At 46.8% G+C, this 1,141,262-nt stretch overlaps 35 protein-coding genes and 7 long non-coding RNA genes across 100 annotated transcripts in view; 17 read left to right on the forward strand and 25 right to left on the reverse strand.

Annotated features, from left to right (window-relative positions):
* The window catches only part of LOC309525631 (uncharacterized protein), a 13,094-nt gene extending 4,695 nt beyond the window's left edge, over positions 1-8,399 (forward strand). For both annotated transcript variants that reach the window (XM_082210999.1, XM_082211000.1), the window contains 4 exons: positions 157-270; positions 3,061-3,180; positions 4,298-4,399; positions 5,829-8,399. In XM_082210999.1, coding sequence (XP_082067125.1) covers positions 157-270; positions 3,061-3,180; positions 4,298-4,399; positions 5,829-8,137 — 2,645 coding nt within the window. In that variant the 3' untranslated portion in view covers positions 8,138-8,399. The remainder of the gene's footprint in view (positions 1-156; positions 271-3,060; positions 3,181-4,297; positions 4,400-5,828) is intronic.
* A 6,340-nt stretch (positions 8,400-14,739) lies between these two features.
* LOC309523437 (uncharacterized protein) lies at positions 14,740-23,593 on the reverse strand. 6 transcript variants are annotated; one of them, XM_082207272.1, is made up of 6 exons: positions 23,391-23,593; positions 20,099-20,262; positions 19,140-19,244; positions 18,020-18,121; positions 17,551-17,652; positions 14,740-16,545 (listed from the first exon to the last, which is right to left on the reverse strand). In XM_082207272.1, the coding sequence occupies exons 2-6, from the start codon at positions 20,109-20,111 to the stop codon at positions 15,164-15,166; spliced, it is 1,704 nt and encodes a 567-aa protein (XP_082063398.1). In that variant the 5' UTR covers positions 20,112-20,262; positions 23,391-23,593; the 3' UTR covers positions 14,740-15,163. The 6 variants fall into 6 exon arrangements, with proteins under 6 accessions (XP_082063398.1, XP_082063400.1, XP_082063399.1 ...); XM_082207274.1 differs by having other exon boundaries at positions 20,099-20,213; positions 23,385-23,593; XM_082207273.1 differs by having other exon boundaries at positions 20,099-20,345; positions 23,385-23,593.
* A 2,769-nt stretch (positions 23,594-26,362) lies between these two features.
* Positions 26,363-89,912, reverse strand: LOC309523200 (complement C4-A-like). The gene is made up of 41 exons (XM_082206978.1): positions 89,764-89,912; positions 84,904-85,090; positions 84,497-84,686; positions 81,916-81,986; positions 80,833-80,921; positions 79,081-79,163; positions 77,528-77,624; positions 76,207-76,312; positions 74,778-74,901; positions 73,611-73,726; positions 70,789-70,959; positions 66,887-67,066; positions 66,222-66,404; positions 65,924-66,073; positions 61,986-62,112; positions 61,172-61,243; positions 59,624-59,824; positions 58,914-59,025; positions 57,445-57,515; positions 55,825-55,964; positions 54,817-55,026; positions 54,171-54,222; positions 52,611-52,700; positions 51,811-52,014; positions 51,182-51,257; positions 49,054-49,210; positions 48,601-48,741; positions 47,950-48,121; positions 47,595-47,806; positions 46,366-46,524; positions 46,077-46,136; positions 45,139-45,232; positions 44,117-44,300; positions 43,530-43,620; positions 41,457-41,531; positions 39,615-39,720; positions 35,586-35,675; positions 33,757-33,849; positions 31,558-31,641; positions 28,946-29,078; positions 26,363-27,120 (listed from the first exon to the last, which is right to left on the reverse strand). Exons 1-41 carry the CDS (start codon positions 89,838-89,840, stop codon positions 26,979-26,981), a joined length of 5,172 nt encoding a protein of 1,723 aa, XP_082063104.1. The 5' UTR covers positions 89,841-89,912; the 3' UTR covers positions 26,363-26,978.
* A 9,588-nt stretch (positions 89,913-99,500) lies between these two features.
* Positions 99,501-137,313, forward strand: PBX2 (PBX homeobox 2). Of its 3 annotated transcripts, none has more exons than XM_082207425.1 (9): positions 99,501-100,023; positions 102,328-102,413; positions 124,312-124,556; positions 126,199-126,389; positions 131,397-131,532; positions 131,798-131,846; positions 132,375-132,463; positions 133,192-133,278; positions 135,787-137,313. In XM_082207425.1, exons 1-9 carry the CDS (start codon positions 99,815-99,817, stop codon positions 135,877-135,879), a joined length of 1,185 nt encoding a protein of 394 aa, XP_082063551.1. In that variant the 5' UTR covers positions 99,501-99,814; the 3' UTR covers positions 135,880-137,313. The 3 variants fall into 3 exon arrangements, with proteins under 3 accessions (XP_082063551.1, XP_082063549.1, XP_082063550.1); XM_082207423.1 differs by having other exon boundaries at positions 99,510-100,023; positions 131,798-131,942; XM_082207424.1 differs by having other exon boundaries at positions 99,512-100,023; positions 102,340-102,413; positions 131,798-131,942.
* A 2,357-nt stretch (positions 137,314-139,670) lies between these two features.
* LOC309523622 lies at positions 139,671-143,351 on the reverse strand. The gene is made up of 2 exons (XR_014215470.1): positions 140,007-143,351; positions 139,671-139,974 (listed from the first exon to the last, which is right to left on the reverse strand). It is a non-coding gene; the product is annotated as an uncharacterized lncRNA (long non-coding RNA).
* A 1,724-nt stretch (positions 143,352-145,075) lies between these two features.
* On the reverse strand, positions 145,076-154,906 carry RNF5 (ring finger protein 5). The gene is made up of 6 exons (XM_082207578.1): positions 154,566-154,906; positions 153,998-154,016; positions 152,343-152,455; positions 151,218-151,272; positions 150,981-151,092; positions 145,076-146,617 (listed from the first exon to the last, which is right to left on the reverse strand). Exons 1-6 carry the CDS (start codon positions 154,706-154,708, stop codon positions 146,529-146,531), a joined length of 531 nt encoding a protein of 176 aa, XP_082063704.1. The 5' UTR covers positions 154,709-154,906; the 3' UTR covers positions 145,076-146,528.
* An 871-nt stretch (positions 154,907-155,777) lies between these two features.
* AGPAT1 (1-acylglycerol-3-phosphate O-acyltransferase 1) lies at positions 155,778-204,084 on the forward strand. 4 transcript variants are annotated; one of them, XM_082207484.1, is made up of 7 exons: positions 155,778-155,880; positions 194,192-194,381; positions 197,201-197,334; positions 199,149-199,324; positions 200,361-200,456; positions 201,956-202,028; positions 202,970-204,083. In XM_082207484.1, the coding sequence occupies exons 2-7, from the start codon at positions 194,197-194,199 to the stop codon at positions 203,110-203,112; spliced, it is 807 nt and encodes a 268-aa protein (XP_082063610.1). In that variant the 5' UTR covers positions 155,778-155,880; positions 194,192-194,196; the 3' UTR covers positions 203,113-204,083. The 4 variants fall into 4 exon arrangements, with proteins under 4 accessions (XP_082063610.1, XP_082063609.1, XP_082063611.1 ...); XM_082207483.1 differs by lacking the exon at positions 155,778-155,880 and adding an exon at positions 161,542-161,893; XM_082207485.1 differs by lacking the exon at positions 155,778-155,880 and adding an exon at positions 162,175-162,192.
* Positions 204,085-206,176: 2,092 nt separating this feature from the next.
* EGFL8 (EGF like domain multiple 8) lies at positions 206,177-228,193 on the reverse strand. Its single transcript, XM_082207452.1, has 10 exons — positions 227,703-228,193; positions 227,272-227,357; positions 225,036-225,173; positions 217,878-217,997; positions 216,268-216,380; positions 215,891-215,986; positions 214,649-214,813; positions 211,450-211,526; positions 209,571-209,712; positions 206,177-208,015 (listed from the first exon to the last, which is right to left on the reverse strand). Exons 1-10 carry the CDS (start codon positions 227,928-227,930, stop codon positions 207,966-207,968), a joined length of 1,215 nt encoding a protein of 404 aa, XP_082063578.1. The 5' UTR covers positions 227,931-228,193; the 3' UTR covers positions 206,177-207,965.
* A 3,159-nt stretch (positions 228,194-231,352) lies between these two features.
* Positions 231,353-248,251, forward strand: GPSM3 (G protein signaling modulator 3). The gene is made up of 5 exons (XM_082207552.1): positions 231,353-231,554; positions 239,521-239,672; positions 240,673-240,826; positions 245,032-245,207; positions 246,572-248,251. Exons 2-5 carry the CDS (start codon positions 239,601-239,603, stop codon positions 246,791-246,793), a joined length of 624 nt encoding a protein of 207 aa, XP_082063678.1. The 5' UTR covers positions 231,353-231,554; positions 239,521-239,600; the 3' UTR covers positions 246,794-248,251.
* A 3,328-nt stretch (positions 248,252-251,579) lies between these two features.
* Positions 251,580-258,381, forward strand: LOC309526978 (vesicle-trafficking protein SEC22b-B-like). Its single transcript, XM_082213399.1, has 5 exons — positions 251,580-251,714; positions 254,343-254,452; positions 255,733-255,893; positions 256,527-256,673; positions 256,973-258,381. The coding sequence occupies exons 1-5, from the start codon at positions 251,640-251,642 to the stop codon at positions 257,128-257,130; spliced, it is 651 nt and encodes a 216-aa protein (XP_082069525.1). The 5' UTR covers positions 251,580-251,639; the 3' UTR covers positions 257,131-258,381.
* A 502-nt stretch (positions 258,382-258,883) lies between these two features.
* NOTCH4 (notch receptor 4) lies at positions 258,884-410,599 on the reverse strand. Of its 11 annotated transcripts, XM_082206994.1 has the most exons (29): positions 377,702-377,952; positions 373,037-373,223; positions 347,014-347,200; positions 299,041-299,116; positions 295,962-296,230; positions 293,974-294,312; positions 293,240-293,292; positions 292,741-292,810; positions 287,717-287,872; positions 286,658-286,843; positions 285,179-285,286; positions 283,488-283,601; positions 282,127-282,328; positions 279,991-280,136; positions 279,702-279,854; positions 277,807-277,955; positions 276,768-276,852; positions 274,083-274,316; positions 272,047-272,159; positions 270,401-270,819; positions 268,539-268,868; positions 267,563-267,726; positions 266,381-266,603; positions 264,653-264,743; positions 263,652-263,781; positions 262,728-262,969; positions 261,769-261,916; positions 260,448-260,545; positions 258,884-260,227 (listed from the first exon to the last, which is right to left on the reverse strand). In XM_082206994.1, the coding sequence occupies exons 3-29, from the start codon at positions 347,111-347,113 to the stop codon at positions 259,859-259,861; spliced, it is 4,767 nt and encodes a 1,588-aa protein (XP_082063120.1). In that variant the 5' UTR covers positions 347,114-347,200; positions 373,037-373,223; positions 377,702-377,952; the 3' UTR covers positions 258,884-259,858. The 11 variants fall into 11 exon arrangements, with proteins under 11 accessions (XP_082063120.1, XP_082063118.1, XP_082063123.1 ...); XM_082206992.1 differs by lacking the exons at positions 373,037-373,223; positions 377,702-377,952 and adding an exon at positions 410,538-410,599; XM_082206997.1 differs by lacking the exons at positions 347,014-347,200; positions 373,037-373,223 and adding an exon at positions 330,502-330,688.
* LOC309523403 (uncharacterized protein) lies at positions 305,907-315,912 on the forward strand. Its single transcript, XM_082207172.1, has 4 exons — positions 305,907-306,041; positions 307,382-308,099; positions 311,329-311,425; positions 312,928-315,912. Exons 2-4 carry the CDS (start codon positions 307,404-307,406, stop codon positions 314,154-314,156), a joined length of 2,022 nt encoding a protein of 673 aa, XP_082063298.1. The 5' UTR covers positions 305,907-306,041; positions 307,382-307,403; the 3' UTR covers positions 314,157-315,912.
* LOC309523411 (uncharacterized protein) lies at positions 339,088-412,072 on the reverse strand. The gene is made up of 2 exons (XM_082207206.1): positions 411,941-412,072; positions 339,088-341,059 (listed from the first exon to the last, which is right to left on the reverse strand). Exon 2 carries the CDS (start codon positions 341,031-341,033, stop codon positions 339,159-339,161), a length of 1,875 nt encoding a protein of 624 aa, XP_082063332.1. The 5' UTR covers positions 341,034-341,059; positions 411,941-412,072; the 3' UTR covers positions 339,088-339,158.
* On the reverse strand, positions 353,127-355,880 carry LOC309526286. Its single transcript, XR_014216703.1, has 2 exons — positions 355,067-355,880; positions 353,127-353,873 (listed from the first exon to the last, which is right to left on the reverse strand). It is a non-coding gene; the product is annotated as an uncharacterized lncRNA (long non-coding RNA).
* Positions 359,738-440,833, reverse strand: LOC309523355 (uncharacterized protein). The gene is made up of 3 exons (XM_082207134.1): positions 440,723-440,833; positions 407,036-407,222; positions 359,738-362,293 (listed from the first exon to the last, which is right to left on the reverse strand). The coding sequence occupies exons 2-3, from the start codon at positions 407,133-407,135 to the stop codon at positions 360,288-360,290; spliced, it is 2,106 nt and encodes a 701-aa protein (XP_082063260.1). The 5' UTR covers positions 407,136-407,222; positions 440,723-440,833; the 3' UTR covers positions 359,738-360,287.
* Positions 431,336-444,500, reverse strand: LOC309527527 (uncharacterized protein; the record flags this gene model as incomplete). The annotated part of the gene is made up of 2 exons (XM_082214353.1): positions 444,240-444,500; positions 431,336-433,263 (listed from the first exon to the last, which is right to left on the reverse strand). Exon 2 carries the CDS (start codon positions 433,235-433,237, stop codon positions 431,336-431,338), a length of 1,902 nt encoding a protein of 633 aa, XP_082070479.1. The 5' UTR covers positions 433,238-433,263; positions 444,240-444,500.
* A 4,158-nt stretch (positions 444,501-448,658) lies between these two features.
* LOC309523466 (uncharacterized protein) lies at positions 448,659-499,408 on the reverse strand. Of its 2 annotated transcripts, XR_014215369.1 has the most exons (4): positions 498,940-499,408; positions 497,250-497,436; positions 486,636-488,801; positions 448,659-450,595 (listed from the first exon to the last, which is right to left on the reverse strand). XR_014215369.1 is itself a non-coding variant. In XM_082207339.1 (3 exons), exons 2-3 carry the CDS (start codon positions 497,347-497,349, stop codon positions 487,300-487,302), a joined length of 1,602 nt encoding a protein of 533 aa, XP_082063465.1. In that variant the 5' UTR covers positions 497,350-497,436; positions 498,940-499,408; the 3' UTR covers positions 486,554-487,299. The 2 variants fall into 2 exon arrangements, 1 of the variants encoding a protein (XP_082063465.1); XM_082207339.1 differs by lacking the exon at positions 448,659-450,595 and having other exon boundaries at positions 486,554-488,801.
* Positions 450,621-455,309, reverse strand: LOC309523560 (uncharacterized protein). Its single transcript, XM_082207470.1, has 2 exons — positions 454,405-455,309; positions 450,621-451,074 (listed from the first exon to the last, which is right to left on the reverse strand). Exons 1-2 carry the CDS (start codon positions 455,289-455,291, stop codon positions 451,011-451,013), a joined length of 951 nt encoding a protein of 316 aa, XP_082063596.1. The 5' UTR covers positions 455,292-455,309; the 3' UTR covers positions 450,621-451,010.
* Positions 481,939-605,492, forward strand: LOC309523625. The gene is made up of 2 exons (XR_014215471.1): positions 481,939-485,156; positions 602,505-605,492. It is a non-coding gene; the product is annotated as an uncharacterized lncRNA (long non-coding RNA).
* Positions 501,473-527,844, forward strand: LOC309523631. Its single transcript, XR_014215473.1, has 2 exons — positions 501,473-502,755; positions 523,973-527,844. It is a non-coding gene; the product is annotated as an uncharacterized lncRNA (long non-coding RNA).
* LOC309523543 (uncharacterized protein) lies at positions 505,280-567,380 on the reverse strand. Its single transcript, XM_082207405.1, has 4 exons — positions 567,300-567,380; positions 563,477-563,520; positions 513,046-513,232; positions 505,280-506,991 (listed from the first exon to the last, which is right to left on the reverse strand). Exons 3-4 carry the CDS (start codon positions 513,143-513,145, stop codon positions 505,343-505,345), a joined length of 1,749 nt encoding a protein of 582 aa, XP_082063531.1. The 5' UTR covers positions 513,146-513,232; positions 563,477-563,520; positions 567,300-567,380; the 3' UTR covers positions 505,280-505,342.
* Positions 523,513-523,821, reverse strand: LOC309526264. The gene is made up of 2 exons (XR_014216697.1): positions 523,622-523,821; positions 523,513-523,584 (listed from the first exon to the last, which is right to left on the reverse strand). It is a non-coding gene; the product is annotated as an uncharacterized lncRNA (long non-coding RNA).
* On the reverse strand, positions 528,213-650,385 carry LOC309527528 (uncharacterized protein; the record flags this gene model as incomplete). The annotated part of the gene is made up of 5 exons (XM_082214354.1): positions 649,729-650,385; positions 595,948-596,780; positions 562,620-562,806; positions 534,968-536,906; positions 528,213-528,270 (listed from the first exon to the last, which is right to left on the reverse strand). The coding sequence occupies exons 3-5, from the start codon at positions 562,717-562,719 to the stop codon at positions 528,213-528,215; spliced, it is 2,097 nt and encodes a 698-aa protein (XP_082070480.1). The 5' UTR covers positions 562,720-562,806; positions 595,948-596,780; positions 649,729-650,385.
* On the reverse strand, positions 533,589-538,350 carry LOC309527529 (uncharacterized protein; the record flags this gene model as incomplete). The annotated part of the gene is made up of 2 exons (XM_082214355.1): positions 533,589-535,134; positions 538,339-538,350. The coding sequence occupies 2 exons, from the start codon at positions 538,348-538,350 to the stop codon at positions 533,752-533,754; spliced, it is 1,395 nt and encodes a 464-aa protein (XP_082070481.1). The 3' UTR covers positions 533,589-533,751.
* On the reverse strand, positions 550,241-559,428 carry LOC309523430 (uncharacterized protein). The gene is made up of 3 exons (XM_082207259.1): positions 559,404-559,428; positions 551,762-554,018; positions 550,241-551,421 (listed from the first exon to the last, which is right to left on the reverse strand). Exon 2 carries the CDS (start codon positions 553,990-553,992, stop codon positions 552,268-552,270), a length of 1,725 nt encoding a protein of 574 aa, XP_082063385.1. The 5' UTR covers positions 553,993-554,018; positions 559,404-559,428; the 3' UTR covers positions 550,241-551,421; positions 551,762-552,267.
* Positions 570,846-586,432, reverse strand: LOC309527530 (uncharacterized protein; the record flags this gene model as incomplete). Its single annotated transcript, XM_082214356.1, has 3 exons — positions 570,846-577,106; positions 580,185-581,023; positions 586,343-586,432. The coding sequence occupies 3 exons, from the start codon at positions 586,430-586,432 to the stop codon at positions 577,043-577,045; spliced, it is 993 nt and encodes a 330-aa protein (XP_082070482.1). The 3' UTR covers positions 570,846-577,042.
* LOC309523532 (uncharacterized protein) lies at positions 598,043-642,233 on the reverse strand. 3 transcript variants are annotated; one of them, XM_082207375.1, is made up of 5 exons: positions 641,841-642,233; positions 639,820-639,970; positions 621,582-634,203; positions 599,205-602,399; positions 598,043-598,943 (listed from the first exon to the last, which is right to left on the reverse strand). In XM_082207375.1, the coding sequence occupies exons 2-3, from the start codon at positions 639,917-639,919 to the stop codon at positions 632,873-632,875; spliced, it is 1,431 nt and encodes a 476-aa protein (XP_082063501.1). In that variant the 5' UTR covers positions 639,920-639,970; positions 641,841-642,233; the 3' UTR covers positions 598,043-598,943; positions 599,205-602,399; positions 621,582-632,872. The 3 variants fall into 3 exon arrangements, with proteins under 3 accessions (XP_082063501.1, XP_082063500.1, XP_082063502.1); XM_082207374.1 differs by having other exon boundaries at positions 639,820-640,006; XM_082207376.1 differs by lacking the exon at positions 639,820-639,970.
* Positions 650,386-665,463: 15,078 nt separating the features above from the next.
* Positions 665,464-689,561, forward strand: CYP21A2 (cytochrome P450 family 21 subfamily A member 2). Its single transcript, XM_082207344.1, has 10 exons — positions 665,464-665,704; positions 670,845-670,934; positions 672,596-672,750; positions 674,558-674,653; positions 677,500-677,601; positions 678,534-678,620; positions 682,414-682,617; positions 685,311-685,480; positions 687,615-687,718; positions 688,806-689,561. The coding sequence occupies exons 1-10, from the start codon at positions 665,479-665,481 to the stop codon at positions 689,069-689,071; spliced, it is 1,500 nt and encodes a 499-aa protein (XP_082063470.1). The 5' UTR covers positions 665,464-665,478; the 3' UTR covers positions 689,072-689,561.
* A 5,305-nt stretch (positions 689,562-694,866) lies between these two features.
* On the reverse strand, positions 694,867-819,586 carry TNXB (tenascin XB). 22 transcript variants are annotated; one of them, XM_082206860.1, is made up of 46 exons: positions 818,904-819,586; positions 778,293-778,743; positions 776,580-777,254; positions 775,553-775,665; positions 774,729-774,882; positions 772,842-773,123; positions 770,170-770,862; positions 767,401-767,733; positions 764,865-765,146; positions 759,935-760,243; positions 759,042-759,344; positions 751,170-751,457; positions 750,582-750,869; positions 749,293-749,577; positions 747,454-747,765; positions 745,696-745,998; positions 743,855-744,166; positions 742,014-742,325; positions 740,452-740,763; positions 738,715-738,999; positions 737,239-737,526; positions 736,104-736,391; positions 735,310-735,597; positions 733,408-733,686; positions 731,349-731,639; positions 729,509-729,826; positions 727,631-727,942; positions 724,899-725,213; positions 723,546-723,848; positions 721,390-721,716; positions 719,436-719,726; positions 716,262-716,546; positions 714,114-714,401; positions 712,789-713,073; positions 708,584-708,895; positions 706,894-707,016; positions 705,930-706,073; positions 704,573-704,692; positions 703,925-704,068; positions 703,199-703,329; positions 701,857-701,989; positions 700,193-700,344; positions 699,768-699,864; positions 698,049-698,210; positions 696,826-696,989; positions 694,867-695,104 (listed from the first exon to the last, which is right to left on the reverse strand). In XM_082206860.1, exons 2-46 carry the CDS (start codon positions 778,732-778,734, stop codon positions 695,006-695,008), a joined length of 12,222 nt encoding a protein of 4,073 aa, XP_082062986.1. In that variant the 5' UTR covers positions 778,735-778,743; positions 818,904-819,586; the 3' UTR covers positions 694,867-695,005. The 22 variants fall into 22 exon arrangements, with proteins under 22 accessions (XP_082062986.1, XP_082062985.1, XP_082062984.1 ...); XM_082206859.1 differs by having other exon boundaries at positions 743,855-744,157; positions 745,696-746,007; XM_082206858.1 differs by having other exon boundaries at positions 742,014-742,316; positions 745,696-746,007; positions 818,904-819,574.
* On the forward strand, positions 762,190-764,861 carry LOC309523628. The gene is made up of 3 exons (XR_014215472.1): positions 762,190-762,663; positions 763,932-764,162; positions 764,704-764,861. It is a non-coding gene; the product is annotated as an uncharacterized lncRNA (long non-coding RNA).
* A 72,079-nt stretch (positions 819,587-891,665) lies between the features above and the next one.
* On the reverse strand, positions 891,666-900,807 carry LOC309523407 (uncharacterized protein). The gene is made up of 4 exons (XM_082207186.1): positions 900,283-900,807; positions 897,742-898,754; positions 897,019-897,127; positions 891,666-895,993 (listed from the first exon to the last, which is right to left on the reverse strand). Exons 2-4 carry the CDS (start codon positions 898,543-898,545, stop codon positions 894,975-894,977), a joined length of 1,932 nt encoding a protein of 643 aa, XP_082063312.1. The 5' UTR covers positions 898,546-898,754; positions 900,283-900,807; the 3' UTR covers positions 891,666-894,974.
* A 55-nt stretch (positions 900,808-900,862) lies between these two features.
* On the forward strand, positions 900,863-908,023 carry LOC309523364 (uncharacterized protein). The gene is made up of 5 exons (XM_082207136.1): positions 900,863-901,016; positions 901,714-902,220; positions 904,024-904,781; positions 905,078-905,201; positions 906,649-908,023. The coding sequence occupies exons 2-5, from the start codon at positions 901,725-901,727 to the stop codon at positions 907,350-907,352; spliced, it is 2,082 nt and encodes a 693-aa protein (XP_082063262.1). The 5' UTR covers positions 900,863-901,016; positions 901,714-901,724; the 3' UTR covers positions 907,353-908,023.
* Positions 908,024-909,179: 1,156 nt separating this feature from the next.
* LOC309526192 (zinc finger protein RFP-like) lies at positions 909,180-922,980 on the reverse strand (the record flags this gene model as incomplete). The annotated part of the gene is made up of 6 exons (XM_082212107.1): positions 909,180-909,324; positions 909,636-909,814; positions 920,263-920,381; positions 921,584-921,606; positions 922,571-922,751; positions 922,889-922,980. The coding sequence occupies 6 exons, from the start codon at positions 922,978-922,980 to the stop codon at positions 909,319-909,321; spliced, it is 600 nt and encodes a 199-aa protein (XP_082068233.1). The 3' UTR covers positions 909,180-909,318.
* Positions 922,981-924,708: 1,728 nt separating this feature from the next.
* Positions 924,709-969,549, reverse strand: LOC309523489 (tripartite motif-containing protein 10-like). 6 transcript variants are annotated; one of them, XM_082207347.1, is made up of 11 exons: positions 969,478-969,549; positions 961,032-961,105; positions 956,986-957,269; positions 955,646-955,863; positions 949,755-950,244; positions 937,470-937,565; positions 936,848-937,078; positions 930,594-930,616; positions 929,911-930,029; positions 928,375-928,407; positions 924,709-926,053 (listed from the first exon to the last, which is right to left on the reverse strand). In XM_082207347.1, exons 5-11 carry the CDS (start codon positions 950,166-950,168, stop codon positions 925,494-925,496), a joined length of 1,476 nt encoding a protein of 491 aa, XP_082063473.1. In that variant the 5' UTR covers positions 950,169-950,244; positions 955,646-955,863; positions 956,986-957,269; positions 961,032-961,105; positions 969,478-969,549; the 3' UTR covers positions 924,709-925,493. The 6 variants fall into 6 exon arrangements, with proteins under 6 accessions (XP_082063473.1, XP_082063471.1, XP_082063474.1 ...); XM_082207345.1 differs by lacking the exon at positions 955,646-955,863; XM_082207348.1 differs by lacking the exons at positions 955,646-955,863; positions 956,986-957,269.
* Positions 969,550-972,452: 2,903 nt separating this feature from the next.
* LOC309523423 (uncharacterized protein) lies at positions 972,453-985,549 on the forward strand. Its single transcript, XM_082207245.1, has 4 exons — positions 972,453-972,594; positions 974,500-975,697; positions 978,567-978,822; positions 981,429-985,549. The coding sequence occupies exons 2-4, from the start codon at positions 974,900-974,902 to the stop codon at positions 982,109-982,111; spliced, it is 1,737 nt and encodes a 578-aa protein (XP_082063371.1). The 5' UTR covers positions 972,453-972,594; positions 974,500-974,899; the 3' UTR covers positions 982,112-985,549.
* Positions 985,550-986,482: 933 nt separating this feature from the next.
* On the reverse strand, positions 986,483-1,007,022 carry LOC309523370 (uncharacterized protein). Of its 5 annotated transcripts, XM_082207149.1 has the most exons (9): positions 1,006,546-1,006,991; positions 1,006,006-1,006,091; positions 1,005,760-1,005,889; positions 1,004,549-1,004,662; positions 1,000,854-1,001,540; positions 997,473-998,084; positions 993,662-993,886; positions 990,768-990,947; positions 986,483-990,058 (listed from the first exon to the last, which is right to left on the reverse strand). In XM_082207149.1, exons 2-9 carry the CDS (start codon positions 1,006,078-1,006,080, stop codon positions 990,045-990,047), a joined length of 2,037 nt encoding a protein of 678 aa, XP_082063275.1. In that variant the 5' UTR covers positions 1,006,081-1,006,091; positions 1,006,546-1,006,991; the 3' UTR covers positions 986,483-990,044. The 5 variants fall into 5 exon arrangements, 4 of the variants coding, with proteins under 4 accessions (XP_082063275.1, XP_082063274.1, XP_082063273.1 ...); XM_082207148.1 differs by having other exon boundaries at positions 986,483-990,947; positions 997,473-998,081; positions 1,006,546-1,007,008; XM_082207147.1 differs by having other exon boundaries at positions 986,483-990,947; positions 1,006,620-1,006,998.
* Positions 1,007,023-1,009,596: 2,574 nt separating this feature from the next.
* LOC309525172 (butyrophilin subfamily 1 member A1-like) lies at positions 1,009,597-1,041,136 on the forward strand. Of its 2 annotated transcripts, none has more exons than XM_082210648.1 (4): positions 1,009,597-1,009,935; positions 1,034,004-1,034,122; positions 1,034,262-1,034,291; positions 1,039,728-1,041,136. In XM_082210648.1, the coding sequence occupies exons 2-4, from the start codon at positions 1,034,107-1,034,109 to the stop codon at positions 1,040,303-1,040,305; spliced, it is 624 nt and encodes a 207-aa protein (XP_082066774.1). In that variant the 5' UTR covers positions 1,009,597-1,009,935; positions 1,034,004-1,034,106; the 3' UTR covers positions 1,040,306-1,041,136. The 2 variants fall into 2 exon arrangements, with proteins under 2 accessions (XP_082066774.1, XP_082066773.1); XM_082210647.1 differs by lacking the exon at positions 1,009,597-1,009,935 and adding an exon at positions 1,032,360-1,033,175.
* On the forward strand, positions 1,017,384-1,083,160 carry LOC309526193 (uncharacterized protein). The gene is made up of 19 exons (XM_082212108.1): positions 1,017,384-1,017,577; positions 1,021,485-1,021,947; positions 1,023,653-1,023,748; positions 1,050,796-1,051,026; positions 1,053,124-1,053,146; positions 1,053,838-1,053,956; positions 1,054,073-1,054,132; positions 1,063,857-1,064,372; positions 1,065,159-1,065,347; positions 1,067,209-1,067,268; positions 1,071,180-1,071,615; positions 1,073,042-1,073,477; positions 1,073,884-1,073,979; positions 1,074,918-1,075,148; positions 1,075,851-1,075,873; positions 1,076,630-1,076,748; positions 1,079,655-1,079,687; positions 1,080,649-1,080,780; positions 1,082,077-1,083,160. Exons 2-19 carry the CDS (start codon positions 1,021,534-1,021,536, stop codon positions 1,082,592-1,082,594), a joined length of 3,732 nt encoding a protein of 1,243 aa, XP_082068234.1. The 5' UTR covers positions 1,017,384-1,017,577; positions 1,021,485-1,021,533; the 3' UTR covers positions 1,082,595-1,083,160.
* On the forward strand, positions 1,045,402-1,048,303 carry LOC309525396. The gene is made up of 3 exons (XR_014216220.1): positions 1,045,402-1,046,122; positions 1,046,477-1,047,515; positions 1,048,209-1,048,303. It is a non-coding gene; the product is annotated as an uncharacterized lncRNA (long non-coding RNA).
* A 717-nt stretch (positions 1,083,161-1,083,877) lies between the features above and the next one.
* Positions 1,083,878-1,093,369, reverse strand: LOC309524839 (uncharacterized protein). Its single transcript, XM_082209951.1, is given in 6 exon segments — positions 1,083,878-1,085,361; positions 1,085,364-1,085,963; positions 1,086,585-1,086,687; positions 1,086,916-1,087,658; positions 1,089,109-1,089,191; positions 1,093,116-1,093,369. Coding segments are annotated over 6 exon segments (1,701 nt in total). The 5' UTR covers positions 1,093,193-1,093,369; the 3' UTR covers positions 1,083,878-1,085,266.
* On the forward strand, positions 1,090,884-1,104,666 carry LOC309524729 (uncharacterized protein). The gene is made up of 6 exons (XM_082209694.1): positions 1,090,884-1,090,997; positions 1,091,323-1,091,404; positions 1,096,363-1,097,467; positions 1,098,713-1,098,854; positions 1,100,538-1,101,710; positions 1,104,355-1,104,666. The coding sequence occupies exons 3-5, from the start codon at positions 1,096,679-1,096,681 to the stop codon at positions 1,101,707-1,101,709; spliced, it is 2,103 nt and encodes a 700-aa protein (XP_082065820.1). The 5' UTR covers positions 1,090,884-1,090,997; positions 1,091,323-1,091,404; positions 1,096,363-1,096,678; the 3' UTR covers position 1,101,710; positions 1,104,355-1,104,666.
* Positions 1,104,667-1,108,671: 4,005 nt separating this feature from the next.
* Positions 1,108,672-1,130,286, forward strand: LOC309524845 (uncharacterized protein). 4 transcript variants are annotated; one of them, XM_082209963.1, is made up of 4 exons: positions 1,108,707-1,108,840; positions 1,114,145-1,114,516; positions 1,126,136-1,126,322; positions 1,128,186-1,130,286. In XM_082209963.1, exons 2-4 carry the CDS (start codon positions 1,114,346-1,114,348, stop codon positions 1,129,523-1,129,525), a joined length of 1,698 nt encoding a protein of 565 aa, XP_082066089.1. In that variant the 5' UTR covers positions 1,108,707-1,108,840; positions 1,114,145-1,114,345; the 3' UTR covers positions 1,129,526-1,130,286. The 4 variants fall into 4 exon arrangements, with proteins under 4 accessions (XP_082066090.1, XP_082066089.1, XP_082066091.1 ...); XM_082209965.1 differs by lacking the exon at positions 1,108,707-1,108,840 and adding an exon at positions 1,124,205-1,124,328 and having other exon boundaries at positions 1,114,498-1,114,516; XM_082209964.1 differs by lacking the exon at positions 1,114,145-1,114,516 and having other exon boundaries at positions 1,108,672-1,108,840.
* Positions 1,130,287-1,141,262: the final 10,976 nt, after the last annotated feature.

The following is a 1,141,262-nucleotide window of genomic DNA, read 5'->3' on the forward strand; positions in this document are numbered from 1 at the left end:
GGAACTGCCAGAAGGCCCTCGGCGTTATAAATGTGCAAAAGCAGAATTCTGGGTATGTGTGTCTCCAAATACCAACAGTCTGAATATGAGCTAACATGGCTATGAACACAAAAAATGTTGCTTCTGACTGTGTCTGCCTCTTTCCTTTCCCCTCAGCCTTTTCTCTTCCTGAACCTGACATGCTCTCTCGACTTGACCCTGGAGAAGACCCCTGGGTTCCGGATCTTTCCGCCAAAAAGGAGAGGGAGATGCCGTTGGACGGTGGAGAGGGTGAGAGAGCTTAAACAAGCTAAGGGAAAAGAAACCATTTGTACTGGAGAGAAACCCCAAAATCGACTCCCTCCACCTTCTCGGCCTCATTCCCTTTTAATATTTCTTTCTCAGAGTTTCCTTTTTTTATAATATTTTTTATTAGTTTTATTAAATATTACAAGGTAAATAGAAAAGGAAAATCAAAACAAAATCCATACATAACAATATAAACACAATCGTCTGCATATTTACCAAATGCAGACTAAAGAAGAAAAAAGACAACAGATAAAGGAAAAGAAAGAGGAAAAAAGAAAGGGGGGAAAACTACTATCCATCAATTATACCAAATACCAAATCCTAATTAAAATATTATAAAAGACTTCCACCACATTCACCACACATCTCTTAATTTCTAGTTCACCTTTACATCTGTTCTTTGTTCACTTCCTTTCCTTAAGTTCTTTCATAGTCCATCAATTCTTTGTATTCTTTATACACAATTTGACACACAGCTGCGAGGCATTTGCGAGCTTTTTTGCGGAGAAGGTCCTGTTGCTCCGCCATGACCTCCCTGCCAATTTGGATACAATAAAGGAACTGGAGGCCCCTCGACTGTCCTCGGGTCCAGTATTGGACCACTTCGACCAGATATCCCCAGCCGATGTGGACAGACTCCTCTGAGCTGGAAAGCCCACCACTTGTCCTCTTGACCCGTGCCCGTCTTGGCTGATTAGAGTGTTTCCAGACGAGGTGCGGGGCCCCCTGGGGGATATCATCAATTTGTCCCTTGGCACTGGGATATTCCCAGGGGAACTGAAGGAGGCAGTGGTGCGCCCGCTCTTAAAGAAAACATCATTAGATCCCTTAGATCTATCCAATTACCGCCCGGTTTCGAATCTCCCGTTCCTGGGTAAGGTGATTGAGAGAGCGGTTGCAGAACAGCTTGGCAGGTTTCTGGATGAAACATCAGCTCTCGATCCATTCCAGTCTGGCTTCCGTGCTGGTCATGGGACCGAGACGGCTCTGGTCGCCCTAACAGATGATCTCCGCAGGCAGCTGGATCGAGGCGGGTCGGGGCTGCTGATTCTTCTAGAGCTGTCAGCAGCCTTCGACATGGTCGATCACGAACTCATGGACCACCGCCTTGCCGACGTGGGGATCCAGGGCACAGTCCTTCAATGGCTGCGCTCATTTCTCTCCGGTCGGGGACAGAGGGTGGCGCTTGGGGGGGAATTGTCATCCCGCCACTCCTTGGTGTGTGGAGTGCCTCAGGGTGCGATTCTCTCCCCGATGCTTTTTAACATCTTTATGCGCCCCCTCGCCCAGCTTGTCCGGAGTTTTGGGCTGGGCTGCCATCAGTATGCCGATGACACCCAACTCTATCTGTTGATGGGTGGCCATCCTGACTCGGCCCCAGACACACTGACCAGATGTCTGGAAGCTGTGGCTGGATGGTTACGTGGGAGCCGGTTGAAGTTAAATCCTTCGAAGACAGAGGTCCTCTGGCTGGGGCAGGACGATATGGGATCGAGGGGGCAACTCCCATCTCTTGCGGTGGTGCAATTAGTGCCAGCATCGTCCGTTAAGAGTTTGGGTGTAATCTTCGATACCTCCCTCTCTATGGAGGCGCAGATTACAGCTATAACAAAGGCGGCATTTTTCCATCTCCGCCAAGCTAAGCAGTTGGCTCCTTACCTCTCTCGCCCTGACCTAGCCACTGTGATCCACGCGACGGTCACCTCCAGACTGGATTATTGTAACTTGCTCTACGTGGGGTTGCCCTAGAGACTGACCCAGAAACTCCAGCGGGTGCAGAACACCGCGGCGAGACTCCTTATGGGGTCTTCGCTGCGAGATCATATTCATCCGGTACTATACCAGCTGCACTGGCTCCCGGTGGAGTACAGGATCAGGTTTAAGGTGCTGGTTTTAACCTTTAAAGCCCTATACGGCCTAGGACCCTCGTACCTATGGGACCGCCTCTCCTGGTATGTCCCACGGTCTGCAAATAAAAACATCCTGAAGATCCCAGGCCACAGAGAGGTTAGGGTGGCCTCAACTAGAGCCAGGGCTTTCTCGGCCGCGGCTCCAATCTGGTGGAACGCTCTGTCACAAGAGACCAGGGCCCTGCGGGACCTGACATCTTTCCGCAGGGCCTGCAAGACAGAGCTGTTCCACCAGGCCTTTGGTCAGGGCGCAGCCTGACCCCCTCCTCTGGCAATCTGCACAGAATTTTGCTTAATGGTTGCCATCAATTTGATTTTAATTAATTTTATAATGAATGTTTTTAGAATGTTGGATTATTTTGATTGTTGTTAGCCGCCCTGAGCCCAGCTTCGGCTGGGGAGGGCGGGGTATAAATAAAAAAATATTATTATTATTATTATTATTATTATTATTATTATTATTATTATATTCTTCACAAGGTTAGTCTAAGCACAACCAAACTTTCGTATTTGAGCCCTGCTTCTGTAAATATTCAGTTAGACAATCCCATTGTCTCTGTACCATAATTTTGGATTTGTGCCTTATTAAGTCCGTCAATTAACTCCAGATACTCACATAGTTTACTTAACCATTCTCTTTTTGTTGGAATAGTATTTCCTTTCCATTAGCTGGCTACCAATATTCTCGCTGCTGTTGATGCGTATAGAAATATGTTAATTTTATCTTTGGGGATATCCTTACCCAAAATTCCTAATAAGCATGCTTCTGCCCTTTTGTTCTATGAAACCTTTATCAATTTTTTAATCTCTTCATGGATCATATCCCAAAAATGTTTAATCTCTGGACATGTCTCTTTTTCAGAGTTTCCTGATGTGATCATAAAGGTGGAACAGGAAGAGGAGCTGTGGCTTCCGGAGAAATCGGAACAAGGAGCGAATCCGCTTAACTCCTCTCTCCAGGAAAGAGAAACGGTATCCTCGGGTGAGGAGCAGCCTTAAACCTGCCTTTATAATTCAGGGGCAGGGAACTTTTCCCACCACCGAGGGCCACATTGCCTCTTTGAGAGCCTTTGAGGGGCCACCTGCCAGCGCTGGGCAGGGACAGAGGAGAAAGTGGGCGGACTAGTGGATGCGACTGTTATCATTGTACAGTAGGCCACGTTCCGGCCACGCAGAAGTGTGTTTGCCTGGCTGGAATGTGTGGGATAACGCTTCTTGTTAGTCTGGACGGAGAGATGTGTGTGGGTAGCTGTGGAGACCCCAGAATATTGTTTGGCTGGAATGTAGCCTAAAACAGAAAGGTAAGAGTCACACCTGTTGCTCCACCCACTTTTGCCTTTGGCCCCGCCCACCAATCTCAGGCCCCACCTTCCCCAAAGGTCACCCCCCAAGCGAAGGTGGCTCTCAGAGAGCCAGTGTGGTGTAGTGGTTAAGAGCGGTGGGCTCGTAATCTGGTGAACCGGGTTCGCTTCCCCGCTCCTCCACATGCAGCTGCTGGGTGACCTTGGGCCAGTCACACTTCTCTGAAGTCTCTCAGCCCCACTCACCTCACAGAGTGTTTGTTGTGGGGGAGGAAGGGAAAGGAGATTGTTAGCCGCTTTGAGACTCCTTCGGGTAGTGAGAAAGCGGGATATCAAATCCAAACTCTTCTTCTCAGGCCCTTGGATGGTTGCCGTGATTCTGTGGTTCTTTGGCTTCCCAATGGTTAATATTTTCACAACGTTGTGTCCCATCTTGAGTGAGGGAAGGGATAATCCAACTCACGAGATGCCCTGGGATTTGTGGGAGAGGTGAAGGGGTCTTCCTGGAAACCCATTGTTGGAGGTCAGGATATCATTCCACACTTAGGACAACTTGCACGGCGTAGCGGCTGTTAAGGGAAATCCTGGTTTAAATCTCACCTCTGCCATCAACTTAGTAGCTGGCCTTTAGGCAAGCCACTTGTATCCCAGCCTCAGTCTTCCCATCTGTTAAATGGGGGCGGGGCTTGTTGGGCTGTTTGTAAAGATTGCAACTAGATGATGCAGGGGGAGTGCTTTGAAAATCGAAAGTCCCGTACTGAAATCAACATACTAACAAGTGTCTTCCCCACCAACCAGGGTTTTCTGCTGTGATAATCAAGAAGGAAGAAGATGACGAGCTTTGGGTGGTGTATCACCAGGGCTCTGAGGAAAACGAAACATCCCCACCTGCCCACTCAGGTGAGAGGTTTATTTAGCTGAGTCTGGATCCCTAAATAAAAGCACTTTTCCAAGATCCTATTAAAATAACTGTCAGAGATACAGGTCAGCAATATCTACTGATATTCTGCTTTTGCAAAATCGAAACCGCATTTGTGCCTTGATTTTCAGCAGCAGCTCTCTCTGCACCCAACATGCAGGGCAAGCTTCGAAGTGGAAGGATAATCTCCAGTGACAGCTGCCTGTAGTGGCTGTTGGAACCAAAGACTACTACAGGCACAGAGAGGCTTCACAATAAGCAGCACGTTAACTGCCCCTCAGATACTCACAAAATTCTACTCTTTTCTCATCATGCTTGCCCCATCCTCAAAGTGAAGGATGATTTACATGATTTACACTTTGCTGTCAGGCACAACTTCTATGTTTGCTGGAAGGGAGTGTATTTGTGTGGAGTTATGCACATGTGTCTCCAAAAAAAGTGTGATCCTCCTCCAGGCTCTGTGGAATAGCTTTCTTGTCGAGATAATGACAAGTGACCACTATCTTCACTTTCTGGAAACAATTGAAGACATTTCTGTTCCAGTGGGTTTTCCCAGTTGAATGTATGGGCCCCTGCCCTGGATGTCCGCTTTGTTTTGGATAAATATATGTTTGTGTATGTGTTGCTTTAAACTTTTAAAAGTTGTTATTATTGTACGTTGCCTTGAGACCCATCTGTGGAAAGGGATAATAAGTCGTACCTTGGATCCCAAACGCCTTGCGATTCAAACTTTTTGGCTCCCGAATGCCGCAAACCCGGAAGTGAGTGTTCTGGTTTGTGAACATTCTTTGGAACCCAAACGTCCAACACGGCTTCCGTGGCTTCTGATTGGCTGCAGGAAGCTTGGAAGCTGCGCCTTGGTTTCCAAACGTTTTGGAAGTCGAACGGACTTCTGGAACAGATTCCATTTGACTTCCAAGGTACCACCGTAGTAGTAGCAGTAGTAGTAGTAGTAGAAATAATAATAATAATAGTAGTAGTCGCAGTAGTGTTGGAAGGGACTTTGAGGATCATCTAGTCCAACCCCTTGCAATGCAGGAATATGCAGCTGCCCTATACAGGAATCAAACCTGCAACCTTGGCGTTATCAGCATCACGCTCTAACCAACTGAGCTATCCAGGCTATAATAAGAATCCAGGGCCCAAGTACATATAGTTGTCTCTAAAAATTTGACAAATGGCTCAGAATGCAGGAATCTTTTGCCCAAGGTGAGACTCGAACTCGTGACCCTGAGATGAAGAGTTTTATGCCCTGCCAACTGAACTATCTTATTTGTTGAGCAAGTAGGCGTTCCACTTGCATGACAACATAAGTAGATTCATACCCATTATTAAGATAACACATTGTACATTTCCCCTTCCCAGTCAAACTTGCTTGTTCACTCGTTTGCTTTCCCTTTATCCCGACAGAAGAGGGCCATGGGAAAAGGTGCACGGAGGAGAAAGAGAACAAATGCTCAGACTGCGGGAAAAGCTTCACGCAGAGGTCTAGCCTCGTGCGACACGAGAAGACGCACACGGGAGAGAAGCCCTACGAATGCGCAGAGTGCGGGAGGAGCTTCAGCCAGAGGTCGATCCTGACCCGGCACGAGAGGACCCACACGGGAGAGAAGCCGTACAAATGCTCAGAGTGCGGGAAGAATTTCCGCCACAAGTCGGCGCTTCTGAGGCACGAGAAGATGGAGGCCGGGGAGAGGCCGTACGAATGTTCTCACTGCGGAAAGGGCTTCATCCAGAGGTCCAACTTCCTCATCCACGAGAGAATCCACACCGGCGAGAAACCATACCTGTGCTCGGACTGCGGGAAAAGCTTCGTCCAAAGGTGGCACCTGCTGGTACACGAGATGACGCATAAGCCCGAGCAGCCCTATCAGTGTACGAAGTGCGGGAAGAGATTCAACCACAGCCTCAACCTCATCGTCCACGAAAGGAGCCACGTGGGGGAGAAAGTGTACCCGTGCCCAGACTGCGAGAAGAGCTTCACGCAGAGGTCGAGCCTCGTACGGCACAAGAAGACCCACACGGGGGAGAAACCGCACCGGTGTGCCGAGTGTGGGAGGAGCTTCAGTCAGAGGTCGATCCTGACCAGGCACGAGAGGACCCACACGGGAGAGAAGCCGTACAAATGCTCCGAGTGCGGGAAGAATTTCCGCCACAAGTCGGCGCTTTTGAGGCACGAGAAGATGGAAGCCGGGGAGAGGCCGTACAAGTGCTCGCACTGCGGAAAGGGCTTCATCCAGAGGTCCAACTTCCTCATCCACGAGAGGACCCACACAGGCGAGAAGCCATACAAATGCACCAAGTGTGGGAGAGGCTTCGTCCAGAGGTCGCACCTTCATGCCCACGAGATAATGCACAAGGAAGAGGAGTCCTTTCAGTGCTCAAAGTGCGGGAAGAAGTTCAACCACAGCTTGAGCCTCGTCATCCACGAAAGAAGCCACACGGGAGAGAAACCGTACCCGTGCTCTGCCTGTGGGAAAAGCTTCGTTGACAAATCGAGCCTGGTCAGACACGAGAGGGCTCATCGAGGAGAGAAGCCATACGCGTGCTCCGACTGCGGGAAAAGGTTCAGCTATAGGTCAGCCCTCCTCAGGCACAAGAAGACCCAAGCGGGAGGGAAGCCATATTGGTTTTCGGCCTGTGGGAAAAGCGTCATCCAGAAATTGAAGCGCCTTGCGCACGAGAGACCTCACAACGGAGAGAGCCTGTACAAGTGTGCTTACTGTGGCCGGGCCTACAACCTGAAGTACAAGCTCCTCATCCACGAGAGAGCCCACACCAGGAAGAAACCTTACCAGTGCTTGGAGTGCGAGAAGAGCTTCGGCCAGAGATCCAACTTCATTGTGCACCAGAGGACCCACACGGGGGAAAAGCCCCACAAGTGCTCCGATTGCGGGAGGTGCTTCAACGACGGGCGCAACCTCGTGAAGCACAAGAAGACCCACACGGGAGAGAAACCTTACCGGTGCCGTGCCTGCGGGAAAAGCTTCACGAACAAGTCGAGCCTCGTCGTGCACGAGAGGACTCACACCGGAGAAAAGCCGTACGGGTGCTCCGGTTGCGGGAAAGGCTTCACCAGCAAATCGAGCCTGGTTAAGCACGAGAGAACTCACACGGGGGAGAAGCCTCACGCTTGCACGGACTGTGGGAAAAGCTTCGTTCAGAGGTCGAACCTCCTCAGGCACGAGAGGATCCACAAAGGTGAGAAAACGAATGCGTCCTCAGACGGCGGGGAAAGTTCCGGCGGTGACTCAGCCCTGACTAGAGACGTAGGGGCCCAGGCGGAAGAGAAACCCTATAAATGTTACGAGTGCGGGAAAAGCTTCCACGAGAGACGGAACCTCGTCGTTCACGAGAGGACGCACACGGGGGAGAGGCCGTATAAGTGCGCTCACTGCGGGAAAACCTTCACCAACAAAACGACTCTCGCCGTCCACAAGAGAACTCACACGGGGGAGAAGCCCTACGGATGCCCCCGCTGCGGGAAAAGCTTCCCTTACAAGTCGAGCCTGATCAAACACGAGAGGACCCACACGGGAGAGAAGCCCTACAAGTGCTCCAGCTGCGGGAAAGGGTTCAACCAGAGCGCCAACTTGCTCGCGCACGAGAGGACCCACACGGGAGAGAAGCCGTTCAAATGCTCGGACTGCGGGAAGAGTTTCGGTGACCGGTCGAATCTGATCAGGCACCAGAAAAGTCACACTGGAGAGCAACTCTAGAAAGACTCGTGCTTTGGTAGGGTAGGAAGAAACCTCACAGCGGATTATTTCCTGCTAGGCGCCATAGGAAACAATGCAGAACATACCACGACAGGCTTTATCTTCCCGTTGGGTCATGTGATAGAGCTTTTTCTGGGCTGTACAATTTTACACTGCTGTGGGGTGTTCACATAGTTGAACGTTCCCTAATTTGGGGGCAGGGGCAGGATCTTCCTGCACATAGAGAATTAGCACATCAATAAAAGGAACTTGGGCATGTTAAGTTTCTATCTACGGGGAATTTTGCATATGGAGGATCAGCACACCCACACCCACACACCAGGCCTCTAGCAGTCCAGTCTAGGGGAAAAAGCACTAATTTCCTGGTGGCTAGTTAGCGCTGAACTTCAGTTCCTCACCCCACAGACCTCATCTTTGAGCTCTGCGTTCTTAATACGTACGTCCCGTTACCTTTCGCTTTTCTCATTTTACTTCATTGCAGTACTGCACTTCAGAACAAAAACTTTTTAACTCTTGCAATGTTCCCACGGGGGAGTTAATTGTAGGGGTAAAAGCGAAAGTTCGCCGAGAACGCTTGGTTTGGCTGGCTACATCAAACAGCATGGGAAACTATTACAACAGTCCATTCTTGCAGATCTGAAATTAGATGTTTTCACAGCAAATCCTGCTCTGATAATGCTATTTTGCAATTGCTGGTTTTTTGCCATCTGGAAGGTGCATGCGCAGTCTGGGTCTGGGTCTCCCGGGCCGGCCAGTGGCACAAAGTCTGTGCCACCAACTGAAAGCAAAGGCGTTGGAAGAGGGAAGCCATTCAAGTCATAACAGGGTTTCATCAAAGAGCCACTTCCAGATTTGGTTGAGGTGGCCAGTTCCCATGGTCAGATCCTGCCTGCAAAGAAGCGATGGACAGTTGTGGTAGTCCCCCAATTAATGCGTCTTTGGTGTGTTGGTGTGGAATCCCACAGATCTGCTCTGGAACAGATCCACTTTAGGAATATTCTCTGCTAAAGTAGATCCACATTGGGGGTGGGGGGGGTTGATGACGTTGGGGCCGAATGAGAATATGCCCTTTCAAATATTTGAGCTTTCTTTTGATGTCCATTGATATAGAACAGAAGCTATTCTGAACACCTGGATTTGAATTCAGTTTAACAGTCAGGGGTGGTGTGTATGCCACAATTCCTGAAAAGTACATAAAAAAAAATGCCATCAGTCTCTAGAAGCATCCAGCTTTCACATTTTGGGTGTTGCTGAGATTTACAGTGGTGCCCCACAAGACGAATGCCTCACAAGACGAAAAACCTGCTAGACGAAAGGGTTTTCCGTTTTTCGATGCGCTTCGCAAGACGAATTTCCCTATGGGCTTGCTTCGCAAGACGAAAACGTCTTGCGACTCTTGCGATTTTTTTTGCTCCCCCCCCTTTTCTAAGCCGCTAAGCCGCTAATAGCCTTTTAGCCGCTAAGCCTTTAATAGCCGCTAAGCCGCTAATAGCGCTAATCCGCTAATAGGGTTGCTTCGCAAGACGAAAAAACCGCTAGACAAAGAGACTCGCGGAACGGATTATTTTCGTCTTGCGAGGCACCACTGTATTTTTTGTTGTTGTTAAGCTGGTATTATTCTCTGCTCTATATTTGATTTGTTTTATTGTAACTGGAAGCTGCCCAGGCAACTATGTTAGTGGGCAGCTTACGAATATTATTGCTCAAATAAACATTTTTTTAAAATAGAACAATAAGTGCAAGTTACTAGTCCTTGTGGCTTTGAACAACTCTTTGGGACGCGCTTGCTGAAATCTTAGAAGCCAGATCTATTTCCCTTGGTTGAGGGCAAGACTGCAGGGTCTCAAAGATCCCTTGACGAGCAAAACAAGGACACAAATTGCAGATTTTTAAAAGGAATTATGCATTTATAAATTGTATAAACGTAGATTTGGAGTGCATCGACAATTATTTTTTATTGCCAAGGTCACCATACAGATAATCCTTTAAACAGTCTTATGCCTAATGACCTCAGGTTGCAATTCTATGCATGCTTACCTGGGAGTAAATCCAATTGAAATCAATGGGACTTCTAGGTAGAAGTATAGGAGTGCATTTTAATTTCGAATCCATGGCCCTCAAGATCCCTTTGGCCTACAGCTAAAATCAATGTTGGAGGTTACACCACCCAAATGGGATTATACTATTTGCCAACAGAAAGCCTTGGCCCAGTATACCTGAAGGAGCGTCTCCACCCCCATCGTTCAGCCCAGACACTGAGGTCCAGTGCCAAGGGCCGTCTGGCGGTTCCCTCACTGCGAGAAGTGAAGGTACAGAGAACCAGGCAGAGGGCCTTCTCGGTAGTGGCACCCACCCTGTGGAACGCCCTCCCACCAGATGTCAAGGAAATAAACAACTATCTGACTTTTAGAAGACATCTGAAGGCAGCCCTGTTTAGGGAAGTTTTTAATGTTTGAAGTTTTATTCTGTTTTTAGTCCTCTGTTGGGTGCCGCCCAGAGTGGCTGGGGAAACCCAGCCAGATGGGCGGGGTATAAATAATAAAATTAGTAGTAGTAGTAGTAGTATTACCCTGCTTATCTAACTGGGTTGCTCCAGCCACTCTGAGTGGCTTCCAACATAATACTAAAACACAGCAAAAAATTTTAATGTATGATGTTTTTAAACTTCCTGATACAGGGCTACCTTCAAAGAGTTGTGTAGTTGTTTATCTGGTCCCAGAACATGGAGTGTTGAGGAGGCGGGGAGAAATACAGTGGTACCTTGGGTTAAGAACTTAATTTGTTCTGGAAGTCCATTCTTAACCTGAAACTGTTCTTGACCCGAGGTACCACTTTAGCTAATGGGACCTCCTGCTGCTGCCGCCGCGCTGCCAGAGCACGATTTCTGTTCTCGTCCTGAAGCAAAGTTCTTAACCCGAGGTACTACTTCTGGGTTAGCGGAGTCTGTAACCTGAAGCGTCTGTAACCTGAAGCCTCTGTAACCCAAGGTACCACTGTAATGGAATAGAACATATCCTCATAAAGGAGAAAATGGCTGTTGACTACAAAAAAAGTATCCCTGTACACTGCAACATTTTGTTGCAGAGCCTGCTTGTCACCTCTTAAGTTAGGTGAAAGTTATCTTGGACATACTTCTACCGCAGACAAGAAACACACAAGCATGCAGTGAGTTGTTTTCTCTGCCATATTTTAGAAAGCTTATTTATTAATTAACTTTATATCCCACCTCTCCTTACAAGGGAGCCCAGCTAATGAACGAGTAATGAAACAATAAAAGCACCTTGCAATACAGTTTGGGAAAAGAAAGATCTTCGCTTTAAATGCTTGTTGAAAGAGGGCTTCAGTAGGTGCTGAAATGAGACATGCCAGTTTAGTATTTAGCCGGGAGGGATTGCAAAGTGGAGGTGCCAGCACACCAAAGACTCAATTCCTCCATTCTGTGGAGCAGACCTACCTGTAAGATGGAATCTGCAAGAGACCCTCACCTGCTGAGCACAGCTGGATATAAAAGCCGGCTGAGAATCTTTCAGGTATCCTGGCACCTTCGACTTAGCAATGTGTCGGCAATATCCTGCCTCACCGAGCAGTCAAGCTGCCTCATTTTGCACCAGCTACATCTTCTGGAGCAACTTCAAGGGCAGCCCCACAAAGAGCACATTGCAGTAATCCAGTCTGCTGGGCTCTCAGCCTCTTCACTCTGGCCCTTTGGGTATCGCTGGACCAGAACCCAGCATCCTGTTTCTAACACGGGTCCAGGCAGATGCCTCTCAAAAGTTAATGAGGAGCACCCAAAGATAACCCTCCCCTCTTTGTTGTTCATTCCCTAGCATCTGCCACCTGTAGGGAGACCACCACTTCACCTGAGCTGCCATAGCGAACTACTTGAACTTGCTTTTCCTCCTCTGCTCCCGTTCCTGTTTCCTTGCGTGCCATGTCTTTCTAGATGGGCGCCTCCACCTCTTAGGGCAGAAAGATTCCATTGGGCGAATTGGCCGCTGCCCAGTCCCTGGAAGGCTGCTCAAACACAACAGAAGACCAAAATAATTATAGAGAGACTATTTGTTTATTAGGATGTCTACTTGCGTCTTGCTACAGATGCATAAATTGCTTCATCGTCACACAAAAGAACTTTCCTCTGCCTCAAGACAGCTTCAAAACGTGGCTTTTATTTTTAAGGCTCCGCAGAGGAATTATCAGCATGCAGGATAAAATAATCGGGGTGCAAGGGGGTGCCGTATCCATGCGAGAAGATATTGCTGAATGGGGGACACACATCATCTTTAAAGAACATGGCTTCCCCTGAAGAATTCTCGTTCACAGAACTATAATTCTCAGCACACTACAGCTCCCAGGATTTTTGTGGCGGGAAGCGGTGTAATTTAAATAACCACTGTGGATGTGACTGCTGTGGGAAGCTGTTCCACACCAGGGTTAAGTGGAGGGTAGACTGGGGTTGCCAGGTAGATCATTGGATAATTTGCGATGCATGTTCAGGAGTCATTGGGGGCCAACGGTTTAAATATGGCAGCAGTGCAGGCCAAAGGCACGTCTAATTCAGAATCCTGTTCTCACAATGACCGCCTAGAGGCCTATGGGACCTCACCCGCTTACCCTCATCGCAAAAAACCCCCAAATCCCTGATGAGCACTAACTCAAAGCTATAAAATTTCAATTGTATACACAGGTTGCTCCAGTGTGTGGCTCATGAGGCGCAGCTGGTAATTAGCTACACCTCCCAAGCCGCCATTTTGTATGTGGCCCTACCCTCTACTTCCATATTTTGTAAAAAAAGGTAAAGGTAAAGGAGCCCTGGACGGTTAGGTCCAGTCAAAGGCGACTATGGGGTTACGGCGCTCATCTCGCTTTCAGGCCGAGGAAGCTGGCGTTTGTCCACAGACAGCTTTTCTGGGTCGTGTGGCCAGCATGACTAAACCGCTACTGGCGCACGGAGGACCGTGACAAGTGCCAGAACGGAAACGCCGTTTACCTTCCTGCCGCGGTGGTACCTATTTATCTACTTGCACTGGTGTGCTTTCGAACTGCTAGGTTGGCAGGAGCGGGGACAGAGCAACGGGAGCTCACCCCGTCGCGGGGATTCAAACCGCCGACCTTCTGCTTGGCAAGCCCAAGAGGCTCAGTGGTTTAGACCACATCGCCACCCGCATCACCCATACAGTGGTGCCTCGCAAGACGAAATTAATTCGTTCCGCAAGTTTTTTCTTCTTGCGAGTTTTTCGTCTTGCGAAGCACGGTTTCCCATAGGAATGCATTGAAAATCAATTAATGCGTTCCTAGGGAAACCGCCTTCAGACCAGGTCCGGGGACAGTCTGTCCCCAGACCTTTTCTGAAGGCTGGCGGGGGAAGAAGGAGTTCCCCGCAGGGCTCTCCAAGCTGCGGATAGCAGCCTGCTGCCCCGCACGAGGGGCGCTCTTTAGCAGAGCGCCCCTCGCGCGGGGCAGACATTCACAGCTTGGGGAGCCCTGAAGGACTTCTCCGCAGGGCTCTGCAAGCTGCGGATAGGCGCAGCAGGCTGCTATCTGCAGCTTGGAGAGCCCTGCAGGGAAGTCCTGCAGGGCTCCCCAAGCTGCAGGTGTCTGCCCCGCGCGAAGGGCGCTCTGTTCTGAATGTTGGCGGTAGGGAGGAAAAACCCTCCTCCCACCGCAAGCCCCGGGAAGGCTGCGCGCCTTCTCCTCCGTTCCCGGACCTCCCACCACAAGCCTTCAGGACAGGTCTGGGAACAGAGGAGAAGGTGCGCTGCGTTTCCCCGCTGTCCCAGGAGATTTCCCTATGGGCTTTCGTCTTGCGAAGCAAGCCCATAGGGAAATTCGTCTTGCGAAGCCTCTAAAAATCGGAAAACCCTTTCGTCTTGCGGGTTTTTCGTTTAGCGAGGCATTCGTCTTGCGGGGTACCACTGTATTTTGCACCTGGATTTAGTTGGCGAGGCTCAAGGTTGAAAGAAAGGCCCCCATCTACATTATAAATTTAAAGCCGTATCGTACCACTTTAAATAGTCACGGCTTCTTCCCTCAAGGAATCCTGGGAACTGTAGAGAGGGATGGACTCTCAGATTTGGGGAACAGGGGTCTCCTAACAATTCTGTGTTTACGTCACAGAGCTGCCATCTTATGAGTTTAACAGTCAAGCCCCCTTTGGAGGGAATTCTGGGAAATGTAGTTTTCTAGGGGAAATGAGGGTCTTAAAACCACAGCACAGTTCTCAGGATGCTCCGAGGGGAAAGTCATGTCTGTTTAAAGTGATACAATACTGCTTTAAATGTATAGTGCAGAAGAGGCCTAATTCGGTTTTGGGCAAGCTAAGAACCCAACTCTGAATACCAAGGTGAGGGGAAATGGGCTGTTTTGTCATTTATATTGAAACTCCACTCCCAACAAACAAATATAAAAGTGGATTATTTAATCCATTACAGTAAATGCCCACTGACTCCTTCCCACAATCCCCAGCGCACAGCCCTCATCTCAGTGCTAATACTATAATGCAAAAAGTATGATTACCCAGTTATTTTTGCATGTACTATTTTCTGTATTTAGGCTTCTGTCTGTTTTTCTTCCCTGCTATAGATAGCCTTTTAGATGGATTTAAAAAAAAAACAAAGCTCATGTAATAATAATAATAATAATAATAATTAGAACCAGCAAGCCTGAAGTCTGCCTATACCTGGTGTTGAGCCCCTCACCCATTTCCCTCCCCCAACACAGACATTTTCCCCACCCTGGAAAAACATGAGGGTCATAACCCATCTGACGTTGGGGTTGAGCATGTTAAGCTCACTGTAATCAGTGAATTTTAATTAGGCCTAATCCTGTGTTGGGCCACAGCCCAGGTGTGAATCCACATCCCAAAGGTTGGGAGAACTGGCTCGCCTACGGTGACCTGAGATCACGACAGAGGCGATCTCACCAAACCAGGGTCACAGCTGCATCGCTACCCATATCAGTCCTAATAGTCTCATTCCAGCGGAGTTTCTTCACAGCTTAGACGACCTGAGCCACGTTCCTGGCCTTCTTTCACTGCTTCTCCTCAGTGTGGGTTCTCTCGTGCTTGTTGAGAATCGTTCTCCGGATGAAGCCTTTCCCGCAGTCCGAGCACTTGAACGGCTTCTCCCCCGTGTGGGTTCTCTCGTGGACGATGAGGCTCGAGCTCTGGTTGAACCCTTTCCCGCAATCCGAGCATTTATAAGGCTTCTCCTCCGTGTGGATCCTCTCGTGCCTGATGAGGCTCGACTTGTCGCTGAAGCTTTTCTCGCAGGCCGTGCAGCTATAGGGCTTCTCTCCCGTGTGGATCCTCTCGTGCTTGATGAGGCTCGACCTGTCACTGAAGCTTTTCCCGCAGTCGGAGCACCGATAGGGCTTCTCTCCCGTGTGCGTCCTCTCGTGATTTGTCAGGTTGGACTTCCGGTTGAAGCTCTTCCCGCAGAAAGAGCAATCGTAGGGCTTCTCGCCCGTGTGAGTCCCCTCGTGCCGTATCAGATGCGAGCGGCTGCTGAAGCTTTTCCCGCAGTCCGAGCATTTGAACGGCTTCACTCCCGTGTGGATTCTCTCGTGTGTGAGAAGGTGCGACCTCCGGACAAAGCTTTTCCCACAAGTGGAGCACTTAAATGGCTTGTCCCCTCTGTGGGCTCTCTCGTGTTTGTTAAGGCTCGATTTGTCGCTGAAAGGTCTCCTGCAGTGGGAACAATTGTATGGTTTTTCTCCGGTGTGGATTCTCCTGTGTATGACGAGGCTCGAGTTCTGATTGAACCCTTTCCCACAGTCTGAACATTTGAACGGTTTCAAGCCGGTGTGTTTCATCTCGTGAATGAGGAGGTTTGATCTCTGAACAAAGCCCTTGTCACACACGGAGCAGCTATACGGCTTTTCGCCCCGGTGGATTCTCTGATGTGCAAGGAGGCTCGCAGTCTGAATAAATCTTTTGTCGCAATCCGGACATTTAAAGAGTTTTTGTTCTCTATGGATCCTCTCATGTCTGACCAAGGTCGAACTCTGGTTGAATCTTTTACCACACTCTAAGCATTTGTAAGGTCTGTGCTCAGTGTGGCTTCTCTCGTGCCTGATAAGGCTGGAGCTCTGATTGAACCGTTTCCCACAGACTGAGCAACTGTAGGGTTTCTCGCCCGTGTGTTTCCGCTTATGCCGAATAAGGCTGGATCCGTCACTGAAGCTGTTCCCGCACTCGGAGCACCGAAATGGCTTTTCTCCCGTGTGGATTCTCTCATGTGTGCGAAGGTTGGATCTTTTCATGAAGCTTTTAGAGCAGCAGGAACACTTGTGTGGTTTCTCTGCGGGGTGTTGGCTCTCGTGTTTGATAAGGCCTTGTTTGTCGCCGAAGCTTCTCCCAAAGCCTGAGTAATATGGCATTTCTCCCATGAATATTCTGTCGCGTCCATCTCCTATGAGAGTAAACAGAGCGCTTTAACGTCTTTCTTTACAAAGTCAAAAAGAACTTGCAGACAGACTTTACAGCAGGACCAAACAAGCCCCACAACACCACTCTCCCAAACACTGCAGACATTTCCGATGCAGAAGGTCTCATGTTCAAGACTGATCACAGAATCATAGAACTGTAGAGTTGCAAGGGACCCCGAGGGTCATCTAGTCCAACCCCCTGCAATGGAGGTATCTCAGCTAAAGCATCCATGGCAGATGGCCCTCCCAACCTATGCTTAAAACCTCCAATGAAGGAGAATACAACACTTCATGAGGGAGTCTGTTCCACCACCGAACAGCTCTTACTGTCAGAATTTTTTTTCTGATGTTTAGTCATAATCTCCTGTCTTGTAACTTGAAGCCATCGGTTCGAATCCTACCCTCCAGAGCAGGAGAAAACAAGCTTGTTCCTTCTTCCACGTGACAGCCCTTGAGATATCTGAAGATGGCTGTTATGGGACCTTCTGCTTGGGAAACATTCTCTGCCACAGTCATGGCACACTTGCTGTCATATTATCCATACCAAGACAGAACCCTCATGTTCAAAAGCAGTATATCTGCAAGTGCACCTCACATATCGGAAACAAATAGCAAGGGGATGCTGGGAGATTTTGGGTCCTGCTTATGAGGGCCACTATCGTGAGGAGAAACTGCATATGCAGTTATGAGGCTAATGAAGGTCCCAATAGCAAGTTACCGTATTTTTCGCTCTATAAGACGCACCAGACCACAAGACGCACCTAGTTTTTGGAGGAGGAAACAAGAAAAAAAATATTCTGAATCTCAGAAGCCAGAACAGCAAGAGGGATCACTGCGCAGTGAAAGCAGCATATTGATGTTCTGGCTTCTGGGATAGCTACGCAGCCTGCATTCGCTCCATAAGACGCACACACATTTCCCCTTACTTTTTAGGAGGGAAAAAGTGAGTCTTATAGAGCAAAAAATACGGTAGTTTGAAGCTCACTCACCTGAGTGGGCCGCCTGGAATGTCACACTGGCCTCCGAAACCGGGCGGCAGGGAACGTACGGCACCTCTTCTTGTTCCAACTTTATTATCACATCCGGAAGCTCTGCTCGGGGAATGAGAAGAGAGGAGGGTGGCTGAGGAGCTGGCTCCTTGACAGGCCGAAGTGGGCACCAACCTGTCCAAATCCCAGAGCTTTCCCCAATAACATAGAGCCAACCCTGATGTGTCACACTGTTGAGTCACTCTTCCTCTAAGATGTTCGCGATGGTATACATGGTTGGCCCCCATTCTACCAATATTTTATCCCGACTGAATGAGATTGTGAACCTGGGTCTTCTAAGTCATCGTCTAACACTACCCATTGCACCACACTGTCTCTCAAAGTTATGAACAGGCAAGAGTTTCCACGTTCTCTTCCTGTCAAAAGCCTAGGTTGATTCCCAAGAGTTTGCCCAGATCTTTCCGCTTACCCGAGCCGTAGTCTGCTGGGATCTCTCTTTCCTCCAAAACAGGCTCTGGGATCCATGGATCTCCCCCATGGACCACTTCAGTTTTAGGAACAGGGAATCCTGCTGAGGGGAAAAAGTGACCAATGTAATTCAGAAGGAACCAGATAACAGGCACTTGTCACATAGGGCTTTGTTTACCAACATTGGGGCCAGGTTTCCTAAAAGATCATCACATCCCTGTTCAAAGTGTTGGTGCTGACCTTTAAAGCACTAAACGGCCTCGGTCCAGTATATCTGAAGGAGCGTCTCCACCCCCATCGTTCAGCCCGGACACTGACGTCCAGTACTGAGGGCCTTCTGGTGGTTCCCTCACTGCGAGAAGCCAAGTTACAGGGAACCAGGCAGAGGGCCTTCTCGGTAGTGGCGCCTTCCCTGTGGAACGCCCTCCCACCAGATGTCAAAGAGAAAAACAACTACCAGACTTTTAGAAGACATCTGAAGGCAGCCCTGTTTAGGGAAGCTTTTAATGTTTGATGTATTACAGTATTTTAGTATTTTTTTGGAAGCCACCCAGAGTGGCTGGGGAAGCCCAGCCAGATGGGCGGGGTATAAATATATAAATAAATTATTATTATTATTATTATTATTATTATTATTAGCCCCAATTGATCACTGAGCTTGGCAGGAGAGGGCCTCCTGTAGATTGTAGTATTATTATTATTATTATTATTATTAGTAGTAGTAGTAGTAGTAATAATAATGGCACATGGAAAGCAATAAACACCTGACACAGCCTTTGATAAAATAATCTGATGTAACATTTATATGCACTTAGCATTAGGACAACCTTCTAAGTGAAGTCCTTGTATTATCCCCATACTGCAGCTGGTGGGGAAGGAAAGTGGAGGCTAAGCACCAAAGCTGCCCAACAAACTCAGGGCTGAGATCAGAGATAACCATTATGGGCATCCTGGCTGGCAGCTCAGCTATTTCATGCCACTAGTTCTCATGAAAGGTGTCAGCCTTTATTTTTTCTATCCACCAGAGTCGGCAGAAAGCGTGGTGTGGGCAACCTGAAACAAAAAATTATCTATGAATACTTATATATGCATTGCACAGTTTAGCTGAACCAATCCACCACCTGAGCGGTCGCCTGGGAAATTCTTAATATCCTCTGATCCCTGGTTATTCGGGAGCCATGGCATCTCATCTTCGTCTTCCAGTTTTATGGTCACGTTAGGAAACTCTAATCAAAGAGAAGAGGAGAAGGGTCTGAGAAGTCTTGAATTAGTGATGTCCAGAACTGTTAAGAATGCGGAATGTAGTTGGTAGATTTTAATAATAATAATAATAATAATAATAATAATGATGATGATGATGATGATGTATTAGGCTGGGGTATTGTTTGTGGGGTTTTTGATGCTATTGATATTCATTTTTTGTAGTTTTGTTCTGTGAACCGCCCTGAGACGTGCGGGTACCAGCTGGTATATACGGTAAGTTCAATAAATAATAATACAGTCGAACATAATCTGTTCTGGAAGATCGTTCAACTTCCGAAACGTTTGACAACTGAGGCGCAATGGATGGTCCACAGAATCCATTGAGAAAATGGAGAAACATGTCTTGGAAGCCATTCGACTTCCAAGACATGTTTGAAAACGGAAGCATTCACTTCCGGGTTTTCAGCGTTCGGGTTCCGAATCGTTCGGCTTTCGAGACGCTTGAAAACCGAAGCTCCACTGTAATAATAAAAATACTTTTCTTATGTTTTCAATTATGTGATTCCCCCCGCCATGTTCCAACCAGTTAAAAAATGAGATCTGCCACTAACAAGGGACATTCATTATTTCAAAATATTTCTAGTAGGGCGGGGGGGGGACGACGACCCCTAATTTCAATAAAATGCCCTTTGTTTTCTGAAATCTGGACTAACCAGTCTTATTCAAAGCACATTTTCATTCACACAAAGGGCAGGGGTAAAATCAGCACTGTAATCTCCAAGCACAAATCTTCCATGAATACTGGAACTGCCAAAGACAGCCCTAGGCTTCTAAGCCTCTCAGACGTCTAACACAAAATTCAGAAAGGAATCCTTACCCAGAGAGGCCATATTCCTGTGATTTTCTTGCAGGACTACCTGGGATAGAATTCATCGGTCTGAGTTCATCAGATCTTCAGCACACTTCCATGAAACACAGCCACATCCTCAAGTCTTCCTTGAAACAAAACAACAGAACCCATCCACTTTTGCTACAGAAGAGCTAAAAATCCACAGAATTTTTATTAACTGCCCTTCACCACAAGGCTCCGGGGCAGGTTACAATGATAATATATACATATATACCTGCGTAAAACAAAAGAAGAGTTACAATCATAAATGTAAAATGTAAAAATGGTTCCAAATATACAAACAATGCCAAGATCTGAAAATAATTCCACATATAAAAATAGTTGCAGTGAAGATGTAAAGGTAAAGGTAAAGGGACCCCTGACCATCAGGTCCAGTCGTGACCGACTCTGGGGTTGCGGCACTCCTCTCGCTCTATAGGCCGAGGGAGCCAGTGTACAGCTTCCGGGTCATGTGGCCAGCATGACTAAGCCACTTCTGACAAACCAGAGCAGCGCACGGAAACGCCGTTTACCTTCCCGCCGGAGTGGTACCTATTTATCTACTTGCACTTTGACGTGCTTTCAAACTGCTAGGTTGGCAGGAGCAGGGACCGAGCAACGGGCGCTCACCCCGTCACGGGGATTTGAACCCCCGACATTCTGATCGGCAGGCCCTAGGCTCTGTGGTTTAACCCACAGGGATAAAAAGCTCTATACTGCATGCAGCCCTCACAACAACGACCCTGTAACATGAATCACTATTATTTCCATTTTACAGATAAGTAACTGAGGATGGCATGGCAAATGGTATCTAATCAGACCCCCGTTTCATCTAGCCCAGGGCTGGGGTCTCTTTCTGGTAGCGGTTTTCCAGGGTCTCAAGCGGAGAATCTTTCCTAGATAGGAAACTGTATTATACAAAGTCGCAACTAGCTTAGTGTTGTTAACACTGACCAACAGAGGCTCTTGCGAGTTTCAGGCAGGGGACATTCTCAGCTTGGTATACCCAGAGCTGCCAGGGTTTGGAATGAGCTGCAGCCCTTCTCTAAATGCCAAGAGGAGGAATGAACCCTGCCTTGCAAACTATCCTTCAAAAGTTACCAGCCTTTGCAGAGCCATTTCAGCAGCTAGCTAGCTCTTCTCCAGTGTACCCTGGAAATTGTAGCCCCAAGGAATTTAGGAGGGAAACCAAGACTGTTTAAAGTGGAATCTCAGCACATTAAATGTGAATGTGACTCAGAGGCCACTCATTGAAATTAATGACCCCGAGTCAGTCACATCTATTAACCTCAATGGGGCTCCTCTGAGCATAATTCTAGAATTGTAGAGTTGAAAGGGAACCAAGGTGTCATAATAACAATAACAATAATAATAATAGTAATAATTTATTTATATCCCACCGTCCCCTGCCGAAGCCGGGCTCCGAGCGCCTGACAACAGTAAAAATAATACACTTTACATAAAATCACAATCAATTAATTTAAATACATTCTAAAATCAATTCATAATCAAATTCATGGCAACCATTGGGCTAGAGGTCTGTGAGGATTGCCAAAGGAGGGGGTCAGGCTGTGCCTTGGCCAAAGACCTGGTGGAACAGCTCTGTCTTGCAGGCCCTGCGGAAAGATGTCAAGTCCCGCAGGGCCCTGGTCTCTTGTGACAGAGCGTTCCACCAGATCGGGGCCACGGCCGAAAAAGCCCTGGCTCAGAGAAGCGGACACGGAGCAATGGATCCAAACTACAAGAAAGAAGATTCCACCTAAACATTAGGAAGAACTTCCTGACAGTAAGAGCTGTTCGACAGTGGAATTTGCTGCCAAGGAGTGTGGTGGAGTCTCCTCTTTTGGAGGTCTTTAAGCAGAGGCTTGACAACCATATGTCAGGAGTGCTCTGATGGTGTTTCCTGCTTGGCAGGGGGTTGGACTCGATGGCCCTTGTGGTCTCTTCCAACTCTATGATTCTATGATTCTATGATTCTATGGTTGAGGCCAGCCTAACCTCCCTGTGGACCAGGATCTCCAAAATGTTTTTATTTGAAGAACGTAACTTCCTGCGTGGGACATACCAGGAGAGGCGGTCCCGTAGGTACGAGGGTCCTAGGCCGTATAGGGCTTTAAAGGTTAAAACCAGCACCTTAAACCTGATCCTGAACTCCACCGGGAGCCAGTGCAGCTGGTACAGCACCGGGTGAATGTGATCCTGCAGCGAGGACCCCATAAGGAGTCTCACCATGGCATTCTGCACCCACTGGAGTTTCTGGGTCAGTCTCAAGGGCAGCCCCACGTAGAGTGATCCAGTCCAAGCCCCTGCAATGAAGGAATACAGTAGGGCTGGCAGTGGCCAGTGTGGTATAATGGTTAGAGCAGGCTTTCCCAAACTTGAGTCCCCAGCTGTTTTTGGACCACAACTCCCATCATCCCTAGCTAGCAGGACCAGTGGTCGGGGATGATGGGAACTGTAATCCCAAAACAGCTGGAGACCCCAGTTTGGGAAACCCTGGGTTAGAGTGTTGGACTATGATCTGCGAGAGCAGGGTTCGAATCCCCGCTCAGCAGCCCTGAAGACGGCCCGTTGGCGTCTCTCCGCCTAACCTCCCTCACAGGGTTGTTGTGAGGCTGGAATGGAGAGGAGGAGAACAATGCACAGCGCTTCTGAGATCCTTGGAAGATAAAAGCGGAATATAAATGTAATAAATAAAGCCCTCAATGATATCCCTGGTTAGGCTTGTGGCAATAGCAACAAAAGTGCTCAGCCAGCACCTATATTAGAGAGACAGAGAGAGAATGGGTGTCTGACTATAGGCCTGAATATATCACTACAAAGGTCAGGCAGGAAAACTACGTGGCTTGCACCAATTGGGGCGAAACAATAGCGGAGAGAGGCTCTTTGCTGGTCGGGAGAGAGCAGAGGTTGCTCTGAACCGATTTAGCAGCTAACTAGATCTTGCAGCTTCTCCGCTTTCCTGCAAGCCCAGCAATTTCCAAGGCGCCTCCCCAATGTCAAAGCCCAGGAAAGTCTGACCCTTTCGGCTGCCCGAGGCCAATGAAACCCCGACAGAGCAAAACACACAAAACGAAAAAAGCCCAGGATCTCAAGCGCGGGTTAGGATCCCCTCTTCACCCAGCGGCACGCGTTGGTTTATTTTTATTTCCAGCGCATACGCCTTATTGCACGACCTTTAAATTTACCTTTCCCACCGCAAACACGGCCGGGCAATGGTCCAGCCTGCACGAAGGGGGCCGCTAATCCGCATTAAGGCTGCAATCCTGCGCACACTTACCTGGGAGCAAACCCCACGGAGCTTGCTCCAGAGTAGACCAGCCTAGTATGGCGCTGCGACTGATCTTCAGCATGCAAAACTGATCGTCAGTGGAAAGGATTCGAATTAAGCCTTTTTTAAAAAAGAAAAAAGAAAAATAAGGGAGTGGGGGGGGGGGGACTTGCATTAAATGCCTCTCGGGCTTCTCCTTGCTGCTTATGCGGGAGGCTTTTCCTTTGTTTTCCGCTTCCCATCATGTGACTCGCTGAAGCCGAGCCCGACGACTGGCAAGTCCAGCCCGACCAATCTGCAGTCTGAGCGCATGGATGGATTGAACTGCTAAAATTGTAGCGTTGGAAAGGGGAACCAGGGTCATCTAGTCCAACCCCCTGCAATGCAGGAATCTTTTGCCCAACGTGGGGCTCAAACCCACAACCCTGGGATTAAGAGTCTTTTGCTCTACTGACAGAGCCAAGGTCACGAAGCAGGATTCCTTTCTGAAGTGAACCCAGGGCCCCACACATCTATTTTGTGGCGCTGAGCCTCTTGGGCTTGCCGATCAGAAGGTCGATGGTTCGAATCCTCTTTACGGTGGTGAGCTCCTGTTGCTCTGTCAGCTCCTGCCAACCTAGCAGTTCGAAAGCACGCAAGTGCAAGTAGATAAATAGGTACCACTGTGGCAGGAAGGTATATGGTGTTTCTGTGTGCTCTGGCTTCTGTCATGGTGTCCCGTTACGCCAGAAGCGGTTTAGTCATGGTGGCCCCAGGACCCAGAAAGCAGTCTGTGGACAAACGCCGGCTCCCTCGGCCTGAAAAGCGAGATGAGTTCTGCACCCCATAGCCGCCTTTGACCGGACTTGACCTTTCAGGAGTCCTATACCTTTACCTATTTTGTTTGTTTCTTTAAGTAGGATTTTTCTATGACATCAAGAGAACTAGAGACTTAGTTGCTATATTTTGAGATGCAACCATAAAATTTAGAGGAAGAACTGCAACCCGTGGCGCTCCAGGTGTTGTTGCGGCACAGATCCCATCACCCCTGGTGTTTGGCCAAGGAGGCTGGGGCTGATGGGAGATGCAGCCGAACATCTGGGTGGCCACACTAGCCCAGAGTACAGTCATACCTCGGGTTACAGACGCTTCAGATTGCATTTTTTCAGGTTATGGATGCGACAAAACCCGGAAGTACCGGAACAGGTTACTTCCGGGTTTCGGCAGTCGCGCATGCGCAGAAGCGCTAAATCGTGCTTTGCGCATGCGCAGAAATGCCGAATTGCAACCCGCGTGTGCACAGACGCACTGCTGCGGGTTGCGAACGTGCATACCGCATGGATCATGTTCACACCCCAAGCGTCCACTGTTGTTGCAATTGGGGGAAGAGGGTAAGGCAAGTAATACGGTTGTTTCCGTTATAAAGCATTGGAAAGTTTCTGAATGCTAAGCGCAGCTACTTTATGAAGTTGTGGGTCCTAGGCACGCTTGCCTGACCCATTGCACACAGCGGAACTGCCTTATGAATCAACATGTATAGGATTGCACAGGACGGTGGGGGATGGATTCTGCACCGAGAGAAGATCCATGGAGAAGTTGCTCTTTCAGGTGGGTTCGGTTGACTTCGACATATCTGAATCCAGCTTCTGTGAGGAGGAAGATACTCTTGGGGCTGCCATACATCCGGAATCTCCCAGACATAGCCGGGACTGGGCCGTCAAAAATGACGTCTGGGCGATTTTCGAAAGTTGCTTAAAATGTCTGGGCGTATGGCAGCCTATATTGGAAGCGTTGATTTTGTGCGTGTGTTAAATTCCTTAAAAATAGCTTAAAAACTGAACAACTTCACCAAAAAAAGTTCAACAACTTTTGTGTCCGGATTTTCACTTTTTGAAATATGGCAACCCTAGATACTGTGGAAGAACTAGTGGGAGAGGGACCTGGCCAATGTGGTGCCCTCCATCCATTGTTGGATGACAGCTCCCATCATCCCTCTAGTCTAGTATGTACTGAGCTGCCAGTCTGTTCCAGGGCAAAGTACAAGGTTTGGGCCCCAGATAGCTTCAGGTCAGGCTACCCTAGACACCCCTTTACTCCTTACACACCCAAGGCTTTCCTTGCAATCCCCCCCAAAAGCCAAGCCCAACCTATGCACAGCTACTCGAGAGTAGGACTTTCAGTGCGGCAGCTTCAGGTTTTGTGGAACAGCATCCCTATTGAGAGATGACAGGCAGAGACACTTTCAAGAAACAACTGATGACATTTCTGTTTCGACAAGATTTTCCAGCTGGTTTTTTTTTTTTTTTTTTTGTAAAACACCCTCTGATCCTCAGATGAAAGATGGTATAGAAATTTAAATACATACATACATACATACATACAGGTCTCCACCTTGGCTTTTTATTTGTATTGCTTTTAAACCCATGTTCAGTATGGTTCATAGCTGTCAACTTTTCCCTTTTCTTGCGAGGAATCCTATTTGGAATAAGGGAATCTCCCTTAAGTTGACAGCTATGGTATGGTTCTTAAACCTAGTATCATAGAGTTGACCCTTGGAGTCCCTCCAGCTCTACAATGCTATGATACTCGTTCCTCTGTCTACCTAATATCTTTGGCTTAGTAGTGAAGCACCTTGAATTGGCATAACCTGTGTGTTTGAACAAACGGGTTGGCCAAAATTAATTGCGTCTATTAACTTAAATGGACCCACTCTAAATACAACTAGCCATGGATAAGGCAAAACATAACCTTGTGTTATCAGTTTCTTATGAGTCTGGGGGTCAGTCTGCGGGAGGAGAGATGGGAGTCCTGCTTCTCCAGCTGGGGCATTTGTATCCTGGGAGGGTGAAACACCCACCTCCTGAAGCTCAGCCTGCCACATGTCATCCTCCCGTTTCCCCTCCTTGTCCACCTCAGCCGGACACTCCATTACGCCTGAGCCTGGCGACCCCTCAAGACTCAAGATGGCAGCAGAAAGAATTAACAGGCAGAGGAAACAAAACCAGGAAGCAATGCTTTCTTTTTAATGAATAAAATTGCCATTTGAACAGTGCAAATACGTTGTAAGGTGCTGCAGGCGAAACCTAAAATAAAAAAGGTTAATGCCGAGAGCTTTTTGGACAGGACTAGGCCGGTACTTCTCATTCGGCCAATGACCACCCCTCGTCTTCATTTGCAGACGGAAGTTGCTGTTTGAACTTGTAAACGTAGCTGATGTTATGCAAAGGGAAACTGTCATTTTAAATTCAGGTGAGAATGCCCGTTTTGTTCAAATATGCTCTGGGCACACATTTTCCTGTTCCTATGGAACAGACACTGATTTTAAAGACACACATTGTAGGCAACTGTCCGTCATTTTGGCCACACATTCCTGTTATTTCTAAGTGGCTCTGTGGGCTCCCTAGAAATTAGCAGCCAGAATCTTGTTAAAAGCATTAAAAAGGCCAGGCACACTCTCAGGCGCAGGGGTCCCCTGTCAGCAGGGTGAGCAAGGCCCCCTTCCAAATGTAGCAGAGCTGATATATCGTACTTGGAAGCGACTCCGCTGCAAAGGCCAGAGTTCTGGTGCATCTAAATGGGGGGGGGGGAGTGCAGGAGACGTGAAGCCCCTTCTGTGGCTTAGACCCGGCAGCCGCTGACAGCAAAGGAAGAGATGAATGACTGGAGCTGGGAGCAGGTGTTGCGGTGCTGTGTGGCTCGGCAGCTCTGGGACTTTGGCAGCTCCTCTATCCAGGAATTCATATCCATCAGGTACTGGGGGCTGCGGAGAAGACGGGTCAGCGTGTAAAAAGCCAGGCATAGTCACCCCCTTCCACAAAAAATGTACACAGGAGAGTTTAATCTGGAGCTGCCTTGGCAAAGATGCGCTCCAAAACAGCTGCATTTACAGAGAAGGAGCGTTTGAGGGAGGGGCAGTAGCTGAGCGGGTGAGCCTCTGCCTTGCATACGGGAAGAAGAGGAGTTTGGATTTGATATCCCGCTTTATCACTACCCTAGGGAGTCTCAAAGCGGCTAACATTTTCCTTTCCCTTCCTCCCCCACAACAAACACTCTGTGAGGTGAGTGGGGCTGAGAGACTCCAGAGAAGTGTGACTGGCCCAAGGCCACCCAGCAGCTGCATGTGGAGGAGCGGGGAAGCAAACCCGGTTCACCAGATTACGAGTCTACCGCTCTTAACCATTACACTACACTGGCTCTCCAGTCCCCAGAATCCTCCAGTCCCCAGAATCCTCCGGGGAGGGCTGGGAGTGCCCCCTGCCTGAAACCATGGAGCTGCTGCCAGTCTGTGTAATAATAATAATAATAATAATAATAATAATAATAATAATAATAATTTATTTACACATCACCCTTCCTGGTTCAGAAAACCGGACTCAGGGCAGCTAACACCAAATTTAAAACACTTAATTGATGCAACAAAAAACAGCATAAAATACAGTATAAAACGTGAATAACAATAAATTCAGAATTCAAAAATCAATTTAGGGGGAAAATCCATCCAATAAACATTGGATGATCACTGAGGCTAGCTGGCTAAATTAGTCCTATTTGGGCCAGCGAGGAGACCAGGGGAGAATTAGCTGTGGGACCCCAGAGCGGATAATCTTCATAAAAAGAGGAGGGGGAGGGAAGGAAGGGGAATAAAAGATCAGGCTAAGTTCAAATTGAAAGCCAGGTGGAATAGCTCTGTCTTACAGGCCCTGCGGAAGGAAGTTCAATCCTGCAGGGCCCTGGTCTCATGGGGCAGAGCATTCCACCAGGTCGGAGCCATCACTGAGAAGGCCCTGGCCCAGGATAATCTGACTTCCTTAGGGCCCGGGACCTCTAAACTATGATTATTCATGGACCTTAAGGTCCTCTGCGGGGCATACCAGGAGAGGCGGTCCTGTAAATACAAGGGCCCAAAGCCACATTGTGTAGACAATACTGAGCTAGATGGGTTCAGCATAAGGCAACTTCCTGAACTGCCTTTGAATTCGGCACTGGCATTGTTATTGTTAAACATTTGCGTCCCACCTCTTTTCTTCTCTGCTTCAGCAAGTGCCTGACCGTTGCCCCAAGGATGGAGAACCTGTGGACCACCAGGTGTTGCTGGACTAAAACTCCCATCATCCCTGACTTGCTGGGGCTGATGGGAACAGCGGTCTAATAACCTCTCGAAGGGCCACAAGTTAGCAGCTGATCTCTAAGCATGAATGGTGTTATGTACTGAGTTGAATAGGATCCAAAAGGCAGCAGTCTGATTGGTCCACAGGAGCCACCCAATCCAGCTCCAGGTAGAAGTGAATCCGCAACCTGATTGGCCTACGGGTGAATCCTGGAGTTAGCCAATCACGTGGGGCCCATTGTGTAAATAATGTATATAAAGCAGACATTCTGGGGGAACTTCCATTCCTCCTCACCACCATGAGCTGAATAAAGAGCATGAAATCCACTCTCGACTCCGAGTATATTTCAACTCCCTTCTCTCAAAAAGCCCTGAAGGCCAGTGAACTCTGTTTCTGGGTACCAGTTCCTACTGGGCCTTCCTCCCGCCCCCCAACCAGCCCACTGCACACCTGATTCCCCTCCCCTCCTCAACCTACCGTCCTTCGGCATCCCGGGTCTCCCCGTCGCGTCCCATCAGCAGATACTCCTGGCCGGTGACCAAGCGAGTCCGACACGCAGCACGGACCACGAAGCGCCTGATCTCGTTCTCAGAGATCCCGACGTCTGCGACTGGAGAGGAAGAGAGAATGGGAGTCAGGGGGTGATGGGGGGGGCAGTGAGAATAATATAAGAGAAAATGAGCTGAACAGGTCAGGTTAGTTTCATTGTGGGATAAAGGCCTCAATAAAGAAGAGTGACTAGTGGGGTGCCACAGGGTTCTATCTTGGGCCCAGTCTTATTCAACATCTTTATCAATGACTTGGATGATGGACTCAAGGGCATCCTGATCAAATTTGCAGATGACACCAAACTGGGTGGGGTGGCTAACACCCCAGAGGACAGGATCACACTTCAAAACGACCTTGACAGATTAGAGAACTGGGCAAAAACAAACAAGATGAATTTTAACAGGGAGAAATGTAAAGTATTGCACTTGGGCAAAAAAAATGAGAGGCACAAATACAAGATGGGTGACACCTGGCTTGAGAGCAGTACACGTGAAAAGGATCTAGGAGTCTTGGTTGACCACAAACTTGACATGAGCCAACAGTGTGACGCGGCAGCTAAAAAAGCCAATGCAATTCTGGGCTGCATCAATAGTATAGCATCTAGATCAAGGGAAGTAATAGTGCCACTGTATTCTGCTCTGGTCAGACCTCACCTGGAGTACTGTGTCCAGTTCTGGGCACCACAATTCAAGAAGGACACTGACAAACTGGAACGTGTCCAGAGGAGAGCAACCAAAATGGTCAAAGGCCTGGAAACGGTGCCTTATGAGGAACGGCTAAGGGAGCTGGGCATGTTTAGCTTGGAGAAGAGGAGGTTAAGGGGTGATATGATAGCCATGTTCAAATATATAAAAGGATGTCATATAGAGGAGGGAGAAAGGTTGTTTTCTGCTGCTCCAGAGAAGCGGACACGGAGCAATGGATCCAAACTACAAGAAAGAAGATTCCACCTAAACATTAGGAAGAACTTCCTGACAGTAAGAGCTGTTCGACAGTGGAATTTGCTGCCAAGGAGTGTGGTGGAGTCTCCTACTTTGGAGGTCTTTAAGCAGAGGCTTGACAACCATATGTCAGGAGTGCTCTGATGGTGTTTCCTGCTTGGCAGGGGGTTGGACTCGATGGCCCTTGTGGTCTCTTCCAACTCTATGATTCTATGATTCTATTCTAAAAACTTACAATTATTTTGTTTCATTTTTAAGATAATCGCCATCCAGTGGCGTAGGAAGGGAGGTGCGGTGGGTGCGGGTCGCCCGGGTGTCATCCCTGAAGGGGTGACAAAATGGCTATGGGCTTTGTGACGTGGCGGCTTGGGGCCACCTGCAGGCTCCACTCTGCACAAAACGGCAGGGAAGCTTTTAATGTTTGATACATTACTGTATTTTAATATTTTGTTGGAAGCCGCCCAGAGTGGCTGGGGAAGCCCAGCCAGATGGGCGGGGTATAAATAAATTATTATTATTATTATTATTATTATTATTATTATTATTATTATTATTATTGTGGTACCTCGGGTTAAGTACTTAATTCGTTCTGGAGGTCCGTTCTTAACCTGAAACTGTTCTTAACCTGAAGCACCACATTAGCTAATGGGTCCTCCTGCTGCCGCCGGAGCATGATTTCTGTTCTCATCCCGAAGCAAAGTTCTTAACCTGAGGTACTATTTCTGGGTTAAAGGAGTCTGTAACCTGAAGTGTATGTAACCTGAAGCGTATGTAACCCGAGGTACCACTGTATTATTGCATCTGTCCGCCGCCTCTCCCTCAGCCACCCTACAGCTGGGGGGTGGGTTGCGGTGGCGAGGCTCGATGCAGTGCACCCCGCCCCAGCTCGCCCCGCCCAATGGGTGGCTTGCCCCGCCCCTGGGGGGAGGGCACATGCGGCGCTCCAGGGGCCTGAGCTACGGCGCTGCATTGGGGGCGGGGACCAGCTACAGGTGGCAGATAACAGGAGCAAAACCTAGCAAACAGGTCTGCAAGCAACTGCCCCTCTAAGAAGGCTTCAGCTGGGCAATTTGGAATGGGCAGCAAGCAGAGGGGTGCTGTGAGAGCCGTGGTCCCAGGCCCAATTTTGCTGTTTGCGCCACCACAGCAGGCTCTTTCATTGGAGCCCGACTCATAGCTGTCAACCTTCCCTTTTTTTGCGGGAAATTCCCGTATTCCAGCGCCGTTTCCTGCTGCTATCCCGGATTGTTAGATATCCCGTAGACTGTCCCCAGGACAGGTGAGGCTGCTGATCCCTTGTTTTCGAGGCTGCTGATCCCTTATTTTAAAATCTGAAAGTTGACAGCTATGGCCTGACTCCTGTTGATGCCCTTCTGCTTCCAACAAGCCATTGAAGTTGGAGATTTTTAGCCCAGCCAGTGTCTGTGTTGGATTTGAAGGCATTTTTATACATGCAATTGCAGTAATGGCTTTTATATGTCAAATTGTTTTAGGTTTTGTTGTTGTTGCTGCTGTCGTCGTCTTTATGGTTGAATCGCTTCGAGGTATTTCCTAGGAAGCGATTCGTAAACTTATCAAAATGAAATAAACATCGCTCACTGTACTGCAAGGGCTCCAGGATGATAACTTCGTAGACGCGGAAGGCGCTTTCTTGGGTCTCGCGCTCCACTCGAACTCGGAACCCTGAAGGTGGGAGAGAAGAAGAAGAAGAGTTTGGATTTGATATCCCGCTTTATCACTACCCGAAGGAGTCTCAAAGCGGCCAACATTCTCCTTTCCCTTCCTCCCCCACAACAAACACTCTGTGAGGTGAGTGGGGCTGAGAGACTTCAGAGAAGTGTGACTGGCCCAAGGTCATCCAGCAGCTGCATGTGGAGGAGTGGAGACGCGAACCCGGTTCCCCAGATTATGAGTCTACCGCTCTTAACCACCACACTGGCTCTTAGAGAAAACAGACAATAGCCAGGAAGGTACATGTCAGCAACCCACAAGACGGGAACTAATTTCAGACCATACACTGCTTGATGAAGAAAACGAGTCTCCAAAACCAACATATAAAAGGAATAAAGAAACAAAAGGCACCTCCAAACATGCAATAATTTGCAGGAGGAATATGGTCACACACCAGAAGTTTAGGTTTATGCAGTTAAAGTGGATTAAAACATTTATTTTCACCCAAGGGCAAGAAATCCCACTAAAAAACAACATTTTGCAGTTTGGTAAATGACAGACAGGGAAAGTATGGGAGATGAATAAATAAATGACGAGAAGATATGTAAATATCCTGCAAGCAACCAGAGATGAATGAAGGATGAATGCTCGTTGTCATTGAACCTCCCCATAAAAATATCAGAATGAATGTTCAAGAAAGACCAGGCTCAGTCTAACTGCTGTGTAAGCGTTGTGCAAGCAAATCAGGGTGATTTCTCAATATGCAGGTTGTCAGGAAGTGCCCACTGACAAAAGGAGACAAAACCCCACAAGCCTCTGGAGGCTGTTAAGTGCACTGGACTAGGAACTTGAACTTTTCCAAGTATTTCCTTGCTGGAAATGTGTGCTATGTATGAAGAAGGGAAAGGGAAAGGAATTTTCAGTGGTGGCCACTCCAATATGGAATGCCATTTCCAAAGAGGTCTGCCTAGTGCCAAAATAACCTCCCTCTGTCCCTGGTTAAGTCATTTTATATTTTCCCATGCATTTTGTGTCAGGCCTTTAAGTTTTTAGCTGTCAACTCATTTGCTTGTTAATGCTGTGCCTTTAGTAGCCATGAACCCGGGTGTTGCTTGGGAAGTCTAAAAAAATCAGTGCAGTTCTGAAACCAGTTTTTAGAATCAGTGCAATTTTGAAATCAGCAGTTTAAAACCACTGCAATTTTTTTAAGGTTCAGTTTGTCTTGTTGATTCAAGAATGTTGCATCCAAGCACAGAAAGAAATCTGCTGCTTGATCTCAAGGACCACCGTGCAAAATTTGGTTACGATACTTTAAGAGATGTACAGATGCACAGCAGACAAACAAAAAACTCTCCAACTTTCATGTTGTTCGCCACCGCCCTGAAATCTCTCAGAGGGCAAATATTTTCAACAAAGACATAAACGTCAGACCTCAGCTGGATCTGCAAGTTGGCTACAGAGCTGCATGTGAACCATGAGCAGAAAAGATGCAAAGTCTGAAATTATGCATCACAGAGGCTTTGAATGTGGCAGCTAGACTGGTAACTTAGAGCGGCCACCAAGACCATATTAACACCGGTCCTGAAAGGCCTACATTGGCTCCCAGCATGTTTCTGAGCACAATTCAAAGTGTTGTGCTGACCTTTAAAGCCCTAAACAGCCTCGGCCCAGTATATCTGAAGGAGCGTTTCCACCCCCATCGTTCAGCCCGGACACTGAGGTCCAGCACTGAGGGCCTTCTGGCGGTTCTTTCACTGCGAGAAGCCAAGTTACAAGGAACCAGGCAGAGGGCCTTCTCGGTAGTGGCACCCGCCTTGTGGAACACCCTCCCACCAGGTGTCAAAGAGAACAACAACTACCAGACTTTTAGAAGACATCTGAAGGCAGCCCTGTTTAGGGAAGCTTTATTGTTTGATGGACTATTGTATATTAATATTCTGTTGTGAGCTGCCCAGAGTGGCTGGGGAGGCCCAGCCAGATGGGCGGGGTATAAATAATAATAATAATAATTATTATTATTATTATTATTATTAGGGGTTAGAGATGGTGAGACATCAGTGGGGCAAGAGCCAAAAGAGCCGGGCTGGAGAGGCTGGAGGATCTCCGATCCCTCCCCTAACTCCTTACCGTAATGCACACGGGGACTATAGCATGCAAACTCCATGCGTGCTTGCTCCGTAATGGCCTCGTCAAGGGTACGCTTCAAACGCGGACAGGCACCTGTGCAAGTGAGAGAGGAGATAAGGTCAGGTTTCCTAGGCGTCAGGGAATGGTTTTGATCTGAAGATGGGAGAATGCAGTCACAGGCAGACCACAGAAGAGGAGGGGGAGTATTCCCCCCCCCCGTGTTTTCAGAAGAGACAGGCAGACACAGACACACACACAGAAGCTGAACAGATTAGGGAGGAGATACCCAGCTACAAGATAATGGCAAGAGATCCAGAAGGGAGGGGGCAGTTGGGAGACACATCAGTTGGGAGTGTGGGGGAACCCCCCTCCCCACGGACTTGGAGGTCCGAACGTATCAGAGAGCAAAGGAGGCAGAGAGGGGGGAGGAACTTCATGTTGGTGCGCTCCTTGCTGCGGGAGTCGAATTCAGAGCAGGCAACTGCCACCCTTGTGGAGAGCTGTGTATTTTGTGACCGCAACATGAAGCTTTAATAAAAGAAGAAGAAGAAGAGTTTGGATTTGATATCCCGCTTTATCACTACCCGAAGGAGTCTCAAAGTGGCTAACATTCTCCTTTTCCCTTCCTCCCCGACAACAAACACTCTGTGAGGTGAGTGGGGCTGAGAGACTTCAGAGAAGTGTGACTGGCCCAAGGTCACCCAGCAGCTGCATGTGGAGGAGCGGAGACGCAAACCTGGTTCCCCAGATTACAAGGCTACCGCTTTTAACCACTGCACCACACTGGCTATAAATCTATCAACTGCTCGTTGATTCTTATCTATGGAGTTACCGAACGGAAGGGAGGACTCTCCAAGCTTGACACTACGTTCCCCTGGCAGGAGGTGGGTGGTGCATTAGTGCAAGGCTGGGTGCTGAGATGCTTCAAGAGAAGTGAGCAGGGAGGTGGAGTTTAGATAGTCCAGGTTTGTAATGGGTGAGGTATAGGGAAAGTGAGCACAAAACGGGGACCAGCATCTTAGTGCAGCTTTCTCCTAACGTATGCATTTTTGCAAAGTAAGTCTCCCTAAAATAATGTGGTGTGTGCGTGTGTTTGTACGTTACTTTCACTAACATTTGTGTTTTTATACAGTCCTGATTCCTGGTATGCTGAAGAAGTTTCCTGAGGATTTCGTGTGTGTGTGTGTGTGTAAAGGTAAAGGGACCCCTGACCATTAGGTTCAGTCGTGACGCACTCTGGGGTTGTGGCGCTCATCTCACTTTACTGGCCGAGGGAGCCGGCGTACAGCTTCCGAGTCATGTGGCCAGCATGACTAAGCCGCTTCTGGCGAACCAGAGTAGCGCATGGAAACGCCATTTACCTTCCCGCCAGAGTGGTACCTATTTATCTACTTGCACTTTGACGTGCTTTCGAACTGCTAGTTTGGCAGGAGCAGGGACCGAGGAACGGGAGCTCACCCCATCGCGGGATTCAAACCGCCGACCTTCTGATCGGCAAGCCCTAGGCTCTGTGGTTTACTCACAAATGTCTGCAGAAATGCAGAGAAGCTGAATTTGAGAGTTGAAAAAGAGAGAAAACCGACACTGGCACCATCTCTCCATCCAACTCCCAGGTCGGTGGGGTTTGAAGCACAGCCTAAGAAGAGGCGTGTGCAGGGTCCCTCAGATCCTGCTGTTGGGATCCAGCAAGCGACAGCCTTATGGTCGCATTGCCTTAGAGAACCTCAACCCACCATCCGGGCGAAACGAAGGAGGTGGTGTGTTTGTTGTGGGAGGGATGCTCCAGATTTCCCATCACCCCCAGCGGAAGGCCGCCCAGGCAACCTCACCTTCGGCGCATTGGCAGACGTCTTCAGAGCACAAGGCGGACACGTACTGAGGCTTGTTTGGGGCGCCATAGAAGATGCTGCAGCGCTGGTCTGAAAGGCGAAAGGAGAACATTTAGAAATTGTGCGTGACATGATCCACATGTGGTGGACGTGTGAAAAGATTAAGATTTTTTTTGGGGGAATATACGATGAATTTAAAAAGATGATGGGGATAACTTTTACGAAAAAAACGGAGGCATTTCTATTAAGTATTTTAGATAAAGAGATCTCAAAAAATCTAAGAGAGGTATTCTTGTATGCAACCACAGCGGCTCGTATACTTGTGGCCAAGGGATGGAAAGATCACGAGGCTCAAAAAATAACAGATTGTCAAATCAAATTACAGGAATTGGTGGAGATGGCTCAGTTGACTAGCAAACTCAGAATAATCTCAAAGCAAAAATTTGCGGGAAAATGGGATGGTTATAGAAGATATGTTCAAAAATACAATAATAGTTTTGACTCCGTGCTAGCATCGAGTGATAAAGGAACTAAAAGGAGGTGGACAACAATTAAGGATTTATTATGTTTTCAGAATGTATTGGAAAATTTATATAGAAAGGTTTATTGTTTTGTGTACATTCGATTGTAAGATAAAATATATGCAAATGGACTTGACAGGAAGTCAAAGTTGAAGAAAAGATTTTGTAAGATAAAAGGGGAAAAAATATTTACTTTCATTATTATCATTTTGTGTGGGGGTGGGGGTGTCTGCACATATGTGTGTTTTTGTATGGAATATTTGGAAGGAAATAAGATGGTAAATAACAAATGACAAACTAAATATTGATGTATGTAATTTTTCTTTCTTAATTATATTTAGTGGTCATATGGCTGTATTGTTTTTTGTACCATAAAATCATTCAATAAAAATTATTTTAAAAAAAGAAATTGTGTGTGAATGTGCATGCATGTGTGTGTATATATTCATGTATATATTCACACCCATGCACCCTGGTACTTCCAGACGGATGCTATTTTCAGGTGCACTCAGCCACATTCTGACAAACTCAGGCCGCTCTATTAAAGCTGATTGGGAGGTCTTGAACAACAAACATTCTTCCCCCAAAAGATCAGGCTTTTCATGTTATGTTTCCACCCCCAGCTGTCTCTTTAGTGCAGAGCCAGGTCATCGAGCCTGGGTGAAATATACTCAGAGTCGAGTGTGGATTTCATGCTCTTCATTCAGCTCATAGTAGTGAGGAATGGAAGTTCCCCCAAAACATCTACTTTATATACATTATTTACGCAATGGGCCCCACGTGATTGGCTAATTCCGCGATTCTCCTGTAGGCCAATCAGGTTGAGGATTCACTTCCACCTGGAACTGGATTGGGTGGCTCCTGTGGACCAATCAGACTGCTGCCTTCTGAATCCTATTGTTCTAGGACCAATCAGACTGCTGCATTCTGAATCCTATTGTTCTAGGACCAATCAGATTGCTGCATTTTGGATACTATTCAACTCAGTACGTAACACTGGGCTTCCACAGCCATCACCTGCCATGAACCACTTTTGGCAGGTCTGGTGGCAACAGCAACAGATATGTCCTAAGCTTAGGATAATATTTTATTCCCTTGTTTGTTATGCTGCTTTAAATATGCACTTTATATTTGACTTGCTTTTGTCTGAAATGCTTAAGGTAATTTGTTTGTTTGTTAACTTTGTTAAATGTGCATTCTGACCTCCTTTGTAATGGTCTTTTTTTCATTCTTTAAGATGGCGTTTGAGTTTCCTGTTAATTACGTTGCATTGAATGTATGTTTTATATTTGACTTTATTCAGTACAGTGGTACCTCGGGTTACATATGCTTCAGGTTAAATACGCTTCAGGTTACAGACTCCGCTAACCCAGAAATAGTACCCTGGGTTGAGAACTTTGCTTCAGGATGAGAACAGAAATCGTGCTCTGGTGGTGCAGCGGCAGCAGGAGGCCCCATTAGCTAAAGTGGTGCTTCAGGTTAAGAACAGTTTCAGGTTAAGAATGGACCTCCGGAACGAATTAAGTACTTAACCCGAGGTACCACTGTAATGTTTCAGTCTGTTTTATTTGATGTTTTAATGTGTTGCAAACCACTTTGAGATTATTTTTTAGAAATATAAAGCGATATAGAAATAACAACAACAACAATTTTGTAATAAGCTCTTGTGAACCTGATCCAGGTTCAAAGTCCTTCCGTTAATTTGCAAGTCCAGAGTATGTCAGGGAACATAAACCATTATATCCCACCCTGATCTCTGTGATTGCCATTGTCATTCCCCAAGTTGGTTAGGTTCATTTGACCACAACAAGAAACCAAGCCTTTAGCATCATCAGCCCAGGATTGCGGAATAAATACTCTGCCAACAGAGATCCAGCAGCTGCCTTCTGTTTCAAGTTTTAAACGCCTGTGGACAAGTCTTCTATTCCACCACCAGACCCATACAGGCAATCAAGAACGCATATTTCCGAAATAGTCAGCTGCTTTCTTATTTTAACTATTTAATGTTTTGTTTTATTTTATGGAGTTATGCACAATTGTTGCAAACTACTCTGATGGGTGGTGGTTTTTTGCGAATACAGTGGTAACTCGGTTTAAGAACTTAATTCATTCCGGAGGTCCGTTCTTAACCTGAAAGTGTTCTTAACCTGAGGTACCACTTTAGCTAATGGGGCCTCCCGCTGCCGCGCGATTTCTGTTCTCATCCTGAAGCAAAGCTCTTAACCTGAGATACTATTTCCGGGTTAGCGGAGTCTGTAACCTGAAGCGTCTGTAACCTGAAGAGTCTGTAACCCGAGGTTCCACTGTAGTGGTATAGAAATATTTTTATAAATAAAAGAAAATACATTTGCTTATCACCAAAACCTCAGCATATTCAACTTTTTTCAGAAAGTGAATGAGGTTATTATTAACAGTTACAGATAGGTAGCCGTGTTGGTCTGCCATAGTCAAAATAAAAAAATTCCTTCCAGTAGCACCTTAAAGACCAACTAAGTTAGTTCTTGGTATGAGCTTTCATGTGCATGCACACTTCTTCGGATACACTGAAACAAGTTGCCAGATCCTTCTATATAGTGAGAAGGTGGGGAGGGGTATTACTCAGAAGGGTGGTGGGAATGGGAGATTGGCAGATAGCTGAGATGAGTCTGTTGACGACTCTTAACGACTGCAATAGGTCTTACAGGAAAAGGCAAGGGGTGAGAAGGTGAAAAATGGCTAAGTCATGTATAATGAGATAAGAATCCAATGTCTTTGTTCAGACCAGGTCTCTCCATGGTTTTAAGTTTGGTAATGAGTTGCAATTCAGCAGCTTCTCTTTCCAGTATATTAGGTTATTATTAATTAATTAATTATTAATTAAATTGTATACCGTCCTATGCCTGCAGATCTCCGGGTGGTTACAACATAAAATCACAAAAACAAAAAATACAAAATAAAACCAAAAAGAACCCAATAATCTCCCCCCCCCCATAGCGCTTTCCTTCCCTATCTTCTCACTGAGTTACCCCACAAGCCTGCACTGGAAATTCTCCCAATGCTCCAAAGCAGATTTAGGGGTTTTGGCAGCACACAAAGGGAGGGGGAAATCTTGTTCCATGAATTCAAAAACTCATTTGACTCCCGCCCAAAGCCAACCTAAGTTAATCCCCTGGGTAGAAAATATCAAACTTCTCCAGAACATTTAATGCATGGAAAACACTCTGGCCTAATTCAGACATAGCACCTCTCTCTCTGTGCCTAGGTTTTAAGCTGCAAGCAACTCCTGTTAAAATTAACCTGGGTAGTTTTGCATGTGGTAATTCAATTACAATCTCAAACGGAGGAGAATGTTGTCATGTCAGGTTACGATTTAATAAGCAAAAATTATCCCTTAATTGCCTGCTACAGCCAGCGAAGGCAACACTCTCCTGCTCCCTAAGGCCGCAGCTACTAAACCTTTGCCCCACCAGAAAGATGCAGCCTGCTTCACCCGCCCCCCCTCAGGCCCTGTGACCTGTCAATCACTTACCTGGTTCATAAAAATCATAGATGGTGGCACTGGCTGGCTGGATTTTCCCCACAGGCACCAGCTGCTTTGCTGTAAATGATACGCATTCGCGTCCGGATGCTGGCACCTATAGATGGGTATATTTAAGAACGTAGGAGAAAGCCCTTGCCTGCGGTATCGATCTAGTGGCCTGTCTTGTCTAGCATTCTATTCTCACAGTGGCCAGCGGGAGCTGAGCACCACTACCACCTCCGAAATAAGTAAACAAAGCAGCTGACCAACTAAAAGGTAAAGGTAAAGGGACCCCTGACCATTAGGTCCAGTCGTGGCCGACTCTGGGGTTGTGGCGCTCATCTCGCTTTATTGGCCGAGGGAGCCGGCCTACGGCTTCCAGGTCATGTGGCCAGCATGACCAAGCCGCTTCTGGCGAAACCAGAATAGTGCATGGAAACGCCGTTTACCTTCCCGCTGGAGCGGTACCTATTTATCTACATGCACTTTTTGCTGTGCTTTCGAACTGCTAGGCTGGCAGGAGCAGGGACTGAGCAACGGGAGCTCACCCCGTCATGGGGATTTGAACCGCCAACCTTCTGATCGGCAAGTCCTAGGCTCTGTGGTTTAATCCACAGTGCCTCCCGCGTCCCTGCTGACCAACTAAACCACAGCAAAAAGTGACTGAAAAAGATCAGAGGCAAAAATCCAACGCAAAGGCCGGAGGGGGAACACAACAACAATGTAAAGGAAACATATGATGCTTCCTTATATCAGATCAGGCCATTGGACAATCTCCCCCAGCTTCCCCCAACCTGGTGCCATCCAAATGGTTTAGATAACTATCAGCCCCGAGGTAGCACAGGGGTCACTGGTACTGGTAATAATAAATAATAATAATAAAATTTTATTTATACCCCGCCCTTCCCGGTTCAGAAAACCGGGCTCAGGGTGGCTAACAACAAATTTAAAACATGTAACTGTGATACAGCAAAAAACAACATAAAATACGGTATAAAAAGTGATAGGGCAGGAGGCAGGGAGGCCGCCAGTAGGTGGCGCCAGAGCCAATGGCAGGCACAGGCAATGCGTTATCTCCTCCTCTCTGCTGAGTTCTATAATGGCAATGCTGAGACCAAGGAAGGAGGAGGCTGACAGCCAGCGCCACCCGCTGGATGGGATGTAAGTAACGTGGCAGGCTGGAGGCAGATCGAGGCTGGCAAGGCCTCCACTGAGCCCAAAACATCAGAAGGGCACAGGTGTGACTGCCAAGTGCCGTCTATGCAAAGTGAAAGCAGTCCTGCAAAGGCAAAAGCCCTGATAAGTAGAGATGTGAGGGACCAAATCCAGGGCCTCCTGCGTATCATTTCAGAGTTGGTTTTGTGCTGTAAGCAGGGAGATGCGAGTTCGAATCCCCGCTCGGCCATTAAGCTCACTGGGCCAGTCACTTCAAAAGGGAGGGGACTCCAGCTGCTTGGCTGGAAGGTGCCCTCGAACTCTTGCTTCTTTGGGTGGAGGATAGAGAGGCAGGTGTCAGAGTGCGTAGAAACTAGCCTAGTGTACAAGGACAGAATTGAACTTTGTTGCTCGGCCCACTTTCACCCCTTGGCCCCGCCCACCTCCGGCATGCGGCCCCCAGAATGTTGCAGAGAAGCAAATGTGGCCCCCGCTCAGATAAAAAAGGTTTTCTGGTTCTGCCATATAGTCCAAAGGGGAGTAAATCAAAAGGCAGGTTGGGTGGGTGCCATCCTGGCCTCTTGCACATTACAATGTGGGAGTGAGTTTATCTGAACTCCTCTGTGAAGCTGCCCTTCCTCCCTGCCCCCCGCTGCCTCCGTTCTTGTGGTGTAATTCTGCACGCATCTCTCTCACCGAGTCAAAGTAGAGCAGCAGCCGCCGTCCTTGGATCTCCCAGTGGCTGATGTATTGATCGGGGAGAGTTCGCAGCTGACAGACCAAGGAATGAAACAAGGAGCTGTTAATGGAGAAATCTGAGGGCTCCCTTGGACAAAAAACAAGGACACCAGCCAGGAATACCAGAGCCAAACAGCAGCCAGTAGGCTTGGTCTTTATTACAGAACTCCCACCTGCCACAAGGTGGAACAAGATGGAAGCCCCAAACAAAAGAGAACCCAAACTTTTATTAGCTGCTAATCCCCATGTTACCCCCCCCCCAAACTACCATACATCACGGTTACATCATGAAAGGGGAGGTCTGGTGGCAGTAATCTGAGCATCCTGGACCCTGCCCCAAGGTTCCCCTTGCCCTCCACCAAACACCCATCAAGTGTAACAAAAGAGACATTTCCCTGTTTCCCAGCCAAGTTAATCACACCCATTTGTCTTCAACTGGGTTTGTTATTTCTGGAATGGCTACCTGTCTGGCACTCAGGTATCAGGAGGCCAGGGATTATCACTCAGGCAGAGGGGTTGCTGAGTAGCTGAGCTCACATGTCTATATTAATTTCCGAAGTTTTCCCAGTGAGCCAGTACATAGATACATTTATCAGTGAATTCTTACATTTGGTATCATGCAGCAAAGGCCCTTTGAATAGATAGGAGGAAACTGTGATGAAGTGTTTTGTGGGGACAAATCACAAAAGTCACAAAAGTGATTCTGCTGGTTTTGGTAGTGGGCTGCATGTGCATGGTATCTGCTGGAGGGGCAACCCCCCCCCCTGCCCCATACATAAATTCTTGCAACAGTGGTGAACCAGCAAGCAGGAGCACCGAGGCCGTAGGGAGAGCTGGGTCTGGTGCAGTGTTCTGTTCTTGCAGCAGCCAACCGGACACCCCTATGGAAACCCCAAAAGGAGGGCCTGAGGACAGAAGCCTCACTGTCTCCCCACCTGCGATCCCCGCCCACTGGAATTGAAGGCTCGTCCAAAAAGGTTCCCTCTCATCCTGTGCTTCTTAGACACAGGTCTGAGCAGCTTCCCTTGTGCTATGCCATTTTCCCCGCAGCAAAACCCACTCTTTAGTGCTGAATTGGAGCAGGCGCCCATGTTTGCTCTGCTTCAGCACTAAAGATCGAGTTTCCCCAGGAGGGAAGGTGGCATGAGGTCTAAGAGGCATAAAATAGTAATAGTAGTAGTAGTAGTAGTAGTAGTAGTAGTAGTAGTAGCAATAATAATAATAATAATAATAATAATAATAATAATAATAATAATAATAATAATAATACTATATTTATACCACACCCATCTGGCTGGGTCCCCCCAGCCACTCTGGGCGGCTTCCAACAGAATATTACAATACAATAATCTATTAAACATTAAAAGCTTCCCTAAACAGGGCTGCCTTCAGATGTCTTCTAAAAGTCTGGTAGTTGTTTTTCTCTTTGATATCTGGTGATGCCTCCAACAGCAGAGAATATGGCCATTGTGGCAATAATAATAATAATAATAATTTTGGAAAACTGTTAAAATGATATACAATGAAATTCAACCAAGGGGATTTGAGGAAGTCACTTAACAATGTTATTAAGATTGGTTTAATTACGGCTAGGATTTATGTTTGTTTGTTTGTGTTAATTTTTTTTGGAAAATTAATTTTAAAAATTGAAATAATAATAATAATAGCCATTGAGGCTACTAAGCAGGATAAGGTTCTCATAGCTGAACGGCATCGCCACAGTCTTTTGTCCTGATGAGGCTCTAGCAGATGAGGCAACTCAGTCAGATGGGCTGGGGATTATTATTATTATTATTATTATTATTATTATTATTATTATTATTACAGCAGACTGACTGGTGGCCCATAATACTAGGCCAGGCCCAGCCGTTTGTTGGAGGGCTGGTGTGCTAATGGACCAGGCTCCAATTGCGCTGAGGCATATCTAAAGGCCCCACGGGGAAGGGAACTCGATGGGGCTTGGTGGGGTCTTGGCAGGCCTGGACCCTGAGCCTTGTCATATGCCAAAATGCCCACACAGCCTCTGCTCACCTCCTCAAGGTAGTTCTCGTCCGGATGGAAGCCGCTTAGCAGGGTGATGTCCACGATAACCATGCCAGAGACATGAGCCCCTGTTTGTCTCCTGTAGGGAGGAAAGAATTGAAAACAGAAAGGTTAGGGAAAGGATATTCTGTTTTTCAGGTAGCGGCAATATTGCGCAATGGTTAGAGTGTTGAGATATAAAGTGTTGGGCTAGCATGCCACTACTGGACCCAGGCAAATACAGTGGTACCTCGGGTTACATACACTTCAGGTTACACACTCCGCTAACCCAGAAATAGTGCTTCAGGTTAATAACTTTGCTTCAGGATAAGAACAGAAATTGGGCTCCGGCAGCGCGGCGGCAGCAGGAGGCCCCATTAGCTAAAGTGGTGCTTCAGGTTAAGAACAGTTTCAGGTTAAGAACGGATCTCCAGAACAAATTAAGTACTTAAACCGAGGTACCGCTGTACTTGCCATCCCCTAAAAGGCAGTGCCCAAAGAGAGGAAGGGAGTTATTTCCTCCTCAAAATGGCCCAGTTCTGGTTAGAACCAGAATATTATGCCCGTTCAAAAAAAGTCCGTTCATCAAACCTTACCAGAAGCAGACATTGTAGGTGACCTCCTTCTGCGCCTGCCCAGGGTCTTTGGCTTCCCTCCTGCGGCGTCGGCGGGCATCAAAGACTTCGATCGGTGACAACGGCTGGTCGGCGGGGTCTGCTTTCGGCTCAGAATCCTCTAGACCATAATCTTCATATTCATAGTAGTAGTCTAATATGTCGGCTGTTGAAAAAGGTCAGGATGGTTAAGAGGAAGGAGCAAATTCCCTACTGGCAACAGTTGTGGCGTGTGAGTTTGAGTTTAGAGGCGAGTTGACATAATAGAAATTTATAAAATTATGCAGTGGCTGAAGAAAGAAAAGTTCCCCCCTCTTTCTCTCATAACACTTGAACTCGTAGAAAAAGAAGAAGAAGAAGAAGAAGAAGAAGAAGAAGAAGAAGAGGAGGAGGAGGAGGAGGAGGAGGAGTTTGGATTTGATATCCCGCTTTATCACTACCCGAAGGAGTCTCAAAGCGGCTAACATTCTCCTTTCCCTTCCTCCTCCAGAGCAAACACTCTGTGAGGTGAGTGGGGCTGAGAGACTTCAAAGAAGTGTGACTGGCCCAAGGTGACCCAGCAGCTGCACGTGGAGGAGCGGGGAATCGAACCCAGTTCACCAGATTACAAGTCCACCACTCTTAACCACTACACCACACTGGCTCACATAGTGATGAATGCTGGAAGATTCATGACAGATGTATATATAAAGCACTTCTCCACCCACTCAAGAAGGCTGTGGATAATTCAACGCCAAAGGCCCAGAGGAAAGAAATTTCTGCCTGGAGCCTAAAGACAAGTAACGAAGGTCCCAGGCGAGCCTCCCTGGGGAGAGCGTCCCCCAACCGAGGAGCCACCACTGATAAGGCCTGCTCTTGCATTGCGGCCCTCCGAACCTCTCGTGGAGCTGGCTCACAGAGAAGGGCCTCAGAGGGCAATAGTGGAGCCCGCGGTGGTTAATGTGGAGAGCGGCGGTCTCCCCGACCGCAGAATTATAGAACTGGAATCTGAAGCCCAGACTTACGTGCACGCTGAAAAGAACCACTCACGTCCACCTGCAGCCCGAGAGTCTGGCACGAAGTATTTTGCACAGCCAAGACGTGGTATTGCTTCAGGACCTGGAAGGGAGCAGAGACAGAAGAGGAGTGCTCCTCCTTGCTCTCAAGCTGTGCACTCGCAGTAGCGACACTGGAGTAAAGGTTTGTTCATAGCCCAGGAATCTAAGGAGGAGGAAGCTGGCAGGCTTCAGGTAGAAAGTGAGGCAGGGTGGGGGGCTGTAGTAGTAGTAGTAATAATAATAATAATAATAATAATAATAATAATAATAATAATAATAATAATTTATTATTTATACCCTGCCTATCTGGTTGGGTTTTCCCAGCCACTCTGGGCAGCTCCCAACAGAATATTAAAAATAGAATAAAACATTAAAAACTTCCCTAAACAGAGCTGCCTTCAGATGTTTTCTGGAAGTCAGATAGTTGTTTATTTCCTTGACATCTGATGGGAGGGTGTTCTACAGGGAGGGTGCCACTACCAAGAAGGCCCTCTGCCTAGTTCCCTGTAACTTGGCTTCTCGCAGGGAGGGAACTGCCAGAAGGCCCTTGGCACTGGACCTCAGTGCCTGAGCTGAACGATGGGGGTGGAGACACTCCTTCAGGTATACTGGACTGAGGCTGTTTAGGGCTTTAAAGGTCAGCAACAACACTTTGAATTGTGCTCGGGAACTTACTGGGGGCCAATGTGGGTCTTTCAGGACCGGTGTTATGTGGTCCCGGCGGCCGCTCCCAGTCACCAATCTAGCTGCTGCATTCTGGATTAGTTGCAGTTTCTAGGTCACCTTCAAAGGTAGCCCCACTTAGAGCACATTGCAGCCCTTCCTGAATATAAAGCTTATACAAATGAGGGAGAAGCAGTTGGTTTTAATTAAAAGCAAAGCAGACAAATGATGAAGCTACTCACGGTTAGAGTCCCTTTCCCCTTCCCTTCCACTTTCAGATGGATGTTACTTCCCATGGAAAACTGAAGGTTGGGGAAAAACGAGGAGGGAAAGTGAACGGCCAGACCAAATAACACTGTAATACCCACACGGCAACAGCAGCCCCAGGACTTGCCTCATGAAGGGGCCTGTGGGACTATGGATTCTGAAGGGATCCCACGATCCACCCCAGGTCAGGCTGATCTGCCCAAATCGAATCAGGCGAGTGTCTGGAATCCTAGTTTGGCAGGAATCCCTACCCCGAACCCTCACCTGAAGTTCTTCCTGGATCGGATCATTCGACCGCCCAAAGGTAAAGGACCTCGGCAAGCTTTTCCCGGGGATTTTGAGGGTCACTTTCAGCTCGTTGTCCTCCTCCTCGAAGGAGCTGATCCAATAGCGGGACAGAGCTTCTAGCGCCACCACTGTGTCCTGAAAGGAGAGAGAAGTTGGGCCAGTTTATGAGAGTTTGAGGGGGGGAAACACAGTCTGCACTGGGCTAGTCCCCGGGAACTTGAGAAATGAGGGCCAGCAGCCACAAAGACAACCCTCCGTGCATTCGTCAAAGCGCCCTTGAAAGCCACCTGAGCTGGTGGCCATCAATAGTCCCTCCGTTTAGTAAGCAGGGACCAATGGTACCAAATAGTATGGTAAACAGCCCTACTAGAAAAATTAACCAATAAACTGAAACTGACATGAGGACAAATAGAAGAAGACGCCTTCACCCCGGTATGGCTCCCCTTTATTACATACACAGCCCAACAAGACAATGACAAAAATCCACCAACAGCATACAAATCAATAGAAGAAGAAGAAGAAGAAGAAGAAGAAGAAGAAGAAGAAGAGTTGTTTGGATTTGATATCCCGCCTTTCACTCCCTTTAAGGAGTCTCAAAGCGGCTAATATTCTCCTTTCCCTTCCTCCCCCACAACAAACACTCTGTGAGGTGAGTGGGGCTGAGAGACTTCAAAGAAGTGTGACTGGCCCAAGGTCACCCAGCAGCTGCATGTGGAGGAGCGGAGACACGAACCCGGTTCCCCAGATTACGAGACTACCGCTCTTAACCACTACACCACGCTGGCTCTCAGTATGGCTACCCTGATCCAAAACACCCACCCACTCCACTCACACATGAAAACAAAAACCACCACAGCCAACCACAAATGAACAACCACACCCTAGGCCAACCCCAACCTCTCTCACCACCAAAGGAGCACAGGTGAACAGCAGAGAACCTGCAGAAGCAACGCTAACACCAAACCCTACATATAGTAAGTAAAATAGAAACATCACCACCCCACCCCACCTATCTTCCCCCCTCTCCACCTCTTTCCCCCTTTTCTTCCTAATGTCTCAACAAATGAAACAGATTTGTAAAAATGTTACATTTGGGGGGGGGGAATAGGAGATAAGAGACATTGCACACACTTTTGTAAATCAAGAAAATCTTTAATTAAAAAAAGTCCCTCCGTTTTGTAAACATGCCCTGCAGGAGACCATACCTGGGTCGATTTGAAGCCTCCCCCATAGTTCCTCTGCTCCGTCAGCCACCGAGCCACCTTGCCTGCTGAGGCAATGTCGTTTTTCTGCAACAGGTAGAGGAGCCCGTATGCGGTGGCCTCCACCGAGATGGCTGAAGCAGGAGGCACCTGGCCAGGTGTCTTCTCATTCTGCAGCCGGTCCTTCTCCACTTCCCAGAACATCATGGTGTTGTCTGGAAGAAGCATGAGAGGTCAGAATGTAGGGGCCATGCAGATGCGATGTATTGGGGAAGGGGACACACACGCGTGGCCAGGATCTCGTGCGTTAGCTCGGAATCTGAAAGGCCAGAGTTTTATTGGGATTGAGGGCGATTACTTTTGTCCTCCGTAGCGAGACTCTTCAGGCGGACGCCGGCACTCGCAATGGCTGACTTGTCGTCGGAAGCGATCGACAGGGCGTAGCTGGTGATGGCGACAGGGTACGGGCCCAGGGACTGATCCTCCAGCTTGCGGGAAAGGAAGGCAGTCGCCTGAGCCAGGCCGTTTCTCTGGAAAAGAAGGAAAAGCAAATATTGATTGATACGTATTTGAGTGTTTGTAGCTTGCAATTTGCCATAAGAACACAGCAAGGTGGGATATGCAACATTACAGTGATGTCAAGGGAGGAGGAAGGGAAGGAGGTGGGGAGCCTTGCTGCCTGGGCAGGAGGAGGCAGGATCAGCCAGGTTTCAGGTGCCATGAGGGATAGAAACTTGATTGTGTGTGTTTTTTTAAATAAAAAAGTTGAAAATGGAGATTCTGGGCCGGCTGGATTTCCATGTCCAGCATATTACCTGGCTCTCCAGTGGTTTCTTAATATAAGAATAAGAATAATAGTCACATAGTTGTTTATCTCTTTGACATCTGATGGGAGGGCATTCCACAGGGTGGGAGCTACCACCGAGAAGGCCCTCTGCCTGGTTCCCTGTAACCTCACTGCACATATTTTCTGCTTGCCCTGCTGCTGCAGCCTTCCCTTGCTTCTTACCAGTCGGCTCAGCTGTTCCTGCTTCGCTCTTTCCTGCTCTGGATCCGACTCCTCCTCTTTGTACACAGCCAAAGCCTCCTGAAGCGCAATGGTGATGTACGCCGTGAGCGAGATGCCTCCATGAAGGCCGCCAACGCCACCCTGGGGAGGAAAGACAAGGGAACGCATGGCTGACGGAGAATCGATTCACCCTTTCCGAGTCACAATAGAAACCAAAACTCAGCCATCCTTTGAAATTTGCACTCACCTGGTTTTTGTGATGCAGTTCTCCAAACAAAGTTTACAATAATAGTGGGCGTAAAAATGTAGATATTGGTGAAATGCATTATATTATGGGGAAAGTGCTTGCGAAAATGTGTACATAAACCAATGTGTTAATTTGGAGAAATTTGCATGAAAACGCCGGTGAGTTTTCATTAGGTTTGATTTTTTAATGGTTGCTCAGGAGCTCACCTGCATCTCCCGATGATAGACAGGATGTGGGTCTTCGAAGGAACCATCCTCTTTTTGCTTATTCAGCAGCCACTGCACCGTCTCACGGATCTTGGCCTCATCCACCTCTTGGTACTCGCGGCTCAGAGCCAAAACCTTTGTCACGAAAGCCGTCAACCTGGAGGGAAGGAGAGTCGGAGGACAGGCGAATAATCAGACACAGGTGTGGAGATTGTGTGTGCATGCACATCTGATTGTGTGTGCATGCGCATCCAGGGCACTTAATGGGAGCTCATATTTAAAAAGGAGGCACTGAACATGGCTGCAGGGACTGCTCAGCTGACTTGGGGTGCCTCCAAGCGGTCAGAATTATGTTGGAGGTTTTCGAGCGCATACCATAAAACTCAGAGGCCACAACAGTCCTTTTGATGCTGCTAGATCAGTCACAAGCAACTAATGCTGTTACGAAAGTCAGGTGCCTGCCGAGCAGTTATAGCTGTCAATTTTTCCCTTTTCTTGCGAGGAATCCTACTCAGAATAAGGGAACTTCCCTTTAAAAAAGGGAAACGTTGACAGCTATGCAAGCGGTGGGAAGAGCCCATGGCATCCCAGGCACACACACAGGGTTTGTGTCCCTTTGGAGAATAGAAGACACGGTGGAGACTGTGGTGCTTTGAGAAATAGGGCTCATTTGCCCATTTACACCTTCAGTCTGCACAGAGGGAGTCCAGATTTTATGGCATGGCCCCAAAAGCATTGCAGGCAACCTTGCCTCTTCTCACCAAGATGGATCTCAGCCCTGCTTCCTCCCAGAAACCCTTGCTTCAAACCTCCTTTTTCCTGTCCCCTCAAACACACACTCCATCACCTTGGTAACAGGGTGCTAAAGGATTCCTCACCTCAAAGGCCCTTCAACACCTTTTTGTAACTGCTCTTCTCCCCACAGGCAGCCAGATTGGTTTGCATAAGCCAGCCCAGGATTTCCCTGAATTCCCTGCCTGGCATAGTTCCGCACTTTCATTCATATCCCAATTAATCAAAATCCTAACGTTAACAATAAATCATATTACCCACATGTATGACAATATGGTTTGTGCCTGCAAGTGCTTGGGGGCTGCCACACCACTTCCTTTCCAGTATACCTGAAGGAGCGCCTCCCCCCGATCGTTCTACCCGGACGCTGAGGTCCAGTGCCAAGGGCCTTCTGCCCTGTGGAACGCCCTCCCATCAGTTGTCAAAGAGATAAACAACTATCTGACTGGGAGCGACCACATAACACCGGTCTTGAAAGACCTACATTGGCTCCCAGTACGTTTCCGAACACAATTCAAAGTGTTGGTGCTGACCTTTAAAGCCCTAAACGGCCTCGGTCCAGTATTCCTGAAGGAGCGTCTCCACCCCTGTCGTTCAGCCCAGACACTGAGGTCCAGCGCCGAGGGCCTTCTGGCAGTTCCCTCATTGCGAGAAGCCAAGTTACAGGGAACCAGGCAGAGGGCCTTCTCGGTAGTGGCACCCTCCCTGTGGAACGCCCTCCCACCAGATGTCAAAGAGAAGAACAACTACCAGACTTTTAGAAGATATCTGAAGGCAGCCCTGTTTAGGGAAGCTTTTAATGTTTAACAGACTATTGTATTTTAATATTTTGTTGGAAGCTGCGCAGAGTGGCTGTGGAAACCCAGCCAGATGGGCGGGGTATAAATATATTACTATTATTACTATTATTACTATTATTACTATTATTACTATTATTATTACTATTATTACTATTATTATTATCATCATCATCATTATTATCATTATCATCATCTGAGCAACAGGGCAGGCCTAATGCAGCAAATCCACTTTTTAAAAAAAGGACTGGACTTTTTTGTGATTTGAAAAGTGACAGGGAAAGGCCTTGAAAATAAAGGGATGAGGGGGTGAATAATGGGAAGACACGTAAAACACCTTGCAAAGCAAGCAGAATGCAGGACAAATGCCCACTGCCATAAACAGACAGAGCCAAGGCCAAATGAAGACCAGATACGGCCTAACCACGCAGTGCAAGGGGATTGGGATAAAGATTGATTCAGCAGGTCTAGTTTGGCACCATCCCAATACTCGCACCCAGAACCTCTCCTCCCGCCTCCTTCGCAGCGCTGAGTCTCACCAGACACTGCTGGGGTGGGTGATCCAAGCTCCGTAGGATCCATCCGACTTCCGGAAAGTGAGGATCCGCTCATAGCCTGCAGTGCAAAAGGCAAACACCCAAAAGACACCTATCATGGCTGCTTTGCTTCCTCTCTGCAAAACGTCCATAAGGATTTCCTCGTTTTAGTTTTATTTTTGGCGGCATAGGGGTAAAGGAAGAAACAGGCCAGGATCCTTCAGGGGCCAAGCGTGAGTGAAGGCAGATCCTTAAAACGAACGAATGGAGTGGGAGATCCTCAGCTGATCCATGCTCTAGGGACGTCTCTCTGAGCTTGAGGCCAAGGCCAAATGGTCCTCCTACTTCCCTGCTCCCACCCCCCAAATTGGCCTGCTCCAATTGGCACATGGAGATAGACTGCAAGGCAGGATGGGGAGGTGGAGTTGTGGCGTCACGGGCACCAGCCAATCAGTGCTGCTGCCTCTTTGGGCTACTGAGCTGTTAGCTAAGAATGAACGTGGCCAGTCTGTTTATATATAATTCTATAGTATGCTTTTCCTGTTGAAAATTGCAGGTGTGTAAATTACCGGGGCATGTGCAGTAATTTGTAAGTTAATACAGTTTTCCCAGCATGCATCATTGCCCATCACCTGAACGGAGGTTTTCCAGTGCTTTTTCCTTGCTCTCTGGTTTCAGGTGCAGCCACTGCTCTGTCTTGTCCAGGTACTGCATGGCATAGATTCCGGGGGCCAGCAGGACCATGGTTTGCTCCCCACATCCCTGGGGAACCCTCAGCAGAGACGAGAGGCCGTCCGGGGTCAGGGAGCTCTGAAGGACGTCAGCAGGCACGGAGCCTGGTGGCCCAAGGCAAAACAATGGTTCAGAACACGGCACGGGCCCGCGAGGGAAAACAACAAAACTATTTCCCATCTTCCCCCTACCACAACCCCGGCCAACTGTTATGCTTTTAAAACAATGTTTGCACAAGGCCCGGGCCGCAGCAACACAGTCCATTTAAAGCACTGTGGCACCACCTTGAACTGTCATGGCTTCCTGCAAAGGATTATGGGAGGTGCAGTTTGCTAAAGGAGACTATTCCCCTCCCAAATTTCCCTGTGAAGATGAATTGATTGTTAAGCCATGCTAGGAATTGTAGCTCTGGGAGGGGAACAGGGGTCTCCCTTAACAAACAGAAAAATAGGTATTATTATTATTATTAGTTTGTTTAAGGTGCTGATAATTCTCTGTTGGAGACCCACAGTGTCCCCTGCTCGCTTGATTCAAACCAGTTTAATCTGCCATGCCAGTGTGCCGCTACAACCTGGAAATCTTTTAACTGCCAGATGGAGAATAAGTGAAACTAAAGGAGGGTTTGGCATCGAGATTCCTGTATCGCAAGGGCTTCCAACTCTACAATTCTATTATTCCCTCTCTGGCTTGTTCCTTGCACCTGTCAAACGGACGCTCATCTTGAAGTCGCTGCCGGGAATGGCGTTGGAGGGAATCTCGCCTGAAATCTCCACCGTTCTGGTGCGCCCATCTGTCTCGAACGGGAGAAAAAAGAAGGGAAAACATTGGTAGCTCCTCACCACTCCAAGCCAACAGCTTCTGCAGCCCTTCCAAATAATTTAGAAATCTGGGATTCACAGCCTCCCCTCTTTGCCAGCGCAGACTACCATGGTCTGTATACTTCCTGGGAACATCAGGCAGCCTCCCCAAAAAGCCTGTTTGAAATTTCCTTAGAGCAGCTAAGTTCCTGTGCATAAAGAATGTGAGAAGAGCTCTGTAGCAGGATCAGGCCATGGGCCCATCATAATGTAGCACCCTGTTCTGACAGTGGCAACCCCAGGTGCATTTTGGGTGGCCCTATAATGGAACAGTGACACTCCTCATGTTCTAGCTCACAAGACGTCTCTGTTGCTCTCTAATCCTTTCCAATGGCCAAGCATTTGGATGATCCTAGATGTAATAAATCATAATAATTTGGGAGATTGCCACTATACACTATACACATAAGCCCTTTGTAGCTTAGGGCCCTTGTATCTACGGGACTGCCTCTCCTGGTATGCCCCGCAGAGGACCTTAAGGTCCATGAATAACTATAGTTTAGAGGGCCCGGGCCCTAAGGAAGTCAGACAATCCTCCACCAGGGCCTTTTCAGTGACAGCTCCGACCTGGTGGACTGCTCTGTCCCATGAGACTAGGGCCCTTCAGGATTTAACCTCCTTCCGTCGGGCCTGTAAGACAGAGCTATTCCACCTGGCCTTAAATTTGAATTCAGCCTGATCTTTTGTTTCCCTTCTCTTCCCTCCCCCTCCCCTTTTTATGAAGATTACCCGCTCTGAGACCCCACAGCTAATTCTCCCCTGGCCTCCTTGCTGGCCCAAGTAGGACCAATTCAGCCAGCTAACCCTGGGGATTATCTCATACTTATTTCCCCTAAATTGATTTTTGAATTTTGAATTTTATTGTTAATCACATTTTTATACTGTGTTTTATGCTGCTTTTATAATTAAGTGTTTAAAATTTGTTGTTAGCCACCCTGAGCCCGGTTTTTGAACCAGTAAGGGCGGGGTATAAATAAAGGTTTATTATTATTATTACTATTATTCTGCGCATGCTACTCTGCAAATAGAGGCAGGCAAGAGTGCAGGCTCCCTGGTCACAAGCTCCCATCTTCCAAACCACAAGTGCAAGAAATATCATCAATACTGGAAGGGACTCTTCAATACTAGCCATGCTGGCGGGGGGGGGGGGGACATATCTGGAGGGTCTCAGGTGCCCCCTCCTTATCTGACTTCTCTTTTGAGGCTGGGGGTTTCTTTTTACTTTCTCCATTTTTTAAAAGGATGCTCACCTGCTATCAACCTATGGGTGACAGGGGGATATAACCCATGTAACGCTTTGCGTGTGGTGTATGTATGCGTGTTCTGTATTTAAACGCCAAGAGTTGTTTCTGCATCACCCACCCTCAGGAACTGGGCTTCAGATCTGTGTTCAAGTCTCCTACCTTTACTATCCAGGGAAACGGAATATTCCTCCACCTGGACGGCACCCTCTTTCTGCAAATGAAGAAGAATTGGAATAACACTAAGAGGACCTGGAATTTAATTTAATTGGAAGTATAATTGCTCATTTTATCTTCAGTTGGACGGAAGAATGAAAGGAGTCTGTGAACTTGCCAAGCAACTGATAAGGTTCATTATTGAGTCATCTGCAATTCGACAGACCACTCCTCTTCCCAGGCTGAGAGGGGAAATGGTGAAAACAGGTTATTCACTGGGACAGAGGGATTTTTGCAGCTGTTGTTAAAGTTGCTAAACAACAGAGAAATGGAGACATTTCTGAAACAACCAGGGGATATCAGCTTCGCCCAAGACATGATGAAAAACAGCAACAGCAGGGGGAAAGAAGGACATAACACCTATGTCCCCACTGTGGAAGGACATGTGGGTCCAGAACTGGCCTCCACAGTCACTTACGGACTCACTGTTAAAACAGTGTTTATGGAAGACAACCTTACTCGGCTACGAGTGATCACCAAAGGAGGAGGAGAAGGAGAAGGAGGAGAAGGAGGAGGAGGAGGAGGAGGAGGAGGAGAGCCCAGAGTGGTCTTGGGAGCGGAAAAACATTCCCTGCGATGAAAGGCCTCTTACCTCGACCCTCAGTTTCTTGGAGACTTTGTCTCCTCCCCCGAAGCCACCAAGGGCAACGACCGTGATGGGGATGTCGGCCGCTCCCATGGGAACCAACACAAAGGGGATGGGGACCGCAGAGTTCCCGGGCACCTCCACCCGCTGCTTCCGTGCTGGTCCTACAGTGGCAGGAGAGCAGAGGCCGTCATGGGGCTCCAGGTATACTAACACCTAGAAAGGGGACAAAAGAAAGAATCAAGAGGCAGAAGAATCCAATCAAGCAGCATTCAACTGAGTTTTTTTTACTCAGGGCTGACCTGCCGAAACTGACATGCCTTGCTTTTCGGTGGGTTTTCTCCAAGTAAAAAATACCGTAATTGAATAGACCGTGGATACACAGGTGGAGTTTATTTTATTTTTTCAAATATAGATTCTGAAAGGTGCGTGTGCACGGCCTGCTTTCCTTTCTGGTAAACAGGTTTCGCAAGGTTTCGGTACTGTTTTGAAAACCTGCAGTGCCTATTTTGGCCACAGGCAACGGTGGAATAACATATATAAATAAAATTAACCACAGCCAATGACAGGTAGTGCCGCCTCCTGATTGGTTGAAAGTAAGAAGGCAGGCAGGTGGGAGCAAGTGGAGGTTGGTGGGGCAGTGATCCTTTTGCCTCAATGCTTAACAGCCATAAGGCTTTCTTATTTGCCCTCTTCAGCTATTTCATTGCAATGCCTGCTCATAAATCTTCTGTGGAACCGGCTCCACTCTTTCTGTTCCTGCCTCATGCTGCTTGCCTTGGCTTTTTGGGGCTGACTGCAGTTCCCAGGGACTCGCATAGGAAGCTGCCAGGTCACCTCAGTGTTGTCTGCACTGTCTGGCATCAGTTTTCCTGGGTTTCCAGAGAGGGTATGGTCACGGTCCCTAGCAGAAGCCCAAGGTAGTGAACCAGGGGCCTTCTGCACCCAAAGCAGGTGACCTGTGCAGGCACAGGATCAGCGGAAGGGAGAGGAGATTGTGGGGGCTTTGCTTACGCTGATGGACTCAGGCTGGTAGTTGTAGAGAACCGGCTGAAGCTCGATCTGTTCAAACTGCTTCACTGAGTAGGGCAGACGGAGAGAGATGTGGAAGTTCTGGAAGACTCTGACCCGAACGGGTTCTGAGACGCAGATGCCTGAGAGAACAAGAACGAATGAGCCCCCAGTGAAGGAGGAGGGAGGGAGAGAAATATGGACAACCGGATAACCAGAGGGAATGACGTTTCCTGGTTGTATTTTTTTTGCAGGAGACACAGGATTAAGAAAAGATCAGAACGGCAACACAGACTTCCAGAACTGAGCTGAAAGCTGCCGTTTTGCTGGCAGGTCCCTGGCACAGATATTATTTTATTATTGTCCTTATTATTAATTGCTTGCACTGGGGCCCTAAGGTGTATATTTTCCGAGCACAATGTCGGTGCTAACCTTTAGAACTCTAAATGGCCTCGGACCAGTATACCTGAAGGAGCGTCTCCACCCCCATCGTTCAGCCCGGACACTGAGGTCCAGCACCGAGGGCCTTTGGGCGGTTTCCTCACTGCAAGAAGTGAGGTTACACAGGGAACCAGGCACAGGGCCTTCTCGGTAGTGGCGCCCGCCCTGTGAAATGCCCTCTCATCAGATGTCAAGGAAATAAACAACTATATGACTTTTAGAAGACATCTGGGGGCAGCCCTGTTTAGGGAAGTTTTTAATGTTTGATGTTTTATCTCTTTTTATTATTATTAAAATTCTGTTGCAAGCTACCCAGAGTGGCTGGGTAAACCCAGCCAGATAGGCAGGGTTTAAATAATAAATCATTTTTATTATTTTTATTTTTATTTAGCTAGGTTCTAAAAATATGCACCTCAAGGTAAAGAGGTGTGCCTTCCACATTCACCAAAAGCTGTATAATGAATGTGCCATGCCTTCTCCTGGATAACTCACTCTAACTACAGAATTCAAGGGCACAACCCCTACTTGCCTACCATTGGTTGCCACCCCGCATGAGTGTGTTCAATTTGTGCCATGTGCGATGCCATGTACACCTGAAAATGCATCTCTGAAGCTTTACTGAGGTGCCTGTCGATCAAGGAGGCGAGACTGGTGAACACACAAACACGGGTCCTTTTTGGTGGTGGCTGCACCGTTGCTGAAGGCAATTTCATTGGATATCCGGCAGGCCCTGAGAATTGTGGCTTTTTAAAAGGCCTTAAAGATTCATTTCTTTGCTGAAGCCTTCAGTTAATTAAAGAGATTTGAGCTGCATGATTACTATTTTGGATCGATTTGGATAGTTTTTCTATATTTTGCTGGCATAATGCTGGCTTTTGGGTGTTTAGTACTGTTTGCAATGCTGTTTTGTTCAGTTATGATTTTTTTAAAAGTCTATTTCACTGCATGCTGATATCAGATTGCGAACTGTTTTGAGAAGATGTGCCATTTGTAGAAAGCAGTAAATAATAATATAGGCTTATGCAGCATGGCAGAATGGGTTGGGTGTTATGATGGGTTTGTGTAGTCAGTTGAATGAAAATGGATGAATTAAACCCCGAAAGGGATAAATGAGTATTTAAGGTACCAGCAGCTAGAGAGTACAGTGTTTTGGTCCTAGAAATACAAAAATGCCCAGCTCACCATTCGTATTAGACATGCTAACAGCCTGGATCTCCCAGGTGGTGATGGAATCAGGAAGAAGCACGTTTGTCCTGTGGGAGACAGAAATGGGGCCTAAATATACTGTGAGAGGCAGGAAGGGACCAACATGGCGGAAGAGCAAGCCAATCACGTGGAGCCCATTGTGCAAATATTGTATTTAAAGCAGACATTCTGGGGGGACTTCCATTCCTCCTCACCACTATGAGCTGAATAAAGAGCATGAAATCCACTCTCGACTCCGAGTATATTTCAAGAACCAAGCCTCAGATGACCAAGCCCAGTCATCTTAGACCTGCCACATCCACACAATGTCTTGAAAGCACCCTTATTCTACTCGTGGAGATTCCTGGGAACTACAGCATGTAAAAGGATGTCAGGAACTGTAGCTCTGCAAAAGAGCTATACAGTGGTGCCCCGCAAGACGAATGCCTCGCAAGACGGAAAACTCGCTAGACGAAAGAGTTTTCCGTTTTGGAGGTGCTTCGCAAAACGAATCTCCTATGGGCTTGCTTCGCAAGACGAAAATGTCTTGCGAGTTCCTGTGGGTTTTTCCCCTCCCACCCCCCTTTTCTAAGCCGCTAAGCCGCTTATCCGCTAAGCCGCTAAAAGCCGCTAATAGCGCTAATCCGCTAATCCGTCAATGGGCTTGCTTCGCAAGACGAAAAAACCGCTAGACGAAGAGAATCACAGAATGGATTCTTTTCGTCTTGCGAGGCACCAATGTAATTTCCCCAAATTCTTTTGGGAATTATAGGGAGAGAGCTACCTAAACTGAATAGTAACTTATTCATGTGTGTGCAACGACAGCGGCAGGAATGTTGCTCGCCCAAAAATGGAAAGAAGCAGAAGTCCCAGCAAAAGAAGAACGGATAGATAAACTAATGGAGTATGCAGAAATGGCGAAACTTACCAGAAGAATAAGAAGTCAACACAACAAACTTTATCAAAGAATGGAAATGGTTCATTGAGTATTTACAAATAAATTGTAAACAGATAAGAACATTGGAGGGATTATTGTAATAACCTGCAGTTTCGTAAGTATATATTTAAAGAAGATGAAGAAATGAACAAATTAAGTTAATTTGGATAGGCAGAAGATATTAAAAATAAATGTAAGGAACTGCAGAAAGAGGAGGAAGTCAAGTTTTGAAATGATAAAATGATTGTAAAATTAGTGAAATGTATAAACCTGAAAAGCATAAATAAAATAATTAAAAAAGGAATTGTAGTTCTGCAAGGACAGCAAGCCAGTCGTTTCGGGGGGCAAGGCATCACGGGGGATGATGCTGCAGCATACATACTATATGCCACAACAGCTACCGTGGGAGTCAGATTTCATTGCTGATCTACTGCAAATCACTCAGAGATCTATCTGCAGATCCCGGTCTTCTGTCTACCTACCTTCCGTTCCCAGGATGCCTTGAGGCCCAGCTCTCTGACCTACTTACGTGAAGGTCCGCTCCACATCGTACGATTTCCAGAGCCAGCTCTCGGGGAAGACGCTCCGCAATTGAATGAACTCCTCATCAAATAAGTCCTCTTCCAGCTCCTGGGTTTGTGCTGCACGGAAAGCGGAGGTTCCATGTTGAGAGCTGGGCTGAGGGATAGAGTTTGCACCCCTTCTCTGCCTTCCCTTCTCCTGAAGAAATCTCACAAGGCAGCAGAGGTTTTGGATCAGAGACTTCCTTCTCCTAGATGGGCTACTTTCTCAGGTGGATGAGCCCCGTCTGCCCCTACGAGAAACTTTGATACAGTGGTACCTCAGGTTAAGAACTTAATTCGTTCTGGAGGTCTGTTCTTAACCTGAAACTGTACTTAACCTGAAGCACCAATTTAGCTAATGGGGCCTCCCGCTGCTGCTGTGCCGCCAGAGCACAATTTCTGTTCTTGTCCTGAAGCAAAGTTCTTAACCCGAGGTACTATTTCTGGGTTAGCAGTCTGTAACCTGAAGCATATGTAACCTGAAGCGTATGTAACCTGAGGTACCACTGTAATATGACACCCTGAGCGAGGCCACAATTTTGCAACCCCCAAGTGGGTCTTCTCAGTTATCAATCTTCTCAATTTTGCACACGCCCCCCGGTTCAGTGCCTTGTGTGGGGGAACTGCCCGTGCCACCCTAAATTTGGCACCACAGGCTCCCAATCTCTCGACTCACTCCGCCCAAGGCTGTGGGATCCCCAGGATTTTCGCCGTAGGCCTGCAGCAACTTTGCAGCAATCCAGGAAGGCTTGGCGACACTGCTGGGAGTCTGGGCCCTGGATCCGCTTGGCACGGTCCTCGCACGTCAGCTTTTGGCGCAGCAACACCATGCCCCCCTGGCAACATCGCCGAAGCTCTGGGGTTTGGTACTTGGAAACTGCAGAGAGGAAAGAAGGAACAAAAAGCAGCTGAATGAGTGGATGGGAAAGGAAAGCCTGGAGGTTGGGGGGCCGGGAGAGAGAGAAACCAAAATAAACGCAGCCACTTGTTCAGACCTCTTTCACATTATTGCAAGGACAGAGGGGTTGTACGTGGGAAGGAAACCGAGGAGGAACTGATCTGTGCGCTCCAAAGCTAAGCATTTAAAGGTAAAGAGACCCCTGACCATTAGGTCCAGTCATGGACAACTCTGGGGTTGCAGCACTCATCTCACTTTATTGGCCAAGGGAGCTGGCGTACAGCTTCCGGGTCATGTGGCCAGCATGACTAAGCCGCTTCTGGCGAACCAGAGCAGTGCACGGAAACACCGTTTACCTTCCCGCTGGAAGGTATCTACTTGCACTTTGATGTGCTTTCGAACTGCTAGGTGGGCAGGAGCAGGGACCGAGCAATGGGAGCTCACCCCGTCGCGGGGATTCGAACCGCCAACCTTCTGATCGGCAAGTCCTAGGCTCTGTGGTTTAACCCACAGTGCCACCATGCTTCATTTTCAAGAGAATGGCATGCAAGTTCTGTTACGTACAGCAGAACTTGACAGGAAGCACAAGCCCTCCAAACCATTTGCCCAGATTACAAGCGCAGAAAACAGTAGAACTAGCTGAAAGGCAACACATGGAGATCTACATCAATGGTTGCAGCGCATCCCTAATTATAATTCTTGCATAATTATGATATTATTGTACAATCTTAGAAGGTTGCATCATCTTGGAAGGGTGTGTGGCTGTGACTGACGGATGTCAGACTGACTGATGGGTGTCAGATCCACCAACGACATCAGCAAGGACTTGCTGGTCTTAACTGTTGTTATAATAATTGTCACTTTAAGAAACTTGTGCTTTCTTTTCCCTCCTCCCTCCCCTTTCTTTTCCCTCGTGTGTCGTGTCTTTTTCGACTGTAAGCTTTTTCGATCTTCACTCCGAGTGCCCCTTTGGCTAAATAAATGGACAATAAATAAACAATAGCAAACACATGATTAAAAAAAAAACCAGGTAGAGGGTTTCAAAGCTGTCGGAGTGTGTACCTCAGTTGACTCTGACTTCAGCGCTGGCAGTGGGGCAGCATCCTATGGCACACCTGAGGGGCGTAGACTGGCATTGGGGCACAGGACTGGCCACACGGGGGACACACAGCTCTGTCTCCAACAGCTTGCCACCATTCTCTGCCCTCCTGCATCTGCCGCCTGAGGCAGCCACTTCATTATGCCTCAAAGTAGAGCCGGCCCTGGAGGCGTCCTCCATTTCCCACCCCCTCAGGGTTATCGCCCCTCTTCCCTTGCGTCACTTACGCTTCTTCTGGAGCTCTTTGTGGAACTCCAGTGAACGCTTCTTCCGGGAAGCATCGGTGCTGCATCCATGTGCTAGAAGAACAGAAAGAATAGGATGCTAATCGGAATTGTAGGTTAGGGCCTAAGGCACGCCCCCTATCTGTGACGGGGGGGGGGGTGGGTTTCCTAGTTGATGTGCATCAGCAGGACTCCCCCTACTGGTGGTTAACCCTTCCCGGACTTTGAGCAGACAGGCTGGAGTTGGATATAGTCAGTTAGGACCAATGCCTAAGCCAATACTGCTCTTCACCTGTAACCAATAAAGTTGTGGCCTTTTTTTAGCCCATTTACCTTAATAATTGTGTCATGTGTCATTATTTCCACTTGGGGGGGGTTGGGAATTCGCCACGCAACCAGGAAGAGCAAAACTTTCATATGGAATGGGGGAAATTTACAATTTTCCTTAAGGACCACTGTAAGCAGCTGAAAACATTAGCAGGACTGCAAAAACACTTGTAATGTAACGAGAACTATGGATACAATGGAGTTATAGAAAACTTGGCTTAACTAAAAAAAGATGCAGTAGAAAAGTTTTAATAAAAAAACCCATGGAGGTGGGAAGTCCAGAGATTGGAGGGAATCTTGTCATTTCGGATGTGTTGTGGTATGAACATAAACTTAAATATGTAAAACCAAATAAACATTATCTAAAAAAGAAAGAACAAGTTGCAATGGTAGAAATGAGATGTTAGTGCGTCAGTCAACAATGCTCCCCGCTCCCCCAAACTCCCTCTCTGACCGCATCCTTGTTTTGTGCTCCTCCTAACAAACTCACCTTTCCGGAGGGGGCTCATCAGCTCACCAGCCCGAATGGAGAGTCCGGCATCCCCAAAAACGCTGAGAGTGTTTTCCCCACTGCCAGCCGTGCAGCCCAGGTCGTAGCTTCCCATGGCCTGGAAGACCTGTTTTCCAGAAAGAAAGAATTACAGAGATGGGTCAGTGCAACAGTGCACATGATCCAAGCGTGCAAGGAATCAGTCCTTCAGTGCAGCGGCAGCACTGACACTGGACAGGTGTGTTTGCTGCCCCGGTCTCCATGACTGCTCAAAACTTTTTTTGTCTAAGCAAGCCTAACCTGGCACTGCACATTTGGTGTGTATTTTAATGTGTGATTGTATTTTATAGTGTGCCTAATTTTATTTTGAAAACTTGTCTCTGACATTCTTTAACGTAACATCCGTTAATACCCTTTAATGTACATTTTGCATTTCACAGGCTTTGGTGAGGTACACTGCTACCTTGGGTTAAGAACTTAATTCGTTCTGGAGGTCCCTTCTTAACCTGAAACTGTTCTTAACCTGAGGTACCACTTTAGCTAATGGGAGCTCCCGCTGCCACCGTGCCGCCACCGCGCAGTTTCTGTTCTCATCCTGAAGCAAAGTTCTTAGCCCGAGGTACTATTTCTGGGTTAGCGGAGTCTGTAACCTGAAGCATCTGTAACCTGGAATGTCTGTAACCTGAGGTACCACTGTATGTAAATATTGATAAATAGATAAGATGACCCTGCTTGGATTACACCACTGGCCACTACAGTCATACCTCGGAAGTCAAACGGAATCTGTTCCGGAAGTCCGTTCGACTTCCAAAACGTTCGGTAAGCAAGGTGCAGCTTTTGATTGGCTGCAGGAAGCTCCTTCAGCCAATCTGAAGCCGCGGAAGCCACGCTGGCTTCTGCAATGTTTGGGAGCCAAAACGTTCGACTCAGAAGGCGTTCTGGATCCAAGACTGTAATCTGTTTTCAACAGTGTCTAACCAGGTGCCTCTGGTTAGACAAGCCCAGAAGCAGGCCAAAAGGAGCAAAGAAGGCACACAGAGAGCTGCCTTCTATCCTGTCAGTCCACTGGGCCCATCTCTCTCAGGAATGTCTCTACACTGAGCCGCAGCAGCTTTCAGGAGCTTCAGACAGGTGTCTCTCCTAGCTTATGGTCACCAGATTTTTTTCAATGAATCCGGGGACATGTTTTTTTGTTTTTGTTTTTTTTTTTTGAAGCTGAGTAGCAACTGGGAGCCAGTAGTGGGGATGGTGAGGCAAAAGACCCTGGGCCCAAGCACACATGCATATTGTACAAAGGTGTGAAGCCCTTCTTTCGCACCCTGTGAAACATAAATGCCCTGAGTTTTTAAAAAACTGGGCAACGGCGTGCCACCTGCCCGTGACTCCTGAGCCTCCCCCAATCTCCTTCCCCCTTTGTTTTGACTGATCAGGGGATGCTTGGGAGTCGCGGGGTTTCCCAGTTTTTAAAAAAACTCTGCGCATTTATGTTTCACAGGGTGTGAAAGAAGGGCTTTGCACCTTGCCTGGCAGAGAAACCGCGCGCCTTGCGCCCCTCCTGGGCAACGGCCGCCTTCCTGCAATTCCCAAGTCTCTCACAATCTGTCAAAACAAAGGGAGAAGGGGGTAGGAGATCTGTACTGCTGGACAGGGACGCGGACTTATAAAAAATATTGGGGGGGCCCGAGAAAGCTCATGAACAATAAATAAGCTCATGAATATGCAAATAAAGTGGCGCCGCCTCCTCGTGAGCGAATAGGGGAGAGCGTGATGCGCCTATTAATCAGCTCCGGAACAGCTGATATGCGGGAAACGTGGGGCTAGCCGGAGAAGAGAGGGCAAGCCCCCTCCGCTCCGGCCCTAAACCGCTGAAACCGCCAGGAGGAAGGAAATTCCCCCCGGCAGTGCCTTGGCAGTGGCGGTGGTGCTGCGAAGCAGCGAGGCAGGAGCCCCCGCCCCCGGGGATTCCCTAATCTCGCGGGGGACGGCCGGGGCTCTCCGACTAGGGCGCGCGGCTGGCTGGCTGGCTGGCGAGGGAGCAGGTGGGGAGGAGGCGGGGGACGGCGGCGGCGCTCTGCTGGAAGGGCGCCCGAGATTATTGGGGGGGCTGAGCCCCCCCCCAAAATTTTTTTGAGGGGGCTCGAGCCCCCTCAGGCCCCATGGAGTCGGCGCCTATGCTGCTGGAGGTCCCCGATTCCTCTTTGGCAGTGGCGGCGGCAGCAGCGAGCAGCTCCTGAAGCCAGCCAGAGCCAACTGCGCTACCAGGCTGGCTCCGGGCTGCTGAGGCTGCCGCTGCCACGTTTCCCGGGGACAGATTTGCAAATCTGGGGACATTCCGGGGACGGAATTTGTCCAGGGACAGATTTGCAAATCCGGGGACTGTCCCCGGAAATCGGGGACATCTGGTAACTCTATCCTACCTGTACCCAGAGATGCCAGGAATCGAACCTGGGACCTTCTACATGCAAAACAGATGCTCTATCGACTGAGCTATGGCTCTTCCGTGTCACAACATGAGGATGGTAGCAGAATTTATCTATGCACAGGCAATCCTCATTTTGCACCGGGGTTATGTTTTGGACCCTCGTCCGGGTTCGGAGCTATGCGCACATGTGTGATTGTGCATCATTTGGACACACCTAAACTGGTCGCTGCCTGAATGTATTTATTTAAAAGGGTTCCTAAAAGGCTTGTTTATTTATTTATCAAAACTGATACAGTGGTACCTTGGGTTAAGTACTTAATTCGTTCCGGAGCTCCATACTTAACCTGAAACTGTTCTTAATCTGAAGCACCACTTCAGTGCCGCTGGAGCACAATTTCTGTTCTCATCCTGAAGCAAAGTTCTTAACCTGAAGCAATATTTCTGGGTTAGCGGAGTCTGTAACCTGAAGCGTATGTAACCCGAGATACTACTGTATAACGGCTTGATTGTAAACCAAACAAACTAACTAAAAACCCCACACATGCAACCATCATCAAAGCAGTTTACAGATCATATCTTTAACTAGCATTTAAAAAACCCCCAATAAAGCAGCATTGTAAAAACTGAGGTGCTACTTAAAACACACACACACACACACACCTGTAAAACAGTGTAATAAAAAGAGCTTGCAAACAGGAATTTGGTCATAAAAGAGACCAAACAGTGTAAGTTAATTAAATCACCTGTTTGGGCTCCACCATGATTGTCATTACTGGGTACATGGACTGACAACATGGAAGCTTGTCTGTCTAAATCAATTTTGACGTGGATGTTAGCTGTAGCTAGGATTGAAATAGCTCAGCAGTGGAAAACCTTGGGAAATCTACATTTGTCTTTGTGGAATAAGGACTTGTTGGCTTTGGCTGTTGCAGAAGAAGTTACGCACAAACTGCTTATTTCCGGGGGTGTGGAGGACCCAGAACATCATCTGCTGAGGTTTTATTTCCTATTCTTCGGACTTCGATGCTAAATATTCACCATCCACGCCAGCTCAGGAAATGCGGACGTTGTGATTTATACTTGTGTATAATACTTTCTTTTCTTTATTTGTTTATTGCTTGTTGGCTTTATCATATGGAACGATGCCATACTCTGCTGCTGCACTTTTGGGTTGTTAGAAATATTAGCAACAGAGGAAGTTTTTTTAAAAAAAATAATGAAAGTGACCAAAAGCAGGGGCCAGGGAGAGCCTAGGCAAAAAGATATGCCTTTGAAAAGGCAACCCCAATGACAGTAACCTGTGGGAAGTTATTCCTGGGGTAGCCAAGGAGCCTAGAAACAAACGGCTGTCTCCAACTAAGTTCTACTCAAGAGTAGACCCTCAAAATTAATGGAGATGGGTTCCACACATCCGTGAATTTCAGTGGACCTCCTCCAAGGATGACTGATTACTGATGACAACTAAAAAAAAAAAAATCACAAGAAAGAGACTGAGGAGAAATGTGTGTGGCTGTACCTTGTCTTGTGTGAGGCGATTCTTCCGGTTGAGGGCATAAACAGCCGAATCGGTGGCAGCCAGGGATACGTAGGCTCTCGCATCGGTGTCTATGGTGAGGGTCAGGAAGTCCTGAGGCTGCAGATCAGTACTTGATGTCCGGAGTACCAGCTGGAGATTGGAAGGGCATAGACATTAGGGGCAGCCATTTTAACGCCCTGCATTTTAACACCCCCAATGCCCTTGTGAACATCCGTCCCGTTCAGGAAAGGTTCCAAGAAGGAGAATTTTCACCCAAAAAAATTTGAGAAGCCCTCACCTTCCCCTCACAGCTGTCAACGACATCCACCCAGATAGAGTTGGCCACGACTTCGTCCCCGAGGCGATAAAAGGCCACAAATCGAAATGTGGGCATCAGGCTGGGGGTGATGGGAATGGAAACGACAGTGTAGGAGCCTCGGGCCACACTGTTGACAGAGACAATGTCCCCCTTGTTCAACACCTGGAGGGAAAGGACCAGTTCAAAGGATAGTGCTTAAGCACGGGAATATGCAGTGGTTTTGAATGTTCATGTTTCATATATGTTGTCTTAGCACTGAGGTGGACCTATAACAGCAGTGAGGCAGCCGCCTTAGCGCTGGTGAGGTGTTTGGGGACAGAGCTGCGACGGCTACACAGTTTCCCCCATGCCCCACAGTCTAGTCTGCTTCCCTCAGGAGGGCACTGCCCTAATTTTAGGCCACGTTGTCTACAAAAGTGTGTTTCTTAGGATAAATCCACACCCAAATGCTTGATGAATTTTCGAGACGGTTTTAAATAGAACCAACGCAAGCCGACATGGGAATGCGGAGAAATGAACTTAAATCTGGAAAAACGAAAAACCAAGAGAAACCAAAAATTGATTCGCCCATCTCTGCCCTTAACCCATCTTTCCTTCATCCTAGGAAGGTTAGGGCCCCTCAGAACACCCCAGGAAGGATTCACCATGTAATAGAATCGGGAGAAGGCAGTCGACCCAACGCTTTTCAACCCTAATATAAGGGTCTCTCCAGGGTTCAAGCCTTGATATTTGGGGCTTTCAATGATCAAGTAGTTTCCTCTCGGGGAGGCCATGCGTTTGGCAGTCAAGGTGACTTCTGCTGGAGACTCTGTTCCGACTCTTAGCTGTGTGGATGACAAAGACACAGAGAAACACAGTCACATATTCGCTTCTCGGACCCCGAAAAGACCACTGGAATGCTCTCTACATGGCCCTACATTTATTTATTTTTTATTTTTTAAAAGTTTTTTTATTGATTTTCATACATTAAACCAAACAAAAAAGACATACATAACACATTCACACTAAAAAGAATACATAAAAAATTAACATAGGACAACAACAGATTAACTACATTAACTACAAAACACATAACACTAACTGACTTCCCTTCGTCTCGGTATCGGAATGTGTTATAAAGTTTTTCTATCTGCAGTTTCTTTTCCTCAGACCATTCTTTGCATCACAAGTGTTATATCACACCTACTGTAATTTTTAGATTTTTTACCTCTGTTTCCATGTATGCCATAAATTTATTCCAATCATTATTAAACTTTGTGTCTTTTTGATTTCTTATTTTCTGTGTCATTTTTGCCAATTCTAAATAATCAAATAGTTTGGATTGCCACTCATTTATAGTTGGGATTTTTAGTACATGGCCCTACATTTAAACACAGTTTGGAAACTTCAACGGGTACAGAAGGCATCTTTTAGAAGGCCAACAGGAGCTAGATTGCTGGACAGCCAATGTAGGGGTTGTTGGACTACAACTCCCATCACCCTTGACCACTGGGCTATGAGAGCTGGGACTGATGGGAGTTGGAGTCCCACGACATCTAGAGTGCACCACGTTGAGTACCTATCATGGGCTTCTGGTTGGGTGCAGAGGAACAGTGGGAGGAACCAGCTGGGGAACCGCCAGGGGAAGAAGGCTCAGAGGTGGCAGGACAATGATGAGTGCTCAGAGAGAGAAGACTGGGAAGAGGAGATTTCACCCCTCCCATATCCAAGAATCTGCTGATGTGCTCAGCTGATTCTCCAGAGAGGAGGGGCGGTTCTCTGCTCTCTACTTATTCCGCTCCAGCCTCACGTCAAAGTGTCAGAGAGAGAGACTGAGTGTTAGAGAGAAATCGTGTGTATAGATAAGGTTGCGGCTAAGAGCAGCTGCAGACACTCAGTGCAGTTCAGCATTTTTCGTTTAGACCTCATTTAGCTCTGTATATAGTTGTGTATTATAGTTGTAGATAGAATAAAGAAGATATTCTACAGAGCTGCTCTCCGAGTCATTTATGCTCTGCTATACTCTGCTGTGCGACGACTGTCTTCTTGTTGGAGTGAATCCGGTGCTCATAACTCTAAGCTGTGAGTCCACAGCACTTTGACCTGTTCCTGTGCAGAAGGTGGTCTCTGGAAGTTCTACCCAGCTCGCCTAGCCCAGTCGGGGCTGAAGTGGATGAGTCCAGTTGGTAGAACTGGCTCAAGGGCGATGCTGACAAACAGGGCTTAGTGAGCTGAGAGAGTTTGTGGCAGAGAGAAGTCAAGAACAAGAGGCAAAAGCTGAAGCAGGTGATAAGGAGGAGGGAGACCAAGAGGTAGAGATGGGTCTGGCAGGTGTCTCCCCTTCCTGCTGCAACAAGCTCCCCTCCTCCCTGGTTTGCCCAGACCAGGAAAGGGCTGAAAAGGGCAGAGGAGAAGTTAGCTTTGTGCAGGTACAGTCTCAGATTGCTTGGGAAAAGCCCTGCAGAGGAGGGGACTTAGACAGCTATGGGGAGGTGGGAACTTTCAGTCTCAGCAACTGAGGGGCCAGACCTAACAGGAATCAGCTGCAGTGCTCATTAGGCCTGACTCTCCGCCAAATCTGCAAAGATCATCTTTGTGCTAATAAGGAGTTAATTCCAGCTTTGAACAGTATGATTTACTGCCGGCTGGCTGTTTGACAGAACCCTTTGGCTATATAGTTGTATGCATATCCGATTTGAAACAGTTGCACTCACTACCTATTCTTGTTTAGAAAAGTCTACCCAGATGCTTAGAAAGCTGAGGTGGTTTTAATCTGTTTTAGTATTTCAACGTTTATATGTGAGGATTTTTCCTGATTTTCCTGTTTTGTCTTTTGTAAATCACCTTGAGTGCTTTTTTTTTAACCCAATCAAATGATGTATTAATTTTATGAAATAAACGAATGAAATAAATGAGTACTTTTGGCTAGCTCAAATGCATCCTTGAACTGTGAATCACCCTGAGACCTTTGGATAAAGGGCAATATACAAGTTTAATAAATAAAATAAACTGTGACAGGACCTCTTGCTTGCCTCTGGCCCCACCCAACACTGTCATGTCACACACACACACACACACAAACCCAGGTGGTTTGTCAAGAGAGAATGCAGCCCTCAGGTACTGAAAAAAGGTATCCTGCCTGTGCCTTAGTGGTGTGGGACACGGTTATTAGGAGACCCACATGTGCCCAGAATGCCTCAAAGCTAAGACTGGCCTTGGAGACTCTGTTGTATGAATTGCCCCTCTGAGAAAAAGATATAGATTTGGCCAGCAACAGGGACAGAGTCTTTTCGGACAGCATCTTTGGAACACCTTGCCCCAAGAATTTCATTTGATCCCACCTTTGGTGGTCTGTCTACTCCTCCTCCTTCAGAGGAAACCCAAGGTTGAAATGAACTTCCTATTGTTTAGGGTTAAGGCTTTCTGGGAAATGATATACAATGAATTGAAAAAGGTATTTAAGTATACCTTCTCTAAGAAACCAGAGGCCTTCCTTTTGGGTATTGTTGGTCAGAGGGTGTTAAAGGATCAAACTTTCTTTATGTATGCAACAACAGCAGCAAGAATACTTATTGCAAAGTACTGGAAGACCCAAGATTTGCCCACCGTGGAAGAATGGCAGACGCAACTGATAGACTATATGGAACTGGCAGAAATGACTGGCAGAATCCGAGACCTGGGAGAAGAGGCAGTGGAAGAGGACTGGAAAAAGTTCAAGGACTATTTACAAAAACATTGTAAATTGTATGAGTGTTAAGAAGGATGCAGGACTGAAAAAAACATGGCACCAGTAATTTAGTTGAAAGAAATATGAGAATATGTGAGACCTGAGAAAAAGATAAATTTTTGGAATAACATTATGTCTAAATTAAGTATTTAAGTATTTGATAAAAATATTTAAAGTCGGAGACATAATATTTGAAAATCACAAAATAGGAGTTGAAACAAGGTGATAAATTGCTGTTTATAAATTTTATAATTGGGAACGCAGGAATGGGAGATGTGAGGAAGTCCAAAAGGTTAAGAAAATATGGTTGTTGGATATTTGATCTTGTTGTATGTTTTCTATTATATGTTACTCTTTTTGCTTTTTTCTGTTTTTCTTTGTTTGTTGCATTTGGGTGATGGTTTTATATGTGTTTGGTGAATTGAATGTTTAAAATCCTTAATAAATATCTTTTTTAAAAAAAGAATTTCATTTGATCCCACCTTTGGTGGTCTGTCTACTCCTCCTCCTTCAGAGGAAACCGAAGGTTGAAATGAACTTCCTATTGTTTAGGGCAGGTCCAGTTTGTAGTTCCACTACCCTCAGAAATTCAAACAGCCCCCTAAGTTGTGGAACTCTCTTTCCGCAGAGCACCTGGCAATTTAGCTGCAAAATTTGCATTGCATGCGGAGGATGAGTCTCTCTCTTTATCTCGGCATTTGATGCCTGAGGTATACACACCCTAGTCACACCACGGACATTTGTTTTGGACTGTTTTTAATGTCACATTTTTAATTGCTGCGACTTGCCCTGCGTGTGAAGGGAGGATATTAATCAATATCCTCAACAACAACAACATACCAGGATAGTGATTGAGGTGGCACCAGCGGGAACGTTGAATCTGTGCGTCACAATTCCACGATCGTTGCTTTCTATTTGGGCATCAGCGGGCGACGAGCCTCCCGCTATCTGGGTTGAGATGTGGACTGGGAGGCGGGGGGCAGGTGCGCCATCTGGGAGTGAAATAGTAGCCTGGAATGAAACAGCAACATAAAAAGTTTATGACGACATCCACACATAGCTGTCAACCGCCCCTTATTTGGTGGGAAAGTCCCTTATCCCAGCGCCGTGTCCCACTGCTGTCCCTTATTGATGTTGTCCCTTAAATTTCCCAGGTTTCAAAGGAAGCAGCTCCTCTCCCTCCCTCCCTGCCAGCCAGGGAGGAGGGAGGCTCCAACTGTGTTGCTTGGCTGCGTTGCTCACCCAATAAGGAGTCTAAGAACGACTGGGGGGTGGAGCTTGTATGCCTTGTACCAATCCTCATAAGGCATCGTTTCCAGGCCTTTGACCATTTTGGTTGCCCTCCTCTGGACATGTTCCAGTTTGTCAGTGTCCTTCTTGAACTGTGGTGCCCAGAACTGGACACAGTACTCCAGGTGAGGTCTGACCAGAGCAGAATACAGTGGCACTATTACTTCCCTTGATCTAGATGCTATACTCCTATTGATGCAGCCCAGAATTGCATTGGCTTTTTTAGCTGCCGCGTCACACTGTTGGCTCATGTCAAGTTTCTGGTCAACCAAGACTCCTAGATCCTTTTCACATGTACTGCTCTCAAGCCAGGTGTCCCCCATCTTGTATTTGTGCCTCTCATTCCCCCCCCCAAGTGCAATACTTTACATTTCTCCCTGTTAAAATTCATCTTGTTTGTTTTTGCCCAGTTCTCTAATCTGTCAAAGTCGTTTTGAAGTGTGATCCTGTCCTCTGGGGTGTTAGCCACCCCTCCCAGTTTGGTGTCATCTGCAAATTTGATCAGGATGCCCTTGAGTCCATCATCCAAGTCGTTGATAAAGATGTTGAAGAAGACCGGGCCCAAGACAGAACCCTGTGGCACCCCACTAGTCACTCTTCTCCAGGATGAAGAGGAACCATTGATGAGCACCCTTTGGGTTCGGTCAGTCAGCCAGTTACAAATCCACTGAGTGGTAGCATAGTCAAGACCGCATTTTACCAGCTTCTTTACAAGAATATCATGGGGCACCTTGTCAAATGCCTTGCTGAAATCAAGGTAGGCTACATCCACTGCGTTCCCTTCATCTACCAGGCTTGTAATTCTGTCAAAAAACGAGATCAGGTTAGTCTGACATGACTTATTTTTCAGAAATCCATGCTGACTTTGGTGATCACAGCATTCCTTTCTAGGTGCTCACAGACTGTTTGCTTAATGATCTGCTCCAGAATCTTCCCTGGTATTGATGGCAGACTGACTGGGCGATAATTATTTGGGTCTTCTCTTTTCCCCTTTTTGAAAATAGGGACAACATTTGCCTTCCTCCAGTCTGCCGGGACTTCGCCTGTTCTCCAGGAATTCTCAAAGATGACTGCCAGTGGTTCTGAGATCACATCTGCCAGTTCTTTTAATACTCTTGGATGCAGTTCATCTGGCCCTGGAGACTTGAATACATCTAAACTAGCCAAGTATTCTTGTACTATCTCCTTAGTTATTCTGGGCTGTGTTTCCTCTGCTGAATCATTTGCTCCAAATTCTTCAGGTCGGGAATTGTTTTCTTTATCGGAGAAGACTGAGGCAAAGTAGGCATTGAGGAGTTCAGCCCTTTCTGTGTCCCCTGTTTGCATTTCACCATCTTCTCCTCTGAGTGACCCCACTGTTTCTTTGTTCTTCCTTTTGCTACGGACATACCCATAAAAAGCCTTTTTTGTTGCTTTTAACCTCTCTAGCAAGCCTGAGTTCATTCTGTGCTTTAGCTTTTCTGACTTTGTGTCTACACGTGCTGGCTATTTGTTTGAATTCCTCTTTGGTGGTTTCCCTCCTTTTCCATTTTTTGTACACATCCTTTTTTAATCTTAACTCAGTTAAAAGTTCTTTAGATAGCCACCCTGGCTTCTTTAAGCACCTTCCATGTTTCCGTCTCATTGGTATTGCCTGAAGTTGTGCTTTTACTATCTCCCTCTTAACAAACTCCCAGCCATCATGAACTCCCTTTCCTTTTAGTATTACTCTCCATGGGATCTCACCCAGCACTTCCCTAAATTTTATGAAGTCGGCTTTCTTAAAGTCAAGAAATTGAGTCCTAGTATGCTTGGCTGCTCCTTTCCGCTGTATAGTAAACTTCAGAAGAGCATGATCACTTGCGCCTAATGATCCTTCCACTTCTACCCCACTAACCAGGTCATCAACATTGGTTAGGACCAGATCTAAAATGGCTGTTCCTCTTGTTGCTTCTCCCACTTTCTGGACAATGAAGTTGTCTGCAAGGCCAGTGAGGAATCTGTTTGACCTTATGCTCTTGGCTGGTTTGACATCCAACAAATATCCGGGTAATTGAAGTCCTATTACAGTGGTACCTCGGGTTACATATGCTTCAGGTTGCAGGCTCCGCTAACCCAAAAATAGTACCTTGGCTTAAGAACTTTGCTTCAGAATGAGGACAGAAATCGTGCTCCGGCGGCGCGGCAGCAGCAGAAGGCCCCATTAGCTAAAGTGTTGCTTCAGGTTAAGAACAGTTTCAGGTTAAGAACGGACCTCCGGAACGAATTAAGTACCCGAGGTTCCACTGTACTAACTTTTATCAGCCTCTTTGGGAGCCCTAAAATGAATAAAATCTTGGAACAAACCAACAAAACGGGAAATACGTAAACAGCAGGAGACGCAATATACACACCAGCACGTCAAAGGGTGCCCCGGGCACAAAATGGTGCTTGGTTTTGGATAGGTCGACCAAATATGGAGATTCTACAAATTTCACTGAGGCCAGCTCTTGCTCCTCCAGCTCACCACCTATGAGAATGAAGGGAAAAGACAGCGAAGAAACGGAAACCATTGTGGCCTTCGCTCTCTGAAGGCCCTTCCAGATCGGTGTTTTATTATGGGTTTATATTCTACCATGTGTTTTTGGCACAGTCATGGTGCAATCATGGCGGACCGATCCTACTTTATTAGTTGTTCTGCGATGCTCCTTATTATTATTATTATTATAGTTGTACCTTGGAAGTCGAACGGAATCCGTTCTGGAAGTCCGTTTGACTTCCAAAACATTTGGAAACCAAAGCGTGGCTTCTGATTGGCTGCAGGAAGTTCCTGCAGCCAACCGGAAGCCACGGAAGCCCCATCGGACATTCAGTTTCCAAAAATAGTTCACAAACTGGAACAGTCACTTCCAGGTTTGCGGCATTCGGAAGCCAAAACATTTGAAACTAAGCTGTTCGAAAACCAAGGTACGACTGTATTATTATTATTATTATTATTATTATTATTATTATTATTATTATTATTATTATCCTGCCTTTTCCCCAGACCAGGACTCCAAATGACTCACGCTAATTGAAACAACACAGCTAAAATATTATTATTATTATTATAAAAAATACAAAATGCTAAGAACATATAGAAGATAATTGCTAAAAAGTAAATAAAATCTAATAGAATTAAAACAATTTTTAAAATAAAAATCTATTAAAATATAGATAACAAAAAACACCACAACACTATTAAAAGACCCTCCCTTGAAAAAAACCAGCCAGTTCCCAAAGGCCTGTTGGGATAAGAAGGTTTTCATCTGCTGGCTGAAGACAGCAAGGAAGGAGCCAGCCTGGCTTCTTTGGGGAGGGAGTTCCAAAGTATGGGAGCAGCCACCACTAAAAAGGCCTTGTCATGCGTCCCCACCAAGGAGGCCTCTGAGGGTGGTGGGACCGAGAGAAGGGCCTCCCCCAAAGATCTCAAAACCCGGGGCACCTTGTATGAGGTGATATGAAACTACAGCTCCCAGTATTATTTGGTGAGGGAAAGCCATGTCTAAAGTGGTTCAGACATGTCCCATTTGCAAACTTACTTGCTTTCTCTATCACAGTGGCTGCGACGTAGAGCGTCGTCCCGGCTAGACTCCTCAGCGGACGTCCCAGTTTCTCAGAGAGGAGGCTGGGTTTTAGGATGAGTGAGCCATGACCATCCATTACCTGAATACGGAGGGAATTAGGTCAGAGGAGATGGTAGCAGAGTGGGATATAAAATTAGTTGTACCGTACTGATATTCAAGCAGGACACATTCAGAGACGTGTGTGGTGTAGCGGTTAGGGTGCTGGCTCAGGACTTGAGAGACCTGGGTTCAAATGCCTGCTCAGACATAAAGTTCAGGGGGCAGTCTTTGGGTCAGTCACCATCGCCCAGCCTCACATACCTCAGACGGTCATTGTGAGAAGAAAGGATGGGGGGAAAGAACCATGCGTGCCACAAATATAAATGATTATATATTTAGATATAAATATAATTTATTACACACACACACACACGTTTTATATATAAAGCAAAACAAACCACAATTCCCCTAGGGCCTAGGGCTTAACATAACAAGAGACTAGAATTTCATAGTTGAGTTTGAATTGAGAAGGGTAGAAGAGACCCTAATTTTGTGGGTCAGATGGAGGGCCTTAAGTCATAAGGGTATTGGAAGAGGCAAACAGTATTATTATTATTATTATTATTATTATTATTATTATTATTATTATTATTATCACCCCACCCATCTAGCTGGGTTTCCCCAGCCACTCTAGACGGCTCCCAACAGAATATTAAAACCACGATAAAACATCGAACATTTAAAACTTCCCTGTACAGGGCTGCCTTCAGATGTCTTCTAAAAGTCAAATAGTTGTTTATTTCCTTGACATCTGATGGGAGGGTGTTCTACAGGGCGGGCGCCACCACCAAAAAGGCCCTCTGCCTGGTTATTACTTTATTTTAGGCCTGCTTTGCTATATTAGAGCAGCGGTGAGGAGTTTGTTTTTTGGCCCACTGGGCCAGATCGTTATCTCATGGCTCCTCATCATCTATTTATTTTCATCTTGCTTTTTTTACCTGATAGAGACCACCTACCTATCAATCACAGGACATCATAATAACGCCAGGTGAATGACAGGTGGGGTGGTCCTGCCCAACTGCCAAAGCTGGCCCTAATAAAGGAAATAGTGTGCTTAAGCATGTGCAGAAAACCTTGTCTCACTACGGAATCCATTCCACACACGCCAACAACGCACAGACATCTGGGAGCAGGGTTAAAAGTCTCCAGGTATCCCACCAGCGCTCCTGAATTTAGGAGCTAAGTGTCAGATGGATCACTAATTACAAGGGGAAACTAGGAGAGCTCAACTCCATAGATAAACTATTATTATTATTATTATTATTATTATTATTATTATTATTATTATCTCTGGAAAGCCAGCAGGGAGGCCTGTGAGCTGATGAAGGGCAGGGACATTTCTTACTGTGACTTGTTGCTCCAGTCCCGGGACATACATTTTGCCCCCGTCTTCATCTGTCACTCCGAAACGCACGTAGGCTGTGGCAGTCACTCCCTTCCCGTAAAAAAATCTGTTGGGAGAAGAAACCGGGGGTAATTCAAAGGCGAGGAGTTGGGGTGAGCAAGCAGGGTACATCTCCCCACTGCCAATGCCTGCATTTAAAAGTCACAATGAACCAGGGCGGACCTAGCTTCTGTCAGGGCTTGCATACGCGTTCCCCTCCTGTGTGGCTAAGAGGCAGAATTGCAAATGTAAGGAGATTCTTCTGGATTTCAACATGTCTCAGATCATGGTTTGAAGGTGGCTTGGTAGAAATTAACTATAGTTAGTGATTTTGTGGTTTTATATTTTGGTTTTATTCTGTGAACCGTCCCCAAGACCTGCAGGTATAGGGCGGAATATAAATTCAATTAACAACAACAACAACAAATTTTATTTATACCCTGCCCTCCCCAGCCAAGACCGGGCTCAGGGCAGCTAACACCAAGTATAAAAACAATTGATTAAAATACAACTTAAAAACAAGATTAAAATGCAACATTAAAATGCAGCCTCATTTCAGTAGAAACTCAAATCAAAAACTTTTTGGGGATGAAAAGGTCAAATCTTCACCAAGGCCAACTATCCAGACTGGTCCTACGTGGGCCAGAAAAAAGCCAGGGACAAATATAGAAATAACCAGTTAGTTTTAACCGTAGTTTGTTGTACTTGACAACACAACAAACTATGGTTAACCAAAGGCAAAACAAAAAAATTCCAGACTCTGCCGTCCACCCAGCCACACTAATGTGGCTACATTTGTTCACATCATGCTAAACAGTTTAAAACTGTTTTACTGTAAAATAGTAAATGGGTCTATAAACCAGAAATGCAAAATTCCTTTGTGCGTATGTGAGTGTGTGTGTAAAGATAGACTGTCTGCCCTCTGGTCAAACAGGGGTCTTGTTTGAGGCCTAAAGCAACAACCACACTACATGTTCTTAAACCATGCTGCTTTTTTGCAATATAATATAGAATATATCGTAGTGTGACCTCTGCTGAACCAAACCAAAGGCCCACTTAGTAGGGCTGTGAACAAACCACATTTGGTTGGGACCTCGATTTGGGGAACATTGAGAAAGGTGTTCCTGGGTTATAAACCTGCCAAATATCAGACAAATTGGTCCAGGGGCTTTTATGCTAGGCACCTTTAAAGTTTATATTTAAAAGGTGAAGGAGTGGCTTATATAATGTTTCAAATCAGTTAATTATATCAGAAACGCCCCAACCCGCAAGAGGAACTTACTTAGCCTGCAGGTCAATACTCAAGTCGGAGTTCTGCTGGGGTGAGGTCAGGATATATTTCCGTTCCGGGACAATCGTCACCTCAAAATGAGGCAGCACTGAGGAGAGAAAGACAGGCTGAAATTCGGCAGACGGTGCACTAATCAGCGTTATTGTGCAAATGGCCTGTGCCATGTAAGATCTTCTGGGAAAGCTCTGGCCTATGGAGCTTTCATCTAATGAAGTTGGGAGCAGGGCCTTGTCTGTGATGGCCCCCCAATTTTATGGAATGGGACTCCCTGCCCAGGTAGGCAGCCTTTGAAAGATGGTTTTTGGGTTGCCTTCTGCTCCACAGAGAGGTTTCATAGCTCGGTCGGTAGAGCATGAGGCTCTTCATCTCGGGGTTGCGGGTTTGAGCTACACGGTGGGTGAAAGATTCCTGCACTGCAGAGGGTTGGACTAGATGACCCTCAGGGTCCCTTCCAACTTTACAACTCTATGATTCTATATGTGCTGGCTGTGGCTGATGGGAGCGGCTCTGCAGAATTTCACATGTGGGTCTCTCCAAGTACAGTGGTACCTCGGGTTAAGTACTTAATTCGTTCTGGAGGTCTGTTCTTAACCTGAAACTGTTCTTAACCTGACGCACCACTTAAGCTAATGGGGCCTCTTGCTGCTGCCGTGCCACCGGAGCACAATTTCTGTTCTCATCCTGAAACAAAGTTCTTAACCTGAAGCACTATTTCTGGGTTAGCGGAGTCTGTAACCTGAAGCGTATGTAACCTGAAGCATATGTAACCCGAGGTACCACTGTACCTACTCAGAGATGCTTGGGACTGATTCTGGAAGCTCCCTAGGCTCCTGTATTGTCTCACTTCCCTTCTTGTGCAGGCGGGTTACATTTTGCAATATTTGGATGCCCTGTGCACAGTGTTGGAGTGAGGCCTTTGCTAGTCTTTGAGATCCTGGTAAGTGCCTAATCTTAGCCCCCTTTATAAAGCTGCATTTTTCCAACTCAGACCATTCCCCTCAGCCCATCAGCAGCACTCAGGTTTCTGTTACTTGAGATATGGCACCAAAACACCTGGCAGCCTAATAATTGGGTGGCGCTGTGGGTTAAACCACAGAGCCTAGGGCTTGCTGATCAGAAGGTTGGCGGTTCGAATCCCCGCGACGGGGTGAGCTCCAGTTGCTCGGTCCCTGCTCCTGCCAACTTAGCAGTTCGAAAGCACGTCAAAGTGCAAGTAGATAAATAGGTACCGCTCCGGCGGGAAGGTAAACGGCGTTTCCGTGCACTGCTCTGGTTCACCAGAAGTGGCTTAGTCATGCTGGCCACAGGACCCGGAAGCTGTACGCCGGCTCCCTCGGCCAATAAAGCGAGATGAGCACAGCAACCCCAGAGTCGGCCACGACTGGACCTAATGGGGTCCCTTTACCTTTTAAGAATGTACCGCTTCCTCACAAAAAGGGAGGGTGGGAGAATCATATTATCAGGTTGTTTCAACAACCGCCCCTGTTGAGCTGCTGCCTGTCACACACAGCTCTCAGAAAGCCCTCTGCCTTAGCAGAACATACCGTATTTTTTCACCTCGAACTCAGTGGTCGTGTTGTAACCCGGAGTGGTGGTGAAGTGGGCCGTGATTCGCCAAATGCCAGGCCTAGGAGGAGGGGAAGGCAGAAAGAACAGGAAGAAAACTCGAGCCAGGTCATAGTAATGCAAAGAACCAGCGAACTAGTTTAGCATATTGAACAGCAGTGTCCCCCCCCCCTTGCAAAAAGCTGAGTGGCAATGTATATCTAGACAGCAATAAATTTGCAAAAGCAGTTTGTAATGCTTCATAGGGGTCTATCACTCAAATGAGAAAAGCAGGGGTTTTTTTGTTTTTGTTTTAAATCCTCCCAGATGAGCACAAGCCCTAAACCAGACCTTTGCACCCTGGCCTAAAAAAACAGTTGCCAACTTGTCTGCCACTCCATGCTCCTGTGCCTTTAAAGGCTAGGTGTCCCAAGTGGCCTGATTCAGCGTGAGGCAGCAAGCAACGTTTGCCTGCCATGAAACGGTTGCATGCAGAAATCCAACAGGTAAAGCTTTCATCACCATTGTTTCCTCATGAAGCCCGGGCTAAAATCCTGCCCAGCACACCGCTGCTAAAGTACAATATTTATTTCTTCTAGAATAAAAAAGGTTACTTCCTTATTTCAAGGTATTCGGCCCTGTGGAACGCCCTCCCACCAGATGTCAAAGAGCACAACAACTCCCAGACTTTTAGAAGACATCTGAAAGCAGCCCTGTTTAGGGAAGCTTTTAATGTTTGATGCTTTACTGTATTTTAATATTTTGTTGGAAGCCGCCCAGAGTGGCTGGGGAAGCACAGCCAGATGGGCGGGGTATAAAGAATAAATTATTATTATAGGTGCTTGGGTCATTAGGAAGAGTTGTTGCTTTGGGGCAATATTTGGCTCCTGGAATCCCAACAGGGCAAGCGTAAGGAGACAAAGTCAACACCTTCACTGCTCACATACCCTCCAACATCGCTCTGATGAAAATAGGGACGTCTCATTCCATAATGATAATTTTACTACTTATATCCCCACACATCTTACTGGGTTGCCCCAGCCACTCTGAGCAGCTTCCAACATATATAAAAACACAATAAAACATTAAACTTTTTTTTTTAACTTCCCTATACAGGATTGCGTTCAGGAGTCAAATAACTCCATACCCTCAACCTTTCTCCAGTGAAAATAGGGACATCCTACCATAGCCTCTAGGGATGCGGGTGGCACTGTGGGTTAAACCACAGAGCCTAGGACTTGCCGATCAGAAGGTCGGCGGTTCAAATCCCCCTGACGGGGTGAGCTCCTGTTGCTCGGTCCCTGCTCCTACCAACCTAGCAGTTCGAAAGCACCTCAAAGTGCAAGTAGATAAATAGGTACCGCTCCGGCGGGAAGGTAAATGGCGTTTCCGTGCACTGCTCTGGTTGGCCAGAAGCGGCTTAGTCATGCTGGCCACATGACCCGGAAGCTGTACGCCGGCTCCCTCGGCCAATAAAGTGAGATGAGCGTCGCAACCCCAGAGTCAGCCACAACTGGACCTAATGGTCAGGGGTCCCTTTACCTTACCATACCCTCTAACACTTTTCTGGCGAAAATAGGGACATCCTAAAGGAAATGTGACATTCCGGGATCAAATCAGAAACCTGGGCAGCTTCTCTAAATCAGGGATGTCCCTGGAAAATAGGGGCACTTTTAGGATCTCCACCTTTGAATTTCTGCCACCTGTCGGATTTGCCTGGACCTGATTGACACACCACTGGTTAAACTTACTCAGAGATATCGGGGATTGACAGGTGATCATTTATCACAAACTGGACCGGCATACGCTCCACTTTCCGGACCTGTATACCTCGCGGGTTCTGATGGAGACAGAGAGACAGGAAGACACCCATGTTTTGACAACAGGTAATCATGGCTATATCTGCAATTTACATATAAAGCAGTTCAGGGGTGCTAACTTGAATACAGTGGTACCTCTGGATGCAAACGGGATCCGTTCCGGAGCCCCGTTGACATCCTGAAGTGAACGCAAGCCGTGTCTGCGCGTGCACGGGTCGCAATTCCCCGCTTCCGCGTGACATCATTTTTAGCGTCTGCGCAAGCGGCGAAACCCGGAAGTAATGTGCTCCGTTACTTCTGGGCCACCACAGAGCGCAACCCGAAAATGCTTAAGCTGAAGCTACTTCAACCCGAGGTATGACTGTAATATATTTGGGGGGGAGCCCCGCCCCAAATAATCAATCACATGATGCTGCACCCACCCACCCTTTGAATGGCAATGCCAATTAACTTGGGACGGCAGGCCCCTCAAATATTTTAGTGGGAGGGGCTGAACTGTATTGGCTTCCCCCAAAGAATTCTGGGAAGTATAGTATGCCATGCTATTTTTCTCAAAAAAGAGGTCCCAGGACACCTCCCTCATCTCTTAGAATGGCAATGGTTCCCACCTGAGAGGGGCTGGAACTGAGTTCCAGCAAATTCCGGCTGCAAAAAAAGCCCTGGTAGTATGTTATGGGTGCCGAGGCCGTCTGTTCCCCTCGCAGCACTACAGTTCCCAGAGTTCCCTGGTAGCAGGGACTGAGATAAATTCGTGGAGGATAATTCATCCTGGCTACTGATCAAGATGGTGATGTTTCGCCTCCACAGTCAAAGGCAGGATACTTCTGAATAACAGGGGCTGGAAGCCACAAGAAGGGACAGTGCTTGTGTTGTACTAATGTCCCACTCGTGAGTTTGCCGCAGGTATCTGGTCTGCTGTTGCGAGAACAGGGTGCCGTGCTATGGATTGTTTGATAAGGAGTGTCAGTTTCGACCTCCCACGCCTTTGCATTTTGGAACAGCACTCTCAGTTACCTGCACAGTGACAACCACGGATTCGGAAGTTGGCCTCAGTTTGTGATCCAGGACAAAAACTCGGAAATTCACTGGAAACAGAAGAACCAAAAATGGAGTATGAGGAAGAAGTAGGCATAATAATAATAATAATACCCAGTGATCTTTTGCTAGAAAAAGAGGTTATGGAACTCATCATGAACGCCTCCCTTATTCTCCTATAATGCCAATGGTGCCCGCCTGAGAGGTGGCGAAATCTGGCTGAAATAAAGCCCTGAAATAAAGCTTTTGTATCCCAGTTACATTGATAACTTAAGCTGCTGCCTTTGCAGAGTATTATGTACTGGCTTCGGCCTTGGCGGTTACTTGGCAGCCACATTCCCTGTGTGTGTGTTTGTGTGTTTGTGTGCAGGTGTGGGACTCCGCAGGGCTTTGCTTACAAAAGCTGAGAAGCAATCGAGCAGGGTTGGGCGTGCAACGCGAGGTGCGGAGCAAACTGGACTTTGCTATTTCACCTTTGGAGCCACGTAAATAGACGTTGCCGTGTACGCAAAAAGAACAATATTGAGTCAGGCAATGGGTTTTGGCAAAGGGTTCTGCGAAATGGGTCTTTGTTCCCCAACCCACGTGCTGCGATAGAAGCAGTTCTCTCACAGTGCCGTTTTGGATAAGGCAATAAGGAATCACAAAACTGTAGAAAGGGGGTGTCTGGTGGGGAGAAGGTGGGGCCTGAAGGCAGCCATAGTTGTGCTGGCTGGGGCTGACCTGGGAGTTCAAAACATCTTGAGGGCACCAGGTTGAGGAAGGCTGCTCCTCCTCTAACTACAGAACAGCAGCATAGGCAGTGGGATCCTCGGATGAGCCCCAAATGTACGCATCACACTTGGCTGCTGTTCCAAGGCTGCACGCCAGGCTATGAATTTAAAAGCAATCTCCCTCAACCATAAGAATCCTGGAACCAGAGCCGTCTTTCCCATAGGGCTTTGGGGTTCGTTGCGCCAGCGCACCGGCTTCTCAGGGGCACGCTAGCAAGTGGAGGAGCTTCGCGGCTTTGCCCCTTTCCCTGCATGCCCCCCAGCTGCGCCACGCCAACTCCCGACGCTGGAGAGCATGTCCACCATCACGTTTTCCTGCTTGATCGCCGCCACCACCGAGGGGATCAGGGCAGTGGAGAAGGCAGAGGACATTTTCCACCACCCCCTCCCTTGTTTTGGAGTTGCCAGGGGGCCACCAGAGAGATCTCTGCCCCATGGCACCGGATAGGCTTAAGACAGCCCTGCCTGGAGCCCATAAGAACCCATAGAGTTCCCAGCACCCTTAGCAAACTACGGTTCCCAGGATTTTTGAGGTGGGTGGGGGACAATGTGTTTTAAATATTTGGTGTATGCAGCCTTGGGCACTCAAAGCACACTCTTAATTGGGCAGCTCAGATGGCTACAGCATGGTGCTGATAACGCCAAGGTTGCAGGTTCGATCTCCATATGGGACAGCTGCATATTCCTGCGTTGCAGGGGGTGGACTGGATGATCCTCGGGGTCCCTTCCAACACTATGATTCTATAGGATATCTATGAGCTTTCCCTCAAAGAATTGTAGACGCTGTTGCCTTGTCCCTCACAGAGTTACAATTCACAGCCACCGGTAACAGACGACAATGCCCAGAATTAACTGAGAGGGAAAAGATGGGCTTTATAGTGGCTAGGGGAACCCAGCCAGATGGGTGGGGTATAAATAATATATTTATTTATTTATTATTATTATAATAATAAAAAACGAAGATCATGGCCACTGGGCCCATCACCTCCTGGCAAATAGAAGGGGAAGAAATGGAGGCACTGAGAGATTTTACTTTCTTGGGCTCCATGATCACTGCAGATGCTGACAGCAGTCATGAAAATAAAAGACGCCTGCTTCTTGGGTGAAAAGCAATGACAAACCTGGACAGCATCTTAAAAAGCAGAGACATCACCTTGCCAACAAAGGTGCGTATAGTTAAAGCTATGGTTTTCCCAGTAGTGATGTATGGAAGTGAAAGCTGGACCATAAAGAAGGCTGATCGCCGAAGAATTGATGCTTTTGAATTATGGTGCTGGAGGAGACTCTTGAGAGTCCCATGGACTGGAAGAAGATCCAACCTCTCCATTCTGAAGGAAATCAGCCCTGAGTGCTCACTGGAAGGACAGATCCTGAAGCTGAGGCTCCAATACTTTGGCCACCTCATGAGAAGACTCCCTGGAAAAGACCCTGATGTTGGGAAAGATGGAGGGCACAAGGAGAAGGGGACGACAGAGGACGAGATGGTTGGACAGTGTTCTCGAAGCTACCAGCATGAGTGTGACCAAACTGTGGGAGGCAGTGGAAGACAGAAGTGCCTGGCGTGCTCTGGTCCATGGGGTCACGAAGAGGCGGACACAACTAAACAACAACAACAACAACTATTATTATTATTATTATTATTATTATTATTATTATTATTATTAATATAGTGTGTGCACAGACTGAGCTTTTCTTTCGGGTGCCTCGTGGGTTTTTTAAGGGTGCATGCCTGGCAAATGGAAAACGTCGGCTGAGCAAGGCCAAAATGCTCAAGGCGTTGGACTCACCCTTTTGCCGAGGGGTGTAGATTGGCTTGTCGGTCTGCAGAAGCAGGTACCCTTTCCGGGCCGTCCACCGCAGGTTGAGGCTTTGAACCCCGTTCGAGGTCGGGAGCTGAGGGCTGCGGGCCACAAGCTGGATGTAGCCTTCCCGCCGAAGGCGAGTCAAGCCACATTGCCTAAAAAGTTCGGGGGTCACCTGAGAAAACGAGAAAGGCGTGAGACAGTGGGGAGAGGCAAAAGGTCTTGCTTGTGCAAAACACTCTGCCTCTTTTTGGCTCTGGCTCCCCCTAGTGTTGGCATCCTTGCCTTCCGCCCAATCAGTTTCAATGGGCTCCAGGTAGCTCTAGGAGTTGCCGGTGTTGACGATTGCTTAGAACCAGGAATTATCTCCCGAGGGCAGCAGCATCTCCTACCTTCAAGGTCACCTTCTGTATATCAGGCCCGACCGTGAAGCGCACTTCGTGGGAACATAGTGTCCTGGTATACTCATTCTGGAAATAAACGGTGCCTGACAGCCCGCCTGGAGGGGCGTCTTCTACCTGAAGGGCGATCGGCACCTCCACCCCCACCGTCACCACGCTGGGCGCTACCATCAGCAACCTGCAAAGTGGGCAGAGATATAGTAACAGAGTTGGCCCCACTATTTCCTTCCTGCAGCCATTCTTCATGCGGCTCTGAAAATGCCAAACACTTTTGCAAGCTGCGACAGGCGAGAAAAGGCTCTGAAGGGAGGGAGGAACAAACCAGACCATATACAGATGCATACTGTTGGCATCTATTATTATTTTTCTTTTTCAATATTATTATTTTTTAAACAAAATATTTAACAGAATTTAACAGCAAAAACCCCTAAGCAGCTTGGCCGCTGTGAGAACAGGATCCTGGACCAGGTGGGTCATTGGCCTGATCTTGCAGATTCTTCATACGCTCATTTATATATTATATGGAATAGACTGTGAATGTGAGGCTATGAATTTGCTGAACCAACTTTTAAAAGGGATACAAGAACGGGGAATGTGAGGAAGTCAGGAAAATATGTGAATTTAAGATATAAAATCAAGAAAGAGGGAATTTTTGTGTTTTGTTCTATATGTGCTTTTTCTTTTTTATTATTAGTTTTTTAATGTATGCATTTTTGTAACTTTGTGATTAATGTTTGTGTTGTTGTATTTTGTAGTATGTATGTGGTGTTTTTATATTTCTTTTGTCTTTGTCTTTGTATTTTTCTTTTTATATTGTGCATTGTTAAAACTTAATAAAAATTTCATTAAAAAAAAAAAGAAGACTGTGAATGTGAATGACAGCCTGGGAAGGCAAACACATGAGTGGCAGAGGGAAGCAAGTTCTATTTGTGGGGGGGGGGGAGAGAGGAAGGAAGGAAGGAAGGAAGGAAGGAAGGAAGGAAGGAAGGAGAAAGGGTATGTATGCTAAGACTGCCATATGTCTTGATTTTCCAGGACATGTCCTGGAATTCGCCTCCGAAAATGGCGTCTTGGATTATTTTTCGGAAATCAGGCAAATGGCCTTGGAAAGCCAGCAACAGGGGTTAAATCGCACCAAAAATGCCTTTTAAAAACTTCAAAACTCAAAATTTATTGTACCTTCAACTTTAAAAAAAAGCTAAAGAACTTTGGTTCCCCTTTTTTTAAAAAACACACCAAAAGGACCTCAACAACTTCGAGCAAAAAAATTACTAAACAACTCTGTCCTGATTTTCACTTTTTGAGATACAACAACCCTAATGTACGCATGTGTGTCTGGGAGGGAGAGATGCGTGTTCTTCCTGTGTGTGTTTATGGAAAGCATAATGCTGGTGGTCAACAAAAGAGGTTTAAAGACTGTCTCAAGGCAAATCTAAAAATGTAGTATAAACACCGAAATCTGGGAAACATTGGCCTGTGAGTGCTCCAACTGGAGAACAGCCTTTACCAAAGGTGTCATGGGCTTTGAAGATGAACTCGGGATGCAAGGGAGAAACGTGCTAAGAGGAAGGCATGCTTGGCAAACCCTCACCATAATCAACTCCCACCCGAAAACCAATGTCCCCACTGTGGAAGGACATGTGGATCCAGAATTGGCCTCCACAGTCACTTACGGACTCATTGTTAAAACTGTGTCCATGGAAGACAATCTTACTTGGCTACAAGTGATTGCCAAAGTAGAAGAAGAAATGTATGTGTGTTTGCGAAAGATAGATACAGATCTCCGTGTCCCTATTTTCCAGGGACAGTCCTGGATTTACAGAAGCTTTCCTGGTTTCTGATTTGACCCTGAAATGTCCCAGTTTTTCTTAGGACATTCCTACTTTCATCAAATAAATGTTGGGAGGGTATGGTCGGACACCGCTATTTTCACTGGAGAAATGTTGGAAGGTATGGAGTTGTGTGACCCACCCACCCCACACCCCCAAGCCAAGGAGATACAACCTTTAGAAGACCTCTGAAGGCAGCCCTGCATAGGGAAGTATTTTAATGCTTAATGTTTGATCGGTGCCCAATATTATCAAATAGGACATCCCTATTTTCATTGGAGAAATGTTAGAGGGTAAGGAGACATAGGAGCCAACTCCACAATAAAATATTTAGGGGGCTGAGTCCCCACAAAGTTAATGGGTATTCCCATTCAAATAGTGTGGGTGCACTGTGTCATGCGATAGATTATGCAGGGTGGGCTTTACCTGGGCCCCCACAATATTTTATTCAAGTTGATACCCCTATATTTAGCTAGAACCTTAAGGGGAGGGACTGCAGCAAAAGTGGTTTTCTTGAGTGGGGAAAGAAAGTAGAGTCGGCCAACTTCGACCGTTGCAGAAGGAGGATTCATGATAGAAGTGGGTAGGAAGTTGGAGTGTATCAGAAGCAGAGTGCTTACTCCCAGGAAATTGAGCATAGGGCTCTGACCTGATTCCCCCCAGTTCTGTTTGTGTCTGAGCTTCTGGCCCAACCCCATTCCTTCCCTGATAAATAATCAAAACACAAGCAACAAAGAAGAAGATTTCAAAGTGGGAACAAATTTCCACTCTTTCGCAATATTGATATTGGCAGCCTTCCACAGAGTGTTGTTTCCTTAACGCCATCTAGATATAACGAGCTGGGGAATTCCCGAGTTGAACAAACTATCACTTTTAAAAGAAAATGCTTCAAATAATAAGTGTGTGTGTGTGTGTGTGTGTGTGTGTGTGTGTGTGTAAGTGTAAACAGCACTCTTTTTTTGCTGGTTCTGCAAAAGAAAAAGAAAAAAGGCACATACCAATCTGCTGATGGCTCTGCACAAACCGATGCTTTATAAACCACAAGAAGTCAGGTTCCCCCTTTTTAACAGGATGTATTGTTCTACAGCAACAGAGCTTATTAATCCACTTTAATGGTGCAGACCTAAGGTTTATGTCCAGTCTGGATAGCTCAGCTGGTTAGTGCGTGGTTCTGATAATGCCAGGCTTGCAGGTTCGATCCCCGTATGGGGATTTTCCTGCATTGCAGGGGGTTGGACTAGATGATCCTCAGGGTAGCCCAAATCTCAGTTGTACAGGTGTATGTATATACAGTGGCACCTCGGGTTAAGTACTTAATTCATTCCGGACGTCTGTTCTTAACCTGTTCTTAACCTTTATGGTGAGAACAGAAATCGGGCTCTGGCGGCGCGGTGGCAGCAGGAGGCCCCATTAGCTAAAGTGGTGCTTCAGGTTAAGAACAGTTTCAGGTTAAGAACAGACCTCCAGAACAAGTTATGTACTTAACCTGAGGTACCACTTTATATTTTTAGGTGCCAGGCAAAAACGTTCCTTTTCAACCAGGCCTTTGGCTGATTAATATTCTACAGCCTTTTAAATGTACAGTGGTACCTCAGGTTAAGTACTTAATTCGTTCCGGAGGTCCGTTCTTAACCTGAAACTGTTCTTAACCTGAAGCACCACTTTAGCTAATGGGGCCTCCTGCTGCCACCGCGCCACCAGAGCACGATTTCTGTTCTTACCCTGAAGCAAAGTTCTTAACCCGAGGTACTATTTCTAGGTTAGCGGAGTCTGTAACCTGAAGCATATGTAACCCGAGGTACCACTGTATCTCAATTTTAACTCATGAGCTATTGCTGCAATCTGCTCCAATTGTATATTTTATCTTTATGAACACTGTTTTTATTGTGTTATGTTACATGAGCTGGTCTTTGACCGTAATAAATTATCTATCTATCTATCTATCTATCTATCTATCTATCTATCTATCATCCTCAGAGTCCCTTCTGACTCTACAATTCTGTGATTCCAAGTGCTACTCAGAGTGCACCCATTACTAAAAGTCACCTTCATGAATTTCGATGTGTTTACTCTGAGTAGCACTAACACTGAATACCACCCTGAACGTCCCAGCATGGGCTTGGATCTTTCCCATAAAATTCTGACACTCTGGAGGCTCCCGAAAGGCATTTAACTAAGCTGTAGCCTTTCCTGCGCTTACTTGAGATAAAATCCCATTGAATTTAGTGGTGCTTCCTTCTGAGTACAATGCCCAAGGCTGCACTCCAGAGCCCCCAGAGTTACATGCTATCATGTGAAATAAATCTAATCACAAAAATTGACAATAACTTATTAATCAAAGTAAGCAATACTTGACAAGTTTGGAGGGGAAACAAATTATTTTTTACATTCGAGAGCAGCCGATGCTTAGATAACACTATTATATGACATTTTCCCCACCTCCCTTGAAGTTCAGCCTATTTTACATAAAACCTTATTTGCCGCATAAAAATTGCATCAAATTATATCATGCATAAAATAGTGCATTAACACAAAACCGAATCCTTCATAATCAATCTATTTTAAAGAAGAAGAGCCAGCTGCTTAATCACTGGCAACGCATGCGAATTAATATTTATTTCCTGAGATTGTAACAACTTGTCTTTCTCCATTGAGGACCAATAACATGCCAATAGCAGCCCAATCGGTTGGGTAAGGGAGCATAGAATTGCACCCTAAGACTGTGACATGGTTAAAATAACAAGCAGACAGCCAAATTACCGAGAGCATGCAGATGCCTTTGAACAGAGCAAGCATTGCCACTTTTCCTGTGCCTTTGACACCTGGGCAACAGGCAAAACTTCAACAGGTAACTGTTTGCGAAGCAAGGATGCAACACACCCACCCCACCCTTCGCCTGTTGAACTTCTGTTTGCCAGGTCGTTCTTAAAGCCCATGCAGAAAAACAGAAGCTATTCTTGAGACAGGAGTCAGAAAGGGGGCTGGGGAATGGCAAACCCACGTCCCTGCCCAACATATTCACCTTGGGGCGCCATGGCTCAGAGTCACCAGAGCTCCGAAGCATGCCAGCCAGAGGGGCACCCTCTTCCCAGATGCCATCTCTGGGCTGTAGCCGTGCAGAGTGGACAGTTCTGCTGCTCTGCCTGAGGCTGCAAGGGGATGTTGCAATTTAGTCTCGAGGCTGGACAGAAGAGGCGGGGTCAGAGGGGGAGTGATGTGCAGCTGCTATGAGCACCATTCATGGCCCAAAGCCCTGCCCTCAAGCGGGTTAAGACAAGGTATTTTGCAAACAAGTCCAGGGAAAAGGAAAACTTAATAGGGACAGATAGGGAGAGCTAGGGATGCAGAGCACAGAAATTCCCTTCGCGTTTTATTGTTTATAATCTTTTTTGTTCAGTTTTACACCACACATATGAATTCAAACACTAGTCATAATCAACATTTAAGCTTTCCTGAATCCTTAGTCTTCCCTCCACCATAGCTGTCAACTTTTTCCTTTTCTTGCGAGGAATCCTATTCGGAATAAAGGAATTTCTCTTAAAAAATGGGACAGCAATGCCCTCCACCCTTCCAAGGTTTCCATCTTCAAACTTTTCCAACTGCATCATATATTTTCTCTATTTTTCTTAAAATAATCCATTTCTACCTCAGTTTTTAGTACATTACAAGTGTTACTCAAATCCTGCCAAAGTTTTTAGTTGTTTACAGTGTTCTCTTAGGTAAATTGTAATTTCCCCCATTCCTTATTCAAGTTTCTCTCTTCCTGGTTTCTGATTTTCCCAGTCATTTTCGCCATTTCAACGCAGTCCATCACGTTAATCAGCCATTGTTCTCTGGTCGGGACTTTATCTTCTTTCCATCTCTGGGCCAGTGGTATCACGCTGCTGTTGTTGCACACATAAATAATCATCTCCGTTCACGTTTTGAGGCAAATCTGCCTCATGGCACTTTCCAAAAAGGTACCACAAACACAGCCATCCTTCGAAATTGGCACCTATCCAAATTTTGCAATGTGGGTCTCCAGGCGAGTAACAGGTATGAAAAAGGCAGATGTCTGAGAATACATAGTCTTGCACAGTGGTTCCCAATTAGGGGTCCATAGAACACACCCAGGGGGTCCGTGGCCCCATCTCTCCCCCCGGGTTGCCATACGTCTGGGAAAACCTAAACATGCCCATTTGAGCGGATTTTTACATTTTAAAAGGAAATGTCTGGGTTGGGGGAGAGGGCAAAAAGCACAGCCGTCTCCGCCATGTCTTCTATTCTCCAAATGGACACAGACCCTGTGTGTATGCCTGGGACCCCATGGGCTCTTTCCACCATTTGGCAGAGAAAGGGGCAGGCCCAATGGCGGAGGAACCCTCTCCGGCACCCAGGGTGGCACAGCCTGCAAAGACTGAGCATGTGCAGCGTCCTGTACAGACTGCGCATGTGCGGCGACCACAGGGGATGCCCCACATGCGCAGTCTGTATGGGCTGCCGCTTGCATGGTGACCATATGGACTGCACACATGTGACAGCCTGTACGGTTGCCGTGCGAGAGGCAGTCCGTACGGATGGCACGCGTACAGGCAGCCATCTTGTCACCCCTCCCAGAGTGGCACCCGGGGCGAACCACCCCCTCCGCCCTCCCTTCCTACGCCACTGGGCAGGCCTCTGACTTCTGTAACAATATCATATAGAAATGCATATTAGGGAAAAGAGAAATCTTAGGAGGAAATTATCCTCAGGGTCCCTTCCAGCTCTATGATTCTATGATTATTATTTCATTTTATAGTAAATTTATGAGTGGGTGGTATGCATTTACGTACCGAGCTAGAAGCTCACCTTTACCAATAATGCACTAATACAGTGGTACCTTGGGTTACATATGCTTCAGGTTACAGACGCTCCAGGTTACAGACTCCGCTAACCCAGAAATAGTACCTCAGGTTAAGAACTTTACTTCAGGATGAGAACAGAAATCGTGCTCCGGCGGCGCAGCAGCAGCAGGAAGCCCCATTAGCCAAAGTGGTGCTTCAGGTTAAGAACAGTTTCAGGTTAAGAACAGACCTCCGGAACGAATTAAGTACTTAACCCGAGGTACCACTGTACAGAGTATCACATTCAAGGTGCAAAATTGTTTTTACAACCCCCTCCCTTGATAAATGCACAGCGAAGGTATAACAACAACAACACAACAATGTGGCTGGTAGCCGTTTTGGCCCATCAAGATTTGGAAAGCCACAGGTTCCTTCTCCCTTCGCTAAGGGTACATAAAACCCTGTTTGCGGGGGGCGGGGTGGAGAGAGAAGTGCTGCTCTGTCCTTGCATTCTCTCAAAAAGCCCACCCCGCAGCCCCGGCTTGCACACTCAAAAACTAGACATTGCCCAGGGGATTTCTGGTTGCTTCTCTTCCTCTTCGCATCCTCCCACTGCTGGGAAACTGGACCCACGTGATTTACGAGAAATCCACTTGCCTGTATAAACAGAAAGTTACTCCTGGTTGGAAAGCAGGGAAAGTTCTGCCCTTGAGAGAGTGAGTGTGTGGGAATGAGGCAGGATTCTGCGGGGCCTTGGCTAAGCCTATTTAAAATAAAGGTTTGTGTGGGGCCAATCATCATAATCAGGTTCATGTCTTTTGGGGGGTTGAGTAGCTAATCAGGTGAGCGGAGAATGAATGAGTCCTTCCCCCTCCCTCCCTCGTTAATTAGTAGCTCATTAAGCGTGCAGTTGGAGATGATATTAATTAGCGCTGATTGGGAGCGAGGAGTGGAACCCCCTAATAAATCCCCCCCTTCCTGACTCCCTCTCCCTCTCCGGTTTTAATTAAGCAAAACAGCCTTGTAATTAGGGGACTAATTAGCGGAAGAAAAATGAGCCAGCATGTCTTAGAATCTGATTGCTGAGCTGTTGAGGTCGTCCCGTCTGTCACTTCGCCCAAGCAACTTCTGGGAAACAGGTACCTGGTGTGTGTTTGTGTGCGTGCGTGTGAGAAAGAGAATAAAGGTGTTTCTGAGCATGTGCAGAAGGCGTTTGCCTCGCTGTTGTGTCAGCCACGCTCCCCAGCCCTGCTAGGAGGCACGGCTTCTAGGAGGCTGTGGGAACTGAGATGAGAGTAGGGTTATACACAACAGAGAAAGACATTGCCTAATAAATACCCAGGCCGTTGGTTCCCCTAACTCAGAAGTGGAGAATCCAGCTTCCATCAGCTGCAGCCAGCATGGCCAGCGGTGAGGGATGATGGGAGTTGTAGTTCAGGAAATGGTCCCCAGATTGGTGGGCGGCTGGGATGGACCAGTCACACCCAATCTCACAATGTAGTCCTTTGGGTGCTACATCCATCTGCACCGTTTAATGCACTATTATACAACGGGGGCGTTCCCCCAAAGAATCCTGGGAACTGTGGTTCTTTATGGGTGCTGTCAGTTGCTAGGAGGCCCCTAGTCACCTCACAGAGCTGCAATTCCCATAGTTCCCAGGAAAGAAGGATTGATGGTAAAAGCACTCTTGGAATTTTAGCTCTGTGAGGGGAATTGGGGCCTCCTAACAGCTCTTAGGGGGACGCGGGTGGCGCTGTGGGCTAAAGCCTCAACGCCTAGGGCTTGCCGATCGAAAGGTCGGCGGTTCGAATCCCCGCGGCGGGGTGCGCTCCCGCTGTTCGGTCCCAGCGCCTGCCCACCTAGCAGTTCGAAAAGCACCCCCGGGTGCAAGTAGATAAATAGGTACTGCTTACCAGCGGGAAGGTAAACGGCGTTCCGTGTGCGGCTCTGGCTCGCCAGAGCAGCGATGTCACGCTGGCCACGTGACCCGGAAGTGTCCCCGGACAGCGCTGGCCCCCGGCCAATAAATGTGAGATGGGCGCACAAACCCCACAGTCTGTCAAGACTGGCCCGTTCGGGCAGGGGTACCTTTACCTTTACCTTTAACAGCTCTTAGCACCTTCGACAAAACTACAGTTCCCAGGATTCTTTGGGGGAAAGCCGCGCCTATTAAGAGGGAATATCGTAGTGCTTTAAAAACATGGTGTGGGTGAGGTTTTAGATTTAGTCTGGGACCCGTATTTTCTGCTCCCAGCTCCTCTTTTTAGATCAGTTAAGACTTATTTGCTTAACGACAGCAGGTTATCGTAACGCAAATATTGCTTGCAGATGGCTAACAGTTAATTTCAGTCAGGGTAACAAAATCAAGCTGAAAGAGAGAAAGAAGGTCAACAGACTTAATCTGGCCCACAATGTTATCGTTCCCTCACCTCAGGGCTCATGACCCAGCAACCTTGCTGAAGCTAAGCAGGTCTGGCTTGGGTCAGCGTTGAGATGGGAGATGGACTGGGAGCCGCTTAGGTGTTGTCTGTCATTCCACAGAAGAACAGTGCCAAAAATCTTGATCGTCATAATACGAACATCAACATGCAATCAAGCCTTCTTTATTGTGGAAAACTCTTCCGGTGGAAATTCTGCAGGGGCCTTCAGTGTTAATTTTTAAACAGTTTGTTGAAAACATTTCTACACTGCCAGGCTGACGCAGAATCTGCCCCCATCTGCCCCACACATTTAAAGCAGTGTCATTTAAACAATAACCAGTATCTTCCCCAGAAAGAATCATGGGAACTGTAGTCAGTTAAGGTTGCTGAGCATTGCTAACAGCAGCCCCGGATTTAAGGGACTGCAGTTGGTTCCCCCACCCACCCACAGGGTGCCGAGCTGAGGCGGTGCAAAAACAAGCTCCATTTGGTAGCACTAAACGTTGGCGAATTCGCACAGAGCGCCATATTGCGAAAGATTACCCAAGTCCACCCCTGCCAAGAGATCCTTATTCTCTTTGCAGAGCTGCAATTCCCAGAGTTGCCAGAGGGATTGCTTGTTAACCATTCTGGGAACTGTGGTTCTGGGCTTCTTGACAGCTTTCAGCACGCTTAACAAACTACATTTCCCCAGAATTCTTTGAGGGAGGCCATGACTGTTTAAAGTGGTATCTGTTAGGTTGTGGGTGAACATATCAGATGACACAGTGATTCTTCAAACAACTCTTGTTTATTCACAGGCCAGAACAGAACTGAAGGGTTCAGCCAGCCTGCTTATATAGAGCTCCACTACAACGCAACTGTAACCCTTTCTGTAACTATCCAATCACTGAACGTCACTTTCAACCCCTTATTTGCATATGTGGACCTGAGTGAAAACTATCTACAGTATCCCCCTGCAGGGCCAGGGTGAGAACTTCAGTACATAACAGTATCTTAGTGCCTTAAATCATAGAGTTGGAAGGGACCCCGAGGGTCTTCTAGTCCACCCCCTGCAGTGCAGGAATCTCAGCGAAAGCATCCATGACCAATGGCCATCCGACCTCTGCTTAAAAACCTCCAAGGAAGGAGAGTGAATGCAGCCAGTGTGGATTAGGTTTTACGTTAAGGTTCCCGTTTCCTGGGGACAGTCCCCGGATTTACAAATCAGCCCCCTGACAAAATCCATCTATTTAGTAGCAAGTTGAAAAGTGTCCCCGGATTCATTGGGGGAAAACCTGGCAACTTTATTTTACGTAGCAGCTGCACCACCACCACATATCCTGCTCTAGGAAGTCCAAACCAGGGGTCCGAAGGCCAAGTCGGATTTTTAGCTGCCCATCGAACCCGTGCTCTAATGTTGCCCAATAAGTGCTTCCTGCGGGAACTGAAACTACTTACGGTCAGTTAACATATTTAGAAACTGCAAGCTTTTCAATTCTGTCACTTCCCTTGCTCTGCACGAAGAACATAAGGAGACCCTGCTGGATCAGGCCAGAGGCCCGACGAGTCCACCACCAGGGCCATCAATGGAGGTGGCATTAGACAACCCCTCTCTGCCATGAATTTTATTCATGGATATTCCCCCAGCGAAAGGCAAAACAAACAGGTCTGGGTGTGTATGTGGGAGAGAGATAGAGAGACATTCCCGAATCAGCATTTCCCACATTTATTTTTGAGTTTTTGTGCATGTAACGCACACAGATATCACTCCACTTTACAGGCCAAAGTGGCAGGGGAGAAGCTTCACCATACGATTATGAAAGATCTGAAGCTCAGAGGTTCAGAGCATGAGCTTTGCATGCAGAAGACCCCGGGTGTTACGTACTGAAGTTCTCACCCTGGGCCAGCAGGGGGATACTGTAGATAGTTCAGGTCCACATATGCAAATAAGGGATTGAAAGTGACGTTCAGTGATTGGATAGTTACAGAAAGTTGTTACAGTTACGTTGTACTGGAGCTCTATATAAGCAGGCTGGCTGAACCCTTCAGTTCAGTTCTGTTCTGGCCTGTGAATAAACAAGAGCTGTTTGAAGAATCGCTGTGTCGTCTGATATGTTCACCCACAACTTAACACCGGGTATCTCCTGGACCTGGAGTCTCCAGGCTGGCGCTGGCCACATGAGGCTAGATGGAGCAATGGACTGGCTCAGGCCATTCAGATAATCTGCTTCTTGAGCATCCATCCTGATTTGTTTGCAGGGCGGTTAGATGACATGACATCAAAGCCCTGCCCTTTCTAGCACATTTCCCCATCACAAAAGTCTGATCCCTTTGGATAGTTCTGTGTGCGCTCTATACCCTCAAACATTTCTCCAATGAAAACAGGGACGTCCTATTGCAGGGGTCAGCAAACTTTTTCAGCAGGGGGCCAGTCCACCGTCCCTCAGACCTTGTGGGGGCCGGACTATATTTTGATATATTTTTTAAAAAAATGAATGAATTCCTATGCCCCACAAATAACCCAAGAAAAGCATTTTAAATGAAAGGACACATTCTACTCATGTAAAAACACGCTGATTCCCGGACTGTCCACCGGTCAGCTTTAGAAGACGATTGGGCCCCCAGGCCTTAGTTTGCCTACCCATGTCCTATTCCATAATAATTTTACTATTTATCCCCCCACCCATCTGACTGGGTTGCCCTAGTCACACTGGGCGGCTTCTATAGAAACATAACAAAACATTAAACACTAAAAAAGAAGTTTCCCTATCCAGGGCTGCCTTCAGATTTCTTCTAAAGAAATCTTATTACTTACCTCCTTGGCTTGGATGTTGGTTAACTCCATACCCTCCAACATTTATCCAGTGAAAATAAGGGCATCCTAAGGAAAAGCAGAACATTCTGGGATCAAATCAGAAACCGAGATAGCTTCTGTAAATCCAGGATTGACCCTGGAATATAGGGACACTTGGGGAGTCTGCCTTAAATGTATAGAGTACACCCAGACCTTTTCCCTTTCACATCTGAACACTGCGTAACATAATGCTCTCCAAAAGCACGAAATGTCTCCTCTCAAATCCTTGCTGCTTGTCTTGGGCACAGTTTGACACCCCCCCCCCCCAATTTCATGCTGCTTTGCCACCAATTTCCCCCTACAGTACAGTGGTACCTCGGGTTAAGTACTTAATTTGTTCCGGAGGGCCGTTCTTAACCTGAAACTGTTCTTTACCTGAAGCACCACTTAAGCTAATGGGGCCTCCTGCTGCCGCTGCGCCGCCGGAGCACAATTTCTGTTCTTATCCTGAAGCAAAGTTCTTAACCTGAAGCACTATTTCTGGGTTAGCGGAGTCTGTAACCTGAAGCGTATGTAACCTGAAGCGTATGTAACCCGAGGTACCACTGTAGTACCGACACTACTGCACAGCTAATCCTATCTGGCCACATGATGACATCACTGACATCAAACGCAGCTAATGCACAGTGAGATCAATGCTTTGTGAGTCACGATACCTTCACTTCGGATGTGTGGATACTTTTGCACCCTCTTGAATGCAGCCCCCAAACAGCTGGGGTGGGTGCTTTTTGCAGGGGGGACAGAAGCGGCAACACACACACACACACACACCCACACACCCACAAATCATCCCCTCCCCATTTTACCTCAGTGTTTTGTGTATTTCAGTCACATCCAAGGACACAGAGTGACCAGGACAGAATGTCATGTGCCCTAAAAAGTGCTGGGATCCTGTCCAGATCCCATGCCAAGAAAAGCGAATGCCTGTAATCTGTATAATTGATGCATCAGTGCAGACTTTTCCTTAGTTTGCATAATTTTATTTGGCTTCCGCTAGCTCCACCTGCTGATTGCTATACATTCGACTGAGCTCTGGCTCCAGAGGGTTAGCAAGGTATATTGGCACCACGTTTTTAAGAAGGAATCATGAGCCCTAGAAACTTGTTCCTTCTTCTTTCATAATGAAAGCCAAGATTTTAAATTTTGTAGCCGATTCCCATTTCTCATGTTAAACTTCAGTAGAAACCTGGGCAGGAGACACTGTGCTCCTACGTACAAGGCTCCTACCTCCATCACAAACTACGTTTCTCCTACACAGAAAGCGTTGTTGGTTACATGGAAAGTGACAGCTGGCCTGGGATGGGATGCGAATCCCTTGTGTTTATTTAGTTGTTTAGAACACATTTACTATATACTGCTCTTTGAGCCAAAGCCTCTCATAAATGCAAAGCCTCTGCAGCACTTAGGCTGGCTGAGAGGTTGTAGCCCAGGGTGGGAGGACAGAGAGCCTGTTTTTTTAGGCCTAGGAAGTAAATAAATAATTTTACCTAAAGGTAAAATTCACATTCGTCGTTCCACCCACATTTGCCTCTGGCCTCACTAAACCCTTAAAATGGTTCTCTATTCCTCTGTTAGAGCGGGTTTTTTGTCCCCACACAACTTGAATGGATATCCATGAGGCAACGCTATAGGGTCAAAGGCCACAAGGATTTTGCCCCCTCAGGCTCATGTACTCAAGTTCACTCAGCACCTATTAGTCTTCTTTACAACTGACGAATACTGCTGAACTTATCTCATTCTCAATACAACACAAACAAGTGAGACCAAGAGAATTACGTCCAAAAGTCTGGGTTGCCTTTAGGGGTGTAGGGGGTCTGCCCCACAGCCCCCCTCGAGGTCAGGGTTGTTTAGCCCATGGCCCATATCTTCCTGCCCAAACATTTTTGGTGGGCCCATAAATTTGTTTTTTTTTTTCCTTTGTAAAAATGGCGGCTCCCATCTTTTGTGTCCCTCCAGGTCCTCCACTGTATATTGTTTTATTTTTATTTTTAATTCCAAATTGTAGAGTTGGAAGGGTTACCCCAGGGTCAAACTAAGCCCTGCAACGGAGGAATCTTTTTGCCCAATGCGGGGCTTGAACCCACAACCCTGAGATGAAGAATCTCCTGCTCTGCGAACACACGCACATTTACAGCGCATGGTTCCCCCCTTCAAAAAAAAAAAATAGAACCCTGGGAATTGTCGTTTGTTAAGAGTGCTGAGAGCTGCAGGGGCTGAACTACAGTTCTCAGGCATCTTGGGGGGGGGGTCATAAATGTGCTTTAAGCATACTGTGCATAAGCATCCCACCCATCCATTCCTTCTTTCTTTCTCTCCAGCTCATAACTCCAAGGCTGCATCAGGTTCGATCCAGCTGCATAGTCCTATAATGTAGAGGATTGGACTAGATGACCCGGAGGACCCCTTCCAACTCTATGATTATACAGTATTCTAATCTTCAGCAGCAGAGGAAGGAAGCCGGCTGGCTTCTTGCGCCTTCTCGCTGCCCCCCTCCAGGTTCTTTTCTTCCAGCGGGCCGGCTGGGGGCAGCAAAGAGACAAGAGAGAGCGCGCTGTTCCATATACAGTAAATGTATTCTATATACACACAGCAGCGCTAGCTTGGAAAAGGAGGGGAGGCGTCAAGAAGAAAGGAGGAGGAGGAGGGAGGAAAGCTCAGAGAAGCTGCTCTCTCCTCCTCCATCTCCTCCTCCTTTTTCCTCCTCTTCCCTCCCTCTTTCCAGCTCCTCCTCCTCCTCCTCCAGCCCTTGTGTGGGACTCCATTTTCCCAGCCCCAAAGTCTCCAAGGGAAGGGGGCTGTGGGAGTGCGCAGCCAAGATGGAATAATAGAGATCTTTAGATCTTGCATATAGCGATCTGTAGATCTGTATAGCTATACAAAACCCAGCCGTGCCTCGACGACGTCGCCCGGGCGCCTCCGGATTTGGACAGCGTTAGGATCGGCGTCTTTGTGTGCGCGCTCGCTCGTGCTCGGCTGGACAGTTTTCGCCTTGGTGGCTTTTTGCGCCCCCGCGGAATGGATGACCAAGGGAGGCTGATCCAAGCTCGGGGGGCCGTGGGGCTCCCGCCGGGCCATCCGGCCGTGCCGGGGGTCCCCAGCATGACCCCCCACTCCCTCCACGAGCCCCCCTCGGATAACGGCGAGCCGCGCAAGCAGGACATCGGCGACATCCTGCAACAGATCATGACCATCACCGACCAAAGCTTGGACGAGGCGCAGGCAAAGTTGGTTACCCTCTTGCCATTCCGGGGCGCACGGGCTGGTGGGGGAGAAGGGGGTGCTGGAAAGTTGCCTGGGAGGGTTTCTCCCTTTGTGTGTGGCGGGGAGTAGTTTGGGATGCCAGCTGTGGGATCGAGACCTGGGGGCCGTGGGGTGGCCCGCGCTTTCCAGCGGAGTTTGGTAGTGCCGGATCTCGGGGGCGCATGTTGTGCGCCTGGGTGGAGACTTGGAAGTTCAAGGCTTCGGGTGGAGGTGCTCCAGTTTTATTGGGGTATTCCCCCAAATCCGGATTTGGGAGTTGGGAAGCTGGATTGGGCAGGAACTGAACGTGGAGGGGGTGTTATTTGGGGGAACTTGATGGGGAAGAAAGAGGAGGTCGTGGGTTAAGAATGGATTCCCTTGTTTGTTGGGGCGAACTTGAGTGGAGCCTCTTCAGAAAGGAGGAGAGCCTGAGGCCTGGAAGTCTGGAGCAAGTTGGCTCTTGTTTTTGTTGGGTGGAGAAGTTGGGAAAGAGAGGTTCGGATTTCAGGGGAGCCAAGCGTGGATTACAGAGAGGGTTGCTGGGGCCTGTTCCATTTGGGACTTGGGCCATTTTAGGGCAACTGAACATACTCTCAGGGGTTTGCAGCTTGTTGTGGGGCGTACATCTGCACAGGATGGTGTTGCTGGTGAACTGGTTTGGGAGAGGTGGTTGGTGTGGAATCCCAGCGTAAGTAACAGGGGGATCTGGAATTTGGATGAAGAGAGAGATTATGGGGACTGCTGCTCACATTATTCCTTCTGCTTAAACCACTAGACCTTGCTTCCCTTCCAGATGTTTTAGTAGCCTGGCTTTTCACTCCCTGCCTGTTCACTTAGGCAAGCCACCAGATTTTCACATTTGGTTCAGGGGTATCCCAAACCCCTGAGGTTGATGTTTTAGAGGGTCTCTGTTGTGTAGTTAAATATATTAACAGTTAAATTTTTGATTATATTTGGTGAGCTGGAGGGAGCAAAGAATTACCTATTTGCAGATAAAACTCTTTGAAGGGTCTTATGCTGAAATTATGACTTTTGTCTAACTTTGAATAATAAGTTTGTGTGGTTGCTGTATTTTTTATTTTTATTTATATAAAAAAAGACTTTATATTGTAGGCCAATCTTTAGATTAGAGGTAATATTATTGGTCAGATGGTTTCTGTTTGACAGAACGATTGCCAGAAGTTTGGTTTCAGATATGAGTTTGTGTGTGGAGTGGTTTGTATCCAAAGGTCTGGACATCCAAATTCCTGGGAGGTTGTTTTTCCCCCCTGCTGGGAATTGGCACCATGTTTGTGAGAGAATGGAAGACCGGTGTGGTTAAGGGTTGTGAAGTGGCTGTTGGGAAGAGAGGTATTTTATACTGAGAAAGTTAAAATCCTCAGGGGTGTCTTTTTATTTCCTATGATCCGTGTAGCTATGTGGATTAAATCCAGTGTGAGGTGAATTGTAGATATCAAGGTCTGCGGAGAGGTTTTCTGTGCTGAATTCTTGGTTTGTGGAAGTTGTAGCATTATAGAGAGAAAAGGGCTCTCAGGACACTGTGTTGGTCTGAACTTGGAAGTTGTGTTTTGAGGGGAGAATCGTGAGTTTGTGTGATGGTCTAAATACTGAGTTCTGTTTGGGGCAGGGGAACAAAATAATTTGAGGATTGTTTCTCTGAATATGTGCTTGTGTGCTTTGATTGTCCGGTATATCCAGGTTTTATTCAATTTCTGAGTTGCAAAACCCAAGTCCAGTGTTTTGTGAACTGAGTTATTGTTTAGAAATGGGGAAAGCCATGTAACCAAAAGAATGTCAAAGGCTGCAATTATATATCAGAAGAAAGTGTTTGAAAATTGTTTTATACTGCATAAAATCGATTTTAAAAGATGAGAGATGGAGGAATCAAAGCAATGCAAAAATGTAATTCCAGTGAAGGGTAAACAGGGATCATTCCTTAAGATTTCCCCCCCTTTTTGTCTACCTACCCTAACTTGACCAAACTTTGCCCATTTTACTGTACCTGAACACCCCTCCACATTCTTAGAAACCATTCAACAACTGAAGGAAATATATATTTTTATTGTTTACGCTGTTCAGGTGCTGGAATTATACTGGGAATTACTGGGGCAGAGAGGGGACTCCATTATATGTGCGAATAAACGAGGATTGATTGATTGATTTGCTAGGCTCAGGCCTGCGAGCTATTGTGGAAGTGGATAGAGGCTTCCTTTCTCTTTATGACAACTCCAAATCCAGTCTTTCCTCCCCTCAAAAACCACCGGCTTTATCTGCTCTCTCTCCCACTGTTTAAACTGCAGGAAACATGCCCTGAATTGTCACCGCATGAAGCCAGCTCTCTTCACCGTCCTCTGCGAAATCAAAGAAAAGACAGGTACTGTATTGTTTGGGCTCCGGGTTTGAGAGGGGCGGCTGTATGCCGTTGTTCAAATACACACACACATATATTTGTCAACCTGTTACCAAAATAACCCCACAACCCACTATATTGTCGAGTGAAGAAAAGGAGGGATTGGAATGGGAATTATGGGGAGTCTGTGGTAGAGAGGAGGAAGGCAGAAGAGCTGGTGTTTTCCCTCCAGAGGTTTTTGCCAGAGGCCTGTCGTCTCCCGCGCCATCTTGACGCGTCTGAAATTTCTTTTTCCGCCTGCCTGGTTTTCTTTGTAGCAACTTTGCCCCACCACCTGCCTCCTCTCTCTGCCTCCACCCGTCCGCTGTTTGACCATGGTGTATTTTTTTGTGCAAGGATGGAAATGTCCCCCTATCTCTCTCTCCCCCCCCTTGCTCACACTGCCTCACTTGTAATGGGGGTCGCTAGTTCATAAAGGGGTCTCTGGTAGCATCAGGATCTTTTGTCCACAGAAATAAATACCACCCACCCCGGTCTCCCCTCCTGTCTTTGAAACTTTCATCCCCGCATTTTCCTCCCATCACTGTTGTGTTCCCCAAAATTCTCCCTTGCTTTGGGATGCTTCCTTGACTGGCTTGCTTCTTAAGTTTTAGGCTTCCCTGTGGGGTGTCCTTTTGCTGGGGGGGTGGGGGGTGGGATATGCAAAGTGCCTTTAAGGCTGTGTTTCTGCATGAGAGAGGCAGGGAAGAGAAACTGGAGTTTCCTGCCAGCTCCTTGGAAGTTGTGCTGTGGCCAGATTAAAAAGTGAAAAGAACCCAGCAGCCCAAGCCTTAAAAGGATTAGTGAAAAGGAGAGCGAGCGAGGGGTTTGTGTGTGTGTGTGTTGGGATTGTCATTAAAGTTCATCCAGTCTTAAGCTGCCGGGATTTGAGCCACATGTATCCGAAGTAATGGCCAGCTGTCTTTAGGGCCTCGTTTGGTCATCTGCACGTTTATTTAAACTGGTTAAATCCCACTCAAGTCAATAGGAGTTCGGAGGCCTCGCTGGGAGTGGGATTGCAGCCAGGAAAGCATTAAGCTGGATTCTGGAAACACTAATCTGTGTTTTAGAGAGTGAGTGTGAATACTTTTTGTTTTGTTTTGCTCAAACGTGAGCCCGGTGGGTTGGAACTCTCAAGCGTATCATGCACTCGGGGAAAAGTTGTGTCACACCGATGGTGCACCTCCCATTTTCGTCCCTTCTGTAAGCAGCTGCTTTAGGGTGGGTTGTTGTGTTTTTTAAAAGGAGGTAAAAGTCATAGATGGGAGAGAGACATGCAGGAAAATATGAACAGCGAACCCCATTTCTTTGCATTTCGGGATCAAAGATAGGTCCGGAGGTTTAAAAAACGATGGGTGAAACCTGTGGGACTGAATGTTTTGGCGTGTGTTAATTAATGCCTTCTTGCTCGGGCCCACTCACCCATGTCATGTGACCCACAGAAGGTCGCCAAGAAAATCAGTTTGAAAAAGTTTCCTGCCTTTGAAGTACTCCCTAGTTTAGGCAAGCAGTCACATCCGAGTCCTGTGCAACTTTGCTCAGACATCATCTCCACAAAATTCAGTGGGGCTTGGGCAGACAATTGGGAGGGAGACCAACTGAGTATATTGGCATTTGATTCTGAATAAATGTGCAGAAGGCTCCGGCTTTTGGTTTGCTTTCTCTGGGCTGCATCTCCCTATTTTCCCTGACCTTGCTCACTGGGGCTGATGGGCGTTGGAGTCCACTTGTATTTGAAATGTCTCAAGTTAGGGGAAGCGCCTTGTGGTTTCCATATGAGATGGATGTTTTGCTTCTGCAACATCACCCAAAGCAGAGATGCTGGTTGGAAGCTTGCAATTTAAAAGGCTGCTTATGAAACATGAGCGCTGCAATCTGTTGTCAGAAGGGAAAAGGCATCGTTTGTGTTTATAAACTGATGTATGGCGCCAAGAAAATGGATAAGGAGAAGTTTATCTTCTCCTGCTCTCCTACTACCAGAGGGTCAATTTCAATTTTCAGTGTTCTTCTGAAGGTGATTGACAGATGATTTGGGGCAGATCCGTACCATACCTTTAAAACATGCCCAACTCACATTCAAAGCACATGACTCTGCCTGCCTCACTGAATCCTGGGAACTGCAACTTCCTCTTCTACACCTCCCAGCACCCTTGACAATACAGTCATACCTCGGGGTACAGACGCTTCAGGTTGCGTTTTTTCGGGTTACGGACCCTCCGAAACCCAGAAGTACCGGAACGGATTACTTCCGGGTTTCGGCGGTTGCACATGCACAGAAGCGCTAAATCGCGGTATGCTCAGAAGCATTGAATCGCAGCCCGCAGGTTGCGAACGCGCCTCCCGCACAGATCACGTTCGCAAGCCGAGCGTCCACTGTACACAGTCCCCAGGATTCTTTGGAGGCAATTTGTGTGCTCTGAATATGTGTCGGGTGTACTTTATAGCGTGGATCTGCCCTCAGGAACAAAGGGGAAGTACAGGGCATGTAGTTAAACTATGGGATTCCCTGCCATAAAATGGTGACAAAGACAGCTTTAAATTAAAAAAAATTGATAAGAACATAAGAGGAGCCAGTGCCGGCACAAATGCATTTTGGCACCTGAGGTGAACCACAAAATGGTGTCCCCTCCCAGCCAGGGAACAAGGGGGCAATAAAGATCCACTTCGGGTGCAAGGGTGGGAGGAGACCAGCAGCGCCTCCTGTTGGCCAGGCGGCCACTGTAGAGGCGGGCATTGGGGGCTGCTTCCCAGGTGTGTGCCGTATCCGTCTCTGCCAGTGCGTCAGTCTCTGTCAGATGCTTCTCTAGGAGGCTGGATCTGCTGTCCTGTCAATCTTGTCGCCTCACCTTGTCTCATAAGTGGGCCAACGCTTAGAGCAGGCACCCCCAACCTGTGCCCTCCAGATGTTTTGGTCTACAACTCCCCTGACCCCTAGCTAACAGGACCAGTGGTCAGGGATGATGGGAATTGTAGTCCAATAACATCTGGAGGGTCGAAGGTTGGGGATGCCTGGGCTAGAGGATGCCCTGTTAGTTTAGCCCAAGGGCCTGTCTGGTCCAGCCTTCTGTTCTCGCAGTGGCCGACCAGATATCGCGATGGGGAGCCCACGAGGAAGGGACCTGAATGCAACAGAACTACTTTCCCCACCTGTGGTTTGCATCAACTGGTATTCAGAGGCAATTGATCCCAAGGAAGATAAATGTATCCATGGTAACAAGAAATAATGGTTATATCCTACCTCCGGTTTTTAGATGCGTTATGCCTCTGAAATACCCGTTGCTGGGAAAATAACCTTAAGATCTATTCCAGAGGGCTTGCTCAAGTGCCTGACAGCTAAGACGATCTGTGTGCTGAGGACATGGAGCAGGGCCTTCTCAGCGATGGCCCCATACTTAAGGAATTCAGTTGCCTGGGAGGACAGTTTGGCTCCTTCCTTTTGGTGGTCCTTGAGAACCTACCTTTTTCTTTGTATCTTTTTGCGGTTGATGCAAACTGGACTGTAGAGATAATGCTCTAAATTTCAGGAAGTATGTTTATTTTTTGCCCCCGATGTGGGTTTCCCATACAAATTTGAATTGGGAAAGTGTTCCTATGAAATTGGGGTAACGTGCACTGAAATTTTTTCAGGATGCGTTGGAAATTATTTTCTGAGAGAACAAATTGAACACGTTTAAAAACTTGGAAGCTGCCAGGTTATATTTATTTGAAGTTTGTGTCCGTTCGTTGTTACTTTAGAAATGGGAAAAATAAAGCACTGCTTGATGGGCTTTTGTTCTACAATATCACGAAATTATAAATAAAGTTTGGTTTTCTATATGTTTTGAAATTATTCTCCTTGGTGGCTTTTGTTATCATGCACAGCTTTGTGAAGAATGTCTTCTTAAAGTGGCTTATAAATCTATTAAACTTTAAATTGGGGTAGGACTTGGATGCTAAAATAGGTGAGCCTTTGGACTGATCCACCAGGGCTCTTTTGATGCTAATTAGGCTGGTTCTGCAGATAATGCTTCATTGAGGAAGCCAAAATTTCCATCTGCATTTAATGGAGGACAGTAGTGAGGTCTACATTGAAAAAGCCTGTTGTGGGTCCTTTTGGGTTAAACAGTTATAAACCAATTTAAGAATCTTCTTCCTACGTAAGGCATCAGGGGCTGTCAAACTTTTTTTGTGGGGCGGCTTGTGGGCACATTTGTATTTTTTGAGCAAGGGCCATGGATGCAACCCCCTCTGATCCCTTTTCTTGCGAACTGGAAAGACAAAAAAAGAGAGGGTGTGAATGCTTTTCCGTGGGAGCTGGTAGAAGTAATCTGAGCCTTGCAAAGCACCTAAAGGCAAAAGAGGAAGTGGGGGAGAGCGTTGCTTTTTCAACTTCCTCCTTTAGCTCTATGTACTTTTCCCAGGAGAAAAGAGGGCAATAGGTGTGCATATACAGGTGCTCAGAAGCTTTGTCAATTCCAGGAGAAGACCTTAAGGGCCCCACATTGGTGTAAATGTTGGGCCACAGAGGCCCTGCGTGCAGACCTGTTAGTGAATTCACGAGACAGGGCCTTTTTTGGTGGTGTCCCCCATGGTGGATTTGATTTAAATCAAATCAATTTAAATCACTAGTCAGTAAGACTTGATTTAAATCATTTTTTTACAGAAAGACTGATTCTTGCTGGTATCATCTTAAATTTACAACCAGAGGAAGGTTTCATTTTTGGAATAATAAATTTTCAGATTAGTTTTTACAGTTTTATAAAAAATTTGGTTATACTATTAGAAATACATAGACAGATAATTATGAAATTATTGTGAGGTTTAATAAGTTAACTGTTTATATTTGGACACCTTTTCTGCTGTACATTATTGGAAGGAGAAAAATAATCAATTCCGTAATAACAATTTAAACAACTTATTTAACTAAAATAGTAACATTATAGCATATGTATCCATGTTTGTTAACTGGTGTGCTTAAACAATTTTAAAAAAAACACACACTGAGTTTTAGCACACATGAAAAACTTAAAACAAATCCTTATTTCCTGATGAATAGCCTTTGGACTATAATGTAACTTAAATAGAAAACTATCTTTAGAAAGATTTTTCCTCCAAAAGCATTTTATTTTAAAAATCCAATTTAAAGGGGGAAAAAAGATTTAAATTTTAAAAATCCATTTTTTTAAAAAAAAATAATCATTGATTTTTACCCACCCTGGTGGCCCCTCATCTATTGGACTCCTTCCCTTGGAGATGACATAGTTTGGCTCTGTCCATATAGTTGAGCCTTGGAGGCATTCCCATTTCAATCTGCCTTTGTTTAGGTAGCTGGGATGGTTTAAACTTGCTTGTGTTATTTGCAAGCTGGCTAGCTGTATGCCGACTCTATATGACGGATGCAAGCAGCCTAGCATTATAATAGGTCCTCTTTTTGTCTTTATGGTGTTCTGCTAACCTTTTGGCTTTTGGAAAAAATCCTTATCTGTACAGTGGTGCCTCGCAAGACGAAATTAATTCGTTCCGCAAGTTTTTTCTTCTTGCGAGTTTTTCGTCTTGCGAAGCACGGTTTCCCATAGGAATGCATTGAAAATCAATTAATGCGTTCCTATGGAAACCGCCTTCAGACCAGGTCCGGGGACACTCTGTCCCCCGACCTCTTCTGAAGGCTGGGGGGGGGGACAAGGGCTTTTCTTCCCACCCCCAGCATTTTAAAAAAACCCGGGACAGCGGAGGACTTCTCCGCTGTCCGGGGCGATCTTAAAATGCTGGCGGGCGGCATTTTAAAATCGCCCGGGACAGCGGAGGACTTCTCCGCTGTCCGGGGCGATGTAAAACCCCCTGGGAAGGCAGGCAGGGGGGACAAAGTCTTTGCCCCCCCTGCCTGCCTTCCAAAGCCGTCTGGGACAGCGGGAAGCGCTTCCCTGCTATCCCGGACTGCTTTTAAAATGCTGGCGGTGGGGAGCAAAGCCTTTCGGCCCCCGCCGGCCTTCCTGGACCTCTTCTGAAGGCCGGAGGGGGGGAAAGGCTTTGCTCCCCACCACCAGCATTTAAAAGAGGTTCCCGGAGATTTCCCTATGGGCTTTCGTCTTGCGAAGCAAGCCCATAGGGAAATTCGTCTTGCGAAGCGCCTCCAAAACAGAAAACCCTTTCGTCTTGCGGGTTTTCCGTCTTGCGAGGCATTCGTCTTGCGGGGTACCGCTGTATGTGGTTTTAAAGGTTAGGTTGGTCATGCTGTCGTGATTGCAAGCTGCTCTGAAAGAAGAAGAAGAAGAAGAAGAAGAAGAGTTTGGATTTGATATCCCGCCTTTCACTCCCCTTCAGGAGTCTCAAAGCGGCTAACATTCTCCTTTCCCTTCCTCCCCCACAACAAACACTCTGTGAGGTGAGTGGGGCTGAGAGACTTCAGAGAAGTGTGACTGGCCCAAGGTCACCCAGCAGCTGCATGTGGAGGAGCGGAGACACGAACCCGGTTTCCCAGATTACGTGACTACCGCTCTTAACCACTACACCACACTGGTCCTGAAAATCAGCAAAAAAATTCCCATATTTTAAAATTTTGAAATTGATTTTCTGCATCCCATCTCAATCTGGGCCATAAGCGTACTTGGGGATCAAGACTGCTCTGGTAGTTGCAGCCGGGTGTGAGGTTTCACCTCTTCCAGCTAGTTGCACCTCTTTCTAGATAGCAAGATAGCATCTAGATAGATGCTGTGATGCATCCGCTGGTAGTTTCTTGGCTTGATTACTGCAATCAGTTGCACGGAGGGCTGGCCTTGCAGACAGTCTGGAAACTGAAGCTGGTCTCGAATGCATTGCATTGGCTGTTGGAATCCTAGAATTATGGGGTGCGAAGGGAGCCCAAGGGAGGAATGTACTATACCAGTTTTGTCAGGGTGATTCGTAGAATTGTAGAGTTGGAAGGGACATCAACGGTCATCTAGTCCAACCCCCTTAAATGCAGGAATAGATGCCCTGGCATATTTGACTGAGCACCTTCTCCCATATGACCCCCCCTCCAAAGAGAGAGATTTAAACCAAATAGAGATGTCCTGTTGAGAATCTCACCAAATCAGGGCTATCCTTCGCCAGGAGCAGTGTTTTCTTGCTAGAATCACAGAATTTGATTCGGAAGGGACCCCAAGGGTCATCTAGTCCAACCCCCCCAGCAATTGAGGAATCCTGCTTAGTGGAATCCTTGCTCCTCATGTGAAACCTCTTGTCTTCATATTTTTTGGGCCTCTTTAGGATGAGATGCCGAGCAAGAGATAGTATTCTTCTTGACTTCGCAAAGTAGGATTAATTACAGGGTCATTTTCTGGTTGTTTTACAACTCGAATGAAGTGGCTTGGTGTTGTTGCGGTTTAAACGTTTTTGCTGCAAGCCATTTAAAGTCTAGAAGTGGCACTGAAATCACGCTAATTGTACAAAGGGTGTGTATGCATGCCAAGTCTTGCCATTTTTTAATTATTCTCCTCTCCCACGGGCTGCCTCGCGCATTTGCACGGGTGTTTTATTTATTTTTTGAACCTTTGCCCTGCCCTACCTGGAACTGTCGGGGAGGCTTAGAGCCGCGCCCCTCCCTGACTGCCAGAGGCAAATCTTCATTCCCTCAAGATCCAGAGCAAGGTATGTTCTCCCTGCTTAAAAAAACAAATCTTCGCAAGAAAGCTTAATTCCATACCAAGAAAAAAGAAAAAAAGGCTGAGTTGATGCAGATGTTCATAATTTGCTCATTTTGCATAATTAATCCTTCTTTGGTTTGGCAAGGAGAAGGGGGAGGTTATGCAATGCACTGGCATTCTTCTGACAATTGCTTGAGAGGCTAATTGGCCACACCTGTCTCTCATCTCTAAAACTTCTGGCTCACATTGCTCATATTATTTAAGGGAACCTTGCAGTTAAGCACTAGCCTGGTTACCGCAGACACGTGCATGGAAGCGAGTGTGTAGACTGGCAGAGGAGAGACGGCACTGTCCATTCTTTTCCTGCTCCCAGCACAGAAACCAGAGTGAGCTGCTAGAGCAGGGGTGAAGATTTTTGGCTCTAGGGACAGCCTGCTTGTCAATCATGTGACATCATAATGACATCACGCCAGGCACTCGTAAACCACAGTGCAAGGGGCGTTGCCAGTCCTGCGCTTGGTAGTGCAGGAAAAAGGCTTGCAAGTCGATGCTGCAAAAAACCTGCAGCTGCTTGCTTTGGCTGTGCGGGCCTGTGCTTAGCAAACAACAGACATGCACAGCCAAACTGAGCAGGATTTACAGTGGTGCCCCGCAAGACGAATGCCTCGCAAGACGAAAAACTCGCTAGACAAAAGGGTTTTTCGGTTTTTGCGTTGCTTCGCTAGACGAATTTCCCCATGGGCTTGCTTCGCAAGACGAAAACGTCTTGCGAGTTTGTTCGCTTTTTTCTTAAAGCCGCTTGAAGATGCGCAGTTGCGACGGACCGTGCTTCGCAAGACGAAAAACATCGCAAGACGAAAAGACTCGCGGAACGAATTAATTTCGTCTTGCGAGGCACCACTGTAATCCCTGCTCGTCAGGGGATTTGGCTGTGAGCGCCTCTTCGCTGCCGGAAACTTGCCTGTGCAACTCAGAATTGGACCTCACCCTCCCACCCAGCAGCTGATGTCATGAGTGATGTCAGCTGATTGACAGGTGGGTAGGGTTGGGGGACGTGGCCTTTGCAGGCCAAAATGGTGGGCCAAAAGCTTCCCACCCCTGTTTCGGAAGAAAAAAGCTCCCACCTGCACAATGAGCATGTAAACACAGCGGGTAAACCCCCTGCAGGTTCTCAGTAGGCTAGTAAACATTTTTATAGGCTAGTAACTTTTAGGGCCTTATGCCCCAGGCTGCTTTATGTGCATCTTCATAACCATGAGGTCCAGAAACTTGCTTTTGCTGGCTGGCTTTTTGAGCGCAGAGTTGTGCAGTCCTGGAAACGGGGGAGAATGTCATTGGGCCTCCCCCTAGCTCTGAGACAAGCCGCAGTCGCAGGCCAGCTTTGGGTGTGGGCAGGCAAGATGAGTGATAGATGTGGTCACAATGAAGAAGAGAGTTCAAGGCAGGCGGAAAGTCAAATTCCAAGGCGGCAGTAAAGGCTTGGGGTGGCCAGAAGCAGATGCCAGAGGGATTTACTGGGCTTGGTTCATCCTGGCTGGCATAGAGAGTCGACAGGCACTATTCAAGCTGGGAAGGTCACCTGAGTCTCTCTTCAGGCCAGGTCTGCATCCACAAAGGACACCCTTTTCCTTAAGGCCTGGTCTCCTAGGGTGCAGGTGGGGCAGGAAAGTAAGGCACTGAAGCCTATCTGTTGGTGGCGTTGGTTTGAGAGCCCCATCTGTATGGCAGCTGCATCTAGCTCCGGGGCAAGCATGTTTTTGCTCCAAACTGGGTGCATCAACACAAGCACTCAGCCCACCAGGGAAGTGTACAGAAGTTTTGTACAGAAGAGCAATAAATATACTAGTTTTGTACAGGAGTGCAGCCTTTCCTTCTGAGTCAGGGGAAACCCATCCCTTCCTCTCCACATCAGAAGCTGGCTGTGTCCTGTTCTGATTGGCTGGCCCCTACGATGTCATATGTTCCCATCAGAATCCGGCTGTGCCCTGTGCTGATTGGCTGGCCCCTATGATGTCACTTCTTCACCTGTCCTGGCCGGTTTTTAAGCTATTTCTAAAAAGCAGGTTGTGATTGTCTCTGTGTAATACGATGTTTATTTTGTCTCATGAACCGCCCTGAGATATTTGGATGAAGGGCGGTATATAAATTTAACAAATAATTATTTCTCATCAAAAAACATTTAAAAGTGATCCCATACTGGGTCACATCAGATGTGGTGAGCCTCTGGGCTCCCATATGTTTTGTTGTTGTTTAGTTGTTTAGTCGTGTCCGACTCTTCGTGACCCCATGGACCAGAGCACGCCAGGCACTCCTGTCTTCCACTGCCTCCCACAGTTTGGTCACACTCATGCTGGTAGCTTCGAGAACACTATCTAATCATTTCGTCCTCTGTCCCCTTCTCCTTGTGCCCTCCATCTTTCCCAACATCAGGGTCTTTTCCAGGGAGTCTTCTCTGCTCATGAGGTGGCCAAAGTATTGGAGCCTCAGCTTCAGGATCTGTCCTTCCAGTGAGCACTCAGGGCTGATTTCCTTAAGAATGGATAGCTTTGATCTTCTTGCAGTCCATGGGACTCTGAAGACTCTCCTCTAGCACCATAATTCAAAAGCATCAATTCTTCGCCGATCAGCCTTCTTTGTGGTCCAGCTCTCACTTCCATACATCACTACTAGGAAAACCATAGATTTAACTATATGGATTTGGCTTTGTACACAAAGGATGCAGAACTGTTTGCTTGGGTGCGGACAAGCCATCTCCTTGCTGCGGCATCCATCCCGCATCTGGGAGATCTGGCAGGCTGATTTGCTGTAACTTCGGGTTGCCATATTTCAAAAAGTGAAAATCCGGACATGGAAGTTTTTCGTTCTGCCCAGACTTGTTGAGCTTTTTCTTGCTAAATCTCAAAACAAAAAATGGAGGTTTTTGAGCTATTTTTAAGGAAATACACTTCTGACATGGGTTGCCACATGTCTGGATTTTCCCAGACATTTCAACAGTTTCCTCCAGCACCATAATTCAAAAGCATTAATTCTTCGGCGATCAGCCTTCTTTATGGTCCAGCTCCCACTTCCATACATTACTACTGGGAAAGCCATAGCTTTAACTATACGGACCTTTGTTGGCAAGGTGGTGTCTCTGCTTTTTAAGATGCTGTCTAGGTTTGCCATCGCCTTTCTCCCAAGAAGCAGGCGTCTTTTAATTTCGTGACTGCTGTGCTGGATGTTTACTGAACTACAACTCCCATTTCCCCTCATCGTTGGCTTTCCTTCTTGCGGCTGATGGGAATTGTAGTTTGGCAACATCAGGATGACCAAAGGCTCCTTACTCCTGATCTACATGAGTGTTGGCGGTACCTTTTTAAAATTTAGGAAAAGCATGTGGTTTGCCCACCTAAAGTTTAGGGTGCGTGGATGGAATAGGGGAATATAAGAAACTGCTTCATTCTGAGTCAGACCATCGACTCCCCCAGGTCAGTGTAGTTTACACTGACTGGCAGCAGCTGTGCAGGATTTTAGGCAGGGGACATTTCCCCCTCGCCTGTTACCTGGAGATGCCAAGGAATTGAACCCGGGCCTTCAGCGCTGGGCGCAGATGCTTCTCCGCTGAGCTGCTGCCCTTCCCCAAAAGACATAAATTAGAAAGAACATAAATTAGCTGCGTTTCCCATGGCTGGAAAGAGCATCTGTTGCTTTCATTGTTAAGGTGGGAGGCAAGGCCTGGCGTCCTCCACAGGAGGCAAAATGTGCCACGGCTCCTTTATTTTTAGAGATCCATATGCTCGCCTGCATCTGGAGGAGCTGCAGTGGTTTTCCTCACAGTGTATACATGGGAATCTGTTGTTTCGTGGTGAACGTTGCTCTCTTGTTGGGGTCCGCGGCGTCTTCGCAGAAGCCGAGCTGGGCCCCTTGATAGTAAAAGAGACTTAAAAACGAGGCTGCCATCTGAATCTCCCATGATGCCATCCCCACCCCAGAGTTAACATTATATTAAAAATGGGAGCTCTTTTTTTAAAAAATGAATAGAGTTTTTATTAGGGTTTATGAAGAAAAATACAAGTACAGTGGTGCCCCGCAAGACGAACGCCTCGCGAGACGAAAAACTCGCAAGACGAAAGGTTTTTTCGTTTTCGAGTTGCTTTGCAAGACGAATTTCCCTATGGGCTTGCTTTGCAAAACGAAGCTTGCCCCGCAAGTTCCGGGGATAGCGGGGAAGCGCAGCGCGCCTTCCCCTCTCTCCCCGGACCCCTTTTGAACCAAGGGGCGGCAACGGGGAGAAGCGATCTTCTCCCCTCCGCCCCTTGCTTCAAAAGAGGGGACAGAGGGGAAGGCACGCGGCGCTTCCCCTCTGTCCCCGGACGGTCTCCATAGGAACACATTGATTGATTTTCAGTGCATTCCTATGGGAAACCGTGCTTCGCAAGACAAAAAACTCGCAAGAAGAAAAAACTTGCGGAACGAATTAATCTCGTCTTGCGAGGCACCACTGTATTATTGTCCTTGGAAGCTTCTCAGGCCCAGCAGTGCAGGCCTCAGGCCTTGTTTTGGCTCAGATAGGATAGGCCAGCTTCCCAAGGGTGAGAGGTGCTCAGAAGTGGCTTTATATATTTATTTGTTTTAGATCAGATGTGGGGAAGCTTCAGCCTTCCAGGTGTTGCTGAACTACAACTCCCACCATCCCTTCTCCTGGACCATGCTTGCTGGGGCTCACGAGAGGTGGAGTTCAGCAATCTCAGGAGAGCCAAAGTTTCCTCACACCTGGTCTGGGCTTATCCTTAGAGTGGAACCTTTTCGGACCTAGAAATCATAGAATCGTAGGGTTGGAAGGGACCCTGGGGGTCATCTAGTCCGATGGAAGAAAATCGTACTGAGCTAACATGTATGTGACGGCTTTCACAGCCCAAAAACGATTTTCGAAACAAGGCAATGTAGCTTAGTTGGTAGAGCACGAGACTCTTATTCCTCCGGGTTGTGGGTTCGAACCCTACGTTAGGCAAGAGATTCCTGCGTGGCAGGGGGTTGGTCTAGATGACCCTTGGCACCCCAGCTCTACAATTCTGTGATTCCAATATATGTATATTTAACCCTGTATTTTTTTTATAAATTTTTTTTATTGGTTTTACAAAGTTTTTTAAGACAAACAAACATATAAAAAGACATACAAACACGTATAGTTTCATAACATTTTTTCCATAAAACTCTTTTCTCAGACTCCCCCATACCTCCCCTTTCTGCATCCCAATGTCCAAAGTTTTTTAGCAACTTCTAAATATTTCTTTCCAACCTCTGTCATCTTAATCTTTTCTTTAATCTAACCTTATATCACTGTAACCCTTTCTCAAAACCTCGACATTCTAACATTCATCAAGTTTATAGTAGTCCTTAAGATAGATTTTGAATGTATATTTAACCCTGTAGACCAGGGAAGAGTGTCTTTCTGAAAGGAGGAATGGGATGGTGGAAGGCAGGATCCACAGACCCCTTTTGTTTTATGGAGGACACTTTTTAAAAATAAAGAACACGGTTCAGTCTTAAATGTGTTCAAGAGCGGTGCTTTGGATCTTGCTGAATTTCGCTTGTTCCCCCTCTTTATCTTTAGCCTGCGAAACCTGGCAGTTGAATTGGTGCCCTTGGCAGCTGCGGTTGTGAAATGGCGCCCTTGAGGAGATCTGGCAGCTGCAAAGGCTGTGCAAGTTGCAATAAAACAAAATAAATGCAAATTGGGCCTGTTTAAATCAACGCACCTCTTTTGATTGAACATAAAACAGGCCCTATAGGCCTAGTAATTGGGAGAGGGTGGTCATGTGTGAATAATTTGGATGTCTGACATAAGAGGCCAGGCAGAAATAGGCAGGGCGGGGATGGGGCAGGACTTAGTGCAGTTTAGCATTTATTTAGTTATTATTCCATTTCTATCCCCCCTTTTCTCCCAAGGAGCTCAATCAAGGTGGTTTCCCCTCTGCCCCACTCCTTTTTTGTCCACACAACAGTCCTGCGAGGGAGGCTAAGCTGTGACAGGTAACTCTTAATCTCAGGGTTGTGGGTTTGAGCCCCACATTGGACAAAAGATTCCCGCCTTGCAGGGAGTGGGACTTAGCTGACCCTTCAAACTCTTATGATTCTGTGAATTTGAAAAGGGGGGAACTGCAGGCAAATGCCGCGGGGGGGGGGGAGAAGCAAAAAGGGTTTTTTTGGTGGGTGGAGGAAGGAGTTGAGAGGGCCACCTGACCTCTGCTTAAAAACCTCCAAGGAAGCAGAATTTATTTATTACAAGGAGACGTTGTGAAGAGGCTGGGCTGGAGCGGCAAAGAGCTTCGGCTAGGGACTTTCTTGATAAAATTTAGTGCTTGGCCATTAACTCCCAGTTCAGATGGGCCTTTGGGGCTACATAAACTGCGGTCTGTGAAGCCAGGAAGGAGCACTGGTGTGGAGAGAGCTCATTCCTCTCTTCCTTCGCACTTGGCACAAAGATCCTGACTTGTTTTTAAGCCGGAGTTCCCTGGTTCAAATGGAGGGGAGCAGTGTTCAGCCCCAATACCCTTCGGCGCCATAAACCATGGTTTGTGAAGCCTCTAACAGTAATCTGAACTGTATAAACAAACCACTGTCAACCCCCAGCCCTCCCTCCACATACAATAAGAGTATCAAAGCAGTTGACATACCGGTAGTTTTGCTGTTCCTGTATTGCAGAGGGTTGGACTAGATGACCCTTGGGATCCCTTCCAACTCCACAATTGTATAATACGTAAATGGTGCTGTGGGTTAAACCACAGAGCCTAGGGCTTGCCGATCAGAAGGTCGGCGGTTTGAATCCCTGCGATGGGGTGAGCTCCCGTTGCTCGGTCCCTGCTCCTGCCAACCTAGCAGTTCGAAAGCACGTCAAAGTGCAAGTAGATAAATAGGTACCACTCCGGCGGGAAGGTAAACGGTGTTTCTGTGCGCTCTTCTGGTTCTCCAGAAGCGGCTCAGTCATGCTGGCCACATGACCCGGAAGCTGTACGCCGGCTCCCTCGGCCAATAAAGCGAGATGATCGCTGCAACCCCAGAGTCAGTCACGACTGGAGCTAATGGTCAGGGGGTCCCTTTACCTTTTGATTCACAGCAGTTTGACTTCACCCTCAGTGGCGCACTCCATTGTATCTCGAGACTGATGGTTGCCAACAAAATTTGCAGGGTCTGGTGAAAGCATTACTGAGATAATCCACGTGAGGCTCTTCAAACCAGCTTTTATGAAAAACCTGAACATGGATTTTATTAAGATACAGGGACCCGAAAATAACAGGCTTTTAGGTAAAACGTGTTGGCCGGAGCTGGTGGGAGTTGTAGTTTGAAGCGCCAGGTTGGGGAGGCCTCTTGCAGAGGTAGATTCACTCTGATAGTTATCGCTCAGCCTCCGCTGGGCGTTCCTGCCACTCCTCAGCTGTTAACACTCAGCCGTAGTTTGGTGTTGAATTACTGCTGGAAGTCCAGCGGTCGTTTGCAGCTACCTCCCCAAGGATGCTTGAAAAACACAGTCTGGGATGGCTCTGGATTTTATCTTCGCAGCCAGAGAGAGGTGGCTATTTATAGAGCATCCTCTTAAAAAGGGAGCAGCAGGGGAAATACCTTTTATTAGGACCAAGTGGAAACATTGCAGAGACCTAAAGTAACATCCCTGCATACATTCTTAACTGGTGTACGGGATTATGGGATAGCTGATCCTCTCTTCACCTTGGGGGACTGTGAACGGGGGATTTTGGTGTTCTAACACCATGCGTTCTAACACCATGCAATGGGTGGAAAGGCAGGGAGCACGCTAGGAGCAAAAGCTGCTGCCTTAGTTCATTGGTGCATCTAGCTCAGGGTTCACACGCTGTGTGCCACGGCCCAGCGGTGGTCCACAAGTTTGATTCAGGAGGTCCACAGTGTGTCTGTGAAGGATGGCGGGCTCTGCTGCTGCTTCATCATTCTTGGAATCCAGAAATCTTCCAGGAAGATGAACAAGATGGCCCGGAAGTGACTAGGGGGAAGTGACCCTGAGATCATCATCTGAGGCCCTCCTTCGTGTGCCGCCTCCTTGAGAGGTCCAGAGGGTGGCAGCACGAGAACAGGGCCTTCTCTGCAGTGGCTCCCTGTCTGTGGAATGCTCTCCCCCTGGAAGTTCACCTGGCACCTTCATTACACACCTTTAGGTGCCACGCAAAAACGTTCTTTTTTAACCAGGCCTTTGATTGATCCTATGCCCTTTTAAAATGTGGCAGTTTTTTTTGTTTTGTTTTTTTTTGAGGGGGGGACTATTGAGTTGTTGTTTTTTATTTTTATTAGGTATTTTGTGGTTTTATATCTTGATTTTATTCTGTGAACCGCCCTGAGACCCCCGGGTACAGGGCAGTATATAAATTCAATAAATAAAAATAATAAATAATAGGGGGAGGAAGCACTTGAGAGAAGTGGAGAAGATCGGAAGCCAAGTTAACGGGAGGCCGGAGATAAAAGTTTGAACCTTAACTCCATTAAAAACCACGCAGCATCTAGCACAGTGCATTACAGCTACTATAACAGTCAGAAAAATCATTTAGTGGTCCTCAGCAATTTCTAAGGGGAAATATTTGGGAACCGCAGGTCTACACTGAATGGCAGTGGTTCTCCAGGGTTGCAGGAAAGGGAGATGCTGGGGATCAAACCTGGGACCAGTGTTAAAAATTAGAAATTAGGCGTGTTTTGTGACGGGTGCGGATCCAGTTGCGACCACGTGGAAATCTCTAGGTGCTGGACTGGTGACTGGGGGAAACAAAATGTCACTTAGAGAAGGATGCGAAATATATTTTTCTTGACGCTTGAATTTGTTTTATTCTGGATTGTTTTGTTTGATGTTTTAATGTGTCATAAACCGCTTTGAGATTTGTTCTTTAAAATATAAAGTGGTATAGAAATGATGATAATAATAGTAATAATAATAGCACCTAGACATTCCATTGCGGCGATTGTAACTTAGGTTTAAGGTGCCATTTGGCGATGAGAGTACAGTGGTACCTTGGGTTAAGTACTTAATTCGTTCTGGAGGTCCGTTCTTAAACTGAAACTGTTCTTAACCTGAAGCACCACTTTAGCAAATGGGGCCTCCTGCTGCCGCCGCACTGCCGGAGCATGATTTCTGTTCTCATCCTCAAGCAAAGTTCTTAACCCAAGATACTATTTCTGGGTTAGTGGAGTCTGTAACCTGAAGCATATGTAACCTGAGGTACCACTGTATCCGAGTTTCTTACACTTCCTAGGATGTTCTGCACACAAGTCAAACGTTCTGCCCTTAAGCTATGCTCCTTCCTGTACCTTCCCCACTTCTCATTGCCCTCTGCTAGTTGTGAGTATTAACTTCTGAAGTGGAGAGCCTTTTTCTGCTTGTGTAGGTTCTCTGCTTGATTTAGTCCCCTGGCTGTCCAGGATCCTAAATTGTGGGACCTAGATGAGTAGAGCAATCTCCCCCCTGCTGCTGGTATTTTGCCTTCAGCTGGTGGAAAGTGACGAGGGGAGGGCAGAGTTAGTGCCCCACTCTCCCTTGGGGCAGTCGTAATCTCCCCCAGGATTAGAATGCCAGAATGGGCCTCAAGAGGCTCATAAATCTTCGCTGCAAAAGGGATGCCTGTTTGTCCTGCGTTGATAACACAGCTGTGATTATAGTGAGGTATAAAAATAGCAGCCGCAATAAACACTCTTAAAATGCACTGGGTGATAGTTTAACATCAGTCAAATTCGGGGCAGATCCATTAAAATCCTTGCACTTAAATAACTCCGTGATGTAGCTGGATAGCCCCCTTACTAACTTTATTTACTTATTTTTGCAAATTCATCCCCGAATATGAGTGGGACTTTGATCCTTGTTCACCTTCCTGCACACTAGCAGAAAAGGATTCGCCCTATAGGACGCACGTTTCCCCTTCCAAAAATGAAGGGGAAATGCGTGTGCGTCCTATGGGGCGAATGCAGGCTTCAGGAGAGCCCCACCGCCAGCCCCACAAGCTCGGGGGACAGCGGGAGGCGCAGCGCGCCTTTCCCGCTGTCCCCCGACTTGGTTAAAAGGCTGGCGGGGGGGGGGGAGAAGCCTGCTCCTCCCTGTCGCCAACCCTGCAAACTCGGGGGACAGCGGGAGAGGCGCAGCGCGCCATCTCGCTGCCTCCCCACCTGGTTTGGAGGCTGGCGGAGGGCTTTCCCCTCCCCCAGCCCCGCAAGCTCCCAGAGCGATGCCAAAGCTGCACACAGCTTCGGCATCGCTCTGGGTCCCGTTCTGGGGGCTGGCGTCGGGGGAAGCTCGGGCTTCCCCTGCCCCAGCCCCGTGCCTGGGGGGAAAAATAATAATCCCCCCCTTTATTTCCCCCCCCAAAAAAATCTAGGTGCGTCCTATAGGGCGAAAAATACGGTATTCCTCCCCGCCCCTTCTCTTCCTCCAGTTTAAATATGTTTTCACTGCCGGAGGAAAAATCTGTAGGGAAACAGTAGCGAATTCACTCCCCTCTGAAATGAACTTTCAAGGAGCAGAATTTGGGTCTTTTATAGTAGCAATTAATACAGGGGTGAACTACTGTTTCAATAAAAGTACCTACCTTATGCCAGGTAAGCCTATTTGTCTGTTTAGCCCAATATTGCCACTTCTTGACTGGCAGTGGCTCTCTGGGATCTGAAGCAAAAGTTTTTCCCCATCACCTCCACCCTGAGCCTTTTAGCCATAGATGCTGGGGTTTGACCTAGGGTGCTTTTGTATGCAAAGCATATTCTCTCTCTCTCTCTCTCCTTATAATGTGCCACACCACCTGAAGGTCTGCTATCATGAGCATACATAGGCAATGCTCTATTGGCAAGAGTTCTAGGCGGTTTGCAACTTGGATCGCTCTTCCCGGTTCTTCTACTGGTTAAACTTATTTTTTGTGTTGCTTCAGAAACCCACCAAACCTCTTCAACCAGAAAAGAGGGTTGGGTGAAAGGCACAGGGGTGTGCACAAATGTCCTGTAAAAACAAGACTTTGGGAGCTTAAACTGAGAGGTGCCGGAAGGATCAACGCTTGTCCTTTTTTTTTTCTCTTCCCGAGTCAAGTGATATTTATCTGTTTTGTTTTGGGAAAATCCTGGACAACTGCGCAGTTTTCAAAATGCTGTTCTCTACATCTTGTCAGGTTAAAGTCGCTGTATTCAGCATAATATGTTGTATAGTTCTTTATAATCTTACTAAAGGTAAAGGGACCCCTGACCATTAGGTCCAGTCGTGAACGACTCTGGGGTTGCGGCGCTCATCTCGCTTTACTGGCCGAGGGAGCCGTCGTACAGCTTCCGGGTCATGTGGCCAGCAGGACTAAGCCACTTCTGGCGAACCAGAGCAGCGCACGGAAATGCCGTGCCTATTTATCTACTTGCACTGTGTGCTTTCCAACTGCTAGGTTGGCAGGAGTAGGGACCGAACAACAGGACCAAACCCCGTTGCGGGGATTTGAACCGCCGACATTCCGATTGGCAAGCCCTAGGCTCTGTGGTTTAACCCACAGCGCCACCCGCATCCCAATAATCCTATTAGAACTGTGTTAAGAACAAAATGAACAAAAAAACCCCATGTACTTGGCAACAGGATTTTCTCCCGTGGGGTGAGTTCAGTTTTCCCTGGCCTTTGCCAGTGCATTTGACAGATGTGCTTTCCAGTGTTTCAAGCAGTGGTGCATTCCCCCCACCTCATGCTTCTATAGGGGCTACCAGAAGGGACGCGGGTGGCACTGTGGGTTAAACCACAGAGCCTAGGACTTGCTGGTCAGAAGGTCAGCGGTTCGAATCCCTGCGACGGGGTTAGCTCCTGTTGCTCGGTCCCTGCTCCTGCCAAGCTAGCAGTTCAAAAGCACACCAGTGCAAGTAGATAAATAGGTACCGCTCCGGCGGGAAGGTAAACGGCCTTTCCGTGCGCTGCTCTGGTTTGCCAGAAACGGCTTAGTCATGCTGGCCACAGGACCCGGAAACTGTACGCCGGCTCCCTCGGTCAATAAAGCGAGATGAGCGCTGTAACCCCAGAGTCGTCCACGACTAGACCTAATGGTCAGGGGTCCCTTTAACTTGACCTTAAGGCTACCAGTGGCTACTATCCATGGTGGCTGACCGTTCTTCCACTGTGCCTATGGCTAGTCGTTTTCGTGAAAGCCCTCCCGATGCCTCGCCCCAATCCTGCCCCATGTTAATATGTAATATGTATGAGGGGGAAGCTTTGCCATATTGGGGTGGGCTGATTGGCCTCGGGCATCAAAATATCTCGAGCCCCACTCCCCATGGGAGAGAACACTTTGCCTCCCAATTTCCTTCTGTCCTTTTTTGTGGCTCACATGGGACTTTGAGGCCTGACCAGATGGAGTGTATTTTTCTCTGGCTCCAAGCCCCTATTTTTCCTCTTGCATTGGAGGGGAGGCTCTGGGGGAGTTGGGGGGTGTGTAAAATAGCAGGTGTGGTTGCTTTCATTGCTTTTCTCACTAAGGTCTGTCTGGTAACTCCACCACAGGGATAGGCAATCTAAGGCCCGGGGGCTGGATGCAGCCCAATCGCCTTCTCAATCCGGCCTGCTGACGGTCCGGGAATCAGCATGTTTTTACATGAGTAGAATGTGTGCATTTATTTAAAATGCATCTCTGGGTTATTTGTGGGGCATAGGAATTCGTTCATTTCCTCCCAAAAAATACAGTCCGGCCCACCACATGATCTGAGGAACAGTGGACTGGCCCACGGCTGAAAAAGGTTGCTGACCCCTGCTCTACCGCCTAATCTCTGCAGTTTGTCAGACACTTTGTCGTGTCCCCCCCCAAAAAAGTGAGTTTACTACGTTATGCCAACTGACTGCTGAAAGCCACATTTGCCATATTTAGGGCCTGCAGCCCCCCAACACCATCCGTTTAAAGCACTGCAATAGATGCCACATTAAACAGTCGTGGCGTCCCTCAAAGAAACCTGGGAACTGTAGTTGGTTACGGGTGCTGAGAGCTAGAATTCCCAGCAGTACTTGGGAAGAGAGATGAGCTGTTAAGCCACTCTGGGAGGGGAATTTACCACTTTAAACAGCCATGGCTTCCTGCAACCCAGAGCCACAATTCCCAGAGTGGTTTAAGGGCTTGTCCCTCTTCCCAGTAACCAACTACAGTTCCCAGCTTTCTTGGGGAGTGTTTAAAGTGGTCTGAGAGTGCTTCAGCTATTCAGTGTGAACGTGGCTGGTCTCTTTAAAAGGACTTGGAGGCTCAGCTATAGGCCTGGAGATCCTGTCTGGCGCTGGGCCATGGATTTCTGCCCAGCAAAGTTCTCTTAAAGGGACAGGAGTAGGCAAGCTGGTTTCTTGCTTCGGATTTTGTTGTTGGCAGCCGTGTTACTCCTTTTTTAAACATTAAACTGTCCCCCTGCTGCTCTGCTGTGTTTTCGGGTCGGCCTGACCTACAGACGGTTTTTGGCCGGTGAAGACACCCGGCTGCTAAATATATGCGAGATCAACAAAGAGTCTTGCGACACCAGGGGCCGCATGCCGGGAAGAGGGCTGTTGCTCCCCTCTTTGCTTATCAAATGATTGATATTTGATCATATCAATGGTCAGGGCGGGGGTGGAACGACTGGCCACCCTCCTTGAATTTTTGTGTGGCTTTGCCTCCCATCGCCAACATTTGTAGGGTCTTTGGGATGGGGAGAGAGCAGGAAACGCTCCGTGGGCTGGACTGAGCTTGCCACCCCTGCCTTAGAGAAACTTAGCAAAACAATTAGGGCCTGAAAGCTCAGTGCCATAATAAACCAAGTCTGGGGTGCCGCCAGAGTCTTGGTTCTTTTTCCTCCGTGGAAAATGCGGATCAGGTGGCAATTCAAAGCCAAAACAGCAGAGCCAGTCTCCAAACGGAGGGGCAGCTTTGACATTGGAGGTGGTGCTGGGGGGGGGAGTTGAGTTAGGGGGCCCTATTTTTTTCCCTTTCTCTCCTTGGGATCCTCAATATGTTGCTTCTTTGGTTCAACCTTGGGCCTCTTTTCTGCTCTTTCTTTCTTCTTTCTTCTCTCTCCGTCCGTCCCCCCCCCATATCTCTGTGTCTGTCTGCCAAAAGTTGCTACCCCTTTTCTGGGCCCGCCGTCGCCGTGGCAACGACCTCGGGGTGACCTAGTCTCCTGCCAAGCGACAAAAGAGGAAGGAGGCACCAGGAGGGGGGAGGGAGGAGGGGAAGCCCACCAAGGAAGGGCAGGAAAGGGGGGGCTGGGAATGCCTGTGTGTGTGAACATGGCCGCCCCACCGTTAACTCCTTCCTTTCCCCTGCCGTCTACCTTTTTAGGACTGAGCATCCGAAGCTCCCAGGAGGAGGAGCCGGTGGACCCCCAGCTGATGCGCTTGGACAATATGCTGCTGGCCGAGGGGGTGGCCGGCCCAGAGAAAGGGGGTGGATCTGCGGCGGCGGCAGCAGCGGCCGCAGCGGCAGGGGGGGTGTCCCCAGATAACTCCATTGAGCACTCCGATTACCGCAACAAGCTCTCCCAGATCCGCCAGATCTACCACTCGGAGCTGGAGAAATACGAGCAGGTAAGGATGGTGGTGGTGCTGGTTATATATGTTGTATTCCTGCCCTGCGTTTCTCCCAAGTTGGGACTCGCGGCGGCTTCCACCATGTCCAAGCACACCCATCATGAAATGCAAAAGCAAGCCAGTTAACAGCACGTAGTTGGAACCACATTGAAACACGTTTGGGGGGCGCCAGTTTAAAATCCAGCTTGTTTGGCGGCCGATTGGCGGCGCATCAGTTTTCAAAGGCCTGTCTGAACAGGAAGTTCTTCGTATACGTAACAAGGAGGGAGACAGACGTTTCTAACCTCTCTTGGGAGCAGTGTTGGAAACTTAGATGTATAAACTAGGTGCCAAACGGCACCTTAAATAATAATTAAATAAAATTTTATTCATACAGTGGTACCTCGCAAGACGAATGCCTCGCAAGACAAAAAACTCGCAAGACGAAAGGGTTTTTGGTTTTTTGAGTTGCTTCGCAAGACGATTTTCCCTATGTGCTTGCTTCGCAAGACGGAAACGTCTTGCAAGTTTGTTTCCTTTTTCTTAACACCGTTAATACAGTTGCAACTTGACTTCGAGGAGCAACTCATAGAACGCGGTGTGGTAGCCTTTTTTGAGGTTTTTAAAGACTGGTGATTTTTGAAGCTTTTCCAAAACTTTCCCGGCACCGTGCTTCGCAAGACGAAAAAAATCGCAAGACGACAAAACTCACGGAACGAATTAATTTCGTCTTGCGAGGCACCACTGTATCCTGCCCTCCCCAGCCGAAGCCAGGCTCAGAGTGGCTAACAACAGTAAAATAATACAGCATTCTAAAATCAATTCATTCTAAAATCAGTTCAAATCAAATTGATGGCAACCATTGGGCTAGAGTTCTATTACCAAATCTAAGTTACGCTCAGCACAATGAAATGTCTATTTGCCAGGAGGTTGAAATGGGTGATCATTGGGGTCCCTTCCAGTTCTGCAATTCTATAAGCTCAACTACATTGCTTGATTGTAGCCTGCTCTTCCAACAATTCACTTGAGCCAGTATGCAAAAGGAGAAACACACACAGTGGAAATGGAAATGGTATTAACTGTGGACTTAAGGCAGAGTTTTTTTAAATGGTAGTTGCCCACCTGGTGCCCAGAAAGCTCCCATGTCATCACAATTGGACCCATGCCGGTAGCTAATTTCCAACACTGCTTGGGAGGGAATTCCATACTATTGAAGCAGCCCAGAATAGGTTTCCGCTCTCGCCACCTCCAAGCATGAGTCCAACGTTGGTGGGATCAAGAGAAGGGGCTCACCCAAGGATCTCATCACCTGGTCAGGGTCATATAGAGAGATATGATCTTTCAGATAGCCTGGGATAAAACCAGATAGGGCTTTCTAGGTCATAACCAGGTAAGGATGTGATTACCATTATTGCTATTATTTATTAAATTTGTATACCACCCTTCATCAGAAGATTACGGGACAGATCACAACGTAAAAAATGCAAAATGAGAACTAAAAATACATAATAAAAAATCTGGGTGGCGCACAGGTCCCCTACATTTGCATTAGGAGTTGGGGGCAGGGATTTTTTTTTGGGGGGGGGTATTAATATTCCTTGGGTTTGTGTATTGGAGCTGCTACTCAGCCTCTTCCCCTTTCTCACCTGCTCCTCGTCAGGCCTGCAACGAGTTTACGACACATGTGATGAACCTCCTTCGGGAGCAGAGCCGCACACGCCCCGTGTCGCCCAAGGAGATAGAGCGCATGGTCAGCATCATCCACCGGAAGTTCAGCTCCATCCAGATGCAGCTGAAGCAAAGCACCTGCGAGGCTGTCATGATCCTGCGATCCCGCTTCCTCGATGCCAGGTGACTACTTCACCTATATCTGAAGTGGTTTTTTGTTTTACCTTACCTTTGGAACGTGGGCGGCGCTGTGGGTTAAGCCACAGAACCGAGGGCCTGCTGATCAGAGGGTTGGCGGTTCGAATCCCCGCAACGGGGTGAGCTCCCGTTGCTCGGTCCCTGCTCCTGCCAAGCTAGCAGTTCGAAAGCACATCAAAGTGCAAGTAGATAAATAGGTACCGCTCCAGCGGGAAGGTAAACGGCGTTTCTGTGCGCTGCTCTGGTTGGCCAGAAGCGGCTTAGTCATGCTGGCCACATGACCCGGAAGCTGTACGCCAGCTCCCTCGGCCAGTAAAGCGAGATGAGCGCCGCAACCCCAGAGTCGGCCACGACTGGACCTAATGGTCAGGGGTCCCTTTACCTTAGCCAGGAAGGCTCCCATAGTGGCTGAAAGGGATGGAGAGGGAAGAGAGAGAGAGGGAGAAAACAACCTCAGGCACAGGGTCTTAAATTCACAAGTTCTCACACTGACCAGCGGAATAGAAGTTCCTGGGAATGGCTGTCCCTAGATGACAGTTGAGGCAAGCTGGTCTCTCACCAGAGACGATGGATTGGCCCCACTTCTTTTCTATTCCCTGCTCTGCAGTGGCTGTTGCTAGGGAGTACAGTGGTTGGCTGGCTCTGTTGGACGTGTCAAAAATTGGTGCTTCCAAGTTCTGTTCCTTCTGCCAGCTTGATGGAGCCAGCCACCTCTGCCTACCAACCAGGCAAAGAAAGCCCACCTCTCTGAGTTTTCTAGGGGAGGCAATTAATAATACAGTCGTACCTTGGATCTCAAATGCCTTGCGAGTCGAACGTTTTGGAACCCGAACATCCAACGCGGCTTCTGAACAGATTCCGTTCGACTTCCAAGGTACAACTGTACATCCTTACACAGTGGTTAATTGATGTCTGTTTTTAACTTATGGGTTTTGTTGTACGGTTTTAAGTTTTTATTGCTATATACATTGCTTTGATAGGTATATTTTTATGGCACAGTGGCATATAATTTTTTTTATATAAATAAACAAACCTTCGCTGCAGGAAAGGCAAGTGGGACGCATTCTGGCTTCATCTAGTGCGCAGCAAAGGGGTTCTGGGTCCCTGTGTTCAGCGCTAGCTAAAGAAACCTCCCTTCCCACTTTGCGTTCTCCCCTGCGGGAAAGAGAGGCGAGGAGTGTGCTGTTGGGTGGTTGGCTGGTCTCTTAGTGCTGATGGGGCACTGTCCCACCAACCTCAGCCTTGATTCCCCCTAGACCAGCATTCAAAACTTGCCAGGTGCATTTTGCACCTGGTTACCAGCCACTTGCGACCAAGTGAAGGTACCTTTGCTCCACGATGGCTTCAGACATCTTCCCCATCTGGAGATGCCTGCCCGGAGATCCTTGGATCTTGATTGTTTTCTCACACTAGCAACACCTCCTGTAGAGTTCTATCCACTGTATTTTATCTGCGCAATCAAGAACGGATTTCAGGAACCAAAAAGTTGTATGGGGAAATACGACTTTGGAGCCACCTTTCCCCAAAAATGGCAACTAGGCATTCTGTTTTGGCGACTGTAACCCTGGTTTAAGGAGCCATTTGGCACCTAGCTTATATAACTGAGGGACGTGGGTGGCGCTGTGGTCTAAACCACTGACCCTAGGGCTTGCCGATCAGAAGGTTGGTGGTTCGAATCCCCCCGACGGGGTGAGCTCCCATTGCTTGGTCCCTGCTCCTGCCAACCTAGCCGTTCGAAAGCACGTCAAAGTGCAAGTAGAGAAATAGGTATCACTCCGAAGGGAAGGTAAACAGCGTTTCTGTGCACTGTTCTGGTTTCGCCAGAAGTGACTTAGTCATGCTGGCTACATGACCCGGAAAAACTATCTGCGGACAAACGTCGGCTCCCTCTGCCAGTAAAGCGAGATGAGTGCTGCAACCCCAGAGTTGTCTGCGACTGGACTTAACTGTCAGGGGTCCTTTACCTTTACCTTTACCTTTACCTTTATATAACTGAGTTTCTAACACTGCCTGCCCTTCTTATGCCATTGCTTCTTTTCAAACTTGGCAGGAAGGACAGAGACAAAACACGAATAAGTTGACTGTGGTGCCCCCTAGAGTTGGTCTCCTTGCCTTCTGCCCTACCACTCCGAATGGGCATAAGCCACTGCTGGTTGTGGGTTGTTGCATCCCGCCAGCACCTAACATCTCGCTTAAGAGAGGCAGGAAGAATGCCAGCTGCAGCTGCTGCCTATATAAGGGGTTCAGAGCTACTTTTGCTTCTCTGCCCTGTGAAAAAGACCAGGAAGGGATTCAGGCCATGCTGGTTAGCAACACTCAGGAGTAGGAAAGAGAGATCAAGGTCTGCTGGCTTGACCCTTGTGGCTGTACAGCTGCCAACCCAGTCCTCGTCCTTCCTTGGAACCGGAGAGAGGAGCAGGGGTCAGCACAAAACTTCCATTCCTTCCACAGCTTCAGAGTTGGGAGGAAGGCTTGCTGTGGCGAGCAGAACTGCTGAAACTTGATTTCGTTAATTTTTTTAAGTTGCACACTGCCTTTCAATAAGTATTTCCAGAGTAGTTCGTGGTGTTTGGTTGTGGGTGTAATAGTTTTTTTCGTTTGTTTTTTAAAGAAGACTCCAAGCGAATGATTTGATACAAGAGAAGGGAGAAAAACAGCAGGATAAAACATTCCACCATGCTGAATTTTTCATTGGGGAAAAATCAATAATATTGTCAGAGGTAGCGTATGCCTCTGAATAGTGGATGCCGGGAATCGCAGGTGGGAAGAGCTCTGCAGCACTCAGTCTAGGCTTCCCCTAGACTTGTGGCTTGACCCAGCAGGGCTTTCCTTTATATTCTTAGAGAGGATTTTACTTTGCACAGAAAAGCCATCGAAAAGCCAGGGGTAGCCAACCTTTTTATACCTACCGCCCACCAATGCATTTTTTTCTTGATGGTAAAATTTCCTTACCGCCCACCAGTGCTGCAGTAACATGTGGCATAGAACCCCTTTCCGCCCACCTGGAATCCTGAAACACCCACTATCTTATTTCCTTCACATCTGGTGGGAGGGCGTTCCACAGGGCAGGTGCCACTACCGAGAAGGCCCTCTGCCTGGTTCCCTGCAACTTGGCTTCTCGCAGTTAGGGAACCACTGATAGGCCCTCGGCGCTGGACCTCAGTGTCCGGGCTGAATGATGGGGGTGGAGACGCTCCTTCAGGTATACAGGATCAAGGCCGTTTAGGGCTTTCAAGGTCAGCATCAACACTTTGAATTGTGCTCGGAAATGTACTGGGAGCCAAAGCAGATCTCTCAGGACCGGTGTTATGTGGTTCCGGCGGCTACTCCCAGTCACCAGTCTAGCTGCTGCATTCTGGATTAATTGCAGTTTCCGGGTCACCTTCAAAGGCAGACCCACGTAGAGCGCATTGCAGTAGTCCACCTGTGGAAATCTAGCATGTTAGGGGAATGAGTTCTAGGGCAGCTGTCCACTCTTCATTAATTAAAATTTTGCATCGGTTATAGTTTAATTCCTCCACCTTTATTAATTATGCAAATTGAGTAAATGTTTGTGTTTGGAATCTTTACCTTTTCTCGGCATAATTCTACATTTGCTGGGAGAGAGGCAACGATCTAGGGACAACACTGAAGACCTGTTCCCCAATCTCTGGCAACCTCAGTGGTTCCCTGTTTCCCCCGCTGGGATTTCAACAGGCATTGCTAACATACTTTTAGGAAAGATGTTATAGCCATAAGGGCTAGATTCCTGTCTCCTTAAAACATAAAATAGAAATATCTGATTCAGAAGAAGCTGAATGGCGCACCAAGGGTGGACAGTGGACTGTTTCAGCACTCCTGCAAAACCTCTGTATACTTGTATCTGGCCTGGTATCTGGCCAAGCCTCCGGCCTGACACACATTGACTTTTGCATGTTAGTTTCCAACAAAAGCAGGCAATAAACAAAACACACAAGGGATGTTCAAATCATGCAATTTGTCAAGTGGCACAGCGCTAGGAGGGATGCCACACATTTTATCAGAGCATATAGCCCAGCCTCTAATTCTCCTCGCATCTCTAACCTTTTGAGGGCCTCTTGCAGATGCCACCTTCTCTGGAGTCTACTACACAATATAGGCCTTCAGGGTGACAGCACCTGGCCTGTGGAATTCCCTCCCATCAAATGTCAGGCAGACACGGTCTCTGTTGCCGTTGTGGCGCCTTCCTCTTCCTACGAGCCTTTTAGAATCATTGAATTTTAGAGTTGGAAGGGACCCCGAGGCCATCTAGTCCAACCCCCTGCAATGCAGGAATCTCAGCTGAAGCATCCATGGCAGATAGCCGTCCAACCTCTGCTTAAAAACCTCCAATAAAGGAGAGTTCACCACCTCTCTTGGGAGTCCGTTCCACTGCCGAACAGCTCTTACCGTCAGAAAGTTTTTCCAGATGTTTAGTTGCAGTCTCCTTCCTTGTAACTTGAAGCCATTGGTTCGAGTCCTACCCTATGGAGAGAAATGTGGGGCCCAGAATTGTTTTCATCGCTTGGCATCCTGAGCTCCTTTTGAAGGAAGGGTGGGGTACAAATTTAATAAATAACAATACAGTGGTACCTCGGGTTACATACGCTTCAGGTTACAGACTCCGCTAACCCAGAAATAGTGCTTCAGGTTAAGAACTTTGCTTCAGGATGAGAACAGAAATCGTGCTCTGGCGGCGTGGCGGCAGCAGGAGGCTCCATTAGCTAAAGTGGTGCTTCAGGTTAAGAACAGTTTCAGGTTAAGTACAGACCTCCGGAACGAGTTAATTACTTAACCCGAGGTACCACTATAGCTCGGTTCCACCACCCCGATACCCGCGGGTATAGGGCGAAATGCAAATTTCATAAAGAACAACAATAATTCTGGATTCCACATACTGCACACCCACCCCACTGCTTACCCTGACTGCCTTTCTTTTCCTCTTCCCAAATTGCTGCCTCTGCCAACCCTGCGCATCCTTTTTTTCGCTCGCAGGCGGAAGCGGCGCAATTTCAGCAAGCAGGCTACGGAGGTGCTCAATGAGTATTTCTACTCTCACCTGAGCAACCCTTACCCCAGCGAAGAGGCCAAAGAGGAGCTTGCCAAGAAGTGTGGAATCACAGTCTCACAGGTACCCGGGTGTGTGTTGGGGGGGGTGCGGTGGGGGGGGGCAGGCCCCAGGCTGTGCTAGAGAGGCCCCTGAGTATGGGACAGGGTTGGCTGGGGAGGGGAGGAAAAGCTCATTGTTTGGCTGACCTGTCAATACATAATCCCCTCCCCTTCCCTCCCCACCCCTCTTTTCCCCCCCTCATTCCCTCCCTGCTTCCCATCCCTTCATGTTTGACCTTCCCTCCCCCCCCCCCGGACTTCCCCCCTCCCTCCCTCCCTCCTTCCAGGTCTCAAACTGGTTCGGGAACAAGCGCATCCGCTATAAGAAGAACATCGGCAAGTTCCAAGAGGAAGCCAATATTTACGCCGTGAAAACGGCTGTCAGCGCCGCACAGAGTGGGGGCGACTCCCCCAACACCCCCTCCTCCGCGGGTAACTCCCCTCCCCCCCGAAAAAAGCTCCGCCACACCCCATGTTGGTGCGGGAGTCCTCCTCGCTGGGGTTGGAGAAACGTGGAACCCTCCCCTCCAACATGCGCTGGAGTTCCCGAAGGAGATCCCTCCAACACCAGCGCCCCCCGCCCCACTCCCCCGTGGTCAGTGCGTGCGCCCCCTCCTGGGCGCAGAGCGGCGAGGTGCCCCCTCACACCCCGCTCCCCCACACGCCCGTGTTTGCGTCCCCCCTGTCGGCCTTGGAGTAGCCGAGGCTTCTTCCTGCAGGCAGGTCGTCTCGGCTTGCTTCTTCAGCTAGTTGCCTTTTGCATTGGTGTTCACCTTTTTCTTTAACTCGAAGCAACCGTGCGTTCCACCCCCAGTCACCCTGTTGCTGTCTTTCGCTCCCGCCCCTTCCTCTGTTTTCTGGCAGGCTCCGGCGGCTCCTTCAACCTCTCCAGCTCTGGGGATATGTTCATGGGCCTTCAGGGTCTGAATGGAGACTCGTATCCCACATCACAGGTCAGTTCCTTTCCCTCCTGGGACGGCTCGGGGCATGCTCTAGTTACCTCCCACGTGGACTGCGGCAATGCGCTCTATGTGGGGCTGCCTTTGGAGGTGACCCGGAAACTACAATTACTCCAGAATGGGGCAGCTAGAGTGGTGACTGGGAGTGGCCGCCGAGACTATATGACACCGGTCCTGAAATACCTACATTGGCTCCCAGCACATTTCCGAGCACAACACAATTCAAAGTGTTGGTGCTGACCTTTAAAGCCCTAAAAGACCTTGGCCCAGTACAGTCATACCTTGGGTTACAGACGCTTCAGGTTGCGTTTTTTGGAGTTGCGGACCGCTGAAACCCGGAAGTGCTAGAACGGGTTACTTCCGGGTCTGCAACCCCCCAAAACACAACACTTTCCAAAATACTTGCAGAAGTCTTATTTTTCTGTAAAAATGAAGAGAAGAAAATTAGAGGAAATTGGCAATTTTAACAAACTTTCCCTGTCCCCTGTAGAAAAAAAGAGAGAGGAAAGATTGACGTAAAATGGAAAATACACTCTACATAGCAAAACAGTGTCGTAAATCAGTTGACAGTTTTGAGTAAACTCCACATTGCTCGATCCTTCTTAATGCCCACTCAAGTCTTCATGAGAAGTTTTCAGCCCAGCATAACTGCTGCTCCTGTCTTATTCTCCCCATCCCTGCTGTCATTCTGCCCTTTTTATGTGTCTTCCCTCAACTACTAGGTGGAATCGATGCGTCACTCTATGGGGCCAGGGGGCTACGGGGACAGTATGGCTGCCACCCAGATGTACAGTCCACGAGAAATGAGGGTGAGTTTGTGCGTCGGGAGACTTGACCCACCTGGTTCTCACTGAAGAGGTAACTTTGATCTGTCTGGGATGTATTGCTTTAGACTGCATGCATGTCAGGGCTCACACTATACAAGACTCCTGCTAGATTAGGACAAAGGTCCACCTAGGCCCCATCTGCACCAAACATTTCATAGAATCATAGAGTTGGAAGAGACCACAAGGGCCATCGAGTCCAACCCCCTGCCAAGCAGGAAACACCATCAGAGCACTCCTGACATATGGTTGTCAAGCCTCTGCTTAAAGAGCTCCAAAGAAGGAGACTCCACCACACTCCTTGGCAGCAAATTCCACTGTCAAACAGCTCTTACTGTCAGGAAGTTCTTCCTAATGTTTAGGTGGAATCTTATTTCTTGTAGTTTGGATCCATTGCTCCGTGTCCGCTTCTCTGGAGCAGCCGAAAACAACCTTTCTCCCTCCTCTATGTGACATCCTTTTATATATTTGAACATGGCTATCATATCACCCCTTAACCTCCTCTTCTCCAGGCTAAACATGCCCAGCTCCCTTAGCCGTTCCTCATAATCACTGTGATGCTACTTTAGGCACTCGTGGTTTTCCTGAAAGAGTTCTGGGAACAGTAGTTTATTAATGGTGCTTAAGAGTTGTAAGGAGACCCCTATTCCTTCTCACTGAGCTATAATTCCCAGAGTGGTCAAGCAATCAGTCCTACTTCACAGAGAAGTTGAAGCTCTGTGAGCTGGAATTACGGTCTACTGGCCCCTCTCAGCACTGTTAAGAAACTACAGTTCCCAATATTCTTTTGAGAGAAAGGCATTGGTTTTGATTTGATTTGATATTTGCATTCTGCTTTTCCAACAACAAGCGCTGAGCTCAAAAGCGGCTCACAGTAATCACAATAGTGCTGAAAAACCCAAACATTGCGATCATTATAATATCCAACACAATGGCATATAAATAAAGTAAACTGCAGTGACAGAGTCAGCAAAACAATTAATACAGTTCAATAAAGCCGTGACTGTTTAAAGTGGTATCATAGGTACTTGAAATGTATGGGCTCTAGTCCAGCTCCTGTTTTCCACAGTGGTCAAGCCACTAGCAGAGCAGGAATGCAATAGCCTGACAGAGGTGGTTCGGTGATACACGGCTTCTGAATGTGGAGATTTCATTTAACCAGTTGTGGTTTCTAGCCGTTCTCTTACGGGTGGAATCCATTTGGTGTCCCAGCACTCACAGAGGTGTGCTTTTGATGGGGAGGAATCTGCTAAGAGAAGAGGAGGGGAAGGCGATTTTGCCAGTTCCTTGTACAGCCCTTCCATCTATTCTGGAAGGCTTCCCGATTCTTTGGGGCTGCAGGGGGATATCTGCAAAAATTCCCTCCCTCTGATTTCCGTAGGCAAAAGCCGTCCGCTTTGCTGCAAGGACACCAATTGGATTCCACCTCGCAAATCCTCCCTCTAATCCCCTTTTAAAACGATCTGAGCTTGATGGCCAGTGCCACAGCTTCCAGGCTGACATTTAATTATGCCTTGCGTATGAAGAAGATTTGGTTTGAGGAGATTCAGGGACTGAAGATATTTTTCCTCTCCTGGACCTCACAAGAACCCAAGTGAGGGTAGAGGATTGTGCCCAGTGTGGTGAACAGCAGCTTGTGGCGGTTGCATATCTGAATGCTCCCACATCAATAAACTACATTCCTGCTAGTAAAACTAAACAAAACCACTATCTTTGGGGACAGCCTAGACTCGAACCACAGCTGTGCATATGCTCAGCGTTAAACATAATTACAGTTCTATGTCAGGAAAGGCTGAATATAAATTGATTCAAATATTTTATTCTGGCCTTGCTAGTGATGGGGGAGGTAAGGTAGTGGGAGCCCTGCCCCAGTCAGTGGCTTCTGAGATTTCAGCAAGCATTCCAGCATCTTTCCCAAGTAGAGTCATGTGACCTAGAAGCCCGTTTAAAGGGAGAAGCCCAAGATGATTGTGGAGCTGAATTATGTGCCCACTTTTACATTCTGGTATGTGCACGTTCCTCAACGGAAAGAAAGAAATACGAGGTTTACTTTCTTACTTGGTGAAGCTTACTAAAATGATTCATCTGAGTCCAAAGTAGTTAAAAGTCCAGGAGAAGCCTTTTATCACGTGATCTGCTGTTTGCAGGGGTTGCTCATTAGATCCAATAAAATAAAGGGAGTCAGCACACATACACACCCACCCACCCCTGAACTCTTTCTTCCTTCTACTGTAGAACTGTTTTTGATAGCAAAATTAGGGATTCTTTGTTGCAGAGAAGAGTTGGGCAGGTTGCTGGCACCTAATGGTCTATAATGGTGCCAAGGGGGCGGACTGGGAACAAGCACTCCCCAGTCTCTGGGAAAGCAGAGCTAGGAGAACTCCCACGGAAAGGAAAAGAGGTTTAGCAGGTTGGAACTTTGCAAGAAACTGCAAATTAAATTGCCTCTATTTTTTTTTTTGTAACAACTGTTTCTCTCCTTTTTTTCACCAGGCCAATGGTGGCTGGCAAGAAGCAGCCACCCCATCCTCTGTGACCTCCCCAACAGAAGGTCCTGGTAGTGTCCACTCTGACACCTCCAACTGATCCTGCTGGGCTGCGCTCCCTCCTCTGTCGTTTTCTTCCTGGCTCCAGTGGGGGGGAGGGAATTAACCCTAGTGCTGAACTAGGCTGGGCAGGGAAAGAACTCGTCTTTTCTCCCACCTGGCAGGAGATCACTGCACCACCCGCAGTGCCGGGGCAGGGGAGGGAAGCAAGTACCGCATCTCTTGGCATTCAAGGTGGCAACACTCCATGGGGACAGTGAATTCAAGATGGCACCCGTTGTGATCCAAGATCCTTCCATGATCCTGAACGGCACCTCTTAATAAGCAAGACGCAACTCTAGAAGCGGTGAAGGGGACCCAAGACGGTGGGAGGCGGGGTGGGGAGCGGGTGGGAGGGGCTATCTCAAGTGGTCCGTCTGCTTGGAGGGGCTAGGCAGATGAGCTAATGTACCTGCAATGCGATATCATAATCTGCTGGCTCGGCCTTGTAGATAAGCACACCTGCCGGAGGGGTGTCGAGATGGCATCCAAACTGCTTATCGTGGGATTGCGATTCAAGATGGCAGCAGCAACGGGTCTCTTGGTAGTAGGATGAGCAGAGACGTTGGCCGAAGAGGGCTTAAGTTGGCATCTCTCCATGATGGGATGATTCCAAGATAGCAAACTGTGGCGTCTTCCTGTCGAGATTTGAACATGGCATGTATATATAAAAGAGAGAAGGGAAATCAGGCATGGATCCTGTCTGGACTCAAGGTGGGCATCTCCTTTGCTGGTGCTCACCAGAGACACCAACATCCTTATGAAATATTTTAGCAGAAAACGAACATACAAGGGCCTCGCTGCAAGATTGTGTGGAGCCACGGCGAAACCCTCACCTGGGCTGTAGAAACCGTTATACCTCTCAGTGAATAGGTTCCCTGGGTATGAAGATCTAAGATGGCTACCATCTGAATCAGAAAGGGGATATAGCCCTGAAGAGAAGTTGTGAGGGGCCCAAGATGTTACAGACCGGTGCCTTTCCATTAGGCCAGAAGTGGGAAACCCTTGACCTTCCAACGGTTGTTGGGCTTCAGCTCTTGGCCATGCTGGGGTTGATGGGAGATGTTGTTCATCAACATCTGGAGAGCCAAAGGTTCCCTGCTAAAGAGACAGAACATACCGTGGTACCTTTTATCAGAAAGACAGTGGGGGCTGGCTTCAAAATGGCGGTTCAAGGTAATAGGGGAGGGGAAGTAGTAATAAGCACAAACTTCCTATTTCCTAGGCAGGACTAGAAGTTGTGGGGGAAGCCATAGGGCTAAGAGAGCCCAGCACACCCCACATTACACATGCTGTATACTGTAGCTTCGTTATGGGTGATGGGGGTCTGCTTTTCTTTCTGTCAAATCTCTTGCTTTCTGATCTGGTTTGGGGGGGTTGCCTCTTCTCTCTCTATTTCAGTTTATCCCATTGTAACCATTTCTTATTGTGTGTACAGTTTCTTGAGTTTTTTTCTCTCTGCCGTTTCTTATATTCTTGATATTTCCCCCCTGTTAAGTTATTTTCCCTTTCTCCACCCCATCACCATCTTAGGGCTTTTCCGCCTGGTCTGACCAAGCACAATCAGATAGGTTTCTAAATGTCACAATCCTCTTGGTGTGATATTTGCGCAGGCCCTAATTTCATTCAAAATGGAGAAAATGACCTTTAAATATATACTTCAAAGGAAGTTTACAGAATGGTGGAGATACAGGTTGGGCATAGCAGTACAGTGGTGCCTCGCAAGACAAAATTAATTCGTTCTGCGAGGTTTTTCGTCTTGTGAATTTTTCGTCTTGCGAAGCACGGTTTCCTGGGTATTAATGGTTTTAAGAAAAAGGAAACAAACTTGCAAGACGTTTTCGTCTTGCGAAGCAAGCCCATAGGGAAATTCGTCTTGCGAAGCAACTCAAAAAACGAAAAACTCTTTCGTCTTGCGAGTTTTTCGTCTTGCGAGGTACCACTGTATCCCTTCCCATTAAATGGATATGCTGTGTATCTGGGACAAACTATAAATTATGTTAAATGCACCATTTCATTTCTTCACTTTTAAAAACAGACATGTGGAGCAGTGACTCCAAAAAATCCCCCGCCACACCCAAAAATGTCTGCTTGCCTTGGAAGGAAAGCTTCCATTAATGAAATTGCTTCAGGGGGCCTTTTTATTGGCAAGAGTCCTGCTTGCAGTTTTTGTTTTTTTAAAAACCCACCAGGTTAATTGATGGGACTTAATGTAATGTATGGTTTAAAATGGGGTTTGAAGCCCCTGTGGTCGGAAAAGTAGGTCCTGATGGATGGGTGTCCTTGAAAGGGAATCTGCCTACCCTCACCCACCAGTCAAAAGAGTGTTGGGGGGGACAGCAGGCTTGGTTGAGCGTATATTCTCTCAATTCACATTTGGTGATGGCCTCATAGAGTGTGGATTGTTCAGATGCCTCAGGAATACTCCCAGAATCCTCTGCAACTGGGTAGAGTCTCTGTGGCAGATCTGCAAGGGATGGAGAAACTGAAGGTGGGAAAACAAGGAAAGTGCTACAGTACCAGCCAGGGAAATTGCATTTTGCCAGGGACAGCGTATTCTGGTTAAATGCTCTGGCAGCGCAGTAGTCTTTCAAAGGAAGGGACAGATACGAGGGGAGGTTTGGGAACAAAATAGGAAATGTCATTTGTTGTGCAACCACCCCCTGCTCCAGAATCCTGATTTGTGCAGAAAAGCTCACTCAATGCTTCCATTTTTCCTTTAGCCCAATGCAAATATGGAGGATTTGAACAAACCAAAAGCATTACTTCAGTATCCCATCTTCATTGATTTCCTTCCCTCCCTTTGCTCCTATGAATTCCAGCCCAAAGGGGTCGCTAGTGATGCTTGGGAAGCTAGTATAGTTTATATTTCAAAGGACTGTTTTATCCAGAATTGAGTAAGGAGTTTCCCCCACTGTGATGGAAAGAAATGGTATGAGTGTGTAAATAGTTTTGCTTGGGAAGCGAATGGCCTGAATGAGAGGCAGAAGCTGAGGAGGGAGACAAGGAAAATCTAGTAAAGCAAATCTAGTAAAAACCACACAGAATGGATCCAAGTGCACGAGAGCAGATAGTGGGTGAGAAATACGAAATAGGAGAGAGCGATATCAAAAGTAGTGAGAGGTGGGAATGAAACACAGTGCGAAAGCAGAAATGGTAGGGAGATAAGCTAAAATCTCCTGGCAAGAGAATATGAACTAAGGAAGACAAATCTGAAGGGCAGGAATATTGAAACTCGAAAGAGTTTGGAACTAATGAAGAGATTGCAGGCTGGAAAGAGGGAAATTAGAAGAGTAGTGGGAAAGGATTATAAAGTAGAAAAGATCCAATAGATTGGGGGGGGGGGGAGAAATCACGCATTCAGCGGCACTTGTTCACAAGAGGAATGTGTACTTGGATCAGAAAATAGGATTTGGACGTGAGAAGATACCAAAATAAGATTCGAAAGACGGAATGTGGATAAAGGCAATCGGATTGCAAAAGATGACGAAGGAATGGTCCAAAGGACGGAGGAAAGGCCTGCTTGTGGAAGTTGCCAAAGCCGAAGGGATTCAGACCCAAGGGTGGACATTGGGTGCGACAGGCGCAAATCCTGATGGCACGAGAGACCCATTAGGAGCAACGGAAATCCACATAAGACTTTTCAAGTTGCTCTCCCCCTTGCTCGCAGGGAGGGCTCCATGCTAGTCAGTCCAATAGCTTTATTACCTCATGGCGCAAGAAACCAATAGAGTCTTGGGACAGAGACCTTTTGAACCTGCTACCTCTGTGTGCCCTGTGGGGGGTTTTGGGGGGGAGAACACAGTGCTGTGAGACACCCCCCAAAAAAAACCTCCCTGCCCCGTTCCCTTTGACTGAGGGTATTGGGGTTCATCACCCTGACTGGCCGTTTTGACATGTTCTGTTTTGGGTTTGTTTTGTTTACTTGCTCTAGACTGCCTTTGCTTTTATTATCATTTTTCTTCTATAAAATTGAAGACAGTTTTTGCCCTGGGATTCATTTGGGTAAAAGGAGGAGGAAATGAGTGGGTAGGAAAGTCTGGTTCACCCCCAAAACACACACACCTGTTTGCTGGGTATCTATAAAGGGGTATTCCTGAAGTCCCTTTCATCTATACAAGCCCAAACCACAGAGACCAAACCACACTTTGCACCATTCAGACCAGTTTGCAGTGTGTGTGGAAAAGCTCAAAATGTCTTGTGGCAGAAGCGCTTATGTGCCAATACATTTTTGTGAACCACTCTTATTTGGGTTTTTTTCCACCATGCCAATGTCCAGTGTGGAAGGGGTTAGAATAGCTTTGTCTGGTGAAAGCCCCTGAACCATATGAGAAACCACACAGCTTGCCACATGAAGCTGCTTACAAAGTTGTTTCGAGCAATTTGCCTAGCGCAACATTTAATCTCTGTTCTGGTCCTTGGTGGCTGACGGCAGCCATTCTGCTTCTTAGGCCGAGGGGTTAGGATTGCCACTTGGCCAATTTCTGACTGATGTACCTGTTCTGTTTCTTACAAAACAAAACAAAACCAGGCCCCGCAGCTTATTCCTTATGGTTTTGATTTTCTCTTTTAAGTGGTAATCCTAAAACAATGGCTGGTTGTCTGCCAACATGAGGAAAGATAAATGAGGTTAGGACACCCATGTTGAAACAGTTCCTGCACACAAATTCCAATTGGGTCTATTTGAATTGACAACATAAGTTACAGCCTTAAGGCCAAACTAGATGTGTAGTTTTTTCCCCTCTCACAGTATTTTCTTTTTCCTTTTAACAATAATAGTGGGGGTGGGCTTAATTATTTCTGTGTGATTGTATGTTTTGTAACTTCTATATTTTACCAGGTGAGGCAAGTGGGGTGAGGGGGTGGTTTAGTATGTGACTGGGAAAATGGTCTGTGTGACTGGGGAAGGATTCACACGACATTCCTCCATTCCAATATGCAGCCTTCTGGGTGTAGTTATACAAAACAAGATGGCAATGGAAGGAGATTTCCAGAACCTGGTTCTCCTGCCGACCCGTCCAGATTAGCTAGAAGCAGTGCTTTTTGTGTGTGACAGTGCTCACCAGTACAGAGCACCGCCATGTCATTTATTTATTTTCGGATGCCCATGGCAGCCATTTTGTTCTGGCACCCTCAGCATTTCTTTTGAGTACTGGCACCTCTTTATTTTTTTAACAACAACTAAAGCAGTGCCAGGAAAGGCCCTGAATGGCACACTTATGAGAATGATAAAATGAGTGAGCCAGATTCCCATTTCTGGTGGTTGTCATTTGGTACCAATGATTGGGGGGCTGGCTCTTCTTCCCCATTTTTAATTTTTTGGTTTGTTTTTTTTTGGTGCGCACCTTAACATCTAACAAACAGGTGCAGAAGTTTGGGAACCACTGCGCTAAATAATACCGCTGACCTGACTAGCTGGTTGTCAGCCCTGCCCAGTTTATACACCATTTAAGACGCAGGTTTTGAGACTCTTTTGGGGCAGGCTTAATATTTCAGGAGGTCCCAACATGATGTACCTATAATGGAAACCACCATTGTGGGAATTTCCACCCCTTGTGAGACTGTTAAAAAGGTGCACCAGTGCTGTTTGTGGAGTGGTTTATATGCCTCTGCGCTTTCTTCACCCTACACTGGAATACGTTGCATGTGCGCACCCAACATGCCCTGCCACAGGAGCAAACAGGAGGCTTTTGCTGTTTGCGTCTCTCTTGCTGGAGGCTACAAGATGCCAGGGTCTAACCTGCCTCCAGCTCTGTCCCATGGCCCTACCACGGTGGTGTTGAAATAAAAAGCCCCTTTGTAAGCCAAGGGAAAACCCCATGACCCACATGGAAGCATAGGTGAGCTGGAGGGGAGAACAAAAGCATTTAAGAGGCACACAGAGGCATGTAAACAGAGAAAGAACGGCAGAAGGGGAGTGAGGAGTCACTAGGACAATGATAAAGATCCAATGGCCCGTGTGATGTTAGGCTGTGACCCCGTCATAGCTGACGGGAGTTTGAAAGGACCAAGATTTTCCAGCCACGCTGGAGGAATGGAGAACCCCAAATTTCAGTTCATTTGGCTGGGGATCCTTCCATTGGTACAGCCATGACTGAGATTTGCCGTTGCGATGATCCCCCACTGCAAATCTGAAGCAAGGCTTTACCAACAGAAGTGTCATGGCTCCCTCCCCAAAGCATTCTGGGAATTGTCACTGGGTAATGTTTCTGAGGATTCTGTTGCAACCCCCAAACTGTGCCCTGACAGAACTGAAGCACCCACACCTTGCCCATGCCCATTAAATGTTTACTCGGGAGCAAGTCTTGCCAAGTTTAATAGGTTATGCTCCCAAGTATGTGCAGAAGGCTAACCTTTGGCTACCTTGATGGCAGTGAAGTTAAATGGAGAGTTAATTAAGATGTCTGGGCAAGAATATACACACAGGATCTTTCAAGGTGCATATTCAAGATTTCTCATGTCTTATCATGCATAAAAGGATAAGTAATGTGGTAAAATCGTGGTTCCATTCCCCCACATTTTTATTTATGCTTTTTGAACACTCGTCTCCCGGGGTGGGCTATTCCTAAGCATCACAGAGTCCGTTATAACACTGAATGTCCCACTCACCTGCATTTTTAACTACCCAAAGATCAAAATGGGCTCTTTTCTGGGCTAAGTAGCCGTCTTAGTAACATTAGACCAAAACTGGCTCCCTGCCCTTTTGGCATGGATGCAATTGTTTAATTTGGGTGGTGTGACTGCCTTTTCCCCAGTGTAGTAATGACAGTGATGCAGAAAGAAAGCATCTGTTGGATTTTTACTGTCACAGAGGTCCCGTCCCCACCCCCAAAGCTGGCTTCCCTGAGGTGGAGTCTTTACGAAGCCTAAGCAAAGGGATCCACAAATACAGAGGGCCTTTGGAGGCTTCAGAGGAAGGATGGATTTCAATTGGGGGGGGGATATACTCTGGAGGTTCCCCCAACACTCTTGTACAGTTTTGCCTAAACAATAAAATATATTTTTTTCCACTGCTGCTTTCCCATTATTTCTACTTTAGAGAACTTAAAGAGTTCCGAGTTAGCAGGCATACTACAGAAAGGGTGTGCCCTCTAGATCTTCAGCTAAAGAATAGGAACTAAAGAGTAAACGCAATATAAACTGGAGGTGTCCCCCATCCCACACAAAGGACGGGGCTGTTGCTATTTAACATGTTCATGGATGATCTGGAGTTAGGAGCGAACAGATGCTTGCATTGCAAGTGGCTGGGCTAGATGACTGTTCTATAGGGCATGGTTGCCATCACTGCAGACAAGACCCGGTTATTCAGGATGGAAATCCGAGCAGATTTGTGAAGCCTTCCAAAAGGATTACCTCAAACTGAGCAAATAAGGAGACTGGATAAGAGGGGCATAAATCTGCATGTTGTGGAGAGAAAGGATCATGTTTTCTTCCTCGTGACGCTAGATCTCAACAAAGCTGAATGTTGGAAGATTCAGGGCAAAGTGCTTCTTCACACTGCGCATAGTTAAAACTATGGAATCCACGCTCAAAAGTCACTAACTCGGGTGGCTTTGAAAGGATTTAGACGAATTTGGGACTGATGAGTCTTATCAGTGGCTGTTCCACCTTCATTGAGCGTGAATTCCATAGCTGGAGCTCATGGGCCTTTGGCATAACGCAGCCCGGATGCTATGTTCTTAACGTAAGCAAGGGCAAACTTTTCAGAAGCTGATGGGATCTGAACTGGCTGTAACCAAACAAGAAAGAGGGCTTGCGTGACAATGGCTTGAAATTATTTTAACAACTCAATGCAGTAGCAGTGGAGGCAGGTGGGAAGACAAATTCCATTGCTAGGGATTGAAAATAAGTTTAGCAGTATCCCGTTTCTGGTGCATTCAAATTTGGAATAGTTTGGGTCTTCCCCTATTAAAAGCAAGAGGTGGGGGGAGAGTTCCACTTTGTTGGATCTCATCTGGGTGGTGGTTTTTAAGCAGGAGAAACCTCTGGGTATAGGGCAGTATATAAATTCAATAATTTAAAAAGCCCAAGATCTACCAACCAGAAGCTGGTGCAAGAGACTTAGAATTCACTTAGGATTAAAGAACAGGGTTACTGAGGACATTCTGAGCTCAAGACTTGGTTTTCAGTACCAAGAACTCAACCAAACTCATAGTCCTGTCACAAAAACATGCACACCAGAGTAGCTTCATTTCAGCAGCTGAAGTTGGGTGGAAATAAGTCATTGCGTTGTTGCTATTGTAAAATAATTGGGGGACAAGAAGCCTTTGCTGATCTAATACGAGACACCCAGATCTGTCCATCCCTGTGTTTTAGCACAGCAGATGGGGAAAGGTAATGAAAACAAGGAACTGGAACATCTCAAAGCCATAAAGCTACAACTCTGGGGCCTTTTCAGGAAAAAAGGAAAACAGGCTTATATAATAATGCAACATGCAGAGGGAGCAAATAGATAGTGCAGTTGGTAGATCATGTGACCCTTAGGGTTGCGGGTTTGAGACCCAAGTTGGGGAAATGATCCTTGCATTGCAGAGAGTTGGACTAGATGACCAACCCAACTCTACAATTCTATTATTAACATTTGTATACCACCTTTGATCCACATGTCTCAGGCCGTTTCACAACATAAAATTACAAGATAAAACACAAAATAAAAATAAGAACATAAACCAACAATCCCCCCCCTCCCAGAACACATTTAAAAGGGCACAGGAGGTCAGTCTGCCAATGGCTGAAGAGGAATGTTTTTGCCTGGTGCCTAAAGATGTATAATGAAGGTGCCACCCCAACCTCCCGGTGGAGAGCATTCCACAAACAAGGTGCCACCGCAGAAAAGGCCTGTTCTTGTGTTGCCATGCTCCAAACATCTCCTGGAGAAGGTACATGAAGAAGAGCCTCAGATGATGATATCAGGGTCCGGGTAGGTTTATATGGAGAGAGGCAGTCCTTGAGGGCTTCCCAGAAACGATCTGGTGGACCACTTTGAGAACAGGATGTTGGATGAAGAGGGCCTTTGGCCTGACGTAGCTGCAGGACTTCTGTTTTCTTACATAAAGCACTCCCCACCACCACATCACACAAGTCAGCGGAATGAGTTGCGCAAATCATCTCTTATCAACCTACCCAACGTCTCTCCACACACACACACCTCTCGCGCCACCAGAAAACGGCAAGGAGACTCCACACTCGCAAGCGGATAGGAATCACAGGTTAATTTAATTACAGAATAGGTTAAATTACATCACATCTTCCCTCTTGTCACCCAAACGGGAAGAAAGGGAAGTGGGTGGGTGAGTCGTCCTCCCCCAGAGATTTCTGGGCAATTAAATACTGTTAGTCCAGCCAAGGCTATCCCCTCCCCCATCCCAACCCAAGCAGTAACAAATCCCGCCAGCGCTGACTGTACCATACGCCCTCAGAAGATTGAGGGGAGGGCACCAGGGGGAAAGAGAGAAATACAGCCAGTTGACTAGTCCGTCACCAGCCTAAAAAATAAAGAGAGTCTGTAAAAGCACATGGCTTCTTACATCTCTGGAAGTCAATTTTTTTAAAGGGTGGGACGGGACATTATTATTATTATATATAAAACTAACCACAAGGAACTTCGTTGCGGCCAGTTAAATTAACACACCTGAGGCCCATTTCCCTCCCAGTGGTTGGCCACAGGAATGCAGGGGGGGGGGAGAGAGAAAAAGAAGCCCAGATGGTTTTTCCTGTGGCTCCTTCTCCATTGCCATAGCCCACCTCCTGCTTTTACCACCCTACTTTTCTTGCCTCTGCTCCCCCTACTGCAACACCTGCTGAGGCAGGTGGGTGTGGTGGGCTTTTTGCCCCTATAAAGAGGGAGACCACAGCTCTCTTCCCCTCCTAAAAAGGCCCTCTTTCCCCACTACGTAGCATTTCATGCCATTGTAAGCTTACAGGTAGGAACAAATCTCGATTTTGTTGTCGTCGTTTGATGCCTAGTTGCCAACTTAAGCCATTAAAAGAGGGTGGTCTGGCTGCAAATATGGGATTTTATCCCACTAATGCTATTGAGTAAGTGATAGCCCCCACCCCAAACCCCTCTGGCCTGTGAGGAGGTAGAATACAGGTGAGCAAAATATCATGGGGGGGGGGGGGAGAGCAGAGGACTGACAGGCCGGATTTGGCTCCCGGACCCCACAGCTCCTGACGGCTACCTTCTTCTACATCTTCTCAATTATTTTTTTTAACACAGCCCACCTGCAATTCAGGCGAACTTTGGAACGCTTCGGTCAAGGGCAATTAAGAGGAAACAATTAAAACACCTTGATAATTACGACTTTCCCTACCTGCCTCCCCAACATACACACAGATACACTTTGAACACAAATATACACCTCTTTTGCATCGTCAGCTCCCCAAGTCACCCTATTATACTTTTAATTCTGCGTAGGGGGATCAAGGAGGGAGGTTGAGGAGGGAGAAACACCAGGCCCCGGATCTGCCACCTTGCCCTCCACCCTGCAGGTCAGCCCCCTCCTGCCTCACCTGGGTGCAGGTAGGAAATGACTCCACCCTCCTCCCCCCAGCTGCCCCTTTCCCTCCCCATAGTTTGAAAGTCCTTCTATCCTGTTCTGATAGGCTTCTTTTTTTTAGTACAGGGCAAGTCCAGCGGAGTCCAGCCGGTCAGACACTAAGCAGCCAAAAGAAAAAGAAGATGGCAATGAAGAGGAAGAGCGAATCCTGCCAGCTGGATGGGCGGGCAGCTTCTGCGTCTAAGCAAAAAAGAGAGACGGAGGAGCTCAAGGTTAGAAGGAGGCACCATATACCATTACAGGTAGATGCAAAAGTCAAGGTAAAGGGACCCCTGACCATTAGGTCCAGTCGTGGCTGACTCTGGGGTTGCGGCGCTCATCTCGCTTTATTGGCCAAGGCCATACAGCTTCCGGGTCGTGTGGCCAGCATGACTAAGCCGCTTCTGGCGAACCAGAGCGGCGCACAGAAACGCCGTTTACCTTCCCACCGGAGCGGTACCTATTTATCTACTTGCACTTTGACATGCTTTCAAACTGCTAGGTTGGCAGGAGCAGGGACCAAGCAACGGGAGCTCACCCCGCCGTGGGGATTCGAACCGCCGACCTGATCGGCAAGTCCTAGGCTCTGTGGTTTAAACCACAGTGCCACCCACATCCCCAAAAGTCAAGGTAGCCGATACCATTTTCGTCAAAATCCATTTCCAGGCAGTAAGTGTAGTGGCAAATTCAAAAGTGCAGGGTCCCTCCATGACAGCCACAGTCATCACACCCCTTCTAATAAGATGATACATTGGGACGTATTTGAAGAATTCAGCTTTCAAATTCCAAAAATGAGGGGCGCTAAAAAGTTGCAACATGACTTGGGAGTTCAAAAGATATTCCGGTTAAATTAATATAATTTCTAATGGATGACTGAATATTGCATTATTTGATAAAAGCTGTTTATTTTAAAGTTATTGTGACTTTTTATATTGGATCAGATTGTTCTTATTAAAGTTTGATGTTTTATTATGTTTTTATACATGTTGGAAGCTGCCAAGAGTGGTTGGGGCAACCCAGCCAGATGGGTGGGGTACATATAAGAAAATTAATTAATCAATTATAATAATTTAGTTTTGCTTGGTAAGCAAAATGTGCATAAGACTGCATAGAAATAATTAAAAATGATTGCCAAGTACTTACAGTAATATATTATTACTATTATTATTATTATTATTATTATCATTATTGCTACTTTTATTCATATTATTTCCCCAACAATTTTTATTGTTTCGCATTTAAATACAAGAACAACATATAACTACTGTAACATGTCTAGTGGTACATTTTTAATGTTTCATATGCAGTGCATAGTACACAAACAATATGTTTATTTATGTATTATCACCTCAAGTATCCTCTCCACAGAGATTATTGTGTTGGGGGTGGAATAGAAGTATCTTCCGTCTCATATATTATTATTATTATTATTATTATTATTATTATTATTATTATTATTATTATTATCCTTGTTTGGCATTACCTGATATTTTCAGAAGTTAAATTTTAAATTATTTGGTTTGCCAAAAGCAACTTATGGGCTTCTTCATCAAACATAGACTTACCAAGCTCAATGTTGTCTGATGACAAAATTAATAGCCAATTTGAATTCTTCATACCCAAAAACAATTTTTTTATGACCAGTCACTGAAGAAATGTGCAAAAATTAAGAATGGTCCCCCAAAATGACACATCCTAATACAATAATCTTATAATTATACAATAATAATACCATATTGGCCCGAATATGTCACGCCGGAATATAAGCTGCACCTTTAAAATTCAAGAAGAAAAAAGAAAAAAGACAATACCCGAATAATAATAATAATAATAATAATAATAATAATAATGATAATTTATTACTTATTACCTCACCCATCTGACTGGATGTCCCCAGCCACTCTGGGTGGCTCCCAACAGAATATTAAAATACAACAGTCTATTAAATATTAAAAGCTTCCCTAAACTGTTTAAGCCGCTCCATTAAAATTCTGCAGGCACTCACACCCATTCTGTTTTACCTTATGTCTGTTCCAGCAGCAATATTGTAAAAGCCAATTTTTGTAAGGTCGCAAATTTAAGTCGCACTCTAAGTCGGAATTTGGAAAAAAAAGTGAGGCTTATATTCAGGCCAATACGGTAATTATGGATGTATCACAATAATCAGAGCAGATCTCCATGTATTGCTAGAGCAACGAAGGCTACAGCCCTCAGGGTTTGCAAAACATCCTGCCTGGAACTATGCAAGCCCCCAACAATCAGCTGATTGTAGAGTGGGTGGGCATGGCTTAGAGCAAACAGCCTTGACGGCCAAACACGGCCTGCAGATCAGAAGTTCCCTACCCTAAGACTGGAGGCAGGAAGAGATGGTAGGAAGCGACCTGATACTGGTTAAGGCTAGACAATCTAGACTAGTACCGTCTGCTCTGACTGGCAGTGCTCCTCCAGGATCTCTGGCAGAGAGAGAGAGAGAGAGAGAGAGAGAGAGAGAGAGAGAGAGAGATCCTTTCCCAGAACATGCCACCAGTAATCCTTTTAACTGGAGATACCAGTATGGGATGGAACCTCGGACCTTGTGAATGCAAGACAAGTGCTCCGACGCCGAGCTAAAATCCCTCTCCAAATACAGAGAAGGAAAGAGATGCTACTACTCAGAAGGAAGCAGCCCTGGAGAGAGAGGAACATGAAAGGGACGCGTAAGAGCCTGACGGTGGAACAACCCCTTCTCTAAGCCAGTAAAGCAGAACAGTAAGGATTTCAAGCACAGGTTAAGACTCAAGCACCTGCTTGTGTAAACGTGACCCAGCGCAGGGCTGCTGCCAAGTTCTATTAGTGGCAGCTTAGCAGGGAGAGACATGGTGCCTTGCCCAGCCGCAAAAAAATGGTGCGCTTGAACTTAGCACAGACACTGCAAATCAGAGTGAGGACGCAGCTTTTACCTGGGTAAAACCCACAAAGGGTAGCGTGGGAAAACACAAGAGATTAATCCCAGGGATGTACAGTGGTACCTCAGGTTAAGTACTTAATTCGTTCTGGAGGTCCGTACTTAACTTGAAACTGTTCTTAACCTGAAGCACCACTTTAGCTAATGGGGCTTCCTGCTGCCGCCGGGCCGCCGGAGCACGATTTCTGTTCTCATCCTGAAGCAAAGTTCTTAACCTGTAGCACTATTTCTGGGTTAGCGGAGTCTGTAACCTGAAGCATATGTAACCTGAATGTAACCTGAAGGGTGTTAGGGAGGGGTAGTACCTCTGGTACCCATCCTGCACTCAGCTCTCTCACCTGCGGCTCCTAAAAGCTGTTGGTGTGCGACAGTGGTCACACCCCAGGAATGGCTTCGACGGGCCAGCTAAACCAGGTGAGGGCAGCTGATGGATTTCAAACCCTCCGTGAGTTAGGGACTTCCCCTTCATGTGAAGACAGGCTCTGGCAAACTCGGTGGATGAGACCAATAGTGGGTCCAACCGTTGAGAAGGCAGTTTCTGCACATGCCATAGAGGGAAGGGAGGGACAAATGAAGCTCACCCACCTGGGAAGGTAGGTGAAGGAAAAGTCTGATGCTAAACCTCTGCTGCCTTGCGGGATAGCTTCAGAAGTAGAAAAGGCTAAGGAGTGTAAACCCTACACAAATCCGGAGCAGAGTCCCTAAGACAGTTGGATGGTGCTTTGCATGCCTCCTTCTGGTAACTGCTGCAGCCAAGCTGGTGTCAAAACCCTTGCTCTGCTTTCCTTTGGACCACATCAGCGAAGATGAGAGGTGGGTCTTGTCCTCTGGGCAGCCCAGGCCTGCGCCTCAGGGAGGTCACTTTGATGCTGCTAATACAGCAGTTTAACTTCACCCCTGGAGGTGTCCTCCATTATCTCTTGAGGCAGACAGACGCCAACAACTACCAACTCATTGCCTGCAGACTGTCTCGCCAGAGTGGTGCATGCTCTGGTTATCTCCCGCTTGGACTACTGCAATGCGCTCTACGTGGGGCTACCTTTGAAGGTGACCCGGAAACTACAACTAATCCAGAATGCAGCAGCTAGACTGGTGACTAGGAGTGGCTGCCAAGACCATATAACACCTACATTGGTTCCCGGTACGTTTCCGGGCACAATTCAAAGTGTTGGTGCTGACCTTCAAAGCCCTAAACGACCTCGGCCCAGTATACCTAAAGGAGCGTCTCCACCCCCATCGTTCTGCCCAGACCCAGAGGTCCAGCGCCGAGAGCCTTCTTGGTAGTGGCACTTGCCCTGTGGAACGCCCTCCCATCAGATGTCAAGGAAATAAACAACTATCTGACTTTTAGAAGACATCTGAAGGCAGCCCTGTTTAGGAAAGTTTTTAATGTTTGATGTTTTATCGTATTTTTAATACTCTGTTAGGAGCCGTCCAGTGGCTGGGGAAACCCAGCCAGATGGGCGGGGTATAAATTAATAATAATAATAATAATAATAATAATAATAATCCAAGAGCTTGGTTGATAGGACGAGTGAGAACGGCTGTGGAATTTGAGTGTGCCCTTATGGGCAGATTTATGCAACAAGCTTAGACCTGTTTTTAAAAATAGTGCATTACCTGCCCTTTCTCCTGGGGTACTGTAGCCAGTGGCAAAAAACCCAAAGGGGAACGCGCCAATGCCAAATGCCATGTGGAAGCCAGTGGCCGCGTCGGGAAAGGCGCCCATGCCCTGTCGGAGGGAGGGGGAGCAGGGGGCAAAAAACAGAAAGGGGGGAAATGTAGGTTAGTAGTCTGCTGCAAACTGCAAAGCAGCCGGGATCAGTCTATAGAGGGCTAGAAGCAAGCGCCACTCACCCCTCGGGACTCCGGCTCTGGGCGCTGCCCTCGTGGCCGAGGGGGGGTCTTCAACCTGTGATAGGAAGGGGGGAATATGCATAAGCAGCACTGGCAGGTAGGCAGACACTCCTCCCGTTCATCAGTATTTCATAGCTGTCAACGCTTCCCCCTTTTTAAGGGAAATTCCCTTATTCCGAATAGGATTCCTCGCAAGAAAAGGGAAAAGTTGACAGCTATGCAGTATTTTCACCATCACCCCCTGTCTTCCCCATAACAGGGCGCAGAAGGAATTTTAAAAACGCATTAGGATAAGGATGTAGTATTTGCAAAACACTGGGGGAGGTGGTGGCTGTGCTTGGAAGATCTGCAGAGGACGGAGCAGGTCTTTGCCTTGAGCCTGCAGTTCAATGCAGCCGAGAGGCAACATGTTTACATTGAAGGAGAGCATCCTCAGCTTTAGCAGCGCTTTGCTGGATGTGGCCAAAGGCCCATCTAGTCATTCATTCTGTTCTCACAGCAGCCAACTGGATGTGCATGGGAAGCAATGGCGCACTCCCTGCTTGCGATTCTCAACAAGTGATTTTCAGAGGCATGACTACTAGCCACTGATAGCCCTCTGCTCCATGAATCTGTCATAGCCCCTTTTAAAGCAATTCAAATTCGTGCCCATCTTGTGGATTCAAATGACAGGAAAGGAGATTCCGACTAAATGTCAGGAAGAACTTTCTGATGGTAAGAAATGTTTGACAGAGGAACAGATGCCCTAGGAAGGTGGTGGAATCTCCTTCCTTAAGCAGAGGCCGGGATGCTTTAGTTGAGTTTGCAGGGAATTGGACTCGATGACCCTACTGGTTCCTTCCAACTCTATGATTCTATTGATCACACATTCCTGGGCTAGGCAGTTGCCCAGAGATACTGGGCTTGGGACCTGGAAAGTTACAAATCTTTCCTTTTATCAGAATAAGAGACTCTTCAGAGCCAGTAAAGGACTCGCGGCCAGAGATATTGCAGAAGAGAGGGAGGGAGACCAACCAGCCTACAGGAAAAGGAAATGACTGAGAAAAGGTGCCACTCTAGCCCAGAACTCCACTATCACTGAGGATTACCAAACTAGCAGGGAGCCTAGCAAAAGGAAATGATTACCTGGGATCCTGCTGGGCGGAGCTTCCACGTCCATAGAGAGGGATGACTTTGTCCCGGCTGATTCCTGCCTTGCACACAGGACACTCCTGGCGCTCTGGCCGAGTTTCTAGCCACTAGGGAGGCGGGGAAAGATGGCAGTGAATGTGGAAGAGTTTCTCCCACCCGTCCTCAAAGATATGCAGATCATATGTAATCAGGGCGGGGAAATCTCAGGCACCCAGGACAGGTGAGCAGGCAGGCAGGCAGGTGGGCACAAATGCAGAACTCTCTACAGGTCACCCCCCTCACCCTGACCCTGCTTCAAACCCAAATGTTATGCCTGGCAGGAATGAGCCCTTGAACTCTGATCATGCCTCTTGCTTGTCTGAATGGAAGAAAGAGAAGGGTACACAACTGAACTGTTGTTGTTTGCATCCATCTGTCTCAAGAGACAATGGAGAGTGCATCTGGGGGTGAAGTCAAACCATTGTGTTAGCAGCACCAAAATGACGTTCCTAGGGCTTAAGTTTGGGCAGTGTGTCTGGAGGTTGACGAGCCCCATCTGCCCCTCACTTCCTCTACAGCCTTTTTGACTGCTGGACCCACCACTGGTCTAATCCGCTGAAGCCTGTCTTCAATGCAGAAGAAGCCCCCAACTCACTGAGAGTTTGAAACCCATCGGCTGCCCTCACCTGCCTGCTGGACAAAGCTATTCCTGGGCTGTGGCTGTCACACACTGACAGCTTCTAGGAACCACAGGTGAGAGCTGAGTGCAGGTAAAATTCACATTTGCGACTCTGCCCACTTTTGCCTCTGGCTTTGCCCAAGGTCTGCTGATCAGATAGCGGCCCATCTTAGCCCAGCCTCCTTTTCTCACAATGGCCAGTGGCTTCAAGCAGGATCTGAGCACAACAGAACTCTGAAGTTATTTTTTACTAATTAAGCACAGGCAGACTTCTTATTGGTGCTGGAAAGGTTCAATTCAAGGACAGCTGCTCCGATAGGAAATATTTAACCAGGTGAGACCAATGGTCCATCTTGATCAGGATTCTGTCTCAACAGAAGTCTGCCAGATTAGAAACAAAAGGAAGGCTCACAAACAAGGTAGAACACAGATAAACCTGCTCTCTTCTCCTGTGGTTTGCCTTCAGCAGTTAAAAAGATATATGGCTTCTGCACATGGAGGTTGCATTTTCCGCGAGCATTCTCAATAGGCACAAATATTATTAAAGCCTCCTATAAAAGCCTGCCTCCCATAAAAACATAAGAAGAGACTTGTTGGATCTGACCAGGCATGGCCAAACTTGGCCCTCCAGATGTTTTTGTGACTACAACTCCCATCATCCCTAGCTAACAGACCCAGTGGTCAGGGATGATGGGAATTGTAGTCCCAAAACATCTGGAGGGCCAAGTTTGGCCATGCCTGGATCTGACCAATGGCCTATCTATTTGAGCATCCTGTTCTCCCAATAGCCTGTGGGGACTCCGCAAACTGGCCCTGTTGCACTCAGGTCTTGCTTGCAAGCTTCCCGTAGGCATCTAGATTGGCCACCTGGCAGGCCGACACCATGGCAGAGAGGCTCACACACCAGGGCAGGTTCCCTCAATGACGTTCTTTGACCCCTTCACCTTTCCTCGCCCTAGAGGTCAGCAGCCGAGGAAAGGGAGACACTCACCTGGTGAAGACACGGCCAGCTAGGGGGAAAAAGAGAAGAAAAAGCAAGTGACCCTTTTAAAACCTGGAATAATAATGCAATTTCAGTGTTTGTTTTTTGAAAAAAAGCAAGAATCGTATGCCTGACTAAGGCCACACAGAGCAAAGCTCTAGGTTCTGAAATTCCCACCCCAGATACCTTCCAAAAGCTAATCCTGCAACTGGCCACACAGGGAGCTTCACAGAGCCTAGTTCTGATCCGCACACCCTAACCCTAACCACATGGGCTCTCCTTCGAGGTTGCCATCCACCCTCTTTGGTTTTTAGACAGTGGGGAAGTGGCAGTCGAAGTCAAGCGAAATCTGGTGCAGCCCCTGCAGCTTTAAGGCCATCCCGACAGGCAAAAATCCAGCAGGTGAAGCTTCTTTCCCAGGCTTCTTTGCAATGGAGCAAACCTTCCGCCTGCCAGACCCAGTAAGAACAAGGGCAGCTCTCCCTGCCAGGCACCTTGTTCTGTGCCCCCCGCCCTTTTAAGGCTGCCCCCCAACTCTTCAGGGCCACGCCCCTTTCTGCTCCCCACTCCTCCTCACCAGTACAGGTGGCCGCAGAGTCCAATGACAGCTTCTCTAGCAGGCTCCAGGCAGATATTGCATTCGAAAGCGCTGCGGTCGCGGTTTGAACCCTCGGCTTCCCCGTCCGGGACCCCCGGACCCATCCCGGCCGCCGCCGCCATCTTCCGCCCTCACTTAAACTGAAGGAGGGGAGCCGGACACGCCCGCTCTTCAGCAATTGGCCCCAGCGCCCGTCTTTCTCGCTTGGCCGATATTTCATTGGAGCCAGAGGCAGTCCGTTGTGGCACCTGGCGAAGATGATTGAGCACGTCCGAGTTAGTCCCGCCTTCACGGCTCTAGGGGGACGCTCGAAACTTTTTTGACTGGCTGCATCGCTCGGGTGTCAAAATGTGAGGTTACGTTATTGGTTAAGGGAGGCCTCATTCTCCCGCCTCCCGCCGTCGAGCAAAATAAGATGTCATGTGACTTTAAAGAGCGAGGTGGGGGTGGGGCGTAGCCTGATTGACTGGAAAGGCAACGTGTCAAGAGCAAGACAGCAAGGATTGGGGGCGGGTGCACGATGGGCACGTCTGGAATGCAGTTGAAAGCACGAAAGGCAAGCACACGCCCTCTATATATTGTGACTGGCCAGAATCCCAGATCGGGGCGGGAACTAATAACGATTGCATTATAGGGTGGCCAATGAACAATCAGAGCTCTTTGGCCAAAGGGCGGAGTCTGCTCTCGTGGTGAGCTGTACCAAGCTTGCTCATTTTTGAGGCGAAGGTTCATGGGAGGTGAAACATCACTTCCTGCCTCTGGCCTTAAGTTTACTGCTTCTTCCTTAGGTCTAGCATGTTGTCATGGCAGCTATCAAGATATGAGGGTGTCTGTAGTCAGTTATTACCTAGATAAGTCAACCACTCCTCAACCAGGTTTAACTGTAGAAAGTGAGGTGTTACCATAGCAACCAGACACCTGCTTGCCAGTGATGCTGTTGGCATGGCAACCTGCTATTCATCAGTGCCACTGTGGTCCATGTTGGTAATTTTACCCGCCCCATTTAAACCACAGTTTTGGTTTTTGGTATCAACCAAACCATTCCAAGGATTCTGTTGTTACCACAATAAGCCGTACACTCATCACAAACTTCCCTTGCTGCTACCACCATGGTCATGACAACACACACTTCCCATTGCCCCAGCAACTGATGTTACCCGTCCAACTCGACAGGCTAAGCCAGAGTCCCCACAAATCTAGCCATCTACAAACGCATACTGTATCTGCACTCAGCCAGAGCTCCTGGGATTAATGCGACAATTTACAGCCACCCTGTGAACAGACTTACTAGGAAGTAAGTTCTGGCTTTGCCGCCAGTCTTAGGATTGGGTTATTAAGACTGAGAATCATCCCTACCTGCACCATGGCAACCCACAGCCATCACAATTGCTGCCAATGTCACAGCAGCCCCAGATGGTAGAGCATGAGACTCTTAATCTCAGGGTCGTGGGAGCAAAGGAAACTCAGTTTACTCTGTTGCTGTTTTTTCTAGGCACATGGGGGTGTCTCTCTCATTCTGGGCAGCAGAAGACAGTGCCTCAGCCTTCCTCAACCTGGTTTTTCCCTGCCAGTTTTGAACTACAACTCCCATCATTCCTGACCATTGACCATGTTGGCTGGAACTGATAGGAATTGTGGTTTAAAATGTCTGAAGGGCACTGTATTGGGAATGCCAACACTCATTTTTAAAGCAGATTGTGGCTTCGATGCAATATATCAGGGTTTGCCAATTTGGTGCCTTCCTGGTGTTGTTGGACTCTAACCCCCATCAGCCTCTGTCAGCATGAACAATAGCCAGGAAAGGTGGGAGCTGGAGTTCAGCAACTTATTGAGAGCACTTGCTATGCAGTTCTACATACTTACCTGGGAGTTCAGCTGGGCTTATTTTGGAATAGACATGTAAAAGATTGCACTGTACGGACTGAAAAGTAATACAGTGGGGCTTTGTTTCCCCTCTTCCACAGTGGCTCCAGCAAATTTTGGGTAGATGCAAGATGTGTGATGTACATCAGAAGTGGTGTACACACCTTACAATTCTGGACATTGAACTAGGCTAGAATGTTAGTTTCTTCCTCCTGTCTATATCGGTGAAACTGAAGGCTGTGATGCTGGCTGGCCTGATGGCCGGGAATGGTTCTGATTTCTTAGGGAACTAAACAATTTGCCATCCAACTTTCGGAAGGGAATGGACAATTGTCAGTTGGGCTAGGAGCTTCACACAGAGGTCTGTTCTGCCTCCAGCATTGGAGGTAGTACACCTTTGAACTGTCAGGAAATCAAGCCTTATCAGAGGAACTGGCCACTCTCCAGGCACCCGGCTTGATCTCCTTGTTGACCTCCCTGTCCGCGTTCCCCGGCAGGATACAGGCTAGGTCACTATCGGCGATCCTCCTCAAGCATGAGAAGAACACACCACTCTTCCCTGCTCCCCCAGGGAGGGGAAAGAGATAGACAGAAATATATTTACATGGCTTTATTTCTGTCTTTGCAGCATTACAGAGAAACGCGTCTGCTCTCATCAGACACCAACAGTAGAGAGAGAAACTCCACCTCCTGTACTTCCTGTACAGCTCAAATTACACTCTGAGCTAACATCCGGTGCTCAGCACAGTGAATAGACTGCCCCTTTGTTCCCACGGTACAGTCCCCAACAATCAAATCCTGTTTAGCTTTCCAGCCAGCTGCAGCTCGTAGTCGCATTGCTCCTTTTCCGTAACATGAACATCAGTTGCTGGGAATCACAGGTGGGGAGGGGGCTGTTGTGTTCATGTCCAACTTTCGGGCTTCCCAGGGGCATATATTTTTGCCACTGCGAGAACAGGATGCTGGACTAGATGGGCCTTTGGTTTGATCCAGAAGGGATCCTATTGTGTTATTATTATCGGGGGAAAGTCCAGTTAAACAGTCCTGAGATGCAGGAAACTCAGGGACAAGGTGACTAAAAGAAGGATGCAGAGAAGGGAATGGAGTGAGATAGAGGAACCTTGAGTAAGGGTAGGCAGCTGTCAGGAAAGTTCAATGCAGGAAGGGAATTGAAGCCAGGAAGTTATCTGAGATAGGACTCTGGAGAAATTTTACAGAGCATGAGATCAGGAAAAAGGAGGCATGCAAGGGACATGACTGAAGGGAGGGTATCATTGTGTCTACAGCAGACACCCCCAGCCTGGGATCCTCCAGAAGCTATTGGACCTCAACTCTCCTCAGCTCCAGCCAACATAGCCAACGGTCAGGGATGGTGGGATTTGTAGACCAAGACATCTGGAGGGTACCAGAGTCTGCACCAGGGATGGGAAATCTGTGTCCCTCCAGGTGTTGCTGAACTACAGCTCCCATAATCCCTGGCTACTAGCCCTGCTGGCTGGGGCTGGTGAGAGTTGAAGCCCAAAAACATCTGGAGAGCCACATGTCCCCCATCCTTGGTCTGTTGAGGGCCAGATTAAACATGGCATGGGAGATCCATAGCTTGAATCTCCTGACTTCACTGGGGAAGGGTTTTTAATTCTTTCCCGTTATTTTGCCCAATCACAATCACCCTCTGAAGCTGACATTTGGCCTTCTTTGGGACAGGTGACTGTGGATAAAAACAGAACAGCTACAAGACTACTGTATATGGAAATGGCGGAAATGACTGGCAGAATCCGAGACCAGGGAGAAGAGTTGGTGGAAGAAGATTGGAGGAAATTTAAAACTTATTTACAGAAACATTGTAAATTTTTTGAATGCTGATGACATTGAAATGAATTGAAGGGGTTCTAGCAACAAGGTAAAATGTAAGATGGGATTGATAATAGATAAACTATGAATTTGCTGAACCAATTTTCAAAAGGGATACAAAAAAGGGAGGCGTGAGGAAGTCAGGAAAATAAGTGAACTAAAGATGAGAAATCAAAAAAAAGAGGGAGTTTTGTTTTCTTTTATTCTACTTTCTACTTCTTTTTTGTGTTTAATGTTTGTACTTTTGTATTTTGTAATTTTGAATTTTTTTCTTTTTCTGAACTTTTCTATTGATAAAACTTAATAAAATATCAATAATAAAAAAACAGAACAGCTACAATATAGATACCTGTCTTTACCCACACCCCAACCTGGGCTAGCAGCAGCTGGGTGGGGGGGGTGAAATTTGGTTGGAAAAACAGCACTAGGGGCAAGGGCCAAGCCCTTATTTTCCAGGCACTAATATCCCCATCCAAATTGTCCCCTCTGAGGCTGGCTGCTTATGCATGTTTTAACGTAAGGTGATCCAATGGTCTCCTGTGTGATGTGTAGTTTCTCCCCCACTCACTCTGAAATTCTGCCAGTCATGGCGTCTTTTACTGCAATGTTGGGCGCTAGAAATATCAAGGGGCCAACAAAGGTCATAAAGCAGGATGTGTGTATGTGTGTGTAGCTGAATTTCACACATTGATTTGAGGGAACCAGCCAACTCCTTGGCTGCATACTTTTTATTGATTGGAATAGATTTTGACATACCTAACACTGCATAGGAACCAGGTTGTAGATGCGACTGCCTGAATCCAGCAATGTTTGCTTGGAAAGTGTGAGTAAATATGAAAGCCTTTCACTATTTGGGGAATGCAAGGCTCCCCACATCTGCAGTAGAGGAAGGGGAAATGGAGACAGAGAAACTGAGGAAGAATATGCCATGATTGCACTTAAAGGTAAAGGTAAAGGTACCCCTGCCCGAACGGGCCAGTCTTGACAGACTCTGGGGTTTGTGCGCCCATCTCACATCTATTGGCCGGGGGCCAGCGCTGTCCGAAGACACTTCCGGGTCACATGGCCAGCGTGACAACGCTGCTCTGGCGAGCCAGAGCCGCACACGGAACGCCGTTTACCTTCCCGCTGGTAAGCGGTACCTATTTATCTACTTGCCCCCGGGGGTGCTTTCGAACTGCTAGGTGGGCAGGCGCTGGGACCGAGCAGCGGGAGCGCACCCCGCCGCGGGGATTCGAACCGCCGACCTTTCGATCGGCAAGCCCTAGGCGCTGAGGCTTTAGCCCACAGCGCCACCCGCGTCCCTCCCATGATTGCACTTACATGGATTTAAATGGATTTAAATAAGGTATTATGATGTGTGTGTTAACATTCAAAAAATCCATCTGGGATTGTTAGCATATAAATGTGAAATGTCAACATTTATCATATGTTGGTCATAAAAATATAGAGTAATTCAGGCTCCAGTTGCAGGCACTTACTTGGGAGTGTGTTTCACGGAACCTTTGAGTAAGCGTGCAATGGAGTTTGCACTGCCAGCCTGTCTGCAGGTGCCACTTGGAGGATTCCCTCTGCAACCTTTCAGTGCACCTTGCATCACAAACCTAAGCACACTTTTGCTAGCGCAGCGTTAGCCAACCCGGTGCCCTCCAAATGTTGTTGGACTGCAACTCCCATCATCTCCAGCCGTTGCTGCTGGGTCCAAGGTAAGCCCAGCTTGGGCTGTATACATTTAAAGCACATTTTCCACCCCACCCCCCAAGAATCCTGGAAATCGTAGTTTGTAAGGGTGCTGGGAATTGCAGTTGTGAGGGGTACACTACAATTCCCAGGATTCTTTAGGAAGCTGGGGACATGCTATAAGAACATAAGAACTCTCCTGGTTCAGGCCAAAGGCCTATTTAGCCCAGCATCCATTTCTCAGTGTGGCCAACCAGAGACCCACAGGAAGCCCACCGGCCAGGTAAGTTTAAATGGAAGATGCATAGGCAGTTCAGAGGGCTCAGGCAGGTGAAGGCTGTACTACAGAGTAAGCCCTGTTGAAGAAAAAGCCTGGGGTTGCTTTTAAGTAAACAATAGGATCACGCTGCTTGGGAGCAATCCTACAAATACAAGGCACATGTACAGGTCTACATTGCTAGTCCACCGCGCCGTGAGGCTTACTCCAGAGAAAACATGCATGGGACCTATGCCCATAAAAGACACTTACCCGAGAGTAAGCCCTAGTGAACTCAAAGGGTTACCTTTTATTTCGCATGGCTTTTTAAAATAAACATAATATTTTATTAAAGCTTTTTCACACTTTTCATGTGACACTAAGGTTGCTTCAATGAGTAAAGATACAGAATCCATACACACACACACACACACACAGAGTGGTACCTTGGGTTACATACGCTTCAGGTTACATACGCTTCAGGTTACAGACTCCGCTAACCCAGAAATAGTGCTTCAGATTAAGAACTTTGCTTCAGGACGAGAACAGAAATCGTGCTCTGGCAGCGCGGCGGCAGCAGGAGGCCCCATTAGCTAAAGTGGTGCTTCAGGTTAAGAACAGTTTCAGGTTAAGTACAGACCTCCGGAATGAATTAAGTACATAAGCTGAGGTACCACTGTACACACACACACACACACACACATATGCGCAGACACACACACACACACACTTATATACATACATATATCTGTTTTTAATTTGTAATTATAGTAACCTTCCCTGGGACCTGCTGTTGGTGAAGGGAGGATTATAAACTTATTTATACGTCATGCATGTTGAAACAAACATGTTCGTTTGTACATCCCCAACCCTACGCACCCCCCACAAAAAGGCATAGGTCCCTGTTAGGCATCACATCCAAAACCGGCTTTCCTCCTTCCGAGTAGTCACGAACCGCTCCGAAAGCTAACGGAGAGGAGACAAACGCTCCCTTATCTCTATTCTTTTTCTCCCCCGAGGAGAAGAAGAGAAAGAACGCTGGCGGGTGGAGGGGGGGGGGCGATGGTTGGCAGGAATGAATGAAGCCAGCGGATGAATGAATGGGAGCCCCGGGTGGGAGGCCGGCGGGAGGAAGAGGAGGGGTGGCGAGCCGCGAGAATGCGCGAGAAGCACCAGCAGCAGAGGAAGCAAGAGAGAGAGACGGGGGGGGGGCGGAGAGCGAGCACAGTGGTCACGGGGTGGGGAGGGGGAGAGGGAGAGAGAGGGGGGGACAAGAGAGGAAGGAGCTGCTGCTATTGGCGGCCGGGGCTGCCCATCAGCTGCCCCCCACTTCCTGCCTTTCTGGCGCCCCCCCCCGCCCCACACTGACTCCAGCCCTGAGGAAGTGGCCCGCGCCGGTAGAGCCACCAGCAGGCAGCCGGGCTCGAGCATCCGATTCCTCCCCCCCACCTTCCTCTTCTTCCAACAAGACCCCCCCACCCCACTTTTCCTCCTTTTTGCAGCGCATCCCTGAAGCAGCAGCAGCTGTAGCTGCAGCAGCTCCATCTCCTCCACCATGGCCGGGCCCTGGGGGCGCGGGGGGTAGCCGGGCAGGGGCCTTCAGGAGCCCCCCCCGCCTCCCTACTCCCCCGCGAAGGGGGAGGCCCCGCGCAGCCAGGTAAGGGGGTGATGGGCAGCTGGGGTGGGGGGGCTGGGGTGCAGCCGCAGAGCGGGGTGGGTGGGTGGGAGAGAGGGAGGGAGGGAGTCGTCCCCCTACAAGCCACCCTGGGAGGGGTGTGTTTTTGGGGTGGGGGTGCGCTATGGGGCTGGGAAAGGGTCCTCCTCTGCGACGCGAGGTATAAATCGCCTTGGGTGTCTTGGTCAGTGGGGCGGGGGCGGGGAGAGAGAGTTTTAAGGGGTTGGGGTGGGAGGGGCCAAGGAAGCTGAATTTGGGGAGGATGTTTCGCAACGGTGGAGGTAAGCTGGGAACTCAGAGGCCTTTTAACCTCGTTAGGGGGGGGATTGTTGTAACCCGCCCTGGGAGCCGCCGGTGATGGGCGAGTAGCAATTGGGGGGGTAATAATGGTAATTGCAAAGTGCCCAGGTTTTTTTTGGGGGGGGGGGGCAATTGAAGGGCTGCTGTGGGGTTATAGGGAGTGCTGGTGGTGGTGAGCAGCTGGGAGGTATGACTTGGGGGGGGCCTGGAAAGTAAGAGCCTGTGTGTGTGTGTGTGTGTGTGTAGGTTTGGGGTTCCTGCAATGGGGTGCCTGCAATGGGGTCTACAATATGGGGGTGGCTTTCTGAGGGAGACTCCTTTTTTTGGGGGGGGGGTATTTTGTGCTGGGGAGGTTTGGGATGGGTACCAGGAGGGCATTTCCAAGGAGTTGTGATTTATTTTTTTGTAGGGGGGAAGTAGAATGAGATGGGGCAGCTGGTTGGGAGAGGGGCAGCGCAGTGGGGACACTTGCCGAGAGGGAACGGGAAGGTATAACTTGATATGTGCCTTGGGAGGAGGGCGAGGGGCCTAGTGGAAGGGTTTCGCGGAATTTGGAAGAGCACATGGCTCTGATACGGCGTGATATGGGGTGCTTCTGGAAGCGGGAGGTGTAATATACTGAATATATAGTCTGGGAAGGGGGCGCGGGAAACGCGATGCGATGCAGGCCAGCTGCTCTCAGCCAGATGCCGTTGGCCTTTTCCTCCCAGCCAGCATGACCAATGGTCAGGGGTGAGGGGTGTGGGAGATTGCAAGGCACCAGGCCAAGGGAACGCTCAAGCAGGGGCAGGGAGGATCCGGTCTTCCAAACATTGCTGGGCCACAGCTCTCCTCAGCCCTGACCATTGGTCATGCTGGCCAGGGCTGCCGGGAGTGGGAGTGTGGCTGCCATCTCCCCACCCCACCCTCTTATAAAAGCTTTTTGTTGAACAGGTTGTGGGTGGAAAGGGCTTGAGGCCAGGCGGAGCTGGGCACGCAGGCTTGCTCTGGGTTCATCTTTATTGGAGAGGAAAAGCCTCATTAGACTGCAGCCACATCGTCCATTTAAACTCCTTCCCCCCACAAAAAAAGAATAATGGGGACAGTAGTTCCATCGGTCGGTGAGGGGTGAATTGCAGTTCCCAGAATTCTTTGGGGCAAGCCATGTTCTTTAAATGCATGGTGTTTATGCAGCCTAATTTTTTTTTGCTTTAGCAGCTTCTGTCTTGTTTTCCCTCCCCTGTTCTGATGATGGTGCCATTCTGAGGATTAAGAGCAGCAGCCTTCAAAAGGTTTTTATCACTGTTCTGATTGGGCCACGGTGACACACGCCTTAGTTACTTCCCGTTTGGATTACAGCAACTTGCTTTATGTAGCGCTGCCTTTGAAAAGTGCTCAGAAAACTCCCAGCTGCCTCAAAAAGCGGCAGCCAGATTGTCGCCCAGGGCTGGTTACATGGAGCAGACGACAACAGCTCCAATAGCTACCACTAATAATAATAATGATAATGATAATAATATTTCCGGGGTCAAAGCAGAGTGCTGGCTATGACCTAGAAAGCCCAGCACCGCTTGGGTCCAAGCTTTTTGAAAGACTGTGTTTCCTCCTATGACTTAGCCCAGGTTCCGACATCTTCGGGGGGTGTCCTTCTCTGGGTCCCACCACCCTCACAGCCCTGCTGAAGGAGAGGGCCTTCTTGGTGGTGTCCCCCAGACTCTGGAACTCCTTTCCTAGAGAAGCCAGACTGGCTCCCTCCTTGTTGGTCTTCCACTGGCAGGTGAAAACCTTATTCCAACAGGCTTTTGGGAACTGACTGATTTTAAGGAAAGGGCTGGTGCCATGCCGCTTTTATTGTAATTATCTCTGTTTTTAGTAGGTCCTTTAAGCTACAGAGAGTTTTAATTCTATTAAAGTTTAATTTGGTTTTTTTAAAATAATTGTCCCTCCCACCTAAAAAAACATTTTTAGCTGTTTTTGTTTTATCTGTAAGCCGCCTTGAGTCCCTGTTGGGTGAAAAGGTAGGGTATAAATAAATATATAATGATGATTGTCAGGGGTTCAGGAGCAGAGACGCAGAGAAGGGAGGAGACAGAGAGCGAGGGGGAGGAATACGAAGGAAGGATGAGTGGGGATGACGACCCGAGATCACCGAGCCTGTCCAGTGAGTCCGAGGATTCCCAGAAGGGAGCGCCAGCGGTCAGAGCAAGGGGGGAAAGTAGGGGGACACCCCAGGAAGAAGGGTCCAGAGAGGGATCAGAGAGCAGCAGTTGGAGATTGGGACCCACGTGCCCAGCCGGGAGCAGCGGGGAGAAAGGGGACCAGACATCGGGTTCCGGAGGCTTTCAGCAGGAGGGAGGGCATGAGTCAGGAGTAGTCACGCCCACCTCGGGGAGCGACGAAACGATCAAGAGGAAGGTAGAGAGTTGGGCGCGCGCGCCAAGTTCAAATGCAGCGGAAGCTGGCGCAGTAAGCAGCCCGGAGAGTGAGCCAGGTCCCAAAGCCTGCCGCAAGGAGGCGGAAGGGTCAGGGGGGTCCGCGTCAGAAGAGAGTAGGAAAGAAGAGACCCCGGGGGGCAGAAGGACCCAGAGACGGAAGGAAAGGCGCAGGAGGTGGAGCAAGGCTAGGGTATTAAGCTGGTGTGCTAGAGGCGGAGACTCAGACGGGTCTTCGCCGGTCTGACATAGAAGACGTAGGGCTGCACATTGCAGTTTGGAAATGGAACCTGTAACCCAATAAAGACTCTTTTAACGTGAACGCTGGCTAACGTGGTCCTATGTGAGCTGGGACTGGGTAGCAGCCCTGACAATGATGATGATAATCTTTATCACATTCCTGTAGCAGCCCAGAGTGAGAGGCCTTTATAAATCCCATTTGAGCCGGTGGTGAAATAGGGGCTGAATTGCCATGGCTGGACTAAGGACTTGAATCCAGAGCTTCCTGGATCTGGGCCTCCCACAAGGAGTATTTGCAAACTGAAAACTGAATTGGTGAGGCCTTCTGGAGTTTCCATGTTTGTAAAAGACCAGGAAGGCTGGGGTCTTGGCAGAGGTATTCCGGAATGAAAGGTCTATGTCCACAACCTTGTGACATCTCCGTTATGGTACTTTCTGCAGATTTCGGGGGGTGCAAGGAAGAGTCCTTGGCTGATCAGTTTAGATTGGCTGCACTGCACAGGTGGGGAAAAAGTGGTCACAGTACTCAGCTGTCTACATACTGCTGTTTTGACTCTTCAGAGTGCTTCTTGTACCAATATTTCTTGCAATAACTCCCGGGGAATTTAGGTGGTGGGACTCAACTTCCACCAACCCCAGCCACTATGGCAAAATGTTAAGGATTTTGGGGTGGGTTCCCGCTAAGTTCTACTTAATGCACATTCGCAGCACAGAATTAAAGCATTTACAATACCACTTTACCCAAAGAATTCTGGGAGATGCAGTTTGTAGAGGGTGCCGAGAATTGTTAGGAGACCCCTGTTCCAGAGCCACGCTTGCCAAAGAGGTTAATAATAATAATATAATTTATTATTTATACCCCGCCCATTTGGCTGGGCTTCCCCAGCTACTCTGGGTGGCTTCCAACAAAATATTAAAATACAGTAATGCATCAAACATTCAAAGCTTCCCTAAAGAGGGCTGCCTTCAGATGTCTTTTAAAAGTCTGGTAGTTGTTGTTCTCTTTGACATCTGGTGGGAGGGTGGGTGCCACCACCGAGAAGGCCCTCTGCCTGGTTCCCTGTAACTTGGCTTCTCGCAGTGAGGGAACTGCCAGAAGGCCCTCTGTGCTGGACCTCAGTGCCCGGGTAGAACGATGGGGGTGGAGACGAGGAAGCTTGGGATACCGTAGCTCTGTGAGGGGAATAGCAGCACGTATCTTGACAGTGCCTGACACCCTTCATTAACTACACTTCCCAGGATTCCCTGGGGGAAGCCGTGACTTCTTAAAGTGGTAGGATACTTCTATGGTCTGCCTGGTGGCAAAGTTTTCAGCAAATGTTTGAACATCTCCGTTGGAAGAGCCGTCCACGAGAATGGGCCCATAACACTGAAGGCTTGATTGTTGACAACCAGAGTATGGTTCATAGAAATGTAGAGTTGAAAGGGTACCCCAAGGGTCATCTAGTCCAACCCCCTGCAGCAATAATAATAATAATAATAATAATAATAATAATAATAATAATATATTTATACCCCGCCCATCTGGCTGGGTTTCCCCAGCCACTCTGGGCGCCTTTCAGCAGAATATTAAATACAATCATCTATTAAACATTAGAAGCTTCCCTAAACAGGGCTGCCTTCAGATGTCGTCTAAAAGTCTGGTAGTTGTTGTTCTCTTTGACATCTGGTGGGAGGGTGTTCCACAGGGCTGGTGCCACTACCAAGAAGGCCCTCTGCCTGGTTCCCTGTAACTTGGCTTCTTGCGGTGAGGGAACCGCCAGAAGGCCCTCGGCGCTGGATCTCAGTGCCCGGGCAGAATAATGGGGGTGGAGACGCTCCTTCAGATATACTGGACCAAGGCCATTTAGGGCTTTAAAGGTCAGCACCAACACTTTAAATTGTGCTCGGAAACGTACTGGGAGCCAGTGTAGGTCTTTCAAGACCAGTGTTATGTGGTCTTGGCAGCCGCTCCCAGTCATCAGTCTGGCTACCGCATTCTGGATTAGTTGTAGTTTCCGGGTCACCTTCAAAGGTAGCCCCACATAGAGCGCATTGCAGTAGTCCAAGCGAGAGATAACTAGAGCATGTAGCACTCTGGCAAGACCGTCTGTGGGCAGGTAGGGTCTCAGCTTGCGTACCAGATGGAGCTGGTAGACAGCTGTCCTGGACACAGAATTGACCTGCGCCTCCATAGACAGGTGTGAGTCCAGAATGGCTCCCAGGCTGCGCACCTGGTCCTTCAGGGGCACAGTTACTCCATTCAGGACCAGGGGGTCCTCCACACCTGCCCGCCTCCTGTCCCCCCAAAACAGTCTTTTTTTTTTTATAGAATTTTTATTGGTTTTACAAAGTTTTTAAATAACAAACAAACACTTAAAAAGACAAACATACACGTATAGTTTCATAACATATTTTCATAAGCCTCTTTTCTTGGACTTCCCCTTCCCCCCCCCTTTCTGCATCCCAATGTCCATAATTTTTAGCAACTCCCAATTGTTACTTCCAACCTCTGTCATCTTGGTCCTCTCTATATTCTAACCTTATATCACTGTATCCCTTTGTCTCTGAAAACCACAACACTTTAACATTCATTAAGTTTATAATAGTCCTTAAGGTAGCTTTTAAATTTTCTCCATTCTTCTTCCACCGTCTCCTTTCGTTGGTCACGGATTCTGTCTGTCATCTCAGCCAATGTCATATAGTCCATCACTTTCGTCTGCCATTCTTCCAGAGTGGGTAGATCTTGTGTCTTCCAATACTTCGCGATGAGTATTCTTGCTGCTGTTGTAGCATACATAAAAAAAGTTCTATCCCCTTTTAACACCAATTGGCCGACAATGCCCAAGAGAAAGGCCTCTGGCTTTTTAGGAAAAGTACATTTAAGTACCTTTTTCATTTCATTATAGATCATTTCCCAGAAAGCCTTAATCTTCGGGCACGTCCACCAGAGGTGATAGAAGGTACCTTCAGTCTCTCTACATTTCCAACATTTATTATCGGGCAAATGATAATTTTTTGCCAGCTTGACTGGAGTCATGTACCACCTGTAGACCATTTTCATAATATTTTCCTTTAAGGCATTACATGCCGTGAATTTAATACCAGTGTTCCATAACCATTCCCAGTCAGCTGACATGATATTGTGCCCAACATCCTGTGCCCACTTGATCATAACCGATTTGACTGTTTCGTCCTGTGTACTCCATTTCAGCAACAAGTTATACATTCTAGATAAAATCTTAGTATTGGGTTCTAATAACTCAGTTTCTAGTTTTGATTTTTCCACCTGGAAACCAATTTTCCTATCCTGTTTAAAAAACTCCATTATTTGACGATATTGAAACCAATTTTGTACTTTATGTTTCAATTTCTCATGGCTTTGTAGTTTAAGCTTATCTCCATCCTGTTCCAAAATTTCCCAATACTTCGGCCATCCGACCTCCATATTGAGTTTCTTCACTGCTTTAGCCTCCACTGGTGACACCCATCTAGGGGTTTTGTTTTCCAACAGATCTTTATATCTTATCCAAACATATAGTGCTTTTCTAACAATATGATTTTTAAAGGCACTATTAACTTTGTCATACCATAGATATGCATGCCAACCAAAAGCATTGTTAAAACCCTCCAGATCCAAAATGTCCGTATTCTCGAGGAGCATCCATTCTTTCAGCCAGCAAAAAGCTGCTGCCTCATAGTACAATTTTAAGTCCGGCAGGGCAAAACCCCCTCTTTCTTTTGCATCTGTCAATATTTTGAATTTAATTCTGGGCTTTTTGCCCTGCCAGACAAATTTCGAAATATCTTTCTGCCACCTCTTGAAACATTCCATCTTGTCGAGAATCTGCAAGGTCTGAAACAAAAATAGCATTCTAGGCAATACATTCATTTTAATCACCGCAATTCGGCCTAACATTGACAATTTCAAATTTGACCATATTTCTAGATCTTTTTTGATTTCTGACCAACATTTTTCATAATTGTCCTTATACAAATTCACATTTTTGGATGTCAAATAAACCCCTAGGTATTTCACCTTCTTAACCACTGTCAGCCCTGTCTCTTCTTGGAATTTCTCCTTTTCCATGTCTGTTAAGTTTTTTCCTAAAACTTTGGTTTTTTGTTTATTCAACTTAAATCCAGCTACCTGGCCAAACTGTTGTATTATTTCTAAAACCCTTTTCGTACTAGTGATTGGCTCTTGTAAAGTCAGTACTAAGTCATCTGCAAACGCTCTTAACTTGTAATGTTTAGCTCCGACCCCCCCCCAAAACAGTCTTGTCTTGTCAGGATTCAACCTCAGGAATCTAATCTAATCTAATCTGCAGGAATCTAATCTAATCTAATCCGCAGGAATCTAATCTTATCAAGATTTTTGACACCATTGTTCTGTGGGATAATTGACCGGGAACCCCTTTGGCCTTGCCTAACGCCATCTCGATGCTGAGCAAACCCAGACGGTGTGGAGATTTCTGGGCGCCAGGTTGGCACGGGGCATCTTCATCGGGCAACCTGATTTTGTGCGCAGCAAAAGATGCATGCCTTTTGCTCCTGCGCTGTGGCACAGATCATGGGCACCTTGCTGGGCATCTTAGTCCTCCGTCACATCAGGCCAACCAAGTGGAGCTCACAGGCCACAGTTTAGAACCCCTGGCCTTAGTCCACGGTTAATACCATTTCCATTTTCACCTTGTGTGTTTCTCTTCTTTGCACACTGGGGGAATTGAATTGTTGTCAGCGCAAGCTACAGCCAAGCAATGTTGTTGAGATCGTAGAATCGAAGGGACCCAAGGGTCATCTAGTCCAACCCCCGGCGTACGGACGTTCTGTCGTGGCAGCCGCATCCCAGGTTTAAGGGGCTGTTTGGCGCCTAGCTTATATATCTGAGTTTCTAACACTGTTCCTGATAGAGGTCTTTGTGCACTGAATGGGAAGTGAGTGTCTTTGTGCAGGGTGGTGGGAAAGGCTTTTTGGGGGTTATAAAGTGTTGGGTCAGGAGAGGAAATGGGGAAGGCCGTAGGCCAGTAGCAGGACATCAGATTTGCATGTAGAAGGTCCCATGTTAAGTCTCCAGGAGAGGACTGTCCCCCAAAGCCCAGAGAGCCAGGGTAGAAAATGCAGAGCTAGATAGGAACAATGGCCTGACTTGCCATAAGGCAAATGGCATCAGCTCCCAAAGTGGAAAGAGAAGCCTTTCAAATTATGGTAAATATTTGGCATCTGTTTGTCTCGGGAGACAGTGGAAGAGTGCGCCTTCGTGGGCGAAGTTGAAACTGCTGGAGAGTTACAGCGCCTGCTGTGGCTGTAGAGACTGATACGGGAGAGACATGTTTTGTTGCAGCCGGGGCAGATGAAGGCACCCGGTTTTGCTGTTACAAATGCACCATGGCATTTCTTCTCTCTGCACTCCTCCCAGGCGTCATTCCTCTGGTCGCTGCTATGGATGCATGGTCTGTCGTCTGCAAGGGATTCCCACATGGCGGGGTTGATGTCGCCAGCCTTTGTGTCACATTTGCAGACATCTTAGTATCGCAGAGTTGGTCCGCCAGTGGACCGGGTGCCTCAAGCCATTTCCCTGCAGAGCGCATCCCTGGGGGATCCTGCCATCTTCCATTCAGTGGACATAGCCAAGACAGGAGTGGAGATTTTGTAGCAGAGTGTCTTTTTCTACTCCTTTGGGACCGGTTGAAGAGAACCAGTGTCCTTTGGCACCTGTCCTTCTGTGCCGCAGTGAAGATAACTTCCTGTTTTACAATATCCAGGCTTCCAGACAAGAAATTTAGGGTAGTTGAGGCGAACATTCCAAAGGGCTCAAATTACATTTTGATTGGCAGATGCCTTTGACGGGATAGCAAGCTTCTGAGTCACACAGAAGCCTTCTTCAGATAAGGGCCAGGAAGCCTGCGGTGGGCATAACTGGAATATTTAACACGCCTTCACAGGGCTAGTCACAGCGCTATCTTGTTTTGCCAAAGGGTTTGGCAATATACTGTACTGTACTGTACTGGCAATATACTGTACTGTAAGGGTGTGTGTAGGTACGTGGGTGGCGCTGTGGGTTAAACCACAGAGCCAGGTCCGAATTCCCGTGACGGGGTGAGCTCCCGTTGCTTGGTCCCAGCACCTGCCAACCTAGCAGTTCGAAAGCACGTCAAAGTGCAAGTAGATAAATAGGTACCACTCCGGCGGGAAGGTAAATGGTGTTTCCGTGCGCTGCTCTGGTTTGCCAGAAGTGGCTAGTCATGCTGGCCACATGACCCGGAAGCTGTACGTCGGCTCCCTCGGCCAATAAAGCGAGATGAGCGCTGCAACCCCAGAGTCGGCCACGACTGGACCTAATGGTCAGGGGTCCCTTTACCTTTTAAGGGTGTGTGTGGAAGATAATTAAAAGTTCAGTTTCCCTATGCGTTAGTTAGCTCTCAAAACTGTTGTCAGGGGCTGTAATGCAGTTAAGATGGCTGAAAGGAGATTGTTCTACTACACACACCCTGACTTTCTTCTTTCAGTAGCTCCTTCTGCTCAAGCAAGCCTTAATTTCTGAGGGTCGTTTTTGCGAGGGAGGAGAGAGAAATAGAGAGCGCCTCTCTCTGTGGCTTCCTTCCAAGCGCTGTTGTCACAGATTGCTCATTTATCCCTTGCTCCTAAGACTGGCCATTGCGGGGTTGAGATGGCATCATCATTCAAGGGACTTGGATGCAAACCCACATCTGTAGTGGTAAGTGCAATAGTGTGCTTTTTTATGAGCTTTTGTTCCAGGATGATTGGCATAGTATGCACACAGGTGTGCTCTTATGGAGGTGGCAGCGAGGAATACTTCGTCCCTAAGATCTGAGCATCCTTTATTCCAGTATTGACTGGCAGGTAGCCCATTTGAACCAGTTGTGGGTGGTGCCTCGCCCCCCCCCCCCGGGAGGCAAAGGGAGACCAAATGACTATAGGACTCAAAAAAAGCTGGCTTCGCCGGGTCAAGTTCATCCATTTTGTTGAATTAATTAAACTAAACAGTTCCAGTTGGATTTTGAATAAATGCAAATAATTGCTGCTGTTTTGAACTTGATGTGTTGTTATCTTCCATAGGGGGCTGTGCAAACTACAATTCTGAATAATGCTTTTTATTAGGGTAGGGGGCACCGGGGGCACGTTTATAGAACCAAGGAGGCGGTGGTTGGAAAAAGTTCAGAAACCACTGATTTAAAATTTGGCTGAGAGCGGAACCTGCCTTTCCCAGGAGGTTAGCTGCACCCTGAGTCTATTTTGGAACTGTCTTCAGCTAGGGACAGTGGTATCAAAATGCTTTATTTATTTTTTCTTTTAAAAAGGGAAAAACATGGTTTGAAGCTCTTGGACCAGATGATCTTTGTGGTCCCTTCAAACTCTACAGTTCTATGATTCTGTGATCCCAGAGATGCTGGAAAGGGTGAATATTTGTTTTATACATTAGCCCCGTGTGTTTTGGCTCAAGTGAGCCTCCTTCAGCCGCTTATATCTTGCCCTGTAAGATCTCTTAAAATTGGATGGTCCTTGAGCAGCTTTCAAAGAAACAAGCGAGATAAGCCCCTGGAGAAAGCTCCCTGCAGCTGAAGTGTGTTGGGTTAATATCATTAATAGCTGATACGTCCTCTGTTGGAGGACCATATATATATTGAAAAGATTTTTGGGAACCGGGAGATGGAATAAAGGCATGCTTCATCCACTCCATGCACCCATAAGTATTCATCCTGCAAAACAAAACAAATATCCCTTTGGACTAGCCTTACGATCCGCTGGGTTCCTGTGCTGGGAGAAGGACAGAGAGCTTCACCCTTTCCCCACCATCTTCCTCCAGCCCACTTCCTTGCCTGCACACAATTCCTTGTTGCCAGACTACAAGGCTGCTTTTCTCCTTTGGCGAGAAGTGGGGGGTGGCTGAGAAGTTTGCCGCCTAAGCAGAACAGGGTTAGGCTTGTACGGAGGCCAATAACGTCTCTGTGGTTTTAATTGTTCTACTTTGACTCGTCCTTTCTTACATTAGAACATGCGACTTAACAACCCCCAGTTTCGCTTAAGATGCCTGTTTGGGCTGCCTATATTAATGCCTACGTTTCAAGCAGGATTGATGGAATGTTCTTACGTTCATTGTCAGCTGGCAATTGATTTTTGCTTTTCTGTTTGCTTAAAATTATTTTCCCTCCCGCTTTTTAAAACTGCAATCGTAAATAAAATCTTGGGGAGTGATTTTCACTTGCTGTGTGAGCCAACACCCATGCATAGCTTTTTTGTAAATATATATTAATTTCATTAAAACTCTTTAGTCCTGCACCTTCCATCAATACCTAGCTGTGGCTGATGGGAGTTGTAGTCCAATACAAGTTGGGGAAGGTTTTCTTAAGGAGAGCTGCTATGATGTGGTTAGAACAGGGATGGGAGCCCTCCCGATGTTGTAAAACCCCAGCTCCCATCAGCCCAAGCCCGTTTGGCCAATGGTCAGGGATGATGGGAGTTGTAGTCTAGCAGCAGACTGTAGGGCCACTCAAGTTCCCCATTCATGGGTTAGGTAGGATGTTGGACCAGGAATGGCTGCAAAGCTTCTTGGCCGACCTATCTCACTACCTGAGCAGCCTCGCAGTGTTGTTGTCAGGATGAAATGGGAAGAGGGAAGAAACTCTGAACTCTTTGGAAGAAAAGTGGAAAATAGAAATTACTCTTTAATAGTGAACGCAGGTGGTCAGATACACATTGTTTTTTTGGGGAGAAGGGTCACATACGAATCAGAGAGCAGTTTTAGTTTCAGTTTCAAGTTTTGTTTATTATTGCATCTAGGGCTGGGGATTTAATTAGATTGCCTTGTTTAATGGTATGCTTGAGCATATGATGGGTTAGGAAGAGCGAGTTTATTTTTATTTTTTGCTTAGTTATGCTATTTTAAAAATGTGTGGTTTTTACTGAATTTTGTTTGAGTTGGTTTTTTATTTATAATTTAAGAGGATGCCCTGTTTAGCTGTCCGTTGCGGTCTATAATGTAGACTTTTTCTGGTTTTTTTCTTGTTGTACTTGAGCGTTGTGATTTAAGGTATGTTGTAAAACGCTTAATGATTTTTGGAAAGTGGTGCTCAGTCTAAAAAAACAAACATTTTTTTTGCCTTGTACTGTGTGGGAAATGGTTTCTTGAGCTTCTTTGTTCTGTGAACTTCTAGTCATATTTTGAATTGTGGTAGGGTGGAAATGTGGATTTCATTGCATGTTTTAAAAAATGTACTGCCCTTTTAAAATGCTCCCCGCTGCAAAAGTATTTTGTAAATAAATGGTTAAGGATGTTTTCACATCTCTAGGCATTTGTGTCTTAAAGTATTATTTGCTCTGCAGTTTTAAGTTATATTGCCGCTGGTCGCTGCGTTTTATTTATTGGTTTAAAGCACTGTCCTGTTATATGAGTGTGGTTTTTTTGTCATAATTATTGTAAGGAAATAAAATGGAAAGCTTGGGTGACGTGCAGTGCCCCTGACAAGCTTATAGTTTCCTGGAGGAAGGCACCACAGCCTGGATCATAGAATTGCAATCATAGAACCATAGAAGGGACCATGGGGTCATCTAGTCCAACCCCCTGTAATGCCGGGATCTTTTTGCTGAGCGTGGGGCTTGAACCCACAACCCTGAGATTAAAATTCTTGTGCTCTATTGAGTTATCCCAGGAGTCCTTCCACTAGGGCAGGCGTAGGCAAACTCGGCCCTCCAGATGTTTTGGGACTACAACTCCCATCATCCCTAGCTAGCTAACAGGACCAGTGGTCAGGGATGGTGGGAATTGTAGTCTCAAAAACATCTGGAGGGCCGAGTTTGCCTACGCCTGCACTAGGGAGTGAGAGAATCCACTGCCATGATTAAATAAAGAAATCTTAAATTATCTCCATTATCTGCTTTTAGGTGGAAGGCAATGACATTCATCTTCAGGCATATGGCTCTTAACTAGGGTCTTGTGGCATGGTTGCCATATATATCAGGGCACTTGTCCTCTTTATGTTATTGCAGGATGAGCACTTTTAGTCATGTGGAAAGAACCCCCTCGGAAAGCAGTGGACTCCCCTTCCTTGGAGATTTTTAAGCGGGGGTTGGATAGCCATCTGTCAGGGATGTTTCAGTTCTGATTCCGGCATTGCAAGCGGCTGAGAAGTCAAATATGTTCTGCAATGTTGCCGATAAACCTCTGGTCGATGGCCTTTGGGGTCCCTTCCAACTTTACAATTCTGTGTTTCTAAGTAACGCTTTTTTAATCTTTCGGGTGTCTTCTAAGTTTTAAGTTTTGTTAGCTGTGAGAATTTTTTGTAGCAAGCGACAAAGAAATACAAGGCTAATGTTTGAATTTAACCCCATGACCTCTTTTGTGTCATCCGGCTTCTGTCTCTGTATTACCGCGTTTGCCTTCCCCGTCTCTTGTTTTCTTCCCACTATCAAGTGTGTGTAGAATCTAGATTGTAATCTCCTCCTGGCAGGGACCTCTCTCTTTCTGGTTTATGTTAATCCTGCAAAGTACAGTGGTACCTCGGGTTAATAACTTAATTTGTTCCGGAGGTCGGTTCTTTTTTTTTTTAATAGCTTTTTTATTCAAAATTAAAACAAAACACATTATCCAGAAACATATCATCCTTATTTCCCCCCATTTTTCTTCCCTCCCCCCACAGAACCCCACCCCCACCCCATGACTTCCCTCAGTTCCAGTCTTTGATTTCCCTAGGAATGCTGTTTTCTGCATGTTACACAGTTGTACAGATCCTCAAACTATTTAGCTGATCATTATCAATAAAAAGTTTGGTTTATTCAAAACCAGCCAAGGAGTCCAGTTTGCTTTGTTGCGTCTTCAAATACTTTGTAAAGGGTTCCCATTCGTCTTTAAAGTCACAGTTATCCTTGTCCTGTGGCTTGTATGTCAGTTTTGCCAGTTCTGCATAGTCCATCAATTTTTCTTGCCATGATTCATCCTGGAGGTCCGTTCTTAACCTGAAACTGTTCTTAACCTGAGGTACCACTTTAGCTAATGGGGCCTCCCGCTGTCACCGCGTGATTTCTGTTCTCATCCTGAAGCAAAGTTCTTAACCCAAGGTACTATTTCTGGGTTAGCGGAGTCTGTAACCTGATGCGCCTGTAACCCGAGGTACCACTGTATCATGTTGTAAGATGGTGCTAAGTAGCATTCTCTGAGGCCACATCCACACCATTTATTTCAAACACTGTGGTCCTACTCAAAACATTCATGGCTTCCCCCCAAAGAATTCTGGGAACTGTAGTTTAAGAATGCAGAGAGTTGTTGGGAGACCTCATTCTCCTCCCAGAGCTATAATCCCCAGAGTTCCCTGGGAAGACTGGTTGTTAAACTACTCTGGGAAGGAAATAGGGGTCTCCTAGCAACCAAAGCTCTCCATATGCTATTGGACTACAGCTCCAATCATCTCTGAGGGCTGCTCAGGCTAGCTGGGGTTGATGGGAGTTGTAGTTCAAGACATTTGGGGAAAACCAAGTTGGGGGAGGCTGATAGGCTCTCTCCGGGAGTGGATCTCCAGGGTCCTGGCAGGTGGTGGGCAAGACCCCTTTCCGCTTCCATGAAAGCCACTTCACTGGAAATTTCCAGGGATTTATTGTGGGGTTTTTGGTGTGCAAAGCTTGCCCACGGGTCATGAGCAGCGTTAGAAACTCAGATAAATAAGCTAGGGGCCAAATGGGTCCTTAAACCAGGGTTACGGTCGCCAAAACAGACGGCTTTTGGGTTCCTGAAATTCATTCTGATTGTGCACTTAAAATATCACGGATAGAACTCTACAGGATGTGGTATTAGTGTGAGAAAACAGTCCCCCAGGCTTGCAGCTGCAGATGGTGGAGATGTCAAGCGTCATCCTGGCTCCCGGACACCTTCACTTGGTCGCAAAATGCACCTGGTAAATTTCAGATGCTGGCCTGAGCCCGCTCCCCATGAAGAAGACCCCCTGTTGCTTCCTGAAAGATCTGACACATTGGCATGTCACTGGGGTGTGTTTGTGTGTGTGTGCAGAAATCCCAGATCTGGAAACTTTTCAGCAGAGAAATCTCCAATTTAGGTCATATTATTATGGCTGCTGCTATTGGCAATTATTTGCCGCTAGCAATGGTTAAGATGACTGTCATTAGCACCCAAAATCCTTTTCAACGCTCTTGGTGCTGGGCACCCCCCTCGCTCACAACCATCCTGGGGGGCAAAGTTATTAAGAGCCTTGGGTGGTTGTTTTTTCCAGTATCACTGAGGCAGGTAGAGCAGAAGGGAGGTGGTTGTTGTTGTTGTTGTTTATTGAATTTATATACAGTGGTACCTCAGGTTAAGTACTTAATTCGTTCCGGAGGTCCATTCTTAACCTGAAACTGTTCTTAACCTGAAGCACCACTTTAGCTAATGGGGCCCCCTGCTGCCGCCGCGCCGCCAGAGCACAATTTCTGGTCTCATCCTGAAGCAAAGTTCTTAACCTGAAGCACTATTTCTGGGTTAGCGGAGTCTGTAACCTGAAGTATATGTAACCTGAAGCGTATGTAACCTGAGGCACCGCTGTACCGCCCTATACCTGGAGCTCTCAGGGCTGCTCTGTTCTTAAAAAGCTGCATTAAATGCCTGAGTTTTGACCAGTTTGTTTCCTGTGGGTTTTTCCCGGCGACCTACCGCCCGGGATATGGTTGCATGAGCGCCAGGATGCTGTGGGTGTCCTTGCGCATTTTTATTTTTGAGCCGGAGGTTTGCAAGGAACGGGATTGGCTCCTTGAGAGGTTTACGTCAGGCCTGCCACCTGAGGTCCCTGTCTGGGGAAAGGGAGTGCGTGCAACATTATTGCGCCCTGCATGTCTGTGCTCTGAGGAATCCTGTGTTTACGTGCATGCGAATCGGAACTGCTCCCTCGATTGCCCCAGCTGGCGAGCACTGGCCTGGCGTTTTTTGGCAAGTCCACAAAGCATGCTTTCACGCTCTCCCCCCCTCCCAGCTCTCCCCTTGTGTAAAATGTGCCAGGGGATCTGGGAGCCAGGAGCACCCAGGGGCAGAGGTTGTTTGTTTGTTTGTTTGTTTGTTTACTCAGCCTTGTAAATCCACCTGTTATTAGAGACTAGGAGCTTGCGTTTCAGTCCTGGCCCCAGTTGCATCCTCATTTGCGGCCTGCATAGAAACTGGCAATGGGATCGTCGAAAACAGTTGCTTTTTTCCTGCATTGCATTGGGTTTGATGAGGATTGCAGGATTGAACCTGGAATGCAGAGCAGGTTCCCTAAGTTTCTTTCATTCAGGTGGCCTCAAGAATTCAGCTTGTGAACTTGCTTGTCATTCGTTTAATTGGGGACTAGTTAGCGTGCTGGAACATTGGGGCACCTGAAACCAGAGCAGTTTAACTAAAGATCTGAATTCTAGAGTGCAGGAGAGTGATCTGTCGAACTTCAAATAACTCAGTAATGAACCTTATCAACTCCTTGGCAAGCTCGCAGATCCATCCAAGGCGGAGAGGTAAAGGGCGAAAACAGGTTATTTAATGGGACGGTGTGATCTATGCAGCTGCTGTTAAAGTTGCAAAACAATGAAGCATGGGGATGGAGCAATGGAGAACCTCCAAAATCACAGTGGAATATTAGTTCTGCCCAAGGCGTGATTGGAAAAGCTAGACATAATATTTTACGAGGACAGAAAGAAACACCATGGATCGAATAATTGCCACACACAGGTAAAGCAAGAATATAGTTTGAATGCTGCACCTGTCGATTTAGAAATCATTTAATGTGTCAATACGAATGGAAGTCGTTCATATTGCAGTTGTTGTGTAAGGGATTGTCATTTTGACTGGAGTGCAATTGAAATTAATATTAGGAATGCAGACATAAAGTAAATCAAATCATCAATTCTAGCACTCAGAAGGCCATCTAAATTATATAATTTGGCATCTGAATGATTGGTACAGTGGTACCTTGGTTCCAGAAGTCTGTTTGACTTCCAAAATGTTCGAAAACAAAGGGGCAGCTTCTGATTTGTACAGGCGCCCTGGAATCAATAGCTGGCACCGGACATTCGGATTCCAAAAAATGTTCAGAAACTGGAACACTTACTTCCGGGTTTTCGGCGTTCGGGAGCCAAAATGTTCGAATACCAAGGCGTTCGAGAATCAAGGTTCCGCTGTATCAGTACAGTGGTACCTCGGGTTACATACGCTTCAGGTTACATACGCGTCAGGTTACATACGCTTCAGGTTACAGACTCTGCTAACCCAGAAATAGTACCTCGGGTTAAGAACTTTGCTTCAGGGTGAGAACAGAAATCGCACAGCGGCAGCGGGAGGCCCCATCAGCTAAAGTGGTGCTTCAGGTTAAGAACAGTTTCAGGTTAAGAACAGACCTCCAGAACGAAATAAGTACTTAACCCGAGGTACCACTGTAATTGTATTATAATTTGGCATTGTTATAATGAGGCTATTATTGGATTATTGTAATTGAAAATGAATATATTTATTTTGCATGCGTTGCTTGGGGGCAGGCTGTTCATGTGTTTGTATGGCAAGCCTCGGATCCAGCTGCTGGGGCTTTTCCACTGTCATCAAAGACCTTGTTAAGCTTGGACACAAGGACGCTGCCTTGTACTCTGCCGAACTAGTTCAGAACTGTCAGTCCTGACTGATAGAGGTTATTCAGGGGTTTCAGACAAAGGTCTCTAAACCTGGGGCTTTGGCACACAAAGTGAATGCTCTCCCACTGAGCTGCAACCTCTCTGTGCCCTTGGGTTTTCTTGTGTTTTTCTTTCTTTCTTCTAAACTTATGTGACTAGGCAGAGTCATATCTGTCAACTTACAAATGTGAAAAGAAGGGACCAGCAGCCTCGAAAATAAGGGATCAGCAGCCAAAATAAGGGATTTTGGCTTAGTTTATACAGAAATCCGGCACTGATGGAGCCATGCTGCTTTGGCTGCCACTGACTGTGTTTTTCAGGGGGTTGGACTAGATGATCCTACGGGTCTACAACTCCCACCAAAGAAGAGTGGCAGACAAAACTGATGAACGACGTCCAGATGGCAAAGCTTACAGGCAGAAATAGAAACCAGGAAGAGGACCTCTTTCATAAAGAATGGGGAAAGTTTATAATTTAGTTGAAAAGCTATCATAAAGAATTACATACATTGGTAGGATTGACAGAAAACTTGTAGTAAAAATTTGAACTATGGATGGACAAATGATTTATAAAAATAGAGTTGTGAAAGGGATGCAGAGGGGGAAATCACTACATTAAGATGCTGCACTGGTTGGAGGGGATGCTAAGCAGCACGTTGTGGGCTGCTGTCGTCCTGGTGCGAGGAGTTCCATCAGCCCTTCCCCGCCCGAGAGAGAGGCAGTTGCGGCACTCCTGAAGCGCCGCTCTTCTGCGTCCCTCCCCATCCCCTCCTCTTCCTCCTCCCTCAGGCTGCCTCTTCAGCCGCCGCCACTGCCGCCGCCTCTGGCTTCCCCTGGTAGCGCGGCGGACGTCTCGCAAGAGAGGGGCTGCCTGCCCGCCCACTACCACCCGTCTCCTCATGACACGCCCCTGAGGGGGAAGAGGGAGAGATGGAGACAGGGCAGCTCGTGTGCGCACGCTCTCTTGCAGCGGAGGACCCCGAGCCGCTGCTTCCCTCCCGAGCATGAAATCTGGGAAATTTGAAGGACATCATCAATAAGGGACAGCTGCGGGACACGGCGCTGGGATAAGGGAGTTTCCTGCCAAATAAGGGACGGTTGACAGCTATGGGCATTGCCTTCCGTTCCCTGACAGACACGTGTTGACAATCTGCTGTAAGGTGGCGAGACCCGCCCTCCCTCCCTTGTGGGCCCTCGAGATGTGCACTTGGTCGGGCACGGAAAGAGGAGACAAAAGTTACGTTGCACAAGCGGGGCTGGCGCAGCGTTTGATGCAACCCGCAATGTCTTAACGGCCAAAGGCTGGGATTCGGGACGTGTCTTCAGCATACGGCAAATGCTGTGCAGTGGGAATGCCAGAAGGCTGCAAATTTAGGGGCTGCCACAGCCTTCTAACAAATCTCCAGATTGGTGAGGTGGGGAAAAGGAAGGGATCTTTCCTTTTGCACGAGAGGAAGTATTTCCACTCGTGTAATGGCTTTCTTGGAGTCGGCCCATTAATGTGTCCTGCGTTCTACTCTTCCCATAAATGATAGAATTATAGAATTTTGACGGTGGAAGGGTCTGCAAGAGTCATTGAGTCCACCTCCTGGAATTCAGGAATCACAGCTAGGGAATCCCTGACTGCCCTTTTTCCGCCTTTCTTACAGACGCCGCCCCTTTTGAATCTCTGCTTATCCGAAAGCTCCTTGAGAAATCTTAGTTTGTTTATCAAGAAGCAGCCCACAAATAAAAAAATAGTGGTCAGATTTGTCTACCTTGGCTCCCCCCCCCAGCTGGGTACCCCCCAGATGTTTTTGAACTACAGCTGGGTTGGCAGAAGATGTGGTTCAAAGCATCCGGAGGTCACCAGGTGTCTAAGGCCGAGACGCACCGTCAACACTGGAGTTAGCTCTTTATTAGAAAAGAGGCAGTCTTCCCAGACTAATGAAGTGTCAGGCCTAATGAGCCCAGCAGCTCATTCTCAGTAGGTCTGGACCCATGAATCAGTTGCTGGGGCTGAAGGTCTCCCCACAGCCGTTTAAAAGTTGCCTCCTCTCCAAGCAATCGGAGACTTTGCCTACATGCAGCCAACCTCTCCTCTGTTCTTTTCATGCCTCTCTTAGTCCTGGGAAACCAGAGGGGAGGAGAGCTTGTCGGGGAGACTCACCTCTGCCTCTTGACCTCCTCTTCTGATTCTGGACTTCTTTCAGCCCCCCCCCCACTATACCCTGTTACGTCCACAGCTTCAGACACCACCACCTCCCAGTCTTCTCCCTCTGACCACTCATCGTTGTCCCACCACCGCTCCCCGGGCTCTGTGCTTTCCCGCCCCTGGTGGTTCCTCAGCTGGTTTCTCCCACCATTCCTCTGCGTCCACCCGGCCCGTGACTTCACGCTGGGGGAAGGCTGCTTTTTGCAATGGTTTGCTCTGATCCCAAGATCTCAGGCCTCTACCCTCTCTGGAGCCCGCAGTGGCAGTTGTGAACGTAACTTAAGTGCAGAAGCTTTGGTCCCCAACTCTCTTCTTTCTTTCTTTCTTTCTTTCTTTCTTTCTTTCTTTCTTTCTTTCTCTCTCTCTCTCTCTCTCTCTCTCTCTCTCTCTCTCTCTCTTTTGCATCTGGCCATAAATCCTGAGCTGGGACTCACAGGGAAAGGCCAGGCCTCTCTCTGCGCTCAGGAATTGGATTGGGCAAGTTTGGTGGAGGAACGAACTGCGCCGCCTTTGTGTGTGTTTCTCTTCCAAACTGCCTCATTAAGAAGAAGAAGAAGAAGAAGAAGAAGAAGAAGAAGAAGAAGAAGAAGAAGATATCCCGCCTTTCACTCCCTTTTAAGGAGTCTCAAAGCGGCTAACATTCTCCTTTCCCTTCCTCCCCCACAACAAACACTCTGTGGGGTGAGTGGGGCTGAGAGACTTCAGAGAAGTGTGACTGGCCCAAGGTCACCCAGCAGCTGCATGTGGAGGAGCGGAGACACGAACCCGGTTTCCCAGATTACGTGACTACCGCTCTTAACCACTACACCACACTGGCTCACAATTAACACGATTAACACTGGCTCACAATTAACACGAAACCTGCCCCGCGGTATCTCATTTCTGGCATGCATCTCTGCCTCTTTACCAACCTTAATCCTTTTTTCTAGTTGCTTTAATAAAATAAATTATAATTACTTCTTTTGTCCTTACACGCTTAGCAATTGCCTATTAAGAGTTCTGCTTTAACACCATATTTCTTCACGTACAGTTTCCCCCTATGCATTCCCATTCTGTATAGAATTTTTGATTAGGGCAGCCCCTGATTGATGCAGTCATTTTTGCCAGCTCCATAATGTTTTGGGCTCCCTCCATTGGAGTTGCAGCCCAAAGTATGTGGAGGGCATCGGGTCAGTGAAGACATCAGGCTGGTGTCTAGGACTGCAGCCTTAAACGTTTCCTTATTCCAGTCCTTTCTTTCCCACTCCACTTCCAGAACTGGATTCTGCCCTTGGTGTGCGAGGAAACAGAATTTTTCCAGTGTGGTGTCCTTTCTAGGCAAGCTTTCAAGGGCCATGTGCAAGTGGCGGGTGTGATGGTCGTGTCCCAGTCGCCCTGGGTCCCAGGCCACCAGCTGTAGTTCTCCTGTGTGGTCTCCACCAGTAACATCTCGAGTTCTTCCCGTTGTGGTCCTGGTAGATGCCTAAGTGAGCATGGCTGCCTTGTTCTCTGCCCTTTGCTTCTCTGGACAATCAGCTCCTGTTTCCATAGTTGTTCTTTGGCGATCACTCGTAGCCGAGTAAGATTGTCTTCCATAAACATGGTTTTAACAATGAGTCTGTAAGTGACTATGGAGGCCAATTCTGGATCCACACATCCTTCCACAGTGGGGACATTGGTTTCCGGGTGGGAGTTGATCATGGTGTGGATTTGCCAAGCGTGCCTTCCACTTAGCACGTTTCTCCCTTGCGTCCTGAATTTGAGTGTCTTCAAAGCCCATGACACCTTTGGTAAAGGCTGTTCTCCAACAGGAGTGCTCGCAGGCCAGTGTTTCCCAGTTGTTGGTATTTATACTACATTTTTTTAGATTTGCCTTGAGAGAGTCTTAAAACCTCTTCTGTTGACCACCAACATTACGCTTTCCATTTTTAAGTTCGGAATAGAGTTCTTGCTTCGGAAGAGGATAACTAGGCATCCGCACAACGTGACCAGTCCAATGAAGAAAGGGAACCCCGGGCAATGCACCCATGGCAGATGGCGATCCAATTTCTGCTTTAAAACCTCCCAATGGAGTCTGTTCCACTGTTGAATTGCTCTTACTTGCAATTACGCCCCCAGTAGTATTGGCACAGAGCTGCACGCTGAAGTTTCACAACTGATTTATCCATGCCGCCTGGCAGTGGTTCACGCTGGAATATGTTGGCCAGAGACAAAAGCATCTGCCCTTTGTTCCACAGAAGATATGTGAGACTGAATCAAAGGCACATGCGTTTACTGCTGTCCCCTAGACATGGGCTCTGTGTGTCTCTGTTGCCATTTTCCAAGAGGGTGTAGGTTAGGTTTGGCCTGACTGAGGTTTGTGCATCCCCACTCTGGTTGTCTCTGTAGGTAAAACATTTTATTCTCTTCTTGTTTCCTTCAGTGGCTCCCCCCCCCCTTTTCGTTGCCCCTTCCTGTCTGCCACACGGTACATCAAAGGTCCTCAGCAGTGACTTCACATCTTTTATATTGTGTGCTTTGTACTTCCAGAGCCAGGGTGGATAAAAATCAAATATTTTTTTAAAAATATTTTTATTAAATTTCCATTTAACAATCTAATCATGTCTCATTAATTAATCCGAATTATGCCAATACATATCATAAAATCCAAATATTTTGCCGAATTTTTTTGATTTTTGTTGGGGGTACCCATGCTTCGAGCTCAGAAGGGTCCAATCCTCTCATATTTCTGCTGCTTTGATGTTCACAAGTCCCATCTTCCAATCTTGTTGTTATCATTTTTCTTCTTAATAACCTCTGAGTTGTTTCCACAAGCGAGTTGAAGCAAACATTATTTTTTTAAAATGATATTTATTGATTTTTTTTTAAAGTTACAAAAGAAAAACAAAGTAGAAAAAGAAAAAAACAAGCCACTTCCAACCATACATATACAAATTCAAAATAAGAGAAAAAGGAAAAAAAAAATACACCACAAACATTTAAAAACATTTAAAAACAAATCCATTATTCTCAACTCCTCAACTATCATTTCGCTCTTTCCTTGACCTCCTCCTCCCCCCCCTTCCTTGTATCCTGGTTGTTAATTGTCACAGCAAATCCTTTCCATATTTCATAATATTCTGTCATTACATTACCTTAAACTATTTTAATCTTATCTTTCTATAAAAAACCTTGAAACTTAAAACTTAAATCTTATTTTTACCAACTTCTCATAACCATAATATTCTTGCATAATTCTTTAAACATTTTTACTAAAGCCAAGTAATTTCATTCCAACATTTTTCTAACATTCATCAATTTTGTAAAACAGTCCTAGTAGTGAAAAAAGGAAATAAAAACAAATCCAATCTTCATCCAGCGTCCCTTCCTCCTGGTCCCGGGTTTTGTCAGTCCTCATTATCCCACCAATCTGGCGCATTAACCTGGTATCCTAATATCCGAGGCCCTTAAGTCTCTTCCACGTCCCTTCCACAGCTCTTCATATTTGTAACTGTATTTTCCCTTGTCTCCTGCTCGTTTCACTCGTGGGAACTCCAGCTTAGCAATATTTTTTACCCTTCTCGACAGATCAGCCCCTTTTCCATAATCGACACTTTTGCATCTGGCCATAAATCCTGAGCTGGGACCCACAGGGAAAGGCCAGGCCTCTCTCTGCGCTCAGGAATTGGATTGGGCAAGTTTGGTGGAGGAACAAACTGCGCCGCCTTTGTGTGTGTTCCTCTTCCAAATTGCCTCATTAACACGATCAGTTAACACCTGCCCTGCGGTATCTCATTTCTGGCATGCATCTCTGCCTCTTTACCAATCTTAATCCTTTAAAAAAGAAAGGGAAAAAAAGGAAAGAAATGTGTTTGGAAAATGGAAGATGCGAAGCCCAGGATCCCAGTTGTTGTTGTTCTTCTTGGGCCACTTGTAGTGGTTAAGAAAGGTAGACTCGTAATCTGGGGAACTGGGTTCGCGTCTCCGCTCCTCCACATGCAGCTGCTGGGTGACCTTGGGCCAGTTACACTTCTTTGAAGTCTCTCAGCCCCACTCACCTCACAGAGTGTTTGTTGTGGGGGAGGAAGGGAAAGGAGAATGTGAGCCGCTTTGAGGCTCCTTCGGGTAGTGATAAAACGAGATACCAAATCCAAATCATCCTCCTCTTCTTCTTCTTCTTCTTCTTCTTTGACCAAAAGGCCGCACAGGGAGAGCTGTGGGCAGGATTCCTGTGTGGCAGGGGGTTGGACTAGATGACCCTTGAAGGTCCCTCCCAAGTCTGTTATTATATGATCTTTGTGCAGGTGGGTTCCATTGAGAACTTTGCAGGACCTTTCTCGTAGGCAGGTGACTAGGTTTATGCTCGCCAAATCTCACTGGCATCTTCATGTTGGTGATGGAAGAGCGGTTTCTGACAAGTTTTCGTTGGCCATTTTTTAAACTGTGCTCCTAATAATAATAATAATAATAATAACAACAACTAATAACAATAATAATAATTTATTTATACCCCACCCATCTGGCTGGGTTTCCCCAGCCACTCTGGGCGGCTCTCAGCAGAATTAAAAGCACAATAAAACACCAGACATTAAAAACTTCCCTAAACAGGCCTGCCTTCAGATGTCTTCTAAACATCAGATAGTTGTTTATTTCCTTGACTTCTGATGGGAGGGTGTTCCAAAGGGCAGGTGCCACTACCAAGAAGGCCCTCTGCCTGGTTCCCTGTAACTTGGCTTCTCGCAGCAAGGGAACCGCCAGAAGGACCTCGGAGTTGGACCTCAGTGTCCGGGCTGAACGATGGGTGTCGTGGCCATCAAAGTCCTGGCAGGGGACGTCAGGACCGGGGGCAAGATGGCGGGGTGGGAGCAGGAACGGGGGTCCAGAAGCCAGGAGTCAGGAGCCAAGAGTCCGGGGGTCAGAGAGCCGGGAGTCAAGAAGCTAAGGGTCCGGGGGTCAGGAAGCAAGGAGTCACGAAGTCAGGGGCCCGAGGATCAAGAAGCAAGGAGTCAAGAAGCCGAGGTTCAAGGATCAGGAAGCAAGAAGCCCAAGGCAGGAAGCGTGTTGCTGTGACAAAGAGCTGAAGGGAAATGCTGACCTTGTATCCCTTCCCAGCTCTTGCCACCAGGTGCTGTGAGTTACCAATCGGCCTCACCTGCGACGCCGCGCTTTGCCTCTTCAGAGCAAACTTAGGAAGGCCCCAGTCCTGCAGAGTCCTATTGGTCACAGAGCCTGGCTCCTGCATGCCCACCTGACAGGTGGAGACACTCCTTCAGGTATACTGGGCGGAGGCCATTTAAAGGCTTTAAAGGTCCGCACTAACACTTTGAAATGTACTGGGAGCCAATGTAGGTCTTTCAAGACTGGTGTTATTAGATCTCGGCCAGTCACCAGTTTGGCTGCCGCATTCTGGATTAGTTGCAGTTTCTAGGTCATCTTCAAAGGTAGCCCCAAGTAGAGCATGTTCTGCTGTTATCTCCAAGCAGGAGATAACCAGAGCAGGCCCCACTCTGGCGAGACAGTCCATGGGGCAGGTAGGGTCTCAGCCTGAGTACCAGATGGAGCTGGTAGACAGCTGCCCTCCCTCTTGCAGCTCTAGGAATCTTTCTTTTCAGGTTTGGCAGATGCTTATCATTGAAGCATTCCTTGTAAGAAGAGCATTGCATCAACTGGCCTTGCTGCTGCAGGTGGTGCTTTAACGCATCCTTTGTTGTTTAGTCGTGTCCGACTCTTCATCACCCCATGGACCAGAGGACGCCAGGCACTCCTGTCTTTCACTGCCTCCCGCAGTTTGGTCAAACTCATGCTGGTAGCTTCGAGAACACTGTCCAACCATGTCGTCCCCTTCTCCTTGTGCCCTCCATCTTTCCCAACATCAGGGTCTTTTCCAGGGAGTCTTCTCTTCTCACGAGGTGGCCAAAGTATTGGAGTCTCAGCTTCAGGATCTGTCTTTCCAGTGAGCACTCAGGGCTGATTTCCTTCAGAATGGAGAGGTTTGATCTTCTTGCAGTCCATGGGACTCTCAAGAGTCTCCTCCAGCACCATAATTCAAAAGCATCAATTCTTCGCCGATCAGCCTTCTTTATGGTCCAGCTCTCACTTTCATACATCACTACTGGGAAACATGGTCTGGTGAAATCCCAGTGTATGCTCTTTAGGAAATGCAATCGCGAATTTCTTTGTGACTAGATGACCCTTGGGGTCCCTTCCAGCTCCTAAAGCATTCATCCTCCTCCTTGTTGTCTTCGGACTCGTCGGAGGATAAAGTTGATGAATGCTCACCATTTTCCCATTCAGAATCAAGTGTGATCTACCCGTTGCTCAGATTGTGAGGTGCTGCAAAAATGTGGGGTTTGTTCTGCAAAACTATTACCAAACTTTGGCCCTGGTTTGGAGCAATTCAGATCATTTTGGGGTTTTGGGTGTTAAATATAAAACCCAGTTTGATGTATCAGTTGCTCAGGGTTGTTGTTGTGGTTTTTTTTGGGGGGAGGGGTGGCGGCTGCAAAGTGCGAAGTTTGCACAGCAAAATGCTACAAAGCCCTGTTTAGGGAAGTTTTTAATGTCTGGTGTTTTATTGTATTTTTAATATTTTGTTGGAAGCCGCCCAGAGTGGCTGGGGAAACCCAGCCAAGTGGGCGGAGTATAAATTAAATATTATTATTATTATTATTATTAATTATATTTCAAATTGTTTGTGAGGCACTAGATCTTCGTTTTAAAAGAGAAATTACAGTGTCCTTAATGCTCATCCTCGCCGCTGCCTTATTTTATTGTTTTTAGCCTTTGGTTAACCAACCACATATTTCCACGTTTCTGCCATAAAGTTCTGTCAAATCTTTCAGCCGCAGCTCTCTGCTGGAAGCTACAGCTTCAAATGCCGCCTCTGGGCTGGAGGGGATAAGTTGGAAATCTCACTATCTCTGGCATGAAGCAGGAATCTGTTTCCTACATTCCATCCCAATGTGTGTATTTCCCCCCCTTCTTATCTCTTCCTCTCCCCATTCCCACTTCGCCTTTGGCATGCCTTGGGCATGCTGGGATCTTGCTGGGGCAAGTTTCCAGCTTGGTTACCCAAGACAAATGACGCTGAACTCTGCGTTCTCTTCCTGGCTTCTCTGATGAAGCCTCTGTTCCTCTCAGGATAATGCCGGGACCTGAGCTTCTGCCAGAAGCGAAGTCTCCAGGCAAAGCCTATTATTTATTATTATTATTATTATTATTGCCTGGTCCTGCCCACCTGGAATCTAAAAGCCAGAGGCTCCTCCTCCTCTTTTTCCTGTTGGTCAGAAATTTCATTCTCTTTGACCAGACCGGATCCCCAGTCCAAGATATACAGGTATTCATTTCCTCACTTGCCTGAGTCGGAGTGGGGAGTTGCAGTTCCTTCCGGTGGGGAAGAGACGTTTTTCTTAAGCCATGTGGTGCCATTCAGGTATGTGAGGATGAACTTAAGCTCCTTGGAGGAAGGGGTAGCTCAGGAAAGGGCCTTTTCAGTACTGGCCCCGACTTGGTGGAACGCTCTGTCACAAGCGACCAGGGCCCTGTGGGACTTGACATCTTTCCGCAGCGCCTGAAAGACAGAGCTGGCCTTTGGTTTGGACTCAGTCTGACCCTTATGTTTCCCTCCCCTTATGGTTTTGATCTATGGGCTACTTTTAAAACGAGGCTGCATTTTAAATGGCATTTTAACCTGTACAGTGGGTAAATCTCGGGTTACATGCGCTTCAGGTTACAAACGCTTCAGGTTACAGACTCCGCTAACCCAGAAATAGTACCTCGGGTTAAGAACCTTTGCTTCAGGATGAGAACAGAAATCGTGCTCCGACAGCGCGGCAGCAGCAGGAGGCCCCATTAGCCAAAGTGGTGCTTCAGGTAAAGAACAGTTTCAGGTTAAGAACGGACCTCCAGAACGAATTACAGTAAGTACTTAACCTGAGGCACCACTGTATTTTAAATTGGTCCCCCCCCCATTATGTTTTTACTGTAATTTTACTGGTGTTAGCCACTTTGAGCCCTGCTCTGGCTGGGGAGGGCGGGGTATAAATAAATATTATTTATTTATTTATTTATTTATTATTATATTTATTAGAACCCGAGACTCTTAATCATGTGTCTGGGCCCCAAAAGATTCCTGCATTGCAGGGGGTTGGACTAGATGACCCTTGGTGGTCCCCTCCAGCTATATGATTGTATGAAATAAAATACTAAAGCTTAACTGTATACCCTGTGCCGTCATTATACTAATCTCAGTGCGTTCGCTTATAGGGTCTTGTGATAGTCTTCTTGTTTAGCCACTTATTTAGGGAAATGTTTGGTTTTGAGGAAACTGACCTAATATGTACGCATTTCGCATGAATCAAATTGTATTATACTCTTTCCCCACCATCACCAATTTGATTTGAAATCTTTTTAGTTGCGTTTGTGTTTAATTATTACTTTGGTTTGGTTTGTGTTTTGAGATCGTTTAGCTCCTTTTGGCTCCCCCCCCCCACACCTCAAATGAATAAGGGAAAAACTGTGGAGGGGCAAGGGGTGCGGTTATTGGTTTGGTTTGTTCTTGTTTTTATTATGCATTTTATGTTTTTATCTTCTGTTTTTATGGTGTGAACCGCCCTGAGATTGACAGATGAAGGGCAGTATGCAAATTTAATAAAAAATAATGCTCATGACAGTATGAAATAGCCTTGAGCTCTTTTTCAACATCATCATCATCATCATTTATTGCTTATACCCCGCTCATGTGGCCGGGTTTCCTCAGCCACTCTGGGTAGTTCTGAATAGAAAATTAAAAGCACAATAAAACGTCAAACATTAAAAACTTCCTGATACAGGGCTGCCTTCAGATGTCTTCTAAAAGTTGTATAGTTGTATATTTCCTTAACATCTGATGGGAGGGCGTTCCACAGGGTGGGCGCCACTACCGAGAAGGCTCTCTGCCTTCAGACATAACTTGAAGAAGGCTTGTTCGTGGAAACAAATTATTAAGCAATGGCAAAGATAGGCTACAACAATTTAAAACCGAAGAAATTGCCCCCTCCTAAACATAGACATCTTCTGTGTTGAAAGCCAGGATTAGCAGTGTGTGTATAACATTCACTGATAGCTGTGTTACCAAGGTGCATCTGGAAGTTGCCAGGTACCCCTCTGTGGGGAGGTGGCCCCACAACTTAGGGGCTGCCACAAAACAGGCCCTCTCCTGGGCCATCCATACCCTCCAAGCCTCTGAGGGTAGTGAAACAACCAAGAGGGTTTGTTTAACATGTAAGCACCTTGAATTGGGCCCGGAAACTGTTAGGATTTTTTATCTCACCAGCTGCTCAGCAAGTAGAACTATGGTTGTTTATATCATGTGAGTGTCTGAGAGCGTGAGACAGGAAGTCTCAGTACTGTTCGGTACTGCGAGAGAAGTTACCGTGTTTTTCGCTCTATAAGACGCACCAGACCATAAGACGCACCTAGTTTTTGGAGGAGGAAAACAAGGAAAAAAAATATTCTGAATCTCAGAAGCCAGAACAGCAAGAGGGATCGCTGCGCAGCGAAAGCAGCAATCCCTCTTGCTGTTCTGGCTTCTGCGACAGCTGTGCAGCCTGCATTCGCTCCATAAGACGCACACACATTCCCCCTTACTTTTTAGGAGGGAAAAAGTGAGTCTTATAGAGCAAAAAATACGGTACTTTCACTTCTGTGTGAGATGTTGTTCTGTACTGCTGCTGAGAGAGAGCAGACATGCTGATGGAGTCTCTTTATATAGACCGTTGAATAAAGTAATTTTAAAGCTATGATTGTCTCTTTCTTCTGCAATGATATGCAAAAAGACGAGTGTGCTCCTCTCAGGAGAGTCACTTATCACCAGTCTCTCTGGACTGAGGAAGATTTACAGCCAGAGGGTGACTACCGGAGAGACGCCATGGTGTCTTGGGAAGGTGGTGGCCTTCCCGGGCGTTTTTCCAACAGAAACAACCAGTGCCACTGTTTTAAAACGGATGTTGTGCGAGATGCAAACGGAACCCCAGCTGGTAATCTGGGCACTGCATTTTGGACCCCTTGGAATTTTGGAGCCGCCTTCAAGGGCAGCCCCATGTAGGGTGCTCCGCAGCAATCTAGTCTGGAAGTTACTGCAGCATGCAGAACAGTGGCCAAGTATCTGTGCCCCCAAGTGGCAAACGCTCAGGAGCTGGGAAAAGGCACGCATGTGGGTTGGTGGAGAGGGATAGGGCACAAACAAAGGAACGCAGGGCATAATTTGGCAGCTTGCCTCCTAGCACGGTTGGGTTGCTGGATTCCTTGATGTGTGGTTGCAAAACTATTGATTTCCTGGGCGGCTGCCCAGCCTGACTGCCTGCCAGCAGCCCTGAAATTTTCCCTCCGTCATACCAGAGAGAACATGGCTTGCTGGCATCAGTGCCCTGCACTGACTCTCTTGTTTTTCAGGGCAGGATGGTTTTGAATGACCAGGCCCTAGTGCAGGGGTCTGCAACCTTTAAGACAAAAAGAGCCACTTGGACCCGTTTCCGAAGAAAAAACAACAACTGGGAGCCGCAAAACCATTGCGACATTTAAAACAAATATATCTCCGGAGCCACGATCTGACAGCGGGCGGGAAGGTGATGTCGGGACGGTGCGTGACTAACGCACGCACCGCCCCCATGCGACGTCACAGCCAGTACAGCGCCCGCCACAGTGAGGAGTGTCAGGGCGCACAATGCGCCTCCTCCCCTCGCTAGTATCCGCCCCGGAGCCGTGGCAAAGGTGTAAAAGAGCCACATGCGGCTCCGGAGCCGCGGGTTGCAGACCCCTGCCCTAGTGTATGTTGCAATAGTGCTGTGGGAAAGTGGAGGGTGTGTGTGTGTGTATTTTAAAGCTTAAAAAAAAAAAGGGTAAAGGACCTCTGACAGTTAAGTCCAGTCGCGGATGACTCTGGTGTTGCAGCGCTCATCTCGCTTTACTGGCCGAGGGAGCCGGTGTACAGCTTCCTGGTCATGTGGCCAGCATGACTAAGCCACTTCTGGCGAACCAGAGCAGTGCACAGAAACACCGTTTACCTTCCTCCCGGAGTGGTACCTATTTATCTACTTGCACTTTGCCGTGCTTTCAAACTGCTAGGTTGGTAGGAGCTGGGACTGAGCAACGGGAGCTCGCCCCGTCGCTGGGATTCGAACCGCTGACCTTCTGATCAGCAAGTCCTAGGCTCAGTGGTTTAGACCACAGCACCACCCGTGTCCCTTTATTTTAAAGCTAGATTGTGCTAAAAATCTTTGGAAAGGATATTATTATTAATTATTAATTATTGAATTTATATACTGCCCTATACCCGGAGGTCTCAGGGCGGTTCACAGAAGAAAATATAAAACCACAAATATATATAATAAAAATAAAAACAACCACTTGTTTGCTGGCTCTCATCCAGTCCTTTACCAAGGCGAGACACTGGTCCAGAATAAATCTGGGACTCAACTACATTAGTCAAAAAACAGCATTTTGAATGTGTTAGAAACATGCAACACCAGATGGCGCCGGAGAGCAAAAAAAAAAATTCTATGCGATTTTCCATAGCGTTTTTTCCCCTGTGTGTGGATCCACTCCTGGTGAAATCTCAGGTGCCACATTGTGTGTGTGTGTGTGTGTGTGTGTGTGTGTGTGTGTGTGTGTGTGTTTGTACTTGCAAGGAACTGCACAAAAACATCCTAGTCCTGCAGTCTTAGGACAGAAGCTTGCAAAATGAACCTGCCACACTTGCTTATCAGAGAAGATCTCTGGGTGTCGACTTTGGGTGGCCTCAAGGCAGACTTTTGATGGTTTGACAGCACAGCAAAAGTCTGCCCATTCAGGAGGGGCTTATAGGTCTTCACTGAGTGGGGAATGGTACCTTCTAGCTGTAGTTCGCTTTGCCATGCACCAAGCTTAAGCAGTGAAGATTCAGAAGGGTATATCGGAGTCATGGTCACACACGAGGCGCTGGGTGTCCCTAGTGCAACACTTCTCTCGGTACAGCTATGAGCTCACTTGAACGTCTTTGGCCAATCCCCGTGTCTCAACCGATGGCTGTGCCAACCCGAGAAGTGAAACAAACACAGTGTTATGAATTATTATGTATGCTGTAGCTTAATTTCATGATTTTGTTATGGATATACATTTTTACAGAAAGTGCTTTTAGGGGGGTTGTGTTTGGCATTTAGAGCTTACAAGAATCCAAAATATCTATTAATGATGATTGTTTTAATCTCTGAGGTTTTTATCCATTTCGGTCTATTGCTATGCTAACTTTTTGACAGTTTTGAATCGTTGTTAATTTTATTTGTCGTGTCTTTTTGAAAGCTTCCTTGAGGGTTTTTTTAAAAAAAACAACAACAAGCGGTGCATAAATATTATGAAAATTTATATGCTGCTCAATTGCCGCCGTCTCTCAGCAGTGTATGATAAGTGTAACAAATATCAGCAGTGTATGATAAGTGTAACAAATACAACAGAGATAAAACAAAACCCAATGAAAAGCAAGCTATAAAATGGAAGAATGGCTTTAAAATGGCTGCTGAAATAGAAGCGGAGTTAACTCTTTCCCTCCCCCCTGCAGGGACAATGGAGATTTCGCTGGGCCAGGGGCTCCTCATTTTGTTCTTGGTGGTGGTCCCGCTTCTCTACGAATGGAGTGCCACCTTCAAGTACTTCTGCAAGATGGCGTTCTACAACAGCTACATCCTCTTCCTGGCAGTCATCGTCATCCCTATTTGCGCAGTCCGTGGGCGCAACGTGGAGAATATGAAGTAAGCACAAGAATTTGTTTGTGTGTATTAGGCTCTTTGGGAGCTATTCACTTACCTCATTCTGCTAGCGCAAGGATTTTCGTTCGTGCAGAGGGACTCCCCCTGTTCCCTTCCACCTTCCCCAAATCTGCTCCAGAGTGTTAGGGGGCCCATGGGGGACGGAGGCTTGGGGAACAATGTTCTTCCATGCCAAAGGAAGTCCCTGTGCTGGCGGGATGTTCACATAGGCAGCGCAATGGTGGGTGCAGCCCTTGTTGTGTTTGGCCAGGGGGGACGACGACTCGTAAATCTTTCGTTGGAAGATTGGGCATGACTCTGCTTGCTGAGAGAGGAGGAAGAGGGGGAAGGAAGTCCAACTCAGAAATGTTAAATTGATTGCAAAGCTAATGAAATGTATAGACTTGAAAAGTATAAATTAAAACTTAAGAAGAAAAGAGTTTTTTTGCATGGGGTTAAGGCAGGCAGATGGGACGCGGGTGGCGCTGTGGGTTAAACCACAGAGCCTAGGACTTGCCGTTCAGAAGGTCGGTGAAAAGTTGGAAGAATTTCTTCCAAATTTATTCTACAAATATCTCAATAATAAAAATTCGTTGATTGACTTCCATCGCTTACACTGCACTTCCTATATACATTTTAATCAACATTGTATCTGTTATTCCGTATTTTCCCCATACAATCTCATACAAATATTCTAATCAATAAGTTTTCTAAATCTTTCATAAATCTATTCTAAACACAACCAATACCTTACATTTAATCTTTGTCTACATAAATAATCATTTAAACGTTTCCATTGTTTCTGGATTATCTATAGATAAAATCAGTTTAATGCGGTTCTGCTCTGCACCCTTCCTTGATAGCTTTTGGCCTCGCTGGAATGTCCCCACAGACTCTGACAATGCCTCTTCTTTCCTTAGATTAAGGATAGAACAGGGTAAACTAGCCTACTGCACAAAGGTAAATTTCGCATTAATTTTATTTGCCAACTTTTGTCTCTGGCCCTGCCCACCGCTGACATTTGGCCTCCTGGAATTTTGCTCTGAATGGAATGCCGGGCTACATGGACCTGTGGCTTGGTTTTAGCTAGCAGTGCGGCTTAAGGACTGAAGGCGAGTCTTAGGGGCAGATTTGGCAGATATCCTAGAATCACGAGTTGGAAGGGACCCAGGGGTGATCTAGCCCACCCCCCTTGAATGCAGGAATTTCAGCCCAAGCATCCATGACAGAGGGCCATCCAACCTCTGCTTAAATACCTCCAAGGAAGCTTCGAGATTTTTAAATATATATATATAAAGCAGTATAAAAATAAAATGAACCACCATCACACCAAAAGAGGTACCTAGACATTCCATTGTGGCCACTGTAACCTGGGTTTAAGGTGCCATTTGATGATTAACATACATATCTGAGACTGCGTAGTAGGGACTACACTTGGACTACTGCAATGCGCTCTACGTGGGGCTACCTTTGAAGGTGACGCGGAAACTACAACTAATCCAGAATGCAGCAGCCAGACTAGTGACTGGGAACGGCCGCCTTGACCATATAACACCGGTCTTGAAAGACCTACATTGGCTCCCAGTACGTTTCCAAGCACAATTCAAAGTGTTGGTGCTGACCTTTAAAGCCCTAAACGGCCTCGGTCCAGTATACCTGAAGGAGCGTCTCCTCCCCCATCGTTCAGCCCGGACACTGAGGTCCAGCACCGAGGGCCTTCTGGCAGTTCCCTCACTGCGAGAAGCCAAGTTACAGCGAACCAGGCAGAGGGCCTTCTCGGTAGTGGCACCTGCCCTGTGGAATGCCCTCCCACCAGATGTCACAGAGAACAACAACTACCAGACTTTTAGAAGACATCTGAAGGCAGCTCTGTTTAGGGAAGCTTTTAATGTTTGATGTATCATAGTATTTTAATATTCTTTTGGAAGCCGCCCAGAGTGGCTGGGGAAATAAATTATTATTATTATTATTATTGGGGATGAGGCGATCTTTTAGGTTAGTGGAATGCCACAGGGAGGCATCTTGGACTTCACCTGAGGCAGCAAAATGTCTTGTGGCAGCTGCTTCTTACATGGTTATATGCAGGCTGGCCTCCTGTGGACTTTACCTTTACTGTATCGGTAGAAAGAGGAGAGCCAACAAAAGCAATAAAAACAACTTCTCGCTGCTTTGGTATTTTGAAAACTGAAAGCTGCATTGAACAACACTGGCCTCTAGAGGGAGCATGAGCACTCCAGACACCTCAGTGCCTCAAAAATTATTTCTGACTGACAGCTTATTATTTTATTTTTATTTGTATTTATTTTGATATTTACACCACCCTTCATTAAAGGATCTCAGGGCAGTTCACAAGATAAAAACACAAATAAATAGCTAAACAACAACAACAAAACGCGCTCCCACAAAGGTATTTAAAAGGTTGCGGCAAATTAATCGGCCAAAAGCCCAGTTGAAGAGGAATGTTTTTGCCTGGCACCTAAAAATATACAGTGGAACCTTGGCTCTCAAATGCCTTGTTTCTCGAACATTTTGGCTCCCGAAACCCAGAAGTATTCCGGTTTTCGAATGTTTGTTGGAAGCCGAACGTCCGATGCTGCTGTCGGCTATTGCTCCACGCCTAGGTTTTTGAACGTTTCAGTAGTCGAACGGACTTCCGGAACAGATTACATTCGAAAACCAAGGCGCCACTGTATAATGAAGCTACTAGGTCAACCTTGCAGAAGGGAAGATGGCAAACTGTTGTCATCATCAGCGACTGCGGTGCAGTGAGGTGCGGGAGTCGCAGGTGAACAAGTTTCTCCTCTTTTCTTTTCCATCTCCAGGATAATCCGGTCCATGATGCTACATGTGAAATACCTGTACGGGATCAAGATTGACGTGCGGGGGACAGAGAACTTCAACATGAAGCAGCCTTATGTGATCGTGTCCAACCATCAGAGCTCGCTTGACTTGCTTGGTACGCCTGGGCAGGGGGGAAGGGGGTCTGGGTAGGGGGCCAGAGTGTGAGTAGAAAACCCCTCGTGGCCTCTTCCGTCAGTCCATTTTACCATACCACCAAATTATTAAGAGTTCCTGCCCACTTTAAAGCAATCTTCATTGGTTTCCAGGGACACAGGTGACGCTGTGGGTTAAACCACAAAACCTAGAACTTGCCGATCAGAAGGTCGGCGGTTCGAGTCCCTGTGACGGGGTGAGCTCCCGTTGCTCGGTCCCTGCTCCTGCCAACCTAGCAGTTCGAAAGCACGTCAAAGTGCAAGTAGATAAATAGGTTCCGCTCCGGTGGGAAGGTAAAGGGCGTTTCCATGGGCTGCTCTGGTTCGCCAGAAGCGGCTTAGTCATGCTGGCCACATGACCCAGAAGCTGTACGCCGGCTCCCTCGTCCAATAAAGCGACATGAGCGCCACAACCCCAGAGTCGGCCACGACTGGACCTAATGGTCAGGGGTCCCTTTACCTTTACCTTACGTTGGTTTCTAAGCAGGTGCAGGGAGACTTTGGACCCCTAGATGTTCAAAGAATTGTAAGGTTGGAAGTGACCAAGAGCTTCACCTAGCCCAGTGCTTTTTTCCTGGGGGGACGCATACCCATGAACATTTTGTGCATCTATGTTTGGCCTCATTGAGGGGCAGTATTTCACTATGAGAAGGAAAATGAGAGTACCCCTAAACATTTTTTTTTTAGGAAAAAAAAGCATTGACCTAGCCCAACCCCCCCTGCAGTGCAGGAATCTTTTGACCAACATGGGGCTCGAACCTGCGACCCTGCAGTTCAAAGTCTCATGCTAAACTACAACAATTCCCATCAGCCCCAGTAAGCGTGGCTTGCAGCCAGGGAACCCAAAGCCTCTGGGGAGCCAAACTTTCCCCACACCTGATTTGCAGAGCTGGGAAGGCATCTTCAAAAGTCTTCTTCTTTGGCGACCACCTATAGCCGAGTAAGATTGTCTGCCATAAACACGGTTTTAACAGTGAGTCCGTAAGTGACTGTGGAGGCCAATTCTGGATCCACACGTCCTTCCACAGTGGGGACATTGGTTTCCAGGCAGTAGTTGATCACGGTGAGGGTTTGCCAAGCATGCCTTCCTCTTAGCATGTTTCTCCCTTTTGTCCTGAGTTCGAGCGTCTTCAAAGCCCATGACACCTTTGGTAAAGGCTGTTCTCCAACTGGAGCACTCACAGGCCAGTGTTTCCCAGATTTTGGTGTTTATACTACATTTTTTAGATTTGCCTTGAGAGAGTCCTTGAACCTTTTTTGTTGACCACCAGCATTACGCTTTCCATTTTTAAGTTCGGAATAGAGGCGTTGCTTTGGAAGACGATTATCAGGCCTGATTATCAAAAGCAATCTATAGTCTGGGATAGCCCAACCCTCCAGATGTGACTGAACCATAACTCCTGTTCCTCTTGGCTGCCTCAAATTTTGGTTGACCTTTTTAGTTGAATTTTGCACAGGAAGTGCAAAAACGTTTTTAAAAATTTGCTTTTACATCCCAGTGGGGAAGCTGTGTCCTGCAGAAGGTTCTGAGGCTCCCAGAAGCCTCCAGGCAGCATGGCCCAGTGGTCAGGGACGATGGGAGTTGTAGTCAATAAGATACAAATTGCCACAGATTCCCCACCTCTGGTTTACTCTGCCTGGGCCTTTGCTGTGCCACCAAGCCATGGCCGCCCCCCGACCGGTGTTCTGGCACATAGTGGGCTGGGCGGCCTTGATCTGTTGCCGTGGCTAACCTTCCCGCTTTCCTCCCTCTCCGCTGCCCCGCCCCGCCCTGCAGGGATGATGGAAGTCTTGCCCGACCGGTGTGTGCCAATCGCCAAGAAGGAGCTGATGTACATGGGCACGGTGGGGCTGGCGTGCTGGCTAGGGGGCATCATCTTCATCAACCGCAAGAAAACCGACGACGCCATTAGCGTCATGGCGGAGACGGCGCAAACCATGCTCTGTGAGGATGTGAGTGTTGCTGGAACGGGAGGCGGGGCTGCCTACATTTTGGGGGATCGTGGGGGATCTGGAGGCACGGGGGGGGATGTAGGAGGAAGGGATTGCAAAGTGGGATTGTGTCTGTGTCGTGGCTGGGTGTACAGGATGCAGCAAGAGAGCTAATATTGATTATTTCCCCCAAAATCCACAAGGGCGTGCGCCTGGGTGCTGGCCTCTTGGACTTCCCCACCTTGCTTAAATGCTAACTTGCTGGTACAGCCCTTTTGGGCAGAGAGTGGGAGAGAGGGAAGTTTGCCATTGTAGCGTTCGGCTCTTAATCACAGTGGTTCCTTGGTTCCTGAACGGCTTAGTTGTTGAACAAATCCGTCCCCGAACGCCCCAAACCTGGAGGTAAGTGTTCCAGTTTGCGAATGTTTTTCAGAAGCCGAATGTCCGCCGCGGCTTCTGCTTGAGTGCAGGAAGCTCCTGCAGCCAATTGGAAGCCGCGCTTTGGTTTTCGAATGGTTTCGGACTCCCGGAACGGATTAAGTTTGGGAACCAAGGTACCACTGTACTGGTAGTGTCTCCTCAGTGGGTGGAACACACCATCTTGGAGTGCACAAGGCGGAGGGAGACGCTTTTGTAGGAAAACAAACCGGCCTCAAGCTCCCTCCACAGAGAAGGGCTTTTTGGATTTGCTCTGCGCCGATTTAGCCGTCTGCTAAATTGACCACGCTGCAGGGCGGAGTGTGTGGATTGCGACATCTATTTGGCCGAACGGGTTGTCCGTTTTTAGAGGCAGTGTAGCTTCAGATACAAGTTTCTGGGACCCAAACGACAGTGGAGGGATGTTCTGCCCATGTGCTTCTGCTGGGGAAACATATCCTGGGCCGGATCCAGGCCGGGCTCTTCTTATGGTGGGCTCTTGTACTGGGTCTCTAGCAGCCACTGGGGAAAGCTTTTTCGGCTTGGGGAATGGAGGGCACAGAAAGGAACCCCTTTAGCTGTATTTGTGCAGCCTGCAGCTACTTATGCTCCTTCCTTTTCTCCTCTGACCCCCCTGCAGGTTCGGGTCTGGGTGTTCCCCGAGGGCACCAGGAACCACAACGGCTCCATGTTGCCCTTCAAGCGGGGTGCCTTCCATTTGGCTGTGCAAGCCCAGGTAGGGGAGTCCTTTCCTCTTTACTTAGCCGTGGGGGCGACTCAAGCTGCAACCCCCTGTGCGGTTTTGGCCTCTGAAATCCGGCGGGGGTGACCTCTGCGCCCAACGCACATAGTGTGTGTCTTGTTCAGGTTGCAGAGCAGCAGGTTAAGAGCCAGGAAGCCACCTCCAAGTCTCTCCTCCGCCACTGACTTGCCAAGCGCGTCTCTGCCACACCCCTTCCTCTCTCTTTTGGACTTGACCTCTCCCAACAGGGATAATTGTACTTCGCAGGGCTGTTTTGTAGTATGGACTTGATATCCCACTTTATCACTACCCGAAGGAGTCTCAAAGCGGCTAACAATCTCCTTTCCCTTCCTCCCCCACAACAAACACTCTGTGAGGTGAGTGGGGCGGAGAGACTTCAGAGAAGTGTGACTGGCCCAAGGTCACCCAGCAGCTGCATGTGGAGGAGCGGAGATGTGAACCCGGTTCACCAGATTACGAGACTACCGCTCTTAACCACTACACCAAAGATTAGCAGGAAGATGTATGCAAAGCATGAACCAGGAGCGCTGCTTTTTATTTTTGTTAAGCCAAAGAAAGGTGTCTTAGAAAGAGTCAGAATATTGGTCTACCTAACTCTGTATTGCCGAAACCAGGATGTCCCAAGCTTGGGTCTCGCAACTGTTTTTGGACTACAGCTCCCATTATCCCTGGCTAGCAAGGCCAGTGGTCAGGGATGATGGGAATTGTAGTCCATAAACTGCGGGAGACCCAAGTTTGGGAAACACTGGGCTAAACGGACTGTCCGTGGGTATCCAGGGTTTCAGAGGCCGAGTCCTTTCATTTTATAGAATTGCAGAGTCCAACCCCCCGCAATGCAGGAATGTCAGCACATGGTTATAAAAGCAGAGGAAACCAGTGCTGCTCTAAAACAAAACCGCTCCAAGTCGAACGGAACAGAGTCGATGCGGGAAAAGAGGTGGTCACCATTCAATGAAGCACCTGAGGTGTCAAAAAGTGCAAAGAGGTGTGTTTTCATAATAAAAAAACTTAGCATTCCTATGGCACTATTCAGAGAATCGGGTGCACTGCCTTTTTCCAGTCCTTGCAAAGGCCTTAATAGGCTAGAGACCATGACAGAAAGAAGGAAGGAGGGAAGAGAGAACTGAAAAAGGAGGGAGGGAGAAAGGAAGGAAGGAAGGAAGGATTTTCTCATAATGCTGGAACCCTTTTCGTGCAGCACACAGCTAAACTCTGGGATTTGTTTCCCAAAAGATCATAGAATCATAGAGTTGGAAGAGACCACAAGGGCCATCGAGTCCAACCCCCTGCCAAGCAGGAAACACCATCAGAGCACTCCTGACATATGGTTGTCAAGCCTCACGACAGCCACCAAATCAAAACAACTTTTAAAAGATGTTTAGACACCTTTTTTTTTTTTTAACAGCCCTCCCTGAAGTGTATTATCTTTTGGTCTTCTTCACGCTGTTCCTCCCTTCCCTGCCCCTTTCCAGGTTCCTATCATCCCAGTTGTGATCTCATCGTATCGGGATTTCTACAGTAAGAAGGAAAGGCGTTTCACCACGGGTGAGTCCAGCCGTCTGGCTCCTTTTCCCTCCCTTTCCCTTCCCTTATCCCCAGGGACGAGGCTGGTTCTGACAAACCTGTGGCCACTCACTGGCTGTTGTGGTAGTGTCTTCTGAAGGTGGGTGATGTAATTTTGGGGGTTAAATGGCTTTGAGTGATTTCAGTGCTGCTTTCAATAGGGCTACATAGCTGGGGGGGGGGGGTTTAAAATAGGTAAAGCAATCATACATTTTTAGTTGTACAGTCATACCTCGGGTTACAGACGCTTCAGGTTCCGTTTTTTCGGGTTACGGACCGCTGAAACCCGGAAGTATTGGAACAGGTTACTTCCGAGTATCAGCAGTCACGCATGCACAGAAGAGCCGAATCGCAACACGCGTGTGCGCAGACGCACTGCTGCGGGTTGCGAACGTGCATCTTGCACGGATCACGTTCACAACCCAAGCATCCACTGTATCTGTTTTAATTTACGTTGTGAGCTGACTTGGGAGGAAAGTGGGAATATGAAATTAGCAGGCAAATAAATGAAAATACAGTGGTGCCTCTAGATGCGAACAGGATCCATTCCAGAGCCCCATTCGCATCTAGAAGCAAACGTAATCCGTGTCTGTGCGTCTACGGGTCACATTTCGGCACTTCTGCGCATGCGTGTGGTATCATTTTGAGCGTCTGCGCATGCGCAAGCGGCGAAACCCAGAAGTAACGTGCTCCATTACTTCCAGGTTGCCGCGGAGCGCAACTTGAACACGCTCATCTCGAAGCACATTCAACCCAAGGAATGACTGTAATTAAATACCCCCTGCCCTGCCTCTTTGCAACGTGCACACTTAACACTTTTCTTTTTCTTTCCTTCTCTCTCCCTTTCTGCCCCCCACCTGGTCCGGCTACATCACCACGGCCCCTTTCTACTGCCTCTGTCTCCTCCTCCTCCTCCGGCGCAGGGCGCTGCACGGTCCAGATCCTGCCTCCCATGCCTACGCGGGAGCTGGTGGCTGAAGACGTGCCGGCACTGACAGATCGCGTGCGCCAGGCCATGCTCATTGCCTTTGAGGGGCTCTCGGTGGAGCTGGGTGCCCCGCAGTGACCCCCTTTTACTACTTCCTCCCTCCCAACATCCGGCCCTAGAGAGAGACAGAGAGAGAAGAGTTTATGGGGTGGGGACTGGGAACAGCTTTGCGCCCACTGGGACGGGGGCTACGGCAGAAGAGGGCGGCGTTAACTCCCCAGCGGCCAAGCCGGGACCAGGAGTGGCAGAAGCGGTGATGGGAGCGGCCCACGCTACAACCAAACTTGGAGATTTGCAAGCTGGGGTGGGCTTTGCCTGGCCACGCCCACAAGGAGCCGCAGGGGCGGAGTTGATCCCAGCCACGCCCGCTTCCACCTTTCGGACCAGAATTCTCCCCTCCCACAACCAGGTAGATGGCGCAGCCCTCTCCCCGCCATGTCTTCTTCCCCTCAACCGTTTCTGTCGATGTGAACTGTTCCGCTTGAGCTTCTCGGACTGGACCACTCCAGCCCCCTGTTCCGGGGGCAGGGAGCATTTTGTGGGCTGACCCACAGGCAACGTATAAACAGAACCACTCCTCGAACCCTGCAGAGGGAAGATTCATCCCGGCGCTCCTCTGGGGGACGAGATGGGCGCAGGGCAGGTTCTGAGTGCGAACACTGCAAAATGTGAAGCCGGGTTGCGAGCTGGTTGCAAACACCCCGCTGGCCTTTCACGAAGGGGTGTGTGTGTGTGTGTGTGTTTGCGTGTGAGATAAGGGAATGGGCACGATTGATCGATCCGCTACATCTTGCCTGCGGTGGGAGCGAGGCGGCGACGAACCACTCCAGAGCTCCCCGAGGAGGGGAGCTGTGCGGACTACGACCCACCCAGGCCTCTGACTGATCAGCAGCTCTAATAAAACGGTGGACAAGACTACCTCCCTCTGTGAAAGGGGCACGGCGAATGGGGGAACTGCGGCGGGGTGGGGTGGGGGGCTGGGGACACAGAAAGAATGTGACTCTGTATTGGCTCTTTTCAGTCACCCAGTGGGTGAACCGAGGGAACGAAAGAGCAGCTTTGCGGGGAGGGGGGGTTGCGGTGTGTCTCACGGGGAGGTGGGGGGGGGCTAAAATAATATGGGCTGACCCTGTGGAACCCAGTTTATGGGACCAGCCCTTGACCCAATTGATGTGGGGCGGAAATTAGGGATGCTACTTTGGGGGGAAGCGAGAGCAGGAACGTGAGAAGACGCCCGTTTCCTGACAGCCTCCCTGGGCCTGTTACTTTTGTGTTGGTTAAAATATTTTAACTGCCCTGCGAAGGGGGAAGCAAGCCTGCCCTTATCCTTATCCCAGCTGCGTCAACGTGGCAGCCTGCTTTCCTGGCTCCAGTTGGAGGCATCGGTTGCTGCAAACTCTCGTTTTTTGGTCTCAGAGATGGTCAGAGGGGAGGTACGTGTGTGTGCTCCCTCTGTGGCAAAATATGGCAGGAAGGCTGAGGTCTTGGGGAAGGGCAACCCGTGTTTGGGTGCGGGGTCACTAGGCCGATTTTTTTTTGGGGGGGAAGGGGTGCACAACAAGGAGGAGGGGGCTAGTGGCATGAGGCTGGTGCCCTTTAGCCACATTGGGCCAAGCAAGAATTAAATTGTGGTGGTGGTAGTTGATGTGGCACCCTTCAGCTATTACTGGACTACAATTCCCATCATCCTTCACCACTGGCCACGCTGGCTGGGGCTGTTGGGAGCTGGGGTACGGCGGCTGCTGGAGGGCACCTCGTTGCCTGGCCTACTCCAAGGCCTCAGGCGGAGGGAAAAGCCTTTCCCGGACCTGTTCTCTCTAGCCCTGGGGCTGATGGGAGTTGTAGTCCATGGGAGGGTGCCATGTTGATGCCCCATAAGGTCTGGGATGGAGGAGAGATGAATTGGGGGCAGTCAGATGCGTGCACTTCCTGTGCACGCTTCCTGGGAGTGGAGTGGATTTCTGTGTGCAGCTATATTTTTTATGAGGGTGGGCCATTAGGATTGGGGAGAGGCTATAATTTTGGGATGAGAGACCCCTCTATTGTGGGGGGCAGGCGTGCTTGGGGAGCTGTTTCAGGGAGTGTGTGCTTGTTCGTGGGGTGGGTGGGATTTTGCCAAATATTCCCTGCTATGGGGGGGAAGAGGGGCTGCTGCCTCTGCTCCTCTCCTGCCTTTGGGGAATTCCCCCCCCTGATATATTTCTGTCCTCTCCCCAGTTGGAGACCCAGTTGCCTATCCCTCCCGCCAGATGCCCTTCCGGGGGGGGGCTGTTGATGTCGGGGGAGCGTCGATGTGGGGAGGGGGCGACGGGTAAAAGGGGCATCACCAAGTCCATATTCCTAAGACCTTCCTGCTTTTAATAAAGACCCTCAAACAAGCCCCCACCATTGCAACGCGTCTCGCTCTGTGTCTCTAGCAGATAAAGGTGTGGGGGTTTTTTTGTGTGATGGTGGGGTCCTGTAACCTTTGCCTTTGGCACCTTTTTGGAGATGCTGGGGTTGGGCTGCAGGCGAAGGCTTTCTGTGCATCTGCTGCAGGCGGTACCAGAATTGCAGCTATTTATGTGCAGATAAACTATGGAAAGAGTTGGGGGGCGGGTTGCCCTCATAGGAGGTAGTGATGGTCACACACTGGGATGGCATTAAAAATGGGATTAGATAGATGCATGGATAATATTATCATTAATATTTATATACAGGGTTTCAATCCTTTATACCTGAAGGAGCGTCTCTACCCCCATCACTCAGCCTGGATACTGAGGTCCAGCTCTGAGGGCCTTTTGGCGGTTCCCTTATTGCGAGAAGTGAGGTTACAGGGAACCAAGCAGAGGGCCTTCTCGGTGGTGGTGCCCACCTGTGGGACCTCTTCTCATATGTCAAGGAGATAAATAACTAAACTTTTAGGGGACATCTGAAGGCAGCCCTTTATTAAATGTCTTTTTGTTGGCAGCTGCCCAGAGTGGCTGGGGCAACTCAGTCAGATGAGCGGCATATAAAAAATAAAACTACTACTATTATTTTATTCCCAAATAAATCCAGCTGCAGCAGTTCATTCCAGTGAACAGTTATTAACTGGATCAGAATCTTACAAGAGATTCTGTGGAATTAAAATGGCATCTTTCTCTAAACAGGACTGCTACAATTCAAGAAGTTAATAAGTGACCTTTTATTTATTTGTTTTTTAATAAAAGGAAATTAACTATGTCAAAAGTGCAGCTTGAACAATATTCTCTTGCCCAGAGAGCTGTCCCTGGGAAACTCGGCGTCAGGTTCCCACGACCCCCAAATTCACTTGGGAAGACAAGCAAACTAATGCCAGAGTACTGGAAGAAGCAAAGATCACCCATGTCGAAGCAATGATTCTTCAACAACAACTTCGTTGGACTGGTCATGATGTTCAGATGCCTGATTGTCATCTTCCAAAGAATGGAAAGCGAAATACCGGTGGACAACAAAAGAGGTTTATAAAGACACTCTCGAGGCAAATCTTTTAAAAATGCAGTATAAGCACTGACAACTGGGAAACACTGGCCTGCGAACAGCCTTTACCAAAGGTGTCATGGACTTTGAAAAAGCACAAACTCAGGACAAAAGGGAGAAACATGCTAAGAGGAAGGCACTTGGCAAACCCTCACCGTGATCAACTCGCATCCGGAAACATATGTCCCCATTGTGGAAGGACGTGTGGGTCCAGAATTGGCCTCCACAGTCACGGACTCACTGTTAAGACCGTGTTCATGGAAGACAATCTTACTCGGCTACGAGTGATCGCCAAAGAAGAAAGAAGATTTTTTAAAAATGATTATGCTTTGCCGTGAAAGATTATGCCATAATAAAGCCATTTTATCTTTCAGATGCTGCAACATGCAATCATAGCTTGCCCTGTTGGATACTGAGCTCAATGGTAGCATTCATAGGTTTAGGGTGAACTTCCAGGCAGAGGAATCAAACGCAGATCTTTCCCTAGTTCCAGAGCTGGAAAACCTGTGGGCTTCCAGATGTTTGATTTCCAGCTGCCACCAATGCCCACCACACCCCCATGGGGGGGGGAGGTAAGGGAAGATGGGAGTTGCGTTGTCCAACAACACTGCTGCCAACTTAGCAGGGACAGCGAGATCTCAAAAGCAAATAAGTGCCTTCCATTGTTCACGTGTGGTTGGAAGAAGTATAGGGTTGCAGAGAATGTGGTACAGGACACGATCATTAGCTTGTTAAGAGTTTGGTGCATTTCAGAAGAAAGGGAGTTCGAGAGGAGTTAAGAGCTCTACCTGTTGAATTCTGGACTGACGGTGGTTGAGAAACCAGCCCAGGATAAACAAGGTGATGGAGAAACTGGAAAATTGGGGTGGAAGGGAGGTAATCCAAGAAACAAAAATGAGTGCTCTTCACCACAGAAAAAATCAGGCAACAAAATCAAGAACACGCCAGGCGGGCCACATTGCTACTTAAAAGTTGGCATGAGTCGGACGCTAACACTTTTAAATTCCATTGACTTCTGTGGGGGCATTAAGCACGTGCTTAAGATTGCTGTCCTTTGCATAGTTGTGAATAATCTACTAGTTGCGGAAGGATTTGCAAATGAGTCAACGCATAGAAATGCATTGTAAATCTCCCATTGAAATCAAAAGTGCTGAATTTTTCCTCTCTCTTTTTTGCATTGGCTGTGAATGCCTCAAGAATTCTGTGTGGCCGTGCTTCGAATTCTTCCAGAAGAATACTGTGCGACTCAGAAGTTTGCTTCCCTTAGTTAATCTGTTAAGAAGCCTAGCCCTTGCTGTGCGTATTTTGCTTTTAAGTAATGAGTGGAGTGTGCCCAAGGAGGAGATGTTAAACTGGAGTTTCCTAGAGCAGTAGCCACCAGCCCAGAGTGGGGAGCAGGAGGTGGTGGTGGGGGGGCTGGTTTCCCATCAATCGAGTCCAGGGCGCAGCCATCACCGGGCAATGTCGTAGCCAAAGCCATTTTTACCATTTTGACAGGCACCTGGGAGCAAGGAACCCAGAAGGAGAAAAAAATGAGGTTTGAAAAGTGCAAGAGACCCCCAACCACCCCCGATACTAGAGGGAAGGCAGTTCGTAGAAATAGTTGGCAGCTATTAAGAGTTTAAATAGTTGGGGAAGGGCATTCTGCATTATCTGCACATAGAAGGTCCCAATATCCATGGCATCTGGGAGGAGATGGGAGAGCTCATTCTGAAACCCGGGAGAGCTGCTGCCATCCAGTGTAAGACCATATTGAGCTAGGTGGATGACTGGTCTGAATTGCTATAAGGCAGCTCCCAATATTACGCTGAGGCGCTTGCACATCTCACCAGCAAGGCAAAATCGATTATCTGCAGGGGTGATGTGGGATGGAGGGGTGAATTGAGCTGTAGCAGCCAAAGTAAAGGTAAAGGTAAAGGGACCCCTGACCATTAGGTCCAGTTGTGGCCAACTCTGGGGTTGTGGCACTCATCTCGCTTTATTGGCTGAGGGAGCCGGCGTACAGCTTCCGGGTCATGTGGCCAGCATGACTAAGACGCTTCTGGTGAACCAGAGCAGCGCACGGAAACACCATTTACCTTCCCACCAGAGCGGTACCTATTTATCTAGCTTCCGGGTCATGTGGCCAGCATGACTAAGCCACTTCTGGCGAACCAGAGCAGCGCACGGAAACGCCATTTACCTTCCCGCCAGAGCGGTACCTATTTATCTACTTTCACTTTGACGTGCTTTTGAACTGCTAGGTTGGCAGGAGCAGGGACCGAGCAACGGGAGCTCACACTGTTGCGGGGATTCGAACTGCCGACCTTCTGATCGGCAAGTCCTAGGCTCTGGTTTAACCCACAGTGCCACCCGCATCCCTTAGCAGCCAAAGTACCTGAAAGCAATGTTTCCTAGCCCAATAAGAAGCAGGGGGATGCATGCAAAAAATCTGGTTTCCTTGCAAAAGGTTCCAGTTCCAGTCCCCAAGGCATCTACAGGTTGGGCTGGGAGAAATACGCTTCTTGAAACTCTGGAGAGTTTCATGCCGCCCTTGGAAAGTTGCTCAGAGGGGAATGCAAAGCGTTCTGCACCCCTGAGCCAGCCTGTTACTGCCTCAGGTCTGGTGGGGGGAGGGCACCTACGGCCCTCCAGACCAGTCCACTTGGCCCTTGGGACTCTCTTAGCCATGCCCTTGCCCCAGGTCGCACCCTCGCCTGCATAAAATAATTTGCCTCCCGTGGATGGCGCCGGCCCATCCATAAGGCAGACTGCAGCAGGTGCCTCAGGCGGCGAAATTCTAGGGGGCGTCTCTGCCACTGCTGGAGAAGTGAGTGGAAGCGGCCGTGGCAGCTTCCGGTGAACTCTCACAAGAACCTGGAAGCCCCAGCTGTGCGACCCCAGCTGTGAGGCTTCAGGGGAGAGGGCAAGGAATGTTGGGTGGTGCAGGGCACACGTGTTAGGTGGCACCTTCCTGTTTCGCTTCAGGTACCGAAACAGGAGGGGCTGCCCTTGGGTCGCGAGGCGTGTTTTTGCCGCTGAGGCTGTCGGGACGGCGTGGCCTTTCTGATACTCACAGTCCCCCAGTTTCTCTTCAAGGAAAAGCAGCTGATCGCTGAGCGACTCCACCTGGTCCAGGTAGAGCAGGCGACTCCAGAGCTCCTTCAGCTGGGCAGGCTCCAGGGAAGGCGGCAAGATGGCGATGGCACGTTCCAGGCGCTGCAGGGGTGGGATGGAGAGAGGAGGGCTGCAGGGCAGTTGTGGCAGGGGCCCACTGGGACTGATAGGGCAGAAGGTGGGGAGCCAGCCAGCAGGTGGCGCCAGAGACAGCCAGCGTGTTGTGGTTTTGCTGTACAAGGCGAAACACTGAGAGCAAGGAGGAGGCGGCAGCTGTCAGGCAGGGCCACTCAATGGACTCTCCAAGCAGCAAAGGTGGGGGTTGACTGATGGCAGACCCAAGTTGGTGGGGCAGCAGCCCATTCCTCGTAACTAATTTGTATTACCTTCATTACATATTTTTAGGCGTCAGGCAAACACTCTCTGTTCTCTTTAACCGGGCTTTTGGCTGCTTAACATTCTAAGTCCCTTTAAATGTGTTTGTGGGAGAGGAGTTTTTTTGGCTTGTTTTTGCTTTTATTAAGAAATTTGTGTATGTTCTCATTTTGTATTTTTCTGTGGTGAACCACCCTGGGGTCTTCAAGGGTGGCATACAAATGTAATTAATAATACTAATGCTGGTGTGCTCTGGTTCATGGGGTCACAAAGAGTCGAACACGACTAAATGACTAAACAACAACAGTGCTAATAATACTGTATTTTAAATTGTTGCAGCCCACCTTGTGACCTTACGGTGAAGGGTGGGGAGATTATTATTATTATTATTATTATTATTATTATTATTATTATACCATCATGGGAGGGAGAGGGAATGCAGGAATGCCCTGTATCATTCGGCTCTCCTCCTCCTCCTCCAAAAAAGCACCTTGGCCGCCCAAGGGTATAAGGTAAAGGGTAAAGGGACCCCTGACCGTTAGGTCCAGTTGTGGCCGACTCTGGGGTTGCAGCGCTCATCTCGCTTTATTGGCCGAGGGAGCCGGCATACAGCTTCCGGGTCCTGTGGCCAGCATGACTAAGCCGCTTCTGGCGAACCAGAGCAGCGCACGGAAAGGCCGTTTACCTTCCCGCCGGAGCAGTACCTATTAATCTACTTGCACTTTGACGTGCTTTTGAACTGCTAGGTTGGCAGGAGCAGGGACCGAGCAACGGGAGCTCACCCCATCGCGGGAATTCGAACCCCCAACCTTCTGATCGGCAAATCCTAGGCTCTGGTTTAACCCACAGCGCCACCCGCGTCCCTCCCCAAGGGTATAGCCAGGACATAACCATTTTCAAGGGCACTCACTATGGATTCTTCATCTGCTAGTTATCCAGAGCTGGCTTTGCCAAATTCTTTATGCCCACACGTGTTGCAAGGGGGGAAAATGGCACGTATCCCCGGCTAAACCCCCGTCTCTGTTTCTCCCTCCGAGAAATGCCGCACTGAAATCTTGTTACTGCTAAGTTCTTTGATTTGCTAATCTTTGGCCTTTAGCTCCCCCCACCTGGGTCTTTAAAAGTTATCAATCTGTCCGCTATCCCCTCATCCATCAACTATCTGAAACAGACCCAGCTGTTGGAAACTGGAGGGCCTCTCCCTCCCTGGCATGGAAGGAGTGTGGTGGCCAAAAACCAGGGAGGGGTGGTCCAATGACCCCTAAAATTGGGGTGAGGAAACTGTTTTTTCTTTCAAAGGCCACTGTCCTTTATGGGTCAGCCGTTGGTTGAAACTCAAAGGGGCCAGAACAGAAACATAATAAAGAGCCCAGCTGGATGAGGCCAATGGCCCATAGAGCCCAATATCCTGTTCTCCCAGTGGCCAGTCAGCCTCCTGGGACAGAGACCTGCAAAGACTCTCACCTCTTCCAGCTGCTCCACTTTGGCTTGAAGCTCCTGGATCTCATTGGGAATCGTCTCCTGAGCCCCTAGAATTTTCACTGGGGGGAAGAGAAGAGGAGGACGAGGGAGAAGAGAGCGTGAGAAGGAGCAGGACTGGAACTACTGGTGTGCGGTGAAGCCCCAGAGAGGGTCCAAAATTGATTTCATTTCTTTTTTGTATTTATCTCCCACCATTTTCTCAAGGTGGAATACAGCGGTACCTCAGGTTAAGTACTTAATTCGTTCTGGAGGTCTGTTCTTAACCTGAAGCACCACCTTAGCTAATGGGGCCTCCTGCTGCTGCCGTGCCGCCGGAGCACGATTTCTGTTCTCATCCTGAAGCAAAGTTCTTAACCCGAGGTACTACTTCTGGGTTAGCGGAGTCTGTAACCTGAAGCGTATGTAACCTGAAGCATATGTAACCTGAGGTACTACTGTACATGGTTTCTCCTCTTCTCCTTTCTTCTCAGAAGTTTTTGTTTTGCCCAATAATGTTGAGCTTTTTTGGCATAATTGCAAAAAAAAAAAAGGTTGATTTTTTTAATAGCTATTTTTCAGGAAAATCGGCCGACTGCAGTATTCCGGGTAATGTCCGGGATATTCCAGACGTATGGCAACCAACTGAGCGGCAGTGACAGTCCCAAGGTCTCCAAGTGATTGGATTCAAACCCTGGTCTCCAAAGTGCAGCACTCTAACCACTATGCCACGCTGGCAGAAGGGCCAAGGAGGGCGAGATCTGAACACAACGAATCAGCATTCTGCTCTTTGGACACTTAATTAGGGGTGTCGACTAATAGGCCTCCTTTTCCGCCTCCTTTTCCACCAGGCACCGCCCTCAAGTGTCCAGACTCCGCCCCTCAGCCAATACTGGTCCTATTCATAATTTAGTCAGGTCCCTTCACTCAGATAAGTCTACTCTGAGTAGGACTAAGTATCGGATACAACCCTAAGCCAATCTGTGTACATATCTGCTGGTTTGGGGTACTTTACAAAGGAACTGAAGACTGCGTTCCGCGACTCTCAGGGCCTACGCACTTTTTGTTTTGTTTCCTTTTTCATGCAAACCAAAGCAGAAAGAGGTTCTTGGAACTGAACTCAGTGGCCAGATTCAAAGCTGCTTTTTACAGGGAAGTTGTGAAATGCACTCAGCAGCGTGGGGTCACAGTCTGAGGCAGCTGCCGCTGTGACCCATGAAGAATAGATCTGTTTGTAAGAAGAAGCCAGGAAGTGGCGCAATTGAAGGTGTCGCGCTCTCCTCCACCTCAGCACCCCAGCAACCAGTAAACGGAAAGGGAGCGAGGGAGAAGATGCCCTACGACCCCCCAAAAATCCTGTTGAGCAGCCCTAATGAACTTATGAAGCTGCCTTGCACTGAATCGGATCATTAGTCCATCCCGGTTCAGTGCTGCCTACACGGACTGGCAGCTTCTCCCCTGGAGTTCAGGCAGGAAATTCTACCAGCTCTCCAGGGAGATGGCAGGGATTGAACCCCAAACCCCCTTTAAAATGGCCTCAAGGCACTGTGGACACAAGTTGAGGGCACGTGGCAGGCACACAAGCACACACTTGCCCTTCAACGCCACCTGTTAACATCAACTGCCGCCTGAAGCAGCCGCCTCACTCTGTCCAATGGTAGAGCCGGCTGCTTCCTTCTATGAGGGGATGAAACAAGGTGCTTGCGTGAGGCAGGAGGAGGTGGCGGTTGTGGGGCACACTGGCCTTCACCCACACCAACACGTTTATACAGTGGAACCTTGGTTCTCAAATGTCTCCGTTGATGAACGTTTCGAAAACCCGGAAGTAAATGCTTCTGTTTTTGAATGCGCCTCGTAAGTTGAACGGCTCCCACTGTGTGTTTTTCAATTTTCTCAATTGAATTTGCAGACAGCCCTTTGCGCCTCAGTTATCGAACGTTTCAGAAGTCTAAGGGTCTTTCGGAACAGATTACGGTCGACAACCAAGGTTCCACTGCATCGCTTTGTTAAAAAGCCGTAGCTTCCTCTCCCAAAGATTTCTGGGAACCAGAGAGCTGTTAAAATCCCCGCTCCCCACGGAGCTACAATTCCCAGTGCTCTCCACCAGCTATAGTTCCCAGAATTCCTTGCAGGGAAGCCATGACGGCAAAAGTGAGATAGGAGTTGCTTTAAGTGGATGGTAAGGATGTGGCCATTGGGACGCGGGTGGCGCTGTGGATTAAACCACTGAGCCTAGGACTTGCGGTTCAAATCCCCTGCTCCTGCCAACCTAGCAGTTCGAAAGCACATCAAAGTGCAAGTAGATAAATAGGTACCGCTCCGGCGGGAAGGTAAACGGTGTTTCCATGCGCTGCTCTGGTTCGCCAGAAGCGGCTTAGTCATGCTGGCCACATGACCCGGAAGCTGTACGCCGGCTCCCTCAGCCAATAAAGCGAGATGAGCGTCGCAACCCCAGAGTCGGTCACGACTGGACCTAATGGTCAGGGGTCCCTTTACCTTTAATGATGTGGCCAGGGACATAAAGCATATGGGGTCCTGCCCCACCAACTTCACTCTTCACTCTGTCCTCTGCCGGCCCCCACCTGCCTGCCTGCCTGCCAGGTCTATCTGGCCCTTGAGAATTTAAGCAGGCCACACCCCCTTTCAACAGACCACACCCCATTCCACAGGCCACGCCCCTCGCCAGCCCAGCTTTGCACCTTCCAGGAGTGTTTTGGCACAGCTGGGACGTGTCCTCAAATTCTGCTGAGGTATCTTGCTTGCCCGGATAAAGGGCAGAGGGGTTTGTGTGTGAGAGAGACACAGCCAGCGTGGCATAGCGGTTAGAGTGTCAGACTAGGACCTGGGAGATCAGAGTTCGAATCCTCACTCAGCCATGATGCTCACTGGTCCAGTCACTGCCCCTCAGCCTGACACACCTCACAGCGTTGTTGTAGGGAGAGAACGAAGCAGGGGAGAGCCACGTACGCCATCTTGAGCTCCTCAGAGATAAAGGTAGGGAAAAGATGCAACACACAAGCAAACCATAAATACAAATAGAAACTGGTTTAGGGTGCATAGGCAAAATTCAGAGCCATTGCTCCGCCCACGTTTGCCCCTGCCGACATGTGGCCTCTGGAATGTTACCCAGAAGGCAATGCGGCCCTCAGCCTGCAAAGCGTCCTCCCTTCCATAGAGCTTCCTCCCAGTCCTTGTGGGGACCCACCTTTGCTGGCGTGCAGAGGGGTGGCCTGGGCAGTGGGCAGCAAGCGGCAGCTCTTGCCATCTAGTTCCAGGGCATAGCCAGGGTGGCACTGGCACTCGTAGCTCCCTGCGGTGTTGAGGCAGCGTTGGTCGCAGAGAGAGACGGGTGCGTGGCACTCGTCCACATCTAAGGAAAGACGGCAGCGGGGTTAGGAGTCTACGTGTCTGACGCATAGCTGTCAACTTACAGATTTGAAAATAAGGGACCAGCAGCCTCTAAAATAAGGGATCAGCAGCCCAAATAAGGGATTTTGCTGTTGTAAAGTTGCATACATTGGTAGGATTGACAGATGCTGTCAATCCGGCATGAGGCGGTTGCAGGGCTGCGGCAGCCGCTGAAGCGCCGCCCTTCTGCGTCCCTCCCCACCCCCTCCTCTTCCTCTTCCTCCTCCCTCAGGCTGCCTCCTCAGCTGCCACCACCGCTGCCGCCTCTGGGCTCGTGGGTGGCGTGGGCGAGAGTCTCTCCCCCTCCCCCCCTCGGGCAGGGAAGGGCTGATGGAACTCCTCGCGCCAGGACAACGGCGCCAGAGCATGCTCTCTCTTGTGGCGGAGGACCCTGAGTCGCTGCTTCCCTCCCGAGCCAGGGGAGCATGAAACCTGGGAAATTTAAGGGGCATCATCAATAAGGCACAGCAGCGGGACACGGCGCTGGGATAAGGGAGTTTCCCGCCAAATAAGGGACGGTTGACAGCTATAGTCTGACGGGAGGGAGAACCCCTGTTGCATCTTCCTCTAGGGACCTTGAATAAATAATCTGCCAACCTGCAGAAATCCCGGAGACCTCAAGTTTCTAGTCCTGGTGAGTAAGACCTTTAAAGCCAAGTATCAAGAAATCTGAACTAGAAGCTGAACCTTAGAGCTGTAGAGTTGGAAGGGACCCATCTAGTCCAGCCCCCTGCAATGCAGGAAATTTACGCCCAGCCGAGTGTGGGACTCGAACCCATCACCCTGAGATTTAAAAGTCTCACGCTCTACCGACTGAGCTATCCCTTAAATGAGCCCTGGTGGTGCCTTCTGTTGCAATAAAGGGCACCAGGGCACCACCCCGGACCTCCCAGCAATTGCCACCTGAGGCGCCTTCCTAATGGTTCAGGCGGAAAAGATGCGATGGTGCCTTTAATGTCAAGCTAGCCGTGACCAACGTCCCCCACCAGCCCCCCAGTGCTAACCCTTGCCTCTTGTCGCTTCCAGCTGCTCTACTCACCGACATGGCAGTAGTGCCCGCCCCAGCCTGGTGGGCACTGGCACTGATTTGGCTTGGCACAGGTGCCTCCGTTCTGACAGGGCTTGTTGCAGATGGCTGGCAGGAGAAAGGAGAGAGCAAGGCTGAAGGAGCCCGGACACTGAGGTCCAGCGTCGAGGGCCTTCTGGCGGTTCCCTCCCTGCGGGAAGTGAGGTTACAGGGAAGCAGGCAGAGGGCCTTCTCGGTGGTGGCACCCGCCCTGTGGAACGCCCTCCCATCAGACGTCAAGGACATAAACAACTATCTTAGGGATGTGCGGATAGCTGAGTGATGTCCGACTCCGATCTCTGTGGCTTCCATCACATTTCTGCGGCACAAACCACAATTCGAGGACTCACCTTCCTCGCACTTGGTGTCTCCCACGTGGCGTTTCTTCCAGCCTTGGCAGCAGACGATGTGGGTCTGCAGAATGTCTTTGCGCACCTGCCGTGTGGCCACGCGATAGGTAGTCCTAGGGAAGAGGGAAAACGCAAGTGTACTTGGCTACTTCTCCTTCTCACCAAACTGGGTAAATGATGATTTCCATTTCTGACACCATACAGTGTTTAAGATGAGACAATGCCAGCATTATCTGAAGCAGGAACCGTAGAGAGACGTCTGACCAGAAAGTCTCTCCTCTTATTAGGGTCTCACAGCGACAGACATGCTACACACAGCAAAGGACCAGAACTGTATAGCTGGTAAGGACCACTGGTGAGGAAAAGAGTTTATTTATATCTCACCTTTTTACGACAGTATACAAAGCAGATAAGCATACAATGCAGCCTAAAAGATCAAAATCTAAGCTGTAGGGTTCGAAGTAGAAGATAGTGTATTTTAAAATGGTATTATATGTAAGGGATAAAATGTGAAATGGTAAAAGTAAGTGTGGTAAAAAAAAAAACGGTTAAAAATTATGATATATGTAAACTGCTAAAGATGAGGTAAAATGAAAATCAGATAGGGGGGACTTGGGGAAGCTCACCTAACAATGTTTAGAAAAAATAAGGATAAGACAAGAATTTGTTTGTATTGTGTGTGTTTTTCTGTTTGTGTTGTTTATTTGTGTTATAAAATGAATAAAAAAATTTTTGGGGAAAAAGATCAAAATCACAGCGGGCATTACAACAGTCACGAGTTCAAATCACTAGCCACTTGCCGTATAAGAAGTCTCCACGTGACTTTTAAGAGCATAAAGCATGACATTTCTTTCTTAAAATAAGCATGATGAAATTACTTTAAAAGGCAACACGGTGACTCATGAAACAGATCTAACAAAGCAGCAGAAAAGGCGTACAATCTAGGGGCAGCCAATGTTTCAGACTACAACTCCCATGAGCCTCAGCCAGCACGACCAAGGATGATGGGAGGTGGAGTCCGAAACATTGTGGGGGGGAGCCATGTTGGCTATCCCTGACGTAATCAATGAATAGAAAATCATGACAACCTGTCCAATGCCTAGGTGGAGTTTTTATCTGGTGTCGAGAGAATGCTAAAGATGACTCCAGGCAGACCTCATCGGGGAGAGCATTCCACAAGCAGGGGGCCACCACAGAAAAGACCCTCTCCCTCAGCAAGTTAAAACAGATAGCAGTTTAAAAAACAACAACAAACCACCAGCAGAAACCATACTCTCCAACATTTGTGGCATCAAAATCGGGACACTCTTTTTTTGGTCCTGAACTCTCGCGCATGTGGGAATACAAGACCGAAAGACACTCTCATGAGACCAAAAAACCGAGCATCTTTCATTCTGGTGCAAATCAGCAAAGCACCAGGCCCAAAAATGGGACATTCCAGGATACAAACAGAAGCCAGGATTGGCTTCTGTGATTCTGGGATGTCCCACTTCAAAACGGGACAGTTGAGAGATATGAAATACACGACCCTAAAAATGCACCGTTCAGTAAAACGTTCTCCCCACCCTCCTCTCCCCTGGTATCTCCATGCAGTGGAGGACTTTGCGTACCTGTAGGTGCTGCAGACTCTGGGTCCAGCGCACAGCGTCAAATACGGCTGGTGCGCAGGCTTGGCGTAGGTCTCGTTGTAGAACAAGGGGATCCTCAACGTGCGCCGTGCGCACACTCGGCTGTGGGTCAGAGAGGGTGCACAACTGAGAGGGTTTGGGGGATTCCTTTCAGCCTCTAGAATATCAGAGCCCTCTGGTGCCTTAAACCACATGGGATTGCTAACACATCGAAAATAAAGGTCTTAGCAAAGTGGTTGAAATATCTGCTTTCCTTGCAGGAGGTTCCAGGTTCAATCCCCTACAGTCCCCGGCCTGAATCAATGGTGTGGCGCTGCCAGTCAGTGTCTACAATACTGAGATAGATGAACTAAGGCCTGACTGCATAATGCGACTTCTGGTTTAAAACCAGGGTGCCGCATGGATTGCTAAATTCTCTGCCCAAACCCATCCATATTCCCCCCAGCCGTTTAATTAAATGGCTACTCATGGGCACCAGTTGGTTAGCACGTGGTCCTGATAATGCAAAGGTTGCAGGATTGATCCTAATAATTATAATTATAATTTTATAATATACCCCATCCATCTGGCTGGGTTTCCCCAGCCACTCTGAGCGGCTCCCAACCGAATATTAAAAGCTCAATGAAACGTCAAACATTAAAAACTTCCCTGAACAGGGCTGCCTTCAGATGTCTTCTAAAAGTCTGGTAATTGTTTTTCTCTTTGACATCTGATGGGAGGGCGTTCCACAGGGTGGGCGCCATTACCGAGAAGGCCCTCTGCCTGGTTCCCTGTAACTTGGCTTCTCACAGGGAACCACCAGAAGGCCCTCGGCACTGGACCTCAGTGTCTGGGCTGAGCGATGGGGGTGGAGATGCTCCTTCAGGTATACTGGTCCGAGGCCATTTAAGGACAGCTGCATTTTTCTGCATTGCAGGGGGTTGGACTAGTTGACCCTCAGGGTCCCTCCCAACTCTATATTTCTATGATTATGTCCAAAAAGGTTCCCCCTAGCCAGCTTTTTGAAAACGTCATTGGGCATGACAATGAGATATTCATTGCTGGATTGTGGAGGGGCGCTTAACTCTTTAAATGCCCACGTACCAGTTTTTCATTCTGAAATTGTGGCCCACCCCCATGTGGCTTCCACTCCCTGCCTCTCTGCCAGCTATATCTGGGAGCTGGGTGAAATTGTGCTTTCTGAAACCCACGGATAAAAAGGGCAGATGATTTGGAGTGGCGAAATGGCAGGTGGGGGAAGGATTAAGGAGCCACTATCTCCCAGTGCTGCTGCTCTGCTAAAAATATCTCCCAGTACCCTTCTACTTTAGAGGGACCGAGTTGAATTGAAAGTTAAATTGATCTCTGTTTGATAGCTGAGCAGAGACAATGTTTTTAAGAGAGTTGCATGTCATCTGGGAAAGATATACATATATTTCTGTCATTCTGTTGTCTCCTCTGGCCAAGCAGGTTGTTAAAACAATACAGGAACCGGCATAAGTTATTTGCCACTTGGAGAAGTAGGATTGCTTTTGGATTCATCCCAATTTTTCATCTTTTTCAAGCTGCCTAGGAGAGTCAGGGGTGGGGACCAGAATCTGTCTCCAGACAAATTGTGTGCATGCGTTTGCTTTGATTGACATAATTTATCCTCTTTGCATAGTTCACAGCTCTTAAAAAAACAATTTGCAGCACATTTTTATTTTATCTTTCCAAGAGGAAAGGGGCAGGGCGAAAGCGATAGTCCCAGGGAAGTCTTTGCTTCTTAATTATTTGCTTTGTTTTAAATAATAATAATAATAATAATTTATTATTTATACCCCGCCCATCTGGCTGGGCCTCCCCAGCCACTCTGGGCGGCTTCCATAAAAACCAAAAATACAATAAAATATCACACGTTAAAAACTTCCCTGAACAGGGCTGCCTTAAGATGTCTCCTGAATGTCAGGTAGTTGTTTATCGCCTTGACATCTGCTGGAAGGGTGTTCCACAGGGCGGGCGCCACTACCGAGAAGGCCCTCTGCCTGGTTCCCTGTAGCTTTGCTTCTCGCAGTGAGGGAACCGCCAGAAGGCCCTCGGCGCTGGACCTCAGCGTCCGGGCAGACTGATGGGGGTGGAGACGCTCCTTCAGGTATACTGGACCGAGGCCGTTTAGGGCTTTAAAGGTCAGCACCAACACTTTGAATTGTGCTCGGAAACGTACTGGGAGCCAATGCAGGTCTTTCAAGACCGGTGTTATATGGTCTCGGCGGCCGCTCCCAGTCACCAGTCTAGCTGCCGCATTCTGGATTAGTTGTAGTTTCCGAGTCACCTTCAAAGGTAGCCCCACGTAGAGTGCATTGCAGTAGTCCAAGCGGGAGATAACCAGAGCATGCACCACTCTGGCGAGACAGTCCGCAGGCAGATAGGGTCTCAGCCTACGTACCAGATGGAGCTGGTAAACAGCTGCCCTGGACACAGATTTGACCTGTGCCTCCATGGACAGCTGTGAGTCCAAAATGACTCCCAGGCTGCGCACCTGGTCCTTCAGGGGCACAGTTACCCCATTCAGGACCAGGGAATCCTCCACACCTGCCCGCCTCCTGTCCCCCAAAAACAGTACTTCTGTCTTGTCAGGATTCAACCTCAATCTGTTAGCCGCCATCCATCCTCCAACCGCCTCCAGACACTCACACAGGACCTTCACCGCCTTCACTGGTTCTGATTTAAAAGAGAGGTAGAGCTGGGTATCATCCGCATACTGATGAACACCCAGCCCAAACCTCCTGATGATCTCTCCCAGCGGCCGCATGTAGATGTTGAAAAGCATGGGGGAGAGGACAGAACCCTGAGGCACCCCACAAGTGAGAGCCCAGGGGTCTGAACACTCATCCCCCACCACCACTTTCTGAACACGGCCTAGGAGGAAGGAGCGGAACCACTGTATAACAGTGCCCCCAGCTCCCAGCCCCCCAAGACGGTCCAGAAGGATGCTATGGTCGATGGTATCGAACGCCGCTGAGAGATCCAGCAGAACTAGGAAACAGCTCTCACCTTTGTCCCTAGCCCGCCGGAGATCATCAACCAGTGCGACCAAGGCAGTTTCAGTCCCATGATGAGGCCTGAATCCCGACTGGAAGGGATCCAAATGGTCCGCTTCTTCCAGGCATGCCTGGAGTTGTTCGGCAACCGCTCGCTCAATCACCTTGCCCAAGAATGGAAGATTTGAGACTGAGATGAGATGTTGTCTTTTGCTGGATTCAGACAAAAGAGCCTTTTGTACAATACAGTTCTGTCTTAGTGCCAAGCTCTGTTGCCCTGTGCCAACGGCTTTCGTCAGACCCGAGATTCTTTGGAAAGCCCAAGACCGAATCAGGACTTTCCGCATGCCAAAGATGAGGACCAGAAAAGCATTTTAAACACTGGGTTGTATTCAACTAAGTCCTGCTCAGAGTAGACCTATTGAAATTAATAAACCTTAGAATCGTGCAATTGTGGAACAGGAAGGGACCCCAAAGAGTCATCTAGCTCAATGCAGGAATCAGAACTGAAGCATTCCTGAGAGATGGCCATCCTGCCTCTGCTTAAAAATCTCCAAGGAAGGAGAGTCAAACACTTTCCAAAGGAGTCCGTTTCACTTGCCTAAAAGCACTCATCCTGCAATAACATAAAGAGGACAAATGCTACCTTGCCTGCTACACAGTGGTACCTCTGGTTACGTACTTAATTCGTTCCGGAGGTCCGTTCTTAACCTGAAACTGTTCTTAACCTGAAGACCACTTTAGTTAATGGGGCCTCCTGCTGCTGCCGTGCCACCGGAGCACGATTTCTGTTCTCATCCTGAAGCAAAGTTCTTAACCCAAGGTGCTATTTCTGGGTTAGCGGAGTCTGTAACCTGAAGCGTATGTAACCTGAAGCATATGTAACCCGAGGTACCACTGTATATATATAAAAACAGCTACCGAACATCCTTTATCAAAGGTGTCATGGGCTTTGAAGACACTCGAACTCAGGACGCAAGGGAGAACCATACTAAGAGGAAGGCACGCTTGGCAAATCCACACCGTTATCAGCTCCCACTCGGAAACCAATGTCCCCACTGTGGAAGGACGTGTGGATCCAGAATTGGCCTCCACAGTCACTTACAGACTCATTGTTAAAACTGACAATCTTACTCAGCTATGAGTGATCACCAAAGGAGAAGAAGAAGAGATTTATTTACTTAATCAGTGGGATCTCCAAGAAAACGTGGCAGTGGATTCTCTCACCCCCTAGCGCAGGCATAGGCAACCTTTGGGCCTCCAGATGTTTGGGACTACAACTCCCATGATCCCTAGCTAACAGGACCAGTGGTCAGGGATGGTGGGAATTGTAGTCTCAAAACACCGGGAGTGCCGAAGGTTGCTTATGCCTGCCCTAGCGGGAGGACTAGGATAACTCAGTCAGTAGAGCATGAGGCCCTTAATCTCAGGGTCATGGGTTCAAGCCTCACGTCAGGCAAAAATATTCCTGCATTGCAGGGGGTTGGACTAGATGACCCCACGGTCCCTTCTGACTCAATTCCATGATTCTGGGACTGTTGTCGAGGGTTCCAGACTGTGATGCCTTGTGGCTATCAGCAGAGCTCAGCGCTATTTGATGTGAAGGAATGTCCTTTTTCTGCTCTTCTGTTTCCTGCCTAGCTGCTTGATCCCAATGTTTCAGGTTCACGAAGAGAAGGAAGTGTGATTGTATGTGTGTTGGGGGCTGCACTCTCATGCACCAATCACCTAGCCTATTATTATTATTATTATTATTAATTGAATTTATATACCGCCCTATACCCAGGGGTCTCAGGGCAGTTCACAGAATAAAATCAAAATATAAAACCACAAAATACATAATCAAAATGAAAACAACAACCCAATCACACACACCCCCAAAATAAAACACATTTTAAAAGGGCATGGGATGTCAATCAAATCAACCAAAAGCCTGGTTAAAAAGGAACATTTTTGCCTGGCACCTAAAGACACCAGGCGAACTTCCCTGGGAAGAGCATTCCACAGATGGGGAGCCACTGCAGAGAAGGCCCTGTTCTTGTGTTGCCACCCTCCAGACCTCTCGAGGAGGAGGCACACGAAGGAGGGCCTCGAAAGATGATCTCTGGCTCTGGGTAGCTTCATATGGAAAGAGGTAGTCCTTGAGGTATTGCAGTCCTGAGCCATTTAAGGCTTTATAGGTCAAAACTAGCCCTTTGAATTGGGTCTGGAAACTACAGTGGTGCCTCGCAAGACGAAATTAATTCATTCTGCGAGTTTTTTCGTCTTGCGAATTTTTCGTCTTGCGAAGCACCACTGTCTTCAAATCACCAAAGTCTTCAAAAACCTCAAAAAAGGCTATGAGTTGCTCCTCGAAGTCAAGTCGCAACTGCACCTCTTCAAGCAATTCACCCTGGGTATTAACGGTTTTAAGAAAAAGGAAACAAACTTGCAAGAGGTTTTCGTTTTTCGTCTTGCGAAGCAAGCCCATAGGGAAATTCGTCTTGCGAAGCAACTCAAAAAACGAAAAACTCTTTCGTTTTGCGAGTTTTTCGTCTTGCGAGGCATTCGTCTTGCGAGGTACCACTGTAATTGGTAGCCAGTGCAGTCGGACCAGGATCAGTGTAATATGCTCAAACCATCTTGCTCTGGTGAGTAAATTGGCTGCTGAATTCTGCTGTGTTCAGCCTGCCTCTGTTCTTCCATTCTTATTTCTTTCACAGTTACTCGTTTCTCTTTATTTAAGGAACTTATATCCAGTTTCCAAGCTATGCGTCAAAGAAACTTACAACAAAGGTAAAGAATATCACATGGAAAATTTGAGACACAAATCAAAGCATCGTGTATGTGTGTGTCACATCAGGACAGCTTTAAACTGCGAAGGTGTCCTGAGCAGAAAACCATTTTCATCTTGATGGCACCTGCCTGATTTCTTGTGGCAAGGAGTTCCACAGATTTGGGCCCACTATGCCCAAAGACTCTGGTTTCTGGTTCATCGGGAGCTTCTCACAGTGTCCCCCCTGATGATCTCAGTGACTGGAATCCTAGAATCGTAGAGTTGGAAGGGAACATGAGGGACATCTAGTTCAACCCCCTCGAATGCAGCAATATTTTGCCCAATGCGGTGCTTGAACCCACGACCCTGAGATTAAGAGAGTCTCATGCTCTACCGACTGAGCTATCCCAGTTTAGCATATACAGGTGTACCTCTGGTTGCGAACGGGATCCGTTCTGGAGGCCCATTCGCAACCTGAAAAGAACGCAACCCGCATCTGTGCGTCTGCGCACACGCGGGTCACGATTCAGCGCTTCTGCGCGTGATGTCATTTTGCACGTCTGCGCATGTGTGAGCGGCGAAACCCAGAAGTAACCCTTTCCAGTACTTCCGGGTCGCCGCGGGACGCAACCTGAAAAAACGTTTCATGAGGCAAACGCAACATGAGGTATGACTGTACAGTGGTACCTCAGGTTACATACGCTTCAGGTTACATACACTTCAGGATACAGACTCTGCTAACCCAGAAATAGTGCTTCAGGCTAAGAACTTTGCTTCAGGATAAGAACAGAAATCGTGCTCCGGCGGCGTGGCGGCAGCTGGAGGCCCCATTAGCTAAAGTGGTGCTTCAGGCTAAGAACAGTTTCAGGTTAAGTACGGACCTCCGGAACAAATTAAGTACTTAACCTGAGGTACCACTGTACTAGGAAAGGTGTCCCTGGGCCAAAAGGTCTTTGTACACTAGGACAAGAACTTTGAATCTTTCTCTATAGAGGAAGAAGAAGAGAAGAAGTGGTGTTTGGATTTGATATCCCGCCTTTCACTCCCCTTCAGGAGTCTCAAAGCGGCTAACATCCTCCTTTCCCTTCCTCCCCCACAACAAACACTCTGTGAGGTGAGTGAGGCTGAGAGACTTCAGAGAAGTGTGACTGGCCCAAGGTCACCCAGCAGCTGCATGTGGAGGAGCGGGGAAGCGAACCCGGTTCCCCAGATTACGAGTCTACCGCTCTTAACCACTACACCACACTGGCTCCCTCCCTAAGGGTGGGAAGCGGTTGCAGAAGTCCGTCCCCCCATCCCCATTCCCACTGCAGCTTTCCAGCCCAGATCCAGGGGGCAGCCTCGCATTCCTTGCCTGCGTCGCCCACCCCACCGCTCTCTCCTTACGTCTCAGGCTTCTTGCTCTGTCCAAGGGCTTCCCTCAGGAGGAAGGCAGCGAGGAGCCCCCCGCAGAGGAAGGCTGTGGCAGCAACACCCTGCCTCCCCATCGCACAGCGGGCAGGGAGCGGGTTCAAATCCCAGGACCTGTGGAAGAGAAGAGAAGGATTTAAGGGAAGGGCTGCGGCTCAGCAACAAAGCAGCACCTTTGCCTGCAGCTTGACACAGAATCGTAGACTTGGAAGGGAACCCGGGGGTCATCCAGTCCAACCCCCTGCAATGTAGCTGTCCCGTACGGGGATTGAACCTGCGACTTTGGCATGATCAGCACCTCGCTCCAACTAACTGAGCCATCAGTCCGGTTGGTTTGCAGGGGAGGCTGGGCAAGGTTAGATCAAAGCAAATGTCCACACTTTCCTTATCACAAAAGCCTGGTCTTTGGGGGGAAGTGGGTTTGTCCTGCAAGAGTTCCCAAACTGGCCTTAATCCTGCATCCTCCATTTGCCAGTAGGTGATGGAATCCCAGCTGAAAATTAGCATCTTTAAAGAGCCCCTTGCCTTGATCCAGCACAGCTCTTCTCGGATTCCTTATATGTGGTAGGGCGAGGGGGAAATGAACGAGAAGGAGCGGTTTTTCCTTACTTTATTATCTGAGGTAATTTTTCTATTATTATTATTATTATACATGTATTCAAAAGTTACAATACAGCTTTGTCCCCTGCCATAATATCACAGAATGATCAATCCCACATCACTGCCATGACGACTCGCCAAATATACTCAATAGGAACCCAGCTTCCAATCTGGTTGGCTAGGCATTTTCAATCACTATATCCCCTCCACAGACGCCTCTGTAACGATGATAATGGCATTAAAATATCCTGTTCTTCTTCAATAAAAGAGAGAAAGGGATGTATTTTTTTTTTTAAAAAAATATCTTTTGGAGATGGAACTTTTGTCACAAAATTTATCTTTTGTGGTAGGGCTTTGTGTGATTGCCAAAGGTGTGCGGTATTACTGTAGTGCAAATTTATACAGAATTTTGTCTTGTCCATTGCAACGAGGCTTCTCCTCTTTTTACTGGCTCCCTTTGGTCCTGTTTCCTTTGCTGAACACCTTAACATGCAGAAATTGCGACGGCTAAAGCTCCCTCTGCCCCACTCATGCCAAGGACAGGCTTTCACCCTATATTTCCACGTTTCGAGCTACTGTTAAAACAGATATATATTAGTTCAATCAATGGAGCATGAGACCCTGAAGCTCAGGGTTGTGGGTTCGAGTTCCACGTCGAGCAAAAGATTCCTGCATTGCACAGGGTTGGGCTAGATGACCCCATGGTCCCTTCTGACGCTACAATCCTATGATTCTATGAACTGGTCTTATATATGATCTTGGCGGCACGAATGGTAACTGCAACTCAATGGAAAACAGTCCCAAATCTTCCCCTGGCTGCTTGGTACCGCTCATTCTGGAATATAGCTATAATGGATAATTCAAGATTCAACAAGGACTGGAACCTCCAGACCATTTTTATACGGTTTGGCATTCTTCTATGACATACGCAGCAGAGGCATCTTTTTCAGTGCAATCATCATCACAAGGCTGGCAAATCTGCCACTATCCTGGGTGATCTGATAACGTTTATAGTCTTTACTTTAGACTTGTTATTTTAACCCCTGTGCAACTGGGTGCATTCTGCATGCCCGTTTTATAGTTCTGCTTTTCATCTTTTAACTTCCGCCAGTCGTCGTAATTCTCTGTTTTCTATACATTATAAAACGATAAAACAAACCTTCAACCCCCTCCGTGCCAAAACAGCAAAGGAGCGAGTATAGCAACGTTCCTCTTTATCAGCCTTTGCTGACCGGACCCGATGACCTCCAGAGGTGCCAGCCAGGGCTGATGGGATATGTAGTCTGAAACACATCTGGGGGTCATCAGGTTGGCAAAGAGGGCCCTGCGCCATCCTCAATATCTGGCGCTGCGGAGAATTCAGCAAACTTTACATGCGGAATCACAGATCTACGGAGTTGGAAGGGACCACCGGGGTGTGTGTGTGCGTGCGGGTGTGTCATCTAGTCCAACCGCTGCAATGCAGGAATATTTCGCCCAACGTGGGACTCGAACCCGCAACCTTCAGTCTCATGCTCTACCAACTAAGCTATCCCACAGGACACACACACTCTCAGCGCGTGCTGCAAAATGTCCCCACCACCAACCTCATAAAATTACCCTTGCACACTACCTGTTCCGTCTCCTCTCAGCCTTGGCGCTTCTCTCTGGCTGCCCAACCTGAGAGCTCCTGCATCCAGCCGTCTGTTCCCAGCTCGGCTGTGGGTGGAAGCAGAGTTTGAAACAGCCAAGTCCCCACCTTTCTTGGACAGCCGCCACGCACCCTTGCAGCAGCAGCCGCAGCAAATCCCCCCTTCCACCCACCTCTGGCCGGTGCCCCCTGGCATTTCGGCCCCTGGCATGAGTCACGCCCTCCCCCCCTCGACCCCAAACCCGCCGACGAGGCGAGTGGCCCAGACAGGGCCTCATTGTCCCCTCCGCCCTCTTGGGATTCCTCACCCCCCACCGAACAAACCAGTTCATTGTCACTCTCAGGGTCCTTTGCGCTGGAATGGGAGAGCATTAATGTGCAGAACCCCCCTCCGCAACCCAGCGCATACACACCACAAGGCCAGGATATCGGGGAGCTCTCTGTGTGTGGAGTTGTGTGCCAGAATTGTCGGGGGCCACTGCTGGCAGGAGGCTGCGGCGAAGTTCGGGAACTTGAGTTCGGGCCACTGTCTGGGCTGCCACAATAGGACAAAGGCAGGAACTGGTTCCAGGCTGTGACGGAAAATGTCGCCCACAGATGTCAGCCTTTAAAACAAACCGGCTGGCTACAGCCACACACATTGTCTCCCGCTGCAACGCCTTCAAGATGAAGGAGCCCGGTGTCTGGGTGGGCCGGGAGGCGAGGAGGCGATAAGGCTTCAGGCAGTGCACCCGCCTCCCGGTTCGAAAGCCTTTTCGTTGGCAGGGGCAAGTCCGCTGCGTGGCTGAACATCTGCACCTTCTCTCCTTCAATGTGACAGGCTGACATTCAAGAGGTGAAGCTGTTGGTCACCAGGGAGAAACAGGGGCAGGGAATATTTCCCCCTGTTGACTGAAATTCAATGGGCAAAGCCTTTCCTATAAGACAGGAAATAATTTCCCGTTAACTTATTCCACCTGACCTTGGATTGGGTTGTGCCAGGCAGAGGCGGATTTAGGGGAGCAGAGACTGAGAGTGCAGAGCCACAGGGGATGCCACAACTGTTATTTAAAGGCAGGGGCACCAAATTTTGGCATTGCACAGGGTGTCACTGAAATTTGAGACCTGAGTCTGCCACTGTGCCAGGTTTTGTTAAGGGAATTGTGGGTGTGTTCGGGTGTGTTCACGTTAAAGCACAGTGAAGTTGCCCCTCTGCCTCCCCCCATGCATTTCACAGCTCTTCCCCCCCCCCAAAAGCTGTTCACATCAGCATGGCTTCATTAGTGTCAGATTCATTTCTATTTGTGTGCACAACTAGGCAGGGGGTCTGGTGCCGCTTCTGGCAAACCAGAGCAGCACACAGAAATGCCGTTTACCTTCCCGCCGGAGCGGTACCTATTTATCTACTTGCACTTGACATGCTTTCGAACTGCTAGGTGGGCAGGAGCTGGGACCGAACAACGGGAGCTCACCCCGTTGCGGGGATTCGAACTGCCGACCTTCCCATCGGCAAGAAGACTAGTCAACTTCATATTGCGACTGGAGCTGGGAACACCCAGAGGTTTTGCTCTCTTTGAGGAACCCTAGAACTAAAGGGGAACCAGCCTCTGGTGGACTGTTAGCCCTGTGAGACCATCCAACGTAAGCTCAGTTGGTGCACATCCACCTTGGTAGCTCAGTTGATAGAGCAGGAGACTCTTAATCTCAGGGTTGTGGGTTTGACCCCCACGCTGGGCAAAAAAAATCCTGTACTGCAGGGGGTTGGACTAGATGACCCACAGGGTCCCTTCCAACTCTACAATTCTATGGTTCTATGTGCAAATAAAACCATGTATCACAAATGCCCCAGTGAGCTTCATTTTTAGAAAATCCAGTCCCAAGGTATTCATGGAGGCTGCTGTGTTCATTGTTATAATTAGGATTATGTTTACATCCCACTTTCTCCTCAAAGTGGTCAGATGCCTTTTACTCTCACAACCACCATGTGAGGCAAGTGTGGTTGAGAGACAGTGACTGGCCCAAGCTCACCCAGCAAGCTTGATGCTTGAACAGGATGGGAAAGATTTCTCACCTGCTCAGAAACTTGGGTGTGTGAACAGTGGCCACGTTCACACGTTATGCTGACACCTAGGCAAGCGTTTGCTGCTCGAAAGAGAGTGCAAATGTTGATTTGTATGGCTCAAATGTCACGTACATAGCGGGGTGAACACCCCGACAGCCATGCTGCAACACATTTCCCTGGTATATATTGAGAGCTTTGAAAATTTAGCGCAGGGTTGTTTTCTAGGGATAAGGTCTGGCTCCTTTTGAACCCTGTACTGGAGTCTTGTCCTTCCTTCCTTCCTTCCTTCCCTCCTTCCTTCCTTCCCTCCTTCCTTCCTTCCTTCCTTCCTTCCTTTCTCTCTCTCTCTCTCCCCCCCCCCGAGGACACAGAAGGGTCCTGGCTAACCCCAACCAGAACAAAATCAGCTTGGCCGCTTTCTGACCTCTGGGATAACCGCCAGAATATTTTGTGTGAAAGCCAGGATTAAACGATGAAGCCCACACAACCACCCTGAAGTGCCAGGCTGTTGAGCTCCAGCCCGGTTTCACACGCAGTGTGAGATTTCTGCAGGGCGCATATGTGCCGCTGGTCCACAGCCATCCTTCCACCCACCTGCTCCTCTCACAAGGTGGCGGAACAACATGGCAGCCCGATGCGACACGGGTGGCAGAAGCTGCCTTATGAGTCAGTCTGTGGGAATCTATGCTGGCTCTGATGCTTGCTTCAAGGCCACTTGGTCCATTGAGCTCAGTATTGCCTGCACTGACTGGCAGCAGCAGCTCTTCAGCAACTTGGGCAGGATCTCTGTCCCAGCCATATGTGGAGATGTCAGGGATTAACCTGGGACTTTCCATGAGAGGGAAGGTGGCGTTCATTTTTCACCTCCCAATGTGCAAAATAAAACAAAGCAAGCTGATGGCACGCCCTCCATCATTTCTCCTATGAAAACAGGGATATTCTATCCAATTACTACTACTACTACTACTACTACTACTACTAGAGACGTGGGTGGCGCTGTGGGTTAAACCACAGAGCCTAGGACTTGCCAATCAGAAAGTCGGCGGTTGGTTCAAATCCCCGTGACGGGGTGATCTCCCGTTGCTCGGTCCCTGCTCCTGCCAACCTAGCAGTTCGAAAGCACGTCAAAGTGCAAGTAGATAAATAGGTACCACTCCGGAGGGAAGGTAAACGACGTTTCCGTGCGCTGCTCTGGCTCGCCAGAAGCGGCTTAGTCATGCTGGCCACATGACCCGCAAGCTGCATGCCGGCTCCCTCGGCCAATAAAGCGAGGTGAGCACCGCAACCCCAGAGTCAGTCACAACTGGACCTAATGGTCAGGGGTCCCTTTAACTTTACCTTATTACTACTACTACTATTACCCTGCCCATCCGACTGGGTTGACGAACCACTCTGGGTAGCTTCCAACATAAATAAAAACATAATAAAACATTAAAAAACTTCCCCATACAGGACTGCCTTCAGGTGTCTTCTAAAGGCTGGCTCAAGGGCTGCATAACTCCATACCCTCCAACATTTCCCCAGATGAAAATAGAGACGTCCTATTTGACAAGATCAAATCAGAAACTGGGACGGCTTCTCTAAATTCGGGACTATCGCTGGAAAACAGAGCATGGTACTGATAATACCGAGGCCGCAGGTTCGATCCCTGTACAGGACAGCTGCATATCTCCATGTTGCAAGTGGGTTGGACTAGATGATCCTCAGGCCCCAACTCTACAATTCAATGTCTCTGGGATTCTGAGACGGAGCATCGCTTTGCAGAGGGACCCTGAGCAAAGAGCTAGGCTCCTGGGCAAAGGGGCTTTCCCAGCAGGTCTTGCTGTCTCTTGAGAAGGAAGCGAAGGCTGATTGAGTAAAGGGCAAGGCCTCTGTGCACCTGCCTCCTTCCTCAGCCGCAAGGAGTGGGTGGGGAGATAAAAGGAAGGGGGTTTGTGGGGAAGGGAGCCGAGGCGAAAGCGAGTGAGCAGCAAATGCATGAGCAGCGGAGGCAGGAAGTAGTGGCTTCCCGTGTAGAAATAGGGGCGTAGCCACAGCTGAGCTGAGCGACAGTCCAGGCGCAAGGAGGAAGGAGAGAAGACTACAGCCAGAACTAAACAACTGGGGCAAAAGCAAGGGGAAAAGGAAGGAAGGAAGGAAGGAAAATGGGGACGTGGAACTGTCAGCAACAGCAGGAATAAATCTGAGGGGGGGACCACACCGACACCTCCCCCCCCAAAAAAAGGTGAGCGCTGCAGAGTACAATTGCCAGCACAAAAACAGCCCTAAAAATTTGCTTCGTAAGTTACAGGTTTCCGGCACGCAAGTCACTTCCGTGCTGGGAAGTGGCATCTCCTGAGAAGAGGACCACAGAGAGGACAGCTGCGCTTGTCTCTGAGGATAGCCAATGTGGAGCCGCCTTCCAGATGTTGCTGCGTTCTCCAACTTCCATCATCCCCAGCCAGCACGGCCGATGAGCAGGGAGGATGTGAGCTGGGTGCCAGCAACATCTGGAGGGCCGACATGTTTGCTGCCCCTTGAGAGATGCTGCTGGTCAGAGGAGATGACGCTTGGCCGGTTGGAGACCTGGCAACGGCCCGTCTCAGCTGAAGGCGGCTTCACCAGGTGTAAATTCCCACATGTGCGTCAGTCTGCTGCAGGTGTGGGTCCGGTTGCGTTTCCGCAGGGCCGCATCTGGCATGGTTTGCACAGATGGGTCTTGTGTGGTTTTGCGTGTTGTTTACACAGCTAGGCAGGGTGGGATAGGAGAACCTGGCTTGGGAATACGGCGCGTGTGGTTTTATGGACTGCTATTTTAATGGGTTTTCACGGATTCTTATCTGCTGCGCAAATAAGGGGCATATAAACCACCTAAATAAATAAGCATAATACCCTCTTGTAGGTCGTGTGTAAACGGTTTCATGCCTTTCGCCATGGGCCAAAACTAAACTTGACCGTGTGACGTTGTTGCCCGTGACCCGGTCCTGATCCGAATCCGGAGGGTAGGACTCGAACCCATGGCTTCAAGTTACGAGGAAGGAGATTCTGACTAAACATCAGGAAAAACTTTCTGACAGCAAGATCTGTTTGACAGTGAACAGGACGCCCCTCAGAAGGTGGTGGACTCTCCTTCTTTGGAGGTTTTAAAGCAGAGGTTAGATGGCCATCTGTCATGGATGTTTTCGCTGAGATTCCTGCACTGCAGGGGGTTGGACTAGATGACCCTCGGGGTCCCTTCCAACTCAACAATTTTATGATTCTATGAATTGGGCCTCCTCCTTACACCTGCTGATTTGCCATGGGAGGAGAAGCCCTGAGGGAAGCCTGGATAGTCTGTTTCACCGGCCTCTGAGGGAACTGTCAAGGGCCTGAAAGAATTGTGGGGCAGCCTCTCTCCTGTACCACCCCTCCCCATCTTCCTTAGGGCTTCTTAAGGACCTGTCTGCCCTGAGGGAAGGCAGAAGCCCTGGCCAGGAGGAGGAATTCATCATAGCGCTAAGCTTGTTCCATCAGTGCAAGCTTGCTAGCTGGAACCATCTACGCTGAGCCAATTTGGGGGGCAGGGGGTGCACAGGGTCAGAGAGGGGGCAAGAAATCCTTGCATTGGCTTCTGCTAATTGAATGCAGCCCTGCACTGAAGTTGCCCTGTGAATGTTCTGCAGCATCTGTTCATTCTAATGTTTGGCTTGGCAGTGCAGTAAATAAAGAAATGCAATCAGCTCCCCCTCTATTGCCTGCCCATTGGACGTTTGTTAAAAAACAACAGCAGCAGCAGCAAGGGGCAAACCACGTCAACGCCAGCTGGGTCTAGTTTGGCCTGCAGGGAGTGTCCTCTCTGGGTAGGAAATGTGTCATGTGTGAGGAAGCCCTTTGGAGAATGAGGATTGGCCATGTTTAGAATTTAGAAATCCTGGCAGCTTGATCTGAATGTCCCCTTGAGGCTGCATAGTATTTCTCCCTCCTTCTCCCAAAGGACCTTCTTGGCGTTGTTGCTAAGGGCCAAACTAACTCTTGAGCACAGACCCTATTTTCCAGGGACGTCCCTGATTTAGAGAAGCTGTCCCAGTTTCTGATTTGATCCTAGAATGTCCCACTTTCCCTTAAAGGGAAAGGTAAAGGGACCCCTGACCTTTAGGTCCAGTCGTGGCCGACTCTGGGGTTGTGGTGCTCATCTCATTTTATTGGCCGAGGGAGCCGGCGTACAGCTTCCGGGTCATGTGGCCAGCATGACTAAGCCGCTTCTGGCAAACCAGAGCAGCGCACGGAAACGCCGTTTACCTTCCCGCCAGAGCAGTACCTATTTATCTACTTGCACTTTGACGTGCTTTTGAACTGCTAGGTTGGCAGAATCAGGGACCGAGCAACAGGAGCTCACCCCATCGTGGGGATTTGAACCACCGACCTTCTGATCGACAAGCCCTAGGCTCAGTGGTTTAACCCACAGCGCCGCCCATGTCCCCACTTTTCCTTAGAACGTCTTTATTTTCATTGGAGAAATGTTGGAGGGTATGGAGTTATCCAAACCCCAAGCCGTCTGAAGGCAATCCTGTATACGGATGTTTTCTTTCAATGTTTAATGTTTTATTATGTTTTTATTTGTGTTGGAAGCCGCCCAGAGTCGCTGGGGCAACCTACTAAGATGTGTGGAGTATTTATAGTAAATGATCATTGTGGAATGGGAGTGCCTATTTTCATCAGAGAAATGTTGGAGGGTATGGGAGCATGTGCCGACAGACTTTTCTCTCTAGCAAGCGCCACTTCTGAAAGAATTTGATGTGCGGACATAGGAACCTCGGAAACTGCCGTATACAGAGTTAGACCTCTTAGGTCCCTCTAGCGTGGTCGTGTTTACACTAGGGAAGGGGAACCTGTGGCCCTCAGGATGTTGTTGGACTGCCACAATCATTTTAGGCTGCGGAAGTGCGCTGCAACATTTTGCTGCAGGCCATAGAAAAGTGCCTTTCATTATACTAAGTCAGATCATTGGCTCATGGAGCTCAGTATACACCGGCTAGCAGCTGGATTTATGGCAGGAGTCTTTTGCGAGTCCTACCTGGGCGTGCCGCGGATTAAACCTGAGGCCTTCTGAATGCAAAGCATGTACCTTTAAAACGGCACAGTTCACACACTGAAGGGAAGTATCAGCAGGTTTGGGGAAAACCCCGAGGTTTGCAGAAAGAAGTGGACCAGATCTTTAGAGGAAAAATTCTAAGGGGAGACCCCCCACCAACAGTCTGGTGATTTAGTGGGCATGCAATGCAGATTAAGGCCACACCTGCGGCTTACCATTAAATCAGTGTTACACCACTTTAAGCAGTCATGGCTTCCCCCAAAGGAGCCTGGGAACTGTAGTTAAAGGTACTGAGAGAGTTGTTGGAACGCCCCCGTTCCCCTCACAGAGCTACAATACTCAGAAATTTTCTGGGAAGAGGGATTGATTGCTAAAGCCCTCTGGGAATTGTAGCTCCGTGAAGGGGAAAATGGTCTCGTAACAAGTTTCTCGGCACTTTTAACAAACTACAATTCCCAGGAATGTTCAAGTGGTGTAAAAGTGGCCTTTGTGTGTGTGTACATGTAGGGGGGATAGGGACAAAAAAACAATGATGGGGGGTGGGTGGGAAGACAGAAGTGAGTACCTTAAGGAGCATCTCAAACCCCAACATTTAGCCTGGACACTGAGGTTCTCCTCCAAGGGCCTTCTGGTGGTTCCCTCACTGCAAGAAGTGAGGTTACACAGGGAACCAGGCAGAGGGCCTTCTCGGTAGTGGCTCCTGCCCTGTGGAACACGCTCCCACCAGATGTCAAGGAAATAAACAACTATCTGACTTTTAGCAGACATCTGAAGGCAACTCTGTATTGGGAAGTTTTTAATGTCCGATGTTTTGGGTGTTTTTATATGTTGTTGGAACTCTGAATATGAGCTCTCCACACTGCAACATTTTGTTGCAGGACCCTATTGTACTTCACACCCCTCAGCCACACACAAACACTTCTTCAGAGAAGCAGATTGCAGGGGTGGGGTGCGGGGAGCAGGTAGGAGTGCCTGAAAGGCACCAACGGGAACGGGAACTTTGCACATTCCCAGAAACCCTCTTTCCTTTACCATTATGCCTTGTGTTTCCATAGCTATGTCCTTGGTATTTTTTAAAAAGGAAACTTTGGGGAGGGTTCGATAAAGAAAACGGTGCTGGTGGCAACTTTCAGACTTGGGTGGAAAGCGGAATTTCTCCGCAGGTGTAGTAACTTGCCATCCCGGGTTTGAAATTCCCCTTTCAAAACGGCTGTGGGGCCCTCTTCTCTTTTTCAGCTGGCCACCTAGGTTAGGGGGCTGAGCCTGTGCGCGATTAGTCCTGTGACACAGACCAAGCTCTGTGACTCAGCCCAGAATTTGGAGAAGAAACTGAAAACAACAACCTTCCCTCCCCGCTGCGGGCCCATGACTTGACATGTTTTGCCTGACCACAGGGAGGGGAGAAGTCTAGTCTGGTATGGGTGGCGGTGGCGACTTATGGGGCAATAGGGAGAGCCAGTGACAGGCAGGACCAGAAACATCTCCTGCTCCTTTGGTCCCTATCCTCGTCCCTGCCAAGTTGTACAAGGAGCATTGAGGCCACAGAGGAGCAGGCAGCTGACAGCCAGGGCCACCCTCTGGTGCCGTAGCAGAATGAGGAGGAAGGGAGGGGTGGCGCCACCTGGCTTTCTCAGCCAAGGCTCCTGTGCCCCTAAGAGCTGCGTGGCAGGAAGAAATTCAAAAGGGGAAGTTTATTCCCGCCCATGCATTTAGCTTCTGCTCGTCATGCAGTTCTTAAAAGGCGCAGGAGCGCAGCAAGGGGGGGTGAGTTGGCAACCCTAAATTGGACTTCATTTTTTCAGCTTTCGGTGCTGATCTTTGTTGTCTTTTCTATTGGATCTTAATCTATCATGCTTTGTTTTGATATTGTGACACGTCACCCCAGTCTCCGTGAGAGGGTGATATTCCTGCAGCTCCAGGGTTTATTGTTCCTTTTGGGCATGAGGCACAGCAGAGACTGTGGTGTCTTCATTATGATATATGGTATTACTGACGCATATAAACAACCTGAGGGATGCGGGTGGTGCTGTGGGTTAAACCACAGAGCCCAGGGCTTGCCGATCAGAAGGTCGGCGGTTTGAATCCCCGCGACGGGGTGAGCTCCTGTTGCTCGGTCCCTGCTCCTGCCGATCTAGCAGTTCGAAAGCACATCAGAGTGCAAGTAGATAAATAGGTACCGCTCCGGCGGGAAGGTAAATGGCCTTTGTCCCCTGCTGATGGCCGATCCAGCTAGCTCTGCCCAGATGGCTTGGCTCATGAGTGTAACTAAATCCTGTCGATTTCCATCTTCGGCAAAGTTTAATCAAGCCTTGATTAATTTTAACTTTTACTACATCATAACAAATTTAGGGGCATCTAGCGCCCCCTCCCGAACTCATAACAATATTTTGCTCTCTTTGATGTTTTGTGAGAGTTTCTTTATTTTGATTGGGCATGCATGGAAGTGATTTAACTGAGGGTTGCCATATTTCAAAAAGTGAAAATCCAGACACAAATGCTTTTTGAGCTTTTAATCTGGCAAAGTTGCTTAGCTTTCTTTTACACATTCTCAAAAAGAAAAGGAAAAAGCGAAATTTTCTGAGCTAAGGAAATTCGCCAAAAGCCAACACTTTTTGAAATAAAATCCAACCTGTGCAGCTGTTGACCTTCACAGCGAACGACCGATATAAGGTGCAGGAGCAGGCAAGGCCACATTTCCCAGGTCAGTTGGCCCCCCTACTTTAATTCTTTTGCAGCCTTTCCCAGAGGAACCTGGTGCGCATGGGACTGATGGCGTGGAACACGATGAGACGGACAGTAAGTGTAGCCAATGGCAGGCCGAGCAAGAAATAGGTGGCACCAACTTACTCTGGTTTCAAAGAATCACGGGATTGCGGAGTTGGGAGAGTCTTGTGCCTGGCCCACTGAGCTATCAGTGTCATCTTGCCAGCTGAGTTCTACAAGGGAAAACACTAAGGAATCTGAGGAGGAGGAAGAGGAATCTGGCAGGCCGAGCCACATCTCAGCCTGGTGGTCAGAAGGCAGGCAGGGGCAGGCTGGGTGAGGGCAAGCTGCCCTTGGTGGGCAGTGCCCTGCTTGCCCTCATGGCCCAGTTTCCGCTGCGACCCTCCCCTTCCTTCTATTGTCTCCCAGCTGTCCAAATTTAGCTTTAAACTCTTCAGATCAAGGAGCTATTGTTTGGGGGGAAAGGGGGGGGGAAGAGAGGGTGTTTTTGCTAACATATAAAAATGTTGTGCACGTTGATGGCCACAGATGATGAATTAACTGGGTTCAGTTAATGCATTCAGTGGCACTCAGCAATGTTTCTGAATACCAGTTGCTGGAAATTAGAATCATAGAATCATAGAATCATAGAGTTGGAAGAGACCACAAGGGCCATCGAGTCCAACCCCCTGCCAAGCAGGAAACACCATCAGAGCACTCCTGACATATGGTTGTCAAGCTTCTGCTTAAAGACCTCCAAAGTAGGAGACTCCACCACACTCCTTGGCAGCAAATTCCACTGTCGAACAGCTCTTACTGTCAGGAAGTTCTTCCTAATGTTTAGGTGGAATCTTCTTTCTTGTAGTTTGGATCCATTGCTCCGTGTCCCCTTCTCTGGAGCAGCAGAAAACAACCTTTCTCCCTCCTCTATGTGACATCCTTTTATATATTTGAACATGGCTATCATATCACCCCTTAACCTCCTCTTCTCCAGGCTAAATTGTGTGGGGGCTCTTGCGCTGGGGTCCTGCTTGGGGGTTCCCCCAAAAGGCCCCCGGTCGGCCACGGTGAGAACAGCATGCTGGACGTGGTGAGCCATTCGCCTGATCCAGCAATGCTTTGTAGAGTTGGAAGGAACCCTGGTCCAGCCCCCTGCAATGTAGAAATATGCCACTATCCCATTCGCAAATTGAACTTGCAATCTTGATATTATCAGGACCATGCTGATACCAACTGAGCTATCTTCTTCATATATATATATATATATATATATATATATATATATATATATATATATATATATATGCTTTCGTAGATTTTCACGGGTACAGGAATGCAGGTTTTGGTGTCTTCGGGTGTCTTCCCGTGTAAGAGTCGGGGTGTCTGTGCGACGTTTCGACGAGGTCTCACTCGTCATCTTCAGGCTGGTGCTTTCGGCTTCTTGTTACTGGAACAGAGCAGAGTCTGGTGTTTGAGTTCCTATAAATACTGTTGAGGGGTGTGGTGTATAGCCTCCAACGTTCTGGGCAGAGAGGAAGTTCCTAGATTAGTGTGCCTTTTCTTCTTTTGTTCCTTAATTACTTGAGGGATATCTTGGGTGATTTCAGAGCCCTCTGTTCCAGTAACAAGAAGCCGAAAGCACCAGCCTGAAGATGACGAGTGAGACCTCGTCGAAACGTCGCACAGACACACCGACTCTTACACGGGAAGACACCCGAAGACACCAAAACCTGCATATATATATATATATATATATATATATATATATGACTGTCTCCAACAATATTTCAAAGCATTTATCATCATATATATTTTTTAAAAAACATACAAAGTTTCTTCTTGACTTCCCACCCTTCCTTTCCTGATGTTTGTTTTTTATTCCTTCTCATGAGCTATTTTGTGGGACGCGGGTGGCGCTGTGGGTTAAACCACAGAGCCTAGGACTTGCCGGTCAGAAGGTCGGCGGTTTGAATCCCCGCGACAGGGTGAGCTCCCGTTGCTCAGTCCCTGCTCCTGCCAACCTAGCAGTTCGAAAGCATGTCAAAGCGCAAGTAGATAAATAGGTACTGTTCCAGTGGGAAGGTAAACGATGTTTCCGTGCGCTGCTCTGGTTCGCCAGAAGCGGCTTAGTCATGCTGGCCACATGACCCGGAAGTTGTACGTCGGCTCCCTCGGCCAATAAAGCGAGATGAACACCGCAACCCCAGAGTCGGTCACGACTGGACCTAATGGTCAGGGGTCCCTTTACCTTTTTATGAGCTATTTTCTTCGGTTCTTATGAATTGACAGGGCTCAGAGACTAGAGATTTAGCTGGAGCATAATATTTTCTTCTCCAAACACCCTACCATTCTTTCGAAAGCAGGAACTGCTACATTCTGGGATGAGACTTTTGGGGGACAAGGAATCCGCTAATCTCCTTTCTTCTCTGTTGCCCAGGACTAGGGGGAAAGCGATTTCTCTGCGTATTTGGCCACAAGAGTCTTTGGCCAGAAGGCAGAGACTAAACCAAAGGAAGGATGGAGGAAATGGATGTGATAGTGGAAGAAGAGATGCGACTGGATGTCAGCGCAACAGCCACAGAGGAACAGGTAAGGGGCTGATGTACCTCTCAGAGGAATAAGGGCCAAGCAGCACCTTTGGCCTACCGGGTGCTGCTGAACTACAGTTCCCACCAGCCAGTGGTACCCCAAGCTTGAACTTAAATGTGAGAACCAGATGGGTCATTGGCCTGATCCAGCCAGCCCCTTCTCGCATTCTTAAACTGCACGTGCGCCACTGAAAATGGCAGCTGCCGATATCGTTCCCTCTAAAAACAAATCTGGGAGGCTGAGTGCCAACAGAATCAAAGGAAAAATGGGACCGCTAGGAAACAAGAGGGCCGTATTAGCATGCTAGGCCGAGCCCCAAGAGGTGTGCAGGAGCACAAATGAAAAGGGGAACTCGCATCCAGTGAGGGCTGGCAGCCGGAGGGTCTGCTGGTTGAGCAAAACAGGATGTCTACATTTTTCAGCCGGAGCACAGTTCCGGCACCTATCAGGTGGGCATCATTGCGGGCCGGCGTTCTCCCTGCCCACTTCGTGCCTTTACGTACTTCTGAGAAGCCCCAAAAGAACATTTCAAGTCAAGAGAAACTGGCCAGTGTGTGCAAATCCACACTTTTTTACAGATCTGTGATTCCACCTAGCTCCTAGCCGTTCCTGTCTATGATTGGTCAAGGCGGCCACACCCATAGCTGTCAACCGTCCCTTATTTGGCGGGAAAGTCCCTTATCCCAGCGCCGTGTCCTGCTGCTGTCCCTTATTGATGATGTCCCTTAAATTTCCCAGGTTTCAAAGGAAGCAGCTCCTCTCCCTCCCTCCCTGCCGGCCAGGGAGGAGGGAGGCTCCAACTGTGTTGCTTGGCTGCGTTGCTCACCCAATAAGGAGTCTAAGAACGACTGGGGGGTGGAGCTTGCATGCCTTGTACCAATTTCAGAGAAATTGTCACTCTAATTTCAGAGAAATTGTTGGAAGGCACTCACTCATTGCACCCCATAACCTTTCTAGGAAGGTTAGAGACTTACTTTCAACCTTGCTTCCTGCTCCACAGCAGATCCAGGCCTCCTCTCAAGACGACCTCAGTCTCCTGCCAAACCCGGGTCCTCTTTTGCGTCCAAAGCAGAGAACACGGCAGACGGATCCCACGCGGCCCTGGAGGTCCCTGCCAGCCACTCCTACGGGGGAGATGGAGAAAGACCAGGCGGGTAAGATGAGAACACCAGCTTGCTATTGCTCGTCAAATCCACACCATGCATGGAAAACACATTCAGATCACAAAGGAACTTTCCCTTTGCGGAGCTACAATCCTTAGTATGCTTGACAGATTACAGCTCCCAGGATTCTTTGGCAGAAGGCATGTGCTTCTGCACATCTATGGTGTGTATGAGACCTCCTTTCCCAAATAAATAAATATTAAATAAATAACTTTTTATTTGTACCCCGCCCTCAGGGCGGCTAACATCATGAAACTAAGACAGTATACAAAGAACATAAGAACAGAAAAAGAGGCAATCAATTAGTTAAAATACATCTTAAAATTAGTTCAGAGCAAATTAAAATCTGGACAGATGGCAGTCCACGGGTAAAATTGAGAGTGGTTAATATTTTCCAGGGCCAACTGTAAAGGACCTGTGAGTGGGCTAGGAGGCCTCTTTACTGCTTGTTCTTATACAGAAAGAAAAGAATCAGACTGAACCCCGACCAAAGTCCTGGCAGAACAGCTCCGTCTTGCAGGCCCTGCGGAAAGATGTCAAATCCCGCAGGGTTAACAACTTTATTTTAGCAGACCAGTTCCTGTGTGTTTAAGTGGGAGATGCCTGCATTACCACAGGGGCTTTAACTTAAAAGTTGCTTTAACTTTTATTTAAAGCACATTAAAAAGGGACGCGGGTGGCGCTGTCGGTTAAACCACAGAGCCTAGGGCTTGCCGATCAGAAGGTTGGCGGTTCGATTCCCCACGACGGGGTGAGCTCCCGTTGCTCAGTCCCTGCTCCTGCCAACCTAGCAGTTCGAAAGCACGTCAAAGTGCAAGTAGATAAACAAGTACCGCTCCGGGGGGAAGGTAAACGACGTTCCCGTGCGCTGCTCTAGTTCGCCAGAAGCGGCTTAGTCATGCTGGCCCCATGACCCGGAAGCTGTACGCCGGCTCCCTCGGCCAGTAAAGCGAGATGAGCACCGCAACCCCAGAGTCGCCCACGACTGGACCTAATGGTCAGGGGTCCCTTTACCTTTAAAGCACATTATTTCTTCTCCCAAAGAATCCTCACACAGTTACAGTTCCTAGCACCCTTAACACATTACAGTTCCTAGGATTCTTTGGGGGAAGTAATGTGGTTTGCGCGTGTTTTAAGTGTACGGTGCATGGAGTTGTGTCACCATAGCACCAATGAGACCCATGTTCACATTCCCAGTCGCCCCCAAAACTCAGCGGGTGACCCTGGGCCAGTCACCATCTCTCATACTGGCCTGCTTTGCAGTGCTGTTGTGCGGATAAAGTGGGGGAGGGAGGAAGAGTGGGGGAGATGCCCTTGTACATGGCCCCAAAACCCTAGGAGGAAAGGATTATAAAACAAAACAAAACAATTTTGGCCTGATCCTGCCCTTAGGCTATTTTTAGTGTCTGTGTATAGCGCAAGATTGAAACCAAATGTTTGACAAAATGAGCTGCATCTATTTTCTGACTTCCTAATTATCGCAAACAAAATCCTGTAAACCTTTTGCTAACCCTTATTGACTCCGTCAAGATTATACTTCCTGTACTTCTCATGAAACCAAAAAAAGAACCCTGCACCAATCATTAAGCTGAAGGGGGCTGGAATTACTTTTTCCATTAGGCTCAACTTTTTCAGAAAGGCTGCAGAAACCCGTCTGCAAAATCTAGCCTTTTTGCATGAACTGCTCATTTCTTTAAGGAAGGTGTTTATTTAGAAATAGGCAAAAAGCTTCTGAACTTCAAAAAGAAAGAAAGAGACGCTATTTGTTCTTGTCCCGGATGCTCCCAGTGTGTAGGTGCTAAAGTACACTGCGCTCGACAGCAGTTTGCAGAAGTTTCTGTTGATTATGAGGAAGTCAGACGCCGGAGACATTTGCTTGGCTCAGGGCTGCTGCAACTCACCTTGAGCAAGCTAAACCTAAGAGCAACCCCTGCAAGTTTTCAGGTTTTGTTTTAATTTGAATGCTTTTGAAAACAACAACAGACAGTATATTCATCCATGTTTTATATCCGTGCTGTTATAAGAAAAAACCTGCTCCTTTTCCCTTATGGCACATTCTGGAGCCCATTCTGGAGTCCTTAAGTGGGTTCCCTTTTGGTCGGAGAAATTAACAGAGGCCAACCAGAGTATATTGAAAAGCAAAGCAGCTAGTAAGCATGATCTTTATTAAACTGCTGCAACAGGGTCCCCACTCACCACAGGCAGGAGGGAGGAGAACCCCGAACAATGGTGTACAAGCCCTTATATAGACTCTTGAAATTGCCCACCCTGTAGCCCAAGACCACCACCCCCTGAAACATCATACGCCCATCACAGGAGGAGGCAGTCTACAGCAGAAATCCTGTCTGCCAGGGTACCTGATAATAGTCACTGACTGCATTACCTGGGCAGTCTGGACATTCTTTTGTGATGGTTAATACTTTAGTTCCTGACTCCAGGTCACAGGCTCACCCTATTCATGCACAAATACGCACTTTAAGACAGGATTTGTAAGCAAAAGACAGTGGGGGGGGGGTTCCCATTTCCTTCCTCCTTGCAGAGAAACATTTGAGGTCAATTTGGGAGAATCAAAATGGCTTCAGGATTGCTCTCCTGTACTATTTCAGACATGTGGGTTATGTATGTATTTGCCTTGTACATTTATGAACATTTAATTTATATTCGAGACCTTAGAATTCTTATAACAGTGCTAATAGGCATTTGGTATATTTGCAGTCGTCTATGCCTTCGGGATTCCCGGGGTCTTGGCCCTCATCCAGGGCCTCTGTGCCTTTGGAGAATTGAAGGCATGGCGGAGACAGTTGTAGCTTTCAGAAATATGGCTTATTCCCATATTTATATCTGAGTTTGGAGGGAGGGAGTTCAGATCTTACAGCATGTTCCTTTCAAGAGGGGTGTCTTTCCCACAGCCCTGGAGTCAAGGGCATCTGCCCAAAATGGATCTCTTGTCTTTGTTCTCCCTTCCTCTTCCCAACACACCTTGTTAAAGACACTCTTTCCTCTCACAACCCTCCAAATCCCCAGTCTCTGTTCACACCTCAGGCTAGCCCAGGAATTCCTCTGCAGCTTGTATTTCTCTCTTCACATCTCAAATAACCAAAATACTACCATTTATTAATTTTGGGGGTTCAACCTCCCCTGCCAAAAGAAAACTTATAACAATATTTATTGGACTAGAATGTTGCAGTCTTCTCCAAAGATTTCCAGGCATATCCTTCCTTTGAAAACCTACATTGGCTCCCAGTACGTTTCCGAGCACAATTCAAAGTGTTGGTGCTGACCTTTAAAGCCCTAAACAGCCATGGCCCAGTATACCCCCAGTATACCCCCATCATTCAGCCCGGACACTGAGGTGCAGCGCCGAGGGCCTTCTGGCAGCTCCTTCACTGCGAGAAGTGAGGTTACAGGGAACCAGGCAAAGGGCCTTCTTGGTGGTGGCACCCACCCTGTGGAACGCTCTCCCACCAGATGACAAGGAAATAAACAACTATCTGACTTTTAGCAGACATCTGAAGGCAGCCCTGATTAGGGAAGTTTTTAATGTATGATATTTTACTGTGCTTTTAATTCTGTTGGAAGCCATTCAAAGTGGCTGGGGAAACCCAGCCAGATGGGCGGGGTATAAATAATAAGTTGTTCTTCTTCTACTTGTTGTTGTTGTTGTTGTTGTTGTTATTAGTAGTAGTAGTAGTAGTATTTGAAGAAGTGATGCAGGGGAACTGAAGGGGTGGTTGCCGAAAGCCCAGCTCCCTAGGATCCTCTTACTCCAAATGGTCCCCTGGTGAGGGAAGCCTTTTGGCTTCCACCAACAGTTTTCCGGGGGGGGGGGGTAGGTACTTTGAAGTCTCAGAGCACAGGCTCATGTGGCACAGACTTGTACATGCTAACTTTGGGTAGGGAGAACCGTTCTGGAGCACAGGTGGGAGACCTCAGATTGTGAGCCCTGGGGCCTCAACACCTGGCCAAACCACCTCTGGAGGGCCACGAAATTCAACTACTGACAATACGCCTGGCGGTTTCAGCAGACCTCAGTATTTCCAAACTTTGGTTGACAGTCATGAGGGCTAGAAACTTCAAACCAGTTAATGTTTTGATTGGGTGACGCTGGAGGACACCCAGGATTCCCTGTTATCCTTCTGCCCTCTGCGTATGGCTGTTCTGCTACACAATCTGTTCTCTTTCCTCTCTTCTCCCAGTCTTCTTCTCTTCGCTGACCTCTCTCCAAGCGGAGGAGTTTTTTGACATGGTGGCCAAAGCCCAGGCCCGGAGGCTTGATGACCAGCGGGCTGATTTTGAGGAGGCTGCGGAAATGTGTGCGGGCAACTCGAGGGTCTCTGAAGAGAAGCTCTATGACACTATCTTGGCTCATCAGGTGAGCGATGAGGTCTCCAGAGAAGGCCTGGGTGGACATTGGTGCTAGCAGATCCTCTTGATGTTGATGATGATGAAAATGTTGATACTTCCCTTCCGTCTGACGTTCCCAGGGTGGTTAACATTACAGTGGTGCCCCGCAAGATGAATGCCTCGCAAGACGAAAAACCCGCTAGACGAAAGGGTTTTCCGTTTTTCAATGCGCTTCGCAAGACGAATTTCCCTATGGGCTTGCTTCGCAAAACGAAAATGTCTTGCAAGTCTTGCAATTTTTTTCGCTCCCCCCCTTTTTCTAAGCCGCTAATAGCCTTTTAGCCGCTAAGCCGCTAAGCCTTTAATAGCCGCTAAACAGCTAAACCGCTAATAGCGCTAATCCGCTAAGCCGCTAATAGGGTTGCTTCGCAAGACAAAAAAACCGCTAGACGAAGAGACTTGCGGAACGGATTATTTTCGTATTGCGAGGCACCACTGTACCTATCCTGAAATCCAACTACAGCGGGATCTGCAACAAAATGTTGCAGCATGGAGTGCTTCTACTCAGGATTGCAACCCCCCCAGCAGTCAGTCAGCCTCTTGTGGCTACTGAGCATGCTCAGTCCTCCTTAAGAATGGCAGCAAATTCTCCTCCAAGCAGACACAGAAGTTTCCCTGCTCGTTTGTAGTCAGGAACCAAGGCCTCAGGCAAATTAATACGACTGGTATTTGTTATAGGGTCACTGGTATTTGTTATAGGGTCGTTGTACGTCTGCCCGCCCGCCCCGCCCCCCAATTCTGACATTTCCTTTGCATTGAAGCGAATGGGATGGAATCACACAATGACAATGTGATTAATTACATTACATTCAGCCACAGCAAGGTAACTGACATAGTTTTTAACAGAAGCTGAACTGCAGCAGCGCTGATTGCAAGAAACAAGGCTTGGAAAGGACCTTGCTAACTTCCTATATCCCTAGTCCTCATGGACTGTTTCCGAGGTTCCCCCAAACATTAGGGTGTTTCCCCCCCAAATACATTCCCCCCTGTTCTTCTGCAAGTCTTGGTGTTTCCTCAAGTTTGCTAATACCTCCCATTTGTGCATGTGGTGCTGTTTTGGCTTTCTAAATTATGGCACTCATACTCTAAACATTGGAAATGCAGGACTTGATGTAGCTGTCTTAGGACAATCCTCATTTCATCCTCACAATAACCTTGTGAGATGGATTAGGCTAGGAGATGGCAGCTGACTCCAACGTCGCTCAGCGAGCTTCATGGCTGAGCGGGGATTTGAACCCTGTTCTCCTAAGTCCTAGTCCAACACTCTAACCATTACGCCATGTTGGCTCTCAGTCGGCTAGCAGAGCTCAGCATCTCCTCTTTTCCTTACAGAGCCAGCGTCTCGAAGACCAGCGCACAGAGCCCCCCATCCCAGTAGGAATTCAGGGCCTACTGGATTTGCTGCTCAAAGCCCAAGGCACCCGGATGGAAGACCAGCGCTCGGCTCTCCCTCCTGGTCTCGGTGGGCCGTCCTTGCTGGGGGCGCACACTTCCTTCCCCATGCAGTGCCTGAGTCCCCCGGCAGACTCCTCCCTCCAACAGATGTGGTTCTAGTGACTTGAGACCCATTGCACCGAAAGACGGAACCCTTGCGAGGCCTAAACTGAGCAAGGCAGCATGGACTGAGAAATTTGAAAAAGTTTCATACTGTGAAGGTATCCTGTGTTGTAGAAAAAGAAAAAAGAGGGTGGGTGCAAAACTGAGGCAGCCTCTCTCCAATGCAGCACCATATTTGATTCCCGGCTAAGCTTTCTGTCCTCAACAAACGTTTCCTTCTAACCCGTCTACGAGCATAATGGCCTGAACTGGTGGCAGAAGCAGTAGTGTGATATGTTTATTGGGAGCCATGGAAAGTCAGTACGTTTCTGAGTCTGCTGGGACACAGCTTGAGGCTCTTAATCTCAGGGTTGTGGGTTCGAGCCCCACATTGGGCAAAAAGTTCCTGCATTGCAGGGGGTTGGACTAGATGATCGTCAGGGTCCCTTCCAAAACTCTATGATTCTGTGGTTCTACCTCTTCCTCAGGTGGGCAGAGAAGAAGAAAAAGAAAGGCCACACTGATAAACAAATAGCAGATGTTAGGTATGTGTGATGCTAGTAATTCCTGCCCCAAAGGCAGGATAACCTGATGTTCTAGATCAGAGATCTATAACTGTCTTTAGGAGGCATTAAGCTGTTAGAACCACCACTTTTTGCTAGATTAATCCACCATCTTGCGCTGTAGCCTCACAGCAATCTTTTATGGTCCTCCTGATGTTGCCAGACTTCGCCCTGGTCAGTGTGGCCAATGATCATTGGAGCTGTAGTCTTTCAACATTTTCCATAGTCCATAGTCTTTCCTGTTCTAAAATTAGGGTCAGAATGTATTGGGGTGTTCGTGTTTGTGTGTGTGTGTGTGTGTGTGTGTGTGCAATTGAAATGTAAATTCAGCTGATTGATGCTTGCTTTGAAAGAGATCGGTTTTACATGCTTCCAATCTTTTATAAAGCAATGGTGTTGGGTACTGTCTTATTTAGCTGCTTCCACGCTGTGTCCCGTAATGCAATCATATGGAAATGTAATTAAAATAGCGGCTCTACAAATGGAGCTGTTTTCCTCCATCCTGCCATCCCTGTCCGCACTACACATTCAGGGTGCAGCTCTTGTGGGCCTATGCAAAGTATCCCAGCAGAGCGGAACCCCCTTTTTGTTCTTACCTGTAAAGGCAAGTGCAAATGCACCAAATATTATCTGTGTGATAGTTACCTGTTTTTTAATTTTTATTTTAAGTAGTAGCAAACCAGGCAGAATCACAACCCAAGAACTCAATTGCAATAGGGTTTTTTGCCCGGCTTATGTATGGCAGCCCACCTGCAAACCCTCGCTGCCCACGTCCGCAGTTGCCAGCTGCTGCGTTGCAAAGCTAAGATAAAACGGCAGCAGTTGGCCGCCCTTGCAAGAAAAGTTTGTCGTTTTTATGCACGGTTGCGCTTTAGTGTGGTCATCATAATAAAACTTCCTTGCGTGTTCTTGAGCTGTTTGTGCGTCAGCATGCACACACAATTTAAAGAGGGGGAAAGAAACGATAGATGCAAAGGGCAGAAGAGAGCAAAGGTGCAAACAGGAAATGCACCTCCTCCATGGGGTGCAAGACTGGGCCATGTGTCTGGAAGTCCTGAGCTGCTCAGACCACAAGACTCCCCTCTTGTCCTCGCTGATGTGGTCCACCGGAAAGCAGAGCAAGGCATTTGGCAGCAGCTGGGCTGCAGGACTTGCCGGAAGGAGGTGTACAAGGCGCCATCCAACTGTCTTAGGGACCCGACTCCGGATTTGTGTCGGGTTACTCCTGAGCCTTTTCTTACGATACGATACAATAATCTTTATTGTCATTGTTCCATACAGAACAACGAAATTGAAAAATCTACACAAGACATTCAAAAACCAACAAGCCTGCTATCCCGGCCTGGTTAACCCCCTAGAAACACTGATTCCCATAATTAAATACAATATACTCCCATAGAGACTCCTTACCCTGCATTTAAAACCAAAATTGCATTTGGATAGAAACTGTTTCTCAGGCGGCTAGTCCTAGTCTTTATAACCCTGTACCTTCTTCCAGAAGGCAGAAGCTGAAAGAGATCATTTCCGGGGTGCACACTATCCTGCACTATCTCTGCAGCTTTCTTATGGCACCTGGAAGCATAGTTTTGATCCAAGGTGGGAAGAGTGCACCCAATTATTCTCTCCGCAGTCTTTACAACCCTGGACAGCATTGTTTTCCCCCTGACCGTGCAGCTCCCAAACTACACACACAGACCATAGGTTAATACACTCTCCACAGTACAATGGTAAAATGCCATCACCAGGTCCTTTGAGAGATTATTTTTCCGGAGGATTCTCAGAAAATATAACCTCTGCTGTGCTCTCTTCATCAGGTCTTTGCTGTTTTCTCCCCAGGTTAGGTCATCTCTCAACTCTATTCCCAGAAATCGAAACACTGAGACCTGTTCCACGCACTTCCCCTCAATAATAAATGGCTGAATATTCAATTTACATTTCCTAAAATCCACAATAATCTCTTTTGTTTTCTTTAAGTTAAGGAGTAAGTTGTTTTTCCTGCACCACTCCCCCGACTGCTCAGCTTCCTTCCTGTAGGCCGCCTCCCCCTCTCCAGCCGTGATTAAACCAACCACCGTTGTATCATCTGTGAACTTAATGATCTTATTACTGGGGTATTTGGGGGCACAGTCAGCTGTATAGATATCCTGCAAGGCAGCGGAGGATCAGCGTTTTCCTTCTCCTAGATGGGCTCCCTTCCCAGGTTGACGAGCCCCATCTGCCTCTCACATCCCTCTTCAGAACACGCAGAGCCCAGCTGTGCAACAGCCCTGTTCTCCCCACCTGTGATTCCCAGCCACTGGCAGCCCAAGGCAAGCTACCGCTGTCTTGTGGCCATTAGCCCCTGAAAAAGACTGTCAGGGGCTTGCAGGTGAAGGTATACTTTGCCCAGGGTCGTAAGCGCATGCACGTTTTTTGCACTGATCATATGATGTCAGCATCCTCATCAAAATGTCAACCTGTACTTTATCCCTTTAACGTTAAGGGCCTATCCACACACCTTCCTGTCCTCTGCTCTTTCTGTACAATTTGTTATAGGAGCAAAACCGTTTTGTTTCCAAACAGTATGGACAGACACATGGCAAAAGCACACTGGAATATTGGCAACTCTGTTCAGATACAGCTGCCATATGACCGGACACAGCCAGGATTCATATGTTGCATTTTCAAAAACCCGGGTTGCTTGAGATTTTGCAAAAGAAGCCCAACAACTTTTCACCCCCCCAAAAAAAAATCTCCCCCCCCCCACCTTTTGTGTCCAGATTTTCACTTTTTGAAATATGGCAACCCTAGTTCCGGAGAGCTTTTTGCTTAACATGTGTGATTGAATAGGGACTTTTTAAAGTTATTAATGCAGAGGTCTTGCCCAAGACCCCTTTATCACAATTTTGGCACGGCCAAATGTCAGCCTTGCGCAAGACCTCTGTCTTAAAAATGTAAAACAAGAACAAAAACGAGGGAGGCAAGGCCCAAAGCACATCAGTCTTGCTCACTCTCCAGAAAGTACAAGCATCCCTCTAGGCCATTGTGGAACATGAAAACTAGGAGCTTGTAATAACTGCAGTTTCACACTTCCTGTCCTTTTTTTTAATGGTGTGCAGGCACAGGGACAGAATTATCTGTGTGCATGGCTGCAAAAGGGCCAAGAAGACAGCACCAAAACAGATAGGTAGCCGTGTTGGTCTGCCATAGTCAAAATAAAAAAATTCCTTCCAGTAGCACCTTAAAGACCAACTAAGTTAGTTCTTGGTATGAGCTTTCGTGTGCATGCACACTTCTTCAGATACACACAAAACATTTCATGCAGGACACCGCACTCCTTGCTACTGGTATGGCCATCTGGCAGAGCTGTAGCTACAGGGGGGGCTAGCTGGGGTTTTTTTTTTTTTGCCCCAGTGGAAGCTCCCAGCCTATGTGTGTGGGTACGCAAATGCACATGGGGGTGTGTGAAATAAAGTCTACTTTAGCCCTAGGCCAGGAAACAATACAGTGTCTGTGAAGAACACATGCTTTCAAAAATGAGTGAGTGGGTGGCCAAGCACCAGTGATGCGCACGGAAAAACTGGATCAGACTGAACCGTTTGTGAGATGTAGCCTATGCCTAAGCCACCTTCAACATCCACGACACAACCTGTGTCAAGGGACACTCCACAGAAGGCAAGAGAAGACAGTGGTGTCAGTCTCTGCAAGCACCAAGAGCTGTCACTCAGGGGTCAGAGCAGGGGTCAGCAAACTTTTTCAGCAGGGGGCCGGCCGGACCACTGTCCCTCAGACCTTGTGGGGGGTCGGACTGTATTTTTTTTTGGGGGGGGATGAATGAATTCCTATGCCCCACAAATAACCCAGAGACACATTTTAAATAAAAGCACACATTCTACTCAGGTAAAAACGCCAGGCAAGCCCTGCAAATAACCCAGAGATGGCCAAAGCAGCTCAGCCCATCAAGCTATACAATACTAATTGCAACCTTTTTTTTTTTTTTTTTTTGCAAAACTCCCACAATAACTAAAATCAACAGGCCCTAAAGAGCCGCTGCTGCTAACGATATTACTAGAAGGGATATTACCTCCAAGGCGAAAGAGAGGAGGAGCCCTTCAGAGGCCGGGCGCGCCTCGCCTGGTGCCAAACTAACTTCTTGGCGGCGTCGCTCCGCCCCGCTCCGCCCGCGATTTGCATCCCTCCCGTCGGCCACGTCAGCCGGGAGTCCGGGTCCTGCTAAAGCCTCCGGAGGGGAGGGGGAGAGGGATACCCCCCTTAAAAAAACACCCCGGGACCCCTCTCTCTCCCCCCCCCCCGCAGCCAGGATGGTCTTGCTTACCATGATTAGCCGGGTCCAAGACGGGCTTCTCCTGGCAGCTTCTATGCAAGAAACGGAGCAGGTAAGAGGAAGGAGGAACCCAGGAGTCCGAGGCTTCCAGGGCATCCCCGCCCCCTCGGCTGCCCCTCTCCAGCTCTAAACCCTAGGAAATCCTTTCCTCTCAAGGGTCACGTTTCAGCTTTCTAGGAACCTTTTCGCTACTTCTTACTTGCACCTGGCTGGTTTTGTTCTACGTGGGAAACTCAATCAGATGGGCTGGGTATAAGTAATATATTATTATTATTATTATTATTATTATTATTATTATTATTGGGGAGTGAACTTTCAAACCCGGTTTCAGAGATGATTTAGATAGGGGTTATGACATTGGCACACGTGGAGTGGGGGTATCAAACAAATAAATTAATAGCACCAAACGTCACAGGGCGTCTGTTTGAAGGCTGCAATCCTGTACACACACCTGCAAGGAAACTCAGTTGAAAAACAATGAGACACCTTTCTGAGTAGAAATAATAATAATAATAATAATAATAATAATAATAATATGTATAGCAGGGGTGGATAAATACCAGTTTGGGGGACCTGATCTGGACTCACTCCTCCTCTTGGTAATTTTTCTGATCCCATGAGTTTTGAAGGCAGTGCAAAATAAATAAATTAATTAAAAAGTAAGATGGCGCCCCGATTTGGAATGCTCAGTGGTGGAGCATCTACTTTGCTTGCAGAAATTCCCAGGTTCAATCCGGACATTTCCAGGTACAGTTCGGGGAGACCTCACTCTGGAACCCCGGAGTGCTGCTTCCGGCCAGTGTTGACAGTACTGAGCTAGGTGGGCCAGTGGTCTGACTTCCTGCGTTACAAATCTACCCTTCCCGCCATTGGAAAAAGGAAGAATAAATCCCTCTCCTGCCTCCCAGTTGATGTGTGGGGCAGATGAGTGTGCCCACTTTTGGCCCCGCCCTCTGCCGGCATGTGGCCCCCAAAGGTTTGGCTGAGGGCGAACGCGGCCCTTGATGCAAAAAGGGCTGCTCCAGCGTATAGGAGACCGCTTCAAGTGTACTTTGTATTGTAAGCTAATTTTGTATTTTCCTGGCACTACACACACTCATATACAGAACCAGCTTTAGGCAGGTGAACCATAACTGCTAAAGAGAGCTTCCTGGCTCAAAGGCAGTTTATCTTTGAATACCAGAACTTGGGAGCAGATCACAAGGGTCCTTCAGAAGCTAACAAAAATGGGCAGCTAACTAGGGACGCGGATGGCGCTGTGGGTTAAACCACAGAGCCTAGGGATTGCTGATCAGAAGGTCGGTGGTTCGAATCCCCACGACGGACTGAGCTCCTGTTGCTTGGCTCCTGCTCCTGCCAACCTAGCAGTTTGAAAGCACGTCAAAGTGCAAGTAGATAAATAGGTACCGCTCCGGCGGGGAGGTAAACAGCGTTTCCGTGCGCCAGAAGCGGCTTAGTCATTCTGGCCACATGACCCAGAAGCTGCCAGCTCCCTCAGCCAATAAAGCGAGATGAGCGCCGCAACTCCAGAGTCGGCCACAACTGGACCTAATGGTCAGGGATCCCTTTACCTTTAACTGGCAAGTGATGAAAACAGGTTGCTGGACTAGATTATCCTGCAAGACTGTTATTCTTTTCACTAAATGGATTTAGGCAATCCAATGTGTGCCCTCAGGCTCCCATCTTTAGTATTCAGGCAATAATGCCAGCCTGCCATGCAAAGCTGTTGTAGGATTAAGTGTGCTGTAACAATCTGCGGGTGGTGCTGTGGGTTAAACCACTGAGGCTAGGACTTGCCGATCAGAAGGTCAGAGGTTTGAATCCCCGTGACGGGGTGAGCTCCTAGCAGTTCGAAAGCATGTCAAAGTGCAAGTAGATAAATAGGTACTGCTCCGGCGGGAAGGTAAATGGCATTTCCGTGCACTGCTCTGGTTCACCAGAAGTGGCTTAGTCATGCTGGCCACATGACCCGGAAGCTGTATGTCAGCTCCCTCGGTCAATAAAATGAGCTGAGTGCCGCAACCCCAGAGTCGGTCACGACTGGACCTAATGGTCAGGGGCCCCTTTACCTTTACCTTTAACAATCCTCTAATGATGCCCGATAATGTAATTGCCTTCCTCTCTTCCTGAGGGAGCCCAGAAGTCTTGGGATCTTAGAGATTCTTCCCACCCCACAACCAGCTGTAACCAGTCCCCTTCCCAGAATTTTGATTTAAGCTCCTCGGCTGGTGCGAGAGATTTTGCCGCCGGAGGTGAATTATTGTTGCGGTGTTATAAGTATAATCATTTGATTTGTTTCCCACCCTTCACCCTAACGCCCCAAGGACACATCACAACAGTTTCAAACGCAACATTAAAAACCGTTTAAAACAAATTGCAGCCGCAGGAACAGGGTGGGTCGTAAAAATATATTTCTTGAGTATCGAAGACCAGGGTAAAAAGAAGATTGCCTGAATCAGGCCAGCGGCCTACCCTGTCTAGCATCCTGTTCACAGTGTTCACAGATGCCTTTTTTCTGGGAAGCTCAACAACAGGACCGTTGGAGAGCGACACCACCAGTCTTCCTACCTGTAGCTCTCAGAAGCTCTCAGAGGAATATCCAGCCCCCGACAGTGGAGGGAAAACATAGTCTCCGATAGCCTTATCCCCTTGGTGTTATTCCCAATTATTTCCTCTGCAGTCGAACCGGAACTTCCAAGAATATCACAGCCAAGCGAAGCAACTTTTCCGGAAGCTCGGGGAGCATTCGCCGAACCGCTGTTCCTTGCAGGCTGGGGCGATGACTTTCCAGTAAGTGTTTCTCAGAAATAAGGAGGGAGCTTGGTATTAAAAGGGCATCTCTTTTGAGAACCTGCGAACTGTTAAAAGATGCTATAACAGCGCTGGGATTGACAGGGCAGTAGGCTGATGGTGTGGGGGGGTCTGTATCCTTCCGGATGTTATTCATAGAAGTATCTTAGAATTAGGGACATGGGTGGCGCTGTGGGTTAAACCACAGAGCCTAGGACTTGCCGATCAGAGGGTCGGTGGTTTGAATCCCCGCGACGAGGTGAGCTCCCGTTGCTCGGTCCCTGCTCCTGCCAACCTAGCAGTTCAAAAGCACGTCAAAAGTGCAAGTAGATAAATAGGTACCACTCCGGCGGGAAGGTAAACGGCGTTTCCATGCGCTGCTCTGGTTCGCCAGAAGCGGCTTAGTCATGCTGGCCACATGACCCGGAAGCTGTACGCTGGTTCCCTTGGCCAATAAAGCGAGATGAGCGCCACAACCCCAGAGTCGGTCACAACTGGACCTAATGGTCAGGGGTCCCTTTATCTTTATATCTTAGAATTATAGAGTTGGAAGGGGATCCTGAGGGTCATCTAGTCCAACCCCTGCAATGCAGGAATCTTTTGCCCAAGGTAGCTCCCATCATCCCTGGCCGTCGGCCATGCTGGCTGGGGCTGATGTCTGCTGGAGTCCAAGAACAGCTTGCGGGTCGCAAGTTTCCCCATCCCTGCTGCGGATGCGTGTTTCTTACTTAGAGTGCTGGGGGCCCTGTGTTCGAATCCTGAGTGTGAAACCTGCCTGAACTGGGGGAAGCTACAATTGAGAGAAGTTGGAGGGCCCCCAATTTAGAGATAGAGCATGTGCTTTGCATGCAGAAGGTCCAGTCCCTTTGCTTGTCTAGATTAAAAAAGCATTCTTGGGCAGCAGGGCTGGAAAATGCCTCTTTCTTCGATGGGGAAGAGCTGCTGCCAATCATATTTCACAACACTGAACTAGATGGACCAATGGTGAGACTCGGTATAAGGCAGCTCCACATGACACCCGGCTGCTGCTTCTAAACCACCTTCACCAAAATAACAACTTGCATGGTCGCCTATGTTCCCAATTGGGAGTCGATGGTTCCTTTATTCATGCAAGCTATCCCAACGTTGTAAATTATTTGCATTATTTTACTAGTGCAGTTGCACTGCTACAAATTCCTAGGGTCTAGAAACTTGCTTGTGAGACTGTTTGTGCTCGCTTGAAGGAGCCGGATCACGATTTCCCTTCCTCCTCACTTCTGTGCCCCCTTCCTTCTCTACAGCTACCTGATCAGCCAGGGCATTTGCTACCTGACGCTGTGCGAAGCCGCTTACTCCAAAAAGCTGGCCTTTGCCTTCCTGGAGGAGCTGCAAGCCGAATTCTGGGAGCTGTATGGGAAGAAGGTGTCCTCCGTGTCACGGCCGTACGCCTTCATCGAGTTTGGTGCGTACTAACTGGGGGAGCGTCCCCAGCCCTGCCCCACCAGCCTCCTAGTCCTCGTTGTCTAAACTGTGTTAGGCAACACAAAACTCTTATCGGCCTTGCAAGCAAAAGACCTTAGGTTCAGTCCTGGTGGCTATTGGATCTGGCGTGTACTTTTATTTATTTGTCTAGAAGAGAAGTGGACCGCCTCCAGGTTTCTTTTTTTGGGTGGGTGGGGGGCGAGAGCTAATTTGACTGCTCTCTTGAGCCAGTTTTTCTGACCCCCTTCAAAACTTGGAATAAAAATAAAAGCAGACCCACATTCACTTTGGGCCACATGTACACACCACAGCAGCATGAAGCAGTGGCCAGAATGCTGGCCTAGGACCTGAGAGAGCAGGGTTCAAATCCCCATTTAGTCATGAAGACCACTGGGTGAGCTTGGACGTGTGTTGTTACACAGATAAAATGGATAGGGGGGGACTGTGGGCACTACCTTGAAGTCCTTAGAGAAAAATCAGGATACCAGTGCAAAAAAAAAACCACTGGGCGAGTGGCCTCAGCCCCCCCGCCCCAAGGTGAGTCCCTGTGGCCTAGTAGTAGTTCATCTCAGATGTTGCCAATCCACGAAACCCTCCTATATATTTTTTTAAGACCTCTATATCCAGAAGCTGAAGAAATCCTACCTGGACACCTGGTCCAAGCGCCACCTGAGCAGCATCAACATGGAGCTACAGGATGTTCAGAAGATTATGGTGACCAACATTGAAGAGGTGCTCCAACGTGGAGAGGCCTTATCAGGTATGGGGAAAGGGGGTTTGGGATCAGTGCTGCGGGAAGATCTGTGTCGACGCAGTGACCTGCGTGTCGTATTGGAAGTCACAGAGCAAAATATCACGTCTGTCTAATTTGGGGGCTGGGGTGGATGCGAGGATATCACATCCCCAGGTTTGGGAGGAAATCCGGGCCTGGACATATTCGCTTACGACCATTTAGCCGCTCCCTGTGGCGAGCGGGAAGAGAAAAAACGGCGAAGGTGGGGTTTTAAAAGGTCCGTTAGCCAGCCCTGTCTTCCTTTTTTTCATCTATTTGCCCTCCAGCTCTGGATTCCAAGGCCAGCAACCTGTCAACTCTCTCCAAGAAATACCGCCATGACGCCAAACTCCTCAACAGCCGTTCCGCCTACGCCAAAGCTGCCGCTACCAGTCTTGTCTTTGTGATACTTATGATCTACATACGCTTCTGGTGGCTGGTGTGACCCTGCGCTGCCTGCCTTCCTTCTGCCCTCCTTCTTTGGTCCTGCCTCATACGGGGTTCTGTGAAAAGAGCGGGGTGTGTTTCTGCTCTGCCCTCCCCCAAGAGGCTGCTGTAGCACCTCTGGGAGAAACGAGAACTTGTGGAACTTGTTACTGTTTTCAAGAATGGCACCGTTTGCCACCCTGCGGCTAAAACCGGAATGACAACCGGGAGAGAGTCGTTCAGCACGGGGACTGTTTGCAATTGCGATGAGTGTGGTTGCTTTTTTTTGCTTTTAATGTGCAAAGAGTTCTGCAGCTTCCTTTGTCTTTTCAATGGACAGGGAGAAGAGAGGGGGCACCTGTTTTGGCAGATCACAAGAACAGCCTACACACAGAGAGAGTCCCATGGCATCTCCAAAACTACCTAGGTGGGGAACTTGTCCCTCTACAGATGTTGACGGGCTCCCATCTGCTTCAGCCACTATGTCCCATTGGTCAGAGATGTTGGGAGTTATAGTTCAGGAACAACTAGGTGGCCACAGGTGTTCCCTTCCTTGCTGTAGAAGCTCTAAATACTACCAAGTTAAATAGGTTAGTGCAGCTGTTGCAGACAGAGAAACCTTGCTTGAAATAAGATGGAGGGTGCTGAGGAATCATTCCAAGTGACGCTGGTGTTTTTTTAGTTAAGATCATGGTGCTTTTTCAATAAATGTTATTTTCCATGAAATTGGGACTTGACAGTGGGTGGGGGAAGGGGAAAAAACTGCTCATAAAAAAAACTCCAAAGCTAGTACATTTATTTTAGCAGTACATTTTCAGATATTCAGGGCTCAGCCTGAGTTCCAGCAAGAGCCAGTCCAGAACCTAATTTTCAATCCAAGGATATGTGACTTGATGACACAAGGGGAGAGTGTCTTTGAGCATGTGCAGAGTGTAGGCAAGGGTTACCTTTTTGTACTGGCCTTTAATGGCAGCTTGCCACGCACGAAATTAGCAGGGGGCCAGTGCTTTGAATGAATCAGTTTGGTTTAGCAAGGCGGACTGAATTCATTCAAAAATCTCTGAACCACGCCCAAAAGTCATTCTAATGATTTCTGGGTGAACTGAATGCGAAATAAGTTTGGGGGTTTTGTTTGTAGAACTTTCAAAGGTTTCTAGCTCATTTTCAGGTTCATTGCCTTACGTATTTTGTTTTGTTTTTATTCTTTAAACTCTTTAGGCTTTTAAGCTTAAAGATCATAATGGCTGGGGAAAATATATCTTAAAAACTGCTTTGTGTGTGGATGTTGATATTTGCTTAGCCTTCCTAAGTATATTTTATACTTCAGCACAGCTGCTTGCAACATTCTGAATGCTGAATGTGTGTGTGTGTGTATTTGCTAAGGATAATTTGGATAAATCTAAACCAAGCATGAACCAAACTAGTTTATATCGCCCAGGTACTAGAAGTAGTTTTCCTTTTTGGACACCCTGAACTAGCTCTTTTAAAGGTAGGTAGCCGTGTTGGTCTGCCATAGTCAAAATAAAAAAATTCCTTCCAGTAGCACCTTAAAGACCAACTAAGTTAGTTCTTGGTATGAGCTTTCGTGTGCATGCACACTTCTTCAGATACCTTCTTCAGATTTCGTGTGCATGCACACTTCTTCAGATACCTTCTTCAGATACCTTCAGATAGGTATCTGAAGAAGTGTGCATGCACACGAAAGCTCATACCAAGAACTAACTTAGTTGGTCTTTAAGGTGCTACTGGAAGGAATTTTTTTATTTTAGCTCTTTTAAAAACGAACTTTTCAAGCACGGCAGCCAATCCTTTCTCCCAGGACGCTGCCAGGAGATTTTTGACTTGCTTCAATTGTTTTTGGGTTGTTAGCCACAATATCTATGCTCAACCTCCACTGCCACAGGAAGCAAACCTCTGAATATCAGTTATTGGGAAATGCGGGTGGGGAGAGTTCTCTTGTGCTCAGTCTTCCTACAGGCATTCGGTTGGTCCTTGTGAAAGCAGGACGCTGGACTAGACGGGCATTTGGACTGATCCGGCAGGCTCCTCTTATGCCCCCTCCCAATTTTTCTAAGGGTTGGGGGACAGAGCTCCTCCCTTCTCCCTGATAAATTTTTGTTTAGGAGCTGGGAGGAGGAGCAGGGAAGATTAGCTGCAAGAGAGCAGATCCCTGGTTCTGATTTCTTAGGAGCCCTTGAGTTTCTAAGCAGGCAGAGCTGAGCTATGCTACGTGGCAGGGATGGTGTGTAATCATTGCAAGGCCTGGTCTTCATAAACCCCCATCTATCTGATTCTGCACCAGTGGAAAAACAAAGCCAACTATGACAGCGTGTATATTGGGGAATTGCAGCTTGGGGAAGTGGGGCGAAAGACCACTCTGACCCCAGTAGCCTGAGATCGTCCACCCTTGTCCAACAGCAAGTTATGATCAAGGGTTTTTCCGTACGCTCCAAGCTGTGTGACATATAATTGCCACGGACCCGTGCAACAACACCTTGCATGACCTCAGATGTGTCCTCAGACAGTTCTCCGGTTTTACACAAGATCCTCCTCGTTCCTCCATGCAGGACGTCTAAATCTGCCCTCGGGCACCGCTCGGCTCTGAATTGCCTCCCTTCGTGATGCGGTCCTGTGACATCATCCCAGCCCCGCATGACCTCATCAGGAAGCGCCACGCCATGGCTCAGTCCTCTGTCGCTGACTCGCAGCTGTGGCCTCTGGCCAACCCAGACCCAGAGGGTGCAGAGTCACTCGTCGGGTGGCCCCACAGCGTTTTCTGATTGGCCAATCGGCAGCGTAGGAGCGGGGAGGTCCTTAAAAGGGCCCTTGGTCTCTAGGACCGGAGTTAGCCGCTGGTTGCCAGGTTGCCACTTTAACCTGCGTGGGCTGCCGGCAGACCGGTGAGGCTGGGGGCGTGGCCTGTGTGGAGAGAGCTGCTGGGAGGGGCGGGGGCAGTCCAAGAGGGCCAGGATGTCGTGGTGGAGGCGTTCAAGGGCCACGTCCTTCGGGAGGCGGCCCACATGGTCCCGGATGCTCTGCTTGGCTCCGTTTTGGAGAAGAAGGCAGGCCACTTTGTAGCTCCCCTCTTGGGCAGCCACAAACAACGGGGTCTGTGCCTGGTGGGAGGGAGCAAAATAGATAAAAGTCGCATCTGTACAAATCTCTTTAAAGCACGCTTATAAAACAGCCACGGCTTCCCTCAAGGAATGCTGGGAAATGCAGTTTGTTAAAGGTGATGAGGCTTGTTAGCAGACCCCACGCAGACCCCTACAGTTTCCCCTCCACCTCTGACATGTCTGTTTTCAGACGGCGTGAGCAGAAAAAGACATTACCTACCCGATTATCCTGGCTGTCCTTATCAGCTCCATTTCTGAGCAGGACAAGGGTGGCACGGACGTTATTGACCGCCGCAGCCCAGTGGAGGGCCGTTTTTCCTGTGGGACAGAGAATACAGGGATTGACTGAATCAAAATCCATGAGGCTCTCTGGGTGAGCTTGGCCAAGTCGCCATCAATCAGCCAAACCAAACCTCCTTGGAGGAGCTCCCTGGTGTAGAGGGTTACATAGGGTTGCCATACATCCAGAATTTCCTGGGCATAGCCAGAACACGGCAGTCGGAAACAGTGCCCAGACGGAAACTGTTGAAATGTCCAGGAAAATCCAGACGTGTGGCAACCCATGTCAGAAGTGTATTTCCTTAAAAATAGCTCAAAAACCTCCATTTTTTGTTTTGAGATTTAGCAAGAAAAAGCTCAACAAGTCTGGGCAGAACGAAAAACTTCCATGTCCGGATTTTCACTTTTTGAAATATGGCAACCCGAAGTTACAGCAAATCAGCCTGCCAGATCTCCCAGATGCGGGATGGATGCCGCAGCAAGGAGATGGCTTGTCCACACCCAAGCAAACAGTTCTGCATCCTTTATGCACAAAGCAAAATCCATATAGTTCAAGCTATGGTTTTCCCAGTAGTGATGTATGGAAGTGAGAGCTGGACCACAAAGAAGGCTGATTGCCGAAGAATGGATGCTTTTGAATTATGGTGCTGGAGGAGACTCTTGAGAGTCCCATGGACTGCAAGAAGATCAAACCTCTCCATTCTGCAGGAAATCAGCCCTGAGTGCTCACTGGAAGGACAGATCCTGAAGCTGAGGCTCCAATACTTTGGCCAGAAGAGAAGACTCCCTGGAAAAGACCCTGATGTTGGGAAAGATGGAGGGCACAAGGAGAAGGGGACGACAGAGGACGAGATGGTTGGACGGTGTTCTCGAAGCTACAAACATGAGTCTGACCAAACTGCGGGAGGTAGTGGAAGACAGGAGTGCCTGGCGTGTTCTGGTCCATGGGGTCACGAAGAGACGGACACGGCTAAATGATTAAACAACAACAACAAAAGCGTATATCTGTTTACCTAGAACTTCCCATTGCACCCGGCTGGTGAAGCCATAGGTGTCAACTGCCCAAAGTCTCTCCACAGACAAGCACAGCATCAATGTGACCTAATTAGCATACATCAAAGCGAGTGAATGCACACACATATATAAGCTCAGTCCTACAACAACTATTAGTTTTGGTGTTATCTTGACTACCAAGATGGCATTTGCAGGCCTCCTGGGACATGCCACTTTGGGTTCAGCACACAGACAAGCAATGCCCTCACCTCTCTTATCCACAGCCCTGATGTCGGCATGATTGGCGACCAGCTCCTCCACCATGTTTTCAACCCCAAGCCGTGTGGCAAGCATGAGAGGGGTGGTGCCGTCGTGCGCTGATGCGTCCAAGTCCGTGTGCCGGTGCCGCAGAAGGATCTGTGGAGAAAATGTTCCCTTTTAAAAAATTTGCTGCTGGGTCACTTCTGCCAGTGGGCCACTGGCCTCATCCAGCAGAGCTCTCCTTATGCTCTTGCCACAGTCACTCCGCTCCAGGGTTTCCCCCAAGCAATCAGAGACTGCGCCTGCATGCATCCAACCTCTCCTCTGCTCTTTTCATGCCTCTCATTGTTGTCTCACCACCACTCACCGGGCTCTCAGCCTTCTTACTTTGGGGGTTCCCCAGCTGGTTCCTCCCACTGTTCCTCTGCGTCCAATGACACCCACCTAGTCTGGCATCCTGTTCTCCCAGTGGCCAACCAGATGCGCCCCCAAGAAGCCCGAGAGAAGGACCCAAGTGCACCCACCTCCCCAATTGCGATTCCCAGCGAGTGCTCTTCAGAGGCATATATTGCCTCTGATAGTGGAGAGAGAAGAAGAGTTTGGATTTGGATTTGATATCCCGCTTTATCACTACCCGAAGGAGTCTCAAAGCGGCTAACAATCTCCTTTCCCTTCCTCCCCCACAACAAACACTCTGTGAGGTAAGTGGGGCTGAGATACTTCAGAGAAGTGTGACTGGCCCAAGGTCACCCAGCAGCTGCATGTGGAGGAGCAGGGAATCGAACCCGGTTCACCAGATTACGAGTCTACTGCTCTTAACCACTGCACCACACTGGGAGAGAACATGGTCATTGTGACCAGTATGATAGCCTTGTCCTCTGTGTTCAAAGAGTCTTGTTTGTATGGAGAAGGCCTTCTGGGAGTGTGATGTCATTTCACCCTTGCACCTCCATTTTATTTTAGTCACCTGGAATACACCCAGCGCATCGGCCGCGATGGCGCTGTGCAAGGGGCTCCGTCCCCACTGGTCGCGGGCGTTGACGTCAGCGCCGGAGGCCAGGAGCCTGCGGGCGGCATCAGCACGGGAGAATCGAGCTGCCAAGTGAAGGGGCGTCTCTCCAGGGCTTCCCTTCTGCCCCTCTGCCCAGGATCCCTCCAGGTCCAATCCAGGAGAATGGGCCAAGGGCATCATGGGGGTCAGGCCACAAACTGGAGGGATAAAAAAAGGGCATTTCGTGAAGGTCAGTCTTGTAACTAGGGATGTCCGTCCGTTTCGGTTTCCCTCTGCCTCTCATTTTCCCAATCTTGAGTTCCGTTCCCCAGATTCCCTCATCAGTTTGTCAGCGTAATTATTTATCTATTTTTGGGTTTATTGGTAAGATTTCTATTTTTAAAAATCTCAATACGATAACGAATCAAGAAGAAGAAAGGAAAGAGAGAGAGAGAAAAGAACGAGAAAAGGAAAAGCAGCATTAGAGAAAAACTAAAAAGGCTTCTGGTTTTCCATCTGCCGGTTACATTAAAAAAAGAAATTATTTAAGACTTTCAGTCCATGTCTTCTCCATTTTCAGTTAAACAATATTTCTTTTAAGTCAATTTTTTTAAAAGGAGAAAAGCCCCCTCATGAAAAATTGTTAGCCTTTTAGTGCAAATTTCTCCCATCATACACATTTATGTGTGCACTTTTGGCAAATATACACGAGTTTGCAAGGCAATCTTTCCTAGTATTATTATTATGTAATTCATTATGATATAATATTATATTTATCTTGCCCTCCCCCCTGGTTCAGACCAGCCCTATGGGCAGTATCTCTCCTTATTACATCCAGTCCAGGGGCAGGACTTCCTGCCTTGTTGACGGCTTCCCTTGAAGGCCTGCTTCCCTCTCTACCTGGCTTTTGAGTCTTGACGGCCTTCGGCTTGGGGTCCTTCTCCTGGCCTGAGGTCGGTGTGCTGAACTGCACCTGCTTCTTTGGCCTAGACTGGCCTCGGTCCGGGATCGAGACGGCATCTGCATCACCCTGTACCAACGAAGAAGAGAAGAAGAAGAGTTTGGATTTGATATCCCGCCTTTCACTCCCCTTCAGGAGTCTCAAAGCGGCTAACATTCTCCTTTCCCTTCCTCCCCCACAACACTCTGTGAGGTGAGTGGGGCTGAGAGACTTCAGAGAAGTGTGACTGGCCCAAGGTCACCCAGCAGCTGCATGTGGAGGAGCAGGGAATCGAACCCGGTTCACCAGATTACGAGTCTACTGCTCTTAACCACTCTGTGAGGTGACTTCAAAGGAGTGTGACTGGCCCAAGGTCACCCAGCAGCTGCATGTGGAGGAGCGGAGACGCGAACCCGGTTCCCCAGATTACGAGTCTACCGCTCTTAACCACTACACCACACTGGCTCTCAGAGGCTATAAAAGAGGCTATAAAAAGTTTGATCTGTCCCTGCTAGTGGAACAGGACCAACAACATGGGCACTGCTGCGACTGTGAATGTCTCCCCTCTGCCACCCTCTGCACCCTGCCTGTCACCCATCCTCCCTGCTTACCTGGCAGTGTGATGTGACCCTTCTCTGTCCCTTCGTGGGGGAAAATAAAGTAAAAGGGGACATATTCATCCCCACCCCTTTCTTTATGGGCCAACTATGGTGCCACACTTGAAGAAGAAGAGTTTGGATTTGATATCCCACTTTATCACTACCCTAAGGAGTCTCAAAGCGGCTAACATTCTCCTTTCCCTTCCTCCCCCACAACAAACACTCTGTGAGGTTCTCTGTAATATATTGATTTATTTTTTAAAGCTATTATGATGACCCTAGCCTTGCCTCTAGGGCTCTGGACATACCCTCTGCCATCCAAATCCTAGCAGCAGCACTGCCTCCCCATCCGGACCAAATACCTCCATATCTGCATAGTTCAGAGGTCCATCGAAGTGGGGGCTGGAGCACATGTCGGGGTCATCTACAAATTCAGCACTCGGCTTCATTGGTCTGCATCGTGGGGAGAGGGGGAAAGAAATGGAGAGGAATAAGGAGAGATCCCAGGCTGCGGCTGCTGTTATGAGTCTGCGGTGTTAATCCCTGGATCCAGCAAGTACTAAAATCAAATGAAGGCTTCTGATTTTTGGAATAGCCTGTCAAGCTCCCAGGTGAGGTGTAAAGAGAACAAAGGAAAGGGGTCTGTGAGAGACGGCAAATGCCCTCCCTCAACTCACAGATAGGGAGAAGGAGAAAAAAGGCAAAAAAGAATTGGAGAGCAGTGATGTGACCTAGAGGTAAAGCAGCAGACTGGAGAGTTAGAGCAATGTTTGAGAACAATATTTGATTTCTGTTTGACTCCACAGCTGTGGCAATGGGAGGAGCAAGACCCTTTCGGGATGTCAATGCAGTGAACCCCTCCATTGCAAGCTCAGGTTTCATATTCAATGGTACCTCGAAAGTCGAACGGAATCCGTTCCGGAAGTCTGTTCGACTTCCAAAATGTTCGGAAACCAAAGCGCAGCTTCCGATCGGCTGCAGGAAGCTCCTGCAGCCAATCAGAAGCTGTGAAGGACGTTTGGGTTCTAAAGAACGTTCACAAACTGGAACACTCACTTCCGGGTTTGCGGCGTTCGGGAGCCAAAACGTTCGACTGCCTCTGGAAACAAACCATCTATCATAAAGACATCACAGTCTCTGCTGTGCCCCATTTTCCAAAAGGAAACACATACCCTGAGGAAGCACCTGGAACCCCTGGAATAATAATAATAATAATTATTATTATTATTATTATTATTATTATTATTATTATTATTTATTATTTATACCCCGCCCATCTGGCTGGGTTTCCCCAGCCACTCTGGGCAGCTTCCAAAAGAATATTAAAATACTATGATACATCAAACATTAAAAGCTTCCCTAAACAGGGCTGCCTTCAGATGTCTTCTAAAAGTCTGGTAGTTGTTGTTCTCTTTGACATCTGGTGGGAGGGCGTTCCACAGGGAGGGCGCCACTACCGAGAAGGCCCTCTGCCTGGTTCCCTGTAACTTGGCTTCTCGCAGTGAGGGAACCGCCAGAAGGCCCTCAGTGCTGGACCTCAGTGTCCGGGTAGTCAGTGACCTTGTGCGCCGCTCACAGATCGGGGGGCATGCGGACGTGTAACACTATTTTGCAGGCAGCATTCAATGTCACATATTGGCAAATTCAGGCGGCGTAATGAGAATCGATTGAGAGGTCTTATGCAACAAGCCCTCTTTCCCCAAAACATTGGCAGACTTTGGGGGTCTCAAATATCAGCAGTGGCCTCCCCACAGCCTCTCACCTTTCATTCTACATCAAGGTTATGGTGCCTCGAGACTCTGCGCCCAGTGTGACAGAAGCAGTTGTGCTTCCTAAATTTGCCTCTGCCCAAAAAGGATAATGCACTGGAAAATGAGGTTTGGGGGGCGGAATGGCTTGTTGCAGCGTCGTCTAATCGCCCCTTGAGCAAATATAATCCTTAAGCAAATCAGGATGCTCTGTTTGTCTTTGCCTTTGGCTCAACTACCTCTCAGCCTCCCTGCTTTCCGCCCAATGGCAACCAGCCGCCACTGAAGCAAATAAGTACCCAAATCATCCTCATTGTTTGGTGCCAAGCCTTTCATACTTACTTGAGCCCAATGGCGTCCTCTCCCACCGGGTCCCGGCGGCACCGTCGCTTCTTGGCCTGGTGTGGAGCAAATCCAGGGGGGAACCAGAGGGAGCCATGTTCGCGCCTCTGGGGCCGGCGGATCCTCCAGACTCCGAGGAAGACGGCCAGCGCTATGACCACAACGGCAGCACCAACACCGTATATGAGAGGCCCCGAGAAATGGGAAACGGAGGCCTGGGGATCTGGTGGTGGGGAGGAGAGAGAATGTGAAACTGGAGCCCCCCTCACCAAATCCCACCTGCGCTACCGATTTATATCAGTTCCATACCAGTTTCCTAAGCACGGCTTCCTTCTAAATAATTATGGGAATTGTGGTTTGGCAAGAATTATCTGGTAAAGATCCATTGGTATTTGACCTGAACGGTGCTGTAAAGAGCAACTGGGGGGGGGGGGAGAAATAGCAGGCCAGAGGTGGGGTTTCCAGCAGAAAATGGCGAGAGGGCCTTGATCTGGAGTGGGAGCACATTCTGAATCAAACTACCCTCTTAGCTAACGTTTTCTGCAAAATAGAACTGGAGTTTTTGTGGCTATCCTTTGGGTAAGGGGCAAGGGGGCCTCTTCCCTCCCCCCTGCTATGCCATAATTTCCAGATTCCCTGCTTGCTTTGCCTTTAAAAAAGAAAAAAGAGTAAAGTCGCATCCACAAAACAGACTTAAAACATTATCACACACTCTAAACGTTAGGAAGAACTTTTTTCCTTTTGGTAATATCTTTATTGAAAGTTCAAAAATACATAAGTATGTGAGATGCAAACAAAAAGAGAAAAATAAAAAGAGAAACTCAATGGGTGACCTGGGATCAGGCGTTGTCCCTCAGCCTGGCCTACCTCACAGGGTTCGTGTGAGGATGAAAACAGGCAGGAGGAGAACCGTGTATCCCATATTGATCTCCATGAAGGAAAAGTATGAAGTGAAACTCCACTCTGTTCTGATCAGACAGGAAGGCTCTCTTTTCCCTTCCAGCCTTTCTCAACCTGTGGGTCCCCAGATGTTGTTGAACTACAACTCCCATCAGCCCTAGCAAGCAAGCCCAGAGCTCAGGGATGATGGGAGTTGTAGTCCAACAACATCTGGGGACCCACAGGTTGAGAACCGCTGCTTGAAACTCTAAGGAATTCGGGCCTAGCGTGTCTGCTACCTACCATTTCCCGCAGACTCGACCCAGGCAGTTACCACTGGGTATGGCACCAGGGACTCGAGGCTTCCTTTGGCTGATAAGGCCGCCAAGAAATTCAGGACACTTTGGGGGGATGTGAAGCACTGCCCTGAGCACTGGCTCCCGTCCACGGCCAAGAAGATGGTAAATCTGCAACAAATGACAAGAAAGCCAAAAATAAATAAATGCAAAGTAAAATAAATACGAAATAGTTGAGCAACCCTTCTTCCCAGGGACCTTGAAACTGCAGCTCTGTGAGGTACACACTTGCATTTCCTCTGCTCTTTCCAGGCACGGCCCACGATTTAAAGCTCTGCGTCCTGTTTTTTGCTATGGGGTTTCCCCCACAAAAAGCTGTGCTTTAGAGCTGAATCAGAACAAACGTCCATCCATAGAAAACTCTAATTGACGATTGCTCCAATTCAGCTTCAAAGAGTGGGTTTTTGTAGGGAAAGCTCAAGGAGGAAAAAACATGCTTAGAAACACAAAGCATTAAAAGGCAGACCTGTGCCTTGAAAGACGGGGAAAATGATAGATAATGAACTGGAAAAAAATATTGAAAACTTTCCCTAAGAAACCAGAAGCTTTTCTTTTAGGTATCATAGGACCAGAGATCCCAAAACTATTTATGTACGCAACCACAGCTGTGCAGATTCTGTTAGCCCAGAAATAGAAAGATGGTAGAACTCCGACCAAAGAAGAGTGGCAGACAAAATTGATGAACTATGCTGAGATGGCAAAAACTTTCTCAATCTTCTTCATTCTGGAGGTCTGTTCTTAACCTGAAACTGTTCTTAACCCGCGGTACTATTTCTGGGTTAGCGGAGTCTGTAACCTAAAGCGTCTGTAACCTGAAGCGTCTGTAACCTGAGGTACCACTGTAATTAGAAATTAGGAAGAAGAGGTCTGGCATGGTGTGGAATGATTGGTGCAGACAGAGAGAAAGGGAGGGTCTCTCTTACCCAACAATCTCCTCCAAAGTCTCAGGTTGAACCTCCGTCCAGTTGCTCCTGCTCCCAAGCAGCTCCTTTCCCGTGTAGGGGTAAATCCTCTCCCTGCCCTGGGAATCTTGCTGAACTTGCAGCGCCGTCCGCACAGTGACCGCCAGAGAATACAGGAAATGGGGAAGGTCCTTGCGGGGAAGCAGGACAGCCAGGCCCAAGGCGGAGTTCCCGAGTGGGTCAGGATGAGACCGACAATCTCCGCCATCCCAGCCACATGAGGCCTCATTGCATCCTCTGTCGCAGTGCCCGTCTGAAGCGTGGTCCCGACAATATTGCTCATAGAAAGGGCTGAGGAGGAAAAGTTCGTCGTGTGAGGAATATCATGGGGAAAGTGGGTGCATAAAACATTTTTTCACCTATACCACTAAACCGTGATTGGGATGGGAAGATCTGCTAGTCCCTCACTTTTCTACATTTTGTAGCCATTTGTGGAATTTTTTAAAAAAACAGAACCTCACGAACGTTCAAAATAGAACCCCCAGGTTCAAGGGCAGTCTACCTCTGAATATCAACTGATGAGGACAAGCAAGAGAAGAACACTTGTCTATTTCAGTTTTTGGCTTGTAAGCTTCTCAGGAAGGAAGCATCTTGGTGGGCACTTTTGTAAACAAACAGTAGGGAAACCAGCTCCGTATTGTCCCTACGTCCGGCTCGTGGGCTTCCCAAGAGGCACCTGGGTCGCCACTGTGATAAACAGGACGCTGGACCAGATGGGCCTTTGGTTTCGTCCAGCCGGGTCCTTCTTAGATTTTTAAGAACAGGCAAGGAAGAGCCTGGCTCTGTTTTGCCAGGAGAGAGAAACTGGCACCCTGCCACCCTCAGATCCGTTTCTATGTGTGCCTTGAGGCACACACGCCACATGCTAAGTGCACAGGGACACAGGAAGCTGCCTTAAACCAAGTCAAACCATAGCGACATCTAGCACAGTACTGTCTACACTGTCAGGGAGTGGCTCTCTACGGTGTCTGCAGCAGCTGGAGATGCTCTCCCTTCCACCGACAGAAGCAGCAATGCTTCTGAAAGCCAAGTTGCTGGAAACCACAGAACCCAGAGAGGTATGAAAGGGGCAGAGGAGAAGTTAAGCTTCGTGCAGGCACAGTCTCAGATTGCTTGGGGGAAACCCTGGAGAGGAGGGCAGCTGTGGTGAGGGAGCGGGGGACCTTCAGTCTCAGCAATTGCTTCATGGGGGCAAGAAGAAGAAGAAGAAGAAGAAGAAGAAGAGGAGGAGTTTGGATTTGATATCCCACTTTATCACTACCCGAAGGAGTCTCAAAGCGGCTAACAATCTCCTTTCCCTTCCTCCCCACAACAAACACTCTGTGAGGTGAGTGGGGCTGAGAGACTTCAGAGAAGTGGGACTAGCCCAAGGTCACCCAGCAGCTGCATGTGGAGGAGCGGGGAAGCGAACCCGGTTCACCAGATTACGAGTCCACCGCTCTTAACCACCACACCACAGTGCCTCACACCTGCTGGAGATGGGTTGCTGTGCTCATTAGGCCTGATACTCCTGTGCAGATCCCATTTTTGCTAATAGAGGGTTAACTTCAACTTGCACAGTGTGATTTACTGTTGGCTCGCTCCTGTCATCTGCCCCCACCCTCATCCCTGCTGAGACTCAGGTGGAAGGCAAATCTGCCAGCCAGGGCCACCCCATGGAACCATTACTAAGTAAGATGCCAGCCTCCACTGGTTTCTCCAGCCTGCAAACAAGTCCATCGGCCCTAAGAGGTTGGCCGCCTCTGTCCTACTCGGCCAATGCTAGACCCTGCTCCCCACCCCACAGACCCCCCCATTTGCCACACCCCTTGGCAGTGACCCACTTGCAAGGCTTCCACGGGGCACAGTCGAATCCGTCATACAGGCAATCCTCGCTATGGCAGCGGCGCTCACAAACCCCGTCCCGGAAAGCCGCCTGGCACAACTCCTGCTTTGGGCAGGACCTCCAAGGATCAAGCACCCCCAGGGAACAGTCACCGCCATCCCAGTTGGTCTCGGGGGAGCTGCAGGCCCGGTCACAGCGCTGGTCTCCTGCCACCAGCCGGCACTCGGAGCTCGTGGTGGCCTTGGTGGTGGGACAGGAACCCGAGGAGCAGGGGGGGAGGTGGCAGTCATGTCCAGAGAACCCTTCCACACACAGGCACCAAAGTCCGGACGGGTGGGCGATGCAAACTCCCCCGTTGTGGCAGTGGAGCGATCCACAAGGAGGGGCTCGCAGCTCACAGGTGGTTCCATCATAACCCTAGATAGTGATGAGTGGGGAAGTAAAAGTCATTAAAAAAAACTTCCACAGTCTACTTTTATTTGAGTCTGGAAACAAGATGGCACATTTAGAATTAATTAGCACTGCCAAGGCTTTTTTTCCAGCTAGAACTCGGTTCCGGCACCTCTCAGAGCAGAGGGCCTTCTCGGTAGTGGCGCCCGTCCTGTGCAACGCCCTCCCATCAGATGTCAAGGAAATAAACAACTATCTGACTTTTAGAAGACATCTGAAGGCAACCCTGTTTAGGAAAGTCTCTAATGACTGATGTTTCAATGTATTTTTAATATTTTGTTGGAAGTATTTTTAATATTTTGTTGGAAGTATTTTTAATATTTTGTTGGAAGTATTTTTAATATTTTGTTGTTGGGTGGCTGGGGAAACCCAATTGCCTTCTCAATCTGGCCCGCGGACGGTTCGGGAATCAGTGTGTTTTTACATGAGTAGAATGTGTCCGTTTATTTAAAATGCATCTCTGGGTTATTTGTGGGGCATGAGAATTCGTTCATCCCCCCCCCCCAAAAAAATTGTCCAGCCCACCACATGGTCTGAGAGACAGTGGACCGACCCACAGCTGAAAAAGGATGCTGACCCCTGGTCAATAGGCGTGTTGGGCATCGGAAAAGGGTAAGTCTAGATTTTTTACATTTTCTTTTTTTGACGGAGTGGGTGGGGAAGGAATGCAGCCTGCATTTTGATAGCAGTGACATAATGGAGACTAGGCATACATGGCAGGTGCCAGTCACACAACAACAACATGCCCTTTTTGGGAAGTGTTCTTGCACTGAACAGATTGCCTGATCGGCCATAAAGGCAGGGTGCTGTGGCTGCAGGGTCCAGCAACAGTTATCAGCTGCGATAACTTGAAACTGTTTTTAGGTTAGAAGCTATGATTTATGTGCATGCTTAAGACCTGGTATAGGAGATGTCAAAAATCTGTTCATTTTGCTTTTCCAAGATTCTCATTTTTCCAAATCTGAAAGCCAGTTCTCCACATTTTTTTAAAATTCTCCTGAAAATTCACCTGCATTTGGACCTGATTTTTTCCTAATTATTATTATTATTTTGTATGCAGTTTTGACTAACGATCACTTTATAGGCGTAAACAGAATTGTATCCCTGCCTCCATCCCTACATGGAGCACACCCTAGAATTTGAACAACCCTCCCCCCCCCCGGACTGGCTGCAAATCCTCAGCCCCATTCATACCTGTGGACAGTGGCAGGTGAATTCAAGAGGGTTACCCGGCACCACGCTGCAGCTTCCCCCATTGAGGCAGGGATTTGACTGACAACTATCAATCAAAGATTCACAAAGAATACCTGTGGACGGGGGTGGAGGGGAAAAAGAATATATATATGTGTGTTTTATTTTGTTATTACTGAAATTTTCCTTCCGTATGTAATCCACCTCAGATCCTTACTCTTCCTTGAGTCGTGGAAAAAACTGAAAACATTTTTTTTAAAATTGCATTTTTGATTTAGCTGATGTTTTTAGAGGGGTGGGTTATAAATGTCTTGTTCTTTATTTATTTGCATTTTCTATTTTACATAAACAAATGAATTAAAAACATAAACTTTGACTTCCCTCCCCCATTGTGGAACTTAATATAATGATTTCCCCCTCTGCATAGCTTTCATAACTCTTAATATAAATCCTTTATCATTCCATAGTTCAAAATTTTACTACAAGTTTTCTGTCAATCCCACCAACGTGTGTAATTGTTTACAGTAGTTTTTCAAGCAAATTATAACTTCCCCCTATTCTTTATTAAAGTCCTCCTCTTCCTGGTTTCTGATTCTTCCTGTAAATTTTGCCATAGTTCAGCAATTTATTTTGTCATTTATTGTTAGCCATGTTGATGCTTCATAGACTCACTGGATTGTAGAGTTAGACACACAACTCCGAGGGTCATCAAGTCCAATCCCGCCCAATGCAGGAATCTCAACATGTGCCCCCCCATCCAATTTGAAACCACACTGGACCCTGCTTAGCTTCTGGGATGTGCTAGCAGTTTCATTGCAGCACCACTAGGAGCAGTCATAAGAGGAGCAATAAAGCTAGAGTAGTTAAATTCCTCATATACAAAGATGAGTATGTTAAATCTGTAATGATACACTGGGCAAGGGATTTGGGGCATAATATCTGTGGGTTAAACCACAGAATCCAGGGCTTGCCAATCAGAAGGTCGGTGGTTCGAATCCCCGCGACAGGGTGAGCTCCCGTTGCTCGGTCCCTGCTCCTGCCAACCGAGCAGTTTGAAAGCACGTCAAAGTGAAAGTAGATAAATAGGTACTGCTCTGGCAGGAAGGTAAACGGCGTTTCCGTGTGCTGCTCTGGTTTCGCCAGAAGCGGCTTAGTCATGCTGGCCACATGACCCGGAAGCTGTATGCGGACAAATGCCAGCTCCCTCGGCCTATAGAGCGAGATGAGCGCGCAACCCCAGAGTTGCCAGCGACTGGACCTAATGGATAGGAGTACCTTTACCTTTAGTTTAAGTTAGCAAAAATGTATAAGACAAGTGCAAATATCTGTTGGAAATGTAACAAAAAAGAAGGCACATTTTACCATATGTGGGGGATGTGTAAGATAATAAAAGCATTCTGGGAAATGATATGTAATGAATTGGAAGAAAAGGTTAAAATAACTTTTATTTTAAAAAAACACCAGAAGCTTTTTTTATTTGGAATTGTAGGTACCGGGATCCCAAAAGAGCAGAAAAGACTTTTCATGTATGCAAGGACAGCCGCACAGATGTTACTAGCCCAGAGATAGAAAGAAGACAAAGTCCCTACCAGAGAGGAATGGCAAACTAAGCTGTTGGATTATGCTGAAATGGCAAAACTGACCAGAAAGCTCAGGAACCAAGAAGACCAAAACTTCAATAAATAATGGGAAACATTTATAATTTACTTGAGATACCTCTGTAAGCAGATGAAAAGCAGGATTGCAATAACACTTGTAATGTAGAAAATATTATGGACAAAATGGAGAGACATAAAATTTGGATGAGGAAATAATATGCAGTTGAAAAGATTTATAATAGGACCCATGGATGGGAAGGTGGGAACTCTAGAGATTCAGAGAAATCTCTAAATATGGATATGTATTTTGTATTGTTATAACTCTACACTTGTAAAATCAAATAAAAATTATTGTTTAAAAAAGTTCCTCACATACAGACATTAAACAGACAAAAGAAAAAATGAACTGGTTAAGCTGCGTTCATAACAGCAAACACTTACCTGTATATCCTGATAGGCACAAACATCGGAAGCCATCTTCATTGGAGTGGCAGCGATGGGCACCAGGCCGGTGGCATGGCTGAGAGAAGCAGGCGTCCACCACCCCCTGGCACCTCTCGCCAACGTACCCGGCTGGGCAGATGCAAGAAAATCCTTTGGCCTGAGCCTGGCAGGTCCCCCCGTGGTAGCAACGGGGGCCAGGAAGGGAACAGGGGTCCAAATCACATTTGGGACCTGTGGGAGATAGAAAAGACAGCATTTCAGGTTGGAGGGCGGCAGATGGAAACCGCCCTCTGATATTTGAATGAAGGGTGGTATATAAATTTAATAAATAAATGCAGCCCGGACACCGAGGTCCTCCTCCGAGGGCCTTCTGCCAGTTCCCTCACTGCAAGAAGCGAGCTTACAGGGAATGAGGCAGAGCGCCTTCTCAGCAGTGGCGCCCACCCTGTGGAACGCCCTCCCATCAGATGTCAAGGAAATAAACAACTATCTGACTTAGAATACATCTGAAGACTTTAGGAAATTTTTTAATGTCTGATGTTTTATTGAAATTTTAATATTTTGTTGGAAGCCTCCCAGAGTGACTGGGGAAACCCAGCCAGATGGGTGGGGTATAAATAATAAAAATTATTATTATTATTATTATTATTATTATTATTATTATTATTATTATTAATTGCACATACATACATACATAAGTATTGGAGCAGCCTGATGCCATGATGCCAAACACTTTAATTCTGAGAACCACAGCCTGTCAGATTTAGCAGAGATGGAGAAATTCTGGTTGTATGCACTGAACACACGGACATCGCAAGGGCTCACCCCAGCATTGCTCTGATTCAGAGAACGAAGCCTCTCTGAGCCTCCTTTCCTCAGAGCTCATCGGAAACAGCACCAGTTTTTATCAGAGCAACTGATGAATGAGGAAGCCTCACTGTTTTCCTGTCAGAATGCAAGGTTTCTGTTTTGTCAGACACTGTAACATCTGCATCTAATGGGTTCCTTGCGATGGGCAATGGAGGCTGCTCTGTTGGGGCAGGTGGGGGCACTGCCCCACCAACCTCACTTCCGCTCTAGAGAGTGGTTCTGAACGTCAGCTTAGTCTCGAGCTTGTCCCTGTAGGACTCAGCAGAGGAGAGGATGGGGACAGAACAGAAATTAGGTAGCTCTGTCTGTCTGTCATTGGCTCCACCTACTGGCTGGGCTCCCTGCGTTCCACCCCACCATATGCACACCTGGGATACTGTCAGTACACCCAGTACTGTCAGCGACTGGGCTCAATAACTGGTTCTGCCCCGACTGGGCTAGGCGACTGGAGCACTTTCAGAGACCTTCCAGTCCTGCAAAGCAGGTCTCAGTGCACTGGACCCACAACTCTGAATTGTGAGCACCAGACTCAGCAGAGTATAAATAACATGGAAGCTAGCTGTGAAGCATAACTTCTTTTATTTCTAATAGCTACTACAAACTAACGAACTACTGGCTTGCATGAGTGTTACATCTCCCACTCAGCCATCTAGTCACTACATACCGTATTTTTCGCTCTATAGGACGCACTTTTCCCCCTCCAAAAATTAAGGGGAAATGTGTGTGCGTCCTATCGAGTGGATGCAGGATCCTTGGCTTCAGTGATAGCAAAGCAAAGCCTCCGAAGCACAGAGGGAGCGCTCCCTCCGCGCTCCGGAGGCTTCGGGTTCCTTTTGTTGAAGCCAGGAGAGCAAGACTCTCCTGGCTTCAGCAGAGAGGGAGAGCTGCGCAGCGCCCCTTCAGCCAAGCGGGAGGAGAAATGGAAGGGGGATAATTTTTTTTCTTGTTCTCCCCCTCTAAAACAAGGTGCGTCCTGTGGTCGGGTGCGTCCTATAGAGCAAAAAATACGGTAGATAAGACTCTCTCCACACACAGAGTCAGGCAGGCAGGCAGGCAGGAGCGGAAGAGTAGAAGAGCAGTTTCTGCCCCCTCCTTTCTCAAAACATCAGATCAGGAGATTTGCGCAATGGGAGGGGGTGAAAATATCAACAAATACTGTGTCCAGCTCTGTGTGCCACAATTTAAGAAGGACCTGGTCAAGCTGGAAGGTGTGCAGAGGAGGGCAACCAAGGTGATCAAGAGTCTGGAAACCAAGCCTGATGAGGAACGGTTGAGGGAATTGGGTATGTTTAGCCTGGGAAAGAGGAGACGGAGAGGAGCTAGGATAGGCACCCTTGCAAAACCTAAAGGGGTGCCATATGAAGCCGCCCAGAGTGGCTGGGGAAACTCAGCCAGATGGACGGGGTAATAATAATAATAATAATAATAATAATAATAATAATAATAATAATGATAAGCAAGATTGATTTCTCCTGCTCCAAAAGGGAAGACCTGAACCAATGGACTGAACTTACAAGGAAGGAAATTCTGACTAGACATCAGGAAGAGCTTTCTGGCAGTAAGAGTTGTTCAACAGTGGGACATTCTCCCTTGGGAGGTGGTGGACTCTCTTTCCTTGGAGGCTTTTAAGCAGAGGCTGGATGGCCCTGTCATGGGTGCTTTAGCTAAGATTCCTGCATTGCAGGCAGTTGGACTAGACGACCTTTGGGGTCCAACTTTACAGATCTATGATTCTCTCAGTCCCAATGGGCACCAGCTTCCACTGATCTTGTGTACTTCTTCTGCCCAAGGTTAAACTCTGCTCCCACTTACCTTTGGTCCCTGGAGGGCACAAGCAGCGGAACCCATCTTGTGTCCTGGTACAGGTTCCCCCATTCAGACACTTCTTCGGTAGGCACTGCAATTGGAAAGATCCCGAGGCAATTCACGACAACTATATTTGAAGCAGGAAAAGTCGCAAAGAACATTTCCTCCCCTCCAGTGTGGTGTAGTGGTTAAGAGCGGTAGACTCGTAATCTGGTGAACTGGGTTTGCTTCCCCGCTCCTCCACATGCAGCTGCTGGGTGACCTTGGGCTAGTCACACTTCTCTGGAGTCTCTCAGCCCCACTTACCTCACAGAGTGTTTGTTGTGGGGGAGGAAGGGAAAGGAGAATGTTAGCCGCTTTGAGACTCCTTAGGGTAGTGATAAAGCGGGATATCAAATCCAAACTCTTCTTCTACCTCCATTTCCACACCACTGCTTATTGAGCACTCACCCCAATTTGTTGAAACAAACTTCACAGGGAAGTTAGACTATCTCAGCTGGTTTTGGAGCATTCGTTCTGATTGGTTTGAAGGGAAGTTAGATGGCGTCATGTCAATCAAATGTTATCAAGCATTTCCCAGTGCATCTTCCCATCACTTACTGCAAACAGTCTGATTTCAGGGTTTGGGTGGGGAAGCAACTTTCCTGCATTTGGGCTGTTTACACGGCTTAGTTTGAAAGCACTTCCCCATCCCCACCAACTGAAGAACATTGGAAACTGTAGTTTACCCCTCACAGAGTTGCAAGCTATAGTTCCTGCAAGAACAGGAGGCTAGACTGTGAAGGGCATCATCTTATGTCCTCAACAGAAGTGATGGGCAAATGCATGGCAGAAGATGGGAAAACACTGGATGGAAGCAAGCTCGTCTAACCTCCCCACAAACAAATCAGAACAAACGCTCAATAAGCAGCTGACATCACTGAGCCTCCCTACAAACTTTGTGGAAGCAGATTGGGATGGATGCTGAATAACCAGGTTGTCTGGAAGCGACCTTTGCTAGCACTCCTGTTGGGGAGTTCTTCAAACCCAGGAGGCAGTTGCTCACCTGACAACCGTGATCTCCAGCTTGATCAGTACAATTGTCGCCATTCCGGCTTGCCCTCTGCTGGCACTGCGAGCCACCCCAGCCTGGGGGGCAGATGCAATAGGGGGCAGATTCCTTTGTTACACACCGGCCTCCGTTTCTGCAGGGATCTGTTGCGGAGGGTGAAGAGAAATAGAGAGGGAGGAGAAAGTAGATGGATTTTCCACTTGATAGCAGGCACTGTTGCCAAGCGCTTTGATGAATTTCAACTTCTCTGGCCACGCGATGCAGTAATTTCTGCTGATATCTGCTGTAGGCCACTTTGACAGATGGCTGGGGCTGCCCACCTCTTAATCACTATGACCCCAGCTGATACCCTCAAAGGCACTCAGTATCAGTGCCAATCAGCTGAGTAGTGCAGACAGTGCGTCTCACTTTGTCCGCTGTTCGACAGTGGAATTTGCTGCCAAGGAGTGTGGTGGAGTCTCCTTCTTTGGAGGTCTTTAAGCAGAGGCTTGACAACCATATGTCAGGAGTGCTCTGATGGTGTTTCCTGCTTGGCAGGGGGTTGGACTCGATGGCCCTTGTGGTCTCTTCCAACTCTATGATTCTATGATTTGCAGGTGTGGTTTCAGACGCTTCAGGTTACAGACACTTCAGGTTACAGACTCCGCTAACCCAGAACTAGTACCTCGGGTTAAGAACTTTACCTCAGGATGAGAACAGAAATCGTGCGGCGGCAGCGGGAGGCACCATTAGCTAAAGTGGTACCTCAGGTTAAGAACAGTTTCAGGTTAAGAACGGACCTTGTAGTGAAGTTATAGCTATTAGAAAAATCATTCCTTGGTCAAGTGAAAAAATGTGGCATTGTGGGTATTTTATCAGCCACAAGGACCCTGGGAAAGGGAGTTGTGTATCTTTAAAACCCCAGACTTTTTGGCTCCTTGCCATGAGAGGTTTATGGGAGGAAAGGAGTCCTTGATTAATGAAAGGATTGACACCTGGGCTGGTGGTGTGAATCTCTTCCTCCTTCCCGGAGGCTGTTTGTTGTCAAATTGCTGAGAATTGGGGATCTGGTTAATTTCCACAGGTGGGAGGAAGATTCTTTGATTAGGGTTCAAACCTAAAACTGACCCAGCTGCAAAAGAGTGAGCTGATCAAATTAAGACTCTTGATTGGCTAAAAAGTACGACGCCAAGTCTGAATTTTGGATAAAAGGATCAAGGGATGTTTTGTGTTTCGCTCTCTGCCATTGCTCTGCAACTTGCAAAGATGCCCGGCTGTAACTTCCATTGTTAGCAGTCGTTTCGTCCTTTTGAAATGGAAATCCTCAAACATCTCCATTACGCAACAGCTTGAAAGGACTATTGACTATTCTAACCATGTTCCTTTGTGAGTATGTAAAGCTAGTGATAATATACAGCGTTGTTATTTTTATGTTTGTGAGACTCATAAGATGTGCCTGTTGATTTTCAACATGTTTTCTGTTATTCTTTTAAAATAAACCTTTTTAGTAGAATCTGTTGGTATTGGTGCCTTTTCCGAGGGAATAGCTAAATCCGAGCCTTCCGCTTAGTTACGCTTTACCGTGTGAATTTCTGTCTGCAAGCCTGTGGATTCAGCTTGTAGAGGGGGGAATTGCCAGGTTAATGGGACATACCCTTCTCCCTGGGTGGTGTCTCTGGGTTCCCCTGACTAAAGGGAGTGGTGGCAGCCCTACCGGTGTGATTTCGGCCTGTGTTTTTGAAAAGTAACTCCCTCGCCAACCTGCTCAAGAAACCTGGTCTAGCCAGAGAGCAAAGTCAGGTGATGGAGGGGTAGTGTGGGCGAGCGGAGCGTTACTACAGACCTCCAGAATGAATTAAGTACTTAACCCGAGGTACCACCGTACTGCTGATGAACCTCTACATACTCACTGGGGGAGCAGAAGTCCAAAGTCTCCTGGCACTTAAGTCCTGTGTAACCTTCAGAGCAAAGGCAGCGGAAAGTCCCAGGGCTGTTAAGGCAGGATCCAGAGTTGAGGCAGGGGCTGGAGGTGCATTCATCCACATCTATTTCGCACGTCGAACCTGGGAGGGGTTGGGAAGGGAGCAGAGAGATGGCGGGAGTCGTGGAGGGCTGGGACAAGGCGAGAGGATGGGCCAGGGTTATGGGGAATCATCTGTAATCATCCCAGCTGGGATTTAGGGTTGAGGGACGTGTTACCTACGTAACCGCTGGGGCAGATGCAGCTGAAGACCCCTTGGTGACTCAGGCACGTGGCCCCCTGGTGACAGGGGCTGGAAGCACAGGCGTCTACCTCCATGCCACAATCCCGTCCTGTCCAGCCTGGGAGGCAGAGACAGCGTGGCCTGCCGGGAGACAGAGAGATGTGTTGTTAAACTTTTCAACCTTTATATAGGGCTTTCTGGCACATCTTCTCCATCAAAACGGCCTCGGCTCAGTATACCTGAAGAAGCGTCTCCACCCTCATTGTTCAGCCAGGACACTGAGGTCCAGCGCCGAGGGCCTTCTGGCGGTTCCCTCACTGTGAGAAATAAGGTTACAGGGAACCAGGCAGAGGGCCTTCTCGGTAGTGGCGCCCGCCCTGTGGAACACCCTCCCTTCAGATGTGAAGGAAATAAACAACTATCTGACTTTTAGAAGACATCTGAAGGCAGCCCTGTTTAGGGAAATTTTTAATGACTGATGTTTCAATGTATTTTTAATATTTTGTTGGAAGCCGCCCAGAGTGGCTGGGGAAACCCAGCCAGATGGGCGGGGTGTAAATAGTAGTAATAATAATAATTAAATAATCACTTTCCTTATCACAAAAAGTCCAGTAGTGGTGGTTGTGAGGTAATGGGTTTGTCGCACAAGAGCTCCAACTGAACTTCATCTGTGCAATCAGAATTTGAAGAAAATAGCAACGGTTGGGAAGAGCTCATGTTGCTAGGGCTCATGGAGGAGCAGCGGGAACTGAAACGGCTCAGGACCACAATACCTCAAGGACTGCCTCTCTCCATACGGACTGACTTGAACCCTGTGACCATCCTCAGAGTCCCTTCTTTGTGTGCCTCCTCCATGAGAGGTCTGGAGGGCGGCAACACGAGAACAGGGCCTTTTCTGCGGTGGCTCCATGCTCATGGAATGCTCTCTCTCCCCCCAGGGAGCTTCTCCCGGTGTCTTCATTATACAGCTTTAGGTGCCAGGTGAAAACATTCCTCTTCAACCAGGCCGTGGGCTGATTGACATTCTATGCCTTTTTAAATGTGTTGTGGGAGGGGGGTTATTGGTTTGCTTTTGTTCTTATTTTTATTCTGTACAGTGGTGCCCCGCAAGACGAATGCCTCGCAAGACGGAAAACCTGCTAGACGAAAGGGTTTTCCGTTTTGGAGGTGCTTCGCAAAACGAATTTCCTATGGGCTTGCTTCGCAAGACGACAATGCCTTGCGAGTTCCTGCGTTTTTTTTCCCCCTTTCCCCACTTTTTTCTAAGCCGCTAAGCCGCTTATCAGCTGATCCGATCAGCAGATAAGCCGCTAAAAGCCGCTAATAGCGCTAATCCGCTAATCCGTCAATGGGCTTGCTTCGCAAGACGAAAAAAACGCTAGACGAAGAGAATCACAGAACGGATTCTTTTCGTCTTGCGAGGCACCACTGTACTTTGTGTTTTCTATACTGTAAATTTATCTTGAGAACTGCCCTGAGATGAAGGGCGGGATACTTATTTAATAAATGATAATAATAAATGGGTGGGGCGGGATGAAGAAGAAAACGAGAGCTTCCCCTGGTCTGGCCTTCCCTAATCTGGTGCCTGTCAGAGGTTTTGGCTTGTGCCGTTCCCATCAGGTCCAGACAGCACAGCCCACGCTGGCTGGAGAATGGGGCGAGAACCACAGGCCGAAATAACTGGGAGAGAAGGTCGGGAGAAGGATACCCTAGCCCACGACAGGTTAATAGAGCACTGAAATTGATTAGGCCAGATCCCAAGCACTTTCTGGTCCAGTCAATTCCATTCCTAAGACAAAATCCTCTCCTGGGGGAGTTCCAGTCCAAAACACTGGGAGGGCACCAAGTTAGGAAAGGATGCCATAGGGCAATACAGAGTCGTGAAATTGAGTGACCCATATCTCAAGTGTAATCAGTTTCAAATCTAAGAGAGAAGATCCCTAAAAGAGAGAAGGCTTGCATGTTTTTGGGTGTGTGCATGTGTGTAGAAATCTGAAATTCATTCTCCTGAGTAGCCCTGTTTCAAAACAAACCCTTGGGAACAGGGCTTAAAACCAGTGCTGAGTTAGCGTAGACAACATCTGGGAATCATGGCTGACATGCACCCTTCCCCCTGCTTCCCCGTCCATACCCAAATTCTGCCCCTTGGCAGCTGCCCCCATTGAGGCACTGCCAGTTCTGGCAGGGGTCGCTGAGCTCTGTGCAGTGGGGTCCCGTGAAGCCCAAAGAGCAAACGCAGGTAAAGGAGCCCGGTGTGTTCAAGCAGGTTCCATGACCGCAGTGGGCAGCGTGGCAGAGGTCTGCATCTCTCTCGCACTGGTGTCCCTCGAAACCTGCAAGAAGGGGGAGCCTCAACACCGTCATTGGCCTCGAGCCACGCGTTCCCTGCTCTCTCTCTCTTACCCACAATTCCACTCTGCCCTCATGTGATGTCATGCAAGTCAGAGGGCTCTGAGGTACAACGCCCCCCCCCAACAAACAGAAGCTTATAGTGTGCTTGCTACAGCTCATGTGACTTCATCGTCGGGCAAATTGGGTCAGCTGCCAGGCCCCAACGGTCTCAGCGGCAGTCAGTGCTAATTTCTGGCTTGAGACCTCAATTAAAAAACGACAACAGAAAAACCAGGTCCAACACTTGGAGCTGCAGTAGGCAACTGGCATACCCCGCAAGTGTCCTGGCCAAACTGGGACATCCCATTTTTTTATTGTGAGAGAACGGTGGCCATTTTGGCGTGATTTCCCCTCGAAGAAAGCACTTTCTTTGGGGTCTTGTTTCCTCCCCACCGCCCTTCGCTCTCTTTCTCTCTCTATTCTCTTTCAATAAGATTTATCATTTTCTAATTTTACAAAATTCACACATTTTTTATTTATCAAAATACAAACTGTCCATTAGACACCAACTGCTCCCCCTTCACTCCATGGTTCGTTTCAGTTTTCCTTTGCTGCTGCATATTCTAATTGTTCTTTATTATTTCTTTTCCATCCCCCCCAGTTTATTTTAAACTGCTAATCCTGCTAACGTTTTGATTTGCTTACAATAATTTTTCGAATTCCTGCATTGCAGAGCGTTGGACTAGATAGCCCTCAGAGTCTCTTCCAACTGTACGATTCTGTGATTCTATGATCCTATGAAATATTCTACATTTTTTTCCATCTTAAGGACTTATTCTTCCTGATTTCATATTCTACCAGTTAAACCCCACCGTTCTCTCTCAATCTGGGCTCATCACACTTCCGTACACTACACCAGATTCCCCTGGGAAAACCCACAGTTTACCCCTAGATTGGAGCAAACAGCAGTCAGATTTCCCACAGATTAATGTTTGCTCTGATCTATTGCTAAAGAGTGGGTTTTCTGGGGGAAAGCGGTGAGGTAAAATCGCTCGGACCCTTATCTAGATCATGGGGCAAGCAGAAAACAGCTCACTTGTATTTTTTAGCCACAGAACAAGTGTGGATGAGCCCCCCCCCCACACACACACAGACAGTTACCTTGGGGGCAGGAGCAATGGAAAATCCCTGCAGAGTTCTGGCACTGGCCCCCATTTTTGCAGGGGGAGCTGGCACAACTGTCCACCTCCATCTTACACCGGGGTCCCTCAAAACCTAATAAGAACAGGGCAAAAGGTCAAAGGTCAGTGCATACCAACCAGAAAAGCAATAACTAGGAAATGCTGTTCCATGTACAAAATGCACTTAAGAATGCTGAGAGAGCATGTGGGAATGTGCATTTTTAAAATACATTCCCTCCACCAATGACAATATTTAAGCTTAAAGATTCAAAGAGTCTAAAGAGTTTAAACACACGCACACATTTAGGAGAATGATCTTGAAGATGAACTAGAATCTGTTCAAAGCTTTACCCACAATTTAATTTAATTAATGTCGAGTTCACATAGCGATTTTGGGAACTCCTTTCAGGCGCAGGTGAGAGATTTTTGAACCAAATACTGTATTTTTCGCCCTATAGGACGCACTTTTTCCCCTCCAAAAATGAAGGGGAAATCTGTGTGCGTCCTATGGGGCGAATACAGGCTTTCGCTGAAGCTTGGAGAGCAAGAGGGGTCTGTGCGCATCGACCCCTCTCACTCTCCAGGCTTCAGGAAGACATCCGCAGCCTAGGCAGCCCTGCGGGAGTTCCCGCAGGGCTGTCTAGGCTGCGGCTAGTAGCCTGCTTCCCGGAGCACCGGGCGCGCTGAAAGCAGAGCTCCCGGCGCTTCGGGAACACACCCGCAGCCTAGGCAGCCCTGCGGGAGGTCCCACAGGGATGTCTTGGCTGCGGATAGCAGCCTGCTGCCCGGTGGGCGGGGCGCGCTGAAGCAGAGCACCCCACGTGCCAGACAGACATCCACAGCGTGGGGAGCCCTGCAGGAGTTCCACGCAGGGCTCCCCAAGCTGCGGATAGCAGCCTGCCACCCGGCGGGTGGGGCGCCCTGAAGCAGAGCGCCCCTTGCGCCGGGCAGACATCGGCCAGCCCCACAAGCTCGGGGGACAGCAGGGAGGCGCAGCGCCGCCATCCCGCTGTTCCTCGACCTGGTATGGTTTCCCCGACCTGCTTTGGGGGGGGGAAATAAAGGAAATTTTCCCACTTTATTTCCCCCCAAAAAAACTAGGTGCGTCCTATGGGACAGAGCGTCCTATGGGACGAAAAATACGGTATGTCATATTAGGGGCATTGCAGCACCGAAATACGTAAAGCAGAAAATAAAGAAATTCACAAACTAATGCAAAAACGTGGAGGCTGAAAGAGAAGAATGAAAAAAGAAGAAATGGAGAGAAACAGAAAGATTGACTCATCCCTAGATGGGGATGAATAGATTACAGTGGTACCTCGGGTTACATACGCTTCAGGTTACATATGCTTCAGGTCACATACGCTTCAGGTTACAGACTCCGCTCACCCAGAAATATTACCTCGGGTTAAGAACTTTACCTCAGGATGGGAACAGAAATCGTGCTCTAGCGGCGCAGCAGCAGCAGGAAGCCCCATTAGCTAAAGTGATGCTTCAGGTTAAGAACAGTTTCAGGTTAAGAACGGACCTCCGGAACGAATTAAGTACTTAACCCGAGGTACCACTATACTAGGAGCAAGCAGTTGAATGGGAAGGAGGAAGAACCAGCCACTTCAGAAATCCCCTCCTGGCTTGAGATCTCTGACTCCTCTTTTTGCGTTCCTCACTTACCAAGAGGACACTGGCAAGCAACTCCATGGCTCTGTTGCAGGCAGGTTCCTCCGTTGAAGCAGCTATCTCGGGAGCATTGTCCCACTTCACACAATGGCCCACTGAAGCCTACATTGGAGAGGAATCAACAGAAGAAAGATATTATTAGGGGTAAGAAGGCAGTGTAGTACACTGGTCAGAGCAGGGGTGGGCAATCTCCAGCCCACATCCAGTCTTGGCTTAGCAAGAGGGTTCAAGTTGGCCCACGAGGTTGTTTTCCTGTAACACCAGCCGGTAGGAAGTAGTAAGGAGTTAAAAAACCCGTTGGCTATGCATGTCTCTTCCCAGTAGGGAAAGTCAAAGCAGGAAGGTTTAAGGCACTTCCTGCACTTGCTAACTGAAGAGTGGGGGCTGGTGGGGCTGTTAAATCCTGCCCAGTTCAGCAAGAATTCATGCAAACCACATCCTGAATCGGGCAGGGGTGTGCATGCTAAAACAAATGTGTTTTGGGGTTTTTTTTACTCCATTTTAGTAGGGGATTCCACACAAACCCCTGCTAAAACCAGGATGGGGAACCAAACCTATTTTAAAAAAAGCAATGCCTTGTAAGGTGCTTTGAAGTCCCAACTATGGGACTTCAAAGCACCTTGCACCTGAGCTCATTGTGACATCAGGTGACTGAGAGGTGGGCAGCATGACCCACCTGCCAGACTTAGCCTGCGAGGCTGATCTGATCAGGACAGTCTGACCTGTGGAGCCCCAAAAGCTAAATTGGCTGGGGATGATGGATGTTGTAGTCCAACAACACCTGAGGACCCAAGGATGAAAAACACTATTTTGGTCAGCGACTCCCTTTATCCTTGACCGTCGGCCATGCTGGTTGGGGATGATGGGAGTTGTAGTCCAGCAACATCTGGAGGCAATATATTGAAGGACACCTGGCTGAAGGAGATGGTGATGATGGATAAAAGAAAGTGCCTAATTAAATTACAGTCATACTCAGGTTGAAGTAGCTTCGGGTTGAGCATTTTCGGGTTGTGCTCTGCGGCGACCCAGAAGTAATGGAACGCGTTACTTCCGGGTTTTGGCACTTGTGCATGCGCAGAAGCGGCGAATCGCAATCCACGCACATGCAGACGCGGGTTGCGTTCACTTCAGGATGCGAACGGGGCTCTGGAACAGATCCTGTTCACATCCAGAGGTACCACTGTACGGAACTTGCTCTCACTGGAGGCAGGGATGGGCGAAACCACAAGAGGGGAGAGGACTCCTGTGCTCAAATCCTGCTTGCTGGTTTCCCACTGGTTCAGCCACTGTGGGAACAGGATGCTGGGCTAGAAGGGTCACAGGCTCTGCTTATGCTCTTACGTGACTGGCCCAAGGGGAAACCCAAAGAAACTGGAGGGCTGAGTTTCAGGATTTGAACCCAGGACTCCCTGACTCGACTCTCGACAGCCCGACTGCTATACCACCTTTTCTCTTCCCAGCCCTGCTCCTTACCCGAGGGGCAGAGGCATTGGAAGCGTCCCAGCAAATCCAGGCAAGAGGCTCCGTTGTGGCAGGGCTGGCTGAGGCACTCGTTGAGGTTCGCTTCACAGCGAGAGCCCGTGTAGCCCTCGGGGCAGCGGCAGGTAAAAGATCCGGGTGTGTTGTGGCAGCTTCCTCCGTGTTCACAGGGCTCTGCACCTGGACAGGCCGAGAGGAACAGACCGTCACAGACTGACTGGATGTAGAGGACGCTGGTGGAAGGCACCAGCCAGCCCTAGGGAAGAAGGCTCAGAGCCAGGGGATTGGTGGTGGGACGACGATGAGTGGTGAGAGGGAGAAGGAGCAGACTGGGAGGAGGAGGTATTTGGAGCAGGAGGGGCAACAGGGTTTAGTGAGCAGGGAGAGGCTGTGGCAGACAGCAGTTCAGACTCCGAGGCTGAAAGGGATGGGGGTGGAGTCAAGAGGCTGAGTGAAGGCCGGTTGTGGAAGAAGATGGGGAATCTCCCTCCTGCTGCAACCAACACCCCTCTTCCTGGTCTCCCAGAACATGCAGAGAAATGAAGAGGGCGGAGCGACAAGAGGCAAGAAGGAGAAACCTTAGGCCAGCCTTTCTCAACCTGTGGGTCCCCAGATGTTGTTGAACTACAACTCCCTTCACCCCTAGCTAGCAAGGCCAGAGCTCAGGGATGATGGGAGTTGTAGTCCAAAAACATCTGGGGACACACAGGTTGAGAACTGCTGCCTTAGGCTGCTAGGGAAGGAGTCTTAGAGAGCGGAGGTTCTCACAACTGTATGTCTCCTTGAGGCAAGACCTCCAGGACAACTACTGAGATCACCAGGCCAGAGCTTGCGGTTGTTTTCTTTGTTTCACTGGCCTCGGGTGATTTATTGTTTCATTGCTGACCTGTGCCTGACTCTGACCCTGACACAGACGCAGGGAAGGGGACGTGGCCATCTGCTCACACAGAGTGCTTCCGGACGGTCCTCTTATTCAGCATTCGTTCCCAATCAGGTTCTACTTCTGATCGTGGGCATATTTTTCTCTACCCCAACCTACGCCACCCACTTTACCCATCAGGCACTCGTTGATGTCTTCGTAGCACGTGGGCCCAGCGTAGCCTGGCTGGCAGGTGCAGACGGCATTGCCGGTCCGGAGGTCAGTGTCACAGAACGCATCGGGGTGGCATGGGTTGCTCAGACAGGCATCATGCAGGTGGCAAAGGAGCCCTGTGGGAGGAGATATAGGCGGTTATCAGAACAGCCCTTGATGGAAGGTGGCACACCCTCAAACTAACACCAGCTCTGCATGCCTCCCTATGGTAACCCCAACCTACAGCATTTCATAGAATCAAAGTGTGGGAAGGGACCTCGAGGGTCCTCTAGTCCTGTTGTTATCATTTTTTTTTTTTTATAATCATATTTATTAAAATTTCCAATAATAACAGAATAGAAAAGATAAAAAAGATAAAGAAGAAAAATAAAAAGAGAGACTAGTTTAGACCCTTCTTTTCATAGCCTTCTTTCTGGGACTTCCTCCTTCCCCTCCCGACTGTATTCCCCTTTCCCTAAGTTGGTTCCACAAGTTCTCATCCCCAAATTTAAACCTAATATATTTTACTCATAAACCAATTTAAATTTACACAATCTTAACATCACTCCTCGCCTTATAATAAAACAAAATTTTCCCCCCAAGATCAGCTCTCATTCCTTCCACGAGTTCCCCCTTTCTAAAAAAAGAAAAAACGAAAACATATAGGATCAAAGTTATAAAAGAATATATAGAAAAGTTCAAAAAAATTGGTTACAAAGCCTTTGGATTCTAGGATTCCCCCTCCCTTCCCCGGTTTTGATTCCCCATGTCCATTTGTCTATATGTTGTCGGCCTGGAGATCTTAAGTCCACGGCCAAATTTTTCTCAGTCCATCTTGCCGGTTTCTTCAGATTTGGTTGTTTTAATAATATTTAACTTCATAAATCCAGTCTAATAGAGGCCTTTAATTTTCCTTAATCTTTTGTTGCTCCTCCCGTTGTTCTTTCCGTGTCGTATTTAGTCATTCACTCTTTTATTTCTTGTTTTCTCAGGTTTCTGTCTTGTTCAGCTGTCAAAACATTCTTGTTTCAAAACTTAGTGTCTCTACAGAGGTTTGTTATTCAGGGACAAAGACTTACGTCCAGTTCCTTTCTTGCTTCAATAGAAGATTCTATTGTATTATGGTCACCTCTGTAGACAAAATAATATTTCAGTTCTGCAGCTTTCCCAGGAGATAAGACCTATGCACATCCCAGAGTAGTTTTCCACATACGACACTTGTAATGTCCCGAAACCCCTCTAGGGGGATTGCAATAACTTTGTATCCTCTAGTCCAAAAGTCAATTTGTTGTTTCTTTTTCCCGACAGTTTATATCCATATTTATATCAAATTGTAACAAAATTAACCAGCAAAAAACTTGTAGCAAAGTCCTCTTTATATTTTCCAGCTTTGACAGCTCCTTTGACAGCTGTCAAATTCTCCATCTCTCTTCGCCAGGTTCTCCGAATCGCCCCGGTTCCCAGGGGGGGGGTTGCCTTTTTCCTCTCACCCTCGACTCTTCTCCTCCAGCACAGTTCTTATAATTCACATCGTGGAGTCAGTAATTTTGTCATCAATAAACTTCTAAATCGATCTTGGTTTCTCAGTCCTTGTTTTAGCATGTTTACAATCAGGGAGGGGACTGACTTCCTTTTTGGATCCCCTCCCGCTCGTGCCAGATCCGGAAATTTTTTTCTTTTTTCCTCCTTTTATACCCAGTTGCCCAATTACTCACGGGTTGTTGTTAATTGTCCGAATTTCCTTTGGAAGAAGCCAGCGCTCTCCGCCGGATGGCATGCGGCTGCGCCCGGCAGGGGAAGCGGAGGACTCAAAGCACCACGCCACTCCCCGGCGCCCGATCCGTAGCCTTTAAAAAGGCTCCTTCACGAGCCGGGAGGGCGATAACGGTGCCAGCCGAGTCACCATGTCCACGGGATCCGTTCCCGTGGTTTTTAAGGGTCCCCGCGTCGCCGGCGCGGTAGGACCCGACCCCTGCCGAGCCGACTCCCTCCGGAGCTCGGAGGGAGTCCGCCATTCGGCGATGGCGCTAACCCGGAAGTCCTAGTCCTGTTGTTGTCATTTAGTCGTCTCCGACTCTTCGTGACCCCCTGGACCAGAGCACGCCAGGCACTCCTGTCTTTCACTGCCTCCCGCAGTTTGGTCAAAGACATGTTCGTAGCTTCGAGAACACTATCCAACCATCTTGTCCTCTGTCGTCCCCTTCTCCTTGTGCCCTCCATCTTTCCCAACATCAGGGGGGTCTTTTCCAGGGAGGCTTCTCTTCTCATGAGGTGGCCAAAGTATTGGAGCCTCAGCTTCAGGATCTGTCCTTCCAGTGAGCACTCAGGGCTGATTTCCTTCAGAATGGAGAGGTTTGATCTTCTTGCAGTCCATGGGACTCTCAAGAGTCTCCTCCAGCACCATAATTCAAAAGCACCAATTCTTCGGCGATCAGCCTTCTTTATGGTCCAGCTCTCACTTCCATACATCACTACTGGGAAAACCATAGCTTTAACTATACGGACCTTTGTCGGCAAGGTGATGTCTCTGCTTTTTAGGATGCTGTCTAGGTTTGTCCTTGCTTTTCTCCCAAGAAGCAGGCGTCTTTTAATTTTGTGACTGCTGTCACCATCTGCAGTGATCATGGAGCCCAAGAAAGTAAAATCTCTCACTGCCTCTAGTCCAACCCCCTGCAAAACAGGAATGTCAGCTAAATGGCTGTCCAGCCTCTGCTTAAAAACCTCCAAGAAAGGGGAGTCCACCCACTTCTGAGGGAGATGGATCCACTGTGGAACAGCTCTTAGCGTCAGAAAGTTCTTCCTGATGTTTAGTCAGAATCTCTTTTCTTGGAGTTGAAGCCTTTGTTTTTATCCTACCCTTTGGAGCAGGAAAAAACAGCTCCATCTTCGATGTGACATATTTGAAGACGGCTATCATATTTCCTCTCAGTCTCCTCTTTCCCAGGCTAAACATACCCAGTTCCCCCATCTGTTCCTCATAAGCCTTGGTTTCCAGGTCATATTGGTTCCCTCTGTCAGTGTTGACAGCACTGTGGTGATTTCACAGAATGTTCATAAACAGTCCGGATTCTGAAAGGGGTGGAGGGAGCTCAAACTGCATACAATAGGTCAGAGTCAATTAAGTCTTACTCAGAGTAGACCCGCTGAACTTAACAGAACTAACTTGCCGTGCACATTTATTTCAGGGGGTCTATTCTGATTAAAGGGACATGGGTGTCGCTGTGGGTTAAACCAGCCTAGGACTTGCCGATCAGAAGGTCAGCAGTTTGAATCCCCGCCACGGGGTGAGCTTCCGTTGCTCAGTCCCTGCTCCTGCCAACCTAGCAGTTCGAAAGCACGTCAAAGTGCAAGTAGATAAATAGGTACCGCTCTGGTGGGAAGGTAAATGGCGTTTCTGTGTGCTGATCTGGTTCGCCAGAAGCAGCTTAGTCATGCTGGCCACATGACCCGAAAACTGTACGCCGGCTCCCTCGGCCAGTAAAGCGAGATGAGTGCCAAAACCCAAAGTCGGGGTTTTACTCTGATTAAAGTTTAATTGAATACCACCCATCAGATAAGGAGCCGGTCATCTGCTTGTCACCTTCCTTCCTATGAAGGTGACAACAAACTATGGTAGGGCTCATAGCTCATAGCTCAGTGGTGCAGCACATGCACAAGACCCCAGGCTCAGTTCTTGCATCGCTAGATAACAGAGCCACCAGTGGTCTGATGCAGTCAGCACACAGCGGCTTCTGTGGATATTTGGGCTGCCCTAGGGTCCTGAAGTTTGCAAACAACATTCTCAACAGCGTCAGCAACAGGATGTTGACAAACAGTGCAACCGCTGTCAGGGAAGTGAGAGGTCAATGTGGCTGGGGAACATCCCTACTTAATGCTAAACCACGTGTGCTTGCTGTTTCTCAGCTCAGAAGGCTCTCGCCAACCCATCACAGGGTGTCTCTGCGGATTCTGGTTCTCAGGCGGCCGTTAGGCAAGTCGCTTTCCTTTGATAGCCAGACAGCTCCTTTTACGCCTAATTCAGGAAGCTGGGAGCTTCCTGGTTTCCTTGTTTACCCATTAAGAGGCTGGCAGGGCAGGATCGGTAGCTTTTTAATGAGATTATGATGCTATCTGTTTTATTTCTGATCCCTTTCCTAACATGGCATTTGCTCCCCCCCCCCTTTTGATGTTGCCGCCAAATCACCAAGACTGTGTGTCCCATGAGCATTCAGCTGCTCCCCTGAGATCTATCCTTGGTCAGTTCAGAACCCATCACACAATACCACTGCTCCCCCCCCCCTTACTTCATAAACAATTATTTCATAAAACTGATACAGTGCAAGAAAGAAAACCCCTCAAAACATTTTACAAAACCGTTTGAGCACTGCGACTTTTCCTCAGGGTGAGGGAAAGGGCCAATCTTTGAACACAGAAGGTTCAATTGCTATTACAGAAGTATCTCGCAAGACGAATGCCTCGCAAGACGAAAAACGCGCAAGACGAAAGAGTTTTCTGTTTTTTGAGTTGTTCCGCAAGACGAATTTCCCTATGGGCTTGCTTCACAAGACGAAACGTCTTGCGAGTTCTTGCAAGTTTGTTTCCTTTTTCTTAAAGCCACTAAGCCGTTAATAGCCGCTAAGCCGTTAAGCCGCTAATAGCCGTGCTTCGCAAGACGAAAAAAACGCAAGACAAAGAGACTCGCGGAACGGATTAATTTCGTCTTGTGAGGCACCACTGTATCTCGGAGTGGGGTGGGGTGGAATGTTCCATTTCTGAAATCTGGAGAGCTACTGCCAGTCAGTGTAGACAGTATGGGGCTAGAAGACTGACTTGGTCTAAGGCAACCTATGGTTGGTTGGTTGGTTTTTAATGTGGGGGGGACCACAGCTTGGGTAGAACATCTGTGTTGCATGCAGACAGTCCCAGGCTCAATTCCCGACATCTCCAGGGAGGGCTGGGACTGTCCCCTGCCTTGAAACCTTGAAAAGCTGCCAAAGATGGCGGTGGGAACATGCTGGTACCTCACCTGTCCAACCCGGCAGGCAGTGGCAAGTATATGATGCCACCCCATCCTGGCAGGTTCCCCCGTTGCGGCACTGATGCCCATAGGCGCCGACTCCATGGGGCTTGAGGGGGCTTGAGCCCCCTCAAAAAAATTTTTGGGGGGGCTCAGCCCCCCCAATAATCTCGGGCGCCCTTGCCGCCGTCCCCCGCCTCCTCCCCACCTGCTCCCTCCCCAGCCAGCCAGCCAGCCGCGCGCCCTAGCTGGAGAGCCCCGGCCGTCCCCCGCGAGAACAGGGGAATCCCCGGGGGCGGGGGCTTCTGCCTCTAGCCCCAGGTTTCCCGCATATCAGCTGTTCCGGAGCTGATTAATAGGCAGCAGCACGCTCTCCCCTATTCGCTCACGAGGGGGCGGCGCCACTTTATTTGCATATTCATGAGCTTATTTGCATATTCATGAGCTTGTTTACATTTCACGAGCTTTCCCGGGCCCCCCCAATATTTTTTATAAGTCCGCGTCCCTGCTGATGCCCAATGCAGTCGTCTGGGTTCACCTCACAGTATTGACCTGTGTAGCCTAGAGGGGGGAGAAAACAAATTCATGGAGGATTCTCTGGGAAGGTGGACAGGCCTTGGTTCTGATGCAACAGGGCCCTCCTCAGGTACTTGTGCGAAAGCAGGCCTACGGCCACCATTTGCTCTTGGCGGCCATCTTAGATGGTAACTACCTGCAGGGCCGCATGAACCATTAAGCAAAATAAGCCAATGCTTAGGGAGTTTTCCATTTAATAATAATAATAATAATAATAACACCTGGGGCGTCCTGCACCCCCTTCTTCTGTCCCTGGGTAGACTTTAAAGCCAATAGTATATATGCTGGTAGTTGCCCAGAGGGCCTGGGGAAACCCAGTCAGATGGGCGGGGTACAAATAATAAATTATTCTTATTGTTGCTTCACACTTCACATTCTGTCTCCCAACATTAGGGGAGAGCGTGAGTAAAAATGAACATATTAGTGAAAACAGCACACACAAAAGACATTACTTTAGGGTAAAACCGCTTGCAGAGTTGAGTGCAATTCACAATAATGAATTTCCACGTGCATTTCTTAAAAAAAAACAACCCTCCGAAATTGCTGCAAAAACATGGAGAATTGAATCAAAGCTTGGACAAATGAGCACTGAAATTTAGAGATCCTTCTACTCCAAATCCAGACAGAATCCACGGATTGGGTTTATCAACCTCGCCTGTTTCTTACCTGGGGGACACAGGCAGCCATGGTATCTTTCATCAACAGGGTGGCAGGTGCTACCGTGGAGGCAGATCTCCGGGGAACAGGGTCCCAGACGGTACTGGCAGAGCGGACCCGTAGAACTGGGTGGGCAAACGCAACGGAACGAGCCAATGTTATTAATACAGCTGCCTCCGTTGAGGCAGGGGTGAGGGTCCCCAAAGCACTCGTTGACGTCGTGCTGGCAAGTGTGCCCTTCGAAGCCTGGCCGGCACTGGCAAACGATGACCGGGTAGGTGATGACGCAAGTCCCGCCGTTGGCGCAGGGATTCGCCGGGCAGAAGTCCATCAGCTGGCAGTTTTTCCCTGGAAGCAAAGCCAAACGCCTAAGCCAATCTTGTTTCCCAGCTTTTTCCTCCCCTCTGGCTCTCACAAGAATGTAAGGTTAAAGGTCAATGCAATTCAGCATCCTGTTTCCGACAGTAGTCGCCCAGATGGCTTTCAAAGGAAACACGGCGTCGGAAGTGCCGCAGCAGAGATCATACTTTCCGCAGCTAAAGGGTTAACTCTGTTCTTTGTTACAGCTAACAGGCTAAGAGCGGGAGGTGAGAAGGAAATGACAACCCCAAACTGCTGCCCCGGGAGGTGTTAGGGTGGAGAAAGTTGGCACGCCCCACCCCCACCTCCAGCCAGTGCCCATGTAGACAGAGGGTGAAGGTGTTGCTTAGCCGCCAGGCAAAGTGGCATGATCTTCCCTGAAGTAAGGTGTGCTTTGATTGGCTGTGTAGTTCTATGGGAGCTTTCCTCTGTATGTTTGGTTGAATGTCTCCCTGTGACGTGCAAGGCCTGAATTAAAGAGAACAAAACCTCTCTGTTCCTTTCTCCTCAGATTATACACTGTTTCTGTTAGGATTTATTTTCTCTGTGGACTCCGTCTGTCTTATTAAGTGACTTTGCTAACTCTCAGAAGCAGGGCAATAGTCCTCCCTGGCCCATGCAGCAACTGGCATTCCATGATAGACTAGCTCTGAATATGGAGTCTCTCTTCATGTTATCATTAACCATGTTATTATGATAGTCCTATGCTACATAATTATGTCCGTCCGTCCTTCCGACATTTTCTTCTGGAGGAAGAGCCACATCTTAATGCTTTGTCTCAGGTTTAATCCTCAGCATCTCCAGGGAGGGCTGGGGAAAATCCCTTTAAACACTGTGACAATATGTTCCCAACACTGAGATATGGCCATCCTTTGAAATTCCTACTTGCCTACATTTTACAAGGCCATTCTCCATCCCAGTAGCATGTACAAGAATGCATATATACTTGGGTCAAAGTCCAAGAATGCATGTACTTAAACATGCATCTATTATTGAAAACAACCTGCGAAAAGGCAGAACCGCCTTGCAAAATTACGTACAGTCAAACCTTGGTTGTCGAATCTGTTCGACAACCAAGGATCAGAGGGCAGTTGGCAAAGTCAGTGGAGGGGAAAAAAAACTTCCTGGAAGCCGTTTGGTTTCCGAAAATCATTTGGAAACCAAGGATCAGAGGGCGGTTGGCAAAGTCAATGGAGGGGGGGGGACTTCCTGGAAGCCGTTTGGTTTCCGAAAATCATTTGAAAACCAGAGCAGTTACTTCCAGGTTTTTGGTGTTCGGGAGCTGAGGTTTGACAGTATTTTGGGGGGAAATTGCATACAAAAATGCGTAAGCTAAGAGAAATTAGCGCTTTTAGGAGGAACTTAAAAAGGAAAAAAAAGAATTGCAAGCTGATGTGGAATTGTGGGTAGCTGAATTTAAGACTGGAGAAATGATAAAATGAGAGAAACCGAAATTGATACATTCACCCTTATAGCGCATCCTTGACTGTGAGTTGCACCAAGCTAAATTCTACTCAAGAGCATTGGGATTAATGGACCTAAGCTAATCGCGTCTGTTGATTACAGTGGGCCTACCCTGAGTTGATTTCCCAAACAGAAGCCACAAGTGTGTGTGTGTGTGTCTTTCTTTGCCATACCTGTCCACCCTGGCAAGCACTGGCATCGATACTCTTTCCCGGAGAGCCAGTGGCACGTCCCCCCATGTTGGCAGGGAGAAGGGAAACAGGGGTCTCCAACCACTCCCTGGCATTCCTCCCCAGTGAAACCCGGAGGGCACAGGCACGTGTAGGCCGGGGCGTTTGGGGGAAGAAGGGCCGTGAGGGAGCAGGTGCCCCTGTTCTGGCAGCGCCCAGGTGTGCAGGGGTCCACAAATTGGCATGTCTCTCCCACGTAGCCGGCGAGGCACCTGGCAAGGCAAGAAGAGGAAGAAGAAAAGTTAGAGAAAGGATAAACTTCCCTAAAGCACCAAAAGCTCTAGTGTAGCCTGAGTCCGAGCTATATAGCTGCCAGACAGTCATTTGTTTTGGGTGCTGAGAGTTGTTAGGAGACCACTATTCCCTTCAATTCCCAGAGGAGATGACCTTTAAACCACTCTGGATAGAAGAAAAATTAGTAAGGAAAGATAATAAGAATATATAGATGACTTGAGAAGACTGTAGAATGCAAAGATTAATGTAAATTGTATAATGTGGAGGAAATCGAGTGGGGGTGGAGGGAAGCGGGAGGAGGGGGAAAAGAATAATATGATGGATTGAGGAAATATATATGTAAAAGTATGGGGGGATGGGGAGGAAATGGTGTTGGCTTTGGTACATTTGTAATGTAATATGTGAAAATCAATCAATCAATCAATAAATAACCAACCAACCACTCTGGGAACTGTAGCTCTGGGAGGAGAAAGCAAATGGAAAACTGCTTGGAGCTGGGTTTTCTAGGCACAGCAAAAGCTGAAGTATAGACAAGCCCTGAGAAGAAATAGGATTTGTTGTTGTTGTTTTAAATATCTAAAGGCCTGTCACAAAGTTTGTGATTTCTCCTGCTCAGGAGGGTAAGACTTGAACCAATGGATTCAAGCTCCAAAAAAGGAGATTCCGACTAAACATCAGGAAGAGCTGGTGGAGAACTGGTGGACTCTGCTTCACTGGAGATTTCAGAGATGAGTTTGGGTGGCCATCTGTCATGGATGCTTCAGTTGAGATCCCTGCGTTGCAGGAAGTTGAACTAGATGACTCTCAGGGTCATAGAATCATAGAATCATAGAATCATAGAGTTGGAAGAGACCACAAGGGCCATCGAGTCCAACCCCCTGCCAAGCAGGAAACACCATCAGAGCACTCCTGACATATGGTTGTCAAGCCTCTGCTTAAAGACCTCCAAAGCAGGAGACTCCACCACACTCCTTGGCAGCAAATTCCACTGTCAAACAGCTCTTACTGTCAGGAAGTTCTTCCTAATGTTTAGGTGGAATCTTCTTTCTTGTAGTTCGGATCCATTGCTCCGAACTATGGAACAGTGGAATTTGCTGCCAAGGAGTGTGGTGGAGTCTCCTACTTTGGAGGTCTTTAAGCAGAGGCTTGACAACCATATGTCAGGAGTGCTCTGATGGTGTTTTCTGCTTGGCAGGGTCCCTTGAAGCTCGACAAATTCCGTGTTTCTATTATTCTCTTAGGGGAAAAGGTGGCCTCTTGATAAAAATCACAGAACTGTAGAGCTGGAAGGGACCACCAGGATCATCGAGTCCAACCCCTGGCGATGCAGGGATATCTTTTCCTAACGTTTTGACATGTTTAACAAACTACAGTTCCCAGCATTCCTTGAGGGAACCCATGACTGCTTTAAATGTATGGTGTTGATGCAGCCACATGCAGTGGTACCTCAGGTTAAGAACTTAATTTGTTCTAGAGAACCGTTCTTAACCTGAAACTGTTCTTAACCTGAGGTACCACTTTAGCTAATGAGGCCTCCCGCTGCCACTGCGCCACCACCACACAATTTCTGTTCTCATCCTGAAGCAAAGTTCTTAACCTGAGGTACTATTTGTGGGTTAGTGGAGTCTGTAAACTGAAGCATATGTAACCTGAAGCATCTGTAACCCGAGGTACCACTGTATTCAAAAAAGGAACCTTGGAGGTCATAATATGCTTAATGTCGGTTCAGGACTTGCTTTCAATATCAGAGCTCAGTCCCTGGCAGAGGGGCAGGAAGGAACATGAAACCTTGAGTGACTCTGAGCCTGTGCAGATTACCTGCTCGGCGCTCACTGGATGACATTGAATCCAATTACTATCTCGGGGTGGGGGACATTGTTGGGGGGTAGCCTCTGTGGTGGGGGCTGAATCCTGGGTCGTTTGCACTAGATGTTGGCGGGGGTGGGGGGGAACTGGATCTGTCCGTTGGGCAGCATCCTTATCTCCCCCACTCCCTATGGGGCAAGTTTGACAGTCGACTGGGCAGGGCAGAACCGGTTCCCTGAGCTCCTGGCAGTGGAGCTGTTGTAAATTGTTAGGAGAGAAAGGGGAAAGTCGGTGCAGTGCAAACGCATTCTCAAAAGTGCCAGATTAGCTCTGCCGGTTTATACTGCGCTGACCTCAGTACGGCCTTGCCCCTCTCCTTCCTGGTAATGGACAGGAACTCCACCACTGGGGAAGCCCGAAAACCAGTGCAGCCCCACCCTCCTGCTGTCCACCTGCCTGTCAATCACCTGATGTCGCAGTGGCATCAAATGAAATCGAACGAAGCCAGGGGTACAGTCCAGGCTTCTGAGCCCAGAATACCTCGTTGGCACCCGCACAGCTCAGAGTTTGGCAGTAAGAGCCAGCTTTCATTTACCCCTCCCTGCCCACTGCAAAATCCAGCCTAAATTTGCATTCAGTGTCTATAAACAGCCCTATGCAAACTCTAGGTGGTGTTTTGGGCTCAGAGTCTTTTGAGTACCTAGCAAAACGCCGCCGGCTGCTTCTCAGCCTAGTCTACATCGCAGGGCTGTCATGATGGCAAAAGGAGGTGGCGTAGGAAATGCTGTGTTACATCACCCTGGGCTAATTAGAGGAAGGGCTGGTGGGAGGGGGATAAAAGAGTAACGAAGGCTGAGTCATCCTTTGCATAGTTCGTTTCTAAGAAAGGGAACACCATCCTACAAAAATGTACTCTCTCCCGGGATAGTTTCAACTCCCAGACACATTATTTATTTCCTTAGTGTGAATCCCAAAAACTTACAGGCAGGAGAAAGTCCCATTGGTGTGACTCAAACAGATGCCTCCATTCTTGCAGGGAACCTGGTTGCAAGACAGACCTGGCCAGGAGAGAAAACAGAACAACGAGATGGTTCAAGTCCATGGGATTAATTCATATAAACAACAGAGTTGTCGTGAATCTGTTTCTGGGCTGTGCCATTTTAGGCTCAGCATGATCAAATACTCTTCCAGAATTTTTAAAATATTCCTGCACTTAGAATACTAGCATGCCAGGGGGGCAGTTTCAAACACAGTCTTTCTCCCTGAGATGCTGGATTTCTACACCCGGGGATTTTTATTTGGTTTTATTGGTATGGAACAACATACAGTTGCCTCTACCTGTAGTTTAAAGCAGTGCAGCCTGGAAACAGGCTAACCCAGGGGTCAGCAAACTTTTTCAGCAGCGGGCCGGTCCACTGTCCCTCAGACCTTGTGGGGGGCCGGACTATATTTTGAAAAAAATAAATAATGAACGAATTCCTATGCCCCACAAATAACCCAGAGATGCATTTTAAATAAAAGCACACATTCTACTCATGTAAAAACACCAGGCAGGCCCCACAAATAACCCAGAGATGCATTTTAAATAAAAGCACACATTCTACTCATGTAAAAACATGCTGATTCCCAGACCGTCTGTGGGCTGGATTTAGAAAGCGATTGGGCTAGATCCGGCCCCTGGGCCTTAGTTTGCCTACCCATGGGATAACCGCTTCTTTTGCTGCTTTGCATGAAAACTCACACAAAGGGAGAGAGCACGGCTGTGGGATAGAGCACATGGATTGAGGGTAGATGGCCCTGGGTTCAGCTGTTAGTATCTCAAAGGATATGAAACAGCAGGAGCTGTCACTGGTTACACACAGTAACCTGATTCACAGCTCCTTTGCCACAATTCCAGTTCTTCAATTCATGCTTTCTACGTCAGGGAGGAAGAACCTGCGGTATTCCAGAGCATGTTGCTGAACTCCAGCTCTCATCAGCCTCAGCCAGCATGGCCAGTGGTCAGAGATGATGGCGAATTGCAGTCCATAATATATCCAAGGGGCTACAAGTCCCCCTCCCAGTTTGCTTTACATATACCTATCCAATGAGCAGTAGTGATGTATGGAAGTGAAAGCTGGACCATAAAGAAGGCTGATCAGCCAAGAATGGATGCTTTTGAATTATGGTGCTGGAGGAGACTCTTGAGAGTCCCATGGACTGCAGGAAGATCAAACCTATCCATTCTGAAGGAAATCAGCCCTGAGTGCTCACTGGAAGTACAGATCCTGAAGCTGAGGCTCCAATACTTTGGCCACCTTATGAGAAGAGAAGACTCCCTGGAAAAGACCCTGATGCTGGGAAAGATGGAGGGCACAAGGAGAAAGGGATGACAGAGGACAAGATGGTTGGACAGTGTTCTCGAAGCTACCAGCATGAGTTTGTCCAAACTGTGGGAGGCAGTGGAAGACAGAAGTGCCTGGCCTGCTCTGGTCCATGGGGTCACGAAGAGTCGGACACAACTAAACGACTAAACAACAACATCCAATGAGCAAACCTAAGTGTGGTTTTGCACATATATGTGTGCAGTGTGTCCACACGTACAAACATGCAAATGGAAAGAGTTATGCATACACAAATAAGCCACACGGTGCTCTGAAGAGCCACATCAACTGCATACAAAAATGTATAAATAAACGGTGCCTCTGGTTGCCAACGTTTCAGCCCTTCTCTGCAGCTGTGCGCCTCTCACGGCAGCTGGATCTGGAGAAATTCAGCAGTTGATAGCATCACTCTCTGTACCAAGACGAACACTGAGCATTGCTGTGGTCGGATCAGATTGCTGGCAAAGGCACAGTTGCATAGATGGGCTGAGAAGTTGGGAACTTTCCCCGGCTGAAATTCAGCGAGGATGAAGGATTGAACCCCTTCCACCTGCCACAGGTTGGCTAACTTAATACTCACCTCGAGCGAGTGGAATCAAGGCCAGCAGCAGCAAGCGATCCATCCTGTTTGAAGACCACCCTACAGACCCCCCCCCCGCAACTTCCCTTCCTATCCGTCCAGAAGTGAGCTCAGAAGGCAGAACCCAGGCGTCTAGGGAAGGGTGTCAAAAAGCGAAGCCAAGATTGCAGGACAGAACCGGATCAAGAGGTGTCCCTTGGGTGCCCCCCACCCACAGAGCCCCCCATATCTGCAGATGGGCTGTACGGCTATGCAATGGATTTCTCCCTGTCACCCCCCACCCCCACCCTGCTTAAAGAACGAGGGACATCCTGCCGTCTCTGTACTCCATTGTCAAAGGTTTCCTGCCCCACACAATGCATGGGAGGAGAAAGGTTTCCTGTTACCCAGGGAACTCTCGTCAACATGCAAACAGGGTGGGGAGAATATGGGGCGGCGGGGGGGGGGGTGAGAGGACAACCCTGGAGGGGGCACTGCACCCAAAAGAACATGGCACTGTCGACTAAGGCATTAGAGGACTTGCTGCGACCGTGTGCTGAGAAGAAAGGGAGGCCAACACGACTGCACCTCACTGCCAGGCAAGAAAACTCTTCCCATCATGGCCAAACGTTGCACAAAAGCTGAAGCAATTTGGTTTTGATGCAAGACAGCCAAGTTCGAATTCCAGCCCTCTAGTGCAGTTGTTGTTGTTTAGTCGTTTAGTCGTGTCCAACTCTTCGTGACCCCATAGACCAGAGCAGGTGGGAGTCCTGTCGTGACAGTCTTCAATAAAGACCAAGCCTACTGGCTGCTGTTTTGCTCTGGTATTCCTGGCTGGTTTTTTTGTCTAAGGGAGCCCTCAGATTTCAGTTCAATGTCCCATCTAGTCCAGCATCCTGTTCAATGGGCAAACAGGTGGCTCTGGAAAACTCTCCAGCAAGACCTAAGCACAAGAGCATTCTCTCTCTCTCCCCCCCCCCCCCCGTGGTCCACAGGATTCAGATGCATCCCTGCCTCCAACAATGGAGGCAGCCATCATGGCTGATAACCATTGATAGCCTTAAGGTAAAGGTAAAGGGACCCCTGACCATTAGGTCCAGGCGTGGCCGACTCTGGGGTTGCGGCGCTCATCTTGCTTTACTGGCTGAGGGACAGCTTCCGGGTCATGTGGCCAGCATGACTAAGCCACTTCTGGCGAACCAGAGCAGCGCACGGAAACGCCATTTACCTTCCTGCCTGAGTGGTACCTATTTATCTACTTGCACTTTGATGTGCTTTCGAACTGCTAGGTTGGCAGGAGCAAGGACCGAGCAATGGGAGATCACCCCGTCGCGGGGATTCGAACCGCCGACTTTCTGATCGGCAAGTCCTAGGCTCTGTGGTTTAACCCACAGCGCCACCCATTTCCCTTTTATTGATACCCTTACTCTTCATGAATTTGCCCAGTCCTCTTTTAAAGACATCCAAGTTCATCACTGCCTCCTGCGGGAGTGAGTTCCACAATTTAACTATGCCCTGCATGAAGAAGTATTTATTTTCTTTTATCTGAGCTTGTGGATAGAAGCTCCAGTCCTTTCTTGGAGACTTTTGCAGGGGAGTCTCCAGCTAAGGGATATCCTGCCATCTCATCTTCAGCTTGGGATGCTGTTGGGTTTCTTCCAGTGCAGCTTAGTCTAAGATAAACGAAAGACTTAGATAAACAGGATGAGCTTCGGAAGAGACCCACTATATCATTGTGATTTGAGGAAAAGCTGGAACTGTTGCAGGGGCAAGACAGATAGCATTGCAGACAAGCACCTTTGTTATTGAACTTCATGAAGCGGTTGAGCAGAGGGATGTATCACAAAGCATCTATTTTTATCCCCCCCCCTTTTTTTGGAACAGTTTTATTCGAGTTCGGGATTTTTACATGCGTTATATTATCTCCTTCCAATTTTTAAATTTCCTGTACAATTTTTTCCTCCCCCCCCCCATATCCATTGGAAGGGTTCAAACAATTGTCCTCAGCCATGCTCATGGGCATAGTGTCTTTAGTTTTCATCAAATGTCATTTGTTCCAGTAGTTTTTATCCACTGAAGGTAGGGGTTCCATCTGTTCTTTATTGTGGTGGACTTGATGTTGTTTCCTGTGACATGACTGCGACAATGTCTGACTGAATAAGTTCAAACAAATAACTATTCCATGCCTCTACTTTCCATTTTTCTAATCTTGAAGTTTCTTTTTTGAATCCTTTTCGTTTGTCGATACTCAATCTCTCATTGTAGCCATACCCTCTAATTTCTTCAAATTTATTCAAATTTAGCTTATTGTTTTTTTCTTCCAATATCATTCTATACGTTGCCCAGTCCCCTTTTGCATCTTTCCTTTTTACAGCCGTGGCTTCTATCGGAGAGGTCCACCAGGGGGCTTTAGGTTCCAACAACATCTTGTATTTCTCCTAGATCTTATAAAGAGATTTCCTGATTATATGTTTTAAAAAGCCCCTGTGCGCCTTTACCTTATTGTAAACAAAATATGCATGCCAGCAGAATCGGTTATCGAAAGCCTCTAGGTCTAGCAAATCTGTATCTTTGAGTATGATCCACTCCCTGATTGCAACTCCAGTCTTAGACTCCAACTCCCATCCACCAGCATGGATGATGGGAGTTGAGGCATTGAGGGGCAGGCAATATCTGGAGGGGCACGGGTTACCTATCTTTGGTCTGAGATATTGAAATACTCTGATGGCCTAGGGCATTGAATTTCAACTGGTCTCAAGTGGGTTACTACAGCAGCAGCAGCAGCGGCGGCGGCACACAAACGGAGTAAGCCCCATTAAACACCAATAAACTTCTGACTAGCCATGTAAACCACTGTACTGTAAGTTAATTGTTCAATGAATTCTTAACTGAGTGCCAGGCTTCGAAATTTCTAAAAATTGCATCCGTTGCTCCACCCACTGGTCACTACTGCCATGTGGCCCTTGGAAAGCTGACCATAAATGAATATGGCCCTCAGGCTGGAAATAGTTATCCATCCTGGAGCGCAATAAGGAGCCAGTCAGTCAAGCAAAATTGCTTTAGCAAAATTGCGGGTTAAGTACTTAATTCGTTCTAGAGGTCCGTTCTTAACCTGAAAGTGTTCTTAACCTGAACATAGGCGCCGACTCCATGGGGCTTGAGGGGGCTTGAGCCCCCTCAAAAAAATTTTTGGGGGGGCTCAGCCCCCCCAATAATCTCGGGCGCCCTTGCCGCCGTCCCCCGCCTCCTCCCCACCTGCTCCCTCCCCAGCCAGCCAGCCAGCCGCGCGCCCTAGCTGGAGAGCCCCGGCCGTCCCCCGCGAGAACAGGGGAATCCCCGGGGGCGGGGGCTTCTGCCTCTAGCCCCAGGTTTCCCGCATATCAGCTGTTCCGGAGCTGATTAATAGGCAGCAGCACGCTCTCCCCTATTCGCTCACGAGGGGGCGGCGCCACTTTATTTGCATATTCATGAGCTTATTTGCATATTCATGAGCTTGTTTACATTTCACGAGCTTTCCCGGGCCCCCCCAATATTTTTTATAAGTCCGCGTCCCTGAACCTGAAGCACCACTTTAGCTAATGGGGCCTCCTGCTGCCGCCGGAGCACAATTTCTGTTCTCATCCTGAAGCAAAGTTCTTAACCCGAGGTACTATTTCTGGATTAGCGGAGTCTGTAACCTGAAGCGTATGTAACCTGAAGTGTCTGTAACCCGAGGTATCATTCCTTCAGAACCCAACTCTCCTCAAATTTTTGCTTCTGAGCCTCCCTAGATATAGCAGGGAGCTGCTGCCTGTACAGTGGTACCTCAGGTTAAGTACTTAATTTGTTCTGGAGGTCTGTTCTTAACCTGAAACTGTTCTTAACCTGAAGCACCACTTTAGCTAATGGGGCCTCCTCCTGCTGCCGCGCCGCCACTGCGCAATTTCTGTTCTCATCCTGAAGCAAAGTTCTTAACCCGAGGTACTATTTTTGGGTTAGCGGAGTCTGTAACCTGAAGCGTATGTAACCTGAAGCGTATGTAACCCGAGGTACCACTGTATATTAATAAGGCTGCAACCTTATACAGTGGTACCTCTGGATGCGAAGGGGATCTGTTCCAGAGCCCCATTCACATCCTGAAGCAAATGCAACCTGTGTCTGCACATGCGCGGGTCACGATTCGCCGCTTCCGCGCATGCGAGTGGTGTCATTTTGAGCGTCTTCACATGCACTGCGGAGCGCAACCCGAAAGCGCTCAACCTGAAGCTACTTCAGCCCGAGGTACCACTGTATACCTTTACTTGAGAGTACGTCCCACTGAATTTAGCTCTGAGCAGCCCTGAACAAGAGTTGCCCTGTACATTATTTATTCTTCTGTTTATTGCTATTATTCCCGTTGTATTTACAGCCGGCATTTCCTCCAAGGGAATCCAGGTAGTTTACATGGCTCTCCCCCCATCTGCCCCGCCCTCCATTTCAATCTCACAACCACCCTGCGAGGTAGGTTGGGCCGAGCAAGGCATTTTCATCTTGCTCCCCCCCCGGGTCCTAGTCCACCACCCCAACACCTCGAAGCAACATCGTCTCCAGGCACTGCGGTCGTCTGCAAGGGATTCCCATTCTCTCCCCAGACAGACAGATGCCCCTAAGAAGGACACCGGTTTCACACAGACAAAACGCAGTGTCTCTGCTGTTGAAGGGCCATCTGTCATGGTTGCTGTAGTTGAGATCCCTTGCATTGCAAGGGGTTGGACTGGATGACCCTTTGGCCCCCTTCCGACGCGACAATTATATGAGTCTTCCCTTCTCTCTCTCTCTCCCCCTCCCTCAAGGGGTTAAGTGCAGCGAGCTTCGCGCGCCTAGAGAGGAGGGAAACCAGAGCCACGTGGCGAGGAAGGGAAGGGAAAGAGTGCGCAAAGAGATAGAAAAGCAGTGAGGTCACTTTCCTGCCCCACCTTCTCCCCTTCCTGGTGCGAAGCTTCCCTTTTGCACCGCCAGCTCTCCCTCCCCCCTTCCCATCATTTCCTTCTGCTGGGGACGGCAGGAGCCCGGAACGGTTTGCAAAGGCAGTGGAAGCAACAGGCGAGTGAATTAATAATAATAATAATAATAATAATAATAATAATAATAATAATAGGAGTCAGGATTCCTGGGAAGGAGAAGAGGGGTGGGAGGTGGGAATCCCAGTCTCCCAGGTGGACGCAGGCAGGCAGGCAGGCAGGAGTACCTAAGATGAAACGTGTTGGCTAACACACACACACACACACACACACACACACGTGTATGCTAACAGCAGCCTCCTTCTGCAGAATGTCTGCAAGCCTGGCGGCAGGAGCAGCTGCTTTGCAATGCAGAAGGTTTCCCCGTTTCAGGCGCGGAGTGAAGGCACAAAGTGCCCCCGCGCCCTCCCAGATCCAGGACACGCTCATAGCCCAGGAATCTGTGATCAGCATCACAGCCAAGCACAGACAAGCCCTTCCAGGAATGAGCAGCACCTGCGGTTGGTGCACTTGCCTTGCACGTAGAAGGCCTCCGTTCAGTCCCCAGCGGCAACTACAGGTTCAGCCTGAAAGCCTGGAGAAGCGCTGCCGGTCAGTGTTTTTGACAGCACTAAGCAGAGATGCCAGAAGGGGGAGAAATGGAGGCAGTGAGAGATTTTACTTTCTTGGGCTCCATGATCACTGCAGATGGTGACAGCAGCCACAAAATTAAAAGACGCCTGCTTCTTGGGAGAAAAGGAATGGCAAACCTAGACAGCATCTTAAAAAGTAGAGACATCACCTTGCCATCAAAGGTCCGTATCGTTAAAGCTGTGGTTTTCCCAGTAGTGATGTATGGAAGTGAGAGCTGGACCATAAAGAAGGCTGATCAGAGTTCAAGGATGTTTTCCAGCCCAGGGGGTGTGAAGCAGGGCAAGTGAGGGATGTGGCCTTCTTGGGAGACACCTGAGGGCCATGTACAGAAATCACATTGCTTCTCTTTTTACTCTTTCCCTCTTTTTCTGCTGTTCCCTGTGTTGAGTTTAAGATTGTAAGCTCCTTGGGGCAGGGACCTCTTGCACTCAGTGAAGTGCCATGCACAGGGACTTTGTCCTGGAAGATTCAATTGCTTTGTATTTTTAAAAACTTTTTTAATTGCTTTGGGATTGTTTTATTTCTTCATTTTAACTATGTGTGGATTTTATAACTTGATTTCATATTTGCAAACCACTTAAAAAGCCTTTTTGCCATACAAATGGATAAATAACATTAATTGCCGAAAGTCAATTTGTCTTCACAATGCGGCCTTAAGTGCACGTCCACATTCCCCAAATTGAGAAGCGACAGGGATGTGGTGCGTTCAAGGGAGATACTTATTTGGTCCAATCTTGCACCACTTTCCTTTTTTCTACTTAAACTCATCAAATTTCCTTTCCTGTCTAGGTGCCACGTGCCAGGAGTCAAAATGGAGGAGCGGGCCTCGCCAGGACCCACGTCGGTAAAGGGCATGCCAGGGAAAGAACTTTGCATTGTCCAAATTGGGACGAGCGCGGAAACGATTCTGCCTCGGGTTAAGCAAGAACCAGAGGATCGGGTGCAGGAGTTCTGGGAAGCCAGGAAGCAGGAATTTCTGAAGACGGCGGCACCGTCCTCGTATCCCGGGTGGGGAGACGCACTATTGCCTCGGCCCCCGACGGAGGAGAGCTCTGCAGGGACGAAGGACTCCTTCGAAGGGGCGTCGGACACTAAGCAGTGGTCCAGAGAAGAGGGTGTGGATCTGGCCCTGCTAGGCCTGAGCGGCAAGGAAGTCCACGAGGCTCATGAAAACGCAGACGCCTCTGTGGGAGTGAAGGAGGAGATCCCGGACGCAGACGCCCTCAACATGGAGATGTGCTGCCAGCGCTTCCGGCATTTCGGTTACCGGGAGGCCGAGGGTCCCCGCAAGGTCTTCTGCCAGCTCTGGGAGCTCTGCCGCCAGTGGCTGAAGCCGGAGAGACACACCAAGGAGCAGATCCTGGAGCTGGTGATCCTGGAGCAGTTCCTGATCATCCTGCCCCTGGAGATGCAGTGCTGGGTGCGAGAGAGGGGCCCGGAGACCGGCAACCAGGCCGTGGCCCTGGCGGAGGATTTCCTGTGGAGGCCGCAAAGGACGGAGCAGAAGGTGAGGGCAGATTGCTTGTAGAGCAGGAAGGGACCCCAGGAGGTCATCCAGCCCAACCCGCTGCTCAATGCGGGGTCAAACGTTTATTTATTGCTTGTATCCCACCTCTTACCCAAGGAGCTCAAGGGACACTGCAGATCTGAATTCGCTACTGAATACACACCAGGGTGGATTTGATTTAAATCAAATCAATTCAAATCACGATTTAAATCATTAGTCAGTAAGGCTTGGTTTAAAATATTTTTTTTTTACAGAAAGACTCATTCTTGCTGGTATAATCTTAATATTTACAACCAATCAGATGAAGGTTTCCTTTTTGGAATAATAAATTTTCAGAGTAGTTTTTACAGTTATATCAAAAATTACTGATTTGGTTATACTATTAAAAATACATAGACCAATAATTATGAGGTTTAATAAATAATAATAATAATAATAATAATAATAATAATAATAATAATAATAATAATTTATACCCCGCCCATCTGGCTGGGCTTCCCCAGCCATTATGGGCGGCCTCCAAAAAAATATTAAAATACTGTGATACATCAAACATTAAAAGATTCCCTAAACAGGGTTGCCTTCAGATGTCTTCTAAAAGTCTGGCAGTTGTTGTTCTCTTTGACATCTGGTGGGAGGGCGTTCCACAGGGCGGACGCCACTACTGAGAAGGCCCTCTGCCTGGTTCCCTGTAACTTCGCTTCTCCCCGTGAGGGAACCGCCAGAAGGCCCTCGGTGTTGGACCTCAGCATCCGGGCAGAATGATGGGGGTGGAGACGCTCCTTCGGATATACTGGACCGAGGCCATTTAGGGCTTTAAAGGTCAGCACCAACACTTTGAATTGTGCTCGGAAATCTACTGGGAGCCAATGAAGGTCTTTCAATACCGGTGTTATATGGTCTCGGCGGCCGCTCCCAGTCACCAGTCTGGCTGCCACGTTCTGGATTAGTTGTAGTTTCCGGGTCACCTTCAAAGGTAGCCCCACGTAGAGCGCATTGCAGTAGTCTAAGTGGGAGATAACCAGAGCATGCACCACTCTGGTGAGGCAGTCTGCAGGCAGATAGGGTCTCAGCCTGCATACCAGATGGAGCTGGTAAACAGCTGCCCTGGACACGAATTTGACCTGTGCCTCCATGGAAGTCCAAAATTACTCCCAGGCTGTGCACCTGGTCCTTCAGGGGCACAGTTACCCCATTTAGGACCAGGGAATCCTCCATACCTGCCCACCTCCTGTCCCCCCAAAACAGTACTTCTGTCTTGTCAAGATTCAATCTCAATCTGTTAGCCACCATCCATCCTCCAACCGCCTGCAGGCACTCACACAGGACCATCACCGCCTTCACTGGTTCTGATTTGAAAGAGAGGTAGAGCTGGGTATCATTCGCATACTGATGAACATCCAGCCCAAACCCCCTGATGATCTCTCCCAGTGGCTGCATGTAGATGTTGAAAACCATGGGGGAGAGGACAGAACCCTGAGGCACCCCACAAGTGAGAGCCCAGGGGTCTGAACACTCATCCCCCACCACCACTTTCTGAACACGGCCCAGGAGGAAGGAGTGGAACCACTGTATGACAGTGCCCCCAGCTCCCAGCCCCTCAAGACGGTCCAGAAGGATGCTATGGTCGATGGTATCGAACGCCGCTGAGAGATCCAGCAGAACTAGGAAACAGCTCTCACCTTTGTCCCTAGCCCGCCGGAGATCATCAGCCAGTGCGACCAAGGCAGTTTCAGTCCCATGATGAGGCCTGAATCCCTACTGGAAGGGATCCAGATGGTCCGCTTCTTCCAGGCGTGCCTGGAGTTGTTCAGCAACCACTCACTCAATCACCTTGCCCAAGAATGGAAGATTTGAGACTGGGCGATAGTTGGCCATCGTGGCCACATCTAAAGATGGTTTTTTAAGAAGCGGTTTAATAACCGCCTCTTTCAGCAGGTCTGGGAAGGCTCCCTCACGAAGGGAAGCATTCACCACCCCACGAAGCCCATCGCCCAGCCCTTCCCGGCTAAGCTTTTATAAGCCAGGATGGGCAAGGATCAAGGAGACAGGTGGTCGGTTTCACTCATCCAAGCAGCCTGTCCATATCCTTGGACGCAACAGATTGGAATTGATCCCACACAATTTGACTAGACTCTCCCGCCCCGGCGCTGCTCCCATGGTGGCGTCTACCTCTTCCCGAATCTGAATGCCAGGTGGTGCATGGCAGGAGCAGGGCCCTCAGGACACAGGGGAGTCCTCCTGGGCAGCACAGCAGTAGCAGTCCTTGTGAGGCCTGTCAGGCCCCGCCCTGAGCCAGGTGGTGAGTAGCAGGAGCAGGGCCTTCAGGCACTCACACAGGGGATCCTCCTGGGCAGCACAGCAGTAGCAGTCCTTGTGAGGCCTAACAGGTCCCGCCCTGGGCCAGGTGGTGAGTGGCAGGAGCAGGGCCCTCAGGCACTCACACAGGGGATCCTCCTGGGCAGCACAGCAGTAGCAGTCCTTGTGAGGCCTGTCAGGCCCCGCCCTGAGCCAGGTGGTGAGTAGCAGGAGCAGGGCCCTCAGGCACTCACACAGGGGATCCTCCTGGGCAGCACAGCAGTAGCAGTCCTTGTGAGGCCTGTCAGGCCCCGCCCTGAGCCAGGTGGTGAGTGGCAGGAGCAGGGCCCTCAGGCACTCACACAGGGGATCCTCCTGGGCAGCACAGCAGTAGCAGTCCTTGTGAGGCCTGTCAGGCCCCGCCCTGACCCAGGTGGTGAGTGGCAGGAGCAGGGCCCTTCTGCTGTACTTTATTGGAAGGTGAAAAATAATAATTTCCTCAATAACAGTTTAGACAATTTATTTAACTAGAACAATAACATAGCATATGTATCCATGTTTGTTAACTGATGTGGTTAAACAATTTTTAAAACAATACTTAGACTGAGTTATGGCACACATAAAAATCTTAAACAAATCCTTATTTCCTGATGAGTAGCCTTTGGACTATAATGTAACTTAAATAGAAAACTATCTTTAGAAAGATTTTTCCTCCGAAAGCGTTTTATTTTAAAAATCCGATTTAAATTTTTAAAAATCCGACTTTAAAAAAATATGATTTAAATAAAAAAAATCTGATTTTTTAATCTTTTTAAAAAATCATTGATTTTTCTCCACCCTGATACACACCAACATACATGTACATATTCCCATGGATTTCCAAACTCATTTAAAATAACATACTGCATATTGTCCTTATTTTTTTCCCCAGACAGTGGAGGATCTGGACAGTTCAGCTGCTGGTTCCCCCAAGTCGGAGCTGGATCCCTCAGACATTGTGAAGATTGAGCTGCCCATGGATGGTGATGGTGAGGAGACCCAAAGTGGGGTTTGGGGGGGAGGTGGGGTACAGGTGAGGACAGAGCCCTTTGACAAAAGATTGAAGCTGCTGGTCAGAGGTAGGGATGCCTCTGAAAATCAGTTGCTGGAAACCACAGGAAGGGACACGGTTTGGATATGTAATTCAAAACCTGTTTGAAGTCCATATCGCGATATCGGTTTCATAATTTTTGACCTTGCAATTTGTCACAAATCATAATGTTTGTGTGTGTTCTGCAAAAATTACAATATGGAAAAAACCATGAAGCCAGCCAACGCTTTTCTCGATTCCTACAGCCCCTGTTATTTAATTTTTTAAAAATTATTTATTTGGTTTTTCAAATTAAATTTTTTACAGAGATGTATATATCAAACATAAATCATAAAAATAAGATTCCAAGAAATCTCCTGGTCATTTCCTCCCGCATCTTTTGTGATGATCCAAATCTTTTACATCTCCATTGTGTCCAGGATTCATCCTTAGACTGCAAGATATATCCCAACCCTACTAATAATTTTAATGGCTTCCAATGGACTTTAAGATTAGTTATAAATTTTCCCCATTCCTTATTAAAATCTTGGTCTTCCTGATTTCTGATTCTTCTGGTCATTTTAGCCATTTCAGCATAATCCATCAACTTCATCTGTCATTCTTCTCTAGTAGGGACTTTATCTTCTTTCCATCTCTGGGCATACATCTGCAGCCTCTGTTAGCTCTGCCGGCTCAGCTCTCCCCCGACTCATGCAGGGGGGCAGCGGATCACAAGAGCAGACGCCAGCAGAAATCACAATGCAGGAAAAACTGTGAAGCCAGCCAGTTGCTCTACTTAGCTCAGTATACAGTGGTACCTCGGGTTAAGTACTTAATTCGTTCCGGAGGTCCGTTCTTAACCTGAAACTGTTCTTAACCTGAAGTACCACTTTAGCTAATGGGGCCTCCTGCTGCTGCCGCACCGCCAGAGCACGATTTCTGTTCTCATCCTGAACCAAGGTTCTTAACTTGAGGTACTATTTCTGGGTTAGCGGAGTCTGTGTCCTGAAGCGTCTGTAACCTGAAGCAATGTAACCTGAGGTACCACTGTATTGCGATGTTTAGCTGCTGATATAGCACATACAGTGGTACCTCGGGTTACATACGCTTCAGGTTACAGACTCTGCTAACTCAGAAATAGTACCTCGGGTTAAGAACTTTGCTTCAGGGTGAGAACAGAAATCGTGCAGCAGCAGTGGGAGGCCCCATTAGTTAAAGTGGTACCTCAGATTAAAAACAGTTTCAGGTTAAGAACGGACCTCCAGAACGAGTTAAATTCTTAACTCAAGATACCACTGTAGTTGAAAAGCAGATAGTGCCCAGCTCTACTTTTGCTCCAATCCTGCTTCCTGGTTTCCCACTGGGTTCTGGTTGGACACTGTGAGAACGAGACCCTAAGCTAGATGGGACATTGGCCTGACCCATCAGGCTCCTCTTAACCCCTTATTTGCGTTATTTCAGGAGTCAGTGACCAGCAGCAATATATCCTTGGGGGAGCAGCCGGCTTGGAGGAGGGGATGTACGGCCACGTGAGAAAGAAGGTGGTCTTGGGCCCCCGTCCGAAGACCCCAAAGGCACCGCCCAAGGAGAAGCCCCACAAGTGCCAGTACTGCGGGAAGATCTCTGACTGCCGCGCCCACCTGATCATCCACGAGCGGACGCACACGGGCGAGAAGCCGCACAAGTGCTCGGCCTGCGGCAAGTGCTTCACGCGGAAGGAGTCCCTCATCATCCACGAGCGCTTCCACACAGGCGAGAAGCCATACAAGTGCTCGGCCTGCGGCAAGACCTTCAGCGACAAGATCGGGCGGCTGATCCACGAGCGGACCCACACGGGCGAGCGGCCCTACAAGTGCCCCGAGTGCGGGAAGAGCTTCGGCACTCGCTGCAACCTCCTGCGCCACCGGAGGGTGCACACAGGGGAGAAGCCATACCGGTGTGCCGAGTGCGGCCAGAGCTTCCGCTACCGGCCGCAGCTGGTGATCCACGAGGGCAGCCACAAGGGGGAGAAGCCCTACAAGTGCCCCGAGTGCGGGGAGAGCTTCAGCCAGACGCGGCACCTGGTCATCCACAAGTGGACCCACACGGGGGAGAGGCCCCACAAGTGCGGTGTCTGCGGCAAGAGCTTCAACCAGAAATCGGACCTGGTCACGCACACCCGGACCCACACGGGCGAGAAGCCGTATGCCTGCTCCGAGTGCGGGAAGAGCTTCATCTCCAGCTGCCAGCTGAGGAAGCACGAGCGGATCCACACGGGCGAGAAGCCCTACCAGTGCGCCGAGTGCGGGAAGCGCTTCACCTACAGCTCGCACCTAACGACGCACAAGCGCACCCACACAGGGGAGAAGCCCTACCAGTGCGCCGACTGCGGCAAGTGCTTCATCTCCAGCTCGCACTTCACCGCCCACAAGCGCACCCACACGGGGGAGAAGCCCTTCCGCTGTGCGCACTGCGGGAACGGCTACATCCAGAGGTCACAGCTGGCCAAGCACGAGAGGTCCCACACGGGCGAGAAGCCCTATGCCTGCTCCGAGTGCGGGCAGAACTTCCGCTGGAGCCAAGGCCTCAAGAAACACATGCGGACGCACACGGGAGAGAAGCCCTACCAGTGCCCCAGGTGCGAGAAAACCTTCTCCAGCTCCTCCAACCTCTCCCGGCACCAGAAGATCCACGCCAGGGAGAAGCCGTAGCGGCAGCTTCGTGTCCGGATCCAGTGGTGGGATCGTGGGTGCGGTCGGGGGCAGGGATACCAAAGAAGGACATCCAAAACGCCCAGGGGTTCAGTCCTAGTGCTATATTCAAAGAAAGGTGCAGACTTCCAGCAAAGCAAGTGAATACAGTGGTACCTCGGGTTACAGACGCTTCAGGTTACAGACTGCGCTAACCCAGAAATAGTACCTCGGGTTAAGAACTTTACCTCAGGATGAGAACAGAAATTGCGTGGCGGCAGCGGGAGGCCCCATTAGCTAAAGTGGTACCTCAAGTTAAGAACATTTTCAGGTTAAGAACGGACCTCCAGAATGAATTAAGTTCTTAACCTGAGGTACCACTGTAAACATTATCTGAGCTCCTTGCTACAACAACTAATTGTGGGGTTATCTTGACTACCAAGATGGCGTCTGCAGGCCTTCCAGAACATGCCGCCTTTGGTTCAGCACACTGACAAGCAGTGCTCTCACCTCTCTGACACCTCACCCTGACAAAGCCTCTGGGGCTGCTGCAGCGAAAACCCGCTTTGAGGGACTTGTTTCTCTTCTCCCTGCCAAAAGGCACACTCTCCTCCAGCTGCCAGCTGCCCGGGAACTGCAAAGGAGGGGCACTCTGGCTCACAGAACCAGCAAGTGGAAGAAGGGCTGCTGGCTGGTTTTTTCTGGTATTGCTTTATGCCAGGTTTGGGGAACTTGTGGCCCTCTGGATGCAAGACTCCAGTTCCCATCATCCCCAGCCGATGCGGGCAATGGCCAGGAATGAAGGGAGCTGTGGTCCAGCAACACCTGGAGAGCTTTGGGTTCTGCCATTCTTGCTTTTGGAAGTAAGCCTAAGTAGACTCTGAATATGCAAGGATGAGGTTTCATGGTTCAAGTGTGTCATGGGCCAGCTTTGAGAATTTGCTTAATTGAAAGAGCCAGAAAACAAGTTCAGACGCAACACTATAGAAGAAGAGGAGTTTGGATTTGATATCCCGCTTTATCACTACCCGAATGAGTCTCAAAGCGGCTAACATTCTCCTTTCCCTTCATCCCCCACAACAAACACTCGGTGAGGTGAGTGGGGCTGAGAGACTTCAGAGAAGTGTGACTGGCCCAAGGTCACTCAGCAGCTGCATGTGGAGGAGCGGGGACGCGAACCCGGTTCCTCAGATTACGAGACTACCGCTCTTAACCACCACACCACACTGGCACTGTAGATTGGAATAAAATTCAGATGGAAAGGGAATTGAAATATTTAGGCTGCCATCCCAGCCCTGCCCACTGAATTCAGTGGGGCTTACTCCCAGGTGTGTTGAGTTAGGATCGCTGCTTCTGCAGGGCTGGTGTCTTAAAAAGGTTGGTGCTGGATTTCAAAAAGTAAACCTTGTTGGCAAGGAACGTGATGGGTTTGTTGGTTTTTAACAGCTCTGATGGATGTACACAACTGCTTTTAGGCACTGGGGAAGAGAGAATATTCTATTCCATTGTATTATAGAGGGATGTTTATCAGTTTGCCATTGGTGCGTAGCTACGTTATGGGCACATTTGTTTCTCGGCCACTGTGATCCACCCAAAGCAGAAGGCAATATGTATAAAGTCACAGCAGTTTAGATTTTAGCAACTATACTGACTGTAGGTATTGTGTTAAAACTAACTCCAGATCCTCATTAAATTCTAGCTGCTGTATCTCATGTGTAGTGGAATGTGCATTGCATTAAAAAATAAATGTCTTGCCCTTCCCCTCCGAGGAGCTCAAGGAGGTCTCCACCATTTCCTGCCCAACCCCAACATCCTGTAACAACCTGGTAAGGTGAATTAATTGAAAGCGTCAGGCCAAAAGCTGTTGTTCCAACAGTGGCCAACTGGTTGCCTCTGGGACGGTTGCGAGCAGGATGGGAACAGCTGACTCCCCACTTATGGCTCCCAGAAACTGGTATTTGGAGGCACTCAAAGGGATTTCTAGCTGAGATTCCGTGGTTCAGTTGTGTAATGGAGCACCACCATGCTCTGTTCTCCTGGGGTGCTATTTGCCAGAATTCTGCATGCCAGATAAGTCTGCTTTTCTCAGACAGAAATCCACCAAAATAAGCAGGTGAAGAGGTAAGGCTATGTAAGGTAAAGGTAAAGGACCCCTGGGCGGTTAAGTCCAGTCAAAGGAGACTATGGGGTTGCAGTGTACACACCACAGAGCCATAGCATACAGAGCATAACACAAAAACACAGGAAGAGCCCAGCTAGATCAGATCAAGGGCCTATCCAGCCCAGCCTCCTGCTTTCACAGAGGCAAACTAGATCCCTGTGGGAAGCTCACATATGCAGAACAACAAACCCCTGTGTTGCAAAACTTAACACTACAACCAATACAAGCAACACGCAGACCAGTATACTAGATAGCACTGTAATTCTTATTGCATTATATGTTGTTGTTGTTGTTGTTTAGTCGTTTAGTCGTGTCCGACTCCTCATGACCCCATGGACCAGAGCACGCCAGGCACTTCTGTCCTCCACTGCCTCCCGCAGTTTGATCAAACTCATGCTAGTAGCTTCAAGAACACCATCCAACCATCTCATTCTCTGTCGTCCCCTTCTCCTTGTGCCCTCCATCTTTCCCAACATCAGGGTCTTTTCCAGGGAGTCTTCTCTTCTCATGAGGTGGCCATAGTATTGGAGCCTCAGCTTCACGATCTGTCCTTCCAGTGAGCACTCAGGGCTGATTTCCTTAAGAATGGAGAGGTTTGATCTTCTTGCAGTCCATGGGACTCTCAAGAGTCTCCTCCAGCACCATAATTCAAAAGCATCAATTCTTCGGCGATCAGCCTTCTTTATGGTCCAGCTCTCACTTCCATACATCACTACTGGGAAAACCATGGCTTTTACTATACGGACCTTTGTTGGCAAGGTGATGTCTCTGCTTTTTAAGATGTTGTCTAGGTTTGCCATCGCCTTTCTCCCAAGGAGCAGGCGTCTTTTAATTTCGTGACTGCTGTCACCATCTGCACTGATCATGGAGCCCAAGAAGGTAAAATCTCTCACTGCCTCCATTTCTTCCCCTTCTATTTGCCAGGAGGTGATGGGCCCAGTGGCCATGATCTTCGTTTTTTTGATGTTGAGCTTCAGACCATATTTTGCGCTCTCCTCTTTCACCCTCATTAAAAGGTTCTTTAATTCCTCTTCACTTTCTGCCATCAAGGTTGTGTCATCTGCATACATGATTTAATAACAAAAACAAAATGTGTGCACTTGTCAATTCTCTAATATATTTGAAATCAATTGAACACACGTCTGTCAATCTTTGAAAGTCCGCAGAAGTATAATAAGTCTATGGTTGAAACAAAGTAATAGATGCTATACTGTGGGCTAAGTGGTAAAACTTTCTTTAGGCGTGCCAAAGTAGTAGGTGAATAACAACGGACAGTGATCCCGGATAATCTGACTGTTTCGCTGGAATCTTCTTCAGCACAACTAGAAAAGAAGTCAAATATGAAACCATGACCTGTGTACATGAATACTATATAAACTTCACACGTTACAATCCATATGCTACAACTACAATAAGAAGAACAAAGGTACATACCCCATAGATTAGAAAATTGCACAAGGAGCAGTGGTCATATGGATATGTAACCACTGGTACCAGTTACATGACACCTGAAGCATAAGTAACCATTCCCAGGTAGTGCTCATTACAGGGAGAATGAATTGCAGTAAGTAAATTTAAAGGTACAAAGGGATATAACAACAATAGAAAAACATCAAATAAAACAATTTAAATCCAGTTCAGAATTGAGTCCTTCAGGGTGAATGGTCTTAAACCTAAAAATGAATTGAGATTCTTTCTGTTGTAGCCATTTTTCATGATCTTGTCTTTTGTTGATGGTTTTCTGATTCACCCACAGTACTGTGAACAATAAATCCCTATCAGAATGATTCTGCAATATAAAATGCTCAACCAGAGGAGCTTCCAAGACAGCATTTCGGATGCGGGAACCATGTTCCCCTATCCTTACTCCAACCGCACGAGTGGTGGAACCAACGTACAAGAAGTTACAGGGACACCGAATTAAGTATACGACATCTTTAGTGGGAAGCTCACAAGCAGGACTTCGGCACAGGATCACTCTCCCGTGGTTCCCAGTAATTCCTGGTTTTCGGAAGCACTGCTGTCTCCCGCAGTGGAGAGGGAACATGGCCATCATGTTTCATAGCCACTTTTGGCCTCCCCGCATTTTTCACTTGCCTTAACTCGGGTGATTAGGCCCCTGGATCATGGCCTCAGTGCAAGAGAAGATCGTCGTCATTATTTTATTTATTACCTGCCTTTTACTAGCAGGTCCCAGAGCGGGTTACAACAATTTGAAATTTGGAGCACATATTGCTGTTGGCATTTGTCTTTCTCAAGAGACAATGGAGTGCGCTTCCGGGGGTAAAGCCAAGGAGTGTGGTGGAGTCTCCTTCTTTGGAGGTCTTTAAGCAGAGGCTTGACAACCATATGTCAGGAGTGCTCTGATGTTGTTTCCTGCTTGGCAGGGGGTTGGACTCGATGGCCCTTGTGGTCTCTTCCAACTCTATGATTCTATGATTCTCAAGTCTAAGCTTCCTTCTGTGAGAGCTCTGTAGCTTCTGTAGCTTCTGTTTCCAGCAATTATTTACTAGGAAAGACTGCAAGGAAGGGGAAAAAGAAAGGTAAAAAACATTCCCCCCACCCTGGACACTGTAGGAGCTGAATGAAAATAGCCCTGTCTGAGTGAATAGCTACTGGAGAGTATAACATGGGGTTTAGCTGTAATGCTCACCTGCCTCTCTAGACTGGTCTTTTCTTGGGGTCGGGGAGCTGGCAAACCCGGAAGTATACTTCTGGGTTTTTGCCTCTCGCGTGTGCACAGAAAAGCTCTAGCGTGCCGCAGAAGCAGTGCCTCTGCTTGCGGACTTTTTGGGTTGCGCACGGACCCCCGGAACAAATTAAGTTCATATCTGGAGGATCCACTATAACTGTAGGTTTAAATTCATGCTTGATGCATCTGACAAAGGACATTTCCAAACAATCTCTGTTTTGGGGTGGGATTCAGTCACACACAGGAAAATTCAGGTTGCATAATTAAAGCTGCATTGGAGTTCTTGCACAACACACTTCCTCAAAAGACTGCAAGGAACAAAACAACCAGGTGGGGGACCCCACCAAACTATATAGTGGAATACGTGAGAATGAATTTTTTGAAAGGGACCTGTGCTTTATTAAAGTTTTATGAACCGACTACCAGCAAAAACCCATTTTGAACAACAACAAAAGTAAATTATGAGCATGTGCTGGTCCCGGGGGGGAAAGGTACTAATACCGTAGCTGAAGTTCAGTCCAGAGTCACTAGCTGGGTAGACGATCACTAGATGAGACGCGAGGTCCGAAACAGGGAGCCAGGCGGGGGAACAGGAACGCTGGTAGGGCAGCAGCAGGAAGCCAGGCGGGGAACAGGAACACTGGTAGGGCAGAAGCAGGGAGCCAGGCGGGGAACAGGAACACTGGTGGGTCAGCAGCGGGCAGCCGGGCGAGGAACAGGCACACCGGGAGTGCAGATCTAGGTCTGGGTAAAAGCAGGTACTCCACAACAACGTTGCTCCCGCAACCTGGGACCGGGCTGCCTGACCTTTATCTTCTTCTAAGGCCGGGGGCGGTCCCGGCCCCCAGGAGCCCCACCTCTCCTGGCCTTAAGGCGAGCACTCCTCCTGGGAGAGACCAGTTCCCTTCGCCTCTCTGCCCTAAGCCTCTGCAGTTCAGGAGAGGCTGAAGGGTTACTGGGCCCCGGGGGAGGCTCACCTGTAGACACTGAGTCCTCCAGTACCTCTGGGGCCAGAATGGTTTCACCTGGTGCCTGCCCCTGAGGATCTGGCACAGGTGCAGGCTCCTCAGCATCTAGGCCTTGCCCCAGTTCAGCCGGCCCTGGAGGCGGGGACTCCTGTGCCGGCTGGGATTCCTCCGGTTCACTCTCAGACTCGGAATCCCAGGCCATCACAGAGCAACTGGTCGAAAGGAACCCAAACCAGCCATGTTCACAAACCGAGGAATTGTAGGTGGGAATGATGCAATGACACAGGAAATCCAAGTAAAGAACTATAGGCCGATTTCGCTGCTAAATAATGATTATAAATAGTTTGTGAGTATATTGGCAAACAGACTGAAAAAAATATTGAATTAAATAATTCAGAAGGACCAAGCAGGTTTTTTACCTGGCAGACAGATGAAAGATAATATAAGGAATCTTGTTAATATAACCGAATATCTGACTGCCAGAAATGAAAAACAGGCGACGTTAATTTTTGTAGATGCAGAAAAGGCCTTTGATAATATATCCTGGGAATTTATGTTAAAGAATTTGGAATTAATGGACACTGGACTATCATTTCTAAAAGGAATAAAAGCAATATACTCTGAATAAAGAGCAAAACTGATAGTAAATGACATAATAACAGAAAATATTGAGATTATGAAAGGTACAAGACAAGGGTGTCCATTATCACCATTGTTATTCATATCGGTACTGGAAGTCTTCCTAAGGACAATAAGGAGAAATGAAAAAATAAAAGGAATTTCAGTAGGTCGAAGGAGTATAAAGTGAAAGCCTTTGCAGATGACTTAGTACTAACAATAGAAGAACCAACAACCAGTGCTAAAGAAGCGCTAGAAGAGACAGAACAATTTGGGCACGTAGCAGGTTTTAAACTGAACAAAAAGAAAACTAAAATGATAGTTAAAAATATGAAACAGGAATTGGCAGAAAGGCTGCAGCAACAGATTGGTATAGAAGCAGTTAAAAAAGTTAACTACTTCGGAATTTGGTTAACGTAAAAAAAAAAAAGAAAGATCTTTTTCAGAACAATTATATACCGGTGTGGAATGGAATTAAAAAAGATCTAGATGTATGGGGAATGATGAAATTATCATTTTGGGGAAGGATTTCAACTATTAAAATGAATGTCCTACCAAAAATGCTATTTTTGTTTCAATCAATTCCAATAATCAAGGGGGCAGCAATTTTTAAAAAGTGGCAAAAAGTAGTTTCAGGATATATCTGGCAGGGGAAGAAACCGAGAATTCAATATAAGTTATTAACAGATGTTAAAGAAAAAGAAGGCTTCGCCCTGCCAGACTTGAAACTGTATTATGAAGCATCTTGCCTCTGTTGGTTAAAGGAATGGATGTTGTTAGAAAATACAGATTTGTTAGATTTGGAAGGTTATGATAATAGATTTGGTTGGCACGCATATATATGGTATAATAAAACAAAAGTCCATAAAGGATTTGGAAACCATACATTCCAAAGATCTCTATTTGAAATATGGGATAGGTATAAAAACCTATAAGAACATAAAACACTGCAGTGGTTATCTCCATTAGAAGCAATGAGTGTGAAAAAGATAAATATGAGTGAGAACTGGGTTACTTATGGAAAATTAATACAAAAAAGAAGGGAGTAAATGCAAAATGAAGCCATATGAAGAAGTTAAAGAATATGTGAATGATTGGCTGCACTACTGCCAAGTCAATTAAATGTTTAAACAGGATTTTAAGGAAAAAGGATTTGATGAAAATAAATCAAAATTTGAAATATCGAGTATTAACTGTAAAATTTTGTCAAAAATGTATAAATTGCTGCTTGAATGGCATTTGAAAGATGAGGAAGTAAAGTCGGTTATGACACATTGGGCCAAAGATTTTGGGTATAACATACAGTTAAAAGATTGGGAAAAACTGTGGAAAGGATTAAAATTTACTGCATGCAATGCCTTAAAAGAAAATGTGATGAAAATGATGCATAGGTGGTATATTACGCCTGTGAAATTAGCTAAAATGTATAAAATTAGTAATAAATGTTGGAAATGTAAAGAAAAAGAAGGAACATTTTATCATATGTGGTGGGAATGTAAAAAAGTGAAAATATTCTGGGAAATGATATATAATGAGATGAAAAAGATGTTGAAATATACATTTTATTAAGAAACTAGAAGCATTTTTACTTGGCATTGTAGGAGATGATATAAACAGAAAGGACTGTAAATTGTTTTTATATGCAATGACGGCATCAAGAATATTATTGGCACAAAAATGGAAGAACTACTGATGAAAGAAGAATGGAGGATTAAATTGATGGACTATGCAGAATTAGATAAACTAACCGGAAGGATTCGAAACCTGCGGGACCAGAGATTCTCAGAAGACTGGAGTAAATTTACGGACTATTTGAAAAGTAATTGTGATGAACAGATCACGCTAGTAGGTTTGCAAGAAGTTTTGTGATTTTTCTGAAATATTGCAAAAAAAGACAATGAGGAGAACTATTAGTTAAGGATAATTAAGGGTAATACAAAATTAAGAAATGCATTATTAGAGATAAAGAACGGAAAATCATCAGAGGCGTAGACGGAAGTCCAAAAATATTGTATAAGATGAGAAGTTTTGTTGTATAAATGTAGGAATTAATATGTTAAAAACTAATATGTGTGTGTGTGTGTGTGTGTGTACACATGGGAAATCCAGATCCCGCTGTCTTTTCTGAGCAATTTGCAGCATTTGCAGTCCAGAATCCAGATTCCAAGATATCCAGATTGAAAGTCTTCAGATACCTCTTGAAAAAGAGAGGATCGCCAAATAGCATGGCCCCCAAGAATGTAAACAAACACTGCCAAATTATTTTTGACACACCCAGAGACTTGACAGTCATCTTCACTTCCCAGGAAATCTGGGAAACCTGAGTGGAAAACTCCATACACTTATATGGTTTGCCCGGGTGTGAATTTGCTAATGAATATTAAGGTGTCCACTCCCTCTGAAGTCTTTTCCAAATTCAATACATCTGTAGTTTTCATTGTGTGTGTGTTTGTTCATGTGTTCTAAGTGTTCCACTTTTAATGAAGCTCTTTCCACATTCAATACATTCAAATGGTTTCTCCCCCATGTGAGTTAGTTGGTGTATTCTAAAGTTTCCACTTCCACTGAAGCTCTTTCCACATTCAATACATTTAAATGGTTTCTCCCCCGTGTGAGTTCGTTGGTGTCTTCTAAGGTTTCCACTTTCACTGAAGTTCTTTCCACATTCAATACAATTAAATGGTTTCTCCCCTGTGTGAGTTTGTTGATGTCTTCTAAGGTCTCCACTTCCACTGAAGCTCTTTCCACATTCAATACATTCAAATGGTTTCTCCCCCGTGTGAGTTCGTTGATGTTTTCTAAGGTCTCCACTTCCACTGAAGCTCTTTCCACATTCAATACATTTAAATGGTTTCTCCCCCGTGTGAGTTCGTTGGTGTATTCTAAGGTGTCCACTTCTACTGAAGCTCTTTCCACATTCAATACATTTAAATGGTTTCTCCCCTGTGTGAGTTCGTTGGTGCATTCTAAGTGTTCCATATAGACTGAAGCACTTTCCACATTCAATACATTTAAATGGTTTCTCCCCTGTGTGAGTTCGTTGGTGTATTCTAAGTGTTCCATTTCGATTGAAGCTCTTTCCACATTCAATACATTCAAATGGTTTCTCCCCTGTGTGAGTTTGTTGGTGTATTCTAAGTTTTCCATTTTGACTGAAGCACTTTCCACATTCAATACATTTAAATGGTTTCTCCCCCGTGTGAGTTCGTTGATGTTGCCTAAGGTTTCCACTATCATTGAAGCTCTTTCCACATTCAATACATACAAATGCTTTCTCCCCTGTGTGAGTTCGTTGATGTCTTCTAAGTTTTCCATTTTGTCTGAAGCACTTTCCACATTCAATACATTTAAATGGTGTCTCCCCCGTGTGAGTTTGTTGATGTTGTCTAAGGTTTCCACTATCATTGAAGCTCTTTCCACACTCAATACATTCAAATGGTTTATCCCCTGTGTGAGTTCGTTGATGTTCCCTAAGGTGTCCATTTTGACTGAAGCTCTTTCCACATTCAATACATTTAAATGGTTTCTCCCCCGTGTGAGTTCCTTCGTGTATTCTAAGGTGTTCACTTCTACTAAAGCTATTTCCACATTCAATACATTCAAATGGTTTATCCCCTGTGTGAGTTCGTTGATGTTTTCTAAGTGTTCCATTGTCCCTGAAGCTCTTTCGATAGTCAGTACATTTAAATGGTTTCTCCCCTGTGTGAATTCGTTGATGTGTCCTCAGTCTTCCACTGTGACTAAAGAACATCCCACATTCCATGCATTTAAACTGTTTCTTTGTTCTTCCCAATGAATTCACAGATGGCTCCATAGAATTCTGGCCATCATCTTCCTCACCTGTTTGGGAGTGGGGGAGGGGGAAGAGAATCCTGTTAAGACTTTCAGGAAAGACAAGAAAGGAACTGAAAACATTTCAATCCCAGTATGCACCTTCTCTTATTTTAACACCATCTCCTTTCTCCACTGTCCTCTCTATGTTCCAAACTTTTAGGAATGCAGGTGAGATAATGGCAAGAAAAACACATGATTCACACTTAATAACTCCATTCACACTTAATAAACTGCATTATTTTATAATCGATGGTGGAATTGGCTTCTTAGACACATCTCTGTATTTCTTTTTCCAGGAAGGAAACGATCACAGGCTCAAGTAGCACTCTCTCCTATGACTAAGAAGTCAAACTTTTTGTTACTATGCCACATGTAACTGTTAAAATATTGCAATATATTAGAACAGGCACCCCCAAACTTGGCCCTCCAGATGTTTTGGGACTACAATTCCCATCATCCCTGACCACTGGTCCTGTTAGCTACGGATGATGGGAGTTGTAGTCCCAAAACCATCTTGAGGGCCAAGTATGGGGATCCCTGTATTAGAATATAAGAAGAGCCTGCTCATTTGGGCAAAGGCCCACGTAGTCCAGCATCCTGTTCTCACAGTTGTCAACTAAATGCCTGCGGGAAACCAGCAAGCAGGATTTGAGTACAAGAGCCCCCTGCCTTCCTCTGCTTTCAGTCTAATCCTCTTTTTCAAGCTATCCAAGTTGTTGGCCATCACTCCTGTAGGATGGAAGTCCATAGAAGTCCACTTAGAGTATTGCTCATATCTTGGGCAATAGAATGAAAGGTGTTTTAGCAGGAAAAATTTATGACAAGCAGGCCTGCTTTCTACCAGGACGTCAGAAGAAGGAATATAATAGATATTATTGAATATTTGGAAGTAAGAAATGAGAAAAAAGCGGTCTTAATGTTTATTGATGCTGAAAAGGCTTTTGATAATGTTTCATGGGCTTTTATGAAAAAGATAAAAGAAAAAATGAATTTTGGGGAAGGGAAGCATTTGGGAGAGGAATTGATGCAATTTATTTTTACCAACAGTCTATGCTGATTGTTAACAAGGTTATAAAAGAAAAGTGTAAAATAACGAAGGGGACAAGACAAGGATATCCCCTATCACCATTATTATTTATTTTGGTATTAGAGGCCCTGGTGAGAGAGAAAAAGTGGAGAAATTAATTACAGGAATAACAGTAGAAAATAAAGCATATAAATTAAAAGCTTCTATAGTTCACCTTGTAATTACAGTAAAGGATCCCATAAATACTCCACCAAAGGTAGTAAAAAAAGATACAGGACTTTGGGCAGGCCGGAGGCTTTAAACTAAACAAGAATAAGACTACGTGTTTTGTAAAAAGCACAATGGAGCAAGGCCAAAGGAATTACAACAGAAAACAGAGTTAGTTATACATAACAAAGTCAAATTCTGAGAGATTTGTTTGACAGCTAAGAATATTAATATTTTTAAAGACAATTACAAGAATGAGTGGAAAGAAATAAAAAGAGCTTTAGAGATATGGGGAAGAATGGATTTATCATTTTGGCGGAAGAATATCAGTAATAAAAATGAATGTATTGCCAAAAATGTTATTTTTATTCCAATCAGTCCCGGCAATAGGCAATGTAGGATGCTTTGAAAAATGGCAAGGAGATATATCTAGGTTTATCTGGAAAGGGAAGAAACCAAGGATAAAAAATAAATTATTAACAGATGTAAGAGAGAGAGGAGGTTTTGCCCTGCTGGATTTGAAACTTTATTATGAAGCATCCTGTATCTGCTAGAACCAGGAATGGATTATACTGGAAAACACAGATACCGTATTTTAGACCTGGAAGGACATGAATTATGGATAGCATGGATATTTATGGTAGGAAAAGACCTAGGTGCATAGAGCTTCTCCGAATCATACAGTAAGAAAATCAATTTTTAGGGTATGGGAGAAGTATAAAAATTTGTTTGAGTAAAAAACACACTGGTGGCTTTCCCCCTTGGAAGCAATATCTCTGAAAAAAATTGAATATGAGAAGTAATTGGCCGACTTATAGAGAACTCTTAACTGAAGTTGAAAACCAACTGAAATAAAAAGATTTTGAAGAGATAAGGGAAGCTGTAACTGACTGGTTACAGTACCATCAACTAAACAATATCTTTAAGATAGACATGAAAAAACTATTAAAAGAATTGTGTCTAGGTGAAAAATTCCAAAAAGGTATAAATGCAATATGTGACCAACAGAAAGCAAAAATTATTATTAATGGAGAGTTTGGGGAAGACATCAACATCTTTAAAGGTACAAGACAAGGATGCCCCCTATCCCCAATGTTATTTACAATAGTATTAGAGGTTCTATTAAAGAAAATAAGGCAGGACAACCAAATAAGAGGAATAGCAGTTGGTGAAAAAAGATACAAGTTAAGAGCCTTCGCAGATGATGTTATGATCACAACAGAAAATCCCCTACGATGTACACCTAGAATATTGGAATGCATAAACGAATTTGGCAGATTAGCAGGATACAAATTAAACTATGGGAAAAGCAAAATACTAGTGAAAAATATGGAAGAAAAAGATAAAGTGAAATTACAATAAATTACAGGATTGGAAATTAAAAAGAAAATAAGGTATCTTGGAATAAATTTAACAACAAACACTATAGACTTAAGTAATGAGAACTATGGGAAAACATGGAATGAAATAAAAAATGACTTGCAAGTATGGGGGAAATTAAATCTTTCCTTACTAGGGAAAATATCGGTAATAAAGATGAACATATTACCAAGGATGATGTTTTTATTTCAAAGTATCTCAATACTAGGAGGAGATAAATGTTTTAATAACTGGAAAAGAGATTTGGCTAAATTCATGTGGTCAGGGAAAAAGCCAAGAATAAAACAAAATGATGATAGATAAGAAGGAGAGAGGATTTGGTCTCCCAGACATGGAGTTATATCATGATGCGGTGGGTCTGACCTGGCTAAAAGAATGGATCAAATTACCGTAAATTTCGCTCCATAACACGCAGATTTTTCCTCCTAGAAAGTAAGGGGAAATGTCTGTGCGTGTTATGGAGCGAATGCCTACAGATGGCGGGGGAATCTGCTGCAGTCGTGAGCAGTCTGTGGCTCGCTTTGAAACAGCAAAGCGGGTGTAAGCGGCTCCTGTCAGCTAGCGGAGCCGGGGAGGAGGGAGAGAAGCAGAGCGGGAGTTGGCTGCTTTAAAACAACCCCTGCTCTCTGTCCCTGCCTGCAGTTTTTTGCTGTCCGATTTTGGATTAGCCACTGTAGGGGCTGTGTGTGTGTGTGTGTGTGTGTGTGTGTGTGCTTGAGCTATCGTTCTCCTCCTCCTGTTTCCCCTTCACTGTTGGGGTCGGAACTTAAGAGGTTAAGTTGTTCCCATGATGCCTCAGCATTCTGGCGTCAGCTTTGGAAGCTGGGAGGAGTTTTCCTCACTGTTCTCTCGGTGTTTGAGAGAGAAAGACGCAGTTTGCCATGGCTGCGAGAAGTCCTGGAGAAATGTCTGAATAAAGAGCTGTAAATGGACATTACCGTGCTCTGTGTGTTTATCTGAAGCTACGTGAAGCTATGTGACAGCTTTTACCGCTGTGAGTCACTCTGCTGAGGCGTGACTGGAAGAAGGAGCATATCGCTCAGAGGAAGTGTGCCGGACCTGCCGGATCTGCCATAAAAAGCTAATTGGGGATCGTAAATCCAATTAGCGGAGTCATGCGTAATCAATCATTCTACAGGTTATGGGTAACCTTAATCACCGATCGTAAAGCTGTCACTGGAGGCTGTCGGGGAGCTTTGAAGTTCTGCGTTCTGAGGCAGTTTGGCTGACGGAAGCAGAGGCCTGTCTTTGAGGCAAGCAAGCAAGCAAGCAAGCTGAAAGACGCTGTGCTGGATGCTACGATGCTGAAGCCAGCTTGGAGTCCTGCCTGAAGTTGTGAGAGGCAGACGATCTCAGCTGGAGGAGCTGGCAGACCGGGAGCTGGAGAGCGGCTGTTTGTTTACGTGAGTACGCTGGGCCCTGGGAGAAGATGGCTGATGGCCAGGAGGTGTTTCAAGCTCCGTTTGAACAGCTTGAAGAGCTCACCGCCCAAGCGTGGAATACCTGGGCAAGAAGGGTGAGAGCGTGGTTTTTAGCCACGGAAGTTTGGGACATTTCCCAGAGAGAACCAGTGGAACTGGTGGACAGAGATGACAGAGATGCAGAGACACTGCAATCTGCTTCTCTGGAGGAGAAGATGCAGAGGGAGAAAGCTGGGAGAGCTGAGATCTGCATGTTGATGGCAGGTGTACATGCAAAGTTGCGGCATCACCTGAAAAGCGTTGAATCTGCGTGTGAGGCCTGGCGAGTGCTGAAATGTCTGTGTGAAGACTCAGCAGGAGGCCAAGGGCAGATGGAAGCTGAAAGCCTAGAGATGGCTGGAGCCCCTGTTCCTGATGATTTAGCCTCAAGGAGTGCTAGTGAGCAAGTCGGGGGGGCGGAGAATTCCAAAGGCAAGTTTGAAAAGTTTTCCACTGTGCATGCTGGAGTGGAGTTCAGAGGGGGCGGATCTGGCAAGGAGTGCTTTTCCGGAAGAAGGAGGGCCAGGCCAGCTGGAAAGAGCCCCGGGCAGTGTTTTTCCACTGGAGTTCGTTGTTGCTACATTTGCAAGTCAGCTGACCACGTGTGTCGAAATTGCCCACACCGGAGCAGAGAGGCAAGGCAGGATGTTGTCAAGGTCAACTCTCATGGGAACCAGTCGGGTTTCCATGGCAACCAGTCTGGGAAAACAACCAGGCGCGGGACTGAGGCTGGTGGACGTGCCAAATGCCAGGAGGAGACGTATCAGATTACTGCTAGTCTGGCATTGTCTGAAGACAGCTGTGGGACAGGCTCAGAGCTTTGTTTTGTGATTGACTCTGCAGCTAATTGCAATTTGATTCCAGAGACCCCTGCTGTCGAGATGTGGAATTGCAAGGCAATTCCTGCCTGGGAAGACTGTACTTTTCGCAAATGGACAGAAAAGAAATGTGACTAATGCTGTAAATGTGTCTTTTTCTATTTTACAGGAGAAGTTGGAGTGCTGTACCGTTCCTGTGAAGAGATCCAAGATTTAGAACCTCAAAGCTAAAGTCTTTAAGCAGAGGCTTGACAACCATATGTCAGGAGTGCTCTGATGGTGTTTCCTGCTTGGCAGGGGGTTGGACTCGATGGCCCTTGTGGTCTATTCCAACTGTATGATTCTATTCTATGATTCTATGAAATTAGGCTAAAGGTGTGTGAAAGAAAGTAATAGAAGTGGAAAGAAATTGCAATTGAGTAGATTGGAAGTCTAACACAAAGGTGGGGTGATGGGTGGTGGATGGTGCTGGGAAAAGGAATTATTTGTGGGATTGAGTGTAAGTATGTTTGAACACTTTTAAGGATTGTATGAAATGTATGTTTGTATGCTTGTACATCTGTAATATATGTGGATTAATGATGACCTATTTTAACAATAATTTTTTTTAAAAAAATAAAATAAAAAAGGTTTTAGTTATGAGACATCACAATTTCAAAAAGAACTCTTAGGAAGTAACATAAAAAAAATCTGTCTAAAATGTATAACTTGCTCCTAGAATGGCATACAAAGGATGAACAGGTCACTTCAAAGAAGAAGTGGGTACCTTTTGCTATATGTGGTGGTTATGTAAAATAACAGTATCATTTTGGGAAATTGTATATAATGAATTGGAAAAAAATGTTTAAAATAAATTTTGTTAAGAAACCAGAAGTTTATTTATTTGGAATTACAGGTACTGAGATCCCAAAAGACCAGGAAAGACTATGTATGCGACAACAGCAAGACTTCCAGAACCGATTAAATTTGAGAACCGAGGTACCACTGTAACTCCTAAGATTTAAAATCCTGGAGGGAGAAAATCTGCCCCCACTACTTTATGAAAGGGATTCAAGAAACAAAGAGCTGCTTTGGAGAAGGCCTCACCCCTTCCTTCTTCCTGTCAGGAATTTCCTTCCATTTGTCTCCTCTCCATCTTTTCCTCTTTCTCCCTCCACCATCCATCTATCCCTCTCCCCATCTCCTCTCCCCTGGAACTCACCAGATTTCTCCAAGGGTACTGGGAGGGAATGCTCAGAGGTTGTGGGGAGGGATGCGGGAGACAGCCTGACCAGGTCAACCGTCCATCTTCCTCCTTCCATCCTGGCCAGGGTTGCAGGTTCAGTCTCAGCTAGGTTTGCAGGTTCAGCTTCGTGAGGAGCGCAGAATCCAGAGCAAGTTGCAGTTTCCTGGGAGGGAGGGAAGAAGAAGCCAAGGGAGTCTGAGAGCCCCTGCAGGGATTCTCCTGCCCAAGACATTCTGCTGCCCCTGGAGAAGCCCCAATTGGGCATCCCCTCCCCAAGAGGCCCCTCCCATTTTCAAACACCTTTGGCAATTCCTTTCAGCTGCCTGTCCCACCTCCCTTCCCAAGGCTGGCATGGTATGACATTTGTGGCCTGAGAGTAGATTCCATGGAACTTAAGAGTTCATTTGCAAAGGACTGCTCTGAATACATGGGTGGCCCTTGCATGGAGAAGAAGGAAGCCCCTTGCTTGCATCAGGACCCCCTGGGAGAGGCGGGGGATCCGCCCACTGCTCCCTCTGCCCTCGCTGCCTCCTCCTCTGTCCTCCTGCCCTGGAAACACCCTTTGCTCTTGTTCCTCAGGGGAGAGAGGCAGGAAGAGCCTTCAAACCCATCCCTTTCCTCCTCTGCAGCCCAGTGAGAGGGGAAGGAGCGGCAGCGCCTGGTTCACTTCATGGTTTACTGGGATGTGAATGAACACGTCCTCTGCCTTCCATGCGGTGGGAGTGGGGGGGTTAAAAGTGGTGAGGAGACCCCCCCCTCCAGTCCTTTTGGGAAACAGGAGTTTTGGTCAGGAGTAAACAACTTAGATGGCAAGTTCACAAGAGAAGCACTTTGGAGCACTGCTTGCTCTTACTATGTGTTTGGACCTAGAGGACAACATACACGTTTACACCACACAATTCCTTAAAGAGGGCATTTCTTTAAATTCTGATGGCAGCCCTGTACAGGGAAGTTTTCGGTGTTTTAAATTTTTTGGTGTTTTTGATTGAAATCGCCCAGTGGCTGAGGCAACACAGTCAGATGGGCAGGGGGCAAGCAATGAATTATTTATTTTTATTTTACTCTTATTCTTATTAGTATTATTCCCTCCTAAGCCCATCCTGTTATGCATGCTGATCAATGACTTTGTCCCAACCCCCCTCCCTTGAACGCAAGAGGGCTTCCTATTTTTATAGCTATTCTTCACATTTCTATACTGCCCTTCCTCCAAAGATCACAGGGCAGCTTACAAGAGAAAAACACAGAGATGCATAACAGAGTAAGAAATAAAAACGACAACCCTCGCCCCCCCCCCCATGCAGGTGTGCAGTCCATAGATTGTTTAATGAGCCAAACCCCTGGGAGAAGAGCAATGCTTTTGCCTGTTGCCTAAAGATAAGGTCCTCCTCCGAGGGGTCTTCTGCTGGGGTATAGATACTAAATTTAAATTACAGTGGTACCTTGGGTTAAGTAATTAATTCGTTCCGGAGGTCCGGTCTTAACCTGAAACTCTTCTTAACCTGCAGCACCACTTTAGCTAATGGGACCACCCGCCACCGCGCTGCTGCTGCGTGATTTCTGTTCTCATCCTGAAGCAAAGTTCTTAACCCAAGGTACTATTTCTGAGTTAGCAGAGTCTGTAACCTGAAGCGTATGTAACCCGAGGTACCACTGTAACACTATTAAGGCGATCCTGGCCAGCAATGCCCACCCCTCTCCCCTCTCCCCCCTCCTTCCCTGCAACTCCCTTTGCACCAGATCCCTGCAGGAGGAAGCTTCTCTCCCCCCGCCTTCAAGGCCCCCTTTAAGGAAACAGCTCCCTTTCCTCCCTTCTCTTCTCCCCGTCCCGGGGCTTCTCATCCTGGACCTCCTCGTAAAGCCCCTTCCCTCCTTCCCCGCCATTGGCTTTGCACTCACCCGAAATCCCGGGCAGCGGGGGCGGGAATGGGAGCCCCGCGTGGGAGGCAGGGAGTGAGGGCGCTTAATTAGGAGGCTTGATTAGGAAGAAGCCCCCTCCTCCGCCTCCGCAGGATGCAGCCCCGCTTCCCGCCTCCTTCCCTCCCACCTTTGCAAGCCCCGATTTTATCTCTGCTGGTGAAGCCGGAACTGGAAGCAACTCAGAGGAGGAAGGAGAAGTTCTCTCCACTTTCAGCCTCTTGTCTGTTATTTGATAATTGGGGGAAGGAAAACCTTGCAGCACCCAACCAATGGGAAGGCGAGGGAGGGAACGTGTGCAGAGAGAATATAAGCTCATGCTTTGCTCCCGCTGGACTGTGCCTGCTTTGGACCCCCGCTTTTGCAAGGCCGTATTGTCCTCAATAGGGACGCCGGTGGCGCTGTGGGTAAATCCTCAGCGCCTAGGGCTTGCCAATCAGAAGGTTGGCAGTTCGAATCCCCGCGAAGGGGTGAGTCCTGTTGCTCTGCCTCTGCTCCCGCCAACCTAGCAGTTCGAAAGCACAAACTGCAAGAAGATAAATAGGTACCTGTTGTAAACAAAATCTGCCCTTATTCCCTTATGGGGGACACAAGAGCCTTTATAGAGTCCTTTGCAGGTTCTCCATCAGTTGGAGAAAATCAAAGAAGCCAACCGGAGAATATTGAGAAGCAAAGCAGCTAGTAAGCCTGATCTTTATTGAACTGTTGCAACAGGCTGCTCCCCTCACACGCAGGAGAAAGGAGGAGGACCCCGAACAAAGGTGTGCCTGCCCTTACATAGACCTTTTAAATTCCCTTCCCTGGAGCTCAAGACCACCCCTTCATACATCATACATACATCACAGAAAAGGCAGTCTACAACAGAAATTTGACTGTTGTTGTTCCCAGGTTATCTGATAATGCCTTATCTGATTGCCTTTCCTGGTAGTCTGGCCATTCCTTTGAGATGGTGATTACCCAATTCCTGAGACAATGGGAAGGTTCCCTCACTCACCCCCTCCCTCCTTTCAGGGAAAACATTTGGTCGGTTTGGGAGTCAAAATGGTTTCAGGGCGGTCTTCCTGTGCTGCTCCAGACATGTGGTCCACGTATCTATGTACGTGCTTGGCTGGTACATTTATGAACATTTATTATATATAAAAGACCTTAATTTTTTTATTTTTTTAAAAATATTTTATTAAGGATTTTCTTGTTTTACAGAAGTGTAGTGCCTCATATATATTTTTTCCCCATGTAACATTTTTACAAATCCGTTTCATTTGTTGAGGCATTAGGGGGAGAAGAAAATAAAAATAAAAAAGGAGAGAAAAAAGAAAGGGGGGTGGAGAGAGGGAAGATGGATAAGGGTGGGATTGGGTGGCGGTGTTTCTATTATGTTTAATGTATGTAGAGTTTGGTGTCAGCGTGCTTTTGTTGTTCACTTGTGTTCCTTTGGTGGTGAGAGAGGTTGGGGTTGGCCTAGGGTGTGATTGTTTGCTTGTGATTGGCGGTGGTGATCTTTGTTTTCGTGTGTGAGTGAGGTGGGTGGGTGTTTTGGATCAGGTTAGCCATATTGATTTGTATGCTGTTGGTGGATTATTGTCATTGTCCTGTTGGGCTGTGTGTGTGATAAAGGGGAGCCATACCGGGGTGAAGGCATCTTCTTCCGTTTGTCCCCGTGTCAGTTTCAGTTTATTAGTTAATTTTTCTAGTAGGGCTGTTTCCCATACTATTTGATACCATTGGTCCATGCTTACTCCTGACAGGTCTCTCCAGTGTCTGGTTATGGTGTTTCTGGCTGCTGAGAGCAGGTGGGTTATGAGTTCTTTGTGGTGTAAATGGGCATTGTTGTCTTGGAAGATGTTTAGTAGGGCCAATTCTGGGGTGGTGTCTATTACTTGCTTAGTTATTTTACAAATTTCTTGTATGGCTGTTGTCCAGAACAGTTGGATTTTGGGACACTCCCACCACATGTGGAAGTATGTGCCTGTGGAGGTGCACCCTCTCCAGCATTTTGGTGAGGTTCCTGGGTGTATTAGCGCTAGTTTCCTTGGTGTTAGGTACCACCTGTAGGTGAGTTTCAGTGTGAGTTCTTTTCTTTTCGTTGATATGGATTTAAAGGGGGGTTTAGACCACATTCTGGTCCATTGAGTGGGGTTTATCTCATAGCCTATGTCATTCTCCCATTGATTTTTGATTGCGTCTAGGGGATTTGCGAGATTTTGGAGTAGTATTTTGTATATTGCGGATACCATCCCTTTACCGTTTCCCTTTGTTGTTAGAAGGAGGTTTTCGAAGGTTGTCAGGGGCCTAGTTGCTGCTGATTTTACTGTTGGGTTGTTTAAGAGGGCATGTAGTTGGTGTTGTGTTAACCAGGGCATTTGGGTGTCTTCTAGTTTGTCTTGTATTTCTTGTGTTGACAAGGGTTTGTCATTTTTATAAAAGTCTATTAGGCGATACAAGCCTTTGGTTCGCCAGGTTTTTATCTTCAGGTTTTGTGCTGCATGGTGGAATAATGGGTGGTATGCCAGGGGGATTAGTGGGGATGGGGTTGGGGATAGTTTGCCTATTTGTGTTTTCCATGCTTTGAGCATGGTCTGTGTGTACCTGTTAAGTGTTGTGGGAATTTTCTTTAGTTTGTTTGGGACGAGTGGGTATGTTGTGGTGCAGGTGTTTTCAATTGTGTCCTTCTCTAGGTGTACCCATTGTTTTGTCTCCTTAATTTTTTTTATTACATAACGCTCCAGCAGGAAGGTAAACAGCCTTTCCGTGCGCTGCTCCGGTTGGCCAAAGCGGCTTAGTCATGCTGGCCACGACCCAAAAACTGTACGCCAGCTCCCTCGGCCAATAAAGTGAGATGAGCACCGCAACTCGAGTCGGCCACGACTTGACCTAATGCTCAGGGGTCCCTTTACCTTTATGCTTGGTAGTAGATATAATAAAATACCTAGAAATGAGACCAGATAAAAAGGCATCAATGATCTTGGTGGATGTGGAGAAAGCATTTGATGTTTCAGGGGCATTCATGCAAAAAACTTTGGAAATGACGAGTTTGGGTGAGAAAATATGTAGTGGCATAAAAGCGATTTATAATTCCCAAAAGGTCAGACTAATTATCAATGGTGAAATATCAGAAGATTTTAATATCTCTAAGGGAACAAGACAGGGCTGCCCTCTTTCTCCTCTCCTCTTTATCACACTTCTGGAAGTATATTTTAAAGCAGTAACAGAAGACCCTAGACTAGAAGGAATTAAAGTTGGACAAAGGGCCTAGAAGGTCAGAGCCTAAGCAGACAATCTAATAATTACAACAGAAAACCCTCTAGAGCAGCAGTTCTCAACCTGTGGGTCCCCAGATGTTGTTGGACTACAACTCCCATCATCCCTGAGCTCTGGCCTTGCTAGTAACATCTGGGGACCCACAGGTTGAAAAAAGCTGCTTTAGAGTAATATTGGAAAAAACAAGGTGAAGAATAAAATACAAAATACAGACTTAAAAGAAAGGGGAGGCTTTTCCCTTAAAGATCTCAAAATTTACTATGAAGCAGCTTGTCTTACTCGGATTCGGGATTGGATTAAATTGGAGAAAGAAGAGGCAATAGAACTGGAAGGACATGACAACAGATTTGGTTGGCATGCATATTTGTGGTATGGGAAAACAAAAGTACACAAAGGACTCCACAATACTATAATAAGTTTTTAATAAAGGTATGGGGAAAATACAAAAATTATTGGAACCCCAAACTCCATGGTGGCTATCACCCATTGAAGCACTATCACTTAAGACGTCAGCAATGAAAGGAATATGGCCAACATACAGAGAATTACTTATAGAACAAGAAGGAAAGTTAAAATTGAAAGACTATGATGAGATAAAGGAATTTTGAGTGATGGTGATGGATATTTGTTGTAAGAAAGAAAACCAATAAAAATTATTATAAAAAAGAAAAGAAAAGAAGAAAGGTGTTTGGACAATTATCATGATTCAAAATTAATAAAGAAAAAACAAAACTGGTAAAAAAATTAGATATACAAGAAAAAGTAAACTTAGAAATAGAAACAGGACTTAAAATTACTAACAGAGCAAAGTATTTAGGTATTTGGATAACCATGAAAAACATTAATTTATAGAAAGACATTTATATTAAGGTATGGAACGATATTAGGAAAGACTAATCTGGAGTAAATTAAAACTCACGTTATGGGGAAAATTTCTACAATCAAGATGGTAGCTTTACCAAAAATGCAGTTCCTTTTTCAATCAATTCTGGTTCTTAATGGCTTAAATTGTTTTAAAGAATGGCACAGGTATTTGGCAAAATACATTTGTCAGGGCAAAAAAACCCGAATTAAATTTAAATTATTAACAGAAACCAAAACAAAGGAGGGTTTGGAATGCCAGATCTTAGGATCTACTACGAAGCTGCCTGCCTGGTCTGGCTCAAGGAATGATCTTGAAGAATACTAAATTATTGGATATTGAGGGCTGGGATAATATGGTGCGGTGGCACAGCTACCTGGGTTATTATAAAACAAAAATCCACAATGGATTTCTAAATCACATTATTAGGAAAGCCTTATATGAAATTTGGGAAAGGAACAAAAAAATATTAGAACCAAAAACCCGATGGTGGTTGTCACCAATGGAGGCAGAGGCAGTAAAAAGAAAAAATATGGCAGTGGTGCCCTCCCTGTGGAATACCTTCCCAAAAGATGTCAACGGAAAAAACAGCCACCAGACTTTAAAAGACATCTGAAGGCTGTCCTGTTTAGGGAAGCTTTTAATATCTGAAGGACTATTGTATTTCAGTATTTTGTTGGAAGCCACCAAGATTGGTGGGGGAAATCCAGCCAGATGGGCGTGGTGCAAATAAAAAATATTATTATTATTATTGCAGTTCTTTCCTGTACATCCAGACACTTGAAAATCATCTTCACTTCCCAGGAAATCTGGGAAAACTCCATACATTTATATGGTTTCCCGCCTGTGTGAATTATCTTATGAATATTAAGGTCTCCACTCCCTCTGAAGCTTTTTCCACGTTTCATAAATCTGGTTTTCCCCATGTGAGTTAGCGGGTGTTTCCTAAGGTTCCATATTGACTTAAGCTTCTCCCTTTCGGAGTTTGCCAGTGTAATGTAAGTTTATCCTCCCAGTTGAAGCTCTTCCCACACTGAATACGTTCCAATGGTTTCTCCCCTGTATGAGTTAGTTGGTGTATTCTAAGTGCTCTACTTTTGCTGAAGCTCCTTCCACATGCCATACATTAAAATGGTTTCTTCCCCATGTGTTAGTTGGTGTCTTGTAAGGTGTCGATATGGACTGAAGCTCTTTCCACATTCAGTACATTTACCGTATTTTTCGCCTTATAGGACGCACCGTCCCATAGGACGCACCTAGTTATTTTGGGGGGAAATAAAGAAAAAAAATTATTCCCCCCCCAGCCGCGGGGGAAGCCCAAGCTTTTAAAAACGCACCTACCATAGTTTTTAGAGGAGAAAAGGATATTTGCCCGAAGCGCAGAGGATATCTGCCCGAAGTTTTTAGAGAAGAAAAGGATATCCACCTGAACAGCAACCTCAGGACAGCAGTAGAGAAAATACAGATAGGGGTCTTGGCGGCGGCTTACCTTCGCACCCCCTCAAGAACCCCCAATTTGTCCTGTGCCACCTAAATGGCTGCCCTGAGCTGATCCCTAAAAACCCCACCCCACTCGCACTCACCCCAAAGCCAAGGCTTTGTATTACCCCTCCCCCCAAAAACCCAATTCAAAACACCCTACATGTAACCCCCCCAAAACCTTGCCTCTGATCTCTCATTTCCCCCCAAACCCCCTTGCCCCCAAAAAGAGGGTTCAGACCCCCCTCCTCATCTGGAGGCAGTACCTTCCTTCCTCCACACCCCCTCTATTTAGATCCCTAAACTTACCTACCTCCCCCCTCCCACCAGAAGATTAAAAAAATGCCCCTTTCCAGGAGGAGGAGGAGCAAGAGGTCTCCCCACCCTGAAAGAGCCCCCTCCCCTAATCAAGCCCCCTCCCGCCCTGTCCTCCCCCCTCCCCCGGGGATTATCTCACCCCTCCTTCGCCTCCTTCCCCGATGCAGCTCTGAGGGGGGGGAGTCTGAGGGAGGGGGGAGGAGGAAAAGGGGGGAAGAAGAGGAAAACGGGGGAGGGAGAAGGGGAGGCAGCACCTGTGGAGGAGGCCGGTCTCCGCGCTGCGCCACAGCAGCAGCAGCAACTGCAGTAGCCGCCTTTCCGCTCGCCTTCCCTCCTCACCTGTCAGCGCCGCCTCCTCCTTCCCGTCCCCTTCTCCGCCCTCCTTCCACTCAGTGCCCCAGTGCTTCGCCCGCCCCTGGTGCCTCAGCCACCTCCTTCTCCCGTCCTCCTTGTGGCAGCGGTGGCGTCTTCCCCTCAGGCAACAACATGGTGGTGGGAAGCAGAGCGGGCGCCTTGCGCTGGGTAGGGGGGGGTTGAACTGTGCTCGCCCGCCCGACCTGTTTCTCCCTCCCTGCCTGCCTGAGCGATAAAAAGGGGCGTGGCATGCAGGCAACTCTCCGCAAGTTGCGGGAGCCCAGCGCCGGGCTCCCGCGCCTTGCGGAGAGCTGCGCGAAGCCTGGAGAGCCAGAGGGGTCGGTGCGCACCGACCCCTCTAGCTCTCCAGGCTTCAGCAAAAGCCTGCATTCGCCCCATAGGACGCACACACATTTCTCCTTCATTTTTGGAGGGGAAAAAGTGCGTCCTATGGGGCAAAAAATGGCTTCTCCCATGTGAGTTCGTTGATGTTTCCTAAGGTGTTCATTTTGACTGAAGCTCTTTCCACATTCAATACATTCAAATGGTTTCTCCCCTGTGTGAGTTCATTGATGGCTTCTAAGTGTTCCATTTTGACTGAAGCACTTTCCACATTAAATCCATTCAAATGATGTCTCCCCTGTGTGAGTTCGTTGGTGTCTTCTAAGTGTTCCATTTTGACTAAAGCACTTTCCACATTCAATACATTTAAGTGGTTTCTCCCCGTGTGAATTTTTTGGTGTTTTCTATGGTGTCCACTTTCACTGAAGCTCTTTCCAGATTCAATACATTTAAATTGTTTCTCCCCTATGTGAGTTCGTTGGTGCATTCTAAGTGTTCCATATAGACTGAAGCTCTTTCCACATTCAATACATTTAAATGATTTCTCCTGAGTGTGAGCTCGTTGGTGCATTCTAAATGTTCTATTTTGACTGAAGCACTTTCCACATTCAGTACATTTAAATGGTTTCTCCCCCGTGTGAGTTTGTTGATGGCTTCTAAGGTGTCCATTTTGACTGAAGCTCTTTCCACATTCAATACATTTAAATGGTTTCTCTCCTGTGTGAGTTCGTTGGTGTATTCTAAGGTGTCCATATTGACTGAAGCTCTTTCCACATTCAATACATTTAAATGGTGTCTCCCCTGTATGAGTTTGTTGGTGTATTCTAAGTGTTCCATTTTGACTGAAGCTCTTTCCACATTCAATACATTCAAATGGTTTCTCCCCCGTGTGAGTTCGTTGGTGTCTTCTAAGGTTTCCACTTTCACTGAAGCTCTTTCCACATTCAATACATTCAAATGGTTTCTCTCCCGTGTGAGTTCGGTGGTGTACTCTAAGGTCTCCACTTTCACTGAAGCTCTTTCCACATTCAGTACATTTAAATGGTTTCTCCCCCGTGTGAGTTAGTTGATGGCTTCTAAGGTGTCCCTTGTGATTGAAGCTCTTTCCACATTCAGTACATTTAAATGGTTTCTCCCCTGTGTGAGTTCGTTGGTGTATTCTTAGTGCTCCATTTTCCCTGAAGCTCTTTCCACATTCAAGACATTTAAATGGTTTCTCCCCCGTATGAGTTTGTTGATGTTTTCTTAGTGCTCCACTTTCACTGAAGCTCTTTCCACATTCAATACATTTAAATGGTTTCTCCCCTGTGTGAGTTCGTTGGTGCATCCTAAGTGTTCCATATCGACTGAAGCACTTTCCACATTCAATACATTTAAAAGGTTTCTCCCCCGTGTGAGTTAGTTGGTGTATTCTAAGTGTTCCATATCGACTGAAGCACTTTCCACATTCAATACATTCAAATGGTTTCTCCCCCGTGTGAGTTCGTTGATGATTTCTAAGGTTTCCAATTACACTGAAGCGCTTTCCACATTCGATACAGTCAAATGGTTTCTCCCCCGTGTGAGTTCGTTGGTGTATTCTAAGGTGTTCACTTCTACTGAAGCTCTTTCCACATTCTATACATTTAAATGGTTTCTCCCCCGTGTGAGTTCGTTGATGTTTTCTTAGTGCTCTACTTTCACTGAAGCTCTTTCCACATTCAATACATTTAAATGGTTTCTCCCCCGTGTGAGTTCGTTGGTGTATTCTAAGCTTTCCATTTCGACTGAAGCACTTTCCACATTCAATACATTCAAATGGTTTATCCACTGTGTTAGTTCTTTGATGTTTCTTTCGATAGTCAGTACATTTAAATGGTTTCTCCTCTATGTGGATTCGTTGATGTGTCCTCAGTCTTCCACTGTGACTAAAGCACATCCCACATTCCAGGCATTTAAACTGTTTCTTTGTTCTTCCCAATGAATTCACAGATGGCTCCATAGAATTCTGGCCATCATCTTCCTCACCTGTTTGAGAGTGGGGGAGGGGGAAGAGAATCCTGTTAAGACTTTCAAGAAAGACAAGAAAGGAACTGAACACATGTCAGTACCAGCATGCACCTTCTCTTATTTTAAAACTGTCTCCTTTCTCCACTGTCCTCTCTATGTTCCAAACTTTTAGGAATGCAGGTGAGATAATGGCAAGAAAAACACATGATCACTCCATTCACACTTAATAAACTGCATTATTTTATAATCTGTGGTGGAATTGGCTTCTTAGACACATCTCTGTATTTCTCTTTGTCCAGGGAGGAAAGGATCACAGGCTCAAGTAGCAGTCTCCCCTATGATTAAGAAGTCAAACTTTCGTGTTACTGTGCCACAAGTAACTGTAAAAATATTGCAATATCTTAGAACAGGCATCCCCAAACTTGGCCCTCCAGATGTTTTGGGACTACAATTCCCATCAGCCCTGACCATTGGTCCTGTTAGCCAGGGATGATGGACGTTGTGGTCCCAAAACATCTGGAGAGCCAAGTTAGGGGGTGCCTGTATCAGAACATAAGAAGAGCCTGCTCGATTGGGCAAAGGACGACCTAGTCCAGCATCCTCTTCTCACAGTGGCCAACTAAATGCCTGTGGGAAATCAGCAAGCAGGATTGGAGTACAAGAGCCCTCTGCCTTCCTGTGCTTTCCAGGAACTAGTATCAAGAAGCATTATTGCCTAGGACCACAAGGGAAGAGCACAGACATCAGTCTAATCCTCTTTTTCAAGCTATCCAAGTGACAGAATCAAGGATTAAAAATAAATTATTAACAGATGTAAGAGAGAGAGGAGGTTTTGCCCTGCCGGGTTTGAAACTTTATTATGAAACATCCTGTATCTACTAGAACTGGGAATGGATTACATTGGAAAACACAGATACTGTATTTTAGATCTGGAAGGACACAAATAATTTATGGTAGGAAAAGGCCAAGGTGCATAGAGCTTTTCAGACTCATATAGTAAGAAAATCAATTTGTAGGGTATGGGAGAAGTATAAAAATTTGCTTGAGTAAAAAACATCCTGGTGGCTTTCCCCCTTGGAAGCAATATCTCTGAAAAAAATTGAATATAAGAAGTAATTGGCCGACTTACAGAGAGGTGTTAACTGAAGTTGAAAACCAACTGGAATTAAAAGATTTTGAAGAGATAAGGGAAGCTGTAACTGACTGGTTACAGTACCATCAACTAAACGATATCTTTAAGATAGACAAATAGAAAGGTTTTAGTTATGAGACATCACAATTTTAAAAAGAACTCTTAGGAAGTAACATAAAAAGATCTCTCTAAAATGTATAACTTGCTCCTAGAACGGTATACAAAGGATGAACAGGTCAAATCAGTTATGACGAAATGGGAAAGGGACTTAGGACATAACATACAAATGGCAGATTGGGAGAGGCTTTGGAAAACAGATCTGAAATTCACAGCTTGTGGTACATTGAAAGAAAACTACATTAAAATGATGTGCTGGTGGTATTTGACTCCTAGTAAGTTATCTAAAACATATAGAGTAAGTTCAAATATCTGCTGGAAATGTAAAGAAGCGGGTACCTTTTGCTATATGTGGTGGCCATGTAAGATAACAGTATCATTTTGGGAAATGGTATATAATGAAAAAGTAGAAACATCACCTTGCCAACGAGCGCAGTGAAAACCAGGAAGAAAAAAAAAAAGGCTGGGGAAGGCACGGGATGAGGGGCAGGAGAGCGGGAGCGGGCTTTTTAGTTCTGCAGCTTGTTTTGAGGCAGGATAGATTTGAGCATTGTCTGGGTCCCAGTGCCCCTACTCCTTTTTTAGGCTCCATTCTATTGCTGCCAGTGGCTGCTTATTACTCAAACTGAACCTGATACCAGTAGCCACGTGTACAAACAACGTAGAAGGCTGCAAGGAGGAGTGCTTTTACACAGCTAATGGCGAATCCCCTGCAATCCAATTCCTGATCACTTGCTCAAATCTATCCTGCCTCAAAACAAGCAATCGAAGGAAAAGGCTGCAAACTGTTAAATGGAAAAAAAACCCCAGGCACAGGGCAAATACCTTGAGTAAAATAGTAAAGGGAGGCAGGTGATTCAAAGCCAGCAGGCACTTTTAAAAGTGGTGCGTAGCCAGCAGAAGGTTCGCCCGCTCCCTAAACGGAGCAATGAGGCTGCAAAGGGACGGCAGGACACAGGAGGGGTTGGATCGGGAAGGATAAAATTTAAGCAACCAGCAGCAAAAAAAAAACCAACCTCGAGCTCTGAGCCACGAGCGCAGTGAAAATCTGGAGGTAAAAAAGGAAGGCTGCTGGAGAATGGAGGGCAGAGGATGAGGGAGAGGGGGAAATTACGCAAATCCGCCGCGTCTCAGCTGATCCGCTGGCTCCTTGAGCCTGCACACTAAAGAAACATACAGCTCCTGTCCCTCTTAGTCTCACTCTGATATACCAGTAGTTTATTAAATAGTTTAGTACAACATTTGATTCAGAATATTTCCCCCCTGTTTTCCTCCTCTGAAAACTAGGTGCGTCTTATGGTCCGGTGCGCCTTATGGCGCAAAAAATACGGTACTATCAGGACCCATGAAAGGGATGGAGCGAAGCCATGTGATTCAGAGAATCTCAGGAATTGATTATATAAATGTATTTGATATAAACTTGCAGTTGTAAAAAGCAATAAAAATATTTCAAAAAAAGGGAAGTCCATAGATTGACTATGCTTCTGTTGATTCATCATTTGCAAACCCAGAAATAGGGGCTCCTGTTTTTGAACTTTTCCTCGGAAACCGAACATGCTCCTGAGCTTCCATTTTTATTGTTGCACAGCAAATTTAATTCCCCCCCATCGTAATTAAGGTTTTTTTTATCCCACTTGTATCCTTGAGCAGCTAATTTAAGTCCCCCCTCCCATTGTAATTAAAGCTTTTTTCATCCCATTTGTTCCCTTGCACAGCTGATTTAAGCCCCCAGCCCATCAATATTAAAGCCATTTCTGGTTGCAGTGTTCTGAGGTGACATTTGGTGCTTTAGTTTTTTCCTATTTTAGGGGTTTTTGTTTGTGTGGCTTTTTCATTTTTGATTGTGGCTTCTTTTTTAATTTTACCGTATTTTTTGCACCATAACACTCACTTTTTTCCTCCTAGAAAGTAAGGGGAAATGTCTGTGCGTGTTAAGGAGCGAATGCCTATGGATGGCGGGGTATCTGCTGCAGTCGTGAGCAGAGGATCCATGGTTCCCCTTCCTTCCCTCCTCCGTGGCTTGCTTTGAAACAGCAAAGCGGGAGAAGAGCCCCTGCAGAGGTGCAAAAACATGCTTACAAAGCATGGATCCACATGGATCCTCAGGATTTTTGCATTGGCCTACCCCAAACTCACCGTCAGATCACATGTCTGTGCCCACAGCATGAACCACAAAAATCAAACATCCATTGTTTTGTTTAGAATATTTTTTTTTCTTGTTTTCCTCCTCTAAAAACTATGTGCGTGTTATGGTCGGGTGCGTGTTATAGAGCGAAAAATACAGTAATTTTTATCATCAACAATACTGTCTTCTTTATTTTATGGTACAGAACATTGATTACTGCTTTCATTTTATGGATCAATGGTCTTGTTAGATAGTAAAATTCATGTTAAATTGCTGTTTTAGGGGTTGTTTTTAAAAGTCTGGAACGGATTACCGTATTTTTCGCCCTATAGGACGCACTTTTTCCCCTCCAAAAATGAAGGGGAAATCTGGGTGCATCCTATGGGGCAAATGCATGCTTTCGCTGAAGCTTGGAGAGCGAGAGGGGTCGGTGCGCACGGACCCCTCTCGCTCTCCAGGCTTCAGGAAGACATCCGCAGCCTAGGCAGCCCTACGGGAGGTCCGCAGGGATGTCAAGTCTGCGGATAGCAGCCTGCCGCCCAGCGCGAGGGACCCCCTAAAGCAGAGCACCCCTCTCACCGGACAGACATCGGCCAGCCCCACAAGCTCGGGGGACAGCAGGGAGGCACAGCGCCGCCATCCCGCTGTTCCTGGACCTGGTTCGGTTTCCCCGACCTGCTTTTGGGGGGGGGAAATAAAGGGGGGGAATTTCCTTTATTTCCCCGCCAAAAAACTAGGTGCGTCCTGTGGGACGGAAAACACGGTACTCCATTTTGCCTTACTTTCTTTTTTTTTTAAAAAAAAATATTTATTGAGATTTTACAAACATTAAAAAGTTTCAAAGTTTAGACTTAACAAATAAGAACAAAGAATAACCTTAAAAAAAGAAAAAAACTACAAAAATACAAAAACAGAACACATGAAAAATACAAAATAGAAAACAGTTAACAAAAAGAAAAAAAGAAAAGAAAAAAAATCAATAATTTCATATCTTATACTTCATTTACTAGCTTCCTGACCTACTCACGCCTCCCTTTTTGTATTCCAGTTCATATATTTAATTCAGCAAATCCTTACCCTCTGTCATTTATCTTTACTCAATATCTTAACCTATTATAACCATATGTTTATAACCATTATCAATCCATATTTACATATTCTTGATAATCTTTTTACCAATACCACTTATTTTCCATCCGACATCATTTTAACGTTCCTTAATTTAACAGTATTTCTGCAAGTAGTCTCTAAATTTATTCCAGTCTTCTTCCACCAACTCTTCTCCCTGGTCACGGATTCTGCCAGTCATTTCTGCCAATTCCATGTAGTCCATCACTTTCATCTGCCATTCTTCCAGTGTGGGTAAATCCTGTGTCTTCCACTACTTTGCAATCAGTATTCTTGCTGCTGTTGTTGCATACATAAAAAGGTTCTATCCTTCTTTGGTACCAATTGGCCGACTATGCCCAGGAGAAAGGCCTCTGGTTTCTTCAGAAAGGTATATTTAAATACCTTTTTCATTTCATTATAGATCATCTCCCAGAAAGCCTTAATCTTTGGGCACGTCCACAAAAGGTGAAAGAATGTACCTTCAGTTTCTTTACATTTCCAGCATTTATTATCGGGCAAGTGATAGATTTTTGCAAGCTTGACTGGTCTTATGTACCACCTGTATATCATTTTCATAATATTCTCTCTTAAGGCATTACATGCCGTAAATTTCATACCTGTGGTCCACAACTGTTCCCAGTCAGCAAACATAATGTTATGTCCAACATCCTGTGCCCATTTAATCATGGCAGATTTAACCGTTTCATCCTGAGTGTTCCATTTTAACAGGAAGTTATACATTCTTGAAAGTATCTTTGTATTGGGATCTAGCAATTCTGTTTCCAACTTTGATTTTTCCACCTGGAAGCCAATTTTTGGGTCCAAATTATATACCTCTCTTATTTGATAATAATGAAGCCAATCTCGCACTCTATCTTTTAATTTCTCAAAACTCTGCAATTTCAATTTATCTCCTTCTTGCTCCAAGATCTCCCAATATTTTGGCCACTTGGCATTTTGCATTACTTTCTATGGGAAAGCATGCCTTGGTTTTGAAACGCTTTGGTTTTGGAAGACTTCCGGAACCTATTATGTTTGAGAACCAAGGTACCACTGTAACTCCTAAGATTTAAAACCCTGGAGGAAGAAAATCTGCCCCCCACTACAGTGGTACCTCAGGTTAAGTACTTAATTCGTTCCGGAGGTCTGTTCTTAACATGATACTGTTCTTAACCTGAAGCACCACTTTAGCTAATGCGGCCTCCTGCTACTACTGCACGTTTTTTGTTCTCATCCTGAAGCAAAGTTCTTAACCAGAGGTACTATTTCTGGGTTAGCGGAGTCTGTAACCTGAAGCGTATGTAACCCGAGGTACCACTGTACTTTATGAAAGGGATTCAAGAAACAAAGAGCTGCTTTGGAGAAGGCCTCACCCCTTCCTTCTTCCTGTCAGGAACTTCCTTCCATTCGTCTCCTCCCCATCTTTTCCTCTTTCTCCCTCCACCATCCATCTATCCCTCTCCCCATCTCCTCTCCCCTGGAACTCACCAGATTTCTCCAAGGGTCCTGGGAGGGAATGCTCAGAGGTTGTGGGGAGAGATGCGGGAGACAGCCTGACCAGGTCACCCGTCCATCTTCCTCCTTCCATCCTGGCCAGGGTTGCAGGTTCAGTCTCAGCTAGGTTTGCAGCTTCAGCTTCCTGAGGAGCGCAGAAGCCAGAGCAAGTTGAGGCTTCCTGGGAGGGAGGGAAGAAGAAGCCAAGGGAGTCTGAGAGCCCCTGCAGGGATTCTCCTGCCCAAGACATTCTGCTGCCCCTGGAGAAGCCCCAACTGGGCACCCCCTTCCCAAGAGCCCCCACCCATTTTCAAACACCTTTGGCAATTCCTTTCACCTGCCTGTCCCACCTCCCTTCCTAAGGCTGGCATGGTATGCACATTTGTGGCCTGAGAGTAGACCCCATAGAACTTAAGAGTTCATCTGCAAAGGACTGCTCTGAATACATGGGTGGCCCTTGCATGGAGAAGAAGGAAGCCCCTTGCTTGCATCTGGACCCCCTGGGAGAGGCGGGGGATCCGCCCACTGCTCCCTCCGCCCTCGCTGCCCCCTCCTCTGCCCTCCTGCCCTGCAAACACCCTTTGCTCCTGTTGCTTCAGGGGAGAGAGGCAGGAAGAGCCTTCAAACCCATCCGTTTCCTCCTCTGCAGCCCAGTGAGAGGGGAAGGAGATGCAGTTCACTTCAGATACACACATTGTTTACTGGGATTGTGAATGAACACGTCCTCTGCCTTCCATGCGGTGGGAGTGGGGGGGGGTTAAAAGTGGTGAGGAGCCCCCCTCCAGTCCTTTTGGGAAACAGGAGCTTTGGTCAGGAGTAAACAACTTAGATGGCAAGTTCACAAGAGAAGCACTTTGGAGCACTGCTTGCTAATACTATGTGTTTGGACCTAGAGGACAACATACACGTTTACGCCACGGGATTCCTTAAAGAGGGCATTTCTTTATATTTGAGGGCCATTTCTACAAAACAGTAGTCTTATGATGGCAGCCCTATATAGGGAAGTTTTCGATGTTTTAAAATTTTTGGTGTTTTTGTTGGAAGCCGCCCAGAGTGGCTGAGGCAACACAGTTTTTATTTATTTATATTATTATTATTATTATTATTATTATTCCCTCCTAAGCGCATCTTGCTATGCATGCTGGTCAGAGACTTTGTCCCAACCCCCCCCTTGACCGCAAGAGGGCTTCCTATTTTTACTGCTGTTCTTTAAATTTCTATACTGCCCTTCCTCCAAAGATCACAGGGCAGCTTCCAATAATAATAATAATAATAATAATAATAATAATAATAATAATTTTTTATACCCCGCCCTCCCCAGCCAAGTCCGGGCTCAGAGCGGCTTACAAGCAATAATAAAAACAAGTTGAATGATTACAACTTAAAAACAAAATTAAAATACAACATTAAAATATTGAAACATTAAAATATTAAAATGTAGCCTCCTCGCAGGAGGAGAAGGAAAGAAAAAAGAGAGGGAGGGAATCAAACTGGCACCAAGCCAAAGGCCAGGCGGAACAACTCTGTCTTACAGGCCCTGCGGAAATATATCAGATCCTGCAGGGCCCTGGTCTCATGAGGCAGAGCGTTCCACCAGGCCGGAGCCAGAGTTGAAAAGACCCTGGCTCTGGTTGAAGCCAATCTAACTTCCTTAGGGCCCGGGACCACTAGGGTGTTGCTATTTATGGACCTTGAGGCTCTCCATGGGGCATACTGGGAGAGGCGGTCCCATAGGTATGAGGGTCCTAGGCCGTGAAGGGCTTTAAAGGTCAAAAGCAGCACCTTAAATCTGACCCTGTACTCCACCGGGAGCCAGTGCAGCTTGAAAAGCACTGGATGAATATGTTCCCATGGCAAGAGACCCCATGAGGAGCCTCGCTGCAGCATTCTGCACCTGCTGGAGTTTCTGGGACAGTTTCAAGGGCAGCCCTGCGTAGAGCGAATTACAGTAGTCAAGCCTGGAGATGACTGTTGCATGGATCACTGTGGCCAGGTCGGGGCGGGAAAGGTAAGGGACCAACTGCTTGATGCGGCGAAGGTGGAAAAATGTCACCTTGGCTGTTGCTGTAATTTGCGCCTCCCTGAAAAGGGAGGCGTCAAGGATTATACCCAAACTCTTAACGGAAGGCAATGGCACTAATTGGGCCCCCACAAGAGAAGGGAGTTGGTCTCTCATCCCCATGCCATCCCGCCCCAGCCATAGGACCTCTGTCTTCAAAGAATTTAGTTTCAATCGGCTCCCACGAAACCATCCAGCTGCCAAGCATCTGGTCAGTGTGTCGGTGTGGCCGAGTCGGTGTGGCCATCCATCAGCAGATAGAGCTGAGTGTCATCAGCATATTGGTGACAGCCCAGCCCAAAGCTCCGGATAATCTGGGCAAGGGGGCGCATAAAGATGTTAAAAAGCATCGGGGAGAGAATTGTGCCCTGTGGCACTCCACACACCAAGGAGTGGTGCGATGACATTTCCCTCCCTAGTGCCACCCTCTGTCCCCGACCAGAGATAAAAGACCACAGCCAGTTACGGGCTATGCCCTGTATCCCCACGTCTGCGAGGCGGTGGTCCAGAAGATCATGATCGACCATGTCAAAGGCAAAGATAATGATCGACCATGACAAATCTAGAAGGATCACCAGTCCTGACCCGCCTCGATCCAGTTGTCTACGGAGATCGTCTGTTAGGGCAACCAGAGCCGTCTCGGTCCCAAAACTAGGACGGCAACTGGACTGAAATGGATCTAAAGCCGATGTTTCCTCCAGAAACCAACCAAGCTGTTCGGCAACCGCTCTCTCAATTACCTTACCGAAGAGAAAAACACAGAGATGCATAGCAGAGTAAGAAATAAAAACAACACCCCCCCCCAACTCAGTTGTGAAGTCCATAGATTGTTTAATAAGCCAAACCCCTGGGAGAAGAGCAAGGCTCTCGCCTGTTGCCTAAAGATAAGGTCCTCCTCCGAGGGGGTCTTCTGCTGGGGTATAGATACTAAATTTAAAGTGGTACCTTGGGTTAAATACTTAATTTGTTCTGGAGGTCCGTTCTTAACGTGAAACTGTTCTTAACCTGAAGCACCACTTTAGCTAATGGGACCACCCGCCACCGCGCTGCTGCTGCATGATTTCTGTTCTCATCCTGAAGCAAAGTTCTTAACCCGAGGTACTATTTCTGAGTTAGCAGAGTCTGTAACCTGAAGCGTATGTAACCCGAGGTAGCACTGTAATACTATTAAGGCGATCCTGGCCAGCAATGCCCACCCCTCTCCCCTCTCCCGCCTCCTTCCTGCAACTCCCTTTGCGCCAGATCCCTGCAGGAGGAAACATCTCTCTCTCTCCCCCCCCTTCAAGGCCCCCTTTAAGGAAACAGCTCCCTTCCCTCCCTTCTCCCCCTCCCCGTCCGGGGGCTTCTCATCCTGGACCCCCTCGCAAAGCCCCTTTCCCTCCTTCCCCGCCCTTTGCTTTGCACTCACCCGAAATCCCGGGCAGCGGGGGCGGGAATGGGAGCCCCGCGTGGGAGGCAGGGAGTGAGGGCGCTTAATTAGGAGGCTTGATTAGGAAGAAGCCCCCTCCTCCGAACAATGCAGCCTCGCTTCCCGCCTCCTCCCCTCCCTCCTTTCCAAGCCCCAATTTATCTCTGCTGGTGAAGCAGGAAGTGGAGGCAACTCTGAGGAGGAAGGAGAAGTTTCTCTCCACGCTCAGCCTCTTGTCTGTTATTTGATAATTGGGGGAAGGAAAACCTTGTAGCACCCAACCAATGGGAAGACGAGAGAGGGAACGTGTGCAGAGGGAATATAAGCTCATTCTTTGCCCCAGCTGGACTGTGCCTGCTTTGGCTCCCAGCTCTTGCAAGAATATATTGTCCTCACTAAGGGCTTGCCGATCAGAAGGTTGGCTGTTCGAATCCCCGCGAAGGGTGAGCTCCTGTTGCTCTGTCTCTGTTCCTGCCAACCTAGCAATTCGAAATCACATCAAACTGCAAGTAGATAAATAGGTACCTGTTGTAAACAAAATCTGCCCTTATTCCCTTATGGGGGACACAAGAGCCCTTATAGAGTCCTTTGCTGGTTCTCCATCAGTGGGAGAAAATAACAGAGGCCAACCAGAGACTATTGAGAAGCAAAGCAGCTAGTAAGCCTGATCTTTATTGAACTGTTGCAACAGGTTGCTCCCCTCACAGTCAGGAGAAAGGAGGAGGACCCCGGACAAAGGTGTGCCTGCCATTATATAGCCCTTTTAAATTCCCTGCCCTGGAGCTCAAGACCACCCCTCCATACATCATATATACATCACAGAAGGGGTGTAACCCAAGACCACCCCCCACCAACATCATACTTACACCACAGAAAAGCTGGTCTACAACAGAACTTTGAATGTTGTTGTTTTTCCTGTCTGCCAGGTTATGTGATAATGCCTTATCTGATTGCCTTTCCTGGTAGTCTGGCCATTCCTTTGAGACGGTGATTACCCAATTCCTGAGACAATGGGAAGGTTCCCTCACCCCTCCCTCCTTGCAGAGAATACATTTCGTCAGTTTGGGAGTCAAAATGGTTTCAGGACGGTCTTCCTGTGCTGCTCCAGAGACATGGTCCACGTATCTATGTACGTGTTTGGTTGGTACAGTTATGAACATCTATTATATATAAAAGGGACACGGGTGGCGCTGTGGGTAAAACCTCAGCGCCTAGGACTTGCCAATCGCATGGTTGGCAGTTCGAATCCCCGCGGCGGGCTGAGCTCCCGTCGTTTGGTCCCAGCTCCTGCCCACCTAGCAATTTGAAAGCACCCTTAAGTACAAGTAGATAAATAGGTACCGCTTTCTAGTGGGAAGGTAAATGGCGTTTCCGTGTGCTGCTCTGGTGCCAGTTCGCCACAGCAGCTTCGTCACGATGGCCACGTGACCCGGAAGTGTCTGCGGACAGCGCTGGCTCCCGGCCTCTAGAGTGAGATGAGCGCACAACCCTAGAGTCTGTCAAGACTGGCCTGTACGGGCAGGGGCACCTTTACCTTTACCTATTATATATAAAAGGCCTTAAATTTTTTTATTACATAACACTCCAGCGGGAAGGTGAACGGTGTTTCCGTGCACTGCTCCAAATCGCCAGATGCGGCTTAGTCATGCTGGCCACATGACCTGGAAACTGTAAGCCGGCTCCCTCGGCCAGTAAAGCGAGATGAGCACCGCAACCCTAGAGTTGTCTGCGACTGGACCTAATGGTCAGGGGTCCCTTTACCTTTATGATTCTTAGTAGATACAATAAAATACCTAGAATGAGACCAGATAAAAAGGCAGCCCTGCTCTTGGTGGATGCGGAGAAAGCATTTGATGTTTCAGGGGCATTCATGCAAAAAACTTTGGAAATGACGAGTTTGGGTGGGAAAATATGTAGTGGCATAAAAGCGATTTATAATTCCCAAAAGGTCAGACTAATTATCAATGGTGAAACATCAGAACCTTTTAACATCTCTAAGGGAACAAGACAGGGTTGCCCTCTTTCTCCTCTCCTCTTTATCACACTTCTGGAAGTATATTTTAAAGCAATAAGAGAAGACCCTAGAATACAAGGAATTAAAGTTGGACAAAGGGCCTATAAGGTCAGAGCCTTCGCAGACAATCTAATAATTCCAACAGAAAACGCTCTAGAGCAGCAGTTCTCAACCTGTGGGTCCCCAGATGTTGTTGGACTACAACTCCCATCATCCCTGAGCTCTGGCCTTGCTAGCTAGGGGTGATGGGAGTTGTAGTTCAGCAACATCTGGGGACCCACAGGTTGAAAAAGGCTGCTCTGGGAAACCCAGGCAGATGGGCGGGGTACAAATAATAAATTATTGTTGTTATTATTACTATTTATTATTATTATTGTTGTTGTTGTTGTTGTTGTAATGTTGGAAAAAACAAGGCCAAGAATAAAATACAAAACTCAGACTTAAAGGGGAGGCTTTTCCCTTCCAGATCTCAAAATTTACTATGAATCAGCTTGTCTTACTCGGATTCAAGATTGGATTAAATTGGAGAAAGAAGAGGCAATAGAACTGGAAGGACATGACAACAGATTTGGTTGGCATGCATATTTGTGGTATGGGAAAACAAAAGTACACAAAGGACTCCACAATACAATAATAAGTTTTTAATAAAGGTATGAGGAAAATACAAAAAATTATTGGAACCCCAAACTCCATGGTGGCTATCACCCATTGAAGCACTATCACTTAACACATCAACAATGGAAGGAATACGGCCAACATACAGAGAATTACTAATAGAACAAGAAGGAAAGTTAAAATTGAAAGACTATGATGAGATATAGGAATATTTAGTGATGGTGATGAATATTTGTTGTAAGAAAGAAAATCAATAAAAATGATTATAATAAAAGGAAAGGAAAGGAAAAAGAAAGGCGTTTGGACAATTATCACGATTCAAAATTAATAAAGAAAAAACAAAACTCCTGGTAAAATAATTAGATATACAAGAAAAAGTAAAGTTAGAAATAGACTTAAAATTACAGAGCAAAGTATTTAGGAATTTGGATAACCATGAAAAACATTAATTTATAGAAAGACAATTATATTAAGGTATGGAGCAAAATTAGGAAAGACTTAGAAATCTGGAGTAAATTAAAACTCACGTTGTGGGGAAGAATTTCTACAATCAAGATGGTAGTTTTACCAAAAATGCAGTTCCTTTTTCAATCAATTCAGGTTCTTAATGGCTTAAAATGTTTTAAGGAATGGCACAGGTATTTGGCGAAATACATTTGGAAGGGCAAAAAACAACAACACAGAATTAAACTATTAACAGTAACCAAAAACAAAGGAGGGTTTGGAATGCCAGATTTTAGGATCTACTATGAAGTTGCCTGCCTGGGGGCCACCAGGTGGCGCGTTGGAAGATGGCTGACAATAACATCTCTCTGACCCATACAAGGTAAATAAGGGGCTGCTATGGGAGGTATGCAGTCTTCCTACCCCCCCAGGAGACGGGGGGCACTGCCTTGCCAGCGGTGTTCACAATGCACCCCCTGATCCGAGAGATGGGGCTGCCGAACACTTGGCACGAGCCCTCGATGAAGTCAGATCTTCCTGACGCCGATTCCAATTAGCGCGTGCTGGTTAGCTTCAGCTCGGAATTATAATTGGAAACATACGATTGGAATGAAGCTGAAGCACATATATCAAGTAATGTTCGAGAGATAAGAGTGCTGATTAATGGATCTCTGTGACCGGGAGTGACAGTTGGATAAGTAAATCTTCTGATGAATCACCACTAGGCGACTGTATGTTTGGAATGAAGGGGGGTGGTGGAGGAAAAAACTTTTTTTTTCTTTGCACGCTGAGATATTAATAACCCTTCACCCCAGATAGAAATAAGATAGTTGCATTTTTATTAATCACAAGCAGGAATTCAATAACTGTGTGGGATGGATTATAACAGGAGAGAGGATTGGTGAACAGTGAGAAAGAGGAAAATTTTAATGACGCAGTTAAAAAATGGCGTCTCGCCAAGACAGGCTTGCCAGAGAAAGAAGGACAGGGGGAGGAGAATCAGGATTATTCGAAAGAGAAGGAATGTTGGAACGCAAACTTGACCTGACAGAGCCTCCTGACTCATTTGATTTATTTGGCAAGCCTGAGAAAAGTAAAGGACAGACCGAAGATTAATTTTTTTATGGAAGCGCTGAACAGAGGCTGTCCCTGAGTGATATGATCTTTGGACAGTACAAAACCCACACAGAGGATGCCTGTTTTCAATCTGCTTGTGAAAATTATCAGAGATCACAAAGAAAGGAATATACGATAACAACAAGAAGAGAAAGAAAGTAATTAAAGGACTATCTGGATTGAACTGGATAGAACTGTGTAATTAAAGCAGTAATAAAAGTGATGTTTGGACTCGTTCAGAGTTTTGGACTCGTGCGGAGCTTGATGTATGGGTACCCCCAACAAAATTTAAAATTTGGCTGTATGATTTGAAACTAATGTGATTTGGATAATGTGATGTCATTGGCCTGTTAATAAAAATTATTTTTTTTTAAAAAAAAAGAGAAGTTGCCTGCCTGGTCTAGCTCAAGGAATGGATGATCTTGAAGAATACTAAATTATTGGATATTGAGGGCTGGGATAATATAGTGGGGTGGCACGGCTACCCGGGTTACAATAAAGCAAAAATCCACAAGGGATTCCTAAATCACATTATTAGGAAAGCCTTATATGAAGTTTGGGAAAGGAACAAAAAAATATTAGAACCAAAAACCCGATGGTGGTTGTCACCAATGGAGGCAGAGGCAGTAAAAAGAAAAAATATGGATTCAAATTGGTTGACGTATAAAGATCTTTTAGAGGAAGTAAATAATAGATTACAAATGAAAAAATAAGGCATACAGAAATAGGCTGGTTTCAATATCATCAATTAAATGCAATTTTTGAGGAAGACATGAATGTAATTGGATTTGATACAAAATTATCTGAAATAGACCAAAAATTGATTATAAATGATGATAAAAATTTATCCAAATGTATAAACTATTATTAAACTGGCACTTAAGAGACAAAGAGTTTAAAGATGTCATGGTCAAATGGGCACAAGATATCGGTCATTCAATTGATTTAGAAAAATGGGAAAACTTATAGAAAAGAAGAAGAGGAGGAGTTTGGATTTGATATCCCGCCTTTCACTCCCCTTCAGTAGTCTCAAAGCGGCTAACAATCTCCTTTCCCTTCCTCCCCCACAACAAACACTCTGTGAGGTGAGTGAGGCTGAGAGACTTCAAAGAAGTGTGACTAGCCCAAGGTCACCCAGCAGCTGCATGTGGAGGAGCGGAGACGCAAACCCGGTTCCCCAGATTACGAGACTACCGCTTTTAACCACTACACTACACCACACCACACCACACCACACCACACCACACCACACCACACCACACCACATAAGATTTACAGCATGTTATACAATAAAATAATTTTTTTTAAAAATGATGTACAGATGGTATCTTAAACCCTCGAAATTGGCTAAAATGTACCAAAACACCAGTGGAAAGTGTTGGAGGTGCAAACTTAAAGAAGAGAATTTCTTCCATATGTGGTGGACGTGCCCTAAAATTAAATAATTTTGAGATACCATTAATGAAGAATTAAATAAAAGGTTAAGACATACTTTTCCCAAAAAACCAGAAATGTTTTTTTGGGCCTATTAACAACAGACATCCCAAAAGAAACCAAAAGAATATTTTTGTATGCAGTAACGGCAGCCAGAATAGTAATGGCTAAAAATTGGAAAAGTAACATAACACCAACGAAAGAAGAGTTCTTAAATTGTCAGGATATCTTGAATTGGCCAGACTTATAGGTTTAATAAGAAGTTATTCTAATGAGAAAATAAGGAGAGAGTGGGAAGTCTTTATAAATTATACGAAGAGAACCGATTTCCAGATTCATACTTGGCTTAGTTTAGAATAAAAATCTCACAGGTAATTAGAATAATTCTCCAAAAAATTAATCATTACAGACAACCAGTGATATGAAGAATAAAGAGCCACATGGAGTTAGTAAGAAGTCATTCCCCCCCTTTCTTCTTCTTTTTTGGTGTTTTTCCCCCGTTCTTTTTCCTTTTTTGGAGAGAATATAGTGTTTTGTATTTTTGATTGCATATTATGTTTAGATCCTTGTAATTTAGTTTTTGCATTTTCTTCTGTTTTCTATTGTTTGTTCATTTTATTCAATGCTTGTTTGTGTGATGTCGAAGTATAAATTAAAAAAGAAAAAAAGAGGGTCATCAAATAGTATGGCCCCTCATTTTAGTTTGAGGACTATCCCTGCCTCTGGGTCTGGTGTCATTTGGATGGACACTGGAATCAGCAAGGGAGACCCACATGACCCGAAGGTGCTGCTATGCAATGCCAGGTCAATGATTCATAAGACCACTGCCATCCATGACTTGATTGTGGATGGAGAACTTGACCTGGCATGTGTAACAGAGACTTGGTGGGATGAAGCAGGTGGACCTGTCCTTGCCACTGCTTGTCCACCAGGTTTCTCTTACGCACAGCAACCCAAGTCATGTGGGCAAGGGGGTGGGTGGTTTGCAGTGATTTGTAGGAAGTCATTAATTTGCACCAGGCGTCCTATTGGGAAGACCCAGTTCTCTGAGCGCATATTCTTGAAGTTGGACAATAGGGGCAGTACAGTATTCCTTTTGGTGTACCGATCTCCCCGCTGCACCAAGGATTCCCTGCCCGAACTGCTTCAGGTTGTGGCAGATGTTCTCCTGGAGACATCTAGTTTGGTTATGCTGGGGGATTTTAACATTCACGCCGACACAACCTTACAAGGGGCTGATTGGGACTTTGTGGAAAGCATGGCCTCCATGGGCTGCCCCTAAATAAGTTTGGCCCAACTCAGTGTCACGGACATGCCTTAGACTTGGTGTTCACCTCTATGGATGTTGGTGATCTGACACTAAGTAAAAGCGAAACTAAAGAAGTGCCATGGTCAGATCACTTCCTGGTGCAACTGGACTTCTCCACAACCCTTCCCCTTTGCAGGAACGTGGGACCGATTTGGATAGTCCCCCAGCCACATAATGGATCCAAATGGTTTCCAGAGAGTGGTAGAGGATGTTTTATCCCATGTTGATGGCCTTTCAGCTGATTCCCTGGTGGCCCGTTGGAATGTGGAGTTAACCAGGGCCATTGACTGACTGGCTCTGAAGAGCCCACTCCGATTGCATGAAGCCCGGACGGCCCCATGGTTTTCCATGGATCTGAGGGCAACGAGACGGCTAGAGCGCCAGTGGCAGAAACCTCATTCTGAATCTGACCGGACACGGGTTAGAGCTCAACGTTGAGCCTACCAAATGGCAATAGCGAAGGTGAAGAAAACTTTCTTCACCCCCTCTACTGCATCTGCAGAAAACAGCAGCAGGGGACTCTTTCAGGTGGTTTGCAATTTAATGGAACCATCTGATCCAATGGGGCTTGGTACGGGCACATGATCTCCTGCAATGATTTTGCCACGTTTTTTGCAAATAAAGTCGCTCAGATTCGGAGAGGTAGACTCCTCCGTGGGAGCAGGGCGGGGGCTGGTGAGTGCTAGAGTTCTGTCTAGTCAAGTTGCGTGGGATCAATTCCAATCTGTTACCTCTGAGGATGTGGACACGGTGTTTGGATGAGTGAAACCAACCACCTGTCTCCTTGATCCTTGCCCATCCTGACTCATAAAATCTAGCCGGGAAGAGCTGGGCGATGGGCTCCGTGGGGTGGTGAATGCTTCTCTCTGTGAGGGAGCCTTCCCAGACACACTGAAAGAGGCAGTTACAGTGGTACCTCTGGTTAAGAACGTAATTCGTTCTGGAGATCTGTTCTTAACGTGAAGCACCACTTTAGCTAATCGGGCCTCCTGCTGCCACTGTATGATTTCTGTTCTCATCCTGAAGCAAAGTTCTTAACCCAAGGTACTATTTCTGAGTTAGCGGAGTCTGTAACTTGAAGCATATGTAACCCGAGGCACCACTGTATTAAAGTGCTTCTTAAAAAAAAAAAATATTTAGACCCAGCCAATACAGCCAACTATCGCCCAGTCTCAAATCTTCCATTCTTTGGCAAAGTGATTGACTGGGTGGTTGCTGAACAACTCCAGGGACACCTGGAAGATGTGGACCATTTGGATCCCTTCCAGTTGGGATTCAGGCCTCATCACGGGACTGAAACTGACCTGGACACGATGATTTCCGGCGGGGCTGGGAGCTGGAGGAACTGTTATACAGTGGTTCCACTCCTTCCTCCTGGGCCGTGTTCAGAAAGTGATGTTGGGGGGATGAGTGTTCAGACCCCTGAGCTCTCACTTGTGGGGTGCCTCAGGGTTCCGTCCTCTCCCCATCCTTTTCAACATCTACATGAAGCCGCGGGGAGAGATCAGGGGGTTTGCGCTGGGTGTTCATCAGTATGCGGATACCCAGCTCTACCTCTCTTTCAAATCAGAACCAGTGAAGATGGTGAAGGTCCTGTGTGAGTTCCTGGAGGTGGTTGGAGGATGGATGGCGGCTAACATCTTAAAGTAGAATCCTGACAAGGCAGATGTCCTATTTTTGTGAGACAGGGGGCAGGCAGGTGTGGAGGACTCCCTGGTCCTGAATGGGGTAACTGTGCCCCTAAAGGACCAGGTGCGCAGACTGGGAGTCATTTGGGACTTGCAGCTGTCAATGGAAGCGCAGGTCAATTCTGTTTACCAGCTCCATCTGGTACGCAAGCTGAGACCCTATCTGTCCACAGACTGTCTTGCCAGAGTAGTGCATGCTCCAGTTATCTTCCGCTTGGACTACTGCAATGCGCTCTACGTGGGGCTACCTTTGAAGGTGATCCGGAAACTGCAATTAATCCAGAATGCGGCAGCTAGACTGGTGACTGGGAGTGGCCGCCGGGACCACATAACACTGGTATTGAAAGACCAACATAGACTCCCATTGCATTTCTGAGCACAAATCAAAGCGTTGGTGCTGACCTTTAAAGCGCTAAACGGCCTCGATCCAGTATACCTGAAGTAGAGTCTCCACCCCCATCATTCTGCCGGGACATGGAGGTCAGCAGCAAGAGCCTTCTGGTGGTTCCCCCACTGTGAGAAGCCAAGTTACAGGGAACCAAGCAGAGGGCCTTCTCAGTAGTGGTGCCCTCCCTGTGGAATACCTTCCCAAAAGATGTCAACAGAAAAAAACAGCCACTAGACTATAAAAGACATCTGAAGGCTGCCCTGTTTAGGGAAGCTTTTAATATCTGGAGGACTATTGTATTTCAATATTTTGTTGGAAGCCACCCAGAGTGGCTGGGGAAATCCAGCCAGATAGGCGTGGTACAAATAAAAAATATTATTATTATTGAAAACACTGCCAATTTTTCATACATTTATATGGTTTCCGACCTGTATGAATTATCTTATGAATATTAAGGCCTCCACTCCCTCTGAAGCTTTTTCCACGTTTCATAAATCTGGCTTTCCCCATGTGAGTTAGCGGGTGTTTTCGAAGGTTCCATATTGACTTAAGCTTCTCCCTTTCGGAGTTTGCCAGTGTAATGTAAGTTTATCCTCCCAGTTGAAGCTCTTCCCACACTGAATACGTTCCAATGGTTTCTCCCCTGTATGAGTTAAATGGTGTATTCTAAGTGCTCTACTTTTGCTGAAGCTCCTTCCACATGACATACATTAAAATGGTTTTTCCCCCGTGTGTTAGCTGGTGTTTTATAAGGTGTCTATATGGACTGAAGCTCTTTCCACATTCAATACATTTAAATGGTTTCTTCCCCCGTGTGAGTTCGTTGGTGTATTCGAAGTGTTCCATTTCGACTGAAGCATTTTCCACATTCAATACATTCAAATGGTTTCTCACCTGTGTGAGTTCGTTGGTGTCTTCTAAGTGTTCCATTTCGACTGAAGCTCTTTCCACATTCCATACATTCAAATGGTTTCTCCCCTGTGTGAGATTGTTGATGCCTTCTAAGATCTCCACTTCCACTGAAACTCTTTCCACATTCAATACATTTAAATGGTTTTTCCCCTGTGTGAGTTTGTTGATGTATTCTAAGGTGTCCACTTCTACTGAATCTCTTTCCACATTCAATACATTTAAATGGTTTTTCCCCTGTATGAGTTCGTTGGTGTATTCTAAGGTGTCCACTAAAACTGAAGCTCTTTCCACATTCAATACATTTAAACGGTTTCTCCCCTGTGTGAGTTCGTTGATGTATTCTAAGGTGTTCACGTTGAATGAAGCACTTTCCACACTCAATACATTCAAATGGTTTCTCCCCTGTGTGAGTTCGTTGGTGTATTCTAAGTGTTCCATTTTGACTGAAGCACTTTCCACATTCAATACATTCAAATGGTTTCTCCCCTGTGTGAGTTCGTTGATGTATTCTAAGGTGTTCATGTTGAATGAAGCTCTTTCCACATTCGATACATTCAAATGGTTTCTCCCCTGTATGAGTTCGTTGGTGTATTCTAAGGTGTCCACTAAAACTGAAGCACTTTCCACATTCAATACATTTAAATGGTTTCTCCCCTGTGTGTGTTCGTTGATGTTTTCTAAGGTCTCCCCTTCCACAGAAGCTCTTTCCACATTCAATACATTTAAATGGTTTCTCCCCCGTGTGTGTTCGTTGATGTTTTCTAAGGTCTTCCCTTCCACTGAAGCTCTTTCCACATTCCATACATTCAAATGGTTTCTCCCCTGTGTGAGTTCGTTGGTGTATTCTAAGAGCTCCACTTCCACTGAAGCTCTTTCCACATTCAATACATTTAAATGGTTTTTCCCCTGTGTGAGTTCGTTGATGTATTTGAAGTGTTCCATATCGACTGAAGCACTTTCCACATTCAATACATTTAAACGGTTTCTCCCCTGTGTGTGTTCGTTGATGTTTTCTAAGGTCTCCCCTTGCACAGAAGCTCTTTCCACATTCAATACATTTAAATGGTTTCTCCCCCGTGTGTGTTCGTTGATGTTTTCTAAGGTCTCCCCTTCCACTGAAGCTCTTTCCACATTCCATACATTCAAATGGTTTCTCCCCTGTGTGAGATTGTTGATGTCTTCTAAGATCTCCACTTCGACTGAAACTCTTTCCACATTCAATACATTCAAATGGTTTCTCCCCCGTGTGAGTTTGTTGATGTCTTTTAAGGTCTCCTCTTTGACTGAAGCTCTTTCCACATTCTATACATTTAAATGGTTTCTCCCCCGTGTGGGTTTGTTGGTGTATTCTAAGTTTCCCACTTTCACTGAAGCTCTTTCCACATTCAATACATTTAAATGGTTTCTCCCCCGTGTGAATTCGTTGGTGTCTTTTAAGGACACCTCTTTCACTGAAGCTCTTTCCACATTCAATACATTTAAATGGTTTCTCCCCCGTGTGAATTCGTTGGTGTATTCTAAAGTGTTCATTTCTACTGAAGCTCTTTCCACATTCAATACATTTAAATGGTTTCTCCCCCGTGTGAGTTCGTTGGTGTATTCTAAAGTGTTCACTTCTACTGAAGCACTTTCCACATTCAATACACTTAAATGGTTTCTCCCCCGTGTGAGTTCGTTGGTGTTTTCTAAGAGTTCCATTTTCCATGAAGCTCTTTTGATAGTCAGTACATTTAAATGGTTTCTCCTCTATGTGAATTCGTTGATGTGTCCTCAGTCTTCCACTGTGACTAAAGCACATCCCACATTCCAGGCATTTAAACTGTTTCTTTGTTCTTCCCAATGAATTCAAAGATGGCTCCATAGAATTCTGGCCATCATCTTCCTCACCTGTTTGGGAGTGAGCAAGAATCCTGTTAAGACTTATTTAATGATCAGAAGATCGTAAATAAGGCTATAGAAACAATTGAAGAATATTTTAAGTGGAATTTAAATGGAGAAACCCCTATAGATACTGTGTGGGATGCAGGAAAGGCAGTTATGAGGGGATTCTTGATTCAGAAAAACAGTCAATTAAGAAAAGAAAAAGAGACAAAGAAAGAAGAGACTTTACTACAGATTATGGAAAATGAAAGAAAATTAACTATTAACCCTAGCGACGAGACCATAAAACAGAATTTAAAAATTTTACAAGCCAAATTCTCCACAATAATAAACCAAGAGATAGAGTGGAAAATTAAATCATTGAACCAAAAGAACTTTGAATCCGCAAATAAGATAGGGAAGTATTTGGCCTGGCAAATAAGAGAAAGGAAGAAACAAAATACGATTAGTAAAATAAGAGAAGGAGAAAGAATTGTGGAAGAACCAAAGGAAATAAAAAGGATATTTCAAAAATTCTACAAGGATTTATATAAAAGAGGAAACGAAACAGAACAAGAAATAGACCAATACTTGCAAAAATACCATCTAAAGCAAATCCCAAAAGAGGAAAAAGAGATATTAGACCAGAAAATCAGTCAAGAAGAGATAAAGAAGGCAATAAAAAAGATGAAAGCGGGGAAAGCGCCGGGGCCGGATGGCCTTTCGGCCAAATATTATAAAACACTAGGTAATCAAATATCCCCAGTGCTAGGCGAGGTGATGAATAACATACTGAGGGAAGGAAAGATTCCAAACACCTGGAAGGAAGCATATATTACATTGACTCCTAAAAAAGATGTAGATAATTTGGAAGTGAAGAATTACAGGCCAATTTCATTATTAAATAATGATTATAAATTATTCGCAGATATAATGGCGGAAAGATTAAAAAAGGTTTTGATTAATAAAATACATAAAGATCAAACAGGCTTCCTTCCAGGGAGACAACTACGGGATAATGTAAGAAATCTGATAGATATTATTGAATATTTGGATATGAAAATAGACAGACAGGCCGCTCTGGTTTTCATAGATGCCGAAAAGGCATTTGACAATATCTCATGGGACTTTCTAAGGAAAAGTCTAGAAATGATGGGAACAGGGGAAAAATTTAGAAGAGGGATAGAAGCAATATATAAGGAGCAGAAAGCAAAATTGGTAATAAATAACACCACTACGGAATATTTGAACATTTATAAAGGAACTAGACAAGGTTGCCCCCTATCCCCTTTATTATTTATAATAGTATTGGAAATACTCAACGAGAGACTGAGGGAGGCAACAGAAGTGAAAGGAATCAAGGTGGGAAAAAGGGAATTTAAAATTAAAGCATTTGCGGACAACATCGTACTGACTCTAGAAGATCCAAAGGAGAGCCTTACAAAAAATAGAGGAATTCGGAGGTGTGGCAGGATTCAAGGTAAATAAGATTAAAACTAAAATGCTGGTTAAAAATTTAAATAAGGAAGAGACGACAGAATTAGAACGAAAGGTGGAAATTATGGCAGTTAAAAAAGTGAAATATCTTGGAGTGTGGATTACGGCCAAAAACTTAAATTTATATAAGGACAACTATGAGGTCACCTGGAGGAATATAAAGAAAGATATGGAAATTTGGGGGAGGATGAAACTTTCCTTTTTGGGGAGGATAGCTGTGGTTAAAATGAACATCTTGCCTAGAATGCTGTTCCTATTTCAAACTATCCCAGTACTTAAAGGTCTAAAACAATGTAAAGAATGGCAGAAAGCCCTGGCGAGATACATCTGGCAGGGAAAAAGACCACGGATAAAAATGAAAATATTGATTGACAAAAAGGAAAGAGGGGGTTTTTCACTCCCAGACCTGAGCATTTACTATGAAGCAGCGTGTCTACTTTGGCTAAAGGACTGGATAAAACTGGAGAACAGAGATTTGTTGGACTTGGAAGGTTTTAACAATTGGTATGGGTGGCATGCATACCTCTGGTATGAGAAGGTGAAGGTCCATAGGGGCTTCTTAAACCATATCTTTAGGGGACCGATATATCAGGTTTGGGAGAGAAATAAAAACCTCCTTGAAAGAAAGACCCCCTGGTGGATCTCACCAATAGAGGTATTAACAATTAAGAAAACTAATATGGAAGGGGAAAATGCCACATACGAAGATTTGGTAAGAAAAACAGAACAAGGGCCCAAACTTAAACCTTATGAAGAGACCAAACATTTATTTACTGGTTGGTTACAATATCATCAGGTGAATGACTTGTTAAAAGAGGATAAGAGGAAAATAGGCTTTGATGACAAAAAATCAAGATTTAACATAGAGATAGTAGAAGGAAAGAACAAAACATTATCCAAAATATATGATATGCTGTTGGAATGGTACACAAAAGATGAGGAGGTGAAAGAAGCAATGATTAAATGGGCAATTGACTTTGGCTATAACATCGATTTTGAAAGGTGGCTGGAATTGTGGAACAGTAATATTAAGTTTACGGCTTGTATGGCATTGAGAGAGAATGTCTGGAAGATGATGTACAGATGGTATCTTACGCCGGTGAAATTGTCCAAAATGTATAGATTAAAGAATAAGACATGCTGGAAATGCGGTGAAGTGGGGGGAGACCTTTACCATATGTGGTGGTTATGCAGTAAGGTGAAGGCCTTTTGGGAATTAATTTATAATGAGCTTAAAAAAATATTAAAATACACCTTTCCCAAGAGACCTGAGGCCTTTCTGTTGGGAATAATGGGCAAAGAAATAAAAAGTGAGGATAAAATAATATTCCTCTACGCCACCACAGCTGCAAGAATTCTGCTAGCACAAAATTGGAAATCGGAAGCTGTACCTAGCATAAATGATTGGCAGATTAAAATGGTAAATTACGCCGAGCTGGATAGACTAACAGGCAGATTACGAGACCAAGATGAACAGAAATTCAAGAAAAATTGGAGTAAATTCTGGAATTATATTGGAACAGATTTATAAGATGATCTGGCGGGGAGAGAAAAACTCTATCAGCGACAATCTTAAGATTAAAAATAAATACGTAACCATGGAATCTATTAGAAACTTACCAAAAGGGTGGAGGGAAGTCAAAGACTCGACAGAGTATAAAACATTTTTTATCTTTATGATTTTGTATGTTCAACTCTTGTTTGCATAGAATGGGAAATGGGAATAATAATTTATGTTAATGTTAATTTGTTTGTTAGGTTAACTTGTTTGTTTATATATTTGTTTGTCCTTTATTAAATATGAATAAAAATTTAATGAAGAAAGAAAAAAAAAGACTTTCAGGAAAGACAAGAAAGGAACTGAACACATGTCAATCCCAGTATGCACCTTCTCTTATTTTAATACTGTCTCTTTTCTCCACTGTCCTCTCTATGTTCCAAACTTTTAGGAATGCAGATGAGATAATGGCAAGAACAACACATGATCACTCCATTCACACTTAATAAACTGCATTATTTTATAATCTATGGTGGAATTGGCGTCTTAGACACATCTCTGCATTTCTCCTTTCCTAGGGAGGAAATGAGCACTGGATCGAGTAGCAATCTCTCCTATGTCTAAGAAGTAAAACTTTAGTGTTACTATGCCACATGTAACTGTAAAATTATTGCACTAGATTAGAACAGGCACCCCCAAACTTTGCTCTCCAGATGTTTTGGGACTACAATTCCCATCATCCCTGACCACTGATCCTGTTAGCTAGGGACGTTGGGAGTTGTAGTCCCAAAACATCTGGAGGGCCAGGTTGGGGGGTGCCTGTATTAGAACATAAGAAGAGCCTGCTCATTTGGGCAAAGGCCCACCTAGTCCACCATCCTGCTCTCACAGTGGCCAGCTAGATGCCTGTGGGAAACCAGCAAGCAGGATTTGAGTACAAGAGCCCTCTGTCTTCCTGTGCTTTCCAGGAACTAGTATTAAGAAGCATTATTGCCTAGGACCACGAGGGCAGAGCACAGACATCAGTCCAATCCTCTTTTTTAAGCTATCCAAGTTGTTGGCCATCACTGTCTCCTGTAGGATGGAAGTCCATAGATTAAAAAAGCAGAAATACAACCAAGAACGCTTTCGGACCACAAATCAATAATTCTTGAACTAAAAGGCGAGAAGAATACTCCATTTAGAGTATTGCTCATATTTTGGGCAGTAGAATGAAAGGTGTTTTAGCAGAAAAAATTCATCACAAGCAGTCCTGCGTTCTACCAGGACATCAGATGAAGGAGAATATAAGGAATATAATTGAATAATTATTGAATATTTGGAACTAAGAAATGAGAAAAAAACGGCCTTAATGTTTATAGATGTGGAAACGGCTTTTGATAATGTTTCATGGGCTTTATGAAAAAGATAAAAGGAAAAAATGAATTGTGGGGAAGCATTTGGGAGAGGAATTGATGCAATTCATTCTGACCAACAGGCCATGCTGATTGTTAATAAGGTTATAACAGAAAAGTGTAAAGTGTAAAAGAGGACAAGAGAAGGATATCTCCTATCACCATTATTATTTATTTTGGTATTAGAGGCCTTGGCGAGAGAGAAAGAGTGGAGAAATTTATTAGAGGTATAACAGTAGGTTATAAAGCATATAAATTAAAAGCTTTTACAGTTGACCTTGTAATTACAGTGAAGGATCCCAGAAATACTCCAGCAAAGGTGTTAGAAAAGATACAGGACTTCGGGCAGGCCGTAGGCTTTAAACTAAACAAGAATAAGATTACCGTATTTGCTCTATAGGACGCACCTTGTTTTAGAGGGGGAGAACAAGAGAAAAAAATTATCCCCCACTCTGCGCAGCGCCCCTTCAGCGAAGCGGCAGGAGAAACGGAGCCCCTTCCATTTCTCCTCCCTCTTAGCTAAAGGGGCGCTGTGCCTTAGCTGAAGGGGCACTTACCCTTCAGCGAAAGGAATCCAAAGCCTCCGGAGCGCAGCAGGATCACCCGCTGGGGTTCCTTTTTGACAGCTAAGAATATTAATATTTTTAAAGACAATTACGAGAATGTGTGGAAAGAAATAAAAAGAGCTTTAGAGATATAGGGAAGAATGAATTTATCATTTTGGGGAAGAATAGCAGTAATAAAAATGAATGTATTGCCAAAAATGTTATTTTTATTCCAATCAGTCCAGGCAATAGGCAACGCAGGATGCTTTGAAAAATGGCAAGAAGATATATCTAGGTTTTTCTGCAAAGGGAAGAAACCAAGGATTAAAAATAAATTATTAACAGATGTAAGAGAGGGAGGAGATTTCGCCCTGCCGGGTTTGAAACTTCATTATGAAGCATCCTGTATCTGCTAGAACCTGGAATGGATTACATTGGAAAACACAGAAACTGTACTTTAGATCTGAAAGTACATGAATTATGGATAGCATGCATATTTATGGTAGGAAAAGGATAAGGTGCATAGAGCTTTTCAGAATCATATAGGAAGAAAATCAATTTTTAGGGTATGGGAGAAGTATAAAAAATTGCTTGAGTAAAAAACACCCTGGTGGCTTTCCCCCTTGGAAGCAATATCTCTGAAAAAAATTGAATATGAGAAGTAATTGGCCAACTTATAGAGAGCTGTTAACTGAAGCTGAAAACCAACTGAAATTAAAAGATTTTGAAGAGATAAGGGAAGCTGTAACTGACTGGTTACAGTACCATCAACTAAACATTATCTTTAAGATAGACAAAAACTGTATGGCCTTTTAGTGTATTTCCTGGAATATTAATGGTTTGAACAGTAAACTGAAAAGGAACAAAGTAGAATGTACCTTGAAAGGAAAATGGGATATAATATGTCTACAAGAGACCCATGTATCTAAAGATCATATTCGGGTACTAAAAAACAAGAACTTGGGTCTGGAGTTTATAGCCGCAGCGGCAGAAAAGAAAAGAGGGGTGGTAATTTATGTAAAACCAGCGTTAAGTCCACAACTAATATTTCAAGATGAGGAAGGTAGAATAGTAGGTGTAGAAATACAAATAAATCAAGAAAAGATAATAGTGGTAGGAGTGTATGCTCCAAATAATAATAAATCCAAATTTTACAGAAAATTGGAAGAGAAGCTTTGGGAATATGAGAATGGAAAGATAATTATGATGGGAGATATGAATGGAGTTATATCTATTGAAATGGATAGAACCGAGGGGGGGGGGAATCAAACTCAGGCAGACTAGCATTATCGCTCTTCCAGTTGACTGCTAATCTTAATTTGTTTGATACCTGGAGATTGAAGCACCCCACTGAAAAGGATATTACCTATTTTTCCGAAAATAAAAAATCGGGAGGGAGAATAGACACAATTTGGGGCTCGAAAAAATTGACATTGAGCTTGGTAAAAGCAAAGATTCTGAATAAATCTCTCTCAGACCATAATCCCGTTACTATACACATAAGATTTAAAAAACATACGAGAGGGAGGTGGAGGATGAATGATGAGGTTTGGAGAGATGAGCAGAAGGTGATTAAAATGAGGGAATTGTTGAAGGAATTTTTCAAAATTAATGAGAGACATGGGACAGACAGGGAAATCATCTGGGATACCAGTAAAGCCTATATGAGAGGAATTGGAATACAACAAATGGCAAGAATAAGGAAGGATAAAGCAAAGGATACTATGGAAATAAATAAACAGATAAGGGAGAAGGAAAAAGAACTGTTGAAAAATCCAAAACAAGAGAGCATAATCCAGAATATTAAAATTTTACAATCCCAATTAAACAATTTAATAAACAAAGAGGTAGAAAATAAGATTAAATGGACAAAACAAAGGTATTTTGAATCGGCAAATAAACCCGGTAAAATGTTGTCCTGGCTAACAAAGGAGAAACAAGTGGATAGGGTTATAAATAAGATTATTGAACAAGGAAAAGAAATTACAGACCTGGACCAAATAAAAATGATGCTTAGGAATTTTTATAAAAAATTATACGAGTTGGAAGACAAAGATGAGAATAAAATTAAAGAGTATGTAAGAGAAAACAAAATCCCTGAAATAGATGGCAAGGAATTAAGTAATTTAAATTCGTGCATAAGCTCAGAAGAAATAAGAGAGGTGATAAGGAAAATGGAAACTGGGAAATCACCAGGCCCAGACGGAATACCAAGTACATATTATAAGAAACTAGAAGATGTAATAATACCTAGACTTAAAAAGATCATGGATGAGATAATGGAAGAAGGGAAAATTCCTGACTCTTGGCGCGAAGTGTGGGTAACCTTATTACCAAAACAAGGAATGGACCCAAATATTATAAAGAACTACAGGCCAATTTCCCTACTGAATATTGATTACAAAATTTTTGCAGGTGTGTTAGCAAATAGATTGAAATAATGTTTGAACAGAGTAATAGGCAGGGACCAGAATGGCTTCTTACCGGGGAGACAGATAAAAAATAATACAAGAATAGTGATTGATCTTCTAGAATATATTGATATGAAACCTAGCAAGAAGGTGGCAATGTTATTGGTAGATGCGGAGAAAGCCTTCGACAGTGTGGCCTGGAATTTTCTGGTCCGCACTGTGGAAAGTTTGAAACTTGGGAACAAAATTTTGAATGGTATTAAAGCGATATATGAAAACTAGAAAGCTAAGTTAATAATTAACTTTCCAAATTGAAAGAGGCACCAGACAAGGATGCCCTCTATCCCCACTTTTGTTTATTATGACGCTGGAAACACTCCTAATAGCGATAAGAAAGGACCCAAAAATCAAGGGGATTAGTCTAGGTAATAGACAATATAAAGTTAAAGCATTTGTGGACGATGTAATGTAAACAGAAAACCCAGAAGAAAGTATACCAGAAGCACTAAAGAAATTGTCTGAATATGGAAGAGTATCAGGCTTTAAGTTAAATAAAGAAAAATCTAAATTATTAACGAAAAATATGGGGGTAAACGAACAGGAAGAATTGGAAAGAGTAACAGGCCTTTAAATTACCACGAAAGTTAAGTATTTAGGGATCTGGATCACAAATTTAAAAATACCAATTTGTACAAGGATAACTATGCGAAGAAGTGGAAGGAAATAAAAGGACATCTAAATAAATGGAATAAATTGAACTTGTCCTTATGGGGAAGGATATCCTTGATAAAAATGTCAATTCTACCAAAAATGCTCTTCCGTTTCCAGACAATCCCAATAATTATCGGTACAAAATGTTTTAAAGGCTGGCAAAGGGATCTTTCTAATTTTATCTGGCAAGGTAAGAAGCCAAGAGTAAGGTTCAAAGTACTGATGGAGCCTAGAGAAAGGGGCGGGTTCGCAGTCCCAAACCTCAAGCTGTATTTTGAGGCTGCATGCATGACATGGCTGAAAGATTGGATGTTACTGACAGATACTGAAATCTTAGACCTGGAGGGCTGGGACAAAGTTTTCGGGTGGCATGGCTACCTGGGTCACGATAAAATAAAAGCACATAGAGGATTCACTAATCATTTGGTGAGAAAGGCCCTATTCGGAGTCTGGGAAAGAAATAAAACAATAGTAACAGCCAAAACTCCCTGGTGGCTATCACCTCTAGAGTCATCAGCCTTGCATAGAAGCAACATGAAAGATAGCTGGCTAACATATAGGGAACTCGTAGAAGAGATAAAAGATTGCCCAACAGTAAAGAAATTTTAAGAATTAAAAGAGAGGGGGTGAATTGGTTAGAATATTTCCAATTAAAAACAATATTTGAGAAGGATAGTAAGCTTAATGGGTTTGATAAAAAAAATATTGGTATGGGAAAAAGAAATTTTATATAATAACCAACAGAATCTCTCAAAAATATATAAACTGTTACAAAATGGGAAAGTAGAAAAGGAGAAAAAAGGAGACGCTATTAAAAAATGGGAACAAGATCAGGGCCACCCAATTGAATATAATGAATGGGGAAGACTATGGACAAAAAATATAAATTTTACAGCATGTTACTTAATAAGAGAGAACTATATGAAAATGTATCACAGGTGGTACCTTGCACCAGAAAGGCTTGCAAAAATGAATAAAACATACAATAATAAGTGCTGGAGATGCAAGATACAAAAAGAAACCTTCTACCATATGTGGTGGACATGCCCCGAAATTGGGAAATTTTGGAGCATGATCCACGAAGAAATAAAGAAAATATTAAGAATATCATATAGTAAAAGGCCAGAGGCATTCCTTTTAGGAATTTTAAATGACAATACCCCAAAAGACAAAACTAATGATTTCTTATTATTTCTTCTTATTATTATTATTTTCTTATTATTATTATACGCAACGTCTGCAGCAAGAATCCTGGTGGCTAAGTACTGGAAAGGGAATCAGTTACCCACTAGGGGAGAGTGGCTATGTAAGCTCTCAGAATACTTAGAATTAGCCAAATTGACAGATATAATAAGACAAAAACCCAAAAGTGAAGTAAAAAAAGAATGGGAGTGCCTAAATGAATACCTCAAAAGTCAAGGTTCAAGGGCAGAAATCTGGCTGAGTCTGGAATAACCTTGTGAAGTGAAAGGATATGAAAGAAGGATTTATATCTAGATGTTAGGATAGAGTGGATAAAGAAAACAGGAAAACAGGAAGACACAATGAGAGATAAAGGAGGTGCTGTGGGATTGGTGGAAGTCAATGTCTTGTTGTTTTAGTGTTTATAATATTAACTTGTAAGAAATTGATTTGTTGTTTTGTTTTGCTTTTTTGTTTTTTTAGTTTTCAAATGTTGATTTCTGTGTGTTGTGTATTTTTAGTTTTGATAGCTTTTGTGTTGTTGTTGTGTGGAAAATACTAATAAAATTCATTTAATTTTTTTAAAAAAAAGATAGACAAAAAGAAAGGTTTTAGTTATGAGACATCACAATTTCAAAAAGAACTCTTAGGAAGTAACATAAAAAATCTGTCTGAAACGTATAACTTGACCCTAGAATGGTATACAAAGGATGAACTGGCCAAATTAGTTATGACGAAATGGGAAAGGGACTTAGGACATTAACTATGCTTCTGTTGATTCATCATTTGCAAACCCAGAAGTAGGTGTTCCTGTTTTTGAACTTTGCCTTGGAAACCGAACATGCTCCTGAGCTGCCATTTTTACTGTTGCGCAGCAAATTTAGGTCCCCTCCATTATAATTAAGGCTTTTTTCATCCCATTTGTTCCCTTGCACAGCTAATTTAAGGTTCCCCCCATGAATATTCAAGCTGTTTCTGGTTGCAGTGTTCTGAGGTGACATTTGGTGCTTTAGTGTTTTACTATTTTTTCCATTTTTGTTTGTGTGGCTTTTTCATTTTTGACTGTGACTTGTTTTTGGTTTTAATTTTAATTTTTATCATCTACAATACTGTCTTATATTATGGTACAAAACATTGATTATTGCTTTCATTTTATGGACCAATGGTCTTGTTAGATAGTAAAATTCATGTTAAATTGCTGTTGTTTTTAAAAGTCTGGAACGGATTAATCCATTTTGCATTACTTTCTATGGGAAAGCGCGCCTTGGTTTTGAAACACTGCCGGAACTGATTATGTTTGATAACCAAGGTACCACTGTAACTCCTGAGATTTAAAATCCTGGAGGAAGAAAATCTGCCCCCACTACTTTATGAAAGGGATTCAAGAAACAAAGAGCTGCTTTGGAGAAGGCCTCACCCCTTCCTTCTTCCTGTCAGGAACTTCCTTCCATTTGTCTCCTCTCCATCTTTTCCACTTTCTCCCTCCACCATCCATCTATCCCTGTCCCCATCTCCTCTCCCCTGGAACTCACCAGATTTCTCCAAGGGTACTGGGAGGAAATGCTCAGAGGTTGTGGGGAGAGATGCGGGAGAGAGCCTGACCAGGTCAACTGTCCATCTTCCTCCTTCCATCCTGGCCAGGGTTGCAGGTTCAGTCTCAGCTAGGTTTGCAGGTTCACCTTCCTGAGGAGCGCGGAATCCAGAGCAAGTTGCAGCTTCCTGGGAGGGAGGGAAGAAGAAGCCAAGGGAGTCTGAGAGCCCCTGCAGGGATTCTCCTGCCCAAGACATTCTGCTGCCCCTGGAGAAGCCCCAATTGGGCACCCCCTTCCCAAGAGCCCCCACCCATTTTCGATCACCTTTGGCAATTCCTTTCATCACCTCCCTTCCTTTTTTATTTATTTTATTTTGTTCATTCAATCAATCTTTATTGGTTTAAAATCAACACACACACACACACAACAAAAGCTTTTAAAAAGGAAAAGAAACAAAACAAAAAAGCACAATACATTTCTTACAAAAAGAAATAGAACCATACATCACGAATGCACAAAATTATTCCAGCCATCTACTTCCGACTTCCTTGATATAGGTTATTTATTTTCTTAATTAGGTAAAGGTACCCCTGACCGTTAGGTCCAGTCACAGATGACTCTGGGGTTGCGGCGCTCATTTCGCTTTACTGGCTGAGGGAGCCGGCATTTATCCGCACTCAGCTTCCGGGTCATGTGGCCAGCATGACTAAGCCACTTCTGGCGAACTAAAACAGCGAATGGAAACGCCGTTTACCTTCCCGCCGGAGCGGTACCTATTTATCTACTTGCACTTTGACATTCTTTCAAACTGCTAGGTTGGCGGACTTCCGGGTTAGCGCCATCGGCGAATGGCAGAGTTCCTCCGATCAGAGGAACGGGCTCTGTGGAAACTGGGTCTTCCCGCCGCGGCGAAGGTGGGGACCCGCTAGAAATCCCAGGTGGAGGAGCCTGGGAATGTGGGGTTTGGCAGAACACCAAGAGCGCCTCCCCTACTCGCAGGGAAACCCCTTTTTGGGGCTCCGGAGCGAAGTGGGGTGAGCAGCGCGGTGCAGCGAACCGACTGCTACTTTCACGGAGGGAAGCCGCATAGCCATCGCCGGAGAGCGCTGACTTTTTCCTGTTGTCATTCGGACTCTAAACAAGTACCCGTGAGTAAAAACGGAAAATTAGATCAAGAAATTCTTGAATTAGGCACTGAAGCGGGAAGGTTTAAACAGGAAGTCCGCCTTCCACTTTTTGTAAATAGACTGAAGCAAAAACCTTACAATCTAAGAGCCTGGAAAAGTTGTTTTAAAGATTGAATTTTCCTGCATCTACAACCAATAAAACCCCCTTGGAAAGCAGGAGAAAAGGGGGGGATTTGACTGTTTAAGCCTGCAGGAGAGAGAGTAAAGGAGTATAAGTTTCCATTGTCTCAAACCTGGGAACGGGGTGTCAGGACAGAAACTGTTGGAGACGTCCATTTATTGAAAGTGGAGCACTTTGGCAGATAGTCAAAAAAAGAGAAACAAATGAACTTCAATGCTGCTTTCTGCATTTTAAAGAAACAAGTATTTGAAAATTGAAAGTATTTTTCTTTTGTTGGATACGTTTTAAAGATGGATACAAATAGAAATTGTGTCCCCTAGAGGGAGCTTGTCAGTTTGTTGCTGCAGTTTACTTGGAGACGTTACAGCTGCGAGATTGAGATCGTGGGACCAGTCGTTTGACCTTGAATAGAAATGTGTTGGAAGTTTTGGTGTCTGCCCTTGACAAGACAAATGCTTTGCTGGAGCATTTGCATGAGAGGATGAATTTGATGAATGAGAAGTTGGACTTGATGACTGCCGTAGCCAGTGAATATGAATTAACAGGAAACAAGGATAAAGAAATTATACAGCGACTAATTCAGGAAACTGGTTTGATTGGGCAAGTGCAAGGGCAGAGGAAGATGGAAGAGGTTGTGATCGCACCCCAAGCAACACAAATGGAGAGATCCAAAGTCCTGCAGGAGCAAAAGTTGTTGCATTGGAAGATTGAACTTGGAGTGTACTTGGAAGTGTTTGGAGTTAAAGAAGCTCTTAATTCTGGTGGGACTATGAAACATGTTGACAATTACTTTTTGGACAATCACTTTTTGGAATACAACGATGATGACAGGGAGTGGGACTGTGGGGAATGGGCTGGCTTGATGAAGGAAAATGGAGATTATTACCGGTTGGAATCCCCCGGAGACCCACTCCCCAAGGAGAAAGGGAAGAAATTAAGAAAGAAACCAACAAAAGACAAGGAAGAGTGCAACTACAAACAAGAACAAGAAAATCTGCAGAAGGGGCATAGAAGAGACTTAAGGGCCTCGGATATAAGAACACCAGATTGATGGACTGGATGGAATGTATAGAAAGGACTGACATAACCCGAAACCAGGAAAAAGGGACGTTGGACAATAACTAGGGAAAAATTTCTTCTTTTTATTTTTGGAATTAGTGTAATATTAATGAAATATCAGGGAAAATGCTGGAAAGGAACTAATTGGCTTTAGTAGAAAGGATTTAAGGAGTTATGTATAAATATGGTTTAAACTTTGAATTTTAAGGTTTTTAAGGTAAGATAAGGTTAAATACATTAAGGTAAATTGAATAACAGAATATGGTAAAAGATGGAAAGGATATGTTGAATTAATTAATAAGATAGATTGTTAAGACAAATTATTTAAATAAAAATTGAGAAATATGGGAAGAATTTGCTGAAACAACGAATTAAGTTAGAATACAAAAAGGGAGGTGTGAGGAGGTCCAAGAAACAAGCAAATGAAAAGATGTAATATGGGATGTGTATTCTTCCTTTTTTAGTTTATTTTTTTAGTTTTTTCTTTTCTTTTTTCTGTTGTACTTTTCTGTTCTTTATTGTATTTATATATTTTTGAAACTTTGAATAAATATCATTTAAACCAAAAAACTGCTAGGTTGGCAATTTTCTTAATTACTTGCCTCTATTTTTCAATAAACTTTATCTTTCTTAAATATTGTCTGAATTCTTTGTACCTTATTCAATTATGAGTTATTTGAAACATTCTAAAGTTTTTATAAGAGGACACTGTTGTTTTAAATATTATCTATAGCTTTCTCATTCCCTTTTAAACTTTTGGGTCGATCGATTTCTTATCTTTTCCGTCATCTATGCTACTTCTATATATTGAAGGATTTTTACTTGCCACTCCTCTTCTGATGGAATTTTATCTCCTTTCTATCCCTTGGCAATCAGCATCCCCACTGCAGTTGCTGCATACAAAAAGACCCCTTCCCAAGAGCCCCCGCCCATTTTCAAACACCTTTGGCAATTTCTTTCACCTGCCTGTCCCACCTCCCTTCCTAAGGCTGGCATGGTATGCACATTAGTGGCCTGAGAGTAGGTCCCATGGAACATAAGTGTTAATCTGCAAAGGACTGCAGTCTGAATACATGAGTGGCCCTTGCATGGAGAAGGAAGCCCCTTGCTTGCATCTGGACCCCCTGGGAGAGGCGGGGGATCCGCCCATTGCTCCCTCTGTCCTCCCTGACTCCTCCTCTGTCGTTCTGCCCTACAAACACCCTTTGCTCTTGTTGCTCAGGGGAGAGAGGCAGGAAGAGCCTTCAAACCCATCCCTTTCCTCCTCTGCTGCAGCGCCTGGTTCACTTCAGATACACACATGGTTTACTAGGATTTTGAATGAACACGTCCTCTGCCTTCCATGCGGTGGGAGTGGGGGGTTAAAAGTGGTGAGGAAACCCCCCCACCCCAGTCCTTTGGTTAGGAGTAAACAACTTAGATGGCAAGTTCACCAGAGAAGCACTTTGGAGCACTGCTTGCTCTTACTATGTGTTTGGACCTAGAGGACAACATACACGTTTACACCACAGGACTCCTTAAAGAGGGCGTTTCTTTAAATTCAAAGGCCATTTCTACAAAACGGAAGTCTTCTGCTGGCAGCCCTATGTAGGAAAGTTTTCGATGTTTTAAATTTTGGGGTGGTTTTGTTGGAAGCCGCCCAGAGTGGCTGAGGCAACACAGTCAGATGGGCAGGGGGCAAGTAATGAATTATTCTTATTCTTATTCTTATTATTATCATTCCCTCCTAAGCCCATCCTGTTATGCATGCTGATCAATGACTTTGTCCCATCCCCCCCCTTGAACGCAAGAGGGCTTCCTATTTTTACAGCTATTCTTCACATTTGTATACTGCCCTTCCTCCAAAGATCACAGGGCAGCTTACAAGAGAAAAACACAGAGATGCATGGCAGAGTAAAAAATAAAAACAACCCCCCCCCCAATTCAGTTGTGAAGTCCATAGATTGTTTAATGAGCCAAACCCCTGGGAGAAGAGCAATGTTATCGCCTGTTGCCTAAAGATAAGGTCCTCCTCCGAGGGGCCTTCTGCTGGGGTATAGATATTAAAATTAAAATTAATACTTTTATTAAGGCGATCCAGGCCAGCAATGCCCACCCCTCTCCCCTTGCCCGCCTCCTTCCCTGCAACTCCCTTTGCACCAGATCCCTGCAGGAGGAAGCTTCTCCCCCCCCCTCCCCTTCAAGGCCCCCTTTAAGAAAACAGCTCCCTTTCCTCCCTCTCCCCGTCCCGGGGCTTCTCATCCTGGACCCCCTCGGAAAGCCCCTTCCCTCCTTCCCCGCCACTGGCTTTGCACTCACCCGAAATCCCGGGCAGCGGGGGCGGGAATGGGAGCCCCCGCGTGGGAGGCAGGGAGTGAGGGCGCTTAATTAGGAGGCTTGATTTGGAAGAAGCCCCCTCCTCAGCCTCCGCAGGATGCAGCCCCGCTTCCCGCCTCCTCCCCTCCCTCCTTCCTTTCCAAGCCCCAATTTTATCTCTGCTGGTGAAGCCGGAAGTGGAGGCAACTCAGAGGAGGAAGGAGACGTTTCTCGCCACGCTCAGCCTCTTGTCTGTTATTTGATAATTGGGGGGAAGGAAAACCTTGCAGCACCCAACCAATGGGGAGAGGAGGGAGGGAACGTGTGCATAGGGAATAAATGCTCATTCTTCACTCCAGCTGGACTGTGCGTTCTTTGGAGCCCCATATTGTCCTCAATTGGAACGCTGGTGGCGCTGTGGGTTAAACCACAGAGCCTAGGGCTTGCCAATCAGAAGGTTGGCTGTTCGAATCCCCGTGAAGGGATGAGTCCCGTTGCTCTGTCTCTGCTCCTGCCAACCTAGTAGTTGGAAACCACATCAAACTGCAAGTAGATAAAGAGGTACCTGTTGTAGACAAAATCTGCCCTTATTCCCTTATGGGGGACACAAGAGCCGTTGTAGAGTCCTTTGCAGGTTTTCCATCAGTTGGAGAAAATAACAAGTAAATGGCGTTTCCGTGCGCTGCTCTTGTTCGCCAGAAGCGACTTAGTCATGCTGGCCACATGACCCGGAAGCTGTACGCAGGCCCCCTCGGCCAATAAAGCGAGATGAGCGCCACAACCACAGAGTCGTCCGCGACTGGACCTAATGGTCAGGGGTCTCTTCACCTTTACCTTACCCAGATAGGAATTGGTAAGTAATTTTAATCTGGGTGGGCATAGCAGACGACACAGAGATTTCTCCCAAGTGGTTCTTTATAGTAAGCTGGAACTGAACTGAACAGCAAAGAGCTCAGCCGGCCCGCTTTTATAGGCAGCCGGCTGTCAACATTGTAACAACAACCACCCAGAGTTTCCTGCCTAAATTAACTGACGTGGACCTGAGTGAAAACTATATACACAATACCTCTGGTGGCCAGGGTGAGAACTTCAATACATAACACTTAGTCCCCACTTTCAGCTCAGCAAAGAAATTTTTATACCGAAATCTCCTGGACAGAAGTCTCCCTGTTTGCATTACAGGGTCTTTTGCAGTGTCCTGTATTCTCTTCAAAGAAACACTCCAGAGACACAGGAACAGTGACAGGCAGCAGCAGCTAGACAGATTAGCTAGGGATTTTGATCCAGAAAAGGAGCAGACGGGGAAAAGTTAAGCAGAACCCCCCCCCCCGTGTCGCCCTTAGGTGTGCTCAGTCTTCACCTGCTTCATGACTCCACCTTGCATGAGAAAGAAGGAAGGAGCTCCAGGAAACAGGAAGTGGTCCTTCAACCAGCTAGGACATCTCACCATCACATACAGATCCAGTCTCCTGCTGGGGAGTCAAGAGTGGCCCTGGGATGGCAGAGAGAGGAGGGGAAGGGCCCACGACAGAAGGAATGGCAGGGCTCCATATGCTCCCTTGGACACCCCCTCCCTTGACACCAAGGGGAGCTCCTCTTCTGGGGCTGAAAGCATTGGCGTGGAGGTTTGGTTTTTGTCAGGATTGCAAGGAAGGGGGGAAAGGAAACGTAAAACACACCCACCCATGGACACACTAAGAACTGAATGAAAACAGGCCTGGCTGAAGGAATAGGTACTGGAGAGCATAATGTGGGGTGTAGCTGTAATGCTCACCTGCCTCCCTGGACTGGTCTTTTCTTGGGGTCAGGGAGCTGAGGTAGTCGATCAACATGAAGTTCCCAGGTTACATTTCCTTCGGGTCAGCTATTCCAGCTCTTGTCTCCTCCCCATTTCTTTCTTTATGGAGGGGCAAAGGCACTTTGTATAGATGTAACTACAACCAATATCTGGTATCTTCTGGGTGCACTTGTTGCAACGTGCAAAGGGTACCAGTGATCAATTAAGAAAGTTCAAGAATTGACAGACGCAGCAATTGGAGAAAAAGAAGGTGAGGTTTATTGCTGAGCAATAATTGACCCAGTTGGAATCCTTTCCAAAAGACTGGGCCCCGAGCTCTTTCGCTCTGGGGTTATATACCTGAGTGAATACATCACAGATCATGACATAATCAGATACATTTGCAGACTACAGCGAAAATTAAGCTAATGCGCGCATCCCAGCCTTGCTCCTGACCGTACAAAGAGTTCTTCTCCCAACTTCTGCTTTTCTCAGTCTGTACGTCTGCTGACCTTTCCCCCAGATTTTATCGGTGCAGAATAGAAACTTAAGGCAAGGAGGAACTCTGACTGCTACTCCCCAACGACCATCTGTTCATTTAAGGACATTTGCGGTTAGCACCTTCCTGTTTCGTGTACAGACTTAGTCTGGACGGGGGGGGGGGGGGAGATGTACCAGCATCTCCTGATTTATCGCTTCCCCTCTCGTAGAGAGCACTGGGACAGAGTTCATCTAAACTTTGCAGATTTAGGCAATTTGCTGTTAAGCTAAGCAGAAGCTTTCATGATTCAAACATGGATTATAAAATCACTGTAAAAATCTCTGGTTATTTGTGAATATATTGATAACTGATTAACTGGATAACTGGTTATATGAAAAGCATACGGGTAAAATTCCTCCAGAACCTGCTTCACACTGAGCTCCCCCCACCCCAGATAGTATAGATTCCTTCAGCATCTTGCCCCACCTCCCAGAAGGCAAGTTTTTCTGGTTAAAGTGTTTGTTTGGGACAGCATTATATTGTATGCAAAGTCACCTTATTTCTCTGAAGGATAGACTCTTTATATCAGCAGTAATAAATATATTAACTGGGTTATGAATAACAGTTTTGATACTGTCAACATGAACTTAGTCTGAGGTTTCAGACATCCCATTTCGTTCAAGAAAGATGCAGAAAATACTTTCCCTTTTTTATTCTGGGCACTTGACTTCTCCCATCCTGCTACCATCAAGGCAAATGTTTGGGGCAGATATCCAGGGCCCCACTCATCAGAAGCAACAGGGGGAGGGGGAGGCCCCACAAACATTTCCCACATTTTGAAGTTAAATGATACAAAGCCCCCTCAAGAATCGACAGAAGCTTTACCAGGGTACCTTTCCTTCTGTTCAGCTATTCAGGCTCCTCATTCCTCCCCATTTCTCTATGGAGGGTCAAAGGCTATGCACTTTGTATAGATGTAACTACAACCCCTTCATGGATCACTGCCTTGCCGTGGCGAAGGGGCTTGAAGAACTCAGAGAAGCTATGAACTATGCCGAGCAGGGCACCCAAGATAGACAGGTCATAGTGGAGACTCCTAGATCCTTTTCACATGTACTGCTCTCAAGCCAGGTGTCACCCATCTTGTATTTGTGCCTCTCATTTTGTTTGCCCAAGTGCAATACTTTACATTTCTCCCTGTTAAAATTCATCTTGTTTGTTTTGGCCCAGTTTTCTAATCTGTCAAGGTCATTTTGAAGGGTGATCCTGTCCTCTGGGGTGTTAGCCACCCCTCCCAGTTTGGTGTCATCTGCAAATTTGATCAGGATGCCCTTGAGTCCATCATCCAAGTCGTTGATAAAGATGTTGAATAAGACCGGGCCCAAGACAGAACCCTGTGGCACCCCACTAGTCACTCTTCTCCAGGATGAAGAGGAACCATTGATGAGCACCCTTTGCGTTCGGTCAGTCAGCCAGTTACAAATCCACTGAGTGGTAGCATAGTCAAGACCGCATCAGAAGCTTTTAATATCTCTAAGGGAACAAGACAGGGCTGCCCTCTTTCTCCTCTCCTCTTTATCAAGCTTCTGGAAGTATATTTGAAAGCAGTACGAGAAGACCTTAGAATAGAAGGAATTAAAGTTGGACAAAGGGCCTATAAGGTCAGAGCCTTTTCAGACAATCTAATATTTACAACAGAAAACCCTCTAGAGCAGTGGTTCTCAACCTGTGGGTCCCCAGATGTTGTTGGACTACAACTCCCATCATCCCTGAGCTCTGGCCTTGCTAGCTAGGGGTGATGGGAGTTGTAGTTCAGCAACACCTGGGGGCCCACAGGTTGAAAAAGGCTGCTCTAGAGCAGTGTTTCCCAACCGGTGTTCCGCGGCACACAAGTGTGCCGTGAGATGTTGCCTGGAGGGAGGCGGGCGAGGGCGTTTGCTTCCCGGAGGACTTGTGGGAAGCCGCCCCTTCCCTGGGCGACGCGCCGCCTCGCGACTCCGGAGTCAGTCCCGAGGGCTCTCGGAGGGACTCGCGAGCGACGGCGCGGCGGCTTCGGGGCGCGCTCAGCCGGGCCGCCGCACGCCCCCGCTGCAGCTGCCCGGCGTGGAGCGCGACGCGGAGCCGGCCGGGCTTGGAGGCGCCCAGGTAGGGCCGAGCCGGGCGGGGGCGGGGAGGTCTCGGTCTGCTGCGGGCGCAGGAGGGCGAGCGGGAGAGGGGGAGCCGTCGGGTCTCCTGGAAGGAAGCGAGGCGGCGGCTGAGGGGGATGCAGCCCCGTCCCCAGCAACAGGCGCTCCTCGAAGTGAGGCCACAAGTCGGGGCTCGGACAGGGCCTGGAAGCAGCGGCTCCGGCTCTTGGGAGCGGAGAAGGGGACTTCGAAAGCGGCCTGGAGGAGAAAAGCCCCAATGCAGCGAGAGCGGGGAGCGTGCTGCCTTGTCCAGGCCTCCTCGCTTTGTGCCGTCCGCTGCCGGGAGCAGGACACGGGGGCTCCTCATTCGCATGCTTTCCCGGGTGATCGGTGAGGGTTAGGGTTAGGGTTAGGGTCCCTCAGTCCCTCGCTTTGCTGCCTCCTCCCCCCCCCACCCCCAAAGCTTGGAGGTTCCCCGGCAAGGGGGAGGGGAAAAAATTGAAAACTTTCACTTTCGTGCGTCCCTCCCGGCGTGATGCTGCGCGCTGACGTCACGGGGCTGTAATGGTGGTGTGCCGCGAGATTTTTTTCATCAAACAAGTGTGCCTTTGCCCAAAAAAGGTTGGGAAGCACTGCTCTAGAGTATCGTAGTAATATTGGAAAAAACAAGGCCAAGAATAAAATACAAAACTCAGACTTAAAAGAAAGGGGAGGCTTTTCCCTTCCAGATCTCAAAATATACTATGAAGCAGCTTGTCTTACTCGGATTCGGGATCGGATTAAATTGGAGAAAGAAGAGGCAATAGAACTGGAAGGACATGACAACAGATTTGGTTGGCATGCATATTTGTGGCATGGTAAAACAAAAGTACACAAAGGACTCGACAATGCTATAATAGGTTTTTAATAAAGGTATGGGGAAAATACAAAGAATTATTGGAATTGTGGTATGGGGGGGAAGTACACAGAGGACTCGACAATAGTATAATAAGTTTTTAATAAAGGTATGGGGAAAATACAAAGAATTATTGGAACCCCAAACTCCATGGTGGCTATCACCCATTGAAGCACTATCACTTAACATGTCAACAATGAAAGGAATACGGCCAGCATACAGAGAATTACTAATAGAACAAGAAGGAAAGTTAAAATTGAAAGACTATGATGAGATATACAGTGGTGCCTCGCAAGACGAAATTAATTCGTTCCGCAATTCTCTTCGTCTTGCGGTTTTTTCGTCTTGCGATGCACGGTTTCCCATAGGAATGCATTGAAAATCAATTAATGCGTTCCTAGGGAAACCACCTTCAGGCCAGGTCCGGGGACAGTCTGTCCCCGGACCTCTTCTGAAGGCTGGGGGGGGGGGGACAAGGGCTTTTCTTCCCACCCCCAGCATTTTAAAAAACCCTGGGACAGCGGAGGACTTCTCCGCTGTCCGGGGCGATCTTAAAATGCTGGCGGGCGGCATTTTAAAATCGCTCCGGACAGCGGAGGACTTCTCCGCTGTCCGGGGCGATTTAAAAGCCCCTGGGAAGGCAGGCAGGGGGGACAAAGACTTTCGCCCCCTGCCCGCCTTCAGAAGGTGTCCCCGCCCCCCCGCCCCACTTCGGAACAGCTTTCCGAAGTGGGGCGGCGGGGCCAGGTGTCCCCGCCCCCCCGCCCCACTTCGGAACAGCTTTCCGAAGTGGGGCGGCGGGGCCAGGTGTCCCCGCCCCCCCTCCCCACTTCGGAACAGCTTTCCGAAGTGGGGCGGCGGGGGCAGGTGTCCCCGCCCCCCCGCCCCACTTCGGAACAGCTTTCCGAAGTGGGGCGGCGGGGGCAGGTGTCCCTGCCCCCCCTCCCCACTTCGGAACAGCTTTCCGAAGTGGGGGGGCGGGGCCAGGTGTCCCCGCCCCCCCTCCACACTTCGGAACAGCTTTCCGAAGTGGGGCGGCGGGGCCAGGTGTCCCCGCCCCCCTCCCCACTTCGGAACAGCTTTCCGAAGTGGGGCGGCGGGGCCAGGTGTCCCCGCCCCCCCGCCCCACTTCGGAACAGCTTTCCGAAGTGGGGCGGCGGGGCCAGGTGTCCCCGTCCCACCTCCCCACTTCGGAACAGCTTTCCGAAGTGGGGCGGCGGGGCCAGGTGTCCCCGCCCCCCTCCCCACTTCGGAACAGGTCCTGGACCTCTTCTGAAGGCTGGCGGGGGCGAAAGTCTTTGCTCCCCCCGCCTGCCTTCAAAAGCTGTCCGGCCCAGGCTTCCCAGACCTTTCCGCCAGCAGCGGCAGCGCTGCCGCTGCTGGCGGAGACTTGCCGGCATGCCCAGGCTTCCCGGACCTTTCCGCCAGCAGCGGCAGCGCTGCCGCTGCTGGCGGACACTTGCCGGCATGCCGAAGCCTGCGCGCAGCGCGCCCAGGCTTCGCGGATCTCTCTGCCAGCAGCGGCAGCGCTGCCACTGCTGGCGGAGACTTGCCGGCATGCCGAAGCCTGCGCGCAGCGCGCCCAGGCTTCGCGGATCTCTCTGCCAGCAGCGGCAGCGCTGCCGCTGCTGGCGGAGACTTGCTGGCATGCCGAAGCCTGTGCGCAGCGCGCCCAGGCTTCGCGGATCTCTCTGCCAGCAGCGGCAGCACTGCCGCTGCTGGCGGAGACTTGCCGGCATGCAGAAGCCTGCGCGCAGCGCGCCCAGGCTTCGCGGATCTCTCCTGCCTTCAAAAGCTGTCCGGGATAGCAGGAAGCGCTTCCCTGCTATCCCGGACTGCTTTTAAAATGCTGGCGCTGGGGAGCAAAGCCTTTTGGCCCCCGCCAGCCTTCCTGGACCTCTTCTGAAGGCCGGAGGGGGGGGGAAAGGCTTTGCTCCCCACCGCTAGCATTTAAAAGAGGTCCCCGGAGATTTCCCTATGGGCTTTCGTCTTGCGAAGCAAGCCCATAGGGAAATTCGTTTTGCGAAGCGCCTCCAAAACGGAAAACCCTTTCGTCTAGCGGGTTTTCCGTCTTGCGAGGCGTTCGTCTTGCGGGGTACCACTGTAGGAAGATTTAGTGATGGTGATGGATATTTGTTGTAAGAAAGAAAATCAATAAAAATTATTATAATAAAAGGAAAGGAAAGGAAAAAGAAGGGCGTTTGGACAATTATCACGATTCAAAATTAATAAAGAAAAAACAAAACTCCTGGTAAAAAAATTAGATATACAAGAAAAAGTAAAGTTAGAAGTAGACTTAAAATTACAGAGCAAAGTATTTAGGAATTTGGATAACCATTAAAAACATTAATTTATAGAAAGACAATTATATTACGGTATGGCACGAAATTAGGAAAGACTTAGAAATCTGGAGTAAATTAAAACTCACGTTGTGGGGATGAATTTCTACAATCAAGATGGTAGTTATACAAAAAATGCAGTTCCTTTTTCAATCAATTCCGGTTCTTAATGGCTTAAATTGTTTTAAAAAATGGCACAGGTATTTGGTGAAATACATTTGGCCAGGCAAAAAAACGAGAATTAAATTTAAACTTTTAACAGAAACCAAAAACAAAGGAGGGTTTGGAATGCCAGATTTTAGGATCTACTATGAAGTTGCCTGGTCTAGCTCAAGGAATGGATGATCTTGAAGAATACTAAATTATTGGATATTGAGGGCTGGGATAATATAGTGGGGTGGCACGGCAAAAATCCACAAGGGTGGATTATTATAACCAAAAACCCTATGGTGGTTGTCACCAATGGAGGCAGTAAAAAAAATATGGATTCAAATTGGTTGACATATAAAGATCTTTTAGAGGAAGTAAATAATAGATTGCAAATGAAAAAAAATATGAAAAAATAAGGCATACAGAAATAGGCTGGTTTCAATACCATCAATTAAATGCAATTTTTGAGGAAGACAAGAATGTAAATGGATTTGATACAAAATTATCTGAAATAGACAAAAAATTGATTATAAATGATGATAAAAATTTATCCAAATGTATAAACTATTATTAAACTGGCACTTAAGAGACAAAGGGTTTAAATATGTCATGGTCAAATGGGCACAAGATATCAGTCATTCAATTGATTTAGAAAACTATGGAAACTTATGGAAAAGAGACATAAGATTTACAGCATGTTATACAATAACATATTTTTTTAAAAAAAATGATGTACAGATGGTATCTTAAACCCTCGAAATTGGATAAAATGTACCAAAACACATGGAAAGTGTTGGAGGTGCAAACTTTAAAGAAGTGAATTTCTTCCATATGTGGTGGACGTGCCCTAAAATTAAATAATTTTGATATACCATTAATGAAGAATTAAATAAAATGTTAAGACATATTTCCCCCAAAAAAACAGAAATGTTTTTTGGGGGCTATTAACAAAAGACATCCCAAAAGAAACCAAAAGAATATTTTTGTATGCAGTAACGGCGGCCAGGATAGTAATGGCTAAAAATTGGAAAAGTAACATAACACCAACAAAAGAAGGAAGAGTTCTTAAATTGTCAGGATATCTTGAATTAGCCAGACTTACAGGTTTAATAAGAAGTTTTTCTAATGAGAAAATAAGGAGAGAGTGGGAAGTCTTTATAAATTATACAAAGAGAACAGATTTCCAGATTCATACTTGGCTTAGTTTAGAATAAAAATCTCACAGGTAATTGGAATAATTCTCCAAAAAAATTAATCGTTACAGTCAACTAGTGATATGAAGAATAAAGAGCCACATGGAGTTAGTTAAAAGTCATTCCCCCCCTTTCTTCTTCTTTTTTGGTGTTTTCCCCCCTGTTCTTTTTCCTTTTTTGGAGAAAATATGTTTTGTATTTTTGATTGCATATTATGTTTAGATCCTTGTAATTTAGTTTTTGCATTTTCTTCTGTTTTCTATTGTTTGTTCGTTTTATTCAATGCTTGTTTGTGTGACGTAGAAGTATAAATTAAAGAAAAAAAGAGGGTCACCAAATAGCATGGCCCCCCATTTTAGTTTGAGAACTATCCCTGCCTCCGGGTCTGGTGTCATTTGGATGGATACTGGAATCAGCAAGGGAGACCCACATGACCCGAAGGTGCTGCTATGCAATGCCAGGTCAATGATTCATAAGACCACTGCCATCCATGACTTGATCGTGGATGGAGAACTTGACCTGGCATGTATAACAGACTTCGTGAGATGAAGGAGATGGACATGTCCTTGCTGCTGCTTGTCCACCAGGTTTCGTGGGATCAATTCCAACTGTTACCTCCGAGAATGTGGACAGGCTGCTTGGATGAGTGAAACCAACCACCTGTCTCCATGATCCTTGCCCATCCTGGCTCATAAAAGCTAGCCGGGAAGGGCTGGGCGATGGGCTCCGTGGGGTGGTGAATGCTTCTCTCTGTGAGGGAGCCTTCCCAGACACAGTGAAAGAGGCAGTTACAGTGGTACCTCTGGTTAAGAACTTAATACGTTCTGGAGGTGTGTTCTTAACGTGAAACTGTTCTTAACCTGAAGCACCACTTTAGCTAATCGAGCCTCCTGCTGCCGCTGTACGATTTCTGTTCTCATCCTGAAGCAAAGTTCTTAACCTGAGGTAACACTCTATGGCAAGGTGATTGATTGATTGATTGATTGATTGATTGATTGGGTGGTTGCTGAAGATGTGGACCATTTGGATCCCTTCCAGTTGGGATTCAGGCCTCATCATGGGACTGAAACTGACCTGGGCACGTCGGTCGATGATCTCCGGCGGGATAGGGACAAAGGTGAGAGCTGTTTCCTAGTTCTGCTGGATCTTTCAGAGGCTTTTGACACCATCAGCCATAACATCCTTCTGGACCCACTAGAGGGGCTGGGAGCTAGAGGCACTGTTATACACTGGGGCGTGTTCAGAAAGTCGTGTTGGGGTTGAGTGTTCAGACCCCTGAGCTCTCACTTGTGGGGTGCCTCAGGGTTCCGTCCTCTCCCCATGCTTTTCAACATCTACATGAAGCCGCTGGGAGAGATCAGGGGGTTTGGGCTGGGTGTTCATCAGTATGCGGATGATACCCAGCTCTACCTCTCTTTCAAATCAGAACCAGTGAAGATGGTGAAGGTCCTGTGTGAGTGTCTGGAGGCGGTTGGAGGATGGATGGCGGCTAACATATTAAAGTTGAATGCTGACAAGGTAGATGTCCTTTTTTGGGAGACAGGAGGCAGGCAGGTGTGGAGGACTCCCTGGTTCTGAATGGGGTAACTGTACCCCTAAAGGACCAGGTGCGCAGCCTGGGAGTCATTTTGGACTTGCAGCTGTCAATGGAAGCGCAGGTCAATTCCGTGTCCAGGGCAGCTGTTTACAAGCTCCATCTGGTACGCAGGCTGAGACCCTATCTGCCCGCAGACTGTCTTGCCAGACTAGTGCATGCACCAGTTATCTCCCACTTGCACTACTGCAATGCATTCTACGTGGGGCTACCTTTGAAGGTAATCTGGAAACAACAATTAATCCAGAATGTGATAGCTAGACTGGTGATGGGGTGCAGCCGCCAAGACCACATTACACTGGTATTGAAAGACCAAGATAGGCTCCCATTGCATTTCTGAGCACAAATCAAAGCGTTGGTGCTGACCTTTAAGGCGCTAAACGGCCTCGATCCAGTATACCTGAAGTAGAGTCTCCACCCCCATCGTTCTGCCTGGACATGGAGGTCCAGCACCAAGAGCCTTCTGGCAGGTCCCTTACTGTGAGAAGCAAAGTTACAGGGAACCAGATAGAGGGCCTTCTCAGTAGTGGTGCCCTCCCTGTGGAATACCTTCCCAAAAGATGTCAACGGAAAAAACAACCACCAGACTTTAAAATACATCTGAAGGCTGCCCTGTTTAGGGAAGCTTTTAATATCTGAAGGACTATTGTATTTCAATATTTTGTTGGAAGCCACCCAGAGTGGCGGGGGAAATCCAGCCAGATGGGCGTGGTACAAATAAGAAAATATTATTATTATTGAAAACCAACACAAATTATCTTCTGTACATCCAGAGACTTGACAATCATCTTACTTCCCAGGAAATCTGGGAAACCTGAGCGGAAAACTCCATACATTTATATGGTTTCCCACCTGTGTGAATTATCTTATGAATATTAAGGTCTCCACTCCCTCTGAAGCTTTTTCCACATTTCATAAATCTGGTTTTTCCCATTTGAGTTAGCAGAAGTTTCCTAAGGTTCCATATTGACTTAAGCTACTCCCCTTTGGGAGTTCGCCAGTGTAATGTAAGTTTATCCTCCCTGTTGAAGCTCGTCCCACATTCAATACTTTCCAATGGTTTCTCCCCCGTATAAGTTAGTTGGTGTATTCTAACACATGTGATAAGGCTACACAGGAAGGTATTGAGTAATAAAAGACTGGGCCATGAATTTATTTCATCAGACAAAGTTAAAAAAAGAGGAGTAGTAATTTATGCAAAGGAGAGCCTATCACCAAAATTTATATTTAAAGATGACCAAGGAGGATTTGTTGCAATTGAAATTCAATCACAAGGAGAGAAATTTTTGATAGTAGGCATCTATGTACCAAACGAGGGGAAATCGGAATTTTTTAAGAAGTTACATGAGACTCTGATGGACCATATGATTTTGATGGGGGACATGGAGTGGTGACTACAAATATGGACAAGGCACAGAGACAGGTAGTTACTAAGGATGGTAGACTACCAAAAACTTGTTTTGACATGACTGACAATATGGATTTAGTTGACATTTGGAGAACGAAGAACTCCTTGGGAAGAGAGGGAACTTTCTTCTCTGAGGCCAAAATGACATGGACAAGAATTGACCAAATTTGGGTAACTAGAGGGCTGGCTCCGAAGACTAGAAAAGTGGAAATCTGCCCTAAAACTTGCTCCGACCACAATGCTGTGAAGATGGAAATGAAACTAACACCAATTGGTTCCTTTAGATGGAGGATGAATGACACTTTGTTTAGGAACGAAGATGTGACTAAGAAGGCCCAAAAAACCTTGAGAGACTACTTTGAGATAAATATGAACACCACTGTTGAAAAAGAGTAATCTGGGACGCAAGTAAAGCAGCTATGAGAGGATTTTTGATACAACAGAATGCAATTAAGAAGAGATCGCAAAATGAAAAAATATATATAAGATTTTGGAGAAAATAAAGGAAGGAGAGAAGAAACTGAGAGTGAAACCAAAGTCACAGGAGATTCTGAAAGAGATAAAGTTATATCAAGTACAATATATGAAAATGATGAACCAGGAAATAGAATGGAAAATTAAACAGATGAGACAAAAGACATTTGAATCGGTAAATAAATGCGGGAAACTGCTGGCTTGGCAAATGAAAAAAAGACAAAAACTCAATACCATTACGAATTTGGAAGTGGAGGGAAATAATATACAGAATCCAGTGGAGATCAGGAAGTGCTTTCAGAGGTACTTTAAACAACTATATACACAGGAGACGCAGAAAGAAATGGACATTGATCGATTTTTGAAAATAAATGGACTACAAAAAAATCTCTCAAGAAAATAAGCTAATGTTGAATTACAAAATAACGGAGCAGGAGGTAGAAGGGGCCATTAAGAACATGCAATTAGGCAAATTTCCAGGGCCGGATGGTTTGACTTCAAGATATTATAGATCCTTTAAAGAATGGTTAGTACAACCTTTAAAGAAAGTTTGCAATGAAATATTGGAAGGGAAAAAGGCACCAGAGTTGTGGAAGGAAACTTATATTACACTTATACCGAAAACAGAGTCTGAGAAGACATAGCTTAAGAACTACCGCCCCATATCTTTGCTCAACGTGGATTATAAAATTTTTGCAGATATCATGGCTAAAAGACTAAAAAAGGTTTTAGTAGAAGAAATACATAAAGATCAAGCAGGCTTTCTCCCGGGCAGGCACTTGTCTAACAATATGAGGAATATAATTAACATTTTAGAAAAATTACAAGTGAATATTAACACCAAAGCAGTTTTGATATTTGTGGACGCGGAGAAAGCCTTTGACAATATTTCCTAGAGTTTTATGAAGAAGAATTTACAGGGGATGGGGGTTGGCCAAGGTTTTGGAAATGGTATAGGTGCAATCTATTCAGAACAAAAGGCTAAATTAATTGTCAACAATGTGGTGACGGAAGAATTTAAGATAGAGAAAGGAACACGACAAGGTTGCCCAATTTTGCCTTTGCTTTTTATATCGGTCCTGGAGGTCCTTTTAAATATGATTAGAAGGGATCCATTGGTTAAAGGTATGCAAGTCGGAGCTAAACAGTACAAATTGAAAGCATTTACCAATGATCTGGTATTGACATTACAGGAGCCAGAATCTAAAGTTCCAAAAGAGTATTGGAACTGATTCAAGAATTTGGTCAGGTAGCAGGATTTAAGTTGAATAAGATGAAAACTAAGGTTTTAGAGAAAAATCTAACAGTGATTGAGAGAGAGAGGTTTCAGAAGGAGACAGGATTAACACTGGTTAAGAAAGTGAAATACCCAGGGGTTAATATGACTGCCAAGAATGTAAATTTATTTAAAGACAATTATGAAAAATGCTGGATGGAAGTGAAAAGGGATTTAGAAATATGATCAAATTTGAAGTTATCATTGCTAGGCCGAATTGCTGTGATAAAAATGAATGTATTGCCAAGGATGCTGTTTTTGTTTCAAACATTGCAAATTGTGGATAAAATGGATTGTTTCAAGAAGTGGCAGAGAGATATTTCTAGATTTGTCTGGCAGGTCAAGAAGCCTCAAATAAAATTTAAGATATTAGCTGATGCTAAAGAAACAGGTGGATTTGGAGTTCCGGGTTAGCGCCATCGGCGAATGGCAGAGTTCCTCCAACCGGAGGAATGGGCTCCGTGGAAACTGGGTCTTCCCACTGCGGCGAAGGTGGGGACCCGCTAGAAACCCCAGGTCGAGAAGCCTGGGGACGTGGGGTTCGGCAGAGCACCAAGAGCGCCTCCCCTACTCGCGAGGAAACCCCCTTTTGGGGCTCCGGAGCGAAGTGGGGTGAGCAGCGCGGTGCAGTGGACCGATTGCTATTTTCACGGACGGAAGCCGCACAGCCATCGCCAGAGAGCGCTGACTTTTTCCTGATGACATTTGGACTCTAAACAAGTACCCATGAGTAAAAACGGAAGATTTGACTAAGGAAAAATCTTTGAATTAGGTAACGAAGCGGGAAGGTCTAAACAGGAAGTCCGCCTTCCGCTTTTTGTAAACAGACTGAAGCAAAGATACAAGCTAAATAGCCTGGAATTTGATCTTAAGATTGAAATTTCCTGCACCCATGACCACCAAAACCCTCTTGACAGCAGGAGGAAAGGGGGGGGGGAGAACTTTGACCGTCTAACCCTGCAGAGAGAGTAAAGGAATATAAATTTCCAACGTCCCAAACCTGGGGACGGGACGTCAGGACAGTAATCTTTGAAGAAAACAGAATATTCTTGGACAGATAGAAATAAAAGAGAAACAAATTAACTTTAATGTTGCTCTCTGCTTTTTTGTATTGTAAGGAAACAAAGTACTAGAAAATTGAAAGTAAATTTTCCTTTGTTGGATACATTTTAAAGATGGACGTTAAATAGAAGCTGTGTCCCCTTGAGGGAGCTTGTCAGTTTTTTTGCTGCAGTCCACAGGGAGACATAACAGCTGTGAGAATCAGCATGGGACCAGATACTTGACCTTGAACAGAAATGAGCAGGGAGGAAATTCCACCTTCTGCCCTTGGCAAAGTGAATGCTTTGCTGCAGCAGCTGCATGAGGATATGAACTTGATGAATGAAAAGCTGGATTTTATGGCTGCTGTAGCCAGAAAGTATGAACTGACAGGAAAAGAAGAGAAAGAAACTTCACTACAACCAATTCAGGAAACTGACTCAAGGCAAGTCCAAGGGCAGTGGAAGATGGAAGAGGTTGCGATTGCACCTCAAAAGTTACAAAGGGAGAGATCTAAAGTCATCGAACTTGAAGAGTGTCTGCAAGTTTTTGGAGTTATGGAAATTCTTAGCTCTAGTGGGACTGTGAAACAAAATGATAAGTATCTCTGGAACAACTATTGCTTGGATTACAAAATCAGCATAGGGGAGTGGGACTGTGGGGAATGGAACAACCTGATGAAAGAAAATGGAGACTACGACTGCATGGAATTCCCCAGAGACCCACTCCCCAAGGAGAAAGGGAAGAAACTACGAAAGAATTCAACAAGGGACAAGGAAGTGTCTTATCATAAACAGGAACAAGAAAGCCAGCAGAGGGGACATGGAAGTGACCTGAGAGCCTCAGACATCAGAACACCGGATTGATGGTTAAGACTTAAAGGGAAGAAAGGTCTGACACAACCCGAAACCAGGAAGAAGGGACGACGGACAAAATCAGAAGAGAACCTCTTTTTATATATCTTTTTATTTCTGTGTAATATTAATGAAATAGCAGATTGTGCTGGAAAGGCACCAATTGGCTTTAGCAGAAAGGCTTGAAGGAGTTAAGTATAAATATGGTTTAAATTCTAAATTTTAAAGTCTATGGTCTTGAAGGTAAGATAAAGTTAAAGACAATAAAGACAGATTGCTAAGATAAATTATTTAAATAAAAATTGAGAAGTATGGGGAGAATTTGCTGAAATAATGAACAAATTAGAATACAAAAAGGGAGGTGTGAGGAGGTCTAAGACACAATCTAATGAGATAATGCAATTTGAATCTATACTTTTTTGTTTTTTTCTTTTTTCTCTTTTTTCTTCTTTTATGTTATTTTGTTGATGTTTTTAATTTTTTGTATTTTTGAAAATTTGAATAAATATTACTTTAAAAAAAAATAATAAAGAGGTGGATTTGCCCTGCCAGACCTTAAGCTTTATTATGAATCAGCTGCTTTTTGCTGGCTGAAAGAATGGCTGCTTCTTGAAAACACTGACATTCTGGACTTAGAAGGTTTTAATAATGTATTTGGGTGGCATGCATATTTGTGGTATGATAAGGTCAAAGCACATAAAGCGTTTAAAAACCATATTGTTAGGAAAGCACTGTTTAATGTCTGGATAAGATATAAGGACTTGCCTGAAAACAAAACTCCAAGGTGGCTGTCACCAATGGAAGCGAAGGCTCAGAAAAAGCTCAATATGGAGGCCAAATGGCCGAAATATTGGGAAATTTTGGAACAAGAGGGAGATAGATTAAAACTGCAGAGTTTTGAAAAACTAAAAAAACAAAGTGCGAGATTGGCTTCATTATTGCCAAATAATGGAGGCTTACAATTTGGACAAGAAAATTAGCTTCCAGGTGGAAAAATCAAAATTGGAAACAGAACTGTTAGATCCCAAATTTAAGAACTTGTCAAGAATGTATAACTTGCTGTTGAAATGGAACACTCAGGATGAAACGGTGAAATCTGCTATGATTAAATGGGCACAAGATACTGGACACAACATTATGATGGCTGACTGGGAACAGTTATGGACCACAGGTATGAAATTTATGGCATGTAATGCCTTAAGAGAGAATTTAATGAAAATGATTTACAGGTGGTACATGACACCAGTTAGGCACGCAAAAATTTATCATTTGCCCGATAATAAATGTTCGAAATGTAAAGAGACTGAAGGTACATTCTTTCACCTTTGGTGGACGTGCCCAAGGATTAAGACTTTCTGGGAGATGATCTATAATGAAATGGAAAAGGTATTTAAATATACCTTCCTGACGAAACCAGAGGCCTTTCTCCTGGGCATGGTCGGCTAATTTGTGCCTAAGAAGGATAGAACTTTCTTTATGTATGCTACAACAGCAGCAAGAATACTTATTGCAAAGTACTGCAAGACACAAGATCTACCCACCCAGGAAGAATGGCAGACAAAGGTGATGGATTACATGGAACTGGCGGAAATGACTGACAGAATCCGAGACCAGGGAGAAGAGTCGGTGGAAGAAGATTGGAAGAAATTTAAAGTTTACTTACAGAAACACTGTAAAATTAAGGAATGTTAGAAGGATGCTGGAATGAAGTTATGTGGTTTTAGCAGAAATGTTATAAAGGACTAAGTAAAAATGGATTGTTAATTGGTGAAAGAAGAGAATGTAAAATTGTTGTTGTTGTTTAGTCGTTTAGTTGTGTCTGACTCTTCGTGACCCCATGGACCAGAGAACGCCAGGCACCTCTGTCCTCCACTGCCTCCTGCAGTTTGGTCAAACTCATGCTGGTAGCCTCGAAAACACTATCCAACCATCTCGTCCTCTGTCGCCCCCTTCTCCTTGTGCCCTCCATCTTTCCCAACATCAGGGTCTTCTCCAGGGAGTCTTCTCTTCTCATGAGGTGGCCAAAGTACTGGAGCCTCAGCTTCACAATCTGTCCTTCCAATGAGCACTCAGGGTTGATTTCCTTCAGTATGGAGAGGTTTGATCTTCTTGCAGTCCATGGGACTCTCAAGAGTCTCCTCCAGCACCATAATTCAAAAGCATCAATTCTTCGGTGATCAGTCTTCTTTATGGTCCAGCTCTCACTTCCATACATCACTACTGGGAAAACCATGGCTTTAACTATACAGACCTTTGTTGGCAAGGTGATGTCTCTACTTCTCAAGATGCTGTCTAGGCCTGTCATTGCCCTTCTCCCAAGAAGCAGGCGTCTTTTAATTTCGTGGCTGCTGTCACCATCTGCAGTGATCATTGAGCCCAAGAAAGTAAAATCTCTCACTGCCTCCTTTTCTTCCCCTTCTATTTGCCAGGTGATGGGACCAGTGGCCATGATCTTCGTTTTTTGATGTTGAGCTTCAGACCATATTTTGCGCTCTCCTCTCTCACCCTCATTAAGAAGTTAATTCCTCCTCACTTTCTGCCATCAAGGTTGTGTCATCTGCATATCTGAGGTTGTTGATATTTCTTCCGGCAATCTTAATTCCGGCTAGGGATTCATCCAGCCCAGCCTTTCGCATGAATTCGGCATATAAGTTAAATAAGCAGGGAGACAAAATACAGCCTTGTCGTACTCCTTTCCCAATTTTGAACCAATCAGTTGTTCCATATCTAGTTCTAACTGTAGCTTCTTGTCCCACATAGAGATTTCTCAGGAGACAGATGAGGTGATCTGGCACTCCCATTCTTTAAGAATTTGCCATAGTTTGCTGTGGTCAACACAGTCAAAGGCTTTTGCATAGTCAATGAAGCAGAAGTAGATGTCTTTCTGGAACTCTCTAGCTTTCTCCATAATCCAGCGCATGTTTGCAATTTGGTCTCTGGTTCCTCTGCCTCTTCTAAATCCAGCTTGCACTTCTGGGAGTTCTCGGTCCACATACTGCTTGAGCCTTCCTTGTAGAATTTTAAGCATAACCTTGCTAGCGTGTGAAATGAGTGCAATTGTGCGGTAGTTGGAGCATTCTTTGGCACTGCCCTTCTTTGGGATTGGGATGTAGACTGATCTTCTCCAATCTTCTGGCCACTGCTGAGTTTTCCAAACTTGCTGGCATATTGAGTGTAGCACCTTAACAGCATCATCTTTTAAAATTTTAAATAGTTCAGCTGGAATACCATCACTTCCACTGGCCTTGTTATTTGCAGTGCTTTCTAAGGCCCATTTGACTTCACTTTCCAGGATGTCTGGCTCAAGGTCAGCAACCACACTCCCTGGGGTGTACGGGACATCCATTTCTTTATGGCATAATTCCTCTGTGTATTCTTGCCACCTCTTCTTGATGTCTTCTGCTTCTGTTAGGTCCTTACCACTTTTGTCCTTTATTATGGGAATCTTTGTACGAAATGTTCCTTTCATATCTCCAATTTTCTTGAACAGATCTCTGGTTCTTCCCATTCTATTGCTTTCCTCTATTTCTTTGCATTGCTCGTTTAAGAAGGTCTTCTTGTCTCTCCTTGCTATTCTTTGGAAATCTGCATTCAATTTCCTGTATCTTTCACCATCTCCCTCGCATTTTGCTTGCCTTCTCTCCCCCGCTATTTGTAAGGCCTCATTGGACAGCCACTTTGCTTTCTTGCATTTCTTTTTCCATTGGGATGGTTTTCGTTGCTGCCTCCTGTATAATGTTATGAGCCTCCATTCATAGTTTTTCAGGCACTCTGTCCACCAAATCTAAATCCTTAAACCTGTTCCTCACTTCCACTGTGTATTCATAAGGGATTTGACTTAGATTGTATCTTACCGGCCCAGTGGTTTTTCCTACTTTCTTCAGTTTAAGCTTGAATTTTGCTATAAGAAGCTGATGATCTGAGCCACAGTCAGCTCCAGGTCTTGTTTTTGCTGACTGTATAGAGCTTCTCCATCTTTGGCTGCAGAGAATATAATCAATCTGATTTCAATGCTGCCCATCTGGTGATGTCCATGTGTAGAGTCGTCTCTTGTGTTTTTGGAAAAGCGTGTTTGTGATGACCAGCTTGTTCTCTTGACAGAACTCTATTAGCCTTTGCCCTGCTTCGTTTTGATCTCCAAGGCCAAACTTGCCAGTTGTTCCTTTTATCTCTTGACTCCCTACTTTAGCATTCCAATCCCCTATGATGAGAAGAACATCCTTCTTTGGTGTCACTTCTATAAGGTGTTGTAAGTCTTCATAGAATTGGTCAATTTCAGTTTCTTCAGCACCAGTAGTTGGTGCATAAACTTGGATTACTGTGATGTTAAAAGGTCTGCCTTGGATTTGTCGAGTTTGGAACTTAACAGGTTAAGTTGTTCCCATGATGCCACAACATTCTGACGTCAGCTTTCGAAGCTGGGAGGAGTTTGGGAGGAGTTTTCAGTTCTCTCTCTGTGCTCTGAGGGGAAAGGAAGCAGCTTTGTCATGGCTGCAAGTAGTCCTGGTTTTTCCGGAGATTTGTTGGAATAAACAACTGTAAATAGACAAACCTGTACTCTGTGTGTTTGTCAAAGGACGTGATAGCTTTTACCCGCTGTGTAACTCTGCTGGGCGTGACTGGACGACGGAGCTAAGTGGCGCAGCTGAGGGAAGCGTGCCGGACGGCAATAAAGAGCTAAAGCTAATTGTGGATCGTAAATCAATTAGCGAGGGTCACGCCAAAAACAATCAATCAATTTCACAGGATTCGTATCAAGATCATTCTATCATTTTTGAGATTGCATCCCAGTACAGCCTTCGCCACTCTTTTGTTGACTATGAGGGCCACTCCATTTCTTTTACGGGTTTCTTGCCCACAGTAGTAGATATGATGGTCATCCGAACTGAATTCACCCATTCCTGTCCATTTTAGTTCACTGATGCCCAGGATGTCAATATTTATTCTTGCCATCTCATTTTTGACCACCTCCAACTTACCCAGGTTCATGGTTCTTACATTCCAGGTTCCTATGCAATATTTTTCTTTACAGCATTGGACTTTCCTTTCGCTTCCAGGCATATCCTGGAAGAATGTAAAATTACAATATATTAAGATAAATTATTAGGATAAAAACAAAGATGGAAAGGATTTGCTGAAATATCTAACTGAACTAGAATACAAAAAAGGGAGGTGTGAGGAGGTCAAGGAAACAAGCAAATGAAAGATAAGTAATGGGAAGGTTTGATTTGTTTTTTAATTGTATTTTTCTGTTTTTTTCTTCTGTTTGTTTTTACTTGTTGTGATGTATTGTCTTGTTTTTTGCTTAATTTGGTGTTTTCTCTTTTTTCCTTTTGTAACCTTTAAAACTTTAATAAATATTTTTTTAAAAATAGTTGGTGTATTCTAACTGCTCTACTGCAGCTGAAGTTGGTGTCTTATAAGGTGTCGATATGGACTGAAGCTTTCCACATTCAGTACATTTAAATGGTTTCTCCTGTGTGAGTTCGTTGGTGTCTTCTAAGTGCTTTGTTTTGACTGAAACACTCTCCACATTCAATACATTTAAATGGTTTATCCCCTGTGTGAGTTCGTTGGTGTCTTCTAAGGTGTCCACTTTCACTGAAGCTCTTTCCACATTCAATACATTTAAATGGTTTCTCCCCCGTGTGAGTTCGTTGATGTCTTTTAAGTTTTCCATTTTGACTGAAGCACTTTCCACATTCAGTACATTCAAATGGTTTATCCCCTGTGTGAGTTCGTTGGTGTCTTCTAAGGTCTCCACTTCCACTGAAGCTCTTTCCACATTCAATACATTTAAATGGTTTCTCCCCAATGTGAGTTCGTTCGTGCATTCTAAGTGTTCCATATCGACTGAAGATCTTTCCACATTCAATACATTTAAATGGTTTCTCCCCTGTGTGAGTTAGTTGGTGTATTCTAAGTGTTCCATTTAGACTGAAGCACTTTCCACATTCAATGCATTTAAATGGTTTCTCCCCCGTGTGAGTTAGTTGGTGTCTTCTAAGTGTTCCACTTTCACTGAAGCTCTTTCCACATTCAATACATTCAAATGGTTTCTCCCCCGTGTGAGTTAGTTGGTGTCTTCTAAGTGTTCCACTTTCACTGAAGCTCTTTCCACATTCAATACATGCAAATGGTTTCTCCCCCGTGTGAGTTTTTTGGTGTTTTCTAAGTGTTCCACTTTCACTGAAGCTCTTTCCACATTCAATACATGCAAATGGTTTCTCCCCTGTGTGAGTTCGTTGGTGTATTCTAAGGTGTTCACTTCTACTGAAGCTCTTTCCACATTCAATACATTGAAATGGTTTCTCTCCTGTGTGAGTTCGTTGGTGTATTCTAAGGTGTCCATATTGACTGAAGCTCTTTCCACATTCAATACATTTAAATGGTTTATCCCCTGTGTGAGTTCGTTGGTGTCTTCTAAGGTGTCCACTTTCACTGAAGCTCTTTCCACATTCAGTACATTTAAATGGTTTCCACCCTGTGTGAGTTCCTTGATGTTTACTAAGAGTTCTATTTTCCCTGAAGGTCTTTCGATAGTCAGTACATCTAAATGGTTTCTCCCCCGTGTGAGTTCGTTGGTGTCTTCTCAGTCTTCCACTGTGACTAAAGCACATACCACACTCCAGGCATTTAAACTTTTTCTTTGTTCTTCCCAATGATTTCACAGATGACTCCATAGAATTCTGGCCATCATCTTCCTCACCTGTTTGGGAGGGGGGGAGAATCCTGTTAAGACTTTCAAGAAAGACAAGAAAGGAACTAAAAAACACGTCAATCCCAATATGCACCATCTCTTATTCTAACAGTCTCCATTCTCCACTGTCCTCTCTTACGTTCCAAACCTCTAGGAATGTAGATGAGATAATGGCAAGAATGAGACATAATCACTCCATTCACTTAATAAAATGCATTTATGTTATAATTTATGGTGGAACTGGCTTCTTAGACACATCTCTGTACAGTGGTACCTCGGGTTAAGTACTTAATTCGTTCTGGAGGTCCGTACTTAACCTGAAACTGTTCTTAAGCTGAAGCAGCATTTTAGCTAATGGGGCCTTCACCGCCGGAGCACGATTTCTGTTCTCATCCTGAAGCAAAGTTCTTAACCTGAAGCACTATTTCTGGGTGAGCAGAGTCTGTAACCTGAAGCATATGTAACCTGAAGCGTATGTAACCCGAGGTACCACAGTATTTCTCTTTTCCAGGGAGGAAATGATCACAGGCTTGAATAGCAGTCTCTCCTATGACTAAGAAGTAAAACTTTTGTGTTACTATGCCACATGTAACTGTAAAAATATTGCAATATATTAGAACAGGCATCCCCAAACTTGGCCCTCCAGATGTTTTGGGACTACAATTCCCATCATCCCTGACCACTGATGCTGTTAGCTAGGGACATTGGGAGTTGTAGTCCCAAAACATCTGGAGGGCCAAGTTTGGGGATGCCTGTATTAGAACATAAGAAGAGCCTGTTCGATTGGGCAAAGGCCCCCCTAGTCCAGCATCCTGTTCTCACAGTGGTCAACTAAATGCCTGCGGGAAACCAGCAAGCAGGATTTGAGTACAAGAGCCCCCTGCCTTCCTGTGCTTTCAGTCTAATCCTCTTTTTCAAGCTATCCAAGTTGTTGGCCATCACTCCTGTAGGATGGAAGTCCATAGAAATCCATTTAGACTATTGCTCATATTTTGGGCAATAGAATAAAAGGTGTTTTAGCAGAAAAAATTCATCACAAGCAGGCCTGCTTTCTACCAGGATGTCGGATGAAGGAGAATAAAAGGAATATAATTGATATTATTGAATATTTGAAAGTAAGAAATGAGAAAAAAGTGGCCTTAATGTTTATAGATGCTGAAAAGGCTTTTGATAATGTTTCATGGGCTTTTATGAAAAATATAAAAGAAAAAATGAATTATGGGGAAGCAATTTATTTTTACCAACAGTCTATGCTGATTGTTAATAAGGTTATAACAGAAAAGTGTAAAATAATGAAGGGGACAAGACAAGGATATCCCCTATCACCATTATTATTTATTTTGGTATTAGAGGCCCTGGTGAGAGAGAAAAAGTGGAGAAATTAATTACAGGAATAACAGTAGAAAATAAAGCATATAAATTAAAAGCTTATACAGTAATTGTAATTATAGTGGATCCCAAAAATACTCCACCGAAGGTGGTAGAAAAGATACAGGACTTCGGGCAGGCCGGAGGCTTTAACTAAACAAGAATAAGACTAAGTTTTTGGTAAAAAACACAATGGAGCAAGATCAAAAGGAATTACAACAAAAAACAGAGTTAGTTATAGTGGTACCTCGCAAGACGAACGCCTCGCAAGACGGAAAACCCGCTAGACGAAAGGTTTTTCCGTTTTGGAGGCGCTTCGCAAAACGAATTTCCCTATGGGCTTCCTTCGCAAGACGAAAGCCCATAGGGAAATCTCCAGGACAGCGGGGAAGTGCAGCGCGTCTTCCCCACCCTCCTCGGACCTCCTCCGAAGGCTGGCGGCGGGCGGAGAGACCTCCTCCCGCCGCCAGCCTTCGTTTCTCCGCTATCCCAGACGGCTTTTGAAGGCAGGCGGGGGGGAGCAAAGACTTTCACCCCCCGCCCGCCTTCAGAAGAGGTCCAGGACCTCTTCTGAAGGCCGGCGGGGGCAAAAGTCTTTGCTCCCCCCTGCCTGCCTTCCCGGGAGAGCGGAGAAACGCAGCCCCTTTCTCCGCTGTCCCGGAGGGCTTTTGAAGGCAGGCGGGGGGAGCATAGACTTTCGCCCCCTGCCCGCCTTCAGAAGAGGTCCAGGACCTCTTCTGAAGGCCGGCGGGGGCAAAAGTCTTTGCTCCCCCCTGCCTGCCTTCCCGGGAGAGCGGAGAAACGCAGCGCCTTTCTCCGCTGTCCCGGAGGGCTTTTGAAGGCAGGCGGGGGAGAGCATAGACTTTCGCCCCCCGTCCACCTTCAGAAGAGGTCCAGGAGCTCTTCTGAAGGCGGGCGGGGGGGCGAAAGTCTTTGCTCCCCCCTCCCTGCCTTCTCGGGAGAGCGGAGAAACGCAGCGTGTTTCTCCGCTATCCCGGAGGGCTTTTGAAGGCAGGCGGGGGGGGAGCATAGACCTTCGCCCCCCGCCCACGTTCAGAAGAGGTCCTGGACCTCTTCTGAAGGCCAGCGGGGGCCAAAAGTCTTTGTCCCCCCTGCCTGCCTTCCCGGGGGCTTTTAAATCGCCCCAGGACAGCGAAGAAGTCCCCCGCTGCCCCGGGGCTTTTTAAAATGCTGGCGGGCGGCAGCGGAGGCTTCGCTCCCGCCCGCCAGCATTTTAAGATCACCCCGGACAGCGGAGAAGTCCCCCGCTGTCCCGGGGCTTTTTAAAATGCTGGCGGGCGACAGCGGAGGCATCGCTCCCGCCCGCCAGCATTTTAAGATCACCCCAGACAGCGGAGAAGTCCCCCGCTGTCCCGGGGCTTTTTAAAATGCTGGCGGGCGACAGCGGAGGCATCGCTCCCGCCCGCCAGCATTTTAAGATTGCCCCGGACAGCGGAGAAATCCCCCGCTGTCCCGGGCCTTTTTAAAATGCTGGCGGGCGACAGCGGAGGCATCGCTCCCGCCCTCCAGCATTTTAAGATCGCCCCGGACAGCGGAGAAGTCCCCCGCTGTCCCGGGGCTTTTTAAAATGCTGGCAGGCGACAGCGGAGGCATCGCTCCCGCCCGCCAGCATTTTAAGATCGCCCCGGACAGCGGAGAAGTCCCCCGCTGTCCCGGGTTTTTTTTTTAAAATGCTGGGGGTGGGAAGAAAAGCCCTTGGTCCTCCCCCAGCCTTCAGAAGAGGTCGGGGGACAGACTGTCCCTGGACCTGGTCTGAAGTCGGTTTCCATAGGAACGCATTAATTGATTTTCAATGCATTCCTATGGGAAACCGTGCTTCGTAAGACGGAAAAATCGCAAGACGACAAAACGTGCGGAACGAATTAATTTCGTCTTGCGAGGCACCACTGTATACATAACAAAGTCAAATACTGAGGTATTTGTTTGACAGCTAAGAATATTAATATTTTTAAAGACAATTACAAGAATGAGTGGAAAGAAATAAAAAGAGCTTTAGAGATATGGGGAAGAATGAATTTATCATTTTGGGGAAGAATATCAGTAATAAAACTGAATGAATTGCCAAAAATGTTATTTTTATTCCAATCAGTCCTGGCAATAGGCAACGCAGGATGCTTTGAAAAATGGCAAGAAGATATATCTAGGTTTATCTGACAAGGGACGAAATCAAGTATAAAAAATAAATTATTAACAGATGTAAGAGAGAGAGGAGGTTTCGCCCTGCCGGATTTGAAACTTGTCAGGGAACTGCCATTGGAGCTAGAGGCGGAGGCAAGGCTCCCAAGCGATGCTGGAGAAGGGCCCAGCAGGGAGAGAGGCAGCTCATCGGCTGGGGAAGGAAATCAGCGTAACACCAGGGATAAAGGGGGGCAGATGGGGGAATCTGCGAGGGGGCTCCAGGACTCCTCGCCGGAGACCAGCGGGGAGAGAACGGGTCCTCTGCTGCCCACACCCACCCTGCGCAGAAGACTTCCGTGCAGGGAGAGTAGGCGGAGACTTGGTGTCAAAGAACTTCTTTGCTGGAAGAGGTTCAAGAAACGCCCACTGGCGGATTCTGCTAGCAACTGAAACAGCCACGAAGTGAAGGGCTGTTCAGACAGAAACGGTTTAACCAGGCAACCTAGACAGGAGTGGCGGCAACTTACGCACGAGCAACCCCTATAACCATTACAAAACTTTATTATGAAGCATCCTATATCTGCTAGAACCGGGAATGGAAAACACAGATACTGTATTTTAGATCTGGAAGAACACAAATAATGGATAGCATGCATATTTATGGTAGGAAAAGGCCAAGGTGTTTAGAGCTTTTAAGAATCATATAGTAAGAAAACCAATTTGTAGGGTATGGGAGAAGTATAAAAATTTGCTTGAGTAAAAAATACCCTGGTGGCTTTCCCCCTTGGAAGTAATATCTCTGGGGAAAAAATGAATATGAGAAGTTATCAGCCGACTTATAGAAAGCTGTTAACTGAAGTTGAAAACCAACTGAAATTAAAAGATTTTGAAGAGATAAGGGAAGCTTTAACTGACTGGTTACAGTACTATCAACTAAACGATATCTTTAAGGTAGACAAAAAGAAAGGTTTTAGTTAAGAGACATCACATTTCAAAAAAAACTCTTAGGAAGTAACATAAAAAGATCTGTCTAAAATGTGTAACTTGCTCCTAGAACGGTATACAAAGGATGAACAGGTCAAATCAGTTATGACTAAATGGGAAAGGGACTTAGGACATAACATACAAATGGCAGATTGGGAGAGGCTTTGGAAAACAGATCTGAAATTCACAGCTTGCTGTACATTGAAAGAAAACTACATGAAAATGATGTACTGGTGGTATTTGACTCCTAGTAAGTTATCTAAAATGTATAGAGAAAGTTCAAATATCTGAGGGAAGTGTAAAGAGGAAGTGGGTACCGTTTGCTATATGTGGTGGTCATGTAAGATAACAGTATCATTTTGGGAAATGGTATATAATGAAAAAGTAGAGACATCACCTTGCCAACAAAGGCCCATACAGTAAAAGCTATGGTTTTCTCAGTAGTGATGTATGGAAGTGAAAGCTGGACCATAAAGAAAGCTGATCGCCGAAGAATTGATGCCTTTAAATTATGGTGCTGGAGGAGACTCTTGAGAGTCCCATGGACTGAAAGAAGATCAAACCTATCCATTCTTAAGGAAATCAGCCCTGAGTGCTCACTGGAAGGACAGATCCTGAAGCTGAGGCTCCAATACTTTGGCCACCTCATGAGAAGAGAAGACTCCCTGGAAAAGACCCTAATGTTGGGAAAGATGGGGGCCCAAGGAGAAGGGGACGACAGAGGACGAGATGGTTGGATAGTGTTCGCGAAACTACCAGCATGAGTTTGACGAAACTGCGGGAGGCAGTGGAAGACAGAAGTGCCTGGCGTGCTCTGGTCCATGGGGTCATGAAAAGTTGGACACGACTAAACGGCTAAACAACAACAACAAATATAATGAATTGGGAAAAAATGTTTAAAATAATGTTTGTTAAGAATGTAGAAGCATATTTATTTGGAATTACAGGTACTGAGATCGCAAAAGACCAGGAAAGACTATGTATGCAACAACAGCTGCACAGATGTTATTATCCCAACGATGGAAAGATGCAATAATCCCAACTAGGGAAGAATGGCAAGCCAAACTGCTGGACTCGGCCGAAATGGCAAAATTAGCCGCGAGACTCGGGAATCAAGAAAACAAGGACTTTAAAAAAGAATGGGGAAATTTTATAATTTACCTATGAGATTACTGCACGCAAATCAAAAAGTTAGCTGGACTTTAGGAATCACTTGTAAATAGGTTTATGGACAATTTAGATAAATGAAAACTGTGGAGAATGTATCTATACAATGGTACCTCGTGTTACGTAACCCTCTGGTATCTTTCCGGGTTTTGTTGCTCGCATGCGTAGAAACACTCTATTGCGCCGCGTGCGTGTACAGAAGCGGTCCTCCGGTTTGCAAAAAACTCGGGATCTGTCTGGGGCTCCTTAACGGATCCCGTCTGCAAACGGAGGTACCACTGTATGTAGTTTTGGAAAAATTAATATAAGGACCCATGAAAGGGATGGAGCGAAGTCATGTGATTCAGAGAATCTCATGAAATGATTAGAAAAATGTCTTTGATATAAACTTGTATTTGTAAAAAACAATAAAAATATTTCAAAAAAAGAGGGATTGACTATGCTTCTGTTGATTCATCATTTGCAAACCCAGAAGTAGGTGTTCCTGTTTTTGAAGTTTGCCTCGGAACTCAAACGTGCTCCTGAGCTTCCATTTTTACTGTTGCGCAGCAAATTTAAGTGCCCCCCATCCGATTTAAGGCTTTTTTTCATTCCGTTTTACCCTTGAGCAGCTAATTTAAGTTGTCTCCATCGTAATCAAGGCCTATTTCATCCCATTTGTTCCCTTGCACAGCTAATTTAAGCTCCTCCGCCCCCATCAATATTCAAGCCATTCCTGGTTGCAGTGTTCTGAGGTGACATTTGCTGCTTTAGTTTTTTCCTATTTTTTGTGTTTTTGTGGCTTTTTCATTTTTGACTGAGGCTTGTTTATTTGTTTTATGATTGATTTACAGATTGACTGTGGAAAGGGATAAAAGCCCCCATTTAATCAATGACTATCATCAGTGCAGGTACAGAAAAAAATAATTTTAATTTTTTCATCTACAATGCTGTCTTATTTATTTTATGGTACAGAACATTGATTATTGCTTTCTTTTTATGGATCAATGGTCTTGTTAGATAGTAAAATTCATGTTACATTGCTGTTTTAGGGGTTGTTTTTAAAAGTCTGGAACGGATTAATGCATTACTTTCTATGGGGAAACATGCCTTGGTTTATGAACGCTTTGGTTTTGGAAGACTTCTGGAACAATTAAGTTTGAGAACCGAGGTACCACTGTAACTCCTAAGATTTAAAATCCTGGAGGAAGAAAATCTGTCCCCACTACTTGATGAAAGGGATTCAAGAAACAAAGAGCTGCTTCGGAGAAGGCCTCACCCCTTCCTTATGGTTCAGGAACTTCCTTCCATTTGTCTCCTCTCCATCTTTTCCTCTTTCTCCCTCCACCATCCATCTATCCCTCTCCCCATCTCCTCTCCCCTGGAACTCACCAGATTTCTCCAAGGGTCCTGGGAGGGAATGCTCAGAGGTTGTGGGGAGGGATGCGGGAGACAGCCTGACCAAGTCAACCGTCCATCTTCCTCCTTCCATCCTGGCCAGGGTTGCAGGTTCAGTCTCAGCTAGGTTTGAAGGTCCAGCTTCCTGAGGAGCGCAGAATCCAGAGCAAGTTGCAGCTTCCTGGGAGGGAAGAAGAAGCCAAGGGAGTCTGAGAGCCCCTGCAGGGATTCTCCTGCCCAAGACATTCTGCTGCCCCTGGAGAAACCCCAACTGGATACCCCCTTCCCAAGATCCTCCACCCATTTTCAAACACCCTTGCAAATTCCTTTCACCTGCCTGTCCCACCTCCCTTCCTAAGGCTGGCATGGTATGCACATTAGTGGCCTGAGAGTAGATCCCTTGGAACTTAAGAGTTAATCTGCAAAGGACTGCTCTGAATACATGGGTGGCCCTTGCATGGAGAAGAAGGAAGCCCCTTGCTTGCATCTGGACCCCCTGGGAGAGGCGGGGGATCCGCCCACTGCTCCCTCCGCCCTCACTGCCCCCTCCTCTGCCCTCCTGCCCTGCAAACACCCTTTGCTCCTGTTGCTTCAGGGGAGAGAGGCAGGAAGAGCCTTCAAACCCATCCGTTTCCTCCTCTGCAGCCCAGTGAGAGGGGAAGGAGCGGCAGCACGTGGTTCGCTTCAGATACACACATGGTTTACTGGGATTGTGAATGAACACGTCCTCTGCCTTCCATGCGGTGGGAGTGGGGGGGGGTTAAAAGTGGTGAGGAGCCCCCCTCCAGTCCTTTTGGGAAACAGGAGCTTTGGTCAGGAGTAAACAACTTAGATGGCAAGTTCACAAGAGAAGCACTTTGGAGCACTGCTTGCTAATACTATGTGTTTGGACCTAGAGGACAACATACACGTTTACGCCACGGGATTCCTTAAAGATGGCATTTCTTTATATTTGAGGGCCATTTCTACAAAACAGTAGTCTTATGATGGCAGCCCTATATAGGGAAGTTTTCGATGTTTTAAAATTTTTGGTGTTTTTGTTGGAAGCCGCCCAGAGTGGCTGAGGCAACACAGTTTTTATTTATTTATATTATTATTATTATTATTATTATTATTATTATTATTCCCTCCTAAGCACATCTTGCTATGCATGCTGGTCAGAGACTTTGTCCCAGCCCCCCCTTGACCGCAAGAGGGCTTCCTATTTTTACTGCTGTTCTTTAAATTTCTATACTGCCCTTCCTCCAAAGATCACAGGGCAGCTTCCAATAATAATAATAATAATAATAATAATAATAATAATAATTTTTTATACCCCGCCCTCCCCAGCCAAGTCCGGGCTCAGAGCGGCTTACAAGCAATAATAAAAACAAGTTGAATGATTACAACTTAAAAACAAAATTAAAATACAACATTAAAATATTGAAACATTAAAATATTAAAATGTAGCCTCCTCGCAGGAGGAGAAGGAAAGAAAAAAGAGAGGGAGGGAATCAAACTGGCACCAAGCCAAAGGCCAGGCGGAACAACTCTGTCTTACAGGCCCTGCGGAAATATATCAGATCCTGCAGGGCCCTGGTCTAATGAGGCAGAGCATTCCACCAGGCCGGAGCCAGAGTTGAAAAGACCCTGGCTCTGGTTGAAGCCAATCTAACTTCCTTAGGGCCCGGGACCACTAGGGTGTTGCTATTTATGGACCTTGAGGCTCTCCATGGGGCATACTGGGAGAGGCGGTCCCATAGGTATGAGGGTCCTAGGCCGTGAAGGGCTTTAAAGGTCAAAAGCAGCACCTTAAATCTGACCCTGTACTCCACCGGGAGCCAGTGCAGCTTGAAAAGCACTGGATGAATATGTTCCCATGGCAAGAGACCCCGTGAGGAGCCTGGCTGCAGCATTCTGCACCTGCTGGAGTTTCTGGGACAGTTTCAAGGGCAGCCCTGCGTAGAGCGAATTACAGTAGTCAAGCCTGGAAATGACTGTCGCATGGATCACTGTGGCCAGGTCGGGGCGGGAAAGGTAAGGGACCAACTGCTTGATGCGGCGAAGGTGGAAAAATGTCACCTTGGCTGTTGCTGTAATTTGCGCCTCCCTGAAAAGGGAGGCGTCAAGGATTATACCCAAACTCTTAACGGAAGGCAATGGCACTAATTGGGCCCCCGCAAGAGAAGGGAGTTGGTCTCTCATCCCCATGCCATCCCGACCCAGCCATAGGACCTCTGTCTTCAAAGAATTTAGTTTCAATCGGCTCCCACGAAACCATCCAGCTGCCAAGCATCTGGTCAGTGTGTTCGGGGCGGAGTTGGTGTGGCCATCCATTAGCAGATAGAGCTGAGTGTCATCAGCATATTGGTGACAGCCCAGCCCAAAGCTCCGGATAATCTGGGCAAGGGGGCGCATAAGGATGTTTAAAAGCATCGGGGAGAGAATTGTGCCCTGTGGCACTCCACACACCAAGGAGTGGTGTGACGACACTTCCCTCCCTAGTGCCACCCTCTGTCCCCGACCAGAGATAAAAGAGCACAGCCAGTTACGGGCTATGCCCTGTATCCCCACGTCTGCGAGGCGGTGGTCCAGAAGATCATGATCGACCATGTCAAAGGCAAAGATAATGATCGACCATTGACAAATGTAGAAGGATCACCAGTCCTGACCCGCCTCGATCCAGTTGTTTACGGAGATCATCTGTTAGGGCAACCAGAGCCGTCTCGGTCCCAAAACCAGGACGGAAACCGGACTGAAATGGATCTAAAGCCGATGTTTCCTCCAGAAACCAACCAAGCTGTTCGGCAACCGCTCTCTCAATTACCTTACCCAAGAGAAAAACACAGAGATGCATAGCAGAGTAAGAAATAAAAACAACACCCCCCAACTCAGTTGTGAAGTCCATAGATTGTTTAATAAGCCAGACCCCTGGGAGAAGAGCAAGGCTTTCGCCTGTTGCCTAAAGATAAGGTCCTCCTCCGAGGGGTCTTCTGCTGGGGTATAGATACTAAATTTAAATTACAGTGGTACCTTGGGTTAAATACTTAATTCGTTCTGGAGGTCCGTTCTTAACGTGAAACTGTTCTTAACCTGAAACACCACTTTAGCTAATGGTGCCTCCTGCTGCTGGAGCACGATTTCTGTTCTCATCCTGAAGCAAAGTTCTTAACCCGAGGTACTATTTCTGAGTTAGCAGAGTCTGTAACCTGAAGCGTATGTAACCCGAAGTAGCACTGTAATACTATTAAGGCGATCCTGGCCAGCAATGCCCACCCCTCTCCCCTCTCCCCCCTCCTTCCCTGCAGCTCCCTTTGTACCAGATCCCTGCAGGAGGAAGCTTCTCCCCCCCTTCCCCTTCAAGGCCCCCTTTTAAGAGAACAGCTCCCTTCCCTCCCTTCTCTTCTCCCCGCCCGGATCTTGTGCAGGGCCGCCTCTCCCCGTCCGGGGGCTTCTCATCCTGGACCCCCTCGCAAAGCCCCTTTCCCTCCTTCCCCGCCCTTTGCTTTGCACTCACCCGAAATCCCAGGCAGCGGGGGCGGGAATGGGAGCCCCCGCGTGGGAGGCAGGGAGTGAGGGCGCTTACTTAGGAGGCTTGATTAGGAAGCAGCCCCTCCTCCGCCTCCGCAGGATGCAGCCCCCCTTCCCGCCTCCTCCCCTCCCTCCTTTGCCAGCTCCAATTTTATCTCTGCTGGTGAAGCCGGAAGTGGAAGCAACTCAGAGGAGGAAGGAGAAGTTTCTCTCCACGCTCAGCCTCTTGTCTGTTATTTGATAATTGGGGGAAGGAAAACCTTGTAGCACCCAACCAATGGGAAGAGGAGGGAGGGAACGTGTGTATAGGGAATATAAGATCATTCTTTGCGCCAGCTGGACTGTGCCTGCTTTGGCTCCCAGCTCCTGCAAGAATACATTGTCCTCACTAAGGGCTTGCCGATCAGAAGGTTGGCTGTTCGAATCCCCGCGAAGGGGTGAGCTCCCATTGCTCTGTCTCTGCTCCTGCCAACCTAGCAGTTCGAAAGCACATCAAACTGCAAGTAGATAAATAGGTACCTGTTGTAAACAAAATCTGCCCTTATTCCCTTATGGGGGTCACAAGAGCCCTTATAGAGTCCTTTGCCGGTTCTCCATCAGTTGGAGAAAATCAAAGAAGCCAACCAGAGAATATTGAGAAGCAAAGCAGCTAGTAAGCCTGATCTTTATTGAACTGTTGCAACAGGTTGCTCCCCTCACAGTCAGGAGAAAGGAGGAGGACCCCGGACAAAGGTGTGCCTGCCATTATATAGAACTTTTAAATTCCCTGCCCTGGAGCTCAAGACCACCCCTCCATACATCATACATACATCACAGAATGAGTGTAACCCAAGACCACCCCCCACCAACATCATACTTACACCACAGAAAAGGTGGTCTACAACAGAACTTTGAACCACGGACCTAGTGGTGGGAGGAAAAAATCCTTAAATAAGAGACACGGGGGAATGATTAATGGACTTCAATGTCTGTACACTAATGCGCAAAGCATGGGAAATAAACAAGATGAGCTTGAGCTCTTGGTACAGCAAGCTAAATATTGACATAATAGGCATCACTGAAACCTGGTGGGATAAGTCCCACGATTGGAATGTAATAATGGGGGGATACAATCTATTTCAGAGAAACAGACCAGACAAGAAAGGAGGAGGAGTGGCGTTATATGTCAGGGATGTGTATACCTGTGAAGAGATCCAAGATTTAGAACCTCAAAGCCAAAGTGAGAGCATTTGGGTCAAAATTAAGGGAGAGAAGAATAACAGAGACCTCATTGTGGGAGTTTACTATAGATCCCCAAGCCAAACGGAGGACATAGATGATGCCTTCCTGGAACAGATGGCCAAGCATGCAAAAGGAAGGGAGATAGTAGTAATGGGGGACTTCAATTACCCGGATATTTGTTGGACGTCAAACTCAGCCAAGAGCATAAGGTCAAACAGATTCCTCACTGGCCTTGCAGACAACTTCATTGTCCAGAAAGTGGGAGAAGCAACAAGAGGAACAGCCATTTTAGATCTGGTCCTAACCAATGTTGATGACCTGGTTAGTGGGGTAGATGTGGAAGGATCATTAGGCGCGAGTGATCATGCTCTTCTGAAGTTTACTATACAGCGGAAAGGAGCAGCCAAGCATACTAGGACTCAATTTCTTGACTTTAAGAAAGCCGACTTCATAAAACTTAGGGAAGTGCTGGGTGAGATCCCATGGACAACAATACTAAAAGGAAAGGGAGTTCATGATGGCTAGGAGTTTGTTAAGAGGGAGATAGTAAAAGCACAACGTCAGGCAATACCAATGAGACGGAAACATGGAAGGTGCCTAAAGAAGCCAGGGTGGCTATCTAAAGAACTTTTAACTGAATTAAGATTAAAAAAGGATGTGTACAAAAAATGGAAAAGGGGGGAAACCACCAAAGAGGAATTCAAACAAATAGCCAGCACGTGTAGACACAAAATCAGAAAAGCTAAAGCACAGAATGAACTCAGGCTTGCTAGAGAGGTTAAAAGCAACAAAAAAGGCTTTTATGGGTATGTTCATAGCAAAAGGAAGAACAAAGAAACAGTGGGGTCACTCAGAGGAGAAGATGGTGAAATGCAAACAGGGCACACAGAAAGGGCTGAACTCCTCAATGCCTTCTTTGCCTCAGTCTTCTCCGATAAAGAAAACAATGCCCGACCTGAAGAATTTGGAGCAAATGATTCAGCAAAGGAAACACAGCCCAGAATAACTAAGGAGATAGTACAAGAATATTTGGCTAGTTTAGATGTATTCAAGTCTCCAGGGCCAGATGAACTGCATCCAAGAGTATTAAAAGAACTGGCAGATGTGATCTCAGAACCACTGGCAGTCATCTTTGAGAATTCCTGGAGAACAGGCGAAGTCCCGGCAGACTGGAGGAGGGCAAATGTTGTCCCTATTTTCAAAAAGGGGAAAAGAGAGGACCCAAATAATTACCGCCCAGTCAGTCTGACATCAATACCAGGGAAGATTCTGGAGCAGATCATTAAGCAAACAGTCTGTGAGCACCTAGAAAGGAATGCTGTGATCACCAATAGTCAGCATGGATTTCTGAAAAATAAGTCATGTCAGACTAACCTGATCTCGTTTTTTGACAGAATTACAAGCCTGGTAGATGAAGGGAACGCAGTGGATGTAGCCTACCTTGATTTCAGCAAGGCATTTGACAAGGTGCCCCATGATATTCTTGTAAAGAAGCTGGTAAAATGCGGTCTTGACTATGCTACCACTCAGTGGATTTGTAACTGGCTGACTGACCGAACCCAAAGGGTGCTCATCAATGGTTCCTCTTCATCCTGGAGAAGAGTGACTAGTGGGGTGCCACAGGGTTCTGTCTTGGGCCCGGTCTTATTCAACATCTTTATCAACGACTTGGATGATGGACTCAAGGGCATCCTGATCAAATTTGCAGATGACACCAAACTGGGAGGGGTGGCTAACACCCCAGAGGACAGGATCACACTTCAAAACGACCTTGACAAATTAGAGAATTGGGCCAAAACAAACAAGATGAATTTTAACAGGGAGAAATGTAAAGTATTGCACTTGGGCAAAAAAAATGAGAGGCACAAATACAAGATGGGGGACACCTGGCTTGAGAGCAGTACATGTGAAAAGGATCTAGGAGTCTTGGTTGACTACAAACTTGGCATGAGCCAACAGTGTGACGCGGCAGCTAAAAAAGCCAATGCAATTCTGGGCTGCATCAATAGGAGTATAGCATCTAGATCACGGGTGTCAAACACAAGGCCCGCGGGCCGAATCCTGCCCGCCAGACCTCGTCATGTGGCCCGCGTAGCCGCCGTTCTCGCTGCTGTTCTCGCCCGTCCAGTGCACCATCGCCTGGTTGTGCGCTGCGTCGCCTTTCAGCACGAAGGAGGTGGTGAGCAGAGAGGCCGCCTCCAGAGGTCCCCCACCGGCGCGACCCTGCAGGCCGCCCGCCTCGTCCCACGGGCTGCCGCGCCTCTCCGGGGGGGGGGGGAGGCTTCGCAAAGCTAAAGAGGAAGCCAGGGCAGCGAGCGCGATCCATCCCGTTCGCTGCCTTGGCTTCCTCTTTAGCCTTGCGCGCCTGGGGGGGGAGGAGGAGGCTTCGCAAGGCTAAAGAGGGAGCCAGGGCAGCGAGCGCGATCCATCCCGTTCGCTGCCTTGGCTTCCTCTTTAGCCTTGCGCGCCTGGGGGGGGGGGAGGAGGAGGCTTCGCAAGGCTAAAGAGGGAGCCAGGGCAGGGAACGCGATCCATCCCGTTCGCTGCTCTAGCTTCCTCTTTAGACTTGCGCGCCTCTCCAGCCGCAAGAGATCTACCAGAGGTAGATCTTAACCCTTGCCTCACCTGGGAGCTTCTCTGGGCAGGAATTCCCTTAGCTTAAGTAGGGTGGGGGAAGTGTGGCAGGTAGGGGGGTACCTGCCTAGACACTGAAGCCACATGTCTCTCAGATGAAAATTGGGAGTGGGCATTGTGTGAAGTGGTCTGATGGTGGGCATTGTGTGAAGTGCTCTGATGGTGTGGGCATTGTGTGAAGTGCTCTGATGGTGTTTCCTACTTGGCAGGGGGTCGGACTCGATGGCCCTTGTGGTCTATTCCAACTCTATGATTCTATGATTCTAAGTGGCTGTGGATCTCCTGCTGCAGAACTGTAGGACTGTATAGAGTTGGGAGGGCCACCCGAGGGTCATCTAGCCCAGCCCCCTCACAATGTAGGAATCACAGCTAAAGAACGCCAGACAGATGGTCCCCCAACCGCTGCTTAAAAGCCTCCAGTGGTGGAGACCCCAAACACCTTCCGAGGTCATAGAATTGCAGGGTTGGAAGGGAACCCCAGGAGTCATCTAGTCCAGCCCCGGTGGACAGCGGGCGCAATCCATCCCGTTGCGCAAGACTAAAGATGCTGCGCAAGGCTAAAGAGGAAGCCAGGGCAGTGAGTGGGATGGATCGCGCTCACTGCCTTGTCTTCTTTAGCCGCGCTGGAGAGGTTTAGCTCCTGGCTGGAGAGGTTGCGCGGCTATGGATCCCGTGCGCTGTCTTGGCTTCTTTGCTCTTTGGGGCTGGTGGGGGAACCCGGGCTTCCCCCGCAGCCCCGAGAAGCTCTGGGAGAAGCAGACAGGCTGCACGCAGCCTGTCCGTTGCTCTTTGGGGCTGGGGGGAGGGATAATATTTTTTTCCTTGATTTTCCCCTGTAAAAACTAGGTGCGTCCTGTGGTCCGGTGCGTCCAATAGAGCGAAAAATACGGTAAAAGCCCATCAACTTCAGGGGTCTCAGCCTGCTCAAATATTTTAGGCCGATACAACCGGCCCTTTGAGGGTGACCAAACTGCTGGTGCGGCCCCCGATGAATTTGAGTTTGACACCCCTGATCTAGATCAAGGGAAGTAATAGTGCCACTGTATTCTGCTCTGGTCAGACCACACCTGGAGTACTGTGTCCAGTTCTGGGCACCACAATTCAAGAAGGACACTGACAAACTGGAACGTGTCCAGAGGAGGGCAACCAAAATGGTCAAAGGCCTGGAAACGATGCCTTATGAGGAACGGCTAAGGGAGCTGGGCATGTTTAGCCTGGAGAAGAGGAGGTTAAGGGGTGATATGATAGCCATGTTCAAATATATAAAAGGATGTCACATAGAGGAGGGAGAAAGGTTGTTTTCTGCTGCTCCAGAGAAGCGGACACAGAGCAATGGATCCAAACTAGAAGAAAGAAGATTCCACCTAAACATTAGGAAGAACTTCCTGACAGTAAGAGCTGTTCGACAGTGGAATTTGCTGCCAAGGAGTGTGGTGGAGTCTCCTACTTTGGAGGTCTTTAAGCAGAGGTTTGACAACCATATGTCAGGAGTGCTCTGATGGTGTTTCCTGCTTGGCAGGGGGTTGGACTCGATGGCCCTTGTGGTCTCTTCCAACTCTATGATTCTATGATTCTATGAATGTTGTTGTTTTTCCTGTCTGCCAGGTTATGTGATAATGCCTTATCTGATTGCCTTTCCTGGTAGTCTGGCCATTCCTTTGAGACAGTGATTACCCAATTCCTGAGACAATGGGAAGGCCCCTCACCCCTCCCTCCTTGCAGAGAATACATTTCGTCAGTTTGGGAGTCAAAATGGTTTCAGGATGGTCTTCCTGTGCTGCTCCAGACACGTGGTCCACGTATCTATGTACGTGTTTGGTTGGTACATTTATGAACATCTATTATATATAAAAGGGACACAGGTGGCGCTGTGGGTAAAACCTCAGCGCCTAGGACTTGCCGATCACATGGTCGGCAGTTCGAATCCCCACGGTGGGCTGAGCTCCCGTCGTTTGGTCCCAGCTCCTGCCCACCTAGCAGTTTGAAAACGCCCTTAAGTACAAGTAGATAAATAGGTACCGCTTTCTAGATAAAAAGGCAGCCCTGCTCTTGGTGGATGCGGAGAAAGCATTTGATGTTTCAGGGGCATTCATGCAAAAAACTTTGGAAATGACGAGTTTGGGTGAGAAAATATGTAGTGGCATAAAAGCGATTTATAATTCCCAAAAGGTCAGACTAATTATCAATGGTGAAATATCAGAAGATTTTAATATCTCTAAGGGAACAAGACAGGGCTGCCCTCTTTCTCCTCTCCTCTTTATCACACTTCTGGAAGTATATTTTAAAGCAATAAGAGAAGACCCTAGAATACAAGGAATTAAAGTTGGACAAAGGGCCTATAAGGTCAGAGCCTTCGCAGACAATCTAATAATTACAACAGAAAACCCTCTACAGCAGCAGTTCTCAACCTGTGGGTCCCCAGATGTTGTTGGACTACAACTCCCATCATCCCTGAGCTCTGGCCTTGCTAGCTAGGGGTGATGGGAGTTGTAGTTCAGCAACATCAGGGGACCCACAGGTTGAAAAAGGCTGCTCTGGGAAACCCAGGCAGATGGGCGGGGTACAAATAATAAATTATTGTTGTTATTTCTTCTTCTTCTTCTTCTTCTTCTTCTTCTTCTTCTTCTTCTTCTTATTATTATTATTATTATTATTATTATTGTAGTAATGTTGGAAAAAACAAGGCCAAGAATAAAATACAAAACTCAGACTTAAAAGAAAGGGGAGGCTTTTCCCTTCCAGATCTCAAAATTCACTATGAAGCAGCTTGTCTTACTCGGATTCGAGATTGGATTAAATTGGAGAAAGAAGAGGCAATAGAAGGACATGACAACAGATTTGGTTGGCATGCATATTTGTGGTATGGGAAAACAAAAGTACACAAAGGACTCCACAATACAATAATAAGTTTTTATTAAAGGTATGAGGAAAATACAAAAAATTATTGGAACCCCAAACTCCATGGTGGCTATCACCCATTGAAGCACTATCACTTAACACATCAACAATGGAAGGAATATGGCCAACATACAGAGAATTACTAAAAGAACAAGAAGGAAAGTTAAAATTGAAAGACTATGATGAGATATAGGAATATTTAGTGATGGTGATGAATATTTGTTGTAAGAAAGAAAATCAATAAAAATGATTATAATAAAAGGAAAGGAAAGGAAAAAGAAAGGCGTTTGGACAATTATCACGATTCAAAATTAATAAAGAAAAAACAAAACTCCTGGTAAAATAATTAGATATACAAGAAAAAGTAAAGTTAGAAATAGACTTAAAATTACAGAGCAAAGTATTTAGGAATTTGGATAGCCATGAAAAACATTAATTTATAGAAAGACAATTATATTAAGGTATGGAGCAAAATTAGGAAAGACTTAGAAATCTGGAGTAAATTAAAACTCACGTTGTGGGGAAGAATTTCTACAATCAAGATGGTAGTTTTACCAAAAATGCAGTTCCTTTTTCAATCAATTCCGGTTCTTAATGGCTTAAATTGTTTTAAGGAATGGCACAGGTATTTGGCGAAATACATTTGGCAGGGCAAAAAAAAAACCAGAATTAAATTTAAACTATTAACAGTAACCAAAAACAAAGGAGGGTTTGGAATGCCAGATTTTAGGATCTACTATGAAGTTGCCTGCCTGGGGGCCACCAGGTGGCGCGTTGGAAGATGGCTGACAATAACATCTCTCTGACCCATACAAGGTAAATAAGGGGCTGCTATGGGAGGTATGCAGTCTTCCTACCCCCCCAGGAGACGGGGGGCACTGCCTTGCCAGCGGTGTTCACAATGCACCCCCTGATCCGAGAGATGGGGCTGCCGAACACTTGGCACGAGCCCTCGGTGAAGTCAGATCTTCCTGACGCCGATTCCAATTAGCGCGTGCTGGTTAGCTTCAGCTCGGAATTATAATTGGAAACATACGATTGGAATGAAGCTGAAGCACATATATCAAGTAATGTTCGAGAGATAAGAGTGCTGATTAATGGATCTCTGTGACCAGGAGTGACAGATGGATAAGTAAATCTTCTGATGAATCACCACTAGGAGACTGTATGTTTGGAATGATGGGGTGTGTGTGGAGGAAAAAACTTTTTTTTCTTTGCACGATGTGATATTAATAACCCTTCACCCCAGATAGAAATAAGATAGTTGCATTTTTATTAATCACAAGCAGGAATTCAAGATCTGTGTGGGATGGATTATAACAGGAGAGAGGATTGGTGAACAGTGAGAAAGAGGAAAATTTTAATGATGAAGTTAAAAAATGGCGTCTCGCCAAGACAGGCTTGCCGGAGAAAGAAGGACAGGGGGAGGAGAATCAGGATTATTCGAAAGAGAAGGAATGTTGGAATGCAAACTTGACCTGACAGAGCCTCCTGACTCATTTGATTTATTTGGCAAGCCTGAGAAAAGTAAAGGACAGACCGAAGATTTTTTTTTTTATGGAAGCGCTGAACAGAGGGTGTCCCTGAGTGATATGATCTTTGGACAGTACAAAACCCACACAAAGGATGCCTGTTTTCAATCTGCTTGTGAAAATTATCAGAGATCACAAAGAAAGGAATATACGATAACAACAAGAAGAGAAAGAAAGTAATTAAAGGACTATCTGGATTGAACTGGATAGAACTGTATAATTAAAGCAGTAATATAAGTGATGTTTGGACTCGTTCAGAGTTTTGGACTCGTGCGGAGCTTGATGTATGGGTACCCCCAACAAAATTTAAAATTTGGCTGTATAATTTGAAACTAATGTGATTTGGATAATGTGATGTGATTGGCCTGTTAATAAAAATTAATTTTTTTTAAAAAAAGAGAAGTTGCCGGCCTGGTCTAGCTCAAGGAATGGATGATCTTGAAGAATACTAAATTATTGGATATTGAGGGCTGGGATAATATAGTGGGGTGGCACGGCTACCCGGGTTACAATAAAGCAAAAATCCACAAGGGATTCCTAAATCACATTATTAGGAAAGCCTTTTATGAAGTTTGGGAAAGGAACAAAAAAATATTAGAACCAAAAACCTGATGGTGGTTGTCACCAATGGAGGCAGAGGCAGTAAAAAGAAAAAATATGGATTCAAATTGGTTGATGTATAAAGATCTTTTAGAGGAAGTAAATAGTAGATTACAAATGAAAAAAATATGAAATAAGACATACAGGAAAGGCTGGTTTCAATACCATCAATTAAATGCAATTTTTGAGGAAGACAAGAATGTAAATGGATTTGATACAAAATTATCCGAAATAGACAAAAAAATGATTATAAATGATGATAAAAATTTATCCAAAATGTATAAACTATTATTAAATTGGCACTTAAGAGACAAAGAGTTTAAAGATGCCATGGTCAAATGGGCACAAGATATCGGTCATTCAATTGATTTAGAAAAATGGGAAAACTTATAGAAAAGAAGAAGAGGAGGAGTTTGGATTTGATATCCCGCCTTTCACTCCCCTTCAGTAGTCTCAAAGCGGCTAACAATCTCCTTTCCCTTCCTCCCCCACAACAAACACTCTGTGAGGTGAGTGAGGCTGAGAGACTTCAAAGAAGTGTGACTAGCCCAAGGTCACCCAGCAGCTGCATGTGGAGGAGCGGAGACGCAAACCCGGTTCCCCAGATTACGAGACTACCGCTTTTAACCACCACACCACACCACACCACACCACACCACATAAGATTTACAGCATGTTATACAATAAAATATTTTTTTAAAAAAATGATGTACAGATGGTATCTTAAACCCTCGAAATTGGCTAAAATGTACCAAAACACCAGTGGAAAGTGTTGGAGGTGCAAACTTAAAGAAGAGAATTTCTTCCATATGTGGTGGACGTGCCCTAAAATTAAATAATTTTGAGATACAATTAATGAAGAATTAAATAAAATGTTAAGACATACTTTTCCCAAAAAACCAGAAATGTTTTTTTGGGCCTATTAACAACAGACATCCCAAAAGAAACCAAAAGAATATTTTTGTATGCAGTAACGGCAGCCAGAATAGTAATGGCTAAAAATTGGAAAAGCAACATAACACCAACGAAAGAAGAAAGAGTTCTTAAATTGTCAGGATATCTTGAATTGGCCAGACTTACAGGTTTAATAAGAAGTTATTCTAATGAGAAAATAAGGAGAGAGTGGAAAGTCTTTATAAATTATACAAAGAGAACCGATTTCCAGATTCATACTTGGCTTAGTTTAGAATAAAAATGTCACAGGTAATTAGAATAATTCTTCAAAAAAGTAATCATTACAGACAACCAGTGATATGAAGAATAAAGAGCCACATGGAGTTAGTTAGAAGTCATTCCCCCCCTTTCTTTTTCTTTTTTGGTGTTTTTCGTTCTTTTTCCTTTTTTGGAGAGAATATAATGTTTTGTATTTTTGTTTGCATATTATGTTTAGATCCTTGTAATTTTGTTTTGGCATTTTCTTCTCTTTTCTATTGTTTGTTCGATTTACTCAATGCTTGTTTGTGTGATGTAGAAGTATAAATTAAAAAAGAAAAAAAGAGGGTCACCAAATAGCATGGCCCCCCATTTTAGTTTGAGGACTATCCCTGCCTCCGGGTCTGGATACTGGAATCAGCAAGGGAGACCCACATGACCCGAAGGTGCTGCTATGGAATGCCAGGTCAATGATTCATAAGACCATTGCCATCCATGACTTGATTGTGGATGGAGAACTTGACCTGGCATGTTTAACAGAGACCTGGTGGGATGAAGCAGGTGGACCTGTCCTTGCCACTGCTTGTCCATCAGGTTTCTCATATGCACAGCAACCCAAGTCATGTGGGCAGGGGAGGGGTGTGATTTGTAGGAAGTCATTAATTTGCACCAGGCGTCCTATTGGGAAGACCCAGTTCTCTGAGTGCATGTTCTTGAAGTTGGACAATAGGGGCAGTACAGGATTCCTTTTGGTGTACCGACCACCCCGCTGCACCAAGGATTCCCTGCCCAAGCTGCTTCAGGTCGTGGCAGATGTTCTCCTGGAGACACCTAATTTGGTTGTCCTGGGGGATTTTAACATTCACGCCGACCCAACCTTACAAGGGGCCGATTGGGACTTTGTGGAAAGCATGGCCTCCATGGGCTGTCCCTAAATAAGTTTGGCCCAACTTATAGTCGCAGAAATGCCTTAGACCTGGTTTTTCTCCTCTAGGGATGTTGGTGATCTGACACTAAGTAAAAGCGAAACTAAATAAGTGCCATGTTCAGATCACTTCCTGATGCAACTGGACTTCTCCACAACCCTTCCCCTCTGCAGGGACGTGGGTTCGATTTGGATGGTCCGCCACTGCCACTTAATGGATCCAAATGGTTTCCAGAGAGTGGCAGGGGATGTTTTATCCCATGTTGATGGCCTTTCAGCTGATTCCTTGGTGGCCTGTTGGAATGTGGAGTTAACCAGGGCTATTGAGTATCTGGCTCCAAAAAGCCCACTCCGATTGCATCGAGACCAGACAGCCCCATGGTTTTCCAAGGATCTGAGGGCAACGAGATGGCTAGAGCGCCAATGGCAGAAACCTCATTCTGAATCTGACCGAACACGGGTTAGAGCTCAACGCTGAGCCTACCAAATGGCGATAGTGAAGGTGAAGAAAACCTTCTTCACCCCCTCTATTGCATCTGCAGAAAACAGCAGCAGGAGACTCTTTCAGGTGATTTGCAATTTAATGGAACCATCTCTCCAATGGCGCTCGGTACAGGCCACATGATCTCCTGCAATGATTTTGCAAAGTTTTTTGCAAAAAAAGTCGCTCAGATTAAGAGAGGTAGACTCCCCCGTGGGAGCAGGGCGGGGGCTGGTGAGTGCTAGAGTCCTGTCTAGTAAAGTTGCGTGGGATCAATTCCAATCTGTTATGTCCGAGGATGTGGACAGGCTGCTTAGATGAGTGAAACCAACCACCTGTCACCTTGATCCTTGCCCATCCTGGCTCATAAAATCTAGCCGGGAAGGGCTGGGCGATGGGCTCCATGGGGTGGTGAATGCTTCTTTCTGTGAGGGAGCCTTCCCAGACACACTGAAAGAGGCAGTTACAGTGGTACCTCAGGTTAAGAACTTAATTCGTTCTGGAGATCTGTTCTTAACGTGAAACTGTTCTTAACCTGAAGCACCACTTTAGCTAATCGGGCCTCCTGCTGCCGCTGTACAATTTCTGTTCTCATCCTGAAGCAAAGTTCTTAACCCAAGGTAATATTTCTGGGTAAGCGAAGTCTGTAACCTGAAGCATATGTAATCCGAGGCACCACTGTATTAAACTGCTTCTTAAAAAAAAAATCTTTAGACCCAGCTAATACAGCCAACTATCGCCCAGTCTCAAATCGTCCATTCTTTGGCAAGGTGCATGAGTGGGTGGTTGTTGAACAACTCCAGGGACGCCTGGAAGATGTGGACCATTTGGATCCCTTCCAGTTGGGATTCAGGCCTCATCATGGGACTGAAACTGACCTGGACACGATAATTTCCGGCGGGCTAGGGACAAAGGTGAGAGCTATTTCCTAGATCAGCTGGATCTTTCAGAGGCTTTTGACACCATTGGCCATAACATCCTTCTGGACCAACTAGAGGGGCTGGGAGCTGGAGGAACTGTTATACACTGGGGCGTGTTCAGAAAGTGGTGTTGGGGAATGAGTGTTCAGACCCCTGAGCTCTCACTTGTGGGGTGCCTCAGGGTTCCGTCCTCTCCCCATGCTTTTCAGATTTCTACATGAAACCGCTGGGAGAGATCAGGGGGTTTGGGCTGGATGTTCATCAGTATGCGGATACCCAGCTCTACTTCTCTTTCAAATCAGAACCAGTGAAGATGATGAAGGTCCTGTGTGAGTGTCTGGAGGTGGTTGGAGGATGGATGTCAGCTAACATATTAAAGTTGAATGCTGACAAGGTAGATGTCCTTTTTTGGGAGACAGGAGGCAGGCAGGTGTGGAGAACTCCCTGGTCCTGAATGGGGTAACTGTGCCCCTAAAGGACCAGGTGCACAGCCTGGCGGTCATTTCGGATTTGCAGCTGTCAATGGAAGCGCAGGTCAATTCTGTGTCCAGGGCAGCTGTTTACCAACTCAATCTGGTACGCAGGCTAAGACCCTATCTGCCCTTAGACTGTATTGCCAGAGTAGTGTATGCTCCAGTTATCTCCTGTTTGGACTACTGCAATGCGCTCTACGTGGGGCTACCTTTGTAAGTGGTCCGGAAACTGCAACTAATCCAGAATGCGGCGGCTAGACTGGTGACAGGAGGAGAGTCTCCACCCCCATCGTTCTGCCTGGACATGGAGGTCCAGTACCAAGAGCCTTCTGGCGGTTGCCTCACTGCGAGAAGTGAAGTTACAGGGAACCATGCAGAAGGCCTTCTCGGTAGTGGTGCCCTCCCTGTGGAATACCCTCCCACCAGATGTCAAAGGAAAAAACAGCCACCAGACTTTAAAAGACATCTGAAGGCTGCCCTGTTTAGGGAAGCTTTTGATATCTGAAGGACTATTGTATTTCAATATTTTGTTGGAAGCCACCAAGAGTGGCTCTGCAGCAGGGAAAAGCCAGCCAGATGGGTGTGGCATAAATTATTATTATTGTTGCTGTTGCTATTATTATTATTGAAAACAAACACTGCCAAATTCTTTTCTGTACATCCAAAGACTTGACAGTAATCTTCACTTCCCAGGAAATCTGGTAAAACCTGAGTGGAAAACTCCATACATTTATATGGTTTCCCGCCTGTGTGAATTTTCTTATGGATAGTAAAGTCTTCACTCCCTCTGAAGCTCTTTTCACGTTCCATAAATCTGGCTTTCCCCATGTGAGTCAGCGGATGTTTCCTAAGGTTCTATACTGACTTAAGCTACTCCCCTTTGGGAGTTCGCCAATGTAATGTAATTTTATCCTTCCTGTTGAAGCTCTTCCCACATTCAATACGATCCAATGGTTTCTCCCCTGTATGAGTTAGTTGGTGTATTCTAAGTGCTCTACTTTTGCTGAAGCTCCTTCCACATGCCGTACATTAAAATGGTTTCTTCCCCATGTGTTAGTTGGTGTCTTATAAGGTGTCGATATGGACTGAAGCTCTTTCCACATTCTTTCCACATTCAGTACATTTAAATGGCTTCTCTGGTGTGAGTTCGTTGATGTTGTCTAAGGTTTCCACTATTATTGAAGCTCCTTCCACATTCAATGCATTTAAATGGTTTCTCCCCCGTGTGAGTTTGTTGGTGTATTCTAAGTGTTCCATTTCGACTGAAGCTCTTTCCACATTCAATACATTTAAATGGCAAAAATTGACCTAGCCACATCCTCTATTACAAAATTGTCTGAACAAGTGGCACAACACTCAGAAGCAATTGGAAACCTCAAAGAAGCAGTTTCTGAGAGTCGGAAATTGGCTGAAGCTGCCAATTTAAAGGCAGACCACGCAAATCAGAAAGTTGAGGAAATAAAAGGGGAGGTAGGGCCACTACATAAACACATCAGTGACCAGCAGGCCTATCTGTCTATGGTGGAACTGAGAAATCGGGAAAATAATTTGAAATTACAATTTATCCCAGAGCTCGAGAAAGAAGATTTGATTGGTTATCTGACAGTGGAGTTCTCTAAGTTCTGGGGTATAAAAGTAGACGAGGAATTTAAAATAACAACTGCTTTTAGACTAGGGAAAGTAACAAGGAAGGACAGACCCAGGGATTGTTTGATCATTTTGAGATCCAAACAGGAGAGAGACAAAATATTGGACCTTCATTTTAAGAAATCACTTGAGATCCAAGACAAAAGAGCGGAAATCTACAAGGATATACCAAAACAACTTTTGGATCTCAGAACTGTGTACACTGATCTAGCAAGATTATTGAGAAGCAACGGGATACCCTACAGGTAGGAGTTCCCTCAAGGGTTATCTTTTAACTATAAAGGAAAGAAGATCAAAATTAAAACAAAAGAGGACAACCAGAAGTTCCTGCAAGACCACGGAGAAGATCTTCAAAAGGGAATAGCAGCTCCTTGACCTTTACCACAGCTTGGAATAGAACCAACATCTACTCCCTCGGGTCCGGAAGAAAAGGAGGACACCCCATAAAGAGTAACAACAGACTGATTCAGGATGTCTCTGCAGCTGTATAGTTGGAACATTAATGGCGCAAATTCCCCGGAGAAAAGGAAAAGGATTTTTCATATCTTGAAAAAAGAACATTTGGATATAATTTGTTTGCAGGAAACACATTTGACGAGACTCCATAGAAAAGTGTTAATTAACAAAAGATTGGACCAAGAATTTATTTCATCAGACAGAGTGAAGAAGAGAGGCGTGGTGATCTATGCAAAGGAGAACCTGTCACCGAATTTTTTGTTTAAAGATGAACATGGACGAATCCTGGCAATTGAAATACAAACTCAAGGAGAAAAAGTCTTGATATTAGGAATTTATGCACCAAATGAGGGGAAATCGGAATTCTACAAGAAGCTGCATGAGATATTGCTGGACTATCTGGACTACTCTAATATTATAATGATGGGAGATATGAAGGGGGTGGTCTCTACCTTTATGGATAAGTCTCAAAACCAAAACTTGACTAAAGACGGCAGACTACCTAAAACTTTTTTTGAACTGACAGACAATATGGATTTGATTGATACTTGGAGGACAAGGAACCCTCTAGGTAAAGAGGGAACTTTCTTCTCTGAGGCCCATCTGTCATGGACAAGAATCGACCAAATCTGGACAACTAGAGGGCTGGCACCTAAGATTACAAGAGTGGAAATCTGCCCAAAGACCTGCTCCGACCATAACGCCCTGAAAATGGAATTGAGATTTACCCCAGCCGGTTCCTTCAGATGGAAAATGAATGACAACCTGCTAAGAGATCAAGAGATCGTAAAGAAGGCCCAAAAAGCTTTAAAGGACTATTTCGAAATTAATTTGAACACCTCAGTGGAAAAGAGAATAATCTGGGACGCAAGTAAAGCTGTAATGAGAGGGTTTCTGATACAACAGAATACGATTAAGAAAAAACTCTGGAATGGAAAAAAGGATAAGATATTGGAGAAGATAAGAGATGGTGAGAAAAAATTGAGACTAAAACCAAAATCAAAAGAGATTTTAAGAGAAATTAAATTCCATCAATCACAATATACGAAATTGATAAATCAAGAAGTGGAATGTAAAGTTAAACAAATGAAACAAAGATCTTTTGAATCAGCGAATAAATGTGGAAAACTGCTAGCATGGCAGTTGAAGAAAAGACAAAAATTGAACTATGTTACCAATCTAGAGGTTGAATGGAAAAATATTCAGAAACCAGGTGAAATTAGAAAGTGTTTCCAGAAATACTTTAAAAAACTATATACGCAAGGGCCCGAGGAAGTGTCTGAGATGGATCAATTTATAAAAGCCAATGGTCTACCAGAACTATCTCAGGAAAAGAGATTAATCCTGAACCACAAAATAACACAACAGGAAATTGAGGATGCCATTCAGAACATGCAGTTGGGCAAATCTCCAGGCCCAGATGGACTTACCTCCAAGTATTATAAGACATTAAAAGACTATCTGATACAACCATTAATGGAGGTTTGTAACCAGATCATGGAAGGAGGGAGAGCACCGGAAACGTGGAAAGAAGCATTCATTACATTGATACCTAAAGTGGAAACTGAAAAGACTCAACTTAAGAACTACCGTCCCATCTCACTCCTAAATGTGGATTACAAAATATTTGCAGACATTTTGGCAAGTAGACTGAAAAAGGTATTGAATGAAGTAATTCACAAGGACCAGGCAGGCTTTCTCCCAGGCAGACACTTGTTTGACAATACTAGGAACATTATTGATATCCTGGAACTTTTGCAAACCAATATTAATACTAAAGCAGTGTTGATTTTTATTGACGCGGAGAAGGCCTTTGACAACATTTCCTGGAAGTTTATGAAGAAAAACTTGGAAGGGATGGGAGTGGGACGGGGGTTTGAAAATGGTCTAGAAGCAATTTATTCAGAACAAAAAGCTAAGTTGATTGTGAACAATGTAGTGACAGATGAGTTCCAAATTGAAAAAGGAACACGGCAAGGGTGCCCTCTCTCCCCCCTATTATTTATTTCAGTCCTGGAGGTGCTTTTGAATATGATTAGGAAGGACCGGCAGGTACAAGGAGTACAGGTCGGAGCGAAACAATATAAACTGAAAGCTTTCGCAGATGATTTGGTGTTAACACTACAGGAGCCAGAATCTAGTACAAAAAGAGTCTTAGAACTGATTCAGGAGTTTGGTCGGGTGGCGGGATTCAAGTTGAATAAACAAAAAACCAAGGTATTGGGGGAAAATTTGACAACTTTAGAAACAGATGGGTTTCAGAGGGAAACAGAGTTAAATGTGGTTAAAAAAGTGAAATACCTGGGGATTAACTTGTCTTCAAAAAATTTGAATCTATTTAAAGATAATTATGAAAAATGTTGGTTAGAAGTTAAAAAAGATTTAGAAATTTGGTCAAAATTGAAACTTTCCTTGTTGGGCCGAATAGCAGCTATAAAAATGAACATTTTGCCAAAGATGTTGTTTTTGTTTCAAACCTTACAGATTGTGGACAGAGTGGAATGTTTTGGAAAGTGGCAGAAGGATATTTCAAAGTTTGTTTGGCAGGGCAAAAAGCCCCGAATAAAGTTTAAAATATTAACTGATGCAAAAGAAAGAGGGGGGTTTGCCCTGCCAGATTTAAGGTTATATTATGAAGCTGCAGCCTTCTGCTGGATGAAAGATTGGTTCTTGCTAAAGAACACTGATGTCCTAGATCTGGAAGGGTTTAATAATTCGTTAGGATGGCATGCGTATTTGTGGTACGACAAGGTAAAAACACATAAAATGTTTAAAAACCATATTGTCAGAAAAGCAATATTTATAGTCTGGACAAAATATAAAGACTTGTTAGAAAGTAAGACCCCGAGGTGGTTATCACCAGTGGAGGCCAAGGCTCGGAAAAACCCCAATATGGAGGCCGGTTGGCCGACATATGGGGAAATAATAGAAAAAAATGGAGACAATTGGAGGTTACAGAGATATGAAAGACTAAAGAATAAGGTGCAAGATTGGTTTCCTTATGCCCAAATTCAGGAGGTGTTTAAGATGGATAAAAAAAACAGGTTTCCAGGTGGAAAAATCGAAACTAGAGACAGAATTGTTAGAACCAAAGACTAAGCTTTTATCGAGAATGTATAACTTGCTGCTTAAATGGAACACTCAGGATGAGACAGTTAAATCAGCCATGATAAAATGGGCTCAAGACATTGGGTACAACATGATGTTTGAAGACTGGGAAAAGTTATGGACCACCGGTATGAAATTTACGGCATGTAATGCCTTAAATTTGGCGGCTAATGGATTGAAGTTGAATCCTGACAAGACAGAAGTACTGTTTTTGGGGGACAGGGGGCGGGCTGGTGTGGAGGACTCCCTGGTCCTGAATGGGGTAACTGTGCCCCTGAAGGACCAGGTGCGTAGCCTGGGAGTCATTTTGGACTCACAGCTGTCCATGGAGGCACAGGTCAATTCTGTATCCAGGGCAGCTGTCTACCAACTCCACCTGGTACGCAGGCTGAGACCCTACCTGCCCGCTGACTGTCTGGCCAGAGTGGTGCATGCTCTAGTTATCTCCCGCTTGGACTACTGCAATGCGCTCTACGTGGGGCTACCTTTGAAGGTGACTCGGAAACTACAACTAATCCAGAATGCGGCAGCTAGACTGGTGACTGGGGGCGGCCGCCGAGACCACATAACACCGGTCTTGAAAGACCTACATTGGCTCCCAGTACGTTTCCGAGCACAATTCAAAGTGTTGGTGTTGACCTTTAAAGCCCTAAACGGCTTCGGCCCAGTATACCTGAAGGAGCGTCTCCACCCCCATCGTTCTGCCCGGACACTGAGGTCCAGCGCCGAGGGCCTTCTGGCGGTTCCCTCATTGCGAGAAGCGAAGCTACAGGGAACCAGGCAGAGGGCCTTTTCGGTGGTGGCGCCCGCCCTGTGGAATGCCCTCCCATCGGATGTCAAGGTGATGGAAAACTACCTGACATTCAGAAAACATCTTAAGGCGGCCCTATTCAGGGAAGCTTTTAATGTATGATATTTTAGTGTTTTTTGGTTTCTGTGGAAGCCGCCCAGAGTGGCTGGGGAAACCCAGCCAGATGGGCGGGGTACAAATAATAAATTATTATTATTATTATTATTGAAAGAAAATATTATGAAAATGATATACAGGTGGTACATGACCCCAGTCAAGCTTGCAAAAATATACCATTTGTCAGATAACAAATGTTGGAAATGTAAGGAGGCTGAAGGGACTTTCTTTCACTTATGGTGGACTTGTCCAAGAGTGAAGGCATTCTGGGAAATGATATATAACGAGTTAAAAAAGGTGTTTAAGTACACCTTCCCTAAGAAACCAGAGGCCTTCCTACTGGGCATTGTCGGCCAGAATGTATTAAAGAAGGACAGAACGTTTTTTATGTATGCAACTACAGCAGCAAGAATTCTTATGGCAAAGTACTGGAAGACACAAGATTTGCCCACACTGGAAGAGTGGCAGACGCAATTGATGGACTATATGGAATTAGCCGAGATGACTGCCAGGATCCGAGATTTGGGAGAAGAAGCAATGGAGGAGGACTGGAAAAAATTTAAGGACTATTTGCAAAAGCTTTATAAATTATATGAATTATAAGAACTCGCACGATTCGGAAAGATTAGCTCCAGTAATGAGAGTGGATGATATATGAAACTAAATAATAATTAATGAAAGGATCAATGTTTAAATGTTTAAAATGATATTATATTTGTGTTGTTTTTTTTAAGTACCGTATTTTTCGCTCTATAACACGCACCTGACCATAACACGCACATCGTTTTTAGAGGAGGAAAACAAGGGAAAAAACATTCTGAATGAAACATTGGATGTATCATTTTTGTGCTTCATGCTGTGGCCACAGACATGTGATCTGATGGTGAATTTGGGCTGACCCAATGCAAAGATCCTGAGGATCCATGTGGATCCATGCTTTGTAACCACGTTTTTGCACCATTGCAGCCCCAGACAACAGTGGGTGCGTGATTTGGGGGGGCAGGCTGTAGCCATGGACATGCTATGTGCTCTGATGGTGAATTTGGGGTGACCCAGTGCAAAAATCCTTAGGATCCATGTGGATCCATGCTTTTTAACCACATTTTAAGTGGGGAGGGAAGGAAAAACACAGAAGGGCTAAGAATGCAGGAGTGGGGTATAACGGGAGGGAGGAAAGGAAGGCAAAAGTTTCCCCCACGCACCCACCCAAGCCAGCCAGCTCTCTCTCTCTCTCTCTCTCTCTCTCTCTCTCTCTCTCCCACCTGCATGTTTTCAGCAGCACTGGAGCACAGAGAGGAAGGAGCGGAGCACAGAGAGGAAGGAGCGACAGTCTGCTTTTCCCCTCTACTTGCCTGGAGGGGAGGGGCTTTCCCTGCTCTTTGTTCCGTTTGAGCAAACACAGTAACGAAACAGAGAGGGTGGGCAGTAAGACCCTGAGGCAGAATGCAGGAAAGCACCCACCTCCTCTTTTCAAGGCTTCCCTTCTCCCTGAAGCGCGGTTTGATTTTTGCCTAATTTTTTGGCTCCAGGGACCACACATTCGCTGCATAACACGCACAGACATTTTCCCTTCCTTTTTAGGAGAAAAAATCTGCGTGTTATAGAGCGAAAAATACGGTAAATTGATAATAAGTAATTTAAACTAAAAAGTAAGCTTTTGGAAAGTATAAAAGAAACGCATGAAACAAGGTTATAATTTGCTGATACTTTTATTGTTAAGAATGCATTTGAAGGGAGATATGGGGAAGTCCGATAGAAAACGGAAATAAGTACTGGAATGACTTTTTTTCTTTTCCTTTTTTGTTTGTTGTTGATGTTTTTCTTCTTTTTTCATAATTGATTGTATATAAAAAAGCAATAAAAATATTTAAAAAAAAATAAGTGTTCCATATCGACTGAAGCTCTTTCCACATTCAATACATTTAAATGGTTTCTCCCCAGTGTGAGTTCATTGGTGTAATCTAAGTGTTCCATTTTGACAGAAGCACTTTCCACATTCAACACATTTAAATGGTTTCTCCCCCATGTGAGTTCCTTTGTGTATTCTAAGGTGTTCACTTCTACTAAAGCTATTTCCACATTCAATACATTTAAATGGTTTCTCCCCCGTGTGAGTTTGTTGATGTTTTCTAAGGTGTACATATTGACTAAAGCGCTTTCCACATTCAATACATTCAAATGGTTTCTCCCCCGTGTGAGTTCGTTGGTGTATTCTAAGTGTTCCATTTTGACTGAAGCTCTTCCCCCTTTCAATACATTTAAATGGTTTCTCCCCTGTGTGAGTTCGTTGGTGTATTCTAAGTGTTCCATTTCGACTGAAGCTCTTTCCACATTCAATACATTCAAATGGTGTCTCCCCGTGTGAGTTTGTTGATGTTGTCTAAGGTTTCCAATATCATTGAAGCTCTTTCCACATTCAATACATTCAAATGGTTTCTCCCCTGTGTGAGTTAGTTGATGTCTTCTAAGTGTTCCATATCGACTGAAGCTCTTTCCACATTCAATACATTTAAATGGTTTCTCCCCCGTGTGAGTTCGTTGGTGCAATCTAAGTGTTCCATTTTGACTGAAGCACTTTCCACATTCAATACATTTAAATGGTTTCTCCCCCGTGTGAGTTCTTTCGTGTATTCTAAGGTGATCACTTCTACTAAAGCTATTTCCACATTCAATACATTTAAATGGTTTCTCCCCCGTGTGAGTTCGTTGATGTTTTCTAAGGTCTCCACTTCCACTGAAGCTCTTTCCACATTCAATACATTCAAATGGTTTCTCCCCCATGTGAGTTCGTTGGTGTCTTCTAAGGTTTCCATATCGACTGAAGCTCTTTCCACATTCAATACATTTAAATGGTTTCTCCCCCGTGTGAGTTCGTTGGTGCAATCTAAGTGTTCCATTTCGACTGAAGCACTTTCCACATTCAATACATTTAAATGGTTTCTCCCCCGTGTGAGTTCCTTCGTGTATTCTAAGGTGTTCACTTCTACTAAAGCTATTTCCACATTCAATACATTTAAATGGTTTCCCCCCCTTGTGAGTTTGTTGATGTCTTCTAAGGTCTCCACTTCCACTGAAGCTCTTTCCACATTCAATACATTCAAATGGTTTCTCCCCCGTGTGAGTTCGTTGATGTTTTCTAAGGTCTCCACTTCCACTGAAGCTCTTTCCACATTCAATACATTCAAATGGTTTCTCCCCTGTGTGAATTCGTTGGTGTATTCTAAGTGTTCCATTTCGACTGAAGCTCTTTCCACATTCAATACATTCAAATGGTTTCTCCCTCGTGTGAGTTCGTTGATGTTTTCTAAGGTCTCCACTTCCACTGAAGCTCTTTCCACATTCAATACATTCAAATGGTTTCTCCCCCGTGTGAGTTCGTTGGTGTATTCTAAGTGTTCCATTTTGACTGAAGCTTTTTCCACATTCAATACATTTAAATGGTTTCTCCCCCGTGTGAGTTCGTTGATGTTGTCTAAGCTTTCCACTATCATTGAAGCTCTTTCCACATTCAATACATTCAAATGGTTTCTCCCCTGTGTGAGTTCGTTGATGTTTTCTAAGTGTTCCATTGTCCCTGAAGCTCTTTCGATAGTCAGTACATTTACATGGTTTCTCCCCTGTGTGAATTCGTTGATGTGTCCTCAGTCTTCCACTGTGACTAAAGAACATCCCACATTCCATGCATTTAAACTGTTTCTTTGTTCTTCCCAATGAATTCACAGATGGCTCCATAGAATTCTGGCCATCGTCTTCCTCACCTGTTTGGGAGTGGGGGAGGGGGAAGAGAATCCTGTTAAGACTTTCAGGAAAGACAAGAAAGGAACTGAACACATTTCAATCCCAGTATGCACCTTCTCTTATTTTAACACTGTCTCATTTCTCCATTGTCCTCTCTATGTTCCAAAGCTTTAGGAATGCAGGTGAGATAATTGCAAGAACAACACATGATCACTCCATTCACACTTAATAAACTGCATTATTTTATAATCGATGGTGGAATTGGCTTCTTAGACACATCTCTGTATTTCTCTTTCTCCAGGGAGGAAATGATCACAGGCTCAAGTAGCACTCTCTCCTATGACTAAGAAGTAAAACTTTTTGTTACTATGCCACATGTAACTGTTAAAATATTGCAATATATTAGAACAGGCACCCCCAAACTTGGTCCTCCAGATGTTTTGGGACTACAATTCCCATCATCCCTGAACACTGGTCCTGTTAGCTACAGATGATGGGAGTTGTAGTCCCAAAAACATCTTGAAGGCCAAGTTTGGGGATCCCTGTATTAGAATATAAGAAGAGCCTGCTCATTTGGGCAAAGGCCCACGTAGCCCAGCATCCTGTTCTCACAGTTGTCAACTAAATGCCTGCGGGAAACCAGCAAGCAGGATTTGAGTACAAGAGCCCCCTGCCTTCCTCTGCTTTCAGTCTAATCCTCTTTTTCAAGCTATCCAAGTTGTTGGCCATCACTCCTGTAGGATGGAAGTCCATAGAAGTCCATTTAGAGTATTGCTCATATCTTGGGCAATAGAATGAAAGGTGTTTTAGCAGAAAAAATTCATGACAAGCAGGCCTGCTTTCTACGAGGACGTCAGATGAAGGAATATAATTGATATTATTGAATATTTGGAAGTAAGAAATGAGAAAAAAGCGGTCTTAATGTTTATTGATGCTGAAAAGGCTTTTGATAATGTTTCATGGGCTTTTATGAAAAAGATAAAAGAAAAAATGAATTTTGGGGAAGCATTTGGGAGAGGAATTGATGCAATTTATTTTTACCAACAGTCTATGCTGATTGTTAATAAGGTTATAAAAGAAAAGTGTAAAATAACGAAGGGGACAAGACAAGGATATCCCCTATCACCATTATTATTTATTTTGGTATTAGAGGCCCTGGTGAGAGAGAAAAAGTGGAGAAATTAATTACAGGAATAACAGTAGAAAATAAAGCATATAAATTAAAAGCTTCTACAGTTCACCTTGTAATTACAGTAAAGAATCCCAAAAATACTCCACCGAATGTGGTAGAAAAGATACGGGACTTCAGGCAGGCCGGAGGCTTTAAAATAAACAAGAATAAGACTACGTTTTTGGTAAAAAGCACAATGGAGCAAGGCCAAAAGGAATTACAACAGAAAACAGAGTTAGTTATACATAACAAAGTCAAATTCTGAGAGATTTGTTTGACAGCTAAGAATATTAATATTTTTAAAGACAATTACAAGAATGAGTGGAAAGAAATAAAAAGAGCTTTAGAGATATGGGGAAGAATGGATTTATCATTTTGGCGAAGAATATCAGTAATAAAAATGAATGTATTGCCAAAAATGTTATTTTTATTCCAATCAGTCCCGGCAATAGGCAACACAGGATGCTTTGAAAAATGGCAAGGAGATATATCTAGGTTTATCTGGAAAGGGAAGAAACCAAGGATAAAAAATAAATTATTAACAGATGTAAGAGAGAGAGGAGGTTTTGCCCTGCTGGATTTGAAACTTTATTAGTAAGCATCCTATATCTGCTAGAACCAGGAATGGATTACATTGGAAAACACAGATACTGTATTTTAGACCTGGAAGGACATGAATTATGGATAGCATGGATATTTACGGTAGGAAAAGGCCTAGATGCATAGAGCTTCTCATAATCATAGAGGAAGATAATCAATTTTTAGGGTATGGGAGAAGTATAAAAATTTGTTTGAGTAAAAAACACACTGGTGGCTTTCCCCCTTGGAAGCAATATCTCTGAAAAAAATTGAATATGAGAAGTAATTGGCCGACTTATAGAGAACTCTTAACTGAAGTTGAAAACCAACTGAAATAAAAAGATTTTGAAGAGATAAGGGAAGCTGTAACTGACTGGTTACAGTACCATCAACTAAACAATATCTTTAAGATAGACATGAAAAAACTATTAAAAGAATTGTGTCTAGGTGAAAAATTCCAAAAAGGTATAAATGCAATATGTGAGCAACAGAAAGCAAAAATTATTATTAATGGAGAGTTTGGAGAAGACATCAACATCTTTAAAGGTACAAGACAAGGATGCCCCCTATCCCCAATTGTGATGGGACAATGAGCTGCTTGTGCGTAAAATCCAAGTCCCTCAGAGTTTGGTCAAACTTGCAAACCTCTGTCTGTAACAGAGCCCCTTAAACATGGCTCCGTCAGTCGCTAGCAGATTCCGACAGTGGCTGCTTTCGGAATCGTTTCCAACATAAAAGCTCCTTAACGGAAACACGTCTTCTGGACTCTCTGCGTGACAGTTTCCGGCGAGGAGTGGGTGTCCCTACAGGAGGTCCTGAAACCTCCCCACTGTTCTCGCTGGAGGTGTCTCTGAGCCATCCCTCCAGCTCCCTTTCTCTCAGCTCACCTCCTCTCCCCCTACTGGTTCCCTCTTCAGCTGCTGAGTCTCTCCCAACCTGTGTGAGCCCTTTCACCTCCCTTCCTTCCGATGGCAGTTCCCTGACACCAATGTTATTTACAATAGTATTAGAGGTTCTATTAAAGAAAATAAGGCAGGACAACCAAATAAGAGGAATAGCAGTTGGTGAAAAAAGATACAAGTTAAGAGCCTTCGCAGATGATGTTATGATCACAACAGAAAATCCCCTACGATGTACACCTAGAATATTGGAATGCATAAACGAATTTGGCAGATTAGCAGGATACAAATTAAACTATGGGAAAAGCAAAATACTAGTGAAAAATATGGAAGAAAAAGATAAAGTGAAATGACAATAAATTACAGGATTGGAAATTAAAAAGAAAATAAGGTATCTTGGAATAAATTTAACAACAAACACTATAGACTTAAGTAATGAGAACTATGGGAAAACATGGAATGAAATAAAAAATGACTTGCAAGTATGGGGGAAATTAAATCTTTCCTTACTAGGGAAAATATCGCTAATAAAGATGAACTTATTACCAAGGATGATGTTTTTATTTCAAAGTATCTCAATACTAGGAGGAGATAAATGTTTTAATAACTGGAAAAGAGATTTGGCTAAATTCGTATGGTCAGGGAAAAAGCCAAGAATAAAACACAAAATAATGATAGATAAGGAGAGAGGAGGATTTGGTCTCCCAGACATGGAGTTATATCATGATGTGGTGGGTCTGACATGGCTAAAAGAATGGATCAAATTAGTTGACTCGGATGTATTGGATTTAGACAGAGTAGAGACGAGATTTGGATGGCATGCCTATCTAATAGATGAAAAAGTCAAAGTACATAAAGGCTTCCTAGGGCATATAGTCAGAAAGTCTACATATAAAATATGGGAGAAATATAAAAGACTCCTAGAACCGAAAACTCCCTGGTGGGCATCGCCAGCAGAAATTGTCGCAGTGAAAAAATTAAATATGAAATAAAATTGGGTTACCTATAAAACTGTATTAAAGGAAGAAGGAGGTATGTAATGAGATTATGGAGGGGAAGAAGGCACTGGAAACGTGGAAAGGAGCTTTCATCACACTTATACCTAAATCTGAAACTGAAAAGACACAACTCAAGAACTACCGTCCCATTTCCCTTTTAAACGTGGATTACAAAATTTTTGCAGACATTTTGGCTAATAGATTAAAACGAGTGTTAAATGGAGTGATTCATAAAGACCAGGCAGGCTTTTTCTCCCAGGTAGACATTTGTCTCACAATACAAGGAACATCATTGACATTTTGGAACTATTGCAAATGAATACTAATACAAAAGCAGTGTTGATTTTTATAGATGCGGAGAAGGCCTTTGATAACATTTCATGGAATTTTATGAAGAAAAATCTTAAAGGGATGGGAGTGGGACGGGGGTTTGAAAATGGTATAGATGCAATTTATTCAGAACAAAAGGCAAAATTGATAGTTAATAATGTGGTGTCAGAAGAGTTTAAAATTGAGAAAGGAACACGACAGGGTTGCCCTATTTCCCCATTGCTATTCATCTCGGTCCTGGAGGTGCTCTTGAACTATGATTAGAGGAGACCGGTTGAATGAAGGAATTCAGGTCGGAGCTAAACAGTACAAACTTAAGGCTTTTGCAGATGACCTTGTTTTGACATTACAGGAGCCAGAATCTAGTACGAAAAAGGTGTTTTCTGGACCGAGGCCGTTTAGGGCTTTAAAGGTCAGCACCAACACTTTGAATTGTGCTCGGAAATGTACTGGCAGCCAATGTAGGTCTTTCAAGACCGGTGTTATATGGTCTCGGTGGCCGCTCCCAGTCACCAGTCTAGCTACCGCGTTCTGGATTAGTTGTAGTTTCCGGGTCACCTTCAAAGGTAGCCCCACGTAGAGCGCATTGCAGTAGTCCAAGCGGGAGATAACCAGAGCATGCCTGAGACAGTCTGCAGGCAGATAAGGTCTCAGCCTACCTACCAGATGGAGCTGGTAAACAGCTGCCCTGGATACAGATTTGGCCTGTGCCTCCATGGACAGCTGTGAGTCCAAAATGACTCCCAGGCTGTGCACCTGGTCCTTCAGGGGCACAGTTACCCCATTTAGGACCAGGGAATCCTCCACACCTGCCCGCCTCCTGTCCCCCCAAAAACAGTACTTCTGTCTTGTCAGGATTCAACCTCAATCTGTTAGCCGCCATCCATCCTCCAACCGCCTCCAGACACTCACACAGGACCTTCACTGCCTTCACTGGTTCTGATTTAAAAGAGAGGTAGAGCTGGGTATCACCCGCATACTGATGAACACCCAGCCCAAACCTCCTGATGATCTCTCCCAGTGGCTGCATGTAAATGTTGAAAAGCATGGGGGAGAGGACAGAACCCTGAGGCACCCCACAAGTGAGAGCCCAGGGGTCTGAACACTCATCCCCCCACCGCCACTTTCTGAACACGGCCCAGGAGGAAGGAGCGGAACCACTGTATGACAGTGCCCCCAGTTCCCAGCCCCTCAAGACGGTCCAGAAAGATGTTATGGTCAATGGTATCAAACGCCGCTGAGAGAGCCAGCAGAACTACGAAACAGCTCTCACTTTTGTCCCTAGCCCGCCGGAGATCATCAACCAGTGCGACAAAGGCAGTTTCAGTCCCATGATGAGGCCTGAATCCCGACTGGAAGGGATCCAAATGGTCCGCTTCTTCCAGGCGTGCCTGGAGTTGTTCAGCAACCACTCGCTCAATCACCTTGCCCAAGAATGGAAGATTTGAGACTGGGCGATAATTGGCCATCGTGGCCGCATCTAAAGATGGTTTTTTAAGAAGCGGTTTAATAACCGCCTCTTTCTGCGGGTCTGGGAAGGCTCCCTTACGGAGGGAAGCATTCACCACCCCACGAAGCCCATCGCTCAGTCCTTCCCGGCTAGCTTTTATAAGCCAGGATTGGCAAGGATCAAGGAGACAGGTGGTTGGTTTCACTCGTCCAAGCAGCCTGTCCACATCCTCAGAGGTAACAGATTGGAATTGATCCCACACAACTTGACTAGACAGGACTCTAGCACTCTCCCACCCTGGCCCTGCTCCCACGGTGGAGTCTACTTCTTCCCGAATCTGAGCGATTTTTTCTGCAAAAAACTTTGCGAAATCATTACAGGAGATCATGTGGCCCGTACTGGGCCCCGATGTCGCAGGTGGTTCCGCTAAATTGTGAACCACCTGAAAAAGTCTCCTGCTGCTGTTTTCTGCAGATGCAATAGAGGCGGCAAAGAAAGTCTTCTTCGCTGTCGCTATCGCCACTTGGTAGGCTCGACGCTGAGCTCTAACCTGTGTCCGGTCAGATTCGGAATGAGTTATCCGCCACCGGTGCTCTAGCCATCTCAATGATTGTTTCATTACCCTCAGATCCGTGGAAAACCACGGGGCTGCCCGGGCTCCATGCAATCGGAGAGGGCGCTTCGGAGCCAAACAGTCAATAGCCCTGGTTAACTCCACATTCCACATTCCAGTATCATTTGGGTAAATGGTATATAATGAATTTTTAAAAAATGTCTAAAATAAAATTTGTTAAGAACCTAGAAGCTTATTTATTTGGAATTACAGGTACTGAGATCCCAAAAGACCAGGAAAGACTATGTATGCGACAACAGCTGCACAGATGTTATTATCCCAACGATGGAAAGGTGCAATAATCCCAACTAGGGAAGATTGGCAAGCCAAACTGCTGGACTCTGCCGAAATGGCAAAATTAGCCGCGAGACTCAGGAATCAAGAAAACAAGGACTTTAAAAAAGATTTGGAAAATTTTTTAATTTACCTATGAGATTATTGTACGCAAATCAAAACGTTAGCTGGACTTTAGGAATCACTTGTAAATAAGTTTATGGGCAATTTAGATAAATGAAAATTGTGGAGAATGTATGTATACAGTGGTGACTCGTGTTACGTAACCCTCTGGAACTTCCATTTTTACTGTTGCGCAGCAAATTTAAGTGCCCCCCACCCTAATTAAGGCTTTTTTTCATTCCATTTTACCCTTGAACAGCTAATTTAAGTCGTTTCCATCGTAATCAAGGTTTTTTTCATCCCATTTGTTCCCTTGCACAGCTAATTTAATCTCCCCCCAATCAACATTAAAGCCATTTCTGGTTGCAGTGTTCTGAGGTGACATTTGCTGCTTTAGTTGTTTCCTATTTTTGGGGTTTTTGTTTTTGTGGCTTTTTCATTTTTGACTGAAGCTTGTTTTTTGTTTTATGATTGATTGATTGATTGATTGATTGACTGTGGAAAGGGATAAAAGCTCCCCATTCAAACAATGACTATCATCAATGCAGGTACGGGGAAAAAATAATTTTAATTTTTATCATCTACAATACTGTCTTATTTATTTTATGGTACAGAACATTGATTATTGCTTTCATTTTATGGATCAATGGTCTTGTTAGATAGTAAAATTCATGTTAAATTGCTGTTTTAGGGGTTGTTTTTAAAAGTCTGGAATGGATTAATCCATTTTGCATTACTTTCTACGGGACAGCACGCCTTGGTTTTGGATCGCTTTGGTTTTGGAAGACTTCTGGAACCGATTAAGTTTGAGACCCGAGGTACCACTGTAACTCCTAAGATTTAAAATCCTGGAGGGAGAAAATCTGCCCCCACTACCTTATGAAAGGGATTCAAGAAACAAAGAGCTGCTTTGGAGAAGGCCTCACACCCCTTCCTTCTTCCAGTCAGGAACTTCCTTCCATTTGTCTCCTCTCCATCTTTTCCTCTTTCTCCCGCCACCTTCCATCTATCCCTCTCCCCATCTCCTCTCCCCTGGAACTCACCAGATTTCTCCAAGGGTACTGGGAGGAAATGCTCAGAGGTTGTGGGGAGAGATGCGGGAGAGAGCCTGACCAGGTCACCCGTCCATCTTCCTCCTTCCATCCTGGCCAGGGTTGCAGGTTCAGTGTCAGCTAGGTTTGCAGGTTCAGCTTCCTGAAGAGCGCAGAAGCCAGAGCAAGTTGCGGCTTCCTGGGAGGGAGGGAAGAAGAAGCCAAGGGAGTCTGAGAGCCCCTGCAGGGATTCTCCTGCTCAAGACATTCTGCTGCCCCTGGAGAAGCCCCAATTGGGCACCCCCTTCCCAAGAGCCCCCACCCATTTTCAAACACCTTTGGCAATTCCTTTCATCACCTCCTTTCCTTTTTTATTTATTTTATTTTGTTTATTCAATCTTTATTGGTTTAAAATCAACACACACACACCAAAAGCTTATAAATAGGAAAAGAAACAAAACAAAAAAGCACAATACATTTCTTACAAAAAGAAATAGAACAATACATCACAAATGCACAAAATTATTCCAGCCATCAACTTCCGACTTCCTTGATATAGGTTATTTATTTTCTTAATTAGGTAAAGGTACCCTTCACCATTAGGTCCAGTCACGCATGATTCTGGGGTTGCAATGCTCATCTCGCTTTACTGGCCGAGGGAGCCGGCGTTTGTCTGCACTAAGCTTCTGGGTCATGTGACCAGCATGACTAAGCCGCTTCTGGCGAACTAGAGCAGCGCACCGAAACGCCATTTACCCTCCTGCCAGAGCGGTACCTCTTTATCTACTTTTGATGTGCTTTCGAACCTCTAGGTTGGAAATTTTCTTAATTACTTGCCTCTATTTTTCAATAAACTTTATCTTTGTTAAATCTTGTCTGAATTCTTTGTACCTTATTCAATTCTGAGAGTTATTCAAAGCATTTTAAAGTTTTTATAAGGGGACACTGTTCTTTTAAATATTGTCTATAGAGCTCACATTCCCTTTTAAACTTTTGGGTCGATCGATTTCTTATCTTTTCCGTCATCTGTGCTACTTCTATATACTGAAGGATTTTTACTTGCCACTCCTCTTCTGATGGAATTTTATCTCCTTTCTATCCCTTGGCAATCACCATCCTCACTGCAGTTGTTGCATACAAAAAGACCCCTTCCCAAGAGCCCCTGCCCATTTTCAGTTACAGATAGGTAGCCGTGTGCCCCTGCCCATTTTCAGTTACAGATAGGTAGCCGTGTTGGTCTGCCATAGTCAAAATAAGAAAATTCCTTCCAGTAGCACCTTAAAGACCAACTAAGTTAGTTCTTGGTATGAGCTTTCGTGTGCATGCACACTTCTTCAGATACACTGAAACAGAAGTTGCCAGATCCTCCTACATAGTGAGAAGGTGGGGAGGGGTATTACTCAAAAGGGTGGTGGGAATGGGAGATTGGCAGATAGCTGAGATGAGCCTGTTGACGACTCTTAATGACTACAATAGGTCTTACAGGAAAAGGCAAGGGGTGGGAAGGTGAAAAATGGCTTAGTCATGTATAATGAGATAAGAATCCAATGTCTTTGTTCAAACCAGGTCTCTCCATGGTTTTAAGTTTGGTAATCCGACATCAAGAATCACAAAACAGAGAAACCAGTAGGAGAACACTTCAATCTCCCAGGACATTCTATACAAGATCTCAAAGTAGCTGTTTTACTACAAAGGAATTTCAGAAATAGACTGGAAAGAGAAGCTGCTGAATTGCAACTCATTACCAAACTTAAAACCATGGAGAGACCTGGTTTGAACAAAGACATTGGATTCTTATCTCATTATACATGACTAAGCCATTTTTCACCTTCTCACCCCTTGCCTTTTCCTGTAAGACCTATTGCAGTCGTTAAGAGTCGTCAACAGGCTCATCTCAGCTATCTGCCAATCTCCCATTCCCACCACCCTTCTGAGTAATACCCCTCCCCACCTTCTCACTATATAGGAGGATCTGGCAACTTCTGTTTCAGTGTATCTGAAGAAGTGTGCATGCACACGAAAGCTCATACCAAGAACTAACTTAGTTGGTCTTTAAGGTGCTACTGGAAGGAATTTTCTTATTTTGCCCATTTTCAAACACCTTTGGCAATTCCTTTCACCTGCCTGTCCCACCTCCCTTCCTAAGGCTGGCACGGTATGCACATTAGTGGCCTGAGAGTATATCCCTTGGAACTTAAGAGTTAATCTGCAAAGGACTGCTCTGAATACATGGGTGGCCCTTGCATGGAGAAGAAGGAAGCCCCTTGTTTGCATCTGGACCCCCTGGGAGAGGCAAGGGATCCGCCCACTGCTCCCTCTGCCCTCGCTGCCCCCTCCTCTGCCCTCCTGCCCTGCAAACACCCTTTGCTCTTGTTGCTCAGGGGAGAGAGGCAGGAAGAGCCTTCAAACCCATCCCTTTCCTCCTCTGCTGCCTTTTCTTGCAGCAGCCCAGTGAGAGGGGGAGGAGCTGCAGTGCCTGGTTCACTTCAGATACACACATGGTTTACTGGGATTGTGAATGAACACGTCCTCTGCCTTCCATGCGGTGGGAGTGGGGGGGGGGTTAAAAGTGGTGAGGAGACCCCCCCCGTCCTTTTGGGAAACAGGAGCTTTGGTCAGGAGTAAACAAGTTAGATGGCAAGTTCACAAGAGAAGCACTTTGGAGCACTGCTTGCTCTTACTATGTGTTTGGACCTAGAGGACAACATACACGTTTACATCACGGGATTCCTTAAAGAGCGCATTTCTTTAAATTCAAAGGCCGTTTCTACAAAATGGTAGTCTTATGATGGCAGCCCTGTACAGGAAAGTTTTTGATGTTTTAATTTTTTTGGTGTTTTTGTTGGAAGCCGCCCAGAGTGGCTGAGGCAACGGAATCAGATGGGCAGGCTGCAAGTAATGAATTATTTATTATTATTATTATCATATTTATTATTAGTATTATCATTCCCTCCTAAGCCCATCCTGTTATGCATGCTGATCAATGACTTTGCCCCATCCCCCCCCCCTTGAACGCAAGAGGGCTTCCTATTTTTACAGCTATTCTTCACATTTCTATACTGCCCTTCCTCCAAAGATCACAGGGCAGCTTACAAGAGAAAAACACAGAGATGCATAGCAGAGTAAAAAATAAAAACAACACCCCCCCCACCCAATTCAGTTGTGAAGTCCATAGATTGTTTAATGAGCCAAACGCCTGGGAGAAGAGCAATGCTTTCGCCTGTTGCCTAAAGATAAGGTCCTCCTCCGTGGGGCCTTCTGCTGGGGTATTGATACTAAATTTAATTAATACTATTAAGGCGGTCCTGGCCAGCAATGCCCACCCCTCTCCCCTTGCCCGCCTCCTTCCTGCAACTCCCTTTGTACTAGATCCCTGCAGGAGGAAGCTTCTCCCCCCCCCCCTTCAAGGCCCCCTTTAAGGAAACAGCTCCCTTTCCTCCCTTCTCCCCCTCCCCGTCCCGGGGCTTCTCATCCTGGACCCCCTCGCAAAGCCCCTTCCCTCCTTCCCCGCCATTGGCTTTGCACTCACCCGAAATCCTGGGAAGCGGGGGCGGGAATGGGAGCCCCCGCGTGGGAGGCAGGGAGTGAGGGCGCTTAATTAGGAGGCTTGATTAGGAAGAAGCCCCTCCTCCGCCTCCGCACAATGCAGCCCCCCTTCCCGCCTCCTCCCCTCCCTCCTTCCTTTGCAAGCCCCAATTTTAACTCTGCTGGTGAAGCCGGAAGTGGAGGCAACTCAGAGGAGGAAGGAGAAGTTTCTCTCCACGCTCAGCCTCTTGTCTGTTATTTGATAATTGGGGGAAGGAAAACCTTGTAGCCCCCAACCAATGGGGAGACGAGGGCGGGAACGTGTGCAGAGGGAATATAAGCTCATTCTTTGCTGGAGTGTGCCTGCTTTGGACCCCCACTTTTGCAAGAACGTATTGTCCTCAATAAGGGACGCGGCTGGAGCTGTGAGTTAAAGCCCAGAGCCTAGGGCTTGCCGATCAGAAGGTTGGCAGTTTGAATCCCCGCGAAGGAGTGAGCTCCCGTTGCTCTGTTTCTTCTCCTGCCATCCTAGCAATTGGAAAGCACAAAGTGCAAGAAGATAAATAGGTACCTGTTGTAAACAAAATCTGCCCTTATGCTTTTAAGGGGGCCACAAGAGCCTTTATAGAGTCCTTTGCCAGTTCTCCATCAGTAGGAGAAAATAACAGAGGCCAACCAGAGACTATTGAGAAGCAAAGCAGCTAGTAAGCCTGATCTTTATTGAAATGTTGCAACAGGTTGCTCCCCTCACATGGAGGAGAACGGAGGAGGACCCAGAACAAAGGTGTGCCTGCCCTTATATAGCCCTTTTAAATTCCCTGCCCTAGAGCTCAAGACCACCCCTCCATACATCATACATACATCACAGAAAAGGCGGTCTACAACAGAAATTTGAATGTTGTTGCTTTTCCTGTGCTGCTCCAGACATGTGGTCCACATATCTATGTATGTGTTTGGTTGGTACATTTATGAACATTTATTATATATATAAGACCTTAATCTTTTTTATTACATACCGCTCCAGCGGGAAGGTAAATGGCGTTTCCGTGCACTGCTCTGGTTTGCCAGAAGCGGCTTAGTCATGCTGGCTCCCTCGGTGTTACGGAAATATCGTCCGACTAAGTCCGCGGGTCCCTGCGGAGGAAAATGAGCTCAGCCGGACGCAGGAGCAAACTACAGAAGATCCAAGTTTATTGCGCAACAGGTTCAAGGCGAGATTGAACCCCGAGAAAGGGGTGACAGGAGTTTTTGAAACTTCCCTCCATGTCCCAGAATACAGTGCAAAATACATCATTATTGCGTCATGAATACATTAGAAATAGGTTGGGTTACACAGGTGACTGAAGTCGGAATAGGTTGGGTTACACAGTCCAAGTATGCAGAGTCAATAGTCCAAGTATGCAAGGTCTAGCACCTGGCGTTGCCCGGAGGAAAGGTTGGGCAAAGCGACTTGGCCGGATTAGGGTCTTCCTGAGTACGTGACTCCTCGCTCAAGGGATTATGGAGGCCGAGGAGGTGTCATGGAGTCCTGAATAAACTGAGTCGATTGGCACCAAAACCAAGGAAATCAGAGCTGTGGTTGAATTAATATGAATTTTAGAAGTTTTAGTCCGTTCTGTTCCAGTCTTATGTCAGTGACTGAAGTCGGAAACGAAATGGATACATTGAAACAGGATTTGACACTTTTATGAGTCCACGAGTTTCGATTCCATTGTTCCCCCAGCAGGGAGCCGCCAGTAGCTTGTCAAGAGGTTAAATGAGGCGTGTAGGGGCTCGCTGAGCTGAATCTGCAGAGCGGATGCATGGTTCTGATTGGCTGGGACGCGGCCATTGAAACGAATGGGAACGCGGTTTCCATTGAAACAAATGGGAGCGCAGTTTGATACGGTCAACCCATGATAGAGATAGAGCGGGAGGGAGGCTTAGGGAAAGATGGTGGGCTTATTTCGCCCATATAGAGAGAGAGGGATAGGCATTTTATTTAAGAGGCCAGGGGTATAGTGTGGTGCTTGTGTAACGGTGTGGGGGCTGAGGGGTCAGGGCAAAGCTGGGCGCCGTTGAGGTCATCGCCTAGGACCCCTTTGGTGGCCGGCGGAGGGATGCGGGAAGGTACCCCCCCTCCGTATCACTCGGCCAGTAAAGTGAGATGAGCACCGCAGCCCCATTGTCATCCTCAACAGGACCTCACGGTCAGGGGTCCCTTTACCTTTACCTATTGTCCTCAATAAACTCTTTATTTGCTTCTCCAGTATTCTACAGATGGTATTTTAAGGAAGGGGATCAAGGGTCTCAGGACCCACGTCTTACAATGTATGAAGTAGCTTACAGCAAAAAAGCCTAATAACTCTTCTGGGTAACTGAATAAATTATTTTAATAAATATTTAAATGGAGAACATATTTTGCCTTCTCATGTTCATGCAAACATGGTTCTACTCCAATCTCACTTAGTATTAAATTGTGGGTGGACATAGCAGACAACACAGAGATTTCTCCAAGTGGTTCTTTATAGTAAGCTGGAACTGAACTGAACAGCAAACAGCTCAGCTGGCCTGCTTTTATAGGCAGCCAGCTGTCAACATTGTAACAACCACCACCCAGGGTTTCCCGCCTAAATTGACTGATATGGACCCGCGTGAAAACTATACACACACAATACCCCTGGTGGCCAGGATGAGAACTTCAATATATAACACTTAGTCCCCCCTTCCACCTCAGCAAAGAATTTTTTATACAAAAATCTCCTGGACAGAAGTCTCCCTGTTTGCATTATAGGGAGGGCTCAGCCTCTGTCTACCTTATTGCACTCTCAATACACACAATGCCTTTTACCATGTCCTGTATTCTCCCCAAAGAAACACTCCAGAGACACAGGAACAGTGACAGGCAGCAGCAGCAGCAGTTTGACAGATTAGCTGGGGATTTTGATCCAGAAACAGAGCAGACGGGGAAAGGCTAAGCAGAATCCCCCCCCCAGGTCACCCTTAGGTGTGCTCAGTCTCCACCTGCTTCATGACTCCACCTTGCATGAGAAAGAAGGATGGAGCTCCAGGAAACAGGAAGTGGTCCTTCAACCAGCCAGGACATCTCACCATCACAGACAGATCCAGTCTCATGCTGGGGAGTCAGGAGTGGCCCTGGGATGGCAGAGAGAGGAGGGGAAGGGGCCAGGGACAGAAGGAATGGCAGGGCTCCAGATGCTCCCTTGAACCCCCCTCCCTTGACACCAAGGGGAGCTCCTCTTCTGGGGCTGAAAGCATTCGCGTGGAGGTTAGTTTTTGTTAGGACTGCAAGGAAGGGGGGGGGAAGGAAACGTAAAACGCACACACCCATGGACACACTAAGAACTGAATGAAAATAGGCCTGGCTGAAGGAATAGCTACTGGAGAGCATAATGTGGGGTGTAGCTGTAATGCTCACCTGCCTCCCTGGACTGGTCTTTTCTTGGGGTCAGGGAGCTGGGGTGGTTGATCAACATGAACTTCCCAGGTTACCTTTCCTTCTGGTCAGCTATTCCAGCTCTTGTCTCCTCCCCATTTCTTTCTTTATGGAGGGGCAAATGCTATGCACTTTGTATAGATGCAACTACAACCCACAACTGGAATCTTCTGGGTGCACTGTGCTCCCCCCCCCCGATAGAATAGATTCCCTCAGCATCTTGCCCCACCTCCCAGAAGGCAAGTTTATCTGGTTAAAGTGTTTGTTTCGGACAGCATTATATGGTATTTCTCTGAAGGATAGACTCTTTATATCAGCAGTAATAAATATATTAACTGGGTTATGAATAGCAGTTTTGATACTGTCAACATGGACTGAGGTTTCAGACATACCCATTTCGTTCAAGAAAAGATGCAGAAAATACTTTTCCTTTTTTATTCTGGGCACTTGACTTCTCCCATCCTGCTACCATCCAGGCAAACGTTTGGGGCAGATATCCAGGGCCCCACTCAGCAGCAGCAACAGGAGGTGGAGGAGGCCCCACAAACATTTTCCACATTTTGAAGTTAAATGATACAAAGCCCCCTCAAGAAGCGACAGAAGATTAACAGGTTACCTTTCCTTCTAGTCAGCTATTCAGGCTCCTCATTCCTCCCCATTTCTTTATGGAGGGTCATAGGCTATGCACTTTGTATAGACGTAACTACAACCAACATCTGGTATCGTCTGGGTGCACCAAGGTGGCCTCCTTCTGCATTGTCAGCAAGTGACAAGTGAGATCTGGATGGAGCCCGGACAGCCCCGTGGTTTTCCATGGATCTGAGGGCAATGAGACGGCTAGAGCACCAGTGGCAGAAACCTCATTCTGAATCTGACCAGACACGGGTTAGAGCTCAACGTTGAGCCTACCAAATGGCGATAGCGAAGGTGAAGAAAACCTTCTTCACCCCCTCTATTGCATCTGCAGAAAACAGCAGCAGGAGACTCTTTCAGGTGGTTAGCAATTTAATGGAACCATCTCTCCAATGGAGTCTGGTAAGGGGCACATGATCTACTGCAATGATTTTGCAAAGTTTTTTTGCAGATAAAGTCACTCAGATTCAGAGAGGTAGACTCCTCCGTGGGAGCAGGGCAGGGGCTGGTGAGTACTAGAGTCCTGTCTAGTAAAGTTGTGTGGGATCAATTCCAATCTGTTACGTCCAAGGATGTGGACAGGCTGCTTGGACGAGTGAAACCAACCACCTGTCTCCTTGATCCTTGCCCATCTTGGCTCATAAAAGCTAGCTGGGAAGGGCTGGGCGATGGGCTCCGTGGGGTGGTGAATGCTTCTCTCTGTGAGGGAGCCTTCCCAGACACACTGAAAGAGGCAGTTACAGTGGTACCTCTGGTTAAGAACTTAATTCGTTCTGGAGGTCTGTTCTTAATGTGAAACTGTTCTTAACCTGAAGCACAACTTTAGCTAATCAGGCATCCTGCTACCGCTGCACGATTTCTGTTCTCATTCTGAAGCAAAGTTCTTAACCCGAGATAATATTTCTGGGTTAGCGGAGTATGTAACCTTAAGCGTATGGCACCGAGGCACCACTGTATTAAACTGCTTCTTAAGAAAATAATAATCTTTAGACCCAGCCAATACGGCCAACTATCGCCCAGTCTCAAATCTTCCATTCTTTGGCAAGGTGATTGAGTGGGTGGTTACTGAACAACTCCAGGGAAGCCTGGAAGATGTGGACCATTTGGATCCCTTCCAGTTGGGATTCAGGCCTCATCATGCGACTGAAACAGACCTGGGCACGCTGGTCAATGATCTCCGCCGGGCTAGGGACAAAGGTGAGAGCTGTTTCCTAGTTCTGCTGGATCTTTCAGAGGCTTTTGACACCATCAGCCATAACATCCTTCTGGACCCACTAGAGGGGCTGGGAGCTAGAGGCACTGTTATACACTGGGGCGTGTTCAGAAAGTCGTGTTGGGGGTTGAGTGTTAAGACCCCTGAGCTCTCACTTGTGGGGTTCCTCAGGGTTCCGTCCTCTCCCCATGCTTTTCAACATCTATATGAAGCCGCTGGGAGAGATCAGGGGGTTTGGGCTGGGTGTTCACCAGTATGCGGATACCCAGCTCAACCTCTCTTTCAAATCAGGACCAGTGAAGATGGTGGAAGTCCCGTGTGAGTGGCTGGAGGCGGTTGGAGGATGGATGGTGGCTAACATATTAAAGTTGAATGCTGACAAGGTAGATGTCCTGTTTTGGGGGGACAGGAGGCAGGCAGGTGTGGAAGACTCCCTGGTCCTGAATGGGGTAACTGTGCCCCTGAAGGACCAGGTGCTCAGACTGGGAGTCATTTTGGACTCATAGCTGTCCATGGAGGCACAGGTCAATTCTGTGTCCAGGGCAGCTGTTTACCAGCTCCATCTGGTAGGCAGGCTGAGACCCTATCTGCCCGCAGACTGTCTTGCCAGAGTAGTGCATGCTCCAGTTATCTCCCGCTTGGACTACTGCAATGTGCTCTACGTGGGGCTACCTTTGAAGGTGATCCAGAAACAACAACTAATCCAGAATGCAGCAGCTAGATTGGTGACGGGAGGAGAGAGCAAAGTTCTCACTGTGAGAAGCAAAGTTACAGGGAACCAGGCAGAGGGCCTTCTCGGTAGTGGTGCTCTCCCTGTGGAATACCTTCCCACCAGATGTCAAAGGAAAAAACAGCCACCAGACTTTAAAAGACATCTGAAGGCTGTCCTGTTTAGGGAAGCTTTTAAAATCTGAAGGACTATTGTATTTCAATATTTTGTTGAAAGCCACCAAGATTGGCGGGGGAAATACAGCCAGATGGATGTGGTACAAATAAAAAATATTATTATTATTGAAATTCTTTTCTGTACATCCAGGGACTTGACAATCATCTTCACTTCCCAGGAAATCTGGGAAACCTGAGTGGAAAACTCCATACATTTAATTGGTTTCCCGCCTGTGTGAATTATCTTATGAATATTAAGGACTCCACTCCCTCTGAAAATTCTTCCACGTTTCATAAATCTAGTTTTCCCTATGTGAGTTAGCGGATGTTTCCTAAGGTTCCATATTGACTTAAGCTTCTCCCCTGTGGGAGTTCGCCAGTGTAATGCAAGTTTATCCTCCCTGTTGAAGCTCTTCCCACATTCAATACGTTCCAATGGTTTCTCCCCTGTATGAGTTAGTTGGTGTATTCTAAGTGCTCTACTTTTGCTGCAGCTCCTTCCACATGCCATACATTAAAATGGTTTCTTCCCCATGTGTTAGTCAGTGTCTTATAAGGTGTCAATATGGACTGAAGCTCTTTCCACATTCTTTCCACATTCAGTACATTTAAATGGCTTCTCCCGTGTGAGTTTGTTGATGTTTCCTAAGGTTTCCATTTTGACTGAAGCTCCTTCCACATTCTATACATTTAAATGGTTTCTCTCCTGTGTGAGTTCGTTGGTGTATTCACAGAGGAGTCCAAGATGGCAACGGAGGTAGCAGCCTAAGTAGAGCCTCCAACTTCAACTAAGTGTTTTTATTAGTTTTAGCCTCTTCACGACCCCAAAACTGCACCTTAAGGACTTTAAAGACTATTGGTTGTCTGGCTTGTCGCCTTGTTTTAATTAGTCTATTCTTTGATTGTTTTATTGTTTTACCGTCGCACTGTTTACTGATACAGCCACACGGATTTACAGCCTTGGAGCTCCCGGACGATGGATTGATTTGAAATACACCCAAAGAAGCAGAGGAAACCGCTGAACTCCATTCAGCCTAACTTCGATAAGTCCAAGAACTCCCCCATGAATACCCTTCCGCCCCAAGTTAAGGCTTAAAGAGGGAAAGGTTGGGAGGCTCCCTGAACCAACAGCCTGGATACCGGTTTTCCAAACTTTACTCTACCTTTATTTCTACAACAAAGTGCCCAATAAGGGAAGCTTTCAACCTAGAGAATGGTGCTCACAAGACAGAGCTATAAAGAGCTGGGAATCCCCCTCACCAAAGCGGCTGAACCCTCTACAAGAGGAAGGCAGGTGAAAATCTCACAATATTTTAAACCGAAAACAGACAAAATAAATAATGCTGACAAACGACACCCCCACGAATGGTCCATAGACCGCACCAGGTACGGGGAGCTTATGGAAACAGACGAAGAAGGGGTGGGAGTCAATCTGGCAACGGAAATAAAACAAGTTGCCATAGAAGATGAAACCTTAGTGAATCAACCAGGGCTGGAGCAGGAACAAGAGTCACAAGAGGAAAACCCAGTAATTAAGACAGATGAGCCCTCCCAAAGACCCAGGCCCGGGGACAAGATGGGGTTTCTCACTGTGACGAATGAGGACCTGGAGGACACAAGAGCCCACTATCTGGACTTGGAATGCCTCCCCTACATACTAACAGGACTATATAATGATCTGTTAAATGAACAGAAGTTGCAGATAGGCAGAGAACTGGGACACATCAAAGACTTCCTCTCAGAATGCTTGGGCCTACTTACCACCCTGACTGAAATAACTAGGAGAATAGACAACTTGCATTCATACAAAGTTCTCTCTAGCACACTAAACAATAACATCAAGGACAATAAAACCCGACATGATGTGGAAAAAAGGAAAACATCTAGGATTAAAGCAAACCAGAAGGGAAATTTAATTGACCCTAAGAAACCCCTCTCAAAGAGGAAGTGTCCCAGGAATAAAGAGAAGAAGCCCAAGAACGTAAAAATGGGAAGGAAGACAAAGCCCCCATCTCGAACAAAGAAAGTGAACTTCACAAGACTAGTTACAGATGGGTAGCCGTGTTGGTCTGCCATAGTCAAAATAAAAAAATTCCTTCCTGTAGCACCTTAAAGACCAACTAAGTAGTTCTTGGTATAAGCTTTCGTGTGCAGGCACACTTCTTCAGATACACTGAAACAGAAGTTGCCAGATCCTTCTATATATTGCACACGAAAGCTTATACCAAGAACTACTTAGTTGGTCTTTAAGGTGCTACAGGAAGGATTTTTTTTATTTTCACAAGACTATTTAAGCTATTAGAGAATTCAAATCCAATGAGCCCAGCTAACCCAGTTCTGCCACCCCTTGATAAAAGCCAAAGCCAAAGCCCAAATAAAAACCTCCATAAGGCTGGGCTATTCAATCCAACAGAGGAACTCCATAAGGCTAGGCTTCATAATTCAACAGAGCAACTAGCGCTCCCGAATGGAACCACGGGAAAATCAAGGGAAAACCCGATCCCTAAGCAAGCAACTATTCCTAAAACAACACACTCTAGCAGAAATCTAATTCTAAATAAACAAAAACTTATCATCCTACCTGTACACATGCACAAAGATCTCCTTTCCCCAGCACAACAGAGAATCTATATTCTCAAGAAAACTGAATTAGCCATTAGAGGGCTCGTCCCAGCAGAAAATATCATTAATGTTAAATTTCTGCCATCAGATAAGGACCTAAACAGAGTTGTGATAACATTCAGAGACTGGCACACAACCAAACTAGTCTCAGACAATAAGGACAAGCTACAAAGGGTTGGATTGCAGGTGACTCGGCTATTCGAAGTATCCGGTACTCCCACCCCTCTCATCGAAACAATCAAGACTGATAAGATAAAAATAAAGCCGACAATGTCTATGATGGACGAGAACTTCAAGATGCTTCAATTAGAGGCAGATAAAGCCTCAAACCAGCTGGCTAAAAGACCTAAAACCCTATCCCCAAATCACGTACCAGACGAAAGCTCCAGCACAGAGAAGGAAAACCGCTTCATAGCAACTATTGAACAAATACATAAAGCTCAGGACGTACTAATTGAAAGACTAGCATCCATAAGGAAATCTATTACCCTCCTAGCCACACCTGTCACCAGGGAATTTAACTATGCAACTTATACCACAAAACCTTTATCCAACAGTGAGTGGATACTAAGGCTATTGCTATCGCCTGAGGAACTGGGACCTACGGAACCACCTATAACAAAGAAAACAATATTCCCCAGTTCTGCTCCCTGTTTTATACAGTCTGTATATGATGCTTGTTTGACAATGTGTGGTGTGTTATGCCTAATAAAGGATTTGAATTGAATTGAATGGTTTCTCCCCCATGTGAGTTTGTTGATGTTTTCTTAGTGATCCACTTTCACTGAAGCTCTGTCCACATTCAATACATTTAAATGGTTTCTCCCCTGTGTGAGTTTGTTGGTGTCTTCTAAGCTGTCCACTTTCACTGACGCTCTTTCCACATTCAATACATTTAAATGATGTCTGCCCTGTGTGAGTTCGTTGGTGTATTCTAAGTGTTCCATTTTCACTGAAGCACTTTCCACATTCAATACATTTAAATGGTTTCTCCCCCGTGTGAGTTTGTTGATGTTTTTTTGTGCTCCACTTTCACTGAAGCTCTTTCCACATTAAATACATTTAAATGGTTTCTCCCCCGTGTGAGTTTGTTGGTGTATTCTAAGTGTTCCATATCGACTGAAGCACTTTCCACATTGAATACATTCAAATGGTTTCTCCCCCGTGTGAGTTTGTTGATGTTGTCTAAGGTTTCCACTATTATTGAAGCTCTTTCCACATTCAATGCATTTAAATGGTTTCTCCCCCGTGTGAGTTTGTTGATGTTTTCTTAGTGCTCCACTTTCACTGAAGCTCTTTCCACATTAAATACATTTAAATGGTTTCTCCCCTGTGTGAGTTCGTTGGTGCATTTTAAGTGTTCCATATCGACTGAAGCACTTTCCACATTGAATACATTCAAATGGTTTCTCCCCCGTGTGAGTTCGTTGATGGCTTCTAAGGTGTCCATTGTGACTGAAGCTCTTTCCACATTCAATACATTTAAATGGTTTCTCCCCCGTGTGAGTTCGTTGGTGTTTTCTTAGTGCTCCACTTTCACTGAAGCTCTTTCCACATTCAATACATTGAAATGGTTTCTCCCCCGTGTGAGTTTGTTGGTGTATTCTAAGGAGTTCACTTCTACTGAAGCTCTTTCCACATTCAATACATTCAATACATTTAAATGGTTTCTCCCCTGTGTGAGTTCGTTGATGGCTTCTAAGGTGTCCATTGTGACTGAAGCTCTTTCCACATTCAATACATTTAAATGGTTTCTCCCCTGTGTGAGTTCGTTGATGGCTTCGAAGGTGTCCATTGTGACTGAAGCTCTTTCCACATTCAATACATTTAAATGGTTTCTCCCCCGTGTGAGTTCGTTGGTGTATTCTAAGGAGTTCACTTCTACTGAAGCTCTTTCCACATTCAATACATTTAAATGGTTTCTCCCCCGTGTGTGTTTGTTGATGTTTTCTTAGTGCTCCACTTTCACTGAAGCTCTTTCCACATTCAATACATTTAAATGGTTTCTCCCCTGTGTGAGTTCGTTGGTGCATTCTAAGTGTTCCATATAGACTGAAGCACTTTCCACATTCAATACATTCAAATGGTTTCTCCCCCGTGTGAGTTCGTTGGTGTCTTCTAAGTGTTCCATTTTGACTGAAGCAGTTTCCACATTCAATACATTTAAATGGTTTCTCCCCCGTGTGAGTTTGTTGATGTTGTCTAAGGTTTCCACTATTATTGAAGCTCTTTCCACATTCAATACATTTAAATGGTTTCTCCCCCATGTGAGTTTGTTGATGTTGTCTAAGGTTTCCAATATTATTGAAGCTCTTTCCACATTCAATACATTTAAATGGTTTCTCCCCCGTGTGAGTTTGTTGATGTTTTCTTAGTGCTCCACTTTCACTGAAGCTCTTTCCACATTCAATACATTTAAATGGTTTCTCCCCCGTGTGAGTTCGTTGATGTTTTCTAAGGTCTCCACTTCCACTGAAGCTCTTTCCACATTCAATACATTTAAATGGTTTCTCCCCTGTGTGAGTTCGTTGGTGCATTCTAAGTGTTCCATATCGACTGAAGCACTTTCCACATTGAATACATTCAAATGGTTTCTCCCCCGTGTGACTTTGTTGATGTTTTCTTAGTGCTCCACTTTCACTGAAGCTCTTTCCACATTCAATACATTTAAATGGTTTCTCCCCCGTGTGAGTTTGTTGATGTTGTCTAAGGTTTCCACTATTATTGAAGCTCTTTCCACATTCAATACATTCAAATGGTTTCTCCCCTGTGTGAATTCGTTGATGTTTTCTAAGGTCTCCACTTCCACTGAAGCTCTTTCCACATTCAATACATTTAAATGGTTTCTCCCCTGTGTGAGTTGGTTGGTGCATTCTAAGTGTTCCATATCGACTGAAGCACTTTCCACATTTAATACATTCAAATGGTTTCTCCCCCGTGTGAGTTTGTTGATGTTGTCTAAGGTTTCCACTATTATTGAAGCTCTTTCCACATTCAATACATTCAAATGGTTTCTCCCCTGTGTGAATTCGTTGATGTTTTCTAAGGTCTCCACTTTCACTGAAGCTCTTTCCACATTCAATACATTTAAATGGTTTCTCCCCCGTGTGAGTTTGTTGATGTTGTCTAAGGTTTCCACTATTATTGAAGCTCTTTCCACATTCAATACATTTAAATGGTTTCTCCCCCGTGTGAGTTCGTTGATGTTTTCTAAGGTCTCCACTTTCACTGAAGCTCTTTCCACATTCAATACATTTAAATGGTTTCTCCCCTGTGTGAGTTCGTTGGTGTATTCTAAGTGTTCCATATCGACTGAAGCACTTTCCACATTGAATACATTCAAATGGTTTCTCCCCCGTGTGAGTTTGTTGATGTTGTCTAAGGTTTCCACTATTATTGAAGCTCTTTCCACATTCAATACATTCAAATGGTTTCTCCCCTGTGTGAATTCGTTGATGTTTTCTAAGGTCTCCACTTCCACTGAAGCTCTTTCCACATTCAATACATTTAAATGGTTTCTCCCCTGTGTGAGTTCGTTGGTGCATTCTAAGTGTTCCATATCGACTGAAGCACTTTCCACATTGAATACATTCAAATGGTTTCTCCCCCGTGTGAGTTTGTTGATGTTGTCTAAGGTTTCCACTATTATTGAAGCTCTTTCCACATTCAATACATTCAAATGGTTTCTCCCCTGTGTGAATTCGTTGATGTTTTCTAAGGTCTCCACTTCCACTGAAGCTCTTTCCACATTCAATACATTTAAATGGTTTCTCCCCTGTGTGAGTTCGTTGGTGCATTCTAAGTGTTCCATATCGACTGAAGCACTTTCCACATTGAATACATTCAAATGGTTTCTCCCCCGTGTGAGTTAGTTGATGTTGTCTAAGGTTTCCACTATTATTGAAGCTCTTTCCACATTCAATACATTTAAATGGTTTCTCCCCCGTGTGAGTTTGTTGATGTTTTCTTAGTGCTCCACTTTCACTGAAGCTCTTTCCACATTCAATACATTTAAATGGTTTCTCCCCCGTGTGAGTTTGTTGATGTTGTCTAAGGTTTCCACTATTATTGAAGCTCTTTCCACATTCAATACATTTAAATGGTTTCTCCCCCGTGTGAGTTCGTTGATGTTTTCTAAGGTCTCCACTTTCACTGAAGCTCTTTCCACATTCAATACATTTAAATGGTTTCTCCCCTGTGTGAGTTCGTTGGTGTATTCTAAGTGTTCCATATCGACTGAAGCACTTTCCACATTGAATACATTCAAATGGTTTCTCCCCCGTGTGAGTTTGTTGATGTTGTCTAAGGTTTCCACTATTATTGAAGCTCTTTCCACATTCAATACATTCAAATGGTTTCTCCCCTGTGTGAATTCGTTGATGTGTCCTCAGTCTTCCACTGTGAATAAACAACATCCCACATTCCATGCATTTAAACTGTTTCTTTGTTCTTCCCAATGAATTCACAGATGGCTCCATAGAATTCTGGCCATCATCTTCCTCACCTGTTTAGGAGGGGGGAGGGGGAAGAGAATCCTGTTAAGACTTACAATAAAGCCAAGAAAGGAACTGAACACATGTCAGTCCCAGTATGCCCCTTCTCTTATTTTAACACTGTCTCCTTTCTCCACTAGCACCTTAAAGACCAACTAAGTTAGTTCTTGGTATGAGCTTTCGTGTGCATGCACACTTCTTCAGATACGATGTGTGCATGCACACGAAAGCTCATACCAAGATACGATTTCGTGTGCATGCACACGAAAGCTCATACCAAGAACTAACTTAGTTGGACTTTAAGGTGCTACTGGAAGGAATTTTTTTTATTTTGACTATGGCAGACCAACACGGCTACCTATCTACTCCTTTCTCCACTGTCCTTTCTTATGTTTCATACTTTAGGAATGCAGGTGAGATAATGTCAAGAAAAACACATGATCACTCCATTCACACTTAATAAGAAGAAGAAGAAGAAGAAGAAGAGTTTGGATTTGATATCCCGCCTTTCACTCCCCTTCAGGAGTCTCAAAGCGGCTAACAATCTCCTTTCCCTTCCTCCCCCACAACAAACACTCTGTGAGGTGAGTGGGGCTGAGAGACTTCAGAGAAGTGTGACTGGCCCAAGGTCACCCAGCAGCTGCTTGTGGAGGAGCGGAGACACGAACCCGGTTCCCCAGATTACGTGACTACCGCTCTTAACCACTACACCACACTGGCTCAATAAGCTGCATTATTTTATAATTTATGGTGGAACTGGCTTCTTAGACACATCTCTGTACAGTGGTACCTCGGGTTAAGTACTTAATTCGTTCCGGAGGTCCGTTCTTAACCTGAAAATGTTTTTAACCTGAAGCAGCACTTTAGCTAATGGGGCCTTCTGCTGCTGCTGCGCCACCAGAGCACTATTTCTGTTCTCATCCTGAAGAAAAGTTCTTAACCTGAAGCACTATTTCTGGGTGAGCAGAGTCTGTAACCTGAAGTGTATGTAACCTGAAGCGTATGTAACCTGAGGTACCACAGTATTTCTCTTTTTCCAGGGAGGAAATGATCACAGGCTCAAATAGCAGTATTTCACCCCTCCCATACCCAAGAATCTCCTGACCATCTCCTGATGGTCTCTGCTGACTCTCCACAGAGAAGAGGAGGCGTGTCCTGCCTATTTACTTATTCTGCCCAGCAACATATCTGTGTGTGTGTGAGAGTCAGTCAGTCAGTGTATCGGAGAGTGTGAGAGTGTTAGAGATCCTAGAGATAAGATTGCTGCTAAGAGCAGCTGCAGACTCTCAGTGTAGCATTGATTTATGCTTAGAATATTCAGCTCTGTATATAGTTTTGTATCATAGTTGTAGTTACAGAATAAAAGGAAGATATTCTACAGAGCTGCTCTCCGAGTGGTTTATACTCTGCAAGACTCTGCAAAACTCTGCTGCGCAATGACTGTATTATTGAGACAGTGAATCCGGTGCTCTCAGCTCTAAGCTGTGAGTCCACAGCACTGTGACCGTTTCCTGTGGAAAGGAGGTCTCTGGCGGTGCTACCCAGCTCGCCTAGCCCAGTCGGGGTTGAGGTGCAAGAGTCCAGTTGGTGCACTGGCTCTAGGGCGATGCTGACATCGGTTATGGGCCCAGTCGTTGTTCCAGTCGTCTGACCTGGCGTTGTTCCAGTCATCCCAAGCGTCCCAGTCGTCCCAGTCGCCAGAGGTTTCTGTTGCCGATTGCCGGACGGTGGAACGGACGCTGCATGCTGGACTGATTTGCGGTGCCCAGAAGCAGAGCTGTTTTGGAGCAGAGTATTCAAGCTGCCGCTGCCGCTGTTGCTGCTGCTTGATTTATGGAGGTATGTTGCTGACTGCCAAAGGAAGAAGATAGCATCCCTGTTTGCCTGTTAATTGCGCTCTGAGTGGGAGAGAGAGTGGCTGAAGGAGTCAAGGCTTTATCTGTGTTGCACGAGGGAAGTGTCTTGCTCTAAGTAATAGCAGACATGGCCTGTGCACATTCTGGCCAGATGGCTCTGTCCTTTCCCCTCCTTACGCCTGAAACTTATGCAATTTGGCAAGTAAAGATGAAAGCGCTTTCACAGAGGGAAAAGCTATTTCACACGATAGAAGATGACCCTCCAGATAAGGATGCAGATAATTGGGCTGAATGGCATGCTGCAGATATGAAAGCCCGAGGGACAATTATTTTGAGTGTTTCAGACCACTTGCTGGTGAACTTAGAGGGTCAAGAGACTGCACAAGCTGTTTGGCATAAGTTGAGAGATATGCATCTGAGGCAGAATGCTGGTTGCAGTGTGATTTTCTTTAAGAAGCTGTGCAGGCTGCAGTTGGAGAAAGGTGGTGATTTGCCTAGCCATCCGTCTCAATTAAAACGTCTCAGACAGGACCTTGTTCAGCGAGACCTGGTTATTTCAGAGGCTGTGTTTGCAATGCTAATGATCAATAGCCTAGATGAGTCTTATGATGGAGTGGCTGCCCAGATTTCTACAATGCCTTCTGACCGGCTAACAGAAGATTATGTGTCTAGCGTGCTTCTGAATGAGTGGGATCGCAGAGAGGCTGTTAAAGAAAGCCGGGAAAACTGTGCTGTTAAAAATATGCTTGAAAATGTGCCTGAATCTTCAGCAGGGGAAAGTGAAAGTGAAACTGCTGCTGTTAAAGCTTTGAAATTGAAGCGGTGCTTTTCATGTGGAGCACAAGGCCATTTGAGTTTCCAGTGCAAGAAGTCTTCAAAGAAGAAGGGAAACTTCAGAGGCAGAGGGGGAGGAGGAAGAAATCCCCAAGCACCTGCTACTTCAAAGGCCTTGATCTCTCGCTGTTCCAGTCAACGTGGGCAGAGTTTCTTCGTGGTCGACTCTGGCTGTTCAAACCACGTGGCCAAAGATAAGAATCTTTGTTCAGCTTGAGAAGCAAGAGAAAGAAATTCATCAAGCAGATGGGACAGTTCTCACGAGTGTGGCTCAGGGAACTGTGTTCTTAAAGAGCCTGAATGCAACTATTAAGAATGTCCTGTATGCGCCTGATATTCAGGACAATTTGTTGAGTGTTTCCCAGCTTGATCGTCAAGGGTTTAAGGTGGTGTTTGCTAAATCTCGCTGTGAAATTCTTAGAGATGGCAAGCTCATTTTGTATGCAAAATGTGTAAATGGATTGTACCAATTGCCTTTTGTTTCAGGTACAGGCACTGCAGAAGCAACTGAGAAAGAGTGTTGCAATTTATCTGTGGATAAGAATGAGAAGTTGCATGACCAATGTATTCATTATTATCACCGTATTTATGCTCATTTGGATTTCCAGGCTGTGGCAAATATGCCTTATATGGTTCAGGGCATGAAGTTGAAAGAATGTCCCTACCACATGAAATGTGTTTCTTGTGCTGAGAGTAAGGCAAGGCAAGCTCCCAAAGGTACAGAGTCTGGGAGAGAGGCCAAGAAACCATATGAAGTCATTCATGCAGACTTAGTGGGGCCTCTAGCGCTCTCTAGAGGCAATTCAAGGTTTTTCATGGTTCTGATAGACTCCTATTCAAAATATGTTTGGATCTATATGCTGCAGAAAAAGTCTGAAGCCTTTACCAAGTTTCGCCAGTTTTGTAAATGGCTCAGAAATGTACATAATGAGAATGTACATTTTCTTTTCACAGACAGGGGTGGAGAGTTTTGTTCAGAAGAGTTTGAGAGTTTTCTTTCTGAACAGGGCATTGAGCATAGGACCGCCACGCCCAGATTACCCTGGCAGAATGGTTTATGTGAGAGAGTGAACCAGACCCTGCAGCAAGGAATCAGAACGCTGTTACATGATTCGGGGCTGCCCAATCCCTATTGGGCTGAAGCTCTTTCATTTTTCTGTCACGTGTATAACAGGAGATACCAGTCTAGTATAAATTGCACCCCATATGAGATGCTTCACGGAAGAAAGCCATGTGTAAAGCATTTTAAAATTTTTGGTTCGGAGGTTTGGGTGCACACCTCGCAAGGTGACAAACTGAGCAAGCGTGGAGAACATGGTGTTTTCCTAGGATATGAGAAAGGGTCTTATCGTGTTCTGATCACAGACACGAAAACTATAAGGCTGACCAGGAGTATTGATGACAATCCACAATGGGACAGAGTTGGCGTTTTTCAGTGCCATCCCATTTGTGATGATGGTGCTAAAGGGGCAAAGAAGGTTAAGAGGGAGGTAAGTGTTGTTGGTGGTGATAAATCATAGAATCATAGAGTTGGAAGAGACCACAAGGGCCATTGAGTCCAACCCCCTGCCAAGCAGGAAACACCATCAGAGCACTCCTGACATATGGTTGTCAAGCCTCTGCTTAAAGACCTCCAAAGAAGGAGACTCCACCACACTCCTTGGCAGCAAATTCCACTGTCGAACAGCTCTTACTGTCAGGAAGTTCTTCCTAATGTTTAGGTGGAATCTTCCTTCTTGTAGTTTGGATCCATTGCTCCGTGTCCGCTTCTCTGGAGCAGCAGAAAACAACCTTTCTCCCTCCTCTATGTGACATCCTTTTATATATTTGAACATGGCTATCATATCACCCCTTAACCTCCTCTTCTCCAGGCTAAACATGCCCAGCTCCCTTAGCCGTTCCTCGTAAGGCATCGTTTCCAGGCCTTTGACCATTTTGGTTGCCCTCCTCTGGACACGTTCCAGTTTGTCAGTGTCCTTCTTGAATTGTGGTGCCCAGAACTGGACACAGTACTCCAGGTGTGGTCTGACCAGAGCAGAATACAGTGGCACTATTACTTCCCTTGATCTAGATGCTATACTCCTATTGATGCAGCCCAGAATTGCATTGGCTTTTTTGGCTGCCGCGTCACACTGTTGGCTCATGTCAAGTTTGTGGTCAACCAAGACTCCTAGATCCTTTTCACATGTACTGCTCTCAAGCCAGGTGTCACCCATCTTGTATTTGTGCCTCTCATTTTTTTTGCCCAAGTGCAATACTTTACATTTCTCCCTGTTAAAATTCATCTTGTTTGTTTTGGCCCAGTTCTCTAATTTGTCAAGGTCGTTTTGAAGTGTGATCCTGTCCTCTGGGGTGTTAGCCACCCCTCCCAGTTTGGTGTCATCTGCAAATTTGATCAGGATGCCCTTGAGTCCATCATCCAAGTCGTTGATAAAGATGTTGAATAAGACCGGGCCCAAGACAGAACCCTGTGGCACCCCACTAGTCACTCTTCTCCAGGATGAAGAGGAACCATTGATGAGCACCCTTTGGGTTCGGTCAGTCAGCCAGTTACAAATCCACTGAGTGGTAGCATAGTCAAGACCGCATTTTACCAGCTTCTTTACAAGAATATCATGGGGCACCTTGTCAAATGCCTTGCTGAAATCAAGGTAGGCTACATCCACTGCGTTCCCTTCATCTACCAGGCTTGTAATTCTGTCAAAAAACGAGATCAGGTTAGTCTGACATGACCTATTTTTCAGAAATCCATGCTGACTATTGGTGATCACAGCATTCCTTTCTAGGTGCTCACAGACTGTTTGCTTAATGATCTGCTCCAGAATCTTCCCTGGTATTGATGTCAGACTAACTGGGCGGTAATTATTTGGGTCCTCTCTTTTCCCCTTTTTGAAAATAGGGACAACATTTGCCCTCCTCCAGTCTCCCGGGACTTCGCCTGTTCTCCAGGAATTCTCAAAGATGACTGCCAGTGGTTTTGAGATCACATCTGCCAGTTCTTTTAATACTCTTGGATGCAGTTCATCTGGCCCTGGAGACTTGAATACATCTAAACTAGCCAAATATTCTTGTACTATCTCCTTAGTTATTCTGGGCTGTGTTTCCTTTGCTGAATCATTTGCTCCAAATTCTTCAGGTCGGGCATTGTTTTCTTTATCGGGGAAGACTGAGGCAAAGAAGGCATTGAGGAGTTCAGCCCTTTCTGTGTCCCCTGTTTGCATTTCACCATCTGTTCCTCTGAGTGACCCCACTGTTTCTTTGTTCTTCCTTTTGCTACGAACATACCCATAAAAGCCTTTTTTGTTGCTTTTAACCTCTCTAGCAAGCCTGAGTTCATTCTGTGCTTTAGCTTTTCTGACTTTGTGTCTACACGTGCTGGCTATTTGTTTGAATTCCTCTTTGGTGGTTTCCCCCCTTTTCCATTTTTTGTACACATCCTTTTTTAATCTTAACTCAGTTAAAAGTTCTTTAGATAGCCACCCTGGCTTCTTTAGGCACCTTCCATGTTTCCGTCTCATTGGTATTGCCTGACATTGTGCTTTTACTATCTCCCTCTTAACAAACTCCCAGCCATCATGAACTCCCTTTCCTTTTAGTATTACTGTCCATGGGATCTCACCCAGCACTTCCCTAAGTTTTATGAAGTTGGCTTTCTTAAAGTCAAGAAATTGAGTCCTAGTATGCTTGGCTGCTCCTTTCCGCTGTATAGTAAACTTCAGAAGAGCATGATCACTCGCGCCTAATGATCCTTCCACTTCTACCCCACTAACCAGGTCATCAACATTGGTTAGGACCAGATCTAAAATGGCTGTTCCTCTTGTTGCTTCTCCCACTTTCTGGACAATGAAGTTGTCTGCAAGGCCAGTGAGGAATCTGTTTGACCTTATGCTCTTGGCTGAGTTTGACGTCCAACAAATATCCGGGTAATTGAAGTCCCCCATTACTACTATCTCCCTTCCTTTTGCATGCTTGGCCATCTGTTCCAGGAAGGCATCATCTATGTCCTCCGTTTGGCTTGGGGATCTATAGTAAACTCCCACAATGAGGTCTCTGTTATTCTTCTCTCCCTTAATTTTGACCCAAATGCTCTCACTTTGGCTTTGAGGATCTAAATCTTGGATCTCTTCACAGGTATACACATCCCTGACATATAACGCCACTCCTCCTCCTTTCTTGTCTGGTCTGTTTCTCTGAAATAGATTGTATCCCCCCATTATTACATTCCAATCGTGGGACTTATCCCACCAGGTTTCAGTGATGCCAATGTAGTTCCAGATGATGGCACAGATTATCAGAGCCCAAAAGCCTCAGGTGAGTCTGACACTGACTCAGACTTAGCAGCTTCATATACTTTAGCTCCCCATTCTCCTAAAGAGGAGGAAGCACCAGAACAAGAGGATCAAAGAGTTCTGCGCAGGTCCGAGAGAACAACCAAGGGTGTACCACCGAAAAGGTTTTCTGAAGAGTTTGCAAAGACTGCGGTCACAAGCAACTCTGGTGGAGTTTTCAAACCTAGCATGAAGTGTGCTGAGAGTAATAGCACAAAACGCTTTATTTATTTCCTTACCTGATATTTGAAGGAAAGCGTGCATTTGAGTTCTGAAAATGGTTTGTTCAAATCTGCCTAATTAGAGATGTCAATTTGTATAGGAGAGGAAGAAATGTGTGTGAAGATTTTTCCAGAAGCTGCTTATTCAAAATGGTATTGTAAAGGTGTTTTATATGGCAGGAAGAGAGATACCTGCAAATATGTTAACCAAGGTTGTAAGCAAAGAACAACTTTTGGAGTGTATGTGTAAATTGCAGTTATGTTAAAGATTCTTGAAATGGTCGGATGAAATGGGGGAGGATGAGGAGATTTCACCCCTCCCATACCCAAGAATCTCCTGACCATCTCCTGATGGTCTCTGCTGACTCTCCACAGAGAAGAGGAGGCGTGTCCTGCCTATTTACTTATTCTGCCCAGCAACATATCTGTGTGTGCGTGAGAGAGAGTCAGTCAGTCAGTGTATCGGAGAGAGTGAGAGTGTTAGAGATCCTAGAGATAAGATTGCTGCTAAGAGCAGCTGCAGACTCTCAGTGTAGCATTGATTTATGCTTAGAATATTCAGCTCTGTATATAGTTTTGTATCATAGTTGTAGTTACAGAATAAAAGGAAGATATTCTACAGAGCTGCTCTCCGAGTGGTTTATACTCTGCAAGACTCTGCAAAACTCTGCTGCGCAACGACTGTATTATTGAGACAGTGAATCCGGTGCTCTCAGCTCTAAGCTGTGAGTCCACAGCACTGTGACCGTTTCCTGTGGAAAGGAGGTCTCTGGCGGTGCTACCCAGCTCGCCTAGCCCAGTCGGGGTTGAGGTGCAAGAGTCCAGTTGGTGCACTGGCTCTAGGGCGATGCTGACAGTTCTTAACCTGAAACTGTTTTTAACCTGAAGCAGCACTTTAGCTAATGGGGCCTTCTGCTGCTGCTGCGCCACCAGAGCACTATTTCTGTTCTCATCCTGAAGAAAAGTTCTGTAACCTGAAGTGTATGTAACCTGAAGCGTATGTAACCTGAGGTACCACAGTATTTCTCTTTTTCCAGGGAGGAAATGATCACAGGCTCAAATAGCAGTCTCTCCTATGACTAAGAAGTCAAACTTTTGTGTTACTTTGCCACATGTAACTGTAAGAATATTGCAATCTTAGAACAGGCATCCCCAAACTTGGTCCTTCAAATGTTTTGGGACTACAAATCCCATCAGCCCTGACCACTGTTCCTATTAGCTAGGGATGATGGACGTTGTAGTCCCAAAACATCTGGAGGGCCAAGTTTGGGGATGCCTGTATCAGAACATAAGAAGAGCTTGCTCGATTGGGCAAAAGCCCACATAGTGCAGTATCCTGTTCTCACAGTGGCCAGATGCCTGTGGGAATCCAGCAAGCAGGATTTGAGTACAAGCGCCCCCTGCCATCCTGTGCTTTCCAGGAACTAGTATCAAGAAGCATTATTGCCTAGGACCGTGAGGGCAGAGCACAGACATCAGTCTAATCCTCTTTTTGAAGCTATCCAAGGGACAAAATCAAGAATTAAAAATAAATTATTAACAGATGTAAGAGAGAGAGGAGGTTTTGCCCTGCCGGGTTTGAAACTTTATTATGAAATATCCTGTATCTGCTAGAACCGGGAATGGATTACATTGGAAAACACAGATACTGTATTTCAGACCTGGAAGGACACGAATAATGGATAGCATGCATATTTATGGTAGGAAAAGGCCAAGGTGCATAGAGCTTTTCAGAATCATATAGTAAGAAAATCAATTTTTAGGGTATGGGAGAAGTATAAAAATTTGCTTGAGTAAAAAACACCCTGGTGGCTTTCTCCCTTGGAAGCAATATCTCTGAAAAAAATTGAATATGAGAAGTAACTGGCAGACTTATACAGAGCTGTTAACTGAAGTTGAAAACCAACTGAAATTAAAAGATTTTGAAGAGATAAGGAAAGCTGTAACTGACTGGTTACAGTACCATCAACTAAATGATATCTTTAAAATAGACAAATAGAAAGGTTTTAGTTATGAGACATCACAATTTCAAAAAGAACTCTTAGGAAGTAACATAAAAAGATCTCTCTAAAATGTATAACTTGCTCCTAGAACGTATACAAAGGATGAACAGGTCAAATCAGATATGACTAAATGGGAAAGGGACTTAGGATATAACATACAAATGGCAGATTGGGAGAGGCTTTGGAAAACAAATCTGAAATTCACAGCTTGCTGTTCATTGAAAGAAAACTACATGAAAATGATGTACTGATGGTATTTGACTCCTAGTAAGTTCAAATATCTAATAATAATAATAATAATTTATTATTTGTACCCCGCCCATCTGGCTGGGTTTCCCCAGCCACTCTGGGCGGCTTCCAACAAAGATGAAAAATACACTAAAATGTCACATATTAAAAACTTCCCTGAACAGGGCTGCCTTCAGATGTCTTCTGAATGTTAGGTAATTGTTTATCGCTTTGACATCTGATGGGAGGGCGTTCCATAGGGCGGGCACCACTACCGAGAAGGCTCTCTGCCTGGTTCCCTGTAACTTGGCCTCTCACAGTGAGGGAACCGCCAGAAGGCCCTCGGAACTGGACCTCAATGTCTGGGCAGAAAGATGGGGGAGGAGGCGCTCCTTCAGATATACTGGACTGAGGCCGTTTAGGGCTTTAAAGGTCAGCACCAACACTTTGAATTGTGCTCGGAAATGTACTGGCAGCCAATGTAGGTCTTTCAAGACCGGTGTTATATGGTCTCGGTGGCCGCTCCCAGTCACCAGTCTAGCTACCGCGTTCTGGATTAGTTGTAGTTTCCGGGTCACCTTCAAAGGTAGCCCCACGTAGAGCGCATTGCAGTAGTCCAAGCGGGAGATAACCAGAGCATGCCTGAGACAGTCTGCAGGCAGATAAGGTCTCAGCCTACCTACCAGATGGAGCTGGTAAACAGCTGCCCTGGATACAGATTTGGCCTGTGCCTCCATGGACAGCTGTGAGTCCAAAATGACTCCCAGGCTGTGCACCTGGTCCTTCAGGGGCACAGTTACCCCATTTAGGACCAGGGAATCCTCCACACCTGCCCGCCTCCTGTCCCCCCAAAAACAGTACTTCTGTCTTGTCAGGATTCAACCTCAATCTGTTAGCCGCCATCCATCCTCCAACCGCCTCCAGACACTCACACAGGACCTTCACTGCCTTCACTGGTTCTGATTTAAAAGAGAGGTAGAGCTGGGTATCACCCGCATACTGATGAACACCCAGCCCAAACCTCCTGATGATCTCTCCCAGTGGCTGCATGTAAATGTTGAAAAGCATGGGGGAGAGGACAGAACCCTGAGGCACCCCACAAGTGAGAGCCCAGGGGTCTGAACACTCATCCCCCCACCGCCACTTTCTGAACACGGCCCAGGAGGAAGGAGCGGAACCACTGTATGACAGTGCCCCCAGTTCCCAGCCCCTCAAGACGGTCCAGAAAGATGTTATGGTCAATGGTATCAAACGCCGCTGAGAGAGCCAGCAGAACTACGAAACAGCTCTCACTTTTGTCCCTAGCCCGCCGGAGATCATCAACCAGTGCGACAAAGGCAGTTTCAGTCCCATGATGAGGCCTGAATCCCGACTGGAAGGGATCCAAATGGTCCGCTTCTTCCAGGCGTGCCTGGAGTTGTTCAGCAACCACTCGCTCAATCACCTTGCCCAAGAATGGAAGATTTGAGACTGGGCGATAATTGGCCATCGTGGCCGCATCTAAAGATGGTTTTTTAAGAAGCGGTTTAATAACCGCCTCTTTCTGCGGGTCTGGGAAGGCTCCCTTACGGAGGGAAGCATTCACCACCCCACGAAGCCCATCGCTCAGTCCTTCCCGGCTAGCTTTTATAAGCCAGGATTGGCAAGGATCAAGGAGACAGGTGGTTGGTTTCACTCGTCCAAGCAGCCTGTCCACATCCTCAGAGGTAACAGATTGGAATTGATCCCACACAACTTGACTAGACAGGACTCTAGCACTCTCCCACCCTGGCCCTGCTCCCACGGTGGAGTCTACTTCTTCCCGAATCTGAGCGATTTTTTCTGCAAAAAACTTTGCGAAATCATTACAGGAGATCATGTGGCCCGTACTGGGCCCCGATGTCGCAGGTGGTTCCGCTAAATTGTGAACCACCTGAAAAAGTCTCCTGCTGCTGTTTTCTGCAGATGCAATAGAGGCGGCAAAGAAAGTCTTCTTCGCTGTCGCTATCGCCACTTGGTAGGCTCGACGCTGAGCTCTAACCTGTGTCCGGTCAGATTCGGAATGAGTTATCCGCCACCGGTGCTCTAGCCATCTCAATGATTGTTTCATTACCCTCAGATCCGTGGAAAACCACGGGGCTGCCCGGGCTCCATGCAATCGGAGAGGGCGCTTCGGAGCCAAACAGTCAATAGCCCTGGTTAACTCCACATTCCACATTCCAGTATCATTTGGGTAAATGGTATATAATGAATTTTTAAAAAATGTCTAAAATAAAATTTGTTAAGAACCTAGAAGCTTATTTATTTGGAATTACAGGTACTGAGATCCCAAAAGACCAGGAAAGACTATGTATGCGACAACAGCTGCACAGATGTTATTATCCCAACGATGGAAAGGTGCAATAATCCCAACTAGGGAAGATTGGCAAGCCAAACTGCTGGACTCTGCCGAAATGGCAAAATTAGCCGCGAGACTCAGGAATCAAGAAAACAAGGACTTTAAAAAAGATTTGGAAAATTTTTTAATTTACCTATGAGATTATTGTACGCAAATCAAAACGTTAGCTGGACTTTAGGAATCACTTGTAAATAAGTTTATGGGCAATTTAGATAAATGAAAATTGTGGAGAATGTATGTATACAGTGGTGACTCGTGTTACGTAACCCTCTGGAACTTCCATTTTTACTGTTGCGCAGCAAATTTAAGTGCCCCCCACCCTAATTAAGGCTTTTTTTCATTCCATTTTACCCTTGAACAGCTAATTTAAGTCGTTTCCATCGTAATCAAGGTTTTTTTCATCCCATTTGTTCCCTTGCACAGCTAATTTAATCTCCCCCCAATCAACATTAAAGCCATTTCTGGTTGCAGTGTTCTGAGGTGACATTTGCTGCTTTAGTTGTTTCCTATTTTGGGGGTTTTTGTTTTTGTGGCTTTTTCATTTTTGACTGAAGTTTGTTTTTTGTTTTATGATTGATTGATTGATTGATTGACTGTGGAAAGGGATAAAAGCTCCCCATTCAAACAATGACTATCATCAATGCAGGTACGGGAAAAAAATAATTTTAATTTTTATCATCTACAATACTGTCTTATTTATTTTATGATACAGAACATTGATTATTGCTTTCATTTTATGGATCAATGGTCTTGTTAGATAGTAAAATTCATGTTAAATTGCTGTTTTAGGGGTTGTTTTTAAAAGTCGGGAATGGATTAATCCATTTTGCATTACTTTCTACGGGACAGCATGCCTTGGTTTTGGATCGCTTTGGTTTTGGAAGACTTCTGGAACCGATTAAGTTTGAGACCCGAGGTACCACTGTAACTCCTAAGATTTAAAATCCTGGAGGGAGAAAATCTGCCCCCACTACTTTATGAAAGGGATTCAAGAAACAAAGAGCTGCTTTGGAGAAGGCCTCACCCCTTCCTTCTTCCTGTCAGGAACTTCCTTCCATTTGTCTCCTCTCCATCTTTTCCTCTTTCTCCCGCCACCTTCCCTCTATCCCTGTCCCCATCTCCTCTCCCCTGGAACTCACCAGATTTCTCCAAGGGTACTGGGAGGAAATGCTCAGAGGTTGTGGGGAGAGATGCGGGAGACAGCCTGACCAGGTCAACCGTCCATCTTCCTCCTTCCATCCTGGCCAGGGTTGCAGGTTCAGTCTCAGCTAGGTTTGCAGGTTCACCTTCCTGAAGAGCGCAGAAGCCAGAGCAAGTTGAGGTTTCCTGGGAGGGAGGGAAGAAGAAGCCAAGGGAGTCTCAGAGCCCCTGCAGGGATTCTCCTGCCCAAGACATTCTGCTGCCCCTGGAGAAGCCCCAACTGGTCACCCCCTTCCCAAGAGCCCCCACCCATTTTCAAACACCCTTGGCAATTCCTTTCATCACCTCCTTTCCTTATTTATTTATTTTATTTTGTTTATTCAATCTTTATTGGTTTAAAATCAACACACACACACACCAAAACCTTATAAATAGGAAAAGAAACAAAACAAAAAAGCACAATACATTTCTTACAAAAAGAAATAGAACAATACATCACAAATGCACAAAATTATTCCAGCCATCAATTTCCGACTTCCTTGATATAGGTTATTTATTTTCTTAATTAGGTAAAGGTACCCTTCACCATTAGGTCCAGTCACGCATGATTCTGGGGTTGCAATGCTCATCTCGCTTTACTGGCCGAGGGAGCCGGCATTTGTCTGCACTAAGCTTCTGGGTCATGTGACCAGCATGACTAAGCCGCTTCTGGCGAACTAGAGCAGCGCACCGAAACGCCATTTACCCTCCTGCCAGAGCGGTAGCTCTTTATCTACTTTTGATGTGCTTTCGAACCTCTAGGTTGGAAATTTTCTTAATTACTTGCCTCTATTTTTCAATAAACTTTATCTTTGTTAAGTCTTGTTTGAATTCTTTGTACCTTATTCAATTCTGAGAGTTATTCAAAGCATTTTAAAGTTTTTATAAGGGGACACTGTTCTTTTAAATATTGTCTATAGAGCTCCCATTCCCTTTTAAACTTATGGGTCGATCGATTTCTTATCTTTTCCGTCATCTGTGCTACTTCTATATACTGAAGGATTTTTACTTGCCACTCCTCTTCTGATGGAATTTTATTTCCTTTCTATCCCTTGGCAATCAGCATCCTCACTGCAGTTGTTGCATACAAAAAGACCCCTTACCAAGAGCCCCTGCCCATTTTCAGTTACAGATAGGTAGCCGTGTTGGTCTGCCATAGTCAAAATAAGAAAATTCGTTCCAGTAGCACCTTAAAGACCAACTAAGTTAGTTCTTGGTATGAGCTTTCGTGTGCATGCACACTTCTTCAGATACACTGAAACAGAAGTTGCCAGATCCTCCTACATAGTGGGCAGATAGCTGAGATGACGACTCTTAACGACTGCAATAGGTCTTACAGGAAAAGGCAAGGGGTGGGAAGGTGAAAAATGGCTTAGTCATGTATAATGAGATAAGAATCCAATGTCTTTGTTCAAACCAGGTCTCTCCATGGTTTTAAGTTTGGTAATCCGACATCAAGAATCACAAAACAGAGAAACCAGTAGGAGAACACTTCAATCTCCCAGGACATTCTATACAAGATCTCAAAGTAGCTGTTTTACTACAAAGGAATTTCAGAAATAGACTGGAAAGAGAAGCTGCTGAATTGCAACTCATTACCAAACTTAAAACCATGGAGAGACCTGGTTTGAACAAAGCCATTGGATTCTTGGATTCGACCTATTGCAGTCGTTAAGAGTCTTCAACAGGCTCATCTCAGCTATCTGCCAATCTCCCATTCCCACCACCCTTCTGAGTAATACCCCTCCCCACCTTCTCACTATATAGGAGGATCTGGCAACTTCTGTTTCAGTGTATCTGAAGAAGTGTGCATGCACACGAAAGCTCATACCAAGAACTAACTTAGTTGGTCTTTAAGGTGCTACTGGAAGGAATTTTCTTATTTTGCCCATTTTCAAACACGTTTGGCAATTCCTTTCACCTGCCTGTCCCACCTCCCTTCCTAAGGCTGGCACGGTATGCACATTAGTGGCCTGAGAGTAGATCCCTTGGAACTTAAGAGTTAATCTGCAAAGGACTGCTCTGAATACATGGGTGGCCCTTGCATGGAGAAGAAGGAAGCCCCTTGCTTGCATCAGGAAACCCTGGGAGAGGCGGGGGATCCGCCCATTGCTCCCTCTGTCCTCCCTGACTCCTCCTCTGTCGTTCTGCCCTACAAACACCCTTTGCTCTTGTTACTCAGGGGAGAGAGGCAGGAAGAGCCTTCAAACCCATCCATTTCCTCCTCTGCTGCCTTTTCTTGCAACAGCCCAGTGAGAGGGGAAGGAGCTGCAGCACGTGGTTCACTTCAGATACACAAATGGTTTACTGGGATTGTGAATGAACACGTCCTCTGCCTTCCATGCGGTGGGAGTGGGGGGGTTAAAAGTGGTGAGGAGACCCCCCCTCCAGTCCTTTTGGGAAACAGGAGCTTTGGTCAGGAGTAAACAATTTAGATGGCAAGTTCACAAGAGAAGCACTTTGGAGCACTGCTTGCTCTTACTATGTGTTTGGACCTAGAGGACAACATACACGTTTACACCACGGGATTCCTTAAAGAGAGCATTTCTTTAAATTCAAAGGCCATTTCTACAAAACGGAAGTATTATGATGGCAGCCCTGTACAGGGATGTTTTCGGTGTTTTAATTTTTTTGGTGTTTTTGATGGAAATCGCCCAGTGGCTGAGGCAATGGAATCAGATGGGCAGGGGGCAAGTAATGAATTATTCTTATTCTTATTAGTATTATTATTCCCTCCTAAGCCCATCCTGTTATGCATGCTGATCAATGACTTTGTCCCATCCCCACCCCCTTGAACGCAAGAGGGCTTCCTATTTTTACAGCTATTCTTCACATTTCTATACTGCCCTTCCTCCAAAGATCACAGGGCAGCTTACAAGAGAAAAACACAGAGATGCATAGCAGAGTAAAAAATAAAAACAACACCCCCCACCCAATTCAGTTGTGAAGTCCATAGATTGTTTAATGAGCCAAACGCCTGGGAGAAGAGCAAGGCTTTCGCCTGTTGCCTAAAGATAAGGTCCTCCTCCGAGGGGTCTTCTGCTGGAGTATAGATATTAAATTTAAATTAATACTATTAAGGCGATCCTGGCCAGCAATGCCCACCCCTCTCCCGCCTCCTTCCCTGCAACTCCCTTTGCACCAGATCCCTGCAGGAGGAAGCTTCTCCCCCCCCCTTCAAGGCCCCCTTTAAGGAAACAGCTCCCTTTCCTCCCTTCTCCCCCTCCCCGTCCCGGGGCTTCTCATCCTGGACCCCCTCGCAAAGCCCCTTCCCTCCTTCCCCGCCATTGGCTTTGCACTCACCCGAAATCCCGGGCAGCGGGGGCGGGAATGGGAGCCCCCGCGTGGGAGGCAGGGAGTGAGGGCGCTTAATTAGGAGGCTTAATTAGGAAGCAGCCCCCTCCTCCGAACAATGCAGCCCCGCTTCCCGCCTCCTCCCCTCCTTCCTTTGCAAGCCCCGATTTTAACTCTGCTGGTGAAGCCGGAAGTGGAGGCAACTCAGAGGAGGAAGGAGAAGTTTCTCTCCACGCTCAGCCTCTTGTCTGTTATTTGATAATTGGGGGAAGGAAAGCCTTGTAGCCCCCAACCAATGGGAAGGCGAGGGAGGGAACGTGTGCATAGGGAATATAAGCTCATTCCTTGCCCCAGCTGGACTGTGCCTGCTTTGGCTCCCAGCTCTTGCAAGAACGTATTGTCCTCAATGAGGGACGCGGGTGGCGCTGTGGGTTAAACCACAGAGCCTAGGGCTTGCCGATCTGGAGGTTGGCAGTTCGAATCCCTGCGAAGGGGTGAGCTCCCGTTGCTCTGTCTCTGATCCTGCCAACCTAGCAATTCGAAAGCACAAACTGCAAGAAGATAAATAGGTACCTGTTGTAAACAAAATCTGCCCTTATGCTTTTAAGGGGGCCACAAGAGCCTTTATAGAGTCCTTTGCCAGTTCTCCATCAGTTGGAGAAAATCAAAGAAGCCAACCGGAGAATATTGAGAAGCAAAGCAGCTAGTAAGACTGATCTTTATTGAACTGTTTCAACAGGGTGCTCCCCTCACACGCAGGAGAAAGGAGGAGGACCCCGAACAAAGGTGTGCCTGCCCTTATACAGATCATTTAAATTTCCTCCCCTGGAGCTCAAGACCACCCCTCCATACATCATACATACATCACAAAAGAGGTGTAACCCAAGACCACCCCCCACAAACATCATACGTACATCACAGAAAAGGCGATCTACAACAGAAATTTGAATGTTGTTGTTTTTCCTGTGTGCCAGGTTATCAGATAATGCCTTATCTGACTGCCTTTCCTGGTAGTCTGGCCATTTTTGAGACGGTGATTACCCAATTTCTGAGAGAACGGGAAGGTTCCTTCACCCCCTCCCTCCTTGCAGGGAAAACATTTGGTCAGTTTGGGAGTCAAAATGGTTTCAGGAAGGTCTTCCTGTGCTGCTCCAGACATCTGGTCCACATATCTATGTACGTGCTTGGTTGGTACATCTAGGAACATTCATTTTATATATATATGAGAGACTTTAAATTTTTTTTAATACTTACTGCTACAGCAGGAAAGTAAACGGCGTTTCCGTGCACTGCTCTGGTTTGCCAGAAGCGGCTTAGTCATGCTGGCCACATGACCTGGAAACTGTACGCTGGCTCCCTCGGCCAGTAAACTGAGATGAGCACCGCAACCCCAGTGTCATCCTCAACAGGACCTCACGGTCAGGGGTCCCTTTACCTTTAGTCCTCAATAAACTCTTTACTGCTTCACCAATTTTGTTCAGATGGTATTTGAAAGAAGGGGATCAAGGGTTTCAGGACCCACTTCTTACAATGTATGAATTAGCTTACAACAAAAAAGCCTAATAACACTTCTGTGTAACTGAATAAATTATTTTAATAAATATTTAAATGGAGAACATATTTTGCCTTCTCATGTTCATGTAAACATGGTTCTATTCCAACCTCACTTAGTATTAAATTGTCGGTGGACATAGCAGACAACACAGAGATTTCTCCAAGTGGTTCTTTATAGTAAGCTGGAACTGAACTGAACAGCAAACAGCTCAGCCGCCCTCCTTTTATAGGCAGCCGGCTGTCAACAACCCAGGGTTTCCCGCCTAAATTGTCTGATGTGGACCTGAGTGAAAACTATACACACAATACCCCTGGTGGCCAGGGTGAGAACTTCAATACATAACACTTAGTCCCCCCTTCCACCTCAGCAAAGAATTTTTTATACAGAAATCTCCTGACAGAAGTCTCCCTGTTTACAGGGAGGGCTCAGCCTCTGTCTACCTTATTGCACACTCATTACACACAATGTGTTTTGCAGCGTCTTGTATTCTCCTCAAAGAAACACTCCAGAGACACAGGAACAGTGACAGGCAGCAGCAGCAGCAGCAGGAGCTAGACAGATTAGCTGGGGATTTTGATCCAGAAAAGGAGCAGAGGGGGAAAGGTTAAGCAGACCCCCCCATGTCCCCCTTAGGTGTGCTCAGTCTTCACCTGCTCCATGACTCCACCTTGCATGAGAAAGAAGGAGCTCCAGGAAACAGGAAGTGGTCCTTCAACCAGCCAGGACATCTCACCATCACATACAGATCCCGTCTCCTGCTGGGGAGTCAAGAGTGGCCCTGGGATGGCAGAGAGAGGAGGTGAAGGGCCCAGCGCCAGAAGGAATAGCAGGGCTCCAGATGCTCCCTTGGACCCCCCCCCCTACCTTGACACCAAGAGGACCCCTTCTTCTGGGGCTGAAAGCATTGGCGTGGAGGTTTGCTTTTTGTCAGGACTGCAAGGAAGGGGGGAAATGAAACGTAAAACACACCCACCCATGGACACACTGGAGACTGAATGAAAATAGGCCTGTCTGAAGGAATAGCTGCTGGAGAGCATAATGTGGGGTTTAGTTGTAATGCTCACCTGCCTCCCTGGACTAGTCTTTTCTTGGGGTCAGGGAGCTGGAGTGGTCAATCTACATGAAGTTCCCAGGTTACCTTTCCTTCTGGTCAGCTATTCCAGCTCTTCTCTCTCTCCCCCCCCCCATTTCTTTCTTTATGGAGGGGCAAAGGCTATGCACTTTGTATAGATGCAACTACAACCCACAACTGGAATCTTCTGGGTGCACTGAGCTCACCCCCCCCCCCCCGATAGAATAGATTCCTTCAGCATCTTGCCCCACCTCCCAGAAACAAGTTTATCTGGTTAAAGTGTTTGTTTGGGACAGCATTATATTGTATGGAATATCACCTTATTTCTCCGAAGGATAGATTCTTTATATCAGAAGTAATAAATATATTAACTGGGTTATGAATAGCAGTTTTGTTACTGTCAACTTCATCTGAGCTTTCAGACATGCCCATTTCAATCAAGAAAGATGCAGAAAATACTCTTCCTTTTTGATTCTGGGCACTTGACTTCTCCCATCCTGCTACCATCAAGGCAAACGTTTGGGGCAGATATCCAGGTTCCCACTCATCAGAAGCAACAGGGGGAGGAGGAGGCCCCACAAACATTTTCCACATTTTGAAGTTAAATGATGCAAAGCCCCCTCAAGAATCGACAGAAGCTTACCAGGGTACCTTTCCTTCTAGTCAGCTATTCAGGCTCCTCATTCCTCCCCATTTCTCTATGGAGGGTCAAAGGCTATGCACTTTGTATAGACGTAACTACAACCAACATCTGGTATCTCCTGGGTGCACTAAGGTGGCCTCCTTCTGCATTGTCAGCAAGTGACAAGTGTCCTGGAACAATCCCCAGTGTCTCTGCAGAAAATGTTACTGATGGGCTTGTAGGGCCAGGGGAGAGAGGCAGTCTGCTAGGTGGATAGGGTTGTGGGATAGAAATGTCAATAACCAAAGACTGAACTGGAATAAATGTGTAACCTGCCTCAAGATTCTTTGTGGTTCTTTTGTGCTTTCACATTAACTAAATCTGCTGCAAAACAACAACAGAAATGGAAGTGAGCTGGAAGAACTTGACGAAAAAATAGATTTTTTAAAAAATAAACAATAGACTGGCAAAAATAAGAGAAAGAATAGAAATACTTAAATGCCCCTATTAATATAAATGAAATAAAAGAAGGAATTGTGACTTCTAAGAATGGTAAAGTCCCTGGTCCAGATGGTATTTCTATAATGAATTACAAAAAATTGGAAGAGACCATATTACCGGTGTTAGAAAAAAATAATGAACAAAATTTTAGAAGGAGGACAAGTGCCAGAATCATGGCAAGAGGCCCTAATTACATTGATACTGAAATATGGATCCAATTTAGAGTAAATTAAAAATTATAGACCAATCTCATTTCTAAATTCAGATTATAAATTATTTGCAAAAAAAATAGTCAATAAATTGAAAAAGATCCTGGCAAGATTAATAAAGAAAGATCAGTCAGGCTTCCTACGCAGAAGACAAATTTACAGCAACGTAAGATTGGTAGCTGCTTGGTCCCAGCGCCTGCCAACCTAGCAGTTCGAAAGCACCCCCGGGTGCAAGTAGATAAATAGGTACCGCTTACCAGCGGGAAGGTAAACGGCGTTCCGTGTGCTGCGCTGGCTCGCCAGATGCAGCTTTGTCACGCTGGCCACGTGACCCGGAAGTGTCTCCGGACAGCGCTGGCCCCCGGCCTCTTGAGTGAGATGGGCGCACAAACCCCAGAGTCTGTCAAGACTGGCCCGCTCGGGCAGGGGTACCTTTACCCTTACCTTTAAGATTGGTAGTAGATACAATGGAATACCTAGAAATGAGACCAGATAAAAAGGCAGCCCTGATCTTGGTGGATGTGGAGAAAGCATTGGATAATGCTTCAGGGGCATTCATGCAAAAAACTTTGGAAATGATGAGTTTGGGTGAGAAAATATGTAGTGGCATAAAAGCGATTTATAATTCCCAAAAGGTCAGACTAATTATCAATGGTGAAATATCAGAAGATTTTAATATCTCAAAGGGAACAAGACAGGGCTGCCCTCTTTCTCCTCTCCTCTTTATCACACTTCTGGAAGTGTATTTGAAAGCAGTAAGAGAAGACCCTAGAATAGAAGGAATTAAAGTTGGACAAAGGGCCTATAAGGTCAGAGGCTTCGCAGACAACCTAATAATTACAACAGAAAACCCTCTACAGCAGCAGTTCTCAACCTGTGGGTCCCCAGATGTTGTTGGACTACAACTCCCATCATCCCTGAGCTCTGGCCTTGCTAGCTAGGGGTGATGGGAGTTGTAGCTCAGCAACATCTGGGGACCCACAGGTTGAAAAAGGCTGCTCTGGGAAACCCAGGCAAACGGGCGGGGTACAAATAATAAATTATTGTTGTTATCATTACTATTTTTTTTAATTATTATTATTATTATTATTATTATTATTATTATTATTATTATTATTATTATTATTGTAGTAATGTTGGAAAAAACAAGGCCAAGAATAAAATACAGAACTCAGACTTAAAAGAAAGGGGAGGCTTTTCCCTTCCAGATCTCAAAATTTACTATGAAGCAGCTTGTCTTACTCGGATTCGAGATTGGATTAAATTGGAGAAAGAAGAGGCAATAGAACTGGAAGGACATGACAACAGATTTGGTTGGCATGCATATTTGTGGTATGGGAAAACAAAAGTACACAAAGGACTCCACAATACAATAATAAGTTTTTAATAAAGGTATGAGGAAAATACAAAAAATTATTGGAACCCCAAACTCCATGGTGGCTATCACCCATTGAAGCACTATCACTTAACACATCAACAATGGAAGGAATACGGCCAACATACAGAGAATTACTAATAGAACAAGAAGGAAAGTTAAAATTGAAAGACTATGATGAGATATAGGAATATTTAGTGATGGTGATGAATATTTGTTGTAAGAAAGAAAATCAATAAAAATGATTATAATAAAAGGAAAGGAAAGGAAAAAGAAAGGCGTTTGGACAATTATCACGATTCAAAATTAATAAAGAAAAAACAAAACTCCTGATAAAATAATTAGATATACAAGAAAAAGTAAAGTTAGAAATAGACTTAAAATTACAGAGCAAAGTATTTAGGAATTTGGATAACCATGAAAAACATTAATTTATAGAAAGACAATTATATTAAGGTATGGAGCAAAATTAGGAAAGACTTAGAAATCTGGAGTAAATTAAAACTCACGTTGTGGGGAAGAATTTCTACAATCAAGATGGTAGTTTTACCAAAAATGCAGTTCCTTTTTCAATCAATTCCGGTTCTTAATGGCTTAAATTGTTTTAAGGAATGGCACAGGTATTTGGCGAAATACATTTGGCAGGGCAAAAAAAAACAAAACACCAGAATTAAATTTAAACTATTAACAGTAACCAAAAACAAAGGAGGGTTTGGAATGCCAGATTTTAGGATCTACTATGAAGTTGCCTGCCTGGGGGCCACCAGGTGGTGCGTTGGAAGATGGCTGACAATAACATCTCTCTGGCCCATACGAGGTAAATAAGGGGCTGCTATGGGAGGTATGCAGTCTTCCTACCCCCCCAGGGGACGGGGGGCACTGCCTTGCCAGCGGTGTTCACAATGCACCCCCTGATCCGAGAGATGGGGCTGCCGAACACTTGGCACGAGCCCTCGGTGAAGTCAGATCTTCCTGGCGCCGATTCCAATTAGCGCGTGCTGGTTAGCTTCAGCTCGGAATTATAATTGGAAACATATGATTGGAATGAAGCTGAAGCACATATATCAAGTAATGTTCAAGAGATAAGAGTGCTGATTAATGGATCTCTGTGACCAGGAGTGACAGATGGATAAGTAAATCTTCTGATGAATCACCACTAGGAGACTGTATGTTTGGAATGAAGGGGGTGTGTGGAGGAAAAAAACTTTTTTTTCTTTGCACGATGTGATATTAATAACCCTTCACCCCAGATAGAAATAAGATAGTTGCATTTTTCTTAATCACAAGCAGGAATTCAAGATCTGTCTGGGATGGATTATAACAGGAGAGAGGATTGGTGAACAGTGAGAAAGAGGAAAATTTTAATGACGCAGTTAAAAAAATGGCGTCTCGCCAAGACAGGCTTGCCGGAGAAAGAAGGACAGGGGGAGGAGAATCAGGATTATTCAAAAGAGAAGGAATGTTGGAACGCAAACTTGACCTGACAGAGCCTCCTGACTCATTTGATTTATTTGGCAAGCCTGAGAAAAGTAAAGGACAGACCGAAGATTAATTTTTTTTTATGGAAGCGCTGAACACAGGGTGTCCCTGAGTGATATGATCTTTGGACAGTACAAAACCCACACAAAGGATGCCAGTTTTCAATCTGCTTGTGAAAATTATCAGAGATCACAAAGAAAGGAATATACGATAACAACAAGAAGAGAAAGAAAGTAATTAAAGGACTATCTGGATTGAACTGGATAGAACTGTCTAATTAAAGCAGTAATATAAGTGATGTTTGGACTCGTTCAGAGTTTTGGACTCGTGCGGAGCTTGATGTATGGGTACCCCCAACAAAATTTAAAAATTGGCTGTATAATTTGAAACTAATGTGATTTGGATAATGTGATGTGATTGGCCTGTTAATAAATTTATTTATTTTTTAAAGAGAAGTTGCCGGCCTGGTCTAGCTCAAGGAATGGATGATCTTGAAGAATACTAAATTACTGGATATTGAGGGCTGGGATAATATAGTGGGGTGGCACGGCTACCCGGGTTACAATAAAGCAAAAATCCACAAGGGATTCCTAAATCACATTATTAGGAAAGCCTTTTATGAAGTTTGGGAAAGGAACAAAAAAATATTAGAACCAAAAACCCGATGGTGGTTGTCACCAATGGAGGCAGAGGCAGTAAAAAGAAAAAATATGGATTCAAATTGGTTGATGTATAAAGATCTTTTAGAGGAAGTAAATAGTAGATTACAAATGAAAAAAATATGAAATAAGACATACAGGAAAAGGCTGGTTTCAATACCATCAATTAAATGCAATTTTTGAGGAAGACAAGAATGTAAATGGATTTGATACAAAATTATCCGAAATAGACAAAAAATGATTATAAATGATGATAAAAATTTATCCAAAATGTATAAACTATTATTAAATTGGCACTTAAGAGACAAAGAGTTTAAAGATGTCATGGTCAAATGGGCACAAGATATCGGTCATTCAATTGATTTAGAAAAATGGGAAAACTCATAGAAAAGAAGAGGAGGAGTTTGGATTTGATATCCCGCCTTTCACTCCCCTTCAGTAGTCTCAAAGCGGCTAACAATCTCCTTTCCCTTCCTCCCCCACAACAAACACTCTGTGAGGTGAGTGGGGATAAGAGACTTCAAATAAGTGTGACTAGCCCAAGGTCACCCAGCAGCTGCATGTGGAGGAGCGGAGACGCGAACCCGGTTCCCCAGATTACGAGACTACCGCTCTTAACCACTACACCACACAAGATTTACAGCATGTTATACAATAAAATAATTTTTTTAAAAAATGATGTACAGATGGTATCTTAAACCCTCGAAATTGGCTAAAATGTACCAAAACACCAGTGGAAAGTGTTGGAGGTGCAAACTTAAAGAAGAGAATTTCTTCCATATGTGATGGACGTGCCCTAAAATTAAATAATTTTGAGATACCATTAATGAATAATTAAATAAAATGTTAAGACATACTTTTCCCAAAAAACCAGAAATGTTTTTTGGGGCCTATTAACAACAGACATCCCAAAAGAAACCAAAAGAATATTTTTGTATGCAGTAACGGCGGCCAGGATAGTAATGGCTAAAAATTGGAAAAGTAACATAACACCAACAAAAGAAGAAAGAGTTCTTAAATTGTCAGGATATCTTGAATTGGCCAGACTTACAGGTTTAATAAGAAGTTATTCTAATGAGAAAATAAGGAGAGAGTGGAGAGTCTTTATAAATTATACGAAGAGAAGCGATTTCCAGATTCATACTTGGCTTAGTTTAGAATAAAAATCTCACAGGTAATTAGAATAATTCTCCAAAAAATTAATCATTACAGACAACCAGTGATATGAAGAATAAAGAGCCACATGGAGTTAGTTAGAAGTCATCCCCCCCTTTCTTTTTCTTTTTTGCTGTTTTTTGTTCTTTTTCCTTTTTTGGAGAGAATATAATGTTTTGTATTTTTGATTGCATATTATGTTTAGATCCTTGTAATTTAGTTTTTGCATTTTCTTCTGTTTTCTATTGTTTGTTCGTTTTATTCAATACTTGTTTGTGTGATGTAGAAGTATAAATTAAAAAAGAAAAAAAGAGGGTCACCAAATAGCATGGCCCCCCATTTTAGTTTGAGGACTATCCCTGCCTCCGGGTCTGGTGTCATTTGGATGGATACTGGAATCAGCAAGGGAGACCCACATGACCCGAAGGTGCTGCTATGGAATGCCAGGTCAATGATTCATAAGACCACTGCCATCCATGACTTGATTGTGGATGGAGAACTTGACCTGGCATGTGTAACAGAGACCTGGTGGGATGAAGCAGGTGGACCTGTCCTTGCCACTGCTTGTCCATCAGGTTTCTCTTACGCACAGCAACCCAAGTCATGTGGGCAGGGGAGGGGTGTGATTTGCAGTGATTTGTAGGAAGTCAGTAATTTACACCAGGCGTCCTATTGGGAAGACCCAGTTCTCTGACTGAATGTTCTTGAAGTTGGACAATAGGGGCAGTACAGGATTCCTTTTGGTGTACCGACCACCCCGCTGCACCAAGCATTCCCTTGCCCAAGCTGCTTCAGGTCGTGGCAGATGTTCTCCTGGAGACACCTAATTTGGTTGTCCTGGGGGATTTTAACATTCACGCTGACACAACCTTACAAGGGGCCGATTGGGACTTTGTGGAAAGCATGGCCTCCATGGGGCTGTCCCTGAATAAGTTTGGCCCAACTTATAGTCGCAGAAATGCCTTAGACCTGGTTTTTCTCCTCTATGGATGTTGGTGATCTGACACTAAGTAAAAGCGGAACTAAATAAGTGCCATGTTCAGATCACTTCTTGGTGCAACTGGACTTCTCCACAACCCTTCCCCTCTGCAGGGAGGTGGGACCGATTTGGATGGTCCGCCACCACGACTTAATGGATCCAAATGGTTTCCAGAGAGTGGCAGGGGATGTTTTATCCCATGTTGATGGCCTTTCAGCTGATTCCTTGGTGGCCTGTTGGAATGTGGAGTTAACCAGGGCTATTGAGTATCTGGCTCCAAAAAGCCCACTCCGATTGCATGGAGACCAGACAGCCCCATGGTTTTCCAAGGATCTGAGGGCAACAAGATGGGTAGAGCGCCAGTGGCAGAAACCTCATTCTGAATCTGACCGGACACGGGTTAGAGCTCAACGTTGAGCCTACCAAATGGCGATACTGAAGGTGAAGAAAACCTTCTTCACCCCCTCTATTGCATCTGCAGAAAACAGCAGCAGGAGGCTCTTTCAGGTGGTTTGCAATTTAATGGAACCATCTCTCCAATGGCACCCGGTACAGGCCACATGATCTCCTGCAATGATTTTGCAAAGTTTTTTGCAAATAAAGTCACTCAGATTAAGAGAGGTAGACTCCCCCGTGGGAGCAGGGCGGGGGCTGGTGAGTGCTAGAGTCCTGTCTAGTAAAGTTGCGTGGGATCTATTCCAATCTGTTATGTCCGAGGATGTGGACAGGCTGCTTAGATGAGTGAAACCAACCACCTGTCTCCTTGATCCTTGCCTATCCTGGCTCATAAAATCTAGCCGGGAAGGGCTGGGCTCCATGGGGTGGTGAATGCTTCTCTCTGTGAGGGAGCCTTCCCAGACACACTGAAAGAGGCAGTTACAGTGGTACCTCTGGTTAAGAACTTAATTTGTTCTGGAGATCTGTTCTTAACGTGAAACTGTTCTTCACCTGAAGCACCACTTTAGCTAATGGGGCCTCCTGCTGCCGCTGTACAATTTCTGTTCTCATCCTGAAGCAAAGTTCTTAACCCAAGGTAATATTTCTGGGTTAGCGAAGTCTGTAACCTGAAGCGTATGTAACCCGAGGCACCACTGTATTAAACTGCTTCTTTAGACCCAGCCAATACAGCCAACTATCGCCCAGTCTCAAATCTTCCATTCTTTGGCAAGGTGAATGAGTGGGTGGTTGTTGAACAACTCCAGGGACGCCTGGAATGTGTGGACCATTTGGATCCATTCCAGTTGGGATTCAGGCCTCATCATGGGACTGAAACTGACCTGGACACGATAATTTCCGGCGGGCTAGGGACAAAGGTGAGAGCTATTTCCTAGATCTGCTGGATCTTTCAGACGCTTTTGACACCATTGGCCATAACATCCTTCTGGACCAACTAGAGGGGCTGGGAGCTGGAGGAACTGTTATACACTGGGGGGTGTTCAGAAAGTGGTGTTGGGGAATGAGTGTTCAGACTCCTGAGCTCTCACTTGTGGGGCGCCTCAGGGTTCCGTCCTCTCCCCATGCTTTTCAGATTTCTACATGAAGCCGCTGGGAGAGATCAGGGGGTTTGGGCTGGATGTTCATCAGTATGCGGATACCCAGCTCTACTTCTCTTTCAAGTCAGAACCAGTGAAGATGATGAAGGTCCTGTGTGAGTGTCTGGAGGTGGTTGGAGGATGGATGGCAGCTAACATATTAAAGTTGAATGCTGACAAGGTACCGTATTTTTTGCCCCGTAAGACGCACCGGCCCATAAGACGCACCTAGTTTTTTGGGGGGGCAAATAAAGGGGAAAAATTTTTATTTCCCCCCCAGGTGCGCTCCGCTAATCCCGAAGCTTGGGGCATGCGGAGCTCAGCACGCCCCAAGCTTCTGGGTGTCAGCAAGCAGTCCGCTAGCCCTGGGAGAGCCGCGGAGCTCTCCCACGGCTAGCGGACCGCTGCGCTAATCCCGAAGCTTGGGGCGTGCGGAGCTCAGCGCGCCCCAAGCTTCTGGGTGCCGGCAAGCAGTCCGCTAGCCTTGGGAGAGCCGCGGAGCTCTCCCACGGCTAGCGGACCGCTGCGCTAATACAGAAGCTTGGGGCGTGCGGAGGTCAGCGCGCCCCAAGCTTCTGGGTGCAGGCAAGCTCTCCGCTAGCCCTGGGAGAGCCGCGGGGCTCTCCCATGGCTAGCGGACCGCTGCGCTAATACAGAAGCTTGGGGCGTGCGGAGGTCAGCGCGCCCCAAGCTTCTGGGTGCAGGCAAGCTCTCCGCTAGTCCTGGGAGAGCTGGGTCGCCCACAGCTAGCGGATAGCTTCCTGAAGCCTGGAGAGCGAGAGGGGTCTGTGCGTACCGACCCCCCTCGCTCTCCAGGCTTCAGCGAAAGCCTGCATTCGCCCCATAAGACACACCCACATTTCCCCTTCATTTTTGGAGGGGAAAAAGTGCGTCTTATAGGGCGAAAAATACGGTAGATGTCCTGTTTTTGGGAGACAGGAGGCAGGCAGGTGTGGAGAACTCCCTGGTCCCGAATGGGGTAACTGTGCCCCTAAAGGACCAGGTGCACAGCCTGGCGGTCATTTTGGATTTGCAGCTGTCAATGGAAGCGCAGGTCAATTCTGTGTCCAGGGCAGCTGTTTACCAGCTCAATCTGGTACGCAGGCTAAGACCCTATCTGCCCTCAGACTGTCTTGCCAGAGTAGTGTATGCTGCAGTTATCTCCTGTTTGGACTACTGCAATGCGCTCTACGTGGGGCTACCTTTGTAAGTGGTCCAGAAACTGCAACTAATCCAGAATGCAGCAGCTAGACTGGTGACGGGGTGCAGCCGCCAAGACCACATAACACTGGTATTGAAAAACCAACATAGGCTCCCATTGCATTTCTGAGCACAAATCAAAGTGTTGGTGCTGACCTTTAAAGCGCTAAACGGCCTCGATCCAGTATACCTGAAGTAGAGTCTCCACCACCATTGTTCTGCCTGGACATGGAGGTCCAGCACCAAGAGCCTTCTGGCGGTTGCCTCACTGCGAGAAGTGAAGTTACAGGGAACCATGAAGAAGGCCTTCTCGGTAGTGGTGCCCTCCCTGTGGAATACCCTCCCACCAGATGTCAAAGGAAAAAACAGCCACCAGACTTTAAAAGACATCTGAAGGCTGCCCTGTTTAGGGAAGCTTTTAATATCTGAAGGACTATTGTATTTCAATATTTTGTTGGACGCCACCAAGAGTGGCTGTGCCGCAGGGGAAATCCAGCCAGATGGGTGTGGCATAAATTATATTATTGTTATTATTGTTGCTGTTGCTATTATTATTGAAAACAAACACTGCCAAATTATTTTCTGTACGTCCAAAGACTTGACAGTAATCTTCACTTCCCAGGAAATCTGGTAAAACCTGAGTGGAAAACTCCATACATTTATATGGTTTCCTGCCTGTGTGAATTTTCTTATGGATAGTAAGGTCTTCACTCCCTCTGAAGCTCTTTCCACGTTTCATAAATCTGGTTTTCCCCATGTGAGTCAGCGGATGTTTCCTCAGGTTCCATATTGACTTAAGCTTCTCCCCTTTGGGAGTTCGCCAATGTAATGCAAGTTTATCCTCCCTGTTGAAGCTCTTTCCACATTCAATACGTTCCAATGGTTTCTTCCCTGTATGAGTTAGTTGGTGCATTCTAAGTGCTCTACTTTTGCTGCATCTCCTTCCACATGCCATACATTAAAATGGTTTCTTCCCCATGTGTTAGTTGGTGTCTTATAAGGTGTCTATATGGATGGAAGCTCTTTCCATATTCAGTACATTTAAATGGTTTCTCCCCCGTGTGAGTTCATTGGTGTAATCTAAGTGTTCCATTTTGACTTAAGCACTTTCCACATTCAATACATTAAAATGGTTTCTCCCCCGTGTGAGTTCGTTGATGTTTTCTAAGGTCTCCACTTCCACTGAAGCTCTTTCCACATTCAATACATTCAAATGGTTTCTCCCCCGTGTGAGTTCGTTGGTGTCTTCTAAGTGTTCCATTTTGACTGAAGCACTTTCCACATTCAATACATTTAAATGGAGCCTCCCCCGTGTGAGTTCGTTGATGTTTTCTAAGGTTTCTACTATCATTGAAGCTTTTCCCACATTCAATACATTCAAATAGTTTCTCCCCCGTGTGAGTTCGTTGGTGTATTCTAAGCTGTTCACTTCTACTAAAGCTTTTTCCACATTCAATACATTTAAATGGTTTCTCCCCCGTGTGAGTTCGTTGGTGTATTCTAAGGTGTCCATTTTGACTGAAGCTCTTTCCACATTCAATACATTTAAATGGTTTCTCCCCTGTGTGAGTTCGTTGGTGCATTCTAAGTGTTCCATATAGACTGAAGCACTTTCCACATTCAATACATTTAAATGGTTTCTCCCCCGTGTGAGTTCGTTGGTGTATTCTAAGGTGTCCACTTCTACTGAAGCTATTTCCACATTCAATACATTTAAATGGTTTCTCCCCTGTGTGAGTTCGTTGGTGCATTCTAAGTGTTCCATTTTGACTGAAGCTCTTTCCACATTCAATACATTCAAATGGTTTCTCCTCCGTGTGAGTTCGTTGATGTCTTCTAAGTTTTCCATTTTGACTGAAGCACTTTCCACATTCAATACATTTAAATGGTTTTCCCCCCGTGTGAGTTTGTTGATGTTGTCTAAGGTTTCCACTATCATTGAAGCTCTTTCCACATTCAATACATACAAATGGTTTCTCCCCTGTGTGAGTTCGTTGATGTCTTCTAAGTTTCCAATTTTGTCTGAAGCACTTTCCACATTCAATACATTTAAATGGTGTCTCCCCCGTGTGAGTTTGTTGATGTTGTCTAAAGTTTCCACTATTATTGAAGCTCTTTCCACATTCAATACATTCAAATGGTTTATCCCCTGTGTGAGTTCGTTGATGTTCCCTAAGGTGTCCATTTTGACTGAAGCTCTTTCCACATTCTATACATTTAAATGGTTTCTCCCCCATGTGAGTTCGTTGGTGTCTTCTAAGGTGTCCATATCGACTGAAGCACTTTCCACATTCAATACATTTAAATGGTTTCTCCCCCGTGTGAGTTCCTTCGTGTATTCTAAGGTGTTCACTTCTACTAAAGCTATTTCCACATTCAATACATTCAAATGGTTTATCCCCTGTGTGAGTTCGTTGATGTTTTCTAAGTGTTCCATTGTCCCTGAAGCTCTTTCGATAGTCAGTACATTTAAATGGTTTCTCCCCTGTGTGAATTCGTTGATGTGTCCTCAGTCTTCCACTGTGACTAAAGAACATCCCACATTCCATGCATTTAAACTGTTTCTTTGTTCTTCCCAATGAATTCACAGATGGCTCCATAGAATTCTGGCCATCATCTTCCTCACCTGTTTGGGAGTGGGGGAGGGGGAAGAGAATCCTGTTAAGACTTTCAGGAATGACAAGAAAGGAACTGAAAACATTTCAATCCCAGTATGCACCTTCTCTTATTTTAACACCGTCTCCTTTCTCCACTGTCCTCTCTATGTTCCAAACTTTTAGGAATGCAGGTGAGATAATGGCAAGAAAAACACATGATTCACACTTAATAACTCCATTCACACTTAATAAACTGCATTATTTTATAATCGATGGTGGAATTGGCTTCTTAGACACATCTCTGTATTTCTCTTTTTCCAGGGAGGAAACGATCACAGGCTCAAGTAGCACTCTCTCCTATGACTAAAAAGTAAAACTTTTTGTTACTATGCCACATGTAACTGTTAAAATATTGCAATATATTAGAACAGGCACCCCCAAACTTGGCCCTCCAGATGTTTTGGGACTACAATTCCCATCATCCCTGACCACTGGTCCTGTTAGCTACGGATGATGGGAGTTGTAGTCCCAAAAACATCTTGAAGGCCAAGTTTGGGGATGCCTGTATTAGAATATAAGAAGAGCCTGCTCATTTGGGCAAAGGCCCACGTAGTTCAGCATCCTGTTCTCACAGTTGTCAACTAAATGCCTGCGGGAAACCAGCAAGCAGGATTTGAGTACAAGAGCCCCCTGCCTTCCTCTGCTTTCAGTCTAATCCTCTTTTTCAAGCTATCCAAGTTGTTGGCCATCACTCCTGTAGGATGGAAGTCCATAGAAGTCCACTTAGAGTATTGCTCATATCTTGGGCAATAGAATGAAAGGTGTTTTAGCAGAAAAAAATTATGACAAGCAGGCCTGCTTTCTACCAGGATGTCAGATGAAGGAATATAATAGATATTATTGAATATTTGGAAGTAAGAAATGAGAAAAAAGCAGTCTTAATGTTTATTGATGCTGAAAAGGCTTTTGATAATGTTTCATGGGCTTTTATGAAAAAGATAAAAGAAAAAATGAATTTTGGGGAAGCATTTGGGAGAGGAATTGATGCAATTTATTTTTACCAACAGTCTATGCTGATTGTTAACAAGGTTATAAAAGAAAAGTGTAAAATAACGAAGGGGACAAGACAAGGATATCCCCTATCACCATTATTATTTATTTTGGTATTAGAGGCCCTGGTGAGAGAGAAAAAGTGGAGAAATTAATTACAGGAATAACAGTAGAAAATAAAGCATATAAATTAAAAGCTTCTATAGTTCACCTTGTAATTACAGTAAAGGATCCCATAAATACTCCACCAAAGGTAGTAAAAAAAGATACAGGACTTCGGGCAGGCCGGAGGCTTTAAACTAAACAAGAATAAGACTACGTGTCAGGGCTGCTACCCAGTCCCAGCTCACATAGGACCACGCTAGCCAGCGTTCACGTTATAAGAGTCTTTATTGGGTTACAGGTTCCATTTCCGAACTGCAATGTGCAGCCCTACGTCTTCTATGTCAGACCGGCGAAGACCCGTCTGAGTCTCCGCCTCTTGCACACCAGCTTAATACCCTAGCCTTGCTCCACCTCCTGCGCCTTTCCTTCCGTCTCTGGGTCCTTCTGCCCCCCGGGGTCTCCTCCTTCCTACTCTCTTCTGACGCTGACCCCCCGGACCCTTCCGCCTCCTTGCGGCGGGCTTTGGGAACTGGCTCACTCTCCGGGCTGCTTACTGCGCCAGCTTCCGCTGCATTTGAACTTGGCGCGCGCGCCCAACTCTCTACCTTCCTCTTGACCGTTTCCTCGCTCCCTGATGTGGGCGTGACTACTCCTGACTCATGCCCTCCCTCCTGCTGAAAGCCTCCGGAACCCGATGCCTGGTCCCCTTTCTCCCCGCTGCTCCCAGCTGGGCACGTTGGTCCTGACTTCCAGCTGCTGCTCTCTGATTCCTCTCTGGCCCCTTCTTCCTGGGGTGTCCCCCTGCTTTCCCCCCTTGCTCTGACCGCTGGCGCTCCCTTCTGGGAATCCTCGGACTCACTGGACAGGCTCGGGGATCTCGGGTCGTCATCCCCACTCATCCTTCCTTCGTATTCCTCCCCCTCGCTCTCTGTTTCCTCCCTTCTCTGCGTCTCTGCTCCTGAACCCCTGACACTACGTTTTTGGTAAAAAGCACAATGGAGCAAGGCCAAAGGAATTACAACAGAAAACAGAGTTAGTTATACATAACAAAGTCAAATTCTGAGAGATTTGTTTGACAGCTAAGAATATTAATATTTTTAAAGACAATTACAAGAATGAGTGGAAAGAAATAAAAAGAGCTTTAGAGATATGGGGAAGAATGGATTTATCATTTTGGGGAAGAATATCAGTAATAAAAATGAATGTACTGCCAAAAATGTTATTTTTATTCCAATCAGTCCCAGCAATAGGCAATGTAGGATGCTTTGAAAAATGGCAAGGAGATATATCTAGGTTTATCTGGAAAGGGAAGAAACCAAGGATAAAAAATAAATTATTAACAGATGTAAGAGAGAGAGGAGGTTTTGCCCTGCTGGATTTGAAACTTTATTATTAAGCATCCTGTATCTGCTAGAACCAGGAATGGATTATACTGGAAAACACAGATACTGTATTTTAGACCTGGAAGGACATGAATTATGGATAGCATGGATATTTATGGTAGGAAAAGACCTAGGTGCATAGAGCTTCTCAGAATCATACAGTAAGAAAATCAATTTTTAGGGTATGGGAGAAGTATAAAAATTTGTTTGAGTAAAAAACACACTGGTGGCTTTCCCCCTTGGAAGCAATATCTCTGAAAAAAATTGAATATGAGAAGTAATTGGCCGACTTATAGAGAACTCTTAACTGAAGTTGAAAACCAACTGAAATAAAAAGATTTTGAAGAGATAAGGGAAGCTGTAACTGACTGGTTACAGTACCATCAACTAAACGATATCTTTAAGATAGACATGAAAAAACTATTAAAAGAATTGTGTCTAGGTGAAAAATTCCAAAAAGGTATAAATGCAATATGTGACCAACAGAAAGCAAAAATTATTATTAATGGAGAGTTTGGGGAAGACATCAACATCTTTAAAGGTACAAGACAAGGATGCCCCCTATCCCCAATGTTATTTACAATAGTATTAGAGGTTCTATTAAAGAAAATAAGGCAGGACAACCAAATAAGAGGAATAGCAGTTGGTGAAAAAGGATACAAGTTAAGAGCCTTTGCAGATGATGTTATGATCACAACAGAAAATCCCCTACGATGTACACCTAGAATATTGGAATGCATAAACGAATTTGGCAGATTAGCAGGATACAAATTAAACTATGGGAAAAGCAAAATACTAGTGAAAAATATGGAAGAAAAAGATAAAGTGAAATTACAAAAAAATTACAGGATTGGAAATTAAAAAGAAAATAAGGTATCTTGGAATAAATTTAACAACAAACACTATAGACTTAAGTAATGAGAACTATGGGAAAACATGGAATGAAATAAAAAATGACTTGCAAGTATGGGGGAAATTAAATCTTTCCTTACTAGGGAAAATATCGGTAATAAAGATGAACATATTACCAAGGATGATGTTTTTATTTCAAAGTATCTCAATACTAGGAGGAGATAAATGTTTTAATAACTGGAAAAGAGATTTGGCTAAATTCGCATGGTCAGGGAAAAAGCCAAGAATAAAACACAAAATAATGATAGATAAGAAGGAGAGAGGAGGATTTGGTCTCCCAGACATGGAGTTATATCATGATGCGGTGGGTCTGACCTGGCTAAAAGAATGGATCAAATTAGATGACTCGGATGTATTGGATTTAGACAGAGTAGAGACAAGATTTGGATGGCATGCCTATCTAATAGATGAAAAAGTCAAAGTACATAAAGGCTTCCTAGGGCATATAGTCAGAAAGTCTATATATAAAATATGGGAGAAATATAAAAGACTCCTAGATCCGAAATCTCCCTGGTGGGCATCGCCAGCAGAAATTGTCGCAGTGAAAAAATTAAATATGAAATAAAATTGGGTTACCTATAAAACTGTATTAAAGGAAGAAAACGGAGAATTGGAATTAAAGGATTATACAGAAATTAAAGCTCATATTAGTGATTGGTTCCAATATATTCAAATTAAGTATAGATTAGCGAAAGACAAAAAGCTAGGATTTGAAAAAGAAATATCAAAATTTGATAAATATTTAATACAAGAAAAATCAAATAATATATCTAAATTGTATAATCTGACCTTAGAGTGGGAAACAAAGGATGAATTGGTTAAAGCATCAATGATTAAATGGGCGCAAGATATTGGGGAAAATATTATGTTTGAACAATGGGGGAAATTGTGGAAAGAAGATATGAAATTCACGATGTGTTATATACTGAAAGAAAATTACCTCAAAGTACAACATAGATGGTATTTAACACCTGAAAGAATAACAAAAACGAATAAAAATTGTAGCGATGTCTGTTGGCGATGCAACACTGGAAAAGGTACTATGATACATATATAGTGGAATTGTTTAAACATCAAACAATTTTGGGAAATAATATATACTGAAATGAAAAAAAAATGTTTAGATATTCATTTAGGAAAACACCAGAAGATTTTCTATTGGGAATAGTACCAGGAAGCCTAAAGGAAGAAGACAAGACCTTATATTTATACGCAACAGTAGCCGCAAGGCTATTGAGTGCGAGAAACTGGAAAAGTGGTATTGTACTGACAAAAATAGAGTGGCTTGCCAAATTATTGGAGTCCTACAATATATCCAAAACAATGGGAGAAATTGGAAGGATCTCAAAAGAGTAGATAGATAGGGACTGGAAGGTGTTTAAAAGATACTTGCAAAACCATATCGAAAAATCAGAACTCCTATTGGAATAAACAAGTTCAGTTTCAAACACTGAAATACTAAATAAGATGGATAACAATGTGTAATAGAAAAAGAAGTTCCTGCGCAATGTTTGCCATCTTGCCAAAGGTTGCAGGCAGCTTTACCTGCAGCACTTGTATGTTGATTGCCCTCTTAGAAGACAAAGTCCAGCAACTGGAGGAACGTGTAGCTACGCTCCAAAGAATTAGAGAGCTGGAGCTCTTCTTGGAAGCAACAGAGAACACCGTCTCCACCAAGGAGGAGACAGGGGACACCCCTGAGAAGGAGGCTAGTTCACCAACACAGGTGCCAGATATATGGAGAAACGTGACTCAAAGAAGTAGGAGGCCCAGGGTTCGCTCTGATTGTTTAGAAATACACAATCGCTTTGAAGTCCTCTCCCCTAGCATGGAAGACGAAGAACAGACTCCATTTGAGGATCTCTCCCTCATTACAGTCGATCAGGTATATGAAGACGAGCAGCAAAGTCAGTACTCAGGGAATGTGCAGGTGACCTTGGAATGGACAGCTCACGGAAGAACCCCGACCAAACCTAAGAGGAGGCGTGTAGTGGTGATAGGGGATTCCCTACTGAGGGGAACAGAAGCAGTGATCTGTGGGCCTGACAAGATGTCTCAGGAGGTGTGCTGTCTCCCCGGGGCCAAGATCCAAGATGTAACTGAACGACTGCAAGAAATCATAAAACCCACTGACAAATACCCATTCCTCTTGGTTCATGTGGGAACCAATGACACTGCAAGCAATAGCCTCCAGAAGATCAAAAGAGACTACAAGGCTCTGGGCAGGAAATTGAAGCAATTAAATGCACAAATTGTCATCTCATCTGTCCTCCCAGTTGAACGACGTGGCCCAGGGAGAGAGGGGAAAATAGTGGAAGTGAACAGCTGGCTTCGCAAATGGTGTAAACAGGAACGGTTTGGATTCTTAGATCACGGACTGCAGTTTCTTGAAGATGGACTTCTGGCAAGCGATGGGCTGCACCTCACAACGGTTGGGAGGAATGTTTTTGCCAAAAATCTCAGAAACCTCATCAGGAGGGCTTTAAACTGACTAATGTGGGGGAGGGAGACAGTGCTCCTGAAGGTGGGAGTCTATCAATTGATGAAGATGATCATCCAAATGTCATAGACCAAATGGAGCAAACAGCACGCAGACCTAGTGGTGGGAGGAAAAAATCCTTAGAGACACGGGGGAATGATTAATGGACTTCAATGTCTGTACACTAATGCGCAAAGCATGGGAAATAAACAAGATGAGCTTGAGCTCTTGGTACAGCAAGCTAAATATTGACATAATAGGCATCACTGAAACCTGGTGGGATAAGTTCCACGATTGGAATGTAATAATGGAGGGATACAATCTATTTCAGAGAAACAGACCAGACAAGAAAGGAGGAGGAGTGGTGTTATATGTCAGGGATGTGTATACCTGTGAAGAGATCCAAGATTTAGAACCTCAAAGCTAAAGTCTTTAAGCAGAGGCTTGACAACCATATGTCAGGAGTGCTCTGATGGTGTTTCCTGCTTGGCAGGGGGTTGGACTCGATGGCCCTTATGGTCTATTCCAACTGTATGATTCTATTCTATGATTCTATGAAATTAGGCTAAAGGTGTGTGAAAGAAAGTAATAGAAGTGGAAAGAAATTGCAATTGAGTAGATTGGAAGTCTAACACAAAGGTGGGGTGAGGGGTGGTGGATGGTGATGGGAAAAGGAATTATTTGTGGGATTGAGTGTAAGTATGTTTGAACACTTTTAAGGATTGTATGAAATGTATGTTTGTATGATTGTATATCTGTAATATATGTGGATTAATGATGACCTATTTTAACAATAATTTTTTAAAAAATAAAATAAAATAAAAAAGGTTTTAGTTATGAGACATCACAATTTCAAAAAGAACTCTTAGGAAGTAACATAAAAAAAAATCTGTCTAAAATGTATAACTTGCTCCTAGAATGGCATACAAAGGATGAACAGGTCACTTCAAAGAAGAAGTGGGTACCTTTTGCTATATGTGGTGGTTATGTAAAATAACAGTATCATTTTGGGAAATGGTATATAATGAATTGGAAAAAAATGTTTAAAATAAATTTTGTTAAGAAACCAGAAGTTTATTTATTTGGAATTACAGGTACTGAGATCCCAAAAGACCAGGAAAGACTATGTATGCGACAACAGCTGCACAGATGTTATTATCTCAAAGATGGGAAGATGCAATAATCCGAACTAGGGAAGAATGGTGAGCTAAACTGCTGGACTCTGCCGAAAAGGCAAAATTAGCCATGAGACTCAGGAATCAAGAAAACAAGGACTTTAAAAAAGAATGGGGAAATTTTATAATTTACCTATGAGATTGCTGCACGCAAATCAAAACGTTAGCTGGACTTTAGGAATCACTTGTAAAAAAGTTTATGGACACTTTAGATAAATGAGAACTGTGGAGAATGTATCTATACAGTGGTACCTCATGTTACGTAACCCTCTGGTATTTTTCCGGGTTTCGCCACTCGCACGCGTAGAAGCACTCTATTGCGCCGTGTGCAGAAGCAATCCTCTGGTTTGCAAAAACCTCGGGATCTGTCATTTAAAATGCTATAAAAACATTATATCAAATGTTTTTGATGTAAACTTGTATTTGTAAAAACCAATAAAAATATTTCAAAAAAAGGGGAAGTCCATAGATTGACTATGCTTCTGTTGATTCATCATTTGCAAACCCAGAAATAGGTGTTCCTGTTTTTGAAGTTTGCCGCGGAAACCGAACGTGCTCCTGAGCTCCATTTTTACTGTTGCGCAGCAAATTTAAGTGCCCCCCATTTCTAATTAAGGCTTTTTTTCATTCCGTTTTAGCCTTGAGCAGCTAATTTAAGTCGTCTCCATCGTAATCAAGGTTTTTTTCATCCCATTCGTTCCCTTGGACAGCTAATTTAAGGCCCCCCAATCAATATTCAAGCTGTTACTGGTTGCAGTGTTCTGAGGTGACATTTGCAGCTTTAGTTTTTTCCTATTTTTTGCATTTTTGTTTTATGATTGATTGATTGACTGTGGAAAGGGATATAAGCTCCCCATTCAAACATTGACTATCATCAATGCAGGTATGAAAAAATAATAATTTTAATTTTTATCATATACAATACTGTCTTAATTATTTTATGGTACAGAACATTGATTATTGCTTTCATTTTACGGATCAATGGTCTTGTTTGATAGTAAAATTCATGTTAAATTGCTGTTTTAGGGGTTGTTTTTAAAAGTTGTTTTTAAAAGTCTGGAATGGATTAATCCATTTTGCATTACTTTCTACGGGACAGCACACCTTTGGTTTTGGAAGACTTCCAGAACCGATTAAATTTGAGAACCGAGGTACCACTGTAACTCCTAAGATTTAAAATCCTGGAGGGAGAAAATCTGCCCCCACTACTTTATGAAAGGGATTCAAGATACAAAGAGCTGCTTTGGAGAAGGCCTCACCCCTTCCTTCTTCCTGTCAGGAACTTCCTTCCATTTGTCTCCTCTCCATCTTTTCCTCTTTCTCCCTCCACCATCCATCTATCCCTCTCCCCATCTCCTCTCCCCTGGAACTCACCAGATTTCTCCAAGGGTCCTGGGAGGGAATGCTCAGAGGTTGTGGGGAGGGATGCGGGAGACAGCCTGACCAGGTCAACCGTCCATCTTCCTCCTTCCATCCTGGCCAGGGTTGCAGGTTCAGTCTCAGCTAGGTTTGCAGGTTCAGCTTCCTGAGGAGTGCAGAATCCAGAGCAAGTTGCAGTTTCCTGGGAGGGAGGGAAGAAGAAGCCAAGGGAGTCTGAGAGCCCCTGCAGGGATTCTCCTGCCCAAGACATTCTGCTGCCCCTGGAGAAGCCCCAATTGGGCATCCCCTCCCCAAGAGCCCCTCCCATTTTCAAACACCTTTGGCAATTCCTTTCAGCTGCCTGTCCCACCTCCCTTCCTAAGGCTGGCATGGTATGCACATTAGTGGCCTGAGAGTAGATCCCATGGAACTTAAGAGTTCATCTGCAAAGGACTGCTCTGAATACATGGGTGGCCCTTGCATGGAGAAGAAGGAAGCCCCTTGCTTGCATCAGGACCCCCTGGGAGAGGCGGGGGATCCGCCAACTGCTCCCTTTGCCCTCTCTGCCTCCTTATTTGCCCTCCTGCCCTGCAAACACCCTTTGCTCTTGTTGCTCAGGGGAGAGAGGCAGGAAGAGCCTTCAAACCCATCCCTTTCCTCCTCTGCTGCCCAGTGAGAGGGGAAGGAGCGGCAGCGCCTGGTTCACTTCATGGTTTACTGGGATGTGAATGAACACGTCCTCTGCCTTCCATGCGGAGGGAGTGGGGGGGGGTTAAAAGTGGTGAGACCCCCCCTCTCCAGTCCTTTTGGGAAACAGGAGTTTTGGTCAGGAGTAAACAACTTAGATGGCAAGTTCACAAGAGAAGCACTTTGGAGCACTGCTTGCTCTTACTATGTGTTTGGACCTAGAGGACAACATACACGTTTACACCACGGGACTCCTTAAAGAGGGCATTTCTTTAAATTCTGATGGCAGCCCTGTACAGGGAAGTTTTCGGTGTTTTAATTTTTTTGGTGTTTTTGATTGAAATCGCCCAGTGGCTGAGGCAACACAGTCAAATGGGCAGGGGGCAAGCAATGAATTATTTATTTTTATTTTACTCTTATTCTTATTAGTATTATTCCCTCCTAAGCCCATCCTGTTATGCATGCTGATCAATGACTTTGTCCCATCCCCCCCCTTGACCGCAAGAGGGCTTCCTATTTTTACAGCTATTCTTCACATTTCTATACTGCCCTTCCTCCAAAGATCACAGGGCAGCTTACAAGAGAAAAACACAGAGATGCATAACAAAGTAAGAAATAAAAACGACAACCCTCCAGCCCCCCCCCATGCAGGTGTGAAGTCCATAGATTGTTTAATGAGCCAAACCCCTGGGAGAAGAGCAATGCTTTTGCCTGTTGCCTAAAGATAAGGTCCTCCTCCGAGGGGTCTTCTGCTGGGGTATAAATATTAAATTTAATTAGTACTATTAAGGCGGTCCTGGCCAGCAATGCCCACCCCTCTCCCCTCTCCTGCCTCCTTCCCTGCAACTCCCTTTCCACCAGATCCCTGCAGGAGGAAGCTTCTCCCCCCCCCCTCCAGGCCCCCTTTAAGAAAAGAGCTCCCTTTCCTCCCTTCTCTCCTCCCCGTCCCGGGGCTTCTCATCCTGGACCCTCTCGCAAAGCCCCTTCCCTCCTTCCCCGCCATTGGCTTTGCACTCACCCGAAATCCTGGGCAGCGGGGGCGGGAATGGGAACCCCTCGTGAGAGGTAGGCAGTGAGAGCGCTTAATTAGGAGGCTTAATTAGGAAGAAGCCCCCTCCTCCGCCTCCGCAGGACGCAGCCCCGCTTCCCGCCTCCTCCATTCCCTCCTTTGCAAACCCCGATTTTATCTCTGCTGGTGAAGCCGGAAGTGGAGGCAACTCAGAGGAGGAAGGAGGTTCTCTCCACGCTCAGCCTCTTGTCTGTTATTTGATAATTGGGGGAAGGAAAACCTTGCAGCACCCAACCAATGGGAAGGCGAGGGAGGGAACGTGTGCATAGAGAATATAAGCTCATGCTTTGCTCCCGCTGGACTGTGCCTGCTTTGGACCCCCACTTTTGCAAGGCCGTATTGTCCTCAATAGGGACGCGGGTGGCGCTGTGGGTAAATCCTCAGCGCCTAGGGCTTGCCAATCAGAAGGTTGGCTGTTCGAATCCCCGAGAAGGGGTGAGTCCTGTTGCTCTGCCTCTGCTCCCGCCAACCTAGCAGTTCGAAAGCACAAACTGCAAGAAGATAAATAGGTACCTGTTGTAAACAAAATCTGCCCTTATTCCCTTATGGGGGACACAAGAGCCTTTATAGAGTCCTTTGCAGGTTCTCCATCAGTTGGAGAAAATCAAAGAAGCCAACCAGAGAATATTGATAAGCAAAGCAGCTAGTAAGCCTGAGCTTTATTGAACTGTTGCAACAGGTTGCTCCCCTCACACGCAGGAGAAAGGAGGAGGACCCCGAACAAAGGTGTGCCTGCCCTTACATAGACCTTTTAAATTCCCTTCCCTGGAGCTCAAGACCACCCCTTCATACATCATACATACATCACAGAAAAGGCAGTCTACAACAGAAGTGTAGTGCCTCATATATATATTTTTCCCCATGTAACATTTTTACAAATCCGTTTCATTTGTTGAGGCATTAGGGGGAGAAGAAAATAAAAATAAAAATAAAAAAGGAGAGAAAAAAGAAAGGGGGGTGGAGAGAGGGAAGATGGATAAGGGTGGGATTGGGTGGCGGTGTTTCTATTATGTTTAATGTATGTAGAGTTTGGTGTCAGCGTGCTTTTGTTGTTCACTTGTGTTCCTTTGGTGGTGAGAGAGGTTGGGGTTGGCCTAGGGTGTGATTGTTTGCTTGTGATTGGCGGTGGTGATCTTTGTTTTCGTGTGTGAGTGAGGTGGGTGGGTGTTTTGGATCAGGTTAGCCATATTGATTTGTATGCTGTTGGTGGATTATTGTCATTGTCCTGTTGGGCTGTGTGTGTGATAAAGGGGAGCCATACCGGGGTGAAGGCATCTTCTTCCGTTTGTCCCCGTGTCAGTTTCAGTTTATTAGTTAATTTTTCTAGTAGGGCTGTTTCCCATACTATTTGATACCATTGGTCCATGCTTACTCCTGACAGGTCTCTCCAGTGTCTGGTTATGGTGTTTCTGGCTGCTGAGAGCAGGTGGGTTATGAGTTCTTTGTGGTGTAAATGGGCATTGTTGTCTTGGAAGATGTTTAGTAGGGCCAATTCTGGGGTGGTGTCTATTACTTGCTTAGTTATTTTACAAATTTCTTGTATGGCTGTTGTCCAGAACAGTTGGATTTTGGGACACTCCCACCACATGTGGAAGTATGTGCCTGTGGAGGTGCACCCTCTCCAGCATTTTGGTGAGGTTCCTGGGTGTATTAGCGCTAGTTTCCTTGGTGTTAGGTACCACCTGTAGGTGAGTTTCAGTGTGAGTTCTTTTCTTTTCGTTGATATGGATTTAAAGGGGGGTTTAGACCACATTCTGGTCCATTGAGTGGGGTTTATCTCATAGCCTATGTCATTCTCCCATTGATTTTTGATTGCGTCTAGGGGATTTGCGAGATTTTGGAGTAGTATTTTGTATATTGCGGATACCATCCCTTTACCGTTTCCCTTTGTTGTTAGAAGGAGGTTTTCGAAGGTTGTCAGGGGCCTAGTTGCTGCTGATTTTACTGTTGGGTTGTTTAAGAGGGCATGTAGTTGGTGTTGTGTTAACCAGGGCATTTGGGTGTCTTCTAGTTTGTCTTGTATTTCTTGTGTTGACAAGGGTTTGTCATTTTTATAAAAGTCTATTAGGCGATACAAGCCTTTGGTTCGCCAGGTTTTTATCTTCAGGTTTTGTGCTGCATGGTGGAATAATGGGTGGTATGCCAGGGGGATTAGTGGGGATGGGGTTGGGGATAGTTTGCCTATTTGTGTTTTCCATGCTTTGAGCATGGTCTGTGTGTACCTGTTAAGTGTTGTGGGAATTTTCTTTAGTTTGTTTGGGAGGAGTGGGTATGTTGTGGTGCAGGTGTTTTCAATTGTGTCCTTCTAGAGGTGTACCCATTGTTTTGTCTCCTTAATTTTTTTTATTACATAACGCTCCAGCAGGAAGGTAAACAGCCTTTCCGTGCGCTGCTCCGGTTGGCCAAAGCGGCTTAGTCATGCTGGCCACGACCCAAAAACTGTACGCCAGCTCCCTCGGCCAATAAAGTGAGATGAGCACCGCAACTCGAGTCGGCCACGACTTGACCTAATGCTCAGGGGTCCCTTTACCTTTATGCTTGGTAGTAGATATAATAAAATACCTAGAAATGAGACCAGATAAAAAGGCATCAATGATCTTGGTGGATGTGGAGAAAGCATTTGATGTTTCAGGGGCATTCATGCAAAAAACTTTGGAAATGACGAGTTTGGGTGAGAAAATATGTAGTGGCATAAAAGCGATTTATAATTCCCAAAAGGTCAGACTAATTATCAATGGTGAAATATCAGAAGATTTTAATATCTCTAAGGGAACAAGACAGGGCTGCCCTCTTTCTCCTCTCCTCTTTATCACACTTCTGGAAGTATATTTTAAAGCAGTAACAGAAGACCCTAGACTAGAAGGAATTAAAGTTGGACAAAGGGCCTAGAAGGTCAGAGCCTAAGCAGACAATCTAATAATTACAACAGAAAACCCTCTAGAGCAGCAGTTCTCAACCTGTGGGTCCCCAGATGTTGTTGGACTACAACTCCCATCATCCCTGAGCTCTGGCCTTGCTAGTAACATCTGGGGACCCACAGGTTGAAAAAAGCTGCTTTAGAGTAATATTGGAAAAAACAAGGTGAAGAATAAAATACAAAATACAGACTTAAAAGAAAGGGGAGGCTTTTCCCTTAAAGATCTCAAAATTTACTATGAAGCAGCTTGTCTTACTCGGATTCGGGATTGGATTAAATTGGAGAAAGAAGAGGCAATAGAACTGGAAGGACATGACAACAGATTTGCTTGGCATGCATATTTGTGGTATGGGAAAACAAAAGTACACAAAGGACTCCACAATACTATAATAAGTTTTTAATAAAGGTATGGGGAAAATACAAAGAATTATTGGAACCCCAAACTCCATGGTGGCTATCACCCATTGAAGCACTATCACTTAAGACGTCAGCAATGAAAGGAATATGGCCAACATACAGAGAATTACTTATAGAACAAGAAGGAAAGTTAAAATTGAAAGACTATGATGAGATAAAGGAATTTTGAGTGATGGTGATGGATATTTGTTGTAAGAAAGAAAACCAATAAAAATTATTATAAAAAAGAAAAGAAAAGAAGAAAGGTGTTTGGACAATTATCATGATTCAAAATTAATAAAGAAAAAACAAAACTGGTAAAAAAAATAGATATACAAGAAAAAGTAAACTTAGAAATAGAAACAGGACTTAAAATTACTAACAGAGCAAAGTATTTAGGTATTTGGATAACCATGAAAAACATTAATTTATAGAAAGACATTTATATTAAGGTATGGAACGATATTAGGAAAGACTAATCTGGAGTAAATTAAAACTCACGTTATGGGGAAAATTTCTACAATCAAGATGGTAGCTTTACCAAAAATGCAGTTCCTTTTTCAATCAATTCTGGTTCTTAATGGCTTAAATTGTTTTAAAGAATGGCACAGGTATTTGGCAAAATACATTTGTCAGGGCAAAAAAACCCGAATTAAATTTAAATTATTAACAGAAACCAAAACAAAGGAGGGTTTGGAATGCCAGATCTTAGGATCTACTACGAAGCTGCCTGCCTGGTCTGGCTCAAGGAATGATCTTGAAGAATACTAAATTATTGGATATTGAGGGCTGGGATAATATGGTGCGGTGGCACAGCTACCTGGGTTATTATAAAACAAAAATCCACAATGGATTTCTAAATCACATTATTAGGAAAGCCTTATATGAAATTTGGGAAAGGAACAAAAAAATATTAGAACCAAAAACCCGATGGTGGTTGTCACCAATGGAGGCAGAGGCAGTAAAAAGAAAAAATATGGCAGTGGTGCCCTCCCTGTGGAATACCTTCCCAAAAGATGTCAACGGAAAAAACAGCAAACAGACTTTAAAAGACATCTGAAGGCTGTCCTGTTTAGGGAAGCTTTTAATATCTGAAGGACTATTGTATTTCAGTATTTTGTTGGAAGCCACCAAGATTGGTGGGGGAAATCCAGCCAGATGGGCGTGGTGCAAATAAAAAATATTATTATTATTATTGCAGTTCTTTCCTGTACATCCAGACACTTGAAAATCATCTTCACTTCCCAGGAAATCTGGGAAAACTCCATACATTTATATGGTTTCCCGCCTGTGTGAATTATCTTATGAATATTAAGGTCTCCACTCCCTCTGAAGCTTTTTCCACGTTTCATAAATCTGGTTTTCCCCATGTGAGTTAGCGGGTGTTTCCTAAGGTTCCATATTGACTTAAGCTTCTCCCTTTCGGAGTTTGCCAGTGTAATGTAAGTTTATCCTCCCAGTTGAAGCTCTTCCCACACTGAATACGTTCCAATGGTTTCTCCCCTGTATGAGTTAGTTGGTGTATTCTAAGTGCTCTACTTTTGCTGAAGCTCCTTCCACATGCCATACATTAAAATGGTTTCTTCCCCATGTGTTAGTTGGTGTCTTGTAAGGTGTCGATATGGACTGAAGCTCTTTCCACATTCAGTACATTTACCGTATTTTTCGCCCTATAGGACGCACCGTCCCATAGGACGCGCCTAGTTTTTTTGGGGGGAAATAAAGAAAAAAAATTATTCCCCCCCCAGCCGCGGGGGAAGCCCAAGCTTTTAAAAACGCACCTACCATAGTTTTTAGAGGAGAAAAGGATATTTGCCCGAAGCGCAGAGGATATCTGCCCGAAGTTTTTAGAGAAGAAAAGGATATCCACCTGAACAGCAACCTCAGGACAGCAGTAGAGAAAATACAGATAGGGGTCTTGGCGGCAGCTTACCGTCGCACCCCCTCAAGAACCCCCAATTTGTCCTGTGCCACCTAAATGGCTGCCCTGAGCTGATCCCTAAAAACCCCACCCCACTCGCACTCACCCCAAAGCCAAGGCTTTGTATTACCCCTCCCCCCAAAAACCCAATTCAAAACACCCTACATGTAACCCCCCCAAAACCTTGCCTCTGATCTCTCATTTCCCCCCAAACCCCCTTGCCCCCAAAAAGAGGGTTCAGACCCCCCTCCTCATCTGGAGGCAGTACCTTCCTTCCTCCACACCCCCTCTATTTAGATCCCTAAACTTACCTACCTCCCCCCTCCCACCAGAAGATTAAAAAAATGCCCCTTTCCAGGAGGAGGAGGAGCAAGAGGTCTCCCCACCCTGAAAGAGCCCCCTCCCCTAATCAAGCCCCCTCCCGCCCTGTCCTCCCCCTCCCCCCGGGGATTATCTCACCCCTCCTTCGCCTCCTTCCCCGATGCAGCTCTGAGGGGGGGGGAGTCTGAGGGAGGGGGAGGAGGAAAAGGGGGGAAGAAGAGGAAAACGGGGGAGGGAGAAGGGGAGGCAGCACCTGTGGAGGAGGCCGGTCTCCGCGCTGCGCCACAGCAGCAGCAGCAACTGCAGTAGCCGCCTTTCCGCTCGCCTTCCCTCCTCACCTGTCAGCGCCGCCTCCTCCTTCCCGTCCCCTTCTCCGCCCTCCTTCCACTCAGTGCCCCAGTGCTTCGCCCGCCCCTGGTGCCTCAGCCACCTCCTTCTCCCGTCCTCCTTGTGGCAGCGGTGGCGTCTTCCCCTCAGGCAACAACATGGTGGTGGGAAGCAGAGCGGGCGCCTTGCGCTGGGTAGGGGTTGAACTGTGCTCGCCCGCCCGACCTGTTTCTCCCTCCCTGCCTGCCTGAGCGATAAAAAGGGGCGTGGCATGCAGGCAACTCTCCGCAAGTTGCGGGAGCCCAGCGCCGGGCTCCCGCGCCTTGCGGAGAGCTGCGCGAAGCCTGGAGAGCCAGAGGGGTCGGTGCGCACCGACCCCTCTAGCTCTCCAGGCTTCAGCAAAAGCCTGCATTCGCCCCATAGGACGCACACACATTTCTCCTTCATTTTTGGAGGGGAAAAAGTGCGTCCTATGGGGCAAAAAATGGCTTCTCCCATGTGAGTTCGTTGATGTTTCCTAAGGTGTTCATTTTGACTGAAGCTCTTTCCACATTCAATACATTTAAGTGGTTTCTCCCCGTGTGAATTTTTTGGTGTTTTCTATGGTGTCCACTTTCACTGAAGCTCTTTCCAGATTCAATACATTGAAATTGTTTCTCCCCCATGTGAGTTCGTTGGTGCATTCTAAGTGTTCCATATAGACTGAAGCTCTTTCCACATTCAATACATTTAAATGATTTCTCCTGAGTGTGAGCTCGTTGGTGCATTCTAAATGTTCTATTTTGACTGAAGCACTTTCCACATTCAGTACATTTAAATGGTTTCTCCCCCGTGTGAGTTTGTTGATGGCTTCTAAGGTGTCCATTTTGACTGAAGCTCTTTCCACATTCAATACATTTAAATGGTTTCTCTCCTGTGTGAGTTCGTTGGTGTATTCTAAGGTGTCCATATTGACTGAAGCTCTTTCCACATTCAATACATTTAAATGGTGTCTCCCCTGTATGAGTTTGTTGGTGTATTCTAAGTGTTCCATTTTGACTGAAGCTCTTTCCACATTCAATACATTCAAATGGTTTCTCCCCCGTGTGAGTTCGTTGGTGTCTTCTAAGGTTTCCACTTTCACTGAAGCTCTTTCCACATTCAATACATTCAAATGGTTTCTCTCCCGTGTGAGTTCGGTGGTGTACTCTAAGGTCTCCACTTTCACTGAAGCTCTTTCCACATTCAGTACATTTAAATGGTTTCTCCCCCGTGTGAGTTAGTTGATGGCTTCTAAGGTGTCCCTTGTGATTGAAGCTCTTTCCACATTCAAGACATTTAAATGGTTTCTCCCCCGTATGAGTTTGTTGATGTTTTCTTAGTGCTCCACTTTCACTGAAGCTCTTTCCACATTCAATACATTTAAATGGTTTCTCCCCTGTGTGAGTTCGTTGGTGCATCCTAAGTGTTCCATATCGACTGAAGCACTTTCCACATTCAATACATTTAAAAGGTTTCTCCCCCGTGTGAGTTAGTTGGTGTATTCTAAGTGTTCCATATCGACTGAAGCACTTTCCACATTCAATACATTCAAATGGTTTCTCCCCCGTGTGAGTTCGTTGATGATTTCTAAGGTTTCCAATTACACTGAAGCGCTTTCCACATTCGATACAGTCAAATGGTTTCTCCCCCGTGTGAGTCCGTTGGTGTATTCTAAGGTGTTCACTTCTACTGAAGCTCTTTCCACATTCTATACATTTAAATGGTTTCTCCCCCGTGTGAGTTCGTTGATGTTTTCTTAGTGCTCTACTTTCACTGAAGCTCTTTCCACATTCAATACATTTAAATGGTTTCTCCCCCGTGTGAGTTCGTTGGTGTATTCTAAGCTTTCCATTTCGACTGAAGCACTTTCCACATTCAATACATTCAAATGGTTTATCCACTGTGTTAGTTCTTTGATGTTTCTTTCGATAGTCAGTACATTTAAATGGTTTCTCCTCTATGTGGATTCGTTGATGTGTCCTCAGTCTTCCACTGTGACTAAAGCACATCCCACATTCCAGGCATTTAAACTGTTTCTTTGTTCTTCCCAATGAATTCACAGATGGCTCCATAGAATTCTGGCCATCATCTTCCTCACCTGTTTGAGAGTGGGGGAGGGGGAAGAGAATCCTGTTAAGACTTTCAAGAAAGACAAGAAAGGAACTGAACACATGTCAGTACCAGCATGCACCTTCTCTTATTTTAAAACTGTCTCCTTTCTCCACTGTCCTCTCTATGTTCCAAACTTTTAGGAATGCAGGTGAGATAATGGCAAGAAAAACACATGATCACTCCATTCACACTTAATAAACTGCATTATTTTATAATCTGTGGTGGAATTGGCTTCTTAGACACATCTCTGTATTTCTCTTTGTCCAGGGAGGAAAGGATCACAGGCTCAAGTAGCAGTCTCCCCTATGATTAAGAAGTCAAACTTTCGTGTTACTGTGCCACAAGTAACTGTAAAAATATTGCAATATCTTAGAACAGGCATCCCCAAACTTGGCCCTCCAGATTCCCATCAGCCCTGACCATTGGTCCTGTTAGCCAGGGATGATGGACGTTGTGGTCCCAAAACATCTGGAGAGCCAAGTTAGGGGGTGCCTGTATCAGAACATAAGAAGAGCCTGCTCGATTGGGCAAAGGACGACCTAGTCCAGCATCCTCTTCTCACAGTGGCCAACTAAATGCCTGTGGGAAATCAGCAAGCAGGATTGGAGTACAAGAGCCCTCTGCCTTCCTGTGCTTTCCAGGAACTAGTATCAAGAAGCATTATTGCCTAGGACCACAAGGGAAGAGCACAGACATCAGTCTAATCCTCTTTTTCAAGCTATCCAAGTGACAGAATCAAGGATTAAAAATAAATTATTAACAGATGTAAGAGAGAGAGGAGGTTTTGCCCTGCCGGGTTTGAAACTTTATTATGAAACATCCTGTATCTACTAGAACTGGGAATGGATTACATTGGAAAACACAGATACTGTATTTTAGATCTGGAAGGACACAAATAATTTATGGTAGGAAAAGGCCAAGGTGCATAGAGCTTTTCAGACTCATATAGTAAGAAAATCAATTTGTAGGGTATGGGAGAAGTATAAAAATTTGCTTGAGTAAAAAACATCCTGGTGGCTTTCCCCCTTGGAAGCAATATCTCTGAAAAAAATTGAATATAAGAAGTAATTGGCCGACTTACAGAGAGGTGTTAACTGAAGTTGAAAACCAACTGGAATTAAAAGATTTTGAAGAGATAAGGGAAGCTGTAACTGACTGGTTACAGTACCATCAACTAAACGATATCTTTAAGATAGACAAATAGAAAGGTTTTAGTTATGAGACATCACAATTTTAAAAAGAACTCTTAGGAAGTAACATAAAAAGATCTCTCTAAAATGTATAACTTGCTCCTAGAACGGTATACAAAGGATGAACAGGTCAAATCAGTTATGACGAAATGGGAAAGGGACTTAGGACATAACATACAAATGGCAGATTGGGAGAGGCTCTGGAAAACAGATCTGAAATTCACAGCTTGTGGTACATTGAAAGAAAACTACATTAAAATGATGTGCTGGTGGTATTTGACTCCTAGTAAGTTATCTAAAACATATAGAGTAAGTTCAAATATCTGCTGGAAATGTAAAGAAGCGGGTACCTTTTGCTATATGTGGTGGCCATGTAAGATAACAGTATCATTTTGGGAAATGGTATATAATGAAAAAGTAGAAACATCACCTTGCCAACGAGCGCAGTGAAAACCAGGAAGGAAAAAAAAAAGGCTGGGGAAGGCACGGGATGAGGGGCAGGAGAGCGGGAGCGGGCTTTTTAGTTCTGCAGCTTGTTTTGAGGCAGGATAGATTTGAGCATTGTCTGGGTCCCAGTGCCCCTACTCCTTTTTTAGGCTCCATTCTATTGCTGCCAGTGGCTGCTTATTACTCAAACTGAACCTGATACCAGTAGCCACGTGTACAAACAACGTAGAAGGCTGCAAGGAGGAGTGCTTTTACACAGCTAATGGCGAATCCCCTGCAATCCAATTCCTGATCACTTGCTCAAATCTATCCTGCCTCAAAACAAGCAATCGAAGGAAAAGGCTGCAAACTGTTAAATGGAAAAAAAAACCCAGGCACAGGGCAAATACCTTGAGTAAAATAGTAAAGGGAGGCAGGTGATTCAAAGCCAGCAGGCACTTTTAAAAGTGGTGCGCAGCCAGCAACAGCTGCAGAAGGTTCTCCCACTCCCTAAACGGAGCAATGAGGCTGCAAAGGGACGGCAGGACACAGGAGGGGTTGGATCGGGAAGGATAAAATTTAAGCAACCAGCAGCAAAAAAAAAACCAACCTCGAGCTCTGAGCCACGAGCGCAGTGAAAATCAGGAGGTAAAAAAGGAAGGCTGCTGGAGAATGGAGGGCAGAGGGGGAAATTACGCAAATCCCCCACGTCTCAGCTGATCCGCTGGCTCCTGGAACCTGCATACTAAACAAACATACAGCTCCTGTCCCTCTTAGTCTCACTCTGATATACCAGTAGTTTATTAAATAGTTTAGTACAACATTTGATTCAGAATATTTCCCCCCTGTTTTCCTCCTCTGAAAACTAGGTGCGTCTTATGGTCCGGTGCGCCTTATGGCGCAAAAAATACGGTACTATCAGGACCCATGAAAGGGATGGAGCGAAGCCATGTGATTCAGAGAATCTCAGGAATTGATTATATAAATGTATTTGATATAAACTTGCAGTTGTAAAAAGCAATAAAAATATTTCAAAAAAAGGGAAGTCCATAGATTGACTATGCTTCTGTTGATTCATCATTTGCAAACCCAGAAATAGGGGCTCCTGTTTTTGAACTTTTCCTCGGAAACCGAACGTGCTCCTGAGCTTCCATTTTTATTGTTGCACAGCAAATTTACTTCCCCCCCATCGTAATTAAGGTTTTTTTTATCCCACTTGTATCCTTGAGCAGCTAATTTAAGTCTCCCCTCCCATTGTAATTCAAGCTTTTTTCATCCCATTTGTTCCCTTGCACAGCTGATTTAAGCCCCCAGCCCATCAATATTAAAGCCATTTCTGGTTGCAGTGTTCTGAGGTGACATTTGGTGCTTTAGTTTTTTCCTATTTTTTGCATTTTTGTTTGTGTGGCTTTTTCATTTTTGATTGTGGCTTCTTTTTTTAATTTTACCGTATTTTTTGCACCATAACACTCAATTTTCCTCCTAGAAAGTAAGTGGAAATGTCTGTGTGTGTTAAGGAGCGAATGCCTACGGATGGCGGGGTATCTGCTGCAGTCGTGAGCAGAGGATCCATGGTTCCCCTTCCTTCCCTCCTCCGTGGCTTGCTTTGAAACAACAAAGCGGGAGAAGAGCCCCTACAGAGGTGCAAAAACATGCTTACAAAGCATGGATCCACATGGATCCTCAGGATTTTTGCATTGAGCTACCCCAAACTCACCGTCAGATCACATGTCTGTGCCCACAGCATGAACCACAAAAATCATACATCCATTGTTTTGTTTAGAATATTTTTTTTTCTTGTTTTCCTCCTCTAAAAACTATGTGCATGTTATGGTCGGGTGCGTGTTATAGAGCGAAAAATACAGTAATTTTTATCATCAACAATACTGTCTTCTTTATTTTACGGTACAGAACATTGATTACTGCTTTCATTTTATGGATCAATGGTCTTGTTAGATAGTAAAATTCATGTTAAATTGCTGTTATAGGGGTTGTTTTTAAAAGTCTGGAACGGATTACCGTATCTTTCGCCCTATAGGACTCACTTTTTCCCCTCCAAAAATGAAGGGGAAATCTGGGTGCATCCTATGGGGCGAATGCATGCTTTCGCTGAAGCTTGGAGAGCGAGAGGGGTCGGTGCGCACCGACCCCTCTCGCTCTCCAGGCTTCAGGAAGACATCCGCAGCCTAGGCAGCCCTGCGGGAGGTCCGCAGGGATGTCAAGTCTGCGGATAGCAGCCTGCTTCCTGGAGCGTCGGGCGCCCTGAAAGCAGAGCGCCCCTCGCGCCGGGCAGACATCCGCAGCATGGGGAGCCCTGCAGGAGTTCCCCGCAGGGCTCCCCACGCTGTGGATAGCAGCCTGCCGCCCAGCACGAGGGGCCCCCTAAAGCAGAGCACCCCTCTCACCGGACAGACATCGGCCAGCCCCACAAGCTCGGGGGACAGCAGGGAGGCACAGCGCCGCCATCCCGCTGTTCCTGGACCTGGTTCGGTTTCCCCGACCTGCTTTTGGGGGGGAAATAAAGGGGAAAAAATTTCCTTTATTTCCCCGCCAAAAAACTAGGTGCGTCCTGTGGGACGGAAAACACGGTACTCCATTTTGCCTTACTTTCTTTTTTTTTAAAAAAAAAAATTTATTGAGATTTTACAAACATTAAAAAGTTTCAAAGTTTAGACTTAACAAATAAGAACAAAGAATAACCTTAAAAAAAGAAAAAAACCTACAAAAATACAAAAACAGAACACATGAAAAATACAAAATAGAAAACAGTTAACAAAAAGAAAAAAAAGAAAAGAAAAAAATCAATAATTTCATATCTTATACTTCATTTACTAGCTTCCTGACCTACTCACGCCTCCCTTTTTGTATTCCAGTTCATATATTTAATTCAGCAAATCCTTACCCTCTGTCATTTATCTTTACTCAATATCTTAACCTATTATAACCATATGTTTATAACCATTATCAATCCATATTTACATATTCTTGATAATCTTTTTACCAATACCACTTATTTTCCATCCGACATCATTTTAACATTCCTTAATTTAACAGTATTTCTGCAAGTAGTCTCTAAATTTCTTCCAGTCTTCTTCCACCAACTCTTCTCCCTGGTCACAGATTCTGCCAGTCATTTCTGCCAATTCCATGTAGTCCATCACTTTCATCTGCCATTCTTCCAGTGTGGGTAAATCCTGTGTCTTCCACTACTTTGCAATCAGTATTCTTGCTGCTGTTGTTGCAAACATAAAAAAGGTTCTATCCTTCTTTGGTACCAATTGGCCGACTATGCCCAGGAGAAAGGCCTCTGGTTTCTTCAGAAAGGTATATTTAAATACCTTTTTCATTTCATTATAGATCATCTCCCAGAAAGCCTTAATCTTTGGGCACGTCCACCAAAGGTGAAAGAATGTACCTTCAGTTTCTTTACATTTCCAGCATTTATTATCGGGCAAGTGATAGATTTTTGCAAGCTTGACTGGTGTTATGTACCACCTGTATATTACTTTCATAATATTCTCTCTTAAGGCATTACATGCCGTAAATTTCATACCTGTGGTCCACAACTGTTCCCAGTCAGCAAACATAATGTTATGTCCAACATCCTGTGCCCATTTAATCATGGCAGATTTAACCGTTTCATCCTGAGTGTTCCATTTTAACAGCAAGTTATACATTCTTAAAAGTATCTTTGTATTGGGATCTAGCAATTCTGTTTCCAACTTTGATTTTTCCACCTGGAAGCCATTTTTTTGGTCCAAATTATATACCTCTCTTATTTGATAATAATGAAGCCAATCTCGCACTCTATCTTTTAATTTCTCAAAACTCTGCAATTTCAATTTATCTCCTTCTTGCTCCAAGATCTCCCAATATTTTGGCCACTTGGCATTTTGCATTACTTTCTATGGGAAAGCATGCCTTGGTTTTGAAACGCTTTGGTTTTGGAAGACTTCCGGAACCTATTATGTTTGAGTACCAAGGTACCACTGTAACTCCTAAGATTTAAAACCCTGGAGGAAGAAAATCCGCCCCCCACTACAGTGGTACCTCAGGTTAAGTACTTAATTCGTTCCGGAGGTCGGTTCTTAACATGAAACTGTTCTTAACCTGAAGCAACACTTTAGCTAATGCGGCCTCCTGCTACTACTGCACGTTTTTTGTTCTCATCCTGAAGCAAAGTTCTTAACCAGAGGTACTATTTCTGGGTTAGCGGAGTCTGTAACCTGAAGCGTATGTAACCCGAGGTACCACTGTACTTTATGAAAGGGATTCAAGAAACAAAGAGCTGCTTTGGAGAAGGCCTCACCCCTTCCTTCTTCCTGTCAGGAACTTCCTTCCATTTGTCTCCTCTCCATCTTTTCCTCTTTCTCCCTCCACCATCCATCTATCCCTGTCCCCATCTCCTCTCCCCTGGAACTCACCAGATTTCTCCAAGGGTCCTGGGAGGGAATGCTCAGAGGTTGTGGGGAGGGATACGGGAGACAGCCGGACCAGGTCAACCGTCCATCTTCCTCCTTCCATCCTGGCCAGGGTTGCAGGTTCAGTCTCAGCTAGGTTTGAAGGTCCAGCTTCCTGAAGAGCGCAGAATCCAGAGCAAGTTGCAGCTTCCTGGGAGGGAGGGAAGAAGAAGCCAAGGGAGTCTGAGAGCCCCTGCAGGGATTCTCCTGCCCAAGACATTCTGCTGCCCCTGGAGAAGCCCCAACTGGGCACCCCTTCTCCAATATCCTCCACCCCTTTTAAAACACCTTTGGCAATTCCTTTCACCTGCCTGTCCCACCTCCCTTCCTAAGGCTGGCATGGTATGCACATTAGTGGCCTGAGAGTAGATCCCATGGAACTTAAGAGTTAATCTGCAAAGGACTGCTCTGAATTCATGGGTGGCCCTTGCATGGAGAAGAAGGAAGCCCCTTGCTTGCATCTGGACCCCCTGGGAGAGGCGGGGGATCCGCCCATTGCTCCCTCTGTCCTCCCTGACTCCTCCTCTGTCGTTCTGCCCTACAAACACCCTTTGCTTTTGTTGCTCAGGGGAGAGAGGCAGGAAGAGCCTTCAAACCCATCCCTTTCCTCCTCTGCTGCCTTTTCTTGCAGCAGCCCAGTGAGAGGGGAAGGAGCTGCAGCGCCTGGTTCACTTCAGATACACACATTGTTTACTAGGATTTTGAATGAACACGTCCTCTGCCTTCCATGCGGTGGGTGTGGGGGGGTTAAAAGTGTTGTGGAGACCCCCCCCTCCAGTCCTTTTGGGAAACAGGAGCTTTGGTCAGGAGTAAACAACTTAGATGGCAAGTTCACAAGAGAAGCACTTTGGAGCACTGCTTGCTAATACTATGTGTTTGGACCTAGAGGACAACATACACGTTTACACCCCCTGGTTCCTTAAAGAGGACACTTCTTTAAATTCAAAGGCCATTTCTACAAAATGGAAGTCTTCTGATGGCAGCCCTATATAGGGAAGTTTTCGATGTTTTAAATTTTTTGGTGTTTTTGTTGGAAGCTGCCCAGAGTGGCTGAGGCAACACAGTTTTTATTTATTTATATTATTATTATTATTCCCTCCTAAGCCCATCCTGCTATGCATGCTGGTCAGAGACTTTGTCCGAATCCTACCCCTTGAACACAAGAGGGCTTCCTATTTTTACTGCTGTTCTTTAAATTTCTATACTGCCCTTCCTCCAAAGATCACAGGGCAGCTTCCAATAATAATAATAATAATAATAATAATAATAATAATAATAATAATAATAGAATCATAGAATCATAGAATCATAGAGTTGGAAGAGACCACAAGGGCCATCGAGTCCAACCCCCTGCCAAGCAGGAAACACCATCAGAGCACTCCTGACATATGGTTGTCAAGCCTCTGCTTAAAGACCTCCAAAGTAGGAGACTCCACCACACTCCTTGGCAGCAAATTCCACTGTCGAACAGCTCTTACTGTCAGGAAGTTCCTCCTAATGTTTAGGTGGAATCTTCTTTCTTGTAGTTTGGATCCATTGCTCCGTGTCCGCTTCTCTGGAGCAGCAGAAAACAACCTTTCTCCCTCCTCTATGTGACATCCTTTTATATATTTGAACATGGCTATCATATCACCCCTTAACCTCCTCTTCTCCAGGCTAAACATGCCCAGCTCCCTTAGCCGTTCCTCATAAGGCATCGTTTCCAGGCCTTTGACCATTTTGGTTGCCCTCCTCTGGACACTTTCCAGTTTGTCAGTGTCCTTCTTGAATTGTGGTGCCCAGAACTGGACACAGTACTCCAGGTGAGGTCTGACCAGAGCAGAATACAGTGGCACTATTACTTCCCTTGATCTAGATGCTATACTCCTATTGATGCAGCCCAGAATTGCATTGGCTTTTTTAGCTGCCGCGTCACACTGTTGGCTCATGTCAAGTTTGTGGTCAACCAAGACTCCTAGATCCTTTTCACATGTACTGCTCTCAAGCCAGGTGTCACCCATCTTGTATTTGTGCCTCTCATTTTTTTTGCCCAAGTGCAATACTTTACATTTCTCCCTGTTAAAATTCATCTTGTTTATTTTTGCCCAGTTCTCTAATCTGTCAAGGTCGTTTTGAAGTGTGATCCTGTCCTCTGGGGTGTTAGCCACCCCTCCCAGTTTGGTGTCATCTGCAAATTTGATCAGGATGCCCTTGAGTCCATCATCCAAGTCGTTGATAAAGATGTTGAATAAGACCGGGCCCAAGACAGAACCCTGTGGCACCCCACTAGTCACTCTTCTCCAGGATGAAGAGGAACCATTGATGAGCACCCTTTGGGTTCGGTCAGTCAGCCAGTTACAAATCCACTGAGTGGTAGCATAGTCAAGACCGCATTTTACCAGCTTCTTTACAAGAATATCATGGGGCACCTTGTCAAATGCCTTGCTGAAATCAAGGTAGGCTACATCCACTGCGTTCCCTTCATCTACCAGGCTTGTAATTCTGTCAAAAAACGAGATCAGGTTAGTCTGACATGACTTATTTTTCAGAAATCCATGCTGACTATTGGTGATCACAGCATTCCTTTCTAGGTGCTCACAGACTGTTTGCTTAATGATCTGCTCCAGAATCTTCCCTGCTATTGATGTCAGACTGACTGGGCGGTAATTATTTGGGTCCTCTCTTTTCCCCTTTTTGAAAATAGGGACAACATTTGCCCTCCTCCAGTCTGCCGGGACTTCGCCTGTTCTCCAGGAATTCTCAAAGATGACTGCCAGTGGTTCTGAGATCACATCTGCCAGTTCTTTTAATACTCTTGGATGCAGTTCATCTGGCCCTGGAGACTTGAATACATCTAAACTAGCCAAATATTCTTGTACTATCTCCTTAGTTATTCTGGGCTGTGTTTCCTTTGCTGAATCATTTGCTCCAAATTCTTCAGGTCGGGCATTGTTTTCTTTATCGGAGAAGACTGAGGCAAAGAAGGCATTGAGGAGTTCAGCCCTTTCTGTGTCCCCTGTTTGCATTTCACCATCTTCTCCTCTGAGTGACCCCACAGTTTCTTTGTTCTTCCTTTTGCTACGAACATACCCATAAAAGCCTTTTTTGTTGCTTTTAACCTCTCTAGCAAGCCTGAGTTCATTCTGTGCTTTAGCTTTTCTGACTTTGTGTCTACATGTGCTGGCTATTTGTTTGAATTCCTCTTTGGTGGTTTCCCCCCTTTTCCATTTTTTGTACACATCCTTTTTTAATCTTAATTCAGTTAAAAGTTCTTTAGATAGCCACCCTGGCTTCTTTAGGCACCTTCCATGTTTCCGTCTCATTGGTATTGCCTGACGTTGTGCTTTTAGTATCTCCCTCTTAACAAACTCCCAGCCATCATGAACTCCCTTTCCTTTTAGTATTGTTGTCCATGGGATCTCACCCAGCACTTCCCTAAGTTTTATGAAGTCGGCTTTCTTAAAGTCAAGAAATTGAGTCCTAGTATGCTTGGCTGCTCCTTTCCGCTGTATAGTAAACTTCAGAAGAGCATGATCACTCGCGCCTAATGATCCTTCCACTTCTACCCCACTAACCAGGTCATCAACATTGGTTAGGACCAGATCTAAAATGGCTGTTCCTCTTGTTGCTTCTCCCACTTTCTGGACAATGAAGTTGTCTGCAAGGCCAGTGAGGAATCTGTTTGACCTTATGCTCTTGGCTGAGTTTGACGTCCAACAAATATCCGGGTAATTGAAGTCCCCCATTACTACTATCTCCCTTCCTTTTGCATGCTTGGCCATCTGTTCCAGGAAGGCATCATCTATGTCCTCCGTTTGGCTTGGGGATCTATAGTAAACTCCCACAATGAGGTCTCTGTTATTCTTCTCTCCCTTAATTTTGACCCAAATGCTCTCACTTTGGCTTTGAGGATCTAAATCTTGGATCTCTTCACAGGTATACACATCCCTGACATATAACGCCACTCCTCCTCCTTTCTTGTCTGATCTGTTTCTCTGAAATAGATTGTATCCCTCCATTATTACATTCCAATCATGGGACTTATCCCACCAGGTTTCAGTGATGCCTATTATGTCATATTTAGTTTGCTGTACCAAGAGCTCAAGCTCATCTTGTTTATTTCCCATGCTTTGCGCATTAGTGTACAGACATTGAAGTCCATTAATCATTCCCCCGTGTCTCTTATTTAAGGATTTTTTCCTCCCACCACTAGGTCCGTGTGCTGTTTTCTCCATTTGGTCTATGACATTTGGATGATCATCTTCATTAATTGATAGGCTCCTACCTTCAGGAGCACTGTCTCCCTCCCCCACATTAGTCAGTTTAAAGCCCTCCTGATGAGGTTTCTGAGATTTTTGGCAAAAACATTTCTCCCAACCGTTGTGAGGTGCAGCCCATCACTTGCCAGAAGTCCATCTTCAAGAAACTGCAGTCCGTGATCTAAGAATCCAAACCGTTCCTGTTTACACCATTTGCGAAGCCAGCTGTTCACTTCCACTATTTTCCCCTCTCTCCCTGGGCCACGTCGTTCAACTGGGAGGACAGATGAGATGACAATTTGTGCATTTAGTTGCTTCAATTTCCTGCCGAGAGCCTCGTAGTCTCTTTTGATCTTCTGGAGGCTATTGCTTGCAGTGTCATTGGTTCCCACATGAACCAAGAGGAAGGGGTATTTGTCAGTGGGTTTTATGATTCCTTGCAGTCGTTCAGTTACATCTTGGATCTTAGCCCCGGGGAGACAGCACACTTCCCGAGACATCTTGTCAGGCCCACAGATCACTGCTTCTGTTCCCCTCAGTAGGGAATCCCCTATCACCACTACACGCCTCCTCTTGGGTTTGGTCGGGGTTCTTCCGTGAGCTGTCCATTCCAAGGTCGCCTGCACATTCCCTGAGGACTGACTTTGCTGCTCGTCTTCATATACCTGATCGACTGTAATGAGGGAGAGATCCTCAAATGGAGTCTGCTCTTCGTCTTCCATGATAGGGGAGAGGACCTCAAAGCGATTGTGTATTTCTAAGCAATCAGAGTGAACCCTGGGCCTCCTACTTCTTTGAGTCACGTTTCTCCATATATCTGGCTCCTGTGTTGGTGAACTAGACTCCTTCTCAGGGGAGTCCCCTGTCTCCTCCTTGGTGGAGACGGTGTGCTCTGTTGCTTCCAAGAAGAGCTCCAGCTCTCTAAGTCTTTGGAGTGTAGCTACACGTTCCTCCAGTTGCTGGACTTTGTCTTTTAAGAGAGCAATCAACATGCAATTGCTGCAGGTAAAGCTGCCTGCAACCTTTGGCAAGATGGCAAACATTGCGCAGGAATCGCAGGCGACTGCAGCTGTTCCCTCCCCTTCCATCTTGAGATCGTGTCGTTGGGGTTGGCTACAGTGGTCCTCCATCATAAAAAGCTTGAAGACAGGACAAATAACTTCCCCCACACAAAAAAACACCTAGATCTCCCCCCACAAACGTTTGAGACTAGCTCCCCTAAATCTAAAAGATGGATCTAACTGCGCGCGCGCTGCCCCCTCTGACCTTTACAGAGGGAAAACAGCTAATCAGCCACAAGGAAACACACACACACAAGAAAACCCTTTTTGCTCCTTCTTCAACTGCTGCCCTGCAAACTCTAATAATAATAATACTTTTTTATACCCCGCCCTCCCCAGCCAAGGCCGGGCTCAGAGCGGCTTACAAGCAATAATAAAAACAAGTTGAATGATTACAACTTAAAAACAAAATTAAAATACAACATTAAAATATTGAAACATTAAAATATTAAAATGTAGCCTCATCGCAGGAGAAGAAGGAAAGAAAAAAGAAAGAGAGGGAGGGAATCAAATTGGCACCAAGCCAAAGGCCAGGCGGAACAACTCTGTCTTACAGGCCCTGCGGAAATATATCAGATCCTGCAGGGCCCTGGTCTCAGGAGACAGAGCGTTCCACCAGGCCGGAGCCAGTGCTGAAAAGACCCTGGCTCTGGTTGAAGCCAATCTAACTTCCTTAGGGCCCGGGACCACTAGGGTGTTGCTATTTATGGACCTTGAGGCTCTCCATGGGGCATACTGGGAGAGGCGGTCCCATAGGTATGAGGGTCCTAGGCCGTGAAGGGCTTTAAAGGTCAAAAGCAGCACCTTAAATCTGACCCTGTACTCCACCGGGAGCCAGTGCAGCTTGAAAAGCACTGGATGAATATGCTCCCATGGCAGAGACCGCATGAGGAGCCTCGCTGCAGCATTCTGCACCCGCTGGAGTTTCTGGGACAGTTTCAAGGGCAGCCCCGCATAGAGCGAATTACAGTAGTCAAGCCTGGAGATGACTGTTACATGGATCACTGTGGCCAGGTCGGGGCGGGAAAGGTAAGGGACCAACTGCTTGATGCAGCGAAGGTGGAAAAATGTCACCTTGGCTGTTGCTGTAACCTGCGCCTCCATGGAAAGGGAGGCGTCAAGGATTACACCCAAACTCTCAACGGAAGGCAATGGCACTAATTGGGCCCCCACCAGAGAAGGGAGTTGGTCCCTCATCCCCATGCCATCCCGACCCAGCCATAGGACCTCTGTCTTCGAAGAATTTAGTTTCAATCGGCTCCCACGAAACCATCCAGCCACAGCTTCCAAGCATCTGGTCAGTGTGTTCGGGGCCGAGTTGGTGTGGCCATCCATCAGCAGATAGAGCTGAGTGTCATCAGCATATTGGTGACAGCCCAGCCCAAAGCTCCGGATAATCTGGGCAAGGGATCGCATAAAGATGTTTAAAAGCATCGGGGAGAGAATTGTGCCCTGTGGCACTCCACACACCAAGGAGTGGTGCGACGACATTTCCCTCCCTAGTGCCACCCTCTGTCCCCGACCAGAGATAAAAGAGTACAGCCAGTTACGGGCTATGCCCTGTATCCCCAAGTCTGCGAGGCGGTGGTCCAGAAGATCATGATCAACCATGTCAAAGGCAAAGATAATGATCGACCATGACAAATCTAGAAGGATGACCAGTCCTGACCCATCTCGATCCAGTTGTCTACGGAGATCATCTGTTAGAGCAACCAGAGCCGTCTCGGTCCCAAAACCAGGATGGAAACCGGACTGAAATGGATCTGAAGCCGATGTTTCCTCCAGAAACCAACCAAGCTGTTCGGCAACAGCTCTCTCAATTACCTTACCGAAGAGAAAAACACAGAGATGCATAGCAGAGTAAGAAATAAAAACAACACCCCCCAACTCAGTTGTGAAGTCCATAGATTGTTTAATAAGCCAAACCCCTGGGAGAAGAGCAAGGCTTTCGCCTGTTGCCTAAAGATAAGGTCCTCCTCCGAGGGGTCTTCTGCTGGGGTATAGATACTAAATTTAAATTACAGTGGTACCTTGGGTTAAATACTTAATTCGTTCTGGAGGTCAGTTCTTAACGTGAAACTGTTCTTAATCTGAAACACCACTTTAGCTAATGGTGCCTCCTGCTGCTGGAGCACGATTTCTGTTCTCATCCTGAAGGAAAGTTCTTAACCCGAGGTACTATTTCTGAGTTAGCAGAGTCTGTAACCTGAAGCGTATGTAACCCGAGGTAGCACTGTAATACTATTAAGGCGATCCTGGCCAGCAATGCCCACCCCTCTCCCCTCTCCTGCCTCCTTCCCTGCAACTCCCTTTCCACCAGATCCCTGCAGGAGGAAGCTTCTCCCCCCTCCCCTTCAAGGCCCCCTTTAAGAAAACAGCTCCCTTCCTTCCCTTCTCCCCCTCCCCGTCCGGGGGCTTCTCATCCTGGACCCCCTCGCAAAGCCCCTTCCCTCCTTCCCCGCCCCTTGCTTTGCACTCACCCGAAATCGCGGGCAGCGGGGGCGGGAATGGGAGCCCCCGCGTGGGAGGCAGGGAGTGAGGGCGCTTAATTAGGAGGCTTGATTAGGAAGCAGCCCCTCCTCCGCCTCCGCAGGATGCAGCCCCCCTTCCCGCCTCCTCCCCTCCCTCCTTTGCCAGCTCCAATTTTATCTCTGCTGGTGAAGCCGGAAGTGGAGGCAACTCTGAGGAGGAAGGAGAAGTTTCTCTCCACGCTCAGCCTCTTGTCTGTTATTTGATAATTGGGGGGAAGGAAAACCTTGTAGCACCCAAGCAATGGGAAGGCGAGGGAGGGAACGTGTGCATAGGGAATAAAAGCTCATTCTTTGCCCCAGCTGGACTGTGCCTGCTTTGGCTCCCAGCTCCTGCAAGAATATATTGTCCTCACTAAGGGCTTGCCGATCAGAAGATTGGCAGTTCGAATCCCCGCGAAGGGGTGAGCTCCCATTGTTCTGTCTCTGCTCCTGCCAACCTAGCAGTTCGAAAGCACATCAAACTGCAAGTAGATAAATAGGTACCTGTTGTAAACAAAATCTGCCCTTATTCCCTTATGGGGGACACAAGAGCCCTTATAGAGTCCTTTGCCGGTTCTCCATCAGTGGGAGAAAATAACAGAGGCCAACCAGAGACTATTGAGAAGCAAAGCAGCTAGTAAGCCTGATCTTTATTGAACTGTTGCAACAGGTTGCTCCCCTCACAGGCAGGAGAAAGGAGGAGGACCCCGGACAAAGGTGTGCCGGCCATTATATAGAACTTTTAAATTCCCTGCCCTGGAGCTCAAGACCACCCCTCCATACATCATACATACATCACAGAAGCGGTTGTAACCCAAGACCACCCCCCACCAACATCATACTTACATCACAGAAAAGGTGGTCTACAACAGAACTTTGAATGTTGTTGTTTTTCCTGTCTGCCAGGTTATGTGATAATGTCTTATCTGATTGCCTTTCCTGGTAGTCTGGCCATTCCTTTGAGACGGTGATTACCCAATTCCTGAGACAATGGGAAGGCCCCTCCCCCCTCCCTCCTTGCACGGAATACATTTCGTCAGTTTGGGAGTCAAAATGGTTTCAGGACGGTCTTCCTGTGCTGCTCCAGAGACGTGCTCCACGTATCTATGTACGTGTTTCATTGGTACATTTATGAACATCTATTATATATAAAAGGGACGCGGGTGGCGCTGTGGGTAAAACCTCAGCGCCTAGGACTTGCCGATCACAGGGTCGGCAGTTCGAATCCCCGCGGCGGGCTGAGCTCCCGTCGTTCGGTCCCAGCTCCTGCCCACCTAGCAGTTTGAAAGCACCCTTAAGTGCAAGTAGATAAATAGGTACCACTTTCTAGTGGGAAGGTAAACGGTGTCCTGTTTGCTGCTCTGGTGCCGGTTCGCCACAGCAGCTTCGTCATGCTGGCCACGTGACCCGGAAGTGTCTGCAGACAGCATAGGCTCCCGGCCTCTAGAGTGAGATGAGCGCACAACCCTAGAGTCTGTCAAGACTGGCCTGTATGGGCAAGGGTACCTTTACCTTTACCTATTATATATAAAAGGCCTTAAATTTTTTTGTTACATAACGCTCCAGCGGGAAGGTGAACGGCGTTTCCGTGCACTGCTCCGGATCGCCAGAAGCGGCTTAGTCATGCTGGCCACATGACCTGGAAGCTGTAAGCCGGCTCCCTCGGCCAGTAAAGTGAGATGAGCACCGCAACCCTAGAGTTGTCCGCGACTGGACCTAATGGTCAGGGGTCCCTTTACCTTTGATTCTTAGTAGATACAATAAAATACCTAGAAATGAGACCAGATAAAAAGGCAGCCCTGCTCTTGGTGGATGCAGAGAAAGCATTTGATGTTTCAGGGGCATTCATGCAAAAAACTTTGGAAATGATGAGTTTGAGTGAGAAAATATGCAGTGGTATAAAAGCGATTTATAATTCCCAAAAGGTCAGACTAATTATAAATGGTGAAATATCAGAAGCTTTTAATATCTCTAAGGGAACAAGACAGGGCTGCCCTCTTTCTCCTCTCCTCTTTATCACACTTCTGGAAGTATATTTTAAAGCAGTAACAGAAGACCCTAGACTAGAAGGAATTAAAGTTGGACAAAGGGCCTATAAGGTCGGAGCCTTTTCAGACAATCTAATAATTACAACAGAAAACCCTCTATAGCAGCAGTTCTCAACCTGTGGGTCCCCAGATGTTGTTGGTCTACAACTCCCATCATCCCTGAGCTCTGGCCTTGCTAGCTAGGGGTGATGGGAGTTGTAGTTCAGCAACATCTGGGGACCCACAGGTTGAAAAAGGCTGCTCTGGGAAACCCAGGCAGATGGGCGGGGTACAAATAATAAATTATTGTTGTTATTATTACTATGATTTATTATTGTTGTTGTTGTTGTTGTTGTTGTAATGTTGGAAAAAACAAGGCCAAGAATAAAATACAAAACTCAGACTTAAAAGAAAGGGGAGGCTTTTCCCTTCCAGATCTCAAAATTTACTATGAAGCAGCTTGTCTTACTCGGATTCGAGATTGGATTAAATTGGAGAAAGAAAAGGCAATAGAACTGGAAGGACATGACAACAGATTTGGTTGGCATGCATATTTGTGGTATGGGAAAACAAAAGTACACAAAGGACTCCACAATACAATAATAAGTTTTTAATAAAGGTATGAGGAAAATACAAAAAATTATTGGAACCCCAAACTCCATGGTGGCTATCACCCATTGAAGCACTATCACTTAACACATCACTAATGGAAGGAATACGGCCAACATACAGAGAATTACTAATAGAACAAGAAGGAAAGTTAAAATTGAAAGACTATGATGAGATATAGGAATATTTAGTGATGGTGATGAATATTTATTGTAAGAAAGAAAATCAATAAAAATGATTATAATAAAAGGAGAGGAAAGGAAAAAGAAAGGCGTTTGGACAATTATCACGATTCAAAATTAATAAAGAAAAAACAAAACTCGTAAAATAATTAGATATACAAGAAAAAGTAAAGTTAGAAATAGACTTAAAATTACAGAGCAAAGTATTTAGCAATTTGGATAACCATGAAAAACATTAATTTATAGAAAGACAATTATATTAAGGTATGGAGCAAAATTAGGAAAGACTTAGAAATCTGGAGTAAATTAAAACTCACGTTGTGGGGAAGAATTTCTACAATCAAGATGGTAGTTTTACCAAAAATGCAGTTCCTTTTTCAATCAATTCAGGTTCTTAATGGCTTAAATTGCTTTAAGGAATGGCACAGGTATTTGGCGAAATACATTTGGAAGGGGGGAAAAAAAACAGAATTAAATTTAAACTATTAACAGTAACTAAAAACAAAGGAGGGTTTGGAATGCCAGATTTTAGGATCTACTATGAAGTTGCCTGCCTGGGGGCCACCAGGTGGCGCGTTGGAAGATGGCCGACAACAACATCTCTCTGGCCCATACAAGGTAAATAAGGGGCTGCTATGGGAGGTATGCAGTCTTCCTACCCCCCCAGGAGACGGGGGGCACTGCCTTGCCAGCGGTGTTCACAATGCACCCCCTGATCCGAGAGATGGGGCTGCCGAACACTTGGCACGAGCCCTCGATGAAGTCAGATCTTCCTGACGCCGATTCCAATTAGCGCGTGCTGGTTAGCTTCAGCTCGGAATTATAATTGGAAACATACGATTGGAATGAAGCTGAAGCACATATATCAAGTAATGTTCGAGAGATAAGAGTGCTGATTAATGGATCTCTGTGACCGGGAGTGACAGATGGATAAGTAAATCTTCTGATGAATCACCACTAGGAGACTGTATGTTTGGAATGAAGGGGGGTGTGTGTGGAGGAAAAAACTTTTTTTTCTTTGCACGATGTGATATTAATAACCCTTCACCCCAGATAGAAATAAGATAGTTGCATTTTTATTAATCACAAGCAGGAATTCAAGAACTGTGTGGGATGGATTATAACAGGAGAGAGGATTGGTGAACAGTGAGAAAGAGGAAAATTTTAATGACGCAGTTAAAAAATGGCGTCTCGCCAAGACAGGCTTGCCGGAGAAAGAAGGACAGGGGGAGGAGAATCAGGATTATTCGAAAGAGAAGGAATGTTGGAACGCAAACTTGACCTGACAGAGCCTCCTGACTCATTTGATTTATTTGGCAAGCCTGAGAAAAGTAAAGGACAGACTGAAGATTAATTTTTTTTATGGAAGCGCTGAACAGAGGCTGTCCCTGAGTGATATGATCTTTGGACAGTACAAAACCCACACAGAGGATGCCTGTTTTCAATCTGCTTGTGAAAATTATCAGAGATCACAAAGAAAGGAATATACGATAACAAGAAGAGAAAGAAAGTAATTAAAGGACTATCTGGATTGAACTGGATAGAACTGTCTAATTAAAGCAGTAATATAAGTGATGTTTGGACTCGTTCAGAGTTTTGGACTTGTGCGGAGCTTGATGTATGGGTACCCCCAACAAAATTTAAAATTTGGCTGTATAATTTGAAACTAATGTGATTTGGATAATGTGATGTGATTGGCCTGTTAATAGAAATTTTTTTTTTTTTTAAAAAAAGAGAAGTTGCCTGCCTGGTCTAGCTCAAGGAATGGATGATCTTGAAGAATACTAAATTATTGGACATTGAGGGCTGGGATAATATAGTGGGGTGGCACGGCTACCCGGGTTACAATAAAGCAAAAATCCACAAGGGATTCCTAAATCACATTATTAGGAAAGCCTTATATGAAGTTTGGGAAAGGAACAAAAAAATATTAGAACCAAAAACCCGATGGTGGTTGTCACCAATGGAGGCAGAGGCAGTAAAAAGAAAAAATATGGATTCAAATTGGTTGATGTATAAAGATCTTTTAGAGGAAGTAAATAGTAGATTACAAATGAAAAAAATATGAAATAAGACATACAGGAAAAGGCTGGTTTCAATACCATCAATTAAATCCAATTTTTGAGGAAGACAAGAATGTAAATGGATTTGATACAAAATTATCCGAAATAGACAAAAAAAATGATTATAAATGATGATAAAAATTTATCAAAAATGTATAAACTATTATTAAATTGGCACTTAAGAGACAAAGAGTTTAAAGATGTCATGGTCAAATGGGCACAAGATATCGGTCATTCAATTGATTTAGAAAAATGGGAAAACTTATAGAAAAGAAGAGGAGGAGTTTGGATTTGATATCCCGCCTTTCACTCCCCTTCAGTAGTCTCAAAGCGGCTAACATTCTCCTTTCCCTTCCTCCCCCACAACAAACACTCTGTGAGGTGAGTGGGGCTGAGAGACTTCAAAGAAGTGTGACTAGCCCAAGGTCACCCAGCAGCTGCATGTGGAGGAGCGGAGACGCAAACCCGGTTCCCCAGATTACGAGACTACCGCTCTTAACCACTACACCGCACCACACCACATAAGATTTACAGCATGTTATACAATAAAATAATTTTTTAAAAAAATGATGTACAGATGGTATCTTAAACCCTCGAAATTGGCTAAAATGTACCAAAACACCAGTGGAAAGTGTTGGAGGTGCAAACTTAAAGAAGAGAATTTCTTCCATATGTGGTGGACGTGCCCTAAAATTAAATAATTTTGAGATACCATTAATGAAGAATTAAATAAAATGTTAAGACATACTATTCCCAAAAAACCAGAAATGTTTTTTTGGGCCTATTAACAACAGACATCCCAAAAGAAACCAAAAGAATATTTTTGTATGCAGTAACGGCAGCCAGAATAGTAATGGCTAAAAATTGGAAAAGTAACATAACACCAACGAAAGAAGAGTTCTTAAATTGTCAGGATATCTTGAATTGGCCAGACTTACAGGTTTAATAAGAAGTTATTCTAATGAGAAAATAAGGAGAGAGTGGAAAGTCTTTATAAATTATATGAAGAGAACCGATTTCCAGATTCATACTTGGCTTAGTTTATAATAAAAATGTCACAGGTAATTAGAATAATTCTTCAAAAAATTAATAATTACAGACAACCAGTGATATGAAAAATAAAGAGCCACATGGAGTTAGTTAGAAGTCATTCCCCCCCCCTTTCTTTTTCTTTTTTGGTGTTTTTCGTTCTTTTTCCTTTTTTGGAGAGAATATAATGTTTTGTATTTTTGATTGCATATTATGTTTAGATCCTTGTAATTTTGTTTTGGCATTTTCTTCTCTTTTCTATTGTTTGTTTGATTTATTCAATGCTTGTTTGTGTGATGTAGAAGTATAAATTAAAAAAGAAAAAAAGAGGGTCACCAAATAGCATGGCCCCCCATTTTAGTTTGAGGACTATCCCTGCCTCCGGGTCTGGTGTCATTTGGATGGATACTGGAATCAGCAAGGGAGACCCACATGACCCGAAGGTGCTGCTATGGAATGCCAGGTCAATGATTCATAAGACCACTGCCATCCATGACTTGATTGTGGATGGAGAACTTGACCTGGCATGTTTAACAGAGACCTGGTGGGATGAAGCAGGTGGACCTGTCCTTGCCACTGCTTGTCCATCAGGTTTCTCATATGCACAGCAACCCAAGTCATGTGGGCAGGGGAGGGGTGTGATTTGCAGTGATTTGTAGGAAGTCATTAATTTGCACCAGGCGTCCTATTGGGAAGACCCAGTTCTCTGAGTGCATGTTCTTGAAGTTGGATAATAGGGGCATTACAGGATTCCTTTTGGTGTACCGACCACCCCGCTGCACCAAGGATTCCCTGCCCATGCTGCTTCAGGTCGTGGCAGATGTTCACCTGGAGACACCTAATTTGGTTGTCCTGGGGGATTTTAACATTCACGCCAACACAACCTTACAAGGGGCCGATTGGGACTTTGTGGAAAGCATGGCCTCCATGGGCTGTCCCTAAATAAGTTTGGCCCAACGTATAGTCGCAGAAATGCCTTAGACCTGGTTTTTCTCCTCTATGGATGTTGGTGATCTGACACTAAGTAAAAGCGAAACTAAATAAGTGCCATGTTCAGATCACTTCCTGGTGCAACTGGACTTCTCCACAACCCTTCCCCTCTGCAGGGAGGTGGGTTCGATTTGGATGGTCCGCCACCGCCACTTAATGGATCCAAATGGTTTCCAGAGAGTGGCAGGGGATGTTTTATCCCATGTTGATGGCCTTTCAGCTGATTCCTTGGTGGCCTGTTGGAATGTGGAGTTAACCAGGGCTATTGAGTATCTGGCTCCAAAAAGCCCACTCCGATTGCATGGAGAGCAGACAGCTCCATGGTTTTCCAAGGATCTGAGGGCAACGAGATGGCTAGAGCGCCAGTGGCAGAAACCTCATTCTGAATCTGACCGGACACGGGTTAGAGCTCAACGTTGAGCCTACCAAATGGCGATAGTGAAGGTGAAGAAAACCTTCTTCACCCCCTCTGTTTTGCATCTGCAGAAAACAGAAGCAGGAGACTCTTTCAGGTGATTTGCAATTTAATGGAACCATCTCTCCAATGGCGCCCGGTTCAGGCCACATGATCTCCTGCAATGATTTTGCAAAGTTTTTTTGCAAATAAAGTCGCTCAGATTAAGAGAGGTAGACTCCCCCGTGGGAGCAGGGCGGGGGCTGGTGAGTGCTAGAGTCCTGTCTAGTAAAGTTGCGTGGGATCAATTCCAATCTGTTATGTCCGAGGATGTGGACAGGCTGCTTAGATGAGTGAAACCAACCACCTGTCACCTTGATCCTTGCCCATCCTGGCTCATAAAATCTAGCAGGGAAGGGCTGGGCGATGGGCTCCATGGGGTGGTGAATGCTTCTCTCTGTGAGGGAGCCTTCCCAGACACACTCAAAGAAGCAGTTACAGTGGTACCTCAGGTTATGAACATAATTCGTTCTGGAGATCTGTTCTTAACGTGAAACTGTTCTTAACCTGAAGCACAACTTTAGCTAATCGGGCATCCTGCTGCCGCTGCACGATTTCTGTTCTCATTCTGAAGCAAAGTTCTTAACCCAAGGTAATATTTCTGGGTTAGCGGAGTATGTAACCTGAAGCGTATGGCACCGAGGCACCACTGTATTAAACTGCTTCTTAAAAAAATAATAATCTTTAGACCCAGCCAATACGGCCAACTATCGCCCAGTCTCAAATATTCCATTCTTTGGCAAGGTGATTGAGTGGGTGGTTACTGAACAACTCCAGGGAAGCCTGGAAGATGTGGACCATTTGGATCCCTTCCAGTTGGGATTCAGGCCTCATCATGCGACTGAAACAGACCTGGGCACGCTGGTCAATGATCTCCGCCGGGCTAGGGACAAAGGTGAGAGCTGTTTCCTAGTTCTGCTGGATCTTTCAGAGGCTTTTGACACCATCAGCCATAACATTCTTCTGGACCCACTAGAGGGGCTGGGAGCTAGAGGCACTGTTATACACTGGGGCGTGTTCAGAAAGTCGTGTTGGGGTTGAGTGTTAAGACCCCTGAGCTCTCACTTGTGGGGTTCCTCAGGGTTCCGTCCTCTCCCCATGCTTTTCAACATCTATATGAAGCCGCTGGGAGAGATCAGGGGGTTTGGGCTGGGTGTTCACCAGTATGCGGATGCCCAGCTCAACCTCTCTTTCAAATCAGGACCAGTGAAGATGGTGGAAGTCCCGTGTGAGTGTCTGGAGACGGTTGGAGGATGGATTGTGGCTAACATATTAAAGGTGAATGCTGACAAGGTAGATGTCCTGTTTTGGGGGGACAGGAGGCAGGCAGGTGTGGAAGACTCCCTGGTCCTGAATGGGGTAAATGTGCCCCTGAAGGACCAGGTGCTCAGACTGGGAGTCATTTTGGACTCATAGCTGTCCATGGAGGCACAGGTCAATTCTGTGTCCAGGGCAGCTGTTTACCAGCTCCATCTGGTAGGCAGGCTGAGACCCTATCTGCCCGCAGACTGTCTTGCCAGAGTAGTGCATGCTCCAGTTATCTCCCGCTTGGACTACTGCAATGTGCTCTACGTGGGGCTACCTTTGAAGGTGATCCAGAAACAACAACTAATCCAGAATGCGGCAGCTAGATTGGTGACGGGAGGAGAGAGCAAAGTTCTCACTGTGAGAAGCAAAGTTACAGGGAACCAGGCAGAGGGCCTTCTCGGTAGTGGTGCTCTCCCTGTGGAATACCTTCCCACCAGATGTCAAAGGAAAAAACAGCCACCAGACTTTAAAAGACATCTGAAGGCTGTCCTGTTTAGGGAAGCTTTTAAAATCTGAAGGACTATTGTATTTCAATATTTTGTTGAAAGCCACCAAGATTGGCGGGGGAAATACAGCCAGATGGATGTGGTAAAAATAAAAAATATTATTATTATTGAAATTCTTTTCTGTACATCCAGGGACTTGACAATCATCTTCACTTCCCAGGAAATCTGGGAAACCTGAGTGGAAAACTCCATACATTTATATGGTTTCCCGCCTGTGTGAATTATCTTATGAATATTAAGGTCTCCACTCCCTCTGAAGCTTCTTCCACGTTCCATAAATCTAGTTTTCCCTATGTGAGTTAGCGGATGTTTCCTAAGGTTCCATATTGACTTAAGCTTCTCCCCTGTGGGAGTTCACCAGTGTAATGCAAGTTTATCCTCCCTGTTGAAGCTCTTCCCACATTCAATACGTTCCAATGGTTTCTCCCCTGTATGAGTTAGTTGGTGTATTCTAAGTGCTCTACTTTTGCTGCAGCTCCTTCCACATGCCATACATTAAAATGGTTTCTTCCCCATGTGTTAGTCGGTGTCTTATAAGGTGTCAATATGGACTGAAGCTCTTTCCACATTCTTTCCACATTCAGTACATTTAAATGGCTTCTCCCGTGTGAGTTCGTTGATGTTTCCTAAGGTGTCCATTTTGACTGAAGCTCCTTCCACATTCTATACATTTAAATGGTTTCTCTCCTGTGTGAGTTCGTTGGTGTATTCACAGAGGAGTCCAAGATGGCAACCGAGATAGCAGCCTAAGTAGAGCCTCCAACTTCAACTAAGTGTTTTTATTAGTTTTAGCCTCTTCAAGACCCCAAAACTGCACCTTAAGGACTTTAAAGACTATTGGTTGTCTGGCTTGTCACCTTGTTTTAATTAGTCTATTCTTTTATTGTTTTATTGTTTTACCGTCGCACTGTTTACTGATACTGCCACACGGATTTACAGCCTTGGAGCTCCCGGACGACGGATTGATTTGAAATACACCCAAAGAAGCAGAGGAAACCGCTGAACTCCATTCAGCCTAACTTCGATAAGTCCAAGAACTCCCCCATGAATACCCTCCCGCCCCAAGTTAAGGCTTAAAGAGGGAAAGGTTGGGAGGCTCCCTGAACCAACAGCCTGGATACCGGTTTTCCAAACTTTACTCTACCTTTATTTCTACAACAAAGTGCCCAATAAGGGAAGCTTTCAACTTAGAGAATGGTGCTCACAAGACAGATCTATAAAGAGCTGGGAATCCCCCTCACCAAATCGGCTGAACCCTCTACAAGAGGAAGGCAGGTGAAAATCTCACAATATTTTAAACCGAAAACAGACAAAATAAATAATGCTGACAAACGACACCCCCACGAATGGTCCATAGACCGCACCAGGTACGGGGAGCTTATGGAAACAGACGAAGAAGGGGTGGGAGTCAATCTGGCAACGGAAATAAAACAAGTTGCCATAGAAGATGAAACCTTAGTGAATCAACCAGGGCTGGAGCAGGAACAAGAGTCACAAGAGGAAAACCCAGTAATTAAGACAGATGAGCCCTCCCAAAGACCCAGGCCCGGGGACAAGATGGGGTTTCTCACTGTGACGAATGAGGACCTGGAGGACACAAGAGCCCACTATCTGGACTTGGAATGCCTCCCCTACATACTAACAGGACTATATAATGATCTGTTAAATGAACAGAAGTTGCAGATAGGCAGAGAACTGGGACACATCAAAGACTTCCTCTCAGAATGCTTGGGCCTACTTACCACCCTGACTGAAATAACTAGGAGAATAGACAACTTGCATTCATACAAAGTTCTCTCTAGCACACTAAACAATAACATCAAGGACAATAAAACCCGACATGATGTGGAAAAAAGGAAAACATCTAGGATTAAAGCAAACCAGAAGGGAAATTTAATTGACCCTAAGAAACCCCTCTTAAAGAGGAAGTGTCCCAGGAATAAAGAGAAGAAGCCCAAGAACGTAAAAATGGGAAGGAAGACAAAGCCCCCATCTCGAACAAAGAAAGTGAACTTCACAAGACTAGTTACAGATGGGTAGCCGTGTTGGTCTGCCATAGTCAAAATAAAAAAATTCCTTCCTGTAGCACCTTAAAGACCAACTAAGTAGTTCTTGGTATAAGCTTTCGTGTGCATGCACACTTCTTCAGATACACTGAAACAGAAGTTGCCAGATCCTTCTATATATTGCACACGAAAGCTTATACCAAGAACTACTTAGTTGGTCTTTAAGGTGCTACAGGAAGGAATTTTTTTTTATTTTCACAAGACTATTTAAGCTATTAGAGAATTCAAATCCAATGAGCCCAGCTAACCCAGTTCTGCCACCCCTTGATAAAAGCCAAAGCCAAAGCCCAAATAAAAACCTCCATAAGGCTGGGCTATTCAATCCAACAGAGGAACTCCATAAGGCTAGGCTTCATAATTCAACAGAGCAACTAGCGCTCCCGAATGGAACCGCGGGAAAATCAAGGGAAAACCCGATCCCTAAGCAAGCATCTATTCCTAAAACAACACACTCTAGCAGAAATCTAATTCTAAATAAACAAAAACTTATCATCCTACCTGTACACATGCACAAAGATCTCCTTTCCCCAGCACAACAGAGAATCTATATTCTCAAGAAAACTGAATTAGCCGTTAGAGGGCTCGTCCCAGCAGAAAACATCATTAATGTTAAATTTCTGCCATCAGATAAGGACCTAAACAGAGTTGTGATAACATTCAGAGACTGGCACACAACCAAACTAGTCTCAGACAATAAGGACAAGCTACAAAGGGTTGGATTGCAGGTGACTCGGCTATTCGAAGTGTCCGGTACTCCCACACCTCTCATCGAAACAATCAAGACTGATAAGATAAAAACAAAGCCGACAATGTCTATGATGGACGAGAACTTCAAGATGCTTCAATTAGAGGCAGATAAAGCCTCGAACCAGCTGGCTAAAAGACCTAAAACCCTATCCCCAAATCATGTACCAGACGAAAGCTCCAGCATAGAGAAGGAAAACCGCTTCATAGCAACTATTGAACAAATACATAAAGCTCAGGACGTACTAATTGAAAGAATAGCATCCATAAGGAAATCTATTACCCTCCTAGCCACACCTGTCACCAGGGAATTTAACTATGCAACTTATACCACAAAACCTTTATCCAACAGTGAATGGATACTAAGGCTATTGCTATCGCCTGAGGAACTGGGACCTACGGAACCACCTATAACAAAGAAAACAATATTCCCCAGTTCTGCTCCCAGTTTTATACAGTCTGTATATGATGCTTGTTTGACAATGTGTGGTGTGTTATGCCTAATAAAGGATTTGAATTGAATTGAATGGTTTCTCCCCCATGTGAGTTTGTTGATGTTTTCTTAGTGATCCACTTTCACTGAAGCTCTGTCCACATTCAATACATTTAAATGGTTTCTCCCCTGTGTGAGTTTGTTGGTGTCTTCTAAGCTGTCCACTTTCACTGAAGCTCTTTCCACATTCAATACATTTAAATGATGTCTGCCCTGTGTGAGTTCGGTGGTGTACTCTAAGGTTTCCACTTTCACAGAAGCTCTTTCCACATTCAATTCATTTAAATTGTTTCTCCCCTGTGTGAGTTCGTTGGTGCATTCCAAGTGTTCCATATAGACTGAAGCACTTTCCACATTCAGTACATTTAAATGGTTTCTCCCCCGTGTGAGTTAGTTGATGGTTTCTAAGGTTTCCATTTCGACTGAAGCTCTTTCCACATTCAATACATTTAAATGGTTTCTCCCTGTGTGACTTTGTTGGTGTAGTCTAAAGTTTCCATATCGACTGAAGCTCTTTCCACATTCAATACATTCAAATGGTTTCTCCCCCATGTGAGTTTGTTGGTGTATTCTAAGTGTTCCATTTTGACTGAAGCTCTTTCCACATTCAATACATTCAAATGGTTTCTGCCCCGTGTGAGTTCGTTGGTGTCTTCTAAGGTCTCCACTTTCACTGAAGCTCTTTCCACATTCAGTACATTTAAATGGTTTCTCCCCCGTGTGAGTTAGTTGATGGCTTCTAAGGTGTCCATTGTGACTGAAGCTCTTTCCACATTCAATACATTTAAATGGTTTCTCCCCCGTGTGAGTTCGTTGGTGTATTCTAAGGTGTTCACTTCTACTGAAGCTCTTTCCACATTCAATACATTTAAATGGTTTCTCCCCCATGTGAGTTAGTTGGTGTATTCTAAGTGTTCCATATCGACTGAAGCACTTTCCACATTGAATACATTCAAATGGTTTCTCCCCTGTGTGAGTTCGTTGGTGCATTCTAAGTGTTCCATATTGACTGAAGCACTTTCCACATTGAATACATTCAAATGGTTTCTCCCCCGTGTGAGTTTGTTGATGTTGTCTAAGGTTTCCACTATTATTGAAGCTCTTTCCACATTCAATACATTTAAATGGTTTCTCCCCCGTGTGAGTTTGTTGATGTTTTCTTAGTGCTCCACTTTCACTGAAGCTCCTTCCACATTCAATACATTTAAATGGTTTCTCCCCTGTGTGAGTTCGTTGGTGCATTTTAAGTGTTCCATATCGACTGAAGCCCTTTCCACATTCAATACATTTAAATGGTTTCTCCTCCGTGTGAGTTAGTTGGTGTATTCTAAGTGTTCCATATCGACTGAAGCACTTTCCACATTGAATACATTCAAATGGTCTCTCCCCCGTGTGAGTTTTTTGGTGTTTTCTAAGGTTTCCACTTTCACTGAAGCTCTTTCCACATTCAATACATTTAAATGGTTTCTCCCCCGTGTGAGTTTGTTGATGTTTTCTTAGTGCTCCACTTTCACTGAAGCTCTTTCCACATTCAATACATTTAAATGGTTTCTCCCCCGTGTGAGTTAGTTGGTGTATTCTAAGTGTTCCATATCGACTGAAGCACTTTCCACATTGAATACATTCAAATGGTCTCTCCCCCGTGTGAGTTTTTTGGTGTTTTCTAAGGTTTCCACTTTCACTGAAGCTCTTTCCACATTCAATACATTTAAATGGTTTCTCCCCCGTGTGAGTTAGTTGATGGCTTCTAAGGTGTCCATTGTGACTGAAGCTCTTTCCACATTCAATACATTTAAATGGTTTCTCCCCTGTGTGAGTTCGTTGGTGTTTTCTTAGTGCTCCACTTTCACTGAAGCTCTTTCCACATTCAATACATTTAAATGGTTTCTCCCCCGTGTGAGTTCGTTGGTGCATTCTAAGGAGTTCACTTCTACTGAAGCTCTTACCACATTCAATACATTTAAATGGTTTCTCCCCCGTGTGAGCTTGTTGATGCTTTCTTAGTGCTCCACTTTCACTGAAGCTCTTTCCACATTCAATACATTTAAATGGTTTCTCCCCTGTGTGAATTCGTTGGTGCATTCTAAGTGTTCCATATCGACTGAAGCACTTTCCACATTCAATACATTTAAATGGTTTCTCCCCCGTGTGAGTTAGTTGGTGTATTCTAAGTGTTCCATATCGACTGAAGCACTTTCCACATTGAATACATTCAAATGGTCTCTCCCCCGTGTGAGTTTTTTGGTGTTTTCTAAGGTTTCCACTTTCACTGAAGCTCTTTCCACATTCAATACATTTAAATGGTTTCTCCCCCGTGTGAGTTAGTTGATGGCTTCTAAGGTGTCCATTGTGACTGAAGCTCTTTCCACATTCAATACATTTAAATGGTTTCTCCCCTGTGTGAGTTCGTTGGTGTTTTCTTAGTGCTCCACTTTCACTGAAGCTCTTTCCACATTCAATACATTTAAATGGTTTCTCCCCCGTGTGAGTTCGTTGGTGCATTCTAAGGAGTTCACTTCTACTGAAGCTCTTACCACATTCAATACATTTAAATGGTTTCTCCCCCGTGTGAGCTTGTTGATGCTTTCTTAGTGCTCCACTTTCACTGAAGCTCTTTCCACATTCAATACATTTAAATGGTTTCTCCCCTGTGTGAGTTCGTTGGTGCATTCTAAGTGTTCCATATCGACTGAAGCACTTTCCACATTCAATACATTTAAATGGTTTCTCCCCCGTGTGAGTTAGTTGGTGTATTCTAAGTGTTCCATATCGACTGAAGCACTTTCCACATTCAATACATTCAAATGGTTTCTCCCCCGTGTGAGTTAGTTGATGGCTTCTAAGGTGTCCATTGTGACTGAAGCTCTTTCCACATTCAATACATTTAAATGGTTTCTCCCCCGTGTGAGTTTGTTGATGTTTTCTTAGTGCTCCACTTTCACTGAAGCTCTTTCCACATTCAATACATTTAAATGGTTTCTCCCCTGTGTGAGTTCGTTGGTGTATTCTAAGTGTTCCATATCGACTGAAGCACTTTCCACATTGAATACATTCAAATGGTTTCTCCCCCGTGTGAGTTTGTTGATGTTGTCTAAGGTTTCCACTATTATTGAAGCTCTTTCCACATTGAATACATTTAAATGGTTTCTCCCCTGTGTGAGTTCGTTGGTGCATTCTAAGTGTTCCATATCGACTGAAGCACTTTCCACATTCAATACATTTAAATGGTTTCTCCCCTGTGTGAGTTCGTTGGTGCATTCTAAGTGTTCCATATCGACTGAAGCACTTTCCACATTCAATACATTCAAATGGTTTCTCCCCCGTGTGAGTTTGTTGATGTTGTCTAAGGTTTCCACTATTATTGAAGCTCTTTCCACATTCAATACATTCAAATGGTTTCTCCCCTATGTGAATTCGTTGATGTGTCCTCAGTCTTCCATTGTGACTAAAGAACATCCCACATTCCATGCATTTAAACTGTTTCTTTGTTCTTCCCAATGAATTCACAGATGGCTCCATAGAATTCTGGCCATCATCTTCCTCACCTGTTTAGGAGGGGGGAGGGGGAAGAGAATCCTGTTAAGACTTACAATAAAGCCAAGAAAGGAACTGAACACATGTCAGTCCCAGTATGCCCCTTCTCTTATTTTAACACTGTCTCCTTTCTCCACTGTCCTTTCTTATGTTCCATACTTTAGGAATGCAGGTGAGATAATGGCAAGAAAAACACATGATCACTCCATTCACACTTAATAAGCTGCATTATTTTATAATTTATGGTGGAACTGGCTTCTTAGACACATCTCTGTACAGTGGTACCTCGGGTTAAGTACTTAATTCGTTCCGTTCTTAACCTGAAACTGTTTTTAACCTGAAGCAGCACTTTAGCTAATGGGGCCTTCTGCTGCTGCTGCGCCACCAGAGCACTATTTCTGTTCTCATCCTGAAGCAAAGTTCTTAACCTGAAGCACTATTTCTGGGTGAGCAGAGTCTGTAACCTGAAGTGTATGTAACCTGAAGCGTATGTAACCTGAGGTACCACAGTATTTCTCTTTTTCCAGGGAGGAAATGATCACAGGCTCAAATAGCAGTCTCTCCTATGACTAAGAAGTCAAACTTTTGTTACATTTAGATATTTATTAAGGTTTTCCATTAAAAAAAACACCAAACATATCCATTTACATATCACATAGTTTGTCTTTTTTTTGACCTCCCACAACTTCTCTAGCAATCATTCGTAGTACAAATCTTATCCTCACATTCCTTTGTTACAATATTTCCATTATGTTTTATATTTCTGATCTTATTTACCTTCTGGTAATATTCCCTATTTTTCACAAAGCTTCTTTAAGACACACTAGCGTTGTACCCTCCTCACATATATTTTTCAAATACTCCGTAAATTTCCCCCAGTCCTCAAAAAATCTATGGTCTTTTTGATATCTAATTTTACCCGTTAATTTGTCCAGTTCTGCATACTCAGTTAGTTTTGACCTCCATTCTTCCAGATTCGGGACCTCTTCCTGTTTCCACCTTTGAGCTAACAATGTCCTTGCTGCGGTGATCGCGTATTGAAACAGTTTGCTGTCTCTCCTACTTATATCCCTTCTTGTTATCCCCAGCAAGAAGGTTTCTGGTTTCCTAGCAAAGCTATATTTTAGCATTTTCTTTGTATATCTTTGTATATCTCAGTTCATTGTATATCAGCTCCCAGAACCCCCTTACTTTTCTACAGTCCCACCACATATGCATAAATGATCCTTCTTTCTCCCTGCATCTCCAACACTTATTACAGGTCTTGTACATTTTTGATAGTTTTACTGGTGTCATATACCACCTGTAAACCATCTTCATTGTATTTTCTTTTAGTGTGACACATGCGGTAAACTTCAAGTTCTCATTCCATATTTTTTGCCAATCATCCAAATCTATGTTGTAACCTAGATCTTTGGCCCACTGAGTCATAACTCCCTTCACCTCCTCACCCATTGTGTGCCATTCCAACAAAATTTTGTACATTTTAGAAATTATTTTACAGTCATTATTCACAATTTCTATTTGAAACTTTGAGTCTTTTTCTTTATACCCTTTTTCTTTCTCATCCTTTTTAAACATTTCATTTATTTGGCGGTAGTGCAACCAGTCATAGACGTAATTTTTTACTTGTTCATATGGTTTTAACCTCCACTTGCCCCCTTCCTTCCCCACCAAATCTGCATAGGTGGCCCAATCACTTCTCATATTAATTTTCTTAACTCCCATGACCTCTAGCGGGGATAACCAATGTGGAACCCCTGGTTCCAATATATTTTTGTCAAACTTTTGTGTTACTTTGCCACATGTAACTTGATGTCTTCTGAATGTCAGGTAATTGTTTATCGCTTTGACATCTGATGGGAGGGCGTTCCATAGGGCGGGCGCCACTACCGAGAAGGCCCTCTGCCTGGTTCCCTGTAACTTGGCCTCTCGCTGTGAGGGAACCACCAGAAGGCCCTCGGAACTGGACCTCAATGTCTGGGCAGAAAGATTGGGGAGGAGGCGCTCCTTCAGATATACTGGACCGAGGCCGTTTAGGGCTTTAAAGGTCAGCACCAACACTTTGAATTGTGCTCGGAAATGTACTGGCAGCCAATGTAGGTCTTTCAAGACCGGTGTTATATGGTCTCGGTGGCCGCTCCCAGTCACCAGTCTAGCTACCGCGTTCTGGATTAGTTGTAGTTTCCGGGTCACCTTCAAAGGTAGCCCCACGTAGAGCGCATTGCAGTAGTCCAAGCGGGAGATAACCAGAGCATGCATGAGACAGTCTGCAGGCAGATAAGGTCTCAGCCTACCTACCAGATGGAGCTGGTAAACAGCTGCCCTGGATACAGATTTGACCTGTGCCTCCATGGACAGCTGTGAGTCCAAAATGACTCCCAGGCTGTGCACCTGGTCCTTCAGGGGCACAGTTACCCCATTTAGGATCAGGGAATCCTCCACACCTGCCCGCCTCCTGTCACCCCAAAACAGTACTTCTGTCTTGTCAGGATTCAACCTCAATCTGTTAGCCGCCATCCATCCTCCAACCGCCTCCAGACACTCACACAGGACCTTCACTGCCTTCACTGGTTCTGATTTAAAAGAGAGGTAGAGCTGGGTATCACCCGCATACTGATGAACACCCAGCCCAAACCTCCTGATGATCTCTCCCAGTGGCTGCATGTAAATGTTGAAAAGCATGGGGGAGAGGACAGAACCCTGAGGCACCCCACAAGTGAGAGCCCAGGGGTCTGAACACTCATCCCCCACCGCCACTTTCTGAACACGGCCCAGGAGGAAGGAGCGGAACCACTGTATGACAGTGCCCCCAGTTCCCAGCCCCTCAAGACGGTCCAGAAAGATGTTATGGTCGATGGTATCAAACGCCGCTGAGAGAGCCAGCAGAACTACGAAACAGCTCTCACTTTTGTCCCTAGCCCGCCGGAGATCATCAACCAGTGCGACCAAGGCAGTTTCAGTCCCATGATGAGGCCTGAATCCCGACTGGAAGGGATCCAAATGGTCCGCTTCTCCCAGGCGTGCCTGGAGTTGTTCAGCAACCACTCGCTCAATCACCTTGCCCAAGAATGGAAGATTTGAGACTGGGCGATAATTGGCCATCGTGGCCGCATCTAAAGATGGTTTTTTAAGAAGCAGTTTAATAACCGCCTCTTTCTGCGGGTCTGGGAAGGCTCCCTTACGGAGGGAAGCATTCACCACCCCACGAAGCCCATCGCTCAGCCCTTCCCGGCTAGCTTTTATAAGCTAGGATTGGCAAGGATCAAGGAGACAGGTGGTTGGTTTCACTCGTCCAAGCAGCCTGTCCACATCCTCAGAGGTAACAGATTGGAATTGATCCCACACAACTTGACTAGACAGGACTCTAGCACTCTCCCACCCTGGCCCTGCTCCCACGGTGGAGTCTACTTCTTCCCGAATCTGAGCGATTTTTTCTGCAAAAAACTTTGCGAAATCATTGCAGGAGATCATGTGGCCCGTACTGGGCCCCGATGTTGCAGGTGGTTCCGCTAAATTGTGAACCACCTGAAAAAGTCTCCTGCTGCTGTTTTCTGCAGATGCAATAGAGGCGGCAAAGAAAGTCTTCTTCGCTGTCGCTATCGCCACTTGGTAGGCTCGACGCTGAGCTCTAACCTGTGTCTGGTTAGATTCGGAATGAGTTATCCGCCACCGGCGCTCTAGCCGTCTCAATGATTGTTTCATTACCCTCAGATCCGTGGAAAACCACGGGGCTGCCCGGGCTCCATGCAATCGGAGAGGGCGCTTCGGAGCCAAACAGTCAATAGCCCTGGTTAACTCCACATTCCACATTCCAGTATCATTTGGGTAAATGGTATATAATGAATTTTTAAAAAATGTTTAAAATAAAAGCTTATTTATTTGGAATTACAGGTACTGAGATCCCAAAAGACCAGGAAAGACTATGTATGCGACAACAGCTGCACAGATGTTATTATCCCAACGATGGAAAGGTGCAATAATCCCAACTAAGGAAGATTGGCAAGCCAAACTGCTGGACTCTGCCGAAATGGCAAAATTAGCCGCGAGACTCAGGAATCAAGAAAACAAGGACTTTAAAAAAGATTTGGAAAATTTTTTAATTTACCTATGAGATTATTGCACGCAAATCAAAACGTTAGCTGGACTTTAGGAATCACTTGTAAATAAGTTTATGGGCAATTTAGATAAATGAAAATTGTGGAGAATGTATGTATACAGTGGTGACTCGTGTTACGTAACCCTCTGGAACTTCCATTTTTACTGTTGCGCAGCAAATTTAAGTGCCCCCCACCCTAATTAAGGCTTTTTTTCATTCCGTTTTACCCTTGAACAGCTAATTTAAGTCGTCTCCATCGTAATCAAGGTTTTTTTCATCCCATTTGTTCCCTTGCACAGCTAATTTAATCTCCCCCCAATCAACATTAAAGCCATTTCTGGTTGCAGTGTTCTGAGGTGACATTTGCTGCTTTAGTTGTTTCCTATTTTGGGGGTTTTTGTTTTTGTGGCTTTTTCATTTTTGACTGAAGCTTGTTTTTTGTTTTATGATTGATTGATTGATTGATTGATTGACTGTGGAAAGGGATAAAAGCTCCCCATTCAAACAATGACTATCATCAATGCAGGTACGAAAAAAAATAATTTTAATTTTTATCATCTACAATACTATCTTATTTATTTTATGGTACAGAACATTGATTATTGCTTTCATTTTATGGATCAATGGTCTTGTTAGATAGTAAAATTCATGTTAAATTGCTGTTTTAGGGGTTGTTTTTAAAAGTCTGGAATGGATTAATCCATTTTGCATTACTTTCTACGGGACAGCACGCCTTGGTTTTGGAACGCTTTGGTTTTGGAAGACTTCTGGAACCGATTAAGTTTGAGACCCGAGGTACCACTGTAACTCCTAAGATTTAAAATCCTGGAGGGAGAAAATCTGCCCCCACTACTTTATGAAAGGGATTCAAGAAACAAAGAGCTGCTTTGGAGAAGGCCTCACCCCTTCCTTCTTCCTGTCAGGAACTTCCTTCCATTTGTCTCCTCTCCATCTTTTCCTCTTTCTCCCGCCACCTTCCATCTATCCCTCTCCCCATCTCCTCTCCCCTGGAACTCACCAGATTTCTCCACGGGTCCTGGGAGGAAATGCTCAGAGGTTGTGGGGAGGGATGCGGGAGAGAGCCTGACCAGGTCACCCGTCCATCTTCCTCCTTCCATCCTGGCCAGGGTTGCAGGTTCAGTGTCAGCTAGGTTTGCAGGTTCAGCTTCCTGAAGAGCGCAGAAGCCAGAGCAAGTTGCGGCTTCCTGGGAGGGAGGGAAGAAGAAGCCAAGGGAGTCTGAGAGCCCCTGCAGGGATTCTCCTGCTCAAGACATTCTGCTGCCCCTGGAGAAGCGCCAATTGGGCACCCCCTTCCCAAGAGCCCCCACCCATTTTCAAACACCTTTGGCAATTCCTTTCATCACCTCCTTTCCTTTTTTATTTATTTTATTTTGTTTATTCAATCTTTATTGGTTTAAAATCAACACACACACACCAAAAGCTTATAAATAGGAAAAGAAACAAAACAAAAAAGCACAATACATTTCTTACAAAAAGAAATAGAACAATACATCACAAATGCACAAAATTATTCCAGCCATCAACTTCCGACTTCCTTGATATAGGTTATTTATTTTCTTAATTAGGTAAAGGTACCCTTGACCATTAGGTCCAGTCACGCATGATTCTGGGGTTGCAATGCTCATCTCGCTTTACTGGCTGAGGGAGCCGGCATTTGTCTGCACTAAGCTTCTGGGTCATGTGACCAGCATGACTAAGCCACTTCTGGCGAACTAGAGCAGCGCACGGAAACGCCATTTACCCTCCTGCCAGAGCGGTACCTCTTTATCTACTTTTGATGTGCTTTCAAACCTCTAGGTTGGCAATTTTCTTAATTACTTGCCTCTATTTTTCAATAAACTTTATCTTTGTTAAATCTTGTCTGAATTCTTTGTACCTTATTCAATTCTGAGAGTTATTCAAAGCATTTTAAAGTTTTTATAAGGGGACACTGTTCTTTTAAATATTGTCTATAGAGCTCCCATTCCCTTTTAAACTTTTGGGTCGATCGATTTCTTATCTTTTCCGTCATCTGTGCTACTTCTATATACTGAAGGATTTTTACTTGCCACTCCTCTTCTGATGGAATTTTATCTCCTTTCTATCCCTTGGCAATCAGCATCCTCACTGCAGTTGTTGCATACAAAAAGACCCCTTCCCAAGAGCCCCTGCCCATTTTCAGTTACAGATAGGTAGCCGTGTTGGTCTACCATAGTCAAAATAAGAAAATTCCTTCCAGTAGCACCTTAAAGACCAACTAAGTTAGTTCTTGGTATGAGCTTTCGTGTGCATGCACACTTCTTCAGATACACTGAAACAGAAGTTGCCAGATCCTCCTATATAGTGAGAAGGTGGGGAGGGGTATTACTCAGAAGGGTGGTGGGAATGGTAAATTGGCAGATAGCTGAGATGAGCCTGTTGACGACTCTTAACGACTGCAATAGGTCTTACAGGAAAAGGCAAGGGGTGAGAAGGTGAAAAATGGCTTAGTCATGTATAATGAGATAAAAATCCAATGTCTTTGCTCAAACCAGGTCTCTCGATGGTTTTAAGTTTGGTAATCCGACATCAAGAATCAAAAAACAGAGAAACCAGTAGGAGAACACTTCAATCTCCCAGGACATTCTATACAAGATCTCAAAGTAGCTGTTTTACTACAAAGGAATTTCAGAAATAGACGGGAAAGAGAAGCTGCTGAATTGCAACTCATTACCAAACTTAAAACCATGGAGAGACCTGGTTTGAACAAAGACATTGGATTCTTATCTCATGTATTGAATGTGGAAACAGCTTCAGTCAAAATGAATACCTTAGAATACATCAACTTGGAACTTAAGAGTTAATCTGCAAAGGACTGCTCTGAATACATGGGTGGTCCTTGCATGGAGAAGAAGGAAGCCCCTTGTTTGCATCTGGACCCCCTGGGAGAGGCAGGGGATCCGTCCACTGCTCCCTCTGCCCTCGCTGCCCCCTCCTCTGCCCTCCTGCCCTGCAAACACCCTTTGCTCTTGTTGCTCAGGGGAAAGAGGCAGGAAGAGCCTTCAAACCCATCCCTTTCCTCCTCTGCAGCCCAGTGAGAGGGGAAGGAGCTGCAGCGCCTGGTTCACTTCAGATACACACATGGTAAACACAGGGATTGTGAATGAACACGTCCTCTGCCTTCCATGCGGTGGGAGTGGGGGGGTTAAAAGTGGTGAGGAGCCCCCCTCCAGTCCTTTTGGGAAACAGGAGCTTTGGTCAGGAGTAAACAAGTTAGATGGCAAGTTCACAAGAGAAGCACTTTGGAGCACTGCTTGCTCTTACTATGTGTTTGGACCTAGAGGACAGCATACACGTTTGCACCACGGGATTCCTTAAAGAGGGCATTTCTTTCTATTTGAAGGCCGTTTCTACAAAACGGTAGTCTTATGATGGCAGCCCTATATAGGGAAGTTTTCGATGTTTTAATTTTTTTGGTGTTTTTGTTGGAAGCCGCCCAGAGTGGCTGAGGCAACGGAATCAGATGGGCAGGCTGCAAGTAATGAATTATTTATTATTATTATCATTATCTTTATTATTATTATTATTATTATTATTATTATTATTATTATTATTATTATCATCATCATTCCCTCCTAAGCCCATCCTGTTATGCATGCTGATCAGAGACTTTGTCCCATCCCCCCCCTTGACCGCAAGAGGGCTTCCTATTTTTACAGCTATTCTTCACATTTCTATACTGCCCTTCCTCCAAAGATCACAGGGCAGCTTACAAGAGAAAAACACAGAGATGCATAACAAAGTAAGAAATAAAAACGTCAACCCTCGCCCCCCCCCCATGCAGGTGTGCAGTCCATAGATTGTTTAATGAGCCAAACCCCTGGGAGAAGAGAAAGGCTTTCGCCTGTTGCCTAAAGATAAGGTCCTCCTCCGAGGGGTCTTCTGCTGGGGTATAAATATTAAATTTTATTAGTACTATTAAGGCGGTCCTGGCCAGCAATGCCCACCCCTCTCCCCTCTCCTGCCTCCTTCCCTGCAACTCCTTTTCCACCAGATCCCTGCAGGAGGAAGCTTCTCCCCTCCAGGCCCCCTTTAAGGAAACAGCTCCCTTTCCTCCCTTCTCTCCTCCCCGTCCCGGGGCTTCTCATCCTGGACCCCCTCGCAAAGCCCCTTCCCTCCTTCCCCGCCACTGGCTTTGCACTCACCCGAAATCCTGGGCAGCGGGGGCGGGAATGGGAGCCCCCGCGTGGGAGGCAGGGAGTGAGGGCGCTTAATTAGGAGGCTTGATTAGGAAGCAGCCCCTCCTCCGCAGGATGCAGCCCCGCTTCCCGCCTCCTCCCCTCCCTCCTTCCTTTGCAAGCCCCAATATTACCTCTGCTGGTGAAGCGGGAAGTGGAGGCAACTCTGAGGAGTAAGGAGAAGTTCTCTCCACGCTCAGCCTCTTGTCTGTTATTTGATAATTGGGGGAAGGAAAACCTTGTAGCCCCCAACCAATGGGGAGACGAGGGAGGGAACGTGTGCATGGGGAATATACCGTAAGCTCATTCTTTGCTGGACTGTGCCTGCTTTGGAGCCCCACTTTTGCAAGAACGTATTGTCCTCAATAAGGGACGCGGCTGGAGCTGTGGGTTAAACCCCAGAGCCTAGGGCTTGCCGATCAGAAGGTTGGCAGTTTGAATCCCGGTGAAGGAGTGAGCTCCCGTTGCTCTGTTTCTCCTCCTGTCATCCTAGCAATTGGAAAGCACAAAGTGCAAGAAGATAAATAGGTACCTGTTGTAAAGAAAATCTGCCCTTATGCTTTTAAGGGGGCCACAAGAGCCTTTATAGAGTCCTTTGCCGGTTCTCCCATCAGTAGGAGAAAATATCAGAGGCCAACAGAGAATATTGAGAAGCAAAGCAGCTAGTAAGCCTGATCTTTATTGAAATGTTGCAACAGGTTGCTCCCCTCACATGGAGGTGTGCCTGCCCTTATATAGCCCTTTTAAATTCCCTGCCCTGGAGCTCAAGACCACCCCTCCATACATCATACATACATCACAGAAAAGGCGGTCTACAACAGAAATTTGAATGTTGTTGCTTTTCCTGTGCCTCTCCAGACATGTGGTCCACATATCTATGTATGTGTTTGGTTGGTACATTTATGAACATTTATTATATATATAAGACCTTAAATTTTTTTTTTTTACATACCGCTCCAGCGGGAAGGTAAATGGCATTTCCGTGCACTGCTCTGGTTTGCCAGAAGCGGCTTAGTCATGCTGGCTCCCTCGGTGTTACGGAAAAATCTGGGTGCGGGGTTACTCTGCCACCCAGCTCGTCGGACTAAGTCCGCGGGTCCCTGCGGAGGAAAATGAGCTCAGCCGGACGCAGGAGCAAACTACAGAAGATCCAAGTTTATTGCGCAACAGGTTCAAGGCGATATTGAACCCCGAGAAAGGGGTGACAGGAGTTTTTGAAACTTCCCTCCATGTCCCAGAATACAGTGCAAAATACATCATTATTGCGTCATGAATACATTAGAAATAGGTTGGGTTACACAGGTGACATCATGAATACATTAGAGAGGGGTTGAGTTACACAGATTAACATATACAGTGGGGGGGGATATGCAGAGTCAGAGATATGTGCAGATAAGCGCTTCCTGACTACCGGTGATGAGAAGACAATAGTCCAAGTATGCAGAGTCAATAGTCCAAGTATGCAAGGTCTAGCACCTGGCGTTGCCCAGAGGAAAGGTTGGGCAAAGCGACTTGGCCGGATTAGGGTCTTCCTGAGTACGTGACTCCTCGCTCAAGGGATTATGGAGGCCGAGGAGGTGTCATGGAGTTCTGAATGAACTGAGTCGATTGGCACCAAAACCAAGGAAATCAGAGCTGTGGTTGAATTAATATGAATTTTAGAAGTTTTAGTCCGTTCTGTTCCAGTCTTATGTCAGTGATTGAAGTCGGAAACGAAATGGATACATTGTAACAGGATTTGACACTTTTATGAGTCCACGAGTTTCGATTCCATTGTTCCCCCAGCAGGGAGCCGCCAGTAGCTTGTCAAGAGGTTAAATGAGGCGTGTAGGGGCTCGCTGAGCTGAATCTGCAGAGCAGATGCATGGTTCTGATTGGCTGGGACACGGCCATTGAAACGAATGGGAACGCGGTTTCTATTGAAACAAATGGGAGCGCAGTTTGATACGGTCAACCCTTGATAGAGATAGAGCGGGAGGGAGGCTTAGGGAAAGATGGTGGGCTTATTTCGCCCGTATAGAGAGGGATAGGCATTTTATTTAAGAGGCCAGGGGTATAGTGTGGTGCTTGTGTAACGGTGTGGGGGCTGAGGGGTCAGGGCAAAGCTGGGCACCGTTGAGGTCATCGCCTCGGACCCCTTTGGTGGCCGGCGGACGGATGCGGGAAGGTACCTCCCCCTCCGTATCACTCGGCCAGTAAAGTGAGATGAGCACCGCAGCCCCATTGTCATCCTCAACAGGACCTCACGGTCAGGGGTCCCTCTACCTTTACCTATTGTCCTCAATAAACTCTTTATTTGCTTCTCCAGTATTCTTCAGATGGTATTTTAAGGAAGGGGATCATGGGTCTCAGGACCCACTTCTTACAATGTATGAAGTAGCTTACAGCAAAAAAGCCTAATAACTCTTCTGGGTAACTGAATAAATTATTTTAATAAATATTTAAATGGAGAACATATTTTGCCTTCTCATGTTCATGCAAACATGGTTCTACTCCAATCTCACTTAGTATTAAATTGTGGGTGGACATAGCAGACGCCACAGAGATTTCTCCAAGTGGTTCTTTATAGTAAGCTGGAACTGAACTGAACAGCAAACAGCTCAGCCGGCCTGCTTTTATAGGCAGCCAGCTGTCAACACTGTAACAACAACCACCCAGGGTTTCCCGCCTAAATTGACTGATATGGACCCGAGTGAAAACTATATACACAATACCCCTGGTGGCCAGGGTGAGAACCTCAATACATAACACTTAGTCCCCACTTCCACTTCAGCAAAGAATTTTTTATACAGAAATCTCCTGGACAGAAGTCTCCCTGTTTGCATTATAGGGAGGGCTCAGCCTCTGTCTACCTTATTGCACTCTCAATACACACAATGTCTTTTGCAGTGTCCTGTATTCTCCTCAAAGAAACACTCCAGAGACACAGGAACAGTGACAGGAAGCAGCAGCAGCAGGACCCAGACAGATCAGCTGGGGATTTTGATCCAGAAAAGGAGCAGAGGGGGAAAGGTTAAGCAGAACCCCCCCCCCCGGGTCACCCTTAGGTGTGCTCAGTCTCCACCTGCTTCATGACTCCACCTTGCATGAGAAAGAAGGATGGAGCTCCAGGAAACAGGAAGTGGTCCTTCAACCAGCCAGGACATCTCACCATCACAGACAGATCCAGTCTCCTCCTATGGAGTAAGGAGTGGCCCAGGGATGGCAGAATGCGGAGGGGAAGGGGCCAGGGACAGAAGGAATGGCAGGGCTCCAGATGCTCCATTGGACCCCCCACCCTTGACACCAAGGGGAGCTCCTCTTCTGGGGCTGAAAGCATTCGCGTGGAGGTTAGTTTTTGTTAGGAGTGCAAGGAAGGGGGGAAAGGAAACGTAAAACACACCCACACACTAAGAACTGAATGAAAACAGGCCTGGCTGAAGGAATAGCTACTGGAGAGCATAATGTGGGGTGTAGATGTAATGCTCACCTGCCTCCCTGGACTGGTCTTTTCTTGGGGTCAGGGAGCTGAGGTGGTCGATCAACATGAAGTTCCCAGGTTACCTTTCCTTCTGGTCAGCTATTCCAGCTCTTGTCTCCTCCCCATTTCTTTCTTTATGGAGGGGCAAAGGCTATGCACTTTGTATAGATGCAACTACAACCCACAACTGGAATCTTCTGGGTGCACTGAGATCCCCCCCCCCATAGAATAGATTCCCTCAGCATCTTGCCCCACCTCCCAGAAGGCAAGATCATCTGGTTAAAGTGTTTGTTTCGGACAACATTATATTGCATTTATCTTTATATCAGCAGTAATAAATATATTAACTGGGTTATGAATAACAGTTTAGATACTCCTTCCTCCTGGGCCGTGTTCAGAAAGTGGTGGTGGGAGATGAGTGTTCAGACCCCTGGGCTCTCACTTGTGTGGTGCCTCAGGGTTCTGTCCTCTCCCCCATGCTTTTTAACATCTACTGTACATGCAGCCGCTGGGAGAGATTATCAGGGGGTTTGGGCTGGGTGTTCATCAGTATGCAGATGATACCCAGCTCTACCTTTCTTTCAAATCAGAACCAGTGAAGGCGGTGACAGTCCTGTGTGAGTGTCTGTTGGCGGTTGGAGGATGGATGGTCGCAAGCAGATTGGGATTGAATCCCGACAAGACAGAAGTACTGTTTCTGGGGGACAGGAGGCGGGCAGGTGTGGGGGAATTCCCTGGTCCTGAATGGGGTAACCGTGCCCCTGAAGGACTAGGTGCGCAGCCTGGGAGTCATTTTGGACTCACAGCTGTCCATGGAGGCACAGGTTAAATCCGTGTCCAGGGCAGCTGTGTACCAGCTCCATTTGGTACGTAGGCTGAGACCCTATCTGCCCGCGGACTGCCTCGCCAGAGTGGTGCATGCTCTGGTTATCTCCCGCTTGGACTACCGCAATGCGCTCTACGTGGGGCTACCTTTGAAGGTGACCCAGAAACTACAACTAATCCAGAATGCAGCAGCCAGACTGGTGACTGGGAACGGCCGCCGAGACCACATAACACCGGTCTTGAAAGACCTACATTGGCTCCCAGTACGCTTCCGAGCACAATTCAAAGTGTTGGTGCTGACCTTTAAAGCCCTAAACGGCCTCGGTCCAGTATACCTGAAGGAGCGTCTCCACCTCCATCGTTCTACCCGGACACTGAGGTCCAGCACTGAGGGCCTTCTGGCGGTTCCCTCACTGCGAGAAGCCAAATTACAGGGAACCAGGTAGAGGGCCTTCTCGGTAGTGGCGCCCTCCCTGTGGAACGCCCTCCCACCAGTTGTCAAAGAGAACAACAACTACCAGAGTTTTAGAAGACATCTGAAGGCAGCCCTGTTGAGGGAAGCTTTTAATGTTTGGTGTATCATAGTATTTTAATATTCTTTTGGAAGCCGCCCAGAGTGGCTGGGGAAACCCAGCCAGATGGGCGGGGTATAAATAATAAATTATTATTATTATTATTACAGTCAACATGAACTTTGTCTGAGGTTTCAGACATACCCATTTTGTTCAAGAAAGATGCAGAAAATACTTTTCCTTTTTTATTCTGGGCACTTGACTTCTCCCATCCTGCTACCATCCAGGCAAACGTTTGGGGCAGATATCCAGGGCCCCACTCAGCAGCAGCAACAGGGGGAGGAGGAGGCCCCACAAACATTTCCCACATTTTGAAGTTAAATGATACAAAGCCCCTTCAAGAATTGACAGAAGCTTACCAGGGTACATTTCCTACTAGTCAGCTCTTCAGGCTCCTCATTCCTCCCCATTTCTTTTTGGAGGGTCAAAGGCTATGCACTTTGTATAGACGTAACTACAACCAACATCTGGTATCTTCTGGGTGTACCAAGGGGGCCTCCTTCTGCATTGTCAGCAAGTGACAAGTGTCCTGGAACAATCCCCAGTGTCTCTACAGAAAATGTTACTGATGGGCTTGTAGGGCCAGGGGACAGAGGCAGTCTGCTAGGTGGATAGGGTTGTGGGATAGAAATGTCAATAACCAAAGACTGAACTGGAATAAATGTGTAACCTGCCTCAAGATTCTTTGTGGTTGACTGCCACAAAAATAAGAGAAAGAATAGAAATACTTAAATTCCCCTATTAATATTAATGAAATAAAAGAAGGAATTGTGACTTCTAAGAATGGTAAAGTCCCTGGTGCGGATGGCATTTCTTTAATGAATTACAAAAAATTGGAAGAGATCATATTACCAATGTTAGAAAAAATAATGAACAAAATTTTAGAAGGAGGACAAGTGCCAGAATAATGACAAGAGGCCCTAATTACATTGATACTGAAATATGGACCCAATTTAGAGTAAATTAAGATTTATAGACCAAGACAAATTTACAGCAACGGAAGATTGGTAGTAGATACAATAGTATACCTAGAAATGAGAGCAGATAAAAAGGCAGCCAAGATCTTGGTGGATGCGGAGAAAGCATTGGATCATGTTTTGGGGGCATTCATGCAAAACACTTTGGAAATGATGAGTTTGGGTGAGAAAATATGTAGTGGTAAAAAGCGATTTATAATTCCCAACAGGTCAGACTAATTATAAATGGTGAAACATCAGAAGCTTTTAATATCTCTAAGGGAACAAGACAGGGCTGCCCTCTTTCTCCTCTCCTCTTTATCACACTTCTGGAAGTGTATTTGAAAGCAATAAGAGAAGACCCTAGAATAGAAGGAATTAAAGTTTGACAAAGGGCCTATAACAGGGGTCTGCAACCTGCGGCTCCGGAGCCGCATGTGGCTCTTTTACACCTTTGCCGCGGCTCCGGGGCGGATACTAGCGAGGGGAGGAGGCGCATTGTGTGCCCCGACACTCCCCACTGTGGCGGGCGCTGTACTGGCTGTGACGTCGCATGGGGGCGGTGCGTGCGTTAGTCACGCACCGTCCCAACGTCACCTTCCCGCCCACTGTCAGATCAGAGGGCAGCGGCGCGCATGCTTTAAATGTCGCAATGGTTTTGCGGCTCTCAGTTGTTGTTTTTCTTCGGAAACGGGTCCTAGTGGCTCTTTTTGTCTTAAAGGTTGCAGACCCCTGGCCTATAAGGTCGGAGCCTTCGCAGACAATCTAATAATTACAACAGAAAACCTTCTAGAGCAGCGGTTCTCAACTTGTGGGTCCCCAGATGTTGTTGGACTACAACTCCCATCATCCCTGAGCTCTGGCCTTGCTAGCTAGGGGTGATGGGAGTTGCAGTTCAGCAACATCTGGGGGCCCACAGGTTGAGAAACTGCTCTAGAAAGTACTATACAGTGGTACCTCGGGTTACATATGCTTCAGGCTACATAAGCTTCAGGTTACAGACAGTGCTAACCCAGAAATAGTACCTTGGGTTAAGAACTTTGTTTCAGGATAAGAATGGAAATCGTGTGGTGGTGGCGTGGCGGCAGCAGGAGGCCCGAATAGCTAAAGTGGTGCTTCAGGTTAAGAATAGTTTCAGGTTAAGAATACACCTCCAGAACAAATTAAGTACGTAACCCGAGGTACCACTGTATTAAGACCTCCCCATGTAAATTAGTGGATATTTCCTAAGGTTCCATATTGACTAAAGCTTCTCCGCTGTGTGAGTTTGCCAATGTAATGTAAGTTTATCCTTCCTGTTGAAGCTTTTCCCACATTCAGTACATTTAAATGGTTTCTCCCCGGTGTGAGTTCGCTGGTGTATTCTAAGGTGTCCACTTTTACTGAAGCTCTTTCCACATTCAATACATTTAAATGGTTTCTCCTCTATGTGAGTTTGTAGATGTCTTCTAAGTATTACATTTTGACTGAAGCTCTTTCCACATTCAATACATTCAAATGGTTTCTCCCCCGTGTGAGTTCGTTGATGTATTCTAAGGTGTCCACTTCTACTGAAACTCTTTCCACATTCAATACATTTAAATGGTTTCTCCCCCGTGTGAGTTCGTTGATGTATTCTAAGGTATTCATTTTGACTGAAGCTGTTTCCACATTCAATACATGCAAATGGTTTCTCCCCCGTGTGAGTTTGTTGGTGTCTTCTAAGTGCTCCACTTTCACTGAAGCACTTTCCACATTCAAAACATTTAAATGGTTTCTCCCCCGTGTGAGTTCGTTGATGTATTCTAAGGTATCTATTTTGACTGAAGCTGTTTCCACATTCAATACATGCAAATGGTTTCTCCCCCGTGTGAGTTCGTTGGTGTACTCTAAGGTGTCCACTTCTACTGAAGCTCTTTCCACATTCAAAACATTTAAATGGTTTCTCCCCCGTGTGAGTTCGTTGGTGTATTCTAAGTGCTCCACTTTGACTGAAGCTATTTCCACATTCAATACATTTAAAAGGTTTCTCCCCCGTGTGAGTTAGTTGATGTCTTCTAAGGTGTTCACTTCTACTGAAGCTCTTTCCACATTCAATACATTTAAATTGTTTCTCCTCTGTGTGAGTTCGTTGATGTCTTCTAAGTGTCCCACTTCTACAGAAGCTCTTTCCACATTCAATACATTTAAATGGTTTCTCCCCCATGTGAGTTCCTTGGTGTATTCTAAGGTCTCCACTCTTACTGAAGCCCTTTCCACATGCAATACATTTAAAAGGTTTCTCTTCTATGTGAGTTTGTACATGTCTTCTAAGTGCTCCACTTTCACTGAAGCCCTTTCCACATTCAATACATTTCAATGGTTTCTCCCCCGTGTGAGTTCGTTGGTGTATTTTAAGTGTTCCATATTGACTGAAGCTCTTTCCACATTCAATACATGCAAATGGTTTCTCCCCCGTGTGAGTTCGTTGGTGTATTATAAGTGTTCCATATCGACTGAAGCACTTTCCACATTCAGTACATTCAAATGGTTTTTCCCCTGTGTGAGTTCGTTGATGTATTCTAAGGTTTCCATTTTGACTGAAGCTGTTTCCACATTCAATACATTTAAATGGTTTCTCCTCTGTGTGAGTTCGTTTGTGCATTCTAAGTGTTCCATATCGACTGAAGCACTTTCCACATTCAGTACATTCAAATGGTTTTTCCCCCGTGTGAGTTCGTTGGTGTGTTCTTAGTGCTCCATTTTTACCGAAGCTCTTTCCACATTCAATACATTCAAATGGTTTCTCCCCTGTGTGAGTTCCTTGATGTTTTCTAAGAGTTCCATTGTCCCTGAAGCTCTTTCGATAGTCAGTACATTTAAATGGTTTCTCCTCTATGTGGATTCGTTGATGTGTCCTCAATCTTCCACTGTGACTAAAGCACATCCCACGTTCCAGGCATTTAAACTGTTTTTTTGTTCTTCCCAATGAATTCACAGATGGCTCCATAGAATTCTGGCCATCATGTTCCTCACCTGTTTGGGAATGGGGAGGAAGGGGAAGAGAATCCTGTTAAGACTTACAAGAAAGGAACTGAACACACGTCAATCGCAATATGCACCTTCTCCTATTTTAACACTGTCTCCTTTCTCCACTGTCCTATCTATGTTCCAAACTTTTAGGAATGCAGATAATGGCAAGAACAACACATGGTCATTCCATTCACACTTAATAAACTGCATTATTTTATAATCTATGGTGGAATTGGCTTCTTAGACACATCTCTGTATTTCTCTTTTTCCAGGGAGGAAATGATCACAGGTTCGAGTAGCAGTCTCTCCTATGACTAAGAAAACTGAAGTGTTACTTTGCCACATGTAACTGTAAAAATATTCCAATATATTAGTATCCCCAAACATCCCCCAGATGTTTTGGGACTACAATTCCCATCATCCCTGACCACTGGTCCTGTTAGCTAGGGATGATGGGAGTTGTAGTCCTTAACATCTGGAGGGCCAAGTTTGGGGGTGCCTGTATTAGAACATAAGAAGAGCTTGCTTGATTGGGAAAAGGCCCACCTAGTCCAGGATCCTGTTCTCACAGTGGCCAGCTAGATGCCTGTGGGAAACCAGCAAGCCGGATTTAAGTACAAGAGCCCTCTGCCTTCCTGTGCTTTCCAGGAACTAGTATTAAGAAGCATAATTGCCTAGGACCACGAGGGCAGAGCAGAGACGTCAGTCTAATCCTCTTTTTTCAAGCTATCCAAATTGTTGGCCATCATTCCTGTAGGATGGAATTCCATAGATTAAAAATGCAGAAATACAACTAAGAACACTTTCGGACCACAAATCAATAATTATTGAACTAAAAGGCGAGAAAAATACTCCATTTAGAGTATTGCTCATATTTTGGGCAATAGAATGAAAGGTGTTTTAGCAGAAAAAATTCAGCACAATCAGGCCTGCTTTCTACCAGGACGTCAGATGAAGGAAAATATTGTTACGATATAGAAGCAATGCAGCTGCGAGATGCTAGCTTGAAAACATCACATGATGTTGGGACTGTCCGTGGGAAACAGAGGGACAGTCAATTCAGTGTGAAGCACCGGAATTAGCTCAGAGTGTAATATGAGCTGTACAGGAAGTACAGGAAGTGTTTGTCATTCGACTGCTGGAGCTTGAAGAGAGCAGTCATGTTTTTTGTAATGCTGCAAAGACAGAAATAAAGGCATGTAAATACGTTTCTGTCTATCTCTTTTCCCTTCTGGGGGGGCAAGAAAGAGGGGGGGTGTTCTTCTTACACTGAGAAGGATCGCCTATCGCGACCTCTGCCTGGATCTCGCTGAGGAATGCAGACAGGGAGGTTAACAGGAGATCAAGCCGGGTGCCTGGAGAGTTGCCAGTTGCTACTCATATAGGCTTGAATCCCGACAAATATAAGGAATATAATTGATATTATTCAATACTTGGAAGTAAAAATTGAGAAAAAAGCGGGCTTAATGTTTATAGATGCTGAAAAGGCTTTTGATAATGTTTCATGGGCTTTTATGAAAAAGATAAAAGGAAAAATGAATTTTGAGGAAGCATTTGGGAGAGGAATTGATGCAATTTATTTCTACCAACAGTCTATGCTGATTGTTAATATGGTGATAACAGAAAAGTGTAAAATAAGGAAGGGGACAAGACAAGGATATCCCCTATCACCATTATTATTTATTTTGGTATTAGAGGCCCTGGTGAGGGAGACAAAGTGGAGAAATTAATTACAGGAATAACAGTAGAAAATAAAGCATATAAATTAAAAGCTTTCACAGTTCACCTTGTAATTACAGTGAAGGATTCCATAAATACTCCACCAAAGGTGGTAGAAAAGATGCAGGACTTCGGGCAGGCCGGGGGCTTTAAACTAAACAAGAATAAGACTCCTCAATGCCTTGTTTGCCTCAGTCTTCTCCGATAAAGAAAACAATGCCCGACCTGAAGAATTTGGAGCAAATGATTCAGCAGAGGAAACACAGCTCAGAATAACTAAGGAGATAGTACAAGAATACTTGGCTAGTTTAGATGTATTCAAGTCTCCAGGGCCAGATGAACTGCATCCAAGAGTATTAAAAGAACTGGCAGATGTGATCTCAGAACCACTGGCAGTCATCTTTGAGAATTCCTGGAGAACAGGCGAAGTCCCGGCAGACTGGAGGAGGGCAAATGTTGTCCCTGTTTTCAAAAAGGGGGAAAGAGAGGACCCAAATAATTACCGCCCAGTCAGTCTGACATCAATAGCAGGGAAGATTCTGGAGCAGATCATTAAGCAAACAGTCTGTGAGCACCTAGAAAGGAATGCTGTGATCACCAATAGTCAGCATGGATTTCTGAAAAATAAGTCATGTCAGACTAACCTGATCTCGTTTTTTGACAGAATTACAAGCCTGGTAGATGAAGGGAACGCAGTGGATGTAGCCTACCTTAATTTCAGCAAGGCATTCAACAAGGTGCCCCATGATATTCTTGTAAAGAAGCTGGTAAAATGCGGTCTTGACTATGCTACCACTCAGTGGATTTGTAACTGGCTGACTGATCGAACCCAAAGGGTGCTCATCAATGGTTCCTCTTCATCCTGGAGAAGAGTGACTAGTGGGGTGCCACAGGGTTCTGTCTTAGACCCGGTCTTATTCAACATCTTTATCAACGACTTGGATGATGGACTCAAGGGCATCCTGATCAAATTTGCAGATGACACCAAACTGGGAGGGGTGGCTAACACCCCAGAGGACAGGATCACACTTCAAAACGACCTTGACAGATTAGAGAACTGGGCCAAAACAAACAAGATGAGCTTTAACAGGGAGAAATGTAAAGTATTGCACTTGGGCAAAAAAATTGAGAGGCACAAATACAAGATGGGTGACACCTGGCTTGAGAGCAGTACATGTGAAAAGGATCTAGGAGTCTTGGTTGACCACAAACTTGACATGAGCCAACAGTGTGACGCGGCAGCTAAAAAAGCCAATGCAATTCTGGGCTGCATCAATAGTATAGCATCTAGATCAAGGGAAGTAATAGTGCCACTGTATTCTGCTCTGGTCAGACCTCACCTGGAGTACTGTGTCCAGTTCTGGGCACCACAGTTCAAGAAGGACACTGACAAACTGGAACGTGTCCAGAGGAGGGCAACCAAAATGGTCAAAGGCCTGGAAACGATGCCTTATGAGGAACGACTAAGGGAGCTGGGCATGTTTAGCCTGGAGAAGAGGAGGTTAAGGGGTGATATGATAGCCATGTTCAAATATATAAAAGGATGTCATATAGAGGAGGGAGAAATGTTGTTTTCTGCTGCTCCAGAGAAGCAGACATGGAGCAATGGATCCAAACTACAAGAAAGAAGATTCCACCTAAACATTAGTGTCCAGATGATAAAAATGGTCAACAGACCCTGGACACCTTTCACCAGAAATTCAATGATTTTCACCCCACAATCAACCTTACAATGAATCAATCTATGCAAGAAATACATTTTTTGGACACTACTATAAAAATACAGGATGGACGCATAGACACCACCTTATACCGTAAACCAACTGACCGACAAACATATCTACATGCCTCTAGCTACCATCCCAAACATACCAAACAGTCCATTGTATATAGCCAGGCACTACGTTACAGCCGCATCTGTTCCAATTCTACAGACAGAGACTCTCACCTAAGAGATCTACAGCAAACCTTTTCAGAACTAAAATACCCAGCAGATGAAGTTAGACAACAGATCAACAGAGCCAGACTGATACCCAGAGAGAACTTGCTGCAAGACAGACCCAAAAAAGAAAATAACAGAACACCACTAGTCATCACATACAGCTCCCAAGTTAAAACAGTTCAACGCATCATCAGAGATCTACAACCTCTCCTGGACAATGACAGTTCTCTTTCTCAAGCTCTGGGAGGAAGACCTTTCATTGCCTACAGACAGCCACCCAATCTTAAACAACTCCTAACCCACAATAATACTACAACCAGACTTAACACGGACACTGGCACCAGAGCCTGCAATAAACCCAGATGCCAACTTTGCTGCCACATACACCCGGACAACACCATTACTGGCCCCAACAACATCACACATACCATCTCGGGACTATTTAATTGCTCATCGTCTAACATTGTGTATGCCATCAAATGCCAACAGTGTCCTTCAGCTCTCTATATTGGACAAACAGGCCAAACCTTACGCCAAAGAATAAACGGACATAAATCTGACATCAAGAATCACAAAACAGAGAAACCAGTAGGAGAACACTTCAATCTCCCAGGACATTCTATACAAGATCTCAAAGTAGCTGTTTTACTACAAAGGAATTTCAGAAATAGACTGGAAAGAGAAGCTGCTGAATTGCAACTCATTACCAAACTTAAAACAATGGAGAGACCTGGTCTGAACAGAGACATTGGATTCTTATCTCATTATACATGACTAAGCCACTTCTCACCTTCTCACCCCTTGCCTTTTCTTGTAAGACCTACTACAGTCGTTAAGAGTCGTCAACAGGCTCATCAGGCTCATCTCAGCTATCTGCCAATCTCCGATTCCCACCACCCTTCTGAGTAATACCCCTCCCCACCTTCTCTATATATAGAAGGATCTGGCAACTTCTGTTTCAGTGTATCTGAAGAAGTGTGCATGCACACGAAAGCTTATACCAAGAACTAACTTAGTTGGTCTTTAAGGTGCTACAGGAAGGAATTTTTTTATTTTGACTATGGCAGACCAACACGGCTACCCATCTGTAACTATAACAAAGTCAAATACTGGGATATCTGTTTGACAGCTAAGAATATTAATATTTTTAAGGACAATTACAAGAATGAGTGGAAAGAAATAAAAAGAGCTTTAGAGATATGGGGAAGAATGAATTTATCATTTTGGGGTGGAATATCAGTAATAAAAATGAATGTATTGCCAAAAATGTTATTTTTATTCTAAGCAGTCCAGGCAATAGGCAACACAGGATGCTTTGAAAAATGGCAAGAAGATATATCTAGGTTTATCAGACAAGGGACGAAACCAAGTATAAAAAAATAAATTATTAACAGATGTAAGAGAGAGAGGAGGTTTCACCCTGCCGGATTTGAAACTTTATTATGAAGCATCCTGTATCTGCTAGAACCGGGAATGGATTACATTAGAAAACACAGATACTGTATTTTAGATCTGGAAGGACACAAATAATGTATAGCATGCATATTTATGGTAGGAAAAGGCCAAGGTGCATAGAGCTTTTCAGAATCATATAGTAAGAAAACCAATATTTAGGGTATGGGAGAAGTATAAAAATTTGCTTCAGTAAAAAACACCCTGGTGGCTTTCCCCCTTGGAAGCAATATCTCTGGAAAAAATTGAATATGAGAAGTAATTGGCCGACTTACAGAGAGGTGTTAACTGCAGTTGAAAACCAACTGAAATTAAACGATTTTGAAGAGATAAGGGAAGCTGTACCTGACTGGTTACAGTACCATCAACTAAACGATATCTTTAAGATAGACAAAAAGAAAGGTTTTAGTTATGAGACATCACAATTTCAAAAAGAACTCTTAGTTCTTGGGAAAGGGACTTAGGACATAACATACAAATGGCAGATTGGGAGAGGCTTTGGAAAACAAATCTGAAATTCACAGCTTGCTGTTCATTGAAAGAAAACTACATGAAAATGATGTACTGGTGGTATTTGACTCCTAGTAAGTTATCTAAAACGTATAGAGTAAGTTCAAATATCTGCTGGAAATGTAAAGAAGCGGGCACCTTTTGCTATATGTGGTGGTCATGTAAGATAACAGTATCATTTTGGGAAATGGTATATAATGAAAAAGTAGAGACATCACTTTGCTAACGAGCGCAGTGAAAACCAGGAAGCAAAAAAAAAAAAAAAAAAAAAAAGGCTGAGGAGGGCACGGGATGAGGGGCAGGGGAGCGGGAGCGGGCTTTTTCCTTCTGCAGCTTGTTTTGAGGCAGGAGAGATTTGAGCATTGTCTGGGTCCCAGTGCCCCTACTCCTTTTTTATGCTCCATTCTATTGCTGCCAGTGGCTGCTTATTACTCAAACTGAACCTGATACCAGTAGCCACGTGTACAAACAAAGTAGAAGGCTGCAAGGAGGAGCGCGTTTACACAGCTAATGGCGAATCCCCTGCAATCCAAGTCCTGATCACTTGCTCAAATCTATCCTGCCTCAAAATAAGCAACGGAACGAAAAGGCTGCAAACTGTTAAATGGGAAAAAAACCCAGGCACAGGGCAAATACCTTAGGTAAAATAGTAAAGGGAGGCAGGTGATTCAAAGCCAGCAGGCACTTTTAAAAGTGGTGCGCAGCCAGCAATAGCTGCAGAAGGTTCGCCCGCTCCCTAAACGGAGCAATGAGGCTGCAGAGGGACGGCAGGACACAGGAGGGGAAGGATCGGGAAGGATAAAATTTAAGCAACCAGCAGCAAAAAAAAACAAAAAAAAAAACAACCTCGAGCTCTGAGCCACCAGCGCAGTGAAAACCAGGAAGTAAAAAAGGAAGGCTGCTGGAGACTGCAGGGCAGAGGATGAGGGAGAAGGGGAAATTACACAAATCCCCCGCGTCTCAGCTGATCCGCTGGCTCCTTGAACCTGCACACTAAACAAACATACAGCTCCTGTCCCTCTTAGTCTGACTCTGATATACCAAAATAATGTATCTGAAGAAGTGTGCATGCACACGAAAGCTCATACCAAGAACTAACTTTGTTGGTCTTTAAGGTGCTACTGGAAGGAATTTTTTTATTTTGACTATGGCAGACCAACACGGCTACCTATCTGTATCTGATATACCAGTAGTTTATTAAATAGTTTAGTACAACATTTGATTCAGAATATTTTCCCCCTGTTTTCCTCCTCTGAAAACTAGGTGCGTCTTATGGTCCGGTGAGCCTTATGGAGCAAAAAATACGGTACTATCAGGACCCATGAAATGGATGGAGCGAAGTCATGTGATTCAGAGAATCTCAGGAATTGATTATATAAATGTATTTGATATAAACTTGCAGTTGTAAAAACCAATAAAAATATTTCAAAAAAAGGGAAGTCCATAGATTGACTATGCTTCTGTTGATTCATCATTTGCAAACCCAGAAATAGGGGCTCCTGTTTTTGAACTTTTCCTCGGAAACCGAAGAGCTTCCATTTTTACTGTTGCACAGCAAATTTAAGTGTCCCCCCCCCATCGTAATTAAGGTTTTTTTCCATCCCACTTGTATCCTTGAGCAGCTATTTTAAGTCCCCCCTCCCATTGTAATTAAAGCTTTTTTCATCCCATTTGTTCCCTTGCACAGCTGATTTAAGCCCCCAGCCCATCAATATAAAAGCCATTTCTGGTTGCAGTGTTCTGAGGTGACATTTGGTGCTTTAGTTTTTTCCTACTTTTTGCATTTTTGTTTGTGTGGCTTTTTCATTTTTGATTGTGGCTTCTTTTTTAATTTTAATTTTTATCATCAACAATACTGTCTTCTTTATTTTATGGTACAGAACATTGATTACTGCTTTCATTTTATGGATCAATGGTCTTGTTAGATAGTAAAATTCATGTTAAATTGCTGTTTTAGGGGTTGTTTTTAAAAGTCTGGAATGGATTACCGTATTTTTCGCCCTATAGGACGCACTTTTCCCCCTCCAAAAATGAAGGGGAAATCTGGGTGTGTCCTATGGGGCGAATGCATGCTTTCGCTGAAGCTTGGAGAGCGAGAGGGGTTGGTGCGCACCGACCCCTCTCGCTCTCCAGGCTTCAGGAAGACATCCGCAGCCTAGGCAGCCCTGAGGGAGGTCCGCATTGATGTCTAGGCTGAGGATAGCAGCCTGCCGCCCAGCGCGAGGGACGCCCTAAGGCAGAGCGCCCCTCGCGCCGAACAGACATTGGCCAGCCCCACAAGCTCGGGGGACAGCAGGGAGGCGCAGCGCCGCCATCCCGCTGTTCCTGGACCTGGTTCGGTTTCCCCGACCTGCTTTGGGGGGGGGGGAATAAAGGGGGGGAAAATTTCCTTTATTTCCCCCCAAAAAAACTAGGTGCGTCCTGTGGGACGAAAAATACGGTAATCCATTTTGCATTACTTTCTATGGGAAAGCACGCCTTGGTTTTGAAACGCTTTGGTTTTGGAAGTCTTCCGGAACCTATTATGTTTGAGAACCAAGGTACCACTGTAACTCCTAAGATTTAAAATCCTGAAGGAAGAAAATCCGCCCCCCACTACAGTGGTACCTCAGGTTAAGTACTTAATTCGTTCCGGAGGTCTGTTCTTAACATGAAACTGTTCTTAACCTGAAGCACCACTTTAGCTAATGCGGCCTCCTGCTACTGCCGCACGTTTTTTGTTCTCATCCTGAAGCAAAGTTCTTAACCAGAGGTACTATTTCTGGGTTAGCGGAGTCTGTAACCTGAAGCGTATGTAACCCGAGGTACCACTGTACTTTATGAAAGGGATTCAAGAAACAAAGAGCTGCTTTGGAGAAGGCCTCACCCCTTCCTTCTTCCTGTCAGGAACTTCCTTCCATTTGTCTCCTCTCCATCTTTTCCTCTTTCTCCCTCCACCATCCATCTGTCCCTGTCCCCATCTCCTCTCCCCTGGAACTCACCAGATTTCTCCAAGGGTCCTGGGAGGGAATGCTCAGAGGTTGTGGGGAGGGATGCGGGAGACAGCCTGACCAGGTCAACCGTCCATTTTCCTCCTTCCATCCTGGCCAGGGTTGCAGGTTCAGTCTCAGCTAGGTTTGCAGGTTCAGCTTCGTGAGGAGCGCAGAATCCAGAGCAAGTTGCAGTTTCCTGGGAGGGAGGGAAGAAGAAGCCAAGGGAGTCTGAGAGCCCCTGCAGGGATTCTCCTGCCCAAGACATTCTGCTGCCCCTGGAGAAGCCCCAATTGGGCACCCCCTTCCCAAGAGCCTCCACCCCTTTTAAAACACCTTTGGCAATTCCTTTCACCTGCCTGTCCCACCTCCCTTCCTAAGGCTGGCACGGTATGCACATTAGTGGCCTGAGAGTAGATCCCTTGGAACTTAAGAGTTAACCTGCAAAGGACTGCTCTGAATACATGGGTGGCCCTTGCATGGAGAAGGAAGCCCCTTGCTTGCATCTGGACCCCCTGGGAGAGGCGGGGGATCCGCCCACTGCTCCCTCTGCCCTCGCTGCCCCCTCCTCTGCCCTCCTGCCCTGCAAACACCCTTTGCTCTTGTTCCTCAGGGGAGAGAGGCAGGAAGAGCCTTCAAACCCATCCCTTTCCTCCTCTGCAGCCCAGTGAGAGGGGAAGGAGCTGCAGTGCCTGGTTCACTTCAGATACACACATGGTTTACTGGGATTGTGAATGAACACGTCCTCTGCCTTCCATGGGGTGGGAGTGGGGTGGCTTAAAAGTGGTGAGGTCAAGCTTGCAAAAATCTATCATTTGCCTGACAATAAATGTTGGAAATGTAAAGAAATTGAAGGAACTTTTTATCACCTTTGGTGGACGTGCCCAAGGATTAAGGCTTTCTGGGAAAAGATCTATAATGAAATTAAAAAGGTACTTAAGTACACGTTTACTAAAAAACCAGAGGCTTTTCTCCTGGGCATGGTCGGCCAATTGGTGTCTAAGAAGGATAGAACATTTTTTATGTATGCTACAACAGCAGCAAGAATACTCATCGCAAAGTACTGGAAGACACAAGATTTACCCACCGTGGAAGAATGGCAGATGAAGGTGATTGACTATATGGGTTTGGCTGAGATGACGAGCAGAATCCGAGACCAGGGAAGGGAAACAGCGGAAGAAGATTGGAGAAAATTTAAGGACTATTTAAAGAAATATAGCAAAATCAATGAGTGTTAAAATGATGTTGGATTAGAAATGAAGTAGTTAATAGCGATAATGGTTAAATTAAGGAGAGTAAGCAATATTGAAAGTAAGTTAAAAAATAAGGGAAGGATTTGCTGAAAATAAATTTGAAATTGGAATACAGAAAGGGGAGGTAAGAGGAAGTCGGGAAAGTAAGCTACAAGAAATTAAGAATTGAACTTATATATGTTTTATGTTTTATTATGTTTTGTGTTGTGTGTTTTTTGTGTGTGTGTGTTTTGTTAAATTTGTTGAAACCTTAATAAAAAATATTTATTTAAAAAAAAAAGTGATGAGGAGACCTCCCCCCTCCAGTCCTTTTGGGAAACAGGAGCTTTGGTCAGGAGTAAACAACTTAGATCAGTGTTTCCCAACCGGTGTTCCGCGGCACACTAGTGTGCCGCCGGACGTCGCCTGGTGTGCCGTGGGAGGGAGGCGGGCGAGGCGGGCTAATCCTCCGACGAGCTCCACCTCCAGACCCATTGCTCAAATCCTTTAACCCAGGAAGGCAGGAGGGCGGGGAGGGGGGGGGAGAAAGAGAAAAAAGAAAGGGTGGAAAAAAAGAAGGGGAAGAGAAAATATTTTTTTTAAAAAAGGAAAGAGAGGGGGAAAAGCGAGGGATGGAGGAAGGGGAAGGGGGAAGAAGATGGGGGGTCTTTGTGTATAAACAGAAGGGGAGGACAATGAAGAGGGGCGGGGCTTGGCAGGCAGCAGATAACTGGGGAGGGGGGCGCGGCTGGCGGTGGCTCAAGGCAGGAAGGGAGGAGCTGCCTTGCGGAGAGTCTTGGGCTGCAGAGATTTCCCGTTCAGGAGCGCGCGAGGCCACGCCGTGGATGGGAATCTCCTCCTCCTCTTCCTCCTCCTCCTCCAGGAGAGAGGGTGGTCCGCCCCACCGAGTCGGGCCTGCTCAAGCGTGGGAGCCTATAGTTAGAGCTCAGCTCCTTTTCTTGCCTTCCCCGCCCCCCCACGGAGCACATTTTCCTCGCCCCCCCAACCCCCACATGTAGAATAGAAGCCCTCCAGCCTCCACGGTGCACAAACTCTCCCCTCTGCAACGAAGCGCTTTGTTGCATATCTTTGGTGAGGTTTTTAGGCAGTCTTGGTGCACCTTAAATAAGCGCTAATTGCGCCTGGACGCAGTATTTACTTCCGAGTAGGCCCCCTTCTCCCCCCCCCCCCGGTAGCACCTGACGTTGCTATTCGTATCATCAGGTTTGTTTGTTGATAATTTAATTGTTTTAAAAGCATCATGCTAAAGAGCTCTCTCCCACCCCCAGACCCTTGGGCAAAACAGAAACACACACATACACAAACACAGAGATTGAGCCCTGCAGGTTTTATGAAATGAATGGATTCTGAATGCCTGTTTCAGTGTCTTGTCCGCCTTAGGCTGCTGGGCCAGACACCTGTTACACGGTGCAGTCCGTAAGCTGTGAGCGCTGCTACCTGCCGCCGAGACCACGTAACGACAGTCTTGAAAGACCTACATTGGCTCCCAGTACCTTTCCGAGCACAATTCAAAGTGTTGGTGCTGACCTTTAAAGCCCTAAGCGGTTTCGGTCCAGTATACCTGAAGTAGCGTCTCCGCCACCATCGTTCAGCCCAGACACTGAGATCCAGTGCCAAGGGCCTTCTGGCAATTCCCTCACTGTGAAAAGTGAGGTTACAGGGAACCAGGCAGAGGGCCTTCTCGGTAGTGGCGCCCGCCCTGTGGAATGCCCTCCCATCAGACATCAAAGAGATAAACCAGTGTTTCCCAACCGGTGTGAGACGTTGCCTGGTGTGCCGTGGGAGGGAGGCGGGCGAGTCGGGCGGCGAGAGGCAGGGCGGCGGCGGCGAGGAGAGGCCGCCCAGCGCGGGGCTCTCGCCGTCTGCCTGCCTGGCTGCCTGCGTGGCGCTGACGTCACGGGGCTGTAACGTGCCCCACATAGGCACACGCGGGGCGGCGAGCGAGCTCCCTCCCACATCCCATCGCCGCTCGCTTCGGCCTACTGGGCTGTCGCAGGCGGAAGGCCTGCGCATGCGCGAGGTTTTCGCGCCTTCGGGATTCCCTTCACGCCTTCCTCCTCCTGGGTCCTTGAGAGCGCAGGAAGCGACAGCGCGAGACCGGCGTTGAGCCTGGTAGGTATTGCGCTTGCCAAGGCAGTCATTTGGGGAAATGAAAACTTGCAAAGCAAGCAACCAGTTCAATCTGAAGTACGTGTATGCTTAATATCCTGTATCTGAAACCTGTTCTGCCCCCTCCCCCACACTTGGTGCCATTTTCATCTACACATGCAGCAGAGTAAGTTGACCCAGAATAGTACCAATTCAGATGGCAGATGGGAGAATGACAGTGCTGAATGCTTTCCCATGTAGAACAGTCCCTGCAAATAAAAACCTAGCATATTTGGAAGAGGGATGCTAGCCTAACCATTACCTTCTATGCTGTTACTATTTTTTTATTTTTTTTTTACATAAGTAAAAAGTGACCTTTCCCCATCTGGCATGGTGGTGTGCCTCGAGATTTTTTTCATGAAACAAGTGTGCCTTTGCCCAAAAAAGGTTGGGAAACACTGACTTAGATGGCAAGTTCACAAGAGAAGCACTTTGGAGCACTGCTTGCTCTTACTATGTGTTTGGACCTAGAGGACAACATACACGTTTACACCACGGGACTCCTTAAAGACAGCATTTCTTTAAATTCAAAGGCCATTTCTACAAAACGGAAGTCTTCTGCTGGCAGCCCTATGTAGGAAAGTTTTCGATGTTTTAAATTTTGGGGTGTTTTTGTTGGAAGCCGCCCAGAGTGGCTGAGGCAACACAGTCAGATGGGCAGGGGGCAAGTAATGAATTATTATTATTATTATTAGTATTATTATTATTCCCTCCTAAGCCCATCCTGTTATGCATGCTGATCAATGACTTTGTCCCATCCCCCCCCTTGAACGCAAGAGGGCTTCCTATTTTTACAGCTATTCTTCACATTTCTATACTGCCCTTCCTCCAAAGATCACAGGGCAGCTTACAAGAGAAAAACACAGAGATGCATGGCAGAGTAAAAAATAAAAACAACCCCCCCCCCATAATTCAGTTGTGAAGTCCATAGATTCTTTAATGAGCCAAACCCCTGGGAGAAGAGCAAGGCTTTCGCCTGTTGCCTAAAGATAAGGTCCTCCTCCGAGGGGCCTTCTGCTGGGGTATAGATATTAAAATTAAAATTAATACTTTTATTAAGGCGATCCAGGCCAGCAATGCCCACCCCTCTCCCCTTGCCCGCCTCCTTCCCTGCAACTCCCTTTGTACCAGATCCATGCAGGAGGAAGCTTCTCTCCCCCCCCCCTTCAAGGCCCCCTTTAAGGAAACAGCTCCCTTCCCTCCCTTCTCTCCTCCCCGTCCCGGGGCTTCTCATCCTGGACCCCCTCGCAAAGCCCCTTCCCTCCTTCCCCGCCACTGGCTTTGCACTCACCCGAAATCCCGGGCAGCGGGGGCGGGAATGGGAGCCCCCGCGTGGGAGGCAGGGAGTGAGGGCGCTTAATTAGGAGGCTTGATTAGGAAGAAGCCCCCTCCTCCGCCTCCGCAAGCCCGGAGATGATCTCTGCTGGTGAAGCCGGAAGTGGAAGCAACTCAGAGGAGTAAGGAGAAGTTCTCTCCACGCTCAGCCTCTTGTTTGTTATTTGATAATTGGGGGAAGGAAAACCTTGCAGCACCCAACCAATGGGAAGGCGAGGGAGGGAACGTGTGCATGGGGAATAAAAGCTCATTCTTCACTCCAGCTGGACTGTGCCTGCTTTGGAGCCCCATATTGTCCTCAATGAGGGACGCTGGTGGCGCTGTGGGTTAAACCACAGAGCCTAGGGCTTGCCGATCTGGAGGTTGGCAGGTCGAATCCCTGCGACGGGGTGAGCTCCCGTTGCTCTGTCTCTGCTCCTGCCAACCTAGCAGTTCGAAAGCACAAATTGCAAGAAGAGAAATAGGTACCTGTTGTAAACAAAATCTGCCCTCATTCCCTTATGGGGGACACAAGAGCCTTTATAGAGTCCTTTGCAGGTTCTCCATCAGTTGGAGAAAGTAACAGAGGCCAACCAGAGAATATTGAGAAGCAAAGCAGCTAGTAAGACTGATCTTTATTGAACTGTTGCAACAGGGTGCTCCCCTCACACGCAGGAGAAAGGAGGACCCCGAACAAAGGTGTGCCTGCCCTTATACAGATCATTTAAATTTCCTCCCCTGGAGCATAAGACCACCCCTCCATACATCATACATACATCACAGAAAAGGCGATCTACAACAGAAATTTGAATGTTGTTGTTTTTCCTGTGTGCCAGGTTATCAGATAATGCCTTATCTGACTGCCTTTCCTGGTAGTCTGGCCATTTTTGAGACGGTGATTACCCAATTTCTGAGAGAACGGGAAGGTTCCTTCACCCCCTCCCTCCTTGCAGGGAAAACATTTGGTCAGTTTGGGAGTCAAAATGGTTTCAGGACGGTCTTCCTGTGCTGCTCCAGACATCTGGTCCACATATCTATGTACGTGCTTGGTTGGTACATCTAGGAACATTCATTTTATATATATATGAGAGACTTTAAATTTTTTTTAATACTTACTGCTACAGCAGGAAAGTAAACGGCGTTTCCGTGCACTGCTCTGGTTTGCCAGAAGCGGCTTAGTCATGCTGGCCACATGACCTGGAAGCTGTACGCTGGCTCCCTCGGCCAGTAAAGTGAGATGAGCGCCGCAACCCCAGTGTCATCCTCAACAGGACCTCACGGTCAGGGGTCCCTTTACCTTTAGTCCTCAATAAACTCTTTACTGCTTCACCAATTTTGTTCAGATGGTATTTGAAAGAAGGGGGTCAAGGGTCTCAGGACCCACTTCTTACAATGTATGAATTAGCTTACAACAAAAAACCCTAATAACACTTCTGTGTAACTGAATAAATTATTTTAATAAATATTTAAATGGAGAACATATTTTGCCTTCTCATGTTCATGTAAACATGGTTCTATTCCAACCTCACTTAGTATTAAATTGTGGGTGGACATAGCAGACAACACAGAGATTTCTCCAAGTGGTTCTTTATAGTAAGCTGGAACTGAACTGAACAGCAAACAGCTCAGCCGCCCTCCTTTTATAGGCAGCCGGCTGTCAACAACATCCCAGGGTTTCCCGCCTAAATTGTCTGATGTGGACCTGAGTGAAAACTATACACACAATACCCCTGGTGGCCAGGGTGAGAACTTCAATACTTAACACTTAGTCCCCCCTTCCACCTCAGCAAAGAATTTTTTATACAGAAATCTCCTGGACAGAAGTCTCCCTGTTTACAGGGAGGGCTCAGCCTCTGTCTACCTTATTGCACACTCATTACACACAATGTGTTTTGCAGCGCCCTGTATTCTCTTCAAAGAAACACTCTAGAGACACAGGAACAGTGACAGGCAGCAGCAGCAGCAGCAGGAGCTAGACAGATTAGCTGGGGATTTTGATCCAGAAAAGGAGCAGACGGGGAAAGGTTAAGCAGACCCCCCCATGTCCCCCTTAGGTGTGCTCAGTCTTCACCTGCTCCATGACTCCACCTTGCATGAGAAAGAAGGAAGGAGCTCCAGGAAACAGAAAGAGGTCCTTCAACCAGCCAGGACATCTCACCATCACATACAGATCCCGTCTCCTGCTGGGGAGTCAAGAGTGGCCCTGGGATGGCAGAGAGAGGAGGGGAAGGGCCCAGCGCCAGAAGGAATAGCAGGGCTCCAGATGCTCCCTTGGACCCCCCCTACCTTGACACCAAGAGGACCCCTTCTTCTGGGGCTGAAAGCATTGGCGTGGAGGTTTGATTTTTGTCAGGACTGCAAGGAAGGGGGGGGAAACACACACACCCATGGACACACTGGAGACTGAATGAAAATAGGCCTGTCTGAAGGAATAGCTGCTGGAGAGCATAATGTGGGGTTTAGCTGTAATGCTCACCTGCCTCCCTGGACTGGTCTTTTCTTGGGGTCAGGGAGCTGGAGTGGTCAATCTACATGAAGTTCCCAGGTTACCTTTCCTTCTGGTCAGCTATTCCAGCTCTTCTCCCCCCCCCCATTTCTTTCTTTATGGAGGGGCAAAGGCTATGCACTTTGTATAGATGCAACTACAACCCACAACTGGAATCTTCTGGGTGCACTGAGCTCACCCCCCCGATAGAATAGATTCCTTCAGCATCTTGCCCCACCTCCCAGAAACAAGTTTATCTGGTTAAAGTGTTTGTTTGGGACAGCATTATATTGTATGGAATATCACCTTATTTCTCCGAAGGATAGATTCTTTATATCAGAAGTAATAAATATATTAACTGGGTTATGAATAGCAGTTTTGTTACTGTCAACATGAACTTCATCTGAGCTTTCAGACATGCCCATTTCGTTCAAGAAATATGCAGAAAATACTCTTCCTTTTTGATTCTGGGCACTTGACTTCTCCCATCCTGCTACCATCCAGGCAAACGTTTGGGGCAGATATCCAGGTTCCCACTCATCAGAAGCAACAGGGGAGGAGGAGGCCCCACAAACATTTTCCACATTTTGAAGTTAAATGATACAAAGCCCCCTCAAGAATCGACAGAAGCTTACCAGGGTACCTTTCCTTCTAGTCAGCTATTCAGGCTCCTCATTCCTCCCCATTTCTCTATGGAGGGTCAAAGGCTATGCACTTTGTATAGACGTAACTACAACCAACATCTGGTATCTTCTGGGTGCACCAAGGTGGCCTCCTTCTGCATTGTCAGCAAGTGACAACTGTCATGGAACAATCCCCAGTGTCTCTGCAGAAAATGTTACTGATGGGCTTGTAGGGCCAGGGGAGAGAGGCAGTCTGCTAGGTGGATAGGGTTGTGGGATAGAAATGTCAATAACCAAAGACTGAACTGGAATAAATTTGTAACCTGCCTCAAGATTCTTTGTGGTTCTTTTGTGCTTTCACATTAACTAAATCTGCTGCAAAACAACAACAGAAATGGAAGTGAGCTGGAAGAACTTGACGAAAAAATAGGATTTTTAAAAAATAAACAATAGACTGGCAAAAATAAGAGAAAGAATAGAAATACTTAAATGCCCCTATTAATATAAATGAAATAAAAGAAGGAATTGTGACTTCTAAGAATGGTAAAGTCCCTGGTCCAGATGGTATTTCTATAATGAATTACAAAAAATTGGAAGAGACCATATTACCAGTGTTAGAAAAAAATAATGAACAAAATTTTAGAAGGAGGACAAGTGCCAGAATCATGGCAAGAGGCCCTAATTACATTGATACTGAAATATGGATCCAATTTAGAGTAAATTAAAAATTATAGACCAATCTCATTTCTAAATTCAGATTATAAATTATTTGCAAAAAAATTAGTCAATAAATTGAAAAAGATCCTGGCAAGATTAATAAAGAAAGATCAGTCAGGCTTCCTACGCAGAGGACAAATTTACAGCAACGTAAGATTCGTAGTAGATACAATAGAATACCTAGAAATGAGACCAGATAAAAAGGCAGCCCTGATCTTGGTGGATGCGGAGAAAGCATTGGATAATGCTTCAGGGGCATTCATGCAAAAAACTTTGGAAATGATGAGTTTGGGTGAGAAAATATGTAGTGGTATAAAAGCAATTTATAATTCCCAAAAGGTCAGACTAATTATAAATGGTGAAACATCAGAAGCTTTTAATATCTCTAAGGTAACAAGACAGGGCTGCCCTCTTTCTCCTCTCCTCTTTATCACACTTCCGGAAGTGTATTTGAAAGCAGTAAGAGAAGACCCTAGAATAGAAGGAATTAAAGTTGGACAAAGGGCCTATAAGGTCAGAGACTTTTCAGACAATCTAATATTTACAACAGAAAACCCTCTAGAGCAGCGGTTCTCAACCTGTGGGTCCCCAGATGTTGTTGGACTACAACTCCCATCATCCCTGAGCTCTGGGAGTTGTAGTTCAGCAACATCTGGGGGCCCACAGGTTGAAAAAGGCTGCTCTGGAGTATTGTAGTAATATTGAAAAAAACAAGGCCAAGAATAAAATACAAAACTCAGACTTAAAAGAAAGGGGAGGCTTTTCCCTTCCAGATCTCAAAATTTACTATGAAGCAGCTTGTCTTACTCGGATTTGGGATTGGATTAAATTGGAGAAAGAAGAGGCAATAGAACTGGAAGGACATGACAGAATATTTGGTTGGCATGCATATTTGTGGTATGGGAAAACAAAAGTACACAAAGGACTCCACAATACTATAATAAGTTTTTAATAAAGGTATGGGGAAAATACAAAGAATTATTGGAACCCCAAACTCCGTGATGGCTATCACCCATTGAAGCACTATCACTTAACATGTCAACAATGAAAGGAATATGGCCAACATACAGAGAATTACTAATAGAACAAGAAGGAAAGTTAAAATTGAAAGACTATGATGAGATATAGGAAGATTTAGTGATGGTGATGGATATTTGTTGTAAGAAAGAAAATCAATAAAAATTATTATAATAAATAGGAAGGAAAGGAAAAAGAAAGGCGTATGGACAATTATCACGATTCAAAATTAATAAAGAAAAAACAAAACTCTGTAAAAAAATAGATATACAAGAAAAAGTAAAGTTAGAAATAGAAACAGGACTTAAAATTACTAACAGAGCAAAGTATTTAGGAATTTGTATAACCATGAAAAACATTCATTTATAGAAAGACATTTATATTAAGGTATGGAACAAAATTAGGAAACACTTAGAAATCTGGAGTATATTAAAACTCACGTGGGTAAAATTTCTACAATCAAGATGGTAGTTTTACCAAAAATGCTGTTCCTTTTTCAATCAATTCTGGTTCTTAATGGCTTAAATTATTTTAAGGAATGGCACAGGTATTTGGCAAAATACATTTGGTAGGGCAAAAAAACCAGAATTAAATTTAAATTATTAACAGAAACCAAAAACAAAGAAGGGTTTGGAATGCCAGATTTTAGGATCTACTACGAAGCTGCCTGCCTGGTCTGGCTTAAGGAATGGATGATATTGAAGAATATTAAATTATTGGATATTGAGCGCTGGGATAATATGGTGGGGTGGCACAGCTACCTGGATTATAAGAAAACAAAAATCCACAATGGATTGCTAAATCACATTATTAGGAAAGCCTTATATGAAGTTTGGGAAAGGAACAAAAAATTATTAGAACCAAAAACCACATGGTGGTTGTCACCAATGGAGGCAGAGGCAGTAAAAAGAAAAAATATGGATTCAAATTGGTTGATGTATAAAGATCTTTTAGAGGAAGTAAATAATAGATTACAAATGAAAAAAATATGAAACAATAAGACATACAGGAATAGGCTGGTTTCAATACCATCAATTAAATGCAATTTTTGAGGAAGACAAGAAAGTAAATGGATTTGATACAAAATTATTTGAAATAGACAAGGAATTGATTATAAATGATGATAAAAATTTATCCAAAATGTATAAACCATTATTAAATTGGCATTTAAGAGACAAAGAGGTTAAAGATGTCATGGTCAAATGGGCACAAAATTTCAGTCATCCAATTGATTTAGAAAAATGGAAAAACTTACGGAAAAGAGACATAAGATTTACAGCATGCTATACAATAAAATATTTTTTTAAAAAAATAATAATGATGTACAGATGGTATCTTAAACCCTTGAAATTGGCTAAAATGTACCAAAACACCAGTGGAAAGTGTTGGAGGTGCAAACTTAAAGAACGGAATTTCTCCCATATGTGGTGGAGGTGCCCTAAAATTAAATAAATTTGGGATACCGTTAATGAAGAATTAAATAAAATGTTACGACATACTTTCCCAAAAAACCAGAAATGTTTTTTTGGGCCTATTAACAACAGACATCCCAAAAGAAAATTTTTGTATGCAGCAATGGACCTGTCCTTGCCACTGCTTGTCCACCAGGTTTCTCTTACGCACAGCAACCCAAGTCATGTGGGCAGGGAGGGGGTGGTGGTTTGCAGTGATTTGTAGGAAGTCATTAATTTGCACCAGGTGTCCTATTGGGAAGACCCAGTTCTCCGAGTGCATATTCTTGAAGTTGAACAATAGGAGCAGTACAGGATTCCTTTGTACCAATCTCCCGCTGCACCAAGGATTCCCTGCCCGAACTGCTTCAGGTTGTGGCAGATGTTCTCCTGGAGACACCTAGTTTGGTTGTCCTGGGGAATTATAACATTCACACCGACACAACCTTACAAGGGGCCGATTGGGACTTTGTGGAAAGCATGGCCTCCATGGGGCTGTCCTGAGTAACTTTGGCCCAACTCATAGCCGCCGACATGACTTAGACCTGGTGTTCACCTGTTGGTGATCTGACACTAAGTAAAAGCGAATCTAAAGAAGTGCCATGGTCAGATCACTTCCTGATGCAACTGGACTTCTCCACAACCCTTCCCCTCTGCAGGGAGGTGGGTTCTATTTGGATGGTCCGCCCCTGCCACTTAATGGATCCAAATTGTTTCCAGAGGGATGTTTTATCCCATGCTGATTTATCCCATGCTGAAGGGGATGTTTTATCCCATGCTGATGGCCTTTCAGCTGATTCCCTAGTGGCCCGTTGGAATGTGGAGTTAACCAGGGCTATTGCCTGTCTGGTTCTGAAGCGCCCTCTCCGACTGCATGGAGCCCGGACAGCCCCGTGGTTTTCCATGGATCTGAGGGCAACGAGACAGCTAGAGCACCAGTGGCAGAAACCTCATTCTGAATCTGACCAGACACGGGTTAGAGCTCAACGTTGAGCCTACCAAATGGCGATAGCGAAGGTGAAGAAAACCTTCTTCACCCCCTCTCTTGCATCTGCAGAAAACAGCAGCAGGAGACTCATTCAGGTGGTTAGCAATTTAATGGAACCATCTCTCCAATGGAGTCCGGTACGGGCCACATGATCTCCTGCAATGATTTTGCAAAGTTTTTTTGCAGATAAAGTCACTCAGATTCAGAGAGGTAGACTCCCCCGTGGGAGCAGGGCGGGGGCTGGTGAGTGCTAGAGTCCTGTCTAGTCAAGTTGTGTGGGATCAATTCCAATCTGTCCAAGGATGTGGACAGGCTGCTTGGACGAGTGAAACCAACCACCTGTCTCCTTGATCCTTGCCCATCTTGGCTCATAAAAGCTAGCTGGGAAGGGCTTGGCGATGGGCTCCGTGGGGTGGTGAATGCTTCTCTCTGTGAGGAAGCCTTCCCAGACACACTGAAAGAGGCAGTTACAGTGGTACCTCTGGTTAAGAACTTAGTTCGTTCTGGAGGTCTGTTCTTAATGTGAAACTGTTCTTAACCTGAAGCACAACTTTAGTTAATCGGGCATCCTGCTGCCGCTGCACGATTTCTGTTCTCATTCTGAAGCAAAGTTCTTAACCCGAGATAATATTTCTGGGTTAGCGGAGTATGTAACCTGAAGCGTATGGCACCGAGGCACCACTGTATTAAACTGCTTCTTAAAAAAATAATAATCTTTAGACCCAGCCAATACGGACAACTATTGCCCAGTCTCAAATCATCCATTCTTTGGCAAGGTGATTGAGTGGGTGGTTACTGAACAACTCCAGGGAAGCCTGGAAGATGTGGACCATTTGGATCCCTTCCAGTTGGGATTCAGGCCTCATCATGCGACTGAAACAGACCTGGGCACGCTGGTCAATGATCTCCGCCGGGCTAGGGACAAAGGTGAGAGCTGTTTCCTAGTTCTGCTGGATCTTTCAGAGGCTTTTGACACCATCAGCCATAACATCCTTCTGGACCCACTAGAGGGGCTGGGAGCTAGATGCATTGTTATACACTGTGGCGTGTTCAGAAAGTCGTGTTGGGGGTTGAGTGTTCAGACCCCTGAGCTCTCACTTGTGGGGTGCCTCAGGGTTCCGTCCTCTCCCCATGCTTTTCAACATCTATATGAAGCCGCTGGGAGAGATCAGGGGGTTTGGGCTGGGTGTTCACCAGTATGCAGATACCCAGCTCAACCTCTCTTTCAAATCAGGACCAGTGAAGATGGTGGAAGTCCCGTGTGAGTGTCTGGAGGCGGTTGGAGGATGGATGGCGGCTAACATATTAAAGTTGAATGCTGACAAGGTAGATGTCCTGTTTTGGGGGGACAGGAGGCAGGCAGGTGTTGAAGACTCCCTGGTCCTGAATGGGGTAACTGTGCCCCTGAAGGACCAGGTGCGCAGACTGGGAGTCATTTTGGACTCATAGCTGTCCATGGAGGCACAGGTCAATTCTGTGTCCAGGGCAGCTGTTTACCAGCTCCATCTGGTAGGCAGGCTGAGACCCTATCTGCCCACAGTCTGTCTTCCCAGAGTAGTGCATGCTCCAGTTATCTCCCGCTTGGACTACTGCAATGTGCTCTACGTGGGGCTACCTTTGAAGGTGATCCAGAAACAACAACTAATCCAGAATGCGGCAGCTAGATTGGTGACGGGAGGAGAGAGCAAAGTTCTCACTGTGAGAAGCAAAGTTACAGGGAACCAGGCAGAGGGCCTTCTCGGTAGTGGTGCCCTCCCTGTGGAATACCTTCCCACCAGATGTCAAAGGAAAAAACAGCCACCAGACTTTAAAAGACATCTGAAGGCTGTCCTGTTTAGGGAAGCTTTTAATATCTGAAGGACTATTGTATTTCAATATTTTGTTGAAAGCCACCAAGATTGGCGGGGGAAATACAGCCAGATGGACGTGGTACAAATAAAAAATATTATTATTATTATTGAAATTCTTTTCTGTACATCCAGGGACTTGACAATCATCTTCACTTCCCAGGAAATCTGGGAAACCTGAGTGGAAAACTCCATACATTTATACCGTTTCCCGCCTGTGTGAATTATCTTATGAATATTAAGGTCTCCACTCCCTCTGAAGCTTCCTCCATGTTTCATAAATCTAGTTTTCCCTATGTGAGTTAGCGGATGTTTCCTAAGGTTCCATATTGACTTAAGGTTCTCCCCTGTGGGAGTTCGCCAGTGTAATGCAAGTTTATCCTCCCTGTTGAAGCTCTTCCCACATTCAATACGTTCCAATGGTTTCTCCCCTGTATGAGTTAGTTGGTGTATTCTAAGTGCTCTACTTTTGCTGCATCTCCTTCCACATGCCATACATTAAAATGGTTTCTTCCCCATGTGTTAGTTGGTGTCTTATAAGGTGTCGATATGGACTGAAGCTCTTTCCACATTCTTTCCACATTCAGTACATTTAAATGGCTTCTCCCGTGTGAGTTCGTTGATGTTTCCTAAGGTGTCCATTTTGACTGAAGCTCCTTCCACATTCTATACATTTAAATGGTTTCTCTCCTGTGTGAGTTCGTTGGTGTATTCACAGAGGAGTCCAAGATGGCAACGGAGGTAGCAGCCTAAGTAGAGCCTCCGACTTCAACTAAGTGTTTTTATTAGTTTTAGCCTCTTCAAGACCCCAAAACTGCACCTTAAGGACTTTAAAGACTATTGGTTGTCTGGCTTGTCGCCTTGTTTTAATTAGTCTATTGTTTTATTGTTTTATTGTTTTACCGTCGCACTGTTTACTGATACTGCCACACGGATTTACAGCCTTGGAGCTCCCGGACGACGGGTTGATTTGAAATATACCCAAAGAAGAAGAGGAAACCGCTGAACTCCATTCAGCCTAACTTCGATAAGTCCAAGAACTCCCCCATGAATACCCTCCCGCCCCAAGTTAAGGCTTAAAGAGGGAAAGGTTGGGAGGCTCCCTGAACCAACAGCCTGGATACCGGTTTTCCAAACTTTACTCTACCTTTATTTCTACAACAAAGTGCCCAATAAGGGAAGCTTTCAACCTAGAGAATGGTGCTCACAAGACAGAACTATAAAGAGCTGGGAATCCCCCTCACCAAAGCGGCTGAACCCTCTACAAGAGGAAGGCAGGTGAAAATCTCACAATATTTTAAACCGAAAACAGACAAAATAAATAATGCTGACAAACGACACCCCCACGAATGGTCCATAGACCGCACCAGGTACGGGGAGCTTATGGAAACAGACGAAGAAGGGGTGGGAGTCAATCTGGCAACGGAAATAAAACAAGTTGCCATAGAAGATGAAACCTTAGTGAATCAACCAGGGCTGGAGCAGGAACAAGAGTCACAAGAGGAAAACCCAGTAATTAAGACAGATGAGCCCTCCCAAAGACCCAGGCCCGGGGACAAGATGGGGTTTCTCACTGTGACGAATGAGGACCTGGAGGACACAAGAGCCCACTATCTGGACTTGGAATGCCTCCCCTACATACTAACAGGACTATATAATGATCTGTTAAATGAACAGAAGTTGCAGATAGGCAGAGAACTGGGACACATCAAAGACTTCCTCTCAGAATGCTTGGGCCTACTTACCACCCTGACTGAAATAACTAGGAGAATAGACAACTTGCATTCATACAAAGTTCTCTCTAGCACACTAAACAATAACATCAAGGACAATAAAACCCGACATGATGTGGAAAAAAGGAAAACATCTAGGATTAAAGCAAACCAGAAGGGAAATTTAATTGACCCTAAGAAACCCCTCTCAAAGAGGAAGTGTCCCAGGAATAAAGAGAAGAAGACCAAGAACGTAAAAATGGGAAGGAAGACAAAGCCCCCATCTCGAACAAAGAAAGTGAACTTCACAAGACTAGTTACAGATGGGTAGCCGTGTTGGTCTGCCATAGTCAAAATAAAAAAAATTCCTTCCTGTAGCACCTTAAAGACCAACTAAGTAGTTATTGGTATAAGCTTTCGTGTGCATGCACACTTCTTCAGATACACTGAAACAGAAGTTGCCAGATCCTTCTATATATTGCACACGAAAGCTTATACCAAGAACTACTTAGTTGGTCTTTAAGGTGCTACAGGAAGGATTTTTTTTATTTTCACAAGACTATTTAAGCTATTAGAGAATTCAAATCCAATGAGCCCAGCTAACCCAGTTCTGCCACCCCTTGATAAAAGCCAAAGCCAAAGCCCAAATAAAAACATCCATAAGGCTGGGCTATTCAATCCAACAGAGGAACTCCATAAGGCTAGGCTTCATAATTCAACAGAGCAACTAGCGCTCCCGAATGGAACCGCGGGAAAATCAAGGGAAAACCCGATCCCTAAGCAAGCAACTATTCCTAAAACAACACACTCTAGCAGAAATCTAATTCTAAATAAACAAAAACTTATCATCCTACCTGTACACATGCACAAAGATCTCCTTTCCCCAGCACAACAGAGAATCTATATTCTCAAGAAAACTGAATTAGCCGTTAGAGGGCTCGTCCCAGCAGAAAACATCATTAATGTTAAATTTCTGCCATCAGATAAGGACCTAAACAGAGTTGTGATAACATTCAGAGACTGGCACACAACCAAACTAGTCTCAGACAATAAGGACAAGCTACAAAGGGTTGGATTGCAGGTGACTCGGCTATTTGAAGTGTCCGGTACTCCCACCCCTCTCATCGAAACAATCAAGACTGATAAGGTAAAAATAAAGCCGACAATGTCTATGATGGACGAGAACTTCAAGATGCTTCAATTAGAGGCAGATAAAGCCTCGAACCAGCTGGCTAAAAGACCTAAAACCCTATCCCCAAATCACGTACCAGACGAAAGCTCCAGCATAGAGAAGGAAAACCGCTTCATAGCAACTATTGAACAAATACATGAAGCTCAGGACGTACTAATTGAAAGACTAGCATCCATAAGGAAATCTATTACCCTCCTAGCTACACCTGTCACCAGGGAATTTAACTATGCAACTTATACCACAAAACCTTTATCCAACAGTGAGTGGATACTAAGGCTATTGCTATCGCCTGAGGAACTGGGACCTACGGAACCACCTATAACAAAGAAAACAATATTCCCCAGTTCTGCTCCCAGTTTTATACAGTCCGTATATGATGCTTGTTTGACAATGTGTGGTGTGTTATGCCTAATAAAGGATTTGAATTGAATTGAATGGTTTCTCCCCCATGAGTTTGTTGATGTTTTCTTAGTGATCCACTTTCACTGAAGCTCTGTCCACATTCAATACATTTAAATGGTTTCTCCCCTGTGTGAGTTCGTTGGTGTCTTCTAAGCTGTCCACTTTCACTGAAGCTCTTTCCACATTCAATACATTTAAATGATGTCTGCCCTGTGTGAGTTCGGTGGTGTACTCTAAGGTCTCCACTTTCACTGAAGCTCTTTCCACATTCAATACATTTAAATGGTTTCGCGCCCGTGTGAGTTAATTGGTGTATTCTAAGTGTTCCATTTTGACTGAAGCTCTTTCCACATTCAATACATTTAAACTGTTTCTCCCCTGTGTGAGTTCGTTGGTGCATTCCAAGTGTTCCATTTCGACTGAAGCACTTTCCACATTCAGTACATTTAAATGGTTTCTCCCCCGTGTGAGTTAGTTGATGGCTTCTAAGTTTTCCATTTCGACTGAAGCTCTTTCCACATTCAATACATTTAAATGGTGTCTCCCCTGTGTGAGTTTGTTGGTGTATTCTAAGTGTTCCATTTCGACTGAAGCTCTTTCCACATTCAATACATTCAAATGGTTTCTGCCCCGTGTGAGTTTGTTGGTGTCTTCTAAGGTCTCCACTTTCCCTGAAGCTCTTTCCACATTCAGTACATTTAAATGGTTTCTCCCCCGTGTGAGTTCGTTGGTGTTTTCTTAGTGCTCCACTTTCACTGAAGCTCTTTCCACATTCAATACATTTAAATGGTTTCTCCCCCGTGTGAGTTTGTTGATGTTTTCTTAGTGCTCCACTTTCACTGAAGCTCTTTCCACATTCAATACATTTAAATGGTTTCTTCCCTGTGTGAGTTCGTTGGTGCATTCTAAGTGTTCCATATCGACTGAAGCACTTTCCACATTCAATATATCTAAATGGTTTCTCCCCTGTGTGAGTTCGTTGGTGTATTCTAAGTGTTCCATATCGACTGAAGCACTTTCCACATTGAATACATTCAAATGGTTTATCCCCCGTGTGAGTTTGTTGATGTCGTCTAAGGTTTCCACTATTATTGAAGCTCTTTCCACATTCAATACATTTAAATGGTTTCTGCCCCGTGTGAGTTCGTTGGTGTCTTCTAAGGTCTCCACTTTCCCTGAAGCTCTTTCCACATTGAATACATTCAAATGGTTTCTCCCCCGTGTGAGTTTGTTGATGTCGTCTTAGGTTTCCACTATTATTGAAGCTCTTTCCACATTCAATACATTTAAATGGTTTCTGCCCCGTGTGAGTTCGTTGGTGTCTTCTAAGGTCTCCACTTTCCCTGAAGCTCTTTCCACATTCAGTACATTTAAATGGTTTTCCCCCCGTGTGAGTTAGTTGATGGCTTCTAAGGTGTCCATTGTGACTGAAGCTCTTTCCACATTCAATACATTTAAATGGTTTCTCCCCCGTGTGAGTTTGTTGATGTTTTCTTAGTGCTCCACTTTCACTGAAGCTCTTTCCACATTCAATACATTTAAATGGTTTCTCCCCTGTGTGAGTTCGTTGGTGCATTCTAAGTGTTCCATATCGACTGAAGCACTTTCCACATTCAATACATTTAAATGGTTTCTCCCCCGTGTGAGTTAGTTGGTGTATTCTAAGTGTTCCATATCGACTGAAGCACTTTCCACATTGAGTACATTCAAATGGTTTCTCCCCCGTGTGAGTTTGTTGATGTTGTCTAAGGTTTCCACTATTATTGAAGCTCTTTCCACATTCAATACATTTAAATGGTTTCTCCCCCGTGTGAGTTAGTTGATGTCTTCTTAGTGCTCCACTTTCACTGAAGCTCTTTCCACATTCAATACATTTAAATGGTTTCTCCCCTGTGTGAGTTCGTTGGTGCTTTCTAAGTGTTCCATATTGACTGAAGCACTTTCCACATTGAATACATTCAAATGGTTTCTCCCCCGTGTGAGTTTGTTGATGTCGTCTAAGGTTTCCACTATTATTGAAGCTCTTTCCACATTCAATACATTTAAATGGTTTCTCCCCCGTGTGAGTTAGTTGATGTCTTCTTAGTGCTCCACTTTCACTGAAGCTCTTTCCACATTCAATACATTTAAATGGTTTCTCCCCCGTGTGAGTTTGTTGATGTCTTCTAAGCTGTCCACTTTCACTGAAGCTCTTTCCACATTGAATACATTCAAATGGTTTCTCCCCCGTGTGAGTTTGTTGATGTCTTCTTAGTGCTCCACTTTCACTGAAGCTCTTTCCACATTCAATACATTTAAATGGTTTCTCCCCCGTGTGAGTTTGTTGATGTCTTCTAAGCTGTCCACTTTCACTGAAGCTCTTTCCACATTCAATACATTTAAATGGTTTCTCCCCTGTGTGAGTTCGTTGGTGCATTCTAAGTGTTCCATATCGACTGAAGCACTTTCCACATTCAATACATTTAAATGGTTTCTCCCCCGTGTGAGTTAATTGGTGTATTCTAAGTGTTCCATATCGACTGAAGCACTTTCCACATTGAGTACATTCAAATGGTTTCTCCCCCGTGTGAGTTTGTTGATGTTGTCTAAGGTTTCCACTATTATTGAAGCTCTTTCCACATTCAATACATTCAAATGGTTTCTCCCCTGTGTGAATTCGTTGATGTGTCCTCAGTCTTCCACTGTGACTAAAGAACATCCCACATTCCATGCATTTAAACTGTTTCTTTGTTCTTCCCAATGAATTCACAGATGGTTCCATAGAATTCTGGCCATCCTCCTCCTCACCTGTTTAGGAGGGGGGTGGGGGAAGAGAATCCTGTTAAGACTTACAATAAAGCCAAGAAAGGAACTGAACACATGTCAGTCCCAGTATGCCCCTTCTCTTATTTTAACACTGTCTCCTTTCTCCACTGTCCTTTCTTATGTTCCATACTTTAGGAATGCATGTGAGATAATGGCAAGAAAAACACATGATCACTCCATTCACACTTAATAAGCTGCAATATTTTATAATTTATGGTGGAACTGGCTTCTTAGACACATCTCTGTACAGTGGTACCTCGGGTTAAGTACTTAATTCGTTCCGGAGGTCCGTTCTTAACCTGAAACTGTTTTTAACCTGAAGCAGCACTTTAGCTAATGGGGCCTCCTGCTGCTGCTGCGCCACCAGAGCACTATTTCTGTTCTCATCCTGAAGCAAAGTTCTTAACCTGAAGCACTATTTCTGGGTGAGCAGAGTCTGTAACCTGAAGTGTATGTAACCTGAAGCGTATGTAACCTGAGGTACCACAGTATTTCTCTTTTTCCAGGGAGGAAATGATCACAGGCTCAAATAGCAGTCTCTCCTATGACTAAGAAGTCAAACTTTTGTGTTACTTTGCCACATGTAACTGTAAGAATATTGCAATCTTAGAACAGGCATCCCCAAACTTGGCCCTCCAGATGTTTTGGGCCTACAAATCCCATCAGCCCTGACCACTGTTCCTATTAGCTAGGGATGATGGACGTTGTAGTCCCAAAACATCTGGAGGGCCAAGTTTGGGGATGCCTGTATCAGAACATAAGAAGAGCCTGCTCGATTGGGCAAAGGACGACCTAGCCCAGCATCCTGCTCTCACAGTGGCCAGATGCCTGTGGGAATCCAGCAAGCAGGATTTGAGTACAAGCACCCTCTGCCTTCCTGTGCTTTCCAGGAACTAGTATCAAGAAGCATTATTGCCTAGGACCACGAGGGCAGAGCACAGACATCAGTCTAATCCTCTTTTTGAAGCTATCCAAGGGACAAAATCAAGAATTAAAAATAAATTATTAACAGATGTAAGAGAGAGAGGAGGTTTTGCCCTGCCGGGTTTGAAACTTTATTATGAAACATCCTGTATCTGCTAGAACCGGGAATGGATTACATTGGAAAACACAGATACTGTATTTCAGATCTGGAAGGACACGAATAATGGATAGCATGCATATTTATGGTAGGAAAAGGCCAAGGTGCATAGAGCTTTTCAGAATCATATAGTAAGAAAATCAATTTTTAGGGTATGGGAGAAGTATAAAAATTTGCTTGAGTAAAAAACACCCTGGTGGCTTTCTCCCTTGGAAGCAATATCTCTGAAAAAAACTGAATATGAGAAGTAATCGGCTGACTTATACAGAGCTGTTAACTGAAGTTGAAAACCAACTGAAATTAAAAGATTTTGAAGAGATAAGGAAAGCTGTAACTGACTGGTTACAGTACCACCAACTAAATGATATCTTAAAGATAGACAAAAAGAAAGGTTTAATTATGAGACATCACAATTTCAAAAAGAACTCTTAGGAAGTAACATAAAGAGATCTCTCTAAAATGTATAACTTGCTCCTAGAACGGTATACAAAGGATGAACAGGTCAAATCAGTTATGACTAAATGGGAAAGGGACTTAGGATATAACATACAAATGGCAGATTGGGAGAGGCTTTGGAAAACAAATCTGAAATTCACAGCTTGCTGTTCATTGAAAGAAAACTACATGAAAATGATGTACTGATGGTATTTGACTCCTAGTAAGTTCAAATATCTAATAATAATAATAATAATAATAATAATAATAATAATGTATTATTTGTACCCCGCCCATCTGGCTGGGTTTCCCCAGCCACTCTGGGTGGCTTCCAACAAAGATGAAAAATACACTAAAATGTCACATATTAAAAACTTCCCTGAACAGGGATGCCTTCAGATGTCTTCTGAATGTCAGGTAGTTGTTTATCGCTTTGACATCTGACGGGAGGGTGTTCCACAGGGCTGGCGCCACTACCGAGAAGGCCCTCTGCCTGGTTCCCTGTAACTTGGCCTCTCGCAGCGAGGGAACCGCTAGAAGGCCCTCAGAGCTGGACCTCAGTGTCCAGGCAGAAAGATGGGGGCGGAGACGCTCCTTCAGATATACTGGACTGAGGCCGTTTAGGGCTTTAAAGGTCAGCACCAACACTTTGAATTGTGCTCAGAAATGTACTGGGAGCCAATGTAGGTCTTTCAAGACCGGTGTTATATGGTCTTGGCGGCCGCTCCCAGTCACCAGTCTAGCTGCCGCATTCTGGATTAGTTGTAGTTTCCGGGTCAACTTCAAAGGTAGCCCCATGTAGAGCGCATTGCAGTAGTCCAAGTGGGAAATAACCAGAGCATGCAGCACTCTGGCGAGGCAGTCTGCAGGCAGATAGGGTCTCAGCCTACGTACCAGATGGAGCTGGTAAACAGCTGCCCTGGATACAGATTTGACCTGTGCCTCCATGGACAGCTGTGAGTCCAAAATGACTCCCAGGCTGTGCACCTGGTCCTTCAGGGGCACAGTTACCCCATTTAGGACCAGGGGATCCTCCACACCTCCTCGCCTCCTGTCCCCCAAAAACAGTACTTCTGTCTTGTCAGGATTCAACCTCGATCTGTTAGCCGCCATCCATCCTCCAACCGCCTCCAGACACTCACACAGGACCTTCACCGCCTTCCCTGGTTCTGATTTAAAAGAGAGGTAGAGCTGGGTATCATCCGCATACTGATGAACACCCAGCCCAAACCTCCTGATAATCTCTCCCAGTGGCTGCATGTAAATGTTGAAAAGCATGGGGGAGAGGACAGAACCCTGAGGCACCCCACAAGTGAGTGCTCAGGGGTCTGAACACTCATCCCCCACCACCACTTTCTGAACATGGCCCAGGAGGAAGGAGCGGAACCACTGTATGACAATGCCCCCAGTTCCCTGCCCCTCAAGACGGTCCAGAAGGATGTTATGGTCGATGGTGTCAAAGGCCGCTGAGAGATCCAGCAGAACTAGGAAACAGCTCTCACTTTTGTCCCTAGCCCGCCGGAGATCATCAACCAGTGCGACCAAGGCAGTTTCAGTCCCATGATGAGGCCTGAATCCCGACTGGAAGGGATCCAAATGGTCCGCTTCTTCCAGGCATGCCTGGAGTTGTTCAGCAACCACTAGCTCAATCACCTTGCCCAAGAATGGAAGATTTGAGACTGGGCGATAATTGGCCATCGTGGCCGCATCTAAAGATGGTTTTTTAAGAAGCGGTTTAATAACCGCCTCTTTCAGCGGGTCTGGGAAGGCTCCCTCACGGAGGGAAGCATTCACCACCCCACAAAGCCCATCGCCCAGTCCTTCCCGGCTAGCTTTTATAAGCCAGGATTGGCAAGGATCCAGGAGACAGGTGGTTGGCTTCACTCGTCCAAGCAGCCTATCCACATCCTCAGAGGTAACAGACTGGAATTGATCCCACACAACTTGACTAGACAGGACTCTAGCACTCTCCCGCCCTGGCCCTGCTCCCACAGTGGAGTCTACTTCTTCCCGAATCTGAGTGATTTTATCTGCAAAAAACTTTGCAAAATCATTGCAGGAGATCATGTGGCCCGTACTGGGCCCCGATGTTGCAGGTGGTTCCGCTAAATTGTGAACCACCTGAAAAAGTCTCCTGCTGCTGTTTTCTGCAGATGCAATAGAGGCGGCGAAGAAAGTCTAAGGATGATTAGAAATGACTCTGTTAACAACTCACCAACTCAAACTATGGATGAAGTGAGGTCCTGTCAAGTCTTGCAAACGAACCAGATAATGCTTGAGATTCACCGATATACTCATAGGTGGATGAACCGCAGACAAATTACCATGTCCTTGTCTCAGCTCCTGAATTACCATTACCGAAATGTAGATCTAGAAAATTTCCACTTCCTGCCTACCTTGAGATACACCATGAGCCTTTAGGTCATCAACCCTCCCATCTCGACTCATGGAGATAAAGGATACCCTATGGTGGTTCCATTCTCTCCGCCCAGTGAGGGTATTTAAGGACAAAAATAGGAGGCAATTGGTCCCTTGCATAGAGTCAAAGCTAATGCGGATAAAGGAAACCAAGCTCAACACTAGAAATACTAATTGCCCGAAGGAAGAAAAGAACTCTCTAAGCCTAGAATTACAAGACCTGAAGAAGAGTATAAAGACTGAGATTTCTACCCAAAATATAAGGACAGTAGAGCCTAGAGCACGATATTTAAAGACGTCCAACAGCTCTTTATTCCATAGAAAGACATCAGTGCAACTCCCTGTTCCCTTTTCAAACGACACCAAATTAGATGAGGAATTTGGCGCCTCCGACATTTCTATGGCAACAACACCAAAGAACTCTATGTTGCTGACAATCTGGAGATATCCAGCACCAACTCTACATCTGGACCTTTGCCTAATGTTCCAAAAACTTATCAGAATGATCAGCCTACTCTACTGTACTCCTGGCGAGACAGGATGGACAGATCTTCCGAATTTGAATCTGGCTCTTTGTTGGCCAGTGATCCACATTTTATAACACATACCTCATTAATACTTCCACAGCCACGGATAGAACCAACAATCCTCCAATTAACCCAGGAGGGAGAGGGGGGTTGACAGTTAATGAAACACCATGGGACTGTCTCCCCCCCCCCCCCCCCGCTTGGGGTGCGGTTGGTTGGGTTTTATCTTCTAGGGATACTTACCCTATCAGACCTCCACCTCTTTCCCATACCATTTTGACCCAGGAGTACTGGCCCAAGGATGACTTGTTATTGAGGGGATGTTACCCATCTATTGGGGAGGCTAGTATGGGATCTGGGATTTCCACAATTGAAGGGCTAGGGAGGAATGGCGGTGGGGCTAGATATCTCTATCGGCGAAGGGTTTCGAGATGCAGTGATCCTCGAACCCCTTCCAATCTACGCCCCATCCCAAGGGATGAGGGTAGGGAGAGCAAGGATTACACACCTCCGTCATTGGTGCTGTGCAATGCCAGGTCCATAGGTAACAAAACCGCCACCATGCGTGACTTTTTTGTCTCGCAGGGGATTGACCTGGCTTGCGTGATGGAGACCTGGGTACGGGAAGGCGAAGTAGTCTCCCTACATGAGATAACACCCCCAGGTTTCTCTGTCCTCCATCAATCGCGGACTGTGGGTCGGGGGGGAAGAGTAGCGTTATTCCGGGAGGATTGCTCTTTCAGAGCTCTGCCATCACCAGCGATCTCCGGCATTGAATGTATTGGTCTCGTGTGGGGCACCAAGGAGAGCTTGGCTGTCTGGTTGGTATACTGACCACCCAGCACACCTGCAGCCACCCTGTCAGATCTGCTGGAGGTGGTGACGAGCTGGGCCTTGGAGTTCCCAAACCTACTGGTTTTGGGAGACTTCAACGTCCATGCCGATGCCGCTCCCTCCTCAAAGGCTCTGGACCTAGTGACTTCCATGGCAACACTAGGGCTCTCCCAGTTTGTTTTGGGCCCCACTCATCAAGCAGGCCACATGCTGGATCTGATCTTTGGGGCTGGCATAGATGTGATCATGCTCCCCGCTGTGGACGTGCCATGGTCTGATCACTACGCTTTGAAAGCCAAGATTGACTTCCAGCTCCTCCCCGGCTCGGGTGGCGAACCTATTTGGGCTCGTCCGCGAAAACTGATGGATCCTGATAGATTCCGACAAGCCTTGCGGAACCCTGCTCCTCCTGGCGACTCATTAGATCAGTGCTTCCCAACCTTTTTTGGGCAAAGGCACACTTGTTTCATGAAAAAAATCTCGAGGCACACCACCATTAGAAAATGTTAAAAAATTTAACTCTGTGCCTATATTGACCATATAAAAAGTACAGTGGTGCCTCGCAAGACGAAATTAATTCGTTCCGCAAGTCTCTTCGTCTTGCGAGTTTTTCGTCTTGCGATGCACGGTTTCCCATAGGAATGCATTGAAAATCAATTAATGCGTTCCTATGGAAACCGCCTTCCCCCGACCTCTTCTGGCGGGCGGCATTTTAAAATCGCCCGGGACAGCGGAGGACTTATCCGCTGTCCGGGGCGATTTAAAAGCCCCTGGGAAGGCAGGCAGGGGGGACAAAGACTTTTGCCCCCCGCCTGCCTTCAGAAGAGGTCCAGGACAGGCTTCGCCGACCTCTCCGCAAGCAGCGGGAGGGCTCCCGCTGCTTGCGGAGAGTTGCCAGCACGCCCAGGCTTCGCGGCCCCGCCGCCCGGCTTCGGGAGGCTTTCCCGCCCCGCCGCCCGGCATCGGGACGATGCCCCGAAGCCGGGCGGCAGGGGGAGGCGTTCCCGCCCCGCATCGGGAAACCGCCTTCAGACCAGGTCCAGGGACAGTCTGTCCCCCGACCTCTTCTGAAGGCTGGGGGGGGAACAAGGGCTTTTCTTCCCACTGCCAGCCTTCAGAAGGCTGTTCTGAAGGCTGGCGGTGGGAAGAAAAGCCCTTCTTCCCACCTCCCGCCCCGCAAGCTCCGGGGACAGGAGGGCTTTGCTGCCGACCGCCAGCATTTTAAAAGCCCCTGCTGTCCCGGGGCGATTTTAAAATGCTGGCGGGCGGGAGCGAAGTCTCCGCTGCCCCGAGGAGATTTTAAAATGCTGGGGGTCGGCAGCGAACGCTTCGCTCCCGCCCGCCAGCATTTTAAGATCACCCGGGAAGGCAGGCGGGGGGAGCAAAGACTTTTGCCCCCGCCTGCCTTCAGAAGAGGTCCAGGACCTCGTTCAGATGCCCGGCGGCGGGGTGCGAGGTTCCCGCCCCACCGCCCAGCATCGGGGCATTGTTCCGATGCCCGGCGGCGGGGTGCGAGGTTCCCGCCCCACCGCCCGGCATCGGGGCATCGTTCCGATGCCCGGCGGCGGGGTGCGAGGTTCCCGCCCCACCGCCCCGCTTCGGAGCATCGCTCCGAAGCGGGGCGGCTGGGGCAGGTGTTCCCGCCCCACTTCGGAGCACCGGGAGAAGCGATCTCCCCGCAGCCCCTTGCTTCAAAAGAGGTCCGGGGGCAGCGGGGAAGAAGCGCTGCGCTTCCCGCTGCCCCCGGACCTCTTTTGAAGCAAGGGGCTGCGGGGAGATCGCTTCTCCCCGCAAACCCTTGCTTCAAAAGAGGTCCGGGGGCAGCGCGAAGCGCTTCCCGCTGTCCCTGGACCTCTTTTGAAGCAAGGGGCAGTGGGGAGAAGCGATCTCGGGCGCCGCGGCGCGCAGGCGCACTGCTCGCTCCTCTTTCCGCGCAGGCGCCTTCTCTCGCTCTTTCGCCTCCTTTTCTTTCTCTCTCGATGGTCCGCCTACAAAGGAGTGAGGGAGGCGCCCGCCATGTTTGGATTTGCATCCAGCAGGAGATGCCGCCGCCCCACCTCTCGCCTCCCTCCCACGGCACACCAGGCAAGGTCTCACGGCACACTAGTGCGCCGCGGAACACCGGTTGGGAAACACTGCATTAGATGACCTTGTTGAGGACTGGAATAACCGGCTCTTGGCAGCCATTGATGAGATCGCGCCTAAGCGCCCTCTGCGACCCCGTCGAAACCGGGCCCCTTAGTTTACTGAGGAGCTCCGGAAAATGAAGCGGGATCTCAGACGGCTAGAGCGAGTATGGCGACGGACTCGTGACGGAGCCTCAAGAACATATTATTATAGGACGCTTATGAAAGCCTATGAGATGGCTATAAAAGCTGCTAAGAAATCTTACTTTGCAGCTTCCATTGCATCCGCTAGCTCTCGCCCGGCACATTTTAAAATAATTAGGTCAATAACGTCCTTAGGAGGACAACCAAATTTAAGCACAAATTCGACCCACAGCTGTGAGGCATTCGCGAGCTTTTTTGTGGAGAAAGTCCTGTTGCTCCGCCGTGACCTCCCTGCCAATTTAGATACAGTGACTGAACTGGAGGCCCCTCGACTGACTTCAGGTCCAGTGTTGGACCATTTCGATCGGATACTACCTACTGATGTGGATAGATTCCTTCAAGTTGGTAGGCCCACCACCTGCCTCCTTGATCCGTGCCCGTCTTGGCTGATTAGGGAGTGTCCAGATGTTGCGCGGACCCCCCTGGTTGAAAATATCAATTTGTCCCTTGACACGGGGACATTCCCAGGGGAACTGAAGGAAGCAGCGGTGTGTCCACTCTTAAAGAAAACTTCATTAGATTCCTTAGACCTATGTAATTACCGCCCAGTTTCAAATCTTCCATACCTGGGTAAGGTAATTGAGAGAGTGGTTGCTGAACAGCTTGGTAGGTTTCTGGAGGAAACATCGGCATTAGATCCATTTCAGTCCGGTTTCCGTCCTGGTTTTGGGACGGAGACGGCTCTGGTTGTCCTAACAGATGATATCCGTAGACAACTGGATCGAGGCAGGTCAGGCAGCTGATCCTTTTAGATTTGTCAGCAGCCTTTGACATGGTCGATCATGATCTTCTGGACCATCGCCTCGCAGACGTGGGGATACAGGGCATGGCCCGTAACTGGTTGTGCTCTTTTATCTCTGGTCGGGGACAGAGGGAGGCAATAGGGAGGGAAATGTCATCGCGCCACTCCGTGGTGTGTGGAGTGCTGCAGGGCGCAATTCTCTCCCCGATGCTTTTTAACATCTTTATGCACCCCCTTGCCCAGATTATCCAGAGCTTTGGGCTGGGCTGTCATCAATATGCTGATGACACTCAGCTCTATCTGCTGATGGATGGCCACACCGACTCGGCCCCGGACACACTGACCAGATGCTTGGAAGCTGTGGCTGGATGGTTTTGTGGGAGCCGATTGAAACTAAATCCTTCGAAGACAGAGGTCCTATGGCTGGGTTGGGATGGCATGGGGATGAGGGACCAACTCCCTTCTCTTGCGGGGGCCCAATAAGTGCCATTGCCTTCCGTTAAGAGTTTGGGTATAATCCTTGACGCCTCCCTTTCCATGGAGGCGCAGGTTACAGCAACAGCCAAGGCGACATTTTTCCACCTTCGCCGCATCAAGCAATTGGTCCCTGACCTTTCCTGCCCCGACCTGGCCACAGTGATCCATGCGACGGTCATCTCCAGGCTTGACTACTGTAATTTGCTCTACGCGGGGCTGCCCTTGAAACTGTCCCAGAAACTCCAGCGGGTACAGAATGCTGCAGCGAGGCTCCTCACGGGGTCTTTGCCATGGGAGCATATTCACCCAGTGCTTTTCAAGCTGCACTGGCTCCCGGTGGAGTACAGGGTCAGATTTAAGGTGCTGCTTTTGACCTTTAAAGCCCTTCACGGCCTAGGACCCTCGTACCTACGGGACCGCCTCTCCTGGTATACCCCACGGAGAGCCTCAAGGTCCATAAATAACAACACCCTAGTGGTCCCAGGCCCTAAGGAAGTTAGATTGGGCCTTTTCAACTCTGGCTCCGGCCTGGTGGAACGCTCTGCCTCATGAGACCTGGGCCCTGCAGGATCTGATTTCTTTCCGCAGGGCCTGTAAGACAGAGTTGTTCCGCCTGGCCTTTGGCTTGGAGACAATTTGATTCCCTCCCTCCCTCTCTTTCTTTTTTCTTTTCCTTCTCCTCCTGCAATGAGGCTACATTTTAATATTTTAATGTTCCATTATTTTAATGTTGTATTTTATTTTTGTTTTTAAGTTGTAATCATTCATCGTTTTTATTATTGCTTGTAAGCCGCTCTGAGCCCGGCCTTGGCTGGGGAGGGCGGGGTATAAATAAAAAATTATTATTATTATTAATTATTATTATTATTATTATTACCACTTGGTAGGCTCGACGTTGAGCTCTAACCTGTGTCCAGTCAGATTCGGAATGAGTTATTCGCCACCAGCGCTCTAGCCGTCTCAATGATTGTTTCATTGCCCTCAGATCCGTGGAAAACCATGGGGCTGCCCGGGCTCCATGCAATCGGAGAGGGCGCTTGGGAGCCAAACAGTCAATAGCCCTGGTTAACTCCACATTCCAGCGAGCCACCAGGGAATTGGCTGAAAGGCCATCAACATGGGATAAAGCAGTGTTTCCCAACCGGTGTTCCGCGGCACACTAGTGTGCCACGAGACGTTGCCTGGTGTGCCGTGGGAGGGAGGCGGGCGGCTGCCTGCGTGGCGCTGACGTCACGGGGCTGTAACGTGCCCCACATAGGCACACGCGGGGCGGCGAGCGAGCTCCCTCCCACATCCCATCGCCGGCTCTGCACCAGGCGGTAGAGCTCGGCGAAGTCGCCGCGCTGGAAGGCCAGCAGCGCGCGCGCCTTGGCCAGGCTCTCGCCCGCCTGTGCCTCCAGGCACGGCGCCTCGGCGTCGGGCGGCAGCGAGCCCAGGAAGCGGCCCAGCTGGCCGGGGTCGCCCGCCTGCAGCAGCGCCTCGCACCCGCACGAGACCTGCTCCGCCGAGAAGCGCGGCGAGCGTGGAGGATCGGGCGCGGCGGAGGCCAGCCCCGCGCTTGGAGAGGACACAGCAGCCGTCGCCAAACCCGATCCTCCTCCTCCTCCTGCTGCTCCGCCGCCGTCCTCTGGCTCTCGGCCGGGAGGAGCCTGCGGCGACGGGGCGGGCGCCGAAGTTGGCAGAAGTTGGCGCGCCTCCTCGGCAGCGCCTTCGTCCTCCTCCTCCTGCCTCTGCTCTCCTCCGGCGGCGGGGGCGCGCCGCCCTCCCCGGCCGGGGGGGGCTCGGCGGGGCCCGCGGGGAAGGAGGCCATGTTTGCGGCGCACGGGATCGCGGCCCCCCTTGCCCGCCTCCGGCCCGCTCCCCTCCCCCTGCGCGGTGCCCTAGCCGTGCGGGTCTCCTCCCCCTGCGCCGCCGTCCCCTTTCCACATCCTAGGAGCCGCGGTCCGCCTACCGCCCCCGGGCCGCGGCGCGGCTCCCAGCCCGGGCTGGCCTCCGCCTCCTGGGACGCGCGCCCACCCCCGCGGCCCCCCAAACTTCGGAGCAACTCTCCAGACGCTTCTCCCCCGCCTCAGTCTCCCTCCTTTCCACTTCTCTTCCCCCCTTCCTTCCCTCTTTCTTTCTCTTTCTCTCCCACCCGCCTTGCCTTCTATTAACTTTCCTTTCCCCTCCCTTCGTCCTTCCTACTTTTACTCCTGGGCTCCTCCCCCCTTTGCGCAGCCACAAATCAATCTCTCTCTCTTTTTTCCCCTCTCTCTCTTCTTTGCTCAGACGCAAAAAAGCGCCGCTTTTTGGAAATCCGGACTGCTGTCCCTGCTGAAACGATACTTTAAAAAAGGAAGAACCCACTGGCTCTTATTTCTGTTTAAAGCAGTAGATCCCGAACTCTTTTGGCCCACTGCCCCCTTGGTTCCACATCCCCCAGTGTCCCCTATTCTTACTCTATAGAAAGCATTACAGGGGTTAACGCGGCTCGCTAAAGAAGATATTAATAGAATTCTGCATTTGGGGGGAGACCCTAACAGTCATCTACCATTACCTTCTATGCTGTTACTATTTTTTTATTTTTTTTTACATAAGTAAAAAGTGACCTTTCCCCATCTGGCATGGTGGTGTGCCTCGAGATTTTTTTCATGAAACAAGTGTGCCTTTGCCCAAAAAAGGTTGGGAAACACTGGGATAAAGCATCCCCTACCACTCTCTGGAAACCATTTGGATCCATTAAGTGGCAGGGGCGGACCATCCGAATTGGTCCCACCTCCCTGCAGGAAATGTAAAGAAGAAGTGGGTACCTTTTGCTATATGTGGTGGTCATGTAAGATAACAGTATCATTTGGGTAAATGGTATATAATGAATTTAAAAAAATGTTTAAAATAAAATTTGTTAAGAACCTAGAAGCTTATTTATTTGGAATTACAGGTACTGAGATCCCAAAAGACCAGGAAAGACTATGTATGCGACAACAGCTGCACAGATGTTATTATCCCAACGATGGAAAGATGCAAAAATCCCAACTAAGGAAGATTGGCAAGCCAAACTGCTGGACTCTGCCGAAATGGCAAAATTAGCCGCGAGACTCAGGAATCAAGAAAACAAGGACTTTAAAAAAGATTTGGGAAATTTTATAATTTACTTATGAGATTATTGCACACAAATCAAAATGTTAGCTGGACTTTAGGAATCACTTGTAAAGAAGTTTATGGACAATTTAGATAAATGAAAACTGTGGAGAATGTATCTATACAGTGGTAACTCGTGTTACGTAACGCTCTGGAACTTTTACGGGTTTCGCCGCTCGCACGCATAGAAGAACTCTATTGCTCCGCGTGCGTGTGCAGAAGCGGTCCTCCAGTTTGCTAAAACCTAGGGATCCGTCTGGAGCTCCGGAACAGATCCTGTTTGCAACCGGAGCCACCACTGTATGTAGTTTTGGAAAAATTAATATAAGGACCCATTAAAGGGATGGAGCGAAGTCATGTGATTCAGAGAATCTCATGAAATGATTATATAAATGTCTTTGATATAAACTTGTATTTGTAAAAACCAATAAAAATATTTAAAAAAAAGGGAAGTCCATAGATTGACTATGCTTCTGTTGATTCATCATTTGCAAACCCAGAAATAGGTGTTCCTGTTTTTGAAGTTTGCCTCGGAAACCAAACATGCTCATGAGCTTCCATTTTTACTGTTGCGCAGCAAATTTAAGTGCCCCCCACAATAATTAATGCTTTTTTTCATTCCGTTTTACCCTTGAGCAGCTAATTTAAGTCGTCTCCATCGTAATCAAGGTTTTTTTCATCCCATTCGTTCCCTTGGACAGCTAATTTAAGGCCCCCCCAATCAATATTCAAGCTGTTTCTGGTTGCAGTGTTCTGAGGTGACATTTGGTGCTTTAGTTTTTTCCTATGTTTTGCGTTTTGCGTTTTTGTTTTTGTGGCTTTTTCATTTTTGACTGAGGCTTAGCTTTTTGTTTTATGATTGATTTATTGATTGACTGACTGTGGAAAGGGATAAAAGCTCCCCATTCAAACAATGACTATCATCAATGTAGGTACGATTTTTTTTTTTTAAATTTTTATCATCTACAATACTGTCTTATTTATTTTATGGTACAGAACATTGATTATTGCTTTCTTTTTATAGATCAATGGTCTTGTTAGATAGTAAAATTCATGTTAAATTGCTGTTTTAGGGGTTGTTTTTAAAAGTCTGGAATGGATTAATCCATTTTGCATTACTTTCTACAGGACAGTACGCCTTGGTTTTGGAACGCTTTGGTTTTGGAAGACTTCTGGAACCGATTAAGTTTGAGACCCGAGGTACCACTGGAACTCCTAAGATTTAAAATCCTGGAGCGAGAAAATCTGCCCCCACTACTTTATGAAAGGGATTCAAGAAACAAAGAGCTGCTTTGGAGAAGGCCTCACACCCATTCCTTCTTCCTGTCAGGAACTTCCTTCCATTTGTCTCCTCTCCATCTTTTCCTCTTTCTCCCTCCGCCATCCATCTATCCCTCTCCCCATCTCCTCTCCCCTGGAACTCACCAGATTTCTCCAAGGGTCCTGGGAGGGAATGCTCAGAGGTTGTGGGGAGGGATGCGGGAGACAGCCTGACCAGGTCAGCCGTCCATCTTCCTCCTTCCATCCTGGCCAGGGTTGCAGGTTCAGTCTCAGCTAGGTTTGCAGGTTCAGCTTCCTGAGGAGCGCAGAATCCAGAGCAAGTTGCAGCTTCCTGGGAGGGAGGGAAGAAGAAGAAGCCAAGGGAGTCTGAGAGCCCCTGCAGGGATTCTCCTGCCCAAGACATTCTGCTGCCCCTGGAGAAGCCCCAATTGGGCACCCCCTTCCCAAGAGCCCCCACCCATTTTCAAACACCTTTGGCAATTCCTTTCATCACCTCCTTTCCTTTTTTATTTTATTTATTCAATCTTTATTGGTTTCAAATCAACACACACACACACACACACCAAAAGAAACAAAACAAAAAAGCACAATACATTTCTTACAAAAAGAAATAGAACAATACGTCACGAATGCACAAAATTATTCCCGCCATCAACTTCTGACTTCCTTGATATAGGTTATTTATTTTCTTAATTAGGTAAAGGTACCCTTGACCAATAGGTCCAGTCACGCATGATTTTGGGGTTGCAATGCTCATCTCGCTTTACTGGCTGAGGGAGCTGGCGTTTGTCCGCACTCAGCTTCCAGGTCATGTGACCAGCATGACTAAGCCACTTCTGGTGAACTAGAGCAGCGCATGGAAACACCGTTTACCTTCCCGCCGGAGCGGTACCTATTTACCTACTTGCACTTTTGACGTGCTTTCGAACTGCTAGGTTGGCAATTTTCTTAATTACTTGCCTCTGTTTTTCAATAAACTTTATCTTTGTTAAATCTTGTCTGAATTCTTTGTACCTTATTCAATTCCGAGTTATTCAAAGCATTTTAAAGTTTTTATAAGGGGACACTGTTCTTTTAAATATTGTCTATAGAGCTCCTATTTCCTTTTAAACTTTTGGGTCGATCGATTTCTTATCTTTTCCGTCATCTGTGCTACTTCTATATATTGAAGGATTTTTACTTGCCACTCCTCTTCTGATGGAATTTTATCTCCTTTCTATCCCTTGGCAATCAGCATTCTCACTGCAGTTGTTGCACACAAAAAGACCCCTTCCCAAGAGCCCCTGCCCATTTTCAAACACCTTTGGCAATTCCTTTCACCTGCCTGTCCCACCTCCTTCCTAAGGCTGGCATGGTATGCACATTAGTGGCCTGAGAGTAGACCCCATAGAACTTAAGAGTTCATCTGCAAAGGACTGCTCTGAATACATGGGTGGCCCTTGCATGGAGAAGAAGGAAGCCCCTTGCTTGCATCTGGACCCCCTGGGAGAGGCGGGGGATCCGCCCATTGCTCCCTCTGTCCTCCCTGACTCCTCCTCTGTCGTTCTGCCCTGCAAACACCCTTTGCTCTTGTTGCTCAGGGGAGAGAGGCAGGAAGAGCCTTCAAACCCATCCCTTTCCTCCTCTGCTGCCCAGTGAGAGGGGAAGGAGCGGCAGCGCCTGGTTCACTTCATGGTTTACTGGGATTGTGAATGAACATGTCCTCTGCCTTCCATGCGGTGGGAGTGGGGTGGGTTAAAAGTGGTGAGGAGCCCCCCCCTCCAGTCCTTTTGGGAAACAGGAGCTTTGTTCAGGAGTAAACAACTTAGATGGCAAGTTCACAAGAGAAGAACTTTGGAGCACTGCTTGCTCTTACTATGTGTTTGAACCTAGAGGACAACATACACGTTTACACCACAGGATTCCTTAAAGAGGGCTTTTTTTAAAATTCAAAGGCCATTTCTACAAAATGGAAGTATTCTGCTGGCAGTCCTGTATAGGAAAGTTTTCAATGCTTTAAATTTTTTGGTGTTTTTGTTGGAAGCCACCCAGAGTGGCTGAGGCAACACAGTCAGATGGGCAGGGGGCAAGTAATGAATTCTTTATTCTTATTCTTATTCTTCCCAACTGTAGCAGGAACCCCCCCCCCCAATCATTCTGCTTGTACAAACTTCATACACACACACACACACACACACACACACACACACTACATACGCCACATTTCTGTTATAAATTCATAGAAAATCAACCATACATCGGATTTGCACTGTTCCATTTTTATTTTACTCCATATGACAAGAACTAACAAAGGGGGGTGACTTAGTCCTGGTCAGCCATAATCCCTCCACCATCTCAGCACATCTGCAGGAGCCCTGCCCAGATGATCCCAGACAGAAGGCAGTCAAGATCACAAAGAACTTGCATATGGGAGTGGATTCAGCATGGACTGAAACAAAGGACAATGATCAGATCTTCCCTCAGGGGGCAGGAAACTGCAAACTCCCCTTTGTCTCCTGGAAGTGACTCATGGGGAGGGGGGAAAGGAGGAACCAGCCAGGTGACAAGATACTCAGGTTACCACCAACTCCTCCCTCAACTCCTCCTTTCTGTAATATATGCATGATGTTTCTGGGGGGTGGGCTTGACCTAGAGGAGGGGAATTTCAAAAGTTTTTATAAGACCTGGAACACTATTTTTCTGGGTCTTTCCTCTCTCCTGCAAGTGAGGGGAACACCCTGATGCATCAGTTCAATAAAGGCCAAGCCTACAGGCTGCTGTTTTGCTCCAAGTTATCCTGGTTGGTGTCTTTGTTTTGTCCAAGGGAGCCCTCGGATTTTTCCGGTAACACTTCTAAGCCCATCCTACTATGCATGCTGGTCAGAGACTCTGTCCCAACCTCCCCCTTGAACACAACAGGGTTTTCCTAGTTCTACTGCTATTCTTTACATTCCTATACTGCCCTTCCTCCAAAGATCACAGGGCAGCTTACAAGAGAAAAACACAGAGATGCATAGCAGAGTAGGAAATAAAAACGACAACCCTCCCCCCCCCATGCAGTTGTGAAGTCCATAGATTGTTTAATGAGCCAAACGCCTGGGAGAAGAGCAAGGCTTTCGCCTGTTGCCTAAAGATAAGGTCCTCCTCCGAGGGGTCTTCTGCTGGAGTATAGATATTAAATTTAAATTAATACTATTAAGGCGATCCTGGCCAGCAATGCCCACCCCTCTCCCCTCTCCTTCCCTGCAACTCCCTTTGTACCAGATCCCTGCAGGAGGAAGCTTCTCCCCCCCCCCCTTCAAGCCCCCTTTAAGAAAACAGCTCCCTTCCCTCCCTTCTCTCCTCCCCGTCCCGGGGCTTCTCATCCTGGACCCCCTCGCAAAGCCCCTTCCCTCCTTCCCCGCCATTGGCTTTGCACTCACCCGAAATCCCAGGCAGCGGGGGCGGGAATGGGAGCCCCCGCGTGGGAGGCAGGGAGTGAGGGCGCTTAATTAGGAGGCTTAATTAGGAAGCAGCCCCTCCTCCGCCTCCGCAGGATGCAGCCCCCCTTCCCGCCTCCTCCCCTCCCTCCTTTGCAAGCCCGGATTTTATCTGTTGGTGAAGCCGGAAGTGGAGGCAACTCGAAGGAAGGAGAAATTTCTCCCCACGTTCAGCCTCATGTCTGTTATTTGATAATTGGGGGAAGGAAAACCTTATAGCACCCAACCAATGGGAAGGCGAGGGAGGGAACGTGTGCATAGGGAAAATAAGTTCGTACATTGCCCCAGCTGAACTGTGGCTGCTTTGGACCCCCGCTTTTGCAAGAACGTATTGTCCTCAATAAGGGACGCAGCTGGAGTTGTGGTTTAAACCCCAGAGCCTAGGGCTTGTCAATCAGAAGGATGGCAGTTTGAATCCCTGCAATGGGGTGAGCTCCCGTTGCTCTGTTTCTGCTCCTGCCAACCTAGCAATTCGAAAGCACAAAGTGCAAGAAGATAAAGAGGTACCTGTTGTAAACAAAATCTGCCCTTATTCCCTTATGGGGGACACAAGAGCCTTTACAGAGCCCTTTGCCGGTTCTCCATCAGTAGGAGAAAATAACAGAGGCCAACCAGAGAATATTGAGAAGCAAAGCAGCTAGTAAGCCTGATCTTTATTGAACTGTTGCAACAGGGTGCTCCCCTCACATGCAGGAGAATGGAGGAGGACCCCGGACAAAGGTGTGCCTGCCATTATATAGCCCTTTTAAATTCCCTGCCTTGATCGTGGATGGAGAACTTGACTTGGCATGTGTAACAGAGACTTGGTAGGATGAAGCAGATGGACCTGTCCTTGCCGCTGCTTGTCCACCAGGTTCTCTTCTCAACCCAGTCATGTGGGCGGGGAGGGGGGGTTGCAGTGATTTTTAGGAAATCATTAATTTCCACCAGGCGTCCTATTGGAAAGACCCAGTTCTCTGAGTGCATGTTCTTGAAATTGGACAATAGGGGCAGTACAGGATTCCTTTTGGTGTACCAACCACCCCGCTGCACCAAGGATTCCCTGCCCAAGCTGCTTCAGGTCGTGGCAGATGTTCTCCTGGAGACACCTAATTTGGTTGTCCTGGGGGATTTTAACATTCACGCCAACACAACCTTACAAGGGGCTGATTGGGACTTTGTGGAAAGCATGGCCTCCATGGGGCTGTCCCTAAATAAGTTTGGCCCAACGTATAGTCGCAGAAATGCCTTAGACCTGGTTTTTCTCCTCTATGGATGTTGGTGATCTGACACTAAGTAAAAGCGAAACTAAAGAAGTACCATGGTCAGATCACTCTCTGGTGCACCTGGACTTCTCCACAACCCTTCCCATCTGCAGGGAGGTGGGACCGATTTGGATGGTCCCCCCCGCCACTTAATGGATCCAAATGGTTTCCAGAGAGTGGTAGGGGATGTTTTATCCCATGTTGATGGCCTTTCAGCTGATTCCCTGGTGCCCGGTTGGAATGTGGAGTTAACCAGGGCTATTGACTGTCTAGGGACGTGGGTGGCACTGTGGGTAAAAGCCTCAGCGCCTAGGGCTTGCCGATCGAAAGGTCGGCAGTTCGAATCCCTGCGGCGGGGTGCGCTCCCGCTGCTCGGTCCCAGCGCCTGCCAACCTAGCAGTTCGAAAGCACCCCCAGGTGCAAGTAGATAAATAGGGACCACTTACTAGCGGGAAGGTAAACAGCGTTCCGTGTGCTGCGCTGGCTCGCCAGATGCAGCTTGTCACGCTGGCCACGTGACCCGGAAGTGTCTTCGGACAGCGCTGGCCCCCGGCCTATAGAGTGAGATGGGCGCACAACCCTAGAGTCTGTCAAGACTGGCCCGTACGAGCAGGGGTACCTTTACCTTATTGACTGTCTAGCTCTGAAGCGCCCTCTCCGATTGCATGGAGCCTGGACAGCCCCATGATTTTCCATGATCTGAGGGCAATGAGATAGCTAGAGCACCAGTGGCAGAAACCTCATTCTGAATCTGACCAGACACGGGTTAGAGCTCAACATCAAGCCTACCAAATGGCGATAGCAAAGGTGAATAAAACCTTCTTCACCCCCTCTCTTGCATCTGCAGAAAACAGCAGCAGGAGACTGTTTCAGGTGGTTTGCAATTTAATACAACCAACTCTCCAATGGGGCCCCGTATGGGCCACATGATCACCTGCAATGATTTTGCAGTTTTTTTGCAGAAAAGTCACTCAGATTCAGAGAGGTAGACTCCCTCGTGGGAGCAGGGCGTGGGCTGGTGAGTGCTGGAGTCCTGTCTAGTCAAGTTGCGTGGGATCAATTCCAATCTGTTATGTCCGAGGATGTGGACAGGCTGCTTGGATGAGTGAAACCAACCACCTGTCTCCTTGATCCTTGCCCATCCTGGCTCATAAAAGCTAGCCAGGAAGGGCTGGGTGATGGGCTCTGTGGGGTGGTGAATGCTTCTCTCTGTGAAGGAGCCTTCCCAGACACACTCAAAGAGGCAGTTACAGTGGTACCTCTGGTTAAGAACTTAATTCGTTCTGGAGGTCTGTTCTTAACGTGAAACTGTTCTTAACCTGAAGCACCACTTTAGCTAATCGAGCCTCCTGCTGCCGCTGTACAATTTCTGTTCTCATCCTGAAGCAAAGTTCTTAACCTGAGGTAACACTCTATGGCAAGGTGATTGATTGATTGATTGATTGGGTGGTTGCTGAAGATGTGGACCATTTGGATCCCTTCCAGTTGGGATTCAGGCCTCTTCATGGGACTGAAACTGACCTGGGCACGTCGGTCAATGATCTCTGGCGGGCTAGGAACAAAGGTGAGAGCTGTTTCATAGTTCTGCTGGATCTTTCAGAGGCATTTGACACCATCAGCCATAACATCCTTCTGGACCGTCTAGAGGGGCTGGGAGCTAGAGGCACTGTTATACAGTGGTTCCGCTCCTTCCTCTTGGGCCGTGTTCAGAAAGTGGTGTTGGGGGATGAGTGGTGTTGGGGGATGAGTGTTCAGATCCCTGAGCTGTCACTTGTGGGGTGCCTCAGGGTTCCGTCCTCTCCCCATGCTTTTCAACATCTACATGAAGCCGCTGGGAGAGATCATCAGGGTGTTTGTGCTGGGTGTTCATCAGTATGTGGATACCCAGCTCTACCTCTCTTTCAAATCAGAACCAGTGAAGATGGTGAAGGTCCTGTGTGAGTTCCTGGAGGTGATTGGATGGATGGCAGCTAACATATTAAAGTTGAATCCCAACAAGGCAGATGTCCTGTTTTGGGGGGACAGGAGGCAGGCAGGTGTGGAGGACTCCCTGGTCCTGAATGGGGTAACTGTACCCCTAAAGGACCAGGTGCGCAGCCTGGGAGTCATTATGGACTTGCAGCTGTCCATGGAGGCACAGGTCAATTCTGTGTCCAGGGCAGCTGTTTACCAGCTCCATCTGGTACGCAGGCTGAGACCCTATCTGCCTGAAGACTGTTTTGCCAGACTAGTGCATGCTGCAGTTATCTCCCACTTGCACTACTGCAATGCATTCTACGTGGGGCTACCTTTGAAGGTAATCCAGAAACAACAACTAATCCAGAATGCGGCAGCTAGACTGGTGACGGGAGGAGAGTCTTCACCCCCATCGTTCTGCCTGGACATGGATGTCCAGTACCAAGAGCCTGCTGGCGGTTCCCTCACTGAGAGAAGTGAACTTACAGGGAACCAGTCAGAAGGCCTTCTCAGAAGTGGTGCCCTCCCTGTGGAATACCTTCCCACCAGATGTCAAAGGAAAAAACAGCCACCAGACTTTAAAAGACATCTGAAGGCTGCCCTGTTTAGGGAAACCTTTAATATCTGAAGGACTATTGTATTTCAATGTTTTGTTGGAAGCCACCCAGAGTGGCTGGGGAAATCCAGCCAGATGGGCGTGGTACAAATAAAAAATATTATTATTATTGAAAACAAACACAAATTATTTTCTGCACATCCAGAGACTTGACAATCATCTTCACTTCCCAGGAAATCTGGGAAACCTGAGCGGAAAACTCCATACATTTATATGGTTTCCCACCTGTGTGAATTATCTTATGAATATTAAGGTTTCCACTCCCTCTGAAGCCTTTTCCACATTTCATAAATCTGGTTTTCCCCATGTGAGTTAGCAGAAGTTTCCTAAGGTTTCATATTGAGTTAAGCTTCTCCCATGTGCGAGTTCGCCAGTGTAATGTAAGTTTATCCTTACAGTTGAAGCTCATCTCACATTCAATACGTTCCAATGGTTTCTCCCCCGTATAAGTTAGTTGGTGTACTCTAAGTGCTCTACTGCAGCTGAAGTTGGTGTCTTATAAGGTGTCGATATGGACTGAAGCTTTCCACATTCTTTCCACATTCAGTACATTTAAATGGTTTATCCTGTGTGAGTTTTTTGGTGTTTTCCAAGTGTTCCGTTTTGACTGAAACACTTTCCACATTCAATACATGCAAATGGTTTCTCCCCCGTGTGAGTTCGTTTGTGTATTCTAAGGTGTCCACTTCTACTGAAGCTCTTTCCACATTCAATACATTTGAATGGTTTCTCCCCCGTGTGAAAACAAAAAAAATTCCTTCCAGTAGCACCTTAAAGACCAACTAAGTTAGTTCTTGGTATGAGCTTTCGTTTGCATGCACACTTCTTCAGATACACTGAAACAGAAGTTGCCAGATCCTTCTATATAGTGAGAAGGTGGGGAGGGGTATTACTCAGAAGGGTGGTGGGAATGGGTGATTGGCAGATGGCTGTGATGAGCCTGTTGACGACTTTTAACGACTGCAATAGGTCTTACAGGAAAGAGTAAGGGGTGAGAAGGTGAAAAATGGCTTTGTCATGTATAATGAGATAAGAATCCAATGTCTTTGTTGAGACCAGGTTTCTCCATGGTTTTAAGTTTGGTAATGAGATGCAATTCAGCAGCTTCTCTTTCCAGTCTATTTCTGAAATTCCTTTGTAGTAAAACAGCTACTTTGAGATCTTGTATAGAATGTCCTGGGAGATTGAAGTGTTCTCCTACTGGTTTCTCTGTCTTGTGATTCTTGATGTCAGATTTATGTCTGTTTATTCTTTGGCGTAAGGTTTGGCCTGTTTGTCCAATATAGAGAGCGGAAGGACACTGCTGGCATTTGATGGCATACACAATGTTAGACGATGAGCAATTAAATAGTCCCGAGATGGTATGTGTGATGTTGTTGGGGCCAGTAATGGTGTTGTCCGGGTGTATGTGGCAGCAAAGTTGGCATCTGGGTTTATTGCAGGCTCTGGTGCCAGTGTCCGTGTTAGGTCTGGTTGTAGTATTATTGTGGGTTAGGAGTTGTTTAAGATTGGGTGGCTGTCTGTAGGCAATGAAAGGTCTTCCTCCCAGAGCTTGAGAAAGAGAACTGTCATTGTCCAGGAGAGGTTGTAGATCTCTGATGATGTGTTGTACTTTTTTTGACTTGGGAGCTGTATGTGATGACTAGAGGTGTTCTGTTATTTTCTTTTTTGGGTCTGTCTTGCAGCAAGTTCTCTCTGGGTATCAGTCTGGCTCTGCTGATCTGTTGTCTAACTTCATCTGCTGGGTATTTTAGTTCTAAAAAGGTTTGCTGTAGATCTCTTAGGTGAGAGTCTCTGTCTGTAGAATTGGAACAGATACGGCTGTAACGTAGTGCCTGGCTATATACAATGGACTGTTTGGTATGTTTGGGATGGTAGCTAGAGGCATGTAGATATGTTTGTCGGTCAGTAGGTTTAGGTGGTGTCTATGTGCCCATCCTGTATTTTTATAGTAGTGTCCAAAAAATGTATTTCTTGCATAGATTGATTCATTGTTAGGTTGATTGTGGGGTGAAAATCATTGAATTTCTGGTGGAAGGTGTCCAGGGTCTGTTGACCATGTGTCCAGATGATAAAAATATCGTCAATGTATCGCAGGTACAAGAGAGTTAGTTGATGTCTTCTAAGGTGTTCACTTCTACAGAAGCTCTTTCCACATTCAATACATTTAAATGGTTTCTCCCCCATGTGAGTTAGTTGGTGTATTCTAAGTGTTCCACTTCCACTGAAGCTCTTTCCACATTCAGTACATTCAAATGGTTTTCCCGTGTGAGTTCCTTGATGTTTTCTAAGAGTTCTATTTTCCCTGAAGGTCTTTCGATAGTCAGTACATCTAAATGGTTGCTCCCCCGTGTGAGTTCGTTGATGTGTCCTCAGTCTTCCACTGTGATAAAAGCACATCCCACATTCCCTGCATTTAAACTGTTTCTTTGTTCTTCCCAATGAATTCACAGATGGCTCCATAGAATTCTGGCCATCATCTTCCTCACCTGTTTGGGAGTGGGGGGGGTGCGGGGAGAATCCTGATAAGACTTTCAGGAAAGACAAGAAAGGAACTAAAAAACACGTCAAAAGGCACCTGAATCGTGGAAAGAAGCATACATTACACTTATACCAAAAACAGAGACTGAGAAGGACCAGATTAAGAACTACCGCCCTGCCCTATATCATTACTTAATGTGGATTACAAAATTTTTGCAGACATTTTGGCAAAAAGATTGAAGAAAGTGTTGGTGGGAGAGATTCACAAGGACCAGGCTGGCTTTCTTCCAGGAAGACATCTGTCAGACAATGTGAGAAATATAATAGATATTATGGAATTGTTAGAAGCCAATATTAATACTAAGGCAGTATTAATATTTGTGGATGCGGAGAAAGCCTTTGACAATATCTCTTGGAGCTTTATGAAAAAGAATCTACAAGGGATGGGGGTAGGCCAAGGCTTTGAGAATGGTATAGGTGCAATTTACTCTGAACAAAAAGCAAAGTTAATTGTAAATAACGTGGTTACTGAAGAATTTCCTATTGAAAAAGGGACACGACAGGGGTGCCCAATATCCCCATTACTTTTTATATCTGTCTTGGAGGTTTTGTTAAATATGATCAGAGGGGTTCAGGTCGGAGCTAAACAATATAAATTGAGGGCTTTTGCAGATGATTTAGTACTAACTTTACAAGAGCCAGACACTAGTACGAAAAGAGTTTTAGAGTTAATTCAAGTATTTGGTGAAGTAGCAGGATTTAAGCTGAATAAGCAAAAAACGAAAGTACTGGAGAAAAATCTAACAGTTGGTGAAAGAGAGAGGTTTCAGAGTGAAACTGGATTAACTGTGGCAAAGAAAGTGAAATACTTGGGGATTAACATGACATCTAAAAATATGAACTTATTCAAAGACAACTATGAGAAATGTTGGACAGAAGTTAAGAAAGATTTAGAAATATGGTCAAATTTGAGACTTTCCTTGTTAGGCCGAATTGCTGTTATTAAGATGAATGTTTTGCCTAGAATGCTGTTTTTGTTTCAAACATTGCAGGTTGTGGACAAAATGGACTGTTTCAAGAAGTGGCAGAAAGATATACAGTGGTGCCTCGCAAGACGAAATAAATTCGTTCCGCAAGTCTCTTCGTCTTGCGAGTTTTTCGTCTTGCGATGCATGGTTTTCCATAGGAATGCATTGAAAATCAATTAATGCGTTCCTATGGAAACCGCCTTCCCCCGACCTCTTCTGGCGGGCGGCATTTTAAAATCGCCCGGGACAGCGGAGGACTTATCCGCTGTCCGGGGCGATTTAAAAGCCCCTGGGAAGGCAGGCAGGGGGGACAAAGACTTTTGCCCCCCGCCTGCCTTCAGAAGAGGTCCAGGACAGGCTTCGCCGACCTCTCCGCAAGCAGCGGGAGGGCTCCCGCTGCTTGCGGAGAGTTGCCAGCACGCCCAGGCTTCGCGGCCCCGCCGCCCGGCTTCGGGAGGCTTTCCCGCCCCGCCGCCCGGCATCGGGACGATGCCCCGAAGCCGGGCGGCAGGGGGAGGCGTTCCCGCCCCACCGCCCGGCATCGGGACGATGCCCCGAAGCCGGGCAGCGGGGGGAGGCGTTCCCGCCCCGCCGCCCGGCATCGGGACGATGCCCCGATGCCAGGCGGGGGGAGGCTTTCCCGCCCCGCTGCCCGGTATCGGGACGATGCCCCGAAGCCGGGCAGCGGGGGGAGGCGTTCCCGCCCCGCCGCCCGACATCGGGACGATGCCCCGAAGCCGGGCGGCGGGGGCTTTTCCGCCCCTAAGCCGGGCGGCGGGGGCTTTTCCGCCCCGAAGCCGGGCGGCGGGGGCTTTTCCGCCCCGAAGCCGGGCGGCGGGGGGGCATCCTTCCAGGCTTCGGAGGAGGTCCGAGGACAGCGGGGAAGACGCGCTGCGCTTCCCCGCTGTCCCGGAGATTTCCCTATGGGCTGTCGTCTTGCGAAGCAAGCCCATAGGGAAATTCGTCTTGCGAAGCGCCTCCAAAACGGAAAACCCTTTCGTCTAGCGGGTTTTCCGTCTTGCGAGGCGTTCGTCTTGCGAGGTACCACTGTATCTAGATTTGTCTGGCAGGGTAAAAAGCCCAGAATAAAATTTAAGATATTAACTGACGCAAAAGAAAGAGGGGGGTTTGCCCTGCCGGACTTAAAATTGTATTATGAATCAGCAGCTTTCTGCTGGCTGAAAGACTGGCTACTTCTTGAGAACACAGACATTTTAGATTTGGAAGTGTTTAATAACAGGTTTGGTTGGCATGCATATATATGGTATGACAAGGTAAAAACTCACAAAGGTTTTAAAAACCATATTGTCAGGAAAGCACTATATAATGTTTGGATTCGTTATAAAGATCTGTTGGAAAATAAAACCCCTAGGTGGCTGTCGCCAATGGAAGCCAAGGAGGTGAAAAAAATTAATATGGAATCTAAATGGCCAAAATATTGGGAAATTTTAGAACAAGATGGTGAAAAAGTGAAATTACAGAGTTATGAGAAATTGAAGTATAAAGTACGAGACTGGGTCCATTATCACCAAATAATGGAGGTGTATAAACAAGACAGGAAAATTGGCTTCCAGGTGGAGAGATCAAAATTAGAAACAGAATTGTTAGAACCCAATACTAAGAATTTGTTAAGAATGTATAACTTGCTGTTGAAGTGGAATACACAAGATAAACAGTTAAATCAGCTATGATTAAGTGGGCACAAGTCATTGGTCATGACAGTTATGGACCACCGGTATAAAGTTTACGGCATGTAATGCCTTAAGAGAGAATATCATGAAAATGATTTATAGGTGGTACATGACCCCAGTCAAGCTTGCAAAAATCTATCATTTGCCCAATAATAAATGCTGGAAATGTAATGAGACTGAAGGTACTTTTTATCACCTTTGGTGGACATGCCCAAGGATTAAGGCCTTCTGGGAAATGATCTATAATGAAATTAAGAAGGTTCTTAAATGTACCGTATTTTTCCCTCTATAACACGCAGATTTTTTCTCCTAAAAAGGAAGGAGAAATGTCTGTGCGTGTTATGGAGCGAATGTGTGGTCCCTGGAGCCAAAAAATCAGACAAAAATCAAATCGCGAATCACGGAGAAGGGAAACCTGAAAAGAGGAAGTGGCTGCTTTCCTGCATTCTGCCTCAGGGTCTTACTGCCCACCCTCCTCTGTTTCGTTGCTGTGTTTGCTCAAACGGAACAAAGAGCAGGGAAAGCCCCTCCCCTCCAGGCAAGCAGAGGGGAAAGCAGAGTCATTCCTTCTAATTCCTCTCTGTGCTCCGGTGCTGCGTCTAGGGACTAGCAGGCAACATGCGGGGGGGGGGGGAGGAGAGAGAGAGAGCTGGCTGGTTTGGGTGCTTGGGTGGGGGGAAACTTTTGCCTTTCTTTTCTCCCTCCCGTTAAATCCCTCTCCTGCATTCTTAGCCAGCTGCTTCCCTGCACACCCCTCTCATGCTCCTTTTCCCTTCTTTGTTTTTCCTTCCCTCCCCACTTAAAATGTGGTTACAAAGCATAGATCCACATGGATCCTCAGGATCTTTGCATTGGATCACCCCAAATTCACCCTCAGATCACATAGCATGTCCATGGCTACAGCCTGCCCGCCAAAAATCACACACCCACTGTTGCCTGGGGCTGCAATGGTGCAAAAACGTGGTTAAAAAGCATGGATCCACATGGATCCTCAGGATCTTTGCATTGGGTCACCCCAAATTCAGCATCAGATCACATGTCTGTGGCCACAGCATGAAGCACAAAAATGATACATCCACTGTTTCATTCAGAATGTTTTTTCCCTTGTTTTCCTCCTCTAAAAATGATGTGCGTGTTATGGTCAGGTGCGTGTTATAGAGCGAAAAATACAGTACCTTTCACAAGAAACCAGAGGCTTTTCTCCTGGGCATGGTCGGTCAATTGGTGTCAAGGAGAGATAGGACGTTTTTTATGTATGCTACTACAGCAGCAAGGGTTCTTTTAGCAAAGTATTGGAAGACACAAGAACTACCCACGCTGGAAGAATGGCAGACGAAGGTGATTGACTACATGGGATTGGCTGAGATGACTGGCAGAATCCACGACCAAGGAAAAGAGACGGTGGAAGAAGATTGGAAGAAATTTAAAATATATCTCAAGAACTGTTATAAAATTAATGAGTGCTAAAATGTCAAGGGTAATGAAAAAAGAGGATTACAGCTGTAAATGATTAGGTAAGAGAGGAGGGGGGAAAAGAAAATGAGTAATTAGTTAAATTAAGCGAGGGGTTACTGAAGAAATTTTAAAACAGGGATGCAGAAAGGGGAGGTACGGGGAAGTCAGTGAAGTAAGATTTATGAAAAAAAAGGTTTTGAAATTATACGTGTTTATATGTTTGTTTGTTTATGTATGGTGTATTGTATTGTGTTTGATTTATGTTGGAAAATTAATAAAAATATTTAAAACAACAACAACACGTCAATCCCAATATGCACCGTCTCTTATTTTAACAGTCTCCATTCTCCACTGTCCTCTCTTACGTTCCAAACTTCTAGGAATGTAGATGAGATAATGGCAAGAATGAGACATGATCACTCCATTCACTTAATAAAATGCATTCATGTTATAATTTATGGTGGACCTGGCTTCTTAGACACATCTCTGTACAGTGGTACCTCGGGTTAAGTACTTAATTCGTTCTGGTGGTCCGTACTTAACCTGAAACTGTTCTTTTTTTTAAATAAATTTTTTATTGGTTTTTCACCTTTTATAAAGACAAGATACACACAAAAAAGACAAAAGACAAAAACATGTATAATTTCAAAAAATCCTACTTTCTTAACCTTGTTCCCTGACTTCCCCCCACCCCCCTTCATGCATCCCAATTCCCAGAATTATGTCAGCAAATTGGTATTTCTCCTCTTAACCATCTTAATATTACCTCTTTTATAATGAAAAATAATTTTTTTCTAAGTTGGACTCAAATTCCCTTCCATCGATTTCCCATTTTGTTTTAAATAAAGGTCATATTATCTGAACCCAAAGGTCTTGAGTGTTTTTTAAAATTCTATTCTTCCCTCCCTCCCATCCCCGGTTTTCGTCCCTTCCCAATACATGTCCAATATAGCAGTTCTCAGCCAGGGTTCCTCACGTCCGAGGCCTTCAAGTCTCTTTCAGTCCCTCTCCGCCGGTCTTGTTGGTACTCCTTTATGTCAGTCGTCAAATCTCGGAAGAGTTCTATCACCATCCAGCCATATTCTCTTTCCACAAGGGCATTTGGAAGCAGTTGCTGGAAAATTTCCACAAGGCCTGCATCTTCAGAGTCAGAGTCAAAGTGGAGGCCCCAATCATATTTCTTTATTTTAAGTTCCTGTATTCTATAAACTCCCGGGGCCTCCTCCTTCGTCTTTTGCATCTTTCGCAGATTTGTAGTAGATGTAATCCAAAAGTCTCCTTGCTTATATTCCACAGGTGCCAGCTCCTGGTTGGTACTTTCCAGCTTTACTTTCTCTTTTTCTTGTTTAGTCTCTTCCACTTCTTTAGATATCATTTCCGATTCAGCTGTGGATTCTTTCTCATTCAGGTCCACAATACATTCAGCAGAGCTGCTTGTTCCAGAAGTCAAGGTCATGAGTTGTTTATTCATAGCAAGACTCTGCTCTTGTAAGATTCCCACCAAATGAAACATTCTTTCAATTTCCACTAGTAACTTTCCATCCACAGCCATTGTAATTTCACAGAGTTCCCCCTAGAGGGAATCTGGTTACTTGGTAATCTTTCTCCAACAATCCTTTAACTTATTGTTGTTACTTTGTTTCCAACGATTTTAGTTCAGTTATACCTCATTTTAGTCCAGAGGGATCTTAAATGACAATTTTTCCGCTCTAAACTGTCCGTTTAACAGCTTTGACAGCTGTCAAACTCCGCACCTCTTCCACAAGCTCAAAGACAGGACGCTCCCGGGCCCGGGAGGGGGGGTTGTTTACAACAAAGAGAAAGCTTCGAAAACTCCACTCTCCAGCTCAAAATTTCTTTTTGCCAAATCTTGGAAGTTAATGTCTTTTTTTTTAACTCACCCCACAAAGGGTAGGCTCTCCAGCTTAGTTCTTATATCGTTGCTTTAGATCATCTGCAAGAGGGGGGGGGTGGGGACTTCCTTTTAGCACACCCCCCGGTCGTCTCAAATTCACGGGATAAAATTCTTAAGGTCCAATTTTGTCTTACTCACGGGTTGTTATTTTTAGTCCGAATTTCAAGGAAGGGAGTCAGCGCTCTCCGGTCATGGCTCGCGGCTTCGCTCAGCTGAGGTAGCGATCGACTCTCAGCGACACGCCACCCTCCGTATCCTCTCCGCAGCCTTTAAAAAGGCTCTTCGTGGATCGGGGGGGCGCTTAAGGCGCCCACCGAGTCTTCAGTCCGCAGGCTTCAGCGCCTGTGGTTTTTAAGGGTCCCCGTGTCGCCGGCGCGGCAAGACCCGTCCTCAGTTGAGCCGATTCCCTCCGCAGCTCGGAGGGAATCCGCCATTTCCCGATCGCGCCAACCCGGAAGTCCCTGAAACTGTTCTTAAACTGAAGCAGCATTTTAGCTAATGGGGCCTTCACCGCCGGAGCACGATTTCTGTTCTCATCCTGAAGCAAAGTTCTTAACCTGAAGCACTATTTCTGGGTGAGCAGAGTCTGTAACCTGAAGCATATGTAACCTGAAGCGTATGTAACCCGAGGTACCACAGTATTTCTCTTTTTCCAGGGAGGAAATGATCACAGCCCCCCCCCCATGCAGTTGTGAAGTCCATAGATTGTTTAATGAGCCAAACGCCTGGGAGAAGAGCAATGCTTTGGCCTGGTGCCTAAAGATAAGGAAGGACACTGAGGTCCTCCTACGAGGTTCTTCTGCCAGTTCTCTCACTGCGAGAAGTGAAGTTTCAGGGCAGGCAGAGGGAGTTCTAGGTAATGGCGCCCTCACTTCCAGCGTCAAAGGGATAAAGAACTACAGAACCTTTAGAAGACATATGGAGGCAGCCTTGTATTGGGAAGTTTTTAACATTTGACATTTTATAGATGTTGTTAGCTGCCCAGAGAGGCTGGTGAAACCTAGCCAGATGGTCGGGATATAAATATCAAAATTATTATTGTTATTATTATTATTATTATAATTGCAAACCTGGCCAGCAATGCCCACTCCTCTCCCCTCTCCTGCCTCCTTCCCTGCAACTCCCTTTGCACCAGATCCCTGCAGGAGGAAGCTTCTCCCCCCCTTCCCCTTCAAGGCCCCCTTTAAGGAAACAGCTCCCTTTCCTCCCTTCTCTTCTCCCCGCCCGGATCTTGTGCAGGGCCACCTCTCCCTGTCCCGGGGCTTCTCATCCTGGACCCCCTCGCAAAGCCCCTTCCCTCCTTCCCCGCCACTGGCTTTGCACTCACCCGAAATCCTGGGCAGCGGGGGCAGGAATGGGAGCCCCCGCGTGGGAGGCAGGGAGTGACGCACTTAATTAGGAGGCTTAATTAGGAAGAAGCCCCCTCCTCCGCCTCTGCACGACGCAGCCCCGCTTCCGGCCTCCTTCCCTCCCTCCTTTGCAAGCCCCGATTTTATCTCTGCTGGTGAAGCCGGAAGTGGAGGCTACTCTGAGGAGGAAGGAGAAGTTTCAGTTAAGTTGTGGGTTGACATAGCAGACGACACAGCGATTTCTCCAAAGCAGCTCTTTATTTTGTAAGCTGGAATAGAACTGACTAACAAACAGCTCAGCCGGCCTGCTTTTATAGGCAGCCGGCTGTCAACATTGTAGCAACAATAACCCAGAGTTTCCCGCCTAAACTAACTGACGTGGACCTGAGTGAAAACTATCTACAGACCTGAGTGAAAACTATCTACAGTATCCCCCTGCTGGCCCAGGGTGAAACTTCACTACATAACACCCCTCCCCACCGAGATAAGGCGTTAGTTACAATCGTAATGGTTTCCTTATATACAGCACTACGCGTAATGGTTCAATTAGGCACAAAAGCATATCGGTTACATTTCCCATACTTAGACCAACAGTGATACATGTCCAACAACATAGTCCTTTAAATAAGTTGGGCGCTTGGAAACTCTGCCAGACCGCCGGGGACTGGTAGCCAAGTCCGGAGGGCCACACAGTTCTTGCTGAGGCTGTGGTGCGACCCTAGGTGGTGTTGAAACCAAATCCCCTGGATCCGCTGCTGTGGGTGGAGCCTCCGCAAGTGGAGTGGTCTGAGTCTGTGATAAGTCTGGCAGACCCTCTGAAGTGGCTTGGTTTGGCTCCATGCTGGCAGTTTGCGAGGGAGGTGTAGGTGGAGCCTCGCCATCTGTAAGTGTCTCTTCTGGAGCCACAGGCACAGTTGGGGGCACCATGGTAGTGTCCAAGTCCCCAACCCTGCGCCTAAGCTGGTCTATGTGCCGGCGCCACAAGCGTCCGTCTTCGAGTGCCACCTGGTACGAGCGAGGTCCAGTGACTCCCACTACTGTGGCTGGCACCCAAGGAATGTCCCCCACATAGTTCCGGGCAAAGACCTGGTTTCCTGGGACAAATGACCGTGGCGTGTTGGCACAGCCTGGGGGTTCAGCCACGGCAAAGTCCGGGTGCAGCCGGTCGAGCGCTGATGTGAGGCAGCGGCCCATAAGCAGTTCAGCAGGACTCCGCCCTGTGGTCGCATGAGGGGTGATGTGTTGCACGAACAAGTATTCAGCGACCCGCTTGTGCCAGTCTCCCCGGTTCAGGCGTGCCAGTGCCTCTTTTGCCGAGCGCACCATTCTCTCTGCTTGTCCGTTGCTGGATGGATGAAAGGGTGCCGTTAGGGCATGGCGGATGCCGAGTCCCCAAAGATACCGGTCAAACGTGCCTGACGTGAACTGTGGTCCGTTGTCGGAGACAAGGACATCAGGACACCCATGCGTTGCAAACAGGCCTCGCAGCACCCAGATGACGGCCTCGGTAGTGGTGGAGGGCATCAGGGCCACCTCCAGCCATTTGGAATAGGCGTCCACCACTACCATAAAGGTCCAGCCGTGAAAGGGGCCAGCCAGATCGATGTTTACCCCCGACCAGGGTGTCTTTGGCATCTCCCAGGTGTGTCCCTTACTTGCCGGTGGTGCAGGCCTCAACTCTTGGCACGCTTGACAGGCGGACACCCAGGCAGTGATGGCATCGTCCATATTAGGCCACCAGACGTAACACCGAGCCAACGCCTTCATTTTGACAATTCCCGGGTGGCCAAGGTGCAGAGCCTCCAGGACGCGCTGACGGAGTCCCTGGGGAATCACGACACGGTCTCCCCACAGCAGACAGCCGCAATGAGCCGAGAGTTCATGTTGTCTGGTTGCAAAGGGCTGGAACTCTGATGCAAAAGGCCCTTGCGGCCACACCCTCCACACCCAGTTGAGCACCCGGCTGATGGTGCAATCTTGGGCAGACGCGGAGGCCACAGTGGCAGCCGATACAGGCGCTGCCGGAAGATCCTCAATCAGGAGGAGCGATGAAGCTGGAGCCGGGTCTTCCACAAATGCTGGAAGAGGGCAACGGCTGAGGGCGTCAGCATGGCCCATTGATTTCCCCGGGCGATGGACGAGCCGGTAGTGGTTGGCAGCCAGGAAAACAGTCCATCGCAGCATGCGTGGTGAGAGGACTGGTGGAGGTGGACGATCACCGGTGAGGAGGCCCAGGAGTGGCTTGTGGTCAGTGATGAGGTCAAAAGTCCTGCCATAGAGGTATTCATGGAACCTCTTCACTCCAGCCACAAGTGCCAGTGCCTCCTAGTCGAGCTGGCTGTAATTCCGTTCCGTCGGAGATAGTGTCCTGGAAAAGTAGGCGAGCGGTGCTTCTCTTCCGTCTGGAAAATGGTGACTAAGGACAGTGCCGATTCCAAAAGGTGAGGCGTCGCAGGCAAGGACCAGCGGCCTGGATTCACTGTACTGTACCAGCACACGGTCCGATGAAAGGAGAGCCTTGACCACGTTGAAGGCCACCATCTCCCGATGACCCCAGGCCCAAGGCGTCTTTGTGCTAAGGAGTCGGTGAGGAGGCTCAGCCACTGTGGCTTTGTGGGGCAGGAACATGTTATAAAAGTTCAGCAGCCCCAGGAACGCCTGCAACTCCGTCTTGTTCTTTGGGATGGGGGCCTGCTGGATAGCGCGGATCTTGGATGTGGTCGGGTGGAGGCCGGAGGTGTCGATAAGATAGCCCAGGAACTCTACCTGTGGAATGGCGATCTGGCACTTCTCCCTCTTTACCTTGAGCCCGGCCTCTTGGAACCTGGTCAGCACGGCACGGAGGCGCTCGAACAGCTGCTGGTGTGAGTCTGCGGACACCAAGATGTCATCAAAATATGGTACCACGCCCGGAAGCCCTTGCAGGAGACGCTCCATAAGGCTTTGGAAGATGCCAGAAGCCACACTCACCCCGAACTGCAACCGGTGGCAACGAAATGCCCCTCGGTGGGTGACGATCGTCTGGGCTTCAGCAGTGGCATCATCGACGGGCAGTTGTTGATAGGCTTGGGCAAGGTCCAGCTTAGCGAAGACCTTACCCTCACCCAGGGAATGCAGCAGGTGTTGGACAACAGGAACCGGATAAGCGTGCTGCTGAAGTGCCTTGTTGATTGTGCACTTGTAGTCAGCGCAGATTCTCACTGACCCGTCTGGCTTGACAGGCGTGACGATGGGGGTTTCCCACTTGGCATGGTCAACCGGCTCCAAAACTCCTTGGGCGATCAGTTTGTCCAGTTGTTCGTCCACCTTAGCCTTGAGAGCAAAGGGAACCCGGCGTGGCTTTACCTTGATGGGGGCGACTTGTGGATCAAGGCTAAAGGAGATGGGCGTACCTGTATATTGCCCCAAGGTGCCATCAAAAACCTCGGCAAAGTCTTTGACCAGACCCTCAGTCTCTGCATTAGAGATGCAGTTGATGCCGGTGACTTCCAGGCCGAGGGCATCAAACCAGTCTAGCCCTAGGAGGCTTGGCTGCTGACCTTCGACCACCACCAACCGGAGCAGGCCCGAAAAATCCTTGAAGGCGATCCAGAACCGGCCAACGCCTACCACAGGAATGTAGTTTCCCTGGTAGTCTCTCAGGTGTACGCGGTGAGAGTCGAGTTGCCTTTTGGACACTCTGGGCACCAGTCTTTTGATGATGCTCCAAGACACGATGGACAGGGCAGACCCGGTGTCGATCTCCATGTCACATGGAGCTCCTTCAATGAGCACCGTGACGTTCAGCTTGCGTTGCGTAGGTGAGTCAGTTTGGCCAATCGTGGTTCCAGACTGGCAGCGGCAGTTGGTGAGAGCGAAACAACTTTCCTTGGCAGACTGGAGTGAAGACTTGGACTTGCGAGTCGGTGAAGGGGGGGTGTCAGACGGAGCTGATCGGCAGACCTTAGCGATGTGGCCCCTTCTGGAACACTTCCTACAGATGGCGTCTCTGAATCGACACTTGGCACGGGAATGGTTGCCTCCGTAGACGGCACATTCTGGTTGGCCCTTGGACTTCTGTTGGAACTTCCTGCGCTCCCGCTTTGTCTGGTGCACATCATCGTCTTCACTGGAGGATGCCTCCTCACTGCTGGCCTCTTCATGATGCACCGGAACTGGCTTCCTATCAAGACACAGGCTGCTGGACTTGCGGATCTCCTGGGCAGAGCGTTCAGCAGCTTCTGAGGCCACAGCCTCCTCAATGGCTTTCTGTAGCATGAGGTCTGGCTTGGCGAGGAGACGCCGTTGCAGGTAGATGTCCCGGACCCCACAGGCGATTCGATCCATCAGGGCATCGTCTAAGTCTCGGAACTCGCAGTGCATTGCAGCCTGTCGCAGGGCGGTGGTGTAGTTGTTGATTGACTCCCCCTCTGCCTGGTTCCGGTGGTAGAACGCATGGCGGGCAGCAATCTTGGATGGCTTTGGTGCATAGTGGTTGCGGAGCTTCTCTTAGATCGTGTCCCATGGTGTTGCCTGGACTGCTTCAGGCGCAACCAATGCTCGGGCCGTCTCAAACACCTCAGGCCCACAGAGGCTGAGGAATAGGCCCCGCTTCCGCTCCTTTGAGACTTCTGTCAGCTCGTTGGCTTGGAGGTAGCAGTCGAACCAAGCGAGGTAGGAGTCCCATGATTCAGAGGCTGGCGCAAACAGCAGTAGAGGCACAAGTGAAGCCATTATTCCGATGCCGGCGTGAAGGGCGATGGATGGAACACAGCAGGGGCGCCGACTTATAAAAAATATTGGGGGGGCCCATACCGGGGTCCTGCCGCTGGTTCGCTCGGGTAGCCGGGAGAACGCAGTTCGAGGTGGCGGTGTTGGGGAGAGACCCTCGCTCAGGGCGCCACGAGACTTGGCGGCCGGCGGACTATCTGGGGGGTTTTGGAGCGTATTTCGGCGGAGCGATTGGGGAGGAGGGGGCTTGTTGCCGGATTCTTCAGCTGGGCCGGAGATCCGCTGCTGGGGGGGTCCCTGGGCCGAGTTGTGAGCCCGGCCTGCTGAAGGGAGATCCAGCCGATTGCGCGACGGGGATGGCCGGGGCTCTCCGGCTAGGGCGCGCGGCTGGCTGGCTGGCTGGCGAGGGAGCAGGTGGGGAGGAGGCGGGGGTCCTCACTCTCTTAGGAAACGCACCCGTGCGCCCGATTGCCACGAAGTTCGAAGGGTGCGTGTGTGGAATTAAAAAGCAAAAACGAGATACGGGCAGGGCAGGCAAAGAGTTTTCCGCAAGAGGATGGAGGGCAGGTTGAAGAGAAAATCACTCAGGATGAGACAGTCAAATCAGCCATGATAAAATGGGCTCAGGATATTGGGTATAACATCATGTTTGAGGACTGGGAAAGGTTATGGACCACCGGAATGAAATTCACGGCATGTAATGCCTTGAAGGAAAATATTATGAAAATGATTTATAGGTGGTACATGACCCCAGTCAAGCTTGCAAAAATATATCACCTGTCTGATAATAAATGTTGGAAATGTAAGGAGGCTGAAGGGACATTCTTTCACCTCCGGTGGACTTGTCCAAAAGTGAAGGCCTTCTGGGAAATGATCTATAATGAGTTAAAAAATGTATTTAAGTATACCTTTCCCAAGAAACCAGAGGCCTTCCTCTTGGGCATTGTTGGCCAGAAAGGGTTAAAGAAGGATAGAACTTTCTTTATGTATGCAACTACAGCAGCAAGAATACTTATCGCAAAATATTGGAAGACACAAGATTTGCCCACACTGGAAGAGTGGCAGACGCAATTGATGGACTACATGGAACTGGCTGAAATGACTGGCAGAATCCGAGATTTGGGAGAAGAAACAACGGAAGAGGACTGGAAAAAAATTAAGGACTATTTACAAAAACAATAGAAGTTGTATGAATGTTAAAAATTTACACGATTCGGAAACTATAGCTTCAGCAATTAGATTTGGGAAACAGGAAATTATATTTTAAGTAAGAAAAGGTCAAAATCTAAGGTAATACTATGTTTAATTTAAGATATAAGTAACTGATGAAAAGTATGTTAAATTTAGAGGTATAGTATTTGAAAAGTACAAAATAAGGTACGAAACAAGGTAATAATTTGCTGATATCTTTATTATAAAGAATGCAGGGTAAGGGAGATGCGAGGAAGTCCAGTTAGTTATATAAAAAATGTGTTGAATGGTTGCTTTTCTTTTCTTCTTTTTCTTCTTTTTCTTTTTCTTGTTCTTTTACTTTTTTCTTCAGTGTATGTTTCTAACTTTGTATTTGAAAACTTAATAAAATATTTATATAAAAAAAAGAGAGAGATAAAATCCTTTCGCTTTTCTGGGGCGCAGGGAAGTCTCAGAGCCGGAGGTTGGGGAAGGGACCCCCTTTGCTCTGCCCTCTTCTCCCGTCTTAGATTCGCATGGGGGTCCCCGCCCGAGCTTGCCACCGGGCCACACAAGGGCCGCGCTCTACGCGGCGCACCTTGCTAGCCGCGCAGCTGTCCTCCGCGGCTGCAGAGCGGCCCTGCGCCGGTGCCCAGCCCCTCTGGGCGCCCGCTGCGCTGCCAATGACAAGTGGGCGACGTCACGGGCGGGGAAGGCGTCGCTTTCTTTCCCAATCCTTCATCCTCCGATTCTTCCAGCCCTTTTTTGGGTTGGAAGCTCGTCTCGTTCGCCCTTCTCCTTTCTTCACCCTGCGCGCAATTTTCCTCCCTCGTCTCCCTCCCCCTCCCTCCCTCCCTCCCTTCCTTCTTGACTGACTGACTGGCTTGGGCTCGGGCTTTGGCTCCGGCTCGGGCAGCCACAGCGTCGGCGGTGTTGGCGATCGGCGGCGCGGGGGGGATGGCCCTCCCGGGGGAGCCGGCGCAGCTCAATGGGGTTGCCAAGGAGACAGGCCGGCCGCCCCCCGCTCGGGCCCCCTCAAGCCCCATGGAGTCGGCGCCTATGGAACACAGTGCTCTAGCCAGAACAGTCAGCTCTGAATTAGTTCTGTCCAGTGATTTCGCTCAGTGATTTCGCTCAGTGATTCAGCTCAGTTCAGAGGCTGGCCGCATCTGGCTGTGCTCTGATGTCCATCGATCCCATCCTCGTCGCCAGAGTTAAATTGTGGGTTGACATAGCAGATGACACAGCGATTTCTCCAAAGCAGCTCTTTATTTTGTAAGCTGAAATAGAACTGACTAGCAAACAGCTCAGCCGGCCTGCTTTTATAGGCAGCCGGCTGTCAACATTGTAGCAACAACAACCCAGAGTTTCCCGCCTAAACTAACTGATGTGGACCTGAGTGAAAACTATCTACAGTATCCCCCTGCTGGCCCAGGGTGAAACTTCACTACATAACCGTTTGTCTCCACGCTCAGCCTCTTGTCTGTTATTTGATAATTGGGGGAAGGAAAACCTTGCAGCACCCAACCAATGGGAAGGCGAGGGAGGGAACGTGTGCAGAGGGAATATAAGCTCATTCTTTGCCCCAGCTGGACTGTGCCTGCTTTGGAGCCCCGCTTTTGCAAGAATGTATTGTCCTCAATAAACTCTTTACTGCTTCACCAATTTTGTTCAGATGATATTTTAAGGAACTGCACTGTAGAGAGATACTTAGGATGGATTGTGTTTTGGCTTGTGTTATTTTGTTTATATTTATTAATTGAATAAAATTTATTTTAAAAAACCTGCAGAGGGGTTTCCCAAAACAAACAAAAAGAACACCACAGCAAAGAAAAAATTAGAACCCTACTTTAAAACATACAAAAGCTAAAATATTAAAACAGATTAAAATTACTTCCACTTCCTAAGTATCTGGTAAAGGTAAAGGGACCCCTGACCATTGTGGCCGACTCTGGGGTTGCGGCGCTTATCTCGCTTTATTTTCCGAGGGAGCTGGCGTACAGCTTCCAGATCATGTGCCCAGCATGACCAAGGCGCTTCTGGTGAACTAGAGCAGCACACGGAAACGCCGTTTACCTTCCCGCTGGAGCAGTACCTATTTATCTACTTGCACTTTGACGTGCTTTTTGGCAAGCCCTAGGCTCTGTGGTTTAACCCACAGCGCCACCCGTGTCCCTGGGTATGCTTGCCTAAACAAGAATGCTTTTAGCAGGTGCTTGAAAAGAGTCTAGCAAAGGCACGTGCTTTATTTCGGGGAGTTCCAAAGTGCAGGTGCTGCCACAGTAAACAATGCAGTGCAGATATTATGTGGAACCTGTAGTAGTGCTTGAAACTACTGAAGGGTAGATTTTATTTATTGTGATTTCACCATGCTCTGTATTATCTGAAAAGGAACATTTATTTAAAAAGCAGGACTGCACAGCAGCAGTCTATTCGCCTGCGAGGCTCATCATGATCAGTGGGACTTATTCCCAAGCCGACGGTGCATAAGATGGACTGCAATCCTATGCACCCCTTGCATCCAACTTGTACCTAAAAATCTGCACAAACCTGCACCAGAGAACTGTAGAGTTGGGAGGTGAGAGCTGTTTCATAGTTCTGCTGGATCTTTTAGAGGCATTTGACACCATCAGCCATAACATCCTTCTGGACCGTCTAGAGGGACTGGGAGCTAGAGGCACTGTTATACGGAAACCCAGCTCCACCTCTCTTTCAAATCAGAACCAGTGAAGATGGTGAAGGTCCTGTGTGAGTGTCTGGAAGCGGTTTGAGGATGGATGGCAGCTAACATATTAAAGTTGAATGCTGACAAGGCAGGTGTCCTGTTTTGAGGGGACAGGAGGCAGGCAAGTGTGGAGGACTCCCTGGTTCTGAATGGGGTAACTGTACCCCTAAAAGACCAGGTGCGCAGCCTGGGAGTCATTTTGGACTTGCAGCTGTCTATGGAAGCGCAGGTCAATTCCGTGTCCAGGACAGCTGTTTACAAGCTCCATCTGGTACGCAGGCTGAGACCCTATCTGCCCGCAGACTGTCTTGCCAGACTAGTGCATGCACCAGTTATCTCCCACTTGCACTACTGCAATGCACTCTACGTGGGGCTACCTTTGAAGGTGATCTGGAAACAACAATTAATCCAGAATGTGGCAGCTAGACTGGTGATGGGGTGCAGCCGCCAAGACCACATTACACTGGTATTGAAAGACCAAGATAGGCTCCCATTGCATTTCTGAGCACAAATCAAAGCATTGGTGCTGACCTTTAAGGCGCTAAACGGCCTCGATCCAGTATACCTGAAGTAGAGTCTCCACCTCCATCGTTCTGCCTGGACATGGAGGTCCAGCACCAAGAGCCTTCTGGCAGGTCCCTCACTGTGAGAAGCAAAGTTACAGGGAACCAGATAGAGGGCCTTCTCAGTAGTGGTGCCCTCCCTGTGGAATAACTTCCCACCATATGTCAAAGGAAAAAACAGCCACCAGACTTTAAAAGACATCTGGTGGGCTGCCCTGTTTAGGGAAGCTTTTAATATCTGAAGGACTATTGTATTTCAATATTTTGTTGGAAGCCACCCAGAGTGGCGGGGGAAATCCAGCCAGATGGGCGTGGTAATAAATATTATTATTATTGAAAACCAACACAATTTTTTTTCTGTACATCCAGAGACTTGACAATAATCTTACTTCCCAGGAAATCTGGGAAACCTGAGCAGAAAACTCCATACATTTATATGGTTTCCCACCTGTGTGAATTATCTTATGAATATTAAGGTCTCCACTCCCTCTGAAGCTTTTTCCACATTTCATAAATCTGGTTTTTCCCATTTGAGTTAGCAGAAGTTTCCTAAGGTTCCATATTGACTTAAGCTACTCCCATTTGGGAGTTCGCCAGTGTAATGTAAGTTTATCCTCCCTGTTGAAGCTCGTCCCACATTCAATACGTTCCAATGGTTTCTCCCCCGTATAAGTTAGTTGGTGTATTCTAACACATGTGATAAGGCTACACAGGAAGGTATTGAGTAATAAAAGACTGGGCCATGAATTTATTTCATCAGACAAAGTTTAAAAAAGAGTAGTAATTTATGCCTATCACCAAAATTTATATTTAAAGATGACCAAGGAAGATTTGTTGCAATTGAAATTCAATCACAAGGAGAGAAATTTTTGATAGTAGGCATCTATGCACCAAACAAGGGGAAATCGGAATTTTTTAAGAAGTTACATGAGACTCTGATGGACCATATGGATTACAATATGATTTTGATGGGGGACATGGAGTGGTGACTACAAATATGGACAAGGCACAGAGACAGGTAGTTACTAAGTATGGTAGACTACCAAAAACTTGTTTTGACATGACTGACAATATGGATTTAGTTGACATTTGGAGAACGAAGAACCCCTTGGGAAGAGAGGGAACTTTCTTCTCTGAGGCCAAAATGACATGGACAAGAATTGACCAAATTTGGGTAACTAGAGGGCTGGCTCCGAAGACTAGAAAAGTGGAAATCTGCCCTAAAACTTGCTCCGACCACAATGCTGTGAAGATGGAAATGAAACTAACACCAATTGGTTCCTTTAGATGGAGGATGAATGACACTTTGTTTAGGAACGAAGATGTGACTAAGAAGGCCCAAAAAACCTTGAGGGACTACTTTGAGATAAATATGAACACCACTGTTGAAAAAGAGTAATCTGGGACGCAAGTAAAGCAGCTATGAGAGGATTTTTGATACAACAGAATGCAATTAAGAAGAGAGCGCAAAATGAAAAATAAAGATAAGATTTTGGAGAAAATAAAGGAAGGAGAGAAGAAACTGAGAGTGAAACCAAAGTCACAGGAGATTCTGAAAGAGATAAAGTTATATCAAGTACAATATATGAAAATGATGAACCAGGAAATAGAATGGAAAATTAAACAGATGAGACAAAAACTCAATACCATTACGAATTTGGAAGTGGAGGGAAATAATATACAGAATCCAGTGGAGATCAGGAAGTGCTTTCAGAGGTACTTTAAACAACTATATACACAGGAGACGCAGAAAGAAATGGACATTGATCGTTTTTTGAAAATAAATGGACTACAAAAAAATCTCTCAAGAAAATAAGCTAATGTTGAATTACAAAATAACAGAGCAGGAGGTAGAAGGGGCCAATCAGAACATGCAATTAGGCAAATCTCCAGGGCCGGATGGTTTGACTTCAAGATATTATAGATCCTTGAAAGAATGGTTAGTACAACCTTTAAAGAAAGTTTGCAATGAAATATTGGAAGGGAAAAAGGCACCAGAGTTGTGGAAGGAAGCTTATATTACACTTATACCGAAAACAGAGTCTGAGAAAGCACAGCTTAAGAACTACCGACCCATATCTTTGCTCAATGTGGATTATAAAATTTTTGCAGATATCATAACTAAAAGACTAAAAAAGGTTTTAGTAGAAGAAATACATAAAGATCAAGCGGGCTTTCTCCCGGGCAGGCACTTGTCTGACAATACAAGGAATATAATTAACATTTTAGAAAAATTACAAGTGAATATTAACACCAAAGCAGTTTTGATATTTGTGGACGCGGAGAAAGCCTTTGACAATATTTCCTGGAGTTTTATGAAGAAGAACTTACAGGGGATGGGGGTTGGCCAAGGTTTTGGAAATGGTATAGGTGCAATCTATTCAGAACAAAAGGCTAAATTAATTGTCAACAATGTGGTGACGGAAGAATTTAAGATAGAGAAAGGAACACGACAAGGTTGGCCAATTTCTCCTTTGCTTTTTATATCGGTCCTGGAGGTCCTTTTAAATATGATTAGAAGGGATCCATTGGTTAGAGGTATACAAGTCGGAGCTAAACAGTACAAATTGAAAGCATTTGCCAATGATCTGGTATTGACATTACAGGAGCCAGAATCTAAAGTTCCAAAAGAGTATTGGAACTGATTCAAGAATTTGGTCAGGTAGCGGGATTTAAGTTGAATAAGATGAAAACAAGATTACCATAATAAAGGACAAAAGTGGTAAGGACCTAACAGAAGCAGAAGACATCAAGAAGAGGTGGCAAGAATACACAGAGGAATTATACCAGAAAGATATGGATGTCTCGTACACCCCAGGTAGTGTGGTTGCTGACCTTGAGCCAGACATCCTGGAAAGTGAAGTCAAATGGGCCTTAGAAAGCACTGCAAATAACAAGGCCAGTGGAAGTGATGGTATTCCAGCTGAACTATTTAAAATTTTAAAAGATGATGCTGTTAAGGTGCTACACTCAATATGCCAGCAAATTTGGAAAACTCAGCAGTGGCCAGAAGATTGGAGAAGATCAGTCTACATCCCAATCCCAAAGAAGGGCACTGACAAAGAATGCTCCAACTACCGCACAATTGCACTCATTTCACACGCTAGCAAGGTTATGCTTAAAATTCTACAAGGAAGGCTCAAGCAGTATGTGGATCGAGAACTCCCAGAAGTGCAAGCTGGATTTAGAAGAGGCAGAGGAACCAGAGACCAAATTGCAAACATGCGCTGGATTATGGAGAAAGCTAGAGAGTTCCAGAAAGACATCTACTTCTGCTTCATTGACTATGCAAAAGCCTTTGACTGTGTCGACCACAGCAAACTATGGCAAATTCTTAAAGAAATGGGAGTGCCTCATCACCTCATCTGTCTCCTGAGAAATCTCTATGTGGGACAAGAAGCTACAGTTAGAACTGGATATGGAACAACTGATTGGTTCAAAATTGGGAAAGGAGTACGACAAGGCTGTATTTTGTCTCCCTGCTTATTTAATTTATATGCAGGATACATCATGCGAAAGGCTGGGCTGGATGAATCCCAAACTGGAATTAAGATTGCCGGAAGAAATATCAACAACCTCAGATATGCAGATGACACAACCTTGATGGCAGAAAGTGAGGAGGAATTAAAGAACCTTTTAATGAGGGTGAAAGAGGAGAGCGCAAAATATGGTCTGAAGCTCAACATCAAAAAAACGAAGATCATGGCCACTGGTCCCATCACCTCCTGGCAAATAGAAGGGGAAGAAATGGAGGCAGTGAGAGATTTTACTTTCTTGGGCTCCATGATCACTGCAGATGGTGACAGCAGCCACGAAATTAAAAGACGCCTGCTTCTTGGGAGAAGGGCAATGACAGGCCTAGACAGCATCTTGAGAAGTAGAGACGTCACCATGCCAACAAAGGTCCGTATAGTTAAAGCCATGGTTTTCCCAGTAGTGATGTATGGAAGTGAGAGCTGGACCATAAAGAAGGCTGATCGCCGAAGAATTGATGCTTTTGAATTATGGTGCTGGAGAAGACTCTTGAGAGTCCCATGGACTGCAAGAAGATCAAACGCATCCATTCTTAAGGAAATCAGCCCTGAGTGCTCACTGGAAGGACAGATCGTGAAGCTGAGGCTCCAGTACTTTGGCCACCTCATGAGAAGAGAAGACTCCCTGGAGAAGACACTGATGCTGGGAAAGATGGGGGGCACAAGGAGAAGGGGGCGACAGAGGACAAGATGGTTGGATAGTGTTTTTGAGGTTACCAGCATGAGTTTGACCAAACTGCGGGAGGTAGTGGAGGACAGAGGTGCCTGGCGTGCTCTGGTCCATGGGGTCACGAAGAGTCGGACACGACTAAACGACTAAACAACAACAAAAGATGAAAACTAAGGTTTTTGAGGTTACCAGCATGAGTTTGACCAAACTGCGGGAGGTAGTGGAGGACAGAGGTGCCTGGCGTGTTCTGGTCCATGGGGTCACGAAGAGTCAGACACGACTAAATGACTAAACAACAACAAGGTTTTAGAGAAAAATCTAACAGTGATTGAGAGAGAGAGGTTTCAGAAAGAGACAGGATTAACACTGGTTAAGAAAGTGAAATACCTAGTGGTTAATACGACTGCCAAGAATAAATAAATAAATAAATAAATAATTAATAATAATAATAATATTTATTTATATCCCGCCCTCCCCATCCGAAGCCGGGCTCAGGGCGGCTAACAACAATCAAATAATCAAACAGTCAAATAATCACACATTCTAAAAATATTTCATTATAAAAATTAATTAAAATCAAATTGATGGCAACCGATTAAGCAAAATTCTGTGCGGGTTGCCAGAGGAGGGAGTCAGGCTGCGCCCTGACCAAAGGCCTGGTGGAACAGCTCTGTCTTGTAAATTTATTTAAAGACAATTATGAAAAATGCTGGATGGAAGTGAAAAATGATTTAGAAATATGATCAAATTTGAAGTTATCATTGCTAGGCCGGATTGCTGTGATAAAAATGAATGTATTGCCAAGGATGCTGTTTTTGTTTCAAACATTGCAAATTGTGGATAAAATGGATTGTTTCAAGAAGTGGCAGAGAGATATTTCTAGATTTGTCTGGCAGGGCAAGAAGCCTCAAATAAAATTTAAGATATTAACTGATGCTAAAGAAACAGGTGGATTTGGACTTCCGGGTTAGCACCATTGGCGAATGGCGGAGTTCCTCCGACCGGAGGAATGGGCTCTGTGGAAACTGGGTCTTCCCACTGCGGCGAAGGTGGGGACCCGCTAGAAACCCCAGGTGGAGAAGCCTGGGGACGTGGGGTTCGGCAGAGCACCAAGAGTGCCTCCCCTACTCGCAAGGAAACCCCCTTTTGGGGCTCCGGAGCGAAGTGGGATGAGCAGTGTGGTGCAGCGGACCGATTGCTATTTTCACGGAGGGAAGCCGCACAGCCATCGCTGGAGAGCGCTGACTTTTTCCTGATGACATTTGGACTCTAAACAAGTACCCATGAGTAAAAACAGAAGATTTGACTAAGGAAAAATCTTTGAATTAGGTAACGAAGCGGGAAGGTCTAAACAGGAAGTCCGCCTTCCGCTTTTTGTAAACAGACTGAAGCAAAGATCGTACAAGCTAAATAGCCTGGAATTTGATCTTAAGATTGAAATTTCCTGCACCCATGACCACCAAAACCCTCTTGACAACAGGAGGAAAGGGGGGGGGGAAAGAACTTTGACCGTCTAACCCTGCAGAAAGAGAGTAAAGGAATATAAATTTCCAACGTCCCAAACCCGGGGATGGGATGTCAGGACAGTAATCTTTGAAGAAAACGGAATATTCTTGGACAGATAGAAATAAAAGAGAAACAAATTAACTTTAATGTTGCTCTCTGCTTTTTTGTATTGTAAGGAAACAAAGTACTAGAAAATTGAAAGTAAATTTTCCTTTGTTGGATACATTTTAAAGATGGGCGTTAAATAGAAACTGTGTCCCCTAGAGGGAGCTTGTCAATTTTTTTGCTGCAGTCCACAGGGAGACATAACAGCTGTGAGAATCAGCGTGGGACCAGATACTTGACCTTGAACAGAAATGAGCAGGGAGGAAATTCCACCTTCTGCCCTTGGCAAAGTGAATGCTTTGCTGCAGCAGCTGCATGAGGATATGAACTTGATGAATGAAAAGCTGGATTTTATGGCTGCTGTAGCCAGAAAGTATGAACTGACAGGAAAAGAAGAGAAAGAAACTTCACTACAACTACAACCAATTCAGGAAACTGACTCAAGGCAAGTCCAAGGGCAGTGGAAGATGGAAGAGGTTGCGATTGCACCTCAAAAGTTACAAAGGGAGAGATCTAAAGTCATCGAACTTGAAGAGTGTCTGCAAGCTTTTGGAGTTATGGAAATTCTTAGCTCTAGTGGGACTGTGAAACAAAATGATAAGTATCTCTGGAACAACTATTGCTTGGATTACAAAATCAGCATAGGGGAGTGGGACTGTGGGGAATGGAACAACTTGATGAAAGAAAATGGAGACTACGACTGCATGGAATTCCCCAGAGACCCACTCCCCAAGGAGAAAGGGAAGAAACTACGAAAGAATTCAACAAGGGACAAGGAAGTGTCTTATCATAAACAGGAACAAGAAAACCAGCAGAGGGGACATGGAAGTGACCTGAGAGCCTCAGACATCAGAACACCGGATTGATGGTTAAGACTTAAAGGGAAGAAGGACTGACACAACCCGAAACCAGGAAGAAGGGACGACGGACAAAATTAGAAGAGAACCTCTTTTTATATATCTTTTTATTTCTGTGTAATATTAATGAAATAGCAGATTGTGCTGGAAAGGAACCAATTGGCTTTAGCAGAAAGGCTTGAAGGAGTTAAGTATAAATATGGTTTAAATTCTAAATTTTGAAGGCTATGGTCTTGAAGGTAAGATAAAGTTAAAGACAACAATGGTAAATTGAGAAAGATTGCTAAGATAAATTATTTAAATAAAAATTGAGAAGTATGGGAAGAATTTGCTGAAATAATGAACAAATTAGAATACAAAAAGGGAGGTGTGAGGAGGTCTAAGACACAAGCTAATGAGATGATGCAATTTGAATCTATACCTTTTTTGTTTTTTTCTGTTTTATCTTTTTTTTTCTTTTGTTATTTTGTTGATGTTTTTGATTTTTTGTATTTTTGAAAATTTGAATAAATATTACTTTTAATAAAATAAAATAAAATAAAGAGGTGGATTTGCCCTGCCAGACCTTAAGCGTTATTATGAATCAGCCGCATTTTGTTGGCTGAGAGAATGGCTGCTTCTTGAAAACACTGACATTCTGGACTTAGAAGGTTTTAATAATGTATTTGGGTGGCATGCATATTTGTGGTATGATAAGGTCAAAGCACATAAAGCGTTTAAAAACCATATTGTTAGGAAAGCACTGTTTAATGTCTGGATAAGATATAAGGACTTGCCTGAAAACAAAACTCCAAGGTGGCTGTCACCAATGGAAGCGAAGGCTCAGAAAAAGCTCAATATGGAGGCCAAATGACCGAAATATTGGGAAATTTTGGAACAAGAGGGAGATAGATTAAAACTGCAGAGTTTTGAAAAACTAAAAAACAAAGTGCGAGATTGGCTTCATTATTACCAAATAATGGAGGCTTACAATTTGGACAAGAAAATTAGCTTCCAGGTGGAAAAATCAAAATTGGAAACAGAACTGTTAGATCCCAAAATTAAGAACTTGTCAAGAATGTATAACTTGCTGTTGAAATGGAACACTCAGGATGAAACGGTGAAATCTGCTATGATTAAATGGGCACAAGATGTTGGACAAAACATTATGATGGCTGACTGGGAACAGTTATGGACCACAGGTATGAAATTTACGGCATGTAATGCCTTAAGAGAGACCTTTGTTGGCAAGGTGATGTCTCTACTTCTCAAGATGCTGTCTAGGCCTGTCATTGCCCTTCTCCCAAGAAGCAGGCGTCTTTTAATTTCGTGGCTGCTGTCACCATCTGCAGTGATCATTGAGCCCAAGAAAGTAAAATCTCTCACTACCTCCATTTCTTCCCCTTCTATTTGCCAGGAGGTGATGGGACCAGTGGCCATGATCTTCGTTTTTTTGATGTTGAGCTTCAGACCATATTTTGTGCTCTCCTCTTTCACCCTCATTAAAAGGTTCTTTAATTCCTCCTCACTTTCTGCCATCAAGGTTGTGTCATCTGCATATCTGAGGTTGTTGATATTACTTCCGGCAATCTTAATTCCGGCTAGAGATTCATCCAGCCCAGCCTTTCGCATGATGAATTCTACATATAAGTTAAATAAGCAAGGAGACAAAATACAGCCTTGTCGTACTCCTTTCCCAATTTTGGACCAATCAGTTGTTCCATATCCAGTTCTAACTGTAGCTTCTTGTCTCACATAGAGATTTCTCAGGAGACAGATGAGGTGATCTGGCACTCCCATTTCTTTAAGAACTTGCCATAGTTTGCCGTGGTCGACACAGTCAAAGGCTTTTGCATAGTCAATGAAGCAGAAGTAGATGTCTTTCTGGAACTCTCTAGCTTTCTCCATAATCCAGTGCATGTTTGCAATTTGGTCTCTGGTTCCTCTGCCTCTTCTAAATCCAGCTTGCACTTCTGGGAGTTCTCGGTCCACACACTGCTTGAGCCTTCCTTGTAGAATTTTAAGCATAACCTTGCTAGCATGTGAAATGAGTGCAATTGTGCGGTAGTTGGAGCATTCTTTGGCACTGCCCTTCTTTGGGATTGGGATGTAGACTGATCTTCTCCAATCTTCTGGCCACTGCTGAGTTTTCCAAACTTGCTGGCATATTGAGTATAGCACCTTAACAGCATCATCTTTTAAAATTTTAAATAGTTCAGCTGGAATACCATCACTTCCACTGGCCTTGTTATTTGCAGTGCTTTCTAAGGCCCATTTGACTTCACTTTCCAGGATGTCTGGCTCAAGGTCAGCAACCACACTACCTGGGCTATACGGGACATCCATTTCTTTCTGGTATAATTCCTCTGTGTATTCTTGCCACCTCTTCTTGATGTCTTCTGCTTCTGTTAGGTCCTTTCCACTTTTGTCCTTTATTATGGAAATGTTTGTACGAAATGTTCCTTTCATATCTCCAATTTTCTTGAACAGATCTCTGGTTCTTCCCATTCTATTGCTTTCCTCTATTTCTTTGCTTTGCTCGTTTAAGAAGGTCTTCTTGTCTCTCCTTGCTATTCTTTGGAAATCTGCATTCAATTTCCTGTATCTTTCACCATCTCCCTCGCATTTTGCTTGCCTTCTCTCCCCCACTATTTGTAAGGCCTCATTGGACAGCCACTTTGGTTTCTTGCATTTCCTTTTCATTGGGATGGTTTTCGTTGCTGCCTCCTGTATAATGTTATGAGCCTCCATTCGCAGTTTTTCAGGCACTCTGTCCACCAGATCTAAATCCTTAAACCTGTTCCTCACTTCTACTATGTATTCATAAGGGATTTGACTTAGATTGTATCTTACCGGACCAGTGGTTTTTCCTACTTTCTTCAGTTTAAGCTTGAATTTTGCTATAAGAAGCTGTTGATCTGAGCCACAGTCAGCTCCAGGTATGTTTTTGCTGACTGTATAGAACTTCTCCATCTTTGGCGGCAGAGAATATAATCAATCTGATTTCGATGCTGCCCATCTGGTGATGTCCATGTGTAGAGTCGTCTCTTGTGTTGTTGGAAAAGCGTGTTTGTGATGACCAGCTTGTTCTCTTGACAGAACTCTATTAGCCTTTGCCCTGCTTCGTTTTGATCTCCAAGGCCAAACTTGCCAGTTGTTCCTTTTATCTCTTGACTCCCTACTTTAGCATTCCAATCCCCTATGATGAGAAGAACATCCTTGGTGTCACTTCTATAAGGTGTTGTAAGTCTTCATAGAATTGGTCAATTTCAGTTTCTTCAGCACCAGTAGTTGGTGCATAAACTTGGATTACTGTTATATTAAAAGGTCTGCCTTGGATTCGTATCGAGATCATTCTATCATTTTTGATACAGTACAGCCTTCACCACTCTTTTGTTGACTATGAGGGCCACTCCATTTCTTTTACGGGTTTCTTGCCCACAGTAGTAGATATGATGGTCATCCGAACTGAATTCACCCATTCCCGTCCATTTTAGTTCACTGATGCCCAGGATGTCAATATTTATTCTTGCCATCTCACTTTTGACCACCTCCAACTTACCCAGATTCATGGTTCTTACATTCCAGGTTCCTATGCAATATTTTTCTTTACAGCATTGGACTTTCCTTTCGCTTCCAGGCATATCCTGGAAGAATGTAAAATTACAGTATATTAAGATAAATTATTAGGATAAAGACAAAGATGGAAAGGATTTGCTGAAATATCTAACTCAACTAGAATACAAAAAAGGGAGGTGTGAGGAGGTCAAGGAAACAAGCAAATGAAAGATAAGTAATGGGAAGGTTTGATTTGTTTTTTTTCTTTTTTCTTTTGTTTGTTTTTTCTTTTTTCTTCTGTTTGTTTTTACTTGTTGTGATGTATTGTCTTGTTTTTTGCTTAATTTGGTGTTTTCTCTTTTTTCCTTTTGTAACCTTTAAAACTTTAATAAATATTATTTTTAAAATAATAGTTGGTGTATTCTAAGTGCTCTACTGCAGCTGAGGTTGGTGTCTTTTAAGGTGTCGATATGGACTGAAGCTTTCCACATTCAGTACATTTAAATGGTTTCTCCTGTGTGAGTTTTTTGGTGTTTTCTAAGTGCTTGATTTTGACTGAAACACTTTCCACATTCAATACATTTAAATGGTTTTTCCCCTGTGTGAGTTCGTTGATGTCTTCTAAGGTATCTATTTTGGCTGAAGCTGTTTCCACATTCAATACATTTAAATGGTTTCTCCCCAATGTGAGTGAGTTGGTGCATTCTAAGTGTTCCATTTTGACTGAAGCTGTTTCCACATTCAATACATTTAAATGGTTTCTCCCCAATGTGAGTGAGTTGGTGCATTCTAAGTGTTCCATTTTGACTGAAGCACTTTCCACATTCAATACATTTAAATGGTTTCTCCCCCGTGTGAGTTTTTTGGTGTTTTCTAAGTGTTCCACTTTCACTGAAGCTCTTTCCACATTCAATACATTTAAATGGTTTCTCCCCTGTGTGAGTTCGTTGGTGTATTCTAAGTGCTTCATATCGACTGAAGATCTTTCCACATTCAATACATTGAAATGGTTTCTCCCCCGTGTGAGTTTTTTGGTGTCTTCTAAGTGCTCCACTTTCACTGAAACTCTTTCCACATTCAATACATTTAAATGGTTTATCCCCTGTGTGAGTTCGTTGGTGTATTCTAAGTGTTCCGTTTAGACTGAAGCACTTTCCACATTCAATACATGCAAATGGTTTCTCCCCCGTGTGAGTTTTTTGGTGTTTTCTAAGTGTTCCACTTTCACTGAAGCTCTTTCCACATTCAATACATGCAAATGGTTTCTCCCCTGTGTGAGTTCGTTGGTGTATTCTAAGTGCTTGGTTTTGACTGAAGCTCTTTCCACATTCAATACATTGAAATGGTTTCTCCCCTGTGTGAGTTTGTTGGTGTCTTCTAAGTGCTCCACTTTTAATGAAGCTCTTTCCACATTCAATACATTCAAATGGTTTCTCCCCCGTGTGAGTTTTTTGGTGTTTTCTAAGGTTTCCACTTTCACTGAAGCTCTTTCCACATTCAATACATTGAAATGGTTTCTCCCCTGTGTGAGTTCGTTGGTGTATTCTAAGTGCTCCGTTTTTACTGAAGCTCTTTCCACATTCAATACATTGAAATGGTTTCTCCCCCGTGTGAGTTCCTTGATGTTTTCTAAGAGTACTATTTTCCCTGAAGGTCTTTCCACATTCAATACATGCAAATGGTTTCTCCCCTGTATGAGTTTGTTGGTGTCTTCTCAGTCTTCCACTGTGACTAAAGCACATCCCACACTCCAGGCATTTAAACTGTTTCTTTGTTCTTCCCAATGATTTCACAGATGACTCCATAGAATTCTGGCCATCATCTTCCTCACCTGTTTGGGAGTGGGGGGGGGGCGGGGAGAATCCTGTTAAGGCTTTCAAGAAAGAAAAGAAAGGAACTAAAAAACACGTCAATCCCAATATGCGCTGTCTCTTATTTTAACAGTCTCCATTCTCCACTGTCCTCTCTTACGTTCCAAACTTCTAGGAATGTAGATGTGATAATGGCAAGAATGAGACATGATCACTCCATTCACTTAATAAAATGCATTTATGTTATAATTTATGGTGGAACTGGCTTCTTAGACACATCTCTGTACAGTGGTACCTCGGGTTAAGTACTTAATTCGTTCTGGAGGTCCGTACTTAACCTGAAACTGTTCTTATGCTGAAGCAGCATTTTAGCTAATGGGGCCTTCACCGCCGGAGCACGATTTCTGTTCTCATCCTGAAGCAAAGTTCTTAACCTGAAGCACTATTTCTGGGTGAGCAGAGTCTGTAACCTGAAGCATATGTAACCTGAAGCGTATGTAACCCGAGGTACCACAGTATTTCTCTTTTTCCAGGGAGGAAATGATCACAGGCTTGAATAGCAGTCTCTCCTATGACTAAGAAGTAAAACTTTTGTGTTACTATGCCACATGTAACTGTAAAAATATTGCAATATATTAGAACAGGCATCCCCAAACTTGGCCCTCCAGATGTTTTGGGACTACAATTCCCATCATCCCTGACCACTGATCCTGTTAGCTAGGGACATTGGGAGTTGTAGTCCCAAAACATCTGGAGGGCCAAGTTTGGGGATGCCTGTATTAGAACATAAGAAGAGCCTGTTCGATTGAGCAAAGGCCCCCCTAGTCCAGCATCCTGTTCTCACAGTGGTCAACTAAATGCCTGCAGTAAACCAGCAAGCAGGATTTGAGTACAAGAGCCCCCTGCCTGCCTGTGCTTTCAGTCTAATCCTCTTTTTCAAGCTATCCAAGTTGTTGGCCATCACTCCTGTAGGATGGAAGTCCATAGAAATCCATTTAGACTATTGCTCATATCTTGGGCAATAGAATAAAAGGTGTTTTAGCAGAAAAAATTCATCACAAGCAGGCCTACTTTCTACCAGGACGTCAGATGAAGGAGAATATAAGGAATATAATTGATATTATTGAATATTTGAAAGTAAGAAATGAGAAAAAGTGGCCTTAATGTTTATAGATGCTGAAAAGGCTTTTGATAATGTTTCATGGGCTTTTATGAAAAATATAAAAGAAAAAATGAATTATGGGGAAGCAATTTATTTTTACCAACAGTCTATGCTGATTGATAATAAGGTTATAACAGAAAAGTGTAAAATAATGAAGGGGACAAGACAAGGATACCCTATCACCATTATTATTTATTTTGGTATTAGAGGCCCTGGCGAGAGAGAAAAAGTGGAGAAATTAATTACAGGAATAACAGTAGAAAATAAAGCATATAAATTAAAAGCTTTTACAGTAATTGTAATTATAGTGGATCCCAAAAATACTCCACCGAAGGTGGTAGAAAAGATACAGGACTTCGGGCAGGCCGGAGGCTTTAAACTAAACAAGAATAAGACTAAGTTTTTGGTAAAAAACACAATGGAGGAAGATCAAAAGGAATTACAACAGAAAACAGAGTTAGTTATACATAACAAAGTCAAATACTGAGGTATTTGTTTGACAGCTAAGAATATTAATATTTTTAAAGACAATTACAAGAATGAGTGGAAAGAAATAAAAAGAGCTTTAGAGATATGGGGAAGAATGAATTTATCATTTTGGGGAAGAATATCAGTAATAAAAATGAATGTATTGCCAAAAATGTTATTTTTATTCCAATCAGTCCTGGCAATAGGCAACGCAGGATGCTTTGAAAAATGGCAAGAAGATATATCTAGGTTTATCTGACAAGGGACGAAATCAAGTATAAAAAATAAATTATTAACAGATGTAAGAGAGAGAGAGGAGGTTTCGCCCTGCCGGATTTGAAACTTGTCAGGGAACTGCCATTGGAGCTAGAGGCGGAGGCAAGGCTCCCAAGCGATGCTGGAGAAGGGCCCAGCAGGGAGAGAGGCAGCTCATCGGCTGGGGAAGGAAATCAGCGTAACACCAGGGATAAAGGGGGGCAGATGGGGGAATCGGCGAGGGGGCTCCAGGACTCCTCGCCAGAGACCAGCGGGGAGAGAACAGGTCCTCCGCTGCCCACACCCACCCTGCGCAGAAGACTTCCGTGCAGGGAGAGTAGGCGGAGACTTGGCGTCAAAGAACTTCTTTGCTGGAAGAGGTTCAAGAAACGCCCATTGACGGATTCTGCTAGCGACTGAAACAGCCACGAAGTGAAGGGCTGTCCAGACAGAAAAGGTTTAACCAGGCAACCTAGCCAGGAGTGGCGGCAACTTACACACGAGCAACCCCTATAACCATTACAAAACTTTATTATGAAGCATCCTGTATCTGCTAGAACCGGGAATGGAAAACACAGATACTGTATTTTAGATCTGGAAGAACACAAATAATGGATAGCATGCATATTTATGGTAGGAAAAGGCCAAGGTGTTTAGAGCTTTTAAGAATCATATAGTAAGAAAACCAATTTGTAGGGTATGGGAGAAGTATAAAAATTTGCTTGAGTAAAAAATACCCTGGTGGCTTTCCCCCTTGGAAGTAATATCTCTGGGGGAAAAATGAATATGAGAAGTTATCAGCCGACTTATAGAAAGCTGTTAACTGAAGTTGAAAACCAACTGAAATTAAAAGATTTTGAAGAGATAAGGGAAGCTTTAACTGACTGGTTACAGTACTATCAACTAAACGATATCTTTAAGGTAGACAAAAAGAAAGGTTTTAGTTAAGAGACATCACATTTCAAAAAAAACTCTTAGGAAGTAACATAAAAAGATCTGTCTAAAATGTGTAACTTGCTCCTAGAACGGTATACAAAGGATGAACAGGTCAAATCAGTTATGACGAAATGGGAAAGGGACTTAGGACATAACATACAAATCGCAGATTGGGAGAGGCTTTGGAAAACAGATCTGAAATTCACAGCTTGCTGTACATTGAAAGAAAACTACATGAAAATGATATACTGGTGGTATTTGACTCCTAGTAAGTTATCTAAAATGTATAGAGAAAGTTCAAATATCTGAGGGAAGTGTAAAGAGGAAGTGGGTACCGTTTGCTATATGTGGTGGTCATGTAAGATAACAGTATCATTTTGGGAAATGGTATATAATGAAAAAGTAGAGACATCACCTTGCCAACAAAGGCCCATACAGTAAAAGCTATGGTTTTCTCAGTAGTGATGTATGGAAGTGAAAGCTGGACCATAAAGAAAGCTGATCACCGAAGAATTGATGCCTTTAGATTATGGTGCTGGAGGAGACTCTTGAGAGTCCCATGGACTGAAAGAAGATCAAACCTATCCATTCTTAAGGAAATCAGCCCTGAGTGCTCACTGGAAGGACAGATCCTGAAGCTGAGGCTCCAATACTTTGGCCACCTCATGAGAAGAGAAGACTCCCTGGAAAAGACCCTAATGTTGGGAAAGATGGGGGCCCAAGGAGAAGGGGACGACAGAGGATGAGATGGTTGGATAGTGTTCGCGAAACTACCAGCATGAGTTTGACGAAACTGCGGGAAGCAGTGGAAGACAGAAGTGCCTGGCGTGCTCTGGTCCATGGGGTCATGAAAAGTTGGACACGACTAAACGGCTAAACAACAACAACAAATATAATGAATTGGGAAAAAATGTTTAAAATAATGTTTGTTAAGAATGTAGAAGCATATTTATTTGGAATTACAGGTACTGAGATCGCAAAAGACCAGGAAAAACTATGTATGCGACAACAGCTGCACAGATGTTATTATCCCAACGATGGAAAGATGCAATAATCCCAACTAGAAGAAGAAGAAGAAGAAGAGTTTGGATTTGATATCCCGCCTTTCACTCCCCTTCAGGAGTCTCAAAGCGGCTAACATTCTCCTTTCCCTTCCTCCCCCACAACAAACACTCTGTGAGGTGAGTGGGGCTGAGAGACTTCACAGAAGTGTGACTGGCCCAAGGTCACCCAGCAGCTGCATGTGGAGGAGCGGAGACTCAAACCCGGTTCCCCAGATTACGAGACTACCGCTCTTAACCACTACACCACACTGGCTCTCAGTGGGGAAGAATGGCAAGCCAAACTGCTGGACTCTGCCGAAATGGCAAAATTAGCCGCGAGACTCGGGAATCAAGAAAACAAGGACTTTAAAAAAGAATGGGGAAATTTTATAATTTACCTATGAGATTACTGCACGCAAATCAAAAAGTTAGCTGGACTTTAAGAATCACTTGTAAATAGGTTTATGGACAATTTAGATAAATGAAAACTGTGGAGAATGTATCTATACACTAGTACATTGTGTTACGTAACCCTCTGGTATTTTTCCAGGTTTTGTTGCTCCCATGCGTAGAAACACTCTATTGCGCCGCGTGCGTGTACAGAAGCGGTCCTCTGGTTTGCAAAAAACTCGGGATCTGTCTGGGGCTCCTTAACGGATCCCGTTTGCAAACGGAGGTACCACTATATGTAGTTTTGGAAAAATTAATATAAGGACCCATGAAAGGGATGGAGCGAAGTCATGTGATTCAGAGAATCTCATGAAATGATTAGAAAAATGTCTTTGATATAAACTTGTATTTGTAAAAAACAATAAAAATATTTCAAAAAAAGAGGGAAGTCCATAGATTGACTATGCTTCTGTTGATTCATCATTTGCAAACCCAGAAGTAGGTGCTCCTGTTTTTGAAGTTTGCCTCGGAAACCGAACGTGCTCCTGAGCTTCCATTTGTACTGATGCACAGTAACTTTAGGTGCCCCCCATCCTATTTAAGGCTTTTTTTCATTCCGTTTTACCCTTGAGCAGCTAATTTAAGTTGTCTCCATCGTAATCAAGGCCATTTGTTCCCTTGCACAGCTAATTTAAGCTCCTCCGCCCCCATCAATATTCAAGCCATTCCTGGCTGCAGTGTTCTGAGGTGACATTTGCTGCTTTAGTTTTTTCCTATTTTTTGTGTTTTTGTGGCTTTTTCATTTTTGACTGAGGCTTGGTTTTGTTTTATGATTGATTTATAGATTGACTGTGGAAAGGCATAAAAGCCCCCCATTTAATCAATGACTATAATCAGTGCAGGTACAAAAAAAATTAATTTTAATTTTTTTCATCTACAATGCCGTCTTATTTATTTTATGGTACAGAACATTGATTATTGCTTTCTTTTTATGGATCAATGGTCTTTTTAGATAGTAAAATTCATGTTACATTGCTGTTTTAGGGGTTGTTTTTAAAAGTCTGGAATGGATTAATGCATTACTTTCTATGGGAAAACATGCCTTGGTTTAGGAACGCTTTGGTTTTGGAAGACTTCTGGAACAATTAAGTTTGAGTCCCAAGGTACCACTGTAACTCCTAAGATTTAAAATCCTGGAGGAAGAAAGTCTGCCCCCACTACTTTATGAAAGGGATTCAAGAAACAAAGAGCTGCTTTGGAGAAGGCCTCACCCCTTCCTTCTTCCTGTCAGGAACGTCCTTCCATTTGTCTCATCTTTTCCTCTTTCTCCCTCCACCATCCATCTATCCCTCTCCCCATCTCCTCTCTCCCCTGGAACTCACCAGATTTCTCCAAGGGTCCTGGGAGGGAATGCTCAGAGGTTGTGGGGAGGGATGCGGGAGACAGCCTGACCAGGTCAACCGTCCATCTTCCTCCTTCCATCCTGGCCAGGGTTGCAGGTTCAGTCTCAGCTAGGTTTGCAGGTTCAGCTTCCTGAGGAGCGCAGAAGCCAGAGCAAGTTGCAGCTTCCTGGGAGGGAGGGAAGAAGAAGCCAAGGGAGTCTGAGAGGCCCTGCCGGGATTCTCCTGCCCAAGACATTCTGCTGCCCCTGGAGAAACCCCAACTGGATACCCCCTTCCCAAGATCCTCCACCCATTTTCAAACACCCTTGCAAATTCCTTTCACCTGCCTGTCCCACCTCCCTTCCTAAGGCTGGCATGGTATGCACATTAGTGGCCTGAGAGTAGATCCCTTGGAACTTAAGAGTTCATCTGCAAAGGACTGCTCTGAATACATGGGTGGCCCTTGCATGGAGAAGAAGGAAGCCCCTTGCTTGCATCTGGACCCCCTCGGAGAGGCGGGGGATCCGCCCACTGCTCCCTCTGCCCTCGCTGCCCCCTCCTCTGCCCTCCTGCCCTGCAAACACCCTTTGCTCTTGTTGCTCAGGGGAGAGAGGTGGCTTGTGGAAGGAGCCTTCAAACCCATCCGTTTCCTCCTCTGCTCCCCCTCCTGTCCTTTTGGGAAACAGGAGCTTTGGTCAGGAGTAAACAACTTAGACGGCAAGTTCACAAGATAAGCACTTTGGAGCACTGCTCCTTAAAGAGCAGATTCCTTAAAGAGGGCATTTCTTGAAAAATCAAAGGCCAAACTGGAAGACCTCCGATGGCAGCCCTGTACAGTCGTATGTCAGGCTACATACGCTTCAGGTTACAGACTCCGCAAACCCAGAAATAGAGCTTCAGGTTAAGAACTTTACTTCAGGATGAGAACAGAAATCATGCTCCAGCGGCGCGGCAGCAGCAGGAGGCCCAGTTAGTTAAAGTGGTGCTTCAGGTTAAGGAGAGTTTCAGGTTAAGTACGGACTAAGTACTTAAGGAATTAAGTACTTAACCTGAGGTACCACTGTACAGGGAAGTTTTTGATGTTTTAATGTTTTTATTTTGTTGGAAGCCGCCCAGAGTGGCTGAGGCAACACAGTCAGATAGACAGGCTGCAAGTAATGAATTAATAATAAAATAATAATAATAATAATAATATTCCATTCTAAGCATGTCCTGCTATACATTGCTGGTCAGAGACTCTGTCTCAACCTCCCCCTTGAACGCAAGAGGGCTTCCTATTTTTACTGCTGTTCTTTACATTTCTATACTGCCCTTCCTCCAAAGATCACAGGGCAGCTTACAAGAGAAAAAACACAGAGATGCGTAGCAGAGTAAGAAATAAAAACGACAACCCTCCCGCCCCCCCCCCATGCAGTTGTGAAGTCCATAGATTGTTTAATGAGCCAAACCCCTGGGAGAAGAGCAATGCTTTGGCCTGGTGCCTAAAGATAAGGAAGGACACTGAGGTCCTCCTACGAGGTTCTTCTGCCAGTTCTCTCACTGCGAGAAGTGAAGTTTCAGGGCAGGCAGAGGGAGTTCTAGGTAATGGCGCCCTCACTTCCAGCGTCAAAGGGATAAAGAACTACAGAACCTTTAGAAGACATATGGAGGCAGCCTTGTATTGGGAAGTTTTTAACATTTGACATTTTATAGATGTTGTTAGCTGCCCAGAGAGGCTGGTGAAACCTAGCCAGATGGTCGGGATATAAATATCAAAATTATTATTGTTATTATTATTATTATTATAATTGCAAACCTGGCCAGCAATGCCCACTCCTCTCCCCTCTCCTGCCTCCTTCCCTGCAACTCCCTTTCCACCAGATCCCTGCAGGAGGAAGCTTCTCCCCCCCTTCCCCTTCAAGGCCCCCTTTAAGGAAACAGCTCCCTTTCCTCCCTTCTCTCCTCCCCGTCCCGGGGCTTCTCATCCTGGACCCCCTCGCAAAGCCCCTTCCCTCCTTCCCCGCCATTGGCTTTGGACTCACCCGAAATCCCGGGCAGCGGGGGCGGGAATGGGAGCCCCTCGTGAGAGGTAGGCAGTGATGGCGCTTAATTAGGAGGCTTGATTAGGAAGCAGCCCCTCCTCCGCCTCCGCAGGATGCAGCCCCCCTTCCCGCCTCCTCCCCTCCCTCCTTCCTTTCCAAGCCCCAATATTATCTCTGCTGGTGAAGCCGGAAGTGGAAGCAACTCAGAGGAAGAAGGAGAAGTTTCTCCCCACGTTCAGCCTCTTGTCTGTTATTTGATAATTGGGGGAAGGAAAACCTTGCAGCACCCAACCAATGGGGAGAGGAGGGAGGGAACGTGTGCATGGGGAATATAAGCTCATTCCTTGCCCCAGCTGGACTGTGCCTGCTTTGGACTCCCGCTTTTGCAAGAACCTATTGTCCTCAATGAACTCTTTACTGCTTCACCAATTTTGTTCAGATGGTATTTTAAGGAACGGCACTGTGGAGAGATACTTAGGATGGATTGTGTTTTGGCTTGTGTTAATTTATTTATATTTCTTGTCAAAGCGATAAACAACTACCTGACATTCAGAAGACATCTGAAGGCAGCCCTGTTCAGGGAAGTTTTTAATATGTGACATTTTAGTGTATTTTTCATCTTTGTTGGAAGCCACCCAGAGTGGCTGGGGGAACCCAGCCAGATGGGCGGGGTACAAATAATAAATTATTATTATTATTATTATTATTATTATTATTATTATTATTATTATTATTTTATTTATTTATTTATTTATTGAATAAAATTTATTTTTAAAAACCTGCAGAGGGGTTTCCCCAAGCAAACAAAAAGAACACCACAGCAGTAAAATCAAGAAAAATTTACAACCCTACTTTAAAACATACAAAAGCTAAAATATTAAAATTACTTCCACTTCCTAACTATCTGGGTAAGGTAAAGGTAAAGGGACCCCTGACCGTTGTGGGCGACTCTGGGGTTGCTGTGCTCATCTCGCTTTATTGGCTGAGGGAGCCGGCGTACAGCTTCCGGGTCATGTGGCCAGCATGACTAAGCCGCTTCTGGCAAACCAGAGCAGCGCACGGAAACGCCATTTACCTTTCCGCCGGAGTGGTACCTATTTATCTACTTGCACTTTGACGTGCTTTTGAACTGCTAGGTTGGACCTCCGGAACGAATTAAGTACTTAACCCGAGGTACCACTGTATCCCCATTGGGATGGTGGCGCTAGGGCTCTGGGACCACCCTCCCCAAAATATTTACTTGCCTTCAATGTATTGTTACCACTGTTATTTTATAGTATAGATCATTTTTAAATTAAGCACTTTCTCTAAAATTAAAACGGCAGAAGTAATCAGTAGCATGGATATCAAAGGAAAGGCAAGAGAATGGTCCCTAATAGATACAAGGGAGACACAGGTACACAAGCACACAGAAGTAAATAACCCAAGAGTGGCTTCATTGAGTTGTTAAGTGTTATGTTGTTAAAGGTACCCCTGCCCGTACGGGCCAGTCTTGCCAGACTCTAGGGTTGTGCGCCCATCTCACTCAAGAGGCCGTGGGCCAGCGCTGTCCGAAGACACTTCCGGGTCACGTGGCCAGCGTGACATCGCTGCTCTGGCGAACCAGAGCCGCACACGGAAACGCCGTTTACCTTCCCGCTGGTAAGCGGTCCCTATTTATCTACTTGCACCCGGGGGTGCTTTCGAACTGCTAGGTTGGCAGGCGCTGGGACCGAACGACGGGAGCGCACCCCGCCGCAGGGATTCGAACCGCCGACCTTTCGATTGGCAAGCCCTAGGCGCTGAGGCTTTTACCCACAGCGCCACCTGCGTCCCCCACAGCGCCACCTGCGTCCCGTTATGTTGTTAAGTGAAGCTAAATCCCCACTGCAGCCTTGACAGAGTAAATGAGGCACATTCATTTTATGTTACACGGATGAGATCATTTTAATGTGGTAATCCCATCCTGAGAATTTCTGCGAAGGTTGGTGAAAAATTTCATTCCCAAAATTACTGCAACATTTTCTTCAGAAGACATTTCCCCTGTATCACTGAAAGTGCACGCAAGCGCATGCGCGCGCACACACACACACACACACATATATATATATATACACACATCCCCACTTTTTTTGCACAATTTGAATTACTTGAAAGCCATTCTGAGAATCTGTATAAATACTTGGTCATTAGAAATAACATAAAACAAATGCCAACACACCATGAAAACTGTGCACAAAAGCATGGTTTTATAAACTTTGTCACCAGCCTTGGGGAGAGGGGTGGGAATGTAGTTTGCTGTGCTTAGCCTTGTAATGGGAGACTGAAAGGGCTTTAATATTTTTTTTTAAGTCTTATGTCTAGGAATATTTTTTTGCAAAAGCAACAGACTGGTTGTCAAAAGTGTGAACTTCGTTAATGGACCCTATTTAAAGGAATTGGTCAGTTAGCCACAGAATTGCTTTTCTTTTCTTCTTCTTTTAATTACACAACTGCTTTGGGGGGTGGAAGTGTGGTCAAGCACACAGCATCCTGGAACTATGAACCAGCCATCACCAGGATCCTTTGAGTGTCTGTCAGCAAAAGCAATAAATGCAATAATATTAGCAAAGCTTTAAAACCCTGTAGGTGAAAAGCAGGTCCGAGAAAATCACAGAGGGTCACTTGTGTAGATCGGCATGAAGCAAGCCATGTGAGCTAAATATTAACTGTGCATATTGCATTGATCAGATGCATCAATCAAAATAAGCTCCCACCCCCTCCTCCCCGCCCCCTTGCAGGAATCAAGATAATTCAAGGTTACGGCTTCTGTTTTTCCCTGGTTCTGCTCTGCTTCGCAGCAATCATGCATATTCAATATTGAGAAGCTTATGGCGCCCCCCGCCACTCCCAAGCGTACCCCAAGCCTCGGGGGAAGGGGGAGAGCTGCGCTCGTCCTCTCCCCTGCCTGCCTCCTCCAGCTCAGTGCGGGCGGCGCAGCAAATGTCACCCCTGTCAGGATGACACCCGGGGCAGGCCGAACCCACCACACTCACCTTGGTATGTCTCTGACCCCTGGATGTGCACTCCATTGTCTCTTGAGACATGTGGATATCAAACAAGGGTAGTTTGTATACACGCTCACACACCCCTCTGTATCCAGGCAAGAAAGAGGCCATATCGGAGTTCAAGGCCAAATCCCAGCCAGGCAAGAGCACTCAAGGAGAGCACAAAGCGTGGCCTGAGGAGAGTTCAGGGGTCCAGATTGAGAGACCTGGAGGGCCACATATGTTTCCCCATCCCTGCTCTACATCACCCAGGATGAATAGCGCCTTTGGGGAGAAGTCCATTTGGCTCCATCTCTCCCAAATCCCTTTTTGTGACTTTGGGCAAGTTGTGTGGCTTGGCCGGGTTACAAAGCCTAACAGTGTAGCAAGATTTCAATATATCCTAGTAGGTGCCCATTCTCTCCTCTCTCTCTCCCCATCCTCCTTTGCCTTCCCATGCCTTTTTTAAAAAATGTGGTATTTGGTACAACTCTGCTTTTCTTTGAAAACAAACCGGGGGGGGGGGGGCATGCCATTTTCCTGGAAATGGTGCGAGACAGGGAGCTGAAAATCAGATGAATTGTACCTCTCAGGTGTAAATATTTATCAATCAATAAATGAGAATAAAACATACTGGGAACACGGAACTTGCACGGATTACGAAATTCTGGACAGTATGGTGGTGGAGTTGACCCTTTCAAGCAAGTCTAGATAGATGGGAATAAAACCCCAGAGATCTGACCTCAGCCTTGCAAATTGTTGAAATATCTGCCCATCACCGTTACCAGCTACTGGGGAGCTCGTGGTGGTGTAGTGGTTAGAGTGGTGTCTCTCAAACTTGGGTCTCTGGCTGTTAAAAGGTAAAGGGACCCCTGACCATTAGGTCCAGTCGTGACCGACTCTGGGGTTGTGGCGCTCATCTCGCTTTATTGGCCGAGGGAGCCGGCGTACAGCTTCCGGGTCATGTGGCCAGCATGACTAAGCCGCTTCTGGCGAACCAGAGCAGCGCACGGAAACGCTGTTTACCTTCCTGCCAGAGCGGTACCTATTTATCTACTTGCACTTTGACAAACCTAGACAGCATCTTAAAAAGTAGAGACATCACCTTGCCAACAAAGGTCCATATAGTAAAAGCTATGGTTTTCTCAGTAGTGATGTATGGAAGTGAAAGCTGGACCATAAAGAAGGCTGATCGCTGAAGAATGGATGCTTTTGAATTATGGTGCTGGAGGAGACTCTTGAGAGTCCCATGGATTGCAAGAAGATCAAACCTCTCCATTCTGAAGGAAATCAGCCCTGAGTGCGCACTGGAAGGACAGATTGTGAAGCTGAGGCTCCAATACTTTGGCCACCTCATGAGCAGAGAAGACTCCCTGGAAAAGACCCTGATGTTGGGAAAGATGGAGGGCACAAGAAGAAGGGGGCGACAGAGGATGAGATGGTTGGACAGTGTTCTCGAAGCTACCAGCATGAGTTTGACCAAACTGCAGGAGGCAGTGGAAGATAGGAGTGCCTGGCGTGCTCTGGTCCATGGGGTAACGAAGAGTTGGACACGACTAAACGACTAAACAACAACAAAGAATTCTGACTTTTCTCATAATGAATTGCTTTCTCAGTGGAAACACTTCTTGCCAGTTATTATGATGGACCACTTTAGTTGCATCTTTCCCCCTCCTTTTGCCACCTCTCAGCTTTGGAGAAGTGAAATGTTATCATTTGTCCACATGGTGGTGCTGTTGACTTTATCGGTCAACACAGAGGCTTTGTAAAGAATTATAGCCTGTCCTTGAAAAGCCTCATGATAAAATAAAATAGAAATGTCTTATGATCTTTGGTTGGTTGCTGATGGTTTGAACTTTGGCCTGAATCTTTCTCTCGTCCTCTCATCCTCTTTTGCTTCTGCGGCCGTGAATATTTCTAGAAAGTTTCACGTATTCCCAACTGTCCCTTTCTTCTTATCTTATTTTAAATGGAATGAATCTGATTTTTTTCAATTTCTGCCTTCTTTGCAGGATCTGTTGGGAAGAGCAGTGTCTTCTGCTCCACAGAATGTCTTTGTAATTGGTATGCTAAAAAGCAGATCACTTAATCATTTTTTTAAAAAAGACATAACTTTTTTAAAAAAGAAAAATGTTGTTCATTTAACCAATGAGTGTGAGATGCAGAAAGACTCTCAACAGCCGTGTGAGGTAGGCTGAGACACGGTGAATTGGCCAACAGCAAACCACGTAATTTCACCACCATTCTCTCCGTGATTCCAGTTCTCCTTTTCCCGCAAGTTTCCTTTTCCTTTGCTGCTCTGATAAGTGTGTTGTGGGTGTCCATGTAACTGTTCCACTTTCCTCTGTCAGGAAAATCCTGTCAGAAACCTGCAGAGCAAATACACACAGGTCCTTTTCCAAATCAAACGGTGAATGCCAGGGCAGCAGAGCTGCGGTGGAGAGACGAGGAATGAGTGAACCTCTTTTTCTTTTTAAACAATGCAAGATGTTTTCTGACAAAGTTTTAATAAAGCGGGTTTGAACATTTGTACACCTTTTCTGTCCTTCCTGGGTGTGTAGGGGGGGTGAGGAGGGTGTAAGAACAGGAGGAGAGCCTTACTGGACCAGCCAAAGTCTGGGGAACCTGAGGGCCACATTGCCTTATAAGCAAACTTTCAAGGGCCATATACCAACAGAGGCAAAAGTGGGAGGAGCAACAGTAGACAAGTTTCTTTGGACAGTAGACAAGTTTCTGAACACACACCTTTCTGACGTCCATCCAAGGGCATTGCCAGAGTTCAAAGTTATAGTCCAGTTGCAACCATTCCTAACAACGTGCGACGATCATCTGGGGCAATCCAGTCAGGTAGGTGGCATATAAATAATAACATTATTATTAATAATAATATGTACACAGTAGGAGTTTTTGCCTGCCACTTTTCCACTCGTTGAAATTCTCTGATATCCCTGGCCCTGCTCAGAGTAGACCTGCTGCAATTAACATGCACAGCCAACAGGCTCATTCATTTCAATGTTTATACTCTGTGAAGAGGTAGCATTGAATAACACATTTTTATTATCTTCCTTCATGGATCACTGCCTTGCCGTGGCGAAGGGGCTTGGATAATTCAGAGAAGCTATGAACTATGCCAAGCAGGGCCACCCAAGATGGACAGGTCATAGTGGAGAGTTTTGACCAAACGTGATCCACCTGGAGCAGGAACCGGCAAGCCACTCCAGTATCCCTGCCAAGAAAACTCCATGGACAAAGACAACAGGCATATAAAAGTTATGACGCTGGAAGATGAGCCCCTCAAGTCGGAAGGCGTCCAACATGCTACTGAGGAAGAGCGGAGGACAAGTATAAGTAGATTCAGAGCTGATGAAGCGGCTGGGCCAAAGCCGAAAGGTCGCTCAGTTGCGGATATGCCTGGAAGCGAAAGGAAAGTCCAATGCTGTAAAGAAAAATATTGCATAGGAACCTGGAATGTAAGAACCATGAACCTGGGTAAGCTGATGTGGTCAAAAATGAGATGGCAATCATAAATATTGAGATCCTGGGCATCAGTGAACTAAAATCGATGGAAATGGGTGAATTCAGTTCAGATGACCATCATATCTACTACTGTGGACAAGAATCCTGGCATAGAAGAAATGGAGTGGCCCTCAAAGTCAACAAGAGAGTGGTGAAAGCTGTACTGGGATGCAATCTCAAAAATGATAGAATGATCTCGATACGAATCCAAGGCAGACCTTTTAACATCACAGGAATCCAGGTTTATGCACCAACTACCGGTGCTGAAGAAACTGAAACTGACCAATCTGACCAACTGTCAAAACTGTCATCTTGAAAGGGTGGTGGCTTTAGGCTTTCTCTGAATGACAGAGAATGTGACAACAAAAGGATGTGATAATGGCTCTTCAAGAGTTGCATAGCCTAAGGCCAATGGAGGCTGAAATGAAGGCTGTCCGGGGGGGGGGCAGTTTGAACTTTTAGACTTATCTTTTATTTCTAAGATGCTGAGCCTGCGCTGGACAGCACCAGATATTGTATGGATACATTTTTGGATGTATCATTTGATGTTTCTGTTTTGTTTTGAAGAGTTCTGCAAGTAAAAGTTTGAAGAAAAAATAAAAAAGAAATTGACCAATTCTATGAAGACTTACAACACCTTCTAGAAATGACACTAAAGAAGGATATTCTTCTCATTATATTGGACTGGAATGCTAAACTAGGGAGTCAAGAGATAAAAGGAACAACTGGCAAGTTTGGCCTTGGAGTTCAAAACGAAGCAGGGCAAAGGCTAATAGAGTTCTGCCAAGAGAACAAGCTGGTCATCACAAACACTCTTTTCCAACAACACAAGAGACGACTCTACACATGGACATCACCAGATGGGCAGTACCAAAATCAGATTGATTATATTCTCTGCAGCCAAAGATGGAGAAGCTCTATACAGTCAGCAAAAACAAGACCTGGAGCTGACTGTGGCTCAGATCATCATCTTCTTATAGCAAAATTCAAGCTTAAACTGAAGAAAGTAGGAAAAACCACTGGGCTGGTAAGATACAATCTAAATCAAATCCCTTATGAATACACAGTGGAAATGAGGAACAGGTTTAAGGATTTAGATTTGATGGACAGAGTGCCTGAAGAACTATGGGTGGAGGCTCGTAACATTATACAGGAGGCAGCAACGAAAACCATCCCAATGGAAAAAGAAATGCAAGAAAGCAAAGTGGCTGTCCAATGAGGCCTTACAAATAGCGGAGGAGAGAAGGCAAGCAAAATGCGAGGAAGATAGTGAAGGATATAGGAAACTGAATACAGATTTCCAAAAAATAGCAAGGAGAGACAAGAAGGCCTGCTTAAATGAGCAATGCAAAGAAATAGAGGAAAACAATAGAATGGGAAAAACTAGAGAGCTGTTCAAGAAAATTGGAGATATGAAAAGAACATTTCGTACAAAGATTACCATAATAAAGGACAAAAGTGGTAAGGACCTAACAGAAGCAGAAGACATCAAGAAGAGGTGGCAAGAATACACAGAGGAATTATACCAGAAAGATATGGATGTCTCGTACACCCCAGGTAGTGGGGTTGCTGACCTTGAGCCAGACATCCTGGAGAGTGAAGTCAAATGGGCCTTAGAAAGCACTGCAAATAACAAGGCCAGTGGAAGTGATGGTATTCCAGCTGAACTGTTTAAAATTTTAAAAGATGATGCTGTTAAGGTGCTACACTCAATATGCCAGCAAGTTTGGAAAACTCAGCAGCGGCCAGAGGATTGGAGAAGATCAGTCTATATCCCAATCTCAAAGAAGGGCAATACCAATTCATCTCGAGAGAGAACGGAGTGTACCTCCAGGGGTGAAGTCAAACCAGTGTGTTATCAGCACCAAAGTGTCCTCCCTGGGGCTCAAGCCTGGGCAGCAGGCATGGAGGTCATGGGCTGCCCAGTTGACAAGACCCATCAGCTGCCCTCACCTGGTTAAGCTGGCCAATCAAAGCCATTTCCCGGAGTGTGGCCACTGTTGCATGCTAACAGCTTCTAGGAGCCACAGGTGAGAGAGCTAAGTGCAGGGTGGGGGTCAAAGGTGGGCAAACTACCCCAGAATGATGTGTCTCCCTTAACACCCCATATGCCCCACAAGTATTTTAACAGATAACAGACGTTTTGAGGTCAGTGTGCCGTCCCCCACTCCCACATTAAGCCCCCACACCAAGCGTCAGGGTGTGAAAAAGCCACACTCCTGCCTGGCATTTTCTATACTTAGAGCCATGAGTCAGAGCGATAAGTGGTGTTTCTGAAGAGATAACCCTCTGTTGCCCTGGCCAAGGGCGATGGCTGGGGGCCCTGGCGAAACTGCCAGGTGCCCAAAATGCCAGAAAGTGTTTGTTTTCTTTGACGAATGGCTGTCTGTGCTGAAGATAACGAATCGCTTCATCGTTTTTATCTGCTTTTTTGTTTGTTTGTTCTGAAGGAGAAATTGTATCATTCATCTGGTCACGATAACTCGAGAACAAATTGGTCAATCTGTACAGTACAAGTTTGGGACCGTACAGCACCGAGGAAGAGCTGATTAGATTGAGCTGATTTGGCGGGAAAGATAAGAAGGGAAGTCCAGGAGAGTGTGGGTAATGGGCAGATCAGCTGGTAAAGCCTGAGACCCTCAATCTCAGGGTTGTCGGTTTGAGCCCCATGTTGGGCAAAGGATTCTTGCATTGCAGGGGGTTGGACTAGATGGTCCTTGTTATGTACTGAAGTTCTCACCCTGGGCCAGCAAGGGAATACTGTAGATAGTTATGCAAATGAAGGGTCGAAAGTGACGTTCAGTGATTGGATAGTTTGTATGCAAATGAAGGATCAAAAGTGACGTTCAGTGATTGGATAGTTTTAGAAAGTTGTTACAGTAACAAGGTACTGGAGCTCTATATAGAATCATAGAATCATAGAATCATAGAGTTGGAAGAGACCACAAGGGCCATCGAGTCCAACCCCCTGCCAAGCAGGAAACACCATCAGAGCACTCCTGACATATGGTTGTCAAGCCTCTGCTTAAAGACCTCCAAAGTAGGAGACTCCACCACACTCCTTGGCAGCAAATTCCACTGTCGAACAGCTCTTACTGTCAGGAAGTTCTTCCTAATGTTTAGGTGGAATCTTCTTTCTTGTAGTTTGGATCCATTGCTCCGTGTCCGCTTCTCTGGAGCAGCAGAAAACAACCTTTCTCCCTCCTCTATGTGACATCCTTTTATATATTTGAACATGGCTACCATATCACCCCTTAACCTCCTCTTCTGCAGGCTAAACATGCCCAGCTCCCTTAGCCGTTCCTCATAAGGCATCGTTTCCAGGCCTTTGACCATTTTGGTTGCCCTCCTCTGGACACGTTCCAGTTTGTCAGTGTCCTTCTTGAATTGTGGTGCCCAGAACTGGACACAGTACTCCAGGTGAGGTCTGACCAGAGCAGAATACAGTGGCATTATTACTTCCCTTGATCTAGATGCTATACTCCTATTGATGCAGCCCAGAATTGCATTGGCTTTTTTAGCTGCCGCGTCACACTGTTGGCTCATGTCAAGTTTGTGGTCAACCAAGACTCCTAGATCCTTTTCACATGTACTGCTCTCAAGCCAGGTGTCACCCATCTTGTATTTGTGCCTCTCATTTTTTTTGCCCAAGTGCAATACTTTACATTTCTCCCTGTTAAAATTCATCTTGTTTGTTTTGGCCCAGTTCTCTAATCTGTCAAGGTCGTTTTGAAGTGTGATCCTGTCCTCTGGGGTGTTAGCCACCCCTCCCAGTTTGGTGTCATCTGCAAATTTGATCAGGATGCCCTTGAGTCCATCATCCAAGTCGTTGATAAAGATGTTGAATAAGACCGGGCCCAAGACAGAACCCTGTGGCACCCCACTAGTCACTCTTCTCCAGGATGAAGAGGAACCATTGATGAGCACCCTTTGGGTTCGGGCAGTCAGCCAGTTACAAATCCACTGAGTGGTAGCATAGTCAAGACCGCATTTTACCAGCTTCTTTACAAGAATATCATGGGGCACCTTGTCAAATGCCTTGCTGAAATCAAGGTAGGCTACATCCACTGCGTTCCCTTCATCTACCAGGCTTGTAATTCTGTCAAAAAACGAGATCAGGTTAGTCTGACATGACTTATTTTTCAGAAATCCATGCTGACTATTGGTGATCACAGCATTCCTTTCTAGGTGCTCACAGACTGTTTGCTTAATGATCTGTTCCAGAATCTTCCCTGGTATTGATGTCAGACTGACTGGGCGGTAATTATTTGGGTCCTCTCTTTTCCCCTTTTTGAAAATAGGGACAACATTTGCCCTCCTCCAGTCTGCCGGGACTTCGCCTGTTCTCCAGGAATTCTCAAAGATGACTGCCAGTGGTTCTGAGATCACATCTGCCAGTTCTTTTAATACTCTTGGATGCAGTTCATCTGGCCCTGGAGACTTGAATACATCTAAACTAGCCAAATATTCTTGCACTATCTCCTTAGTTATTCTGGGCTGTGTTTCCTTTGCTGAATCATTTGCTCCAAATTCTTCAGGTCGGGCATTGTTTTCTTTATCGGAGAAGACTGAGGCAAAGAAGGCATTGAGGAGTTCAGCAGGCAGACTGAGGCCTTCAGTTCAGTTCTGTTCCATCTTACAAATAAAGAGCTGCTTTGAAGAATCGCTGTGTCGTCTGCTATGTTAACCCACAACTTAACACTGGCGACAAAGGTGGGATCGATGGACATCAGAGCACAGCCAGATGCAGCCACCCTCTGAACTGAGCTGAATCACTGAGCTGAATCACTGAGTGAAATCACTGAACAGAACCAATTCAGAGCTGACTGTTCTGGCTAGAGCACTGTGTTCCATCCATCGCCCTTCACGCCGGCATCGGAATCATGGCTTCACTTGTACCTCTACCGCCATTTGCGCCAGCCTCTGAATCATGGGACTCCTACCTTGTTCGGTTCAATTGCTACCTCCAAGCCAACGAGCTGGCGCAAGTATCAAAGAAGCGGAAGCGGGGCCTATTCCTCAGCCTCTGTGGGCCTGAGGTGTTTGAGACGGCCCGAGCATTGGTTGCGCCTGAAGCAGTCCAGGCAACACCGTGGGACACGATCTAAGAGAAGCTCCACAACCACTATGCGCCAAAGCCATCCAAGATTGCTGCCCGCCATGCGTTCTACCACCGGAACCAGGCAGAGGGGGAGTCAATCAACAACTACACCACCGCCCTCCAACAGGCTGCAATGCACTGCGAGTTCCAAGGCTTAGACGATGCCCTGATGGATCAAATCGTCTGTGGGGTCCGGGACAGCCGTCTGCAACGGCGTCTCCTCGCCAGGCCAGACCTCATGCTGCAGAAAGCCATTGAGGAGGCTGTGGCCTCGGAAACTGCTGAACGCTTCGCCCAGGAGATCCGCAAGGCCAGCAGCCCGCCTCTTGCTAGGAAGCTAGTTCCAGTGCATCATGAAGAGGCCAGCAGTGATGAGGCATCCTCCAGTGAAGACGATGACGTGCACCAGACAAAGCGGGAGCGCAGGAAGTTCCAACAGAAGACCAAGGGCCAATCGGAATGTGCCGGCTGCGGAGGCAACCATTCCGGTGCCAAGTGTCGATTCAGAGATGCCATCTGTCGGAAATGTTCCAGAAGGGGCCACATCGCTAAGGTCTGCCGATCGGCTCCATCTGACACCCCCCCTTCACCGACTCGCAAGTCCAAGTCTTCACTCCAGTTTGCCAAATAAAGCTGTTTCGCTCTCACCAACTGCCGCTGCCCGTCTGGAACCACGATTGGCCAAACCGACTCCCCTACGCGACACAAGCTGAATGTCATGGTGCTCATTGAAGGAGCTCCATGTGTCATGGAGATCGACACCGGGTCTGCTCTGTCCATCGTGTCTTGGAGCACCATCAAAAGACTGGTACCCAGAGTGTCCAAAAGGCAACTCAACTCTCACCGCGTACACCTGAGAGACTACCAGGGAAACGACATTCCCGTGGTAGGCGTTGGCCAGTTCCGGATCGCCTTCAAGGATTTTTCGGGCCTGCTCCAACTGGTGATGGTCGAAGGTCAGTGGCCAAGCCTCCTAGGGCTAGACTGGTTTGATGCCCTCAGCCTGGAAGTCACCGGCATCAACTGCATCTCTAACGCAGAGACTGAGGGTCTGGTCAAAGACTTTGCCGAGGTTTTTGACGGCACTTTGGGGCAATATACAGGTATGCCCATCTCCTTTAGCCTTGATCCACAAGTCGCCCCCATCAAGCTAAAGCCCCGCTGGGTTCCCTTTGCTCTCAAGGCTAAGGTGGACGAACAACTGGACAAGCTGATTGCCCAAGGAGTTTTGGAGCCGGTTGACCACGGCAAGTGGGAAACCCCCATTGTCACGCCTTTCAAGCCGAACGGGTCGGTGAGAATCTGCGCTGACTACAAGTGCACGATCAACAAGGCACTTCAGCAGCACACTTACCCGGTTCCTGTTGTTCAACACCTGCTGCATTCCTTGGGTGAGGGTAAGGTCTTTGCTAAGCTGGACCTTGCCCAAGCCTATCAACAACTGCCCGTCAATGATGCCACTGCTGAAGCCCAGACGATCGTCACCCACCGAGGGGCATTCCATTGCCGCCGTTTACAGTTCAGGGTGAGTGTGGCTCCTGGCATCTTCCAAAGCCTTATGGAGTGTCTCCTGCAAGGGCTTCCAGGTGTGGTACCATATTTTGATGACGTTTTGGTGTCCGCAGACTCACACCAGCAGCTGTTCGAGCGCCTCCCGAAACTTTATGGGGGACATCCCTTGGGTGCCAGCCACAGCGCCGTGCTGACCAGGTTCCAGGAGGCCGGGCTCAAGGTAAAGAGGGAGAAGTGCCAGATTGCCGTTCCACAGGTGGAGTTCCTGGGCTATCTTATTGACGCCTCCGGCCTTCACCCGACCACATCCAAGATCTGCGCTATCCAGCAGGCCCCCATCCCAAAGAACAAGACGGAGTTGCAGGCATTCCTGGGACGGCTGAACTTTTATAACATGTTCCTGCCCCACAAAGCCATGGTGGCTGAGCCTCTTCACCAACTCCTCAGCACGAAGACACCTTGGTCCTGTGGTCATCAGGAGACGGCGGCCTTCAACGCTATCTCTGACTGAACGGAATTACAGCCAGCTCGACAAGGAGGCATTGGCACTTGTGGCTGGAGTGAAAAGGTTCCATGAATACCTCTACGGCAGGACTTTCGACCTCATCACTGACCACAAGCTGCTTCTGGGCCTCCTCGCCGGTGATTGACCAACTCCACCGGTACTCTCGCTGTGCATGCTGCAATGGACTGTTTTCCTGGCTGCCTACCACTACCGGCTCATCCATCACCCGGGGAAATCAATGGGCCATGCCGACGCCCTCAGCCGTTGCCCTCTTCCAGCATTTATGGAAGACCCGGCTCCTGCTTCATCGCTCCTCCTGATTGAGGATCTTCTGGCAGTGCCTGTATCGGCTGCCCACTGTGGCCTCCCCATCTGCCCAAGATCGCACCATCAGCCGTGTGCTCAGCTGGGTGTGGAGGGGGTGGCCACAAGGGCCCTTTGCATCGGAGTTCCAGGCCTTCGCAACCAGACAAAACGAACTCTCGGCTCATCGCGGCTGTCTGCTGTGGGGAGACCACGTCATGATTCCCCAAAGACTCCATCAACGCGTCCTGGAGGCTCTGCACGTTGGCCACCCGGGAATCGTCAAAATGAAGGCGTTGGCTTGGTGTTACGTCTGGTGGCCTAACATGGACGATGCCATCACTGCCTGGGTTTCCGCCTGTCAAGCATGTCAAGAATCGAGGCCTGCACCACCGGCAGCGACGGGACACACCTGGGAGACGCCCTGGTCGAGGGTGCACATCGATCTGGCTGGCCCCTTTCACGGCCGGACCTTTATGGTAGTGGTGGACGCCTATTCCAAATGCCTGGAGGTGGCCCTGATGCCCTCCACCACTACCGAGGCCGTCATCCGGGTGCTGCGAGGCCTTTTTGCAACGCATGGGTGTCCTGACGTCCTTGTCTCCAACAACGGTCCGCAGTTCACGTCAGGCACTTTTGAGCAGTACCTTTTGGGACTGGGCATCCGCCATGCCCTAACGACACTATTTCATCCATCCAGCAGTGGGCAAGCGGAGAGAATGGTGCACTTGGCAAAAGAGGCACTGGGGCGCCTGGACCGGAGAGACTGGGACGAGCGGGTCGCCGAATACTTGTTCGTGCAACACATCACCCCTCATGTGGCCACAGGGCGGAGTCCTGACGAACTGCTTACGGGCCGCCGCCTCAGGTCCCCGCTCGGCCGGCTGCACCCGGACTTTGCCATGGCCGAACCCCCAGGCTGTGCCAACGCGCCACGGTCATTTGTTCCAGGAAACCAGGTCTTTGCCCGGAACTTTGTGGGGGACATCCCTTGGGTGCCAGCCACAGTAGTGGGAGTCACTGGACTACACTCGTACCAGGTGGCACTCGAAGACGGACGCTTGTGGCGCCGGCACATAGACCAGCTTAGGCACAGGGTTGGGGACTTGGACACTACTGTGGTGCCCCCAACTGCGCTCATGGCTCCGGAACAGACACTTACAGATGGTGAGGCTCCACCTACACCTCTCTCGCAGACTGCGGGCGTGGAACCAAACCAAGCCACTTCAGAGGGTCTGCCAGACTTCCCACAGACTCAGACCACTGCCATGCCTGACATTCCGCCAACTCCACTCGTGGAGGTTCCACCCACAGCAGCGGATCCAGGGGACTTGGTTTCAACACCACCTATGGTCGCGCTACAGCCTCAGCAAGAATTGGGCAGCCCACCGGACCAGGGTACTGCTCCCCGGCAGTCTGGCAGAGTTTCCAAGTGCCCAACTTATTTAAAGGACTATGTTGTTGGACATTGTCAGGGGTTCAGGAGCAGAGACGCAGAGAAGGGAGGAGACAGAGAGCGAGGGGGAGGAATATGAAGGAAGGATGAGTGGGGATGACGACCCGAGATCACCGAGCCTGTCCAGTGAGTCCGAGGATTCCCAGAAGGGAGCGCCAGCGGTCAGAGCAAGGGGGGAAAGCAGGGGGACACCCCAGGAAGAAGGGTCCAGAGAGGGATCAGAGAGCAGCAGTTGGAGATCGGGACCCACGTGCCCAGCCGGGAGCAGCGGGGAGAAAGGGGACCAGACATCGGGTTCCGGAGGCTTTCAGCAGGAGGGAGGGCATGAGTCAGGAGTAGTCACGCCCACCTCGGGGAGCGACGAAACGATCAAGAGGAAGGTAGAGAGTTGGGCGCGCGCGCCAAGTTCAAATGCAGCGGAAGCTGGCGCAGTAAGCAGCCCGGAGAGTGAGCCAGGTCCCAAAGCCCGCCGCAAGGAGGCGGAAGGGTCAGGGGGGTCCGCGTCAGAAGAGAGTAGGAGAGAAGAGACCACGGGGGGCAGAAGGACCCAGAGACGGAAGGAAAGGCGCAGGAGGTGGAGCAAGGCTAGGGTATTAAGCTGGTGTGCTAGAGGCGGAGACTCAGACGGGTCTTCGCCGGTCTGACATAGAAGACGTGGGGCTGCACATTGCAGTTTGGAAATGGAACCTGTAACCCAATAAAGACTCTTTTAACGTGAACGCTGGCTAACGTGGTCCTATGTGAGCTGGGACTGGGTAGCAGCCCTGACAGTAAGACCCGTCTCTGTATAGCTTCGGACACCTGAAACCTCGCAGCGGAGGCAGAAGCAGCGAGAGGAGGAAATTGGTGTTTGGGAGCAAGCTCACAAAGGTTGGCAGAGATGACGGAAGCAGAAAAAATTTCAGCGCTGCAACAGGCAGTGACCCAATTGAACGCAGAGGTACTGGCATCCAAGAAAAGGGAGCAGGATGCTGTGGCCGCCTACAGAGATCTCCACGCCAGGTTTGAAGCGTTGGTTAAGCAAGGGCAACCGGGACCCAGACCGGAGGGGGTTGGGTTGGCACGGAGAGCAGGAGGGCTTGTGGCTCACTTCGATGGGAATTTGCAACAGTACCCCAATTTTCGAGCAGACGTAATGTGTGCACTGCAACTGCTGGCAAAAGACTTTAGAGATGAGGAAGAGAAAGTGGGGTTTATACTATCCCATTTGCATGGGGATGCTAAAGCGTGGCTGCGCAATTTGTGGAGGGATAAAGATCCAGCGCTTCAGAGTGCAGATGCCTTTATCAAAGCGATGGATGCATGCTTTTTATCTACCATTGACGTGGATCTTGCTCGACGGGAGATACATGGACTGAGACAAGGGAGGGCGAGCGTACGGCAGTATCACGCCCGCTTTTTGCGCTGGTCAGTGCCTTGGAATGGGACCGGGATTCACCTCCAGTCAGAGACCTGTTCTGGGAGGGTCTGAACAGTGCTGTTAAAGACGAAATTGCGAGGGGGGAGAGGCCCCGGAGCACGCAGGAGGTGGTCCAAAGGGCGCTGACTGTGGGGGTGAGGCTGGAAGAACGTCCATGGTGCAGAGACGAAGGACGTGGAGGGCGCGAAGCAGCGAGAAGTTTCTCTTTCGTTCCCAGGGAAGCAGCGCGTGCGCAATCCACACCTCCGCCAGGAGGGGGAGTGGAACCTATGGAGGTGGGAGGCGCCAGGGCTCAGTCAGCTACCAGAGCCCCAGCACCGGGAGCAGTCAAGACTAAGCCTCCTAGAGGGAACCGGAAGTGTTACATCTGCGACAGCCCTCAACACTTGGCGAGAGAGTGTCCCCAGAGGAACTCCAAGCACACTGCAGCCTCCGCAACGGTGATAGCAGCCACGCAGCACAGCGAACCCCAGCAGGGAAACGACGACGTCTGGCTGGAGGCAGAGGCACTGGGGCCCAGCCAGACGAATCAGTGAAGCAGTCCCCAGCGATCTTGCAACCCACAGACCCCCTCCCACCCAAACCAGTAGTGCAGCTCACCGCATCTCTCCAGCTACCCAATGGCATCACTATAGACGTGCCACTTTCTGTGGACTCTGGAAGCAATGCAGACTTTATAGCGCAGGATTTTGTGGAGCAGCACGCTATACAGCTACTGCCTGCCACTCTGCCCCTGCAAGTCGTCACAGTGGATGGCAGAGAGTTGCTGGGGGGGGCAGGTGGTGAAGCAGACGCCGCCAATGGTGATGCGACTTGGTAACCACAGGGAAGTCATCAGTTTTAATGTCACCCGACTGTCGGACACGCCCATTGTGTTGGGCATGAGTTGGCTGGACAGGCACAGTCCGACACTGGCTTGGTACCAGCGACAGCTGATCTTTGGCTCTTCTTATTGTGCCGAGCACTGCATCCTGCCCAGACAGGAGGGAGAGGAGGAGGAATCACAGCTGCAGTTGGGAACGTTGCAAGCAGTCCCCCACAAATACGCAGACTTTCTGGAGGTCTTCTGCGAGAAGGAGGCGGACAAGCTACCCCCTCACAGGCAGTATGACTGCAAGATTGACCTCCTACCAGGGGCGACGCTGCCGAAAGGGAAGCTGTATTCCATGTCTGAGGACGAACTACAGGAACTCAAACAGTTCATAGATCACAATTTGGAGCGCGGTTTCATCCGGGAGTCCAAGGCAGTGGGGGGCAGTCCTGTTTTCTTCGTGAAGAAGAAAGACACGCCCAAAAGACTTGTAGTTGATTTTCGCCTCTTGAACAAGATGACCAAGCCCTCTGATTTCCCCATGCCCAGGATTGACGACCTCCTAGCGACGGTGCACAAGGGACGCGTGTTCACCAAGTTGGACCTGCGAGGGGCGTACAATCTCATCCGCATGAGGGAAGGCGATGAGTGGAAGACAGCCATGTTCACGCCTCTGGGTACCTACGAATACAGAGTGATGCCGTTTGGATTGCAAAACGGTTCTCACTGTTTTCAAGCTTTCATGCATCATGTGTTGGCGGGACTCCTCTACAAGAAGTGCGTCTGCTTCCTGGATGACATCCTGATATTCTCCGAATCGCAGCAAGCACATGACCAAGACGTTCGGGAGGTGCTGAAGAGGCTGCAGCAGCATAGACTGTACGCCAAACTGGAGAAGTGCCAGTTCGACACGACGGAGGTGGATTTCTTGGGCTACAAATTGTCGGACAAGGGGCTAGCCATGGACAGCGCCAAGGTTCGCGCGGTGTTGGATTGGAAGAGCCCGCGCAACCGGAAGGAGGTCCAGCGGTTTGTGGGCTTCGCCAACTTCTATCGCAAGTTTATCAAGGGGTTTGCGATGCAGACGGCGGCCATTACGGACACGCTAAGCTCCAAGAAAAAGAAATTCATCTGGACGGAGCAGGCGGAGCAGTCCTTTCAAGCACTCAAGCGTCTCTTCGCGTCGGAAGAGCAACTGCTGCATATCGACCCCAGCAGACCGATGCGGGTGGAGACAGACGCGTCCGATAGAGCCGTGGGAGCTGTCCTGCTGCAGAGAGACCCGCAAGGGGTCTGGAGGCCGGGAGCGTTCTACTCCAGAAAGCTCAGCAAGTCGGAGCAGAACTACACCATCTGGGACAGGGAGTTGCTGGCCATTCATGCAGCGTTCAAAGCGTGGAGGCATTTCCTGATCGGAGCCAAGCACACAGTGCAAGTCTGCACGGACCACAAGAATCTGGAGCACTGGCGCACGGCGCAGTTCCTGAACCAGAGGCAGATACGTTGGGCAGAGTTCTTTGCTGACTTCGATTTCCGAATAGAGTACGTCCCAGGCGACACCAACATCATGGCGGATGCACTGTCCCGAAAACCGCAATACCTCGAAGAGGCGACGCCAGCGGCAGCCATGCACATCTTCGCGCCAACGGCGTGGGCGTGCGCTTCAGCCACGGTAGACCTGGATGCGGTGCGGCGGGCGTTGCAGGACGACTCATTCGCGCAGGCGAAGATGGCCGAGGTGCACAAGGGCACGGCGAAGAGCGACGAGTTCCAGATACGAGACGGCTTGCTCTTACGTAAAGGGGCCATCTACGTGCCGGGAGACGAACTTCGCGCCAAGGTACTGCAACAGTTGCACGACGCACCCACGGCCGGACACTTTGGCACAGAAAAAACGGTGGAATTAGTCGCAAGGGACTTTTGGTGGCCCAGACTGAGAGGGGAGGTCGCGGACTACGTCGCGAGGTGCGACACCTGCCAGAGGGCCAAGCCGGTGCACAAACCACCGGCGGGACTGCTGGAACCGCTGCAAACGCCGTTTGAACCGTGGGAGAGGGTGGCCCTGGACTTTGTCACGGATCTACCCAGCTCGAGAGGCAAGACAGCTGTACTAGTGGTGGTGGACTTGTTCACCAAGATGGCACATTTCATACCGTGTGCGAAGGTGGCCACGGCGGAACAAACAGCCAAACTGTTCATAGATCACGTGTTCAAAGTGCACTGTCTGCCGCGGTCTATACTGTCCGACCGCGGACGCCAGTTCATCTCGAATTTCTGGCAGAAGCTGATGGGCTTCCTGAACGTCAAGATCAACCTGACATCAGCGAGACACCCGCAGACCAACGGGCAAGCGGAGAGGGTCAATGCCATCATGCAGCAGTACCTGAGATGCTATGCCAATCAACAGCCTGCGACGTGGGTGGATTACCTGCCGCTCGCCGAGTTCGCCTACAACAACACGAAGCACGTGTCCACAGGGGTGACGCCGTTCTTCGCCAACAATGGGAGGAATCCCAGAACCTTCCCGGGACTGGAGAGAGTGGGGGAAGGGGAACCGCAGACGGCGGATGCTTTCGCGTCTGAGTTGCAGGAGGTCCACGATCAACTCCGACGGCAGCTGGAGCTAGCGAAGCACGCATACAAGGTGCAAGCTGACAAGCACAGGCGGGTTGGCGAAGAGATCCGAGTGGGAGACTGGGTCTGGTTGGCAGCCCACGCAGTGCCGACCAGATCGTTAGCCAAGAAGAAGTTGGGGCACAAGCAACTCGGTCCATACCAAGTCGAAGCACAGATCAACCCAGTAGCTTTCCGGCTGGTGCTGCCGGAGGGTTCCAGGATGCATCCGGTGTTCCACAGGTCGGTGCTCACTCCCTACAAGGCACCTCACAGATTCCAGGAACCAGGAACAGCACCGAGTCCGTCTCAGGAGCGGACGGAGGCGGGGAGATTGCCACAGCAGGACCCCATCAACGAAGTCACGGAGATTTTGGACTCCAGATGGGGGGAAGAGGGAGTAGAATACCTCCTAGCCAGAGAGGGCACCCGGGCCAGTGCTAATAGCTGGGTGCCAGACTACGCTTTGGAGGAACCCCTGCTCAAGGACGAGTTTCATGCCCTTTTCCCACACAGACCCATGCCAGCAGGCTTCTTCGACGACTGGTTGTTCACGCCCACACTTTCCTCCAGCACGTTCCATGGATTTGACTCGGACGGGGAGCCCGCACCGGGCACCCATTCCCCAGAGGGGTCACCGGAGGGTTCGGCGTCAGACTCCTCGTATTGGTGGGACGATCGACCAGAGGAGCAGTGGCGCCGGAGGTGGCTGGAGATGCCAGGTCGAGCGACCGACGCAGAGACTGACATGGACGTGTTCGGGGAGGATCTTGGGTTCGAGCACGGCGGCACTGAAATGGAGGCGGAGCAGATCAACGTTGACGAACGCGAGGAGGAAGACTCGGAGGTCTTCAGTTGGCGGCCAGCGACGGGGAGCGAACTGTATCCGGCATTCACTCCCGTGCTGATGGAGCACCCAGCACCCACACCTGAAAGCGGGGAGGGGGGAAGGGGGGGCTTCGAGGGGGGGATGGATGTCAGGGGTTCAGGAGCAGAGACGCAGAGAAGGGAGGAGACAGAGAGCGAGGGGGAGGAATACGAAGGAAGGATGAGTGGGGATGACGACCCGAGATCACCGAGCCTGTCCAGTGAGTCCGAGGATTCCCAGAAGGGAGCGCCAGCGGTCAGAGCAAGGGGGGAAAGCAGGGGGACACCCCAGGAAGAAGGGTCCAGAGAGGGATCAGAGAGCAGCAGTTGGAGATCGGGACCCACGTGCCCAGCCGGGAGCAGCGGGGAGAAAGGGGACCAGACATCGGGTTCCGGAGGCTTTCAGCAGGAGGGAGGGCATGAGTCAGGAGTAGTCACGCCCACCTCGGGGAGCGACGAAACGATCAAGAGGAAGGTAGAGAGTTGGGCGCGCGCGCCAAGTTCAAATGCAGTGGAAGCTGGCGCAGTAAGCAGCCCGGAGAGTGAGCCAGGTCCCAAAGCCCGCCGCAAGGAGGCGGAAGGGTCAGGGGGGTCCGTGTCAGAAGAGAGTAGGAGAGAAGAGACCACGGGGGGCAGAAGGACCCAGAGACGGAAGGAAAGGCGCAGGAGGTGGAGCAAGGCTAGGGTATTAAGCTGGTGTGCTAGAGGTGGAGACTCAGACGGGTCTTCGCCGGTCTGACATAGAAGACGTGGGGCTGCACATTGCAGTTTGGAAATGGAACCTGTAACCCAATAAAGACTCTTTTAACGTGAACGCTGGCTAACGTGGTCCTATGTGAGCTGGGACTGGGTAGCAGCCCTGACAGACATGTATCACTGTTGGTCTAAGTATGTGAAATGTAACTGATATGCTTTTGTGCCTAATTGAACCATTACGTGTAGTGCTGTATATAAGGAAGCCATTACGATTGTAACTAACGCCTTATCTCAGAGGGGAGGGGGTGTTATGTACTGAAGTTCTCACCCTGGGCCAGCAGGGGGATACTGTAGATAGTTATGCAAATGAAGGATCGAAAGTGACGTTCAGTGATTGGATAGTTTTAGAAAGTTGTTACAGGAACAAGGTACTGGAGCTCTATATAAGCAGGCTGACTGAGGCCTTCAGTTCAGTTCTGTTCCATGCTTACAAATAAAGAGCTGGTTTGGAGAAATTGCTGTGTCGTCTGCTATGTCAACCCACAACTTAACAGTCCTCGTGGTCCCTTCTACAATTCTGTGATGGTGCACAATCTGGAGTGGCACTTGTTAGGAGCAAGCATAGGAAGCAGCCTTATATGGAGTCAGACCCTGGGCCCACCTAGTTCACTGACTGGCATCAGCTCTCCAGGATTTCAGACGGGGAGACCAACCCTGCCTGGAGAAAATGGTGATGGTTTCAACCCTGATGGTTGAAAATGAGACCTTCTGCATGCAAAGCGTTAAATTACTCTTGCCACTTTTGTTGTTGTTTAGTCGTTTAGTCATGTCCGACTCTTCGTGACCTCATGGACCAGAGTACACCAGGCACTCCTGTCTTCCACTGCCTCCCGCAGCTTGGTCAAACTCATGATGGTAGCTTCGAGAACACTATCCAACCATCTCGTCCTCTGTCGTCCCCTTCTCCTTGTGCCCTCCATCTTTCCCAACATCAGGGTCTTTTCCAGGGAGTCTTCTCTTCTCATGAGGTGGCCAATACCCCAGCAACCCAATACCCCCCCCCCCAGAAAAAAACACACAACACATTTTAAAAGGGCATAGGATAGAAATTGGATCAACCAAGGGCCTGGTTAAAAAGGAATGTTTTTGCCTGGCGCCTAAAGGTGTATAATGAAGGCGCCAGGTGAACTTCCCTGGGGAGAGCATTCCACAGACGGGGAGCCACTGCAGAGAAGGCCCTGTTCTCGTGCTGCCACCCTCCGGACCTCTCAAGGAGGAGGCACACAAAGGAGGGCCTCAGAAGATGATCTCAGGGTCTGGTGGGTTCATATGGAGAGAGGTGGTCCTTGAGGTACGGCGGTCCTGAGCCGTTTAAGGCTTTATAGGTCAAAACCAGCACTTTGAATTCGGTTTTATTTTGTCAAGCTACAAAATGCTTTTAAACAACCCACAACCAAAAAAAACAACCCCCGTCCCCATTTCTCTTTTGAAAAGCCACAAAAAATATTCCTGCAGGGAAAACACAGTTATGATTCCCTGCGCACAGGACCAAAATTATGTACGTCACAACTCCCACTAAGTTACACAACCGCTCTCCTTGACTGCGTTTTCTCCTTGACCGAAAACGGAGGGAGGATGCTATTTGTGCATCTGGAGACAAACTGTGCCACCCATGGACAGCAGAAGTTTCTCCTTGGTGGGTTTGAAGCCTTTGGGTGGAGAGTGTTGTTCTGGGAGGTGCTTGGCTTTGCTCTCCCTGCCTGCCCCACCTCCAACCATGAATGTTCCTGGCTATATATGCACCAGGATGGGGGCCCCTGAACCCATTTAAAAATGCTAACTGCTGCTCTCCTCGTTCTCCTCCTGTTGGTTCTAGCCCTGCTGACAAGGCGGCATGGGGGGTTCGGCTTTCCGAAGAACTCGGGGAGGCTGCCCGGGCCTCGGGCCTTGCCCTTCGTTGGCAATCTCCTCCACCTGTTCCATCCTGACCTTCCCATCCACTTCCATGACTTGGCTCGGCAATATGGCTCCATCTTCCGCCTTCGCCTTGGCAGCAAAGGTAAATCAGCGCAAAAACTTCATCACTAAGGCATTGGATAACTTAGTCACAATTTTACATTGTCTTGCCATTTTATTGTCTTAGGACTCAGCCACGTTTGTTTGTTCCCTGAGTCTGAGAGGTTTTTTTTTTGTCCCAGGGGAAAAACACCCACCCACCCCGCTGTTTACTACTGAATCAGAAGAAACTTTGGTTGGGCTTTCTGCAAATTGGCTTTTGTTCCGATTCAGTAGTAAACAGTTGGTTTTCTCAGGGAAAGTGGTGAGACAAATGACAAACCTCTCTGCCTATCAATCACAGGACAAAAGGAAGTGTGAATGGTTCTTACTGTAGTTTGGGGTGTTTTTTTTGGTGTGTGTGGGGTATTCTTGTCTGCATTTTCATTTTTAGAAGAGGACTCCCCTCCTTGCTTCTATGGTTGCTAATTCTCTCTCTATAAAATTTACCAGCTAAAAGGTTTATTTGTATACACAAATGAAGATTTTGCGCATAAAAGGGCATTGTTGTTGTTTAGTCATTTAGTCGTGTCCGACTCTTCGTGACCCCATGGACCAGAGCGCGCCAGGCACTTCTGTCGTTGTCTTTGTCCATTGAGTTTTCTTGGCAGGGATACTGGAGTGGCTTGCCGGTTCCTGCTCCAGGTGGATCACGTTTGGTCAAAACTCTCCACTATGACCTGTCCATCTTGGGTGGCCCTGCACGGCATAGCTCATAGCTTCTCTGAGTTATTCAAGCCCCTTCGCCACGGCAAGGCAGTGATCCATGAAGGGGAAAGGACATTACAATTGCTTAAAATAGCAATTTTAAAAATATAAGAGTGTATAATCGTTTGTCTGTTAGTATTTCAGTTATTGCCTTGCTTCTGCGTTTTAACTTTTTAGAATATCACATTTGTTTGCCCACTTTTATGGTTGTCAATTCTCTCTTTATAAAATTTACCGTACTAGGAAAAGTGTTTATTTATATGCACAAATGAAGATCTTGTGCACAAAAGGATATTGCAATGATTCAAAATAGTAATTCTTTTTTTAAAAAAATATGCAATACTTTTTTTGTTAGTATTTGGTTATTTTCTTGCTCCTGCATTTTAACTTTTTAGAAGATCATGTTTCTTTTTCTACTTGTCACTGTTGCCTTTGATTTATTTTTTTAATAGCCAATACATTTATACATGGTCATAAATGACAAAATTACACACAAAGGTTATTACAATAATGCAAAAGTGTTAATTTTTTAAAAAGAAAAAGTAATAGTAATTAGAACATACATCAAAACTTGATTGGCGTTTGTTAAAAATCAGCAGTGAACAGTGGGTTTTCCTGGGAAAAGTGGCAGGACAAAAGGGGAGGGGGAGACACCTCTTAGATGTCTGGAAATCACAGAACGAATGGAAGAACCTTAAGTGTCCTTTAGTGTATCAGGGTCTTTTGAAGTGTATTATTATTATTATTATTTTAAAAAAAAAAACATTATTAAAGTCTTGGCTTTTTCATTCTTATTTTGCATGCCACCTTTTGAATAATACAGAGAAGTGGCATTTCAACTATTAAATTCTACAAAAATGAGGAACTATCCAATGTTTATTATTAATTTCCAAAGCTCTGCTTGAAGTGTGACCAATGTTGCATACCACCCAAAAATGTTTGCATTAGGGTCCTTTTTCTGAACAGAAAAAGCTAATTATTCCTCCCTCATTTCCCTGATATATAGAGACACAGCATGCCCCCATAAGCCAAGTCACACTATTGGTCTCTCTTCCTCAATATTGTCATAATAATAATAATAATAATAATAATAATAATAATAATAATAATAATAATTTGCACTGCCCATCTGTCTGGGTTTCCCCAGCCACTCTGGGTGGCTCCCAACAGAATAATAATACTAATAATAATAATGTGATAAAATATCAAGCATTTCAAACTTCCCTTTAGTTGTTGGCAGTGCCTGTCCCGGGTTTCTGGATAAGGAATCTTCTCAGCTCTGTCTAAAAATGCCAGAGCTTGAACCTGGAATCTTCTGCACACAAAAGAGATACTCTAGATCCCTCCTCTGGTTCACAGCTTCCTAATTACCCTGAACAGTAATTAAATCAACGAAGCTGCTTAGCCTAGAATTGGCTATATACATATCTACAGTAATTATTTAAAATTCAGTGTCACACAAAAAAGTCAAAAAACACATCCTTTTTTTAAAAAAATGTAAAGAAAACTGAACCATCTAAGGGTGTATAATCAATACCCATGTCTGAGATTCCTGGTTCTCCTTTAAGTCACCAGACCACAAAATAACAAAGAGCCTTGTGGCACCATAAAGGACTGATTTATTATAGCATAAACTTTCATGGATGACTGTCTGCTTCGGCTGGTGAATCTGATGACAGACAACTGCATCTTACGAAGTGGGTCTGAGTTAACAAAAGGTTATGGTGTCATGGATGTGTAAAGTCCTTTAATGTGTCGCAAAACCCTCTTCCTTGTTTGTTTTTTTAACCACATGCCCTTCAGAATCCAGCTGCCCCTCTGCCGTTATTTAAGGTGCCTGGGTACGTTTCTCCATTCCATAGCACGGCTGTTGATTCCAGCGATCCCAAATTGCTCCAATAATTCCCTATTTAGATCTCAGCCTTCCCATGTGCTGGCAAATAAAATCACGGCCAGTGTTTAAGCAGGTATAATTCCTGCGCTTGCATGTTTGTTTGGAAATGGGTGCTGTTTTTTAAAAAAACTAAAATAAAATATTAGCCTCATTAGCACAGCTTGAGAGATGCATCTTCTAACTGGCTAAATGATCTTGATGGCAAATTAAGTAATAATTCCTTGTTTTGTTTCGCTTTGAACTTTGGTGGAACTGTCCATTCTGCCTTACCAGTGGCTTCCCGCGGTTTCAGGCGAGGTGGGATCCTTTAATCAGAAGAGAAGGCAGGGATTTGATTTTTGGATCTACCACTTGCCTAGCCTAGTTTTTCAGTGGCTCTGCCGGTTGGGAATGCGGATCAGGCGCTAGATCCGGGACGGGAAAACTGCAGCTCTCCAAACGTTACAGGACTCCCACTCCCATCACCCCCTGTCCATTGGCTGTTCAGGTGGGGACTGATGGGAAATGGAGTCCAACAAGAACCTGTCTGCGCTAGAGAAAGCGGGAGGGGTCTCCCCGGAGTTAAATCTGATGACGCAATAAAAACATAAGGGCATCCTATGCCCTAAACTGGCCAAGGCACCAACATTCATTGGATTCTAGTCGCGGTTAAGTTTTGATCATCATCAGCCCAGTGGAATAGGGAGTCAAGTTTACACAGGAGGGGGGAAAACCAAAACCAGACTTCTGATGGTTACTGAAACAAATCGCTTGGTTTCTTCATATGTAAAGTTTAAAAGTATTACTAAATGATCTGAAATGGAATTAGGAATGATCTAAAATGTCTGGAGTCCCTTTAAAATGTATATAAAAATGGAAATCTCTGATAGAGACTGTATATTGATGTTATGTAGAAAATGGAATTCATGGGACTTAATACAAGATAAGATAAAACATTTGAAAATGCAGCAACCTGAAGCAATTGGATATTATTATTATTATTATTTCATTAAGTTTGTATGCTGCCCTATATCTGCAGGTCTCAGGGCGGTTCACAACGTAAAATCACAATATAAAAACACAAAATACATAATCAAAACAAAAACCAGTATAACCTAGTAATATCCCTCCCTTCCACAACACATTTTAAAAGGGCATCAGATGTCAATCCACATACAGGCTAACAAGCAACATTGACAAAGCAATCAACTGAAGTAACTAGCATAGCACCCCACAAAGGTCCGTATAGTAAAAGCTATGGTTTTCCCAGTAGTGATGTATGGAAGTGAGAGCTGGACCATAAAGAAGGCTGATCGCCAAAGAATGGATGCTTTTGAATTATGGTGCTGGAGGAGACTCTTGAGAGTCCCATGGACTGCAAGCAGATCAAACATATCCTTTCTGAAGGAAATCAGCCCTGAGTGCACACTGGAAGGACAGATAGTGAAGCTGAGGTTCCAATACTTTGGCCACCTCATGAGAAGACTCCCTGGAAAAGACCCTGATGTTGGGAAAGATGGAGGGCACAAGGAGAAGGGGATGACAGAGGATGAGATGGTTGGACAGTGTTCTCGAAGCTACCAGCATGAGTTTGACCAAACTGCGGGAGGCAGTGGAAGACAGGAGTGCCTGGCGTGCTCTGGTCCATGGCGACATGAAGAGCCAGACACAACTAAATGACTAAACAACAACAACAACAACAACAATAATATATTATTTCTATTAAATAGTGGGTGGACATAGCAGACGACACAGAGATTTCTCCAAGTAGTTCTTTAAAAGCAACCTGGAACTGAACTGAACTGAACAGCTCAGCCGGCCTTTTATAGGCAACGGGCTGTCAACATTGTAACAAGAGCAATGACCCAGGGTTTCCCGTCTAAATTAACTGACGTGGACCTGAGTGAAAACAATATACACAATACCCCTGGTGGCCAGGGTGAGAACTTCAATACATAACAATTTCTTTATTGCGTTTATATCCCAGTTGTATTTATATTTCATTTTTTCCATGGAGCTTAATGTGGCATATCTGGCTTTTCCTTTCCTCGTTTGAGCCTCACAACAACCCTGTGAGGCAGTGACTGGCCCAAGGTCACCCAGTGAGCTTCAGGGGCAAGTGGGGTCTTGAAGCCTCGTCTCCCGGGTCCTTGTCTGCAACTGCCACAGAAAGACCAAAGCAGAAACCTTCCCCACACTCCCCTTTTCCCTTCTATGAAGAAACCCTTTCTGGGACCCCACATTTAAATTCTTCCCTGGTCTCCTTGCTGGCCCTAGTAGGACCAACGTGGCCAGTTAGCCCTGGTGATCATTCGATGTCTACTAACTGGGTCCCCCCAAGAAATGACCCCTGAATTTTTGAATTTTATTGATATTGATGCTGCATTTTATGTTGTATTTTATGCTGTTTTTAAGTCACATTTTAATCAATGTTTTATATTTGCTGTTAGCCGCCCTGAGGCCGGTTTTTAAACTGGGAAGGGTGGGGTATAAAATATTTTTTAAAAAAATATATTATTATATAAGCAGCTTTTGAATTTCTTTTTCTTTTTCTTTTTCTTAGACATGGTGGTTCTGAATAGCACAGATCTGATTCGGGAGGCGCTGCTGCGGAAATGGTCTGATTTTGCAGGACGGCCTCACGGATTTGTTGGTAATTGTAACCTGGTTGAATGGGAAGACATACACATAGGCCTTGTTGAAACGTAACAACCAGCCATGACTGCTTAAGCAAACACGGATCAATCCTTGGTTCATTAGCCTAGTTTGCTCACTAATCACAGTCAGAAAAGAACTTAGTCTCCTCGGTTGGAGATAATGAGAAACTACAGTTTATTCAAAATTGCAAGCTTTCAATTCCCTTGTCTTGTATGGATAAGGGCAGAGGGAGAGATTTGGGCTCATGCTTGCAACAGCAAGCCATGGTTTATTGTTACATCTGAACCTGACCATAGAGTCAAGGAAGGCCTGGAGTAGAGGAACACAAAGCCCTCACTTCCTGTTCCCATGTGAAAGCAGAATCGTGACAAACATTGGCAAGGAAATCCCTCTACCGTACCCCCTCATGCACCTTCCTGGAGCCAGTTTTAGGTGCCTAGTAGTGGTGGCAAATCAAAATGGCTGCCTTCACTTGGAAACAGGAAGTGCTAATCAAACTGTGTTTTGACTGGGAAGCTTTGTGTAAACTGTGGGCTTCAGGTTGACCTTAATGGCCTTGTTCTACATAGTGGTTACATTATGTTGATTCTCCCACAATCAAACACTTTTCATAGCAAATACCACTGAGGTAATTTTCTTTCATACCTACCATTGCAGTGACTCCATTTCTGAATATGTGTTCTTCCTTCTCCCTGAATTGTTTTTTCCCAACAGACAGAGCAATTCCTCCCCTTTCTCTGGCACTATTTTGCCACCCTCCTTGTGTATTTTTGCCTAGGTGAATGAAAACATTTTAATATTACAGGTAGTTGTAAAATAGGAAGCTGGGAGAGAGGAGCAGCAGCTCAGGGCCCTGATTCCAAATAGGGGTGAAACAGGATCCACATTCCATTCTGTCTTGTTCTTTGCTGCATGTAGACCTGTTTCCCTTCTGCCGCAGCTTGTCTTCTGCCAAAACCCATGTTATACGTCATGTATGTTAGTTTCTGTTTCTCACTAAGCAGCTGCTTGGAGTCACAGGACTCTTTTTACATTCCAGAGACCTTCCAGTCTCACGGGAAGGGAAACGGGATGTGACGTTAGTGGTTTCCTGTTTCCTTTGTTCCTTTGTTCAGTTGCTCTCTGCTTTCGTAGAGAGAGGATGTATATTTTTTTGCTGTCTGCGTAGTAAGAAATAAAGCATAGCATGTAGCCCAAACCTCTTGTCTCTTCCCTGTGCTGGGAACTCTGCTGAATAGAATGTGCCTTGGAGCCTCATCAAAGGCTTGAGGTCGTTATACGCCGGGAGGCAATTCGAAGGCTCGGCCGAAGGAAGATGAGACTTTATCAGCTTGGCCGAGCGGAGATTCCAACAATATATACAGTTCATCGTTGACGTTACATTGTTCCACCCCAATCATTTCAGTGCACAGGCAATGGAAATCGGGAGGGGAAACAAATAAATTCTGTATCATTTGCAGACTGTAAGCAACAACAGCAATTCCTGGCTTAATTGATTTCCCTTCTGGCAATGGGGCCAATGGACGAATTCCGGCAATTTCTGCTCTGGTTTCCATCGCAATTTGCTGGTGTGTGATTGCATTCCGCCCCCCACCCCCTGGAAACAGCAGCAGCCTGGAAGCATTCCTTCTCTCCCTCCTACTTCTCGCCCTGCAGCAAACCTTGTTTCGTTGGGAGGCAAGGACCTCTCCTTGGGCAACTATACGCCGACCTGGAGACTGCAGAGAAAAATGGCCCACGTAGCTTTCCAGCGCTGCCTGCGAGGAAACATGGAGCAGATTGTCCAGAGCCAGGCTCGTCAGCTCTGCAAGGTGAGATGCTGCAAACACCACCGACTGAGCAGGGTGAGCAGGACTTCCACTCATGCAACAGAACTTCCCTTCACATCCCCTCCCCTTTTTAAAAAACAAAAAAATGTGGAACCTCTAACTTGGGCAATAAAACCCAGAACCATGTCATTCTATTTTATGTCAGGGGTCACATGCCGTTATGTGTTATGCGGGTCACATGCCGTTGGTGGGTGGAGCCAGTGGGAAACATGGGCGGAGCAACAGAGATGGTGGGCTGTGGTGGGCTGCGCTTGAGCCATCCAAAAGTCAGGGGTTTCTGGGTGCACCTTCAGGCAAGCGAAAAGCATCACCACTCTCTAAGGAGGGGGGAGAGTCCTGAGCAGGGGTCAGCAAACTTTTTCAGCAGGGGGCCAGTCCACTGTCCCTCCAACCTTGTGGGGGGACTGGACTATAAGCCACCCCCCCACGACTCTCTCCTCCCTTCTGCACAGCACCGGACGAGCCCTGGTGGCTGTTTACCTGTGTCTTGTGAGGGGCAGGGGCTGGTGGCGGAGGGACGATGAGCGGAGCATGAAAGGGCTCCGGAGAGGGGCTGCTTAAAATGGTGGCGCTGAAGCGCTGCTGCTGCTGGCACCAACAAAACCCAGCCCCCTTCCTCCTCTAGGCAGGGCGGGGAGAAGCCAGGAGGAGGGAGGGAGAAGGTTACTGTCGCGGCAGTCATGTGAGGAAGAAGGAAAGAACGCACGCGCTGGCGATCCATGCGGCGATTCCTGGACTGCCCGTGGACCATAGTTTGCCACCCATGGTCCTGAGGGTCAGATAGCAAAGCTTGGAGGGCCGCATTCAACCTCCAGGCCTGAGATTCCCATCTGTTCTTTTAAGTGAAGTGAGCTATTTTCAGAAGGCTTGAGTTCTGCACCCGGTTTGTACATTTGCATAGTTGAAAACAAGCTTCTCTTTAGTGCCTTCCAATGCTACACTTTTTAAAAAATAGGTTTTTATTCATACATTTCAAATTTATACCTTTCCATTAGTTTTACAATCCGTTTAACATTTCAAAAATTGACTTCCTTCCCCTCTTTCTGCGGTTCCTTAAATTTATTTTTTTAATATCTTCTGCATATCCAAATTCATATAACTTGCTCATTTAATTATCTACTATAAATATATACTCCTATAAAAATGCAGGTTATTGCAATAACCCTGCCAATGTTTTTACCTGTTTACAATTCATCTGTAAATATTCAATAAACCATTTCCATTCTTTTATAAAAAGTTTGTTATCTTGATTTCTCATTCTTCTGGTCAGTTTTACCATTTCTGCATATTCCATTCTTCCTTTGCTGGGACTTCTGCTTGTTTCCATTTTTGGGCAAGTAGCATTCTTGCTGCTGTAGTAGTATACATAAATAAGTTTCTATACAGTTTAGGTAGTTCTGTCCCTATAATTCCCCAGAGAAAAGCTTCTGTTTTTTAAAAAAAATAAAAGTTACTTTGAACATCCTTTTCAATTCATTATATATCATTTCCCAGAGAGCTTTAACCTTACTACAAGACCACCACATATGATAAAAAGAACCTCCTTCCTCTTTACATTTCCAACGCTTGTTTGATTTAGATATATCCATTTTTGCCAGTTTACTTGGTGTTAGATACCAACGATATGTCATTTTTGTATAATTTTCTCATAAACCGTAACATGCTGTAATTTTATATCCAAATTCCACAATCGTTCTCATGCTTCCATGTCTATATGATGACCAATATCTATTGCCCAGATGATGCTACACGTTCTAAGGGAAGCCTTTTCCTCTTCTGGTTTTGTCAGGTTTTCCATGGTTATGGGGGCAAACCTGTGGACTTGGCTCAGGATTTCTCCCTGCAAGCCTGTGGGATCATCTGCAGTGTCTTGTTTGGGCCTTTGGTGAGTAGGAACAGAGAAATTTGTCCACTTCAGTCCCCCTCAGTTTCTCCTTTTCCCATTCTTAAGTTCAGATCTCTGTAAGTGCACATCAGTTTGCAATTTGTCTATCTTAAAATGTCCTCATTTGACCTCAAGAGGTTGGATAAATTCCATGCATCCCTTCTGAGGTCATTATTAGGACTTACAAACTCTGTAAAATATGAATCAATATGTTGTGAGTTGGGAATACTTCCTTTATCTGTAAGAGTATGGCTGAGAACCTTGAAATATTGGATCTTCCTGTGTGATAAGAGCCCTATCTCCTGATTCTCTCCTCTACGACCTCTTGATAGTGTAATTTACAATTTATCATTAATTTGTAGGAGAAAATTGAACTTGATAGGGCTTAATGTAATTGACATTGAAAATTCTGACCCCAAAGATACTTGGGAAATTATCAGGAAGAATCTTACAGAAAAAAGTCTGGAGGTTGCAAAGCACAGCGCTTGCTCTCCTCTGTTTAAATCTCCTTTTGTGTAGAGATTTTCAAAAGGGATACATGACAAATCTGAAGAATCATGAATTGTGCAGGCTGTTTATGTTAGCCAGATTTAATACGTTTCCCTAATTTACCCATTTTTGCAATGCATTTCGCCCTAATATAAAACATTTTTGTCTGTCATTTTCACCGATTCATGTATTTTATGCACATCTTATGCTAGCATGTGCATTCTTGCACATTACTTGCCCCAAGAACTGCAATGCAAAATCCAGAGAAGTCCCCAGGAGAATTCATAAGTATTTTAGTGGGTGATTCCCTAATACACTCACATTCCCTTAATTTCCCCTTAATATACACATACAAATGTAAGAAGAGCCTGGATCAGCCAGTGGCCCATCTAGTCCAGCTATCCTGTTCTCACAGTGTGCTATTTTCACAGATGTACATGGATGGGTGGGGTATAAATAATAAATTGTTGTTGTTGTTTTTGTTGTTGTCATTGCTTTCCCACTAAACTGCATTTTTGTACACCTCATTTATCTGGAGAAACGTGCCACAAAATTTGGCAAGGGCAGCTGAATTTCAGTTCATGTTTAGGGAACAAAGCAAATTAGGTCACTGCAGCAAAACGTGTACAATTCCAAATTTGTCCCAATCCCTATTGCTGAGTCATCAGGTGTACAGTCAAATCTCGGATCCTGAACGCCTCCGTTTTGTAACGTTTTGGATCCTGAACGTCGAAAACTCGGAAGTAAATGCTCTGGTTTTCGAATGCTTTTGGGAAGCCGTGCCTCGGTTGTTGAACTTCTTCCCAGAAGCTGAGCGTTCTTCCAGAACGGATTATGTTCAACAGCTGAGGTTTGACTGTATTGGCAGGAAATACACTGTTGTCATTAGACTCCTCTTCCTGTTAAATCACCTTTTCTCATGGCTATCTGCTCCGACTAGGGATGGAAGGAGTTGTCAGTTCTAGTCCTCTCAATTTCTCACCCCCCCCCAATTTTAAATTTAGTTTTCTACATTTTGCAGCAATTTTCATTTTCTTTTTTCTTTTTTTAAAAACCCCACAAAATTCAGGCAGCATTTTAGTGCAAATGTCACCTTCTTCTTCTTTGGCAATCCCTCGTAGCCGAGTAAGATTGTCTTCCATAAAAACGGTTTTAACAATGTAAGTGACTGTGGAGGCCAATTCTGGACCCACACGTGCTTCCACAGTGGGGACATTGGTTTCCAGGCGGGAGTTGATCACAGTGAGGGTTTGCCAAGCGTGCCTTCCTCTTAGCGCGTTTATCCCTTGCGTCCTGAGTTCGAGTGTCTTCAAAGTCCAGGACACCTTTGGTAAAGGCTGTTCTCCAACTGGAGCGCTCAAAGACCAGTGTTTCCCAGTTGTCAGTGTTTATATTATAAAGGGATCTGAACCACAGAGCCTAGGGCTTGCCAGTCAGAAGGTCGGCGGTTCAAATCCCTGCGACGGGGTGAGTTCCCATTGCTCAGTCCCTGCTCCTGCCAACCAAGCAGTTCGAAAGCACGTCAAAGTGCAGGTAGATAAATAGGTACCACTCTGGCAGGAAGGTAAACAGTGTTCCCAGCGCTGCTCTGGTTCGCCAGAAGCGGCTTAGTCCTGCTGGCCACATGACCCGGAAGCTGTACGCCGGCTCCCTCGGCCAACAAAGCGAGATGAGTGCTGCAACCCCAGAGTCGTCCGTGACTGGACCTAATGGTCAGGAGTCCCTTTACCTTTTATATTACATTTTTTTAGATTTGCCTTTAAACCTATTTATCTTTTCATACACAGTTTTTACTAATGTATGTACACAGTTCTACACAAGCTGTTTTCTCTAATTTGATGCTAGCAACTTTGCACCCCCCCCCCCCATATTTGTATTTCTGCCAATCTTGTGTAGTCGGAGAACAGCCTCACAAGATTCGGGCAGGTGCGTACTTTGAAAGAAGGCTGTGTTTTGGGTCACATATTGTTTCAGAAAGTGTGAGTTTGGTAAATTTGCCAGAAATGAAGAAGAAGAAGAAGAAGAAGAAGAAGAAGAGGAGTTTGGATTTCATATCCCGCTTTATCACTACCCGAAGGAGTCTCAAAGCGGCTAACATCCTTCTTTTCCTTCCTCCCCCACAACAAACACTCTGTGAGGTGAGTGGGGTTGAGAGACTTCAGAGAAGTGTGACTGGCCCAAGGTCACCCAGCAGCTGCATGCGGAGGAGTGGAGATGCGAACCCGGTTCACCAGATTGCAAGACTACCGCTCTTAACCACTACACCACACTGGCTCTCATATGAATCGACTCTCCCAGCACCCCTCCTGCCATTTGTCTTCGTCTCTAGCCTGACTCTTCACTTTCCTCCACTTCAGGACAATTTCACCATTGAGAAACTGCATGACTGCATCTACAAGATAATGGAAAAGTGGGGTGCAATCTCTGTCCAGGTGGTGGATGCCTTGCCCTTCCTCAAGGTACAGGGACAGCAATGAGCTGGCTAACTAGGGGGGAAACACCACCACCACCTAAACTTGCCTTGCTTGGCCAGGGGCAATTTCACTTTCTTAAAGAGCATCTCCACCCCATTGTTCTGCCCAGATACTAAGGTCCAGCTCTGAGGGCCTTCTAGCAGTTCCCTCATTGCAAGAAGTGTGGTTATAGGGAACCAGGCAGAGGGCCTTCTTGATAGTGGTGCCCGCCCTGTGGAACGCTGTTACGTACTGAGTTGAATAGGATTCAGAATGCAGCAGTCTGATTGGTCCTACAACAATAGGGTCCAGAATGCAGCAGTCTGATTGGTCCACAGGAGCCACCCAATCCAGCTTCAGGTGGAAGTGAATCCGCAACCTGATTGGCCTACAGGTGAATCCCAGAATTAGCCAATCACGTGGGGCCTGTTGTGTAAATAATGTATATAAAGCAGACATTCTGGGGGAACTTCCATTCCTCCTCACCACTATGAGCTGAATAAAGAGCATGAAATCCACTCTCAACTCCAAGTATATTTCAAACGCTCTCCCATCAGGTGTCAAGGAAATAGACAACTATCTGACTTTTAGAAGACATCTGAAGGCAGCCCTGTTTAGGGAAGTGTTTGATGTTTTATCGTGTTTTTAATTTTCTGTTGGGAGATGTCCAGAGTGGCTGGGAAAACCAAGCCAGATGGGCGGGGTATAAACAAACATTATTATTATTATTATTATTATTATTATTATTATTATTATTACAAGTTTATTGACTGGTTCTAGTCAAAGAGCTTTGCTGCACAGCTCAAGCAAGCAGGCTGCTTTGGACTTTGCTATGCTGAGATAGCCTGGTTCTCTGCAAAAGTGGGAGAAATAATTGGGTGGGTGTCTGGGTGTTTTGTGCTGAAAATCAGCTACTTTCTGCTTCCCTGACACCCTAGGTCTTCCCCAATGCCAATTTGCGCCACCTGCTCTCCTGCATCAAAAGCCGGGATGCTTTGGTCCAGCACGTGATGAAGAAACACCAGGTGAGGATATGGATGGTGAGGAGGTTGGGATCTTCTTGTGGGGATCTGCAGCAGGAGACCGGGACACTTATTGGCCCTTGATGCAGCAATGTGGAGAAGCAGCACTTCAAGGTACTATGGAAGATGACATCATGCATTTGTTGGGTAGAAATCCAACTGGTACAGTGGTGCTCAAGGAAGGCCTTTAAAAAATAATAATAATTAAAAGATCTTTATTGAAACATATATACATAATAACCAAAATTTCCAATGATCGCCTCACATAAAATATAATATCTACATTACAACAGTTGCATAATTATACACTTAATTATAAAACCCACCACCCACCCCTCCACAGCAATTCGACTTCTGTATATTTCTTTCTACATTTTTTCCCTTGCATTCTATAATAAATTATTTTTGTTGAATTCTGATTTTTCTTTCTTTGTTTTGTTTTTGCTTACATTTTTATCCTAAGCCTATTAACATGTCATTTTTAGAACAATATTTTGACATATAATCTTCGAAATACTTCCACTCCGTTCTTAACTTTTAATTTGATTGATATCTTATAATTGAAGTTAATTTTGCCAATTCTATATACTCACTTAATTTACAAATCCACTCTTCCTTTGTTGGTATGTCCTGAGATTTCCATTTAGTAGCAATCACTACCCTGGCAGCTGTTGTTGCATATAAAAAGATTGGTTTTTTTAATATGTGGTATGTGGCCTACCAACCCTAACAGATAAGCTTCTGGATTTTTTATCAAGGTTTTTTTTTTTTTTAGCATTTTCTTAAGTTCGTCGTGTATTATTCCCCAAAACTTCTTTATTTCTCAAGGAAGGCCTCTTGATCCAGCGGATGCTTCTGCTAATGGAAGGGGAGTGGCAAGTTAGGGGGTTTGTTTTTGCCAGTTTCCCTCTCCCACCTGCAACCCCCCCTGAAAATTAACTCCAGAGAGCCGAGGGACCCTCCAAAACAGGGTGGACAACGGTGCAGAGGACTATTTGTTCATTTATTTGTTTATTACTTTTATATACTACCTTTATCTTCCAAGGAGTTCAAGGTGGGGCACATGGGTCCCCAGTTCCTTCCCACCACCACACTGTGAAGTAGGCTAGGCTAGGACAGTGTTTCCCAACCTTTTTTGGGCAAAGGCACACTTGTTTCATGAAAAAAATCTCGAGGCACACCACCATTAGAAAATGTTTAAAAAATTAACTCTGTGCCTATATTGACTATATATAAAGTAACTCTCTTTAATAGGAATCAATGAAGGCATATTCTACATATGTAGCTGAAATAGTCGAAAAAATTCTGAGTTGTAAGAATGGGCTTGTATCATGCCAGATGGGGAAAGGTCACTTTTTACTTATGTAAAAAAAATAAAAAAAATAGTAACAGCATAGAAGGTAATGGTTAGGCTAGCATCCCTCTTCCAAATATGCTAGGTTTTTATTTGCAGGGACTGTTCTACATGGGAAAGCATTCAGCACTGTCATTCTCCCATCTGCCATCTGAATTGGTACTATTCTGGGTCAACTTACTCTGCTGCATGTGTAGATGAAAATGGCACCAAGTGTGGGGGAGGGGGCAGAACAGGTTTCAGATACAGGATATTAAGCATACACGTACTTCAGATGGAACTGGTTGCTTGCTTTGCAAGTTTTCATTTCCCAAATGACTGCCTTGGCAAGCGCAATACCTACCAGGCTCAACGCCGGTCTCGCGCTGCCGCTTCCCGCGCTCTCAAGGACCCGGGAGGAGGAAGGCGTGAAGGGAATCCCGAAGGCGCGAAAACCTCGCGCATGCGCAGGCCTTCCGCCTGCGACAGCCCAGTAGGCCGGCCGAAGCGAGCGGCGATGGGATGTGGGAGGGAGCTCGCTCGCCGCCCCGCGTGTGCCTATGTGGGGCACGTTACAGCCCCATGACGTCAGTGCCACACAGGCAGCCAGGCAGGCAGACGGCGAGAGCCCCGCGCTGGGCGGCCTCTCCTCGCCGTCGCCGCCCAACTCGCCCGCCTCCCTCCCACGGCACACCAGGCAACGTCTCGCGGAACACTAGTGTGCCGCGGAACACTGGTTGGGAAACACTGGGCTAGGAGATCGAGATAGGCCCAAGGTCACCCAATGAACTTCATGTCTGAGTGGGGAAGGGTGAATTGTCAAGATCCGTCCATTAGTAAAGGACTGGGGGGGGGGAACGGGGACTTGTGGCCTTCCAGAGCTACATTGAATTCCCATCACATCAACTGTTACCTGGCCTCACTGAGACCGATTGGAGTTGCAGTCCAACATTACCTGAAAAGGGCCACAAGTTGTCCATTCCTGTGTCAGTGAATGCCTCTGTTGAATGAGAAGGTTTGAAATTCCTCCAGAATGTTCGTACTGAGGGAAACAAATACAAGTAGGCCATTCCTCAGATGGGGAGCCACCACCGAGAAGGCCCTGTCACATGAACAGACAAAACGGTGGGGCGATTTCAGTGATGGGCTTTTCATGACAGCTGGAGGTGAAGATTAGATTCAGTCAGGGCTCTTAGTGTGATGGCCTGGGATTCGGACTCGGGTGCTGAACCTGAGGAATCCCACCCTGCACAGGATTCCCCACCTCTAGAACCAGCTGAGCCGGGGCTGGGGCTTGAGCCTGAAGGGTCCTCACCTGTGCTGGATCCTCAGGTGCAGGCTCCAGCTGAGTGCTCTGGCTCCTGAGGTGGTGGAGGACCCATTGCCTGCAGGTGCTCCACTCTCAGCCCCGCCAGGGGAAGCTGAGGTTGCCTCTGGGTCCGGTAACCCTCCAGCCTCTCCTGAGCTGCAGAGGCTCAGGGCAGAGAGGCGGAGGGAACTAAGTTCCCGCAGAAGGAGTGCTCGCCTCCAGGCCAGGAGAGGTGAGTCACCTGTGGATCGGGGCTGCCCTTTGCCTCGGGGCAGAGAAAAACCAGCCAGCTCCAGTCCCAAGTTGCGGGAGCAGCATCATTGGTAGCCAGTTCCTGCTTGAACCCTGTCCTGCTTTCCTGCCGGAGCTCCTGGCCTCACCCGACTCCCTGCCCTGCACCCAGCTGCAGCTTTGACGGACTGCCTTCATACTGGACCTTCGACCTCGGACTGGACTCAGACCTCGCCTCACGGATAACCCACGGGACCAACACACTTAGATTCTGTTGTGACGTGGGGTTTGTGATTTCAGCTCTCTTGACATAATATGCTGGAGACAGTTCTCTAGTAACACTTCTTTATTAAGGCAAACAAGACTGGGGCCTGAGGAGGGGAAAGCTACATTTATAGGGACAGGGGACTAGCTAGAAAGGATACATTTTGGAGGGAACAATATCAGGCAATCACAGTCCTGCCTTTTGGAGGGAACCAATAAGACAGAGGATCCAAATACAGCAGCTTAAATGAACCAATAGTAGCTGTAACCCTCTGAAACCAAAAGGCAGTTACTTTACCCTAATGCAAATACAGACAATAATAATACAGATATAAAATCCTTTGACTCAATACACAACAGATTCCCTTGGGGAGGAGTGGGCGGCGTCCTGGTTAAGCAGAAACTGAAGAGGTCATAGCATTGGGGTCTCTCTTGATTTTGGGAGAGCTGAAGAATATTAGAAGAGGCCTGGTGGAACAGGCCAGTGGCCCACCGCGTCCAGCACCCTGTTCTCATGGTGGCCTGAGGAAAACTGGCAAGCAGGACTGAAGCACAAAAACACTTCATGTGGTTCCCAGCAACTGATACTTGGAAGCATTGCTGTCTTGAAGTTCTCCTTGCTTGGGCACTAATCCACTTCTGCTCTCTCTCTCTCTCAGGAGCCCCACAGCACTTCAGAAGGACAGGACATGGTAGACCACATGCTGCAATTCCAGCATGACCATGAGGCTAGTGAGAGCAAGGGGACGGGCCTTGTGCCGGAACACGTCCACATGGCCATTGTTGACATGCTCATCGGAGGTACTGAGACCACAGCAACTTTACTCAACTGGGCTGTGGCCTTTTTGGTGCATCGCCCACAGGTAGGAAGCATTGGGGTGTGTGTCATCCCAAGCTTGGTGGTTCGCTAGGCCACAGTACCTCCCCCCCTCCTTTCTTGGGGGTTTATTTTTTATAATTGTTACGGCTAAAATCTGGGTGCGGGGTTACTCTGCCACCCAGCTCATCGGACTAAGTCCGTGGGTCCCTGCGGAAGAAAATGAGCTCAGCCGGACGCAGGAGCAAACTGCAGAAGATCCAAGTTTATTGCGCAACAGGTTCAAGACGAGATTGAACAGAGAGAAAGGGGTGACATGAACTTTTGAAACTCCCTCCATGTCCCAGAATACAGTGCAAAATACATCCCAGTTACATCATGAATACATTAAGGAGAGGTTGGGTTACACAGATTAACATATGGAGGAGGGAGGGGGGAATATGCAGAGAGCTGGAGATATGCGCAGATAAGCACATCCTGAGAAGACAATGGTCCATGTACGCATAGTCTGTCACCTGGCATTGCCCGGAGGAAAGGTTTGGCAGAGTGATTTTGACAGGATTACTTGAGAGATTATGGAGGACAGGGGAGGGGTGATGGAGTCCTAGAGAAATTGAGCAAATATATTGTAGTGAAGAAGACATGCCCCCCCGTTCCGTATCAATAATTTATTATTATTATTAAATATTTCAACATAACAATTTATCAAAAACATATCAACCTCATCCCCCCCCATAAATTTCCCACCCCTATCCCTGAAAAGAACCCACCCTCCCACCCCCTCCCGGACTTCCCTCAGCTCCTCTCTCTGGTTTTTGATCACATGTTACTCTCTGCATATTCTAAAATTGTAATGATCCTTAATTTATCTGTCTATATGTTACCAATGGGGACGTGGGTGGCGCTGTGGGTTAAACCACAGAGCCTAGGACTTGCCGATCAGAAGGTCGGCAGTTTGAATCCCCGCGATGGGGTGAGTTCCCGTTGCTCGGTCCCTGCTCCTGCCAACCTAGAAGTTCGAAAGCACGTCAAAGTGCAAGTAGATAAATAGGTACCGCTCCGGCAGGAAGGTAAACGCCGTTTCCGTGCGCTGCTCTTGTTCGCCAGAAGCGGCTTAGTCATGCTGGCCACATGACCCGGAAGCTGTACGCCGGCTCCCTTGGCCAATAAAGCGAGATGAGTGCCGCAACCCCAGTGTCGGTCATGACTGGACCTAATGGTCCTTATTATTTTACCAATAATAAATTTGTGTCTGTTTATTCAAAACCTGCCAAGGAGATCACTTCTTTTTGTTGTTTCTTTATGTACAGTGGTGCCTCGCAAGACGAAATTAATTCGTTCCGCAAGTCTCTTCGTCTTGCGGTTTTTTCGTCTTGCGATGCACGGTTTCCCATAGGAATGCATTGAAAATCAATTAATGCGTTCCTAGGGAAACCGCCTTCAGACCTGAAGGCTGGGGGGGGGGACAAGGGCTTTTCTTCCCACCCCCAGCATTTTAAAAAACCCTGGGACAGCGGAGGACTTCTCTGCTGTCCGGGGCGATCTTAAAATGCTGGCGGGCGGCATTTTAAAATCGCTTTCCGAAGTGGGGCGGCTGGGGCAGGTGTCCCCGCCCCCCCTTCGGAACAGCGTTTTAAAATGCTGGGGGTCGGGAGCGAAGCGCTGCCGACCCCCAGCATTTTAAAATCTCCCCGTGTCCCGGGAAGATTTTAAAATGCGGGGGGTCGGGCTGCCAACCCCCAGCATTTTAAGACCTTCCCGGGACACGGGGAGATTTTAAAATGCTGGGGGTCGGCAGCGCTTCGCTCCCGACCCCCAGCATTTTAAAACCTCCCCGGGACACGGGGAGATTTTAAAATGCTGGGGGTCGGCAGCGCTTCGCTCCCGACCCCCAGCATTTTAAAACCTCCCCGGGACAGGGGGAGATTTTAAAATGCTGGGGGTCGGCAGCGCTTCGCTCCCGACCCCCAGCATTTTAAAACCTCCCCGGGACAGAGACTTCTCTGCTGTCCCTTGGAGATTTTAAAATGCTGGGGGTCGGCAGCGAACGCTTCGCTCCCGCCCGCCAGCATTTTAAGATCGCCCGGGGCAGGCGGGGGGGGGGAAGGCAGGCGGGGGGAGCAAAGACTTTTGCCCCCCGCCGGCCTTCAGAAGAGGTCCTCTTCTGAAGGCTGGCTGTGGGCGAAAGTCTTTGCTCCCGACCGCCAGCATTTCCCTATGGGCTTTCGTCTTGCGATGCAAGCCCATAGGGAAATTCGTCTTGCGAAACGCCTCCAAAACAGAAAACCCTTTCGTCTTGCGGGTTTTCCGTCTTGCGAGGCATTCGTCTTGCGGGGTACCACTGTACTTTGTAAAAGGTTCCCATTCTTCTTTAAAATCACAGTCGTCCTTGTCGCGTAATTTATGCGTCAGTTTTGCCAGTTCCACATTGTCCATAAATTTCCCTTGCCACTGCTCTTTTTTCAGGATTTCTTCGTTCTTTCTTGGAGGTTTCTGAGCAGAGGTTGGATGCCCATCTGTCATGGGAGTTAGACTAGATGATGCTTGGGGTCTCTTCCAACTCTACAATGCTGTTATTCAGCCTGTGTTTGTGCAGGGTGGGGTAGGGAGGCTTTCTGTGCCTAAGGGTTGCGTCCTCTCATGTCAGCCTGGGTCTATAGCAAACTACTGTACAGGGATCCTAAATCTGCTGGAATGTTTTCTCCGCACTCCGATTTGTTCTTATCTCTGCCACTCCAGATCCAGGAGCGAATCCACGAAGAGCTCATGGCCGTGGTGGGAACAAGCCGTGACCCCACCTATAGTGACCGGGAGCACCTGCCCTTCTTGAACGCCACCATCTTGGAGACTTTGCGCTTGCGCCCCTCGGCAGTCCTTGCTTTGCCCCACATGACCATCCGGGATACAAGGTACCCACTTTCTGCAAGGCCTATCCTGACATTCTCCATGTGTAGAAGGGAACCACGGGGGCTGTGCTGCTGGACCACCTCCGATAGCCACACGTTGGTGTTGAGACCTGTAGATTCTCATGTGCGAACATTCGCTGGGCTGATAGATATCCATGCCAATGCAGTGGACTTCTGAGCTTGGTGTCAAGAAGGGGTTAACAGCGCAGCTCTTGCTCCCACTTTTATGCTGCTGCTGCTGCTGTTAATTTGATTAGTGAATTGCTTCCTATGAGCATAAGTTGTGGATGTTTAAAAACGTGTTCCCAAGCAGATGTAGATACCTGGAGAACTGAGTTTGAGGTTGGAGATATGGGAAGCCAAATGTTATGGCTTGGTCTCTCCCACAAACGCGAGACAACTCTGGCTGTTAATTATTTCAGATTTGTTGCTAAAACAACAAACTAGGACAGAGCTCCTCTACTCATCGCCCTCCCCAGAGGGTGGAGTTGCCCGGACTGAGCTCCTCCCCCTTCCCCAGCTTCGAAAACCAAGGTGAGGCTTCTGATTGGCTGCAGGACCTTCCTGCACTCAATCGGAAGCCGTGTCAGATGCTCGGCTCCCAAAAAACGTTTGCAAACCGGAACACTCACTTCCAGGTTTGCAGCATTTGGGAGCCGATTTGTTCGGGAGCCAAGCTGTTCAACTACCAAGGCACCACTGTATATATCATATTTTTCGCTCTATAAGACGCACCTAGTTTTTGGAAGAGGAAAACAAGAAAAAAAAAATCTGGATCCCAGAAGCCAGGACAGCCAATGGGATCACTGCACTGCGATCCTGCTGGCTGTCCTGGCTTCTTGCTTAGCCGCACGTAGCCTCTCCTGGGCAAGGGGAGCCTTCATCCCCTACCCGGGAGAAGCTGTGCACGGCTAAGGCTCCCCCAAGAGCCGCGCTCCCTTTAAAGAGTGTGCGGAGTGTGTGTGTGGCTCTTGGGGGCTTTTCCTCGAGGAGGAAAAGCCCCCAAGAGTCGCACACACCCTCCACGCGGCTCTTTAAAGGGAGTGCTGAGCAGAGCCTCCCGCCTGCATTTGCTCCATAAGACGCACACACATTTCCCCTTACTTTTTTGGAGGGGAAAAGTGCGTCTTATAGAGCAAAAAATACAGTACATAAAACACCTGCAGTGCGGCATCAGAGCTCCATCTAATCCGACTTCTTACAACAGCCAAAAGGACACCCTTGAGGAGCTCAGAAGCAAGGTATAAAGGAAAAGATATTTCCCCGCTGTTCCGTAGCAGCAGTAAATTGGATTGGGAAGCATAGGAAACTCATAGATCCCATGCACCCCGACAGGAAATGATGCTTGGTCAGTGCCCCGCGGGATGTTGGGGAGAGCCAGCAGTGTAATTTTCCCATGGCTCCCTTCTCAGGCCTGTTAAGGCCGATGCTTACGAGGCTTTTCCTGTTTCTAGTGAGGCCTTGCTACCATTGACACCAATGCGGGAGGGAGGTTTTGAACCCAGACCTCATGTAAGAGAGAAGAGAAAGGAGAAGTGGGGTGGATTTCAGAGGCTCAGAGGAGTTTGCGCCATGCACTGTACCAGGAATATTGAATTCTTATGGGGGTCACATTCCCGTGTTTGTCAGCACCAGAGGCAAAACGGGGTGAAACTATGAATATATCTTTTTTTACTTATTTGCAGTACTTTCTAAGCATATTGTCGCAGCCCCCTCCATCCTCCATCCTCCATCCTCCATCCTCCATCCTCCATCCTCCATCCTCCATCCTCCACCCTCCATCTAGGGAAGCACGACCAGTGTTTGAGGACATATGCCAGGCATGCAAAAATATCTTTCAGAGCAGGGCAGATGAAAAGTTGAGGTGGGTGGCTGAAAGGGAACTGCAGCCCCAGGAAGACTTCCGGGGACCGGACAAGAGATACATTTGTCCCCCAGGCCTCAGGTTCACCACCCAACCATCCCTGCTCTGTGTGTTCCCCGGCTGTGTGCTCAGGACAGGAGTCTTTGCGTTTGCAATAGTTGCCAAGGCTGTCTCTGAGAAGGTGGTCAGGGCAGAGAGGAGAGGAAGCTGAGACCCTGCTGCCTGTGAGATGGCAGATATTAACTCATTTTTTTGTATTCTCTCCACTCCAAGCTTGTCTGGTTTTTCCATTCCCAAGGGGACAACAGTCATCACTAATCTCTATGGGGCCCATCATGACGAGAGCAAGTGGCACCACCCCCTGGAGTTCAGACCAGGTATTGCACTGTGTGTGTGTGTGTGTGTGTGAGAGAGAGAGAGAGAGAAAGAGAGAGAGAGAGATCTGTGTCACAATGAGAAAGCAAGGGCTCACCTGCACTTTCACCTGACACAAATTTTGATTGAACTACATCGCTAGGAGTGAATATCGGTATAAGGCAGCCTTCTATGTTTCCAATAAATTTAATTAAAGGTAAAGGGACCCCTGACTATTAGGTCCAGTCGTGGCCGACTCTGGGGTTGCCGCACTCATCTCGCTTTAATGGCTGAGGGAGCTGGCGTACAGCTTCCGGGTCATGTGGCCAGCATGACTAAGCCGCTTCTGGCGAACCAGAGCAGCGCTCGGAAATGCTGTTTACCTTTCGGCCGGAGGTATTTATCTACTTGCACTACCTATTTATCTACTTGCACTTTGACGTGCTTTCGAACTGCTAGGTTGGCAGGAGCAGGGAGCTCACCCCGTCACGGGGATTCGAACCGCCGACCTTCTGATCGGCAAGTCCTAGGCTCTGTGGTTTAACCCACAGCACCACCCGCATCCCTTTAATTACCGTATTTTTCGCTCTATAAGACGCACCAGACCAAAAGACGCACCTAGTTTTTGGAGGAGGAAAACAAGAAAAAAAATATTCTGAATCTCAGAAGCCAGAACAGCAAGAGGGATCGCTGCACAGTGAAAGCAGCAATCCCTCTTGCTGTTCTGGCTTCTGGGATAGCTGTGCCGCCTGCATTCGCTCCATAAGATGCACACACATTTCCCCTTACTTTTTAGGAGGGAAAAAGTGAGTCTTATAGAGCAAAAAATACGGTACTTTGGCTTTAAATAGAGATAATTGAAGACAGCATGAACCGGAATGAGTTGAGGGGAATTGAGCATAAATGAATGGGAAACAAATGGTATTTGGGCAGGGTGCAGATCAATGGAAGAAATTATATGGGGTGATCTGTGCGAAAACATGTTGCCTTGACATTTAAATCAGCATGTAAATTCCATGCAAATAGTGCCCTGGGTACCTGTGCCCTGAATCTTTTGCTTCCATGGGTGGGCAATTCTCTTCCTAACAGAAGCTTTCTCTTCTTGCCTAGAGAGGTTCCTGGAGGAGGACCCCTCGGGGGAGGCCCAGAGGCAACTCATTCCATTCGGTTGTGGGGCACGGGTCTGCCTGGGGGAGACTCTGGGGCGCATGGAGGCTTTCCACGTCCTTGCACACACCCTGCGGGATTTCCAGATATTGCCCCCATCGCCTGGACACCTCCCTGACCTCAGGGGGTCCTATCGGTTTATTGTGCATTGCAAGCCCTTCAGGGTGAGGCTGGTTCCCTGGGCAGCGGTGTCTGAACTTGCAAAATGAGGCCTCCGCTGGCAGTTGGGACCACACTCAGTCCCTTCCGACTCTGCAATTCTACGATGCTGTTATCTTGGGACAGTCGCCGACTCTCAGTTGAGTCGTTGTGAGGATAATATGGGGGGGGGGGATGGGAGAATTATTTTATGCCACTTTGAGCTCCTCGGGAGATATACTCTGGCTATTTGTAGATAGATGTAATAAACGTTAATCAATTTAACCTTAGTGTACATTAGACTGGCTTTTTATAAAAGATTTTCTCTTGCTACAAAAGAAATGGCGAAAAATAAATATTTTGTCTTCACAAAGAGTCTTTTTCACAGTTCAGTTACATATAGGGAGAGACACTTGAGTCATGGGCATCTTGCGATTGGGGGAAAAGAGATCGGAGGGAGAGTGTTGTACTTTAGTTCTATTTCATTGTGTTAGTGTAGGGCTTTGTGTCAGCATCACATGATAGATCCTGTGTATCACACAATAAATATTGCTGCAAACATTTCTGAGATCATGGTCTTTCTAACGAGTGGCTTTCTAACGAGGTTCGTTAATTGTCCTACTTTAAATGTTGTGAGGATCCTATGGCCTTTGAAAATGTGTTTTTTGGGGGTGGGGGTTTATTGGGTTGTTCTTTTAATTTTGATTATGTATCTTGTGGCTTTATATTTTGATTTTATTCTGTGAACCGCCCTGAGACCTCTGGGTACAGGGCGGTATATACTGTAAATTCAATATATAATTATAATTATAATCACACGCACGCACGCACGCATGCACACACACACACACACACACACACACACACACACACACACACTATCCTGAACTTTTAGATCACCCAGGTCATTAGGTCTTATGTTTTAAAACAGGGGTGAGGACACATTTAGCCCTCAATATATTGCTTGACCCCAACTCCCAACATCCCTGGTGACGGGGTCATGCTGACTAGGAGCCAGTGAGAGTTGTAGCCCCATGACAACTGGATGGTACCAGGTTGGCAAAAGCCTGGGAGGCCAGGGTTCGAATCCTGACTCAGCCATGAAGCTCACTAGGTGACTCTGGTCCAGTCCACTACCTCTCAGCCTAGCTTACCTCACAGAGTTGTTGCAAGGCTAAAACGGGGAGGTGGCAAACCACCTTGAGCTCCTTGGAGAAAAAGGGTGGAGTGTACCGTATTTTTCGCCCTATAGGACGCACTTTTTCCCCTCCAAAAATGAAGGGGAAATGTGGGTGCGTCTTATCGGGCGAATGCAGGCTTTCACTGAAGCCTGGAGAGCCCCAGCGCCAGCCCCACAAGGTCGGGGGACAGAGGGAGGCGGAACGCCGCCATCCCGCTGTCTCCCGAAGTGGTTTGGAGGCTGATGGCGGGGAGAAGAGCGTTTCTCCCCGCTGCCTGCCCCACAAGCTCCAGGGACAGCAGGGAGACGCAGCTCGTCTCCCCGCTGTCCCCGGACCTGATCTGAAGGCGGGCGGCAAGGAGAAGAGCGCTTCTCCCCGCTGCCTGCCCCACAAGCGCATGGGGGGGGGGGAAATAATTTTTTTTCCTTTATTTCCCCCCCAAAAAACTTTATGCGTCCTATGGGCCGGTGCGTCCTATGGGGCGAAAAATACGGTGAATTAAATAAGTAATGCTTCTCCTTATCATGGCCACTCACTCATTCATACCCACTTTCCTTCCGGCCCATAGAGGAAAGCAAGTAGGCTGTGAGGAAGGTCTGCCCTCTGTCTGCTGCTGCTTGGCTCTGCCCCATCCTCCACTCCCTAAGATTCAAGAGACCCGTAATCAGTTCTCAAAATCAGTTCTCAAAAAGCTGAGCCAAGAACAGCCCCACAGGATCAGGCCAATGGCCTACCTTGCCCATCAACCCAGTGATCAACCAGATGCGTACGGGAAAATCCCCGCAAGCAGAAACTAAGCACAGCAGCCCTACTCTCTTCCCACTTGCGATTCCTTGCAGTTTGTATTCACAGGCATTCACTGAGCCCAAACACCCCTTTCGCGAATAAACCACCAGCAAAAGAAGGACGCGATTCCTTCTCTATCCTTTTTTCCAAAATGTATTTTTTATTTTAAACGTTTTTCTCACAAGGATCTAAAAAATAACATCCCCCCACCAAGCACTTCATATAGAGAAAATTTACCCTGATGCACCCCCCCCCAAGTACCACTGTACATCCTGCCCCTCCCACCCTGTGCAAAGATCCTGCCCCATCTCAGGTCAGCGACAGCTTCTGCCCAGGAACAATGCGCTTGCGCTGCCCTCACAGGGGAGATAAGCAAACCCTGTTCCCCCCAAAGTGCCGAGGACACGTGCTGCGATCCAGGGGCCTTGAGAGAAGCGCCAACTGCATGTGCGATTCTGTTTGCACCGTCTTTTATTCAGGGCTCTCGCTGGAGCCACCCAGGACGGCAGTCGGAAGGTGCTGAGTGCACAAGGTGCGTGCTGGGCTTCTGACACTTGCGGAGAAACGACAGCAAGAAATCAAGATCCTGCCAGGGAGATTGGAAACACCTCGTTTCTTGCCACCCTAGTTCTCTCTCTCTCTCCACCCGCCTTTCATTTTTCCAGGCTTTGGATAAGACTTGAGTCCCCATCTTGGCCCAGTGCTAGAGCATCTGATTGGCATGTAAAAGGACCCAGCCCTCTCCAATGGCCTCTCCCGGAAGAGTTGGGAGAGATCCTGCCTGAAACGCTGCCAGTAGCTTGATGGACCAATGTTCTGGCTCTGTATAAAACAGCTTCCTAGGTTCCTTATAACTAAGATGGGCTCTCTATAGCTTCTGCCTTCTGGTGCAGGAGAGGCTGAGTTGCGATCTGAGGCCAGTGTTCAAATGGCAGGATCCTTTTGTGAAGAAGTCGCCTACCATTTTTAGAAGGCCACAGCGGAGGCACAATTTGGCTAAATGTGTTTATGTGTGTACCTGCATGTGAAATCAGGCAACACGGCTTGCAGATTTCAAACTCCCCTCTACCTTTCCTTATGCAATCAAAGCAACGCTCTAGTTTGCTTAGAACTGTTGCGCTCCTAACTTTTTAAACAAGCACTATTTGCTGTTTCGCTCTTCTCAGCTTCAACGCATTCATTGTTTAAAATAAGAAATCAATTTGAGAACTGTTCTCCATCTGTCACTTCCTTCAGCACCTATCAACATATTTTTTTTCATCCAGGGCCCTCCAGAAGTTTTGTTGGACTACAACTCCCATCATGCTGGCTGGAGCTCATGGGAGTTGGAGTCCGACAACATCTGAAGGGCCGGGGGTCTCCAGCAGCCTTAAGTCAACCCATCAGGTCATTTTTCTGGTGCCATTCCACATCTGGAGTGCTGCTTACATTTTTTCTTAAAACAAATTTTCCCTGTATCCAGAGGAATAAGTTCAAGGAATGCACATGCATACTCCACTTTTGAATGAGACCTGGTAGCATTCAGTGGCACAGAGGAAGAGGCTGGAAGCAGAAATATAGAGCTCTCTCCTACTCTACCAAAAAACCTGTAGCCTGTTTGCCTTCAGGTAAGGCTGTTCCTTTTATTCCGTTTTGTCCAGTTTACACTTCTCATCCATTAGAGGAGGCACGGCCAACTTGGATTGAATCTGGCCCTTAAAGAAATTACATTTCCGCTCCCCACCAATGGCCTGAATACATTTCCCCTCAAGGCGTGGTGGAAACTCCAGTCACAATTTCACTTGTATGGTAAAAGAGCTTCAAGTTGCAAGACACTGAGATATTTCCCACTTCACAGCTGCAGCTCTGTCTCTCTCTCACACAAACAATTTGGTAGGTCAGGCTAAGCCAACAGCTGTGAAGCCCAAGGCGATAACAACACTTATTATTTGTAAAGCGCTCTGCTAGATGACCGCAACACTGGCCTCCTTCTCACTGAGCTTTCAAACCTGTGTCTGGGCTGTACCAATTCAGACAGCAGGTAGGCGTTCCCACGGCAGACCGTTTCAAATTTCTTCCCGCATGTAGAAAACTAACTAAAATCTATCATTTGCCCGATAATAAATGTTGGAAATGCAATGAAACTGAAGGTACATTCTTTCACCTTTGGTGGACATGCCCAAAGATTAAGGCATTCTGGGAGATGATCTATAACGAAATGAAGAAGGTATATAAATATACCTTTCTGAAGAAACCAGAGGCCTTTCTCTTGGGCATGGCTGGCCAATTGGTGCCAAAGAAAGATAGAACTTTCTTTATGTACGCTACAACAGCAGCAAGAATACTCATTGCAAAGTATTGGAAGACACAAGATCTACCTACCAGGGAAGAATGGCAGATGAAGTTGATGGACTACATGGAACTGGCGGAAATGACTGGCAGAATTCGAGACCAGGGAGAAGAGTCGGTGGAAGAAGATTGGAAAAAATTTAAAGTATACTTACAGAAACATTGTAAAATTAATGAGTGTTAGAAGGATGCGGGAATGAAGTTACATGGTTTTAGTAGAACTGCAACAAAGAATTAAGTAAAAGTAGATTGATAATGGGTTAAATTGAAAAAATTCAAGGTTAGACCGTTAAGATAAATTATAGAATAAAAATTGAGAAAGATGGGAAGAATTTGCTGAAATAGTGAATTGAATTAGAATACAAAAAAGGGAGGTGTGAGGAGGTCAGTGAAACAAGCAAAGGAAAGGTAAAGATATGGAATATTGGATGTTTTAGTTTTTTGTTTGTTTTTCTTTTTTGCTGTATTGCTGTATGGCTTTTGTATGTTTTATATGTTTTGTTATTGTTCGTTTTCTTTTTTATTGTTATTTTCTTTTTTCTTCCCCCCCTCTTTTTTCTGTAATTTTTAAACTTTGAATAAATATCATTTAAAAAAAAAGAAAGAAAACTAACATGGCAGGAGCCTTCTCTCTCACATGATAGTTTTCTACTTTCAGGGTTGAGATAGATAGGAGAATTCAGCCATTTGCACCCTCACCTGCAGCCTGAAGTGGTACATTCCGGACCCCAGGTGGAAGTGGGCCAGTCTTTCCTTACAAAGACAGACACTAAAACCACCATTGCTTGCCAGCTTAAATCAATCGTACTGTTATCAATTTGCATCTCTCCCAGTTTTCATCTTGGGGGTCTTTTCAGCCCACATCATTCAACTCTCTTTTCGTTCTGTGATCTCTTAAGCTGCCAGCTCATTCCAGTTCACCTGTTCTTCTCTTTCTGTCTCTTCTTTGCAGCGGCGAGTTGTTTGGGGAGGGGGAACACGAGAGAGGCAAAAGCTTTTGCGTGGATGGGGGGCAGCTGGCTTCAGTTTATAAGATTCCCAGGTGGGGTAAAAGAAATGCCAAAAATAAAAAGTGCTTTTAATGTTAACCTGCTTTCAGCGACTTGTTTACGAGTTTACCTCCTTTCTGAAAAGGATTTGGGGGAGAGGGAGGAGGAGAACTGGGGGGGGAGAGCTGAAGAAGGGGAAGCCTGACTGGAGACAGATCTGTGGGAGCAGGAAGCCAGACAGAGGATAGGGCTAGGGGAGGGGTCAGCAACTACAAGATCGTGGGCCAAAACCCATCCCTTAAGAGGGGAGAAAGGCTTCTGTGGCAACAGTCCATGTTGGGGATTGGGTCGCTGGCCAATCAGCCCTTGTTATCAGTGACTCTCCAGGAAAAATCTACTTGCTGACCAGGCAACAGCTATCCTGCAACATGCTCCAAAACTAAACCATTCCATCCCCTTAACTCTGCCCCTTCCACTATCATGTGCGTCGCATCCCTCTCATCTTGTGGCTGGTCAGCAGGAGAGGGGGGAGGAAACGAATACTACAAGGTGCTTTTGAAAAATTTGTCCATTTCCTTTGTTTTGCTCCTTCCTTTTTCTCAGGGGAATTTGTGGCAGGGTGCGAGGTATCTCCCATTGCAGAGGGGTGGTTGCAGCTGCTGTTTCTCTTTCCTCCTCCTCTGTTCTCCCCGAGTCAGTCCTGCAGCCTCCTTCCCTTTGCTCACACCCGACGCAGAGGCCGGAAGCCGCGGGGTCTCAGTTTCATCTCTGTGAAAGGGATGGAAAACTCGAATCCTTTCCAGTTAAACCAGTTGATGCCCTTGGATGAGACAGAGAGAAAGAAAGAAAAAAAGAAGGTAAGTGACAAGCAAGGAGATGCATAATCTAGGAACAGTATGTTCCCTGATTGGGGACAAGGAGATAAGCAGGGCCTGCTGAATCACCCCAGTGGCCCACCTAGTCCCGCCTCCTGTTCTCACAGTTGCCAACCAGAGGCCTGTGGGAAACCAGCAATCAGGATTCGAACACAAGAGCCCTCTTCTCTCCTGTGGTTTCCAGTGACTGGTACAGTCATACCTCGGGTTAAAGTTCCTTCAGGTTGTGCGTTTTCGGGTTGCGCTCCACAGCAACCCGGAAGTAACGGAATGCGTTACTTCCAGGTTTCGTCACTCACGCATGCGCAGATGCTCAAAATGATGTCACGTGCATGCGCAGAAGTGGCAAATCGGGACCCGTGCATGCACAGACGTGCAGCCGTGGGTTGCGTAAGCTTCAGGATGCAAACGTGGCTCCGGAACAGATCCCGTTCGCATCTAGAGGTACCACTGTATTCAGATGTATTACTGCTTCCAATTGTGGAGGTACAGCATTGCCATCGTGACCAGCAGCCATCGATAGCCCTCTCCTCCACAAATTCCTCTAATCCTCTTTTAAAGCCATCCAAGTTGGCGGCCATCCCTGCCCCCATGGAGAAGCGAGTTCCATAGTTTAATTGTGTGCAGTGTGAAAAAGTGCTGTCTTGGAGAACTGGATCTCCATGGACGTTGGATGGTTCAGACAGGAACAGGAACTGCCAATGTTTGTTTGAGTCCGAAACAGAAATCAAACCAGCTGATACACGACTTGGTATTCGCTGTAATTGTAGCTTTCCAAATGATACCTAATTGATTGCGGGTTTCTCACCCACCTCATTGCTTTGCCCTGAAATAAATGGGGTGGAATAAATAAATAAAAAAATGGAGTGGAAAAGAAGAAGGATAAGGAACTTAACCCAGAAGTAAGGAACTTGTGGCTCTCCTGGCATTGCCAGACTCTCACTCCCATCCCCTCTGACCATTAGTCATGCTAGTTAGGGCTGATGAGGGCTGGAGTCCAGCGATGCCTGGAGGGCCACAGGGTTCTCATCCTTGTTATGTGGATGAAATTAATTATTACAGGGCCAGATCAAAATGATCAGACAACAGCAAAGGTTGCTAGGTTTATTGAGGGTGCAATGAGATTAAGGGCCACTATCTGAACAATAATCTTGGTAATTTGATTGCCCTTTTTACCCATTTTATTTGTATATATTTATGTTGCCATGGCCATTGGCTAATGTGAATAAAGTTTATCTATCTAATTATTACAGGGATGGGGCGCCTGTGACCCCCAGATGATGTTGGACTACAACTTCCATCAGCCCCAGCCAGCATGGCCAATGGCCACCAGTTTTGGGAGTTTTAGTCCAACATCATCTGAAGAATCCCAATCGATGTCCTAGAGGGCTTGTTTGCCACTATTAGAACAAGGATATATGACTACATGGACCATTGTTCTCATCCAGCAAAGTGCTTTTAACTTTCTCATCATATATATTTATGTATTTAAAGGTCCTGGACCTTTGAACATCTGCACAGGGGGTAGAAACTGAACAGGCGAGCAGGTGATGCTCTCCCCATCACGACAATGGGAAAGGGACACCGGCCTGTCACTCATAATTTGCAAGCACTTTGTGTTTGGAAGGTGCAGCTGCCGTTCACTCCCCTCACCCCATTGCAGTACCTGGTGGTCGCGGTTGTTCGCGTAGAGCCCATTGAGGTTGGCGTAGTGGCAGTTGCGGTACCACCATGCGCCGCGGTAAGAGACAGCGCAGGGGATGATGACTCGGTTGGGGTCACGGTCCTTGGTGGAGAAGACACTGCCCGAGTGGTAGGTGAAAGCATCACCTGCGGAAGTGGGAAGAAGAAGAAGAGGAGTTTGGATTTGATATCCCACTTTATCACTACCCTAAGGAGTCTCAAAGCGGCTAACAATCTCCTTTCCCTTCCTCCCCCACAGCAAACACTCTGTGAGGTGAGTGAGGCTGAGAAACTTCAGAAAACTGTGACTAGCCCAAGGTCACCCAGCAGCTGCATGTGGAGGAGCAGGGAATCGAACCCAGTTCACCAGATTACGAGTTCACTGCTCTTAACCACTACACCACACTGGAAAGGAGGAGAGAGGGTTTGAAATGGAGCACAAATCTTCCTCCTTGAGCCTGTGCTCAACCTTGAATCCTTAGATCCCCCTGCTCAAACCTGCCTTGAGGTTCCCCAACTCAAAAGAATAATATAATATGGGTATGTATTGCTATGTATTTGTGGGCGGCAGCTGCAACATCTAAGGAGAGGGAGAAGGCTTGTAAAAACAAAGAAACACCTTTATCTATGCAGGAAGATTCAGGGCAGGCGAAAGAAAGTCCTTCTCTACACAGTGCATAGTTAAACTATGGAACTCATTCCTACATGAGGCAGGGATGGCTACCAAACTAGCTGGCTTTAAAAAGAGGATTATACACATATATGGAAGGAAAGGCTATCGATGACTATTAGCCACCACAGTTAAGTTCTGCTTCCACTGTCAGAGACAGCATGCCTCTGAATAATAGCTTTTGGTTTGGTTTGGTTTGTTTTTAACTTTCTCATGTTCATAGAATCATAAAACAATAGAATTGGAAGGGATCCCATTGGTCATCTAGTCCTACCCCCTGCATTGTAGGAATCTCAGCTAAAGCACCCGTGACCGTCCAACCTCTGCTTAAAAACCTCCAGTGAAGGAGAGTCCACAACCTCCCAAGGGAGTACTATCAGACAGCTCTTACTGTTCTTCTGAGTGAATTTGCCCTGCAGAAATCCTAAGTGCTCCCTCTGAAACCAAACTGCCTTTCAACATCCTCTTCTTGCGAGCTCTCTGATTGGATCCCACCTGACAATGGTGACGGCCTGGAAGCCCCAGCCCCCCCTCACCAGCTGTGCCGCTGTAACTGCCCAGGTGCAGGCGGTAATGATCAGCAGGGGGGTCCACGCGGAAATTCTGGTAGGTTGCATAGACAGACTCGTTCCCAGCCCGCAGATCCACGCGCAGCTCGTAGTCCCCTGATGTCGTCAGCTGGTGCAGAGCATCGTTCCCTGGAGAGCAAGGCAGAGAGCAGGATGAGCCCCATTTCCCTCGCACGCCCTGGTTCCCATCCTCCTGCAACACGGCTGTCACTTTAGGCTGCGTGTTTTGTTTTCTTTGGAGAAGAGGCTTCAGGTGACTTTGCAGAAAAAGAGAGCCAGTGCGATCGGACTGCTGCAAGAGTGGGGGACCTTTTTAGCCTAAGGGCCGCATTTCTTTCCTCTGCAACCTTCCAAGGGCCAGTAGCAAAAGCAGGAGGAAGAACGGATGTAAAGTCTACCTTTGTGCATCAGGCTACTCGCTCTACACAAATTAACGCAACCCTCTCTATCCTGCATCCAGGCAAGCAACAGGTATCATTGGGGCGCTCTATGTGGGGCTACCTTTGAAGGTGACCCAGAAACGACAACTAATCCAGAATGTGGAAGCTAGACTGGTGACTGGGAGCAGCCGGCGAGACCAAAGAACACTGGTCTTGAAAGATCTGCATTGGCTCCCAGTACATTTCTGGGCACAATTCAAAGTGTGGGTGCTGACCTTTAAAGCCGTAAACGGCCTCGGTCCAGTATACCTGAAGGAGTGTCTCCACCCCCATCATTCAGCCCTCTGGTGGTTCCCTCGCTGCGAGAAGTGAAGTTACAGGGAACCAGGCAGAGGGCCTTCTCAGTAGTGGCCCCCGCCCTATGGAACACCCTCACACTAGACGTCAAGGAAATAAACAACTACCTGACTTTTAGAAGACATCTGAAGGCAATCCTGTATAGGGAAATTTTTAATGTTTGAATTTTCTTGTGTTTTTAATATTCTGTTGGGAGCCGCCCAGAGTGGCTGGGGAAACCCAGCCAGATGAGTGGGGTATAAATCATCATCATCATCACCATCAGAATCCAAGTACACATTCCAGCCAGGCAAAGACACCCAAGGAGAGTGTTGAGCAATGCCAGTGAGGTGAGTGGCCTGGGGAGCATCCCAAGAGCCAGGCAAACAGCCCCGGAGGGTCACCTTGGAGCTCCGTCCCTGACATATGGCTTCTGTTTGAGAGGCGTGGTTTTAAATCCCAGCGTGGCTGGGGAAAGCCTTTCTTGTGCCGTGTGCTTTTTTTGCCTCCATTCCCAGTTTGTAAAAGGACAGTGGCAACAAACTGCCTGCAGCATCCTTTTGTGCAGATGGAGGAATTAAAGGGTAGCTAAGCGATGTACTATAGGGACACGGGTGGCGCTGTGGGTTAAACCACTGAGCCTAGGGCTTGCCAATCAGAAGGTCGGCGGTTCAAATCCCGGCGACGGGTGAGCTCCCGTTGCTCGGTCCCTGCTCCTGCCCACCTAGCAGTTCGAAAGCATGTCAAAGTGCAAGTAGATAAATAGGTACCACTCCAGCGGGAAGGTAAACGGCATTTCCGTGCGCTGCTCTGGTTCGCCAGAAGCGGCTTAGTCATGCTGGCCACATGACCCGGAAGCTGTACGCCGGCTCCCTCGGCCAATAAAGCAAGATGAGCGCCGCAACCCCAGAGTTGGCCACGACTGGACCTAATGGTCAGGGGTCCCTTTACCTTTAAGCGATGTACGCACCTAGCCAGAACTCCCGGGTGAGGTTGCCAAAGCCGGTGGCGTATTCCTGCCAGTTGCGCCAGAAATTGGTCTCGCCGTTCATCCGACGTTGGAAGACCTAAAGAGAAGGAAGAAGAGCGAAATGGCACAGTGGAGTGGGTGTGTGAGAGAGAGTTTTGCGCATGCGCGTCCAAATGAATTTCTGGTGTGTTTATGTCTGCTGTGGATAAACAAATAAAATTTGCATCAAGGTGGCCCAATGTCAGCGCCAGCTACAGCTGGATTTATGGATAATGTAAATTAATGCCCTTCAATATGCTTCTGAACAGCACAACTGCATAAATGAAGAAACCCCACGGGTATGGGGTAATCTGTTTTGAGCTGACACCACCTTTGAATGTTTCTGCCCATAATTCCATTCCTCGGCTACCCTCCTTAATACTTACTATCCAGCCTCCTCCGTCAGTCTCCATGTCGCAGTACACCTGCAAGGGGCGGTCCTGGTTGCCCCCAAGATAAATCGTCCTCACTCTCGAGGGTCCTGGCCCATTCTGGCTCTCCTCTGCGCAATCCCGAGGGAAGGGGTATCTCAGGGGTCCTGCCAAGGAAAGAAAAGACGACTCTGCCAATGTCTATCCTATACAGCGGTACCTCGGGTTAAGAACTTAATTTGTTCTGGAGGTTCATTCTTAACCCGAAACTGTTCTTAACCTGAAGCACCACTTTAGCAAATGGGGCGCCCTGCTGCTGCCAAGCCACCGGAGCACGATTTCTGTTCTCATCCTGAAGCAAAGTTCTTAACCCGAGGTACTATTTCTAGGTTAGCGGAGTCTGTAACCTGAAGCGTATGTAACCCGAGGTACCACTGTATACTAATTGCAAGCTCATTCTCTGTTTGCTGATCCTTATGTAGCTATCCATACAGATCGGCTCAGGGGAACCCCAAAGATACAAAACTAAAACTAAAACATGGGGAAATAAGATGCTCCAAACCATCCCAATGAAGACAAGATTGACAGAATGTTGGTTTACTGTTGAAAGGAAAACCTTGGGGCGGGGCATGCTGGAATGGAGTAGCTGGAAGAGAGCATGGCCAGCTGGCTCAAATCCCAAAGAGGAGTATTCCACGCTGCAACATTTTGTCACAGTTCCCACTTCAGTGTAAAGGAAGATAACCTCCATTTTCAGGAGCAGCTGCTGGAGGTGCATATGAGGGAGTGCTTGTCATTCATTATTGTGCCCTGCTTATGAGCTTCCCAAAGGCACCTGCTACCAGACTAATGTTTGGGGCAGTGGCGGGGGGGGGGAGGGGGAGGGAAAGAACTAGATCAGATGAATGACATAATTCAATATTAAGTGAGCCGAATTGTCTCAGAAACAGTGGAGGCTGGTCCATTGGGGAGAATGGGGCACTGCCCCACCAACCTCAGCCAGCCCCCTCCTGCTGTCCTCCTTACTTACAATCATTGCAGAAGGAGGCACTGACCGTCTCAATGTTGCCCTTGTAAAATTCAGCAGGGAGGAGGATGGGGACAAAAGGGGAATGAGCTGGCTCACCCTGTCCTTGGCTCTCTGGCTCCACCTACTGTTGGCCTCCTCTGTCTTCTGCCCTGCCAGTCCCAATGGCTGTAAGTCACCATTGCTCAGAAGGGATTATTCTGAGAAAAACTTCCGGACACCACCGCCACTGGAATATTCAGGTCCCCACCCCTAGTTTCACTGCCTACAAATGGTGCAGAGACTTTTGGGGGGCAATTTTCACTAAGCATTTAAATCTTCCTGTTTCATAGCATAAAGGGGTTGGGCGTGTGGTCCCAAGATGCAGAATCGCGAGAGGGCAGCCTCTTGTTCTAGAAAACAGCAGCAGTTCCCCCCTTCCTCCTTGAGGAGCGTGTTCACACAAACAGAGATGAGTCTGGAGTTAATGACTTGCGAGCCTCATTCTTACATGTGAATGTCATCACTGCAGAATGAAAAACTGGGGGTGGGAGAGGCATGCATAACGCAAATGGGCATCCTCTCTCTGGTGCAGGTTTTGCGAAGCTGTCAAAGCCTCGCATGCCTAAACACAAATGTGTTGACCCTCGGATGCCCCAGGCAGAGAAATTACCGGTGGTGAAGGACGTGGCGGTTGGGGCTGTAGGAGTGCCTCTTCTCAGTGCCTGGACTTGAACCTGGTACCGACCGGAAGGAATCAGGTCTTGGAGTTCATATGAGGTGACAGAAGCATCCACGGTGATCTCCTGTGGAGCAGACAATGAGGGGCAGTGAAAAGCCAAACCAATAACATGCTGTGGAGCTTACATGGTTAACCCCAAAACTCTTTCCCTATAGTGGAGTGCTCCCAGCCCTACTATCAGAAAGGTGAGTCAGTCAATAAGTCTGACACTTCATATATTCTCATGGAGGGATTGTTCAGGGCCTACATATCGGCTTTACATATAGGTAAGGTAAAGGTAAAGGGACCCCTGACCACTAGGTCCAGTCGTGACCGACTCTGGGGTTGCGGCACTCATCTTGCTTTATTGGCCGAGGGAGCCGGCGTACAGCTTCCGGGTCATGTGGCCAGCATGACTAAACCGCTTCTGGCGAACCAGAGCAGCGCATGGAAACGCCGTTTACCTTCCCGCCAGAGTGGTACCTATTTATCTACTTGCACTTTGACGTGCTTTCGAACTGCTAGGTTGGCAGAAGCAGGGACTGAGCAATGGGAGCTCACCCGGTCGCAGGGATTTGAACCGCCGACCTTCTGATCGGCAAGTCCTAGGCTCTGTGGTTTAACCCACAGCGCCACCTGCATCCCAATTACATATTGGTAGAGTTGCCTAAATAAAAAAATGTTTCAGCCAGAACCAAAGATAGTATAGAGAAGACATCTGCCTAATATCAATGGGCAGGGAGTTCCAGAGTATTCACGATACAATTTCTCTCCTGGGGAATCTGATACAAGATCAGTGGTGTTGTTGCCTGCTGCATAAAGGTAAAGGTACCCTTGACCGTTAGGTCCAGTCGCAGACAACTGTGAGATTGCAGCGCTCATCTTGCTCTATAGACTGAGGGAGCTGGCATTTGTCCACAGACAGCTTCCGGGTCATGTGGCCAGCATGACTAAGCCGCTTCTGGCGAACCAGAGCAGTGCACGGAAACGACGTTTACCTTTCTGCCGGAGCGGTACCTATTTATCTACTTGCACTGGTGTGCTTTTGAACTGCTAGGTGGGCAGGAGCTGGGACCGAGCAACGGGAGCTCACCCCGTCGAGGGGATTCGAACCGCCGACCTTCTGATCAGCAAGTCCTAGGCTCTGTGGTTTAGACTGTTTAATCCCAATGGACTCTGCTTTGTAGGTTTCGACTTGAAAACAAACCATGCGCTGTAGTGCCATCCCTGGATATCCTCACTTCTCAGGGAACTGGGGAGTGCATAACCAGGACAATACTAGACAGTTGGGTACCTTTGATTGTCCAGACGGGGTTTCATAGGTTAGCAGATATCCACCAGGAGGGGCACGGGGTGGCAGCCAAGTGAGACGAGCACTGCGGGATGAGATTTCACTAGCCTGCAGATCCCGGGGTCCATCTGCCCCTGGAAAATGGAGAGGAATAAAGGTTTAAGAAAAACCAAAGCAATCAAGTTATCTACCTGGCACAGGGAAGATTCCTGCCCCTCTCAATGCAACATGTACCCTCTCAGCAGCGTAAACCAGAGGGACCCAAGAAGGGAGTGAAGGGATAGCTCAGTTGGCAGAGCACGAGGCTCTTAATCTCAGGGTCATGTGTTTGAGCCCCATGTTGGGTGAAAGATTCCTACCTTGCAGGGGGTTGGACTAGATGACCCTCAAGGTCCCTCCCAACTCTGCAATTCTATGATTCTATGTGAACTTGACTAAGGAGGACAAAATGAGAGCCCTGCAGGATCCAGGCCAAAGGCCCATCTAGCTGTTCTCACAGCTGCCAGCCAGATGCTTATGGGAAGCCTGAAAACAGGACATTCCTCACTTGTGATTTTCAGCCACTATTCTTCAGAGGTGTATACTGCCTCTGACAGGAGAGGTAGGACAGACTTAGGACATGGTTCCCTCCCGAATATATTTCAGGCCCTCCTGTCTCCGTTGGCTGGCTTTCCTGCCCTTTGTGAGTCTCAGAATGTCTCTATCGCTTCCCCGGCCCCATCTGCATACCGGTGGTGAACGTGGCGCTGGCGGGAGAACTGCGGTTCCCTCCTTTCTCCCCATACACGCTGGCCCGATATTCTGTGTCCAGGTGCAGCCCTGACAACTGCAACTCAGCCCGGTTCCCTGGCACTGACTCGGAGGCCCTTGCACCTGGGAGAGAAAGAGAAGAGACGGATTATAAAGAAGGGGCCCTGCTGCAAGTAGAGATGGGTGGATCTGTCAGCTTCGGGTTTCTTCAGTTTGACCTTTTTTGCATTCACAGGTTCAGGCCTCCACGCTGCCACATCACCTGCAATCTTTATTTTTTGAAAGGGTAACATGCTCATGGAAATTCACCAGCATTTTAGTGTGAATTACACACGTCTGTAAGCAATTTTGCTCCTTAATTCTGGGCCACTTTCCACCACTGTCCCCAAGCCACTAGTTTGCGTCTGACTCCATCTGTGGGACTTGGAAGTTCGACTAACAACAACAGTGCAGATTGCAGAAGTCCTACACACCTTTTCCTCTTGTCTTGTGGCCATGTCTACCTTTTGTGGCAACAAGTATAATGCAATGAATTACACTCTCAGTCTCCCCGCTGCCTCCCAAATGGAATAAGGGCCTTGACCACCTGCAAATCACCCCACCCCTGCCCAAATCCCCAACTCTTACCACCGGCAGGTCCATAGGTGACAATGTAGTTGTTCATCTCAGCCACAGCAGGTTGCCACGTAAGCACAGCTGACGAATCGGTGACGTCGATGGCACGCAAGTTGGAAGGACCATCCGGAACTGTGAGGAGGAGAGAAGAGGATGCTGAAGGAGGTACAAGCCCCGGCAGAACTGGTTGAAAGGACCCTAGGAAGAAGGTATGGGAGAGAACCCCTTTCTCCCCCCAGACACACTGCTGTGCCCAGGTCGGATGCGCAAATGGTCCAAATTACAAGGTGGCTTCTTAAAAGTGGATTCCTGGTCTTGGAAGAGACCGGAAGCGGTTGAGAGTTGTTGCTGTTTCTATCATGCAATATTATATTTCAAACGGATCACTAAGTTGTTTATTTTTGTAGTCATGCTTTTCACTATGACTTATTGGCGTTGGATCTGATTGGTTGCCGGGTGTGTGATCTTTGTTGTATATTTTGTCGTTCCTATGGCTCGTGAACTGCCTTGTGTATAGCAATGTGGAAAGGCGGAATACAATTTTAAAATGGAATTGCTGTGATGTGCTCTATGTGAAGCTTCCCTTAAGCTTCTCTGGAGTACAGTCGTACCTTGGAAGTTGAATGGAATCCATTCCGGAAGTCCGTTCAACTTCCAAAACCCCGTCAGATGTTCGGCTTCCAAAAATAGTTCACAAACCGAAACAGTCACTTCTGGGTTTGCGGCGTTCGGGAGCCAAAACGTTCGAGAACTACCGGTAAGCTGTTCGAAAACCAAGGTACGAGTGCACTACAATGTGCTTAATGTGAGGCTTCCCCTGGAAACTGCAGCTGTTGCAGAATGCAGCAGCAAGGCTGCTGACTAGGACATCCCATTGACGCTATAGAACACGTCTGCTGAGGGAGCAGCACTGGCTGCCAATATGCTACGGAGCGCAGTTCAAGGTTTTGCTTTTAGCACCTAAAGCCCTGAATGACTTGGAACCACCTCGCCCCATATATCCCTGTCTGTCAACTGTGTGCCTGTGATGGGCCCTGCTGGGAGGAGCTCCACATGCCCCAGAAGTCTCGAATCAGTTACAAGCTGAAATTAGACAGGCACATAGCATCTTGTCATTCAAGTGACTACTGGAGATGTTTTTGTTTAAGAAGGCTTTCTTAGAAATGTAACCAGGTTTGCTTACGGAATATTATCAAGAAATGGTTTTATCGCTTTTAGGTTGCTTTTAGAGATTGCATCTCTTGCATTTTATCATTTTGTTCTTTGTACGTTGCTTCAACAGTTCCTGGGTGTGAAGTGGCTTATAAATCTGTAAAAGGAGGAAACGAATAAAGTTCTGGGGTGTTGCAGCTTTTCCCCACGGACGTACCTGTGGTGACATAACCCACCAAGGGCTCGCTTTCTTCGAACCCACGAACAGACATCACAGTGACCTCATAGCTGGCCCCAGGGGTCAGGCCCTCAATGGTTGTTCGGAGCTTGGATCCATCCACAGAGATGCTCCTTGGCTCTCCTGCAACAGAATTAGCAGGTCTCAAATCTCTGCAGAACTGCAGGACACCAGGATGTCAAAGGCTTGTCTTAGGAGGCGGCACATTGTTCTTCAACTGGCCAGGACTGCAGTGTCACAGGCTGACTTAAGCTGCTGTCTGGACTCCAAGAGTACGATTGCTGCTAGGGATGCACAGATCTGCCTCTCAGTTTCTGACTTTTCCAAACCTTAATAGTTTAGTCTCCACATGTCAACATAGGTTTGCGGATGATTATTGAGCTCCCCATGAAAATCCATTGGTATTTTAGTAAAGTATATACACATTTTTGTGTGCAATGTGGCCTGAATTGCAACACAATTTCCCCTAATGTAATGCATTTTTGAGGATACCGAAGATATCCGGGAAGCTAGTAATGCCACCCTGTCTAAAGGTAAAGGTAAAAGTAAAGGACCCCTGGATGGTTAAGTCCAGTCAAAGGTGACTATGCAGCGCTCATCTCGCTTTCAGGCTGGGGAAGCCAGCATTTGTTCACAGACAGCTTTCCGGGTCATGTAGCCAGCATAACTAAACAACTTCTGGCGCAACGGGACACTGCGACGGAAACCAGAGCACACGGAAAAGCCTTTACCTTCCTGCCACAGCGGTACCTATTTATCTACTTGCACTGGTGTGCTTTTGAACTGCTGGGTTGGCGGAAGCTGGGACAGAGCGTCGCGGGGATTCAAACCACAAACCTTCCAATCGGCTAGTCCAAGAGGCTCTGTGGTTTAGACCACAGCGCCCCTCGCGTCCCTTTTGCCACCCCATCTACCCCACAGGAGACAGGATACAAGTCCTCACCTCCATCTGAGGGCTGGAAGGAAACTTTATAACCATCAACACGAGATGACGGTGACCTCCAGTTCGCCACCACGGAGGTCTCGCGGATGTCATTGAAGAGCAGGTCCCGGGGGCTATCCAGCTCTGGAAGGGGAAAGAGAAAAGGGAACAGATTGTTTTGTTGCATGCACGAGAGCTCGGAGCTGCATCGTTGGAGCTCCTAATGTCATGTTCTTCCTTTAAAAAAAGTTTGGAGTGGGAGAGAGGAGATGGATTTGGATTTCTGCTGCTGCAGCAGCACCACAGGGGACACAGGGCTGGATCCGCCGCCCCTGCTCTCCCCATGGAGTGGCCCTGAGCCCAATAGCCTGCTTTTTTGGAGAATAAAATTACATAGGGGGTTCCAGTTGCATGACTCCAACATAACGCATCGTTTGGCCCTCGGCATCCAAAACAATACCCACGCTTTGGCACCTGCCTCTTTGTTGCTCGCTCTCCCCCCCCCACTTGAAATCCTCCTCCCTTTCTCCTGGGATTAACTGTGGCCAGTTTGGCTGACCGCAAAGGAAACAGAGAAACGCCAAAGATTAATTCCTTGGGTCTCACAAAGGAAACCACAGCTGGACGCCAGCCGAACCCTGCGAGCTAAGCCAGGGCTGCAGCTGTTGGGGCTGCTTCTCGCTGCCTCCTAAAAGATCAGCTTGGACCCTTCGAGATAACCGCTTCTGCGCCCCCTCCCCCATGGCCCTCTTAGCCTAGGTTAACTCGTACAGTTTGGTGGTTGCAGCTGGCTGTGTTGTGCTCAGGGGTGAAAGTGCGTGTGTGATGGAAATCCTTCCTTTTTTTTAATGCATTATTGAACAAAAGAAGTAAAAATAATTCTATGTTTGCAGAGCAAATGAGGGATACGTAGGTTTTCTAAAACGTCCCTCTCATTTTTGACGCTTCATATGTGGGTAGAAGAATGAGGGCATTTCAGCACTCCAAGAAAATGGGTTAAAATGAAGGGTGGAAGAGGGTTAGCAGTGGTGATGCAAATGTTTCCTTGTAGCCACCATGCTCTACCTCCCCCCCCCCGGTAGCCCCTTGGGACAAATGCTACATCATCATGTAGAGCTGCTAACAGATTATTGAAGGGGGGGCAGTGAATGGTGGCTGCTGGAAACAGCTTGCATTGCCACTTTTACCGGTGCCAACATGTCTCGCTTGCGAAACTGGCAGCAGCAGTGAAGACAGCTTTCTTTCCCTCTCCTAACTTCATGCCAAAAGCTCTCAGCCTTTATCCTTTATTCTCCCACAAAACCAATCTCATAGGCTCTCTGCCTCTTCAGTCTTCCCCATTTCTTCATTCCATTTCTGCCCAGCAACAGCAGGCCTCTTGTGGGTCCAGCAGGACATGGTGTGGGTTTCCCTCCCCCCCCTTAACTGGCCTTCTGCTTTTCTCACATGAGCTGCATCAACAAATCTGTTCAGTAGCTAGAGATTGTTTCTTACAACAAACATTCCATGACATCATGGAATCTCAACCAATAGCTGTGGGGCAAGTCTCACAAGTAAATGGCAGCACAAGTAAATGGCAGATTCGGATTTCCTTCACCCAGCACTTACCCATGCATGCAAGTAAGCGTAATTCAGCCGACAGACTTCAGGAGATTAAGATTTTCCCCTCCTGCTTTTCTGGGCAGCGAGGTAACACGTGTGGCCTTCTTACCTGTCCCACTTGTCGTTGCCACTGTGTTGATGCTGGCAGCTTCTGACCCGTCCTGGATGCCATAGACGGTAAGGCTGTACTCGGTGTTCGGCGAAAGGCCCCGAAACACGACAGAGCGTTCATCCCCAGTCACGTTGATTTTCTTGGTCGGTGTGGGACTCATTTCACTATCCGGAACAGAGATCTTGCGCTGGACCGAAAAGAAATCAAACTCTCCCTCGGGAGCTTCCCATGTGAGCTGCAGCGTAGTGGGTGTCACCTCAGAGACAACCAAGTTTTCAAGGAAGGCCCGTTTGCTGGCCTCTGGGAAAGCTGTGGGATAAAGAATAGAGATGAGTGAACAGGCAACAAAATGACAGATGAATTTCAGATTAAGTATACAGTGGTACCTCGAGTTAAGAACTTAATTCGTTCCGGAGGTCCGTTCTTAACCTGAAACTGTTCTTAACCTGAGATACCACTTTAGCTAATGGGGCCTCCCACTGCTGCCGTGCGATTTCTGTCCTCATTCTGAAGCAAAGTTCTTAACCCGAGGTACTATTTCTGGGTTAGCGAAGTCTGTAACCTGAAGCCTATGTAACCTGAAGCGTCTGTAACCCGAGGTACCACTGTACAGTGATGAACATCACACCCCAAAATCATCATTATCACCATCACCCTAAATTCACAGAATTGAACTGGAGGGGGGTGACTAATCAGAAAAGAGATCTTGGGGTTGTAGTGGGCAGCTTTATGACTATATGATCTCAGGATGTGCCAAGACTGAAAATGGTGAATTCCATGGTGGGGCTTGTTAGGAAGGGGGCCAATTTGGTTGGGAAGATCCCTCACCCTCTTGTGGCCCTTTTCAGACAAGAACCAGAGCTGGATTAACAATTAAGCAAAATAAGAACATGCTTAGGGCATCAAGGGAACGGGGGGCACCACAGTTATTTTCCATTGCTGGATTTTTAACATTAATGGTCACAAAATGTTCATTTTCTGGTGGTTCCCTCACTGCTAGAAGTAAGATTACAGGGAACCAGGCAGAGAGCCTTCTCGGTAGTGACACCTGCCCTGTGGAACGCCCTCCCTTCAGATGTGAAGGAAATAAGCAGCTATCCTATCTTTAAAAGACATCTCAAGGCAGCCCTGTTTAGGGAAGTTTTTAACATTTAATGCTGTATTGTTTTTAACACTCGTTTGAGAGCCGCCCAGAGTGGCAGGGGAAACTCAGCCAGATGGGCGGGGTATAAAAATAAATTATTCTTATTATTCTTATTATTCTTATTATTATTATTCCTCAGCTGAAATATATTAAAAATCCATGCAGAACAACTATGCAGCAAGGCATGCCGGGTGTCTTATCTCTGCTAAGTACAGAAGCAGATGTGTTATGTAAGACTAGTTTTGAGGATCTGATCAAAGACCGCCATGAGAAAAAGTAGGAGAACTTTTTTCAGATATAAAGTGGAAGTATTCAAAAATAAACATCGTTTTCCATCTTACTGTAGGTTTCATTTCATTTCAAAAACGGAAAAAAATATTTTGCGGTTTATTCTCGTTCGTATTTTGAATTAGCTATATATGGGGCCACCAAAATCTTTTAAGTGCTTAGGGCCTCTAAAGGTCTGAATCCGGCCCCCAACTAGAACTCACTGGAACATCCAACGAAGCTGAACGCTGAAATATTAAGGAAAGAAAAGAAAGAAAGCACTTGCTGGAAGCCACGGGAGGGGAGAGACATCTTGTTCTCTGTTTGTGGGCTTCCTACAGGCATGTGGTGGCCACTGTGAGAACAGTGTGCTGGACTATCAGCCTGACAATCAGGATCAGCCTGATAATCTGCGGAGATTCTTATCTTCTTATGTACTCTTCAGAACGCACACTTTTAGCTAGATGTGATAAGGGCAAGGTTCAAATTGCTGGTGCCACGTGTCTAAGTTGTTCCTCGGCCTTGCCTGTGGCTGATCCTCCAGCTGTGCCTCTTACCCCCGGCTCCATCCATCTTCTCTGCAACAGGACCGGCCTTGACAAAGAGACGTCAGCGCCACAAGGCCCTGGCCTCATTTTTCAGACATGCTTGCATGCTGCACACGCCAGCACATTCCCCCTACCCTTTGCGTAAACACCGAACGTAAGTGTCGGCCTCTGTCAGCTCATTAGTAAGTGGCCTGACTTGCGCCATTAATCTCTCCACACATTTCTGCCTTTTGCCTGCGTCCTGCTCCTTTGACGAGCACGGGCTGTTGCTCCGAGCCAGTTCTCGTGTTTTTTTAAGCCAAGGAAACGGAGCTGGATCTATACTCGGATCTCCTCACTCTGCTGACTGAGCACATGTACAGCGAGGCTGGCTGGCTTAGAGGGGCAGGGAGTGGAAGAGGTCCCAGCAGGAAAATCTCTTCCCTCTCTAGGCTTGGAGAATTTTTGGGAAAGGCTAATGAGGCAGTGGTAGAGTAGATGCTTGCATGTAGAACGTGATTATTTGGGGGACAATTGCCTCGCCCCCTTTACGTTCAGGAAAGGCCCTCTAAGAGAACCTGCCGTTTTCAGTTTCACCCAGTTTCTCATTCTTCCAAAGTTCGGTTCTCCACAATTCCATATTGGGTTGAGATTTGTTTTTTTTTTTAAAAATATTCTCCATTATAATCCATGAGCATTTTAGAGTGAATTTATCCTTATAGGTACATTTTTGCATGCAGTTTCACCTAAGATACACATTTTTACAAGGCAATTTCCACTAATACAACACATTTTTTTGCATGTTATTTTAACCAATATGTGCATTTTTTGCATGCTATTTTCACCAATATATGCATTTTGCACTCTATTTTCACCAATATATCAGTTTTTATGCACACTTCACCCTAGTATCTGCATTTTTGAACACACTGCTTGGCTGGAGAAGCTTGGCTGAGGGATGAGACTTGGAGTCCAATGACATCTGGAAAGCCCCAAGTTCGCTATCCCTAGCTTAATGGATCCTCCATGTTCAGAGGCACTATGCCTCTGAATATCAGTCACTGGGGAGAAAGAGCAAGATTGCCTTCACGCCCTGCTTGTGGACATCCCTGGGGCATCTGGTTTGCCACTGTGGGAAACAGGATGGTGCTTTAGTCTTGATCCAACAGAGCACTTCTCATGTCACATGGAGGAGGGAGAAAGGTTGTTTTCTGCTGCTCCAGAGAAGTGGACACGGAGCAATGGATCCAAACTACAAGAAAGAAGATTCCACCTAAACATTAGGAAGAACTTCCTGACAGTAAGAGCTGTTCGACAGTGGAATTTGCTGCCAAGGAATGTGGTGGAGTCTCCTACTTTGGAGGTCTTTAAGCAGAGGCTTGACAACCATATGTCAGGAGTGCTCTGATGGTGTTTCCTGCTTGGCAGGGGGTTGAACTCGATGGCCCTTGTGGTCTATTCCAACTCTATGATTCTATGATTCTATGACTTCTTTTGTTCTAAGAAGAAGTGGTGAAATGGGAAGGACAAAAGAAGAAGAGAGGCTATGGAGTAGAGGGAAAGGATACAAATATGAAAGTGACAGGAAGAAAGACCTATAGGTGGTTTTGGAAAGGAAGATGCAATGACACAGCAGCAATTCAGACCATTGTCATGGACTGGTTGGACCCAAAGAAATAGTGGGAGAAATAGTGGGAGAGGGTTCTTGCGGAACCCTCAAGAAAAGAAAGCTCAGAGTGGTGGTGGGACCCAGGAGTGGTCAGAGGGAGAAAAGGGAGCAGACTGGGAGGAGGAGGAGGTGTCAGAAGCTGAAGAGGCAACAGGACTTAGTGAGCAGGGAGAGCCTGTGCCAGAGAGAAGTCCAGAATCAGAATCAGACCCAGAAGCAGGAGAGCAGGGAGACCAAGAGGCAGAGATGAGTCAGGCTGGGGAAGAATCCAGGGGGTCTTCCCCTCCTGCTGCGGCAAGCTCCCTTCCCCGCTGGTCTCCCAGGACCAGGTGAGACATGAAGCAGGAGGAGCAAAGGCAGACACACCAGTGGAGTCTCAGATTGCTTGGGAAGGATCTGGGCAAGGAGAAGATTTAGGCAGCAGTGGGAAGGCAGGGACCTTCAGACTCTGCAAGTACATCACAGGGGCAAGACCTACTGAAGAAGAATTGAAGAGTACTCATTAGGTACTCCTAAACAGAACCTGTTTCTTTTAATAAGGAGTTCACTTTCTCTGTGTGGTTTATTGCTGGCTCACTTCTAACAACCACGTTACCTGTGACAGCATCTATAGAGATGGGCCCATGCCGTTTCCTGCCAGAGATGCCATAGAGGTTGAACTTGTATCGGTGGGAAGTGGTCAGGTCCTTGATGACGACTGTGCGGGAATCAGCATCAACGGGTACCGCCTGGAGCTTTCCTTCAGTGTCCTTGTACTGGATGAGGAAGGAGTCGAATTTCCCAGCAGAGATGGTCCATGAGAGGCGGACAGTGTCCTGAGTAACCTCGGAAATGGAAAGATCGCCCAGTGTGGGCTGGACCTCTGTTTTCACCATTGGAGCTAGAACAAACAAGAAGAGCAGCAAAAATGAATCTGAATCATCTTGTTCTGTTATGTAAGGCGGGCGCTAGCCCCCAATTTATTTATTTCACAACATTTATGTAATGTTTGATTTGTACCTTGGATCCCAAACTTGGACGTTTTGGCTCTTGAATGCCGCAAACCCGGAAGTGAGTGTTCCGTTTTGCGAACGTTCTTTGGAACCCGGATGTCCAACAGGGCTTCCGTGGCTTCCGATTGGCTGCAGGAGGTTCCTGCAGCCAATCGGAAGCTGTGCTTTGGTTTCCGAACATTTTGGAAGTTGAACGGACTTCCAGAATAGATTCCGTTCGACTTTCAAGGTACGACTGTAATAAAACCACCACTAAGCGGTTTACAAAAAATAAATAAACTAAAACATTAAGATTATCAATCTAAGATAGTTTAAAATGCATTTAAAAGCATTAAAAAGTGAATTCTAATAAACAGTAAGCAAAATGATAAAAACACATGCCAGCATTCCATATGCTGGATAGGTATGCCTAAGCAAAATGTTTACATGTTTCACCCAAGTGCTGAAAAGGGTGCAGTGAAGGTGCCTGCCTGATGTCTAAAGGCAGGAAGTTCCAAAGTTTAGGTTCTGCCAAAGTAAAAATCAATTTATTACAAGTATGGAATAAATATCATGTTCTGCAGCTATGGAGTACGGCAACGGCACAAGTAGATTCAGCCCCAATATAGCCCTGTTTTTCAAACAAGATAGCAGAGTTGGAGTAAAGTATGGGAAATTATAAAAACTGCAGGTAAGATGTGCAATATAAGAACAACTTTGCAGATCTGCTCATCATCCATAACTGGTACAGAGGTGAGAACTGCAGGATACAAGATATACACATCAAGAGACATCTACACTATATTTATATAGCTATACTGTAGATATGCATAGGCACTGGGAATGCAGGAGTGAAAGAGTCTCAAAGGAGGGTAAAATTAAATGAATAAAACCAGGGGGGAAGAAAGAGGGGGTGTTATACCCTCCCCAGGAATTCTGGGTCCCTGACCTGTGACTGCTTCAGTGGAAATGGGTCCAAGACGCTTCCGTCCAGAGATGCCAAATAGGTTGAACTTATATTTACGGGAGGGCAACAAGCCGGAGACTATGACATCGCGGGAGTCTTTGTCCACAGGCAGTGCCTGAGGCTTTCCCTCTGCATCTCGGTACTGAATGATGAAAGAGTCAAAATCCCCGGACTGGACATTCCAAGACAGACGAACAATTGTGCTGGTGATGTCGGAGGCTGAGAGCTCCCCCAGACTTGGCTTCGGAGGGGCTGGCTGTTCTGAAGCGGCTAGGGATAGGAAAGAGAGAGGCAGAAGCTTGAACCGACGGGGCTTTGATAAAAGCCTTTATTTCACCTCCACGTTATCTTTTATCTAAAAAGGAACAGCCATGTTAATCGGCAGTGGCAAAAATTCCTGGCACTCATGCCTGGTCCATTGGGAAAACTCCAGAAGAAACAGTAGCATAAATACATTTCTCAGGTCACAATCCACACCATATATTTAAAATGCATCTAAGGTCTCCCCACACCCACAAAATCCTGGGTTAAATTGTGTCATTAACCAGCAGAACCACTACTCATTTTCCTTTAAAATCAATGCAGGAACATTGCAGAGTTAATTTATACATCAGGCACCAGGGGGAGTAGTGTCCTTGTTGTGCAGAAATGTATATAAGGTAACGGAAGCAGTGATCCTGGGGCTTAGAATACAACAGGTATAGCAGGGCTGCCATATGTCCAGAATTTCTCGGCTAGAGCCTAACTTTTGTGTCTGGATTTTTCACTTCTTGAAATATGGCAACCCTAAGGTATAGCATAAAAGGGACACGGGTGGTGCTGTGGTCTAAACCACAGAGCCTAGGACTTGCTGATCAGAAGGTTGGCAGTTAGAATCCCCACGACGGGGTGAGCTCCCGTTGCTCGGTCCCTGCTCCTGCCAACCTAGCAGTTCGAAAGCACATCAAAGTGCAAGTAGATAAATAGGTACCGCTCTGGTGGGAAGGTAAACAGCATTTCCGTGCGCTGCTCTGGTTCGCCAGAAGCAGCTTAGTCATGCTGGCCACATGACCCGGAAGCTGTACGCCGGCTCCCTCGGCCAGTAAAACGAGGTGAGCGCTGCAACCCCAGAGTCGTTCGCGACTGGACGTAACGGTCAGGAGTCCCTTTACCTCTTCTCTTAAAACCTTGTGCCACAGTCTACCCTTTGTCTAAGCATCCTAACACATAAAAGTAAGGCAGTTCAGTTAGGTCATTAAAAAATAATAATTCCTCCAACATTTTAAAGATAAAAACGACGTATTTGTAAACACATACACACCCGTTCTCATATGAGAATATGAGAAATTGGGGGGGGGAGGGGAAAGGAAAATCAAATATGTCATTTTTATATGTGAAATGTAAGGGGATTTTTTTTTAATATAAAAAATGACTGTTTGGCCGGGAAGTGAGGAGTGGGCAGCTGAATTTCTGGAGGTCAGGAAACAGAGCTGTGGGAATGGCAGAAATAAAAAATTAATATATGGACTGAGAAAGTAACAGCAATGGTATAGGGTTAAATTAAGGGGGTCCTTTTCTGTGAGCGCAGAAAGGCATGATGCCTGCTGGGAAGTGCAAGAGCAGGAGTTAATTTTGTTAGGGTTGACGTCAACTAGCCAAGTGGGTCATGTGGGTAGGTGTTGCTTAGCAACCAAGCACAGTGGCATGATCCTCACTGAGGTAGCGCATGCTCTTACTGCTGTGTATTTCTTAGGGAGTTTTATTCTGTATGTTTGGTTGAATGTCTCTGTGTTGTGCGCAAGGCTAGAACTACGTAAGAAAGGCAAAGCTTTGCTGTTCTTTTTTTATCAAATGGCACACTCTTTTCATTCTTTTTTGTCAGTAAACCGTTATCAAGACTTTTCTCTCTGGGCTCCGACTGCGTTATTTAAGTAACTTTGCCAACAATGCCATAGTAGATGGGTCTACTGTTGTTATGTCTTTCCCAGTGGCAAGCTGAAATCCGAAACAGAAAAGCATCAGCAAAGCCCACATCTCTCAAGACGTGCTACTGGGGAGAGGGGAGAGCGATTTGTGTGCGAGAGAGACCTAGAATGAAAAGAGAAATGAGAGAAATGGTTGCTAGGTGGCCACTGAACCACCAGGGCTGACCTGTGGTGGCCTCTGTAGAGATGGGCCCGAGACGTTTGCGGCCAGAGACGCCGTAGAGGTTGAACCTGTATTTGTGGGAGGGGACCAGATCATGAAGCCGCAGCGAGCGCATGCCACCATCCACGGGCAAAGCGTGGGGATTGCCATCCGCATCCCGGTACTGGATGATAAAAGAGTCGAAATTCCCAGTCTCCACGGTCCAGGAGAGGAGGACTGATTCTGGGGTGATGTCATGGGCTGACAATTCTCCAAACTTCAGCTGAGTGAGGGCCCCAGGCTGGGTGCCTGGAACAGAGACATGAGATAGGAGATGCCAGATTAAAAATATTTTAACAGTGAAGCTGCAGAGAGCAGCTACTGGCAAATTTTGTCATTTAACACAGATATAAAGAACAAAGAAACAGCTGAAAGAAACCGAAAAGAGAGGTTACAGTTATTATATAGCACAGCAGCCTTCAATCTTTTCAGACCTGGGACTCACTTTTAAGACACGCATGCACTTGGGGACCATTTCTTAATATTCTTTTGCTACATGGCGGTAGTGCTGCTATTGCAACTTACTTTGGATTAGGCTTCAGCCTGAAAGTGGCCCTGACCCACCTGTTGAAGGCCAGTGACAAAGTACATCTGTTTGTCAATGTTGTTGTTTTTCAAAAACAAAGCCACACGTTTCAACTGACTTCAGCTTGGTAACATCGTAATGATAATGAAGTCCACCCCAAACATTGCTGCTGACATGGCTCACCTTAGGGTGGACTGTGACCCAGCTGTGAGACCCAAATTGTTACTTTTGCCATTACAAGAGCTGGGGTTTTTTTTAATAAAAAAGAAGGCTATTGAGTGCCTGTGCGTGATTTGGTTGAAACTTTGGAGAAGGCCAGAGGTCTTTAAAGCCCTCTGCAATTCTCCTCGTAATTTGAGCAGTGGCAGTTATTGTTCAAACAAGGAGATATTCCCACATTGGTAGTTGGCCTCCAATACTCACTGCCATGAATTGGGACATACTGGGAAGTGATGGAACAGGCCCAAATATGGTAACACGAACAGGGAAAGCAGTTCAGGGATACGTATTTCTTTACAGAGAAGCGTGACGCCTTGAAGGGTTAACATCCCCTCATGCGCCATCAGGGCCTCTCAGGAGGACAACACTGAGGAGTTGGGTCTTTCTCAGAGTGCCCCTAGGGGCTGAGGCGCTTGACCAAGGAGGGAGGGGAAACAGGAGATTGGGGGATCAAGTTGTGGCCAGTTCCCAAAAGTCAAGCAAGATGGGCAGGAGAAAGGAGCAGCAACGCTTTCTCCTTTCTCCGAGCAATGCTAAGAAACCATGCAGAGCTGGGAAGAGCCTGGAGCCAATCAAGGGCATCTACAGGAATGATTCTAGTGGCAGGAGGGTGGGGAAAGTTAGAAGGGGAGCAGGCTTACTTCTCACACAAAAAATTAGGATTTTGCCTCATGTCTCATGCTTGTAGAATTCTCTCTCTTTAATGAAATGTGGGAATCTGGGGATTATGCTTTATCAGGGTTTAAAAGCACAGTGAGGACCCGAGGTGTCTGCATGTGGGAGATCCTTTGTAGCACAGACTGAGGCCTAATTGCCACTGAAGCCATCATGGACGCTATACAGATGACCAGTGTTTTTTTTTCTGGGGGGATGCCGGGGGATGCATACCCCTGAACATTTTGTGAATCTAAGTTTGGTCTCAATGAGTGGCAGTATTTCAATATGAGTAGGAAAATGAGAGTACCCCTAAACATTTTTTTAAAAGAAAAAAAGCACTGCAGATGACTCTCCATTTACATGAGGGTTACGTTCTGGGGATAGCGCCTAAACCCAAAATTGCATATAGTCAAAGTGCATGGGCAGGTGAGATTGCCAAAGTCTCCCCCCCGACACCTTAATTATTATTATTATTATTATTATTTTGCCAAGCACGTAAAGCTGAATGTGTACAAGTAAAATGTGTGCACATTGCAAGTTACTCAGGCCGTGGGGGCAAGGCAGGGCTCATGCGACTGAAAAGAAATTATCTCCACACCGTAAACCGGCATGTGTCAGGGACAAGGGTTTGGGCCTAGCTGACGTATTAGTTTTCTACATGGAGGAATTGAATCTTGAGGGAGCTTTCCATTGTGCGAGTCTCCCACTCACACACCCCATTGTGAACTCAAGTGGGGGAGCTGGAGTAAAGCCAAGGCCTTTGGTCTAAACGGGCGTTTGTTGCTGTGCCCCCTGAGAGAGCGTGCCTAGCCGGTTCCTGACAGGCTGGTGCTTGGAGTTCACCTCGTGGCAAATGGCACCGACAAGAGCAGGCAGTACAGTGGTGCCCCGCAAGACGAAATTAATTCGTTCCGCAATTTTTGTCGTCTAGCGAATTTTTCGTCTTGCGAAGCACGAAATCCCATAGGAATGCATTGAAAATCAATTAATGCGTTCCTATGGTCAAAAAAAGTCCAAACAAAGCCAAATTTGGTACAACAGTTTATTAACTGCTCTTTAAAGTCACACATACTGTAAAGAGCAGTTCAAAAACTTAAGGGAAAATAAATTAACTTTATAAACAAAACATGTCTTTGTTTTTAGTCAAAGAAAAAAAGTCGCGAGACGTTTTCGTCTTGTGAAGCAAGCCCATAGGGGAAATTCGTCTTGCGAGGCAAATCGCGAACGGAAAAAACTTTCGTCTAGCGAGTTTTTTGTATTGTGAGGCATTCGTCTTGCGGGGCACCACTGTATTTCCTCTTCCCTCTTCACTTTAAACAGCTCTCTGAGTGAACGGGGTCTGAAAAAGAGACTGAGCGAGCGCAGTTAGGACTGCCAGGCTGTGGAGCAAGGAGAACCCAGTTCAGGTCCCTGATCCCTTATCTTTCAGCCTAGCCCACCTTGGAAGGATAAAGCAAGGAAGGAGGAACTGTGCAGACCGTCTAGAGCTGCTTGAAGGAAGGCTGGGATTTAAATACAGTTAATAGTACAGTACAGGGATTTAGCAGGAAAGAACAGTTTGTTGAGCTGAAGTCACAATTCATGTGAGAGGCAGATTTCTTTCTTTTTTGAATTACGTTTCTCATAATGCAGCTGCCGCCATTCCGCTAAGGAAAGAAAGTGTGTGTGTGTGTGGAGAACCATAGTTTCCAAACCAAGGACCCCTGCCTCCCCCCCCAGCGAAGGTGCCATCTGACCTGTGACAGCATCTGTGGAAATGGGACCGAGACGCTTGTGTCCGTAAATGCCATAAAGGTTGAACTTATATCGGTGAGAAGGAGCCAGGTTGGGGACGGTGACGTCACGGGAATCACCGTTTAGGGGCAGCACCTGGGGCTTGCCCTCTCTGTCTTTGTACTGGACAAGGAAAGAGTCGAAGTTGCCCGTAGGGACGCTCCAAGAGAGGCTGACGGAGTTGCTGGTGGTCTTGGACACAGAGAGATCTCCGAGCCTGGGCTGAGTTTCCTCGCTCGGCGCTGGTTCTGGGGCTAGAGGGGGAAAGAAGGGTGTGGAGCAGAAAACGAAGAGGTTCTTGTCACAAGCTGAAAGCCTAAAGTGCTGTTAATTATTTTTTTTTAAAAAAAAAGAATTGTCAAGATAGCTCAACAGGGAGAAACACAATGGAGAATGTTAACCTGCTGGACTGAAATCAGGAGAGGAAGCTGGTGAGTGGAGACGGATTTGAACCATAATTTGGGGGGTGGGTGTAGGGTGATTGGTGCCCCTTTTAATAACTGTGCATTGGGCCAAATATTGTATTTTCCCATGTATAAGACTATATTTCTCCCAATTTTTGCAAGTTTAGAATTGGAGGTCGTGTTATACACGAAAAAATACGGTAATTTTAAAGGTATGCTTGGGTTCCATAGAAACTTATCTTTGGTCTGGGCCCCATCCAGACACCCCTTTTTATTGCACATTTGTGATTTGCTCTCTTGATGTGGATGTGAGCAATCAGAGCTTTCAACACTTCTTGTGCCTGCAAAGGTTTTTGGAGATACCACACTGACTCATTTCTGATCAGTGCATATCCTGCTAAATATCCTAGCTTTTAAATTTTCTGGTTTATTTTTCAAAATCTCCTTGAGAGTTCCAACAATAGAGCATGTCAATGCTCCATCTGCTGCAAAATGCTGCACCTAGAAAGTTGATGGGCAAATAACTTTGGTACTCAAGAGCTTCCACTGGCTGCACATATGCCACCAAGCCAGATTCAATGTTCTTGCATTAATTTACAATTCCCTTAACATCTTTGTTCCAGGAAACCTCAGGGACCACTTAATCCCCTATATTCCTGCCCAATCCCTGAGACCTTTGGGTGAGTTACCGTTAGAGGTCCCCTGCAGCCCGGACGCAAGGCTCATATCCACCGGGAGCTGTGCATTCTGTATTACGGGCTCAAAATCAGTGGAACCCCCTTCCACTTGATGTCAAGCAAGCCCTCTTGAAATTCCAGTGCCTGCTGAAGGTTTTTTTTAATGGACTCTCATTTTGTAGTTTTAACTCATTCTTATTGAGTGCCGAGGGCCTTCTGGGGGTTCCCTCACTGCGAGAAACCAAGTTACAGGGAACCAGGCAGAGGGCCTTCTCGGTAGTGGCACCCGTCCTATGGAACGCCCTCCCACCAGATGTCAAAGAGAAGAACAACTACCAGACTTTTAGAAGACATCTGAAGGCAGCCCTGTTTAGGGAAGCTTTTAATATTTAACAGACCACTGTATTTTAATACTTTGTTGGAAGCCGCCCAGAGTGGCTGGGGAAACCCAGCCAGATGGGTGCGGTTATAAATAGTAAATTATTATTGTTGTTGTTATTATTATTGCACCAAATTTATTGCATAGTTAATTATTATTTAGTGGTATATAAACTGTTTGCATGAATGAATGAATGAATGAATGAATGTGGAAACCCTGGAGACCCTTCTCTGAAGACTGTTGTTTTGAAAACCAAGGTGCCCTTCTGCCCTCTTTGCTCTATTTCAAACCTAGGGAAAAAGTTTCCCTTTCACATTCCTTCCCTGCACCTGTTAAGGATGCAGGAGCTCTGTCATTTAAAACACCAACAACTCATAGAGGGGGAGCCTTTGTGATGCAGTGTCAATGTGGCCAAAGTCAAAGGCATCCAGGGAGCTACGAAGAAGCCTCTGCTGACCTGTGACAGCATCAGTCGAGACAGGCCCAAGGCGCTTAGAGCCAGAGACTCCGAAGATGCTGAATTTGTATCTCTGCGACGGCATGAGGTTGTAGAGGTGGAGGGAGCGCATGGTGCCGTCCACAGGTAACACCTGGAGCTTCCCTGCAGCATCCTTGTACTGGATGAGGAAAGAGTCAAAGCTACCTTCCTGGATGTTCCAGGAGAGGAGAAGAGAGTCTGGGGTGACCTCAGAGACTGTGGCGTCTCCAAGGCTGGGCTGAACTCTTTGGCCTGCGGCTTCTTCGGGCCTCTTCTCCTCCTCACCTGGTGGAGTTGTTTCTGGAGCTATAAGAAGATAGAGGAAGACAGTGGAGGAAGTTGGGATACAGCTTCTAGGAAGGAAAACAACCTTGAGGTCAGGGTGGTTTTTGGGTGGAGGCCTCTACCTTTAGCTCCCTTCATGCTTGAGACACAAAGAGCAGAGAGGAGAAATTTCCACATGCACAATCCATGCAAATCGTGCCTACTGTATGCGCCTGTTTTTATACAAGGTCACCCATGTTTTTTCCTATACGATATCCCACTGGGAGTGACAGAACATCATCAAGTGCCGTTGCTCCCAAGCAGCAATGGACCAATCTATCAATTTCAGCTTCTCATTTTTTCAATCTTCAGTTCAGTTCTCCATGTTTCTGTGTCCCTTCGCTTTTTTAAAAAAAAACTCCTCATGAAAATTCATCAGCATATTAATGCAATTGTCTTCTAAAATGCACATTTTTCTTTTTTTAACTTAAAAAAATCTTTGTCTGTATAGTTATATTATGTTAAAGTGTTTGTCTGAGCTTTAAAAACATAAAAATACACATTTTTCTATGCAATTTCACCTAATCAATGTATTTTTGCAAAGTGTTTCCCCCCTGATATTTGTATTTCCTGTTAACGCACATTTTTATGTCATTTTCACTAATATATGCATTTATAATGCACACTTTATGCGTTTTTGAATGCATTGCTTGGCTGGAGAACTGCTTCGCAAAATTTGGAGAAGTGCCAGTTTCAAAGGATGGCTGCTTTTCTGTTTGCTTCTTGCTTCAGAAGGTGGGAATTGGGTAGGTTCAGATTAAAGTGAGAACTGAACCCAATTTCTTCCCCAGCTCTTGCTTCTAGGGGACTTGCTGCATTGCATCCAAAGAATGTGGCAGCAAGGAGCCTTGTGGGTGGCTTAATTACCCTTTAAAAAGAAATAAATACATTTCAGAGGGACAGAGGCTGCCTCAGAACAAGTACTTTTAAATTTCTGTACTTTTCTGAGACTTTAAAAGATTTTTGCTTTAAAATCCATACAGGAATGGGGTGGGATGGACCCAGTCCTGCTCCCATTCAGAACTGGGCTGGACCAGATTTTAATCCATCTCCAATGAGACTGCTGGCCCTCTTGTGATTAGAATGGTATGGTTATAGCTGTAATGTGCTGCATCTTGTTTGCTTGGGCATGGTATTGATTCAATTGTTTTGTTTTAAATTGTGTTTTTAATTTGTTCATCGCCCACAGAAAGGATGCTGTGGCATGGGACCGTAAATTAGGATTTCATGCCACAGTATACTTTTTGTGGTCAACGAACAAATTAAATACACCATTTAAAACAAAACAATTGAAGCAATGCTAAATCCAAGCAAACAACCACACTCAGTATAGAAACAGTCAGGTCCCAGAAGTTCCAGCAAATAAGGGCACAAATTCAGGCTGAGGGGAAGTTAGTTCCTCAATAGAGAGGGGCTCCCTTTCTGACGTTGCCAATTGCAAAATTTGGATGCATTCAGTAAGCTTCTATATTAAACCACAAGGTCAAGAAACTCTCCCTCTCTCTCTCTCTCTGTGTGTGTGTGTGACACAGATGCTGTGAATCAGAGGACGCTGACTTCTGTGCCCATCCAAAACCACATTATGAAATTTTCATGCATTCTGTGGATCTGAACCCTATCAGGAGAGGGGAATGAGCAGATGATGAGGAAAGAAGGAAAGAAAGACGTGCAGTGATCCGTCCACAGATGGTTTCAGAAACTTAGCAGTTGACCTAGAACCTATTAAAGAGGAAAAGTTGAGTTAAGGAATAGGGAGGGTGAAATCATTAGTACTCCCCAGCACCCCAATTTCTCCAGGAGTTGCCGCTGACCTGCTGTCACAGCATTGGCAGAGTTGGGTCCAAAACGCTGGTTTCCATAGATGCCATAGAGATTGAACCTGTATTTGTGAGAGGGGGCCAGGTTGGAGACAATGACCTCGCGGGAACCCCCTCCTACAGGAAGTGCCTGGGGTCTTCCCTCTGTGTCCTTGTACTGGACAGAGAAAGAATCAAAGCTTCCTTCGGGGACGCTCCATGAGAGACGGGCAGCATTGCTGGTGACCTCCGAGACCGAGAGCTGTCCCAGGCGAGGCTCCACCTTTCCTTCCACCGCTTGCACGTCAGGATCTGTGGCTAGAGTTAAAACGAAGATGGTGAGGGAGAGAATGCTGCTGGGGTATCTTTGCTAGGGATGTTTCTCGCCTTCTACAGGTCTCGCCAGCTTTAGGAAGAGGAGAGGCGGGAAAGCATGCTAGCACAATAGGTAGGGAAATTTGGGAAACTGTGACATGCAGTTGGAAACTTCCCACATCTACATGCAAGCTGCCAGAAATTTCTAGGGCTAGATATGGCGTGTCTGTATGCTGCACAGTGAAGAAGAAGAGTTTGGATTTGATATCCCGCTTTATCACTACCCGAAGGAGTCTCAAAGCGGCTAACATTCTCCTTTCCCTTCCTCCCCCACAACAAACACTCTGTGAGGTGCGTGAGGCTGAGAGACTTCAGAGAAGTGTGACTAGCCCAAGGTCACCCAGCAGATGCATGTGGAGGAGCAGAGACGCGAACCCAGTTCACCAGATTACGAGTCTACCACTCTTAACCACTACACCACACTGGCTCTTGATAGTGATCTATCAAGGCTTCATGCTAGTGTGTTCCTTGCAAAATGAAGTTGTCAAGGCTTGACCAACTGCACCAGAGTGGGGTGAGAGAGGAGCCAGACATCAGAGGGGCAAGCCAGAACTGGTGGTGTCTGGTATCTGTTGGGTTTGGTGGTGCGTAAGGCAGGAGGCCAACAGTAGGTGGAGCCAGAGGCAATGACAAGCAGAGCCAATGAATTCTAGATTTGTTCCGATCCTTCTTCCTGCCCTGTGAGACAAGAGCAATGCAAAAGCTAAGGAGGAGGAGAAAGCTGACAGCTTGTGCCACCGTGTGGGGTGGTTGTAAGAAGGCAGACAGGTGGGGGTAGCTGAGGACAGGCGGAGTCCAGTGGGGCAGTGGCTTGTTTGCCCTATAAGGGGAGGAACGAGCAGGAAAGAAAGAAAGACAGCAGGACAGGCACTGATCCTCCCTGAGGGTTTTAGGGACCTAATAAAACGTAATAATGGGGGAAAATCAGTTAGAGTGTGGAGGTGAAATCATTAGTACACAGCCCCTTCAATTTCTCCCGGAGGTGCTGCTGACCTGTCATCTCAGCAGTGGCCGATATGGGTCCCAAACGCTGGTTTCCAGAGATACCATAGAGATTGAACTTGTATTTGTGAGAGGGGACCAGGTTGGAGACAATGACCTCACGGGAGCCCCCTCCTACAGGAAGCGCCTGTGGCTTTCCCTCTGCGTCTCTGTACTGAACAGAGAAAGAATCAAAGCTTCCTTCAGGGACGCTCCATGAGAGACGGGCAGCGTTGCTGGTGACCTCCGAGACCGAGAGCTGTCCCAATCGGGGTTCCCTTCCGGTAGATTCCTCTGCATCCACCTCGTCTCTCTTTAGCTGTGTTGCTGCGAGAATTAAAACAGAAATGGCAAGTGAGGGACCGATGCTGGGATAACATAGCAGTGGGCATTGGCCTTCAGATATTCTACCAGAGGAAGAGTGTACACTACACATAGATGCAATAAATAAATCAAAATAAACATCCCAAGGACCAGAGACAAATCTGTTATTGTTGGTGTCTCTCAGTTTCCCATTTTCCAAATCCTGGATTCAGTTCTCCAGACTTCTGTGGCAGTTTGCACATTTTAAACACTCATGACAATTCAGCGGTGCTGCTTTGGGAAGTGCAAATGAGGTAGGGTCAAATCTGCATTGCAGGGGTTGGACTAGATGACCCTAGAGGTCCTGTCCGACTCTACAGTTCTATTATTCTCCCCATCCCTAATAAGGACAGCATGGGTTGAACCCAATGTTAGTTCTTCTCAGAGCAGAACTATTTATATTAATGGGCATGAGCAGAGTCATCACCTTGCCAACAAAGGTCCGTATAGTTAAAGCTATGGTTTTCCCAGTAGTGATGTATGGAAGTGAGAGATGGACCATAAAGATGGCTGATTGATGAAGAATTTATGCTTTTGAATTATGGTGCTGGAGGAGACTCTTGAGAGTCCCATGGACTGCAAGAAGATCAATCCTATCTATTCTTAAGGAAATCAGCCCTGAGTGCTCACTGGAAGGACAGATCCTGAAGCTGAGACTCCAATACTTTGGCCACCTCATGAGAAGAGAAGACTCCCTGGAAAAGACCCTGATGCTGGGAGAGATGGAGGCCACAAGGAGAAGGGGACGACTGTGGACGAGATGGTTGGACAGTGTTCTCGAAGCTACCAACATGAGTTTGACCAAACTGCGGGAGGCAGTGGAAGACAGGAGTGCCTGGCGTGCTCTGGTCCATGAGGTCACACGAAGAGTCAGACACGACTAAACGACTAAACAACAATGATAACTAAAGGCTATTAATTTCAGTGGGTCTACTCTTGAGTAGAACGTAGTTGGATACGACCCCACATGTTTCAGTACTCCCTCATTTGAAGGGAACTAAAACTAAGGGATTTACCAAACTGCGGGAGGCAGTGGAGGACAGAAGTGCCTGGCGTGCTCTGGTCCATGGGCTCACGAAGAGTCGGACACGACTAAACGACTAAACAACAACAACAAAACTAAGGGAATTTCTCACTGCTTGGAGAAATGGGGAGTGGGTAACCATGCCTGGCACCTAACGGAGCTGTCCCATTAACACAAGGACTTCCAGCAGGTTCTTCTTCTGCTATGTTCTCACACTGTACCTTCCCAAATCTGCTCTAGAGATTTGGGAGAACGTCCAGAGAGAGAGGGAGGAGGCCCACTGCACAAGGGGAAGTTCTTTGAGCTAATGAAATTACTTCATTGGCTACAACTCAGTATCTATATCTATCTATATTTGGATCTGCCAGCTGAAGATAATACTCTGTTCAATGGATGAAGTAGGTTCTGACCCATATGTTGCTCTTGGGACCAGCTTATTTTGAGGGCCACCTTACCCCATATGTGCCCACTATGTGGAACTGACACTTTTACATTCTGCACTTGTTAGAAATTGATATATTTGTGTGGCAGGACCTGCTTTTTAGGACTCCCTGCCTATTGATTTTTGGTAGGTACTGTTTTTTTTAAAAAATTATTTATACTTTTCAGATATATACATTTCATTGCTTTTACAGTCATTTTGACATTTTAAAACTTGACTTCCTTCCCCCTTTCTGCAGTTCCTTAAATTTATTTTTAATATCTTCTGCATATCCAAATTAAATTAACTTTCTCATTTATTTATCTTCTTAAAAAATATACTCTTATGTAGCTGCAGTTTATAACAGCAATCCTGCTAATTTTTTTTAGCTGTTTACAATTTGTCTGTAAATATTCAATAAATTGCCTCCATTGTCACTGTTTGTGACACCTGCTAAAAATCTTATTGTTTAGGCAGCCTTCCTAGACATGTAAACTATATGATGCACATTTGTTTTGAAAAGTTAATCTATATTTTGATAATTTTATTACGTTTTCCATTTCAGAAGTCTGCTTGTATTGCTACTGATGAATATCTGTCGACATTTTATGTAAACTGTTCAGATGGTTTTTTAAAATAATAATAATAATTAATTATGTAAACTGTTGGGATGTTTTTTTTAAAAATAGTAATAATTAAATAGTATCTGAAATAGTATTTGCTGCTGTTCCTTATACTTCCTTTGTCACCATCTTGCCAGACAGAAGGCCTGATGCAAGGAAAGATGGACTTTCCTGCTGGTTCGTTTTCTGAAAAAGAGATCTGCAACCAAAGCAGTAAGAAAGGGAAAGCGGAGGGAGGAAACAGAGGACTGGAGAAAACAGCTGTCTTGAAATTACAGAGAGAATGGCATCCATTTTTAGATCCTCTGCTGACCTGTGACAACAATGACTGAGATTGGGCCAAAGCGCCTCCGTCCAGACAAGCCAAAGAGGTTGAACTTATATCTGTAGGAAGGCACCAAGTAGTAAATCACAACAGAGTTGGTCTCCTTATCTACAGGCAGTGCCTGTGGTTTATTGTCAGCATCCTTGTACTGGACCAGGAAGGAGTCAAAGATCCCAGAGGGGACATCCCAAGAGAGGCGGACAGAGTCGCTGGTGACGTCAGAAGCAGAGAGCTGCCCAAAGTCAGACCCTGGAGGTGGCGTTCCTCTTTCCCCCCTCTCCGTCACTGGTGTCAACGGAGCTGAAAAAAAAAAAAGAAAGTCAACAGTAGATGTTAGCGGAGCACCCTTTCCGTGATCAACCAACTTCTGGCTGTGAGGTGTGCAAAATTGTACAGTAGATTGCACTTCAGGAACAGGAAAATACTTAGACAGGCATAGTTTTATTGATCCTGGTTGCAGGGTTTTTAAATAACTTGGAATACTATGTGAGGCTCTGGTCACTTAAAAAGAGCATTGTAAAGTGGTGAAAGGTTCAGGAAAGAGCAGCCAAAATGATGACAAGGATGGAGCGAATTCATTTCTTTAAAAAGTATATAACATCCTCATGAAAATTCATCTGCATCTTAGGGCAAAATTCTCTTCATATACACATTTTTGCAAGTGCAATTTCCCCTAGGTAAAGGTAAAGGTACCCCTGCCCGAACGGGCCAGTCTTGACAGACTCTGGGGTTTGTGCGCCCATCTCACATCTATAGGCCGGGGGCCAGCACTGTCCGGAGACACTTCCGGGTCACGTGGCCAGCGTGACAAAGCTGCATCTGGCGAGCCAGCGCAGCACACGGAACGCCGTTTACCTTCCCGCTGGTAAGCGGTACCTATTTATCTACTTGCACCCAGAGGTGCTTTCGAACTGCTAGGTTGGCAGGCGCTGGGACCGAGCAGCGGGAGCGCACCCCGCCACGGGGATTCGAACCGCCGACCACAGTGCAATTATTGTGTGGTATTTTCACCACACAATATGTGAAATTTTATCCACACTTTACTCCAGTATATGCATTCTTGTACACACTGGTTGGGTTTAAAATCCATAGGTAAAGGTAAAGGGACCCCGACCATTAGGTCCAGTCGTGACCAACTCTGGGGTTGCGACGCTCATCTCGCTTTATTGGCCGAGGGAACCGGTGTACAGCTTCCGGGTCATGTGGCCAGCACGACTAAGCCGCTTCTGGCGAACCAGAGCAGCGCACAGAAACGCTGTTTACCTTCCCACCAGAGTGGTACCTATTTATCTACTTGCACTTTTACGTGCTTTCGAACTGCTAGGTTGGCAGGAGCAGGGACCGAGCAACGGGAGCTCACTCCGTCGTGGGGATTTGAACGGCCGACCTTCTGATTGGCAAGTCCTAGGCTCTGTGGTTTAACCCACAGCGCCACCCGCGTCCCTCTTTAAAATCCATAGAAGTGTGAATTATGAAGGTTGGCTATGTTTTGGCTTGCATGTTGTTTTGGGAAGTGTGACTTTGGTAGTTTCACTTCAGAATGCAAACTGAATGGACATTCTCCCTTATCCCATGTCTATCTACTAAAAGAAAATGGAAAACAGTGTAAATCCTCCAGCAGAGGAATGAACAGCCAATTTGCTTTGGTCACATCCACAGCATACATTTAAAGCACTTACTAGACCGCTTTAGCAGTCATGGAGAATCCTGCGGACTGCAGTTTGTTAAGAGTGCTGACCTCGCAGAGCTAGAGTTCCCAGCACCCTTAAACTACAGTTCCCAGGGTGATAGTGCTTGAAGTGTATGCTGTGGATGTGACTTTTCTCTCTAGGACTTGGGCAAGGGCCTTGTGTGTGCACTGCTGACCTGTGGAGGCATCAGTGGATACGGGGCCAAGCCGCTCGCCACCAGAGAGTCCATAAAGGTCAAACCGGTATCGCTGGGAAGGAGACAGGTTAGAGACTGTGACCTCACGGGAACCACCGTCCACAGGCATGGTCTGCAGCTCGTCCTCTCCATCTTCGTACTGAACAAGGAAGGAGTCAAAATTCCCGGTTGGGACACTCCAGGAAAGACGGATTGAATTGCTGTTAGCTTCTGAGACTGAGAGCTGCCCCAAGCTAGGCTCACTCTCTCCATCATCTTCATCTTCTTCTCTCTTCTTGTTGTCTTCCTCGGCTTCAGCTAGAACAAAAAATGGGGAGTGGGAACAGGGGTAAAGGTCCCGCCGTTGTGAGAAAGGAACCACCAGGATCATTTTGCTATCAAGTACAGGGTGGAAAGCACAGACAGACTAACACATCCTGATGGGAGAAAATTCCTGCAAGATAACAGAAAGGCAAATAGGGCAGCGAATGTGCATTTGTGGCAGAGTTCCTTCAACACAGCTGCTCATAACACCGTCCATTATAGGAGGGAGGAAATGGGAAATTAGGGAATAAGAAAAAGGAGAGAACGAGTTTCAGGCTGTGTGCACACTCCAGTTTACTCTGCATCTAGAGCGCTCCTGCTGCTGGTTTGGGTAGAGAGATACACATGAAGTGAGCCTTGATCCATATCTATCCTATATCTTTCCTGTCATTGCTTAGGAAATACAGGTACAGCATTTCCCCCCAAGCCAGCTTTGATCCATACCGAGAAAAAGAACAGCACAGCCTCATTGTAAATCGTTAATTGTGTGCACAACCATAGTCCAATAGTTTGCCTGTATACCCTCCCCCTTCGTATTTTAAAATAAACAATTTTTTGGCAAAACGCCCCACCCCCATAAATCAGAAAGCATTGCCTCCTCACAATGAAAGACTCTTTAAGAGATGTTCATGAAACTTCTGTGGATCAGGAATTGGTTAAGTAAAGGTAAAGGGACCCCTGACCATTAGGTCCAGTCGTGACCAACTCTGGGGTTGCAGCGCTCATCTCACTTTATTGGCTGAGGGAGCTGGCGTTTGTCTGCAGACAGCTTCCGGGTCATGTGGCCAGCATGACTAAGCCGCTTCTGGCGAACCACAGCAGCACATGGAAACACCATTTACCTTCCCGCCAGAGCGGTACCTGTTTATCTACTGGCACTTTGAGGTGCTTTCAAACTGCTAGGTTGGCAGGAGCAGGGACCGAGGAACAGGAGCTCACCCCATCACAGGGATTTGAACCGCCGACCTTCTGATCGGCAAGTCCAAGGCTCTGTGGTTTAACCCACAGCGCCACCCGCGTCTCTAATTGGTTAAGTAGCAGGAAGCATAAGACTAAACGTTCTCCGAATGGAGAAAAGTAGAAAGTGGAGTCCCATGAGGAACAGCATTGAGACCTGTGCTTTTTGACTTGCTTCTAAACAATCAAGAGTTAGGGGTGAGCAAAAGGACCTCTCCAAACTGAATGAACAAGCAGTAAAGTGGCAAGAGCAATTTAACGTAAGTCAGTATAAAGTACTGGATGTCAGGGCAAAAAAATAAATAATAATATTGATTTCACATATACACTCGTGGGAACTGAACTGACATTGACAGGCCAGGAACGAGACCTTGGGGACGTAGTGGATAGCTTGATGAAGATGTTGACCCCATGTGTGGCAGCTGTGGGAAAAAGCAAATTGTAAATGGAAGTGGGATGATGCAGACACAGCTTAGAAGGCGAGAGGATGTCACTGAGAGAATTTGCTTCCTCCTTTCTGCCCCTAAAACAGGAAAAGAGAGAGAAGACTTCTGCTGACCTGTGGTGGCTTCAGAGGAAATAGGGCCCAGGCGCCTGCGGCCAACGACCCCATAGACATTGAACTTGTATCTGTGGGAAGGAACCAGGTTGGGGACAGTGACCTCGCGAGCAACTCCCTCCACGGTCAGCGCCTGGGGTTTGCCCTCTGCATCCTTGTACTGGATCAGGAAGGAGTCGAAGTCCCCAGTGGGGACAGTCCAGGAGAGAAGAGCGGAATTGCTGGTGACCTCTGAGACAGAGAGCTCTTCTAGGCTGGGCTTCGCTGGGCCTTCGCCAGACACTGCAGCTGCTGAGGCCATGAGATTAAAAACAAATAGGAATTAAATCTGTGTTCAGCTAGTACAGTGGTACCTCAGGTTAAGAACTTAATTCTTTCTGGAGGTCAGTTCTTAACCTGAAACTGTTCTTGACCTGAAGCACCACTTTAGCTAATGGGTCCTCCCGCTGCCACCGCGCTGCCACTGCGTGATTTCTCTTTCTCATCCTGAAGTTCTTAACTCGAGGTACTCTTTCTGAGTTAGTGGAGTCTGTAACCTGAAGCGTCTGTAACCTGAAGGGTCTGTAACCTGAGGTACCACTGTATGCGGGGTTCAGAGGCAAATAAATTAGGCTCGAAGCTCAGAGTGCCGAGTTCAAATTCCATCACCACCAGGGATTTTCACAATTGACATGTGAGAAACACAGCTGAGGCTGCATGTCTGAGACAGGGCAGGTGCTATCTAGAGCCTTAAGCTGCCTTAGGAGTCGCTCCCTCCTCTTGAGGAACTTAGCTTCACAAATTCGCCTCCATAGGAAGAAAAACAGTTAACACCCCCTTGTTAACTTCCTGCTCAAAATCTCACACATAGAATGAAACTCCACCCAAACTGCTTCTTCAGGGCCAGCACCAAGAGTCAGGGCAAACTCCGTCGGCTGATACCCCTACCCCCTCCACCAGCAGCACTGGCCTGCTTCGCCACCTCCTTTCCCCAGTGGTGCCAAGCTCATCTAGCTGCAGGTAGGGCAGGATGGCCCAGTAGTAGTGGGGCCAGCCAAAGAAGGGTGAGGTCTGGTTGACCGGACTCACCGGCAGAGGGACCACTGGAATTTTCCCACAATGCAATGATAATGCATTGCAGGCATTGCCTTGAGGGAAATCTAAATGGCAGCGGTGCTGGTGAGTGTAGTTCAACACCAGGTAAAAATACAAATAAAATCAAAGGGCCCCCCTAAGTGACCCAGTTTCTGCTACCTTGGCAGAATCCCCTAGGCTTCCAATATTTACCTCATTATTGCCTGTATTAGCACCAGGCCCAGTAAATGTTCATTTTGAAAAGAGATGATTTAGTCTTTTTTTATATGGATCTGCATATACATTTTTGTCTGAAATATGTGAAATAGCTTAATATAGCCAGACACATGCCGAGGGAGGGACAGACTTGATACTTTCAGTTTCTGTTTCCCATTTCCCCTAATTTTTGGTTTTCCAAACTTCTGCATCAGTTTCTAATGATTTTTTAAAAGTCTGTGTGAGAATTTGCCTGCATTTTATTGTGCCTACTTCCTAATGCACATACAGGTAACACCCAATTTGCACAGCGGTTGCGTTCTAAGTCATTACGCATGATGGCGGTGCATGTAGATGCCCACTCTAGTCCCCTCCCCCCTTTCCTGCCATTTCCAGGCTCTCAGCAATGCACACGTGCATGGTTGCGTGTGTTCTGAATGTGTGCAAAATGGCTGTTGCCGGTCTTAAATTTGTATGAAATTTTGCCTAATATACACATTTTAATGTATATTTCAGCCAACATAACTACATTTTCGTACGTTATTTTCTTGAGCATAGACATTTTTATTCCCACTTCCCCCAAATCTGCACGTTTGTGTGCACATTATTTTGTTCTTTTGGTATCATACACACTGCAACATTTGGAAGAGTGCAGATTTTGAAGATCAGTTGTGTTTCGCTTTGTGTGTCATTTTGGGAAGGGCAAATTAAGTAGCTTTTCATGTGAACGGAACCAAATTTACACCACCACTCCCAATGCCCTATTCATGCCAAAGAGCCATGTGCTGACCTGTGACTGTGTCGGCAGAGACAGGGCCAAGGCGTTTGCGCCCTACAATCCCGTAGAGGTTGAACTTGTATCGCCGGGCAGGAGACAGGCCAGAGATGGTAGTCTCATAGGTGCCACCATCCAAGGGCAGCTGCTGGGGTTTGCCTTCAGCATCCTTGTACTGGACTAAGAAGGAGTCAAATCTCCCGGCTAGAACAGTCCAGGAGAGGCGGGCAGACTCACTGGTGACATCAGAGACAGAGAGTTCTCCTAAGGTTGGTGCAGCCAGCAATTCTGCAACTGGAGTAGAAAACAAGGAAAGAAAGAACAAAAATGAATAATTTGTAAGCACCAACTTGGCTCCTGTGATCAACTTATTTATCATTCAGTAGGTGGTTCTTCAGGCAGTGGCATGTAAGATGGGCAGGAATCAAAAGAATAGAAGAAGATCCCTGCTGGATCCGGCCAGTGGCCCATTCTAGCCCAGAATCCTGTTCCTACAGTGGCCAACCAGATGTCTATGGGAAACAGAAAGCACGAGTGCTCTCACCACCAGCAATTTCCACCCAATGGTATTCAGGGGCATATACTGCCTTCAACAGTGAAGAGAGAACATAGACATCAGGGTTAGTGCATTGTCTAAAACAATACAGTAGTACCTCGGATTACATACACTTCAGGTTACAGACTCCGCTAACCCAGAAATAGTACCTTGGGTTAAGAACTTTGCTTCAGGATGAGAACAGAAACCGCGCTGCGGCGGCACGGCAGCAGCGGGAGACCCCATTAGCTAAAGTGGTGCTTCAGGTTAAGAACAGTTTCGGGTTAAGAACAGACCTCCGGAACGAATTAAATACGTAACTAGAGGTACCACTGTACTGTACAGCGATAGTGCCGATTTAATGTCAATAGTTCCAAAGCATGGGAGCTGCCACACTGAAAGGCTGACTCCCTGCAAATGCAGAATGAACATTATTATTATTTATTAAATTTGTATACCACCCCTCATCTGAAGATCACGACAGAAAAAGTACAAAATGGGAACATAAAATACATAATGAAACAAACCAATAATTTCCCCTCCCACAAACACATTTAAAAAGCCATACAAAATTAATCAGACGAATGCCTTGTTGAAGAGGAACATTTTCACCAGTGGTGCCTCGCAAGACGAAAAGAATTTGTTCCGCGAGTCTTTTCGTCTTGCGATGTTTTTTGTCTTGCGAAGCACAGTCCGTCGCAACTGCGCCTCTTCAAGCGGCTTTTTAAAAAAAGCGCAAGATGTTTTCATCTTGCAAATGAAGCCCATAGGGAAATTCGTCTAGCGAAGCAACGCAAAAACAGAAAACCCTTTCGTCTAGCGAGTTTTTCGTCTTGCGAGGCATTCGTCTTGCGGGGCACCACTGTAGTGCCTAAAGATATGTAATGATGGCGCCAGGGAAGCCTCCCTGGGGAGAGCATTCCACAAACGGGGAGCCTCCAAAATAATAATAATAATAATAATAATAATAATAATAATTATTATTATTATTATTATTATTTATTTATACCCCACCCATCTGGCTGGGTCTCCCCAGCCACCCTGGGCGACTTCTAACAAAGTATTAAAATACAGTGGTCTGTTAAACATTAAAAGCTTTCCTAAACAGGGCTGTTTTCAGATGTCTTCTAAAAGTCTGGTAGTTGTTCTTCTCTTTGACATCTGGTGGGGATGTCAAAGAGAAGAACAACTACCAGTAAGGACCCGTACTCGTGTTGCCACCCTCTGGACTCCTCGTGTAGGAGGCACACAAAGAAGGGATGATGGTCACAGGGTCCAGGTTGGTTTGGACAGTCCCACGTGGGCTCAGCCACTATATTTGCGTGAATTGACACAGAAAATAAATCCTGGGAAAGGGCCCCAGCTCATCAAGTGAAGCTGACCTGTGGTGGCATCTGTGGAGATGGGGCCGTGGCGCTTGCGGCCAGTGAGTCCGTAAAGGTTGAACTTGTATCTGCGGGAAGGAACCAGATTAGGGACGATGGTCTCGCGGAAGGCTCCCTCCACTGGGATTGCCTGAGGTTTGCCCTCAGCGTCCTTGTACTGGATCAGGAAAGAGTCGAAGCTCCCAGTGGGGACAGTCCAGGAGAGACGGATGGAATCGGTGGTGGCATCAGAAGCAGAGAGCTCTCCCAAGCTGGGCTGAGGAGCTGGCGTTGTTGGTAGTACAGCTGAAAAATGGAGAAATAGAGAATGGGCATCTTAAGGGATAGGGGAAACAAGAGGTAAGAGAAGCAGAAGGCTCTCAGGAGCAGGGAGCTCCCCAGGCTGGGAGCAATTGAGGGCTCCTTTGGAGGTGACATTGAGGAAACAGACAGTAGCAGAGAAAATTTTCAACAGTCCTGAGTTGGTTCTCAGGAATAAAGGAATCTGCCTTGTATACTGAGTCAAGTCATAGAGAAAAAATTCATTTGGCCTACCAGGGTGGTTCTCAGGAACATAAGAAGCTACCTTATACTGAGTTGGACCATTGTTCCATCTGGTTCATTAGTATCCAGACTGATTGCTAGCAGTTCTCCAGGGTATCAGGTAAGAAATCTTTCCCAGCCCTACCTAGAGATGTTGGTACTGAATCTGGGACCTTCTGTATGCAGAGCAGCAGCTATGCCCGTAAGCTGTGGCCTCTTGACCATGTGTTATGGCTTGCAGAAGGTATTTAGAACCTCCCCATGCTGACCTGTGACTGTGTCAGTAGAAACTGGACCCAGACGCTTGCGACCAGAGACTCCGTAAAGGTTGAACTTGTATCTTCGGGAAGGCACGAGGCTGGAGACTGTGACCTCGCGGGAACCTCCGTCCACTGGGAGGGCCTGAGGCTTCCCCTCCGCATCCTTGTACTGGACCAGGAAGGAGTCGAAGCTCCCAGTGGGGACAGTCCAGGAGAGACGGACAGAGTCGGTGGTGACGTCCGAGACTGAGAGCTCTCCCAAGCTGGGCTGAGGAGCAGGCGTTGTTGGTAGTGGGGCTGCGAAACAGAGGAGGAAGAGAAGGTAGCTGATACTGAGTCAGTCCATTGGTCCATCTAGTATTGTCTAATCCAGGGTTTCCCAAACTTGGGTCTCCAGCTGTTGTTGGACTACAGCTCCCATCATCCCTATTTTGCAGGACCAGTGGTCAGGGATGATGGGAATTATACTCCAAAAAAGAGCTGGAAACCCTGATCTACAGTGACTTGGTCGCAGCTGCTCTTCCATTGAGCTAGGTTCCTTTCCATACTAGCCATTTCTGAAAGGGGACAACAGTTCTGGAGGCTTTGGGCAAACTAAATCCTAAAATAAATTGAGGTGGGGGCTTGCCAAAATAGGACTTAGCATGTGGCTGCGTTATTAATTCTTTTCAAAATCGTTAAAAGCTTTGCCAACATTTTTAACCCTGTGGTGTATCTTTTTGCCCCATTCTGCTCTGGTTCGCCAGAAGCGGCTTAGTCATGTTGGCCACATGACCCGGAAGCTGTACGCCGGCCAGTAAAGCGAGATGAGTGCCACAACCCCAGAGTCGTCTGCGACTGGACCTAACGGTCAGGGGTCCCTTTACCTTTACTTAGAGTAGACCCATTGATATTAACAGAACAAAGTTAGTTGTGTCCATTAATGCTCCTGGATTTATTCTGAGTAGAAAGTAACTGGATACAACCACATGAAGATATAGAAGCGGTTTGGAAGTTTATCGCATCTGAAAATCCAGTTCCTCGAGCCAAGATGGAAATGTGAGCCTGGAGAGAATGCTGCCACGTTTGTCTAGGACAAATGCCTCCCCAAACCTGGAGACCTCCAGACTGGGGGAGGCTGTCTTAAAGAAGGATGGTTGCTGACCTGTCTCTGCTTCGGTGGAGATGGGGCCCAGACGTTTTCGGCCCAAGACACCATAGAGGTTGATCTGGTATCTGTGGGACGGGGCCAAGTCGTGGAGGTGGAGAGAGCGGAGGCGCCCGTCAACAGGGAGAACCTGGGGTTTGCCCTGAGCGTCTTGGTATTGGATGATGAAAGAGTCAAAGTCCCCAGCCTCCACAGTCCAGGAGACATCAAGGGAATTTGGCATGGCATTACCAGCTGTTAGCTCTCCGAGCTTGAGTGCTGGAGTGGGCTTCACCATCAGTTGATCTGGAACAGAGAGAAGAATAAGGAGTCAATGGCCACCATGAGAGAGAGAGAGAGAGAGAGAGAGAGAGAGAGAGAGAGAGAACGGCTTCTTCCAACTTATCACCTATGCCAGAGGGTGTCGTGTTCTGCCCAGCGCTGGCATCACCACCTGGCATCATTGCCAGGGCCCTTACAGGCTCAGCTGCTGACCGGGCACCCTTAATTTTCACCCCCTTTCCTCCTGGCACTCTCTTTTCCTAAAAAAACCCCATAATTTTTATTGAGTTTTCCAAAATTAAATTTCGCATAAATTACCTAAACTTCCTAACTATCATGTTACTCAAAGTGAGTATCGACCTCCTTCCCTCCTTCTTTCTGACTTCCCCATTTTTTTTGGTCAGATCATTAGCATTTTTATAACCACTTCTTTACTAAATATTATCTTTATCATTCACCCTCTTATATGTAAATTAGCTCCTTAATTTCACATTACATAACATTTCATGTTAAAGCTGCAAACGTTTTCAAATATTTACAATTTTCTTTCAAATAAATTATAAATTTGCTCCAGTCCTTAAGAAACAATTCATCGCGCCGGTTTCTTATCTTTCCCGTTAACTTCGCCAATTCGATATATTCTACCATCTTTATCTGCCAGTCTTCAAGGGAGGGGAGTTCTTGCTGCTTCCATCGTTGGGCCATCAAAATTCTTGCAGCCGTTGTGGCATACATAAGCAAATTTACATCGTTTTTTTGAATTTCTTCATCAATTAACACCAATAAGAAGGCCTCTGGTTTTTTAACCAAAATTATAACCTCCCGGCACTCTCAACACTGCCTGGCAAATGGATCTAGCCACTATTTTAATCTCCCACAATGCCCTCAAGCAAGCATTGCTTTGGGTTTCGTGGAAAACGTCAGTGGTGGCTAAAGCTGCATATTCCTGCATTGCAGGAATAGGCGATCTTCAGTGTCACTTCCAATGGGATGATTCCATGATTCTATATGACAATCGAAAGGAATAATTCGCTCTGACATGGGGGGGAAACGCACTTCTGGGGCACAGTGGCAACTTCGTTTGTATATATATACATGCACCCTCGGTCTGCATTGCAGATGGAGACGCAGTGACGGCCCTGCTCCTGAGACAGAATGGAAATAAATTGCTTCCCCTGTAAAAGAATTATGGTTGCTGTGACCTCAGCTGACCTGTGACCGCACTAGTGGAAATGGGGCCAATCCGCTTGCGACCAGAGATCCCATAGAGATTGAACTTGTATCTACGGTAAGGCAGGAGGCTAGAAATGGTGACCTCGCGAGAACCTCCGTCCACCGGAAGGGCCTGAGGCCTCCCCTCCGCATCCTTGTATTGGACCAGGAAGGAGTCAAAGTTCCCAGTGGGGACTGTCCAGGAGAGGCGGAGAGAATCACTAGAAACATCAACGGCTGTGAGTTCCCCTAGGGTGGGTTGTGGTGGCGGCGTCACTGCCGAGGCTAAAACACAGAGGGAGAGAAAAAGGGGGTAAAGAGTGAAGTACAGTCGGAAACTCTTCTGCTCCTGTAAAAATTAAGTCATGATTAGAAGAATGCAAAATGTCTCCCAGTATGCTCCCCCTAAGCCTTAGGGCCTAAGGCATAGAACAGACTGAAGAGCTGTACCAAAAGGTAAGATGAGATTAATTCGCCCATTGTTTTTCCCAAACAGCAAGGCTAAAAAGCAGGCACTCATAATTAGGGATGCTGGAGAATGCCAACTGGAGCAGAAACAGGTGCAGAAATCACCTGTTTGCAGATTAACTAGTTGCCAGGACCGGATTAATATACTGCAAATGCAAGTGGGCAGTTCTTGACAGCGTATTTCAAAGCTGCAAATAACTATCACCACTGGTGACTGACGCCCAAATAATGCATAAAAGCTATGGCCATGGTGACCTGTATTTGCAATGCGCTCTGTGTGGGGATACCCTGGTGCCTGGTCCAGTGCAAAATGCTGGGGCTACACTGTTGGTGGGGACAGACTGTTGCCATTGCATAAATCTAGTGCTTAAAAGCTTGCATGGGTTGCCCATATGTTAGAGAGCCACGTTCAGGGGTCATGTATTAGTTCACAAGGCCCTTAACAACTTGGGTGCAGGATTGTTGAAGGACCGACTGATCCCTTATATCCCTGTCTGATCACCGAGATCTTTTGGGGAAGGCTGTCGTGGTGATTCCCCAGAGCTCAGGTTCACAGCTTGTAATGACTAGAATCCCCCACATTATGTGGTGTGGGCCCAAGCATGTGAAACTCCGTCTCAAGTGCGATTGGGCACCCTCAATGCTGAACTTCCGCTGCATGACAAAAGCCACATCTGCAATGTGCAATTACAGCTTCCTTATTCCAACTTTGTCTTTTATTTCCCCACTGAAATAAATCATGGGAGCTATATTTTGTTAAGGGAGCCAAGGATTCCTCAGGAGATCTATGCCAAAAACCTCCTGCATGCAAAACACTTGATCTACCATGGAGCTACAGAATTGTGTTGTATAAAAAGCAAGAAAAATGATGGTGGTGGGGTAACTGACACCAATTTTCCTTGCAAGTCCCCTTGCTACCTCAAATCTTCTATATTCTATCTCCCCGCACACTTAAATTGCCATAAATGTAGTGCAAATGGGGCTGGGAAAGGGGTTCACGAGGGAGAGGGAAGAGGAACTTTCACCTCAATGCTAAAATAAATGTAAAAAGTAAGTATCTGCTTGTGGCCAGGCTATCACTCGAGCAGAGAGGTTTTTCTCTCCTCCCACCACCCAAAAAATGCCTGAAAGAGAACAGAATTTCATAGGCTGAGGTGCATCTTCTTCCAATGCTGCAGATGTGCGCTGAGGAAGAAAGGAGAAAAGCCTGTCCGGGGTGGGGGGAGGGGAAAGACAACAGCCCAGTCGGCCAGTTCATCCATTGCTGACCTGTGACAGCCTCCACTGGCAGGGGGCCATAGCGCTTGCCATGGTAAAGTCCATAGAGGTTAAAGGTGTATCTGTGGGAGGGCTCCAGGTTGGGGACAGTGAGGGTGTGGGAAGCCCCATCCACGGGCAGCGCCTGTGGCCTCCCATCTGCATCTTCGTACTCTACTAGAAAGGAGTCAAAATTCCCAGTTGGGACGGTCCAGGAGAGACGGGCCGAGTCACTGGTGATGTCAGAAACGGACAGCTGGTCCAGGCTGAGCTGAACGACGGTGACCTTTTCTGTGGTGGCCTTTGGTGGCGTTCCTACAGCAGCTAAAACAGAGAGAAATTGTAACCCCATAGCGGTGGGACAAGATGTAGGGCAGGGGTGGGGGACTCTGTTACCAGCCTGAGGGATGCATTCCCTTCTGGTTCACCTCTGACAGTCCCCAGGCCAATGGTGGGTGTGGTCAGAGGTAAAAGGAGGTGGAGCCATGAATTTCAATGTTGCCTTTGCAAATTGGTTTCTCCCAATTTCTCCTTTTTCTAGTTTTGGGTTCAGCTTCATGGGCAAAGCCAGGATTTTTGTTGGGGGGTGGCAGGACTTTATTAGGGTGGCAGAACCAATGTGATTGGTCAGTATTTCTATTGTTTTACTTGATCGGTGGGGTGGGGCAGCAGCTGCCCCCTCTGGCTACGCCCATGTTCAGCTTGTTGCATTTCTGCAGCAATTTTAAATTGATTTTGGGGTTTTTTGGGGTTTTTTAAGACTAAGGCACTATGAAAATTCAGCTGCAGATATCTTATACCATGGGAGACTGAGGCCCTTTAAGAGTCATGTTTTACCTGCTAAAAGAAACATGGGATTTCTGGTTTGTTAAAGGAGATGAGAATTGTTAGGAGACTCTTAGCAAACTAGAGTATATGTTGGTCCCAATGCAATCTCAAATTACCTGCAATCCTTTTACCTGGGCCCATTTAAACTTGCCATAAATGGAGAGCAAATGGGCTGAGTCACTGGTGATGTCAAACAGGGCTGTGAAAGTGGTTCGCGACAGAGAGGGAGAAGGAACTTTCAGCTCAATGTTAAGATAGATGTAAAATGTATGTACAGTCATACCTTGGAAGTTGAACAGAATCCGTTCTGGAAGTCAGTTCGACTTCCGAAATGTTTGACTTCCAAAATGCAGCTTCTGATTGGCTGCGGAAAGTTCCTGCAGCCAATCAGAAGCCTCATCAGACGTTCAGCTTCCAAAAGAATGTTCGAAAACCAGAACACTGACTTCCGGTTTTCAATCGTTCGGGAGCTGGAACGTTCGACTTCCAAGGCGTTCGGGAACTGAGGTATAGACTGTATCTGCCTGTGGACTGGGCTATCACTTGAGCAGAAAGGTTTTTCTCTCCTCCCCCCACCCAAGAAAGGCCCTTCAGGTGTAGAGCTCAAAAGGTATGCCTGAAAGAGAACAGAAATTCATAGGCTGGGGTGCATCTTCTTCCGATGTACCCTTAGGAAGAAAGGAGAAAAGCATGTCAGGGGTGGGGGGAGGGGAAAGAACCAGTCGGCCAGTTCATCCGCTGCTGACCTGTGACAGCCTCCACTGGCAGGGGGCCATAGCGCTTGCCATGGTAAAGTCCGTAGAGGTTAAATGTGTATCTGTAGGAGGGCTCCAGGTTGGGGACAGTGAGCGTGCGGGAAGCCCCATCCACGGGCAACGCCTGCGGCCTCCCATCTGCGTCTTCGTATTCCACTAGAAAGGAGTCAAAATTCCCAGTTGGGACGGTCCAGGAGAGACGGGCCGAGTCACTGGTGATGTCAGAAACGGACAGCTGGTCTAGGCTGAGCTGAACGACGGTGACCTTTTCTGTGGTGGCCTTTGGTGGCATTCCTACAGCAGCTAAAACAGAGAGAAAGTGTAACCCTATAGCGGTGGGACAAGATGTAGGGCAGGGGTGGGGGACTCTGTTAACAGCCTGAGGGATGCATTCCCTTCAGGTCAACCTCTGAAAGTCCCCAGGCCAATGGTGGGTGTGGCTAGAGGCAAAAGGGGGTGGAGCAATGGATGTCAATGTTGCCTTTGTAAAGTAGGCTATTTTCTGCATACAGTCAGATATGTCTCTTTATCCCCCCACCCAAGCAAGCAAGAGCAATTTCAGAGTCCAAGGACACATTCCAAGTCAGGCCAAAAGACTTGGCTGCAAAGCAAGGCTTGTGAAGGGTGTGTTCAGTGGATCATTCCAAAGGCCAAACTGAGATGCCTGGAGGGCCGCATATGGCACCCAGACCAAATGAGGTTCCCTAACCCATAGAGAGCTAAACTATATGGGAAAGGGGCATTGCATGCTAGTAGGCATAGACAAAGCAGTCAGCTTTGGTTTGTCACAATCTCTCCATTTTCTAGTTTTGGGTTCACATTCATGCGCATAGCCGGGATGTTTGTTGGGGGGGGGCAAGACTTTTATTAGGGCGGCAGAAGTGATGGTCAATATGTCTATTGTTTTACTTGATCTGGGGGGCAGCTGCCCCCCCCCTTGGCTACGCCTATGTTCAGCTTGTTGCATTTCTGCAGCAGTTTTAAATTGATTTAGGGGTTTTTCAGATTTTTAAAAATAAGAGACTATGAAAATTTAGCTGCAGATAGCTTACACCATGGGAGACAGAGGCCCTTTAAGAGCCATGGCTTCCCTGCTAAAAAAATCCTAGGATTTCTGGTTCGTTAAGGGAGATGAGAGTTGTAAGGAGACCCTTAGCAAACCAGTTACAGATAGGTAGCCGTGTTGGTCTGCCATAGCCAAAATAAAAAAATTCCTTCCAGTAGCACCTTAAAGACCAACTAAGTTAGTTCTTGGTATGAGCTTTCGTGTGCATATGAGCTTGGTATGAGCTTTCGTGTGGTATCTGAAGAAGTGTCCATGCACACGAAAGCTCATACCAAGAACTAACTTAGTTGGTCTTTAAGGTGCTACTGGAAGGAATTTTTTTATTTTGACCTTAGCAAACCAGACTTTGAAACCTAGAAAGTCTCATAGCCATCTCAAATTTTCTACAATCCTTTTACGTAGGCCCCTTCAAACTTGCCATAAGCGGAGGGCAAATGGGCTGAGTCACTGGTGATGTCAAACAGGGCTGTGAAAGTGGTTCGCGACGGAGAGGGAGAAGGAACTTTCAGCTCAATGTTAAGATAAATGTAAAAAGTAAGTATCTGCTTGTGGGCCAGGCTATCACTTGAGCAGAGAGGTTTTTCTCTCCTCCCGCCACCCAAGAAAGGCCCTTCAGGTGTAGAGCTCAAAAGGTATGCCTGAAAGAGAACAGAAATTCATAGGCTGAGGTGCATCTTCTTCCTTTGCTGCAGATGTGCCCTGAGGAAGAAAGGAGAAAAGCCTGTCCGGGGTGGGGGGAGGGGAAAGACCACTGCCCACTGCTGACCTGTGACAGCCTCCACTGGCAGGGGGCCATAGCGCTTCCCGCGGTAAAGTCCGTAGAGGTTAAATGTGTATCTGTAGGAGGGCTCCAGGTTGGGGACAGTGAGCGTGCGGGAAGCCCCATCCACGGGCAACGCCTGCGGCCTCCCATCTGCGTCTTCGTATTCCACTAGAAAGGAGTCAAAATTCCCAGTTGGGACGGTCCAGGAGAGACGGGCCGAGTCACTGGTGATGTCAGAAACGGACAGCTGGTCTAGGCTGAGCTGAACGACGGTGACCTTTTCTGTGGTGGCCTTTGGTGGCATTCCTACAGCAGCTAAAACAGAGAGAAAGTGTAACCCTATAGCGGTGGGACAAGATGTAGGGCAGCGGTGGGGGACTCTGTTAACAGCCTGAGGGATGCATTCCCTTCAGGTCAACCTCTGAAAGTCCCCAGGCCAATGGTGGGTGTGGCTAGAGGCAAAAGGGGGTGGAGCAATGGATGTCAATGTTGCCTTTGTAAAGTAGGCTATTTTCTGCATACAGTCAGATATGTCTCTTTATCCCCCCACCCAAGCAAGCAAGAGCAATTTCAGAGTCCAAGGACACATTCCAAGTCAGGCCAAAAGACTTGGCTGCAAAGCAAGGCTTGTGAAGGGTGTGTTCAGTGGATCATTCCAAAGGCCAAACTGAGATGCCTGGAGGGCCGCATATGGCACCCAGACCAAATGAGGTTCCCTAACCCATAGAGAGCTAAACTATATGGGAAAGGGGCATTGCATGCTAGTAGGCATAGACAAAGCAGTCAGCTTTGGTTTGTCACAATCTCTCCATTTTCTAGTTTTGGGTTCACATTCATGCGCATAGCCGGGATGTTTGTTGGGGGGGGGCAAGACTTTTATTAGGGCGGCAGAAGTGATGGTCAATATGTCTATTGTTTTACTTGATCTGGGGGGCAGCTGCCCCCCCCCTTGGCTACGCCTATGTTCAGCTTGTTGCATTTCTGCAGCAGTTTTAAATTGATTTAGGGGTTTTTCAGATTTTTAAAAATAAGAGACTATGAAAATTTAGCTGCAGATAGCTTACACCATGGGAGACAGAGGCCCTTTAAGAGCCATGGCTTCCCTGCTAAAAAAATCCTAGGATTTCTGGTTCGTTAAGGGAGATGAGAGTTGTAAGGAGACCCTTAGCAAACCAGTTACAGATAGGTAGCCGTGTTGGTCTGCCATAGCCAAAATAAAAAAATTCCTTCCAGTAGCACCTTAAAGACCAACTAAGTTAGTTCTTGGTATGAGCTTTCGTGTGCATATGAGCTTGGTATGAGCTTTCGTGTGGTATCTGAAGAAGTGTCCATGCACACGAAAGCTCATACCAAGAACTAACTTAGTTGGTCTTTAAGGTGCTACTGGAAGGAATTTTTTTATTTTGACCTTAGCAAACCAGACTTTGAAACCTAGAAAGTCTCATAGCCATCTCAAATTTTCTACAATCCTTTTACGTAGGCCCCTTCAAACTTGCCATAAGCGGAGGGCAAATGGGCTGAGTCACTGGTGATGTCAAACAGGGCTGTGAAAGTGGTTCGCGACGGAGAGGGAGAAGGAACTTTCAGCTCAATGTTAAGATAAATGTAAAAAGTAAGTATCTGCTTGTGGGCCAGGCTATCACTTGAGCAGAGAGGTTTTTCTCTCCTCCCGCCACCCAAGAAAGGCCCTTCAGGTGTAGAGCTCAAAAGGTATGCCTGAAAGAGAACAGAAATCCATAGGCTGAGGTGCATCTTCTTCCTTTGCTGCAGATGTGCCCTGAGGAAGAAAGGAGAAAAGCCTGTCCGGGGTGGGGGGAGGGGAAAGACCACTGCCCACTGCTGACCTGTGACAGCCTCCACTGGCAGGGGGCCATAGCGCTTCCCGCGGTAAAGTCCGTAGAGGTTAAATGTGTATCTGTAGGAGGGCTCCAGGTTGGGGACAGTGAGCGTGCGGGAAGCCCCATCCACGGGCAACGCCTGCGGCCTCCCATCTGCGTCTTCGTATTCCACTAGAAAGGAGTCAAAATTCCCAGTTGGGACGGTCCAGGAGAGACGGGCCGAGTCACTGGTGATGTCAGAAACAGACAGCTGGTCTAGGCTGAGCTGAACGACGGTGACCTTTTCTGTGGTGGCCTTTGGTGGCGTTCCTACAGCAGCTAAAACAGAGAGAAAGTGTAACCCCATAGCAGTGGGACGAGACATAGGGCAGGGGTGGGGGACATTTTTACCAGCCTGAGGATGCATTCCCTTCTCGTCTACCTCTGAAAGTCCCCAGGCCAATGGTGGGTGCGGCTAGAGGCAAAAGGGGGTGGAGCAATGGATGTCAATGTTGCCTTTGTAAAGTAGGCTGTTTTCTGCATGCACGTCTCTCTATCACCCAAGCAAGCAAGCAAGCAAGCAAGCGCAGTATCAGAGTCCAAGGACACAATCCAAGTCAGGCCAAAAGACTAAAGCAAGACTTGTGAGGGGTGTGTCCAGCGGATAGTTCCAAGGGGCATATTGGGATGCCTGGAGGGCCGAATATGGCTCCAAGGCCAAATGAGGCTCCCTAACCCATAGAGAGCTAAATTATATGTAAAAGGGGCAATGCATGCTGGTAGGCATGGACAAAGCAGTCATTTCTGGTTCTTCCCAGCTTCTCCTTTTTCTAGTTTCGGGTTTAGCTTATTGCATTTCTGCCACAGTTTCAACTTTATCTTATTTTTTAAAAGAAAATAAGGCACAATGAAAATTCAGCTGCAAATATGTTACACCGCTGGCGACTGAGGCCCAGTGTCAGAGTCATGGCTTCCCTGCTAAAGGAATCCTAGGATTTTTAGTTTGTTAATGGAGTTTAGAGTTGATAGGAGAAGTTTAACAAGCTAGATTTTCCTGGTCCACAGTTCTCCAGCAATGGTGGCCGGGATGAAGAACCCAAAGCCTTCCTGAAGTTGTTGGACTACAATTCCTAACATCCCTGGCCATCAGCCTTGCTGGCTGGGCCTGATGGGACCTGAGGTCCAAAAACATCTGGAGGGTCGTAGGATCTCCCTCATTAGTCAGACAAAATCCCTGATCACCTCCTCCATCTTCCTTTTTTAAACAGAGTGGAGGTGTCCAATATTAAGCCTGGGACCGTTTACATGCAAAGCAACTGATCTACTGTGTAGCTATGGAATTGTGGAGCGACATGGTGCTGTATATTTAAGGAAGCAAGACTATGCAAGTCCCCATGCCACCTCAAATTTTCTATAATCTGTCTCCACAGGCCCATTCAAACCTGCCAGAAATCTAGTGAAAATGGGGCTGCGAGAATGGTTTGCGACGGAAGGGGAGAAGGAACTTTCAGCTCAATGTTAAGATAAATGTAAAAAGTAATTATCTGCCTGTGGGCCAGGCTATCACTTGAGCAGAGAGGTTTTTCTCTCCTCCCTCCACCCAAGAAAGGCCCTTCAGGTGTAGAGCTCAAAAGGTATGCCTGAAAGAGAACAGAAATTCATAGGCTGGGGTGCATCTTCTTCCAATGCTGCAGATGTGCCCTGAGGAAGAAAGGAGAAAAGCCTGTCCGGGGTGGGGGGAGGGGAAAGACCACAGCCCAGTCGGCCAGTTCATCCATTGCTGACCTGTGACAGCCTCCACTGGCAGGGGGCCATAGCGCTTCCCACGGTAAAGTCCGTAGAGGTTAAAGGTGTATCTGTGGGAGGGCTCCAGGTTGGGGACTGTGAGCGTGCGGGAAGCCCCATCCACGGGCAACGCCTGCGGCCTCCTATCTGCGTCTTCGTACTCCACTAGAAAGGAGTCAAAATTCCCAGTTGGGACAGTCCAGGAGAGACGGGCCGAGTCACTGGTGATGTCAGAAACAAACAGCTGGTCTAGGCTGAGCTGAACGACGGTGACCTTTTCTGTGGTGGCCTTTGGTGGCATTCCTACAGCAGCTAAAACAGAGAGAAAGTGTAACCCTATAGCGGTGGGACAAGATGTAGGGCAGCGGTGGGGGACTCTGTTACCAGCCTGAGGGATGAATTCTCTTTTGGTCAACCTTCCTAAGTTCCCAGGCCAATAGTGGGTGTGGCTAGAGGCAAAAGGGGGTGGAGCCATGAATGTCAATGTTGCCTTTGTAAAGTAGGCTATTTTCTGCATACAGTCAGATATGTCTCTCTATCCCCCACCCACCCAAGCAAGCAAGAGCAATATCAGAGTCCAAGGACACATTCTAAGTCAGGCCAAAAGACTTGGGTGCAAAGCTAGGCTTGTGAGGGGTGTGTCCTGAGGGGAGGTTGTGTGTCCAGCGGACAGTTCCAAGGGCCACATTGAGATGCCTGGAGGGCCGCATATGGCTCCCAGACCAAATGAGATTCCCCAACCCTGAGTGAGAACTGAACTACTACTACTATTAAAATTTGTATATTGCACTTCACCCATAGATCTCAGGGTAGTTCACAACATAAAAAATATGTTCCCCTAGCACACACATTTTTGGGTGTATTGCTTGGCTGGAGAACTGCATTGTGAACCCTGGAGAAGTACAAATCTCGAAGAATGGTTGTGTTTGGGTCTGCTTGTTGCTTTGGAGAGTGTGAATTGGGGAGATTTACTGAGAAGTGCAAAATGATTCAATTTGGTCCCCCATCAATTTGGGTGCTTCTCCTCTCCGCTACACTGACTATGTAACTGTATCTTTGAGGGATGTGCTGAAAAGTCCAGATGGATCAACAGCGGTGGGAAAGAGAAGAGTAAAAGACAAATAGGAAAGAGAAGGAACAGATACAATGTCTGGAAGAGGTCCGTGTCAACACAGCTACTGTAAAATCAGGGAGAAAGCAATAGGTTTGACTATTAGGTGGCCACTTCTGACACCGCTGCTGCTTCCTGAGGAAAGAAGGAAATTAATAAGGAGGGTGGGAATTCTGAAACACCTCCAGGCATAGGCGCCGACTCCATGGGGCCTGAGGGGGCCCGAGCCCCCTCAAAAATTAGTTTGGGGGGGCTTCGCCCCCCCAATAATCTCAGGCGCCCCTCCAGCAGAGCGCCATCGCCGCCCCTCCCCCAGCCCAAAATGCACAGGGTCGGGCTGCATGCCTCCTGCCCTCCCTCCCGAGCAAAAGCTCCACCCAATTTCCTTCGGAGCTGATTAATAGGCGCAGCACGCTCTCCCCTATTCGCTCACGAGGAGGCGGCGCCACTTTATTTGCATATTCATGAGCTTATTTATTATTCATGAGCTTTCATTTATTATTCATTATTTATTATTCATGGGCTCCCCCAATATTTTTTATAAGTCGGCGCCCCTGCCTCCAGGCAAGGAGGCACATGAAGAAGGGCCTCAGATGATGGTCACAGGAACCTGGTTGGTTTGGACAGTCCCTGAGAGAACCCCACGTGCGCTCAGCCACTATCTTTGCATGAAATGACACAGAAAATAGATCCTGGGAAAGGGCCCCAGCTCATCAAGTGAAGCTGACCTGTGGTGGCATCTGTGGAGATGGGGCCGTGGCGCTTGCGGCCAGTGAGTCCGTAAAGGTTGAACTTGTATCTGCGGGAAGGAACCAGATTAGGGACGATGGTCTCGCGGAAGGCTCCCTCCACTGGGATTGCCTGAGGTTTGCCCTTGGCATCCTTGTACTGGATCAGGAAAGAGTCAAAGTTCCCTGTGGGGACAGTCCAGGAGAGACGGACGGAATCGCTGGTGGCATCAGAAGCAGAGAGCTCCCCCAGGCTGGGAGGAGTTGGCTGTTCCTGTGATGATGCTGGAGGAACAGAAAGAAGTAGATGCTGCTGAACAAATGTTCTCCTAGGTGGGCAGTTTAGAAGATAAACGAACTGAGGAGGGTGCATATTATAGAAGTTTATAAGAATGTGGAGGAAGTGGTTTGAGAACTTTTTCCTCATTGTCGCAAAGGGATAGTCAAATCTGTCATGCTCTGTATTTTGTATATTTGCATTTTGATGTTTTGAGTGTTTGTTGTAAACTGCTTTTGGCACAGCTCATTGTGGGAAAGCATTATATACTATAAGTAAACTTAAGCAAGCAATCACTAAATCAATCAACCTTGCATTACTCAAACTTCCAGTGTTGTTTTAAGTCACATTTCTCCTGTCAATGTTTCTTCATTCTGACTCCCATGCTGTGGCCACTGGTGCTGTGCAACCTGCCTTCTGTTCCCCTAACTTCCCTGCCCTGACTTCATGAACATCCAGGATTGTGATGAGGGAACTATCAATTCTCCAATGGGGGCTTCGCTCTGATTTCATGTGAATCTAGAATTTTGATGTGGCACTATAAATCCCACAAAGGGAGCTGTGAAATGATAGCCTGGCAACTTTATCTATACAGGAAGATATAATATATGCATTTATATGCAATCTTTAGCATATTCATTTTTGTACACATTACTCACCTGGAGAACTGTATTACAAGATTTAGGAGTAGCACAAATTTCGAAAGACGAACGTGTTTCAGTTTGTGTATTGGTTTGGAAAAAGTGAATAGGTTGGATTTACCAATAAATGCAAAATGTTTCAGTTTTCTCCCCAGTCCCTACTCAGAACATACAAAGATTGCTCCTCTCACCCACTACCACACTGATTGAGTAACTGTATCCTGAGAGGAGTCCCTTGGAACCAAGGACTATGAAATCAATGGGAAAGCAATAAATGTGAGTGTTTGGCAGCCACTTCTGACACCGCTGTTGCCCTCTGAGAAAACAAGAGAACTAAAATACATCCAGCCCAAATGACTCTTGCTGCTGACCTGTGGTGGCATCTGTGGAGATGGGGCCAAGGCGTTTGCGGCCAGTGAGTCCATAAAGGTTGAATTTGTATCTGCGGGAAGGAACCAGATTGGGGATGATGGTCTCACGGAAAGCTCCCTCCACTGGAATCGCCTGAGGTTTGCCTTCGGCGTCCTTGTACTGGATCAGAAAAGAGTCAAAGTTCCCCGTGGGGACAGTCCAGGAGAGACGGACGGAATTGCTGGTGGCATCAGAAGCAGAGAGCTCCCCCAGGCTGGGAGCATTTGAGAGCTCCTTTGGAGGTGATGCTGGGGAACCAGATAGTAGTAGAGAGAGAAATCATTTGATCTACCAGGGTGGTTCTCAGGAACATAAGAAGCTAGCTTATACTGAGTTGGACTATTGGTCCATCTATTTCAGTAGTATCCAGACTGCCTGCTAGCAGCTCTCCAGGGTTTGAGGCAAGAAACCTCTCTCAGCCCTATCTGGAGGTGTTGGAGACTGAATCTGGGACCTTCAGCATACACAGCAGCAGATATACCTCTAAGCTATACCCATGACCATGTATTATGGCTGGCAAAAGGTCTTTAGAACCTCCCCTTGCTGACCTGTGACTGTGTCAGTAGAAACTGGACCCAGACGCTTGCGACCAGAGACTCCGTAAAGGTTAAACTTGTATCTTCGGGAAGGCACAAGGCTGGAGATGGTGACCTCACGGGAACCTCCATCCACTGGGAGGGCCTGAGGCTTCCCCTCCGCATCCTTGTACTGGACCAGGAAGGAGTCGAAGCTCCCAGTGGGGACAGTCCAGGAGAGACGGACAGAGTCGGTGGTGACGTCCAAGACTGAGAGCTCTCCCAAGCTGGGCTGAGGAGCAGGTGTTGTTGGTAGTGGGGCTGCGAAACAGAGGAGGAAGAGATGAGAATGTACATCCTAACGGATAGGGGAAGGAAGAGATGAGACGGAGGCAGAAGGCCCTCCTTATGAGCTCTGCAACAGCTGGCTGACCTAGAGATGGGTGTTTCATCTCCAGGTCATGCATAAACCATGTGACATCTGTCAAATTTAATTAAAAGGCCCTTGGAGAGAAACATAAAAAACAATGATAATAGCTGAAAGAACAACAATTTAAAAAGTTTTAGCTACATTGACTTCCACATCTACCAACCCATGCAAATATCCTCCAAAGCATCCCAAGATCTATAGCTTTCTGGAGATACTGTGATTTCCATTCTAAATATCCCCTGCACCTTCGCAGAACCACCAAACCATGGCTCCTTAGTAGCACTGCAATTTGCATGGCTCATTAGCAGAACGACAGTTCCTGTGTTTCCTTAGTAATGGCTGTGAAATAAGATTGCTGCTCGTTTAATTTTGTCATGGGCAGACATGCACTGTGAAAAAAATCGCAAAATGAATCCACTGCGCTCGTAGCACCACAGAATGAGATGGCGTTCCAAAGTTTCCGGATTCAGATTGTGGCTCCATCATTTTCTGATCTTGCCATCCCAAAAGGAGAAACAGGACGAAACCTCTGCCAGTTAGAAAAGACATATACAGTGGTACCTCAGGTTAAGTACTTAATTCGTTCCGGAGGTCCATTCTTAACCTGAAACTGTTCTTAACCTGAAGCACCACTTTCGCTAATGGAGCCTCCCGCTGTTGCCACGCCACCGGAGCACAATTTCTGTTCTCATCCTGAAGCAAAGTTCTTAACCTGAAGCACTATTTCTGGGTTAGTGGAGTCTGTAACCTGAAGCGCATGTGTCAGAGCTGCCACCCAGTCCCAGCTCACATAGGACCAAGTCCGCCAGCGTTCACTTTATAAGAGTCTTTATTAAGTTACAGGTTTCATTTCCGAACTGCAGCGTGCAGCTCTACACCTTCTGCCCTAGGTCGGCGAAGACCCGTCTGAGTCCCCGCCTCTTGCACACCAGCTTAATACCCTAGCCTTGCTCCACCTCCTTCGCCTCTCCCTACGTCTCTGGGTCCTTCTGCCCCCCTGGGCCTCCTCCCTTCTACTCTCCTCTGACGCTGACCCCCCTGATCCTTCTGCCTCCTTGCGGCGGGCTTTAGGACCTGGCTCACTCTCCGGGCTGCTTACTGCTCCAGCTTCCGCTGCATTTGAACTTGGCGCGCGCGCCCAACTCTCTACTTTCCTCTTAACCGTTGCCTCGCTCTCTGAGGAGGGCGTGACCACCCCTGACTCGTGCCCTCCCTCCTGCTGACAGCCTCCGGAACCCGATGCCTGGCTACCTTCCTCCCTGCTGCTCTCAGTCTTGAGCGTGGGTCCCGACTTCCAGCTGCTGCCGCCCTCAGTTATGAGCGTGGGTCCCGACTTCCAGCTGCTACTCTCTGAATCTCCTCTGTTCCCTTCCTCCTGGGGTGTCCCCCCGGATCCCCCCCTTGCTCTGCTCACTGGGGCTCCCTTTTGGGAGTCCTCTGACTCACTGCTTAGGCTTGGAGATCTCGGGTCGTCATCATCACTCATTTTCCCTTCGGATTCCTCCCCCTCGCTCTCTGCTTCCTCCCTTCTCTGCGTCTCTGCTCCTGAACCCCTGACATCCATCCCCCCCTCGAAGCCCCCCCTTCCCCCCTCCCCGCTTTCAGGTGTGGGTGCTGGGTGCTCCATCATCACGGGAGGGAATGCCGGATACAGTTCGCTCCCCGTGGTTGGCCGCCAACTGAAGACCTCCGAGTCTTCCTCCTCGCGGTCGCCGACGTTGACCTGTTCCGCTTCCATCTCTGTACCGCCGTGCTCGAACCCAAGGTCCTCCCCGAACACGTCCATGTCAGTCTCTGCGTCGGTCGCTCGACCTGGCATCTCCAGCCACTTCCTGCGCCATTGCTCCTCCGGTCGATCGTCCCACCAATACGAGGTGTCTGACGCCGAACCCGCCGGCGATCCTTCTGGGGAACGGGTGCTCAGTGCGGGTTCCCCGTCCGAGTCGAATCCATGGAACGTGCTGGAAGAAAGTGTGGGCGTGAACAGCCAGTCGTCGAAGAAGCTCGCTGGCATGGGTCTGTGTGGGAAAAGGGCATGAAACTCGTCCTTGAGCAGGGGTTCCTCCAAAGCGTAGTCTGGCACCCAGCTATTGGCGCTGGCCCGGGTGCCCTCTCTGGCTAGGAGGTATTCGACTCCCTCTTCCCCCCATCTGGAGTCCAAAATCTCCGTGACCTCGTTGATGGGGTCTTGCTGCGTCACCCCTCGCGTCTCCGTCCGCTCCCGGAACGGACTCGGTGCCGTCCCTGGCTCCTGGAATCTGTGAGGTGCCTTGTAGGGAGTGAGCACCGACCTGTGGAACACCGGATGCATTCTGGAACCCTCCGGCAGCGCCAGTCGGAAGGCTACCGGGTTGATCTGTGCTTCGACTTGGTACGGACCAATTTGCTTGTGCCCCAACTTCTTCTTGGCTAGTGACCTGGTCGGCACTGCGTGGGCTGCCAACCAGACCCAGTCTCCCACTTGGATCTCTTCGCCAACCCGCCTGTGCTTGTCAGCTTGCACCTTGTAGGCGTGCTTAGCTAGCTCCAGCTGCCGTCTGAGTTGATCGTGTACCGCCTGCAACTCTGACGCGAACGCGTCCGCCGTCTGTGGTTCTCCGTCCCCCACTCTCTCCCGTCCCGGGAAGGTTCTGGGATTCCTCCCATTGTTGGCGAAGAACGGCGTCACCCCTGTGGACACGTGCTTCGTGTTGTTGTAAGCGAACTCGGCGAGCGGCAGGTAATCCACCCAGGTCGCAGGTTGTTGATTGGCATAGCATCTCAGGTACTGCTGCATGATGGCATTGACCCTCTCTGCTTGCCCGTTGGTCTGCGGGTGTCTTGCTGATGCCAGATCGACCTTGACATTTAGAAAACTCATCAGCTTCTGCCAGAAATTCGAGACGAACTGGCGCCCGCGGTCGGACAGGATAGACCGCGGCAGACCATGCACTTTGAACACGTGATCTATGAACAGTTTGGCGGTTTGTTCCGCCGTGGCCACCTTCGCACACGGAATGAAATGTGCCATCTTGGTGAACAAGTCCACCACCACTAGTACAGCTGTCTTGCCTCTCGAGCTGGGTAGATCCGTAACAAAGTCCAGGGCCACTCTCTCCCACGGTTCAAACGGCGTTTGCAGCGGTTCCAGCAGTCCCGCCGGTGGTTTGTGCACCGGTTTGGCCCTCTGGCAGGTGTCGCACCTCGCAACGTAGTCCGCGACTTCCCCTCTCAGTCTGGGCCACCAAAAGTCCCTTGCGACTAATTCCACCGTTTTTTCCGTGCCAAAGTGCCCGGCCGTTGGTGCGTCGTGCAGCTGCTGCAGTACCCTGGCGCGAAGTTCGTCTCCCGGCACGTAGATGGCCCCTTTACGTAAGAGCAAGCCGTCTCGTATCTGGAACTCGTCGCCCTTCGCCGTGCCCTTGTGCACCTCTGCCATCTTCGCCTGCGCGAAGGAGTCGTCCTGCAACGCCCGCCGCACCGCATCCAGGTCTACTGTGGCTGAAGCGCACGCCCACGCTGTTGGCGCGAAGATGTGCATGGCTGCCGCTGGCGTCGCCTCTTCGAGGTATTGCGGTTTGCGGGACAGTGCATCCGCCATGACGTTGGTGTCGCCTGGGACGTACTCTATTCGGAAATTGAAGTCAGCAAAGAACTCCGCCCAACGTATCTGCCTCTGGTTCAGGAACTGAGCCGTGCGCCAGTGCTCCAGATTCTTGTGATCCGTGCAGACCTGCACCGTGTGCTTGGCGCCGATCAGGAAGTGCCTCCACGCCTTGAAAGCTGCATGAATGGCCAGCAACTCCCTGTCCCAGATGGTGTAGTTCTGCTCCGACTTGCTGAGCTTTCTGGAGTAGAACGCTCCCGGCCTCCAGACCCCCTGTGGGTCCCTTTGCAGCAGGACAGCTCCCACTGCTCTATCGGACGCGTCTGTCTCTACCCGCATCGGTCTGCTGGGGTCGATATGCAGCAGTTGCTCTTCCGACGCGAAGAGACGCTTGAGTGCCTGAAAGGACTGCTCCGCCTGCTCCGTCCAGATGAATTTCTTTTTCTTGGAGCTTAGCGTGTCCGTAATGGCCGCCGTCTGCATCGCGAACCCCTTGATAAACTTGCGATAGAAGTTGGCGAAGCCGACAAACCGCTGGACCTCCTTCCGGTTGCGCGGGCTCTTCCAATCCAACACCGCACGAACCTTGGCGCTGTCCATGGCTAGCCCCTTGTCCGACAACTTGTAACCCAAGAAATCCACCTCCGTCGTGTCGAACTGGCACTTCTCCAGTTTGGCGTACAGTCTATGCTGCTGCAGCCTCTTCAGCACCTCCCGAACATCTTGGTCATGGGCTTGCTGCGATTCGGAGAATATCAGGATGTCATCCAGAAAGCAGACGCACTTCTTGTAAAGGAGTCCCGCCAACACATGATGCATGAAAGCTTGGAAACAGTGAGAACCGTTTTGCAATCCAAACGGCATCACTCTGTATTCGTAGGTGCCCAGAGGCGTGAACATGGCCGTCTTCCACTCATCGCCCTCCCTCATGCGGATGAGATTGTACGCACCTCGCAGGTCCAACTTGGTGAACACGCGTCCCTTGCGCACCGTCGCTAGTAGGTCGTCAATCCTGGGCATGGGGAAATCAGAAGGCTTGGTCATCTTGTTTAAGAGGCGAAAATCCACCACCAGTCTTTTTTGGGGCGTGTCTTTCTTCTTCACGAAGAAAACAGGACTGCCCCCTACTGCCCTGGACTCCCGGATGAAACCGCGCTGCAAATTGTGATCTATGAACTGTTTGAGTTCCTGTAATTCGTCCTCAGACATGGAATACAGCTTCCCTTTCGGCAGCGTCGCCCCTGGTAGGAGGTCAATCTTGCAGTCATATTGCCTGTGCGGTGGTAGCTTGTCAGCCTCTTTCTCGCAGAAGACCTCCAGAAAGTCTGCGTATTTGTGGGGGACTGCTTGCAACGTTCCCAACTGCAGTTGTGATTCCTCCTCCTCTCCCTCCTGTCTGGGCAGGATGCAGTGTTCTGCGCAATAAGAGGAGCCGAAGATCAGCTGTCTCTGGTACCAAGCCAGTGTCGGACTGTGCCTGTCCAGCCAACTCATGCCCAACACAATGGGCGTGTCCGACAGTTGGGTGACATTAAAACTGATGACTTCCCTGTGGTTGCCAAGGCGCATCACCATCGGTGGCGTTTGCTTCACCACCTGCCCCCCTAGCAACTCTCTGCCATCCACTGTGACGACTTGCAGGGGCAGAGTGGCAGGCAGTAGCTGTATAGCGTGCTGCTCCACAAAATCCTGCGCTATAAAGTCTGCGTTGCTTCCAGAATCCACAGAAAGCGGCACTTCGATAGTGACGCCATCGGGTAGCTGGAGAGATGCTGTGAGCTGCACTACTGGTTTGGGTGGGAGGGGGTCTGCGGGTTGCAAGATCGCTGGGGACTGCTTCACTGATGCGTCTGGCTGGGCCCCAGTGCCTCTGTCTCCAGCCAGACATCGTCGTTTCCCTGCTGTGGTTCTCCTTGCTGCGTTGCTGCAGTCACCATTGCTGAGGCTGCAGTGTGCTTGTGGAGCCTCCGGGGACACTCTTTCGCCAAATGGCCTGGATCCTCGCAGATGTAACACTTCCTGTTCCCTCTAGGAGGCTTCGCTTTCACTGCTGTCGGTGCTTGGGCTCTGGCTGCTGACTGAGCCCTTGCACCTCCAACCTCCATCGGTTCCCCTCCCCCTCCAGGCGGAGGTGTGGATTGCGCACGCGCTGCTTCTCTTGGAACGAAAGAGAAACTTCTCGCTGCTTCGCGCCCTCCACGTCCTTCATCTCTGCACCATGGACGTTCTTCCAGCCTCACCCCCACAGTCAGCGCCCTTTGGACCACCTCCTGCGTGCTTCGGGGCCTCTCCCCCCTTGCAATTTCATCCTTGACCGCAGAGCTTAGACCCTCCCAGAACAGGTCTCTGACAGGGGGCGAATCCCGGTCCCACTCTAAGGCACTGACCAGCGCAAAAAAGCGGGCGTGGTACTGCCGGACGCTTGCCCTCCCTTGTTTTAGTCCATGAATCTCCCGTCGGGCAAGATCCACATCAATAGTAGACAAAAAACACGCATCCATCGCTTTGATAAAGGCATCTGCATTCTGAAGCGCCGGATCTTTATCCCTCCACAAATTGCGTAGCCACGCTTTAGCATCCCCATGCAAATGGGATAGTATGAACCCCACTTTCTCTTCCTCATCTCTAAAGTCTTTTGCCAGCAGTTGCAGTGCGCACATTACGTCTGCTCGAAAATTGGGGTACTGTTGTAAATTCCCATCGAAGTGAGCCACAAGCCCTCCTGCTCTCCGTGCCAACCCAACCCCCTCCGGTCTGGGTCCTGGCTGCCCGTGTTTAACCCATGCTTCAAACCTGGCGTGGAGATCTCTGTAGGCGGCTGCCGCATCCTCCTCCCTCTTCTTGGATGCCAGTACCTCCGCGTTCAATTGGGTAACTGCCTGTTGCAGCGCTGCAACTGTCTCTGCTTCCGTCATCTCTGCTAACCGTCGTGAGCTTGCTCCCAAACACCGATCCCCTCCTCCAGCTGCCTCTCTCTCCGCTGCGAGATATCAGGTGTCCGAAGCTTTTGAGAGACGGGTCTTACTGTCAGAGCTGCCACCCAGTCCCAGCTCACATAGGACCAAGTCCGCCAGCGTTCACTTTATAAGAGTCTTTATTAAGTTACAGGTTTCATTTCCGAACTGCAGCGTGCAGCTCTACACCTTCTGCCCTAGGTCGGCGAAGACCCGTCTGAGTCCCCGCCTCTTGCACACCAGCTTAATACCCTAGCCTTGCTCCACCTCCTTCGCCTCTCCCTACGTCTCTGGGTCCTTCTGCCCCCCTGGGCCTCCTCCCTTCTACTCTCCTCTGACGCTGACCCCCCTGATCCTTCTGCCTCCTTGCGGCGGGCTTTAGGACCTGGCTCACTCTCCGGGCTGCTTACTGCTCCAGCTTCCGCTGCATTTGAACTTGGCGCGCGCGCCCAACTCTCTACTTTCCTCTTAACCGTTGCCTCGCTCTCTGAGGAGGGCGTGACCACCCCTGACTCGTGCCCTCCCTCCTGCTGACAGCCTCCGGAACCCGATGCCTGGCTACCTTCCTCCCTGCTGCTCTCAGTCTTGAGCGTGGGTCCCGACTTCCAGCTGCTGCCGCCCTCAGTTATGAGCGTGGGTCCCGACTTCCAGCTGCTACTCTCTGAATCTCCTCTGTTCCCTTCCTCCTGGGGTGTCCCCCCGGATCCCCCCCTTGCTCTGCTCACTGGGGCTCCCTTTTGGGAGTCCTCTGACTCACTGCTTAGGCTTGGAGATCTCGGGTCGTCATCATCACTCATTTTCCCTTCGGATTCCTCCCCCTCGCTCTCTGCTTCCTCCCTTCTCTGCGTCTCTGCTCCTGAACCCCTGACAGCATGTAACCTGAAGCGTATGTAACCCGAGGTACCACTGTATGTGTACTGAATGCTTGTGCTAACCTGTGGTGGCATCAGCTGAGACAGGTCCAAGACGCTGGGGCCCAGAGATTCCATAGAGGAAGAATCTGTATCTTTGGGAAGGAACCAAATTAGGAACAATGGCCTCGTGGGAATGTTGATCTACGGTCAGGGCTTGGTCATTGCCCTCGGGGTCCTTGTACTGGAGAAAGAAGGAGTCAAAGCTGCCAGTGGGGACACTCCATGTGAGACGGACAGAGTTGCTGGTGGCATCCGAGACTAAGAGGTCACCAAGGACAGGTTCCGGCTCAGGCGGCTCAGGTACAGGCTCTTCGTCCCGTGATGCTGTTATGGGGAAGCAAGACGAAATATAATAAAAGGCAGCAGCAGCCCTCAATAGGCCTAGAGATCCACACATAATGTTTCTACGCCTGCACTCTAATTCCTGCTTTCCTGGTCATGGCGGGAAAAGCAGCTGAATATGTAGGACTGTGCTATAAAATGCACCTTGAATGTCAGCCCTTGTTCCGGGTGTTTATTTTCGTTTCACCTGTTGAAAAGGCCACAGGAGTGCTTATGTGGATAGGTGGCACCCATCCTTTCATATAATCCAAGGTCACTGGTTTTTAAAAGAGCACTTTCAGCACACAAAACTTATGCAGGGCTTCGGAGAAGGTGAAAGCATGTTACAGCACAATCCTAAACGAGTCTTACTCAGAATTCAAGGGGGCTTACACCCAGATAAGTGGGGTAACAGCCACACTTGTCCTCTCATTGTCTAGATGCAAAGACAGATTGAATTCTGTGTACAGTTGCGTCCTGGGTGAAGCAAAAATGAAACACTACGCCCTGGAAAAGGAAATGGGTTAGAGTGGGGGAAAGACGCCACTTCCTGCAAACACAATACTATAGTTCATGGCAGGCCTTCTGCTGACCTGTGGTGACATCTGCCGTGGCTGGGCCGAGACGTTTGCGACCGGAGATGCCGTAGAGATTGAACCTGTATTTGCGGGAAGGAGCCAGGCTAGGGATGGTGACTTCGCGGGAGTCCCCCTCCATGGGCAGCACTTGGGGTCTGCCCTCAGCATCCTTGTACTGGACCAGGAAGGAATCAAATCTCCCAGAGGGGACACTCCAGGAGAGGCGGACAGAACTGCTGGTGATCTCTGAGGCGGAGAGTTCTCCCAGGCCAGGTGGAGCTGTCACTTCTCTCTCTGGCTTCTTTTCTGGGGCTGGGACTTTGCCTAGAGAGCAAAGAAGCAAAGAATTTTATTTTTTTTAAGGGAGTGCTGGGACTGAGCTAAGGATGGATCTGCCAGTGTCGATTTTTCTGACTTTCTCGTTTTTCCAGGTTTTAGTTCAGTTCTCCATATTTCCACATCAACTTGCAAAAATAAACTAAAATCAGCATTTTTGTGCATTTCACTCCTAATATTCACATTGTTGCATGCAATTTTGCACAAGACATACATCGGAGACATTTTGGTAACAATAGACTAACAAGTCTAATAAATTATTATTATTATTATTATTATTATTATTATTATTATTATTATTATTATTATTTTAAAGCAATCTCCTCAAGGTGATTTCCATACAAGAAAATTAAAAAACAGTTAAATACACAAATACAGCAAATAAATTTAAAACAAGACAAAACCCCTAACAGTGGTATAGACCAGGCATGTCCAAAAGCTAGATTGTGGTCTACCAGTAGATCACTGGACGTCTGTGGTAGATCATTGGCTCCCCCCAAAGAAGCTGAACAACTGTGGCTCCCCTAAAAAAAGCTCACCATTTTACCTCCTGCCTGGAAAAAACTCAACAACTTTGACCCGAACCCCAAAAAAGGGGGTAGATCACTGCCAGTTTTTAACTCTGTGAGTATATTGCAGTCTCTTGGGAGTTGGCCACCCCTGGTATAGACTATTTATCCATCTAGGAAAGGCTGTCGGAACAAAGATGTTGTTTAATGTCTTCAGTTGTTTATGGAAAATGTTGATGGGGCACCTGTCATATGCTATTCCACTGAAAAAGGGCAGTTGCACTAGAAGCCCTGCTCCAAGTTACTGAGTGGCTGTTGTTGTGATAAATTGCAAGCAATATCCCCTTGAATCATAGAATCATAGAGTTGGAGGTGACCACTAGGATCACCTAGTCCAACCCCCTGCGATGCAGAAATCTTTTGCCCAACATGGGGCTCAGACCCACGACCCTGAAATTAAGCATCTCGTGCTCTAATGAAGGGGTGACCAACTGAGCTATCCCACAGGGCTAAATCAATGCATTTTATATGTTATTCCCATCTTTCTTCACACTTGGCCTGGTATACAATTCTTTTTGGACACATGATTTGGAGAACTGCGTCACAAAATTCAGAGAAGTGCATATTTTGAAAGATAGTTGTGCTTCAGTTTGTATATATAAGTCAGAATTAGTTGCGTCAAATGTGACGTGAACCATATTTCTCTCTCCTCCCCCCCCCATCCAAAAATAGCTGTGCTATTTTTTATAATGGTTTATACATTATGTATTTGCGGATATTTATTTTGTGTGTTAATAGAAGTGTAGCAAATAAGACCAAAAGGAGGATGAGCAGAGCTATGCTGAAAGATAACCAGCGCAGTAAAGTTTGTCAGGGTGGGACTAGGAAGAACTGGGCCAGAGCTGTAGAGAAACAGTGATTAAAGCAAAATTTTGTGAAGTTTGCAGACTTACTCAAGAAGAAGCAACTCTGGGAAATTGTACACGATAGGAACATTATCTTATCTCCTCAGCAAATTTTCCTTATGCTTGGCAGAAAAATCCAATGATATAAGAAAGCAGAACCTCATACCCCAAACCCCATCCTTTTGTATGAATCAGACCCTCCAAGTGTCCGTATTTTGCAGGGACAGCCCTGGAGCTACAAAAGCTGTCCTGGTTTCTGATTTGATCCCAGAATGTCCCGATTTCCTTTAGGATGTCCCTAATTTCATCAGAATAATGTTGGAGGCTATGGTAGGATGACCCTATTTTCATTGGAAATGTTGGAGGGTATGGAGTTATCTGACCCCGAGCCATCTGAAGGCAGCTCTCCATACAGAAGTTTAATGTTTAATTATGTTTTTATATATGTTAAAAGCTGCCTGGTGTAACTGGGGCAACCCAGTGAGATGGGTGGGGTTTAAATAGTAAAATTGTTGTTATAGAATAGGACATCCCTATTTTCATTGGGAAAATGTTGGAGGGCATGATGAATTTTGTGAGGAGGAAACTGTCTTTAGAGTTTGGATATAGACAGAAAGTTGGAGAGCTGAGTTCAGATGATGACGGTGAAAATTTATTATTTATATGCCGCTCATCTGGCTGGGTTGCCCCAGCCACTTTGGGGTGGCTTCCAACAAATTTAAAATATTAAGCACAGTAAAAAACCAAACATTAAAAACTTCCCTATACAGGGCTGCCTTCAGATGTCTTCTAAAAGTCAGATAGTATTTCCTTGACATCTGACACTCCCAGGGCCACAAATGTTGGATTCAGACCACAGGCCTGACCTGAAAGGGGTTTCTGTTGCCTCAGTGTAATAACTTTGAGTCATAAAAATTCCATTCCTGCCTTTTGGTCAGAGCTTCTTCACAGATACAGCTGTATTCTGCTGCCCACACCCTTGGGCCTAGAAGAGGTACTTTGTCCTCAGCTTACTTTTTCTTTGGCCAAATCATTTTGCCAACTCATCAGCGCCATGTTTACTTGGGAGTAAATCCCATGGAACTCAGTAGGGCTTACTATAGATTAGGCATACATGGGACATGGACAATTTCTCTCTGATTCCTCCTTCCTCCTGGATATTTATTTTTTTTAAAGCAACACCATGATGGGATAGTTTTTAAACCTTTGGGCCTGCTTTCAAGTAAAACATCTCTGGGCTTTTACAAGACATTTCTATCTGGAAAAGGAAACAAAGAAATCTAAATGCAACTAAAGTCTCCCTGTGCATTTCAGGTTCAAAACCAGGACTGACTGGAACGGCACAGTTTGACTTTGTGTTTCTAACACACCTGGCTTCTATCACTGTCCTTTTTGGGGAGGCGTATGATTAACACAGCACCTATTGACTAAAATAAGCTGTTGAGGGAAATGATCCGCCCACCCTGTAAAATTGTGTACTAGTTCTATAAGACTGAGCGGCAACAGAGGCAGCCATTTTGATGGTGGCAGCCATTTTGAATTTCCTGAAATCCAATAAACACTCCAGGGCAGGGAATGAAATGGAAATGAAATGGCATTCTCTCTCTCTCTCTCAATGGTTGGATATTCAAGGAGGAAGTGCTTCCTTCCAAAGGGCAGAGTTAAACAGTGGCATTTGCTACCACAGGGTATAGCAGTGGCCGCCAACCTGGACGGCTTTAAAGAGGGGATTAGACAGATTCATGGAAAACAAAAATATCAGGACCTATTTGTCATATTGGCTACATGCTGTCTCTAAAATCAAAAGTGGCACATCTCTGAATGCATAGGTGCCAACCCCCTGGGGCCCTGGGTGCCTGAGCACCCACAAAATTCCCCATGAATTTGGCTGGGCACCCACAAATTTCAGTGCCAGGGCCACGCATGCTGCATAGCACCCATGGCCTGATCCAGCAGACAGGCTCTTACATTCTTAATCCTGTGCTCAGTACCACATATTGGGTGTCTGTGTTTCTGCAGAATTACGGACCTGGATAAAGTTAGGAAGGCCTGGAAATTACATGAGCATTTCAGAAGCAGCAGAGATTCCAGCAGATTAGGCTGCCTTGAATTAACGTTTGCACGTTTTACAAATCTGAGACAGGGCGGAATTCAGGCTCCGAATATTACTTCTGAAAATTTAGAAATGTTCACGCTTTCTTTTTTTGACTTCCAGCCGTGAAGATCGGTTTATAAAACTGAAGTATGTCAATTACTTTGTAGATAATAATATGCCAATTCAAATGCACTTTTAAAAGAAAGAAAAACAGATGGATCCAACGGTCTGCATAACTGGGAGCGTTGGAATACGTAATTTGTGGGAGAGAGAAATTTCAACGCAACAATTTATAATGTAATCATCATCAATCTGATGCAACAAAATTGGCAGGGCATGGTTATAATTGTTGGAAAATCTGCCTCATTTGTTTCTGCACAGAAATAACATTGCCTCTGGTGGGTATCTGGCTTTGACTTTTCTTTTTTAAAAGGTATATAAGCAAATGGGACCTGCAATGAAATGTGGTGTGGAGTGTCCCGGCATGGATTATTCTGCAAGGGGCATGGTTAGCTGGTCAGCCAGCAAGCCAGCCAGCCAGCCAGCTATCTACTCCCCTTCTGGAATAATCCATTCCCTTCCCTTTCCTACACACTTTTCTATTTAACCCCTGCCCAATAGTCAGCATTCTATGGATTGTATCCAACTAAATTCTACTCAGAGTAGACTCACTGAAATCAATAAACCTAGATTAGTTATGTTTCTTAACTTCAATGGTTCAACTCTGAGTATAATTAGCATTAGCTACAACCAAAACTGTTCTCATTGGGTTGTTTTGGAGTTCCTCCATATGTCTCCCCCCCCAATAACTTTTTGTGGGTTACTTCTGCAAACCTTGCCACGTCCCTCTTTTGCATGGATGGCACTGTTTGGGCTGCAAAAGCAATGACACTCATACCTGAAGGGAAGGTTACTATTTATTTAATTTATAAATTTCAGCCCCTGGTGTTCCCCCTGAAGGAGTCCAGGATAGTGATGGCGACTTATTTTTGCAAGCCAATTTGATTTAGGATTTGCTTGGCCACCCCCCACTCCAAACTCATTTCAACTCTAAAAATCAAGAAGCATGCCAACCAACATTCTGGAGAGAATTCACTCACTTGTAACCATCTCTGTGGAAACAGGGCCATGTCTCTTGCGGCCCACGAGTCCATAAAGACTGAACTTGTACTTCCGGGAAGGCGCTAGGTCATAGATGGTGACCTCCTGGGATCCTCCGTCCAGGGGCAGACTCTTCGGCTTGCCCTCAGCATCTTTATACTGGATCAAAAAGGAGTCAAAGGTCCCCGTGGGGATGTCCCAGGACAGGCGGGCAGAGTTCTCTTTGATGTCCGAGACGGAGAGCTGCCCCAAAGTGGGCTTCTCCAGGGCTGGTGCCGGGGCTGAAAAACGAACAAGAGGAGGAGAGGATGACGGCTGTCGAACACTTAAGAAGGAAAGAAGTAAGCGGATTGGAGAAAATATAATGATCTTAATTCCCAAGTATTTTTATTTAATTTTACCAAGCCTACCCAGAAGAAGTCTATTTTATTTCTGCAGTTTTTAATTCTTGCTGGTTTTAATACTGCTTCGTGATCCGTGTTCTATCTTGCGCAACCAAGTCTAGTGCCACCTAATGACCAAACTGTATAATGACACTATCCATGAGCCCAGCCAAGAGCAACTTAGCTACAATCCAGTTCCTCCTCTGGACTGAAGAAGTTTATTTCACGTTAGGTTTTCAGTTACATTCATTAATTCATTGATTTCCAGATTTCTACACCACTATATTTTCAAAAAACTACCCAAGCGGTGTCTGTAGGAGCCAGTGATGGCTGCCAGCTTGAATGGCTATAAAAGAGGATTAGACAAATTCATGGAGGACAAGGCAATAATAATAATGATAATAATGTATAGCTGTCAACTTTTCTATTTTCTTGCGAGGAGTCCTATTTGGAATAAGGGAATTTCCCTTAAAAAAAGGGAAACGACAGCTATGCAATAATGATAATAATGATAATAATGATAATTATTATTATTTATACGCTGCCCATCTGGCTGGGTTCCCCCAGCCACTCTGGGAAGCTATCAACCTCTATCAACAGCTATTAGCCATGATGGATGTGCTCTGCCTCTCATTGCCTCTGAATGCCAGTTACTGGAAATCGAAGGTAGGCAGAGTGCTGTTGTGCTCATATCTCACTTGCAGGCTTCCCACAGGCATCCGGTTGGCCACTATGAGAAGAGGGTGGATGCTGGACTTGATGGGCCTTTGGTCTGATTCAGCAGGCTCATCTTATGTTCTTCAGTACACAGATATAGAATGTACAACACAGATCATAACACAGCACCGAAGCATTAATAATGAGAACTGAAAACTGTAGAAATAAAACAAATCAAGGCTGCATGGAAACAAACTGAGAAATGTGCTAAGAGGAAGGCATGCTTGGCAAATCCACACTGTGATCAACTCCTGCCCAGACACCTATGTCCCCACTGTGGAAGGACGTGTGGGTCCAGAATTGGCCTCCACAGTCACTTATGGACTCATTGTTAAAACCGTGTTTATGGAAGACAATCTTACTCGGCTACGAGTGATCGCCGCTGGAGAAGAAGAAGAAGAAGAAGAAGAAGAAGAAGAAGAAGAAGAAGAACCATTGAAAGTACATCATGTCCCCCCAAGAAGCCTGGGGAATGTATAAGGCTGTTGGGAATTATAGCTCTGTGAGGGGTATACTATAGTTCCCAGAATACTGGAGGTGTGGAGATGTGCTTTAAAAGTAGGGTGTGTGTGCAGCCTAATTTGGGAAAGAGTTGGAAGGAAAGGGAGATTAACAATATAACACTGAAAGAACACGGGCACGTTGGGGCTTGATTCACTTTGATGGGAAGAGGATTCCAGGAAACTGGTGCCGCAATGCTAAAAGCAGGCGCTCAAGTCACAGCACACCACTGCAAGGGTGTGTGCAGCACCATCCTTCATCACACGCAAGTGATCCCAGGGCAGTTTCCATCATAATAAAAAAATACAAAACCAAAATACAGCATATAAAACGTAACTAATTACTGCAGCAGTATAGAGGCTAATCAACGTGGCAACTCTTGCTAGGAAACCCTCTAGAATGGTTGTGGGGACCGCCTTCCCTTACGCCTTAGGATTCAGTGTTGCCCGACCCCCATCCCACACCCAGCAAGCAGCTCATGATAAATAACCGCCAACATCTCAGAATCCTGCAAGGTGGAAAGAATTTGGTGTTTATCACACCAGAACGGAGAAGCGGGCTGCTGAACCCCAAAATATGTGTCTGGAAGAAATATGGGAGTTAGTGGGTTAGAAAACTTCCTGGTTTGTGTCAGAAATATTATAAGAGGTGTTATGAAGTCGTCTTTGTGCAGGTTCTGAAACAAAGTAAAGGAGGCCTAGAAAAAAGAAAGGTGATCAAATATAGCTGGGTAAATGAGGGTTGTGGCTCGTGCCTAGAGCATCTCTTCTAAATGGAGAAGGTCCTTGGTTCACTCCCTTGCATGGCTGGGATTGCCCACTGAAACCCTGGCGAGCTGTTGCAAGTCAGTGTAGGCAATACTGAACTAGATGGAGCCATGATCTGACTCTGCATATGGCAGCATCCTCAATTCGGGGAGCCCAGAGCGATGTACCTGTGGATGTCTTTGTAGTTAGAGGAGGATTGTAGCTTCCATCAGGTTTCTCCCCACTTAACTCCAGTTCGTACTCCGTTCTGGGGGTCAAACCCATCACGGTGACGCTCCTCTCTGTCCCCGGTACTCTGATTTCCCCTGGTGGGGCACTGGATTTGGGGTCCCTGTACTGAAGGGAAAAGCTGCGGAAGGAACTGGGTGGGGCCGACCAAGTCACACGGAGACTGTCCGGAGAGATGTCCGTCACAGTCAGGTCCCGCAGTGGCACTTCAGGGCTTTTTGTGGTGAATCTAGGGAAAGTTTGGGTCTTGGCAGCTGAAGGAGATCCTGGAGCTGAAGAAAGAGAGATGTTGGGTGAGAAAATTGCAACCTCTTCTCCTCCTCCCTGGCTTTACTCCAACTAGCACACCTCCCCATTCCCTGGGCATGGAATAAGGGGTGAAAGGCATATTGACTACTGTAATGTACTCTATGGCAGTGGGTTGCCCTTGAAGGCTATGTGATGGCTTTAGCTAGTAAAGAATGTGGCAGTCCATATACTTAGGGCATGGGTCACTGATAGCACATCTCAAGACGGCTCCAGGCCCTGTGCTATTTATTTATTTTATTTAACAAAATGTATATACCGCTTTAGGTTTTTTTGTAGGGCTGTGCGTTTTTTGTTTTTTGTTTTTGCAATGAGTGAGCGTATTTACACTAAACTCACCCTCCACTTTCACCCTAGACCTAATTTGCCAAGAAAATTTGAATGAGGATAAATTTTATTAAGAATTACATGCCCAAACATAACTTTGTTTTAATTCTAATCAAGAATGCTGATTTTAGGGGAGAGCAGGGGCCTGTTCAGTGGAGAAGTATGCTAGCCAAACCTGTATCAGAGCTGACCCCGTCAAGAAGAGGGGGTGAGAGAAGGGCTGTATCCCACAAAATCATCCCTTTAGCACAAGGACTTCCATCTGTGCAATGGGACTCCCTGTCCCTCCCCAATGGGGGCAAATGAGGCAAATAAGTCCCGTTACATGGGCAGAAGTCATTGTGGTACTGGATAGAACCCCAATCATTTCCTCTATGGCTTCTTCACCCAATCAGAGAGAGCACCTGCTTGAAAAAGACACACACGCACACCCCACTCAAACATCCCAGTTAATTTCAAGGTGAGCACATAGAGATGCTGAGCAGTGGATGGTGGGTGGGAACAGCAGCTACGTGAACTGTTTTGATAGGTGCGTGGTGGAAGCCAACATTGCTGCAAAAGAAAGTGTGTGATTGAGGGAGAAATCTTTCAGCCACACAGAAGCGACATGAAGGCAACAGCTCGGGACGACTGCTTTGCCTGGAGGAAGAATAAAGCAGTTAAACACAAAGGTATCCAGAGACACTCTTGACCAAGGTCAGCACGCGACTGTAGCTGGGAAAAGGGTGTGCAATGGAAGATAAATAAATAAATTGCGTGACAGAGAAGAAGTAGTGCCAAAACAACATTTCGCAGAAACATAGAGTTCAGTGGAATTTCAAAATTCAAAAGGTGAAAAATTGTGAAGTTTTTTTTTTTTTGGAGGGGTGTCCCCCCCTTTTATTTTAAAGAGAGAACTCTTTGGGTCTTCCTAATAAATGTTCAAGGCATAACCTTAAACTAAATACTTAAAACTAGATACAATAATCTGCCAGTGTGAGGTTGTGTTTAGAGCACTGGTGATCTAGGGCCTGTTGCTATATTTCAGTCTAACCTACCAAGCAGGGTTGTAGAGGATAAAAGGGAAGGTTTGGACAAAGCTGGTGTTTTAGACAGAAAAGCAGAATAAAAATGCAATGAAATACTTAAATCAAATCCTTCTCAGTCACCCTGTTTTCCTCTCCAAACATCATTTTTATTTAGCATCATACTTGACGGGGATCATCATAAACATTTTTATCAAGAAGCCTATAAATACTCCTTTGTTTGCAAGCAAATTCATAGGACAGGGGGTTCCCCTCAAGGCCTTGCTGGACTACAACTTGAATCATCCCGCTGGCCTGTGGCCATGCTGGTTGGGGCTCATGGGAGTTGGAGTCCAACCACAACTGTTTTTTGCTTGTTTGTTTGTTTTGTTTTTGGGTTTAGATCCCCTCCAAAGGCTATCGTAGTTTGGTTCACAGACATTCAGACGATCTTGTGGCAACACAGACAAGGAGCAAATGCAAACACAGTGACTGCAAGAAGCAGTGTGTAGCACAAAAAACAGACTGGACAAAATTCCGGGAGCTGCAAGTGATTGCGTTATTTGGCTTCAGGAAGAAGAAGATAATTAGCTGGTGGACACTGTGACATTGGCGTGAAGAACGATACGAGTGAGGAAGTCAAGAAAGCTGTTGATTAGGAAAAAGAGAAAACAATTAGCAGGAGGCTGTCTGAACGACTTTCTGGAGCAGGGGTGGGGAACCTCAGGCCTGTGAGCGGAATAGGGCCCTCTACCCTCCTCAATCCGGCCCTCAGAACTTTCCCAGGGCCACACTCTCCCCAGGCCACAACCTTTGCCAGTCACGCTCCACCCTCTCTTCAAGTCTTTTCAACTAGCTGGAATGCCTCTTGCTTGTTTGGTCTGAGAATGGAGACATATAAAAAAAAAGGTTCCCCACTCCTGTTCTGGAGAATGCGAAAGCAACACATGTCTGGACGGCACACAGATTCAGTTTGGTGGCAACACGGGCGGGGCATGTGATTGTATGATTACAGGCAAGAAGGAGATAGCGAACCACCCTGGGAGACGGACGTCCTACCCATCCTGGTACCTGTGGCAGTTATAAAGGAGTATGACTTAGAGGAACGTCCTTTCAGCACCCCGTGGATTTCCACATGGTAGGTTGTGCCAGGATCCAATCCGGTGATAACTGCTCTGGAGGAATCTCCAGGCACCACTAGCTCCCCTACTTCTCCAGTCCCCGTATTGCGGTAGAGGATGACCACGTTGTCAGAGACCCCTCTCACGCTGTCCAGAGAAACCTCAATACTGCCCGAGGAGCTGCCTACTACCGCCGGCTTGGGGTGGTCTGAGTGGGAGTAGCTGCCTCTCGCAGTTGGGGATTCTGTTTTCTGAAGCAGATCGTCAGTCTCTCTATCAAGCCGGTCCTTGAAACTCTCTATGACCTCCTCTGGCTTCCGGAGAATTAGATAGATGTATATGTCCCTGGCCACACTCTGTATGGTCCGGTTACCATGGAGAGGGAAGTTTATGGCGCGGAGGTAGCTCTCCAAACGCTCAAGGAGGGTCCCGTTGTACGGGGAGAGCTTGGTCGAGATGTTCTCAGTCATTTTCTTCATGAAAAGCTCCTTAGCTTTGGCAATGTTGGAAGGGCTACGGCCTGGCTGCGGCCTGTTGCCAGGCTGACCGGCTCCAGGCCCAGAGGAGGAAGAGTCAGGCCTTCGGTGGGAAGAAGAGGGGGGTGGTGTGGAGTACTGGCGGACTGGCTGGCTCGGAGCTGGTGCTGGTGGGATCAAAAATTGAGGCAGTTACAGCAAAGGAGGGGATGAAAGTGAGCTGTGGAGATGGGATGCATGGGAAGTGGTAAATCAATTGCAGAGGTAGATCCCCAATTGGTAAGAAAACCCCTGGTTTCCCACCCATCCACCCCTTCTGAAGCAGCCTGCAATGGAGTTGGCACCCCACAGAAGAGACATGCGCGCTGCTGACCCCTTCTTGGGAACCTTCCTTCAAGCTCTCACATCAGCTGCAATAAAAGCGAGGCAGTTAGTTTGAGCTCTCCTCAGAAATCACCCTTGTAGTCCTTTCTGTCTGTTGGATCTCCAGAGACCTGTGAGCTGTCAAGAGAAGGGAAGAACAAGGGGCTGTGGGAGAGAAAGGGATGCCATCTTCTGACCACTGCAGCTGTCGAAAGGAAATAATGAGATGGTAATAATACTTGGATAGAAAAGACGTGGGGAAAAGATTATGGTGAAAGATGAGAGGCACCCAATGTGGGCAGTTTCATATTCATCTTGCAGTTACCCTTCGGCACGCAGTTTCCTACTGGCATGCTGTCTCCAGGACACCCTCCACACCCCGATTCCCCTTAAAGAGTCCACCTTCTCACTGTCATCATTGCTTGCTGTGGCTGTCCTCCTTGCTCACTGTTCTTGCCACCTGCCTGCCTGTGAGGTTGAGACCCAATGAGCAAGCAGGCATTGGCAGCCTTTGCCCCCCAGGGATGGCTGTTGGGACTGGTGCCCTTTGGGTCTAGTGGGGTGGAAGACAGGAAAGCCCAACAGTAGGCGGAGCCATAGCCAATGACAGGCAAGAGCCAGAGCCAATGGAAGGTGGAGCCAACTAGTCTTAGCTTTGCCTCCATCCTCCTTCTTGCTGAGCTGAGTTTTTCAAGGGGCATTGCTGGGCTTAAAGGAGAAGGAAGGTGACAGCCAGGGATTACCTCCTGCACTGGTTTTAAGAAAGAAGGTGGGCAGTTGGGCACTGGCTGAGGGCAGAATGAGTTTGGTGGGGTGGTGTCTCAGTTGCCCTAAGTTGGTGGGGTGGTGCCTCAGTTGTCTTCCACTGCTGAGCCTCCTTTTCACCACCATTGTTGTCTAGGCTGGAGACAGATGGACATGCAGGCCTTGTCCATGTGGTGTTCTCCTCCTACTGCTGCTATCCCACACTTTCTCCCCCCTAAAGTCAGAGATTCCTCATGCTTTGAAAATCCAAATAGGAGAGCTGCATCGATCGCATAGGGAATCTCCAAATTTAGGGAGGAGAAAATGGGGGACAGCAGAAGTTGGAGGAGAACGACGTGGGGGATTCAAAGGAGAGGTTCACAATCCACATTAAGCTAAGGTATGAGCTAGTCCTAGCAAGGAGTTAGGAAGTAACAATGGAGAATCGCTGGGCCAAGGCATACATTTGTTGAGTTTTGTTATGACCATTTCTTCCATTTCACCATGAGGTTTTAGACCTTTATCAAAACTGGGAGAATTGTAGATTTCGAAAGATAGCTGAGTTTCATTTCATGCTCTTATTTCAGAAAGCTGAGAATGTCAGCTTCACATTTTAATGCAAACCTGCCTCCTTTGCTCATCCTGAACCATCCTTCTCCCTTAATCTCTTGCCACGTGGCATAACCTGTGGCCCCATAAGCTCACCTGCTAGCCTCGCATGTGGATTGATTTGCATGTTGGGGAAGCAGATGGCATGGACTATGAAACCCGGTCCTGTTTCTCTATCAGTTTTGTACTACAGGTATCAAGCACTTAGTGGTGGCATCCCATTAGGTTGCAGAACTGAAAACAGGAGTGGGAGTGGGTCAGTCAGTCGGAAGAGCGTTCTGCTTCCCTTTGCTGCGTTCTGGATCACAAACTGTTTCAGGAAGTGTGGATTAGGTAGGTCTGCCTTTCGGTACAAATTAAATCCCTCTCGCATCCCCAGCCGAGACAAGGGGCAACCCCTAGCTCCCAGCCGCCACTCCCGGGGCCCTACCAGTTGTGCTGACGATGATGCTGGTGGCTCGGCTGTTCTCGCCGCTCTGGCGGGCGAACATGGTGATGCGGTATCGGGTGCTGCTCTCCAGCTCGTCCAGGGTGACGCTTTCAGGTGCTGCAGGCAGTTCCACACGCTTCACGGCCTGGGCGGGCCGAGAGGCAACCAGAGGCACGTAGCTCAGGATGTAGCTGTCAGGGCGAGAGGCTGGCGGTTCCCACTCCAAGGTCATGGAGTTTTCTGTCACCTGCGACGACTGCAGGCCACGCGGAGGAGCTACTCCTGGGAGGGGGATGGGGGAGAGATGTACATAGCACACAAGGCACAGAAATGAGACCGGAGGACACTTAGAGGCAGCAGGACCTTGTGCAGAATGAAAGTAGCAGGGAGGGAGCGGAGGCAGAGCACTTTAAAACTGAGGACTAGAGCCTTGATTTGTTGGCACAGGGTGTAACAGGAAGTACAGGTGTTTAGTTCTATTCCAATCTTAAAACTGGACAGCGTAATGCTGGTGGTCAACAGAAGAGGTTTAAAGACGGTCTCAAGGTAAATCTAAAAAGAATGCAGTATAAACACCAACAATTGAGAAACACTGGCCTGTGAGCACTCCAATTGGAGAACAGCCTTTACCAAAGGTGTCGTGGACTTTGAAGATGCTCAGACTCAGGACGAAAGGGGGGAACGTACTAAGAGGAAGACATATTTGGCAAAGCTTCACCGTGATCGACTCCCACCCAGAAACCAATGTCCCCACTGTGGAAGGAAGTGTGGATCCAGAATTGGCCTCCACAGTCACTAACGGTCTCACTGTTAAAACCGTGTTGATGGAAGACAATCTTGCTCGGCTATGAGTGATAGCCAAAGAAGAAGTGCAGTTAAGCATATGATATGCAGGGGAAGGTGGTATTAGGAACATAAGAGAAGCTCTGCAGCTGCATCAGGCCAGGGGCCCATCATGCTCTGGCATCATGTTCTCGTGGTGCCAAAAGGAATCCTGAAAGCAGGACCAGTGCTTCTCTCGACACTGGAGATTTGGAGGCATGTTGGCTGTGACAGTGGAGGCAGGACATAGCCATTGCGGTTAGCACCACAGAGGCCATTTTAGGATAGCGCGACCAGTTTGGCTGCACTGGGCTCCACGCTGCAGGGGGCGCCACAACAATAATGCAGAATGGAGCATGAGAGGCAGCAGGGGCGAATTTGGGCACCACACAGGGTAGCGCTGAAATGCGACAGCCCAAAGTCCGCCACCGGTAGCCACTCAGAGCCTTTACCCTCCATGAATTAGACTGCATTCGCACACCAGTGCATCCTGTTTCCAAACGCTCCACTATCTGCTAATTTCTGCGTTGTATCTTAGCTTTCGCACAATGAAAAGGCCACTTCTGGAAGTGTAGCAGAATGTTGTGGGCAATCTTGGGTGTCCCTGCCTCTCTGCCTATGGATAAAAGGGGAAGAGGGATATACTGTATGCCGCCTGGAGCTCCTTGGAGGAAAGGCGGGTTATAAGGTGGTGCAGTGCATTTGGTCAGGGCCTCTGGCTGTTAACCAGGAGGCTGCTGGTTTGAGCCCACCCTGGGAAGGCTGTGGGCAAAGAGATTCCTGCGTTGCAGGGAGTTGGGCTAGCCGCTAGGTGACCCACAAGATCCCTCCCAACTACAATTCTATGATTCTCGTCATCACTGCCCCACAGAGAGTAATTTAGACTGGAGATAGGCACTCCTAAAGCTTAACTGGGAACAGGCTGCAAGGGCAGAGACGGGCAAAAGAGAGAATAATAATAATAATTTATTTATAACCCACCCATCTGGCTGAGTTTCCCCAGCCACTCTGGGCGGCTCCCAATCGAGTGTTAAAAAGAGAAACACACTGCTCCATGCTACATACGTGTACGCACGGTCTGGGTGACGGGGGGTCCGTAGCGTTGCCCCTTTTCTGCCCGGACAGTGACAGTGTATTCCTCTCCCGGCGTCAGCCCTCTGCGTTCGAAGCCTGTCTCCGTGCCAGACAGACGTACTGATTCACCTGCCTGCTGATCCCGCTGCACGTCAGAGGAGAAAGGCACTGAGTAACTTTTCGGCACCAGAAGGAAACGCCCAAAAATGCACCGCTGGGCAGTGCCCGGTTGTGTTGATACACACATGCAGATTAAAGCTTTCCGAGTCAGCTGCCACCACCACATCTAGTGGTAGCGAATGTCATATTTCAACCACGCACAGTGTGAAGAAGTCCTTTCTGTCGCTCCTGAATCTCTCACAACCTGGGTTCACTGGATGGCGTTCTAGTGTTAAGAGAGACCTCGATACCAGCCCAAGATATTATGCTGCTTGAGACAAAATGGTGCGCCCCAAGCCCACTTACAGAAACCAGCCGGAGGGGCAACTGGATCTTACTTCAGCACGAATCATAGGGCAGCACCCTCCACCACAACTGAGGGCAGCAAGCTAGCTTAGTTGTCACAGTGCGAGCTGCATAGTGCAACCAGCTCTGGCCTCCAACATCTCCTCATCATCTGTCTCATGAAGTGGCTGCCTCAATCTAGCTAATGTTAGGGCCGGCCCTGATATACCTCTATTCCCCCTCCCCCCATACACCATTCACAATTTTTCTAGCCAAATGAAAGAAGCCCCCTGCTCAAAGACCTACCCTTACAATCTACCCCCTTCCCTGCTTTCTGTGGAAGCACATTGTCCCAAAGAGTGGTTGCTTACTGTGGGCTTCACGTGAATTTCATACGCATCCACAGATACTTCCGGGCGGCTCCACTCCAAGTGGAAGGACGTCTCATCTCGATTTTTCACATGGATGCCAATGGATGGAATCTCTATTCAGGTCAAGAGCAAGAGAAGAGTGGGGGGGGGGCAGAAAAGATTTGAAAACCAAATTTATCTCCAGCCTTCTTTTAACACTCACGCTCCCCAGCGTGTCCCCCAAAAGTGTATTGATCTGAACCTCATCAAGATAAAAGCCCTGATGCCTAGGGTGGCTAGAACTTGCATGCCATTTGCATATGCAATTATACAGTATATGTATAGATGCAAATTTAGGGGGAGGGAATAAAAAATGGAAATACAATATATCACACCACAGCAGGAAAGGCTGTGATCAGGTGGCCAGAGTGCCTGACTATGATAATTAAGATGATTTTATTCATGAATTACTTTCCTCTCAAGGTGATTTATGTACATACGATTAAAAAACATTGTTCTAAAAACAAAACAACAAAAACCTCAAGTCAGATTTAAAAACCAATATAAAGTTAATAATAATAATAATAATAATAATAATAATAATAATAATAATAATAATTGCTCGTGCTTCACCCCAATATCCCAGGGCGGGTCACAGCAATTTAAAATGAAACATTAAAAGCAGATTTTTTTGAAAAAATGAATGTAAATGTAATGATTTTTTTTAAAAAAATAATTATTACAAAATTACAGTCACAAAAAATAGTGTGGATGAACACCTAAATGAAATAAAAATGAGCACTAAATCAGAGACCTTTTCATACCGGATGTAAAAGCTTGTTCGGTATGCTGCCTACTCTTGATGAACAAGATAACTATTCTCTTATGAAAAACAAAGGCTTCCTCTCACTTACACGGTTGGCAAGCATCAGGGTTTGACCTGAAGTACCCGAGGAACTTGCAAAATAGCCTGAGGGCAAGAGAAGCAAACTCAACACCCTGAGTCACTGGGCCGCAGCGATTTCGTCTTGAGGTGTTTCCTACCTACCTATAGAACAGTCTTCTCCTGAATAACCATCATGGCAGAGGCACACTCCGTTCTGGCACTCCCCGCGGCCACTGCAGTCCTCCGGACATGCCAGTTGCCCGCAGTCCGGCCCGGTATACCCCTTGTGGCAGGCGCACACAGCTCCTTTCAGGCAGCGGCCTCTCTGGTTGCAGTCGTTGGGGCAGGCCTTGGTTCCACAGGCTGGGCCCGTGAAGCCGGGCTCACAGACGCACCGCCCGTTGTGGCACTCTCCCCGCCGGTTGCAGTTGCTGGGGCAGGCCCGGCTCCCGCAGTCGGGCCCGGAGTAGCCAGGGTCGCACACGCACTGCCCATCCACACATCGGCCACGACCTTGACAGTCCTGCGGGCAGGCCGGGTCAGCACAGGAAGGTCCAGAGTAGCCAGGGAAGCAGGCACAGCGCCCGTCCACACAGCGCCCTTGGTCGTTGCAGTCGTCTGGGCAGGAAGGCGGCTCCTCGCAGCGGGCACCGGAGTAGCCGGGGCGGCACTGGCAGCGCCCGTTTGCGCACTTGCCACGCTGGGGGCCACCACAGCCACCTGGGCAGGTTGGCTCGGCACAGGTGGGGCCACTCCAGCCTGCCTCGCATTCGCACAGGCAGCGGGAGAGGTCGAAGGAACCATGGTTCGAGCACAAGGTGCGAGTGTCCGTCTGGCCTAGGTGAGGGGCGAGAGAAAGTAGGGAAGGGAAGAAGGAGGTCAGGGATTGAAAGCCAGGCCACACCTAACCATCTTGTGGGTTTATTTATTTGCACGTACAGTCATACCTTGGTTCACAAGTGGAATCCGTTCCAGAAGTCTGTTTGACTTCCGTAAATGTTCGAAACCAAGGCATGACTTCCGATTGGCTGCAGAAGCTTTCTGCACTCAATCAGAAGCGACGTAAGCTGCGTCGGACGTTTGGGTTCCAAAGAACGTTTGCAGACCGGAACACTTATTTCCAGGTTTGCAGCATTCGGGAGCCAAAATGTTCGAGTCATAAGGCGTTCGAGAACCAAGGTACGACTGTATTGCCTATATATCATGCCTGTCAGGGCGAGCCATCAGTAAATCACACTGTGCAAGTTGGAGTTAACTCTTTATTAGCAAGAACACGATAGAAACAGGAGGGTCAGTCCTAATGAGCACAGCAGCTCATCTCCAGTAGGCCTTGCCCCTACGAAGCAGTTGCTAAGACTGAAGGTTCCCGCCTCCTCACAGCTGCCCAAGTCCCATCATCTCCAGGGTTTCTCCCCAAGCAATCAGAGACTGCGCTTGTGTGAAGCCAACCTCTCCTCTGCCCTTTTCATGCCTCTTCTGGTTCTGGAAGACCAGAGGGGAGGAGAGCTTGTCACAGCAGGAGTGGGAGACATCTGTGACTCTTTACCAGCCTGACTCGTCTATGCCTCTTGACCTCCCTCCTGCTTCAACTTCTGCCTCTCATTCTGGACATTGCCACAGAGCCTCCCAGCTCACCAAACCCTGCTACATCCTCAGCTTCTGACACTTCTTCCTCCCAGTCTTCTCCCTCTGACCACTCATCAGTGTCCTACCACCACTCCCCAGGCTTTGAGTCTTCTTCCCTTGGAAGAAACTGTAGTGGCATACAGGGTTCTCTCCCACCCGCATTTCATCCCCACAAGAACCCGGTAGGGTAGGTTTCCTTGTGCCCCAGGGGGGTCACTTCGGTGCTCCATACCCTCTCCAAGGCCTTACCTGTACTAGCCTGGGAACTGCTGGTCGCAGGGCAGCAGCCTCCCCCAGCCTGGCAGGTGTCCCGCAGTGACCGCACTTCGTTCTCTAGTGCCTGCAGCCGTCTCAGGAGGTCCTGGGTGTCCTCGGTGCCAGGTGGGCACCCACAGGACTGCTGGGGCAGGTTGATGCGGTGAGTGAAGACCACATGCTCCTGGTCTGGCCCTTCCAGTGTGTGCTCGTACAGGCCTCCTCCCCTGGAGGAGCCAGGAGGGCCCAGCGCCTCTTGGGGTGCAGAGGAGGCTCCCTCATCCTCGGTGCCATCTCCCTTCAGCTTTATTGTGTAGATATGAGAGAAAACGGTAGCGTTGGAGGGGATGACCCGGTGGGGCACATGCGCCTCCCAAGAGGTCCCCAGCCAGAAAAGGAACAGAAGGAAGGGCATGGGTCTTGGTTGTCTCCCCATGCTCTGGACCTGTGAGGGAAATGGCAACAAAAAAAGATGGATGGATGAGGGCCGACAAAATGGACCTGAAGGTGCATTCGGTTGTGTGGAATATTGTATCTGTTTTCCTGATTACGATGGAAGTACTTCTGTCCTATTTTCTAATATTCCTTTCACACTCAGAGAGCTAGCCAGCAATAAATCACAGAGAGTATGTGATGCTAACTCTTTGTTAAGAGAAACAAGGCCTGCTCACGGTTGCCTGGCCTAATGAGCACAGCAATTCTTCTCAGTAGTTTTTGTCCCTATGAGGCAGTTGTGGAGGCTGAAGATCTCCTCCTTCCCACAGTTCCATAAGTCTGTTCCTCCCAGGTCTATACCAAGCAATCTGAGACTATGCCAGCACACCTGTCTCTGCTCCTCCCTCTTCATATCTATTCTGGTCCTGGGAGACCAGGGGGGAGGGGAGCTGGTCACAGCAGGAGGGGGAGACCCCCTGGCTTCTTCACTAGCCTGACTCATCTCTGCCTCTTGGCCTCCCTCCTCTCTTGCTTCTGCCTCTGCTTCCAGACTTCTCTCTGTCACAGACTCTTCCTGCTCACTAAGTCTTGTTGCCCCTTCAGTTTCCAATACCTCCTTCCAGTCTTCTCCCTTTGACGATTCATCATTGTCCCACCGCCACTCCCCAGGCTGGGTTCCCCAGCTGGTTCCTCCCACCATTGCCCTGTGTCCAGCCATTCCGTGACACTCTCCAGGACCTGTCATGTTATGCAACTGTGGCTCTTCAACCAATATGCCAGCATAGAATCACAGAAGGTGACCCGGAAACTACAACTAATCCAGAATGCAGCAGCTAGACTGGTGACTGGGAGTGGCCACCGAGACCATATAACACTGATCCTGAAAGACCTACATTGGCTCCCAGTACGTTTACGGGCACAATTCAAAGTGTTGGTGCTGACCTTTAAAGCCCTAAATGGCCTTGGCCCAATATACCTGAAGGAGCGTCTCCACCCCCATCGTTCAGCCTGGACACTGAGGTCCAGCTCTGAGGGCCTTCTAGCAGTTCCCTCACTGCAAGAAGTGAGGTTACCGGGAAGCAGGCAGAGGGCTTTCTCGGTAGTGGTACCCACCCTGTGGAACCCCCTTCCATCAGATGTCAAGGAAATAAACAACTATCTGACTTTTAGAAGACATCGGAAGGTAACCCTGTATAGGGAAGCTTTTAATATTTGATGTTTTATTGTATTTTTAATATTCTATTGGGAGCCGCCCAGAGGGGTGGGGTATAAATAATAAATTATTATTTTTATTATAAAGAACCGTATGCCCTCCAAAGTCATCCTGTCACTGTCATGGCCACTGGTTTAGAGCTGGTGGGAATTTTAGAACAGCGTACCTTTGTGCAGGACCAAAGGTATTCTCAATCCCTGTTCTGCATGATTTGGACAGTTCTGCATTTAGCTGCATGCAATGGCCACTCCCATGTCTACTCTGGCGAGAGGTGTCTGATAAGGTCAACTGCTCCCTACAAAGGTTGATGCCATAATTTTTTTCTGCCTCTACTGTTTCTGGGAATAGCAGATAGGCAGAGAGCTGTTGGCTCATGTCCATCTTGTGTCTAGTTGGCTATGGCGAGAACAGGATGCTGCAATAGATTTAGGGGTTGCCAACTTTAATAAAATATTTGGGGGCCCAGGTAAGGCCTCCCCCCTCATGGGCACACCCATACCATTTGAATGCCAATGCCCATCAACATTGGGGGCCCCTAATTTTATTGGAGGGCCCAAGGGGACCTCGGCCCCTAGAGGTTGACTCCTATGACTAGATGGGCTGAGAGAGAGTGGCTTGCTTAAGACCACCAGGTCCGTTTATGATTGAGGCGAAATTTGAACCATGGACCTCCTGATTCACTGCTCAACTTCTTGGCTGCCCGCTACACCGCATCAGCTTTCATGTAATAGCCAAGAGGGGGGATGGTGCTTTTGGCCAAAGCTACGTTAGGAAAACATAATTGTCTGTAAATGGGTTACCCATAGTTCAAAATATGTGTTTGTTGAAGGTTCATTCTTTATTGGCTAGTCTTCAGCCAAAGCTCTCAGGGTGGGTTAGGAAGATTAAAAACAAAATTAAATCAGAAAACAGCAGATTTGATAGAAGCTCCAACCTTGAAACATTCAGCATAAAATGTTCCTTGGTAGCCACAGTGTGTGAAAGGGAAATGGGTGCGCAATGAATGACGCAGGACTGCTTAGTAGGGGAAAGGACGGAGCTCAGGGGTATGGCATCCGATCTGCATACAGAAGGTCCCATCTCTAGGCAGGGCTGGGTTTCCGCCTGAAACCCTGGAGACTCACTGCCAGTCAGTGTAGACAATACTGAGCTAGATGGACCAGTGGCTCTGACTCAGTATAAGGCAGTTTCCTGTGTTCCTGTGCCATAACTATCCCTCTCTAAGCACTTATTCAGACTTCCGCTTATCATACTGCTTTCCCCAGGGGGAAACCACTCTTTAGTGCTCCGTCGGAGTAAATGGTGATGCAGGTTTTCTCCCTAGAGGCATTTGCTCCAGTTTAGCACTAAAGAGCAGATTTTCCCTGGGAAGGGAGAAGGAAAAGGGAAAAGCTGCTGGGATCCAAGTCTAGTAAGTGTGAAAACCTCCCATGCTTTCTAAAGGCACAGGACAAGCGGAAGTGAGGACAAGCCCTCAATTTCAATCACAGGGCAGCTACATCCAAGCCAGATTCGAACCCACAGAGCGTTGAATGCACCATGTATTTAAGCTCTCATCCACCTGCTGATTCTTGTAACCTGTCGCTCGCTTTGTGTGCCAATCTGATTTATACATCAAAGCCTTGGGCAGAACTGGAGTTGTGAGTTTGATGAATTTTCATGGATGAATTGCTGGGGAAATGTGAAAAAATGAGGGATTGAGGGAAACGGCATTTGACAGATTTATCCACCCCTAAAAATAAAGGTAAAGGTAAAGGGACCCCAGACCGCAGTCGTGGCCGACTCTGGGGTTGTGGCGCTCATCTTGCTTTATTGGCCGAGAGAGCCGGCGTACAGCTTCCGGGTCATGTGGCCAGCATGACTAAGCCGCTTCTGGCGAACCAGAGCAGCGCACGGAAACGGTGTTTACCTTCCCGCCGGAGCAGTACCTATTTATCTACTTGCATTTTTGATGTGCTTTTGAACTGCTAGGTTGGCAGGAGCAGGGACCAAGCAACGGGAGCTCACCCCGTCATGGGGATTCGAACCGCCAACCTTCTGATCAGCAAGTCCTAGGCTCTGTGGTTTAACCCACAGCGCCACCCGTGTCCCTTACCCCTAAATATAACCCCACTTAATTAAAAGGGGGGAGGATATCCAGAAGACAAAATTAAAGTTCAGTGGTGCCTCGCAAGACGAAAATAATCTGTTCCGCGAGTCTCTTCGTCTAGCGGTTTTTTCGTCTTGCGAAGCAACCCTTAGCGGATTAGCGCTATTAGCAGTTTAGCGGTTTAGCGGCTATTAAAGGCTTAGCGGCTTAGCGGCTAAAAGACTATTAGCGGCTTAGCGGCTTAGAAAAAGGGGGGGAGCGGAAAAAAATCGGAACACTCGCAAGACATTTTCGTCTTGCGAAGCAAGCCCATAGGGAAATTTGTCTTGCGAAGCAGCTCAAAAATGGAAAACCCATTGGTCTAGCGGGTTTTCCGTCTTGCGAGGCATTCGTCTTGCGGGGCACCACTGTTTGTGTTTTTTAAATGGGAAAGTGATTAACCAGGAACAACCAGCCAGGCAACAGAAGCTGTTCCTAGTAAATAAAAACAACTGTGAAGTTCAGGAAAGTTCATGTCTGTCGACACGTGTTAAAACCTCTCTCTCTCTCTCTCACACACACACACACAGAGAGAGAGAGAGGCTGTTCCTTGATGCAACCTCGGTTGGAGAAACCCACCGAAAGGGGTGGTTTTCTCGCCTGCTCCTGCAGCAGCACAACCACTGGATTAAAAAAAACAGCTAGGGAATTGTTAGGCACAATGCGGATATCTCCACTCGCATTGATGTGGACAGCAGGAATGCAAAACAGAGGCATGGCAGGGATCTCATAGCGCTCGCCAGAGCCAGGCAGTTGGGAAGCAGGAACAGCAGTGCACGGCGGGGGGGGGGGCGGAAGGACAAGCCACGGAGTGCTGTGAAATGCAAGCAGAGACGTGGCCAGGAGTCAGATATGGTGGAGGAAGCTGGCAGGGTAGACGGGGAGAAACGGATTAGATAAGAGTGGGCCAGGACAGACAGAGGGAGCTCAATCTTATCCTTAAAGCTTCCTTGTGACAACAGTCTGCAGTACAGCCGTGGATTGACCCGCCTCCAGAGGTTGTGGGATTTCCTTACTTATAGCCGCCTGGGCCTCAAACTCCTGGATCCAACACTGTCAACGGCCTCGGTGGCTAGGACTGCCTATTTCCAGCTATGACTGTCTCACCACCGACGTCCCTTATTGCACAGAAATGAATTGGTCATTGTACTCCAGGTTCTGGGTAGCTACCAAATTGGATTAGTGCAATGCGCTCTATGTGGGTCCAAAATGCAGCAGCCAGATTACTGGGTGGGGCTCCATTTAGAATTTGCTGATTTAATGGTTGACAGTTCCCCCCCCCCCGGGCCAGTTCAAGGTGCTTACATTAATGTTTAAAGCCCTAAATGACTTAGGCCAGGACCTGTGGTCAGGGATGATGGGAACTGTAGTCCCAAAACATCTGGAGGGCCAAGTTTGGGGATGCCTGACTTAGGCCCTCAATTCCTGAAAGCCCACCTTTTCCCCTGCAGACCCTCTCAGGTGTTAATGTTGGCAGAGGAAGTGTCCCTCAAAATCTCAGGGGGTGGCAGCCCAGGAGAGGGACTTCTCTGTGGCAGCCCCTAAGTTCCCTCCCCACAGAAGTGTGTCTGGCATCTTCATTAGCAGCGAACTTGGGTACTATGACGCCCTGTGCAAGGCCAACATTCCCAGCCCTCGTGCTGCCTTCCCAAAAGCAGGTAAGGAAGTGCCCGGCTTTGGGAAAGAGGCACAGGGCTCTGGCAAGTTCCCAGAGTAATCCTACCTCCTTCCCAAAGCTGGGAAAGAGCTAACTAAGCTTTGGGAAGGCGGCAGGAGGACTCTAGGACAGTGTTTCCCAACCTTTTTTGGGCAAAGGCACACTTGTTTCATGAAAAAAATCTCGAGGCACACCACCATGCCAGATGGGGAAAGGTCACTTTTTACTTATGTAAAAAAAAATAAAAAAATAGTAACAGCATAGAAGGTAATGGTTAGGCTAGCATCCCTCTTCCAAATATGCTAGGTTTTTATTTGCAGGGACTGTTCTACATGGGAAAGCATTCAGCACTGTCATTTTCCCATCTGCCATCTGAATTGGTACTATTCTGGGTCAACTTACTCTGCTGCATGTGTAGATGAAAATGGCACCAAGTGTGGGGGAGGGGGCAGAACAGGTTTCAGATATAGGATATTAAGCATACTCGCCGCCACCGCCCGCCTCGCCCGCCTCCCTCCCACGGCACACCAGGCAACGTCTCGCGGCACACTAGTGTGCCGCGGAACACCGGTTGGGAAACACTGCTCTAGGACCTAGTACCATGCTCAGTGCATGGGCACCACTCACATAGCCCTAAATCTGCCCCAGTCTTCATTGCATAGCTTTCAGCATTTTTCATCTATTTAACAAAATGTATAGGATTATATTCAGCAGAAATGCTACTCAGAGTAAACCCATCAAGATTAAAAAACAGGAATTTAGGGCCATTAATTTCAATGTCTCTACTGTGAGTAACAGTTAGTCGAATACAACTCATATAAGCACTTGACTGTAATACAGTGGTACCTCGGGTTACAAACACCTCAGTTTACAAACACTTCTGGTTACAGACTCCGCTAACCCGGAAGTAGTACCTCGGGTTAAGAACTTTACCTCAGGATGACAACAGAAATCGCGTGGCGGCAGCGGGAGGCCCCATTAGCTAAAGTGGTACCTCAGGTTAAGAATGGTTTCAGGTTAAGAACGGATCTCCAGAACGAATTAAGTTCGTAACCAGAGGTACCACTGTAAAGCCTTTTAGTGGCTTACCGGAAAAATATCAATAAAAGTTAAAAACAGGTATGCAAAAAGACTCAAAAGCTAAATAAGATCAACAATAAGCTATAAGAGATTACACGCCTCATTCTGCATGTCTGGATAGGCTTGCCTGAACAGAAATGTTTAACCAGGCACTAAAAAGACTTCAGAAAAGGAACCTGCCTGGTATCAATAAGCAGGGAGCTCCAAAGTGTAGGTGACAGAGCAAAAGATGGATTTCTTACAAGTGTTATGTGACACCACAGACTGAAGTGGTCAAGGGGGTTTATAAGGGGTAAGACCATCTCACAGATAAACTGGTCCCAAGCTATTAAGGAATTTTAATACTAATAGTAACACCTTACACTTGGCCCAGCATCAAATTGGCAGCCAGGGCAGATGTCTAAGCAGAGGTGCTACATGCTGACAGGGTCTCGCTCAGGTCAGCAATCACGCTGCAGCAATCTGCAGTAGCTGCAGCTTCCAGATCGAGCTCAAGGGAAGCCCCACATAGAGTGCAACGCCATAACTCAATCTTGAAGTCACCAAGGGCAATGAAGTCATGCACCTAAGATCTTTCTTAGCCTGACCTTTGACACCTGCGATACCTATTTTTAGGACCCACCTGCTTCCCCCCTCAAAAGTACCCTTTTAACAACCACAAGGCAGAAAACAAAACAAAACAAAACAAAACAAAACAAAACAAAACCAGCAACTGAAGCTTCCTGTCAGGGATGAAGAAAGCTTAACCAATAGAGTTTCTGCCTGCCATGCAGCTGGTCTAGGAAACGGAGGGGGGGAATGGTGGCGAGAGACCCTATCCTGAATTAACCTTACTCTATAATGGGGAATTAACATTTCCCCTCTCCCTTCGGGTCAGCGCACTGCTGGAATCCATGGGAGTTAACAAACATCTGAGCTCCTGCACCAGCTTTATTATTATTCCAGCTGTTGGCCTGAAGTACTGCAATTTTCCAATAAACTTTCCTGGACTTCCCTTCGTTCCCTCCAGGGGCTGCTCCGTTACTTATTGGGAGTAAATAAAACGCCTGTTCTCCTCTCATGCTACAATATGAATAGCCTCTTACAGAAGGACTCAGCAGGAGAGCAGCACCAGGCGCCTCGCCTTCCAAATTTCCCTTCCCTCCATTTGCAAACTCTCTAGAACGCCACCGCCGCCAAATCTGAGAGGATTCGGTAGGCCCGGCCTGCCCCTCTCCCCTCAGCCCCCAGGCCGCCTCGTTGACTGAGAGAGGTTTCAAACGATTGGTATTGATGCTCCTTCCGATAAATCAGACCCACACATTCCCCACCCCGCACATAACCGCCACGTGCTGGGTGGGGGCAGGAGTGTCGGTGCTGATTCATCGGCCCGGTATTTCCCGCCACAAGCCAATTCTGTCGCCTAACCATACGTCCATCCTGAAGGGGGATTAAGTAGGATTCTGAATTGGGACAGAACAGACCTCGATGCCAAGGGACCTCTTTACAGGATACAGTTCCTCAAGTGAGCCGGAGTGGGGTGGGGAAGCACTCTGTGCATGCTCTGAGAAAGGAAGGGGTAGAAACTTCTGTTCGGTGCGCAACCTATCTGCAAATCTGCCTACTTCACACTTTCCAAAAGAACAGGAGCACCAAAGCGAAGGCATCCCTTGAAACTGGCCCTTCTTCCTATTTTGCACCACCGTTCTCTAACCAAGCGATATCCAAAAATGCATTATATTAAAGGAAATTGCTTTGCAAGAGAAAATGTGCGTATGGAACAAAACGAATTTTCACTAAGATTTTAAAAACACACACAAACGGATGTGGAGAACTGAACCAAAAAGACCGGGGAAAATACAAAGCTGAGAGAAACTGAAATTGACAAGTTTCTCCATCCCTAGCAGGGGTGGGACCCTCTTTTATGCTCGTTGACGCCTTTTATTTTTAGTTTGCACCCTGCTTGTCTGATCGCCAGCACTAAGAGCATTTTAATGGTCTTTTGCAGCAGCCTCATAAACGGAAATTTAGGAAGGGAGGTTTTTCTTGGCGTGGAAATCAGGGCTGGGGGCTGGGAGAGTTGTGACCTGCTACATATCTATATGTCATCCTAGCTATTCAAGGCACTGGAGCAGGGTGTGTGTGTGTGTGTGTGTGTGTGTGTGTGTGTAGAGGTCTCATCCCTCCACCAATGCTCCCAAATGGTTGGAAGAAATTCATAACTTCAGAAGAGTTAGAAACCTCTCTTGCTTTAAAATGAAGCAAAACAGCCTCTGTGACGGGAGCTTGGGTGGTCACCATACAAGGTGTAGGGACTCTCAGAGAAACAGCCAGAACATACCTATGGGTAGCTTAGTATGTTCAAAGAGTTTTCACTATGGTTACCAGATTTTTTTCAATGAATCCAGGTTGCTGAGTAGCAACAGGAAGTCAGTAGTAGAGATGGTGAGGCAAAAAACCCTGGGCCCAAGCACACATGCATATTGTATAAAGGTGCAAAGCCCTTCTTTCGCAGCCTGTGAAACATAAATGCGCAGAGTTTTTAAAAAACTGGGCGATGGCTGTCTGCCCGTGGCTCCCGAACCTCCCCTGATCTGTCAAAACAAAGGGGGAAGGGGGCAGGAGATCTGTACCGCCGGATGTCCCCGGTTCCCCTTTGGCAGTGGCAGCGGCAGTCAGCAGCCTGGAGCCAGCCAGAGCCAACTGCGCTACCAGGCTGGCTCCGGGCTGCTGAGGCTGCCGCTGCCACATTTCCCGGGGACAGATTTGCAAATCTGGGGACATTCCGGGGACGGAATTTGTCCAGGGACAGATTTGCAAATCCAGAGACTGTCCCCGGAAACATCTGGTAACCCTAGTTTTAATTACATTGCAGTTACTAGGGATTATGGGTATTTTCTGTCTCCACCGCCAGAGGCACCATATGAATAGGAGTTGTCGGGATCCACAAACGCAGAGATAGTGCTGCTGTGCTCAGGTCTTGCTTGTGAGCTTCCAAAGGCATCTGTGTTGGCCAGTAGGAAGTAGATGAGCCATTTCCCCCACTAAGAAGGGCTCTTGTTATGTCTTTATGGCTACCATCCCATCAGGGTGTTCATAAATTCCTAAGTTATCTGTGCAGGGCGTGTGAAGCAGAGTATTTCTTTTGAGTGTCCAGAATGCTGATCCGTTTCACTGGATGACCCCAGGTTCTGATAATATCGGAGTGGGGTGGAAAGCATTTCCAGAGCCACTTTCATAAAATTTTATAAGCCTCTGGCTTATCTATTTTAAAAAAACAAAACTGGGAGGGGTAGCCTACCAATGAAAAGGCTGGAGTACACACCATCCATTTAAAGCACTTTGAAAATAATTCTGGGAATTGTGGCTATTAAGGGTGCTCTGTGAGGGAAGGGGTGGTCTGGAAGTGGGGTGTGTGCCCAAGGGCCATGTAGAGCAGCCACAAGGGCCACATCCATGGTTCTCCACTACTGATCTACCCCAAAGTTGTCTGTCCTGGCTCACAGCTGCTCTTCAGCTTCTCCCCTGACAACCCTTTATCTCAGTCACTTTCAGTTGAAGATGCCAGGGAATGAACTGGGGGGCTGTCAGGATAATAATAATAATAATAATAATAATAATAATAATAATAATTTATTTATACCCCGCCCATCTGGCTGGGCTTCCCCAGCCACTCTGGGCAGCTTCCAACCAAATATTAAAATACAGTAATATCTCAAACATTAAAAGCTTCCCCAAACAGGGCTGCCTTCAGATGTCTTCTAAAAGTTTGGTAGTTGTTGTTCTCTTTGACATCTGGTGGGAGGGCGTTCCACAGGGAGGGCGCCACTACCGAGAAGGCCCTCTGCCTAGTTCCCTGTAACTTTCAGATATTTCAGAGATGAAGCCAGGCCAAAATGGTTGGAACAACTTTGCTGTGGAAGAGTAGTCTAGAACAGCAGTATGACACTCACTTGCCTCAGTTGGACGCAGCGCCACCTATAATTAGAATAGTGGTATTACAGTTAAGTCTATACCTCACAGGGACCTTCCGCCTGCATGGGAGAGTTGTGAGTGGAGGTGTTGAGGGTTGGCTTGGTCGGGTCCCTTCGGGGACCCAGGGCACCCACTGGCAAGAGTCCCTAGGACCTTCTCCTCTTCCTCACCACTGCAACAGTGTGCCCTCCTGCCTCTCCCTCTGGCCCAGAGGGGATGACCAAGCAAGCGACTACAGTGGTGCATTGAGCGAGGAATCGTCACAGTCTCTTTGCTCAATGGCTGCCTCGCAAATAAGCAGGTGGTGGGAATGATGGCATAGGAGCAGCAACAGTTGGCAACAATGACAGTGGAGGGTGGATCAGGCAGAAAGGACTTCAGGCTCAGTCGCAGGGGGGATGTGACCCCCAGACCTTTCTATGTGGCCCTTGGGAACCTCTCCAGCCACAACCCTCTCTGCCCCTGCTCTGCCCCTTCCTTGGGTGTATATGCCTTGCTGGAACCTGTTGATCTCAGATCATTGACTGAATGGAGGGTGTCTTTTCCTCCCCCAAGAAGAAGAAGAAGAGTTTGGATTTGATATCCCGCCTTTCACTCCCCTTCAGGAGTCTCAAAGCGGCTAACATTCTCCTTTCCCTTCCTCCCCCACAACAAACACTCTGTGAGGTGAGTGAGGCTGAGAAACTTCAGAAAACTGTGACTAGCCCAAGGTCACCCAGCAGCTGCATGTGGAGGAGCAGTGAAGCGAACCTGGTTCCCCAGATTACGAGTCTACCACTCTTAACCACTACACCACACTGGCTCTCCTCTAGCTTTCCAAAAGCTAGAGGAGTTGGGTGACTAGAACTGGGGAGGAGCCCCAGATTTGAATCCTCAGGGGAAAAGCAGGATGAAGGAAAGAAAACATAGGCTTGGTCAGAGAGCTGTGGCCCCTTTGTTAAATGCATGAGGAGGAGAAGGACTTTTCCCCGTTTGAGCTGTGCGGTAGCAGTTGGCTGGATTAGCCACAGGGGGAGACGTCCCTTGACGTTTTAAGTGGTCTGCACACACAATGCGCCGGAATGCAACCTGTCTGCATTCCAAACCACTCTGACCGCACTTAAAAAGCCAGGCATGTCTTCATCCTGAGGGAGCGAGCGTGCAAACCATAAAACTCTGGTTCAAATCTTATCTCCGTCAAGGGCACCCTGTGTGGCCTGAAGGAAACCACAATTATATAGTTCAGTATTTCTGAAGTAAACTGCCAACCGCTCCACACCACACACACACCATCCTCAGATTCTTTCAACTTACCTCATAGAGCATTTGCTCCAAATCCTGGGTTCCTGAGTTACTACAGCATTACAACATGCACATCTGGGGTTGTGAATGGGTGGCGGTGGGGATGAGGCTTCTCCATCCAGAAGGAGCTGAGCCCATGTGGTGGCCATGTGGCGCTGGTCTCTTGGGGAGCGCTTCTGGGTTTAATTAACCTGTTTATTGCCTGTAACCTGCTGCGGCACGCAAACAGAGACCATAACCACAGCCGCTCTGAGACACTAATCCGTGTGGTAATGTTTTGACACCTCCTGCTTTAAAAAGGGGGAGACAAAAAGCCCAGAAGGAGTGTGAGCCCCTTTTAAATGTGTTGGGGAAGGGAGGGCATTACAGTGGGACCTCTGGTTAAGAACTTGATTCGTTCTGGAGGTGCGTTCTTAACCTGAAACTGTTCTTAACCTGAGGTACCACTTTAGCTAATGGGGCCTCCTGCCGCCACCGTGTGATTTCTGTTCTCATCCTGAAGCAAAGTTCTTAACCCAAGGTACTATTTCTGGGTTAGTGGAGTCTGTACCCTGAAGCATCTGTAACCTGAAGCATCTGTAACCTGAGGTACCACTGTATTGGGTTGTCTTTGTTCTTATTTTTATTGTGTGTTTTGTGTTTTTTTTATATTGCAATCTTATGTTGTGAACCGTCTTGAGATCTACAGGTATAGGGCGCTATACAAATTTAACAAATAATGAAATAATGAATAATAATTCCCAACCCGCTTCAGGAAACTGAGCTGTTGCTGTAACGTCGTGCCTATTTATATTATTATTAATTAAATTACTATAGCGCCCTTCATATGAGGATCACAGCACGCTTTGCGATACGAAAACACAAAAGTACATAACATAGTGACGAGCAAAAACAATGGAACTTACGTGTTTTTTTAATCTGAGGGTGCAGCTTTTATCTTAAGAACACCCCAGCTTCCTGTCAGATATAAGGGAAGGGTTGCAGCTCAGCGGTGCTAGAACATCTGCTTTGAAAGCAGAATTATGATGATGATGATGCAGAAGGCCTCAGGTTCAATCTCTGGCATCTTCTCTGACAGCTCAGTTGGTAGCGCATGAGACTCTTAACATCAGGGACATGGATTCGAGTCCTACATTGGGCAAAAGATTACTGCACTGCATGGGGTTGGGCTAGATGGCCCTTGGGGTCCCTTCTAACTCTATAATTCTCTGATTCCAGGTAAGGCTGCTTGAAGCTCTGGAGAGTTGCAGCCAGTCAGTGTTGACAATGCTCTAGGTTCAATATAAGGCAGATTCCTACATTCCTATATTGACTTTTCACAGGTACACCGTATAGCGGTTGGGAGTGACAATACATGCAAAGCACATCCATAAGTTTATGCTGTTTGACAAACCATAAAATAAAGTAAAATGCCATCTGGTGCCTGAAGGCCCCCTTGACCAGCTGTGGCTGTGCATGTTGCTCCAACCTCTGAGTTAGCACCCTGAGAGAGGGCCTCACCTGTGTGCCCCATTTCGGCTGGACGGGATGTGTGGCATCCATTCCTCTGCAGTTCACTATCCTCACCATACACCCCCCAAAACACACACACCCCTGTCTCATATTTGAACAAACAAAACTTGACCTTTGAGCAATAGGGAGAAAATCCCAGGTCCAAATTAAATAACCGCCGTCTTAATCCTCCTATAAGCAGTCCTTTGGCCCGGGAAACAGAGATCTCTTAATGAAAAGAGGACTGTAAACAGCCAACCCTAATGACATCCTTCAGATCAGTGCAAACACAGCTCTGGGTCCGGCCACAGATTCCCCCTCCTCCCTTAATCCCAGCTGAAATTTAGGACCACCCCCCCCCTCCTCCACCTCGCCGCCAAAAAAACTCAGCCTGAGGCCTGAGAACCCCTCTGTCCGTCCAAGAGACGTTAAGTGTCCGTCAGAGGGGCCAGCTTGGCTTCCACATGTTTGCAAACCGGCTCCTATCGTACAGCAAGAACCCAGCTTGATGTAGTACAAAGGGTGCTTTCAAACCATTCCCAGGGAACAGGGGAGACTGGTGCATGAGGTCAAACAGGGTACTGCCCCACCAACCTCGTTCTGCCTCCAGGCAGCCCCCATCTGCCTCCCTGCCTGCCTACAACTAGCCTGGAGGGGGGGGGCAATGATTGTCAGCCTCCTTCCCCCTTAGTCTCAGTGTTGCCCTTGCAGAACTCGAAAGGGAAGACAAAACCAGAATGAGTTGTGGTGCAGTGGTTAGAAGAAGAAGAGTTTGGATTTGATATCCCGCCTTTCACTCCCTTTAAGGAGTCTCAAAGCGGCTAACATTCTCCTTTCCCTTCCTCCCCCACAACCAACACTCTGTGAGGTGAGTGGGGCTGAGAGACTTCACAGAAGTGTGACTGGCCCAAGGTCACCCAGCAGCTGCATGTGGAGGAGCGGAGACGCGAACCCGGTTCCCCAGATTACGAGTCCTCCACTCTTAACCACTACACCACACTGGCTCTCTAACCACACTGGTTAGTGTGTCAGACTACGCCCTGGGAGACCAGGGTTCGAATCCTCACTCAGACACAGGACCTTGGGCCACTCACTGCCTCTCGGCCTAGCCTAGTCCACCAGGTTGTTGTGGGGATTAAATGAGGAAGGGGGGAGCCATGTATGGCCCCTTGAGCTCCTGGGAGGATAAAAGTGGGGTATAAACTCAATAAACTCATACATGCAGACAACTCCCCATTTGCGCGAGGGCTACGTTCCGAGGCACCCCATGTTTAAGCGGAATTGTGTATACAGTCATACCTTGGGTTGTGTTTTTTTGAGTTACAGACACGCTGAAACCCGGAAGTACCAGAACGAGTTACTTCCGGGTTTCGGCGGTTTCGCATGCGCACAAGCGCTAAATCGCACTTTGCGCACGCGCAGACGCACCGAATTGCAACCCGCACGTGCGCAGACGCGACGCTGCGGGTTGCGAACACTCCAGGTTGTGAACGTGCCTCCCGCACAGATCACGTTCGCAACCCGAGCGTCCACTGTATTGGTAACACCATTGAGAAAGCCTGCAAACACCCTCTGAACCTCTGAAAACCCTTTAAAAAAACCAACAGCGTTTACCGGACTCCCTCCAAATTGCCTTGCTCAAACTGCAACTCTCTGCAGACTGCAGTGCAAAGTCTCCTGGCATTGCACATGAAAAAGCCTTGTGGGGTTGTTGTTGTTTTTTTAAATAATTTTTTATTAAATTTTCCTTTTACAAATTCGCCATCCCAAACCATATTCACAAATTTCAACTTTTTGGACTTCCACCAGCTTTTCCACCAATCATCCATATTTTCTATTTTTATGCATTCTCTATATTTATATTGCCATTTAATATTAACCTTTCAATTCTATTTCTTTTTTACAATACATCTTTTACTTTCACAAAGCCTCTTTAAAAGCCTTGTGGGATTGTTAGCTTCTGCTTTGTGCCATTTTCACGTTCTTTTGGGGGCCATATTTGCCCCTCTAAGTGCCACTTACGGATTAATGCACGTAAGTGGAGAGTTGCCTGTCATTGACTCTGCCTGTCATTGGTTCTGGCTGCGCCTATCCCTGTTTCTGGCTCCGCCTCCCTGCCTTGTTCCCTTCCAGACACAGGGGGCATAACAGATCCCAGATAAGAGCAGACAAGATTCTGCAAGACAGCCAGTCCTGGAATTGTTTCCCTTCCCATGCCATGGGCAGCCACAGGGGTGTGTGTGTGTGTGTGTGTGTGTGTGTGTGTGTGTGTGTGTGAGTGTGTGTGTGTGTGATGCAGGGATCCTCTCTCAGTTCAATGAGGCCCAAGCAGACTCAGTGTCCACCACAAACTGCATGAAGCTGCCTTACACTGAACGGTTTTATCTCTCTCAGCATTGTCTGTGCTGATTTGCAGTGGCTTGTGAGCAGGTTGGCCCACGTCACCCCAAAAGCAGAACTGCATCACCAAAGAAATACAGTGGTACCTCGGGGTACAGACGCTTCAGGTTACAGACTCCGCTAGCCCAGAAATAGTACCTCAGGTTAAGAACTTTGCTTCAGGATGAAAACAAAAATCGTGCAGCGGCAGTGGGAGGCCCCATTAGCTAAAGTGGTACTTCAGGTTAAGAACAGTTTCAGGTTAAGAACGGACCTCCGGAATGAATTAAGTTCTCAACCTGGGGTACCACTGTAGTCCCTGCAACTTCTCAGCTCACAAGCAGAGCGGCAAATTTTGACAAGCCATTTGATTTGATACCGATAGCCACATTCCCTTCAAGGAAACTCTTGAGGGCCACATGCTAGGGGTAAGAGGGGGCCTGAAGCAAAAGTGAGCAGAGGAACAAATTCAGATTTTACCTCTGTACAGCTGGGCTAGTTTCTACAGACACACTCTATCCTCCCTCCTGGCAGGGAAGAGGCATTCTCAGAATTCAAGGGCATATTCCAGCCAGGCAAAACACTTTCCAGGAGGGTGTAAGTCATATAATCATAAGAGTTGGACAGGACCACAAGGGTCATCTAGTCCAACCCCTCGCAATGCAGGAATGTTTTGCCCCAAGTAGGGCTTGAACCCACAACTCTGAGATTAAGGGTTAAGGATTGATGTTCTACCAAGTCAGCTATCCCAGGAAGCAAGGCAATCCTCAAAGAACTCTAGCCCAATGGTTGCCCTTAATCTGATTTGAACTGATTTTATAATGAAATGATTTTAGAATGTTGTATCGTTTTACTGCTGTTAGCCGCTCTGAGCCCGGCTTCGGCTGGGGAGGGCAGGATATAAATAAAATTTTATTATTATTATTTATTAACTGAGGGGCATGACCCTGTGGGTAGTTCCAAGGGAGAGGCTTGGAAGGCAGTGTTTGCCCCCTGGGTGTGGGGCTCCTCACCCCTCTGATATACTCCTAAACATGCTCAATGCTCTGAGTGCCATTATGAAGCCAAAACAGCACCATCCAGCACATGTTGGGGAAATCACAAAGACTGTTCCAAAATTATTTCGTTGAAACCCCTACAGTGGCATCTCCCCCCCCCCCCTCAAATAGAGCAGGCCAGTGAGGACTGAGAATGCTCAGTGGGCACAGAATGCTAACTCAATGTTGGTGTGTCAGAAACATAAATAAGGGGAAATGAATGGAGTGTCTGGAAAGCAGACATGGCTGGTTTGATGGCAGGAGTGTCCCCATGCTGCAACGTTTTGTTGCAGAGCCCACCTGTCCGTTCTAGTGATGCTCTGTGAGATCCTGCTGTGTGCAGGGCTTCCTTTGACTGATTCCTTATTTGTTGTTTTGCTTTCCTTTAATCAACCCCCCACAGACCAGCTGCCGGCCCAGGCAGTGGAAAAGCAGCTGGGAAAATGTGAGTCAGCCAGGCCAGCCGCCACCTCTTGCCCTGTCCGACAGGCCCCTTTCACGTGTTTTCCTGGCAGGGGGGGGGCTTGTTGCCAGGAAGAGAGAAGCATGTGTGTACGAGGTCCGGAGCTTTTGTGCGAAGGCGTTGCGGGCGGAGCTATCGGGGTGGGTCCCCATTGCTGAGGCCGCACGAACCTGCTACAGAGACTTTTTCCAGGGTGGTCAAAGGTTCCGAATGCACATATTCTGTTCATTAAAATATCGCGAGCGGTATGAGGAAAGGAGGTGAGAGATAGAGAGAAACTATCCTTCCCCTCTCTTATAAAACCAGGACCCTGGCAGTAGGTCAAGCCAAGTGAAATTAACTAGCACTTTTCCGCGGGACGCATTGCAAAACTCAGGCAAGCTGCTGCCACAAGATGCAGTGAGACAAGCTCACAAGAAGAGCCTGGCTTGCTGGATCAGGCCAGAGGCTGATGGAGTCCAGCACCCTGTTATCACTGTGGCCAACCAAGTGCCTCTTCTGGGAAAGAGCCCACAAGAAGGAAATGAGCACAAGAGCACAGCTCTCCCCCTTTGCGATTCCAAGAAACCAGGAAGCGCCGTTTCTGATCCTGGAGGTAATACACGCAGCCATCCTGATCGGCAGCCCATTGACATGGCCTCAATATCAGCTGTAAAGTTCCTTAAGGCTAGCTAAAGGCTGCCAGCTCACAGAGAGCTTTTTTAAGCATCCACTATCAATATGGCGGGACGCGGGTGGCGCTGTGGGTTAAACCACAGAGCCTAGGACTTGCTGGTCAGAAGGTCGGCGGTTCGAATCCCTGCTACGGGGCGAGCTCCCGTTGCGCGGTCCCTGCTCCTGCCAACCTAGCAGTTCAAAAGCACGTCAAAGTGCAAGTAGATAAATAGGTACCGCTCTGGCGGGAAGGTAAACGGCGTTTCTGTGCGCTGCTCTGGTTCACCAGAAGCGGCTTAGTCATGCTGGCCACATGACCAGGCAATAAAGCGAGATGAGCGCCACAACCCCAGAGTCGGTCATGACTGAACCTAATGGTCAGGGGTCCCTTTACCTTTATCAATATGGCGAATAAGATGCACAACAAACACCAAAATCGCAAACACAAATAAGCAACACCCACCAACACAATGAATTGATGAATTCCACGGTGATCACTCTCTGCTTTTGTAAGACGTTTATGTCACTGCATTTATTTCTGTTCACTTGTTATAATTTGCTTTAGAAACAAATTTCTGTGCGAACATAGCAAGCCTGCCTTAATACTTGCCTTGCATGGTTTTTTTGAGAACATAAGAAGATCACATGAGATCAGACCAATGGCCCAACTGGTCCAGAGTCCTTTTCTCCCAGTGGCCAACTAGATGCCTGTGGCAAACTTGCGAGCAGGATTCAAGCGCAATAACCCTCTCCCCTCCTGCGGTTTCCAGCAGAGTCGGAAGGGACCCTGAGGATCATCTAGTCCAACCCCCTGCAATGCAGGAATCTTAACTGAAGCATCCATGGCAGATGGCCATCCAACCTCTTCTTAAAAACTCCCAAGGAAGGAGAGTCCACTAACTCCCGAGGGAGACCACCTGCCTTGCCCCACCCTCCGGCCCTAGGAGTCCTCATAAGGGAGCTGTTCCTGGAGGAAGAACTGTGAGGGGAGAGACACCATCAGGCAAGGCCTCCTTCCACCTGCCTTGCTCCACCCTCTGCTTCTCAATGTGTATTGTATTGCTTTATGTACTGTGGCTTGCTGTTTCATTGATTATAGTTTAGATATTATTGTAACTGTTGAGTGGATTTCTGTTTAACTTTAAATGTTGATGTTATTATTTTAGACTATTCTAATTGATTGCTGAATGACAAACTGGAACGTGTCCAGAGGAGGGCAACCAAAATGGTCAAAGGCCTGGAAACGATGCCTTACGAGGAACGGCTAAGGGAGCTGGGCATGTTTAGCCTGGAGAAGAGGAGGTTAAGGGGTGATATGATAGCCATGTTCAAATATATAAAAGGATGTCACATAGAGGAGGGAGAAAGGTTGTTTTCTGCTGCTCCGGAGAAGCGGACACGGAGCAATGGATCCAAACTACAAGAAAGAAGATTCCACCTAAACATTAGGAAGAACTTCCTGACAGTAAGAGCTGTTCGACAGTGGAATTTGCTGCCAAGGAGTGTGGTGGAGTCTCCTCCTTTGGAGGTCTTTAAGCAGAGGCTTCACAACCATATGTCAGGAGTGCTCTGATGGTGTTTCCTGCTTGGCAGGGTGTTGGACTCGATGGGCCTTGTGGTCTCTTCCAACTCTATGATTCTATGATTCTATGAATGTTACTTTTTAGATATAGGCGGCCTATTTTAAAGTTATGTTTTGTTATCACGTTTTTGTATTGCATTTGTTATAAAATGTACATTTTTTGTTTCTTCAGCTTGTAAACCGCCTTGAGTATTGTAAGATAGAAAGGTGGTAATCAAATTAAAAATGATGATGATGATGACCGTTCCACTGTCAAACTGCTCTCTTACCATCAAAAAGTTCTTCCTGATGTTTAGCCAGAATCTCCTTTATTGAAACTTGAATCTGTTGGTTCAGGTCCTACCCTCCAGAGCAGGAGAAAACAAGCTTCCTCCACCTTCCACGTGACAGCCTTTGAGATATTCGAAGGTGGCTATCAAATCTCCTCTCAATCTCTTCTTTTCCAGGCTAAACAGACCCAACTCCTTCAACCATTCCTCATCAGGCTTGGTTTCCCTGTCCTAATCATAGAACCATAGACTCATAGACTCGGAAGGGACCCTGAGGGTCACCCAGTCCAACCCCCTGCGATGCAGGAATACGCAGCTGTCCCATATGGGAATCGAACCTGCAACCTTGGCATTATCAGCACCATGCGCTAAGCAACTGAGCTATGTGCCTATCGCATGCATAGCCCAGAAGTGCTCTGTTAATCTTGTGTGGAACGGGGGTGAGAAAGACTTGGGTAAGGACTGGATTTATTTACTTATTTTAGGACGAAGGCAACAACCCCTAGGCTTGAAACCTCCCTTCCTTGTTAAAGAAATATAACTACAGCTGGACAATAAAGGGCCTCACATCGGTGTAATTCTGCAGTGCATTGGGGTACATTACAGCCTGCCTGCTTCAGCAAGTGCTGGATGGGCTCCCAGCCCTGCCTCTATCAGCATCCAGCTCCATCCTCTCTGAGCTGTTTACTGTGTGTGAAATTCTTTTGCGAAAAGACAAGGTCCCTGCCCAAAGCCAGCGCTTTCAGAGGGGAAAGCGTCAAGAACGGAGAAGATCCAGACCCTTTACATGCCATGGGGATGTTGTTATTATTATTGTTGTTGTTAAATCATTTCTCACCCACCCTTCAGCAACAAGTCACAGAGCAGGTTGCAACAATTCGAAATTTAGGATTAACAAGAAATCAAGACAGAGTACAATCACAGGAATAGGGTGGACCTCGAAAACACATATCTCAGGTGTCAAAAGGCCATGGTTAAAGAGGTGCAGTCACTGGCTTTGGGAAAGCTCAGAGACGGGACACCTGAAACTGAGATAAGGCGGGTGAGCTGCACAGCTGGGCTCTCCATTTTACTGCAAATTTCTCTCAATAGACACAGCTTTGCCTAGTATGCAACTTCTCTTTTTGCAAAGCAATTCTCTATTGCATTTCTGTGTGTCATTTTCAACAATACGTGCATTTCGAGGCATGATTTAAGGCACCCAGCACCTGCCGTTTTGAAGACTTTGCTTGCCTTGCAAAATTCAGAGAAGTGGGAATTTCAAAGGGTTGCTGTTTTTCGTTTCTCTTATTGTATCAGAAAGTGCAGAATTGATCTGTTTGCCATTATTGATTCTTGCATCAGATTACATGACCCTCAGAGTGTCTTCCACCTCTACAGTTCTATTATTCTATTACTAATCTCCCCCCATCCATAGTGAGAAAGTCATCACCAGAGTTTAAGATTTGGAGTCTAGGCAGCAAGTCCATTTCAGTACTGGCATATATATATATATATATATATATATATATATATATATATATGCTTTCGTAGATTTTCACGGGTACAGGAATGCAGGTTTTGGTGTCTTCGGGTGTCTTCCCGTGTAAGAGTCGGGGTGTCTGGGCGACGTTTCGACGAGGTCTCACTCGTCATCTTCAGGCTGGTGCTTTCCAGTAACAAGAAGCCGAAAGCACCAGCCTGAAGATGACGAGTGAGACCTCGTCGAAACGTCGCCCAGACACCCCGACTCTTACACGGGAAGACACCCGAAGACACCAAAACCTGCATATATATATATATATATATGACGCAGGTGGCGCTGTGGGTTAAACCACAGAGCCTAGGACTTACCGATCAGAAGATCGCGGTTCGCATCCCTACGACGGGGTGAGCTCCTGTTGCTTGGTCCCTGCTCCTGCCAACCTAGCAGTTCGAAAGCACGTCAAAGTGCAAGTAGATAAATAGGTACCGCTCTGGTGGGAAGGTAAACGGCGTTTCCGTGCACTGCTCTGGTTTACCAGAAGCGGCTTAGTCATGCTGGCCATATGACCCGGAAGCTGTATGCCGGCTCCCTTGGCCAGTAAAGTGAGATGAGCGCCGCAACCCTAGAGTCGGCCACCACTGGACCTAATGGTCAGGGGTCCCTTTACACACACACACACACACACACACACACACACACACACACATCTCCATACCAAGCCTTATTACAAAAGTAATATAAACCTCCTCCCCAGCAGCAGTATTTCAGGATTAAGATTACATTTCTTTAAAATTCAATGCATTCCACGAATAACATTAAGCATCTTCTATGTAACAGAATATGCTAATTTATCCTTTACAGCACTTTCAAACAACAACAAATGACTCCACTAATCAGAGCCACATTTCATTTTCCTTAATCCGTCTAACCCATTGATCCTGTTTTCCCTTAAAAAGACCAAACAATTTTTTAATGTAGTTGGAACCGGTCTAACAAATTCCTGGCTATTTATACTGGCTGAGTTCATTATCATGCCCCCCCCCCCAGGTTAGACAACATCTCCTTGATCTTCCCCCTGCCTGGCATCAAATAAAAACCCGTTTCACTTTCTAGATTCAAACCAACAGAGGCTGCAAGGAATCAGGCGCCAACTTCCAAGGGAGAATTGGGGCGATGTCGCGCATGGGGCATCAGGACATCGGGAAGAGACAAGGAGTGGAGCCGAACACAGTGGCAGAGCAGCTTCAGTAGCCGGCAGTCCCTCCTTAATCAGCCGCTGCCACGGTGGAGGTGGTGGTGTCTTCTTCCCCATTCCTTCTCCTCTGTGGCAGGATGAGGAGGAGCTTGGCTCTGTGCTTGACCTCCTTTGAATATTGCGGGGGCCCAACCCTCTTCCAAAAATTATTGGGGGGCCCAAAAGGGGTTGGCCCCTAAAAGATGGCACCCCTGCAAGGAATAAAGCTGAGGGTTATAGCAATGGTGAACATTGGACATTCAAATTCCAGTTGTACCCTTTGTTGCTGTTGTTGTTTAGTCATATAGTCGTGTCTGACTCTTCGTGACCCCCTAGACCAGAGCACGCCAGGCACTCCTGTCTTCCACTGCCTCCCGCAGTTTGGTCAAACTCATGCTGGTAGCTTCGAGAACACTGCCCAACCATCTTGTCCTCTGGCGTCCCCTTCTCCTTGTGCCCTCCATCTTTCCCAACATCAGGGTCTTTTCCAGGGAGTCTTCTCTTCTCATGAGGTGGCCAAAGTATTGGAGCCTCAGCTTCACGATCTGTCCTTCCAGTGAGCACTCAGGGCTGATTTCCTTAAGAATGGATAGGTTTGATCCTCTTGCAGTCCATGGGACTCTCAAGAGTCTCCTCCAGCACCATAATTCAAAAGCAACAATTCTTCAGCAATCAGCCTTCTTTATGGTCCAGCTCTCACTTCCATACATCACTACTGGGAAAACCATAGCTTTAACTACACGGACCTTTGTTGGCAAGGTGATGTCTCTGCTTTTTAAGATGCTGTCTAGGTTTGTCATTGCTTTCCTCCCAAGAAGCAAGCATCTTTTAATTTCGTGACTCCGTGGACAAAGTTGCACCCTATGCAACACCAAAATTCAGCCCCACAGCCCCCCGCCTTTCGCCTTCCATTGTCTGTCACAGTTTTGGCGCACTGTAGTTGTGCTCACCTAAATCTGCCTCTGGTTGAAGCCAATGCCAGTTCTACTCGTTGCAATTAATGAGTTAAACAGATTAAGCATGAATTAAACAGGCTCACTGCAATTAACGAACCCGTTAGCCATATATCTATTAATTTCAATGGGTCTACTTTGAGAGCAACTAGCAAGGGCCCAACTTCTAGTCTGAGGGATCATCCACACTTCCATTTGCCCCACCGCTCCCCCCCCCCCAGGGAAACTGCAGTTTAGCGCTGAATCAGAATGAACAGCAAATGGATTTTCTGCAAATTGACGTTTGTTTCGATTTAGTGCTAAAAGATGGGTTGCCGGGGGCAGGGGGAGCGGCAGGGCAAAGGCAAACCTGCCTGGACCCATACCTAGAAAGCACAGGACAAGCAGAAAACCACTTGGACCCATGTTTTCTGGGCAAGCAGGAGAAGGCCTGTGTGCCTTTAAATCCAAAGTGTGGATTTCAGTGTGTGGCTTTTCCCAGCATGAAGCTGCAGGCGATGAGGCTTCCCTCTGTTTATGTCACAAGAGCATCGGCAGACCTTATGGAGAAAAGGCGGGTAATAAATTCAATAATTGGTGCTATAGTGGGAGTCTGGATCCCTCCCCGCTATGGGAGCAGTAACTCCATCTTGGTACCGGCCGAACTAATACTCACACACAGACTTACACAACACCCCCCAGATCTCCTGAATCTTCTCTCCTCCCACAACCATCCATCAGTAAAAAGCCCGTTCCAGATCAGATTCACGTCAACAAGACCTGCAAAGAACAAAGGCGAGGGAGCCTCTGCGCTTTAAGAGCCTCATCAACGAGAACATTTCCACATGTGGCCTCTTCCTGCAGGCGATGGGAGAAGCGGTATCTGGCAGACTTCTCTCTGTTTACGTCGCCCTGGACACGCGCCGCTTCCTGGAGGTCAGAGCAGCCTGACAACACAGCCTATTTGCCCGGGGAGGGGGGACTGTCCCTCTCTGAAGGCCTTCCAACAAGGGGCAGCGACCTCTTGGGGGTGCCCAGAGGTGCCTGGCGAGAAAAGGATGCTGGACTCGGATGGGCCTGATCTGGCAGGCTCCTCTGATGTTCAGTGCTGAGGAAAGGGCACTCTGTAGATGCCCAGGGGGACTCTTGACATTAGTTTGCCTCTTGCATGTGTGGTTGTGGCTGAAACCTAGGTCTGAGAAGAACCATGTTTCACCCTCAATCAAAATGAACCCCAAATGCTGAGGGTGAAAGGCCCTCTCCATCTCCTGCTGCTGCCACCTTCCTTCCTTCAAGGCTGATTCTCTCTCTCTCTCTCTCTCTCTCTCTCTCTCTCTCTCTCTGACTGCCAGCTGGGCTCCATGCACAGCAGTCCGTGGAGAGAAAGGCTCTTTCAGGGCCCATTTCCTTGGGAAGTGAAGAGGTCGGAACCGTGCCCTGAACCAAAGGCCGACACACAAGAGCCTTCTGTCCTCTCCTCCTCCAAACAGATACTGTGCTTCTTTCCCTCCTCCCTGGCTCACAGGCAGGACTCCTCCACATGGACCCCGTATGTGTCTCAGGAGGTTCCAGGTACACATGACCCTCAATTTTATTCTTTTTTTTCCTAATCTTAAATTCAGTTCTTCATATTCTACTTCAGCTGCCTTTTTTTTTAAAGTCCTCATAAAAATTCATCAGCAGATCAGTGCCGATTTCCCTTCACATATGCTTCTGTGCAATTTTGCTTACTACACACTTCATTTTCTGCAGAGCCAATTCCCCTACCATAACAGAAATCCGTATGTTATTTTCACAAACATGCATTTTGATGCACACCTAACCCCAGTATATGCATTGGGTTTTTTTAAGGTGCACTTGACTGGACTGCATTGCAAATTTTGGAGCAGTGCAAATTTCGGACAATTGAATACAGTCTTACCTCAGGTTAAGTACTTAATTTGTTCCGGAGGTCTGTTCTTAACCTGAAACTGTTCTTAACCTGAAGCACCACTTTAGCTAATGGGGCCTCCTGCTGCTGCCACGCTGCCGGAGCACGATTTCTGTTCTCATCCTGAAGCAAAGTTCTTAACCCGAGGTATTATTTCTGGGTTAGTGGAGTCTGTAACCTTTAGCGTATGTAACCTGAAGTATATGTAACCCGAGGTACCACTGTACAGGGCTCTTTTGCTACCCCTTCTCCAGGCACTAGCACCCTCTTTTTCTATTTTTAATGTTTTCCGGAATGTTCCAGGTTGTGAACGAAAAGGACAATGTATTTGATTGAAAAACATGACAGTCTAGGCTAGGGGACAGAGGCACCATCTTTTTAAGAGGATTGAGGGGGCCCGTACACAACGCCGCACAATGTCATTACATCTTGCGCACAACACTGTGAGTCATCATGACGTCATGCATGTGACATCATACAATGCCCTGACATCACATGTGCGATGCCGCAAGGAGCCAGGGGGCGGTGCTGATCACCCCCTGAATATTGAGGGGGCTTGACCCCCTCAAAAATACTTGGGGCGGGCCAAAACTGCCCTAGGGAGTTGGCACACCTGCTAGGGGAGGAATCTGAAAGATTTTTCCATCCATGACACTATAAAAACAGGAGGTTTTTTTGCTTTGCAGTTGTAATTTAAATCTAAAACTTATTTTCTCTGTATCCCAAACCTTCTTCAATGTCAGAGGAGGGGTGGAAGGCACCAGGTGGGGAACTCCAAGGGAAGAAGGGTCAGAGCCCAGAGAGTGGTGGTGGGACAACACAGAGTGGTCAGAGGGAGAAGAGGGAGAAGACTGGGAAGAAGAGGGTCAGAAGCTGAAGAGGCAACAGGGTTTAGTGAGCAAGAAGAAGCTATGGCAGAGGGCAATCCAGAATCAAAAGCAGGAGAGGAGGCTGAAGAGCAAGGGAGACCAAGAGGCAGAGATGAGGCAGGCTGCTGAAGAAGCCAGGGGACCTCCCCTCTGGCCTCCCAGAACCAGAAAAGGAATGAAGAGGGAGGAGCAAAGGCACATCTACAGAGCCTCAGATTGCTTGGGAAGGACCTGGGGGGGAGAAGACTAAAGAAACTGTGGGAAGGTGGGAATCTTAGGTTTCTGCAACTGCCTCATTGGGACAAGACCTACTGGGAAGAGTTGCTGCATGCTCTCGGCCAGGCCTCTTGTGCTGTTTGTTCCTTTAAACAGTTAAATTCACTGACCCTGTGTGAGGTATTACTGACTTGCTCCAGGCTCCCGCCCCTGACACTTACAGAGGAATTATCCAATACAATCAAACCTTGGTTCCTAAACGTTTTGGAACGTTTCGGCTCCCAAACGCCGGAAACCCGGAAGTAAGTGTTCCGGTTTTTGAACGTTTTTTGGAAGCCGAACGTCCGACGCAGCTTCCACTTGAGTGCAGGAAGCTCCTGCAGCCAATCGGAAGCTGCGCCTTGGTTGTTGAACATTTCAGAAGCCGAACGGGTTTCTGGAACTGTTATGTACTGAGTTGAATAGGATCCAAAATGCAGCAGTCTGATTGGTCCTAGAACAATAGGATTCAGAATGCAGCAGTCTGATTGGTCCTAGAACAATAGGATTCAGAATGCAGCAGTCTGATTGGTCCACAGGAGCCACCCAATCCAGACAACCGAGGATTCACTGTATTCCTGTTTTATTCTCATAACAGCCCACTCAGTAGTGAGTCTCCAAGAATCGCTCAGTAAAGCTCTCTTTTCCTAGAAGGTACACAGGAAGCTGCCTTATTCCAAGTCAGAACCATGGTTCCATCTCACTTAGTATTGTACACACTGACCGGCAGCAGATCTCCAGGGTTTCAAGCAGGGAGCCTTTCACCACATGTTCCTAGAGATGCTATTGGAGGCGGGCAGAACCTGGGACTTTCTGCATGCAATAGAGATGCTCTAACCATTTTGCTGCGGCCTGCCCTCTCAGCGTAGCGGCAGCCTTTAGCAGGGTAATGTAAGACAGCTGCCGCAGAGGCGACACGTCATTAAAGCCTCCCAGAAGGCACTTAAAGTGATTTTTCAGATCAGCTGTGAAAATGTCCTGAAGCCTCGGTTCAAAGCCGTGGATGCTTCGGGTGGCCTTTCAGTCGCTCCATTCATTTCTTTGTAAAAACAGCAGTACTAAAGGCATGCCGATGCGAGCGGGAAAGAAATCTGGGGATACAATCAACGTACAGAGGAGGGTCAATACTATACCTGACAACTACCTGACATTCAGAAGACATCTGAAGGCAACCCTGCTCAGGGAAGTTTTTAATGTGTGACATTTTATTGTCTTTTTAATCTTTGTTGGAAGCCGCCCAGAGTGGCTGGGGAAACCCAGCCAGATGGGCGGGGTATGTATAAATAAATAAATAAATAAATAAATAAATAAATTATTATTATTATTATTATTATTATTATTATTATTATTATTATTATTATTTAATAGAACAGAACTCTAGCCCAATGGTTGTCATTAATTTGATTTTGAACTGATTTTAAATGAATTGATTTTAGAATATTGTGTTACTTTTATTATTGTTAACCGCTCTGAGCCCAGCTGGGGAGGGTGGGTTATAAATAAAACTTTTCTGATGATGATGCTGATGTTGGGGGCCACCTAGAGTGGCTGGGGAAACCCAGTCAGATGGGCGGGGTATATTATTATTATTATTATTATTATTATTATTATTATTATTATTATTTTCTTAAGAAGTGAACCAGGGTGCACCTTTCCTTTGAAACCGGCTCATCTCCAAATTTTGCAGTGCTGGTCTCCAGCCAAGTAATGAGTAATGTGTACAAAAATGCATGAATACCAAGGTAAGGCACGCGTGAGGATGTGTATATGAGTGAAAACAACATACCAAGATGCATTGCATTTGGTGAAATTAGTTTCTGAAAATGCTATACAGAATTAGGCCAAATTGAAGGGGGGGAGGAGAAAACTGCACTATCATGAAGCCTTTTTAAACTAGCGAATAAATCACAAACTGATGTGGAAATGTGGAGAGATGAACTTAACACTGGAAAAATTAGAAACTGAGACAAACTGAAACTGAGAGACTTCCTGGTCAGTCACTCCCTGGCACTGCCCTTTCCAGCAATCCCATGAAAGTGGGGGCCTAGAAATCATTGCTAAGGGCCACCCCCAGAACCCACTTCCCTTGCTTGCATTTGGAGCTATAGAGTGTAAGAATAAGTGTAAGAATATAGAGAATTGTAGAAAGAGGGCACCTGAGCATGCACAAAAGTCCTTTTCTTCACTACAGAGTGGAAACAATAGGCAGCAAAATGCATGCTGGGACCAAAAGGGAAAAGGCCTTTAGAGGAGAGGGAGCGGTTGTAGGGTGGGCCTGAGTGAAGGAAACGCTTGTGTTTAGAAAAGGAAACAAGAACCACCCATGATCCTTGCCAAATATCCTTTGCGTTGACCCCAAACAACCTATGTCCTGTCTGCTAGCATGTTCTCCTCCATATCAAAAGCAAAGGCTTCTGGACTTCACATAGGAATTTGCAGCCACACGCGCACGCGCACGCGCGCACACACACACACACACACACACACACCTGCTTTAAAACATAAACCCCAAAGTCTCATTGAGCTAAATGAGCCTTAGTTCTGAGCAGACATGCCTAGGATGGAGCTATTTCACGCTCTGCATGTGCTCAGAGGCGCTCTCCTTTGACTTCAGCTGAATGAGGATGGAATTATTCAGCGGGAAAGAAACACACTCTGCACATGCTTATTCACAACCTCCTGGCCCTGAAACGACAATCCAAGAGGATAACGCAAATACCACCGCAACTGCAACTCCCGGCTCCAGTTAAGCTCTGTTTGAACCCTTCTCATCTTAGCTGACTGTGTTGCTTGGAGTTTCCCATTTGGAGATAAACACACCCCTCTTTAATCATGGTACTTCCTCTTGCATATCTTCTATTTATGTTAGAACCTTTCTTGGCAAGGCTTGGCAGCATCTGCATCTCATTCTGCGCAAGGTTATCGGCTACCCATGACAAATCATGCCCCCCTCCCCGGGGCTCCTCTTCCGAGCGCCACCCTAGCTCAGCCTTGCTTTTGCAACGGTCTCTGTTTGCGCCCCAGGCAAGTGGATGGAGACCAGGGGAGGTCTCCTAGTCCATGAGCTGCTGAGCTGCCTCCATGTTCCTCCTCCAAAAATATAGGCACAAGCTGGATCTTTCTCCCAAGACCTTTACACAGCTCAGGGAACAGGGCTGACACCAGACATTTTGGCACCTGGCGCGAACCGCAAAATGGCACACCTCACTTCCCCAGCAGGGAAGAAGGGGTGAGTGAAGATCTACACCAGTAACTAGCGGGGAAGAAAAATCTACCTCAGGATTTGCTGCAGCCTGAGGCAGTCGCCTCACCTTGTCTCATGGGTGGGCCGGCCTGAGTTAGGGAAGTACCTGAGGATGTTGACACCCCTGGCAGTTCCGGAGCTTGCCTCTATTTGAAGTAGTTTGGACTGGGAGGCAGTGTCTGGCCCGGTGAGCTGCGTGGCAGAGCGGGGATTCAAACCCTGGTCTCCTGGTTCATAGTCCAACACTATGTAGTGGTTAAGAGCAGTGGACTCGTAATCTGGTGAACCGGGTTCGCGTCCCCGCTCCTCCACATGCAGCTGCTGGGTGACCTTGGGCTAGTCAGACTTGTCTGAAGTCTCTCAGCCCCACTCACCTCACAGAGTGTTTGTTGTGGGGGAGGAAGGGAAAGGAGATTGTTAGCCGCTTTGAGACTCCTTAAAAAGGTAAAGGGACCCCTGACCATTAGGTCCAGTCGTGACCGACTCTGGGGTTGCGGCGCTTATTTCGCTTTATTGGCTGAGGGAGCCGACGTACAGCTTTCGGGTCATGTGGCCAGCATGACTAAGCTGCTTCTGGGGAACCAGAGCAGCACACGGAAACGCCATTTACCTTCCCGCCAGAGTGGTACCTATTTATCTACTTGCACTTTGACGTGCTTTTGAACTGCTAGGTTGGCAGGAGCAGGGACCGAGCAACGGTAGCTCACTCTGTCTTGGGTATTCGAACTGCCGACCTTCTGATCAGCAAGTCCTAGTCTCTGTGGTTTAACCCACAGCGCCACCCGCATCCCCTTGAGACTCCTTAGGGTAGTGATAAAGCGGGATATCAAATCCAAACTCTTCTTCTTCTTCTCTAGCCACTACACCGCAAGCCACACCCCACTCTAGTCCTGGAATGTGCCCTTGAACTTCTTGCTTGGTTGGAGAGGTGCAATGTGGTTTGTCTGTGTGGAAACCCCTGACCTTTGCACGGATAGGATGTTGTCTTCTGCACAGCAGCAGCATCCGTTGCCCTGCCCACTTCTGAATCTGGCTCCACCCACCCACAGCATGTGCCCACTCCACGCCTGAAGGTTTTTTTGCGATGGGCCAAGGAAGGTTCCCTGCCCTTTGTTTTGCACGGGATCATCGGGTCGGAATGCATCTCTTGGGCTTCTCCTGCAGGTCCTGGGACAACAGGAATCCTGCCTCAAAGAGCTTCGTAATCTTCTTTAAAAAGAAACAAGGAAAGGGCAAAGGAGAAGCCTGTCCCAGCCCTCCCTCCCCACTGATGGCTCACGGCGATGGGAAAGAACCTCATTACTGCAATATCTTGGACACGGCTTAACTGGGAATAAGCATAGTTGAATCCGCTGGAGCTTACTTCTGTGTAAACATTGGGTCCGGGCCCTCACTCTGCCCCAGGGAGCAAGTCCGTCTAAGCCAAGCCAACTTCAATCTCTCCAAACAGCTTTTAAAGCGTGTAAGGATGAGCTCTGCCGGGGCAATGGCCCGTCCAGTCCAGCGTCCTGTTCTCACAGAGGCCACCCAGATCGCTGAATCATAGAATGGCAGAGGTGGAAGGGACCCTGGGGGTCACCTAGTCCAACTCCTTGCAATGCAGGAATCTCAGCTAGAGTTTCTAGGACAGATGGCCTTCCAACCTCTGCTTATAAACTTCCATGGTAGGAGGTCCACCACCTCCCAAGGGAGACCGTTCCGCTGTCTAACAGATGCCTATGGAGAACCTGAGGGCAACTGAACTCTCCTCTCCTGTGGCTTCCAGAAGCTGGTCTTCAGAAGCCTCTGACCATCAGAGCAAAGCCACCCTGGCTGGTAGCCATCAAGAGTCTTCTCCTCTTCCATTATATTCACCCAATTCTCTTTTAGAGCCCTCCACGTTGTAACCTCCTGCAAGGGACAAATATGGAGGGCTGCACAGGTTCCCCCATCACAGGTCCTTATCCTAGTGCCTTTACCTGAACCAGTCAGGCTACACTGAAGATGACGCAACCTTCAAACCCTGGCAGCACAGGAAAGACAAAATCTGAAAAGTATCTTCTGGCGAAGAGTCAAACAGCAACGATCCAGCTAGGATGGAACCACCAGCTTCATTCATTCACCGGCACCGTGATTTGACCATAATGACAGCTTGCCCTTCAACATGATTTAGGAGCAAGTGGAAGGATTCAAACCTAGGATGGAGTCTAAGAGACTAAAGCTGGATGAAATTCTTCCCATTAATGACTCCTGTTAAAGAGTTCCACCCCCGCCCCCTAAAATGCACACTTTATGGACCAGACAATAAACACATCACATATTGTGTGGATCCCAGTAGTGATGTATGGAAGTGAGAGCTGGACCATAAAGAAGGCTGATCACCAAAGAATTGTTGCTTTTGAATTATGGTGCTGGAGGAGACTCTTGAGAGTCCCATGGACTGCAAGAAGATCAAACCGATCCATTCTGAAGGAAATCAGCCCTGAGTGCTCACTAGAAGGACAGATCCTGAAGCTGAGGCTCCAATACTTTGGCCACCTCATGAGAAGAGAAGACTCCCTGGAAAAGACCCTGATGTTGGGAAAGATGGAGGGCACAAGGAGAAGGGGACGACAGAGGACAAGATGGTTGGGCAGTGTTCTCGAAGCTACCAGCATGAGTTTGACCAAACTGCGGGAGGCAGTGGAAGACAGGAGTGCCTGGCGTGCTCTGGTCCATGGGGTCACGAAGAGTCAGACACAACTAAACGGCTAAACAACAACAACATTGTGTGGATCTCACATAAGCAACATGGATTCGGGTGAATCAGTGACACAGTATAAGCAGGGGTGGCAAATCTGTACCGCCGTCCCCCCAAGATGTTGCTGGGACAAAGCCTCCCGCCACCCCTGATCCTTGGTCATGCTGGCTGTTGGTTCTGATGGGAGATGAAGTCCAGCAACATCTGGGGCGGACTCACATCCTTTGCATGCTTCTGAATACCAGTTGCTGGAAACCACAGGAAGGAAGACCAGAGTAACATTGTGTTCATTCCTGCTGTTGGGCATCCCGTAAATATCTGTGAGAACTGCCACTGTGAGAACAGGGGGCTGGACTGAACGTGCTGCTGGCCTGATCCAGCAGAACTATTCTTATGCTCTCATGCACATGAAGGCCTCCAGTGAGTAACAGAATTCCTAACACAATACCCTAAACAGTGTTCCTTCAATTCTAGATTCAGGTAAGTAGCCGTGTTGGTCTGACGCAGTCAAAATAACAACAACAACAACAACAACAACAACAACAACAACAACAACAATACTAATAACAATAATACATTGTCTAGTAGCACCTTGGGACGCGGGTGGCGCTGTGGGTAAAACCTCAGTGCCTAGGACTTGCTGATCGTATGGTTGGCAGTTCGAATCCCCACGGCGGGGTGAGCTCCCGTCTTTCGGTCCCAGCTCCTGCCCACCTAGCAGTTCGAAAGCACCCTTAAGTGCAAGTAGATAAATAGGAACCGCTTTATAGCGGGAAGGTAATCGGCGTTTCTGTGTGCTGCGCTGGTGCTGGCTCGCCAGAGCAGCTTCGTCACACTGGCCACGTGACCTGGAAGTGTCTCCGGACAGCGCTGGCCCCCGGCCTCTTAAGTGAGATGGGCGCACAACCCTAGAGTCGGACACGACTGGCCCGTACGGGCAGTGGTACCTTTACCTTTAGTAGCACCTTACAGATCAACTAAGTTTGTTCTGGTATGAGCTTTTGTGTGCATGCACACTTCTTCAGTGTTCCTTCAAGTACATCTTCACTAAGTTAGAAAATACTGCTTTTCCTTGGAGCCTTTCACAAATTATTTAAAAAGACAACAAAATGAGCTGGACTCCTTGGCAGGTTTTGAATAAACATACACGAATTTATTGAGGGTTAACAGAGTAGACAGATAATATAAGGATGTGTACAATTTTACAATATGCAGAAGTTAATGTAGGTTGAGAAATCAAAGAGAGGAGCTGAGGGAAGTCTTAGGGGGGAGGGTTTGTGGGGGAGGGGGAAAATGGGGGGAATAATTTTGTTATGTTGAAATTGTTAATAAAAATTTAAAAAAGAAAAAACTGCTTTTCTGCAAACAAAACCAGGTTGATGGTAAGAGCTGTTTGACAGTGGAGTGGACTGGACTCTCTTGGAGGTTTTTAAACAGAGGTTGAATGTCAGCGGTTACTTAGCTGTGGTTCCGACAATGTGGCAGGTTGCATTAAATGACCCTTTGGGTTCCTTCAGACTCTACAGTTCTATGATTCTAATGTCTTCTCTTGAGAACCTCTCCTCTCAGATGTTAATTCCCTTTGCCAGTTCTGGGACGTCTGTGTTATCATCTACTGCTGTTGTGACTTTTTGCTATGACAGTTTTACATAGGAACACAGGAGCTGCCTTATGGAGAGTCAGACCTATCTGATCTATCATGAAAGGCCCTGCTGGCCGAAACCCAATTAATAATCTGTCTGTCTGTTCAGAAACGCTGAGTTAGATGGACCACTTGACTTGGTATAAGGCTGCTCCCTAGGTTTCTGTCCTCTGAAGAAGGTTAGGTTGAGCGATTTGCTCAGAGTCATCCAATGAGCATCAAATGCCCCACCCCTTCGTCTCAGTTTCGCCATGGAGACAGAACTAGAATGAGCTGGCTCTGCCTCTCATTGGCTCTGGCGCCACCTGCTGTCGGCCTCCCTGCCTTCCACCCTATCAGTCCCAATTGCTACCAGCCGCCACCACCATGGGGAAATCAGACTGGATCAGACCAAAGATATAACAGCACAGAGGGAAGAAGGGCCCAAGGGCACATGTCCTTCTGCATGTCCCTCCCAGTGGGAAAGGACAGAGGGGAAAGCAGATGGAGCAGAGGATGTCACTCTTTGGCTATATATCAACAACACAAAAGCCAGAGGGTCCCACAAACACAGGCAACACCTCTCCATCCTGTGGGAAAAAATCTGCAGCCAAAATGACAATTTATGTTTACTGTACAGTGGTACCTCAGGTTACATACGCTTCAGGTTACATACACTTCAGGTTACAGACTCCGCTAACCCAGAAATAGTACCTTGGGTTAAGAACTTTGCTTCAGGATGAGAACAGAAATCGTGCTCTGGCGGCGTAGCGGCAGCAGGAGGACCCATTAGCTAAAGTGGTGCTTCAGGTTAAGAACAGTTTCAGGTTAAGAACGGACCTCCGGAACGAATTAAGTACAGTGGTACCTCAGGTTACATACGCTTCAGGTTACAGACTCCGCTAACCCAGAAATATTGCTTCAGGTTAAGAACTTTGTTTCAGGATGAGAACAGAAATTGTGCTCCGGTGGCACGGCAGCAGCAGGAGGCCCCATTAGCTAAAGTGGTGCTTCAGGTTAAGAACAGTTTCAGGTTAAGAATGGACCTCTGGAACGAATTAAGTACTTAACCTGAGGTACCACTGTACTTAACCCGAGGTACCACTGTACAAGTGTATAAAGGAGTTAAGACTCACAGAGAGCTGAATTGCCAGAGAGGATATCTCTTAGGCAAATGATTTTTATCCTTACTATTTCCTCCTTGCCTCTATCGTCCTCTTTTCTCGTTTACCTGCTGATGGAAATCAATGTGTCATTTGCTCTCTCCCAAGAGCAAACACCATCTTAGTACTTTTAGTATGTAGAAAGCAACTTGTAAGTATCACTGCTGGCCTCGTATTCTTCACAGTGCTGAATCCTGGCAAGACTTACATGTGAGTAAACATATTTTCTTGTGTTTACTGCGCAGTCTGTCATCTGATTATTTTTGTAGGAGGGAAAGAGGGTGAATCCCAAACGGTAGGGGCATATTTAAGTATATTTAAGGCTAAGCAGCCTACTTTCAAGTCTGTTTTTATTCCTGTAATATTTTAACTCAGAGCAGCTAAAGCTCTAAACCTCACTCACGTGAGACTGAAGGGATAAATTAAGTTTACTATATCCTCTCCTACTTGCCAAAATCCATCCATTTCCCCCCCTCTCCAGGCAAGCAAGAGGCATGATCGTGAGTCAAGGGCATTTCTTGTCTAAGCAAAAGCACTCAAGGAGAAGAGCAAGTGAAGGCTCTGGCCTGGGAAGAGTCCCAAGGTCTGGACAGAGAATCTTGGAAGGCCATATCCTTCCCCTGGGCCTTGAGGTCCCCTTCTCCTGATGTAGAAGCACATCCAGCACCATCACCTTATCAGAGTGTCCCTGGACTCCTAGGTGGAGTGATGTGAACAAGGCTCTACTGGAAGGCTGCAACAGTATCAAAATGGAGGCATGTGGAACAGTGGAGGATAGTCCATTAAGGCGAAGGGGGCATTGCCCCACCAGCCTCATTCTGCTTTCAATCAGGCCCCACCTGCTTGCCTTCTTTCTTACAACCAGCCTCCCCCTTAGTCTTCCCCAGAGCGGGTGGGGCAACCCATCCAGATGAGAGGGGTATAAATAATAAGATTGTTGTTAGCATTAGTATCAGTGTTGCCCTTGAAGAACTCAGCAGAGAGGAGGAAGGGGGCAAGACTAGCATTGGTTGCCTCTGCTTGCTGTTGGTTCTGGCTCCCTCTACTGCTGAGCTCCCTTCTTTTCACCCTACCAGCCCAAATGGACGCCAACCATTGCAGATGTCAAAGCACAGTAGGAGTTTGCTATACTTAGGGAGCCCATGCTGAAGGCAGGCCAGGCCACTGCCTTGCTGAAGCTAAGGAGGTCTGGTCAGTGCATGGATGGGCTTGAGAACCATGCAAAAGCCCCCTCGGGCAGGCAGGCTAGAGATATAAGGAAATAAATGGAATCAGTAAAGGATCATCCAGTCCTCTTCCAGTTTTCTGGCTAGGACTGCTTCCTGTGTGCATTTCTCAGACTGCATTTCTCCCATGAGCTGGTAGACAGTCCACCACTTGATGGAATTGACTTTAAAGGTAAGGGGACCCCTGACCATTAGGTCCACTGGTGGCTGACTCTGGGGTTGTGGCGCTCATCTCGCTTTATTGGCCGAGGGAGCCGGTGTACAGCTTCCGGGTCATGTGGCCAGCATGACTAAGCAGCTTCTGGCGAACCAGAGCAGCACACAGAAATGCCGTTTACCTTCCCGCCGGAGCGGTCCCTATTTATCTACTTGCACTTTGACGTGCTTTTGAACTGCTGGGTTGGCAGGAGCTGGGACCGAGCAACGGGAGCTCACTCCGTCGTGGGGATTTGAACCGCCAACCTTCTGATCTGCAAGTCCTAGGCTCTGTGATTTAACCCACAGTGCCACCTGCATCCCTGGAATTGACTTTAAAAAAACCCTAAAAAGCCTGCAACCACATCGTTTTGTGCCATAAATCTTGTATCATGTTCTCTGATGAGGCAGATCTGTTTCCAGTCGTCCCAAACAACTGGTTCAAACAACAATAAATAGGTTTTAGACTGAACTTTGGAAAGAATGTCCTGACAATGTAAGTCATTCAACTCTGGAACAGAGATGGACTTGGAAGGAGATAAAGACTCTCCTTCTTTCAGAGAACCTTGGTGGCCAAACTACCAGTAGATTTATTGCATCAGCAGGGGAGTTGGACTAGATGATATTTGGGTGGTATCCAACTGAGTCCTACTCAAAGTAGACCCAATGAAATAATGAATTAGTTATGCCCATTAAAATAAATGAGTCTACTCTGAGTAGGGCTAACATTGGCTACAGACTTATGATTCCATCTAACTAGGCATCATTTAACATCTTCGTCGATATCTTCCTTTCCCTGACATCTTCCTTCTCTTCCTCTCTTAACTTTTATGTCCTCTTAGGTGATTGTATAAATATACCCCCCACTCTCAGTCTATCCAGTTCTGTGCCCCAAACAATAGTTTGCTCTTAGGGACACCAGATGCAAAAGAGGACAGGATTCCTGCATCTTTAATAGTGGCATACCTGCCGAGTTTCCCTCTTAAAGGAGCAGGAGCCCCATCCTCTTTTGAATCTTTTATCTCAGCCTTTATCCTTCACCCACCTTGCTATCTATGCTTCAGTACATCCTGAAGCTGCTGAATTGCAACTCATTACCAAACTTAAAACCATGGAGAGACCTGGTTTGAACAAAGACATTGGATTCTTATCCCATTACACATGACTAAGCCATTTCTCACCTTCTCACCCCTTGCCTTTTCCTGTAAGACCTATTACAGTCGTTAAGAGTCGTCAACAGGCTCATCTCAGCTATCTGCCAATCTCCCATTCCCACCACCCTTCTGAGTAATACCCCTCCCCACCTTCTCACTATATAGAAGGATCTGGCAACTTCTGTTTCAGTGTATCTGAAGAAGTGTGCATGCACACGAAAGCTCATACCAAGAACTAACTTAGTTGGTCTTTAAGGTGCTACTGGAAGGAATTTTTTTATTCAGTACATCCAGTTACCTCTGCCCCTTCTCGTTGCTTTCGCCCTCCTCTTAAATGCCTGCAACACAGGGTCACATTCCATGAGCTGGGTGAGGTGGAGCTTGGACCACAAAGGCCACATTTGTGAGTCTTGAAGAAGAAGAAGAAGAAGAAGAAGAAGAAGAAGAAGAAGAAGAAGAAGAAGAAGAAAAAGAAGAAGAAGAAGAAGAAGAGGAGGAGGAGGAGGAGTTTGGATTTGATATCCCGCTTTTCACTCCCCTTCAGGAGTCTCAAAGCGGCTAACATTCTCCTTTCCCTTCCTCCCCCACAACAAACACTCTGTGAGGTGAGTGGGGCTGAGAGACTTCACAGAGGTGTGCCTGGCCCAAGGCCACCCAGCAGCTGCATGTGGAGGAGCGGAGATGCGAACCCGATTCCCCAGATTAGGAGACTACTGCTCTTAACCACTACACCACACTTAAGGTGCCACAAGACTCTTGGTTGGTTTTGCTGCAACGGACTAAGATGTCTACCTCTCTGGAAAATCACCCTTCCTTGAAACTGATAGGAATGTAGAATAATGGCCTTCTACATTGGTCCATCTAAGCCGCACTGATAGGAAGTAGCTCACCAGGGTTTCAAACAGGGAAACTTTCCTAGACCTGAAGATGGCAGGAGTTGAGCCTGTTTCTTTCTGCATGTTAGGCAGATGCTCTAACCACCGAGCTAAGGTCCTTTCCCCAGAGACTAGGAACACAAGAAGCTGCCTTATGCTGTTGGACCACTGGCCCATCTAACTCAGTATTGTGTACACTGACTGGCAGCAGCTGTCCAGGGTTTCAGAGAGGAGACAGCTCCAATGTCCACAAACACACACACACAAGCATCTGATATCTAGGGCAGACTTCAGCCTTGTCAGAGCTGGCTTCTCTCACTGGTATGAATGGGAGAGAAATCTGATTTACTTCATGTCAAAAGGTAGAGGTACCTAATCCACGCTTTCCAAGACAAAACCCAACCATCCTTCAGAATCCACACTTCTCCGAACTTTGCAGTGCAGTCCTGCCAGCCAATAAATGTGTACAGAAATGCACGTGCTGGGGTAAAGCGTGCATAAAACTACATATAACTGTGAAAATAACGTACCAAAATGAAGAACGTTTGGGGGAAATTGCTTGCATAGACATTCTGCTTTAAAAAGGTGTATCACTGGGAGAAATGCTGCTGAATTTTCCTGAGGACTTGCTATAGAAATATTAATAGCAGCAAACTGAGGTGGAACTATAGAGAACTGAACTTCTAATTGGAAAAAAATACAAAATTACAGAAATTAAATGGACAGATTCACACACACACACACACACACACACACACACACACCCTACTCACTTGAACCCCAAGATTCAGCCTTTGCCCTCCGGGTGCACTCCAGCCAGCACAAGATTGGATTGCAGTGCTTTTGGACTACAACTCCCATCACTGGCTGGGGCTGATGGGAGTTGTAGTCCAAAACATCTAGAGGGCACCAGGTGGGCGAAGGCTGCCCAAGATCTATCCAGAAGAGCCAGGTGCAAAGGACATAGTGTGAAAGAACTGTGTGCCTCTGAGCACATGGTTAACCTGGGAATTAAAGTTCAGTGCCGGAACTGAACTGAGCACACACAAAAGTCCACTTTGGGTTACCATTCTTCTCCATTTCATCACCTCAACAAAGGCAGGAAAATTGGCTTTCTTGTTGCTGCCATTGTTGAACAGCCGGCAGCCAACCCCACTTGCCAATCTACTGCGAAATCCACACAGAGACCTACAGGCTACCTCAGTAGGTTTTGAATTCCACGTGGCTTTCTCTTAGCTGAAAGAGCTGTCCTTTGACAGTTTTCTGAAAATGTTCTCATAAGCCACCTGACAACGCTGGAGGAATTATAGCTTTAGAGATAAGACAGATTCCTGGAAACATTCTCACAAGCTGCCCGGTGACACCAGAGGAATTATAGCTTCATAGATAAGAGGCAACCATTCATTATCCTTTCGTCCCTCTAGAGCATCATTCCGTTCATTCACACTTTGCGATACTTCTTCAATGGCTATGCTCAGCCGATGTACTTTTTATTTTCATCAATGAATTCACATTTTCTTCACAATGCCATCATGACTTTAGTAAGCACAATAGTTTATTATTTAAAAAGCCACCTGTCTGTGCTCTATAGATTGCAACTAGATCCTGAGGGATTGAAACTCGTGCATTAAACTCATCCCTGTGTGCTAACAGCACTGCCTTCTCTTGCCTGCTCTAACACTGCTTCATCTCTCCCTGCCTTCATCCACCCTTAATCTCTCTTCCGTTCCATCCATCCATCCATCCATCTGTCCCTCTTTCTCTCCCATTTCACTCCCATTCATCTGCACCAAATTACTGCTTGGACACTTTTATGTAGGATAGCGAACATCTGTCTATCAAAATCAAACTTTCTTACCTGCTCCCTTCTCTCCCCAGCCTGTCAGTCTCTTGTTACCATGACATGTTCTTAAAAACTCAACTTTCTCATTAGCAAAACAATGCTTTCCTTTATCACTGTAGCTGCTCGGGGATCCTTTCAGGAAAGCCCAAATATTTTTTTCAAAACTCAGATGCTCTGCAGGGCATCTTTAGCACACAACACCACTTCCCCCAGGACTTTCCCTGCTCCAGCTGCCCCACAGGGAATCCCCTCCTTACTTGCAAAAAGTTTGATGCTCGGGCTGCAAAGAGCTCCACTCGTCTGCTGCCTCTCTCTGCTTCACTCCCTCTCTCTGCGCGACTCTTTCTCCTGCCCTGGAGAGAGAGAGAGAGGAGGCGAATGTGTTGGCCTTTGGATTTCCTGGCTCAGTACAGCACTGGGGTGTGAGCATCACTCACACACACACTCACACACAAACACACACACACACATAGACTCATTCACTCCTTTGCTTCTGCTTGGTTTGGAATCGGAGGCAGTCAGACACAAAACGCCATGAGATCATAATGGGAATCTCTGATAACCATCTTGGCACAGAGATTCGGATCACTCCATAGTCCTCCTGTTCCAACACACTTATTCATATCTATGTTAAACTTTCTCTCTCCCGCACACACATCTCTTTTCACTTTGCTGCCCTCTTTCTCTCTGTGTGATATGTGGCCTCCATCCATTGATCCTTTCCCCTGGAACCATCTCTCTCTGTCTGTCTGTTTCTCTCTCTCTCTCTGTCTCTCTCCTTGTTGTGGCTCCACACATCATAAACTAAAAGCTGCTTCACACGCAAGCACTCTCTCCTACAGAGCTGTTGCTTCCACGTAAAAGGAGATCCCCTGTGCAGACTGTCACGCAACTGGCATGGTCTACGAATGTAAGGACCAGGCCAGCGACTCACCTAGTCAGGCAACCTGTTCTCACAGTGGCCAAGCGGATGCTTCGATGGGAAACCCTGCAAGTAGGACTTGTGCTGCTCTTCCCACTTGTGACACCCCCAACAGTGACTGGTATCCAGCAGTGGAGACAGGGCATCGCCATCTTGGCTGCAAGCCATTGATAGTCTTATCCTCTGTGAATTTGTCTAGCACCCACCCACCCACCCCCTTACAGCCTTCTAAAGTTGACTTGGCAGTGAATTCTTGTGGCAGTGAATTCCGCAGATTCACTGCTCCACAAAACACAGCTTCCCATTCCATGTATACACAATTAAACAGATCTTTGTGGTTTCTTCAGCTGAAAAAAGACTCCCAGGTAGTTTTCAGATGGTCATTATTTGGGGTTGGGATTCAGTCACATACTGGCAAATTCAGGTTGCTTAATTATAGTTGATTTGAAGATCTTGCTCAGCAGCCCCGTTGCCCCCAGCAGACTTTTATAATAGGGAAAGTGATGGGGGGGATGAACTAGAAAGTGTGATTTAACACTTGCGTAGTGGGTGGTGGGTTTTTATACTCCTAGCTTTGAAGTACAGTATTAGTATTAGTACATCGGGTGGTGCTGTGGTCTAAACCACAGAGCCTAGGGCCTGCTGATCAGAAGGTCGGCGGTTCGAATCCCCGCAACAGAGTGAGCTCCCATTCCTCAGTCCCAGCTCATGCCAACCTAGCAGTTCGAAAGCACACCAGTGTAAGTAGATAAATAGGTACCGCTCCGGCGGGAAGGTAAACAGTGTTTCCGTGCGCTGCTCTGGTTCGCCAGAAGCGGCTTAGTCATGCTGGCCACATGACCCGGAAGCTGTACGCCGGCTCCCTCGGCCAGTAAAGCGAGATGAGCGCCACAACTCCAGAGTCAGCCACGACTGGACCTAATGGTCAGGGGTCCCTTTAGATTTATTAGTCTCTATGCGATCAAAAATGTGTGCAAGATCCACTTTTAGAAAGAGGCATCATCTGTGTTACGTTGCCAGCATCTATCTGTTCTAGACAACTCCTTCCGACGTAGGTGCTGTGAACCCCAAAGACGTGGAAAATCAATTTTTGTTCGTTCAATCTCCATTTTAAAGTCATTGAAACAACTACATGTAGAGGCTAAAGCACCTTCCCGTTTTTATCATATGTGGTCTTGTAGTAAGGTTAAAGCGTACTGGGAAATGATATATAATGAATTGGAAAAGATATTTAAAAGAAAATAAAGATGTTTAAAAATAAATACATGTTGTAAAAAAGAAGAAGCCAGAAGCTTTCCTTTTGGGAATTCTAGGGACAGAACTACTCAAACTGTATAAAAAATTATTCATGTATGCAACTACAGTGGCGAGAATGTTACTTGCCCCAAAATGGAAAGAAGTCCAAGCGAAAGAAGAATGGATACAAAAACTAAAAAGAAATGGCGGAACTTACCAGAAGAATAAGAAATCAAGATAACAAACTTTTTCTAAAAGAATGGAAATGGTTTATTGCATATCTACAAACAAACTGTAAACAGATAAGAACATTGGCAGGATTATTGTAATAACCTGCAGTTTTATAAGAGTATATATTTAAAGTAGGTGAATAAATGAGCAAATTAAGTTAATCTGGATATGCAGAAAATATTAAAAATAAATTTAAGGAACCGCGGAAAGAGGGGGAAGGAAGACAAGTTTTGAAATGTCAAAATGATTGTCAAATTATTGAAATGTAGAAAACTAAAAATCATAAATAAAGTATATTTTTTAAAACGGTCCCCCATTCAACTACCTCCTTACTTCCAAACAGTCCAGAGGGTGGCACTACCTGTTAGATTCCTCCTCCTTAGGCTCAGTGTTACCCTTGCAGAAGTCATCAGGGAGAAAAATGGGGACAAAACTAGGATCACTTGGCTCTCTGGCGCCCCTTCTGTTGAGCTCCATCCCTTCTGCCCTACCAGTTCTAAGGACCACCAGTCTCCACTGAGAAAGAATAATCCATTCATTAAATTTATGTTCAAAATAATGGAGACAGATTACCATGTTGCTATCACTGATAGATTGGGTCAGTCAGAGTCTAATCCTGGACGTAAGATTTGTGGAGTGGGTCATCTGTGATTATGGGTGCGTCATGGAAGCAGTAATGCTTCTGAATATTAGTTGCTGCAGATGGCAGGAGGAGAGAGTCCTCTTATGCTCAGGTATTGTTTGAGGGTTTTCCAGAGGCACTTGGTTGACTGCTGCGAGAACAGCAGGAGAGTTTTCAACCCGGGGTCATGGGTTCGAGTCCCACGCTGGGCAAAAGATTCCTTCATTCCAGGGGGTTGGAATAGATGACCCTTGGGTCTCTTCCAACTCTACAATCCTATGATTCTGTGATGGGGTGGGCCATTGGTCTGATGCAGCGAGCTCTTCTTATGTTATTAGACAAAGCGCAACAGCCTTCTTCTGCAGCTGAAAAATACTGGGGAGGCTGGGGAACAGAGATAGAGAATTGTTATCATTGGAACATCCTTCACATAGGTCGGCACAAGGCCATGAAACTCAACACTTTCAAAAACATTTCTTGCAAAATTGGCCTTATAAACTTGCCACAGAAATTTTGTTCTCTTGCCTTAACAGATGAAAGATGGGGAAACCCCAAGGCTTGAAGATATACGAAAAATATGTTGTTTGTTGTTGTTTAGTCGTTTAGTTGTGTCCGACTCTTTGTGACCCCGTGGACCAGAGCACACCAGGCACTCCTGTCTTCCACTGCCTCCTGCAGTTTAGTCAAACTCATGTTAGTAGCTTCAAGAACACTGTTCAACCATCTCGTCCTCTGCCGTCCCCTTCTCCTTGTGCCCTCCATCTTTCCCAACATCAGGGTCTTTTCCAGGGAGTCTTCTCTTCTCATGAGGTGGCCAAAGTATTGGAGCCTCAGCTTCAGGATCTGTCCTTCCAGTGAGCACTCAGGGCTGATTTTCTTCAGAATGGAGAGGTTTGATCTTCTTGCAGTCCATGGGACTCTCAAGAGTCTCCTCCAGCACCATAATTCAAAAGCACCAATTCTTCGGAGATCAGCCTTCTTTATGGTCCAGCTCTCACATCCATACATCACTACTGGGAAAACCATAGCTTTAACTATACAGACCTTTGTCAGCAAGGTGATACAAAAATAATAATCTTTTTTTGTGAGGGGATCTAAGTTTTGGGGGTGGGAAAATCCCCCCAAACAGCCCAAGGAGAACTGAGCATGCTCAGTGACCATAGAAGGCTGACTGCCCGTTCAGAATGGGGAAACAAAACACCAGCAGGAAAAGGGGGACTGGAAAGGAGTGGTTGAATGACAGTACCATCCTAACACCATCCTGAGTTCATCGCTACTTAAGCCTGCCAAGTGGGTATAGGATGGCAGCCTGCAAAACAAAACAAAACAAAACAGTAGCATTCTGTACTGCAACAATCTCTTGCAGCTCCCCTCTTTGGTGCAACTCCAGACTGATTATTATTTTTTTATTTTTTTGCAGGTGTATTTTGCAAGATGTCATTGGCATGCTGATGCTACAATAGCATATTGCATTTATGCTGGGCTGGCCACACATCGTTCTGCTTTATCAATTGTTCTACGCTGTTTCTCCTGCATTTAGTGCCAGATTGCCCTCTGGAGGGACACACTTGTCCCATAGCAAAACAGAACCTGGACAAATAACACATTTGTGGTAGGAGAAGTTACATGATTTTGGCAGGGAGTTACAGTATGCACCCACTAGAAATGAAGCAGAAATGTATTCCCTTGAGCTTTCATGAATGCACAATAAAATAATATTATTAGGGCTGCCACATGGCTGGAATTTCCCGGGCAGAGCTGGAATTTGTCCATTGAAAATGGCATCTGGGTGGAATTATCTATAACCCAGGTGTATGGTGATTTTCAAAAAACGAAAAGGTGAAATATTCTCTCTCTATTTTGGAGAGTTTGCATAAAAACAAACAAACAAAAAACAACAACTTTGCCCAAAAAACCTGAACAACTTTTGTGTCCAGATTTTCACTTTTTGAAATATGGTAACCTCATTATTAATATTTATATTTATACCCTGCCTTTTTCTCCTACAGGGACTCAATGCAGCTTATAGATAAAAAGATGAACGGCATAAAAACCCCAGTAATTATAACAGATACATGGATAGATAGAGATATATAGATATAGGAACTGGCTCTGTTGCAGGTTCCACATAATACTTGTTATGTATTTGTAGGAAATCAAATTTTAATGTGGTAGAACCCACCCTTTGAAACTCCCTGCCTATTGACAGCAGGCAGGTGCTTTCTCTGTACTCTTTTCAGCACCTGCTAAGAACGTTTTTTTGTTAGGCAAGCCTATCCAGAAATGTGGGACACAGGTGGCGCTGTGGGTTAAACCACAGAGCCTAGGACTTGCCGATCAGAAGGTCAGTGGTTCGAATCCCTGTGATGGGGTGAGCTCCAGTTGCTCGGTCCCTGCTCCTGCCAACCTAGCAGTTCAAAACCATGTCAAAGTGCAAGTAAATAAATAGGTACTGCTCCAGTGGGAAGGCAAAAGGCGTTTCCGTGCGCTGCTCCGGTTCGCCAGAAGCGGCTTAGTCATGCTGGCCTCATGACCCGGAAGCTGTACGCTGGCTCCCTCGGCCAATAAAGCGAGATGAGCACCGCAACCCCAGAGTCGGCCACAACGGTCAGGGGTCCCTTTAGCTTTACCTTTATCCAGAAATGTAGAATGCTGACATTTTTTAAAATCTGGTGTTTAGCTTACTGATGATTTCGAACTATTTTTCTTTGTGAAAAATAGTTGTTTCTCACCTTTTTTTTTCATGATAACTATATTGTAAACCGCTTGGAGGTTTTATTTCAATCAAGCGGTATATATGTCCTGCAGAATAAATAAATGAGCTCTAGTACACACATGGAGACACAAGACGCAACACAAAGTTTTTGCATCAAGCGAAGGGAAATTCTGCCAAGAAAAAAAATGTGCTTGTTTGGCATTTTTTGCAAGTCATGGGAAGGGGCAGAGTAATGCATTATCTGTTACTGTAAGCAGACAATAATGTCTGTGACATGTGTTTATATTGTTTTCAAGGCCATTTAGAAATTAAAAAAGAAGAATACATTAAGCCCTGGAAAGCTGCAAACAAAATAAAACTGCAAAAACAATTTTGAAAACCGCCAGATATCTGAAAGCATGATGAATAAGCGGCAGAAGGACAATAAGACACGAAAAGCAGTCTGGAAATAAAAGCACAACAACATGTCCTTTTAATTTAAAGCAGGGGTCTGCAACCTGCGGCTCGGGAGCCGCATGTGGCTCTTTTACACCTTTGCCGCGGCTCCGGGGCGGATACTAGCGAGGGGAGGAGGCGCATTGTACGCCCCGACACTCCCCACTGTGGCGGGCGCTGTACTGGCTGTGACGTCGCATGGGGGCGGTGCATGCATTAGTCACGCACTGTCCCGACGTCACCTTCCCGGTTTTGCGGCTCCCAGGTTTTTTTTCTTCGGAAAAAGGGTCCAAGTGGCTCTTTTTGTCTTAAAGGTTGCAGACCCCTGATTTAAAGGTTTGGGTGAATAAAAGATGTAAACCTGGCACTGAAAAAAACTCCCAGTTCAGCTCTTGGAGGAGGTGCTTGATAGCCAGGGCACTATGAATGGGGACTGCAGAGCCAGTGCCTCTTAAGGTACCAAACAAAGCCACAGATAGGGATGGATGGATCTGTCAGTTTCAGGTTCCTCCTTTGGCCAGTCTTAAGTTCAGTTCTCCACACTTCTGCAACACTTTGCAATCACAATTTTTAAAGCCTCATGAAAACTCACCAGCATTTAAGTTTACATGTTTCCACATAGAGCTAGATATAAAGATTGACATTTTCCAACCTTACTATATGCTTGTGAAACATGGACCACTTATAAATGCCACCTCTAACTCCTCAAAAGATTCCATCAACGGTGTCTCCGAAAAATTTTACACATCACTTGGGAAGACAGGTGAACTAATATCAGTATACTGGAAGAAGCAAAGATCACCAGTGTTGAAGCAATGATTCTTCAACATCAACTTCGTTGGACTGGTCATGTTGTGCGGATGCCTGATGATTGTCTTCCAAAGCAACTACTCTATTCCGAACTTAAAAATGGAAAGCTCAATGCTGGTGGTCAACAAAAGAGGTTTAAAGACTGTCTCAAGGCAAATCTAAAAAAATGTAGTATAAACATTGACAGCTGGGAAACACTGGCCTGCGAGCGCTCCAGTTGGAGAACAGCCTTTACCACAGGTGTCATGGGCTTTGAAGACACTCGAACTCAGGACGCAAGGGAGAAATGTGCTAGGAGGAAGGCATGCTTGGCAAATCCACACTGTGATCAACTCCTGCCTGGAAACCAATGTCCCCACTGTGGAAGGATGTGTGGATCCAGAACTGGCCTCCACAGTCACTTACGGACTCACTGTTAAAACCGTGTTTATGAAAGATAATCTTATTCAGCTACGAGTGATCGCCGAAGAAGAAGAGATATAAAGCAGTTTCCCCTAACATTTTGCATGTTGTTTTCATCAACATTTGCATGAGCATGTGATAGCTCAGTTGGTTAGAGCTTGGTGCTGATAACGGCAAGGTTGCAGGTTCGATCACCATATTGGACGGCTGCATATTCCTGCATTGCAGGGGATCAGACTAGATGTTCCTAGAGGTCCCTTCCAACTCTCCAATTCTACAATCCCTCCACACACACACACACACACACACACACACACACACACACACACACTGGTGGACAAACAGCATGGTGAAATTCAGCGAAGTGTGAATTTCAAAGGATGGCTGAGTTTCTCTTCCTGTATTGTCTTCAGAAATTCAGATTGGGTAATTTCACCTTAAAATGCACAGTGAACCAAATTTCCCATCCCATCCCTAACCATAGTTTGTTTGTTTGTTTGTTTGTTTACTTATTGAATCTATATTCCACCATTTCCTCCAGGCTCACCCAACAAGCTTCATGGCCAAGTGGGGATTTGAAGTCTGGTCTCCAGAGGTCCTAATCCAGCACTCTAAACACTGCACCCCCTGGCTCCTGGTGAGTTTGGACACCCTACCTGCCCTCTCTGTGACTCTCTCCACCCCCTCCACCCACCCTTTGCTGCTGGCTTCCTTCCCCACAGACTGCCCCACCCTCCGCCCCCCAACGGTGCTTGTCGTGATCTTTCCTGGAGAAAGAGATGAGGTCACGTATTGGAAAGAGGGAGAGAAAGAGCGAGAATCGTGAGGGGGAAGGCAGGTTTGGACAGCAATAAGAGGAGCGGATGCTGAACAACACGGTGGAGGGAAGCCAAGCTCTTCCAACAACCCCTCTCTTTCCCTCCCAGCTCATTCCATTGCTTATTACGACGAGACCCAATACATTCTTTACAAGACAAGAACAAATTTTCATTGTGGGACCGAGATCAGAGCCAAGGGCTCCTTGAGGAGAAAAGGCTGTGGATGTGTTTCTTGGATACGGATCGGAGCCAGTCAGCTGGATAACGCAGGCTAGAGGCAGGCGATCTGGAAGAGCTTGTCATGCAGAAGATATTTATGGAGGAGAGGGCTGCCGGTGGCCACTTGCCATGAGGTCTATGTCCTATGTTCAGAGGCAGAATTCCCAGCTGGGTACCAGTGGCTAGGGGTCACAAGCAGAGCTGCTAGGCTCAAGCCCTGCTGGTGAGCATCCCAAAGATATCTGGTTGGTCACAGTGAGGACGGGATGCTGCAATGATAACACTTCAAACCGCCATTGCTTCCCCCAAAGGGAAGGGTGCTGAGAGTTGTTAGAAGGCCCCCTTTCCCCCTCATGGAGCTACAGATTTTTCAGAATGGTCCCTCTTCCCAGTGTGCCCTAGAGTGCAGATGTGGCCTATGTGTGTTTGTGGACTTCCTGGGAGGATCTGTGTGGGCCACTGGCTGAAGCAAGATGCTGGACTAGGTTCCTAGACTGGAGGTTACCTTCACAGAAACCCCAAAAGAAAAGGGGAAAGATAGGCCTTCGTTTAAATACAAATACAAAAAGGGACAGCCTTGAAAATAAGGGGGAGGCTGCAAAGAACCACATCCAAAGCAATGTTTGTATACACTTCCAAATTACACACGTCATTTCTATTCAGCAATCAAAGGATCACAGCAATCTTAAGCGTTGCAACCCAATACCATCATTCTGAACCAATTAAAATTATTTGGCTCTTCAGATCAGCCCTCATCATAGTATCACATGATTACATATAACCATTTTTCAGTGTCTGTCTTTATTAAGGCTTTTGATTATTTTTCCTGTTCATTTGAAGTGTCCTCTTTCATCTGTCCAGAAAACAATTCAAGATTAATCACAATTGCCATGCCCAGTTGATTCATGTATACAACGGCCATCATAGATTCTAACAGTTTATTCTTTCCAGGGTTCTGGAACGGACATTCGCTATGTACAGTACCTAAAAGCAGCTGGTTCTGTACTGTAAAAGGCAGGTGCACACCCTTTTAGTTTAGCTAGGCCATAGGCTCAAAAGAAAACAGAATGATCAAAATACAGTTTTATGAAATTTATGTTTTCTCCAACATATACATTGAAAGCAGTGCTACAGTGGTGCCCCGCAAGACGAAATTAATTCGTTCCGCAATTTTTGCCGTCTAGCGAATTTTTCGTCTTGCGAATCACAAAATCCCATAGGAATGCATTGAAAATCAATTAATGCGTTCCTATGGTCAAAAAAAGTCCAAACAAAGCCAAATTTGGTACAACAACAGTTTATTAACTGCTCTTTAAAGTCACACATACTGTAAAGAGCAGTTCAAAAATTGAAGGGAAAATAAATTAACTTTATAAACAAAACATGTCTTTGTTTTTAGACAAAGGAAACAAAGCCGCGAGACGTTTTCGTCTTGCGAAGCAAGCCCATAGGGAAATTCGTCTTGCGAGGCAAATCGAAAACGGAAAAACCTTTCGTCTAGCGAGTTTTTTGTCTTGCGAGGCATTCATCTTGCGAGGTACCACTGTATACCACTTTGAGCAGTAATGGCTTCTGTCGCAAAGGATCCTGGGAACTGCAGTTTCTTATGGGGGCTGGGAGTTCAGGGGACTCCTCCTACTGATGGTCTGAATAGACGTTATGCTCCATATATTCTTTATGCCCATATAGTTTTGAAAGTTTGGAGATTAAAAAAAAAAAAAGCTTCTTAGTAGACCCAAACTGGCTGACAAATTATTTTAAAAGGAACATTTACAGTATCAACAATATGTGATGTGTCCTGGCTGGCTGATAATTAAAGTGTGTATTTCAGGGGGGGGAAGAATTCTTTAATAAGACATGAAGGGGCACATTAGAGACTCACCTAAATTATTAAGGGGCAGAACTTAATTATGAATGGGCAGAACTTAATCCTGGTTTAGCCTCCTAGGCTTGAAGGCTTCCACTCGCCCCTGATGCACGCTGAAGGACAAGCTGTTATTATGGTCAAACCGTGGCGTCGGTGCCGATGAATGAATGAAGCTGATGGTTCCCAGCTGGTTCATTGCTGTCTGACCCTTTGCCAGAAGAGCCTCGTCAGATTTGGTATCTCGTGTGCTGCCAAAGCGTTTGGGATTTGCCTAATCCTTAATACAGCCTGACTGGTCGAGAGAAAGGCTATAGCAGGAGTCAGCAAACTACAGTCCGGCCCACCGGTGGAAAAGTTTCCCGACCCCTGGGCTATAGGATAAGCAGGGCCGGTTCAATACATTTTGCTACCTGAGGCAAAGGGCAAGATGGCACCCTTTTGCCATGGCACATTAAGAAGTCAATTTGATTGGCGGTTGAATCTTACAGCAATACAGGCCTTGAGGGCAGTCCACATAGCACCCCCAGCTCTGTCCTTTCCCTGCACCTCAGTATGTGCCACCTGAGGCAGCTGCCTCACGCTGCCTCATCATAGGGCCGGCCCTGAGGATAAGGCAGTGATGAGGGACATGTGTAGCCCTCCATGCTCGTTCCAACAGGAGGCAGGGATGGCCACTAACTGGGATGGCTTTAAAAGAGGATTGGACAAATTCATGGAGAAGGAGGCGATCCGTGGCTACTAACAAAACATCCAATCGTTCATGATGCGCCGGTGCTGTCCAGTTAGCCTTTAAAAACCATCTAAACCCAGGCTACTCTAAACCCATTCTGGCCATGCCATCTTGTGGCAGTGAGTTCCGTAGATTCAGAAAAGGGCAACCGAAACGACCAAGGGGATGGAACATCTCCCTTAAGGGGGAAGCATACATATTTGTATGCGGCCTTTCCATAGTTCAGACCAAGCTCAAGGCAGCTTACAACATGAAAATATTTGCATAATTATAAAAGTAGTCACAAGCAATGAATAAAACACCACAAGAAGTGCACAACCCAATTGAACAATTTCCACGTAAATTGTAATAGGACAGATAAAAGACAGAACTTTTTCACATGGTCAGTGCTTTTTCTCGGGGGGGGGGATTCATACCCCTAAACATTTTGTGAATCTTTGTACAGGTACTTTGTCCATTTACTGTATTTATTTTCTCCGATTTGAACGATAAAATGGTGATTTTCTTGAGTCAAAATGAGAGTACCCCTAAACATTTTTTTATAAAGGAAAAAAAAGCAATGCACGGGGTGCATCGTTAAACTATGGAACTCGCTCCCCCCAGGAGAAAGGAATGGTCACTAACCTGGAGGGCTTTAAAAGAAGATTGGGCAAATTCATGGAGGAGGATAGGGCTATCGATGGCTACTGGCCATACTGCCAATCCTCTGCCTCCATGGTAACAGGCAGAGAGGCTTCTGAATACAAGTTGTTGTAAAGCAGCGATGTCCAAACAGGTCGATCCCTGAATGATTGCTGTCAATCGCGGGCTCCCTTTTGATTGTTGGCTGTAAAAAGAATTGTCTCCGTCCACCCCCACCCCCACCGTCCTTCTGTCCATGAACTGGGCAGTCGTTTCAGATACTAAGCTTGTCTGTATCGCTTTGTCTGTTCTTTTGCTTTTTATGACTCCCCCCCCTTAAAATAGCTCAACAACTTTCATTTCCCCAACTTTGCCCTTCCCTAAAAAAAGGTCAGCAACTTTGACTCCCTCCCCCTAATGACAATGGGTAGATCACTGCCGGTTGTTTTATACTGGGAGTAGATTGCATTCTCTTGGGAGTTGGACACGGGTGGCACTGTGGTCTAAACCACAGAGCCTAGGACTTGCCGATCAGAAGGTTGGCGGTTCAAATCCCCATGACGGGGTGAGCTCCCGTTCCTCTGTCCCAGCTCCTGCCAACCTAGCAGTTCAAAAGCACGTCAAAGTGCAAGTAGATAAATAGGTACCGCTCCGGTGGGAAGGTAAATGGCGTTTCCATGCGCTGCTCTGGTTCACCAGAAGCGGCCAGTCATGCTGGCCACATGGCCTGGAATCTGTACGCCGGCTCCCTCGGCCAGTAAAGCGAGACGAACGCGCAACCCCAGAGTCATCCACGATGGGACCTAATGGTCAGGGGTCCCTTTACCTTTAAACTGCAGTCTCTTTTTTTTTAAATTTTTTTTAAATTTTATTTATATCCCGCCCTCCCCAGCCGAAGCCGGGCTCAGGGCGGCTAACAACAACAAAACAGTACAAAGGTACAACATAAACAACATTCTAAAATCATTCATTATAAAAATTAATTAATTCAAGCCACTAGCAACCATTGGGCCAGAGCTCTGCGAAGATTGCCGAGGGAGGGAGTCAAGCTGTGCCCTGGCCAAAGGCCTGGTGGAACAGCTCTGTCTTGCAGGCCCTGCGGAAGGATGTCAAGTCCCGCAGGGCCCTGGTCTCTTGTGACAGAGTGTTCCACCAGATCGGAGCCACAGCCGAAAAAGCCCTGGCTCTAGTTGAGGCCAGCCTAACTTCTCTGTGGCCTGGGACCTTCAAGATGTTTTTATTTGAAGACCGTAGGTTTCTCTGTGGGGCATACCAGGAGAGGCGGTCCCGTAGGTACGAGGGTCCTAGGCCATATAGGGCTTTAAAGGTTAAAACCAGCACCTTAAACCTGATCCTGTACTCCACCGGGAGCCAGTGCAGCTGGTATAGCACCGGGTGAATGTGATCTCGCAGCGAAGACCTCGTAAGGAGTCTCGCTGCAGCATTCTGCACCCGCTGGAGTTTCTGGGTCAGTCTCAAGGGCAGCCCCACGTAGAGCGAGTTACAATAATCCAGTCTGGAGGTGACCGTCGCGTGGATCACAGTGGCTAGGTCAGGGCGAGAGAGGTAAGGAGCCAACTGCTTAGCTTGGCGGAGATGGAAAAATGCCGCCTTTGTTATAGCTGCAATCTGCGCCTCCATGGAAAGGGAGGTGTCGAAGATTACACCCAAACTCTTAACGGACGGTGCTGGCACTAATTGCGCCCCCGCAAGAGATGGGAGTTGCCCCCCCAATCCCATATCGCCCCGTCCCAGCCACAGGACCTCTGTCTTCGAAGGATTTAGCTTCAACCGGCTCCCACGTAACCATCCAGCCACAGCTTCCAAACATCTGGTCAGTGTGTCTGGGGCCGAGTCAGGATGGCCATCCATCAACAGATAGAGTTGGGTGTCATCGGCATACTGATGACAACCCAGCCCAAAACTCCGGACAAGCTGGGCGAGGGGGCGCATAAAGATGTTGAAAAGCATCGGGGAGAGTATCGCGCCCTGAGGTACTCCACACACCAAGGAGTGGCGCGATGACAATTCCCCCCCAAGCGCCACCCTCTGTCCCCGACCAGAGAGAAACGAGCGCAGCCATTGAAGGACTGTGCCCTGGATCCCCACGTCGGTAAGGCGGTGGTCCAAAAGTTTGTGATCGACCATGTCGAAAGCTGCTGATAGATCTAAAAGAATCAGCAGCCCCGACCCGCCTCGATCCAGCTGTCTACGAAGGTCATCTGTTAGGGCGACCAGAGCCGTCTCGGTCCCATGACCAGCGCGGAAGCCGGACTGGAATGGATCCAGAGCCAATGTTTCATCCAGAAACCCACCAAGCTGTTCAGCAACCGCTCTCTCAATCACCTTACCCAGGAACGGAAGATTCGAAACCGGGCGGTAATTGGATAGATCTAAAGGATCTAATGATGTTTTCTTTAAGAGCGGGCGCACCACTGCCTCCTTCAGTTCCCCTGGGAATGTCCCCGTGCCAAGGGACAAATTGATGATATTCCCCAGGAGGGCCCGCACCTCGTCTGGACACGCTCTAATCAGCCAAGACGGGCACGGGTCGAGAGGACAAGTGGTGGGCTTTCCAGCTCGGAGGAGTCTGTCCACATCGGCTGGGGATATCCGGTCAAAGTGGTCCAATACTGGACCCGAGGACAGTCGAGGGGCCTCCAGTTCCTTTATTGTATCCAAATTGGCAGGGAGGTCATGGCGGAGCGACAAGACCTTCTCCGCAAAAAAGCTCGCAAATGCCTCACAGCCGTGTGTCAATTTGTTATTTAAATTTGGCTGTCCCTCAAGGGACGTTAAAGACCTGATTATGCTAAATAATTGCGCTGGGCGAGAGCTAGCGGATGCAATGGAGGCCGAGAAGTATGACTTCTTAGCAGCCTTCACCGCCATCTCGTAGGTTTTCATAAAAGCCCTATAAGATGTTCTTGAGGCTCCGTCACGGGCACCCCGCCATACTCGCTCTAGCCGTCTGAGGTCCCGCTTCATTTTCCGAAGCTCCTCGGTAAACCAGGGAGCCCGGTTTCTGCGGGGTCGCAGAGGGCGCTTAGGTGCGATCTCATCGATGGCTGCCTGGAGCTGGGCATTCCAGCCCTCAACAAGCTCAGTCAATGAGTCGCCAGGGGGAGCAAGGTCCCGCAAGGCTTGGCGGAATCTCTCGGGGTCCATCAGCCTCTGCGGGCGAGCCCAAATTGGCTCGCCACCTAAGCAGGGTGGGGGTGGAAAGTCAATCCTGGCTTTCAGAGCGTAGTGATCAGACCATGGCACCTTCGTCGGAGGAGACATGATCACATCTATACCGACGCCAAAGATCAAATCCAGCGTGTGGCCTGCTTGATGTGTGGGGCCCGAAACAAACTGGGAGAGCCCTAGTGTCGCCATGGAAGACACCAGGTCCAGAGCCTGTGAGGAGGGAGTGGCATCGGCATGGATGTTGAAGTCCCCCAATACCAATAGGTTAGGGAACTCCAAGGCCCAGCCGGCCACCGCCTCCAGCAGGCCTGACAGGGTGGCTGCTGGTGCGCTAGGTGGCCGGTACACCAGCCAGACAGCCAAGCTCTCCTCGGAGCCCCACACTAGGCCAACACATTCAATGCCGGGGATCGATGGCGATGGTAGAGCCCTGAAAGGACAATCTTCCCGGATTAATAATGCCACCCCTCCCCCCCGGCCCACAGTCCGCGACTGGTGGAGGACAGAGAAACCCGGGGGCGCCATCTCTCGTAAGGTAACTGTTGCCCCTTCGCGCACCCAGGTCTCCGTCACACAAGCCAGGTCGACCCCCTGCGAGATAAAGAAATCTCGCAGGGTGGCGGTTTTATTGCCTATAGACCTGGCATTGCACAGCACCAGTGACGGAGGTGAGTAATCCTTGCTCACCCTACCCTCGTCCCTCGGGATGGGGCGCAGATTGGAAAGGGTACGAGCGTATCCATATCTCGATCCCCTTCGCCTGTAACATCTGCCCCCACCGCCATACCTCTTGGGAGCTGGACGTGCCTGCTGTAAAGCACAAGAAGAGACAGAGCTCTTGCGCTTGAGTTTTCCACAGGCATCTGTGTGGTCACTTGAGAACAGGCTGCTGGACTAGATGTGCCATTGGCCTGATTCACCAGGCTCTTCTGTTCTTACTGTGCCGTGTGTGTGCATCCTTTTCCCTGTGCTAAATTTCCCTATCTAAATTTTAAGACCCATTGTATAGGCTTTGGAGAGAGGAGGAAGAGCTTATCTACTGTACATCCTCAACACCAGACATCACTTTATAAACTTCTGCAACAGTGTTCCACCCCCTCCCCCGGCCGCCTTCATTTTAAATGTTTTAGGGTCTCATTCTGGGGGAAGTGTTTCAACTCTTTGATCATTTTAATTGCCATTTTCTACACATGCACATCCGTTCCCCCCCCCCATGTGTTCTGATAGTCCCTTGATATTATTAACACACACACACACACACACACAGAGAGAGAGAGAGAGAGAGAGAGAGAGAGAGAGAGAGAGAGAGACCATAATAATGGGACTTAGATGTAGACAGGTTCGTGACAAGAGAGCTATTTCAAACCTTCCTGACTCATAATCAAGGAATGTTCAAAGGGTCTTCCAAGTTATTCCAAGTTAAATTGGGGGAGGGGGAAGCAATGTGATTTTAAGAGTGTTTGATAAGGTTTTCAGACATCCAAATAACTACCATAGAATCAGAGAACCTTGGAGTTGGAAGGGGCCCAAGGATCATTTAATCCAACCTGCTACAATGCAGGAATCTCAACTCGAGCATCCATGACAGATGGCCATCCAGCCTCTGCTTAAAAACATCCAAAGAAGGAGAGTCCACCACCTCTTGTGGGAACCTATTCCACTGTCCAGCAGCTCTTACTGTCAGAATTTTTTTCCAAATGTTTAGTCGGAATCTCCTTTCTTGCAACTTGAAGTGATTGGTTCGAGTCCTACCCTCCGGAGAAGGAGAAAATAAGCATGCTCCCTTCTACATGTGGCAGCCCTTAAGATATATGATGATCTTATCTCCTCTCAGTCTCCTCTTTTCCTGGCTAAACATACCCAACATATTCCAAGTGTGGTCTGGCCAAGGCAGAATAGAGTGGGACTATTACCGTACTTCCCTTCATCTGGACACTATGCTTCTGTTGATGCAGCCTAGAACAGCATAAGCCCTTTTTGCTGCTGCATCACACTGTTGACTCATGTTAAGCATGTTATAGCAATGTCAATCATGCAGTCCAAACACTCGTCCTTCCCTTAATTGTACTTTCAGTCATGCTTAAGAAACACCCATTTAATAGCTCATTCCTGTCACCACTTATGGCCAAATGAGACACAATGTTTGTAAATGTCACCCATGTTACATTTAATAATAATAATAATAATAATAATTTTTTATTTATACCCCACCCTTCCCAGTTTAAAAACCGGGCTCAGGGCGGCTAACAGCAAATATAAAACCTTGATTAAAATGTGACTTAAAAACAGCATAAAATACAACATAAAATGCAACATCAATATCAATAAAATTCTAAAATTCAGGGGTCGTGGGGGGGGAGACTCAGTCAGTAGACATCAAATTATCACCAGGGTTAACTGGCCAAGTTGGTCCTACTAGGGCCAGCAAGGAGACCAGGGAAGAATTAAATGTGGGGTCCCAGAAAGGGTTTCTTCGTAGAAGAGGAAAGGGGAAAAGGGAATAGAGGATCAGGCTAATTCAAACTGAAAGCCAGGCGGAATAGCTGTGTCTTACAGGTCCTGTGGAAGGAGATCAATAGGTATTAGCTATTACATTCATGTCCCAAATTTCATCCAAGGAGCTCAAGAAGTCACACATGGTTTTCCCTGCACCCCTCTCCATGTTATCCTTACGACAACCCTGTGAGATACGTTAGGTTGTGAGACAGTGACTGACCCAATGACACCCAGTGAGCTTCATTGCTGAGTGGGGATTCAAACCCTGGATGCTGAGGTCCTAGTCCAGCACTCTGACCCCTTCCCTCCATCATTTCAGCCCAACCCAGCAGAAAATTTAAGTTACTGAAAGTTGTCCACCACCACCACCACTTTCTGGCTGCTTCCAACAAAACATTAAAACACAAAAAACCTAAAACATTAAAAACCTTGTTGTACCTCAGATGTCTTCTAAAGGGCCAGGTATCTCCTGGTTATTACTATTGTTATTACCATTAATTGATTATGAACCTTCTAAATCACTGTCTAAAGAAAATTCACACAATTCCTAGGTTCCGGTTTGTCACCTTCCATCGGCCAAAAGATGGTTCTTTTGAGCATGTGCTAAGTGCCGCCCCCCCGCCCAACAGAAAATGTCCGTTTGCAAAAGGCAGTAATTTGGTTACATATGCAGTTTGGAAGACAGGACAGAATCACACTCCCGGCATTTTTAACCCACATTCCTACAGGCCAGTCCCGAGCCCTGAGGTTGCCTGGCTGGCCTCCTCGCTCCTGCTCTCTGTGGGGCCAGTGTGTGAGGGGATGAAAAGCCCGAGTGATAGCAGTGAAAAGGGTCTCTCTGTCCCCAGCGGTTTGGAAACCCCATCGCCACAGCCAGTCCTTCCAGGAAGGCCCTTCAAAGAGGAGCGGCGTTTGTTTTGGCCTGCGAAGGGGGTCAACACAGACTTCTGGGGGCCTGCGATCGTCCCAGACAGGGGCCTATAGAGGAACCTGGGAAAGGGAGAGGTAGCATAAGTGGGCCAAAGATAATTATTGGGGTTGGGGGAGCGAAAGAACAAGGAAACAAATTTGAACAAGGAGGCTGAATAAAGTCCTTTGATTCCATATTCCTATTCCCCCCACCTCCCTCCATCGCTTGCCAATTCTCAACCTCCTTTAGGCTGCCTTGTAATAGGTTTGGGTTCAATGCATTAAGACAAGACTTCATACAGTGTTTTTATTAATTAGCAGTTACAACAACGACCCGCTTTCTGCTGGGGCTGCTTCAGCCAACTGCACCACTCTCCGGGAATCATCTCCACAAACTCCCGTTCAAAATGACCTTAACAGGTTGGAGAACTGGAACCAAACTAACAACATGAATTTCAACGGGGACAAATGTAAGGTTCTGCACTTAGGCAGGAAGAACCAGACGGGTCAAATATAAGAAGGGGGGGTGTCACCTCGCTTACTAACAGTGCATGTGAAAAGGATCTAGGGGACTTGGTGGACCACAGGCTGAACACGAGTCAACGGTGTGATGCAGCAGCAAAAAAAACCTAATGCTATTCTAGGCTGCATCAACAGAAGTATAGTGTTCAGATCAAGGGAAGTAATTATCCCACTCTATTCTGCCTTGTTCAGGCCACACCTGGAATACTGTGTCCAATTCTGGGCACCTCAATTTAAGAAGGGTGTTGACAAGCTGGAACGTGTGCAGAGGAGGGCAACCAAGATGGTCAAGGGTCTGGAATCAAAGTCTTACGACTTTGCCTGGAGAAGAGGAGGCTGAGAGGACATATGATAAGCATCTTCAAATATCTCAAGGGCTGTCACATGGAAGATGGAGCAAGCTCGTTTTCTCTGTCTTGGGTTCTGTCTTGGGCCCGGTCTTATTCAACATCTTTATCAACGACTTGGATGATGGACTCAAGGGCATCCTGATCAAATTTGCAGATGACACCAAACTGGGAGGGGTGGCTAACACCCCAGAGGACAGGATCACACTTCAAAACGACCTTGACAGATTAGAGAACTGGGCAAAAATAAACAAGATGAATTTTAACAGGGAGAAATGTAAAGTATTGCACTTGGGCAAAAAAAATGAGAGGCACAAATACAAGATGGGTGACACCTGGCTTGAGAGCAGTACATGTGAAAAGGATCTAGGAGTCTTGGTTGACCACAAACTTGACATGAGCCAACAGTGTGACGCGGCAGCTAAAAAAGCCAATGCAATTCTGGGCTGCATCAATAGGAGTATAGCATCTAGATCAAGGGAAGTAATAGTGCCACTGTATTCTGCTCTGGTCAGACCACACCTGGAGTACTGTGTCCAGTTCTGGGCACCACAATTCAAGAAGGACACTGACAAACTGGAACGTGTCCAGAGGAGGGCAACCAAAATGGTCAAAGGCCTGGAAACGATGCCTTATGAGGAACGGCTAAGGGAGCTGGGCATGTTTAGCCTGGAAAAGAGGAGGTTAAGGGGTGATATGATAGCCATGTTCAAATATATAAAAGGATGTCACATAGAGGAGGGAGAAAGGTTGTTTTCTGCTGCTCCGGAGAAGCGGACACAGAGCAATGGATCCAAACTACAAGAAAGAAGATTCCACCTAAACATTAGGAAGAACTTCCTGACAGTAAGAGCTGTTCGACAGTGGAATTTGCTGCCAAGGAGTGTGGTGGAGTCTCCTACTTTGGAGGTCTTTAAGCAGAGGCTTGACAACCATATGTCAGGAGTGCTCTGATGGTGTTTCCTGCTTGGCAGGGGGTTGGACTCGATGGCCCTTGTGGTCTCTTCCAACTCTATGATTCTATGATTCTATGATTCTATGATTCCTGCTCTGGAGGGTAGGACTCGAAACAATGGCTTCACTTTACAAGAAAGCAGATTCCTAATAAACATCAGGAAGATCTTTCTCATGGTAAGAGCTGTTTGACAGAGGAACAGACTCCCTTGGAAGTTGGTGGACTCTCCTTCCTTGGAGGTTTTTAAATGGCGGCTGGATGGCCATCCGTCATGTTTAGCTCTGATTCCTGCATTGTAGGGAGTTGGACTAGATGACCCTTGGGGTACCTCCCAACTATGACTTTATGATTCTATGAAATGCTTCTTGTAAGGAAACAATTCTCGGTTTCTGTGGTCCCTGCAATCTGCTGCAATGGAACCCAGGAGTTCTGGTGTCCAGTTCCCCATTGCTCCCCTCTAACCCATACAGACCCCGGATGTCCTTCCAGAGAAGCTCGTTGCTGCTATAATGTTTCATTCTCCCCTTCCAAGATCATCCCCACTTCTCTCTCTCTCTCTCTCCCGCTTCCCCTTCTTTGTTTTCATCCTCTCCCTTTCGTCGTGGACGAGGCTCCAGCTGGACCCCAGACAACTGGGCCCGAGTCGCTTTCTGCTGCTCCAGATCCCAGGAATATACAACGGGAGCTGAGCTCATGGATAAAAATACGTCCAGGAGTCTCTGGAGAGGAGAGAGAGCAAGAAAACAAGAGTGTGAGAAAGGGAAAGTTCAAGCTCAGGCTGGGACTCAAAGGAGGGTCAGGGATTAAGAGGGGTAGGAGAAAGGGGTTTTGATCAGATGTGGGGGGTGGTTAGACAACACGGGGGGGGACTGTGCTTAGTTTCCAGGTGCCAGTTTGAGAATATATGGTAGTGGTATCCCTTGTCCCTGGGAACTCTTGTCTACTAACCTCAGGTGTGTGGAGCCTCACTGTTCTACAGGAAAAGCACTTTGAACATGCCCAGAGGCATACTTTTCTCTGCTTTCGCCTCACACATTCACCCCCCCCTTTTATGGATGAAGAATCGTGGCTCAAGCCTTGGACAGCAGATGGAAAACCAGGAGGTGACATTTTCCCCACTGACACCATCCAAAGTGACGCCTTTGGGTTTTCTGTTTGTTCAAGGAACTGTTCCTTAACAGCCAGGGGAGGTTGTTGTGGTTCCAATGTTGTACCGGGAAAACCCGGCTTCAAAACCCTCTCTTCAGCTGAGTACACATGGCCTCCAGCCAAAAAATTATGGGAGCTGCAGTTTACCCTTCACAGAGCTACAATTCCCTGCCCTCTCAACAAACTACAGTTCCCAGGATTCTCTGGGGGGAAGTCGTGGGTTTTAAATAAGCAGTGTGCACATTTGTCACGGAGATCATCAAGTGATATTGGGGGCCGGTCACCATCTCTCAGCCTAACCTACCTCACAGGGCTCCTGTGAGGATGAAATGGTGGAAAAGTGGACTACCAATATAATAAGTAAACCGTTTAAATAGATGGCCGTCCTAACGCCAGCCAGGATGCCAAGAAGCAGAGGACAGCAGACCTGCTCTGTCTATAAAGCAATGACGGAGGACCGTCGTCAGAGCAAGCTACTTCTGCATGTGTGTGGGGGACCCCCGATCGAAATGTCACCAGACAAGGCCTGCACGTTTCCAAGCCCATTTCCATGGCAACCCAAAGGCCACGAGCCAGTGTGGAAGGAAGGCCGTCTTCTGTTTGTCCAGACGGCTGTTGCCGGGTGACCTTTTTCTCCCTCCCTCCCTCTTTCTCTCTCTCTCTCATCGTCAGCTTGTTGGAAGCCCAGGCATGTCCCTGTGGGAGTCTTGTCTTTGGATTCCTTGACCCAGAAAGCAGTGGGGAGGCTCATGTTTTACTGGTTTCGGCCTGGCCCGGGCACGTAATCTGGGGTTTCTCTCTCGCGCGTCCATTCTCTCCCCTTTGAGGGGGGCACCCGCACAGCAAGAGAACGGTGCTGGAGCCAGCCTTCCTGGCTTGTTGTCCTGGGAGCTGTCAAAGGATGAGCCTAACCAGGGGTAGTCAATAATCGGAGGAGCCAGGAACATCATAAACCCATGACTGCAGACCAGGGGAGTCGCCATCCTTGCTCTGGCCTCGTCCCAAGGGACCAGAGGGCGGAGAGGGGGAGATACGTGTGTATCTGCATCCATGCACCGTGAACGGAGAGCCATTCAAATGTGGGAGAGGCTCCCTCTGTAGGTCAGACTTGCAAGCCGACAGCCCAAAGTTGCTCTTTCACAAGCCGAAGTTTTAAGGCAGTGGGTTGCAAAACGTTTTTGTGGCGGTGGTGGTTTTGTAGATTGATTAGTCCCTCTTATATCTCACACACACCCGAGCAAAGAATCATGGGAACTGTAGTTCAGGGTGCTGAGAGCTGTTAGGGAGACACCCCCCCCCACAGAGCTACATTTCCCTTGGTTATTAAAATACTCTGGGAATTGTAGCTCTGTGAGGGGGCGTTGGCAGGGCCTCCTAGCAACTCTCGGTACCCTTGACGAACTACAGTTCCCAGGATTCTTTGGGAGAAGCCATGGTTGTTGAAGTGCTATAATAGTGTTTTAAATGTACTGCATAAGATACCTGACTCCCTGCCATGGGAATGTAGCATTTCTTATACAGGCATATGGGCTTCCTCAGAAGTTTCTCAGGGGGTCCTTTAGGGAGAAGCTTGCTAGGAACATAGGATGCAGCCTTTGACACACACTCAGTGGTGAAGGGGAAAGCTGTCAGCTTCCCCACCCTGTCTGATACGTGGACCTTCTGATATGTGGGACATCTGAAGGCAGCCCTGTTTAGGGAAGTTTACAATATTTAATGCTGTACTGTTTTTAACACTCGATTGGGAGCCGCCCAGAGTGGCTGGAGAAACTCAGCCAGATGGGCGGGGTATAAATAATAATTTATGATTATGATTATGATTATTGTGGCAACAGGGCGACTGTTGGCATTCCTAAATTTACTTTTACAAAGGATTTTTACCCTTTTCTTCAGCCAAAAAAGCTCCCAGAGCAGCTTACACAAGATTGATGTGTTATAGAAGCCATAACGCACAAAGAAAGAGGGGTGAGGAGGGAAGAGGAAACAAGCAAACCAAGGCAAGGATTGCATGGTAATTCCAGGATCAGTTAGAATGGAAATGGATGAGAGAGAGATAAAACCAGCAGCAGCTGATCTCTCAGCAGAGCGGATGGAGTGGCCCTGCTTCTCCCAATTCTCCCTCACTACATCCTAGTGGAACAGCTTCTGCTAGAGGAGCCCAGTGGGCATGGTCTCACAGAAGAGCCAATTTTGCCTTGGAAAAGAAGAAAAAGACAGCAATGCCCTTGAGAATGTGCTAAGTGTTCCCCCTTTGGCAATGAATAATAACCACAGCCCACTTCAAAACTTTCTGGATGATTTGTTTGCATGGTTTTTAATTGCTGCTACTGTTCAGGCTTGGGACGCAGGTGGCGCTGTGGGTAAAAGCCTCAGCACCTAGGGCTTGCCGATCGAAAGGTCGGCGGTTCGAATCCCTGCGGTGGGGTGCGCTCCCGTCGTTCGGTCCCAGCGCCTGCCAACCTAGCAGTTCGAAAGCACCCCCGGGTGCAAGTAGATAAATAGGGACCGCTTACAAGCGGGAAGGTAAACGGCGTTTCCGTGTGCGGCTCTGGTTCGCCAGAGCAGCGATGTCACGCTGGCCACGTGACCCGGAAGTGTCTTCGGACAGCGCTGGCCCCCGGCCTCTTGAGTGAGATGGGCGCACAACCCTAGAGTCTGGCAAGACTGGCCTGTACGGGCAGGGGTACCTTTACCTTTACTGTTCAGGCTTATTCACGATTTAAACTATTTTAGTGTGGGATTCCCTCCCACCCCAGTGTTCATGTGCTTCTTATGTTGTAAGTCACCTTGTAAGTACAAGTTTTCTTCAGAAAGGTGACTAATATGCTTAACCATCTACTTTATTAGGTGCCAGGTGATGACAATTTTATCCTTCGGGCTTTCAGTAGATAATATTTGTTCTTTTATTGCTGCTGATGGTTTTATGGCTGGTCTTATCTTTCTTTCATTGAACTTTCATTTGCTTGCTTAAAAACAAACAAACTTGTTGTCTAGCTCTTACCTGCTTGTTCTTTAACTGTTGTTGGTGCTTTGGAAATTTCTCTGTGTGTTTTTGAAGAAGGCATAGAATACACATAGAGAGAGAGAGAGAGAGAGAGAGAGAGAGAGAGAGAGAGAGAGTCGTACCTCGGAGGGCCAACGGAATCCGTTTTGGAAGTCCATTTGACTTCCGAAATGTTCAGAAACCGAAGTGTGGCTTCTGGTTGGCTGCAGGAATCCCCTGCAGCCAATCGGAAGCCGCAGAAGCCCTGTCGGACGTCCGGCTTCCTAAAGAACATTTGAAAGCTGGAACAATCACTTCCAATTTTCAATCGTTCGGGAGCTGGAACGTTAGACTCCCAAGGCATTTGGGAGCTGAGGTACGACTGTGTGTAAAACGCCTCTCATTCCGCTTTTTTATCAAGAACAGAAGCAAAGTTGCTTCCAACCAGAAAAACGAAACAATAAAAATGCAAAGCAATTCAACAGCACTCAAGCAAAATCCATTTGAACAACTCCAGCAACTAAAACAAATATCCTAGCCAACAGCTTCCAGGAAAATAAAATACAGTTAGCCTGCAATCCTATACAGTGGTACCTCGGGTTAAGTACTTAATTCGTTCCGGAGGTCCGTTCTTAACCTGAAGACCACTTTAGCTAATGGGGCCTCCTGCTGCTGCCTCTCCGCCAGAGCATGATTTCTGTTCTCATCCTGAAGCAAAGTTCTTAACCTGAAGCACTATTTCTGGGTTAGCAGAGTCTGTAACCTGAAGCATATGTAACCTGAGGTACCACTGTACTCACTTACCTGATAGCAAGTTCCACTGAACCCAATGGCTCTTACTGCTGAGTTGTCATATCTGTAAGGGTGCCTTCGGGCAGGCACTATTTTACAGGTCACTGTTTACAGGAGGGCATCCCCCAAATATGGGACGCGGGTGGTGCTGTGGGTAAAACCTCAGTGCCTAGGACTTGCCGATCGTATGGTCGGCGGTTCGAATCCCCGCGGCGGGGTGAGCTCCTGTCTTTCGGTCCCAGCTCCTGCCAACCTAGCAGTTCGAAAGCACTCCTAAGTGCAAGTAGATAAATAGGTACCGCTTTATAGCGGGAAGGTAATCGGCGTTTCTGTGTGCTGCGCTGGTGCTGGCTCGCCAGAGCAGCTTCGTCACACTGGCCACATGACCTGGAAGTGTCTCCGGACAGCGCTGGCCCCCGGCCTCTAGAGTGAGATGGGCGCACAACCCTAGAGTCGGACACGACTGGCCCATACGGGCAGGGGTACCTTTACCTTTTACCTATCCCCCAAATAAGTCAGCACAATCAAAGTGGCTTAAAGGGATCTGTTGCCCTCATTAGGAAAGTAGTGGGAAAATGCACTGAAAAGTGTCGGATAGACAGTCAATTAACAGGGAAACATATGAGCACTTCACAAGCAAATCAGAATGAGCACTGCACCCTCATGCAAATTGGGTAGTTTCCCCTCCAAGCACGAAATGCGTCCCATCTCTCCCCTGACCCTTGGATTGGCTGAACGTTCTAACAGACGCTTGAAGAGTCGGCAGTTCTGGGTTTTCGAGAGAACAAAGTGTTTGGAAACATGGCAGCTGAAAACAATGCAGAACGGGCTCATTGAAAAAACAGCTCGGCCTCCCGTTTGCTAGAAGCCGCCTGCTTTTTTCATCAGGGCTCAAATTGGGGAGAAATCCATGACTTTCATTACTGAAATCGAGGCCACTGTGGAAGAAGCCAGGGTTGAAAACTGTAGAACTGTGCAGCTTGGGGGGAAAACCCAAACACATTAATATGTGTCCTTCTAGTGGCGCAGGAATAAAACCACTAGCGCATTTGCAAAATTAAGCAGGAGCTGGAATAGGTTTCAAATTAGATGGGGGACCACGTGTTGAGATTCCTGCATTGGCGGGGGGGGGGTGGACTAGATGGCACTCAGGGTCCCGTCGAACTCTACAATTCTATGATTTTATGATCCCACATTATTATACCAAAGAAGGATCCTTCTCTTTCTCCTCCAGGCCTGGCTTCATTCCCTTCCACAAGTAATTATACATATTGTTTTCTTTCTTTCTTTTTATTAAAGATTTTCTTGATTTACAAAAGTGTGTGCAATGTCTCTCTCTCTCATATATATATTTCCCCCCATGTAACATTTTTACAAGTCAGTTTCATTTGTTGAGACATTGGGAAGAAAAGGGGGAAAGAGGTGGAGGAGGGGAAAGATGAGTGGGGGTGGGGTCAGGTGGTGATGTTTCTATTTTACTTACTATATGTAGTGTTTGGTGTCAGCGTCGCTTGTGCAGGTTCTCTGCTGTTCACTTGTGTTCCTTTGGTGGTGAGAGAGGTTGGGGTTGGCCTAGGGCATAGCTGTCAACTTTTCCCTTTTCTTGCGAGGAATCCTATTCGGAATAAGGGAATTTCCTTTAAAAAAAGGGAAATGTTGACAGCTATGGCCTAGGGTGTGGATGTTCATTTGTGGTTGGCTGTGGTGGTCTTTGAGTGGGGTGGGTGGGTGTTTTGGATCAGGTTAGCCATATTGATTTGTATGCCATTGGTAGATTTTTGGAAATCATACATACTGATCTCAGGGCACACACAGATAATGTTTGTTTCCTTGGAGGTGTTTTCTGGGATAATTTACACTACGGAAGACCAACATAAAATTGTAGAATCGAAGAGTTGGAAGGGATTCTGAGGATCATCTAGTTCAGCTCCTTGCAATGCCAGGAATCTCAACTGAAACATCCATGGCAGGTGGCCCTGCAACGTCTTCTTAAAAACCTCCTAGGAAGAAGAGTCCTAAGGGAGTCCATTCCACTGTCAAACAGCTCTCACTGTCAGAAAGTTCTTCCTGATGTTTAGTCGGAATCTCCTTTCTTGTAACTTGAATCCATTGATTCAGATCCTTCCCACCAGAGCAGGAGAAAACAAGCATGCTCCTTCTTCCATGTGACAGCCCTTGAGATATTTGAAGGTGGCTATCCTATCTCCCCTTAGTCTCCTCTTTTCCAGGCTAAACATACCCAGCTCCTTCAACCATTCCTCATCAGGCTTGGTTTCCAGACCCTGGGTCATCTTGGCCACCATCCTCTGCACACCCTTCCACAACCAGATCTTCTTCCAGCCCTTGAAACAGCAATGGTGGGGGAGGGGAGGGTATAGTTTAACCACCACACTCACTAAGGCCAAATTATTTTATTGCTGGAACTTACTGGCTTTTCTCTGAAAGGTTTCCCCTGTTTCATTTCCTTTTCTAACATGTCTGATCCCCATACCAAGGAATCCCAAAGATTGACCTCAGCATATGGAAGGGATGGAGTCATGCTTTTGTTTTGTTTTTCTTGAGCTGAGTCTTGAGCTGAGGAATTCAGTCTCACAATAATGTTTGGCCTTTTGCAAACTTCACAAACATTTGGCCACACCCACAGGTTTGCCACCATAAATTGCATGAGGCATGTGAAACTAACCCCACCTCCCAAATGTTGATCTGCATAATTTATTCTGACTGCAACATTTATTGCAGGTATCGCCAAAAAGTAGGAAAAGGGCAGTGATGGAGGAGAGGAATTGATTCTGGAAGGAGGAGAAGGGGTCTGATTTGTAGACTGGAGAGGCTATTTGTGCTTTCTGCTCTGTTCCTGTTTGTGCTGCTCCAGCCTTGCCTACATAGTGCCTGTCTCCTTAAACATACCCATATATCTTGAGATACAGTGGTACCTCGGGTTAAGAACTTAATTCGTTCTGGAGGTCTATTCTTAACCTGAAACTGTTCTTAACCCGAAGCACCACTTTAGCTAATGGGGCCTACTGCTGCCACTGCATGATTTCTGTTCTCATCCGAGGTAATATTTCTGGGTTAGCGGAGTCTGTAACCTGAAGCGTATGTAACCCGAAGTACCACTGTACCAAGATTGGATAGCCAGCCTGCCTTCTATTCTGAAGAGAGGAGAGGCACAGAGGTTTTTTCTGTGTATGATTGCGGCAATGGCTGGTGTGGGTGCCTTTCTGCCCATTGATGGAGGAGACAATGGGTGGGGTGGGGTGGAACCTGCATCATTCTGCAATCCTGTCCCTAGGCATCTGCAGGAAGAAGGCTAATTTCTCTGACCCCGAAACTGAGAATAGTGCCTGTAGATTTCCCCTTTCACGTTTCAGGTTCTACCAAGGTTATACAGTCGCACCTCGGAAGTTGAACGGAATCCATTCCAGAAGTCCGTTCAACTTCCAAAACGTTCGGAAACCAAGGTGCAGCTTCTGATTGTCTGCAGAAAGCTCCTGTAGACAATTGGAAGCCGCAGAAACCATACCAGACGTTCAGGTTCAAAAGAACTTTCACAAACTGGAACACTCACTTCCGGGTTTGCGGCGGAAAACGTCAAAACGTTTGACTCGCAAGGTGTTCGACTTCTGAGGTACGATTGTAAACTAAATTCAATCTTTTTTAAAAAAAAGATACCTGGGAATCTGGGGGTTGCCATTTATCCAGCTGCCCCCCCCAATGAATGCTATCATCATCCAATTTGTGCGATGTCATGCCCCCTGATGACAGCCATTTTGTGACCGGCACCCAAGACTCATCCTCAAAATATGAAATGTGCCCCCTGGCCTGAAACTATCAATCCCTACTTTCCAGCATCTGCCATTTCAAAGGTGGTTTCTGCATTAGAGGGAACTTGCGTGCGCTTCTGAAGTAAATATTTCGAATCTCCTCGGGATCTGAGGTGGGGGCGGCTTTCTGCTGCTGTTAAACTGCTTTGGAACCCACTTGTCTGCAGGAGGTTGCAGTGAGCTGTTCATTCGTTTAAGAGGACATGTGGTCTTGCTATGATCCGTCACCCGGACACCGTCAGGAGTTCCCACTCACCATCCCACTCGCAATCAAACTTTTTTTCTAAACTTCGCTGTTCTGTTTCCCCCCCCCCCTTGAATGCTTTACGTAATAAAAGTTACATAACAAACGTGTAAGGCAATTGCCAACTTAGTTTTGCTTGGTTTCCCCACCGAAATCATCAGACTTAAGAATCAGAGAAACATGGAATTACAGTAGTGCCCCGCAAGACGAATGCCTCACAAGACAAAAAACTCGCTAGACGAAAGGTTTTTTCGTCCGCGATTTGCCTCGCAAGACGAATTCCCCTATGGGCTTGCTTCGCAAGACGAAAGCCCATAGGGAAATCTCCGGGGACCTCTTTTAAATGCTAGCGGTGGGGAGCAAAGCCTTTCCCCCCCCTCCGGCCTTCAGAAGAGGTCCAGGAAGGCTGGCGGGGGCCAAAAGGCTTTGCTCCCCAGCGCCAGCATTTTAAAAGCAGTCCGGGATAGCAGGGAAGCGCTTCCTGCTATCCCGGACGGCTTTTGAAGGCAGGAGAGATCCGCGAAGCCTGGGCGCGCTGCGCGCAGGCTTCGGCATGCCGGCAAGTCTCCGCCAGCAGCGGCAGAGCTGCCGCTGCTGGCAGAGAGATCCGCGAAGCCTGGGCGCAGCGCGCCCAGGCTTCGGCATGCCAGCAAGTCTCCGCCAGCAGCGGCAGCGCTGCCGCTGCTGGCGGAAAGGTCCGGGATGCCTGGGCCGGACAGCTTTTGAAGGCAGGCGGGGGGAGCAAAGACTTTCGCCCCCGCCAGCCTTCAGAAGAGGTCCAGGACCTGTTCCGAAGTGGGGAGGGGGGGCGGGGACACCTGGCCCCGCCGCCCCACTTCGGAAAGCTGTTCCGAAGTGGGGAGGGGGGGCGGGGACACCTGGCCCCGCCGCCCCACTTCGGAAAGCTGTTCCGAAGTGGGGCGGGGGGGCGGGGACACCTGGCCCCGCCGCCCCACTTCGGAAAGCTGTTCCGAAGTGGGGAGGTGGGGCGGGGACACCTGGCCCCGCCGCCCCACTTCGGAAAGCTCTTCCGAAGTGGGGAGGGGGGGCGGGGACACCTGGCCCCGCCACCCCACTTCGGAAAGCTGTTCCGAAGTGGGGAGGTGGGGCGGGGACACCTGGCCCCGCCGCCCCACTTCGGAAAGGTGTTCCGAAGCGGGGAGGTGGGGCGGGGACACCTGGCCCCGCCGCCCCACTTCGGAAAGGTGTTCTGAAGTGGGGAGGAGGGGCGGGGAAACCTGGCCCCGCCGCCCCACTTCGGAAAGCTGTTCCGAAGTGGGGAGGGGGGACGGGGACACCTGGCCCCGCCGCCCCACTTCGGAAAGCTGTTCCGAAGTGGGGCGGGGGGCGGGGACACCTGGCCCCGCCGCCCCACTTCAGAAAGCACTTCAGAAAGCTCTTCTGGGACAGCAGAGAAGTCCTCCGCTGTCCCAGGGTTTTTTAAAATGCTGGGGGTGGGAAGAAAAGCCCTTGTCCCCCCCCCCCAGCCTTCAGAAGAGGTCCGGGGACAGACTGTCCCCGGACCTGGCCTGAAGGTGGTTTCCCTAGGAACGCATTAATTGATTTTCAATGCATTCCTATGGGAAACCGTGCATCGCAAGACGAAAAAACCGCAAGACGAAGAGAATTGCGGAACGAATTAATTTCGTCTTGCGAGGCACCACTGTATAGAGCTGGAAGAGCCCTGAGGGAGGAATACAGTGGTACCTCGGGTTAAGAACTTAATTCGTTCTGGAGGTCTGTTCTTTACCTGAAACTGTTCTTAACCTGAAGCACCACTTTAGCTAATGGGGCAACCCGCTGCTGCTGCTGCGCCGCCGCTGCACGATTTCTGTTCTCATCCTGAAGCAAAGTTCTTAACCCGAGGTACTATTTCTGGGTTAGTGGAGTTTGTAACCTGAAGCGTCTGTAACCTGAAGCGTATGTAATCCGAGGTACCACTGTATCAACTAAAGCACCCAAGACAGATGCAACCTTTGTTTAAAAGCTCCTGAGGCAGGAGAGTTCGCCACCTCCCGAGGGAGCCCTTTTCTTCACGATGTTTAGTTGGAGTCTCCTTCCTTGTAACTTGAAGCCCTTGGTTCAAGTCCTACCCTCCAGAGCAGGAGAAAACAAACTTGCTCCCTCCTCCATGTGGCAGCCCTTAAGATATTTGAAGACAGCTATCCTATCTCCTCTCAGTCTCCTCTTTTCCAGGCTAAACACACTCAGCTCCTTCAAACGCTCCTCATAAGGCTTGGTTCCCAGGCCCTTCCTCATCTTGGTTGCCCTCCTCTGCACACATTTCAGCTTGACAATGCCAAAGTTAGTTCACAACTATGAATTTCAGTGGGTTTGCTTTGAGTATGGCTGATACTGTATGCAAACCACAACATATAATACAGCCATCATATTTAAAATCAAAACAATATATTATTGTCCTCCTTCAGTTCCACACTCAATTAATAATAATAATAATAATAATAATAATAATAATAATAATACCCCGTCCATCTGGCTGGATTTCCCCAGCCACTCTGGGCAGCTTCCAGCACATATATCAAATATATAATAAAACATTTTAAGCGGGTCAGTATTACAAATAATCAAATATATTTATGAATTCTGTATCAACAGGTCATATGAATCATTTATTCTCTCAGAGACGAAAAGACGTTGGATAATTCCAAATTAAACTTTAGCTTCATACAACCCTGTCTTTCCCATTTGCTCTTTTTTCCGGTCTCTCATCTCTTAATTTCACTAATTTCGTAAGTTTTGCCGTTGTACCACACCCTTGCTGAACCATGGGGATTTGAGCAGGCCGCCATTTCACGGTGAGCAACGTTTTGGCTGCTCTTAATACATTTGCCAACTAAAGGGAGACAATTTTGTGGAACTTCATTTCTCAGACATCAATCAATACTTGTCTGGGATTTCATGGTTCTTCGACTTTCAGGAGGATACACTTGTCAACACATAAATTTGCATACTGAATCATACCCATGGCCCATTTCATCCAGTACTGTAGTATAAAAATAGTAAGCCGATAGAGACTGTTGGGTCCGGCTCTACCATTAGGTAGAATCAGGCAGCTTCCTTAGGCAGTGGATGCTGGAGATAAGGCAGGGGATACAATATATTGGGGGATTGAGCTGTATGTGCCACACTAGCCTGCTGATTACATTTGGGGGGGGGGAAGCGTGCGCACGGGGTGCTGTCACATCACCACTGTTGAAATAATGTTCCATTTTTATCCATTTATTCACTACTACCACCCATGCAACCAAGTTTACATAATAAAACACAAACCATAATTCATAATAACAAAAAATAAATGAAAACCAAGAGAAAGCAAATAACATCTGTCAGTCTGGTTTGCTTCTGTATGTGAAAATGAGGTCAGATCCGTGCCTCTGCCCTGCCATATCATCTACCCTAGCAACTGGTCAAGCAAGGGGCATTATCACAATCCAAGGACAGAGTCCAGCCAGGCAAGAGCAGTTAGGAAGGGCACAGAGGGGTGTGGCCTGATAATAAGGGTCGTGGCCTGGGGAGGAGGAGTTTCCTGGGAAGAGATCTGAGAGCCAGAGAGAGAGGCCTGCAGGGCCACATCCAGTCCTTGGACCCAAGGTTCTTCACCACTCCGTCTCATAGAAACGGACTAGGCACGTGGACTCAGCACATGTGGCTGCCCAAGCCCATTAGACAAAGTAGCTGAAGGCCACCCAGGAGACAGAAGCTTCAGCTCTCAGAGTTTCCTGGCCATGGGCTGGTGAACGACTAAGCCTCTTCTGGAAGAGAAGGCTCTCTTGCCACCTCCGCCCTGGGGATCGCTGATGAAAACAACACAGAATTAGATCACAGGGGAAATATCCCTGGCTGGCCAGTGGCAGAAAATTCGCAGCCTGGCAGAGGAAGGTGCTGATGGCAAGGTAAAGAAAGCCCTGCACCCTGCGCATGGAAAGAACAGAACTCAGAGGTTGGCATTCCTCTTTTCCTCACGGGTTGGGAACACCCAGAGCATCTGAAGGGACAAAAGCACAAGCCACGCCACTGATCCGTGAAACCCAGAATTTATGGGGACGGCCATAGTTCAGTGGCCATGGCCTCCAGTTTTGCATGCAAAGGGTCCCAGAGTCAACCCCTTATGCCGACTGATGCCATTGGTCCACCTAGTTCAGTACTGTCCACACTGATGGAGGGCCACTGCCAATCAGTGTGGACAGTACTGAACTAGATGGACCAATGGCATCACTCGGCACAGCAGCCTGCTACCTTCCGTTCAGTCGCAACAGGGAGTATCTTTTGCAAGCTGAAGGTGTGCGTAGCCCACAAAGGAGAATGCCCATTGCTTCTCTGTGTCATACTAGTGTTGTGTATTTTTTTATTTATTACATAAATATACCACCTTTGCCTTCCAAGTGGTACGTGTGGTTCTCCTCCTCCCCAGTTCATCCTCACAACAACTAAGGTAGGATAGGCTAAGAGATTATGACTTGCCCAAAGTCACCTACTGAGCATCATGGCCAAGTGGGGATTCTAACCCTGGTCTTCCAGGTCATAGTCCAACACTCTAAGTATTATAGCACACTGGCTCTCTGCTTAGAGTGTTGGAATAAGACCTGGGAAACCAAGGTTCGAATCCCCACTCAGCCATGAGGCTCACTGAGTGACCTTGGGCCAGTCACTTCCTCTCAGCCCAACTGCCTTTGAAATTTGCACTTCTCTGAATTTTGCAACCCAGTTCTCCAGCCAAGTTATGGGTAGAAAAATGCACATGCTAGAGTTATAAGTTTGCATAAATATGCATGTGTTAGTGAAAATAATGTACCAAAACACATATTTGGGGAAACTGCTTTGCAAAAACATGTGTTATTAGGCAGTGGGAATGCACTAAAATTCTTATTAATTTTCCTGAGGGCATTTTTCCCCTCCCAAAAATATTTGCACGTTGATTTGGAAATGCGGAGGACTGAATTTATGACTGGACAAATGAAAGCACGGGAGAAACAGAAATTGGCAGGTTCACCCATCTCTCTCTACCTATGAAGAACGATGGAAGAAGCTGGGTACGTTTAGCCTTTAGGAGAGACAGTTGGGCAGAGGCATGATAGCGGTCTCCAAATATCTGAAGGAACGTCATGGAGAAGCCCTCTTCTCTGTTGCTCCAGAGGGCAGGGCGAGAACCAACAAGTGGGAGCAGGAGGGAAGTCGATTTCAGCTAAAGCAGGGATCAAGAGAGGACCGAATCCAGGCAACGGGCCAAATCCTTATCTCTACACAGTTCCACAGGCCATGTTTTGCAGGTGAGCAGCTGCGCCCATCTGTCAGTCACCTGGTGCTATATAATAGTATCAGGTGACCTGCTTTAGCCTGGGAGGCAAATCTGAATTCAGCTTCACTCCCCTTGCAGCCGCTCAGAACATACATAAACAGAATGTCCTGTATCTGTCTGTGTTTGTGTGTTTGTGCGTGAAGGGTGTGTTTGCTTGTGAAGTATGTGCTGGCATTCTAGGATGGGGGCATTCTTGGAAAAGTCATCCCTCTACCCCAGAAAGACGAAAGCAGGAAGGCAGTTTCACACACACAAACACACCTCGTTTTTATCCCATCATGAATTTGGACTGAAACTTATTGTGTCTTGAGCCAGCACTACTCCAAAATGCTTCAGGTGTCCTTTCTATGGCGCATTTGCTATTATTTGTGCTCAATATGATATTAGGGCAGTGACACATGATTCCGCTTTCACTGCAAAAGTTTTGGGGCGGACATACTGCTTCGTCTTCAATCAGTGAGTATCCAAAAACTTCCCATGGAAATCCTGCAACTTTTCATAGTGAGGGAACAGTCTTCCTCTGGAGGTTGTGGCCTCTCCTTCCTTTCGAGTTCTTGAGCAGAGATTGGGTGGCCCTTTGTCATGAACGCTTTAGCTGAGATCCCTGCATTGCTGAACTATTTTTAGCACCTGCTTAAACATTCTTATTTAGGCAAGCCTATGCAGACATGAAGAATGTTTGGCACGTAATTTTAATGATCTTTTGAATGTTTTTGCATACCTGTTTTTAACTGTCATTCATATATATAGAGAGAGAGTGAGAGAGAGTAAGTTGCTAAGAGGCTTTATTACAGTCAAGTGGGTATATGGGTTGTATTCAACTAGCTGTTACTCAGAGTAGACCCATTGAAATTAATGGCTCTAAGTTATGTTTATCTATCTTGATGGGTTTACTAGGAGTAGGATTTCCACTGCATACAACCCTATACATTTTGTTAAATAGCCTCGGCTCAGTATACCTGAAGGAGCATCTCCACCCCCATTGTTCAGCCCAGACACTGAGGTCCAGCACCGAGAGCCTTCTGGCAGTTCCCTCCCTGCGAGAAGTGAGGTTACAGGCAACCAGGCAGATGGCCTTCTCGGTGGTGGTGCCCCCCGCCTTGTGGAATGCCCTCCCATCAGATGTCAAGGAAATAAACAACTATTTGACTTTTAGAAGACCCTGAACATCTGAGGGCAGTGGAACTACCAAGAGTGCTTCCTCTGTCAATCTTAACACCTGAGAAGTTGTGCAGAGAAAGAGGTGGTCTTTCAGGTAGAATCATGGGATAAAAAAGGGGTTATATGAATTCTAAAGGGAATTCTGGTGATCTGGCGGCTATATTTTGGACCAACTGAAGTTTCTGAGTCGTCTTCAAGGGCAGCTCCAGGTAGAAGCATGTTGCTTCTAACTTCCAGTCTCGAAGTTATCAGAGCATGGTGTACAGTGGCCAAGTCACTTCTTTCCACAAAGGGCTGTAGGTGGTGAGCATGAGGGAGTTAGGGCAGGACACCCTGTGGCCACCTGAACCTCCAGAGTCTGTGTTAGATCCAGGAGCACCGCTCAAACAAGAGGCCTGTTCCTTCAAGAGGAGGCCTGAGAACTCGAGTCGGGACATAGAACACCTCTGTCTTTTAGGATTCAGCTTCAACACTGACAAGGGAAAGAGGCCAAAAAAAACCCCACCAGTCTATGGGGGGACCCAAAAGTGAGGAGGACAAAACATTCCTGCATAGCAGGGGATTGGACAAGGTGACCGTTTAGTTCTCTTCCAACTCTGCAGTTCTATGAAAACTTGCAGAAATGAAGCATAGCCTGGTAGCTGGTTGTACACACTGTGACAAAGGGTGTGGAGGACTCAGAAGCCATGCATTACAAATTCTCCTTTTTTTAAACACGCACACCCCACCCTCTCAATTTGATTCCCGTTCCATAAAGCCAGGAGTCTTGGCTTCCTCCTTTCTGACACCCGTCCCCGTCCGCCCCGCTACTTCTGCAACTCTGGACGCCTTTGCCATTCCTTTCAAAGCCAAGAGCTTTGCCGGGAAACGAGGACTTTGAGTTTGTTTTGCTGCAAAAGGGAAGGAAAGATGATAGGAAGGAAGGAAAAGCTCCCCCTCCCACCACACCGCTTGCATTTGTTTACCAACCAGCCCGTCGGTTGCCGGGGCAACCAAACATCTGCATCAAGACTCCAGATGCTGCCGTATCCAGATGCCATAGCGATGGGATGAGGCAATGCGCAGAAAGGCTCTGGAAGTTAATGGTGATTTAATGAGCAGCGCATGAAAAGGAAAGGGAGGAGAGGAGAAGGGGGAAGAAGATGAAGGGGAAGCAGAAGCGCTGAACATCCACAGATCATGCCTCCATCACCCTTTCTCACCCAGGTGTCAGTTTTCCCCCTTCCTCCGGGCTCCTTTGGTGTGTGTGACGTTCCCGACATCCATGAGTTTTTCCTCTAGGTTTTAGGACGTAAGCACAAGTGATGCTAACTGAACATCTTGTTACAAAATGCATTATCAATCTCGGCATGTTGTACACTGAAAGAACATTATATCGAAATGATGTACCTGTGGCATTTGACTCCCAGCAAGTTAGCAAAAATGTATGACAAGTACAAATATCTGTTGAAAATGTAAAGAAAAAAAGGCAACTTCTACCGTATGTGGTGGACATGCAAGGTAATACAGTCATACCTCTTGTTATGTTCGGTTCAGGTTACGTCTTTTCAGGTTGCGTCCCGCGGCAACCCGGAAATACCAAAAAGGGTTACTTGCGTTGTGTGCCGGGGGGGGGGGGTTGTGGCCATCACCTACCCCTCCCCTTGAAGGGTATTCCGTTAAAGGAATCCAGAAGTCGTGGTTCCTGTCTGATGCCCTGGTGGTGGCTAGGGCCATGGCTCAACCCCCAGTGACTCTAGGGGAAAGCTTCCAGATGATTTGCATCAACAACACCCCCTACAGGTTGTTAACCCCTGCGTGACTCCCGGCAGAGTGGGCAGGAGTCAAGTATAGTCTGTTCGATCCAATGCCTAAGCCAGGGGTCAGCAAACTTTTTCAGCCGTGGCCCGTCCACTGTCCCTCAGACCTCGGTTCTTCAAAAAGTTCCTAAATCTTTCAGCACCCATCAATGGGCTTGTTGGGGAGGGGGGCAATTAAAATAGCACGAATTCATTGGTGGTGGTAGTGATTGCCAACAACTCAGAGCTATTTATTTTATTTTTCATTCATTTATTTTAATCCATTTGTATCTTCTCTTTTCATCATTCAGTGACAGAGATAAGCCTTCCCTCCCTCTCTGAGGATTTAGATTCAGGGGTGAGCAACATTATTCAGTCCACCGTCCCTCAGACCATGTGGGGGGCCGGACAATATTTTGAAAAAAATAATAATGAACGAATTCCTATGCCCCACAAATAACCCAGATATGCATTTTAAATAAAAGCAGACATTCTACTCATGTAAAAAGACTCTGATTCCTGGACTGTCCACGGGCCGGATTGAGAAGATGATTGGGCCGGATCCGGCCCCAGGGCTTAAGTTTGCCAACCCATGGCCTAAGCCAATACCACTCACATTCTGTAACCAATAAAGTTGTGGCCTTTTTTAGCCCATTAACTTAAATACTTGTGTCCTTGTGTCTTATTTTATCTCCAAGCAGAGATGGGACCTCGACTCACAACTGGCATTCAGAGGCATATAGTGCCTCTGAGATTGGAGGAGCATAGAATTTGTGGTTAATTCCACCATCCACAGAAATGCAGGGAATGGCAGCGTGGAAGAGAGCTTTTTTTCTGCTGTAGCCCCTAAATTGCGAGACTCCCTCCTCACAGAGGTGTGTCTGCTGCCATCATTATTCAGCATGTGTTGTATGCTGGATCCACACCTCTTAACCCCGGCCTTTGACATGTTAAGGAATTTTTGTGGGTCCCACCTCTTCTGTTTTGTTTAACCTAATACCGTGCTGCTGTAAACTGTTTTGACTTTTTAACTCGGTTTTAATTGTATGATTATATTATTGTAACTTGCCCAGGGACCTTCCAGTAAACAGACAAAGTGATTAATTAGAAAGTCACGAAGTAGAGGGCAGGCTTTTGAATTCCCCAGATCTTCCTCAAAACAGTAAGACTAAGAAAGGGGAAGAGGTGGGGGGGGGATAAAGTGAGGAGGCAGAACACAATAGGAAAGCCTTTGTCTGCAGAGGCGGGCAGCGTTAAGGAAAAATGGAACTGCTTTTGATTTTATTTATTTTTACTAGAATCATAGAGTTGGAAGGGACCCAAGGGGCATCTAGTCCAACCCCCTGCAAAGACTCTACGATTCTATTCTATGAATCTTTGAGGTCCACCAATCAGAGCCAGATGCAACATGATGCCACCAGTAGGCTTCTCTGCACTTAGGCTTCACACACAAAAATATTGCATCCTATACAGTGGTACCTCGGGTTAAGAACTTAATTCGTTTTGGAGGTCCGTTCTTAACCTGAAACTGTTCTTAACCTGAAGCACCACTTTAGCTAATGGGGCCTCCTGCTGCTGCCGCACCGCCGGAGCACGATTTCTGTTCTCATCCCGAAGCAAAGTTCTTAACCTGAGGTAATATTTCTAGGTTAGTGGAGTCTGTAACCTGAAGTGTATGTAACCCGAGGTTTGTATTTGTTTTATTTACTAAAGAATTTAAATACTGCTTAACTACAATAACCTCTAGGCTATTTACAAAGATATAATGTAAAAAACTAAATATCAGTTAAAAGTGTATTATGCATGCTGGAATAATAATCATAATATTTAGTGTTGGCTCCGGAGGAAATATAGAAATGAAAAATCCTGGATGCCAAGATCCAAGTTTGGTGCAAGTACTCTTTCATGACAGAACCCCAGCAGAGATTTACCGTATTTTTCACCCTATAGGGCGCACCGGCCCATAGGGCGCACCTAGTTTGGGGGGGGGGATAAAGGAAAAAAAATTATTTCCCCCCCAGGCGCGGGACTGGGGCGGGGGAAGCCCGAGCTTCCCCCGACCCCAGCCCCCAAAACAGGCTGCTATCCGCAACCCTTTGGAGCCCGGCGGGAACTCCCACGGGCTCCCGAGGATTGCGGATAGCTTCCTGAAGCCTGGAGAGCGAGAGGGTTCGGTGCGCACCGACCCCTCTCGCTCTCCAGGCTTCAGCGAAAGCCTGCATTCGCCCCATAGGACGCACACACATTTCCCCTTCATTTTTGGAGGGGGGAAAGTGTGTCCTATAGGGTGAAAAATATGGTAAAAATCACAAAATGTGCTACAAAGTAGAGCATGGAAATATAGGCTGTTAGACCTTTATAATATGACCTTCCAAGTTCCTTTCCAAGTTTCCCTCTTCTACTAGCACAGAAAAAGACCACACATTTGTAGAGTTAATTTTTTTTTACTTACAAACTCTCCAATGGTCAGATTCATGTGCTTTTCCATACATCTGTCAGAAAGGTTGCACAGGCAGTAAAACTTAGTTTGGTTACAAAGTGGTGAAAGTTCCTAAGTTATTGGTATAGGAAAATGGGCGTAGCCGAGGAGGGGCAGGGGGGCAGCTGCCCCCCAAATCAAGTAAATCAATACAGTGGTACCTCGGGTTAAGAATTTAATTCGTTCTGGAGGTGCGTTCTTAACCTGAAACTGTTCTTAACCTGAAGCACCACTTTAGCTGATGGGGCCTCCCACTGCTGCCATGCTGTCGCCTCATGATTTCTGCTCTTATCCTGAAGCAAAGTTATTAATCCGAGGTACTACTTCTAGGTTAGTGGAGTCTGTAACCTGAAGTGTATGTAACCTGAAGTGTCTGCAACCTGAAGCGTCTGTAACCCGAGGTACCACTGTACTTAACTAACTGAGGTTCTGCCCCCCCAAAAAAAAACACCATAAAGCCTGGCTACGCCCATGTATAGGAACTCAAGAGCGGCTTGTGAGAACCATGTGGTTCAAACGTTGAGCTTCCCAGGTAGACTGGAGAACAAAGCCTTGATTACCTTGTTTCTCCCAAGGTGAGGGAAGGTGGAGTTAGCTAAGCCTGGCAGGACAACTTACTCTATGGTATTAACCAATTCATGCATTAATTAAACTTAAGCATGTTGGTTATATGAAGCTGGTTATATCGCATTTACTAGATACCAGAAATTCAGTAAGGAGAGGGCCTGTCTGGCCTGAACAGGAAGGGAGTTCCATAAAATTGGCCCCACAGTATAGTGGTACCTCGGGTTAAGTACTTAATTCATTCCAGAGGTCCGCTCTTAACCTGAAACTGTTCTTAACCTGAAGTTAGCTAATGGGGCCTCCCGCTGCTGCCATGCCACCGCCACCACCGCGCAATTTCTGTTCTCATCCTGAAGCAAAGTTCTTAACCCAAGGTACTATTTCTGGGTTAGCGGAGTCTGTAACCTGAAGCGTATGTAACCTGAAGCGTATGTAACCCGAGGTACCACTGTACTAAATGCACAGCTCCTGGGGGGTACAACCATGCACCCAATTCATTGGGGACCATTGACTTCCCCCTGGGGTGGAGCTCCTTTCAACAATACCCCCCATAAAAAAATGGAGTTGATGGGCATTTCCATTCAAATGGTACACATGCATTGTGTTTTGTGATTATGCAGGGTGGGGCTTACCTGTCTCTCCCCCCCCCCATATTTTATTCAAGTTGGTACCCCTTCCTGAAGACCCCAGTGATCAGGCATGGCTATAAGGGATTCAACAGTCATTTTGCCAAGGCAATATCCCTTAATAAAATGCATCATTTTGTATGTTATTTTCACTGACATATGCATTTTAGGCACACTCTGCCCTTGTATATGCATTTTTGTACATATTAATTCGCTGGAGGGCTGCACTGTAAATTTGGAGAAGTGTACTGTAACTTTAAAAGGATGGTTTTGGTTTGCGTATCACCCCCAAATATGCTGTATTTTTGTTTGAGGGAGGTAATGAATTATACTAGGAAATGATCCCAGATATTCTGTTTCCATTATCATGAACACACACTTAAAAACATGACCATTTGGAGAAACAGTTGTAATGTGTGCCAATCTCATTGCCCTTGTGGAATATCTCAATTGGTAGAGCATGAAATTCTTAATCTCAAGGTTGTGGGTTCAAGCCCCACATTGGCCAAAAAGATTCCTGCATTGCAAGGGGTTGGACTAGATGACCCTCTATAATTAAATAATTCTATGATGCAGGTGTCACTGTGGGTTAAACCACAGAGACTAGGACTTGCTGATCAGAAGGTCGGCGGTTCGAATCCCCGCGACGGGGTGAGCTCCCATTGCTTGGTCCCTGCTCCTGTCAACCTAGCAGTTTGAAAGCATGTCAAAGTGCAAGTAAATAAATAGGTACCGCTCCGGCGGGAAGGTAAACGCCGTTTCCGTGCACTGGTCTGGTTCGTCAGAAGCGACTTAGTCATGCTGGCCACATGACCCGAAAGCTGTATGCCGGCTCCGTGGGCCAATAAAGCGAGATGAGCACCACAACCCCAGAGTCGGGCATGACTGGACCTAATGGTCAGGGGTCCCTTTACCTTTACCTTTATGATCATTTCAGAAAGTGCAAATTAGGCAAGCTCACTTTTAAATGCAAACTGAACCCCCCCCCCTATAATCAGTCCAGCCATTTGTTTTTAGATCCAGAACTGACCTCACAGACTTTCCCCCAGAAATCCACTCCTGGTTTCCCCCCCAAGCTTTCTTTGTTTCAGCAACCTAATTTAGAAAGGGGAAGGGCAATGGAGGCCTTTTCCTTCTTGCTACTGTTAATCTTTTTGTCCTACAAGTACTTCAACTCACCCTGTGCTCTGCCAGCAGATCCCAGATCTGCCTTCTGCCCACTCCTTGTCATCATCAGATCCTAATGGTCTGATGATGGAGTGCAAGAAGCATCATGCGGACAGACTTAATTTGAGCAAACAGCAGTTTGGTGCAAATCAGGTGTCAGGACACACTGTGAGACTGGACTACTGGGATGGAAGAAACAGCAACGGCTGTTCCTCAACTTTTTTTGTATGTTGAAAATATAAACACTTGCACTCGCTCGGATGTGCCTCCAGCACTTAGCTGCGGAACACAACGGTCCCTTGGGAGGCAGAGAGCACAGATGAAGAGAAACATAGTCGTAGAACCATCCCACTTTAAAACAGACGGCTTCCCCCAAAGAATCCTGGGAACTATATAGTCATACCTTGGTTCTTGAATGGAAACTGTTCTGGAAGTCCGTTCGACTTCCAAAAACGTTCAAAAACCAAGGTGCGGCTTATGATGAGAGCCAGTGTGGTGTAGTGGTTGAGAGCAATAGTCTTGTAATCTGGGGAACCGGGTTCTCGTCTCCGCTCCTCCACATGCAGCTGCTGGGTGACCTTGGGCCAGTCACACTTCTCTGAAGTCTCTCAGCCACACTCACCTCACAGAGTTTTTGTTGTGGGGGAGGAAGGGAAAGGAGAATGTTAGCCGCTTTGAGACTCCTTAAGGGGAGTGAAAGGCGGGATATCAAATCCAAACTCTTCTTCTTCTTCTTCCTGCACTACACTGGTACCTCAGGTTAGAACTTAATTCGTTCTGGAGGTCCGTTCTCAACCTGAAACTGTCCTTAACCTGAGGTACCACTTTAGCTAATGGGGCCTCCTGATGCACAATTTCTGTTCTCATCCTGAAGCAAAGTTCTTAACCCGAGGTACTATTTTTGGGTTAGCGGAGTCTGAAACCTGAAGCGTCTGTAACCTGAAGCATCTGTAACCTGAAGTACCACTGTAATTGGAAGTTGCAGAAGCCACATCAGACGTTTGGCTTCCAAAAAACATTCACAAACTGGAACACTCACTTCCGGGTTTGCAGTGTTTGGGAGCCAAAACATTCGGGTCCTAAGGCATTTGAGAACCAAAGTATGACTGTATAGTTCCCAGGATTATTTGGGGGAAGCCATCTGTTTTAAAGTGGGATGGGTTTGTTATGGGTGCTGAGATTTGTTAGGAGACCCACCTATTCCCCCTCACAGGGCTACAATTCTCATTGTTTAACAGTCGGTCCCTATCCCTGGGAACTCTGGGAATTGCAGCATTGTGAGGGGAGCAGGGATCTCCTAACAAATTCTTGGCACACTTAACAAACAACAGGTCCCAGAATTATAAGCCACAACTATTTAAAATGGTATGATACTGCCTTAAATGGATAGTGCATGTGGGACCCAAGTTACACTGTGTCCTAGGTAAAGAGCCTACAGAAATCAATTTGTGTAGCGTTCTGCTGAAATCTCTGCTCCAATTTCCAGCCATGGAAGAAGCTGCTGTTTTTCGGCCTCATTTGCACGGCACTTTCAAATCCCTTTATGATTCCAGTGGGTGCACATTAAGGGTAGGCGAGAAAGCTGCTTGGTTCTGCTCACTTTTGAAAGCGAATCCATCTCATTTCCTATTTCGGAAACAATACGCAAACCAAAACACAGCCATCCCACAAAGATTCAGATTCCTCTGAATTTCACAGCGCAGCTCTCCAGCAATAGGCTTTCCCCAACATGAAGCAACACAGGTTTTCAGCAAAGCCATTAAACAAGCGATTAGCTCCAAATCCTTGTTGTGCAACCCGCAGGGTTGTTCGTGACTGGACTTAACTGTCAGGGGTCCTTTACCTTTTTTTTAAAAAAAAGGAAAAGTAGAACATTCCAGAATCAAATCAGAACCCAAGATGGCTTCTGTAAATCTGGGACTGTCCCTGGAAAATAGGGGCACTTGTAGGGCCTGGGAAGGTGGGCATCAGTGGCGTAGCGTGGGTTGTCAGCACCCGGGGCAAGGCAAGTAATTTGCACCCCCTAACCCATGGATTTGCGCCCCCTAACCCTAACCCCCAGATGTTGCGCCCGGTGCGGCCGGGCCCCCCTGCACCCCCCACGCTACGCCACTGGTGGGCATGGTGGGGGCGGCATGGGACCAAAGTTTATGTGGATCCAAAATGACATAAGAAGAGCCTGATGGACTGGGCAAAGGCCCACCTAGTCCCGCCTCTTGTTCTCACAGTAGCCAACCAGGTGCCTGTGGGAAACCAACAACAAGATCTGAGCGCAAGAGCTCTCTGCCCTCCTGTGGCTTCAGGAATTCAGATGCATTACTGCCTCTGACCATAGAGGCAGAGCGCAGCCATCATCCCTCTCCTCCACGAATTTGTCCAATAATCTTTTAAAGTCATCACTGCCTCCTGTGGGAGTCAATTCCACAGTGTAGCTATGTTTTGTCTAGTCTTTGCTTTCACTTGTCCTGAACTGAGCTTCCTTGGGTGTCCACTACTTCTAGTGTCATGAGAGAGGGAGAACAACTTTTTCCTTCTGCCCCCTTTCTCGGTAAAGGTAAAGGGACCCCTGACCATTAGGTCCAGTTGTGACCGACTCTGGGGTTGCAGCGCTCATCTCGCTTTATTGGCTGAGGGAGCTGGAGTACAGCTTCCAGGTCATGTGGCCAGCATGACTAAGCCACTTCTGGCAAACCAGAGCAGTGCACGGAAACACTGTTTACCTTCCCGCCGGAGCGGTACCTATTTATCTACTTGCACTTTGATGTGCTTTCGAACTGCTAGGTTGGCAGAAGCTGGGACCGAGCAGCAGGAGCTCACTCCATCGCCGGGATTCGAACTGCCGACCTTCTGATCAGCAAGTCCTAGGTTCTGTGGTTTAACCCACAGCGCCACCCGCGTCCCTTTCTCGGTACCATGTCTAATTTTATGAAGCATGGCTTCATGGTTCAGCTTCTTCTCAGCCAGTGTGGTGTAGTGGTTAAGAGCGGTTGTCTCGTAATCTGGTGAACCGGGTTGTTTTATAAAAATGGGGGTAGTCAAGGGTACGCAGTACCGGCACCTTGTTTTGTTTTGTTTTGGTTTTGTTAAGAAGTGTAACACTTACTGTAACAACTTCATGGTGAGTTAAGAGCGGTGGACTCGTAATCTGGTGAACCGGGTTCGCTTCCCCGCTCCTCCACATGCAGCTGCTGGGTGACCTTGGGCCAGTCACACCTCTTTGAATTCTCTCAGCCCCACTCACCTCACAGAGTGTTTGTTGTGGGGAAGGAAGGGAAAGGAGAATGTTAGCTGCTTTGAGACTCCTTCAGGTAGTGATAAAGCGGGATATCAAATCCAAACTCTTCTTCTTCTTCTTCTTCTTCTTCTTCTTCTTCTTCTTCTTCGGTAACCCCTGTGGGACAGCAGCTCTCTCTGAGGACGCATTTCTCCGCACCCCCACCCCTGGATGTCAATGCCTTTCTCTCCCTCTCCATTCCGATCCAGGTGAATCTGGGTCAGGGCTTGTGACTCAGAACAGAGAACAGGGAATGGGAAACAAAAACATTGCAATAAAAACCCGGGCCTCGCCCAGAGTTGCAGTGTGTGGCCGTGAGGGTTGGACGACTCTTTGGCAGAAGGTGCCTACCCCCATGGCAAACTCAAAGAGAGAGGGAGAGGGAGAGAGGGGTGTCTGGGGGATGGAGGGATGAGGCTGAGCATTTCATTTCGGTTTTTTCCATTGTCTTGTCCAGGGTGTTTGTATTTGCGGGGAAAGAAGGATGTCTGGAGGAGGAGGTGAGGAGAAGACGGTGTCATGCGAAAGGTCCCTGGGGGCGAGTTACTCACTCACTGCAGGAAAAGGAGGCAAGGCCAGCACAAGGAGTGTGGGGTGGCAGCACTTTGGGGGAGTCCGGCAGAATGGACGGACTCCCCCACCTTCCTGCCAGCGAGGAAGGCGACTTTTCAGAAGTCAAGAGATCAAAATAAACATCTCAGTTGCCTCGCTGGCTGAAACCGGAGCAAGGAGGCCATGTTCCAGCTGTTCGCCTTGCCAGCGTCAGCTCGCCAGATGCCTCCGGGAAGGAATCTCACAAGTGTGGCACGCAAAGGGGGCCTCTCCTCTCTTTGTTTATTCCCTCAACACATATCAGTTAGGGAGGTATGTTTCCGAGAGGAAAGGTTGTAGGGGGAGAGGCATCAAAGAGAAAGGGGAGAAGAGAGGAGATAGGAAGGTGAGCTGTATTCAAACTTAGTCCTGCTTGCCACAGACGAGTCACGTTTATTCCAACGGGGGTGCTTTAAGTGCGACTGATTTTGGATCCGACCCAGCTTTAAAGCTTTTAGAGCTAGCCATTACTGGCCTTGGAAAATGAGAGAGAGAGATTTATGTGTGTGATGCATTCGGGAGCTAAAAATATATCATGTTAAGTCTGCTTTATGCATAGGTACCCTCCCTCATTACAGCTCACTGGGTCTCAATCAGTAAAAAAAATATGTGTGGATGTAGGAACAGGCAAGGGGAGGAATCCCCTCACAAAGCCAAACTCTCACACACTGCCCTGAGTTTCATCCTGCGCGTGGCTTTTCCTCAGAACTAGTGAGTTGTTTTCCTCTGCACATTTCCTCCCCTCGTGCTTTTATGATATAACAAGCACCGGGGGATCTGCACACTTTGTGGTTTTGGGGTTTTGTTTGAGGACTATGCTGTAGGGAAATGAGTTTTTCTTTTAAAAAATTATTTTGATGCATATTGCTTTCAAAAAACAACTGCCACCTGTACTTCTGGAGACCCCAGAGCTGTATCAGGGCAAAGGCCTATCTACTCTCACAGTGGCCAACCGGGTACATTGAAGCGAAGCCCCCAAGCATTGCACAAAAGCCATAGATTTCTCCTACTCATGTTCCCCGCTGAGTGGACACTCAGAGAGGCACCTTGCCAAAATGGAAGACACGAGAGAGAGATATCAATAGATATCGGGGAAAATATAAAAATCACTGTATGGGGGGGGGACAAATTGGGGAAAGTCCCCCTGAACAGCCCCGTGAGGATGGAGCATGCTCAGTGGCCATGGAATGCTGACTGACTACTGCAGGGAGGGAAGGAAATGGAACACTCTTTGGGAGTGATAATGGAATGGTGTTTTGCGGAGGTGGGCATGGCTGGCTGACAGGAGCACTCCAGGCGGCAATGTTTTGTCACGTTGTTTCCTTCTGAAAGGAAAGGTGTGTCGCTCTCAGCTGCAGAATTTGAGGGATTCCTCTATCTTTGCCAAGGTTTGGGAGGTTGTGTTGTTGTTGTTGTTGTTGTTGTTGTTGTTGTTGTTGTTGTTGTTGTTGTTGCTATTGCAGCTTGTGCAACAGTCAAGTTTTCCTAACACATCATACCCTTCAACACCTTGAAGGCAAAACTTGGGGCACCATCTTCCTGGGCACCATCTTCCCTTTCTTTTCTTGTGAGAGAGCGGTGGCCATTTTGGGAGCTGTGATCTTACACGACTTCACACTGCAACCCCCCCAAAAAAAACCCCACTTTTCCAGGCTTTTTTGAGGGGGCGGGGAATCGCGGCACAAAATCGCATGCCCCAAATGGCTGCCGTTCTCTTGCGAGAAAAAGCAGGGTGTCCCTTTTTCCCCCCAGGGCACTTGTAGGTATAATAATAATAATTTATTATTTATACCCTGCTCATCTAGCTGGGTTTCCCCAGACACTCTGGGTGGCTTCCAACAAAATATTAAAATACTGTAATACATCAAACATTAAAAGCTGCCCTAAACAGGGCTGCCTTCAGATGTCTTCTAAAAGTCTGGTAGTTGTTGTTCTCGTTGACATCTGGTGGGAGGGCATTCCACAGGGCGGGTGCCACTACTGAGAAGGCCCTCTGCCTGGTTCCCTGTAACTTGACTTCTCGCAGTGAGGAAACCACCAGAAGGCCCTCAGTGCTGGACCTCAGTGTCCAGGTAGAATGATGGGTGTGGAGACGCTCCTTGAGGTATACGGGCCGAGGCCACTTAGGGCTTTAAAGGTCAGCACCAACACTTTGAATTGTGCTCAGAAACGTACTGGGAGCCAATGTAGGTCTTTCAAGACCGCTGTTATGTGGTCTCGGCAGCCGCTCCCAAGTAATGACATGTAGGTTATAGAATCAAGGCCAAACAATTTGGGATGCCAGAATTTGGGGGGGGGGGAGCTTGGGGAAGGGATGTAACTCAATGGTAGAGCATTTGTTTTTCATGTAGGAAGTTCCAGGAAACTTCCATCTCCAGCATCTTGGCCTAGAAGAAAGGCCTATGCTTGAAACCCTGTAGAGCTGCTGGCCATACATGCAGACAGCAATGGGCTAAGTGCACCAATTATCTGACCCAATATAAGGCAGCTTCCTATATTCCTCAATCGGGGGAGTCATATTTCAGATGCATCTCAACTCATAAATTGGCTCCCAATGATGTTTTCACAGAGATGGGTCCAGCCACCAGCTACTGGCCAGGCAATTATCAACCAAGTTGGTCCTTGCTGAATCCCTGAGCGCTTCCAGACCTAATTGTTTTGCTATTTGGCAGGGATCAAGCCAGCTGGAGGAAGGGGGTTCCTACGAACAGACTGTGACTTTGCACTGTGAGTATTCTGAACTGTGCGGTGGAGTGCGCAAGGTCCTGTAAACATCAGACTCTTCCAACTTTGACGCTCAGATGAGCACTTCATTCCACTTGTTGTCTGGTGTCGGGGTTTCGCCTTCCCCCCCCCACCTTTTGGGGTGTTGCTGCTACGGAGCACACCAGGCTTCCTCAGTCACGTTGACTCATTGGATTTTGTCCGGAGCAAAAACGTGACCAGTTCCAAACAGAGGAAGCTGCCTTGTCAGGCCATTGGCTCATCTAGCTCCAATTGGCAGCTGCTCTCGGGGTTTCAGACAGGAGTTTCCCCAAGACCCACCTTGGGGGGATGGCCTCTCCTTCCTTGGAGGTTTTCAAGCAGGGGTTGGGTGGCCATCTGTCATGGATGCTTTAGTTGAGATTCCCACATTGCAGGGGGTTGGACTAGATGACCCTCAGGGTCCCTTCAAACTCTTTGATTCTATATGCCCCACCCACCCTATGGAGCTCCTCATAGGTTCATTGCTGGTGAATTAGGGGTGGCTCCAGCCTTGATGCTGCCCATCCACAGCAGCTGGTCAACAGACTCAGCAAGCACACAGTTCACCTGGTATCCTCTTCATTATGTTCCGTATTTTTATTCACATTGCAGTACTTATTTGTGTGTTTGTGTGTGTTGTACATAAATTATACCTATAGATCTGTATGATAGCTCAGTTGGTGGAGCATAAGACTTCATCTCGAGGTCATGGGTTCATATATAAAAACATAATAAAACATTAAATATAAAAAAAGAAACTTCCCCATACAGGGCTGCCTTCAGGTGTCTTCTAAATTTGTATACAGTGGTACCTCGGCTCACATACGCTTCAGGTTACAGACACTTCAGGTTACAGACACCGCTAACCCAGAAATAGTATCTCGGGTTAAGAACTTTGCTTCAGGATGAGAACAGAAATCGTGCTCCGGCGGTGCGTGGCAGCAGCGGGAGGCCCTATTAGCTAAAGTGGTGCTTCAGGTTATGAACAGTTTCAGGTTAAGAATGGACCTCCAGAACAAATTAAGTACTTAACCCGAGGTAGCACTATAGTTACATATCTCCTTGGTTTGGGGGAGGTCACACAACTCCACACCCTCCAACATTTGTCTGAAAAGAGGGCTATCCTAAGGAAAAACGGGACATTTTGGGATCAAATCAGTAATTAGGACTGTCCCTGGAAAATAGGTATAGTTGGAGGGTCTGCCACATTTAGGGCGTGGTCTTGAGGCTCCTTATTCCTGGTCGGCCAGGCCCTCAGCCACCCAAAGTCCTAAGTACGCATCTCTGGCTGGTCCTTTAATGCTCTTCCTTCAGCTTCTGTTTGGGCCCCATCTTCCCCCAGAGGAGATGTTAGCGTTGCCTCCCTGTAGTGGGGGAGAGATGGCCTTGGAAGAACGGGCTGTACCGTCTGAGTCTTTCTACTGTGACTCTCGACAGAGATCATCCGTCAGGCGAGAGAGGCCTGGTGGTGAGAAGGAGTGATGGGGCCTTCGTTGTGAGTCAGTCTTTGGCTCAGTGCCTCGTGCTCATTCCTCCCTTGTTTGTTGTTTCTCTAACAACGCGGACAAATTCCGTGCGCTCAAAAATTGCGTCGCAACAAAAATTAAGGAAGAATTCAAAAGAGGATTCCCGAGTTCTTTGGTAATTGGAAAACGGACAGGGTGGGGCAGGAGATGAGGAACAAGAGCTCACCGGAAAGCAATCTTGATTGGGGGCATGTGTTGCTGTTGCAACCTTTTTATAAAATAAAAAAATGAAAATTAAACTTTTTTTCCTGACAAGGAACTCTTGCCTTCTGCAGATGCAAGCCACAGGCAGAAATTCATCAGGTGTAGTGTTGCCCACCCACCTTGTTCTGATGAAAGCATCCCCTGTTGACTTTCTGCCAACAGAATACATGCAATTGCCCTGCCGCGGGGGCTGGAGCAGCAAGGTTACAGCAGGAACAGCCGGCCCTCTGACCCGAAACGAGATTTATGGTTGCAACACAGCTTTGCGAAAACAAAGCGACACAAACCGTCAGTTAATAAATTTTATTTGCAGATCAGAGAATGTTCTCCAGCCATCCGAGGAATCAGAATTTGGCACAGATGTGCTCCAGTACAGCTGCACCACCAGCAGTGGACCTAATTATCTCTCTATATAAAAGTTGATTGCTAACATCCAGTCCCACGCTCCCGACATTCCGTCACACTTCGGTGTGACCAATAAACAGCACCCAGAATGGGCCTCTGTGCAGATTGCAGCAGGTTTGAGTCTTATTGGCCAGGGGCACCAACATGAGGGGGAACAGTTTCGCCGCTACACCCTAGTGATATCCCTGAATGCACTGAATTATTTTCTACCGTATAAGGACTGCCATTCATTCCTTTGGGGGAAATAGGGTCCCTGTTGTGAGTTGCCCCATGGACCATATAGTAGCTCAAACAGATGGAGAGGGGGGTTCAATTCAGATTGGAAACATAGCATGAGGAGAAAGAAACATAGCATGGAATATTGCGCCAAGACCACAATCCGAATCGGAGGCTCCACAGCTGCATTTGCCCTTAAAAAACCCCCACGGGTGATCTGACAATCACGTCTGAATTGGCTCTTGGTCACCCTAAAGTGTGACGGAATGTTGGGAGACGGAACGGAATGTTAGCAACTAACCCTTGCCTGGAGAGATGATGAGGCCCATTGCCGCCACAGCTGTACCGAAGCATCCCTATGCCAAAGTCTTGGTTCCTTGGATAACAAGAGAACGTCGTCCAATCAATGTATGCTCACGCTGAAAATTTAGCCTATGAAACAGCCCACGGACCTTACTCACACCTGAGTAGCTGGTGACTTGGAAGCCTTTTTTTAAAATTGCCTTTGCTTGTGTGAACATGCCTCATGCTGGCCCATTGGCTTAGGGAGCACCTGGGTGCAGGTTTTAAAACGAAACATCATGGATGAATTTCTGGCCTTGCCGCGCAGTTCATCCCCAGGTCAAGCTGCCCAGGGAGGCTACTAAATCTCCTTCCTGGGGCCCCTGCTGTCAAGGCAAGAGTGAAAAGTCCCTGTCAGCGGGGTGCTTTAGGCACAGAATATCCTGACTCTGAACAGAACCCGTCAATGTCCAGAGAAGCGGACACGGAGCAATGGATCCAAACTACAAGAAAGAAGATTCCACCTAAACATTAGGAAGAACTTCCTGACAGTAAGAGCTGTTTGACAGTGGAATTTGCTGCCAAGGAGTGTGGTGGAGTCTCCTACTTTGGAGGTCTTTAAGCAGAGGCTTGACAACCATATGTCAGGAGTGCTCTGATGGTGTTTCCTGCTTGGCAGGGGGTTGGACTCGATGGCCCTTGTGGTCTCTTCCAACTCTATGATTCTATGATTCTATGATTCTAATACTTCCGCTATTCATGTCAATGCCCTCTTGGAATCGTAGGGTTGTCTTCAGCTAAGTTCTGCTCAGGCGAGATGCGTTGAAGTTAATGAACCTAAGTCGTTTCCACTCACATCAGTGGGTCTGATCTGAGTAGGACTAGCATTAGATAATACACATAAAAGTTGGAGGGGCCTTGAAGGTCATTTGTTTTATTTATTAAGGGCCTATCAGCAGGAGCCCTCGGCAAGAACTTTCCGACAAGAACATATGAAGACCCTGTTGGATCAGACCAAAGGTCCATCTCCTCCAGCATCCTTTTCTCATAGCAGCCAACCAGATGCCCTCCTCAAGTTTCTATCAACTGGTTTTCCAATTATTGCTGCCTCCAACTGAGAAGTCAGTCTAGGGCCTTCAGAGAGCAGGATTCTAGTCCCCACTTAAGCCATGAAGCTCACTGAGAGACCTTGGGCTGGTCACTCACTCTCAGAAGGAGGAGGAGCAGTATGTACATCACTTTGAGCTCTTGGGAGGAAAGGCGGGATATACCGTATTTTTCGCTCTATAAGATGCACCAGACCATAAGATGCACCTAGTTTTTGGAAGAGGAAAAGAAGAAGAAAAATATTCTGAATCCCAGAAGCCAGGACAGCCATGTGCAGCCTCTCCCGGGCAAGGGGAGCCTTCATCCCGCTGCCCAGGAGAGGCTGCACGCGGCTAAGGCTCCCCCAAGAGCTGTGCTCCCTTTAAAGAGCGTGGAGAGTGTGTGTGCGGCTCTTGGGGGCTTTTCCCCAAGGAGGGAGGAGGGCAGCCCTTCTCCCTCCTCAGGGAAAAGCCCTGAAGAGCCACACACACGCTCCATGCGGCTCTTTAAATGCAGCACTGAGCAGAGCACCTTCATTCGCTCCATAAGAGGCACACACATTTCCCCTTACTTTTTAGGAGGGGAAAAGTGCGTCTTATAGAGTGAAAAATATGGTAAATGCAATAAAAATTAATGTGACATATACACATTTATATGTATGCTTTGCCACAGCATGCAGCTTTAAGTGCATTACTCGGCTGGCGAACTGCATTGTGAAATTTTTGCAAGATGGCTGCGTTTTTGCTTCACATACTGTTTCAGAAAGTGTGGATTTGGAAAGTTCAATTTTAAATGCAAACAGAAGCAAATCCCCACCCCTCCTTCTCTGGAGATACCACTGGGGGCTGCTCTCCCATAGTTTCCATTAGAAATTATTCTGAGAATCAGCATTCAGTCCTTGGTAATAAAGAACGAGGGAGAAAAAGAATGCTCTAATGGCTCAGTTGAACACCATCCATGTTTCAAAAGCTCTTCAAGTAACGACTTTCCCATCTTGCGTTGGCCTCTCTATCTTGCGTCCTTTCCCAAATTTCTCTCCAGATTCCTTTAATATCATAACCAGCCAGTGGCTGCTATCCTAAGCACACTTACTAAGGAGTAAGCTTCGTGGAATTCAGTGGGACTTCCTTCGAAGGATTGCGCTGCTCTCCGGTTGCCTCCAGCTGCATCCATTTCCGTTTGCGGAAGGCTCCTCCAACCAGAGGCGGCTTCTGTGGGTGGAATGGGGAAGAAGGGGCTTTGTGCTCGTTCCCTGGGACCACAAATCCACCATCTGCTTCAGGCAATCGGTATAGCCCTTCAGAGCAGTGTAGGTGGTGGTGAGGGAAGCAGCAGCGGAAGTGGAAAATTCAATCCAGGTCTCATCCAAAGGCAAACTCACCTCATTTGCTCATGAACTGAATTGCCGCCAACTTTTGAAAGCCGTGCTTCTCTGAATTGTGCAGTGCAGCTCTCTGGCCAAGCAATGTACGCAAACATGCATGTACAGTGGTACCTCGGGTTAAGAACTTAATTCGTTCTGGAGGTCCATTCTTAACCTGAAACTGTTCTTAACCCGAGGTACCACTTTAGCTAATGGGGCCTCCCGCTGCTGCCGTGCGATTTCTGTTCTCACCCTGAAGCAAAGTTCTTAACCCGAGGTACTATGTCTGGGTTAGTGGAGTCCGTAGCCTGAAGCGTCTGTAACCTGAAGCGTCTGTAACCCGAGGTACCACTGTACGAGCGTGAAGTGTGCAGAAATAGGTACACATGGCTGAGAGCAACGTTAAAGAGCATCCTATATGGGGAAATTGCTTTGCAAAAAATGCATACGTTACGGGGAAAGGGCGTACAAAAAAGTGTAGGGGAAATTCACACCCAAATGCTGATGAATGAGGGAATATTTTTATTTTTAAAAATGCAAACTGATGTGGAAATGTGGCTGACTGAAGACTAAAGAAAATGAGAAATGGGGAGAATCAAGACTCCCATATTCACCCTTCCCTGGTAGTGATGGGGGAGCTGTATGAGGAGGAAACAATTTGCAATTACCACTTCCGATAGGAAAATAAGAAAGGCCCAGTTGGATGAGGCCAAAGGCCCACTTAGTCCAGCATCTTGTTCTCACAGTGGCCAACCAAATGCTTGTGGGGAACCTGAAAGCAGGATCCGAGCATGCGATTCCTCTCCCCTCTTGTGCTTTCCAGCAAATGGCATTCAGAAACACCGCTGCCTCCGACCGTGGAGGCAGAACATCGCCATTATGGCTAGTAACCATTTTGATAGCCCTCTCCTCCATGAAATTGTCCAATCCTCTTTTAAAGCCATCCAAGTTGGTGGCCTCCTGTGGGAGGGAGTTCCACAGTCTAACTCTGCTCTGTGTGAAGAAGGACTGTCCTGAATCTTCCAACATTCAGCTTCTGCATGTCAAAGAGCTTTAGTGTTATTAAGAGAGGAACATAAAATCAAAGAATTGTAGAGGTGGAAGGGACCACGAGGGTCATTTAGACCAACCCCCCGCAATGCAGGAATCTTTTGCCCAACATGGGGCTCGAACCCACAACCCTGAGATTAAGAGTCTCATGCTCTACAGACTGAGCTATCCCAGCTGCCATATCTCTGTCCACTCTCTCCATGACATACTGTATTTTTTGCTCTATAAGACTCACTTTTTCCCTCCTAAAAAGTAAGGGGAAATGTGTGTGCGTCTTATGGAGCGAATGCAGGCTGCGCAGCTATCCCAGAAGCCAGAACAGCAAGAGGGATTGCTGCTTTCACTGCGCAGTGATCCCTCTTGTTGTTCTGGCTTCTGAGATTCAGAATATATTTTTTCTTGTTTTTCTCCTCCAAAAACTAGGTGCGTCTTGTGGTCTGGTGCGTCTTATAGAGCAAAAAATATGGTACATTATTTTATAAACTTCTATCATGTTACTTCTTCCTCACCTTTTCCCGAAACTAAAAGTCCCAAGCAACTTCTAGCTCAATATCCAGGAATCAGCAGGCGAAGCTTTTCACAGCATTGTGACAGACATGGTGTGCGTCTCTAGATGTTGCTAAAGCTAGCGTGACGGATTTGGAGATCTTTTTCCGTTGCGAGAAGGGCAAGGGCAGGGTGTGTGCGTCTGTGTTCCGGAATCTTCTGTTTCGCGGACCTATTGGCAGCTGCAAAGATAGTCTGCACCAGACACTGGAAGCTAAATACGACCCCAGATTGGAGAGAATGTCTGGGGTGAAGTATGGGACATTGCAGAAAGGGAAGCCCTGACATTTATTAGGTAGACTAGGATTATAGAATTTATTGGGTTTACTGAAAATTGGTCCAAGCTTGTTGATTGCTGGAATAGTTCTTATGGTCTGATTCTCAACATGTGGTAAATCTGAGGTGGGGGGGAATTTGGCAGTTCTCGTTATAGGGGATAGGATGCATGCACCCCCCTGCTTCAAATCCATTTTTGTCCTGAGATTCCGGAACTGGGGGAGATTGTGAAGAAAATGATCCAAATTATCTGTTGCTGTTGACAGACCCTTCAAACTAGCATCCCAGAATGGGTTACAATACAGTGGCACCTCAGGTTAAGAACTTAATTCGTCCTGGAGGTCCGTTCTTAACCTGAAACTGTTCTTAACCTGAGGTACCACTTTAGCTAATGGGGCCTCCTGCTGCTGCCACGCCACCGCTGCACAATTTCTGTTCTCATCCTGAAGCAAAGTTCTTAACCTGAGGTACTATTTCTGGGTTAGTGGAGTCTGTAACCTGAAGCGTCTGTAACCCGAGGTACCATTGTATTAAACCGCAATATTAAAAAAAACTGTTTAAAACAACTTACAATCGCAAAAATAAGGTGCATCTCAAAAATATACACCTCAGGTGTCAAAAGCAAAGGTAAAAAGGTGTGTCTTCAGCATCCCCCAGAAGTTGTATAATGAAGGTGCCAGATTCACCTCTGTGGGGAAGGAGTTCCACAACTTAGGGGCTGCCACAGAGAAGGCTGTGTCCAAGGTTGCCACCCCCTGAGTATCTGAGGAAAGAGAAATGTCCCATCTTGGCACCCAAAAGGGTCTGCAGGGAAGGAGCTGGTCTTTCCGCTACGTATGTGTATATGTGTAATTTTAATTCAACTGTATTGGTTCCCCCCCTTTATTTCTTTGTGCTCCCCTCCAACTCTGCAATTCTATGATTCTATGATTGAATTATATGTTGTGCATTAAGTAAGAAGAATTATAATTTAAAGGGGAGGTTCCCCTTTAGATGCAAATGGAACCACATTTCTCCTCCTTTCCCAGGACAATGTCCATCTTCCTTCCTTCACCCCTTCCTTCCTTCACCACTGGTTCCTCCTCACTTCAGCCAACATCCATAAAGTGTTGTTTGCAGGGCACACCCAGGTTTCAGCACTGAAAGATTCCCCAAAGCGTATCTGGGTTGCATGTGAGAACTGTTGACTTGCAAACTGCACACTTCAGGGCAAGCATTAAATCTGCATTTCTTGTAGCATGGCTTGATAACATAAGGAGAAACTTTCAGAATATATATATATTTGGATTGGTTTTTGTTATGTACTGAAGTTCTCACCCTGGGCCAGCAGGGGGATATTGTAGATAGTTTTCACTCAGGTCCACATATGCAAATAATGGATTGAAAGTGACATTCAGTGATTGGATAGTTACAGAAAGTTGTTACAGTTGCGTTGTAGTGGAGCTCTATATAAGCAGGCTGGCTGAACCCTTCAGTTCAGTTCTGTTCTGGCCTGTGAATAAACAAGAGCTGTTTGAAGAATTGCTGTGTCGTCTGATATGTTCACCCACAACCTAACAGTTTTCATAGATGTATAATAAAAGGTTCCAGCATTTGACAGTTATGAACAATGTCATGAATCCTAGTTACATAAGATCCTGTTTAGAAACATGGCTGCCTTTTAATATAATATCTTGACTAAAGCAAAGCAATACTGACATTCCAGGCCTGGAAGGTTTGGTATATTATGCCAACTATATAATAATATTTATTATGAAGTTGGCATAATATGTCTGCTTTTGTCTCTCCCTGGATATGACATTCTTGGCATCTGGCTTTGATGAGCTATGCTCCCTAAATTGGACTTCTTATTGTACAAGTCAGCTTCTGCCCCTTTTCGTGTGTGCTCAGTGCCTTCAAATTGGGCAACTATTTCTTCAGAAGCATCAAAATAACTGCAGTTTGGACTGTTTCAGTCTATCATCTTGATTCAAAATGGCATCCTACGTCATCCAAACACAGTCCAAAACATGAACCTCGCACTTGGGAACTGACACACCCAACGATATCTTCAGAGGCATCCAAATCAATGCACTTTGGAACATTTCGGTCGGCCATCTTGATTCAATAAGGTGTCCGATGGCACTGAAACAGAGATAAAAACTGGGTCCTCCATCTTGGGGACAGTAACATCTAACTGGGCAATCTCAGGAGAAATCAGAACACAAAGAGAACAGATGGATAATCCATTTGGCACAATATATATAGAAGGAAAAGATGGGTTAAATCCCACCTCCAGCATAGCAGTCCCAAGCTGATTGATCTCCCTCATCCTCCCACCTTCCCAGTGGCTTCTATTAACTTTTTTTAAAAAATAAAAAAAAATTTGTAGGACATTTACATCTTGTCTTGTTTCAGCCTCAGAGGCCCTTTGCCCTTTATCAGGGAGATTGATGAAAGCACCCGATAACCCTCAACAAACTTGACTAATGCATCTCTCTTCTTTTTTTCAAGAGCCATCCGAGCTAGTAACGTCACCACATCTTGTCAGAGTTAATTCCACCCGTTAATTACGCATCGCATGAAAAAGAATTTCCTCTTGTCCATCCTAAACAATCTGTTGCCAAAGAATTTTCGCTGGCCGGCGGCACCATGTTCTGGTCTTACTAGAGAAGGAGCGAGTTTTTTTGTTTGTTTGTTTGTTTAAAAAAGCTCTCTCTCTTCACTCTCTCCACACTGTTCCTAATTCAGTAAACATTGTTCATGTTCATTATCTCATTAGTCATCTCTCTCCCCCCCCATACCTCTTTTTTTGCTGAGTTAAAAAAGTTGCAGCTTCCTTGCTCATCCAGAAGATGGTCAGTGTCGGGATAAAGACTGGGGCAGATTTTGCCCCTCGGCAAAATGTGTGGGAGGGCACCCCCAAATGCAGTGGGGCTGGCTTACCAAAATGTGAACGGAGTGAAGTAATAAGGCACAGGACCATCGAGAGGGGAATCGGTCTAAAATTACCTAACTGCACCAATAAAGGTACTCCCATCGCCTCGATCACGTTGCTGTAGCTGCTCCAACGTAATGATATCATTTTGGACCTGGGGAGACCAGAACTGCACAGACTGTTCTCAGCGTGGCCACATGATAGCTTTACGTAACAACAGCCTGATGAGGTCTGCTGTGCGATTTGTTTAAGTCCCTTTCGCTAAGAATTGCCCTATTTCCACAGATCACAGCACGCTGAGCTGAATTTTCCACTGTGACATTCACAGACACACACCCCAAGATTGCAGCCAGTTTGGATTAACACCTGTGAAGTTTTTTACTATTTTTTACGCTTTTGTCCCAACGGGAATCCCTCCTCACTTGTTTACAACTGAACCTCTTCTGCTATTCTGCTGGTAGTTTGTCCAATTTGGAGAGATCTCTGAGGGAGCTTTTCTTCGCAGTCTGCTTTGGGGATTTCAGGATCCTGAATACTTGCTTGCGCGTTGTTCTTAAAATCTGGCTACCTTTTTGCTCAGCCTGGAGTCCAAATAGTTTGTGACCAAGTTAAATAGCACCAGGACCTTTCGAAATCCCAGGCTGATGCTACAATCTACTTCTCCGTATTTAAAGTTTTTAAGGCTAAAAAGCCAATGTGTTGTAGTGGTCAGAGTCTCAGTACCAGCACTGGGTAGATCTGGGTTCAAATACCCACCTGGCTGAGCCAGCCTCTCTCTCAAACTAACCAACCCCACAAGGGTGTGGTGAGGATAAAAAGAAAGTGAGGGAAGAAAACTACATATGCTGCCTTTGGTTGCTTTAGAGAAAGGCAGGATATCAATGTCATTAATAATAACAAAAACAGATGCCTTACTGGAGATCTGTGATCAGAATTCCTGACCTTTACCCCCCCAGAAAGCAGCCACAGGAAATCCAATTTTGACAAAGGCAGTGGGAGAACGGGGAACATAGTTTGTTCAACATAAGGTGTAGCAAGTTACCTTATACTGTGTCTGATCAATGGGCCACCTATGTACTGTCAACACTGACTGACAGCAACAACTTGCCAAGGTTTCAGACAGTGTGTGATTTCAACTTTGCAGTTTCATTTTCTAAAAATGCTAATCACAGCATCTGAGAGCTGGTAATTATCAAGGCTGCAGTCAGCTTTCCCTTCCCCGATTCCCTGAAATCCTTCTTCTCCAGGTGCTGTTTGCATCAGGAATAAATTCCTCATTGCCACCTTTGCACAACGCCATCCTCTGCCTTGCTCTGTATCAGCCTTTTTCAACCTTGGGTCCCTAGATATTGTTGAACTACAACTCCCATCATCCCTAGCTAGCAGGACCAGTGCTCAAGGATTATGGGAGTTTGGAGTCCAACAGCATCTGGAGGGCCACATGTTCCCTGCTCTGAATCTGCCAAGTGGTAGGGCCGGCCCTGTACCCAGCCTAGCTCTGATACTGGAAGCCAGCCAGGCTGGGCAAAACCCTTTAAAGGATCAGAGTGCAGTGAGATGAGATGAGATGAGATGAGATGAGATGAGATGAGGGAGGAGTGACTTCAGTGTTACCCCCCAGCATGCTTTGTGTTTAGTTTAAATGTTAACCCCACTTACTTTTCATAGCCAAACCCAGAGCAGGCACCTGACGTGGACCCCAAAATGGCACTCCCTTCCCCATCAGCAAAAGACGGGGGTCAGTGAAGATCTACAACAGGAACAAGCTGAGAAGAAAGATTGACAACAGAATGTGCTGCCTTGGTGGGCCCTGCTGCCTGAGGATCACCTTGCCTCATGGGTAGGCCGGCCCTAACCAGACCAGTGGCACTTGCTTAGCAAGCACACATGAGCCTTGAGGTTGCTTCAAGAGGGCCTGTTTATTGAACATTCAACCCAATTTGTTTACACAAAGTTTGTGGGTCAGTTAGGTGACGCTGGATCAAGCGAGTGTTATCCTAGACTGTCCAGGGCACTTTATCATCACTTTCCTTATCACAAAAGAGTCTGAATTGGGTTTTGTGGGTTGGGTTGTTCCACAAGAGCGCCAAATCAACTTTAACTGAATGAAACTGAATGTTGGAAGATTCCAGAAAAATAAGAGAAAGTACTTGCTCACACAGCCCAAACTGACAGGAGGCAGTGAAGGCCACCAACTTGGATGGCTTTAAAAGAGGTTAGGACAAATTCAGGGAGAAGTTTGTCAATGGCTACTAACCACAATGGCTATGATCTGCCTGTACAATCAGAGGCAGAGATACTGGAAACTTCAGGAGGCGAGAGGGCTGTTGTGTTCAAATCTTGCTTGCGGGCTTCCCACAGCCATCTTGTTGGCCACCGTGAGATGCTGGACTGATGAGCCACTGGCCTCATCCAGAAGACTCTTCTTACATTCTTAATTGAGCAACTTGGATTTGCTGGCATGTGATCAAATCCCACCTGTAAATCATAGAGTTGTAGAAATGGAAGGGGCCCACAAGAGTCATCTAGTCCAACCCCCCTATAATGTAGGAGTCTTTTCTCCAACGTGGGGCTTAAACCTCTGACCCTCAGATTAATAGTCTCATGCTTTACTGACTGAGCTGTCAGAGATGATAGGCCTCATTTTTCTGTGATCATTTTTTTAAAATAATAAATCTTGGTTTTTGACACCCACAAAGGAAATGATGGTTGTTTTCCTCCTGTGCCCCCAGATGACCCCCCAAAGGACTGCAAGAGGAGTGGGGGCTTGCAAAGACACCCTGTTTTGTGTGTGTGTTCTGGAAAACAATACAAAGGAAGACACAGGTGCGGAGCCATTCAGTCTGATGTGATGAAGCTGAGGTCATTGCAAACTTTGCCCACCCCCCTTTCAGATCCTGGGAGATTTCTACTTCTTCCCCCCCAACTCCCCACTTTATTTACACGCTCCTTTCCAGCACAGAATTCTTTGTTTTCATTTAAAAAGCCATAAATTCAAGAGAGTGCTGACTGGAACGAGGAGGCTGGAGTGCCTGGGTGGAGGACTGACGCCAATCACATCGGGGAATAAACAAGACAAACTCCCACAGTCCTCTTCGCCCTCCCGGCCTCACTCCCGTTTACACTTTGCCCATTCAAAGGATTAATCAATCCACTTAACATCACCTCATGGAGACCAGCTGCATCTTCTAAGCGAACTGGCCTGGACAGGAAGCCTTGTAGGATGTGGAATGAAATTATTTAATGAACTCACTTGCTGTTATTCATCACCAAACAATCCCCTCGCACACACTGCAAAATTCGGAGAACTGTGACTTCCCTTCCCACGTTTCTCTCTAAGAGGAATTCCGGCTTCTTGCTACCCCTCCCCAAATTTACCACTTCCACCTCCTCCCTCAAGTCCTTTCCCCTACATCTAACATAAGTACAGTGGTACCTCTGGTTAAGAACTTAATTCGTTTTGGAGGTCAGTTCTTAACTTGAAACTGTTCTTAACCTGAGGTACCACTTTAGCTAATGGGGCCTCCTGCCGCCTGCTGCAATTTCTGTCCTCATCCTGAAGCAAAGTTCTTAACCCGAGGTACTATTTCTGGTAACCAGGTCTGTAACCTGAAGCATCTGTAACCCGAGGTACCACTGTATCTAATTATCTTTATCCACCAGAGGCAAGCCACGGTCCCTCTTTTGTCTCCATTTTGGCCTTGGGGAGAATGCCTTATTCAAATTTTGTTATTGTGAGTTGTAATCATAGAGCTGGAATTGTAGAGTTGGGAGGGAATTTGCTCAGTGCTGGCTCAGCAATGCAGGATGCAGCTTATTGGTTTTATGTTATATTACAGTGGTGCCTCGCAAGATGAAAAGAATCCGTTCTGTGATTCTCTTCGTCTAGCGGTTTTTTCGTCTTGCGAAGCAAGCCCATTGACAGATTAGCAGATTAGCGCTATTAGCACTATTAGCGCTATTAGCAGCTTTTAGTGGCTGATCGGATCAGCTGATAAGCGGCTCAGTGGCTTAGAAAAAAGGGGGGAAGGAAAAAAACCTGCAGGAACTCGCAAGACATTGTCGTCTTGCGAAGCAAGCCCATAGGAAATTCGTCTAGTGAAGCACCTTCAAAACGGAAAACTCTTTTGTCTAGCGAGTTTTCCGTCTTGCGAGGCATTCGTCTTGCGGGGCACCACTGTATCTACTTCTTGATTTTGTGTTATGTTATCTGCTTCAAATACTTTTACGTACTAATAAAAGCAAGATAGGCACGGTGTTTTCGTGTGTGTGTGACAGTACTCACTGCTACGGAGTACCAACACCTCTTTTTTGCTGCCGATGGCCACCATTTTGTGCTGGCATCCACATCACTTTTGTCCTGGGTAGCTCAGCTGGTCAGAGCATGGTGCTGATAACACCAATGTTGCAGGTTCAAGCCCCATATGGGACAGATGCATATTCCTGCACTGAAAGCGATTGGACTAGATGATCCTCTACAATTCTATGATCAAAATATGAGTACCAATTTTTTGGTATCCCTCTATCTTGGGAGACAATGGAGGAGTTCACCTTTGGGGGTAAAGTCCAACAGTTGTAAGGCTACAATTCCTGCTGCGGCTGTAGAGACCAATACAGGAGAGACATGTTTTGTTGCAGCTGGGGCAGAGGAAGGCCTCTGGTCGTGCTCTGCCATGGCATTTCTTCTCTCTGTGCTCCTCCTGGAGGTCATTTCACTTCTGGTCCCTGCTATGGATACGCAACTTGACTGTCTGTCTACAGGCACTTCAGTTGTCTGTAAGGGATTCCCACATGGCAGGGTTGGCGCTGCCAGCCTTCATGTCACATTTGCAGGCCTCTTTATAATGCAGAGTTGATCTGCCAACTGGCTGGGGGCCTGAAGCCAGCTCTCCTTTAGGATCCTGCCATCTTCCATTCTGTGGACATGGCCAAGCCAGCGTAGATGTCACTGAGACAGGAGTGCGAACATGCTAGGACCAGCACCCAATTTTTTTAAAGAAACCAGAAAAACCAAAAGACGACACTGGCAATATGTATATCGAAAAAATATAAAGTTGACCAAACTATCTCTGAAGTGTCTCTGTCTTGTTTGTGTGTATATAGATGCCCTTCCACAGAGAGGGAACTCTTAAGAGTCTTCTGGCATCTTAAAGTCCCACCTTGGGATTGGTTGGGAGAAAAGCAATGACAAACCTAGACAGCATCTTAAAAAGCAGAGACATCACCTTGCCAACAAAGGTCCGTATAGTTAAAGCTATGGTTTTCCCAGTAGTGATGTACGGAAGTGAGAGCTGGAACATAAAGAAGCTGATCGCCGAAGAATTGATGCTTTTGAATTATGGTGCTGGAGGAGACTCTTGAGAGTCCCATGGACTGCAAGAAGATCAAACCTATCCATTCTTAAGGAAATCAGCCCTGAGCGCTCAGTGGAAGGACAGATCGTGAAGCTGAGGCTCCAATACTTTGGCCACCTCATGAGCAGAGAAGACTCCCTGGAAAAGACCCTGATGTTGGGAAAGACTGAGGGCACAAGGAGAAGGGGACGACAGAGGACGAGATGGGTGAACAGTGTTCTCAAAGCTACCAGCATGAGTTTGATCAAACTGCAGGAGGCAGTGGGAGACAGGAGTGCCTGGCGTGCTCTGGTCCATGGGGTCACGAAGAGTTGGACATGACTAAACGACTGCCGTATTTTTTGCTCTATAAGATTCACTTTTCCCCTCCTAAAAAGTAAAGGGAAATGTGTGTGCGTCTTATGGAGCGAATGCAGGCTGCGCAGCTATCCCAGAAGCCAGAACAGCAAGAGGGATTGCTGCTTTGCTGCTATCACTGCACAGCGATCCCTCTTGCTGTTCTGGCTTCTGAGATTCAGAATATTTTTTTCTTGTTTTCCTCCTCCAAAAACTAGGTGCGTCTTGTGGTCTGGTGCGTCTTATAGAGCAAAAAATATGGTAAACAACAACATTGGGACTGGTAGGTCAGAAGGCAAGGAGACTGACAGTAGGTGTCGCCATAGCCAATGAGAAGCAGAACCAACTAATTCTAGTTTTGTCCCCTTCCTCAGGTATTCCATAAGACTTTAGCCAATCCTCTGCCATTATAGTTTTCCTGCAGTTTTCCTCTCAGTTTCCTCCATCCCTGTTTTGCTCTGACTTCTGCCATTGTTTTAAGCCACCACTATCCCACTCAGTGTCTCTCCCTTCTCACTCCCATGCCTGGCCACTGCTGACTTCATGCAAATCCAGGATTATGATGCAGCACTACAAATCCTCCGGTGCCGGCTACATGGTGAGATTCTTAATTTTTTTAATATCCTTTATAGAGAGAAAAATAATAAAAAGTGCAAGCTAAAGGGGTTGTATTCAATTATGCCCTGCTCAAAAGTAGACTCGTTAAAATGGATGTGCCTAAGTTAGTCATATCTATTAACTTCAGTGGGTCTACTCTGAGTAAGACTAGCATTGGAGACAACATAGCATACCCAGCTCTTTCAACCATTTCTCACAAAACCTGGTTTTGTGATCACCTACTTTTGGACAACCTCCAGTTTCTTCTTTCATACATCTTCAGGCGCATATGCATATTTGCATCTTTGGATGTCATATTTGATGGTGTCCGACTAAATTTTACTCAGCGTAGACCCCTTGAACCTAAAGAGCACAACAAAGTGAGGTCCATTAGCGTCAAATGGGTCTACTCTGGAGTAAACCTTCATTTAACACCAACTGTTGTTTTCACCATCTTCGGTTTCAGGCAGGAGACATTCCTGGTTCTCCCTGGACCTGGGACCGTCTTCAGTTCTTCTCAAATCATTCCTCCAACATCTCCTTAAGAGGGACGGGGGGGGAGTTCTCTCGTTTGTCTGCTTTCTTTGGACAGCATGGTCTTTCTTGCAAAGCATCACTCTAGGAGTCAAGGGGTGAGAGGGAGAGAGGGGGAGAGAGAGAGAGAGAGAGAGCGTCCCCGGAATGCAGCCCTGAGTGCGTCTGTCTCCTTCTCCGGCCATCTCCATCCCCTGTCCGTCCTGGGCCTCACATCTGGATCCCATCGTCTCCTGCACAGCTGCAGAGATTCACGGCCCACATCTGCTTCCAATCCCAACACAGAGCATGACTTCACCCATGGCTGTGCTGGAGGTGGCTCCTCAGGCTTGCTGAGTCACTGCCGACAACCATCCCACCTGAATCCCCGTTGCTGCGCAGCCCTCACACCAAGTGTGTCTAGATGCGGGTTCGAGACTAAGAGGCATCGGGGCCATCTGGGTCCACTCTGCTTCCAACTACCCAGGCTGCAGACACCTGAAGCCCATTTAAAAGCACTTAAAGCAATGCCCCACAGAGAATCCTGGGAACTGCAGTTTGTTAAGGGTGCTGGGAATATCCGGTTTTTTGTTTTTTTTGTTTTTGCAATGTACATAATATCTCTTGTGGTTATTCTGTTTTGTTTTCTATATAAGTACTATTTATTGTTTCTTCTTCTTATCTTACTATGTGCACTTGTTATTTTGTACTTTTTAAAAAAAGGTTCTGGTAATTGTAGCGCTGCAGGGAGTAAACTATAGTTTCCAGGATTTCAAGTCCAGCCAAAGGCGACTATGGGGTTGCAGTGCTCATCTCGCTTTCAGGCTGAGGGAGCCAGTGTTTGTCTGCAGACAGCTTTCTGGGTCATATGGCCAGCATGACTAAACCACTTCTGGCACAACAGAACACTGTCACGGAAACCATAGCGCATGGAAATGCTGTTTACCTTCGTGCTGCAGAACGTTAGCTATTTATCTACTTGCACTGGTGTGCTTTCGAACTGCTGGGTTGGCAGAAGCTGTGGGAACATGTGAGGCAAGTCAGTGCCTTTTTAAACATGTTTAGCTTTTTTGAGAAACCATTTCCTAGCCCGGTTGATTTATTTCTGCCCTCTAGCTAAAAGGATTATCAGAGTCACATATTGCTAACCCATTGCTAAGGCCCACAAAGCCATAAAGTGAACCCTCCTCTAAGAAATGTCCTGTTTCATGGAAGCTGCTCAAAATGGCAAAATTAAAATCATGCTGAAACCTTGCTGTAAGGAGAACAGCCTTCTCTGTGGTGATCTGCCAAAAGACATCGTGGATTCCCTCCCACAGATGGTTAAGGCCCATCTAGACCAAAATCCATACCCTCCAACATTTCTTCAATGAAAATAGGGACGTCCTAAGGAAAAGCGGGACATTCCAGAAACTGGGATGACTTCTATAACTCCAGGACTGTCCCTGGAAAATCCCGTTCACACAGTGATGTCCTGCAAGCAGGACCTGAACTCAACAGCAAGGTTGACTTCTAGGGTGCAGCCAGGGCTGAGGGTGGCCTTTCCTGGACCCAGACCTGGTGTGACTTACACCCACCAGAGGGGTAAAGAAGAACCGGGAGCTTAGGAAGTAGCACAAGAAAAACCCTTGGCTCTTCTGAGCAATCAAGGTGCCCAGGAATTTATAGCAGCCTCGGCCAATCCAGAGGCCTCCAGCTGCCTGCCAGTCAAAGGAACTGAGTCTCAGCCAATCCGAAGTGAAGGTCTTCAGCTGCCTGCTTATCTGAGGAGCTGAGTCTCAGCCAATCCAGAGGCCTGAAAGAGCCTGAACGTTCAAATAAGTTGATGTTCACGTCCAAGTTTCATCCCTTGCCAAGTTCTGAGGTCTGACCACAGATCGCTTCGCCGGCCTTTGCAGTTCTGACGTGCCAAGTCCCTGGTTCTAGACTAGCTTTGCATCTCCTGATGAATATATTTGGTCTGTGCTGATGGTGGCAGCTGCCTCATTTAGTCAGGAACTCTTATTCTTGTAACTTGAAGCCATTGGTTTGAGTCCTACCCTCTAGAGCAGAAGAAAGTAAGCTTGCTCTAACTTCCATGTAACACTTGGGAGACAATGGAGGAGTGCGATTTTGGGAGTGAGGTCAAGCTGTTGGAAGGTTGCAGCACCTGCTGTGGCCGTAGAGACCGATGCAGGAGAGACATGTTTTGTTGCAGCTGGGGCAAGTGAAGGCATCCAGTTGTGCTGCTGCAGATGCACAAGGGTGTTTCTTCTCTCTGCGCTCCTCCCAACAGTCATTCCTCCTCCATTCACTGCTATGGATGCACAACCTGACTGCCTGTCTCCTGGCACTGTGATTGTCTGCAAGGGATTCCTACACAGGAGGGCTGATGTTGCCAGCCTTCATGCTACGGATCATATTTCCTGTCAGTCTCCTCTTTTCCAAGCTAACGTATCCAGCTCCCTCAATCATTCCATGTAAGGTCCCCCCTTCTCTGCACATGTTCCAGCTTGGTGTGTGTTTTTTTATATATATAAAAATGGGGGTAGTCAAGGGTACGCAGTACTGGCACCTTGTTTTGTTTTGGTTTTGTTAAAAAGTGTAACACTTACTGTAACAACTTCATGGTGAGTTAAGAGCAGTGGACTCGTAATCTGGGGAACCGGGTTCACTTCCCCGCTCCTCCACATGCAGCTGCTGGGTGACCTTGGGCCAGTCACACTTCTTTGAAGTCTCTCAGCCCCACTCACCTCACAGAGTGTTTGTTGTGGGGGAGGAAGGGAAAGGAGAATGTTAGCCGCTTTGAGACTCCTTAGGGTAGTGACAAAGCGGGATATCAAATCCAAACTCTTCTTCTATTTTTCTATAGAGAGAAAAGCACTGTCAATATCCTTCTTAAATTGTGGCGCCCAGAACTGGACACAGTATTGTAGGTGTGGTCTGACCAAGGCAGAACAGACTGGGACTATGACTTCCTTTTATCTGGACACTAGACTTCTGTTGATGCAATCTAGAATAGTATTAGCTTTCTTTGCTGCTGCATTGGTGTTATGTACTGAGTTGAATAGGATCCAAAATGCAGCAGTCTGATTGGTCCTAGAACAATAGGATCCAAAATGCAGCAGTCTGACTGGTCCTAGAAGAATGCAGCAGTATGATTGGTCTGCAGGAGCCACCCAATCCAGCTCCAGGTGGAAGTGAATCCGCAACCTGATTGGCCTACAGGAGAATCCTGGAATTAGCCAATCACGTGCAGCCCAATGTGTAAATAATGTATATAAAGCAGATATTTTGGGGAAACTTTCATTCCTCACTACTAGGAGCTGAATAAAGAGCATGAAATCCACACTCAACTCCGAGTATATTTCAATCACACTTTAGAACAGACATTGCCAACATGATGTCCTCTAGATGCTGTGAACTACAGTTTCCTTGGCTGTTTTCCCACGTCAGGAAGGCTGGAGAGTTGGTGAGAGTAGTTAAGAACATAAAAAATCCTCATTGTAGTTCTCACATCCTGTTCTCACATTGGCCAACCAGTTGCCTCTTCTTCAAAGTCCACAAGCAGGTACCCCACCTGCAATTCCCATCTACTGGTATTCAGAGTGAGTGAGAACATAGCCAGCAAGGCAAGTAGCACCTGATGGGCTTAACAAGCCCTATATGTAATATCCCTTGTGTTTCTGTCTTTGTGTCTGCGGGTGTCATTTGGGCAAAACGTCTCACAGCCAAAATCTCAAAGGGCGGAGACGAGATCCCCTTAGCAGACGAATCCAGAACAGCTCTCTGTTTTCCGTAAACAAGCTTGTTATCTCCCTTTCCACATAATTGATGTGGGCTGCGCAAGCTAAAATCTGACACTAATGAATACAAACTGACCTGACTGTTTTTGGAAGGCGTATTGAATTCTGGAACCAAGAAGGCACGCAAACGAAGCTGGAACGAATCGGCGCTTTACTTCTTCAAGGACCTCAAGGGCAGCGAGACTCTTGCATGGGCTGCCCCAGCGTAGTTTTATAGCTCTGAGAGTTTGGGGCTGGAAAAAATAGTGGTGCATAATAATAATAATAATAATAATAATAATAATAATAATAATGTTAAAAGTGGGTTTCTAGTCCATATGAGCAGACCCGTGAAATATCTCCATTCAGAGTGGAGGTCAGTTTTGCCTTATGACTGCAGTTCTGTGCTGAGGGGAAAATGCTTCAAGTGCAGGATTTCTGTCTACACAAATTGGCAAGTTTTCCGGGAACCCTGACCGAAAGGTCTTTCACAGCTCTGATAATGGAGTTTCCCACCCCCCCACCCCCTGGGAGCATGCTGTTGCACTAAAGTCCTTCTTGATGGCTTCCAAGAGAAATCTGTCTAGCCGCTGTAGAAATTAGATATCTAAACCAGATAAGAACAGAAGACTCTCCTATGAGGAAAATTTGCAGCATTCGGGACTTTGGGGCTTAGAGGGAAAAAGCAAGTAAGAAGCAAAAAGGTGTTGTTTAGTCGTTTAGTCGTGTCTGACTCTTCGTGACCCCATGGACCAGAGCACGCCGGGCACTTCTGTCTTCCACTGCCTCCCGCAGTTTGGTCAAACTCATGCTGGTAGCTTCGAGAACACCATCCAACCGTCTCGCCCTCTGTTGTCCCCTTCTCCTTGTGCCCTCCATCTTTCCCAACATCAGGGTCTTTTCCAGGGAGTCTTCTCTTCTCAGGAAGCAAAAAGGTAGAAGTTTATAAATAATAATAATAATACAGTGGTACCTCTGGATGCCAACGGGATCTGTTCCGGAGTCCCATTCGCATCCTGAAGCAAACCCAACCCGCGTCTGCGTGTGTGCAGGTCACAATTCATCACTTCCGCGCATGCGCGTGACGTCATTTTGAGCGTCTGCACATGCGCAAGCGACGAAACCCGGAAGTAACGCATTCCGTTACTTCCGGGTCGCCACGGAGTGCAACCCGAAAATGCTCAACCCGAAGCACATTTAACCCGAGGTATGACTGTATAATAATAATTTATTATTTATACCCCGCCCATCTGGCTGAGTTTCCCCAGCCACTCTTGGCGGCTCCCAATCGAGTGTTAAAAACAATACAGCATTCTGCACGGCATGAAGAAAGTGGATAGAGAAAGATGTTTTTCTCCTTCTCACATAACGCCAGAAGTTGTGGACGTCCGGAGAAGCTGCATGCTGGGAGATTTAGGACAGATCAAAGGAAGTGCTTCTTTACGCAGTGCCTGACTGAACTTGTTCTCATGAGAGGGAGTGATGGTCACCAGACTAGACTGCTTTTTAAAAGGATTAGACAGATTCGTGGAGGAGGGGGCTATCGATGGCTACCAACCGTGATGGCTCTGCGCAGCCTCCACACCAATGCTTCGGAAGTGCAGTTGCTGGAAGCTGCCAGAAAGGGGAGTGATATTGTGCTCAGGTCCGGTTTGCAATCTTCCCATAGGCCTCTGGTTGGCCACAGTGAGAAGAGGATGCTGGGACTAGATAGGCCTTTGGTCTGACCCAGCAAGGCTGTTCTTTGGTCTTTTATGGTGATAATTGTAGTTGAGTGATATATAAATAAATAAAACAAAACTAGGGGGCCATGCTTGCTAACCACGCCTACTTGCCAACACCATTGCCAACCCCGCTTTCCGCACACTTGGCCAAGTCCTGACTGGTCCCCAATCTGTTTACACCTCACCCTGTTAGAATTCCTGCTCAATGATTGCAGTCATAGGATTGCTGTCTTTCACATGACGGTATATGTTTTGACTCCACAGAGTGGGAAGTGGCAGATACGGGATGCTTGTGTTACTGTGTTCCGTGAAGTGGGACTATTGTCCTTTGTCCTTTTTCTTTTTGCTGTCTGAAGCTAGAGAGAGAGGGAGTCATGTTGCAGTGCTCCGTGTGTATTTATATGTAAATAAAGTAGATTAGCCAAAATGCTGAGTTGCTGAGTTCTGTCACGCAAGCTGCGAAGACTCTGCGTATGCCTAAGTGTGCCGATGTCTGTTGGCATCGGTCGCTGTGATGTTCGGGCAGAAAAAAGAGAAGAAGAAGAGTTTATATTTGATGTCCCGCTTTATCACTACCCGAGTCTCAAAGCAGCTAACATTCTCCTTTCCCTTCCTCCCCCACAACAAACATTCTATGAGGTGAGTGAGGCTGAGAGACTTCAGAGAAGTGTGGCTAGCCCAAGGTCACCCAGCAGCTGCGTGTGGAGGAGCGGGGACACGAACCCAGTTCACCAGAGTACAAGTCCCCCGCTCTTAACCACTACACCACACTGGCTTTTGAAAGCTTTTGAAGCTCCCGAACGATCGAGCAGGAGGGAGAGAACATGCCAGTTGGTCTCTACCAGGGTCCTTCTCGAGTGTAGGATGAGCTCCTGACACACACACACCTCTCACAGCTCACCCAAACCTCCCCACCCTCTCCCTCCAGAGTTTGTCCTACAGCCTCCCATCGCAGCTCGCTTCAAGCCTCATCCCCTTTTTGAAGGAAGGGGGAGGCAAATCATTCCCTGAAGGGCCTTTCCCACACCTCCACTGAACCTCACTGTAGTTGCATTTAACAGAGTAGGAAGGCGCTTCAGAGCAAGGTTCACCTATTGGTGGCTGTGCAAACTGCAGCATGACAACAGCCTTACTTTTGTATGCATATAGGAAGGTATTAAACAAATTTCTCCCTCATCCCTACATATAGCCATCAAGAGGGACATTTCCCCCCCATTTTCTTTAGCCTGCTAGGCTGTGCCAGGCCAGTCACAGCTTCAACACACCTGGGATTTCGTCTTCAACTCTGGTCAGGAACTGGCTAAGAATTTCCACCACAGTTACGATTTCATATGAATCAGAGCAGAATCATATCCTTTGAGTGGGTTTCATTCAAGATCGCTACTCATTCAAGTCTGTCACTCACTGTCGGTAAATCAGGCTAAGGAAGCAGCTTCCTGCTGCCATCTTCTGGTCAAGCTCAGTATTGCACCCAGTAAGGACTCTTCACTGAACATATGATCATAATAATAATAAATAATAAATTTTTATTTATACCCCGCCCTTCCTGGTTCAGGAAACCGGGCTCAGGGTGGCTAACAACAAATTTAAAACACTGCTGGATCAGGCAAGGAACTGTCTAAAAGAGAATCCTGTTCTCACAGTGACGAACCAGGTGAACAAAGAAAATCCAACAACTGGCATAATTTATATGTATATATAGTAACATTGATTCTAGTCTTTGGGCAATCAAAATGATGGATATGATGAAGCCGGTAGCCATTGATGGCTTAAGGGAAGCCCTCCGGAGGAGGAGCAAATCTCAGGGAGACTCCCAATCTGTGCTCTGCATGTGTTTTGCGACTGCCAAAGTGTGCAGTTAAGTGTGTAATTCACTTAAATAGGAATTGTGACTTTTGATATTTTTTAAGCTGGTTTCTAAGCCTCATGTGCTCAAAGCACATCAGCAACACTAGTCAAAGTTGTGTAAGTCAGAGCGGGGGGGGGGGCGGATAGTTGTGGGAGGGGGACTGAGAAAGATATCAAATACTTGGCAGAAACCGTGCTTTAAAAAACAAACAAATGTGCGCAGGCCTGCAGAATTTGGAAAAAAATAAAAGGTTGATATGACAACAGCTCAAGTACATGATGCCTCGATTTTTATTTTATTTTCAAAACACACACAAAAAGTATACACAATCCCGGCCTTCAGCCAGGGGTGCTCTCTACGGAGTCCAGCGCTGCGGGAGAATACAAATCTCCCATCTCACCTTGGTGGAAGCAATCTTTCAAGGTCAACTTCTTAGAGCATGGATAGGCAAACTAAGGCCCAGGGGCCGGATCTGGCCCAATCGCCTTCTAAATACAGCCCACAGACGGTCCGGGAATCAGTTTGTTTTTACATGAGTAGAATGTGTCCTTTTATTTAAAATGCATCTCTGGGTTATTTGTGGGGCATAAGATTCGTTCATTCCCCCCCCCTCAAAATATAGTCCGCCCCCCCAAGGTCTGAGGGACAGTGGGCCGGCCCCCTGCTGAAAAAGTTTGCTGACCCCTGTCTTAGAGCAAATCTGCACCATGAGCTTAAAGCACACCCAACACACATTTAAAGCACCTGATGTCCCCCTGCCAAAGAATCTCAAGAACTGTAGTTTGTTAGGGGTCCTGGCAATTGCAGCTCCATGAAGGAGAAACAGCCAACTCAGTCCTCTTGCCTTCTTCACGCTCATTCCAGCTGTGGCCACCCTCTGCCAGCTTGTGAGAAATGAAACCCACCACAAGCACCCTGTGACCATGTGGCATTTTCACCTCTGATGGTGTCTCACTGAGTCCATGGTCCCGAGTATGAGCTGGTCTGCGTGTTTCCCAAGCTAGGCTATTGCACCTCTCCAACAATCCATCGGGATGCCAAGCAGGAAAGTGGACTCAGGTTCTGCCTGCAAAGTCCTCTGTCACAAAGGTCTGTGCAGTAGGGTCAGGGATAGCTCAGTCGTTAGAGCCAGAGACTCTTAATCTCAGGGTCCTGGTTTCGAGACCCACGTTGGGCAAAAGATTCCTGCATTTTCGGGGTTTGGACTAGATGACCCTCGGGGTCCCTTCCAACTCTACAATTCTGAGACACCCAGTGCCTCATCTCAGATAGATCTTTGGAAGCAAAAGCAACTCACGGCTGGAGTGATCTTGCCAACCTGGGAAGACGCAGGCGAATGAAGGTTCTGAAAAGCGAAAAGGGCTCTCTCTGCCACCTCGACTGAGTGTGGCGGCCGTGAATGGGAAACTAAACCTCCCAGGATGCTTTGGGGGGAAGCCACGTGCTTTAAACGTGCACTGAATGTGCCTCAAATGTGCAGAGCAGACCTGCTCTTCAAACCAGGATTTCCACTCGCTTTCCACATGTGTAGCAATGCTTAGGCCATATATCCCTTGTAACAGCAGTAACGTTACAGCGGCAGCATGTGGAAAGTTGAGTGGGCCTCCGCAATGCCACGTGGGAGGTTCCCAAGAACCTCTAACCATTTCGCCTCCCCTCCTTCTCAGGTTTGAGGTACGCACACACAGACACCTCCATGGTTGGCTATTTACTAGTGCAATTTCTGGAATGTTGAGGGCGGTATCAATATAGAGCAGGGGCAGGGAGCTTCATTTAGCTCAAGGGCCACATTGCCTTGTGGGACACCTGCCAGGGGCCAGGGGCGGGTGAGGCCAGAGGTGAAAGTGAGCAGAGCAACTGCTCTGATTCATACAATAGGCTACAGGCAATGGGTCAAGGGACACACCGCAGCGCCCCCTGCAGGCCGCTCCCTGCTGCCAGTGGAAGGGAGGGCAAATTTAGCTCTAAGCACGGCAATGTTCTCAAGGGATGGATTTTGTCCCAAAGGGACAGATGGCAGTCAAATACTTACAAAGGAGGAAGGTGGGGTCAGTTCTACAGTGTGGCCTGAACCACCCCAATCCCCCCTGCGCCCCCAGCCACTGAGAATCAACCTTAACTTTCTCAATCCCATCCTAAGGAAGCCCTGTTGGATCAGAACAAAAGCCCATCAAGCCCGGAAATTTTCTCTGCACTGAAGCCAACCCGTTGCCTCTGGGTGGCCCCCACGGGTGGGATGTGAAGCAAAGGCCACCCCCCCGATGGCTCCTCCCACCCACCAGGAAACCGGTCCTACACTACGCCTGAACCCAGAAGCTTCATAAAGCTATGAAGACTAATTGCCACTAATGGACCTACCCTTTGTGAACTCGTCTGGCCGACGCTTAATAACAAAAATGAGTGCTTTTTGTTTCTTGGTCAGGCAGGGGGAACCACGGGGAACCTTTGGACCCTCTATAAATTGCACCCCGTCTTCCCAGGCCACAACCCTTCTGGCCCTGCCTCTCTCCCCTGCCTAGAGTGTTTTCATGGTCCTCAAACTCTGCTATAATGCCCGTTTCCTCGATGGAGGACACAGAAGGATGGAGCACTTTAGAATGTTCAAAGTGACCTGCATTCTGATAATCCTTACAAACAACCCTCTAAGGTGGGCTGCTGTATTTTAGGGTAGTTTAATCTGGGCTGTGGATTGTTTATGATTCTTTTGCTGCCAGGAAAGAGGTATTCCCGCCCCCCCCCTTCTCCCATCTTTTATTGCTTATTGTTTTAACATATACTGTCTTGTTTGTAAGCCACTCAGAGAATTTGTTGTTGAGTAGCTGCGATTTTATTTTTACTTTAAATACGATTTGTGGGTTAAGCAACACTCTCCTCTCAAAAGATCCGAACCACTTTGCTGCCCATCTTAATCCAGGATTCCACTCCCCAAATAAGAGCACCTAGATCAGCCTTTCCCAATTTAGGGCTCTCCAGCTGTTTTGGACTACAACTCCCATCAGCCCCTGCCAGCATTGGGAGGATGGGAGTTGTCAAAGCAGTTAGATAGCATCAAGCTGCGGAGGACATGGACTGATCTAGCTACTTACCATTAAGCTAACAAACATGGTAGGAATCAAACAATTTTATCCTGTTGCCTTGTGCCAGGCAGATGGTTCGAAGATATACTGCCCCTGCAACTGGAGTTTCTATCTAGCTATTGCATTGCTAAACCGCAGCTAGGGGCACATTTCGCTAAAAGGAGGCCCATTTGTCTTCATGGGGAAGCAGCCTATGACAAGCTTCTTTGCTCCTCTGTTCTGCACTAGCCATCACACCGCTTCTAAAACTAACCGCCGATATAAGCCTGAAATCTCACTTCCATTCCCCCTTACTATCCTATTCTCAGCCTACTTCTATTTTCCAAAAAACCACCAGTACTAATCCTAGACCCTCCTCTATCCTCGCTTCCCGCCTGCATTGCGCAGGCCCTCCCGATTCCAAACACCTTAGGGACTAGCACCCTTTCTACGAGTGCTGAGATGGACCTGTGTGACCAGGAAAGGCTAAATCATAAAGGGACAGGGCAAGAGGCACCAGTCACAGAAGTGATACCCGGCCAGAGAGGTTGCTGGGCCCCTGCTCAGCAGCCTCCCAAGAATTCCCCACACTGTAGCTCTCAGCAGAGTGGATTCTCTGATGTGTGGTAAGGGAAGAGTGAGTGCTGAAGCTCCTCCCACACTCGTTGCAGATGTAAGGGGTGTATATCGAGTGCGTTCTCATGTGTCTCGTGAGCTTTGAGCTGGAAATGAACCTTTTCCCGCACTCAGTGCATCCGTACGGCCTCTCCCCGGTGTGGACTCTCTGGTGCGTGTTCCGGGTCGACAAGTGGCTGAAGCTTTTCCCACAGACGTTGCACAGGTAGGGCTTCTCGCCCGTGTGGATCCTCTGGTGTTTGCTGAGGTTTGAGCTGTAGCTGAAGCTCTTTCCGCACTCGGGGCAGCTGTAGGGCTTCTCGCCTGTGTGGACCCTCAGGTGTTTGGTGAGGTCTGAGTTCTGCTGGAAGCACTTTCCGCAGTCTGGGCAGCCGTAGCCATACGGCATCTCTTCCATGTGGATCCTCTGGTGGGTGACCAGGCCTCGGTGCTGGCTGAAGCAGGCCCCGCACTCGGAGCACACGTAGGGCATCTCACCGGTGTGGGTTCTCTGGTGGATGAGAAGGTTCGAGCGCTGAGCAAAGCACTTCCCGCACTCAGGGCACTGGTGCGGCTTCTCGCCCGAGTGGATTCTCTGATGCTTGAGAAGGTTCGAGCTCTGGCGGAAGCACTTCCCGCACTGGGGGCAAGGGTACGGCTTCTCCCCCGTGTGGATTCTCCGGTGGATGGTGAGGCTGGAGCGCTGAGTGAAGTGCTTCCCGCAATCTGGGCACTGGTGGGGACTCTCTGCTGCGTGGACTCGCTGGTGTTTAATGAGGGCCGGGTTTTGGTGGAAACCTTTCCTGCCCTCAGGACTCTGGAAGTGCCTTTCCCCCGGCCGGGCTCTGCTAGGAGTCTTCAGGCCGTTTTCTGTGCTCCGGTTTCCTCTCCTCTCCACGTAGTCACTGCTGGAGCTACCTTTGTCTAAAAGAAAAGGGGGGTAAGAAGAGACCTCACGTTTCCTAATGGACATGTGTCTCCCAATACGGGGGCAGAGATCCCGAGAAAACTGGATAGTTTGTTTATGTATGCGACAACATCAGCTAGAACTTCATATGCACAGAGGTGGAAAGAGCAAGGATTACCAGCTAAGGAGGAAAGGCTTATGAAACTGATGGGCTATGCTAAAATGGCGAAATTAATTGCCAAACGAAGAGGGCATAATGACGAAGTGTTTAAGGAGGATTGGAGACCACTGGTAGACCACCTATCAAAATATCACTAATATATGAAGTCGTGGTCAGAGTTTGAAATATAAAAGCTTTAACGACAGCAGGGTTTAGATAATAAAAATATCTGTGTTATAAAACAGCTAATAAAAAGGAATAAACAACAACCAGGAAAAGGGGGGGGGAGTAAAGAAGAAACTTTGTATGTTTTTTTAAAAAAATGTATATGATAAATGCTTCGGAATATTGTTTGAGACTTAATAAAAATGATATATACTTGTGTCTCCCAAGATGCTGAAGAGAAAGTAACCCTTTTCACATGAGCCAATGAGTTTTTCAGAAAGCAGAATGAATAGGCCCAGCAATCATGTTCCAACCCCAAATCCCAACTAGACTGCTTTACTATAGTCTAGTTTTCAAAGAAGTAGACCTCTGCCTGAGCTGTATCATTTGGACTGCAAAGGAAGGCTTGTCTCATATACCAGAGATGAGGAACCTATAGCCTTCCAGTTGTTCTATTGCTCCCATAATGCTGACTGTTGACCATGCTTGCTAGGGCTGACGGGAGTTGTAGTTCAGCAATGGGATGGAGCCTTGGCCTTCCTGGGCCCAGCCCAAATCCGCGGCTGTTTCTTGTCAGTCCTTTCATGGAAAGAAAGGGCCTGGGTACGCTCTCAGAGCTACTGCGAACTGCTCACACTCCCAAGACAGAAGTAGGCAGGCCAAGGCCCTAAGAAACACGTAATAAACTCTGATGCCTAGAAGGCAGCAAATCCTTACCCAGTGCTCTGGCTTCCTCTTGCTTCACCTCTCTGCACAGCCGCTTCAGTCCAGGACCCATGGGAGATGGCTTTGCCTCGGGACGATTCACAGCCGGGGCTTCCAGTGCCTGCAACAGTAGTTAATTTAAACGTACGAAACGGGGGAAGAAATTAGTTCGGCTTGCTACTCAATGCAAACCTACATCATCTGCACTTCCTAACTTAATACACAAACCAGAACACAGATATCGTAAGAACATGGTGATTCAAGCCAATGGCCCATTTAGTCCAGCATCCTGTTCCCGCAGGTGCCCATGTGCTAATAATAATAATAATAATAATAATAATAATAATAATAATAATAAATAATAATAATTTTATTTATATCCTGCCCTCCCCAGCCGAAGCCGGGCTCAGAGTGGCTAGCAACAATAAAAGTAACACAGTTTACATAAAATCACAATCAGTTAATTGAAATGCATTCTAAAATCAATTCATTCTAAAATCAATTCAAGAAACATGAAATCCCTGATATTTGCAGATACTCATGTGGCTTTAAATTACATTTGTCCGCATGCAAATAAGTGGTGCAGGTAGGAAACCACACACATATTACGCAAAGCTCGAGGAATTTGGTTTCTGAGAGCCATCTCTGTGCAGCGCTTTTGTAAAATGCTGAGCTCCGAGGCGACCACGGAAGCTCCTGCCGCAAGCTACCTGGAACAAGATTAAGAGAAGTTACCTGTTTTTCCTTCCTCTCGGCCTCTCGCCGCCTCAGCAGGAATGCCTCGGCCAGCGGCACTGCTTGGGCGCAGGTCTCCGGGTCGTGCTCCCTCACCCAGCTCTGGATTTCCTGGGGCAGGAGGGTGAGGAATTGCTCGAGAACCAGGAGGTCCAAGATCTGCTCCTTGGTGTGCTTCTCCGGCTTCAGCCAACTGCGGCACAGCTCACGGAGCTGGCCGCACACCTCCCGGGGACCTTTGGCCTCGTGGTAGCGGAACTGCCGGAAGCGCTGGCGCTGCGTCTCCATGCGGATGGCGTCCACCTTCAAAATGGCCGCCTTGACTTTGCCGTACTCTCCCCGGTCCTGCAGGCTGAGGTTGCTGTAGGCCTCTTTGGCCTCCCGGCTCAGGACCGGTAGCAAGCGGGCCAGCCACTCCCGTCGTGGCAAGTGGCAGGTCCCAGCTAGCCGCTCGAAGGAGGCGAAGAAGGCCTTGTTGTCCCCCCATGGCGCAGCTTCCTCTGTCACTGGCGGGTTGCCCCATCCCAAGTGAGAGGACTGCATGGCTCGGAGGAACTCTTGCCACTGGGCTTCCCAGCATTCAGGCAAACCCTCGTCGGGCTCCTGTTTCACTTGCAGCGGGGCAGCCCAGTCAAGGAACTCTCTGATGGTCCCAACCTGAAGGACACGAGGAGATTTCCCCGCTTTTTCTGCTCCCTCGGCCAGTTTGGGGCCTGCTGGGTCACGTTCCTCCATTTTGACACTGGAAGGCGCTGGGGTGGCCTGGCATCTGCCAGCCGGCGCAGACCCTTTCTTGGTTGCCATTTCCTCTCAGAGAAAAGAGTGGAGCTCTGGACTTGTAGTTCTCCCTGAGAACTTGTTGGAATCTTCCGGATTCCTCTTTGCTGCTCTCACAGCCCTGCCCTGCTCTGCGATTTGGTCAAAAGAAGAGGTCGTTTTCCATAGAAGTGGGGATTTTGTGTTTTTAAACCAGCGGTACGTCACTCAACATACTTATGCAGTGAAGCTTCTCTCTGAGGGGGGGAAAAACAAGCACAGACTGTGAGAAACATAACTTACTACCTATTAATGGCCAAATTCAATTCAATGGGATTTACTCCCTGTAAGCAGGCACACGATTGGAACCTAAACTGATGCTGGCTGTTACTGTTTTACTGCTGGTTTTAACTGTATTTTGTTAATGTTATTTATTTATTTATTCATTCATTCATTCATTTATTACCTGCCCTTTACCCTAAGGTCTTGTGGCAGGTTACGGTATCAAAACACAATATCAGTTTTTAAAACAACAACAACTTAACATCATAAAAATAAATTGTAAATGAAGTTAGCGCTTTGGGGTGATGACAGTTTGGATGCAGGGTTGAAAGAGCGTCTCCACCCCCATCATTCAGCCCTTCTGGCGGTTCCCTCACTGCCAAAAGTGAAGTTACAGGGAACCAGGCAGAGGGCCTTCTCAGTAGTGGTGCCTGCCCTGTGGAACGCCCTCCCACCAGATGTCAAGGAAATAAACAACTATCTGACTTTTAGAAGACATCTGATGGCAGCCCTGTTTAGGGAAGTTTTTAATGACTGATGTTTTAATGTATTTTTAATATTTTGTTGGAAGCCACCCAGAGTGGGAAACCCAGCCAGATGGGCAGGGTATAAATAAATAATAATTATTATTACTATTAGGGGGGAAGCAACAACGAATTGCTGCCATGTAGCAGCAAACACAGGGTCTGTTAATAAATGGCCTGGGTAAATATAGACATTTTTAGCTGGCACCAAAAACCCACAAAGATTTGGCGCTGCTCAAATCTCTGCACTGAGAACGCCATTTCCCGTGTCACCACATATTTAGTTTTAGCATTGGGGGTGGCATCCCCAGCATTTCTTAGCAAGCGGGTAAGTTAGTCAGGGAGAAGGCACTTTTGGGGATGTGTGGCCTGTGGCAACCCCAGATGCCGGTGGACTACAAATCCCATCATTCTTGGCCACTGACCATACTGACAGGCGTCTGAGTCCAACAACAGGCTCACCCTGTCCGATCTGGGTCCCACGCTGCTGCTCCGAGCTTTGCAGGTTAATATGCAAGTGCCTTGGACCTGGGCTTGTGTGCATTGCCCACTTGTCTGATCTGCAGGCTACCAAGGGAGGGGGAAAGCAAACAAGCAACCTATACACACAGAGAGAAAGGGCCCGCTTATTCAGCAGCGCCGGGCCTTGCCCTGCTGCACCCTTTCGGATCCGCAGCAAACCAGCAGGTGATCCGCGCCGATCTCCACGCCGGCTAAGCAGCAGCTCCTGCGGGCTTAATTCCTGCAGGTCAGCGCCGCCATTTAAAGGCAAACGCCTATAGGGAAGGCGATGTGAAGATCTGACAGTTCTGGACTCACTGGTCCCTTTCTTCTCTGGAAATCAGCCCTTTTGCAAACCACTTGCTCCCAGGCTGAACTTGATGGTTGCAAGGAAATAAGATTTCAGATTGCATCCTCCGTCCAAGTCCAGTTTTTTCTGCAGCAAGAAATCCCCCCCCCTTTGTAATTATTTACTCACCTTTCTTCCAAATGCACCGACCTCCCCCAACAATACTACTCCTGGGAAATCCCAAAGCCAATTTTTTTTTCTTTTTCTTTCTCCCCAGGGTAGCTAGAACAGAACAGGAAGGTGCGTCCAGTATTTAAATCCCCCCAAAAAAACTCTCTCCAAGAGTCCTGGGCCTCTCTAGGCAATGGGGGAGTCTCTAGGTTTAACCCTTGGAGCGCCTCGCCCGAGAGACAAGAGACGGAGGAGGAGGAGAAAAGGAAAACTTCTTTTTTTCTAGGTTTGCGGCAAGTAAAACAAAACAACACAACGCAACTTTATCCTTCCTGCACAAAAGCAGGCACTGAAGCTACAATCCCAGGGTTGCAATAATATAATATTATATAATATTAACAATAACAAGAGTATTAACAATAATATACCATTTTTTAAAAAATCAGAACTTTCCAAGGATAAATAAAACAAGTTGAAAAGCATTTGGATTAGGGCATTTGCCGTTTAGTGGCTCCTCGCTTTGTTAGGCGTGGGGTTAAAGTGGTTAAATGGACTGAGCTGAGATTCCTAGAGGGACCCCGGTTTATTTATCAGCGATCCCTTTTCCTGCCGCTGCCTCTCTATGGCTTGATAATAATAATAAATAGTAATAATAAAAAGGAGAAGCAGCCTTTTGCATGGTCTAAACTTGGGTGGATCTGTGGGATCTCCTGCAAGGGAGAAGCTGCAGCAGAGACAGAGGCTGGAAAGAAGTGAGTGGTTGCAGGGGGATGAAAGAAAGGGGAGAGATCAGAGGGGAGGGCAAAGATCTGGCGCTTTGCAGGGAAGAAGGCAGACGTCCCCAAACGTCTGGGTTAGGGGGTGGTGGGGTGGTGGGTGGGTGAAATCTGTGGCCCTTCAGATGTTGGGCTCCCATCAGCCCCCAGTCAGCGCAGGCAACATAGCTAGGGAGGGTGGGGGCTGTAGCGCAACATCTAGAGATCCACAGCTTCCTCCATGCCTGCCCCTAACTTGAAGGTTGTCTGACCAGCTGCCCCCCCCCCGAGGCCTGCCCCTCTGCTTAGCCCCGGGAAGGGCTGTGGCTGGGTGGAAAGGGCATCTGTTTGGCATTCAGAAGGTTATAGGTTCAGTCATCAAGGGCAACTGCAGACTGACCAGTTCACTTCTACATAAAAGGGCGGCTGTTGCATTTAACTCTTATTGCAGAGAATTTAGACCATCAAAACACAGAAAAAATCTTGTGTGTTACGGGGTTTACTTTAGGTTTCCCGTGGTCGTCAAGAGGCTTTAAAGGGAGTCCAAAAACAGTTAAAATATAAAAAAACAACAACTCAGGAGGTTAAAGATTGGGAAAAGGCTTACTTTAGCTTTTAGGGTTTTTTTTCTTTTAAAAAAGAATAAAGCGGTGTATAAATTTTATGAAATGTGTTTCTCATATATTTCCCATAGTTCATTAAATAATGCCAAGACAGCGCACGCTTCCTATTTCTGAGGTGACCCCTTTGCTTGTTGAAGAAAGGGAAGCAATACTGCAGGAGAATGGAAAAATTTCTGGAAGAAACCACATGGTTTGGCGAAGACTTAGTGAGAAACTTGCAAAGAAGAAAATTAACATTACTGCATACAATCTGTACCTAGCTGTCCTCGGGGGTCGCTATGAGGTCTACCAGACCTTGGGAAATTGTACAGAACCTGTTGCTTCTGGCCGGGGAAATCATGAGCATTCATCAGCTTTATCCTCTGATGAGTCCAGAGACCACAATATGGATGGAAGCACTGACGAAAGCGAGGAGGAGGAGGAGGAGTACTTTTTGAGCAACCAAAAAATTGTTGATGAAACTCTGGACAGAAAGAAATTCACAGTCACATTTTCTACAGAGGAATCGGCTGAGATTTCACCAGAAGATTTGACATACAGGAGCAGGAGAGAGAACTCCATTCGAACCTACAATATAGGTATGGACTCACAAGCTAAATATTCATGTGTGGTCTCATTTGGAATTGCCGTGTAAGGTAAGATGTAAGGGAGGTAAGGCCTCTGTGTTAGACCGGGCACAAAAATACAGTGTTACGTCGGGTTACATATGCTTCAGGTTACATACGCTTCAGGTTACAGACTCTGCCAAGCCAGAAATAGTACCTCGAGTTAAGAACTTTGCTTCAGGATGAGAACAGAAATCGTGCTCTGGCGGTGCAGCGGCAGCAGGAGGCCCCATTAGCTAAAGTGGTGCTTCAGGTTAAGAACAGTTTCAGGTTAAGTACGGACCTCCGGAACGAATTAAGTACCGTATTTTTCGCTCTATAAGATGCACCAGACCACAAGACGCACCTAATTTTTGGAGGAGGAAAACAAGAAAAAAAATATTCTGAATCTCAGAAGCCTGAACAGCAAGAGGGATCACTGCTGCACAGTGAAAGCAGCAATCCCTCTTTCTGTTCTGGCTTCTGGGATAGCTGCACAGCCTGCATTCGCTCCATAAGACGCACACACATTTCCCCTTACTTTTTAGGAGGGAAAAAGTGAGTCTTATACAGCAAAAAATATGGTACTTGGCACCCGAGGTACCACTGTATTTGAAAGTGGCAGGAGAATGCTCATTTTGCAAGTCACAGTTCATTGGATGCATTAAAGCAATGCCTCCAGCAGAAGGCCCAGTAGTAATGCAATGTTCTTACAAGGGGTGCTTCAGTGATAAGCATCAACCAAACCTGAAAAGAAAACTCTCTCGAGTTGCAAGATATATATATATATATAAATTTAAATTGTCCAGTAGCACCTTAGAGACCAACTAAGTTTGTTCTGGGTATAAGCTTTTGTGTGGATGCACACTTTTTTGGTATCTGAAGAAGTGTGCATGCACACGAAAACTTATACTCAGAACAAACTTAGTTGGTCTCTAAGGTGCTACTGAACAATTTATTTATTTATATATATATATATATATTGACTGTGTCAGACCAACACAGCTACCTACCTGAATCTGGAGTTGCAAGAGAGAGAGAGCTTTTTTAAAAAGGCAAATGAAAATATGTCAGCAACTGCTCTTTCTCACCAATATCCAGACGACAGTATAACATTTGGTGATCCTGAACCTAGTCATCTGTCTACAAGTAATGTCTTGCAGGTAGCAAAGTGCAAAGCTCTGAAGAGAACTCACCTGCAGGGTTTTTTTGTGGGGGTTTTGCTGTAATACTTTTGCCAAAGTTTTGCTCCAGTTTGGAGTGAATTGGCCGAGGTTGGGTTTTTGGTGACCACCAGGTTTGAGTGTCAATTGCTCCGTTTGTGGGGCCCTGCAAAATGCGGGGGGGGGGAGAGTTGCTGCAAAACGTTTGCCAAAAGTGAATCGGACAACGTTGGATTTGGGAGCATCAAGTACAAACCCCGCTTTGAAGTATCAGTTACTTTGTGGGGAGCTGCAAGATGCAGGGTTTCCACTGCAAAATGACTTTGACACCAGTTTTGAGGGGATCCCAGATTTTGGTGTTTGTAGTTCACACAGCTGAAAAGGCTGACACTTGGAGGGGCTGTGGTATGAATGTTACTGGAGATGTTTTTTACCTGTAACTGTTTTTAGAATGCATCCCTGTGAATGTGCTTGCTGTCCTGGCTCCTTGTAGAGGAAGGGTGGGATATCAGTTCAAATAAAATAAATCAATAATAATTTGGGTTCTTTCAATGACAGTGATGGGCAGTAGATTCAGGACAGGTCAGAAGCAAGGACGACTTCACACACTCCCTTTTTTTTTGCTTGCTTTCAGAACTTGAGAAGAAATTTTCAGAACCAAACAAAATGGAAGAACTGGGCCTAGCAGGCCCTGAGGCCAAAGAGGAATTGGAGGCAGGAGGACAAGATCTTTGTGTTGTTCAGGTTGGGACCGTCCAGGAGCTTCTGACCAGGGCAGCCCCACCACAAATTAAAAAGGAACCAGATGAGGCGCTTCAACAGCACTGGGAGACCCAGTGGCAGGAGTTCCTGAGGAGGATGCAGTCTCCTCAGTCGGGATGGGGGCGGCAAAGCCCACGTCTGCCTCAGCTCTGGTCAAAGGACGATGCTGAGGACTTCCAGGCCTCTGTCAAGGCCATTGTGGATACCATCTGGTGGCCTGCAGGAGAGCACATGGCCCAACCCTTGCCAGGCCTACTCAGAGAGTCCAATGAGGTCGGTCAAAGGCTGGATCCTTCTGTGAAAGTGAAGGAAGAGGTTCCGGATGAGGAAGACACCGCCAGCTTGGAGTTGCGTTGCCGGTGCTTCCGGCAGTTTGGCTACAAGGAGGCTGGGGGGCCCCGAGAGGGCTTGAGCCGACTCCGTGAACTTTGCCACCGGTGGCTGGCACCGGATGCACACACCAAAGAGCAGATTCTGGACCTGGTGATCTTGGAGCAGTTCCTAGCCATCCTGCCTCCGGAAATGCAGAGCTGGGTGAGAGAACGGGGCCCCGAGACCTGCGCCCGAGCGGTGGCTCTGGCAGAGGATTTCTTGCTGAGGCTGTGTGAGGTCAAGGTGCCGGGACGAAAGGTGAGGGTACTCAGTGTGGCTAAATTGCCAGGAGTTCTGTCCCTCCATCGCAATAGCCCCCTTTATATCTTGGTCTTCTAGAGAGGTAAAGCCAGAAAGGAGAGACAGACTGGAGCTGTCCCCAGGTTGTTGGCCTTGGCTGGTAGCCGCACCTTTTCCCCTTCAATTCAAGCTCTGTCATCTCTCCCCTTAAGAAAAAGTGCAAGCAAAATGGAGAGAGGAGCTTGCCCTCAAAGGAAATGGCTCCCTAGGTTTCTGAGTAATGGCATCACAAAACCATTCATTTCTCGTTCCAGGTACAGGGGCCTTTGGACAAGGCGGCTGCTAATTCCCCCAAGGCAGAATGGGATCCGTCGAATGCTGTGGAGTCCAGTGCCATGGAGTCGCCTTTGCCTATGGAGGTCAAGCCGGAGGAGGATGGTGAGGCCAGCTTGCTGGGTAAAGGTTTATTACCGTATTGGCCCGAATGTAAGCCGCACCCGAATATAAGCCGCACCTTTAAAATTCAAGGGGTAAAAAGAAAAAAAGACAATACCCGAATATAAGTCACTCCCTTAAAATTCTGCAGGCACTCACACCTGTTCCGTTTTACCGCATGTCTGTTTCAGCAGCGATATTGTAGAAGCCCATTTTTGTAAGGTTGCGAATTTAAGCCGCAGTTTAACTTTTCACGGTCAGAATTTGGGTGGAGAGGGAAGTGAGGCTTATATTCAGGCCAATACGGTAATTAACATTGTATTTATTTTAAGCATTTGTACCTTGGGATGCACTGGGAATGGTTTCCAGAACAGCTTAAAGATTGTCACTGCCCTCATAGTCTAAAATACATGCTATGTTATGTTTTATTTATATATTTGCAGGAATATTTCTAAACCACCAACCAAAAAAAAATGACTACCACTACGATGATGTGTAATATACATGTTAAAGCATCATAAAATTATAAAACCAGACAATTATTCATATACTGCTTTGCGGGCCAAAGACTCCCGAGTCGTGAACGTTATATTAATACACAAGTAAGATACAATAAAAAAGGGACCATGGTGGCTCTGTGGGTTAAACCACAGAGCCTAGGACTTGCTGATCAGAAGGTTGGTGGTTCAAATCCCCGCGACGGGGTGAGCTCCCGTTGCTTGGTCCCTGCTCCTGCCAACCTAGTAGTTCGAAAGGACGTCAAAGTGCAAGTAGAGAAATAGGTACCGCTCCAGCGGGAAGGTAAACGTGTTTCCGTGCGCTGCTCTGGTTCGCCAGAAGCGGCTTAATCATGCTGGCCACATGACCCGGAAGCTGTACGTCGGCTCCCTCGGCCAGTAAAGCGAGATGAGCGCCACAACCCCAGTCAGCCACGACTGGACCTAATGGTCAGGGGTTCTTTTTAAGATACAGTAAAAGTATAATAAATCAGTCAAAACAGTATAACATAACAAAAATACTTGATACGAAAGGGGAAAGGGGGAGGAGGGGCAGAAGCACAGAGCTAGGTTTTTGTTCTTACAGCTACGTTTCTTATAGCTACCAGGTTGGATAAAAACAGGTCAAGATTCCTAATGGAATGACTGCAGTTAGGTAGCAATTAAGAATGGGAAAACATGGTTTTTCTATTTCCACTGTATTTGTCATATGCGGTGCCCTTTCTGTTCTGCTACAGTTTGCCTGCTGCCAAAAACTACATTATTTGTCTCACTGCCCTCTGTGCTGAAAATAAATATATTACATAAATTAGGTTGCCATTAATGTTATTCCACCCTGTTCATTTCAGTGCAAAGGAAACACAATGCATATGGGCAAAAATACATCACTGATGATTTAGAATCATAGAACTGTAGAGGGTCTCCTGACTTGTCTCCTTAATTCTTTGTTCCAGAAGCTGATGGGCACATTTGGATGGACTTTGGCTTGAAAAGATACAAGAAAGTTGATGGGATGCCATTGACAGGAGCCCAAGGAGGGTTACCCCAGGGTCTGGAGGAGCTAGAAGAGGCACCAGGGAGACAGATGTGCCCCTCAGAACAGCGAAAGGAGACAGAAGGCCGAGCTTCCCAGTATAGCAAAGATTTCAATGTGTGTCCCTCCCAAAAGGGCTTTTTGAAAGTTGTGGGAGAGAAAACAGGCACCAGCAGCAAGAAAAGCTGCCCTCCAAGAGCGGACCTTCCCAAGAAAGCCCAGAAGATGTACGAATGCGCCTATTGTGGCAAAATCTGCAACAACAGCGCTCACCTGGTGATCCACGAGAGAATCCACACGGGCGAGAAGCCGCATAAATGCTCCGAGTGCGGGAAAAGCTTCACCCAGAAAGGAAACCTTACCACACACAAGAGAATCCACATGGGGGAGAAGCCCCACGAGTGCCGGGACTGCGGGAAAAGCTTCAGTCGGAGGCAGCAGCTCGCGAGGCACGAGAGGATCCACTCGGGAGAGAAGCCCTACAGATGCGCCGTCTGCGGGAAAAGCTTCTGCCGGAAGGACTCTCTCATCACCCACAAGGGGACCCATGCGCGGGAGAAGCCCTTCGAGTGCTCTGACTTTGGGGAAGGCTTCCCTTCCAATGCTGGACTTCAAAAAACGTAATATATCCATGCACACCAGGTCATAGACATGTTCATGATGGGGGATTTGACTGTACGGACATCCATGACTGGAGTGACAGGCTGGGACTGGCGTGACACTCTGCCTGGCCTACCTCATAGGGTCGGTGTGAGGCTCAAATGGGCAGTGGTGGAACACTGTGTACTGCCCTAAGCTCCTTAGAGCAACCTCCCCAAACCTGCTGCCCTATGGATATTTTTTGGGACTACAACTCCCCAGGTCAGGAAGGGGGGGTGCTTTAATGAGAGGGGGGAAACCCTGCTAACCCTGCCAAAGACATCCCTGTTCTCACAAGGGCCAAACTTGGGGAAAGCGTTCCTTTTGGGTGGTGGGGGCTGGGAGCCCGCAGGCTCCTGGGTGCAAGAGTGCTGTCTCCCCACTTGTGATTCCCAGTAATTGCGTATACAGCGGCATACTGCCTCCAAAATACTTCAGTTGTTGGTAATAGCCATGAATAGGCCGCTAATGGAATTGCCTAACCTTCTTCTTTAAACAAATTGTTTTTATTATATATTTTTGGGTTACATAAGTACATACATCGCCTCTGAAGAAGAGAAGAAGAAGAGTTTGGATTTGATATCCCGCTTTATCACTACCCGAAGGAGTCTCAAAGCAGCTAACATTCTCCTTTCCCTTACTCCCCCACAACAAACATTGTGAGGTGAATGGGGCTGAGAGAAGTGGGACTGGCCCAAGGTCACCCAGCAGCTGCATGTGGAGGAGCGGGGAAGCGAACCCGGTTCACCAGATTACGAGACTACCACTCTTAACCACTACACCACACTGGCTCTCTGTGTTCAGATCATAAAGTCCTTTCTACACATCAGTTATATTTGATGTGAGACGTTAAACGTTAAAGCCATCCTGGTTGGTGGCCATCGCTGCCTTTTGTGGGATTGGGAATGTGTGTAGCAACTGCCCAGCTGTACAAAGGTAAAATTCACATCTGTTGCTCTGTCCACTTTTTCCTCTAGTCCTGACCAGAACAGAATGCTGCTCTCAGTCAGCAAAGAGTCCCCCATCCCTGCTCCAGGCTCTATTATAATTATTTATTATTATTGTTACTTTTCAGATTTATACATTTCACTGATTTTACAATCATTTTGAAATTTCAAAACTTGACTTCCTTCCCCCACTTTCTGTGGTTCCTTAAATTTATTTTTAATATCTTCTGCATATCCAAATTAACTTCAATTTATTCATCTTCTTTAAATGTATACTCTTATAAAGCTGCAGGTTATTACAATAATCCTGCCAATGTTTTTATTTGTTTTATCTGTAAATATTCAATAAACCATTTCCATTCTTTTGTAAAAAGTTTGTTATCTTGATTTCTTATTCTTCGGGTAAGTTTCACCATTTCAGCATATTCCATAAGTTTTTGTATCCATTCTTCCTCTGCTGGAACTTTCTTCTTCTTTTAATTTTTGGACAAGTAACATTCTTGCCACTGTAGTCACATATATGACAAGTTTTAGGTAGTTCTGTCGCTATAATTCCCAAGAGAAAAGCTTTGGGGGGGGGGTATTTAAAAAACTCTGCTTCGGCTCTTTGTAAACATGTTTTTATGGGAGCTCCCAAAGCGGTCAATATTCACAACCCCACCCACCACCCTGTCCGGGTTGACAGGACTGTGCAGGGAATAAATAAAGACCTAGGTGTTAAAAGTGGGTTGAAAAAGGCTGAGGGGTAGGAAAGAATGTGACGAGGAAAATTTTACTTAGGAACTTTGAGCCTCAGAAATAAAAGGCCTGAGCATGTACAGAGGGCACCTCCCTTTTCAACAAGGAACCTCTATGTTTCATAAGATTACTTTTTTTGGTATTTTATGATTCTTGGTGGCTGGTGATGAATAAATATGTTGGTTATATACTGATATTTCTCGGCTCCAACTCCCAACCAGGCCCGTGAAGCAGATTTGTTTTTCTCAGGAGATCCTAAGGTGGTTTCATTTCTCTGAAGAAAAAAGAAAGGGAAGAGTGTCTGTCCAGAGAAGGAGGCTCCTGAGAACGTGTAGAGATGGGCTCCTGTGTCAGCCTCGAAAAAAGATACCTCCCTCCCTTCATAGTTCAGAGCCACTCGGATCTTCCTGGGCTCCCCACTCAGGGGCAGAAGAGAGTAGTTAGGGGGGTTGCAGGCCCTGTACTCTCCTTCCCATCTCCCCACAGCCCAGATCCCTCCCTCCGGACTTAAGGGAAAGTAGTTCTTCCTCCTCACAGACTTCCTAGCAACCCCCACAGCCCATCCTTCCTCACTTGCCCCAACAACTTCCCAGAAATGTCTGCCTGCTGTGAATCCCTCAAGTCCCATCACAGAAGGACGTTGGCTGAATCTCTCAGGATTGCTGGGCAAGTCTTGCAGTTTGGCTCCATATCTCACACTTTGAAGGTCCTCAGACAAGATGAGAATGGGATGGGCTGTGTCTGGATCCAGAGTGACGTTTGCTGTTGGGGAGAAGATGAGGAAATGAGAGTCAGAATCAGCCGAGAGTCAGAGACAGAGGTCTTGATCCAAGGAAACATCTTTGAGCTCATCCACACTTGTCTTTTGCCCCAAACTTTCTAGGCACAATCCTGCACTTTAAAGCTGTGGATCTAAACACTCATCCACCACCACTTTCCCCAGGAAAACCTGCTGTTTAAGGATGAGTCAGAACAAATGGCGATTTGGGTAGATTGCCATTTGCTCCAATTCAGCAGTGAAAAGTGAGTTTTCTCAGGGAAAGCGCCTAGGCAAAAAGAAAAAGAAAGTGCTCAGACCTATGCCTATAAACATAGCACAAAAGGAAGTCTGGATGAGCCTATTCATGCATTGATGTCAGGATTGGGACACTCCCCTCCTTCTCAAGACGTAATATCTTTGTTCAGTGCTTTGAACCAGGTTTATTTTTTATTCTGCCCCCCCCCCCCGTCAATCCAATCACCCTTCACAAAAAGCAAAACCACCCAGAAAAATGTTGGTGAAGCTTTTTTATATAGTGAAGCGGAGGGGGAATGGATGGGTGCAAGAGAGGAGATTTGCCAGGCGGCTCATACAGAAACACTGAGGAAGAGGTAGTGACAGGGGTGGAATTAAATACAGTTAAGATTTAAAGGTGAATGTTAAATCCACACTTTCCAAAACAAGATGAGAAGCAAAACACACCACTCCTCCAAAATCCACACTTCCCTGCATTTTGCTATGCAGTTCTCTAACGAACGGATGCTTAGGAATATTCATTTATTTTAGGCATGTGGGCTTAAAAGCGAATATGGTGCTGGCTGCCTTTATTTGTCACAACCACCATTTCTTCCTAAAGCCAACTCCGCCATCAGTGCCTTAGACTGACTGTCCATATGGGGCATTATTTGGATAGGGGTAGCTTGACTGAGAAGAGGGCTAGTAAACAGAGCTGTAGGTGCAGTGACTGGTGAGAGATTGCTAAAAGAAACAGAACAAAGAGAGCTTGAATTTTTTGAATTAACACAGGTTGCTTGTTTGGAGGCCTGCTTGCATTTTCATGCTACGCATGTGTTATGTACTGAGTTGAATAGGATCCAAAATGCAGCAGTCTGATTGGTCCTAGAACAATAGGATCCAGAATGCAGCAGTCTGATTGGTCCGCAGGAGCCACCCAATCCAACTCCGGGTGGAAGTGAATCCGCAACCTGATTGGCCTACAGGAGAATCCCAGAATTAGCCAATCACGTGGGGCCCATTGTGTAAATAATGTATATAAAGCAGACATTTCGGGGAAACTTCCATTCCTCGCTACTCTGAGCTGAATAAAGAGCATGAAATCCACACTCGACTCTAAGTATATTTCAGCATGATCTCAGGTGGACGGGCTGCTGCTGAAAGGAAGAGAGGCTGGAGAAGGACGCAAGCAACTGACTCTGTTGGGAGTGAAGTTAACAGCCCTCAGGTCTACATAGCTGCCCTCAGTCTCTGGGACCTCGCAACCAGGAGCTTGTCAACAGGGCTAGCAAACAAGGGCATTTGCGAGGGATTTGGAGGGGGAGGCCCAGAGGTCTGTGTCACAGTTTATGTAGAAGCAAAAGATATGAATGGTGAGGGAGCTGCAAATGCAAAACCTGAGCCATTTTTTGTTTTCCTGCCTTAGCATGTAGGAAGCTACACCTGCAGCAAGGGGAAGTTGTTGATGATGGTGATTAAAATTTCTATATTGCCCTTCATCTGAGGACCACAGGGTGGTTTACAATACAGTCATACCTCAGGTTACAGATGCTTCAGGTTGCGCGTTTTTGGGTTACGGATGCTCCAAAACCTAGAAGTACTGGAATGGGTTACTTCTGGGTTTCGGCACTTGCACATGCACAGACGTGCCAAATCGCAACCTGCGCGTGCGCAGATGTGGCACTGCAGGTTGCGGACACTGCGGGTTGCGAACGTGCCTCCCGCACGGATCACGTTCGCAACCTGCAGTGTCCAAACAAAACTACACAACAAGGTAACAAACAAAAGCAATACCCTGCCCACCGCCCCATAGTTCAAGAGACCGCCAAAGGCCTGGGATAAGAGGAATGTTTTTACCCGGTGTCTAAATATATGTAGGGATGCAGGTGGCGCTGTGGGTTAAACCACAGAGCCTAGGGCTTGCTGATCAGAAGGTCGGCGGTTCGAATCTCCGCAACGGAGTGAGCTCCCGTTGCTCGGTCCCTGCTCCTGCCAACCTAGCAGTTCGAAAGCATGTCAAAGTGCAAGTAGATCATAGAATCATAGAGTTGGAAGAGACCACAAGGGCCATCGAGTCCAACCCCCTGCCAAGCAGGAAACACCATCAGAGCACTCCTGACATATGGTTGTCAAGCCTCTGCTTAAAGACCTCCAAAGTAGGAGACTCCACCACACTCCTTAGCAGCAAATTCCACTGTCAAACAGCTCTTTACTGTCAGGAAGTTCTTCCTAATGTTTAGGTGGAATCTTCTTTCTTGTAGTTTGGGTCCATTGCTCCGTGTCCGCTTCTCTGGAGCAGCAGAAAACAACCTTTCTCCCTCCTCTATGTGACATCCTTTTATATATTTGAACATGGCTATCATATCACCCTTTAACCTCCTCTTCTCCAGGCTAAACATGCCCAGCTCCCTTAGCCGTTCCTCATAAGGCATCGTTTCCAGGCCTTTGACCATTTTAGTTGCCCTCCTCTGGACACGTTCCAGTTTGTCAGTGTCTGTGATGGGATGATGAGCTGCTTGTGCGTAAAATCGTAGTCCCTCAGAGTCTGTGCAAGTTCACTAACCTCTGTCTGTGACAGAGCCCCTCAGACATGGCTGCTCTAGTCACTTGCAGATTCCGACAGTGGTTGCTTTCGGAATCGCTTCCAGCATAAAAGCTCCTTAACGGAAACACGTCTTCTGGACTCGCGGCGTGACAGTTTCCGGCGAGGAGTGGGTCTCCCTATGGGAGGTCCAGAAACCTCCCCACTGTTCTCGCTGGACGTGTCCCTGAGCCCTCCCTCTTGCTCGCTTTCCCTCAGAGATCCACCTCTCCCCCTGCTGGTTCCTGCTTCAGCTGCTGATTCTCTCCCAGCCTCCGTGAGCCCTTCCACCAGAGACCCACCTCTCCCCCTGCTGGTTCCTGCTTCAGCTGCTGAGTCTCTCCCAGCCTCCGTGAGCCCTTCCACCACCTGTTCCTCCGATGGCAGTTCCCTGACATCCACCTCCCCTCCAGGACCCCTTTCACCCCCTCCCGTTCCCTCTCCTCTAGGCGGTGAGGAGGTAAAACCCCGAAAAGAATCCTCTTCATCTTCAGACGTCTCGAACATTTCCCTCCATCGGTCGCCGTTCCGGCTCGCTGAATCCTCCTCCTCCTCGGAATCTGTGAATCCCTCCAACTCCTCTTCCTCATCGGTGGTAGCAAAGTATTCCCTCCGGAACCTCGCTACAGGCTGAGGTTTACGTGGGAACCTCTGATGGAAAGTTTCTATTAAAACCTCGTCATTGACGTCCTCTGCCATGACCCAGGTGTTTTCCGACTCCGGTTCCCCTTCCCACATTACCAAATACTCTACTTGATCTCCCTTCCACCTGGAATCGAGGATCTCCGCCACATGGCTGCTGTGTTCCCTGTCCTCCATTGCTGGTCCCCGAGTAACCCTCCCTTCTCTGTCCCCTTTATACGGTGACAGCAACGACCTGTGGAAAACAGGGTGGGTGCAGCTTCATGTGGTTAGGTAACCGGAGTCTGAAAGCCACTGGGTTGACCTGTTGCGTGACTTCAAATGGGCCCAATCTTTTGGGTCTTAACTTCTTACAACCCCCTTTGAATGGTAACCCTTGGGTTGACAGCCACACCTGGTCCCCCACCCTAATGGTTTCACCTTCCCTTCTGTCTTTGTCTGCCTGCTTCTTATATTCCTCCTTGGCCCTGTCTAAGTTAAGTTGGAGCTGACGATGGATCGCTTCCATTTCTTCCACGAACTGTTCGGCAGCTGGAACGCTCCATCTCTCCCCTTCCCCCCCTGGGAAAGCCCTGGGATGGCACCCGTAATTAGCCAAAAGGGGGCTCATCCCTGTGGACACGTTCTCCGCATTGTTGTAGGCAAATTCCGCCAACGCCAGCTTCTCCACCCAATCATTCTCTCTGTCATTGACATAACACCTCAAATATTGCTGGAGGATGCCATTGGCTCTTTCCGCTTGCCCGTTGGTTTCAGGATGCCGGGCAGTCGAAAAATTGACCTCTACATGCAGCAAGCTCATGAGCTTCCTCCAGAACCTGGAAGTAAATTGTTTCCCTCGGTCTGAAACCACCCTCAAGGGGGCGCCATGCAACCTAAACACATTTTCTACAAACAATTTAGCTGTTTCTTCTGCCGTGACAGCATGTGAGCAGGCTATAAAGTGGGCCATTTTGGTTAACAGGTCTACCACAACCATGATGGCTGTTTTCCCTCTGGCCTTTGGCAGATCAGTCATGAAATCTATTGCTACTGCTTCCCATGGTCTTTCAGGTGTGGGTAGCGGTTCTAATAACCCTGCCGGCGCCCGCCTCACCCCTTTGGCTCGCTGGCATTGGTCACAACCTCTCACATACTCCCGCACATCTTCCCTGACCTTGGGCCACCAAAATTCCCTGGTAACCAGCCACATGGTTTTGTGTTGCCCAAAATGCCCTGCTGTGGGGCTATCGTGCAGCTGCTTGAGTACCTTCCCCCTCAACTCTCCTTCAGGTATATATAACGCTCCCTTGTAATACAACGCCCCGTTTCTCTCCTCAAAACCTCCGGGTTTATCTCCCTCCCTCCTGAGACCCCTGAGTTTGTCCTGGGCGTATTCATCATTCACCGTTCCCTCTACCAGTTCTCTTTGCCCCACCAATGCTGCCCCACACACCCAGCGGTCCTCTGGAATGACATGTCTTTCTTCGGGTGCTCCCTCCCCCTCCAAATATTCAGGTTTGCGTGAGAGAGCGTCCGCCCTAATGTTCTCTGGGCCTGGCACGTAACAAATCTCAAAGTTAAATTTGGAGAACTCCTGAGCCCATCTCAACTGCCGTTGGTTGAGCACTCGTGCCGTTCTCCAATACTCTAGGTTCTTGTGGTCAGTGCACACTTGCACCTTATGTTGTGCGCCAATTAGCAGGTGCCTCCATCTCCGGAAAGCCTCATGAATGGCAAGTAGTTCTCGGTCATACACCGTGTAGTTCCTCTCGGATTTGTTCAGCTTTCGCGAAAAAAAGGCACACGGTCTCCACTCTGACTCCTCCTTTCCTGGCTGCAGAAGAAGCACCGCCCCTATGGCTCTGTCTGATGCGTCTGTTTCGACTCTCATCTTTTTTTGTAAATCCACATGCAGAAGTTGTTCTTCAGAGGCGAAGGCCCTTTTTAGTTCCTCAAATGCTCGCTCCGCCTCCTCAGTCCAAACAATTTTTTTCTTACTGCTGAGACAGTCCGTAATGGGCGCCGTCAGGTGAGCAAAGTTTCGGATGAACTTACGATAAAAGTTCCCAAACCCTAGGAACCTCTGCACATCCTTCTTTGTTTTGGGTGTTTTCCATTCCAGCACTGCCTGGACCTTTACGGGATCCATGGCCAATCCCTTGTCTGACAGGCGGTACCCCAGGAATTCCACCTCCTTGGTATGAAACTGACACTTCTCCAGTTTCACCCACAGCCGGTTGGCTTGCAGCCTGCTCAACACTTCTCTGACGTCTCTCACATGCTGCTCCTCATTCTCAGAATACACCAACACGTCATCTAGGAAGGCCACGCAATTCTTGTAAAGCAAAGACCCCAGTACGTGGTTCATAAACGATTGGAAGCACGCCGAGCCTGCTTGTAGACCGAAGGGCATTACTAAATATTCAAATGCCCCCAAAGGGGTGAACATGGTGGTTTTCCATTCATCCCCTTTCCTTATACGTATCAGGTTGTACGCCCCCCTTAGGTCCAGCTTTGTAAAAATCTTTCCCTTCCGCACCCTGGTCAAAATGTCGTCAATCCTGGGCATAGGGAAGGCCACTGGTTCTGACACTGCGTTTAAAGCCCTGAAGTCACACACAAGTCTCGGCTTGTCCGTGTTTTTTTTATCCACAAAAAACACTGGGCTACCTCCCACCGCTCTTGACTCTCTGATGAAACCTCTCTTCAGGTTCTTGTCAATGAACTCTCTTAGCTCCTGCATCTCTCTGTCTGACATGGCATACAACTTGCCTACAGGGAGCTGTGCCCCAGGGAGTAAATTGATTTGACAATCAAAGGGTCTATGCAGGGGTAGTTGGTCAGCTTCCCTTTCGCTGAACACGTCGCTGAGATCTGCGTATTGTCGTGGTACCTTCACTTTCTCCGTTACTTCCGTCCCTGCTAGGGTAGCTTGGGCTCCTGCTGAACCCTTTCCCTCCTTGCAGTGTTCTAAGCAATGTGCGGAACCAAAGGAAACCACTCTCTGATGCCAGCCCACCAGCGGATCATGTAACGCCAGCCAGCTCATCCCCAAAATGATGGGAGCCCCTCCCAAAGTGGCCACATTAAACGCTATCAGTTCTGTGTGCCTTGCCACCTTCATTATCATTGGGACGGTCTGCAAGCTGACTTCTCCTCCCAACAGCTCCCTGCCATCGACCGTGGTCACCTGCAGGGGGTTGCTTAAAGGGATCGTCTGTATCTGGTGTTCAGCTGCAAACTCTTTGCTCATGAAATTGCAGGAGCTGCCTGAGTCCAACAACGCCTTTATCTTTAGAGGGTATCCGTTTTGCAGCTCTAGTGACACTTCTATCACTAGGGCCGGTTTAGGAGGTTCTGGCGTGGGCACTTTCACTGCTCTTTGGCCTGGCTGCTGTGCCCCGACGGTGGCAGCCAGGCGTTGGCTTTTACTGGCTCTGGTATTTCCTCCATTCCTCCCTCAACAGCTCCCACCATCCCTTGCCATTCCTTCCTCTGGGGGCAGACTCTGGCAAAGTGACCTGGCTGTTGGCAGAGGTAGCATTTCCGGGCGCCTTTTCCCTCCTTCTTTCCCCCCCTCACTGGGCTTTGAAACTGCGCACGCGCGCACTGTTCCGATTTCCATCGGCTCTGCCGGCGGGAAAGTTGGCTCTGGAATGTCTGGAATGCGGAACTCCTTCCAACGTTCCCCCTTCCCTTCCCGCCTCTCCAAGGCTCTCGCCTCCTGGCGCGCTCCTATGGTCAGCGCAGATTTGGTCAGCTGATCCATAGAAACCGCCCTGGGACTCCGGGAAAGTTTGTCTTTCACATCCGAAGCAAGCCCTTCTTCAAATAGCATTTGAATAGGTTCCGCCGATAAATCCCACCCCAATCTGTGAACCAGCATGGTGAACTCAGTCCAGTACTCACGGACAGATCGGCTCCCCTGCTTGCAAGCCATTAGCTGTCTGCGCACCACTCCCTGCTCAATATCGCTGGAAAACATGAGATCCATTGCACGAAAGAACTTCATGGTGTCCTTTAGGACGTCATTATTCGTTGCCATCAGGGGTCTAACCCAGTCCCTCGCCCCCCTTTCAAGATGCCCAATCACGAAAGCCACTCGCGATTCCTCGTCAGGGAATTCATCAAACTGCACATTGAGGGCATATTGCATCTCTGTTCTAAAGGCATGGTAGTCCTTGGGGTCCCCCCCAAACTTCTGCACCAATCCTGGTACCTTTCTGGTGAACTGGGTGGCTTTCCCCTTCTTGTCTGCATCCTGAGCCCTTCTCTCCTCAAGCCTCGCCGTCTGCAGCGCCAGTTGGATTTCCAACGCCCGGTACCTTTCTTCCAAGCTTGGACCAGCTCCAACTCCTGCTTCTCTGGTTCCGGCTGGGTCACTCATGATGCCTTCTCCTGCACAAACAGCTTACAAAGACTGTCGTAATGCTGTGATGGGATGATGAGCTGCTTGTGCGTAAAATCGTAGTCCCTCAGAGTCTGTGCAAGTTCACTAACCTCTGTCTGTGACAGAGCCCCTCAGACATGGCTGCTCTAGTCACTTGCAGATTCCGACAGTGGTTGCTTTCGGAATCGCTTCCAGCATAAAAGCTCCTTAACGGAAACACGTCTTCTGGACTCGCGGCATGACAGTTTCCGGCGAGGAGTGGGTCTCCCTATGGGAGGTCCAGAAACCTCCCCACTGTTCTCGCTGGACGTGTCCCTCCCTCTTGCTCGCTTTCCCTCAGAGATCCACCTCTCCCCCTGCTGGTTCCTGCTTCAGCTGCTGATTCTCTCCCAGCCTCCGTGAGCCCTTCCACCAGAGACCCACCTCTCCCCCTGCTGGTTCCTGCTTCAGCTGCTGAGTCTCTCCCAGCCTCCGTGAGCCCTTCCACCACCTGTTCCTCCGATGGCAGTTCCCTGACAGTGTCCTTCTTGAACTGTGGTGCCCAGAACCGGACACAGTACTCCAGGTGAGGTCTGACCAGAGCAGAATACAGTGGCACTATTACTTCCCTTGATCTAGATGCTATACTCCTATTGATGCAGCCCAGAATTGCATTGGCTTTTTTAGCTGCTGCGTCACACTGTTGGCTCATGTCAAGTTTGTGGTCAACCAAGACTCCTAGATCCTTTTCACATGTACTGCTCTCAAGCCAGGTGTCACCCATCTTGTCTTTGTGCCTCTCATTTTTTTTGCCCAAGTGCAATACTTTACATTTCTCCCTGTTAAAATTCATCTGGTTTGTTTTTGCCCAGTTCTCTGATCTGTCAAGGTCATTTTGAAGTGTGATCCTGTCCTCTGGGGTGTTAGCCACCCCTCCCAGTTTGGTGTCATCTGCAAATTTGATCAGGATGCCCTTGAGTCTATCATCCAAGTCGATAAATAGGTACCGCTCAGATGGGAAGGTAAACGGCATTTCCGTGTGCTGCTCTGGTTTGCCAGAAGCAGCTTAGTCATGCTGGCCACATAACCCAGAAGCTGTACGCCGGCTCCCTTGGCCAATAAAGCGATGAGCGCCGCAATCCCAGAGTCGGACACGACTGGACCTAATGGTCAGGGGTCCCTTTAAAGATATGTAAGGAAGGTGCCAAGCGAGCCTCTCAGGAGAGAGCATGGCTGCCTGGCTAGAGGAGAAGGTGCAACAGCTTTGTCCACCTTTCTTTACAAGAAAGGAGATTCTGACTAAACATCAGGAAGAACTTTCTGAGGGTAAGAGTTGTTTGACAGTGGAAAGGCCTCTCTCGGGATGTGGTAGATTCTCTTTCCTTGGAGGTTTATAAGCCAAGGTTGGATGGCCATCTGCCATGCATGTTTTAGTTGAGCTTCCTACATTGCAGGGGCTTGAACTAGATGACTCTCAGGGTCCCTTCCAACTCTACAATTCTATGATTCCATCCACATTTCAAAGATAATTCTGCTGGTGCTACCTTTTGTGGTGATCACACAGGGTCCCCAGACGTTTGACGGTCTATTGACCCTGTGCTACCACTATGATTGCCTCTTCGCTGCCACCACCCCGTTTCTCTCGGGGACACACAGAGTCCAGACAGTTGTTAACATTAACAAATAATCAAATTTATTTTTAAATGCAGGAACAAGCTTATGGTTTCAGTTTATTTTTCTTGTCAGTTCTTAATCTTAGTTCCTTTGCTGTCCTATACGTTTCTAACGTATCTTAAAAAGCATCTTAAAAAGTAGAGACATCACCTTGCCAACAAAGGTCCATATAGTAAAAGCTATGGTTTTCCCAGTAGTGATGTATGGAAGTGAGAGCTGGACCATAAAGAAGGCTGATCGACGGAGAATTGATGCTTTTGAATTATGGTGCTGGAGGAGACTCTTGAGAGTCCCATGGACTGCAAGAAGATCAAACCTATCCATTCTTAAGGAAATCAGCCCTGAGTGCTCACTGGAAGGACAGATCGTGAAGCTGAGGCTCCAATACTTTGGCCACCTCATGAGAAGAGAAGACTCCCTGGAAAAGACCCTGATGTTGGGAAAGATGGAGGGCACAAGGAGAAGGGGACGACAGAGGACGAGATGGTTGGATAGTGTCTTTGAAGCTACCAGCATGAGTTTGACCAAACTGCGGGAGGCAGTGGAAGACAGGTGTGCCTGGCGTGCTCTGGTCCATGGGGTCACGAAGAGTCGGACACGACTAAACGACTAAACAACAACAAATGTTTCTAACAACTTCAAACTGATTATTCCAACTATCTATCTGACTCCCCCTAACAATTCCTCTCACTCTCTCACAATACAACTCGACCAACCCACAGACTTTTCCGCCCTCTTACTTCACCAACTCCCCAACCTCAACTGATTTGAAACACTCTAACTTTTACTCCTCCCCTTGCATTCTCACTGGCCAATCACATCAATCTCATTTAACCCTTTCCTTATGACCCACCTAAGAGGCAAACACCACACCGCTGTCTGTGGCAAGAACCAATTAGTCAATAAGACTTCATGGTTTCGACTTATACAATGTCCATCATAAAACCCTTGCAGCCATACTTCATTACCTTTGAACTGATCCATGTTAACATCTAGAACGGGATTTACAACACAGTATTCCAAGGCCCTGCTCCTTGGCTCTGGTGGGAGAGCCAGTGGATTCTCAGATGTCTCCATTTTCTCACTGCTGTTTGGAAAAACCAAGGGTAACCCAGTCAAATCCAAAGTACAACAAAATAAAGGAATTGATAGGAGGAAGGAAACTTTAGAAAGCCGAGAGGGAGGGGGAGGCAAGCACAGAGGGATGGAGGCACAGAGGGGAGGAGATTCCTCCTTACGATGGGACTCCAAAACCAGACATCTGAAGGCCAAAACAGCAACCCCAGGTCTCTGAGCCTCTTCACTTACATCTCCTCAAATGTAGAAATAGAATCAATCATGCCAAGAGTTCCTCTGTTGCAACCCCATGCAGGGAGCAATGGAGAAGAAACTGATGGGCATCCCCCAGGACCCCTCACCCACAGAGACTCTGGCATGTCCCCAAAACAGGAGCCCTGTTCTCTCTCCCGCACAATAGCCTTTAGTGAAAGAGGTACAGCAGGTTCTCAGTGCAGGGACAGAGGCAGCAAGGTGTGTCCTGAGAGCAGAGGAAGTGGGGTGGCTACTTCTCTGCCCGCTCTTCAGTCAGAGGCCTTTCCCAATACGCCTGTGATACATGGCAGGTTAGGAGAAGGTGACCTGGTGAGATGGGCAGGCGGTCCAGCCAACTATAAGTCAGCCTTGCCACTGCTGAGGGGCTGTTCAGGAAGACGGGAAACAGCACTTCCTGCCCAAGGACACAGCCATGCCCTGGCTGTCTCTGCCCTCTTCCATTTGGATGCCAAAATCCATCTTTGCCTTGATTATACCTTAGGGATATCCAGTGCTTTTTTCTGGTGGACGCAGGGGGGGCGCATACCAGCCTAAACATTTTTTGAATCTAAGTTTGACCTCATTGAGGGGCAGTATTTCAATGAGTAGGGAAATGAGAGTACCCCTAAACATTTTGTTTAGGAAAAAAAAGCACTGGGTATATCTATTTGTATAGATGTTTGGAACTATCCCAGATTAAATGAATATGATGTACAAGAGACAGAGAAGATTATCCAGCCATGCGAATGGAGGGGGAGGGTGTAGGGAGTGATCTGGCCCCGGTCTTTGCATGGAGAATTGGGGTGCTGCAAGATGAAAAAAGGGGGCCCTACGTTCACCTGTGAAATGCTGCTGGGTGTGGATGCCTACTGTCTCTCCCCCAGGAGCCACTGAAAGGCCAGGTTACATGTACTGGGGTTCTGGACCCTTCCTGGCCTTGTGGAGCAATGCTAATACAAATGAACAGGATCCACTTACCTCTGCAAGATGCCTCTCACATCCTAGAGGAGGGAGAGAGAGAGAAAGGAGGGAATTCACTGCATACCACAGGCTCCAGTATGAAGACTGCTCAGACCCTGGAATGAATGCACTGTTGACACTTAGTCACCCTAGCCCACACCAGGGTCCGGGATAGGGATGGGTGAACCACTCAGTTTTAATTTCTGTCAGTTTCCCTCAGTTCCCCGCATTTCCGTATCAGTTTACTTTTAACAGAGAACTAAAAACAAAACAAAACCCGCAATTGGCATTATGTTTATGTAAAATATGCAGGGATTTATGTTATGCAAAATGAACCATGGAAAGAGAAGGGAAGCTAGCCCTGTTTAGGGAAGATTTTAATGTTTGAACTTTTATTGTGTTTTTAATATCCTGTTGGAAGCCAGAGTGGCTGGGGAAACCCAGCCAGATGGGTGGGGTACAAATGAAATGAAATGAATATTTTAAGGTTATTTAAATAAATATTCTAAAATGTAAAACAGAAAATTTAATTAAAAGTATAAGAAAAAATGAAAAAAATAAATTAGCATTATTACATGAATTTCTCATACATGTTTGTATGCAATTCTACATAACATTCACATCCAATTCTGTGTGCAAAAAACTTAACTTCAGCACACTTTTCATTGTGCAGTTCACACGTAACTAGACCTGCAGGTGAGTCCTTCTAGGGCACTGTCCCAAATAGCCACCCCCAAATTTCAGCCCATTACCCCTTACCATTTCAGAGAAAGTTTGCTATGGCACCGTGGAAGAGAAAGAATTCAACTCACCCACCTGCCACTCAACAGCCCCCAGGCGCCTCCTCAGCTGCGAATTGCTTCATTAAACAACATGTAAGCGGTACCCATACAATTAGCCTAATTTGGACTGGATAATGACTCGCTGGGTGAATCTGCAGAAAACGTCCCAAGAAAAATCCACAGCTATTCATTGCTCTGTTAAGATTTCAGAGTGATTTCCTACCTTAAACTCCCTGGAAGCCTCCTCCAGAGAAATCACCTTGTGGTTTTCATGCTCCCTGGATCTGTCGCACACCACACAGATGGGGGTTTTGTCCTCCTTGCATAAGAGCTTCAGGGGCTCCTGGTGCTTCTCGCAGACCCTCCCCTCCTCCCCTCTTGAAGGCTGAGCTTCTTGGTTATTTCTACAAAGTTAGCCAGTTTCCGATTGGGGGCGAGACTCCTTGGATGAACTGCATTTCTGCACTGAGGGCAGGAAGGCTGGGGGCCCACGACGCCAGAGTACTGGCTTAAGCAGCCTCGGCAGAAATCATGCCCACACGCAGTAGTCACTGGATCCTTGAAGTAATCCAGGCAGATGGGACAAGTGGCTTCAGCACAGAGATCCTGGACAGGACCCCCAGAACCAGCCATGGCTCTGCCTCACAGTGAAGGCACAGCTGACTTTCACTTTCTCAGTTTTCAGCTTCAGGGAGTTTCCCTGCCTGCAAATAACTCAGCATCTCAGAACTGACCCGATTGGCTGTTGCTGTTTATATCCTGGCAGGCCTGCACAGCTGCTTAGCATTGTCTCAAGCAGCCTTGATTGTTTTGCATTGCTTTTAATGCCTGTGTAAAGGACGCGGGTGGCGCTGTGGGTAAAAGCCTCAGCGCCTAGGACTTGCCGATCGAAAGGTCGGCGGTTCAAATCCCCGCGGCGGGGTGCGCTCCCGTTGTTCGGTCCCAGCGCCTGCCAACCTAGCAGTTCGAAAGCACCCCCGGGTGCAAGTAGATAAATAGGTACCGCTTTATAGCGGGAAGGTAAACGGCGTTTCCGTGTGCTGCGCTGGTGCTGGCTCGCCAGAGCAGCGATGTCACGCTGGCCACGTGACCCGGAAGTGTCTCCGGACAGCGCTGGCCCCTGGCCTCTTGAGTGAGATGGGCGCACAACCCCAGAGTCTGTCAAGACTGGCCCGTACGGGCAGGGGTACCTTTACCTTTATTCTTGCAGTGTGCTGCCTTGAGGGGGTGATGTGTAAATCATTTTATGAATGAATATGAGAACGGAAATCATTGACATTGTAGGGGAGGAGCCTCTGCTTCAAGAAAGAAGTGCTTAGTGGTGCCTGCCTTCTTCTCCTGGCATAGACATCTTATGTCCCCTGCTCTGCTCTGGGATCTGATCTGGCTGGGAGCTGGCTTCAGATACCAGGCCCACTGGCAGATTTCCTCTGTGTTACAGAGATACAGTGGTACCTCGGGTTAAGTACTTAATTCATTCTGAAGGTCTGTTCTTAACCTGAAACTGTTCTTAACCTGAAGCACCCCTTTAGCTAATGGGGCCTCCTGCTGCTGCTGCTGCGCCGCCAGAGCATGATTTGTGTTCTCATCGTGAAGTCCCTAACCTGAGGTACTAGTTTTGGGTTAGCGGAGTCTGTAACCTGAAGCGTATGTAACCCGAGGCACCATTGTATCTGCAAACATGACATGAAGGCTGGCAATATTAACCCCTGGAGGGATGCCAGCCGAGTCCCCAGGAGAAGCACGCTCCGGAGAGGCCGCAGGCGCAAAGGAAGAGCGTGAGTGGGATTCACATGTTGCGATTCCTCCCTTCTCCTTTCCTGTATTGGTCTCTACAGCCACAGCAAGCGCTGTAACCTTCTGAGTTTGACTTAAGCCCCAAAGGCTCACTCATCCATTGTCTCCCTAGACAGATGGGTGCCAGCTTTGAATTTATTAAAATAGTGGGTAGAATGGGTTTTTCTTTGTCTTTTTTGACTATGATCCTCAGCCCACATTCACCCAGAGTCAGAGCTCTCAGCAATCATCCCACTCCAACACAAAGTACAAACACTCCCAGGATATATACATATTCCTTTTATTGTGTAATTGTGATGATATCTCTCTGGGAACTCATGCAATCCCAGTTTCAAGACCATTTCTGCCTATAAATGTTTGCAGTGGTCATAACTTCTTCATTTCTTATCAGTCCATGTCCTGTTGCTTCCTTCAGAAATCCCATAAATTTTCATGCCAGAAATGTTCTGTTGTGATTTTCTGTTTGGTCCCCTTTTGTTTCATTATAGCCCAGGAGCGCCCTTCCAAATGGCAATAACAGGGAAACATTCTGGAACTACTGCAGAATAGCTGCAGAATAGATCCTGCCAATTTTGAAAAAAAAATATCATTGGGGGTGCATCCCATAACCAAATTGGGGACCACAGCAAAGTCTCCATGTGCCTTACATAGGGCACACATAGCCAAGTTGCTGGACTACAACTCCCATCATCTCTGACTCCTGACCATGCTGGTAGGGGCTGATGGGAGTTGTAGTCCAACATCATCCAGGACACACCATGTTGGCTACTCCTGATGCAGAGAATCCAATTGTTAATACAAAAGATTAATGAAGCAATCCCAAAAACAATGAGCCAGAGACCTCACAGAATTCAGAGATACTTATGTCTGAGGAAGTGTAGAGGTGGTGAGGATAAAATTTGCAGGGGGGGGGGGAGAAGCGTGCTAAGTTGGTGCTATAGTTGGAAGGAAATGCAAACAATATGTGTGAGGTAACAACTTAAAATGAGCTTTAGTAGCAAAAGTGGGAAGGGACTGTTTTCTAGGAATACGTGTGTATTTTAATAGTTGGTGTAGGCAAGCAATGAAAAGAAGATTAAAGTTGGTGGAGGCTGAATCCTTTTGATGAACAGATTGTTAATTGACACAGTCAAAGTGTTATGGTTTGTTAAGGACTCAGCTGCAGAGGAAATTCTGGGAAAGGGAAGGAAAGAGAAAATCCCAAGTTTTGTTTCTTTTCTTATTTCTGCTGATTGTGACTTCTCTCAAAGGTTCTCTGCAAACAGATCAAAACTGGCAAATGTTTTCATCTCAGTCATTCTGGTGTGGAGAGAAACTCCAACTGGGCCTGAGAGGCCGATTTCGTCTCCTCAGGAGATACTGAGGTGGGCTTCATTTCCCCCCAGATAAAAGAAAGGGAGGAGGGTCTCTCTGGAGAACGAGGTCCCTGAGAATGTGTGGAGTTCGTCTCCTGAGTCAGCATCAGAAAAAGACACACGTCCCACTTCATAGTCCAGTGTCACCCGGATCCTCTTGGGCTCCTCACTCAGGGATAGAGGAGAGGAATCAGGAGAGGTGAAGGCAAAGTACTCACCTCCTGACTTCTTCACAGCCCAGATCCCTCCCTCAGAACCTAAGTCAGTTAAGGAAGCATGCATTACTAAACGTGACCAGAAAGAGGTGAGATTACCCTTTCTCCTCACAGACTTCCTGGCAACCCCCAGAGCCCACCATTCCCCACTTTCCATAGTGACTTCCCAGAAATGTCTGCCTGCTGTGAATCCCTCACATCCCAACACGCAAGGCATGTCACTGAATCTCTCGGGATTGTCAGGCAGGTCTTGCAGTTTGGCTCCATATCTCACACTTTTCCGATCCTCGGACAGGATGAGCCTGGCATGGGCTGTGTCTGGATCCAGAGTGACATTTGCTGTTGGGGAGAAGATGAGGGAAAGAGAAGAGAGACAGAATCAGCCTAGAGTCTGAGACGCACAACCTGATCCAAGAAACACCCAGAAGAACCAGATTTCCTCTCAGATAAATGGGCGTCCTCACATTTCATTCAGGATTGGGACCCTCCCTTCTTTTTGCCAGACTCACCTCAGAATAAATTCCTTCCCAGCAGGTTTTTAAATAATGCTTTTTTGTTCCTTTTTACTCAACATATTTTATTGTGTCCCTCTTGTCAATCCAGTCATGAAGCAAAACAACCCAGAAAATATTCCCTAAGCTCTTCTATGCAGTGAAGGGGAGGAGGAAGGGATGGGGGCAAGAGGAGAAAAATGATTCTCCTTTGAATCACTCATTGTGAATTGCCCATTTGGGGCTTTCAGAGGCTTACATTGAAATCAGAGGGAAAAAATCAATGTAGGCAAGATTTGCATGCCCCAGACTTGCAGAGGTAGTTTCACCATAGTTTCACCACAGAGTAGGAAGTGGGGAGCCCAAGGGGGAAAACATAGACTGTCAGTTTCAGCTCGGACTCAGAGACAGGGACACCGGAAATAGCTGATCCAAAAAATCATAGGCTCGAGAGAGTCTGTGAGAAACGGGAAAGAGAAAAAGAGAAAGTGGGGGTTTTGTTGTTGGAAAAGGAAGGGGCAGAGCTCAGACTTGGCAACAGCAAATTTGGGGAAACACGCCGAGGACTGAGCTCCACAATGCTTTATGTGTTTGAGCAATAAATCTGAGTTAGTTACTACCAGAGTGTCTCGCATCTGTGGGAGAGAACCCCAAGCCATTACAGTTCAGTTATTTGCTCCGAAATTTCAAATATCTTACTGTCCTAGAAATTAATCCTTTCTTTTTGCCTTCTGCTATTTAAATGCAAGAGGTCAAATCATTTCTAATTGTCCATTTTTGTATTCACAAGCCTTTTGCTTGGAATTCTTTTCCAGCCGATAAGCTTGGTGTCCAGCCTAGGGCTGGCGTCTAGCCCAAAATTGTTGTGTTTATTTTTTCACTACTCCAGATTACATTCCTGCTTGAAAAGTTTTTGTATTCTTTACTTCAAAATACTTGTTTTTCAGAGTGAGAAATCCATCTTTTAAAATATATTCTCTTTGAGCTCTCTGTTTCTGCTGCTTAATCCATGACCAGGAGCGCCCCCCCCCGTGTTTTTTTTAATTCCTGGGCAGGGAATTATTTTGAGAAAAACAAGTGGAAGGGGGCAGCTCTCTGTGCACATGCCCTGCTGGTATTAAATCAGCATGATCTGAATCAGCAAATTAGAAGATAGCAACAAATGCAACAGGGAACTCCTACTGGTATGAATGGGAAAGACTGAAGATGCTCTCTTCATAGATAAATTCAGGTACAGTGGTACCTAGGGTTACATACGCTTCAGGTTACATACACTTCAGGTTACAGATTCCGCTAACCCAGGAATAGTACGTCGGGTTAAGAACTTCGCTTCAGGATGAGAACAGAAATTGTGCTCCAGCGGCGCGGCAGCAGTGGGAGGCCCCATTAGCTAAAATGTTAGGCCTTTTCTTTGTTCCTTTATCTTGGAGCATCAGAAATCGCTTCAAAGGGTCAATTAGACAGCAGTAAAATAATATATTTTTGCCATGACAAAAAAAGGTACAGACAGGCTGATGTTCATTGCCTGCTGCCCCCGAATTCTGAGCGAGCCAGCTTTTTATACATTTGCAGAATACAATACCACCTGATTTCTTGTAAGCCGAAAGTTATGGCAACTTCCTATGTCCTTACATGGGCTTGCCCCCCCTTCCTTCCTGCAATGGCCTCACAAGCCTCTGTTTATCTCTTTACAACCTTGCAAAATTAACATTTGAGCCTGTTCCATCAATGCCAGTCTTGTTCTCCCCAGACATTCCAAAGAGAGGCCCATTTTACTGTAACATTTGAGAGAGGAGAAAATGCCTGAAAGAGTTTTTGGGATCATATAGAGAACAATATTCTAATGGTGCTTCAGGTTAAGAACAATTTCAGGTTAAGAACGGACCTCTGGAACAAATTAAGTACTTAACCCGAGGCACCGCTGTATTTGTGTGTGAGGACTACTCATCTAAATAGAATAGAGCAAAAGTGCTAATTAACAGTCAAATCATGCTCAGATGTGGGCAAGACCAAAGGATCCAGCAAAAGCAAAAGGGGAACGAGAAGACTGAGGGGAACAAGAAGTACTCCTCCTTCTTAGAATAACACCAAGGAAAGGACAGACCATTTAATCCCAATGAAATACCAGCTCCCAAGTCATGCTTGAATTTGGTCCATCACAAAAGTTACCTTTCTGAGGATGTCTTCCGAATGACAGAGCATCTGAGGAAGCAAAGAGATATAAAGACTGAGAGCTAGACTTTTATACCTCAAATAATTTTGTGACAACATTTTCACTAAATGACATAATATCAATTGTTTCTTTATTTCAAGTAAAATGTTGATATAGAACCAACAATTACACATAAGAAAACTGTATGAAAAGATTTAAAAAAAAATGTTAAACTGAGAAATGACAGAAACACTGCAATATCAATGTATTAAAAGAATGCAAGGGAGAGCTGTCTATAACCTTAACAGTTGTCCCAGGTAAATGGATGAAAAATCAATCATTGAAGTCAAAATTGTTAACCATAATGACAAATTAAACTTGCAGAGGAAGAATTTGCCTGACCAAACAATTAAAATTCTTTCAGATTCTTAACAAACATTTTGGTAGAAGCAAGAATGGGGCAGAAATTCAATTTATTTTGCATTCACACTTTCTGAAACAATACAGGAACTGAAGCACAGCAATCCTTCAAAACACACACTTATCTCAATTTTGCTATGAAGTTCTCCAACCGACTGATATATTAGGGGAATCTCTGCATAAAGCTGTATATGTTAGTGAGAGTCACCCACAAAATAGAATTCTCCTACTGAAAACTGCTTGAATAATTGTATACATTAGCCAAATAATCTGTTTCTTAGGAGAAATTTGCTGATGAAATACGCTGATGAATTTAGTGAGTATTAAACCACAAATGGGACGCAGGTGGCGCTGTGGTTAAAACCTCAGCGCCTAGGACTTGCCGATCGCATGGTCGGCGGTTCAAATCCCCGCGGCGGGGTGAGCTCCTGTCTTTCGGTTCCAGCTCCTGCCCACCTAGCAGTTCGAAAGCACACTTAAGTGCAAGTAGATAAATAGGTAACGCTTTACAGCGGGAGGGTAAACGACGTTTCCGTGTGCTGCGTTGGTGCTGGCTCGCCAGAGCAGCTTCGTCACGTTGGCCACGTGACCCGGAAGTGTCTCCGGACAGCGCTGGCCCCCGGCCTCTTAAGCGAGATGGGCGCGCAACCCCAGAGTCGGACACGACTGTCCCGTACGGGCAGGGGTACCTTTACCCTTAAACCACCACCAAGAGAGGCTGGTGAATTTTCAAGGAGATTTAAAAAACAAAACACCACAAGAACACTCAGGAGATCATGATGGTTGCAGCGCTAGGTATGTCAGCTGCTGGTGGGAGTCTGAGGAAGAAGAGAGAACTTAGGAGATAATTCCACAGCTGGGAAACAAGCTTGAGCTGGGAGTGGAATAACGGCGTGTTTGTTAAGAGCCATTTTAATGCCCATCAGGATGGGAAACACATGTGGAGTATAAAGAACCAAAATGAAAAGGAGGTTCAGTACAACTGTGAACTGAACACTGGAACAAAAATAAATTCTGACTTTGCTCCTATTGCTGTTTGTGGCAAGAGTAAATAAAATACAGTAAGAGCCTGGCATGTTCAACTTTCGGACTAATATATTGTCCAGTGTAAAATCCTTGCAGCCACTCATTACCTTTGATTTCCTTCACCCCAACATACAGAATGGGATGTTTAATGTGGAAATTTGAGATCCGCCTCTTCAACTTTGATAGGAAATCCATTGGATTCTTAAATGTTTCCCTTAGCTTACACCTGATGGGGAAAAATAAACATTAACCCATTCAATTGCAGAATTTCTGAGTGCAGCAAAAGAAAGCAATTGAGAAGAGGAAAGAGAATGTAGAAAGCCGAGAGGGAGACACAAAGGAATGGAGGCACAGAGGGGAGATGATTCCTCCTTACTAGGGACTCTAGAGGCAGACATCTGAGGGCCAAAGGAGCAGCCCCAGATCTCTGAATCTCCTCAGTTAAATCTACTCAAATGGAGAAATAAAATCAAGTGATACCATCCTGCTCAGAGCTTTTCAATTTTGGCTGCATTACCTACAATGTGGAGGGGAAAAAGATGATTGCTGCTGTTGACAAAAGTGATATCTTTCTTCTATCCTCTTATCATGAACCCGTGTAACACCTTGAGGTTACGTATTGCAACTGAGATATTTTCAGGAACACAACACACACCTCAACTCCTGCTCCCTTGTTGGGACCTTTCACCACATCCTAAGAGCCTGGAGGGGCAGGTTTTATTTCCTGTCCTCCTGGACCTTTCCCAGTTTCACAGAGTGATATTAATGGAGATGAGCAGGATTCACTTACCTCTGCAAGGTGCTTCTCACATCCTAGAAAGGAAAAGAGGGAAAGAAGAATGGGATTCACTGCCTACCACAGGCTGTATAATGAAGACCCATCAGACCCCGGAAGGGATGCCCTCTGGCCCTCTGGGTGAGTCTGCCTAGCAAACTCCAAAGTTTTGGATGGGAATGGATTTATCTAGGGGTCAGCAACCTTTTTCAGCCATGAGCTGGTCCACTGTCCCTCAGACCGTGTGGTGGGCCGGACTATATGGGGGGCGGGTAATGAATGAATTCCTATGACCCACAAATAACCCAGGAGGACTCCCCTGAGTGAGTGCTTGAGGGCCCTGCTCTTGCCACTTACCATCTGGCCTGGGGCGGGGCCTGGGGCCTCATAAGGACTGCGTGCGGCTTGCTGCCTGCTGCCCAGGAGGACTCCCCTGTGTGAGTGCCTGAAGGCCCTGCTCTTGCCACTTACCATCTGGCCTGGGGCGGGGCCTGAAGCCTCATAAGGACTGCCTGCTGCTCGCGGCCTGCTGCCCAGGAGGACTCCCCTGAGTGAGTGCTTGAGGGCCCTGCTCTTGCCACTTACCATCTGGCCTGGGGCGGGGCCTGAAGCCTCACAAGGACTGCTTGGTGCTTGCTGCCTGCTGCCCAGGAGGACTCCCCTGAGTGAGTGCTTGAGGGCCCTGCTCTTGCCACTTACCATCTGGCCTGGGACGGGGCCTGAAGCCTCACAAGGACTGCTTGGTGCTTGCTGCCTGCTGCCCAGGAGGACTCCCCTGAGTGAGTGCCTGAGGGCCCTGCTCCTCCCTGCCACTTACCACCTGGCCCAGGGCGGGGCCTGACAGGCCTCACTAGGACAGTTGTTACTGCCGGAGAGGCACAGAGTGTTTTTAAAATGTTTTTAAGAAAATTTTCTGGATTTTTTGTATGTGGGGGGTGGGGGTGGGATTGATGTTTGGTTGGGCTTGGGGAATTATTTTTTTTATTTTGATGTTTTTGTAATTTTTATATTTTTTGTTTGTATTGTTTTATTGGTTTTGTTTGTTTGTTTAAGGTGTTGTTTTGTTCTTAGGGGGAGGGGTCAGGGCTGCCGGGGAGTGGGCCCCAGCCCACAAAATGGCTGGGGGATGTTCCACAGGGGGGGATGCACTGGGACAACCGATCTCGGTGATCACGGGTAGGAGGAGGAATTACGCTAAGACCAGACCATGTCATTACAGAGGAGGCAGGTTTAGTCGTTGTCTGAGGACTATCCCTGCCTCCGGGTCTGGTCCTGTCCGGACGGATACTAGAATCAGCAAGGGATACCCACATAGCCTGAAGGTGCTGCTGTGCAATGCCAGGTCAATGATTCATAAGACCACTGCCATCCATGACTTGATCATGGATGGAGGATTGGACCTGGCTTGTGTAACAGAGACTTGGTTGGGTGAAGCAGATGGGCCTGTCCTTGCCGCTGCTTGTCCACCAGGTTTCTCTTACGCACAGCAACCCAGGCCTTGTGGGCGGGGAGGGGGTGTTGCAGTGATTTTTAGGAAGTCATTAGTTTGCACCAGGCGTCCTATTGGGAAGACCCAGTTTTCTGAGTGCATGTTCTGGAAGTTGGGCAATAGGGGCAGTACAGGATTCCTTTTGGTGTACCGACCTCCCCGCTGCGCCAAGGATTCCCTGCCCGAGCTGCTTCAGGTCGTGGCGGATGTTCTCCTGGAGACACCTAGCTTGGTCGTCCTAGTGAAGGAGTGAGGACCAGGGGTCCACCTGGGTCCACTTTGGAGAGCCAGGGTGGAGCCATTTTATAAGCTGAAAGCTAAAAAAGACATTTCTCTCTCCCCTGCTTGCCCCTGCTTGCATAAACAATATTTTTGCAACACAGCGAGTTTGCAAGAGGATGCGGTCAGGGGATTTTGGAGCTGTTCTGAGAAACTGTTCGTTTGCCCAGGATGTCTAGCCCACCACAAGGTTCTAAGCCGAGCAACCTGTTAAAACCACAAAAGAGGAGGGGGTCAAGGAGCATTTACTGGAACCAGTAAAAGGGGTCAGAAAGATTTTAAACTCGCAGCGCCACCTAGTGTATAATGCAGTTTGGAACCGAAAGACCAACATCAATTATTTAATTGGTTGAGCTTCAATGAATATGCATAAAGGGGAATGTTTGAGGGCTGGGTCAAGGGTTGAACCATTGTTTTGCCTAAGGGGATAAAAACTGTTTGCCCCTGGTGTTCGGGGGCATTTTCTCTCATTTTGGCAGCTGAATGCACCCCTTTGCTTTGCTTGTCTGACAAATAAACCAAAGTCAATAAAACTTTTGTAATTAAAATATTGCTGCCTGGATTTTTCCATTCTGGTCTGTATTCTGAAGTCTCTAACACTAGGGGATTTTAACATCCATGCCGACACGACCTTACAAGGGGCCGCTCGGGACTTCGTGGAAAGCATGGCCTCCATGGGGCTGTCCCTGAATAAGTCTGGCCCAACCCATAGCCGTGGACATGCCTTGGACCTGGTGTTTACCTCTATGGATGTTGGTGATCTGACACTAAGTAAAAGCGAAACGAAAGAAGTGCCATGGTCAGATCACTTCCTGGTTCAACTGGACTTCTCTGCGACCCATCCCCTCTGCAGGGAGGTGGGACCAATTCGGATGGTCCGCCCCCGCCACTTAATGGATCCAAATGGTTTCCAGAGAGTGGTAGGGGATGCTTTATCCCATGTTGATGGCCTTTCAGCTGATTCCCTGGTGGCCCGCTGGAATGTGGAGTTAACCAGGGCTATTGACTGTTTGGCTCCGAAGCGCCCTCTCCGATTGCATGGAGCCCGGACAGCCCCGTGGTTTTCCATGGATCTGAGGGCAATGAAACAATCGTTGAGACGGCTAGAGCGCCGGTGGCGGATAACTCATTCCGAATCTGACCGGACACAGGTTAGAGCTCAACGTCGAGCCTACCAAGTGGCGATAGCGACGGCGAAGAAGAATTTCTTCACCGCCTCTATTGCATCTGCAGAAAACAGCAGCAGGAGACTTTTTCAGGTGGTTCACAATTTAGCGGAACCACCTGCAACATCGGGACCCAGTACGGGCCACATGTTCTCCTGCAATGATTTTGCAAAGTTTTTTGCAGATAAAATCGCTCAGATTCGGGAAGAAGTAGACTCCACCGTGGGAGCAGGGCCGGGGCGGGAGAGTGCAAGAGTTCTGTCTGGTCAAGTTGAGTGGGATCAATTCCAATCTGTTACCTCCGAGGATGTGGACAGGCTGCTTGGACGAGTGAAACCAACCACCTGTCTCCTGGATCCTTGCCCATCCTGGCTAATAAAAGCAAGCCGGGAAGGGCTGGGCGATGGGCTTCGTGGGGTGGTGAATGCTTCCCTCCGTGAGGGAGCCTTCCCAGACCCGCTGAAAGAGGCGGTTATTAAACCGCTTCTTAAAAAACCATCTTTAGATGCCGCCACGATGGCCAACTATCGCCCAGTCTCAAATCTTCCATTCCTGGGCAAGGTGATTGAGCGAGTGGTTGCCGAACAACTCCAGGCACGCCTGGAAGAAGCGGACCATTTGGATCCCTTCCAGTCGGGATTCAGGCCTCATCATGGGACTGAAACTGCCTTGGTCGCACTGGTTGATGATCTCCGGCGGGCTAGGGACAAAGGTGAGAGCTGTTTCCTAGTTCTGCTGGATCTCTCAGCGGCGTTCGATACCATCGACCATAGCATCCTTCTGGACCGTCTTGAGGGGCTGGGAGCTGGGGGCACTGTTATACAGTGGTTCCGCTCCTTCCTCCTGGGCCGTGTTCAGAAAGTGGTGGTGGGGGATGAGTGTTCAGACCCCTGGGCTCTCACTTGTGGGGTGCCTCAGGGTTCTGTCCTCTCCCCCATGCTTTTCAACATCTACATGCGGCCGCTGGGAGAGATCATCAGGAGGTTTGGGCTGGGTGTTCATCAGTATGCGGATGATACCCAGCTCTACCTCTCTTTTAAATCAGAACCAGTGAAGGCGGTGAAGGTCCTGTGTGAGTGTCTGGAGGCGGTTGGAGGATGGATGGCGGCTAACAGATTGAGGTTGAATCCTGACAAGACAGAAGTACTGTTTTTGGGGACAGGAGGCGGGCAGGTGTGGAGGCTTCCCTGGTCCTGAATGGGGTAACTGTGCCCCTGAAGGACCAGGTGCGCAGCCTGGGAGTCATTTTGGACTCACAGCTGTCCATGGAGGCACAGGTCAAATCTGTGTCCAGGGCAGCTGTTTACCAGCTCCATCTGGTACGTAGGCTGAGACCCTATCTGCCTGCGGACTGTCTCGCCAGAGTGGTGCATGCTCTGGTTATCTCCCGCTTGGACTACTGCAATGCACTCTACGTGGGGCTACCTTTGAAGGTGACTCGGAAACTACAACTAATCCAGAATGCGGCAGCTAGACTGGTGACTGGGAGCGGCCGCCAAGACCATATAACACCGGTCTTGAAAGACCTGCATTGGCTCCCAGTACGTTTCCGAGCACAATTCAAAGTGTTGGTGCTGACCTTTAAAGCCCTAAACGGCCTCGGTCCAGTATACCTGAAGGAGCGTCTCCACCTCCATCATTCTGCCCGGACGCTGAGGTCCCGCGCCGAGGGCCTTCTGGCGGTTCCCTCATTGCGAGAAGCAAAGCTACAGGGAACCAGGCAGAGGGCCTTCTCGGTAGTGGCGCCCGCCCTGTGGAACACCCTTCCAGCAGATGTCAAGGCGATAAACAACTACCTGACATTCAGGAGACATCTTAAGGCAGCCCTGTTCAGGGAAGTTTTTAACGTGTGATATTTTATTGTATTTTTGGTTTTTATGGAAGCCGCTCACAGTGGCTGGGGAGGCCCAGCCAGATGGGCGGGGTATAAATAATAAATTATTATTATTATTATTATTATTATTATTTTAAATAAAAGCACACATTCTACTCATGTAAAAACACGCTGATTCCTGGACTATCTGTGGGCCGGATTGAGAAGGCCATTGGGCCGCATCCGGCCCATGGGCCTTAGGCTGCCTGTGAGCAGAATCAGAACTTACAGGGTTAAACAGTTCTGTGTGACATCTCTGCATTCTGAGGTGTGGTTTTGTTCACATACAGGAATCTTTCTTTGTGTGTGAGTTACTTTCACTTTTAGCTGTTGAGCTGAGGAGATGTCCACTCGATCTCCTGGCTGATTTATGATGTTTTTCTGTGCAATGATTAAAGCCTTCTTGGATTAGCAAGAAGCCTGCGTACAGACTATGATTTATTGCACCCACACAAAGGCACAAACCGCTGCTGCGATACTCTGCTTGGAGCCACGAAGAGATCTTAAGTCTCAGAGGGTCACAGGGAAGTGTGCCAGATGCCATTACATCTTCAGACTGCCTACCCCTGGATTAATCTATCATTTCAATTTCTCTCAGTTTTTATCTTTCTGATCTTAAGTTTAGTTCTCCAGATTAGTTTCTGATTATTGTTTTTTAAAACCTGATGAAAATTCATGGGATCTTCTCTGTTTTTCCAAGGTATCCATAGTATATTGGCCACAGGAGAAATTATGAATAATGGTTCTAACTGAAAGAGTTTCATTTCCAATTTCTGAGATATCCTTAAATTTAACCACGTGAGCTGGGCAGCTTCATACTATTAAGCTAAATTAGGTACTGCCAGTCCTCCTTTCTGCATAGGAGTCCGCACTGGAATAGTATCCACTCTCAGGTGTTTCCTTTGCCAAACAAAATTGCCAAATAAAGTGCTGGTTTTGACCTATAAAGCCTTAAATGGCTCAGGGCCACAATACCTCAAGGACCGTTTCTTTCCATATGAACCCACCCAGACCCTGACATCATCTTCTGAGGCCCTTATTCATGTGTCCCCTCCATGAGAAGTCCAGAGAGTGGCCACATGAGAACAATATTTATATTTTTTTGTGTTTTTATATTTTTATATATTGTAATTTTATCCTGTGAACCACCCTGAGACCTCCAGGTATAGGGAGGAACATAAATTTAATAAATAAACAAATAGTTGTCCAAGCATCTTTTTCCCCCCTCTGGAGCTTTCCCTGCAAAAATCTGCTCTTTAAAGCTGAATCAAAGCAAACGGCAATCCACAGAAGAACTGAAATGCCGTTTGTTGCACTCGGCATTAAAGAGTGAGTTTTTGTGGGGAAGTTCTGTGGGGGGAAGAAAAGAGCACTTTGGCACAGCCTGGAAAGAGCGAGGCAAAAGGTAAGTGTGGTTAAACCCTTAGAGAGGAACTTTGGGCTGTTCCTGCCACAGTCTCACCTGCAGGAGTTCACTCGCTGGCTGCTGACTCTTCTCCACCATCTCCCGGATGCTCCTTTCAAGAGAGGAGAGTTTCTCTGAGAGTCTAGCCAGCTGCTCCTCCCTTCTTCTTGTGATCTCCTTCTCCATCTCTTCTATTTCATTCAGCAGACACTTTTCTTCTTCTTCCAGAAACTGGTGCAGTTGTCTGAACCTCTCCAGTGTATTCTGCCTCTCAGTTTCTGTTAATTTCTGCAAGAACCAGGAAGAAAGAGGAAAAGAGGAAGGCAGTGTTTTGAAACAATTTTATGGTAAATCACTCAGCAATGGGGCTACATCATTGTTAAGTTGTGGGCGAACATATTAGACGACACAGTGATTCTTCAAACAGCTCTTGTTTATTCAGAGGCCAGAACAGAACTGAACTGAAGAGCTTAGTCAGCCTGCTTATATAGAGCTCCAGTACAACGTAACTGTAACAATTTTCTAAAACTATCCAATCACTGAACGTCACTTTCGATCCTTTATTTGCATAACTATCTACAGTATCCCCCTGCTGGCCCAGGGTGAGAACTTCAGTACATAACAATCCTGACTTGGTCCTTCAAATACTTGTCCCCTTTGGAGTAATGGTGACACTTACAAGCAGGTTGTTGCTTTCATTTCCCATGTTTGCTTCGTAAGCCAGAATTTTCTCTCTCTCTTTCCTCAGATGCTCCAGGTGACGACAGATGATTGTCTGAAGAGGAAACAAAATCTAAGATTTGATTAGGGCTGCAGGCCCTAATTAATATTATGCTTACTTCTAGTACCTGGGCCCTACTATTCAATTTTTGCTTAATAATTGCTCCGGGAGTTTCTAGGGTTTTTTGATGTACACTAAAAAAAATCTAAAGCATGAGAACTTCCATTTCTTTATTCTTACTCCAGTTCATCATTATGATTACATTACACAGGAACCCTTTAGCGTAAGTGCAGAAAAACAGTGCTTTTAAAAACAAAAACACATTTTAAAAAGTTGCTTTGTAAGCAGAACAAAGTTTTTGTTCTGTTTTAGATAGCACAGAAATGAGGCCCAATTTCTGATTCTCATGAATGTACAGATTAGCAATTTATTACGTTTGCTTTTGATACGGACTGAGGGGGGGGGTGCCTATTTCCTCCCTTCCCTTTGGCGGTCCGAGGCGATGACCTCAAGGGTACCACCGCACACCCACCCTCGAACCCCCTTCACCGTTGCACAAGCACCACATGTTTCCCAGACCTTTTCCCGAGCGAAATAAGCTCGAGTATATATATATTCCCTATCCTTTCCTATGCCTATCTGCGCTCCATACTTAGAATGAGTAGACCGAGTGTTTCCCTTCTCCGCTTATTCCTATGGCCGCGCTTTGGCCAATCACAGCCATGCATTCGTCCTGCAGGAGCTAGCTCAGGGAGCTCTTGCACGCCTCATTTAACCTCCTGACGAGCTGCTGACGGCCCCCCATGGCGAGAACAATAGAACCGAAACTCCCGACCTCGTAAAACTGTCAAACCCTTGTTACAATGTATCCATTTCTGCAAGAATGGATACATTCTGCTTCCGCTTTTGATCTAGGCTACGGAACGGACTGAAAGTCATCAGAACCTTTCAAAAATTCATATAAAATCAACCGCAGCTCCAATTTTCTTGCTCTTGGTGTCATTCGACTCAGTTTCCCCAGGACTCCATGATGTTGGCCGACTCCATAATCCTCGAGACGGCAAGTCACGTACACAGGAACTCCTTAATCCTGTCAGATCGCTCTGCCCAGCCCGTCCCCCGGGCAATACCAGGTGGCAGACAGTGCATATCAGTAACCCATTGTCTCACCGCCACCGGTACTCATGAAATGTATATTTGTGTATGACCCTCGCTCTGCATATTCCCCCTCCCTTTCCTCAAATGTAAATTAGTCTAACCCCACCTTTTCTCTGACATATTCATGACGTGTGTAATGTATTCATGATGTAACCCATGAAATCCAACCTTCCCATAATGTATTCATGACGTTTCTCGCACTGTGTTATGGGACTTGGTGGGAACTTTTAAAAGTTTATGTCGCCCCATTCTCGGGGTTCAATCTCGTCTTGAACCTGTTGCGCAATAAACTTGGATCTTCGCATTTTGCTCCTGCGTCCGGCTGAGCTTCCTTTTCTTCCGCTAGAATCCACGGACTTGGTCCGATTGGCTGGGTGGCAGGGTAGATACGCACCCAGATTTTCCGTAACAGCTTGGCGCCCAACGTGGGGCTAGCGGTTCTCCCGGGTTGCTGACCGGAGGCCCCGAATTCTTCAGCCGGCTGCGGGCCAATTTGCCCGAGAAGACCCTTTTGGACCTCCGGCCATCTCCCGGGCGGTAATCGGAAGCCCCAGGAGTTCAGCCGGGGAGCAAAAGGGATCCAGCCGGCTCATTCATCGATCCCGGGATCGGATCGACGGGGAAGACGCGTGAGTATAGGAAAATCCAGTGCACTGGTGGGAAGGGGTGGAAGTCTCCTGGCAACTGAATTCTCTGCCCTCCTCTCTATCGTACCTTCTTGCCTTTCTCTTGGTCCAGTCAGTGAGAGAGACCGTGGACCGCTGCTCGACCCAAAGGGGGGTTCTGAGCTCTATCTCTTTATCTAAACCCTCCAGCCAGCCGCACCAATTGGGAGCCCGAAAGGTAAGACGGAGAGACCCGACTTGAAAGATAGCCGACTCTCCGCAAACGGGCATCCCAGTTGAAAGCAAGGGGTTGGAGCTCTCTTTCCGATCTTCCCGAGCGTCCTTTCTAGGGGGCAGGAAGTGGTCTTGCTTTCTATCCCAATCCCAGCCGCACCGGTCGGGCTACAATACCACGTGTACTGTAAGCCCGCTTCCGAAAGCAAGGGGGATTTTCGACCCAAACCTCTGTCCAGGGACCACCCGATCTGGCACCGCACGGTGCGGGCGTTCAGTAGGGCCCCCTTTCCTGAGTTGTGACGATAGGTAGGAGGTTGCCAGGAGGGAATAGCCCATGAGGAATTGGGCGGGATCGGCAGAGTGGAAAAGGGACCCCAGGTGAATGGTTAAGGAAAAAGGAAGTAAGGAATACCGGATAGCTAGAGCTCTTAAAAACCTCCCTAGGAAGTTGCCAAGCGACTAAAGACCTTTCATTTTACTAGTCCTTTGTCGAATAACCCTAGACCCACGAATCCTTATCGACCCCCTCCCCTCTCCTCTTTCCTATCTAGACACGCGTGAAATATACTATGGGTACCCAGGCTTCCAAACACGAGCGGACTCATTCTGGGAGGAAGGCTTCCCGGAAGCCATCCCGTTCCCAGAAGGATCCCGACTCCCCTCTTCAATTTGTCATCGCGTGTTGGAAGTCGATTCCTGGCCACAAATTGTTATCTAAGGAAAAACTAGAGGACCTCTGCTCCGGAACCTGGCCCGCCAGGACTGCCTCCGCCAGACCCGAACTGCGGTGGCCACCGGGGGGTTCGTTTAATGAAGAACGCTTGAACCACCTAAGGAAAGCCCTGATAGAAGAAAAACCCCGCCAGTTAGAATACCTGGCCACCTTTGAGGCCGTAAGGAGAATGCTCCAAGCCCCAAAGGGAACAACATCTTACCAATTGCCTATATTAAATCCCGGGCGACTGCCAATGCCCCCCCCTTACGAAGATGACGATGTACGACAGACCCTGGTCCCCTTTTACTATCAAGGACCACCGCCGCAAGCCCCGACATCCAGCGACAGCGACTCCAGTAGTGGGGAGGAAACGGGGGAGGAGGATGAGGCACAAGACACCGAAAATAGGAGGGTCACACGACTACAAGCAAAAAAGGACAAGGGGGGGGCCAAACAAGTTAAAAATCCCGGACAAGCTAAAACTAAAATCCCCTCCTCTACTCACCACAACACCATTGAGGACTCTACCCAAGTCGGGAATAAACCCGCTCCCACGGAACCTCAAGGCTCCGAAAAAGGGACCCGGGGCCGCGATAAAGAGACCCCGGGGACTTCTGACCAAGTAAGCTCCACCGTGAGTTCTACTGCGGTCCAGATGCCCTTAAGGGCCCTGCCCATTCCTCCTCTCGAACCTGATGGGCCCCCGCGGATGGTTTACACGCATCAACCCTTCTATACCTCAGACCTGGTAACTTGGTCAAACCAGATGCCCTCACTGAGGGATGACCCGGACAAGTGCCACCGCCAGGTCAGCGCAATCTTCTCCACACACAACCCCACCTGGCCCGATGTCCACGTCCTTCTCAATGCCCTCTTCAACGAGGCGGAGAAAGCGGACATTTTAACTAAAGCCGGAGAAGCCATAGAATTACCTGACTACCAAAGGGGACGGCCTCAGGGATTGCAAGCGCTCACAGCACAATGTCTCAGAGTAGAACCAGAATGGGACTATAATACCACTAACGGTATTTGGTGCTTAAACCTATTTAAAAGGGCCATCTTGGACGGTGTAAAGGCCGCCGGACAACGCACCGTTAATTGGACCAAAGTCCAGTCGGTCATGCAGGGACCAAATGAACACCCGTCCGATTATTACACTAGATTGGTCTCTGCCATTAAAACATGGGGAGGAATAGACCCCAACAACCCACAGCATGAAGTCATCATTAAAGGGTTCTTCAAGGATCAGGCTTGCCCAGATATCAGGAAAGCTCTGAATCTCCAAATTGGATACGATGGAAAGAGCGTAAGTGAAATCTTGTCCATCGCAAAATCTGTCTACAACTCTCGGGATGAAAGAAAGAAGAAGGAAACGAAGCCCGAGGTCGAACAAATACTAGCCTTAAGCATGGAAACTGCCTATGGTCCTAATCGAGGCAGGGGATTCCCTCGAGGAAAGGGAATCCGTGGAGGAGGAACCCCAAATCCCTATAGACAATGGGGACCGGGGACTGGAGGATGCTATTACTGCCAGGAAGAGGGACACATAAAGAGATTCTGCCCCTACCTAAATGCGACACTCTACGGGGGACAGGAGCCTAAGCCTTTCCCTGTACGGATCACCCACCCCCCTTTCTCCCCGCAAGCCAACGTAACTCCAGGCTACAGCAACCACAACCCAGCGGCTTATACCCCACCAGCGGTCTCGAACCCGATCCCTCAGTCCCGACCACAACCGGGACCCCGGACCCAAATGCCGGCCACCCAACTGCCAGCCATAGACCAGCCTGCCCACCCTTGGGCGAATGCTACTGCTCCTCCCTTGCACCCTCCAAACCAACCACCTCCCGATGATCAGGACACTTATTGACAATTAGAAGGGGATCCCAGTCAGACCCAAACCATCTGCCCTGTCCTTACATTGTCACCCGAAGACCCGGTCTGTACTATCGAGATAGACGGCCACCCTTACCAATGTCTACTAGACACAGGGGCCACCTATTCCACCCTAACCGACAGTCACCTGGAACCAGGAACAGTAACCAAGAAAGTAATGGGACTGGATGGGATACCCCGCACTTGCCCGCTCTCTCGACCGGCCAAGGTCACCCTCGGACCATTACTAGCGGAACACACTTTCCTCTTAACAAGCAGCCCGGTCAACCTCCTCGGCAGAGACCTCCTCTGCAAACTTAATGCCACCATAAAATGCTCCCCGGATGGCATTTACCTACATATGCCAGGGAACTCCATTCCCATTTTTCAGGGTATCGTTCAGGAATCTAAAGCGGACCGACAGTTTCCCGAACTCCCTTTAGAACTCGAAAACGACTTGCCCACCTCCCTATGGGGGACTGAATCAACCTCAGTAGGACTCTTACTCTCCGCCACTCCGGTCAAGATCACTTACCGAAGCGACCTACCCTTCCCATGCACCAAGCAATACCCTCTGCCCAAAGAAGCCATAGAAGGCCTAACACCCATGATTGAGGACTTCCTCGAAAAGGGGATTCTAGTCCCATGCGCTTCACCCTGTAATACCCCAGTTCTCCCGGTCAAGAAACCCGCTAAGGAGGGGGCACCTATACGGTACCGTTTTGTGCAGGACTTGAGATTAGTGAACCAATTCGTGATCCCCCGACACCCGGTAGTTGGCAACCCGAACTCCCTCCTAAACGCCATTCCAGCAGGGACGACTTGGTACTCCGCTGCGGACCTGTGTTCTGCCTTCTTCAGCATACCCCTAGATCCAGCCAGCCAATTCCTTTTTGCATTTACCTGGGGGCCCAGCCAATTAACGTGGACCAGACTGCCCCAAGGCTATGTAGAGTCACCCGCCATTTTTTCGGCCGTGTTACATCAGGACTTAGAGGACATCCACCTACCGGCCAGTTCCACCCTGCTTCTCTACGTGGACGATATTTTATTATGCTCTACCAGTGAGGAGGCGTGTAAGATAGATACTAAATGCCTCCTATCAGAATTAGCAAAGAAGGGACATAAAGTGTCTCCTAAGAAACTCCAATATTGTAAGCAAGAAGTCAAGTATCTCGGACACATCTTGGGAGTAGGGACCAGAAGTCTAGCCACTGACAGGATTGAGGCAGTCACTAAAATTCCCCTCCCAAGAACAAAGCGACAGCTCCGCGGCTTCCTTGGCATGGCCGGCTTCTGCCGGGCATGGATCGCTGGTTACAGTGAAATAACGAAGCCCTTAACTGCCATGACCCGCCAGGACCACCCAGACACCTTAGTCTGGGAAGATGAAGCTTACAGCTCTTTTGAACGACTAAAACGGGAACTCAGATCTGCTCCTGCCCTAGGATTACCCGACTACCGAATCCCTTTCAACTTGTTCATCCACAAACAAATGGGGGTAGCCTCTGGGGTCCTAACCCAACCATTCCGCGACCAAGAGAGGCCAGTAGCATATTATAGTCTACAACTTGACAATACTGCCAAAGGGGCTATCAGTTGCCTCAGAGCCATTGCTGCCGCCGCTGTCCTCCTCGAGAAAGCCCAAGAGACGGTTCTAGGCCACGAAATCACCCTCCACGTTCCCCATTCAGTCTCAACCCTCCTAACCCTAAAAGGATGTCACCATTTCTCCAACTCCCGCCTCAACCGCTACGAAGCCCTCCTACTAACCCCAACCAATGTCACCATTAAACGTGTCAACTCGCTAAACCCCGCTACCCTACTACCCCTTCCCGATGATGGCACCCCGCATCATGACTGCACCACTATAGTCCGGCAAGCCGAAAAGCCCCGTGAAGACTTAGATCATCTTCCCCTGGAGAACCCGGACCTAATATTATATACCGATGGTAGCTCTAAAGTGATCGACGGGGTCAGGAAGACCGGGTACGCGGTGGTCTCCGACTTCGAAATAATAGAGTCAAATCCAATTAACTCTCAGTACAGTGCCCAAGCCGCCGAGCTAATTGCGCTGCTGCGTGCCTGCGAGATTGGTGAAGGGAAGCGGATAACCATTTATACGGATAGTAAATACTGTTTCGGCTTGGTGCACACAACTGGCCAAATTTGGCTCCAAAGAGGCTTTCTAACCGCTGCTGGGTCTCAAATCTCGCACGCCGCCCTGGTTGAGCGACTTCTCACAGCGATCCACCTACCTGCCGCTATAGCCGTTGTCCACTGCAAGGCCCATACCAAGGGCAGGGACTCAGTTTCTAAAGGAAACAGACGAGCCGACAAAGCCGCACAGATGGCAGCCTTACGCACCCCTAACAACGAATCCGAGTTCCAAGCCCTCCAACTGCCAGCAGACCTAGACCTCACAGAAATTTACAAATCTGCCCCAGGGGATGAGAAGGCTACGTGGGAATCGATAGGTGCCACCGAACAACAGGGTATCTGGGTCCTCCCCGATGGAAGACCCGTCCTTCCAAAGGCCTGGACTCCAAAAGTAGCGAGGTTTCTTCATCAGCGAACACATTGGGGAAAAGGGAGATTAATGGAACATGTAATTAGATCTTGGTACGCACCCGGGATAGCTGCCGCAGCAGCAGCAGCATCAAAGAATTGCATTACCTGCCAGCGCTTCAATCCTAAGCGTCAACCCAGGAGGCCGCCGGGAGCCAGACCATGGACCTTTGTCCCCTTTGAGAACTTACAGCTTGATTTCATTGATCTGCCCCAATGCCAAGGCTTTAAGCATGCTTTGATTATCGTTGACCAATTTTCCTCGTGGGTGGAGGGATTCCCTTGCAGAAAGGCCACCGCATCCGTAGTTGCCAGGGCCCTCCTACAGGACATTATTCCCCGCTATGGCATACCCCGTCGCCTAGACAGCGATAGGGGGACCCACTTTACTGCAGAAGTGGTGCAATTAGTGGCCAAATCACTCCAAATCAAATGGGACCTCCACACCCCATACCACCCACAATCTTCTGGCCAAGTGGAACGTATGAACCAGGAAATAAAGATACAGTTGGGCAAACTTTGCGAGCTCACTGGCCTAAAATGGGTCAATGCACTCCCACTAGTTCTTCATAACATCCGCAGCGCCCCAACCGAACGTTTGAAACTCTCCCCATTCGAACTCTTATTCGGGAGACCTCCTCCCGTCTACAACACTCTATTCCCACTATCGGAACTGGAGCTCGGGGAGGCAGAACTTACTAATTATGTTATTCAGCTCCAGACACAGCTACAGCGTCTCCACCACTACGCGGCCATCGAGGGACAGAATCTTCCCATCGACGTCCACGCTCACTCCTTCCACCCGGGCGACTGGATCCTCGTCAAGGTCTACCAGAAAGAACCACTCCAACCCGCGTGGGAAGGTCCCTACCAAGTACTCTTGACATCGCCAACCGCCGTGAAAGTAGGTGAGAAGAATTCCTGGTTACATCACACTAGGTGCAAGTCCTCACCCCCTCCACAGGAGACGGAAGAAAGCAACGGCGAGGACTTCACCTTTTCGACTCCACCGGCTTTACCGACCTCATATATTGACGACGACGACCAACGGACCGGACCAGCGGATCGGGGCCAAGATCGGGCTCAACAGACCGGACCAGTTGATCGGGGCCAAGGTCGGGCTCAACAGACCGGACCAGCCGATCGGGGCCAAAGTCGGGCTCAACAGACCGGACCAGCCGATCGGGGCCAAAGTCGGGCCCAACAGACCGGACCAGACACCGCGACACCCAACTGGACGTCCGAAATCATCCCAGATACCAACACCATCAAGCTACGTTTCAGACGCGCCGACAACCACGCTTGACAGCTCCATTGACAGCTTGCTTCGTTTGACAGCTCCATTGACAGCTTGCTTCGTTTGACAGCTCAATTGACAGCCTGCTTCGTTTGACAGCTCCATTGACAGCCTGCTTCGTTTGACAGCTCCATTGACACCTTGCTTCGCTTCACAGCTTCGCCTTTGACAGTTCATCTGACAGCTCCGTTCAACAGCGCTATTTGATACCTTCGCTTTACAGCCTCACCCTGTCAGGCGCCTTCGTTCGCTCACGCATCCGAGCCATGCGCCTGGTCACCACCGCCCTTCTCCTCGCCACCTTATCCTGGGTCACGTCTACCTCATCAGACCACTGCACAGGATTACGAACAAACTACCACTTCTTGGACTATCATGAGGTCGAGACGGGAAGGTCTAACCCTGATCGAATGGGGGACTTTGATTTCTGCCTTCCCGAGTCCCGGACCTTGCTGCGCCATTCCCTAGTTCCCCAACTCGCCGAAAACGAATATTGGGAACTTTTCATTCGAAACAAGGATTTACATCGTATCGGCTCTGCGACTCTCACTCTTGACCACTCCTCTTACCGGCTGACCTACAGAAATGGGACTTACCTTCTTTACGAGAACGGGGAGGTCTCGCAAACCCCAAACTGGACCGAAGTCGAGACAGGAGGGGCTACTCACGCTTATACGGAATCAAGCCACCCCTCTGGAAACTTGATTTTCGGCTTCCAGTGCCTCCGCTCCACCCCAGAAACCCGGAAGCCCCAACTCCAAGGACTCTGCCTACGACGGTTCTGCTGCCTATGGGACTTAGGGGTCACTCATGAGTGGAGAGGGGCTGAATATCTCGAAGGGTGGCACCATTCTTTACACCCCTCGCGCTCCCCCTCATGGGACCACGTCGGACCCCTGCGATGCGGCGGTATCGCCAGGGATAGGCGACTACTGAACACCACCGACCCCCTCCATCCGGTTGGCACAGCACCCCGACAATTCGGCACCGACCCGGCACTCCCGGGAGAAGACCTCCTGTCATCCTGGGAGCAAAACTCCTATATTAAGCTTCTCAGCCAGGTGGCGAAGGAGTCACCCTACCCGGACTGCTGGATTTGCGCTCACGCACCCAGCCATCTCCAACAGAGCCTCCCACTGGTCCCTGTACCAGTGACCCTAGAACAGTTCCGTTCCGGAAATGTTACCTCCTGGAACCTGACCGCACTCAACTTAACACATCAATACCTCTACCTCACCGGCCCTACGAAGGGACCCCTTTGCCGCAGCTTCTCAGGGGAAGGAACCTTCATCGGATCCAGTACATGCACCAACACTCTGGAAATCCTACCAACTGGACTGGTCACTGTCTCTAACACAAGGGACTCCCGAACTTTTCCTAATCTTACTGTTGCCTGGGCCACTGCGGTTGGACATCCCTTGGACTGGAAGCCACAACCCGCAGACACCAAGCTACTACAAACCTTTGCTTCAGGCCGAATGGAATCTTACCTCAGCGGCCTATTCTGGGTGTGTGGGCACCGCGCCTATACATGGGTGAGCCCACACATGTCCGGATCCTGCTTCATCGGCTACATCGTTCCCGGAATTAGAATATTACCACACCTACCGCCCGGAAGACAACGGAACAAAAGGGAGCAAAAGGAGCTGTCAGACCTGTCAGACGTTGCTGCAAATGGAGAGACCGTAGGCCGAGCACTCTTCCCCGCCTACGGTGCCGGTTCAAACCACGTGGATATTCTCCGACTCACCGACATCCTCCTTAAGTTCATGCAGGAGGCGACTCAGATCACAGACTCTCTAATGTCGGAACTATCCGAGGTAAGACAATTGAGCCTACAGACGAGGATCGCGACAGACTTCCTCTTGTCCAGTCAAGGAGGTACCTGTGCATTAATAGGCACAGAGTGCTGTACATACGTGACTGACCAGACCTTAAATATAACTGGACATTTAAATAACATTCATGAACTAGCAGGGAAACTCCACGACATCCAGCATGAGGGGCTATCCGACGTAGACTTATGGGGATGGTTGCCCAAGCTGGGATGGCTCAGACAACTATTGAAAGTCGTGTTGTTCATCATTTTAACTGTTTTCCTCTGTGTCTCTATCCTATGTTGTACTATGCATTGCATTACCCCTTGCTGCTCTCTCCTCCGTCATTCTGCTTCTGCTAGCTCCTTTCCTCTTCGAGCCTATTCCCGCTCCCGACATGCTCCCACTTTCCCAGACTATGTACAGATGAGACATTTGGGAGAAGGTGAATATGAGATCACCGAAATTTAGTGCTCAAATGGTGCGGAGAAAGGATTTGCAAGTTCTTACAGAACTTTAATGCAAATCTATCTCCGAATGGGGGACTGATACGGACTGAGGGGGGGGGTGCCTATTTCCTCCCTTCCCTTTGGCGGTCCGAGGCGATGACCTCAAGGGTACCACCGCACACCCACCCTCGAACCCCCTTCACCGTTGCACAAGCACCACATGTTTCCCAGACCTTTTCCCGAGCGAAATAAGCTCGAGTATATATATATTCCCTATCCTTTCCTATGCCTATCTGCGCTCCATACTTAGAATGAGTAGACCGAGTGTTTCCCTTCTCCGCTTATTCCTATGGCCGCGCTTTGGCCAATCACAGCCATGCATTCGTCCTGCAGGAGCTAGCTCAGGGAGCTCTTGCACGCCTCATTTAACCTCCTGACGAGCTGCTGACGGCCCCCCATGGCGAGAACAATAGAACCGAAACTCCCGACCTCGTAAAACTGTCAAACCCTTGTTACAATGTATCCATTTCTGCAAGAATGGATACATTCTGCTTCCGCTTTTGATCTAGGCTACGGAACGGACTGAAAGTCATCAGAACCTTTCAAAAATTCATATAAAATCAACCGCAGCTCCAATTTTCTTGCTCTTGGTGTCATTCGACTCAGTTTCCCCAGGACTCCATGATGTTGGCCGACTCCATAATCCTCGAGACGGCAAGTCACGTACACAGGAACTCCTTAATCCTGTCAGATCGCTCTGCCCAGCCCGTCCCCCGGGCAATACCAGGTGGCAGACAGTGCATATCAGTAACCCATTGTCTCACCGCCACCGGTACTCATGAAATGTATATTTGTGTATGACCCTCGCTCTGCATATTCCCCCTCCCTTTCCTCAAATGTAAATTAGTCTAACCCCACCTTTTCTCTGACATATTCATGACGTGTGTAATGTATTCATGATGTAACCCATGAAATCCAACCTTCCCATAATGTATTCATGACGTTTCTCGCACTGTGTTATGGGACTTGGTGGGAACTTTTAAAAGTTTATGTCGCCCCATTCTCGGGGTTCAATCTCGTCTTGAACCTGTTGCGCAATAAACTTGGATCTTCGCATTTTGCTCCTGCGTCCGGCTGAGCTTCCTTTTCTTCCGCTAGAATCCACGGACTTGGTCCGATTGGCTGGGTGGCAGGGTAGATACGCACCCAGATTTTCCGTAACACTTTACAGCAACATTAAGAGCACATAAGTACTTAATTTGTTCCGGTGCTCTGTTCTTAACCTGAAACTTTTCTTAACCTGAGGTACCACTTTAGCTAATGGGGCCTCCCGCTGCCAGTGCACAATTTCTATTCTCATTCTGAAGCAAAGTTCTTAACCCAAGGTACTATTTCTGGGTTAGCGGAGTCTGTCACCTGAAGCGTATGTAACCTGAAGCGTATGTAACCCAAGGTACCACTGTATATACACTGAAAAAGAGATGAAAGGATTGTGTTGGCAAGTGTCAAAATGACTTCCTACCTTGTATTCCTGGGCAGCCTCTTCTTTGAGAACCACAATGTGCGATTTATGTTCTGGGGATCGCTCACAAAGTAAACACACCAATTCTTCATCTTCTTTGCAGAAGAGGTGAAGTTTTTTCTTGTGTCTCTTACACAGATCCTTTCCCCCTTTATTTGGTGGCAGGAGTTTAATTTTTTCCACGATATTGGCCAGCTGCCAATTGGGGCGGAAACTCCCTCTCTGTATCTGGGCTTTGCAGACGGGACACTCCAAGTCTCCCACCTGCATTGGTTCCCATGTGTCACAGTACTTTGCAATGCAGTCCCGGCAGAAGTTGTGGCCACAGTCCAAGGTCACAGGGTCTGTCAGATACTCCATGCAGATGGGGCATGTGGCTTCTTTTCCGACATCCGTGGATGAGGATGAGGCCATGATAGAGGAAGAGTCTGTGGCTTTGTTGAGATGAGAGGCAGCAGGATGGGAATGAACGTAGGAGGGGAACAAATACCTGTAAGGTAAAAACTATTCAGTATTAATCGTTTCCACATCCTTCCAGTAAAACTAACTCTGCATTTCACTTTCTTATGAAACGTATCATCCATAATTGGTCCTGTTATACAATTTTCAAGGTACATGCAGATAATAGGCACATACTCACCACAAAAAACCAAACCTCCGGCCTTCAAAAAATTAGGAAATATTCCCTGAAAAACTAGTCACTTTACTTGAGTGTATAAAATTTAGACAGTTCACAAAGCAAGAGCAAGTCCATCTTTAGCCTCCAGCTGAACTGTGGGACCCCTCCATATATCTAGCAGAAAGTTCTTGGTAAAATCATTCTTCCACAGCCTGACAAAGCTTTATACTTTCAAATCACTGTATTTGAAAAGGGGTCAGTCTGTGTCAATAAACTCTAACACCAAGGTCTTCACCATTTCAAAAGGATGCTCTGGCAAGCCCCAGAAAAACAATTAGCATGTATTATTCAAATCCCTGAGTGGCAGATTTGTAAAAATGTTGGACAAACATATTATTCTGAGCATGGTCTGATTTACAAGTGCAACCCTTTTCTGTGTCATTTCTACAGGCAAGACCCCGTCCACATCATCCCACACGAAGACAGAGTGCATGCAAAACTGTCCCCATTCTGGGCCCAAAACAGTGTGTGCACGGTCACGTGTCAATTGAACATACGCAAAATGCTTGGTACAGTGGTACCTCGGGTTAAGAACTTAATTTGTTCTGGAGGTCCGTTCTTAACCTGAAACTGTTCTTTTTTTTAAAAAAGATATTTATTAAGATTTTCAAAATATTACAAAATGAAAAAACAAAAAACAAAAATACAAAATAAAAGTAGTTAAAAAAACCTCAATCTTTCCATTACTTATCTTTCATTTGCTTATTTCCCGGACCTCCTCGCGCCTCCCTTTTTTGTATTCCAATTCAGTTTGTTAGTTCAGCAAATCCTTCCCCTCTTTGTTTGTCCTAGTCTTTAATTTTAAAATGTTGTGACATTAAATTTTTACCTGTTAATAATCCATTTTTCATATTCCCTTATAATATTGCAGCTAAAAACCACTTAATTTCTATCCAACATCATTCTAACATTCATTAATTTTGCAATATTTCTGTAAATAGTCTTTAAACTTTTTCCAGTCTTCTTCCACCGACTCTTCTCCCTGATCTCAGATTCAGCCAGTCATTTCCGCCAATTCCATATGGTCCATCACCTTCATCTGCCATTCTTCCAGAGTGGGTAGGTCTTGTGTCTTCCAGTACTTTGCAATAAGTATTCTTGCTGCTGTTGTGGCATACATAAAGAAAGTTCTATCCTTCTTTGGCACCAATTGGCCGACTATGCCCAGGAGAAAGGCCTCTGGTTTCTTCAGGAAGGTATATTTAAATACCTTTTTCCTTTCATTATTGAAATCAAACCTTTATTAGGCATTATGTAAATAGAAACCGTAAGAAGGAAAATAACATGTAAAAGCCTTGAAGTATATATAAAAAGGCAGCAGTTGGCTACAATCATATATATATATATACATATAAAATCAGTGGTTTTCCTTGTTAACCTGCTCCTTGGAGGACTGCAGCCAAAAACTCGGCTACCCCCGCCGTTACCCTTTGGTCAACGTCGGATAGGCAGAATCCCGCACATTCACCTTGCTGGGGTTCCAGACCACCCAAAAGAGGGGACAGCACGCGTTGACGGAGCGTACTGTACAATGGGCAATGAAAGAGAATATGCTCTACAGTGTCCGGGACATTCATAGAGCATCTGCAGAATCTCTTGTTTCTAGGGATGTTTTGATATCTTCCCCAGACAAATGCTGAGGGAAAGATATTCAACCGGGCCAGCATAAAAGCCCTACGTTGGGCTGGGATTATTAATTTAGTGACGTAATTGACTCTGCTATCTAAGATATTTAAATCATAGAATATGGGGGAGCAAATTTTGTTTACAGCTGCCATAATATTTTGTCTCTCCACATCCTTTAGTCTAGCTAGGATATTATGGAAAATGTATTGCTCATTAGAATTATACAGGGGCTCCAGCTCGATGCCTAAAGATTCAATCTTTTTTTTGAGGTACTGATACCATCTTGATTTATAGGAGTCTTTGAGCAGATCAGCGAGCAGGCTTGATGGAGAGCAGCGAAAATGGCAGCGTAACCAGTACTTTATTGAGGTGGACCAGGCCCAGTATTCCATTGTGTGTATGCCTATTTCTGCACACATTGTTTCATATTTGATCGCAGCTGGGAGTCCAAGAATACGTCTAAGAAAGCTGGAGTGAATCTTATTTAAATCACTGTTATATGCTTGAATCCATAGCGGGATTCCATAGAATATCTGGGCTTGCACTTTTGTTTGAAAAATCTGATTGGCCGCAGGAATAAATTGATTACCTTTCTGATAATAAAAACGGGCAACTGCTGATGAGGTGCACTTTGCCTGTTTTATGGCATTTGTGCGATGACTTGCCCACCCTAGATTGCTCTGGAATAAGATTCCCAGATACCTATAGATTTTTACTTGTTGGATTTCTTGCCCTCTTATTTTCCATTTCTCTAGTTTCCAACCATTTGAGAAGACCAAAATTTTTGTCTTCTCGTAATTTATAGAGAGTTTATTACATTCGCAGTAAAGGGTCAGAGAAGATATAAGACGTTTCAGACCCAAGCTCGTTAATGATAGTAGGACTGCATCGTCTGCGTATAATAAGAGAGGAACTGGTTTCTGATTAAGTTTAGGGGCATGTGATTCTATTTTTTGAAGGTGATCTGGCAAGTCTGATAAGAATAAGTTAAATAGAAAGGGGGCAAGAATCCATCCTTGTTTTACCCCTTTCGAGATTGGGATGTCTGATGAAAGATGACCTATGGTGTTAAGTTTGACTTGACAGACATTGGAAGAGTATAGATTTTGTATTAGAATCAATAAGCGCTGATCAATTTTTAGTTCTGCGAGTTTCCTCCACAGCTTTGGGCGGTCAATTGAGTCGAATGCACCACGAAAATCTACAAAAGCAGCATATATCTTAGATTGCCTTTGGGATCTATATTTTTCAACCAAATGCATAAGTATAAGACAGTGGTCTAATGTAGAGCAACCTTTAGAGAAACCTATTTGTTCTTTCCCTGGTAAATTTAAATTTTTCATCCATATAAGGAGTTTAGATAGGAGGTGCTTAGCGTAGATTTTCCCTATCACTGATAGTAAGCTTATCGGTCTGTAATTCTTTGGTTCTTTTGGGTCGCCATTTTTAAAGATTGGGATAATTATTGATCTTAACCATATCTCCGGTATGATCCCATCTTTGTCTATGAGAGTAAACAATTGAGCTAGGGGTTCTGCCCACCAATCTATATAGGTCTTAAATAATTCTATTGGTAGACCGTCTGGCCCAGGCGATTTCCCCGATTTGAAATTTTTAACTATCTCTCTAATTTCCACTTCTTCTACCCTTGGCCACTCCTGGAGTTTATTGATTTTATTTATAGCGGTCTCATTTCCTTTAAGTTCACTGTGTAGATTGTTAAATACAGATGTAAAGTATTGGGACCATTTGGATTCTGCAATTGGTGGTTGGGTTAGTTGATTTTCGGCTTTCAGTCCTCCGTACACTAGGTTCCAGAACGCTTTGTTGTTTTTACTCTGAATTGAGTCAAATAGTTGTAGCCATTTTTGGGTTGCATATTTCTGTTTCTTTTCGGCCAGAATGTAATGATATTTTCTTTTTTCATCAAGATAAGAGGGCTCTAGTTTAATGCGATTATTTTTAAATGTTTGACGCAGTTTTCTTTTTAGCTGGAAACATTCATCGTCAAACCAGGGGCTAGCGCTATGTTTAAGTATCCAACCTTTAAGTGGAGTACTAAGCTCTACAAACATTTGGAAGATTTCATTATAAGTTTTCAGAATATCACTGCAGGGATTAGTGGTCTTTAAATTGGATAATACTTGTTTTCTCAGGTTGGCTGTAAGTTTTTGCCCCACTGCTGCACTCATTTCCTGAGACCTTTCATTATATATCATCTCCCAGAAAGCCTTAATCCTTGGGCACATCCACCAAAGGTGAAAGAATGTACCTTCAGTTTCCTTACATTTACAACATTTATTATTGGGCAAGTGATAGATTTTTGCAAACTTGACTGGTGTCATGTACCACCTGTATATCATTTTCATAATATTCTCTCTTAAAGCATTACATGCCGTAAACTTCATACCTGTGGTCCATAACTGTTCCCAGTCAGCCATCATAATATTATGTCCAACATCTTGTGCCCATTTAATCATAGCAGATTTCACAGTTTCATCCTGAGTATTCCATTTCAACAGCAAGTTATACATCCTTGACAAAATCTTAGTTTTGGGATCTAACAGTTCTGTTTCCAATTTTGATTTTTCCACCTGGAATCCATTTTTTTTGTCCAAATTATATGCCTCCATTATTTGATAATAATGAAGCCAATCTCGCACTTTATTTTTTAATTTTTCGAAACTCTGCAATTTCAATTTGTCTCCCTCTTGTTCCAAAATTTCCCAATATTTCGGCCATTTGGCCTCCATATTGAGCTTTTTCTGAGCCTTCGCTTCCATCGGTGACAGCCACCTTGGGGTTTTATTTTCAAATAAATCCTTATATCTTATCCAAACATTAAACAATGCTTTCCTGACAATATGGTTTTTAAATGCTTTACGTGCTTTGACCTTATCATACCATAAATATGCATGCCATCCGAATACATTATTAAAGCCTTCTAAATCCAAGATGTCTGTGTTTTCAAGAAGCAACCATTTTTTCAACCAGCAAAAAGCTGCTGATTCATAATAAAGTTTAAGGTCTGGCAGGGCAAATCCGCCTCTTTCCTTTGCATCCGTTAATATTTTGAATTTTATTCTAGGCTTCTTGCCCTGCCAGACAAATCTAGAGATGTCTCTCTGCCACTTCTTGAAACAATCCATCTTATCCAAAATTTGCAATGTTTGAAACAAAAATAGCATTCTAGGCAATACATTCCTTTTTATGGCAGCAATACGGCCTAGCAGTGAAAGCTTCAAATTTGACCAAATTTCTAAGTCTTTTTTCACTTCCTCAGTTGTGGGATACACCACTAATGAGTGTTTTTTTCAGAATCGGCAGGATCTCCCCCAACCCCTGGCTTTTAGTAACTGGTTTGATATACAGTGGTACCTCTGGTTACGAACTTAATTCGTTCCGAGGTCTGTTCTTAACCTGAAACTGTTCTTAACCTGAGGTACCACTTTAGCTAATGGGGCCTCCCGCTGCCACTGCTCAATTTCTGTTCTCATCCTGAAGCAAAGTTCTTAACCCGAGGTACTATTTCTGGGTTAGCGGAGTCTGTAACCTGAAGTGTCTGTAACCCGAGGTACCACTGTACCTGTATGATGACTTTCGGTGGTCTTGGTTAAGGGCTATACTATTTCTAAAATCTTTAAAAGTTTTGTTCTGGGTCCCCTCACTTCCTTGCAAGGCGGGGGCGGGAGGGGGAGGACTCTGTTGCAACAGACATCAAATATTTTATTTGCTTTCCTCCACTGGTTCCTCCCTCCACTCATTCTTCTTTGACTGATAATGGGCTTAAGGGATCCTGGGTCCCTTGATGGAGAGATGGGCTGTAAAAGTCAATCCCTAATTTCCATATAACAGTCCCACTTCCTGAAACTCAACTGTAAAACCCAAACGAAAAATCAGTTTGCACACCCTCATTCATCATTTACCTACAAGATCACCTTACCCCATATGTGCCCACTTGACTGCTTTGATTGGAGGAATTGGCACTTTTACTGGTGCCACATAATACCTGCCCTACATCTGTCAGAACTCAATCATTTAGTGTGGTGGCACCAAAACATTGGAACTCCCTTCCTATTGATCAGAGTCTTCTTTTCAGTGCCTTATTTAGACAAGACAACCCAGATGATTAGAAAGTTTCTATGGCTTTTCATTTGTTTTAGTCTAGCCTACTGCAGTTTTAACTTTTTGTATGTTTTAAATTATAGTTTTAATTTTTAAGTGATAATTTAATTGTTTTTATCTTTTTCATAAACTCCTTTGAGGTTCTTCTACAATGAGGCAATATTTTGTTAAATAAATAAAAAATCTGTAGCCAAAGCCATTACAAAGTAAAAAATGATGAAACACGTTGAGCAGTTAAAATAACTATTAAAACAAGGCAGTCTGTCAAATAAAGATGTGCTCCGCTGAAGAATTGAACTTATCATCCCCACAAACCTTCCTCCTTAAAATTGCCAAGGTAAAGCAAAACAGGTCACCTATTCAGGAATGTTTGCCTGCTTCATGTATTCACTACCCAGCAGAAAGAATAATGGAGCTCCACGAAATGTGGAGAGGTCCCTCAGTCATTGAGTGGGACATAATCTCACGTTCATGTGCAGGTTCACTTTCCTGGCGCTGCATCAAGAGTGGCCCAGGAATGGCACCAAGGTGACAGACAAGGACAGAAGCCATTGCAGGGCTCCAAGTCCTCTTTTGGGTGACCAGCCAACACCTCCATTGACACCCATGGGAGCTTGTCTCCCAGAGCTAACAGCATTCCCATAGGTGCTTGACTTTCAGCCAAATGGTGGTGGAAGGCAAGGAAGACGAACAGTTAAAAAGCTCCTCTATGCACATTACTGGGAACGGATTGAAAATAGACCTGCTTGGGCCAAGGGCAGCCTAGAAACATACAGGTGGGTTTGGTTGTCAGATACTCACCCCTAGACTAGCTTCTCTTGTGGACAGGGAGATGGTGTACTTGATCAAGAAGAAGTTCTGGGGTTACCTTTCCTTCTTCTTCCCAGCTGTTCCTGCTCCTGTCTCCTTCCCCTTTCTTTAGGGAGGGGCAAAGGGTGTGCACTTTTTACTGCTGTGACGACAACCAGCAACTGTTCTTTTCTTCTGCTGGGAGATCTCAGCTTCCTTCTCCCCCTCCATCTTCTCTCCTCCTAATAGAACACCCATTTGCTCACCACTTCATCTCACCCCAAACATGAACGGCTCTTTTTCAAAAAGAATAAGAAAAAACAGGCCATTGGCATATATTTATAATTTTATAAAACAAACCATGTCCCCCCCCCCCGAACAGGTCTTTTTATCAGCTATCATAAATGTGGCATTGCTTGGTTAATAAGTGATAGCTTTGAACTTTGTCTGAATGTTCCTCCACACCCATTTTCTTCAGGATGCAGACAAAGAATTCTTTTTTTACTTCCTGTTGTGTATTGAGTCAAAGGATTTTATGTCTGTATTATTATTGTCTGTATTTGCATTAGGGTAAAGTAACTGCCTTTTGATTCCAGAGGGTACAGCTACTATTGGTTCATTTAAGCTGCTGTATTTGGATCCTCTGTCTTATTGGTTTCCTCCAAAAGGCAGGACTGTGATTGCCTGATATTGTTCCCTCCAAAATGTATCCTTTCTAACCAGTTCCCTGTCCCTCTAAATGTAGCTCTCCCCTCCTCAGGTCTCAGTCATGTTTGCTTTAATAAAGAAGGGTTACTAGAGAACTGTCTCCAGCATATTATGTCAAGAGAGCTGAAATCACAAACCCCACGTCACAACAACTGGCGACAAAGATGGGATCCGGAATGCTGAGGAGTGGTTAAACGCAGCCCTGCCTCAGAGTCCGGATTGCAGCTAAGAACAAGACTCACTGGCCAGCTGAGAAGACGACCCTGCCCACAGGACAATGGAGAGTCCAAGGGTATTGGAGCCCTTCCAGCCACACGTGGGAAGACTACGTCGAACGCTTCAAGTTCTTCGCAGTGGCTCAAGGAATCACCAATGCCAGCAAAAGAAGGGCCACATTCCTGAGCTACTGTGGGCCTGAGACCTTCAAGCTGGCCAAGGCATTGCTTGCTCCAGCGAAGCTAAGTGAGACATCTCTCAAAGATATTCTTGCCTGCCTAACAAGCCACTTGGCGCCTACTGAGACCAAGATGGCTCGGCGATGGAGTTTCATAAGAGGCAGCAGCATGCTGGGGAGCCTGTATCTGCATTTCTGGCTGAACTGCGGAAGCTCGCTCAGCACTGCGACTTCCAAGATCTGGAAGAGACTCTCCTGGATTGGTTTATCGGTGGTCTGAGCAGAAAGGAAGCCAGAAGACGCATCGTGGCTAAAGAAGAGGTTACCCTTGCTTCAGCCTTGAAGGAGGCAACCGCCACGGAGAATTATGAAAGAGAGGAGCTTGATGCCAGTCGCAAGGCCCCTAAGCCAGATAGAAGTTGCGCATGCCATGGACGAGCTAGAGGCTACTCCGAGCCCTCTCGCTCTCCAGGCTTGAGGAAGCTGTCCGCAAGCCGTGGGAGAGCTGCGCGACTTCGCGCAGCTCTCCCACGGCTTGCAGGGAGCTGCCTGCTCCCCGAAGCCTGGGGCGTGCTGAGCTCAGTGCCCCACAGGCTTTGGGCTTCACGCAGCTCTCTACAAGCCGTGGGAGAGCTGCGCGAAGTCGCGCGGCTCTCCCACCACTTGGGGAGAGCTGCCTGCACCCAGAAGCCTGGGGTGCGCTGAGCTCAGCGTCCCCCAGCTTCAGGCTTCGCGTGGCTCTCTGCAAGCCATGGGAGAGCTGTGCAAAGTTGCGCAGCTCTCCCATCGCTTGCGGAGACCTGCTTTGGAGGCTGGCAGTGGGGAGAAGCGCACTTCTCCCCATCGCCAGCCCCACAAGCTCGGGTGACAGCGGGGAGGCGGAGCACCGCCATTCCACTATTCCCTGACCTGCTTTGGAGGCTGGAGGTGGGGAGAAGCGCCGCCATCCCGCTGTTCCCCGACCTGGTTTGGGCTTCAGGCAGATATCCGCAAGGTGTGGGAGCCCGGCGAGAAGTTGTGCCGGCTTGTGGAGAGCTGCCTGTTCTGGGGGCTGGGGATGTTCGGGCTCCCCCCCCCCCAGCCCCGCGCCTGGGGGTGAAATAAAGATTTTTTTCTTTATCCCCCCCCTCAAAAAAATACTAGGTGCGTCCTATGAGCCGATGCGCCTTATGGGGCGAAAAATACGGTAGCTAAGCAGCTTCACACTACTTAGCTAAATCAGGTACTGCCAATCCTCTCTTCTGTGTGACAGTTTGCATATTAACATTATCCACCAGCTTTTCAATTCCCTCAAGTCAACCAAGAGAGGAAGAGTAAGAAACAAAACGAAAAAGTTTGGCTTTAATATAGGTAAAAAGGAGTGTGGTGGAGTCTCCTACTTTGGAGGTCTTTAAGCAGAGGCTTGACAACCATATGTCAGGAGTGCTCTGATGGTGTTTCCTGCTTGGCAGGGGGTTGGACTCGATGGCCCTTGTGGTCTCTTCCAACTCTATGATTCTAAGATCAGGATGAAGGAACTAGAGAAAATAGCGGTCAACTGCAAAGGGGATTTGGATATTTAATTTGGCACATCTTACCTGAGAACCTTAATACAACAAATAATTTTGACCGTGGTTTTATTGTATGTCTGTGCCCGGTGATTTTTATGGGGGTTTGTTGTTGCTGTTTTGTTCTCCTTCTGAATGATGCCAAGGCTAAAAATTAGGTAGAATGGGTTTTTCTTTTTCTTTTTCTGCTATGATGCTCTACAGCCTCAGCCCACATTCACCCAGAGTTGGAGCTCTCCGCAGTCATCACACTGCAAAACAGAATGCAAGCACTCCCAGGATTTATACATAATACTTTTATTGTTTTATTTGTGATTATTTCTGCACATGATGCTATCTGGGAAGTCATATGCAATCCCAGTTTCAATACTATTTGTACCCACAAAGGTTTGCAGTCTTCATATTAACTGCTTCGTTTCTGATCAGTCCGTGTCCTGTTACTTTCTGCTGAAATCCTGTAACTTTTCATACCAGAAATGTTCTGCTGTGGGTTTTTCTTTTGGTCCCCTTTTACTCCATTACAGCCCAAACGTGCCCCTCCAAATGGCAATAATGGAGTAGTGCTCAGGAAGTGTTGCAGAACAGCTATGAAAGTATAGCTGCATAGATGGTCCAGCATGAATCCATGACTACTCATGGAGTAATCCATGCACTATTATTGCATCAATGGCATCTTGCAACAGACACCTGCAAAAGCCCTCCAGTCTGAAGGGGTCCCTCAACAGCCTGCCAGGGATGTTTTGGAGCTTTTCTTTAATAGTTTCATAAATTTTTTGGCTTTAATATAGGTAAAAAAAAAGGTAAAGGACCCTGGACGGTTAAGTCCACTCAAAGGCGACTATGGGCTTGTGGCACTCATCTCGCTTTCAGGCTGAGGGAGCCAGTGTTTGTCCACAGACAGCTTTCCAGGTCATGTGGCCAGTATGACTAAACCGCTTCTGGCGCAACATTACACCGTGATGGAAACAAGAGCAAACAAAAATGCTGTTTACCTTCCCACCACAGCAGTACCTTTTTATCTACTTGTACTGGCGTGCTTTTGAAGTCCTGGGATGGCAGGAGCTGGGAGAGAGCAATGGGAGCTTACTCCTTCGCAGGGAAACCCTCGACCTTCCGATCGGCAAGCCCAAGAGGCTCAGTGGTTTAGACCACAGCGCCACCTGTGTCTCTGGATATCATATACCTCCCAAATAACCATGTACTCTGGTGACAGGTAACTGTGTGGGACTCTGTGGAATAGTTCCACAGATGGTCCATGGGACAGGTGTCTGTGTGGGACTGAGTGGGGCAGCCATCATGGAGTTTGCTGATGGTGTGGCAAATCTAGATACTGTGAAGTATCATCATTAGTATTCATTTCATTTCTATTTCACTTTATAATCTTCATATTATATTCTTTCCCAGTTTACCTGTGAAGTTTCAGGGAGTGATATTAATGGAGATGAGCAAGATCCCCTTACCTCTGCAAAGTTCTTCTAATATCCTAGAAGGGAAAAGAGGAAAGTCAGAATGGAATTCACTGCCTACCACAGGCCCTGTAATGCAGACCCATCAGCCCCTGCAATGGATGCCCTCTGGGGTGAATCTGCCTAGCATATGCCAAAGTTCCGGATAGGTATGGAGGCATCTAACAATTCTGGTTTCTCTCCATTATTTTCCAATCTTAAGTTCCGTTCTTTTTAATTTTCAATGTTCTGATGAAAATTCATGAGGTCTCCTCTGTCCTTCCTAGGTATCCCTAGTATCTTGACCAGTGGGGAATTTATGAATAACTCTTCCAACTGAAAGAGTTCCTTTTCCTGAGATATATTTAACAAAGTTAGCCAAGCAGGGTCACACTACTTAGCTAAATCAGGTACTGCCAATCCTCTCTTCTGTGGGACAGTTTGCATATTAACATTATCCACTCTGGGACACTAACTTTGCCAAATAAAATTATCCATACTTTTCAATTCCCTCAAGTCAACCAAGAGAGGAAGAGTAAGAAACAGAACCAAAAACCTTGGCAGTATTGTCATGTTTATTGCACTGATCTTTGCTTCTCATAGAATCATAGAATTGTAGTGTTGGAAGGGATTCCAAGGATCATCTAACCCATATGATTTTAACTTACCTCACCTTTCCATATCAGGTTTCTGATGCAGCCCTTGGCTAGTGATTCCCCCCAACACTGCCATTCCGTGGGGGGGCCAGGGGTGTGGTGGCAATACCCCTGGCACCAGGCAGGGTGGGATCCCTGTGAGGGGGCGCCTGGCTTGCACCCCCTCAAAATCATGTGCCTGGAACATTCTATTCATTATTTTCATTGCCATGATCCTACACTTTGTCGAAGGGAAACTCCCCACCAGAGTAGAAATCATATGTTGAACAGATGGAAAGCTCTTTAATATGAGTAGGCTGAAAGCAAAGAGCAAGGTTACTGTAACTTCCCTTCCTAGAGCTTCAGTATGCTGATGACAACGTAGTGTGTGCACGCTCAGAGGATGACCTCCAAACCATCCTAAATATCTTCAAGCTTACAAAAAGCTTGGCCTATCGCTCAACAAAAACCCAAAGTGCTGCACCAACAAGTACAAAATAACCCCTCTGCAGCACCACAAATCCAACTCAATGGTGTAATGCTGGAAAATGTCAATCACTTCTCCTACCTGGGCAGTTATCTTTCCACAAGAGCCAACATTGATGCCAAAATCCAGCATCGTCAGAGCTCTGCAAGTACAGCTTTCTCCCAACTGAAGTGCAGAGTGTTTGAGGACCGGGACATTCACAGGGAAACCAAAGTGCTTGTTTACAAAGCTATTGTCCTACCAGCCTTACTGTATGCTTGTGAAACATGGATCACTTATAAACGCCATCTCCAGCTCCTTGAAATATTCCATCAATGGTGTCTCCGGGGGGGAAAATTACACATCACTTGGTAAGACAGGCGAATTAATACTAGTGTAATAGAAGAAGCAAAGGTAACCAGATTTGAAGCAATGATTCTTCAACACCAACTTTGTTGGAATGGTCGTGTTCTGCGGATGCCTGATTATCGTCTTCCAAAGCAACTACTCTATTCCGAACTTAAAAATGGAAAGCATAATGCTGGTGGTCAACAAAAGAGGTTTAAAGACTGTTTCAAGGCAAAATTTTAAAAATGTAGTATAAACACTGACAATTGGGAAGCACTTGCCTGTGGGTGTTCGAATTGGAGAACAGCCTTTACCAAAGGTGTCATGGGCTTTGAAGACACTCAAACTTAGGACACAAAGGAGAAAGGTGCTAAGAGGAAGGCACGCTTGGCAAATCCACACAGTGATCAACTCCTGCCTGGAAACCAATGTCCCCACTGTGGAAGGACATGTGGATCCAGAATTGGCCTCTACAGTCTCTTACGAACTGTGTTTATGGAAGACAATCTTACTCAGCTACAAGTGATCGCCAAAAAAGAAGAAGTATATGGTCTCAGAGGCCATTCCCAATAATTGAAATGTTGTGACGTGGGGTTTGTGATTTCAGCTCTCTTGACATAATATGCTGGAGACAGTTCTCTAGTAACACTTCTTTATTAAAGCAACAAGACTGAAGACTGAGGAGGGGAAAGCTACATTTATAGGGACAGGGAACTGGTTAGAAAGGATACATTTTGGAGGGAACAATATCAGGCAATCACAGTCCTGCCTTTTGGAGGAAACCAATGAAACAGAGGATCCAAAAACAGCAGCTTAAATGAACCAATAGTACCTGTACCCTCTTGAACCAAAAGGCAGTTACTTTACCCTAATGCAAATACAGACAATAATAATACAGATATGAAATCCTTTGACTCAATACACAACACCCCTCCCCCCCTAGTGAGCACAGCAGACGTAATCTCTCAGGTACTGTGGGGTCCTACAACTTCTACTTGATATCCTGACAACAGGTGTTGCCGGTTCTGGATTGGGTGTCACCTGTGGTAGAGGGGCTGCTATAGGGTTTTCGTCAGGAACAGACGGAGTCCCAGACATCTCAGGGTCCCCTACCTGTACCTTGTCATCCTGAGGACTAGCAGACCCTGGTTCATTTCTGAAGCCCCTGGTGACTGCACCTCTGAGCCATTTTCACTCTGGTCTTGCAGCTCTGCGTCGTTAGCCAGGGATGAATTATCTGACTCCTCCCTGCTGAGCGCCCGGCGCCTCAGCTGATCTATATGTCTCTTCCAAACTTGCCCATTTTCCAAGGTCACATAATAGGACACAGGTCCACTAGCCCGGGTGACCACACCAGCCACCCACCGCGAACCTCGGGAATAGTTCCTCACCCAGACCAGATCTTCAGGGGCGAGATACCTTGTTGTGTCAGTCTCAGCCTGGGGGGTTGCTCTTGAATTACGGTTTGGCATTTTATCCGGGTGGACATAATCCAGCACCGTTACCAGTCTTCTACCTAAGAGCAGCTCAGCTGGCGACTTGCCCGTCGCAGTACATGGCGTCGCATGCTGCAAAAATAACATTCGCGCGATGCGAGCTGACCAGTTACCCTCCATTAAGCGCGCAATGGATTCTTTGGCTGTTCTTACCATGTGCTCAGCCTGCCCATTGGAGGATGGGTAAAATGGCACGGATGTGACCCCTCTTATGAAGTTATCAGCCAAGAATGCCCTGAATTCTTGGGATACAAAAGCTGCCCCATTATCTGATACAATGGTCTCAGGTAACCCGTGGGTTGCAAAGAGCTGCCTCAACACCTTGATTACGGCAGCTGATGCCATGCTAGGGACCATCGCCACTTCTAACCATCTGGAATATGCATCGACGATAACCAAAAAGACCTTCCCCTGGAATGGCCCAGCAAAATCTAAGTGCAGCCGGCTCCAGGGAGATCTAGACTGCTCCCACCAGTGGACTGGTGCTCTGGCCACTTCTGGCCGCACCTCTTGGCATGCCTTGCATGTTCGTACCCATTGTTCTATGTTCTGGTCCATTCCAGGCCACCACACATCACATCGGGCTAGCGACTTCATCCTGACCATTCCCGGGTGTCCATTGTGAAGCGTCTCAAGAACCCTGTTTCTCAGTGGTGCTGGGATGATCACCCTATCTCCCCACAGGAGACAACCCTTATGCATGGACAACTCGTGCTGCCTTGTCGCATAAGGCCTGAATTTGTCTTCATGCGGACCACCTGGCCACCCCCTCCCCACCCAAGTGAGCACACGGGAGAGAACAGCATCTTTCCTCGTTTTCTCAGCTATATCAGTAGCCGTTACAGGAGCCCCCGGAAGTGTTTCCAGCATCATTATGTGCTCCGCTGGAGCAGGATTCTCATTGCTCCTGCCAGGAAGGGGCAATCGACTCAGCACATCAGCGTGGCACAACCGTTTCCCCGGCACATGGGTCAAGGTGTACTGGAACCCGTTCAGGAATATAGACCAACGCAACATTCTGGGGGAGAGAATTTGTGGCGTTTGTTTGTTCGGGTTGAACAACCCTAACAGTGGTTTGTGGTCCGTTTCAATGGAGAAATGGCGACCGTACACATAATCATGGAACTTTTTGATTCCTGCCACAATTGCAAGCGCCACTTTTTCAATTTGAGCATAGTTGCGCTCCGTGGGCGACAACGTACGGGAATAGAAAGAGATGGGCTTTTCCGACCCATCCGGTTCCCTATGACTCAGCACCGCCCCCAGGCCGTATTGAGAGGCATCACATGCCAGGACCAGCGGCTTTGACTCATCATAATGAGCAAGGATGCTCCTGCTACTCAGCATTCCTCGCAAGGAATCAAAAGCCTTCTGCTGCCCCTGCCCCCATCGCCACACATTCTTTTTCTGCAACAGTCTATGTAATGGTTCAGCTACCGAAGCTTTCTGGGGTAAGAACGAATGATAAAAGTTAATAAGTCCCAGGAATGACTGCAACTCCGTCTTGTTCTGTGGTCGTGGTGCCTCGATGATGGCCTTAATCTTCGCATCTGTGGGGTGGATGCCTGATGCATCAATTTTAAACCCCAAGAAATCCACAGTTGGCACCCCAAAACTGCATTTTTCCTTTTTCAGTTGCAACCCCACCTCCTTGAACTTGAGCAACACTGCACGGACACGCGCAACCAGTTCCTGTGGGTCTTTTCCAGCAATCAAAACGTCATCAAAAAATGGCAAGACCCCCGGCAGACCTCTTAACAGGCGTTCCATGAGCCCTTGAAAAATCCCTTGGGCCACAGAAACTCCAAATTGTAATCTGTTAACTCTGAAAGCCCCTTTATGTGTGACAATAGTCTGTGCTTCCGCTGATTGTGGGGTTACTGGCAGCTGTTGGTAAGCTTGTGCCAGGTCAATTTTGGCGAACACCTTGCCCCCAGCCAGTTTAGCCAACAGATGTGATATGACTGGAATGGGGTATGAGTTTCCCCTGAGTGCCTTATTGATAGTACATTTGTAATCTGCACAGATCCTGACTTCCCCATTTGCTTTAAGGGGCGTGACGATTGGAGTCTCCCACTTAGCAGAGTCCATGGGTGAGAGAACTCCCTGCTTGACCAATTTATCCAGCTCTGCTTCGATCTTGGGTTGCAGTGCAAATGGCACTTGCCTTGGTTTGAGTCGGATTGGGGCCACCCCAGGGTCCAACTCGAAGTCAACTGGGGGCCCTTTATAACAACCCAGTTTTCCATTAAAGAGACCAGCAAATTCTTTGCATAATGCCTCGCTCATCTCAGGGCAGGTTTGGATTGAATTAAGCCCTGATATACTCAGTCCCAGGGCAGGGAACTAGTCAGTGCCCAGGAGACTGGGGCGACTGCCCTTCGCAATCACAAGTTTGAGTACCACCTGTTTGTCCCGGAACTGTACTCTCACGGCACACATTCCCATGACATGGATGCAGCCCACTGAGTATGACTGCAAAGTTGCCGGGAAGGGCTCCAGAGGGGGCAACTTACCCCTGGGGAAGAATGTCCTTGTGGTCTGGTCCGACACGATAGTGAATCCAGATCCGGAGTCCACCTCCATGTCGCACAGCTGACCCTCAATCTTCACCTTGACGTGTGCCTTGCCTTGCGCTGGGAACTGCACGACCCTCCCGTTGATCTCCGTTACGTAGTGGCAGTCCTTTAGAAAATGGGTTGCTGTGGGCGGTCTGCGATGCTCCGGTCTAGGGGCTCCTGTCGCTCCCAACGCCGCCGATCTACAGACCCTGGCGATGTGACCTGTCTTTCCGCACGTCCGGCACATAGCATCCCGGAAACGACAACTCTTCCGCTCATGGTTTCCGCCACAACCTGGGCACCTGCCTCGGTGATCTTTGTGCACTGTGCAGGCCTGACGCACTGACTCGACCCCACGGACTGGGCTCTGGCTCGGAGTAGCCTCTAGCTCGTCCATGGCATGCGCAACTTCTATCTGGCTTAGGGGCTTTGCGACTGGCATCAAGCTCCTCTCTTTCATAATTCTCCGTGGCGGTTGCCTCCTTCAAGGCTGAAGCAAGGGTAACCTCTTCTTTAGCCACGATGCGTGTTCTAGCTTTCTTGCTGCTCAGACCACCGATAAACCGATGCAGGAGAGTCTCTTCCAGATTTTGGAAGTTGCAGTGCTGAGCGAGCTTCCGCAGTTCAGCTAGAAATGCAGATACAGACTCCCCAGCACGCTGCTGCCTCTTATGAAACTCTATCCACCGGGCCATCTTGGTCTCAGTAGGCGCCAAGTGGCTTGTTAGGCAGGCAAGAATATCTTTGAGAGATGTCTCACTTAGCTTCGCTGGAGCAAGCAATGCCTTGGCCAGCTTGAAGGTCTCAGGCCCACAGTAGCTCAGGAATGTGGCCCTTCTTTTGCTGGCATCGGTGATTCCTTGAGCCACTGTGAAGAACTTGAAGCGTTCGACGTAGTCTTCCCACGTGTGGCTGGAAGGGCTCCAATACCCTTGGACTCTCCATTGTCCTGTGGGCAGGGTCGTCTTCTCAGCTGGCCAGTGAGTCTTGTTCTTAGCTGCAATCCGGACTCTGAGGCAGGGCTGCGTTTAACCGCTCCTCAGCATTCCGGATCCCATCCTCGTCGCCAGTTGTTGTGATGTGGGGTTTGTGATTTCAGCTCTCTTGACATAATATGCTGGAGACAGTTCTCTAGTAACACTTCTTTATTAAAGCAAACAAGACTGAAGACTGAGGAGGGGAAAGCTACATTTATAGGGACAGGGAACTGGTTAGAAAGGATACATTTTGGAGGGAACAATATCAGGCAATCACAGTCCTGCCTTTTGGAGGACACCAATAAGACAGAGGATCCAAAAACAGCAGCTTAAATGACTCCTGACCATGCTGGTGGGGGCTGATGGGAGTTGTAGTCCGACATCATCCAGGACACCATATCGGCTACCCCTGATATAGAGAATCCAATTGTTAATACAAAAGATTTATGAAGCAATCCCAAAAACAATTAGTCAAAGGCTTCGCTGAATTCAGAGACACAGCGGTACCTCTGGTTGCGGACATGATCCGTTCTGGGGTGCTGTTCGCACCCCAAAAAATCCACAACCAGAGCAGCAGTTCTATTTTCTAGGAATACGTGTGTATTTTAACAGTTGGTGTAGGTGAACAATGAAATGCGGGTCAAAGTTATTGGAGGCTGAAATTCTGGAAAAGGGAAAGAAAGAGAAAATCCCAGGTTTCGTTCCTTTTCTTATTTCTGCTGATTGTGACTCCTCTCGAAAGGTCTCTGCAAAGAGGTCAAAACTGGCAAATGTTTTCATCTCAGTCATTCTGGTGTGGAGAGAAACTTCAACCGGGCTTGTGAGGCAGATTTAGTCTCCCCAGGAGATGCTGAGGGGGGCTTTTCCCCACAGCCAAATGAAAGGGAGGAGGGTCTCTCCATAGAATGAGTCTTCTGAGAACGTGTAGAGTTCGGTTCCTGAGTAAGCATCAGAGAAAGACAAGCATCCTCCTTCATAGTCCAGAGTCACCCGGATCCTCCTGGGCTTCTCACTCAGGGACAGAGGAGAGTAACGATGGCAGTTAGAGACCTCGTACTCATCCTCCTCCATCCTCACACGCCAGGTCCTTCCCCCACGCCTTACCTTGAAGCAGCCCCTTCTCCACTCACACTTGCTGACGACCATTAAAACCCACCCTTCTGCACTTTCCACTGCGACCTCCCAGAAATGTCTGCCTGCTGTGAATCCCTGATGTCCCAACACACAATGCCAATAGCTGAATCTCTCAGGATTATTGGGCACCAATAGATATTTGTCTCTGTATATGACATCGCTCTGATCCTCATACAGGACGAGCCATTGACGGGCTATGTCTGGATGCAGAGTGACATTTGCTGTTGGGGAGAAGATGAGGAAAAGAGAAGAGAGGCAGAATCAGCCAAGAGGCAGAGACGGACATCCTGATCCAAGAAACACTCAGAATAACCAAATTTCCTCTCTGATAAATGGGGATTCCTCACGTTTCATTCAGGATTGGGATCCTCCCCCCTTTCTGCCAGGCTCACCTCAGAATAAATTCCTTCCCCAGCAGGTTGTATCCCTCCTGTCAATCAAGTCACCCTACAAGAAGCAAAACAGCCCAGAAAATATTCACTCAGCTCTTCTATGCAGTGAAGGGGAGGAGGGATGGATGGGGGCAAGAGGAGAAAAATGGTCCTCCTTTGAATCTCTCCGTGTGAATTGCCCATTTGGGGCTTTCAGAGGCTTACATTGAAATGAGAGAGAAGAAATCAATGTAGGCAACCTAACAAATGTCTTTCCATTGAAAACCTCCAGGATAACCAGAAGGAAACTGCTGCTCCTATTGCTGTTTGTGGGGAAAGTAAATAAAACACCGTAAGAGCCTGGAATGTTCAATTTTCAGACTAATACATTGTCGGGTGTAAAATCCTTGCAGTAATCCGACCTTTGATATCCTTCATCCCAACATACAGAATGGGGTTTTTAATGCAGAATTTTGAGATCCACCTCTTCAACTTTGATAGGAAATCCATTGGATTCTTAAATGTCTCCCTTAGCTGACACCTGATGGGGGAAATAAACATTAACCCATTCAATTGCAGAATTTCTGAGTGCAGCAAAAGAAAGCAATTGAGAGGAGGAAAGCCGAGACACACACACAGAGGAATGGAATCACAGAGGGCAGATGATTCCTCCTTACTAGGGACTCCAGAGCCAGACATCTGAGGGCCAAAGGAGCAGCCCCAGGTCTCTGAATCTCCTCACTTATATGTACTCAAATGGATTAATAAAATCAAGTGATACCATCCTGCTCGGAGCTTTTCAATTTTGGCTGCATTACTTACAAAATGTAAGAAAAATGTGGAGGAGAAAAAGATGATTGCTGCTGTTGACAAAAGTAAAATGTTCCTTCTAGCCTCTTATCATGAACCCAAATGACACCTTGAAGTTACGTATTGCAGCTGGGATATGTTCAGGAACATGACGCACACCTCAGCTCCTGCTCCCTTCTTGGAACCTTTTGCCACATCCTAAGAGCTTGAAGAGTCGGGTTTTATGTCGTCTCCTCCTGGACCTTTTCTAGTGTCACAGAGTGATATTAATGGAGATGAGCAGGATCCACTTACTTCTGCAAGGTTCTTCTCACCTCCTAGAAGGGAAAAGAGGAAAAGAAGAAGGGGATTCACCGCCTACCACAGGCCGTATAATGAAGACCCATCGGACCCTGGAAGGGATGCCCTCTGATCCTCTTGAGTGAGTCTGCCTAGCAGACACCAAAATTTGGATAGGGATGGATGAATCTAACAATTTTAATTTCAGTTTTTATCTTTCTGATCTTGTGCAGTTCTCCAGATTAGTTTCTGGTTATTATTTTTTAAACATGGTGAAAATTCATGTGATCTTCTCCTCTGTTTTCCCAAGGTATCCATAGTACATTGGTCGGAAGAGAATTTATGCATTATCAGAAAGTTTTGCAGTGAAAACCCTGGAATATATATTCCTTTAAGAAAAAGAAAAAAGGTGTGGGTCGGGCAGGACAAGTAGTCACAGAATGGTAACGATTGTGGAAGGTGGGGGGAGTACAGAAAATCAGTGGGGCAGGAATGAAATGCAGTAGCCTGGTGAACAGGGATCATTTCATGCTGCAACATTTTGTTACAGGTGCCCATAATAACTGAAGCCTGTTCAGAAAGCAGATTGTGTGGGGTGGGACATAAACAACTGATTTGCTCAGAAGTAGCTGCTCTTCGTTTCAAAACTTTTAAGAACTGGGGACAGATATACACAGTGTGTAAACTGAACAGTTGTATACAATGTTCGTCCTACTAAGAACATATTAAAATCAATAGGTTCATTAAAATGGGTCTACTCTCCCTATAACTTATTTTCTTATTAAAACATAACCATAGGGGAAAAATAATTTGTTTTTTACATAAAACTAATAAATGACAAAAGAATTAATGGCTAATTGCCTGAGACGGAAAGAGGGCATTAGAGTCCTGTTATGAATAACATAATTTTTAGACAGTACTTTGCAGCAGTCTCCAAGTGCATTATCCAATTGATGGGTTTTCCCACCAATAAGTGTGGGTAGGCAGGAAATAAAGACAGTCTTACTGTCTTAAATTCTAAAAATACTTCCTCCCTTCGTCCTCCAGGCAGGAGATCATAGAATCATAGAGTTAGAAGAGACCACAAGGGCCATCGAGTCCAACCCCCTGCCAAGCAGGAAACACCATCAGAGCACTCCTGACATATGGTTGTCAAACCTCTGCTTAAAGACCTCCAAAGTAGGAGACTCCACCACACTCCTTGGCAGCAAATTCCACTGTCGAACAGCTCTTACTGTCAGGAAGTTCTTCCTAATGTTTAGGTGGAATCTTCTTTCTTGTAGTTTGGATCCATTGCTCCGTGTCCGCTTCTCTGGAGCAGCAGAAAACAACCTTTCTCCCTCCTTTATGTGACATCCTTTTATATATTTGAACATGGCTATCATATCACCCCTTAACCTCCTCTTCCCAATTCTATGCAATTAACCAATGCAGGGTGTTCTCTCACAACCTGTGTTTCCTTGATTGAAAGCATCCCAAACAGCAGATCCTCTGCCCTTATTTGCATTTTATAATCAATAACTAGATTTCTATCCATGACAACAGTGTTTCCAAAGCCTCTGAGCAATGAGGCTTATTTCTTTCAAAGGTGCGCTGCAGTGGACATGCAGAACACGATCTCAAGCGATTTCAGGGTTCCACCATGTCAAAATGAAATAAAGCTATCCTTGTTTTGATTTATTGCACACTTTTCACCTTAAGGTCTCAGGGCAGGTCACAATCTTTTTTTTTAAAAAAAAAAAAAAGAAATGGACAGGGGGAGAATTACAACCACAGGACTGGGGTAGGTTCTAAATATCATTACAGTATCATTATTATTATTCCCTGACTTTTTCCCTGATGAGACTCAAGGTGGCTCATAGATAAAACAGAAACAGCTAAAAACGTATCTGAAGAAGTGTGCATGCACACGAAAGCTCATACCAAGAACTAACTTAGTTGGTCTTCAAGGTGCTACTGGAAGGAATTTTATTTTTTTTTTAGCTAAAAACGTGGGGGGGGGGGACAACCCTAAAAAGCAATTAAACATTGCAAATAATCTGTTAAAACATACAGATAAGTACCATTAAAAACATCACAGCACCAGCCCTTTCCTTAAAAACAGTCAGTTCCCAAAAGCCTGTTGGGACAATAAAGCCCCAACTTTGAAGGGGAACAAGCTCCTTTATATAAATAAATAAGGCTCTGACTATGCACAACAAAGCCTTTGGCCCTTGAGAAATCCACTCACTCGCCCTTTTTTCCTTCGCTTCCCGTCTGAAGGGTTAAAACGAGCGGCGCCCCCTGCGCCTAGACAAACCCGGAAGTGCGAGGTCGGGCGAGTTTCCTCTTCCTGTGCTTTCCTCTTGGCTTGGGTGGGAAGCAGCAGCAGCAGCAGCCTCTCGGGCTGCATCTAAAACTCGGGCGCCTGGGGGGCTGCGGGAGGATCCGGAGTCTGCAGCCGGCGAGAGGTGTGTCGAGATGATCTGCGGGGCGGGGTGGGGGAGGGCGGAAAGAGGGGGGGATGAGCAGGGGTGGAGGGGGAGAGCGAGGGATGGAGGAGACAGGGGGAGGGGGCAAGCATGTAGCCCCCCCCTAAAGAGACAGCTCCCCACCCCCCCAAAAAAACCCTTTCACCCAGATCAGGTGGGGCAGGAGGGGCTCTGTGCTGCTTCTCCACCCAATTCAAGAGCAGAGCCAGGAGGGGATGGATGGGGGGGGGTGTAGTGCAGACTCTGCAAGGACGGGGGGCGGGGGAAACAGAGAGAGAATGACATAATCCTGGGAACAAAGGAAGGGCACCGGCGCTGCCCAATTTTTAAACTGGGTTTTCGCTTGCATTTTCTTTGCCCTCCTCGTCCCTCTTTCCTTTCTTCGCATCGCCTGTCAATTGCATAGAAAGCGTTAGAGATGCCACATAAACAACTACTGTACGAGATTATGTTCAGCGAATGGGGGCTAAGAGCCGTGCAGCTGCAGGCAGGGTTTGTGTGGCTCTAAGAGAGCTGTCCAGCACTCCTGTCAAACCGCTGCAGCCCCCTACCCCAACCCCTGCTTGCATGTATCAAAATATTGAAAGGAGGTTGGGGCCCTCAGCCAGAGAATAAGCAGGAAGATTCACCAACACCTGGCAGCTCTTTGCTAGGTTTTTTTGCAGAAAGTTGGTCTGCAGATCTCGCTCCCTCCCACCTCAGACTTCTGTCTCTCCAATCACACCCCTTGACACTTCCTTCAGTCCCCATATGTTATCCAAGGAGCACAGCTGAGTGGTGGGACATCTGCTCTGCCTCCAGAAGGCCCCAGGTTCAGTCCCTGGGAACTAAGAATATACAAACATAAGGAAGGCTCTGTTGAATCAGGCCAGTAGTGGCCCTTCTAGTCCAGCATCCTAGTCTCACCGTGGCTGGCCTGTGGGGAAACCTGCGAGGAACAGGACATGAACACAGGAGCACCTCCCCACACACCTTCCTGTGGTTTCCAGCAACTCGTATTCAGATGCATTTTTGCCTCTGACTGGAGCAAAACCATCTGGGGGGGGGAGACCCCCGCCTGAAACCCTGGAGACCTGCTTCTGTGTAACGCAACTTCCTGCGTTCCCCCATAATCCAGTGTGTTGGCCCTTGCCCTCCATGCACGCCACCTGCTTCCTGCCACAGTCCTCTTGTGTTCATTCACACAATCTTTGAGCACACCTTTTTCCTGTCGCCTCTCATTCCACTTCTTTGCGGGCGGCCTCTGTGTCTGACTCCCAGCTGTGCAGAAAGTGTGTTTCATGGGATGTGAAGATGAAGATAGTCCCGTACCCCCCTTAGTTAAAAATGTGGAACATTTCTCTGGACTTGGCAGAGCTGGGCGCTGGCAACTGGAATCCTTGGGCGGTTTGCAGGAGCCATGCTGCCTGGTCTAACCCCCCCCCCCCCGGCCGCCGCCTTAAATTTTCCCCCTTGGTGCAATACTCCTGAACTTTGGAGCAAATAACTCTATTGCTGTTGTAGCTGGACTGGCCTTCAGGTCTGTCTCCAATCCCTGATCAAAGTGTTGGGTGCGACTTCTAAACAGCTTAGGACGAGGATTCCTGGAGGATGGGATCCTGCCACCTGCCCATGCCTATTGACTTGAGCCCAAACAGGAGAAGGTTCACTCAGCATCAGAGACGCAGTTGCACAGAACACGGGAACAAGCATCTCTTTCAAATTACAGAGTTACTCAGTTACTCCCTACATAGCGGAATGGCACCATCCGTGAGTCTGCCTCTTATGTTTCTGGCCGAGTCACTGCTCTGGGCTTGCAGTCAGGCCTTCTGTGAGGATTCATACTGGAGAAAGCAGTCTTCCTACAGTAAGAGTAAAGAATCTTTATTCCCCTCCCTCCTGCAGGTGCAAAGCACAAGAAGACATTTCCAGCTCCTGTATCTTGCCCTGAAGGCTCTGCTTGGATTGGGCCATTCGCCTTGCGACCCCAACAGAACAGCATTATCCCCCTGCCAGATGATTTCCCATCTCTGCTGTGGACTTAAGCTTCCATTTGGTGGCTAGTTTTACCAGAATACCTGCTCCGAGGAATTGGGGGTGGGCAGGCAACCCCACCCACCCCCAACTGGAGCCTGCCGACAAGCCCCCTTCTCCCTGCAAGTCTGTCTGCTCCCCTCCTTTACCTCTGCTTTTGCCTTTGGGGAGAGGGAAGAGGGTATCAATTGGGTGGCCAGATTGGGCCCACGGGCCTCGCCTTGCCGACCTCCGACGCGAGACAGGAATTTCCCTTGTGGGTTGACACAATATGGCTACGGGGAGAGGGGAAACGGCTGCCCTCCACCTGCAGTTCCAGGGTGCTCCAGAACCAGGAATGCAGCCAGCGATGAAAATGGAGGCGCAAGACCCATCTGGTCACGAACTAGGGGGAGGGGCAGCTTCCCGCTTCCTTCCGGTTGGCTCCATGCAGGAGTTTTTGGCCGGGGAAGCTCCTCAGCAGGTGAAGCAGGAGCCGGACGAGGGTCTGCAGCAGCACTGGGAGGCCCAGAGGCAGGAGTTCCCCAAGGCAGTGCCCTATCCCCAGCCAGGGTGGCGGAACCCACCACTGCACAAGCCCTTGCAGTGGGACACCAATTCATTCCAGACCTCCTATGAGGCAGCTGCCAACCCGAGCCAGTGGCCCCCCGGAGGGTGGGTAGCCCAGAGCCTGCCGGGCCTCAGCCGGGAAACCCAGCCAGTCTACGGTGGCTCAGGGCACCGAGAGCGAAGGGGCTACGGGAGCGTGAAGGAAGAAACCCCTGGTGATGACACGGTCAGCATGGAGGTACGGCGCCAGCGCTTCCGACGCCATCGCTACCAGGAGGCCGAGGGGCCCCGGGAAGTCTGCCGGCAGCTGCAGGAGCTGTGCCACCAGTGGCTGAGGCCCGAGAGGCACAGCAAGGAGCAGATCCTGGAGGCCGTGGTCGTGGAGCAGTTCCTGACAGTCCTGCCCCAGGAAATCCAGAACTGGGTCCGGGAGCACAGCCCAGAAACCTGCGCCCAAGCAGTCGCCTTGTCAGAAGACTTCCTCATGAGGCAGCGAGAAGCCCAGAGAAAAGAGCAGCAGGTAATTATTTTTTTTAAAAGGTTCTCTAATAAAATGGGGGCGGGGAAAGAAGAGACAGCTTATTTCCCACACCCCATTATGTGAAAACAAAATGCTAGACCAGAAGGAAATCCTGGAGGAATGCACAGACTGTACACTCGTTGAAGATTACATAGGAATAGTGTATGTGCAGTTTCTGTACACTGGTTGTACACTCACTGAACGTAATGTGTGAATAGCCCTAACAGACTGCAAACTTTGTGTGTGTTTGTACGGTTGTGAAATAATGTAAGAAACAGGACCAGCTTTAATGAAAGCATTTAGGAAAACCATTAAGTGTGTGTGTGTATACTGCTGATGACAGCTGAGGAGCCTCCATGCTCGGACGAAGTGTACCTTTGAACTGGGGGGATGGAGAACAGTGGTGGGTTCTTGCATCAGAGGCTTCATCAGAGGTTTCCAAAAGTTTGTTTGCCCCTTTTGGGAACAGGAATCCAAACTAGACGGACCTTTTGTCCAATCCAACAGGGCTGAATGCCTTAGAACAAGAAGAACGTATGTTTAAAGAAGATTGGAAAATGTTTATTGAATATATAGGGAGAAATTGTGTACATTTGAAAACATTGGCAGCATTAAGATAAATTCAACAGTGTAAATAAGTTTTGACGGATGTGATATTGGAATACTGAATGGTTTAGTTCATGTAAAATACGCAGCAATTTACAGTATGCGAAATGAACCATGGAAAGAGAAGAAGGGAAGTCATTGATATTTTAGGTAAAGGTAAAGGGAGCCCTTTGATGATGGGGTGAGCTCCTGTTGCTCGGTCCCTGCTCCTGCCAACCTAGCAGTTTGAAAGCACATCAAAGTGCAAGTAGATAAATAGGTACTGCTCTGGCGGGAAGGAAAACGGCATTTCCGTGCACTGCTCTGGTTCGCCAGAAGCAGCTTAGAATCATAGAATCATAGAATCATAGAGTTGGAAGAGACCACAAGGGCCATCGAGTCCAACCCCCTGCCAAGCAGGAAACACCATCAGAGCACTCCTGACATATGGTTGTCAAGCCTCTGCTTAAAGACCTCCAAAGTAGGAGACTCCACCACACTCCTTGGCAGCAAATTCCACTGTCGAACAGCTCTTACTGTCAGGAAGTTCTTCCTAATGTTTAGGTGGAATCTTCTTTCTTGTAGTTTGGATCCATTGCTCCGTGTCCGCTTCTCTGGAGCAGCAGAAAACAACCTTTCTCCCTCCTCTATGTGACATCCTTTTATATATTTGAACATGGCTATCATATCACCCCTTAACCTCCTCTTCTCCAGGCTAAACATGCCCAGCTCCCTTAGCCGTTCCTCATAAGGCATCGTTTCCAGGCCTTTGACCAGTTTGGTTGCCCTCCTCTGGACACGTTCCAGTTTGTCAGTGTCCTTCTTGAACTGTGGTGCCCAGAACTGGACACAGTACTCCAGGTGAGGTCTGACCAGAGCAGAATACAGTGGCACTATTACTTCCCTTGATCTAGATGCTATACTCCTATTGATGCAGCCCAGAATTGCATTGGCTTTTTTAGCTGCCGCGTCACACTGTTGGCTCATGTCAAGTTTGTGGTCAACCAAGACTCCTAGATCCTTTTCACATGTACTGCTCTCAAGCCAGGTGTCCCCCATCTTGTATTTGTGCCTCTCATTTTTTTTGCCCAAGTGCAATACTTTACATTTCTCCCTGTTAAAATTCATCTTGTTTGTTTTGGCCCAGTTCTCTAATTTGTCAAGGTCGTTTTGAAGTGTGATCCTGTCCTCTGGGGTGTTAGCCACCCGTCCCAGTTTGGTGTCATCTGCAAATTTGATCAGGATGCCCTTGAGTCCATCATCCAAGTCGTTGATAAAGATGTTGAATAAGACCGGGCCCAAGACAGAACCCTGTGGCACCCCACTAGTCACTCTTCTCCAGGATGAAGAGGAACCATTGATGAGCACCCTTTGGGTTCGGTCAGTCAGCCAGTTACAAATCCACTGAGTGGTAGCATAGTCAAGACCACATTTTACCAGCTTCTTTGAAGTGTGATCCTGTTCTCTGGATCATGCAGCTTAGTCATGCTGGGCACATGACCCGGAAGCTGTCTGCGGACAAACGCCGGCTCCCTCGGCCAGTAAAGCGAGATGAGCGCCGCAACCCCAGAGTCGGTCACGACTGGACCTAATGGTCAGGGGTCCGTTTACCTTTACCTTAAAGGATACCTATTTATCTACTTGCACTTTGACATGTTTTCGAACTGCTAGGTTGGCAGGAGCAGTGTAATGGGAGCTCACCCCATTGCAGGGATTCAAACCGCCGACCTTCTGATCGGCAAGTCCTAGGCTCTGTGGTTTAACCCACAGCGCCACCCGTGTCCCATTGATATTTTAAGGTTGTTTAAATGAATATTCTAACATATAAAACAGAAATATTTAATAAAAATTCTATACAGTCGTACCTTGGTTCTCAAACGCCTTGGTACTCGTACGTTTTGGCTCCTGAACACCGCAAACCTGGAAGTAAGTGTTCCGGTTTGCGAACATTTTTTGGAAGCTGAATGTCCAACGTGGCTTCCACTTGATTGCAGGAAGCTCCTGCAGCCAATCAGAAACCGCACCTTGGTTTTCGAACGGTTTCAGGAGTCGTACAGACTCCCGGAACGGATTAAGTTCAAGAACCAAGGTACGACTGTATATATAAAAAAGAAAAACCCATCACTAAAATACAATTTGACATTGGTAGGATTAAAACTATAAACATGTAGGTAATGTTGGCCTGGTCTGGTTTGAATGGAGAGTCGTTTTGCGGCACAGAGTTTCTTCCAAGCAGCATCGCCAGTCCCTCCCTGGCCTGATCTTTCCTCTTTGCTCTTTCCAGGCTCTGTGGACGTTTGATGAGGTGGTGGTGAACACCCCCATGCCGCAGCAATACCCCTCTGTGGCGCAACAGGTACACTACCCCACAGTGGCGCTGCCAATGCAGTACCCTCCCCTGGCCCAGCCGGTGGCGTTTCCTGCCATCGGACCACAGGCTCTGAATCCTGTTGTGCCAGAGAGAGCACCGCCCAATGCCGGGAGAACGCTGATCTGCCGGGAACCTGTGCCTGAGGGAGGCAGGAGTCTCAGGCCGTATGGTAAGGATTCTTTGAGGCAGCTACACCGGAGTTAATTTTGAACACTTTGTGGGAGCCCAGTCTAAGGTGTCTCTGGTCCTTCAAGGTCTATGGCATGAATCAGACCTCTGTCTCTGGAGAAGGGGGGAGTCTACAGATTGTTGGATCTGTTTTGAGCATAAGAAGATCTCTGCTGGATCAAGTCCAGCCTCCTCTTCTCACAGTGGCCAACCAGATGCCTGCAGGAAACCTTCCAGGTGGGACCTGTACACAACAGCACTCTGCTTCCTGGGGTTTCCAGCATTCAGATGCATGCTGCTTCCGATTGTGAGGGCTAGTAGCCTTGCCCTCCTTGATTGGGTATTGTGGCGTTCACACAGGGTCCCCGGACGTTTGACGGTCTATTGATCCCTGTGCCGCCACTGTGCTCGCTTCCCCGCTGTCACCAATCCGTTACTCTCGGGTAAAACACTGAGTCCAGACAGTTGTTAAAATCGAACCAAATAAACAAGTTTATTTTATAAACATTAACAAGTTTATGGTTTCTCAGATAAAATTCCTGTCAGTATCTTAACTTTAGTTTCTTTACTGGCCTATACCTTCCTAATACCATCTGACTCAACTGTTTGACTGACTCCTCTTAACAAATTCTCTCACTCTCTCACATCAGACTAGCCCAACCCACAGACTTATCCTCTCTGTCTCTTCTAACTCCAGACTGTCTTCTCAACCACCCTAACTCGAACTCCAACTCCTCCCCTTGGGTTCCCATTGGTTAGTCATTTTACAATTAGTTAACCCTTTCCTTATGAACCCAGTATGATGTCACACACCTACGAAGGCAAACGCCACATGTATAATCCTCCTTTAAAGACATTTAAGTTGGGGGCCTTCACTGCCTCCTGGAGGACCAAGTTCCCTAGTTCTACTTTGCCCTACATGAAGTACTTGAGTCCCCCAACATTCAGTTTCATTGGATATTCATGATATAAGAGAGGGAGAAAAGCTTTTCTCTTATCAACTTTGTCAGCAAACTTGTGTCCTGTCACCTCTTGTCTTTTCTCTAAACTGAAAGGTCCCAGACGCTGCAAACTTTGGTCATGAGCAGCATAAACCTGGAGCTCCTCTCTCACTTGGCATAACTATACAACTGTCTATATAGGGCATAGGCAACCTTCGGCCTGCCATATGTTTTGGCCTACAACTCCCATGATCCCTAGCTAACAGGACCAGTGGTCAGGGATGATGGGAATTGTAGTCCAAAACATCTGGAGGGTCGAAGGCTGCCTATGCCTGGTCTATATGCTATTTGCTGTAATTCCAATTCAAGCTTTTGAAGCTTGATATGTCTATTTTTTGGACCCACCTTATTTCTTTCAGTTGTTTTAAACTGTTTTGATATTGTGTCTTATTTGCCCTGGGACCTTAGAGCGAAGGGACTAAAACAACAACAGTGATAATACTATGTGGCCTCGAGTTTTGGGGCTGGGAGAGGGGACTGGTGGAATCCTGCTTTTGTGTCAGTTCAGGTGAGCAAAACAAAAATTCCATGTTGCTCAAGTTAACAGCCGGCAGTCAGTATCCAGAGAAGTGTCGCACACTACAAGGGAAAAGGGAACCAAAGGAGGACAGGAGGTGAAGCCAAGAGAAGCAGGCTCTGGCTGAGGAACTCCTCCTGAATTTGCCGTCAAAATCTCTGAATGGATGAGGACCTGGGATACAGAGAGCTTTTATATTGCAGCTCCCAGTTAGAAGGCCAGATTAGGAACCCATCCAGAGATTCCTGCAAAGAAAGGCAGGTATGGTGCTTCTGAGGCCTACACTTCTTTGTCTCAGCTGTTTGGGCCTATTTTGCATTGTTGTTAAGAGAACGGTGCCTTCGTGGGGCGGGGAGCCAGAGGCGTAGTGGCTTAGGTGTTGTACATCTGAAGGAGCGTCTCCACCCTCATTGCTCAGCCTGGACACTGAGGTCCAGCTCCGAGAGCCTTCTGCCGGTTCCCTCACTGCAAGAAGTGAAGCTACACAGGGGTGTCCAAACTTTTGTCAAAGAGGGCCAGATTTGATAAAGTGAATACACGTGAGGGCCAACCAAAGTTGTTGACAAATTGTTGACAGTGGGGGCCAGATTAAACAGGGGCCAGATTAAACTGACCAGTGGGCCAGATTAAGCCCCCAAAGCAGACTTTGGACATGCCTTCTCAGTAGTGACGCCCACCCTGTGGAACTTTTTAATGTTTGATCTTTTATCATGTTTTTAATGTTCTATTATTATTATTATTATTATTATTATTATTATTATTATTATTATTATTATTATTATCATACCGCTTGTTACGTTCGGTTCAGGTTACGTCTTTTCAGTTTGCGTCCCGTGGCGACCTGGAAGTACCGGAAAGGGTTACTTCCGGGTTTCGCCACTCACGCATACTCTCAAAATGACACGACGCGCATGCGCAGATACGGCGAATCGCGACACACGCAGATGCGGGTTGCGTTCTGCTCATGTTGTGAACGGGGCTCCGGAACGGATCCATTTCGCAACTAGAGGTACCACTGTATTATTATTAAACACGTGTCCCAAACAGGGAATCTACTTTATGTTTTTGTGTGTGTCCCAACCTATGCAGGCCCCATTCAAGAATTCCGGAGGCCCCTCACAAACGCAGAGCGCATGCGGAACCGGCGGATGCGGAACCGGAAGCAGCGCCTTGAGACCAGCATGCAGCTGGTGGAGTCGGCTTCGAGGGCCCCTTCCATGCTTTTGGACGCCATGCGTGGCTTGCACCGCCAGGACCTGAAGGCCTTTGACAGGGCCAGGCAAGAGGAGAGGCAGCACAGGAAGCAGGAGAGGCGCCAGGACAGGGCCACGGCCCAACTGATGGTCAACGCTATTGAGCGCTCTCACAACAACCTGGGCGAGTTCCTGGGGAGGCAAACGGCCACCATGGCAGCCATCGCGGCAGTCTTCGCCGGCCAGAGGTCTCCGTCGCAAGGAGCATCCCTTGGCTACAGCTCGTACCAGGGGAACAGTAACCCACCTTGGGGCCCGCCGGAAGCTGGGACCCCTCTACCGCCCGGTCATGTGCCCGGCATGCCTTCAGAGCCCGTGGCAGGCCCAGCCATTCCGTGCCCGGTGCCTCCTCTGGCCACCCCAGGCGGTATTTGCAACCCCATCCCAGAACCCCCTCCTACGGACGGACCACGAGAGGATGCCGTTCCAGACTCACCCATGCCATCCACTTCTGACACCGCGTCGCGTACGCTAGACACGCGGCTGAGCAGAGGGACGAAAAGGAAGATGTGGGAATGACAAGGGGCACCCTTCCCCTCTTGTAGTTTTCATTTGGATTTCGATGGGATTTTCTTAATAGGCAGGGCTGCCAGAACCCTGCTCTTTTCCCATCCACCTCCCACTTACCCTGGTTTTAACAGGACAGCCCGTCTATCTATGCAAAAAAAAAGGAGAAAAAAAAAAGGCAAAAAGCTGCATGGTCAGGTTGCATACTGGTAGCCAGTGAGAGCTGTAGGGTTCAGAGCCTGTGCTGTTCCAAGAGATAAAAGAGGTGAGTTTTGATCCAGGAGACCTGGGTGAGTGGACCAGTGGACCCACTGAGGCAAGTCAAATCTGCCTTTCTGTAAAATGGGAATAACCAGTCTACCTCGCAAAAGTGGTTGCGGAGGGGTGCTTTGCAAATGCAAGAGCCCCATAAACACATGCAGTGTTGACTTGGTTGTACTTAGCAAATCAATCTCTATTGCTTAGAGATTTTTTTAAAATTGTAAGCGGTGGAGAAATTCTATTAAATATTAAAATAATAATTTAAAGGAGGGACAAGGGCAAGAGCTGTTCCAGTGAAGCAGTGTCTTGTGCCAAACCCTTCAAAGTGGCCCAGTCGATACGGCAATTTCTTAACAGCGTTTTATTTATTATATGATATTTATTATAAAATGTTTTTAATACCCCTATGATAGCTGTCCGTAGTGGCTAATCAAGCCACAAAGTTACAACAGTATTTATTATGAAATGATGTACCCATAATTCAAAAAGAGAGTATTTTAAACCAGAAGCCAACAAAAGATTTTAAAAAGAGAGCGGTGCAGCAGAGAAGAACATTGTACAATATCTATTGGGCTTGTCATCGGTGCTATCCCATGAGGAAAGTCAGCATTATACCCATTTTACAGATGGGAAAAACTGAGGCTCAGCATAAGTAGTGAGGTATTTTTTGTTGTTCCAAGCTCTAATACTTTAATTCTCGTGAAAAGCGACACGCTGGGTGGAGCCGCTACACCAGCTTCCCTGCAAGGTGGGTTGTTGCTGCTTACTGGGAGACGGTGGAGAGAAAGAAGGCAAAGAAGTTGATGTGCTGCAAATGTACCAGTGGAGCCCATTGGGTGCTTCTGCTGGTGCTTTTGCACCACATTGACCTCTCCACCTCACTTTTAACTGATCCTCCTGCTTGAGCTGCAGCCATTAGCTCAGGGCTGGGGGAACTTTTGGACCTCCCCCCAGATGTGGCTAGATTAGAGCTCCTCCATTGTCTTCTGAGACGGACGGATGCCAATCAACAACAGCACCCAGGCCAGTTTCCCCTCCTCTTTTTTTGCAATTCTAGATTCAAGCGCAGCTCGGTTTTTCCTAAGCCAGGCTGGCTTCCTCACCGAAATGTACCGAAGATGTCAAAACCAGCCTTTCCTTCACCAGGAGCAGCAACGTCTTTTTTGAGACAATCTGTCTTTTAAGAACCCCGGAGGTTTCCCCCCCTCCCTAAGACTGGCACTCGAGACTTGGCATTTTGGAGCCCTCCTGGACCACGCCGTTCAGTTTTGATGGATTTTTAAAAAATAAGTACTGTTTTTAAATGAACTCTGTTAACCTGTCCAGCTTGCAAAACGTGTATTTATTTGTAAATGTATTCTGAGCTTTTTAAGTGGGAAGGAATAAAGGAATGGTGCGGTGGAGAGTTGGGGCAAGCTTTGAGGGTGGGATCGCCGGGGTTGGGTTTGGCAAAAGATTAAGAGCGGGAGTAGGAAACCCGAAGGCCTCTGGATGTTGCTGGACTCCAGATCCCATCATCTTTGAGCATAGGTTGTGCTGCCTGGGGCTGATGGGAACTGGAGTCCAGCAACACCTGGAGGGCAGTGGGATCCCCATCTCCAAAGCTGTTTTCCATTTACGCTAAAAGCCACAAATCAAAATGCAGAGAGGGGGAAATCAGACAGTGAAAACAGTCCACAGGCATGAGTTCTCTCCATGTCAGAACACCCATGTGCTGGTGGGTGAAAACAAAAATTATACATCAAGTCTGGACCTCCTGACGATGTTGGACTCCAGCTCCCATCATCCCTGAGCAATTGGAACGCTGCCTGGGGCTGATGGGAGTTGGAGTCCAGAAGCACCTGGACTCCAGCCCTGTTACGCATCCTAATGACACTCTCTGTCTACCTTTGAAACTTAGCAGGAGGTAACGCCAAATGAGGTTGGATGAGAGACCAGTTATCAGCCAGATCATTCCCAGCCATGCTGAACCCAGAAGGAGTCTATCATTTGGAGCAGAGGGGTTGCAGCTGGTCTTTGCTCCCCTTAAAGACTTCAAGAGCTGTGCCACTTCAGACTGCTCGTGTAACAATATGCTCCTCCATGCACGCACACGTGCACGCACACACACACACACGTCCCTGCATGTAGAAAAGTAGCTGGTGAGAAGGAAAGGCCTCCAGCCTAAATCCCTGCCCCCCAGTAAAGATGCTAGTTTTTCATGTTTACCATCCTCCTTCAACCTGATGCCCTCCTGATGATGCCCAGATCTCCAGGCTAGGGAAGATTTATTTATAACAATATTTGTATAGTGTAGTTCCGTAAAAAAAAGCCCTACAATAATTATCTTTATGCAATAAACAACCCCCCCCCCAAAAGAAATTTAAAAAGTATTGATTGCCAGCTAACAATTACTGAAAATGTATGGTGGAGATAGAGGAAATTGTGGCCTGAAGTTGCCACGGGCCCAATTCCCACTGATGGGTTGGGGCTGGCTGGGGCTGATGACATCTGGAGAAGGTCCACAGGTTCCCTGATCCTGCTGAAGATGTGTAGCCCAGACACAGGCTTTCCCTCCTCAGCAAGAACCCAGACTTTCCCCTCAAAAAGAGCAGCTGGTGAGGCCCAGCGGGGTAGGCCATGCCTTGTTGTGTGCAAATCTGCCAACTGCTAATGCCCAGAGCATTTTCCATAATCCCCTGCAGTGGTTCCCTGCCAGGCACTCAGGGTCTCCTTAGCTGTCTTCTCAGTTTGGAAGCCAGTTTGAGGACCAGCGTCCTGAGTGGGCAATTTGTTTTGCTCGTTCAGAGCAGGGGTGGGGAATCTTTGGCCCTCTTCCTGTTCCCCGGCTCCAGTTCCCATAAGCCCCAGCCAGCGTGGCCAATGGGCAGAGATCATAGTCCAATAAGGTCTGGAGTACCACAGCTCCCCCACCCCCAATTCAGGAGAAAGCAATTTCCAAAGGGGCTCTGTATCTATATTAGGATTTATCCAAAGCAACAGAGTTACTTCTGGGCTATTTGACTTCTCTCCCCACCCCCCATCCACTCCCCTCTTTGAAAAACAAAAGTGTCATTAACACAGCATTGTCAGCCTCCAAAGATGCCCAGGGTAATTTTAGCAGGCTTTCCAAAAGGGGGTTCTCAGATGAATTCCACCTCCCCTCCACGTCACAAGTTTTGAAACTATTCAATAAAGTTTGTAATTTTTCTGTGTGGTCTTGCTTTATCTTGTTCAGCCCTCTTCTCTCCCCACAAAAAAACCCAAAAAAACCCTTGACGGTGGCACTTTCAAAATAGCATCAATTCAAAACAGAACCTCATCCCCAGGAACTCCCTCACTAGGCAATTACCGTATTTTTCGCCCTATAGGACACACTTTCCCCCCCTCCAAAAATGAAGGGGAAATGTGTGTGCGTCCTATGGGGCGAATGCAGGCTTTCGCTGAAGCCTGGAGAGCGAGAGGGGTCTCATGGCGCTTCAACGCTCTCCAGGCTTCGCACAGCTCTCTGCAAGCCGTGGGAGCCCAGCGCTGCCTGTTCTGGGGGCTGGGAAATCCCACCCCGCCTTTATTTCCCCCCAAAAAAACTAGGTGCGCCCTATGGGCCGGTGCGCCCTGTGGGGCGAAAAATACGGTAATTGGGTCAGAGATGGGAAACCTTTCTCTGGGTGTGAGGGATGCATTCTTCCATGGGTGATCATTTGGGGCATGCAAGTTAATGCTGGGTGCTGCCAGAACCAGAAGGCCAGCCCTTTCTCTGCCAGCCCTTTCTCTCTCTGGCCTTCCCCTGCTCACTCACTCTCTCACACACAAACACATCCCCTTTTCTCATCATGATTGCCTTTCAATGTGAAAAAAGGACCTGCTTAATTTCCGCCTAGGAAATAAAAAAGCAGAAAAAGTGCATTGAAGGGTGTGTGGGTGTGTGAAATCAGGAGTCGTTGAGGACCCCCAGGGATTCCTGCCACCTGCTGTCTAAATCACTCAATCACTCTTCACTCACTGGCTAAAAACACTTGACAGGCGGGAGCATTTTCACAGGAATTGCTTGCAAGGGTACCTGCATATCTGGCTCAAAATAGTACGGCCCATTCTTCCACCTCATCCTCCTCATATTTAAGAAAGGAGAAGTCAAAGACACCGTTCTCAATTTTTATGCATGTTATTCCTTAAAAGTAACGGGGGAAAGGGAAGTAGAAACATTTTTATTATAATTATTATTAAAGCAGAAGTAAAACGGAGTTATGCAAAGAAAAAGAAAATCTGATTATCACATTGTCAAATGAATGCCGCTCCTGTCAGCTTGAAAACACAGGTGAGTGCTGTGGTTAAACACACTTTGAAAACTATGGGCCATACTTCTGAGTAGATGTGTATAGTTAACTTCTATTGAAATCAACGGGGCTGAAGTTATTCATATCTAACTTGAAGTCAAGGTGATCTCGATGGGACTAAAGCGAGACGATGCCTGTATGAACTGGGCCCAGTGTTCCTAGGCTGCACGCCTTATTGCTACATTTTGAAGGTCAGCTGTGTTTTTCAAATGATGAGTTGTTCCGGTACAGTTTTTCCCGTACATGCCAACCCCTTTCCCAATTTTTAAAATAAAATCCTCTTAATGTACTGAGGAATCTTTTTAACCTTGAAAAGTGAAAAGCAGCAGCTTTGTGTATACGATCCAGAGAAGAAGAAAAAAGATTGGTGCATTTAGGTCCCCGCTGGAAACAAAACAGTTTCACACTTGTGCATCAAGGCTGCACGCAACTGCTAGTACCCTCAGTGGTAGAGAGCTTCCTTTGCATGCAGAAGGTCCCAGTTTCACTCCCTGGTATGTCGAAAAGTTAAAAATAATATTAGAATGCAATTTTGAAGAAATCCCCCCCCCCAATTAGAAACATTGGAGAGCTGCAGCCAATCAGAATAGACAATACTGAGCTAACCAGACCAATGACATCACTTGTGCTTTTATATTCTGTTGCAGCGGCGTAGCATGGGTTGTCAGCACCCGGGGCAAGGCAAGTAATTTGCGCCCCCTAACCCAGGGCAAGGCAAGTAATTTGCGCCCCCTAACCCCTAACCTGCCGCCGCTGCCAGCTTCTTCTTGCTGCTGCCTGGTCTGGTCTGGTGTGGTTCTCTCCCGCGCTCAGCGCTGCGCTGGGCGGCCGCTGCACTGTCCCTCCCCCAGATAGTCCCTTGCTCTCTCTCCGCACTGCACGCCTGGCACCCACCCCCTCCACAGTGGGTGGCGACCCAGCGGCTCGGATCGGATTCGCACAGCCAGCACTGCAGTGAGAGAGAGTGAGTGAGCCAGGTAGGGGCAGAGAGCTGCGAGTGCGAGCACGCCCCCCCTGATGTTGCGCCCGGTGTGGCTGCCCGCCCCCGCACCCCCCACGCTACACCACTGTTCTGTTGGAAGCTGCCCAGAGTGGCCAAGGCAACCCAGTCAGATGGGTGGGGTATAAATAATAATAAAAATTACTACTACTACTGTGGCCTGCTTCTGAAATCAAACAAGGAGGGTATTGAGCCCCATGGCTGGTGGTCTGCATGGCTGCCAATTAAATAATGCTCCATTTATAAATTTAAGACAGCACCACACTACTTTATGCAGTCGTGGTTTCCACCCCACAAAGAATACTGGGAACTGTAGTTTCTTAAGGGTGCTGAGAGTTGTTAAGGAGACTCCTCATACAGACACAGTTCCCTGGGAAGAGAGATGAATTGCTATGGAGCAGCTCCCTGAGAATCAAAGAGGTATCTCTCAAGCGGCTTCTAATGCCATGCCTCTCATGATTCTATCCTGCATTTTACCCTTCTATTCTATTACTGTTTTTTAAATGATAAAAAAATGCAGCACTCTGTATGGAAAATTGCCCTACAGTTTAAAATTAAAATTAAGCAACTGGTCACCTCCCTGTGCTGTTTTGAACACCAAAAACTGTCAGATCTGGGCAGGCAGGGTGAAGTCAGTCTTCCAAAACGAAGAGGGCGTCGTTAAAAAGGAATTAATAGCAACAATAATAAAAGAATATACGTAACTCTTTACAGTGCAAAGGCTGGGATCCAGAACTGCAGAACTGTACCAACTGACAATCCTGCTGCATAAAGTCTGTCATCAATTCCAAGTTAATGCAGGATCCAGACCACAGACTCTGAAAAGGCAGCATATTTTGTGGGCCAGCTTAGAAATGCAGGAAGCCACACATTAAGGGTGGCCTCAATGCTAATCTGAGAAGGACCCACTGAAGTCAACAGACATGACTTAGATGAATTAATTTCAGTGGGTCTTCTCTGGGCAGGACTTACCGTAGTTGAATACAGTCCTGACTTATTTATAAACCAGTTCTAAAGCATACACACAGCTAACAATAAAAAACAAAAATCAATAAAATGTTAGCCCCTCATAACTGTCACTGAGTTATATTATTCAGTGTTAGGGTTTTCCCCCCAGTTAAAAATAATAATAATTACACTTTGTCTGCTGCTGCAAAGTATCCTGGGCCCGATACTCACGCCTGCTCATTCACTTTTGAGAGGGTAAATTCACCACAAAGTGATCAATTCTAGTTGGCAATCATTTCTTCTAGAATGTGCCGTGAGGTGGCATCAGAGAATGTCTACTCTGCAGAGAAATTATTGAAAACCAATGGTCCTCCAGCGAGTAGGGATTCTCAGTTCCGGACACATGGGGGAGCACATCCACATAAAAGAAATGTTGACAATTCCACACTCAAAAAGAGAAAAGTCACATGACATATGAGTTTACTGTGAAATGTGACTGTGAGACTGTGACTGCAAAAAAGGAGGGGGAAAAGATGATGTGACAAATCTGTCACAGACTTGGAACAAGACTTTATGACCTTGACTGGCTTCCCATAGTCAGGATGTATATTTTTTGCCCTTAATTAAATCAATGTTCTGCAGCAAAAGTAGCTAAATTCTTTGACCTGGACATGGCATGCAAATGAAAAGTCATTTGCATATTTATATATACATATTTGCCTCTTTTGCATAATTGTTTCTGCTTACACCGTTAGTTTTACAGGACACCGAAACCCTGCCTCCTAACCGCTCGTAACTCTATTCAGTGCTCTAGATTTTCAGATTCAAAAACTCCATCCTTACAGGCTTAAGGGCTAGAAACCTGAAAAGCCCCCGTTTCTCAGGAATGCCAGAACTCGGTGCCCTAGCACCAGCTTGTGTCCTTGTGCAAGTGCAATTGTGAAATGCATATAATCTCAGCCTTAAAAATGTTCACACTTGTGAAATCTAAATCACTGACCTCTCTTGTGGGAACATAATGACGACCTTCCCTAGATCTCAGATCATAACATTAGCGTACTCCTGGGTGACAACATAAAACATGCGCATGAATTAACCCATACAAAATAAAATAAAATAAAAGACAAATGTTAATATTTCAATTAAAGAACCCCACCCTTCCCCGCAATCCGTACATGTTGGCTATGCAAGTGTCTGGTTAACACTGGAGGAGGGAGCCGGGGGGGGGGGGGAGTTAAGAACGCTGCTGTGTCTTCAAGTCTTTCCAAAAGAAATTGTTTGCAAGATGCACTAAACTCCGGGTGTCTCTTTTTGCTGCTGGCAGAACAGTTTACTTGAAGATCCCACCAGTGGACAGATGCAGGCTCTTTCCGCATTCCGACAGTTTCATCATTCAAGGATGAGGCCGGGGGTTGGAAGGATTTTATTTTAAACTATCTGTGGAGAAAACAAAGAAAGAAAGAAAGAAAACAGAACTATGACGGGATAAGAAAGGGCAGGTTATCTTTCCCTGGACTTGTACTATCAAAGAGAGAAGTTTCTTTCAGTGCTGCCTCAATGGGAGTTCTGTGGAACCTGGAAACCTGCAATCTGCTTTTGGACTGTTGATCTACAGAAGGGATAAGAGGAGCCTGTGTCCCCACAGATGCTATTAGAATTCATCTCCCACCAGTGCCAGCTAGAATGTGATAGAGCATCCAAGATCAATCTCCAGCACCTTCAGAGAGGGTTGGCAGATATTCCTGCTTAGAATCAAAGAATCATTTAGCTGGAAGGGATTCCAAGGATCATCTAGCCCAACCCCCTAAAGGATCCTTGATAACATGGCCATCAGAAAGTTCTTCCTAATGTTTAGTCAGAATTTTCTTTCTTGTAATTTTAATCCATTGGTTTAGGTTCCACCAATCTAGAGTAGCAGGGGGAAAAGCTTGCTCTGTCTCCAATGTGACAGCCGATTCATACATCTGAAGATGGCGATCACCTCACCTCTCGGTCTTCTCTTCTTGAGGCCAAACGTACCCCAAATCCCTCCCCAGCCAGCATGCTACAAAACGGTGGACCTACAAACCTCTTTCTCTTTTTTGTAAGCTTAAGGGCTAGAAACTTGACAAGGCCAAATTGCTCAGGAGGCCTTTTCCATACTGACCAGATTCATCCCACTCTGCTGTTAGCTGTTCCAAAGACCCATGGCCACTACTTTCAGAGACGGCTCGAGACTTCAGGGAAACGTTTCCTTCGGATCTGTCTGGCGACACATCGTTGACTTCTAGCTCAAGGCCTCTTTGCTGGGTCTCCTCCTCTGGGTGTTCAGTTGTCATGCTATCGCCTTGCAAAAATAACGACAGTTATTAATATTAGTAGTAACAGTAGCATTCGGCAGAGAAGTCTCGAACAGACCGATCCCCACAGACAAGAGGTACAGTGGTCAGAGTACTGGATGGGTCCCCATTCAGCCACGGAGTTCACTGTGCGACCTTTGGAAAGATACCAACCTATCTTGCAGGGTTGTTGTGAGGAGCAGGGAGGCTGACTAGGGTTGCCTGCACCCCCCTTTCTGCCCAGCCACATTTTTACATGCCAGGTATAGGGCAGGTTGGGTGTCGCTTGGCCAAAGCGGCCTGGTGGGTCAAATGGAAAGTCCTGAGGGCAGGGCTTCTTTTCAGCCGGAACTTGCCCATTCTGAGAGAAGGAGGGCGAGTTATCGGCTTTCCACCCCCCTCCCTCCGAAAAATAGCACTGCCTGTAGGGCCGAATTAAACCCATGGGCTGGAGGTTCCTCTCTCCTGCTGTAATTTTATAGCAGGGGAAGGGGGGACCTCAGGGGTGGGGCCAACTCTGGCCCACTAAACCTCACTATGTGGCCCATGCCACACCCCTCTCTCCAGGCTACACCCCTCACTTGCCTCCCCCCCCCCCGCCCGAGTATTTTTGCCTGGCTGGATTGTATCCCTGAACCCTCCTAATGCCTCTTTGCTTGCCTGAGGGGTGTGCAAAGGTAAAATTGTACTGTGCTAGCCTAATGTACAGAGGAAAAATCTACCGTATTTTTCGCTCTATAACACGCACCAGACCATAACACGCATGTAGTTTTTAGAGGAGGAAAACAAGAAAAAAAATATTCTCAACGAAATAGTGGATATATGATTTTTGTGGTTAATGCTGTGGCCACAGACATGTGATCTGACAGTGAGTTTGGAATAGCCCAATGCAAAAATCCTGAGGATCCATGTGGATCCATGCTTTGTAACCACGGAGGAGGGAAGGAAGGGGAACCATGGATCCTCTGCTCAAGACTGCAGCAGATCCCCCCCGCCACCCATAGGTATTCCCTCCATAACACGCACAGACATTTCCCCTTACTTTCTAGGAGGAAAAAAGTGAGTGTTATGGTGCAAAAAATACGGTACATTTGTTGCTCCACCCACTTTTGCCTCTGGCCTGGCCTACTTTTAGCATGCGGCCCTCAGGAGGCTGCCCAGAAGGGAATGTGGCCCTCAGGATGGATCAGGTGTCCCACCCTTGTTTCATTGGAAGGCAGCTGGGTGCAGCTCTTCCACCTGAGGTATCATGTGAGGGAGCTCTCACTCATGTTAAACCCCAGGCTCCAGTCTAAGGTGACTTTCACACCACACCTGTAAAGCGCCATGAGACCAAGTTAAACCGCCATGGCTTCCCCCAAAGAATTATGCTGAGAGTTGTTAGGAGACACACTCACCCCACCATTCACCCCTCACAGGGCTACAATTCCCAGAGGGATTTAACAATCCATCTCTCTTAGACCACTGTAAGCAGATAAAAACTTTAGCGGGATTCTAACAACACTTGTAATGTAACAAACACTATGGATAATACGGACAGATGCAAAATATAGATTATATACAGTTGAAAATGTTGATTATAGGAACCAGGGAGGGGGGGTGGGAAGTCTTGCGATTCAGATAAATCTCTTTAAACGGATATGTGTTTGGTATTGTTATAACTTTACACTTGTAAAATCAAATAAAAACGTTTTCAAAAAAACCCCCAACAATCCACCTCTCTTCACAGAGAGCCAGTGTGGTGTAGTGGTTAAGAGCGGTGGACTTGTAACCTGGTGAACTGGGTTCGCTTCCCCGCTCCTCCACATGCAGCTGCTGGGTGACCTTGGGCCAGTCACACTTCTCTGAAGTCTCTCAGCCCCACTCACCTCACAGAGTGTTTGTTGTGGGGGAGGAAGGGAAAAGGAGACAGTTAGCCGCTTTGAGACTCCTTCGGGTAGTGATAAAGCGGGATATCAAATCCAAACTCTTCTTCTTCTTCTTCACAGGGAAATCTGGGAACTGTTGAGCCCAGTATCCATAACCAACTACAGCTCCCAGAATTCTCTGAGGGAAGCCATGACTGTTTAAAGTGGTATCATGGCACTTCAAATACAGGGTGTGAATGGGGCCTAAAGTAACAACTACTACTACTATTACTACTGCTACTACTCCTACTACTACTACTTTGCATTTGAAGTGCCGCGATAATAATAATAATAATAATAATAATAATACAGTGGATGCTCGGGTTGCGAACGTGATCCATGCAGGATGCACATTCGCAACCAACAGCATTCACAACCCGCAGCGGCGTGTCTGCGCACGCACGGGTTGCGATTCAGCGCTTCTGCGCATGCGCAAAGCACGATTTAGCGATTCTGCACATGTGCGACCGCCAAAACCCGGAAGTAATCCGTTCCGGTACTTCCAGGTTTTGGCGGGTCTGTAACCCGAAATAAACACAACCTGAAGGATCTGTAACCCAAGGTATGACTTTCTTTCTTTCTTTCTTTCTTTCTTTCTTTCTTTCTTTCTTTCTTTCACTGCCTTTCATCCGTAGATCTCAAGGCAGTTTACAACATAAAATACAATGTAAAAACCCTCACAAAATACATAATAAAAATAAGAACAAAACAAACTAATAATCCCCCCCTAAAACACAATACACTTAGAAGGGTATCAGAAAAGACAGTAGGCAAAGGGAACTAGGCAAATCTGAGGGAGCAGTGAGCAAACCTACACGAGTCGCTGGCTCCTGCCCTGTCGTGAGGGGCAGCGAGGCTCCTCGGAGAGTCCACGCCTTCGCCCTCCCCCTCGGACTGCCCTCGCAATGGCTCCGCTGCCCCTTCGCCTTCGGAGCCACTTCTGTGACTCTGCCTCCCCTCAGAGCGCTGAGGGCCTTGCACCCACGACTCTCCTCGAGGTGCCATGCGGGAGATGGAGTCGGGCGCAGAAACCAAATATTCTAGATGGGAGGAGAAAAAATGAGAGAGCAGTTACATGAGAACAGGAAGGAGTTAGGCTGGTGAAACTTCAATTGTAGCTCAGTTGGAATGAGACCGGAAACAGGGAATGAGGAACCCTCTGGAAGCACAGAGAGAGAGAAGTGTTTGATTTGGGAAAGACAAACTAAAGTACAGTGGTGCCTCGCAAGACGAAAAGAATCCGTTCTGTGATTCTCTTCGTCTAGCGGTTTTTTCGTCTTGCGAAGAAAGCCCATTGACAGATTAGCAGATTAGCGCTATTAGCGGCTTTTAGCGGCTTATCAGCTTATCGGATCAGCTGATAAGCGGCTTAGAGGCTTAGAAAAAGGGGGGAGGGGAAAAAACCTGCAGGAACTTGCAAGACATTTTCGTCTTGTGAAGCAAGCCCATAGGAGATTCGTTTTGCGAAGCACCTCCAAAACGGAAAACTCTTTCGTCTAGCGAGTTTTCCGTCTTGCGAGGCATTCGTCTTGTGGGGCACCACTGTACTTCTTCCACACAGCAGCGCGTAGTTAAATCTCAGTCAGATGGGTGGCACCATCATCATCACCACCGTATTATTATTATTATTATTATTATTATTATTATTATTATTAAACGTATGAATTCGCTCCCACAAGAGGTAGTGATAGCTACCAGCTTTAAAAGAGGACTGGGCAAATTCATGGAGAAGGAGGCTATCAACGGGGACGTTCTATACCCCATGTTGAAGGCAGTTCCTAGGAATCGCTCTCAGGCTTCCCATAAGTATCCGATTCATCACTGTGAGAACAGGGTGATGATGGGCTGCTGGTTTGATCCAGCATTTTTCACTACAGCTGAAACCATGAGGGCTTCTCCTAGACACCAGAAGTTTATAATACACACACACACACACACACACACACACACACACTTAAAGATAGGCTTTACTTAGTTTTTATCAAAGATTTTCTTTTGTCAGTTAATAAATACGTAAATAAATATTGACAATTTCCCTTTTTTACCCAAAAGCTGAGCATAGAATCACAGAACCGTAGAGCTGGAAAGGACCACGAGGGTCACCTAAGTCAGTGTTTCTCAACCTTTTTCTGAACATGGCCCCCCTCTTGTCTTGGTTCCTTCCTGTGGTCCCTTGGGCTCAGCCGGGGGTTGAGGGGCAGCTGCCCCCCCAAAATAAGTAGAAATCAATACATATATGAGATTCTGCCTCCCCCTAAAAAAAATCCTGGCTATGCCCATGGCCCCTCTCCTACTAGTAAAAAGGTAGCTATTTAAATGTTTGTTTGTAAATGGAACATGTTTTATTTGTATATTTTTTTAATTTATACAAAATACAATTACATAAAATGATGGGAACATAATGAAATATTGCTGAAGCAGAAAAAAATATAATCATAGAGCTGGAAGGGACTCCAAGAGTCATCTTTCTAGTGCAACTCCCTGCAATGTAGGAATCTCAGTTAAAGCATCCATGACAGATGGCCATCTGACTTCTGCTTAGAAACTTGCAAGGAGAACCTCCTGAGGGAGATCCATCTTCCACATACTGTAAACATCACTTATTTGACTCCCATTATTTGGCACAGAGGGGAAACTTACAAGAGGCACACAAGGAGTTCTGTATATATGGGGGAATTTTAAAAAAACAAGTGGTCCTAACTGACCTTGTGCAAAAAGCTGTTTTCCTCTGGAGGAACCTTGGCTGTCTAGGTAAAACACTATATCCCCCCCACACACCCTTACCTAGTAGCAAGGCCCTCTAAACGCAGTGCGGCTTTCTTCTGAGTAATAATAATAATAATAATAGTTTATTATTTGTACCCCGCCTATCTGGCTGGGTTTCCCCAGCCACTCTGGGCGGCTTCCATAGAAACCAAAAAACACTAAAATATCATACATTAAAAACTTCCCTGAACAGGGCTGCCTTAAGATGTCTTCTGAATGTCAGGTAGTTGTTTATCGTTTTGACATCTGATGGGAGGGCGTTCCACAGGGCGGGCGCCACTACCGAAAAGGCCCTCTGCCTGGTTCCCTGTAGCTTTGCTTCTCGCAATGAGGGAACCGCCAGAAGGCCCTCGGCGCTGGACCTCAGCATCCGGGCAGAATGATGGGGGTGGAGACGCTCCTTCAGGTATACTGGGCCGAGGCCGTTTAGGGCTTAAAGGTCAACACCAGCACTTTGAATTGTGCTCGGAAACGTACTGGGAGCCAATGTAGGTCTTTCAAGACCGGTGTTATGTGGTCTTGGCGGCCGCCCCCAGTCACCAGTCTAGCTGCCGCATTCTGGATTAGCTGTAGTTTCCGAGTCACCTTCAAAGGTAGCCCCACGTAGAGCGCATTGCAGTAGTCCAAGCGGGAGATAACCAGAGCATGCACCACACACCACACAGACAGTTATTTCCTAGATGCAAGTCAGCAGCATCAGACGATTCCACTTGGCTGGGGTGGATTTCACCCTGCACCTTGCAGAGAAAGGCCGACGCTGCTGACAGGCCCTGCGCCCCTTGGCAACATCCATAGGCCCTGATCCACTAGGCGCTGGATTGCACCCTGAAGCGTCAGGCCCAGGCTGCCACCTCGGATTGCAGAGTCAGGCCCAGGGTGCCACCAGGCCCAGCAGCAGCAGCAACAAGCAGTTCCGGCTCGCCCAGCCCTACCCATTGCCACCCCACTTACCTGACCAGGGGGTTCTGGATCACGGGCTCCACTGGCCAAAACAGGAGCCTCAGCGATTGCCCTCTCCCGCTGGGAAAAAAACCAGGACAACTCCAAGAAAACACACATGGCAAAAAGGAGCACCAGGTCCTGGTGGGCACCCCCTTATCTGCTTGGGATTGGCCAAGTGGATAGCCAGCCAATCAGGATATAATATATATATAGAGAGAGAGAGAAGAGTGGTACCTCGGGTTGAGAACTTAATTCATTCTGGAGGTCTGTGCTTAACCTGAAACTGTTCTGAACCTGAGGTACCACTTTAGCTAATGGGGCCTCCCGCTGCTGCTGTTGCGCCGCCGCATGATTTTTGTTCTCATCCTGAAGCAAAGTTCTTAATCCAAGGTACTATTTCTGGGTTAACGGAGTCTGTAACCCGAAGTGTCTGTAACCTGAAGCGTTTGTAACCTGAAATGTCTGTAACCCGAGTTACCACACACCCCTTCACTTCTCACTTCCCTCTATGGCCCCCTAGCCTCTAGCTGTGTCCTCCCCCCATTTATGCATTTTTCACCTGTGGCCCCCTTGGAACATCCTGGGGGGCCCCAGGGGGGGGGTCATATGGCCTCCGGTTGAGAAACACTGATCTAGTCCCCCCTCCACTTCAATACAGGAACCTTTTGTCCAATGTGGGGCTTGACCCTGAGATCAAGAGTCTCATGCTCTACCACATGAGCTATCAATCCTCTGGTTGACATTATTATTGCCATATAATGTTGCCTGCTGCTATGTTACACATCTGAAGAGGCACACTCCCGAACATTTAAATAAAAGAAGATGAACTAAATTGGCGAGGAGAGAGTACGGAGCCAGGACGGGACTTTGGCCTGATCCAGCAGAGGCCTCTCCTCTTCACGGCACCGGCTTCCGCACCTGGGTGGATCTCCTCCTGGTGCTCGGAGAAGGCCGAGCTGTCGTAGAGGCTCTCCCCGCCATCAAAATACTTGTAGGCGTTGTCCCCCGAGTGGACCCTCTGGTGCTTGGTGAGGTACGGCCTCCATCGGAAGCTCTCGCCGCACTGCAGGCACTTGTAAGGCTTCTCCCCGGTGTGGATGCGCAGGTGCTCAGTGAGGGTGGAGCGGCGGTTGAAGCTGCGCCCGCACTTGGGGCACTCGTAGGGCTTCTCCCCCGTGTGGATGCGCAGGTGGGCGTTGAGGTGGGTGCTCTGGAAGAACCTCTTGCCGCACGCCAGGCATTCGAAGGGCTTCTCCCCCGTGTGCGTCCGGTGGTGCTTCACCAGCTCAAACTTGTACTGGAAGGCCTTGCCGCACTCGTGGCAAACGTGCTTCTTCTCCACCTGAACGATCTTGATCTGGCTGACGTCCGTGACGTCATTCCCTTCCACTTCAGTCTTTATAGGCCTCTTGGGCGGCTGGCCTTCCGTTTCCGAGTTAAGGCCGGCCCCTCCATGCTGTTCTGCCCCCTCCTCAGAGGCAGCATACTGGGGAAAGGCCTCCACATTTGCACTCCCCACGGCGTCATCTTCTGGAGGGCAGAGGAAAAGGCAAGTCAGAGAAATAGAATCCCACGTATATTTCCATATTTTCAAAGTGTTTGCATTGAACTTTAAAGCCTTAAACGGCCTCAGCCCTGTATACTTAAAGGTAAAGGGACCCCTGACCAGTCCAGTCCAGTTGCGGATAACTCTGGGGTTGCGGTGCTCATCTCGCTTTATTGGCCAAGGGAGCTGGCGTACAGCTTCCGGGTCATGTGGCCGGCATGACTAAGCCGCTTCTGGCGAACCAGAGCAGCACACAGAAACACCATTTACCTTCCCACTGGAGCAGTACCTATTTATCTACTTGCACTTTGATGTGCTTTCGAACTGCTAGGTTAGCAGGAGCAGGGACCGAGCAACAGGAGCTCAGCCTGTCACGGGGATTCGAACCGCTGAGTTTCTGATCGGCAAGTCCTAGGCACTGTGGTTTAACCCACAGCGCCACCCGTGTCCCCCCTGTATACTTAAAGGAGCATATTGGTTCACCCCCATCGTTCAGCCTGGACACTGAGGTCCAGCTCCAAGGGTTTTCTGCTGGTTCCATCACTGCGAGAAGTGAGATTACAGGGAACCAGGCAGAGGGCCTTCTCGGTAGTGGCGCCCACCCTATGGAACACCCTCCCATCAGATGTCAAGGAAACAAACAACTCTGACTTTCAGAGGCATCTGTAGGCAGCCCTGTATAGGGAAGTTCTTGATGTTTGATGTTTTATTGTGTTTTTATATTTTGCTGGAAGCTGCCCATTGTGTCTGGGGCAACCCAGGCAGATGGGTGGCATATAAATAAAATAAAATAGTAGTGGTGGAAGTAATTACTACTACTATTACTAGTACTACTACTAATAATAATAATAAAGTCCTGAAAAGACTCTCCCCACCCCCCACATTGTCCTAGGACTAAGCTACATTAGTAAAGAAAAAGCTATTTGAATGTGTTATAAATATGCAACACCAGATATAGTCTTAAAAAGCATAGATGCAGGCAGGTTAGAAGAACCAATTTCTGCAAACCCTACATATTGGTCTACCTAGAGCAGAGGTGGAGAACCTCCAGCTTGCGGGTCATCTTATCGTGTTCTTACGACGTTTGGGATACAAAGTGAATAGCACCCACAACCAGGACATTGGAATGATGCCCTATTCTTATGAACTGATTCACAGAATGTAATCTGTCTGAAAGTCCTTTGGAGAGAAGACGAAGTTTATAAATATTCTAAGCAATAAAAAGTTCAGAGTCTACACCATCTTTCTCTATTGTTCCTTTCTTAACACAGCAGGGTTCAATAATTTGGATGGGCAGCACAATCTCAGTGAATAAACTCATGACCGTTTCTGCTTATTCAAAAGAGAGCTTGAGCCCAAGATGAATCTAATCCAGCACATTTATCAGAACCCATCAATGCATGACATTTGCACAAATGTTTTAATTTGCATACATCAATTCTGCTCAAGAGTGGGCAGGAAGCACGCAGAAATGGTCACTGGGACTGCCTGTTTTTTCAGGAATTACATTCCCGGCTGGAAAGAGTAAACAAAACCAAAACCAAAAAACAACCTTCCAGCATGCTGAACAACAGAGTATTTGACTGCAACTCTTACCTTTGAATTGTACTGCAGGTGCCCTCCCAGCACATGCAAAGTCAGAGGTTTACCTAGGCAAGCACACACACACTCCTTCTTCCAGGAAAGGAAGTATGTATTTCGGGTCAATCCTTTTTCTCATTGCAATTTCAATCAATTAGAAGAATGTATTATCATACTTCCATAGCCGCTTGGTAGCCCATCAGTTACCACCTTCCACTATCGCCTTTCTGCACAAAAAACACACCCTCCTATAATTTTTAAGATCCCAAATTGGCAAATGACACGACACATTGCTGGGCGCACTCTGCTGCAGGCCGTTTAATCGCTCGCACTCACAGAATCGCTGAACCGAAGTGTTAGAAGCGGCCCCAAGGATCATCTAGCCCAGGGGTCAGAAAACTTTTTCAGCAGGGGGCCGGTCCACTGTCCCTCAGACCTTGTGCGGGGGCCGGACTATATTTTTTGGGGGGAAATGAACGGATTCCTATCCCCACAAATAACCCAGAGATATATTTTAAGTAAAAGCACACATTCTACTCATGTGGGATGCGGGTGGCACTGTAGTCTAAACCACAGAGCCTAGGGCTTGCCGATCAGAAGGTCGGCGGTTCGAATCCCTGCAACGGGGTTAGCTCCTGTTGTTCGGTGCCAGCTCCTGCCCACCTAGAAGTTTGAAAGCACGTCAAAGTGCAAGTAGATAAATAGGTACCACTCCAGCGGGAAGGTAAACAGCGTTTCCGTGTGCTGCTCTGGTTCACCAGAAGCGGCTTAGTCATGCTGGCCACATGACCTGGAAGCTGTCTGCGGACAAATGCCGGCTCCCTCGACCTATAGAGCGAGATGAGCGCCACAACCCCAGAGTTGGCCACGACTGGACCTTACGGTCAGGGGTACCTTTGCCTTTACCTTTACCACTCATGTAAAAGCACAATGATTCCTGGGCCGTCCGCAGGCCGGACTGAGAAGGCGATTGAGCCACATCCGGCCCCCGGGCTTTAGTTTGCCTACCCATGATCTAGCCCAAACTCCCTGCAACGTAGGAATCTCAGCTGCAGAATCCGACCCAGCAAAACGAATAAGGGAAACAAATCTGCCACTGTTCTGTCAACGCATGGGGCTAGACAACGCTATAGTCTAATTTGAAATATTTGCGTGACAAAAACAGCGCTCACCCGGGTGGCCTCCCTGCTGCTCCTCCGGGGGCGGGCTCTCAAACATGGCTTCCCCGTCACTCAGGCCTTTGTAGACGGCGGCGCCCACGTGAACCCTCTGGTGCTTGGTGAGGTACGGCCTCCATCGGAAGCTCTCGCCGCACTGCAGGCACTTGTAAGGCTTCTCCCCGGTGTGGATGCGCAGGTGCTCGGTGAGGGTGGAGCGGCGGTTGAAGCTGCGCCCGCACTTGGGGCACTCGTAGGGCTTCTCCCCCGTGTGGATGCGCCGGTGGGCGCTGAGGTGGGAGCTCTGGATAAAGCGCTTGCCGCACGCCAGGCATTCGTAGGGCTTCTCGCCCGTGTGGGTCCTCCAGTGCAGCAGGAACTCAGACTTGCAGTGGAACCACCGGTCGCACTCGGGGCACATCAGCTTCTTGCGCCCCACGTGGAACATGCTGCGCTTCGAACTCGCCGCCCGCAGGTGCCGCGACGGCTCCCGCCACACTGTCCCCGGAGGCATCTCCCACGGCCTCTGCAGCCCGCAGCGGCTCTCCGAGTTCAGGGGGTCGAGCCCCGGAGGAGAGCCCAACAAAGTCCACTGGGGCTCCGCTCGGTCCAAGATTTCTCGTTCGGGAACCTCTTCTTTGATCTCCTGCACGATTACCTCGCTTGCCGGGATGGAGGGAGAATTCAAATAAACGTCGTTGCCTGAGAGGGAGAGAGGAAAGTGGTCTGAAGGGAGAATGCAAGGCTAAGGCTGGAAAAGTGAGTCTCTGTCTGACTGACAGGATCATAGAAGGGACCACAAGAATCATCTCATCCCAGCCACTGCAATGCAGGAATCTTTCGCCCAATGCACGTGAAGGAGCGTCTCTACGCCCATCGTTCTGCCCAGACACTGAGGTCCAGCGCCGAGGGCCTTCTGGCAGTTCCTTCACTGCAGGAAGCCAAGTTACAGGGAACCAGGCAGAGGGCCTTCTCGGTAGTGGCACCTGCCCTGTGGAACGCCCTCCCAGCAGATGTCAAAGAGGAAAACAACTACCAGACTTTTAGAAGACATCTGAAGGCAACTCTGTATTGGGAAGCTTTTAATGTTTAACAGATCACTGTATTTTAATACTTTGTTGGAAGCCGTCCAGGGTGGCTGGGGAGACCCAGCCAGATGGGCGGGGTATAAATAAATTATTATTATTATTATTATTATTATTATTATTATTATTAATGTGGGGCTCGAACCCACAACCCTGAGATTAAGAGTCTCATGCTCTACCAACTGAGCTATCCCTCTCTGGACTTGCCCACTTCCTAACTACCCTCAGTGCTGTGAGCAGTTCTGCTATATTCATTCATCAGACATTTCAAGCACTCCTGATATACAAAGACAGCACGATTACCCACTCTCAAAGGGGTGACCTGTTGCGTCTCTAAATGAGTCCTTTCTCGGCACTTGCTTCCTTTTTAATTGGCCTCTTTAAGCGTGCAACTTGATTTCTCAGCATCAGGGATGAAGAGAGCATTTTGCTGTGCCGGTACAGAGACACAGCACCTTAAAAGGAGGTTGGCTGTTGCATCTCTGAATGAGCAATAATTTCTGGAAGGGTCTCCTAATTAGTGTAAATGGAATTCTTTTGCATATCTACGTTCAGGTTGCACATGGAGAGAGAATATGTGTGAGGGAACATGCTGTCATTCCCAGGACAGAGGAAGGTGTTGTATCTCTGAATGAGTCCTTGCTCTGATGTTTTTTCTTTCAAGCTGTAGAAATACCGCTTTTCAGTTGCCAGAATGAAACGTGCCTCCAGTTGTGTGTGTGTGTGTGTGTAATGTCCCATTGCTAGCAGAAGTCTGAGAAATCCTGCTCTATCCCCTACACCACACTGCCTCTCTATGCATTAATATATGTATGCAAAATTCTAAATCTCAGGCAATGTATAGAACCTACCCTCAGTCCTTCTTAAGGAAACATGAAGGAATTGTGCCTGGCATGCAAATCAGTGCAACTCCACCTCTTCCCGATTTGCATAATCCCCAACTGAGGAGTCTGCTGGGGCAGCTCATGCATTTCAATGGGGTCTGCTTTTCACCTACTGCCCTATTGTCATTTGCATGAAAATTGATGCCAGAACGGCTTTTCCAATTGCATCCATTATAAATCACACTGGTATTCAGAGAGAAGCCTTTTGTATAGTTTCCCCCAAGTTGCTCTGGGCACCCTGAAATAACCATTCTAGGCACGCTTTGGGTGGCATCAACTGGAAGCCTCAGAGGCCCAGTTGTGTTTTTCCACCCCTTTTTGTGAAGGTGGCTCCCCCCCTCCCTTAGGAAACTGTAAGCCTGCTGTTTTGGGGAGTGGGGCCATAAAAAAAACAACAACAACCCAAGGCATTCACATACACTTCTATTCCCCAAACTCCCCAAACCGGCCCAACCATTAGGGAGAATGAGGCAGTCACCCCAGGCAGCTGATTTTGGGTGTCCTGACAAAGTTAATATTGTAAAGCAGAAGAAGGGGCACTTGCGGGGTTTTCTGCTTTAGCTGCCAATATATGGCTTGACCAGCCACACACCTTGTCCAAGGGTAGCTGGGAAGAAAATTGCTATTTTTGCCTCAGGCAGCAAAATGTGTTTGGCTGGCCCTGTCAGGACCCCTTTTTTGAAGGTTGTAACCAACCCCAGGCAGGGACCTGTTTTATCCTCCTACAAGTACTAACTTAGTACTACTACTGCTACTACTGGAGTTAATACTACCAGCATAAAGAGGCCATAACTATACATTTTACACTACTACTGGCAATATATTACTATTATCATTACTAATACTACTAATATTTGTAGTAACAGTGGTTCCAACATAAAGAAAGCAAAACTACTCAAGAGAGGGGCTACATTTTATACTACTATTGTTACTACTGCTAATACACATAGTAGAAGTTCCAGCACAATGAAAGCAGAACTACTCTTTTAGAGTAGGAGCCTACTTTTTATAATACTACTAGTAGTAATAATAATAATAATGCTAAAGTGGAACCTCGGTTTTCGAGCATCTAGGAAGCAGAATGTCTTGGCTTTCGAACACTGAAAACTCGGAAGTAATTGCTTCTGTTTTCAAACATGCCTCAGAAGTCAAACGGCTTCTGAGGCGCATTTCTCCATTTTCTCAATGGATTCTGCAGACCGTCCATTGAGCCTCGGTTGTCAAACATTTCGGAAGTCGAATGGTCTTCCGGAACGGATTACGTTCGAAAACCAAGGTACCACTGTAATATTAGTAGTGGTAGTTCCAGTGGTAGGTGCCTAAATTTTATACTACTGGTAGTAGTAATATACTACTATTGCTACTGCTACTACTCATAGCAGTAGTAGTTCCAGCACAATGAGGGCAGAACTACATGCTCCCACATGCTTCCAACAATCTGTTCCCTCTAGTGTGGGCTTCATCCACTCATGCCCTATCCCTAAACAGTTTCTTTACCTTGACATACTTATTCCCGATATCACTGTCTACCTGAATCCAATACCCCACCATTTTGGTAACAATACCAGGACTGAGACAGGCAGAGAGGCGTTATGCTCCTGGTATTCCATGAAGGAAATACTATTTGTCACCCGCATTGTCATATTTCAGCTGGAAGCACCCAAAGACAAGGCCCTCCTCATGGAAAGGGCACCCATTTGCAATGCCGCTGGTTGCAGTAGTAAAGCCCCAACCCTCTCACCTTGGCAGGAGCCGATGGAGACCTTTTTGTCCTCCGCAGCCTGGGGGTTGGAGATCCATGGCTCTTGCCCTCGTTCCAGCCGGGAGATCAACTCGGGTTTAGGAATTGGAACGGCTCCATCGTCCAAAAGCAAAAAAAGGGGGAGGAGGAAATTAAAAGCTCCCATTAAATGGATGTCAGGTTGCAACCACTAGGAATACTGGCACATTTTGTTTCGTTTGACGAGTTTTGCTCAGTTTTTACTGCAGGAAAACACTAATAAGAACATGACGCAGAAGAGCAAGGCTGGATCAAAGGGTCTCAGCTGGTTGCAATGCCAACTCTGGCTAGCTGTGCCAAGGCACTCTTTTTTACAAACGAACAAACAAAAGTACCTGAATGCCTGATGGAAACGTGGTTTGGTTGCACCAGACTAGCAACAAAAATACTGGGGAGAATCAGAGACTCAGACCCTTCTCTTTAATGTACTAGTTATTTGTTTTTAACTGCATAGAGGAGCATTTAATCAAGGTCAAGTCTCCCCACTCCTCTGGTAGCTGCAGCCTGACACAGGATTACAGACCCAACACATCTGGTGTGTTGCAAGAACTGGAAGCACCTTTCCAAAAGCACGCTTCTTCTGGCATTTATGAAAATTATTTCGAAACATTTGTATTTTGAAAAAGCAAGATTGGAAACCGTAACCAGCACTGCATGGGGAGTTGGGGGGGGGGGGAGAACCTTTCTGATGAACCAGGGCTGTGAGCATTGAAGATTTAGGATTGAATTAGATGTAACCCATGTTCTTGCCAAGGGTGTGACATTGCAAGGTCTCAAGACGGAGGTGTCCTTGACGCAAGCAGAAATAAAGCGGGAACCTTCCATGTGCAAAGTGTATGCTGAGCTAATGGGACACTCGGCTAAGAACAGAGGAGGAGCTCTCTTACACTATGCTGGGGCAATGTAAGATTAGAACATAGCTGTCAACTCTTCCCTTTTCTTACGAGGAATCCTATTCGGAATAAGGGAATTTCCCTTAAAAAAAGGAAAACGCTGACAGCTATGGATTAGAACCAAAATGGGGCTATGAAGAATTAAGAGGGGGGAGGAGTGATTACACACTTGGGAGAAACCCAAGGTCTGCTGAAGTACAATAATAAACTAAGGGAGAAGCCTTCCCCCCAAAAATAGCCCAATAAGGAGCACTTCCTGGTGCAACTGCAGTTCCTTACCCAAGGATGCCACATTCTCATAATTCTCTTGCATAACATCCCAGTAAAGGTCCCTTTGCTCTGCATCCAGGAGAGCCCATTCCTCTTCTGTGAAATACACGGCCACTTCTTCGAAGGAGAATGGTGGTGCCTGTAAGAAACAGAAAATAAAAGGTGTTTTGGATCTTCCTTTTTTATATTTTTAAACTACAAAAGTGCTATTGTGTCCCACCACACACACACACACACCCCAATTCCATTCTCTACCTGTACTGGCTCCGTGGCAACCATCTCTCTTCCCCCAGGAGGAGGAAATGTTCCAAAGACAAACACACACATCATTTTGCCAAAATCTGTTAGGGAGAAAAGGGGGATGTCAGAAGGGGTGGCTTGGCTCCGACAGCCACCCACCAGGGATTCCTTTAGTTGTGATTCATGCCTTGCAGCAGATTGGACCAGAAGACCCTTGCAACGCTATAATCCCCCCCCCCCCCTTTACTACTGCAACCATTTTTTGTTTTAAAAAAGGAACACTAACAGGGTTTTGCTTTCAGCCCCAACCCGCATACGCAGCCCTCTCCAAATATTCTAAACTCAGCATCTTTTACATTTCCTTTCCCCCACCCACCTTATTTCACTGCACCAAACTTATCATTTTCTGAAAGGCCACAAGGGGGAAAGAACCCTTCACATGATTTTAGAAAGGAATCGCGCCCGTGTTTCCCTACATGACAGGCGCGCAAACTTTTCCTCCGGCCGCCTGCTCTTCCCCCCATCCTCCAAATCCGTTTCTCCAGCCTCACATACCCGGGACGGTCGCCTTTTACAGGCTGGCTCTCTCTCCTGCTGCAGACGCATTAAACTAGGCTTGGGGCCAGTACCTGCGGGGCTCCGTCGCCTTTTGCAAGGAGGGGAGAGGAAGGGAAAAGAAAAGGGAGGAACTGCCGCGGGAGAATCCCGCCAGCGCTGCCCGCTCCCCCTTTGCGCAAGCGGCCTCTCCGGAGCGCGCTCCTCCCGGGGACTCGCCCGGCCTCCCTCCGCCTAGGCGGGCTGCAGCCCCGGCGCCCGGGAGCCCCAGCTCTCCATCTCCATAGACACCGCTGACCGGATCTCGCCGCGGCTGCTCCAGGAAGCTCTGCCCACCGCCGCCGATGCGCCCGGCGGATACGGGAAGAGGGAAGAGCGGAGCCTCGGCAAGGCGCCGGAGCAGAGCCGCCTGGCGGTGGGACGCGCGCACGGGAAGGCGCCGGAGAGACCTCGCATCCCACGGCTGCCTGCGCCTGGGAGAGCAAGCGGGAGATCGGCAGAGAAGTGTTGCAGTGCAGGGAGGGTGCCGCTGCTCAGGGTTGCAGCCAGCCATAACCTTTTTTCAAGATACTCCATTGCATACCATTTTCTCCCCAGTTTCCTGTTTCCGCACAATCTGCTTTCTGATAATGCTCCTGATATCATGGGCACCTGCAACAAAATGTTGCAGCGTGGAACGATCCCCGTTCAAAAGGCCACTGCATTTCATTCCCGCCCCACTGGGTTTCTATCCTCCCTCCACAATCTTCACCTTCTGTGACTACTTGTCCTCCCTGCCCCAAACATTTTTTTTTTAAAGCCCCGTGTTTCAATTACTCAGTTTGTGGGGCGCTGCAAAACGCGAGGTTTTCACTGTAAACCTTTGGCACAGATTTGGAGGGACCCCCAAATTTAGTTAACTTTTTGAGCATGCTCCTGTTATGGGTGCCAGCCAGCTATACCCTTTCCCAAGATACCCCAGCCAGCCATACCCTTTTCTCAAGATACTCCATTACACACACCCTCTCCTCAGTTTTCTGTTTCCTGCCCACCGCTACAGCCTATCTGCTTTCTGTTAATGCTCCTGCTATTATGGGCAACTGCAACAAAAGGTTGCAGTGTGAAATGATCCCCATTCACCAGGCCACTGCATTTCATTCCTGCCCCATTGGGCTTCTGTACTCCCCCCACATTCCACAATAGTCACCATTTTGTGACTACTTGCCCTCCCCAACCCACACCTTTTTTAAAAAAAGGAATATATATTGTTACTCGTCAGTTTGTGGGTGATGTAAAACACTGGGTTTTCATTGCAAAGCTAGTCATTGCTGGTTTGAAGTGACCTGGACACTGTTGGATTTTGGGGTGTTAACTACGAACCCCGTGTTTCAATTACTGGGAGTGGCCGCTGAGACTATATACTACTTCTTCTTTGGTGATCACTCGTAGCTGAGTAAGATTGTCTTCCATAAACACAGTTTTAACTATGAGTCCGTAAGTGACTGTGGAGGCCAATTCTGGATCCACACCTCCTTCCACACTGGGAACATTGGTTTCCAGGCGGGAGTTGATCACTGTGTGGATTTGCCAAACATGCCTGCCTCTTAGCACATTTCTTCTTTGCGTCCTGAGTTTGAGTGTCTTCAAAGCCCATGACACCTTTGGTAAAGGCTGTTCTCCAATTGGAGCGCTCATAGGCAAGTGCTTCCCAATTGTCAGTGTTTATACTACATTTTTAAAAATTTGCCTTGAAACAGTCTTTAAACCTCTTTTGTTGACCACCAGCATTATGCTTTCCATTTTAAAGTTTGGAATAGAATAGTTGCTTCGGAAGACGATAATCAGGCATCTGCAGAACATGACCATTCCAACAAAGTTGATGTTGAAGAATCATTGCTTCAACACTGGTTACCTTTGCTTCTTCCATTACACTGTATTAGTTCGCCTGTCTTTCCAAGTGATGTGCAAAAAAATTTCGGAGACACCGTTGATGGAATCTTTCAAGGAGCTGGAGATTGCGTTTATAAGTGATCCATGTTTCACAAGCATACAGCAAGGTTGGTAGGACAATAGCTTTGTAAACAAGCATTTTGGTTTCCCTATGAATTTCCTGGTCCTCAAACACTCTGCACTTCAATCGGGAGAAAGCTGTACTTGCAGAGCTCTGACGATTCTGGATTTTGGCATCAATGTTGACCCTTGTGGAAAGATAACTGCCCAGGTAGGAGAAGTGATTGACATTTTCCAACGTTACACCACTGAGTTGGATTTATGGTGCTGCAGAGGGGTTATTTTGTATGTGTTGGTGCAGCACTTTGGGTTTTTGTTGAGCGATAGGCCAAGCTTTTTGTAAGCTTCTGTGATGATATTTAGGATGGTTTGGAGGTCATCCTCTGAGCATGCACACACTACGTTGTCATCAGCATACTGAAGCTCTAGGACGGAAGTTACAGTAACCTTGCTCTTTGCTTTCAGCCTACTCATATTAAAGAGCTTTCCATCTGTTCAATATATGATTTCTACTCTGGTGGAGAGTTTCCCTTCGACAAAGTGTAGGATCATGGCAATGAAAATAATGAGTAGAATGCGCCAGACACATGATTTTGAGGGGGTGCGAGCCAGGCGCCCCCTTGCAGGGATCCCACCCCGCCTGGTGCCAGGGGTCTTGCCACCACACCCCTGGCCCCCCACGGAATGGCAGTGTTGGTCGGAAGCACTAGCCAAGGGGTGCATCAGAAACCTGATATGGAAAGGTGGGGTAAGTTAAAAGCATCTTGCTTAGATGATCCTTGGAATCCCTTCCAACACTACAATTCTATGATTCTATGAGAAGCAAAGATCAGTGCAATAAGCATGACAAAACTGCCAAGGTTTTTGGTTTTGTTTCTTACTCTTCCTCTCTTGGTTGACTTGAGGGAATTGAAAAGTATGGATAATTTTATTTGGCAAAGTAAGTTTCCCAGAGTGGATAATGTTACTATGCAAACTGTCCCACAGAAGAGAGGATTGGCAGTACCTGATTTAACTAAGTAGCGTGAAGCTGCTTGGCTAACTTTGTTAAATATATCTCAGGAAAGGGAACTCTTTAAGTTGGAAGAGTTATTCATAAATTCCCCACTGGTCAAGATACTAGGGATACCTAGGAAGGACAGAGGAGACCTCATGAATTTTCATCAGAACATTTAAAATTAAAAAGAACAGAACTTAAGATTGGAAAATAATGGAGAGAAACCAGAACTGTTAGATGCATCCATACCTATCCAAAACTTTGGCATATGCTAGGCAGATTCACCCCAGAGGGCATCCATTGCAGGGGCTGATGGGTCTTCATTACAGGGCCTGTGGTAGGCAGTGAATTCCATTCTGAGTTTCCTCTTTTCCCTTCTAGGATGTTAAAAGAACTTTGCAGAGGTAAGGGGATCCTGCTCATCTCCATTAATATCACACCCTGAAACTTCACAGGTAAACGGGGAAAGAATATAATATGAAGATTATAAAGTGGAATAGAAATAAAATGAATACTAATGATGATACTTCACAGTATCTAGATTTGCCACACCATCAGCAAACTCCGTGATGGCTGCCCCACTGAGTCCCACACAGACACCTGTCCCATGGACCATCTGTGGAACTATTCCACAGAGTCCCACAGAGTTATCTGTCACCAGAGTACATGGTTATTTGGGAGGTATATGATATCCAGAGACACAGGTGGCGCTGTGGTCTAAACCACTGAGCCTTTTGGGCTTGCCGATCGGAAGGTCGAGGGTTTCCCTGCGAAGGAGTAAGCTCCCATTGCTCTCTCCCAGCTCCTGCCAACCCAGGACTTCAAAAGCACGCCAGTACAAGAAGATAAAAAGGTACTGCTGTGGTGGGAAGGTAAACAGCATTTTTGTTTGCTCTTGTTTCCATCACGGTGTAATGTTGCGCCAGAAGCGGTTTAGTCATACTGGCCACATGACCTGGAAAGCTGTCTGTGGACAAACACTGGCTCCCTCAGCCTGAAAGCGAGATGAGTGCCACAAGCCCATAGTCGCCTTTGAGTGGACTTAACCGTCCAGGGTCCTTTACCTTTTTTTTTTTTACCTATATTAAAGCCAAAAAAATTATGAAACTATTAAAGAAAAGCTCCAAAACATCCCTGGCAGGCTGTTGAGGGACCCCTTCAGACTGGAGGGCTTTTGCAGGTGTCTGTTGCAAGATGCCATTGATGCAATAATAGTGCATGGATTACTCCATGAGTAGTCATGGATTCATGCTGGACCATCTATGCAGCTATACTTTCATAGCTGTTCTGCAACACTTCCTGAGCACTACTCCATTATTGCCATTTGGAGGGGCACGTTTGGGCTGTAATGGAGTAAAAGGGGACCAAAAGAAAAACCCACAGCAGAACATTTCTGGTATGAAAAGTTACAGGATTTCAGCAGAAAGTAACAGGACACGGACTGATCAGAAATGAAGCAGTTAATATGAAGACTGCAAACCTTTGTGGGTACAAATAGTATTGAAACTGGGATTGCATATGACTTCCCAGATAGCATCATGTGCAGAAATAATCACAAATAAAACAATAAAAGTATTATGTATAAATCCTGGGAGTGCTTGCATTCTGTTTTGCAGTGTAATGATTGTGGAGAACTCCAACTTTGGGTGAATGTGGGCCGAGGCTGTAGAGCATCATAGCAGAAAAAGAAAAAGAAAAACCCATTCTACCCAATTTTTAGCCTTGGCATCATTCAGAAGGAGAACAAAACAGCAACAACAAACCCCCATAAAAATCACCGGGCACAGACATACAATAAAACCACGGTCACTGCTACTAAAATTATTTGTTGTATTAAGGTTCTCAGGTAAGATGTGCCAAATTAAATATCCAAATCCCCTTTGCAGTTGACCGCTATTTTCTCTAGTTCCTTCATCCTGATCTTAGAATCATAGAGTTGGAAGAGACCACAAGGGCCATCGAGTCCAACCCCCTGCCAAGCAGGAAACACCATCAGAGCACTCCTGACATATGGTTGTCAAGCCTCTGCTTAAAGACCTCCAAAGAAGGAGACTTCACCACACTCCTTGGCAGCAAATTCCACTGTCGAACAGCTCTTACTGTCAGGAAGTTCTTCCTAATGTTTAGGTGGAATCTTCTTTCTTGTAGTTTGGATCCATTGCTCCGTGTCCGCTTCTCTGGAGCAGCAGAAAACAACCTTTCTCCCTCCTCTATGTGACATCCTTTTATATATTTGAACATGGCTATCATATCACCCCTTAACCTCCTCTTCTCCAGGCTAAACATGCCCAGCTCCCTTAGCCGTTCCTCATAAGGCATCGTTTCCAGGCCTTTGACCATTTTGGTTGCCCTCCTCTGGACACGTTCCAGTTTGTCAGTGTCCTTCTTGAACTGTGGTGCCCAGAACTGAACACAGTACTCCAGGTGAGGTTTGACCAGAGCAGAATACAGTGGCACTATTACTTCCCTTGATCTAGATGCTATACTCCTATTGATGCAGCCCAGAATTGCATTGGCTTTTTTAGCTGCCGCGTCACACTGTTGGCTCATGTCAAGTTTGTGGTCAACCAAGACTCCTAGATCCCTTTCACATGTACTGCTCTCAAGCCAGGTGTCACCCATCTTGTATTTGTGCCTCTCATTTTTTTTGCCCAAGTGCAATACTTTACATTTCTCCCTGTTAAAATTCATCTTGTTTGTTTTGGCCCAGTTCTCTAATCTGTCAAGGTCGTTTTGAAGTGTGATTCTGTCCTCTGGGGTGTTAGCCACCCCTCCCAGTTTGGTGTCATCTGCAAATTTGATCAGGATGCCCTTGAGTCCATCATCCAAGTCATTGATAAAGATGTTGAATAAGACCGGGCCCAAGACAGAACCCTGTGGCACCCCACTAGTCACTCTTCTCCAAGATGAAGAGGAACCATTGATGAGCACCCTTTGGGTTCGGTCAGTCAGCCAGTTACAAATCCACTGAGTGGTAGCATAGTCAAGACCGCATTTTACCAGCTTCTTTACAAGAATATCATGGGGCACTTTGTCAAATGCCTTGCTGAAATCAAGGTAGGCTACATCCACTGCGTTCCCTTCATCTACCAGGCTTGTAATTCTGTCAAAAAACGAGATCAGGTTAGTCTGACATGACATATTTTTCAGAAATCCATGCTGACTATTGGTGATCACAGCATTCCTTTCTTAGCTGCCAGCTCAGAGAGTGCTACTTTATAAGTAACAAAGTCATCGGTGTGGCTCAGCAGCCATTTCACCCTTTCCACCCTATTCAAATGTGTTCCATTCGTAAACAGGGGCTTTATAAATTGGTCTCTTGGGTCTATATATAACGGGCACTGCAATAAATAATGGCACAGGTCCTTTACGCAGGGTTGTCCACACAGAAAGAGTCTCTCTTCATAATGTACTTTGCTGTACCGTCCATCCAACACCACCGAGGGCATTGATTGGAATCGTAGTTCTGTAAAAGCGATTCTTAGTACGGCAAGTGGGAGCTTTGTCAGGTATCTGGCTCAGGCATGCTCCGTTTTGATAAGTGGGAACTATGGTGAGCTCTTGGTAAAAGCAATCATGGTTAGATCCCTTTCTGCATGGAACCCAAAGAGACAACTCTCTTAACTGCCTCTTATCCACCTTTGTGGTCACCTGAAGATCTTGTAGAAGAAGAGTTTGGATTTGATATCCCGCTTTATCACTACCCGAAGGAGTCTCCAAGCGGCTAACATTCTCCTTTCCCTTCCTCCCCCACAACAAACACTCTGTGAGGTGAGTGGGGCTGAGAGACTTCAGAGAAGTGTGACTAGCTCAAGGTCACCCAGCAGCTGCATGTGGAGGAGCGGAGACGCGAACCCGGTTCACCAGATTACGAGTCTACCGCTCTTAACCACTACACCACACTGGCTCTCTGTAATTGTAATTGATATTGGGACAAGAGGCGATGGATGCCAGCCTTCCAGCATTTGGTCTGTTCCCGTTCTGTGTAAGACATAGTGGGGAATCTCTCCTCCGAAAGAGATTGAAGTCTTTTCACATAATTTAGGCACAGGGAATCAATTCTAGCCTGTATTGTTGTCACGTCAACTTCAGCACAAAGAAGAGCGGCTGGGGTCCCGTTGGGGAGCGAGATCACTTTCCTGAGGAATTTGTTCTGCACTATTTCTAAGGCTTTGTTAGCCTTTAAGTCCATGGCCCATATCGCTATTCCATGGAGCATCTGGGAAACCACTTTGCTAGCAAAGATTTTCAGCACAGGTTCTAGTAACTGGCCACACACCGTAAAATAGAATTCCATTAATGCCCCACAAGCTTTCTGCGCTTTGAGTTTCGTAGCCTCAATGTGCCCCTTCCATGATAGCATCTCAGTGAACTGAACTCCCAGATATCTGAAGGAGCGTGTTTGCTCCAGATTCTGCTGATCCATTTTCCATTTGAATCTGGGACTACGCTTCCCAAAGACCATAATTTTGATCTTGGGATAATTCACGACAAGGTCTTCCCACTTGCAATACATGCTAAACGCTGTAAGCAGATTTTTAAGACCTAATCAGGAGAGTGATAGGAGACCACATCATTGGCATATAGCAGACAATATATTTTCCTTTTGCTAATTGATGGGGCAGGGGATTGCACCAGTGCTAGATGTGGCACCATATCATTTTGTACAAGCTGAAGAGTGTGGGAGCCAATATGCAGCCTTGTTTCACGCCATTCTACCCACTGTTTTAATATATTAAAAGCTGGCATCCATCTTCCTTGGGAGGCAATGGAGGAGTGCGTCTCTGGGTGAGGTCAAGCTTGTGGGAAGATTGCAGTGCCTGCTTTGGCTCTAGAGACTAATGCAGGAGAGACATGTTTTGTGTCAGCTGGGGCAGATTAAGGCGTCTAGTTGTTCTGCTGCAGATGAACCAGGGCATTTCATCTCTCTGTGCTCCTCCTCGCAGTCATTCCTCCTCTGGCCGCTCTGTGAATACATGACCTGTCTGTCTCTAGGCACTGCAATCACCTGCAAGGGATTCCAAAATGCCGGGTTGATGTTGTCAGCCTTCGTGTCATGTTTGCAGACATCTTTGAAACACAGAGTTGGTCTGCCAGTGGTCCTGGTGCCTGAAGTCAGCTCCCCGCCAGATGAGATCCCAGAGCAGAGCAGGGGATTCCTATGTCCAGGCCAGGAAGGGAGAGCGGTCTCTGCTAAGCGCTTCTTTCTTGAAGCAAAGACTGCTCCCTGACAATGACAGTGATTTGCATTCTCTTATTCATTCATAAAAGAATTTACACATCACCCGCAAAGGACAACATGCTACCACAGTATACAGGCATGGAAAGCAATGCAAATCAATTGAGGCTGCTCAAGATACCGCTAAGCTATTTGACTTTTATAAAACATCTGAAGATGGCCATGTTCAGGGGAGTTTTTTATGGTTGATGTTTTGTTGTGCTTTTAATACTTTGTCGGGAGCTGCCTAGAGTGGCTGAGGAAACCCAGTCAGTGAGCGGCATATAAATAATAAAATTATTATTATTATTATTATTATTATTATTATTATTATTATTATTATTATTATTATTGCTAACTTTGTAAAAATAACCAAGAAGTTGAGTCTCCAAGTGGGCAAGGTGATTCCTCTGGAGGAGGCTTCTGGGAAGGGAAGTGCAAGGTAGGAAATCACTCTGGATCTTGACAGAAGATCTGTGGATTCTTCTTGGGAAGTTCTCTACAGATTCACCCATTGAAGTCATTATCTGGTCCAAATTAGGCTAATTGTATGGTTACCGCTTACATGCTTGTTGTTTAATTAAGCAATTAGCAGCTGAGGAGAAGCCTGGGGACTATTGGGTGGTAGGTGGGTAAATTTAATTCTTTCTCTTCCATGGTGCCAAAGAGAACCTTCTCTGAAATGGTAAGGGGTAACAGGCTGGAATTGAGAGATATTGTATGTGTGACTATTTGGCACAATGTCTTAGAAGGACTTATAAGCAGAGCTATATATGTGAACTGCACAATTAAAAGTCTGCTTTTGGTACTTTTTTGCACACAGAATTGGATGACGGTTAAGAAGTTAAAGCCCAAAAACTAGGGATTGGGAGAAATTCTATTGATGCACGTTCACAACCCGCAGCGGCGCTTCTGCGCATGCACTACCCCCCAAACCCAGAAGTAAGCCATTCTGGTACTTCCGGGTTTCGGCGGGTCCATAACCTGAAAAAACGCAACCTGAAGCGTCTGTAACCTGAGTTTAAATTTAAAATACAAATAAGCTATTAATACAAATGAATTAACAAAATTTAAATTATGTTTGCATTACCATGATTAAAATCAAGCATTAGCAGGATCTCAAATTACATAGGAAACACTCTCCAAAATAAAATAAAAAATGTATTCAGTTCCTCTTTGTGATTTCCTTGCAGTCACATCTGTGCCTGTGCAGAGCTTAGGGTTGCTATAGAAAGGACATTTTTTGGTGGGGACTCCACTCCATCTTGCAGGCAAATATACTATAAACACAGCAAAATTATATATTTGTTTTTCTATATTATTATTATTAATTTATATCCCGCCTTTTCCCCTGACTTATGGACAAGAATAAGAACAGCTAAAAACATAGGGTGGGAAGCAATAACGTAAAACAATCTTATTTTCATTGTTTACCAATTAAAACAATTATATTTAAAATCTGTCCTTGATGTGCTATAAAGTGCTGGACTCAAGTCTCTGCACAGCTAGTTTCAAAATGCTTAGATATAAAAATGCAGGTGTATTTTCAGGACAATAAAGAAACTTTAGGATCACTGTTGCCATGGTCAAAATCTTCTATTGAGTCCACACCTCCCTATTTCCAAAGAATCAAGGAATTGTAGTGTTGGAAGGGACCCCAGATGTCATCTAGTCCAACCCCTTGCACTGGAGGAATCACAACCAATGTGCACTTTATAGTTCAATAAGCAAGCTGAATCAGAGCCACCCATTCACATTCGTACTTCTCTGAATTTTCCTAGTGCACTTTCCCAGCCAAGTAATGTGTACAAGAATTCATAAATTCAGAGCAACTTGCCTTCAGGTAATGCATTTTTGTATGTTATTTTCACTAATATCTATGCTTTTATGGACATATAGTTGGGATATAGTTGTGGTTGTATCTAATCTCTTGCTGCTGCCTGGCCATATCACAAAGGGGTGTGTGTGTGTGTGTGTGTGTGTGTGTGTGTGTGTGTGTGTGTGTAAGACTACCCAAAGATAGGAAAGAAGCTTGCAATTTCTCTGGGGAGAAATCTTGATCCAGAACAATATATAGGAGAAAATAGGTTCCATGCCTAGAAAGCATTTCCTCCCGTGCTTTCTAGGCATGGGTCAAAGCAGTTTTTTGTTTGCCCCTCTGTTTTCCATGGAAAAATCCACTGAATTAGGAACAAATGTCAATCCTCAGAAAAACCAATAGATCTTTTCCCCGATTCAGCTGTAAACAGCAAGCAGAGGTGGGTGTGACCCCCAAGTGGGTCCCTGGGGTCAGGTCTGCCCTAAAGTGCTTCCCTGATGGCACTATGGATAGGAGGAGGGGAAGAGTCAGGGGTCCAAAGCAGGAAGTAAAAAAAGAATTCTTTTTCTGCATCCTGAACAAAATGGGTGTGGTGGACCATTCAGACAAAGTTCAAAGCTATCACTTATTAACCAAGCAATGCCACATTTATGACAGCTGATAAAAAGACCTGTTTGGTGGGGGGGGGGCGGGAATGGCTTTGTCTTATACAAATATAAATATATGCCAAAGGCCTGTTTTTTCTTATTCTTTTTGAAAAAGAGCCGTTCATGTTTGGGGTGAGATGAGGTGGTGAGCAAATGGTTGTTCTGTTCTCTCCCAGCAGAAGAAAAGAACAGTTGCTGGTTGTCATTACAGCAGTACAAAGTGCACACCCTTTGCCCCTCCCTAAAGAAAGGGGAAGGAGACAGGAGCAGGAACAGCTGGGAAGAAGAAGGAAAGCGAACCCCAGAACTTCTCCTTGATTGACCACATCATCTCCCTGCCCACAAGATAAACTAGTCTAGGGGTGAGTATCTGACAACCAAACCCCACTGCATGTTCCCAGGCTGCCCTTGGCTAAAGCAGGTCTATTTTCATTCAATTCCCAATGAATACAGAAGAGCCTTCTAACCGTTCCTTGCCTTCCCCTACCTTCAGCTGAAAGTCAAGCACCTATGGGAATGCTGTTAGCTCTGGGAGAGGAGCTCCCTTGGGAGTCAATGGATGTCTTGGCTGGGCACCCAAAGGAGGGGTTGGAGCCCTGCAATGGCTTTTCTCCTTGTCTGTCACCTTGGTGCCATTCCTGGGCCACTCTTGATGCAGCGCCAGGAAAGCGGACCTGCACATGAACGTGAGATTATGTCCCACTCAATGACTGAGGGACCTCTCCATATTTTATGGAGCTCCATTATTCTTTCTGCTGGATAGTGAATACATGAATCAGGCAAACATTTCTGAAAAGGTGACCTGTTTTGCTTTAACTTGGCAATTTTAAGGAGGAAGGTTTGTGGGGATGATAAGTTCAATTCTTCAGTGGAGCACGTTTTCATTTGACAGACTGCCTTGTTTTAATAGTTATTTTAACTGCTCAACGTGTTTCATCATTTTTTATATATTTTACTTTGTAATGGCTTTGGCTACAGATGTTTCATTTATTTAACAAAATACTGCCTGATTGTAGAAGAACCTCAAAGCAGTTTATGAAAAAGATAAAAACAATTAAATTATCCCTTAAAAATTAAAACTATAATTTAAAAACTATAATTCAAAAAGTTAAAACTGCAGTAGGCTAGACTAAAACAAATGAAAAGCCATAGAAACTTTCCAATCATCTGGGTTGTCTTGACTAAATAAGGCACTGAAAAGAAGACTCTGAAGGTGCCTGCTTGGGATCAATAGGAAGGTAGCTCCAAGGTTTTCGTGCCACTACACTACATGATTGAGTTATGACAGATGTAGGGCAGGTATTATGTGGCACTAGTAAAAGTGCCAATTCCTCCAATCGAAGCAGTCAAGTGGGCACATATGGGGTAAGGTGATCTTGTAGGTCAATGATGAATGAATGTGCAAACTGATTTTTCATTTGAGTTTTACAGTTTCAGGCAGTGGGACTGTTATACAAAAATTTGGGGTTGACTTTTAATGCCCAGCTCTCTGTCAAGGGACCCAGAATCCCTTAAGTCCATTATCAGTAAGAGAAGAATGAGTGGAGGGAGGAACCAGTGGAGGAAAGCAAAGAAAATATTTGATGTCTGTTGCAACAGAGTCCTCCCCCTCCCGCCCCCGCCCTGCAAGGCAGTGAGGGGCCCCAAAACAAAACTTTTTAGAAAGTTTAGATTTTAGAAATTGTACAGCCCTTAACCAAGGACCACCGAAAGTCATCATACAGGTACAGCACCAAGCATTTTGTGTGTGTTTGATTGGCGTGTGAACGTGCACACACTGTTTTTGGCCCAGAATGGGGACGGACTTGCATGCACTCTGCCAACATGGGGAGTGACGTGGACGGGGAGTTGCCTGTACAAACAACACAGAAAAGGGTTGCACTTGTAAATCAGACCATGCTCAGAATATTCTTTTTCTCCAGCATGTTTATAAATCTGTCACTCAGAAATCTGAACAATACATGCTAATTGTTTTTCCGGGGCTTGCCAGAGCGTACTTTGGAAATGGTGAATACCTTGGTGTCAGAGTTTATTGACATAGACTGGCCCCTTTTCAAATACAGTGATTTGAAAGTATAAAGGTATTATGTACTGAGTTATGGAAGAATGATTTTACCAAGAAGTTCCTTCTACCTACATGGAGGGGTCCCACAGTTCAGCTGGAGGCTAAAGATGGCGCGATCTGGGAATGGCGGATTCCCTCCGAGCTCCGGAGGGAATCGGCTCAGCAGGGGACGGGTCTTTGCCGTGCCGGCGACACGGGGACCCTTAAAACCGCAGGCGCGGAATGCCTGCGGACTGAAGACTCGGCGGGTGCCTTAAACGCCCCCCCTGATTCGCGAAGAGCCTTTTTAAAGGCTGCGGAGGGGATACGGGGGGTGGCGCGGCACTGAGAGTCCATCGCTACCTCTGCTGAGCGAAGCCGCGAGCCATGACCGGAGAGCGCTGACTTCCTTCCTTGAAATTCGGCTGAAAAAACAACCCGTGAGTAATTTGGACTTGGCTTTTAAGAAATTTATCCACTGAATTTGAGACGATCGGGGGATGTGCTAAAAGGAAGTCCGCACCCCCTACCTTGCAGACGATCTAGAGCAACGAAAAAAGAACTAAGCTGGAGTGCCTACCCTGTAAAGGGTGAGTTTTAAAAAAAGACAGTAACTTCCAAGATTTGGAAATTTTGAGCAGGAGAGAGGAGTGTTGGATGTTTTATGTTCTGTTGTAAACAACCCCCCCTCCCGGGCCCGGGAGCGTCCTGCTTTGGAGCTGGTTTAAGAAGTGCAGAGTTTGACAGCTGTCAAAGCTGTCAAACGGACTGTTAATAGTGGAAAATTGTTACCTAAGTTACCTCTGGATTAAAAAGAGTTACAATTGATCTAAAATTGTTGGAAATAAAGAAACAATAACAAGACAGAGGACTGTTGGGGAAAAGAATACTAAGTAACCAGATTCCCTCTAGAGGGAATTCTGTGGAATTACAATGGCTGTGGATGGAAAAATACTGGGAGAAATCGAAAGGATGTTTTATTTGGTTGGAATCTTACAAGAGCAGACTACGGCTATGAGTGAACAATTGATGACCTTGACTTCTGAAACAAGTAGTCCTGCTGAATGTAAAGAGGACCTCAATGAGAAAGAATCCACAGCTGAACCAGAAATGATAATAAAAGCAGAGGAGAAGACAAAACAAGAAAGAGAAGAAGTGATGTGGGAAAATATTGAGCAGAAGCTGACGCCTGTGGAATACAAACAAGGAGATTATTGGAGTAAATCTACTATAAATCCACGAAAGATGCAGAAGACGAAAGTGGAGGCCCTGGGAGTCTATGAAATTAAGGAATTTAAAATAAAGAAATATAATTGGGGCCTCCACATAGACTCTGACTTTGATTACCTTCAAGATTCATGCCTTGTGGAAACTCTTCAGCAGCTGTTTGCAAATATGGGAAGAGACTTTGGATTGATGGTGAAAGAACTCTTTCGAGATGTGACGACTGGTATAAAGGGTTACCAACAAGACCGGCGGAGAGGGACTGAAAGAGACTGGAGGGCCTCGGACGTGAGGAACCCGGGCTAAGAACTGTTATTTTGGACATGCTTTGGGAAGGGACGCAAACCGGGGATGGGAGGGAGGGAAAAATTAAGTTCTAACAACACTCATGATTATGCGATTTGGTTAAAAAGATTATTATTCAAGACAAAATGGGAAATCGATGGAAGGGAATTGAGGTCCAACTTAGAAAAAATTAATTTTGTTTGCTTTTATAAAAGGACTAATATTAGGACAGGGAAATACCAATTTGCTGACATAAATTTGGAAATGGGAATGCAAGGGAGGGGGTAGGGGGAAGTCAATGACCAGGGTTAGGAAATAATATCTTCGGGAAAGTATATATGTTTGTTGTTGTTTTCTTTTTTTTCTTTGTTTATGTGTTTATTTGTTTTTTGTGTTTTTGTTTTTGTCTATATAAAATGTGAAAACCCAATAAAAATTTTATAAAAAAAAAAATAAAGATGGCCTCACTCTTGCTTTGTGAATTGTCTCAATTTTATACACTCAAATACAAGTTCTAGTTTTTATGGGAGTATTTCCTAATTTTTTGAAGGCCGAAGGATTGGTTTTCTGTGGTGAGTGTGTGCCTACTATGTGTGAGCACCTTAATGTGTGAGGACCTATTATGGAAGATACGTTTCATAAGAAAGTGAAATGCAGAGTTAGTTTTACTGGAAGGGTGTGGAAATGCTCAATACTGAATAGTTTCTACCTTACAGGCATTTCCCTGCCTCTCATCTCAACAAAGCCACAAACTCTTCCTCTATCATGGGCTCATCCTCATCCACGGATATCAGAGAAGAAGCCACATGCCCCATCTGCAAGGAATATTTGACAGACCCTGTGACTGTGGACTGTGGTCACAACTTCTGCCGGGACTGCATTGTAAAGTATTGTGACACATGGGAACCAATGCAGGTGGGGGACTTGGAGTGTCCTGTCTGCAAAGCCCGGATGCAGAGAGGGAGTTTCCGCCCCAATTGGCAGTTGGGAAATATAGTGGAAAAAATAAAAATCACGGCACCAAATAAAGGGGAAAATGATCTGTGTAAGAGACACAAGGAAAAACTCCACTTGTTCTGCAAAGAAGATGAAGAATTGGTGTGTTTCGTTTGTGAGCGATCCCCAGAACATAAATCACACACTGTGGTTCTCAAGGATGAGGTTGCCCAGGAATACAAGGTAGGAAGTCATTTTGACACTTGCTAATGAGGCATCTGATCAAGGCCTGTATTTTAAAATGAGCTTAAAGATTTGCAAATGTTTCATGCCAGGCAGAAAACCAGCTGGCTAAGGACTTTGGCAGATGTTTATCCTCCTGGACAAGCCCCCCCCCCCCCCGATTTATAGCAGGAGCCAAAATTCTCAAAGTTGTAAAAGGGAATTATAGGCTGGGAGCAAAGGTTACACTGACCCTACATATTACAGAATAAAATCAAGCTGCAAAAACACTAATTAAGAGTTAGTAAATAGTAGGCTTTATTGTTTAACAGAAAATAATACCATGTGCCTCCCGTTAGAGACTAGCCACATTTTCCTAAGGTTAAAGGGCAAGAGCTAATGGGAAAAGCAGCTGGCCGGGAAAGGGGGGTGTAAACTGAAGAGTTTTACTTTGCAAAGGCCTTTTCTTCTAAAAAGCTATCTATGTTAATGTATGAGATTTGTTGGCTTAAATGTAATTATGCAAAGGATTTAGAAAGTAAGAAATGTTAGATTCTTATGTTAGATTCTTATTTCATTGATGGTGTGTGAGAATGTGAACCCAAGATCTCTGTTTAAGACAAAATGTAAGACCATGAGCCATCTGTTTTAGCCATCTATTTTGGAATGGAGGGGCAACAAGGGCAAAAGGTGATCTGGTAATTAAGGTGCCTTGTCGAGGCAAATGTAAGATATATGGCTACTTGTCTGCCATTTATGGATAGAAGGAAATATAGCTCTTTGTCTCCCATAAAAGGTAATAGGAAATGGGTGTATCTTTTATGATTGGTTCTAGCAAACAGCCAATAGGAATTTCAACCAGGCTGATTGGACAGAGGCAGCCAAAGGAGGAGCAAGGGGGCTGGGCTGAGGAAATATAAGTGCTGACCATCAGGGCTGGAGTGGGCAGAGCTTTGGTAACCATATACCACTGTGCCTATCATTTATTTGTCTGACAAATAAATTATTATTTTAATTTCTCTATTGCTGCATTGAATATTTCATTCCAGCTAAGCGTTAACCACAAGCAGGGTGCTACACTAACACAACACTTTCATATCTTTCTGTGTGTCTGTGTGCAGAATATGCTGTCAATGTGGCTATGAAGCAAACATAATAAATTGCTAATCTGCACCTTAATGTAATCAAAAATTGGGCCTAGTCTCTGTGCTTTTCAAAAACAAACATTTTGTTCTGCTTCAAAGTCAACTTTTTAAAATGTGATTTTGTTTTTTGAAGCACCATTTTTTCTGCACTTGTGCCAAAGGGTTCCTGTGTAATGTAGTAATAATAATGTTATGTAATAAGAGTAATAGAATGAAAGTTCTCAAGCAACTCTTGAATTTTAAACGTACAGCAAAAAAAAAATCCTAGAAGCTCCCAGAACAATGATCAGGGGGATATTTTTCTGCACTTGTGCCAAAGGGCTCCGGTGTAATGTAGTAGTAGTAATAATAATAATAATCATGCTGGTTAATAGGAGTAATAGAATGAAAGTTCTCAAATGAGCCTTGAATTTTAAACGTACAGCAAAAAACAAACAAACAGAAAAAAACCCTTGAAGCTCTCAGAGCAATAATCAGATAAAAATCTAATAGTAGGGGACCACACAATAAAAATATATGTAGAATACTGAAGGTCCTCACTCCCAGTCCTAATCCAATCTGATATTTGGTTTTCTCTTTAGACACTCATCTGTGATCGCCTGGAGGATTTGAAGAGAGAGAGAGAGAAAATTCTTGCTTATGAAGCAGAAGTAGGAGAAGAAAGCAACAGCCTGCTTGTAAGTGTCACAATTACTACTAAGAGATCCAAGTATACTTGAAGGACCAAGGCTGGATCTATATTGATATGGAAAACACTATAAAAAACACTATTTTACAAATTAGGTCTCAGTGCAATTTCTCATTATGACAGATCACAACTCTATAGGGGCCCCCTGGTGTAACATGTTTGTAATGCATATATAACCTTATTAGTCCAGTGTAGTTGAGTCCCAAGTCATGATGTAGCCCCATTCCTGAGTGATTTACCATAACATTGTTAATGAATGTCTTTCTAAAGACTCTGGCCTCTTCTTTTCCTCCTTCTTCCTGCTTCTTGCAGAAATCAACAGAAACTGAGAGGCAAAAGACCGTGCAGAAGTTCAAACAACTGCACCTGTTTCTGGAAGAACAAGAAAAGCGTCTGCTGAATGAGATAGAAGAGATGGAGAAGGAGATCACAATAAGAAGGGAGGAGCACCTGGCTAGACTCTCAGAGGAACTCTCCTCTCTTGAAAGGAGCATCTGGGAAATGGAGGAGAAGAGTCAGCAGCCAGCGAGTGAACTCCTGCAGGTGAGACTGTGGCAGGAACAGCCCAAAGTTCCTCTCTAATGGTTTAACCACAATTACCTTTTGCTGCACTCTTTCCAGGCACAGGGCAGTGCTTTCCCAGTCCCTACCAAAGCTTTCTTCCCCTCAGGCACATGATTTTGAGGGGGTGCGAGCCAGGCGCCCCCTTGCAGGGATCCCACCCTGCCTGGTGCCAGGGGTCTTGTCACCACACCCCTGGCCCCCTCATGGGATGGCAGTGTTGGGGGGAAGCACTAGCCAAGGGCTGCATCTGTTAAAATCATCTTGGTTAGATTATCCTTGGAATACCTTCCAACAGTACAATTCTATGAAAAGCAAAGATCAGTGCAATAAGAATGACAATACTGCCAAGTTTTTTGGTTTTGTTTCTTACTCTTACTCTCTCAGTTGACTTGAGGGAATTGAAAAGCTGACAGAACAGTATAGATAATTTTATTTGGCAATGTAAGTGTCCCAGAGTTGATAATGTTAATATGCAAACTGTCCCACAGAAGAGAGGATTGGCAGTACCTGATTTAGCTAAGTAGTGTGAAGCTGCTTAGCTAACTTTGTTAAAGTTCAGGATATCTCAGAAAAAGCAACTCTTTCAGTTGGAACAGTTATCCACAAATTCCCCACTGGCCAAGATACTAGGGATACCTAGGAACATTTAAAATAAAAAAGAACTGAACTTAAGTGTCAGGGCTGCCTCAGGTCTCAGCTCACAAAAGACCAACGCCAGGCTCTTCTTATATACAAGGATGTTTATTGCAGTTCATTATCGGTTCCACAACCGGGGCGCGCAGCCCCGCGTCTCTTAGGCTAGACATTTGAAGTCCCCTCTGAATCGGTCCCGCCCCTATACCAGCTTAAGAGGCTTGTGCTAGTCCACCTCTTCCTGTCTTTCCTTTTCCGCAGGGTCTTTCTGCCCCCCTGGGTTCCTTCCCTCCTGCTCTCTCCTGAAGCGGATCCCTCAGATGCCTGTTCCCCCCTCCTTCGTGCTTTGGGGCCAGGCTCCTCCTCCGGGCTCTCTCCATTTCCACGCGCCTCCACATTTGAACTTGGCGCGTGTTCGCTACCCCTGACCTTCCTCTTGACACTTACACTACTCCCTGTACTACTCTCCTCCTCTTCCGGCAGGACGTCCTGCCCTGATCTCCTTCCCCCGTCTCCATCCTGCTCCGCTCCGTGTGTCACACTGGGAACTCCTCTCTCTTCACTTCGTTCCTGCTGGGAAGCCGGTCCCGATCTCCCACTCCTACTCGGGGTTTCCCTGCTGCTTCCCTGCTCCTGGCAGGTTCCCCCTGTGACCCCCCCTTGGCCTGACTAGGGGCGCCCCCTTCTGGGAATCCTCCGATTCACTTGAGAGACTCATGGAAGACCTCAAGTCATTGTCATCCTCTTCCTCACTGTCCTGGGATTCTTCCCCATCGCTCTCCGTCTCCCCCCTCACCTGTGCCTCTGTCTCTGAACCCCTGACATCCATCCCCCCTTGAAGCCCCCCCTTCCCCCCTCCCGCTGCTCGGGCGCAGGTTCCGGTGGCTCCGTCATTGCGGAGGTCGCTGCCGGACACAGGTCGTCGACGTCAATCTCCTCTGCTTCCAGTTCATTGTTTGTGTGCTCGAACCCATGGTCCTCTCCCAACATGTTCACGTCCTCCCCTCCCCCTGTTGCCTGGGTGGGGTCTGCTTGCCAAGGACCCATCCGCCACCTCGTGCGCCAGTCCTCTTCTGGCTGGTCGTCCCACCAGTAAGAAGGGTCGGTGTCCACCCCCAAACACGATCCCCTAGGAGGGCTCGACTCTGGCGTCGTCTCCTCTGTGGAGGAGAACCCTCGGAAGGTGCTGGCGGAAAGTGTGGGCGTAAAAAGCCAATCGTTGAAAAACTGTGCTGGCATGGGCCTGTGTGGGAAAAGGGCATGGAACTCGTCCTTGAGGAGGGGTTCGTCTAAAGCGTAGTCCGGCACCCAACTGTTGGCGCTGGCCGGGGCGCCCTCCCTGGCGAGAAAATATTCTACTCCCTCTTCCCCCCATCTCGAGTCCAGAATCTCTGTGACCTCGTTGATTGGTTCGTCCCTAGGTGACCTCCCCCTCTTGGGCGACTCTCTGCTCAGTTCTGGTGCCGTCCCTGACTCCTGAAATCTGTGTGGGGCCCTGTAAGGGGTGAGCACCGACCTATGAAAGACCGGGTGCATTCTGGAACCTTCGGGGAGGGCCAGTCGAAACGCTACAGGATTGATCCTGGCCTCAACTTGGTACGGCCCTAGTTGCCTGTGTCCTAGCTTCTTTTTAGCCTAACGACTTGGCCGGCATTGCTTGGGCCGCTAACCATACCCAGTCTCCCACCTGGATGTCTTCCCCCTCCCTCCTGTGTTTGTCTGCCTGCACCTTATAGGCCTGTTTGGCTAGCTCCAAATGTCTCCGTAGCTCGTCGTGGACCTCTTGCAATTCTGCTGCGAAATGGTCGGCTTCCTGTGGCGCCCCCTCCCCCGTCGTTACGAGCCCCGGGAAGGTTCTGGGATGCCGTCCATTGTTAGCGAAGAACGACGTCACCCCCGTCGACGCGTGCTTCGTGTTGTTGTAGGCAAACTCAGCCATCGACAGGTAATCCACCCAAGCCGCGGGTCGCTGATTGGCGTAACATCTCAGGTACTGCTGCATGATCGCGTTGACCCTCTCCGCTTGGCCGTTGGTCTGCGGATGTCTCGCCGACGACAGGTTGGTTTTGACGTGCAGAATCCCTAGGAGCTTCTGCCAGAAGCTGGACACAAACTGGCGCCCCCTGTCGGACAGAATGGACCGTGGCAAGCCATGCACCTTGAACACGTGGTCGATGAACAGTTTGGCGGTCTGCTCCGCTGTCGCCACCTTCGCGCAAGGAATGAAATGCGCCATCTTGGTGAACAGGTCTACAACCACAAGCACCGCCGTCTTGCCTCGCGAACTGGGCAGATCAGTGACAAAGTCCAGCGCCACCCTCTCCCACGGTTGCAGTGGCGTCTCCAGCGGTTCCAGCAGTCCCGCTGGCTTCTGGTGCACTGGCTTGGACCTTTGGCATGTGTCACACCTGGCGACATACTCCACGACCTCCCCTCGCATCTGGGGCCACCAAAAGTCTCTGGCCACTAATTCCGTCCTCTTTTCCTTGCCGAAGTGGCCAGCGCTGGGTGCGTCGTGCAACTGCTGCAGAACCTTCGCGCGGAGATCGTCTCCCGGAACGTAGAGAGCACCCTTACGGGTCAGCAGGCCGTCGTGTATCTGGAACTCGTCGTCCTTCGCCGTGCCTCTCCGCACCTCTTCCATTTTGGACTGTGCGAATGGATCCGCCTGCAACGCGCGCCGCACCGCCTCCAGGTCCACGGCAGCTGAAGCGCACGCCCACGCCTGTGGTGCAAAAATGTGCTTGGCTGCCGCCGGTGCCGCTTCCTCGAGATACTGCGGTTTCCTGGAGAGCGCATCTGCTATGACATTGTTGTCGCCTGGGATGTACTCTATCCTGAAATCGAAATCCGCAAAGAACTCCGCCCAGCGTATGTGCCTCTGGCTCTGTAGCTTCGCCGTGCGCCAGTACTCTAGGTTCTTGTGGTCTGTGCAGACCTGCACGGTGTGCTTGGCTCCGATGAGAAAGTGCCTCCATGCCTTGAAAGCTGCGTGGATGGCCAGCAACTCCCTGTCCCAGATGGTGTAGTTCTGTTCCGACTTGCTGAGCTTCCGGGAGTAGAAAGCACAGGGCCTCCAGTACCCCTGCGGGTCTTCCTGCAAGAGGACGGCCCCCACCGCTCTGTCAGATGCGTCAGTTTCCACCCTCATGGGCCTGCCGGGATTCACGTGTAACAGCTGTTCTTCGGACGCAAAGAGACTCTTAAGTCTCCTGAAGGACTGCTCCGCCTGGTCCGTCCAGGTGAACTTCTTCTTCTTGGAGCTGAGAGTGTCCGTGATAGCTGCCGTCTCCCTGGCGAAACCCGATGAACTTGCGGTAAAAGTTGGCGAAACCGACGAACCTCTGAACCTCCTTCCGCGTTCGCGGGCTCTTCCAGTCCAACACCGCGCGGACCTTGGCGCTGTCCATGGCTAGTCCCCTGTCGGACAGCCTATAGCCCAGAAAATCCACCTCCGTCACGTCGAATTGGCACTTCTCCAGTTTGGCGTAGAGCCTGTGCTCCCGTAGCCTCTGCAGGACTTCCTTAACGTCGCTCTCGTGAGCCTCCGGCGATTCCGAGAAGATAAGAATGTCGTCGAGGAAACATACGCACTTCTTGTAGAGGAGTCCCGCTAGCACGTGATGCATAAAAGCTTGGAAAAAGTGGGAGCCATTTTGGAGACCAAACGGCATAACTCTGTATTCGTAGGTGCCCAACGGCGTGAACATGGCCGTCTTCCACTCATCACCCTCTCGCACGCGTATGAGATTGTATGCGCCGCGGAGATCCAACTTGGTGAAGATCCTCCCTTTCCGCACCGTACCGAGCAGGTCGTCAATCTTGGGCATGGGGAAGGCTGCAGGCTTCGTTTTCGAGTTTATGAACCTATAGTCCACGATCAATCTTTTTTGGGGCGTGTCTTTCTTCTTCACGAAAAACACAGGACTGCCCCCTACAGCCTTCGATTCTCGGATGAATCCCCGCTGCAGGTTGTGAGCTATGAACTCCTTGAGCTCCTGCAGCTCGTCCTCGGACATGGAATACAGCTTCGCAGTCGGTAGCGTTGTCCCTGGCACGAGGTCAATTGCGCAGTCGTAGGGCCGGTGGGGTGGCAACTGGTCAGCCTCCTTCTCGCAGAAGACCTCCAAAAACCCCTTGTACTTGAGGGGTACAGCTTGCGCCATGCTGAGTCTCAGCTGCTGCCCTTCCTCTGGGCCCTCCTCCTCTTGACCGGTCTGGATGCAAAGCTGCGCGCAGTAGGACGAGCCGAAGGTGAGCTGCCGCTGGTACCACACCATGGTTGGGCTGTGCCTATCCAGCCAACTCATGCCTAACACTATAGGCGTGTCTGACAGGCGGGTGACGTTGAAACTGATGATTTCTCGGTGATTGCCAATCTGCATCACCATGGGTGGCGTCTGTTGCACCACCTGCCCACCCAGCAACTTCCTGCCATCCACCGTGACGACGTTCAAAGGCAGCGTGGCTGGTAGGAGCTCTATGCGATGCTGCTTGACGAAGTGCACCCCCACGAAGTCTGCGTTGCTCCCACTGTCAATTGTAATGGGGACTTCTAGGGCGCGTCCATTAGGTAGTTGGAGAGTTGCAGTGAGCTGCACCACTGGCTTAGGTGGCAGGGGGTCTGTAGGCTGCAAAAGCGCTGGGGACTGCTTTACTGACTTGCCTGGCTGTGCCCCAGCATTTCTGCTTCCAGCCAGGCAGTGCCGTTTCCCTGAAATTGCTCATCATGTTGTGCTGCTGCAGTTACTGTTGCTAAGGCTGCAGTGTGCTGCCAGAGCCTCTGGGGACACTCTTTGGCCATGTGCGTCCCACTGTCACAGATGTAACACTTCCTGTTCCCTCTAGGAGGCTTTGTTTTGACTGCTCCGGACGCTGGGGCTCCCGCTGCTGACTGAGCCTTTGCACTCCCCAGTTCCATCGGTTCTTCCCCTGCCTGCAGCTGAGGTGAGGGACGCATACGTCCTGGATCTCTGGGAAAGAAAGGAGGCACTCTAGACGGTGCGTGAAGCTGGCTACCCCCCTCATTGCGCCAAGGGCGTTCTTCATGGCGTACTCCAATGGCAAGCGCCCGCTGCACCACGTCTGCCAGGGTTTTAGGTCTGTCCCCCCGTGCCAGCTCGTCTTTCACAGGGCCAGATAGTCCCTCCCAAAACAAGTCTCTGACTGCCAGAGAATCTTTCTCCCATCGCAGCACATTCAGCAAGGCGAAAAAGCGAGCATGGTACTGACGTACTGAAGCCTTGCCTTGCCTTAAACCATGGATCTGCTGGCGTGCCACATCTACATCCACGCTAGACTGAAAGCAAGCGTCCATGCATTTGATAAATTCATCAGAGTTCCTTTGAGCAGGGCAATCCTCGCGCCACAGATTGCGCAGCCAAGCCCTCGCTTCCCCATGCAAGTGGGACACAATGAAACCCACCTTCTCCTCCTCATCTTTAAAGTCATCGCGAAGCAAATGCAACGCATATTCTACGTCTGCTTTAAAACTGGGGTACTGCTTCAGGTTCCCATCGAAGTGGGCAACCAAGTTGCCTCCTCTTCTGCCCAGTGCTACTCCAGCAGCTTTGGACCCAGGGAACCCCACCTGGCATGCATGATCCCACCTGGCTTGCAGATCTTGGCACCGCTTTTCCGCCTCTTCCCCCCTCTTCTGGGAGACCACTACCTCAGTGGAAAGCTGGAAGACTGCATTGCGTAGCTCAGCTATCTGCTGCTCCATACTCATGGCTGCCAAACTTCGTGAGCTTTGCAAAAAAATTTTTTGCGTATCTTGGGGAGGGGACTTACTGTCAGGGCTGCCTCAGGTCTCAGCTCACAAAAGACCAACGCCAGGCTCTTCTTATATACAAGGATGTTTATTGCAGTTCATTATCGGTTCCACAACCGGGGCGCGCAGCCCCGCGTCTCTTAGGCTAGACATTTGAAGTCCCCTCTGAATCGGTCCCGCCCCTATACCAGCTTAAGAGGCTTGTGCTAGTCCACCTCTTCCTGTCTTTCCTTTTCCGCAGGGTCTTTCTGCCCCCCTGGGTTCCTTCCCTCCTGCTCTCTCCTGAAGCGGATCCCTCAGATGCCTGTTCCCCCCTCCTTCGTGCTTTGGGGCCAGGCTCCTCCTCCGGGCTCTCTCCATTTCCGCGCGCCTCCACATTTGAACTTGGCGCGCGTTCGCTACCCCTGACCTTCCTCTTGACACTTACACTACTCCCTGTACTACTCTCCTCCTCTTCTGGCAGGACGTCCTGCCCTGATCTCCTTCCCCCGTCTCCATCCTGCTCCGCTCCGTGTGTCACACTGGGAACTCCTCTCTCTTCACTTCGTTCCTGCTGGGAAGCCGATCCCGATCTCCCACTCCCACTGGGGGTTTCCCTGCTGCTTCCCTGCTCCTGGCAGGTTCCCCCTGTGACCCCCCTTGGCCTGACTAGGGGCGCCCCCTTCTGGGAATCCTCCGATTCACTTGAGAGACTCATGGAAGACCTCAAGTCATTGTCATCCTCTTCCTCACTGTCCTGGGATTCTTCCCCATCGCTCTCCGTCTCCCCCCTCACCTGTGCCTCTGTCTCTGAACCCCTGACATTAAGATTGGAAAATAATGGAGAGAAACCAGAATTGTTAGATGCATCCATACCTATCCAGTGAATTCCATTCTGAGTTTCCTCTTTTCCCTTCTAGGATATTAAAAGAACTTTGCAGAGGTAAGGGGATCTTGTTCATCTCCATTAGTATCACTCCCTGAAACTTCACAGGTAAACCGAGGACCCCTCCTTGAGCTTCTGGCGCCCCACTTCATCCTCCACAGATCAGGGCCAAAGAACTGAAGGAGGGATCAAACAAGATATATTCTAAACCCCAAATTGTGTAGAAAAGTAATTAATTAAGTTTGTTTGTTTTCAAATGTATTCCCAAAGCCAAGCCTGTTGCAAATGTAATTGCTAATTGCCTCTTGGAGATGATATATAAATGGTGCTTTAACACGGGGCCTACTCTGTATTTAAAGTGCCTTTTGGAGGAAAAGTTGCACTTAATTTTGTTTTGCTGGACTTTAGTCTAACAAACTCTGAGGTTTTTTTCTAAAATCAAGCAGTATATATATTTTATGACATAAGCAAGCAACAGTATATATATTTTATGAAGTAAGCAAGCAACAGCATTGGAGGGGCAGGCACAGCCAATCCATATCCCTCCACCAACTAATTTTTTCTAAAACCAAGGCCTAACCGCAACCTTACAAGTTGTGATGGTTTGCTACACAGTAGGCAAAAACCAAATGGCATCAGCCAATCAGCCAAATGCACAAAATTCCTTACCAGATCCCTGCCCCAAAAGCAGATGACACCATGACAGGCATAGCAAGGTCAAACGCAACGAACGCCCCAAAATTAGGGAGGGTGGGCAGGTGATCCGATGTGCACAGCAAAAAGAAAAAGCTTGACGCTGCGCGCAGGGAATCTATTCAACCCAGGCTGTCAATCAAATTTGGCAACATCAAACTCTCCCCAGCAACCCGAGGAGTCCAATCACACTTTGGGCAAACCAAAACAACTTGCCCAGCTACAAGGGGTGTCTGGTTAACCCCACTGCAACCCGTGCTCTCCATGAAGGAGAACACACTCTGCCAGATCTTGAGTTACCAGTTGGGAAATAATCTACAGTGGTACCTTGGTTTACAAACTTAATCCTTTCCGGAAGTCCATTCTTAAACCAAAGTGTTCTTAAACCAAGGTGTGCTTTTCCATAGCAGCGGGGGACTCAATTTACAAATGGAACACACTCAACAGGAACATGTTCTGCTTCCAAGGCAAAGTTTACAAACCAAAACACCTAATTCTGGGTTTGCAGTGTTCTTCATCCAAGTTGTTCATAAACTAAGCTGTTCTTAAACCAAGGTACCACTGTATTAATTTTAGGGGTATTAATTATATTGACATCCCAGGTGAAATTAAGGATACTTTATGGCAGTACTGCGCCTTTTACCACAGATGATTGCCAAACTAATTAGTGTTATTTCCCGTCATGTTTTGTTTTACTTATATAATGTTTGTAATGTTGTTCTTTAAGGGCCTGGATTGGCTTTTGACAAAAATAAAAATATGTTTCTTCTGTATATTCATGAAAGATCTGGCTTAACCTATGAGGACTCGGGCTCAACAGCCGAGGATATCTAAGTTGTCAGCAAGATCCTACCAACCTCAAGACAAAAATACTTTGAGTTTAGAAAGGTATATTCTGGGTGTGTTTTTTTAGCGTGTAGTAAAACCCTTTTAGGGACACGGGTGGCGCTGTGGGTTAAACCACAGAGCCTAGGACTTGCCGATCAGAAGGTCGGCGGTTCGAATCACCGTGACAGGGTGAGCTCCCATTGCCCGGTCCCTGCTCCTGCCAACCTAGCAGTTCGAAAGCATATCAAAGTGCAAGTAGATAAATAGGTACCGCTCCGACGGGAAGGTAAACGGCGTTTCCGTGTGCTGCTCTGGTTCACCAGAAGCGGCTTAGTCATGCTGGCCACATGACCCAGAAGCTGTACGCCGGTTCCCTTGGCCAATAAAGAGTCACACACAGTTACCTCTCACCTCTGGGGCTACAAAAAAGAGAGCAGGAGTTGGGCTGTTTACCATGTTTACCATGTTCCTGAACATATCTCAGCTGCAATACGTAACTTCAAGGTGTCACTGGGGTTCATGATAAGAGGATAGAAGGAACATTTCACTTTTGTCAACAGCAGCAACCATATTTTTTCTCCTCCACATTTTTCTTGCATGTTGTAGGTAATGCAGCCAAAATTGAAAAGCTCTGAGCAGGGTGGTCTCACTTGATTCTACTTCTCCATTTGAGTAGATGTTAAGTGAGGAGACTCAGAGACCTGAGGCTCCTCCTTTGGCTGTTCAGGTATCTGGCTTTGGAGTCCATAGCAAGGAGGAATCTTCTCCCCTCGTTGCCCACCTCTCCTTCTTGGCTTTTTGCAGTTTCCTTCCTCCTTTCAATTCCTTTCTTTTGCTGCACTCAGAAATTCTGGATTTGAATGGGTTAGCCTTTATTTTCCCCATCAGGTATGAGCAAAAGGGGACATCTGAAAATCCACCGACTTTTCCAACAGAATTGAAGAGGAAGATCTCAAAATTTTGGATTGCAAATCCCATTCTATATGTTGAGATGGAGGAAATAAAAGGTAATGAAGAATGGCTGCAAGGATTTTACACTGGACACTATATTAGTCCAAAATATGTTATGAAGTAAAAATTTTGTTGTGGAATTATTTGAGGTTTAAAAGTCTAGCTCTCAAATTTTATATCTCTTTGCTTCCTCAGATGCTCTGTTATTCGGACTGCATCAGAAAGGTAAATTTTGGGTGAAGGATCAAATTCAAGGTGGGGTTGGGGACTGGTATTTCAGTGGGACTCAGTGGTCTGTCCTGTCCTTGATGTTATTCTAAGAGAGGGAAAAGAAGTATTGCCTTTCCTGCTTCCTCTGACATGCACATCTTCATCCACCCTTGTGGATGAGAGGTTCTAGAATCAATCTAGCTTGACATTAGCATGTTGCAAACTGGCATTTACTTTTCTGGATTAAGAAAAAATACATTTTTGTGCTCCTAGAGGGTTAGTGTGTTTGCAGCCTCAGTCTTCTCCTTCCTCTTTTGCTTTTGCTGGATTCTTTGATCTTGTCCAAATTAAACATGATTTGACTGTTAATTGGCACTTTTGTTTCATTCTAATTAGACAAGTGGTCCACATACACACATACAGTGGTACCTTAGTTTAAGAACAGCTTAGTTTATGAACAACTTGGATTACGAATGCTCAAACCAAGAAGTAGGTGTTTTGGTTTGTGAACTTTGCATTGGAAGCAGAACATGGGAAGCAGAACTATGGGAAAACACATCTTGGTTTAAGAACGCTTTGGTTTAAGAACAGACATCCGGAACGGATTAAGTTTGTAAACCAAGGTACCTGTACCATATTTACTCAAATGTAATGCGCACCGTTCTGGTCAAATTACGTCACAAAGATTAGGGTGCGCGTTATATTTGATGGCACATTTACATTTACCCAAAAACACTTTTTTTGGTTTACCTATGAGGAGCAACTTCAGTCTTCTCCATTCACTCAGTAGGTGTTCCCTGTTGCATTTGTCCTCGTCTTCTAATTTGTTGATTTTAATCATGCGGATTATTTACCAACAGTTTATTTGCACACAGAGATGCCGGCTTCTACTTTTCAACTTGGGCCTAATCCTGTGTTCATCAGGGACCCTCAATATCGCCATAGATTCTGGAACTCACTAGGCATGGGTCCATGACAGATTTTTAAATAAACATTTTTTTAAAATTAGTAATTAACAATTTCTTTTCAATTGTTCCACTGCAATACACCATATATAAGCATCAAGAAATGTAAAATAAAAACAACCTATTAACAAACAATGAATTAACAGAGTTCAAATCTTGTTTAGATTACTGTGATTAAAGGCTTTTGTTGGCCGTGGCTGGTTCAGAAAGCTTTGTCAGCTGTGGCAGCATTGGCATGAAGGTTGTGGCTTTGATGGCAATATGGTTCAACAATTATTAGGGTTTGGGGGGGGGATCTCCTTTAAAAAGCTTTGTGGCTAAACTATATTTTGACCGCATTTTTACTATTTTAAATATGGCAACCCTAGCCAGTAGGCTCCCACTACAGCCAACATGTCCTTGATGTACTAAAACTGCCAAGTTCAGTTTCTGCACAGCTTGTTTCAAGATGCCAAAATATAAAAATACAGGTGTGTTTTCAGGACATTAAAGAGCTTTAAGATCACTGCTGCCAAAGTCAAAATCTTATAAATTTTGGTCAAATAGCCTATAGAACAACAAACGTTTGTCTGGTGGTATTGTGGTGATAAGACAACAATGTCAGAGGCTCACAAGGGAAGGAAATCTGTTTTGCGAAGGGCAGGGATCTCCTTAAAAAAACTCAGCAACTTTCTAGGTAAAGGTAAATAAAGGTTGCCTAATTTGATTCCCTCCCCTGATTTCAGTGTAAGACTCAGTCCTGAATGCAATGCAATGAAGCCCCTTTTATCTAAGAGGGACTCTGGTTCCTGGAGTGTTTCTTGGATCAGGATGCCCCTTTCTATCTCTTGGCTGATTCTGCCTCTCTTTTCTTCATTTCTCTCCCAACAACAAATGTCACTCTGTTACTTGACACGTGACTGTTACTTGGCAGTTTTGCTCCATTCCAAATAGACAAGTACAGTGGTACCTCGGGTTTAGTACTTAATTCGTTCTGGACGTCTGTTCTTAACCTGAAACTGTTCTTAACCTGAAGCACCACTTTAGCTAATGGGGCCTCCCGCTGCTGCCGCGCCGCCAGAGCACGATTTCTGTTCTCATCCTGAAGCAAAGTTCTTAACCCGAGGTACCATTTCTGGGTTAGTGGAGTCTGTAACCTGAAGCATATGTAACCTGAAGCATATGTAACCCAAGGTACCACTGTAGTTCGCACACACAAATATCTGAATTAATCTATCAAGAACAACTTCAGTCTTATTGCATTTCCCCCATCTTCTGATTTGCTGGTTCTAATCATAATGGTGATCCATGCGACGGTCACCTCCAGACTTGATTATTGTTAAATAGTGGGTAGACATAGCCGATGACACAGCGATTTCTCCAAAGCAGCTCTTTATTTGTAAGTTGGATCAGAACTGAACAGCAAACAGCTCAGCCGGCCTGCTTTTACAGTGGTACCTCGGGTTACATATGCTTCAGGTTACAGACTCTGCTGACCCAGAAATAGTGCTTCAGGTTAAGAACTTTGCTTCAGGATAAGAACAGAAATTGGGCTCCGGCGGTGCAGTGGCAGCAGGTGGCCCCATTAGCTAAAGTGATGCTTCAGGTTAAGAACAGTTTCAGGTTAAGAACGGACCTCCGGAACGAATTAATTTCTTAACCTGAGGTACCACTGTATAGACAGCCGGCTGTCAACATTGTAGCAACAACAACCCAGGGTTTCCTGCCTAAAGTAACTGACGTGGACCTGAGTGAAAACTATATACACGATATTTCTGGTGGCCAGGGTGAGAACTTCAATACATAACAATTATTGTAACTCACTCTATGTGGGGCTGCCCTTGAGACTGACCCAGAAACTCCAGTGGGTTCAGAATGCCACGGTGAGACTCCTTACGGGGTCCTCGCTACAGGATCACATTCACCAGCTGCTATACCAGCTGCACTGGCTCCTGGTGGAGTACAGGATCAGGTTTAAGGTGCTGGTTTTAACCTTTAAGGCCCTATACTGCCTAGGACCCTCGTACCTACAGGAACGCCTCACCTGGTATGTCCCAAGGAGGACCTTACGATCTTCAAATAAAAACATCTTGGAGATCCTGGGCCTCAGGGAGGTTAGGCTGGCCTCAACCAGAGCCAGGGCTTTTTTGGCCGTGGCCCCGATCTGGTGGAATGCTCTGTCACAAGAGACTAGGGCCCTGAGGGACTTGACATCTTTCCACAGGGCCTGCAAGACAGAGCTGTTCCACCAGGCCTTTGACCAAGGCACAGTCTGACCCCCTCCTTCGGTAATCCACATAGAACTCTAGCCCAATGGTTGCTATTAATTTGATTTTGAATTGATTTTAGAATGAACTGATTTTAGAATGCATTTCAATTAATTGATTGTAATTTTATGTAAACTGTTTTACTTTTATTGTTGTTAGCTGCTCTGAGCCTGGCTTCGGCTGTGGAGGGCAGTATATAAATAAATTTATTATTATTATTATTATTATTATTATTATTATTATTATTATTATTAACAACAACAACAACAACAACCAGCAGGGTATGTGCACACAGAGCTGACTGCTTCCACTTGTTTTCCCAACCCAGATAGTGTGTCAAGAAACACAGACAGGCAACTGTCCATTCTCAGCACACACTTTTTAATGTGGTTTCCATGTGAAGTATTCTGGTTTGGGTCCCAACCAGGGAAGAATGGATAATTAAGATCACGGACTATGCTGAAATGGCAAGACTGAATGGGAGAATCAGAAACCAAGAAGATGAGAAATTCAATAAAGAATGCTGAAAGTTTATAGACTACCGTATCTCAAAGAGCACTGTAAACATTTAAAAACATTGACAGGACTGATATAACATTTGTATGAATTTGATGGTTAAAATGGGATATAAACAAAATTTAGATAAATATAATAAATCAAGAGCAGCATTGAGTGCAGTGGTCTGGAGCTCAGTTATCCCCACATTATTGCATTCTCTTCATATCGGGTGAATCCAAACCTACAGTGGGGAAACACTGAGACTGGATTATACAAATTAATTGGGAATGCAAACTGCTGCAAATACAAAGTGCTTTGTGGATAAGACCTTTGTTCCTACGCAGTGGTGTAGCGTGGGTTGTCAGCACCCGGGGCAAGGCAAGTAATTTGCGCCCCCTAACCCATGGATTTTAGCACTTGAGTGCGAGCGCGCCCCCCAGATGTTGCGCCCGCCCCCTGCACCCCCCACGCTACACCACTGGGGCTGGGGGCGAGCGAAGGAGCCAAGGACCCCCCCAAAGGCTCAGCAGGAATTTATTAAATTTATTATTTGCGGAGCCCCCGTGGGCTGAGGCAGCCGAAGCCTTGGGCGCCTCCCCGCCCCCTCCTCTCCTTGGGCTGTAGGTGGAGCTCCAGATCCGGGCTTGGCGAGCGCCTCTCCTCCTCCCGGCCAGGTCCGGGGGCTTCCAGCCATGCTCCGTCCTCGCCCCCCCCCTGCGGCTGAGACTTGCACTGAGAGCCGGAGCCAGCGGCGCCCCCTTCTGCCGGGAGACCCTCGCCCGCCCACCGGCTTCCTCTCGGAGGGTTTAGGCGCAGCGAGGCCCCTCGGAGCTCTCCTCCCTCCCAGTCGGCAGAAGCAGCTGCCGCCTGTGGCTGGGCCGAGGGGATGTCGGGGTGCGGAGGCTGCCCGTGCCCGGCCAGGCGTCGGTGGCAGCGTCGGCGCTGCTGCAGCGGCTGCTCCTCCTGCAAGCAGTGAGTGGAGCGCAGCCGCAGTGGCGGCGGGGGGGCGCGCGCGCTAGGGGCGCAAGGCTGGCGGTGGTGGCGGGGAGCCTGGCGGAGGAAGGAACTTGTCCCTTCCCTCTGGACTCGCGCCCCCCGCAGATGTTGCGCCCGGTGCGGCCGGCACCCCTGGCACCCCCCACGCTACGCCACTGTTCCTACGCACAAGTGGGGTCCTGCAGCTTCAGAGCAGTTGAAGATTCCAGGCAGGAACAGGCAGCCTGCAGTGTTTTGAGGGTGTTTATGGAGACTGGGGAAAACATATGAAAAAGGACTCTCTAGTTCAAGGACTCTCCATCACACATGGGCAAGGTTTTTAAGGTGCTACTGGAAGGAATTTTTTTATTTTGACTATGGCAGACCAACACGGCTACCTATCTACTACATGGGCAAGGGAAAGTTCTTCTCCTCTTGCCCCACCCATCCCTCCTCTCCTTCACTGGATAGAAGAGCTGAGGGAATATTTTCTGGGTTGTTTTGCTTCTTGGGTGACTGGATTGACAGGAGGGACACAATAAAAGGAGCAAAAATAAATAAAATTTAAAAAGCCACAGGGAAGGTATTTATTCTGAGGTTAGTCTGGGAGAAAGTGGGGAAGGTCCCAATCCTGAATGAAAAGTGAGGAAGCCCCATTTATCTGAGCGGAAATTTGGTTCTTCTTGGTGTTTCTTGGATCAGGATGTCTGTCTCTGCCTCTTGGCTGATTCTGTCTCTCTTCACTTTTCCCATCTTCTCCCCAACAGGAAATGTCACTCTGGATCCAGACACAGCCCACCCGATTCTCAGCCTGTCTGAGGATCGGAAAAGTGTGAGATTGGAAGACAAGCCTCAAGCCCTGCCCAACAACCCTGAGAGGTTCAGTGACCGGCCTTGTGTGTTGGGACGTGAGGGATTCACAGCAGGCAGACATTTCTGGGAAGTCACTGTGGGAAGTGAGCAATATTGGGTTTTGGGGGTCGCCAGAAGGTCTGTGAGGAGAAGGAGCTTAGATTCTATGAGAGGCCACTTAGATCCCTTTCATATCTCATCAGCTTTGAAATTAAAATATGACATAAGCCCTGAGGGAGGGATCTGGGCTGTGGGGAAGTGGGAATGCAAGTACTGGGCCTGCACCTCCCCGGATTACTTTCCTCTGTCCCTGAGTGAGGAGCCCAAAAGGATTCAAGTGTCTCTGGACTATGAAGTGGGCCGTGTGTCTTTTTCTGATGCTGACTCAGGAGTTGAACTCTACACATTCTCAGGAACCTCGTTCTCTGGGGAGACCCTCCTCCCTTACTTTTTTCTGTGGGGATCTGAAACCCACCTTAGGATCTCTAGTTAAGAGCAAAATTGACATCTTTGCAGGTGCCCTGTGAGAGGAGTCATTCCAGTCACACTCGGAGGAAACTACAAAACAAAATCTGGGATTTTCTTTTCCCTTCCCTTTCCCAGAATTTCCTCTGCAGTGGAGTCCTTAAAGATAGGGAAGCACTTTAACCATCCCTATAAACAACCTATTCCTCAAAAGGATTAAACCGCCACCCCCTGCAATCCTGGTTCTGTTGTTCACCTTCCTCTCATGACCAGACCTCAAATGGTTGTTAAAATGCCCACATAATTGCATTAATAGATTACTGGAAAACAATTCCCCCAGCCACCTTTGAAACTAAAGCTCCTAGTCTTGAGAATCTCAGGCAGGAAGGAAATACGAAGACTGTCTGTGAAGCCCCAATTTCCAACCCCTTGCAAATGCAGCCTCCCCATCTCCACATTTCCTCAGAGAGAAATCTCACTGAATTCAGAGATTATGGGAGTTGTAGTCCAGCAACTTGGCTATATCTGCCCTATATAATTCACATGGTGTCATTCTTGTGGCTCCCAACCTAAATGTGGGATACTCCCCCAAAGAGGGTCTTTTCAGTATTACCTGCATCTTATTTACCTGCCCCTGCCCTCGCTTTTAATAATTATGGTTTAATATACTTGAATTCTTGTAACTATTTTGTTTTCTCTATTGTTGATTTTCAGTGTTGTTCATGACCTTATGTTGATTTTTATGTTTTTACATTATTGTGATGTTGGTACAGCTTTTCTGCTGTTGATTTTTAATCAGCTATATTTGAATTTGTGAACAGCCCAGAGTGCATTGTTATATGGGAGGTATATGAAAGCCCCCAAAATGAAATCGTCTAAAAGAAAAGTTCCAAAACCTCCCTAGCAGGTTGTTGAAGGGCCCCTTCAGACTGGAGGGCTTTTGCCAGTGTTTGTTGCAAGATGTCATTGATGCAATAATAGGATTTATTCTGGACCATCTATACAGCTGCTTTAGTAGCTATTCCACTATACTTCCAGAATGTTACCCTATTATTGCCATTTGGAGGGGCACTCTTGGGCTGTAAGGGAATAAAAGGGGACCAAAAGAAAAACCTACAACAGAACATTGTTGTTGTTGTTTAGTCGTTTAGTCGTGTCCGACTCTTCGTGACCCCATGGACCAGAGCACGCCAGGCACTTCTGTCCTCCACTGCCTCCCGCAGTTTGATCAAACTCATGCTAGTAGCTTCAAGAACACCATCCAACCATCTCATTCTCTGTCGTCCCCTTCTCCTTGTGCCCTCCATCTTTCCCAACATCAGGGTCTTTTCCAGGGAGTCCTCTCTTCTCATGAGGTGGCCAAAGTATTGGAGCCTCAGCTTCACGATCTGTCCTTCCAGTGAGCACTCAGGGCTGATTTCCTTCAGAATGGAGAGGTTTGATCTTCTTGCAGTCCATGGGACTCTCAAGAGTCTCCTCCAGCACCATAATTCAAAAGCATCAATTCTTCGGCGATCAGCCTTCTTTATGGTCCAGCTCTCACTTCCATACATCACTACTGGGAAAACCATGGCTTTTACTATACGGACCTTTGTTGGCAAGGTGATGTCTCTGCTTTTTAAGATGTTGTCTAGGTTTGCCATCGCCTTTCTCCCAAGGAGCAGGCGTCTTTTAATTTCGTGACTGCTGTCACCATCTGCACTGATCATGGAGCCCAAGAAAGTAAAATCTCTCACTGCCTCCATTTCTTCCCCATCTATTTGCCAGGAGGTGATGGGCCCAGTGGCCATGATCTTCGTTTTTTTGATGTTGAGCTTCAGACCATATTTTGCGCTCTCCTCTTTCACCCTCATTAAAAGGTTCTTTAATTCCTCTTCACTTTCTGCCATCAAGGTTGTGTCATCTGCATATCTGAGGTTGTTGATATTTCTTCCGGCAATCTTAATTCCGGCTTGGGATTCATCCAGCCCAGCCTTTCGCATGATGAATTCTGCATATAAGTTAAATAAGCAGGGAGACAATATACAGCCTTGCCGTACTCCTTTCCCAATTTGGAACCAATCAGTTGTTCCATATCCAGTTCTAACTGTAGCTTCTTGTCCCACATAGAGATTTCGCAGGAGACAGATGAGGTGATCAGGCACTCCCATTTCTTTAAGAACTTGCCATAGTTTGCTGTGGTCAACACAGTCAAAGGCTTTTGCATAGTCAATGAAGCAGAAGTAGATGTCTTTCTGGAACTCTCTGGCTTTCTCCATAATCCAGCGCATGTTTGCAATTTGGTCTCTGGTTCCTCTGCCTCTTCTAAATCCAGCTTGCACTTCTGGGAGTTCTCGGTCCACATACTGCTTGAGCCTTCCTTGTAGAATTTTAAGCATAACCTTGCTAGCATGTGAAATGAGTGAAATTGTGCGGTAGTTGGAGCATTCTTTGGCACTGCCTTTCTTTGGGATTGGAATGTAGACTGATCTTCTCCAATCCTCTGGCCACTGCTGAGTTTTCCAAACTTGCTGGCATATTGAGTGTAGCACCTTAACAGCATCATCTTTTAAAATTTTAAACAGTTCAGCTGGAATACCATCACTTCCACTGGCCTTGTTATTTGCAGTGCTTTCTAAGGCCCATTTGACTTCACTCTCCAGGATGTCTGGCTCAAGGTCAGCAACCACACTACCTGGGGTGTACGAGACATCCATATCTTTCTGGTATAATTCCTCTGTGTATTCTTGCCACCTCTTCTTGATGTCTTCTGCTTCAGTTAGATCTTTACCACTTTTGTCCTTTATTATGGTAATCTTTGTACGAAATGTTCCTTTCATATTTCCAATTTTCTTGAACAGATCTCTGGTTCTTCCCATTCTGTTGCTTTCCTCTATTTCTTTGCATTGCTCGTTTAAGAAGGCCTTCTTGTCTCTCCTTGCTGTTCTTTGGAAATCTGCATTCAATTTCCTGTATCTTTCACTCTCTCCCTCGCATTTTGCTTGCCTTCTCTCCTCCGCTATTTGTAAGGCCTCGTTGGACAGCCACTTTGCTTTCTTGCATTTCTTTTTCATTGGGATGGTTTTAGTTGCTGCCTCCTGTATAATGTTGCGAGCCTCCATCCATAGTTCTTCAGGCACTCTGTCCAGCAAATCTAAATCCTTAAACCTGTTCCTCACTTCCACTGTGTATCCATAAGGGATTTGGTTTAGATTGTATCTTACCTGTCCAGTGGTTTTTCCTACTTTCTTCAGTTTAAGCTTGAATTTTGCTATAAGGAGCTGATGATCTGAGCCACAGTCAGCTCCAGGTCTTGTTTTTGCTGACTGTATAGAGCTTCTCCATCTTTGGCTGCAGAGAATATAATCAATCTGATTTCGATGTTGCCCATCTGGGGATGTCCATGTGTAGAGTCGTCTCTTGTGTTGTTGGAAAAGCGTGTTTGTGATGACCAGCTTGTTCTCTTGACAGAACTCTATTAGCCTTTGCCCTGCTTCGTTTTGATCTCCAAGGCCAAACTTGCCAGTTGTTCCTTTTATCTCTTGATTCCCTACTTTAGCATTCCAATCCCCTATAATGAGCAGAACATCCTTCTTTGGTGTCACTTCGATAAGGTTTTGTAAGTCTTCATAGAACTGGTCAATTTCAGTTTCTTCAGCACCAGTAGTTGGTGCATAAACTTGGATTACTGTGATGTTAAAAGGTCTGCCTTGGATTCGTATCGAGATCATTCTATCATTTTTGAGACTGCATCCCAGTACAGCTTTCGCCACTCTTTTGTTGACTATGAGGGCCACTCCATTTCTCTTACGGGTTTCTTGCCCACAGTAGTAGATATGGTAGTCATCTGAACTGAATTCGCCCATTCCCGTCCATTTTAGCTCACTGATGCCCAGGATGTCAATATTTATTCTTGCCATCTCATTTTTGACCACATCCAACTTACCCAGGTTCATGGTTCTTACATTCCAGGTTCCTATGCAATATTTTTCTTTACAGCATTGGACTTTCCTTTCGCTTCCATGCATATCCACAACTGAGCGTCCTTTCGGCTTTGGCCCAGCCGCTTCATCAGCTCTGGATCTACTTGTACTTGTCCTCCGCTCTTCCCCAGTAGCATGTTGGACACCTTCCGACCTGAGGGGCTCATCTTCCAGTGTCATAACTTTTATATGCCTGTTGTCTTTGTCCATGGAGTTTTCTTGGCAGGGATACTGGAGTGGCTTGCCGATTCCTACTCCAGGTGGATCACGTTTGGTCAAAACTCTCCACTATGACCTGTTCATCTTGTGTGCCCTGCTCGGCGTAGTTCATAGCTTCCCTGAGTTCTTCAAGCCCCTTCGCCACGGCAAGGCAGTGATCCATGAAGGGGAACAGAACATTACTGGTATGAAAATTTATAGGATTTCAGCAGGAAGTGACAGGACATGGACTGATCAGAAAAGAACCAGTTATGAAGACTGCAAAGCTTTGTGGGCACAAATAGTATTAAAACTGGGATTGCATAGACTTCCCAGATAGCATCATGCGCAGAAATCATCACAAATACACAATAAAAGGAATATGCATAAATCCTGGGAGTGTTTGCATTCTGTGTTGGAGTGGGATGATTGCTGACAGCAACTCTGGGTGAATGTGGGCTGAGGCTGTAGAGCATCTTAGTAAAAAAAGAAAAAGAAAACCCATTCTACCTACTGTTTTAATATATTCAAAGCTGGCATCCATCTTAAGCCAAATCAAAAGTTTGCAATACCTGCTGTGGCTGTAGAGACCGATGCAGGAAAGACATGCAGATGGACCAGGGCGTTTCTTCTGTTGATGCTCCTCCTAGTGGTCATTCCTCCTCTGGCTGCTGCTGTGAATACATGACCTGTCTGTCTGTTTCTAGGCACTGTAATTACCTTCAAGGGAAACAAAATGGCAGGTCGATGTTGCCAGCTTTCATGTCATGTTTGCAGATATCTTTGTAATGCAGAATTGGTCTGCCGTTGGGCCTGGTGCCTGAAACCAGCTACTAGCCAGATCAGATCCCAGAACAGAGCAGGGGATTATTATGTCCAGGCCAGGAAGAAAGAGCAGTCTCCGCTAAGCACTTCTTTCTCAAAGCATTGTGCTTCCCCACAATGCTCGTTATTTGCGTATTCATTCAAAAAGAATTTACATATCACCCCTAAGGAGTACATACTCCCACAGTATACAGGCCTCAGAAGCAATGCAAAGCAACTGAGGCTGCTCAAGACACTGCTAAGCAGCTGTGCAGGTCTGCCAGGATAAAAACAGCAACAGCCAAGCACATCAGCCCTGAGATAGTGAGTCATTTGCACACAGGGAAACTCCCAGACTGAGAACTGAGAAAGTGAAAGTCAGCTGTGCCTTCACTGCGAGGCAGCAGCCAGGGCTGGTTCTGGGGGTCCTGTCCAGGATCTCTTTGCTGAAGCCACTTGTCCCATCTGCCTGGATTGCTTCAAGGATCAAGTGGCCACTGTGTGTGGGCATGATTTCTGCTAAGGCTGTTTGAGCCAGGTTTTTTTGGGGGGGGCATAGCCTTCCTTCCCTCAATGCAGAGAAAAAGCCCAGCCCAAGGAATCTCACCCCAAATTAGAAACTGGAAATGTGGGTGATTTGGACCCCTTCCAATTGCAATTCCTATCATGGCTCTGAAACAGCACTGGTTGCACTGGACAATGATTTGTAGCAGGCGAGGACAGAAGTTTCTCCCGTGCTGTGTAGGCATGGCTCAAAGCAGTTTTTGGTTTGCCCCACTGCTTTCCTTGGGAAAACCCACTGAATTAGAAACAAATGTCAATCCTCAGAAAAACCAATTTATCTTTTCCCCAATTCAGCTGCAAACAGCAAGCAGAGGTGGGTGTTGTTGTGACGTGGGGTTTGTGATTTCAGCTCTCTTGACATAATATGCTGGAGACAGTTCTCTAGCAACACTTCTTTATTAAGCAAACAAGACTGAAGACTGAGGAGGGGAAAGCTACATTTATAGGGACAGGGGACTAGCTAGAAAGGATACATTTTGGAGGGAACAATATCAGGCAATCACAGTCCTGCCTTTTGGAGGAAACCAATAAGACAGAGGATCCAAATACAGCAGCTTAAATGAACCAATAGTAGCTGTACCCTCTGGAACCAAAAGGCAGTTACTTTACGCTAATGCAAATACAGACAATAATAATACAGATATAAAATCCTTTGACTCAATATACAACAGGTGTGACCCCCAAGTGGGTCCCTGGGGTTGGGTCTGTCCGAAAGTGCTTCTTCGATGGCACTATGGATAGGAGGAGGGGAAGAATCAGGGGTCCAAAGCAGGAAGTAAAAAAATAATTCTTTTTCTGCATCCTGAACAAAATGGGTGTGGTGGACCATTCAGACAAAGTTCAAAGCTATCACTTATTAACCAAGCAATGCCACATTTATGATAGCTGATAAAAAGACCTGTTCGGTGGGCAGGAATGGCTTTGTCTTATACAATTATAAATATATGCCAAAGGCCTGTTTTTTCTTATTCTTTTTGAAAAAGAGCCGTTCATGTTTGGGGTGAGATGAGGTGGTGAGCAAATGGGTGTTCTGGTAGGAGGAGAGAAGATGGAGGAGGAGAAGGAAGCTGAGCTCTCCCAGCAGAAGAAAAGAACAGTTGCTGGTTGTCATTACAGCAGTACAAAGTGCACACCCTTTGCCCCTCCCTAAAGAAAGGGGAAGGAGACAGGAGAAAGAACGGCTGGGAAGAAGAAGGAAAGCGAACCCCAGAACTTCTTCTTGATCAAGTACACCATCTCCCTGCCCACAAGATAAACTAGTCTGGGGGTGAGTATCTGACAACCAAACTCCACTGCATGTTCCCAGGCTGCCCTTGGCCCAAGCAGGACTATTTTTCATTCAATTCCCAATGAATACAGAAGAGCCTTTTAACCATTCCTCTTCCTTGCCTTCCACCACCATTTGGCTGAATGTCAAGCACCTATGGGAATGCTGTTAGCTCTGGGAGAGGAGCTCCCATGGGTTTCAATGGAGGTCTTGGCTGGTCACCCAAAGGAGGGCTTGGAGCCCTGCAATGGCTTCTGTCCTTGTCTGTCACCTTGGTGCCATTCCTGGGCCACTCTTGATGCAGCGCCAGGAAAGTGGACCTGCACATGAATGTGAGATTATGTCCCACTCAATGACTGAGGGACCTCTCCACATTTCGTGGAGCTCCATTATTCTTTCTGCTGAATAGTGAATACATGAAGCAGGCAAACATTTCTGAAAAGGTGACCTGTTTTGCTTTAACTTGGCAATTTTAAGGAGGAAGGTTTGTGGGGATGATAAGTTCAATTCTTCAGTGGAGCACATTTTCATTTGACAGACTGCCTTGTTTTAATAGTTATTTTAACTGCTTAACGTGTTTCATCATTTTTTATACATTTTACTTTGTAATGGCTTTGGCTACAGATTTGTTATTTAATTAACAAAATACTGCCTGATTGTAGAAGAACCTCAAAGCAGTTTGTGAAAAAGATAAAAAACCACAATTAAATTATCCCTTAAAAATTAAAACTATAATTTAAAACATACAAAAAGTTAAAACCACAATAGAATTGACTAAAACAAATGAAAAGCCATAGAAATATTGTAATCATCTGGGTTGCCTGGTCTAAATAAGGCATTGAAAAGAAGACTCTGAAGGTGCCTGCTTGGGATCAATAGGAAGGGAGTTCCAATGTTTTCTTGCCACCACACTAAATGATTGAGTTCTGACAGGTATTATGTGGCACCAGTAAAAGTGCCAATTTCTCCAATCGAAGCCGTCAAGTAGGCACATATGGGGTAAGGTGATCTTGTAGGTAAATGATGAATGAGTGTGCAAACAGATTTTTCGTTTGTGTTTTTCAATTGAGTTTCAGGCAGTGGTACTGTTATATGGAAATTAGGGATTGACTTTTAAAGCCTATCTGTCTGTCAAGGGACCCAGGATCCCTTAAGTCCATTATCAGTCAGAGAAGAATGAGTGGAGGGAGGAACCAGTGGGGGAAAGCAAAGAAAGTATTTGATGTCTGCTTCTGTCCTTGTCTGTCACCTCGGTCCCATTCATGGGCCACTGTTGATGCAGCACCAAAAAAGTGGACCTGCACATGAACGTGAGATTGTGTAGAATAGATAAAAACAAATGGAAACTCATAGAAACTTTCTAATCATCTCCAGAACGAATTAAGTTCTTAACCCAAGGTACCACTGTACCAAGCATTTTGCGTTTGTTCAATTGACATCCGACCATTCACACATTGTTTTGGGCCCAGAATGGGGAGAGACTTGCATGCAGTCTGCCATCGTGTGGGATGATGTGGACGGGGTGTTGCCTGTGCAAAAGACACAGAAAATGGTTGCACTTGTAAATCAGACCATGCTCAGAATAATATGTTGGTCCAATATGTTTACAAATCTGCCACTCAGAGATTTGAACAATACATGCTAATTGTTTTTCTGGGGCTTGCCAGAGCATCCTTGGAAATGGTGAAGACCTTGGTGTCAGAGTTTATTGACACAGACTGGCCCCTTTTCAAATACATTGATTTGCAAGTATAAAGCTTTGCCAGGCTGTGGAGGAATGATTTTACCAAGAACTTCCTGCTAGCTATATGGAGGGGGCCCACAGTTCAGCTGGGGGCTAAAGATGGCCTCGCTCTTGCTTTGTGAATTGTCTAAATTTTATACACTCAAATAAAGTAACTAGTTTTTCAGGGAATATTTCCTAATTTTTTGAAGGCCGGAGGTTTGGTTTTCTCTGGTGAGTATGTGCCTATTATCTGCGTTTACCTTAAAAATTGTATATCAGGACCAATTGCGGAGGATACATCGCATAAGAAAATGAAAGGCAATTAGTTTTACTGGAAGGGTGTGGAAACTCTTAATACTAAATACTTAATACTTAATACTAAATAGTTTTTACCTTGCAGGCATTTGTTCCCCTGCCAGTGTGGTGTAGTGGTTAAGAGCGGTAGTCTCGCAATCTGGGGAACCGGGTTCGCTCCCCCGCTCCTTTACATGCAGCTGCTGGGTGACCTTGGGCCAGTCACACTTCTCTGAAGTCTCTCAGCCCCACTCACCTCACAGAGTGTTTGTTGTGGGGGAGGAAGGGAAAGGAGACTGTTAGCCGCTTTGAGACTCCTGAAGGGGAGTGAAAGGCGGGATATCAAATCCAAACTCTTCTTCTTCTTCTTCTTCTTCTTCTTCTTCTTCTTCTTCTTCTTCCTGCTGCCTCTCATCTCAACAAAGCCACAGACTCTTCCTCTATCATGGCCTCATCCTCATCCACGGATGTGGGAGAAGAAGCCACATGCCCCATCTGCAGGGAGTATCTGACAGACCCTGTGACCTTGGACTGTGGCCACAACTTCTGCCGGGGCTGCATTGTAAAGTATTTTGACACATGGGAACCAATGCAGGTTGGGGACTTGGAGTGTCCCGTCTGCAAAGCCCGGATGCAGAGAGGGAGTTTCCGCCGCAATTGGCAGCTGGGAAATCTAGTGGAAAAAATTAAATTCATGGCACCAAATGAAGGGGGAAAGGATCTGTGTAAGAGACACAAGGAAAAACTCCACTTGTTCTGCAAAGAAGATGAAGAATTGGTTTGTTTCGTTTGTGAGCAATACCCAGAACATAAATTGCACACTGTGGTTCTCAAGGAAGAGGCTGCCCAGGAATACGAGGTAGGAAGTCATTTTGACACTTGCTAACGCAATCCTTTCATATCTCCTTTGTGTCTGTGTCTGTGTGCAGGATATGCTGTCAATGTGGCTGTAAAGGAAACATAATAAATTACTAATCTGCACCTTAATGTGAATCAGAAATAGGGCCTGGTCTCTGTGCTATGCAAAACAAAACAAAAACTTTGTTTTGCTTCAAAAGCAACTTTTAAAAATGTGATTTTGTTTTTTAAAGCACCATTTTTTCTCCTTTTGTGTGAAAGGGCTCCTGTGTAATGTAACGTAACATACAGCAAAAAAATAAATAAAAAATCCCTAGACCCTCCCAGAGCAATGATCAGAAAAAAATGTAATAGTAGGGGGCCACACACTACAAATATATGTATAATACTGAAGCTCCCGACCTCCAGTTCTAATCAAATCTGATATTTTGCATTCTCTTTAGACACTCATCTGTGATCGCCTGGAGCATCTGAAGAAAGAGAAAGAGAAAATTCTGGCTTATGAAGCAAAAATAGGAGAAGAAAGCAACAGCCTGTTTGTAAGTGTCACATTGACTACTAAGAGATCCAAGTATACTTGAAGGACCAAGGCTGGATCTATAGTTATATGTAGTACACCATTAAAAAATAGCTCTGAGTGCAGTTTCTCGTTGGGACCGATCACAGCTCTACAGGAGTCACCTGGGGTCACATGTTTATAATGCATATATAAGGTTTTAATCAGTCCAGTGTAGCTGAATCCCAAGTCAAGATGTAGTCCCATTCCTGAGTGATTTACCATAACATTGAAGGTCATCCAAAAGACTCTGGCCTCCTCCTTTCCTCTTTCTACCTTCCTCTTGCAGAAATTAACAGAAACTGAGAGGCAGAATACACTGGAGAAGTTCAGCCAACTGCGGCGGTTTCTGAAAGCACAAGAAAACTGTCTGCTGAATGAGATAGAAGCGATAGAGGAGGAGATCGCAAGAAAAAGAGTTGAGCACCTGGCCACACTCTCCGAGGAACTCTCCTCTCTTGAAAGGAGCATCCAGGAGATGGAGGAGAAGAGTCAGCAGCCAGCGAGTGAACTCCTGCAAGTAAGATGGTGGCAGGAACAGCCCAAAGTTCCTATCTAATGGTATAACCACACTTACCTTTTGCTGCACTCTTTCCAGGCACAAGTCTGTGCTTTCCTGGTCACTATCCAAGCCTTCTTCTTTTTGCCCCAGTCTTTGCCCACAAAAACTTGCTCTTTAAAGCTGAAGCACAACCATTGACAAATGGGGTTTTCTGTGCATTGCTGTTTGGCCCAATTCAGCTTTAAGGAGCAGGTTTTGACAGGGAAAGCTCCGTAGGAGGAAAAGGGGGAATTCTCGGACACGGAGCTTTACAGGATGGACCAGGTTGGACCAAAGGGGGAGGGACAGAGAAGGAGGTCAGGTAGAATGGGCTGCTGTCAAATGGGGCACAGAGTTGGGGCTTGCATCTCTGAGCAGGAGTGCAGAAAAGGGAGGGCAAGGGGGGGCCTTAGCCCAGGCACATGATTTTGAGGGGGTGCGATTTTGAGGGGGAGGATCCCACCCTGCCTGGTGCCAGGGGTCTTGCCACCACACCCCTGGCCCCCTCACAGAATGGCAGTGTTGGGGGAAAGCACTAGCCAAGGGCTGCATCAGAAACCTGATATGGGAAGGTGGGGTAAGTTAAAAGCATCTTGGTTAGATTATCCTTGAGAGCCAGTGTGGTGTACTGGTTAAGAGTGGTAGTCTCGCGTCCCCGCTCCTCCACATGCAGCTGCTGGGTGAACTTGGGCTAGTCACACTTCTTTGAAGTCTCTCAGTGTGCTGGTCCCAGGGGCTAACCGAGAGGCAAGGTACAAGTTCAGTCCAAGGTCGACGGTGCAATATGACGGCAGTCCATAGAAGTCGAAGCTGGCTGCAGGGCAGGGCATCGGGTGAGGTCAGGAGCTCCGGCAGGGAAGCAGGTCAGGGATCAGGCTGGAACCGACAACCAACGATGTTGCTCCCACAACTTGGGACTAGGGCTGGCTGGCTTTTATCTCCCCCGAGGCATAGGGCGGACCCGATCCTCAGGTGACTTGCCTCTCCTGGCCTGGAGGCGAGCACTCCTCCTGCGGGAACTTAGTTCCCTCTGCCTCTCTGCCCTGAGCCTCTGCAGCTCAGGAGAGGCTGGAGAGTTACCAGACCCAGAGGCAACCTCAGCTTCCTCTGACGGGGCTGAGAGTGGAGCACCTGCAGGCAATGGGTCCTCCATCCCCTCAGAATCCAGAGCAGACTCAGCTGATGCCTGCACCTGAGGATCCAGCACATGTGAGGACCCTTCAGGCTCATGCCCTAGCCCCAGCTCAGCTGGTTCTGGAGGCGGTGAATCCTGTGCAGGCTGGGATTCCTCAGGTTCAGTCTCCAAATCCAATGCCCAGGCCATCACACTCAGCCTCACAGAGTGTTTGTTGTGGGGGAGGAAGGGAAAGGAGAATATTAGCTGCTTTGAGACTCCTTCAGGTAGTGATAAAGTGGGATATCAAATCCAAACTCTTCTGCTTCTGCTGCTGCTGCTTCTCTTCCTTGGAATCCCTTCCAACACTACAATCCTATGATTCTATGAGAAGCAAAGATCAGTGCAATAAGCATGACGATACTGCCAAGGTTTTTGGTTTTGTTTCTTACTCTTCCTCTCTCGGTTGACTTGAGGGAATTGAAAAGCTGACAGAAAAGTATGGATAATTTTATTTGGCAAAGTAAGTTTCCCAGAGTGGATAATGTTAATATGCAAACTGTCCCACAGAAGAGAGGATTGGCAGTACCTGATTTAGCTAAGTAGTGTGAAGCTGCTTGGCTAACTTTGTTAAAGTTAAAGATATCTCAGAAAAAGGAACTCTTTCAGTTGGAAGAGTTGTCCATAAATTCCCCACTGGCCAAGATACTAGGGATACCTAGGAAAGACAGAGGAGATCTCATGAATTTTCATCAGAACATTTAAAATAAAAAAGTACTGAAGATGGGAAAATAATGGAGAGAAACCAGAATTGTTAGATGCATCCATACCTATCCAGAACTTTGGCATATGCTAGGCAAATTCACCCCAGAGGGCATCCATTGCAGGGGCTGATGGGTCTTAATTATAGGGCCTGTGCTGGGCAGTGAATTCCATTCTGACTTTCCTCTTTTCCCTTCTAGGATGTTAGAAGAACTTTGCAGAGGTAAGAGGATCCTGCTCATCTCCAGTAATATCACTCCCTGAAACTTCACAGGTAAACTAGGAAATAATATAATATGAAGATTATAAAGTGGAATAGAAATGAAATGAATACTAATGTGGGACTATTCCACAGAGTCCCATGCAGTTACCTGTCACCTGTGGGGCTGAAAATGGGGAGCAGAAGTTGGGGTGTTTTCCATGTTCCTGAACATATCCCAGCTGCAATATGTAACTTCAAGGTGTCACTTGGGTTCATGATAAGAGGATGATGTTGTTTAGTCGTGTCTGACTCTTCGTGACCTCATTGACCAGAGCATGCCAGGATAGAAGGAACATTTCACTTTTGTCAACAACAGCAACCATCTTTAACTCCTCCACGTCTTTCTTGCATGTTGTAGGCAATGCAGCTGAAATGGAAAAACTCTGAGGGAGGATGGTATCACTTGACTTTATTTTATTTCTCCATTTGAGTGGATGTAAGTGAAGAGATTCAGACAAAGGGCTGCTCCTTTGGCCTTCAGTTGTCTGGCTTTGGAGTCCCTAGTAAGGAGGAATCTTCCCCCTCTGTGACTCCATTCCTCTGTCTCTCCCTTTTGGCTTTCTACAGTTTCTTTGCTCCTCTCCATTCCTTTCTTTTGCTGCCCTCAGAAATTCTGGATTTGAAATGGGTTAACATGTCTTTTTCCCATCAGGTGTGAGCGAAGCAGGACATCTGAAAATCCACTGACTTTCTCACTAGAATTGAAGAGGAAGATCTCAACATTCAGGGCTGCAAATCCCTTTCTATATGTTGAGATGGAGAAAATAAAAGGTAATGAAGAATGGCTGCAGGGATTTTATTAGTCCAAAATAGCTTATGAAGTGAAAATTTTGTTGCAAAGTTATAAAAGTCTATTTCTCAAACTTTATATCTCTTTGTTTCTTTAGATGCTCTGTTATCCGGATTGCTTCAGAAAGGTAAATTTTGGATGAAGGACCAAATTCAAGGTGGGGTTGGGGACTGGTATTTCAATGGGATTGTGATCTGTCCTGTGCTTTGTGTTATTCTAAGAGAGGGAGAAGTAGTACCTGCATATAATATTTTGGATTGAGACAGGAAAACATTGTGCTCCAAGCGGGTTAGTGTGTTTGCAGCCTAATTCCTCTCCTTCCCCCTTTGCTTTTACTGGATTCTTTGATCTTCTCCACATTAAACATGATTGGAATGCTAATTGGCACTTTTGCTCTATTCTAATTAAACAAGTAGTCCACACACCCAAAACACTATATTTATTTGAATGTAATGTGCATCATTATGGTCAAATTACATTGCAAAAATTAGGATACCCATTACATTTGATTGCACATTTACATTCACCCGCAAATACCTTTTTTGGTTTCAAGGTATTGAAAATTGAGGTGCGCATTAGATTTGATAGCACATTAGAGTCATGTAAATATGGTACCTGAATTTATCTATGAGGAGCAACTTCATTCTCCATTCATCCAGGAGGCTTCCCTGTTGCATTTTCCCCTGTCTTCTAATTTGTTGGTTTTAATCATGCTGATTATTTAGCAACAGGATAATTGCACCCAGAGCTACCCTTCTTCTACTTTTTAATTTGGCCTCAATCCCCTATTCAACAAGGACCCTCAATATCTCCTTAGATTCTGGAACTCATTAGGCACGGATTGCTGTCAGCTTTTAAAATATCATATTTTATAAAATCCAGACTCAAAATTTTATAAATCGTAGTCAAATAGCCTTTAGCCTGCTTTAGGACAACAAATGTGTGTGTAGTGGTATTGTGGTTGTTAAAAAAACAATGCTGGAGGCTCACTAGGGAATTACCGTATTTTTCGCCCTATAGGACGCACTTTCCCCCCTCCAAAAATGAAGGGGAAATGTGTGTGCATCCTATGGGGCGAATGCAGGCTTTCGCCAAAGCCTGGAGAGCGAGAGGGGTCAGTGCGCACCAACCCCTTTTGCTCTCCAGGCTTCAGGAAGCTATCCGCAAGCCGTGGGAACCCACGGGAGTTCCCCGCAGGCTCCCACGGCTTGCGCAGTGCTGCCTCTTATCCCGAAGCCCCGGCACGCTGAGCAGTCGCACCGGGGCTTCGGGTAGCTCTGCGCAAGCTGCGGGAGCCCTCCCCCGGCTTGCGCAGTGCTGCCTCTTATCCCGAAGCCCCGGCGCGCTGAGCAGTCGCACCGGGGCTTCGGGTAGCTTTGTGCAAGCCGCGGGAGCCCTCCCCCGGCTTGCACAGTGCTGCCTCTTATCCCGAAGCCCCAGCGCACTGAGCAGTCGCACTGAGGCTTCGGGTAGCTCTGCGCAAGCCGCAGGAGCACTCACCCGGCTTGCGCAGAGCTGCCTCTTATCCCAAAGCCCCGGCGCACTGAGTAGTCACGCCGGGGCTTCGGGTAGCTCTGCGCAAGCCGCAGGAGCACTCACCCGGCTTGCGCAGAGCTGCCTCTTATCCCAAAGCTTATCCCAAAGCTATCGCACCGGGGCTTCGGGATAAGAGGCGGCGCTGCACAAGCCGGGGGAGGGCTCCTCCGGCTTGCGCAGAGCTGCCTGTTCTGGCGGCTGGGGTCAGGGGAAGCTTGGGCTTCCCCCGCCCCAGCCTCGTGCCTTGGGGGGGGGATGATTTTTTTTCTTTATTTTCCCCCCCCCAAAAAAAGCTAGGTGCGTCTTTTGGGCCGGTGCGCCCTATGGGGCGAAAAATGCGGTAAATCTGTTAGGTTGCCTAATAGGATACCCTCCCCAGATTTCAATGTAAGACTCAGTCCTGAATGCAAGGAATGAAGCCCCATTTATCTAAGAGGGAATCTGGTTCCTGGAGTGATTCTTGGATCCGGATGCCCCATTCCATCTCTTGACTGATTCTGCCTCTCTTTTCTTCATTTGCCTCCCAACAGCAAATGTCACTCTGTTACTTGACACTTGACTGTTACTTGACTGTTATTCTACTGGAATACAACATATATAAGGGAGAAGAAATTTAAAATACATACAAGCTATTAATACAAATGAATTAACAGAATTTAAATCATGTTTACATTACCATGATTAAAATCAAGCATTAGCAGGATCTCAAATTACATAGGGAACACTCTCCAAAATAAAATAAGAATGTATTCAGTTCCTCTTTGTGATTTCCTTGCAGTCACACCTTTGGGTTCTGTGCCTGTGCAGAGCTTAGGGTTGCTATAAAAAGGACCATTTTGGTGGGGACTCCACTCCATCTTGCAGGCAAATATACAGCAAATTTATAATTTGTTTTTCTTCTTCATTATTATTATTATTATTATTATTATTATTTGTCAGAGCTGCTACCAGATCCCAGCTCACATAGGACCACGCTAGCCAGCGTTCACTTTATAAGAGTCTTTATTGAGTTACAGGTTTCATTTCCGAACTGCAGCGTGCAGCTCTACGTCTTCTACGCTAGACCGACGAAGACCCGTCTGAGTCTCCGCCTCTTGCACACCAGCTTAATACCCTAGCCTTGCTCCACCTCCTACGTCTCTCTTTCCGTCTCTGGGTCCCTCTGCCCCCCTGGGTCTCCTCCCTCCTCGACTCTTCCGAGGCTGAAGACCCCCCGGAGCCTTCTGCCTCCTTGCGGCGGGCTTTAGGACCTGGCTCCCTCTCCGGGCTGCTTACTGCTCCAGCTTCCGCTGCATTTGAACTTGGCGCGAGCGCCCAACCTTCTACCTTCCTCTTGACCGTTTCCTCGCTCCCTGATGTGGGCGTGACCACTCCTGACTCATGCCCTCCCTCCTGCTGAAAGCCTCCGGAACCCGATGCCTGGTCCCCTTTCTCCCCGCTGCTCCCAGCTGGGCACGTTGGTCCCGACTTCCAGCTGCTGCTCTCTGATTCTCCTCTGGCCCCTTCTTCCTGGGGTGTCCCCCTGTGTTCCCCCCTTGCTCTGACCACTGGGGCCCCTTTCTGGGAATCCTCTGACTCACTGGAAAGGCTCGGGGATCTCGGGTCGTCATCATCACTCATCCTTCCTTCATCTTCCTCCCCCTCGCTCTCTGTTTCCTCCCTTTCCTGCGTCTCTGCTCCTGAACCCCTGACATCCATCCCCCCCTCGAAGCCCCCCCTCCCCCCTCCCCGCTTTCAGGTGTGGGTGCTGGGTGCTCCATCGTCACGGGAGTGAATGCCGGATACAGTTCGCTCCCCGTGGCTGGCCGCCAACTGAAGACCTCCGGTTCTCTCTCCTCGCGTTCGTCGACGCTGATCTGCTCCGCTTCCATTTCTGTGCCGCCGTGCTTGAACCCAAGATCCTCCCCGAACACGTCCATGTCAGTCTCTGCGTCGGTCTCTCTTGCGTCCGTCGCTCGACTTGGCATCCTCAGCCACTTCTGGCGCCACTGCTCCTCCGGTCGATCGTCCCACCAATACGAGGTGTCCGATGCCGAACCCGCTGGTGACCCTTCCGGGGAACGTGTGTCCAGTGCGGGTTCCCCGTCTGAGTCGAACCCGTGGAACGTGCTTGATGAAAGCGTGGGGGTGAAAAGCCAGTCGTCGAAGAAGCCGGCTGGCATGGGTCTGTGTGGGAAGAGGGCATGAAATTCGTCCTTTAGCAGAGGTTCGTCCAACGCGTAGTCGTGCACCCAGCTATTGGCACTGGCCCGGGTGCCCTCTCTGGCTAGGAGGTATTCTACTCCCTCTTCCCCCCATCTGGAGTCCAAAATCTCCGTGACTTCGTTGATGGGGTCCTGCTGTGGCAACCCCTCCGGCTCTGTCCCCTCCCGGAGCGGACTCGGTGCTGTTCCTGGCTCCTGGAATCTGTGAGGCGCCCTGTAGGGAGTGAGCACCGATTTGTGGAACACCGGATGCATTCTGGAACCCTCCGGAAGCGCCAGCCGGAAAGCCACCGGGTTGATCTGTGCTTCGACTTGGTAGGGACCGAGTTGCTTGTGCCCCAGCTTCTTCTTAGCTAACGATCTGGTCGGCACTGCGTGGGCTGCCAACCAGACCCAGTCTCCCACTCGGATCTCTTCGCCAACCCGCCTGTGCTTGTCAGCTTGCACCTTGTATGCGTGCTTAGCTAGCTCCAGCTGTCGTCGGAGTTGATCGTGGACCTCCTGCAACTCTGACGCGAAGGCGTCCGCCGTCTGTGGTTCCCCTTCCCCTACTCTTTCCAGTCCCGGGAAGGTTTTGGGATGTCTCCCGTTGTTGGTGAAGAACGGCGTCACCCCTGTGGACACGTGCTTCGTGTTGTTGTAGGCGAACTCGGCGAGCGGCAGGTAATCCACCCACGTCGCAGGCTGTTGATTGGCATAGCATCTCAGGTACTGCTGCATGATGGCATTGACTCTCTCCGCTTGCCCGTTGGTCTGCGGGTGTCTCGCTGATGCCAGGTTGATCTTGACGTTCAGGAAACCCATCAGCCTCTGCCAGAAATTCGAGATGAACTGGCGCCCGCGGTCGGACAGTATAGACCGTGGCAGACCGTGCACTTTGAACACGTGATCTATGAACAGTTTGGCGGTTTGTTCCGCCGTGGCCACCTTCGCACACGGAATGAAATGTGCCATCTTGGTGAACAAGTCCACCACCACTAGTACAGCTGTCTTGCCTCTCGAGCTGGGTAGATCCGTGACAAAGTCCAGGGCCACCCTCTCCCACGGTTCAAACGGCGTTTGCAGCGGTTCCAGCAGTCCCGCTGGCGGTTTGTGCACCGGCTTGGCCCTCTGGCAGGTGTCGCACCTCGCGACGTAGTCCGCGACTTCCCCTCTCAGTCTGGGCCACCAGAAGTCCCTTGTGACTAATTCCACCGTTTTTTCAGTGCCAAAGTGTCCGGCCGTGGGTGCGTCGTGCAACTGTTGCAGTACCTTGGTGCGAAGTTCGTCTCCCGGCACGTAGATGGCCCCTTTACGTATGAGCAAGCCGTCTCGTATCTGGAACTCTTTGCTCTTCGCCGTGCCCCTGTGCACCTCTGCCATCTTCTCTTGCGCGAATGAGTCCTGCAAGGCACGCCGCACTGCATCCAGGTCTACTGTAGCTGAGGCGCACGCCCACGCTGTTGGCGCGAAGATGTGCATGGCCGCCGCTGGCGTCGTCTCTTCGAGGTATTGCGGCTTTCGGGACAGTGCATCCGCCATGACGTTGGTGTCGCCTGGGACGTACTCTATTCGGAAGTCGAAGTCCGCAAAGAACTCAGACCAACGTATCTGCCTCTGGTTCAGGAACTTCGCCGTGCGCCAGTGCTCCAGATTCTTGTGGTCCGTGCAGACTTGCACTGTGTGCTTGGCGCCGATCAGGAAATGCCTCCACGCCTTGAACGCTGCATGAATGGCCAGCAACTCCCTGTCCCAGATGGTGTAGTTCTGCTCCGACTTGCTGAGCTTCCTGGAGTAGAACGCTCCCGGCCTCCAGACCCCCTGCGGGTCTCGCTGCAGCAGGACAGCTCCCACGGCCCTGTCGGACGCGTCCGTCTCTACCCGCATCGGTCTGCTGGGGTCGATATGCAGCAGTTGCTCTTCCGACGCGAAGAGACGCTTGAGTGCTTGAAAGGACTGCTCCGCCTGCTCCGTCCAGATGAACTTCTTTTTCTTGGAGCTGAGCGTGTCCGTAATGGCCGCCGTCTGCATCGCGAACCCCTTGATAAATTTACGATAGAAGTTGGCAAAGCCGACAAACCGCTGGACTTCCTTCCGGTTGCGCGGGCTCTTCCAATCCAATACCGCACGAACCTTGGCGCTGTCCATGGCTAGCCCCTTGTCCGACAACTTGTATCCCAGGAAATCCACCTCCGTTGTGTCGAACTGGCACTTCTCCAGCTTGGCGTACAGTCTATGCTGCTTCAGCCTACTCAGCACCTCCCGAACGTCTTGGTCGTGCGCTTGCTGCGATTCAGAGAATATCAGGATGTCATCCAGGAAGCAGACGCACTTCTTGTAGAGGAGCCCCGCCAACACGTGATGCATGAAAGCTTGAAAACAGTGGGAACCATTTTGTAATCCGAACGGCATAACTCTGTATTCGTAGGTGCCCAGAGGCGTGAACATGGCTGTCTTCCACTCATCGCCCTCCCGCATGCGGATGAGGTTGTACGCCCCTCACAAGTCCAACTTGGTGAACACGCGTCCCTTGCGCACCGTCGCTAGGAGGTCGTCGATCCTGGGCATGGGGAAATCAGAGGGCTTGGTCATCTTGTTTAAGATGCGAAAATCAACTACAAGTCTTTTTTGGGGCGTGTCTTTCTTCTTCACGAAGAAAACGGGACTGCCCCCCACTGCCTTGGACTCTCGGATGAAACCGCGTTCCAAATTGTGATCTATGAACTGCTTGAGTTCCTGTAGTTCGTCCTCAGACATGGAATACAGCTTCCCTTTCGGCAGCGTCGCCCCCGGTAGGAGGTCAATCTTGCAGTCATATGGCCGGTGAGGGGGTAGCTTGTCCGCCTCCTTCTCGCAGAAGACCTCCAAAAAGTCTGTGTATTTGTGGGGGACCGCTTGCAGCGTTCCCAACTGCAGCTGTGATTCCTCTTCCTCTCCCTCCTGCCTGGGCAGGATGCAGTGTTCTGCACAATAAGAAGAGCCGAAGATCAGCTGTCGCTGGTACCAAGCCAGCGTCGGACTGTGTCTGTCCAGCCAACTCATGCCCAAGACAATGGGTGTGTCCGACAGTCGGGTGACATTAAAACTGATGACTTCCCTGTGGTTACCAATTCGCATCACCATTGGCGGCGTCTGCTGTACCACCTGTCCCCCTAGCAACTCCCTGCCATCCACTGTGACGACTTGCAGGGGCAGTGTGGCAGGCAGTAGCTGTATGGCGTGCCGATCCACAAAATCTTGCCCTATAAAGTCTGCATTGCTGCCAGAGTCCACAGTAATTGGCACGTCTATTGTGAGTCCATTGGGCAGCTGTAGCGATGCGGTGAGCTGCACCACGGGTTTGGGCGGGAGGGGGTCTGTGGGCTGCAAAATCTCTGGGGACTGCTTCACTGATTCGTCTGGCTGGGCCCCAGTACCTCTGTCTCCAGCCAGACATCGTCGTTTCCCTGCTGAGGTTCTCTGTGTTGCGTCGCTGCAGTCACCGTTGCAGAGGCTGCAGTGTGCTTGTAGTTCCTCTGGGGACACTCTTTCGCCATGTGTTGAGGGCTGTCGCAGATGTAGCACTTCCGGTTCCCTCTAGGAGGCTTAGTTTTGACTGCTCCCGGTGCTAGGGCTCTGGTTGCTGACTGAGCCCTGGCACCTCCCACCTCCATAGGTTCCGCTCCCCCTCCTGGCGGAGGCGTGGATTGCGCACGCGCTGCTTCTCTGGGAACGAAGGAGAAACTTCTCGCTGCTTCGCGCCCACTCCGTCCTTCGTCCCTGCTCCACGGACGTTCTTCCAGCCTCACTCCAACAGCCAGCGCCCTCTGGACCACCTCCTGCGTGCTCCGGGGCCTCTCCCCCCTCGCAATTTCGTCTTTAACTGCGCTGCTCAGACCTTCCCAGAACAGGTCTCGGACTGGAGGTGAATCCCTGTCCCATTCTAGAGCACTGACCAATGCAAAAAAGCGGGCGTGATACTGCCTTACACTGGCCCTCCCCTGTTTCAGTCCATGTATTTCTCTTCGAGCAATATCCACGTCTATGCTGGATAAAAAGCACGCATCCATCGCTTTGATAAAAGCATCTGCGCTCTGAAGCGCCGGATCCTTATCTCTCCATAAATTTCGTAGCCACGCTTTAGCATCCCCATGCAAATGGGATAGGATAAACCCCACCTTCTCTTCCTCATCTCTAAAGTCCTTTGCCAGCAGTTGCAGTGCGCACAGTACGTCTGCTCGAAAATTGGGGTACTGTTGTAAATTCCCATCGAAGTGAGGTACAAGACCGCCTGTTCTCCTTGCCAACCCAACCCCCTCAGGTCTGGGTCCCGTTTGCCCTTGCTTCGTAAACGCGTCAAACCTGGCTTGGAGATCCCTGTAGGCGGCCGCTGCATCGTCCTCCCTCTTCTTGGATGCTAATATCTCTGCGTTCAAGTGTGATACTGCCTGTTGCAGAGCTGTAAGTTGCTGTTCGGCCGTCATCTCAGCCAACTCTTGTGAGCTTGCTCACAGACACCAATCTTCCCTCCCTCGCTGCGTCTGCTCCCGCTGCGAGGTGTCAGGTGTCCGAAGGGTACGGAGACGGGTCTTACTGTCAGAGCTGCTACCAGATCCCAGCTCACATAGGACCACGCTAGCCAGCGTTCACTTTATAAGAGTCTTTATTGAGTTACAGGTTTCATTTCCGAACTGCAGCGTGCAGCTCTACGTCTTCTACGCTAGACCGACGAAGACCCGTCTGAGTCTCCGCCTCTTGCACACCAGCTTAATACCCTAGCCTTGCTCCACCTCCTACGTCTCTCTTTCCGTCTCTGGGTCCCTCTGCCCCCCTGGGTCTCCTCCCTCCTCGACTCTTCCGAGGCTGAAGACCCCCCGGAGCCTTCTGCCTCCTTGCGGCGGGCTTTAGGACCTGGCTCCCTCTCCGGGCTGCTTACTGCTCCAGCTTCCGCTGCATTTGAACTTGGCGCGCGCGCCCAACCTTCTACCTTCCTCTTGACCGTTTCCTCGCTCCCTGATGTGGGCGTGACCACTCCTGACTCATGCCCTCCCTCCTGCTGAAAGCCTCCGGAACCCGATGCCTGGTCCCCTTTCTCCCCACTGCTCCCAGCTGGGCACGTTGGTCCCGACTTCCAGCTGCTGCTCTCTGATTCCCCTCTGGCCCCTTCTTCCTGGGGTGTCCCCCTGTGTTCCCCCCTTGCTCTGACCACTGGGGCCCCTTTCTGGGAATCCTCTGACTCACTGGAAAGGCTCGGGGATCTCGGGTCGTCATCATCACTCATCCTTCCTTCATCTTCCTCCCCCTCGCTCTCTGTTTCCTCCCTTTCCTGCGTCTCTGCTCCTGAACCCCTGACATTATTATTATTATTATTATTATTATTATTATTATTTATTTTATATCCTGCCTTTTCGCCTGACTTATGGATAAAAATAAGAACAGCTAAAACATATGGTGGAAAGCAATAACATAAAACAATATTTTTTTCATTGTATACCAATTAAAACAATTATACCTGAAGGAGTGTCTCCACCTCCGTCGTTCTGCTTAGACACTGAGGTCCAGCGCTGAGGGCCTTCTGGCGCTTCCCTCGCTGCAAGAAGCCAAGTTACAGGGAACCAGGCAGAGGGCCTTCTTGGTAGTGGCACCCGCCCTGTGGAACGCCCTCCCACCAGATATCAAAGAGAAAGTACAGTGGTACCTCAGGTTAAGTAGTTAATTCGTTCCGGAGGTCCGCTCTTAACCTGAAACACTTCTTAACCTGAAGCACCACTTTAACTAATGAGGTTTCCCGCTGCCGGAGCACGATTTCTGTTCTCATCCTGAAGCAAAGTTCTTATCCCAAGGTACTATTTCTGGGTTAGCGGAGTCTGTAACCTGAAGCGTATGTAACCCGAGATACCACTGTACCAAACTTTTAGAAGACATCTGAAGGCAGCCCTGTTTAGGGAATCTTTTAATGTTGAGTAAAATAGAACAAAAAGAAGTATTTAGAAACCCACAGGGAAGGTCTTTATTCTGTGGTTAGTCTGGGAGAAAGAGGGGAGGGTTCCTGAATGGAACATGAGGAAGTCCCATTTATCTGAGAGGGAATCTGCTTTTTGGTGTTATTTTGGATCAGGGTGTCTGTCTCTGACCCTTGACTGGTTCTGTCTCTCTTCTCTTTTCCTCATCTTCTCTCAACAGCAAATGTCACTCTGGATCCAGACACAGCCAATCCCTGGCTCATCCTGTCCGAGGATCGGAAAAGTGTGAGAAATAGAAGCAAACGTCAATTCCTGCCCAATAATCCTGAGAGATTCAACAACTGGCCTTGTGTGTTGGGATGTGAGGGATTCACAGCAGGTAGACATTTCTGGGAAGTCACTGCAGAAAGTGGAGAATGGTGGGTTGTAGGGGTTGCCAGGAAGTCTGTGGAGAGAAAGGGCTACTTCTCCTTAAGCCCTGAGAGAGGCATTTGGGCTGTGGAGAAGTGTAGAGGTGTGTACAATGCCTGCACCTCCCCTTGTTGCTCTCCTCTGTCCCTGAGTGAGGAGCCCAGGAGCATCCGGGTGACTCTGGACTATGAAGGGGGATGTGTGTCTTTTTCTGACACTGACTCAGGGGCTGAACTCTACACATTCTCAGGAGCCTCGTTCTCTGGGGAGACCCTCCTCCCTTACTTTTTTCTGTGGCGAAATGAAACCCACCTCAGGATCTCCTGTTAAGAGGAGAATTGACATCTTTGCAGATGCCCTGTGAGAGGAGTCATTCCAGTCACACTTGGAGGAAACAACAAAACAAAATCTGGGATTTTCTTTTCCCTCCGCTTTCCCAGAATTCCCTCTGCAGTGGAGTCCTTAAAGAGAGGGAAACACTTTAACTGTCCCAGTAAACAACCTATTCCTCAAAAGGATTCACCCACCACCCCCTGCAATCCTGTTTCTGTGGCTCACCTTTCTCTCTTGACAAGACCTCTGCCAGCTGTTAAAATGCCCACATGATGGCATTGATAGATTACTGGAGAACAATCCCTCCAGGCACCTTTTGCAACTAAAGCTCCTAGCCTTGTGGATCTCAGGCAGGAAGGAAATAAGAAGACTGTATGTGAGGCCCCAACTTCCAACCCTTTGAAATGCAGCCTCCCCGTTTCCACACTTCCTCAGAGAGAAATCTCACTGAATTCAGAGATGGGAGATGGGAGTTGTAGTCCAGCAACTTGGCTATATCTGCCCTTTATAATTCACATGGTGTCTTCCCTGTGGTCCTAAATGTAGGATGCTCCCCCAAAGAGGGTATTTTCAGCATCACCTGCATTTTCTCTCCCTCCCCCCGCCCTGGCTTTTAATAATTATGGTTTATACTTGAATTCTTGTAAATATTTTGTTTTATCTCTTGTTGGTTTTTAGTGCTGTATTAATTGAGCATGGTCTTATCTTGATTTTTATCGTTTTACATTATTGTGGTTCTGGTGATTGTACAGCTTTTCTATTGTTTACTTTTATTCAGTTGCATTTGAATTTCTGAACAGCCCAGAGTGCATGGTTATTTGGGAGGTATATGGAAGCCAAAAAAGCATCTGGGCTTTGGAGAAGTGGCTTGGCGAGTACAGGGCCTACACCTCCTCTGATTTCTCTTTGCTGTCCCTGAGTGAGGAGCCCAAGAAGATCCGGGTGACCCTGGACTATGAAGGGGGACGTGTGTCTCTTTCTGATGCTGACTCAGGGGCTGAACTCTACACATTCTTAGGAGCCTTGTTCTCTGGGGAGACCCTCCTCCCTTTCTTTTGTCTGTGGGGAAATGAAACCCAACTCAGGATCTCTAGTTAAGAGCAAAATTGACATCTTTGCAGGTGCCCTGTGAGAGGAGTCATTCCAGTCACACTTGGAGGAAATGACAAAACAAAATCTGGGATTTTCTTTTCCCTCTGCTTTCCCAGAATTCCCTCTGCAGCGGAGTCCTTAAAGAGAGGGAAACACTTTAACTGTCCCAGTAAACAACCTATTCCTCAAAAGGATTCACCCACCACCCCCTGCAATCCTGTTTCTGTGGCTCACCTTTCTCTCTTGACAAGACCTCTGCCAGCTGTTAAAATGCCCACATGATGGCATTGATAGATTACTGGAGAACAATCCCTCCAGGCACCTTTTGCAACTAAAGCTTGTGCATCTCAGGCAGGAAGGAAATAAGAAGACTGTCTGTGAGGCTCCAACTTCCAACCCTTTACAAATGCAGCCTCCCCGTTTCCACACTTCCTCAGAGAGAAATCTCACTGAATCCAGAGTTGATGGGAGTTGTAGTCCAGCAACTTGGCCAAGTCTGTCCTTTATAATCCACATGGTGTCTTCCCTTTGCCCCCCCCCCCCCCGGATGTGAGATGTTCCCCCAAAGAGGGTCTTTTCAGTATCTGTGGAATGCCCTCCCACCAGATCACGCTTCCCCACAGAGCAAGAGATCTCTCCCAGCCCCACAGGTGCAGCACCCATCCATCAATAAGGGGGAGAGTTAAAGCCTCTTAAGTCTTTCTCCCTAGGAAAGATATGAGACAGTTGCCAGGGGTAGCAGGAGGGCTCTCTCAGCCCCTCAAAGGCAGCAGCTAGCATTCTTCTTCTCTCTTTGGTGGCTATTGAGGTGCTTCAGAGAAGGGAGAAGACACCCCTTCACCTTCCTCCCTGCCCCCTCTCTCCAGATCCACCTAAGTCCAACAACCAGGGCGGGAGGGAGTTCAGCACACCACAGGCCCAGTCTCCCCCTCCTGGAAGCCTGACTCTGTTCCTGCAAAGCAACTAGCAGACCCAAGTGTGTCTCCTGTAACTTCCTGCTTAAAAACCCTGTAACCTTATACCAAAAATGTTCTGGTTTACCTCCGACCTGCTTTCATTGCTCTTCCACCCCTCCAGGCAGCAGTGATGTGGCAGCATCGGGGAAGCATCCCAGAACAATCAACAAAGCAGAAGAAACCCAGTGCTAATGCCCTTTTACTGTGTCAGGAACATGCTGCAGAATACACCAGCCTGGAGGGACCCTTTACACAGCAAGGGAAGGAAATCTGCACCTCGGCCCTTTTCCTAATTAGGGACTGTGGGGTTTCATTCCTCCAATGAAGACCACGCTGGGTGCAGTTCTCCAGGGGACCACTTGGTGTCAGCCATGTTCCACCATGAGCAAGGCTCTTGTTATAGTATCCACCACAGCTTTCCAAACTTTTCACCTTGCTGACACGCTTTTTAGACATGCGTCATTTTGCAACACAGTAATTCAGTTTTACTAGCAAAAGAGAGGTTAAACCAAGGGTCCTCAAACTATGGGCCATGGGCCACATCCGGCCCGCCAGTGTCCTGAACCCGGCCCACCCCCAGGCCACACTGCCTCTAAGCCCAAATCGTCTGTGGGCTGGGCGTGCACCTCTCCAGCCTTGCCCACCTCACAGGGCTGCTGTGGCATGCAAAGGCGGGCAAGTTCCACAGGAGCAGGGTGGGAGGGGATCCCGGATGGCCGTGCCAGCTGCTCCTTTCCTCCAGCCCCGCCCCCTCTGCTAGCCCCACCCTTTCCCGCACAGGTACTTCTGCTGGCTGCACTACGCAGATGGGAGCCGAGCAGCGCAGCGCCGCCTTGCCCAGTGAGCCAGCCGCCTGCTGCTGCTTCCCTCCGCTGTGTCATGGCCGGCCGGGCCCAGGGTCGTCATGCCGGCACTGGGTATGCAGGGCTGCTCATCTTGCTCCTCCTTTTGGCGCTGGTGACTTCCTAAAGGTGCCTGCTTTGGCATAATCTTTGCAGCATTCAGTGGTGCCTATTCCTGTGCAAAGGGCTCCAAGCACACTGGCATTCGTGCAGTTACGTTAGTGAGCTTTGTGAGCTTAGTCAGGTTTCCCACCCCAAAGGCTGTAATTCCCTGTGTGCTTACCTGGGAGTAAGCCTTATTGAATTCAGTGGGGCTTACCTCTGAGAAGGCATGCATATGATTGTATGGACACATTAGGGAAGAAAGCCTCAGAAGTAACTGCACTGCTTTCAGTGGATTTACTCCCTGGTAGGGATGGCTGAATCCGTCCATTTTGGTGTCTTGTTTTTGCAATCTTCCTTTCAGTTCTCCACATTTCCACATTAGTGTTCTTTTAATATATTTTTCAAGAAAAGGTACTCTTGAAAATTTGTCACCATTTTAGTGTGTGTTCCTCCTAAAATGCACGTTTTTTGTATATTGTTTTGCCTAATACATCTTTGCAAAGCAATTATCTGCAATAGTATGCATAAGGTACTTTCACCAATATGCAAGTTTCGGAGTCACCTTCAAAGGTAGAGAAGCAGGACTGTTTATTTCCAATGTTGGGAATACATGTATCATATTGTTTTTCCTGTTTTTTGTGCACTACAAATATGTGCAGTGTGCATAGGAATTCGTTCATATTCGTTCATAGTCCGGCCCCCAACAGTGCCTGAGGAACAGTGAACTGGCCCCCCGTTTAAAAAGTTTGAGGAGCCCTGAGTCAAACTAACACCTTTCCAGGAGCGCGGGGGTGTTCGTGTGACACACCTACACACTGCAGCTGACACACTCAGTCACAACGCACAATTTGGGAAGCTCTGGTATACATGCTGATTGGATCAGATTGCAGCAGCAGCTGCCGCTGTCCTTCAGACAAAAGAACTTCACAACTTCAGGGTAAATGTTGGTGGTACTCTTCTGTCTTCACGCACCTACTTCTCACGTAAGTTTTCAATCCATACCTGCTCAGATCCTACAGACTGGAGGAGTCACTGCCAGGCCTGGGTCTCCGCTGCTCCCCATAGGAAGGAGGGGCTGGGAGTCCCGCTCCAGGAGGGGCTTTGGTGCTGGGCAGTGACTGAGGATTGGGACCAGGAGGGTTCGCTTTCCGGTAAGTATGGCCGCCCTATTGTACCCATAAGGAGGATTGGGTAGGATAGGAGGGAAGGGGACCCTTGAACTTGATGGGTGAACATGCCTACAATAGTGATTGTGTCAGATTATTTTATACCCTAGGCAAGGCTAACTACTTGTACCCCTTGCTGCTGAAACAACAGCAGCAAGGCTGGGATCATTCCAGCGCTGTCTCGAGAATAAACAAACTTTGGTTTGGCCTGATCTCGGTGTCAGTCTCCTTCTTCTCACAGAGCAATTGACCCTCTGGGGAAGATCCCTGGGGTAAATTTATTCAACATGCTATGAGGCCAGCTGTGGTGGCCACGGAGGGGCAATAGGATGCTTCCTTGCAGCTACCACTGCCATCACCACTGCTCAGAACAAGTGCCGGCTAATCCTCCTCCCAAGCTTACCAGTTGCTGCGCCGGTGAGAAAAATAGGGACATCCCAGAATCAAATCAAACGCCAGGATGACTTTTGTAATTCCAGGACTGTGCCTGGAAAATAGGGACACTTGGAGGTTATGTAATTATGACTTTATATACTTTATAAGTTTTGTTTTCTCTCTCGCTGGTTTTTAGTGCTGTATAAATTGTTCGTGATCTTATGCTTTTTATGGTTTTATACTATTTTGTTGTAGTAGCTGTTAGTACAACTTTTCTATTGATGTTTTAAATCAGATATATTCCACTTTATTGATAGTAATATATGGACAACCCAAAATACATGGTTATTTTGGGGGTATATGGAAGCCAAAAAGATGAAACAGTATTAAAGAAAAGCTCCAAAACGTGCCTTGCAGGTTGTTGAGGGGCCCCTCTATACTGGAGGGTGTGTACTGCAACGTATCATTGATGCAGTTATAGTGCATCAGTCATGGATTGATGCTAAACCACCCACACATGCACACTGCTTAAGAATTATTTTGCAATAGTTCCAGAATTTTACGCCATTATTGCCATTTGGAGGGGCACTCTTGGAATGTCATGGAACTAAAAGGGACAACCCCCTCCCCATCAAACAATATATCTGGTATGAAAAATTATAGGATTTCAGCAGGACGTATCAGAACACGGGTTGATCAGAAATAAAGCAGTTATGAAGACTGCAAACCTTTGTAGGCATAGATAGTATTGAAACTGGGATTCCATATGAGTTCCTAGATAGCATCATGTGCAGAAATAATTACAATTACATAATAAAAATAATGCATATATAAACCCTGGGAGTGTTTGCATTTTGTGTTGGAGTGGGATGATAGGTGAGAACTTCAACTCTGGGCGAATGTGGGCTGAAGGAGTGTCTCTACCCCCATCGTTCTGCCGGGACACTGAGGTCCAGCACCGAGGGCCTTCTGGCAGTTCCCTCGCTGCGAGAAGCCAAGTTACAGGGAACCAGGCAGAGGGCCTTTTTGGTAGCGGCACCCGCCCTGTGGAACGCCCTCCCACCAGATGCCAAAGAGAAAAACAACTACCAGACTTTTAGAAGACATCTGAAGACACCCTGTTTAGGGAAGCTTTTAATGATTAATAGGCTATTGTATTTTAATATTCTGTTGGTAGCCACCCAGAGTTTTATTAATCACCTTCTTGGGAAGAATCTGTACAGAATTTAGGAGACATATAAAAATTTGCTGGAAAGGAAATACACCTATGGCTATCTCCTATTGAGGCCATTACAATCAAGACAGTGAATAAGGATAGACTGTGGGTAACTTACAGGAAATGATTGTACTTTACGGGAGGAACCTAAATTGAAATCAGTGGAAGATGTAAGGAGCCATGTTACGGACTGGTTACTATAGGTAAAGGTAGAGGGACCCCTGACCATTAGGTCCAGTCATGGCCAACTCTGGGGTTGCGGCGCTCATCTCGCTTTGCTGGCTGAGGGAGCCGGCGTACAGCTTCCGGTCATGTGGCCAGCATGACTAAGCCGCTTCTGGCGAACCAGAGCAGCACACGGAAATGCTGTTTACCTTCCCACCGGAGCGGTACCTATTTATCTACTTGCAATTTGACGTGCTTTCAAACTGCTAGGTTGGCAGGAGCAGGGACCGAGCAACAGGAGCTCACCCCGTTGTGGGGATTCAAACCGCCGACCTTCTTATTGGCAGGTCCTAGGCTCTGTGGTTTAACGCACAGCGCCACCCTGTCCCTATAACTGCTAGGTAGGGTTGTCTAAATAAGAATGCCATCAACTGGCACTGAAACTAATACTGTGAAGGCGCCTTCCCCCTTATCAACATGCAGGAGGTTCCACAAGTATCTCTGCCATCACACTAAACATTTGAGTTCTTACATACACAGTGTGGGTATTATGTGGCACCTGTAAAAGTGTCAATTCCACTGATCAGAGTGTTCTAGTGGACCCATACGGGTAAGGTGATATTTTAGGTGAAGGAGTGTGGAAAACGATTTTTGGTTTTATAGATGAGTTTCAGGCAGTGGGACCAATTGTGGAGGCTTGATTGCATAAGAAAGTGAAATGCAGAGTTAGTTTCTCTGGAAGGATGTGGAAATGCTTAATGCTGAAGAGCTTTTACCTTACAGACATTTTTTCATTCCCCAGTCCCTTCACATTCTACTGCCATCCTGCAGCCGCCTCTCATCTCAACAAAGCCAGACACTCTTGATCCGTCATGGCCTCAGCCCCACCATCCATGAACATAAAAGAGGAAGTCTTGTGCCCCATCTGCAAGGAGCTCCTGACAGACCCCGTGACCTTGAACTGTGGCCACAACTTCTGCCGAGGCTGCATCACCAAGCACTGTGAGGTACGGGATGAAATTGACATGGGGGACTGCAACTGTCCCGTCTGCATGGACAAGATCCGGAACAGGAATTTCTGCCCCAATTGGCAGCTGGCAAATGTAGTAGAAAGAATCAAACTCCAGAGAAAGGAACTATGTGAGAAGCACAAAGAAAATCTCCACCTGTTCTGCAAAGAAGATGAAGAATTGGTGTGTTTGGTTTGTGAGCGATGCCCAGAACATAAATCACACACTGTGGTCATCAAGGAAGAGGCTGCCCAGGAATACAAGGTGGATGTTTTTTTGACACTTGCTAACACAATCCTTTCATATCTGTATGTGTGCATGTGCAAAATATGCTTTCAACATAGCTGCAATGCAAACATAAATTGCTAATCTGACCTAAATGAGAATCAAAAATTGGGCCCCATCTCTGTGCTATTCAAAACAAAACATAAACTTTGTTCTGCTTCAAAAGGAACCTTTAAAAATGTGTTTTGTTTTTAAGAGCACTATTTATGTGGAAAGACTGGCTCAGGCTTTGAGAATAGTGGCTCTATGGCAGAAGATACTTATGTTCACAAAGCAAAATACCACCAAGCTCAGGTGCGCCGATTCAGGTGCCACTAGGAGAAAACTTTTGTACTCCCACACAAGAAGAGAAAGTGACTTTCTCTGGAGAAACTGATGCCTTGATTCCTATCTAGACTGGCCACTGTTGTCACTCGAGGAGCAAACTCACGATGTCTGCCTCACTCAGTCCCCTAAGGGACCAGAAGTTACTGACCATATCCTAGATGCAATATGTAACTTCAAGGTCTTCCTCAGCTTCATGGCAGAGAATATCAGGAGCATTTGACTTTTACCAACAGCAACAACCACCCTCTTCTTTTTTATGATAATTTTTATTGAAATTCTCAGTTACATATCCACCATTATGACTGACTTCCCATGGACTTCCCTTCTTCTCCTTCCATGGTTCTTTTAATTTTCCCATTGTTACGACATATTCTATTACAACCCTTCTATATTACCTCATTTTACTTTGTACTGTTGAGTTTACCTTAATCCAGCTATTATTATTATTATTATTATTATTATTATTATTTTATAATTTTGTGTCCCACTCATCTGGCTGGGTTTCCCCATCCACTCTGGACAGCTCTCAACAAAACACTCAAAACAAGATAAAACATCAAGCAGTAAAAACTTCCCTAAACAGGGCTGCCTTAAGATTTCTTCTAAAAGCCAGATATTTCTTTATCTCCTTGACATCTGAAGGGAGGGTGTTCCACAGGGTGGGCGCCACTACCCAGAAGGCCTTCTGCCTGCTTACCTGTAACCTCACTTCTTGCAGTGAGGGAACTGCCAGAAGGCATTTTCACTTGTTTACATTTTCAAATATGCATGGTTGCTAATTGTAAAAATTAAAAACGACAGCCATCCTCATCTACACACCTTTTCCCTTGGGCACATGGATTTTCTTGAAGCAGACTCTGTTGCTCCATGACGTCAATGACTTCGTTTATTTTATTAATTTCTGAGAGTATTCTCACATTGCCCTCTCATAAAACATCCTGGTAGTATGCAACAATATAAGAGCATTAAAATCAAAATAATAATTGAAGCAATACTCTGGAAACTTTTAAGCAACTGCATAGGGTTGTAAGCTTGCTTTGCATGCACACACAAATCATGTGAGCACTGAGAATCTGAGCGATTTCCAGGAAGGAAACGCCCAGTGAGTGAAAACTGAGAAAGTGAAACTAAACTCCGTCTCTTCGCCATGGCTGCTGCTGAGAGCCCCGTGAAGGATCTCTGCGATGAAGCCACTTGCTCCATCTGCCTGGAGTATTTCAAGGATCCAGTGACCATCGCAGAGTGCGGGCACAATTTCTGCCGATCCTGCCTGATCCAGTGCTGGGGAGGGGGAGCCACACGAGCTTCCTGCCCTCACTGCAGACAAACAGTCCGGCCAAAGAATCTGATCCCCAATCGGCAGCTGGCTAACTTTGTGGAAATAACCAAGAAGCTCAGTCTTCGGGGGGAGAAGGAGAGAGTCTGTGAAAAACACAAGGAGCTTCTGAAGCTCTTCTGCAAAGACCACGAAACCCCCATTTGTGTGGTGTGTGACAGATCCAGGGAGCATGAACGGCACAAAGTGATCCCCCTGGAGGAGGCTTCTGAGGAGTACAAGGTAGGAAATCAAGGTGGATCTTGATTGGGGCGCGGGGGGGGGAGGAATAACTGTGGATTCATTGAGGCTATAATGCTTCTGAACACCAGTTGCATGAATACTATTTACATGACTGATGTTTGTTATGTAAATTGCATGACAACTGCTTCCCTCCCCCCCCCACCTCCCAATTCAGATCCAAGATGGTAAAAGCCCAGAAAGGTCAGGGCAGATTTCAAAAACTAGAAGCTAGGTATCAGATATCAAAGATTAGAACGTCAGAGCAATTGCTACATAAAAAGGCTAATATCAGGACCACTGGCCACTAGAAATAGGCAGTATATTCAACTCCTCTGTGTGTTTGTGCGTGTCCGTCTGTGTGTCTGTGTCTGTCTCATTCAAACCTGAGCTTTTGTTTTCCCTTTAGGGCTTGATCTGTAGCTGCCTGAAGAATCTGAGGAAAGAGAGAGAAACTATTCTGGTATACCAAGCAGATGTGGAGGAGAAAATCCAAGACATCCTTGTAAGTGTCGCTATTAATAGGATGGGAAGAAGTACTTGAAGATCCAAGTCATGGCTGAGGAGGGATGGGAAAATCTGTCCATTTAAGCTTCGCTCCATTTCTCATTTTTCCAATCTTCAGTTCAGTTCTACACAATTTCCACATCAGTTTGCGTGCTGTTGTTGTTTTTTTAAAAAACCATCCTAAATAAAATTCACCAGTATTCTAGTGCGAATTTCCATGTGTGTTCTATACTTATTTTGGCAAAGCAATTTCCCCTAATATACAGTGGTGCCTCGCAAGACGGAATTAATCCGTTCCGCGAGTATCTTCGTCTAGCGGTTTTTTCGTCTTGCGAAGCAACCCTATTAGCGGCTTAGCGCTATTAGCGGTTTAGCGGCTATTAAAGGCTTAGCGGCTTAGCGGATTAGCTGCTAAAAGGCTATTAAAGGCTTAGCAGCTTAGAAAAAGGGGGGGAGCAGGAAAAAAATCTCAAGACTCGCAAGACATTTTCGTCTTGCGAAGCAAACCCATAGGGAAATTCGTCCTGCGAAGCGCATTGAAAACGGAAAACCCTTTCGTCTAGCGGGTTTTCCGTCTTGCGAGGCATTCGTCTTGCGGGGCACCACTGTAATTCATTTTCTATATTATTTTCATGAAGAAATGCCTTATAAAGCAGGGAATCAGCAGCCCTTCGACTTTAAAATAAACATGTTAGTTAGCCTCTGCCATTTCTATGAAATGAAAGTTGCCAGTCTAAACTAGGGAAAGAGCGTTTTGTGTCCACGGGGACTGGCTGAACATTTTTTATCTCTGATTATGGTGGATGTTGATTTCATGCCTAGAAACAGTCAGACATGCCCTTCCTATGGAAATCTTATAACTCTCCTAATGTTGTAGAAGCTGACCAAGTTCTTATTTCTGCCTCTTCTTTTCCTCTTTCTATCTGCTTCTTGCAGAAATTAACAGCAACTGAGAGGCAGAAGGCAGTGGAGAAGTTCAGACAACTGCACCAGTTTCTGGAAGAGCAAGAAAAACAACTACTGAATCAGATTGAAGAGGCGGAGAAGGACATTGCAAGGAAAAGGGATGAGCACCTGGCCAGACTCTCCAGAAAACTCTCCTCTCTTGAAAATATCATCAAGGAGATGAAGGAGAAAAGTGAGAAGCCAGCGATTCAACTCCTGCAGGTAAGACTGGCAGAAACAGTAAATAGCTCCACATCAGGGCAAGGTTCCCTGCAAACCTTTATCTTCCTCAGCTTATAGTGTCTCTAATCAAGTCTCTTGTGTACAGGAGCATCCAAGAGAACTGGGATGGTTTGCTCACATTACTGCAGACTAGAGAACCTAATTTTCTGTTGATGGAAATAGATGCTGTTTTCTGCCTTTTGCTGAGGATTTGCCTGCTAACTCCTTCCAGCCTGGCAGTGCTGCCTTTGTGCCCTGTGTTGATCTTCCCAGAGGCTGTTCTCTGGCTACCTTAGAGCTAAAGAAAAATAAAGTTAAGGAGAAGTCTCTCTCTCTCTCTCTCTCTCTCTCTCTCTCTCTCTCTCTGATCTAAATTCACACCCAAAATTTTCTGATTTATCCTTTCCTCTCAGTTCTGTACTGGCATTTGGGCTAGTCTCTTGACCAAAGTTTTCTTCTATTCCACACCACAGTTTCTGGGGTAATCACCTTCACCATGCATGTAGATTTGCCTAAAACGGAGCTGAGAAGTTGGGCAGCATGGACTGTCGTCCGATGGGACACAGAGCAGGGCTTGAATTTGGAAAAATTGAAATTGGAAAAATAAAAATGGGCCAGAGGGCATCCATTCCAGGATATGAAGAGAGTCTTCGTACAGCGGCCTGTGGTAGACAGTGAATTCCATTCTCTTTTCCCTTCTAGGACGTGCGAAGGACTTTGCAGAGGTAAGTGGATCCTTCTCATTTTCATTAGCATCACTGTGTGGAAAGGAAGGTCCCAAGAGGAAAGTAGATGGAAACTGGTCTTTGAGAGGCTCCTGGGGGAGAGACTGTGGGATGCCACACCATACAGTGTTGAAATTGTGCCCCTCTAGGGGTGGGAAAGAAAAAGCGTTGAGACATTTCATCCTTGTTGAGAGTTTTGTCAGGTTTTTAATGTAGGTATCTACTAGCTGGGGATGCGGGTGGCTCTATGGGTTAAACCACAGAGCCTAGAACTTGCCAATTAGAAGGTGAGCTCCCATTGCTCGGTCTCTGCTCCTGCCAACCTAGCAGTTCGAAACACGTCAAAGTGCAAGTAGATAAATAGGTACCGCTCCGGCAGGAAGGCAAACGGTGTTTCCGTGCGCTGCTCTGGTTCTCCAGAAGCGGCTTAGTTATGCTGGCCACATGACCTGGAAGCTGTACGCTGGCTCCCTTGGCCAATAAAGCGAGATGAGCGCCGCAACCCCAGAGTCGGTCACGAGTGGACCTAATGGTCAGGGGTCCCTTTACCTTTACCTATTTACTAGCTGATAGCATTTAAACATTGGGGAGATGTTTCAGCCATAGAGATTTAGGGAATCTGATGAAATCCTGGACGCTCTTGTGGATTTTAGGGCTGGCACGGCTGGCACTCTTGTCAAGGATCCCATCACACACTGGAATGGCGAGATGTGCAAAACCTCCTCTACTCTGTGCCCCATTGTTTTTCTTCACCAGGTATGAGCAAAGAGAGAGATTGGAGAATTCAGCTGCTTTCCCTCAAGAGCTGAAGAGGGGGATCTTGGAATTTTGTGACATAAATCCACTTCTGGAGGGTGTCGTGAAGCAATTCAAAGGTATAGAAGAATGGCTGTGATGATTTTACCCCGGGCATTATATTAGTCCATAGCTCTCATTGTATTCTGTTTCGGCCACAGACAGGGTAGCACAATCATCTCTTCCTTCTTGGTGGCATTGCTGCCACTAGCTTCCCACAGAATGCCCTATATACATTGGCTGATTGACATCCAATGCCCTTTTGAAATGTGTTGGGGTTATTGGGTTGTTTTTATTTTTGTCTTGATTTTGTGTTTTTATACTGTGTTTTTATCTTATGAACAGCTCTGAGACCTAAGGGTATACGGCGGTATACAAATTTAATAAATAATAATACTAATTGTCACTCATGGGGCACAGGGGTGCTGGTGGGAGATATATAGTGGTGCCTCGGGAGTTGAATGGAATCCATTCAACTTCCAAAACATTTGGAAACCAAAGCGCAGGAAACTCCTGCAGTCAATCATAAGCCGCAGAAACCCCATCAGACGTTCAGGTTCCAAAGAATGTTCACAAACACACTTACTTCTGGATTTGCAGTGTTTGGGAGCCAAAACGTCCAAGTACCAGGGTGTTTGGGATCCAAGGTACGACTGTATAGTGGTACCTCGGGATGCAAACGGGATCAATTCCAGAGCCCCGTTCGCATCCTGAAGAGAATGTAAGACACAACTATGTGGGTCACATTTTGCCACTTCCGCGCATGCGCGTGACGCCATTTTGACCGTCTGCGCAAGTGGCGAAACCCGGAAGTAACGCGCTCTCTTACTTCCAGGTCGCTGCGGAGCGCAACCCAAAAATACTTATTCTGAAGCACATTTATCCCAAGGTATGACTGTACTGTATCTTGGCCACCACAAATAAAGGCACCAGGGTCTATAGTAAAGCCAGGATTTTCTACTCTGCTGTTCATTGGTTTACAATTATACAGTAACTTCCTTTCATTTTTTTGCCCATCAAGACAATCTGGAGAGGTCCTTTTGGAGGTTCTCAAACTCTGCTTGGGTTTTACCATCTGGAAGGGCATTGAGAAGGGCATCAACAATCACCCAGTTTCTCTGCTGCTGACTTAGCCTTGTTGTCTCCCAGCAGTGGAGTAACATCCTGAGCCATCTCCTCCTTAGATTTCCACCTGCAGCTGCCAAATGTAGGGAGGCAACCATCTTAATACCTCAAGAGTTCAACTAAATAAGATTGGCGACTTAAGTTGACAGAATATGCACAACTTGCAGGCTTAACATATAGAATAAGAGAACAAGAAGAACGTATGTTTAGAGAAGATTGGGAAACGTTTATTGAATATATGGGAAATAAATGTGTACAGCTGAAAAATCTGGCAGCATTAAGATAAATTCAACAGTGTAAATAAGTTTTGATGGATGTAATAATGGAAAACTGATTGGTATAGTTTTTGTAAAATATGCAGGGATATATGTAAATTGAACCATGGAAGTAGAAGAAGGGAATTCCTTGATATCTTATGTAAAATGTTTATCTGAAATTGTAAAACAGAAAATTTAATAAATATATTTTAAAAAAATAATACCTCAAGAGTTCCCAAAATCTTGCAAGATCGGAGGGTCAGGGCATGAATAATAACAGCCTCTGCCTAAATGTTTGTTAACAGTCTGAAATAATTTCAAAAGTTTGGTAAGGCAGGACCTCTAGTTGCATGAGAACTCTGCTGATTTTTCCCCCACTGTAGGGGTCAGATGGGATTACCATGAGGAATTATAAAATATACATCAAGCCATCGTGTCCACGATGAAAGCATTGTGTTGACTGGGTTTGATATATTGACGATAATTTCTGATTAAACCCCATAAGATTCTACATTCATGCCCTTTTCATGCCCTTTTGACTCTGCTGACCATTTCTCTCTCCTCACGTCACGTACACAGCAGTACACAGCAGTTGCTTCGCCAGGCAGGCATCCTGGGCCATAAAAGATAGTGGGCAAGTTCTTTAATGCAGTTTCTTATATATAATCTTAAGATGTTAATCTTGGAGCCAGGAAACAGATCTCACATGAAGGTGGTAGTGATCTGGTCTTTCTGGCCATCCTCCTTATCATGTGTATTGATTGTTTATTACCTCCGGGGGGGGTTGCCAGATACTCTTCTTTGTAGTTCTCAACTTATTTACCCCAGAAATATTTGTGCTTAATTAGTTTTAGTAGTTTAACTTGTCCCCACGTGGGTTTGTGGAAATGCTCAGAAGAAATCTGATTGGTTCTTACGAACACACTGTAAAAAGTTCTTTTGTGAATAAAAACGGCCTGGGCCAGGTGCTGCGGAGAACGGACAAGCACAGAGAGACACGATTATACGCACCCTTCCCAGAGTCTTGCTGGTTCAAGTCTCTGTGTGTATTCTTATTAATCAGAGTTCAATCCTTCCTTTACTTTGCAAACGCAACACTCCACAAGTTTGATATATCACTGTGTTTAACAATTCCCCTAAAACAGGGATAAACCCCAAGAATACAGATGTCTAACCATTCCAACTTCAGCTATTTTTTTCACCAGTTTCATAGGAGCAGATGTTAATCTGCATCCAGTTGTCCTCTGTGCCCTTTTAAAAGATTGGCATTGTTCTGATGATCCTTCAGTCCTCCACAATAGTCAACTAATTCAGGAACAAACTTCAGTGATGGATGCTGAAGGATTTTAAGGTGTTTTTTAATATAGTCCCTCACATGTTTTCCCCCTCTAGACTTGCAGGTTTGCCGTTTCTGATTTTGATAGTTTGATTTTTTAAATCTCTTCTTCATATGATTTCCTTTTTCTTTTTTTAAATTGTTCGCTCAACTACTTAGTATTAAAGACACAATAGATGCTATGGTTATGAAATGATATTTTAGTAACGAGGTTTATTTGAGGTACAACACTGTCATGCTAAAGCTTTGTATCTTTTTGCTTCTTCAGATGCCCAGTTACTCAGACAGCAGCTTTGGAAAGGTAAAATACCAAATTCAGAGGAGAGGCTGGGGAGTGGTATTTCATGGGGCTTAAACAGCCTGTCCTGCAGACTTTAGATCCATCAATAGCTTTGTAGCACTATAGCAATGTTTAGATTATTCATATGTACAACTGTAGTTTTTACTTTTTGTATGTTTTAAATTACTGTTGAAATCTTTTTTAGCGATAATTTTATTTTATCTTTTTTGTAAACCAGTTTGAGGTATTTTAAAGTGGTACATAATTTTTGGTGAAATAAATAAATTAATTAAACAAAAAATGCACAGAATAAAAGGAGTGCCCTGACAGATATAGCATTAATCCTGTAATAAGATTCAAAATGCAATAAGGTTCAAAACACCACTACATTTCTTACACAGAAAAATCACCTTGTAGAAAGCTCAGTTGCAAATTATGAAGTCAAAATTCACTATTGTTTTCATAATTATTGATCCACATTGATACCCCTAATTCTGTCTCCACTTGAGCCAGAATTAACTGATGGGTCTAAACTGATACTGTCCCCTCCTCTAACCATAGTGAGCAAATAAAGATTTTATGGCTGTACGCTGCTTACCTGCTTGCCCCCTCGCAGAAATCCAAAATGGTGAAAGTGGATGAATTCTCCCCACCCCTAAACTCACATATTCCACTCTTCTCTCATACAGAAAAGCTGAGTAAATGTTTTCCAGACAGTTTTCCTCCTTGTCCCAAACTACCAGGACAGAATATAAATACGTGGGATACAAAGAACAAACCCCTGATTTGAAATCCAAAAGGAAATTTTTTATTGTGAGCAAAGTCAGGAAGCAAAAGATGGCTCCCCCAATCCTAAATGCAGCGCCAGGAAATCCTGTTGATTTGAGAGGGAATGTGCTTCCTGTGGTGTTTCTTGGATCACGACACCAGCTGATTCTTCCTCTCTTCTCTTTTTCTTCATCTCTCCCCTGCCCTTCAACAGCAAACATCACTATGGGTCAGAAAGCAGCAGCTCATCCCTCTGAGGATCGTAAACATGTGAAATGCGGACACAAAAGTCAAGACCTGTTGAACAATCCTGAGAGACTCAACCTTCTCCATTCTGCGCTGAAATGTAAGGGATTCACAGGAGCCACACATTTTGGGGAAGGATGGGCTGTGGGGATCATCAGGAAGTCTGTGACTCTGAATTATGGAGGGAAGGTGTTTTTATTTAATGCTGATCTGCGCATTTTCATTCTTTGGTGTGACCCCCCCCCCCCCGGAGAAATAAAACCCACCTCATATTTGCTTAAGTCTTATAGATTTGAGAGGGAAACTGGTTCCTGGCATCTGTCTTGGATCAGAGGTCCTTTGGCTGGATCGGGACGATATGGGATTGGGGGGGGGGCAACTCCCATCTCTTGCGGGGGTGCAATTAGTGCCAGCACCATCCATTAAGAGTTTGGGTGTAATCTTCAACACCTCCCTTTCCATGGAGGTGCAGATTGCAGCTATAGCAAAGGCGGCATTTTTTCATCTCTACCAAGCTAAGCAGTTGGCTCCTTACCTTTCTCGTCGTGACCTAGCCACTTTGATCCACACGACGGTCACCTCCAAACTTGATTTTTGTAACTCACTCTACATGGGGCTGCCCTTGAGACTGACCCAGAAACTCCAGCGTGTGCAGAATGCCGCGGCGAAACTCCTTACGGGGTCTTCGCTGCGGGATCACATTCACCCGGTGCTATACCAGCTGCACTGGTTCCAGGTGGAGTACAGGATCAGGTTTAAGGTGCTGGTTTTAACCTTTAAAGCCCTATACGGCCTAGGACCCTCGTACCTATGGGACCGCCTCTCCTGGTATGCCCCATGGAGGACCTGACGGTCTTCAAATAAAAACATCTTGAAGGTCCCAGGCCACAGAGAGGTTAGGCTGGCCTCAACTAGAGCCAGGGCTTTGTTCGGATATGGCTCCGATCTGGTGGAACGCTCTGTCACAAGAGACTAAGGCCCTGCGGACTTGACATATTTCCGCAGGGCCTGCAAGACAGAGCTGTTCCACCAGGCCTTTGGCCAAGGTACAGTCTGACCCCCTCTTTCGGTAATCCTCACAGAACTGTAGCCCAATGGTTGCCATTAATTGATTCTGAATTGTTTTTAGAATGAATTGATTTTAGAATGTATTTCAATTAATTGATTGTGATTTTATGTAAACTGTGTTATTTTTACTGTTGTTAGCCGCTCCGAGCCCGGCTTTGGCTGGGGAGGGCGGGATATAAATAATTTATTATTATTATTATTATTATTATTATTATTATTATTATTATCATCATCATCATCATCATCATCATCATCATCATCAGGATGCCCGTCTCTGTCTCAGCTCATTCTGCCTCTCTTCCCTTTTCCTCACCTTCCCTCAAAACAGCAAATGTCACTCTGGATCCAGACACGGCTAATCGTATTCTTGTCCTCTCCGAGGATCGCAAAAGCGTGAGGTTGGGAGCCCCGCGTCAAGACCTGCCCGACAACCCTGAGAGATTCGACACAGTTATTTCCGTGCTGGGAAGGGAGGGATTTGCAGCAGGCAGGCATTTTTGGGAGGTCATTGTGGAAAGAGAGGGAGAATGGGCAGTGGGGGTCACCAGGAAGTCATTGAGGAGAAAGGGCTCCTTTCACTTAAGTTCCGAGGAAGGGATCTGGGCTGTGGGGAGGTGGGGAGGAGAGTACAAGGCCTTTGACCCCCCTGATGTCCCTTTTCTCTTCCTGAGAGGGGAGCTCAAGAGGATCCAAGTGTTTCTGAATTATGAAGCAGGGGAAGTGACTTTTCTCAATGCTGATTCAGGAGCCCCTCTCTACACGTTCTCAGGAGCCTCATTCTCTGGAGAGACCCTCCTCCCTTTCTTCTATCTGTGGGGAGAGAAAACCCACCTCAGAATAGCCTGAGGAGACAACTGCATCACACGCTCAGGCAGAGTTTCTTTCCAGACCGGAATGGTTGCTCTATAAAGCAAACACTAATAGCAGTTGAGGGAGGATTCACTTCAGTCACAATTGGTAGAAATAGCAAAAAGGGGTTTCGCTTTTTCATTCCATTCCCCACTATCATTTAGTTCTTAAGGAGGCCATTTACACTTAACAGTACCCTGAAATCTATTTTTTAAAGGGGTTCAGCTTCTATCACTGTCAGTCCTGGGTTCAATTTTTCCCTCTCCACCTGCCCACAAGACCTCCACCAGCAATTTAGATGCGGACATTATTAGACTACAGGAGTTGATCACTACAAAATAATCTCTCCTCCGACGATGTTGTGGTTGCTCATTGCTTTTTAGACCTCAGACAGGAAGAAAATGAAGAGAGACAAGGCCCCATCCTCAGCCCATTCGGTGAACACAGTTTCTCCTGTCCACACTTAACAAGGTACATTTCCTTGAATTCAGTATAACTTCCTCCTAGCTAATTGCACATAAGATTGCTGCCTTAATGTTTTCCAGTAAACTAGGTTCTCTTTATCATGAGTAGTCAATTTGTTATTATTTTCTGTTAAATTTATACATTGCTTGATTGTGCAAAATAAGCAGTTTACAAATGTCTGATGTCTCTGGCCTCCTGCTCTCATCAGCCCTAGCCAGCTTGGCCAGGGGTCAGGCTGCAGCATGATGGGAACTGGAGTCAAGCAGTTTCTTGAAGGAACCACACTCCCTACGGGAAATTCACTTATTCCGAATAGGATTCCTCGCAAGAAAAGGGAAGAGTTGACAGCTATGCTCTGTGGTAACACCCCCCTCCGATTTATGGGATACTCCCCAAAGAAGAAGTCCCCCCCAGGTGAACTTCCTTGTTCTCCTAGACTTTTTAATCATACTAGTTTAATACATCCTAATTCTTAGAATTTTTTTGTTTCTTCTTGCTGGATTTTAGTGTGGATTTTCTTGTTGTTATTCATCTTGTGTTGCTTCTTATGGAGCTTACTTTATGCTGGTTATTTTTAGTTGACTGAATTTGTATTTTGTATGTTTGTTGATAGTATTTGTACTTCATTTTCCAGAGTGTGCACCTTATTGACAGGCTTATTGAGAGCAATGGTAGAAAAGATTTCTGTGAACTTCATCATTCAAATGAATAAAAGCATATTTCTTGGGGGAGGGGATTCTTTCCAACTCTTAGGGGGCGGACTGCCCTGGGTGTCATCCCTGTGGGGAGTGACAAAAATATTAGTTTTAATTAAAAAAAAAAATGGGCTCACGACTGAACTCACAGTTCAGTCAACAAACGTAATGAAACGTGGCTGGCACTGGGCGCCACACTGCGGGGGCCAGTGCTTACTGCGGGGTCTGCAGCATGCCCAAGCCAGGCGTCTCTCCTGGGAGTGACGTTGTGGCTAGAGTGCCTGCAGGCTCCGCGCTGCCTGAAACGGCAGAATAGAGAGGCTATGGAACAATGCAGCTTAAATATTTGTGACTTCATTTGTTCACAACCATCCCTTGTTACTATTCATCTGCTCCCACACAATAAAAAAATAAACTCCTAGGAGTAGGGAACTTTTTTATAAAATGAAAACGCTTGCATTTCCTTGACAAAGGTAAAGGTAAAGGGACCCCTGACCATTAGGTCCAGTCGTGGCCAACTCTGGGGTTGCGGCGCTCATCTCACTTTATTGGCTGAGGGAGCCGGCGTACAGCTTCCGGGTCATGTGGCCAGCATGACTAAGCCGCTTCTGGGTTTACCTTCCCGCCAGAGCGGTACCTATTTATCTACTTGCACTTTGACATGCTTTCGAACTGCTAGGTTGGCAGGAGCAAGGACCCAGCAACGGGAGCTCACCCCGTCACAGGGATTCGAACCGGCGACCTTCTGATCGACAAGTCCTAGGCCCTGTGTTTTAACCTGCAGTGCCACCCGCGTCCCCTTTCCTTGACAAAAGCCTCATGTAAATAAGAAGAGTAAAATGCTTAAACTTTGGGGGAACTTGTACAGAGGAGAACAAACGGAGGCAAGAAATCATTTGAGCGTTCTGAATATGACGGAAGGTGCACACTAGTCTTTGTGAACATCAGAAAGTCCACACAGGAAAGAAACAATAACGATGTTCAGATTTCAATATATTCTGTGGTTTGACTTGCCCATGTGAACTAGTATTATTCATCTGTTCAGTTTTTAGTCTGCCCGCCCAAAAAGGCCATACACTGTTCTCTCTCCACCCCCACCCCCCATTTTATCCTCCCAACAACCCTCTGAGGGAGGCTAGACTAAGAAAGAACAATGTCAGCTAGTGTGCGTTGTGGCTAGGCCTGCACACACACTGCGCATTTGAAGCACATCACCCCTTGGAAAATGTAGTCGATTTCCATATTTATAAATGTAATATATACAGGAAATTTATATCATATTTCACAATATTACTGCATTGTGCTAATACTTGCCAGAAGTTGCAAAGGAAAACAAAGCCCTTGGTGGAAATTGTGTTTATCAGTGAGAGGGGAAATAGTGGCACCCAGTGGATGATCTAGGTATTGCAAGAGATATTTCAGGGGTTGCCAACTTGGTGTCCTGTATGTAAGAGAGCGAGAGAAAGAGGAAGGGAAAGAGTGACACCTCTCCCCCAACACTCCAAGCTTCTATACATGTTTCTCTCCTGCATGGGTTCTCTCGTGAATCACAAGCAAGAGCCTCTGACTGAAGCTCTGGCCGCAGCATTTGCAGTAATAGGGTTCTCTCCCGTGTGAACCCGCTCATGCCGCAAAAGGTTACACCGGATGCTGAAGCTCTTCCCGCACGCTGAGCACTCGTACGGCTTCTCCCCCGTGTGCGTCCTCTTGTGCCGCACGAGGGTCGACCTCCGGCTGAAGCTTTTGCCACAGGTTAAGCAGCCGTAGGGCTTCTCGCCGGTGTGGATTCTCTCGTGAGCGACAATGTTTGCTCGAATGTTGGACGTGGCCCCGCAGTAGGAGCATTTGAACTTCCTCAGCCGTTTCTTCTGGTTCTTGAGGAGGTCCAAGCTCTGGCAGAGGCTCTTCTCGTAGTCGGTGCTGGCGATGCTGTTTCGTGGGCACGTCCTGTCGCGGACGACGCTTTCATGGAAGGCCTGGCCACTTCCTTCGCAGAGGAAGGCCTGCTGTGCTATCTTCCACAGAAAGCTTTCCTGGTGCCTTTCTGGTCCCCCCTTGTTTCCAGGGATCTTTTCCAACTTGGGAGCCTGGAAGACGTTATCTTTGGCTCTTTCTAAGGATATTCCGCTGGATCCCACATCTCCAGGCTCGGGACTTTTCACATGAAAGGGCTCCTCTTCGTTCTCCAGCACTGGGTCTTGGACTCCTAGGAATAAGCAGAGAATCATTATCTGTGGGCCTGAGACAGAGCTTCTGCAAAGACCTGAAGGAGCGTCTCCACCCCTATCGTTCAGCCCAGACATTGAGGTCCAGCTCCGAGGGCCTTCTGGTAGTTCCCTCAATGTGAGAAGTGAAGTTACAGGGAACCAAGCAGAGGGCCTTCTTGGCAGCGAGACCCTCCCTGTGGGATGCCCTCACATTTGATGTCAAGGAGATAAAGAATTGCACAACTTTTAGAAGACATCTGAAGGCAGCCTTGTATCAGGAAGTTTTTACTGTGCTGGAAGCAGCCCGGACTGGCTGGGGAAACCCAGCCACATGGGCGGGGTATAAATTAATCATTATCATCATTTGGGAAGGGGCCATTGTTCAGCGGCAGAGCATCTGCCTTGCTTGAAGAAAGTGCTAGATTTCATCTCAGCATCTCTGGGAAAGGCTGGGGAAACACTCCTGTCTGCAATCCTGCAGAGCTGCTGCCAGTCAGTGTGGGTAATACTGAGCCAAACTGGCCAGTGGGTCTGGTTCAGGTTAAGACAGCTTCCTACGTTCTTCTACCAGTGGAAAAGGGGCTCCAGCAGCTGACCGTTTTGCGCACACCAATCCTTACCCAGCGGTGTGAATTCCATGGACAGTTGCATCTTTGCAGAGTCTGGTAAATCTTGCTCTGACTTGGAGGCATTAATAAGGGTCTCTTCCAAGAGCCCTGGAACCTGGAGTGGAGGAAAGGGAGAAGTCAACAGCATGCATATGTTTCTAGGCTGTAGGCAAGCAGTGAAGGCTTCCCATCTAGTTGGATGCTGGACTCGATTCCCCATTGGACAGATCCAGGGAGCTGGCTGAGGACAGACCAAGCTTGGTGAAGCCCAGTTGCCCAAATAAACCAGCCACCACTCCAACTGGCACCTCAAAGTGACTAAAACACCTCATACGCCTCATACCTTTACTTCCCGTCTCTCCGACTCATGAAGTATCAAGAGGAAATCCTCGGCCAGGACCGCCGCCTCAGCACATGTCCCTGGGCCCCTTTCCCTCACCCAGTTCTGCATCTCCCGAGGCATAATGGTCAAGAACTGCTCCAGGATCAGCAGATCTAAGATCTGCTCCTTGGTGTGTTTCTCAGGAGTCAGCCACTGGCAGCAAAGCTCCCGGAGCTTCCTGCAGATCTCCCGGGGGCCCTTGGCCTCATGGTAGGACAGCTGCCTGAAGTGTTGTCGCCGCATCTCCATCCTGGCTGCGTCCCCCTCCAGAGCCTCTTCAACCTTCACCGTTGGAGGGGAGTCTAGGCTCCGACACGCCTGCTGGGCCTCTCCAAGGAGGTCAGGCAGGGTCTGAGTCAGCCACTCCCCTATAGGCCGCAGGATAGCATTGGATGTCCCCTTCAGGGGAGCCTGAGAAGATGTTGAGTTATCCTCCAAGGTGGGACTGGGCAGCTGCAGGTGCCGCCACTCTGAGTGAGGGGACTTGGCTGTCTTCAAGAACTCCTGCCACTGGGCCTCCCAGTACCATTCTCGGCCTTCTTCCGGCTCTTGTTTGATTTGTTGGGGGGCCACCCCAGGCAGGAGCTCCTGGGTGGTCTCAGCTTGGACAAGACAAGGATCTCTTCCTCTGCCTTCTGGTTTGTTCCCAGGCTCGGGTCCTGTTGAAGCTTCCTGCTTTTCCATTTTTGTTCCTAGCTTTGCTTCTTGGAGGAAGAGAAGAAAAGTCAATCTTTTTATCACATGATTTGAAAAAAGGGGATTTTATTTATGTAAAAATTTTATAAACTGATTAAAGATTCTAAAACCCTTAAACAATATAAACAATATTTTAAAAAAATTAAACAACATAAAACCAGTAATACTGGGTAGCTTGGTTGGTGAGAGCATGGTGCTGATGATAATGCCAAGGTTGCATGTTCGATCCCCGTATGGGACAGCTGCATATTCCTGCATTGCAGGGGGTTGGACTAGATGACCCCCGGGTTCCCTTCCAAGTCTACAATTCAATGATTCTATGTATCAGCACAGGTTAAAACTCTGCTTCTAAAATGGAGGACTTTCCTTTGACCTGCTCTAAGTGGAACATCTTCCCACCCCATGATGTTGAAGATCCTGTTAATATTGCTTTGAGCGGTGCATTTTATGAACTGTACTTTTACTGTTCATTTTCTTTTATACTGATACGTACTAATCTTCTTCACGACTTCGGGTGCCTTTAGGCTAAAAAGTGTTATATAAATAAACAATTCCATACCAAAACAAATTAAAAACAGGAATGTGCAGATCCATACCATGCATAGCTTCTGCCAAAGAATCTTGGGAACTCCAGTTTACCCCTCACAGAGCTACAATTCCCAACACCTTCAACAAACTCCAGTTCCCATAATTCTTTGGAGGAGTTCTAGGTGTTTCCAAGGTATGGTGTGGACATGTTTGATCTTACGGGTCAAGGAAAACTTTGGCAAAAGGATAGGTCTCTACAAGCGACCTTACAGAATTTCCCAGCATGATCTAAGTGATCTTACAGGCCTATGCAGAGGCAGGCAGTCTTTTCTGCTAAGTGCACCCTGAGTTGTTCAACACAGAGATAATCTGGAGGCGACCAGAGGAAAGGAGCTTGAAAGGTTAATGATTTATATTCCTTCATTGATATCAACTGTAATTGCACAAGCTGAATTTGAGGTATGTGATTGAAACCTACCTGAAAATAGTGACAGCCTGGATGCTGCCGTACTGCAGCAAACAAACCCTAAAATCAGACTTTTGCGGTCAGGAAAGTGATGGTTGAAATGTATTGGAAAGTGTGGGATAACTAATGTACACACCATGAATTCAGTCTCAGGAATTGTAATTTACCCCTCACAGAGATACAATCCCCACTATCCTTAACAAACTACAGTTCCTGAGATTCTTTAGGGCAGGTGGGAGAAATGTGCTATAAATATGTAGAGTGTATGCAGACACCTAAGCTTCCTGCAAAAAAAATAATCAGAGGGAATGCTCAACAAATAGCCAACATTATCTAACCTCCCTGCAAAAGCAGGCTCAATGGCCATCTGCAAGAACCCTCCTTTCCTTCTGACACACACAGATGCCTGCCCCTTCTGCTTTTATCCCTCCTTCCCCTGAATCCACTTCCCTGCTTAAACTCACCTGCTCCATGTAGCTTTTGCATAGCACCTTCTGGGAATACTGTATTTACAATCCTCCAGTAGCACCAAGGATAGCATATGCCCCTAAAAGGGGAAGTTGATTATTATTATTTTAAATAATCAGGAAGGAAATAACAGCAGGACAGGAAGGGGGTTGGTTGCCTTTTTCTTTTTAGCTCTCTGTGCAGCTGTGCAGGAAAGTAGCTTCATCTTTTAAAAACACTCATTCTCTCTCTTTTTCACACACACACATACATGCAATGCACACACATTCCCTGGTCCTCTCTAGGCAACAGAGCTCTGTGCAATTAACCCCATGAGCATCTCTGCAGAAGAAGCGAGCTGGATTTCAATGAAAGGACTAGATGTAAAAATTAGGGCTGCTGCTGCCCCTACCCCCCCCCCCAAATACCACACTCCTGACCAGATGCCTAAATCAAATGATATAAAATGAGAAGAGGGTGGGGAGAAAACATGTGTTGCTTACAACCCAAGTCAATGCATGTTTACTCACTAAGAAGTCCCAAGTGTGTTTTCTCCCAAGCAAGTGAGCATATTCATTCATTCATTCCAGGGGTAGAGAACTTGTTTCACCCTGAGCGCCACATTTCCTTCTGGGGTGGGGGCACATGTCAGCAGGGGCCACAGAAAAAAGTGGGTGGTGCAAGTCATTGAAATTTTGCCTTTGTGCAGAAAGCTACTTTCTACAACAAACACTCCTCCTCTAGCTAAGTAAAAACACTCAGGGTGGGTGCGAAGCAGGGCCAGAAAGGGGGTGTGAAGGGCCACTTTAACACACAGACACGCTTCCCCCATTGAGTCTATTGCACAGTATACCTAGCCCTTTTACAGGAAGGTCCTCTCCAGGCTGCTCACATAATTTTTTAAAAAAAATCATTAAAATATGTATCAAAATGAAAAGGAAAAAAAGAATAGCATCACAGCTTCAATGCTATTCAAAGTTTCTGGGGAATAAACCCCACGGGGAAATCAGTGAAATGTACTTCTTTCTTTCTTTTTTGGTTAGAGGTTTATTCATTTTCCAATAAAAAACATCCAATTAACATATCAAATCATAATCCAATAAAAATAAAAAAAATGTGGGGGGGGATGAAAAGGGAAGTACGATCTGGGAAACGCAAGGTGGAAAACAGCAATGTTTAAATTAGCATAAAGCAGGAATGCTAAACCCAGTACTTTCCCCCCTAGAAAAATAGGCGCTGGTACTCACTATGAGGTTGTTACTGTTAAGTGCTACACTTTTTAACAACCAAAAAGAGAGATGTGCTAGTACTGCGTACCCTTGAGTGCCCCCAGGGGGGAGCACTGGCTGATTCTATGGGCCTTAAGTTGTTGTTTGGACTCCTGCTCCCATCCTTACTCATTTCGGGAACAGTCACTACAAACCAGGGGTGCAATCCAAAGCATATTTATTTCATATTTTCACCACTTTATTCGGTGAGTTTTTAACCCCAGGTGATCCTGCCAAGGGACGCCACCTAAATCATTAGAAACAACCACTGCAAACAGGCAGAAAATAGGCCGTGATTATCTCAAGTTTAATTGTATTTGCTGCTAAAAAAGAAAAACTGGCACAACAATTGCAATTCCGCTACAAAGATCGAGGTCCGTGACAGCTGACAGCTGCCTTTCTACTGCTGCAACATCCCCCCTCCCCCTCTTCCAGCCAAAGGGGAGGGGCCGGAAGAGGAATCCAGCGCCGTTCCATGACCTTTCGAGCCTATCTAGGAAATCGGTGCTCTCTCTCTCCACTTAACCCTTTCAGGGCCCCTTTTCCAAACAAAGGATCTTCTCTTTCATCGAAGGAAAGGGGCGGAAAGGCCAGCGTGACCCCCTCCCGGCCCCTTTCAGATTAATACAGCCTTGCAGGTAAGACGTCAGGTTCCCCACCCCACCAGGCAGAGCACATGCCATTTTAATGCCGAACCTTCTCTTTAAAAAAATTGAAATAAAATGCATAGTTTATGAAAGCGCCCCGTGGTTCTCTAATGGTTAAATCAGCGCAGTTCAGATGGCTAGAGAGGAAGAGGGTTTGGTGAGGGAGGAGGAGAATCTTCCTTCCTGCCGAATGCAATCTTCCGGAGCTGGTGGTCGCCGCCTCCTCCTCCTTCTTTCTCCCCTTGCAAATTTGCAAACTGTTCTGTTGCTTTTTGTTTTAAAAAAATTAAAATGCATGCCTGATTGTGTTTGCTAGGAAGCTGCAGCTTCCCTGCCAAGAGCCCCTGTCATCGCAGCTTCCATTGGGAGGAGCTGGAAGGAGGCCTCGCCCGGGACCGGTAAGTTGGAAGGCGGGTTTGCCTGGTTCTTGGGCAGCAGAAGAGCTGCAGGCGGGGGAAGAGGGGGAGGGGAGGGGAGGGGGCCTCGACATCCCATAATTTGCGCTCTCCTTCCGCGCTTCCATTCAACAGTTGGGTGTGCAATGTAATTAGCGCGGTGAAAATCCATGCTGTGGGGAGGAGGGAAAGAAAATCTCAGACAAATAATTGCAATAAGAGCAGCCAGCCCTTTCACTAAAAAGCAGTCAGTTCCCCCAAAGTCTGTTGGGATGATAAAGTCTTAACTTGCTGGTGGAAGGACAAAGAGGGAGGCAGTCTAACCTCTCCAGGGAGGGAGTTCCATAATCTGGGTGCCAACACCAAGAAGGATCTGCCCTGCGCCCTCAGCAAGTGTCCCTGGGAGAACAGGCTCCCACCAAGATCCCAGAGATCAGGCAGGTTAATACAAAGCAATGCAGTTTTTCAGATGCCAAGGACCCATCTTGTATAGGACTTTACAGGTCACAACCAGCACTTTGAATGGCCCTGTTGTAACAAGGGTGTCATATCCTACTTTTAACCATCCCTGGTCAGCAATCTCTCTGCGGCTCTTTGATCCTGTTGAAATTTCTGAGCATTTTGCAATGGCGGCTCCACCCAGCATGTGTTACAATAATCCCAACAGGATAACTCATGCATTTGGAAGACATTAGAGCCAACAAGGTTTTGGTTTCATATCAAACTCTACTTAAACACATACTGGAAGTTCTTAATTGCCCTTTACCCATTAATAAGGAGTGGTGATAATCTTATTTATTACACTGTGTTTATTTGCTAGTAGTACTTTATCTGGCCTTCACAAGCAGGTCACTGGAATGGACTACAGCAATATAAATACAATATTAAATTGAAATCGCTTAAAAGTGCTGCATCTCAAAGAATGGGCTCGTAAGTCACCAGTGGGCCTTGGGCTTCCTTTCAGGTGGGCTTCCATACCACAGCCTGGCTGGAGGGCTTTTCACATGCCTGCCATATCTCCTAGCAATGCTGTTGCCTCTAAATTGGGCCAGTGCTGTGGCGAAAGCTCAAGCCAGGACCAGTAGTTCCTCGTTTCCTGAGCAAAGATGACAAGGAAGCCTTGTGTGTTTAGAGATGTAAGGCCTCCATCTTCTGAGAGGAGGCCAGAGGAGGTAAAGGTAAAGGGACCCCTGACCATTAGGTCCTATCGCAGACAACTCGGGGGTTGCGGCGCTCATCTCGCTTTATTGGCCGAAGCAGCCGGCATACAGCTTCCGGTTCATGTGGCCAGCACGACTAAGCCGCTTCTTACGAACTAGAGCAGCGCACGGAAACACCATTTACTTTCTCGCCGGAGCGGTACCTATTTATCTGCTTGCACTTTGACGTGCTTTCAAACTGCTAGGTTGAAAGGAGAAGGGACCGAGAAACAGGAGCTCACCCCGTCACAGGGATTCGAACTGCCAACCTTCTGATTGGCAAGTCCTAGGCTCTGTGGTTTAACCCACAGCACCAAGGGCTCGTATTATTTGAAGTACATTCTCCTACAAAGGAAAGTTGATATTCATTACCACAGTTTCTTAAAAAACTGGAACTATAATGGGATAAGAGAATAAAGGTGTTTTTGGAAGAAGGAATAAACGTAAAAACTCTAGGGGGGAGGAAAAAGAAATAAGAAATTGCCAGCTTGAGGTCGGGTGGGAGAATAAGGTACCAGCTGAGTGTGGAAATGTTGCAGGAATCTCCAGTCAATGACGACAGACACTGGAACTTTCCAAGGAAGGTCAGCATTTATTGACCTGCGCAGGTGACCCCAGTGAGATATCTCTCAAATACTGAGGCCCCAAATCAGTTTAAGGGCCCTTCTTAAAGTGAGTTACAAACGAGCAGGCAAAAAAGAGGAACTTTACTCAAGCAGGCAGAAATAACAGATTAGCTTCTGCCCTCCCCACTCCTTGTTCGCCCAAACTGCAAAGTACAGTGGTACTTCGGGTTAAGAACTTAATTCGTTCCAGAGGTCCGTTCTTAACCTGAAACTGTTCTTAACCTGAGGTACCATTTTAGCTAATGGGGCCTCCCACTGCTGCCGCACGATTTCTGTTCTCATCCTGAGGTAAAGTTCTTAACCCGAGGTACTATTTCTGGGTTAGCGGAGGCTGTAACCTGAAGCGTATGTAACCTGAAGCATCTGTAACCCGAGGTACCACTGTAGGAACTTTCTAGTCTTTCCCCCACCCCACCCCACCCCGCTCCTGTCCTGTCTGCATCTGCCAGCCTGTGCTGGTTTCTTGCCCATACAGCTGACCTGTGCAAGTTTAGAAACAGACACCAGACGTCATCATCTTGTGACTGACTTTCTTGAATAGCCAGCTTACACAGCATTTTGTAGCAAACTCAAAAGTGGGGGTTGTTGGGCTTCTCTCATTTCTGATCAGAGCCACTTTCTGTATAAAAACAACTTCCAGGGCACAAGAGCATGTGCAAAGCTCTTATTACACAAGTTTCAACAAATAGGTAGATTAATTCCTGCATTTTCTGAGAAGGCATGCATACAGATGGCTAGACTGCTTACAGAGCAATTTCTGAGTGGGGGGCGGCTATTGAGGCATATAGATTCTATTTCCTCCATTCATCAGTAGAAGAACAGGAAAATATAGTACTTTGAGAGGCATGTGGGTGTTAGAGGGGGGGGATGGATAAAGCCATTTCCATTTTGTTCAGCAGACTCCACAATATCCCTAGAGAAAATGTCTGTGTTTACAGTAACTTGAGGGAAGCTGAGCTATGGTACTCCTTGCCACTGACTCCCCATGTGTTCCCACGCTCAGTTCAAAGTGCTGGTTTTAACCTTTAAAGCTCTTCATTCATTCAGTATTTTATTTGTATGCTGCTTTTCCACCCCCCCAGCCACCACCCCCCAAATTGCTCAAAGCGGCTTACAACAAATGAAGCGGAGATGTATTTCAAAGCCAAGCACTGCAAAACAATTACAAAGCTGCACAATAAAACAACAACACAATATCAAATATAGCAACATACAAAACAACGGCAACGTTTCAGTACTATAAATATAAGAAGATAGCGTAATATCCAACAGCAAAGTTAACAAGGAAGCTTGACAGTTTCACCTTGGTCCTAGAAACACCTTTACCATGATGTTATTTTTATTTATTTATTTATTCATTTATTAAAATTGTATACTGCCCTTCATTCAAAGATCACAGGGCAATTCCCAACAAAAAAATTACAAAATGTGAATACAAAAGACATAATAAAACAAAAACAAACCAATAGCACGCCCCCCCCCAACACATTTAAAAGGCCATATAATGTTAATCAGCCAAAGGCCTGGTTATAGAGAAATGTTTTTGCCTGCCACTTAAAGCACCAGGTGAACCTCAGTGGAGAGAGCATTCCACAAATGGGGAGCCACCACAAAAAAGGCCGTTTTCATGTTGCCGCCCTCCAGGCCTCTTGTGGAGAAACATGAAGAAGCACCTCAGATGATGATCCCAGGGTTCAGTTGCTCAGAGTCCCTCTCCTCCTACAGCACCTTGCATGTCTTCCAAGATAGGTGGGGTAGCTGGAAACACCTCTCCCATAATGCTGCCCTTCACGGCTTGGTGACAGAATGCTCTACATGTGCCTGCTCGTGTTTTCACCTGAGCAAGCTCCGTCTTGCCTGATCTTGGAAGCTAAGCAGGGTCAGTACTTGGTTAGTACAGTGGTACCTCGCGTTAAGAACTTAATTCGTTCCGGAGGTTCGTTCTTAGCCTGAGGTACCACTTTAGCTAATGGGGCCTCTTGCTGCCGCCACACCACCGCCATGCGATTTCTGTTCTCATCCTGAAGCAAAGTTCTTAACCCGAGGTACTATTTCTGGGTTAGCAGAGTCTGTAACCTGAAGCATCTGTAGCCCGAGGTACCACTGTACTTGGATTCAAGACTTCCCGTGTGTTACCATAGAAACTGAATTTCTGGTGGTGACATCTTAATTATAAAATGCAGTCACCTGATGTCTACTTTGGTGCCATTCTTGCATCAAGCTTTAAAAAAAAATCCTGGCTTGTTCTAGGGCAGGGGTAGGCAACCTAAGGCCCGGGGGCTGGATCCGGCCCAATCGCCTTCTCAATCTGGCCTGCGGACGGTCCAGGAATCAACATGTTTTTACATGAGTAGAATGTGTCCTTTTATTTAAAATGCATCTCCGGGTTATTTGTGGGGCCTGCCTGGTGTTTTTACATGAGTAGAATGTGTCCTTTTATTTAAAATGCATCTCTGGGTTATTTGTGGGGCATAGGAATTTGTTCATTTTTTCCCTCCAAAATATAGTCTGGCCCACCACAAGGTCTGAGGGATGAAAAAGGTTTCTGCCCCCTGTTCTAGGGTAATTGAGTGGGGATCACAACTCTGTACACAGCCTTGAAACGGTGGGAAATGAATGCGCTAAAATAAATCACTCCTTGTAATAATGCGCTCACATGTTGAGCGCTGACAACTTTTAAGCCACAATGGGGTTGCGTAGAAACAGAGGGAGGTATAGCCAGGATTGCAGGAATCCAAATAATAGAATCATAGGAGAAGCGACCCTGAGGATCAGCTAAGCCCAACCCTCTGCAGTGCAGGAATATGCAGCTGTCCCATACAGGGATTGAACCTGCAACCTTGGCATTACCAGCATCACACTCTAAACCAACTGAGCTATCCATGTTTGTTGATGTACAAGAATATGCTGTCGGAGGGAGCGGGGAGTAAGTGGGATTGGAGAATGAAATGAAGTGTCCCAGCTAACTGGAAGCCTGAAAAGCAGCCTTTCTCTTTGGAGGTGAGAACACAATGCACCATTTTTTGCTGCAGGTTCCACTTGTAAAAAAAAATAAAAAAAAATACACTTCTTACTAGGGAGAAGAGCAATGTTCTCCTGGTTGCCTCACTTGTTGTTTCTGCTTTTTGTCCTTCAGGGCAGCCACAGACGAGCGAAGACGTCTGAGGAAGATTTGCATCGGACTGAGCTCTTGGGGTCTGCTTATTATCATCATCATTATTGTTGTTTATTGAATTTATATACCCCCCCCTATACCCGGAGGTCTTAGGGCTGTTCACAGAAACTCTTATCATGGCTGGAGTTCTGCCTTGACTTGCTGCCACCTTGCTGTAATTGCAGTTACGAAGCAAAGAAGCTTTCCACTACGTTGGCCTGAAAGGGGATGGAGGGACAGAGCTTAGCTAGGATCGTCGCTTATTAAAAAAGAGAGAGAGGGTGGTTGTGGGTGGAAAATGACGACAGAGAAGGCAGCAGAATTATCGCCCCTGGACTTTCATGAGTTTGACCAGCACGTGAAGCCAGAAATAAAAATGGAGAGGCGAGAACGTGGATCCAGGAGAGGACTGCAAAGAACCGGGGAGACCTCCCTGGCCCCTGAGGTGGAGACTGTTATTGTTGCAGCATCGCCGCAAGGCATTAAACAGGAAGTTGGCGAAGGACCGTCGTCCCGGCAGTGGGACAGGCAGTGGCAGGACTACCCAGATGCCTCACAGTCCCCTCTGTCAGGGCAGGGAGACCTGGAACTGGAAGAGACAGGATTGACGGACGATGTTAAGGATTCCCTTTCCCACTCCGAAGGAGCAGCGTCCACCAGCCGGTGGGCTAAAGGCAGGACAAGGCCCCGGCTCGGGTTGGGACGCACTCGGATAGCCCAAGAGGCCCAAAGTGTGAAAAGCGACAGTGGGAGCAGTGACGAGCAGGCAAGTGAGGCCGAGGCCACAGAGTCCATCAGTCCCGAATGCCAGCGCCAGCGCTTCCGGCAGTTTGGCTATGAAGAAGCCGAGGGGCCGTGGGAGGCCTACTGTCAACTCCGGAAGTTTTGCCACCAGTGGCTCATGCCAGAGAGGCACACCAAAGAGGAGATCCTGGAGCTGGTGATTCTGGAGCAATTCTTGGCCATCCTGCCCCCAGAAATGCTGAGCTGGATCCGAGAACGCGATTCAGAGAGCTGCTTCCACGCTGTAGCCCTTGCTGAGCATTTTCTCCTGAGGCAGCGAGAGGCTCAGAGGCAGGACCAACAGGTATTTTCTTCTCAACGGTCCTGAGCAGGCTGTGTTATTGGTGGTGGGATATTGCAAGCTGTGGTACTTAGCTGGCGGCAGTAGTGGGGAACCTGGGGTCCGTGGGCCTAATTGGGGCTACTTAAGCCTCCCAGGTTGTCTTGCCGGGCTATTTGAGCCCTGTGCCTTTGCAAGCACAGATGATCACAGCAGCAAGCACAGAAAGATCAGTTGCCCATCAGTACCTGCAAAGCCAAACAGGTCACCTGACATTGTTGTGGTGTCAGGTGATTGGCAGGAGTAGGTCAGGATACAGCCCGCTGGCTGGACCCGGTTCCCTTTCCCTGGCTTACGGGATGAGTCATTCTGGTAATAGTCGCTTTGTGTGACTGGGAGAGATGCAAACCAGGTCAAGCAAAAATGTCCCATGGAGCACTTTTTTTACAAGGAAAGGCTTTTTTGCTTCCGGAGGGGGGAAGATGCAACAAAAGTGGGTAGGGACATGAGCGAGATTTACAGCATTCATGCATAAAGTAGAGGAAGAGACAGACATGTTTTTGTTCTTTGCAGTGCTAGACTTTGCAGCAGGGTGATTGGGGTGGGAAATATCCTCCAGTGAGATTGATGATGAGTAGATTCAGGACATGGAGTGGGGTGGGCAGGAAACCACACTTCTTCAAGCAAAATGTGTGAGAGCCAGTGTGGTGTAGTGGTTCAGAGCGGTAGTCTCGTAATCTGGGGAACCGGGTTCGATTCCCCGCTCCTCCACATGCAGCTGCTGGGTGACCTTGGGCCAGTCACACTTCTTTGAAGTCTCTCAGCCCCACTCACCTCACAGAGTGTTTGTTGTGGGGGAGGAAGGGAAAGGAGAATGTTAGCCGCTTTGAGACTCCTGAAGGGGAGTGAAAGGCGGGATATCAAATCCAAACTCTTCTACTCTTCTTCTTCTTCAAAATGTGTGGCTGAGCTTATGGAACTCGCTGCCACAAGATGAGGTGACAGCCACCTGCTCAGACAGCTTTAAAAGGGGATGAGGAATTTGTAGCGAGTGAGCTTACCAATGGCTCTTTAGCCACGATAGGTGAATGCAGTATATACATCTCCGTCTTGGGGAGGGCTGTTGACTTTTAGACCTGCTTGTGGGCTTCCCATAAGCCTCTGACTGGCCATGGCAGGAAATAGGATGTTGGTGTGATCCAGCAGGACTCGTCTTATGTGCCCCACCCCTGAGCCATCTTGTACTGAAATTCTCTCCCATTGTTTCAGGTGGGAATGAAAGAGGAGGCTGCTATGAATTTCTCTGCGGGAGAAGGTTCTTCGATGGATCTGACCCTCAGGCAGCTCTACAGGGAGGTCAAGGAGGAAGGGGAAGATGAGGAGGAGGAGGAAGAAGAAGCCAGTGTGCTAGGCAAGGATGAGTTGCACTGGAAGCAAGTTGTACACTTGCTTATCTTGCTCTTGTTTCCTTTTCAAAACTTCTGTTACATATGCCATTTTGTTCTGGGGACGGGTGGGTGTTCCCATAGCTGAGCACATGTTCCACCACCTAAGTTCACAGGTTCGATTCCTAGCATCTTCCAAATTAAAAAGGATTGAGTACCAGCTGACAAGGAAACCTTCTTTGAAGGTTTACAGAGGTTACAGAGAACATACAAAGCAGAACATGCTGGGCTCAATGCACAAATAATTTGGCCTGGTATAAAACAGGTTCTACCCAGTGGATCTGTTAGATAAATGAGGCGCTGCCCCAACAACTAGGGCAGGGCGATATATTGATATGTCACTCAAAACCAGTTTGAAGTCCATATCGTGACATGGTCTTAGTAATTGACCTGGCAATATATTGCGATTTATGTGTGTGTGTTGTGCAAAAATTGCAATGTGGGGAAAACCGCAAAGCCAGCCAGTGCCTTTACGTAGCTCCGTCCTTATTTCAGACATTGGGATATATTGATATATCAAGATGTTTAGCTGGTGATATATCACAAAGTTGAAAATCACCTCCACCCTTATTTCAGACATTGTCCTATATCATGGGTAGGCAAACTAAGGCCCGGGGGCCGGATCTGGCCCAATCGCCTTCTAAATCCGGCCAGTGGACAGTCCGGGAATCAGCATGTTTTTACATGAGTAGAATGTGTCCTTTTATTTAAAATGCATCTCTGGGTTATTTGTGGGGCATAGGAATTCGTTCATTTCCCCCCCATATAGTCCGGCCCCCCACAGGGTCTGAGGGCCAGTGGACTGACCCCCTGCTGAAAAAGCTTGCTAACCCCTGTCCTATATCAATAGATCACAATGTTTAGCTGGCGATATATCGCCAATGTTGAAAATCAGATATGGCCCAGCTCTACCATCAAATTCAAGTTTTCCTTTGCCAGATGACTTTTTTTTTAACCTTTTAAACTTACAGCCACCCCAGCTGTTGGCACTGCCTGTCAGCTTCTTCCTTGGGGTTGGCACTTGTGGAACTCAGCAGAGAGGGAGGGAGGAGGCTGGAGATACAGCTGGAATTTATTGTCCCCACCTGTCATTGATTCTGTTGGTCTGCTTTCCGCCCTACCAGCTCCAATGGGCACCAGCCTCCACTGCTTCCATGTTCCTGCATAAATGCTTATTGCAATTATGGCATGCAGGACCTGCAACAACGTGTTACACCATGGAGTGCCTCTTTTCAGGATTCCAGCCACTTCAGCCCATTCCCTCTCCTGGTTTGCTGTCCCACAGCTACCCCTCCTCCCCTAAAACGTCAATCAGTATTCTATGGCCAGTGAGCAAGTTCATCTCTCCATCGACTGTTTTGTGGGTCCCCCCCCCCTTTTAGGGTTTTCTTCACCAGATTATTTTTGTGCACTTCTGCAAATCTCGGGGTTCCACACACCCTCTTCTGTGTGAATGGAGTCGTTCTGCCAGGGGCATAGCAAACAAATAAAAATATTTAACTAACTGACCAATCACATTGCAGGTAGCTTAGTTCTTCCCTCACACCACGCAAAATCCTGTGTTTTGGCTACATCAGCAATGCCACTCGCAACCTGAAAATCAGATATAGGAAGAATAATGGTTTTCATTACTCTTATATTAATATTAGGTGACGAAGGTCAGGATGAAAATGACGGGATGCCACTAGAAGGAGAGAACTGCCAGGACTTTGAGGAGACAATTTCAAAACCAACGGAGCCAAAGGAATACGGAACAGAGGAGCATAGGAATGAATCTGTTGCGCCGGAGGGTGAAACGACAGCCGAACAGGAAACCCCCAAATTAAAGAGGCCAAGTGATAGATTGTTCCACGGCCTCAACAGACATCAGAGGAACAACTCGGGGCAGGAACTCTATGACTGCTCCGATTGTGGCAAAGTGTTTATCTCCAGAGCTGGCTTCATCATGCATATAAGAGTCCATGGCCGGGAGAAGCCGTACGAATGTGCAGACTGTGGCAAAAACTTCCGGCGGAGCTCACATCTCAATAACCACAGCAAAATCCATGCGGGAGTGAAGCCGTTCAAATGCTTGGACTGCGGGAAGGGGTTCAGTCGGAACTCAAACCTTATTTCACATCAGAGAATGCACACGGGCGAGAAGCCATACTCGTGCTCCTCCTGCAGCAAACAGTTTTGCGACAAGTCGAGTCTGGTGAGACACGAGAGGCTTCACACTGGAGACAGGCCGTACAAATGCACCGCATGTGGGAAAAGCTTCAGCCAGAGCCACCATCTCATAACGCACCAGAGAAGCCACACGGGCGAGAAACCGTACAAATGCCTGCTCTGCAGCAAAAGCTTTTGCGATCGATCGACTTACATTAGGCACCAGAAAAATCACACGGGGGAGAAGACGTTCAAATGTTCTGAATGCGGCGAAAGTTTCAGCCGGAACAAGCACCTCATTAGACATCAGAGCATTCATACAGCCAGGGAGTTGTACACGTGCTCAGATTGTGGCGAAAGCTTTTGCCGCCGGTCAGGCCTGAAGATGCACCAGAAAATCCACACGGGGGAGAAGCCGTTTGAATGCACAGATTGCGGGAAGAAGTTCAATCGCAGCACAAACCTTATCAGTCATCAGAGAATCCACACTGGAGAGAGACCCTACGGATGCCCTGACTGTGGGAAAAGGTTCAATCGCAGGACACACCTTGTTAGCCATCAGAAAATCCACGGACCGAGGAAAGAATCTCCAGAAACGATCAAAACCGAAGAAGAGCTTCCATCTGACGACGTCTTTTTGCACCCATCTTATATCATCACAAGAACCCTGTGAGGTAAGCAATTGAATTGAAGAACTGAATTGAATTGAGTTGTAAAAGTCCGTACAAATACTCTTATTGGGAGAAATGACCTGACACCCAGGCAACATGTACTTCATGCAGATTGTTGGCCTGTGACCTTTTGCATATTTCATTTGTGTCCGCCAGCTTTTTTATTCCCTCTTTCCTTTATTTAACCTTGTGACTCCCTCCCCTTTGCTCTCAAATGTTCTATCAGACCCATAGCTGTCAACTTGCAGATTTGAAAATAAGGGACCAGCTGCCTCAAAAATAAGGGATCAGCAGCCAAAATAAAGGATCAACAATTACTTTGATAAAATCCATATTTTGTTGCGTGCAAATGGCTTTAGATATGTATTAGGTCCATAAATTACCATATAGCATATATTCAACACACAAAAACAGCAACAATTTGTTGTTGACAAAGCACAGCTGGACATAGAAGAGGTCCCATTACCTTCAGTAGCTTATTTAAGGGACATCATCAATAAGGGACAGCAGTGGGACATGGCACTGGGATATGGGACTGTCCCGCCAAATAAGGGACGCTTGACAGCTATGATCAGACCCCCAGAGAATTACTCAGGCACCTTCAACTCCCCAACCCTGCTCCCCAGTTTCAACTTAAAAACTCCCCTCTCTCCATTGAAATTACAGTGGTACCTCGAGTTAAGTACTTAATTTGTTCCGGAGGTCCGTACTTAACCTGAAACTGTTCTTAACCTGAAGCACCACTTTAGCTAATGGGGCCTCCCGCTGCTGCTGCCGCACCGCCGGAACACAATTTCTGTTCTCATCCTGAAGCAAAGTTATTAACCTGAAGCACTATTTCTGGGTTAGCTGAGTCTGTAACCTGAAGCGTATGTAACCTGAAGCGTATGTAACCCGAGGTAAAGGTAAAGGTAAAGGTACCCCTGCCCGAACGGGCCAGTCTTGACAGACTCTGGGGTTTGTGCGCCCATCTCACATCTATTGGCCGGGGGCCAGCACTGTCCGAAGACACTTCCGGGTCACGTGGCCAGCGTGACAACGCTGCTCTGGCGAGCCAGAGCCGCACACGGAACGCCGTTTACCTTCCCGCTGGTAAGCGGTACCTATTTATCTACTTGCCCCCGGGGGTGCTTTCGAACTGCTAGGTGGGCAGGCGCTGGGACCGAGCAGCGGGAGCGCACCCCGCCGCGGGGATTCGAACTGCCGACCTTTCGATCGGCAAGCCCTAGGCGCTGAGGCTTTAGCCCACAGCGCCACCCGACCCGAGGTACCACTGTATAAACCTGGCTGCAAACCCTTTGCAAACTCTGCTGCACGAATAAACCTCATTCCTTGCATGTGACTTACTTGAATCCCACCCTCTCTCTGTGCCATACTAGTTTTCCATGTGCAGGCCTTTAAAACAAACACAGAGCATCGTTTTCATCCTATGCAGCCCTGACCCAGGTTTATCCCATAACTGAGAACTAACCCTAAATTTATCTATGGAACCATCAGCAAATCGCCTAGCCATCTATCACTAGATCCTGATCTACAGTCTTCTACCCATCCTTACCACTCAGTAATAGAGCTCCGACTTCGCCGTCAGGTTCAGTCCCTGCCATTCCCTGTATTAAAAGGACTAGGCAGCTAGCATTGAAAACTAGGTTGCTAGTAATAAAGTCTGCCCTGAGATCTGCTGCCAGACAAGAGTGGATAACACTGACCCAGGGAGACAAATTACCCGACTTGGTAGAAGAAAGGCCTGATGTGTTTTGAAAAACAGAAAGGTCACCATCAACACCATATTTTTAAAGCGCATTCCCCACCCCAGGGAATCCTACAGGTGCTGGTTTCTTGAGGCAGTGGCGGATTTGGGTTCTATGGCTCCCTGTGCGAGGCCTAAATTTGCCCCCTGCCCCAATCCTCACACTGTCTTCCCAAAGCCTTTGTGAAGGAGGCACTGCAAAGCCCAGGTAAGGAGGTGCCCAACTTTGGGAAGAAGGTATGAAGGCTCTGACAGGGCCTTCTAACAAGGTTACCAGATTTTTTTCAATAAATCCGGGGCACTTTTCAACTTCAATGGATTTTGTCAGGGGATTGATTTGTAAATCCGGGGACTTGTCCCTGGGAAACGGGGACGTCTGGTAACCTTACCCTAAAGCATGGGTAGGCAAACTAAGGCCCAGGGGCTGGATCTGGCCCAATCGCCTTCTAAATCCGGCCAGTGGACGGTCCGGGAATCAGTGTGTCTATACATGAGTAGAATGTGTGCTTTTATTTAAAATGCATCTCTCGGTTATTTGTGGGGAATAGGAATTCATTCATTTAAATTTATTTTTCCAAAATATAGTCCAGCCCCCCACAAGGTCTGAGGGTCAGTGGACCGGCCCCCTGCTGAAAAAGTTTGCTGACCCCTGCCCTAAAGCTTTCCCACCTTCCCAGAACTGGGAGAGCACTAGCTAGGCTTGGGGAAGGAGGTGGGAGGGAATTGTACCTCTTTGGGGCAGGAGGTGAGCTACAGTTCCTGGGATTGTTTTGTGCTTTTAAGTGCATGGTGTGGATGCGACCAAATACAAGTTTGGAAAGAGGGGGTTTGTGGGTTTGGGTAAAGACAAAAGCAACAAGGATGTATACATGCTTTTAAAAGAAATCCATTCTTATGCAGGGCTGGATCTGAAGAAAACTGAAGAGTAGAGACCTCTAAAGGATGCTGAATTGTCAAACTGAATTGGAACCTGATCATCTCTCTGCTTGTGGAGCGGAGTTTGCGTCCAAGTGGAAATCGAATGACTTGCTGCTTGGCCGAATGAATTCTCTGCTCTCTGGTTCCTTTCACCCTTGTGCTTATAGTTATCTCCCCTTCTTTGCTCCCCTGTGGATGTACTTCATCTTCCTCATGCCTTTTTGAAAAGTATGCATCTCTTTATGCCATTTGTGTGCTGTTTGGAAAAATAAAAAAATAGAAGGAAGAGTTGGAGGCGGATGAGTTAGACATTTGTAGACCTATGTAGCTGTAATCCTGTGTGCACTTAGCTGAACACAGCGGGGAATTACTTTGGAGTAAACCTACATAGGATTAGGTTGTGTAAATGGGCTTTATAGCTGCTGGCAATGGGGGTGGTTACTTTTGTATGGGGTGGGGGGGTGGGATTAGGTTCTTGCTCATTTTGGTGTTTTTGATGTTCCTTCAACCCAAAGGGATAGTTGGCAGTAGAGGTGGAATTATTTGTGAGCCAGATCAAAATAATTGGTGGTGGTGTTAAAGTGGGTTTTGATATATTCCTGGAGGATGGGCTATTTTTCAAGGCATACAAGACCTCTGGAATGTTCACGTTCAGCACTGCAGCCAGCCAGCCAGCCAGCCCGTGATGCCCTCTCCTAGGATATTCCATTCCATTCCCCTCTTCCGAACAAACACATAGCACTTGGTTGCCACTGAGCATGCTCAGTCCTTATTGGGCTGTTCTGGGTTTTTTAATATTGCGGGGTTAGGGGGTCTTTTTTTGTATTTCTGCAAAACCTTGGTGTTCCCTCTGAGCATGCTAATACCTCCCTTCTTGTTTCTCGGTGACCCGTTTTTGAATAAATGCTGTGAGCATTCAGCACCTGAGCTCACCACAAGAGGTAAAGATAACTATATAGAGCCCCCTGTTTATGAGCAGTTTACCTGCGAGAGTAGTTGCTGATAGTCAACAGCAGGGAGGGGTTGTTTCCTTTGTGCCCCCTTGGCTTTGCAGTGGGGCTATTCTGGCCCCCCTCCCAATGCAAAAGTAGCTCAGGGGGGAATCTAGTAAGAAAAAACTGGTTTGATTTTGGACAGAACGTTTCCTCAGAGTTGCTGCTTTGTTAAGGATTACAGAACCTGCTCAGAAGGAATCTACTGCCTTTGCTTTGTTCTTCTTTGGTTACTTAAAATTTCCTGCTCTTTTCAAAAAAATTAAATAAAATGTTTTTTTTTTAATTAAAAAAAGTTAGTCAGGTTTTTTTGTGAGGGTGGGTGGGTGGATCTGATTCACTTTCTCCTGTGTGTCTTGCTTAAGACTGGGGCCCTGTCTGCACGTTACATTTAAGCCAGTATCATACTACTTTAAACAGAATAAAAAAAATCCTTCCAGTAGCACCTTAAAGACCAACTAAGTTAGTTCTTGGTATGAGCTTTCGTGTGCATGCACACTTCTTCAGTGTATCTGCATGCACACTTCTACGTGTATCTGAAGAAGTGTGCATGCACACGAAAGCTCATACCAAGAACTAACTTAGTTGGTCTTTAAGGTGCTACTGGAAGGAATTTTTTTATTTTGACTATGGCAGACCAACACGGCTACCTATCTGTCACTTTAAACAGGTACATCTTCTCCCTAAGAACCATGGGAAGTGTAGTTTCAAGGGTGCTGAAAGCCTTAGAAAAAAACCCCTCCCCATTGCCCACACAGAGCTACATAGTTCCCTGTGAAGAGGGATTGTCTGTTAAACTACTCTGGGAACTGTACTTACGGTATGTGAGAGGAGTAGGGGCCGCCTCACAATTCTCAGCATCCTTAACAAACTACACTTCCCAGGGTTGTTTGGGGGTGTCTGTAGTAAAGGATGGGATCTAAACCCACCATCTAAGCCAACATCACAATCCGATAATATGTGGAAGAGAAACAGGAATGGGTTTGAATCCCCATGACGGCGTGAGCTCCCGTTGCTCGGTCCCTGCTCCTGCCAACCTAGCAGTTTGAAAGCACATCAAAGTGCAAGTAGATAAATAGGTACCGCTCCGGCGGGAAGGTAAATGGCGTTTCCGTGCGCTGCTCTGGTTTGCCAGAGACGGCTTAGTCATGCTGGCCACATGACCTGGAAGCTGTACGTCGGCTCCCTCAGCCAATAAAGCGAAATGAGCGCCGCAACCCCAAAGTCGGCCACGACTGGACCTAATGGTCCAGGGATCCCTTTAGCTTTACTTTAACTCGTTTATTACAACAGAAGAATCCGGGGTGGATTGGACACGGCTCTCTCGGGTGACAAGGCCTCAACCACAGAAACCTGGGTGTATGGGAGCCGTTTTTTCACAAAAATAGCTCAGAAACAGCAATTTTGAGATTTTGCCCCAAAAGCTCAAGAATTTTTCAGTTCATATTTCCGCTGTTTGGAATATGGCAACTCTAGCCAGGAGGGCAGGCATTTGTGCAACACCCCACTTCCCCCAGCCCTCCATAAGTCACCACTGCCTTAACCTATTTGCTTTTGCATTTGGAAAACCTCGGTTATTATCACCAGTGAACCCATATTTTCAATACTGTTTTTGTAAAATAATACTGCTTTTTTATTTCTTTAACTGGAGAAAGAAGAAAAGGATAGTTTACTATTAAAGAGGAAGCCCAACTCAAAATGTTATTCCAGAATCACTTAGAAGCTTAACATTTTATAAGCTAAAATTTAAGTGGTATCCAACACCTGCCAAATTAAAGAAAAATATATCATATGCTACACTTATATACTACACTTGGATCTGAACTTGCTAATTTGACCTAAAATGGTATTTCAGGAATTTTTCATGATGAGGATTTGGAAACCAGTGACTGCACATCTGATCACAACCAGACTTAGTACAACATTCTGGATAGCTTATACAGTATATGCCAGATCTATTCATAGAATCATAGAGTTGGAAGAGACCACAAGGGCCATCGAGTCCAACCCCCTGCCAAGCAGGAAACACCATCAGAGCACTCCTGACATATGGCTGTCAAGCCTCTGCTTAAAGACCTCCAAAAAAGGAGACTCCACCACACTCCTTGGCAGCAAATTCCACTGTCAAACAGCTCTTACTGTCAGGAAGTTCTTCCTAATGTTTAAGTGGAATCTTCTTTCTTGTAGTTTGGATCCATTGCTCCGTGTCCGCTTCTCTGGAGCAGCAGAAAACAACCTTTCTCCCTCCTCTATGTGACATCCTTTTATATATTTGAACATGGCTATCATATCACCCCTTAACCTCCTCTTCTCCAGGCTAAACATGCCCAGCTCCCTTAGCCGTTCCTCATAAGGCATCGTTTCCAGACCTTTGACCATTTTGGTTGCCCTCCTCTGGACACGTTCCAGTTTGTCAGTGTCCTTCTTGAACTGTGGTGCCCAGAACTGGACACAGTACTCCAGGTGAGGTCTGACCAGAGCAGAATACAGTGGCACTATTACTTCCCTTGATCTAGATGCTATACTCCTATTGATGCAGCCCAGAATTGCATTGGCTTTTTTAGCTGCCGCGTCACACTGTTGGCTCATGTCAAGTTTGTGGTCAACCAAGACTCCTAGATCCTTTTCACATGTACTGCTCTCAAGCCAATTATATAATAAATTCCAATTATATAATAGATTTTGAGAAAAAGCTTTCTAAACCCACTTATTATAGATGACACAGAAAGGGGAAGGGATTTTTGTAGGGTGTTTAAACCATTGGACTATTGTGTACACAATGTCAAGGTAACATTACACTTCATTTTCACTTTATCTCACATGGGGCTCGAACCCTGAGGTTAGAAGACATCTGAAGGCAGCCCTGTTTAGGGAAGTTTTTAATGTTTGATGATTTATTCTATCTTTTTTTAAAAAAATAATTCTGTTGGGAGCTGCCCAGAACGGCTGGGGAAACCCAGCCAGATGGGCACGGTATATTATTATTATTATTATTATTATTATTATTATTATTATTATTATTATTATCCCAACAGCTCAGCGATTTGTGTACACGGGGACACAGGTGTGACCATCCCTAGAGAAGGGTGCAAAAAGCTTGTTCCCTGCTGCTCCGGAGCTAGGAATGGACCAGATCTCATCGGGCTAATCCATTTGCCCCGACAGCTAAGAGCAGAACCTCCAGGATCAGAAGCAGCGGGCTGCAAATTGGAGGGCAGAGGAAGCAGGAGGGCGGTCTCGCAGCCCTCGCCTTGCAAGGGGGCGCATCCAGCCTTGCAGCCTCCCAGGGCCCCACCCACAGCCAGCGAGCTCCGATGCCCAGAGAGGCAGGAAACGGGGCCAGCCAGGGGGACTCGAGAGCGGCTGCACTTTCCTGTCCCCCGCCGAGGAGAGCGGAGGAGCAGCGGCCCGTGGCCTGGCGAGTTTCCCCGGAGAGGAGCCGGATTCCGCTGCAGGGACGGAGCGAGGAGTCCGAGGTGCAGGAGGCGGGGGGGGCGGGGGGGGAGGAGGAGAGCAGGTGCGCCTGGCAGGATCAGGCCCCGAGTGGAGCCAGAGGCTGCAGGGCGCCCCCCCCAAGCGGGCAGGAAGGGGAAGGGGCGCAGCTGAGGGGCAGGGCATCTGCAGGAGGGCACAGGGGCAAACATCTCTGGCTCGGGCTGGCACGGACCCTGCCGGAGACCCTGGGGAGCTGCTCCCTTCAGTCCTGAGCTCAAGGGGCAGAATGAGGGGTCCAAGGCAGCTGCTGCTCCGCGATGGACGATGCATATAGTCGCTCACGGATCAGCGGCGTAGCTGGGGCTTTTGCCTCCCCTCTCCCTGTCCCTCATCAGGGAGCCCCGTCCTCTTCCACGGTCCTCCCCACGGCGGAGAGGGAAGGGGAGGCTGGGGGGAATAGAAGAGCAGTGCAGCGGGGGGGGGGGGGGTCTCTTACTGTGCAGCCCCTGACACCCTTTGCAGACCACTACTCCTGCCCCCCCTTCCTCTGCCAGTGTCATTGATGAACCTATCACCCTCCTTCATGAATTGGTCGCCTTCTAAAGCACTCTTGTTGTTGTTTAGTCGTTTAATCGTGTCCGACTCTTCGTGACCCCCTGGACCAGAGCAAACCAGGCACTTTTGTCCTCTACTGCCTCCCGCAGTTTGATCAAACTCATGCTGGTAGCTTCAAAAACACCATCCAACCATCACATCCTCTGTCGTCCCCTTCTCCTTGTGCCCTCCATCTTTCCCAACATCAGGGGGGTCTTTTCCAGGGAGCCTTCTCTTCTCATGAGGTGGCCAAAGTATTGGAGCCTCAGCTTCAGGATCTGTCCTTCCAGTTAGCACTCAGGGCTGATTTCCTTAAGAATGGATACGTTTGATCTTCTTGCAGTCCACGGGACTCTCAAGAGTCTCCTCCAGCACCATAATTCAAAAGCATCAATTCTTCGGCGACCAGCCTTCTTTATGGTCCATCTCTCACTTCCATACATCACTACTGGGAAAACCATGGCTTTAACTATACGGACCTTTGTTGGCAAGGTGATGTCTCTACTTTTTAAGATGCTGTCTACGTTTGTCATTGCTTTTCTCCCAAGAAGCAGGCACTTTTTAATTTTGTGGCTGCTGTCACCATCTGCAGTGATCATGGAGCCCAAGAAAGTAAAATCTCTTACTTCCTCCATTTCTTCCCCTTCTACTTGCCAGGAGGTGATGGGACCAGTGGCCATGATCTTCGTTTTTTTTATGTTGAGCTTCAGACCATATTTTCCGCTCTCCTCTTTTACCCTCAATAAAAGGTTCTTTAATTCCTCCTCACTTTCTGCCGTCAAGGTTATGTCATCTGCATAGCTGAGGTTGTTGGATATTTCTTCCGGCAATCTTAATTCCGGCTTCGGATTCATCCAGCCCAGCCTTTCGCATGATGAATTCTGCATATGTTAAATAAGCAGGGAGACAATATACAGCCCTCTTAGCCACCACCATCACCGCATCTTGTGGCAATGATGTCTATCTGATTCATTTAGCAAGGAAATGGCTTCTTTTGCCTACCCCAAATCAAGGTACACTGTGCCTACACATGGAGGCACTGTTGATCTGTCATAGCTAATAAAACAGCTAATAGATCTTTTCCCCGGAGAATTCATCTGATCTTTTCCCAAGCTATCAAGCTGGTGACCTCTTGTGTCTGCATGTAAATAAGTGAGAGAGCCTTAAGCTTGTTTCGTTAAAGGTTTTATCTTCCTCCTTCCCCAGTAATACAGCTGAGTTTTCAGATGAAGGCTGAGGGTTGAAGTGGGTGACAGTTTTGAGAATGTAGAGGAAAGGAGGATTCTTAAGAAGTGTGGCATATGGAAATGAATTAATGATAATAAAAACATTGAAGACAGTATTGTTAAAGACTGAGGAAGGCGAAATTGAAATTAGCTATTCATGTTCAGATTATTACTCCTTTCATTTCTATACTGCTTCATATTTTTAAGGAAAAAAATCTCAAAGTAATTAGAGAGAAATCTTGTTGCAGTTTGTGTCCATAGGATGTTGAGAACATTAACTCTGCAGATCCAAGAGTTCTCTCCTCCTAATAGTCCCGGATCTGATTTTTCGTTCTGATAAAGGAAGAGGAACGAAACATTTATGGGCTTAAAGCTGCATTGATTCTTGAGGCCACATTCCAGTGAGCTTTGTGGCCAATGTATGCACATGCATGCGCACACAGAAAAGAGATGCAGACCATAAAGTCACATGCACACACGCCAGAGGTGCTGCACGCACTCACCAGACATGCCATCTAGCATACATACAAGTCTTGCAAACACAAACAACATGTTTAGACCTTCCAACCCCAGTGCTGGGCTGGAGGAGAAATAAGAGCATAAGAAGACTCTGCTGAATTAGCAATGAGATCTGTGGAAAAAAGACCCTTCAGATTGTTCTTTAGAAATCCTCTTTAAAGAGCAGCCAGAGGGATCATGTATTTCCAGATCACGGCTTTTACCCCATTTCAGCACTGTGCTGCTTTGTGGTGAAATTGGAGTTTAAAAGATCTCTCTAAGGGCCCCTTAGGCATCTTTCTCTCCAGGACAGACAGAGATCTTCATCCTATGATCAGACCAGGAGATGGAAATGGCAGGGACTAGCAGGACACACCCTGAGGCTTGGCAAGACATATGCAGCCAATGGACTGCAAGTTAGAGTGTCTTCTGTCAAGAGAGTTTGTGACCATCAGATTTAAAATATTTTGGAGTGAGTTCTTTGATTTTGTTGGTCAGTATTCCTTTAGTCAGTTTCTTAGGCTGTGCAGATACCATACATTTAAAGCATGTGGGTTCCCCCAGAGAACCACGGGACCTGTAGTTTATTGCTACAGTTCTCAACTCCCCTAACAAACTGCAGCTCGCATGATTTCTTGGGTGAAGTCATGTACTTTCAATGTTAGGTGGGTCTGTCGCAGCCTTAATCATATACAAAGATCTGTTGCTGCCTTTCCAACATGCTAGAAGTTGCAGCCAGGATCAGCATTCCCTGTCCACTTAACATGCTCAGTCCTCTCACCAGGTTGTTTTTGGATTTCCTTCCACTGCCTTGGTTCCCCACCCCCAAATATTATTTGTACTTCCATAAACCTTGATGTTTCCCCCAGTCTTTGCATAACTTCCCCTCGTCCCTGGGTGGAGCCGTTTGGGTGACATAATGATTGTTATTCACAGCCTGAACATCAGAAATAGAAAGAGTAATACAGTGGTGCCTCGCAAGACGAAATTAATTCGTTCCGCAAGTCTCTTCGTCTTGCGGTTTTTTCGTCTTGCGATGCACGGTTTCCCATAGGAATGCATTGAAAATCAATTAATGCGTTCCTAGGGAAACCGCCTTCAGACCAGGTCCGGGGACAGTCTGTCCCCGGACCTCTTCTGAAGGCTGGGGGGGGGGGGACAAGGGCTTTTCTTCCAACCCCCAACATTTTAAAAAACCCTGGGACAGCGGAGGACTTCTCCGCTGTCCGGGGCGATCTTAAAATGCTGGCGGGCGGCATTTTAAAATCGCCCCGGACAGCGGAGGACTTCTCCGCTGTCCGGGGCGATTTAAAAGCCCCTGGGAAGGCAGGCAGGGGGGACAAAGACTTTCGCCCCCTGCCCGCCTTCAGAAGGTGTCCCCGCCCCCCCTCCCCACTTCGGAACAGCTTTCCGAAGTGGGGCGGCTGGGGCAGGCGTCCCCGCCCCCCCTCCCCACTTCGGAACAGCTTTCCGAAGTGGGGCGGCTGGGGCAGGCGTCCCCGCCCCCCCGCCCCACTTCGGAACAGCTTTCCGAAGTGGGGCGGCTGGGGCAGGCGTCCCCGCCCCCCCTCCCCACTTCGGAACAGCTTTCCGAAGTGGGGCGGCTGGGGCAGGCGTCCCCGCCCCCCCTCCCCACTTCGGAACAGCTTTCCGAAGTGGGGCGGCTGGGGCAGGCGTCCCCGCCCCCCCTCCCCACTTCGGAACAGCTTTCCGAAGTGGGGCGGCTGGGGCAGGCGTCCCCGCCCCCCCTCCCCACTTCGGAACAGCTTTCCGAAGTGGGGCGGCTGGGGCAGGCGTCCCCGCCCCCCCTCCCCACTTCGGAACAGCTTTCCGAAGTGGGGCGGCTGGGGCAGGCGTCCCCGCCCCCCCTCCCCACTTCGGAACAGCTTTCCGAAGTGGGGCGGCTGGGGCAGGTGTCCCCGCCCCCCCTTCGGAACAGCGTTTTAAAATGCTGGGGGTCGGGAGCGAAGCGCTGCCAACCCCCAGCATTTTAAAACCTTCCCGGGACACAGGGAAATTTTTAAATGCTGGGGTTCGGCAGCGCTTCGCTCCCAACCCCCAGCATTTTAAAACCTCCCCGGGACACGGGGAGATTTTTAAATGCTGGGGTTCGGCAGCGCTTCGCTCCCGACCCCCAGCATTTTAAAACCTCCCCGGGACACGGGGAGATTTTAAAATGCTGGGGGTCGGCAGCTAACGCTTCGCTCCCGACCCCCAGCATTTTAAAATCTCCCCGGGACAGGGGGAGATTTTAAAATGCTGGGGGTCGGCAGCTAACGCTTCGCTCCCGACCCCCAGCATTTTAAAATCTCCCCGGGACAGAGACTTCTCTGCTGTCCCTTGGAGATTTTAAAATGCTGGGGGTCGGCAGCTAACGCTTCGCTCCCGACCCCCAGCATTTTAAAACCTCCCCGGGACAGAGACTTCTCTGCTGTCCCTTGGAGATTTTAAAATGCTGGGGGTCGGCAGCGCTTCGCTCCCGACCCCCAGCATTTTAAAACCTCCCCGGGACACGGGGAGATTTTAAAATGCTGGGGGTCGGCAGCTAACGCTTCGCTCCCGACCCCCAGCATTTTAAAATCTCCCCGAGACAGAGACTTCTCTGCTGTCCCTTGGAGATTTTAAAATGCTGGGGGTCGGCAGCGAACGCTTCGCTCCCGCCCGCCAGCATTTTAAGATCGCCCGGGGCAGGCGGGGGGGGAGACAGGCGGGGGGAGCAAAGACTTTTGCCCCCTGCCGGCCTTCAGAAGAGGTCCTCTTCTGAAGGCCGGCTGTGGGCAAAAGTCTTTGCTCCCGACGGCCAGCATTTCCCTATGGGCTTTCGTCTTGCGATGCAAGCCCATAGGGAAATTCGTCTTGCGAAGCGCCTCCAAAACAGAAAACCCTTTCGTCTTGCGGGTTTTCCGTCTTGCGAGGCATTCGTCTTGCGGGGTACTACTATATTTCAAAAACTGGCTAATGGTTAAAAAATGTGCTTTTGTTTTTATTCTTGAGTTTTATTTTACTTTGTGTTTATTTCTTTTCCAGGAGGGTGACGTAAAAATTGAAGAGCAGGGACCCAGGGAGAGGGAGAGACTGGAGTGCAAAGGAAAGAAACCTCCTGCCGGCCAAGTTGGGACCATCAGGGATCTTCTGCCTCGGGCAGATTTATGTTAGATTAAGCAGGAGGCAGAGGAGGGGCAGCCGCAGCAGCACTGGGAGGCCCAGAAGCAGGATTTCCTGAAGACGATGCAGCCCCCTCGTTCAGGGGGGGAAACCCCACAGGCTCCCAGTTCTCCCCACTCCGGGGATGGTGTCCTCTCCTTCAGGGGAGCTGCAGATGCCAGTCGGTGGCCAAGTGGGAGAGCAGGGGGGACAGACCAGACCCTGCTCCCAGACACTGAGGGGCTTCTGGGAAAGGTAAGTGCCCTCCTCTCACCTGGGTTTCCAGCACCTGGAGGTCACAGGTCCACTGCCTCTCGACATGGAGGTTCTGTTTAGCTATGGTGGTGAATATTCCTCCTCCCTGCACTTTCTCTCTAATCCACTTTTAAAAGGCTTGCTAGACCAAACTTTCTTACACATGGGAGGTTTGCGATCATATCTCTTAATGTTGTTACTTTAATAAAGCAACCACAGGGGACTCGGAATTTCATCAGAGCAGAAGCTACGTCAGAAGAGGGGTCCTTCCACCAAACCCCCGTTTTCCTCCTCTAAGTTTCCTCCATTTCCCCACTGGGGTAGAAATCTTTGCACGTCTTGCAGCCTCAGCGATCCCAAGTGTAGTCGCATTAAATAAGACTGGCTCATCTTGCAAGGTTGTTGCAAGATCTATTAAGATAATGGTCAGGTTCAGATGACTGAATCACAGCCCGAAAAGCCGGGTTAAAAATAGGAACAGTTTTTAATGCATTGCTGCAGCAAAGTTATGCTAAAGCCTAAGTTGACCCAAGTTTAAAACTATGAATGAATGAATGAATAAATTTATTACGGTCATAGACCAGAAGAAAGGGGGGGGGGAAAAAAAACATAAAAGGCAGCAATAATTTACAAGGGAATGGTGGTGTCAGTTAAAAGTTGTAAAATTATACATAAAAACAATGCACATATACACACAGACACACACACATATACATACTCATATATGCACTACAGTATATGTATGGGCTTAAAAAAAAGGGGGGGGCTTATCCAGGGGTCAGATCATTTACTTTTTTACAGCTAATGCCCTCCGCTTGATCGCGGCCGCAGAAAACTTGGCCACTTTCAATGTTACTTCTGGGTTTTTGTCTCCTAGTAGGATTTTCAGCCGCTGAGATTCAGATCGACCTGGAAATTTCTGAATGATAGGGGAGATAAACAGTAACCTGATATCCCCGTAAAGGTCGCAGTGTAACAACACATGTGAAGCCGTTTCCACCTCCTTCAGACCACATGGGCAAACTCGTTCAGCATAGGGTGTGCCCTCGTATCTGCCCTTTAGTAAGGCAGATGGCAATACATCAAATCTAGTAAGGGTAAACGCCCGCCTATATTTTGCGATTTGTAGGTCCATCAAATATGGGGTTAGGTTAAGCCCTTTTCCATAATCTTGGATAGCTGGATATTTATCTATCTTGCTCATATGGTCCTGAAGCTCTACATCTCCTATTCGCTGGCTCACCATCATTTTAGCCTTTTCAAAGCCTGAGGCTATAAGTTCTTGTGAGGAAAGCCCCAGGCCCCTCAGTTTTTCATAGAGTGACAATCTCCATTTAGACTGGAACGGGTCTAGTAGAGTCAATGGAGCCACTCCCACTGGGAAAAATATGAGTTTTAGCCAGAAATGAATCTTCAGGATCCATATCCTGGCATTAATAGGGAGTTGGCCAACCTCCAGCCTAACGGCAGTGTTAGAGACACAGGTAGGTAACCCTAGTAGGGAACGATAAAATTTAGTTTGTACAGATTCCAGGGACTTGAGTTTTTGACAATTAAATATCTGGGTGCCATAGGTCAATTGTGGAAGTATTTTTGCAACAAAGACCTGGGAGGCAGCGGGAACATATTGACCTCCTTTTCTATAAAAGAATCTTATGATAGCTCTGGAAGATCTTTGCGCATTTACAATGGAATTCTTAATCTGATGGCACCAAGATCCCTTCTCATCGAAAATTATTCCAAGATATCTAAAAGATGTTACTTGCTCAATAGGTTGGTTATTAATTTTCCATTTATGTCGGAGTTTTCTCTTGGAGAACACCATAATTTTTGATTTGGTGTAGTTTATTATTAGGTGTTCAGCTTCGCAATACTCTGTAAGAGCTCGTAAAAGTTTTCTTAGACCCACACAAGAGAAGGAAATAAGTGCCGCATCATCCGCGTACAAAAGGACCGGGATTGGTGTATTATTTAGATTTGGGGAGTGAGTACTTGCTTCCTCCATCTTTCCGACTAAGGAGTTTATATAGAAGTTAAAAAGAATAGGGGCAAGAACACAGCCTTGCTTGACACCATGGGAACTTTGGATTTCCTTTGATAGGTTCCCATAACGGTCGCATCTAACACGGATCCGAGTATTTTCATGTAGTCTACGGATAAGAAGCAAAAGACGTCTATCGATGTTTGTGACATTTAGTTTTCCCCAAAGTCTGTGCCGGGGTATCGAGTCGAAGGCTGATTTGAAATCTATAAAGGCTACATAGAGAGAGCCTCCTTTCTTTGAGGTGTATTTCTCCACTAGATGTTGCAATACCAGTCCTTGGTCTAGAGTTGATCTATGTGCCCTGAAGCCAGCCTGGGCTTCCTTTAGGATGTGCTCCTGTTCTAGCCAGTCCGCAAACTTTTCACGTAAGTGAGTTGCATAAAGTTTGCTGATGATGCTTAAGAGACTGATTGGTCTGTAATTGGCTGGATCAAGTTTACAGCCTTTCTTGAATATGGGAACAATGATTGCCAATCCCCAGTCCTCTGGTATTATTGCTGTTTGATCTATGCTGGTGAAAAGGGTGGCAAGGACTGGGGCCCACCAGTCAATATTGGCTTTGAGAAGTTCAGGAGAGATGTTATCTGCTCCCGGGGCTTTTCTGTATTTGAGTGCCTGAATAAGCCTCCTAATCTCCGCAACCGACACCGGAGGCCACTCATCATCTGCCGCACACTGTATTAGTGGCTGTGTCAGAGGCAGAGCTGAATATGAAGATTGAAAAAATGCCTCCCAAGTCCCTGCAGGTATAGTATACTCCACTTCTGAGGAAGTAGGTCGCACTCCATTTGCTACCAGTCTCCAGAAGGTGGCCGAATCTCTCTCTCTGGATGCATCTATTAGGCATTTCCATTCTCTTTTCTGTGCCAGGAGTTTTTTGTTTTTGATCAAAATTTTATAATTCCGTTTATCTTCAAACCAGCCCGTGGGGAGTTGGGGTAAATTGGCAGATCTATAATTCTTGTATTTTTTCAGTAAATTTAGCTTCATATCCTGACATTCTTGATCGAACCAGGGTTTGGAGTTTTTATATACTGAGGATTGTCTACTTGGCCTGTTCCTTTTTTCCTTCAGGGGATCTTGAAGGAGTAAAATTAGCTCCTGAAATAAATTTATCTTTAATTCATGGCTTGAGGAAGTTATGAGGTTTTCTCTCTTAATGAGGAATTCCTTTGAGCATAGCCTACTTGAAATTTCCTTATGCAGTTCATCTGTCCATCTAATGCGCGAATATCTGAGCTCCAAAGCTGTAGGGCTCGAATGCTCGATTTTTTCAGCGCAGGATAAATCCTTTCCCGCAGCCACAAGTGCACTTAATGGCAGATGATCACTGTCTAAGCGCTCCTCCACTTTGCATTCCAGAACTTTGTTTTGAAGATCATACGACACAATTATATAATCAATTGTGGAGGCGCCATTGTTAGATATAAATGTGAATTCTCCGACCTTCTCCCCCTCTGTGCGGCCATTTAATATAACCAGGTCCAACTTATTGACCAAGTGTAGTAGGCATAAGCCGGCATAATTGCAGCCTTTATCCTTTGAGATTCTAGCTGGTATTGGGTGGGTTTCCTCTATAATGGGGGCTGTTTCGTGGAAATGGGCACACAAAGCCTCATCAGATTGTCCAGTTCTGGCATTTAGGTCACCTGCCACCACTACAGAGGAATCAGGAAATTGATTTAGTAGTTTGTCAAGATACTGTTCTAATTGAGCCCAAGTATTTCTTATCAGTCTTTTCTCTCTTTGTGGAGGTAGGTATACATTAATCAACAGCCAGCTTTGGGTTCTCCACTGTACTTGCACAGCTGTGGCCAGATGGTCTAGTGGGTCTAGTTTTTTAAATGTGGCCCTTAGCCTTGTTGAGATTAAGGTAACTAACCCACCTTTAACTCGCCCCCCTCTAGTACTTGAAAGACCTGGGAGGGAGAACGCAGAAAAACCATTTAACTCCACTTCACTTGTGCTCCAGGTCTCCTGGAGGAAAGCAATGTCATGTCTCTGGATATATTTAGCAAAGGATTGGTCAGAACACCTCTTTTGCCAGCCTGCAATATTCCAAGTTAGCAAGGCAAGGTTGCACGTTGTCTTGCCAACAGTTGATCTTAGTCAATTTGCCTTTGAAAGATTTTTTGGGCCTATCTTTTTATCTGTTAGTTGGATTTCATTCATTTTGGCAATGTCCATAGATGTATTATCGCCCAGGTACTCAATGGAATCAGTTGAAGGGTGCAGCGTGCTAACGTTAGTGATCAGTACTCCTTTTTTTGGCGAGTCCACCTTGAGGTGTTCCATTTGACTGGTGCCAAGTTCATCCTCATCCAGGTATCTCATGCTGGTCCAAGAGCGCGTTGTGGTTGTCACAGGGGTGGTTTCCTTCTTAGATGGTAGGTTGTTGCTGTCCCTTACGCACTGTGTTAGATCTGTTGTTGTCAGGTTTATCTCTGCAGCTGCAGAGGTGATATAAGGGTAGTCTTTCGTGGTTGTCATAGGGATGGTTTCCTTCTTAGATGGTAGGTTGTTGCTGACCCTTACGCACTGTGTTAGATCTGTTGTTGTCAGGTTTATCTCTGCAGCTGCAGAGGTGATATAAGGGTAGTCTTTCGTGGTTGTCATAGGGATGGTTTCCTTCTTAGATGGTAGGTTGTTGCTGTCCCTTACGCACTGTGTTAGATCTGTTGTTGTCAGGTTTATCTCTGCAGCTGCAGAGGTGATATAAGGGTAGTCTTTCGTGGTTGTCATAGGGATGGTTTCCTTCTTAGATGGTAGGTTGTTGCTGACCCTTACGCACTGTGTTAGATCTGTTGTTGTCAGGTTTATCTCTGCAGCTGCAGAGGTGATATAAGGGTAGTCTTTCGTGGTTGTCATAGGGATGGTTTCCTTCTTAGATGGTAGGTTGTTGCTGTCCCTTACGCACTGTGTTAGATCTGTTGTTGTCAGGTTTATCTCTGCAGCTGCAGAGGTGATATAAGGGTAGTCTTTCGTGGTTGTCATAGGGATGGTTTCCTTCTTAGATGGTAGGTTGTTGCTGTCCCTTACGCACTGTGTTAGATCTGTTGTTGTCAGGTTTATCTCTGCAGCTGCAGAGGTGATATAAGGGTAGTCTTTCGTGGTTGTCATAGGGATGGTTTCCTTCTTAGATGGTAGGTTGTTGCTGTCCCTTACGCACTGTGTTAGATCTGTTGTTGTCAGGTTTATCTCTGCAGCTGCAGAGGTGATATAAGGGTAGTCTTTCGTGGTTGTCATAGGGATGGTTTCCTTCTTAGATGGTAGGTTGTTGCTGTCCCTTACGCACTGTGTTAGATCTGTTGTTGTCAGGTTTATCTCTGCAGCTGCAGAGGTGATATAAGGGTAGTCTTTCGTGGTTGTCATAGGGATGGTTTCCTTCTTAGATGGTAGGTTGTTGCTGACCCTTACGCACTGTGTTAGATCTGTTGTTGTCAGGTTTATCTCTGCAGCTGCAGAGGTGATATAAGGGTAGTCTTTCGTGGTTGTCATAGGGATGGTTTCCTTCTTAGATGGTAGGTTGTTGCTGTCCCTTACGCACTGTGTTAGATCTGTTGTTGTCAGGTTTATCTCTGCAGCTGCAGAGGTGATATAAGGGTAGTCTTTCGTGGTTGTCATAGGGATGGTTTCCTTCTTAGATGGTAGGTTGTTGCTGACCCTTACGCACTGTGTTAGATCTGTTGTTGTCAGGTTTATCTCTGCAGCTGCAGAGGTGATATAAGGGTAGTCTTTCGTGGTTGTCATAGGGATGGTTTCCTTCTTAGATGGTAGGTTGTTGCTGTCCCTTACGCACTGTGTTAGATCTGTTGTTGTCAGGTTTATCTCTGCAGCTGCAGAGGTGATATAAGGGTAGTCTTTCGTGGTTGTCATAGGGATGGTTTCCTTCTTAGATGGTAGGTTGTTGCTGACCCTTACGCACTGTGTTAGATCTGTTGTTGTCAGGTTTATCTCTGCAGCTGCAGAGGTGATATAAGGGTAGTCTTTCGTGGTTGCCGTAGGGATGGTTTCCTTCTTAGGTGGTAGGTTGTTGCTGTCCCTTACGCACTGTGTTAGATCTGTTGTTGTCAGGTTTATCTCTGCAGCTGCAGAGGTGATATAAGGGTAGTCTTTCGTGGTTGTCATAGGGATGGTTTCCTTCTTAGATGGTAGGTTGTTGCTGACCCTTACGCACTGTGTTAGATCTGTTGTTGTCAGGTTTATCTCTGCAGCTGCAGAGGTGATATAAGGGTAGTCTTTCGTGGTTGTCATAGGGATGGTTTCCTTCTTAGATGGTAGGTTGTTGCTGTCCCTTACGCACTGTGTTAGATCTGTTGTTGTCAGGTTTATCTCTGCAGCTGCAGAGGTGATATAAGGGTAGTCTTTCGTGGTTGTCATAGGGATGGTTTCCTTCTTAGATGGTAGGTTGTTGCTGTCCCTTACGCACTGTGTTAGATCTGTTGTTGTCAGGTTTATCTCTGCAGCTGCAGAGGTGATATAAGGGTAGTCTTTCGTGGTTGCCGTAGGGATGGTTTCCTTCTTAGGTGGTAGATTGTTGCTGTCCCTTACGCACTGTGTTAGATCTGTTGTTGTCAGGTTTATCTCTGCAGCTGCAGAGGTGATATAAGGGTAGTCTTTCGTGGTTGTCATAGGGATGGTTTCCTTCTTAGATGGTAGGTTGTTGCTGACCCTTACGCACTGTGTTAGATCTGTTGTTGTCAGGTTTATCTCTGCAGCTGCAGAGGTGATATAAGGGTAGTCTTTCGTGGTTGTCATAGGGATGGTTTCCTTCTTAGATGGTAGGTTGTTGCTGTCCCTTACGCACTGTGTTAGATCTGTTGTTGTCAGGTTTATCTCTGCAGCTGCAGAGGTGATATAAGGGTAGTCTTTCGTGGTTGTCATAGGGATGGTTTCCTTCTTAGATGGTAGGTTGTTGCTGTCCCTTACGCACTGTGTTAGATCTGTTGTTGTCAGGTTTATCTCTGCAGCTGCAGAGGTAATATAAGGGTAGTCTTTTGTGGTTGCCGTAGGGATGGTTTCCTTCTTAGGTGGTAGATTGTTGCTGTCCCTTACGCACTGTGTTGGATCTGTTGTTAACAGGTTTATCTCCGCAATTGTAGAGGTATTATAAAAGTAGTCTTTCATGAGGTCTGTCTTAGCTTTTTCAGAGAGGTTCTCTTTCTTCAATTGGTCCGTTGCCGGTTCTTTCTCTCTTACTTTTTCCTGAGCATTCATCTCTGTTAACTTATTTCTAAGGGTCTCCAATCTTCTCAAGATCTCAGATTGGGCAAAGAAAGGCAACAAACCAAACTGATTTATTAATGCCCTTTCTTCTGGATAGAAGTTATCCATCCCCTCATTAGGCAATCTCATCTCCTGTCTTAGTTTCAAGGGCCCTTGCTCAGTATGTTCCAGTTTGTCTTTTGAGTGTCCTCTCTCCTCCTTTGGTTTACAAGTAAATCTTATCTCAGCAGTCGTAAACTCATCAGGGAACAATTTCAAACATGTGCTGTTTTCGAAAACTCTTGTTACCGTTATCCTTTTCTTTGACAGCAGGTATCTTGATCTATATATATATTTAGCCAAGTTTTGATCTTTGAAGGAGGTAATCACTCGCAGAGAATATCCATTGTAGAATATGAAATCTACTGAGGTAATGTCATTTAATTTTATTTTCCCTGGCAGCATATCATCTAAAATATTCACAAAATGCACCAAGCGTTCTTCCTGTGTAAGGAAGCCCTTTGGCTTTGGGTAGTTAAGAAAAGCTAACTTCCTATCTGCCAACATCAGTTTCCATCCTTTATCCTGGGGCAGGTCTTGCCCTGCTACTGGCTCATCTTGAAATCTGCCATAATCAATAGTGTGGGGTGAGTCTTCTTTAATATTTATGGATCCTTGGGGTTTCAGCATAGAGCACCCGGGTAGTGATTCCGTTTCCTCACTTGTTTTATTAGGCAGCAATGATGTTTCTTTCAGAGGCTTCAGCTGGATCTTTTTTCCTGGATCCACATTGTTGTTCTCTCTGCTGCCATGTGTAGCAGGTTTGTTAGAGTTTGTTTTTGATTTTGTTGGAATCAGCTTATATAGTCTTTTCCAGCATACTTTGCATGCACGTCGGTTTGTAACAGATTTCCTTGCAGTTTTTATGTTCTTACTTTTCTTTTTAGTTTCAGCTTTCTTCTTATGGGATCTCTTACTAATGCCTCGCTTCTTTTGATTTACTTCAATAGGAAATTCAGTTTTAGGGGCAGATACATGCAGTCCTATGTCCTTTCCTTGGTGTAAATGATTTTCCGCTGCTGATCCTTGTGTGCACTTGCTGGTTGCTGGTTGCTTTGTATATTCTGGCCCTTGAGGGGTGGTTTGTGGATCAACACCATAGGGTTCTGAGCCTTTGGCTTGGAAGGGATAATTTTCCACTAATGTCAGGAGCAGCCCGTTTGTTATTGTTAAGTATTTTTTCATAGCTGCCAGATCCAGATTTATAGAGAGCAGCCAGTCCTGAGGATAGCAGTCATTGTTTTCCGTCTGGGAGCCCATAGATGAAGTCTGGGGTTTCTGGGAGTTTCGGGTTTCTTCCTGTAGCTCTGAAGATAATATCTCAGCCAAGACTATTTCATGGGCCAGGCTCATTGTATTTCTATTTTGGTTGTTATTCTCTGTGTCCTGTATTCCTCTAGAGAAGGTTGAGTGATCTTGAGCAGCAGAGGGAAAAGGAAGAGCCTCATCCTGCTTCAACTCAGCCATCTCAGCCATCTTTTGCTCATTTCCATTTCCATTTTCGTTGTCCCTTGTGTGTAAAAAGTATTGCGTGATTTTACTCTGTTTCTCATAACACTCCTGGAACAGTGGGCTTGTCACTATCCCCCGGTCCCTACATTGCTTTCTGGTAAGTACCATTTGTAAATCTTTGTCCACCCAGCTATGGGCTAAGGTCCAAAATGAGGCAAGATTTGGGATAGCTGTTTGTAATTTGTAATTTGATAGCTTATAGTTCAGAGCGTAACACGGAGTTGGCAATAAATCAGCTGTCAACCGTTTTCCTTGTTGTCGGTCAGACTTGAGGGGTGCGGCGTCGCGGGGAGCAAAACCCTCCGGACATCAAGATAACAAGGTAACAAGGTAGCAAAGGAGCTCTTTTTCTTTAGAAGCAGCAAGCTAAAAGGACTATTAAACTACTTAAAAAACTCTGGAGGAGTTAAAAAATATTATAAAGGGAGTTTCAAAGGTTGGCCCGGTGTCGAGCCTGTTTAAAAAGCAGATTTAGAACTTGCCTCAGATAACCTCCAGAACTCTGCAGCTAGTTCGGCGGCCATCTTCCGTGTCAAAAAACTAAAAAACTAAAAACTCTAGCCGCCACCACAGTCTCCTGGCCCCCACAACCAGAATGCATCACTCCAGGAAGGACCCCCACCCAACCTTGAGTGAGAGAGGGCAAAAGAGAAGGACTCTACATTGGTAGTTGCACAAATTTACCAGCTGTGGTCCTGCACTGACAGCAAGGCTAACAAACAGGGGAGCTGGGAATGTGCTGGTCCCATATCTCCCTGCATCTGCCTCCTGACCTAATTGTCCCAGCTTACCTCATGATTGGGCCGGCCCTGATGGGGAACTGTGATGAAGCCATAACTAACAAACTTTCCATTTTGCTCAAACCAGGAAACTACGGCTGCCAGCTTTGGAATAAGCTGGGATATTAAGCTAACTTCAAACTGTGTAGGAATGAATCCACGACTGACGAGAGAGGCCGGTGTAACATGAGGCGTCTGCCAGGGCGGACCCCGTGAGCCTCTTTTATTGAATATTACAAACATTGCCACAGGTGGGCCTGTGGCTGATTGGTTGATACATACACAAAGAAACTTGTTGCTGATTGGTTAACATAAGTACAAGGCGGGGATTACATGTGAGAGGTGGGAATTACATATGATCATTTATCACTAATAGATTAAAGGCTGAGAAACGGAGCTGGAACTAGACAGGCATGAAGCCTCCTAATTAAATTATAACTAGAGATTGATATGGCATAAAACAATTACTAATGATTGATCATAACATGAAAGAATACAATAATCAAGTTCTGTAGATGTGGTCAGCTAGGCATGAAGAGCAAGTCATGTTGTTTTCCATGAACTTAGGATGACTGAACAAGGAAGGAATGTCTTGTTGTTTGGAACAGGTTTGCACAGTGTGTGCAGAAGCAGGGAAAAGATTATAAGCAAGGTTCCCCATAATGCAACAGTTATGGGCAGAAGGAAAACTTCCCTTTAAAACTGTGCAGGAAACTCTGGCTGATCAGTGGCTTCGTGGTTTGACTGATCCCACTGAAAGCAGTAAAAATAGGAAGCCCTGTTGCGTTCAAAGGGGTTGTTTGGACAGAGTCTCTGATCAGCATGCTTAGCAGGACAGGCTTAAAAAGGTAAAGGGACCCCTGACCATTAGGTCCAGTCGTGACCGACTCTGGGGTTGTGGCGCTCATCTCGCTTTACTGGCCGAGGGTGCCGGCGTACAGCTTCCGGGTCATATGGCCAGCATGACTAAGCTGCTTCTTGCGAACCAGAGCGGTGCATGGAAACGCCGTTTACCTTCCTGCCGGAGCTGTACCTATTTATCTACTTGCACTTTGACGTGCTTTCGAACTGCTAGGTTGGCAGGAGCAGGGACCAAGCAATGGGAGCTCACCCCGTCTCGGGGATTTGAACTGCCAGCCTTCTCATCGGCAAGTCCTAGGCTCTGTGGTTTAACTCACAGCGCCACTCGTGTCCCAGGACAGGCTTAGGAATATTATTATTATTATTATTATTTGCATCCTCCCTATCTGACTGGGTTGCCTCAGCCCATCTAGGTAGCGTCCAACAAAATAAAAACCATCAAAAATTTCCTTGTAAAAGGCTGCCTTCGGAAGTCTTCCATTTCGTAGAAATGGCCTTCAGTTTTAAAGAATTGCCCTCTTTAAGGAATCACGTGGTGTAAACATGTATGTTGTCCTCTAAGTCCAAACACTCACAGACACACACATAGTAGGAACAAGCAGTGCTTTAAAGTGCTTATCTTGCAAACTTGCCATCTAAGTTGTTTACTCCTGACCAAAGCTCCTGTTTCCCAAAAGGACAGGAGAGGGAGCAGAGGAGGAAACGGATGGGTTTGAAGGCTCTTTCCCTCAGCTGCCTCTCTCCCTTGAGGAACAAGAGAAAAGGGTGTTTGCAGGGCAGGAGGACAGAGGAGGAGACAGCGAGGGCAGAGGGAGCAGTGGGCGGATCCACTGCCTCTCCCAGGGGGTCCTGATGCAAGCAAGGGGCTTCCTTCTCCATGCAAGGGCCACCCATGTATTCAGAGCAGTCCTTTGCAAATTAACTCTTAAGTTCTATGGGATCTACTCTCAGGCTACTATTGTGCATACCATGCCAGCCTTAGGAAGGAGGTGGGACAGGCAGGTGAAAGGAATTGCCAAGGGTGTTTAAAAATGGGTGAAAGCTCTTGGGAAGGGGATGCCCAATTGGGGCTTCTCCAGGGACAGCAGAATGTCTTGGGCAGGAGAATTCCTGAAAGGGCTCTGAGACTCCCTTGGCTTCTTCTTGCCTCCCTCCCAGGAAGCTGCAACTTGCTCTGGATTCTGCGCTCCTCAGGAAGCTGAAGCTGCAAACCTAGCTGAGACTGAACCTGCAACCCTGGCCAGGATGGAAGGAGGAAGATGGACGGTTGACTTGGTCAGGCTGTCTCCCGCATCCCTCCCCACAACCTCTGAGCATTCCCTCCCAGGACCCTTGGAGAAATCTGGTGAGTTCCAGGGGAGAGGAGATGGGGAGAGGGATAGAGGGAAGGTGGAGGGAGAAAGAGGAAAAGATGGAGAGGAGACAAATGGAAGGAAGTTCCTGACAGGAAGAAGGAAGTTGTGAGGCCTTCTCCAAAGCAGCTCTTTGTTTCTTGAATCCTTTTCGTAAAGTACTGGGTGCAGATTTTCTTAGGTGAAATCTTAGGTGTTATTTCCACGGTGGGAATAATTGATGATAATGATGTTGCACACCAATCCTGAAAAATCGGTGAAGGGGGATGGAAATGCTTCCCATAATTATTTATAATTAATGTATTTAAATTGTTTCTGTTACTTTTATTTGTTGTAGACAGGGACAGAGAGATACATTCCACCAGCATCAAAATACAATAAATGTAAGCACCTCCCCAGTTTGGTGGGCTTAGGGGACAAAGGACCCGTTATCATGATACACAATTTCTGTGGCTGGAGGCTCTACACTTAGGATTGGACATATGAAGACCAACAGTGGTCAGTATTATTTACTCGGTTACTATAAAGGTAAAGGTACCCCTGCCCGTACGGGCCAGTCTTGACAGACTCTAGGGTTGTGCGCCCATCTCACTCAAGAGGCCAAGGGCCAGCGCTGTCCGGAGACACTTCCGGGTCACGTGGCCAGCAGGACAAAGCTGCATCTGGCGAGCCAGCGCAGCACACGGAAATGGCGTTTACCTTCCCGCCAGTAAGCGGTCCCTATTTATCTACTTGCACCCGGGGGTGCTTTCAAACTGCTAGGTTGGCAGGCGCTGGGACCGAGCAACGGGAGCGCACCCCGCCGCGGGGATTCGAACCGCCGACCTTTCAATCGGCAAGCCCTAGGTGCAGAGGCTTTTACCCACAGCGCCACTCGCGTCCCACTCGGTTACTAATGATCGCCATAAAAAAAGAAGAAGCAAATTGTGTAAACTTGCCAATCTTTCAGACTGGGATTGTGTGTTAGAGTGAGTGGGATAATAATTTATACCACCCTGTAATTTTGTCCGTCCCTAAGCTTACATGGAGATACTATGGTACAGCCTTGGTACAAATTTCAAAATAAGTACACAAAGCCAACAAAGAGACTCAGAAGTTTATAGTGGCACCACGTATCCTGCTCAAAATTCCACTTTGTCAGACTGCAGCCCACAAAAGCTTAGGCCATATACATCTATCTGCCTTTAAGGGCTGGAAAAGATGAATAAACAGAAGCGTAGTTCATCTATGGAATCCATCCTACAGGAGACAGTGACGGCCAGCAACTTGGATAGCTTGAAAAAAAGGATAAGACTGACGTCTCTGCTCTGCCCTCGCGGTCCAGGCAATAATCCTTCTTGATACTAGTTCCTGGAAAGCACAGGAAGGCAGAGAAGACTCTTGTGCTCAGTCCTGCTTGCCGGTTTCCCACAGGCATCTGGTTGGCCTCTGTGAGAAGAGGATGCTGGACTAGGTGGGCCTTTGCCTGATCCAGAAGGCTCTTCTTAGGTTCCAATATAGTGCAATATTTTTACAGTTACATGTAGCACTTAAGTTTTATTTATTTCACAAGGGAAATACTGTTACTTGAGCCTGAGATCATTTCTTCACTTCAGAAAGAAAAAATAGATGTGTCTAATAAGCCAGTTCCACCATAGATCTGTATTATAAAACAATGGTGCTTTATTAAGTGTGAATGGAGTGATCATGTGTTGCTCCTGCCATTATCTCATCTGCTTTTCAAAAAATATGGAACCTAGAGAGGACAGTGGAGAATGAGGATGTTACAATGAGAGAAGGTGCAGATTGGGATTGACAGGTGTTCAGTTCCCTTTTTGTCTTTCTTGAAAGTCTAACAGGATTCTCTTTGCCCCCAGACTCCCAAACAGGTGAGGAAGATAAAAGTCAGAATTCTATGGAGCCACCTGTGAATTCATTGGGAAGAACAAAGAAACAGTTTAAATGTATGGAATGTGGGATGTGCTTTTATCACAGTGGAAGTCTGAGGATACATCAACAAACTCACAAAGGAGAGAAACTATTTGAATGTATGAAGTGTGGAATGAACTTTAGTCATCGTCAAGCACTTAGAATACATCAACGAACTCACACAAGGGAGAAACCATTTGAATGTATGGAATGTGGAAAGAGCTACACTCGAAGTGGGGCACTTAGAAGACATGAACGAACTCACACGGGGGAGAAACCATTTAAATGCATGGATTGTGGAAAGAGCTTCAGTCGAAGTGATAGACTTAGAAAACATCAACGAATTCACATGAAGAAACCATTTAAATGTATTGAATGTAGAAAGAGCTTCAGTAAAGATGAAGCACTTAGAATACACCAACGAACTCACACAGGGGAGAAACCATTTGAATGTAGGGAGTGCGATAAGAGCTTCCATCGAAGTTGGGCACTTAGATTACATCAACAGACTCACACCGGGGAGAAACCATTTGAATGTATGGATTGTGGAAAGAGCTTCAGTCGAAGCGGATATCTTAGAATACATCAACAAAGTCATACAGGGGAGAAACCATTTGAATGTATTGAATGTGGAAAAAGCTTCAGTGGAAGTCGATATCTTAGAATACATCAACGAACTCACACGGGGGAGAAACTATTTAAATGTATGGAGTGCGGTAAGAGCTTCAGTCAAAGTGGATATCTTAGAATACATCAACGAACTCATACGGGGGAGAAACCATTTGAATGTACTGAATGTGGAAAGTGCTTCAGTGAAAGTGGAGCACTTAGAAGACACCAACGAACTCACACGGGGGAGAAACCATTTAAATGTATTGAATGTGGAAAGAGCTTCAGTCGTAGTGGATCACTTAGAATACATCAACGAATACATACAGATAAACCATTTGAATGTACTGAATGTAGAAAGAGCTTCAGTCAATATGGACAACTTAGAATACATCAGCGAACACACACAGAGGAAAAACCATTTGAATGTATTGAATGTGGAAAAAGCTTCAGTAGGAATGGAACACTTAGAATACATCAACGAACTCACACGGGGGAGAAACCCTTTAAATGTATTGAATGTAAAAAGAGCTTCAGTGAAAGTGGATATCTTAGAATACATCAACGAACTCACACGGGGGAGAAACCATTTGAATGTGTGGATTGTGGAAAGAGCTTCAGTCGAAGTGGATCTCTTAGACTACATCAACGAACTCACACAGGGGAGAAACCATTTTAATGTATTGAATGTGGAAAAAGCTTCAGTGAAGGTGGGAAACTTAGAATACATCAACGAACTCACACAGGGGAGAAGCCATTTAAATGTATGGAGTGTGGAATGATCTTCAGTAAAAATGGACGCCTTAGAAGACACCAGCTAACTCATACACAATGAAAACCACAGGTGTATTGACTGTGGAAAGGGTTTCAGAGGGAGTGGAGACCTTAATATTCATTAGTAAATTCACATGGGGGAAATGATATAAATGTATAGAGTTTTCCACTCAGGGTTCACTACTTACATCAAGAAACTCATAAAGGGGGAAATCAGTTGTAAATGCATGGAATGATGTTTTAGTGTTTGTACTTAAATTTGTATACACATATATATGTATTAAAGTTATGAAGGTCACATATACTAAATGTACAAAGTAAGTGGCAACTTTTTGCTAGATAAACAGGGAGAGAGTGTGAATCTGCAATGCTCAAGGTGTGTGTTGAATCTGTTGAGTTTTCAGGTCCGCCTTTCACTGCCAAAATGATGGGCTGCCCTTGTCTTGTAGATCAGCATTCCAGGCGCTCTTTACTTGAACTTTGCATAATCTATTGAAGAGCTTTTTACTGATAGCATTTTCCAGCTGAATGAAAAGGTCTCTGTGTTAAATGTTCATTTGGGATTGCTTTTAAAACTCATCTCCTTTTTTCTATGCTCTTGTGTACCTGCTTGGAGCTGTTTTTATTAAATATTTTCTGCATTGGCTTTTGACCTGTGGAAGGTGACCAGTGAGGGTGTGGTTTTCTTAGTTCACAGAAATGTTTTAAAGGAATGTGTGAAAGAATTAGGGCTAGGGGAGATGAGTGAAAGGGACTGAGGAGTGAAGTGAAGATGGCTGTCAAGTCTCTGGACAGAGGTCCGCAACCTAAGGCCCACGGGCTGGTTCCGGCCCAAATGGGTTCTGGATCCGGCCCGCGGATGGTCCAGAAATTGCCTCATTGTTCTGATTCATATAGTTCAGGCTGCACCACTTTATTCTCTCTCTTCCTGATGGCGGCACACCTCCATCCCTTCTCCTGGGTTCTGGCTTCTCCCCGCCCTGCGGAGGAAGGGGGCTAGACTTTGACTGGTGCAGGCAGCATTGTTTCCCTCTGATTGGTTGCAGATTTCTTTCCTCCTCCCTCCTCCTCGAGCTGAGAGGAAAGGGCCTGGGCTTGCTTTGTGCCAGCATGGTTGCTCGACGGCCGCTATTTAAGGCAGCCCCTCTCCTGCCCTCAACTGGCTCACTGCTCCTGCTGCCGCAGCGAGTGGTTCCGTTCTGAGACACCCTCCCAGGTGTATGAAGCCTTGTTTCCCTGTTTTTAACTCTGCTACCGAAACTGTCTTCCCCCTCCAGGACGGGAGAGCGGAGAACACGCATCTTGCAGAAGGAACCGCTCGCTGCATTCGGTAGCGGAGTTAAAAACAGGGAATCAAGGCTTCGCACACCCCAGAACCCTGGGAGTGTGTCTCAGAACGGAACAGATATGCTACGGTGCAGAACTGAGACGTTCGGAACTTTATTATTGGTTTTTGGTGCAATCTTTGGATCGTGTAGTAACAGAGAGAGAGAGAGACGCATGCACCCTCTTGCCTTCCCTCACGTTGCGCACTGCCCTCAACCTCAACTTTCCCTCTTGGTCAGGCTGCCGAGAGGGAGGGGAGGGTGGGCTTCTGCTGGGCCAGAGCCGCTTCTCTTCTGGGCGACACCCCCCTCCACACACCCTCCCTTTTCTGTTCTGAGCGGCTGTGTTGCAGGGCCCCCAGGTATCATATAAAGACCCTCTATTTACAGCAAGAGCTGGTGAATTGGCTGTGCAGCGGTGTTTTGAAAACTACTTGTGGTTTTGCCTGATCTTGGTGTCAGATTCCTTCTTTTTACAGAGCAATTGACTCCCTCTGGGGAAGATCCCTGGGAGACCCCATGTGCTTGTGGCATCATTGCTACAGGGTTCTTGTGTACATGGTTGTGTTATAGGAATTCTAAGGTCATATATATATAGATATATATCTCATATGTTCATAACTTTACAAGGCAAACACATACATAAACGAAGTGTCTGAAATAGTACAGGTGAGCAATCCTGAAACCATCTGTTTTGCAGTGAATAGGGCAGCAGGGGCCAAAGGTTATCTGGTAATTAAGGTGCCTGGTCGAGGCAAATGTAAGATATATGGCTACTTGTCTGCCATTTATGGATAGAAGGAAATATAGCTCTTTGCCTCCCATAAAAGGTAATAGGAAATGGGTGTATCTTTTATGATTGGTTCTAGCAAACAGCCAATAGGAATTTCAACCAGGCTGATTGGACAGAGACAGCCAAAGGAGGAGCAAGGGGGCTGGGCTGAGGGAATATAAGTGCTGGCCATCAGGGCTGGAAGGGCAGAGCTTTGGTAACCATATACCACTGTGTCTCTCGTTTATTTGTCTGACAAATAAATTATTATTTTAATTTTTCCATTGCTGCGTTGAATATTTCATTCCAGCTAAGCGTTAACCACAAGCAGGGTGCTACAATAGGAATTCTAAGGTCATATATAGAGATATATAGATATATATATCTCATATGTTCATAAATTTACAAGGCAAACACATAAGTACATAAACGAAGTGTCTGAAATAGTACAGGTGAGTAATCCTGAAACCATTTTGTCTCTTGCAAGTTGACTTCAAATGTTTCTCTGCAAGGAGGAAGGAAATGGGAAAGCCTCCCCATTGTCTCTTTGCTCACAAATCCTGTCTTAAGAGCATATCTGTGTATGAAAAGGGTGAGCCTGTGACCTGGATTCAGGAACTAAAGTATTAACCATCACCAAAAATGGCCAGGATGCCCAGGTAAAAGCAATCAATGACCATTATCAGGTATCCTGGCAGACAGGTTTTCTGCTGTAGACCACCCCTTCTGTGATGTATGTATGATGTTTTGGGGGGTGGTCTTGAGCTACAGAGGAGGCAATTTTCAAATCTCTATATAACAGCTTGCACACCATTGTTCTAGGTTCCTCTCCTCCCTCCCTGCATGTGGGGAGTGGGGGACCCCGTTGCAACAGTTAAATAAAGATCATGCTTGCTAGCTGCTTTGCTTCTCAATATTCCCTGGCTGGCCTGTTATTATTATTATTATTATTAATAATAATAATAATAATAATAATAATATATTATTACGGTCAGAGACCAGCTTGCTACTTAAGGACTCTATATGGGCTTTTAGATACTCTATAAGGGAGTATCCATAAGGGAAAGGGAGCAGTATTTTTAGTATAACAGCTGCATACAGGTATTACTGGACAGAGCCAATCGTCTTCCACCCCCCGTACAATTATGGTGTTTGGAAAAAAAGGGGCTTTTTCCGGGGGTACTCAAAGATCCACAACATTCCCCAACTGTTCAAAGTATGGCACTTACTATAACAATTCCATGGTGAGTACCTGCACCTTTATTGCTTTAAAAGCAAGCACTGAAAAAAGGGGTTGCTTTTAAAATTTATTGCCTAATTTTTCATGACAGAAAATGAAGCAACGAACTCCACCTCTGTACTTACAAATTAAAATTGCCCTCCACTTTCTCTCAGTACTTCCCACGAAGAATATCCATAGTGTACATTCAGCACGTATTGAAAGTACATGGTTCCCCCAAAAAGATTCATGGGAGGGGTTGCATGTGAGGAATTATTTGGCAGTTAGTTAGTCTGTCCGGCAGCTGCTGCTGCTGCAAGTCCCTGTTCAATGTTCCTTTTTTTAAAATAATTTTTATTAACCGGCCAATCAAATCAAATTAAATCACATCACATAAATTCCGAATTACAAAGCCGAATTTTAAATTTTGTTGGGGGGACCCATATTTCAAGATCTGAAGGGAGATTCTGATCATCTTCTTGCTACTGCGTTAATGTCCAAATCAGTCCAAATCAATCCAAACAGAGTTCATAATTCTATCCAGTCTTATCTTGCTGTTTCCACATCACATCTTGTTCATATATTTTCTCTTTTTTCTTTATGATCTCTTCTGATAGTCTCCTTAAGCCGATAAACACCAATAATAATCCTGTGTGAATTTTTCCGTGTTCTTCCAATCGTCAAATCGAGATGGTTTCCATATATCATCGCCTTCATAGATAACATCGCTCTTTCCATCATTAATCTCGCAAAACTGTCGCTCTTAAGTCCCACTGAGGAGTTTCACCCACAATATAAAAACAGCTCTATTTCTCCTCTCAGACTTAAGTCCTCCGACAGAACTTCCCAATATGGCGACGGCATTTTTAACTGCATCATTCCAAAGCTCTTATACATTCCACGCTCTTCTTAAAACATGCTTTGGTTCGAAAGTTTATCTCCACACAGCCTTAAATCCACAGCTTAAGTCCTTAAAACGACATTTCTGACTCGTGAGGGGAGGGGATTCTTGTTTAATCACATAAGGAAAGAAAGGAAAGTTTCCCCCCCTCCCCCATCAGTCATTTGCCATACTGAGTCTTGGCGTATCTTCTCATGATTTCTCTTTTTCCTCCGACTCGTCTTATTTTATCAGAGATCTCTTCTGTTAGCAGTCTTTACTCCCCCTTCTTCCTTGAGATATGTGCATTCCTTCATCCAAATTGTTTCTTTTGAAGTTCTTGCAGCTAGTGGCACGGATCACGGACGGCGTCCAGGAGCACCGGAATGCCACAGGAGGGCTTTGTGCCTAGTGCCCCCATCCCCACAAATTCGGGGGTGGTATAGGGCACAGCAAAAGGGACGCGGGTGGCGCTGTGGGCTAAAGCCTCAACGCCTAGGGCTTGCCGATCGAAAGGTCGGCGGTTCGAATCCCCGCGGCGGGGTGCGCTCCCGCTGTTCGGTCCCAGCGCCTGCCCACCTAGCAGTTCGAAAGCACCCCCGGGTGCAAGTAGATAAATAGGTACCGCTTACCAGCGGGAAGGTAAACGGCGTTCCGTGTGCCGCTCTGGCTCGCCAGAGCAGCGTTGTCACGCTGGCCACGTGACCCGGAAGTGTCCCCGGACAGCGCTGGCCCCCGGCCAATAAATGTGAGATGGGCGCACAAACCCCAGAGTCTGTCAAGACTGGCCCGTTCGGGCAGGGGTACCTTTACCTTTACCTTTATAGGGCACAGCAGGCAAGGCAGTCCCCCCTACCATCCTGGGGGTGGGGTAGGGAGGCTAATTACTCCCATCATAGCCTCCAAATTACCTCGTGTGGGTCGGAGAGATGTTATTGTCAGCCATCTTCTGATGCGCCCCCTAGTGGCCCCCCTGTTCAATGTTCCTGTGTCTGTGAGGAGAATAAAGGACACTGCAAAAGACACTGTGTGTAATGAATGTACAATAAGCCAGAGAGAGTGTGTTCCCTCCCTATAATGTAAACAGGGAGACTTCTGTCCAGGAGATGGGGGGGTTGCCCCTTCAGCAGACATCATAAACACACACACTGATTACCAAAATCAACACAATCACTTCTGCAAATGTCCCCACAAAACACATCATTAGTTTTTCCTACCTATTCAAAGGGCCTCTACTGCACATAACAATTCACTGATAAATGTATCTATTTACTGGCTCACTGGGAAATCTTCAGAAATTCATATAGAATCACTCGAGTGTTGGATTTACACCATTCCAACGTTGTTCTGTTCAGGAAGGAAATGGCTGCCAAGGGAGGAGCTTGGGACATGAGTGAGGGCAGCCATAATCCCTAAAGTGTGAGCCCATGTACTCAGCAGCCCCTCTGCCTGAGTGATATAATCTCTGGCATCCTGATACCTGAGTGCGGGACAGGTAAGCCATTCCAGAAACGATAGCAAACCCAGATCAAGACAAAAGGGTGTGATTAACTTGACTGGGAAACAGGGACATGTAAATATCTCTTTTGCATCACTTGATGAGTGTATGGTGGAGGTCAGTCGAAGGGTGGGGGAAGCCCTAATGCTCAGGTTTCTGTCGCCAGACCCTCCCAATTTGTGATGTAATTTGTAATGTATCCATGATGTAATTTTAGGGGTGTTGTAGGTATCTCTGTAAAACTGATCAAAGTGGGAGTCATCCTTTGTTCTGGGCTTCCTTCCTGGTGGTAGGTGGAAGTCCTGTTGCAATAGTTTTTTAAAAATAAAGATCAGGCCTCCTGGCTGCTGTTTTGCTCCTATATTCCTGGCTGGCGTCTTTGTTTGGTAATCCAGGTGAGCCCAAGGATTTTCCTATAACAAGACCCTTGAGCTTGCTCCTTATAATGCAATCTGAACAAAACTGGTGAAGCAGTGACGACAATATATTCTTGCAAGAGCTGGGAGCCAAAGCAGGCACAGTCCAGCTGGGGCAAAGAATGAGCTTATATTCCCTATGCACACGTTCCCTCCCTCATCTCCCCATTGCTTGGGTGCTACAAGGTTTTCCTTCCCCCAATTATAAAATAACAGACAAGAGGCTGAGCGTGGAAACAAACTTCTCCTTCCTCCTCAGAGTTGCCTCCACTTCCGGCTTCACCAGCAGAGAAAATTGGGGCTTGCAAAGGAAGAAGGGAGGGAAGGAGGCGGGAAGCGGGGCTGCGTCATATGGAGGCGGAGGAGGGGGCTTCTTCCTAATCAAGCCTCCTAATTAAGCGCCCTCACTCCCTGCCGCCCACGCGGGGGCTCCCATTCCCGCCCCCGCTGCCCGGGATTTTGGGTGAGTGCAAAGCCAATGGCGGGGAAGGAGGGAAGGGGCTTTGCGAGGGGGTCCAGGATGAGAAGCCCCGGGACGGGGAGGAGAGAAGGGAGGAAAGAGAGCTGTTTTCTTAAAGGGAGCCTGGGGGAGGAGAAGCTTCCTCCTGCAGGGATTTGTTGGAAAGGGAGTTGCAGGGAAGGAGGCGGGAAAGGGGAGAGGGGTGGGCATTGCTGGCCAGGATCGCCTTAATAATAGTATTAATTTTAATTTCAATATTTATACCCCAGCCTCAGTGTCCGGTGTGGGAGCATATGCCCCCTTTTGCCCGTCGTTCAGGCTTAATGCTTCGTGGTGTGCCTGTTAATGGATCTTTTCAATTTACAAATGTTATATCCCCTAACCAAACTTTTTGGCCTCCACTACAATTGACCCTCCATGAGCCTGCCCCCATTTGTTTTCAAATTGATGAGGGAGAAGAATCATGGGGCATATATCCAAACTGTCAATATACATTGAATTTCACTTTTAATAGCTCTTGTTCTCTTACAGGAACATACAGTGACCAATCTCAGTGCTATAGGAGTGACACCAGTACATGGCTAAAAACTAGAAAGGAAGCCTACCATGCGGCTTGGAGTCTGAATTCTTCTATCCCTGGCTTAGCAAATGCCACTGATGAGCAATTTCATATCAGTTCTTTATTTACTGCAGCCTTTAATTGGTCCCAACAGAGTAGTAATATCAGCTATTTACTCCAAAGAGAGTTATGGTTGCTTTGTGACGAAAAAGCATACAAAGCCATTCCTCAAAACCTCACAGGCACATGTACATTGGGTATCGTGGTCCCGTTGTTGTATAAGGTTGATAAGTTACCATCTTCTCTTAGCCTACAAAATCGCCGGGAGGTTAATTCACCCATAAATCAATATACCGGTACCCAGATTTCTCGAGCCTTGCTGCCCCCAGTGGGTGCAGCAATGAACTATAGGGACCTCCATCGGCTAGCAAATTGGACTGAAGGATTATTCAATGATACCATAAAAGCATTGATGAATCTCAACCAGGAGGTGTCTGAAATGAGAGAGGTGGTATTACAAAATCGTTATGTGTTGGATGTCATTTTGGCCTCAAAAGGAGGGGTATGTGCACTTGTTCATTCTCATTGTTGTATGTTTATTCCTGATAATAATGTCAGCATATCTGCGACGATTGATCATATGGAAACCATGGTAGCTCACAATCCGCTTGCCCCCCTCCTTCCGTTGATCCATAGGCATTGTTATATTCTTGGCTTCCGGATGGGAGTTGGCTTTGACATTTATTGTTTTCAGTGATCCTTATAGTAGTTATTTGCATTATTTTGTGTTGCTGTATACAATGTATTCCTTCTTTAATCTCTGTATGTACTGCATGGTTCTCCCATCAACGGCCTGCTTCAGGCCTTACAAGGGTTGCCTATCGTGCTCGATATAAACGTATTGGTAATGAAATATATGACTCTGATTAATAAAATAAAGAAAGAGGGCATGTGGGAGCCATGAAGCCATGGCAGAGGCTTGTAGTGCCGCTGGTGCCTCACTGACCTCGGTGACGCGGCATGTCCGTGCTTTGCAGTGTATTGAGTGTATTGACCTTATATGGAGTTGTGTTCCCGCTGGGCAGTAATACCATATATGGTAATGAGTGTTGTATAGCCATGATCGGGCGATGTGACGTGGGACATTGGCAGATGGCCACGTAGGCTGTTAGAGAAAGGAGAGGAAAATAAAAATACCGGAGAGGAGGAACGTTCAAGTGAGCTGCCCTCCACCCTGAAGATACTCGCTGTCTCTGTGTTTTTTCTATGCTGCGCACCACTGTTGACGGCTGGTTTCCGTCAGTCCAACTTCCTTCCTTAGGCACCAAGTGAAAGCATTGCTCTTCTCCCAGGGGTTTGGCTCAATAAACAATCTATGGACTTCACAACTGGATTGGGGGGAAGGTTGTTGTTTTTATTTCTTACTCTGCTATGCATCTCTGTGTTTTTCTATTGTAAGCTGCCCTGTGATCTTTGGAGGAAGGGCAGTATAGAATTGAAAAGAATAGCAGTAAAGATAGGTTTTAAAGAAGTGCCCTCTTTAAGAAATCACGTGGTGTAAACGTCTATGTTGTCCTCTAGGTCCAAACACACACAGAACACTCACAGTATGAGCAAGCAGTGCTCCAAAGTGCTTATCTTGTGAACTTGCCATATAAGTTGTGTACTCCTGGTCAAAGTTCCTGTTTCCAAAAAGGACTGGAGGGGGGGGGTCACCTCACCACTTTTTACCCACCCCACTCATGGAAGGCAGAGGACGTGTTCATTCACAATCCCAGTAAACCATGTGTGTATCTGAAGTAAACCAGGCGCTTCAGCTCCTTCCCCTCTCACTGGGATGCAGAGGAGGAAACGGATGGGTTTGAAGGCTCTTTCTGCCTCTCTCCCCTGAGAAACAAGAGCAAAGTGTGTTTGCAGGGCAGGAGGACAGAGGAGGAGGCAGCGAGGGCAGAGGGAGCAGTGGGTGGATCCACCGCCTCTCCAAGGAGGTCCTGATGCAAGCAAGGGGCTTCCTTCTTCTCCATGCAAGGGCCACCCATGTATTCAGAGCAGTCCTTTGCAGATTAACTCTTAAGTTCCAAGGGATCTACTCTCAGGCCACTAATGTACATACCATGCCAGCCTTAGGAAGGGAGGCGGGACAGGCAGGTGAAAGGAATTGCCAAAGGTGTTTGAAAATGGGTGGAGGGTTTTGGGAAGGAGGTGCCCAATTGGGGCTTCTTCAGCGGCAGCAGAATGTCTTGGGCAGGAGAATCCCTGCAGGGGCTCTCAGACTCCCTTGGCTCCTTCTTCCCTCCCTCCCAGGAAGCTGCAACTGGCTCTGGATTCTGCGCTCCTCAGGAAGCTGAACCTGCAAACCTAGCTGAGACTGAACCTGCAACCCTGGGCAGGATGGAAGGAGGAAGATGGACGGTTGACCTGGTCAGGCTGTCTCCCGCATCCCTCCCCACAACCTCTGAGCATTCCCTCCCAGGACCCTTGGAGAAATCTGGTGAGTTCCAGGGGAGAGGAGACGCGAGACAACTCCAGTAGTAATTATCTCAGGTTTATTGCTCAAACTCTTAAATCACTGTGGAGCTCAGTCTTCAGCCTGTTCATCTCAGCTTGCAGTTGCCAAGTCCTCCAGCAAAGAAGCCCCCACTTTTCCCTCTTCTCGCAGATTCTCTCGAGCCTACAATTTTTTGGACAGGCTCTTTCCGGGGTCTCTGTGTCAGAGCTCAAACTGGAGCTAACGGTCTGTGCCCCCCCGGCACCCCCCCTTCCTGCTCTTTGTTCTTTGCTCCTGCTGCAGCTTGGCTGCTCCTCCCCTGCTTCACATTCCAACCGAATCACATCTGTTGCGTTCTCAGGCTCTGTCAGAGGAGCCACGAGAGGCTTGAGATTCATGGAGCTGACACCCTGGAATTTTATCCGTCCCTAAGCTTCCATGGAGATACTGTGGTACAACCTTGGTGCAAATTTCAAAATAAGTACACAAAGCCAACAAAGAGACTCAGATGTTTATACAGGCACCAGCTTTCCTAGTCAAGAGTTCACTTTGTCAGACTGCAGCCCACAAAAGCTTAAGCCATAATACATTTATCAGCTTTTAAGGGCTGCAAAAGATGAATAAACAGAAGCATAGTTCATCTATGGAATCCATCCTACAGGAGACAGTGACAACCAGCAATATGGATAGCTTGAAAAGAAGGATAAGACTGATGTCTCTGCTCTGCCCTCGCGGTCCTAGGCAATAATCCTTCTTGATACTAGTTTCTGGAAAGCACAGGAAGGCAGAGAAGACTCTTGTGCTCCAGTCCTGCTTGCCGGTTTCCCACAGGCATCTGGTTGGCCTCTGTGAGAAGAGGATGCTGGACTAGGTGGGCCTTTGCCTGCTCCAGAAGGCTCTTCTTAGGTTCCAATATATGGCAATATTTTTACAGTTACATGTAGCACTTAAGTTTTATTTATTTCACAAGGGAAATACTGTTACTTGAGCCTGAGATCATTTCTTCACTTCAGAAAGAAAAAATAGATGTGTCTAATAAGCCAGTTCCACCATAGATCTGTATTATAAAACGATGGTGCTTTATTAAGTTTGAATGAAGTGATCATGTGTTGCTCCTGCCACTATCTCATCAGCTTTCATAAAATTTGGAACCTAGAGAGGACAGTGGAGAATGAAGGTGTTACAACGAGAGAAGGTGCAGATTAGGATTGACAGGTGTTCAGTTCCCTTTTTGTCTTTCTTGAAAGTCTACCAGGATTCTCTTTCCTCCCAGGCTCCCAAACACGTGAGGAAGATGAAAGTCAGAATTCTATGGAGCCACATGTGAATTTATGCGAAAGAACAAAGAAATTGAGGATACAACAACAAACTCAAAAAGGAGAGAAACTATTTGAATTTACGGAATGTGGAAAGAGCTTCAGTGAAAGTGGAAAACCTAGACTACATCAACGAACTCATACGGGGGAGAAACGATTTGAATGTTTTGACTGTGGAAAGAGTTTCAGCAAAAGTGGAACACTTAGAGTACACAAACGAACTCACACAGGGGAGAAATCATTTGAATGTATTGAATGTGGAAAGAGCTTCAGTGATAGTGGAGCACTTAGAATACATCAACGAACTCATACGGGGGAGAAACCATTTAAATGTATTGAATGTGGAAAGAGCTACAGAGAAAGTGGAGCACTTAGAATACATCAACGAACTCATACAGGGGGGGAAATATTTGAATTTTTTGAATGTGGAAAGAGCTTCAATGAAAGTCGAACACTTAGAAGACACCAACAAACTCACATGGGGTAGAAACCATTTAAATGTACTGTATGTGAAAAGAGCTTCAGTCATAGTGGAACACTTAGAAGACATCAACGAACTCACACAGGTGAGAAACCATTTGAATGTATTGAATGTGGAAAGAGCTTCAGTCATTATGGAAACCTTAGAATACATCAACGAACTCACACAGGGGAGAAACCATTTAAATGTATTGAATGTGGAAAGAGCTTCAGTACAAGTGGGAAACTT

The sequence above is a fragment of the Podarcis vaucheri genome (assembly GCF_965113315.1).
Source record: "Podarcis vaucheri genome assembly, chromosome: 2".
NCBI classification, from domain to species: Eukaryota; Metazoa; Chordata; class Lepidosauria; order Squamata; family Lacertidae; genus Podarcis; species Podarcis vaucheri.

Coding starts and splice junctions, on each gene's coding strand:
- LOC309523437 (XM_082207272.1), bottom strand. Junction 17,653..18,019: donor CCCAGCAGACTACGGCTCGG/GTAAGCGGAAAG, acceptor TTCCCCGAGCAG/AGCTTCCGGATGTGATAATA. Junction 16,546..17,550: donor ATTCCAGGCGGCCCACTCAG/GTGAGTGAGCTT, acceptor TTACTCTCATAG/GAGATGGACGCGACAGAATA.
- LOC309523200 (XM_082206978.1), bottom strand. CDS start 89,840: ATGGCATCTGGGAAGAGGGTGCCCCTCTGGCTGGCATGCTTCGGAGCT. Junction 67,067..70,788: donor CCACCTCAATCACTATCCTG/GTATGTTGTTGT, acceptor TCATCCACACAG/CTAAGAGTCGGAACAGAGTC. Junction 51,258..51,810: donor ACTGGAAAACCTCCGTTCAG/GTGATGGGCAAT, acceptor TTTGCACTGCAG/GCTATGAGCGGATCCTCACT.
- PBX2 (XM_082207423.1), top strand. CDS start 99,815: ATGGATGACCAAGGGAGGCTGATCCAAGCTCGGGGGGCCGTGGGGCTC. Junction 100,024..102,327: donor TTGGACGAGGCGCAGGCAAA/GTTGGTTACCCT, acceptor TCTCTCCCACTG/TTTAAACTGCAGGAAACATG. Junction 131,943..132,374: donor CAACACCCCCTCCTCCGCGG/GTAACTCCCCTC, acceptor GTTTTCTGGCAG/GCTCCGGCGGCTCCTTCAAC.
- RNF5 (XM_082207578.1), bottom strand. CDS start 154,708: ATGGCGGCGGCGGCCGGGATGGGTCCGGGGGTCCCGGACGGGGAAGCC. Junction 151,093..151,217: donor CAGAGCCGGAGTCCCGAGGG/GTGAGTGGCGCT, acceptor TCCCTCCGACAG/GGCATGGGCGCCTTTCCCGA. Junction 146,618..150,980: donor TACCCCAGGAGAAAGGGCAG/GTAATGCACTAT, acceptor TTTTTTGCTTAG/ACGCAGAAGCTGCCCGCCCA.
- AGPAT1 (XM_082207482.1), top strand. Junction 197,335..199,148: donor GAGCTCGCTTGACTTGCTTG/GTACGCCTGGGC, acceptor CCCGCCCTGCAG/GGATGATGGAAGTCTTGCCC. Junction 200,457..201,955: donor ATTTGGCTGTGCAAGCCCAG/GTAGGGGAGTCC, acceptor GCCCCTTTCCAG/GTTCCTATCATCCCAGTTGT.
- EGFL8 (XM_082207452.1), bottom strand. CDS start 227,930: ATGTGTGTGGCTGTAGCCAGCCGGTTTGTTTTAAAGGCTGACATCTGT. Junction 227,358..227,702: donor CCCGATATCCTGGCCTTGTG/GTGTGTATGCGC, acceptor TTCCACCCACAG/CCGAGCTGGGAACAGACGGC. Junction 209,713..211,449: donor AAGTGGAGCAGCTGGAAGAG/GTGAGAGTCTTT, acceptor CCACCCCTGCAG/CGCCTGGAACGTGCCATCGC.
- GPSM3 (XM_082207552.1), top strand. CDS start 239,601: ATGGAGGAAATGGATGTGATAGTGGAAGAAGAGATGCGACTGGATGTC. Junction 240,827..245,031: donor GATGGAGAAAGACCAGGCGG/GTAAGATGAGAA, acceptor CTCTTCTCCCAG/TCTTCTTCTCTTCGCTGACC. Junction 245,208..246,571: donor ACACTATCTTGGCTCATCAG/GTGAGCGATGAG, acceptor TTTTCCTTACAG/AGCCAGCGTCTCGAAGACCA.
- LOC309526978 (XM_082213399.1), top strand. CDS start 251,640: ATGGTCTTGCTTACCATGATTAGCCGGGTCCAAGACGGGCTTCTCCTG. Junction 254,453..255,732: donor GCTGGGGCGATGACTTTCCA/GTAAGTGTTTCT, acceptor CCTTCTCTACAG/CTACCTGATCAGCCAGGGCA. Junction 256,674..256,972: donor ACGTGGAGAGGCCTTATCAG/GTATGGGGAAAG, acceptor TTTGCCCTCCAG/CTCTGGATTCCAAGGCCAGC.
- LOC309523403 (XM_082207172.1), top strand. CDS start 307,404: ATGGAGGAGCGGGCCTCGCCAGGACCCACGTCGGTAAAGGGCATGCCA. Junction 308,100..311,328: donor CGCAAAGGACGGAGCAGAAG/GTGAGGGCAGAT, acceptor TTTTTTCCCCAG/ACAGTGGAGGATCTGGACAG. Junction 311,426..312,927: donor GCTGCCCATGGATGGTGATG/GTGAGGAGACCC, acceptor GCGTTATTTCAG/GAGTCAGTGACCAGCAGCAA.
- LOC309523411 (XM_082207206.1), bottom strand. CDS start 341,033: ATGGAGCCATCTGTGAATTCATTGGGAAGAACAAAGAAACAGTTTAAA.
- NOTCH4 (XM_082206991.1), bottom strand. CDS start 347,269: ATGTCTTGGGCAGGAGAATCCCTGCAGGGGCTCTCAGACTCCCTTGGC. Junction 299,117..347,013: donor AGGACCCTTGGAGAAATCTG/GTGAGTTCCAGG, acceptor TCTCCTGGCCAG/GTCTGTCTTGCAACCAGGTT. Junction 260,228..260,447: donor AGGACAGCCAGGATAATCGG/GTAGGTAATGTC, acceptor CCCTCCCACCAG/GCACAGACCCCGTTGTTTGT.
- LOC309523355 (XM_082207134.1), bottom strand. CDS start 407,135: ATGGAAGGAGGAAGATGGACGGTTGACTTGGTCAGGCTGTCTCCCGCA. Junction 362,294..407,035: donor AGGACCCTTGGAGAAATCTG/GTGAGTTCCAGG, acceptor ACTCCCAAACAG/GTGAGGAAGATGATGGCCAG.
- LOC309523560 (XM_082207470.1), bottom strand. CDS start 455,291: ATGGGGGAGAAACCATTTAAATGTATTGAATGTGGAAAGAGCTTCAAT. Junction 451,075..454,404: donor GAATGTATTCAATGTGGAAA/GTGCTTCAGTCG, acceptor AGAATGTGGAAG/GAGCTTCAGTCAAAATGGAA.
- LOC309523466 (XM_082207339.1), bottom strand. CDS start 497,349: ATGGAAGGAGGAAGATGGACGGTTGACCTGGTCAGGCTGTCTCCCGCA. Junction 488,802..497,249: donor AGGACCCTTGGAGAAATCTG/GTGAGTTCCAGG, acceptor ACTCCCAAACAG/GTGAGGAAGATGATGGCCAG.
- LOC309523543 (XM_082207405.1), bottom strand. CDS start 513,145: ATGGAAGGAGGAAGATGGACGGTTGACCTGGTCCGGCTGTCTCCCGTA. Junction 506,992..513,045: donor AGGACCCTTGGAGAAATCTG/GTGAGTTCCAGG, acceptor ACTCTCAAACAG/GTGAGGAAGATGATGGCCAG.
- LOC309523430 (XM_082207259.1), bottom strand. CDS start 553,992: ATGGAGCCATCTGTGAATTCATTGGGAAGAACAAAAAAACAGTTTAAA.
- LOC309523532 (XM_082207375.1), bottom strand. CDS start 639,919: ATGGAAGGAGGAAGATGGACGGTTGACCTGGTCAGGCTGTCTCCCGCA. Junction 634,204..639,819: donor AGGACCCTTGGAGAAATCTG/GTGAGTTCCAGG, acceptor ACTCCCAAACAG/GTGAGGAAGATGATGGCCAG.
- CYP21A2 (XM_082207344.1), top strand. CDS start 665,479: ATGCTAACTGCTGCTCTCCTCGTTCTCCTCCTGTTGGTTCTAGCCCTG. Junction 670,935..672,595: donor ACGGCCTCACGGATTTGTTG/GTAATTGTAACC, acceptor CTCGCCCTGCAG/CAAACCTTGTTTCGTTGGGA. Junction 677,602..678,533: donor ATGCCTTGCCCTTCCTCAAG/GTACAGGGACAG, acceptor CTGACACCCTAG/GTCTTCCCCAATGCCAATTT.
- TNXB (XM_082206842.1), bottom strand. CDS start 778,734: ATGGGGAGACAACCAAGACCCATGCCCTTCCTTCTGTTCCTTTTCTGG. Junction 723,849..724,898: donor GGCCACTGCTGAGATGACAG/GTCAGCAGCACC, acceptor TTTTAACTCTAG/CCACAGATCCTGACGTGCAA. Junction 707,017..708,583: donor GGCAACGACAAGTGGGACAG/GTAAGAAGGCCA, acceptor TTCCCCTTCCAG/AGCTGGATAGCCCCCGGGAC.
- LOC309523407 (XM_082207186.1), bottom strand. CDS start 898,545: ATGGCAACCAAGAAAGGGTCTGCGCCGGCTGGCAGATGCCAGGCCACC. Junction 897,128..897,741: donor CCGAGAGGAAGGAAAAACAG/GTAACTTCTCTT, acceptor CTACTGTTGCAG/GCACTGGAAGCCCCGGCTGT. Junction 895,994..897,018: donor AGAGGAAGCCAGAGCACTGG/GTAAGGATTTGC, acceptor CTTTTCTTTTAG/ACAAAGGTAGCTCCAGCAGT.
- LOC309523364 (XM_082207136.1), top strand. CDS start 901,725: ATGCCAAGACAGCGCACGCTTCCTATTTCTGAGGTGACCCCTTTGCTT. Junction 902,221..904,023: donor CATTCGAACCTACAATATAG/GTATGGACTCAC, acceptor GCTTGCTTTCAG/AACTTGAGAAGAAATTTTCA. Junction 905,202..906,648: donor GGTCAAGCCGGAGGAGGATG/GTGAGGCCAGCT, acceptor TCTTTGTTCCAG/AAGCTGATGGGCACATTTGG.
- LOC309523489 (XM_082207348.1), bottom strand. CDS start 950,168: ATGGCCTCATCCTCATCCACGGATGTCGGAAAAGAAGCCACATGCCCC. Junction 928,408..929,910: donor TGGGGTGAAGGAAATCAAAG/GTAATGAGTGGC, acceptor TTGCTTCCTCAG/ATGCTCTGTCATTCGGAAGA. Junction 926,054..928,374: donor CGGAAGACATCCTCAGAAAG/GTAACTTTTGTG, acceptor TCTCCCCAACAG/CAAATGTCACTCTGGATCCA.
- LOC309523423 (XM_082207245.1), top strand. CDS start 974,900: ATGGCTACGGGGAGAGGGGAAACGGCTGCCCTCCACCTGCAGTTCCAG. Junction 975,698..978,566: donor CCCAGAGAAAAGAGCAGCAG/GTAATTATTTTT, acceptor TGCTCTTTCCAG/GCTCTGTGGACGTTTGATGA. Junction 978,823..981,428: donor CAGGAGTCTCAGGCCGTATG/GTAAGGATTCTT, acceptor CAACCTATGCAG/GCCCCATTCAAGAATTCCGG.
- LOC309523370 (XM_082207147.1), bottom strand. CDS start 1,006,080: ATGATGTGTGTGTTTGTCTTTGGAACATTTCCTCCTCCTGGGGGAAGA. Junction 1,005,890..1,006,005: donor TTGCCACGGAGCCAGTACAG/GTAGAGAATGGA, acceptor TGTTTCTTACAG/GCACCACCATTCTCCTTCGA. Junction 1,004,663..1,005,759: donor TGAGAATGTGGCATCCTTGG/GTAAGGAACTGC, acceptor TGGACGATGGAG/CCGTTCCAATTCCTAAACCC.
- LOC309526193 (XM_082212108.1), top strand. CDS start 1,021,534: ATGGGCTCATCCTCATCCACGGATATCAGAGAAGAAGCCACATGCCCC. Junction 1,054,133..1,063,856: donor GATGAAGGACCAAATTCAAG/GTGGGGTTGGGG, acceptor TTCTCTCAACAG/CAAATGTCACTCTGGATCCA. Junction 1,071,616..1,073,041: donor AACACAATCCTTTCATATCT/GTATGTGTGCAT, acceptor AAACTGAGAAAG/TGAAACTAAACTCCGTCTCT.
- LOC309525172 (XM_082210647.1), top strand. CDS start 1,033,087: ATGAGGACTCGGGCTCAACAGCCGAGGATATCTAAGTTGTCAGCAAGA. Junction 1,033,176..1,034,003: donor AATACTTTGAGTTTAGAAAG/GTATATTCTGGG, acceptor TTTCCCCATCAG/GTATGAGCAAAAGGGGACAT. Junction 1,034,292..1,039,727: donor ATTCGGACTGCATCAGAAAG/GTAAATTTTGGG, acceptor TCTCCCCAACAG/GAAATGTCACTCTGGATCCA.
- LOC309524729 (XM_082209694.1), top strand. CDS start 1,096,679: ATGACGACAGAGAAGGCAGCAGAATTATCGCCCCTGGACTTTCATGAG. Junction 1,097,468..1,098,712: donor CTCAGAGGCAGGACCAACAG/GTATTTTCTTCT, acceptor CCATTGTTTCAG/GTGGGAATGAAAGAGGAGGC. Junction 1,098,855..1,100,537: donor AGAAGAAGCCAGTGTGCTAG/GCAAGGATGAGT, acceptor TATTAATATTAG/GTGACGAAGGTCAGGATGAA.
- LOC309524845 (XM_082209963.1), top strand. CDS start 1,114,346: ATGCAGCCCCCTCGTTCAGGGGGGGAAACCCCACAGGCTCCCAGTTCT. Junction 1,114,517..1,126,135: donor CTGAGGGGCTTCTGGGAAAG/GTAAGTGCCCTC, acceptor CCTCCCTCCCAG/GAAGCTGCAACTTGCTCTGG. Junction 1,126,323..1,128,185: donor AGGACCCTTGGAGAAATCTG/GTGAGTTCCAGG, acceptor CTTTGCCCCCAG/ACTCCCAAACAGGTGAGGAA.